The 1,153,433-nt window shown below is 41.1% G+C and overlaps 1 non-coding gene and 1 pseudogene across 1 annotated transcript; one reads left to right on the top strand and one right to left on the bottom strand.

Moving 5' to 3' along the window:
* Positions 1-583,486: 583,486 nt before the first annotated feature.
* Positions 583,487-583,603, bottom strand: LOC126279157 (5S ribosomal RNA; annotated as a pseudogene).
* Positions 583,604-815,394: 231,791 nt separating this feature from the next.
* Positions 815,395-815,466, top strand: Trnat-agu (transfer RNA threonine (anticodon AGU)). The gene has a single exon. It is a non-coding gene; the product is annotated as a tRNA-Thr (tRNA).
* The last annotated feature ends 337,967 nt before the right edge of the window (positions 815,467-1,153,433 follow it).

Genomic DNA, 1,153,433 nt, shown 5'->3' with positions numbered 1-1,153,433 from the left:
GCATGCTATTCTTCACAGCAACTTGGATGCAAAAGGTGTTAAGCAGATTGCGCTATAATTCTGGTACTTGCGTGCTCTCGCTGTCTTCCGAATTGAGCCGACGTTGTTTCTCTGAGAGTCAGGTAACATATCGCCTGTCTCATACCTTCTACCTACCAAAGTAAAGAATCGTTTGTTGTCACTACCCCCAATAATGTTAGAATTTCCAATGGAACGTTCCGCCCTATCTTTCCTCCATCGACTTCTGTCTCTTGCATCACGTGACCAGACAAGACTTTCCCCTCATAGTCATTCAGTGTGCTTCTCAGGACTGAGTAATGGAATTCACATTGCGTTCTTAAGTGCATGCACCACCCTTGCTTTTAATTTCACCGAAGACTGTTTTGACTTTCCTGTATACTGTGTCAGTTGTTCCGACAGTTAGTTCTTTTCAATTTGTTCACATTTTTCTTGCAGCCATTTTGCCTTAGCTTTCCTGCATTTCCCGTTTATTTAATTCCAAGCTGACTTGAACCTCTGTATCGCTGAAATTTCCTGAACATGTTCATACGTCCTTCTCAAATATTTTTACTGTTACGCATGGTTTCCTCGCAGTTACCTTCTTTTTTCCTATATTTTTCATCCCAACTTCTGCGCTAGCCCTTTTTAAAGATGTCCGTTGCTCTTTAACTGCTGAACTGCTTGCCGACCTATTCACTGACGCGGTACCTATGCCCTCAAAGAACTTCAAGTATATCTCTTCACTCGTTAGTATTTTCATATCGCACTTGTTTGTAAATCGTTTCTGTCTGGCTATTCTCTCAAACTTCAGTTTATTCTTCATGAATACCAAACTGTGATCTGAGTCTGTATAGGTTACTGCATACGCGTTAGGTTCCAAAAGCTGATTTTTAAATCTCTGTCTGACATCGACGTAATCCAGCTGAAATCTTCCAGCACTTCTCGGCCTGTCCCATGTACACCTCCTCTTGTGATTCGTGAACAAAGTATTCGGAATTACTAGGTGAAATTTATTGCAGAATTCCATTAGTCTTTCTCTTCGATCATTCTTAGTGCCAAGCACATACGAGTATTCTTCAGTAACCCTATCTTCTACTACTTTCCCTGCAACCACATTCCAATCCCCCATGACTGTTAGGTTTTCATGTCCCTTTACGTACTGAATTACCCGTCCAATATCCCCATACACTTTCTCTATCTCTTCATCTTCTGCTTGCGACGTCAGCGTGTATATCTGAACTACTGGTGTCGGCATTATTTTGCTGGCGTTTATGATGAGAACAACCCTATCACTGGACTGTTCACAGTAATTGACTCTCTGCTCTACCTTCCTATTCACAACGTTTCCTACTTCCATTATACCATTCTCTTCTACTGTTGATATTACCTTATACTCATCAGATAGGAAATCGTTATCTTCATTCCATTTGACATCCCTGATCACTACTATGTCTACTAGGGTCGTTCAACAAGTAACTTATTTATTGTTAAGAGTCAGAATTTGGTGACAATATACATTGACATGTCTTGTCCATGTTCCGTTTTTCTACATAGTCTCCGTGTTCTGTGACTGTACATTAAGGTTGTGCAGTTGTGCAAGAGCATGTATTCCCTGATGGTAAAAGCTCTTGTCCTCTAGGCGTATCCTTGTTTTCACTACATGACTAACACTCTCATCACCTTCAAAGTGTGTTCCCTGTAGAGAATCGTTAAGCTGCCCAAAGAAATTGAAGTCCGACGGTGGATGAGGCAATGATGTCTAAACCAAAATGGCGATTTGTTTTCGGATTTCCAGACTTACGTGTGGGCGTGCATTATCATGTTGGAGCAAGATTTCTGTTCGATTCTTGTCTGATCGAACACGCCGAAACCGGTTCTTGGGTTTATTCAGTCTTCAAGTATGCCTCTGAATTGATGGTTGACCTTCTTGGGTCGTCCGGGGTGGCAGAGTGGTTCTAGGCGCTACAGTCTGGAACCGCGCGACCGCTACGGTCGCAGGTTCGAATTCTGCCTCGGGCATGGATGTGTGTGATGTCCTTAGGTCAGTTAGGTTTAAGTAATTCTAAGTTCTAGGGGACTGATGACCAAAGAAGTTAAGTCCCATAGCGCTCAGAGCCATTTTATTTGACCCTCTTGGCATCACATCCACAAGAATGACACCACCACTATCCCAGAAGACTGTCACCTTGACTTTTCCTGCAGGAGAGGTTGTCATGAATGTCTTCGTTTGTGGTGAATGAGGATGATGCCACTCCATAGACTGCTTTTCTGTTTCCGGCGCAAAGTGGTGCAGGCAGCTTTCATCCCTCCTAACGTAACAGGAAAGCCTCTCCGTCAGTCTCAAAACACTCCAACATTTCAGATGAAATTGCCTTTCTTGTGGTCCGCGGTAGGCAATCGTGGAACTCGTCGTAAGCACCTCTTTGAAAAGCCGAGAATTTCGATCATCGCAAACGCACTTCCAATGGTGACCGACAACTGGAGAGCAAATTGCCTAGTTGTGATGCGTCGGTCGGCACGAATACTGGCATCTGCACGATTCAGCATGTCTGGAGCAACGGCTGTGACAGGACGTCTCGATCGTAGCTGGTCATGGAGCTCTGTTTCTGAATTTCCTGAGACTGTGAGTTTCTTTACCCATCGTGAAACTGTACTCCTATCATCTGCAGCATCACCATACATTGCACATAAACGTTTACGGATGATCACCTCGGTTTCTTTTTATGTACACAATAATTCAATAAAACCACGCTGCTTGTAAAGTGAGTCGTATGTATACGCCATTTTGACGCTATACTACGGGTCTGCCATCTGCCGGAACGGTTTGAAACTTCACCGGCGCACAGAACAAACCTGCAATATGAAGCAACAACAAGGACGTTTGTCTGTGTATATTAATAGCTTTTTAAAAAAATTGTGTGCCACTACGTATTGAACGACCCTCGTAGATTGAGCCTCTGCATTCTACTTTTCAGATTTTTTGCTTCCCTACCAAGTTCAAACTTCAGACATACCTCGCCCCGACTCACAGAGTGTTAGCCTGTCGATTGTTACTCGATCTTTTCCTCACTGTCTCATGACAGTGAGGAAAAGATGACATACCTGCATAAATTTTTATCTTTTTCTTGAGTACGACGAGAGGTTCCACGCCGTGATATTTTGTAGACATTTCTACGAATGACTTCTGAGATTATAAGAAGGGAATTTCTCCTGGTGCCATTTACCTGCTAATATCGATTATCACCAAAGAGGCATCTGAGCTTAAGGTCTACTATACGAATGACTGCTCACCATTAAAACCGTCACAAGACCCCCAGCCATTCTGATACTGTTCCTAGAGTGAAATTTTCACTCAGCAACAGAGTGTGCGCTGATACGAAACTTCATGGCAGATTAAACCTGTGTGCGGAATTGAGACTCAAGCTCGGGACCTATGTCGTTCGCGGGCAAGAGCACTTGGGCTATCTAAGATGGTGGCAAACCCCAATCACTCTTGCTTCCAAACAACGTACAGCGGAAGTCTATAGCGCCAACTCCCTTGTGTTTTAACTCCATGCTTGTTGCCGACAGTATTATCTTTGACGCGTTCTTTTTTTAGGGTAATACCCATTTCACAAGACTTGCGATAGTGATGTCATTTGATGTCACAAGCCCACTGATATATTGATAATCGATACGGCAGGCTTCGTATTTATTTTGACACATTCAGCTGTTTTGTACTATAACATGCAGTTTGGCGTTTCAAAGCAACGGTGTATTGAGAAGTATCACAAAAACGCCACCCTTATAATTAAATGCCAGTGAATAACACATCAACGCTATGAACCTTCAAGAGACGCTATGATAACTAAGATTTAAGAAAATATCACATGAATAGGAAAAGAAAAGAAAAAGAAAGAGTAATGGATAACGTCGTGGTTTATGGAGTCGAATGATATAGGTTCCCATATCAGTACATGTATATAATTTTTTTTACCATAGTGTTGTTAACACATTCTGGGATTTTTTATGACTGTAAGATTTACTGTATGATTAAATGATGATGGCATCCTCTTGGGTAAAATATTCCGGAGGTAAAATAGTCCCCCATTCGGATCTCCGGGCGGGGACTACTCAGGAGGACGTCGTTATCAGGAGAAAGAAAACTGGCGTTCTACGGATCGGAGCGTGGAATGTCAGATCCCTTAATCGCGCAGGTAGGTTAGAAAATTTAAAAAGGGAAATGGATAGGTTAAAGTTAGATATAGTGGGAATTAGTGAAGTTCGGTGGCAGGAGGAACAAGACTTCTGGTCAGGTGACTACAGGGTTATTAACACAAAATCAAATAGGGGTAATGCAGGAGTAGGTTTAATAATGAATAGGAAAATAGGAATGCGGGTAAGCTACTACAAACAGCATAGTGAACGCATTATTGTGGCCAAGATAGATACGAAGCCCACACCTACTACAGTAGTACAAGTTTATATGCCAACTAGCTCTGCAGATGATGAAGAAATTGAAGAAATGTACGATGAAATAAAAGAAATTATTCAGATAGTGAAGGGAGACGAAAATTTAATAGTAATGGGTGACTGGAATTCGAGTGTAGGAAAAGGGAGAGAAGGAAACATAGTAGGTGAATATGGATTGGGGCTAAGAAATGAAAGAGGAAGCCGCCTAGTAGAATTTTGCACGGAGCACAACTTAATCATAGCTAACACTTGGTTTAAGAATCATGAAAGAAGGTTGTATACGTGGAAGAACCCTGGAGATACTAAAAGGTATCAGATAGATTATATAATGGTAAGACAGAGATTTAGGAACCAGGTTTTAAGTTGTAAGACATTTCCAGGGGCAGATGTGGACTCTGACCACAATCTATTGGTTATGACCTGTAGATTAAAACTGAAAAAACTGCAAAAATGTGGGAATTTAAGGAGATGGGACCTGGATAAACTGAAAGAACCAGAGGTTGTACAGAGTTTCAGAGAGAGCATAAGGGAACAATTGACAGGAATAGGGGAAAGAAGTACAGTAGAAGAAGAATGGGTAGCTCTGAGGGATGTAGTAGTGAAGGCAGCAGAGGATAAAGTAGGTACAAAGACGAGGGCTGCTAGAAATCCTTGGGTAACAGAAGAAATATTGAATTTAATTGATGCAAGGAGAAAATATAAAAATGCAGTAAATGAAACAGGCAAAAAGGAATACAAACGTCTCAAAAATGAGATCGACAGGAAGTGCAAAATGGCTAAACAGGGATGGCTAGAGGACAAATGTAAGGATGTAGAAGCTTATCTCACTAGGGGTAAGATAGATACTGCCTACAGGAAAATTAAAGAGACCTTTGGAGAGAAGAGAACCACGTGTATGAATATCAAGAGCTCAGATGGCAGCCCAGTTCTAAGCAAAGAAGGGAAGGCAGAAAGGTGGAAGGAGTATATAGAAGGTTTATACAAGGGCGATGAACTTGAGGACAATATTATGGAAATAGAAGAGGATGTAGATGAAGACGAAATGGGAGATACGATACTGCGTGAAGAGTTTGACAGAGCACTGAAAGACCTGAGTCGAAACAAGGCCCCCGGAGTAGACAACATTCCATTAGAACTACTGACGGCCTTGGGAGAGCCAGTCATGACAAAACTCTACCAGCTGGTGAGCAAGATGTATGAGACAGGCGAAATACCCTCAGACTTCAAGAAGAATATAATAATTCCAATCCCAAAGAAAGCAGGTGCTGACAGATGTGAAAATTACCGAACTATCAGTTTAATAAGCCACGGCTGCAAAATACTAACGCGAATTCTTTACAGACGAATGGAAAAACTGGTAGATGCAGACCTCGGGGAGGATCAGTTTGGATTCCGTCGAAATGTTGGAACACGTGAGGCAATACTGACCTTACGACTTATCTTAGAAGAAAGATTAAGAAAAGGCAAACCTACGTTTCTAGCATTTGTAGACTTAGAGAAAGCTTTTGACAATGTTGACTGGAATACTCTTTTTCAAATTCTAAAGGTGGCAGGGGTAAAATACAGGGAGCGAAAGGCTATTTATAATTTGTACAGAAACCAGATGGCAGTAATAAGAGTCGAGGGGCATGAAAGGGAAGCAGTGGTTGGGAAAGGAGTGAGACAGGGTTGTAGCCTCTCCCCGATGTTATTCAATCTGTATATTGAGCAAGCAGTAAAGGAAACAAAAGAAAAATTTGGAGTAGGTATTAAAATTCATGGAGACGAAGTAAAAACTTTGAGGTTCGCCGATGACATTGTAATTCTGTCAGAGACGGCAAAGGACTTGGAAGAGCAGTTGAACGGAATGGACAGTGTCTTGAAAGGAGGATATAAGATGAACATTAACAAAAGCAAAACGAGGATAATGGAATGTAGTCAAATTAAATCGGGTGATGCTGAGGGAATTAGATTAGGAAATGAGACACTTAAAGTAGTAAAGGAGTTTTGCTATTTAGGAAGTAAAATAACTGATGATGGTCGAAGTAGAGAGGATATAAAATGTAGACTGGCAATGGCAAGGAAAGCGTTTCTGAAGAAGAGAAATTTGTTAACATCGAATATAGATTTATGTATCAGGAAGTCGTTTCTGAAAGTATTTGTTTGGAGTGTAGCCATGTATGGAAGTGAAACATGGACGATAACTAGTTTGGACAAGAAGAGAATAGAAGCTTTCGAAATGTGGTGCTACAGAAGAATACTGAAGATAAGGTGGATAGATCACGTATCTAATGAGGAGGTATTGAATAGGATTGGGGAGAAGAGAAGTTTGTGGCACAACTTGACTAGAAGAAGGGATCGGTTGGTAGGACATGTTTTGAGGCATCAAGGGATCACAAATTTAGCATTGGAGGGCAGCGTGGAGGGTAAAAATCGTAGAGGGAGACCGAGAGATGAGTACACTAAGCAGATTCAGAAGGATGTAGGTTGCAGTAGGTACTGGGAGATGAAGCAGCTTGCGCAGGATAGAGTAGCATGGAGAGCTGCATCAAACCAGTCTCAGGACTGAAGACAACAACAACAACAAGATAAGTATGTTCTGCAATATTCAATGTTCTTCCGTGTGATTAGATAACGAAAGATGAAATAAATATGTGGCTGTTTATTTCCGAATATGTGTCGATTTCCGAATTTTCATTTTGGCAGGAACTTAAGAGGACAGCTCTAATTGCTGCGGGTAGAGCTCAGAGCAATAACATTTATATTCTTCGCCATCACAAATACTTTGCTGTTTGTTTACGAATAAGTGGTGATTTCCGAATGTGTGGCTAGGCAGTAACGTATGACGAGAGCTATTAGTACTGCGAGTGAAACGAGCAGCAGTGAGTTATAATTCCTTCGTTGTCACAAATATTTCCTTGTTTACCTATTTTTGTGAATATGTGGCTATTTCTGAATGTGTGGTTAGGTAGGAACCGGAGGGGACAGTTTAAATTGCTGCGAGTGGAGCGCTAACGGAAGTCGATAACAGATCCTGCGGTTTTCGACATTGCGCGTGACGTCAGGAAATGTTGTGGAATGAGTGTCACCCGCCCGTTCATTCCACAGAGTAAACTGCGTTACAAATGTTGCAAGCGAGTCATCTCGAAGATAGTTGAATGGTCTTCGGCCGAAGTATTGGTACAAATTGTAACACCACAATAGGTATTGTTACCTGACATACAAAATTGTAAAATTAAATCAATCTTCATGCAACTAATTAATCTTTGCTCCAACAACTGCAGCCCTGTAAAAATAATATGGGTCGATTAATTTCTTTTCAGTCTTATGTGCACGTCCTGTGTCCTCATTTTCATTGTTCACCCTTCTTGAAAGTTATGGTCAAGTGTGAATGAATTGAATGAAGCAGCAGACGAACCAGAGAAGTGGTGTGTTTCCTAATCACTTACCAACCTAAACGGCGTCGGTGGAAAGCAGAGAGCAGGAACAGGAGGGCTTGGCAAAAGATGAGCAAAGCTAAAATGTTTACGTAGCAGAGGTTGGTCACGCGCCTCCCCCACCACCTGGGGCGGTTAGGACAAAGCTCCGCGCGACGGTTACAGGGAGTTGGTCGGAAGATAGGTAAGCGACCATACGTTCCTTCAGAACGTCTGTGTCGAACGAAGGACAAAGAGGTATTTGAAAGTTTTAATAGTTTCTAATCTCATCAATTTCTTTTCCCAGCTGTTTTGTATTACCATTTAGGTTCTGGTTACAATTTTTGGATCAGTTAATCAGTGGGATTTTAAGATGATTTACGTTAGGCGCGACCACACGGTCTATAGACTCAAATCGTAGCCCAAGCCTTAACAATTTCAGCTTGCGGTATTATTTTATTTGTGGTGGACTTTTAAATTATCAGTAAAATTTGTATCGAACGTACATTTGGCAAAGAATGAGACGATTTAAATCCCAGCGCTTCATGCAAGGCTATGGAGCGACCCAAAATCCTGCTCGATACCAACCACAACGTACATACAATACTAACAAAAAGCTATCAAAATTTTTATTGGCATGTGTAAATGGGTCAAATGGCTCTGAGAACTATGCGACTTAACTTCTGTGCTCATCAGTTGCCTAGAACTCAGAACTAATTAAACCTAACTAACCTAAGGTTTGTGTTAGCTGAAGAGCCAACACCGTTTTACTAGGGCAGGCCGAAATGCACGCGTCTTAGCTCACGCAGGCCGGCGTGACGCGGCAGGAACTACACTGACTTGGTCTGGAACATGACAAGGTTCAAATGGTTCAAATGGCTCTGAGCACTATGGGACTTAACATCTGTGGTCATCAGTCCCCTAGAACTTAGAACTACTTAAACCTAACTAACCTAAGGACATGACACACATCCATGCCCGAGGCAGGATTTGAACGTGCGACCGTAGCAGTCCCGCGGTTCCGGACTGAGCGCCTGAACCGCTGGACCAACGCGGCCGACACATGACAAGGAATTAGAATTCAGGAAGCGGACGTAATCAGTTTGATACTTAACTTTAATCCATTAATGAAGAACGTCGTTCTTGGCAGTACATGAGTTACAATATTATCTGTCCAGAAGTTATAGTAACTGAATGTTGCGCCTTGCAAGGTCGTAGCTGAAGGCTATGCTAAACTGCCGTCTCGACAAATGAGAGCGTGTGTAGTCAGTGAACCATCTCTAACAAAGTCGGCTGTACAACTGGGGCGAGTGCTAGGGAGTCTCTAGACTGAACCTGCCGTGTGACGGCGCTCGGTCTGCAATCACTGATAGTGGCGACACACGGGTCCGACGTATACACTAAGGACATCACACACATCTATGCCATATGCAGGATTCTGACCTGCTACCGTAGCTGTCGCTCGGTTCCAGACTGTAGCGCCTACAACCGCACGGCCACTCCGACCGGATTGGCATGTGTGTTTAGTGCACGTGAGTGTGTGTGTTTCGAAACTGAGCAGAGTCCACGTGCTACCCAGATATCCCCACCCCACAGGACTCGCCAGAACGTGAGGCCATGGGCTCGTTTATAAAAATGTGTTAACAATGTTTTGTCTATCTGTTAAACACAAAAGACTATTGTTAACGTTAACATGCGAAAACTTAGCCAAAATAAACATTTCATTATTTGAAGCTATTTCCTTGTTCGTTTAATTTATTGTTTCCTATACGGCAAAAAATAGTGTCACTTTTGCTTCATTGATAATGATGCTCTAAAATACGTAGTTCTTGGGACAAGTACTGCTAACGGGACGTAGTGTTCTCTGACTGCCCCATACTAAATCATTGCGTTATCCGTTGCGACCTTTTCAATCTCAATCTGTTAAGGGATGGTTTCCTAAATTTTAGTTAAGCCTAAACCTATGTTCAAACAACGGGCAAAGTTAATCAGAGAACCTACCGTCAAGTTACAAATTGTTAATACCATGCAGAAGCACTGCTAGACTGTGTTTCGGAAGTTGACCAACAGGCTTTTAAGCAGCCTCGCCTCTTCAGTGTGTATATGTTCTAATGGCTCTGAGCACTACGGGACTTAACATCTGTGGTCATCAGTCCCCTAGACCTTAGAGCTACTTAAACCTAACTAACTTAAGGACATCACATACACTCATGCCCGAGGCAGGATTCGAACCTGCGACCGTAGCAGTCGCGCGGTTCCGGAGTGAAGCGCCTAGAACCGCTTGGCCACCGCAGGCGGCAGTATGTATGTGTATGTGTGTGTGTGTGTGTGTGTGTGTGTGTGTGTGTGTGTGTGTGTGGGTGCCTGTCTGTGTGTGTTCATTTCTTGTTAAAATGAACTACTTTTTATGGATACTGTATTCTGGTACAGGGATCCATACAGCGAAGTAGACCCTGTGCGGCTACACAGGAGTGGTTATTTACAAGGGCAGAACCACCGACTGACCAGATCACGAGGATGCTTCGACAGGCAGAGCCAATCAGCGCCCTGTGAAGCGCCGACGCCGAGCACACGGCCAGTGAGCAAGCACGCGCGTCCGATCGCTCTCCGACTGTCACTCGCCATGCACCGAACACCGCCCCTTTCTCGGTTCGCCATTTTCTCTCTCCGTCCACCCGAACTGCCTGGGCAACGCCATCAAAATCGCGGCTCGCGCCGCCCCAGTGGCTTCCAGAGCAGACATCACCGCCAAACGGGCCGCTGGTGTAATTACACCGATCTCTGCCCTCGCCGCTGTGGAGACGAGGCGGCTGTCAGAGCCGACAGATATCGACGCTCCGCAGAGCAAATGAGTTGTATGCAAAGACCCTTTAATTTGAACTGAGTCGTGTTGAACTTTATAGAGAACAGTTACGAATCTCGGAAGGTTCCTAGAGGGAATGCTATTCGACCAAGAAGGAAATAGAACTACGGCGTAGCAAAGATTGCCCTGATTAGTTAGAATATGTTTTGGCAATGAATGTAGTTTTCCCATGACATAAATACCCTCAGCGTAACTTCCTTTGTATGTCATTACTGAATTTTCAAGTGAAGAAAGTCTGCAAACTTGGTAATAGGGCTTCTAGATTAATTCACTCATTTAAAGAGTTATACAGGGTGAAAAGTATTTAAACTGGGAGGTTGTAGGGGACATCAAAACAAATACTTTCCCCTAATGTCATTTTTTCATATGAGGAGTATTTAAACCGGCAGAGGAAGATTTCTCTGGCTGCAAATTAATTAAACCAACAAACACTCTGCCTCTGCCAATCCACGTTTCTGGGAACTGTCGGTCCAGGAGTTAACGCACACGATGACTGAAACGTGCCGGCGCACCGCCATGTTGGAACCTCATGTATTGTCTTGTAGGGAGCGGGACGCTTACCAGAAATTTTGGCAATGCTCTGGCTAGAAAATTCCAGTAGTGCCTTCCATTTAACGGCCTATGTAGCAGACACGGCCAAACTGAACAGTCCCCAACAAAACCAGCCCACACATTAACGAAGAACCACACTTGATGAGCGCTAGTAACTTTGACATGTGGGTTACCCTTACTCCAAATTATGCATGTTGAAGACTCCATCACTCCCGACCGTTGCTTCCTCGGTAAACAACACAGACAATGGAAATGTAGTATGCATTTGACACTGTTCCAGGTACCTCAGCGAAAACTGTGCACTTGGTGGATAAGCAACTGGTTCCAAGTTGTGGACACGCTGTATGTGAAATGGACGTATCAATTGCTCTCGCAGGACTGTTCTTACATTCGTCTGACGCGTCCCCATGTTACGTGCAATTGCACTAGTGCTGATTGAAGGATGCCCCTTCACATGCTCCAAGACAGCTTTCTCAAATCACAGCGTTCTCACCGTGCGACGGCGTCCCTGTCCAGGTAATCTGCTAGATGATCCGGTCTCACGCAGACGTTGGTACACAGCAGCAGAGGTCGTATGATGCGGGACACGGTGATTAGGATATTATTGTTGATAAACCCAATGTGCAGCTCGTCCGTTGTGGTGCGCTACGCAGTAATCACCAACCGTATCAGTGTACTCACTTCAGGTGAATCGCTCTATTAGTAAACAGAGACAATGCACTACTACACTGGCGGACAGCAGTTTCCTACAACTGAAGAGAATAATACGGCCTCCACCGGTTTAAATAATCCTAATAGGAAAAAATGACACTAGGGAAAAGTATTTGTTTTGATGTCCCCTGCAACCTCCCAGAGTTTGTCGGTTTAAATACTTTTCACCCTGTATAAAGGATAGCATTTTGTAATGTGGTAAGAAGCTGTGTTCAGTGGAATAATACTGAGCCACAAATTTATTAACACACCAATTTATCAGGAACCAATGGATGCTATTAGGTAGGTGCCCCTGCATCAGGATCTTGAAACTGGCGGACAGGCACCCAACTCGGCACCACAGTGGACACAGGTTTCTTGCAAATTCAGATAGCGAGAACAACTCGGATTCCGTGTATCGCGCAGCGATAGTTTTTTTCAACAAGAAAACCTTCACAGGCCCAGCCGACGCGCAGACTCATCGAACACGCAATGACTAAATACGTAACTTTTAGCAGCGGCCCAAGGATACTGTAGGCCACGAAGCCACGGGGTTTTCTCCAGCTGCTTTCAAACACGGCGCTCAACCGCCCGTCATGTCAAGAGCGCCTCCTGCCCGCAAAAGCGCTAAAATGCTGGCCCACAAAGCTGCCCTCTGCAGGCGAAAAACAACTCGAGAAACTACTGCGCCCAGAGAGGCTAATAACAACGAGAACTATCGATATCAGAACTCACACACACAGAAATAAGAAGCCTATGATTTACAGGGAAGCTACGTGGTGGGGCAGCAAGTGTGCCTGTCCCGTTAATACTGAACACACATTCTTTACGAAAAAAGGTAATGAGGCTGGTTTATGTAGCCCTCGTAGCTAAAGACCAGAGCCATACATTTTTATTTTGTTTATCGAAATAAATTATTTTTACTTCCCAAGATAATCAGCACAACCTATACGGAACGTAATTTGTTGAGAAGGTATGTGATCTTATCGCAGTTATTACAAAATCGAATCAAATTTGCAAAGAACTTGGCAGTTCAAAAATGGTTCAAATGGCTCTGAGCACTGTGGGACTTAACTTCTGAGGTCATCAGTCCCCTAGAACTTAGAACTACCATATTTCTTCGATGTTTGACAAACAATTGTAACGACAAGACTCCATATGCAAGCATTTCTCCACCAATGTCCCTTCGTTGTTTTTTATAGTCTTGTACTAGGTGGCGGTCAACCCAGCGGGCCCACAACCGAGTACAACTGTTGGACGAGTGTGCCAGCACTACCACCAGAGACGTTCAGTTGAGCAGAAAAATGTGTAACAGATCCGTCGATCACCTCGATCCAGGGTGTCCGCACGTTCCAACACTGCAGGAGTCACAGCGCTGTACAGTGAGTCCACATGTGGGACGTCGGACAGGTTTACGCGGTCTTGCTGCCATGATGACGCCTCGCCCAACGATTAACCGTCTGCTCTCTGCCAGGTCTCCGTAGACATTCTGCAAACCCCTATGAATATTCACAATACTCTGGTTTCCCACCAAAAGAAGCTTAATGGCAGTTCTCTGTTTGAGCATAAACTCCGTTGCAGATGCGATTTCAAACGCTACGTGTAAGGCCACCACTTATCGAAACCTCATGAAACTATAGGAGCTGAAGCGGGAGTACTCCACAATACCCCACAACATTTTTTTTTATGAACCGAAATTGGCCCAGAAAGTATGTGTGGAATTGATTACTGAACTCTTCCCTTCTGCTCTGATGGCGGGCGCAGATGTGGTTATAGTGTGCTTGGTGCACTTTAGAGCAATCTCGTGGTTAGACACTGTTCACCAGCGCCTTGAAGAACAGTATGTCTGTCCCACATTGTCTTTCATGTCCAACACCAGGCCAAACTAATCATCATACTGCACTTTAGTTTGTCGACTAGCGCAAATCGAGATGGATGCAAATGAGCTCGTGTGGATATCGCATCGTATTAGTACAGAACGCTGTCACGGAGGGCCCACATGAAGCGTGACATGGAGAGAGGTACTGACTCAGCTGTTTACCTGTCCTGTCAGTGGCGATATACCTGCCCAGCAGTTCTTACGTTGAGCTTAGCTACTTCGGGGCGGGTCTGTATCTACCTGCTAGTGGCACTGTTCGCACTGGTCGCTTTTGTGTTTATCTCCTTGCCCGTCTCTGTGCAGCCTTTGCGCTTTGTGCTCCTCCGTAGATTGACTGGTGCGTAGAAATTTTGTTCGCTCTTCTCGGGTTTTGTTGTCGACACCTGTCGTTTCTTATAGCTACATTTGTGCCGACAGCGATGGTTCGCGGCGGTGTCACACATTGTGCGGATACGGAATGCATGTTTTGACCAGTCGGCCAAATGATTCCTCTTTCAAACTCGATCATGCGTTGATAACGCCTTTTCAGACGAGTATGAGGCATCTCTGTTTCCTCCATAGTCATCACACAACGTCTGACGTTGCTCGTGCCCCGTACACAGTCTACCACGTAAGGTAAATACAGAAGACACAAAAAAAGGTAATGCACTCTGGCGGGAGTTCTATGTCACACTGTCACACAGAATTGCAACATTCAGGTATACCTTCTAGGTGCCGGCCGATGTGGACGAGCGGTTGGAGGCGCTTCAGTCTGGAACCGCGCTGCTGATACGGTCGCAGGTTCGAATCCTGCCTCGGGCATGGATGTGTGTGACATCTTTAGGTGAGTTAGGTTTAAGTAGTTCTAAGTTCTAGGGGACTGCCACAGGAGACCATAACTTAGCATCATGAGAGTCTCAGTCAATTACATGCAGATGAAGCAGTTTACAGTAAACACAAACCAATTTAACTCCTACAGAATTATCGGAACAAAAGAAAGAAAAATTAATAAGTGCCAATAATTAATTAACCAAGCATAAATGACGTTTTCTACACAAAAATTAGCAAAGAGTCGCACTTGCAGCGCAAACAACTCAGTCCTTCGTGGTATTAAGCGAAATGAGAGGAAAGTTATATTTCTGAAGGTTTTGAGAGTTCCTACACGTTTTATGGTTTATGATCTGTACACAGCTTCCCGTCAGAAGCTGTACAATCAAGTTAGATAACACTAAAATTGTATTTATTTACCACTATATGCTACTTAATTTCGTTTAACTAGCGATAAGCAGAAAGTTATCCAGTGATAACACAATACTGTACGGGGCGTTAGTACTCTGTGGGAGGATGGCGATCATTGTTTGTGTTGCTACCTTGACTGATCCATAACCGAAATGTCTCGTATACGACGGTTGATTCACTACTACTAGTACCGCATATGCTTCCCAATGTCGGAGTATCAAGGAAAGATAAATCCATTTACAACAGACAGCTCATTCGGTCCTGTAAAAATTCATTCACACGCTGGCAAGAGCTCAGACGCCATCGTCGAGTCATACTAGCAATGCTTTCACGTTTCATTATCGTTTGATAATATTTATTGAGCTTAGCTAGTTGCTTCATCATCTTCCTGAAACCTTCGTAACTTTGTTATACCTCATCCATTAATGCACACACCATAACGAAGTACTGGCCGTCACTGATCGCACCTAGATGAAACTTCTTGTGCCTTCCCGTAAGCCTAGATGCTGAAGAAATCAAGGAATGGTAGCACAGGGCTTGATGAATGTTAGAAAGGCTATGGACACAAAGTACCTGTCTGATATTATTTGTCTTCTGATGCGAACATTTTTATCGATGGTCGAAGATATGAATTTGAATATGATGTATTTTCCATGAAATTTTTATTTTAAACTAGGGAATCGGCTCATACTTTGTAACAGCAGTAGACACAGGGGGATGCATAACTCCTGCGCAATTGTCTCAGTAACTAGCACTGTACGAGGTTCGGCAGTAGTACGGTATCGCTAGTTACCAGTTATGACTCATGAATTACAGATGTAATTAGTGCTTACCCACACTTTGAAAAGTCTGTTTTACGTACTTTGCCCTTCAAACAGTTATTCTCTGAGAATTTATAGTGTAGACAATAAGTCACACATTACTGCTTCGTTTCACAGAGCTGAAAATGGATAAAGTGCAACTCTGATCAATCTTTAACGGCCGATTCTTTCAATTAAAGCTGATAACGTTTGTCATAAAACTATGGTATGATATCGCCTTATTTTTCCATTATACGTCACATACGATATCCACCATTATGATTGACGCCCGTAGTAGGAGGACATATGACGGAAAAATTACTTCATCGAGAAAGTTCCGTAAAGGCATGTTGATTAATTCAATCATAAAAAAATATTGTGAGAAAGTCAGAAGGAGGATTCTTCATAGTAGACAAAATTCTTGCATGTATCTAATTTATATTGAAAGCTGCAACCAAATTGTTGAAACCTTACTTCGCACCAAATGGCGTCGAGGACAATGACGCGTACCCAGGAAAGTGCTGGTCGATACTGGTGCCATTTATTCGCTTCACTGTGCGAGAACAAGGTAGAAACATCTCGTGCTGGCAGTGAAAGATTGTCGTCTGAATAAAAGATGCACCTTTGTCTCGACGTAGTCTCCTTTTAGATCAATGCACGTTCTCTAACGCATTTGCAGTGAGCACTGGAGTTCTGGATTTCACCACTTCTTCGCAGAATGTGGAATGAAGACAGTGGACCATTACGCCAGAGTACGGATGTTCAAATTCCAGTTCCGCCATCGATACTTAGGATTCCTTTAATCATTAAACGCGGTTGTCGTAACTGTTCTTTTCAGAGAGAAGGGTCGATTTCCTTCTCTATATTGGGTTCATGCGATATCTCCGATAGGATTCTCCACGTCGAAAGGCCATTAAAACCTATTTTTCATCATTTTTCCATAGCCTCTTCATTGAACTATTTTCTTGATTGGGACTAGATGGAGGACCACACCTGTTAAAGATGGTCAATATGTCGGATACTCACCGTTCGAACCTCAAATGTTTCAGTTCCATCGTCACGAAAAATTCTTGTGGAGTTCACAACTCGTGTTCGTGTTCTAGTGCTTAGCTACGGTGCCTATGGATAGTGAGGTGCCGTGTTCGGTTCCGGCAGCGACAGTGATTTTCTTCGAACAGGAACTAGGTATTGTCCTACACATTTCATCCGATCTTCATCATGAAGACACACAACTCGACGTAGTGACGTCAGATAAGTAACACGAGAAGGCGTCTCCCCGCCAATAATACCGTACCATCTCTTCCACTTTCCATTGTTGTGAGAACGTTAACTCCCTCTTTATAATCCATAGGCCTTTATACGAATTTTAACCAGTTGACAGAGATGGCCTCGATACCGTCAGGGAGATATTGTGTTATACTTTGTAAAGTAGCTCATGAACTGGATAATCTTTCTGGCCTCCCGGGAAACACTCGTCATAAGTATTGCAGCGTGAGATGCCGTTTTTTATTTGATTGAGGACCATCATCTTTCGCGCACTACTCGTTGGCGTGAAGTGTTGAGCCTATCCTCCAGAGTAACAAATGAAGAGTTTCTTTATGAAACGGTCTGCACATAGCGTGTTGAATTAATTTTCACTTTCAGTTTTGGTCAGCATTAAACAAATGAGCTTACTATACGTAAGACAGTTTTATCACAGATGATTAGTCCTGTAACATGCACCGTACTGTTTCTGTCGTATACACAAGTTTTCGGGCAAGGAGCCGACAGATGGCCATTTCCTGGTTTTGACCTGGGTATTTGCCTAGAAAGGGAAGGCCGTTATCTGCTGAAAACTTGTACAGAATGAACAGAGTGGAGTTGCGTTTATGTCTGGTGACGATGTGGAGGCCGGGTGTAGTGTATTGAGGAGGACGATGCGTTGCTGATACTGGCCGAGCAAGGTTGTTCAGAGGGCAGCAGGTACTGCAATGGGTGTCGTGCCTTGGTGGCAGTCACGTTGGAGAGGCTTTGTAAACTGCACAAACAGCGGCTGAGCGTTAATTTGCCTATAATGGTTAAGACTGGACTTTATGGAGAGCAACCCAGCGCCTGGTCATTAAACTGATTTTGATATTTATGTAGCTCAGGCACTTGGGTTGAGTTGTGTTAGTTTGGTTGTGACTTAGCTTGTGTGCATTTGGGTCATTGGTCGTAGCTGTTAAGTTACCAAACACCTAGTTAAGTTTCAAACAGTGTGATCCGACTTAATGTGTCAGAAGTTTGCACGTGTTGCAATCCTATCAGACGAGAGTTTGGATTGGTATTTAGTAATTATTGTGATACATCAATTTCCTGTTATCTGAAAAGAGTAGTTAACGTTTAAAATTATATTTTTGCTTAAAGCTGTCTTGTTGTCGGGTGACGACGTTACTTCAAAACCTTGTGCACATATTTATGTTAGTGGCAGTTCACACACAATTCTTTTCATAGAGTGAATTCGAATTCGTGCATTGAAATACTACTCTGTCTATTTCTGTTGTAGGCAGATTGTGTGCTGGTTATGTTTCCTATATTACATTGTGTAAAGAGTGTGGATCACGCCATTGAATCTGACTACCTGTATTTTGTGTGTTAGTTAAAGGTTTTGGTATGGATCATCATCAAATAAGTTAGCAGGTTAAAGTGTTAAGTTCCCGTACATCAGACAAAGCCTAAAAAGCTACACGACTTGGCGTTAAATTGATCCTTTTGATTTTACAATTTGTACCGTTGTAATTTGGATAGTTCAGTAACTGATGTCTCGTATCTTTCAGTCACGGTCAAGTTGTTTTAAATGAACTAAGGTAGACCACTGCGTTGCAGTTAATATTTCATTACCTGAGTGGCGTGAGTCTCAGAGAGCGTAAGATTTAGTTCGACGGCGTGATAGCCTGTGCGACGAAGGTATATTATGTGATCAAAAGTATCCCGATACCCACCAAAATAGACGATTTTCTTATTAGGTGCATTGTGCTGCCACCTACTGCTAGGTACTCCATACCAGCAACCTCTGTAGTGATTAGACATCGTGAGAGAGAAGAATGCGGCGCTCCGCGGAACTCACGGACCTCGGACGTGGTCAGCTGATTGGGTGTCACTTGTGTCATACGTCTGTACGCGAGATTTCCACACTACAAAATATCCCTAGGTCCACTGTTTCCGATGTGATAGTGAAGTGGAAACGTGAAGGCATACGTACAGCACAAAAACGAACAGGCCACCGTCGTTTGTTGACTGACAGAGACCGCCGACAGTTGAAGAAGATCGCATTGTGTAATAGGTAGACATCTACCCAGACTATTACACAAGATTTCCAAACTGCATCAGGATCCACTGCAAGCACTATGAAAGTTAGGCGGAGGTGAGAAAACATGGATTTCATGGTCGGACAGCTGCTCATAAGCCACACATCACGCCAGTAAATGCCAAAAATTCAGTGTGGTGTTATTGCTGGAAAAGGATGAAGAGAGAAGACTCATCAGGTATGCATCATATTCACTGACAGAAGGTGAAGTTAAGTACTCTGTCTACGATCTGGAGGTTTAGCCATTTCATTCGGGTGGAGAGTTGGAGTTCTTTATGGAACACTGATCTTTTCAAACGGAGACCGACAGTCAAGCTCTGACGTGGGAGCTGGGCATGCCCCATAAGAGGGCACATATTGCAAAGATGTCAGTATTTCTGCTTCTAAATTTTCTGTGAAACATTTTAATAGCTCCGAAAACAGTGTTGCATACGCCATAAGCCGTATTTTCCAAGGCGATGAGGATTGTCAGGGTAAGCCTGCGGAAGAGAGTGAGGAAGCTGTAGTTGAGGCTGTATTGGGAGAAATAGTGGAATTATTTGAGAGTTGGTGGAAAAAACAAGAGGCCGACGAATGTGAGCAATATACTGGAACGCATCGAAACAAAGGAAGTGGATACCTGGGTATTCTGTGTGTGAAGAAAGACTATGTTTTAGGTCCTACACAAGCAAGTACCTGCGCCTGTGTTTCAGTATTTCCACCAGCCCCTGTGTGGGAGACATTTGGGGATATAAGACTATCATGCACATTAAAGCACATCTGACTTAGTCCTCTCTGAACAGTGATGTTAGAAAGGTGATGGGGAAGTCTGAGGACTTTTTTGCAACTCAAGCCAAACCCAAATACTCTGTTTGGTGAGCTTTAGTCTGATCGGGCTCGACGTCGGATGAACAAGCAGGGTAATAGGTACGTTCTAGTCATTGTACAGTATATGCTTTTGCCCGTTTAGTTTGGCTCCTTCCAAGTCAGGATTGTAAGAGCTCAATAAAGCATTGTCATTGTTTAGGGTAGGTACAATTTTGGTTAGTGGTAATGCCTCATCGTTTAGGTCTCCTGAATTTAGAGAACTTTGTTTTGATAATGTGACTAAGCATATCACGATCATTCCTTACCACCCACAGCACTCATTTGTGGAACGCATTAATCGCAACCGCAATCTCAAGGCCACCCTAACAGGGATAGCTCAGCTTCGCCTTTAATACTGACACGCTCGAATCCCAACAGTGTACGGCGTCCAGACTTATATTTTCTTCGATCATGAATTCAAAACTCTCCAATACGGGGACGTTAATGATCAGCTTGCTGCAGATAGTAACCCAAAGACCATTCGCAATAACAGTGAGGCTGTCAGTGACAATGTCCGGCTGGCATACCAGAGGGAGGCAGGACGATTCATAATAAAGGCACGAGGAATGCTTCGTTGAAGGTTGATTTACCAAGGGAACTTTCGGGGCACAGCGAACAGACTGCCAAGCCAGGTCCAAGATGTTGCCGTGGTTTTTGAGCCCCTACAGGGTGACGTCGCCGATGAATTTTATCAACCAAGATCCTTCCTCCGGAAAGTTAGTTCAGGCGGACGCAGGTCAACTCAGATGCGGTGGAAAAGTTCAAAATGAGGGCAGCCAGACAAGACTAGTTTCCCGAGACTCCCGAGTCGTGTTTCCAATTAATGGGGGACGGGGTGGGTGGAGGGAGACTGTTTCCTGGGAAGGCGTCGGTGTTTGGCCTGTCAATTGCCGTTTCCTGCTTTTGGCATGGGGATTTGCCAAGACGAGAAGGCTATGAACTGCCAAAAAGCCTATATATAGAGGAATAACGCAGCGTGAGTAGAGTCGAATTATGTTTGTGTCTAGAGTTAGCGTGAAGGCTCGTGGTAGTGTGTTGGGCAGGGCACAACGCTGCTGCTACCAGCAGTATACAATAGGTCGTAAGGAGGCTGCAGATATTGCAATAGGTGGTTGTCGTGTCGTGGCAGTGACGGTGGACAGCCGTCTGAAATAGCACAGACGTCGGATGAGCGTTAATCTGACGATCATGTTACAGACTGGACCTTATGGTGCGCACCGCAGCGTTAGGTCACTAAGCATATTTGGTATTTCTTTCACAGAGGCACTTGGGTTGTGTTTGTTGGGCTGTGAGTTGTAGGCCATTGGGCGTACGTATTATAGTACCACAACCGAACTGAGTTTTATACAGTGTGAGCCGAAGTAAGGTGTTTGACCGTCGTGCGTGTTGTAATCGTTTCCGATGAGTGCTCGGTTTTGTATTTTGTAATTGTGTGATACATAAATTTGCTGCTAACTGGAGAGAGTAGCTAATGCTTGAAATTGTCTTGTTTTCTGGTAGCACTGTAACTTCGAAACCATGTCGGCTGAAATGTCAGTAGCAGTTCAACACAATTATTTCCATCGTTTGTATTCGAATTAATACATATTACTATTGAAATATAGTGTTGTCTCTATTTCTGTTGTAGGCAGAGGGTATGCTGGTTATCGTTTCTATATTATACCGTGTAACGAGAAATGGGTGGGGCCATTGAATTGGTCTACCTGTATGTATGCCTGTTAGTCAAAGGTTTTTGTACAGATCATGTCAAACAAGGTTGCAGGTTAGAGAGTTGATACGTTCCTGTACTTAAAATAAAGCTCTAGGTGTTAGACATTTTGGTGTTAAATTGTTCCTTTTCATTTTGTTAATGTGTATCATTGTATTTTGCAGCACTGTATTTTTCGGTAATTGCTGTGTTTTACGTTTCAGTTCTGGAGAAGTTGTTTCAAATGCACAAAAGACATTGCTACGGTCGCAGGTTCGAATCCTGCCTCGGACATGGATCTGTGTGATGTCCTTAGGTTAGTTATGATTAAGTAGTTCTAAGTCAAGGGGACTGATACCCTCAGATGTTAAGTCTTATAGTACTGAGAGCCATCTGAAACATTTTTCAAATGCGCTAACGTACATAACTGCTTCCGGCGACCTTGATCATCATCTTAGGGTATGTGGGAAGCCTGTGCTCCCGGGTGGAAGAACGGTGGAGAAAATAGTTCAAAAAATGGTTCAAATGTCTCTGAGCACTATGGGACTTAATATCTGATGACATCGGGCCCCTACAACTTAGAACTACTTAAACCTAACTAACCTAACGACATCACTCACATCCATGCCCGAGGCAGGATTCGAACCTGCGATCGTAGCGGTCGCGTGGTTCCAGACTGAAGCGCCTAGAACCGCTCGGCCACTCAGGCTGGCTAGAAAATAGTTGATCGGCGGCTTGACAGCAGCCTTAGAGAGAACGGCGCAGGAAGCAGAGGATGCCTGCTTTGGGTAAGCGTGACCATTTCTCCTGCTGTGCGCGAGTTCCAGCAGCGGGCTCCCCCCTCCTGGTGCTGCTGGTATACAACTGTGGCTTTTAATGCGGGTGCAGCCATTTGATGATTAACTTGAACGGACATTTTCCTGGCTTGTTTGCCATGCTTGGTGTAAGACAGACTTTGGGTTCGGCAGCAATCTTTTTAATGTAAGGCGTTCTTTGATATTTATCTGATACCGGTAGCTCTTGCGTTTGGTTCACCGGTTTAGTGATTATTGCCTTCTTGGTGTTCAGCTCGCCGCCGTCCTCTTTGCAGTCAGGCTTCGTCAATGTCTATTTCTGAAGATCCGTCAAGTGTGTTCAAAGCTCTCCGTCGTAGGCAAACTACTGGATCTATTATGGCTAATCCCTCTCAAATTAAAAATGTATATACCGTAGAGAGGTTATTTTAGGTTAATTCTTTTAGAGTTACTTCCGTCTGATTCTTTTTTAGTGTTTTGTAGCCTGTGTGTGTTTCAACTATTTAGCTATTATCAAGAAGGGAGCTCACCCAATTTGTTCACGGTTGAGGTAACTGGTAGTAGGGGTGTTGCACCCTGAAACGAGACCTTCCATTGCTTGGTTGTTTCACACCGTTGACTAACTTTAAAATGAAATTTTTCCGAGGTTAACGTTTGTGCTTTGATGCTGTTAATTTTTTAGTACCGGCTTCTGCTATAGCCTTGAGTACAACGTTTATGACATGCTCCAATGAAATACTGTTTTATCCCTGCTTTATTTAAGAGATTTGCTGTGTGATGTAACCGAGCCAATGTTAACTTCGCGTTTTGGCGCCGCGTATAGGGCCTCGAGATCTACTTCCGAGTATAAAACATCGTTCACGGGCTTGCATCCTGATTTCACACCGGGCCAGAATAAATTGTTTCGCTCGAAATTTTAAAAGCATGAATGGAATATATGTGTTGCATTGTTCAATAAAAAAGACTTAGTGCCTGAAGCGAGTAAACTGCTTTTGTAATGCTTTGGAACATAATGCTAATTTCACTTCTTAGCCCTTTGAGTGCTGCACCGGCGGGTGCGGCTGGCCGTGTCAACCTACCCTTGGGGCCGCCTAATCCGTGTACGTGCTGTGACAGCCACTTCTGCGAACTATTGTGTGTGCCTGAGCTCCTCGCTCGGTCGCCCCCGCCCTGGCCTGAGTATATCTGTAACCACGGCGGTAGTGACAGTCTCGCAGATAGTGTGATCTCCAAAGTTACAAATAGACGCAATATCTGGATACTTATTCTGTAGCTTTGAATCTGGAGATGAAATGTGGGACAGACCTAATGTACACTGACACTGCTTAATCTGCTAACATGTAACTCCTTATCAAAGGCTTTCTTCCATTTGCAATTAGTTCTTGAGGATCTTCATAAGGTCTCAGTATACATCTGTGTTTTATTTGGCATACTGATAATTATCAGATTTTCGCACGCAACTTACGATATAAACGCTGTAGAATCCATAGCGACCAAACGTTGACGTTCTTCTGTACTAGCGCAATAATTCGCCCGCAAACAACCTTCGGGGGAAGCGTGTGGATGCCGAGACACACTTTTGAAGCTAATCGCTATATTTTGAGAGCATTAACCCAAAAATTATCCCCAAGTAAACTTCAGAACCAAAAATTCAACATTTCTGAATTGTTTTTATATGGGACGCAGTTCTTATTGTACAGTATATATAATCATTTACAACTTTCGTTTAAGAATTAAATAAGGAAACACTCAAGTTTTTGAACTACCTAATTGAACGTCATCTTTAAATCGTAATGACCTTTTGTTCTTGAGAAATGGGCAAGTGTGTGCAATTGACCAACGTGTGTCGAGACGCCCTTTCCAAGTGCAGGCCTAGAATTTTTTCACAAATCCAGTGTCCTGGAAAAATAGGACAGCAATCCTTTAGTAAACATTACTAGAAAATTGTAGCCTGGTTTGCGGTAAAAGATATTTATTTAAGGGACAACTAGTTCCAGGCGAAGCCCATTTTGAAACAACCATGTCGAAAAAAATGTGACAACCACATTATAGCTGTTAATAGAACCATAGAATATCGGTAACTATCCATCTCCTATCGTTTTATTAACAGCTATAATGTGGTTGTCACAATCATAGTTTTACATGGTGGTTTGAAAATGGGCTTCGCCCGAAACTAGTCGCCGCTTAAATAAGTATCTTATACCTCAACCCACACTACAGTTTTGTAGTAATAATAATGCTAGAATTTTTTTGTTCAATGATATTTGCACTAAGTTTAAGGTTTAACTTTAACCAAGAAGTTATGGAAGAATCCATAAATTTGAACTAAGTTTTTATTTTTGCATCTTCCGTACGAACATTTGAAGCATCCAGTCTGTGTTTATCATCACAGACTGGATGTTTCACATATTCGTACATAAGGTGTTTGTCAGCAAAGTAAGCTCATATAATTCCTTCTTTCTCATCGGGGCTTTGGACTGGAAATAGCGAAGTTAAAAACATTTTTATTTTTGTAATTATTTTCATTTTTTCTCTTTCTTTTAGGAATAAGGGCTTGAGGGCTTCATTTCATCTTCCAGCAGTAACAACTTGGCTAAGACTTGGCTAAAACTTGGCTAAAACTTATTTTTTGTGTGGTATGTTTCAAAACATGGTTCAGCGCACAAAGATACATTGCATGTTTTGCAGTCATATTTCGTCTCTCGACGCACATTCTGTTTCGAGCAGACTGCACATCCACGCCATAGTCCCCGATTCTTGGACTGCGCCCTTGGAATGACACGTGGGAAGTCCCTCCCAGTACAGCGAAGAGGGTTCTCGTCATCAGAGCGTCTTCCTTCCCTATCTCTCCTCCGTTCTGTAGCAAATTTTTCTATAGATTCTCGTACCAGACATAAATGAAAATCTGCTAATGATATTTTGCTCCCTGTCACCATTCTGTGAAGAGCGAGAGTATTCAAAACACAAAGATCCACAACATGAAAAAAAAAAACTTTTTGTACCATTTAACAGATTTATGCACAAATGCAACAGAGCGTAATAGCATATCGGAGTGGCCTACTGCTCCCATATTAGCACTGTAATCAACAACACATTGCGGCTTCATTACTTTTCCGCCAGTCGCCCTGTTTGTCCTACCTGTGACACGGGTTTCTGTAGTGTTGCAGGTAGTCGCCATGAACACTTCTCCCTTGTCGCACCACTTGATGGCAAGCATTGCGTCAGTTGACATAAAATCAACTTCTCCTCGTTTCAGTTTCCTTTGTAGCTTCGGAAAGTTGCCCCTGTTCCTACGAACAGTACCGCATGCTGCTGTTCTCTGGTTGGGAAGCCAGAGGAACATGACTGGACTTGTACACCCATTGTCGACATACAGGGTATGTCCATGTTCAAGGTATGGCTTCATTAGTGTTGCCACAATATCACCACATTTCGACAAATTATGGACTTCAATTTCTGTTGTTGTCCTTGTGTACACAATGAAATCCGGGACGTATCCAGCTTCACAGTCGCACAACACAAATGTTTTGATTACAACTCTACTTCATTTCGAAAGAATGTATTGTTCAAAAAATAAGCGATATTTGACAAATAATAGGCTTTTATCAGTCGAGTTTTCTGTGTGGATTAAATGCACTGCGGAAAGCCACACTAACTGTACATATTATTGTCCTAACTTTAAACAAACTGTCACCTCCAGGTTTGGCCGTGTTTTCACTAAAATGCAACATTCTCAAAACTAACATAAAACGGTAACGGGACCTAACTTCGCCAAAAATTCCAGTACTCAGAAGCACATCTCTGAACCAATATTCTTCATTCTCAACTTTTTAACAGGAGTCATGAGGAGCCAATTATCAATGAAGCTACACATTTCCTCAAAACCTGTATGTTTCCAGGTGGATACTTGAGAACGAACTGATTCCGAGGTATTTCCCATGGTGAAAGTGAAAAATCGGTTCGTTTCAAATGCTATAAATTTCAACAGATCTTCTGATAGAAACAACATGAAAAAGGATAATACTCTTGAATCAGGCGCTAGTTGGTAATTATGTCCTGAAGATGAGTCATCAAAGGCATGAAGTGCGAGACTGAGATAACGTTTTTTGCCAATCAAATTTCTCAATCTCATTATGGCGTGGCCTTCCATGGATCGATTCGTCTCTTTCAGATTCTGCAGAACTGTCCTGGCGAGGTCCACTAGGTGAAGTACGTGGAGGTGTATTACTAAGAGAATCTTCTGATGAACGTTCGTAGTCTCTACATTCATTCAAGATGCCGCATTCACTGTCACTGTGACTTCTTGTCAGTATTTCCAGTATTTCTTCGTCAGTGCAACGACGCCTATGTGCCATTTGGCTGTGGAACTGAAAAGTGACAGCACTCTAAAGATCCTGATGAAACTGCAGATACCTAAACGACACCACAGAAGCAGAGTGCAGAAGATCACATGAACCAGCTAGCATGAATGTCGAACAGCAACTGTGAAATCCGTAGCAGAGTGTTTCCCAGATAGCAGGGACAGCGGCACAGAACAATAAGTACGGTACATCCATCTCAGGGAGTGCACTGGACAAAATATATTGCGACGAGCCGGCATTCGGCCCTGAGCGGCTATTGACGTCCGCAGGCCCACAGGAAGTGGTTAAAATGGTTAAAATTGCTCTGAGCACTATGGGTCTTAACTTCTGAGGTCATCAGTCCCCTAGAACGTAGAACTACTTAAACCTAACGAACCTATAGGCATCACACACATCCATGCCCGAGGCAGGATTCGAACCTGCGATCGTAGCTGTCGCGCAGTTCCAGTGTGTAGAATCTAGGATCGCTCGGTCACTCTGGCCGGCTAACTTGGCAGTACGAGTCCATTTATCGTTATTATGTTTCATGCCTTTGGCCTTGATGTATGTACTTATTCTGATGGTACGGGTGTCGCAAAGGGATTATATCCTAGCCTAGAACGGGTCGGCCATCTCGGCCGGCTACAGGCAGTGGAGCCGGCTGCGGTACAAGCCGTCATTACGACTCACGTACTGGCCAGACCGCGCGGCGAATGCCGTCTGCAGGACCCACGGGAAAGCGTACTTCAGCGGCAAACGACGTCCGCAGTCCCTGTGGCAAGGTGGAGCTCCGCGGCATATCACGTCTGCAGTACTCAAAGGGTTAATGCAAATGAATCTTGATCTGGAGTTGTGCTGCTTCAGTCAGTAATTAGTAAACTGTTTATTTCTATATTTTTGGAACATAATGCAAAATTTGGGTTCTCGCTGTGGGTTAACACTTTCTTTCGCGTAGGAAAAAAAAATAATTAATTCTTGCATATCGCAAATGTTTATTGCCAAGAGAAACGAAGTTAATAAAGTTTCCAATGTATGCGTTTGCTGTATTGTAGTGATGAATTTGTGAAGAAACTTTAAAGAAACTAACAATGTTCACGTTATTATCCAGGCTTTCAATTAGGACTTGATGACGGTATCCTCTCATCAAATAACGTCCTTTTTAAGCCCGTATCAGGGCTGATGTTTGATTGCATAAGTGGCCCAAATCCGAGAGAGCGTAAAAATTAGCTCCACCGGTTGCTAGCCTGTGTGACAAAACACATTTGTTCGTACATTATTTCAATCGCTATATCAGCAAACTGTTTCGTTGTGTACTGGGCGGAAGATTAATTAGTGTTGAGACGTGGCATCTTTTTACGTGCCCATTTAATATGTTTTGGTGGACAATGCACCGGTGCAAATGTCAGTAGCTCACCAGTTAGAATTCAGTGGGTTGTCGTGATTTTGGTTACTGAACTGTAACTTGAAATTCTCATGGGCCGAGCACTGTAAAGTTTAATTGATTTCAGATTATCTGAATATATGTCTTGGCTAAGTTTTCTGAAAAATTTAAAGGAGTACAACCTTTTGTTGTGAGCCATTAGGGCTGAAGCAGGTATTGCTGCCATGAGCCTTTCCATATTGTTAACTGAGATATACTGTTTTGTTGTTTATTCAACTAGCAAGTCTGTTGCTGTTGGTTATTGTGCTTTGAATTTCTTTGACTAATAGAAAATGTAAATTCTGGACCAGCAACAAACTGTGTAGATCTGAATATTTCTGAATTTTTTTATGCTTGGTTTCATCTCGTTTAATGATTCTTTCAGTCACCTGGCAAATTATTTTGACCTATTTGAATTTAACTGAATGTCGGTCTTAGTATAAAGTTTAAGGCAGCAGCTACAGTTTTTCTAAAAATTTGAATAATCTGTGCCTGATGATCTTACAGTAATAAGCACAGGTACTTTTTATGGACTGATTGGCGGCGAGTTGAGTGTCATGCAAAACTGTTTATTCGCGCACGTTTTTAATTTACAAGATATCGAATTTGTTTAGTAAATTTGTTATGTGTGCTAGACTGTTTCATTTGGGCACCATTACCTGACCACCCCAACCTAGCTCCCTACCACCTAGCTGACCTTTAATGAATCGTCTAACATCGTATTAAACACTTCCACGATATTCTAAGTTACAGCTGTAGCTTTAAAAGGAAAAGAGAAACTAATGTAAATATTTAACATCCCGAATATAACGAGGCTACTGGAAACGGAGCACACGCTCGGGTGGGGTGAGGACGTACTATTCAATCAAACTATCTCGACATTTTCTTTCAATTAATTAGTAGAACAGAAAAACCTATATCTAGAAGGTCAGATGATGGTTTGAATACTTTGTCATCCAAAACGCGAGTCCAGTGTCTTTGCCGCAGCACAATCAACCTCGTTTGAAATCATCTTCCTGTTTTCTAACAGCTGAGACTAAAGGGGAATGCTCCTTATAAACCTTTGTAAATTGAACTACTTTTATAAACCTCCATAAACTTTCCACATGGGCTGTTGAAACATTACTGATAAAAGCGCAGCAGCACATAGAAAAGTAATCATTAACGTGATGCGAGAGCCATACAGTAAAGTGAGAAACAGATGCAGAGTAAAGTAGACGAGCGCCGCCGACTAGCAGCTTCTCTCACCGAACGGGACTACAAGCGGTACACGCAAGGCATTCTTCTAAGTAGCGTCCAAGTGATGTAATTGCGACTGCTAGCAACAGACTATTGATATTTCTGGGCGTATAAAATTAAGGGCTTTGATGCTGGTCGTCTTATGACTACCATAGCGTAACAGTACCAACTCCCATTAGGAACAAGCTTTATTTTGAAGAGGATTGCTACAATCTTCGAGCAAATCGCCTGTTATTTCAGTATTTTATTTTGCAAAATGGCGTGGTGGTATATACAGAATTTAAAAGAATTGTCTTTCTTCTAGACAGCTCATTCGCTCAAGTAAGATACTTCAGTAATGAAATAAACGTCATTTAAAATATTACCTTTTTAGCAATCAACCACACAAAAAAGAAAAATTGATGAATTTTAATCTCATCTCATATCTAAGTAATTGGTATGAAAAATATTTGAAGTCCAATGATTTGAGTATGGTATACCATCCGAAATCTAGCTTCTACAAAGCGGCGGTTCCGTGCATTAACATTAACATGGGAATTCGACAAAATTGGTATTTCCCTACATTTGAAAAACAGTAGTAGAACTCCAGATCGAGTAATTTGTTTCTTGATCAAGCATTGCGGTCATTATCACTAAACGGATTGCGTGGAAGTAGTAAAACTCAGAGATAATAAATACGGATTTCGTTAATTACAGCGTCAAAGAAATTCATCAGCTGCGTGGAAATAGTTCAAAGCAGAGATAATAAATACAGATTTCATTAATCAAAATATCCAGGGGTGAACTGGGGCACAACATTTCGGCGATCAAGCATGTCGCCATCATCAGGTGAACTGACGGACTGAGCTCCTGTGAACGGCCGGCACGGAGATCCGTACGCTATGGCTGCTCAGGGGGGAACTGTGTTCGGTCGCGGCGGCGGCCGATTTAAATACCCTCCGCCCGCGGCGCGCTCCCTCCGCCGTCCGCACCCGCGCCACGGTCTCGCGGTGGAACAGATTGCGACGGCGTCTGAGATGACGTCGGTGTAATGGCTCTGTCCGCCGTGGTCGTCACAACTATGCGTTTGTTCGATTTACTCTTGATTAAGTACCAGAATCCTCGTGCGGTCATACTCCATAGCGTGATTTTCCGACAAACAATGTTCAGCGACCGCCGACTTGCTCGGATACATCAGTCGAGTGTGCCTCTGGTGTTCACGGCATCGATCCTCGACAGTACGCATCGTCTGACCAATGTACGACTGGCCACATTGACATGGAATCTGGTACACGCCGGCCTTCCTCAAACCGAGGTCATCTTTGGCGTTCCCCACCAGTGCACGAGTTTTATTCGGAGGACAAAACACAGTTCCGACCCGGTGTTTCTTCAGAATGCGGGCGATTTTCCCCGAGAGTGCGCCTGTGTATGGAATAAATGCAGTGCCTACCTCCTCCCTCGTGACTTCATCCATCTCAACAGGTTGTGCTGCAGTGGTTGGGCGGAGAGCACGTTGGATCTGCCACTCTGATTACCCATTTTTTCGAAACACAGTTCTCAGATGTTCCAATTCCTGGGGTAGACTCTCTGTGTCAGAGATAGTGCGCGCCCTATGTACTAGAGTTTTAAGTACCCCATTCCTCTGTGAAGGGTGGTGGCAGCTGTCTGCGTGCAAATACAGATCGGTGTGTGTTGTCTTTCGATACACCCCATGACCTAGGATGCCGTTAGCCCTTCTCCTGACCAAGACGTCAAGGAAAGGTAATTTACCCTCCTTTTCAGAATCCATAGTGAATTTGATGTTGGGGTGTATGGAGTTTAGATGTGTAAGGAAGTCAAGGAGTTTATCCATACCATGTGTTTAGATGACGAACGTGTTGTCCACGTAACGGAAAAACCAAGTAGGTTTCCATTCGGATGACGACAGGGCTTCCTCCTCAAAGTTCTCCATGTATAAATTCGCTACCACCGGTGAGAGTGGGCTACCCATGGCGACTCCCTCCGTTTGTTCGTAGTATTCTCCATTAAAAAGAAAATACGTGGAGGTCAAGACATGCCTAAAAAGTTCAGTGGTATTCTCGTCAAACATCTGACCAATCAACTCTAGCGACTCTCGCAGGGGTACCCTCATAAACAAGGAAACGACGTCAAAACTCACCATGATATCTGACTCATCCAACCTGAAGCTATCAAGGCGTTTAACAAAATCCACGGAATTATGGATGTGATCAGGGCATTTACCCACATAAGGACTTAATATTCCCGTCAGGTATTTGGCCAACAAATATGTAGGTGCCCTGATGTTGCTGACAATGGGGCGTAATGCTACCCCCTCTTTGTGAACCTTCGGGAGTCCATATAGTCTAGGCGGTACCGGACCTTGGGGTAACAATTTCTTAGCGTCACCCGCCGGTAAATCTGCGTCCTTGAGAAGAACCCTCGTCTTGTTCTCCACCTTTTTTGTGGGGTCAACGCTGATCTTCCGGTAGGAATCGTCATTTAGCAGGCTCTGCATCTTATCAGTGTAGTCCTTACGGGAGACAACAACTGTAGCATTGCCTTCGTCAGCTGGTAAGACAACAATTTCAGAGCTTTCCCTCAGATCACGAATGGCCGCCCTCTCTTTACTGCTGATATTTGACTTCATCGGCTTGGATTTCGTCATTCCTTTAAAGCAGATTTCATCTTTAGAATAGATAAGAGTCGCATGATGATAGACCAGGTGAATCAGGTGGTCTTATACTGTGATGCTGTACTTTCCTAGAAACTTCTTAGCAGACAATACAGTATGCGCCGGTGCGTTGTCCTCATACACAACCGAAGACTTACTCTTCCATAGTTCTGGTTCTTTTCTTTCTTATTTTCTCACGGAGTAGACCACGAACATGAAGGTAATAATGTTTATTATTAGTCTGAACATAGTCTCAGGAACATAGTGAAGATGGACCACTATTTGAATACCGAACAAAAGAAACATGATTTGCTCATTCGAGAATTTCTGGCTCTCCTTTGACGCTGTACCCATCCAGTGTATGGACGGGCGCTTAGTTTCTGGATCATAAATGAAACAAAAAGTTTCGCCACGTGTTATCACTCGTTTCAAAAAATATAAAGAACAAACATCATCTCGAGCATCTCATTGTTCCATTGGGAGGATTTCCGACGCCAGTTTCGCACACGCTTTTCTCATGTCGAATAACTTATGTGGAAATAGCGTTAAGCATTCTTGGTTAATTCCTAAACTTTCAGCAGTCGATGTAATATTCAATCGACCGTCAGATTAAATCAGATTGCCTACATTCTCAATATTTCCATTCGTTTTTAATGTACATCGTCGAAGAGATCTCGACCGTCTTCGAAACTTTGAACCAATCAGAAACTCGCAATGTGGTAAACAATCTTCGACATACAGTTCTTGTAGTAAAACATAGATTTCAGTGTCCGAACGCAGGTTTGTCCACACACACCACAGATGCCGCATTCGACGCAGAAGGCTTCACACTTCAGTTATTAGTCTTTCATCTTTAACGCATGTGTATTTACTGTGTGACATCATCTGTTCCGTTATTTTATAGCCACAGAGTGTATATGAAGACGTACGAACTATTGTTCAAAGTATGACCACTGACGAGGTTATCCGAGCTGATATCGTTGTTTTGATGTGGTCGTGACAACTTCCCTCGACGCCACAAACGCCACCAAACTATATCTAGAACTTAAATCATGATCGAAACATGGGGTGAATTTTAGCTTAATAGCTAAAAGATTATAAGGGGCCTGTTGTAAGTTTACGGCTCACGTGGCTGCCTGTGAGTTCTCCCTGACGAAGCTTGCTTCCTGGATTACCCGTTCATCTTCAATCGTCCCCTTGGAAAAATTGTACAAGACTGTGCTTAAACTGACACACAATAGTTTCTTTATGCGCAACGCAATCTGACTTTCAATAATCCCTACAAAATAATTGCCCTGACTAACATTAACCTATACCTTTCACAAATCACTTATCTCACAAAATCTTCGTTACTCAAGATATTGCAATACAGCGAGCGCCACTACTGCCAGCTAAATAAAAGATTCAAACTACTGAAGGCACTAACTACTGATAGGCATAGTTAGCAAATGAAACATTTTAATAGAGAGCAAACAATGTATTTACCTTAATAGTCATAATATATATAGCAGTTTATGACATCCAGTGTTACAAATTTCAAAACTCCGCCATCTCTCTCCCCACGTCCACCACTGCTGGCGGCTCACCTCCAACTGTGCAACGCTACGCGCTGTTCACATCCAGCTGCCGCTGCCCAACACTACAATGGCAGACAACAATGCAAACCAGTCACAGACTGCACACAGCACAGCCAGTGATTTTTATACAGAGCGCTATGTGGCGGCGGCGTTCTCAGTATTAGAACCTAAACAGCCTACTTACAATCTGACTTCATTGACGACTACACCAACACGCCAAAAATTTCATTTCCCAACAGGGTAGAGTACCATTGGCACCTGTTTCTTTTTAAGTCCATTTCTGAAAAGAGAACAGTCTCAACTACGGGTCACTCTTAATGGACATACGGGTGTCTGTTGCACCATTGGCCCCCAAGGACAGCATCTGTGTCTCCTTTTCCAGCATCTCTTTGCTAACATTAAAGGAGAAGTAACTTCGATGTAGAATACAAAGGCAATCCGTTAATAGGGGAAAATGGCAACCAAACAATTATTCGATTTGATATGTACAATCTATGAAAGTGGAGACATACCACGGGAACTTAGGAAGACTGTAATATGTAAGAGAACGAAGATAGCAGCTCGTTTTTATTATCCCGAAATAGGCGGGAACGTGTCACGGATATTAAAACGTAGATGGTTTTGTGTAATTCCATTCAATTTTAAGCTACTTGATGACTTGCAGGAAACAGATTTCCAACACACAAAAAATTTATGGAATAATTTTATTACGCTACCAGTTTCGGTGCCTCATTGGCACGATCCAGAGCCACTCGTCTGTGCTTACTACTGAGAATGTGATTCGATGAAACCTGTGCCAGGCACTTAAGTGTGACTTGCAGATCAGTCATGTAGACGCTGTGAGAGGACCATCTCAGTAGTTCATGCATTCCTGCTTCTGACAAGAATAACAAATAGGAAAATGTAAAACAAAATGTAGTGTCATATAAGGGGCGTTCAAAAAGAAATTAGCCAGAGGCATAATTACAGAAACCAGTACCCATATGTTAGAAGTATTGACCCTGGCTGTTGAGAGACGTGTCCCACTGTGACACAAGACGGTGAATGGCTGTCTCATAAAAATCCCGGAACTGCGATGTGAACCAGTTCCACACGCACAGCTGGACGTCGTCTGAGGTGAATCTTTTGCCGCTCAGCGCCTTTTTAAGGGACCAAAAATTGCGTAATCACAGGTAGGGTGCCCGAGAATCTCCCATTTGAATTTCCGCAGGAGTGCCGCGACTGTATTGGCCGTATGAGGCTTTGCTTTGTCGTGGATCAGAATGATCCCACGGATGAGATTGCCTGCTCCTTTTGATTTGATCACTTGGCGAAGGGTCGTCAAGGTTTGCGAGTAACGTTGGGCATTCATTGTTATGTATCACTCCCTATGATTACGCTAATTTTAGTCCCCTTAAAAAGACTCTGAGGAACAAATGATTCACCTTGGACAACGACGCCCATCTGTATGTGCAGAAGTGGTTCACATCATAGCCCCGGGAATGTAATGAGACAAAAATTCATCTCCTTATCACAGTGGGACAAGTGTCATTTGGGTGTGTTCGTCAGTAAGCAAAATTGGCGAATTTGGGGGACTTGTGGTAGTGCTTTATCTATTGGTTTTTATATGTTATGAAAAGTTGAAGTTAATGTTATTGTGTCTGCATCACTACTGGAAAATCAGTAACTCAGTTGTGGTACCTCTCGCAATTAGTTTGCCTGACACGGTGTTTTTATGTTAAAAGACACCGCCACCAACATACTGCAACGTACTATTTAAAATGATGTGTACAATAATTAAAGTTACGCTCCAATATTCAAATAATATTTGAGATTTATGGTTGTATTTTTTTAAAATTAATTTTGCTAATTATTATTGCTTATGTGAAATTGCAAAGTTAAGAAGATTCTCGCGATTTCATAAAGCTGGAATGGGAAATAATTTCTGAAGTCAGTTTATTTAAATATGATACAGTATTGGATATACTGATTACTTTTATTGTTTCAAAGGAAGAACCGCAAGTCAAGAGATATCTACATTTACATTTAATTTAGTTGCCAAAATTTGCGAATATTTATTACGACTTTCGGTCGCTATCATTTAGAACAACGGTGTTGACCTCTGCACCCTATAAAATTTGCATAAAGAAATTAATTTTATCACTTCATGAATATAGGAACTGTTACAGATAAACATTGACAATATTTTTTCGTAATATTTGATTATTTCAGCTAAATATTACATGAAACTTAAACATTTTCGTGCCTTCTCACAAAATGCCTTGTTACACTCCGAAGAAACAAAAGGGAAGAGAATGATCTTTCTGCAAAAAAAGCAGAGATTGCAATTACGTACACAAATCATATTAATTGATGCAGAGTATTTGTTATTTTTCTGAGAATAGGTAATATTTATGTTTCGTTACACATCAATTTTGGTATATTTATTAAGTTTGTAAGTAGGCTGTTTAGGTTTTTTTTATTGGTAACGCCGCCGCCACGTAGCGCTCTGTATGAAAAATCACTGGCTGTGCCGTGTGCAGTCTGTGGCTGGTTTGCATTGTTGTAATACTCGCCATTGTAGTGTTGGGCACCGGCAGCTGGATGCTAACAGCGCGTAGCGTTGCGCAGTTGGAGGTGAGCCGCCAGCGGTGGTGGACGTGGGGAGAGAGATGGCGGAGTTTTGAAATTTGTAAGAATTGGTGTCATGAACTGATATATATAGTATGACTATTAAGGTAAATACATTGTTTGTTCTCTATTAAAATCTTTCATTTGCTAACTGTGCCTGTTAGTAGTTAGTGCCTTCCGTAGTTTGAATCTTTTATTTAGCTGGCAGTAGTGGTGCTCGCTGTATTGCAGTAGCTTGAGTAACGAAGATTTTTGTGAGGTAAGTGATTTGTGAAACGTATAGGTTAATGTTAGTAAGGGCCATTCTTTCGTAGGGATTTTTGGAAGTCAGATTGCGTTGCGCTAAAAAAATATTCTGTGTCAGTTTAAGCACAGTCTTGTACAATTTTTCTAAGGGGCGTTTCAAGTTAGTTAGTATAATTTTTATCACGTTATGTGGCAGTTCGCCACAGACTGAGAATCCGCATTGCCTTTAATACAACCTCAAAAAAGTAGTCGCATGTGTTCAGATGGCGGCTAATCGAGGACCATGGCAGTGGCCTCTGGTATTTTTAGCCTCAATGGATGACAGTCTGGTGTGTAATGTCAAGTGAAGGAATAATCGGTGCGATATTCCTTGATCGCTCGGTGACTACCGAACGGTAAGTGAAAGTTTTGGATGATGACTTCTTCCCCTTTATCCAAAGTGACCCTCATTTCGGCAAGATGTGGTTCATTCAAGACTGAGCCCGACGCTCTCAAGGGACGTGTGTGTTTGATGTCATGGAGTGGCATTCTGGCTCGGGGGTATCCAGAGCCCACTGGGATGTGCCTCGATTGGCCGCCATATTCTCCGGACCTGAAGAATGCGACTCCTTTTTGTGGGGCTGTATTAAAGACAATGTGTACAGCAATAATCTAAAATCCACTGCGGAGATGAAAACTGCCATTCAGGAGGTCATCGACATCATCGACGTTCCGACACTTCGACGGGTCATGTAGAATTTAGCTATTCGTATGCGCTCCACCATGACCAATGATGGCAGCAATTTCGAACATGTAACCTAAATCCAAATATATGTAGTGACCTTTGCAGGTCTAATAAAGTGTGTGCACGACGTAGTTTGTAACTAATTTACGTTTTATTCATACAGTTCAATAATTGCCAACCTGCAATATAAAATAAACTAACTGAATTTCCAAGTTGATAACTGCCATCTCACTAAATACGTTACTGGCCGCGTCGGAGCAGCTCGAGGATTGCCGACTGACCACAGCTATACCTACTTCTACTGTTGCTACACAATTCTACGTCACCGACGCTCATATGTGCGTGCCTCGGTAATTCTCGAGACTATGCATACCCGTGTGGGTGGCCGTAGCATTCTTTATTTCCTTTTTCTTTTTTTTTTTTTCTTATATATTTCTCTTCATTAAATTTATATGTGCCTATCACTATTTACAATTGCGTAAACGCTTCTTGTGACCTGTTCACATTATTTTGATATTCACAGCGTCCACTTGATGTTACAGACTGAAAGTTAAGGAATTGAGTTTTAGATATCTGATGTACTATGATACTGACTATAGTCCACAAGTTTGGGTCAATTAAAATTGTTCGCTGACCGCAATCAAATTGTCTACAGTCTCTCTCTACATGGAAAAGGGGGATCTGAGAACGACATAATCTTCGGAAACTTCCTCTTACAATTCACAGATTAGTGTGTTGCTAAATCCCATTCGATGCAAATGTCTGGGACATGGACCGTCACTTGTTAATAGGTGCACCGCTCGATGAAGACGTTTGCGATATGGACCGTGATCTGTTGATAGGTGCACCATGCCTCGAGTAGGAGCAATGTCGCGCAGTTCGAACCCGTTCCTTATCCTTGAAAATGTGCTGTAATCACGCCTTGTAGTGCTCTTAGTGTCCCATTCACCTAATTTCCAGGCTTGTAAACGTCTTTCCTCAGTAATATGCGTTCCTGTGATTACACAGCTGTGCCACATTTGTCAAAGTGAATTTACTACTTATAATGACAATGGCAGACATTGCGTCATCGTGGCCAGTAACTGTTACCATATCCCCTGGAAGGTGGGGGAGCTTATTGTTTCTGCAGTATGATTATTGCTAAAAGAGTACACAGCTCGTCAATTAGTTTTCATATTTGTCATTTCCAGGTTACTTCGCGCAGCATTTACCTGTAGTATTTTTATCCATTTAAGTGTCTCGAGTGTAAGCAAGGCACTTCGGAGGGGGAGGAGGGGAGGTCTACTTCAAAGAAAACACGTTCATAGATCTTGAAACATCCCCTTTGATAAAACAATAAATTACTGTGCTGATAAACCTCTACGTTATTTGCTTTTCAAACAGCTGAGCAAAATTAACGTACCCAGACCTTCCTCTCTTTACTTAATCTGATCAACACTAAACTGACACACAATATTTTTAGCGCAAAGCAATCTGACTTTCAAAAATCCATACTAAAAATGGCCCTGACTAATAATAGCCTATACCTTTCATGAATCACTTACCTCACAAAAATCTTCGTTAGTCGAACTACTGCAGTACAGCGAGCGCCACTACTGCCAGCTAAATAAAAGATTCTAACTACTGAAGGCACTAACTACCAGTAGGCATAGTTAGCAAATGAAGGATTTCGATAGAGAACAAACGATGTATTTACCTTAATAATGTTCTAAAGTCATTATGTATTACAATGTTATTCTTTGAGGCGGACAGACGCCCAGATCGTCCGCTCCCAAAACTCTGTCATCTCTCTCCCCACATCCACTGTTGTGGATGGTAGGAGAGCCAACACCGTGTTACTAGGGGAGGCCGAAAGGAACGCGTTTTAGCTCACGCAGGCTGGCGTGAGGTCTGGAACAGGACAAGGAAATTTGACTTCAGAAAAACGGACGTAGCTGGTGGAATACTTAACTTTAATCCATTAATGACGAACGTCGGTTTTGACGGTACATAGTTCACAATATCAATAGTAACTGATTATGGCACCTTGCTAGGTCGTAGCAAATGACGTAGCTGAAGGCTATGCTAAACTATCGTCTCGGCAAATGAGAACGTATTTCGTCAGTGAACCATCGCTAGCAAAGTCGGCTGTACAACTGGGGCGAGTACTAGGAAGTCTCTCTAGGCTTGCCGTGTGGCGGCGCTCGGTCTTCAATCACTGATAGTGGCGACACGTGGGTCCGACGTATACTAACGGGCCGCGGCCGATTTAAAGGCTACCACCTAGTAAGTGTGGTGTCTGGCGTTGACACCACATCCACCACTGCTGGCGGCTCACCTCCCACTGCCCAACGCTACGCACTTTTCACATCCAACTGCCCAACACTACAATAGCGAATATTCCAACAATGGTAACCAGCCACAGACTGCATACAGCACAGTCAGTGATCTTCATACAGAGCGCTACGTGGTGTTACCAACATAAAATCCTAAACAGCCTACTTACAATCTTTACCAAATTAGCGTATAAATGCTCAATGTCGAATGGTTCTTTTCTGCCGAAGTAAGTCACATAATGGTTTAATCTCTGCTGCCAAATTATCTACTCTCAAAAGAACCCTGTCTGTTGCCTCTGGTTTAGAATACGCAATAGACTTCTCTTTGGGATGCCTAACTCTTATTAGAGTATATATTATTATATGTCTAAGAGCAACCTGCAGTACACTGGGATACTCCAACCGACATAAGTCGACATTAACTTTTAAATTTGTGTGTGTGTATAATTGCAACTCATTTTTAGTAGGGCTCGAAATGGTAGACTTAGTTTTGATATTGTTGCTGCACTTCACTGTTACGCGATTCTTGTACTTATCAATATTATCATGGTCACCACATTTCAAGCGGAAATACGGGAGACTCTGCAGATGATGTCGAAGCTGCGTGGGTGTCTGCTGATACTGCATCTTGATCATACCCTTTGGCAGAAGTTCCATGTAGACGCAGCGTCGGATTGGACAGATGATATGTTGGGAACCGTCCCGTTGCATGTTGGTTGGTTGATTGGTTGATTTGGGAGAGGGGACAAAAATTTACGGTCATATGTCCCATCGGATTAGGGATGCAAGTCGGCTGTGTCCTTTCAAAGGAACATGCAAGCATGTGCCTGAAGCGATTTAGGTAAATTAAGGAACGGCCGGAATGTGAGTCCACTGTGATACCCACTGCGCCACCTCGCTCGGTACAGTTGCAGGCGCTGTGGCATCACTGACACCTCTTCCTGTCAACAGCCCCCGCAACTTCGGCTGATACAGGAGTTGCCCATATGGTCCTCGTTAAACGAAGTTCACGAACTTCATTTGGTGTAATTCTGCACGTGATGAGGAAATGCGTTCTTGTCTTGTGGGCTGACATTATGAACTATACCGACTGTGTTAAAGCTTCCTGAACGTTCAGCTCCACTTGCTCAACTTTGCTGGAGCTCAAGTTCATTTATCATGCAACACACCCTCATCTGGGGTATTACTTATTTAGAGGACTATCTTCTAAGTTCCTCTGCAAGTGCTGTCGACAATCTCTTTTGCAATATCATGTCGTCTATGAAATTCAAGAAGTAACTCTATGGTAATAGGTACACGAATGTCGTCAAAATATGACATACGTCTCCCTGGCAGTATAATCCCAAGTTGCTGATGCCAAGCTATAGCATGATGCCAATTCATGGCTTCTGTCGACAGGGATTTGTGCTTCGGTTTACTGTGCTACGTATCTTCTGTTTGTTGATTTATGTAGATTTGATAAGGAGTTGATCTCTCTGAGTTGGCTTGTATTTTAGATGGATCCATTGTCTGTTGTTGCTATTTCATGTTCTAAAAGCTTGCATAAATTGCACAGTCTTTCCCAGTTGAGTCAAATTTCCTGTTGCTGTTGCGACAAGGGACATGTTTCTCATTGATTTTCAAGCATTCAGTTTCCCGATGGCCCTCTACTACATTGTTGGAGCACACTCGCTCCTTACACTTACAGATCTTCTTGGTGTGCCTCAAGTCACTGTGTATTAACATTTTGGTACGTCCATATAATCACCTATTCCTCATAAAAACAAAACATTAAATAAAAGATAAGAAATCCTACATAAAATTAAAAAAAAAAATTCTGTATAAGTGGTGAGCAAAGCAATATGTAGGAAACATGGAAATAATATGATGAGAGCTGTTTTAAGACACCATGGAATAGTACCTGTGATGCCAGAAGGAGCCACAGGATGCACAGGTTTAACAGGAACACACTGATTACAATGCAAGTTGTTGGGAATATTTTGTGTTAGTTCTACTCTGAGATGAAGAGGTCTGCACAGTAAGGGGTGGGAGGGGGTTGGGGGGGGGGGGGAGCGTATGAAATTTGTCAGAACACAGGCACCACAATCCACTCACTCATATGACTTAATACTTCAACTTGCTTGTTAAACACAAACACGTATGTTTCATTTTGTTGTAAGACACTTTTTACCGACATGGTAACAAATAAAACAGCAACACGGATGCAACATAGATTATTATAAAATGTTAATTAGAATTCCATACAAGTTGGTCTGTGGAGCGCTTCTCTCATATTTAGTGAGTATGATGTACTTTAGGTATCCAGTGTGACTGGAAATTTTAGACCGACGTCTATTAATTATCATTTAATTTGCACCTGGGGGCGGCATTTGCGTAATAAATAAAGATAATAAGATCGTCAGCCACAAAAAGTAATTAAATTTTGACGAACATTTATTTTGCCTAACAAAAATTTTGGGGTCACAGCGAGAAATAAATAAGTTTCCTCGGTAAATGAATATAAAGTAGCAAGTCAGTTGTAACAAACGTGGTTTTATTAACCTTTGACGATTGTTTCGACGGGTATCAACCCGTCCCCTCCAGAAATACGTGCAACTACAATTTCATGTTGAGAAAACGCCAGTATTGGAGCGAACTGACGTTTTTTCAATGAAACTATGTTGTCAGCATTTATTCCATACGTTATTAAATATGCTGGCTCCTATGATCTGGGCTTGTCGAGAAAGAATAGCTACAATAGAGAAATAAAACCAATCAAAAAATGTCAGGTCATGTTATGAGTCGCATCTGTCGAAACCTTAGACAAAGACTGAATAAAGACCCGTTTTGTTGCAACCGGTTGGATGTTTGGATTCATTTACTGATCTCTTGTCGTTGCTGAAGTGCAGCCTTGTTCAGTATAATTAACTTAGATCAATTACAAAATACTAAGAAGCAAACTGAACTGTTGTACGAGTGTTCTAGGTCAAGTCAGTTACCAGACAATGATCGGGCTGCTGGTGTCAAGGTCATATACGCGCGGGATTCGGATGTCAGCAGTGGGGCGGATGCGTTGTGCATTGCATATCCTAAGGTGTTACCAGGGCTGCACATCTGGCGTCACAGTCAGAAGCCAAGGCCCATCAAGGTCATCACCCACGTCCCCACGCTGGTGTTTCCAAGTGAAGTCCGTATGGTGAGTATCATGGGGAACTGTCTCCTTGGCTATCTCATAGTCAAGTCCCAAGACTATCACCATCCCTCCCAAAGCAGAGATCTTCATGGTCTTGACTTCCGAACGGTCAGCTCAAATTCTTTTTTGCGACCAGACGAAAGAACTTCCCCCTGGCTGTAACTGTGGTTTTTATTTATTACTGTGCAAGAATTCTCATCAAAATCTTAACCTAAACCTTGACCTCTTGGCCACAAACAATCCAGAGCTGATAGAGAGCATCATGACTGATACAGGGATTAGTGATCACAAGGTCATTGTAGCTAGGCTCAATACCATTTCTTCCAAATCCATCAGAAACAAACGCAAATAATTTTATTTAAAAAAGCGGATAAAGTGCCACTAGAAGCCTTCCTAAAAGACAATTTCCATTCCTTCCGAACTCACTATGCGAATGTAGACGAGATGTGGCTCAAATTCAAAGATATAGTAGCAACAGCAATTGAGATATTCATACCTCATAAATTGGTAAGAGATGGAACGGATCCCCCGTGGTACACAAAAAAGGTCCGAACGCTGTTGCAGAGGCAACGGAAAAAGCATGCGAAGTTCAGAAGAACGCGAAATCCTGAAGATGGGCTAAAATTTACAGACGCGCGAAATTTGGCACGTACTTCGATGCGAGATGCCTTTAATAGGTTCCACAACGAAACATTGTCTCGAAATTTGGTAGAAAATCCGAAGAAATTCTGGTCGTATGTAAAGTACACAAGCGGCAAGACGCAGTCAATACCTTCGCTGCGCAGTGCCGATGGTACTGTTATCGACGACTGTGCCGCTAAAGCGGAGTTATTGAACGCAGTTTTCCGAAATTCCTTCACCAGGGAAGACGAATGGAATATTCCAGAATTTGAAACACGAACATCTGCTAGCATGAGTTTCTTAGAAGTAGATACCTTAGGGGTTGCGAAGCAACTCAAATCGCTTGATACGTTCAAGTCTTCAGGTCCAGATTGTATACCGATTAGGTTCCTTTCAGATTACGCTGATACTATAGCTCCCTACTTAGCACTCATATACAACCGCTCACTCACCGATAGATCTGTACCTACAGATTGGAAAATTGCGCAGGTCGCACCAGTGTTCAAGAAGGGTAGTTGGAGTAATCCATTTAACTACAGACCTATATCATTGACGTCGGTTTGCAGTAGGGTTTTGGAGCATATACTATATTCAAACATTATGAATCACCTCGAAGGGAACGATCTATTGACACGTAATCAGCATGGCTTCAGAAAACATCGCTCTTGTGCAACGCAGCTAGCTCTTTATTCGCACGAAGTAATGGCCACTATCGACAGGGGATCTCAAGTTGATTCCGTATTTCTAGATTTCCGGAAAGCTTTTGACACCGTTCCTCACAAGCGACTTCTAATCAAGCTGCGGAGCTATGGGGTATCGTATCAGTTGTGCGACTGGATTCGTGATTTCCTGTCAGGAAGGTCGCAGTTCGTAGTAATAGACGGCAAATCATCGAGTAAAACTGAAGTGATATCAGGTGTTCCCCAGGGAAGCGTCCTGGGACCTCTACTGTTCCTGATCTAAAGAAATGACCTGGGTGACAATCTGAGCAGTTCTCTTAGGTTGTTCGCAGATGATGCTGTAATTTACCGTCTAGTAAGGTCATCCGAAGACCAGTATCAGCTGCAAAGCGATTTAGAAAAGATTGCTGTATGGTGTGTCAGGTGGCAGTTGACGCTAAATAACGAAAAGTGTGAGATGATCCACATGAGTTCCAAAAGAAATCCGTTGGAATTCGATTACTCGATAAATAGTACAATTCTCAAGGCTGTCAATTCAACTAAGTACCTGGGTGTTAAAATTACGAACAACTTCAGTTGGAAGGACCACATAGATAATATTGTCGGGAAGGCGAGCCAAAGGTTGCGTTTCATTGGCGGGACACTTAGAAGATGCAACAAGTCCACTAAAGAGACAGCTTACACTACACTCGTTCGTCCTCTGTTAGAATATTGCTGCGCGGTGTGGGATCCTTACCAGGTGGGATTGACGGAGGACATCGAGAGGGTGCAAAGAAGGGCAGCTCGTTTTGTATTATCGCGTTATAGGGGAGAGAGTGTGGCAGATATGATACACGAGTTGGGATGGAAGTCATTACAGCATAGACGTTTTTCGTCGCGGCGAGAGCTTTTTACGAAATTTCAGTCACCAACTTTCTCTTCCGAATGCGAAAATATTTTGTTGAGCCCAACCTACATAGGTAGGAATGATCATCAAAATAAAATAAGAGAAATCAGAGCTCGAACAGAAAGGTTTAGGTGTTCGTTTTTCCCGCTCGCTGTTCGGGAGTGGAATAGTAGAGAGATAGTATGATTGTGGTTCGATGAACCCTCTGCCAAGCACTTAAATGTGAATTGCAGAGTAGTCATGTAGATGTAGATGTAAAATGTTAGTTGACTTGTAATAACATATAGCAGATAGTGTCGGAAGTTCCATGCGGCTTTTCGCGGATCATGCTGTAGTATACAGAGAAGTTGAAGCATTAGAAAATTGTAGCGAAATGCAGGAAGATCTGCAGCGGATAGGCACTTGGTGCAGGGAGTGGCAACTGACCCTTAACATAGACAAATGTAATGTATTGCGAATACATAGAAAGAAGGATCCTTTATTGTATGATTAGATGATAGCGGAACAAACACTGGTAGCAGTTACTTCTGTAAAATATCTAGGAGTATGCGTGCGGAACAATTTGAAGTGGAATGATCATATAATATTAATTGTTGGTAAGGCGGGTTCCAGGTTGAGGTTCATTGGGAGAGTCCTTAGAAATTGTAGTCCATCGACTAAGGAGGTGGCTTACAGAACACTCGTTCGACCTATACTTGATTATTGCTCACCAGTGTGGTATCCGTACCAGTTCGGGTTCACGAAGGACATAGAGAAGATCCAAAGAAGAGCTGCGCGTTTCGTCACAGGGTTATTTGGTAACCGTGATAGCGTTACGGAGATGTTTAGCAAACTCAAGTGGCAGACTCTGCAAGAGAGACGCTGTGCATCGCGGTGTAGCTTCTTGCTCGCCAGATTTCGAGAGGTTGCGTTTCTGGATGAGGTATCGAATATATTGCTTCCCCCTACTTATACCTCCCGAGGAGATCACAAATCTAAAATTAGTGAGATTCGAGCGCGCATGGAGGCTTTCAGACAGTTGTTCTTCCCGCGAACCATACGTGACAGGTACAGAAAAGGGAGGTAAATGAGAGTGGCACGTAAAGTGCCCTCCGCCACACACCGTTGGGTGGCTTGCGGAGTATAAATGTAGATGTAGTAGATGTAGATAATACACGATTTATTTGACTTTTACAGACTTGTTCGTCACATCAGTATCGGTAATCTGCCTCTGCCATAGACTAGTAAAGCATCACTTTATGCACTAATTAACAAACTGTTCACATGAGGTACAATGTTCGACATTTACGACAGTACAGGCTTATGATAATAATGACTGGATGGTCCTTCACTACGATGTTCATTCGTTCAAATGAGGTCATGAACTCGGCAGAGCTCTTGTATGCTAGACACTATGTTGACATCAGCGTGAGGGCGAAGCAATGCTGAGAGGGGAGATGCGACCTTCAGGAGCACTTTCAATATATAGCTACGGATTGCATCGAGTCCTCGCTATTGTCTGTTGTCACAGATTCGCTTTTCTGGCTTTAGCATGGCACCTTTACTTGTTAGATATCTATAATGACCACACACACCTACCACAATGTCTGTTCCCTGAAGGCATTCCCTCGTTTGGCTAGCTGCACCTCGTCCATTAAAGTTTTAACGTCCCGTGTCCTGTGGAAGTGCTATTTGTCGGCTAAATCAATCAAACGTGTGCTGTCGTTCCTACATGACAATTTAGATTTGGGCGTATACGGGTGTTGGCATATGGCGTCCGTTAGCGTGTGACTGCAAATTGCGTGTTTCAGGCTTTGTCACTAGGTAGCTTTTGTACATGTACGGGAGGCTAAGCGTATCATCTGATCGATGTGTTACGTGTAGAAATGTCGACCAAGAAAATGTTTCTTCTATTTCGTATATTTTCTTCCCTCTGTTTTTCTAGTCACCTATTTACAATTCGAGATTTCAAACCGCTTTGGAACCATTGTTCTTAAATTCAGAGCCTTTTGTCGGTGAGTTACAGTGACTAGCATAGTTGTACCAGCATTCAACTGCACAACAGCTGAAAAAATAATACACTCAGCCTCAGAAGTAAAATTTGCGTCGCAGTAGCTTGTAACGCTCCTCTGTGCCTGGGCTAAGCATGGATGTCGATGTCTTCACAAGTTACGCGTTTGAACTGTCTTGTGGTTGGTATCTTCGCAAAATCATTTAATGGGAATCTTACGCCAATTTCCATTATGTAGCACAGAGAACTCTTACATAGAAATGTACAAAAGGTGGAAAAAGAACAAGGAAATACCAAAATCGCAACACTTTACCACGTCTAATGTGGTATAGGAAACCCACTGGCATTCAAAAAGCATCCAGTCGTCTCGGAATGGACAGATACAGGTACTATCTCCTTTTCAGTGGAATATTATACCATTCTTCGTGCAAAATGGTGCCAAATTTAGGCAACAATTATTGAAGTTGACAGTTATCATGCATCCTTCTCTCCAAAGTAGCCCAGAACAGCTTAATAGTATTGAAAGCTAGTCACTGGAATGGTCAAGGGAGATGAGACTATTCATTCTTTTCTTCACAAAGTGAGTCCTTGACTTGAGAGATGCACGAACAGAGTCCCTGTCATCGGAATACAGTATAACCTTTGGAGGGTGAAGATTTTACCATGGAATGGACTTGACCAGCCAAAATGGTCACAGAATTTTTGCCAGTAATGTGACCCTGCCGCGTAACGGAGGTTGCACCCACCGTGTTTCACTCTTGACACGTAAACTCGGCCTGAAGTGGGGCCCAGTGTGAAAGTGTGAAACAAAATTCATTCAACCAGACTACTTCCATTTCCCCTTGGTCTAGGTTTTATGGCTCCGGCACCACCGTTCCCTGTTGGAAGTGTTTGCATCACTGATGAGTACGTTTGGAATTCCAGCTCGCCACGGAATTTACTGTTTACGGAGTTCCCTTCGTGTTTTTAGGTGCTGACAGTGTCCGCGTGTCCGACATCTAGTTCTGCAGTAGCTTTTGTAGCTGTCGTCATCTTACTTTTCGTTGAAATCGTCTTCAATGACCGTCCGTCACGATTACTCAAGACACCTTTTCGTGAGTTGACTTAGCGGATGTTGTTTCCCCGCGTTCCGTGTATGCGGTATAAATTATCGATATGGTACCTTTTGAAACATCAATCACTTCAGCTACCGTGGTTACGGAAGTACCCACCACACGAGCACCAACAACTTGCCGATGTTCTGATCCACGTACCTCCAAAACAATGCACTCCCGATTACACAGAACAGTATCCTGACCTAGACCGATACCCGCATGTACAAATATGCCATTCTCGCGGTGCTTCTACACTACTGGCCATTAAAATTGCTAGAAGAAGAAATGCAGATGTTAAACGAGTATTCATTGGACAAATATGTTATACTAGAACTGATATGTGATTACATTCTCACGCAATTTGGGTGCTTAGATCCTTAGAAATCAGTACCCAGAGCAACCTCCTCTGGCTTTAATAACAGCCTTGATACGCCTGGCCATCGAGTCAAACAGAGCTTGGATGGCGTGTACAGGTACAGCTGCACATGCAGCTTCAACAAGATACCACAATTTATCAAGAGTATTGACGGGCGTATTGTGACGAGCCAGTTGCTCGGCCACCATTGACCAGACGTTTTCAATTGGTGAGAGACCTGGAGAATGTGTTGGCTAGGGCAGCAGTCCTCTACCCAGAAAGGCCAGTACACGACCTGCAACATGCGGTCGTCCATTATCATGCTTAAATGTAGGGTTTCGCAGGGATCGAATGAAGGATAGAGCCACGGGTCGTAACACATCTGAAATGTAACGTCCACTGTTCAAAGTGCCGTCAGTGCAAACAAGACGTGACCGGGACGTGTAACCAATGGCACCCCATACCATCACGCTGGGTGACACGCAAGTATGGCGATGACGAATACACGCTTCCAATGTGCGTTCACCGCGATGTCGTCAAACACGGATGCGACCATCATGATGCTGTAAACAGAACCTGGATTCATCCGAAAAAATGACATTTTGCCATTCGTGCAACCATGTTCGTCGTTGAGTACACCATCGCAGGCGCTTCTGTCTGTGATACAGCGTCAAGTGTAACCTCAACGATAGTCTCAGAGCTGAAAGTCCACGCTGCTGCAAACGCCGTCGAACTGTTCGTGCAGATGGTTGTTGTATTGAAAACGTCCCCATCTGTGGACTCAGGAGGGTTCGAGACGTGGCTGCACCATCCGTTACCGCCATGCGGATAAGATGCCTGTCATCTCGACTGCTAGTGATACGAGGCAGTTGGGATCCAGCACGGCGTTCCGTATTACCCTCCTGAACCCAACATTATATATTTTGCTAACAGTCATTGGATCTCGACAAACGCGAGCAGCAATGTCGCGATACCATAAACCGCAATCGCGATAGGCTACAATCCGACCTTTATCAAAGTCGGAAATGGTCCCCTTTCTCCTCTTTACACGAGGCATCACAACAACTGTAGCAAGTCATCTTCGTGGTGTACAGTTTTAATGGTCAGTAGTGTAAATTTTTTCCATCCTCTGTATATGAAGTTAAGCAATGCTTCTTGCAGACAGGAACCCACTGCTAGCACTAACGTGCGGTGTCACTTTTGATGTGCAGCAGTGAAATAAGTAGTATTATTATTAGGTATTTTCTACAATTGACAAATTTAAATTAGTAATAAATATGAGACAAATGCTTGTGACGTCTCTCTGGCGATGTATGTTGCCAAAACTGCATATCTGACTCTGGTTTCTGACTCTGGCGTGTTTTAAGGTAACCTGGTTGAACGCTGAGAAATTATTTGAAAGCTGTACGGCAGGACATCGTTGTGTAACGGACACAACATTTCGGGTAACGTCTACACTGTGATTGTCATGTGCACTGACTAACCGTTTGAAATCTCTTCAAGTGAAGGTATGAGACATTCGTTACGCCAGAAACTAATTCTTCATAATAAGCAACAAGAGAGAATTTACAGGATTCCCACAATAGAAAAATATTGGATAGACGTCATAGCAAGTGATGTCCTAACATAGAGATAAAACTTAATTACTGAAGGTCAACAACTAAGTCGTATGACTTAATAAAAACAGGAGTAAGAGAAATGGACAACTGGGAGACGGCTTAAGGCCGTAAAACTGCTTAATAATGAGGCTGTCCCGATGAAAAATAAAGTAAGCTTTTAATTTTTGTTTATTAGGCGACCTTGTGGAAGTGCCGAAAGAACGTGCTTGAGCTGCACTCCTAATTAGATTTTGCGTCGCTTCCTGGAAAGGAGTTTTAATAGCGGCAGTTAAGAATTAATTTATATCCGTTAATACATCACAGTTTATAAGCAACTTCTCTCGTTTTTAATGGGCGGACCGCTCGTTTCTCTAATGAGCATATACGTTTAAGTACATAGTTAAATGGAGAACGTTAGAGCGGTATCCTTGTGATAAGATCAAATTTTATTCTCTGAGAATATTTTAACGTTATTAAAAGACAGGGACTAAGTTACTAAGATCATCGTTGGGCATAACCCTTGTACTGCTTTTGCTTATTAGGGTCGTCGTGACAAATTCCATTGCCAGAAATTGCACACTGTTTACGACTAAGATGCTGTGAACGAAAATTGCCCGCTGTTTCCGACTAAGGTGATATGTGGGAAATATGACAACATAGTATGCAACATTTTACTACGTTAGCTTGACATGGCGTCATTGATAACGGGTACTGACCACAGTTTAATATATAGGTTTAGGTCGTTACTTCTCCGCTTCTGCGTCGTCCTCCGACACATTTTGGTAAAATGTCTTTCTACGTTTGGATACAGCTGCACAGTGTAGGAAAATCCTATCTATCTAGATGTTATTCTGCCACGTGAGGCCCAAATATTGTTACTGTCAGTTTTTCGTTATCCCTTCCATCGACACGAATTTATATTCAACGCGTACGAAGTTTACAAGCGTGTCTGCAACATAGGTCTGAACCTCCTGGAGAAAAATTTTCTGGCGAATCAGTTACACAAAATATCTGCTTCCAGCTGAGAAAGTCGGTAAAAACGCTAAGAGGTTCTGACTGATTGCGCTTAGCTTCTGATTTGTACGTCATTGTTAGCTAATTCATCTATAGGATGGAGCCACATCCAGTTGGATGGGGGTCTAGGGAAATTGGAGTGCAATGTATTATGAACTGGACAACAACGACCCCAGGTAAAGACAATTCATTCACCGTTGTAGAAAGGCCCAGGACAATCACATGAAAGACTTCAAGTTTTAATAACCTGATGCGTTTGTGTGCACAGAAATCTATCTGTATTTTAGTTTCTTTATCGCACACAGTAAGAACACATCACTGTGCGTCTCGTAAAACCCTCACAGTTAGTCTATTGTTACATCACAGAACTAATTGATATCCCGCTAATTATCACCCACCATTCTTTTGAATCTTGCATGTTTTTACTACACACACACACATATATATATATATATATATATATATATATATATATATATATATATATATATATATATATATATAATCGCTTCATCATTCCCCAGGAGAGGAGTTATAGTGATTATGGTTCTTACAGAGCAACTGTTGACCACTACTAAAGTTACTTGAAATTCTATAGATAAGGACATTGTGTATTATGTTACAAAATAACAAAATTAGAAAATGAGCGACATCAGTTGAACATCAGTAAGTGTTCGTGTGTATGGGGGGAGGGGGTGGTAGGGAAGGGGGAGGGGAATGGGCGGGGGAGAAACAATCGATTGTAGTTTGTTATGAGCTTTGTGAAACTAATAATAATTACAATTCTGAAATCTGTGAGTTTCTTTAAGGATTTATGGTCTAGTATCAGATAAATACAAAAATTAAAATAACCTACGACTGCAGTACAAATAGTTTTTGAATTCTGTTAGTGCTTTTGTTCTCAGTATGAAGAGCAAGGGATTAAAATTATAAGAATTATGGAACTATTTTGATCCATGATGCTCAACCGCACTTCTTATCTCAAGTGGGATTGATAGAATCTTGGTTCAGAGTACGAGAATCCTTTCAGGTTAAATCTTTGTCTTCCTGAAACAAGCCAGTAACTTGCACCGAGTATTCACTCCTGATATGCAGATCGCCCCACTGTGACCAGACATATGAAAATAATGTGTGTGCAAGGAAATTGTAAGAAGTCCATGACTATGGAATTTATTGCTACCGCACTCGAGTAGATGTAACTTCGATGGATTTCTCACGCGCTGCCTGCGATATGTAAGCTACAATAGAATCGCAGACCAGAGAGCAGTGTTGGCAGCAGCAGTAGTAGTAGCAGTAGGAGCTCGCAGTCGTGTGGCTGGGTCAGGTCGTTCGTAGAGAGCAGTTGTGGAGTTATATAGCTTACAGACATCTGTAGAGTTATGGAATTATGAAGCCCGGTCGTGGAGAACGATGACGGTGCCTGAGCAATGTACTATAAGGCAACAGCAAAATATTCTTATTATTATTGCTGCTCACATATGTTCATTGCTACAACTGATTTTGTACTATTGTTACATCAAAGTTACATGTATGTGTTTTTCAAAAAATATTTCAATAATAATCTTTCTTATAATGACAGCTTTTGACAGTCATTCATCTGAATTTAAAATTTTTACTAACTTCTCCTATCCATGGTCAAGCCAATTATCGTAAAAAGAGTTCAGTTGTTTTTCATTAATAACAATTATCTCTTTGTTTAAAAGTTTTTCAAGCGTCAACTTCGCGTCTTAATATCTCTGGATGCAATGGTAATATTGTGATGCAATCAACGCCATTGTGTATGTGCCTTGAGATGCTATGGATAGCTGAAGAAAAAATATAGGAGGTCCATTTAAAAAAACAGAAGTTTGTGTTAAGAAACACATATGCTTTCGTTTTAGAATGTTTCCAAATATGTACATGCATGGTCCCCAGCCCTACATTGATACCGGTGAATGTCGTTTTCCAATAGCTGTTATTGTTCCAGAGATATTTTGGGTGGACAAGATAGCTGGGACACCCTATATATAATACGGTCTGCTGCCATCCTACATTAACGTCGTACATTCCAGCTGGTATCTATCCCATAGGCCAGGGGTGATGCCGTTCTGTAACATAACTGTGTACCGCAACGTTAGTCACAAAGTTAACCTCGCTTATCGTTAATCCGTTACGAGAAAGGTAATGCCGTTCAACGTTATATCTTTACTTTACTGTAGATCTAGAACAAGTGACAGTTAATCATTCACTCGTAATAGTAAAATTCATGTTGATGGTTTCAGTGAAAGGAGCAGGTGGACTAAAAGTTTTACCGTTGTTTAGGTAAAAATGTTTTGCTTTGGGAAGTTCAGGTAGGACATAGAAGATGAATGTAAACATGTTTAACCAATTAGTTTTATTATCACATAATTACAAATGTTATGTTTATCTAATGCGTTAAATGACAAATTGTTGCAAACAAATGTTTCTTAACATCATTGGGTAAAATGGCCCTTTGTAGAAACTTCCACTGTGATACCAGCACTACATACTAAACATAGCGTTCACATCTCATGCTCAAATTAATGCCCATTGGGTTGCATACCTAGGGTCACTCTGCGGATGAAGGATGCCCAACTTCGTGCTACTGTTTCCTCTTTGATGGCTGTACAAGCATCAATAATGCGTTGCTTCATGTCTTCTGGTAATGTTGGTTCATGTTGGTAAACCGCATCCTTCACTGCTCCCCAAAGAAAATAATCCAGCGGTGTAAGGTCCGGAGATCGGGCAGGCCACCTAACTGGGTCACCTCGTCCAATCCAGGGAACTTACGTTTCAGAACTCGTCGTGCTCGTAAGGCGTTATGTGCAGGGCATCCGTCATGCTGATACAACATGACCATTCTCCGGTTCAGAGGTACGGTGTCCAAGAGAACAGGAAGTATACGTCGTATAAATCTGTAGTATTGTCTGCCATTTTTGATGCCGTTTATAAAGAAAGGTCCGATAATGGTATCTCCAATAATCCCACACCAAACATTAACCTTCCACGGACGTTGATGCTCTACCTGACGGAGCCATTTTGGATTGTCTGCAGACCAATAATGCATATTCCTCATATTGACAATTCCTTTGTTGGAGAATGATGCCTCGTCGGTAAAGAGAACATCTGCAAAAAAATTTGGATTAGTCGGAAGCTTTTGTTGAGCCCACCGACAAAATGTTACTCTATTGCGGAAGTCATTTCCATGAAGATCCTGGTGTAAATTAACATGGTAAAGATGAAATTTATGACGTTTAAGGATACGCTGTGCACTTGATTTCGATACACCAACTTCACGCTCAATTTGGCGTGTGCTGATTTGAGGATTCACAGCTATGGTAGCGAGCGCAGCAACTTCAGCACGTTCATCTGTGCGTGTTATAGGACGATGTCGAGCGAAGGCGATGGCTTGTCAGGGAATCGTCTTCTGTACAGTTGTTCTGCCTGAACAGCATTTCGTCCACCTACAGCAGGGTGCAGTACAGGTATTTAGAGTAGGATAGAAAACAGACATATTAACTTAATAATCATAATGTTCGCTAACAGTACTATCAACAAATAAGCAATCTCATAACGTATTTCCCGTCAACGTACTTTCTCCACAGATCAGCATCATTTCTACCACATTTTCATTTGTGTACATTATACTGTACAGTATAATTTCCAAAACACAACGATTATTCACAATGTGTACTACCTCGTGCCGTCACTAGATTACTCTGATGCACGACTACACTGGCAAGCGGTATACTGCACGCCAAAGTAACAACAAATGGGATGCTCGGAAAGTGGTTGAGTACAGGAGTTTGCATGGGTCGCAAATCATAAACAGGCGGAAGTGATAACGGTGGCAGTAATGGGAACTACGTCGGACACTTGACTAGGTAGAGCCATGCCCTGCGTGACAGGCACAATGGGTCATATAATGCATTAGATAAACCTTATTTCGGGTGTGCAGGGTAAATAAGACAACCTGATGGGTGTACACCGATCGGTACTGGTTCATATTCTGTACATAGATACGTAAAACGTGCAAGAGGGAAACCATTATGTGCATATGAGATTTGATGGCTGCAGACCGTATTATTCGTTTCGGACCTCTTGATAAGTATGGAGGCGTGATTACACATGTAAAAAACATCGCGATTACGGGCAGCATGGGATTCACGCCTGAGCCTCAGGACGTGGGCTACCAGAGCATGTCGGGTGCTTCAAGCGTAAATTTCGCGTCTCAATATTTCGGGGTGTAATGGGAATATTGCGATGCAATCAATTCCATTGTGTATGTGCTTTCTTGTGCTATGTATTACTGAAGAAAAAATATAAGAGGTCCATTTAAAAAAACATAAGTTTGTGTTAAAACTCACATAGACAAAGAAAGAAAATATGTTATGTGGACATGTGTCTGGAATCGCTTACTTTCCATGTTAGAGCTCATTTTATTACATTAACCATGGAATGGAAACACACAGTAACAGAACGCACCAGGTTGACTTCAAATACTTTGTTACAGGAAATGTTCAAAATGTCCTTCATTAGCGAGGATACATGCATTCACCCTCCATCGCATGGAATCCCTGATGCGCTGTTGCAGCCCTGGAGAATGGCATATTGTATCACAGCTGTCCATAATACAAGCACAAAGAGTCTCTACATTTGGGCTACGGTCGCAGGTTCGAATCATGCCTCGGGCATGGATGTGTGTGATGTCCTTAGGTTAGTTAGGTTTAAGTAATTCTATGTTCTAGGGGACTGATGACCTCAGCAGTTAAGTCCCATAGTGCTCAGAGCCATTTGAACCACTTTTTTCTCTACATTTGGTACCGGGTTGCGGAGAAAAGAGTTTTCAAATGCCCCCATAAATGAAAGTCAAGAGGGTTGAGGTCAGGAGACAGTGGAGGCCATGGAATTGGTCCGCCTCTACCAATCTATCGGTCATCGAATCTATTGTTGAGAAGCGTGCAAACACTTCGACTGAATTGTGCAGGAGCTCCATCTTGCATGAACCACATGTTGTGTCGTACTTGTAAAGGCACATGTTCTAGCAGCACAGGTAGAGTATCCCGTATGAAATGATGGTGGTGAATCGAGGATGTACAGTACATACTGATGAAACCAAAATTAGCTCTGACATGGAAATTAAGTGTTTCCGGACACATGTCCACATCACATCTTTTCTTTATTTGTGTGTGAGGAATGTTTCCTGAAAGTTTGGCCGTACCTTTTTGTAACACCCTGTATAGAGTTCTGGGGACGAGTAATAATTTTATTGCAGTTATTAAATGTTATTATCTTAATTGTCATTTTTTTAAGGGAACAAATTTTTAGAAGGTTCAAGCGGTAAATTATTCTTGTATTTACAAGGGTACTGTCTGTGTAGATGTAACGTTAATGTAAGGTAGTTAGTTTTTCAGACTGGGCTACTTAGACATATTGTATGCTGACGTCCCACCGTAGCCCACAGTGGTTCACAACCCCACGGCAGTCCACCCACCCCACCGCCACCACACACCGAACCCAAGCTTATTGTGCGGATTGCCCCCCCCCCCCCCGTCCCCTAGTAGACCCCCCACAGGAACGTCTCATACCACACAAGTGTAACCACAAATGTTTGGGTGGTAGAGTAGTTGCAGTGTACACGTATATGGAGACAGGGTTCGAGCAGCAATCACCGACATAGAGCAGCTGAGGCGGGATAAGGGGAAACAGCACGCATTCGCCGAGGCAGATAGAAAACCGCCTTAAAAACAATCCACAGGCTAGCCGACACACTGGGCCTCGACACTAACCCACCGGGCAGATTTGTGCACGTCTATCCGCTCGGGAAGCAGACAGCGCGGCTAGCTAGGGGGACAAGAGGCCAGTACTACGATCAAATTGGGACCGCTAAACCCTCCAGAGTTGCGGTTTCGGGTCGTCGGCCACTTCTTATACCTAATGCGACACTCTGTCCTGGCGATCTTCTTAGTTTTCCGTCCGTCGTTAAATTGTCCCCTCAGATTGAGTTTTTAGAACACAATATTATGGCAGATGGTACCACGCCAGACCCATTGAATTGAAAGGCCTTAAACCCATACCCAATGCTAAGGACAAAGAATCATTTGGATAGCTTTCTTGGGCTCATGAACTTTAGTAAACGACTTATCAGCACCACATGACTCTGTGGCTTGTCTGGAAAGAAGTCACTATGGGTGTGGTATGACGCCATGGAGGATGAATTTTGGGCACTGAAGAGAGCTTTGGTAGAAACGCCGATCCTTGCATATTCTAATTTATCAGTGGAGTTTTATGTGGTTATAGATAGTAAAAGAACAGGATTAGGTGTAGGATAATTCCAAGAGTTCAGGAGAAAGGATAGCTTGTGAGGAAGGCTTCTGCATTTGGAAGTAGGATCCCATCAAAGTGTGAGAAAAGGTACTCAAATACAAAGCTTGAAGCACTTCCCAAGGTGTGAAAAAGAGATGAAGGATAACCACTTAAGCCTTTTCTGCATGAGGAACATACCATTCGAGAATTATGTACACATGTCACCGGATGACACAGCAAGAGAACAGGATGGAGATTTGGCCCTTAGGGAATTGAAGACTGAGACAAGGAGCAGGGATTAGACAGTTATTCGACAATTCTATCTATTTTGCAAGAGTGTTTTGTTGCGTTGGAGAAATCTTTAGGAATGGATGAAGCAACTTTGCGCAACCGAAAAGCTTATTAACAAGCTAATTTGATGTAATCATTTGAATAATGCCCATTTCAGTTTGTAAAAGTGTTACCTGAAGATGCATTCCACATGCTATTTTAATTACACGGAATTAAGGTACCAGAAGATATTATCGGTATGCAGGCCAGGACAGAAGGGCAAACCATAAGATGCTACAGTTTCGATTACACTGAAGCGGTGGTGTCAAATTGAGCAACTAACCTCCTACGACAAGACCCAAGGATGAAAAGTTGATGCTGCTTTAAGTGTTGGTCATGATAGAGCATGCATCCACGTTCGTGATCCTGGTGCCATTACACAGAGCTAATGGGAACACTATATCAGACTGGGTGCAGAAAGGCTTATTCAAAAAGCGGGAATTGAGCACTGAGAAAGGTCCGAAATTTGTATCCCATTAATGGATGGTGACTCAGGGTCTGTTCAAGATTAAGCCAGTCTATTCACCACAATTCCGATTTCATTGGGTGGTTTATGTGTGAATTGGGTAGTCTTTTCTGCGTGTATTGTGGGGAGGATTATGCATTATGGGAAATATTTTTACCTGACTTCCAGGACGTAATGAACAGCCCCCACATTTTGCCATTGGTCTTCCTCGAATCACTGTGTCTAAGAAGGAAATGGTAGAAGACAGTATCCGAGAGTTGGTGAAATTCCCGACCACGTATCTTCAATGGTATACAGAAGTGATCCCCATGGCCAGAAGAGGAAGAAGCGAAATGATAGAAATAGGAAATCTGGACTGTGTCACATGAACAAGAATGTGCTTATCTAGTCATACAAGAGATCCATTATACCCTGGGAAATTTGTAATTGATGATTCTTGCAAACAAACGTCACTGAAGTTGAGTCTCTTAAGCCACATCGTTTCTGCAATGGGAAACGCTTCATGGAATAAATATGTTAGAATGAAGCAACCACCATCCAAAATGTTTGGGTAATATGTATTTACGCCAGTAGGGGTTAATTAATTGGAAACGATATGTCGGTGGTGTTCGTTAGTTGTAATAAAATTCAGCAGATTGTGGATGTGAACGTAAAGGCATACATTATTCTGGCTGAGTAAGGTTACGTATTGTTATGAGAATCAGCTAGTTGCGTATATTTTTTCTAAATGTGTATGTCCCTGAAGTCCAGCCTGCTATGACGTTGATTGATTGTAGTGGTATCGTACACAATGTGAAGCAATGTACGTTGTTCAAAATGTTCAAAATGCAGTCTTCAGAGTTAGAATGTCATGTAGTTGTGGTCACTAATTCTAAGAACCAATAAGATGTTCATCAAAAGGGGGCTGGAATGATCATTTAACGTTGTTTGTTTACCATGGTATAAGGTACTCTTTGTTGACATGTTTGCACTGGTTTTAGGATCTAGTCTGTAAGTTATTAGGAAATGAGTAATGGAATTATGCCCATAACACTTAGCGTCTGTGGTCTTGTAAGGACTTAATGGTGATTTTGGCCTACATCTCTGGACATGAATCGCATGTTTTAATGAGATTCTAGTTTCAGGGAGGCGGCAGTAGAATGACGAGAGCTAAAGGAAGTTGCCATGTTGTAGTGAAGTCGGGCGAGAAAGAAATATCAAGTGCTTTGTAAGGGCGTCCAGGTATTGACAATAGGGCGTAGCTGTACGGATAAGGGGTCAGTCCAGAGGTACATAACAACTTGGAAGAAGAACAGTAAGATGAGATGGTTCCTGGTATGGCAGGATGGCCTAGAAAAGTAAATTGATACTGCTTTTATAAGTAGGCTGTTTATTTTTTTTTTTATTGGTAACGCCGCCGCCACGTAGCACTCTGTATGAAAATCACTGGTTGTGACGTGTGCACTCTGTGGCTGGTTTGCATTGTTGTCTGCCATTGTAGTGTTGGGCAGCGGCAGCTGCATGCTAACAGCGCGTAGCGTTGCGCAGTTGGAGGTGAGCCGCCTGCAGTGGTGGATGTGGGGAGAGAGATGGCGGAGTTTCGAAATTTGTAAGAATTGGTGTCATGAACTTGTGCCTCAGTAGTTAGTGACTTCCATAGTTTGAATCTTTTAGTTAGCTGACGGTAGTGGCGCTCGCTGTATTGCAGTAGTTCGAGTAACGAAGATTTTTGTGAGGTAAGTGATTTGTGAAACATATAGGTTAATGTTAGTCAGGCCCATTCTTTTGTAGGGATTTTTGGAAGTCAGATTGCGTTGCGCTAAAAATATTGTGTGTCAGTTTAAGCACATTGGTGTATAATTGTTCAAAGAGGACGTTTCACATAGACCAGTCTTGTATAATTTTTCTAAGGGGACGTTTCATATGTCGACCCTTAGCCATGATACCTCACTGGAATCTTCTGATTTTTTTTGTAGTTTGTGTAGTTAGTGTAGCCTTTGTTTATTGCTAGCGCGTAATCATAGAGAGAATTTCCTTTGTAGTTGCAGTCTTTCATTGTTGTACAGTAAAACAGTTGTGGCATGCATGTAGATTTGCACCAAGTATTTCGCAGCTTCGCTTGCAATTAACTAGACATTATTTTCAGTGCTATGTTAATGTGTTCTCTTATTTTTGCTCTTCAAATTGTGCTTTTCTGTGTTATCGTGTGAAATATTGTGTCAATAATGGCGTATGAAAAACGTAATACTAGACTCCAAAGTAAACTGAGAAATAATAGTGACGACGAGCGTCGCTTATCAGCACCACTGTGTAGTGAATTAACAGACATTCGAAGTAGTAATTTGGTAATTGTGCATAGGGAAATGGAGCGGGCGGCAAATAATGGTGTGGACAATGAATCAAGTAGTGAATAGGGAACAATTATCGATCGATCAGTCGGCAACAGCTTGCCTCAGGAATCCGAAATGACAGAACACAATATTGCAAATACTGTAGACTTAGGTTATGGGTCCTCACCGTTTTCTCAAATGAGTCAAGACACATTTTCTACCTGTCAAAATGTAAATGTTGCCGGTGAATTCCAGACACTAATACACTATTATTGCAATTAATGCAACAAATGGAACAAAATCAGAAACAAACACAGCAAAAGCTTCAAAAGTTAGACACAATGGAACAAAATCAGAGACAAACACAGCAAAAGGTTCAAAAGTTAGACACAATGGAACAAAATCAGAGACAAACACAGCAAAAGCTTCAAAAGTTAGACACAATGGAACAAAATCTGAGACAAACACAGCAAAAGTTAGACGCAATGGAGCAAAAGTTTCAAAAGTTAGTGGAACATACCCTTGAACAAACACCTGAAGATTTAACTACTGAATTACATTAAATCGAATCGAAATGTCAAAAAGTCTGTAATGACGTAGAAACACAAATTTGTGAGCATTTCCAACCTATTTTTTGGCAGCATGAAAATGCATTACAGAATCACGAAGTAGCCATAAAAGAACTGCAAACAATTGTTCATGAAAATCATGAGACCTTGCAAGCTAAAATTGTACAAGATCAGCTGACATAGGTAATACAATAATTACGTATTTCAGAGGACTCTCGCACACCAATACGGGAAGAGGGACATAAAAATACGGAACTGACACAAAATAATAACACAGAGCACTTTGGAGATTATGAAAGAAATTGGCAAAGTACACCGAATTTTGAGATGGAACCGCCGAAACGACGTAACAATGACCGACATGCGACCCGCCGACACGATGATTTTGACTATAAGCTGTTCATTACTACACGTAAATTCAAAACATTTAAGAATTCTGGCAACGACATTCATCCACAAGCGTGGCTTCATCAATTCTCTCATTGTTCCCCCCCCCCCCCCCCCCCCCCTTGGTCATTAGAGCACAGATTAGTATTTATGTGTGGCTATTTAGAGAATGAACCAGCTGTAAGAATGCGATCGGTCATTCACGATTGCCACAGTGAAGGAGAATTTTACCATGCCTTCCTCTCAGCATGTTGGTCTCAAGCCACACAAGACCGAGTAAAACATGGCATCATAATGATGAAAAATATCGAACAATCTGAATTTTCAAGTCTTGTGAAATATTTTGAAAACATGTTACATAAGAATCAGTACCTTTCAAATCCATACAGCCCGTCAGAACTCATCCGCTTTTGCATAATGAAATTGCCTGAACATTTAAGGAATATTATTTTGGCAGGACGCTTCAAAGATGACATTGAAGCTTTTCAGGGACTGTTACAAGAATTGGAAATTGTCACTGAAAATCGCGGAACGCGAAAACAGGGACACTACAATTACAGGTCACATCCGTCACAATTCCGCGATGACAGATATAATAACTGGACACGACAAGGCTATTCTTACAACGCAAACCGTGAACAAAACAGACACCACCCATATGTCAAACACTGGCAGAGTAATAGTTACAGAGACAGATCGCATTTCCGTGGTAATGAATATCACAGAGACAATCAGAGAAACAGACAATACGGGAACCAAAATAATTATTATCAAGGGAGACGGAATAACTTCAGACCCAACGGTCCAGCGCGCAGATACGATTCAGGGAGAAATTCTCCACCATGTGACCGACATGAGGCATCAAGGGATCACAAATTTAGCATTCGAGGGCAGCGTGGAGGGTAAAAATCGTAGAGGGAGACCGAGAGATGAGTACACTAAGCAGATTCAGAAGGATGTAGGTTGCTTTAGGTACTGGGAGATGAAGCAGCTTGCACTGGATAGAGTAGCATGGAGAGCTGCATCAAACCAGTCTCAGGACTGAAGACAACAACAACAACAACATGTGACCGACAAGAAATTAATTGCAGAAATTACCGACATGACGAGAGACTATATGATCGTAACGACAGACCTAAATTGCATCAGAACTGGTGGGATTCAAACAGAGCAGGGCGTCTCGGCAAGGTGAATATGTAGAAGTTAGGTCTCCTAATCCCAATAACGACGCGCGCCAACCAAGAAACAGACAATGACTCCCACCGCAGGCAGCCGCGTGCGCCGGCGGGCTCAGAGAAAACTAACATAAGCTAACCTTTAGCAAAATTCCAGTGTTCCTTACCGACGTAACCACATGATAATTGCTTTTCAGTTGACAGTCTGCGTACTAGGAAGAGTAAAGTTTTACACCACATTTTACATGTAAAACCGTTCATGAAAAGATAATCTGCTTTTTAAGTTTGTCTTTGCCATAAAACATTTCACTTCACATTTCTAGTATGCTTTGTCACACTGAGAAACTGTTAACATGCTACAATGTTTTGAAGTTAACCATCCAGTCTAGAACGTAGGGAACATTTTTAAACAGAAATTACGATTGCATTGTTATAGTGAACAGACGACACAGTGTTGTTATTTGTACATTCTTGCTTGTTAGTTGCACGATTACGTAACGACTATAAGGCTAACATACTTAGAACATTTACCAGTACTGCTAATGAGATTTTAATACAACATTTTGGTTTACTTCAAAATAAATTCAGGATTTAAAGCACTTTCTGTGAGATACCAGATGACTCAGTGGTTAGTTTATGTGACAGCTATACGATTTTATCACGATGCTACTAATTAGAGACAATTTACAATGTTGTTTTGCGCTGTATCTGTTTTATATCTGCACAGTTTTTCTGTATTATTCTGGAAAGTAAAACATGTTTTAGTAGTAACTTTGTGGTATAGGTACAATGAGACAGCCTTTTCTGTAGCACAACAATACGTTACAGTACAGTACTTACTTCATTACAGCAGTAAGCGTAGTAACTTTTATATGTATACGCAAAGCATTTCACTTTTGTTTATCATGAGATGAGTACATTGACTTCTGCAGAAGTTAGCTTTCGGAGGACGATAACTACGACACTTCCACCGAGATTATCTTACAACAAGACGCACAGTTTAGTGCTACAGTACTCGTATTTGAGTGATTAATTTTTTACTTAAAACATTTATTTTTAAAGATATTTGAAGTACAATGATACAAAGGTTTTCCGTGATACATTTCATTCCATTGCTGTAATCTGTAACACCTGAGGATATAATTACATTAATCCTCAGGGGGGGTACACGCTTACTTTGTGTACCGTGTGTTTGGCAAGCACAAGGAGCCCTAGCTAATATGGTATTTGCTTATACAACTTTACACATCGGTACCATATTTCTCTAACACATAAATTACACAGCTATCTGATCATTTAACTGAGAGAGAAACATTTTTTTTTACTACATCAGTGACACATGTTTATGTAATTACACTGTTGGATAACTTCACACTTAAGAAATTGTATTTTGTCTGTACTTTGTGAACTGCTCATACATTTTCGGAACCATTGTGATACTATGAGTGCTTTGAATGAAATAATTGGGTATGAGATCATGATTTTTAAAGTATGGTTGAGATATATTACACTTTTGACTTGAGCAGAGAATTTTTTTTAGGTTTTGAAATTATTGGAAGAAGCTACGACGATTTTGAGATTTGGCTGAGGTTTTATGATGTTTGTATTACGCTGCTGCGGTATGTTTATGATCAATAAGCTGATGCTATATGAGTTATTTGATTATGCTACTTATCTGTTATGATGGGATATTGCAGAAGTGTTGACGAATAAGGTAAGAAATAATGAGTAGAGGTTAGGGACTCTAGTTTGTGAAAAAGGTTGTTGGAAACCTAGAATCGTACTTTAAGAGTTATGAAATGTATGTAAATGCGTGAATGTATTACAATGCCGACGAAAATTTTTGGACACTGTTATATCAACAGGATTTTGTTTCTACTGATGTGTAACGCAAATTCTTGAACTGTGAATTATTTTATATGAGACTGCCACTGTAGCGGAAACTGGTGTCGTAAATATTTCGATAAGACAGTTAAGTGACCACATGCACGTAATGCGTCGTGGGCACCCAGCTGTGCGACAACCACCTGACAAAAAGAAAGCCATTAGTGTGTGCCTTTCAGAGACACAGGTAAAAAAAAAAGAGAAAAGAAAAGAGGCCATTATCCTCGCTATTGACATTCATTCCTTTGTAGAAAGCATCGCAAATACGCCACGCTCAAACTTGGAAACATATGATTATACTGTGAAGCTCTTAATTTATGATATTTACTAAGATGCCTAATGAAACGATGAGAAACATTACACGGCTATTGTCTTGCTAGTTGAGAGAAATGCCATATGAATTGCTTTATATATTTATTTACTCATTTTGTTTAATATCTAGTTTCTATCTGCACTGCAGCATTGGTTAAAATACAATTTAATAGATGTACTAATATAGTTATTTTATGCCTACAGATGCAGTAAATAATAACTTTACGATGTACTTAAAAAAGCGAAGGAGCACAAAAAGACTTCCCTTCACAGGAACTGCATACATAATTTTCTTTTCTAGTACCTGGTAATTTCTATGGTAGGATAACTTCTTGTGGTGCACCACTTTAATGACATAGATATTAATATGTGAATAGACATTTCCCTTTTCTGCATTGTTGTCTTTACTGTAATATTTTTTCTGGCTGAACTTTGTCATGTTTAGTTATAAACTATTGCATTTGCTGCTGCTGTGTGCCAGGTGTAATATTACTGAATTTGACTTCGTATTACTCTGTTAAGCCAGTTTTGCTAGGGATTTGTTTTTCTTGTTTGCTGTACAGCGCCTTATGTTAGTTGTAATATTGCAATTGCTTTACCAATTTCCATTTCTTTGGCGACATTGCTGTTTGTATTAATTTGTTTTGTGCTGCTGCTTTGCCTGGTCCCTTAGTTTAGCATCTGAGCTCAGTAGATTTAAGTTAGCTTAAGAGGGGGTAGACTATATAAGAATCTAACTATGATGAATTGGAAGAAAAGCATTGAAAAGCTATAAGAAAATGATTTGGCCAAAAAAGTAGTGTACAGTGAAGAAAAACTATTTTTGAAAGAGGATGTGAACAGAATACAGAAAGCATGCGTGGATAGGATTTTTTTGGAGGAAACAAATGTTGAGATACGACGAAAGGTCTACAGAATGAAGTTTTGGCTTGAATTGCAGTACGAAATGTTACCCTGAAAACAAACCCTGTCCTTTCGTTTTGTGTTATCCCATTATGTGTTTGTGTACCCTTTTGTATTTATTTTCTTCCTGTCTCTGTGTACTGTTTCATAGAATTTTTTCTGTTCTAATACTAAGCTACATTCATTATGATGAGGAATACTGTTATCCTCAAATATAATTTGCATCAATAATATGTTATTTACTTTGTAAAGATGTTTAGACATTATTTATTGTATTTTGTTTTAATGCTCATGTGTGAAGTTGATGTTTCGAAATTTATTTTGATTTTTTATGTATGTGCTCCTGTCCGAATTCCTGTAACACTGATGTATATGTTATTTCGATTCTTTTGTAAAGCCTGTATTACTGCTAATGTTATCTGTACTATTATGTTCTTTAATGATATATTTTGTAGCTTTGTTATTGTATTCTCATGTTATAAAATTGTAATTGACACCTGTTCATTAAATTAAGTAACTTGTAAGTTACATTTCACTGCACACATTTCTGTTGGTCATAGTATATGGACAATATGTGAGAAATAGGGACTGATAGTGTTTGCACGTGTGTTAATAATTCAGTAAGGGACTGGCTGCTGGCCGTCTCTACAAGAACTACAGTGGGTCTGCACCTTTGATGACCCACCAATACCATTATTTCTACAAGGTCTACAGTGGGTGTGCATCTCTGGTGGCCCATCAATACCGTAATCTCTACCAGGACTACAAGGGGTCTACTCTGTGATGACCAACCTACCAATATTATTCAAAACTTCGACTGACTCTGTTGTGGGTTTGCTCTGTTGTGGCCCATTACCTGTCTGCATGTCAGGAGTCAGCACTGTCTTTCCATTGGCAGGACCACACTACCTCTTCAAGACTGCATGGAAATCCACTATTTCCATGTGCATTTTCTTTTACTACTCAGACTTTAAGAAAAACACTGCAATTTTACTTTGATGACTGATCAGGACTGTCTTTATGGACTGTGAGAAAATTTTAGCTTTTGACCAACATTGTATCGATAAGTGTGTGCATTTCATTTCTTTGTCATTGTAATTATGAAAAATTTTTCAAATCTGTATTGGCCACTGCCCAAAACAATTTGTAAATTTTTTGTGGGGAGCATGGGGGCTATGTAAGTAGGCTGTTTAGGTTTTTTTATTCGTAACACTGCCGCCACGTAGCGCTCTGTATGAAAATCACTGGCTGTGCCGTGTGCACTCTGTGGCTGGTTTGCATTGTTGTCTGCCATTGTAGTGTTGGGCAGTGGCAGCTGGATGCTAACAGCGCGTAGCGTTGCGTAGTTGGAGGTGAGCCACCGGCAGTGGTGGACGTGGGGAGAGAGATGGCGGAGTTTTGAAATTTGTAAGAATTGGTGTCATGAACTGATATATATAGTATGACTATTAAGGTAAATACATTCTTTGTTCTCTATTAAAATCTTTCATTTGCTAACTGTGCCTCAGTAGTTAGTGACTTCCGTAGTTTGAATCTTTTAGTTAGCTGGCGGTAGTGGCGCTCGCTGTATTGCAGTAGTTAGAGTAACGAAGATTTTTGTGACGTAAGTGATTTGTGAAACATATAGGTTAATGTTAGCCAGGGCCATTCTTTCGTAGGGATTTTTGGAAGTCAGGTTGTGTTGCGCTAAAAATATTGTGTGTCAGTTTAAGCACATTCGTGTATAATTGTTCAAAGAGGACGTTTCACATAGACCAGTCTTGTATAATTTTTCTAAGGGGACGTTTCACTTTATTAATTTCGATGAATCTCAAATACCAGAAAATTAAGAGTTTCAGATATTGTCTCTATTAAGGTATTTTAAGAAAAGTAACGTTCAATCTTTGAATCCCACTAGAACTGACAAGTGCTATAAACTCATCATACATATTGTAAATTTGTCCCCTGTTTGAAAGTAAATGCTATGACATCAATCTCAGCACCCAACAGTTGGCTAGAGGCGAATGTTCAATATGTTTCCTGTAGTTGTTTTTGGAGATGTAATAGATTGTAGAGATGTGGTACTTAGTCGTTGTAAGACCTGTACAGATGATGCATTCAACAGCAAATAGAGCAACCATTGGAACATGACCACATGGTACTCGACTTCAGGCACACAAAGTGGATGCATCTAGCTTCGTGTGACACGAAGCACCAGGGGTGCACCCTTTGTGCCAGCTGTGTGGGCAGAGGAGTCAAAGGGGGCCAGGTGAAGCAGGTCACCATCCCCAGGGCATGGCTTCAAACAGCACAAGAGGTGATGTGGCACGAGGTACAGCTATTAGGGAGTCCAGTGACCCACAGCGTCACAGGCCTCAAGCTATCTGCCAAGAAACGACCCAGTTAAACCCGTCCTACGTAGGAGCACAGCTTCCTATGGAGCAGCTGAGCGTCCTGTCTACAGCTGTTACGTCTCGAGCAAGTGCGGAAACTTGACAATACACTGTACATCGCCGAGTCACTCGAGCTGTTAGCCATCAAGAAAGACACCGTGGAAAACCCATAGTACACTCTACAATTGAACCAAGGACTTAGATCTTATATTCTTCTCTGTGCTGGATGCACCAACACGTTTCCAGCCAGTACCTCACGGTTAGAGAAAATACTTTCTAATTCTCCATGCACAGAACACTTTACTTAGTATTTTCTGTTAAGAAATACCACGATAATATTTCCTAAGAGTACTAATTTGCAACTCATTTTCTTTGTACAGTTGAGCAGCAAGTAAGTATTTGTAGTGAAATAATGTGGCATACTATCAGTTGGTAGTGACAATCAGCAAACCCCAGTGGAGGAATTATTGTATATGCCTCGTACATGAATCTGAACACCGCAAGATAGCGTCATTTCATTCGTCACGTTCCCTAGTGAGGTCCATGGTACTGCCTCGTCCCTGGGAAACGGCCACTAGCAGCAGACTGTCGCAACATAAGCCTGATGGAGCACCAATGCACGATGAAGGACGCCACATCACATACATCAAGTGGCTACGGAGACATCACCTACAACCGTTGGAGCACCCCATCTTTCACAGTACACACTTTGAAACTGCGTACTTTGTCACTTGTCAGTGCTGTGTGGCGTATTACGCTCTGGTGCACAAACGAAGACATCTGCAGCGATAATTATTTTCTGTGATGTTCTTCATTATTTCTGGGAAAATCTTGTATTTTCTGCATAACCATGCTTTACAGCGTGTGGTCTTGGAAATTTCTGTTTCTTTGTGTAATATTCTTCATTTTACTCAGCATTTTCATACTTGTGGATGATCATTTAAACCATGGACTTCTCTGTATGAGATTTGACTCATATATATGTTTAACTATTGTAGTATTTGATGAGATATTGTCTTGTAAAATAATGTTAGCATTATTATCTTGCTGATGTTAGATTCAATCATTTCCATATCCTGGACGATGTTTTCGTCGTGATCTCCAACTTATTTGACTTGTTTCTAGTTAACTGATTAATGTTTTATGTGGTATGGTGTGTTAAATGGCACAGTTAATTGCGAAGTCTTCCTTTGCCATGTTAACTGACCACATTCATTATAATATGTGAAAAAAGGTTATGCCGACATCTCTATTATTAGGTGCCTATAGCATTCTGCATTTTTGGAATGCTACACAGCTATTCAAGCAAATCAGGTCAATAATTTTTATTAAAATGTATAAGATAAACAAAACCGAACTTTTAATTTACAATTGTGTCGCAAACGATGGCCAACATACGAACTAGTAATGTTCTTCACTGTAGATAGTGTCCAAGTAATCAATTGCTATAGATCACACAGCACTGCTATCATAGTGGTCTCCTAGTATTGTGCAAACACTGTCCTGGTCTGTGAGTTCCAATCTGGTACTGTGCTAATACTGTGCAGACGAGGCTGGCAGGAGCGGCATTATAATCTTTTCTGTTAGAGGGCGCTCCTGTCATTCCACAGCCCATTTCAGCAGGCTATTGGCTGATGTGGTCTCACTGCCTTCTATAGTCTTGCATTCTTTATGTTCATGGTGGCGCTTGTCAATACCCTAGAATAATAACAGTCATTGGGAAGATGTTCCCAAGGTACTTACTTCTCAGAATGAATACATATTTTGACTGCATTTTGTCACTACACATTCTCTACGCCTTATGTCCATCAGTGCCTAATGCTCATCCTAGAAGACCATGCCTAGAATCATTGAAACAGTTAGTTTAAGGAAGACCAAGACGTTTCATCTAGTCTAATTCCTTCCATCAAAAACTGCATTCGAACTTGCTATTGTACTGTCATGTTCCTTCCATTTAGCACTGTGCAGATTTTACTTTTTTGAAAACTTAGCATTGACCATTAATAATCCTGCAAATATTGATTTTAAAAATGCTGAAAGTTGGCTTCCACTGTCCATAATAGTTGGCAGCCCCATGTTGACTACTTATACCGATATCTCTGAGTGTATATATTGAACAAATCTAACCACATTATCTTCCAGAAAAATCTCATATACATTGTCATATGCTAGGACGCCTATATCATTCACTCTGAGAACAGGTGTGGGTACTTCTACTGGTCCCTTGCAGCAACCCTGTCGTTGTTGTGAAGACGCTCCAGCAGCAGGGTCTGACCTGAGTTCGGTGGATGTATTTCTACAATCTCCACTTATAGTGTGGGTGTTCCTGATTGCTTTCTCACAACCTAAATAGATTATTGTCATTGTTGTGGCTTTGGAAGTCATTTGAAACACTCCAGTTCGGTAGCGATGGATGAAAATTTCTGTTACTGTTCATTTGAGCCAGCTCTTTCCTATAGTTGCAACAATGTCATTACCAGCCAACACCATGAATCATAAGACTGTTGCCAACTATAGTTGCACTGCTGCATAAATTCAAGTTATTGCAGAAAGTTCTTAAAGAGATGAATATGATCTTCTGCGGATCTTGCGAAAAAGTGCTGAAAGTATGGCGGTAGCTTATTGTAGAAATGTCAAAAGAATATTGCAAAACTGTAATAGTATGTCTAATAAGACATTTTTCTTAAATAGAATTTTAAGGAATTTTGCAGCACTATGGTTTCCAGATCCCTCGAAGTCACGCCCCATAATAATTTCTTACTTCATCCTCTCTAATACAGCTTTACAAGTGGTTGCTTATGAATGTGTACTGCTGTGTGATTGGTCGCATTCTCATAGCTGTCTCCCCATCCGGAGTCTGCAGTTAAAAATAACGAGCAAGATGGTCTGAAACATCGATAAAATTGTTCATGAAAGCCTTTGCTTGTATAGAATTCATGTTGTCCTTGAACATTTGGAACTTTCGATGGAACAAATATTACTTGTAGTCAGAACTTTTCATATCCATCGATAGTTCTGTCATGCTAGTATTTTAGTGAGGTCCAACACTGATTCTGCTAGCATCTGAAAAAACCTGGGCTTCTGTCCTTGCTTATGTATCATATACTAAGTTGTACTCCTGCATTCCATTAAGTAGTACACAATTAAGCAGGCATGCGGAGGCAGCTAATATTTCACTTACTCTCGCCATGAGGCCACTAACAGCCACATACCTATTGCACTACTTTATCTTGCTGCTAACCATTCCCAACTTCTTACTTCTCCTTGAATACCAGGAGCTTTACCTGTTGGAATTGGACTAGTTACGTCCATTTCTCTACTTGTGCACTGAATCTCTTATCAAATGAGTATCCAGTCAGTGATCTTCAGCTGATATGTGTACTGATCATTTTTCTCCTATATGGCTACCCATTTGACTGTCTCCCTCATGTGATTTCCGTCCATGTATTGCCTGTGCTTCATGTTGTCAGTCTGCTGCTTCATTTCTTGAACTTGTTATGACTTCTCTGAGATTTTGTTCACGATATAAAAGACTCTGGAACTTCACCTAGCCTTCTGAATGATCTCCTGAATTTCCATCACTGTTCTACTCTTTTGCATCATAATCCATCGTCATTAGCTCGCCTGGTGTTTCTTTTGTGGCTATATTACCGGCCTCAATTTTAGAATCCCTTTCCTTTATTTTCTGTATATTCTCCCAAAGCTTTGCACTAATACCTGACAGTATATCAATTTGTTTCACCAGTGTAGGCAATGGTGCGACAGGCGAACTCAAACGAGCTTTATGTGTCGATGTATTAGGTGTTAATACGCAACTCACCTCACTTTTGTTCTGTCTAGTAACTACCACATCAACTGGATAAGGAACAGTCAATTCCAGATGGTCAACTGCCGTCCTCCCCATTTCACTAGCTGTAGAATGGTTTTTTTTGGGCCTTTGCAGGTACACTTTTACTTGGATATACTGGTTCTAGATCCATTGACACTGGATCTCTGACCAATTTTATCTCATCGGTATTCTCATGTGGCTCAATTGTCATCCGACTTCTAAGCCAAAGAAATTTTTCTCACCCTGCTTGACTAGTGCACTGACACATACCACTCACAATAATAATTTTCCAAACATGCTCATCACATTTACAAAGAAAGTCATTTTACTACCCAATGGTAAGATCCCCCAGTAGGGACGTTATTTTTCATCCAAGATGCCTCTTGAGTTAAGATTGTGCCTTCTTGGAACAAGCTGGTGATCTGCACAGACTATCACCTCTCAATAAGTCTGTAACATTTGCCTAAACTGTTACGGGGCTATGACGATCCATAAGTAATCTACCACATCTCTTACCTCCTATGGGATTGACTGAATTTAGGCTCAAGGTTCAAGATGCCTCTGTACTTAAAGCTATAGCTTTGAGTGGTATATTTATGAGTGGCCTGGTACAAAGAACATTTTCCAGGAAAAACTGCTGCATGAAAACAGGCATATAATTTGCAGCTTATTGAACAAAATTCTATATAAATACAATAAAAACAAAATGATAAAAAAAGGTTTAAGAGCATATAAAATTGTAGAAAACCAACTCTTAATTTAATTTAAGAAATACTAAAGTTTTTAAAGTTGTTCACATTAGATTGCAGGAATAGGTCAATCTTTATTTATTTTTTTACAGTGACAGATTAATTGTAATCCCTCAATATTATCTAATTTAGCATCACCATTTATAAACATTTTAGTATATTGATCTGGAAGAGTAATATGTATATTTCCCATCCAAGAGCATAAAATTTTATCTCAAAATTTAGTTAGTATAGATCCCACTTTTGAAATAATGCAAGATTTATATTTTTTAAGTTATGATGATTTAGTGAACATTTCTGAACTACCATTACTATAGTTGTCAACTTCAGTTAGTAGATTTTCAGTGCTATCATTCATGTTCATTTTGTTTTCATTTTATTTATACAAAAATATATAAGAAATGACAAATTAAAACCCTTCACAATTTTTGGAAAAGTTTGGAGAAAGTTTTTGTTTTAAAAGAACTAAAATTTTTAGTTTTCATCTTGTGTAGTGTTCATGAAGAATTTCAAAAGGAAATGAAAGCAACAAGTTAAATATTCTTACATTTTTCCCAATTTCAATTCGTTTATTTAAAAAGAAGTTTTCAGTTAGCATTCTATGTTGTGAATCATAAGTTAAATTCTTTTTACTTTATTTATTAATGGTGTTCTTCTTTTGAAACCTCTAAGAGAATGATAAGTTTTTAAGAAGTTAATTGGTATATTAGGATCCTGCAATTCTTGCTTGAAAACTTCCTTTCTTTCATTTTCAACATAGATATTTTGTAATTTATATTATTTAATAAAGAAGAATCAAGTAATTGAAAATTTCTACGATTAGTTTTGAAAACAACGAATATAAAGTAAGAAATATCAAATTCTGTAGGATTATAATAATTAGAAATATCTACAACCAAATTTATTTTCCTTGTAATCCAGCAAATTCAGTTGTTTGGAGTTCGAGGAAAGAGACTGCAATTTTTGGATTTTCAAGCCTTTCCTATTCTAATTCAAGTGAATATTCTTGTTTATATTTAACAACCATTTCCTTATGTTTTACAACAATTTTACCTTCTTCTAAAAATGTAGCATTATCATTTTCAGTAATTCAACGAAAATTAGACAATCTTCTTGATCATTTCCAAGTAAAAATTTCACTTAAATACCCTCCAAACGTAATTTGTTTATAATCTGTAAAGTGCCACCAAGTCATTCTTAATGATAAAGATCTTCATTTTGTTTAGTTGTAATTTTCCCATTTTTAAAAATATACCCACCCATTTTTAATTAATTTGAACAGTCATTAGTTAAACAAATGACACTTCAAGAAGAAATAAAAGGTTATTTTTGCTAGATAAAATTTTATAATTACATTATCAATTAGTTTAATATTTAATTTACAATCATATACAGGAAAATCAGTTTTGTCTATATGAATAAAATTAAAATTCATATGAAGCTGTGAATAAGGAAGAATCCAACCATTGCCAACATAAATATTAATTTCTGTTTCCTTGTTAGGAAGTTATAACTTACCTTTTGGTGTCTTATTAACAGGAAATGAGTAAAATGATAACTTCTGATTTTCCTTGTCATTTATTAAGGAATAAATGAATTCACATCTAGAACAATTGTTAACAAGCACCACTAAAGTCAATTTAATTATCTTTGTCATCTGTTACAGTCATTTGTAAATTTGAATTGTATAAGGAACTAGAAATTTTATAAAATGATGTTAGTCATAAATTATTGGTTAGCATATGCAGAATTATGCTCAAATGAAGCAAACACATTAGGTTCTTGATCAAAATGATCATTATATTTAACATACATTCCATCAGCCAAATTTACATTTTAAATTTATTAATTGAAATGGAATGATTTTACGAACCACCTTAACAACATTTTTCTAGACTCCACAATTTAAGTACTAAATTCTTAAAAACCTGAAATTAAATTTTCTTTTTATCCACAAATAATTTTTTGTCGCTTTCAATAACAGTTCCACTTAAAATTTGGTCTGCTTTAATATGAGTATTTGAATTTAGCTATATTTCTAAATTTTTCACACTGTTTTGACCTGCATGAATGTCTATTGTTTCTCCATCACAGTAAAGTATTTACTTTTGATCTAATACTTGTAGTTAAAAATCAACAAACGAAATGTTTCATAAGTATCTCTTATGGGAACAGATAATAGTCTTTCAAAAAAGAAAAATTGTGATGCTATTGAAATAATCTACTCATTTATATTAGTAAAAGTTATTTAAATAAATAAGAGATTGGAAACTGAAAATAAGAATTACAGGAAAGATACCAGAAAATACTCAAAGCATAATTTTATCAAATTCCATTTGGTGTACAGTAATTAGGCAAAATTTATGTGGAAAGGAAACAGTAATGACTGATAATTATGTTTCAGCAAGTGGTTGACTAAATTGTAAAACAATTTATCATTTAAATGTTTATTCAAAACATTTAGTGCACACCACATTTTGGAAATTATAGATAGATGTAGAATAATTGGATATAAAATTATGAACAATTTATACTTTTATTGTATATAATGGTTTCATTATGCCTTTAGATGAATGTGAAGATAATTCAGTTGTAGTTTTTGATGATTTCATTATTGAAAATGATAATATAGTTACAGAAGAGTCTCCTTTAGTAAGACACTAAAGTATACATTGTATTTATTTAAGTCAAACATATTGAAAAATTCTCAGACAATTAGTTAGAAATAATTATAATTTGTTAAATATTATTAGACAAAATGGTAGGAATTTAAATCATATCCATCATGAATTAATTGTTTTTGTTTTATAGTAGTAAGTACGTTGTTTTTGTTTTTATATTGGTAACGTCATATAGTGCTGTGTATAAAAATCACTCTCAGTGCTGTGTGCAGTCTGTGGCTGGTTTGCGTTATTGTCTGGCATTGTAGTGTTGGGCAGTTGACGATTAACAGTGCAAAGCGTTGCACAGTTGGAGGTGAACCACCAGTAGTGGTGGATGTGGGGAGAGAAATGGCGGAGTTTTGAAATTTGTAAGACTGGATGTCATGAACTGCTATATATATTAATACTTCTGAACACTAGCAAGGTAAATTCATTGTTTGTTCTCTATCATAATTTTTCATTTGCTAACTGTTCCTATCAGTAGTTAGTGCCTTCAGGAGTTTGAATCTTTTTTATCTGGCAGTAGTAGCTCTCGCTGTATTGCAGTAGTTCGAGTAACGAAGATTTTTGGTGAGGTAAGTGATTAATGAAAGGTATAGGTTAATGTAAGTCAGGGCAATTCTTTTGTTGGGATTTTTGAAAGTCAGATTACATTGCACTAAAAATATTGTGTGTCAGTTTAAACACAGTCATGTATAATATTTCTATGGGGACGTTTCATATTCTGACACTGCCAGGATACCTCACTAGAATCTTCAGATTTTTTCTTGAAGGTCTCGCGGTAGCGTTCTCGCTTCACACGCCTGCATTCCCATGTTCGATTCCCGGCATGGTCAGGGACTTTCTCTGCCTCGTGATGGCTGGGTGTTGTGTGATGTCCTTAGATTAGTTAGGTTTAAGTCGTTCTAAGTATTAGGGGACTGATGACCATATATGTTAAGTCCCATAGTGCTCAAGGCCGTTTGAAGAATTTTTTTCTTGTAGTTTGTGCAATTAGTGCAGCCTTTGTTTATTGCTACTTCGTAATTGTAGGGAGAATTTTCTTTATAATTGTAGTTTTTCATTCTTGTACAGTATAACAGTTATGGCATGCATGTAGATTTGCACGAAGTATTTTGCAGCTGCGCTTGCAATTAACGAGATATTATTTTCAATGTTATGTTAATGTGTTTTCTTGTTTTGCTCTTCAAATCGTGTTTTTCTTCTTGTCGTGTGAAATATTGTGACAATAATGGCATGTGAAAAAAGTAATACTAGGCTCCAAAGTAAACTGAGAAATGACAGTGAAGACCAAAGCAGTGTGTTAGCGCCACTGAGTAATGAATTGGCAAATGTTCAAAGTAGTAATTTGGTAATTGTGCATAGGGAAATGGAGTGGGCTGCAAATAATGGTGTAGGCTGCGAAACAATTTGTCAACAGGGAAGCATTATCAATAGATTGGTCGGCAACAGCTTGCCTCAGGAATCCAACATGACAGGACACCATCTTGCAAATACTGTAGATTCAGGTTTTGTGTCATTGCCGTTTTCTCGAATAAGTCAAGACACATTTTCTGCTTTTCAAAATGCGAATATTGCCAGTTCAAATGCATTGCCGAATGGCACTGAGAAATACGTTTCAAACACCAGTGCATTGATATTACAATTAATGCAAAAAAGGGGCAAAAATTTCAAAAGTTAGACACAATGGAACAACACCAGAGACAAACACGGCAACAGTTAGACGCAATGGTACAAAATCTTTGGAAGTTAGACACACACTTGAACAAACATGTGCAGATTGTATCCACCGATTCGGTTATGCAACTTGAAAGACCTTAGGAAAACTTAAAGGACCTAGTAGATTCGATTTCAACACAATTGGACACTCTGAAACTTGGTTCAGAAAAACACACTGAGGAAATGTGTTCACTATCGGAGAAAGTAGCCGAACTTTCGGACCAGTTCACTAACTTATCTACAAAGGTAGATGATGATCTGACTGACACAAAACTGATACATAACAGTATGGACAAATTAGAAAATTCAAACAAAATCAAAACAATACACAGTACAAAAGAGAAATGCGGGATGTAAAAGATGAGTTCACACAGGTAATATAAGCATTACATATTTCCGAGAACACTCGCACTCCAATACGGAAGAGGGACATAGAAATATGGAACAGCCACAAAATAATAACACGTGCACTTTCGGAAATTATGAAAGAAATTCGCAAGGTACACAGAATTTTGAGATGGAACTGCCGAAGCGAAGTAACAATGACGGAATTGCGACTTGCTGACTCGATGATTTTGACTATAAGCTCTTCAATACCACATGTAAATTCCAAACATTTAAGAATTCCGTCAATGACATTCATCCACAAGCGTGGCTTCATCAATTCTCTCATTGTTTTCCTCCCAACTGGTCATTAGCGCACCGATTAGAATTTATGTGGCTATTTAGAGAAGGAACCAGCTGTAAGAATGTGATCGGTCATTCACGATTGTCACAGTGAAGGAGAATTTTATAATGCCTTCCTCTCAGCATATTGTCCTCAAGATACACAAGACCGAGTAAAATATTGCATCGCACTGATGAAACATTTCGAACAATCTGGATTTTTCAGTCTTGTGAAATATTTTGAAGACATGTTGCAAAAGCATCAGTACCTGTCAAACCCTTACAGCCCCTCAGAACTCATCCGCATTTGCTTAATCAAGTTGCCTGAACATTTACGACATATTATTTTGGCAGGACGTTGCAAAGACGACATTGAAGCTTTTCAGGGGCTGTTACAAGAACTAGAAATTGACACTAACAATCACTGAACGCAAAAACAGGAAAACAACAATTACTGGTCACATCTGTCGCAATTCCCCAATGAAAGAGATAATAAGTGGGCACGACAAGGCTATTCTCATAATACAAATCGTGAGCAAAACATTGAATCTTCTATTGCTTCAAAAATTAATTATAAAATGCTTCCATCATTAGAGTCCTTAGAATAACGACGTTTACATGTCTTTAGTATATACAAAAGTATATGATTTACTACACAGGTTCAGAAAAGAATTAAATACAATTTTTAAAGTGACTATAACTTACCATTTTTTTAAAGGTAAAAGACTGCGAAGTAAATGATCCAATTGATGCAAAGTTGTAGTTAACAAATATTATTTACAAAACTAATTATGAAATGTTGTTAAATAATCTCTATACACAAGTATTTTGATACAGTTGAATAGTTATGCCAGTAAAACAGATAACTTAGATCATTAAGAAAAGTAGGTGACAAAACCAATAATTGAATTTACTTTTATGCAGGGAGGAGGAGAAAGATGCCCAATTTCAATGAATATGACGTTATTTTAAGAAAAGTTGTAGTTGTTGTTGAAAATATAAACAGCAATTTACCATTTAATGATGTTAGTATTTCAATGATTGTTGATGACAAACTTCATAAAATAACTCCTGAAATCTAATCAAATGAATTAGTTCACAGAACAAATTTTATAACTGTTACCTTAAAGGGTTTAGCATAAACTGTTCCAGCTGATTTAAGTGTAATTGTATATTTTTCATTTTTTATAAATGAATTACGATATTCACAATGATTGTTCCAAGTGCTAGAAGTTTGCTGAAACACTGTTTCCTCATAGATTAAAACAAAAAATTGGAAATCAAAGAATTTATTGTCATTGTACAATTTTTAAATCTAAAAACGTAAAGTCATTATCAACATTTCATAAGGGGCAGTCTAAATATTTGTACAAAATCATTAATGATATACATAGACAAATTAAAAAATTTTTAAAAAGAAAATATCTAATTTACACTGCAGTCGATATTTTAGGGCAAATTAAGCTACTCAAAATGCATTCTGGAAAGATGAAAGCATTTTCTACTATAAGTAAAGAATGTAAATATTTATCATCTGTTCTAGTATTATTTAATTTGCTGGGTTAATTACAGTTAAAGAAAGAAGATGAAACTACAATTGATCCATTTGAAAAAATATTTACGGTTAGGAAACTAAAAAACTTGCAAACAGTTATTGGTAGAGAGTTTGGTAATAAAGAGTTCCAAGAATGAATGGAAAAATGTAACATTACTAATTTTTCATCTTTTATTCTGTTAAAAGCATCTGGATCAGAATGATTTAGCAGAATATTGAAAGAGAATAGGTGGAAAAAATTTGTTCTTTGACGAAATTATTATTGGGTTAACTTAGATTGTAAATTAGTTGCAGAATATAATAAAAAATACTTAAACATAAAAATGTTACCGAAAGATGTAAATACAAAACTGAGGATCTCTTACTGAAGATGTTAATAAAAATGTTAGATACTTAATCTTACTACAAAATTATTGACAAAGAAAGAATAAGTAACTTAAAATTCATTTTTGAGAAATCTGTAAAAAAATTTTATCCACATACATATTATGATTTGGATAGTGAACCAAAAATTAAAATTTTTATGAGCACAAACTACTGAGAACGAATTTTACATATGTTTGAATTTAGTTTTACATATGATTGATTTTAGTATTAAATAAAAAAGGCAGTAAAGGTTATGTTGGATTGTCAGCATTCGGTAATTCACATGATAGTGTGATAAATAAAATGGAATAACGTTTTAAAATGTTAATAAATACGATATCATATCAAAATCATTTTAAATATTTAACTTGAATCGTTAGAAACATATGATTATTATAAATTCTGTGTATTAGACGCATGTAAAATTTTATCAATGTTATTTTAAGTACAGTTATGATAAAAGTAACTGATCACTTATATTTTTTGAAACACATTTGTTAGTTAATTCATATCATCACATAGTTGTTCTGGTCAAAAGTCAATAAGAGTATTGAAACTATTTCGCTAGCAATCAATTCACTGATAAAAATTTATTGAATTCGGCATATAATTTATCCTTAAAATTGATCGGAATTTTCAAGTCTATTCCAGATTTTGCAAATTGTTAAATTGTGGTTAAATTGTTTAATATTTATAACTATAATCATGTGATCCTAAAGTAATAAAAGTTTGTCTTTATCTTCGATTCCTGAAATAACGAACAACATGTCATAAACCATTTTGAATAGATGTGTTGTTATTGCAAGTTTCATGTTTCACTACATTTTGTTTAATATATTCTTCAATGAAATTTTTTTATGTTCTTGTTCTCAGAACAGCAACTCGAATTGCATAAAACCGAACCTTCTCTTTCCATGAACGATTAACTGAACTTGTTTGTCATTTAATATAAGTTTATTACATTTTTACTACCACAAGCGGCCTTATTGTTATCTAAAAAATTTAACTCATGTAAATATTTTCGTTTTCAATGAATTCTTTCTATTAAACGAAAAGAAAAATGAAATAAATTATCCAGTTAGGAACAAAGAAAAACAAAGTCTGGTGGAAATTAATATAACAAGACATAATTTACCCAAAATCAGATTGTAAAGAATTTAAAACGGAGAAACAGAGGGTACATATTCATAAATCTCATTTTGAACAATTAGTTGTAAAAAATTTTGAAGAAAGGAAATAATACTGATAAATATATTCATAACCGAGATAATTATTAAGGTGAAACATTAGTTTAAAAATATCAATAAAAACTGAGAATGCAGCTGCTTTTATACAAAAGCAGAAAGTTTTGTGGAAAATTTCTTTGTAAATTTTATTTGGAAATACATCGAAAAGTAGAACATCATGAAGATATACAAAAAGGAAATAATGTTTTTCTTTTATTAGACTTATGTGCAACTGTTTTTATCAACTTTTATTTTATTTACATGTAATTTATAAAGATTATATGTAAAGTACTAATTCCATTTGTTGACAACACATTTATCATCATCAGAACATAACACAGTATTATTACATACAGCTGTAGATATTTAATATTTGAACTATCTAATAAAATTCATTGTTCTATATTGATTTCTTATGTCACTTGCACATATTTTATAATCATGAATACTAATTTTAGTTTTCACAAAAGAGTTGTTACATTATTTAGATATTTGTTCTTTTAACATACCTGCTAGTATATACTTTTGATCTTTGCCTGCCATGTTCTAAAATAATTTTTCCAGTGTCTTTACTATTCATTCTTTCTAAAATTTCTTATTTACCTATGGAAACATATAAAAATTAACTTTGCTATCATAAAATTATAAAATACGTTTATGATTGACTTTGTCGAAATCTTAAGTTCTTACATCACACAATGAAATAAATGGATTACATATTACATACATCAATATTATCATCATATTTTGGTTTCACATTATTATAAAGAGAATCTTACCATTTAATTTCCAAAATATCTAGAATACTGATTCCATTACAAATTGGTTCTTTAAATGTTATTTTACTTTTCATTGTATAACTGCAACTATAACTGATTAAAATAAAGTAGTATGTTACTGATATGGTTTTGAAACATAATTTGTATGATTCCTTGAATCACTTATTCTAGTAATAATTTTCTGTGTTTAATATTTTAAATTTTTTCAACTACTAAATATTAATTAATTTGTTGATCTGCCTTTTTTATCGTATTTCTGTATTAAAATTAATTAAATTTCTTCAACAAATCTGACTGTTAGATGATTAGCTTCTATGAATTTTCTTAAACAATAATCAGAATTTACAATTTTTAATACTCTGGAATGTAAAACATATCTTCCTATATTATTTAGATTTGTAAACAAGTTATTTCCTTCATCAAGTGTTACATTTATGGATCTTATGAATTTTTCTACAATATTCTACATTAACCTCTAAAATAAAACATGTTTATAGCTATGACATGTTAGGTACTTTTCAGCATTAAAACATTTAGGTTGTACCCAACAGAAATGTTTAAAAAGTTAATATTCACATTTCATAACTATATAAGTTATTTGCATTATCTGCATCCAAATATTAAATTAAATTTGATTTTTTCCTTTTCTTAGTATTTTTTATACACTGTTGTTTGATTTTGCATCTCTCTTAATACACTGCGAAATTACAAACAGAAATACTTTTTCAAGAAGAAAAATCCCATCACAATCATGTAATACATCTAATTTAACTTTTGTCATTTTTAAGATAGAACTCCAAAATCAACCTGGAACTGTAAAGTACCAAGACAGGGTAGATTTATAAGATTCAATACATGTATCTAAAATTTCAAAAGTGTCTGCTACAATTAAAGCATCAGATTAACTATATATTGTCGTATATTCATCTTAATTATTAATATTGAATTTTTCCAAACAGTTTCAATCTTTCGTAATTTCCATCAGTAATATTATCGTTATTCAGTCTTGAATAAAATCTTTCTTCTGTAGGTCATTTTGATCCTTCTAACTTATCTTCACAATCCATCATTTCCTAACAATTAGCTACATTTTTTATTTTAAAATCTAACTGCTCATCATAAAAAAATTTGTTTCTCCTGGGAATTGTTATTTTATGAGATCAGGGGATAAATTATCATTGTTTGATGTCATAAATATGAATGTATCTGACAATCTTAACGATAATTCATCATGATTGTGCTTATTAAGAAAAAATTATTTTTATTCATTACTTGGAATTCCATCAATGTCTTTAACAGTTGCTAATTCCTTAATAAACAAAAGGACATCGTAATTTGTTAAGTTATGAGTATTAATTGAAATAATTTTAGTACTTTAGTAGTTAAGATTGCTACCTTCATATGCAAGTCCTTGATAATTTCCTGTTAAATTACAAAGATTTTTTTCACTTGTTTCACTAACAATAAATCTTTTTTCACAAATTTCATATAGTTCTGATTTTTGTAATTTATTATATCGTCTATATTCCATTTCAGTGGAATGTTTTGAGTACATTTTCTAGCAATCTCTGTTGATTTTTCTTTTAATGTTTCAAACAATTATTTATGCATATTTACCTGTACAGGTAACCAGTATTTTATAATCCCTATTAGAATTTTGTACATAATAACTGAATGTAGTTGGTAAGTGTTTTAAATATTATTTAAAATTAAAATTTTCAATGTTTGGTTGATAAGTTTGAATAGCTTTCAATAAAAATACAAAAGCAACCCATAATGAATTGCTATAAATTTCTAAATTAAATTTTTTGTGCTTTAAAAGGCATATCAATTTTCACCTCTGTATGTTTTGTACAATCGTTCCCATGAATACTTTTTCTTGTGCATCAGAACATCTTACACATCTGTCACAAAGATAAATCTATCCATTGTGTGTACTTCTATATGAACTAATTAATATAGATAAACCTTTCATCTTGCAAGAATGTGAATTATTTTCATTATGAATCAAACGAAGATTGACATGTTTCTCTTGCTTATTTCTTGTATGGTAGGGCACAAAAGCAGTACTTTTTCATCCTCATTGCTTTCATATGCTTAACAATTTACTGAAATATTTTATTTCTTTTCAAATTTGGTTACTCTGTTAATTGAATTTGAAAACTAATTTTAACTTTTTCAAATATTCATCTAATTCTAATCCAATATTTTCACAATTATTAACTTTTTCTAGAAGAACTTTTGCTGAATTTAAAGCTGATCTTACTGATTAAGAAAGAATTTTTGATGCGTATGGTTTTTAGTTAATTACTTCCTTTTTATCTGCAGTTACTTTGGTGAATCAATTTTTGAAACATTAAAAATTTGGTTTGCTTATTAACATTTAATTGTGGACTGTGTATATAAAATAAAAACTACCTAATTTTTCCTTTATACTTCTTCCACTTCAATTAACATTTAGGTCATTGATATTTGACAGAAATCACCTGAATCTGTTTTTAATAAAACTCTAGTTTTTTGTGTTAAAAGTAAGTTCTTGCACTTATCCTTGTCTTTAAAATTAAAGTAAAATTTAAAAGTAATATAAAATGATGTTCTTTGAACTAAGTTATTCTTTGATTAGGTGATTATTTCTTCTATTATTTGTTCAAAAATTTTTGTTGTTCTACAATTCTATCATTATAAATAATTGATAATTTATTGTTCATGATTAAGAAGCAGAAATGTTCTATATATTTGCTTAGCTGATTTGATAAAATCATTATTTCATAAATTGAAACCTGGTAAATTTCGTTATAATTTTTTGTGGAGTTTCTTCATGTTTATCTACTAAGAATTTTGGAAATTAATTCTGACTATCAGTATTATGAATTTTTCTCATTATCGTTGTTATTACTTTCAGATCTGTTGATGAGACTGATTAATGGTCGATTATTAAGACCTGAAAGGTTTCTTAAACTTTTCATTTTAAAGATTTTACAAAGATCACTTAAACTTTTTTTTAAACCGAATCATCACCGAAAAACAATTTCCACAAGCACGGACAGCTAGTGTAACAGTTCCAATCTGTAAGGGAAAGGACATGTGAACAAACGCTTGGCTTATTGCGCTTTTCGACTCCTTTGCCATAATTTAATGATCTTTGATTTGGTACTTGATAGCAGACTCAGAAGTAGTGTAAATTTGTTAAGGGATGGAGCACCATCAATGTATTCATGCCATGCACCTATTGATGGAAAAACACATAGCGAGGCAAGAGTGTACACATGTTATTGCTAGATGTGGATATGGCTTTCGATTATATCCCACATGATCTTATTTGGCGAGTTCTTCGCTGCCATAGCGTCTCTGAAGAGTATGTAAGCTGGGTGCAGCTTTTAAACTGCAATTCCACTGGTGTTGTTCAGAGTCCTTCGATATCATTGCCGGTTTTCATCAGGGTTCTGCCCTTTCACCATCATCCTGTGAATGCATATGGCAACAGCTGACATACAGACTTCACATCCTAGGACCGTTATTTATACAGATGATTAACTTGCTGATGAAGCCCACCCCAAAATCCAGCACCAGGTTCAAACATGGAAGGACAGATGGGCTGAAAATGGACTACACCTCATTGTCCAGAAGACAGAGCACCTTGAATGCCGTTCCCAAACCAGAGGTAGTGTAAGCATCAGTGAAGAAGAATTGCAGAAGACCATGCATTTTAAGTACCTAGGGTACATCGTCAACTGAGACTGTGACACAACTCTTGTTACTCAGATGAGGGTGAATGTAGCTTTGCTTTAGTGGAGACAGATCACTGCAGTCCTCTGCGATAAAGTGATGCCTCAGTATCTAAAGGCAAGAGTATGTATGACAATGGTTCACCCAGCAAAAGTTTATGGGACTGGGTGTTGCTGTATGACGAAAGAATAGGAACAAATGTTACACACCATGGAGATGAAGACGCTTCTAGGGTCAAGGGACTGACATGATGTGACTACGTAAAAAATACAGATGTCCAGCAAAGGTTTAGTGTCACACTGATCACTGACAAGGTGAGGGAAGTCCATCTCCACTGGTATAGCCATGTCATGACAAAGCAAGACAACTCAGTAGCAAGGACAGCACTCCCATCAACACAGGAGGAACAAGACCACAGGGTAGACTGGCAAGGAAATGGGCTGACAGTGTCAGGGGAGACATGCACATTGTTGGCTTAAAACCAGAAGCTGTCAACGACAGGGAGAAATGGAGGAGATGTAGCAGAACCACAGACCCCACAAGTCAGGATTAACGCTTCGAAAGAGAGAGACTTAAAGATTTTTTACTCTAATCGTTACCTTTATTAATTTTACTATCCGATTTATAACATCATTTAATTGAGGTAGTCCAAGTTTAGAATCGTTTTTTATTTCTCGTTTTACAGAGTTGAAGTTCTTTCAAAGATTTTTATTCAGTTCACTATCGATATCATTATTATTAATATTGTCAACAGAATTTAAAATATGTTTGATTAAATTTTTTCATTAAGTTTGGAATCATTCTTTAAATTTTCACTTTTAGCAGTTGATCAAAGTTCTTTTAAAGTTTTATATTTTACTTCTCTCTTCTTTATTCATTCCTTTCTTACTAAAATAATCAATAAGCTCTAACAAGTCTGCTCTAGTCACATTTGAGTAGCCGTCTTCTATCCAATAATTTTTTTAATTTTTATAACTCAATCCATGCTTTCCTCTACCATAATTTTCTAAGTTCAAAGCTAGTTCAGGTTTGTTTATCATTTTTTCTTCTATAGTATTTATATAGAATGAAACTTTATTTTTATTTTTATTGAAATGTACTCTGTTAAATTGGACATTTGGGATTTTTTGTTTCTTATTTATGAAGAATATCATGTATTAGATACAGAATTTTTAAATGAAGATTTGTTTTTTTATGAATAGAAAGAAATGAAATTTTTTCGTTGGGGAAAAGTGGGAATTAGATTCATCGTTTGCATTCTGGAATTTTTACATGAAAATGCCCTTGGTCACAGAACTCTCATAAACATACCACTCCTTGGTGGAATCGCCCCATGGTATGCACCAAGTATCCCCTCTCAAAATGCAAATCACCCCACTATGATCCAGATGTACGGAAATAAGATGTATGCAAGGAAATTGAAGTGATGGGTGGGTCTCACAAATGACGCATAGGTGTGGGTATTGTATAAAATTAATGGCAAAGAATATAGAAGAGGGGCTTGTGGTCTAATGAAATTAAGAAAGAATTCATGATTAGCATAACTTATTGACAACAGTAACTGAGGAACAACACCAACAAAAACACCAAACACGAAAAGCTAGTCAGGTTATTTGCAGTGTAGGAGATGATTGCTGGATGGAAGCTGATAGTATTGTAATAATTCCATTTATAATGTTAGGTTGACGAAGGAAAGAGAGAGATTACCCCAATAACTAGCAAACTATGTGATTGAAGTTAATACACAGGGTCACATTGTCTATTATAAAGCTGTCGATCCAGCAAGTGTAGGATAAAGTCATGCATGAAAACCCAAACATCAGTGTCATAGATAATTGAAGAACATACAATCTGTGATGTGTAAACGTTACTTAAAACACCAAAACACTACTATTCTCGCGTAACTCTACTCACCCAAACCAGTGATGTGTTAACTTTAAGTCGCAAAGCAGAGTTTGGCAGTGAGTAGGCACTACAGCAGGTGGTGTCTCACATCTGTCGAATGATGTATGACTGGCTCTCCCAGAATGAGTCTAAACTTCTGAACGCCTCCTGGCCTCTCCAAGAATTAGAAACGACTCCTAAAACTTCTGCACTACCGCTTCTGCAGATACTGATTTTCGTGCTGGCAGGCTTTGCACAGTTAGGACAGGACTGATGCATTATGATGGCACCACAGGTGTAAAGAGTATAAGTTCAGATATATCTACTGGCGCTAGAATACCGTGTATTGAACAACATTACATCAATTACATCATTCACTGACTAATAATTTTACCTGTTAGAAGTCTGATGTTTTTGGCTTCAGTTTTACCTCCATATCTTCATTGCACAAGCAAGCCATTAATGCTTATTTTCCATTGGGCAGCAGATCACTTGTAGAAGTGTGGAGACATGGACGCAAAACGGTTAGTCAATAGTGGTAGGCATAGTCCACTTAGAGGTGCAGTTGCGATTACGCAGAAGACTTCAGGTCAGGAAGTTTATAACATATGGATGGAAAGACTGCTAGACGCAGCAGAAAAGCAACCAACACAGTGATATGTGCACATACTATGATACGACAAGTAAAAGTATCTGCACTCTTTACATCCTGTATTATCTCGATAAAAATGAAATGACAGGCTAGCTACCGCCAGACAGATTTCAAAGGTACAAACATTGGCTAGATTACGTCGTAGTTGCCCTCGGTAGCATAGCAAATATATCCCATGAGACCCGTACAGTATTCAGAGAAACTGTCAAACAATTCGTGCATGTAGATGATGGGATGGTTTTCCAAAGGGGGTGAAGTTTGTTTGCTGGTATTTATCGTAAGCGTTTATCCTGATTCATCAGTCCATACGATTTATGCACTTGTAACATATTGTAGGCACACGAAAACACACTGCCTGTGCAACCTCAGCGATTGGTGTCTTATTGCGGCGCCAGAAATGTATTGGTAAGGGAGATAAAAAATCGGTTGTCAGTTGAAGAAGACATCATTTATTTGGGTCACTTTACCGGTTTCGACTGTTTAAATTGTCACCTTCATAATTAAACTGCAAGTATGCATTAAACATCTTCGAACTGTATATAATAACAGAATACAGTAAACCGTGGACCAATGTTAAGCAAACAGACGTAACTATGTACATGTGTAATCGAAGGAAGATACACTGTTCAGATTTTATCACTATCTTCTGGTGGTGCCATGGGCCATTGCAACAGCGGCGATGAATGGAAGTGTTCATTATCCTCGAGACGAGGCCGGCTGCTGGAAGTGCTTTAGCAGGAAACAGATGTAAGTGGACTGCAGCCCAACTTCGACAGCCGAGTGGAAGCCATAAATCATAACTTTGTGACATTATCAGCGAAAACACCACATTGATGTCACATTTTCTAAACAACTTAGCAATCCGATGCGACATGTCCCCTAGGAAATGAATTGTAAAGTATATATTTGACCCGTGACACTATATTAATTAAGGAAAGAGGAATTGGTTTGCTTTATACTTTTTGTTTATGCATAACTAGGGACCTATATTACACAAATATCTCGAATCTTGGATATATAAAATTCAATGCAATTGTGCTCGAGATTTTAAGGAGAAACAGGGATGGCTTTAAAAATTCGTTTTCGCGAGCAGTTACTGAACAAGATTGATCAGGTTTCTTACAAATCAACTGTCTCAAAACATTATAAAACGTAGGAACACATTGACATCCCGTCATCTTTACTCGGTATGGAAACCTTGTGTATAGTCGACAAAGGGTGCAAAATGGATCATTTAAAAGAACATGAAATTGATAAATATTCCCGCCTTGAATCTGAGGATTTACTGAGTGATCAAATCACATTGAAACACGAATATTGTTTGGATATAGGTTCTCCGCTGAATGATTTTGTGTCCTGCTTTATGTTCGACTCATGTTGTACCAGATTACACAATCTGAGCTGGCTGACTCGTAGTGTTTAAAGTAATTTTTTTGTCTCTTTTATTGAATGAGCTTTAATGGTAAATATGTTACATATATCTTTTACATTGTGACGATGTCTTCTCTAATAATTGTTGTAATCCTCGCAACAAATCTCTAACAAAAACTAATTAACGACCGAGAGAAAAGATCACGATTTGAATGTGGATTCCATCTAAGAAGATCGGCACGAATACCGATCTCCTTCCGATTCTTTCTAATTGCAGTAATTTTTCTAATATTCGATGTATAACCATGAACATCTACTTGTTTTTAACGATAAAGTGACACACGTTTTACTTTTCAAACGCCTACCAATGTTTATTAGTCGCCACACAACATGATTTACTTAGCGTATAAATGCACTATAGGCACATTTACACAGCAAGTTAACTTGTAAGCATGTGCTTGGGTCTCTTGCACGCCTTCGGCTCGGCGACGACCTCTCTCTACTATCGAGGCCGGACTACAGTTCAGTTAGTTGTGTTTCCTGCTAACACGCATCCGGCGGCCGGTCTCGTCCCCATAATACTGATCACTTATGGTTATAGCCGCTGTTCCAGTGGCCCATGGCGCTACCATAAACCGATAATAACATCTGAACACTGTAGCCTCCTTCGTTTACCCTTGAGCACAGAATCTGTGTTATTTTTATATATCTGGTCCTTGGTTTGCTGCTTTTGTTAAATACTTTATATGCTATTAGAAGGTTTAGTACATCCTTGCACTTCAACTTATTACAGCTTGCGTGTTATAAGGTTGATGATTGATTTTTGTTGCTCATGCTATGCACAATGTGAAATTTGGCAGTTAATTGTTTGCCACTCATGGCACCTATGGTATATTTTTAGCAATGTCACTCTGTTTTATTGATTCTCCAATAGAGGTATGCTGTCGCTCTTATGCTTACCTATCTCGCATATGTTTTACTTCTACTGCTTAGTCTCTGCAAATCCATTTTTAACGTACTTGCTTTATACAGGGTAAAGCGAGATTCGCGCACTCAGGCTTCGCAGCGCGACTCCTCACACGCCAGGAACAAAAAAATTTCTCTCACAAAATTTCCTCTGGAAAGTTCAAATGGCTCTGACCACTATGGGACTGATGTCATCAGTCCCCTAGAACTTAGAACTACTTAAACCTAACAAACTAAAGATATCACACACATCCACACCTGAGGCAGGATTCGCGCCTACGACCGTAGCGTCCGCGCTGTTAAGACTGAAGCGCATAGAACCATTCGGTCACACTGCAACTGGGAAGTACATTCAGGACAAAAATGATATTAAAGCGTGGCAATCTGGCAACACTGTAACCACTTGTACAGTAACTACATATCTCAACACGCAACATTAGTGCTGTGCAGTGGATAGTGTTTTGGGTTAGTATGCAAGAGGTGGAGGGTTCGATCCAGGATTCAAGCATATGTTTTTTTATTTGGTAAATGTAATCCTGGTGGTACGGCATCTTAATTGACAGCAGTCATTGCAGTTGGTCCTCTGGAAAACATTTGCACTTACATACTACGATCGTAGAAATGGAGGATTGGTCAGCTTAGAAAGAAGCGCTTCCACGTCGTGGGCTCGATTTTATTTACACTACTTCATCTACTAGATGCGAAATCTGTTTTCTTTGTATCTTCCGCTAGGGGTCACATACATTAGTATCAACTATTATTCTTGCCTCATTTAGGTCCATTACATTTCGTTAAGGTCTTATATTATCAGTAGGACCAGCAACATGCTTTGCAAATAATGTCTAAACTCAGTTACCATTTATGTGTTATCACCATGGTCCTATTAATTGTTACAACTGTCTATTTCTTATCTGCCTAACCAAGTATCTGTTGGGTTCAGAATTAAAAAATTGTAAATTTAGGATACATGTGACATAAGAAACTGTATATATTACAATATGAAATGTCAGAATGAAATTACCAAATAAAAAACATGCACCACCCTCGCCCCCCAGGGTTGAACTATTAACCTCCTCCATGCTAACCCAAAACGCTATCCACTGCACCACCTCCACAACACAAGAAAACGGTCCTGTCAGTGGTAGCTGCCATTCATGTGCTTACTGTGTTGCCAGTTTGCGCTGTTTAGCGTCCTTTTTCTGCAAGAAGTACTATCCGGACGAAATTTTGTGAGAGACTTTTTTTATCACTGGCATGTGACGAGTGGCACTGCGAAGCCCGAACGCTCGAATTTCGCTTCACACTGTATATGAATTTTTTGCCAACCTTTTGTAGGACACCAGTGTTTGATTCTTGTTTTGACAATGGCTTGTTAATGATATCAGACTATTTCATTTCTGAAGATTACAGTATAAATTGTTGAAACTGCTAAAGTGGACCAAATAAAGGTTTTCTTGTGCAACTGACAACTAATGTTGTATCTTCATTGAAATATTTAGCAGTTGCTGAACTACAACTATGAGCCAAATTATAATGTACTGGTAACCTGAAACACGAAAACCTTGTGTAGTGTAAGCTGGAATCTCATACCTATGGCCATATTTGGTAGTCTCTTGAACGTTACCTAATCATCTCAATTTTCTGCCATTCCCTCATGGCACCATAGTCATCGTGAACATTTCGTTTAAGTTGTAATGATGAAACTGTGATAATCTTTCTTTCTTAGACTGCTTAACGCTTTGTTATTTTACTGCATGCCGTCATTTCTCGAGTTTATTCGAGTTATTCATATCTACGTGAAACTGGCATAAAGTTTCCTACATGTTTCAATAAACATTTAGTACTGTATCACAAGCAAACAAGGTAGGAGTAAAACTTCTACATTTTGTATAGAAGGAAAAAATTATGCAGCAGGTTTCACACTCAGATAGCACATAATGTCGATTATTTGCGAGAAGCTCGTGTAACACTTCGAGTAAAAGGGGGAAATGTCTACCTGCATATTTCGGGAAGCGATAGTGGAAGGATCGTGGTCTATCGAGACTGTCGTTTATCATTCTTTGATACTGCTGCTCGATTTCATCGGGATCACAAGAATGGAATGCCAATCTGCAACATATAGGCATAGGAGACTCATATTCAACTGCATGCGGGATATCACTGACTTCATTAGACTAGTGCCCGAGAGGACTGACATATCGTTTGCTCAGGTGCGCAGTTTAGTATAGCCATATCACATACCTTGAATCAGTGTCCAGGTCATCAGGGCTCAGTTAGAAGCGGAACTCATCACTGAGGACTATTCCTCTACAGTCAAAATGACTCCAGGCCAATCTCTACTGCTGCAATGTTGAGTTCTCCTCCACTTTCCGTTTTCTTTTCTCTTTGGCTTTGCCTAGGATGATCATCTTTAACAAGTAATCTTCCTCTCATCGAGCTATGTGACTAAAGACTAGCGATGTTAGCTGGAAACAAATATTGGACAACCTCTTCTCCACCCTGAGTTCCTTATGGTTTCATTTGTAGCTTCGTTTGTCTGATCATGATATCCTCAGTGGTCATCAACGTTCTCTAAGTCTATATAAGTATAATTCTTTTGCGGACCCCTTCAGCTATAGTCCAGGCTTCAGTCCCATAATTGAAAACCAAGAACACTGGAGATATCTGCCCTCCCAATTTAGTAAGTCTGTTTAGGGCGTGGTGCTTCCAGTTACTGTCTGCTTCGGTGCAGCATCTCCATCCAGAAAACAATTCTACTTCGTATTCCCCATGTATAGCCACCCAGTGACCTAGGTGATCAACATCCTATTACGACAATATACCAGTGGCAGCTATTGACGCATCTCTGTCAATTAGCATGATCTTCGATTCTTTCTTATTCATTGACAATCGATTCTCCTCACTATATCTCTTAACTCTGCTAAGCAGTTCCTTCATTTCCACTTGTGATTATACTTACTGCGTGGTGTCATCTGCGAATCTACAATTTTTGATACTTCATTCTCTATATCGGATACTATCAGATTTTTTGCCATAACATTCTCCATAAATATTTATTAAAAATGGTGATACAATGCCCACATGCTAACTGCTTTACATGTTGCAAAAGGAAATTTAATTGTTCTTTGTAGTCCAATTACTGAGTTGCCTAAGAGTAGGGATTAATGACTGATACAGTAAAGAACCACAAACGCCCATAACTGCTAGTACATTTTCCATTTTTTTCATCGAACTCAATCAAGAACCATATTTCTGTCAAACAAACAGAGATTTAAATGGGTATTTTATTCTCTGCATTTCTCAATGAGCTAACTGGCATTGGGAATCAGCTCTCATTTTCGTTTATTATGCCCAAATCCACCTTGCTCTAATGGTATATCTTTATGTAAGTAGGGTCCTCGGTGTTGATGGATGACATTTAGAAGAAACAGAGTGGCATGTGAAATGAATGAAATCTGTAATTCTCACAACGCTATGTCTGGCCTTTCATACGGAAAGGAATCATTACCCAAATGGTCCAGAACACAATCCCCGTTCCGTTATTCCGTACTCTGTCACATATTTCATGCATTATATGCAAACTCATATCACCCGATGTTTTGAACATTTTTTCAGTCCTGTCCTGGTGCTTCGTTATTTTTCAATTTAGCTATAGCTTACTGAAACTCTTTTATTAAAATGATACATTCCATCACCATTGGAATGTTTGCACGAACACGTTTTCTATCGTTCAACTGTAAAACATGTTGGAATATGTTCACCATCGACCAGGAGCTAATTCCATGATGGTCATAAGTGTGTCATCCTCATCTTCAGCAACCAATGTTATTGATTAGAAGCATCTTGTTGGTTTCTTCATTTCACTGAACAAGTGTCTCATGTGTTGCAGTAGCGAAATATCTCAGTTCTCTCGCAGTTGTTTTTGTCACTCAGTCCACTTCTCTGTATTAACGCAGGTAACTTGGGGCACTGTTAAGTTTCTAGCAGTCCTTTCATCTTCAGCTTTTTTCCTGTCCAGGGATTTGTACAGTCTCGTCAGTAAGCCAGTTATTTTTATTCTTCACTGATTTGCTTTCCATGACAACTTCATTACTGACTTCAACTTATGTCTCTTTCACGAAGACCAATTTCTCTGCAGATATATTATCTTTCAGACAGATCGAAAGTTTTTCTCTGAGTCGAGTGCCAAAAATTTAGGTTTTAGCATTTTACACTCATGTTCTTGTTTCTCAATATGCCCCTTTACATTTCGACAGTTTCATTCATGAATGACTGCCTGCAGGGATATGAAACTAGTCGTTTTGTACATTACATCGCAAGAGCGCTTCTGTAAAGCATACCAGCATCAATAGGTCTCTTTCTTATTCACTGATGTCAATCTACTCCGATCGATAATTATGGCTGTTTTTAGTTTACCCTTTGGTGTTCCTCATACTCGGCCGATGTTTTTATACGAGGCTTCAACCTAGGAGCACATATCAATGGGAACACGCTGGTGAAGCAACATATAAGAAATCATTTCGCTTAGTATCTATTATAAATAATAAACTGCAGTGCCACCAATAAGAGGATGTTTTAAGGATAAATGTTAATTTCAGACTAGTTTCTACTTAGATATTTCTGTCACTTGGACGACAACCATACTTTGAATATTTTGGCAGGCCAACACCTTTGATGGGAACACAGCAAATGTCAATAAAGTATATTTTCGACAGATGTGCCTGGTAAGAATATAGCGTAACATTGATAACGATACGTCTTGCAGAAGTCTCTTCAGGTATATAGGAAATCTTACTCTTTTATTTCCACAACGGAATTTGTGTTTATAACAGAAAAGAATTTATGAATAACTGTGGAACTGACGACCAGAGACTTAAAAATAATTTCAATGAAGGATAAGCAACATGCTCCATGATTCAGAATGTAATGTTATATTCTTATGCAAAAGTCTATAACAAATTGGCTGAAGACATCAGGCAGGAAATTCAAAATAACCAGGTGCCCGAAAATCATAAATGAATACACCATTACTATTTTCTGAAAAATTACGTTTTGAACCCGTGGCTGTGTGTAATATACCAGTCGATTCTTCCAGAAGAAAACAGCTCCAGCCACTTTTAATAAAGCTGTTCACTAAGTAGCGCCATTACTGGTTTGTAACTGACACATTCATCATCAGATGGATGTTCATATTAAGACACATATTTGTTGTTGCTTACATTAATTCTCAATTTTTAATAAGCTTCTGGTGAAAATTCTTTGCTGTGGGGCTTCCATGGCCAATCCTACATCATTACCTTCCAGTACTGGTTGCCTCTGTTCATACAGTAGTAAAGCCTCTAGAACCACTTAATGCAGCACTTTTTTGTATATTAAAATTTCAAAGAATTTTAAAATCTATAGAAACTGATCTGTAAAATCTACAAAAAAAATGAACCTCATTTATGTTAATATTCTCCAGATAAGAAGATGAAAATACACACAAAATTATGTAAAAATTACTATTATTTTGGAATAGGCTCCACCTTCAGCAAAATACAATATTTTTAAACCCAAACATGTTTCACTGCAGTTGCAGCATCTTCAGTGGCCTTTTATTTTCATTCTTCCAAAGATAAATGGCTCTGAGCACTATGTGACTTTACTTCTGAGGTCATCGGTCGCTCAGAACTTAGAACTAATTAAACCTAGCTAACCTACGGAAGTCACACACATCCATGCCCAAGGCAGGATTCGAACCTGCGGCCGTAGCGGTCGCTCGGTTCCAGACTGCAGTGCCTAGAACCGCACGACCACTCCGGCCGGCTCTAAAGATAAATAATGTTATTTCACTGAAAAAATACGGCAACCAGTGAAATATCATTATCCATGGCCACGGAGCTCAACAGTCCAAATAAAATGGACAAATTGTTATGAATAATATTCTTCACTGTTTGTACACATGTAACTATTTGTTTTTAAACCATAACTACAGATATTTGAAAAAACACATAAATTATGAATTTCATGGTGCGGTTTTTCTGATGTGTTGTGTTTCTACAGTGATTGTTTCCAGAATGACATTTCCACTCTGCAGCAGACTGTGACTTATATGAAACTTGTTAGCAGATTAAAACTGTGTGCCGGACCGAGACTCTAACTCTGGACCTTTGCCAATTCGCGGGACAGTGCTCTACCATCTGAGCTACCCAAGCACGACTCCGCCTCGTCCTCACAGCTTTACTTCTGCCAGTACATCTCCTATCTCCAACACATTATAGAAGCTCTCCTGCGAACCTTGTTGATCTAGCACTCCTGAAAGAAAGGATATTGCGGAAACATGGATTAGCCACAGACAGGGGGATGTTTCCAGAATAGGATTTAACTCTGCAGTGGAGAGTGCGCTGGTATGAAACTTTCTGGCAGATTAAAACTGTGTGCCAGATCGAGACTCGAACTCGGGAATTTTGCCTTTTACAGGCAGGTGCTCTACCATCGGAGCCAGCCAAGCACAACTCACGCCCCAACTGCCCTGCTTTCCATCTGCCTCCTACCTTCCAATCTTTACAGAAACTCTCCTGTGAACCAGACAATCAGTTCTACTCACAAGAAGATGGGCTTCCAATCTGGTCACCAGTCGATTGACTCCTGGCCAACACTTTTCTTAATCACTTTGAAAATAAAATATTTTAAACAATAGTAAGTCTCAAACAATACCAAATAATATATTGGTACCGTAATGTTGATGACATCATATGCCTTGTAGATAAAACACTAAGTCGCATCCAACAACTCCACAAAAGCTATAAACAAAGTACACCCAAAAATCAAATTCACCATTGAAACAGCAGGTCAAAAGGTTAAAATTCCTAGAGGTTATAATATACAGACACAACAACCAACACCAATTCTCCATGTTCAGGAAAGTGACCACCATCATTACAGCCATTCACAAAGATTCGAATCATCCAATTACAAACAAACTAGCTCTCTTCCAATATATGCTATATAGACTGAAGAGAACCCCATTCACTGAAACAGCTACAATGATGAATTACAGACAATCAGACAAATAGCAGTAGGGAACGGATAGCACACAAACACTATACATAAAGTGAACCACAAAATCAAAACAAAATTAAAATGGACACCCACACACACACACACAAACAAAAGCCTCCTCATCAACTTACCAACACACAGAACCGACATATGAGCACACATGAACAAGAAATACCCACAATGTCAAACAATTGGTACACTCTCACCTACAACAACGAAGCAATCCACAGAAGAGTCAACTTACTCATAAAAACCAGGCGTAAAAATAGCCTACAGGACAGACAACCCAACACAGGGAAAACTAAGGACAACGAACACAAACACAGACAAACGCAACACATCTGGTATTTACCAACTAACATGTCAAGACAGTGAATCAGTTTATATAGAGCAGACAAGGAAAAACTTCAATATCAGATACACAGAACACAGAAGAGCATTAAAAAGTCACAGCTGTCATTCCACATTTGCTGAATACCTCATGGACAAGAAACTTAACAGAACAAACATCAATACTGATTTGAAAATTCGTAAATCCTACTGTCACATTTACTCACCCTTTTCACACTCCACATACTCCACACGCCACACACAGCCGACCTTAAGAATTCTTTTATTTTCCTAGTGGGTCTGAAAATAGTTTCCACCTCATACTTGCCAAAAACTTTCCCAATGCGATCTGTGACCTTCCTAAAGATGATTATTAAAGATCTTTTAAAAGATGAGATTGAACATTTATGGTCAACTTTCCTGAAGAATGGCTATTCTACCAAGGATATAGATCGAGCACTTCGCTCTATGCAGAGAATCAGGAGTAACGATGAACAACAGTCGGCCGAGGGCAAAGTTTTTCTTCCGTTCATTAGTAAGGTCACAGATCGCATTGGGAAAGTTTTAGGCAAGTATGGGGTGGAAACTATTTTCAGACCCACTAGGAAAATAAAAGAATATTTAAGGTCGGCAAAAGAAGCACGGCACCCTTTGGCTACACCGAGGGTATATAAAATTCCTGGTAGTTGTGGACAGGTTTACATTGATACCACAAAGAGAAATGTGAACACCCGTCTCGTCGAACATAAGAGGAATTGCCGCCTGGGTCACACTGATAAATCGGCGGTAGCGGAACATGTTTACCAGGAAGGTGATCGTGAAATAAAATTCAGCGAGACGAGCGTCATATCAAAAACCTCTCACTATTGTACACGCTTGTATAGAGAGGCTATCTAGATTGATAAACATCGTAATAATTTTAACAGGATAGACGAAGGTGTTAAACTGGATGAGATCTGGATGTCAGCGTTGCACCGCAAGCTTGACGATCGATTACTTTCAATCGAGAATCTTGGCATTACCAGAGACAACCTCATAGCCGACGCCACGTGATCGACAGTGGCGTCCTCTGTACTGCCTATATAATCAGCGCGTCTTCGAGTTCTCTTAGCAGTTCGCCGCTTTACCTCCGAGGATGTCTCCCACAGTCGGAGACGAAACGCCAGGAGACAGTTTTATACTTCGACCACGGCCTATCAGCCCGGAAGTTTTAAGTGAAGGGTATGTATCTTGTTATAGCCCTTACATACACTTGGAATATCTATGTGTTTTCCTTTTTGCCCGCCTGGAAGGCGGCGCTTGCGTCTGCTCCTGTAAACGGAAGGGTAGGCCGAATGTAGGAAGCAAGTAGGAGCAGTAAAATGTGAAATGCTTCGGTACTGCGCGTGAATTTATATCACCTTTACTTTAGAAATAATAAGAATACTGAACTTTGCACAGAGGAGCAAGTAGGTGCAAAGCTGGATGTATCAAAGCTCACAAAAGTTACACAGGCAAGATGTGTAGTATCTCGCCCACTACGAAATAGAAACTGTGTTGCTTGGTCGTCTGCTCAGAATCAAATGGGCTGTATCTGTAGCTCGCCGGCTGGAAGGCTCTGCCGTCGATGTCGTAGTGCCAACCTAAGAACTTGTACCTACGCCTTGGCATCATAGCAATCGATACCACAGTTTTTACATCAGGTATATAGCTTTTCTACATATTAACTGTATATTAGTCCACAGTACACCTGTCATACAGCACATATTAGTAACTTCGGAAGTACATTCACTAACAACAGCCAACATGGTTAGATGGAAAACTAGAGTTTATAGTCAATGAGCTTCGATCTGAGAAGTATAGAGATGTTACACATATGAAAACAAGACAGATATTACAATTTATGAAATCGAAATTTTTGCATGAGCCACACAGTCATTCATAATTGTCGTTTAATCTGGTATAATTTTCCTTCAACCATTTATAGTTGTGAAACGGAATAAATTACAATTTTGGTTTTTAAAAATTTTCTGAAAGATGACGACTAGAAATGACTTGATTCCCAGGTCTACTTGTTCATTGTTTTTATTTAAACAGCAATCTTCAACTAAGAGCATGCAAACATGTACATGGATTTGATTGTAAGCCATTTGATGAGGGGCATAAGCCTGACACTAGTCGTACATTAAATAAAATCATCTTGAATTGCAAATGGTAGTTGTTGATATTCTACATGCTATAAAGAACAGTCGCCGATTTGAAATGCATGCATACTGGGTAAAATTCAGATTATAAGAAAATTCTAGTGAAACAAATCCTGACAGAATACTCTGTTTGAAAGCTAGCTAATCAGCATGTCAAGATTTGGAATAATTAATTCGGCAGTGTAAGCCATTTTAAAGCTAATTCTGGCAGAGTAAGCGAACTGAAACACAACCGTTGTCTTTTTCGTAACTAAGTTGCTGTTTTTTTCCAGCCGTTTGCAGCCTTTTTTCCAGCAAGTCCACGTAAATTCGCGTCTCACTAAAATTCATGTGGCGAGAACAACTAACTTTCACAAGAGCAATGGAAAACAGACTCCCGTGTATCTGAACAAAATGTTTGACCATGAGAATGGTTATTGAGCCCTGTAATAAAAAAAATGTTAATTACGGAGTGCAAAGGTGATGAACTCTTGGCAAAAAGGAGTTCTCCTTATATGAAATCGTCAGTGTCAAACAATTGTGTGGGTAGTTTCTGTGAGCGTTACTAACTCACACAAACAACAATGTCTGAATACAAAACGAACTTTTACCATCAGTCTCCTGCTTGGTTTCTCACCTTAAAATGCTGAAAATTACAGTACACTCAATAATATTCGTAACACTTTGGAATGTGTAAAGTATTTATGAGGAGTAGTACGATTAGAAAATTCATTGGACTATATATGGCCTGTTTCAGACCACGATCTCAGATAAGCGTATGGTTCAGGGGAAAACAAAAAAACAGTTTCGACAAAAGTATTAGACGGCCATCAGGAAGCTAGTAAAAGCTAATAACTTGCTCTCACAAAGGAAACAGATATGCTCTGCAATTCATCGATTAAGATCTAACTCCGCCGGCTGCCGTGGTCTCGCGGTTCTAGGCGCGCAGTCCGGAACCGTGCGGCTGCTACGGTCGCAGGTTCGAATCCTGCCTCGGGCATGGATGTGTGTGATGTCTTTAGGTTAGTTAGGTTTAAGTAGTTCTAAGTTCTAGGGGACTGATGACCACAGCAGTTGAGTCCCATAGTGCTCAGAGCCATTTGAACCATCTAAATCCAAACAAAGACCAAAGCTAGGTTATGTACACAATACATATAAAAATGGTGTCAAAGAGACGGAACTGAGTCGTTGCCAAATGAGTTAGTGGGTTTAGTATATAACATGTGTGTGATTGCCAACATAATGTATGGATATCCCGGTCAACGCGGATGCACAACTCAAACTAATGTACGAAAACTCGGTTCCAGTTTCAATCAGGAGGCCAAAGAAAAGTAAAAAATTTACTGTAACTATGAAGTCGGATAAATAAGTCGTCCTAATCAAATGTAAACGATTTACTTAAGCAAAAACATGTAACGATCTCACCAACATTTGCATTATCATAAAGTGAAAACAGTACAGCGACTGGCAAACGCCATATGCATGCCTTACCAGACCAAGACAGAAGTAAAAGAAAAAGTACCACAAATGTTTAAGCTTAACTGCAGTGTATGAGACTCCTGTGGCAAGGCGTCTCCCGTGGGACATATCATTCGCCCAGCTACATGCGAGTCCAAAAGGTTTTGCAAAACAGTGCGACGTTGATACTAGTGTATAAATACATTTGTGCCTCTTTGGATCTGCAGGCAGCGCCACGTTAGTGAGATGAGGAAACGAGGCGATGAGCAGATGCATTTTACTAGATTGAAGGTGCTTGGTATCAGAAAATTCCAGTCACTATTAGGATGTCCGGATGAGTATTGCTGCAAGAGGAATTTAATTAAGAAATTACGTCATCTTACATTCTGTGACAAAAATTCCATCCGCCACAAGTTTTTGTCCAGGTAATCAATCTATTGTGAATCATTGTTTTCAGATAGTCGAAACTCATGTCTATCTGGCGTATGGTATCAAGACACCATACGACAACCAGTTACGTATCCGGTATCGGAGAAAGAGACTCTTGTGTTTCCACTGAATTCAACGCATTTAGAACAACTGCGGTGAGCAGCTGTGCTAACAATTAGCACCTCCTGTTGCTGAGTAGATGTTTACAGATTACACTGCTATACATCACGGTGTCGCTTGTAAAACACTGTGAACATTCTTTAATAGATTCTCTGTCGTTACCGATTCATACGTTTGTTAACAAGTACGCTATAGCTACTTAGCACGTCCAGTTAACCTAATTTTAGCTTGGCAGCAATACATATCAACAGGCAGAGGTGGTATGTACAGTTATGAACTTCCCTCCACAACACTTCATATCCCCGTGTTAGAAGTCACAGTTACTGGTGACCACATGGGCACCCCGAGTTTAATCTCAGAGAGGCGCGAGGACCGGGATGGGAACTATCTGTCTTGTGAGAACAATGGAAAACCTACTTAAGGAGAAGTAACGGCCAATTATCGTGAGCTCGCATTTCGTGTCGTGAGATAAATGTTGCGCTCACATACTAATGGCTTCTGCCTGATAAGGGGAGGAGAATACATCCTGGTCAATTAGCAAATGACGCACACAAAGCTGTATAAAGCAGTAGTGAGCTGTAATCAAGATAACAACAGAAGAAATTAAAATCGGACCGTCTTTGTAATCCTTATTTTTCTACTCCATGCGAATTGGTCCCGATGGTGAGGTACTTATCTTTCTTTGGTAAATTAATTGTTACTGTGAACACAGGCGGAATTTAGGTGACATATTTTCAGGTGTTAAAAATGCAGGTTGTCCAGAATTAAGAAGAGTATTTACAGTTAACGTGGCTTGATGTATGAACGTTATATAGAATGCCGCAAAACATGTCGAGCCAATAAAATCAACACTGCACTAGTAAATGAGCACTGTGAAACATAACTACACTCCTGGAAATTGAAATAAGAACACCGTGAATTCATTGTCCCAGGAAGGGGAAACTTTATCGACACATTCCTGGGATCAGATACATCACATGATCACACTGACAGAACCACAGGCACATAGACACAGGCAACAGAGCATGCACAATGTCGGCACTAGTACAGTGTATATCCACCTTTCGCAGCAATGCAGGCTGCTATTCTCCCTTGGAGACGATCGTAGAGATGCTGGATGTAGTCCTGTGGAACGGCTTGCCATGCCATTTCCACCTGGCGCCTCAGTTGGACCAGCGTTCGTGCTGGACGTGCAGACCGCGTGAGACGACGCTTCATCCAGTCCCAAACATGCTCAATGGGGGTCAGATCCGGAGATCTTGATGGCCAGGTTAGTTGACTTACACCTTCTAGAGCACGTTGGGTGGCACGGGATACATGTGGACGTGCATTGTCCTGTTGGAACAGCAAGTTCCCTTGCTGGTCTAGGAATGGTAGAACGATGGGTTCGATGACGGTTTGGATGTACTGTGCACTATTCAGTGTCCCCTCGACAATCACCAGGGCTGTACGGCCAGTGTAGGAGATCGCTCCCCACACCATGATGCCGGGTGTTGGCCCTGTGTGCCTCGGTCGTATTCAGTCCTGATTGTGGCGCTCACCTGCTCGGCGCCAAACACGCATACGACCATCATTGGCACCAAGGCAGAAGCGACTCTCATCGCTGAAGACGACACGTCTCCATTCATCCCTCCATTCACGCCTGTCGCGACACCACTGGAGGCTGGCTGCACGAAGTTGGGGCGTGAGCGGAAGATGGCCTAACGGTGCGCGGGACCGTAGCCCAGCTTCATGGAGACGGTTGCGAATGGTCCTCGCCGATACCCCAGGAGCAACAGTGTCCCAAATTTGCTGGGAAGTGGCGGTGCGGTCCCCTACGGCACTGTGTAGGATCCTACGGTTTTGGCGTGCATCCGTGCGTCGCTGCGGTCCGGATCCAGGTCGACGGGCACGTGCACCTTCCGCCGACCACTGGCGACAACATCGATGTACTGTGGAGACCTCACGCCCCTGTGTTAAGCAATTCGGCGGTACGTCCACCCGTCCTCCCGCATGCCCACTATACGACCTCGCTCAAAGTCCGTTAACTGCACATACGGTTCACGTCCACGCTGTCGCGGCATGCTACCAGTGTTAAAGATTGCGATGGAGCTCCGTATGCCACGGCAAAATGGCTGACACTGACGGCGGCGGTGCACAAATGCTGCGCAGCTAGCGCCATTCGACGGCCAACACCGCGGTTCCTGGTGTGTCCGCTGTGCCGTGCGTGTGATCATTGCTTGTACAGCCCTCTCGCAGTGTCCGGAGCAAGTATGGTGGGTCTGACACACCGGTGTCAATGTGTTCTTTTTTTCCATTTCCAGGAGTGTACTCTAGCCTCTCGCAAATCCGGCCATTCCTGGCACATATGGGTGCCGCATTAGCGGAAGTGCTGGGTTATTAAGTGGCTGAAATTTATTTTATTCATTTATTTTGTTTTTTATTTATATTGAAAACATAGGGGATATAGTGTACTGTACTTTGTTAAACCGTAGGATACAATTTTAAAACATAGAGGATATGCTTTATTAAATCCAAAATACTTGATTTTCAAAGAAAACTTAGTCCTTGAGTGTATACTGTACGTAGTTATATTGTCCAGTCACTCACTATGAAAGATGTCACTAATATTTAACTGTCGCAATGATGATACGCGGCGATGGCACGCTTTATCACGCAACCCCTTTACAAGCACTTCATTGGTACTGCATGTATCTGGTTGTTGCATGATGTACTCCAGGAAGACCTCGGCAGCTTCAGCACCAGCACTGTGAGATATCTTCATGCTCTCTCCTCCTGTGTCCTCTTCTTCTTCATCACTTTCATCATTACTTTCTTGCACACTTCCGATTACTTCTTCATCAGTTGAAGTTTGGTCCGTATCACAGTTTTCCTCATTCAGCCACTTATTTACATCATCCTCCATTTCCTCTCCTCCTGGAAGGTTGTGGAACAAGTGAGGGTACAAAGTTATGTGATAATTCGGAATTGACTGGCTTATCGCTGTCACCCACTACTGGATCCAACTCGGCATGGATGTATGGACGCAATTTTCTCTACCCCCTTTAGGGTAGCGCTCTCCACTTTATCCCACGGTTCTGCTGCTTGGGAAACAACATCACTTACGTTAACTGCCTTCCACGCCTTCGGAATAGTCACGATTGAGTCGTTTTCATTTTCGTTCAGCGAGGAGACGAGACGTGAATGTCGGTAATGAAATTAAATTGATTCAAAATTCCCTGGTAAATTGGCTGAATTAGGGCTGTCACATTGGGTGAGAGAAAGAGTACTGATATAACATCGGACTTTAGAGGAACATCTGAAGGATTACTGGGAGCATTGTCAATTATACGGATAGCTTTCAATGGAAGCTGCTCATTCTTTACATCTTTACCAATGCTGGTACAAACGTTTCATGAAACCACCGAGAGAATATTTGTCTGACCCTCCACGTTTTCTTCTAAGCGCAATACTGCACTGGTAGAGTATTTATGTCAGTGTGCTGAAAACAACGTGGATGTTGGTATTTGCATTTGCATTCAACATGCCATTACTGTTATGCTCTGTTTCTGTTGCTTGTAACCACGAGCTTCCTTCTAGTTCTTGGCAGCTAATGTTTTTGAAAGAGGCATCTTGTAAAAGAGTCCTGTTTCATCAGCATTATACAAGGCATCAGCAGTTAAAAATTCTTCTTCTATTATCTTCCGTATTTTGCTTACAAACTCACCAACATCCTTATCGTTAGCTGAGTGACTTTCTCCGGTGCCTGTCAGCTGCCAGGTGCCATACTTTTTTTTCCAGTTTGATAGCCAACCTTCACTCGCTACAAAAAAAGGTATTACCGCCAAGTTATTTGTTAAATACAGCTGCTTTCTCTTTCATAAACAGGCCACTGGTGGGAATTCCTTTATTGCATTGTTGTACGAACCATCTATAAACAGTTACGTCCAGATCTTCATTCTCACTCTTTCGCATAACCTTCCGTTTTTCCAACACATTATCCATTTGTCTTGAGTTCTGACGAATAACATGTTCTTTCTTTTTGATGACATAATAGTTACTCGTTCAGCAATGAACTCATCAGCAATGGCTTTCTGTGAAGAACCTAGATTTAACTTACCTAAAATTTCGAGATTCTGCTTGAGGTCTAGCGTAACGTGTTTCCTTTTAGAAGACATGATTCCGAACTGTAAATAAAGCTACAATTTCAAATACAGTATATGAAGCATTGTTTAACTATCCATAGATACTCGCGATAATTCATTGCGCACGTGTTTTTGGATGTGCACCGGGTTACTGAGAGGCCGGACTACTGAGGGCCGGATTAGAGAGATTCTAGTCATAGTTATGATATGAGAATTCCCTTGGAGCAGAAACAATCAGTTTAAACACAAACATACATGTTAAAGAAATCCAAAAAGGAGAACGAAATATGACGAGGAAACGTTACGTCATATTACACTGAAACAGAACATACATAGTAAGAGGAAACAAAAAAACTGACAAGAATAACAATATTTATTCGGGAATCAAATAACCCGAGCAAAATAGTTGTGGGTATGTTACAGAAACTTTGGCAATCAGACCATCCATAGAGGTTTCCGAATTCTGCAAAAGTCTCAGTGGAGTTAAAATTGAAACAATGAAATAACTATGTGCAGTGAAAGAAGACCTGAAGGAAGCCACACTACCATAACTTATTATATCTGACAGCAAGTATTTTATGCAGGAAATCCCTCAGAAAAACCCAAGGAAACTGAAACTAATCAGTCTGGACGGAAAGAGCCCATTCTGAGAGTGAAACTATTGTGGGCTCAAAGAAAAGCTAAACAATAATGTGAAAAAGCACTTTATTGTACATCACGTAATCTAGTAGGACCAAAATGTAATAATAACAGCCACAGTGTGATTTCACCAAAAATATTGAGGACTAATAGTAATACTCCTAACCCCGGCCTTAACTCATATCCGATGGCTCGCCCAACCATATCTCCAGGAAAAACTCAGCCGAGCCTCTCTGACACTGGAAGAGTGGGATCTCTCCCAGGTCACCTCCGTGTTTGTCAGACATATTGCAGAGCCACGATTGCTCACAGAGAACAATTACACGTCACTCATTCTTCTTAGTCACACTACCAATCGGAGCTTAGCCGTTTGCGCTGTTGCGTTAAAAGCGAACTGCGGGTGGAACAGTGAACTCCTAGTCTGCCTACTGCTAGTCTCCGACCAACGGTGCGGAATGATAAAGTACAGTACTGGCCATAAAAATTGCTACACCAAGAAGAAATGCAGATGATAAAAGTGTATTCCTTGGACAAATATATTATACTAGAACTGACATGTGATTACATTTGCCGGCCGCGGTGGTCGTGCGGTTCTAGGCGCTGTAGTCCGGAACCGCGGGACTGCTACGGTCGCAGGTTCGAATCCTGTCTCGGGCATGGATGTATGTGATATCCTTAGGTTACTTAGGATTAAGTAGTTCTAAGTTCTAGGGGACTGATGACCTAAGATGTTAAGTCCCATAGTGCTCAGAGCCATTTGAACCTTTTTTTTGTGGTTACATTTACACGCAGTTTGGGTGCATAGATCCTGCGAAATCATTATCCAGAACAACCACCTCTGGCCGTAATAACGGCCTTGATACGCCTGGGCACTGTGTCAAACTGAGGTTGGATGGCGTGTACAGGTACAGCTGCCCATGCAGCTTCAACACGATACCACAGTTCATCAAGAAGCGATTGGCGTGTTGTAACGAGCCAGCTACTCGGCGACCATTGACCAAACGTTTTCAGATGGTGAGAGATCTGGAGAATGTGCTGGCCAGGGCACCGGTCGAACATTTCCTGTATCCAGAAAGGCCCGTACAGGACCTGCAACAAGCGGCCGTTCATTATCCTGTTGAAATACAGGGTTTCGCAGGGATCGAATGAACGGTAGAGCCACGGTTCTTAATATATCTGAAATGTAATTTACACTGTTCAAAGTGCCGTCATTGCGAACAAGAGGTGACCGAGACGTGAAACCAATGGCACCCCATACCATCACGCCAGGTGATACGCCAGTATGGCGATGACGAATACACGCTTCCAATGTGCGTTCACTGCGATAACGCCAAACACGGATGCGACCATCAAGATCTGTAAACAGAATCTGGATTCATCCGAAAAAATGACGGTTTGCCATTCGTGCCCCAGGTTCGTCGTTGAATACACCATCGCAGGCGCTCCTGTCATGATGCCGTATCGAGGGTAACCGCAGCCATGGTCTTCGAGCTGATAGTCCATGCTGCTGCAAACGTCATCGAACTGATCGTGCAGCTAGTTGTTGTCTTACAAACGTCCCCGTCTGTTGACTCAAGGATCGAGACGTGACTGCACGATCCGTTACAGCCATGTGGATAAGATGCCTGTCATCTTGACTGCTAGTGATACGAGGCCGTTAGGATCCAGCACAGCGTTCCGTATGACCCTCCTGCACCCACCGATTCCATATTATGCTAACAGTCATTGAATCTCGAGCAACGCGAGCAGCACTGTCGCGATACGATAAACCGCAATCGCGATAGGCTTCAATCCGACCTTTATCAAAGTCGGAAACGTGATGGTACGCATTTCTCCTTCTTACACGAGGCATCACAACAACGATTCACCAGGCAACGCCGGTCAACTGCTGTTTGTGTATGAGAAATCGGTTGGAAACTTTCGTCATGTCACGTTATAGGTGTCGCCACCGGCGCCAACCTTGTGTGAATGCTCTGAGAAGCTAATAATTTGCATATCACAGCATCATCTTCATGTCGGTTAAATTTCGCGTCTATAGCACGTCACCTGCTTGGTGTAGGCATCTTAATGGGCAGTAGTGTATATTAGGGAGAGTCCATTACTTCTTCTAGGACGGCAGATGCAGATATGATAGGGTTGCTGTGTGTTTGGTGAACATTGTTACGATACTATCTTGTGTTTTTTCGGCCAGAACTTTGATGAGTATGCCAGCCCCTACGTTCCCGACTAGTCACATGCAAATGGGGTAGAAATTTGTATACCGGCGGATTCGATCAACCAGTCAAATGCAAACCCACAGTGAGACCACTTTCAAATATTGTCATGTGCTGAAAGTGTTGTCCACCAACGAATACGAGGCATCTCCATGTTCTTCACAGTTATCACTCAATCAGAAGCCGTTCATGTCCCTCATACAGCCTACCAGGTCCTACGCTAATGCACTTTGGTGGTCATTCTACTTGTAAAGCGAAATGCAGTTCTAATCGATTACATACACGCTGATGGGGTGTACGTTTACGAAGTTATTTGGCCATTCTACTATGTCTTCAGGTGAAACACATTTTTCTCACACAGCGTATTTGTATTGCCGTCATTTATACAGTGTGGTCAGAAACAACCCGAAGTGCTTGTAAGTGTGTTGCAGGGTAGGCTACGTTGAGAAATAACTCTTCAGAAAAAATTCCATGCGTAACACCGTTCCCGAGTTAATTAGCATTCAGGTTATCCAATCAGGTTCTTGTTCGCTTAAATTCAAGTGGCCTAGCAGATACGGTGCCGTTAAACGTGTGCTTCGTTTCGTTTTCTAAAACCGAGTAACAGAGCGATACGAAAATGGGACGTTGGACATAGTCAGGTTGGAATGTGAGCTAAAGGCTCAGCAGTCTCGTGCGCTGTCATCTACGCCATGAGCGCAACAGGCACTAATTAGATCTGGTGGGCCGCTAGAATCTACTGAATCAGCTGTGTGATTGCCTACTTTCAATGCTATTTACCTCGGAAAGGACGCTACGTATCGAATTTTTCTTTAGCAATAATTTCATAACACAACCTACCGTGCAACACCCTTACAAGCTTTTCATACTGTTTGTGACCATCCTCTATAACTACATCGGCATCTGTTAGTGCCACATAATCAATAGCTTATCGTCTACGTTTTGACTCAGCGAATGTTCGTAAGGCTTTGTGTGGTGCGACGTATTTTATTTCTCTTACTTAAACGTTTATTGATTGTAACAAATTTTCGTTAGCACATTTGTTTTTTTGTTTACGTCTCCGCTTTTCTGGAAATGATCTTGCGTTTGTTACTAATATCGACGCCTCAACGTCCTTGTCTTTATAGAATCGTATTGTGTGCCTAAGACTTGTACAATTTCATTTTGTACAAATGATTATGCTAATGACTGAGTATATTTAATCTAAGTAGCTGCTGTAAACGTTCTGTTGGAGTATTACTATTAGTCCTCAACATTTTTGGTGAAGTCACGCTGTGGCTTTTGTTATTACATTTGGGCCCTACTAGATTACGTGATGTACAATAAAGTGCATTTTCACATTGTTATTTAGCTTTTCTTTGAGCCCACATTAGTTCCACTCTCAGAATGGGGTCTTTTCGTCCAGATTGATTTGTTTTAGTTTCCTTGGATTTTTATGAGGGATTCTTTGTGCAACTGTGAATTTCGTGCATAAAATATTTGCTGTGAGATGTAACAAGTTATGGTAGTCTGGCTGGTACAATGCTCGGACACACGTGGCAAGTGCCTCTATGAATAGTCCCATAGTGCTCACAGCCATTTCAACATCTATGAACTATCTTTGTGATGTAGAGGTACTCTCATGATAAAGAAGATGGCCATATTTTTACCTTCTTATAAATAACGAATCCTACTCTCATTATTCCAGTTTCTGCAACGGCTGATATTACCCTATATTCATCTGACCAGAAAATTATTATCTCCTTTCCATTTCACTTTACTGATCCCACTATCCCTAGATTGAGCCTTTTCTTTTCCCTGGTAAAAGAGAAATGAAAAGTATTCGTTACCAATAAGAAGGTAGGGCAGAGACTGTGTTACTGTTAACATTTCAGTGATAGGATTGTTCTCATCACAATCGACAGCAAACCAACACTGACAACGGGGATAGGACAGATATAGATGCGGACTTGAAAGGTGAAGATGAAGTGGTAGAGAAAGTATATGAGGATATTGAATGGAGATGAAACTCTAATAGTTATCGGGAACCGGAATGCAATTGTAGGGGGAGGAGTATAAAAAAGATTACAGAAAAATATGGGCTTGGGACAAGGAATGGGATAGGAGAAAGACTACTTGTGTTACGTAACCAATTTCAGCTAGCAATAGCGACTACTCTGATCAAGAATCACAAGAGGACGGTATATTTGGAAAAGGCCGGGAGATACGGGAAGATTTCCGTTGGATTTCATCATCAGCAAAGATTTCGAAATTAGACACCGCATTGCAAGGCGTACCAAGGAGCAGGTATTGACTCAGATCACAATTTGGTAGTGATGAAGAGTAGTGTGGAGTTTAAGAGATTAGTCACGAGAAATCAGTGGGCAATGAAGTGGGATACGGAAATACTAAGAAATGAGGAGGTAGGCTTGAAGTTCTACAAGGCCATATATATGGCAATAAGGCACAGCTCATCAAGCAGTACAGTTGAAGAGGAATGGACATTTAAAAAAAAGGGTAGTCACAGACGTTGGAAAGAAGAACATACGTACAAAGAAAATAATTGAGAAGAAAGCATTGGTAACACAAGTAATACTTCAGCTGATCGATGAAAGAAGGAAGTACAGAAATGACCTGGGGGTTCAGGAATACAAAAATACGGGTCACTGAAGAAATAAAATAAATAGTAAGTACAGGGAAGCTAAGATGATATGGCTGCATGAAAAAAGATTGAAGAGATGGAAAAATAAATTAATGCTGGAAGGACTTACTCTGGATTTAGGAAAGTGAAAACAGCCTTTGGAGAAATCTGAATAAAGGGTGTTAACACTAAGAGTACAATAGGAATTCAGCTGCTAAAACCTGAAAAAAGACCGCACAAGTGGAAAGAGTGCTTTGAAGGCCTCTATGAGGAGGAAACATTTGTGTGATGTGATGGAAGAAGAATCAGGAGTCGATTTAAAAGTATTAGAAACAGAATTTAATATAGCTTTGGGGGACTTAAGATCAAATTAGGCAGAAGGATAGTTAACGTTCCCTTAAAAATTTTAAAATCATTGGAGCAAGTGCAAAGAAAACGACTGTTCACGTTGGTGTGTAGAGAATGTACGAGTCTGAAGACATACCATCTGACTTTCGGAAAAATATCACCCACACAATTCCGAAGATTGAAAGAGCTGGCAAGAGCGAGAATTATCTCACAGTCAGCTTATCAGTTCATGCAACCAAGTTGCTGACAAAAATAATTTGCAGACGACTGAAAAAGAAAACGTAAAACCTCTTAGTCTTAGGTAAGGTAAAGGCATCAGAGAGACAATTCTGACTTTGTGGTTGATAATGGAAGCTAGACTAAAGAAAAATCAAGACACGTTCACAGGAAATGTCGATCTAGAAAAAGCGTTCGACAAAAATGGTACAAGGTGTTCGAAATACCAATGAAATTGGCAGTAAACTATACGAGAGACGGGTAGTATATAATATATACAAAATACAAGATGAAAGAGCTGAAACCGAGAATGGAGTGCTGGGATTTAAAAAAGAGAGATGTAAGACAGGGACGTAGTCTTTGGTTATCCCCTGTTCAAACTATGCACTGAGGAAGCACTGATGGAAATAAAAGAAAGGTTCACGAATAGAATTAAAATTCAAGATAAAACAATATCAATGATACGATTCGGTCATGATGTTGCTATCCTCAGCGAAAGTTACCGGCTGAATGGAATCAACAGTATAATGAATACAGAATACATGTCAATGGCACGTTAGATGCATAAGGCAGTATTCAGCGAATAGTTAGTATTTGCACGATATACGAGAGAGAATTTTCAGAGCATGTGCTTCGGTAAGTGCCGAAGTGATAAGGAATACCACTCAGTTCATGATAAGAAAGTTGCAGCGCTACATTGATACCAATGGTCATCACTTCGATCACTTTTCGTAAATGGACGTTCATGCCACCCATTTTTACTTTCGTTGACCTTCAAAGACCTTACTGTTACAAATCATTGGAGAGGCCTCGACAGCCACCTTCAGAAAATGAGTAGCGTACTATAGCATTTAAAAAGAAAAGAAAGTTTACCTTTATATCTCTGAAGCGATCCCACATAGCAACAAAAAACTAACCTCATATTATGGCCCCCGTTGTTCCATGCAACTTTTGTCCCGCAAACTTTTCGGCTACAATCATACTCTCGGAGTTATTCTAAGTGGCGATAGGTAGTGACTCACCCAGCGTAACAAGTCGGCTGAGACCTGACCAGTGAATACCCGCTTTTGATTTCACCAAACGGCCTTCGGAAATCCCTGATGACCAAATTAATGTCTGATCATGGTGAAAATACTTCACTATGCCTGGCACTAAATGAACCAGGATGACGAGCAACTTGATCCGTTCTTTTTTACATATTTTCTCATCTCTTTGTCTGAATTACCCTTGTACTCAGTCTTCCTTTCTTAAGGGCTCTACGATTTTCGTTAAAGCTGTATCTACCTTCTGTGCAACTGAAATGTTTGTTAATGCACAGTGATATCAGTAGTGTAGTAATGTTCCGTTAAGGGAGTCTGCGAAAGGCAGACGACAGCCTTCCATTTGGGTCCAATTTTGTTTATTAGTATCATGTCATATTACCTAATCTTACTGTCGCATTTACTAATCGTCCTGATCAATCTTTCGGATTTGTGAGTCAGGGTTAAGAGTGGTAATCAGACGCACTGCTGATTGGACGGCAGTTTACGTAGGTTGCAAACGCACTGATTGCACAGAAAACGGCAAGCTTCTCTCTATAAGTCGTAAGCAAATTTTGTCAAACTTTGAGAGGATTCTATAGATATAAACACTCTTTCAAATCCTTCCAGAATCTATACCTGTACTGTACATATCCCGTTACCATCATCATAGGTGAACATATCCGTCCCGATGTTGTTGTTGTGGTCTTCACTCCTGAGGCTCGTTTGATGCAGCTCTCCATGTTACCCTATCCTGTACAAGCTTCTTCATCTCCCAGTACCTACTGCAACCTACATCCTTCTGAATCTGCTTAGTGTAGTCATCTCTTGGTCTCCCTCTACGATTTTAACCCTCCTCGCTGTCCTACCAACCGGTTCCTTTTTCTCGTCAAGTTCTGCCACAAAATCCTCTTCTCCCCAATTCTATTCAATACCTCTTCATTAGTTATGTGATCTAGCCATCTTATCTTCAGCCTTCTTCTGTAGCACCACATTTCGAAAGCTTCTATTCTCTTCCTGTCCAAACTATTTATTGTCCATGTTTCACTTCCATACATGGCTACATGCCATACAAATACTTTCAGAAACGACTTCCTGACGCTTAACTCTGTACTCGATGTTAACAAATTTCTCTTCTTCAGAAACGCTTTCCTTGCCATTGCCAGTCTACATTTTATATCCTCTCTACTTTGACCATCATCAGTTATTTTGCTCCCCAAATAGCAAAACTCATTTACTACTTTAAATGTCTCAATTACTAATATAATTCCCTCAGCATCACCCGACTTAGTTCTACTACATTCCATTATCCTCGTTTTGCTTTTGTTGATGTTCATCTTATACCCTCCTTTCAAGACACTGTCCATTCCGTTCAACTGCTCTTCCAAGTCCCTTGCTGTCTCTGACAGAATTACAATGTGATCGGTGAACCTCAAAGTTTTTATTTCTTCTCCATGGATTTTAATACCTACTCCGAATTTTACTTTTGTTTCCTTTACTGCTTGCTCAATATACAGATTGAATAACATTGGGGAGAGGCTACAACCCTGTATCACTCCCTTCCCAACCACTGCTTCCCTTTCATGCCCCTCGACTCTTATAACTGCCATCTCGTTTCTGTTCAAATTGTAAATATCCTTTCGCTCCGTGTATTTTACCCCTACCACCTTTAGAATTTGAAAGAGAGTATTCCAGTCAACATTGTCAAAAGCTTTCTCTAAGTCTACAAATGCCAGAAACGTAGGTTTGCCTTTCCTTAATCTTTCTTCGAAGATAAGTCGTAAGGTCAGCATTGCCTCACGTGTTCCAATACTTCTGCGGAATCCCAACTGATCTTCCCCGAGGTCGGCTTCTACCATTTTTTCCATTCGTCTGTAAAGAATTCGAGTTAATATTTTGCAGCTGTGACTCATTAAACTGATAGTTCGGTAATTTTCACATCTGTCAACACGTGCTTTCTTTGGGATTGGAATTATTATATTCCTCTTGAAGTCTGAGGGTACTTCGCCTGTTTCATACATCTTGCTCACCAGATGGTAAAGTTTTGTCAAAACTGACTCTCCCAAGCCCGTCAGTAGTTCTAATGGAATGTTGGCTACTCCGTCCCGATATTCTCGTCAAAATTGGCAGGATTGGCTAAACAGACGGAGAATACATATATAATATTTTAGTTCCACTTCAACAAATTTGTCTTCTCGTTGCATCAATTAAAACTGAAATTCCCTACGAAGCTTCTTGAGGAGTGTATCCCGAGGAAGCCTGTCATATCACGAAAGTACCAAGAAGATCTGTCAGGACATAATCCTCCTAATACCGAATAATCTGTGCTAAAATGAGTACCACTGGGGTCTCTAGTCACCCCATTATGCTCTCTTTTGTTTTAAGGATAATCTTAATAAGTGTCAAATATAATCACATTCCTTATGTTCTTTTCATTTTTCTGCAACTTTATGGTTGTGGAATGAATATATACATGAAGATGGAAAATTACTTTGACTATTTATTTCTGTCAAAGTTACAAACGATTATGAAAAAAACTACATAAACATCTGACCAGACTCCAACGTGACAATTAGGACGTATTTCATTCAAGACAAACCGAGCGAGGTGGCGCAGTGGTTAGCACACGGACTCGCATTCGGGAGGACGACGGTTCAATGCCACGTCTGGCCACCTTGATTTAGGTTTTCTGTGATTTCCCTAAATCGCTTCAGGCAAATGCCGGGATGGTTCCTTTGAAAGGGCACGGCCGAATTCCTTCCCCGTCCTTCTCTAATGCAATCAGACCGATGACCTGGCTGTTTGGTCTCTTCCCCCAAACAATCCAATCCAATTCAATTTAAGGAAAGAAATTAGAGAGCGCTTTTTACACACAGAATATCCATATTTTGAACCCTTCTCAGTGTATTTTCTATCCACATATCTTTCTTAGAATGTACACCGTCCTCGGTGTTTTGTCTATGGCTCTGGTGAAAAGTGCTGAGGAACTAATATTGTCTAGATTTCTGCGAATGGGCTGCTTTCGTAGTTCTAAGAGCAATGTCTGCCTCTTTTAGCCGTATTACAAATGCATTCAGTGCACTAATATCAGTAATGTTATAAGATAATGCCATTGGCCACCTTCTTGTCATCCTCTTTGTAATGTAAGTTCTAATATGCTCGTACATTATATCTTCTCCTGACCTCATTTTGTTGTAATCCAGAATCATTAGTGGCTTGGATTCTTCAAGATCTTCCACTTCCTTCCTCGAATGCATTTTACAGAGTAAAGTTACTCCTTTTCTTGGAGAATATGAAACAATTGTTACCTGAATCTTGAACTGGGTAAAATGATTTTCAATCACTGCTCCACTAAAAATTGATCTACCATCCCTTTCATTCCACAGATGTGTAATTGCTTCATTATGGGCCTTGTACTTACCTGGTAGAATCAAGACACAGATAAAGCACTTCTGTTGAAAGGCATCTATTGGTGTCAATCTGCTACCATGCCCAAGACTTCCCTCTTTCCTAGCCCACTTTAGTATTTCATCAACTATTTTCTTCTGAGAAAAAAATTTAAAGGCTTTCTTCCAGGAATGCTAGGTCTGCAAGGTTCGCAAGAGAGCTTCTGTGAAGTTTGGAAAGTGTGAGACGAGGTACTGGCGGAAGTAAAGCTGTGAGGACGGGGTGTGAGTGGCGCTTGGGTAGCTGAGATGGTAGAGCACTTTCCCGCTAAAGGCAAAGGTCCCGAGTTTAAGTCTCGGTCCGGCACAAAGTTTTACTCTGCCAGGAAGTTTCAGATTGAAAGGCTGATTCCACAACGTCCTCGTTCTTACAGTGAATTTACTCCCATTATTCTGCATCTTTCTTCTCTTCCACTAGATATTCTCAACTCGTGTTTACGCCACACTTCTTTCTTTTGTGACCCAGCCCAAAGAGATGAAAAGTACATATCGTGGCACTTCACGCTACCGCAAGTGTATAGTAACTTAAAATACAATAAGTACTTATAAAAGTCAGAAGTATGTGTTAGTCCCTCTACAGGCTAGATGTTTGCACTGCCCAAATTTTCTTCCGAACTACCCTGCAGTACTATTTCAAGCACTTTCCTTTCGAAATGGTGACGAGTCATTTTCAGCTAAATCCAGCAAGCACAGAACTAGTCGCCACAAGCATGCAACAAATAAGTGACGGCATGCGGAGTCCTGCCAACAACCGCATTTTCACCAACATTTCCGAGGATGTAACAAATCAAATACAGCAACAATTACTGATTGTAAAACAATATTAATATATTTTAAATATCACGCCAGTGCTATTCGGTGGTTCTATCATGATCTTCAGCAAAACCAAATGAACTCAAAAAGTTTTATTAACGTATTAAGCAACTGTTACTAACTTCAAGAAAAGTCCAATTTTTCATAGTTCTGTGGAATATATATTTATTTTAGAGAAATTATACACTGGAATCACTAAAGACCCCACTGTATTTGGAGGGTTACTTCTCCTGCCTCAAGCAGACTCCGTTCCCATTAATTATGTTTCTCAAGGTATAAATTCTCTAGGGTCTGAAGAGGTACTTTCTCAGAATCACATAAAAGCATAAATTTTAGGGACAGTTTATCATAGATGTAATGCTGCTTCGATGCCCTTTAAGTGCTGCTTAAAAGAGGAATCCGCTTCATCTTTCGTCAGTTTTCAATTGGACGATTCTCCTTCACTATTCATTTATCACTGCTGTGATAAATGTACCACTTAAGTCGAATAACTTATACTTGTTACATATTTGCGTTCATTTTGAATTAAGGATTACTACATAACAATCATTTCGTAGGGACGTGTCCAGTAACAGATTTTCTGGCTTTGCTAATAGTCGGTAACCACTAAACTGTGGCTAATACGTAAATGCAATCGCCACAGTTACTTTGTCGAATACAATAAAGAGCTTATCGCGGTCAGTATTAATCTGCGTAAAAGCCCCCTGACTGTAATGGCGCACACCGTTACAGAATGTCACGAACGTTTCTCTCTGCGATGGTGTTCGATATTGAGATGAGTTGTATAAGTGACCCTTTGTCATGTGATCTAATTCGAAGTATGAGCCTCGGTCTGCAAAATAACGCAACCGTCTGGCGAATTATACGTGGTAACCAAATTGCCGCCGCACATCCAAAGAAAGCACACGTGAATAAATTAGAGGACTATCAGGTTATAACTATGGAAATTTGCGTTTTTAAACTTCACAGCAGATTAAAGTACAGTCATGATAGGATGATCGCCATCATGGAACAGTCGCTTTACGCAATGCAAGTTTACTGAGCACATGCAGAGCTGCTCTGCCTACCTAAAGAGAGAGTGCTGCTTAGGGCATGTACAACTCCTGGAAATTGAAATAAGAACACCGTGAATTCATTGTCCCAGGAAGGGGAAACTATATTGACACATTCCTGGGGTCAGATACATCACATGATCAGACTGACAGAACCACAGGCACATAGACACAGGCAACAGAGCATGTACAATGTCGACACTAGTACAGTGTATATCCACCTTTCGCAGCAATGCAGGCTGCTATTCTCCCATGGAGACGATCGTAGAGATGCTGGATGTAGTCCTGTGGAACGGCTTGCCATGCCATTTCCACCTGGCGCCTCAGTTGGACCAGCGTTCGTGCTGGACGTGCAGACCGCGTGAGACGACGCTTCATCCAGTCCCAAACATGCTCAATGGGGGACCGATGCGGAGATCTTGCTGGCCAGGGTAGTTGACTTACACCTTCTCGAGCACGTTGGGTGGCACGGGATACATGTGGACGTGCATTGTCCTGTTGGAACAGCAAGTTCCCTTCCCGGTCTAGGAATGTTAGAACGATGGGTTCGATGACGGTTTGGATGTACCATGCACTATTCAGTGTCCCCTCGACGATCACCAGAGGTGTACGGCCAGTGTAGGAGATCGCTCCCCACACCATGATGCCGGGTGTTGGCCCGGTGTGCCTCGGTCGTATGCAGTCCTGATTGTGGCGCTCACCTGCACGGCGCCAAACACGCATACGACCATCATTGGCACCAAGGCAGAAGCGACTCTCATCGCTGAAGACGACACGTCTCCATTCGTCCCTCCGTTCACGCCTGTCGCGACACCACTGGAGGCGGGCTGCACGATGTTGGGGCGTGAGCGGAAGACGGCCTAACGGTGTGCGGGACCGTAGCCCAGCTTCATGGAGACGGTTGCGAATGGTCCTCGCCGATACCCCAGGAGCAACAGTGTCCCTAACTTGCTGGGAAGTGGCGGTGCGGTCCCCTAAGGCACTGCGTAGGATCCTACGGTCTTGGTGTGTATCCGTGCGTCGCTGCGGTCCGGTCCCAGGTAGACGGGCAAGTGCACCACTGGCGACAACATCGATGTACTGTGGAGACCTCACGCCCCACGTGTTGAGCAATTCGGCGGTACGTCCACCCGGCCTCCCACATGCCCACTATACGCCCTCGCTCAAAGTCCGTCAACTGCACATACAGTTCACGTCCACATTGTCGCGGCATGCTACCAGTGTTAAAGACTGCGATGGAGCTCCGTATGCCACAGCAAACTGGCTGACACTGACGGCGGCGGTGCACAAATGCTGTGCAGCTACCGCCATTCGACGGCCAACACCGCGGTTCCTGGTGTGTCCGCTGTGCCGTGCGTGTGATCATTGCTTGTACAGCCCTCTCGCAGTGTCCGGAGCAAGTATGGTGGGTCTGACACACCGGTGTCAATGTGTTCTTTTTTCCATTTCCAGAAGTGTATTTGGAATGCTCTCGCCAATAACAATTTTTATTAAGTATATAATACTTCAAACATTGATAAATCAGAAACGCTAAATCACAAACAATTCGAATATCATACGGGAATGCAGCAGGGTGGCATTGTCGATATCCACTAACAGTTTGTCACGTGACCACCCTGTTATTTTTACGTGAGAAGTCCAGCTCACACACACTGCAAACACTAGGGCCCTCAGAAACTGGAGATTGGCGATGATAAAGTTATCGGTATTGAGAATAATAGGGCGGCCACCCGTTCATCTGTTGAGCTCACACAAATTATTCGTAAGAGTCAGAAATCGAGCTTATAACCATTATATGATGTATGCTTCATGCAAGCCTTCTCAACCAGCCACCAATGCAATCCCCATCTGGTTGCTACAACTATGAAAACCTTTACTGCAGCGTCTTTCCATCAGTGTTGACAGTGTTGCTGTTCGGTGGTTTGCAATCTGGTGTTTCAACAGTTGCCTACACAAAGGGGTAGTTCCTCCTGTCATTACACACCATGCCAGTGGGAGTATAAACGTTCCCAGCTCATCCGGTGGCAGCACTCCACAAGCATCATGCATTCGACTATCGTATTCACTGTGCTAGTTATCACTCGGCCTAGCTACTCCTGCCTAATCAAACTACTAGCAGAAGTCGCTGACCTACGAGCGCTCAGAGAGCCCTAATTGTTCCGGGATTCGAAAGGGATCCCAATAATCGAGGCCGCCTAGTGGCTTCCACTGCCTGACACGCCAGCTGGCCTGTAATGACCCTGAGTTCTACTTGCACCAGCTCACATGCCGCTGGCGGTATTCTACCACCAAGCTTACCCGACGGCGCCAAGGTGTCAAGACGACACGCGCCAGCAAGGACGGTTACAGTGCCAGTTGCTATTGTCTCAGCGTACCATCAGGGACATCGCGAGATATAGCACGATCGAGTCCTGGACAGCTGACATAAAATTACTGAACAGTAGGCGTCAAGTAATAAAGAATGTTCTCACTTGGAGAACCATTCCACAGCTTCCCCCACATACAACTCTGCAGCCCGATCCAGACAACCAATATCATGGCACAGTGGACGACGTACAGCGCACGGCGTTTCTTTCCCTGCTGGTATAACAGTGGATCGCTGTTTTCGACTCAACTCTGGCTTCCTGGCTCTTGACCTCTCTTGACCTAAGAAGTCATCCGTCCTGCAGAAGTTCTAGTGGTCCCTCGCTTTTGGTCGCGTTGTCACATCTTCATGTTACCGGGAAGTTCGAATGGAATTATTTCCGTCAGGATAAATCGATCATCGTTAATCTCCATGATCCCTGCTCTGCTACTCTGGGCTATGTGAAGACCACATACGTCTGTAGACTCAACTGCTCAGTTCCTTAGAGGACATCAGACAAGCGACATAAGAGGCAGTATGGAACAATGTAGCGCTTTAATGCATTTTCTGGTATCCAGGTCTCATGCCTATGTATAAAAATCTATGACGGGTCGCCTGGGTTGAAGCCTACTGATTTAATATCGTTACGTAACAGTAGTCGTTCCAATATTCCGCACTCAGCAATCCGCACTGAGAAAATGAGTTTCTTCGCCTCTGGTGCGCACAAAATGATGCATAATTTACGTTGTTTAATGCAGTTTTGATCCAGCTTTTGCTATAACTGTGTTGTATGATTGCTAATTGTTTTTATTGTGTTTTTTCGTGTACGGTGCCCAATTACTTCGCACATTCATACCCTGTTTTGGTATATACATTTTGCCTTTCACCCAGAATTCTTTTTGTATGTTATTTTCTTTGTTGTAATTTTATTTCCTTGTTAGTCAGGATGCTGAAGTACTGAGAGCGGCACATTTGTCCCTCTTTATCCTAGATCATTTATTGAAATATGCATAGTTAAGATTGTAATATTAAGAAGATAAAATATGTTTTTAATATTAAAAGGATTGACGCTATTAGATTACCATTTGTCGGTTTTTAAAGCACAATCTTGTAATGAGACCAAAGCACTTTACTGTACTGCACTAACTTTTTCTACCTGCACCTGTAACAAATCCATTTAGAACATGTGGGTTAAGCGGTGCTTTGAGGAATGGGTTGTATGTGGAGCTGATGGGTTGCTATACTGGCACTTGCTGTGAGAGAGTGTAAGTGACAGGGCCGTGGAATTTTGGAACAACGATGACGGAAATGATTTTATACTGTCCCATTTTCACGTCATGATTCACGTCATGTCCCTTTCACTGATGACAGAGATATTCACACTGACTCACACACACACACACACACACACACACACACACACACACACATACAGACACACATAATGATGCAGCAGTAACATAATCAGATACGAGAGCAGCGTAGTGAAGTCTATTGAAGATTATGAAGATAAAGCTTTCTTGCTGCTGTCAGAGGCCCAGTGGTATACACAACACATTCCCATCTGGAAGGTTGCCTAATCCCGTCCGTGTGATCACTTGCTGCAGACACAGCCAAGCATGTATACGCTTTCAGAGACGTATAAACGACCGAACAAAAGTGTGAATTAATAGAGTAATTTTCCGTACATCAGTCACTAAGATATTTCATGTCATTTTTTTAATAATAATATTAGCTAATTGCTGTACGAATATCAGTTCTGTACCTGAAAAACCATTTGTAAGATAGAGAAAAATACCTATAGCCTAGATTTTATAACTTCCTACTGCAAGCAACCTCTTTACTCATAATATGTTTATCTGAATACATCAGAGGACGAGTTAAACCCTCAACACTTTTTTGATAAACAACTAGTTAACTAATCTTTTGTTATTAATGATCCAGCTTCTAGCAGTAATTACTATTTGCAGTTCGCTATTGTTTTAATTTATTATGCTAACAAAGTTAGTGAGTAAATGAATGCAGCATGTGCATAACGTATGAATCGTGCAGTTTATTAACAACTGATGATGAACCATCTTAGGACTAATGAAGGGTCATAGTGCGGTGAGACACATTCATGGCACGAGGTACATATTGCAAAGTAAGGGGACTATTTGCTCATTATTTATTTATTGCTTATTAAGTCTGAAAAATTAGAGCCTTAATGCCCTCTCCTACTAGGAACAACAAATACCAAAAGTATTTCAAAATACTGCCAATAATAAGAATAATAACTAACACTAACAAAAATAATAATACTAATAATAAGTCATTTAGAATGGCAAAGATTACTTTAGTAAATTTGAAGCCACGTTTAGTATAATAAAAAGCGGAATAATTAAAAGAAGAGAACGTGGCTCTTAGAAAAGAACCAATATAAATGTAGAACTCGGCTGACAAGGGGTAGGGTAACTTGTAGGGGAGGGGGAATGACGAGAATTAACGGCAGAAAGTGTAGAAGAGATGGCTGTTGTGATCGAAGGTTACAATGTGGACCATACCTGTCTCCTAAAGTTTGGAAGTCATCTAATTTTTCTGATATTTTGAGAAAGATTATTCCAAAGTCGGGTTGCTGATACAGGAAATGATTCAGAGAACATGACAGTGTTGAGAAACCATATTTCTGCTGCGCTGTTCAGTTAGTAGAGTAAGAGTTGAAGACAAATAATAGGGAATGCAATGATTGAGAAGACGAAAAAGCAAACACAGAGTATGATAGTCTGTACGCTTATCGGCACGTAAGCATGATAACTTTTCTTAGACTAGTGTGATATGGTCGAAATACCGTACGTCATAAATGTATCGTACAGAAGCATTCATCGCCAGTACGAGGCTGCCTGAGCTTTCGTTCGAAAGTCCTTGGTGGATGGAATCACCGCAGTCAAGTATGGAGTGCATTGTTGTATGTACGAGCTTTATTTAAGCTAGAAAGAAAATATTTTTTTTTACATCCCCGTAGCGAGTGAAGTGACAAAGAAGCTGTCTGCAGTCGTGTGTTCATTCCAGTGTAGGTCACGGTCCAGAATTGTCCCCAAGTTCTTTGCAGGAAAAGAAAATGTTATATATATGCCGTTTATAATTAATGGTGGGAGATATTCTCTGAATTAAGTCGTAATAAGTCTTTTGTGAGCAGTTAATATTGCTTGCTTGTTAGTTGGGTTAAGTTTGAAAGCTATGTTTTGGGCGCACCTGATGGCACAAGTAAATTCACATTTTCGTAATGGATGGATGTGCACAGGTTTGTTGAACTTGTTTGAGAAGTAAGTGAATATCTCCAGAAAATAGGCGATATTTTCAGCAGGAGGGAATAATTGACACTTCATGAACATATAATGAGATGAGTAGGGTGTCCAATACTGGTCCTTGTGGAACCCCTGATATTACATCCCTCCTTCGCGACATTTTTGTTCCTATAATTACACGATCTTGGCGAGATGTAAAGCATGGGTGAAGCCAACGTACAGAAGAATTTTGGCTTGTGAGTTTAGCAAACAGCGTGTCAAACTCGACAGTGTCGAAAGTGTTGCTGGAATCCAAAAAGAACGGTCTTGCTCCGATTTTGTAGCATATCAGACTGGTATTCATATAAATAGTTATTTAATGTTCAGTAATTAGTGAGCTGTTCGTGAACTATGCATCATTTTTTGTATAATCCTAGTAAAATCCAAAAGGGCCTGTAGTCAGAAAGCAGTCTGGAAGATTCCTTTATGGATACAGATTTTATGTCGCGGCTTTGACGCTGTTGGAAAGATGCTGGAGATCAGCGAATGCTTAAAAATGTCCGTTATTTTGGACGGTAGAGGGTCAACGAGAAAACTGATCATGTGTATTGTTATCGTGCTCTGTAGGCGCAGAGCGATTTCCCTCAACTGACTTTGGAAATTTGTTACGAATTACCGGCAGAAGAAAAATATTTCGTTTGTACTAACTGTTGAAACTTTAAGGGAGTCGATGGTGTGCGTCCTTGTGCGTTGGTCAAGTGAAGATATCGGCGTAGGAAGATGCTCATTTAGATCCTCAGACGGAACTGCAGCTTCAGACTTTGGTCCGCCTATTCCAAGCCTTCGCTGATTTTTCGGCGGGGTGGCAGGTCTCTGAAAGTACTTAGTTATTTCTCCTAGACTGACTAAGTCGTTTGCGAAGTTGCTTGTAGGTGACGTGATTATCAGAGCTCGCTTGTCGTTTGTATGTCCTCTGTGCTGGACCTCTGATTCTCGAAGGTGTTCCAGATCGTCTGTAAGCGAGGTTGGACATTTTCTGCTTCCTCTTACTGATTTGAGAGGAACTTATTGTTGTTATAAAGTATTGAGTCTCTAGGTATTCTAGAAACAAAATCTTTAATCCTGTCATTGAAATAAGAACAATCGGCGGTTCCAGAAGTAAGAAATTAGCGTCCCCTCCACTCATGGAGTCGTGATTCAATGTGGTTAGTGTGAATCCATATTTTCGATGCTCTAGTAATTTTTAAAATACGTTTTAATTTGCTTTTGCTAAGAAGCCGAGTCGTTCGGAAATTTATGAGATCCAAGGTAAACAACACATCCGGAAGTCTTGAGATTTTAGAGAAAATTGTGACTTTCTTACAGTGGATTTTCAAACTGTTTATTGGCTGGTTAAAGGTGAGTGGTTCGAAGACTTCTTAAGTAACAGAACCCAGTACGTTGTCGTCGATGGTGCGTGTCCATCGGAGGTGTCCATTATCTGGAGTGCCCCAGGGAAGTGTGGTAGGTCCGCTGTTGTTTTCTATCTACATAAATGATATTTGGGATACGGTGGATAGCAATGTGAGGCTGTTTGCTGATGATGCTGTAGTGTACGGGAGGGTGTCGTCGTTGAGTGACTGTAGGAGGATACAAGATGACTTGGACAGAATTTGTGATTGGTGTAAAGAATGGCAGCTAACTCTAAATATAGATAAATGTAAATTAATGCAGATGAATAGGAAAACAAATCCCGTAATATTTGAATACTCCATTAGTAGTGTAGTGCTTGACACAGTCACGTAGATTTAATATTTGGGCGTAACATTGCAGAGCGATATGAAGTGGGACAAGCATGTAATGGCAGTTGTGGAGAAGGCGGATAGTCGTCTTCGGTTCATTGGTAGAATTTTGGGAAGTGTGGTTCACCTGTAAAGGAGACTGCTTATAAAACACTAATACGACCTATTCTTGAGTACTGATCGAGCGTTTGGGATCCCTATCAGGTCGGATTGAGGGAGGATCTAGAAGCAATTCAGAGGCGGGGTGCTAGATTTGTTACTGGTCGGTTTGATCATCACGACAGTGTTACGGAAATGCCTCAGGAACTCGGATGGGAGTTTCTACCGGAAAGGAGGCGTCTTTTCTTCAATCGCTACTGAGGAAATTTAGAGAACCAGCATTAGAGGCCGACAGCAGTACAATTTTACTGCCGCCATCTTACATTTCGCTGAAAGACCACAAAGATAAGATAAGAAACATTAGGGCTCGTTCAGAGTCATATAGGCAGTCATTTTTCCCTTCTGTTTGGGAGTGGAACAGCGAGAGACGATGCTAGTTATCGTACTAGGTACCCGGCGCCACTCACCGTATGGTGGATTGCGGAGTATGTATGTAGATGTAGATGTAGAAAGGGAATAATTAATGCACACTGTTCACACGTAAAGTGCACCCTGCCTTTTAAACTCCAGAAAAGAAGCTACATCTCTCGACGCAGCATAATAGTTTCATTTATGATGTATTTCAGTCAACGATGTTATGGTTTTTCGGGAGCGACATGCAGCGTATGATGCTGAAGAACGTTAATCATAGGGTAGTTTATGAACTCTCATGCTAGTATATGTACCCATGTACAACGTGGCTGCAGGAAATCGGAGAGTGGCTTGCTAGTGAAGCGCGTCATGGTATGCCGTGCTTCTCTCCATCTGAGGGGCCTATTCTGACGATTCCCAGCAAAGCTCACGCGATTCGCTGGACGCACGGCTTAACTTAGATACACGTCACTCAGCAACGGTCTGCTCGTCTGATCCAAACCCGACAGCTGTGACAGGACAATAATGGCACAATTTGTGCGAGATGACTCGCTGACCGGCGTTTAGGCTGGACGCCAGCTGAACATGAGCGGGCTTTGTGTTCCGTTCGCACAGGGGCCGTTGCAACGTGTTTAGCTAACAGTTCTAACACCAGCCTCCTGGCTCTTCCGTGACACTGACTCCATTGCTAGATTTTGCTCCAGCAAGGACTATTCGTTCTCGTTATAAATCACCAGTATTTATCATGGGAGTGCAGCGATGGTTTGCTGATAATACGTCTCGAATTTAATAGGCAACGGCATACATAGAGGAATCCGCAGCTTGTGTACCATAGCAAATATGTAAAGCCATCCGCAGTTTTCAGGTACTATAACAAAAAAGGGTGAGCTCAAACATTTAGAATCAAAATTATGCCGATTGCAGAGGCACCTAAAGCAAATATTTTGACGTAAATGAGATTGAATATTTTGGGATAAGGTAATAATGGTCTGAAATTAATTTATAGTTTTTTACTACCTTAGCGTCCGCTGCTTCACTGTCATAGATTGTATGGTCTACTCGGTTTATCTTTTTGTTTTCTTTTTCTTTTTCTTTAACCGATTTTTTATGTTATTCGTAAATGCCAACGCCTTCTAAGTTCTTCACTCTACCTAAGGCCACACAAGCGTGGCCTTTTCCGAAAGTACTTCTGCAGCTGGTGTACAAGGGCCTTTTGCTTTCTTGTGAACTTTCACCTCGTAACACATATTTCTTTATATGTAATCGAGAATTGAAACACCAGTTATCGTTTATTCAAGTTTAAATTCTTTTAATAAAACGATTTATTTTCTCAAATGTTTCACCCCCTATTTCACGTCAGTAGGAGTAGAACATCCTAAAACAGTGTGGTACGTATACTTTTTATTTCAAACCGAGAAATCAGATACCAATTTTTATAGATGTAGCTTTGAAAATGCTATATTAATCCCTTAATAGCGATTTATTTTAAAAAAATCCCCACTAACTTACCCCCCTAGGGGTTGAATTTAAAAAGTACTGAAACACGTTTTTTTTTTGTTTCTGAATCAGAAACCAAATACAACTTTTGTAGTCTAGTCTAGACATCTGACCACTTTCTCACTCTTCCATGGATTACACTAGTCGCAGACAGTTGGGGTAGACTAATTCCTTCCCGGGGGATATGGGGTGGTGGCAGGAAGGGCATCCGGCCACCCCTTCAACTAACATTGCCACATCCGATTAACCATGCCGACCCTCCATATCCACGCGAAAAACGGCAGAAGCCAAAGGGGTTGAATCCCCAAAAGTACTGGATGTGCTTTAAAAATACTTCTGTAGTTCTTTAATAATGGTTTATTTCTTAAGAAAAGGTTTCATCTACTGTTTGTCACTCATAGGGGCTAAATTTCCAAAAATTCTGAAACATGTGTTTATTTCTGACTGAGAAACCAGATGCCAATTTTTGTACACCTAGCACCTAAATTTCATAAACAATGACATATTTTCAGAAAACGTTCCGTTTTGTATCCCCCCCCCCCCCTAGAGATTGAATTCCAAAAAATACTTTCCTTATAAATGCCTACAGTATAAGTTCAACATCCTTTGCAAATTTTAAGTTTCTATCGTTAGTGATTTGGCCTGAGTGATGATGAGTCAGTGAGTGAGACAGTCAGTTGCAGCTTTGGCTTATCTATTCAGGGTGTAAACGGTATAAGGCGCCAAAATTATACAGATGGTACATATCGGTGTGCTTCACAAGAAAGTCTAATGGCATTTTCTTGTATCATGTACTTTATTAGAACCTAATATTCTTAGGATAGATAGTATATGCATTTCTGTTTACGTAGTCAACCGACAGTACATGACATACCAAACTTATTGCCTACAATGACGGGGCGGCCTGAGAAAGTCAACGAGCCGACCATAGGATTGAAATCATTAGACGTGTACACCGACGTAGTGTGATAATCAGATGGTACCGAAAAAAGGAATGTAAACGGTTTTTGGGTTGTCAAGAATGTGTAATTCTCTTTACGTTAATTGAATACAACCAGTCTGTTTCTCAACAAGTCGATAACGAAGGTCGTAATAGTAATCACTAGCTAATATCAAACCCAATGTAATTCCATTAGTACAAATTCAATCAGTCATCAAGTAGATGGTTGTGCATTAATTACAATCAACTGTTTCACCTTTTTACGGCAATGCCATAACGAGTACTAAATTCACATTTTTTCCTTCTGTACAAGAACATCGTAACAAAAGAAAATCCATTACTTCGTTTCCTCTTACTCCATTACTGCAATAAATGTTCGAAATTACCACCATTCGCTTCTACACTTGCTTCATTATGGCGAACCCAGTTTCGTCGTACTCTTTCACGCACATACACATTGGCCTTTGTGGTATTGGCACCATCTAAAATCTTCTGCGTCAATTCGTACACATTATTTACTGTCTCAGCATAAACAAGTTCCTTCATATGGCCCCAAAAGTAAAAATCCAGTTGATTTAAGTCAGGGCTGCATACTAGCCATCGACGTGGACCCGAGCACCCGATCCATTGTCCTGGAAATCGACTATCCAAAAATCTGCATACTCTGTGACCAAGGTGGGGTGGAGCAGCATCGTGGAGGAACCACATGTTATGACGTATACCTAACGGAATGTCGTCTAACAACGTTGGTAACAATGTTTCCTCTAGAAACGTTCGGTAATAGTTACGAGTCAAACGTGCAGGTAAAACATAGGGCCCAATAATGTAATTATCTAGCATACCCTCCCACAAATTTATGGAAAATCGTCGTTGGAAATGTGTTGCCACTATGTGGCGAGGATTGTGTACACTCCACGTGTGCATGTTATGGAAATTAGTTATTCCGTCGGGAGTGAGACGCGCTTCATCTGTGACGAGTATTTTGTTGACAAAATCATGTTGCGCACTGTGTAAAAAAAACCACTCTGAGAATTCACGTGGTGGAGGGAAATCTTGTTATTCCAATTCTTTTACGCGTTGAATGTGGTAAGGCCGCAGACGCTCTTCTTGCAAAGTGCGATGAACGACAGTGTGCGATATACCCACGTGGCGGGCTGATGCTTCTAGTACTCTATGAAGGATCCTCCTGGATGGGGTCCAGAATTCTTTCCTCAGCTTCCAATGCACGATCGGCGCGTCGTGGGCCTCTGACTTCTGCGCGGGGCTGTAAAGAGCCAGTATCTCTGAATGTAAGGAAATTAAATACGTACTCGTCAGTTGTAATCTGTCATGATGCAACAAAAACGGAAAACATATCAGAACAGAAGATACGCTTCGCATACGGACGAAAATTAACAAAGGTACAGAAAATTATTGTACTTTATTAAGATGTAAATGCATTCACATACAAGTAGAGAATTACAATGACACAAACCTTTGGTGCACAGCAGCAAATGTCTCTTGTGCAGGAAGTCGTCGTTGTGGGAAGCGTTCTCGATAAATTCGTACAGCTGCCCTAGTAACACCTTTTGTCTCGCCATAAATTAAACGCATATCACATAGTTCAGCTATAGTAAATCTCCTTTCCATCCTAACAGGTAACAGAGTTGCAATAACATTTGCACAGGTTACTCGCCTACTGTCGTCGCTCGGTGTATTACAGTGACGCAGCCACTCAGGCCGCAGTTGCCTATGTGTTTACGATTTACGCTCGCTATGTCAATACGCGCAGCGGGAAATAACAGGAACCGATTGCTTACGTACGTGCATGGCCAAGAATCTACTTTTCCAAAACCATTATCCTGAGACAAACTTTTTTTTCTGGGACAACCGTAGGAAATACGCAAACATGTTACTAGACTTTTTTGTCAAGCATTGCGAGATGTGGCATCTGTATAATTTTGGCGCCTCATACCGTTTACACCCTGTATAGAAACTGACGTGAACGAATTACACTATACTACAGAAAATTTTGCTCGCAGAAAACTTTTTAATTGTTGACAGTCTCAGTGGTTGCTCAATGACACAAATAATTTTCGCCTTACTTCACTCAGTATTGTCATCACGACTGTGTATGAAATCCCAGTACAAATTGACAATTATCCTGGCAGGATCCGAGCAACCCCAGTATACACAAATGATTTATCAGGTTGTCATCAGCACTGTTTGGACGAGATCTGTAGTAGAAACCATTAACCCCACACCCTTAAAATGTGCATAAATGGAAATTATTACCCTTACCAGCAGAGTGAGTAGCTTAGATTAGATACACTATTTTTCCATGGATCTAGAGTGAGACCCTCAAGGTTGTCATAAAACAAGAATGCACTATACATATTTGCAAAGGAAGAGAAGTATGCTAATCTACCTTCCACAGATCCAATGTGAAATGGTTCTCATGGGTGTGTAATACGTCAGAAACTCTTAAACACATTTTCATGTAAGAGTTAATCACAAACTGATGATGTCTAGAAGTCAGTTCTTACGTATTGCTCACATTATTTGAAACCTATTAATAATTTGTAGAATCCATTCGGTTCTACTAAGAAATTCGTCATGGGAATAAACGGAACTAGCCACCAACCACTACTTTAGGCTTCACTTAAGCTGAACTTCGTTAGTAGTTAAACTTCAAATGTCTGTTGGCAAGTTAGAGAAAATTGGTGTTGCCGAATAATGTAGAACTTTCTGTATCAAAGTGGTATTCTTATTTCAAGTACTGATCATCTGAGATGTTGGTTTGAAATAAGTGATATACTATTTATGACAAATTTCATCAAGGAATAAATGTATTATAGACCAGTAGTTACAATTCGCAATTGTTAAACACCCGCAACAGGACGTTCACGACTTGTTACACCAATTACTACTACTTCTACACGCTTCTCGGCTCGGAAAATTTTAATTCCACTTAATGAGTTACTGCAGAAAAGTGATCCGATTTGACATTTTGAAATGAAAGTAAGCGAAATATCTTAGCTTTTTTGTTATTGTATCACCTACATCTGTTGCATCCTCAAATAAAGATTTGTTCAGTAACATCATCAGTTCCGTATTATGGTCTACCGACATGAATACACCATCAAATTGTAGTCCCTAGAAGAATTTAACATCGTTAATTTCTTCTCCATGACTGCCCTCATATTTTAGGAATATTCTTGAAAGGTGGGTGGGGGGAGGGACTCTTCTGAACTATATATAGTGGTTTCTTTTTTTTCTAAGTTTGTTGATAAGAATGCCTATTAATGGTATCAGAATGTGCACATAAATTTTATTAATCGGTATTCCTGAAACTACACTCGATTTGCTATTTGCTTCTTCAATGTTTATCTCTGGTTATCTGTTGTGAAGCCACTGTACAACTGCCTCATGAGTCGGTACTGAGAATATTACACACCGGTTATCAAACGAATGATAATTTTATCGTAACCTGTTTCTGGACTATGTTATCCGATTATCAGACATTTGACAACTGACGCAAAATTTCCACAGCAACTACTAAAATGTTTCTATCGCGTGCAAACGAAACAAACTTGGCATCTACCAGTATTACTGATGAAAGATCAATGATATACACAAGGAAATGTAAGGGCCTTTAAATGGTACCTTGTGGGACACCAGATGTATAATTGCTCCTTAAGTCTCAGTTGTATAATGGCTGATAGTTTTATATACAACTTTACCTTTTGATATCCTTCGTTTCTTAACAGAGAGATAAGATCTGAAGCATTTCAGAGCATTTCCTGCTACACCGTAACACTGTAATTTATGCAAAAGGATTTCTCATACACAATCATATGCCTTTGACAAATCACAGAGTGTACCAGTTGACGGTAGCTTATTGTCTAATATTTATTCTCGGTCTATGTTTAAACAGCCTTCTAAACACGGAAGTCCTTTACGATTCCGAAATTTGATTTGTAGCCCGATCGTTAAGAAGCTGCTTGTATACGATCGTTTCTAAATTTTCGAGATAGCTGACCAAAATGAAATTTGATGGACGTTTGGCGGTATTTCTTTATTTCCTTTCTTATACGAAGGCTTAACTTCAGTATATTTTGGCCATTCCACTGATAAAATAATGGTTGCACAAACAAATTGTTATTGAAATCAGAAAAAACGCCCTTACCTTCGTTGATTTTTATCCAAAACCACAAGAATGTTTTGATTTTCAGGCTTCTGCGTGGACCATGCGTCTACTGGCGTAGTGAGGATGATATTTATGGTTCTGACTTGAAATGAGTAGTCTGAGATGTGGAATAACAGCATTAACTTTACCTGATAATTCCATGTTTTCAATAACAATTATGACATGCTTTTTATAATGCTCCCCAAGACTGCACACAGCTGTTACTAGTGAATCATTTACTCTTAATGCTCTGTGCTCATTTCTGATGCTACCAGTGTCCTACTTACATATTGCCTTTATCTTGTTACCTGATGTGGCTGCCTTCTTCTCGTAATGTATTTGCTTTGATTTGTGTTACTATCTTCAGTATTTTGCAGTATGTCTCGTAATGAGTTATAACATCAACGTCACAGCTGTTTCGTATGTCATTTTACTGATAACAGTGAAATGGTTTCTTGTGACATCACTAATCTTTTCAGAAATATCCCCGTGAAAAACATAACATAATTCAAAATAATTTAATTAAATACATGAAACTGATTCCAGCTAAAATAAATGTGATCATTCAGTTACTACAACTCACTTTTCCGTTTGCTTTCAAAATTAGTCTTGTTCCCAGCCAGATAGTTTAGCCCTGGGCAACTGCACATTAGGAAACTTAGCCGAAATATTCATAAAACCTAATGAAGTACCAACTTTTGTCAAATTTAAACAGATGGCACACAAGGTCATTTATTACTATTGTTACATTGATGATACGTTAATGCTACTACATTGTAGAGAAGAAGGGAGTGTTTTACGGACTACAAGAATTATTTCTTTCTTCGAACCATTGCCTCCACAGTTCAAGTGCGTCTTATACTCGAAATTATTATAAAAATGTCCAGTTGTTTGATTTACAATTACTGCCATTCTAAAAAATTGCCATATATTAGAGGCCACGGAAAACCTCTCTGTCTGGCATTGGATTCAACTGGCAGCAGTAGTGCACCAATGAGACGAACATGAGTTGCGAAGATTCACAAGCTTGCTAACACTGTCTCCCCCTTGCACCGTCGTCTCAAACCCACTACACTGTCTAGCCTATGGTGCACAATTACAGTCTATGGTGCCTGTCAACTTTAACTGAAAGCGATATATGTTATCCGTAATAGTATAAAATTTTTGTTAGTAGCTAGTTTCGTGATGGAAAAAATATAAGGTATTCATATCGTGCGCCTTATAAACTAAAAGTAATTTCATGTGCATAAGACAAGGAAATAGAGCAGCTGAGTGGCATTTTTGGCCCTCCATCAGCCGAAAAAACGATTCGCAATAGTTAGGCTAGTAAACAAGAACTGAAAAAATGAGGAAGACTACATACGCAAGTAGAGGACTGAATGCAAAATGACCAAAACTGGAAGATGACACATTGAAATGGACACCGACAAAATATTATTGCAATTAATATAATAATGATTCAAATACACGCTTCTATGCTAGCACCACAGTTGAACGTAAACAGACTCTACGTGTGGGGTTGATTGGTGCTAATGTGTTTATGAAGTGTCATGGACTTAGCATACGAACCAAACCAAAACATCTCGGAAAATATCACAAGAGTATAAAGAGAAACTACTATCATACCCTCGTTTTAATATTCAACTTCGAAAGAAAACCAGTGTGGAAATGAGCCAAGTAGCGAATGTGAACGAACCTCCTCTGACGTTTGATGTGCCGATTAACAGAACTTTTGCCACGAACGGTTAAAAAACCGCAACTATAAAGACAATTGGATGTAAAAAAAAATGCACTGCATCATTGTCCTGTCATGTCGGTAGTAAACTTAATCCAACGGTAATCTTGAAGCGAAAAACACCGCTAGGTACTGTTGTTCACGTACGTGATAAGGGTTTGAAGGACGAGGCTGATGAAATTATGGCTTAACACAGAGTGGGAAAGATGGATGGTGCTTTAGTGAAGAAGAATTCTATTCTTCTGCTAGACCAGTTTAGTAGTCATTTGAAAAATTCTGTGAAAGAGAAACTGAGACAAGGGAATTCAGAGCTTTGTTATTTCGGGAGGACTTATTTCCCAACTGCAACCTACGGATGTCTCTGTAAATACACCGTTTAAAGTGTAGATGAGAAAGAAATGGAACAATTCGCTCCTGGATGAAATCCAACATCAATTAACGCACAGGGGAGCTTCAAAACGACCTACAATCAAACAAACGTGCAAGTGAATAAAACAGCCATTGTCTAGAGTTATTATTAAATCTTAGAGTTATTATTAAATCTTTCAAGAAGTGCTGCGTAAGTAATATTCTCGATGGCAGTGAAGACAATATTATATACAAAGAGGACAACAATGACAGCGAAAAGGAAGAAGAAGAAGTTGTGAAAATAATTTTCAGGAATTTTCAAGTTCAGTTAGGTTTTATAAACTAAGAGTTTTTTAGTTTGTCTTTGCAACCTAATAATAAATACGATAACAATATTATTTTTTGAAATCGTGGTTAAAAACTAAGATGCGTCTTACAGTCCATAAAATACGATAGCCACCACGCATTCACAGGTAAACAGAAGGCCTCTGCATGATAATACCAAATTCACACATGGAAGTATTAACTTCTAAGATATCACAATAAAACGTCATTCAGTATCCAAACTTGGAATTTTTCGAAAACCAACCACCACAGAGACAGTAATCAATAATAAGACATACCACCCGGAAACTCACAAATAGGCACATTATTGCTCTCAGATATCGTGTTAACAAATTTTCAGCCTGAAGAAGATGAGGTCAACAGAGAACGAGAAACACTACAAAATTTTGGCTAAATAAATAATTTCAAGCCACAAACAGTTAAGGAAGGTTACAGAGGGATACTAAACGTTAAGTAAAATCAGACGCAAATGATATTTCCAAAGAAGGAGGGTAAGCCATATTAAAAACTAAATTCGTTTTCTGTTCTATTACGGAATCATTCTAGTAAGATAGCCAAACCCTTTGATAATACAAATCTCAAAAAAAAAAATTCCATACTGAAAAAAGTGTTAGGAATATCACAGGGTGGAGCAGATAAGGATAGCCCATGTAAGTATAAAGGAAATAATGTAGTAAAAATACAGAACCTAAGAGTTGATATGCAATTACTACTTATTTACAATACAGTGAAAAATTCATTTACTCAAGGTGTCAAAAATGATCCCCTGCAACATCAATAAACAGCTGTGCACATCTAAGCGTGTTCAGATACACCTGGCGTAGAGTTTGAATATCTATGGCGGCAATTTCATGGCTGATGTTGTCTTCCAGTTCATGTATTGAGTGTGGATTTGTTCCATAGACCCAGTTCTTCAGGTGTCCCCACGAAAGAATCACATGTTGTTAGATCCTGTGAATGCGATGGCCATAAATTTTGCTAAAACTTAGTCCCTCACTGAAGACACCATGGACTCGTTCCAGGGATATATTAGACGTTTGGCATGTTGCCCCATCTTGTTGGAAGATGCAGTACTGTCTTTCATATTCAGTGAGTTGAGTAGAAAATGTATAAAACTTTTTGTATATGCTAATATGTTGAGGGTGGAAATCTGGTTTCGCAAGACAGAGCGGATCAGGTTGCGGAAAGGGGCCAAGATCAGTTACTGTTAGTTATACAAGAACACACACAACTTTATTCCTTAAACCAATGCGCAGTTTTCTCTTTAAGAGAACAAAGATCAATCCACGGTTGAGGGCCTAGGTAAGTTCTCCATAACAAGTTTAAATTATCGCTTTTAAAACACCTGGATTTAGAGTAAGTGCTGAAGGCCTTACATAAGTAAAATTACCATATCTTCTCGGATAAAGGCAGAAATGATATACCAGATTAGCTAAGGAAATTCTCTAAAAGCCAAGCATTTACAAATTCCGGCTAAGTGTCATATTAATAAAAATTCAAGTTAATTCTTCTGCTGAAAGCCCAATTAAAAACATTTTGTTTAGATAGTAAAAGAGAGACTTTAAACATAAGGGTTTACACTGTATAACAGAAAAACATCTTTAAAAAACTTTAAGTATCTTGTTGGCTGATGACCCAAGCAATTACCAAAGACTAATAAAAGACAACTTTAACATAAACATTTACAGAACATGCCTGAAGTCCGTCTCAAGAATTCAAAATAATTAAAGAGAAACCTTACAGACAAGGATTTACATATTAGAGCCACAGATTCCTAAACAAACGAGGCTGAAGGCCTAAATACAGAGCAACAAGAGCTATAAATGAAACATGGCTGAAGGCCAAATCTTAAAGTTGTTATGAAGTACCTGCGACCAAATAAAATCACAATCACAAACAACAAACAGTGGTGCTGAGAAGTGTTCCAATGGGCGGCCAGGGGAGGAAGCTCTAACCACAGTTTAGGCGAGTCAGACAGCCAAGCGTAACACTAAACAATCGGGTTGCAGCACGACCTACGGACGGCTGAGGAACCAACCAACGGCCTAATCAATTCCCTTCCAACCGACCAACAGCATGTCAACCAAAGGTACCAGCGAAGACGAGGATCGCAGCAGGATTATGTCTTAATAATTGGCGTATAAACACAGTCAAGGTAGAATAAACGCTCAAAGAGAAAAAGAGAACAACATCAAGCTGTCGAACTACACATCGTGCCAGACAGCATCAACACGGCAAGGAAAACACACTGCGACAAAACTGCGCTAACGACCAGGGCAGGTGACAGGAACGTTAACGGCCACAAGGCAGTAGATACCACTGGTGCACTTCACTAGCAAATTACAAAGGTTTCAATGGTTAAACACTATACAGGGAGACGGCTGCAAAATTTTGCCGACTCCATGACACCATCACGTTGCTGCTTGAGGTGACAGCCCTGGATGCAACAACCAGCAGTTAACGAAGAGATGTCACAACGGTTGACCTTTCAAGCCAGGTTCACTGATTACTCAACTCCAGTATGCAGGTGCGGTGGGCGACGTACGTAGCAGCTCTCGCAGCTAGTGACACACAACTCTTCCAGGCTTGCACTCCTCCAGCGGCCCCAGCCTGATCACACGCCTCAGAGACTTCCTCGCTGCTCCAACTGCCACACACACCACGACATGGAAATATGAGTGTCACACCAAAGAAGTTACAGCAGTATCAGTATCGATAAACGCTGCTGCTCCCATTGACGGAGGCAAGTGAGTAGCTTGTGCAGATAGTAACTGAGAGAGGAATACGACACCACTCAAAGGTGACAAAATGACAAAAAGGAAAAGCGGCATTAACACGAGCAGAAAACAGCTCAGACGGTATAAAAAAATAAGTCCAATGATGCACGTTCCTGTTACACCGCACCAAACGCCGACTTCTTCACCATGGAGTGGTTGCTGACACACAGTGTTAAGATTCGCCGTTTAAGATGAAACGATGCCGTTATAACTTCTTAGACAGAATGAACCTGCACCATCGGCACGTGTAGTCAAGTTACAGGCGCTAAACTTTGAAGCAACAGAATGTGAACGTAAACTGAAATTGCCATGAAGGTTGAAAAGCTTTCACCCACAGAAACGAGTAGGGGAGGTGTAGGATGTTGTAAGCAACAGTTCAAACCATTATGCGAGATAAATTGTGGCAGCAGTGTTAATGTCCAGTCGTAGCGTGCACAGAAATTTACGGATGATTTTAAGGTGCAGCCGTAAAAGACACAGGTAGTGTACCAGTTAAATGAAAGTGATTACGAAATGTCAATAACTCTATTGAACAGTTGACTAAAATTAAGGACAATGAAGGCTTCTTGAATTCGCCGCGGATGAATGACGAGGGCCATTTTCAACTCAGTGGTTACTGGCGTGAGAATAATCCTCATGAACCTCATTAAAGCTCCTTATAGAATCAAAAAGTAACAGTATGGTGCACTTCCGTTTATTATGATGAATATGGACCACCAATCACAGTCACATCTCAGCGATATGCTCCCACGGTTGTCACACTCCTCTGACCTGAATTTGAATAGTTGGCTGCAAATGAGCATTGGTTTCAGTAAGATGACGCTACGTCCCATTGTGCTCAAATTTCACTGGCAGCATTTCCCGGAGTGTTTGGGAACCATCATGTCAGGGAGTGGGTACGTTTTTCTAACCTACCATGTCACCCGACTTTTGTGATTACTTCCATTGGGGATTCCTGAAACAAACAATGTGTGGTAGACGTCTACACGTAACTGTGAAACGAAAGGACACAATTCGTTCAGAAATAAGAAATATTCCTACACTGACCTCGGAACGTCCCGTGAACGGTTTACAGCGCAGATATTGTGAGTGTCAGCGTAACAAAAGTGTTAACCTGAAAGAAATCATTTTCAAAAGGTGAACATTTCGTGGAATGAGAATATGCAAGGATTTCGTTGCTCTGATTGAAACTGTTGTACAATAAAATCCGTCGCGCGGTTCACTTAACCAAATCAGACCTTTTCCCGTCGCACCATATTCAAAAGGCCAATTTATAACAGCGGTACAAAACTGCTGATTATTTGTTGATTCCATTGATTCCACTGGATGTTCCCGAAGTTGCGTTTAGGTTTCATGTAAGAAAACTACAAACACAAATTTTGAAATCACTCAGATAAGTTACCTCATATTTTCTAACTACGAATTGTGAAGAGGAAGAAATAAGAACAAAGTATCAGGTTCAAATACAATTAAATGGCTGTTTTGAAAAGTAACATTTATTCTGCGGATGCTGGAGGACAAAAAATCATACTTTACACGTGCAACTGTAATACAAACATATCTTCTGAAGTAATGTTACTAATCTACAGTGTGTCCCACATAATACCGGTACGCCTCACGCCCGAGATTCGGGTAACAATGAACTAACTAAAAGAGAACAGATAACAGTTATGTTAAAAAAACATGTAGTTACCTGTTTATAAGGGGTGCTGGAAGTGGTGACTGGCGCATTCTGGCATCGCTGACTTCTTGTGATGGCGTTACCAGTGACGCACACAGTAATTCAGCAGTAGTGATGTTAATTTCTCTAGTAATGTACCGTTTAAGATCGTCTGTTGTGCTAGGATTGTCAGCATGCACTTTGCTTTTTAGTGTGTCTCATAAATAAAGTTCTGAAACCTAGAGGGGCCAGAGACCCCTACTAGCAAGTCTGTCTTCAGGAAGCATGATGGTGATGTGGGCCAAATTTTTATTGCATGTGTGAGTGGTTGTTCCACCTTATTGGAATACTGCACATAGCTTCTCTGCGTCTGTTAATTATGCGTAGAGAGAGTCAAAGATCTCCAGATATCTATCACAGTGTACTTGAAACATGTGGGTCCAATAAAGACTATGCCAGACAACAATCGTCAAACACCTGTCTCCTCTGTCTTGCGACCAGTATCTGCTACTCTATGAGTTCACGCAGCCTGACCATTGAAACCAGGCCTCATCTGACATGAAGAAAGCAAGAGGTTCAAGTAACTGTTAGCATTTGATGTTAACAGCCAATTATAATAATTCTCCCTTTCCCCATGATCATTAAATTTCAACCCTTGCATCAAACGCACTCGATAGCCTTTTTATTTCGTATCTTTTACTTTACAATGACGCGATGTACGAGATACACCAGCCTCCAGCGGTAACCTCACTACCGACTTGCGGGGACTTCTCATAATATCAGAGAGAATTCTGTCCATAAATTAATGGATCCTCAGCTATCCTATCGCCTATTTCTCTGAGCTTTATCCTACACCCCTCCATTTCTTGTATAGATCTTTATTAGTGCTGGTCACAGGGAGTTCCCTCTGCGGATACTTCATTTGAAACAGTTTTTTTTTCATTCCCTGATGGGGTTTGTCTTCATGTAACATTCTTCGAAATAAATTCGATGTTCTAATGTAAACTGCCCAATTTCTGTCAGTTTGCCATTGCACAAGCTATTCGACTAGACATAAGTTACAGGTACGTGAGATGTACCACTTTTTTTTGAGACATCCTGTATAAACCTATTGTTAAGACCTACATAACTTTGGAAACATTACGCATTCGAATAATATGGGAGTAGTTTTCGAACGAGCATGAAGGTTGCTTTAGGATGAGACACTTTATCCACAGATTGCCTCACCAAAAAAAAGTGAAGCACGCAGTACGGACGAGGAAACTAAACGAAAATTCACGGATGTGACGTAATTTCAATAATTACAAAATCGAGTAAATTTAGAAAGAACCTTGCGGTATGTGTCCACTTACGACTACGTACTTCCTCTCTCTGTGTCAAGGTTGCCTGCTCTGATTCCATTCGAAAGGGTGTACAAAGCCTTTGTTTCCACTTCTGTTACAATTAGTCCTTGATAGTCTGGATACTGTCACATGTCCGAACTGCTGTCTCTCATGCTTTATCAGGGACAAATCTAGGAATGTTGCCGTCTACGGGAGTACATCAACGTTCTTTTGAAAATGGAACCACGTCAGTGTCGCCTGAAATGTAATACATGAGGACGTTGAATGTCTGTGACAATCAGAACTGCCTCAGTCACTACAAGCGATGACATGAAATCATACCTGATGGATCCCCACACCTTGACGCCGGGAGTAGCACCACTCGGCCTGTACAAAACGTAGGAAGAATGATATCCTTCCCAAGGTGGGCGCCACACTCGCTGACGATGGGCATCCTGCATAATGCAGGACGACGGTTCCTCAGCGAACACAGTGCTTCACCATTCAGCAACAGGCCATGTTTTCGGATCTTGGCACCACTCTAAACGTAGTTGTCGGAGTGTTGTGGCGCTAACGGCAGTCTGCACGTGAAACAATAATTCCATAGTCTATCTGCTGGTTTGGTCTTCTGAAAGTGGCACAGAATGACAGAGTGTTATGGGGTGTCCATTACTTGTTCTCGGATGTATTGGTTAGACGTTGTCGACAGGAACATGCGTGGCAACAACGAGCGAGTGCCACATCCAGACGTCCCATAAGCCTGGTTACTATACGATTCGACTAGCCGGCCCAATGGAGATCCGCAATCTGACCACTTTCAAACACTATCAGGAGCTGATAACGCTGCCACATACGTGTACCCCCCGCCCCGACGCTGGGTCCTTCGCAGTGATCATACTGTTCACGGCCACACCGAAATACGTCATTTTCTTTTCTTCAGTTTGCTCACTAGTTCGATGCTTCCTGCTACGAATCCCTCTCCTGTGCCAATCTCTCCATCTCAGAGTGGCAGTTGCCACCGCTATCGTCACTTACACTACTGGCAATTAAAATTGTTACACCTCAACGATGACGTGCTACAGACGCGAAAGATGCTGTGGTATGCCAATGATTAGCTTTTCAGAGCATTCACACTAGGTTGGCTAAGGTGGCGACACCTACAACGTGCTGACATAAGGAAAGTTCCCAACCGATTTCTCATACACAAACAGCATTGAGTGGCGTTGCCTGGTGAAACATTGTTGTGATGCCTTGTCCAAGGAGGAGATATGCCTACCATCACATTTCCGACTTGGATAAAGGTCGGATTGTAGCCTATCGCGTTTGCGGTTTATCGTATCGCGACATTGCTGCTCGCGTTGGTCGAGATCCAATGACTGTTAGCAGAATATGGAATCGGTGGATTCAGAAGGGTAATATGAAACGACGTGCTGGATTCCAACGGCCTTGTATCATTAGCATTAGAGATGACAGGCATCTTATCCTGCAGCCACGTCTCCTTCCCTGAGTCTACAGATGGGGACGTTTGCAAGACAACAACCATCTGCACGAACAGTTCGACGACGTTTGTAACAGCATTGACTATCTGCTCGTAGACCATGGCTGCGTTTACCCTTGACGCTGCATCACAGACAGGAGCGCCAGCGATGGTGCGCTCAACGACGAACCTGGGTGCACGAATGGTAAAACATTTTTTCCGATGAAACTAGGTTCTGTTTACAACATCTTGATGGTCGCATCTGTGTTTGGCGAAATCGTGGTAGGCGCATATTGGAAGCCTGTATTCGTCTTCGCCATAGTGGCGTATCACCGAGCGTGATGGTATGGGGTGCCATTGGTTACACGTCTCGGCAACCTCTTGGCTCTACCCTTCATTCGATCCCTGAGACACCCTGCATTTCAGCTGGATAATGCACTACCTCATGTTGCAGGTCCCGTAAGAGCCTTTCTGGATACAGAAGGTATTCGACTGCTGACCTGGCAGCACATTCTCCAGATCTCTCCCCAATTGAAAACGTCTCGTCAATGCTGGCCGATCAACTGGCTCGTCACGATATGCCAGTCTTTACTCGTGATGAACTGTGGTATCGTGTTGAAGCCGCATGGGCAGCTGTACCTGTACACGCCATCCAAGCACTGTTTGATTAAATGCCCAGGCATATCAAGGCCGTAATTACGGCAAGAGATGGTTGTTCTGGGTACTGATTTCTCAGGATCAATGCACCCAAATTGCGTGAAAATGTAATCACATGTCAGTTCTAGTGTAATATATTTTTCCAATGAATACCCGTTTATCATCTGCATTTCTTCTTCATGTAGCATTTTTAATGGCCAGTAGTGTATTTCTTGGATGTATTTCAATCTCTGTCTTCCTCTACAGTTTTTACTTTCTATAGCTCCCTCTAGTACCATGGAAGTTATTTCCTGGTGTCTTTACAGATTTCCCATCATCCTGTCTCTTCTTCTTGTAAGTATTTTCCAAATATTCCTTTCCTCACCGACTCTACTGAGAATATCCTCATTCCTTATCTCAACGGTCCACTTAATTTCCAACATTCTTTTGTAGTACAACGTCTGAAATGCTTCGATTCTCTTCTGTTTAGGTTTTCCTATAGTCCATATTTCACTACCATACAATTCTGTGCAGCAAACGTATATTCTCAATAATTTATTCCTCAAATTCAGATCTATGTTTGACACAAATAGACTTCTCTTGACGAGGAATGAAATCTTCCCCCGTGCTAGTCTGCTTTTTATGTCCTCCTTCCTCCTATCGTGGGTTATTGTGGTGCCTAGATAGCAGAATTCCTTAATTTCGTTTACTTCCCGGGTCCAAGTTCTAGTGATACGTTTCTAGTTGTTCTCATTTCCTCTAAATCACATTACTTTTGCCTTTTTCAGATTTACTTTCAATCCATATTCTGTGCTCATTAGACTGTTCATTCCATTCATCATCTCCTTTAATTCGTCACTTTCAATGAGAATAATAATGTCATCAGTGAATCTTATCATTGATATGTTTTTCATTCTGAGTTTAATCCCACTATTGAATTCTTCTTTTGTTTCCTTCATTGCTTCTGCGATGTACAGATTGAACATTAGGGGCGAAGGACTACATCCCTGTCTTACACTCTTCTAATCCGAGCAATACGTTCTGGGTCTTCCAGTTTTATTGTTTCCCCATGGTTGTTGTACACACTCGCCTTTCTATATTGTCTCTACTGTTCACCCCTATTTTTCTTAAAACTTATCCATCTTGTACCATGTTACATTGTCGTACTCCTTTTTCGGGTCACCAAATACTATGAACGTTTATAAATTTTCTTCAGTTTTGCTTCCATTATCAGCCCCTCGTCGCAACTGCATCTATGGTACCTTTATCTTTCCTAAAGCCAAGCTGGTTGTCACCTAACAGGTCTTCAATTTTATATTCCATTCTTCTATATATTATTCTTACGAGCAACTTTAATGCATGAACCATTAAGCAGATTGTGCGATAGTTCTTGCACTTGTCGGGTCTTGCTTTTTTCGTTATTGTGTGGATAATGTTTTTTTTTCCGAAAATGTGATCGTGATGCCAACCCTGATAACAACATTACACACGAACGACATTAATGCGCTCTCTCACGATTTGTGAGTGTAAAATGTTACGTTGATATCTGACTAAGACTCCTAAAATATGCTTTACCTTTTATCAGACAGTGTAAATCCTCGATCTATCGAAACTTCCTAATGATTTCACTTAGATTACCTTATTTTGCTAAGATGGCAGACAAGTTTCAGAACAAACTACTGGATTGTAGTATGGTTGTTACCACATAAATACATCCAACAGATTATATACGCAAACGAAAAATTCTTGTAAATTCTAATGCAATACAAAAAAGAGCTATGTTATTAATATATACATTTTATACTTTATTTCGTGATGTCACATAGACGTAGACGTACAACACTTTTAATTTCTGTGAAATCCAGTGAAATGTCAATTATCAAAAGTGTACAAAAAGGCCGATGATGTCATACGAATCTTGAACCCGTTGGTTAGAAAATAACTGCCGCTTTTTTTGTTCATTATTCTGTTTCCACGTAGCTATAAAATCTGAGAGCACAAATAAACTTCGGGTTCAAGATCTAAAAGTCAACTGAAACCAACACTTCTTAATATTACGTTAATGGAATCCACAAGTGGGATTCATGGAGTACGAGTGCTGCACTGAACGGCCGGTGAGACCCGTTGAACGCCCCCGAGCACTGATTGTGTCATAAGACGTAGCTTCGTTGTAACATGGCAGCTACATTTCGAATAACTGATGCGGTGATTACCGCTTGGCTGTTTTGCACATAATGGCTGACGCACCCTGTGAAATGACTGTACACTGCTGGCCTTACACACAGCATACTGTATATCGTTCCCTTTATACATACGGAACTAAGTGTATGAGGCTTCCTTGCAACATGGGAACTGGGATAGCAGAGGGCAAGACGCCTGGAGATGTAACAGAGAGGGAGATGGCGAGCAAAGTTGGAACTGTGTCCCAGATGTGCTCCAGAGCCTCGACTTGCGCTGCGTGGCCTCAGACAAAGTTCGGGCGTCGCGCGCCGCCGCTGTGCTCAGACAACTTCTTTGACGACGTCTGCAGCTCGCAGGGTACGGCAAAAGCGACGCAGTTGAAAAAAGCGAAGTGGAAACTATGCAAAGTTCAGACATGGGAGCAGCGCGGAAAGAGCGGTGCGCGATCTGGGGGGCTATTGTGTCTCCGCTGAATTCTTAATACCCATTGTGTGCGCAAAGAAAGGGATACGCAGACTGTACACTGTTTTCATTTTCCAGAAGCTCTTTCAGTTCAGTGTAGTGCTTTAACGGACTGTAAGTTAACACTGGACTCAGGTTTCATTGCGGTATAAGCAGATGGATCAGAAACCAGTCTAATCCTTTCAGTTGCGTACGCGGGTGAATGTCGTTGAATTTTTCCGCTTTCATACACAGTAAAAACATCACGATTTATTTTAGTAACGGAATATCAGCTGTCATTATTTCATTTCTACCTGCTTTTCATTTTGTACCGCATTTCATTTGTTTTACACAATCGAAAAAACAAATATAATTAAACTCATATTTCTTAAAGAATAACAATTCACACAATATTATTTTAAACGTAGATGTTACAATTGTTTTGATGTTTTGCTAGATTTTTGTCTTACTTAAGATTAAACTTGATTTTAAACTGTCATTGGTCATACAGTTCCTTTTTATTGATTTGTTAACATTCATTAAGGAAAACACTTTTTGCACCTTGACCAAAAGAAGATAAAGTAATGTAATTTATTATCTATCGATAACCTGTAATTGTTTTCATTATTACAATACTAGAAGTTCAAGAGTTTTTCTTCATCGAATTTATTTCACAATATCTGGTCGTTTGGCTTTCGGTAAACCCGAGCTGCGCCGGATGTGGAGTATTTTGAGGCAAAAGGGTTGTTAAGTAAATCAAGTAACGGCTATACCCCGTGGAAATCTCTCAAATGTATCTCGGAAGGATTATATTAGCTTAAGACTTTCTAAACCATATTTCCTCTTGTTATCAGCTTTCAACTGTTTATACATTCTCTTGCAGTAAAGAAAACGGACGTAATACCTCGATTCATTTAGGTTTGAATCACATTTGACGCAAGTAAATACGACAATACAGCTGACTACTTAATTCATATTTGCCTACACGAGACGTATTTAACATGATTAAATTTTAAAAAATGTAATTCATAAATGCAAAGTCACACAAAGAAACGTTAATTTCTTGCGTCAGAGATTATACTCATCTTTTCTTTCGACAGTCATGAAATTCTCCATTCCATCAATTAAATTCTCATTTGCTCAGTCTTTCAGTTTCATTGAAATTTCTCGAAATGTTTCGTTGATAACGGACAAATAATTTTTTCATGTGTTTCGACTTTTTTTTTGAGAAAATCTTAGCAACGTCTTCCCTTTTTTTTTTTTTTTTTTTTAGACATTAGTCTTCTAAATGGTTAGATGCAGCGTGCCACTAAGTCCTCTCCTGTGCCAAACCTTTCATCCCAGATTAGCAATTAAAACCTACGTCCACCATGTTTGTTGGTTGTATTCCAGTCTCTGCCTCTACAATTTTGGCTCTCCACAGCTCCCTCTAGTACTATGTAAGTTATCCCCTGAAACATTAACAGATCTCCTTCAATCCTGTCCCTTCTTATTATCAGTGTTTTCCCTACATTCCTTTCCTCTCCTAATTCTGTGGAGAACATCCTCATTTCTTGGCCATCCCTGTAGGGCGAGTTAACTCAGATCATCTCTGTTGGAGTTATCGGTTCTTTAATAGTTTTTGCGAACATCGGTTGCTGTCATGCCAATCTCAGTTAAAGAACGAATTTTTCCGTTGACATTTTTCTGAAAATTCAGAAAATTTAGAGAGAAAACTTAAAATGAAATTCCATGGGACGGCTGTAACAGTGAAATGAGGCTAACAACGTACATTATTCTAAGAGCGCACGAAAAAATATCCTACAGCTGTCCTGAAATAGCCGCTTTTCTTCCTGTAGTTTGCGCTTCTTATGTAGTCCCGCCTTATAGTTTCCAAGATTAATTTTAGAACTCACCAAGTAGTGGCGATTAATCTTGGAAATAATACCAATAAAAAATGTAATATTACTGTCACATATCTCTACGTCTCTGCCATCATTTCGAGAATGATTTTATTTAGAATGTACTGGGTACTCTTACTTGGTGGAATACTTTGCGTTTTCCTCATGTGGAAGGTGTTCTCCCGGTGTGGTGTTCCGGCAGTTGACGATTAGTGAATCTCTTTAGGCGGTAAAATGGGATCTCCTGGAGCTGAGTAGTTTTGGGTTGCGGACCTCAAAGGACGAGACGACGAGACAATGTCCGACCACCATGGAAAGGTGGTTGCTTTTGCCACAATACTTGATGCACCCAATCGAACTGAGTCATCCCAGCACAGAGTTCGGCGAGAAGATGCCGACCAATCAATCCCATGCTGCTACATCTCTATATCGACTTCTTATATGTTACGGAGCGTTTATTACGCCAGTAGTGGGAAGTTTCTGCAGTGTTAACCAGTTTTTCATGGAATAAGCGATATACTCGTTCATCACATTAGCAGCACCGTTCAGTCGTCTGCACGATGTAGAGCTTTTTTGAAAGTAGGGAGTTATGGAAGGAAATCTGTGTTTCATGTTCATTCGGTCGCTAGCCACCATGGGGTTCATTCGTCTGCCAGGTGATGCACTAACGGTTGATTTCAGAAAAATTTCTTACAATTGTGGTAGTGCGATCCATATTCAGCGTCGCTTGTTACTCTATATTTTGCAATGAAAATCGCGTTTCTTGATTTGGATATAATATTTGGCATCTTTTGTTTCATAAAGATTAATTTCACCAGCTGCCCAGATGAACAAATCTTGTTCCCTTTATTCTTAGTCTTCTGCAGTTTTCAGAACCCTCACACAGTGCTTGTGTCGTTTTATAACGTGAATTTAGTTTTGGAGAACTTTTTCTCTGTTAAATTATAAGGTGATTTTTGTCAATCATTAGAACAAGTAAAAATCTGTTACTCTCAGCCTCAACTTAGATCCCAATAGTCCTTACGTTTTCCTACAACTTTTTCGTGATTAGGTGATCCATTAACGACAAATATAGCCTGGTGCACAGATGAACATGTTGTTTTCATTGATACGATGCCATCGTTTTGCACAGTGGGCAACCTCAGCGAGTATTCGGAGAATAGATCTATCATTGCACTCTTTCCTCTTTTATGGCCAATGATTTGCTTTATAACGTACAATGCACTTATTTTCCTCGACTCTGATAAATAAGGGAAACAACATTCAAAATGAAGAAATATTTCCACATGAAAAGATACTACAATTTTCGTACATTGTTAGAGGCCTTTATCAGTGAACTAAATTTTTACTGTTTTGCAGAAACATATGAGGAAACTGCAGTTTATCTTTGTCGCATAAACGTTGAACGCACCAACGGGTTGGTGAACGAGAGAAAAATGATCTGACTTCCTGCAGTCACACGTACCACTACAGTTACTGCAAATGTATTTTTGAATACGTGTGCAAGTTGAATAAGTGGTTAGAATTTCCAGCAGATCAACGTCTGGCTGTGGTGCACAACTCTGATTTACATAGTTACATCTCTTAGTTAACTGAACTTTCCTTCTGGCCTATAGTGTGGCTGTAATACAATAGTATTTAAATACTAAATATGTTAAACAGAATAAATGCTGCTCATTGAACAGGGCTTTGGTATGTGGTTAGGATGGCACGATGAGAGGTTGCAAAAAATAGTAACACGCATTTGTGTTCCATATTGTAGCTTGCGCCTTAATCTGGAATTCATGATAGTGTAGCACAACAAAAAACACTAAATGTCACTTTTAATCTAGTTTTTGTTTTTACCTGTATTCTGGAGAATTGTGTTGAAGAAAAATTGTATTGTGTGAGAAGATTTTTTTTCGTATTTCGTTTGAAGATATTTTTTGTGTCTGGGATCATTCTACAATGAAAAATTTGTGAGAGCGGCAGTTCATTGTCTAGTAAATTCTGGTTCGTTTCTGTTGTACATGGATAGGGCTAGATGAGCGTGATCTTGAGGGCAAGGTGAATTCTTAACCAGGAGGATTCAATAGAATCAGAGCAAGTCCCATTGTGTGACTGTTGCACAAAACAGCTCACACCTCGTATGTAAGGGAGATATTCCATTCTATGTAAAACGAATGCTAGAAAGCAGTGAGACAGACAAGAAAGCAGAAGGAGGAGATTCGCTACTTGTGGCATAGAAATATAAAAATATTGATTTGGCCATTTTATGAGAGCCTGCCGAACTCGTTGTCAGTTCAAAGGAAGATGGAGTTCGCGAGGAGCCATATGACCAAAGATGTAATTGCGATCGTATGATCAGTCGAAAAGCACTGAACAACAGCCATCGAATTTGAATTGAGAATCATGAAGCTAATTTGTACACTGCTGAGCAAATCAGCATGCATCCAAGCATCATAAAAGCAGCAGCTGGCCGTGCACAGATACGTGACTGCAAAACCAATTGCATCTACCAGCAGCATACCAAGGGAAAAGAAGGAATGCAAACAATATCAAACAGTAGGTGAAGTAGGCAAAGTGTAAATCACAGAAACAATTCTCCCTGTACATTGAGCCATAACAAATAAAACCTTTGTTCTCTGCAACTGCAGCCGTGTTTGGAGAAAAGAAGCTGATCAGTCGATGGGACACAACTCCATCCCAGTACTAACTGCGTTTTCTATGCCAAGAGTGAGACAATTCTGTTCTGTTGCCCATTTTTCCATGAAATAAGCTATAGTCTTGGAAATCACGACAATACCAGTGAGTGATCTGGTATGCAACCCTGCCATAGGGTTGACTGGAAGTGGAAAGCTTGTGGCAAATAAGGTTTGAACACCATTCGTATTAAAATTGTGATTAACTCTTTTCAGCAGTAATAGCGTTACTAATTAGGCCCAAAAAGACCTGAAATACTAATACAAAAATGATTCAAATGGCTCTGAGCACTATGGGACTTAACATCTTAAGTCATCAGTCCCCTAGAACTTAGAACTACTTAAACCTAACTAACCTAAGGACATCACACAACACCCAGCCATCACGAGGCAGAGAATATATATATATATATATATATGCTCATTTTGTTTTATACCTGGACTGCAGCATTGGTTAAAATAAAATTTAATAGATGTGCTAATAGAAATGTTTTCTGCCTACAGACTCAGTATATAATAATTTTATGATCTATTTTCTTAAAAAATGGAGCACAAATAGACATTTCCCTTCACAGGAACTGCATACATAATTTTTCAACGATTTGGTAACTTTTTGGCAGGGTACGTTTTTGTGATGCATCGCTCTAGTGTTAAGATCAGACATAAGTATTAGAAATTTCCTATGTTTACTGTAATATTCTTTCTGCTTGAGCGTTATCATGTTTAGTTATGAGTTATTGTATTTGTCACTTTGTATTACTCTGCTAACCCTGTTTTACTAGAGATTATTTTTATTGTTGCTGCTCATTGGCTCATATTAGTTGTATGTTGCATTTGCTTTGCTGTTTTAGATATACTGCTGCTTGATTTGCCAATTTGCATTTTTTCTCATTGCTGTTTATGTTAACTGTTTTGTGCTGCTGCATTACCTTGTCCCTTAGTTTATACATCTGAGTTCACTAGATTTAAGTTTGCTTAAGATATAAGAGAATAAGTTGTGATGAACTGGAAGAATTGAATTGAGAAGTTATACGAAAAATATTTGGTCCAAAATGAGTATTGTACAATGAGAAATAATTGTTTTGAAAGAGTATATGAACCAAACAGTAGGGTTTAGGGACAATGGATATAGATAAGACATTTTGGGAATAATGATGAACTAAGGGAGATCTCCAAGAAGTAAAGAAGGTTTTGTTTGCAAATCAAATACGATAAATACTGAAGTAAAACAAACATTGTCCTTTCTTTTTGTGTTATTCGGCTATGTATTTGTGTTTTTCCTGTCTTTATGTGTTTATATGATGAGAGTTATGTTGTAGAATTTTTATAATAATATGTTTTTTACTTTGTTAAGATGTTTAGACATTATTTACTCTGTTCTGTTTTAATGTTCATGTGTGAAGTTAATCTTTCAAAAGCCTTTATTTATTTACTTATGTCATAATTCCTGTAACACTAATGTATATGTTTACTTTTGTTCTTTTGTAAAGCCCGTATAGCTACAAATGTTATCTGTTCTGTTATGTTCTTTAATGGTGTATTTAGCACCTTTGTAACTGTATTCTTATGTTGTAAATTTATAATTGTATAGACACGAGTTCTTCAGATTAAATTTCGTTTCACTGCACTCCTTTCTGTTGGTCATAGTATTTGCATAATATGTGAGAAGTTAAAAAAGAAGGGGACTGTTAGCGTTTGCACGTGTGTTGATGATTCAACATGGCACTGGTTAACAGAACTACTGGTTGTAAGGACTATTCCAAAAAGTCGCAACAGATGGCTGCCGGCCGTCTCTACAAGAACTGCAGTGGGTCTACACCTTTGATGTCCCACCAATACCATACTCTCTAACAGGACTAGAGTGACTCTGCTCTATGATGACCTACCTACCAATATTCTTCCGAACTTCGACTGACTCGGCTGTGGGTTTGCTCTGTTGTGGCCCATTATCTGTCTGCATGTCAAGAGTTAGCGCTGTCTTTCCGTTGGAAGGACAACACTACTTCTTCAAGACTGCATGAAAATCCACTACTTCTGTGTGCATTTTCTTTTACTGCTCAGACTTTGAGAAAAAGACTAATTGCTACTGTGGTGAATGATCAGTACTGCCTTTGTGGACTGTGAGAAAATTTTTGCTTTTGACCAACATTGTATCGATAAGTGTGTGCATTTGATACATTTCTTAGCGTTAATATATTTTTTATCAAATATGTAATGGCCAATGCCCAAAACAATTTGTAAAAGTGTTTGTGGGTAGCATGGGGGCTATGTAAGTAGGCTGTTTGCGTTTTTGTGTTGATAACGCCACGTAGCTTTCTGTATGAAAGTCACTGACTGTGTTGTGTGCAGTCTGTGGCTGGTTTGCATTGTTGGAATATTTGCTGTTGTAGTGTTGGGCAGTTGGATGTGAATAGTGCGTAGCGTTGTGCAGTTGGAGGTGAGCCGCCAGCAGTGGTGGATGTGGGGGGAGAGTTGGCAGAGTTTTGAGAGCGGACGATCTGGACGTGTGTCCGTCAGTAAAACGAAATCTGCAAAACTGGCTGTCATGAACTGATACATATATATATTGGCTTTTGAACATTAATTAGGTAGATACATAGTTTGTTCTCTACCAAAATCTTTCGTTTGCTAACTATGCCTGTCAGTAGTTACTGCCTAAGGACAAACACACACACCCATGCCCGAGGAAGGGAGGACTCGAACCTCCGCCGGGACCAGCCCACAGTCCATGACTGCAGCACCCTAGACCGCTAGGCTAATCCCGCGCGGCACCAGCACAGTCATTCATAAATTTTTCTAACGGTATATCTCACCCTTTACGCCTTGTTCTGTATTCCAGAAGATATGACGTGAAATATTGATCATGCAGTGGTTCAGCCTCCCACCCCGTGGTGGTGGGTGGTGGTGGGGGCTGGTGTGTGTGTGTGGGGGGGGGGGGGGAGGGTGCGAGTAGGGATCACAAAGGGAACCTAATTAATACTACCCCTTTTAACTTGACGAAGATGCAACTCCTCTCCACTCTCTTCGTTACGGAGCCTAAGAATGACAGAAGGGTGTGCCTCCAACACCTTACACAGACTCCCAAAGCGGAGTTACAGTTTTCTGGACGACCTACCCCCATAGATGCTACCCCTAATGTCGCTCAACTAGACCAAATCTCCGACATGAATATTCCTCACATAACGGCCGTGGATGAACTTCACTGCTTCCTTTTTACGGACGGTGTGAATATTTGCCCTAGCTCTACGCCAGTCATCCTTGTTTAGCTCAGGACTAATATAAAACTTCCTGGTGGATTAAAACTGTGTGCCCCACTGAGACTCGAACTCGGAACCTTTACCTATCACAGGCCAGTGCTATATCATCTGCGCTACCAAAGCACGACTCACCACCCGCCCTCACAGCTTTAATGGCGCCAATACCTCGTCTCCTACCTACCAAACATCACAGAAGTTATTCTGCGACACGTGCAGAACTAACACTCCTGGAAAAAAGAATATTGCGGAGACATTGCTTTGCCACAGCCTGGGGGATGTTTCCAGAATGAAATTTTCACTTTGCAGTGGATTGTGCGCTGATATGAAACTTACTGGCGGATTAAAAATGTGTAGCGGACTGAGACCCGAAGTCGGGACCTTTGCCTTTCGCACACCCTGCTGCAGAGTGAAAATTTCTTACTGGAAACGTCCCCCAGGCTGTTGCAAAGACATATTTCAGCACTACCCTTTCTTCCAAAAGTGCTATGTCTGCAAGTCTCGCAGGAGGATTTCTCAGAAGTTCGGAAGGTAGGAGAAGAGTTACTGGCGGAAGTAAAGCTGTGAGTACGGGTCGTGAGTCGTGCTTGGATAGCTCAGAGCTTAGGGAACTTGTCCGTGAAAGGCAAAGGTCCCGAGTTCGAATTTCAATCCGGCACACAGTTTTAGTTTGCCAAGAAGTTTCATATTAGTGCACATTCCGCAGCACAGTGAAAATTTCATTTTAGAACTAAAATCAATGGGCAACAAATCCCGTACGAACCAAATGTTTGATAAAGGGGAATTAAGGGGATAGGCAGACATGAGAGAAGTAAGGGTAGATCTGTGTGCATAATGTATGACGGGATTGAAGTCTACGTTCAGACATAACAAACAAGTACCCCATTTAGTATGAGCCTCATTGTGGAAGACAATCATAGACAGCTTTAACTTACGATTAAATCACTACGCAAATGGACGTTAGGGGTATCGAGGTGTCGTGACCAAGTGATTAACACCTGAATGGAAAAAGAATTTCGGAAATTGCCTCGATGAGGAACAAGGTCAATTATTATTGACAATGACATTCGTAGGACTGAAACAAGAGAAAATCTTACTCAAATGCATCTTACTTTGTGTAACAGTAATAACAATAATGGGGAGCAATCAGATGAACTGTGTAAAACAGTCAACCACCACAAACGTATAACGCTGCCCATCTTGGGCCCGGAGAATACGACCAACTTTATCAACAAAAAGACCCTCCACGGGGATCCCCGCACAGGTAGCCATCGCATTTCCGCTTACTTCTTGTATTGTCGACACTGGCTAATCATTTTTATAACCACAAGATTGAGGGTGGGCCAGATTAGGGACTCATGGCTCTTGGGAATGGTACTATATAGCCCCAGATGACCCCCTACAAAAGAAGTGTGAAAATAGAATTGTGATAATATTTGAAAACAGCCAGAACAATCGCGGTGGGCAGCTAGATTTTAAGCTCTTCATCGCGGTGCCCGCAGCAGCAGAGAATGTTCTTCCACATTTCGTACCTGGGAACATGTCAAACGGCTCTCAACTGCTTCCTGACGTAGACCCACTTGGGGTACTGTTCTAGTTGTGGCACAAGTTCACCAAAATTAAGAACACCTATCACCACGGTACCGTGGAGAGAAGAACCCTCCCCCCCCTCCCCCCTCTTGGAACATTCTGCTGAAGATATCTGCTACAATGCAATCGCACCCCCTACTGTGGTGCATTTTGAAGCGGAAGGAAGGAGGAAATTCTAACAGACTGCCTCGCAATGTGCCCAGTTTTTTATGGGCCTGGTTTTTCATCTCCAATGTGTATTTCCATTGTTCGAGGTAGTTTTTAAATTTCTCTAGCACGAGGAGGATAGCCCACGCATCCAACTCTTGAGTAGAGTTAGCGAGCTCCTGGAGGCGTAGGCTAAAGGCCTCCGGTCGCCATCTTGCTCCTGAAGCATCGCCGCTGCAACCCCTGAATTAAAGGCATCGCTTTCAATATGCGAAACGGCTAGGATCGGGACAGTATTCAAAGAAATTTCTTCAGAATGCGAAAACATTTCGTTGACGCCGACCTACATAGGAATAAACGATCATCAAAATTAAATAAAGAAATCAGAGCTCGCAAGGAAACATATAGGCGTCCGTTTTTCTCGGACGCTGTTCGAGAGTAGATTAATAGAGAATTATTGTGAAAGTGGTCAGATGAAACCTCTGCCAGGATCTTACGTGTGATTTGCAGAGTATCTAAGTAGACGCAGATGTAGATGTAAATCTTAAGCGCATCAAATACAGTCTGCTGCCTAGCTGTCGGGACGGCTCACCTCTATTTCACAATCTTTGACTTCGCACTGACGAGCAAAATACCCGTGGTGAGCTCAGCGCTAACACCTACCTTGAGAGAACCTAATAATGCTAGCGAGATGGAGTGAGACTGAGATAAAGCCGTCTCAGTGATTCTCCTTTGATCGGCTTGTTCAGCCTCCTCAACAATGGTGACTAGTATATCGAAGTCACGATATGTAGTCGGCCTCTCGATAAATAAGACGCCAGAATGATCCTGCGGTTTAATGCCTTGGAAAATAGTGGCAACAATTACGTGCTCAGTCAACTCTAGATCAGAGGCCACTTCTGCTGTGTGTACTTCACGAATATTCTCAAGTATTTTTTTGTGTGTGAATAAAACCCGCCTATTCTTGCTGCACTACAGTATTTTTGGGGATTATGGCCACGAAAATAAATTCGGAATCGTGTAGGACTGAAAAAAAATTAATTAAAAAGGTCGCTCTTAACCTTTGCAGATAGGCACACCCTCAGTACTTAGGCACGCATTTCCCTTAAGTAGTCCTTCCTCGCTGAAACTCACCATTTCGACCAAGAACCCTAGACACAAACGATACATCAACTAAAAACTGTTTCCCAGGACATTGAAAAAATATTATCTAGCTCTTCTAAGGTAACAGTAAACCACAAAGATTAAACGTACCCTTGTTGAATATCGGAAGCCACGCTTTCTATCCCGAGCAACACTTTCAAAAAAGGATTAGGTAATTTAGCAAAACTGGTCTACAGGTTCTCTATATCGCCACTTCTGGACCTCACTGAAACGGTTTCGTTTTCGGGAACACCGGATTTAGCAAGTGACTAAGTCCATGCTCACCCCCTCCGTCTCCCCACTCTAAGGCACTCAAATGAATATGCAAATATATCTGTCTATTATCTAATTGATCAATCTCAGGATTCCTCTAGGATTCCGTGTCTATAGATGCCAGTGCGTAATATGTCTCTCCCTGTGCTACAGCTGAGAGAGCGATGGGCACTTACACTAAACCGAAGGAACTTGAAGGTATGCCCTATCTCTGACAGGGGAGCGACGTAGAGCTCGATGGCCACGCTCACCTGAACAATACGCCCCACAGTCACCTGCATCGGAGCCCCAAAAGCTGCGTGAACACGCACCGATAGCTCTACGATGTCCACATCCTCTGTCAATACTCGTATTTTATACTCGTACTCCAACTGGTCCTTGCGAAGACAGCCCACGCCTATATCTACCATGACTCGAGGCTCCATAACAGACGAATGAACCCGAACCCAAATGGCGAAAAACAACAGTATGTGCCTAGACAGAAGCAACACAACTATTACACATACGGATCATGTCCAATGTAATTCAATGCTTCACCTTCCCGGATCAACCACGCTCTAGCTATCCGAATAGTACGCACTACTTGCACAAGGTTGCCTGGGAATGGAATGACAGTCCCAAATAGGCACTGAACATCATTCGTATCACAATGTTTATTAATACTCCGCAGGAAAAACATATTTACAGATTGGGCCGACGGGACTTTGGCATACTTGGACAAAATGGTTCGGGTAGATAAACATCAGAACAATTACTGGTAATCGATCAACAATGTTATAAAAGATTTCAGTGAGATCAAATAACAAAACGTTATAGTACTATTTCAAATAATTTCTTTCAACTCTCCAAAAGTCTTTGATGTGAACATGAAATACGAAAATTTAAACTTTCAACTAATGTTATTCTGTTCGCAAAAATATAAAAATCTAATTTGCCACTGTTTATTATTGATGAAATATTTACAGCAAATTTCAATACGAGAAGGAAGATAATATTTCAGCTAATGAAGTTACGTAACAATCTGTTCAAAACAGTCTTCAAATAGGTACGCCACAAACACCCTTCGCAGGTGTTTGACTGAAATACATCAAGTAGTTCAGGTTTACCAAAAAGGAGTCCATTACAGGGAAGCAAAACAATTAGAGCTGCCTGATATGGAATTACAACGTGTCGAATAATGTGATCCGAACGAAGGAACCTGAAATTGCTTTAGGGCAGACACGTACACTGCTCACCAAACTTCCTTTTAAGTAAAGCGAATAAAGCTTAAGTCATCAGATTGCACTCTGGCCGCATAGACAAAACGGTTGTGAAAAGTCGCTAAAGATAAGAAGGCAACCGACCAAGGGAACGACCTCCAATTATACCTGACAGTGAAGAAGTTCAATGGCAAACCGAGATTGTGCTTCATATCATGCCACGAGGCAGTAACGATAAATACTTACAGGGGTAGAGGTATTAAACCGGAATGTGGCTGCAATAATTAGACATACGTTGTTTGTAACCCATAAACAATATTTTATTCAAAATAATGTCCATTGCTATTTATACATTTCTCTCGCCTCTCCGGCAGACCATGAATGCCGCGCTAAAAAGCAGTTCTTCTTTTGGAGCGAACCACTCAGCGAGCCGTTTTTGTACATTTTCATACAAATTGAAGCGTTGTTCAGCGAGACCTTGTCACAATGACGCAAATAGATGATAATTTGGAGGGGCCAAGTCTGGAGAATAAGCCGCATGCCGTAGTTTTTCTCAACTGATCGCCTCGTTCGCCTTCCTGCTCCGTTTTGCTGGTGTGATGGGGCATTATCATGGAGCAATATGACTCTGCGTTGCCTTTTTTCATATTCCGATTGTTTTACATGTAATGCGCCATTTAAAGTAGCCATTTGCTGTTGGAAGCGAGGCTTTAGCAGCTCAGATGACACCCCTCTGATCCCTACAAACACAGAGCATTGTCTTCTTTCCAAGGCGATTTGGTCTTGCAGTGGATGTCGATGGTTTGCCCGGATTCACCCAGGATTTATGACGCTTAGGATTTTCAAAATACATCCATTTTTCAACATCTGTCACTTTTCGATAGTGAAACGACTTCCTATTGTATGGAAAGCAGCATTTCACAACTGCTCCTTCGATTAGCTGTCTTCCATTTAGTTCACGTGCAACCCATTTTCCCACTTTTTGCACCTTTCCCATAGCTTTGAACCGATCCAATGTTTTCTGTTCTTAAACTACTCTCTACGGCTCCGAAAGTATTAATTGTCTGGCGCAGGGCCCACACTTGAAAAATGAACAGTTTATCGTCCTGCGAAAAATACTAATCGTTTCTCATTATACTTGTTGATAGTAGGACACAACAGATGTTCAACGTCGTTTCAGCGGAAAACACGGTATTTGTGGACGGAGATTTAGGCACAAATTAAAATAGCTGAAAACCAGATGGCGTGTGGAGAGAGATATAACAGGATTCCTGCAAATTTTCTGACAGTGAGTAATCAAACCCCATTTAGTCATTCATCAGAGGATGATTTTCATGGGAGATTTTAATTCATTTACTGAATGTACAAACGATACCGTCCCTAATGGACAAAGAAATTATTAGCACAGTGATGGGTGCATTATTTATAGACCAGTGGAATATTTGTAGGTCATTTATAATGAATGCTGTGTGATGGTGGAGCCTGTTTTCTGCAAGAATAATTTTCATTCAGTTTTGAGCATACTGAGTTTCTTCTGCTTCTTATGTAATAAGAGCCTCAATCTTGAATAGTTTGCTGAAGCACTCCGTTCTTATTTTTTCTTTTTTTTCATTCATGAATGGTACATCGTTGTAGTTCAAAAGACTGTTACTTACTACCTCATTGGTGTTGTTGCCACCGCATAACTGTTGGCCCATTCTAGTTAACAACGAGCTAATGAACAGCATAGATATCTTATCTTTCGCTGAAAACGGGAAATTAGGTCCTTTCGTAATGCGTTTCCTTCATCCGAGGTATACATTAACCTGAAACCGTGGTTTAAAGCGCTTCTTCTCATAGCGTATTTACTAGTTTCTCGGGGGGGTGGGAGGTTGGGTTGCGGGCTATAGGTTATTGCAAGCCTTCAATTCCGGATGGCTAGCATTCGATCCGTAGTGAGTCCTTCACCTCTGGCAACGATTTGTTAACGAGAAAAATACCAAGTTGTACCATGTTTCGATATCAATTCAACTTTAAACTGTAGCCCCCACCGCCTTTTTAACTGACTGGCTAAATTTGTAGGAAGACAACGACATACTGTTTCGAACGACTGTACTGGCACGTTGTTCGTTTTATGTATATGTAATGCCAGCGTCTAGACTAGAACATTCCAAAGAGACCAGGAGTGACTCATGCGTCGGAATTTCAGTATTTGAAGTACGTGTTCAGAGAAAAGTACTAGGCAAGGGACTAATTTCAAAAGCTTTCAGGTGCCACCAAAGTAAGACGCTATGTGTATCATCGGAAGAGACTAAGCCAGCTGCATTCATTCCATCCTGTGGAGCGACTACTAGCGAGACAGGACACTTACTGAAGAGACATGGAATGATACCAGTGTTCTGGCCCGTCTCCAAAGTAAGAAACACATTGCGCCGCGTTAAAGACAATATAGTTCTACTGATTCTTCACGTCTATTTTGTCCCCTGTGTATGGGGTAGCATTTTCATGGGTTGAACTTTTCGGATTGTTACCGAGCGTACTGCAGATCATTCACGTCATATTAAACAAGCGGAATTAGAGATGTCTGCCGCGGCTGAACGTTGCCTAGGAAAGGGGCATAAAATACATAGGCGAGATTTATGGTTGAAACACCATCATGTCGGGATTCATTTATAAAAGAGGCGACCCATTTTACAGCCAAATTTAAATATACAGCACAGGGGATACACGGAATGGGAGCGGACCTTGGCTATTAAACGAAAGCAAAGATATAGGCTTGAAGCTCGTTTGACGCGGCAGCGGCAGTTTCTAATGTGGCGCTGGCCCCTCTCCCATGGAGGGACGGATCTGCTGGTAACTGCCCAACTTATCTTCCGCACTTGCACCATTCCAGCCCTCTTTGGAAGTTTCCAGACGGTCCCATTACTTCTCTATCACTATAAAACCGTGCCACCCTTGATAGGCAGTGATTTCATCTCTCCATGATGATGGCGTAGACGTTTAACGAAAGCTCGAGTGTTTTATGAGAAGTGATGCTGTTTGTAAATCGAGACGGCTTTATTGAAGGAAGAAACCACGAAAGAATCCAGGGACACAAGACTAAACTTATGAAAGCAAGATAATAATAAAATCGATTTTTGGACTAAGGGCTACCTTATTAGTTCTTAGTCTAGATAGCTCATGCATGAGGTGTAATGTAGGAATGCAAGGCGATTTGGGAGGCGTAAAGCATTAGACACAAACGAGTCTCTATCTAGGATCCATCAGGGCTACTGATACAGGCCCCACCAGAGGTACTCCTGTAACTGGTGGTGGTTCCTCGTCAGATGTGCCACGCCACCCACCACACAAAACACACTGTGACTCGTATCACATTGACGTTGCCAGTCGCCTAGTACTTGTGATAGAGAGGAGAAGAGTGGGGGGGCATCACGGTATCATAACCACTGTGCCGTATATCATCGCATTCTATCGGACGGACTCACAACGATAAAGAACTTTCTGGTGCTTGTGCTCTAGGCGAATCATGACTACGAATTGGTTTTAGAAGAGTATAGACCAGAATAACACTGTAGAGATAACTCAGTTACATGTAATAATGTACTGTATCGCGTGTTCATGCAATTAGGACGGCTATGGGCACAGATAAAACAATGAATGTGTTCTTTCTGTATACTGTATGGTGGGACAATGTCGACATAGATGCAATATATCAACATAAGGTTCCGTGCCACTTTTCAGTTCCGTAGTGTTGGTAGCACTTGCTTTTGTTTGTCGCTGCAGTGCAGAAGGTTTCTGCAGCTTCTCCTGATTTCCCTGAATGAAACAGTTTGTGCTACAGAGAGAGATATAATTTTTTTTGTTGAGAGGTAAGTGAAGATAACCGTATTCGCTCTTATAAAATAACTAGTTTCCATGTGCTTGTAAATTCTATATTAGCGAGGTCATTGACTTGTTTTCCGTTCCTGCATTTCCTGAGGCGTCGATAGAGAAAGTCTGTGCGACATGCACTGCCTTCTCTTGGCACAGTTCAGTACTATTTACCAGTATTTCACTCTCGCCAATAGTACATTTTCAATCAAAAAGAAGGTATAATTTCGATCAATACGGTTCTTTAGCCCATCAAGGAATTTTTCTGTGAATACATCATACATAATTACTACAACTAAGTTCAGTACATTTGAACATATTTTGTCAGTCGTCGAAACTCGGCACAATCAGGAGCTCCTCCGAAGAAGTCCAACGTAGCCTTGGACGAAACGTCAGGGATTGACGAGTTCCATGGACCACGGCCATACAACCCGGAAGAATTCTCAGCAGCTGAAATGACGACCAACTGCTTTACATGAAGCTACAAAGAGCGTAATGGATGGACGTTTGAGCCTCCGAGCTACATCAGAATTATACGACATTCCTTTCAGCGCTCTGCCGGGTAAATTATAAATTAAAAAGAAACTGCAAGCTGGATTACATCCATCTACAGAAAACAGAACTGGTCATCCAACGATACTCTGTTCTGAAATGGAAGATGCTTTGGTCCAGAGAACTCTATTTCTCGAGCAGAAAGGATTCGGTCTGTCGCCACTCAGTTAAGAAGAGCTGAACTTCAGTTGGTCGAGAAAAATAATTTGAAACATCCACAGAACTTAGAAAGCAAAGTTATTAGAATTGATTTGTTGAGAGCATTCTAATCTCAGACTCTGAAAATCCGAACTTCCTTAACAAGTCAGATCTGAAGGCCTTAATAAAGCTGAAGTATGTGTAAATATTTCCAGAATTTGGAGGAAATCTTAAAGGAATAACATTTGTTTGATAAACCAGAGTGTATTTACAATATGGATGAGTCCGGCTTCCCTCTTAACAACAAGCCCTCAAGAATATTTAGGCGTAAAAGTAAGCGAGAAGTTGTTTCACTAACAAACGTGGGAAGAGTACAAAATGTTACAGTTTCTGAAAGTGTGAATGCATCTAGTACGTATTTACCACGAATGATACCTTTCAAAGAAGTGAGGTCCTGAATTGCAAGACAGCTTACATCCTGGTTCCATTAAGGAGATGAATGAATCGGGGGACATTAATGAAGAACTGCTTATGATCTGTTTTCAACACTTAAAGAAATATAAAACAGTGGCTAGTATTACAGCTCTTATTACTGTCAACCATGGCAGTCGTACCATCCTGGATGTTGTGACGTACTGTCGGGAAATTGGGATAGAATTCTAGAGAATACGTCTACATCATAAGCCATCAGACACAACTTTTTTCCAACTCTCTAATTGTTCAATATGAAAGAAATATATATGAGTGGATACATCTTAACCCCAATGAAAGCATTACAAAACAAAGATTCTGTACTTTTTTCTGTGACGCCAGGAGGAAAACTGCATTTGTTGGTTACTCAATCAACGGTTTCCACTTCACTGGAATAATGACCTTCTGCAAAGACATTGTTCCAGATGCGAAATATGCACCTTCAACGTTATTCGAAGCTCCTGCTCCCTCACAACCGCCACCATTCAGACTCCTACCATCATTTTGGACACAAAGCGCATATCTTTAAAAAATGTAAGTAAAGAGCGTGTCAAATCTGTAACGCCAGCTTCGAGTACTATTTCACAGCACGACGGTGTCCAAGACATTTTGCCAACTACTGGGTAAAGTATAGTCTCGGTATAGGAAAACAAAGACATCAATGTAGCTAAAAATAGCAAATCAGTCGTCTTTCAACCGTCTAATTTCCAACAGTAACTTTATTTGGCTACCAGTTTCGGTGATTTACTACACCATCTTCAGGAACCTGACCAACGTGTGGGTCCGACATCGGTTCCTCTCAAAATAGGCACAAGCATTCACTGTCTGCTATCTGTACATTTCTGCTTGAAACAGCGATAACTCCATCCATCAACTGCCGAAATTGGTAAGCTAATAAAGTAACAGTTAGAAGGCTGAAAGGTTTTTGATTCGACATTCTGTACTGAACAGCTGAATCCCGCAATCATCTCTGAAATTTAACTCATTTCAGATGAAAACCTGGAAAACCTCCGCACCAGGAGAAATCTTTTTCAACAGGGAACATAGAAAGTAAAAAACAAAGGCATCGCCGCCCGTTGTGGCCGAGCGGTTCTTGGCGCTACAGTCCGAAACCGCGCGACCGCTACGGTCGCAGATTCGAATCCTGCCTCGGGCATGGATATGTGTGATGTCCTTAGGTTAATTAGGTTTAAGTAGTTCTAAGTTCTAGGGGACTGATGGCCTCAGAGGTTAAGTCCCATAGCACTCAGGGCCATATGAACCATTTTGAACAAATTCAACAAGAACAATAAACAGAAATATAGGTCTATGAGTAATGATGAAAGGAGTATTAAAAACGTCAAATAGCCAGCAAACAACGTAAATAATTATGGATTTCGTTTCTTGAATTATTATAGTGCAGAATCATTGCCGAAGAGTGACTGAATTCGGTGCCAAAAATATAATGTTTGGTACTACGAAGCTTGCGTCGGTACCTGAGGGGAAAAGTGCTTTTTATGTGGAAGATGTTGATGATCAGTCCTGTACCAAGAAGTGATCACAATTGCACCTAGTACATTTTTCAGCAGTTTTACTAAATCCTGTAACCTTTTCTTGCGTTTAATGAACACTTCTAGTGGTGTAATTTGTGTGTTATATATTCATTAAACATAGAAGAACAAGTGCCATAGTTTAAATTATTTCTTTCCTGAATAACTTTCCAGTTACAATAACATTTGTCCAAAATGATCGAAACTGTATCACCTTACCCTACTAATGACTTTCTGCCTGAATATACACCGAGGTGACAAAAGTCATCACATAGCAATATGCACATACACAAATGGCGGTAGCACCAAGTGCATAGCGTACAACAGTGCAGTTCATTGGTGGTGCTGTCATTTGTACTCAGGTAATTATGTGAGAAGTTGTCCACCTTGGTTATCGCTGATTGACTGGAATTAACAAATTTTGAATACGGAGTGCTAGTTGGAGCTAGACGCATAGGACATACCATTTCGTATTCAGAAATCCACAACGTCAAGAGAATGCCGAGAATACCACATTTCAGGCATTGCCTTTCGCCATGGCAATCCCCACAACTGCATAAGTTTCACGGAAGATCGAAATGTATTGCGGTCGTCAGTGCGAGATGCTTTTAATGGTTTCCACAACGAAACATTGTATCAAAATATGACAGAAACACAAAGAGATTCTGGTCGTATGTAAAGTACACCAGTGGCACAAAAAAAAGTCAATACCGTCACTGCGTGATAGCGATGGAACTGTTACCGATAACGGTGCCACTAAAGTGGAGTTACTAAATACAGTTTTCCGTAATTCCTTCACAAAAGAAGAAGTAAATACTCTAGAATTCGAAACCACAACATCTGTTTGCATGAGTGACATACAAGTAGATATCTTAGGTGTTGCGAAACAACCCAAATCACTTAAGAAAGGCAAGTCTTCCAGTCCAGATGGTATACCAGTCACGTGCCTTTCAGAGTATGCAGACACAATAGCGCCTTTCTTAGCAATCATATGAAACAGCTTAATTGACAAAAGGTATGTTCTTAAAGACTGGAAAGTAGCACAGGTCACATCAATACTCAAGAAATGAAATAGGAGTGACCCATTGAATTACAGGCCCATATCACTGCCCTCAATTTTCAGTAGGATTTTGGAGCATATACTGTACACGAACATTATGAATCACCTTGAAGAAAATGAGTTATTGATACATAAACAACACGGATTCAGAAAATATCGTTCTTGTGCAGCGCTTACCCATGACGTAATGAGTGTTGTCGACAAAGAATCTCAGATCGATTTCATATTCCTGAATTTCCAGAAGGCTTTTGATACCTTTCCTCACAAGCGACTATTAATCAGATTGCGTGACTATGGAGAATCGTCTCAGCTGAGTAACAGAATTCGTGATTTCCTCTCAGCGAGTTCACAGTTAGTAGTGATGGACGCTAAATCATCGAGTAGAACATAAGTAAAATCTAGCGTTCCGCAAGGTAGTGTCATAGGCCCTCTGCTGTTCCTTATTTACTTAAATGATCTAGGTGATAATCTGAGCAGCCCCCTTCAATTGTCCGCAGATGACGTTGTCATTTACCGTCTAGTAAAATCATCAGACGATCAATTGCAATTACAAAATGATCTAGGGAGAATTTCTTTATGGTGCGAAACCTGGCATTTGGCACTAATCAAAGAAAAGTGCGAGATCATCCACATGGGTACTAAAAGAAATCCAATAAATTTTGGGTATACGATAAACCGCACAAATCTAAGGGCTGTCAATTCGTCTAAATACTAGGAATTACAATTACGAGCAACTTAAATTGGAAAGATCACATAGACAATATTGTGGGGAAGTCGAAACAAAGACTGTGCTTTGTTGGCAGAACACTTTGAAGTTGCGACAAACCCTCTAAAGAGACAGCCTACATTACATTTGTCTGTCCTCTGCTGGAATATTGCTGCGCGGTGTGGGTTCCTTACCAAGTAGGATTGACGGAGGACATCGAAAAAGAGCAAAAAGGGCAGCTCGTTTCGTGTTATGGCGCAATACGGGTGAGTGTCACTGATACGATACGCGAGTTGGGGTAGCAGTCACTGAAGCTAAGGCGCTTTTCTTTTCGCAGAGATGTATTTACGAAAATTCAGACACCAACTTTCTCTTCCGAATGCGAATATATTTTTTGACACCCACCTTCGTAGGGAGAAATGATCATCATAATAAAATAAGAGAAGTCAGAGCCATTTGAACCAACCCACCTTCTAAGGAGCCCAGATTACTACATTCACTTGTAAGTCTTAAGCTGTTTCGCCTGCCTCAAATATCTTACGCAACACGTGGAATGGTTTAATCATGGGTGCGTCTGCCCAGGATCTCAATAACTTCAACACAATATCGTGTAGTCCACTGCCTTCTTTCAACGTCAGTCTTTCAGAGTTCTGACAAATGCTTGTGCCATATCCACGGCCGGTTCGGGAACGTTTCTCTACACTCCCCCCCCCCTCCCACAACCCCCTTTTCACTCGCACACTTTCACTTGTCTCCGCTTTCGCTACTAATTGCGCTGCGCACTGTACACAACTCTCGCACTAGGGCGCCCCTGGCGGCGCACTGAGGCCAATGCACAAAGCAGGGGCTTGTGTCTCTTGTGCCTTTATCATGCCCTTACCGTATCACTCATCGCCTCATTTACTTGTTTCTCTCTGTCTATTATTGAGCTGTGCGCGGCTCGTGTTCATGCAGTTTATTGTTTGTCATGTTGTGTTTACGGTAATGCCGCGTAGTTTCTTATTCGATTTACTGACGTCACTAAGTTGCAGGCGTGCCTACCAGTGAGTGGCAGCAGCAGCAGCGCTAATCGATAAGAACACTGTCATATTATCTTTGGAGCGAACGCTAGTATTTCCTCATTCTACTTTCCGCGGTAACTTAAAAAATCATCAAAAACATTTTTGAGTGCTAACATATTCGAGCTCTTCTTAACATGCAAGCTCACCACTCATTCCCACATTTTCCCATAACTGTAACTCGCTCACATTCGCTAGTTCAGCTCTTTAAGTCGCTCATAGCTATCCACTCCCACTTTCCCATTCTAATTCACTTATTCAACCAATTCATTGCCATTATCTTTTTGTGTCTCTATAACTGTCTCCTGTCTCACAACCAATGCCTTTCTCGTTTGTCCCACTGCCTCCTCCCCCTCACATAATCTCCCTCTTGCTCTCTCTTACTGCTATTACCCCATTCATTCCCTCCCGCTGCTACTGTCTCTTCTCACTGTTACAATCTCTCTCTTCCTCATTCTCATTGTCATTGACTCTGTCTCTTATTACTAGCTCTGACCCAATTCCACTTTTTCGTGCTCCTTATTCCTCTCCCATTGAGACTGTCTGCTTCATTCTTTTTCTGGCATGTTACTGTCACTGTCAACTACGTTCCATTGCTACTGTTTGTGTCTGTTTCTCTCATGCTGCCCTAGTCCCCTTGGCTCTTCCTATAACACACCACAGACTACAATCTGGCAGTATTTATTACTCTTCTACCAGTTTCCCATCGGTACTGTCTCTTTTCCTCTACGCAAAAAAGTGTTAATACCTTTTCATGCCAAATTGTTTTGGAATACTTTTAAAGGTGATACCGAAAGTAGAATGTTGCAGCTCTTACTCTACTTTTAGCCAGTGCCTTTTTAAAAAGGCCATATTCGTTTTTGTGCTGTGATAAGGGCATTTTCCAGTTCGTTTTCCCCGGAAGTACAGGGCATGTCACTCATATGAAAAGAACTTCATAGTCCAGTAAAACTTTTTATGGCTTAATTACGTGACATTGAAATAATGCAAAACTAATTTTACTCCTCAGAGCGGATTTTACGTGTTCAAAAGTTTTGCACGTGCTTGTGTACTACAATCAGAATTCTTAGGATGCTAACGACGACGGTTTATAGCATATTTCTCCACACTACTTCACCTTGTAAACTACATTTCGGCCTTACACCGGATTTAGCATGCGCAAATAGCGTAATTTTGAACCTGTGTAACTCGGAAATGGATAAAGATATTAAGAAACATTCCAAACAGTTTGGAAATCGAGATTGTATGGAGGTGTGGCGCCTTGATATCGCTACAGTCAGGAGCCTGTGTATCGAGAGAATGACTCATGCGTGCATAGTGACTGATGGTCTGAAGCGGTTTCAGTCGAGTAAGTAGTTCTAAATTTCATCCGCCAGAGTACAGTAGCAGACAGACATTCAAGAAACAGGTCATGAAAATATTTTTGTTAGTTGTTCGTTTATTTCATGGAGGCTTTTTTGTTTATATATGTTTGTACAGTTTTGTATATACTTTTAGTAGTGTGAATGATGCGTGAATGTGGTCTTTACTAAATATGTAGACCACTGTTGTACTGATAAACGCTGTACGAACTAGTGTCATAAATTTTTAAGATAGTGTGAATGCAGACAACGAGGAATTTTGTGTCATAATTTGTTAAGTAAGTTTACGGTAAAAGAAAAGTTAATTCGAGTGCAAATGAAAATAGTTAATAATGTAAAACATAAAGGAAATATCAGGATGTTAAATATTTATTTCGGAGAAAAGAACAGTTCAAAAGTGTGTTACTTGTTGGTTGATTAGTCATGAAAAGCACGGACTAACGCTGGAGAATAATGTTTTTTCTATTGGCCTTAAAGAAAACTTGTTTGATGCAGCTCTCCATGCTACCCTACCCTGTGCAAGCTTCATCATCTCCCAGTAGCTACTGCAACCTACATCCCTCTGAATCTGCTTAGTGTATTCATCTCTTGGTCTTCCTCTACGATTTTTTACTCTCCAGGCTTCCCTCCAATGATAAATTTGTGATCCCTTGATGCCTAAGAACATGTCCCTTCTTTTTCTCGAGTTGTGCCACAAAATCCTCTTCTCCCCAATTCTATTCAATACTTCATCATTAGCTGTGTGATCTACCCATCTAATCTTCAGCATTCATCTGTAGCACCACATTTCGAAAGCTTCTATTCTCTTCTTGTCCAAACTATTTATCGTCCATCTTTCACTTCCATACATGGCTACACTTCATAAAAATACTTTCAGAAACGACTTCCTGACACTTAATTCTGTACTCGCTGTTAACAAATTTCTCTTCATCAGAAACGCTTTCCTTACCAATGCCAGTTTACATTTTATATCTTCACTACTTCGACCATCATCAGATCATCAGTTATTTTGATCCCCAAATAGAAAATCTCCTTTACTACTTGAAGTGTTTCATTCCCCAATCTAATTCCCTCAGCATCACCCATCTTAATTCGACTACATTCCATTATCCTCGTTTTGCTTTTGTTTATGTTCATCTTATATCCTCTTTTCAAGCCACTGTCCATACTGTTCAACTGCTCTTCCGAATCTTTTGCTGTCTCTGTTAGAATTACTATGTCATCCGCGAACCTCAAAGTTTTTATTTCTTCTCCATGGATTTTTATGAGAAATCTTAGCACTTATTTAAAAAACACCTTGCAGTGTAGCACAGTTACATTAAGACGATCCTTCTGTTGGGTATACAAATGGTCCCGAGTCCGATGGTTAGACGAAAGACATGCATGTGTACCACTTCACCGCAAGTTTGTACCTATTTCCAGTCCAGAGAAAATAATCAGAGGTGTTATAAATTGAATGCCCCTCGCACAGAGTACGAACTTGGACCTAGTTCTGGTCGCATAGTTCCTCTTGGTTCTTGTCTGTTCGCGCGTTTCCGTCTCACCAGCGCACCGTCCGGCAGGCAGCTACAGTCAGCGGCCGATATTGCGGTCTGATGCGGCGCTGCGGAGTTTAATGAAATCGCCGGCAGTCAGCGGCGCTGATTGCAGCCGCCCCAAGCCGCTACGCTCGGCTGCCACCGCCACTGACTGGAGAGCTTCAGCAGGTAGCTAGCTAGCTGGCTCCTCGGCACAGACACGTGCCTGCAATTTGTCCCGGGGCGGCGTCGTGCGCCTTCTGTTTCGTCCGCCACTCACGGCGCTCCCCCGCCTCGCACAGCCGCTAATTCTTGCCTTAAATGCCGCGCATAGCGTCCTCCCCAGTCCTCCATTTTCCAGTAGACGGAGTGAAACGAGTAGCGCTGTCGGAGTTGTTTCCGCCAAGTCTGCGTGTCTCGTACAGTGTGCACGCCTCATTATTACATCTACCTGTTCCTCCTGATTTTCTACGTTTTGAAGTTGTAAGTTTTCAGTGGGCTTACAAAATGTGATTGAAGCTTGTTACAAAATCCTGGTGGGAGTGAAATCTGTTTTCGCAGGACAGAGCGGACAAGGTTACATTTGTGGGAATGGACCAAAATCAGTTAATATCACTTGCACAAAACATACAAACTTTATTTTCCTAAATCATTCAATCACACACGCCCTTAAAAGCATTATAAACAATACGGATGAAGGCCCGAACACAAGTTATTAAAAAATTCCTTAAGGAATACACACGGCTTTAGGCCTGAGCTACAAAATTTTACATAAAAACTCGGCTGAAGGCCGCACACTGGAGACTACAAAACTGAGGGCTTAAGGCATGGATAACAAGAATTTCAGATTGAAAACACAATTATAAAAAGGTTTTAAAACAAGTGACTTTTCAAATTTTAATTTAAGACGGCTGAAGGCCTTATCTTAATATTAAAACAAACTAAATTAACAGACTGCTGAAGGCCTCGAACAGTACTTGAGACTAAAAGAAAATCGCAATCTAAAACAACAGAACAGTGGTGCTGACAAGTGCTGCAAAGGTCGGCATGTGGAGGTAACTGTAACGTACGGTTAGGTGAGACAGGCAGCCAAGAATAACATTAAGTAACGAGATGGCAACCCGGCCCAGGGACGGCTGAAGGACCGACCAACAACCTAAACCATTCCGCTACGCCGACCAACGCCACGACCACGGAACATATCAGCCGAGGACGAAGATACCAGTAGCACTGCATCTTGAAAATTGGCGTCAAAAACAGCCAAGGCACAGTAACCTCTCAAAAATATGAACAACACCAAAGACTGTCAAACTACACGTGGTACGGACGGCATCAATACGGCGAGGAAAACGGCTGGGTGTTGTGGGATGTCATAGGTTAGTTAGGTTTAAATAGTTATAAGTTCTATGGGACTGATGACCACAGATGTTAAGTCCCATAGTGCTCAGAGACATTTGAACCATTCGAACGGCGAGGAAAACTACACAGCGGAACACTACGCTAATGCCCTCGCCGCGGAGACTTCTTCGGTGCTCTGTCCCAACCGATCGACTGCCTACTTCAGTACGCAGACAGCATTAACATAACTGCTCTGTCGAAATTACACAAGCTGGACGCAGCTATACGAAAATACTTCCACAAGAACTCGAACAAGCGTAAAGGTAGACACTGTGGAACTACCAGGACAAATGACAAGTCGACAACACAGAGAACCCGAAGCGGTCGTCGACTAAATACACGTCGTCCGATGAGACGGCCGACCGAACGACCAACTAAGGTCGTTCTCACTCAGGCCATGTGTGTCAGCAACATTCGGGCTACTCTTTACTGTCTGTAGCTCACTGCAACTCCATCCCGACTCAACTCCATGTCCGTTCGGAACACGGAGACAAGGCGACCCGGGCACACTGGCTCAGACCCAACCATGCAGAGAGAACACCTGCCCATTGACCACCCGACATCTCTGCACATGGAAGGAACCGACCCATGTCTGGCAAGATGGCAAAACTGACGAGGCCCAAGAACGGTCAAAAGACCTAGTACACGTCGCCCTATGAGACAACCGACCGAACGACCAACCAACGGTCGTTCGCGCTCCAGTCTCCTTCCGTCGGACGTGCATGTGTTTCTCAAGCAGTCGGCGACCACTGGCTGTCCGGACCTCACTAGCGCTGCGTCCCGACTGAACACATGGCACACGACAAGCCGGAAATATTAGTGGTCGCTTTAAAGATAATACGACAGTCCTGTTACCGATACGCACTGGTCCTGCCGCTCACGGACAGGCAAGCCAGCAACTTTGTGACGGCAGTAAATCTAATAAGAAACGAGGTGACAGTTCCCTGAAGAGACATTGTCAGGCTAGAAACGGCATGGACACGAGACGCGCAAGGCTCAGGGTGAGTATACATCGGCTGAAGCGCCTTAGCAAATCGTATACATTATTTCTCAAACAAACATCCCTTTCCTTAACACACACTAATCTTACAGGGATGCATAAGCTATGGTTAAAAAGTTTTTTAAACAGCTTCTAACATTGTGTACTGATTTTGAGATGAAATTACGGTTTGTGGATATTTTAACATAAAAGAGACTCTTATACGTTGGTTCATACCTTAGCCGGTCGAGTTTTCGCATTGCTGCTATCATGAGTATCTACCGGAAAACGTACAAGGGTAGTGAAACTACCACTAAGTGGTTGGACGTCCACTACTCTTCACAGAGTTTGGAGGCTAGTCTGCTCTGTAATGTGGGATACATGGTGATCTGGGGTAGATCTGCCGAAAGAGCACAATGCTAGTGTCCTCACAAGTGTTTCGAAGCTCAAAGTTCATTGTATATTGTTGAACATGGAGCTCCGCAGCAGACCATCTCTACGTGTTTACATGTTCACCCAACGACATCGTCAATTACGATTGCAGTGGGCAAGTGACCTTAGAGATTGCTTGTTGATCAATGGAAATGTGTCGGTTCTTCGGATGAACCACATTTTTTCTACGGTAGGTACCTGGTCGTCTCCTCAAACGCCGTCATTGAGGTGAACGGCGGCTCGAAACGTGCAGCGTGACCCAGACATTCCCCTGCGCTTAATTTGGATCTGTGGTAGTAATCGAACACGTTGACAGCTGTGAACCACTTGCATCCCTTCATGTATGATATCTTCCGCGACGGTGATATCTTTTAGCAGAACAATTGGCCGTGTTTCGGATTCGGAAACGTACTACAGTGGTGTGAGGAGAATTACAGCGTACTCACTTTGTCGTCTCGGCAACCGCATGGTTCACATGGCTCTAAGCACTATTAGACTTAACATCTGAGGTCATCGGTCCCCTACACTTAGAACTACTTAAACCTAACTAACATAAGGACATCACATACATCCATACCCGAGGTAGGATTCGAACCTGCGACCGTAGCAGCAGCGTCCTTCCGGACTTGAGCGCCCAGAACCGCTCTGTCACAGCGGCCGGCTTCTCGGAAACCAAATGCGCCTGATGTAAATCCTGTGGAACCTATCTGTGTCGCTATCGGATCCCATTGCCATCTGTAAAAATCAGCAGCTCATTATTTACGTGAACTACATGACATGTTCGTAGACTTCCAATGTCACATACCTCCACTAATCTGCCAACAAACTATCGAATCGCTGTTATGCAGAATCAGTTGTGTGTGTCGTTCCAGAGACGGAGAAACAAGCTGGTAGCTAGGTGGTCATAATGTTTTTGCTCATCAGTCTATATACAGTGATATGTCCTAAATTCATGATTTTAAAGATCTTTAATCTTCATTTCCAGTCACTCATTTCCCAACGACTACACCTGTTCAAAGCACTATTATTAATTGCAACTACAAAATTGCGAAAGATTCACACTGATCCCCTGGTTACAATAATAATTAATCCTCAGCTGACTGACACCGAGAAAACTGATGTAACACTGTGGATAAACTTAACACCATTTTATTCAAGCTTTAGTTTTCAGTTTACAAGAAGACAGCTCCTTTTAAAAATTGCATTTGCAATCACTATAAACAAGTCACAGGGACAAACGCTTCAAAGAGCATGCTTACCAAATCCCTTCATTACTCACGGACGGTTACATATTGCACTTTTAAAGCTAATTAAATCAAGTAACATTTTTGTTGGACCAAACGTGGGAGACTGCTTTCGTCAGACGGGGTACAGTTGTAGAGACACAAAAAGATAATGGCAATGAGTTGGATTGAATGAGTGAGTGAGAATGGGCAACTGGGAATGGATCGCTATTAGCGACTAAAAGAAGTGAACTCGCGAATGTGAGCAATCTACAGTTAGGGGTACTTGTGGAAGTGCGCGGTCAGATTGCATGTTAGGAAGAGCGCGAATATCTTCGTACTCCAAAATTGTCTAGAAGATTTCTTAAGGTGCCGAGAAAAGTAGAGTGAGGCACCTGGTACCACACGTTTCAGTCAGAATCTTTTAAACAGGAGCATATTAGCTTGATAGGATCGTTTGTCCACTAACTGTAAAAGTCGTGTGCACTGGCTGTGAATACCTCAGAGAGATGGCAGCACTGTACTCCAAGCAGGACTTAAGCAGCAGCGGCAAGACTGAGCACTGTTGATACTTAAAATTGAGACGTTTTCATTACAAGGACAGTCTGCAACCATGCGCTAACTCAATTTATGTCGTGTGACATTGAAATTCATCACAAGGTGACTGGAACATTTAGTGATGGTATCTAATGTGCATTCGTAGATATTACGCTGCAAAAATGACAGAAAATCGTGTGAGGACAGGCGAAGGCAATCTAGGCTTCGCACCATTTGGCCTGACGACATGATGAAGCGAGTTGTTTTGGAGGATCGATGAATGAAGTGTGGAAGGCAGCGCCTCAAAACTTGGCATTTTAATGGAGTCCATGTATACAATCCTGCACGACGATCTGAATATGAGAAAAGTGTTACTCAGGTGGGTGCCACAGTAGCTGAAGGCTGACCTCAAGGCTGTACACATGGCATTTTCCAGGTGATGTTGTCTTGTGACGAAAGCATGAATGAGAATCTCTTCTCATCGTTTCAAAGATTGTGTCAGTGGATGGGACATGTATGCTGTTTTTCAATCCTGAAACGAAGCGCCTGTCATGTAAATTGAAGCACGCACAGTCACCAAATAAAAGTCGGGTAGGGGACAGTGCTTAGAAAGTGATGGTGAAATTATTGCGTTCCAAGGGGCATTACAGTGCCCGGTTCATCCTTGCATAGAAAACTGCAAGGAAAGGCTGCACGTCTTCTAGAAAGACAAAGTGCGAATTCAATAATAACTTTGAAGAGATCTCCCAGGCTCTCTACTCACTGGATCTGGCTTTCAGCGACTTTTGGCTGTTTCCAGCAATGAAAGACACTCTATTTGTCCATACTTTCACTAACTGCACCAACACTGCATCAGCAGAATCTTATTTTTCAATGCTCTCATTGCGCTTAAGATGAATCCAGTCCTATCTATTTCTATGATATTGAGTATTTGGAAACTTGAAGAAAGTTCTGTCTAATGATGTAGTAAACCTGAAAGTTCTATCCATTTCCCGATAGTAATCTACAGCATGCAGGATGGTATGGCTGTCATGGTTGTCAAAACCAAGAACTGTAATACTATCCACTGTTTGGTATTTATTGCAGTGTCGAAGCCAGGTAATAAAGAATTCTTCATTAGTGTACCCTGATTCACTCATCTCCATAATGCAACCAGGAGGTAACCTATCTTGAAATTCAGGGTGTTTCCTCATTCCTTTGAATGTTACCATCGGTGGTGAATACGTACCAGATGCATTTATACACGCAGCAACTGCCACGTTGTGTATTCTTCCCAGGTTTGTTAGCGAAACGACTTCTCGCTTATCTTTACGATTAACTATTGGGGTCCGTTGTTAAGAGGGATGCCAGAGTCATCCATAATATTAATATACTCTGGTTTATCAAACAAATTATGTTGCTTCAAGATTTCTTCCAAATTCTAAAAATATGTACTCACTTCCGCTAAATTAAATCCTTATGCTCTCGCTTGTTAAAGAACGTCAGATTTTCGCAGGCTAAGATTAGTATGTTTCTTAATGCTCTAAACAAACCGATTCCAGGACCTCTGCTTTCTGAGTTTCATTGTTGTTTAAAATTAATTTTGCCAATCAACTGAAATGCGACGCACCCAATCCATGCTGTTCTAGAAATAAAGCTCTCTGGACCAAAGCGTCTTCCGTTTCAGAGTAGAGTACCGTTGTATGACCAATTCCGATTTCTGTAGTTGGAGGTAATCCAGCTTGTATTTTCTTTTTAATTTGTACTTTAGCGTGCAGAACGCTGGAAGGAGTGTCGTATAATTCTGATGTAGCTCGAAGGCTCAAACGTCCATCCATTACGCTTTTTGTTGCCTCATATAAAGCAGTTGGATTACGTTGATTGTAATTTTCTTTTATGTTCGGTTTCGGGGCATCTAAGACAAAGAAATAAGGGTTTGTTTAAAAACTCGCGAGAGAAAATATGTTTAAATATACTGAACTTACGTCTAATAATTGTGTATGATTTATCTACAGCAACAAGTCTTGTCGGACTAAACTAAAGGACTGTACTGATCGAAATTGTACTACGGTATCGAAATTGTACCTTTTTCTGATTGGAAATTTACTATTGGCGAGAGAGAAATCAGTCTTAATTGTGCCAAGAGTAGGCAGCACATTACACAGTATTTTTGTATAGATACCTCAGAACACTGAGGAACGGAAAACTAGTCTCTGACGTCGCTAATATAGCATTTAGAAGCACGTGGAAACTAGTCATTTTATAAGAGAGCATAAAATTTTCCTTATTTACCTCTCGACAAGAAAAAATTTATATCTCTGTAGCAAAAACTGACTTATTCAGGAAAAACAGGAGACACTAATTCATAAGAGAGAATTTGTATGCAGTTGATCAATTGGTTCTACAATAATCTGAAATTGTAAACGAACGTTTTAAATACTTAGTACTGTAAAAAGATAAAAAATTATCAGTAGTAACATTCTGATAGTGTTCGTCGACGAGAGGTTAAAACTCAATACTCCTTTTGTTCTCAATATTTTCACCGTGGACTGTATTATAATAATTTACTGTATGACGCTGGATCTCGAGCGCTTGGTTCTGAATCTAGCTCCGTGCACCCACAAGAGAACATTTTTCGTCCACGAGAGGGCGGTAAGAATCACATGAGTGTTCAGTGCGCAAATTTCGTGCTGACATTTGTTGCAGCATTCCGGAATCTTTTCCAGCCAGTACATATTATTTTTCACGTGGCTCTGCACTATTCATTAAGTACACACTAGACAGAAAAAGCAATTGCAGCGCAATGAGTAGTCATTGCACATAAATGTGTGTTAGATTTTGGGTGTTCCACTTCTACGAGTAGTACTCATCAGTGGATTAGTTTGGACAATACTCTTTCATTCTCTTCGGAAGTATCTTGCTTTGCCTTATTTAAAGCGTTACACTATAATGAAATACCCGTATGTATACACCATCACAAATCATTATTTATGGTATTTTAAATTTCTATTTTTGTTATTTCAGCTTATGCGTATTGCATAGTCACAAGACTGTGTAGCTCACATGATGAAATGGGTACATTGAAAATACTGTAGTCAAATTAGCGCCACAGCGACTGTTGCCTGACGATAAAGGATCTGTAGGATCTGTGTACCTAGTTTCGTTGAAATCGCTCCAGTGATTTACGGAGACACATGGAACATACAATCAGACAATCAAACACACACACACACACACACACACACACACACACACACACACACACACACACACACAAACACAAACATACATTTTTAGTATGTATGGATGGATTTAGGTCGAGTTGGCCGCTATGTAGTCACCTCTGTTCGCAACAAAAATAGAGTAATGTATCGTAGGTTGAGAAACCGAAGAAACAGTAGCAAAACGTGGGCGTTCATTGAAGGTCGATGGTAAAAGACCTGCAGGGAGATCGAGTTAACTTCGTTTAGATATCACACACTTTCTAACTGTTGTTGTTTATAAGTCCCCAAACTCTGACTTCAAAGCATTTCTGCGCAAGCTAAAGAGGGCACTTGATTCACTTTGTAGGAAGTACCAGAAATTAGTTGTTTCTGGTGACTTCCATATAAATTTTCTGTATGATGGTGCAAGATGTTGGACGATTTCCCAAATTCATATGATCTGATGCAGATTGTTTTTTTTTTTTTTTTTCAAGTAGGGTGCAGGGCAACATTAGCACAGCCACAGACAATATTTTTTTCTTTCTTCATTACTAGATAGGCATTCTGTTAGTAAAAGGGCGAATGGCCTTTCAGACCATGATGCACAAATTTTAACACTAAAAGGCTTTTGCACTGAAACAAATGTCACATGTAATCACAAACTATGTAGGAAAGTTGATCCAACAGCATCAGAGAGTTTCTTAACCTTCTCAAGGAACAAGAGTGGCAGGATGTTTATAGTATAGATAGCTTAGATGATAAATACAGGGTGTTTATAAATGAATATCGGGGTTTTAACGCTTTATAATATTGAATATATATAATAATTGAACATATAAATTATATCATTATATAAATGATATGTAAATGAAAGGGCAACTCAAACAGTTTAACAAGAACCTTAAAATATTCAATGTGAACACCATCTGTCACACGGCAGCACACATCATGTCTATAGCCACATTCTTCGCAAATGTTGATAAGTGTGTCTTCAGTGATTGTAGCAACAACTGCTTAAATCCGGTTTCTTAATTCAGGGAGGTCTGGTGGTAGCGAAGGCACGTGCATACGATCCTTGATGAAGCTCCCAAGGAAAAAATCGCATGGCTTTAGGTCAGGGGAACGTGGAGGCCATGGTCCCCTTGTGGCCTATCCAGCGCTTGGGTGCAGTGAAGTTCAACCAATCACATACTTCGCTCTGCCAGTGAGGTGGCGCACCATTTTGCGGGAAAATGAAGTTATCTGGCTCATCTTCTTCCAGCTGAGGGAAGAACCATTGCTCTAGTGCATCGAGGTAAGAAGTTCCAGTTACAGTAGGAATCTCGTTGCATTTGTACCACCTCGTGATGATTTTCTGAGCCCCAGATGCGCACATTGTGAGTGTTAACATGTCCACTAAGGTGAAAGGTCGATTCATCACTGAAGGCAACATGATCAAGAAAAATTTCATCTTCGAGAAACAGTTTGCGAAGTTGTCACGTAATCCATGGTCTGCCTGCTTTAGAGCCTGTAATAACTGTAAACGGTAAGCAAGTAGTGAGACGCGTTTTCTTAAAACTATCCAAACAGTCGACACGGGAGCTTGTAATTCTCGACTAACCTTTCGGACTGATTTCGTTGGGCTATGAGTGAACGACTCTCTCACTCGTTAAACACCCCCTTCACTAACTCTTGGACGTCCTGTACTCTTCCGTTTACAAAGGCAGCCGGTATCTTCAAATAGATGATACCATCTACGAATGTTATTATCACTTGGAGGATCACAACCGAACTTCAGCCGAAAAGCACCTTGCACAGTAACTACAGATTCGGTCTCTGCAAACTGCAAAACTCAAAATGGCTATCTATTCACTAGTCGCCATCTTCGCTCTACCGCTGTCTAGCGGATTGCGGCGGAAACATTGCGCGCTGCCCATGCGCACTGGTGCCAAATAAAACTGTTTGAGTTGCTCTTTCATTTGACGTATCATTTATAACTGTAAGTTTAATGTAATAAATATTGTAAAGCGTTCAAACCCCGCTATTCATTTATAAACACCCTGCATAATGCTTTACTTAACACATTTCTCACGCTCGTTGATAGTTGCTTTCCATTAGAACGTTCTAATCGGGGTACTAGCAGTAATAGGCAGCCCAGGTGGCTGAATAGTGGGATAAGGATTTCCTGTAGAACAAAGCGGGAAATATATCAAAATGTTAGAGGTGGTCATAATCAAGTACAGTAGCCCATTACAAACAGTATCGCAAGGTGCTTTATAATGTTAGGAAGGAAACGAGTATGTGGTATGCAAATACAACAGGTAATTCACAGGGTAAAATTAAAACCATATGGTCAGTTGTAAAGGAAGTGCCTGGTCAGCAGCATAAGGTCGACGATATAAACTCAGTTCGTAGTAACAATAAATTTGTTACTAACAAATCAGATATATGTACAGTATTTAACAATCGTCTTCTGAGCATTGCTGGTGAATTAAATAAAAAATTGGTTCCTACAGAGAACCATATAATTTTATTGGCAAACGCCTTTCTGAGATTGATGACTTAAATACTCCTGTGTGATAAAGACAAGGGGGAGATTCAGTCAATAATCAAATCACTGACGTCAAAGGACTCTCATGGTTATGATGAAGTGCCTAACAGAATATTAAAGTACTGTGCTGCACATGGCAGCCCTCTATTTAGCCATATTTGTAATTTCTCCTTAGGAATGGCCAGCTTCCTGAACGACTAAAGTACTCAATAAAGGCGTTTTATAAAAAAGGAGAAAAGGATAATGTAGACCCTTTTAGAACTTCTTCTATGCCATCAGTGTTTGGTAAAGTTATGGAAAACTCTGTGTATGTAAAGATAGTTGATCACGCTATCAAACGTACAGTTCGGCTTTAGTATTCGCATAACAACTGAAAATGCTATATTCTCTTTTCTCTGTCATGTACTGCAGGGGTTAATCAAAAGATTTCGAACACTAGGCATTTTTTGTTTTGTTTAACTAAGTGGTTTGATTGTGTTGATCACAAAATATTACTCTAGTAGTTGGACCATTCCGGAACACAGGGAGTAGCTCACAATTCGTTCACTTCTTACTTTAGCAACAGACAGCTAACGGTCATTATTCACAATGTTGAGAATGGCTGTGATGTGGGGTGTGAGCGGGGTACAGTCAAGTGAGGGGTGCCCCAGGGATCAGTGTTGAGGCTACTCTTCTTCCTTATTTATACAAATGATATGCCCTCTAGTATTACGTGTAACTCTTAAATATTTCTGTTTGCTGGTGACACTGTCTTGGTAGTAAAAGATGTTGTGCGCGACATTGGCTCGGTTTCAAATAGTGCAGTTCATGATCTAAGGTCATGGCTTGTAGAAAATATACTAACGCTAAATCTCAGTAAGTCTCCATTTTTACATTTTCTGACACATACTTCAACAAAACCTGATGTTTTAATTTCACAGAATGGTCATATGATTAGTGAAACTAAACAGCTCAGATTTCTAGGGTGTTCAGGCAGATAGTAAACTGTCGTGTAAAGCCACTGTCAGGATCTTGTTCAATGAGTTAATGCTGCGGTTTTTGTCTATTCGAACGGTATCCCAAGTGAGTCATCGTTCGACACGAAAATTAATCTACTTTGCTTATTTTCATTCGCTTATGTCGTGTGGAATTATATTTTGAGGTAACTCGTCCCATTCTAAAAGGATATTTTTGGCTCAGAAATGGGCAGTTCGGGCAATAAATGGTGTAAGTTCACGAACCTGTTGTCGATCCCTGTTCACGAGTCTGGGTATTTTGACATTGGCCTCTCAATAAATATATTCCTTATTGTACATTTCCGTCCATCTCGATGCCATTTCGTTGTGAAATTCTTGGTAAAATTCAGCAGGAAGCCCATCAATGCCTAGGGACCGATTCAACGAACCTTGCCCGATCGCATCATGTACGTCCTCACAGATAATGTCCCGCGGCATCCATCGTCAGTGTACGGGAGACGTGCGTTGCTATACGTTCGAGGTCATCGACAGGGGCTGCTTCTTCCCGATAGATGTGTTGGTAATGGTTGACAAATGCTGAGACAATGTCCGCTTGACGCGCCACTCTCCGGTCTTCGCGGGTAACTAATTCCCGTACCAAAACGCGTCGTCGGTGCTTTCGTTCATTCACAAAATCAACTTATTCCCAAGAATAAGCAGCTTCCACTCAGTTAATACTCGGCAGAAGTCAAACATGCATTTGTGTCGGGTTTCCTTAACTCTTGCGCAGAAAGCTGTGCAGTATACTGGTGCATCCATTTTCAATAAGCTACCACTCGTTTTCAAAAATCTTAGCAGTAACCCACGCGCTTTCAAATCGACACTGAAGAGTTTCCTCATTGGCCACTCCTTCTTTTCTGTCGGGAAGTTCCATGAAAAAGCAAGCTAATTCTTGTTGTTTTGTTGACTTCATTTACTTAAACTTATGGACTGACTTTTTTCGGGTTCATAAACATTTCATTTTTATCTGTTATTACATTTATGTTGTAATTTCATGTACTGACACGTTCCATGACCTTGGAAATTTGCTCCTCAGTTTGATCCTACGGAGCATGACGTGTAAATAAACAAATAAAAATAAATTGGGCGTCTACCGTGGCCGAAGTTAGTCCGCGCCAACTGGAGACAGAGAGCCTAAAGGGGGGACGCCGCTACATTACTGGACAAACACTTCGGAAGGCGAAGAACATTTGACATTGATCATCGGACTATACCCTTTTAAATTCTGATGGGATTGGTGAGAAAATAAAGGGAGCGAATGGTGCTCTACAATTTCCACAGAAATCCAGACCGTAGTTGTAGAAATCGAAGGTCATAAAGATGAAGCAGTAGATGAGAAAGGAATGAGACAAGCCTGTAGCCTAACACGATTTTATTCTGTATGTGAAGGTACACAAGAAGTAATTTGGAAGGTGAATGATAGTTCAGTGAGAAATAATAGAATCTTTAATGGTTGCGATGACACTCTAATGGTGTCAGAGACAACAAAGAACTCGGAAGAGCGGTTGAACGGAATCGAGGATATATGACGAATTTTATTATTAACGATACATGTCGCCTGCGAATTTTGTAAACAAATTCCTAACTACAATACATAAAATTTAAAAGTAGTCGCGTAATACTTCTTCTGTGTCAAATCATGCTAGAAGCCAACGTTTCTGCTACCCTTTTACTGGAGGACTGAGTGCGGTTAGCAATTGTGAAGTTCTTATATGGTCATACGTGGCTGTGGAAGCTATCAGAAACTGGATCGTATACATCATTCACACTTAAAATAACCTAAAATAGTACTTACATGTTTTACTGAGGTGTACAACGGTCAAAAATTATTTGATAACGGTTACAAAGAGTTGTAAAAATATTATATAGCGTCACCATAGGGCCAGTGCAACACTTGCCTTCCGATTTTAACTGGAGAAAAGAAATTGAGAAGAGAATGACGAGTAAGACAAGGAGATTCCATTTCAACAGATACAGGGGAAGCTCTGTCCGCCCCAAATACAGGTAGCTCAGTTGGGCAGTTCGGCGCTAGCGGCCGTGCGAAGCTGAGGTCCGATAATTCCGCCTGCGCGGCGTGTGCGAGTGTTTGTTTACTTGTGGACTTAGTCTGCTCGCGGGCCAGTAACAACGATCATGGCAAACAAGTACAGGAAAACTACATTACGATTCAATTTCTGCAAAAACTGCAGTGGAACGATTCATTAGAGAGGAATTCAAGATACCGCCAAACGATATTGTCGGAATTCACCTGTCCATCATTAGTCCCACGGTGTATGTTATGATGGTAAATGACGCGGCGTGTGAGAGAATTCTATAGGTAACAAAAGCAGGTCTCCGATTTTGCCATAGTGACGGGATTGCCGGCACGGTTACTGTAGAACATGCTGGTCTCGGTGTACGACCAATACCTGTATTTGAGCTGCTATTTGAGCTTCCGGCTGATGAAGTTATCGAGGCTTTTAAGCCATACGGCACCGTACATGGTCACACCGCAGAACGCTGGACACAACTCGTCACGTACCCCGTTCTTAACGGAGTGCGACAGATCACTATCTTCAGAAGCATGTACCGACTTATATGACATTTGGTGGTTGTCGGGCGGTGGTGATTTACGATGGTCAACCACGTACATGTTCTGGATGTGGCCAGGAGGGACACCTCAGGGCGACCTGTATGCAACGGCGGATTACGCATTTGTGGGCGCCGTCGCCGACGATGACAGTACTACTGAGCACCTGTGCCAAAGCCCTCACTGCGTCCCCTGATGACCGAAAGGACACAGCCTCGATGGAATATCAAGATGTCACTCTCCGAAACCTTGTAGCAGACGTCGGGATGACAGAGGATGCAATCTACGGCGAACGTCCACCGAGCACAACGATAGTACACGAAACAGCTCCAGCTACTACGGATGTTGTTCCGTCTGGAACGCACTCTGTGACAACAACATCAGTTTCGACCGAACTACCGCCAAGTACAACGATGGGACTCGAAACACTTCAAGTTCCTACGGGTGCTTTTCTGTCGGGCAGACGTGATTTCCTACAATCTGAGGACACGGAAGGAAGGTCACGCAAACAACCTTCCCCGAAAAGGAGGACACGGCAGCGTCGCACGACATCTCTTCGGGATGACTCCCCTTGCCCCGACAACGATGTGCCTGTGGACCAAGACGACAGAACAGCCTCTACGCAACAGGATGAGGCAATGTAAACTTTCGATCAGACCAGCAGCGGTCTGTCACATTAATGGTACAGGGACGTGGTGATGCTGAAGAGGAGTAACAGTCAGTTGGCTCTCCAGGCGAAGATGCTGTGGCTATCGACACGAATATATCACTGCCTGAAACGACGTGGTATGACTACATTGAGGAGGCGCCGGACGTCATACAGAGGCAGCCGGCACTCATGAAAACGGCCTAATAATTGCTGAAAGTGAAAGGAGACGGGCGGGCAAACGTCTTCGAACTCAGCCGTCAGCACCGATGCATGGAGATGTTGTTGCGCCACGACAGAGAAGGATTCAACGCCAAGCGAACCGTATTGCAACGTTAAATATAAATGGCGTGCGTTCACCGGCCAAAATACGCCTACTGAACGAAACGATTTGGTCGTCTAAAGTGGATTTTGCTGCAGGAAGTCCACATAGCTGCAATTGGTTCAAGTGGCTCTGAGCACTATGGGACTTAACATCTGAGGTCATCAGTTTCCTAGAACTTACAACTACTTAAACCTAACTAACCTAAGGACATCACACACATCCATGCCCGAGGCAGGATTCGAATCTGCGACCGTAGCGGTCGCGCGGTTCCAGACTGAAGCGCCTAGAACCGCTCGGCCACACTGGCCGGCCATAGGTGCACTCCCATACTTCGCAGGCTGTCAATCCTATTCGTCACATGGAAATCACAATGGGGGTGAGGTGGCAGTTTATGTGCGAGATGGATTCCCAGTGGAAAACGTGAGTTATGTTCCGTCGACCAGGGGAAAGGCTTTCACGACGTTTGGGACACGCATTATCAATCTTTATTCGCCGTCAGGAAATAATCGGCGGCGGGAAAGGGCGCTATTTTATGCAGAAGACATTGCCCCACTAATTTCTTGGACGTTATGAATATGTAATAACTGGTGGAGAGTTCAACTGTGTTCTCAGCCAGAAAGACCAATGGCCGTAAACAAACATCAGCCAGGATTTTTGTGAATCGTTATCAACGACCTTTTACTTAGTGACACGTGGCAATTACGACATGGAGATGCACCGGGATATACCTATGTGACAAGTCATTCGGCGAGCAGATTAGATCGCATTTATACATCACGGGCTCATGATGTACAGGACGCAGAACGCTGGCCATTGGCATTCTCAGATCACAGCGCTAACATCTGTACGGTGTGGAAATGTAAGGCCCCGTGGATACTAAACATTTTCAACATCTACATGATCCTGAATGCCGTCAACGGATCCTTGAGACATGGACGATGTGCGAGCGAAGGGTTGGAAGGTATTCGACGATGCTTGAATGGTGGCTGACTTGTGCTAAGCCGGCGCTTCGCCGTAAGTTTATCTCATAAAGAAGTCGAGATGGCAGAATGGCGCCGCCGTACGACCGACTTTTATTTTGCATCGCTGCGCAATCAGGATGATGGTCCGCCGGGACAGGACATTTGGATCGAACGCAAAAGCATAAAAACTATACCAGTGGCTTTAGCTCGGAAACATCTACAGGGAGATATGGTGCCCGCCAGATGTCTCGATACGATAAGGCACGAGATTCCTTCCATGCACCACGTCGTGAATGAACGAAAGCACCGACGACGCGTTTTGGTACGGGAATTAATTACCCGCGAAGACCGGAGAGTGGCGCGTCAAGCGGAAATTGTCACAGCATTTGTCAACCATTACCAACACATCTATCGGGAAGAAGCAGCCCCTGTCGATGACCTCGAACGTATAGCAACGCACGTCTCCCGTACACTGACGATGGATGCCGCGGGAACCTTACTGGAAGACATTATCTGTGAGGACGTACATGATGCGATCGGACAAGGTTCTTCGAATCGGTCTCTAGGCATTGATGGGCTTCCTGCTGAATTTTACCAAGAATTGCGCAACGAAATGGCATCGAGATGGACGTAAATGTACAACGAGATTTTAAATTCCGATGCACCTATTCCACCGGCTTTTCTGAAACGGCTCTTGGTGCCAGTTCATAAACCTAAGCCAGGAATTACGCTCACACATTATCGCCCAATTACCCTGCTTAATGCGGACTATAAGATCTTGCACGGTTGCTAACATCCCGATATCGTATTTTAATTCGTAGCCTTCTCTCTCCAGAACAAACGACACCGGGTGGATCAGTGAATGTGCAAACAGCTAGTGGCGAATGCCGTAATGGGATAGTGCTAACCCTAGGAGTTCCGGCTAAAAGAGGCGATGGTGGCGGTTGATTTTGACAATGCTTTTGATAAGGTGCGCCACAACTATCCGTACGGTATAATGGAACAAATGGGATTTCCAAACCGTTTTACTCCTCTCTTAGAAGGATTTATGAGGGCGCACAATCCTTGTTACAGGTTAATGGGCGTATAGCAGGGCCCATTCAAATTCACCGATCCATTCGCCAGGGCTGCAATCTTTCGATACTGCTGTTCGTGATAGCGTTGGAACCTTTAATTGGGTGGGTATCTAATTCTCTTTCTGGGATGGAATTACGGGGCTACACCTTCAGATGAGGTGCCTCTGCGGACGACCTCCTGCTGCTCGTTAGTTCTGAGGAAGAGGTGAAGACGGTCCTTGAACAGTTGTTGGACCACAGTGTGACGTCGGGTAGTGCAGTGAACATGAACAAATCGGCAGCAATGCCGGTTGGAAGGGGCCTTATGCCGGAAGAAATCAGTCCATTTCCTTATGTGCAACGATTTCGGTATCTCGGCATTGACTTTATCTCATCTGTAAAACATACTGCGGCAGTTAACTACCGACGTATTTTACAGAGAACACGTACCATGGTCCGACAACATGTCCTACGGCGCCCTCGCCCTTTGCAGCGAGTCGAGTATCTGAACACTTATGTGGTTTCTCGAATGGTGCATATTTCGCATATCCTGCCCCTAGCACTCACGCTCGGACGTCGACTTCAATCAGCACTAGGCTATTTTGTGAATGCCCCCTAAAGGTGCGATTCTTAACGCTCACGCTCCCTACAGACAAGGGGGGACTCGGACATACGAATGTTCACTGCCGAGCGACGGCGCTCTTTCTAGCCACGATGTATAAGCAATGGCGGAGCGGGGGTGATTCCCTTACATCCTGCCTACTGGATCTCCTGGTTTCAGCGTCCCTCACACCTCCGGTGGCGGTGGGCAACATTACGCCACATTTTGCGCGTGTATCAACTTTTATTGTGGAACTTAGTTATATTAGAGACGGGCTTCCGTACTTCAGACCGCCATGCGCAAAGGATTTTTATGTTTGGCTGCTACGACGGATGAGTCGTAATGTCATTGAACTCAAACACCCCAGGTTGCATTGGCGAAAGATTTGGAGACATGTGCACCAAAAACTGCTTCCTACCTTCGTTCGGGCCCTGTGGTTCTCTGTATCCTGTGGCAAGTTCAACACCAACCAACGGCTCCATGCAACTGGACTAGTGGACACTCCACTATGCCCACAATGCCGCCAGGTGGATGCGACCATCACCGCTTAACTTGTATCGCAGCGGAGGACGTCTGGCTCCTAGGAAGACAGATGGTAGCTTGCTACCTCCGTGTGACCCCGCAACGTATTATATCTGCTTCCTTCTTACATCCGGAGAGTGACTACGTGCCATTGACTAAATCACAGTCGATCATCTGGGTCAAAGTTTGGACGATCGCGTACCTCTATGGGGATGCTTGACTTTTGGTATTTCTTGCAGTAAGCCCGCAATGAGTTTCATAGATGGTCACACTATCGGAAAACCTTTGCCAACTATCTTCAGGCAGTCTTCCTCGACCCACCGCGCAGTTGGGATGCGCCGGGTGCAGTCGGTGTGCACATTTCACACCTGATAATGAACCTCAGGCTTCTCTCAACACTCAATATGTAATGCACATACTATACCATGAAATGATCTACATGTTCCTTTTAACAGAGTGATCTTTATTGGAAAAAATAAATAAATAAAAACATCCCTGTTCCTTTTAATTTGTGATTGGCACCAATAGAAAAATAAAGTGATCAGCGTGACAGAATGTCAATCCTAATGGCCCAGATTCGTTCCCGGCTGGGTCGGAGATTTTCTTGTCTCAGGGATTGGGTGTTGTGCTGTCCTTATCATTTACATTTCATCTCCATCGATGCGCAGGTCGCCGAAGTGGTGTCAACTCGAAAGACCTGCACCAGGCGAAGGGTCTACCCGACGGGAGGCCCTAGCCACACGACGTTTCTATTTTTTATTTTTAGGGAAGTTCTCAGGTCTCTAAACAGGACTTAAGATTGGCGAATAAACGTAAATGAATGAGTCTCAACCAACTTCGTTTATTTAGTGAAGTTTACTTCCACAACAACTGCACAACAACTTTAACTAATGAAAGAACCTAGCTCGTTTCAAAGTGAGGAGTAGACAGATTAGATTTATTGATTTCTTTCGTAGTCATGCGAGGGTGATTCTTCCGTGTACAAACTGCGAATAAACGTATGACATTTACTTCTCTTTTATCGTCTTGCGAGTGTGTTTTGCCCACACAGAAACTACGGCGTAAGATTTGCTATGGATATATGAAGTAAACCACCACCCTGTGAAAAAGAGAGGCGTTAGAGACCACGTATAGAGTTTTAACGACTCCTTTATGCCACACCCGTCTTCCATGAAAGCTGTTCCTTCAGGCTCCAGTTCCGTGCGGCCTCTGTATACACCTTTCGTGGTGCTACGCAGGGAGAGGCTTGGACCTCTTCCATCTATACGCTACATTTAGCTCGAGGCAAAGCTTTGATCTTGACAAGCGCAGGCTGCCTTTCGGGAACGCTGTCTCCACCGCCATCTATGACGCGTCGCTACCCACCGCACGATCGCCTGCGACGATGGAAAGCAATATTATTTCCGGTTGTATCACACATAGGAGTTTTTATGTTCGACTGTGGGACTGCACAAATCCCTCCTTCAGTCACATATTGACTTATCTGTATTTCGTCCTCTTTCCAGTGTGAAACTAGAAGAAGAGAGAGAATCTATTAGATCCCTGTGAAGGAGTCATGTTTACCACCGACTAGGAAAGCTCATTTCTTCTTAAATAATGTTTGCAAGTCAGACGGCTTTGCCAGAAATTCAAGTCCCAGTGCGAAATCACTCTACGTAAAATCTGTTCTAAATTATTTTTCATATCAAAATTGTTGTTGTCTTTCCTCCTATCTCACTGAGAGATTCCGAAGACCACCTACTAATTACAATTATTCACGTTCTGCTGTTTTCTCTTCCATTAGCTCCAGCATGCCTTCAGTTTTTCTTTGTGAATATTTTTTTTTCTTTTTCTTGTAAGACTTGTGGGGTGCGGCTGTTAATTTTGTATCAAATGTATCTCGCTCATTAGAAACAGATTAAGAGGTGTTCATGGTAATTTGAAACTAGCTACTAAATGTGAATACTTTCTCTTCCTCTTCTGGCGGCTTTCATGACATTTGCATACGTCATTGTTTACTGCTACGTAAAAATGTAAAATTTAAAGTTTTCATGCTGGTATTTAAAAGTATGCGAGACACCGCAATAAAAACTAGTTCGAACTTTCATTTAAATATAACTGAGAATATGTTCATGTAAATACTTGTTTGTTCGTTCCAGAAAGGTTGGTGTAACCGCAAGAGAAGATAATTAAATTTCATCCAAAATATTTATCTCCTTGACCAAGAGCACAAGAGCGACAGAAAAGTTTCGTTTAAAATGTATCAAGTTATTCATCAATAGTTACGTGCAGCTGTCGCACTCAGACGGACAGCAAACGACAGCAATTAAAAAATGTGTGTGTGTGTGTGTGTGTGTGTGTGTGTGTGTGTGTGTTTGTGTGCGTGTGTTTGAGAGAGAAATAGAGGTAGCGCTCACATACACTATGCGCGTTCTTATCTCTCTGATTTAAAGATATTAGCTGTGGATGCTTGTGCAACATGAGGAACAAGCTGTAACATGTTAATAGTCATACATCCCAAAGGCGAACTGGAGGGCTACGGCCTAAGTGAGTTAAAGTAGGTGAGTAAAATAGGTGACAGGAGTCATTGTCATTAATATATACACAATTGCCTGCAGTATATCAATTGAGCATTTAATACCAAATTAATCTTTATTTCATAGTAAGTATAAGATATTTACGTGGTTGAATATGTGAATGTAGACTTTCCCGGCATATACTCCTGATGAAATCTTCACCGGCTTCCAAAATTGAGAGAATCATCGGATTATACAACATCAAGACCGTATTTAGATCACCAATAAAAAACTAATGATATGCTTGGCTCGGTGAAGAACAAACTACAGCAGCAAATACCTGGTATATACAGCGTCCCTCGCGAGTGCAGTCAGGCAAACATTGCACTGCATCTCCAGCGCTGTATGGAGCGCAAAGACAAACCAACAGCTATAGGACACAGCCTCAGCGGGGGACATACGTTCGTATTTTAGGAAACAAGAATGCTGTAGCGAGCTACTGCCTTTTGAGAGAGCGTCATCGAAGAATAATTGAGACAAGTCTCCATGACAATCTCGTCATCAGAGACGTTCAGCATCGAGCCCTTCACTAGTAGCTGTACGCCAAGAATACACATATCAGTTGACACTTCATGAGTCTGGGCAAGAATTAATGCACTGAGAGTCGAATGGTGGTCCGCCTCCCCCCTTCCCTCCCCCTACCATACGTCGCCGAATTCCGCGCCTGGGGGAAGGGGTGGATGGAGACGGCTGGCATTTCAGATACATACAGCGTGTCCCACAAAGGGGTTTACACTGTCTAAACTATAATCATTCGAACAAAACTGATATGAACCAGGAATTTTGATGTGATAAAATGGGGCACTTGCAGCCGTCCTTTCGATGTTATTTATTATACAGCTACCACTTTCGGAGATTCAGTACATCATCTTCAGGCCTCAACTGACACTAGAGGGTTAACTCCAGTCGTGTTCACGATCCCATCAGTAGCCACCTAGACTATAATACAGATGTTGTGTCCCCAACCGTCAACTGCCAACTCACTCAGTTGGTAGATGGTAGTTGATGCTTGGAGACTTAACATCGTTGTTACAGTCTACAGAAAACAGTTCATAGACGTTGGACACGAATTGGATTTGTATAGTATTGGAGGTAACCCTCTCAGCGTCAGTTAAGAGCTGAAGGTGGTTACTGAATTACCGAAAGTGGTAGCTATATAAGTAATAAAACCGAAAGGAGGGCTGCAGGTGTTCCATTTTATTACATACGTGAACGGCCGAAGTCTCTCAAACCTTCAAGCAGCAGGATGGATAAAAGAATTTTTAAGTTAGATAATTACGACATTATGTTACTGATGATATTTTACTGTTGAAGATGTTCACAATAACTTCAGGCGGCAGCGATACAGCGTCTTCAGCGACAAACATGTGTTATGGTTGCCTCTGGAATGGATCCACAGACAATTACAATCGCTTCTGTCATGTCGTCTAGCGTACGTAGCTTTGCGACACAGATGGTGTCCTTCGGAGTTCCTCACAGAAAGATGCCGAACGGCGTTCCATCGGTAGATCTGAGTGAATACTCAACATTTCCTACTCACTCCACCCACCTCTCAAGAAGTGTTTCATCCAGGAACTGCAACATGCTACGATGATAATCTGATAGTGCACCGTATTGTTGAGAAAACAACAATCTTCACCTCGGTACAGTTCATGAACAAGCAGGTTGAGTTCGTTCCTGCAACATGGTAAGATACTTTACACCTGTCACTGTTGCTTCAAAAACTAGTGGCCCCCACAAGTCCTCTGACAGACACATCACACCACGCTGATAACACAGGAAGATTAACAACTTGTTCTTCCGTAACACGGGGACTATCGCTCGTCCAGTACATACAGTTATGGCGACTGATGGTTCCCTTCAATTCAAATGTCGCCTCATTAGAACAAAAAATGACTTCAGCCAGATGTTTGCTGTAGCTAATCCGTTCACAGAAAACGTGGTGACCATTCGGATCACCCTCATTCATCGCACGAAGCAACCTGGGAACGTAGAGTTTCCACTTTGCTTGCTGCAAAATGTGGTTAACGCTCGATTTACTTACACCTGATTGAAGCGCATCTTCCCATACGGACTTCTTTGGGGATGTTATAAAACATCATTCCTTATTGCTACCTTCCTGCCACAGTTTCTCTTCTTCACGCACACCTCTTTTCCTCTGAAATTTGTCACATAATTTCATTATTGTTACACGTAACGATGGCGCAGTAACAAACGCATCATCGTCTCTGCATCTAGTTCATGTTTTCACCTTCCCCACAGCTTTTTGAAATCCACTTTCTTTGTTCCAAGGACATGTTTCCTGTTATTTACTAATAGTTACTGACCACTGAAAATAAATGAAAGAAATAAATGAATAGCTACACAAACTACCCTCAAGAGTACTGTATAAGCAGCTTTTCATTAATCCCGCTGTGTGACACTTTGTACACGGGACGCCCGCGCCATCGGCAGATGCTGAGAGTGACACTGATGGAAACGTCCCGGAATTTTAAGGCAGCCACCCAGATGGATACCCGAGAAGGTTTCATCATTTTCATCGCTTATCTTCAAATCAAATAGCTCTAAGCACTATAGGACTTAACATCCGAGGTCACCAGTCCCCTAGTCTTAGAATTACTTATACCTAACGAGCCAATGACATCATGCACATCTATACCCGAGGAAGGATTCGAACCTGCGACCGTAGCAGCAACGCGCTTCCAGACTGAAGCTCCTAGAGCCGCTCGGTTACAGCGGCCTGCTCGTCGTTTATGTGATTCTGTTTTTGTCAGTAACAGTTAATAGAGACGTCGATAATCATCAAAACGTGCAACTGCTCACACAGGGTGTGGGGAGGAGTCATGCATCACACGTAGCGCCCGACGCTGATTAATCGATAGAAGGACGCACGATGATTTCATTCTTTCGTGAGGTCACTGCTGCGTTCACCAACAGTGGTTGCGACACAGACGATAAGGTTCCTCCAGCGAGCTCAGCTTCTATGGTTTACACCGAAAGGTTGCACTCCAGGCAGCGGACGCACACCTTGGTTCCTCGTAAGGTAATATGGCGCAATCCAGTCGTCTCCAAGGCAGCATAAGAAGTTCTGGACAGCGCCGCATATGCAAACAGTGTCTGTACAGGTACCCTGTACATGTCGAGCAAGTCATCGAGTTTGCTGAGTATACATATACACCAGGCTTCATTGTCATCCGGAACACGAAATCCCAAAATCAAATCAAAAAATTATTATCAAGGCAAGGTTGTAGAAAGTTTTCCCTTCGTTGTATGGCAGATACCGGACCTAAAAATAATGCCCCGAAATGTTGCCAACTAGAATTCCACGTGCCCCTGTGCAGCTGGTCTGGTATTTAGCTTAAAAGTTAGTGAATCGTCAGTTGGTCATTACTTGTACAGCCCGGTCTATCTTCACCGATAGGAAATGAAAAGTACATGTTTAAAAAAGTGCAAACAGATTCGTGTGTTTCCTCGCTAAATGTCATAACGTCACTTTCCCGTCACCTCGTGGATGACGACTATTGCCTTTTCAACGCACTGGCAGCAGATTGTTTCAGTGGCCGGATTTCGCTCCTGCGTACTGATGAGTATCCATGGTCCTGTTCCTGAGCACTGAACTTGTATTTTGGGTAAACTGTTCTTGTGGTTTGCGTCCAGTAAATGTGGCGTACACCATGTCGCAGCAGTGAACGCTCAATGTCACTAAAGGTCTAAGCTCAAGGACACTAAAAGTCAAGGTGATGTACCAGGGTTCACTATAGGTCGAGTACAAAGATCAGAAGTAAAATATTTATTTCTCTCCTTTCCATCCAGTTGGGCAGGAGAGCAGAAGTGTGGATAAGTTGAATGGGGAAAATATTCGACAAAAGGTTATAAGATGGATACTCTTTTAGAAGATGAAATCACTAATAAAAGGTAGAACCATTAAGTCCTGATTTAGTGAAACGGTGCCCTGTTATACACAAATTCGTGACTCAACAATCAATGTAATGCTGACTTCCATGAGGAATATTTGAAAGAACAAATCACACTTACATTGAATTATGAGGCTAATGGATGCCAGGAATAGCAAAATATAATTAAACTTCGATTAATCTAAAAACCACTCGAAAGATGCTATCAAAAACTGAGGTATGTAATGGTGTTTGTACTTTAGCTGACAAGCATGTAACGGGGAACGGTACATCTTCCTGTAACGTGAAAATCACTAACGGTACATGATAAGTCATCTTATTTGAATGGTGATGTGGTTAGAAAGAATTGAACGTATATGAACTTTTACAGGTGGTGACCACGCCGATGCAGTATTCTCTGCATGTTGGTTTTGTGGAAAATAAGCATTTCTCTATAAATGCGTAGCCTTACATGGCCCGAGACAGTTGACATTCAAGTTTTCTGAGTGTGGTATCATGTCATATTGTAAAAAAACTGTACAAACTATACTAGTCAAACTAAGGTTTCGGTCACGGTTAGAGTGGTCACAGTGATCGCAAGTGGACACAGAAGATGGCCACTGTAACTCTGTCCAGATATCGGTTAGTCTAGTAGAGGTTTTACATGATGACGAGGTACCACACTCAGAAAGCTTTTACGTCAACTGCGTAGGATCTGTCGAAGCCACCGATGTTTAGACTTACCTTCACAGCAGTGGCGGCTCGCGGCTGAGAACTTAGGAACGAAAACTGTACTTATATTTACACAGGCATATTTTAATGATTGGACGTACCTAATAGCTGTACACCAGATTAATCCTTCGGCCCTGTAAGCTACAAATTTGTCAGTGATATTTTCGTGGAATGGGTACGTTGTTGTTAGCTGCGCTAGAAATCCTTTCTGAACTGAACCATTTGCTGAAGAAGAAAGTCTATCCTTAAGCAAGAAAAAGTTCATTCCGCAGATATTTTAGTGAACGAGAGGGACAGAATGGGAGAGAACTGTTCACAAGTATTTGTAAAAATATTTCTTATCCTCTTCAAGCATTTCTAACATCATTCCGGCAAAAATCTTTCCGTACTTCTCATCGTCTCACAAAATAAAGTTCGTTTCTTAAGTGCTGTTTCTACGAGAATACAGGTCCAAGAAATTTTGCAAGTTTACATGTGCACTCTGAGACTAATATATATAGAATTCTTCAAATTCCGTGGTGTCGGCAAGGCCAACTATACGAATTGTTTTCACAATTGCGAAATCCTTAATCCGTTTTCATAAAAACATGATCCAAAACTTTGTAATACAAAGCTTGATATACCTGAACACATAAGTCCAGCGACAGGGAACTGTACTGTCGTGAGAGCCGATTATCTGTCATTTTACCTGCCTTTTGAAAGGAAACTGAAAAGTACTGGTTTCTTAGCATGTCACAAGTTATAAATGCAGAGTCAACGTCCAGTGACCTCTTTTTGCAAAACATCGAACAGTGCATCGTCCAAGAAAAAATATGCCACGAAATACTACTGCAGAGATGTAAGTTCAGAATTGTTACTGACTTTTAGAAATTCTCAAGCAAGTTGAGTTGAACTATCACAGTGAACTATGGTTTTGAAAACCTCTTTAAACTTTTCCCAGTCGTCCACAATTAAAAGCAATGATTTTTAGTTTGAGCACTAACGAACAGGTGTTACTGTTCGAATTAGTGGTCCCAATGCATAAATAATTGAATAGGTTCTCTCTGGTGAGAGATGGAGAAAGGTAGAAAATCCAGTAAAGGTTTATCATCTCTGTTGCAAGACTGGACACACTCAGCGTCTGAACAGTGTACACACACAGTGAAAAGAGTTTTGTTCTTAACTGCTTTTCTGGAACCCCATTAAATGGCCAGACATAACACCTGTACCGTCGAAACATTGCCCCACTAACTATTGCCCTTAGTCAAATGGCCCCAAGGATTTTTCCAATAAAGGAAACAAACTTTCTGATGTTCTGTCAGGTCTCACTTCATGGAAACCTTGAAAGTGATTAAGCGATTAACTATAGATCCTTGAGGATTAACGTGCCTCACTGTTGTAGAACACTGAAGCACTTTCATAATACCTGTTGGATCATCTACTTCGACAGAAAAAATACAGTAATTTCTAATTCAATTTTGCAAAAGCACTGATGTAGTCTGCAATGCAGTTGATTAGTTCATTTTGTAAATTTTTTGATTCACCGCTGTACATGTATTTCTTTTAAGTTTTGGAATATTGGTTCTGAATTCCTACAGGACTACTTGATATCTGCAACGTCAACAGTGCATTAAAACCCCCATGATTTACTGAGGCCATTGATTCATCGTGACCGAAAAACGCTAACTCTTCCTTACTTAAAGAGAGCGCTGCATCAGTCATTAATTGCAGGAAAATCCCGTTGAAATGTATGTTTCCATTGAACTGTACAGTGTACAATGTAGCAAAGTTCTGAAAATGTCTAGCTTCATTTCTAAACTTTTCAAATTAACCTGGCATTTTAAATGCTCATCCGCATCTTAACGTTTGTGTAATGGTCATGTTATATTTAACAAAGCAGCAAATCCTTCTGTATTCCCTATGTTCTGCACAGATGGAGAGAAGCACAACCACAGGAATTCCAAAAACAGCGATCGTTTGGAACTAAGATTTTAATATTTCCCAACTGCTTCACTTCTTTCGTACTATATATTTGTAGGGGTTCTAATGTTACTCCAATTGCAGTCCTGGCTAAAATACTTCTCATTACGAGAGATTCGTTATAGTATGCTAGTGATGTAGTTTTTGCAGTAGTATACTTTACAGGCTTCGCGTCAGTACATTGGCCAAATTGCGACTTACTTCAAACACTGTGCATCGCTCAGTATGTACCCCATCTTAACAATTTATGTTCTTTAGCCTATTCTGAAAAACAATTACATTCACTGATTTATAATTGAAAGTTAATGATTTACGACAAACTGTTAGTAGGATTTTAAGGGCAATAAATGATGATTCAGTCTGAATACATTTCTAAGTATTGTTTTTTTGACTTTTGTGTGGAAATTTCGTTATGAAGTTACACTAACAACACTTATCGTAAAACCATTAATTACATTTTGATTTGAAGTTAGTTTCTATTCTTGAGAATAGCTGAGGTACATCACAAAATGGCAAAACGGACTGTTTCGTACATTGTTGACTGATTTTGATTAATACTGTTTATATCAGAATGTTCGAGAATTGTTACTGAAAAAGTTAATTATATTTGATCCAACTGGGTTACTGTTATTGGCATGGTACGTAAAGTACAGAATCAACTTTAAAGACGTCAGATGATTGATAAATATCCCAAAAGTATGCTTTTAGATAAGTTGAAATTTACAAAATTTGCTAATTAATTGTTTGTTTAATTACAGCATAGATTTTTCCATAATATTTCTATATGAATGTAATAATGCAGTTAGGTAGAATGAAAACATAAATTTTCCTAAAATTTACGACAGTGTGTTAGTTCAACACATAAGGTTTTCTAATTATAACTTATTTTAATTACAGTTAAATGATCAGATACAATTATGTTGATTTGGTATATAAGTGAACCATACAGTTTACTTTGATAGTAGAAACTTAAGAAAATAACATATTTTCTAACTTTGGTTCATTATCTATTTTGGATCGGGTAGTATACAATCTGTTAAACTTTAAGTGGTTTCGTAGCGTTTACTAACTATATAATAAATAGTCCCATTACAAGGTCCAGTACAGCACAAAAATTTAACACCTCCCTTTTTCCTTCGCTTGTCCAAAGTGAAATTCGTATGTCTAATAAATTACACACTGTATCATAAGCAGTTTTAAGATTTAAAACATACAGCACCAAATACGTTACGTGTGCTCGACATACACGACAAACACTGCAATAGGAAGTAGCGAGGAATAGAACTTCTGTCTACCTTACTGCATGGCCCTTCAATAGGCAAACTCGAGCACGTGATTTCACAGTTTCTATGGCAACCATACTGTTATGTGATGTCTGTGGCTCCACGCATTTGGGTTACATGTCAGAAAGGAAGATTACTTCTCTTTACCCGGTCAGAAACGCGTGTTTGCTGTTGCGAGGGAGTTCCGCCAATACAAAACACGCAAATATTGATGCGGTGACATTTCTCCTACTAGCCCTGAAATTTCACTTATGAATGACATTAGATGCGAACATTTCAAGTTATGTTTTACCTTGACTGTTATTGATATTAAATGAAACAACAAGTTTACTGTCACCAGTCGCTGTTTATTTCTCTCCACGACGCGTTTCAAACGTTTAAACGTCAATCATCAGGTGGATTTACATTTGTTAGTATGACGAGCGCGTGTGTGTGTGTGTGTGTGTGTGTGTGTGTGTTTTGTGTTACGATTTTTTGGGGGAAGTTGTGGTACTGTCTCCATTGGTTATAGAAGATTCTTTTCATTGTCGTAACAAATCACATGTATGCAGTATTATTTTGAAAACAAATATATGTTTTAGAAAATATGACAATATGCATGTGATGTGTCACGAAAGTGAAATATTTTGTAAATACATACTTGTTTACAAAATATGACAGAACACATATGATGTATTACGACAGTGAAAGGAACCCGTGACCAATGCAGACAGTGCCACAAGTTCCTCCAAAACACATGCGTCATACCAACTGATGAAGGAGGTTTAAACCTTTGAAATGCGTCGTGGTGATAAATGAATAGTGACTGGTAAGGGTAAATTTGTTGCTTCATTAAATTTAAATTATGAATAAATCACGTGGCAAGTGATCCCTTACGTCGGTTTGGGGAGCTTTCGTTAGCGTATCACAAAAGAAATACTACCATTGGCAGTCTTCAGTTCACTAACCTCGCATGGCGGAAGGGATCGTCCAATACTGGGAAAGCTTTAAACACTTTATGTAGTAAGTGCTATTAATACATGTCCACAATGTCCACAAGATATTTTAAACACTCCATCCCTCGACATACGTTTGTTATTCGAAACTTTATGCTCAGAGGGAAAATCATAATAAATAATACATTCACGTGGTTAAACTCTACCATAACGAAACAAAGTGATCCACTACGAATTAACAAAATGAAGGTTTTAGGATTAACTGAGAAACCATAGTCACACCTCTTGGCGTACAAAATATTCATTTACTTTACTGAGAACCGCATTAATTAGTTTTGTACATATTTGTTGCAAGCTGGACCTGGGAAGGCATGGCTCGTTGTGTTTGTGTAGCTACCAGTATGTCAACAGGAAAACTCTGCAGTGAGTTTCTTCTGGAAACAATAAGAAAAAAAAAACAGGAAACAATTATATCCAATCTATACAAGATAGTAAGCGACAGTCAAACAGTCCATAACTGTAGTTGATCAGCGCCGCAAGCAGCATGTGCATGAGAACAAGACAATGTGCATATTAAGCCCCTGGAGACTTAATGCTGCAGTACAGGATACCCATGAAGTTTCCAACTAAGCATCAGGTTTGGCTTCCCATAATCGTTACCAAAATCACTTTCAGGGTAGTATGTGTAAAAATCTGCTAACACAAAAGTGAAAAAAGATGTACACATAGCTACGACAGGCAATAAGTTACATACGTATACACTAGTGTCCAAAGTTAATGCAACAAACGGAAATTTTGCAAGGTTGCGTTTATTCTACGTCTACATCTACATCTACATCTACATGGATACTCTGTAAATCTTATTTAAGTGCATGGCAGGAGCTTCATCACACTTCACAATTCTCTGTTATTCCAAGCGCCAAAAAAACAAACACCTGTATCTTTCGTACGAGCTCTGATATCCCTTATGTTATTACGGCGATCTTTTCTCACTATGTAGGTCGGAGTCAGCAAAAGATTTAGGCTTTCTGGGAAGAAAGGTGGTGACTGAAATTTCGTGAGGAGATTCTGTCGCAACGAAAAACGCCATTGTTTTAGTTATGTCCACTCGAAATCCTGTATGATTTCAGTGATACTCTCTCCCGTATTTCACGATAATACAAGTCGTGCTGCCCTTCCTTGAATTTTTTCGATGTACTCGGTCAATCCTATTTAGTAATGATTCCACACCGCGCAGCATTATTCTAAAAGAAGACGGATATACGTAGTTGGGCAGTCTCTTTGGTAGACCTGTTACATTTTCTAAGTGTCCTGCCAATGAATCGCAGTCTTTGGTTAGTCTTCTCACAACATTTTCTATGTGTTCTTTCCAACTTAAGTAATTGTAAATCGTAGGTATTTATTTGAATTTACAGGCTTTAAATTTTAATGATTTATCGTGTAACCGAAGTGTAACGGATTCCTTCTAACACTCATGTGCATGAGCCCACACTTTTCGTTATTTAGGGTCAATTTCCAGTTTTCATACCACACTTATATCTTTTCGAAATCTTTTTGTAATTTGTTTTGATCTTCCTATGACTTTCCTAGTCGATAAACGACGGTGTCATCTGCAAACAACCTAAGATGGCTGCTCATATGGTCTCCCAAATCGTTTATATAGATAAGGGACAACAAAGGTCCTATAACACTATCTTTGGGAACGCCAGAACTCACTTCTGTTTTCTCGACGACTTTTCTTCAATTACTACAAACTGTGAGCTCTCCGACAGGAAATCACGAATCCAGTAGCTTCAATGAGACGATATTCCATAAGCACGCAGTTTCACTACAAGCCGCTTGTGTGGTACAGTGTCAAAAGCCTTCCGAAAATCCAGAAATACGGAAACAATTTGAAATCCCTTGTCAACACAACTCAACACTTCGTGTGAGTAAACAGCTAATTGTGCTTCACAAGAACGATGTTTTCTAAATACGTGTTGGCAGTGTATCAATAGACCGTTTTCTGCGAGGTTATTCATAATTTTCGAACACAATATATGTTCCACAATCTTAATGTTTATCGAAGTCAATGATATGGCCTGTAATTTAGAGGGTTACTCCTATTACCTTTCTTTAATATTGCTATGACCTGTACAACTTTCCAGTCTTTTGCCAGTAAATAGTATGAATAGATGATAGTAAACTATAAACAATGGAAAGAATACAGAACATAAAAACTGCTATATGCATAGCGGTAGACAATAATGATCTTCGTTTTTTTTTCTTCAACTTAACGGATTTGCACACGTATTCCGTCAACTGGTTAAAATGCTCATTAAGGGCCGTGACCACGTTTGGCAGCAACACAGCCCCAACAACGACGGGGCATGCCGTGAATTATGTCATCAACCTCATGTTGAGGCAGTAACGCCCACTCTTCCTGCAGAGCTGCTCGCAATTCTTGGAGAGTGGTTGGTGGATGCTGACGCAATGCAACTTGTCTTCATAGTGCATCTGATATATGCTATATGGGACTCATATCAGGAGAGCGAGCGGGCTACTCAATGCATACAGTATTTTCCATTTCCAAGAAAACATCAACCAGCCGTTTTCAATTAGTACGAGTATTATTGTCCATTATTACGAAGTCTTGGTCCAGACCACCTCGCAACAACCACACATGATGTCCCAACATCTTGCCATGATACCTGACAGGAGGTGAACCTTGCCGATTCACCAGTAAAATTTCATGAAGACGTCTTCGAGCGGTACACATAATCCCTGTCCCATGTCAAGAAGTTGTAACTCAAATTCCGAAACATATTTCAAATCGTTGTAGAGTGTTGTAAGTTGTTCAGAAAGATTCTGCTTGGTTAAAAGTTAGTTTAGAGAAATTGGTTTGACAAGACAGTAAGGAAATACGGAAGATAACGGAAGATAGTTGAGCCGCTGGACGAATTCACATTTCTGACACAGTTAACTTTTAATGGAGGTAAGAGTTGAAGTGGCCCTGTGCCAGTAGGTTTTGATGGTTCTGCTGAGGTGTGATCGTAGCTTAGATCCAAGGAGGGACAGATCGAAATTAACAGGGGGAGTGAGAATTCAATCAGGAGCTGTCAGAGAGGATTTCGAAAATAAGGAAAGTATAAATGAAGATCTGCTGAGGGTCATTATTTTGTTGAAAGTCATATTCATGGTAGAAGTGCATTTATGCCATGAAAATGAGCCATACCCTTCAGTCCATTGTGTGTGTGTGTGTGTGTGTGTGTGTGTGTGTGTGTGTGCGTGTGTGTGTGTGTGTGTGTGTGTGTGGGAGCTTAGTCCAGAACAGCTACCACTCAGTCTCTGGCAAAAAGTGAACGTAACTCATTTAGAACAATGCCCATAAGTGTTGCAGTATCAAGAGACGACAAATCATTACCAAGGTCTAACGTATGTTTCTTTCCAATGTCATATGATTGTAGAGAAGTGGTTAAATTCATTCATTGTGAAAATACCGATAGAAATCGAGTTCATGTTTACTTAAGAGGAAGTGACTTACAGGAGAATGCTTTTTCAGGCGTATTGTATAAGCTGTTTGATTTGCCTTTCCACTTGGATAATGTGGAACCAAGCTGGAGAAAAGTGAGAGTTAAACCTCCTCATGTTAAAACTGAGAGAAGAATATCTCTCAGTGGAGGACTGTTTGCTAACACTAGATTTTTTGAATTTGCTGCACTCAATATAGAGTATGTAGTGTTTTGTTTTGTGTGTAACTAACAGCTTTTATGTAAGTAATCACACAGTATTCTGATATGGTTCTGGTTTTATGAGAAGATTTTCTGAGGTGATTTACCACTTATCATATTTTTGATGATAAACAGTTTTTATGGGGATGGCCATGAATAAGGCCCACAGTGATTTTGAGGCGATGCTTGTGTTCCACCACTGGTTGTGGGTGTGATTCTTATGTATTTTTGTCTTATTCCTTGGAATTAATATTCACTGCTTCACTAAATAATTTTCTGCATTCCTGATGCAATTGTCCAGATGTGTGAAACTCATGGGGTATGAATGAAATGTTACAAGAGACTGATTATGTACTATGTATAAGTATGCCCTATGAAATTTGATGAGTGACCTTATGAGTGGTCTTTTCTATAGAATATGGCCCAGAATCAGATGATACTGTGTGGTAAATACGAGGTGTACATGTATTAGTTTTGTGTATGTGAATGCTAAGAATGGTCTTATAGTGCAGTGAGTGAGTTGTATTTGTTTGCTGTATATGTCTGAGTATTTTGGATATTTTTTCTGATTATTTTACTCCACGAATATTATTACAGATAACCTAATGTTCCTGATTTTTGTTGAGTGGTAGCCTTTTCTCCAAAACCATGACGGTCATTCTAGGCTACTGTTTTTAGCCATGAATGTGATGAATACCATCTTCCGTCCTTCAACAAAGAGTCTATGTGTAATAATAAACGAAAATAGGAATGGGACAGAGCACATAACAGCAGTGTGTATACAAGGCATCAGCAGCTTTCTATGACTTTCAAAAATTAAAAATTTCTGTCTTCTTAATCTGAAAAAAGCTTGTAAAGAATCTTATATTTTCAATTAACGTTTACAGCGATATTATCCTGTAAGGCCTTTCTCAAGTAAGCTCACAGCACCTGGACCAGTTTGTGAATGCCTGTGTTCCTTATGTGTGTGACATTCAAATTTTTGATCATATTTTACCATCATATGCACAGCTATCCACCCGATTTCTATACTATCCTCTTTCTCTACTGTCTCACCAACGAACACTGTCCCATATATCTCTTAACACTATCACTTGAACGACATGGGAGAAACGCCTGATCACATTGAAGCAAAACCATTTTCAATCCACTCCATAATTCAGGTCCTTTCTCGTTCTGAGTAGTGGGAACCCGACTCTGACATCTTGTATTAGAAAAGTCAATAACATGTCCAGCTTGAGAAGAAAGTTAATGATACGTCTGCTGTAGCAACAATAAGGAGTACCATTGTCTCTGAGTCCACTCATTACCTTTTTACACCTCTCTTTCCAATCTGTTCTTCTTCTGTATTTTCGAGCATTCCTACCTGATGTAATTTCCTTAAATTTCCTTTCCTCAGAACTCGCTAATTAGAAAATATCTATTTTGTGCACCTATAAATTTTGTATATTTGCTGCTATCATTAGCGTTATTATTATTATTATTATTATTATTATTATTACTAGTACTATCTCTATTAGTGGCAGCAGATGCTGTAGTACAAGTACTGGCAATATTAACTCTGTTTCATAGTGGGTATAATTTACTCACATGTCCACTTCAGACACTCAGATCATTTTAATAGTATTTGTCATATAAATGTTCTGTATGTGTGAAATGCTGGTCCAATGTGAGAAGGGGTTACGAGGCACCTAACTGGATCAGGTTAAATAAGTAAATAAATTAAATGAACAAAGTATATACGTATATTTTGATATCTTTTCCAGTTAGCTACCAAGTTAATTTGTAGCTGGTTATACATTTTAATGTTGGTATTTTGATGTCTCTTTTTACTGGGGCTGCTTATATGATTTTTGCATTATTGAGATATACTATGTAGAGCTACGTTTTCCTCATTACTTGTGTTTGTCTGTCACCGGGCAACTGAAGCTGTACCTATACACCATTTTGTCTTACTGTGTTTCGGTTATAGAACCATTTATCTTGTGTACATATTATTCAAAGGTATTGTGCCTGCGCCTATAGGTTGTCGTGATTTGTATCATGCTAGTTACAGATTACGTGGCCTTGAACCATTTTATAATGTTTGTGTCCATTACAGATCGTGAGCTGGCGAAAAATTTTGATGTATTTGTGTGTTGCTAGTAATGTATGCTGAGACTATGAATTATGTTTCCTGAATGTCTGAACAGTTGTCTTATTTGCTGAGACAGTCGCTATGGAAATTCTGGATTGTATTTTCTCTAGCTGTGGATGATCAAAAGGAGAAAATACTTTGTTTTGTTTTCGAATAACCTTGTTGAGGGGTACCATAAATCAGCATTGTTTCAGCCTCTTTACTGTTTCCGATGGATTTGTACATCATTCTTCAAGAACGTTAGTCTTTCTTGTGTTAACTTCCTTTCCGTTCTTTATTTCTTGTCTTGAAAGCCTGTCATTTCTATTCCTCTCCAAAAAGTATTCTCTCTCTTATTGTGTCCTATCGAATCCTATATTTTCAATGTAGCCCGGAACCTTCTTTTCATACAAATGTCGTTTCCACATCTGCATGTATCCCACCTCCATGGTGAATTCGCTCCCGTGTGAAGTAGCCATGGGTTAGACTGGGGAAAAATGATACGAAAATTTGAATTCTAATGCCATTACAAGTGATCAGCCTAGGCTAAACTACCGAATAATTAGTACCAATATGTTCGATTACTGATTTAGAGCACCTCCATTAATTATGTCAGCTCAAAATGGAGGAAATTAGTCTGGGAAAATCTCATTTAAAGGGGGAGGTCAATTGAAATCTCACGTTATCTTTTTAACTCAGAAAACTGCCATTATTATAAAGGATAACATTTTGTTTTATATAATTAATCCCAAGCGTAGACAACACTGAATTACGTACCAGTCATTAAGTAGATTGTGACCTGAACTGAATGCATTACACGTCCGTATCACCGGGATTTCGCGATCTTAAAGGCGTGGCACACAAGTACCAGATTTCATTTCTGAAATCCCCTCCCAGAGCGCCCGAATTCAAGCATGTCAGTTGAATAATCGTGACAGTCTCCAACTCACAAATGTATGTTATTGTGTTTAAAATGAAATTGTTCCGAAACTTTTTATATTTTCTGTTTTAACGAGGATGCTGATAAGTGGCAGCAGATGTCCCAGGGAGATGTTAATCTTCTGTGAATGGAAGCTTAGCTCAGGTTCACTCACAAGAATTCTCTTATTGATCATATAAATTAAGAAATAGAGGAAGTCTGAAACGATGAGGCTTGGAAACGTTTCAAACAATGTTGTCTTTCATATGAATAGTAAGGTTCAGTGACATTGGTTTATATCAGTAAAATATCAGTTTTTAGCAGTTTCTTTAATAGGTTAGGCCCACTATTTTTAGGGACAATTTTTGTCGTTCTATCCGGCAGTTTTTAAACGTAAAAGCTAGGAGCTACCCAAGGTTGGTGTGTTGAAAGCAAGGTATTTTCATGTCTTAAAAATGTTTATTCAGTTTGTCTGAGAAGAGAAATTTTTGTTAAAGCTTTTTTAAATGAATGTTTGAAACAAATAAAAAGCTTTTCAGTTCACTTATATGTTCTAATGTTTATTAATTGAGTGTTTTATACAGAGTACATTAGAGGGGTGGTGGTTTGTAGGTTGATTTGGGGGAGGGAGCAAACAAAGAGGTCATCGGTCACATCGGATTAGGGAAGGATGGGAAAGGAATTCGGCCGCGTCCTTTCATTTACCTGAAGTGATTTAGGGAGACCACGGATAATCTAATGCGAGCCGAGTATGCTAATTGCTACGCCACCTGGCACGCTACAGGGTACAGCCGAGGAAGCGCACGACTGCCGATGGAGTGAGTGACGAATTAAGGAAGATGGTATCGCCATCTAATTTGTATTTACTCATTTGAAGAAATTATTTTCAATAAAACAGCGATCGTACAGAGTCATCCGCTAACTGTCTAAACAATCACTTTAATTAAACTCGTAATAATGAATCTTGAAATAATGTAGGTTTCCTTTCATAGAGAAAATATAATACATGAAAGATAAGCTTTAAATATGTTTAGTACATACGTTTGCTATTTAAAATGACGAGGTAGATCTTAATAGAGGGGGGAGGGGGAGGCGGGGGGACGACAAACAAAAAAGCAACTCACATAATTAACCGACGTTTCCTCATTACGGCTGAAAGATGCCCAAATACGACAAACGAAAACAACAGAAAATGTAACAGTACTAACAATTTATCCAATTTTCCAGGAATAAAAACGAGGTGTAGAGGTAGAACCTTCTCCGAAAAGCAGCACCACCATGTTGACGGCGCAGTTAACACCGAAAGTGAGAGAAGTGCTGCCTAAAGCACATTGAAGCCTCATCACAGCACGAAATGCGGTTGAGACACGTGTTTCCCGACGTATGAGCAATCACATCGCATTTTGGCCAGGAATCTGAAGCCAATTCGCGAAATGGTTGGAAAAACTCGGACCGAGACTCGAACTCGGGATCTTTGCCATATGCGGGGAAGTGCTCTACCAACTGAGCTTCCCGAGCACGTCTCACGCCCCGTCCTCACAACTTTACTTCTGACAGTACCTCGTCTCCTACCATCCAAGCTTTACAGAAGCACTCCTGCGAAACCTTGCAAAACTAGCACTCCTGAAAGAAAGGATAGTGCGGAGACATGGCTTAGGTACAGCCTGGGGAGTGTTTCCAAAATGAGATTTTCACTGTGCAGCGGAGTGTGCGCTGATATGAAACTTCCTGGCTGATTAAAACTGTGTGCCGGACCGAGACTCGAACTCGGGACCTTTGCCTTTCGCAGGCAAGTGCTCTACCAACTGAGCTACCCAAGCACGACTCACTCCCCGTCCTCAGAGCTTTTAATCTGCCAGGATATTTCGTATCAGCGCACACTCCGCTGCAGAGTGAAAATCTCATTGATGGTATTCATAAATGTTTGCAGCGTACTGCAGAGGCGTTTGGGATTAAATGGTGTTGCCAAACATGCCGTGTGGTGTGTGTTAGAGTAAGTAGCAGAAGTTTTGTTTGCCGATTATCTGCCCTAACCCGCAATAGAAGAAGATGGAAGAAAGTATCGATTAAATCAAATGGAATGTGCATAAAAGGTTGAGACATATTTTAGCTACAACATATACAATATATTTCTAACAGCTTTCAGACTATTCAAGGTCATTAACGAACATCTGAAAAACTTAAGAACTACACTATCACATAAAAAACGTAGTTACGCATACGTAATAAAGATTCCCTCCTATTTAGCGACTAGCAGAGTAAACCCCACCTTTAGGTTAATAATTTATATCTGCGACAACCAAATTCACCTGCAGCAACTAGCGCTGAAGACCTTGCTGTCGTGCGCCCAAAACACCTCTACTACTACTGCTGCAGCAAGGCACAGTAAATGCAGTGGTGCAGGTCAACACCGGGCCGCGGGGGATTAGCCGAGTGGTCTCAGGCACTACAGTCATGTTCTATGCGGCTGGTCCCGGCGGAGGCTCGAGTCCTCCCTCGGGCATGGGTGTGTGTTTGCCTTAGGATAATTTCGGTAAGCCGTGTTTCAGCCTAGGGACTGATGACCTTAGCAGTTAAGTCCAATAAGATTACACGCACATTTGAAGCACAACCGGAAAAATACCTTCGTCGTTCTTATTGGTCGCTCACTAGGGGCGCAATCTGGAACCGCGGGACTGCTACGGTCGCAGGTTCGAATCCTGCCTCGGGCATGGATGTGTGTGAAGTCCTTAGGGTAGTTAGGTTTACGTAGTTCTAAGTAATAGGGGACTGATGACCACAGAAGTTAAGTCCCATAGTGCTCAGAGCCACTGGTCGCCCAGAGGTCTACTAGCCTTTTCGGGGGATGGGGTACGGTTTGTTGGGGGCGGGGAGTTGGGCACGGGTAAGGGGTAGCTGTTCATCATGGGCGACTCCAGAGCATGCAATAGAATTCCCAGCTTACGGATACCAGCGGGCGTCGCCTCCTCTGTAGTGCCCAGTAAGACGCCATCATTCTTGGGATTATCTACCCCACCAGCTTTTCTAGCAGGGATCAGGCGGCCGTTCACGATGTAGTCATGCTGTAAAAGGTTGGCCATTACAAACCCTCACAACAAGAAACACCATGTCCCCAGTAGCTCACCCGCCAGCCACGAGACATCGCCTAAGACTCATAAGACGGGAGATGGAAGCGTTGGAATATCGGAACAAGAATTGGGCGAACCCTGTCTCTATGCACACTTCAGATGCAGTAGTGTCGGGAAGTTGTCAGGAGATTCCTGTGTAGCCGGCAGTGCATTCCAATGTTGCAGGCTGGACGGGACTTCATATATGATGGTGAATCCTAGGCCAGCACGATGGCTGGCACATTAGAGGCCACCTGTACGACGGGGGTCGGCGTCTTAGATGCGAACCACAGCTACCACACTGACGAGCAGCTGACCACCTTACTAGGAGCAATGACATATGAAGCTATTACGCCGATCACCAAAGGCCAATTTTGCACGACAGATTGTTGTTGTTGTTGTTGTGGTCTTCAATCCTGAGACTAGTTTGATGCAGCTCTCCATGCTACTCTATCCTCTGCAAGCTTCTTCATCTCCCAATACCTACATCCTTCTGTATCTGTTTTGTGTATTCATCTCTTGGTCTCCCTCTTCGATTTTTACCCTCCACGCTGCCCTCCAATAGCAAACTGGTGATACCATGGTGGCTCTGAACATGCTCTACCAAACGATCCCTTCTTCTAGTCAAGTTGTGCGACACACTTCTCTTCTCTCCAATCCTATTCAGTACTTCCTCATTAGTTATGTGATCTACATACCTAATCTTCAGCATTCTTCTGTAGCAACACATTTCGAAAGCTTCTGTTCTCTTCTTATCCATACCATTTATCGTCCATGTTTCACTTCCATACATGGCTACGCTCCATACAAATACTTCCAGAAACGGCTTGCTGACACTTAAATCTGTAGACGTTACCAACATTTCTCTTCTTCAGAAATGCTTGCCATTGCCAGTCTACATTTTATATCCTCTCTACTTCGACGGTCATTAGTTATTTTGCTCCCAAAATAGCCAAACTCGTTTACTACTTTAAGTGTCTCATTTCCTAATGTAATTCCCTCGGCATCACCCGACATAATTCAACGACATTCCATTATCCTCGTTTTGCTTTTGTTGATGTTCATCTTACACCCTCCTTTCAAAACACTGTCCATTCCGTTCAGCTGCTCTTCCAAGTCCTTTGCTATCTCTGACAGAATTACAATGCCATCGGCGAATCTCAAAGTTTTTATTTCTTCTCCATGGATTTTAATACCTACTCTGAATATATCTCTCGATTCCTTCACTGCTTGCTCAATATACAGATTGAATAACATCTGGGAGAGGCTACAACTTTGTCTTACCACCTTCCCAACCACTGCTTTCCTTTTATGTCCCTCGACTCTTATAACTGCCATCAGGTTTGTGTACAAATTGTAAATACCTTTTCGCTCTCTGTATTTTACGCCTGCCACCTTCTGAATTTGAAAGAGAGTATTCCAATCAACATTGTCAAAAGCTTTCTCTGAGTATACAAATGCAAGAAACGTAGATTTCCCTTTCCTTAATCAAGCTTCTAAGATTAGCCTTTAGGTTAGTATTGCCTCACGTGTTCCGATATTTCTACGGAATCGAAACTGATCCTCCACGTGGTCGGCTTGTACTAGTTTTTCCATTGGTCTGTAAGGAATTCGCGTGAGCATTTTGCAGCCTTGATTTATTTAACTCATTGTTCGGTAACTTTCACATCTGTAACATCTCCTTTCTCTGGGAATGGAATTAGTATATTCTTCTTGAAGTCTGAGGGTATTTCGCCTGTCTCATACATCTTGCTCACCAGATGGTAGAGTTTTGACAGGACTGGCTCTCCCAAGGCTGCCAGTAGTCCTAATGGAATATTTTCTACGCCTAGTGCCTTGTTTCGACTTATGTCTTTCAGTGTTCTGTCAAACTCTTCACGCGGCATCATATCTCCTACTTCATCTTCATCTATATCCATAATATTGTCCTCAAGTACATCGCTCTTGTATAGACCCTCTATATCCTCCTTCCACCTTTCTGCTTTTCCTTCTCTGCTTAGAACTGGGTTTCCATCTGAGCTCTTGATATTCATGAAAGTGGTTCTCTTTTCTCCCAAGGTCTCTTTAATTTTCCTGTAGGGAGTATCTATCTTACCCCTAGTGAGATAAGCCTCAACATCTTTACATTTGTCCTCTAGCCATCCCTGCTTAGTCATTTTGCCCTTCCTGTCGATCTCATTTTTGAAACGTGTGTATTCGTTTTGGCCTGCTTCATTTACTGCGTTCTTATATTTTCTCCTTTCATCAATTATATTCAATATTTCTTCTGTTACCCATGAATTTCTACTAGATCTCATCTTTTCACCTACTTGAACCTCTGCTGCCTTCACTACTTCATCCCTCAAAGCTACCCATTCTTCTTCTACTGTATTTCTTTCCCCCATTATTGTCAATTGTTCCCTAATGCTCTCCCTGAAACTCTGTGCAACCTCTGGTGTAGTCAGTTTATCTAGATCCCATCTCCTTAAATTACCACCTTTTTGCAGTTTCTTCAGTTTTAATCTGCAGTTCATAACCAACAGATTGTGGTCCAAGTCCACACTGCCCTGGAAATGTCTTACAATTTAAAACCTGGTTCCTAAATCTCTGTCTTACCATTATATAATCTATCTGATACCTATCAGTATCTCCAGGCTCCTTCCATGTATATAAACTTCTTTCATGGCTCTTGAACCAAGTGTTAGCTATGATTAAGTTATGCTCTGTGCAAAATTCTACCAGACGGCTTCCTCTTTCATTTCTTAGCCCCAATCCATATTCACCTGCTACATTTCCTTCTCTCCCTTTTCCTACTGACGAATTGCAATCACCCATGACTATTAAATTTTTGTCTTCCTTCATTATCTGAATAATTTCTTTTATTTCATCATACATTTCTTCAATTTCTTCGTCATCTGCAGAGCTAGTCGGCCTATAAACTTGTACTATTGTTGTAGGTGTGTTCTTCGCAGCTACCTTGGCCACAATAATGCATTCACTATGTTGTTTGTAGTAGTTTACCCGCATTCCTATTTTCCTGTTCATTATTAAACCTACTCCTGCATTACCCCTATTTGATTTTGTGTTTATAACCCAGTATTCACCCGACCAGAAGTCTTGTTCCATCTGCCACTAAACGTCACTAATTCCCACTATAACTTTAACCTATCCGCTCCCTTCCCTCCTGATAACTACGTCGTCTTGAGTAGTCCCCGCCCGGAGATCCGAATGGGGGACTATTTTACCTCCAGAATATTTTACCCAAGAGGACGCCATCATTTAACCATACAGTAAAAAGCTGCATGCCTTTGGGAAAAACTACGGCTGTAGTTTCCCCTTGCTTTCAGCCGTTCGCAGTACCATCACAACAAGGGCGTTTTGATTTGTGTTACAAGGCCAGATCAGTCAATCATCCAGACTGTTGCCCCTGCAACTACTGAAAAGGATGCTGCCCCTCTTCAGGAACCACACGTTTGTGTGGCCTCTCAACAGATACCCCTCCATTGTGGTTGAACGTACGGTACGGCTATCTGTATCGCTGAGATACGCAAGCCTCCCCACCAACGGCAAGGTCCATGGTTCCAGAGGGGTGGGGGGGGGGGGGCACGATAGGTTAAACAACTCAAAAACCAAGAGTACAAGCAGGAGAAAAACACGGGCAAAAACGGTTGCTCGAGCATGACGAGGATGAGGCGAAATAATTTATTTTCTATATTTCTTACTTTATTTAGTGACAGCTCTTGCAGTAACAATATGATATTACGGAAAACGTATCTCAGTTTACGTAAGAAAAGTGCAACCTTATAGGCAAAGGAAATAACAATCTCATTTCTACTCAGCTGCAGTAATAATGTTGTACAGTATGTTACATGATGAGCCGGACCCCATAATGCTGAAGGACAGTGCCGTGATTACGCATCGGGCCATGTCACCATGCCTTTGTCAATACATCCTTCCTTTGTACTACCAAAACTTTACTACTGGCAAATGCCAAGACCCAAAACGGTAGCCAGGTCCCACTCCATTGCATGTTTTTTGGGATGGCTTTCCAGCAAGTACCTGGTGAATAACAAGGTGAAGATGAAGCACACTGTCCCATGACTACACAAGTCCACATATCTGGAATCGATAAAAAATATTATTCTACTGTATGAAATACATAAATAAAACAAAAAGTTTATTAAAATAAACAGTTTAACATTTAAATACGGACGTCTACAGCGATGTAAAATCATGCAATCAATGTCCTAGAAAATGTATACCAATGTAAATCTGAGTATCCTTTATTACCTATTGTCTGTAGTGTCAATGTCTACGCAATTATATGTTAGTGACCTTTGCTCATTATCTTATGTACAACCAGCCATCTCAGACATATAAGCAGATATCGAATCAACGAGATTGTATATGTAATTGTTGAATGAATGAAACAAGATACCTGTGTACATTTGCGACTGAAAGGCCTTGTAGCACGAACTGTGCAGAAAGTCTGGTAAAAGACCAGACTTTGTCGGAGAATCAGCAAACATATGTTCACAATGTGAACATTTCTGCCATTTATCTTCCTTGTTCCTTATAAAATTATTTAGTTGCTGCAAAAGAGCATTATTTGAAAAGCAACAGTTTGTATTACTTTAGCAAGAAAAAATTAAGAGTTTTAAGATGTATAGAGGTATAGCTTCAATAATTACGATAATAATCTCTTGAAGATTACCGAATAAAGAAAAGAATGAGGTAAATATAAGTAGAAATAAATAACTCTCTGGGAGTCATTTCTATCTGCATTGGGGGTGATGCAATATCTTATTATTTTGCCACCTCCAACATATGAAAAAATAGAAATCGATATGATTAAAACGATGTATGTTGTTCAGGAAGTTCATCTGTCTTCTTATTTACTGAGACGAAGACGATGCCAGAGAGAATAGTTAGTTCTATTTCGTCTTTGATACTAACAAGGCGCTACAACGATTTGTTCCATCATTAGAAAAGAGGGACGTCATTGCAATTCCACGACCTATTTAGGTGGCTGTTCAGTTAGGATATTAATAAATCAGGCCACCTTCCATTAGGACCGTGGGCGCACCCAACGACTGTGATATGATTTTCAAATCGTAGACGACGGCAATACAGTAATCTTAAAAGAACTGTGACGGAAGTCCGAATAACGGGGGACTTATGTACTGGAACAGGCACTGATACTATGAAATGGTGCATTGATAATGGTTAGGTACTAGCAGAATCTAGATTTGTCGAATAAAACCTGCAAGAAAAGACCACTGATTGCTGTGCTCTATCATGTGAAAATACTAATAATACGTAATGCGATACTCAGTATTGCACTGCAAGAAGAAATAAATAAATCAAAGGTGAAGGACATTGTATATCAATTGTGTTTTCAGTGTTATTAATCAAGCAAATCCCTTGTGCTCCAGAGCATAATCTACCGCACATACTTGGACTGACGAATGAGAATCCTATCAAAATTACTTGAGTTAGTGAGGAACAATTGAACGTCTTTTTCTACTTTATCAAGAGAATTAGTTTATGTACTACGCCCCGGTCAGTTGTAAGAGAAAGGAAGTAAAAATATTCACTGGGAAAATATTTAAGTGATACTAAAATTGAAGTACAAACGAGAACAAGGTCGACAGTAGGATGCTACAGAGTTCCTGTCACAAATCGAAGAGGCCATCTGTAAAATCCGTATCCGACTGTAGTCGGCGAGTCAAGAGCTAAAACATAGCGTTTCTTGGGATGTGTAAAGCACAGACGTATAAACCACACCAACTGAAGAGTTTAACTCATAGAACTTGAAAACTATAATAACTTCGCCCTGTATCGTTCTGTTAAATGCATAACACTAGTAAATAAAACTTCCAGTTAATGAGTCAGGTGAGGGAGAGAGAGAGAGAGAGGGAGAGAGACAGAGAGAGAGAGAGAGAGAGAGAGAGAGAGAGAGACATATCGTTATGCAATGGAACGACGGTAGTAGAATATTTGAAGTTACCTAAGCGGTGACAAGCAAGACGGTAATATACTGGTGCTGTCTGTTGACGTAATGAATAACAATTCTTTAGCCAACAAGGTATCGCAAACCAATGAGTAGTTGAAACATTAGCTTTCCCCAAGACTCTGATGCTTTAACTCGGGGATAAACAGGTAGAAACATGGCGCCAAAAGTGCTTGTCTAGATGACTGATGACTCACTATAGAGCCGTAGAAACGAGTCTTGTTCCTTAGAAGAGCAGCTAAAACGTGATAGCGGCTGTTACTTCTGAGTTATTTCTAAAACCTCCAGCGTGGAGAACAACAGTAGACTGGACAGAATGTTACTTCATTTCATCACCAACGTAACTTGGTGTTTTACAGCAACTGCATACCTACAAGTGAAGCTGGCTGTTTCCAAAAAATACCCAGTTTTAAGGAAAATCGCTATCTTATCGATAATTCTTGGGTTATTATTAATGTTAATCATCTGGTCATAAGAACGGGAGAAACACCTCTGAATGTCTTGTGTCTTGGTCGCCTTCAGGACAAGCACAAAATTTATACTAAATTTTTGTATTTTGCAAGTAATAAGATTTTATAACAAACTTTTAGCTTTAGTGTTACTTGTACTAGCTAATTGTTCATAGAACTTGACTGCACACTCTGTATCGCCACCATTTCTCTCTTACATCTTCAACGGCATACAAATACGAATGTCAATAAGCAAATAAAACCAGAATGTACAGTTCACCTTAAATTTCTGTCAATTACATTCTTTCACGTTCCTTCCATATAGTAACCGGGACAATGTTAAATTTTAGGCTTTTTATACATGGTGTATCAAAAGAAAACTGACACATTTTTGTAAAATACGTCGTTTGGGAAGGAAATCGGGATAGTTACTACTTAGTGTGAAAACGTTACAGTATTATTTCAAAATTGCTTTGATTTTACGCTAGTGTTAGAGCTGATATCTTTTCCTACCTGACGAAAAGTACCGTTGGTGTTTCATTCTTTAAATAACAATTTAGTCTCCTTTTTAGCAAGGCTCACCTTTACTACACCTTTCTCTGAAATAAATATATTATAAATTGTGTAACATATTTCTTATCCGACGAAACACTTCTTTATGCATCAGTATCTAGACACCAAAGAGCAACTCGTAATCGTCTTCCTCTTTGACTTCATCAAGTGAGTAACTATGGGAACGATAGTTGCGATATCAATTCCGATTTATATCTTTGCCCTATTAAGTGTACGCGAACTTATGAGAGATATTTGTTTCCTCTAAACAGGCATTCTGTTTTAACAATATTCTCATTACAAAACTACGTAAGGGGCCAGTACTGTCATTTTAGACTGACAACCATAATTAATATGGTTGAGTTGATTGATCGTAACGAAAAAGTTAAAATTGCGATTGAATTTTTATGTGTATATTAAATTCACGTATTTGTAATAAGAGTGAAATTTGTTACAGAAAGTACTAGTTTCAGAAAAAGGCTACAGCGCAAAGTGATCATTTCTAAACTTCAAAAAAGGCAAAGGAAAATTAGAGTTAGAGCGAACTGAATCGATGTACACGAATCTTCGTTTTCACCTAAAGCTTATAGTACTGAAGAAATTATATTGTAAGTCATGGTCCAATAAGCTTACCTGCGAACTCCGTTCTCCAAACGTTGTATGTGAGACGTATTTTGGAAGCGATCGGAATCCTACATGTTCGCTTAGTGTACCTAGCAGTGCTGTCGATATTTGCACAGAATGCTTGGAAGCGGAAATGGGGTGGGCTGCGCGTCTGTTCGCCGACGGCTTGGAAATAAAATAAGACGACGTCGCCGGAAATCCGGCTGCCACTGCGCGCCCCGGCAGTGTTCGGCACTGACGTCACTTCCGGTACGCCACCTGACGCCTCATGTCCTGTCGCTCACGCACCCCTGCTCTTAGGCGTGTGGGTGGGGGTACGTCTGGTCGTACTGCATATTGATATTCGCTGCTGGTCGCGTCAAAAACACGAGGTGTAGGACAAAATAAAAAAAAAAAAAAATCAGGGAGCTGGGCAGAAAATTTCATGAAGCATTATCGTCTATTTTTGTTAGCAGATTTAAAGTTGAATTGTACACTTCCAATGTGTACGTGTTAAGGCTGAACAGTGACGCAATTGTCGACTCTGCGTTAAGAGATAGCAGTCCCAATGTGATTGATAGTGGCAGTACATGTCCTTATAACACTGCCACATACACTTACTTATACATGCTGACATATTCATTTCCTTCGGGGTATGTGATGCAAATAGTCTGCATGTACTGCACCCGCTTTCTGAAGGAAATCTGTACCGTATTGCTGTTTCTATTCCTACAAGTCACAGCTGGAAAATACTAACGCAAATTCTTTACAGACGAACGGAAAAACTGGTAGAAGCCGACCTCGGGGAAGACCAATTTTGATTACGTAGAAATGTTGGAACACGTGAGGCAATACGGACCTTACGACTTATCTTAGAAGAAAGAATAAGGAAAGGCAAACACACGTTTCTGACAGGGAGCGAAAGGCTATTTACAATTTGTGCAGAAACCAGATGGCTGTTATAAGAGTCGAGGGACATGAAAGGGAAGCAATGGTTGGGAAGGGAGTGAGACAGGTTTGTAGCCTCTCCCCGATGATATTCAATCTGTATTTTGAGCAAGCAGTAAAGGAAACAAAAGAATAGTTCGGAGTAGGAATTAAAGTTCATGGAGAAGAAATAAAAACTTTGAGGTTCACCGATGACATTGTAATTCGTTCAGAGACAGCAAAGGACTTGGAAGAGCAGTTGAACGGAATGGACAATGTCTTGAACGGAGGCTATAAGATGAACATCAACAAACGCAAAACGAGAATAATGGAATATAGTAGAATTAAGTCTGGTGATGCTGAGGGAATTAGATTAGGAAATGAGACACTTAAATTAGTAAAGGAGTTTTTCTATTTGGGGGGCGAAATAACTGATGAAGGTCGAAGTAGAGTAGATAGAAAATGTAGACTGGCAATGGCAAGGAAAGCGTTTCTGAAGAAGAGAAATCTGTTAACATCTACAGATTTAAGTGTGAGGAAGTCGTTTCTGAAAGTATTTGTATGGGGTGTAGCCATGTATGGAAGTGAAACATGGACGAAAAATACACTCCTGGAAATGGAAAAAAGAACACATTGACACCGGTGTGTCAGACCCACCATACTTGCACCGGACACTGCGAGAGGGCTGTACAAGCAATGATCACACGCACGGCACAGCGGACACACCAGGAACCGCGGTGTTGGCCGTCGAATGGCGGTAGCTGCGCAGCATTTGTGCAACGCCGCCGTCAGTGTCAGACAGTTTGCCGTGGAATACGGAGCTCTATCGCAGTCTTTAACACTGGTAGCATGCCGCAACAGCATGGACGTGAACCGTATGTGCAGTTGACGGACTTTGAGCGAGGGCGTATAGTGGGCCAGCGGGAGGCCGGGTAGACGTACCGCCGAACTGCTCAACACGTGGGGCGTGAGGTCTCCACAGTACATCGATGTTGTCGCCAGTGGTCGGCGGAAGGTGCACGTGCCCGTCGACCTGGGACCCGACCGCAGCGACGCACGGATGCACGCCAATACCGTAGGATCCTACACAGTGCCGTAGGGGACCGCACCGCCACTTCCCAGCAAATTAGGGACACTGTTGCTCCTGGGGTATCGGCGAGGACCATTCGCAACCGTCTCCATGAAGCTGGGCTACGGTCCCCCACACCGTTAGGCCGTCTTCCGCTCACGCCCCAACATCGCGCAGCCCGCCTCCAGTGGTGTCGCGACATGCGTGAATGGAGGGACGAATGGAGACGTGTCGTCTTCAGCGATGAGAGTCGCTTCTGCCTTGGTGCCAATGATGGTCGTATGCGTGTTTGGCGCCGTGCAGGTGAGCGCCACAATCAGGACTGCATACGACCGAGGCACAAAGGGCCAACACCCGGCATCATGGTGTGGGGAGCGATCTCCTACACTGGCCGTACACCTCTTGTGATCGTCGAGGGGACACTGAATAGTGCACGGTACATCCAAACCGTCATCGAACCCATCGTTCTACCATTCCTAGACCGGCAAGGGAACTGGCTGTTCGAACAGGACAATGCACGTCCGCATGTATCCCGTGCCACCCAACGTGCTCTAGAAGGTGTAAGTCAACTAACCTGGCCATCAAGATCTCCGAATCTGAGCCCCATTGAGCATGTTTGGGACTGGATGAAGCGTCGTCTCACGCGGTCTGCACGTCCAGCACGAACGCTGGTCCAACTGAGGCGCCAGGTGGAAATGGCATGGCAAGCCGTTCCACAGGACTACATCCAGCATCTCTACGATCGTCTCCATGGGAGAATAGCAGCCTGCATTGCTGCGAAAGCTGGATATACACTGTACTAGTGCCGACATTGTGCATGCTCTGTTGCCTGTGTCTATGTGCCTGTGGTTTTGTCAGTGTGATCATGTGATGTATCTGACCCAAGGAATGTGTCAATAAAGTTTCCCCTTCCTGGGACAATGAATTCACGGTGTTTTTTTTCAATTTCCAGGAGTGTAGTTTGGACAAGAAGGGAATAAAAGCATTTGAAATGTGATGCCACAGAAGAATGCTGAAGATTAGATGTAAAGATGACATAACTAATAAGGAAGTACTGAGTAGGATTGGGGAGAAGAGAAGTTTGTGGCTCAACTTGACTAGGAGAAGGGTTCGGTTGGTAGGACATGTTCTGAGGCATCAAGGGATCACAAATTTGTTATTGGAGGGCAGCGTGGAAAGTAAAAATCGTAAAGGGGGACCAAGAGATGAATACACTCAACAGATTCAGAAAAATGTAGGCTGCATTAGGTACTGGGAGATGAAGAAGCTTGCAGGGGATGTAGTAGCATGGAGAGCTGCATCAAACCAGTCTCATGACTGAAGGCCACAACAACATTCCTACAAGAGATGAAAATGCAGATGAGGTATGACGGGAATAAATATAAGGAATCCCACAATAAAGTCACGATATATTTCCGAACAAGAAAATTGCTTCAGTTGGTAAATTTACCAGTTAAACAGCCAACCACCTCACAGTAACATTATTTCATTGTAGATATTTAACAACGTAAAGGTAGTTCTAAAGAACCGAGCACACTAGAGAATCAGGTGAAATCAGCACAGACGCAAAATTGTTAGGTCTAATTTCCGTTGCAATAATTATACCCTAAGAGACATTAGCAGTTGCAGACCTCAATGAAAGTACTCAACTATGTTGATAAAAGTGTGCTGAAACATGTTTTGACGTTAAAAGGAATAAGTTGTCCCATATAAGGTGATATTAAATTCCCGTGATTAAAATATACAATTTATCAAAACCGCTTCACTGCATTCAGTTACTCCGTATACTCTACTCACTGCTCGTTTCTCCAAATTCCACAAGTTAGTTTTGAATCCCGATTTCGGCATCAAAGTATCTCAACAAACTCGGAGGCATGTTCTCATTTTTATTGTTTCAGGCATAACTTCCAACAGATAATAATTTACTCGACTTACTGGAATCGTTTAAAGTTGTAATGATATCTGAAACACTTCTTGGAACTAAAGCTTCTTGACTGCTGCTTCAGATTTTCCGTACCAGCAGTGCAGTTTTCTTTGTATCACTATAATCACTGAATAAATCTTCGTTACTTTAACACTACAGTCCAAGCTACTGCATCTGAGGTTATGTTTCGTTGTGTGATACACAAACATCAATACTGGCTGAACAGCTCTGCATAACAACTTGTGATTGAGCTACCTCTTGCAGGGAAGAAACTGGAAATCATATAAGACTGCTGTATGTCTTCGTCATTTGTTGTATATTTACTACTAAATTAAATTCATGTTCTTGTGACTTTAAAGTACACCAAACAAAATAAAATAATGTTACTACACAATTAGCTTACGACGTACCTGTTTTTGTTGCATGCTGAGAACAGTTGATTTTCTCACCCTGTGTTACACAAAACTTCCATTCCAGACAGAACGAATTGAGGAATATGTTTCTTCCAAACATGGAAGGTAAACATAGATGTTTTTAGCTTTTTCCTTGGGAGTGATTCCAACCTGTGCCCATGACTACTCACTTAGGCAGCCGGGGTGGCCGAGCGGTTCTAGGCGATACAGTTATAACCGCGCGACCGCTACGGTCGCAGGTTCGAATCCTGCCTCGGGCATGGATGTATGTGATGTCCTTATGTTAGTTAGTTAGTTTAAGTACTTCTAAGTTCTAGGAGACTCATGACCTCAGCAGTTGAGTCCAATAGTGCTCAGAGCCAGCCATACTCAAACTAAATCAAGAAGTCACCAACTCTGAATCAGATCACAACAATGCTCATGTCCTCTACCTTAGCGTAGTCTGTTCCTTCTCCCAGTTTCCGGGTCACCGGCAGGCAAAGCAGACTCGTAACATAACGCGCTGTTGACGGTTTACTTGTTCATCACAGGACCAGAGATTGTCAGGCGAAATAAATTATTTTAAGTACCAATGCAAAAGGGAGAAAAATACGAGACAGTTTCAGAATAATACGGAACACGGGATATGAAAAAAAAAAACTAACCGAAACACAGGATTTTCCGAGAAATACGGGATAGTCGGCTGCCTTACGTAAAGGTCACTGATACACATGTTACAGCACAAGAACATATTTCAATCTACCTGCTGCCTAGATAAGTCATTTTCTTTTCTCGGCTTCTGAATACCAGCAACCAATATTTATCTCTTTTTGTGACTTACACCTTTCATCCAAAAAGTTTGGAGACTGGTCTTTTGACTGGCTTAAAAGTGACGTCAGCGTAGTAACAACGGCAGCAGATTGAACCAACAACTGTATGGTTTAGATGTGCATTCGCCCAAGACAGTTGCGAGCAGGCAGTGTTTAGTAGTGGACGTGCGTCCATAGTGTGTGAACGTAGTTACTTCACAAACGGCTGTGGTTCAACCATATGTAAATCAAGTGTTCAAGGTATTCTCCAGATTACTCTGAAGAAAAGAAAGGCGTATTTGGAGTTTGTCCCACACAGCCTGACTTCCAACAAAAACAATGACACATGGCATGGACACCAGCAGCAACTAGACTGGTGTGAGATGCCAAATTCGCACACGTTCTTTTCTACGAATAATCGTTATGACTTACGGGACTTCTTATTATCAGTCTGAACCAAACACAAAACGATAAACTACAAAGGCTCAACACATTTACAACGTAACTCACATACAAATAGATGTGAGACGTGATATGAACAACGTAGTAGTAGTAGTCTCAGGCATCCATACATCACTTCTATAAAAACATTAGACATGACTTAGTAGTACAATTTAGGAACAACAAAAATAACATAATTTACATATTCAGGTGTTGACACAATTACAGGCATATTTTGACAAGTTTGGGACACTTAGTCAGTCGTAGCCTTATGTTAGGATCCATCTAGGCTGTTGACTGAAGTAACTTACGGGAGCCACGGGAAACTTAAAACAAGTGGCAGAATGAAAGTGGAACCTCCATCCTCCTGAAAACAAGGCTAGTCTGTTTAAAAGAGTGCTACGGAACTTGGTTTATCACTAGTGTACAAAACTCTTTTACTAAGATGATACACGCATCAAAATATGTTTTGTATCACCCAGGTTACCAGAACTGAAGACAGACGTTGACTGTAGGTATTGTATCACAGACACAGACCCTTTGACTGTACAGAGATGCCACTAAACCCGCCCAAAGATGGAAACAACCATGCATGAGCAGCACCTATTAGACGGAGGGGTTCCGACAGCCGATCAGTTCAGTTCATTCCACCAGGAAGGAGGTATCCGACTTGTGTTGTCTGTAGTTCAACCACGCCTAGACGGTCAATACAACGGTTCGATCGCGTCCGCATTGTTACTTTGTGCCAGGAAGGTAAGTATCCAGGAGTCTCCGAGTGAAGCAAAGCGATGTTGTTCGGACATGGAGGAGATACAAAGAGACAGGAACTGTCGATGACATGCCTCGCTCAGGCTGCCCAACGGCAACTACAGCAGTGGATGACCGCTACATACGGATTATGGCTCGGAGGAACTCTGACAACAACGCCACCATGTTGAATAATACTTTTCGTGCAGCCACAGGACGTCGTACTACGATTCAAACTGTCCGCAATAGTCTGCATTATCGCAACTTCACTCGCAACGTCCATGGCGAGGTCCATCTTCGCCAGCACGACACCATGCAGCGCGGTATAGATGGGCCCAACAACATGCCGAATGGACAGCTCAGGATTTGCATCATGTTCTCTTCACCGATGAATGTCGAATGTGCCTCTAACCAGACAATCGTCGGAGACGTGTTTGGAGGCAACCTGGTCAGGCTGAACGCCTAAGACACACTGTCCAGCGAGTGCAGCAAGGTGGAGGTTCCCTGATGTTTTGGGGTGGCATTATGTGTGGCCGACGTACGCCGCTGGTGGTCATGTAAGGCGCCGTAGGCTCTATGTTACGTGAATGCCATCCTCCGATCTATAGTGCAACCATATCGGCAGCATACTGGCGAGACATTCGTCTTCATGGACGGCAATTGGCGCCCCATCGTGCACATTTTGTAAATAACTTCCTTCAGGATAACGACATCGCTCGACTAGAGTGGCCAGAATGTTCTCCAGACATAAACCCTATCGAGCATGCCTGGGATAGATTGAAACGGGCTGTTTATGGACGATGCACCAACCAATTTGTGGGATCTACGCCGAATCGCAGTTGAGGAAGGGGACAATCTTGACCAACAGTGGCTTGATTAACTTGTGGGTAGTATGCCACGACGAATACAGGCACACATCAAGGGATGAGGACGTGCTAGGGGGTATTAGAGGTACCGTTGTGTGCAGAAATCTGGACCACCAGTCTTGAAGGGCTCCCTGTATGGTAGTACAACATGGAATGTGTGGTTTTCATGAGCAATAAAAATGGCTGAAATGAAGTTTGTGTTGATCCCTTTTCCAATTTTCTGTACAGATTCCAGAACTCTGGGAACCTAGGTGATGTAAAACTTTTTTTGATGTGTGTATTTAAGAAAGTAATTTGCTATTTCCTACACTACTCATTCATTTATTTCTGCCAGCCACTGCATATGCTCTACACACATTGTTTCGTAATGTTACATCACGTTAACTATGAGCTCAAGCTACGACCATAGCGACGATTACTGGTTTCCATTTTGTTTCTGCAGCTTCTCATTTGTTACCCTGAAAAATTATCTCAGTATGCCCCAACAACTTGTGAGATATTCTGAGATATTCAGCTCTGAAAGAGGACAAGATGTTAATACAAAGCAATGCATAGCTCTGGGTGTACGTTTTTCCATAGAGGAAAAAAAAGAATTAAGGGAGAAACATATTGTGAAAGTGTCACGTGAGATGGTATGTGTTTCATTATTATTATTATTATTATTATTATTATTATTATTTACTTTTGTTACATTTTCACCATACTACTACTCCTTGTAATCTTAGTAATCCTTCAATGTATAGAACTCATTGCTTAACAATCACTTTTTAACCGCCTTTTTTAATAAATTATTTTCGTTGTTTCTTTAAACTTTACGGATAACTTATTGTATCGTTTTATGCTTTTTAAAAATTCTGTTTTGCGTTTTATATTTATTGTTTCTTGAGATATGTAAGTTCAGTCTGACTCTTGTTCCACGGTCATGAACAGCCCTGTTCGCGCAGTAATTATATACGTTATTTTTTATGTGTACAACTGGTTTGTAAATATACTTACATAGTGTCGCTGAAACACCCTGTGTTTTGAACAGATCTTTGGAATGAGTTCAAATACTATTTGTAGTTATTCAGCAAATGTCTCTCTTCTATGGTCTGAAATCTATGTTCATATTTTGTGCATTTGTGCCCCTCAAAAGAAGTCTATAGACCTTAACTGAGTGTTCATATGAATAGTATGTATCTAAACACACACACTGTTATATGCTGGAGAAGGGGCTCTAAGGAAATAACATGCTGAAGATAGCTTCATATGTTTTTTTCAAAAATGTTCTAATGTGTGTGAATTCCTAAGGGACCAAACTGCTTAGGCCATCGGTCCCTAGACTTACACACTACGTAAACTAATTTCTGCTAAGAACAACACACACACCCATGCCCGAGGGACGACTCGAACCTCCGGCGGGAGGGGCTTCGCAGTCCTTGCCATGACGCCTCAAACCGCTAGGCCACTCCGCGCGGCCGATTGTTTTTATGAATGTTCTGTGCGGTGTACGCAAGTGGACAGAGACTATGCAGAACACCCAAAATATTAAAACCACTTCATTAACGTTTCTCTATTTTTATTAGTCCAGTCTCTAAACGTTTTGGTAATGGCGAGATACGTGAGCGATACTAATTACCGCGTATTACGCCACTGCTCTGTTCCGCACTTCGTTGTTCAGACGCTACACTGCTGCTTCCTGCAGTGTCAATTATCAGTGCTCACATGATGAGGTCAATGCAGTAATGGAATGTAGAGCCAAGCATGCTACAGATAGCAATCCATTACAGAGCTACGCGGAAGAGGTTAGGAGCAGCGTACTGAATACCGTGCTGTAACGTACATCAGTCATGCACATCACGGGACTCACGTGAATGTACAGTATAGGTCGGCGATTAGTTTCCTATTGCAGTTTGACCTGCAAATAGCAAAACAGATATGTGTATTTCGTTTCATTTCATGTTGATGTTAACGTGTATTGATACCTCCGAGTGCATTTCCTGGAATGTTATCGACAACTACGCAGCAGTTTTATTCGTCGTCTGGAGAGCGCCCAAAATATGTAAGTACATTTCAGTGTAATTGCCTTCCTAAGTATAAACTGAGCGTTCAAAATGTATAAAACGTCATGAAATGTTTTGAACGCCATATGAGTATACGTTGTAGTTTTTAACATAATGTTTACAAGATTATTATTTATAATAATTATATTCAAAGATTCACTTATTTAAATCGTCAGACGAAGTTACAGACGTCAAATATGTTTTAAAATTAAGGTTCTAGACTTGTATAATAATAATAATAATAATAATAATAATAATAATAATAATAATAATAATAATAATAATAATAGTAATAACCATAATAATAACTTATTAATTTTATTCTCAGTCATGGTCGGCTATAATATCGTAGTAGTTTTATAAAACACATCAAGATGCATTTAAAATAATAATTTGTAATTTCTTATAATTTTTTCACTTGTAGATGCAGAGCAATTACACTGAACAAAATTTAGAGAGAACAGTTGGTACTTTAAAAGAAGGAACGCTATCAATAAGAAAGACTGAGTGGTCATACACTATTCGCAGGAGAATGAATGGATCTGTTCAATTAGAATTCTAGAGACCTGGACCAAAACCTGTCCTCGAGGAAGAAGTTGAGCAACAAATTTACGAAACTGTTGCAGAGTTGTAAAAAACGAGGGATAGTTTAAGCAGAACAGAAATGCTCAAAATGACAGGAGCAGCAGGTGCTAAACGAGCGGTGAAAGTTTCCAAAAATGAAGGTACAAGAGCTTCGTGATGCGGCTCAATTTAATACTTCGGCAACTAGAAAATCTTTCCGCCACCAACTTCGGCACGGTTACAGAAAAGCTAAACAGAAAGTATTTGAGAGATGACGGGTATAATTCAGGAACTTCGTGTTAGCTTGCCATATCTTCAGCATTGACAACCTGGATTAACGACGGTCAATAAAAACGGTACAACTGTTGCTCCAAAATGTTGCCTAACAGTGCTGATGAGAAAAAGTGACGAAGGATGAGGAAACATAAAGCCTGCGGTCTCCACAGGAACTGCAGTTCTATCACCATTCAAGTTAAATGAAGACCTCGTGAGCAAAGCACCAGAACAGACCATTTTTCCACTTAGCCGCAGAGATACATGTAATTTTACAGATGGTTCGTGAAATTCACTGTTAAAATATCTCCCAAGCGACGATACTTCTGCCTTTGGACAGTCATGTATCTTATCTATCCCGAGACACTGCTTCTAACTAGAGAGAATAACATTCGTTGCCCAAAATTCCCTCCTCCCAGTACTCACATATTCCAGCCTATAGATTTTTTGGTTTTTGGGTTTAAAAAAAAGTTCAAGTGCGTGTGAAATCTTATGGGAATTAACTGCTTAGGTCATCAGTCCCTAAGCTTACACACTACTTAACCTAATTTATCCTGAGGACAAATACACACCCATGCCCGAGGGAGGACTAGAACCTCCGCCGGGACCAGCCGCAAAGTCTATGACTGCGTCGCCCTACACCGCTCGGCTAATCCCGCTCGGCTTTGTGTTTTTGCGCCACTGGAGAAAATTTTACGGGAAGAATGCACGAAACTAATGCGGAGAAACAAGAGGGAGCACATAAACGGATTTAACTGCTCCAAGATGCTGACTCCAGCGTGGCAAAAACAGTGACTCTTGTAAATATACAGAATGGATTTCGTGGTGACTGTCCATATTCATCGATTTATGGGATATAATCACCCTATATCTGCATGCACTGAGCGAGAAAATGGTGCACTACCCGGATGTTCATCCAGCGAAAGAGGAAAGACCCCCATGTCACCATTGGTTCAGGTGTTGAAAGAAATGATGACAGCAGAGGAGGACGTGACGAGTTTCTCAAAGAAAGTCACCGACACAAGACGTGTAGCGTCACTTTTGTTCGTGAGGAAGATGCAACAAAAGGAAAAAGAGCAGAAGAAAAATAAATCTAGAAAAAGGGGACGTGAAACCTCATCCCAAAGTTTAGAGATCGAATAAGACGATGTCACAGGCGGTGGAGTATGTAGTGGAGCATATAGCAGTGGAGTAAGAATTCTGTGCAATATGTGTAAAGTGTGGTATCACCAAATATGTCACTATTACGGCAAACAGTGCTAACCAAAATATTTCACTTATGAAAATTGTAAACAGTCCTAGGACTAATTTAGAACAGCTAACTTCTTAAAATTGGACACCACTACACCTGAAATATTGTTTGCACATTGTAATTTCCGTTTCTGCATTTAATAATATCTATTGTCTACCAAGTTTTCATTTCCATTCATATAAATAATTTCGATATTCACTTAGCCCCAACACTAAATGTGGATCACATTGCGTAATTTCACCAGAGAATGTTTAAGCCATATCTACCGTACCCTGACGTACTTATGACATTTTCTACTAGCGAAGAGGACGGGAATTACTTTCAATAACTGATAGTCAACTAGTGCCTCGGACCTAATTGTGGATCATTGCTACTACTCTAGTATTTTAAGAAAAACCATTACTCAAACGCAAGTTAAAATAACTTCGTATGTTCATTAAATACAGTAGATGACGTAATTAATACATTGTAGACATAACAATTTATATCCATTTATTTCAATTCATGTATTACAGCTAGCACGTTAAATGAAGTGCTCCGTTCAAACATGGCAGGATATTCGTTTCGTGAGCAGGCAGTCATGATTTTTATGTACGGCCGCACGAATGGTAATGGACACGATCCTGTACGGCTCTATACGACAGGGTTTCCAGATAGAAGACAGCCGAGTCACTCCACCTTTGTTGGTGCATGTCGTTGAGTTGCCACCGAGACTCGTTCCGTAGCAGCAGAAGCCTATTGATCGAAGAGGACCAAGTGTGGCAACCTAAGCCAAGTGGCACAGTCAAGTGGTACATCGCCAAGTTCTGCGTGGAAGATGATTCTTATACATCTCCTCTATCCGTATCATCTTCGCTCGCCGATCACCCAGTATGGTGGAAGTTCTGCAGGTGGTATATTGCACACACTGAACATTTTATGCTTGTCTCGTAAGTTTTGTTTACAGGCGAGGCAACAAATGAAAAGATGGAATAACATATTTCCACAACCAGCATATACAGGTAGATCGTAATCCTCATGCTACAGTACAGGCTAGACATCAGCAATAGTTTAAGATTAATGGCGGGCTGGAATTTGAAGTGACTGTGTTGTTCGATCGAACGTTCTCTTAGTACGTCTTCCAGGTGCTGTCTACAGTGACTTGATTCAGAACATCTGCCAAAACCTACTGTGCCCCTGAAAATAAGAAACGCGTGGTTTATGCACGACGGTGCTTCAGCACATTTCAGTCTCACAAGGAACCCCGTGGCTGTGAGGTTCAGAGTTCGATATTTGGTCAGGATTATTTGAAAGTGATGTCAATAATTATGATAGGGAAAATATTAGCTGCTAGTGATGCATCATGTGCGCCAGGAGGCCGACAGAAAATGTGTGGAGGTGCTAAGATCAACCTCTTATGGGATGGATGAATGTAATACACCTCACATAATGGACATCGTCGACATACAAGAAATGTTCGAAACAAACCATTATTTTACACAATGAACACCGAAAGAAAAATGGCGTGCCACAGTGATCACAAAGGCTCGCACCATCAATTTCGAAGGCGGACTTCTTGAAAACAACAAACCGTGTCGAACGTTCAACCTTAATTAATGCGCATAGAATCGTGTTGGTGTAACGGGGTGTTGAGATCTTAAGAAATGTGTTGGCATACGACAGAAACTAGCTATCCTTTACTGCACAGCTGGAGATAGTGCCATAACATGTTTTATAGGCTCAGAGAAAAAAAAACAAATATTCAGAGGCTGAAATAGTCCAGTGGTTCAAGGTGGTATGAATTCTCTCACACTTTTCAGGAGGGCTAGTTTGCTCTAACGAAATATTATTTTTATACGCAGACCAGGAATCAAGCAAAACGAAGTTATTTTGACTAACTATTGGACAAAAACAGTGTTCATACCACAAGCGTAGTACTCTTACGCCCATTTTCCCACTCTGGCCAGCTGTAAATATTCCCTACTACCCTTGCAAGATTACGCACACGAGAAAGAATCGTTGCGGTAAGAGTACATCCAAATTTTAGCAGTACGATAAATAACTCTACAACCAATTTACTATCCAGGTTAAGGGGAGCCGGAACGATCCATCTCCTCCACGTTAATTTTAGCGAGTAGAAGGAACATTTTTTCTAAAACGATTAAACATATTGGTCCGAAATTAGGACTACACGTTCAGTGGATAATACTCTACAAAGTTCTAATGCCATGCCAAGAAATTTTTATTGGTTTTTGTTTTACAGTTTTTTTAGACAGATACTTATTTCTTTCTCTAACATTTTGCACTTTTTCTTCCATATCTCTTGAAATATGTACAGTTTTTTACAGTTTGTTATAAAAATGAAGAAAAAGAAGTCAACAATATTGTGTATAACTTTCACTGATATACTGTTAGCAGTTTTTGACAAAATGTTCCTCAAATACAAAAATTTTTATATTACAGGAAATGGCTTCCAAAGTTTTTTAATACATTCCTGCTCCATATGATGGATTATCAGCATCCTCTTCTTTTTGTAGCGTTAGTTTCCTTTTCAATGGTCTTTTCTTCCCTTGTGCTGCATGTTTTAGGCTTTTGTCCCATCTTCCTGCACCTCTTAGTTTTTCTTCATCAATTACAAACACACTTTTGGGAATCCTAATCCAATGTGTGAAGTTATTTTCAATTCCAGTCCTGTTTCCTTCCAAATTTGGTATAATACATTATGTTTCAAAGTAACAGAGAGCAATGACATGTTAATTATTTCATTCACATCGTTACTGTCATTTCATAGTTTTCAAATGTTTCGTTGCTGTCACAAAGTTTCTGACTGGATGAAGTGCTATCACATTCATTTGGAGTAGTCGGTGAAGCAGTCTGAGCAGCATCTTCCTTCGAAAGAACAAAAGATTTCTTCTTCCACTCATTGTGCCTTTTCTTAAACACTCTGCTGTAGCAGGGCATACTGATATCTACAAACGAAATACATAGAACAGGTCCGAGCAAAATTCGTCAAATGCGTGAAATTGAACAGCTAAACAACACAAAGCAACCTTCACAACTCAACGAACACGGTATAGAGATAACCTGCTTGCTGGCAGCGAGCGGCGCCGTCTGAGGTAACACACCAAGTCGCTACTACCGTTTACGCGGTGCGTCAGCTTTGCAGCGGTAAAAAACATACTTCAAATTCACTTAGAACGGTGAAACTTGATTGGTTTTATTCAGAAAACTCCAAATAATTTTATAATGAAACCAACAAAAAACTTTAATTTTGTCATTTTCATCGTTCCGGCTCCTCTTAACAGTCAGCATAATTGTACATGGTTGTTTCACTTGTGTCGCCTTATTGTCCGTAGTTGCTTTACAATTCGTGAGTATATTTTCGTTTCGTCGTTACAGTTAAAACAAATGCGTGTTCTTCTCAGCAGACGCGCTTCGCTTTATTGATATAAGTCATGATCAGTGATCTATAATCAAAGATATTTACAATTTGATTTGTTTTTAAGATTGAAAAACGGTTTCTTAACAATTTGTTGTTTATCACCCACGGTTATATCTATTTGATTTCACGTGTGCATTAGGGAATGGCGTTTGCTAGTAGGTCTTTGGTTTCTACCTTCATTAGACACTTATATTGTAGTCTAATTTTTAGTTGTTTTGGACTGCTATTCGTTTTGTACGTTTTACACAGCACACTTTTCGGTACACCACTGTTTACTGTTTATTTGTGTACACCTCATTATGTATTGTGTTTTTGTAGTATTGCCAGCATTGTCACTCTCTTTTCAGTTAATTATATGTGTGTGTTATTCGGTTCAGTTATGTTGCTGTGTAGCTACACTCCTGGAAATGGAAAAAAGAACACATTGACACCGGTGTGTCAGACCCACCATACTTGCTCCGGACACTGCGAGAGGGCTGGCTGTACAAGCAATGATCACACGCACTGCACAGCGGACACACCAGGAACCGCGGTGTTGGCCGTCGAATGGCGCTAGCTGCGCATCATTTGTGCACCGCCGCCGTCAGTGTCAGCCAGTTTGCCGTGCCATACGGAGCTCCATCGCAGTCTTTAACACTGGTAGCATGCCGCAACAGCATGGACGTGAACCGTATGTGCAGTTGACGGACTTTGAGCAAGGGCGTATAGTGGGCATGCGGGAGGCCGGGTGGACGTACCGCCGAAGTGCTCAACACGTGGGGCGTGAGGTCTCCACAGTACATCGATGTTGTCGCCAGTGGTCGGCGGAAAGTGCACGTGCCCGTCGACCTGGAACCGGACCGCAGCGACGCATGGATGCACGCCAAGACCGTAGGATCCTACGCAGTGCCGTAGGGGACCGCACCGCCACTTCCCAGCAAATTAGGGACACTGTTGCTCCTGGGGTATCGGCGAGGACCATTCGCAACCGTCTCCATGAAGCTGGGCTACGGTCCCGCACACCGTTACGCCGTCTTCCGCTCACGCCCCAACATCGTGCAGCACGCCTCCAGTGGTGTCGCGACAGGCGTGAATGGAGGGACGAATGGAGACGTGTTGTCTTCAGCGATGAGAGTCGCTTCTGCCTTGGTGCCAATGATAGTCGTATGCGTGTTTGGCGCCGTGCAGATGAGCGCCACAATCAGGACTGCATACGACCGAGGCACACAGGGCCAACACCCGGCATCATGGTGTGGGGAGCGATCTCCTACAGTGCCCGTACGCCTCTGGTGATCGTCGAGGGGACACTGAATAGTGCACGGTACATCCAAACCGTCATCGAACCCATCGTTCTACCATTCCTAGACCGGCAAGGGAACTTGCTGTTCCAACAGGACAATGCACGTCCGCATGTATCCCGTGCCACCCAACGTGCTCTAGAAGGTGTAAGTCAACTACCCTGGCCAGCAAGATCTCCGGATCTGTCCCCCATTGAGCATGTTTGGGACTGGATGAAGCGTCGTCTCACGCGGTCTGCACGTCCAGCACGAACGCTGGTCCAACTGAGGCGCCAGGTGGAAATGGCATGGCAAGCCGTTCCACAGGACTACATCCAGCATCTCTACGATCGTCTCCATGGGAGAACAGCAGCATACATTGCTGCGAAAGGTGGATATACACTGTACTAGTGCCGACATTGTGCATGCTCTGTTGCCTGTGTCTATGTGCCTGTGGTTCTGTCAGTGTGATCATGTGATGTATCTGACCCCAGGAATGTGTCAATAAAGTTTCCCCTTCCTGGGACAATGAATTCACGGTGTTCTTATTTCAATTTCCAGGAGTGTATATACGTGTAAGACTAATGAAGTAATAGTGATGGAGCGTTGTTTTTTGTCTTTAAGTGTGGTGAAAAGACGGGGAGTAGTGTGATGGACAGTAACCAAGAGGAGAAGGTGAGGAGCAGGTCAGAAGCGAGAAAAGAAGTGAAATTGGGGGGAGAGGGTGAAGGATGAAAAACGCTCTTTCCTCTGCCTTGTGATTTTTTCGATTATTTTATATAGTGTCTAGTTTCCAACAATTATTTGGTCATTGAGCAACTCTCTATATTGTATTAATGCTTGCTAGTGTGGAAATTTTCTTGGAATGAAAGAAGGTGTTTGTCTTTACTGATTCTATGATGGTGAAATTTTTTCTAATACTGCTTGATCTGTGGTCTTCATCTTTTAAATGATCTGACAATGTTGATTGGTTCGTAGCGTATTTCAGTGGTCTGACATGTTCTTTGTATACAAATTTTGTATTGTGTCATATGTCTTGACGCTCATTCCAACGTATAGTTTTTCACAGTTTCTGCTACTGAGCTAATAAATATTACATTGTTGAAATATTTCTGCATTTGATTTCAGTTTTGGGATGCGCTTTTGTATTGAATTGTTTGTTTTGTAAGCAAGGCTTATGCCTCGTTTTTAATACGTTACCTATTTTACGTGCGAATTTGTTGTAGTAGGTCATTGTACGCATTTTTTTGTGGTAGTGTAAGTTGTATGTGTTGGTGTGGTTTGGTTAGTTTTCCTCATTATTTGTGTCTATTTTTCTGCTTAATTTTTCTACCATTGTCTGTTTATATCCATTTTTAATGCTATTTATTTTACAATAGCAAGCTGTTTACTACTTTTAATTAGAGATTGGATTTGTAGCTCCCTGTCCGACAGGGATGATGAACTACATCCCTCAACACTTGTTTCAATATCACCTTCAATTGTTAAGTACGTATCGTCATTCTTCTACTTCTCATGTACATTGTTCGCACCGTCGAGCGTATACGACACAACACCTTCCATTCACTCATCTTGCAGAAACGCTAATATTTGATATGTCAACTTCAGTGGCTGTTGTTGTAGGTATAATGCAAAATTTGCACTGTTTATTGTTGCAAAGTGCTCTGCTTCGTATCAACGCCGCTAGCACCGTGGCAGTGTTGTGAGTTACTCGTCGCATAAGACATTCAACTGCGTTACGTTGCCTCATGCTTTTCTCGCCATTCGTTACCTCCAGTCATGCCCCATTTTGCCATTAGAAGTCAGTATTGTGTTTTCATGGTATACAATATGTGGGGCGTCGAATGCCATAAAAGTTATTAGCATTGTGCAACCTCGCACTCAAGGAGTTCCTTGTCAGTTTTCGGGTAGCGCTGGCTGATATCTCCCATGACAGGTAGTCAGGTACAGGAGAAACCAGTTCCATGTCTTCCACGCTCTTAGACGTCATATCATTGGATTACTATCTGTAGGGGCACTTTCAACAACTGGTCTAGACAGCAGATCATCTGGGTCCAGAAACTCTTCATCGACATGACATGGAAGCCTGCGAAACCATTCGAAAGCATCAGGCAGTATTTCAAATTGTACAACAGTCCATGATTCGACAAGTGTATGCATATTTACACGCACCAGGAGGACATTTCGAACATTAATTGAAGGGCTTATTTCAGCAGTAGTACAAGTCCATTTTGGTACATTTTGAGATACGGAGTCCTAAAGTTAGAAGAGCGCTGAAAAATCTGCAGTTGAGATACCAGAAATATTCAAGCATATGGCTTCTTGCTGGAGATGAACCTTTCTTTCTGTTTGTTTGGACCATTAATTTCAGAAACATTACAGGCAGAAAAATGGAGCTAATGGACTTCTACCACTATTGAAATAAGCCCTTCAGTTATGAGTTAATGCGTCGATCTCTAATCACCTAGTTATAAACTTCCATTAGTAACTCGAAAACGAAAAATTTTCGATTATATATTTATACGAAATTGTGTGTGTGTGTGTGTGTTCCAAAATTTGTAAAATATTTTTTAAACACCATGAATAGTGCATGTCTTCAAAGTTGGAAATATTCAGCAGCGGAAAATACTACTAAGATTTATCCAAGATGAGATTTATGTTCACTAAGTAGCGCATGAGGTCAATGCTCATATTATACACTATGTTTAATACGAAATGCTGTGTTTCATTGAGTCTGAGAGTTTTTATCTTATATAGAACATATTTCTTGGGAAAACGCTATGAGGCTGCTAACGCTATTAGGAAACTGCTTGATGTGGAGTATTAATAGACAACTCTTTCTCAATCCTGAACTCTGTCCTTACATTTTAACGAGATTCAACATCTGCCTATTTAGTGGCTATATCATAAGTATTTTGTTGTCCACCAAAATATGTTGTGTACGCCTCAGAGTAAAGCAATGAGATTGCTGCCCTGAATTTTTTTGTTTGCTGAGTCCGTCACTTTCAGAGCAAGCCCTATCAGCGTGTCCAAATTACTACATTCCTTAATTTAACTGCTTAAAATATTTAAGCAGTTCATTTTCCATGAAGCTTTGTATGAATTCCGTCGTTTTCATCTTCCGCTGAAACTCTGAAACACGTCTATAGTGAATTTCGTCCATTCTCACAACGAATTTGTCCAATGCGATCAAAGTTATCCCAGTATCATTACAGTGGTCAGAGTCGGAAAACAATCACGTACTAAAATGCTATGAAATAATACTATCTCAGCTACGAGAGCAACTACACTTGTCTCTCACATTTTACGTTGGTAGGAGTAATTTCACAGAGGTAATTAAGCTCAAAACACTTAGTTCGGTTTCCTATTTCAGAACCTTACCTGGACTTGATACGCTATTCTACAAACGACTGCTCGTAGACAAGCCGACAAGCACACTTTTGATGAGTGCTCACTAGCGCCACTGTCTTGTAATGTGAAACTCCATCTGAATGCATCAAGAGACTGGCAACAGTTAGGATAGTGAGTTCTTACTCTGAAGGATTAGGGTCCATAACCTCTGCCGTTAATATAAATTTACAGTAGTTTCTTGTAGTTCTTCAAGGAAACTGCCGATAACCTTTTTTCCTAAGACACCATAGTTGATTTCTTTTGTCATAGTTGTCAAATACTGTTTAATTCTCCGTCTTTAATAGCAGTGATGTATAGCCTTTCATCCTGACAAGCATTCAGAGGAATAAAATATGGAATGAAATTAATATCCTTCTCAACATCATCTTTTATAACGCAGAGATATTATTGCATAGAAATTAGTAACTTGTTTCACTCCTAAAACGGCATGTTTCTATATAAATATGTATTTCGTAAGAAGTTTCTTTCCAGCCAATTAACAACGATTTCCATGATAACGTATAGTGAAAGTCGGAGTCGCAAGTCAAAGTTTGATGTGTAAACAATAATTTAGAGACTAGAAATTTTAAAAAAATAGGTACCTGCTACAAACACATACTTCAAAATACTGTTATTTTGACCACCTTACTTTAAAAAAGTATCCCGAATTGGAGGCTACCCAAGATGAAATGTTCAGAAGAAATACATGTAAAGGTATCATTCTACTGGAGGGAACAAAATAACAAAGAAACATAAATAGTGAAACCAAAAAATGTAAATATACAGCAGAAATACGTGCACATACAATCAAGCACTGTAAAATAAAAAAAGAGACGATTTATTTTCGTTACACGATTATTATTTGCAATTTGTCACAAATAATGTAATTTGGTATTTATACTATTATATATGGAACATGGGTAGCAACCTAACCTAGCTAAATATCCCAATAACGGAATCGTCCTCGAGACTGAACAAAATTATTACAGCCAAAAATGTTGCATATGACGATAATAAACACTTATTTGGAAAAATATAGGTGTAGACTGACAAAATGGAGAGGAATGTGCAACTGCAGTGGAGGTAAACGTGGGAATATTGAAAAAAGGTGTTTGTGTAAATGCAGTCACACTTTGATACTTTCATTTCGTTTATACGAATTTCTTCTTTTTACAGATACTGTCTGAAAACGTGGCGCGTTTTTCTCCTTAATTTAGCACTGAATCACTCCGTCGCGGCTTTTGTCTGTAAAATGTGAGTACACGGCGACCATAGGCTGTGTACAACGTTCAGTTCTTGATGCAACGATCTCCTGAGGTAATGCGATTTGTCATGGTTGTAAAAGACAGGCCACTTTACGGAGAAGAGGCTGCTGCTGGGAACGAAGGCCGTCGTGCTTGCTTTAGTGCCGACACGGGGAATCTTCCTCATGCCAGTATGACGGCAGACACTGAGTGGTTCCCAATGGTGTCAAAGAATGGGTGGCATAATATAAAAACCAATGTTTAATCACGTTGCTTCTAAAATGCCGGAAACCGGGGATGTCACCTGTTTATTTTTCTCCGTTCACCTGTGTTGAGTTTGGTTTATCTGCTTGACTGTTTAAGGTTATGTATTCCTGTATGGCTATAAATTCACATTAATATGTGGATTAGATTGGTTTGTAATTGAATTTTGTACTATAATTCTTTTATGTTTACTAATATGTTAACAATATGTATGTGGTCTTAAACAGCTTTACTTTATTTATTTCCATATTATCATTCATAATTTTCTAGAATAATTTCATTTTCCTCATTTGATAGTTCCATCGTTTGCTGACTTTATGCTGCTAATTATAATTTCTCTGTAAAAACAGCTTCCCATTAATTTTTATTTGTGGCTATAAACCTGCATTTCGTTTTAGCGCTGCACTGAGTTTTCTAAGTATTTCTGATTATTTCCTTTTGCCCTTTCTTGCCCATGTGTTTGACTTTACTTTCAATTTCATTTTATTCACTGGGATAAAGCATCAAAGAAAGATTAAAATTATAGTTTACTTTGTTTGCGCAAATAGCTAGTTTCTGCTTGACAGCCACCATCAAATGAGTAATATCTTATTATAAACAAAGGTATTTCAATAACTGTGAAACGTGAACTTGGACCTTTTATATATAAAGTTAAAATGGCGTAAGTGTATTACCATCATCAATCACATAGGACACATGGCTATTAACCGAAATGGTTAGCAGCATGTATGATCCCTAAGTGAATGAAAAGTTAAAAAAATTTCGCACTACTGGCGCTGGTGGAGGGTATGAAATCATATGCCAGCTAAGGTTTATAATTTATCAGTCGCATATGACAATGGTTTTAGTGGAGTGATATAAGTAAATGCAGTGAAATAGTTAACGACTAAACATATAAAAGGATGAATTAATTACAATAAAAACAAAGAGACTGCTAAAAGCAATAACAGAAATATAAAATATTTCTGAAATTACCAATAACAGAACTAAAATTTAAACAGAAGAAGTGTACATATGATGGCTATGTAATGTGGCTTCAAAAGCTGTCACACTGCATGGCCAGTCCATCAGGCACATCCCAGGTTTATAACAAGTAAATGAAGTCACTAAAAGAGTATGTGGGGGCCCTGCATTTCCTTCTTTACTCGTCAGAAAATAAATAAGAACATCTATCAATCAGCACTTTAATGTCGAAATGCAATTCCCCTGCAGGAACTTTGGTGTTTTCATTTTTCGAAATATAAGTTGTATCATCACCAGCTATGTTGACAGTGCATTTGTCAGGTTTAGTTAATTCTACACTGGGAACATGTGGTCTTTCCTAAATTAAGTCTACTGTGCCTTCATATCACTTACACTTCTTGCACTTCATTATTTACTGGACCTGCAACGCTCATGGTCCCTGACATCTCTCTTGTAGTTATGATCTAAATGACTACATGCATAAATACCATTACTTACCTATTTCCTTAATTTATGACTACTTAGTGTAGGAATCAATGAAAATGAGCCCTTGGGGTCTTCAAAGACCACAGCTGGTTTAACTGACTCAGTGTTACCAGAAAATGGCTGAAGCTGGAAGAACTTATTAACAATGAAGGTTACTCAGTTGGTAAGCTTCATACTGCATTGTTGATCTGAGGGAAGTGGATGATGGCTGGCTTTATCAGGTAAGCACAGTTTTTGTTTCAAATGCTACAGTTTACATACATGTATGATATTATTCATTAAAAGAAAGAAATGTTTATTCATTATAATTTAAGTAAGTCAGAATTCGGTAATTCTCACATCTGTCAACACCAGCTTTCTTTGGAATTGGAATTATTATATTCTTCTTGAAGTATGAGGGTATTGCGCCTGTCTCATACATCTTGCTCACCAGATGGTAGAGTTTTGTCATGACTGGCTCTCCCAAGGCTGCCAGAAGTTCTAATGGAATGTTGTCTACTCCCAGGTCCTTGTTTCAACTCAGGTCTTTCAGTGCTCTGTCAAACTCTTCATGCAGTATCATATCTCCCATTCCATCTTCATCTACATCCTCTTAATTTTCCATTAAATTGTCCTCAAGTGCATAGCCCTTGTATAGACCCTCTATATACTCCTTCTACCTTTCTGCTTTACCTTCTTTGCTTAGAACTGGAATTCCATCTGAGCTCTTGATATTCATACAAGTAGTTCTGTTTTCTCCAAAGGTCTCTTTAATTTTCCTGTAGGAAGTATCTATCTTAACCCTAGTGAGATAAGCCTCTACATGCTTACATTTTCCCTCTAGCCATCCTTGCTTAGCCATTTTGAACTTCCTGTCGATCTCATTTCTGGTGCGTTTGTGTTCGTTTCTGCCTGCTTCATATACTGCATTTTTATATTTTCTCCTTTCATCAATTAAGTTCAATATTTCTTCTATTACCCATGGATTTCTATTAGCCCTCATCTTTTTACCTACTTGATCCTCTGCTGCCTTCACTATTTCATCCGTCAGAGCTACCCATTCTTCTTCTACTGTGTTTCTTTCCCCCATTCCTGTCAAATGTTCCCTTATGCTCTCCTTGAAACTCTGATCAACCTCTGGTTTAGTCTGTTTATCCAGGTCCCTTTTCCTTACATTGCCACCTCTTAGCAGTTGCTTCACTTTTAATCGACAGTTCATAACCAAGAGATTGTGGTCAAAGTCCACATCTGCCCCTGTAAATGTCTTACAATTTAAAACCTGGCCCCTAAATCTCTGTCTTAGCATTATATATTCTGAAACCTATCATTATCTCCAGGCTTTTTCCACGAACTTCATTCATGATTCTTGAACCATGTGGTAGCTATGATTAAGTTGTGTTCTGTGCAAAATTCTACCAGGCGGTTTCCTCTTTCATTTCGTAGCCCCAACACATATTCAGCTACTACGTTTCCTTCTCTCCCCTTTCCTACTACCGAATTCCAGTCACGCTTGACTATTAAATTTTCGTATCCTTTCACTATCTGAATAATGTCTTTGATTTCTTCGTCATCTATACAGCTAGTTGGCATATAAACTCGTACTACTGTAGTAGGCGTGGGCTCCGTGTCTATCTTGGCCACAATAATGCGTTCGCAATGCTGTTTGTAGTAACTTACCCGCACTTCTATTATTTATCCATTGTTAAACCTACTCCTGCATTACCCCTATTTGATTTTGTATTTATAACCCTGTATTCAACTGACCAAAATCTTGTTCCTCCAGACACCGAATTTCACTTATTCCCACTAAATCTAACTTTAACATTTCCATTATCCTTTTAAAATTTTCTATCCTACCTGGACGATTAAAAGATCTGATATTCCACGCTCCGATCCGTAGAACGTCAGTTTTCTTTTTCCTGATAATGACGTCCTCTTGAGTAGTCCCCGCCCAGAGATCCGAATTGGGGACTATTTTACCTCCGGAATATTTTACCCAAGAGGACGCCATCATCATTTAACCATACAGTAAAGCTTCAAGCCCTCGGAAAAATTATATGTGTAGTTTCCCCTTGCTTTTAGCCGTTCGCAGTACCAGCAGAGCAAGGCCTTTTGGTTAGTGTCACAAGGCCATATCAGTAATCATCCAGACTGTTGCCCCTGCAACCACTGAAAAGGTTGCTGCCCCTCTTCAGAAACCACGCGTTTGTCTGGTCTCTCAACAGATACCGTCCGTTGTGGCTGCACCTACGGTACGGCTATCTGTATCACTGAGGCCCGCAAGCCTCCCCACCAACGGCAGGGTCCATCGTTCACGGGGGGGGGGGGGGGGGGGGGGGGGGGGATGTAAGAGGTAGCACACTAGAATTGTTCCTATAACAGATATAATTTAATTCCTTACTCTTATCTTTTTGTAGGAGACAACAATCACTAAAACATTACACAAGTCAAAACGCTAAAATATAAATTACAGACCTTAAATACACTCAGTTCTCTTTTGCGCTTTTAGTATAGTCACAGTGAAGGTTGATGTATTTAGCTTCCTTCTTACTTGCGTGTATTATTTCCACCAAAAATGAAAAATATTTCAGATGTTGTAATTTTGACAGATATAGTCACCGATCGATTTTGTTGCTGCCGTAACGCTTTCAGCAGTATAAACTACGACTCTGATTTTATGTCACGAAACTACGTAATTAGATTTTCAGCTTTAGAACAGAAATAAACCAACCATTCGTATTTTCTATACATTTAAATGGAAAACTCACTCTTACATCCTTTTAAACAAAAAATCTAGCCGTAATAATGTTATTATGATTTTATGAGTTAAATGATTTCTAAGTCAAAATTATTTATCTCGTAAATACTTTAGATTATCTATCTTGCGCTCATTTGTCAGTCAAGAATCTCTGTCTCACAGCTCTCTTGTACTTGTTAATATCCTACAGTAGAAGATAACGCTTTTTTCAGTCGTAAGGAATGATTTATCTCAAATAACAATCATTTAGTATTTTCGGGCTAAATAAAAACGCGGGGACTAGGTTTCGACTAGTAAACAATATAACTGTCTACTTTCTTTTCTTTACTAACTGCGTACAGAGACAAACTCCAAAGAGTCCTCGAGTGACAAACAAAACTAAATACTCACTGTAAACGAAATGAAATAATAATTAAAAAATAAAACACAAATCCCAGGTTCTATCACGACTTTTTACCTCAGTTTAAAACACTAACTGAAAAGTTATCACCCAACATCAGACGTTGGCTATCCGCTATCGCACTGATCACAATCCTCAGGAAACTCGTAACCACGTTGCAAGTACGAAACTTAAAACGCCACTCACTGCGATAATTCTTCAAAATAAACCGAGGACTGACATAAAATTAAATTATTTCCAGTCTTTAAGATCGAGCCCTATACCCGCTGCTGCAACCTTTAATAGATATACAGACACTTCAATTTATACTTCTGGAACTGCGGAAACCTCCCACCTGCACCATTAATCCATACAACCTTTCGATTAATTAATATCGTTAGCTAACCACATTAGCTCAAGTTAGCGAACAAACAGGAACTAAATATCCGGTCATTCCGAACCTCTTTACTCAAACTTACTTTCTCTTAAGTGTTTCTCACTGCTCCTCGATAGTAACTGCCTTTCCTCGGGCATCAAACCATTTCCTTTAGAAATTTACGGCGTCACCGTAATATCTTAACACTCTCATGCGTCGCGTCCTCAAATGAGGATACTTACATTTTGAAATTTTTTGTTCAAGTGGCAACTGGTCCACGATGGTCACTGGCTCCAGCGCTTTGCGTTTCTCTGTGGGCTGACGGATGATCTTTGCCACCACCTCCCAAACATGCTATACAACGTACTCGATTAACTGTACAAATACATGAGACACACATTACGTACAGAAAGTTACTAATTTTTACTTTTTCCTGTTTCCTTACTTTATTTTCTTGTGATGCTTCAATAGAGTGAAACGAACCTTAAGGGAATTACAGCGCCAAAACGAGCCAAATCATTCTGTCGCAGCACAAAGAATACGAGCTTTATTCTGTTGAAAAGTAGCTACACGTTGTACCCGACACTGATATTCTCAATTGATGTCAAAACAGCACGGCACTGAATATTTTAAGCAGTTTAACCAAAGACAGCACCCAAAAATATATCTTAAAATCCTTTTAACTTTAAGGAATTTTTTTTTTTTGATAGCCATTGCAATGACTTAGAAAGTATTAAGTAACTACATTTGGAACTACATGACACTTTTGGAAACAATTACCAGATATTGTGCTGTGATTTCTGGCTCTTACAAACATAACTTAATATCAGATTTCTACCTCTCATGTGAAAGTGTCTATACTTAGATTGAGGTGACAAAAGTAATGAGAAATCATGGTTCAAACCTGCGTCCGGCCATCCTGATATAGGTTTTCCGTGACTTCCCTAAATCGCTCCAGGCGGGATGGTTCCTTTGAAGGGGCACGGCGGACTACCTTCCCCATTCTTCCCAAATCCAATGAGACCAATGACCTCGCTGTCTGGTCTCCTTCCCCAAACAGCCCAACCCAACCCAACCCCCATGAGAAATATCCTAACATCGTGTAGGACTTCCGGTTGCGCGGTGTACTGCAGCGACTTGACAGTAAGACGTTGGACACCCAGTAGCATCAGTAGCCGTCCATAATTGCAAACGTGTGGGCAGTGCAGTATTTTTTGCACGAACTGACGTTCCACTTATGTGCCATAACTGTTCTATACTCGTACTATCTGCTTCGCCATGTCATCCACCCGAGCTGTCCAGAATGTTGTTCAAACCAGTCGCGAACGATTGTCACCCCGTGACAAGGCGCATTGTTGTTTGGGAACATTAAGCTCATGAATGGTTGAAAATGGCCTCCAAGTAGCCGAACATAACTATTTCCTGTCAATGATCGGTTCAGCAGGACCTGAGAACACAGTTGTTCCATGTAAACACAGTCCACACCATTATGGAGCCACAACCTGGTTGCACAGTGCCTTGCTGACAACTTGCGTTTGGCCCGCGCCACACTCTAACTCCACCATCAGCTCTTACCAACTTAAAGTGCGACTCATCTGACCAGGCCATGCTTCTACTACCATCTAGAGTCCAACCGATATAGCCACGACACCAGGAGAGGCGCTGCAGGCGATGTCGTGCTGTTAGCAAAGGCACTCGCATCGTTTGTCTGGTGCCATAGCCCAATAACACCAGATTTCGCCAGACTGTCGTAAAGGATACTTTCGTAGTACGTCCCACATTGATTTCTGCCGTTATTTCACACAGTGATGCTTGTCTAAGCAAACACTGCCGCTCTGGGTCGTTATATGAAGGCCTTCGGCCACTGCGTTGACCGTGGTGAGAAGTAATGTACGAAATTTGATATTCTCGGCACACTGTCGACACAGTAGATCTCCGAATATTAAACGCCCTAATCATTTCCGAAACGGAATGTCTCACGGATCTATCTCCATCTACCAATCCGCGTTCAGAGTCTGTTAATTCCCGCGGTGCGGCCATAATCATGTCGGAAACATTTTCACATGATTAACTGCACTGCCCTTTTATACTTTGTGTACGAAATACTACCATCACTTGTATATGTGCACATCGCTAACACACGACTTTTGTCACCTCAGTGCATAATACCACATGTTACCGGCAGATATGACATGATGTCATAAACGACTTACTCTTTGTTGAATACTAAAAATAACTGGTGGGACTCTTGCTGATAATGGACTTACGGAGTCTCTTATTTTCCACGATAAAACTTTACTTGAACCGCAACTGTGACATGTGAAGCTTTTCCGTTTTAGTACGGTACCTTCTTTCGTAATGATTAAGCTCCCTGTGTAACGAGAGTAGGTCTACGCCTGCTACTGCTCTGTTTTGTTATCCATTATGTGTCCCATATCCGCTTGAAACTGATATACAATAAGATGGTGGTACGGATTTTCCATCTTTCATAAGCTTTCTCTCCTATCTCCTGTTGGTTTTTGGAGTTGATTCCGAATCTAGTTCAGTTTATTTTCGTGTTTCTCTCTCACACTTCTTATCTGATTTTACGGGTACTTCATTTTGTATTTGATCTTTCATACTTTTCTTTCACTGTAATTACGTTCGCATTTTTCTGACTTGATGATTCGACAGTTCAATCTGATGATCTGCCGGACCGAACGGCCAATATTTATACCTGCCAGAATCAGTTCTTTGTGGTGTGGCTGCCGCAGATATCACGTTCGCCACGCACCAAAGTGCTAGTGATGCCCATAACAAGATGTTCGCAGGCAGAAAGATGGACTGCAACGCCTAAGCGATTGCATGGAGAAATTACTTTCCAGCACATTAAAGCAAGTGGCTGCCCGCACCAAATGGCTCTCCTGTTCCGATGTTATAAGAAATTGGTGTTCCGAATTCGCGATCCTGCTGAAGCTAGCTACGACAAATACCCAGATACACTTAATACCTAACCACAGTTTGTATGGCTCCAATCGATGGATGACCCTAAGAATTCAAACGATGAAATACTTGGATGGCTGATACGTTCTACCACATTTGGACTCTTTCCAATATTGTAAATTCTTAGCTCCACTTTTATATAAATCACTCACTGCTTGATGCTACACGCTCCAGTCTGTGTCACACGGTCTATGACTTTCTCTTGTGCGTTTGGCAGCCGTGTCAATCCATCTAGTAGGTACAGGAAATTTAGGATTCCAGGTGCCGTCCTGAAACAGTAGTCGCACTTGATTTTTCTATTGGATAATTACATACGCGATCTCCTATGAAGCACCCCCTTAAATCTATACCTAGCTACGTCAATGTATCTCTCATCTTCATGAACATGTCATTCTATTCTGTATGTTAAACATCACCCTAATAGCCTACTATGTCTTTTGACTAAGTCGTGAAACAAACACAACAGGTAGCCAAAAGGAGTTAAACATCAATTATTTACTAAACGTTAATCCGTGATGAAATAACTATAGGCACAATTCTGATATTTATCGCTTAAAAATTAATATCAATTCTCTTATTTCCTACAGACCCATTCAGCGTATAATTCTCTATAATCTTTGCGATATCACTGACGTTCTCAGTTTACCACAGGCGCACTGCCAAGTATAGCACGGTAATTTCTCTGGTATCTCGCAGACTGAGCTTCGACTGACAACGATGGTGTCACGAATGGTTATCCCTTTCCGATCTGTGGCATCTTTTGAGTCAGGTTTGCGTGATGAGAAGAAACGAAACATAAGACACTTTTGCAATACTGACTTATGTTTTATTTCAACAATGCTACATCACAGTTTTCAAATAATAAAAGAGTGTGATGAAGAAAACAGAAAAGGAGGAGGAAAACTAAACACACGACTCAGATACTCGATGGACGTTAAACCAACCAACGTCAGCCGACGAACATAAATCTGTAGAGGACTCATTACGTCATATCTCACATGATAATACCAATTACAATATAGCACTCTTTCACTCGGCTACAACTTCTATTCGATTAAAAAATTTCCCTGATACCCATGGTCTACTATCTCTCAGCCACGCATTTTCCATACATTGCTGGGCCCTCTTGGATTGGGCTCGCGCTGTCAGACTACTGTATCTCGACTGGCCCACTAAATAACCGGATCCTGCTCCCACAGAAAAGTCTGGAACTGGTTCGTAATAATCAACGACTGTCTTCAGCGGAATATGATGTACCAGAATAAACCCTCTCTGCTAGCACGTCCTACGTACCACATCATGTGACTAGGTAGGTGAAGCCACCAGTAGGTTACACTACGTGCATATTACCTATTTCATCATTTCACCCCTTGTCATTTCCCAGGTATCACGAACAAATATGTTCCTGAGGTAATCAATATACAACAAACAGGACAATGAGAAAAGGATGGATATAAAATTACGAATAACAAATAAAGAAACCACCGAGCAGTTGCACAATATTCTCGACTGTGTTGAACATGACTATAGCAGGTTCACGGATCCCAGTTCTGAAACCACTTATGTACTACTTGAAAAGGTGTCGGCAGGTAGAGGACGGAGGGTTGGGGTGACTCACAGGCTGCTCGTTGGCAGTAATTTCCTTCATTTATGTCCCAATAGTTTTTACCAGTGGCTTGTTTTTCGATTCAGTCAGGCTCTGGGCGGTGTGCATCAGGCTCTCAGTCATTAGTGCTCGAAGGATAGCACTCAGCTTGTCTGTTGCTACGTCTGTCTCAGCAAAGTGATGTGGGAACCCTGCGAAATCGGCATCCTGAGCCTGCGGGCAGTACTGGCTCAGCTCCAGTGCGAGGTGGCACAGCTCGGCTATGCCATAGGTGAAGCAGGTTGACGCGACATATGGCGTTGGCTCAGTGGCAAGAAGGACACCAGCCGCACCAACAGCTCATTAGTTGTGCGGCTTGACCCCTGGAAGGCGGTTCTGTCAGGATAACAGTGGAGCAACAGCCTAATGGCGCAAGCCAATACTAGTGTGTGCACCACCTCAATGACTTGTGAGTTCGGTTCGATGACCATCCTCGCTGGACAGCCGGTATTTATACACACTGAAGTAGTTTCTTTGTGGTGTGGCCACCTCATGCTGAGATGTCACTGGTTTCGGTAACCTGATAATTACCGGTCAACAAGCGGCCTACGGCTCCTAAACGAGTGCAGTGACACAATACAATATTAGCACAGTGCAGCAAGTGACTAGCTACAGCAAAGAGTCCTCTTGGATTATGCTTGCGCTAATAGAGTATCGTGTCCACTAAATAATCCGATCTTGCTCCCGCAGAACATGCTTGGAATTGGTCAGTTGATTGATTCGGAAGAGGGGACCCAACAGCGAGGTCATCGATCCCATAGGATTAGGGAAGGATGTGGAAGGAAATCGGCAGTGCCCTTTTAAGAGAACCATCCCCCTATTTGCATGAAGCGATTTAGGGAAATCACAGAAAAACTAAATCAGGATAGCCGGACGCGGGTTTGAACCGTCGTCCTCCCGAAAACGAGTCCAGTGTGCTAACCACTGCGCCACTCGCTTGGTCTGGAATTTGTACGTAACCAACAGTGACTGGCTTCTTCCTCGTTCAATTAGGCCATTAACAAGGCTAGAGGAGGAATTATACGTATTAGCATGTTGCTTCCTAGGACTGACCAATTGTTCATTGTCTTTATTTTCATGTCAGTATTATTTGACATTCAAGTAAATCTATTTAGGAAAGGCAAATCTCGGTGAAAGAATTCACCTTTTCTGGCACCAGTTGCACTGCTAAATATTGAAAGAGATTTAGTGATTTGAACATAGCAAGTAAATCAAATTCATGGAAATGCACTCTGGTTCTCGAAAATGAGTGTAATGCTTAAAGTGCTATTATATAAATCCATCGTGGAGCAAATAGGAGTAAGAAACCAACGTGGATAATTGGTGCATGTTAAAATAGTGGAAGAAGACAGGTGACCAAAGAGGGCACTTTCATGCCAACCCCTTGGAAGAAGAAGAAGAAGAGAAATACAACGAAAAGTGTGGGTTAGTGGTACTCAACAATAGATGAAGAGGTGCAGAGCAGGATGAAGGCAAATGGCGAGACCGAGACGTTTGGCGACAGATAGCAAGCACGGGGTGAGAGGTGTAGAGCCCAGAGAGGAGCCCAGAAGAGGAGAAGATGAAGAAGAAGAAAATTCAGCTACATCCAGAAAAAAAATTGTTTAAGGGAGTGGCCTTTTCCTAACATGCTGATATTTTATTTACTATCGTTAGTTTGCTCTCGGACGTTTAAAGTGGCGTTACTTTTTGTTTGTAACAAAGTGTTTCTGACATTTCCGACAGACTGAATATTTGTTATGATAAACACACCTAAAAAAAATGAACAAAGTATTTCGGTAAGTATAGTGTTATTAACAGGGTAATACTGTGATATTTAGACATTAAAAGTTACAGCATATAGAATTCCGCATTTACGACATAATTATCTGCCTTCGCTATCAAACGAATAAAAAGCTACCAGCCTTAATAATAGCTACCTGATGTAAATATGCTCGCTGCGTCTCTTGCCGGCAACACAGTAAATTTATTATCCCTGCGATAACTTAGTGGATAAAAGCTTTTGCATGATTTAGGACATGAAACGGAAGTAGGAGATAACAACGTTGTTCTCCTCCCTTTCGAGTAATTAAGAGCACAAATGTGAAGTTCGCGTAGTGTTCCGTTCATAAAGGCTCTCGTCCACACACAGGTGAATGGAATCTGCCAATTAACGAATGCATCTCCAGCAATAGCCAGAAAGGGATAAGAAATAACAAAGTAAACTGAGAGACATTCGATGTCATAGATGGGTCGTAAAACCCATTATAATGACCGTAAGAGGCAGAGCGGCTATAAAGCAGAGATATTTGATACATTCAACGCAAAAGCCAATAACGCCATTACGAAACACATTTACTTTCAGCAACTTTTAGTCGCTGATAGGCTCCAAAAAATCTCCCCACCAATGTAATTGCGCCCTTCCTCAAGCAATGTGTGTATATTTGAATATTTATTTCCCTTTTGTGTTTCTGCGCAGGTTGTCCGTTTAATATGTGAGGTTACAACAAGTAGATTTAAAAGTTTTCTACTATGGGAAGATATTCCCTTCTATACATCAATGTCTTATGAACGTAATTAAACTTCATTTATCATTAAGGAACTATTTTCACTGCAAATATCACATTCTTCTCCATTTTGGGCACAACAAACATCAATAATTTTGAGAAGACGATAATAAGCACACCAGAAAACAGTGCGTTGCACGTAGACGGTGTAAATGAAGAGTATCAGAACGCTAATAGTTGACTATGTATTACAACGGAATGCACACCAATGGACACTAAAATCTACAACGCTTATGTACATGCTTAAATTTCTTTGAACATATAAATAAAAAATGTAATTATATTAATACTTTCATATATAGAGTGTTTCACAATTCCTATTACAGGCTCTAAGGCTTGTAGAGTAGTCCTGTTAGATGTAGATTTCGTCCGGAAACGTAGAGTTTGGATATAAAATAAGTCCGAAGATCAGATAACTTCGAAACCTCTCACTCAAAACACGTCTTTATGAATAATGAGTTCATTAAATCAATTTGGCTGTAACAAAGAACAGAAGGGAGATCTCTGGAATTTCTGTAATGACTAAAAAGTGTTTTGAATTTCATTTTTTAAATTTTAGATGTCTGCTGGGACATGAAAACAATCTGATGATTTCAACAAAGGCAGAAATTTATTGTAGCATAAAATTTGTGGCAACAGGAGTATGGGGGTTATTTTTAAATTTTCACTGGTGCTATAGATTTTTCTAATACATTTACCGTACGCAAGAATATCGATTAACTTTAACATGAATATTTGACTGGACTCATTGTGAAAATGTAGATTCCTACTTGTGTATGGTTCCACGTTTCATCGAGTAGGTATCCTGTAGCATTTGTGTTCTAACGTTAACTGGGAATATTTGTCAGTTAAAAGTAGAGAGAATTATTTGATATCTTATTTGTTCGTTATTTGCCACATCAAAAGCTTGTAGCGAAGCATATTGCCTTCGAAGGGAAAACTTACAGTCACTATATCTGTTTATCAATGAGACTAATTATACATGTACACTCCTGGAAATTGAAATAAGAACACCGTGAATTCATTGTCCCAGGAAGGGGAAACTTTATTGACACATTCCTGGGGTCAGATACATCACATGATCACACTGACAGAACCACAGGCACATAGACACAGGCAACAGAGCATGCACAATGTCGGCACAAGTACAGTGTATATCCACCTTTCGCAGCAATGTATGCTGCTATTCTCCCATGGAGACGATCGTAGAGATGCTGGATGTAGTCCTGTGGAACGGCTTGCCATACCATTTCCACCTGACGCCTCAGTTGGACCAGCGTTCGTGCTGGACGTGCAGACCGCGTGAGACGACGATTCATCCAGTCCCAAACATGCTCAATGGGGGACAGATCCGGAGATCTTGCTGGCCAGGGTAGTTGACTTACACCTTCTAGAGCACGTTGGGTGGCACAGGATACATGCGGACGTGCATTGTCCTGTTGGAACAGCAAGTTCCCTTGCCGCTCTATGAATGGTAGAACGATGGGTTCGATGACGGTTTGGATGTACCGTGCACTATTCAGTGTCCTCTCGACGATCACCAGAGGTGTACGGCCAGTGTAGGAGATCGCTCCCCACACCATGATGCCGGGTGTTGGCCCTGTGTGCCTCGGTCATATGCAGTCCTGATTGTGGCGCTCACCTGCACGGCGCCAAACACGCATACGACCATCATTGGCACCAAGGCAGAAGCGACTCTCATCGCTGAAGACGACATGTCTCCATTCGTCCCTCCATTCACGCCTGTCGCGACACCACTGGAGGCGAAAGCACGATGTTGGGGCGTGAGCGGAAGACGGCATAACGGTGTGCGGGACCGTAGCCCAGCTTCATGGAGACGGTTGCGAATGGTCCTCGACGATACCCCAGGAGCAACAGTGTCCCTAATTAGCTGGGAAGTGGCGGTGCGGTCCCCTACGGCACTGCGTAGGATCCTACGGTCTTGGCGTGCATCCATGCGTCGCTGCGGTCCGGTCCCAGGTCGACGGGGACGTGCACCTTCCGCCGACCACTGGCGACAACATCGATGTACTGTGGAGACCTCACGCCCCACCTGTTGAGCAATTCGGCGGTACGTCCACCCGGCCTCCCGCATGCCCATTATACGCCCTCGCTCAAAGTCCGTCAACTGCACATACGGTTCACGTCCACGCTGTCGCGGCATGCTACCAGTGTTAAATACTGCGATGGAGCTCCGTATGCCTCGGCAAACTGGCTGACACTGACGGCGGCGGTGCACAAATGCTGCGCAGCTAGCGCCATTCGACGGCCAACACCGCAGTTCCTGGTGTGTCCGCTGTGCCGTGCGTGTGTTCGTTGCTTGTACAGCCCTCTCGCAGTGTCCGGAGCAAGTATGGTGGGTCTGACACACCGGTGTCAATGTGTTCTTTTGTCCATTTCCAGGAGTGTATAAATACAGTGACATTTTCATACAGGCTGAGTCTAATGACCATTCATTTCATTTAGTACTCCCCGGAGAACTAGCGTCGTTGTAAGCCATGAGGGTTGTCAAATAATAAGTTTTGTCTTTATAAGTGGAGATCAAAAATTTCAAAAATAGGAGATCAAAGGCCGTAATGACAAGAATAGGTATCCCACTCAGGCATCAGGCAATATCGCCGATAGCATTGAGGCAATCGTCCTAACGACGCACTGGCCTAGGGATATCCATTTGGTAAAAAAAATTGTGTCCCGGACGGAGAAGTCCGTAACTGCGTATCTTCGTCCGACAGGAATCATCGACATTTCAATGTTGTGTTTTTTTTATATATACAAAGTGATTGAAGGCCTGACACTCGTTGGGGATAAATGAGGACTACAGAGCGGGTGCTCGGGTGTCTCCCTCTAAGTTGCGTAACTTCTGCGTCACGACATTTGCTATATGAGGACGTGCTTTATAACGTTATCTTTTTTATATGGTTCACTACCTAAACGCACATCTAAATCATTTATTAAATGTGACTCCTTTCGCACAAATTTTATCATATTTTTCGTTTTGTCTGATCAGCTACAATAGTGATCTTACAAGTTCTCAGCGACGAGCACATGTGTCAAGCGACTCATACCAACTGTGTTGAGAGACCCTATTTTCTTTTTCCTACTTGCGTACTGAAGTTAATATTTCTCTTCTTTCAAGCTATGATTTTCACGATTCCTGTTTACGATAGTTATCAGTTGTTCTTGTGTCTGAGGGCCCCCAGTTTCTTTCATTTATGGAGTTGTATTTTGCACTGATTAGATCAATGCGGTTGCATTTCTTATGTCCTCCATGGGATGACCAACAGTGCTTATGTGGCATTTAGTCATTTTAGCAGTTCTGTAACGGTTTTTTCGTGTTTATAGCTCTGAGAAGAATTCGATTCGCCTACAGGAACAGGTGGGGTGTTATGACAGGTAATTTTTTGCCAGTTCCTTTGAAGATTCTGTGTCGGCTGCAGCAGCCTGAAGAAATTGTTCTATACACTGTAGCTGTCATTTTTTATTTGTGATACACATCTCAAGTCTGATTTGGATAACGCTCCCCAGTTGTAAACCAGCACGTCGTAAACTAAGAATGAGTTATTAGCTTCCACCCGAAGCAGAAGTAAACAGGCAATTTGTCAGTTCTGTAGCCGCTACGGAATATAACTTAGTCTAGATGTGAGAGCGCTTACCTATTGTAACCCATAAATACCATGACGTCGAGCACTTGGCCGACTTATATCCCACCACTCCCCCTCCGGCCCATCCCCCTCTAACTGTTTCCTGTACTGTTCCAGGGCACTCGTCGGCGGCCGCGGAGGTTTCTGTGAGACAGCAGGTGTAGTTACTCCGACTGCACTGGCCGCCAGATCTCTGTGTTCCCTGGATTTCATAATTATATCCAGTGCTGATTCTCAAGCATTTCTAAGATTATAGACGTAGTCACGGTTGATCAGATTGTCCCTGGTGCTAATTTAGACCCAGTATAGTCTTTCTACTTTAGATTTTTGCATGCCTTCCAAGATTACTGCTGCACATTTTATTATTTTTTATTCCTTTATTCCTTTACTATTTATATTTTTTATTTTTAATTAATATATATTTTTCCCGAGGGCATTCAGATTAACTGTATGGTTAAATGATGATGGCGTCCTCTTGGGTAAAATATTCTGGAAGGAAAAGAGTCCCCTATTCGGATCTCCGGGCGGCGACTACTCGAGAGTACGTCGTTATCAGGAGAAGGAAAACTGGCATTCTACGGATCGGAGCGTGGATTGTCAGATCCCTTAATCGGGCAGGTAGGTTAGAAAATTTAAAAAGAGAAATGGATAGGTTAAAGTTAGATGTAGAGGGAATAAGTGAAGTTCGGTGGCACGAGGAACAAAACATTTGGTTAGGCGAATACATCGATATAAATACAAAATCAAAAAGGGGTAATGCAGGAGCAGGTTTAATAACGAATAAAAAAGTAGGAATCCAGGTAAGCTACTACAAACAGCATAGTGAACGCATTATTTTGCCTAGATAGACACGAAGCCCACGCCTACTACAGTAGAACAAGTTTATACGCCATCTATCTGTGCAGATGACGAAGAAATTGAAGAAATGTATGATGAGATAAAAGACGTTATTCAGATAGTGAAGGGAGACGAAAATTTAATAGTCATGGCTGACTATAATTCGGTAGTTGGAAAAGGAGAGAATGAAACGTAGTAGATGAATGCGGATTGGGGGCAAGAAATGAAAGAGGAAGCCGCCTGGTAGAATTTTGCAAGAACACAACTTAATCATAGCTAACACTTGGTTCAAGAATCATAAAAGAAGGTTGTATACATGGAAGAAGCCTGGAGATGCTGACAGGTTTCAGATATATTATATAATGGTAAGACAGAGATTTAGGAACCAGGTTTTAAATAGTAAGTCATTTCCAGGGGCAGATGTTGACTCTGACTACTATCTATTGGTTATGGACTGTAGATTAGAACTGAAGAAACTGCAAAAGGGGGAAATCTAAGAAGATGGGACCTGGATAAATAAACTGATGAACCCAGAGGTTCTATAGAAATTCAAGGCGAGCATAAGGGAACAATTGACAGGAATGGGGAAAAGAAATAGAGTAGAAGAAGAATGGGAAGCTTTGAGGGATGAAATAGTGAAGGCAGCAGAGGATAAAGTAGAAAAAAGATGAGGGTTACTAGAAATCTTTGGGTAACAGAAGAAATATTGAACTTAATTGATGAAAGGAGAAAATATAAAAATGCAGTAAATGAAGCAGGCAAAAAGGAATACAAACGTCTCAAAAATGAGATCGACACGAAGTGCAAAATGGCTAAGGAGGGATGGCTGGAGGATAAATGTAAGGATGTAGAGGCTTATCTCACTAGGGGTAACATAGATACTGCCTACAGGAAAAATAAAGATACCTTTAGAGAAAAGAAATCAACTTGGATGAATATCAACAGCACAGATGGCAACCCAGTTCTAAGCAAAGAAAGGAAAGTAGAAAAGTGGAAGGAGTATATAGAGGGTCTATACAAGGGCGATGCACTTGAGGACAATATTACGGAAATGAAAGAGGATGTTTGTGAAGATGAAATGGGAGATCGATACTGCATGAAGAGTTTGACAGAGCACTGAAAGACCTGAGTCGAAACAAGGCCTCGGGCGTAGAGAACATTCCATTAGAACTACTGACAGCCTTGGGAGAGCCAGTCCTGCCAAAATTCTACCATCTGGTGAGCAAGATGTATGAGACAGGCGAAATACCCTCAGACTTCAAGAAGAATATAATAATTCCGATCCTAAAGAAAGCAGGTGTTGACAAATGTGAAAATTGTCGAACTATCAGGTTAGTAAGTCACAGCTGCAAAATGCTAACGCGAATTCTCTAGAGACGAATGGAAAGACTAGTAGAAACCGACCTCGGGGAAGATCAGTTTGGATTTCGTAAAAATATTGGTACACGTGAGGCAATTCTGACCCTACGACTTATCTTAGAAGCTAGATTAATGAAAGGCAAACCTACGTTTCTAGCATTTGTGGATTTAGAGATTGCTTTTGACAATGTTGACTGGAATACGCTCTTTCAAATTCTGAAGGTGGCTGGGGTAAAATACAGGGAACAAAAGGCTATTTAAAATTTTTATAGAAAGCAGTTGGCAGTTATAACAGTCGATTGACATGAAAGGAAAGCAGTGGTTGGGAAGGAAGTGAGACAGGGTTGTAGCCTCTTCCCGATGTTATTCAACACCTATATTGAGCAATTAGTGAAGGAAACAAAAGAAAAATTCAGAGTAGGTTTTGAAATCCATGGAGAAGAAACAGAAACAATGAGGTTCGCCGATGAAATTGTAATTCTGTCAGAGACAGCAACGGACTTTGAAGTACAGTTTAACGGAATGGATAGTGTCTTGAAAGGAGAATATAAGATGAACATCCATAAAAGCAAACGAAGATAGTGGAATGTAGTCCAATTAAGTCGGGTGATACTGAGGGAATTAGATTAGGGTATGAGACAATTAAAGTAGTAAAGGAGTTTTGCTATTTGGGAAGCAAAATAACTGATGATAGTCGAAGTAGAGAGTATATAAAATGTAGACTGGCAATGGCAAGGAAGGAGTTTCTAAAGAAGAGGATTTTGATAACATCGAGTATATATTTGTATTGAGTGTAAGTATGGAAGTGAAACATGGACGATAAATAATTTTGATAAGAAGAGAATAGAAGCTTTTGAGATGTGGTGCTACAGAAGAATGCTGAAGATTAGATGGGTAGATCACATAACTAATGAGGAAATACTGAATAGGGTTGGGGAGAAGAGAAGTTTGTGGCACAACTCGACTAGAAGAAGGGATCGGCTGGTAGCACATGTTCTGACGCATCATTTCATCACCAATGCGGTATTGGAGGGCAGCGTGGAGGGTAAAATTCGTAGAGAGAGACCAAATATCGATACACTAAGCAGATTCAGAAGGATGTACTTGGCAGTAGTTACTGGGATATGAAGCTTCCAGAGGATAGAGTAGCATGGAGAGCTGCATCAAACCAGTCTCAGGACTGAAGACCAGAACAAAATCATTAAATTGCTAGTATTATGTACGTCTATAATGTGTTTTGTTAGCTGGTTTTTGGTCACATCCGTATATTCATCCTTCAACCTTTCTGGTTAGGGTTTTTCTTGCTCTTGTCGAGGTAGGTATGTTAGGTATTTTTCCAGTTCAGGTGTTTGTCCAGGAACACCAGGAACGCACGAAGGTAACTGACAGTGATATTGAGCCTTAGTGGCGTGTCCCATACTATCTGCTATATATCGTCGTCGTTCCGTTATCTGTTTTTGCTCAGGTGTCTGTGGCTCAACAGGATTTTTTCGGTCTTGAATGGTTTTGGCCGATATCTCCACTCGTCCATCCAGTCTTCAAGTCGTTATAGGTAGGTCGCTGTCTTCCGTTGTGTAATGGATGTTCGAGAGTGTTTGCAGCACTACGGCTACTCTTTTCATTGTACACAACGGGCATTGAGTTCTGTAGCTGATGGTCACTTCAAATGTTAAACACCTACACAGAGACTGAGTCAGTACCACACCACTGTGCTGTGGACTGTGGTGGTTAAAATCCTTGTGGTCTGTTTGTACTACAGGGTATTCCAGTAAGACAGTTACTAATTCCAGACAAACTCAAAAGACAGAAGAAGAATAGTTGAACACTTGAATAAAAACGTAGTTTTTATAAAATATATTAATTGTACGACCTGTTTCGATCATGAAATGACGTAACTTAAAATGTTTATTTCTTATGCACATATATGTATTAATAAAAGCTGTTGTTTTGACCTGATAGGAATTGTTAAAACACATACAATGCACTGAAGAAAATTGTGAGATCAAATATGAAATATGAAGAATGTGAGATACATAATAACTCCTGTTTAAATATATAACTTCATTGCGTTTTCCGTGCAAGATGTAAACAACATTTCGTGTCCTGTATTTTATCCACGGTACCCTTAAAATTTTGAAAGAGTGTTTTCCAGCCATCATTGGGAAAATCTTACTCTAAATCTACAGTTGTGATAAATACAGGTTTGCTTGTCTTCAACACAACTTCTAAGTACGTAGTGTCTGTACTGCCTCACGTGTTCACGTATTTCTGTAGAGCCTGAACTGAACGTGCCTGGGATCGGCTTCCATTCTTCTATAAATAATTCATATAAGTATTTTGCAACTATAATTAAACTGTTGTTTCGGTAGTATTCACATTCCTCAGCACCTGCCTTTTTTGGACTTGGAATTATTACATTCTTCTTGAAGACTGAGGGCACTTCGCTTGAGTCAAATATATTACACATGAAGCTGCATAGCACTGTCATGACTCACTTTCACAAGATACTCAATAATTCCACAGCCTTGGTTAGACTTATGTCTTTCGTTATTCTGTGAACTCTTCTTCCAGTATCATATGTCTCTTCTCATCTTCATATACTTCCTCGTCTGTTTCTATAACATTTTCCTCAATTTTTCCACCTGATATAGATCCTCTACATATTCCCTCCACTTCTCCGCTTTCCCTCCTTTGTTTAATGCAACTTCCAACTGAGCTCTTGATATTCATATAGTTGCTTTATTTTCTCCAAACGACTCTCAACTTGCCTATAGGTAACATTTATCTTTTCTGTAGCTATGCAGATTGATACAGTCTAGAATTTGTATTCTAACAATTTTGCATTTTCTGTCAATCCCATTTTACAGGTCTGTATTTTCTTATACCTGCTTCATTTGCTGCATTTATATACTTTCTCCTTTCGTCAGTTAAACTCTATAGCACCTTTGTTATCCAAAGATTTATAGTAGGATTTGTCTTTTTAGCGATGTGAACCACTACTGTCTGCCCCATTTCTTCTCTCAGGGCTACACATTCATCTTCTATTGCGATTTCTTTCGATTGTTTCAGTCTGACGTTGCGTAATGCGGCTGTGAAACTCTCAACAATCTCTGTTATGTGTCCCACGCTACTACCCCTGCCGTTAGACCTACCATCCATCATAGAGGTGTTCAGTTTAACCTCATGGTGAGACTACGAGCAGCGTGAGCTTGAGTGGTGTGGTGGTTCAGAGGCCGTCCGAAACGCTCGTTTAAGTTCCCACGTCCACGACGGGAGCCAGTGCCAACCAGACGACAAAATATCATTCAGGTTGGAGAGCCAATGGACGAGGAGCATGTCATTTCCAGCAGCAGTAACCAATCGTACGAATATCGTGTAGCAGTCCACTCGCTGATAAAACACACGGCTTGGCAGTCAGGAAGATTTAGATGATCCATCATTGAAGTGGACGTGGGACCGCGGCTAGTCATAAACTCGTAGAAATAAGCAATACCAGCAGTCGTACTCTTTACAAAACGTATTAATTAAGTGACCAGTTTCAACAATATATTTGTGTTATCTTCAGGCACATGTACATCAGAAATCACAAGTCATATATTACAAGTAATGCACAAATATTAATTATTGTACTCATAAAATAAGGTATTCTAAAACTATTGTTTGAAAACATTAAAGTACTCTAGGAACTGATACCTTTAGTTACGGACATGTTCCTATAGCAACTGAATAGTGGATGTGTTCATTTCCTGGTCCAGTCCTGAAACACAGAATGTTTTGAGAGTTAATACTGCTTTTCCTGAGAAATCTTCAGTCGTATTCGCATATGCGAGCACATTATACGAGTATAGTGTATTTCTTTGTCGACCAGACTGGTTGGATATGACTGTCAGTTCGCTTTAGTTCTGGTTAGACTGTGATTGTTTCTCTAACAGATGTTACTTCGAGTGGTCTAGCATCTTCGGCGTGACAGGTGTCCAATAGACCGTGCATGTTCTACATGTGTTGCATTGCAGAGGGTTCGTCTTCTTTCAGATATGATGGTTCATTGTGATTTTGCTGTATGACATTTAGCATAACATACTTCAATATTGGCTGCTGCTTCTTGGACATTTCATTGACAAGTTTGGCATGGAACGCTTTTTAGGATTGGGAGTTTGATGTTATTAACAGTTTATACAATTCTATACAGTAAATGGCATAACACCATTGATAAATATAGACTCTGAACGGAAGTCTGTTGCTAGGGCAGAATACTCAAAATTTCTGGGTATGTGCATTGATGAGAAATTGAATTGGAAGAAACGCATCGATGAATGCGGAAATGGTTAGGTTAAACTACTTACGTTATTAGAGTTATTGTGAATTTTGGCTATAAACATATTTGTAGATTAGCCTACTAGGCCTATTTTCATTCACTGCTTTCATATGGAATCATATTTTGAAGCAATTCGCTATCAGGAGAGAAAGTATTCATTGCACAAAAGCATGTACTCAGAATAATAGCTGGAGTCCACCTTGCAGACATTTATTTAAGGTACTTGGGATATTCACAGTACCATCACAATACATATATACGCTTATGATATTTGTCACGAATAACTCATCCTAATTCAAAAATAACAGCGGAGTGCATAGCTACAGCACTCAAAGAATGGGTGATATTCACTATTCTGGATTAAACCTCACTTTGGCACAGAAAGGGTCACAAAAATCTTTGAACATTTGCCAAATAGTATTAAAGGTTTCACAGATAGCCAACCAACATTTATAATCAAATTAAAATAATTTATTAATGACAACTCCTTCTAATCAACAGATGAATTCTTAGATATGAAGTAGTAACTGTAAAGAGATAATTAATTAATTAATTATTTTGTGTAAAATAAAAGTATATTAAAGTGACACGTTCCACACCATTAAGAAACGTCGTATTCATGATCTGTGGAGCAAGGATTAATGTATGTATGTAGGTAAATGTATTGCTTTGCTTTGTAAATTGCAACGAGGACTCCTTTTAGGGTTTTGATCTTTCAAACATAAGATTCACACTGCAATGCGTTATTGCACTGTGGCCTGTAATTCACTTCTATACTACCTTTACATATCTATAGCACGTACGTATTCAGTTAATGAATGACTTTCGTATTTTATTTGGGACGCTCCCCTATTTTCTCGATAAGTGGTGGACATATCTCTGTCCTCGTGTCAGGAAACGCAGATTTCTTTGAAGGTCACGCTGAGCAGTTTCCTGATACTCATACTGATCGTGGCATTTCCCCTCTAACGTTTTTGCATGGTTGTGTGTACCTATGTTTTACCCAGGTATTGATGGCCCTTTTCTCGTTTCATCTAGAAATACAGATTTATATTAATGATGCCCAGAAATGTTTTTCGTTAGTTTTATTTCAGAGATAAATTTTAGGCTTGACAGATTCACATTTTAACAGGATTAATTTCGAGTTGTATGTAGGCAGATGAACATTTCTTGCACCAGTTTATACTGTTATTATGCCCACTACGGCACTACATAGCATTTTCAGTCTGACGACTTTACAGTGGTATTCCATAGGTCAATGTTCTTTAGCATACTTAACACAGTAGTTACCTTTATTTCGTTATATGTAGTTCTCTACCAAACCTCCCTACTGTATAATGTCATAATCACAATATTATTCCCGTTGTATCCCCAACTTCTAGCCGTAGAGGACATCAGTAATGTTTTTCCTCTATGATTCTATAGTTTACATTTTTCTTTGTCAGACACTCTCTACACATTTAGTAATTACATTCCAAACCTTTAATGATACAACACTGTATGTGCAGATGTGGTCTTTTAGCATATAACTAAGCTTAATAATAATAAATAGTAAACTACACTCATATGCCGGTACTGTAATTCCAGTATATTTAAATAAAGAAAAGCAGTAGTTGAGAAGAGCGTGCGCTAGGGTTGTTTGCGTGTCTCCAGTATCATTCAGTCTGTACGTTGAGTAAGCAGTAAAGTAAACCAAAGAGAAACACGAAAATAGAATTAAAGATCAGGGAGAAGAAATAAAGACTTTCAGGTGTGCCTAAGATCTCAGCAACGCTAAAGGAGTTGGAAGAGCATTTGAACGGAACGGAGAGTGTCCCGAAAAGATTTAAGATAACCATAAACAATAGTAAAACATTCTTAATGGTATTAGAAGACTTACATTATGCGATGCTGACTAAGTTAGTTCAGGAATTGAGACACTTAAAGGAATAGATGGGTTCTGCTATTGGAAAGCAAAATAACTGATGATGGTAGAAGTAATGAGGTTGTAAAAGGAAGACGAAATAGGAAAAAAAGAATCTCCGAAAAACAGGAATTTGTGAACAAATAATATAAATTAGGAAGTTTTTTCTATAAGTAGCTTCGAACAAGAATGAAGCTTAGACGATAATCAATTGAGACAAGAAGAGAATTTGGTGCCGTACAATAATGCTGAAGATTATGTGGGGAGACTGAATAATTAATGACGATGTCTTGATTCGAAATTTGGGAAAAAGAAATTTATGACAGAGGTCTAAGACAAGAGCGATTGATATGACACATCCTGAGCCACTAAGGAATATTTAGTTTGGTAATGGAGGGAATATGTCGCTTAAAAAGTGTAGAGGAAGGTATAAATGCACTAAGAAGGTTCAAATGGATGGAGGGGGCAGTAGTTACTGAGATGAAGAATTTTTCACATGATAGACTAGAGTGATTAGTTGCTCAAACCAGTCGTTATACTGAAAACCACACCAACATTGATCGCAACAGAAACAATGAGAATGTTAACTATGATTTATTATCTGCAATTAATTTCAGTATGTACTATTTGTGTACTGATATTATAGTTTTTTTTCTTTTTTGCCGATCACGGAAATTTCTACAAGATAAATACGGATAAAGCACTTTTTATTTATGAAGCTGGCTTTTGTCCAATGAAAACTATTCTGATAGATGATTATTTATATCACAATATCATTGTAAATGAAATACATGACTAAGGGTAAATAACAGGTGATAACTTTTGATTTGTTTATCTCAGAGAATCAGGAACACACAGATTACCTATTTAAACAGCAGCGATCTTTGCTTCAGTTTACACTGATGTCGTCTCTAACTCATAGCACTTTTTTTATGGGTATTAATAATTCTGTACACTGGAAACCAGTGACTAAAGAAATTCAGCACTCACCAGCGATAAAGGAGTTTTACCTATGTTCTCGTAACAATGGTGGTTTGGAGTCGTTATATCACTAACCTCGTGAAACAGGGGCCACCACAATGGTACAAACCGGTCGGCTAACGGCAACCACAACGTTCGGCTGATGCGACATACCATTCGCCGCTACCAGGCACTCTCGCTAATGTATCGGTCGCCGACAGCCTTCCTACATCCTCACTCAACGAGGTATTTCGCATTAACAGCAAACCGCTGAGGGACGGCAATTGAGCGGTTTCATTAAGAAACAATACCTTAGATTCTATTTTCGCCGCTCCATATGATATCCGCAATCTTTTTGGTATTGAAGTTGATATATAAATGTACGCTTCAGAACACCAAAAATGATCGTCACTGAAACTTGAACTTCCGCCATGTAGCTCTGGAGTCAATCACCTTATTGGATATACAGATCTCCTTATAAGAGTAAGGAACACATCTAACTGTACGTGTCTTGACATTATTCCATGCTCCGTTTTCCCGTGTATTTGTGAGTTTTGTTTCTCCAACTTTGGGAGCAACAACTAATAGAAATTATTCGCACTGTCTTCTCGCTCGAGTGCAGAGATTTACTGTGCCTGCACGTACGTTCCTGAGCTCACGACACAACCGCATCCGTTGTTGGGCTACAGGTCTTTCTCGCATAAGGGGTCTCAGCAGCCTGGATTACAGAAATATCACACCACTCACAACAGTCAAGTTTAGTGACTGTTTGCAATATGCGATGAAACGAGCCTATGAGGCTGGTAATAAATCTCTCATTTTCTTCCAACGCCTCCCAGTAAATTAGCTTGTCGTTGCAGAGGTCACCATGGATTATTCGAGCGGGGTCACGCCGATTTCCTCGCACGGTCCATTCCGTCTCTGTTTATAACTATTCAATGGGGCTTAGGTCTGGTGCAGAAGGAGGTCAGTCGAGAAGAGAAATCACGTTCCATTCTGTAAACAACTTCTGCAGCATCGCTGATATGTGTGTAGGACACTGATCCTGCTGAAAGCGGATTAGTCCCTCTGGGTACAGTTTTCACGCTGATACAACTATAACGTCACTCGTAAGATAGGTATATTGGACAACTCCAGGTCTACCAGCCGTCCTGTGAAGAATTCCAACTCAACAGCAACACATCCAACCCCAAAGCGCAACGGACACTCGGCCACTGCTAGAGGAATGATGGCTGTATTTCGGGTAGAAACGGTAACCGTGAGGCCTGTGTAATCGTACTGGGAGTCGTGGGGGTTCCTACCATGGGGTTTCCTACGAGCAGTGGCGCACTATACCTGTCAGAGGCCCGGGCCAGCAAAACAAATTGAGGCTCCACTTGCTGCCCCCTCCCACCCTCCTTACCACACAGGAGTTCTCCGAGAGTTTCAAACGCAAACGGAAGGAAGTCCCACATTGCTTATTATCTTCATTTTGTGTCGTGATAATTTACAAGGTGTAACGTTATTTTACGTAACACTGGATGTGGCTGCTCTCGTAATCTCGTTGCTATTATTTAATAGCTATGTCGCCCCTTATACGATAGAAATCATTACATGTTTTCTATTGTTCGAATCTATTATTTATGTTTCGCACCTAAGTCGGCGTAAAGCGAGCGTGGTGTATAATAACGAATTCCTATTTCCCAAACCAAGAGGAAGGCCACTGACTACATAAATTTCGTTCAGTGCATGTTGGAGGGTACTTTACTCAAGGATTTCAACAAAAGCCACAGTGTTGCTCTGATCTTGATGGAATTTTGTACATTTGATCTTCAAAACAAAGGGAACCTCACCGTCTAAGTGATATTTCATACGGTGTATGGCGGAGGGTACCTTACAACAGGTTTTCGTGGTGAAGGTATTTATACAAGCCAACGTATGCTGGATGGCGGAGGGTTGGCCTACCTTTAAATAAATTCAACATCGTTTAGTCAATGAGCATGAAAGTTGGCATGTATGCGTACTTTTTCATAGATGGGGAAAGAGGAGATGGCATGATGGAGGCGGAGGAGGAGACATACAGAGAGAGGAAAACGTGATGGGAGCTGGGAGGGAGTAGGAGGAGCATCCAGAGAAGTGAGAGAAGCAGATTGAAAGGAAGTGGGAGCAGCTGGTAAACAGGTAAAGGGGAAAGTGGTGAATGACTAATGGAACACTGTAATAAATACGTAAATTAGTTGTGTTATTGTGAAATTGATGTAGTTTTAGACAGAGCGGAGGAGCAGGTGGACAGAGACGGGAAGATGGATGGAGAGGGGGAGGAGGATGGAGTAAGAGAGGGGGGCAGATGGTAGAGATGGAAAGAGAGACGGATGGGCGGAAGGAGGAGGTGGATAGAGAGACAAGACTAAATGATCAAGCGAGATGAGGGAAGAGGGAATGTACTGACATGAAACTGGTATTAATAAATATCAGGCAACGCCGGGTTTACTATTAGTAATTAGATAAATAATTACGCGAGAATGTGCGTGTTCATCTGAAAGAAATTAAAGAATATTTTCCTATGGTTAGATGCGGCGTATAAAGTCTCGATAACTGGAGTGTTGTTCTTGATGTCTACAGATGATAAAATTCGCTGCTTAAATAGATGACTCCACCAAAGTTCATCTAATTGGAATTTCATCTTAATAAAATGAACAATCAGTTGAAAAATGCACCTGTTGGAGCACAACAAAGGCAAATATGATCGTGTTTAAAAGACTCTGACAGAAAAATGGACAACCAGTAGTCTGGGTCCTCAATCCGCCTTCCTCACCAAAAATTCTGGAAGCTTCACAGGACGAGAGACCATATTATGCAAGAAATTTACAAAGTAAAATTTCAGTTTTGTTGAGTTAAAAATTCAATAAATAGCAAATTTTGTATTAGAACTTTAGAAATACCGTTAAACCGTACTTTTGTGAATGAAATCCGCCAAATACAAATAATTAATTTTGTATGACATACATGACGAAACTCCAGAATCCGGAAGTTAACTTTGCGAAATTATTGATTCTGGTAAAATGTGTGCTGTAGTTACATATACCGTTTTGAAACAGAAATATTTTTAAGGCCCACCGCAAATCTCAGAATTTTTCACACAGAGCATCATGGTACATGTTTTTTCATCCATCTTTTCGAAGCTCTAGACCCCTCCGTGATGACGTTCGTGTCTCCGACTACAAATAAATATCCTAACTATGAAATTTCCGACTGACTTGAAAATAAGAACATCCCTTCACATTTTGTCCAGGCTTAGGACTGGCTATGCACGTAGTACATAGGTATGTTAAAATTTTTTTCATTTTATTTATTTTTATTTATTTTTGTTCTCATTGTTGTTGTTCAACATTACAGTAGCAAACTGATAACTTTTTTCTTATCGATCGTAATTTCTTATTTAATTTAATGTAAAAAGGCTAGAGATTTTAAACGCCTTTTTAAATCTCCAGAATCCTCATATTTTCTCATAAAGTCTTTTAATTTTTTGTCAAGATCTATGTACCTTTTCTTCCTTTTTCGAAGAGGTAGGCGAATGGAATTTGGTTTAATTTCAATAATAGCATTTACTGCCTCCTCCTTCAGCTTTTGAATCAGAAACTACACATTTGGATGTTTCTTATTTATTGAGGAGTTCAGTTATCTGTGCCAACCTTCGACGGCGTACGTCATTCTGTGTCGTTAGTTAAAAACATTCCACAGTTCAATAGGTATATTAGGATTTTCCATCCACTGATCAACCATATAGTATGCGAATGCTGTGACCTTCTCTCCACTGGGTATTTGTTCCATTGTCAAAATCCGCGCTTCATCGACAGTGTTCAGTGGAAGACGTGCCACTGCAGCACACATGCGACAAAATATTCGGACTTCCTCCATATCCCTGTAGTCTTCCGTCAACCCCAGTTCCTGTATCTTCTTTCATAGACACTGGTTAAAGAGAAAATTACAACCGGAAACTTCTGTTTCAAGGAACACTGAATTCATTCAGACATCTTGTATTTCAATCCAGAAAAAAGTCTTTCGTATGAATTTTGACTTTTGTCTGGCAGCAAAGCAAATAAAAAAGGAAATATCTTAGCTGCCTCTGCTGTACTTTCCATGTCGACATGGATTGTGCACAACTGTTTGAACTATTTCGAACAGCTGTCAAATGTCTCATCCATATGCACAGTTCCAGTGTGACAAAGGATTTTCTCTGCTTCTTCGCGAGCAAATACTAGAAGTCTCTTACCTGGAACAGAGCCATCATCAATCTTCAAAAACTATTACCTTCCAATAATTTCAAAAGGTTTTCGCTAAGGTGAATTTCAGAACTAGAGCCAGGGTTGTGGGTTGTCCCAATAGCTTCTCTTCTCGCCTTACACAATTGAGTCTTGGAACTGTCATAATTCGGAATATATGCCACGAATTCTAATACTTACTCTTTAAAATCTGGAAATACCTGCTAAAAATTTGGACTATAGGCACTGTCTTTTCTTCTCGAGCTCTTTTTCTGCAATTATGTGCTCTTTTCTTTTTCTCCACATCTCTTTTGTCAGGCGGGCAAGAATGTTGCTGTTGAGCAATGATTTCAGCATTTGCAATTTTTAAACAGCCTTTACACGTACTCCGTTCATAATTGACGCACATCCAGTTCGTATATTCTTCATTTTTCCTATAAATACTGTAGCGATGACCATCCTTGATAAGACACGGCCTCCCTTTCGATGTTGTTATCACATCCATCGAGTACACTGAATAGAACAGTAGTCGTATAGGAAACCGCACGGAACGAAAGCTATCGACGACGACACCGTCTGTGAAACGGTGACAACACCTGCACTGAGGGTGAGTGAGTGGGGTAAACAAGCAGTGGGGGGAGGCTCAGTGCCCAAACACCTCGTTAGGGAACCGGTCGCTCGGGACAGCTTCGCTACCTGATGTACCCTTGCAGGAGATCCCACGATAGGAAACCGCACGTTGCCCCATACCAGGCCATCATTCCCCGAGGACAATATGGACTCGTTACAAAATACCGCATTCCCCTAATCACGATTGATATTGTCTTCGGAAAATCCTAATGAGTTGTGTGGGTGACCATCAAAGAGCTTCTCCTTGATGGTCGTATGTTTGCTATGTAGCCTGTACTCTGTAAGCCAGTGCCGAACAGGAACTACTGCCGCGGGAAACAAAGCAACCCCATTCAACTGCTTCGCGTTTAAAAATTGATTTTGGCGTCACCTGCTGACCTGTTCGTTCTACCGGACAAGTGCTGTTACACGACTTCTGAATTTTCCAGTATCTGGAGTATATTTTATCCATTGTCGCGTGTTGAGCTCAGGGACTTTATACTGTCCCCAGCCTCTGACGCTGTCAAATTCCCATCCACCATAAGAGCAATGATAAGGTGGAGACGGTTCCTATAGATTTCAGAGAGCATACCGCTGTCACGCGTATTCTGCCTCTCTGCTGGGTGGCCGAGTGGGGGTGATGGGTCGGAGGGTGGCTGCACTAAACCTTTAAAGGGCTGTAGAAGACACCGTCTCCTGGCAGTTGACTTCCGGCTCGCATATGTGGGGTTGCGGAAAGTGCGCCTACAGTCGGCTCTTTGACTCAACTCAGTTTGTAAGAAGAGCTCTCGAAATAACCCACGATGCCAGTGAAATCATATGGACTTGGTGCAGTGGCGCTGTAAAGTAGAGTTGCGTCTAGGCTCGAAGTGTGCATCAGAGCTTGGTCGGAACAAGGAAGTAAACGCTAGATTCCAGCCAGGTGGGTGCGGCGTGGTAGAGTATTGTTCTCTGCTGTCGGAGCCACAAGTTCGCCGCGGCACGGAAGGAGGTGCTGAGCCTGTGTTTGAAGTTTCCCCCAGTCTCCGCTGTGGGTGGAAAGCTGTGGGGACTCAAAACCAAGGAGTTCTTACATAACTGGATTTTACGGTGAGCACCCGTTCTTGTAATCTCACGGGAAAGGAATGAGTGTTTACTAGCAACTATATTAAATATCTAGAACTGAATTTTGTAATTTGAGAGCATTTGTTAAGAATGTGTTGTCTTTATTCTCGTAAATCGCCTTAAACCAAAAGCATTGTAATGTTCAGCTGCGAAATTTCTGGTCTGTTATCAAGTACTTAAGGTTTTACGCGAAATTTTACTCTGTGTTCATCTTTAATAGTGCAGTTGTCCTTTCTGGACTTTATATCAGTTAAGTACTTTTATTATTTTAATAAACGCTGGCCAAGGTAGTTTCTCTCTTTTATTAAATTTTTGTCTCAGCTGCTAACATAAAATCAGTGATAAAATTCGCCCATGAGTTAACCTCATTTAAGCAACTGATCTTCCGTAAATTTTTGGTATATGCAAGAATATAAATGGTATATTGTTTCTGTTTTACACTAATTGTCTTTTTAAGATTGTTCCAATGACATCTGCCCGAGGGCGGCCCACAATGCGAGTCATGTTTATAGGGGTTATGGTACCCGCTTGTGGTTAATGAGGATACTGATTTGAACTTAAGAATATTTTTATTTTTATTTTTATTTTTGATTGTAATAAAATGTCAGTTTGCAATACGTATGGTCTCCAGGCATCAGTTAGGTTCTAAACATGAACGTAAATTATCTTTCCCATTATCTTTGTATTATTTCTCCCTTAACTTTAATGTATGCTTATTATGTGTAACTTTCTACCTGGTATTTACTTATCAGAGTTTAATTTCTAAGGTTCATACTAGCACAGTCGAACTGTTCAGTGATCACGAATAGCCTGTTGGTTATGAGGTATGGCCATGAATAATGTGAGTCTAATGAAAGCGATGTGTTGCCCATATTTCATATCTATTATATAATCTCACTGTCTGTTATAGAACAAATGGTGTGACTGCAGACCTAACTCGCACTGACAATACGTCTGTTACCATGCAATATCAAAGAAACTACAAAATATTTCTCACGCGTTATGTCAAATATAGAAACTAAAGTTAACTTTCGTCTCCAGGGATGTCATTCTGCCACCAGAAGTCACTCTCAGTGATTTATAGCCAAAATCCCGTCGCATCGTCTGAGGAAATGGGCTGCACGTCATTGAAATATTTCATATAACACGTTGGAGAATTTCCCAGAGAACGAATTGTTCAACCAGAAGGATGTGTCTCTTAAGCTGGAAAAATATTCAAATTAATTCGACCATTACCTGTAAGGCTGCATATTGTTTACTGATCTACAGTTACAATTGACAAACATATCGGTTCAGTTAACATGCACTATACCTGTAGATACTACCCGTATATTTCGAAAAAAAATTGTGTGTCCTTGGAACAGATCTGGAATAAGATTAGTTTTCTGTAATTTTTGAAGTAGTATTTCTTCGTCTGCATGATCCCAAGGTAAACAGATAATTATGGTACGTTGAATTTCACTTATGATAGTGCTGTACCGGTTTCTGCCAACTGCCCTTTCCGTGGTCAGTATTTCTGGTGACAAGTGTACTAAAAACAGTAAACTTACATTATAGGGATACAGGATGCACAACAGAAGTAAAAACCTATGATAAAATTCGCTAAACAGTGGAGACGCTAAATTATGAGTGAAATGTATTGACAAAATGCGAAGTAACGTTGAAATATAAATGAGAAACAAAAATAATAGAAACGCAAACAAGACTGGAGAGTCAGGAATATAAACATTTCAAACACACAAAACGTGTAGATAAAAGGAAAAGTTTTGGCTGTATGTTTAACAATATTATGATGAGTGAAGTGAAATAAGTTTCTAGTAAGTTGGTCATGAAGTTTCATTTTCCTTACTCGAGTTTTGGGTATTCTTTTGGTTATTACAGATAGCATCAGAAATTTGTAGAGTACATCTACATTAATAGACATAACGAAATCCCACGTGAATAATTTCTTCGAGAGTGACAGTTCATTAAAATATCTCCTTGCTGTATAGCACAATCACCAGAACATCCGACTTCCTAGCTGACAACGTTCCAGGCACTGAACAGGGATTACTTTATTTTTGAGAAACATTTCCTATGTGTTCTTTCAAAATGAGTCAAGGCTATATCATAGTCTAAAACTTATACAGTTTCGACACTGTTGACTTCGTTACGCACTGCGATAGGACTGCACCAAACAGTCAATGACTCATAGCATTGACCACAATATGTGATGAATGTGAACAGCATCGTTTGTATTGATTTGAAAAATGGTATGTAGCGCAATAAATCACAGACATATCTAAATGAAAACCCCACATTTCACTTTCTTTTGGTTTCCTAAGTACCCTGAGACAATAGATACCTTTAGTGGAGGTTAATGTTTATTTTTAGCATCAAGAATGTGGTTCATAAATAAAAGAAGAGAAGGTCTTTCGTAGTTTGATGTCGCATACCCACGCAATAGCGAAAAGCTTTATTCGCTACATTGAGCCAAAGCAGTTTATGGACGTAAATCAAAAATTAACTTGTGAGGAATGCTGTGGCTGCATTATTTAAGGTGCCAAATAAGCCACCGCAGCTGTCGATAAAGGGAAAACTGCCACAAAAACGTACTAACAAAACGTCATAAGCAATAGAAATGTTCCCAGCACTGGAGAAAATCAATTTTAAAAATGTTACGGTATGAGGGACAGAAACACACCCATAAACCTAGGAACATTGTATATATATAGGAATTAGATTAAATAAAATAACACTTTGTTGGAAAATAGAATGAAATGTAAGAATGTGTAAGCCATTAGACTCCGTGCAAAATTGTGTGTCCTATCATAATAAGAATGTCATAGACACCATGTAAATAAAGCAACCTTACTTTTAAATATAATGTTAGATTGATGTACTGAAAAATGACGAAATTGTCTCACTTTCGGTGCTAGTTTATTAATGTGAACGTCACTCATTTTTAATGGTAGCTCCTATCATGCTCTACAGACGAATCACGCCCCATTTTGTTTGTCATTAAGCACGACTGAGAATCAGCAATGTATTAAGTACACATTCGTTAATTGTAATGTGGTCTATGTATTTAAAAAAATTGAGACATACTTCTGCAATATTGGAATAGCCTCAACCCCGAACATGTTAAACTGTGGCTGTATTGACAGCTCAATACACACATGTCACAGATGATATAAGTGGACAATATCACTAGTTAGAGATAAAATTAGTCTAAGCTGAATGTAGAAAGCGCACATCAGATACAAACACAGAGCTACTCGATAAGTCACTAATCAACTATGATTATTGTTCAGGAAGTTCCTCTTTGTGATTAGTGACAGGGTGCCATAATACCAGACAGTGAAGAACGTAAATTTCTCTCAAAACTTGTAAGTGATACGAAGGATTTGCTTGAAATCTCTTTAGGTGGAGATCACGCCCTGATTAATCATACTGCCCATCTGTCGTATTTCCACAGATTTCTAGACTTCTGAATCCCATGTTGATGAACTCTTGGTCGGTATTTCATCGTCGTTGTGATGCATGGAATGTATGGGGTTCCAATTGCTGTTCTCTCTCGTTTCCCTTGTAGCGAAAGGAAGGGAATTTGGTTGCTTCTCTAGGGCGAGATTTTTAATGCCAGAGAAAGAGTGTGTTATTAGATTAATCCCACCAGTTAATGCGGAAGTTGATACAATAGGAAGCATAGGATTTGCTTCCGAAGCAGCAGGTGACCTTGCTGTTAGCGGATAACGAGTTAAACGCTTCTGTAAAATCGGCATTAGATAAAGGTCCGGTAGATAATGGTGGGTATCACGCCTCTATAATCAGCTAACAACACCTGATGTTTCGTGGCTTTACTTCATTTGTTTTCCTTCTGCCTAGTTTACAAAATATTGAAACAACACAAGTTAGCAACTACCTCTCATTTCGAAGCTATAAATCTCTTAGGAATTGATATGAATATTTAACAGTTACAGAATCACAGCCGACATAATTCTGAAAAGTGATTCAGATTGAAAAATAAATACATACTCTGAGCATCTGATTCAAGTGTTGGAGATAACATCGACTACCACAAAGGTACGGGCATTTAGCTTTGTCTAAGGCTTGTACAAAATCACAAGGGAAAGAGAAACGTTAACTCGATTTAATGTCTACTATTGCTTCTAAACACCCCTAGCATTTCGGAACACAGACTTGCTGTGCTTTATTAATATGCGAGGGGCCGTGGCAAGTAGTGTATTTACCATTAAATTCTTCTAGATTCTTCCACCTTTTCTAAATCCGACTTTTGCTGTTGCACATGGATTATGAATAAAAGCGAACTCACTGTAATCGACCCTGCACGTGGAGTAGAAACGAGTCTGGCACCTGCAAAATTTAATTCGATAGAAATTAATTTGATAAAGGCAAGTTCCATTAATGTAGTGAGAAATGAAAGGGTTGCTCTACCGATCTACAGAATGAAAGTTCTGTCCAAAATAATAATTTCATTCATTATGACCAAACTAAAAATGATAAACAAAACACATGAAACAATTACAATACGTCAAATTGAACACTCAAAGAAACGCAGTGAAGGTGAAGTTGTCCATAAACTAGCTTGTAACATTTATGACCAAGTGGTATGTGGAGCCAATTCCTTGCAACTCAGATCATAAGAGAAACACTCAGCCCACCCAATATCAATTCTGTTACAGTAGTGAGAACTCAGACAGTGAACACCCAAGACAGAACCACGTTAGAAAAGACTGGAACAGGCGTGCTCTGCTAAGCTCTTATTATCACATAGCAAAATTCCCTAACCTGCCGGTGCTGCGGACATACATTACCAAGCTGTCTTCTCAACTGCAAGGACACGATCTGACGTACCGGAGGCGATGCCTGGTTGCTTCGACCTCCCGTCGTGGTGATGATAATGTCGTTAGTATAGCCTGAAACAAATTTTCCTGGTCTTGTTGTGCCAGACTAATGACTTCCCAGCAATACAAATGTGCCTCTGAAGTAGACGAAGAAGCCTCGCCATACGATCACTGACGGTGCAGTGACTGATTTTTAACAAGCGAAGTCACACAGTAACTCTGATAAAGTCAATTTTAGCCAAAACTGCTCAAGACGGACAACATCGTCATCTTGTATACAGAACGCTCAGTTGCCAAATGTACTCGTAAGTTTACGTTGAAGTCGAAACTTCATCTACTTCGTTAAACAATTACAATTAAATGAAAGTATATTAGACAGCCAATGGAAGGCAGGTTATCTAGAGCAGCGAGAGCTCAGTCTTGTAACCTACTCCGACCGAAAGGCGAGAGTCGACTCTCTCTGACCACCCGTACAAGCCAAACACAGAACATTACCGGCCTCACGACAGTTGCCGTGGTTAAATATGCCAATCAGTAACTCGAAAACAGGCGGAAAATTCCACTCTGTTGCCGAAGAACTACTATTCCACCAATGGAGAGGCTTGGCGCCAATTTCTGTTCCGATTTTGCTACGTCACGGAGCTCTCCCCTGAGCAAGCCAATCACAGTTATGAATTTGCAGAAAACGAGGGAATTTGCGGGCCAAGACTGCCTTGGAACATAAGTCGTCCCACGCCTGGCATATAGCCTGTCAGAAAGGGTTTTCACAAATGTTCTGCGAAGTAACTGAATCTCTAATCCCAGCCGCACCTTCAGGTCCCTATGTGCGAGCCGCCCCCCCCCCCCCCCCCACACCTATGACAATTTCGGCGTCTGGATAGCATCCTCTCGACTCCCTCACCCCTGCCTGCATAATCCTTTCATCCCCAGCAGAACACTTCTGTCTTTGTAGACCACACAGGCGACGAAGGACGCAGCGTGGGAAGAAATAGCAACTATTTACCTAATTCAATAAGAGAAGAAAACATTCAGATCTTCTGGGTTCTCAGTTGTAGCCTTGTAATGGCCATACTCGGCTATACTTCCCCAAATCGAATTACTCATAGTAAGATATAAATATGAGAAGAGGGAAGTCACTGTGTACATTGTAAAGGCTTGCCACCTCTCATAGCCCCTACGCCACTTTACATTGTAACTGGTAAGTGGTTGGTTCACTTAGGAGCAAAAAAGTGAGCGAATCGCCTAAGAACAATGTTGCAAACTGTCTCCACATGCCGCACTCTATAAAAAAAAAAATCACTGCAACAGAAGATGCAGCTCTTAGAGGCAGGATTGATTATGATGTAGCCAACTTCACCTTCTTAATATGGAAATCTAGCACTCACATCACACATCTATACCCAGGGAGCTCCTTCCAAACACCAATTCCCACAGACACTCACACTCTAAATTTGGCCCAGGCATGTGAGCCAAATATAGAGCAGTTTAGTCTTCTCAATCAGAGTCAGAGTGCTCCAGAATTAAATGCTCAAGATGTTACAACAATTTCGATCATTAAACTAACCTGAACTGAATCACACATGATATCAATTAAGGTAACAATCTCTTTGTCAGCTTTCAGGATCTAATTACAACCACCTATTCATTCTGTCTCCATGTAGCAAGAGTAACCATTACAAAACGTTCCATGAACTGATGGTCCCTCCACAGTGACAGTGGTGGTATCTGCTTCAGTTTATTGGGCACACTGTTTGCCTACACACAACAATAAATACAGAATACAAAAAAGAACATGGTGTAGAGAACAATATAGTAATTTGTGAGCCTGTTCTACTAATTACATAAGAAATACAAAGCAAAACACAAACGCATACAAAGTATAACAAGCATTACAAAAACAACACTAGAGAAAGAAACGTGAAAACAAAAGCTTCAGGGGGGTCAAGTTGTGCTTGCACATTGCACAATGTTCACGACTCTATTGCGAATGAGGCACTAAACGACGTTGTTAGAAATATTCGAAGCACTTCACAATTTCGTTGGTTTTTCTGAGGGATTGGTCTATTGAGTCATCTGCATTGATACAAGTGGTACCATGTCTTGAGCTTCGGAGGGGGCTTTTGGGGTGGGACCACTGTATTGACGTCACATAGTGCTAAATGTCTGGTGTTGTTACTACATTGTTGCCAAAGCAATAGGGTGGGCTGGACCATCTGCAGTATACTGATGAGATTGCAGCTAGACCCATGCTATTTATCACGGCAGTACAGTAGGAAGACACAGTGATAGGCTCTCTTCACGTCGATTAATTGTCTATGAGGTTCACTGGTTGGAATGCATCACTAATCCAGATCTTATATGTCCCTGGACAGTACTTCAAGTTTCCCAATATTGCAGTTCGACGAGGGATGATGGCACGTGGAGTGACTCCATAATTGTGTGAGGTCATCCATATGGGATCGAACTAGGAGCGACGATTGTTACAACTGCTCTCTAAGTGAGAGGAGAAGTTAGAAATGAGACAAATCATTTGTTACAGTTTGTGGCACGATAGTGCTTTGTGTATGCAGATCGGCCAATACTAGACAGTTGTAAAAACTCAAACACGTAAGTATATATTCCGTCCCTTCCTGTTCTGAGACACATGAGGAGCAGGTTACAACGTGGTCTGCTGCAAGGATTTCCTCCAAACGGCTGTCACGTCCAGAGAGCCCACTGGGTGTCGCGTTCTCACAAAAATCTTATGCCAAACTTTTTCCCATAACCTTCTATGTTATAATAAATTTACATACCGATACATTGATGGTCTGTCATTTGAGACACTCTTATTTTAATTTTACAGTTATTAATCTGTGGCCATCATTTTAACAAAATCTTGGTGTATCTATTCTAGACATGGAAATAATTCATCTTGATATTTGTGTAGAGACCGATCTCACTACCGTATATGGTGTGTGATAACTGATGCTAGTATTGGATGAACAGCTAAATGTGCAGGCCCGCACTAACATTACTATTACTTATACATATCGACAGTAGACATGTTCGAGAATTAACTACCATTTGCTAATGATCTACATTCTATGTCTTTTTTAATACATTATGTTATTATGCAGGTTGAAGTTTTACTGAGCTATAAAGAACATGCATCTATTCTACGTTCGCTCGCCCCTCCTCCCTCCATCTCGAGTCTGTGGTTTGGTGACCTGAAAAATAGCATCCCAACAGGCGCGCGCCAAACAACAGTTGTGGTAGAGAACTCCCACAATATTAAGGACCTAGTTATCGTTAAATCCTAAAGTTTAACTTATCCTAGTATATGGTACTCTTTTTATTTTCCTTTTTTCTTTTACCTTATACAATACTTTTACATAATTCCTTTTATGCTGAGATGTCTCGCTGCTCGCCGCTATTGACCTATTGACGACGGCAGTGATGTGCGCGCCGTACGACAAGGCCTCCGAGTTCTCACTACGCCTCATTGAAACTCGAGAGACTGGGTTAGCCGTGGCTATACAAGACAATAAATTTATAGTAGCAACTTTTTTTTCTATGTGATATGGTTATAGCGATCAAAGTGCAGTTTTACAGAGGCAATGTAATATGATCAAGCCACGACTGGTTACTGTTGTGGATACAGTCGCCCACCACGCGCCTGATACACAGTGTGTCATGAATCTCCAAGTATAATTCCTTGGTTATTCGTCATTGACAGTCACGAGCAACACGCTATATCCCCAATCAGCAATTGACATGGTAGGCTTTATCCCCGCATTTCTACCGTCTAGGGCACCATTGGAGTCAAATGCTCACAGGTTCACCCGTCTTACAAGACAACAAGTTTGGCGCACCATTTTAAAAGCAACTGCCCGTATTCATCCTCGACACCACACAATATCCCACAATCCTGCAGTGCACTGACACGTGCCTACAAGCATTGGTATGGACGTCTCGCGAACTGGTTGTGGGCGCTATGAAGCGTATCACGAATTACAAGAACGCTTCTATGAGTACGTTCTTCTTTACACCCGTTTGTGCGACATCTCCTCACTCATCCTTATTCCTCAACATGCACACCAGAGAGGAAAGGACAAAAACATTGCTCATGGAATGGTAGTGCCTTCTACTCTATCGACATTGAAAGTAGCGAACATAAACCAAAAAGTTATTTTGCAAGATATAGCAGCGTGTTAATACCTTGACAATTTTAATATATTAATGCAACGATTACTGTTACCCGAAGAAAGATTCGTATATTTCTCTATTCTACTATGTACACAACTTAAACTACTGTTATTCCACGAATTCCTCCTTGTAAGAGATGTGGTGGAGTCACTACTCTAGCGTCAATCCCTTGTTAGACCTCCCCTCCTCTGACGTGTATTAGGATGTGCAGGTCTATTTTCAATCTCCTGGTTCTCCTGTTGTACTTGGTTTCGCTGTCTCCAATTACGGTTGCTTTGCCGTTCTTTATTCCTTCTGTCCCAGCTTCCTTAACTAGCATGACCCTGTTCTCTGATGTTCTGGTTTCCGTGTCTCTCGTTTCCATAAGCTTGATTAGCATAACTTTTATTTCTGTAACCCCGGTTTCCTAACTGACCCGTGCGATTATGCGATCTGTTGTCGTCCTCCCTTGCTGGTCCTTGGTATTTGTTACTCTGCCCCTTCTTCATGTTCTTTGCGTCTTGTTTGTCAAAGACTACTTCGAGTTCACGCAATATACTCTTGAATGCCTCTTTGTCACATCCACACTTCCCGACAATTTTCTGTTGGTACATAAGTGGCAATTTGAAACAACAAAATTTCATGATTTCTCCCTTGTTATATGGACTATCTAAAAACAATTTCTTCTTGAGGAAACCACCAAAAAGTTTGGTTGCACTCCTTTGCTCGAACACTTCCAGTTCAGGATAAAAGATTATTTCCTCTTTAATCCTGTCTTGCGTTTCCTTTGACCAGACGATCCGCAGGAACACATCAAAAAATTCCTTATATGTCCGATACGTCGCTGCCATCGCTACCACATCTTCTCCGCGGCTTGGTCTTCGATGTGTCCACACATGCATTCTAATTTTGCATAGGTTGGCCTTGATGACGGTTTTGAATTTGTAAACTACATCACCCAGCTCTTGGGATGCATCGACCCTGCAGTTATCTTTGAACTTTTGGAATTTTACTATCGACAGGAAGTGATTGTGACCAAAATCCTGTCCGATCCTCGCACTGGTGTGGTCACTCGTTTCCTATACTCGCACTTCTGCTCAGTGTCCTGATCTATCTTGCTGGCAACTGTGATGTGCTGCTTCTGTATCACAGTGGAAATGGCATTCAACTTTCATTCTCCTAAGTGGGTTGCAATTATTGGAGCTATTACTCGCTGTTTCTGCGTATGCATTGTTGGTTCCGCACTCTGTCACTGTGCTAGAGCACGGCAGGGTTTTCCTCGGCGACACAATTCTATGTAGTCCATCATTAGTATCGAAACGCGCAGTGCTCGTGTGGCCTTTTCGCTATAGTTTTTCTATCCTACTCTCTACTCCTTCCATTCGTTTCGTGGTGTTCGTAACCGCGATATTAGCTTGAGTTTTTAAGAACTCTAGGAATTTTGAATTGGTTTCGGTCGCACGTCGCAAGTGCCCTGCGACTTAAGAAGTTACTTTTGAGATTTTAATTGCCCCTGTTGCTGCCGTTTAGGCTAGACCTGCTAGTTTTCGTGCAAACATAGACATTTGTTTTACTTCTCAACATTATTTCTTTATTGTTAGTAATTCCCCACGAATATCCCCTATATGTGAAATTATTGCCTGAGTGTCCTTCTTACGCTGTTCGTCAGCTTCTTCTTTCTCCTTCTTACGCTGTTTCTCATCTTCTTCCTTCTCCTTCTTACACTATTTCTCAATCTTCATCCTTCTCCGTCTTACGTTGTTCGTCAGCTTCTTATTTCACTGATCGTATGAAGCTCAAAATTGGGTTAATGTCATCTTTTTGAGCCGACCGGTGTGGCCGAGCGGTCCTAGGCGCTTCAGTCTGGAACCGCGAGACCTCTACATTCGCAGGTTCGAATCCTGCGTCGGGCATGGATGAGTGTGATGTCCTTAGGTTAGTTAGGTTTAACTAGTTCTAAGTTATAGGGAACTGATGACCCTAGATGTTACGTCCCATAGTGCTCAGAGCTATTTGAACCATTTTCATCTTTTTGATCCTCGTCACACATGGACGATGTAACTCTGGACACCTGGGTGCTAGAGCTCTGACGTGACCGATCTGGCTTCTGTCTGCTCTCGTTCGTTTGACTATAAACTTCTGCTACCGTCTCGACCTCTGTTTCCCTATCTTGAATGTGCGTTCTAAAGTTGGTAGAAAGAGAAGAAAGATAAGTATTTTGCAATGAACTGTACCCCATCTTAGTTACTTCCCTAATTACTTGACACCGAGGTGAAGAAGCCTGGAAAATAGTTCTCTAGTTGTTGAGGAGCATCCATACATAACGGCAACGTTTTAAATCTTTAAATAGCTGAGAGATTAGCATATCAGTTTACATGAATTATTAGTTCAACATCGAATCAAAATATTAAAACAAGTGGGCTATTGTATGATCATTTGACAGTCACTTCTTATAGTTGTTTATTCGTATTCATACTGTGTTTGCTATATTTTTCAGAGTAATGAGGCTCAACAATCTGTGGGAACATAATATAGGGTGTATCAAGGAGAATCATCCGTTCTGGCAGGTACGTATTTCTGAAACGAATAAACATATAGAATAAATCTTGTTTTTTGCTGAGCGGGAAACTGAAAAAGAAGTTCTTCATAGCATTTTATAGGTGTTCAGTATGCCTCCCTTGAGACGTACGGCATATGTCAATGCGGCATTCAAATTATTCCCACACTACAGCGAGCACTTCTTGAGTTGCACCTTCCACAGGTGCTGTTATGCGATGTCTCATTTCATTCATCGGTGTCAGTAACGAAGGCACATGCAGTCAGGTACAGTGACGTTGGAGGCCAATAATGTAAGGCGTAATCATTTGGTGCAGTGCGAGCGATCCATCGTTCAGTAATCCTTTGATTTAAAAAGTCCCGCGCTTCCAGATGACAGTGTGGAGCTGCCCCCATCCTGTTGGTAAATTAAGTCGTTCGAATCAGTCTTCAACCGTGGGAAAATTCTCAAGCATATCGAGATATGTGCTTGCTGTAACATTGTTCTCGGTGAAGAAACATGGGCCATACATCTTTTCCCGTGAAACTGCACAAACCACATCAAATTTCGGAATGTCCCTCTCATGTTGTACAAATTCTCACAGTATGACGCTTCACCTCTCCATTTAAATGGGATACTACCTCGTCACCAAACACTAAGCGTGGAAGGAAACTGTCATCCTCAATCTTGCGAAGAACGAAATTACAAAATTCCACACGTTGTCGTTTGTCACCCACAAGAAAAGCTCGCATTAGCTGAATTTTGTATGATTTCATGTGTAAATCGCCCTTCTCGACGCAACACACCCCAGACGGATATCAGGCATCTTTAGCTGTCGATTTGCGTGGCGAACAGATTTCTGCGCACTCTTTGTAAAACTACAGCGCATTCGTTCGATGTCTGTGCCAGACACTCGGGGAGGGCCCAGAGATTTGCCTCTACCTGAGTAACCTGTCTCTTGGGATTATCCACAACGTCGCCTAATGCTCTGTACTGTAGGAGAATACACACCATACCTAGTACAAAAGTCACGCTGAACAGTTATCACTGACCCGTACTGCACAAAACGTAGGATAAAAAACGATCTCTGTTGTCCCGACACAATTTTGACTAGAACTGAAATGGGCGCACACTGCTGCTACCCAGTGGGAACCAGGTAAAACTCGAGGGTTTCCTCTTTCCGAAATACGTAGTTCACGTACGTATCTTAAATAACATATCAGTTATGATTATCTGAAATCGGATGACTCTTTTTGATATATCCTGTATTCTGCCACCACAGATTTGTTCCGCTGTTCGGGGTGGATGGGCAATTTCTGTTTGACGGACCGTTCTTGCCTAGTGCATGTTTTAATTCCCATATTTGATTTATTTTACATTATTTCCGCTGAAAGTTTTCCACAGTCTCTAGAACAGCTTCGGTTTTGGTCTACAACCGAAAACATTTTTTCGCTTTGTGATTTTGGCTTTTCGCGACAAAGAAAAATTTTGACTATTTCTCAGGTGTAGTTCGGAAGGTGCGATATTTCGGCAAACCGACTTCTCGCCATTTTCAGGCGTATTACTGAATCTCTTCTTCTGGACGCCGTTTCTGTACTTCCTCTCCCGGCCAGCACCACAACTTTGCTCACAGCCACCAGCTCGGACCTTGGCCAGTGGTTGGGATAGCGTGGCGTCCGGACTCGTTGCGTTATTCTCAGTCCCTTCGGATGCTGGTTTCTGTCGGCGAGGTGAATATGCATCCTCGTCCATCTCGATTTAGCCCCGACATTGTGCTTCTCCCCACTACCTCACCTTCCCATTCCCACTCTACTGACCTGAGTCCACGCCTGGAGCTGGCCTGCTGCAGTGGTGGTTGGGGGGGGGGGGGGGGCGGAGGGTATAAGGATGACAGCCAGCGGAAGACAGCTATCAGACACACCTGAGGATGGCAAGAAGTCGGCTTGCCAAAATACTTTCTGGACGACGCCACCAGGCTGAATACCCAAGAGATACTCAAAATGTTCACCTTTTTTTAAGAAACTCAGAATCTCTACTGATCCGTCTTGTCTAAATAGCGTTGATTTTCGTTTGATAAGTTTTCTTAATCTGATTTTGAGTGTTTCTATTGTGCCTGAACAAAGACTGGAATCGCGTATGATCGTGGGGGCTACCAGCGTCAGACACTGAATTGTCTTGCACACTAAAGTTCTGCTGGTGCCCATAGTATGAAGGATGGTGGAAGCTGAATACCTGCCCACTGTCAAGTACCTGACTTGTGGACTAAATTCGGTTACCGACTCCACAGTTTTTCGTTTCAAATATTAAGCGTAACGCTTTGTGTAAGTAGCTGTTGCAGTAAAATATTATTTGATAGAATTGTTTCAGGTTTCACCCCAAAATGATGGTTTTATTATTTCTTATTTATGAACTGTGGTGGAAACAGTTCACTCTCGCTTTATTCTGTAATGATTCGATAGCCATTTTAAAAATATTTCGTTCACTACCTTTTAGATCAGAGCGTGAAAATGTCGCAGCGTCTTGCAATGCGCTTAATAATGACGCAATGACGTAGCTAGAAGGAAACAAATGTACACAGACTAGGCATAGAGCCAAAGGAAAACGTATTGAGGGCCGTAATAGGTGCCGAGAGTTGAATTTAGACGTGACACAAACTATAACTCTCAGTCTGGTTGAAGCCAAAGCAGCGAGCACAAACGAGACGAACTGCTAGAAACTTGTACCCGAAGACAAACAACCAGATAGTTCGTTCAAGCGATATCCGTAAAACTAGGCGTGTAACCGCACGGCAAAATACTTTCTTCCTAACGTCATACCGTTTACCAAAAATTTGTATGGACATACAGAACCATTTTTGAACTCAGGTGGACGCAGTTCACTCTCACTGTATTGTGACACACGCGAATGGAAGTGGATGTACTACTAACAATAAATTTTCAGTAGATTTGAGATAGATATACGGGGTGGAGCAAATAAAAGTGACCCGCAGGAATGTAAACGATTGGACGTGAATGACTGCGTACAGCCAAGTTCCAACAGGATGGATCAACTGTCCATACTGCGGCCCGAACCTTGGATCGCGTTTACACAATCTTCAAGTCTGACAGCTGTCAGTAGAGTCAGTCTGGTCGCGGCACTAGCTGGCCGCCCAAGTCATCTGAACTGTCAATGTACGATTAATTTCTGGTGTATTGCAGCAACCCTCATTATCTTCGACAACTGTAGCAAAATATTTCGGAGGAGATCGCAGCATTTCCAGCAGACCACATTCGATCCGCCTTCAGCAACTTGCTGACAAGGGCCAAGAAGTGCTAAGGAATGGTGGTTAGTTTCATCATCCGCCATAGTCGGGTTAGTACCATATTTCCCTTCCCCTGCTGTGTTTCTTTGTATGCTGCATCCTTGTTCTCTGGACCACTTATATTTGCCTTACACTGCATGTCTCCTACATGGTTCTTAATAAATACACTGATGTGTTATGGGGCAGATGGACTACTACGACATAGATTAATGCTGAAGCACGGTGATCCACATGCCATCCTCATACACACTGCTGTAAACAGGGTGTCAACCTGTGGCAGGATTCCTGCAACTTGAAGTTGGTGCTGCATTGCACAAATTGTCTATGCATATCACCTCAAATATCACATATACCAGATGTCACAAAGAAAAACAAACCATTGCAAAGAGTATGATGGGGCATTTCACAGCCTTAACAATCCAACATCAAAACATGGAACCAATAAAAAATAAAATACGACTATTAGAAGCTGAACTCCAATCTTAGAACTTCGCAGTAGTTTGTATCACTTAGCACTGGTGTAGAGACACAGAAATCCAACATGTACTATTATCATTGTATGAATAGCAAACTCTTACTGCAGAACTACTTTAAGGGGTGGAGGCTCATGCATTTATATCATAAAAGGAACACATTTCAAATGAAGACATAACCTCAGTACCTTAAATGAAGAGAAACACTTTGAAGTATCAGCTATTGAATTAACAGGGCTTCATAGCACCAAGAAATTAATCATTTTGTGTGTGTATAGATCTCCCAGTGGCAGTGTGGACACTTTTTTGAATAAGTTAATAGAAGTTCTAGATTAAGTCCCAAGTACAATGGTCGACATAATTCTATGTGGGAACATTAATATCAACACTTACATCATCAATGAATCCAGCAGAACCTTCATAAACTTCCTTCAAGTTTTGGCGTGTCCCTATAGGCAATAGTGCAACAAGGTTTACCACAAGGACTTCATCAGTAATTGACCATGTGGTCACAAATGTGGACAGGGAAAATTGTGATGTAGCCATAAAAGATCTCTAACTATAATGCAGTGTCTTTTAATTAGAGATTATTCACATGTGCATTTAATTCTTAGCTATGGCCTTCTTTTTTGGGGAACAAATGCACAGAATATGAAAACATTTTTCAAATTCCAGAAAAGAGCCATAAGAATAATAAACAAAAATACTAGTAAAGCTCATTGTAATGACCTGCTCAGATCAATGGGGATTTTAAGTGCTCCATGTGAATACATTTACCAGTCAGTTGTACATATCAAAAATAACATTGGCATTTACTGCACTAACAACTCTGTCCATGACCATGCAACAAGAGATGGACTCAACTTACATTTACCAAGAAAAAATAAACCTAAAACTCAAAACATCATTTTCTACCAAGGAATAAAACTGTACAATAAATTACAAAAGAGATTAAAGGAATTGCAAAAATACACTTATTTAAGAAGGCAGCTAAAAGTACCTTTATGCAATACATTTTATACATAGAAGGATTACATAACTAAAACAGAGTAGGGGTTTGATAAAAATGTTAGACAAATAATAATAATAATAATAATAATAATAATAATTGTAAAATATCCAACATTCCACATAACCCCTTCACTTTATGTTTTTTTCTCTTCTAGAAATACTTACCCCTAATCTATGCATAGCACAGTACTATCACCTCTTCCTCTCTCTGAGCTCAACATCACACTCATTATGGAGGGATGCTGACACAGTTTTTTTAGGATAGCAAATGGGAAGTTTCAGTACAGAAAAGGCCCAGAGATCACTCTTGTGTGTGTGTGTGTGTGTGTGTGTGTGTGTGTGTGTGTGTGTGTGTGTGTGTGTGTGTGTGTGTTTTGTGTGTTTAGATACTGAAGTGTTATGAAACAATGTATGTATAGTGTGTGTAGAGACTGGTAGTGAGATATGAGTGAACAATGTGACATTATATTATTTAATAAGTTATTTGTTAAGGGAGTACTGTATACCAGAAGTGAATCTAATGATTGTCTTTAACTAGAAGTCTGTAAATAAATGTGTATACGAATTAGCTTATTTTTAATCGATCTATATTTGTAAATACTTTGACATGTCCTATATCCTTGTAGAAAGAGATATACGGACGAATAAAGCTACTACTACTACTACTACGAAATGTCCTCGCTGGCAGCAAAACAACTCAGCTCGAGGGCACGATATAGAGATATAGAGTCGAGCTCAGTGGCAATCCAATGAAGCGAAAGGTTTGACGAGAGACGTCTATGGAATTACTTGTCGGATGAGACGGTCTCCGCCAGGCAGCTCCCAGCGACGTTACTTGTGGTCTGTGGTACAATGCCGCTGAGTCGTTCACGGAATTCTTTGAACTTGGTGGGCATTCACCAAGCCACCACAGGTTGAGCGAACAATGCCATTCTAGACTCCCAAGTCTTCATGGTTAATTTCGGTATCTGAGGGAGCAGCGATGTTGTAAGCTGTATCGCAGAAGTTAAGCAAGTATCTCTGAGCTGTGAGAGGGAACAGTGGAGCAGACAGTGTTTAGTTTTGGTAAATAGAGCAGTCAAAGTTCAACTGTGTTAGTGTTAGGCTGACAATGTTAATCAGTGGTTGAGTAAGAAACAGATAACGTTAAGCCGTTTTGGATTGAAGAAACAATGGCAATATTATGATTCAAATATAATATCCCAATTGATAATTTTGTTCAGTCAAAGTGAGTATAAAACTGATCTGTGAAGGAAGAAGTCTAATGGAATGTCAGTTAAATATAATAATGATGTTACTTTTTTGAGCTACTGCTACGTCATCGAACCAAATTGGTTATTGTACTGAAAGTTGCTAAATTTTGAGAGAAAGAAAAGTGTATTGTTTGGATATTAAGAAGTTCCTTAAATTTGAAATCTGCCTTCAGCACTTTTAACGCTATAAACAAGAAACATAGTGTTGCCATTTACGCGGATATTTCACTTTCTGACCAACCATTCTGTTACAATTATTTTTAATGGATGATCCAACCAAGTGTGTTCTAAAAACAGTCCGATTTGCATTTAATAGAGAACTCTTTGTGCCTCTCTAGTGTCTCTGTGTCGCCAAGTGTAACCTCCCAACAGATAAATTATATAATAACCTCGCAGCAGTAAAAAATATAATTATATAATTCACATACAGTGTAACTGCCCAATATATATATTCCGTAACATCACAATAATAAGAATGTGACTAATCTCTCAATTAAATTGTCGGTCACTTATAGCCATTCAGTACTTAACTGTGAATTTAAACTGCTAAATTTTAGCCGCCGTCCGTGCTGCGTCATGGCCCTCAAAGAACATTCTGAATAAATAGAAAATTCTTACATCAATAAGGTCGCCGGATAACGCGTATATATCTGTTCCTATAAGAAATTTTTCTGGTACAGCTCAGTGCAATGCTGGCCAATAGATTGGTCATGTATAAAAGAAAACAACTGACTTTCCTTTACAATAATCGGGATGACCATGGATTGGAGAAATTAGTAAGTTCTTTAAATTGAGATGAATTATTATCAAAAGACAATTTTTATAAAAATGATTATTATTAAGAGATTTTTTTAAAAACATTTGCATGGGGCTTGACATATCAATAGTACATACGCGCAAGGCTGCTTTTACCTTATACTACAACGCTCAGGCTCTGCCGTCGCTCCCGACGACCGGCCCAGCCAACTTGATACACACGACCGCTAGCTACTACTACTACATCTGCTACACAGTTCCTACTGCTGACAACACTGCTCTCTGGTCTGAGATTCTTTTATACCTTACATATCGCAGGCATCGCGGGAGAAATCCATCGAAATTACATCTGCTCGAGTGCGCTAACAACAAATTCCTTAATCATGGACCTCTTACAATGTATTTCAAAAACACTCCCTGTCTTGCATGAAATCCACTCTCCTAGTCTGGCTGTGGGTAACGTCAATATTCTGCTTTCCCCAAGCATAGAAACGGAGAGCTGAACTATTGGACTCCACAGGACAATAGCAGGAGGAGATTCGAAGAACAAGTGGAGAGATCCTGGCAGAGGACACCAACTTTTGCTGTCTTGGAAACAGTTAGTACATCATATCTATAATATCTATGTATACCGTCAGAAAGTTACAAATTTACAACTCTTGGTATAACACATCGTGTTAGCTGTCTTCGGTGCTATCTCCCTCTATTTCCTCGCTGTCACTGTCGTCCTGGAGTGCCTATCGTTGTTGCGGCCGGAACTGCGCAGCTTGGCGTTGACTCTCTCGCCTGTACTCCTTAAGGGCCCTTGAGACTCTGTCTGCTGTGTCGCTGATTAACTTCCATTTATCAGGGTCCCGCAACGCTTGCTTCAGATCGTCTTGTGGCAGTTGTACTGCCTCACTTGGTTCATGTTTATTGCACTGGAGAACAACATGCTCTGGTGTGACTACGTTTCCAAATGTGCAATTGGCAGCTCCGTCCTATCGTATCATCAGTTATCTCCTGAACTCTGTGATTATGTCCCTCTCCCAGCCAATAGGCTGCCGTTCTGTGCCTTATTGTTATATCTATACGATACGTGCCAAGCACTATTCATAGGGCTTCAGGAGATGTTGTTCCGAAGGCGCCAGATAGCCGCAGGAGTACATTCCTCTGACCACTTCTGGCGGCTGTCACATATGTCGTAATCTGTGTGCCCATGTGCTAGAGGCAAAACTCACTGTCGACTCGTATATTGCATAGTAATACGTCTTGATCATTCTTAGTGGCATCCTATACTGGCAAGTTTATGTAGAATAGCTACTGCTTTGTCTGTTGTCGACTTTATATGCTGCATAAATGATAGTTTTTCGTCTAGCTGGACTCCAAGGTATCTAGTTCTTCCTGCAATGTTATTAGTACCTAATCTTATCATTGGATTCCGCTGTAGGTTACGTTTCATCAACATATATGACGTCTTTGCTGGGGCTATTGGTAACTTACATTTCTGGCACCAGTCGTTCATACCAAACAAGGTGTCATTTGCCTTTGTTTCCAGTTCGGCTCTTGAGCTCGCCGTCACTAAAACTGTTACATCGTCAGCATAGCCCACGATCCCTTCTGTGTTGACGCTTTCTTCCATGAGACTGAGAAGTGGCTCAATTGTAATATCACAGAATAGGGGCTCTAGGATAGATCCTTGTGGGCATCCTTTTGTTATTTCTTGAATACCTTTCTGTTGCCTTCTATCCATTGGGTGACCCTATCTTGGCAATAATCTTTCAAGCTGTAGTACAGGGTTATCGGAACCTGCAGCTCTCTTAGCCGTAAGAATAATCCAGGTCACCAAATGTTGTCAAATGCTCCTTGTATATCTATCAGTATTGCTACTGCATATTTTCTGCCAGTATCATTAATAATTGGAAGCACTTGAATGATGGCGTCATCTTTTGACTTATTCTTGCGAGAACCATACTGAGGCTCGCAAAGTCCCTGTAGTTCTCTGTGGGCTTGCAGACGATCGCATAATAGTCTTTCTTGAACTTTCGCCATCGTGTTTAATAGACATATGGGCCTGTATGACCTCGGATTTGTAGGGTCTTTATCGGCTGCCTTTTTTAATATCACTGTCTTTGCTATTTTACACGAAGCCGGTATTTTCCCTGCCGATTGTGCCTCGTTTTAGAACCCTTGTCAAGACAGGCGTTATCTGTACAGCTACTTGGTGTAATGTCTCCGGATGTATACTGTCCGAGCCCGGTGCTTTCCGAATTTTCATACTGAAAATTGCCCTCTGTATTTCTTCATTGGCGAAAGAGGGAGTTACTGCTTCTGTCAGATAGACATCATTGAAACCTCGTCGCATATTCGCATGTTCTGGGTTATCTGACGCCGGGTCGTCGTCTGGTAAACGTTTGAAAAGCAGATATCTGCAGTGCTCCTCCATCCTCTCGTCATGTTTCCATTTTCTTGTTTCAGTGTAGATAGTAAGGTGGGTGATTTAATCTTCCCTGTCAAAAGCTTATATGGCGAGCCCAAGATATCTTCACCTTTTTGCGTTTTGACATAAGTGTCCCAATGATGTTTCCTTGTGACCATTAACTTTTCTTCATATATTTCTTTCGCATCACGATAGTCAGTCAATTTGATTTCTTTATCTTGTGTGGTTATCGCCTTTTGATAAAATTTGCGTTTCTTCCTACTATCTTTTCGGAGTACGGATAATCGTTGGTCCATGGCGTTCGTGTTTTGGGCCTGCGGTTGTGCTTGGGAATGCTTTCTTCCTGTGCCCTTACTAACAGTTGCACATGGTTTCTGTAGTCCACTCTATCACGTTTTGAAGCAAGGTCAGCTGATTCTAGTATCTGTCTCAGTTTAGGCCAATTTGCTCTCTTCAGGTTGAACTGCTTTCCTTCTCAGTTACTAGTATCTAGAGTCCTATGTAACTCTATCACTATGCCATTATGATCACTATGTACCACTCATGGCCGCACTTCCCACCTGTGGCAGTGTGGTAAGGCTTTATCGTTTACTATAGTTACATCTATCTCGCTCTGTGACCTGCCATTGTAGATCGTTGGTGGTTCTCCCGCTTTGTTTAGAATGTATAGATTGTGCTCAGCGAGGGTTTCATTGATGCCTCTTCCTCTATCATTGGTGGTGTTTGCATGCCAAAGGATTGTCTTTGCGTTAATATCAGCTGCGATGAGCAATTTTCCTCCGCTTGCATATTCCGCCACCATCTTAATTCAATCCACATATGGCTCTATGTTTTCGGAATATTAGGCGTACAAGAATGGTATTGTCCATGTATCATTTCATCTTATCAATTCTACTGTTGTTGCATGAGTATTATTTAACTGAGTAATTTTAGTAATAGTTATATCTGCTGATTTTACTACAAATGCTGTTATCGGTGGCGTATCTCCTGTTATCACTTCACTATTACCTGGGATACGTATCAGATTGCCTTTTCTTGAATATGGTTCCTGCACACGTGCCATATCAATTCGTGTCTCCTCCATTGCCTTGGGAAGCTCGTTGCTCAACATGATGCAATTCTTCATATTTAACTGTAGTATTCTCAATTTCTTTGCGTTACCTTCTCTAATCATATTGAATTTTAGCGATCAGTCTGTCGTGCAGCATCTTGTATGATGAGCAGTCTGAGCTTCCCCCTGTGTTACAAACTTTGTTTCTTCTTTTACGTGAGATGCAACCTACTGGGGGCTCCCTTGACAAGCAATCAACTTATCAACTTTTTTGTGTCCCGTCTCCCCACATTTGTCACAGGTTATTTGTTCATCACAGTACTTTGTTGTGTGGCCTAACCCAGAGCATTTAAAATATTTGCTTATTGCATGGTAGTGCTCAATATACAGTGCCAGGATATTTATAACATCTCGTTCTTGATTCAAAAGAATGGTTCATATCTTTGGTGTAACTTCCAACACTATGCTGGTTGTGCTCCTCCCTTGTGTCCTGCTTTGCATTTGATCTCCGCCCCTTCAGAAAATTCTTCGTCGCTAGTATTTCCTTCCACATGTATGAGATTTTCACTCTCCGTAACTGTAGTTCGGACCCCATGAGTTATAAGTATTGGTCGTCGTTTTTTAATTTCTTCACACCTAATGCCTTGCATCGTTTCTGCCCATGTCTGTAACTTTATACAGTCTTCTTCGGATGCTGTTACCAGTATCGCGACAGTTGGTGTCATTCTTATGGCAATTATCTTCAATTTTTCTTGTTAAGGATCTATTTCTCTCGTCAATGCGTCTGGAACATCTTTAGTGATTTGATTGTTTGTAGGTCTAAAAAATAGTGTTGTAGCCTGCTTTTCCTTGGCTTTTTACATCTTTGCAAACGTTTTACGTTGTTCTGCGTAACCTGCTGCAACTAGAGAAGCGAAGGTCTGTGTCGCTTTTCATCCAACGCCTTGAAGGTGGCTATTTTCCTCTCGTGCTTTTCCCACGTCATATTCTAGATTATGTATTTTCTGTCTTGCGTCTGGTACAATTTCGCGCAGCAGCTCCTCCACTTCTTGTCTCAGCCTGTCATTCTCCTCTTGTAACATGTCTATTTGGCCTTTGAGCCACGCCTGTTGGAGGTCCTCGATGGACTGCGAGTCCTGTAGTGTTCTAGTTGTAGTTATCAAAAAATTGGTTCAAATGGCTCTGAGCACTATGGGACTCAACTGCTGTGGTCATTAGTCCTCTAGAACTTAGAACTACTTAAACCTAACTAACCTAAGGACATCACACACATCCATGCCCTCGGCAGGATTCGAACCTGCGACCGTAGCAGTCGCGCGGTTCCGGACTGCGAGCCTAGAACCGCGAGACCACCGCGGCCGGCTTGTAGTTATCACTTCTACTTGTTGTCGAAGTTGGGTGTTTTCTGTATTCAGTACGTCTGTCTCTCCTAGTCTCGATTGTGTCAATACTAATGGCCAGATTCTATTTCTCACAATCTGGGAAACATTGGTGGAATCCTTCTTGCTTTTAAATTCAGCTGCAAAATCGCTAAGTATTTATTCTACTGTGGTAATTTTCTCGGCGTTTGATGCACGTTTCGGTGTATCAAAATTTGCCATTGTGTTTCCATGTGCTTCTTCACTCGTTTTCGATGTACATGGTTGTGTACCTTACTTTTTTTACATTTTGTCCGTGCAGCTTCAGTAGAGAGCCGCTCCTTGGTGCCTCTTTACATCCACTGTCCCGCTGATCTGCGCACGTTTGTAAGTAGGCTGTTTATATTTTTTTATTGGTAACGCCACATAGCGCTCTGTATGAAAAATTACGGGCCGTTCTGTGTGCAGTCAGTGGCTAGTTGGCATTGTTGTAATACTCGCCATTGTAGTGTTGGGCAGCTAGATGTTAACAGCGCGTAGCGTTGCGCAGTTGGAGGTGAGCCGCCAGCAGTGGTGGATGTGGGGAGAGAGATGGCGGAGTTTTGAAATCTATAACACTGGATGTCATGAACTGCTATATACATTATGACTTTTGATCACTATTGATGTAAATACATTGTTTGTTCTCTATCAAAATCTTTCATTAGCTAACTATGCCTATCAGTAGTTAGTGCCTTCCGTAGTTTAAATCTTTTAGTTAGCTGGCAGTAGTGGCGCACCCTGTATTGCAGTAGTTCGAGTAACCAAGATTTTTGTGACGTAAGTGATTTGTGAAACGTATAGGTTAATGTTAGTCAGGGGCATTTTTTGTAGGGATTTTTGAAAGTCAGATTGCGTTGCGCTAAAATTATTCTGTGTCAGTTTAAGCACAATCTTGTATAATTTTTCTAAGGGGACGTTTCATATGTCGACCCTTAGCCGAGGATACCCCAATGGAATCTTCAGATTTTTTTCTTGTGGTCTGTGTAGTTGGTGTAGCTTTTGTTTATTGCTCTCGCATAATTATAGAGAGAATTTCCTTTGTAGCTGTAGTTTTTCATTGTTGTACAGTAAAACAGTTGTGGCATGAACGTAGAGTTGCACCAAGTATTTCGCAGCTGCGCTTGCAATTAACTAGATATTATTTGGTATGTTAATCTTTTCTCTTATTTTTGCTCTTCAAATTGTGTTTTTCTGTGTTGTCGTGTGAAATATTGTGACAATGATGGCGTGTGAAAAACGTAATACTAGGCTCCAAAGTAAACTGAGAAATGACAGTGAAGACGAAAGCAGTGTGTTAGCGCCACCATGTAATGAATTAACTAATGTTCAAAGTAGTAATTTGGTAATAGTGCACAGGCTGCAAATAATGGTGTAGGCAGTGAAACTATTAGTGAACAGGGAAGCATTATCGATCAATATGTCGGCAACACCTTGCGTCAGGAATCCGAAATGACAGGACACAATCTAGCAAATGCTGTACATTCAGGTTTTGCGTCCTCATCGTTTACTCAAATAAGTCAAGACACAATTTCTACTTGTCAAAATGTGAATGTCGCCGGTGAAAATACACTGCCGAAAAGTATAGAGGAACAGATTCCAGACACTAATACATTATTATGGCAATTAATGCAACAAATGAAACAAAATCAGAGAGAAACACAGGAAATGATTCAGAAGTCAGACACAATGGAACAACACCAGAGACAAACACAGCAACAGTTAGACACAATGGCACAAAATCTTTAAAAGTTAGACACAATGGAACAAAAGCTTCAAAAGTTAGACTCAGTGGAACATACGTTTGAACAAACACGTGAAGATTTAACTACTGAGTTGCATAAAATCGAATCGAAATGTCAAAAAGTCTGTAATGACGTGAAAACACAAATTTGTGAGGATTTCCAACCTAGTTTTTCGCGGCATGAAAATACATTACAGAATCACGAATCAGCCATAAAAGAACTGCAAACTATTGTTCATGAAAATCATGAGACTTGCAAGCTAAAATTGACTCAGTTGCATCTACCGATTCGGTTACGCAACTTGCAAAATCTCAGCAAAACTTAAAGGACACAGTAGATACGATTTCAACACAAATGGACACTCTGAAATTTGTTTCAGAAAAACACACTGAGGAAGCAAGTACACTATGGGAGAAAGTAGCCAAACTTTCGGATCAGTTCATTAACTTATCTGCAAAGGTAGATGATGAACTGAATGACACAGAAGAGTGCGAACAAATTAGGAAATTCAAACAAAATCAGAATCAAATTAATACGCAACACCAAAGAGAAATCCGCGAAGTACAAGATCAGCCGACAGAGGTAATACAAGAATTACGTATATCAGAGGACACTCACGCTCCAACACGGGAAGAGGGACATAGAAATACGGAAAAGTCACAAAATAGTAACACAGGTCATTTCGGAAATTATGAAGAAATAGGCAAGGTGCACCGAATTTTGAAATGGAACCGCCGACACGACGTAACAATGACCGATATGCTACCCGCCGACACGATGATTTTGACTATAAGCTGTTCATTACTGCACGTAAATTAAAAACATTTAAGAATTCTGGCAACGACATTCATCCACAACCGTGGCTCCATCAATTCTCTCTTTGTTTTCCTCCCAACTGGTCATTAGAGCACAGATTAGAATTTATGTGTGGCTATTTAGAGAATGAACCAGCTGAAAGAATGCGATCGGTTATTCACGATTGCCACAGTGAAGGAGAATTTTCGCATGTCTTCCTCTGAGCATATTGGTCTCAAGCTACACAAGACCGAGTAAAACATAGCATCATAATGATGAAACATTTCGAACAATCAGAATTGTGAAATATTTTGAAGGCATGTTGCACAAGAATCAGTACCTGTCAAACCCATACAGCCCCTCAGAACTCATCCGCATTAGCTTAATCAAACTACCTGAACATTTATGACATATTATTTTGGCAGGACATTGCAGAGATGGCATTGAAGCTCTTCAGGGATTGTTACAAGAATTGTAAAATGACACTGACATTTGCGGAACGCGAAAACAGGAACATAACAATTGCAGGTCACATCCGTCACAGTTCCACGCTGAAAGTAATAATAACTGGACACGAAAAGGCTATTCTCACAACAAAAATCGTGGCCAAAACAGACACCACCCGTATGACAACCGTTGGCAGAGTAGCAATAATTACAGAGAAAGATTGCATTCCCGTAGTAATGAATATGACATAGATAACCATAGAAAGCTACAATATGGTAACCAAAACAATTATCATCGTGGGAGACAGAATAACTTCAGACGCAACAGTTCAGTGCGCAGTTACGATTCAGGGAGGCATTCTAGACCATGTGACCAACAAGAAGTAAATTACGGAATCTACCGCTATGACGACAGACGATATAATCGTAATAACAGACCAGAATTTAATCAGAACTGGCGGGTTTCGGACAGGGCAGGGCCCTCTCGACAAGATGATAACGTAGAAGATAGACTTCCAAATCCCAGTAACGACGTGCGGCAACAGAGAGGCAGACAATGACTCGCACCGCAGGCAGCCACGTGCGCCGGCTGGCTCAGAGAAAAATAACATAGACGCTAACCTTGAGAACAATTTTAGAATTCTTTAGCGACGTATACCACATGATAATTGCTGCGAAGTTTAAAGTCTGTCCACTAGGAAGTGTAAAGGATTGCACCACATATCACACATAAAACCGTTTATTGAAAGATAATCTGCTTTTTAACATTTTCTTTGCCATAAAATTTTTCACTTCACGCTACTAGTACAATTTGTCAGACTTAGAATCTGTTAACATGCAACCATGTTTGAAGTTAAATAACCAGTCAAGAACCAAGAGAACTTATTTAAACAGAATTTACGTATGCATTGTTATAGTGTGCTGAGGACACAGTGTTACTATGTGTGTACATTCTTGCTTGATAGTTACACGATTACTATCGACTATAAGGCTTACATACTTAGAACGTATACTGCTAATGAGATTTTAATGCAACATTTTGGTTTACTTGTAAATACATTCCTTATTTCAAGCAGTTTTTGTGACATTAAAGATGACTTAGTATTTGGTTTATTTGCCAGCTACACGATTTTATCACGACGCTAATAATGAGTGACAATGTACAATGTTGCTTTTGCGGTGTTTCTGTTTCATATCTGCACAGTTTTTCTGAATTCTTCTGGATAGGAAAACATGTTCTGGTAGTAACTTTTGTGGTGTAGCTACAATGAGGCAGCCTTTTCCGTAGTGCAACAATACGTTACAGCACAGTACTTTCTTCATCACGGCAATAAGCGTAATAACGAAGATATTTATACGCATAGCATTTCACTTTTGTCTATCATGAGGTAAGTACATTGACTTTGGCAGAACTTAGCTTTCGGAGGACGTTAACTACGACACTTCCACAGAATTATCTTACAAGACGCACAGTTTAGCGCTACAGTACACGTATTTGAGTGATTAATTCTGTACTTAAAACATTTATTTTTAAATATATTTGAAGTACAATGATACAAAGGTTTTCCGTGATACATTTAATTCCATTGCTGTAATCTGTAACACCTGAGGATATAATTATATTAATCCTAAGGCGGGTACACGCTTACTTTGTGTACCATGTGTATGGCAAGAACAAGGAGCCCTAGCTAATATGGTCTTTGCTGATACTATTGTACACATCGGTACCATATATCTCTAACACAGAATTACACAGCTATCTGATCATTTAACCTAGAGAGACAAATATTTATTTTACTACATCAGTGACAGATGTTTACCTAATTACATGGTTGGATAACTTCACACTTATGAAATTGTATTTTGTCAGTACTTTGTGAAATGTTCATATTTTTCAGAACTATTGTGATACTATGAGAGCTTTGAATGATGTATTTGGTATGGGATCATGATTTTGTAAAGTACGATTGAGGCAGATGGCACTTTTGAAACGAGCAGAGAATTTTTTTTAAGTTTTGAAATTATTGCAGAAAGCTATGACGTTTTTGAGATATGACTGAGGTGTTATGATGTTATTATAATGATGACAATGTGAATTATGATGCTGAGGTATGTTTAAGCTGATGCTATATGAGTTATTTGGTTATGCTGCGTATTTGTTATGATGAAATATTGAAGAAGTGTCTACGAATATGTATATGTGTAATAAAGCAAGGAATAATGAGTAGTGGTTAGGGACTCTGGTTTGTGAAAAAGGATGTTCGAAACGAAGAATCATACTTTAAAAGTTATGAAATGTGTGTAAGTGCGTGAATGTACCACAATGCCGACGAAAATTTTTGGACACTTACAGGATTTTGTTTCTACACATTTGTAACGCAAATTCTCAATCTGTGAAAGGAAGAGCAATAAGAAGGGATTAATAACAGTAATTGCATACTTAATTTTCTTTTCAACTACTTGGTAATATTTTTTGTAGAATTAGTTTTGTGGTGCACCACTTTAATGACATAGACATTAAGATGTGAATACACATTTCCCTTATGTGCATTGTTGTCTTTACTGTAATATGGCGGAGTTTTGAAATCTGTAAAACTGGATGTCATGAACTGCTATATACATTATGACTTTTGATCACTATTGAGGTAAATACATTGTTTGTTCTCTATCAAAATCTTTCATTTGCTAACTATGCCTATCAGTAGTTAGTGCCTTCCGTAGTTTGAATCTTTTAGTTAGCTGGCAGTAGTGGAGCTCGCTGTATTGCAGTAGTTCGAGTAAACAAGATTTTTGTGAGGTAAGTGATTTGTGAAACGTATAGGTTAATGTTAGTAAGGGCCATTTTTTTGTAGGGATTTTTGAAAGTCAGATTGCGTTGCGCTAAAATTATTGTGTGTCAGTTTAAGCACAATCTTGTATAATTTTCTCCGCCGTAAATTTCCTTGTGTCCAGTAACTACGCGTGTTGCGTGTTGTAATCAGCACGTCTTCAGACTCTCCCACCTCGTCGGTTTGGTCAGACAATAGAATATTCAAGCCAAGATGACGTCGTTATGATTTCAGCAAATCGACTTGCACGCTAGAAACCAACCAATACAAAAATTCCGGCCGAAATGAATTCAGTATTCTTTCAGCGAATAGGATAGTAGAAGGGGAACCGCCAGTCATGGGACTTATCACCGTAATATCGTAGAAGATCGCACAACGGATGTTTAATGACTCACTAATTGTAAGTTTTATGAATTGATGCAGCAGTAATACATTAACTTTTTAACAAGCGTTTGAAATATTTAAGCTAGTGACTGAATAACATTGTCAATGTCAATATTTATGTCTATGGCATGTTTTATGTTATCACATCCTACATAGGTTAGGTTTTAATGCGTTAAATGCAAGTAACAACTGAAAACCACATCCATATGATATCTATTATTATTAAGTTTTATATTCACGTATTCGAATATTGGTAAAGTTTCAACGGTCATAATAGAAGTAGCAAATCAATGTGAGTACGAAATAAGTCTGTGTCAATTTAAAGTCTGCACTCATGATAAATGAAGTGTAAGTGTAAGCATAGTTAACTTAAACGAAAATTTTATCAATGCACTCTTGCATGTTTAAATCTAGAATTACAATTTTGTCAAATATTTGTATATTAATTTTCCAATAAGTATTTATGGCTGCAAATTAATACTCAGAAAGAGGGCATAGAGGTCCACCTCCACGTTGGTGGTGAACGGGCAACAACAAACAGAGTATGGTCGTATGTCGTATGTCGGCTAATAAACCAGCCCATAGGCTAGAAAGGACCCGTCTTATGTATAAAGTTGGCAGGTTATTACAAAGAGTAACACCAGCGAAAAAAAAGTGTCTCGGCGTACGTGACTTTGGGCACTTAACTGGAACGATCTTACCCGCCGAATTCGTTGACGTGTTTTTCCATTGGTTGCTGGATGCTCGCGGTAAACGTTTCGAGATCTTTCTAGAAAGTCTGTCCGTCAAAGCGGGCGGGCATGGAATTCATAGGGAGCACTTCTGAAGCGAACCGATGGGGCCCTTATGTTTCGCACAGAAACTAGAGCTGTGATCGGCCAGAAAGGGCGCCAAAAAGTGTGTCCTTTCATTGATGTAGAAGAGCGAACGGGCAGTCGAAGACAAGACGTACTACAGGCTGGACGACTAGGTGATGCTCCTGGTCAATGAGGACACGCCGTGTAGCTGTAAGAACGAGGCAGCATTGGTGAGACGCAATGCAACTACTTGCCGCAGTACCATTAGATACGTCGTGATCACAGCTTGTTAGTAATCATAATTCTTTGTATCAAACCCTTTCCGAATTGATGAAGTCTTCGCCACCTGTGTATTAAGCTAAATTGTTTACGCTAACCTGTTTGAAGCTGACAATGTGCTCATTTTCTAGCTACCATCAATTTTTTGTCGCCCTGCCCTTGTCTCGTAGGAATTGGTTTGCGATGTTTTTTGTTTAGCAGCACTGCGAATTTATGTGATTGAGTAATATCGACTTCTCTCTTGTTGTTTGCTCTCAGTAATGCTTATCTCTGTTGCAGCATGTTGGATCAAGCACAAGCTCATAAAATTCTTTTCCTTTCTCCCATAGAGCCACCCCTATCCATCATGCTGATCACTTTGTCACGTCTGCATTACTTTAGGGACCGTAGCATGTGAGAACAGTTAAACTTCGGGCATGTACAAGCAACTGTAATCTATCTCAAGCTTTAAACTGAATATTTTATTTCAAGCCTACCACGTCATTTTCAGATGCATCAGGAAATAGATTAAGAATAATACGAGGCGCTGCTAAGCTTGGTTCCTTCCTCATAGGGCCAGACTGTTCTGCTTGGTTCGGTTGCGTCAGGGTAAATAAATTGTTTTACATGCTTTTGGGGTAGAAGCTTCTCTATGGCCATTGCACTTATTGGGCACAACAACAGCATCAGTGGATGTTGTAAGAAAAACAACAGGGATTAATATTTAGTACATACACATCGCTTTTTTGCCTGCTCTTAACCAGAATCACAGATTAAGTTTGTAAGGTAGGAGACGAGTTACCAACGGACTGAAAGCTGTAAGGTGTTAATGTGGACTGGCGGGGAAGGGAACGCCGTAGGAACCCATTGAGGTAGTGAATTTTTCCACTTTATTATAGATATGATGGTTTCTTTCAGTAAAAAGTGGTTTAAGGCAGGCCTAGAGAATCCGCCGAAACTGAATGGGCTGCTACCCAAGAGAGTAGGAGAGGAGAGCGTCTAACCAGGCTGGAAGCTGTCAGCATCAGGCCGCAGCTCCACCCCCACGCGACGACCTCCAAACCTCCTACTGGACATCCAAGTTGTAGACGTGCGGTTCGGTAGCATTACCTCGTCAACAACAGGTGAGTTTAGCTGCTGATGGTTCATCATGTGAGTTTCGAATTGGTTCTGTCCGGTATGATGCAAACGTGACTTACGAGGTGAAATTAGTCGCCAGGCAGAAGGCACTGGCGAACATCAACTGAAATATTTAAAAAAATTATGATATTACATCCATTCACCGTTCCCCAACATAAAGAGGAGCGCGCGTGAGTCGTGCATGAGTAACTCAGTCGGATGCCGGCGCGGTAGCTCAGCGTGTTCGGTCAGAGATCTGGCTGGCCTCTGTAATAAAAAAACTGAGTGAAAAGATCAACAACGAACTTCAACGGATGTCATGCGACGTCCGCTATGACCAAATACAACGAAAAAAAAGTCTGTAGAGCGCTTGCCCGTGAAAGGTAAAGGTCGCGATTTCGAGCGTCGGTCTGGCACACCGTTTTAATCTACCAGTAAGTTTCATATCAGCGCGCAGTCCGCTGCAGAGTGAAATCTCATTCTTTTACCATCAGATCACTCCATACGTAAAACATAAAAACATAACCAGAATTTCATAAAACGTATTGTGGACACAGACTTTACCAAAGCCTCTATCTCCCTTGGTTACGACCTCAGTAACGCATAACGCAAAGCTATATTTTTGTGATAAACTAATCCATTGAGTTTAAAATTCGTACGAGCATTTAGGCACCACTTACCACTTTTATCTGGAACATTAATCGGACATATTTATAACATCTTCTTCAATCACTACATTAATGTAATGATACACAAATCTACATTTGCTTAATATAACTTCCGGTATCTCATAACATACTATTGCTTAACTTCTGTTAATAAAGCACAGCATAAGGAAATATATGCCGTCAACAGTAGCCGAATAAGACTGCCGCAGCTCGTAAGCTGTAACAGTAGCGTACATTACCAATCTGAAATAAGTGTGACGTACACAGGAAGAATACACAAGTTAACTCCGTCTTGTGGGCGAGGTTCTTACAAAACGGAGCATTTGCATTCGCATTGTGCAGCTTTTAAACGGTGCCATCGACGTGCGCAACAGAGCTGCCTCAGCGCAGAGCTCTGCACACGGCTGCAGATCCGTGGGCTGGCGAAGATAGCGGCTGCGTTGCGACCTGCCCTGGTCCTCCGCCTCCTCTAACCATGCACCCATTTTGTCGCGGCTGCACTTAAGGGGATCGTAAAAGCGGGCAGTTAACGAGCCACGGTCGCCCAAGCTTTACGAGGGAGCATCACAACGTCGCCGTCTGGCGGTGCCCGGCATACCACCAGCGATCCCCGACTGCGCGTCTCCCGCCTGCGTGTTACGACCTCCTCATTACTTTTCACTTACTTTGCTTACCCAGGGTCCGACTTCACATTCATGGTACCGATTACGGTACTTAATACTGACATCGAGCCAGCCGAATACTACGTACTTAACCAAGTCTTCTAAATGTCCTAGTCGTGATTTTTAGGACTGAACTAAAGCTGCATTTGAAAGGAGAGAAAGTTAATGCTCAACGTCCGTACGTCATTTAACACGTTACGCAGGTGCTAAGAATGTTACGAGTATATTTCCGCAGCGGTGCGGTACGTACGTTCATGCTTGCCATCATCGGAGGACGCAGCTGTTCCTCTTTCTGGCCGTAGAGTATCAGTCATATTCAAATTCTGTAGAGTACCACACTAAGGTGACAATATCTGGTCGGACTTATATTTGCCTGGCGTAGTGCAGCAATTCGACATGCCATGGACTCAAGTCGTTGGAAGTCCCCAGTAGAAATACTGAGCCAAGCAGCGTCTATAACCATTCATAACATTGCCGGTGTAGGATTTTGCGCACAAACTGACCTCTCGACTAAGTCCCACAAATATTCGATGCACGAGTGTCACTCCAAAAGAAATGCACACTATTTTTGTAAAAATACAGTTTTCATTCTGCATGTGTGAAAGTTTTACAGTGTGTAGATATATCCTTCCCGCGTGTTTTCAAACTTAGTTAAACCTGTTCCGGTGAGTGGCGCAGTCACAGCATGTCTTCAAGATGGCTGCTACACTTGACTTTCGTCAGAAGCAACGTACGGTCATAGAATTTCTGCGCTGTGAAAACGAGACAGTGGTAAACATCCACAAGAGGTTGAAAAAGGTGTATGGAGATGCTGCTGTCGATCGCAGTACAGGTAGTCGGTGGGCAAGCAGATAACGTGATGAAAGCGGGACGGCAGTTTTGAGGATTGTCCTCGCAACGGCAGGCCTCGTACTGCAGACACTCCAGACAATGTGCAGAGAGTTATCGAAATGGTGACTGCTGACAGACGCATCACAGTGAACGTATTGTCACGCTACGTTGGGATAAGGGAAGGCAGTGTTTGCAGAATTCTGAAAGTGTTGGCACTAAAAAAGGTTTGTGCCAGGTGGGTTTCCAGGATGTTGACAGTGGCTCACAAAGAAACAAGAAAAACCGTATGCAGAGAACTTCTGGAGCAGTGCGAGAATCGTGGAGATGAATTTCTTGGTAGAATTGTGACAGGTGATGAAACATGGCTCCATCATTTTTCACCAGAGACGAAGAGGCAGTGAATGGAGTGGCGCATGCAAATTCACCCAAGGAAAAAAAATTGAAAACCACACCTTCTGCTGGAAAAGTTATGGCTACTGTGCTTTTCGATTCCGAAGGACTCTTGCTTGTCGACATCATGACAAGTAGGACCACCATAAATTCTGATGCATATGTGACGACACTGAAGAAACTTCAAGCTCGACTGAGTCGTGTTCGACCACATCGGCAAAAGCAGGATGTTTTGCTGTTGCACGACAATGCACGGCCACATGTCAGTCAAAAAACCTTTGGAGGCTATCACAAAACTCGGATGGTCAACATTGAAACACACGCCTTGCAGTCCTGACCTGGCTCCATGTGATTATCATCTCTTTGGGAAACTGAAAGACTCTCTTCGTGGAACAAGGTTTCAAGATGATGACTCCCTTGTGCACGCTGCCAAACAATGGGTCCAACCGGTTGGCCCAGAATTTTACCGTGCGGGTAAACAGGCCCTGGTTCCAAGACGGCGTAAGGCAGTTGAGAGGGATGGAAAAATGAAAATATTGTTTCTAAATCTACACACTTCTAAAACTTTCAAACATCTGGAATAAAAGATGGATTTTAAAAAGAATAGTGTGCATTTCTTTTGTAGTGACCCTCGTAATTCATGTTGGGCTATCTGGATGTTTAAATCGTTCGCTCGAAGTGTCCAGAATGTTCTTCAAACCAGTTGTGAGCAATTTTGGCGCGATGACACGGCATATTTCATGCATACAAATTCCATCGTAGTTTGGGAACAATAAGTCCTTAAATGGCTGCAAATGGTCTCCAAGTAGCCGAACATAACAATTTCCAGTCGATGATGAGTTCACTTGTACCAGACAATCCACCCTATTCCATGTAAACACAGTTCACATCGTTATTTAGCCACCACCTTGTTGACAACTTCGGTGTACGGCGTCCTGTGATCTGTGCCACTCTAACTCTTCCATCAATTCTGAGCAACTGAAATCGGGACTCATCTGAGCGGGACACGCTTTCCCAATCGTCTACAGTCCAACCAGTAAAGTCACGAGTGCAGTTGAGGAGCTGCAGACTACGTCGTGCTGTTGGGAAAGGGACTCGCGTCGGTTGACTGCTGCCATAGCCCAAAATGCGCCGTACTGTCCTAGCGGACGCGTCCATCGTACGTCCCACAGTTATTTGTGTGGTTATTTCATGCAGTGTTGCTTGTCTGCTAACAGGGACAACCCTAGGCAAATGCCACAGTTCTCAGTCGTTAAGAGATGGCCGTGGGCCGCAGCGTTGTCCGTGGTATGAGGCAACGCCTGAAATTTGGTATTCTTGGCATACTCTTAACACTGTGGATCTTGCAGTATTGAATTTCCTAATATTTTCCAAAATGGAATGGTCCATTCGTCTAGATCAAACCACTATTCGCGCTCAAAGTCTGTTGATTCCAGTCATGCGACCATAATCATAGCGGACACATTTTCATATGAATCAACTGAGTACAAATAACAGCTCCGCCAATCACTGATCTATATCATGTCTATGACATGCAAGTGCCATCTGTATATGTGCATATCGTTAGCCAATGACTTTACTTACCTCTTGTAAGACTTTTTATATTGACAGTTGCATAAACTCATATTGACAGTTGCATAAGCTCATGCTTTTTTTAAAAAAAGAGAGAAAGCGTAGAATAATTTTCACTAGATGGTTCACAACTTACGTGTTATCTTATTTATTCGAAAAGTTCTCTCGTTGAAGGTTCACACAAAACTTTACTGACAGCAGTTCCTTGCGCCTGGTTGATAGGTAATAGGTCATACTTTAGTGTAAGGCTGGTAACATAACGGTCAGAGCCGAGCGAGAGACGACGGTGGTACACACTACCCAATGAGAGGGTCTAACGTGAGCCAACCGTTGTACGTTCCGCAGTAAACATGTGAAGTTAGTGGGAACAGGTCTCGAACTTAGACATGTGTGAAAAAAAAAACCAGACGAGGCTTCCTCACTGAATCAGTCGTCGATATAATAAGGTAATGTTTTTGCTATATGTTCACTTGAAGATACGACTTTTAGCGTTATTAAACCGGTGGTGATCTAAAAGTAAAGGACTTAATATAGCTGAAGTGGCTTACTAATACCCAAGAAAGATAAAGTCTTATTACTCTGCCGTCTGTTAGAGCCTGCCGGGTTAGTTTGAACAACTTTTCTCTTTTAATTTAGTATGGCCCAGCAGTTCTTCATCTAATGCCCGACCTTCTTATCTGCCGTTTACACTCATCGCCTTGAATTATTTGTAGGGTGTAGACAGTCTTCTCTCTTCGACTTCTTCTAGTACCCTGTATTCCACGATTCCTCAGCTCACGTCCTATCAATATTTCCTTTCTACCAAGAGTCTTTCAGGGCAACGGCCTTGCCACAGTGGATACACCGGTTCCCGTCAGATCACCGAAATTAAGCGCTGACGGGAGTGGCCGGCACGTGGATGGGAGGCAATGTGGGCCACCATGCGCTGTTACCATTTTTCTGGGTGCACTTAGCCTCTTGATGCCAATTCAGGAGCTACTTGAGCGAATAGTAGCGGCTCCAGTCACACAAAACCATCATAACGACCAGGAGAGCGGTGTACTGACCACACACCTCTCCTTTCCGCACCTGAGGATGACACGGCGGTCGGATGGTCCCGATGGGCCACTTGTGGCCTGAAGACGGAGTGCTAACGGTCTTTCACGTTTTCCTTACGTTATAACGCTGGGAACCTCGTTTCTTATGAAATCACTAAATTCAGCAATCTGCAAAGCGCTCAGCCAATTTTTTTAGTTTTCCTACAGTCTTTAATTCTCTTTCATAAAATAGTCTATTCGATATGCAAATTTTCACAAATTTCTTCTACACCTTAAAGTGATGTTTGACAGCAGTTGCCTTCTTTTGGTGAGTAATTCCCTCTTTGCCTGTGCTCGTCTGCTTTCTGTGTCCCTTTTCTTCGTCCACCCTACGTTACTTTATCTCGACGGTTTCAGAATTCCTTCACTTCATCTGCTACACGATGTACAGTTTTCATGTTCATTTCGTCGCTAATCTCGTTTCTGCTGCTACTACTCGTTGCTTTCGACTGTCTTTGGTTTACTCTCAATCAATATTTTGTGTTCATTAGGTATTCATTCCACACAAGTTCTGTATTTATCCTTCGTTATCTATGAGAACGGTTTAATATTTTTTTGTGGGATCTGAAATTCACTGATCAGGATAGGAAACACATGCGTATATTAAGGGAATTTTCATTCACAAAGCAGGCTTATCACATTCACAAAGTTCAATACTGTTCTACCCTGATTAAATTGAGCTTCATTTAAATTCCATAAGGCAGTGAAGCAATTTCGAAGTCTCGGTGCGACGAAAATTGTCAGTCGATCTCCTGAAAACGTTTGTAATAATTATTAACTTTCGGTGATCATATGGGGAAGACCGTGTTAGCCTATTTATTTGAAGTAATAAACTGGATATCTTGAGCATACAAAACGGCAGGTTCGTCCAGTGTTAAGTCAGACGTTCCCTACTGATCTTCTCCACTGATCCCGTGCAACACAGCGTAGTTAGCAGACACTGTCAATAATAATCAGTTAAATAATACGAGAACACACTTACTTTAGTTTACTTCATGTATTAAATTCCTTCTCATACAGAATCTCATCAAGATGGCGACTAGCTCAACAATACATACATATACATTCTACTTCTTTCACGGCTAATCGGCAAGATCTCTTTCATTATTTTCATAAGAGAAAACATAGATAGCAGAGAAGCTATTCCGGAGTAAATGGACGCTGCATGGAATAATAGGGCTTGAAACTACTTTGCATTGATATTCATCGTATATTAAAGTTTAGGAATCGGTAAGATAAGAAGAGATATGTCGAGATATGTACTGAGTTACATAATTTATAAAATTTCTGAAATTATCTCGGAGAGACCTCTGCAAGGGACATTACAACGGGAATGTCATCATACCATCTTATCATACCATTTGTTCCCACTATGGATTTTAATCCCATTCCTGAACTCTGAGTAAGTAGACTTGAATTTCTACGACTGTCAAAATAATGAACGTATGACATATGTGCCACATCTTATCGAACTACTTTAAAACGTTACTGTAAAAATATTACATCCAGCAATTACAGACGACAGTAATGGTTTACTCAAAGTTGTCGTATGACCATCTGCGACGTTAGCACACGTACTGATGAAGGCAATAAAGCCGAATTAAGCTAAAATAAAATATAAAACAGCATACTATTTACCAGTTCTCTACATAACGTCCTACTGTGGCAGTAGATGCTGCAGGTCCACAATAAATAAACATTTCTCTACTGGTCTTCCAGTCTGATTGTTTCTTGATTCTCGTTGTATATAACCTGTCTTTCCTTCAAACTTATATTGATTTCCTCAGAATTTCAATAGTCTTGTCCAACCTACTCGTATTTTCAGAACTACAAATTCTATGAAATTTCATTTATACGTGCATAATGGCACATAATTTTAACATTTTCTGCGCATTGTCGTGTCTTGTATATGTGTCTACCAAGTGTAACTGATCGTCGTATGTGTTCTTTTTTCTCTTTTTTGACTCGTAGAACATGACTGTCACCCAATGCGGACGTTATTGGATTATTGGTCGTTTATACAATATTTGTGCTCTTGCAGAACCAAGGACTCCATTTCAAAAATGAAACATGCTTAAGCGAGATTATGACATGGACGTAAGACGAAGAAAAAACGTATTACTAATGTTTCATATCGAGGACTATGCGCAGTCCTAAATAATAGTCGTAAATCAAATAACAAATATTGATTTTCTACATTGTTGTTTCATCATTTGTATTAGCAGATTATACTGCCACACAGACTAAAGTTCCTTTAGGTTATTCGTGTAACTGGTTTAGTTTTCTTGTGTAGATTGGTGGGCCTGCGTAAGTCATGAGCCTGTCTTTGACATCGGAAATCTTTATGAATTTTAAGATTTTCCTTCTGAATTGAGTGTTTGAAGAAATTTTTAGCTTTCCACGATATTTCGACTGGTCACGTGACTGTCATCCTCCAGTGAGCCACCGAAGACAGTCTTTGGTGGCTCGTCTGAGGACGACTGGTACCTGCCCAGTGTAAATATCGTGCAACGTAATTGACAACTACCGGCTGCAAACCTAAAATTTCAGCAGAAACCTATATGCACTTCCAAATAGTCTGTACGGGTGACTTGTCCACAAAGGTCATTCTAGATCTCTAGCTATGTTCCCTCAGACCGTGTCGCACGAGACATACTGACAACTCAGTCAGCTTTCTCTGCATCCAGTTCACGACGATAACGGCGGACGTACCACTATTTTATGTGTGGTTGCCTTGGGCAAACCATATAAAATAGTGGTACATACGTTGGCATGCCAATCAATTATTTCTTCACCGTCTTTAACTCGAGTCAGTGCTAAAAGCTTCAATTTCTTATTATACCAAGCATTAAGATCTCCCAGAACTACCTTGTTGTTAAGAGCACGGTAATCAATCATAAGAGAAATGGAAGAGGTATAGAGTGAAACGGATGGTTGGATAACACCTTCAACCACCGTCTCTACTTCCTGACGCTGCACCTTCATTTTCGAATATGCCAGCTGGTAGTGTGATTGCATCAGAGACACCTAATCTGCCAGTTCAGTACTATACTCGATTTTATTAATCATTCTCAATTTGTCCGCAAGGACAAGAAGGAATTGCCGCAGCATCGGCCACTCTCGCTGGGTTTCCTCCACTGACAGATGCTCCAAATCAAACTCCCCGTAACCTGCACCCGCCGAATGTATTCCGGACCTAGGAGCACGCTGACAGTAGGAAATCTCACGAAAGGGGATAGCCTGAAATTCGAGTGCCCTTGCACATAATCCAAGACATGTCCGGTCTGACTAACAAAGACGCAGCCCAGGAGGAAATCAACACTCAAATTCTTAAAGACCGTGACCTGAATAGTCGATGAAAAAATCATCTACCTCACAATAAATGCGCAACGAACCCGCTGTGGTAAGCTGCTGCTCACTAACAGTGCGACACCTGGTAACTCCTGGTACTAATTTAATAAATTTACAAATGTTAAGGAGTGTAAGATACCACCCAACGAATGAGCTGAGCTTCCAGAGTCTGAAAGACCTCACACTGGCTGATACTGATGCTTCCACAGGCATAAGGAGAAGACTCAAACTACCCGCACTGAGATGATTACAGGTGCTAGACATAGAGGAAGACCCACGGCGTCTGTTTAAACTCTGGCATCAGCTGTTCTGCGACGATTTCGTTTTCGGTGGCATGCGTAGGCAAAATGCCCCGCCTCCCCACAACGGGAACACCGCCCTTTCGCTGGAACGACATTATTAAAATGATAGTGCTATTATCCGGAGGACGGCAGACTCCGTCAGCCCGCTAACGCCTTGTGTCTGCTTAAGCAATTCCAATAACGCCAGAGACCAGACGCTTTAAGTCGCAAAACGTGGCAGACATTGCTGAAAACCAAATGCGCGAGCTATCCTCTTTATAATTGTCCTACAAAACAGCAGCCACCATCTCGTCTTCTGAAAGCTGCAAGCGGAAAAAAATATTAGTTAATCAACTATTTCCGGACCCGGGCCGAAAGCCTTTGCTTAACGATGCTCAGAGTAGTTTTAACCATTTGACACTCTGAGGGTTACCCTCAAACTATGAAACCGTTGTCTTTGCTCATCATATTCTCAAAACTTGTTCTCCTGTTGTGGTTGTTGTTGTGGTCTTCAGTCCTGATACTGGTTTCATGCAGTTCTCCATGCTACTCTATCCTGTGCAAGCTTCTTCATCTCCCAGTACCTACCGCAACCTACATCCTTTTGAATCTGCTTAGTGTATTCATCTCTTGGTCTCCCACTACGCTTTTTACCCTCCACGCTGCCCTCCAATACTAAATTGGCGATTCCTTGATGCCTCAGAACATGTCCTACCAACCTATCTCTTCTTCCAGTCAGATTGTGCCACAAACTTCTCTTCTCCCAAATCCTATTCAATACTTCCTCATTCGTTATGTGATCTACCCATCTAATCTTCAGCATTCTTCTATAGCACCACATTTCGAAAGCTTCTATTCTCTTCTTGTCCAAACTATTCATCGTCAACGTTTCACTTCCATACATGGCTACACTCCATACAAATCTTTTCAGAAACGACTTGCTGACACTTAGATCAATACTCGATGTTAACAAATTTTTCTTTTTCAGAATCGCTTTCCTTGCCATTGCCAGTCTACATTTTATATCCTCTCTACTTCGACCATCATCAATTATTTTGATCCCAAATAGCAAAACTCTATTACTACTTTAAGTGACTCATTTGCTAAACTAATTTCCTCAGCACCTCCTTATTTAACTCGACTATATTCCATTAATCTCGTTTTCCTTTTGTTTAGGTTCATCTTATATCCACCTTTCAAGACGCTGTCCATTCCGTTCAACTGCTCTTCCAAGTCCTTCGCTGTCTCTGACAGAATTGCAATGTCATCGGCGAAACTTATGTTTTTATTTCTTCTCCATGGATTTTAATACCTACTCTGAATTATCCTTTTGTTTCCCTTATTGCTTGCTCAATATACATAACATCGGAGAGAGGCTACAACCATGCCTCACTCCCTTCCCAATCACTGCTTCCCTTTCATGTCCACTGCCATCTGGTTTCTGTACAAATTCTAAATAGCCTCTCGCTCCCTGTATTTTACCACTACCACTTTCAGAATTTGAAAGAGAGTATTCGATTCAACATTGTCAAAAGCTTTCTTTAAGTCTACAAGTGCTAGAAACGTAGGTTTGCCTTTTCTTAATCTAGCTTCTAAGATAAGTCGTAGGGTCAGTATTGCCTCAGGTGTTTATTTCTACGGTTTCCAAACTGATCTTCCCCGAAGTCGGCTTCCACCAGTTTTTCCATTCGTCTGTAAAGAATTGCCGTTAGTAATTTACAGCAGTGACTTATTAAACTGAAAGTTCGGTATTTTTCACATCTGTCAATACCTGCTTTCTTTGGCATTGGAATTAAGATACCCTTCATGAAATCTGAGGGTTTTTCGCCTGTCTCATACATTTTGCTCACCAGATGGTAGAGTTTTGTCATGACTGGCTTTCCCAAAGCTGTCATAGTTCTAATGGAATGTTGTCTACCCCCGGGGAGTTGTTTCGACTCAGGTCATTCAGTGCTCTGTCAAACTCTTCACGCAGTACCATATCTCCCACTACATCTTCATCTACATCCTCTTCTATTTCCATAATATTGTCCTCAAGAACATCGCCCTTTTCTAGACCCTCCATATACTCCTTCCACCTTTCTGCTTTCCCTTTTTTGCTTAGGACTGGGTTTCCATCTGAACTCTTGGTATTCATACAAATAGTTCTCTCTTTTCCAAAGGTGTCCTGTAGGCAGTATCTATTTTACCCCTAGTGCGACAAGCCTCTACATCCTTTCATTTGTCCTCCAGCCATCTCTGATTAGCCATTTTGCCCTTCCTGTCGATCTAATTTTTGAGACGTTTGTATTCCTTTTTGCCTGTTTCATTTACAGCATTTGTATATTATCTCCAATCATCAATTAAATTCAATATATTTCTGTTACCCAAGTATTTCTACTAGCCCTCGTCTTTTTACCTACTTGATCCTCTGCTGCCATCACTATTTCATCCCACAGAGCTACCCATTCTTCCTTTACTGTACTTTTTCCCCCCGATTCCTGTAAATCGTTCCCTAATGCTCTCTCTGTAACTCTCTACAACTTCAGATTCTGTCACTTTATCCAGGTCCTATCTCCTTAAATTTTCACCTTCTTGCTGTCTCTTCAGTTTTAATCTGCAGTTCATAACCCATAGATTGTTGTCAGAGTCCAAATCTGCTCCTGGAAATGTCCTACAATTTAAAATATGGTTCCTAAATCTCTGTCTTACCATTATATAATCTATCTGAAACCTGTCAGTATCTCCAGGTTTCCTCCATGTATACAACCTTCTTTTATGATTCTTGAACCAATTGTTAGGTTTGATTGAGCTCTGTGCAAAATTCTACCAGGCGGCTTCCTCTTTCATTTCTTACCCCGAATCCATATTCACCTACTACGTTTGCTTCTCTCACTTTTCCTACTACCGAATTCCAGTTACCCATGACTATTAAATTTATCGTCTCCCTTCACTACCTGAATAATTTCTTTCATTTCATCATACATTTCTTCTATTTCTTCGTCATCTGCAGAGCTAGTTGGCATATAAACTTGTACTACTGTGGTAGGCGTGGGTTTAGTATCTATCTTGGTCACAATAATGCGTTCACTATGCTGTTTGTAGTAGCTTATCCGTACTCCTATTTTTTATTCGTTATTAAACCTACTCCTGCATTACCCCTATTTGATTTTGTATTTACAACCGTGTATTCATGTGACCAAAAATCTTGTTCCTTCTGCCAGCGAACTTCACTAATTCCCACTATATCTAACTTTAAACTACCCATTTCACTTTTTAAATTTTCTAACCTACTTTCAAGAATTAAGGGATCTGATATTCCACGCTCTGGTCCGCAGAACGCCAGTTTTCTTTCTCCTGATAACGACATCCTCTTGAGTAGTCCCCGCCCGGATATCCGAATGGGGGACTATTTTACCTCCGGAATATTTTACCCAAGAGGACGCCATCATCATTTAACCACACAGTAAAGCTGCATGCCCTCGGGAAAAATTACAGCTGTAGTTTCCCCTTGCTTTCAGCCCTTCGCAGTACCAGTACAGAAAGGCCGTTTTGGTTAGTGTTATAAAGCCAGATCAGACAATCTTCCAGACTGTTGCCCATGCAACTACTGAAAAGGCTGCTGCCCCTCTTCAGGAACCACACTTTTGTCTGGCCTCTCAACAGATGCGCTCCGTTGTAATTGCACCTACGGTACAGCTGTCTGTATCGCTGAGGCAGGCAAACCTCCCCAACTACGGCAAGGTCCATGGTTTATGTGGAAGAACTTGTTCTCATGGGAGTAATTATTTTAGTAGTTGCTCCAGCTTCAAAACTCAATCGAATGATACTATTAGTTATGGTCAAAACTGGAGCAATTACAAAAGTAGTTAAAATAACTCGTTTTCATGGGAGTAATTATTTTAGTAATTGCTCCAGCTTCAAAACTCAATCCAATAGTACGTTTAGTTTTGACCACAGCTAAAAACTGGGTTAACTGGGCTCGTAGATGGTACAATAACGTTTGGCTCTAACATTCATCTAATTTCCCGCGTCACAGGTGGGCTTCTTGACGAAGGAACGGTGTATGATGTGTGGGAAAACGGTTCAGGAGGCAGAACAATTAATTGGCTGTTAATGTCCCTGTATTGCTCCAATATCTCATCATATTGTAGTAGTAAGTGGTAAAATGGGAACACTGAGTTTCTATTTAAATAACTTACTTTGCTATTTTATTTTTAAATTGCATCTTCAAACTGAGCTTTTCACTCTGGTCCAGTTATTGTGGGTTGTTCTGATGGTTCTACACTCCCGTAAACCTCATTATTACACCTTGGCAGTATGTCGCATGGTCAAGCTTTATTTTAATTAATTCAACCACCACTTCACTCCCATTAATTACAAGTGAACAGCTTCCCATGGAGGGGCCCATCTGTGCTTTATTCTCACGTAGAAAATCTGCTCCCAAGTTACAGTCCTATACCAGATAATGATTTAGAAGGAACAAGCCCAATGCTGCATTTGTGCTCCTCGCAGTTATAAAGTCTTGCCATCCCACGTTCCGGAACCTAATGCATTTTGCATATTACTCCCCAGATCTAACAATTACTGATCGGCACTCCCAGCACCTTAAATATATATAAATGTAAGAATGAAGTGCATATGTAGCAAATGTTCGAACAGCGGTATGACTTCTCTTAAATGGCACCCCGAATTTTTTATTCGGTAATTCATTTCCTCTCCTAAAGACCTATTCAAAAGTGTATCAAAGTGTACCATTCACTGAAACACAACGTTATTAATTACGTAACATTACACCGACTTTGAGCCCAGGATCACAAATTCGTCCACTTGCATGAGTTGTCAGAAAACAAATGAAAACCAAGTAAAAACATAACACAAAATTGTCCTTCAGTCTCCTGTACCGTTGCCCAGGAGTAGGACATTTTTCCATATTACTTTCAGAAACATATGTCAGCTTTTCACAAATACTGATCGACAATTTTGTCTTCAGGATTGTCATAACATCGTCTAGTACAGTCGTTTTAACAAAATATTTCATCTTATTCAGGTATTTTTGAAGTATTTTTGCTGTGTCCCTTGGCGTGCCTGGTAATTACGAATAATTTAAGTTTAAACGAATACACAGATAATGTTGTGGGTAAAGCTAAAGACTACGATTTATTGGCAGAGCACTGAGATCATGCAACAGGTCTACTGAACAGATGGCCTATGGTACATAAGAACGTCTTTTTTCTGGTGTATTGCTGTGGGGTGTGGGATCTGTATCAGAAAGGATCGACGGGGAATATCGAAAAAGTTCATGGAACGACAGATCGTTTTGCATTATCGCGAAACATCGGAGAGAGTATCACGGACATGGTACGTGAAACGGGGTGGCAATCATTAAAACAAAGGCATGAGATTTCAGTTACCAACTTTCTCATCAGAGTTTCTTTTTTATCTTGTCGAAACATTCACCTATGGCAATCAGCCATAGCAGAAGGTTTTCGGTTTGCTTTTCACGAGCCTTCCTCGATTCGTTATAAAGAAAAGTGTTGGAACGCTGATTCACTTTAGCGATATTCATAGAAATCCTAACGACTGCCTCATGGACTTTAGTATAAACCATATTAGAAAATTGTCTCTATTTGCAAGACGTGCAAGTAGCAAATTAATCTCCTAAGAGTTTTCATTTTGATGTGAATCGATCACTGACTACTTTATCACGTTATACAGCGAGATTCTCTTCCTTCATGGACAACTGCTGCTTGGTTACTGAAAGCTCAGTGCGAGTTTGCTTCACGTCTTCTGATTCAATCGACAACATTTGCACTGTGTCTGGTATCCCCGACTGGTCTTGTGTCAGGGGGAGGGGGGTTATAACATCCGTTTATTGTTCAGCTGATGTGTCATGCCTAATCACAAGTTCATTAATTTCAGACACAACTGCATGGATATTAGTAAGTTCCCCAGACATTTCACATGTTTACTGTCAAATTCTGATGCCACGGCATTCTGCTCTTTCCATCTCTCATCAAATTTGCAAGGAAAGTCTAAAGTTGGCTATTTTGCGCCACATTTCCTTACTGATTACTGTTTGGTTTTTTTATCTGCTAGGCGTTCTTATCCATATTTGCCATGTGTGATCGAGTCCTAGCCATACCCCAAAATTGTTCAAAATTTCTAAAATCAGCATTTAATATTACTTAAATTATTTCTTTCAATACTGAAATATTAACTGTAGCATTCTGCTTTTCCGATCTCTCATAATGTTTACTTTCAAATTATAACACTATATCTTTTTGTTTCGAGATAGATACCTCAATACTATCGACATCGTTGTGGAAACCAATACCAAATTTTTCGAATAATTTGACTAATCGATCTGATAGTTGGGTAGTTTGCGACACATTTCCTTATTTCTCAGTATTTGGTTCTTTTATCTGCTAGGCATTGGTTTCCATATTTGCCATCTGTGATCGAGTCTTAAACATACCCTAAATTGTTCAAAATTTCTAAAATCAACACTTAATATTAATTAAATTATTACTTTCAGCACTGATATATTAACTGTAGCCATGAAATAGCAATCATTATGCCACAAGTAGGATCTAGATGGAGACAGTCCAATAGCACCGAGCTTAATCGTTATGCTACATAACAATCCGTCTCAATATTTACTTAAAATTAGGCCTTCAGCGGTTTAACAATAAACTCCTCAAAAACTACACTATAGAATAGTGAGATGTACTTTTACAATGAAGTTCACACAAGTAAGATTGCATGAAAAGTGTAAAGATTACATGTGTGAATTTCTGCATTTAGTAATTAAGTCGTAACTACGAAACAGAATTACAATAATATTAATACACGTTAAACAGTTTACACATTCGTTTTTTACTTCTTTTTTTTGCATCATCTATCACGCGCCACTTAGAACGTGTCGAAGCATAAACCGAACATACGCTGTTCTTCCTGTCTGGTGGAAATATATTTTAATGAATCATTATTGTGATTACCACAGCTAAATGTAACGCTATTTTTGGCTAAATGTCGTTTCCAAAGCGAAGGTCCAATGTCGCTTACAGAAAATTATCATTCAAGTTCTCTAAAGAACTCACCTACACGGGACAAAACTTACTGCTTCACGCGTTATAAATATAGTCTTGTATTGCATCGAGGTAAAAGCATTAAGCTCTCTGACTTAAACATCTCAGTGATAGGCTTTTAAATCACAAACGTGAACACAAGGAAATATTAGTCACTCGTATTTTTATTTGTACAATTATAATACTCAAACTGACAAGCAATTAACACGGAATCTCAATGAATACTTCAGTAGGTAATAAATCAAGTTCAAAATGGTTCAAATTGCTCTGAGCACTATGGGACATCATTTCTGAGGTAATCAGTCCCCTAGAACTTAGAACTACTTAAACCTAATCAACCTAAGGATAACACACACATCCATGCCCGAGGCAGGATTCGAACCTGCGACCGTAGTGGGAATGCGGTTCCAGGCTGTAGCGCCTAGAACCGCTCGGCCACATTTGCCAAGTCACGGTACAGAAGACGTACTAATGAGATTTTTAAGCTTCTGTAGTTTATTACATTATGAAACCCAGAGAGTGGCTAAGAATTAAAGCGAAACATCTTGAATCTCTTTGAATATAGTTACTTCGGAGCCCAAGACTAGAAAGCTCGAATAAAATAGTGAATATTTCGAAATTGTAAATGATACGTTATACGGCCAGATACTGGCAGTGTAAATATCAACAACATCTGTAGCGTGGCATATTTACTGTACTTGAAAAAATTTTGCTTAGCATAATTTTTAATACCTTCCAATGTACACCACTAATCACAAATTGTTACTTTTTTTAAAAACACATTTCGTTGTTTTTTGGCGGTTTCCAGCTACATCAAAAGTAAATTTTCTGTAATCAGTTCTATCAACGTAATCTCTACACTGATCCCCCGTCAGTAACGAAGCTACGAACGAATACACGGTGGAGAAAATATCTTACAAAAGATAAAAGAAACAAAACAAATATAAAGGACATTACAATGACAAAAATGGAAGATTAACATAAATTCAAAATGCCACGAATGTGGTAAAGATAAACATAACCACAAGAAACCATTTACAGTGGCTGGTGTGATCTTCATTGCGTCTCCCCAGAGACAACTTGTTTCAGGCTTCGAAGTGGAAACCTTGTACTCTTTCCTGCCTTTGGTATTTGGAGATGGTTGCTCTGCAGATTGTTGTGGTTGGGATGGTCTTGGAATGTTTGGAAAAGACTTTTGTGGTTCCCTTTTTCCTGCAAGATGTAGAGTGGTTTAAGTGAGTCTACTGGCTCATTTATGTACTTGCATTTCCTCTCGATGACGAAATATTTGTCATTTCTTGCTGTGACATGGAAAGGACCATCACTTGTAGTTCGTAATGGTTTTCCAACGCTATCAAATCTCAGGAGGACGTAGGAACATGTCTGCAGGTCTCCCGGAACAAACAGTGCTCTTTATGTGTTATATGTATGACTTCTATGTTTCAGCCATAACATTTGCTTTTTCAAATCAGATTTAAATGAATGAGGGTTAATCCTCATAGTCGGTTCTTCTAAAAATTCTCCACGAAATCTTATAGTTTTCCATATGCGATCTGAAAAACAGAATGATTTGATGTCTTTCGTAATGCAGTGCGCAACTCAATAGAACAGTAGGTAGAGTGCCTGTCCAGCTAGAAGTGTTGTAGGGCGCGTTTGTGGTTCAAGATTCTACGTATTCGCTCAACCTTGCCATCTTAGATAAAACACTGCACCAATTATTAAAGAATTTCGATCCTTGCTCAGTGATATTTGTGACGGAACGCCGAATCTTACAATCCAGTACTGATAGGAGGCCTTCGCTACTTTGTAGCTGAGACATCTTCGAGCGATATGACTTTCATCCGGGATGTGGAAAGATCAATAGAAATCAAACAGTACGTCATGCCCTTAGAAGGGGGCAAAGTTGCGATGAGGTCACTTCGTACAAGTGTGAAACATTTATTCACTTCCGTACCGCAAATAACGTCCCAAATATTTTCGATGTATTTTAGTACTCATTGTGACACTAGACGGTTAACTTTAGTCTCTTCTTTAAAAATTTTGCAATTGCAGAAGTGTGCCTCTACTTGATAGAACCAAATTTCGGTGTTTTCACTCCAAAAAGGCAGAGTTATCATACGACCTTTATTTACTTCCAGTTGATCCTTCGGCATTCATTCGCTTCTCTACATACTCTAATTATTACATCGGGATCTCTAATTATAACTGCCGTAACGTCGTCTGTTTACTGGAGTTCAAAAAACGTCGTTTTTCAATAATTAATAACAGCTTCCCACGTACACTGCTAATCACACAATGTTAGTTGCTTTTCTACTCAGACATATTTTGTTGCTTTTTTGGCCTTGCCAGCTTCATGAAACTTTTGATTTCTGTCACTTTGATCTTTACACAGTACTATCTAAATTAAAATCTGCTACATACGACTGGAGCTCTTCCATATAATCATTCGTAGCGATCCCGGTTACGTGGACGGCTGCCGGCGAAGTACCCAACGAACTCAACTAGGTAACTAGTTTATTTCAGTTAACGTTAAAGATCTATTCGATTTTTTGCACTTGTATACCGAATCAGATAATAAGGTGACTTGTTTATGTGCACAAGCACGTGTTGGGTATTATAAAATTACTAAGCAGCACTTCTAATCCTTTCAGACAAATCATACACGCATACTATGAAGTAATCGCATGTAACGAATGTTTCTTCACCAAATGGCGTACATGACCAACAGCAACGGAAGATGCCCATTGTAGGTCTAAACTAGTATGACTGTCATGCATTGAGAGCGTATCTGAAGGAAATAGAAGTTCAAAATACGTCAGTCATCCCTCTGCTTAGACGGAACGCCGTTCTTTTTTTCAAAAAATTGCTTAAGTTTCACGTTAATTTATAAATTAACCCCTCTCACTTTTTCTGCTACTAGTGGAAAAAATAGTACAACAAAATTAACTCTCTTTGTCTTGAATATATTAAAAACTCCTAGTTTTTAACGCTTATGTTGTTTGGGAGGCATTGTCGAAAAGAAAGCATTTCATTTTCCAGTGAAAATTTACTTCATTTCAAGTCAGACTCTTCTTATTATTTTTAATTCATGAATGAAACACGTTTCAGAGTCACTAACAATTTTACCGATATGCAGTGAAGATCATTTTCTCCTCCCAGTATTGGAGTTACGAAGGTGTTCTTTTCCGTTGTAATGGATGATTTCCGACAAATACTTTTAACGCATAGGTATACTGTGACGTAGTGTGCTTAAAAATTTACTTCTTTAAGAGGCACACATAAAATCTGTGATAGTGATTGAATATATTATTCTGAATGCTCGCATTCGTCTAACAAATACTTTCTTTGGAAGTGAAGAGTTACCACACCAATATTTTCCGACACCAAAACTTCTAAATGGTTTCGGACAGAGTGTAATGTTTGCATTGTGCTGCCGGTGGTACCGTCACGCCAAGAATAATATTGCCTGTTTCAAGGGGTAATAATTTCGTTCAACTTGACAAATAGTAGTTGACAGGCGTGACTGATTTCTGTTTATTATTGTCTTTCTTTCACTCTTATTACCAAAACTTCAGACGTTCCAGGCACAATCTTTCATTAGTTCTACTCCTTCTTTAATTTATGGCAATGATTTGTATAGGGGAAAACTGGAAGTTGTGCCGTAATTTAGTGCCTACGGTAGACTGAAGGCACCCTTCTAACTGCCGAAGTACGGTAAATCAGATTGGTGGCGCGAACGTAAAAACAGAAGTCTGAGGATAAAGGTACTTAGACGGCGGCCGTTATTCGACTATTCATTAGACTCTATTGACGTTACTAATTTTTCTCCCTGATGTACACTCCTGGAAATGGAAAAAAGAACACATCGACACCGGTGTGTCAGTCCCACCATACTTGCTCCGGACACTGCGAAAGGGCTGTACAAGCAATGATCACACGCACGGCACAGCTGACACACCAGGAACCGCGGTGTTGGCCGTCGAATGGCGCTAGCTGCGCAGCTTTTGTGCACCGCCACCATCAGTGTCAGCCAGTTTTCCGAGGCATACGGAGCTCCAACGCAGTCTTTAACACTGGTAGCATGCCGCGACAGGGAGGACGTGAACCGTATGTGCAGTTGACGGACTTTGAGCGAGGGCGTATAGTGGGCATGCGGGAGGCTGGGTGGACGTACCGCCGAATTGCTCAACACGTGGGGCGTGAGGTCTCCACAGTACATCGATGTTGTCGCCAGTGGTCGGCGGAAGGTGCACGTGCCCGTCGACCTGGGACCGGACCGCAGCGACGCACGGATGCACGCCAAGACCGTATGATCGTACGTTGTGCCGTAGGGGACCGCACCGCCAGTTCCCAGCAAATCAGGGACACTGTTGCTCCTGGGGTATCGGCGAGGACCATTCGCAACCGTCTCCATGAAGCTGGGCTACGGTCCCGCACACCGTTAGGCCGTCTTCCGCTCACGCCCCAACATCGTGCAGCCCGCCTCCAGTGGTGACGCGACAGGCGTGAATGGAGGGAAGAATGGAGACGTGTCGTCTTCAGCGATGAGAGTCGCTTCTGCCTTGGTGCCAATGATGGTTGTATGCGTGTTTGGCGCCGTGCAGGTGAGCGCCACAATCAGGACTGCATACGACCGAGGCACACAGGGCCAACACCCAGCATCATGGTGTGGGGAGCGATCTACTACACTGGCCGTACACCTCTGGTGATCGTCGAGGGGACACTGAATAGTGCACGGTACATCCAAACCGTCATCGAACCCATCGTTCTACCATTCCTAGACCGGCAAGGGAACTTGATGTTCCAACAGGACAATGCACGTCCGCATGTATCCCGTGCCACCCAACGTGCTCTAGAAGGTGTAAGTCAACTACCCTGGCGAGCAAGATCTCCGGATCTGTCCCCCATTGACCATGTTTGGGACTGGATGAAGCGTCGTCTCACGCTGTCTGCATGTCCAGCACGAACGCTGGTCCAACTGAGGAGCCAGGTGGAAATGGCATGGCAAGCCGTTCCACAGGACTACATCCAGCATCTCTACGATCGTCTCCATGGGAGAATAGCAGCCTGCATTGCTGCGAAAGGTGGATATACACTGTACTAGTGCCGACATTGTGCATGTTCTGTTGCCTGTGTCTATGTGCCTGTGGTTCTGTCAGTGTGATCATGTGATGTGTCTGACCCCAGTAATGTGTCAATAAAGTTTCCCCTTCCTGGGACAATGAATTCACGGTGTTCTTATTTCAATTTCCAGGAGTGTATTTTTGAAAGCGTATGTGAAGAATACAGCCCTTTGCAAAGCATTTCAGATATGCTCAATAATGTTCATGTCTTGGGAGTTTGACGACCAGTGGAAGTGTTTAAGTTCAGAAGAGTGTTTTTGGAGCACGCCTTCAGTAATTATGGACATGTGGGGTATCGCATCATCCTTCCGTAATTGCCTAATCTCGTCGGAATGCACAATCGACAAGAATGGGTTCAGGTGATCAGATAGGATGCTTATGTACTTGTCACCTGTCAGAGTCGTATCCAGACGTATCAGGGGTCCCATATCAGTCTAGCTCCACACGCCCCACACCATTATAGAGCCTCCACCGGTTTGAATAGTCCCCTGCTGGGATGCAGAGTCCATGTATTCATGAAGTTGTCCCCAAAGCCGTACTCTTCCATCTACTCAATGCAATTAGAAACGACATTCGTCCGACCAGGCAACATGTTTCCAGTCATGAAAAGTCCAATGTCGGTGTTGACGGTCCCAGGTGAGGCATGAAGCTTTGTGTCAGGCAGTCATCAAGGTTACACAAGCGGCACTTCGACTTCGAGAGCCCATGTCGATGGTGTCTAGTTGAATGTTTAGCACGCCGACAGTTGTTGGTGACCCAGCATTGAAATATGCAGCAATTTGCGGAAGGGTGGCGCTTCTGTCACGTTGCACAATTCTCTTCAGTTGTCGCTGGTTCCGTTCTTGCAGGATGTTTTCCCAGCGATGTCGGAGATTTGATGTTTCGCCGGATTCCTGATGTTCACGGTACATTTGTGAAATCGTCGTACGGGAAAATCTCGCTTTCATTGCTACCTCCGAAATGCTGTATCCCATCGCTCGTGCGCCGTCTATAACACCGCGTTCAACCTCGCTTAAATCATGATAACCTTCCATTGTAGCAGCAGTGACCGACCTAACAACTGCGCCAGCCATTTGTCTTATACAGGTGTTGCCGACCGCAGGGCCGTATGCTGCCTGTTTACATATCTCTGTAGTTGTATACGCATGCCTAAACCAGTTTCTTCGGCGCTTCAGTATATCTACAGAATGGTATTATATTAATTTTGTTTTGTTAATCCATTTTAATTTTTGTGCGCTGTAATTAAAAATATCTCCTCCCGCTGGGTCGTTTTATTGTTCTGTTTCGACGCGAGATATAGCATGACCCACTTTTTTGCCATTTACTGTGTAATTACTGCGAGTTTTAGTTATATTGCCAGTTGTTGGAAATTTTAATTGTAAAGCACCGTCCAACCTATAGCGTTAGTTTTGATCCGTACGTATGTGGCGTCTGCAAAAGGGTTTAATAAAAATGGCAAACTTCCAGTTATTGCATTTCACAGATGTTAAAACAAAACAGCATGTTACAGTGATTGTTTTCCAATAAAAACTACCAACACTGGAGAAACTAGATTCACTACACGTCGAAAGCAATTAGAGTACAAGAAAATATCCGCTGAAAGTCATGCAAATGAATTATTGCCTTTGAAGCTAGCGAGGACGAAGAGGTAAAATGACATTTCTGAACAGAGTTCAGTGAACAACTTGCCTCCGCAATATTCTGCAACGTTTGCAGCCCTGCACCATATCCAGATTATAGATACCGGTAATTTCATTACGCGGTCTGATTAACTTCTCCAATGGAACCAGATATTCATCTCTAACTTATCGTTAATACTTCACTGACAGTAATTTACCGAGAGAGTAAATACGGTGGTTAACAAACTGTACACATACTCAAGAGACTGTTCAAATCCCTTGCTGGCCAAATACATTTAGGTTCTCCTTGATTTCCTTAAACAGGTTATAGTAACTGGTTACGGCCAGTTTCACTTCCCACCCTTTCCTGAAACCGAGGTTCTGCTCCGTCGCCTGTGACGTCATCGATGGAATGCTAAAAGCTAGTATACCTTTTTATCTTTCCAACTTTTTTCAGTACTTTCTGCTAAGTAAACATGCACTGTGGAAATAATTTCTTCTGGAATGAACTACCCTCCAAAATCACATGTCATTAGAACAAAAATTTTAGGAGCAATATTGTATATAAGCTGTAAGTAGCCTATTTGTATGCTGGCAGCGTTATAGGCCGTGTTAATATCGCCGACAGCGAAGTGAATGGACATGATATTCTTATTGGAGACTCTGTGTTGGTATGACACGCAATGTAAACTGAGAAGAAACGATGTCTTTATAAGAAAATATGCAAGGAAATGTATGAGAATGGATGTTGTTGATAATGTTTGGGTAGTGGAATTATTGACAGCTATGTAACTCTTGGAACTAGATGCCACATGAATAAGGTAAAATTTTCGAAATATACTGTTTACTCTTCAACAAAATCTTTGTTTTGCTAACCATGTGCCTCCAAGTACTTAGAGTCTGTAGTAGTTAGAATGTTTTTATTTAGCTGGCTGTTGTTGCTACTTGCTGTAATAAGTTCGTGTTTTGAAGATTTTCTGTGAGGTATGTGGCTTATGAAAAAAAAGGGGTTTTCGATATCGGAACTCGTGATTGAGATGAGTTTAGGCAATTAACAGAGTTGGAGGTAGTTTCATATTTCTTTAATTTCATATTTTCTTGGATTCGTATTATTGTTGAGATTTCTTTCACTTCAGATGCATTCTTACGTGTTAATTAGTAGAAGTCACGTTTTGAATGTATAGCAGTCAGATTGAGTTGGACTTGTATACTGTGGTTAATAAATGAATAGGTTAGTTTGAGTTCACCTTATTAGGGAAAATTCTGTAGGTCTATACTCAATATAAAAATAATTAAAGAGGTAGTTTCAAAGCAATTGCTTTAGTGTCAGTAACAGGAAATATTAAAAGTAGTGAGTGGTTATAACTTAAGTATAACTACTTAAAGAGGTCTAGTGTGGGCTATAATTACCGCATATTCTAATGCGTTAATGCAGAACTGATTTACGACGGAAAAAATTAATTCCAGTGTTGGCCACCAAGTGTAGATCTGGCTCTGTGAGTGCAAGAAAGATGTATAGAAAACGTTTCTATACGTAATGGATTAGAAATAGGTAGCGGCAGCTAACGTCAAATAAATGAAAAAGCTCGCACTTGTTCAATATATGTACCATAAACATCGACGAGATGCAGTACAGCGCCACCTTTGCACCTGCTGGAAAAAACTGGAACTATTTTTTTTTCAGCTTAAATCGGTTCCACATTAACGCATTAGAGTGTCTACCAAAATTCGTTGCCATATGATTATTATAGCCCTCACTGCATCTCAGTGAGTAGCTGCACTTCAATTACAATAACCCATTACTTGTCAGTCTTCCACTTGATTTGAAGTACGATTGTATTTCTCATTGACATGAATGCATTCACGCAATATTTGAGAGAAAAATGCCCTTAAATATACACAGCTACATTAATGAAATAACTCTTTTATCCGTACACCGTCACGTCCATCAGAGGTGCATTATGCCATGTGATTATTTACGAGATCAACTTTAGGGTCAATGCAGTTTCTGTCCCGAATACGACACTGATACGATACACACGAGTCGGACGTGCCTGACATAACAGACGCCACTCATGATGGCACTGCTGGTGTACGCACTGAAATAGAGGAATGGGAAGGAAAGGCAAAAGGTGGGTGGCAAAATAATGACTTCCAGTCGCATCAGGTATTGTAGTAAAGCAATGACAAGGATTAAAAATACGTGCCATTGGAATTTACCCCTTCTTCTAACGAGTAGTTGCTTTAACCGCTTCTACCGATGCACACTAGCTCAGAGAACAACATTCCAATGACCAGAGAGCAATCGGTAATGAGAGTGGAGAATGCGTACATACATGGATCAAGTGCTCGTTGCAGTAATATCCCATTTTCTGGGTACAATAAGAAAAATACTCTAAAGAAAATCAGAGAAAAATGGTCTGGAATTTGGGGCTTACATATCTCTACATTGTCATTCATTAAGAAAGTATCGGAAATCGGACATATGTTTCTCGGTATCAGCAAAAAGTAGTGAACTGCATCTCCATAAACATACTTCACGGAATTCTTCTTCGTTTGTGGCAAATGTCTTGAGTCTAGAAACAGGAGCAGGCGAGGATTTAACTGATAAGGAGTCGTGGCGCTAAACACAACTCTCTTCATCAGAAGGTGCTGTGGCACCGTTGTCCCATGAGCTTCACCAACATATTGCTGGAAACACTTGCTCCACGTTCTCTGTCAGCCCCTAACCAGCTTTCAGACGTTCTGCTACCCTTCGTTTTCTTACACTTTTTTCTGTCGAAATGAGCTACGTTCATTATGCGCTTGATGTTCACGAAGGCGATGTATCGACGACAGACTGCCCACATGTTCTCGATGAGCAGCTAGCAGTTAGTTTCCATGGTCCCCAGCTGTGTCACATCTTTTGGTGGCAGGGATTGACAGCACTGATACAGGGGTCATGGTCTGACAATGCAATGGGCCAGATTTAACCAGCTTGATCACATCGAGAATATCGTGGTGGATATAAACGTGATCGAGACAATTGGAAGAATGGCTAGGGGAAAATTGCTGTTAATACCATGCAGCAGCTGGTCTTCGGTGCTTCGATGGAGATTAAGTCACCTCCCAAGATCAATGCGTGCTACTGATCCCAGAATAAATACATGAGCGTGTTGGGGAAGAAAGTGGAAATTTCATGGTGCCAACCTGAACCAGGTGGCACACAGATGTTGATGACCCTGACTTAGTAAAGAAGGCATGGGGACCTCAAAAAAACTCCAACATGCACCTACCCAATGGAGCTAGCATCATCGTCCACAGTATACAGGATTTCATTGACAATTCCGATCTATGAAATGTGCAGATGGTATTGACGTTGACTGTGGTTGTTCAGTAGGTTTGAAAAGCTGCCATCACCAGTTGGGTGGGGAACGCTAACCTGGGGGAAGCATGGGGAACTCCCCAATAGACCCTTGTGGAAGGACATGTCACTGTGACAGGGAGGGTGTTGACCCTTCCAAAGGGGTCCACTCACCCAGTACTTTACTAGAACTTCCATTCTCAGCATGGATGTAGTTTAGTGGAACTCTTTGAGAGGTGCACCTGTAAGTAGCATCAGACACAGAAAGGGGGGAGGGGGCAACTGTACCAGAAGCGGACAGGGGACAGTAGTGGTCCTTAGGTGGATACTGACAGTGACAGGGAGAGATGTCGCGCCGTCCAGTGCCAGTGGGTAAGGAGAAGGGAGATTGTCCTGTGCAGACATTCCGTGGAGGCAGTTATCAGAAGGTGTACGACTGTCTCTTACGTTTCCCTGGCGAACGCTACTTCATAACGTGCTGTTCCATATCGTATGGTAGATGGCTGTCGTCGCACATCTGGCCAGCGGTAGGCAAGCAGCGTGCAGTACCGCTCCAAGATCAACAGTCATGGGGCGGGACAGACGTTTCTGCTGACGGCCATCGTCCATCGGTATTTCCGCCACCGGTACTTTAGGAGACACAGGCAATACATCCATCGAGAGGAGTCGACGCTAGTGCCAGTTGGTTCAGATTTGGCTCAGTAGGCACCTCACTGCAGACACGTAACAAAGAGGTAACAAAGTTGGTGCCTTAAGGAGAGCGACGTGTCTGATTTGCGTCAGAACCAGTCTGCATTGGAGAAATTCAAATATGACATGGCATTCCTGGCCACAACTTGAAAAAGTGCGTGGCTGGCTAACGTACATGACGACACCACTCCAGCCAGTAATAACCACTTAAGGAGGCACGTGTTTTTGCAGTTCATACTACGTGACGGACACCGTTAAGGGTACAGTAGGTATCAAACATCTTCCAAGTTTTAGCAACGTGACTGACGGCATTGCAATTGGGTTTAAAGGCTGCTACCAAGAAGTCTTACAACATTTCAAATGTGAGTTCCAAAATCCTCAACGTTCGGAGCCCAGAACTAGCAAGATCAATCAGCCCTAAATGGCCGTCAAAGTACCGGAACTTGAGATCGTGAGCATGGCGCCGCACAACTTCGGCACTATCTGATACTAACGATCGAAATATGAATCCCGAGAACATCTTGCCGTGAGACATGCATTTCGTCCCATATGAACCGTTCGACTTTACACACTTTTTCTCTTGCATGATCCAAAAGAAAAGGTAATTTAATCGAGGCTTGGGGTGGTGTGAAATCTTATGGGACTTAACTGCTATGGTCATCAGTCCCTAAGCTTACACACTAATTAACCTAAACAATTACACACACCTATCCCCAATGGAGGACTCGAACCTTCGCTGGGACAAGCCACACAGTCCATGACTGCACCGCCCTAGACCGCTCGGCTAATCACGCGCGGCTCGAGGCTTGGCGATAAGAAAACGCCATGATGGAAGATGAATGTATACCCGAAGACAAGCCGCTATGAGGAAGTAAACAAACGCGCTAGCTCGCAAGCAGAAAAGGCGACATGTAAACATGTAATGCTAACCTCACCACTGCCGAAAACAGACTGAACCGCTCTGGCCATATAGACACAGTTGCTGTCCCTGACCGACCCGAATTTCCAACAGCTCGCCATCTGCAATACAGTGTCCCGCGTCGATTAACCCCTACTTGCAAATTATTGATTCCGGCAAGAGTTCGAGCGATATTAATTGAACAGCACTGAAGCAAATGTCATGAAGCGTACAAAAGAGACACTATACATAGTGTCTGTTCTGTCTGATAATGTATATTGACGGGTTTGTGACATAAAAATGTAATTGTATATACGACTTTAAAGATGGATGTGACACCTCCTTGATTACAGACCGCCTTTACAATCACAATTGCATTACACAATTATTTTCTAAACTAGACATACAAATGCAATTCGAAAGCCGAACGAAACAACTAAAAGGGAGCACCACAGGCTCGCAATAGTAATAGTCTGCACAATTAGCCGACGTTTTGATACTTCAGACAAACCGATTTGATAGTTCAAGTGAAATTCCATTCAAATAAATAGCACAAACATCAATAAAAGTGACTGATTACCGTTATACAGTTATACGTATTTTCAAATTTCTTCATAACAGTCACTGTTAAGCTTAACGTAAAATTCTCCAAATCAAAGGAATACACAGGAGACTTACAAGACAACCGTTTTACTGGTGGTACACACTGCAGACCCTGTCAGCGTTCATCCATCACATATACTTAATACTACTCACATTTCTTAAGCCTTGTGAGACACTTGCTAGTTCTGCTGTCTTTTTAAGCACAAGTCAACAAAAAAGTTATAAAACCCACAAGTGTAGGAATTTCCATTCCCACACTAGTACTTTCGTTTGCACTCATTTGGCTTGTGTAACTTTGCTGGTGCACGGGTTATCTAATTAACGTCCGGCCCGAATACGCAGGTAGCAAATCAGTAATTTGAAGGAAAACAATCGATAGGTTAAGTATGTGATTTATAAGAAAGGAAACATGCTTCCATAAAGCTGACATTCGAGCACAACTAACATATTTACCATGTTTCGAAACCAAACCATTTCTCTAGCAGCTGTATATAAAAGTCAATATATTTGATTGTCAGACGGTGAGCACCAACTCACCGTCTGTCTTAATCAATTCTAGGTACAATCACCACTAATCGTATACATATTTAAAGGTCGAAACAGATGTTAAGTAATATAATCGATTCTTTACATTTAAACAGTTTCCCCCCAGCCAAATGCCAGTTAATCTGATACTGTATCTCACTCACCAGGTTTTTCTTTTTTGTTTTTTATCTTAAGATCAACTTGTTTCCGTATTTGACACGTTATCTAAAACATCATCTCACTCACAGACGATCGACCTATAAGAATATAAAGCATTTTAAGGCAATTCTGTGGTGACGGTTAATGTGAGTGCACATAGGCATTCGAGTAACAAGTAATTATAATTTTCAAAAATTGAATAATATAACGGGTGAAAGCGCTGTACCGTATCGGCTTTTCCATCTTTTCGGCTTACAAGGCCACCTGTCTGAAGATTATAATGTTGTTTTACCAAGCCCGCAGCTCGTGGTCGTGCGGTAGCGTTCTCGCTTCCCGCGCCCGCGTTCCAGGGTTCGATTCCCGGCGGGGTCAAGGATTTTCTCTGCCTCGTGATGACTGGGTGTTGTGTCATGTCCTTAGGTTACTTAGGTGTAAGTAGTTCTAACTTGTAGGGGGACTGGTGACCACAGATGTTAAGTCCCATAGTGCTCATAGCCATTTGAACCATTTTGTTCTACCAAGAACCGAAGGAAGATTCAGTTAACATGTTTCTCACTTGTATTCGTAAACTCAGACCTTTAGTTTTTCAGGTAACTTAGCCACTTTTATTCACATTCAAATAAAATCGAGTGGTTTCTATAGGATGAGTTACAGATTTAAAAACTGATAAGAATACATAGAAGTGCCCAATAAGAGTTGCTTTTACATTTATATTAAATATGTAAGTTTAAAATGTGGTCAGTCGGTTTTTGATCTGATACGATTCATTTAACTGTTAACCGATTTTCGAGCCAGTAGAGACTCGTTCATCCATCACATATACTTAATACTACTCACATTTCTTAAGCCTTGTGATTCACTTGCTAGTTCTGCTGTCTTTTTAAGCACAAGTCAACAAAAAAGTTATAAAACCCACAAGTGCAGGAATTTCCATTCCCACACTAGTACTTTCGTTTGCACATATTGAGGTAAATTATTCATTGAACCATGTGCAGCTGGTCGTGGTGCTGGTGAAAATATTGGAAATTAACTATTGTGTTAACGACGTGTTGTAATTGGTATTCTTTCAGTACCTACCCTAATCACACAAAACTGTCAAACGTATATCATATCTCGCAGGATTGGTATTCTTTCAGTCCCTACTCTAATCACACAAAACTGTCAAACGAATTTGATATCTCGCAGGAACGTATTTGCGTTTTTGTTTTATGAACTTACGTATTTAACATTTTATGATAAACTTTGTATGAATTGATAATGTTATTCTTTGAACGTATTTATATGTATCTTCTGTGTATATTTGGAAGCTTTGATCCAGTAGCAAACATTTCATGTGTGAAATAAAAACCCATCAGCGCGCAAGTTGCAGATGATGAGCAGTAGTCTATGGTGGGACCATTAATACGCACAATATGGACGGATGTGGCACGTCTGATAGTTAGTGAAAATTTAATCATTTTTTGGAAGGAAGAACAGTTTTTAACAGAATGTTTTCGATGATGTTGATCCACAGTCATATTTTGAAAGAGTAAACCGCCTTATGACTCTGTTTCGCTACATTTATCTTCTATACTATCTAGGTTTCGGCTTTTATGCCATTATCAAATACAATGCTACAAGTTGTTGGACCATTACTGTGTTATATTTATTAACACAGTCCAAGCAGATAAACAAGACAAAAAGTATTGTTCCTTGCATAAAAGCACAGAATTTCTTGTTGTTAGAATTTGCAATCATACAAAATAGGATCTGTGTAAGCCCTAGAATTTGTGGGTAAAGTAACATAGGAAACATTGCTCTAATAAGTTTGTTAGATATGTTTGAGAGTAGTTAACGAGAAGGACCAACAGCGACTTTACTTAATAAAACGGGATTAAAGATAGGACAGAACGTGACACAAACCTTTACCTCAGAACCATTATGAGTTTCAGATGTAATTAAGATGTGCTTTTGTATTTTATGTATTAAGTGTCGTTTTATAGCACGCTAACTTAAAAATCGTAAAGCTTTGAACTTTCGGACCAACGTTATTTCATTTCTCTTTTCGCTCTGAACATTTCACACAATACTGAACAGACAATACACGTCAGTAGCGCACATCCATGCATTTGCTCTTTGAATAAATAATACACTTAACATATCTAAAATACTTCACCTTAGCCGTTTCAATTACAAACACTCCTTACTTGTTGAATGCATGTGAGTGTGTCAGTTTGTTACTTAGTTCGCCACAGTTAGACATAAGAGGAAAGATACCCACAAGACGATATCCTAGGTGTATTCAATCAAATCTAAAGTATTCCCTGCTAAGCAGAATGTGCTAAATGTTCTCGGTACTTTTACATAACTTTCAGCAGAAAATTGTTGTTGTGGTCACATTTGCACTAAGGTGCTAAGTACGTGCGACAGTACTTTGAACTCTTAAGCAAACGGAACGTTATAAACGGTGAGGTGAGAATATCGAGTTCGGCTACAAAGGGTGGGGAAAATAAAAAAGGCCTGGAGAACACAGTTCGAAGGTACAAAGAAACACACCTGAGGAAAGGAAATACAGTACTAACTTGACTATATCACATGTTGAAGGTGACCACCATTCATCTCTTGGCACTTTTGGGTCGTGTTCAGCAAGTTGCTGAAGGCGGATGCAGGTTGCACTGCTGGAATTGCTGCGGTTTCTTCCGATATGTCCTGCTGCAGTTTTGCAGACTTGAAGGGTGTTGCGGTACGCCTTACAATTGAGGGCTCCCACACAAAGTAATCGCCCACTGACAGATCAGGTGACCTGGGTAGCCGGCTCGGGCCGAGACCAGGTAGACGTCTGCTAAGAACTCAGCCAGGCATGAAGATTGCGTAAATGTTCTGCAAGTTTCGGGCGGTTGTATGGGCAGTTGCACCATTCTGTTGGAACTAATTGTAGGTTTTTCCTCCTCCGTTAATGCTACCATAAATGGTTTTAAAATGTTGAATGTCACGGGCCGAAGCAAAGGTCTGATCAAAGCATGCAGACTCTGCACACCAAACCCCAAACTTCTGATCATGCAATGGTGTTAAGTGTAAGTTATGCTGATTCTCCGCTGCACAGAACCTTTGTTTCTGTGAGTTGACATGACCATTGTTGTGAAATTAGGTTCTTCAGACACAAAACTGGAAACGCTGAGGAACATCTGCTGGTTTTAATGCATGGACAACGGAAACTCGTTAGGCATGCATGTGCATCTCCAGGTGAAGTTCGGCTCGATTTAATAGATCCCTGAAGCATTTTCTGATGAACTGCACCCACATTTTCTACTGTGCACGTACTTTTCGGATTTTTTTTTAAACTTATTCAAAACAGATCCTGTCTGACGCCATTTTCGGACTATGTAAGCGTTGCATCGCACTCTTTACTGGCACTTTAAGACCATTAATGGTCTCAGAAAAACAGCTGACCACACGGTTTCCACGGCTTTATTGTCACGTAATCACGTATGTTTGCACAACGAACACCTGCTGCTAAACTGTGAATACCGCCGTCCCCTTTGCACTCCAGCATTCACATTGACACAGCCCACACTACGCTCCGAACAGGTGTGAATCACGTTGCGGGCGTACACGTGGTGTGTTGCACCTTACGGGATGTGGTTATATGCATTCATTCACATTCAATCGTATTCGGTCATCCGAGCCGCTTTCATTTGACCTACTCTGTATTTGTCAGTACAGTAGGAAGTGTAGTGGTTTACAACAGCAGTTCCATATTTAATTAACAATTTATGAAACAGTATTCATCCAAAAGGAGTGGTAGCCGCTATGGTTAGTACAAGAAGAAAGTTAAGTGAGGACTGTATTAATGTGTACGAAACGGAAAGCCCGTTACGCTATTGGGAATTTGCGTCGCATTGCATCTTGGTATCCATGGCAAATTCATTCCGATGACATACGTTTTAGAGGTATTCTCCAGAAGCTCAGTGATTTGATAACAGGTTACAATAAAACTTTCTCACAAAGTTTAGAAAACTGTTGTTTGTGACTTGCGATTCTCTGCCTGAATTCGAAACAAAGACGCTTGTCTTGTGTTCTTAACTGAAAGAGCGTCCACGCGCTGTGCCATCACGAGGCACCACCAAAGCGATTGCAGAAAAAAACTCGGTTTCGACTTTCTTCGAATCCTCACCTACTCTCTCACATATTACAACTACGTCAGGTTCATTCGATACCACTCGAGATTTTCTACCATTCCTTTTCTCTAGAGAAACATCACTTGACATGTTTTACTAAGGTTTGCCTCGTAACAAGATAACAATTACATATTTTTCTGCAAATCTTTTTCTGCATATCTTTCTGCAAAGGTAACAGGTGTTTATTTATTTACTCAGTGAATATAATGGCAGAAACTTTGTGAACTTGGAAAATGTTGAGGCTAACTTATCGCCACTGTTTACCTTTTACTTACGTTATTTTTGTGTTACCTTAATATTCTTTTGTGTTCTCTAGCAATCCGCTTCAGCAGTACGACTGTTATCATATCCATGCTGACGTATACAACCCATGTATGTTCAATCAACATCTCTATCAGAATTGTTATTTAACCTGCAGCTACGGTACGGTTTTCAAGTATGCCGGATCGGCAAACGAAATTAAACACTTTGCCTTTCATAGTCAAGTGCCCTGTCGACGAAACTACCCACGCACGACGCAAGAAGCACTCTCAGAGCCATAAATGCGTCAGTTCATCGTCTCCTGCAGTGCAGACTTCACAGGATCTCAACCCGAGTGCCCTGCAGGACCAATACATCTGGAAGATATGTGGCTAAGCCATAAATCTGCAGTTCCTTCTTATAGGTTTACTAGTACCGCAGATTATGTACGAAAATTTCTTTGATGGTTGGAGGGTAGGAGATGAGGAATTTCTGGAATTAAAGCTGTGAGCCAGGTCGTCATTCCTTCTTGGTATGTACTGAGGTGACAAAAATCATGGGATAGCGCCTGATATCATGTCGGACCCGTTTTTGTTTGGTGTAGTTCAGCAGCTTGTACCGTTCTTTAAAATAATATTTAGTGTAACGCTGTTTAAAAATTGTGTTATCCAAATTTGCCTGTGTGATGTTTTGTCGAGCAAACGGTATGCTAAATCAGTTTTACTGTAATCAAAAGAAAAATTAAACAACTTAATCTGGAAAACCAGTAGGTAATGCCTATAATGAACTCAATCCCTCTGAAATTTACTCAGCCTCGTGAGTACCGGGTTCTATGGCCCTGTGCAATAAACTGACAAAATTCCCTATACTATTAACAATGATATACAGTTTTCTTAAGTCTTGAGTCCTAACCGATGTAATCTCGGTATTCGGTTCTCTCCACAGAAGGCGTACAAAATACACTCCTGGAAATAGAAAAAAGAACACATTGACACCGGTGTGTCAGACCCACCATACTTGCTCCGGACACTGCGAGAGGGCTGTACAAGCAATGATCACACGCACGGCACAGCGGACACACCAGGAACCGCAGTGTTGGCCGTCGAATGGCGCTAGCTGCGCAGCATTTGTGCACCGCCGCCGTCAGTGTCAGCCAGTTTGCCGTGACATACGGAGCTCCATCGCAGTCTTTAACACTGGTAGCATGCCGCGACAGCGTGGACGTGAACCGTATGTGCAGCTGACGGTCTTTGAGCGAGGGCGTATAGTGGGCATGCGGGAGGCTGGGTGGACGTACCGCCGAATTGCTCAACACGTGGGGCGTGAGGTCTCCACAGTACATCGATGTTGTCGCCAGTGGTCGGCGGAAGGTGCACGTGCCCGTCGACCAGGGGCCGGATCGCAGAGACGCACGGATGCACGCCAAGACCGTAGGATCCTACGCAGTGCCGTAGGGGACCGCACCGCCAGTTCCCAGCAAATTAGGGACACTGTTCAAAATGGTTCAAATGGCTCTGAGCACTATGGGACTCAACTGCTGTGGTCATCAGTCCCCTAGAACGTAGAACTACTTAAACCTAACTAACCTAAGGACATCACACACATCCATGCCCGAGGCAGGATTCGAACCTGCGACCGTAGCAGTCGCACGGTTCCGGACTGCGCGCCTAGAACCGCGAGACCACCGCGGCCGGCAGGGACACTGTTGCTCCTGGGGTATCGGCGAGGACCATTCGCAACCGTCTCCATGCAGCTGGGCTACTGTCCCGCACACCGTTAGGCCGTCTTCCGCTAACGCCCCAACATCGTGCAGCCCGCCTTCAGTGGTGTCGCGACAGGCGTGAATGGAGGGGCGAATGGAGACGTGTCGTCTTCAGCGATGAGAGTCGCTTCTGCCTTGGTGCCAATGATGGTCGTATGCATGTTTGGCGCCGTGCAGGTGAGCGCCACAATCAGGACTACATACGACCGAGGCACACAGTGCCAACACCCAGCATCATGGTGTGGGGAGCGATCTCCAACACTGGCCGTACACCTCTGGTGATCGTCGAGGGACACTGAATAGGGCACGGTACATCCAAACCGTCATCGAACCCATCGTTCTACCATTCCTAGACCGGCAAGGGAACTTGCTGTTCCAACAGGACAATGCACGTCCGCATGTATCCAGTGCCACCCAACGTGCTCTAGAAGGTGTAAGTCAACTACCCTGGCCAGCAAGATCTCCGGATCTGTCCCCCATTGAGCATGTTTGGGACTGGATGAAGCGTCGTCTCACGCGGTCTTCACGTCCAGCACGAACGCTGGTCCAACTGAGGCGCCAGGTGGAAATGGCATGGCAAGCCGTTCCACAGGACTACATCCAGCATCTCTACGATCGTCTCCATGGGAGAATAGCAGCCTGCATTGCTGCGAAAGGTGGATGTACACTGTACTAGTGCCGACATTGTGCATGCTCTGTTGCCTGTGGCTATGTGCCTGTGGTTCTGTCAGTGTGATCATGTGATGTATCTGTCCCCAGGAATTTGTCAATAAAGTTTCCCCTGCCTGGGACAATGAATTCACGGTGTTCTTATTTCAATTTCCAAGATTGCATTCAATCTCGGCTCAGCGAAGTGCAGTGCCGGCCGTAAAATAGCTTCATCCAGTGAATGTCACACGACATGGTAGAGGATGAGATACTAATAGAATATGCTAAGATCGAATTCTTCATTTCGAAAATTGTATTCAATATATACTTTCTCCTTCACAAAATCTAATATGAAACATTTTCATTAACTTCAAAATCAGCGAACTTCCCAATTGTTCTACAATTCTCACTTACTGACGTAATTAAAGACACCTAGACTGTTACATGGCAAAAGGTCTAACATTGTTTGACAAAACAGATTCCAAAATTTAACTTGTGTGTATCAGAATTACAAAACACACAAAATATTAAAAATCGGGCATACCAAATGAAACTATACAATAAATCTGATGGCAAATACTTGGTTCCTACTTCCAAGGGACGATGCTGTTAGAATTAGCAAAATCCACATTGAGTTGCTGCATACTTAAAACTAAATATATTAAATTTCATTACCTTACAAAACTATAATGGGATTTTCATTCTGCAGCGGAGTGTGCGCTTATAACAAACTTCCTGGCAGAAAAACCGTGTGCTGAACCGAGACTCAAACTCGGGATCTTTGCCTTTCGCGGGCAACTGCTCTACCAGGAAGTTTAATATCAGCGCACACTCTGCTGCAGAGTGAAAACCTCATTCAGGAAACATCCCCTAGGCTGTGGCTAAGCTAAGTCTCCGCAATATCCTTTCTTTCAGGAGTGCTAGTGGCGCAGAGCTTCTGTAAAGTTTTCAAGGTAGGAGACGAGGTACTGCAGAAGTAAAGCTGTGAGGACGGGGTGTGAGTCGTGCTTGGGTAGCTCAGTTGGTAGAGCACTTGCCCGCAAAAGGCAAAGGTCCCGAGTTTGAGTCTCCGATCGGCACGTAGTTGTAGTCTGCCAGGAAGTTTCACCTTAAATAAGTGTATTATGCTGCGTCCATAGGCCAACAGCTAAATTCTCACAGTTAGCCACTAGCTTCAAGTCTTACATCCTACCATTAATAGAATGCGAGGGCAACTGCTATTGCGCTCTGCGCGCCCCTGCTTACAATCGATTCTGCCACTCAGGCAACATCTTTGCTTCAGTGGTGTCGAAGATTCAATCTCGTCTACACGTGATAACCATTTCATGTCATATTTCATGAAATATTAAAAAATCGGGCTCCAGGTACAAGTGGACCCCTCACAAGCTCAACAAGCCATGGACTAAACAAACCGTTGGAAGCCCCTTCAGAAATACTGAACCATTCTGCCTCTATAGCCGTCCATAGTTGCTGAAGTGTTGCCGGTGTAGGATCCTGTGCATGCACTAACCTCTTGATTATAGCCTGTAAATGTTCCATGGGTCGCCAAATCATACGCACGAATTGTGCAGAACGTCATGCAAACAAGTCATGAACAATTGTGGCCGACTGACATGGCGCAATGTCATCTACAAAAATTCCATCGCTGTTTGGGAGCATAAAGTCCATGAATGGCTAAAAGCGGTCACCAAGTAGCCGAACATAACCATGTCTAACCAGTGATAGGTATTGTTGGACCAGAGAACACAGTCAACTCCATTACGGAGCCGCCAGCAGCTCGCGCAGTGCCCTATCGACAACCTGGGTCGATGGCTTCGTGGGGTCAGCGCCACACTCGAACCCACCGTGGATCCTTACCAACTGAAATGGGGAATCATCTGGTCAGGACACGGTTTGTTAGTCGTCTAGGGTCCAACCGACATGGCCACGCGCCCAGGAGTCGCGCTACAGGCGATGTCGTGCTGTTGCAAAGTCACTTCCGTCCGTCTTTTGCTGACGTAGTCCATTAGCGCCAAATGTCGCGGCACCATCATAACGCATACGTCGGTCGTATGTCCCACATTAAGTTCTGCGGTTATTTCAAGCAGCGTTCCTTGTCTGTTAGCACTGACAACTCTACGAAAACGCCGCCTGCTCTCGGTCGTTAAGTGAAGAACGTCAGGCACTGCGCTGACCGTGGTGAGAGGTAATGCCTGAAAATTGATATTCTCGGCACACTATGGACACTGTTGTCTCGGAATATTCGATTCTCTAGCGATTTCCGAAATGGAATGTCCTGTGGTTGTAGCTTCAAACTGCCATTTCGCGTTTAAAGTCTGTTAATTCCCGTCGCGCGGCGATAATCTTGTCGGAACCCTTTTCACATGAATCACCTAAGCACATATGACAGTTTCGCGAGTGCACTGCTCTTTCATACCTTGTGTACGTGATACTTCCGCTATCTGTATATGTGCTTATCGGTACTCCATGACTTACGTCACCTCATAGTCTGTCCAGGTTTGGACGCCGTGGTGTGAGGAAAGTACGCTGCGGCTGTGTGTAGCGAAGGCTTGTTTACTTCAGAGTGACGGTTTTGCTGAAAAGCTGACCGAAGCACCGTCTCGCCCAGAAGCAAGAATATTGTGGTTGACAAATAGAGGTATTTAAAAAACAGCAACTCTGTTAATAATGTATACGAAAAAAGTATAAATAGTGACGTTAGTGAACGTGTAGTAAGGAATGCTGACGCTAGCGTAAAATTTAGTCATAACGATGGATCTGTCAACACAGTCTTAATAACTTACGGAGGAGTTGGCTTGGATGTATGAGAGTATAATTTACCGTTTGAAGCGCCACTCGAAACGATGAGTGACTTGCATACACTATAGGGGATGGTTTATGGACTCAGAGAGGAGGTGTGGTCTGAAAACTTTGGGTATGGAAAACGAGAAGCTAAAGTAGAATTACAAAAGTACGTACCAAATTACGTGACTGTTTGTGGTTAAAAGGATGTATTTATATATGAAAACCAACCCCGCACGTGCTCTATATGCAGTTATAATGTACATCTGTAGCAAAATTATACCCATAGTTGCCCTGTACAATTGCCAAGTGAAACAGTCAACTAATAATAATTAAATATCTAACTGTTCTGTTAAGGCCGACTGACCACACTGTGAATATATCAGGGTCTGAAAGTGGGAGAAATGTAAAGGAGGACGTTACACAAACTGTCAACGAACAAGAAGGGAGCGAAATAACAACAATAACTGAAGTCAACCGACGAGGTTTCTATCAGCGTCACAACATACATGGATGTAGATGTGGAAGAGAATATGAGGTCGGAAGCAAGCGTTAATGAAACCTTAGTGAAACTGAAACAAACGCAGTCTTTCAGACTGCTATAGTCGTCAAGATCTTCATTGCAAAAGTACAAAACAGCAACAGTAACCTGTTCAAAACAGACAAGACAATAACAGAAGAAGCTAAGAAATAAAAAGTAAATGCCCCTCTCGAACATTAGAAACACAAAATAGAAAAGATGGACGATAAACTCGTGCCAGGCTGTGTGTTTCGTGTCAGATAATTTCATGAGTTGGAAAAAAAAAAAAAAAAAAAAACGCTGGCCAGCCATATGAAGTCTAACTTTGATGGTGCAATAGACATTAATGGTAAACTGACACAGAATAATATCGATATTGTTGCACCACGTTTGTATTATGCAACGATAGGAGCGGAAATCATGTGTGACATAGATGCATATTTGCTGTATTAAATATGGTGGTTTCAATTGTGAATGTAAATTTTAAGTACTGAAATTTTGCAAAAGTGTCACTTAGCATCCCAGGAGAACTTTTGTGATTGAGTGGAAGTACTATTTACTCTGTTACTTGACACTGCTAAACCTGTTTTACTTACAGATGTTCTATACAACAATAGAAGTGGACAAAAATTTCCATTGACCTTGCCTTTTCTGTTCATCCCACAAAGGAAGAGTCAATAATTTGATATGTTATGGGTAGTGTAGCAGTAGTACCATTCCTGGTCCAAAGCTTGTCAGCGATGACTCATAAATGTTATCGAATAGACATGATATTTCGCTAGCCCCCCCCCCCTCCCCGCCGCCCCTTTCTGACAAAGGCCAATGTTCCTGCGTGCAAAAGGGGATATTCAGAATATTGGCTGGAAAATCAAATATAGCCCAATTGCACTAGTGTGTTTCATCTGGGAATAGGGTTGTTGTCGTAAGTATAAATTAGTAGGAAATTCACAATGATGCATTGTCATTGCGACTGACTTGAAATACTAACCAGGCTCGATGACGTCAGTATCAGAGACTCAGAATACAAGCACCAGACTATGATGTCAGAATCCAATTCAGATCTGTTGGCCTATTTATATAAGAGTGTGGAATTCTGGCATACTGGTCTAGACTTGAGATACTGACGTAGCTATGCTATGACTACAGAATCCCAGATGGGTGATCTGGAATACAAGAGGACGATCGACCGTGGTGACCTGAGGACCATGGGATAGCCTCAGCCTCGTCAGCATCTGAGTTCTGGAATATTGGCACTATGACATCAGAGACAAAGGATGTTTGTGCAGACAGGCCTCTCTGCTGACGTACTTGTTTTCCCCCGCTACTATTCATACAGAGTTAAGTATGGTCACTGTTTCTCTTAACTCTGAGTTTGGATGCGCCTTTATACAATCGCTGGGAGGGACAGACGTTCCAGACACGCTCCTTCGACCTATTCGCCTAAGCAAAGTTCAAACTGTATACTGTGTAGTAGGAAGGCTTGCTTCTTTGTTGTTGATAATCCTTCCGGATTATATGGCCGCGGTCCATGTCCCTTAGAACAATTATACAAGACTGTGCTTAAACTAAAACACAATGTTTTTGGCGCAACGCAATCTGACTTCCAAAAATCCCTACGAAAGAATGGCCCTGACTAACAGTAACCTATACGTTTCACAAATCACTTACCTCACAAAAATCTTCGTTACTCAAGCTACTGCAATACAGCGAGCGCCACTACTGCCAGCTAAATAAAAGATTCAAACTACTGAAGACACTAACTACTGATAGGCATAGTTAGCAAATGAAAGATTTTAATAGAGAACAAACAATGTATTTACCTCACTAGCCATAATATATATAGCAGTTCATGACACCAATTCTTACAAATTTCAAAACTCCACCATCTCTCTCCCCACGTCCACCACTACTGGCGGCTCACCTCCAACTGCGCAACGCTACGCGCTGTTAGCATCCAGCTGCCGCTGCTCAACACTACAATGGCAGACAACAATGCAAACTAAACACAGACTGCGCACAGCACAGCCAGTGATTTTTCATACCGAGCGCTAAGCGGGGTTACCAATAAGAAAACCTAAACAGCTTACTTACATAGCCACCATGCAACCCACAAAAAATTTTTACAAATTTTTTTGGGCAGTGGCCAATAATGATTTGATAAAATTTTTCATATATACTATAACAACGATATCAAATGCACAAACTTATTGATACAATGTTGGTCAGAAACTAAAATTCTCTCACAGTCCATAAAGACAGTCCTGATCGTTCATCACAGTAAAATTGCAGTGTTTTTTTCAAAGTCTGAGCAATAAAAGAAATTGCACTTGGAAGTAGTGGATTTCTAAGCAGTCTTGAAGAAGTAGTGTTGTCCTTCCTACGAATGACAGTGCTTACTCTTGACATGCAGACAGGTAATGGGCCACAGCAGAGTCAGTCGACGTTGAAGACTATCGGTAGATAGGTCATCACAGAGCAGACCCACTGTAGTCCTGGTAGAGATTACTATTGGTGGGCCACCAGAGGTGCAGACCCACTGCAGTCCTTGTAGAAGTAATGGTATTGGTGGGCCATCAAAGATGCAGACCCACTGTAGTCCTTGTAGATATGGCCATCAGCCATCTGTTGCGACTGTACAGGTGCACAATCACCATCGAAGATTCTTGCGGAGAATACAGCAAGTCCATAAACCAGCACTTACGCACACAAAAAAAATTTGTTTGAAATGTCCTTAGAATGAGCAATGCTGTTATCCAGTCCCTTGCTGAATTATTAGCACACGTGCAAACACTATCAGTCCCTACTTCTCACATATTGTCCATATACTATGACCAACAGAAATTTGTGCAGTGAAATGAAACTTAATTTGATGAACTTTTGCCAATTACAATTTTATAACATAAGAAAAGAGTAACAAAGGTACAAAATACACATTAAAACATAATAATACAGATAACTCTTGTAGTAAAATAGGCTTTACAAAAGAATAGAAATAAACATGCACATCAGTGTTACAAAAATTATGACATAAGTACATACATAAAAGATCAGAATAACTTTTGAAACATCAACTTCACACATGAGCATTAGAACAAAACAGCATAAATAATGTGTAAACATCTGTACGAAGTAAATAACATGTTATTAACGCAAATTATATTTGAGGATAACAGTATTCTTCATCATTGTGAATGTAGCTTAGTATTAGAAGAGAAAAAATTCTATGAAACAGTACACAGAGACAGAAAGAAAACAAATACACAAGGGTACACAAACACATAGTGGGATACACAAATGGAAAGGACAGGGTTTGTTTTCAGGGTAACATTTGGTACTGCAGTTCAAGCCAAAACTTCATTCTGTAGATCTTTCGTCGTATCTCAACATTTGTTTCCTCCAAAAAAATCCTATCCAAACATGCTTTCTGTATTCTTCACATACGCTTTCAAAAATACACTCCTGGAAATTGAAATAAGAACACCGTGAATTCATTGTCCCAGGAAGGGGAAACTTTATTGACACATTACTGGGGTCAGACACATCACATGATCACACTGACAGAACCACAGGCACATAGACACAGGCAACAGAACATGCACAATGTCGGCACTAGTACAGTGTATATCCACCTTTCGCAGCAATGCAGGCTGCTATTCTCCCATGGACACGATCGTAGAGATGCTGGATGTAGTCCTTTGCAACGGATTGTCATGCCATTTCCACCTGGCGCCTCAGTTGGACCAGCGTTCGTGCTGGATGTGCAGACCACGTGAGACGGCGCTTCATCCAGTCCCAAACATGCTCAATGGGGGACAGATCCGGAGATCTTGCTGGCCAGGGTAGTTGACTTACACCTTCTAGAGCACGTTGGGTGGCACGGGATACATGCGGACGTGCATTGTCCTGTTGGAACAGCAAGTTCCCTTGCCGGTCTACGAATGGTAGAACGATGGGTTCGATGACGGTTTGGATGTACGGTGCACTATTCAGTGTTCTCTCGACGATCACCAGAGGTGTACGGCCAGTGTAGGAGATCGCTCCCCACACCGTGATGCCCGGTGTTGGCCCTGTGTGCCTCGGTCGTATGCAGTCCTGATTGTGGCGCTCACCTGCACAGCGCCAAACACGCATACGACCATCATTCCCACCAAGGCAGAAGCGACTCTCATCGCTGAAGACGACACATCTCCATTCGTCCCTCCATTCACGCCTGTCGCGACAGCACTGGAGGTGGGCTGCACGATGTTTGGGGGGTGAGCGGAAGACGGCCTAACGGTGTGCGGGACCGTAGCCCAGCTTCATGGAGACGGTTGCGAATTGTCCTCGTCGGTACCACAGGAGCAACAGTGTCCCTAATTTGCTGGGAAGTGGCGGTGCGGTCCCCTACGGCACTGTGTTGGATCCTACGGTCTTGGCGTGCATCTGTGCGTCGCTGTGGTCCGGTCCCAGGTCGACGGGCACGTGCACCTTCCGCCGACCACTGGCGACAACATCGATGTACTGTGGAGACCTCACGCCCCACGTGTTGAACAATTCGGCGGTAGGACTACCCGGCCTCCCGCATGCCCACTATACGCCCTCGTTCAAAGTCCGTCAACTGCACATACGGTTGACGTCCACGCTGTCGCGGCATGCTACCAGTGTTAAAGACTGCGATGGAGCTCCGTATGCCACGGCAAACTGGTTGACACTGACGGCGGCGGTGCACAAATGCTGCGCAGCTAGCGCCATTCGACGGCCAACACCGCGGTTCCTGGTGTGTCCGCTGTGCCGTGTGTGTGATCATTGCTTGTACAGCCCTTTCGCAGTGTCCGGAGCAAGTATGGTGGGTCTGACACACCGGTGTCAATGTGTTCTTTTTTCCATTTCCAGGAGTGTATAAACAGCAGTACCAACCTGTCGTGAAAGCCTTCATTGTATGCTTGCGTCTTTATTCAAACAAATACTTTTTCAGGAAGACCGTCTTTCATCAGCCGACAAGCCAGCCATCGTGTTCCACTGCCATCCCTCAAAAGGTTGGGCAGAGCCATCAACTCCTGGTCACTGTGCCGTCTAAGACATAAGAATCCGGCAGCTGATACCCAGATTGCCCACTGTTCAGGGCACAGAGGGACCCACATGCGTACTAACAGTTCTGTAATCCTACACCATGGAGAGCAATTGTGTGGTGGCACTCAAGCCACAAAAATAATTTGTTAAGGTGCTATGGTTGTAAAATTCACAACGGAAATGAATTACGCGTGGAATATATGGAGTACATTTACCGACAAACACGTGAAGTGACATGTGCTAGCCGTGTAGCAGCAACATTTGAGAACAAGTCGAATCATACCCATCAAAAGGTGACAAATACATATGACAAGAAAGTATGGCCTTTTATACTAGAATCTGGGACAATACCTCCGTTCTGCAGGACATATAAAGACAAGAAACTGAACTACCTTCACTACAGAGTGCAGCTCCAACAGATGACGGATGTCACCCAGCAACACGGCAGAGACTGCTGCATCCATCTGGAGGAAGAAGTATGAACGCTTTGCTTCGAGAATGCTGCCAGAGGAGAATGGAATATGTGGAATCTCTCACTTCCATACAACGTCGCAATTGATTCACGCATGCAAGTATCGTCTGCTGGTCTCCTCTCTGGGTGAGGGCTGCCACTCTCAGGGGCCGCACGCTGACGCCCATCATCAGACATTTCCATTGGATTTCCAAGTCAAACATTGGAGTAACGCGAGAAAAGCGACATCGTTTCTACAGAAGTCATAAAACGTATGAGATATAATGCCAATTCCTGGAAAAATGAGATACTTACTTTTACTATGTACTGTTTTACAGTAAAAGCTATACCTCAAGAAATAAGTGAACAATCCCACTGTAATTGAAAAGGCTTCCACGATCCCACCGTTTCACTAGTTGTGACACTTTTCTTTGATAGCAGATCTGTTGTTTGAAGGTTTTATATACAGACAAATATCAAAAATTTTCGGGGTCGTTTGATGAAGAGGCAAAATCTTAATTTCATCTCTCTTTGGGACACGACTATGCCAGAATGTGTCACTTCAATTCTGCCGATTACAAACCCGGTCAGAAGTGCTTGGTCATTTATTTCACGAAACATTGAAGCTAAACTTTACAGAACCTACAGTTGAGACAGGTAGCACAGCGATTCACGTATTACATGAGGACCTCGCTAAAGCATTGTTATTTCTTGGTATGTTTCATGCAAAGTATAATGCCATCAGACATCTGCAATAATTTTCTAAGTCAGATGTTAAAATATCGCAAATAGTGGGGTACCGTTTCTACAGAAGTCAGAAATAACTGAGACTCACTGTTAGTTCTTGAAATATGGGAATGGCTATTGATTTGCATATCTGTATACGTTATCGTGTCAGTTCTGTGTTACACAATGGTGAAGTCAATGACGCTTGATAGGCTGACAGGGATGAAATATATGTTGTATTATTCTATCTCCAGAAAGGGCATAGAAATTTTCAAAAATTAAACAGGTGACAAGAAATACAGACTTTTAGTTATTTGCACTAAATTGATGGTATTCCGCACAGTACATTTTTCATTTCTACTATAACTTCGAAATTGCTGAAAACGTGTACTGTAGTTATGAAGGTATAACGTTTCCTATGGCGCTATACCCACGGACCAATGTGACATACGTTAAAATAAAGGGAAGCAAGAAACCTATAACCCACACATATGATCTGCCAGGGAACCGAAAGTGAAAATATGCTCGTTCATCCTCTTGTGTGATGGATGTTTGTACAGTGGCTCAAAGACCTGAAAAATAGCTTCAGGTACTATACATTAAAAATTCACCTCAATCTTGTGTTGTACGTATGTTATGAAATTGTTCTAAAAAGTAAGTGATATGCTGAGGTACTTCTGTTAGCCACGTTGAATATACACACAATATGGGTCATACCAACATCACATATGATATTCCCTCGGCAAAGTCAGCAATATCCACCTCTTCTCAGTGTCACCATTCTGTGTTAAATGCACTAGGCAAGCTCTTCATAGACTGAAAGGGATACTATACACGTTGTCGTTATTCTGTCTCCAGAAAGGGAATATGACGTTTCCGAAAACTTAGCAGCCGATTATGAATACAGAGTTTTGGTTGTGGTATGGTGATGATACTTGCACAGTACATTTTACATTTCTACAATAATTTATAACTCGCAGAATACGGTAGTTCTGATATATGGTACTCGTAATACTTTCACTAAATTATCACATTAGGTATTTGTGTTTCTGCCACAGACTAAAAACCACTTCAACTTCGAAGCTGAACGTTCGATACACATTTCAGACGATCAGTGACATTTATGAACATGTAGGCGAGTTTATAGTTTTTCTTGAGAATCACGCGTATATGAACTAGGTGGAAGTACAGAAGACACACAGTGCGACTCTGCTGATGCTAATTTAATGCCACCCCTACAGCCCTTAAACGTACACCCAGGTATCAAGTTCGACACACTATGGTCACTAACTTTAAGAGGGTGAAATTACTACCTTTGATTCCAAATATAACACTTATTCCGTCTCAGAGAAAGCATTTATAGGTTCCTGAAGGTGTATAACAGCAACTGTTATCGAAATTGATGTCTGACTGCAGTTCGGATATTGTAGAATGTTTACGTCATCCTTTACTGAATCATTATTGGCGTTGGTAAACGTACGTGACAAAATAGCAGCGTCTTATGAGAGTAACATTCTGATCGTTTCTTGTCCATGACATTTTAGTACAAAAACAGTCACGAGTGTCAGACACCACTCCACAGTGCATCACTGACGAGAAATCAAGAACTTCATATTCCAACAAATACTTAACCACATAATTTACGAGTATTTAAAGAGGTCCACCATAGACTGATTAACTCTCCTTAGCGATCCATATTGCAGAGTACAAGATGCACGTGTTAACCGCACCCAAACATCTAAAGTCGCTGGACAGAGACACATATTCGTTCTCCCATTGATCCATATGCAAATGCAATAGCAAATAGAACCCACTACGAGTAATATAAGATATTCTCCACAATGTGTTACATGTAGGCTTGCTGGCAATGAAGAATACATTGGAACAAGGCAGTATCGCATTATTTAACACCACACACAGCAAACGCCAGGAACAGCATTAACTTTATATTCCAACATGAACCTCACAAGAAAATAGAAGAGTAGCTTTAAGATACGTCAACCATAGATTGAGTCTCTATACAGCAATCCACACTGCAGAAAATCCTCATGCTGAGGTGTTCCCTTCTTATATAAGATCTTTTCAGATGAGAAACACTTAGCAGTACCAGGTGATAGACCACACCACTCGTTGCATTTAACATCGACCATGAGTTAGGAAAACTAACTTTGTGTTCCAGTAAATACTTGACAACATAAACGAAGAGTAGTTAAGACATGTCCAAAATTTGCAGTCTTTCTTTAGAAACCCATACTGCAGAGCCCAACTTCTCATTACTTCCGTATTTCTTCGATTTACTTTCAATCCAAAACCTGTACTCATTATATTGCTCATTCCATTCAGAAAATCGTGTAAATGTCGTTCACTTTCACTCAGTACAACAATGTCACCAGTGCATCGTATCATTGATCTTCTTTCACCTTGAATTTTAATTCTACTCCTGAATCTGTATTTTATTTCCATCAGTGCTTCTTCGAACGGTAGAGACGAAAGACTACATTCCTGTCTTACACCCTGTTTAATCCGAGCTCTTCGTTCATGATCGTCCATTCTTATTACTCCCTCTTGACTCTTGTAGGTATTGTATAATACCCGGCCCTCCCTATAGCTTAACCCTATTTTTCTCAGAATTTCATGCATCTTCACCATTTTACATTGTCGATCGACAAATCCTATGAACATGTCTTTGTTTTTCTTTAGCCTAGGCTTCATTATCAGCCGCAACTTCATAATTGCCTCTCTGGTGCCTCTACTTTCCTAAAGCCAAACTCATAGTCATCGAACACAGCCTCACTTTTCTTTTCCATTCTTATTTATATTATACTTGTCAGCAACTTGAATGCATGGTAAGTTAAGTTGACTGTGCGATAATTCTCACACTTGTAAGCTCTTGCAGTTTTCTAAATTTTTTTGGATGACAAATTTCCGAAAGTCAGATGATATTTCACCACTCGTTCACTCCACACTCCAAGGTGAATTGTGGTTTCGTCGCTGCTTCCCCCCATGATTTTAGAAATTCTGATGGAGTGTTATCTGTCCATTCTGCCTCAGTTGATCGTAAGTCTTCCAATGCTCTTTTAAATCCTTATTCTGATGCCGGAATCCCTCTCTCTTCTAAAACGACTTCAGTTACTCTATCCACCTATCCGTTCTCTCCTCTGCATTTAACAGTGGAATCCTCGTTGTACTCTTAATGTCTCCACCCTTACATTTAATTTCACCGAAGGTAACTTTGACTTTCCTATATGCTGAGTCAGGTTGTCGGCAACCATTTCTTTTGGGATTTCTTCAAATTTTTCATGCAGCCATGTCCTACTGGTTTCCCTGCATTTCCTGTTTATTTCATTCATCAGGGAGCTGTATTTCTTTATTCCTGAATTACCATGAACGATTTTGTGCCTCCTTCTTTAATCAATCGACTAAATCATCTCTTGTGTTACGCACGGTTTCTTCGCGGTTACCTTCTTTGTACTTACATTTTTCTTTCCAAATTCTGTGACTGCCCTTGTTAGAGATGTCTATTCCTCTTTCGTGATTACTAAATGATCCTGTAACGAAGCGTGCTGCTCTCCGTTGGATATTCTCTATCTCTTCTATCAACCCTATTTGGTACGGATCCCACACTGCTGAGCAGTATTCAAGCAGTGGGCGAAAAAGCGTACTGTAACCTACTTCCTCTGTTTTCGGACTGCATTTCCTTAGGATTCTTGCAATGAATCTCAGTCTGGCATCTGCTTTACCGACGATCAAGTTTATATGATCATTCCATGTTAAATCACTCCTAACGCATACTACCAGATGATTTATGGAATTAACTGCCTCCAGTTGCTGACCTACTATTTTGTAGCTAAATGATAAGGGAACTATCTTTCTATGTATTCGCAGCACATTACACTTGTCTACATTGAGATTCAATTGCCATTCCCTGCACCACGCGCCAATTCGCTGCAGATCCTCGTGCATTTCAGTACAATATTCTATTGTGACAGCCTCTCGATACACCACAGTATCATCTGCAAAAAGTCTCAGTGAACTTCCGATGTCATTCACAAGGTCATTTATGCATATTGTGAATAGCAACGGTCCTATGATACTCCCCTATGGCACACCTGAAATGACTCTTACTTCGGAAGACTTCTCTCCATTGGGAATGACATGCTGCGTTCTGTTATCTAGGAACGCTTCAATCGAATCACACAATTGGTCTGATAGTCCATATGCTCTTAATTTGTTAATTAAACGACTGTGAGGAACTATATCGAACGCCTTGCGGAAGTCAAGAAACACGTCATCTACCTGCGAATCCGTGTCTATGGCCCTCTGAGTCTCGTGGATGAATAGCACGAGCTGGGTTTCACATGATCGTCTTTTTCGAAATCCATGCTGATTCCTACAGAGTAGATTTCCAGAAAAGTCATTATACTCGAACATAATACGTGTTCCAAAATTTTACAACTGATCGACGTTAGAGATATAGGTCTATAGTTCTGCACATGTGTTCGACGTCCCTTCTTGAAAACGGGGATGACCTGTGCCCTTTTCCAATCCTTTGGAACGCTACGCTCTTCTAGAGACCTACGGTACACTGCTGCAGGAAGGGGATCCTTATTACTTCCTTATCCCACTAATTTGCGTACTTTTTCTTCCTGACTAGTCTCAAACTTCAGCCTGTTTTTATCACTACTGCATTGTTATTTGAGTCTATACCTGCTTCTAGTTGCGCCTCACAGTCCATTTGCAAGTACACCTGGTTCGACGAATCGACAGCATGCTGTGGTGTCCCTATCTGCCCTGAGTTGTCACTGACGGATAGTGGGCTGGCTACCGTCGGCCAGACTCTTAGGCTTATCAGTGGGCGTTGCTGTTGGGGCTAAGCCCAGTCTCTGGGCGCGGGGTGGGGGGTGGGGGAGGGAAAAAAGGGATGAGAGGTTCGCGGCGGCGGTGGTGTACAGTGGCGGACTTCCCCACCACGGAGCTCTCTCAGAAAAGCTGTTTATTTAAATAAAGACGGACGTGTTCCTACTACATAATATACAGTTTTGACTGAAACTTTGGGGTATAGGTCAAGGGGGCGTGTCCGTGAGGTCTGTCCCTCCCTTTGTTTATTTACATAAAGATGCGTCCATACTTAGAGTTAAGAGAAGCAGTGACCAAACACTTCTGTGTGAATAGTGGCCGGGGAAAACATGTCAAGCAGGTCAAAAGACAGGCCTGCACCTGGCATCATAGTTAGGCTGGTGCTCGTACCCCGAGTCTCGGATTGTGAAATATTCCAAGTCAGCCAGCGTGACAATGCAACGTGTTGAATTTCCTGTCAATTTATACTTCGGACAACGCCTTTCTCCTGCATGAAACATGATGACACAAATTGGGCTGTTTTTTCAATTTGCCACAAATATTTTGAATTTCGTGAAAGAATTAGAATTCGTATTATCTTATACACAGAGCAATTAATCTTTGTTGACACTCTTTGGGGCAGAAACGGCTATACTATTGTCGTGTAGAGTCTAAGAAGGCCTCATTTTTTACATATACTTACTGACAGTAGCACGTACATTTTATGTATTGAGATATGCATTAAATCACTTTCTTATAACATATTTATTACATCAGTGACAAAACGGGTACCTAGTGTGGGGCTCAAATGTTTGATCACTGACATTATGGTAGACATTTTCTGGTCCTATTTACACGTGCAACAGGTGGTTGCAAGGTTTGCTTATATCTGTAACAGCTGTATGAAGTAATAGTCTATCTCCGTCCTAAAAGGTAAAAAAAAGCTTTGTTAACTGAAAAACCGTTTTAATCTTTCAGAAAGTTTCAAATCGGTGCACATTCCGCTACACAACCTAAATTCGTTAAGGAGCTTATTTCAATAGTTTTTCTTATCTTAGCCGGCCAGTGTGGCCGACGGGTTCTAGGCGCTACAGTCTGGAACAGCGCGACCGGTGCGGTCGCGGGTTCGAATCCTGCCTCGGGCATGGATGTGTGTGATGTCCTTAGGTTAGTTAGGTTTCATTAGTTCTAAGTTCTAGGGGACTGATGACCTCATATGTTAAGGCCCATTGTGCTCAGAGCCATTTGAACCTAATGTTATTGTGAAGCTGTATCTGTGTTCACTTACGTTTCACTAACTTGTGCAAGCCCTTTAACAGCACTATTTCCACCTTTCTTGAAATGTTCAAATGTATGTGAATTCTTAAAGAACCAAACTGCTGAGGTCATCGGTCCCTAGCCTTACACACTACTTAAACTAACTTAAGCTAAGAACAACACACACACCCATGCCCGAGGGAGGACTCGAACCTCCGGCGGGAGGGGCCGCGCAATCCGTGACATTTCGCTGCAAACGGTGCAGCCACTCCACGAGGCAGCCTTTCTTCACTGTGCTATTACAAGGATGACAGTGCTTTGTACCGAAACTTTGTACTGACCGTGTGATTTGACTGTGTTCTGGCCGACGTCTGAAACTAGTCTTTTTCTGATTGTGTATGTTTGCGTCTGTAGCAGAGTAGAAGGGAAGCGAAATGCTAGCAGAGTGGAAGGGAAGCGAAATGCAGTGTGTGTGTGTGTGTGTGTGTGTGTGTGTGTGTGTGTGTGTGTGTGTGTGTGTGTGTTTGTGTGTGTGTGTGTGTGTGTGTGTGTGTGTGTGTGTGTGTGTGCATGTACATTTTGAATTGCTAAGTGGTGTATGGATATTGAAGAGTTTTTGCCGTACAATTGTTTTGGGAATGTGAAGTTATCTTCTATTGTCAATAACCTCTAGAACAAGAAAAGAAAAGAAAAGGATGACTGTATCACATGCTATTCCCACAGAATTATTTGCAAGGCAGCAATGAATGTTGCCTCTCCATACAAAACTTTGATTGCTTTCTGCAACCTGGCAGCGATAAGTCAATTAACAAATGTACAGTACTACAAAGTCTTCAGTGTACTGAAATGTTTGAATCTAGGGTACATAGGTCAACTACTCATCATTTAGAAGGTCGGCAATGTCAGAGGTCACTGGATTTGAGATGTTGTTTTCCTCCTTCGAAATCTTACTTCTAATTCTTACAATAAGAATGAAAGAGAATAACGAACGTTTTATATTTCTTTCTGAGTCTCAGCATTAGTTAAAGAAAGTTTTTTTTTCAAAGCTGTTTTCTTTCACACTTATGTATGAAAACAAAAGGTGCAGTCGCTTAGAACGTATGACATTTTAGCTCCACTGCTTTTATATCTCCAAAGTTCGCCAAATGCTGTTCTATTTGCGCAATTTTGAACCATACATCAAATTTTCAGAGCAAATCACATTTTATAAATGACACTGAATGTCTTAGACAAATCTCAATTACCAAACAGAGTTTCACGCCAAATCATCAGTTGCATTTCGCATAAAAAAAGCCTGAGTTGTGTTTCTTTATAATTGTGGTTGAGTCGGTCTGCAATGTAGTACTTAGTAAGGAAACGTCTTCAAGTGAACGTTTTCGCAAATGACGCTCCTAACGTGACAACAGTGCAAACTGACAGCTCGAGTTCATACAGAGCGCCTCGGTTGATAGGCGAACTTCCTAACTGCAGTTAATCTTAGATCAGACATCGCGTTTCCCGCCCTACAGCTCTGTAAACCGGTCCTCGCCGCAAGTAGCAGTGCATTCATAATTGAAGGCCACTACGTGCGCCTGCACACCAGTCGCACTTCAGCAGGGCAAATCCATCTGCCTCCGTCTCTCTTCCCGGATGTCCCCGCTCTTTCCCGCTTTCTCGGTGCAGCGGGAACAGCCGGCCAGGGCACAGCTTTCGCAATATCCGACAGCGCGCCGGCACCTGGGGCGTGGTAAGGCGCTTCGCGAATATTTCAGGAGGCGCCCCACTATCTCGTTTTCGCCGGAAGCGGGCGCACGGACCGGCGAGGGACCGTTCAATTATGCAGCTGCCCAGGTGCCGTGCCTGCCACCGCCGTCCTGGAGGAGCCGGCAACCACTGCGGAAAGAACCAGCAGTTGGTCCACCCTCCTAGCAGAAGGATGCACTCGCCAAGGTTTTCACTTTCGCTGCCTAGTGGGAAAGTTGATGGAGCAAAACTGTAATCACGACATAAGCTGCCACAGTTGACCATCCCGGAGTCTCAACGATTTTTGCACAACACCTGGCTCTCCGAAATTGGCTTCTACTTTTCCCATTCCACCAGACACTTCATGCTTACACGTTGCACCACAATCTCCAATCTCGTCGTTTCACGAGAAATGTTGTGTTTCGGTTCGTCTTGCGATTTTGTCACATACGTTCATTTCAGCTCAGCCTGCATTGCTAATAAATGGTAGAAATGGTTGAAATGGCTCTGAGCACAATGGGACTTAACTTCTGAGGTCATCGGTCACCTAGACTTACAGCTACTTAAACGTAACTAACCTAAGGACAGCACACACATCCATGCCCGAGGCTGGATTCGAACCTGCGACCGTAGCAGCGACGCAGTTCCGGACTAAAGCGCCTAGAACTGCTCGGCCACAACGGCGGGAATAAATGTTATACGTGGGTGGATTAGTTGAGAAAACAGAACTCTTCGGTAGACTTTGAAATGACTTGCCAAGACTTCGTCTCAGAATAGCACTTACATCCGATGTCCTCATAATTTGTTTGATGTATTCGATACTCTATCCTGTTTCACATTTCTTACCTCTACAAATCAGTCTCGTTTCATGGAAGTTATTCTCTGGTGTATTAACATATGCTCTATATCCTATCCCTTCTCCTTGTCAACATTTTGCACATGTTTCTCTCTTCACCGATTTTGTAGAGAGCATCATCAATTCTCATATTATCGTCTACCCAAATTTCAGCACCAATCTGTAGCAGCGCACCTCATACCTTTCAATTTTTACCTTTTTCATGTTTTCAATAGTGCGGGATTCACTTTCATACAACACAATGCTACAAAGGCAAATTCTATGGGATCACTTAATCGTGTTAAGATATAATAGCACTTTTTGGGCAGAATTGCTCCGTTGCCCTTACTAGACTACTTTTTGTCTTTCACTGTTTCATCCATCGTGTGTTATTTTGCTTCCAAAATATTAGAATCCTTCTGTTGCCTATTCTACAATCCCCAAATTTGATCATAAATTTCATGCTATCTCATTGTTACTAAACTTCAGTATTTCCTCTTTCTTTGACTTATTCTCAGTCCATCTTCTGTGCACATTATAATCTTAAACCCGTTCAACTGACCCTCCGATTCTTCCAGCATATTTTATCACTTAAGTCTTTTTAGCCTTAATTACTATTTCAATTCTCAACCTTTCTTTTATTTCCTACATTGCTTCCTCGATACGATACATAGCTTCAACATTAGGGGCGAAAGTGAGCATTCTTGTCTTGTATCATATATACGAGTACCTCGTTCTTGGTTTTCCATTCTTATATTTTCCTCTTGGTTCTTGAAGACTTAGTATATTACCCGTCCTACCCTATAGCTTACATCTATTTTCCTGAGAATTTCGAGCTTGTTTCAGCAGTTTACATCGTCGAACAATTTTATAGGTCGACAGGTACTGTGAAAGTGTATTGATTCTTCTTAAGTCTTGCTTCCCTTATCAAGCGCAACGCCTGAATTCGCTTTCTGGTGGCCTTATCTACTGTCGCACCACCACGACTCTGAGCTATTGTCCAAGCATAATAGTGTGTGACTTGTTTAGTCTTGGTTGGTGGCTCGGCACCATGACAAGCGACATCAAACTCACTCGCCACAGACTCAGTGGACGAGCCCTAGCATAAAATGTCTTGTGTGATCCAGCATGGGACAGAAACAGAACGGGATCTTCTTCTTCAGCCCATGGGCAGCCTAACTAATTGTTCTATCCTCAGTGAAGCTATCCATTCCTCAGCCAATCTACATCTTTTCTCCCATTAGTTATGTAACCATAAGGTTTCTCCTAATTCTCCTCAGGTGTTGTTCCCATTTTATTATTACATCCTCTTCGGCCTTAGGCAGCACCACTTTGTACTTAATTCTGACGAAGTGTCGTCTTTGCCCGATACACGCTTATCCTCGCACTGCGGGTGTCCTGTTCTTGAGTATATTTCACTCCAGTTCACGGAGGCAAATTTATTGCTGTTACTGACTGCAGAGAATATGGTTCTCTAACGAGCATTTTGTATTGATCTCTGTCATGGCTGGCGTTGTGTTCAAATTTTTCAGGAGCTTGAGGTCTTTGATCTTTCGTAATTAGTCTTTCACACTTGGCGTAAGTCTGTTATTTCACAGAGACAATGCTGAAGAGCCTTGACGTGGCTCTTCAACTGTATGTTCTGAGTATATTGCAGTTAGACTAATTATAACCAGACCTCTAAATTAAATTTCAACTTCCGGACGATTTTTGGCATCAATAGTTTCTTTACGACCATCTACAATTAATTAAAATATATCTGAAGATTCAATTACTTCGAGAACCGAATTTCACATGAAGAATCCTGTTAACTTAAGTAGGTTGCCTGCTGCATTTCCATCCGCTCGTTACCAGTGTAATGGCGCGAATGCTAGGCGGTTGTGTGGTGAGAGGCTGCCTTAGGTAATAAGCACAATGCTTCGAAACACATTTATTGCAGATAAAATTTTTTACAGCATAAACATGATCTTAACTATAATTTTATTTGATCGCATCCACAATCGACATAAACAAGCACGTATTACAGACGAAAACTCAAGCTCAGTTTGTCTTTTAAAACTTGAAACGCTTTACTAACTTTCAGCTTCAAAAAATTATTGCGGTTACCAGCCAAAGAGCTTTTACAGTAACAAAATTTACTAGCGGCCAATGTAAAATTACAATCTAATATTTACCTGGCGTGTTTCAAATTTATAGAATTTTTTTTTCACTTCTTAATTCCTCCACGATATTTCGGCAAACAGGCCCTTTGCCATTTTCAGGCGTTCCTCGATGGCCATCAGCGACCACCTGAGCTTGGCAAGGTGTCTGTTTGCCGTAATATCGTGGAGTAATTACGACGTGACTCGGTCGGACACTCGAGAATTCTATCACCAAATTAAAACTGCAAGACAGCAGTATAATTAAAAACTAGTTAAAACCTAACTCGGCATTCCATTACATGAAGTCCTTTCCGAGCCACTTAAGTAATTAAAATTTGCATATCAGAATGGTTGCATTTTGTCTCAACAATTACAGTAACACCAAACTTAGGCATCACATCCAGAACCAGAGGAATTAGCTACCGGCATCAGGTGACGAAATGATTATACTTAGCGATAGCCGGCCACTGTGGCGGTTCTAGACGCTTCAGTCCGCAATCGCGCTGCTGCTACGCTCGCATGTTCAAATCCTAACCAGGGCAAGGATGTGTGTGATGTCGTTAGGTTAGTTAGATTTAAGTAGTTCTAAGTCTAGGGGACTGATGACCTCAGATGTTAAGTCCCATAGTGCATAGAGCAATTTGAAATATTTTTTGAACTTAGCGGTAACAAGGGACCACTAAGCCATGACATACATAACGCTCGTCAGCCATCAGTACAAGCTCTAAAATATACAAGCACAATTATTAAGCTACATGGACCACTCGAAACAAATATAACCAAGGCTCAGAACCAATGAACACAGTTCAAAGGGAATCCATTTAGATTTCTACTAATGAACTACTTGTGCTTAGCAACAATTGTTCTGATTAAGGAACCGGGCCAAAGTACTTATTTTAATGTACCAATGGCTCCTACCAAGTCTTACGCAATTAGGTAATTACTTAACCACAAACTGGACCACACTCTGCACACTTTAATTATTTTACAAGACTGTGATATCGCCATCAAACAAAGGAAGTTCGCACATCAAGCGGATAAGTGAAGCCATCATATTCACAGGATGTTCACGATATAGGCAAGAAGTCACAATTACACAGTTGTATCTCAACAGCCATGGCTCTTTCAAATGCGTGCGGAAGTTTCTTCCGTGCGCTATGACCCAAACCAGCGCACTCTCTCTCCACGACGCGCTTCAAAAGACTACGCCATTACAGGCGTTCTACATCCGCTCCCCACTCATGTTCGTAGCAAGTGAAGAGCCACTACTAAAAGAGCGTACCAGGGCACACTCCGTCTATAAGAACGCCATACGGCCTTTCTTTTCTATCCTCGTCGCTCACCAAGCGACCAGTTCTGTGAGTCAACTCCGCTCCATCAATCCCCTGATCGCGACCACATGTGTTGACCACTACTGATATGTACTGAAGATCCAAAGAAACTTTTACAACTGTCTAATATCGTGTAGGGCTCCCGCGAGTAAGCAGAAATGCCGCAATGGCGTGACATTGACTTGACTAATGCCTGGAGTATTGCTGGAGGGAATTGATACCATGAATCCTGCAGGGCTGTCCATAAATCCTTAAGAGTAAGAGGGGTGAAGAACCCCTCTGAACAGCACTTCTAAGGTGTCCCAGATATGTTCAATAATGTTCATGTTTGGAGAGTTTGGTGTCCCGTGGAAGTGTTTAAACTCAGAAGTGTTTCTGGAGCCACTCTGTAGTAAATCTGGAGGAGTAGGATGTCACATTGACCTGCTGAAATTGCCCAAGTGTGCAGTTGGAGTGATATGGGACCTCTAATACCTCTAGATACGACTGACAGGTGACACCAAATTAAGTATCCTGTCTGATCACCTGCATCCATTAATGTCCATGGTGGTCAGAAAGGATGCTTAAGTTCCTGTCACCTGTCAGAGTCGTACCTAAAGGTCCCATAATTACTCCCAATGCACACGCTTCACACCATTACAGAGTCTCTACCAGTTTGAACAGTCCACTACTGGCATGCAGGGTCTGTGGATTCATGAGGTTGTCTCCTTACCCGTACTTGTTCATCCCCTCGGTACAATTTGAAACGAGACTCGTTCGAAGAGGCAACATGTTTCCAGTCATCAAAGTCAATTGTCGGTGTTGACGGGCCCAGGCAAGGCGTAAAGCTTTATGTCGTGCATTCATCAAGAGTACATGAATGGGTCTTCGGCTCCGAAAGCGCAATCGACGACGTTTCGTTGAATGGTTCACACGCTGACAGTTGTTGATGGCCCAGCATTGATGTCTGCAGCAATTTGAGGAAGAATTGCGCTTCTGTCACGTTGAACGATTCTCTCCAGTCGTCGTTCGTCGCGTTCTTGCAGAATCTTTCTCGGGCCGCAGCGATGTCAGAGATTTGATGTTGTACCGGATTCCTGATATTCACGGTACACGCGTGTAATGGTCGTAAGGAAAATCCTCACTTCATCGCTACCTCGGATATGTATGTCACAAGTTGCTTGAGCCGACTATAATATCACGTTCAAAATCACTTAAATCTTGATGACCTGGCTTTGTAGCAGCAGCTCCAGACAGCAGTGCCATATTCTGCCTATTTACATATCTCTGTTTCTGAGTACGTATGCCTAAACCTGTATCTATGGCGCTTCAGTGTATTATGCAAAGAGGATATTCGCGCAATGATGAATCCAGTTGCTGAGCCACGCCTGAAACCTGTCTGTGTCTATCGTTCACTTTCAGAATAGATCGTTAGTTCTCGAGCGGCGTTACTTCAACTGCCACACTGTACGATTCAGTTTGCTTATAGGTGGCCACTACGATACAGAAGCACGTCTACGATATTGAAATCGACTATAAATATGGCTATGACCACAGCGAACTATAGCACTTCCTACCTGTCGACATGATCATGTTACTTATATATTTTTCAGTCGATTTTAAAGGTCGTAAAGTAATTGTTCATGTCGGAGGTCACCCAGAAGCTGAAACTGAATTCAGGGGCCCAGTTACACGAGTATTTATTTCAAATTACGATGCCATCACTGATAAAGCTTTCTGGAGTCGCTCTCGTATGGCCATGCAGCGAGCTGTTTTAATGTAAGTCTAATTTTGGCAGAGTTATTAGTTATATCTGAATGCGTATTTAGCATGATTGGCGCATGACGTTTTCAGCCTGCTTTTTCTTTTAGTTAGAATTTCCAGTGCTGTTCAGGCATTCTGAGGCACGCAGAACCGAAAATCTCATTCCACGCTTATAACATTAGGTTTTTAGGTCGCAAGAAGACATTGAGGTCCTTAGATGTTCTTACAGAGATTGTACCGTAGGCTTCCTCCAGCTTGATGCACGTGGTTTTAACTGGCAGATGCACATTAGCCTTTGGAGTTATCCAATCACCTAATTGTTTCAAAGAGTCAGCCTCGTCTGTCAATGTGTTAACTAATATTGGTCGTTTTGTGTTCATCTCTGGTATTTTTTATGAAGTTTGTCTCATCTGTTAAGTGGTCAAGGGAGGATAATTCTTCTGCTCTGCATTCTAAGAGTGTGCTGTCGTGAGTGAAGGATAGGAAGATTCCTACAAACTTATCCTTTTTGTAACTGAGTCTCAGTTCAAAGTAATCTGTAAACGCCTTTGTCCATTCACGAGCAACGTTCTCCAGCACTAAGTTAAAAAGGACTGAGAACACGATATCTCCTTGTCTAACACCAGTTCAGACCTCGAATTTCCTTGACAATTCTTCTCTGAATTTGGCATTGGACGACGCAATGGTGAGTATTGTCTTAACAGTGTTCAAGGATCTCTTGACTAGATCCAGTAAGGTTAGTGTCTTGAAGCGGGAACACTTGTCTACCACATAGGAAGCGCTTCGGACGTCGACGCACATTACTACGTAAGATGAGGCTCTCAAGTTGTATGTAAGGACAATTTTAAGAATCAGTAGCTGTCTTGCAAATGATCTTGACTTGAAGAATACTAGTTGACCCACCACACCCGTGAGTAATGCTTTAGAGTAGATTTTGTAGGTCACTGAAAATGCAGACACTCTTCTGTAGTCGTTAAGGTCTGACCTGTCTCCTTGTGTGGCAGGTGGGTAATAGCAGAGGTCCAGGAGCTTCAAAGGATATCTGTCTTCCAGATCATGACTATAACGTAATGAATACTCCGTGTTAAGTCTTCTGCGTGTTTTCACAAATCCACGAAGGAATCGTCTTCCTTTGTTGCTCTCCTGGATTTGAGTTTGGAAATGATCATCTGGATCTCCTTAGGAAGCTATCCGATTTAACAACAGCCCTGGGTTTCAAGTGAAGTTCTTCCGCAAGTTTCCGTGAATTTAGGAGTTCGTTGAAATATTCTACTTCTGCTCCCATGCAGTTCTGATTGTTATCATTTAGTTTCCTAACTGACCCCTTGAGGTGCATTGCCTAGGATATATTGATTACTGTTTGCGATTTGATAACCCGATTAAAGTCTCTGGTGTTGTTCCTTTCTAAGTCACTCTCCACGTGGTTGATACTGCCCTTGTAATTTTACTTAGTGTTTCTGAGGTTTTAAAATCAATTATGTGTAATCATTCATTTGGTTAATGATAGTGATAATTCCTACGAGATTCTTCGACAATGTATTTGTTTACTTTTGTAACACATTTCAGATAGTTACATTCGGAAAGTAATCTAACTAGTCAGGGGATTAAAAACAGAGACGATAGTGTACTTAATTATGTCACTACATAATTGTTGTTGGTGTTTAAAAAGATATTTTAATGCAATAGGTATGATTACGTTTATGACGCAGATAACAAGTCAGTGCTGTCTTTTATGACTAAATGTTCGTTTCGTTCCTAACTAAACATTGTACTTATTCATGCTGGGCATGATCAGCAGTCTATAACATAAAGGAAAACATTTTCCTTATTTTTGGGAGAGTTGTAAGGTGTATCTATGATTTTATCTCTAGGTGCTGGATGCACAGAGCACATGATTCAAATTGGAGGCTCAATTTATCCATTTACAACAAATAGCACATTACTCTTACATGGTGCACCTAGATATAGACTGGGACACTCAGACGTTTGGTACGGATGGTAGGGACAGACCATTGAGTGACATTATACTGAGAGCACTATCCGAAAGTTACCTCGGGCAATTAAACAGAGAACCGACTCGTGCAGATAACATCTTGGACCTACTGGTAACAAAAAGACCCGAACTTTTCGACTCTGTAAGCGCAGAATAGGGAATCGGTGATCATAAGGCCGTTGCAGCATCCCCGAATATGGAAGTAAATAGGAATATAAAAAAAGAGAGGAAGGTTTATCTGCTTAGCAAGAATAATAGGAGGCAGATTTCAGACAACCTAAGAGACCAAAACAAAAATTTCTGTTCCAACACCGGCAAATTTGAGTGTTTATGGAAAAAATTCAAGGCAATTGCAAAATGCGTTTCAGACAGGTATCTGCCGAGACAAACTGTGAGGGACGGGAAAAACCCACCGTGGTTCAACAACAAAGTTAGGAAACTACTGCTAAAGCAAAGAGAGCTTCACTGCAAATTTAAACGCGGCCAAAACCTCTCAGACAAACAAAAGCTAAACGATGTCAAAGTTAGCGTAAAGAGGGATATGCATGAAGCATTCAGTGAATTCGAAAGTAAAATTCTATGTACCGACTTGACAGAAAATCCTAGGAAATTCTGGTCTTAAATTAGTAAGTTCTGGACTTAAATTACTAAGTCGATCGAAACAGTATATCCAGACACTCTTGGATAATAATGGCACTGAAACAGAGGATGACACGCGTAAAGCTGAAATACTATACGCCGTTTTCTAAGATGTTTCACAGGGGGAGACAGCACTGCAGTTCTTTCTCTAAATCCTCGCATGAACGAAAAAATGGCTGACATCGAAATAAGTGTCCAAGGAATAGAAAAGCAACTGGCATCACTCAACAGAGGAATGCCCACTGGACCTGACGGAATACCAATTCGATTCTACATAGAGTACGCGAAAGAACTTGCCCCCCCCCCCCTTATAACAGCCGTATACCGCAAGTCTCTAGAGGAACGGAAGATTCAAAATGATTGGAAAAGAGTGCAGGTAGTTCCAGTTTTCAAGAAGGGTCATCGAGCAGATGCGCAAAACTATAGACCTATATCTCTGACATCGATCTGTTGTAGAATTTTAGAACGTGTTTTTTGCTCGCGTATCATGTCATTTCTGGAAACTCAGAATCTACTTAGCATTACGGAAACAGCGATCGTGTAAGACCCAACCCGCTTTATTTGTTCATGAGACCCACAATATATCAGATACAGGCTGCCAGAGAGATGCCATTTTCCTTTACTTCCGGGAAGCGTTCGATACAGTTCCGCACTGTCGCCTGATAAACAAAGTAAGAGCCTGCGGAACATCAGACAAGCTGTGTGGCTGGATTGAAGAGTTTTTAGCAAACAGAACACGACATGTTATTGTCAAAGGAGAGACGTCTACAGACGTTAAATTAACCTCTGGCGTGCCACAGGGGAGTGTTATGGGACCACTGCTTTTCACAATATACTGTATATATAAATGACCTAGTAGACAGTGTCGGGAGTTCCATGTCGCTTTTCGCTCCCGCATCTCGTGGTCGTGCGGTAGTGTTCTCGCTTCCCGCGCCCAGGTTCCCGGGTTAGATTCCCGGCGGGGCCAGGGATTTTCTCTGCCTCGTGATGGCTGGGTGTTGTGTGTTGCCCTTAGGTTAGTTAGGTTTAAGTAGTTCTAAGTTCTAGGGGACTGATGACCATAGATGTTAAGTCCCATAGTGCTCAGAGCCATTTGAACCAGCTTTTCGCGGATGATGCTGTAGTATACCGAGAAGTTGCAGCATTAGAAAACTGCAGTGAAATGCAGGAAGATCTGCAGCGGATAGGCATTTAGTGCAGGGAGTGCCAACTGACCCTTAACACAGACAAATGTAATGTATTGCGAATACATAGAAAGAAGGATCTTTATTGTATGATTATATGATAGCGGATCAAACACTTGTAGCAGCTACTTCAGTAAAATTTCTGGAGTATGCGTATGGAACGATTTGAAGTAGAATGATCATATAAAATTAATTGTTGGTAAGGCGGGTGCCACGTTGAGATTCATTGGAAGAGTCCTTAGAAAATGAAGTCCATCAACAGAGGAGGTGGCTTACAAAACATTCGTTCGACCTATACTTGAGTATTGATCATCAGTGTGGAATCCGTACTAGGTCGGGTTGACAGAGGAGATAAAGAAGATCCAAAGAAGAGCGGCACGTTTCGTCACAGGGTTATTTGGTAAGCGTGATAGCGTTACGGAGATGTTTAGAAAACTCAAGTGGCAGACTCTGAAAGAGAGGCCCTCTGCATCGCGGTGTAGCTTGCTGTCCAGGTTTCGAGAGGGTGCGGTTCTGGATGAGGTATCGAATATATTGCTTCCCACTACTTTTACCTCCCGAGGAGATCACTAATGTAAAATTAGAGAGATTCGAGCGAGCACGGAAACTTTGCAGCAGTCGTTCTTCCCTCGAAGCATACGCGACTGGAACAGGAAAGGGAGGTAATGACAGTGGCACGTAAAGTGCCCTCCGCCACACACCGTTGGGTATAAATGTAGATGTATATGTAGTTTTGCTCACATTTTGTTGTGACTGCTGACGGATTGTTAGTGCACTAGAGGGGGATGTCCTCCTGAGTGATACTGTGCCAAATTCTCTCCAAATAACGCATTAATTGTAAAAATTCGGAGCTGTTTGTAGGGCCCTGCTCATAACGCTCCATACGTTCTCAATTCGGAAAATATCCAGTGACCTGGCTATCCAAGGCTCAAGGCTGGGTTCGGCAAGAGCGAAGACGAGCATTAGAAACTTTGGACTTGTCCAGGCGACTAATGACCTGAAGTATAAATTCAGGATGGCTTCCTATGAAGGGCAATATTGACCACGTGCCGCTGTGCTGTAAGGGAGCTGCGGAGACAACCGAAGTGGTCTTGCTATGAAAAGAATAACAGCCTGGGTAACCTCCAGACGCGTCTACGGCCTGTAATCTCACTGACTGGTAAGAAGGCATCAGTGATGAGCCCCGATTCCAACAGAGCCCTGAAGATCATCGACGATGTGCCTGAGGACGACTCGGTGAGAGTTGGAAGACCAACCTCACTGTCGCCTGCCATTCGCCCGACCAAGAGGTGTGAAGGTCTGGGACAACAATTCTTTTCATAGCAGAACTCCATTGCTTGTCATCCGAGTGACCCGGACAGCACAGTGGTACGTCGATGATATTGTACGCCCCATCTTGCTGACATTAGTAACAAGCCATTGTGGATTTATATTTCAGCAAGATAATGCCCGTACGTTTCGAACACTTGCTTTGAAGAGCGCTCTTTTCTCTTTTTTTACAGATAATTTTGCAACGTACAAAATTATCTGAAACAAACTAATCTGGAGTAGGATGGGACCACATCCTTAATGTAACTACGAAACGTCACCATTTGCATTTACGCGTGTCAAATTTTTCAATTTTTATATTGCTATTGCAATTTTGAGTGCTACTCAGCTTCAGACTGAAATCTTGACTGTAAATATACACACAGGCATTATCGCAGCTGGTAATTCAAGCATCAAGCTACACTATGTGATCAAAAGTATCGGGACTCATGGCTGAAAATGAGTTACAAGTTCCTGGCGTCCTCCATGGGTAATGCTGGAATTGCCGGCGGTTGTCACCAAGCGGTTCTAGGCGCTTCAGTCCGGAACCGCCGCTGCTGCCACGGTCTCAGGTTAGAATCCTGCCTTGGGCATGGATGTATGTGATGTCCTTACGTTAGTTAGGTTTAAGTAGTTCTAAGTCTAGGTGACTGATGACCTCAGATATGAAGTCCATAGTGCATAGAGACATTTAATGCTGAAATTGGATATGGTGTTGGTCCACCCGTAGCCTTGATGACAGCTTACATTCTCGCAGGTATACGTTCAGTCAGGTACTGGAAGGTTTCTTGTGGAGTGACTGCACTTTCTTCACAGTGTGCTGCACTGAGGAGAGGTATCGATGTCGGTCGGTGAGGCCGGGCACGAAGTCGGCGTTACAAAACATCCCAAAGCTGTTATGTAGGATTCACGTCAGGACTCTGTGCAGGCCAGTCCATTACAGGGATGTTATTGGCGTCTAACCACTTCACCAGAGGCCGTATATTATGAATAGGAGCTCGATCGTGTTGAAAGATGCAGTCGCCGTCCCCGAATTGCTCTTCAACAGTGGGAAGCAAGAAGGTGCTCCGAATTTTACTGTTGGCACTACACGCGCTGGTAGATGCCGTCCACGGGGCATTCGCCGTACCCACAGCCTGCCATCGGATCGCCACATTGTGTAGCTTGATTCGTCACTCCACACAACGTTTTCCCGCTGTTCAATCGTCCAATGTTTACTCTGCTTGAACCAAGCGAGGCATCATTTGGCATTTACCGGTGTGTTGTGTGGCTTACGAGCAGCCGCTAGACCATAAAATCCCAGTTTTCTCACCTCCCACCTATCTGTCATAGTACTTGCAGTGGGTCCTGATGCAGTTTGGATTTCCTGTGCGATGGTCTGGATAGATGTCTGCCTATTACACATTACGACCCTCTTCAATTGTCGGCGGTCTCTGTCAGTCAACAGACGAGGTCGGGCTGTACGCTTTTGTGTTATACGTGTCCATTCACATTTCCACTTCACTATGACATCGGAAACAGTGGACTCAGCGATGTTTAGGCATGTTTAAATGTTGCGTACAGACGTATGACACACGTGACACCCAATCACCTGACCACGTTCGATGTCTGCGAGTACCGCTGAGCGCTCGAATCTGCTCTCTCACGATGCCGAATGACTACTGAGGTCGTTGATATTGAGTACCTGGCAGTAGGTAACAGCACAATGCACCTCATATGAAAACGTATGTTTTTGGGTATGTCCGGATACTTTTGATCACATAGTGTACATCACTGTCACTTCTCTTCTCCATGATTTAGACACTGTTGGTATACGCTTAATATTTGAACTTAGGGCAGTATTTTATACCTCGGTGATTATTTGCATTTGGGGTGAATATCGCTCTAAACTACATTTGCAAAAACTAAAAAGCAAACTATCTGACAGCCGGAAGCTACACTACTGGCCATTAAAATTGCTACACCTAGAAGACGACGTGCTACAGATGCGAAATTTAACCGAGAGGAAGAAGATGCTGTGATATGCAAATGATTAGCTACTCAGAGTATTCACACGAGTTTGGCGCCGGTGGCGACACCTTCACCGTGCTGACCTGAGGAATGTTTCCAACCGTTTTCTCATACACAAACAGCAAGCAGTTGACTGGCGTTGCCGGCTGAAACGTTGTTGTGATGCCTCGTGTAAGGTGGAGAAATGCGTACCATCACGTTTCCCACTTTCATAAAGGTCGGATTGTGGCCTATCGCAATTGCTGTTTATCGTATCGCGATATTACTGCTCCCGTTGTCTAGATCCAATGACTGTTAGCAGCATATGGAATCGGAGGTTTCAAGAGGGTAATACGGAAAGCTGTGCTGGATCCCAACGGCCTCGTTTCACCAGCAGTCGAGATGACAGGCATCTTATCTGCATGGCTGTAACGGATCGTACAGCCACGTCTCGATCCCTGAGTCAACAGATGTGGACGTTTGCAAGACAACAACTATTGCACGAATAGGTCGCCGAAGTTTGCAGCAGCAAGGACTACTAGCTCGGAGACCATGGCTGCGGATACCATTGACACTGCATCACAGACAGGAGTGCCTGCGATGGTGTACTCAATGATGAACCTGGGTGGACGAATGGCAAAACGTCATTTTTTCGGATGAATCCAAGTTCTGTTTACAGCATCATGATGGTCACATCCGTGTTTGGCGGCGACCGGTGAACGCGCATGGGAAGCGTGTATATGTCATCGCCATACTGGCGTATCACCCGGTGTGATGGCTTGGGGTGTCATTGGTTACACGTCTCGGTCACCTCTTGTTCGCATTGACGGCACCCTCAACAGTGGACGTTACATTTCATATGTGTTACGACCCGTGGCTCTACTCTTTATTCGATCCCTGTGAAACGCTACATTTCAGGAGGATAATGCACGACCGCATGTTGAAGATCCTGTACAGACCTTTCTGGATACAGAAACTGTTCGACTGCTGACCTGGCCTGGACATTCTCCATATCTCTCACCAACTGAAAATGTCTCGTCAATGGTAGCCGAGCAACTGACTCGTCACAATACGCTAGTCACTACTCTTGATGAACTGTGGTATGGTGTTGAAGCTGCATGGGCAGCTGTAACTGTACACGGCATCCAAGCTCTTTTTGACACAGTGGCCAGGAGTATTCAGGCCGTTATTACGGCCAGGGGTGGTTGTTCTGGGTACTGATTCCTCAGGATCTATGCACCCAAATTACGTGATAATGTAATCACATGTCAGTTCTAGTATAACATATTTGTTCAATCAATAGCCGCTTATCATCTGTATTTTTTCTTGGTGTAGCAACTTTAATGGCCAGTAGTGTATGTTTAGTCAAAATACTGATGAGTTAAAACATTTGTGAACCCCTTAACCTTACATGATTCTAGAATGAACATTATCCTCTGTACCGGAATGTGTGCTGTCATGAAAAATCCGAACATTAACTGTGCTAGACAGGGACTCGAACCAATTACCTTTCCTTATCTTCTTTAGTAGGGTACGACCCACGACCCGTCAGAGCGTTGTCAGCGAAAGGAAAGGTCCTGGGTTCCAGTCCTGGCCTGGCTTCTGCACTGTCCAGTCATGTGAATGAGACCACCTGTAAAAAGCCTAAAAACGCATTTTGCAGAGCGATTCTCTGCGATACATGCAGGAAGAGAGTCAATGATGTTCTTGAAGGTACCGACAGACATGTGCAGCCACGCCAACCCCAGTGCCTTGGCCTGTTATGCTACGTTACTTGGTTGAGGACCCTTGGCAGGGCCGGCCGTTGTGACCGAGCGGGTCTAGGGGCATCAGTCCGGAACCGCGCTACTGCTACGGTCTCAGGTTCGAATCTCGTCACGAGCATGGATGTGTGTGATGTCTTTAGGTTTGTTAGGTTTAAGTAGTTCTAAGTCCAGGTGACTGATGACCTCACATCTTATGTGCCATAGTTCTTAGGGCCATTTGCACCATTTGCTCCCACAGTCTCGATTGGGCTTAAGGCTGGGAAGTTTGATGGCCAAGGGAGTTCGATAAACTGATCCTTATGAACTTAGAGCCACGCACGCACTTTGGATAAGATCCCCACTGATAGATGCATATATTGATCCACTGCACCTTCCAGAAAGACCAGATCACACAGAGGATGCCCTCCGACCTGCACTCTTCCGACGATTGTTGTAGAGTGCTTTCAGACGTTTCATCCTGTACACGCCACCCGCCATCTGTCTGATGGAGCAGAAAATGTGATTCATGTGAAAACGCCTCGAGTCGCCACTCAGTGGACGTTCAGTTGCGGTGTTTTTCGAGCAAATTCCGGCTTTCGTCACTGATGAATAGAAGTCATCATGGATGCCTGAAGTGGGCTCCTGCTGCGAAGGCATATACTCAGCAACATTCGCTGGAGGAGACACAGTTGGTAGCTCTTTGGGTAATCTGGGCGATCAGTTGCTCAATAGTTGCACAGCTAATCGTCCACACATTCGCAGTCGCTGTTCATGCCTGTTGTCCACGGCCTGTGCTGTTTCGACATAGGGTTTCGATAGCGCCGTTTTGCCATGCATGGTATACTTTAACCACGGCGGCAGGTTAACAGTTTACAAATCCAGCCGTTTATGAAATGCTTCCACCCTTGGTGGATGTCAGATAAAACACTCGGTTTCGCATAGCGACAAGATTGTACTCTTTTTTGATCCCACTTACATGTGTTATATATCCTCTACCGCTAGTGTCGCCACCTGCCCTCTGATAGTAGTAGACGTCTAACAAGGACGATGGTCATATACATATTGAAACGCCAAAGAAACTGGTACAGGTATGCATGTTCAAACAGAGAGACATGTAATCAGGCAGGATACGGCGCTACGCTCTGTAACTCCTATATAAGAGAACAAGTGTTTGGCGCAGTTATTAGATCGGTTGCTGCTGCTACAAGCCCAGGTTTTCAAGATTTAAGTGAGTCTAAACGTGCTGTTATGGTCCGCGCACGAGCGATGGGACACAGCATCTCCGAGGTTGCGACGAAGCGGGGATATTCCCGTACGATCATTTCACGAGTGTATCGTGAATATCAGGAATCTCGTAAAACATCAGATCTCCGACATCGCTGCGCCCGGAAAAAGATAGTGCAAGAACGGGGTGAAGACAAATTGCTGCACATTTCAATGCTGGCCATCAACAAGTGTCATCCTGTGAACCATTCAACGTAACATCATCGATAAGGGCTTTCATCGTAGAAGGCCCACTCGTGTACCCTTGATGACAACACGACACAACTTGTACGCCTCGCCTGAGCCCATCACAACGACGGTGGACTGTTAATGACTGGAAAGACGTTGTCTCGATTCAAATTGTATCCAGCAGATGGACGAGTACGGATATGGAGACAACCTCATGAATCCATGGACCCCCCATGTAAGCAGGGAACTGTTCAAACAGGTGGAGCCTCTGTAATGGTTTGGGGCGTATGCAGTTGAAGTGCTATGAGACCCGTGATACGTCTCCATACGACTCTCACAGGTGAGTCGTACGTAAGCAACCTGACTGATGACTTGCATTCATTCATGTCCATTGTGCATTCCGAAGGACTTAGGAAATTCCAGCAAGACAATGCAACATCCCACACGTCCGGAATTGCTAGATAGTGGCTCCAGGAACACTCTTCTGAGTGTAAACACTTTCGCCGGCCACCAAACTCCCCAAACGTGAACATTTTCATGCATATCTGGGATGCCTTGCAACGTGCTCTTCAGAAGAGAACTATAGCCCCTCGTACTCTTACGGATTTATGGACAGGGCTGTAGGATTCATGGTGACAATTCCCTCCAGCACTACTTCAGACATAGTTGAGTCCATGCCACGTCATATTGCGACACTTCTGCGTGTTCGCGAGTTCCGTACAAGGTATTAAGCAGGTGTACCAGTTTCTTTGGAGCGGCAGAAAGTAGTCTAAAGGCTAGTAATGTAGCCTTTGGATCGTGGGCCCCGGGTTTGATTCCCAGCTCGGTTGGGGATTTTCCTCTGCCCGGGTACTGGGTTTTTGTGCTGTCCTCCTCATTTCATCATCAACATTCGTGGATGTTACTATATTGGACTGTGTAAAAATTGGGACTTTGTACGGGCGCTGATAACGTCGGAGTTGAGTGCCCCTCAACCCAAACATCAACAGTTTCTTCGGGTCTTCAGTGCATATGTACTAGAACATGTATGTGTGATCTGTTAAGAACATCACACTTCGTTCCGTATTTACAATAGTAATGCATTTGAAAGTACGAAATCAGTTTATTTTAAGATTACTGCAGGTTTTTTTTTTTTTTTTTACCAGACCTAGATATGCTGATTTGTGTTTTTCTTGATTTTCCGAAACCATACCGGGTAAATGTAAAGATGGGTTCTGTTTATATGGCCCTGACGATATCTTCTACTTTCTTACCCTGTCGATTGATAACAATAACTATTGATTTTTGTTATATTTTATTCTAGTATTTAGTATTTACTAATTTTGTTATTCAGTTTTTAATTAATTTATTTATGACATATTCCATAACACTGTACGACTGACCAAAATATTCGTCAAAATAAACATTAATGAAAGGGATCGCCTCCAGGACGAATATCTTCAACGAAAAACTGTTCAGTTCATTCGCATAGAACGTGCAATTCAATTCCAAATGAATTTGATATTCACTAACTCGCATATCACGTTGCGAGATGACTGTATTCCCTTACTCAACCGTTTGCATACTCTGCTAGTAATGTAATACATAACTAGCTTTGAATGCCCCGTTGACAACTAGATAATGAGAGATGCAGCACGATCTCGGTGTCAGGAAGTATTGGGAAACTACTCCTCTCACAACACTCGTACTGATATACTTTAGGTGACTGAATGGATTTTCTCTCCCTCGTGATGACTGGGTGTTGTGTGATGTCCTTAGGTTAGTTAGGTTTAAGTAGTTCTAAGTTCTAGGGAACTGATGACCTAAGATGTTAAGTCCAATAGTGCTTAGAGTCATTTGAACCATTTTTGACTGAGTGGCGGGTGGGGCGGGGGGGGGGGGGGTGAGGAGGTGAGGGAGACTCGAGAAACTAATCAGGACTACCAGACACGATTTAAACTACGCTCCTACAGGATGCCAACTCATTACGCCAAGAAGTGTGTTATCTCGTTCAGTGACATATTTAGTTCTCAATATTGAGAGTAAGCAATCATTCGTTTGCCGACTGCTTAAATTGGCAAGGAAAAATATGTAAGTCAGTTCCGTGAAACGAATGGCTGTTTAACAGAGATATCCTTCGACGGAACGAAAATTGATGTTACGCTATACTGAATAAATTGCAGTGTCGTTTAGGAATGAATATTAACACAGATATGAATATTAGAAAATTGTGGAAAAAATTAACCAAAATACTAGTAAACAACTATAAATTATTTGACTAGGCAATTAAATAGCAATAAAGATTCATGAATTAATTTAAACTTTAACTACAAATGATATCCCTTCTAAATTACGAGTTCTTATTGTTTATTATGATGTAGATTGTTTCAGATTGAATGGTGCTGACAATTAACGTACTACAACCTTATATTTTTAGTTGTACCCCGGTTATCTAGAGGTGGTTGGGGCACAAGCATACACACTCATGCATATTTTTTGTGGTAAGATAGAACTGTTTGGCTTCAGATTTTTCGGAACATATGTGGAAGTTAGCGAAATGCATGTACATCTACAGCATTTTATTTTATTGTCGGATCCTACTATGAAAAGTTTATCAGTTATCTGAAACTGAAAGAGCAGTTCTACAGGCGTAGTTGTGTAAATGTAGATATCATTCTGTGATGCTTTCTCGTACTCGATAGATCTGGAGTCATCGGCTATGTTTCACATTGTTTCTTAAATCACTTCAGATGGAAGTCTTTAAAGAGTCTTTAAAGAGACCACGGTCGATTTCAATTCTTCTTCCAATTCTTAACGCAAAAGAGCGCTACTATGCTTTGGTTCTGTGAAGTATCATGCTTATATGCTCATTTCGCATATACTACTGCCGAAATACAATGAAGTGGCGAAAGTCATGGGATATCGTATCGGACCTCCTCCTGCCCGGAGTAACGCAGCTACTCGACGTGAAATGGATTCAAGAAGTCGTTGGAAGTCCTCTTCAGAAATATTGAGCCATGCTGACTCTATAGGCGATCGATTATCCGAAAATGTTGCCAGTGCAGAATTTTGTGCAGGGACGGTCCTCTCGATTATGTCCCACAAACGTTCGAGGGGATTCATGTCGGTCGATGTGGGTGGCCAAATCTGTTGCGAAGAATTGTGGCCCAGTGGCATGGAGCATCTTTCTTTGGGAACATAAAGTTCATCAATGGCATCAAATGGTCTCCCAGTAGTCGAAGATAACCATTTCCAGTCACTCGTCGGTTCAGCTGTATCAGTGGAGCGAGTCCATTCAATGTAAAGACAGCCCACACCGTTATGGAGCCATCACCAGCTTGCAAAGTGCCTTGTTGAGATGTTAGGTCGACGGCTTCATGGAGTGCTGCGCCATACTCGAACCCTGCCATCAGCTCTTACCAGCTGAAATATGGACTCATCTGACCAGACCTCGGTTTTCCAGTCGTCTAGGGTTCAACCAGTTCGCTCACAAGAACAGGCGAAGTGCTGTAGATGATGTGGTTTTAGCAAAGGCATAGCCCATTAACGCCAAATTTCGCCGCGCTACGGATACTTTCGTCCTACGTCCCACATGGATTTCTGTGGTTGTTTAACGGAGTGATGCTTGTTTGTTATCACTGATAACTCCATACAGAATCCGCTGCTCTCGGTCGTGAAGTGAGGGTCATGGTCACTGCGTTGTAAGTGGTCAGAGGTATTGCCTGAAGCTTGGTATTCTCAACCCCCTTTTGGCGCTGCGGACAGCGAAATATTGAATTCCCTAGCGATCTATGAAATAGAATGTCGGATGTGTCTAGCTCGAAGTACCATCCCGTATTCATAGTCTGTTGATACCTGTCGTACGCCATAATCATGACACAAACCCTTACACACGAATCACCTAAGTACTTATGATGGCTCCACCGATGGACAGGGCTTTTATACCTCATGAACGCCATACTATCGCCATCTGCGCTAGGTGACGATCAGTTTGGCTTTAGGAAAAGTAAAGGAACGAGAAAGGCAATTCTGACGTTACGGCTAATAACGGAAGCAAGGCTACAGAAAAATCAAGACACGTTCATAGGATTCGTCGACCTGGAAAAAGCGTTCGACAACATAAAATGGTACAGGCTGTTCGAGATTATGAAAAAAGTAGGGGTAAGCTATAGGGAGAGACGGGTCATATACAATATGTACAACAACCAAGAGGGAATAATACCAGTGGACGATCAAGAACGAAGTGCTCGTATTAAGAAGGGTGTAAGACAAGGCTGTAGCCTTTCGCACCTACTCTTCAATCTGTATATTGAGGAAGCAATGATGGAAATAAAAGAAAGATTCAGGAGTGGAATTAAAATACAAGGTGAAAGGATATCAATGATACGATTCGCTGATGACATTGCTATCCAGAGTGTAAGTGAAGAAGAATTAAATGATCTGCTGAACGGAATGAACAGTCTAATGAGTACATAGTATGGTTTGAGAGTAAATCGGAGAAAGACGAAGGTAATGAGAAGTAGTACAAATGAGAACAGCGAGAAACTTAACATCAGGATTGATGGTCACGAAATCAATGAAGTTAAGGAATTCTGCTACCTAGGTAGTAAAATAACCAATGATGGACGGAGCAAGGAGGACATCAAAAGCAGACTCGCTATGGCAAAAAAGGCATTTCTGGCCAAGAGAAGTCTACTAATATCAAATACCGGCCTTAATTTGAGGAAGAAATTTCTGAGGATGTACGTCTGGAGTACAGCATTGTATGGTAGTGAAACATGGACTGTGGGAAAACCGGAACAGAAGAGAATCTAAGCATTTGAGATGTGGTACTATAGACGAATGTTAAAAATTAGGTGGACTGATAAGGTAAGGAATGAGAAAGTTCTACGCAGAATCGGAGAGGAGACGAATATGTGGAAAACACTGATAAGGAGAAGGGACAGGATGATAGGACATCTACTAAGACATGAGGGAGTGACTTCCATTGTACTAGAGGGAGCTGTAGAGGTCAAAAACTGTAGAAGAAGACAGATATTGGAATACGTCAAGCTAATAGTTGAGGACGTAGGTTGCAAGTGCTACTCTGAGATGAAGATGTTAGCACAGGAAAGAAATTCGTGGCAGGCCGCATCAAACCAGTCAGTAGACTGATGACCAAAATAAAAGAAAAGAAATGTGTGCAGATCGCTATAGCATGACTTTTGTCACCACAGTGCAAGTCATCACGGGTCTTTGTTTCATAAAGTGAACAGTGGTAGTGAAGTGCGGTCCTTGAGTACCAGTTTATACAACTGTTGCTGGGCTACATAGTCAGTTTCAGTATCTTGTGGGGTAAGGACATGTCAGGCTGTGTGTTGACAACGGATATGACACTGTCTTTCATTTCCATATTAGTATCTGAGAATCAAGAAGAGGATTATAAGAAGACTATCCTGCTTTGGACACATCTACCTAATGTACTAAGCCAGGTAAATAGAGCAAACATACATGTATACCTGAAAAAAGAAGTCAACTTTAGCGTGGATTACAGAAGTGATAAGAGAACTACAAAGAAACCACATCAAGGAATGGGAAATCGGAATGCGTGCGACAGCTTGCGTAGTTAATATGCTGTAATTTACCGTCCTGTTAGGTCATCCAAAGACCACTATCAGTTGCAAAGCGATTTAGAAAAGATTGATGTATGGTGTGGCAGGTGGCGGTTGACTCTAAATAACGAAAAGTGTGAGGTGATCCACATGAGTTCCAAAAGAAATCCGTTGGAATTTGAGTACTCGATAAATAGTAAAGTTCTCAAGACTGTCAATTCAACTAATTAAAAATTCTTAATACTGTCAAGTCAACTAAGAACCTGCGTGTTAAAATTACAAACAACTTCATTTGGAAAGACCACATAGATTATATTGTGGGGAAGGCGAGCCAAAGGTTGCGCTTCATTGGCAGGACACTTAGAAGATGCAATAAGTCCACCAAAGAGACAGCTTACACTACACTCGTTCGTCCTCTGTTAGAATATTGCTGCGCGGTGTGGGGTCCTTACCGGGTGGGATTGACGGAGGACATCGAAAGGGTGCAAAAAGGGCAGCTTGCTTTTTATTATCACGTGATAGGGGACAGAGTGTGGCAGACATCATGCGCGAGTTGGGATGGATGTCATTAAAGCAAAGACTTCTTCGACGCGGCGAGATCTATTTACGATATTTCAGTCACCAACCTTCTCTTCCGAATGCGAAAATATTTTTTTGAGCCCAACCTACATAGGTAGGAATGATCATCAAAATAAAATAAGATAAACCATAGCTCGAACAGAAATTTTTAGGTGTTCGTTTTTCTCGCGCTCTGTTTGGGAGTGAACGGTAGAAAGATAGTATGATTGTGGTTCGATGAACCCTCTGCCAAGCAGTTCAATGTGAATTGCAGAGTAATCATGTAGATGTAGATGTAATATGTTCCAAAATGCCTTGTATAAAAAGAGGCTATTCAGATGATCATACCTTGTGTTCTATTTGTGATTAAAAGGTAGGTTGCTTTCGACAGGCGTTGGGTAAGGACCATTTGTACCCCTACCAGAAATATCGCCTTAGTGTCTCTGTTCTACAGTACAGGGTCAAATAATGAGTATTACATACTTCCATAGGCAAATGGAGCAAATTGGTTAGATCTTTTTAATTTGATGTGGTCTGCGTTGAGCTTCATTGGACGTGGGGAGGCACTATTAGTTCATGGGTGGTTCCTCGGAAAACGCCTCTAAAGCGTTTTTAACTTTATTTTCGCCGTCACCAGTGGACCAAACCCCAGCCGAAGATTCCAAGGTGGCTATGTGCAGGAAATTGCTGAAATTCTTACGACGTGTTCCGAACATCCAACTTTATTTTCGCCGTCACCAGTGGACCAAACCCCAGCCGAAGATTCCAAGGTGGCTATGCGCAGGAAATTGCTGAAATTCTTACGATGTGTTCCTAACATCCCAATCTCGAAGAGCCTTGAAAATTTTCTTCACATCTTTATACGGGATACAGAAGCTCAAAGGTACGGTACTTTTACACGTAAATATGCAAGTAACATCCGGTGTGAGGCAAAAACGTAGTTTATAAAGTGATGTAGAACGGAGAAATAAGCTGTAAAGAATCTTAGTTAGACCGGCCTAGGTGGCCGAGCTACTCTAGGCGCTACAGTCTGGAACCGCACGACCGCAGGTTCGAATCCTGCCTCTGGCATGGATGTGTATGCTGTCCTTAGGTTAGTTAGGTTTAAGTAGTTCTAGGGGACTGATGGCCTCAGAAGTTAAGTCCCATAGTGCAGAGAGCCATTTGAACCATTTCTGAATCTTAGTTATCATCTGGGAACGACTTGTTGCAGAACTGAAGGACATGCAAAATTTTCTTGCACGTAAAATCGGTCTGCTGCGTGGGATTAGTTTTGCATTATTTCGATTTCACGTAAGTACATTATCTTTATTTTACTGATTAATACATTTCTTTTCGTAAGAGTTACAGCCCTGCTGCGGCAGGAAAAGGAGACTAGTGAAAAATGGAGCACAAGAAATGTATGTTCCTGTTCATTTAAAAGACTGACTGAAAAGAGTTAATTTTTGGAACACAACCTACGGCCAGCTTAGAGACAGAAGTGATGACACTTTCTGCAGGACATAACCATTATTTTGCAGGACAATGCTCAAGCACTTACAGTGCAAGTTGTTACTGATTTGTTTGACTGATGGGCCTGCTAAGTGCTATACCGCCTACTGCACTCCCATGACTTAAGCCCTCGTAAGTTCAACTCGATTTCTAAACTGAAGGAAACAATTCACGGCATACGCTTCAGAACCGCTACAAATTCGTCGGGCAATAGACAGCGCCGCTCGAACTGTCAACACAACTGGCACTGCTAAGAGTATCCAGCGACTTCCACATCACTGGCAACAGATTATACAGAATGCTGGTGACTACTTTGAAGGTCAGCAAGACTTTGACACATGTATTTTTTTCGTACGAACTGTAAATAAATAGTTGTCACTATTAAAGTTCCAAACCTCGTATAACAGGCAATCTACTGACTAGGTGACTCATCACCGCCCAACGAAAGCTGCTAAGGATAGAAACTTGAAATTTGGAGAGAGTGTGCATCTTATAACGTAGGAGTCTTCAGAAGAGATTTCTGGAAATTCTAACCCTAAAGTGGTGAAAGACAGGTTGAATTGTGTTTTGAAAAATGTCTATATTAAGGCAATTTTATAGCTACATCTACGACAATTGTATTTGATTTCTCGATCAGACAAAAAAAAAATCCGCTGGTTCAGTATTTTTGGAAAGTTAACCCTATGGGGGTGAAATGCTGGGTGAGTTTTTTTTTTTAAAAAATGTCGTTATTGAATAGTACTAAAGTATATTCAAAGCTACGTAGATGAACATTTTTGTTTGACTTCTGGCTTACAAATAAAAAACATACGTGTTTCAATGTTTTTCGAAATGGAACCCCTTAGAGGGTGAAATAGGAGATGAGATTTTTATTACAAAAGCATTCTTAAAGCTAAATCTATGAAAATTGAAATCTGGTATCTCAGTTGCTTATTTCACTGTTTTTGGAAATGCAGCCACTATGGGGTGAAACGGGGTATGAAAGGTTTGTGGAAATTTTTAATTGTGCAAGAACTTTAGAAGCTGAATCTATGAAAATTTTTATTTGGCTTCTGTACTGGAAATACTACATACGCTTGCCACTGTCTTTTGAAATTCATCCCCTAAAGGAGTGATGTAGTTAGTGAGATGTTTTTTGGAAAATTTCATTGCGAAAGCATTTTTAAAGCTGACTCTTTGAAAATTGGTGTCCGGCTTCTAGGTTAGAGATGAAAAAATACGTGTTTCGCTGTTTTTGGGAATGCAATCCCTAACTGATTGAAATAGGTTTAGATTGATTTACTATCTCATCATCGCTCCGCCCAAACCGCTAAGGATATAAACTTGAAGTTTAGAGAGTGTGGATCTTATACTGCAGGCTTCATTTAGGAAGGAATTATCTGTAATTCCCTCCATAGGTTGTAGAATAGGGGATGAAAATTTTTTGGAAAAATGTTGCTATTCAGGGAATTTTGAAACTAGAACTAGGAAAAATGGTATTTGGTACCTCAGTCAGAAAATAAAAAATACCAATTCTAGCTTTCTTGGAAATGCGACCACTAAAGGGCTGCAATTGAGTTTGAAAAGTTTTGATAAAGAACTAAAAAACTGCTAAAGATAGCCTTAAAAAACTATTATGGTTTTTAAGGCTGTGTCTAGGACAATTGACTTCTCAGTTACATGTTTCAGTTTCTCTGAAATTCAACCCCTAACGGAGTGTAACAGAGAATGAACATTTTTAAGAAAATATTTCGTTACATTAAAAAACTTTTAAAGTCAAATTCGTGAAAACTGATACTTCACTTCTCGGTTAAATATAAAGAAAAATATGTAGGGGATGAAAGTTACTATGGAAATATCTCCAAAAGGACGTAAAAGTCATGATTAACAGAAACTTTGAACCACAGGTACCAGAATCGCTTTTTGGTAAGAAATACATCGGGAAAAGAAAGACCTTGCTTGTATGTCCTTAATTAGGGTGAAGAGCTTAGAAAGTAATGCAATTTGTGAACAACTAAAAATTCAATTAAATGAAACCAAAAAATAAATCTCTGTAGGCCGAAGAGCCTACGTGAGCGAAGGAGAGGACGCTAAGCTAGTGTCCCATTAAAACCCTACGGCTGACCTGACATCTAACCTCACTCATTTGGTCCCATGGTCTGGCACTTGAGCCCACGTACATCACAAAATCACTATTGTGTTGCAGTTAAATGATTAAATGTTACTGTAACCAGTCGTGGCACCTAGCATGTTAAATTTATCATTATTTCAGTGACAACAGCTCTCCTGAATGGGAATGGAAATCTGCACCTCCAGGACAGATGAAAAAACCTGAGCTATTCTCTGATAATGGCTCCATGAATAACTGATCTGTTTTTGTTTACTGATTTTCTTCCTTTTATTGATGATATTTATTGTGGTGAATATAATATAGCCCCAGAATTTTCTTCGTTTAGCACACCTTAAAAACGAACGAGGAAAGGATACAGATAAACTAAATAAGCAGCTTGTATTTGTCAAAAATGAATAAAATAACGACAATATATTGTTAAAACATGTCCAGTTACTTAATAGTGTGCTCGTTGTATTGGTCACTACAGGCCCAAGGAAATGAGGGAAGTTCATATGGCTGTGGATGTCATACGTTCCTTAACAGATATGTTCGAACGTCCTTCCTGAGTGACCTACACTCGGTTTCATAATCTTATGAGACAATTACAAACAAAGTAAAAACTTTACAGCAACGCTGTAAGGCTCTTCGTGTAGTCTTCAGATACGTTACATTACAATAATCGATTACCCTGCGTAGAAAATCTATCCGGAAAGACGGGTTATGTACCGTATGTACATGAACCAAGAGAGAGCTATTACGACTGAAGAACAAAGGAGACGTACTAGGATTACACAGGGCGTAACTCGAAGATGTGGTCTCAGCTAACGTTCAACCTGTAAACCAAAGGATCAATGGCAGAAATAAAAGGCAGATTCTGTATTGGGATTCAAATTCACAGTTAAAGGAGATCAATGATAAAATCCGCTGATAAAATTGCTGTCCTCAGTGAGAGTGAGGGTTAATACAGGAATAAACCTCCTGATGAACACAGAACACAGATTGAAAGTAAACCATAGAAAGACGAAAGTAATGAGGAGTATCAGAAAACAGTTCTGCGACGAACTTCACGTTAAAGCTACCGACCGCTTAAAAGACGAACAGCAAGAGTTCTGCTACCTGCTACTAACAACGGATGTAGAAAGAAGTATAACAAAGCACACTCACGCAGCTAAAAGGGTATTCCTTGCTGAAAGAAATTAATTAGTATCAAATGTAGACCTTAATTTGAGGAAGAAATTTTTGAGAATCTACGTCTGGAGAACATCACTGTAAGAAACATGATCTTGGGCTACTGGAAAACCAGAGAAGAAGCGAATCTGAAAGACTACGTACAAAATACTGGCCAGAAAGGGACAAGACGATAGGACACGTATTATGACATCAAGGAATAACTTCCATAGTGTTAGAGGGAAAGGACAGAAACTGTAGTAGAAGACAGACACTGGCATACATAAAGCAAATAATTGAGGCGTCGGGGTGTAAGTGCTGCTTTCAGAGAGTTTTCCATAGGCGAGGCAGTAATGGCGGGAAACAGAAATAATAGTAGAGAGAGAGAGAGAGAGCGAGAGAGAGAGAAAAAAAAGAAAAACAAAATGTGTTAAAGTCCGCCCAAAATACTGTGACTGGTTAAGGAGCAGTTATCAAGGCACAAGTAGGGTTAGCCGTTGTGGTGGGGGTTAAAATACTCTCCTCTTTGCGTGCCATCATTTGGCAAAATCTCTTTTTGATATCTCAAACCGTCTCTGAAATATGAGGAATGTTCCTGATATTCCACTTTGCTTTTATCGGCGTGGCGCGATCGAAAATGACTGCGCTGCATCAGATTAATTTTCTTCAGATTGTTGACGGATTGAGACATCTAGCCAAGTTTAAAGAAGAATTCGACATGAAAGCTTAATTTCATTTGCAGCAACTTATGACATGATATATATCAAAAGAAAACTTGTAGCGATCCCTAGTTTTCATTGCAAACTTTTTCCAATTTCTCGCAGTGTTTTACTTCCGCGTAAATATCACAATAACAATGACCAATTACGAAATGATGGTCACATCATGAACCTGACATATAAAGCTATAATTCACGCAAATATGAAGATTTTTAGTAACAGTTTGCGTAAAATCGTTTGAGAGAGATTGCGGAAGGTGCGCCTTGATTGTGTCATCGTCGACCAGCCGAAAGATAGCAAACACTCTCGGCCTTCTCTTCTGAACAAACGAATGAACTCACCCAGCGCTTTGGACGAAAACTGGTCACCGTGCATCGGCCACTGCATACAGCGTGGACTCTACGTTTTGCAGTACTGAGCATCTGAGAAAACTGTGCCCGCTTTATTTCATGTTTTTTGGTATTTTAAATTTTCTTTCATCGTGTAACCGTTCCTTGAAAAGGGCCAACCGATTACTACAGTTTACACAAAATTTTCGTGTCAATTAGCAGTAAGAAGTTGAATGCATAAATATGTACAACCAAAGTTATCTACTGCTCTTATTGAAAATAAGTTATAAAATATGTAAAGCAGACAATGCACTGTTGATTTTGGATAGATGTTTCGATATTTTCATGTACAGATTCATTAAAACATTGTGAATTTATGTTTGCTTTAGTAACGGAATGATTTCGGATTAATATTTCTCGTACACCATGTACAAGAAACATTAATAGCAATGGAATTATGAGTTCTTAGCTCGAGATGAGGAAGCTGTTCAAAAATGTACTACAATCACACCTTGCCTTAACAACTATGCAACAAATACGTGCTTGAAAAATATTCTCACTTACCTCAGTACATCGCTCACTTTTCGAAAAAGGAATGGCTTCCGGCAGACCCAGTGTAGCTTACAAAAAAACGAAAGCTCTTTCTCGCTAGCACAGCCGTAAACCTTCCGGCACCTGTTCCTTACTGGCTGAAGCAAAATATCTCTCCGTTTCTGTTTCATTTACGAACATATTTCTTTTTCTGACTCTGTAGGAACTTTTATTGTTTACGGGAACAGTGAAACTTGTCGATGGCCGTCTCGGGAATTGAAATATCGGCAAATGTTACTCGCTGAACATTGGGACCAACTCAGACGGGAAACGGAGCATCGTTAAACTCTACCCCAAGATACTGGAAACTATGGTAATATGTAATATGTCATAAACTGGAGGTCTCCACAAGAACGATTCGCTCTGTTCCTGCAATTCCACAGTTTTCACTCCGACATCCATAAACGAGGAAGCATTTCAAACCCATTCACTGCGACGAACACGCAACTATTGTTTTACGTGATACTTCAAATATTTTCTGGTGCCATGCATTTTCTATATGATTATTACATTGCAAGAGAAAGAAAAGAGCACCGCGAAGGAGAGATACGAATGGGTCGGAAAATGGTAGACATGTAGAGGCACACAAATGATTGCAGTTTCTGAAAAATTGTATGATTTATTCAAGAAAAAGAGCTTGACAAATTGAGGAATTCAATAACCCTTTGGTGCAACTCTGGCTCTTAATGCTTACAATTGCAGCTCCGCATTGATTGACAGGGTTATTAGATTTCCCCCTGCGGGATATCGTGCAATATTCTCTCAAACTGTCGCGATAGAGCGCAAAAGCCCCGAACTTATTGGAGGGTCCTGCCCATAATCCTCCAGACGTTCGTAACTGGAGTGAGATTCGGCGGCATTGCTGGCCAAGATCGGATTTGGCAGGCACGGAGATAAGGAGTAGAAATTGTCGCTGTGTGCGGTCGAGCATTATTTGCTGAAATGTAACCCCTGAATGGCTTTCCATCAAGAGCAATAAAACGGGGCACAGAACATCGTCGACGTACCGCCGTGTTGTATGGGTACCGCTGTCAGGGAGTCTCCTGACACCACTCCGGCCTGGAATCTCATTGGCAGAGTAGAATAGTTTTCAGTGATGAGTCCCGTTACGAACTGAGCACCGATGAGCTGCGATGAGGAGAGGAGAGGTCCCAGACACCGGTAGCATACCGACCTGACCATCTTCAACCAGACGGCCCTACAGACAGGAGAGAGGACCTGGGGTAACTTTTCTTTGCATACCGGAACCCCTTTGGTTGTCACCCGAGGTACCTTTGTAACACAGTGGTACATCTACGATATTATAAGCACTGTTTTGTTGTCCTTCGTAGCAAGCCATTTTGGGCTTGCTCACAAAACTCTACCTTGGCCAGTACGGTCTACGGATCTCTTCTCAACTAAAATCATTGGAGCATTATGGAAAGGGCCTTCGAATCATCTCGGGATTTTGACGATCTAATTCACCAATTGGACAGAAGCTGGCGTGATATCCCTCAGGATAACAACCACCAACTCCATAATGATGAGGTCCCATACTCTGAGGAGCTTAGGGGACGATGCGGGAAACCCGCACCGCCGTACTAGGCAAGGTCCTAGCGGAGGTGATTTGCCATTGCCTTCCTCCGTCCGTAATGGGGATGAATGATGATTAAGGTGACACAACAACACCTAGTCATCTCGAAGCAGGGAAAATCCCTGAACCCGCCGGGAATCGAACCCGGGTCCCCGTGCAAGGGAATCGAGAACGCTACCGCAAGACCACGAGTTGCGGACCTATAAGTTAATGTCAAGCAGTATAAGGGTAAGATGTTGCCCAGCGCTCTGTTGACTTGCTCTATTTGGTCTTTTTTCGAATATATATCATCAGTTTTTTCTTATATTGTAATCATTTTCTTGCCTGTAGATGTACATCACATCTAACGGTTTCCGACCCATTCGAATAAATTCTTCGTGGTGTTCCATTTTGTATGTGTGTACTTCTATGTATAATTGATGTTAACGAATTGGTCTTCAAAGATGCTTTTCTTGCTACTGATAGTCCACCCTGTATGTCCTCTTTACTTCTGCCATCATTAGCTATTTGGTTGTCGAAATTAGGAAACAAATTTATTCCTTTTCTCCCCTCGTTTTTTAATCTAAGTCCCTGTGCATCGCATGATTTAATTCACCTACAATCCATTACCCTTATTTCATCTTCACTCATGTTCATTTCGTAATATATTTTCAACGCACTACCCATTCAGTTCAATCACTCTGCCGAGTTCTTAGCCGTCTCAGAATTATAGTGTTATCTGAGCTTTAATTCGATTTCCTTCGCAGCTTGCTGAATGTACAGATTGGATAACATTGGGATGGGTTCCAACTCTGCGTCATTCTCTTATCACTTATAACTTGCCTTTCATTTCGTTCGACTTTTATAATTCAAATCTGGTTTCTGTAGAAGTTATATGCAGCTTTTCTGTCCCTATATTTTATTCTTGCTACATTCAAAATTTCAAATAATCTAGTCCAGTCCACACTGTCGAAAGCTTTCTCTGAATCTACAAATGCCACGAACTTAGGTTTTCTTTTATTCAGTCCACTCTATTCAATCCACTTTATTAAATCCACAACGGTCTATTTCGAATTGTAGGGTAGCATTGGCGTCGATTGGCGTTCGGGCTAGGAGTTGTACAGACATGCGCTCAATTTTACAAATAATTTATTAAACATGAAGTATCCACCTGGGGAAGTGAACTTAATCAGCCGACCGATTACATTTCTTGAAGGTAGGGCTTGAAATAAGACAATAAAAACATAACATTTCTCGAGCGCAATATCACCAAATTTAATCTTCTCCCCGGTAAGGGATATTTCGTAAACAGCAAAAATAGTTCACAATATATGGCCCTTGGTCACGGGCAACAAGCAGGTAAATGAAAATATCGTAGAAAAATTACCATTTTGAACATACGAAATATCAGAAGAAAACTCTCTGGTTATTTAGGACGTACATATATTAGCACACAATTATCGATCTACGAGTATTCTGATAACCAACTACCCATCAAATGAATGCTTCTATCTACTGACTGCGATACCACCAGTACCAATTTCGCAGCTGCCATTATCTCTAGAATGGTACCCACACAGCCAATCACACTAAAGTTAAATGTCGTGTGACTAGGGCCTCCCGTCGGGTAGACCGTTCGCCGGGTGCACGTCTTTCGATTTGACGCCGTTCGGCGACTTGCGCGTCGATGGGGATTAAATGATGATGATTAGGACAACACAACACTCAGTCCCTGAGCGGAGAAAATCTTCGACCCCTCACCCCCGGAATCTGATTCGTCAGACAGACAGAATGTCAATCCGATGGGCCTGGGTTCGATTCCCAGTCATACTGGCAGCATATTAACAAAATAATTTTCTGTATGGCGTACATATATTCACACACCCTCACTGCGGATTATTAACAAGATCAAAATTACTTTCGATTGGAGAGAACCACTTCTTTCTCAGCTTGCCAACAGAATTATCTCTACACGAACCTTCAGTGTGGAATATTACTAGTAATCCGCTACACTGAGTGGACAGCTTGTATTCTTCACTGTAGACAATGCTGCGTCACGCAAGCGACCTAAATATCGCTCTTTGTCGCTAATTTAACTTGTTAGTGCTCCTTTTGTAATGTTCAAGCCTAACCTTCATCTTCACTAGAGCCACCGTGCTCTGCCCAAGAAAATTCAACAACTGCCCCACAGTGTTACTTATATCCAAGCATGGCCCGCTCCCACTGCTAACCATTTGTTGGGTCCTGAATTCAGCTCCTGTTGGCACCAGTGATAGAGAAAGTTTCCCCTCCTTGGCTGTCCAAAGATTAATCCAATGTCGACATGCCCTCGCACCTCAGCCCCAGCGATTCTCTCGTCAACCACATCTGCGAGCAGATTCAAAATGGTTCAAATGCCTCTCAGCACTGTGGGTCTTAACACCTGAGATCATCAGTCCCCTAGAGCTTAGAACTACTTAAACCTAACTAACCTAAGGACATTACACACATCCATCCCCGAGGCAGGATTCCAACTTGCAACCGTAGCGGTCTCGCGGATGCTGACTGAAGCGCGCAGAACCGCTCGTCCACCGCGGCCGTCTCCGCGGGTAGGCTGGCCTCAGAGCGCCACCTCAAGGCGCCATGCTGAACTGCGGCAGCGCGCAAAACAAACGTGTCGCTCGGTACGGCACAAACGGTTGAGGTGAGACTAACAGTCACAAAGAATGAATTTGAACGTCCCCTACAGTCTGGAAAAACTACAAGAATAGATAGTTTACAGGTAGAATTATTAATGGATGGTCGTATGTATCAGTATGAAAGACGACATGTACAGGTACATAACAAAATGGTATGAGAAAGAATAATCACTTAAGATTTTAGCAGAAGTAAACAATGCGGATTTTAAAAAAGTAATTGCTATGTAACGTCTTCTGTACAAAATTGTTTATCTTCTATAATATACATCGAAAATAATGTTAAGAATAATAAAGATAGTTACCAAAACGAAGTTTCCTTTGAATTTTGATCGAGAAAGGAAATTATAGAAGGATTTAGATCATGGATGAAAAGGAGAAAATGAAAAGCCTAAAATGTTAAAATAAAAAAATTGTGCTTCAGTGTGTTACGAAGGTAGTAGTTTTATCAAAGAATTGAAAGCTCGTTTGAAATAGAGTCAAAACTCCCCTGTTCAGAAAACTGTAAATATCAATAACAGAATCAGAACATCAGAGAAGTAGTTAGGCAGCACTGGTCTTCTCACCAAGCGTATGTAACATTCATTTGAGGCAGAGAGCCACACAGTTATGGGGACAAGGAGTAAACATGAAAAATGACAGTATCTGTAGCAAGATACTGTTCAAATTCCTCTACTCAGAACAGGACGTGAGCTGGAATCTAGGATTAGTAGCTTCTCTCGAATAATGCAGATTGTGGATAAATTCAAAGCGAAATGTCCCAGTAGTTGGCAAGCGCCACCAAACCACCACTTCGACTGTAAAATTTAGCGCAGATCAAATTACTCTGAAAGTAATATAAGAGTACAGGGCTTTGTGGAAGGAGCACATTTCTTGGTAAGTGACTGCCAATGTTTCGGCTACTACTTGAAGCTGCTTCATCAGGGTGACTTGTGGGGCTGCAAGCAATAAGCTCGAAAAATAAATTAATCACGAAAGTGGAAAGTGGAATTGAGTGTCATGTGGCTGGCGATTTGCAGCGAGGAAGCGAAATGAGGTGGGTGAGAATCGTTGTAGCCGAGAACTGATTGGGGACGGCGGTTAGTAGTCCGCCGTCTGGTAACAAGCTGGAAATCCTACGTCGTTAGTAAAAAAATGGTTCAAATGGCTCTGACCACTGTGGGACTTAACATCTATGGTCATCAGTCCCCTAGAACTTAGAACTACTTGAACCTAACTAACCTAAGGACATCACACAACACCCAGCCATCACGAGGCAGAGAAAATCCCTGACCCCGCCGGGAATCGAACCCGGAAATAAATCGTTAGCATCCTGTAGGGCTGCCCACTCGTGAGCAACGACGTAAACATGCCAAAAGCCTAACTGCACCAATACCTGAAGTCTCAGATATTGACCAAAGCATTAGATTTGCTTCCACACACACTACAACAAATCTGGATACAGCTCTCAATTAGCAATGAAGAGAAGATTCCAACAAAATTATTACACGTTTGTACAACCAATGTTAAAGCTATTAACGGTTTTGTACTACAAATTTGTTTATAACAACCGCAACGAGAGCCACAGACACCCGGTTCTTGAACATGATACACCATCTCACACTCACTGAATTCAGCTATAAGGCGAGTGTATTTGACAGTACCATTAAACAAACTAACCATTTGTCATAAATACAATATCGTGTACTTGTTTATTAAGTTCAAAAACGAAGAGTTCTCCACTGTTAAAGGTTAGTTTCAGCACTATTTATTTCCACTACTGTGTTTGTATCCCGCCTGAGAGGCGGAGCGTGGATAAGGGACAGGAACAGGAAAAGGTACTAATCTCTCGGTACTGCAGATACAGTTAAGGCACCTTTACTAGCGGATAACATACACAAATACATTACATAGCTTGCAAGATGGTGCGAAGTTGAAGCGAAGTGTCCTGGCTGGCTGCACCTAATGAAATGGGCAGAACCTGTCGCGAAGCTGGTAGAGCTCTCCAGTGCCGGCTAGAGGGCGCTGTCGTCGGTGTGTGTCGTAGTGCGAACCTAAGTAGTGGCATCGTAGCTATCGATACCACATCCCTCCCCCCTGAAACGGCAGACCATCGTTGAGTATGGTTTCCGGAGGCGGGTGGAAGGACATCGGGGGCGGTGCAGCTGAGGGGGCGGACAGCGAAACTGCAGGGGCGCGCTGTCCAACCGCGACCCCGAATTGCTCGCGAGGGGGCGAGGAAAACGCCCCGTGGAAAACCTGCCCAGGCCGCGCACTGCTACTGGGTATACTCGGATGAGGCGGAGGGGCAACGACCTCCATGGGCGGCGGCGGCGTGAAGGCAGCCTCAGCGTCCATCGGTTCTGGCACTGTGGAGGAACACGGTGGCGGCGGTGGCGGCAAGAGGCTCCCGTATGGAGCAGGTGACCGGACCGGCAGTGGCGACGACGGCAGGCGCGCCCACGGCGGAAGCGCGAGTGGCAGAGGCGCCGTCGGCGGCGTCATTGGCAGAGGCGGCGGAAGCCGCGAAGCATCCGATTCTGTCAATAAAAACAACCCTCGGCAGAAAACCGAGGACGGTACAAACGAATCTGGTTCCGGTGTCGCTTGACAGTGCCGAAGGGACCAGAATTGACAAAAAAGGCGCGGCCAAGGTGGTGAAGAATGCGCCCCTGCTCCCAGCGCTGCCTGCAGGAGAAAATGCGATACAACGCCAAATCATGAGGCTCCAAGCCAGAACGAAGCGAAACAGCGGGAGCGTGCGGCGGCGTGTGCAATAGCTGCAGGAGCGACCGATGGTCACGGCCCTGTATCAATTCCTCTGGGGAACGGGTGCCATGCGGCTGAGAGCGATAGGAAGCAAGGAAAGTCCAGAGCGGGCGCTCGCCAGAGTGCGTGTAGAGCACAACTTCCGCATCTGCGACTTAAATGTACGCACAAAGCGTTGAGCCTCGCCATTCGACTGGGGGTGGAAGGGGACTGAGGTCAGATGGCGAGTGCCATTAGCACCACAGAACGCTTCAAAACTCTGAGGACACGAATTAGGGGCCATTGTCGGAGACAATCACTTCAGCAAGGCCCTCAATGCCAAAAATAGACGTCAGAGCGCGAATAGTGGTTGGTTGGTTGCTTGGGGAAGGAGACCAGTCAGCGTGGTCATCGGTCTCATCGGATTAGGGAAGGATGGGGAAGGAAGTCGGCCATGCCCTTTCAGAGGAACCACCCCTGCATTTGCCTGGAGTGATTTAGGGAAATCACGGAAAACCTAAATCAGGATGGCCGGAAGCGGGATTGAACCGTCGTCCTCCCGAATGCGAGTCCAGTGTCTAACCACTGCGCCACCTCGCTCGGTGCGAATAGTGTTGGCAGATGTAGTAGAGGACATAGGTAGAAAAAAATGAAAGTTGCTGTACGCATCAATAGCGGGTGTCCCATAAATGACCTGCAAAATCAATACGAACGCGCTGCCAAGGCGCAGCAGGAGTTGGCTACGCAAAGAAGCTCTGGCGGGGAGCAGATTGATGCTCCATGCAAGAGCGACAGTGAGCAATCAAATTCTCATTATCAATTCTGACCCAAGTGCAGTGACGACGCGCTATACACCAATGACCAGCGTGCAGTAAACGGAGGATTTCCGACTGCAACGAACGAGGTACAACCACAAGAGACTGATGATGGTCAGTAGGTAACAAGATAACACCATGGTGTACAGACAAGTTGTGACGTTGCGCAATGTAACGTCGAACAAGTGGATCATGAATTCGCGTACCAGATGGAGGCCATTGAGTACGAATATACTGCAAAAGAATCTGCAAAGAAGCATCGGCGGCAGTCGCGACAGCAATGCAACGAAAATCAAACAGCGATCACTCAACAAAGCAGATCTGAGCTTATGGAAAGCAGCGTCACATTCGGAAGAACAAACAAAGGGAACGTTCTTACGCCGAAGGCGATGCAAATGCGCTGCAATCTGCGCTGCAATTTGCGCTGCATTTGGTATAAACCGAATATAGTAAGTGGTTGGTTGGTTGCTTTTGGGGTTTGATGGGGGCTAAACATCGAGGTCATCAGTCCCCTGTTCCAAACAGCCATACCTGTAAAAGGTCTATACAGTAAAAGCGTAATCTCTGCACCCAGAGGGAGGGAACACCAAGGGGTACAATAACAAAATAGAGGTCACTGAAAAGAAGAAGAGCAAATAGTTGACTAAAGTAAAAGAGACTACAGTGGTTGATGTATCAGGTAAAAGGTCAACGAATCAACTAATCAACTACAAATGAAGAACCTCCAGCCGGAAAGCGTTGACAGAGGTACCAACACAATTTGTTTCCATAAAAGACACTATTTTGGTATCCACGTCACAATTAAAAGTCGCTGGAGCGGGTGTAGCCTGAGAAATCATGCAAAGCGCCCACACTAGAGCGAGCGATAAAACCCAGCTGCAAGGATAAAACGAAAACTGAGTCAACCATAGAGTCATCGTCACCTAGAATTAAAGTAAGGGCAGCTGGTAAATTAAAGAACTGCCGATAGGGGGCTAAAAGGGGGCAGTCTATCATAAGATGGACCACTGTCAGCCCTGCATCACAGCGACACTTGGGCGGGTTCTCACGGCGACGGAAATAGCTGTGCGTCAACGACATATGTCCAGTTCGGAGGCGGCAGAGAACAACTGAGTCCCTACGCGAGCTCCTCAAGGATGAGTTCCATACGGACGTGGACGACTTTACCATGCAGAGCTTATTTTGCGTGTTCGAGACAGACCATTCAGAGCTCCAGACATCGCGGACCTTGCGATGTAGGGCTGACCGGAGGTTTCTTTCCACGAGACCAAGCTCCAGATGTGGCGAAGTGGTGGCCTGCTTGGCCAACCGATCGACTCGTTCGTTTCCTGGAATGCCAATGTGGCCCAGGGTCCACAAAAACGTCTCTGAACGGCCACACTCAGCGAGATCCGAAACAGCATCTTGAATACCGCGCACCAAAGGGTCCCAAGAAAAACACCGGTCGAGTGCTTGCAATCCACTCAGGGAGACACTGCATATGACTAATGCCTCCCCAAGGCACGAAGAAAGGTAAGCGAGTGCACAATAAACAGCATCAAGCTCCGCAGAGAAAACACTGCTCCCACAAGGCGGGGAATGCTGCCCAACGTAATCGCCGTGGATGAAAGAAAACCCAGTGCGTCCATCGACCACAGAACCATTGGTGTAGACTACATCTGCAACGCAAAAAAGAGGCAAGAAGAGCCATGAATTGTGGACGAAGACTGGCAGGTGGAACGAAGGCCTTGGAGTCGCAGGACAAATCCAAGCAAAGCCACAAGTGAGGGAGGGACCAAGGAGGGGTAGAAGAAGTGCCGGAAAGATGGAGGAAGGGGAAAGGGCTGGATTGACGAGAGAAGGGAACGAACGCGGACCGCGATCGGGAGACCCGACGTAGGCCGCCGTCGTGGGGAGGGGAGTGCAGCAGATCGAAATAGGAGCCTGTGGTTTGGGTGTTCTGGCGCGGCATGGACGCGGGCTATGTATGACGCAAGCACCTGTTGTCAGCGAAATCGTAGGGGAGGGATTCCAGCTTCTACAAGAAGGCTAGTCACCGGACTAGTGCGGAAGTCACCAGTCGCCAGTCTGACGCCACAATGGGGAATTGGGTAGAGGATCTGCAACATTGAAGGTGCTGCTGAGTCGTTCACAAGGCTCGCTTCGTCGAGACGGGAGGATTGTTCATGCAGTCCCCCAAACGGTGTGGCTAGGGCAGCGAAGGATGTTGAGTTGCAGCCAGCACCATTGTTTAAGCTCGCGAAGATGAAGTGTCCAAGTGAGCTGAGCATCAAATAACATGCCGAGAAAGCGATGTGTCTCTTCAATAAAAAGCAGTTCATTGTCAAGGTAGAACTCTGGATGGAGGTGGACCGTCCCACGACGACAGAAATGCATCACTCGGTTCTTAAAGTCTGAGAACTGAAAACCATGTTGGATGCCCAAAAATGTGCCTTACAGATAGGTCCCTACAGCCGCCGCTCAGCGACACTGGTGCTTGGGGAACTGCAATAAATACAAAAGTCATCGGCATAAAGAGAGGAACAGACAGATTAGCCCAACACAGCCTCAAGACCATTAATCGCCACCAAAAAGAATGGTACACTGAGAACCAAGCCATGCAGGTCACTGTTCTCCCGAATATGAGCAAAGCTAAAATAAGTGCCAACTCTAACCCGAAAGGAGCGATTGGAGAGAAAATTCCGTGGAAAAATCAGAAGTGGACCCCGTAAGCCCCATTCGTGCAGTGTAGCAAGGGCATGATGGCACCAGGTGGTATCCTATGCCTTGCAAAGGTCAAAGAAAACAGCAACTATATGTTCTCGCCCAGTAAAAGCTGTATGAATAGCAGATCACAGAGCAGCCCTGATGGAAGCCCCTCTGTTGCTGGGCCAGGAGGCCCCGAGCTTCGAGGATCCACATGTGCTGCCGAATAACCAGCCGTTCCAGGAGTTTTCACATAACATCGGCAAGGCTGATAGGGCGGTAGCTCTCAACCACCAGCGGATCTGCACCAGGATGGTAACGCTATCCTTCCAACGAGTTCGGAAAACGCCCTCCATCCAAAACAGGGCGAGTAATTCACCTTGACAGTGCGCCGAGAAATGGTGAAGAAACTGGTTGTGAATTCAGTCTGGACCTGGAGAGGTACGTTGCACCATACGTGGCTTGCAAACTACACACGCCGAACACTAAGATTTCCTGTCCAGTAAACGCAGTCAGCGTGGAATGCAAACCAAGCTAGTCATACGTACATCTGTTCAGTAAAGAAACTGATGCACCAGTGTCCAGCTGCATGCAAACAGAACGTCCACAAATAAGCATAGTAACAAAAAGTTTCCTCGCATCGCGCTGAATGCGAGAGGAAGAATATGGCAAAACTTGATTCACACGACGAGTTGTTGACGTGAAGCAGAAGGCTTTGAATAAATGGCATTAACGTCCATAGACTGATGTGAAACCATATTATGGCGGTAGCTGTTGCGCCCATGAGAATCACTTGAACGGGAGACAGGTTCGGAAGCAGAGTTTCACTTACTACACACAGCTTGCACACGTCCTTCTGTATTACAAAAATAACGCTGTGCTGTACGGGATGGGCAACTGTGCCGTGGGTGGGCACGAAAGCAGTTCGGGCGCGCGAATGGCGCGGCGTGGCTGGCTGAGAGGGCACGTGTTGTGCCGCGCTAACAGTACCCGTATCCGGGGTCACGTCGAACGCGGAAGTAGACATGTCTAATAAATCTTGTCTTTCTAGCAGGTCCACTACTTCCTGCAAAGACGGATTTTTAAATCTGAGGATTTGTTCGCGGATACGGTGATCCGCCACATTCTGCCCAATAGCGTGTCTAATCATTATATCCGCATACTAGCGTCCACACGAGCAATGTAAGTTACAATCAGAAGTTAGTCCCTGGAGGTCCGCTAACCAAGACTTATTAGACTGAGTAGGGCCACGCAGGAGGCGAAAGAATTTGTAACGTGCAGCTACCACATTTACACTGTCACGGAATTGGGAGTTCAAAGCTTCAATCACTTCGTCGTAAGTTTTAGTTTCTGGGAGGGTGGTGGGAAAAAATTTCACGAGCACACGGTACAACACAACACCCGCGTTGGCAACGCCAAAAGCAAGCCGCTCTGTAAATGGTACGTTGTAAGCTGTGAAGTGTGCCTCGCACTGGGCGATGCATTCTGGCCAGCGTGCAACATCAGGATTGAAGGCGCGAAATGGCGGCGCCGTCGGCGATGGCGTCGGTACAGTCGATGACGTCGAAGGCGTCGTAGTAGGTGCAGTTTGTAGTGTGACCAGTCCATTTATGGCAGCAAGCAGCTGCGTCATTTGCTGAGCTTGAAAACGTACAAGATCGGACAACGAAGCCTGTTCCTGTGGCGAAGCCACTGTGTACACAAATGAAAGTTTTGTAGCAACTGGTCACACTGTGAAATTGCAAATGAAGTTAATGCAGTACCAAGCAAAAAAAAAAAAAAAAATTAATCCCATGCTCGTCGCAAAAAAATATTTTGTATCCCGCCTGAGAGGCGCCCCGTGGATAAGGAACAGGAAAAGGTTCTAATCTCTCGGTACTGCAGATACAGTTACGGCACCTTTACTAGCGGATAACATACACAAATATATTACATAACTTGCAAGGTGGTGCGAAGTTAAAGCGAAGTGTCCTGGCTGGCTGCACCTGATCAAATGGGCAGAATCTGTAGCGATCCCCGTAGAGCTCTCCAGCGCCGACTAGATTGCACTGTCGTCGGTGTCTGTCGTAGTGCCAACCTAAGCAGTGGAATCGTAGCTATCGATACCACAACTGTTTCTAACAGTTTATGTCTGCCTAATAAGAAATTTTAGTAACATGTTACGAAGCACCAGGAGAATAATGTTGCACGTTTCGGTAGCGATTGCCGTTCGGGCTTCCTGGAGTACTAATAGAAAATGTAACCTAAAGATAATTATTTGTTAATATTTAACTGTAATTAAATAATACTCAATTTTAATAATTCAAAATTGTATAATGTATACACTTGGAGTATTTAACACTTACAAAATCATACACTCCTGGAAATTGAAATAAGAACACCGTGAATTCATTGTCCCAGGTAGGGGAAACTTTATTGACACATTCCTGGGGTCAGATACATCACATGATCACACTGACAGAACCACAGGCACATAGACACAAGCTACAGAGCATGCACAATGTCGCCACTAGTACAATGTATATCCACCTTTCGCAGCAATGCAGGCTGCTATTCTCCCGTGGAGACGATCGTAGAGATGCTGGATGTAGTCCTGTGGAACGGCTTGCCATACCATTTCGACCTGGCGCCTCAGTTGGACCAGCGTTCGTGCTGGACGTGCAGACCGCGTGAGACGACGCTTCATCCAGTCCCAAACATGCTCAATGGGGGACAAATCGCAGATCTTGCTGGCCAGGGTAGTTGACTTACACCTTCTAGAGTACGTTGGGTGGCACGGGATACATTAGGACGTGCATTGTCCTGTTGGAACAGCAAGTTCCCTTGCCGGTCTAGGAATGGTAGAACGATGGGTTCGATGACGGTTTTGATGTACCGTGCACTATTCAGTGTCCCAACGACGATCACCAGAGGTGTACGGCCAGTGTAGGAGATCGCTCCCCACACCATGATGCCGGGTGTTGGCCCTGTGTGCCTCGGTCGTATGCAGTCCTGATTGTGGCGCTCACCTGCATGGCGCCAAACACGCATACGACCATCATTGGCACCAAGGCAGAAGCGACTCTCATCGCTGAAGACGACACGTCTCCATTCGTCCCTCCATTCACGCCTGTCGCGACACCACTGGAGGCGGGCTGCACGATGTTGGGGCGTGAGCGGAAGATGGCCTAACGGTGTGCGGGACCGTAGCTCAGCTTCATGGAGACGGTTGCGAATGGTCCTCGCCGATACCCCAGAAGCAACAGTGTCCCTAATTTGCTGGGAAGTGGCGCTTCGGTCCCCTACGGCACTGTGTAGGATCCTACGGTCTTGGCGTGCATCCGTGCGTCGCTGAGGTCCGGTCCCAGGTCGACGGGCACGTGCACCTTCCGCCGACCACTGGCGACAACATCTATGTACTGTGGAGACCTCACGCCCCACGTGTTGAGCAATTCGGCGGTACGTCCACCCGCCCTCCCGCATGCCCACTATACGCCCTCGCTCAAAGTCCGTCAACTGCACATACGGTTCACGTCCACGCTGTCGCGGCATGCTACCAGTGTTAAAGACTGCGATGGAGCTCCGTATGCCACGGCAAACTGGCTGACACTGACGGCGGTGGTGCACAAATGCTGCGCAGCTAGCGCCATTCGACGGCCAACACCGCGGTTCCAGGTGTGTCCGCTGTGCCGTGCGTGTGATCATTGCTTGTACAGCCCTCTCGCAGTGTCCAGAGCAAGTATGGTGGGTCTGACACTCCGATGTCAATGTGTTCTTTTTCCATTTCCAGGAGTGTATATCTGAGGTAAAATTTATCAGTACTGCTGGTGCTCATTTGCCCAAAATATTATGTCACATGACAGAAGCTTTAAACAAGTGAGTGGAGTGTTATTCGTTGTCCGTTGATGTTCTCATCTGGCTGTGTGGGGTTTTATAAGATCTTGCGCTGCCTGTGAATGTGTCTAAGGGATAGTGTGATGTGCAGTTAGTTTTAACTTAGCCAGTTTTCGGTGCTACAGTCTGCACTGCGTACGTTCTGTTGGCTCTGCTATGTCACTTATTTCAAATCTTATTTGCTTCAATCTGTGTACTGTGAGCCTGTGTAAGGCCACCATCCGAGCTTGCTTGTTTTCTTGAGCTAAATAAAACTGAAAGTGAGTCTTAATTCTGTTTGTGGCACATTTCTGTTCTAAGTAACTATTGCTGCATCTTCTTTTCTCAATAATTCACACTTATCTATGCTTCAATTTTTACTCATTGTTGATTACGCTGGGCTTTCATCAGTTCAAAGATTTTCATTTGGATACGACGCAATACTGCACAACAAAATCCCTAATTTTGCAAACCTGACACTAAATTTTTTGTGGTAAACTACTCGCTCTCTGCTGGCTAGGTGACAACTAATTATCATCGTCTGACGATTAAATACACTTCATTTATAAATTACTATAATCTACCTACCACATTACCCTGTCACCCTGACCAATTTGCTTGCAATAACCCCAGAAACGTTGGGACGTTTGTCGCATATGATGTGGTGCAGTCACAGAAAATATTTATTGAAATTCCTTTGGAAGCTTTATTTTTTAATATAAGAGATGTAAATGAGAAATTATATGCTGAATAAACATTGCTAAGTTTATCTTACAGAAGAGAAATTTTTTACAAGCAATCACATTAACATCAAAATTATCTTAAGCTGGTAGAGCAATGTTGAATCGTAATGAAAGTTATAAATAGGTAAAAGGACCAAGAACCTCTGAGACCAACAGAAATTTATTGTTTGAGGAGAGTAAGCGATACATGCTGAACACAAATACGTAAACGGAAGAGGACTACAACTTATTTAAACGTACTGAAGGAAACAAAAAAGTGATAGGTCATGCCCTCAGAAAGAAATACCTCCCTTACAAATATCTGATGAAAAAAAAGCGCAAGACCAAAAAATTGTTGACTTAGAGTAATAAAATTTCGGGAATACATTTGTCGAGATAGCATATTTAATTGATTAAGACTGCAAGATAACAGGTGAACGAAAAAGATAGATAGGTCATTGAAAATTTGATAGCTAGTACATGAATAGCTGTTGTATCAATCTGAATGTTCAATGTAAGCATCCAAACGTACAGACATTGTGCTGTACAGGTTCCGGATGTCAGTTCTTAGGATGGAGTTCCATTCCTTGCTCGGCCTACGCAGGAACGAGATCCATTCCTATAGCACTTGGTCCGTCAATGCAGGGACGATTAATGCTGTTTGTGGATGAGGCTGAAGTTGTCATCCGATGATATACCATATGTGCCTGACTGGAGACAGATCTTGTCATCGAGCAGGAAAAGGCAACGTGTCAATACTACGTAGAGCATATTAGGTTACAGCAGCGGTATGTTAGCAAGAATTATCCTGTTAGAAAACGTTTCCTTGAATAGCTAGTACATGAATAGCTGTTGTATCAATCTGAATGCTCAATGTAAGCATCCAAACGTACAGACATTGTGCTGTACAGGTTCCGGATGTCAGTTTTTAGGATGGAGTTCCATTCCTTGCTCGGCCTACGCAGGAACGAGATCCATTCCTATAGCACTTGGTCCGTCAATGCAGGGACGATTAATGCTGTTTGTGGATGAGGCTGAAGTTGTCATCCGATGATATACCATATGTGCCTGACTGGAGACAGATCTTGTCATCGAGCAGGCAAAGGCAACGTGTCAATACTACGTAGAGCATATTAGGTTACAGCAGCGGTATGTTAGCAAGAATTATCCTGTTAGAAAACGTTTCCTTGAATGCTGCTTAAGAATGGCAGCACAACAGGTCGAATCACCAACTTGACGTACAAATTTGCAGTCAGGGTGCGTAGAATTACCACGAGAGCGTTCCTGCTGTCATACGAAATCGCACCCCACACCAGTGTGCCTAGCATGCAGACAGAGGGGTTGCACGTCCTCAACTGGCCTCCTTCTAACCAACACACGGTCATCACTGGCACCGAGGAATAACTGGCTTTCATCGGAAAACAGCAGACCTCCACCCTGCCCTCCAATGGGCTCTTGCTTGACATCACTGAACTACCAAATGGTAGGGGATTGAAGTCAGTGGAATGCACGCTACATGGCATCTGACTCAAAGCCGTCTTTGAAGTAGCAGAGTTCTAAGATTTCGTTAAGTCACTCTAGTGCCAGCAGCTGCTGAAGTTGCTGGTGCAGACGCAGTGCGATGCGTCAGATCCATACTCCGAACACGGTGGTGTCCCCTCTCGGTAGAGCAGTGTGGCCGGCCAGAGACCGTTCTTCATGGGACCGTTTTTTTGTTTTGTTTTTGGTCGTCAGTCTACTGACTGGTTTGATGCGGCCCGCCACGAATTCCTTTCCTGTGACAACCTCTTCATCTCAGAGCACTTGAAATCTACGTCCTCAATTATTTGCTTGTCGTATTCCAATCTCTGTCTTCCTCTACAGTTTTTGCCCTCTGCAGCTCCCTCTAGTACCATGGACGTCATTCCCTCATGTCTTAGCAGATGTCCTATCATCCTGTCCCTTCTCCTCATCAGTGTTTTCCACATATTCCTTTCCTCTCCGATTCTGCGTAGAACCTCCTCATTCCTTACCTTATCAGTCCACCTAATTTTCATCATTCGTCTGCAGCACCACATCTCAAATGCTTCGATTCTCTTCTGTTCCGGTTTTCCCACAGTCCACGTTTCACTACCATACAATGCTGTACTCCAGACGTACATCGTCAGAAATTTCTTCCTCAAATTAAGGCCGGTATTTGATATTAGTACCCTTCTCTTGGCCAGAAATGCCTTTTTTGCCATAGCGAGTCTGCTTTTGATGTCCTCCTTGCTCCGTCCGTCATTGGTTATTTTACTGCCTAGGTAGCAGAATTCCTTAACTTCATTGACTTCGTGACCATCAATCCTGATGTTAAGTTTCTCGCTGTTCTCATTTCTACTACTTCTGATTACCTTCGTCTTTCTCCGATTTACTCTCAAACCATACTGTGTACTCATTAGACTGTTCATTCCGTTCAGCAGATCATTTAATTCTTCTTCACTTACACTCAGGATAGCAATGTCATCAGCGAATCGTATCATTGATATCCTTTCACCTTGTATTTTAATTCCACTCCTGAACCTTTCTTTTATTTCCATCATTGCTTCCTCGATATACAGATTGAAGAGTAGGGGCGAAAGGCTACCGCCTTTTCTTACACCCTTCTTAATACGAGCACTTCGTTCTTGATCGTCCACTCTAATTATTCCCAATTGGTTGTTGTATACATTGTATATGACCCGTCTCTCCCTATAGCTTACCCCTACTTTTCAGTATATCGAACAGCTTGCACCATCTTATATTGTCGAACGCTTTTTCCAGGTCGACAAACCCTATGAACGTGTCTTGATTTTTCTTTAGCCTTGCTTCCATTATTAGCCGTAACGTCAGAATTGCCTCTCTCGTGCCTTTACTTTTCCTAAAGCCAAACTGATCGTCACCTAGCGTATTCTCAATATTCTTCTGTTACCCTTGGTTTCTTCACAGCTACCTTCTTTGTACCTATGTTTTCCTTCCGAACTTCTGTGATGGTCCTTTTTAGAGACGTCTTCAACTGTGTTGCCTACTGAGCTATTCCTAATTGCTGTATTTATAGCGTTAGAGAACTTCAAACGTATCTCGTCATTCCTTAGAACTTCCTTATCCCACTTCTTTGCGTATTGATTCTTCCTGACTAATGTCTTGAACTTCAGACTACTCTTCATCACTACTATATTGTGATCTGAGTCTATATCTGCTCCTGGGTACGCCTTACAATCCAATATCTGATTTCGGAATCTCTGTCTGACCATGATGTAATCCAATTGAAATCTTCCCGTATCTCCCGGCCTTTTCCAAGTATACCTCCTCCTCTTGTGATTCTTTAACAGGGTATTCGCTATTATGAGTTGAAACTTGTTACGGAACTCAATTAGTATTTCTCTTCTTTCATTCCTTGTCCCAAGGCCATATTCTCCTGAAACCTTTTCTTCTACTCCTTCTCCTACAACTGCATTCCAGTCGCCCATGGCAATTAGATTTTCGTCCCCCCTTACATACTGCATTACCCTTTCAATATCCTCATACACTTTCTCTGTTCGTCTTCAGCTTGCGACGTCGGCATGAGTATCTGAACTATCGTTGTCGGTGTTGGTCTGCTGTCGATTCTAATTAGAACAACCCGGTGACTGAACTGTTCACAGTAACACACCCTCTGCCCTACCTTCCTATTCATAACGAATCCTACACTTGTTATACCATTTTCTGCTGCTGTTGATATTACCCGATACTCATCTGACCAGAAATCCTTTTCTTCCTTCCACTTCACTTCACTGACCCCTACTATATCTAAATTGAGCGTTTGCACTTCCCTTTTCAGATTGTCTAGTTTCCCTTCCACGTTCAAGCCTCTGACATTCCACGCCCCGACTTGTAGAACATTATCCTTTCGTTGATTATTTACCGTACACGCTCGTAAATACCGCCGCCAGCAGTGATGTAAATGGCAAGAATCCTGCCAAGTGCCGGCCGAGGTGGCTGTTCGGTTCTAGGCGCTATAGCCTGGAACCGCGTGACTGCTACGGTCGCAGATTCGAATCCTGGCCTTGATTTTAGGCAAATTTCTGAAGGACATTGCACAATACATGAGATCAACATACAACATTTATGTCTAAAAACAAAGTAGCAGGTTGAATCATACGTTGCTCCCGTATGCTAAGTCAGTGCTTCCGACAGTAATTTCTTTTTCGGTTTCTTCGAATTTTTCAAACAGCAATTTCACTTTAGCTTTCCTGCAATTTTTGTTTATTTCATCCTTATGTGACTTGTATTTCGGTATTCCTAAATTTCCCTGAACATTTTTGTACTTTCTCATTTCATCGATCAAGTGAAGTATTTTTCTGTTACCCATAGCATCTTCACATACACCTTTGTGGTACATATGTTTTCCTTTCCAGCTACTGTGATTGCCCTTAAGAGACGTCCATTCCTCTTCAACTGATCTGCTTACTGAGATACTGATTAGTGCACCGTCTATAGCCTCAGACAGCTTCAGAGGTATCTCTTCATCCCTTAGCACTTCCGTATCCCACTTCTGGCCCATTGGCTCATGACTAGTCCCTTAAACTTCAACCTATTCTTCAACACTATCAAATTGTGATCTGAGTCTGTATCTGCTCCTGGATAGGTATCGTAACCCAGTAATTGGTTTCGGAATCACTGTCTGACCATGGCCTAACATAACTAAAATCTGCCCGTATCTCCAGTCTTTTCCAAGTATACATTCTCCTCTTGTGATTCTTGAACAGAGTATTCGCTGTTACTGGCTGTAATTTACTAGAGAACTCAATCAGTCTTTCTCCGCTCTCATTCGAAAACCAAGCCCAGCATCCCCCGTTACCCTTCCTTCAACTGCTTCCTTCCAACCGTATTCCAGTCCCCCATGACTATTAGATTTTCATCTCCCTTTACGTACTGAATTACCCATTGTATATCCACATATACTCCCTCCGTCTCTTCATTATCTGCTTGCGACGTCGGAATGCATAACTGTCGATGTTAGTTTGCTTCCTGATCATAACGACTTTTACTCCCGTTATATCATTTTCTGCTGCTGTTGATGTTAACCTGTACTCATCTGAACAAATATCCTTATCTGCTTTCCATTTCCCTTCGCTGACCCCCACTATATCTAGATTGAGCGTAAGTATTTCCTTTTTCAGATTTTCTAGCTGCCCTGTCTCGTTCAAACTTCTTACATTGCGCGCCCCGACTCGTATAGATATCCTCTCCTTTGGTATTCAGTCTCTTTCTCGTGGTCACCTCCCCCTTCGCAGTACTCTTCCAGAGACCCGAATGGGACAGTAATTCCGAATTTCTTGCTAATTGAGTGGTCATCATAACACTGTTTCAATTACAGGCCACATGTCCTGTCCTACAGATTAGTTTTTGTGATGCAGGTGTAACTAATAGATTTTTTCTGATAACTCACAGACTGTCAGCGAAACGATGTCGAATCACCTCCGGCGCCATATCTCGCGTGTCGAGCAGCGACGTAGTTCGTTAATGGTTCTCACAACTTCAGCCAATAGAATTCTTGAATTCCATCGTTCTGTTGACATACTCGGTGGAACATTTTCCGGTGTCTACCTCTTGATATTTTCCACCGTATTATCTCTTCAAATATACACTCACGGAAACAATCGCAACACCAAGTAGGAATTGTGCGACCTAAACGGAAGTTGGCAGGCGTGGTGCTACGTCTGTAAGATGATGCCTATTCATATTACGCCCCAGTGCCATAAGAATAGCGCTGGTAGGGCCACTATAAGACGGAAATAACGCTCGTTTGAAATACGTACTGTAAATGGTCGTGAGCGTCGATTATCTTTAAGACTGGGCCTGGTGAGTTGTTGATAAGAGTGCTTTTAATAAAACGAAGAAGCCATTGTGTTTAGTAACTCTACATTGGCAGCACTATCTTCGATAGTATCTACTTTGCTATCGCGCAGAGAAGGCATTGATTGTTCCTTGCCGCCAACATACTTTACACAAGACCAGAATATCTTTTGATTTTCTGCCAGGTTTCGAGACAAGGTTTCGTTGTGCAAGCTGATATAATCATCTCGCATTGAAATCTGCGCTAAATTTCGAGCTTCTGTAAAAGATCGCCAATCTTGGGGATTTTGAGTCTGTTTAAATTTGGCGTGTTGTTTCGTTGTTTCTGCAACAGTGTTCTAACTCGTTTTGTGTACCAAGGAGGATCACCTCCGTTGTTTGTTAATCCATTTTGCATAAATCTCTTAATTGCTGCCTATGCTGTTTCTTTGAATTTAAGCCACATCTGGTCTACACTTATATTATTAATTTGGAATGAGTGGAGATTGTCTCTCAGGAAGGCGTCAAGTGAAATTTATCTGCTTTTTTGAAAAGGTATATTTTTCGCTTGTTTTTCGAGGATTTTGTGATTACACTATTCAATCACGCTACGACAGCCCGGTGTTAACTAATCCCTGTATTCTTTTTGATGCTCGTTATTAACTCAGGATTATTTGTGGTTAAGAGGTCAAGTGTGTTTTCACAACCGTTTACTATTCGCATGTGCTCATGAACTAAATGCCCGAAATAACGTTGAGAAAATGCGTTTAGCACAATTTCGGATGATATTTTATGCGTACCTCCTGAATTAAACATGTATTTTCGCCAACATATCGAGTGAAAATTAAAGTCATCACCAACAACTATATAATGAGTCGGGTACGTGTTTGGTGTCAAAGTCAAGTTTTCTTGGAACACTTCGGCAACTGTATCATCTGAATTGGGAGGTCGGTAAAAGGATCCAATTATAGTTTTATTCCGGTTGCCAACAATGACCTCTGCTCATACTAACTCACAGCTAGTATCTGCTTCAATTTCGCGACAAGTTAAACTACTTCTGACAGCAACAAAGACGCCTCCGCCAACCGTATTTAGCCTATCCTTTTCGTTCTTTGTGAAAATTTCAGCTGAGCTTATATCCGGCTCTAGCCAGCTTTCAGTGCTTATGACGATTTGAGCATCGGTGCTTTCTATTAGCGCTTGGAGCTTTGGTACTTTCCCAAAACAGCTACGACAATTTACAACTGTTATACCAATCGTTCCTGTATCTACGTTCTTCCTGTGTTCAGCCTGCACCCTTTGTGACTGAAGAATTTGTTGTGTTTTCCCAAGACCCCCTAACGTAAAAGCCGCCCAGTCCACGCCACACAGCCCTTGCTACCCCTGTAGCCGCCTCCTGCGTATAGTGGACACTGACCTATTCAGCGGAACCCGAAACACAACCACTCTTTGGCGGAAGTCGAGGAATCTGCAGAACCGCCTGAGCCTTTGATTCAGACCATCCACTCTGTACCGGACGTCTGCAATCGGTTCTGTCGACTATGCTGCAAATGGTCAGCTCTGATTTCATCTGACAAGCAAGACTATCAGCCTTTACCAATTTTGTTAGCAGCTCGAAAGCAGAGAGAATCTCTTCTGATCCAAGGTGACATACATCATTGGTTCCGGCGTGAGCAGCCACCTGCAGTTGGCTGGACCCTGTGCTCTTCATGGCCTCTAGGAGTACCCTTTCTACATCTGGAATGACTCCAACCGGCATGTACACGGAGTGCAGATTGGTTTTCTTACCATGCTAGGCAGCCAAGTCCCTAACGGGCCCCGCAAAGCGCCTAACGTTGGAGCTCCCAACTACCAATAATCTCATCCTCTGTCATTGTCCGGACCTTGCAGGCTGAGTGGTTTTCTCTGAAATAGGACAGGCGACAGCATGTGGCTCAGCGACAGTGTCAGTCACAGACTGCACCTGGAACCTGTTTGTCAGACAAACCAGGTAGGCCTTACTTGCGGCTACCTGGGAAGTCTTTCGCCACCTGCTTCGCCCTGGGGCGGCCTCCCACTCAACCACAGGTGAGGGGTCAGCCTCAATACCAGCAGTAACTGGGCGGGCCACCAGTGAGGACCGATCGGAGGACTCTGACGCGCTGGCCGTCCGTTGGATCCCCACGGTTGGCCAACAACAGCCGTGCCCATCCACCTCAGCCTCAAGCTGTGTAAACGAAGCCATCACAGCCTGAAGCTGAGAGAGAAATGTCATCAACACGGCTCGCATCCGCACACCACAGTTGCAGACCGTGTCTATACTAAAGACCGTGGAAAACTAAACTGTGCAGATAAACGGACTATCGGCACATGCTGCGCAACTCTACTGTAGACCCTGACGGAAACGCACGAACTGTGTCTAGTAATACGCAGATATTCAAAAACCTAACTATCGAAGCACTCAAGTGAAACTACATAATTAACCCCTGATTGGGAACTTGTAATATGTCACAAAATCGGTTTACTTTCTGACTAAAGCGAAAACACGAGAACTGTGGCTATTAGATATTAAATTTACACGCAAAACTCATGAAACTAAACAATTAAAGCATACAGATGACGTAATAAAATTTGCACCTGGTTAGGGACTTGTAAATGTCACAAAAGCTGTTACTTCCCTGTTGCTGCGTCTGTCTCGGTCGGCTACTGCTGCTCCTCAGGTGAATCAGATTTATGTTACACTAAGTCGTCTCCACAAAGGCCGTCGATGGAGTGAGTGGCGGCTTGGAATGTGCAGCGCGCTCCGACAGCAGGCTGGTGAGAGCAGTAATTTATTATACTATGGGGGACATCCTCCTGAGCTTGCAGGAACGTATGGTAATAATCGAAGATACGCCGATAGCTACGAAATACCTGCATCAGCTCATGCTGCAGTCTCCCCTGACGGCGATGTCACATTTCACAGTATAATTGTCGTGTCTCGGAGCCAGAAGGGTTCTACAGTGGTACGAGGAGCATTATAGAGAACCCAGCTTGATGTATCGGCTACTGCTGCTAGTGTATGAGTTAGTGGCGTGGGATGACACTGAATATTGCAGAGACTCCAACATTTGTTCTGGGCGGTAGGCTAGTATGTCAAGACACGATGTCAGTGCAGTAATAATGACTGCGGACATTTACAATTCTTTTTTGTCACTTATAGAAAATGATTACGACGTTCTTGGTGCACAATATGGATATCCTCCATTGTGGTGGTCAGATATGCCTTGACGACGAGCATCCCTGCCCTCAAATCCCCATGCGCTCCAATGCCCTTCAAAACCGTATATTGCTCGACTTGACCAGCCAACAAAATGGAGACCCACAATGAGCCCCCTTTCAAATTTTGTCAGGTTCTGATAACGCCATCTCACTCGAGTAAACGGCATCTCCGTGTTCTTCAGTGGCTGACGATGTTCACACTACTTATACGTCTTACTATGCCTGGTGACAACACTGAACACGAACACAGCTTGTACCCTGTGGTAGACATACTGCCTATAACAGAGAACTGAAACACTGATCTGAACACAGCGATGGACGGTAGGTGAACGACGGTTCACTAACATCAGATCACCCCTTCAGGAACCTTAAATTTTTTTACTACGCATCATAGACACGTAAACTCACGCAAGAGAGTACAGAAAAATTTCAACATGGAATATTGATTGTAGGGCTGTATAATGCTATGAAATACTTCGTACCGATAGCGCACAGATTATGGAGGTCCGTCTATTGGGGAGTGAATATTACAACCTGCGTTCGTCATTTCCCTTACCCATCTTCCCGAAGACAGACGCGCAAAAATTCTAAAACTCGTTCCAGATGCAAGCACCAGCTGAAGGGACCTAAATTAAATTCCTCGTGATTGCGAGATGATTAGTAGTTATTAATGTCCTGATAGAAACAGTCTCATCTAAATGCGTGGGATTTCCAGTTGAAAACAGTGACTGCTCGCAACTGATAAGATCTTTAATACTCAGGGATTTCCTAGAGATTCATCGAATTAAACTTTCGCCCACAGCTTTAAGTATAACTGTATAATGCTAAAATTCGTTAAATAATCACTGCCGAAGGCAATCGCATCATTAAACACCAGACTAGAATGCAGGCAAATACAAATATGATAACGAAATCTTCATATAGTCTGAGAATATTATTTAGACATAAAGCACAGATACATTCCACAGCTAATTTCTACCAAGTTCAGTCACAAGCCAAGTAATCATCATAGAAGCCTTGGTCTGGCGATTAAGTCGTTCAAGAATACAATGTAGTATTCAGCTCAACAGATAACGTTTGCTTTGTCGTTTATTTCATTATTCAGGAATGGCGTACTCAGATTTGTTGAAGGTCGTGATCGCAGCCCTGCCTTCCCTAGTCGCTCATCTCGTTACCATATCCTCTTAGTTCTCCCGGTCCATAGAGATGCAGTGACACTCGTTCTAGTTAGTATCTTCTGCAGCACTGTCACTCAAAAATCAGCCTAAAACTTTCCCCCACCAAAATCCCACTTGGCCTCTCAGCAGCAATGGTTATTGAAAATCTCATAACCTGACGATGTACTTGATGATTAAAATAAATACAGACTCTTGCGATAGGTGAACTGTCACAAGCTGACATTAACGTCGCCATTGTTGAGAGGCTTCCGACATCGGTGGCTGATGCTAACACAAAACACGACTGATAAAACTCCCTGCTGACCTCGTGGAACCGCAGGCCTAAGACATACTGCACATCACTATCTGACCGCCTCCACTGTCTTCGACAGTACTCAGATAAAACATGAAACTGACACCTTTCATCTAGGTGCTATTCCAAGTGCTCTTCTTCTCAATGGCACTGTTGGGGAAGAAGGGAGGAAGGGGAGAGGGGATGGTTGTATTGTTTGTAATGGACACCTAGAACCCAGAGTGATCGTGTACAGATCGTTGTGTAAGGACACTGTCAGCACAGCATTTTCAGTTGACTTCAGATAAGCAGTACGCCGTTCTCATGTAGTGTCCTCGAGATATCTACGAAGTATACATAATGTGTAGGTTTTGGGATAAGAGCCCATGCGTAGACAACTCACCATGTTGACTACCCGTGTTGCCGCGTTGCCCTGTTCGCAACTGGGGACATAGCGCACGCTCATGAAGTATACTGTGAGTTTAGGTTTTACTTCATATTAATTAAAAGTCATTAGAGAGTTAAAAAATTCCTTTGAGCTTTGCAAATTATATACACTGACGGAAAAATATTGCGACACCGGGAAGGAGTTGTGCGACTTGTGCAACATAAACGAAAGTTGGTACGAATGTTTCTACGTCTGAGGGATGATGTGTATTCAGATTTCGCGGCAATAGCATAAGCATGGCTCTAGTAGCGCCACTATGAGAATACAAATCAGGCTTCCTCTAAATACACGCTTTAACCGTTGTCAGCCTTAGTTACCTTTCTGGTTAGACGTTGGTGAAGAAAATCTTTAAAACAACGAAGACGCTATTTTCAGCGCCTCACTCAGTTTGAACAAGATCGTGTAACAGGGCTACAAGAAGCTATACATTCCTTCTGCGATATTCCTTCTGCGATATTGCAGAAAGACTTGGCAGGAATTAAGCCCCTGTACTTGCAACGATGGTCTCGAGAATGTAGAGTCCCAAGATGACTACCGACAGGAAAGACCACCGTGTTCGGCGCATAACTCTGACTCATCATAGTGCATCTGCAGCAGCAGTCTGAGCAGCAGTTGGCATCTCAGTGACACAACGAACTACAACAAATCGGTTGCTTAAAGCACAGCTACGAGCGAGACGCTCTGAAACGTGCATTTCACTGAGCTCAAACAACCGTCATTTGCGACGTGTCAATCAAGAGCTCACTGGAGGGCAAGGCGGTTTTCTGACGAAAGCTGTTTCTGCCTCGGTGCCAGTGACCGCTGTGACTTGATTAGGAGGCCAACAGAGGGCCTGTAACCAACCTGTCTACGCGATAAGACACACTGGACCTACACATGGAGATATGGGTTGGGGTATGATTTCGCACGGCACGCAGGAGCACTATCGTGGTTATCCTGGCTGCAAATTTATACGTCAATTTGACGATTTGACCTGTTGTCACTCACGAATAGCATTCCAGTGGGAGTTTTCCAACAGGATAACGCTCGTCCACATAAAGCTGTCGGAACTCAACATGCTATACAGAGTATCGACATGTGTGTTGGAATGCTCGATCAACAGATCTGTCCCCAGTCGAACATATAGACATCATCGGACAACTGGAGCGTCATCCTCAAACAGCATTAACTGTCCTTGCATTAACCGACCAAGTACAACGACAATGGAACTCCATTCCACAAACTGAAATTCTGGTACTTTTTCAACACAGTGATGCACGTTAGTATGCTTGCATTCAACATTCTAGCGGTTGCAACGGTTATTAATGTTCCGGCATTTCGTATTTCCAGTGGCTCATTTCGCACCTCGCGCATTGACCTGTAATCTTGCAATGTTATTCAGTTAAATATAGTACCTAAACAAAAGTATCTATAAGTTTCATTACTCCACATTACACATTTTTTGATTCTGCATTTTTTTCCGTCACTGTTGTTTGAATTCGCTCTTAATTTTTGTTGGTTTTCAAGTAATTCTCACTGACTATAGCACTAACAGCGGCCTGCAATCACCCAGTTTCACTGTTACCAAATTTTTTTAATGTGTCTGGATCTACTAATTTCCAAAGTGATCATTTTTAAGAAAACTATTATTTTGTGTACAATACCTGCACAACCAACACGAGCTCTCGTGGTCTGCTTGAGCAAGCGCAGCCACAAAGGACTAGCGCCAGCCCTTTGATGTTATGTGTACTAAATGAAACACACCACCCACACCAGCTCCTCAGCCTACAGTAACAGCAACCTCTCTTTCACCCCTCCACTCTCCCCCCTTCCCCAGGGCCACCCTTTCGCTCTTTCACGGTCTTTCAGGCTTACGAACAAGCTTAATGCGTTTATTCGCCTTCGGAGCAAAGGCTCTGCGTGCGCCGGGTCAATGTATGTGGTCTTCTTTGTAATTCTCTCTGACAGCTTCCTGTGGCGAAAATTAGTCTTCAGACAGAATAGCAGCTCCACGACATTACATTATTTTCCGTCGAGAGTAAGGCTAATGTCCTCTCATTAGTACATTACTGTTACATAAGAGATGTTTCAAAGACTTTCCTCAGAAAAGATACTATGACGCTAAAGTAAATCAAAGGTTTTCTTTTCATTTAAGAATAATACAACATGGTTACTTGCTATTATGAAATATTGTGGTAAATAAATGTAAATGTTCTGTGATTAGGGCCTCCCGTCGGATAGACCGTTCACCCAGTGCAAGGTCTTTCGATTTGATGCCACGTCGGCAACTTGCGCGTCGATGGGGATGAAATGATGATGATTAGGACAACACAACAGCCAGTCCCTGACTGGAGAAAATCTCCGACTCAGCCGGGAATCGAAATCGGGCCCCTAGGATTGACATTATGTCGCGCTGACCACTCAGCTACGGGGGGCGGAAAAATATTGTCCTATAAAAGTGCTAATGCGAAATATAGCCCAGCATGGTTGCAATGGTTTCTTTAACACATCTCACTTTTAAAATCTCTGAAAGTAATCCTTACCATGATAAGAGTTCGAAAACAACGTTCTTTAAATTAATATCAAACTCAACTTTCTCGAATAATGTTTAAGTGGCATTCTGTATTACTTAGAAAAAACTGCAACATTCATTTAGAGGATACGAGAAGGAAAGCAATACACATTTGATATTTCCTTCGTAAGGGAAGTTAGTAGTGCGCCATTTTTGAAAGAAATCTCTGCCATTTGAATGTCAAATACGCGTTAAAGATCTTTGAAGTTTATTTGCTAAGCATAATTTCAGCTATATCATGTGTCTTTGATATGTACTCATACACTGCGATTGATTTGTACACTAGATAAATGTTATTTCGGCGGTGAGATGTCATTTAGGCAGCTCTGAATTTTTTTAAGTTTTCAAATTTCACATGAAATTAAGTACAAGGCCGAAATGATGTGTGAAATAAATGGAGGAAATCTCTATCTAAAGGTACGCACTTGGACAATACCTTCTTAAGCATTGTGCAGGGAGGTGTACACTATTCACCAAGTTTCATTTTTAATAGCCTTCAGACAGAACTGCAAAAAGACTGATAAATCGTTAGAATTCAAATCTAAGTTGAGAAATTTTCTTGTGGCACGCTTTTTCCATTACCTATAGAAGTTCCTAGCAGTGGCTGAGAATTTTTCTATGTAATGCGTTATTTATTCATAAGGTGTGCCACAACTGCTCTCGTGTTTTATTTGTTTTCTTAAGCCTTTGGTTTATAACTTTTGTGATCCAAATTCTTTAAATTTTTTACATATTTATTCCATCATCAAGTGTCTTTGGCTCACATAACCCAGCTGACACTGACAAATAAAAATTAAACTGAAGGATCTGCAAAATACAATTACTTGGAGATGCAGCTGCATCCTTAAGGAATTTACTGAGACTAATTACAGTTCTAATAATGTAGTAATAATTTTTGCTACTGAAACATATGACAATGTGTCAGGCTATTTAAAGATGACCCTGAAAAGTTTCTTCAAACTTAAACGACATATAATTTATACAACAAGTTCCTGTATTCTTAAAGTAAATTTCACCCACACAGAGACTCGGTAATAAGTTACTAAGACGAAGACAATGATTGCTTCTGTTTAATAGCTCATACATAAATAAAAAAGCCTGTGGCTAGTGTAGCGGAATTAAGATGCATCAAGAACTGTAGGATGTGGATTTTCGAGTACGGATTGTAATCTATTTCTATCCAAGAAATTAATCCATAGGTACTTACTGGATTTAGTAATTTCTGTAGTTCTATGAAATGCTTAACAGTTTGCACTGTTGCCGAAACTTAATGGAACAGATTGTAATCTATTTGTATCCAAGAGATTAAGCCATACATACTTACTGCATTTAGTAATTTTTGTAGTTCCGCAAGATACTAAACTGTTTGCACTGAATGTCGTCAAAACGTAATGGAAATCAGTACGTCCTGTATAGCTTGTATGTATTGTTGCTACATTCAAAGTTTTAATCAGCTGCCCTATCAGAAAAACTTACAGCGCCATTTGATACTGCAGTGTGGTACCATCTGTTAAACAGATACAGTGTGTATCCTACAAGAGTGAGAATCGATATTCTAAAACACATACGTTGACTGTTGAAATGCCGCCATCGAACGACTGGTCTAAACACATGTAAATCAACAGTTTAAGAAAGCATCTGATATGGGGGATCACTCGTTTAAAAAGAATTTAAGACATATATTAACCTCCCATAAGACAATTTTCCTATTGACAAGCTGAGACTTTTTGTGAGAAAGAGGAGCTTGGGATGAAATGAACACCAGGAAAAGTATATATTGCGATTAGGAGGCAGTAGAAGGAAAAGAATGTGTTACTACACTAAACTGTTAGCCCATGTATGTGACAAAAAGCATTGGTACCACATAAAGTCTAAATTCTGTCTACACAGATCTTATAAAGTGGCATGTGAAGTTGTAGACAGGTAGAGTATATTACACAGAACATGAGTTACTATACCCTTATCGTAAGTTAAACTGCGAGGTCATCAACACCCTTAGGTAAAATAAATAGAGATATTGTTTTTGTGCCTTAGCTGGGAGCAAGAGGTGAGAGAGAAACGTTTGGCCCTTCCAATCACAGCACAGTATTTTGCCAGTCACCAGTAAGTTACAGGCAATCAACATGTACTGCCTAGAGCCTGTACCCTCTGCTTGCTACCCAAACATGACATTGTTCAGTCTTTACACCCACTTAGTTGTAAAGCACAATGGACCCATAGAATGAGTGCTACAACGTTATTTTCACATGAAAATTGCCTTTATTATTGTTCTACAACAGTCGAAAATATACTTATGATAAGTAGTGCAGCTAGGTGGTTTCTGGTTCTGCGTTCATTGTTACCAAATTCATCCAATTGGTGGATCCAAGATGGAAGCTGTAGATGTGGCAACGTCACACTGACATAATGGTGGTAAATTTAGATTCTGGCGGGAAATAAGGCAATTTGGGTACTTCCATTGACCTAATTCCCTCAACCCTTCAATCCACACCTATGACGTCACCTAGCACCCACCACCAATCCCCTCAAGAAACGTCTCTGTTCTGTTGCTAGAGAGGAAGGTTAGGTCAGCATTCTTTTTACTTTTTGGTGGGAAAGTGAAGTAAAGTTCGCTCCTAATTACACATCAATAGACACAGTGCTACACAATGAGTGCCTGAAATCGCAATATGGCTCAAAATTGAGCTGATGTTATCCTGTTAGAAAGAAATTCACAATACCACCTGAAACTAGTAGCAGGCGGACTCAAAATAAATAGTAACTCTATGTAGGACACGCCCTTCACCTTCAAAACCTAATAAATCTCTTTCCTCCACTTGTGAATTGGCAGGGAAAAAATCAATCTAAAATGATAACTGAAACAATGCACTAAACTGGTATACGCGTAAAATTTATAAGTGTTGAAAAACGAGAACTGCAGTGATGTTAAAAATTCAGGCTACACATTCCTGCTACTGATAATAACACAGTGCTAACAACGACTGCAAAAAAAGTAACATCACTTCACCTGTAAAATACAAGCGTATGCTGTGGGATATGAAAACAACATGAAAACATATTATACATTAGTGGGTGCTAGTGCAGTGAGATCCCGAGCTGCCAGAGGGGTGACGCATCATATTGGGGTAATGGTGCTGCTCGCTCGGTGCTCTGCCAGTGATGGTGCCTTTTACTGGGGTTACCGCCCACACTGTCCACTGTCATGATAATTGAGAGCCACAAATGGAACTGCTGCGAGGCACTCAGCACAGTGCTCCATCGCTAAGTTAATTATTACAAAATAAATAAAGTACAGTCTTCTCACTCCCCAGTAGCTGGCCACAGACTGAGTCCATTTCTCGCCATTTTCCCCATACCGCCATGGGATGATAGCACACTCTGGTGGCAGTACTATTTACTAGGTCAGTAGGGCTCTGGAACACATGGTGAACACATTGGATGGAGTTGCTGCCTTCGACAACTCAAACTGTTTAAATAAAGATTGGCTGCGAAATAAAGACTTACATCCATTCTAAGCAGAAGCCCAGCAAAGGTTGAGTCCATTTCCCACAAATTCCAAGGAAGAGATGGCGGTCAGATGGCTTAGGTTAGTGGAGGTAGCCCATGTGACCAATTTTCCCTCTGAAATTTTCCCACCAATTTCTTAGGTTAGTGGCGGTAGACCAAGTGACTTTTTTTCTACCAAAATTTGAACATCCCGGCCTTGCCGCAGTGGATACACTGGTTACCGTGAGATCACCAAAGTTAAGCGCTGTCGGGCGTGACCGGCACTTGGATGGGTGATCATCCAGCCGCCATGCGCTGTTTCCATTTTTCGTGGTGCACTCAGCCTCGTGATGCCAATGAGGAGCTACTCGACCGATTAGTAGCGGCTCCCGTCAAGGAAAACCATCATAACGACCAGGAGAGCGGTGCGCTGACCACGCGCCCCTCCTATCCACATCCTCACATGAGGATGTCACGGCGGTCGAATGGTCCCGGTGGGCCAGTTGTGGCCTGAAGACAGAGTGCTTTGCACGTCCCACCATTTTCTGGGGGATGGGTGGAGGGAGGGGAGGTTGAAGTGGAGGAGGTTAGCTTAGCAGAGATAGCCCAAATAACCTATGTTCCTGCCAAAATTTGTACTTCTTGAAATGGTGTCATTGCGATGTTGCCACTTCTAACAGCGCCATCTTGAATCCGCCATCTTCAATAAATTTGGCAGAAATGCAAGTTGCCATGCTACTCCCGGATAGCCAATCAGGAAGATCTACACCTCCACTGCGTGGGTATTTTAAACTAGTTCCACGACGTTCACGCAGTTACGACACAGCTGCCGAAAGACGAAGTCTCCACCAAATCCAGCTCCGCCGAGACTGAACTACATGAGGCCTACCTACAGCTGCCATATGATTCAGATTCTTGGGAAGTGCTTGAAATCAACACACCTTTTTTGTTGTTTCAATACAGTTGCTGTCATTTGGCACCATAAGTGTGTCCGCCATTTTTCAAAGATATGTTGAACAGTCAATCTGTGATGTCCTTGGTGCAGCTAATTAACTGGAAGACATCCTGTTCTCCTATATATCTGTTGAGTATTTGGCATCCAACTCGGGTACTCTTTCTTCCCTTCTTAATATAGTTCAGTTGGATTGTAACATGGACAATTGCACCCTCTATTCGACAAGTGAATACTTGGTACATGTGATTTGTGGTACTCGAATTCGCCCTACCACTCATTATGTAGAGGTTATTCAAAGACTGCTGATGTCCCCAGATAAATCTCAATTGAAGTCATTGCTTGGAAAACTCAATTATGACAGACGATTTATTCTACATGACACAGCACTCAACGAACCTTTACACCAGCTGCCACACAAAATATTCCATGCATCTGGCTGCCACAATGGGACAGAGAATTTTGTGACCTATGGCATGGACTCCTAGAGTCTACCTGTCTGATCCCATATGACCAAGCCAAGCCTCTCATCTTGGTGATTGATACATCATATTGGGTTGTGGGGCAGACCTCCCTCCTATGTGTGCGTTCTACGAATTTCCGTGAGACAGGTCACTGGTGCCCAGACGTCCAGACTCTGTTACTAAACACATTTTTGAAAGTAGCAGGCATTTAGCGAGTTTATGGCCGTTCTTTGGAAACTTCGAAATGGGCGCAACACGAGAGATGACAAGCTTTTTACGGAAGACTATGATTCCATCCTGGTCATGTTGTTACCAAAAGCATGGCGTAAATGAGTGGAAAGAGCCTGCGAAGCTGAATCTTTTTTGATTTTCTCCCAATTAACTTGAAAGTCTCTGATTGGTCAAATCGGTGTTTGCAGAGCCAAGGGCGTTCTCCCAGCTTCAAATGCCACACTTCAACTCGTGATTGGCTTGTGTAAAAGCGGGGGAAGTCCAAGATGTAAATGTGCTTTGCTACCAAGCTGAGGAGGAAGTGTACAGAAAGAGAAGAGATCACTCTGGTACTGGCGCTTCGCTAGTAGAGAACTTCAGGTCTCTACCTGAACAGTGAGACTTGGGTCCTTTGCTAGCATGCCACTTAGAGCCTGTGCCAGTCACCATCTAATCTGTCAGAGATACTGCTTCTAGCATCTCACACAATGAGTGATGGGTGGGTGTACTTATTTGTTTTGAGTCGGCCGTCTAAACATTTGACATATTCTGTCACTCATAGTCGTGGCACGGAGTCAAATTGGTTTGGCAGACCAGCAGACGGGTTCACCTGCACACTGGAATCCACTGGGGTTTCAGAGACTCATAGGGAAATACCTGTGTTCCGAATTAACCGAACATCTGAATGTGTACTAGCATTTTTCGGGCAGAGACCATTAATAACAGATTGTGGCTGTGCACGACTTCAGTCGCCCAATGCATCGTGGTGTGCCGCACTTACCAGCAGGAAGGTAAATATTCGCTGCCACGGCGTAGGGCTCCAATATATGTTTCCCAGCGCCCTTTTCTTTCGAACTATATTTTCTTTAGGGAATGGTAGAGGATAGATGCTTGATTGTGGGGTAGTTTTTGGGCCATAACGCGGATTCACGTGTATGAAGTCAGATAGAGCGATTTGTGTTCTGGTTAGTGTCGTGTGTCGACTCCCAGCTGATCACTTTCTCCACCATAGACCCCATTTTAGTGAAAGAGTTTGTCAAATAAAAATATAATGTGTCCTTCCTTCAGTCATTTTTGTGGCCTTATGACGTTAAGGATGAATAAATCCTATGTCATTTAGATCACAACTTCTCCTTGTGTTCTTATTAACATCACCTTGCGACTTTCGTTAAAGTCTGCATTTAGCAGTGGAATTACAGTGCAATTACCATTGAACTCTATATGTTACTGTCCTTGCTTTTAATTTCACTGAAGTTTCTTTGAATTTTCTATATGCTCAGTCAGTCCTTCTGACAATTATTCATTTTCCTATTTCTTCTCATTCCTCATGTAGCCATTTCACTTTAGCTTCCCTGCATTTCCCGTTTTCTTAATTCCTAAGTAACTTGTATTTCTGTATTCCTGAATTTCCCCAAACATTTTTGTACTTCCTTACTTCATCTACCAATCGAAGAAATTCTTTATCTATCCATGGATTCTTCGCAGTTACTTTTCTTATACTTGTGTCTCACTTTTCAACTTCTGTGGTTGCCCTTTTTTGAGGTGTCCATTCCTCTTCAACTTTACTGCCTACTGCGCTATTCATTATTGCAGTGTCTATAGCCTCAGAGAACTTCGAGAGTGTCTCTTCATTCCTTACTACTTCTGCATCCCACTTGTTTGTGTATCGATTCTTGCCTGCTGTGTAGCCTGCTGTGCTGAGATGGGCCATTGCTTATGTCAACTTCTGCCTGCTCTGGAGGACAGCTTTCACCTGAGAGCGCATTTATGATCCCTCCTGGTCCTGTTAAGTAAACTTCTACTTTGAATGAGCTAGCTAGAAAATCTTGAATGCTGAAGAAAATAACGCGTGCACTTCAGTATAGTAAAATGAAAGGAAGAAAAATCATTGTCAGTATTGAATACTGTCTGCAGTATGACGCAGTGTTAAAAGACCAACTACATTTACTATTCCCATGCGTATATTACCTTATAAAATATGTTGCATAACAAACTGAGGATAAAGGCCACACGATGCAAACCACTGTATTGCTGCTCACATTGGTCGGGATTCCATAACTGTCATGAGACTATGACATTGATTATCTGGAGGGGCATACTCAGTGTCATGCAGGATCACAAGTGCTACACAGGAATAGCACTTAAAAGGATAGACATGCTGTTCACTTGGACATACAACATTATACAATCACATCATGTACCTTGAGGAAGGCAATGGGCTAGTAGTTAGCAACAAGACAAGTATCCACCATGACAAGATGACGATGTGTGGAACGCCATGGCCATCTTAACAACGACCATTGTCACATACGTTGATAACACTGGGCACAGAAGTGGCACATAGACACCTTGTCGCGTTTTCAAACAATTCCTCATTCTGGGCTCAGCATAACGTGAACATATCCATTGAGGATGCTCCAAAGATAACAGACGCAGGTAGATTCCATTTGTGATCATCATACAGATCCAGTACTGTGCGTGATGTTTGGCATGCCAGAGATTATTCAACTCTACAATCCACATTCTCATATGTGGTGATATGGAATGAAGCCATCACATTTCAGACGTGTTAAGCCTTGTAGCTGTGCCATCTTCAGTCACTGGCAATAGCATTCAACAAGATAAACACAAGGCCATATGGTGTACTGCTGTCCTGATGTGCCTCCTTGCTGTATTGACCACTTTACAGCAGCACCTGTGTAGTGGTGTTTGGTAATGCCATATGTGGGGAGGAACCAGTGGAATCGCTGTGGACAATTTAACAATTTAACTTTATTATATCTTCAGTTCTACATGAGGCAGGTACACCTCTACTCGTCACTCTGGATGGCGCAGCTAACGTCGACCGCTAGGATGGCGCCCGATGATGCTGCATCAGGACGATGGGCCAGCAACGAAGGCAAGACCATAGCCAGTTGCTACAGTGGCGGCACTTCCCGGTAGAGTCCTTCCCTGGGCCTCAGCATTGGGGCAGTAGGCGCGGAAAGCAGGCTGGTGGGGCTGTGGCACGAAGTCCCATGAAGAACCCTGTGTGGCAACAGATGCAGCCTGGACTCTAACAGGGGGCTGCTGCTGGCGCATCTCAGTCGTCTCGTGGTCCGGCGGCATTCCGACATTGCGGTTTGGCTAAGTCCCTGAATCGAATTTCGTCCTGTCCTTAAATTCAGCCCCATTTATACTCCATTACGCCCAATTTTCTTCTCTAAAACCCAGTGTCTACTCGCATCGCCCATAATGAAGAGATTCCCTCGAGTGTAGAGGTAACGACCTGCTTTTGTTCTTTGCTGCGCTAGGCAGTTTACCACTGTGCTTAGCTATCTTCACTTTGCGACACACTTGTGCACATAGCGTGTTTTCGGCCAGTAATTTTACTGCAATACTCCGCAGTGGCCTCCATGCTACTTCCAGGCACTTGGATTAAAGATTTAATATTTTTTCAATCAATTTTGTGTAGTGGCTCTACGCTGCAGAAGGTTTTCGGAATTGTTGAACTCTCCAATTGAACTGAAGGAACATGGAATGATGTACCTGTACTGGCCATCCAAGCACTGATCGAGTAGACCTCCAGCTGGTCTGAAGCCACTGTGGCTGTCACAATGGGCAGCTCTGTGTAATAAATTGTGTACCCTGTAAACTCCAAAATCGCATGCGATTTTAATTGTGTAGTCCTCCTACAATACAGAATATGCGGAATAAGTATAATTTCGTTTTATGATATCCTTCCTTCGATTTTAGTATCAAGCAGTGAGTTAAATGATTTTATGGCGTAATTTCTGTCAGTTAATGGTTATTAATTTTCACTAAGGCGACTAAACATTTAAATAAATTCCGGAATGTGGAAGAAGGTGCAGTGAGCTGAAGGATACAATTGCTGGGAGGAACTTGTCTGTTTCGTAAGAGAGGTAATGACATTCTAAGAGATGTGTTGATTTTCTCAGAACTCGTAAAATTAATATTTTCTTTTGGAACTCTCTTTTAAGGTAGCACTACTAAACAGCTCCAGTCACCATAGGATGTTAGTTTCATGTCCGGACTAGGTTTAAGAGTGTGGACATCACTCAGATACTTCTGTCATAGTCGGTTTTTCTGTGTTAATCTTCATTATTTAGACTTGCTGCTCTTGTATTTGTTGTGCTTGCCGCTAAAATTGTTGGATGCAAGTCCTCTCGTGATGCAAAATCCTGTTTTTTCATGTGACCCAAATATGTTTCCACACCTCTGTGCCATTATCAGGGAATGTGCTTTAGCACTATCAGGGCAATGTGAACGTTTTTGTTTCTGTCATTACCTTAATTTTACTTCATACGCTTCCACATGACCATTTGTACATCATCATGTACTAGTACCATGCCATCTGCAACTAAGCGATGTTAATGTGTATTAGTTTGGTGTGTTAACACATCAGTTTATGTACAAACTTTTTTTTGTGCCAAGACATTTAGCGCATATATTTGCTATTACTTACGTTTTGCTTGGGGAGATCATTTTCTTCGCACGCATCTCGTGGTCGTGTGGTAGCGTTCTCGCTTTCCACGCTCAGGTTCCTGGGTTCGATTCCCGGCGAGGTCAGATATTTGCTCTGCCTCGTGATGGCTGGGTGTTGTGTGCTGTCCTTAGGTTAGTTAGGTTTATGTAGTTCTAAGTTCTAGGGGACTGATGACCATAGATGTTATGTCCCATAGTGCTCAGAGCCATTTGAAACATTTTTTCATTTTCTTTTGCGTTCCCATGAGTTACTGAGAAAAACACATAAATACTACACACATTTTCCAGAATTTTGTTTGTAACGAATTCCACTTCAGCAAAACACAACGTAAATGTTGTTATTGTAAGTCCTATCTCAGTCGGCGCTGACCTCTTCTCAAACAAGTTTGGCGCCGACTCTGAGTTTTGTTTACTCTCTGTCTGCCTCTCTCTCTCTCTCTGTGTGTGGGGGGGGGGGGATGGGGGTTGGGGGGGAGGGGTGTGTGGAAGTGTCTCTGTGTGGCTTTTGGCTATTGTTTGTTGTCTTTCGTGTAAAGTTCCTTTACTGCATTAAGTAATGAAACGTATGGGTTTATAAACTCTTTTTATCCTGCGGTTGCCATCTTGACGTTGAAGTTTTTTTCTCTTTTTAATTGATGGTCTTACATGTGACTGGATTTCAGTATTTTTAAATTTGATGGGTGATGGTTGTGGGCTATGAGGTGCTCAACAAATGTGCTACTTTTGAGACCTCTGAGGTATTCACTGACTGACAAGTGTTTAGTGTGAGTTCTTATATGCCTGAGCTCTAGAATTTATCTGTGGGTCGTTCTTGTGTTCTGAACTTCTTCCATGTTGTGTTGTCTGACCTGCGTCCTGTTTGAAGTCCCAATATTTATAATATGTTACCTCTATTGTGGAGAGCTCAGGCTCTGAGAACTATAACGGCCTGAAATACACCATCGTCGGACCCATAGAGAAGCGACTGTCAGAATAACCCGTGGGACAGATTTACGTAAATGTTCATATCTTCTATGATGAGCTACCCCACAGATCAAGCTGGATCACCATAAGATCAACAGAATCCTGAAGTACTCAGAAATTACGAGAAATTAGTGAAAAAATGTGGCAATTGTGTCAACTGGCGGAAGAAATGACGTTTATCGGAATGAAAGTAGATTTGCAACACGAGCACTGACAGAAGTTCTTGAAAAACAAGTGCAAACAAGTGTTTTGGTGTTAGCATCCCTCACAGACACGATCTAAGGAAAAACACATGTGTGAATCAGGAAACTGTCGGAACAAAGAGAAAGTTCCAGAAGATTTACAGAAGATATCAGCATTCCACATTTGTTAAAAAAAATGATGTGAGTGAACATTGCCGACCGCGGTGGTCTTGCGGTTCTAGGCGCGCAGTCTGGAACCGTGCGACTGCTACGTTCACAGGTTCGAATCCTGCCTCGGGCATGGATGTGTGTGATGTCCTTAGGTTAGTTAGGTTTAAGTAGTTCTAAGTTCTAGGGGACTGATGACCACAGCAGTTGAATCCCATAGTGCTCAGAGCCATTTGAACCATTTTTTTTGAGTGGACATTTTACCAAGCATGGTCTACATACAAATCATTGGGGGAACATCATGCTGTGCAAAAAATGTTGGAGGTGTTTATGGGCAATGTTCCAAAAGATAAAGTAGCATTGCCAATGTCAGCAAAACCTGTAACTGTTACAAAGTAAGGTTTACATTAGCCGGACATAGACTCAACAGAAGAGTACAGAGAGGCAGAATTGCTTGTAAACACATCTCTGTCAGCAGCAGGTTCTCCACCAGCACAAGCAGTAGTGTTTTCACAAACAGATGAATCGTTAGCAGTACAAACAGTAACTCCAGCTACAGTGCCTGCGCCACTTGCACCAAAATCAGCAACAGAAGAGAAGATATCATCATTACTGGCAGCGGCAGCTGCACAGTAGCAGCAACCGCAATGGCTTCAGATGGATGCAGATGAAGTGGAAGAAATCGCAGAACGACACTCAACAGGAATCAGGATTTTCTGTACTCATAGGTGGAGGAAAAAAACATAGGTGCAATTAATTTAGATATTTCCACTGTAAAAATTTTGCACCAGAATGTTCAGCATGTATCAAGTAAACTTGATGAGACTGAAGTATTGTTAGCGACTGAGACACCACAATTTTTTATTATTTCAGAAAATGGCCTTTAATGAGAATGAAATAAGTGTTTACAATCTAGAGAACGACAAATGATTAACTAATTTCTGCAGTCCTACACATAAGGGAGGGTAATTGCAGCACATGTAAACAGTGAGACGAAGGAAGTTTCTCCACTGCCAGTTGAAAGTAGTTCAGAAATCTTAAACGTGACTGCGAAACAGCAACTGTGTAAATTTGATAATGTTGAAAAATCAGCCAACCAGTTGCAAATAATGATTTACTAGCCCCTGAATATGGTTTCGATATTTGTAAAAATATCTTCTTCACTAAGGCCACTATTTCTGAGGCAGATATTTTTACAAATATCGAAACTGTGGTGAAAGGCCAGTAAGTCGTTATTTGCAACTGGTTGGCTGATTTTTCAAGCTCTTCAGTCCACAAATGTTTTTCTAAGTTCTTGCTACGGAAATAAAATTGTAGGGAGGGAAATGCTTCATACTGGGTCTATACATATCACACAGCTCAACTGGAAAAGGCCATCGGTTGAGGGTCGCTTCCTTTCCTGACCGCCTACATCATGAACTTCTTTACATTCTACTTCGACGTTCCTAGTCCACTGCCGTACTTTGCTGTCACTCATCATAGCTACGTTAAATGGCTGCATGGACACCAGGTGGAACCCCTCAGTAGTTTAATGACAGCAAGCGCATATCACTTGGACGGGGATTCTGTTTTGGCATCTTTACGTGCTCACTGTGCGCTTAGAACTGAAAAACGAGACCTGAACGATGGATGGCCGTACTAGAGACACTGCACAAAGCTTCATCGGATTTTCTCCGTGGTTTTAATTTCAAGACCGACTGGACCCAGAAAAAAAACGCACTTGTAATTAATAGAGCCATAATAGAAATTTTTAAGCAGGAAAGACAATACGCGGTAGAAATTTCTTTCCTATACTGTTGGTCATAGGGACTTTCAGCGTACCTAACCATGATAAGCACAATTAATGGACAACTCTCAGCAATTATTTTGCGCCATAATGTTGGATATTGTTTCATTGAATAGGAGATGAGGAAGACCAAGATTGCACTACAAAATATGTGGTCATATCACTTTCCGATTAGCATAGTGAAATCGTAATCGAATGGTGAAAGTAACGTACTGTGTGCCTTTTGGTGCCCACTGAATTCAGTAAATAGTTTTCGCCTAAAACACCGAGATAACTGATGAACTGCTGGTAGTTGAAGTAATTACTGTAACATAAGATTTGTATGGGTAGATTAAGAAAGTAATGAAGACAGGAACTGGAAAAAGAGAGAAAAGACACAGCCAAGTTACTCAAGACGGAAGCCTGGAATGTTTCGAATTCGGGGACACAAGAACATTTTATTTTTTGAGAAACGTTAGCTCCCTCTGACAAATCACGAAATACATGAGAAACTTGGCTGTAGTTTCGGGTGGAGGTCGCGGGCCGATGTGGTGCGGAATTCCCCCGCGTGAAACGCTGGACGCGGCACGTGCGACACGCCTCGCGAAATTAAAGGGAGGTCACGTGACCATCAGGAGGTGGGGAGAAGTGGAGGAGGGTGTGGGGGCGGATGGAAGTGCCACCGGATGCGGGGGACGGCAGGCGTGACCAGCAACTGGATAAGCACGGAACGGCACGGCCTCGCTTTGCATGGACTGCTGCTGCGGAAACACCAGATACAGCACGTGCGGATCTACGAATTAGAGGTCGAGTAAATGGACTGTCTGTGTCACAGACTGTTGTTTGCTGATATCGGTATGCGGAAAACAATGTCTTCAATGATCGTACATCCAACGCGAAATTTCCTGTTTATTTCGTGAAGTTTTATTAGTGATCAAGAAAGAGGGAAGCTCTTTGATGAATTCTACTCTAACTTCAAAATAAATTAAACCATTTATGTAATGGAACACACCCAGTACCTCAAACACTTCCGCCAACGACGTAGATCAGAGCTTAAAGAGCAGTAGTAATTCCATAGGAAATTACCATCTTAGAGATAAATTTCCACACAAGCAACACAAACGTTTATCTTAGAATTAGTTACCGCCAGTTCATCGAAACGTGTGGTTCGGCATCTACACCTTTTCTCCTTTTCGGTAATTCTTGCTGTTCTTCAGTGTTGACAAGCAGTTTACACAATATTTCTTGTTTTACTGGACTGCTCACCTATACAGAATGAAGCAGAAGGAACAAGAAATGTTTTATGAAATGCTGGTACGGACTTATTCGAATAAAACATACCACATTACATGTGTCCAATTTTTAAAGGTTCACTACACATACCTGATTCAAAATGAACGTGGTACAAAAATAAGGCTAACATAATGACTAAGCTATGTGTGGTTCGCTGAACCAGCCAAACTGATAACACATTAGAAACTTCTCCCCATGTCGAACATTTCACAGAGTATTTATACGTGTAACACGTCCATGTCCCTGACAGATAAACCAAGTGGAATATCCAAGGGTAAATTAGCGCCTCCTTTCTTGTCTGAACACAAAAAAGTCGACTAAAACACGTTTCCAGTTGTACATCACAAGCACTGCATACTTGAGGGTCACCATGTGTCTTAGGAACCTGTCCTAAATGTAGGCGAGGAGGAAGGATCCCATCTCGTTTCTGTGGCCATTATGTCGGGTCTTTATTACCTCCTGATTATTGTTCTTCGCCTCCAGCCATTCATTTTCCCACCCAACGATGACTCTGTACCTCAACAGGAAGATAATATCAACCTGAACTACACTCTTGGAAATTGAAATAAGAACACCGTGAATTCATTGTCCCAGGAAGGGGAAACTTTATTCACACATTCCTGGGGTCAGATACATCACATGATCACACTGACAGAACCACAGGCACATCGACACAGGCAACAGAGCATGCACAATGTCGGCACTAGTACAGTGTATATCCACCTTTCGCAGCAATGCAGGCTGCTATTCTCCCATGGAGACGATCGTATAGATGCTGGATGTAGTCCTGTGGAACGGCTTGCCATGCCATTTCCACCTGGCGCCTCAGTTGGACCAGCGTTCGTGCTGGACGTGCAGACCGCGTGAGACGACGCTTCATCCAGTCCCAAACATGTTCAATGGGGAACAGATCCGGAGATTTTGCTGGCCAGGGTAGTTGACTTACACCTTCTAGAGTACGTTGGGTGGATCGGGATACATGCGGACGTGCATTGTCCTGTTGGAACAGCAAGTTCCCTTGCCGGTCTAGGAATGGTAGAACGATGGGTTCGATGACGGTTTGGATGTACCGTGCACTATTCAGTGTCCCCTCGACGATCACCAGAGCTGTATGGCCAGTGTAGGAGATCGCTCCTCACATCATGATGCTGGGTGTTGGCCCTGTGTGCCTCGGTCGTATGCAGTCCTGATTGTGGCGCTCACCTGCACGGCGCCAAACACGCATACGACCATCATTGGCACCAAGGCAGAAGCAACTCTCATCGCTGAAGACGACACGCCCCCATTCGTCCCTCCATTCACGCCAGTCGCGACACCACTGGAGGCGGGCTGCACGGTGTTGGGGCGTGAGTGGAAGACGGCCTAACGGTGTGTGGGACCGTAGCCCAGCTTCATGGAGACGGTTGCGAATGGTCCTCGCCGATACCCCAGGAGCAACAGTGTCCCTAATTTGCTGGGAAGTGGCGGTGCGGTCCCCTACGGCACTGCATAGGATCCTACGGTCTTGGCGTGCATCCGTGCATTGCTGCGGTCCGGTCCCAGGTCGACGGGCGCGTGCACCTTCCGCCGACCACTGGCGACAACATCGAAGTACTGTGGAGACCTCACACCCCACGTGTTGAGCAATTCGGCGGTACGTCCACCCGGCCTCCCGCATGCCCACTATACGCCCTCGCTCAAAGTCCGTCAACTGCACATACGGTTCACGTCCACACTGTTGCGGCATGCTACCAGTGTTAAAGACTGCTATGGAGCTCCGTATGCCTCGGCAAACTGGCTGACACTGACGGCGGTGATGCACAAATGCTGCGCAGCTAGCGCCATTCGAAGGCCAACACCGCGCTTCCCGGTGTGTCCGCTGTGCCGTGCGTGTGATCATTGCTTGTACAGCCCTCTCGCAGTGTCCGGAGCAAGTATGGTGGGTCTGACACACCGGTGTCAATGTGTTCTTTTTTCCATTTCCAGGAGTGTACTTGAATTTTACCATGTGCCCGTTAGGTTCTTACAACTGCAAATTCGTTTCCTTGAAGTCCCATGTGCTCTGATACCCAGCATAAAAACACAAGTAGTAGGGATTTGGCAGCACGAAGACGCTTTTGATATAAAAATGATTTGCAAATTAATTAAATTGATCAATTAATCAACCCCCAACCACCCCCTCCCCCCGACCAACCCCGCCCCCAGTCCAGGATAACGTTACATTTTCTTCTCAGCCTGCATGTGGGCTTCAGCCCCCTACCACCTCCCCAAAACCTACCCTTTTGGCGGGAATTTAGAATTTTGGCAGGAATTTCGAATTTTCCCTGTTCAAATCGATTGTCAGTTCAGAGAACGTAATATTAACGAAAACTGTTGATGGAAAGTGTTTATAAAACGTGAACAGTTGGTAGAAATTGGAAAGAAAACAATTCAGAGGACAGGAAATCGGAGAATTAAGCTCCGAGATGGACATAATTGGCATTTCATAGGACAGGGAGAGTCTTGTTTAACTTCTGATCGCTTTATCACTACGAATATTGCGACCGGAAAGTCATCAAGACGCTTCACGGTGTTCTGCGGAGCTCGAGTGCAATATTGGAGTAGTGGCATGGCTGGCTTCGAGCAGCCACAACCCCCCCCCCCCCCCCAACCTCCCATCCATCCCACATCAGGTAGCCGTCTCTGGCCAGCCCAGCCGCATTCACGACAGCCACCTCGCGGGACACTGCCCCACCCACCTACCCCATGCTCCCTGGCCAGTTGCGGACCTTTTGACATAAAAGGCGCCACACCACGTGAGCTCTTAACTCTCAGGCAGCCTAACGGCACACCTGTGACACATGTACCGCTCGGTCACGTGTCTGGCAGTCTACAGATGACCACTTGTCTGCCCCCAGCAGTCGAATTCTACACCGCAGAGGGGCAGGAGCCAGCAGCTGGAAATGAACGTACAGTGCTGCTCTCAAGGCGAACTTTGTTGGCCGTTACCATCAACAACTGAGTTGTTTCGGAAGGCTGGCGTCTTCCCCAACAGCTCCGTCATAAGGAAAACAAACCAGGTGATTAAAAAGTCAGTATAAATTTGAAAATTGAATAAATCACGGAATAATGTAGAGAGAGAGGTACAAATAGACACACACGCTTGGAATGACATGGGGTTTTATTAGAACCAAAAAAATACAAAAGTTCAAAAATGTCCGAAAAATGGCGCTTCATCTGATCAGAATATCAATAATTAGCATAACAAAGTAAGACAAAGCAAAGACGATTTTCTTTACAGGAAATGCTCAAATGTCCACCATCATTCCTCAACAATAGCTGTTGTCGAGGAATCAAGGTGTCAACAGCACTGTAAAGCATGTACGGAGTTATGGTGAGGCATTGGGGTCGGATGTTGTCTTTCACCATCCCTAGAGATGTCGGTCGATCACGATACACTTCCGACTTCAGGTAACCCCAAAGTCAAAAATCGCACGGACTGAGGTCTGGGGACCTGGGAGGCCAAGCCTCACGAAAGTGGCGGCTGAGCACACGATCCTCACCAAACGACGCGCGCAAGAGATCTTTCACACGTCTAGCAATATGGGGTGGAGCGCCATGCTGCATAAACATCGTACGTTCCAGCAGGTGTTTATCAGCCAGGCTGCGGATGATGGGATTCTGTAACATATCGACGTACCTCTCACTCGTCACGATAGTAGTTACAAAACCAGAATCACGCATTTCCTTGAAGAAAAAAAGACCCGATAACGGTAGATGTGGTAAATCCAACCCATACCGTGACTTTCTCATCGTGCAATGGAGTTTCCACGAGAGTTCTAGGAATTTCGGTAGCCCAAATTCTGCAGTTGTGGGCGTTGACAGGCCCTCGGAGCGTGAAATGAGCTTTGTCGGTCCACAACACGTTGCTCAGCCAATCATCATCTTCCGCCATCTTTTGAAACGCCCACACCGCAAATGCCCTCCGCCTCACTAAATCACCAGTTAACAGTTCATGATGCCGATTAATTTTGTACGGATAGCATCGGAGGGTACGCCTTAGTGCCAACCTAACAGAAGTGTATAGAATGCCGGTGCGACGTGCTTTTGCACGAGCGCTGACTTCCCCGTTCATAGACGAATCCGCTACAATCTCCATTTCTTCCTGAACTGTTTTAGCAGCAATACGCCTTGTGCTCAGTCGGCCGCTATGGGGTCTATTGTCGAAACTACCCGTGCCTTTGAACTTCGAAATCCTTCTCGCCACAGCTGCATTTGTCAACTGACCTTTACCCTTTCGGATGCCCCCTTCATATGGCGATAGGATCGTAGCGCTGAACTAGCACATTCCCCATTCTGATAATACAGCTACATTAAAAGCGTATTTTCACGTAACGTCAACTTGCTGCGACTGCTGGCGCTTCTGATTCTCTCTCTCATTACAGCTCCTTTTATACACGATTGTCATGCACAGTCATTGACATTTTGCTGTCCAGCGCCATCTGTTGGATATTTTGTGTACTTCGTTTTTTTTTTAAATAAAACCCAATGTCATTCCAAGAACGTGTGTCAATTTTTACCTCGCTATCTACATTATTTCGTGGTTTATTAAGTTTTCAAGTTTATACTGTCTTTTTGATCATCCGGTATATTTCGAGGGATGCAGCTGGCATTGCGCTTGTCAGACTATCCATCTGTCTCTAAAGCTAGCAACTGTGTACAACATTCCAGCCAGGTACTGGCAAACAAAGAATGTTTGTCTCTGATCTCTCTTCCCTTCCCCCACAGTTGTGATGGTTTCCTCAAACAGCTGCACCAAGCCTGCTTGAAGAAAAATGAATGCAAGTTGTAATTTGCTGGTATGGCACTCTGAGCTCCAATAGGTCCTCCAAAACATAGAGGGTGGAATCTGAAGCTATATAAAGCCAACCCCCCGCCCCATACAATCATCATTGGTCTTTCACAGTACATAGTTGTGTCAGAGTGATTCCTGCAACATGAAAGGCTCAGCCAGCAGTGATGCCAGCAGTAGTGGTGGTGGGAAACGACCAGACGTGGGTCAGTTGCCACGTAAATGCTTATAAAAAAAATTGTGAGTTCAATTAGAGACAGCTATACAATTTCATTGCAAAGTATTAAGAATTTTTCGAGATTGTGATACATTTTAGTTATAAGTGGTTATAAAAGTTCTTCTTTGTTACTGCTACAGCATTCATTTACAAAGTGTTGATGAAACTAGAACGCCAGCTGGAACCTGAAAGTCTCTAACGAGCGGAAGACGTTGCGCTACCATCATGTAAATACATCTCAAAATTCTGTTCGGTAATTTACATGTTCAGAAAACAGCTTTTGATGTATTCATATCGTAACAAGTGTTTGTAAAACTTTTGATCTCGCTGTTGCAGCATTTGAGCAGCAGCTGATGGACATTGAGCTTCTGCTGCTGGAGTCTGAAATGCAACAACAAAATAGGTACAGTTGTAATATATTGGCATCAGACTCTTTTTCATCATATACAGTTGTGTGAGATATATATTATTGGTTGTTGTAGATGTGGCTACTGCTCAAGGGACAAATGAGATTCTGGTAGGAGTACACATCGAGAATGATGACCAGGAGTTATTACTTCCATCTGGTATGAACTTTTTATTTATTTATTAAATTTTTTCGTAGTTATGTATAATCAATATCTGATTGCAGTCAAATTGAGTACAAACGTTTTGTTGTTGCTTGTAATAATAAATACCTCGTAGTAGACGACTTCCATAAGATGGATAGATGGCTCTACAACAACAGCCGGTCGGGGTGGCCGAGCAGTTCTCGGCGCTACAGTCTGGAACCGCGCGACCGCTACGATCGCAGGTTCGAATCTTGCCTCGGGAATGGATATGTGTGATGTCCTTAGGTTAGTTAGGTTTAAGTAGTTCTAAGTTCTAGGGGACTGATGACCTTAGACGTTAAATCCCTTAGTGGTCAGAGCCATCTGAACCGTTTGAAATCTACAACAACAACAACAATTCTGGAGAGGGTGAAATTCTTGAGTGAGAGCCTGAGATGGTGGCTGCTGAAAGGCAATGCGATCTTCCCTTCTGGAACAGGAGATGGAGATGTTTGACTGGGTGGAAGAAGTAGCAGAAAGATCGACTAAACTTCCTCAATCCTGGGACCCAGAATGTAGAAGGTGATTATAATATAACTGTCATCGTTAAAGTACATAACCATTGTTCAGGAATGATGATATACTTAATTGACTTTGTTTGTTTGCAGTATATGTTTAAAAAAGTCTTGAACATTACACTTGATTTTTTCCCATTATTTGTATGTTACAGAGGTGACACCAACACCGCCACAACAAGAGCTTCCTGTGGCATGTGCACCTAGAGCGGTGGTTGTGGAATGGATGCCAAACACACACTCGAGCGATGTGCACTGCTGTGAAAAGAGCCGCTCGTTGCCGTGTGAGAGGCGGCCATAGCTACTGCAGTGCCCACCTCAGAACCAAAGCATAACATCTGGCGTCTGTGGGTGGTTCAGTCAGATCAGCGATCTCCCCCCCCCTCCCCCCCCCCCTCCCGGTTGGCGATGTTGTAGGCTCAAATATACAACAGCACCGAGGAGTGCCACCACTTACTACTCATGATCCGGCTGCTCGCCCTCCCAAGCAACGAAAGGTATGAGTGCCTTCGCGCATAACCCTCCCCCCGAAGACGACGCATCCCCAGCGCCCACATCCACTGGCAGGACTCAGCTTTCATCTAGCTGTAGTATTAATGATAGTCAACGACATCAGATTAGCGGTGTCATGACGCCCCTAGAATACTCGGCGGTTGCTAGGGGTGTCTCTCATTTACTAGAATTGAGAATCCGGCTCAGGAGTATCATGACCCAGTCAGGTTTCTAAAAACGTGCCTCCTGGTGCTAGATGCAGAGCTCCTGAAAGCCCTAGACAATGAGATAAAATTCCATTAAATGTGATGCAGTGCTCTGCTGCAAGCTGACTCACCCGCCAAAACAGCAGGTGGCTGCTGAGGAGAAAACCTTACACTACAGCTAGGTGATAGTGGCGTTATATCTCGGAGTGCATCAAACGCTGATTTGTATCGTGAATCCACCTTGGGTGCTATACCGGCCCGGTTCTCCGAGATGGAAGTAAAAGGGTCAACCGAAGCACTCAGCCAAATACCACTCCTAGATATTCATATTCATATCTATGTTATATTGAACTCCCATTAAGAAGGAGCAGACTTGCATTAACATTCAAAATTAAAAAGATAATACTTGTTTCACATGGTCAATCCTGGCTTGTGAAAGAAAAATAAAACAGCTTCCAGAGCACATATCTCAATACAGAACAGGTCTTAACATTCGAGGATGTCATAACTTTGAGAGTATCGAGTTCCCCTTTAATGACTCAGGACATATCAAAATTTGAGGCACAGAAACCCGCAATTTCGCCGGAAGGAGTGGCCGAGCGGCTCTAGGCGCTATAGTCTGAATCCGCCCACTTCTGCGGTCGCAGGTTCGAATCCTGCCTCGGGCATGGAGGTATGTGATGTCCTTAAGTTAGTTAGGTTTAAGTAGTTCTAAGTTCTAGGGGAATGATGACCCATTGTGCTCAGAGCCATTTGAATCCGGAATATCGGTTCACATTTATGGTCTAAAGAAGAAGCAGAAAAGCAAGCCAGACGAACAGAACAAGCATACTATAGCTGGACCACTCCATTTTTCGAAATATGCAGGTTAGCGTGATCTTCATGTAAACATGCTGCTCTTCTCTGAAGGTGATAATCGGCAACAGTCAAAACATGAACATAAAAAAAGATTTTTGTTCAGGTGTCCAAAAACCTTTTCGGAAGAAAAGTATTCAAAGGGCATCTGGAGGACTATCAATCCAAGGAACCGGTACGTGCTATTATGCATACAAAGGAAAACAAGTTCGTTAATTTCAAGAATGTTCACCACCAGGAACGATGTCCATTTGTTCTATATGCAGACTTCGAATGTCTCCTTGCCCCTATAACCCGCTGTAAAGAGAACCCTTTAGCCTCACATACCACCTGCACGGAAAAACACACACCTTACGCGACGGACTACCAGCTTGCATGTTCATATGATTCAAGACTTAACCACTCTGAATCTTATGTCAAGAATAACCCTGCAATTTGGTTGTTCACGGGGCTTGAAAAACTCTCATGGGATATTGACAGGCTTTACTGCACCAGTATCCCTATGACCGAATCGGAGAAGGATAAAAAAACTATAAAATGATGCGGTTAACTGTCATATTTGTGTGCTGCCGTTAGAGATACAAAAGCTGAAACTCCGCGTAGAGATCATTGTCATCTTTCAGAGAAGTGCCGAGGTGCACCTCACAATGTACGCAATTTAAAGTATCAGTTACCACGACACAAACCCGTTTTCTTCCATAATTTAAGTGCGTATGATGCTCACTTTCTAGTTGAGCAGTTGGTTAATTTCGGCTGGGAGAGAAATCAGGTCACTGTCCTGCCTCCATTTTGCACGAACACATTTGGTGGATCCAAAGTCACTTTATATAGATGCAGATAACTTCATCTACTGGGTGAAGAACTGCGATACATATGAAGTAATTCGCTGTCACAGTAATGAATTCGACACATAGGGATATGCAGCCAATAACCATTACGGTATTGTTCCTCCGAACAAGTAGGTTATTGGCTGAATGAAAGAGGAGGCGGATCGATTGCCGATTGCAGAGTCTCTGGGTCTAAGATCCTGAATTTATACGTATCGTACAACAGATGGAGCCACCAAGAAGTGGGCTAACAGTTTGCGATGTATGGGATCACATGTCCCCATTGTCGATGACTACTTGCAGTGCCCCTATGGTGAAGTTCGTGGTGCTCCACTGCGACCTCCTGATTTGGTACAGCAAACTAGTAATCGATAGTGAGGTCACAAGGTGTACACTGTGCTGCAATCTAATGTCGGGTTGTCACCTCGTGACAATAAAAGATCCATTTGTGATGACAGGATCGAAACTCTCCCTTACTCACATTATTTACTTGAGGCGTGAGAGGGTGTGGAGCGACTCCTATGGTGTGAATGAGGGAGAGCGTATGAGTGAGTGACTGGCTCAGTTAGAGCTTGTACATAACAGTATCGGTCTTCTATCATACTTTAAATATTGTATGTGCGATGTATAGCATGCCTGCATGTGTGGGCGCTTATATGCGTCCGTGTGTATGCTTCTGAGTGCATTTGAGTGTGGATGTCCGTGTAAATATATATGCCTGTGTGAAAATATGTCCTGTCTTCTTTTTAAATAAGTACTTAACATCTAGGCATGGCTAAAGAGGCAGTACGCGCTAGGGAAATAATTATAAAAATTATTTAAAAAATTAAAAATGATCAGTGTATATATGTAAATAAAAGATATTAAAAAATGAACCAAAATCATAGAAAAAATTAGGAAATGTAAATGAAGGAAAAAATAGTTTACCGTATTTCTCGCTTTTGCACTTCATGTGAATGTGTGATTTTTTGATTACATGTAGATGGATTAATTTTCAATTTTCAGCTACTGCTAGCTATTCAAATCATACTAGTTTTATGTGTGGTTCCACCCAGTTCATTTCAGTGCAACTGTTTGGGATGAACATTTTATGGCCATCCGATTCATTGTATTATTAAATTATTTCAGCTGCTTGAGCTGGGAAAATTTTAGAGCCCTCCAGTTCAAAGTGTGAAATAAGTTCTCAATGTGTGTGGAATTTCACTAGCAATAGTATTAGTGTGAGAGAAACTACAGCTCTGCAATAGCTGTAAACAGTACAGAAATGCAAAGAACAAAAATTTTCAATCAGTACTATTATTCTTAAAACTATGAACTGTAAATAACAAAATTTCAAACAGTAAAAATAACTGTGAATTTTAAAGCATTATTACTTCGTGTACAGTAAAAGCAACAAAATTTGAGGATGAAAAGCTGTATTACTGCTGTGACTATTTTTGTCTGTATAAAAAATTGTTATTCGTTACCGTACGTCTTTGTTATTATTTCACAAATCCCTTCCGTTAGACATGTATGTAAAGGCTGTGCAAGATGCACAAGATATTAGTGTAGTGGATGGGTGCCAGGAGGTGCCGTACTATAACTTGGCCGAGCTTTTCAAATGATTTATTCGTTTCCACTACAGTGCTTCATTGACCTTTGTCCGCATCACAGGCCCCACAATGCTGAGGCCGTTGCCCTACTGACCTGTGCAACGCAACGCTCTGTCAAAAATGGTTCAAATGGCTCTGAGCACTATGGGACTGAACTTCTGTGGTCATCAGTCCCCAAGAACTTAGAACTAATTAAACCTAACTAACCTAAGGACATCACACACATCCATGCCTGAGGCAGGATTCGAACCTGCGACTGTTGCGATCGTGCGGTTCCAGGCTGCAGCGCCCAGAACCACTCGGCCACTCCGGCCGGCTAACGCTCTGTCATGTCAGTCTTGTTCGCCAGCTGTAGAGTTCCGATTACGTCAGGATAGCTGCACCATCAGCAGACTCAGCGGCCACTGTCCTTGTTGTCTCCGCGCCGCCCGTCCTGGAGCCATATGCTTGGCCCCCTGCTGGGAATGTGGCGGCCACGATCGCCCGCGATCCGACGTCGGAATCTGCGTCCCCTCGCCACAAAAATCTCTGGCGTGTGTTGGGAGCCAAGACGACTGCCCGTGGTAGCGAGCCAAAGACTGGCCCGCCCCGTGTCGGCCTCAGAGACTCCAACCAACGACCCACCATGCTCTGGGATACTGTCGCCCCATCTGTTGCTGCGTGTAGCCTGGCGGAGTGAAGGGAAATGCCCACTGTCCCCGGGAGCTGCCATACTTGAATAATTCTCGTTAGTAAATATCACCTATTTATACTCGGATGTGCACCTCTGGTTTGCTAACGTCTCGTTTCGCATCACGTATGCACAACACCCCAGTGGCGCCAGTGGGCCCCTTCTGCTTATAGCTTGCACCACGTGAACTGCTGCATTAACTCTTTTCAACGATTCGACGGCCCTGTGGCCTCCATTGCACTTTGCAACTGCTGGTCAGTGTTAACTTACTACAATCCGGCTGGCACCTGGCTGTAACTTGTGCTCAGAACATTGCACAAAATTAACTTTCCCTGCCCTAAACGGTGATGCCACTACATTATTTTAAAGCACAAGGCAGGTGACGTTTAAGATGGAGGAAAACCACATATATGGACCTTTAACATGGGAGCTCGTCTATCGTGCTGCATGTACAGGTTTTTGGGAACAGGTGGCATGTGATGGTGTCCGCTTCCAAAGACATGTAGCAAACACGGCTGAAATTATATCTTCTGTGCCTGAACAAAGCCACAGAAATAGGATCTGGGCAAAGCTACATACTGTCTACGTAGGAGCAAGGTAGAAAGGAAAAGAAAATCACAGAATGTGACGTAAAAAATCATTTATTTTAATTAATCCTACTTAAAATAATTTTACATTTTCATAAGCTGACACAAACTATTTTGGCACAAATTCTTCATCTTGAGCTAATGGGAAGCAGGGCACCCGTGGAATTCCAGGCCATGAATAAGTGCAAACTTATAGATTCGCTGCATCCATGTGATCTTCTTCTCGCCTTTGATGTAGATGATGGTCTCAGGATGATCGAATATTCGAAGCGACGTCCTCGTTTCTTTATAAGGTATAACAGGATCGTCCCAGTGGAGTCCATGAAAGGAAAATATAGCCACTTTCCACACCCCCATGTTTTAGCACAGTTCACGTCCTTGAAAAGCCTCGGTGATGCAATTCTTGCTGAGAATGTCTCTATTGCACCAGCATGCAACATCTTTAAATATGAATTGTCTTCACTCATCATCATAGAAACTTTGAATTTCGGTGGTACTCTTCTTCTGTTTTGCCCACAGACTCGTCTATGAGCCATCCTGAATTTTCTGAGCCTTTCAATTCCGAGGGTGATGATGAGACACGTGTTTAAAGGGTTGATGCTATGCCAACATTTCATGTACAGTCAATCTCTACTCCATTAAGTTGATAACGTATTTCCTGGAACAAGCGTTACGTGTAAGCTTAGATCCCACTGTGTGACGACCACCCTTTTTCATAAAAATGCACAGCGTGGATGTTGGTGAGGCGTATAAGGTGGTCAGAATGAGTCCGAAACGCTGATAAGGATGCTGCAGGGTAGGTTACGCTGAAAAATAATCTTGAAGAAAAAAAATCGATACGTTGTGCTGTTTCCAAGGTAATTAATATTGAAGTTGACCAATCGAACAGTTGGGAGCGCAAATTCAAGCGGCCCGCTAGAGACGGTATCGCCATATGGTTTCTTCGTCTGGCTATCTAAAATCTAAAAACAGGGCGATAAAAAAACTGGAGATGGGACGGTAGAAGGATCTAATCTGAGTCAAAGGCTGAGCATGTTCGTGTGCTACCGTCTATGCGACACTAAGTTCATCCGACGAGCTCTTTGAATTTGCCCACGCAGCCGTCTAATTGACTAAAAATAGAATTAACTCGGAAAATGCGCTACCTATCGAATGTTTTCCTTAGTAATTATTTCTGAGCATAATCTAATCTGCAACACCCTTTCAAGCTTTGCAGACTGTTTCTGACCACCGTGTACAGTAATCGGTATACTGAGTGTCTTATGATGAGCCGGTATCTTGCGAAGGCCTCATTAAACTGTACCCTGACGGCGTTCCGTTTATTCTCCCATTCCCTACCCTCCTTGAACCTAAGCGCGCTGACAGTTCCTGGTACGCAGATGGTATTTAAAATTTTTGAGCTTTATAGTTTCGAGATTTAATAGTTTGAAGAGTTTCATGCGGTAACAAGTATACTGTGGGAAAAAGAGGTCAACTACGTGCAGATCACATGTGGAACTGAGAGTATTTTCCGTTATTTTCAAAATACATTCCAGAAGGGAATATTTAGCCAGGACAAACCTCACACATGCTTCAGTTTGAATCTCATCGATTAATGTCAAATTGAACTATATTTGTAGATGTTTATTTACTTTTCTGTTACATTTAAACCGTGTTCCTGTTATTGACCAAGTTATTTAAGGCCAGTGCAGACCACATTAAACAGCTCTCGTCATTGTACCGGAGCATTACACCAATTAATATATTTCACATGTTTGATAAACGTATCGACAAGAATTAGCTACGTGTTTATACATCCATGGATCAGTTAATAGCTATGAGCGATGAAATCAGCGTGACAGCATCCTGTCGGTAAACTGCGTTATAGGCGGGCGACCGATAGGCTGTTAGAATAGCTTTGCAGCGTCTCCGCATTCAAGTTTCCTAAGGGCCAAACATGGAGATTGGTTGTCAAGACTTCGTAATGAGACAGTGTAGAGTAACAGACTGCCGTAGAAATACAAGGAGAGAGGTGATGGAAGAGGAATACTAGACATAGATGGACTATTACCTCTCCTGGACAAAGCAGCCACAGGAGATGCGGCGAACGAAGATGTGACTAAATCGGATTTTTTATTGTGTACACTCGAATTTAGGCTTCATTTACAAGCGAACAAGTAGACCTACAGCAATATTAGTAACGCTAACATTGTCCTTGCTTTATTGTGCGTTTGACTATGTTTTTTAGTTTAGATTTTAATAAGGATTGACAGGTTTAGGACGTTTTCGCAAGAACTGTTTACTTTTAAAGCTAGATAGATTGAAATATATTTGTGCTACGTTAATGAAATTTTAACAGGTGAGAGACATATGTATTTGTGGTAGATAGCCCTGTGGTTTTTCTAAAGTAACTTATTCTCAGTCCAAGATAAACATATGACGAAGGCGTGGATTTAGTTGGAAGAACTCTTTGGCGGTTGGAAGAAGCTGCAAGCACTGTGATCGCGCAATATAATACGGATTTCATATAGAGTAAACTACATCTACATCTGCATCTACGTAGATACTAAGCAAGCCTCCGTACGGTGCGTGGCGGAGGCTACCCTCAACCACTATTACTCTATTCCTTTCCTGTTCCTTTCACAAATACAGAGAAGGAAAAACTACTGTCGGTATGCCTCCGTATGAGTCCTAGTTTCTCGAATTTATATTTTATTTTTGGTTCCTACGCGCCATGCATGTTGGCAGCAGTGGAATCATCCGGCAGTCAGCTTCAGATGCCTGTTCTCTAAATATTCACAGTTGTATTTCTCGAAAAGAAAGTCGCCCTCTAGGAATTCCCACTTGATTTCCCTAAGAATCTCCTTAGTACTTACAAGTTGTTTGAACCCACCGGTAACAAATCTAGGGGAAATGGTTCAAATGGCTCTAAGCACGATGGACCTGACATCTGAGGTCATCAGTCCCCTTGACTTAGAACTACTTAAACCTAAGGACATCACACACATCCATGCCCGAGGCAGGATTCGAAGATGCGACCGCAACAGCCGAGCGGCAATTCTAGCAGCCCGCCTCTGAATTACTTAGATGTCTTCCTTCAATCAGACCTGATACGGATCCAAAATCCTCGAGCAGTGCTCAAGAATAGGTCGCACCAAAATCCTACATGTGGTCTGCTTTACAGATGAACCTTTCTTTTCTAAAATTCTCCCGATAAACCGAAGTCAACCATTCGCCTTCCCTACCACAGTGCTCACAGGCTCGTTCCGTTTCATATAATTTTGCAACGCTACGCCCAGATATCTAAACGACTTGACTTCGTCAGGAAGGACACTAGAAACACCGTAACCGAACAGTACAGGTTTGTTCTTTCAACTCATCCGCATTAAGTTACATATTTCCTAAGTTAGCGCTACCTGCCATATATCACACCAACTAGACATTTTCTCTAAGTCGTCTTGTATCATCCTACATTCACTCAACTTCGACACCTTACCGTACACCACAGCATCATCAGCTAACAACCACAGATTACTGCCCACCCTGTCCGCCAAATCATTTACGTACATAGAGAACAAAATCGGTCCTATCACACTTCTCGGCGGCACTCCTGACGTTACCCCTGTCTCCAATGAACCTTCGACGTCGAGGACAATATACTGGATTCTACTATTTAAGAAGTCTTAGAGCATATCTGTCAACCTGTTCCACATGCTTGTACCTTCGTTAACAGGCTGGAGTGGGGCAGCGTGTCAGATACTTTCAGTGAATCTAGAAGTTTGGAATCTGCCTGTTGCCCTTCATCCATAGTTCGCAGTGTATCATGTGAGATAATAGCAAGCTGAGTTTCGCAAAAGTGATGCTTTCTAAAACCATGCTGATTCGAGGACATAAGCTTCTCAGTCTCAAGAAAGTTTGTTATATTCGAACTGAAAATACCTTCAAGGATTCTGCACCAAACTGAAGTTATGCATATGGGTGTGTACTCTTGTGGGTCTTGGCTTTTGCCCTCGTGTGCTGAGGTCACCTGACCTAGTTCCCAGTCGCTTCTGATTTTGTGCCGGGTGAGAAATTCACGATAAATGCAAGCTAGATAAGGGGCCAATGACGTAGAGAACTCTTTGTAAAACCGGATAGGGATTCCATGCGAACCTGCGGACTTATTTGCTTTATTGAAGAATGGTTGCGTTCGTTTTGGAGAGTGTGATTAGCAGTGGGCGAGGCAGCGGAATCAGTTGCTACGCTGCAACTTCCAGGGATACTAGTAGCGGAAGGAAAACAGCATTATTTTTACTAACAGGATTTGATTTTGTTTTGTCGTATATGAAAACTCCGCTTTCCATCATCTTTCCTCATGATGGCTTAAGACCACCAATGGGATGTTTAAAAGTGGTTTGCTTTCAATTCGAAATGTCATAACATACGAGTTTACAAGAGCTGTTTACATTGTTTACACATTTTAAAGTAGTTGTATTTTATGAGTGGCCACGTAATTTCGGACCGATTTTGCACGCATAGATTTCTCTTGTTGGAGCCAGGTGGCGTATGCATCACGGCGACCGCGTGATGTTAATGGGTGTGCAAGGGGAGCGACGGCGGCAGCTGGGATGTGGTGGCCTGTAGTAAGTCGTTGACCACGTGAACAAGCTCTGAGCCGTCGGCGTGCAGACAGTCGGTTGAGGCGAGGACGGGCGGCGCCCCCTGTGCTTCACTTCGAAGGACCTCTAAAAAGAAAAATATGATGAGAGGTTCTCGCTAGTTTTTCATCACTGTATCAATGTTTAAATCTTGATGTACCTCGTGTGTCTAAAATAGTCCGGTTCTGTATGTCGCTTTGGACAGCGTAAGGCATACTGTGGCCAATTATTTATAGGCCTGTTTTTGTTATTGGGCCTTGCGATGACAAGCTATATAGCGTATTTAACTGCAAAATATAAATGTTAAGAAATTTTTTTTCATGTCACCTAATCATATATTCTTGGTATGTTGTAGACAAGGACTAAATTGCTACCTGGCGAAGTGGTTTGTGTGGGGGCAGTGCAGTTCCTAACAGTTGACAAATGAAGCCAATAGCCGTCTGCTAGTAGCGTAAAAACGCCAGCATTCCTTAACTGTACTGTATTTAATGGTTTAATGTGATTTAGTATTCTGTTTAATCTTGAGTTTTGCCGATCACGTACGCCATCCTACCTTGTTATTAAGAAGTGGAATAGTTATTGGCTAAGGTGAGCCGCTTAACTGCTTGGCGAATAACGAATATGTAATGTGCTTACGTTTTTAATGAGAGGTGTCTACTGAAAATTTTGGTATATTAACCGGTACTTTAAATCATTGTCCTCGGCTACGACCGTTCTGGTTTCAGATGTAAACCCAGTAGTTCTCCTGTCACTGTTTAGCACGAATACTGGACGCGCTCGGCCGTAATCAGAGGTTGAAATTTAAGGTTTAATATTTAGGTTCTATGTGCTTTAACGTTTCTGAAGTCGTACCTTGGAGGCAACAACCTAAACTTGAATAATTCTTCATAATGAAATGAGTTCATTATGTTGCGGTAATCGTCCCAATAAAAAAAAAAAAAGTACTGCGTCGTCACGAAATCTTTCTTGTCCTACATGTAAAATTATTATGTGTTTCCCAGCTCTAGAAGCTGTCTGGAGCCCTCCGCGGTGAAATTTGATGAACGTATTCTCGCAGTTGTCAAAGCTGCTTTTTAGAGAAGCAGCCACACTTCCTAGCCTCCGGTACTTCATTGTGTGATTCTCTCCGCACCAGGTCTCGTCTGTAGATCTTGTAGCCCTGTCTTCGTAAATCTCTCATTCTTATGAGGAAGATATGTCGGGTTGCGGCAGCTGTCACAGACGCCATTAGCCTTACTTTCCTGTTAAGTGTTTTGAAATGCAATCCCTAGCTTTTAACTACTTTAAAAGAGTAGAGACTGAAATATCTGCAAAATCTGCTGAATTTTCTGTCGGTTTGAGATAGACGTTTCTAATCCTCAGTTAGTAACGTGAATAACACACCTTTCACTGGTAACAGGGGTGACTCGTTACCAAAAAGTTTTATTTTGCAATAATTACCGCCTTACAAAACTTACAGAACGAAACTTGGTCGGTTTAAAGTCATAATAATTCTTCTTAACATACAAATACTTTACAGTAATTGGATAATAATTATCAGGAAATTGTTCTTTAAGAGAAAAAAGTTATGCAGATTTCTTATCCGTGACCACTGCATGCAGGTCTACAACATTTTACTCAAACTATTTTCACTTTTCGGTCTTTATCATGAATACATGACATCTTGCTTGCTTCTGCAGTTTTGTGGGACTCATTTCCTGATCTTGTGGGTCCTTTATTCTCTTCGTTCCTAAGAGTGAAGCTATATTTTCAGAAAGCTCCAGTGGCCAATTTTTCTGTAGGCGCCGTTTCGTGTTTGGTGAAGCAAGTTTAAATACAAGATTTCTTACAAAATATTTTCTTTTTACTTTTTGCTGTGATTTTATAACGAATAGAATAAAATCATTTATTGCTGGCTGGTCCAGTATTTCAGAAAACGTCTGAAGTGGCCAGCGTCGTATACTCCTCCAAACAGAGTACGCATGTACCATTTTGTCGGATACATCCACACCTCCTTTCGTATTATAACACTAACTTGCCGTGAAACAAGCTAATGTTACCCTCTGAGATAATTTAGAAAATTGACCGCGCGTGTGTCTAATGGACAAAGGTATCGGACTATAATTTTGAATATGGTAAAATTAACGGAAAAACTAAACAGACTTTAACATTGGGAGTTAATGAAAGTGGTAAAATCATAAGTGAATCAACGGTCGCCAGCCTAATTAGGCACATTAGTTTGGAAATACGTGTTTCAGGTACTTGAATATTGGTTATTGAAATTAATTTCGTTAATATTTCCCTTTGAATAGTACAAAGGATACAAATTGACACAAAGCACTCTTAACTGTATGTAGCAGCAGTTACCAATAACGCACACACCAGTGAATTATAATAAGCAAATTTGCACCACGCTCATACTAATGACAGCTACACTCAAGATCATTACTTAAACAAATACTGAAATGTTACTGCATGAAGTGCAGAACTAAATTTGGACATGAGTGGCTTTTATCTTTACTGAAATGAAAAAAAAAATAAAGATAAATAAATTCATATAGAGTGTTTTCCTCAGCAACAGTAATAGTTCAGTTTTCTTTGTAACAAGTGGAGAATACGATGTGGACCCATATACTAGTATAGTTTCGCTAGTCAAGCTCTCTTATTACTCCAGTAGAAAAGACTAATTCAAACAAAGCTAATCACATCACTTGGAGTAGTTTATAATTTACTTTGCAAGACATAAAATTCAAAACTGAGCATAATTAAGTTCAAAAAAAGAACCATTCATGATAGAAGTCAAAAACACACTATTTTTAAAAAAAGAGCTTAACTTATTTCCTATTATCACCTGTGAAGCAGGTATTTTAAACAGTATTTACACAATCTTACATTTTATTTCTACAAAACTACACTTTGTAATAAACTAAAGAAAATTTAGCAAAATCCTATCTAACTTCACTTTTATGATTGTAACTTTAACTTTTACTATCCCGTTTACAATAAACACTTGAATACAAGAATTGTTCATTTAAATCACGATACTCGTTTTTAGTAGCATTTAGGTGAGGACCCTGCATAGGTTCGTGATAGGGATAGAAAATATGGTCCTGGAGACAAATTTGTTTTTGTGCTTGTTACTAAAACACCACACACAAATTAACTGGTTCATGCCCATATACATCACTGAATGTATGAACTTACTGAAGCAGTGGCGAAGATTGGTGGCAAGCGACATGGCCGCTAATTGTGTTCACGGCTCTTTATGGTTTAAATGGCGCTGAGCACTATGGGACTCAACTGCTGTGGTCATTAGTCCCCTAGAACTTAGAACTAGTCAACCCTAACCAACCTAAGGACATCACACACGTCCATGCCCGAGGCAGGATTCGAACCTGCGATCGTAGCAGTCCTACGGTTCCGGACTGCGCGCCTAGAACCGCGAGACCACCGCGGCCGGCGGCTCTTTATGTTCGAATGCTCTATAAAACCTCTTCTTGGCGTCGAATTTTCACCATATTATACCCATTACGTTTTGCCGAGAATATCAAATAATAGCCAGATCCATATCCGAGGCACATTCTTTACAAAGCCACTTCCAATTGCCTCTCTTGGCACCGTCTAAGTGTTCCGTGCAACGGCTAGCCACATACTGCGTACCGTTCACACCAAGGAGCCGCTCAGCTCGACCGCAAAAACCACCTTTTACATCGCACCGTGCCTCATCCGTTGCGGAATGACTTCCCTAAATATTTTATATATTACAAATACAAGTGCCCTAAGCGTGAACCAGCTTTCAATAAACATTTTCTTTTTATGAACATTCACATATTATAACAATTTATCATTTTGCTTTTTTCATATATACATTACAGAACTGTAATTTTCTTGTCACAAATTAAGGACTTTAAATAACAAAGAAAACACGCTCCATAATTGCAGATATACAGTTACATAATATAAACCTACTTCCAATCTATATAAATGTTACAGTACTATTCAACGATCTCAGGTTTATTTGTAGTCTGGTCAACATGAGGAGCACTATGCATTGTAGACAAAAGAATAACAGAATAACAGATATTTCCCTTTTTGGGAGTGAAGGAGAAATTTTTTCTGGTGAAAAGCAAATTACGAGGATAGCACTATCTTCTTTCCGTTGGGTAGGAAACTTGATGGAACTTCCGCCTTATTTTTCCTCAACGTACCAACAATTGTCATATTCTCTTTCAGCAAAATGTCTGCTAAAGGTATAAATGTGAATCAAATGTCACAAGTGATATTTCGACTTGTCCCACGAATAGTTCTTGACAGAGTTTTCACATTGTATGTTGGCAGACTTTCATTTGTGTTTCTGTTCCCCTTCCCAACGTATGGTATAACATCTACCATGTTACATGTTCTGGCGTCACACATTGTGATTATTTTGATGTCTATCTATTTGGTTTTGAAGAAATGTAAATACGGAATGGGCATTTCCCACGAAATGCTTAAACCTGCCCATCGGTTGTTACATACATATAAGGAGAATAACATGAGTGGCAGTTACTAACAAAATCTATTCAGAGCTCAAGAATATGTGAAAATTTGTCGTCCTTATTCCTCTTGCTCTTATCATCAAATCTCAGACAATTTAGATGAAATTTGTACCGTACCTCATTTGAGACACAGTACATTTTTACACAGACGAGCCACACCACATTTCTTTGGTGTTGAGATTACCATCTTTTCTGCTACCTGAAATGTAAAGCAATGCCTTTAGTGCACATATTTATTCCTTGTCCATATAACCAAGAAACCTCTGAGCAATATATGTATTTTTTCTTTGGATCTCCTCATTTGTATGGGCTACAATCATATCAACTATTATTATTGCCTAATAATATCTTGTGAGCATCTACCTCCGAGTCAATGTCCTGAGCAAAGTTAACAGCTTTAGGAATTTTCACAACGCTTCTAGTTTTGGTTTCACCTTTCTTAGGCGGTGTTTTATACCATAAAAATCCATTCTTACCCTTGATTGTGTTTGCTAATGATACCTCCTTCTCCTAATCATCATCACCATCTTCTGACGTCGTAGCTTCAAACTCGGAACTATGTTCAGATTGTATTTCCAAATTATCTTCCTCGCCTGAAAACCAGTAATTTTCACTGCAATCGTCATTGTCTTCCTCCAAAACACTTCTCAAAAGTCCTCAAACCTTGGATCATTAACATTTAAGGGCTCCATTCTCGAAAAGCTTATGAAATCCAGCAAATATGTTTTACCTACGAAATTGGTAACAGGGGTGACCTATAACCCCAAGGACTATTTGATCTCAGGTAGCAGCTGACCTCTACTGACCAGCACCACAACAGACCAGTGACTGATTTATATAACAATGACGGAACAATACGCAAACCTGCCAGAAAAAATAGCGTTTTTGCCAACATAACAAAAGAAACAAACTATCACTGGGGTCACGCATTACTCCTGTTGCCATCGCTGGTGTAATTGTGGGGAATACCTTATTCACGTAGAAATAGAGAACACTCCTTCGTATTGTGCACAAAGTAAAATCATAAAGTTGGATTTTCGGTCGCCATGGACAAGCGCACTGCTCGTTTTCTTGACCTGCGTGACGTATTTTATCATTCTCATTTTAAGCAGGTCCCACTGTCTTCGCTGACAACGATATTCCAAGGCAGTGTGCCTCTTTCCTATACACAAGAAACCTACTCTCCCCTACTTTTTCCTCCTCACCTCGAAATAAATAAATAGCACTTAAAACCATTGCAAGTTCACCTACTGACAACAGTGATTCCGGAGACATCTTCATATAACATAGGTACCACGATGGAGACAGATAGTAACAATAGCAAACAGACGAAGCAGAGTCACAAACATTGTTTCCCAACCACCCGGCGAAGGTAATGGTACGCGGCAACGCTACTCAGTTTCACAGCCGTGCACGCTGCTACTCGCAAGGTCATATACGCACCTAACCACTCTTCAGTATTGAGTATCCGCATCACACTGTGCGGTCACAGTGGTTGCAGCTTCGAATAACCACGAAAGAGATCTTCAAACCAAATCTGGACGGAGAAAAAGTTACTTTAGAAAAATCAAAACAACTTTGTCTTGGATGATCGGAAAATTCTGTAACTTGAGATTTCAACAACTCATTTTGCGAGAAGCCCATTCGTTCGCTTGTAACTAACGCCTAAATTTGAGTCTCCATAGTAAAAATTCAAATAATAGACAACTAGAGACAGACAAGTAAGACAATCAGATAGAACTAATAAATACATTGAACATGACAATTCTGAGGGACCCCAGCTCTCGTGAGTTCTTTAGGTGGGGTTACAGGTGATGGGCCCTCTGTACTGTCTATCAGGCCAGTCACTTTGTTTTGGCTTCTGTAATGCAATGCACTGAGCCAGAAGCAAGAACCTGAAAACCGAAAACATTAACAACCGCAAACTGAACAGGACAGCGGATAGCCACTAAGGGACTATATTATTGCCTGATATCAACTATGTGATGAGCAGAGACCAGATTTTTTGTAATAACACTTTCATTTCCTTCCCTCCTATGGTTCTTGGATTAAATTGCCAGCATTGTCAGCGCTGATATGTTTCATTTTGCCATTACATATTTTTACATGTTGCACTACAATTACATGTTTTCACATATTTTAACTTCATGCTACATAAAATTACGTATCACCACTTTTGTCACCTTCGTCGTCTCCCTTACACCCTCACTACGCAGTTGCCTTAGAACGATATTCGACTTCGACGGCCATAAAATCTGAAGGCAATTTACATCTTATCTCCAAAAACCACATTTTACTACAATAAAGAACTGGTTAAGTACAGATTGAGCTGGATTATGTTGGACGTTCATCTCTTTAACTGTCTAAGATTCAGAATATCTTTTCTCAAAAGCCAGGCCGATACCGTAAGAATAGTCTGGGTAGCATTGTAGTAGTCATTATTGTGCGTGGTAAAGGGCTTCGTGTGCCGTCGATAATGAGAGTGAGGCAAACGAAGGACTAGCGACCCCAAAAGTTTCAACTATTGGTGACTTCTACCGATCCAGAAGTAGGAAATGTTTGCACCAGGTTTGCAAGATACTACTTCTTTAGAGTTCACGACTGTTTGTGTTCAGGGTATCCCCTATTGCATCAGAATGCCATCTAAATTAAGGTCTTCAATTAAGATGGACAGTGCTTTCTCTGATCATTAACTGATTGTTCTACATCACGCTTGTAATAAGGAAGTCACATAATATATGAAGCCCCATCTTCAGCAAAAGTGTGTAGAAATCCACAATAAGAAACAAAGCAGAACAAACAGAAGTGGGTACATTGAGTGAGGCTGCTGGTTTTGTAACGAACATTTTCTTGCTGTGGAATCGGTGATTGATTCTTTTTTGTGAAGATTAGATTAGTTTCGATTAATTTTTCGCTCCATTGATCCATGCTGAGGAGATCCTCGTGGATGTGGAACATGTCAGTTTCTTTTTAAAGCTGAAATAACAATACAAATAGTATGAATATATACAAAATAACATTTGTTTCTATTAAAAAATTCGCTAATTGAGTGCAAAGAGTTGGCCACTAGTAAGTCTTTCAGGCTCCTTTTAAACTGATCTTTATCTGTAACAATTTTTTTTATGTTTGCTGACAAATTATTGAACATGAGTGTTCCAAAGTTGTGGACCCTTTTTGAACTAAAGTAAGTGCTTTCAAGTCCTTGTGCAGATCGTTTTTGTTCCCGGTATTGTAGGTATGAACTGAGCTGTTTGTTGGAAAAAGAGATATATTATTTAGGACAAAAATCATTAAGGAGCAAATATACTGAGAGGCAGAAGTTAGTATACCCAATTCTTTGAAGAGGTTTCCACAGGACATCAGTGAATTTACTTCACAAATAATATGTATTACACGCTTTTGGACACTGAAAACTTTTGTTTGTCTTTAAGCGTTCCCCAAAATATTATACCATATGACATTATGGAATGAAAGTAGGCAAAGTGTGCAAGCTTTTCCATTTTTATGTCGCCTATGTCTGCTAACACTCGAATTGCAAATACAGATTTGTTAAGGCGTTTCTGCGGTTCTGTGGTGTGCTCCTCCCAACTGAATTTATTTTCAACTTGTAATCTCAGGAATTTAAGACTGTCAACCACTTCTATCTGCTCTTCTTCATACTTCATGCATATGATGGGTGGAAACCTCTTACAGGTTCTGAACTGCATATAGTGAGTCTTTTCGAAGTTTAATGTCAGTGAGTTGGCTTTAAACTATTTATTTATGTTTATAAATATATCATTAGCAGATATTTCTAGAACTACACTTGTCATACTATTTATTGCAATATTTGTGTCATCTGCAAACAGAACGAACTTTGGTTCTGGCAGTGTAAATGGTGAGAGATCATTAACGTACACAAGAAAAAGCAATGGCCATTAGATGAATCCTTGTGGGACACCACATGTAATTTCTTCCCATTCTGATGATGACTGATGACTTAATTCTCTAGTCCCCTTGCACTGATACCCTTTGTTTCCTGTTAGCGAGGTATGACTTGAACCATTTTGCATCACTGCCTTGACACCATAGAATTCCAATTTATTTAAAAGTATGTTGTGGTTCACAAAATCGAATGCCTCTGACAAATCACAAAAAATACCTGCTGCTTGTAATTTGCTATTTAATGAATTAAGTACTTTTCACTGTTGGTGTAAATAGCCTTTTCTATATCAGAACCGTTCAGAAATCCAAACTGTGTTCTTGATAATATGTTATTTGTGGTCAGATGGTTGAGAAGCTGCCTGTACATTCCTTTTTCTAAAGTTTTGAGAATGCTAGCAGAAGTGAAATCGGTCTGTAGTTTGATGGTATCTCTTTATTTCCTTTCTTGAATAGAGGCTTAACATCTGGATATTTTAGCCAGTCAGGAAATGTCCCAGTTATAATTGACTGGTTTCACAAGTTACTCAGAATTGTACTAAACTCACAAGAATATGCCTTAATTAACTTTGTTGATATTACACCATAACCACTACAATGCTTTGTTTGTAAAGATTTTAGTATGGAAGTTATTTCTTTTGTTGAAGTGAGTGACATATTCGTGTACCTGAAGCTATTTGTAAAGGCCAGTTACAGATATTCAAGAGCATTATTTACTGATCCTGACAATCCTATTCTATCTGAAACAGATATAAAGCACTTGTTAAATAGATGTGCCACACTATGCCCATCGGTTACTAATGTGTCATCTACCCTTAATGCTATTTGCTCGTGTTCCTTTCTGGTTCTACCAGTCTCCTCTTTCACTATATCCCATATGGTTTTTATTTTGTTCCCTGACATTGCTATCTTCTTCATGTAGTGCATTTGTTTAGATGTCTGAATTACTTTTTTTAATATTTTGCAGTATTCCCTGTATTTAGCTAAATCATCAGCATTGGAGCTATTCTTGTTCGACAGATACATTTTCCGTTTTGTCTTACACGACATCTTTATTCCTTGTGTAATCCATTATTTTAATATATACTTGTTTTTAATTTGAGTAACTTTTAGAGGAAAACATGGTACTGACATTGTTCATGAATCTGTTATATTTTTCATTCATGTCATTAGCATTATAGACATCTTTCAGTTCATATCTTTGAGCAGTTTTCTAAAACACTCAATTTTTGGTTGATTGACTACACTCTTGTACTCATATTTAGCAGTCTTGATAATATGCATAGAAGTTACATCTAAAACAAGGGGCTCCATGTCATGATCTGATAGTCCATTTATAACAGGTTTTGTGATATGAATTTGGTCCTTTGATTTGTCTATAAAAATGTTATCAATGGCTGTCCTTGAGGATTTAGTAATCCTAGTTGGAAAGTTAACAGTGTGAATTAGATTGAAAGACAACATTACTAACTGCAGTAATTGTTTACTGGAAGATTGCATTAGAAAATCTGTATTAAAGTCACCAGCGATCACAATTTCTTTATTTCTTCCTGTTAAATAACCCAAAAGAGCTTCAAAATGATTTATGAATAGCTTATAATTTCCTGCACATGTTCGGTAAATAGTTACTATTATATAGGATCTGTTATGAGACTCTACTTCTGTTGTAAATGCTCCTAGATGCTGCTCTAAACAGAATTTATTAATGTCAATATTCTTGAATTTATGCCAGTTTTTAATAAATGTGACAACTCCTCCTCCATCCATATCTACTCTGCAGAAGTAGGAAGCTAGCTTAAATCCTGAAATGTCTTTAATATCTATACCAGTGGTCACGTGATGTTCAGAGAGACAGATTAAGTCAATTCGGTTAGATGAATTTATTTCATCGGTACAAATGAGTAGTTCATCAAACATATTTCTGAGTTCCGGAATGTTCTGGTGTAATAAAGACAACTGATACTGCATACTAATGGGATTATAACTGCTTTGGCGTATGCTTCGTTGCTGATGCTATCTTCACAAAGTCACTCTCTATGGAATATTCAGAGTCTCTGTGAATGCTATTTCCCGGACCACCCACTATAACCACGGCCTCCTCCTTTATCCTCCTTTGTGAAATCCTTGCATAAAGAACCTACATCCTCCGTTACCTGACCCTGGTCTGCACTAGATTTGAAAAAGTTTTTGACCTTGTTCTGGGGACCTAGATTTCCTGCAGTAGTTGGCCAACACCTCTACCATGGGAACTACCTAACAACAGAACTTTCTTTCTCTCTACAAATTTCCCAACCTTTTTCAAGCCCTTGAAAGCTTGTTGTGCCCTTTCTGCAGCTTCAGCTACATGAGGCTCATCCGATTCTGACTGAGCCGTCAGGTGAAATCTACTTTCAAGATTTATGACACAGCTGTGTGATGCTCTCCTTTGCCTGTTCCTCTTATTACCTGTTGCCACTTCCCACCTCTGTTTACCCTTCTCCCTCTTTAACTTGTCCAGATCCTCCCTTGCTTTGTCTACGTCAGCTTGAAGAGCTGCAGTTTTCGCTTTGTGTTCTAGTATTTTCCTATCTCTACTGCGTATCCTACAATACCACTGGTGAGCCTCATTTATGTTCCCATTTCCCACGACACTACATTCGCACCAATGAAAGAAACTACAGCACCCATCACACCAACCCCCGAAACTAACGATCCTACGGCATGTCCCACACTTCTCACACATGGTAAACACAGAAATCGTATAAACTGATTTATGTTCTGACTACAACGTAAACAAAGGACCCTAGAAACTATTGAGCCAGATATAAGTAAACTGAAAGAGTACTGAATAAAAAAAAACTGGTGTTTACATATACGTTTAAGTCACTGTTTACTTACGATACGCCCGCATGAAATTAAGCCTAAAATCCGTGCTATAAGCGCGATAAGGAAAATAAACTTCTTACCCCGTTTAATTTTCTTTAACACTTCACTAACACTTCCACTAATGGCTAAACACTTATATTATATGTATACCAACTGGAAATGCCTACCTATAAGTTTAATTTTAATTCACTGCTTACTAACGATTAGCGAACGTGGAATTAGGCCTAGGATTCGTGCCACAGGCGCGAGAAGAAAAATACGTTCCTTACCCAGTTTAATCTTATGTTATACTTCACTAACACTTCCACTAATTTAGCAACACTTATACTTATAACACCTGTATATGTTTAAAAATAGCTTAATAACAACCCTTTTTTATAATTATTTAGTGCACAAATACTCCAAGAGTCCGCGTAGGCGCAGTGTTCAAAAAATCTTCAGTTTCAGCATCAGAGACTGAGAGGCATAAAATATTTTCACTAAGCCTAAAGTTGACAGTGTTCTGACGTAGATCGATAGTAATTACGGTTACCTTGAAAGCGCCATTAAAGAAGTAGCATTTATCAGGTTGCCAATGGATAATATGTAGGAAATTTTTAAGAATATCAGTTGCAAGCTGAGTGAGATTAGAAGTGATACTGGGCAGAAGATAGTGACAAAGTTTGACGCAGTTTGCCAAGAAAGCCCTGGAACTCTACTTTTTCGCTGTCTGCAACCTCCTCAGAAGCTGAGTCCGTTGATGGAGAGTCTATCTTCTTACTGCAAAATAATTCTTTTTGTTAGACGACACTCCTCGATTACAGAGTTTTTGGAGAGGTACCCAGTTGTTCATTTCACTTCCAAATGAATTATAAAGTAGTAACAATTTAGTAAAAATTTCAGTGATATATGCAGATATGAGGAAAATAATTTTCTTTTACTATCCCAGTATTGTCCTTCAAAATAAAAAATAAGTAACACAGAATGTTCCTTCTTAATATATTCAGATGATGATTCAGTTGAAATTATTATTTTCTGCTAAATAGTTAATAAAATAATGAAAACTCGGCAATGCCCCGGTACGTATTTATTCCTACCATATTACTCCATCTACTCTTTCGCTGAACCTCTGTCTGTCTCCTCCGCCCCTCCCCCCTCTGTCCGTTTGTTCCCTCCCCACCCCTTTCGTCCATCCACACATACGCTCTCTATCCCTCCTCTAACTCCATTTCTCCTTGCCCATCTCTTCCTATACCTGTCTCTTCCTTTTCCCTTTCTCTGTCCAATTACCCCTCCACCTCTCACTGTTTCTCCTCCTTCCCTTTCTTTGGTGTCCGTCTCTTTCACTCCCATTATGTCTCCACATTATCACCACACAATATTTCTTTCCAGATTTTAATATCTGTACCACGTTTGGATGTAATCCATCCAGGGTTGTGATTTACGTCTTTTATCAGTAGCTTTGCCCACATACGCACGCAGCACATATATTTAACGTATTTCACACATATTTGTACATATATTTCATCTGTACTGCTAGCGAATTTCACCCTACAGTTTCGTACTTAAAAACGATTAATTTTGTACGTACATTCAGCGGAATATGTGGACACTACATGCGATATCTGTTGCGAATGGGGTTAGTAGTAAGGCAGTGCATGATGCGGCAGTTTTGCTGTATAAGAAGCAAAAAGGTAGTAAGCGATAAACGTTTCTACTTACTTCATTTGTGTGGGTTGTCAGCGAGAAAAAGTTTCTTAAAGGTTTGAAATTGTGTGTGAAGTTCGTTGCAAGTCAAAGTAGTCAAACTGTCAAATATTGGATGAATAAATTCTGGGTATTCTTTTACTTGTAGATTACACTTCTGTATCACCCCCATCCCTACCCCAACCTCTTTGATAGGAAAGAAGTGATACAGTATGTGTACCGAGCTTGGCTGAAATCGGTTCAGTGGTTTAGGAGAAGGTAGGGAACGAACATAAAAACATACAGATACACACACAACTTACTTACAAACAAGGGTGTGCTGAAAAGTAGTAACTCCGAATAATTTTTGAGAAAACTCCTTAAAAATTTTACATAAAACCATCTTCATTAACATTCTACATCTTTATTCTTCATCACTTCATATTTAATACTCAACATAGTTACTCAGGCGACATACCTATTTCTTCCAAAGAAGGACCATTTTATTGATACCGTCGCTGTAGAATGTCTGACTATGTTTTTGGAGCCACGTCTCCTCAGCTTGCACGGCTTCATCACTTTCAAAGTGAAGTCCTCGAAGGTGCTCTTTTAAGTTCTGCAAACATGAAAATCGTATGGGCAAATGCGGGACTGTATGGATGATGATCCATGACAGTGAACACGAGGGGTCGGATTGTTGCAGATACCGCAGTGCTTGTGTGCGGTCTGGCAGTGTTATGCTCAAGCAGAGAGTACTCCATGTGTGGACGAGCCCTTTGAATTCAAAATTCGATAACAGCACGCTCTTTCTAATGCGCCGACATAGTTACGGTACACACTGCCATGTTACATGCTAGCAGCAAAGGTCCAAAGGTGTCGACAGAAAGAATAAATACGTAAAACTATACTTACCTTTGTGTTATTTTGAAAGCTTTAACAGTGTTTACGTAAAAAATAACTCTGAGGCTTTACTTCTGAACACGCTTTCGTACAAACTTACATCCACTTTCATAATATGCATGGATTTCCGTGGTATATCTCCATATCTTATCTATTTTCGTTGTATACGAACATGTTTTGCATGTTGATGTTAAATAACAATCTGCCCTCTAGCGATGAGGCTCATCAAAGACGTAGACGGCCAAAGCTAGGTTTTTAATTTAGGCGTTATTCCGTCGGGCTTGGGGGCAGGAGTGGGAGAATCCACTGCCATCACTCACGAACCGACTTTAAATAAAGTTTAATTAACCTATTGATGAATTCAATAGGCTAATTAGCCTATTAACGAATTCATAATAGCTGCCCTAGCTGTAGGCTGTCAGCTAGAAATTAGTTATAATTTAAAAACTATCCTAACCCGCATCTTATCAAACCTATACTGTACCCTAGATAACTTTGCAAATGTCATCCCCTGGGATGCAAACAAAAGTTTCCTCTCACTTGCAAGAAGTGAGCTCGTTCTGGCCAATTCTAAGCTTCGTTTCGTAGCGGTCGTCAAACTTCGATAATAGGGAACTCTGATTCGCCCAAGTTCACGCTCTTCGATCGTTCGAGCGCAAATCAGGGCTGAAGTCCTTGAATGTCATTAGCTTCCTGTTCTCGGCGGTGCATGTAAGGAGTAGCTTTGGGCGTAGAACACAGCGTGGTCGTTTCTTACCGTCTGTGACGCTTGAAAACTTTACACAGTTTCAGTCACCAGTTTCGAGTTTATCTCCTCCAGTGCAACTAATAAATCACTAATACACTTAAAAGGCAAAAAAGGTAATTCCTGGCCAAGAGATATTAGTATTAAACATCGCTCTTACCCTGAGGAAGATATTTCTGAGAATGTGCAGTTGGAGTACCGTATTGTGTAGCAGTGAGTCATGGACTTTGGAAATACTGGAAAAGAAAAGAATTGAAGAGTTAAAGGTGTAATGCTATTGAGAGTGTTGAAAATTAGGTGGACTGATATGATAAGGAAACGAATTCTGCTCAGAATCGGTTGAAAAAAGAAACGTATATGAAACACCGACCAGAAGAAGGAACAGAAAGGCAAAACATATGTTAAGACATCAGCGAATAGCTCCGTAGTACCATAGGAAGCTATATTGCGTACAAACGATAGGAGAAGACGGAAATTGTAGCATGTACAATAAATAATTGAGGAAGCATGGTGCAAGTGTTGCACTGAGACGAGTAGTTTGGTACAAGAGTTCTACGTGGTGGGTTGCATAGTAACAGTCAAAATGATGACGACACCCCTTTCTGCCACCACACCATCACGTCGTCCGAAAACTCCATTTTAATTATGAGAAATAAGTAAAACAATAGGTCTTCCCTCTCAGTAATTACGGATTTCGGCTCTTTTAAAAGCCTATGAGAATATACATAGTACTCCGTTTTGCAAACATTACAGCAAAATGTTTTTCAAGCATCGGAACAATGGTTTGGGCCAGTTAAAAAGTTGGATTGCTTATCAGGCCATCAATATGTCTGGGCGTTTCATTCTATTAATTTTGTACGTAAAAAAATTAAGCTACACATGTCTTCGCACGCTAAGATCTTTGCATGGTAAATGGGAAGGGGAGGAGAGTGTATGTCTTGCTGTGGTACGGATAACAGCTTTATCACATTTGCACGGCAAATGTCTAAATTGAACACAGAACACAGTGGAATTCTCGAGGTTTGTGAAATACTATGAATACTTCATATAGGTAACTGGCTATAGCTGCTAAATATTTGAAGACAAGCACAATTCAGTTTTATGATTTGCTGGATTCGGTTATAATAACCATTATTGCTGAAAGACGAAACAATAGAAAAGGGAAAAAATACGTGGTGTACACAGAGCAAAGTAAAGAAAAATCTCAAATTACATAAGTAAGTTAAACTCTGGTGTACACGTCATCAGAGGCACATGAAACATACGATCACGAAACAGAATTAAACCACAGTCTAATATATACAGTCGCGACACTCTCGCTGATTTTTGTTTTACACCGCGACAACAGCGCCCCAAGCGGTGGAGAAGATACGCTGTTGAATACGGTATTCAGTAAATGTAAACAGTATCGTTTATATTAATTTTTAACATGGTTTCTACAAAAGGCAGCGTATGTAGCGCACTAAATTGCAGTAATAATAGAAAAAAGACACCATATTTGTCATTCGGCAGGTTTCCTAAGCACCCTGAGAGGTATGAAACGTCAAATTAGAGCGCTCTTTATTTACGATTTTTTCTAAGCTGTATTGAATTACTGAATTTGTTTTTCTTTTTTAGGAGCAAGAAATGGTTAATAAATAGTAGAAAACATGGGCTGCTGCAAAAAGATGTCCTTTATTTGCACAGTAACGTGAAGTTTTGTGCTTTATATTTCGATTAAAACCAGTTCATGAGCACAGGAAAAAAGACATTGGTATGGAATGCAGTTCATACGTTATTTGATGTGCCAAATAAGCCGCAACTATGACAATTAAGAGAAAATTGCCATACAAACGTGAAAGTGTTACTGCAAAAGCAATAAAACTGTCTCCTGACGCAGAAGAAGCAGCTAGCATAAGTGTTCCTACACGAGAGACATATATAAAATCACTAACAACGGAATCTGCAACACAGACATATTTTAAAAATGAAATGCTTAGATTACGTGAAATTATTCGCGTGTTGGAATATCGTGTGAAATGTAAAAACGTGCAAATCATTAGACTTCGTACAAAATTGCTACGTGACAAGGAAAGTGCCCATCGTAAGAATAAACTGCAACCACAACGTCACAGGACAAAAGTCCAAAAAGAAAAGTTCCTTTTAAAAAGTATTGGTTACAAGAGCTTGAAAAAAGATGCTCTCAGTTTATTCGTAACCAAATCAGTATATCACTGAATGGAAAACGTGGTGGGAGATGGAAAGATGAAACTAAATTATTTGCACTTAATTTGTGGTATTATAGTACTCGGGCATACAGTTTTTTTAACACTCTGTTTCAGCCTTTCATCAGTACATACCTTACAAAGGTATGTGGAAGATATACAATTTAATTGTTGTATAAATAATAACATATTTCATCTTTTAAAGCAGAACGTACAGCAGATACCAGAAACTGATATAATTGTTAATTTGTCTATGGATGTGATGTCACTAGTGGAAATTTTGATATACGACAGCTCTAGGGATCGTGTTATTGGATTTGAAGGTATAGGCTTCATATGTACATTGTGGTTGCCAATACTGCATTAGTTATAATGATTTACAGCATCTTCTCAAATTTTAAACAGCCATTAGTATACTATTTCTCCAAAGGACCAGTAGGAGTCACCCATATGTCGCGCATATTTTCTGAAGTTGTCAAAAAACTCACTGAGATTGGTTTGTTTGTAAAAACATGTGTCACTGACCAAGGCTCGAATTTTGTGGAGTGGAGGCACAGACTGGGTACCACACCAGTTAATCCGTGATTAGTACACGAAGGAAGTAAGATCTACTTTTTTATGACACCTCACACTAGATAAAAGCATACGTAATAATTTATTCAGGTATAACATTATTCACGTAACAGGTGAAGGATGGATTGGCACTGCTTCATAGAAGGCCATTTGTCAGTTGTACTCAAGTGATTGTGAAAGGAAGGACAAGTTGGCCCCAAGCTCACTAAAAGAGCTGTCTAACTGCAAGCATTTTCAAAAATGAAGATAAGCACTGCAGTTTGTATGTTGAGTCATACAGCAGCAGCAGGCATTGTTACACTTGTTTCTTGTGGCACCATATCATAATCTGCTACTGCTGCTGCAGATTTTTGCCACAAAGTAGACGATAGTTTTTAGATATTTAATGCATATAATGTTAAAGGACCTCTATCCTTAAGAAACTGCATTACAAGTGCCTTTTACATTATTAAATTCAGGAACCAAGACTTAGTCTGTAAGACCAACCGAAGAAATAAAAAAGTGATAAAGCTGGCTCATTTGGGTTGCTGAAGTGTTAGGACTGACTCTTTCATTTAATTTTATTTTCGTTAAATGTATAAATGGGATATAATAAAGTTTCAAAGCAGTCATGCTTCTTATTGAGATAACCTGATACCACAGAGAGTAAGATGGAAATTGTATTTTTGAAAGCAAATTTCCTGCAAAGCAGAACTTAATGAAAAGTGATGTGTCGCTTCATTTTTACACAAGGAAGAGCATCTATATACTTGATATGTGGGATACACAGCGTGTATTGTCTTACTTTCAGTGGAATGAGAGCGATTGTATGCTTCTACTTAATTATTTCTTCAAACATATGTGGCAGCTTATGTCACTTCATTCAATAGTTTGCGCTCTGTTTACTTATATTTCACGATCATTTATGTCTCTCGCTGTTCTCCTAAAACTTGTGACGCAAAAGTATACTAACTATTCTGTAAATTACGTACAAAACGTATTAAAAAACAAACATTATTTTTACGTTGCATCTGCCGTCAGAGGAAGGCGAGCTTTCTGGCCGCTAGGGGCGCTAGCGTCACTTGAATTGTCAAATGGTAACAACTTTCACAGCAGTGAGTGTCGCGGCTGTATATATTAGACTGTGACGAAACCAGGAATTACAATATATTGCAACGTAACCTTCTACTTGAGGTGGTATTGGTAAAACTCGACCTGGTAGGAAGATTACCGTCGCTTGTTATGTCCCACAGCTCCTAGAAGCTACCTTCTGTAGTAATGGCTTAACAAATTCGTGTGAGTCATGAAATTACAATCACCTTCGAATTACTGTTGCGGTATTAATAATTTCTAGCAGGTGGGTTTAAACAACCGGTAAAATATTTTAAGGCAACGGATAAAGCAGTCTTTTAGAACCTCTACAGGAGGCACTTATGCACAACGTATTAGGCAACATAGAGCTTTAATTTACTTTCATTTGTCGACCCAGCATGCCACTGGGGTAGTGACTAACTTTAGGTATCACCTACTCTTTATGATGAAGGAAGGAAATAATCAGTCGAGGCTGTAGATTAATTGATATTTATTTAATACCTATGTCATTTCAACAACTAGCAGTGTACCTGTTGGAATATGCATCATCACAACTAATATCTCTGGTTAACATGATTCACATTCGCCACTTAATTATGGATAGGGAGAGGGGAGCGCATACCTGGCTTCAATAGAATTTTATGCAGGCACACAGTTATATCTAAACTCATGCTTATTACATTTAATTGCCATAGGTCACGCAGAAAAAGTTCATCAAATACACTACAAGTGAACTCGGTCAGGGCGGGAGAGTATTAAATTATTTCAATTTCCATTAAAACGTAGACTGAAGAGGGGTAACAAGTGGGGCACTTGACTATGACTGTCAATTTTGGTTTAATCTTGCGTTAAGAAACAGCATCACCTTACTGAGCTAGGGGGAAGAACATTTACTATCATATGGCGGGAAAATTTTGCAAGTCTATCTCATCAATGGGCATTAAAACCGGAACTTTCCTAGATACAAGAGTATCAAGAAATTGAACACAATAAACATATAATTCCGAGTCAATAATAAAAATCTAAATGTAACAAACCTAGGTCTCAGGTTACAGGTGACATAAATGAAACTAACCTAGGCTTTGTGTTATATGTGACAAAAGCTTAGGATTACAGCTAATACAAGTATATGACTAAAGCTTAGGTTACAAAAATTACTGGTCAGTTTCAAATATTAGGTATTATTTCCTATGTATATGAAATGTGAAGAAACAATTATAGATTTTTATAAACAATTAACACTTGCAGTTGCAGCTGTAATAGTTCTCAAGCAAAGATCTGACAAAGTTGTTCGTACACTGTTATTCGTTTACTATATTTAGTAGTTTTCAACGGTGTCTCTTTCTGCTTATAGTGAAATAGCTGTTTAATCAAATTCCGGAAACTTTCACTCAGTGTGTTTTATAAAGTAGTTTGTGTGCTGTAGTCATTTATTAAATTTAGTACAGTAGTTTTCAGGCGACTTATATTACTATTCCTAGAGAAATATTTCGGTAAAAACTTAATAAGTTTCGTTCATTGGCTTTAATTTCGTTGTGTATGCCAGTGGACGCTTGAGTTTTTGGTTTTACATAAGGAATTGTGTGAAGTTTTGGTGTTACTGGTGTTAATTGTGGTTTAGTAAAATTAATAGAAGCAGTTCCTTTCTTACAAGGGGAAGGCCTCAGACACGGCCAACCGATTTCGCTAAAATCGCTTGTGTACAACCTAAAACGAAGGACTCTGAAAAATTTTGAGTCAACACCTCCGCGTTTATGAGAAAATCACCCCTAAAGGTTATAACGAGCAATCGACTGAAAAGTGGAGAAATCGATAGATAATTGTAAATACGGCATTTTTCATGATCAGGTATGGGGTCCGCAAACGCATACTTTTCCAGGAATCGAAGTAAGAAACTTTTACAACTGCCGCTTCTCTAGCCACATGGTAAACGTTTCTTGCCGACAGCACCGACAGCGCAACGGCAAAGGTAAAGCCGGCACGGTAGAACAGCGTGTTCGGTCACAGGGTTAGCTGCCCTCTGTAATAGAATAAATGAGTTAATCGATCAATAACTAACTTAAACTGATGTCTTACGACGTCCGCCCCAAGCAACGAACAAAACGAGATAACGGGATTAAAAAAAAAAAAGGATAACTGACTGAAGTGACTGGGAATCGGAGAACCCGGGATCGAATCACGAAGAAACCAAGCGGATAATGTTCTTTTCGTTTGTATTTTTCCATATCTCAATAGGGTAAGTAAATCAATAAGGAATGATAATAAGGTAAGCAAATTAATTTCTCAAACCTCTTGGGATAGTAAGCAACAAAAGCTTTACTCAAGGTCACTTTACAATGGCTCTTCCATTCACTGTTACTTGTCCTCACTTTCCTTCGAACAACTAGATGGATGGTACGTGTCATATAAACGTTCGAAACAAATATACTCACGGCATCTAATGCATGCAATCTTTCGACAGCTACACTGTTCCTTCCGAAGAGTCGGCGGAAAACAAACTCGGTTTACATTTTAAAATATTTCTTTTTCGGGAACTTATATTGATGCGTACCACGCATACGATATCATTGCCTGAAAAATCGGTGCTGAAAGTTGGTTATGAATTATGCTGTGAATAATTATTGCATCCGTGCGGTTGTGCAATTTCCGCTGGGTTTCCGGAAACACACTGCAATTTTGAAACCTGGAAATAAAGTTTTTAACCTGGTAATAGAAATTAACATCACACGGCTGGCACACAGGTGTGCAGTTTAGCGGTATTACTTTTACTGTGCACGTCGGCTGACCATTTCCATCTAAAAACATTGTGTCATATATTGTAGTATTAATTTGTCCACTCCAAGCATCGAATATCAGACAAATCTAGTTATCAGAAACGTATGAATTTAAAACATTATCAAGAAATATTCTGATAATCGCATTCGTCAGTTTCCCGGATTTGGAACAGGTTATGTAAACATTTTTCAACGAGTTGGTTAAGCGACTGACCACTTCTATAAAACGATGACCAAATATAACATTTCAAGTTGGAGTAACATTTTAGTTCTTTACTATCCCAAGAGGTTTCAGAAATTTATTTGCCTACCTCATTATCATTCCTTATTGATTAACTTACATTATTAACCCTCCTATCCCTATCAATGGTGATATGGAAAAATACAAACGAAAAGAACATACGCTCGGTTTCTTCGAAATTCGAATCCGGGTTCCCCGATTCCCAGGCAGTCACCTTGACCGTTGCGCTATCGGTGCTGTTGGCGAAAAGCGTTTACCATATGGCTACAGAAGCGGCAGTTGTAAAAGTTTCTTACCACGATTTCTGGAGAAGTATGCGTTTGCGGACCCCGTATTTGATGATTAAAAATGACCTATTTATAATTGTCTATCGAGGTTTTTATAGTCATACAAATGTTATATATAATTACAAACTACATAGAAACACTAAACCAACGGCAATTGAAGGTTTTGTAAACCTCGTTAAGGACAAAAGAGTGGCAGCATGTTTGTAATGCTGATACCATTGATGAAAAATATAGTGCTTTCCTTAACACATTAGAACGAACAAAACAGGATACTAGCAGTAAGAGGCTGCCGGTGTGGTTGACTAGTGGAATAAGAATATCATGTAGAACAAAGTGGGATTTATATAAACATGTTAGAAGTCGTAACAATAGAGCTACAGTAGCCCATTAAAATGTTATTAGGAAGGCAAACAGTATGTTTTGTATAAACAGAATAGCTAATTCACAGGATAAAATTAAAACCATATGGTCAGTGGTGAAGGAAGCCGCACAGGGTCGAGGATGTAAAGTCACTAATTAGTAAAAATGTTTCTGTAACTGATAATTAAGATTTACGCACAATATTTAACAATCACTTTCTGAACATAGGTGGTGAATTAAATAAAAACTTAGTTTTAAGGAATCATACAACTCTTTTTCGAAAATTTCTTTCATACACTGATATCCGAAACACTTCTTAGTGATACTGACAAGGAGGAGATCTGGTCCATAGTTAAATCACTGAAGACTAAGGCCTCTTATGGATATAATGGAGTGTCTAGCAGAACATTAAAGTGTGTCCTGCTCAAGTAACCCCTGTACAGAAACATACTTTTAACTTTTCCTTTAGGAATGGCCAGTTTCCTGAACAATTAAAGTACTTAGTAAAACTGCTTTATAAAAAGAGAGAATGGGATAATGTAGAAAATTTCAGACCTGTTTCTATGCAATCAGTGTTTGCTAAAGTTATTGAAAAGGCTGTGTATATAAGAATAACTGATCATTTCATGTGACATAATTTGTTGTCAGGTGTACAGTTTGGTTTTAGAGGTGGCTTAACAACCGAAAATGCCATATTCCCTTTTCTCTGTGAGACACTGGACAGATTGAACAAAAGGGAACGCTAGGCACCTTTATTATTTAACTAAGGCGTTTGATTTCGTTGACTACATAATATTTCTCCAGAAGTTAGAGCGTTACGAAGTATGGGGAGTAGCTTACACGCAGGTACACCTCTTACTTCAAAAACATAGAGCAAAAGTTCGTTCTACACAGTACTGAGAATGTCTACGATGTGGGGTCCAGGGATCAGTGCTGGGGCCATTCCTGTTCCTTATTTATACAAATGATATGCCTTCTGGTATTACAGAGGATTCTAAAATATTTCTTTGCTGGTGATACTAGCTTGGTAGTAAAGGATGTTCTGTGCAATATTGGCACTGTTACAAACTGTGCAGTTCAAGATACAAGTTTATGGCTTGTAGACGATAAACTAACGCTAAATCACAGTAAGAGTCAGTTTTTACAGTTTCTAACGAACAATTCAACAAAACCTTACGTTCTAATTACATGGTATGGGCATATGACAAGTGAAACTGAACACTTCAAATTTCCATGTGTTCAGCTATAGTAAACAGTCGTGAAATCTCATGTTCAGGATATTGTTCAAACGGTTAATGCTGTCATTTTTACTATTACAACAGTATTTCAAGTAAGTGATAGTCTACTTTGGTCTTTTTCATTCGCGTAAGATGTGTGGTCTTATATTTTTAGGTACCTCTTCCATTCTCAAAGCGTTTTTTAGCTCGAAAATAGACGGGTCTGGCAGCAAGTGGTGTAAGTTCGCTAGCTTCTTGTAGACCTCTGTTTATTAGTCTGTTTATTCTGAGAGTGGTCTCTCAATATCTATATTCCTCACTGTCGTATCTTATTAACAATCTCAGCTACTTCCCAAGACTTAGCCGCTTTCACTCAGTTAATACTCAGCAGAAATCCAGTCTGAATTTGGATCGAACTTCTTTGACTCTTGTGCAGAAAGGAATGCAGTATTATGCCTCATTCATTTTCAGTACACTAACACAAGAATTCAAAAGTCTTAGCAGTAATATACGCACCTGAAAATCTAAACTGAGAGTTTCTCATCGCTCGCTCTTTCTATTCTGTCAAGGAGTTCCTTGAAAAATTAAGATGACTCGTGTGTTCTGTTGTTGAGTTTAGGTAAATTTATAGCTTGGCTTTTTTTTAGGATTCATAAATATTTTATTTTATCTGTTATTACTTTTCTGTTTTTAATTCAATGTACTGACACGTTCCATGACCAAGGAGATTTGCTCCTCATTTCCGTGCTTCGGAACTAGAGGTGTAAAATAGAAATAAAGTATGTTTTTGTTAATGATAATGAATTATATTCCCATATTGTTTACAATTCACTGATATGTTTTTCTTTGTATGACATGTGAAGTGTATAAGGCACAGATTACATTTTCATAATCAGTCAACTCCTAGGTCTATATATGTAAGCTCAGACCTAATTTTTTATACTAGCATGTTATATTACTGACAATTTCTGTCTATGTGTTACACCATGATTACATGATATGCTATCATTACTTCTATAAATGTTTCTTTTTTCCCGCATGCACAGTGTTTGACACAGTTTCCTGCATTCGTTTTAACGTTGATTTATGACCTTTCTTTTATAATATATGTCCGTTTATTACGCCCAACGTATAGGTGTACATCATTTACTTCAGTCTGTAACTATCTTTGTATTTATATACACAGTATGCCACATCGCTGTAAACACAAACGACATTTTGTCATTTACAACGTAAAACGTAGGTTCCAATATACTTGTCCTTATAATTATGATCTAAAGAGTCAATACTATTATTTTTATGTTTGTGATAATAATCGCACTTGATGTCATTGGACAATATGGAGTTACACAAGGGGAATGACAGGTTCATCGTTTTTAAGTACTATACGCAAATATCTTTTCTTTTTTTATTAGTCAATTGACTTCTTAGGATCACGCTACAATTTCATTTCCTCTTTCTCCAGTACTCCTTCATATGGGCTCTGTGCTGCAGATTCTGTTCATCCATCCAGGCTCTTCCAGCCTTCTTAGTTCTTTCCACTTCAAATCCTTCCAAATTTTGAATCACGGTCAGAAATGTATCCCTATTGAACATCTGAACTTCCTCAATGTCGAACCTATCCAGATCTTAAGGGCTTTGTTAATCTATGTAGTTGTTGTCTTCTTTTTCCACTGGTAGTCGAATATCCTCTCCGTTAGACTGTCCATTCTGTAAATATTTCCTAGAAACGATAACCTCCACTTTTTCATGGTCTCCGATATTTTCTCCACTGTTCATTGTTGCTCCGAAGTTTCCTGCCAGTTTCAACCTGGGTTAGACCCATGATTTTCGGTAATATTCTTGTTTCTAGTATCTCCAGCTTCTCTAACTTATAATTCATTAAGAGGCATTCGCTGGATACAGGCACTGTGTTTTTGTCACAGAACTGTGATGCTTTATTTTGGCATTCCAAGAGATGCAATTTTTGTTGTAAACGTTTTAGCTAATCCGTAAGCTCTCTCCATTTTTGAGATCCGGTCCCCCCACAGCAGCTTTCTCCATTCCGTTCTCTTGTATAGCTTCACCGAACAAATTTTTTTTTATCCTCTCAATCCGTCAAATCTCTGTTTGTCACTTGTCACGAATAGGGTCTTCTCCTTCGATATCCTAAGTCCTGTCTTGCAACAGTCGTTTAAAGTAGTTTGATCTGTACGCCCGCTTCTTCTAAGTTCTCTGAAAGTATTGCAAAATCGTCAGTGAAAGCCAAGCAGTTGACTTTGATTCCTACCGATTTTCTTCCTGAACAGATTGGGCTAATCTCATGATTTTCAAGGTCTGAAGCCAAATTCTCACAATCTTTTCCAGGACGCAGTTAAATAGTATTGGTGATGATCCGCCACCCTGTCACACACCTGTCTGTTTCTCTGATAATTGCTTGTTTTTGTCCCCAAATAATCTGAAGATCCTACCTAGGGGTCTCTCTACCCGCTGAGTCAAAGACTTTTTTGAAGTCAATAAAAGAAAACACTTTATTTTTACCATTGAGCATTCTGTGTCGGATTATTGGTTTCAAATTTTAAAAAAACTTCGACATATGAGCAGCCTTTCCGAAACCCACTCTGGTATTCTCCAAGTTTTTTACCTAGGATTCCTTAAGTTCTATTCAGCAGTATCCTTGGGAGAATTTTGTAGGTGACTGGCAGCAGCCTATGTAGTTGTCTGCATATTTTTTTTCACCATTCTTATCCGTTTTCAATTCATCTGGTAGTTTTTCTGTCTCCCATATTTACTGGAGTATTCGTTGTAGGTCGTCTAAGATTTCTGGTTCCACCCATTTCAGATTTTCTGGTCATATTGAGACTTCTCCGCTGGTTTTGTTTTTTAAACTTTTTAGGGCTTCCTTTATTTCTTCTTTTGTTGGTGGCCTGTCATCTTCTAGGTTCTCAGGAGGAGCCAGAAGTTCCAGTTTGGTGGTTGGAGGTAGGAAATTGAGCAGCTTCTCTACGTATCTGGCTCGTATATTGTAGTTTTCTTGATAGTTCAGTAGAATTTTACCCTGTTCATTTTTAAGCTTACACTTGGTAGCTGGTGTCCTTTTAACATGTCGTTGCAAGTTTGAAAGAAGTCTCTACTATTACTTTTTGTGAAAGTGTCCTGGAGATTGTGTAATTTTGCATTCTTAAATGATCGCTTGTCTCTATGGAATGTCCTTGATGTTTCTCTTATTTGTTTTATGAGTTCTTCTCATTGTTCGGCATTTTCTGGTCTTTTCAATCTTTTCCATGTGTCGACTCTCTTTTCTAGTGCTTTCTCACATTCTTCAGTCCACGAGATTGTCCGTTTTGTATTTGCCAGATCGAGTGTTTTCGTTGTGGCTTCGTTGATTCCAGTACGGAGGTGTTGCCAGGTCTCTGTTCTAGAGGAGCGGATTTCTTCTCTGAAGTTGTGTATAATGTCTTGGTTGATGTTTATTCGAGTGGTGTTATATTTGATCGCTTTGGATGGAGTTCTCTATTGTTTTGGTGAAAGAATTTACTATCTCTGATCACTTTTGTAGTGTTTGTCCTGGTTATTGCTACAAGGCCTAATAGGAATTTTCCTAGGTTGGGATTTGGATTTATCAATTTATTTGCTTTTCTCGGGAATTTCCGAAAATAAGTTGACTTTAGCTTCACCTGAAAGTTTTGCAGAGTTCAATGAGCCTTTCTCCGTTCTGATTTGTTCCCCAGTGTGCAGGGCAGTCTCCTACTATACCTCTATACTTTCTTTCTCTCACAAACTGTACGTTGAAGGCTCCCAGAAGAATTTCTGTATGGTTCACAGGTAACCTCGAGATGTCTGTTTTCAGCAGATCCAAGAAGTCGTCTACTTTCTGCAGGTTCTTCTTGTTGTCTTCGTTAATTGGAGCGTGTCAGTTTGTGAGAGTATATTTCCTGATTTTGCACTTGATTGTCGATATGGATAACCTTTCAGATTTTGATGAGAAGTTTATGACATTGTTCACTATTTTTTGTTTACGTAAAAGGCAGTCCCCAGGAGAGGGGTGTAAATCATTATCTCTATTGCTGATTTTTATTTGACTACCCAGTAGTGTTGTGAGTCCATGATGTACTCTTCTTGGAATCTGGTCTCTTGTACAGCCAAGATCTGAATTTAGAGGTCGTCCAGGAGCTCTTCCAGTTCTTTCAGTTTTCCGACTCGGAGGAGTGAATTTACGTTCACGCTCCCAATGAAGTATTTCTTCCTGATTTCAGTGTGGAAGGTGTTCCAAGACGCTCCAGCTCATCTTGTATGCGGGTGGTGGGACTCACCAGAATCCTAGGTGCCGATGTATTGCGTACTTCTATGGTAGGTTCCTTTTCCAAGTTACTACCTGCGGTAGTGCTCTCATTTAGCAATATTTCCATTCTACTTATAAAATTGTTTTGTGTTATTGGGGGAATTAAAATCCAGAGTAAGATCGGACTGTTAGCCGAGATTGATTGTTTTTCGTGGTTTACTTCACTAGGATATACCGCTCTCTCAGCCGTTGGGAACTGAGATTCCTCTTCTGCCTTTGGGGCCGTTGATCAGGTTTCACCTAGTAACCCTTAGCAGGGGCTCTTACTGGGTGTTACCATCTGAAGTCAGGTGGACCAGGTTATTTCACGAGATTGTTACTCCTCCACCTCCTCCTTCCTTATCTCCCGTAAGTGATGCTCCGAGCTTCAAAAGCCTTTTATATAATGTTATTGTTATTCAGAAAGCGTTTATCCAAGAAGGTATCACTTGTAAGACACTATTTATTGGGCTGCCATGTTTTTACGACGTAGAGTTATCTAGGCTAGTTCTCATGTTATAATCAACATAGTTCTCTTGTAGCCATCATTGAAGAAGTCTTCTATTACCTGTACTCTCTTACTTCTACCATCAGCTACAATTCAATCTTTATATATTTTAGTGTTTGGTATCACACTCTTTGGTGATCTTATGTGATACACATCTTTGATGACTTGTTAACTGCCAGCTGCCTCTCGTATACTGGAGTTAAACCTACTTGTGAGATTTTTGATATTAGCCAAATTACGTGTGTTCTAACTACCAATGTCGGAACGTGGTGGTACTTGGTTTGATGTTGAATTCTCCATGAGTAGTATTCATTTTTGATCCATGTGATAAGTACTGACTGTGGTTTCGATATGCATATGAACAATTTTGAGATTCTTCTTTATTTTCGTCTGTGTTTGCTATATGTTTTTCTTTCTCTGATTTCGTTGTTCAGTCTTCCAATGATGATGGTTACAGTAACAGAAACCGGTAAAGAATAAAGCTGATGGCTCAAAAAGGCTTTTCCTCTCGTAGTGAAATTGTGCCAGCAAGTCGTACATAAATGGCTGATGCTGATCGGAAAGGAAGGCCGTAGACATCGACCACAGACGTCAATGTTCAGAAAATTTTTTTGCGAAGCTGAAAGAACATCTTGGGGGAAAGATATTTTACAGCGCTGAGGCTGTTCACACAGCGGTTCTCGAATGGCTCCGTGCTCAAGGAGCGGACTTTTGTATTCGAAGAATCGGACAATTGGTAGTACGTTACGACCGTTGTTTATGAAGGATTTGTACCTGTTTTGAAAAATAGTGTAACGTATTTGTGTCACTTTGAAATGTAGTGCTGCACTCAATAAAAGCTGCTATACCTGTCATAGTAACGTGTAATTTGCTTTTTTCACTCCCCTTGTATTTTAATTAGAAACATTTAAGTAAGCATTTTAGTTTCATTAGAACTCTGCAAATTTCAGTGATGTGATACTAGTTAGTGATTTCGTGGAAGCGTTACACATAAATATTGGTCGGCTACTCAGAATGTGAACGCACTGATTGGTTGACAAACTCCAGCAGCATAATTCGCCAGGATAAGAATGCGAAAGTTTACTACAGCTTATAGTCTGAAGGATTTCTTGCAAAATCCATCTCGAGTAGGTTTAACGATTGGTAAATCACGGTATTTCCATTTACGTAAGCTAAATAATGCTGTCACAGAGGTACACAGTTCCGAGTCGGTGAAATTTTTATTGGTGTTTCTAATGTACTAGTATCAAGCAGATAATTAAATTACAAAGTTGCGTTTCTTTTTTTTTTACATAACGCCGAGCTATAGAAGAGGCCACCATCATCGCACACTTTATTCGTAACGGATCTGATAGAGCCAGTCGCGGAAAGTTTATCAGCCAGCATCGCTGTTTTTTTTTTAACTGTTGTACATCGTTTCAAAAGAAGAATGCTTTGTTTCAAGTGTAGCATGTGTCGTAATATTTCAAAATGAATCAGGCTGTGTCCATCTGCCAATCTGTTCATAGAACCGAAATGTTATTGTTGATTTCAGCAAAAAGTGTTATTAAACAGGGTGTCTGTGCTTGGGATCTCCAGGCACATTCTCTCGATTTTTCGACAGACATTCGTTACTTTGTTTTCGAAATGTGTTGCTGGAGTCATGCCAAACGAATCCTGTTCATCACGTCTTTCATACGTTGCCCAGCGTCGACGGAAATCGATGGAGCAGTAAAGTCAGAGAGTCAGTACACGTCTTCACAGCTATGGTAAACTCATTTCAGATACAAAACAGGCTTTCAATGCACTGTTAAGTATTGTTTTTACCGCAGAAGTAACTGCTATGAAATGAGGAATTATGTTAGATACGGAAAAGGAACGAACCAGTAAATCTAAGCTACTCTAGAAATTCTTTAGAGCAATTACAGCATCGACAATGAAATTCTGATAACAGCTACATTTATGACATCGTGGAATAAATCTGAACGGCAATAATGAAAATAAAAAGGTTAGAGGGCCACTTAGGTATTCGGCACAGCGAAGTAGCGCATGGTCTTGCAAAAAGACTGCATTAAGAAGGGGATCTTCTATTCACAGATTCCATATGCATCCATTCTGCACATTTCAAGAAAAAAGAATACGATTAGTGGGAATAGCAGTAGCAATTATCGCAGCGGTCCAGTCCAGTATACGAGCAAAACAATGGTACAGTCAGAAGAATCTGCCGAAAAGATATGTGTCATCAGTTATATGAATAATTTGTGAAATGTGTTAACAATTGTACTACAGCTGTAAGATTTACTGGAAATATATGAAAATTTGTGCTGGACTGGGACTCGAACCCAGATTTCCTGCTTACGCTAGGGTAGCCTCAACCACCTCCACCATCTGAGCACGTCTGCAGAAGCGAACCAACCTTGCATTTATCCTAGTGTATACGTCACGTAGTGCTCGCACACAAATCATGTGATTCCCGCTCATCTTTGTAGGGGTAGAGTGACAGAAACACTCAGATGGCAACGCAGACCTCGATCGTACCTTTTTTGGATGTTCTAAATATGCTCCGCGACAAACCTTCGCAGAAACGGAGATTCTGAAGCTCAAAATTAAACGTTTCATAGCATGTTACATGCAAGAAGAGGATATAAATCTGTGATAAATAAAATACTAACACACACACACACACACACACATATATATATATATATATATATATATATATATATATATATATATATATATATATATATATATATATATATATATTGAAATGTCCCCTTAGAAAAATTTGTGAATTACTGTGCTGATAAACCTCTTACATTATTTGCTTTTCAAACAGCTGAATAAAATTTAATGTTCTCAGTCATTACTCTTTTTACTTCTTCTAATCAACACTAAGCTGACACACTATATCTTTAGCGCAACGCTATCTGACTGTCAATAATCCCTACAAAAGAATGGGCCTGACTAACAATAACCTATACCTTTCACAAATCACTTATCTCACAAAAAACTTCTTTACTCGAACTACTGCAATACAGTGAGCGCCCCTACTGCCAGCTAAATAAAACATTCATATTACTAAAGGCACTAACTACTGATAAGCATAGTTAGCAAATGAAAGATTTTGATAGAAAACAAAAAAAATGTATTTACCTTAATAGTGTTCAAAAGTCATAATATATTTAGCTTTTCATGACATCTATTCTTACAAATGTACTGTCTCTGATGGGCACACGTCCTGATCATCCGCTCTCAAAAATCCACCATCTCACTTCCCCCCATCCACCACTGCTGGCGGCTCACGTCCAAATGCGGAATGCTACGTTTCTGTTAACAGCCAACTGCCTAACACTACAATAGCCAAGAACAATGCAAACCAGTCCCAGACTGAATGCAGCACAGGCAGTGATTTTCATACAGAGCGCTATGTGGCGGTGGCATTACCAATATAAGAACCTAAACAGCCTACCTACATAGCCCCCATCCTCCCCACAAAAAATTTTACAAATTTTTTTGGGCAGTGGCAAACAATGATTTGATAAAAATTTTCATAATTACAATAACAAAGGTATCAAATGCACACACTTATTGATAAAATGTTGGTCAAATGCTAAAATTTTCTCACAGTCCATGAAGACAGTTCGGATGCTTCATCACAGTATTAATTGCAATTTTATGCATAAAGTCGGAGCAGTAAAAGAAAATGCACAGGAAGTAGTGGATTTCCATGCCGTATTGAAGAAGTAGTGTTTTCCTTCCAACAGAAAGACAGTGCTGACTCTTCACATGCACACAGGTAATGGGCCACAACAGAGCAAACCCACAGCAGAGTCAGTCGAAGTTTTGAAGAATATTGGTAAGTAGGTCATCACAGACCAGACCCACTGTAGTCCTGGTAGAGAGTATGGTATTGATGGCCACCAGGGGTGCAGACCCACTGCAGTCCTTATATAAATTATGGTATTGGTGGGCCATAAAAGGTGCAGACCCACTTCAGTCCTTGTAGAGACGGCCAGCAGCCATCTGTTGCGATTGTGCAGGTGCACAGTCATCATCGAACAGTCTTTTGGAGAATATAAGAAGTCCATAAACCATCAATTGTGCACTCAGAAAGTTTTTGGAACTGTCCTTAGAACTAGCAATGCTATTACCCAGTCAATTGATGAATTATCAACACACGTGCAAACACTATCAGTCCCTACTTCTCACATATTGTGCATATACTATGCCCTACAGAAACGTGTGCACTGAAAGAAATGCTTACAAGTAACTTAATTTGCTGAACTGGTGTCCATTACAATTTTATAACATGAGAATACTATTACAGAGATACATAAAACATCATGAAAACATAATAATACAGATAACATTTAAAGTAATACAGGCTTTACAAAAGAATAGAAATAGACATATACATCAGTGTTACAGGAATTATGACATAATTAAATATATAAAATAATGGGAATAGTTTTCGAAACATTATTTCACACATGAGCATTAAAACAGAATAGGATAAATAATGTCTAAACATCTTTACAAAGAAAATAACGTATTATAGATGCAAATTATATTTGAGGATAACAGTATTCCTCATCATATTGAATGTAGCTTAGTACTAGAAAAATTCTACAACATAAATGTTATTAACTAAACACATAAAGACAGGAAGAACACAAATACACAAGGGTACACAAACACATAGAGGGATAACACAAAAGGAAAGGACAGGTTTTGTTTTACTGCAGCATTTTGCATGGAGACTCCCTTCGCTCATCATTATTCCCAAAAAGTCCTATCTAAGCCTGATTTCTGTATTCCATTCATCCTCTTTTATAATAATTATTTCTTGTTGTACAATACGCATTTTTGCCGAAACATTTTTTATGTAACTTCTCAATGCATTTATTCCCTATTCTTCATAGTTAGTTTGTTATGTAGTCTACCACCTCTTAAGTTAACTTAATCTACTGAGCTCAGATATATACTAAGGGACGAGGCAATGCCGCAACACACAACAAATTAACACGAACTGGAATGACAAAAAAAATGCAAATTGGCAAAGCAAGCGGCAGTATATCTAAATCAGCAGAGCAAATGCAACATTACAACTAATGTGAGCCAACGTGCAGCAACAATAAAAATAAATCAGTAGTAAAACAAGCTTAAGAGAGTAATACAACGTGAACTTTAGTAGCACTATGCCTGGCAAACAGCAGCATCAAATGCAATAACTTATACCTAAATATGACATAGCTCAAGCAGAAAAATACTACACTAAAGATGGCCATGTCTAATACCTATTCCACATCTTAACACTAGATGAATGCATCACTGTAATTTACTCTAGCAGACAAGTTACCAAATCGTAAAAACATTATTTATGTAGTTCCTGTGAAGGGAAATGTCTATTTTTGCTCTCTTTTCTAAGAAAGTACATCATAAACATATTCTTTACTAGGTGTGTAGACACAAAATAGTGATATTACTACATTTATTACATTTTATTTTAAACAATGCTGCAGTGCAACTAGAAACTAGATATTAAACAAAATGAGCAATCTCTCAACTGGAAAGAGAATAGAAGTAAAATGTTTCTCATCATTTCATTAGGTATTTTAGTAAATATAAATTAAGAGCCCTACAGTGTAATCATATTATCTCAATTTGTGCGTGTCGTATTTGCGATGCTTTCTACAAATAAATGTCAATAGCAAGGATAATGGCCTCTTTTTTCTCCATCTAATGGCTTTCTTTTATTCAGACGATTATCTCTCAGCTGGGGGCCCAATACGCATAACATCAATGTCACTTACCATTCTTACCGAAATATTTACGACAGCAGCTTCCGATACAGTGACAGTCTCATATAAAAATTTTACAGGTCAAGAATTTGCGTTACAAATGTGTAGATCCTACAAATATAACAGCGTCCAAAAAATTTTCGCTTGCATTGTAATACATTCACACATTTACACACATTTCATAACTCCTGAAGTACGATTCTTGGTTTCCCACATCGATTTTCAAAAACCAAAGTACCTAACCACTACTCATTATTCTTTACTTTATTACACTTATACATATTCGTCGATACTTCTTCAATATTTCATCATGATAATAAACATTCCTCACCAGCATAATACACATCGTCATCGTAATAATAACATCATAACATCTCAGTGAAATCTCAAAAATGTTGTAGCTTTCTGCAATAATTTCAAAACCCAAAAAATTCTCTGCTCTTTTCAATAGTGTCATCTACCTCAAACGTACTTTAATAATCATGATCTCATACCAAATACATCATTCAAAGCTCTCATTGTATCACAATGGCTCGGAAAAGATATGAACAGTTGCCACAGTACAGACAAAATACAATTTCATAGATGTGAAGTTATCCAACTGTGTAAACATGTGTCACTGATGTAGTAAAAAAAAATGTTTTTCTCTCTCAGTTAAATCATCAGATAGCTGTAAAATTCTGGTGTTAGAGAAATATGGTACCGATGTGTAAAGTTGTATAAGCAAATACCATATTAGATAGGGCTCCTTGTGCTTGCTAAATACATGGTACACAAAGTAAGCGTGTACTACCCTGAGGATTAATGTAATTATACCCTCTGGTGTTACAGATCACAGCAATGGAATAAAATGTATCACCAAAACTTTTCTTCTTATTCAAAAATCTTTAAAGATAAATGTTTTAAGTACAAGATTAATCCTCTAGCGCTAAATTGTGCATCATGATATAACATAATCTCTGTCATTACTTGTTGTAACTTTTGTGGTCTTCACTCCTGAGACTGGTTTGATGCAGCTCTCCATCTAATCTATCCTGTGCAAGCTCCTTCATCTCCCACTACCTACTACAACCTACATACTTCTGAATCTGCTTAGTGTATTCATCTCTTGTTCTCCCTCTACGATTTTTACCCTCCACACTGCCCTCCAATGCTAAATTTGTGATCCCTTGATGCCTCAGGACATGTCCTGCCAACCAAACCTTCTTCTAGTCAATTTGGGCAACAAACTTCTCTTCTCCCCAATTCTATTCAATACCTTCTCATTAGTTACATGATCTACTTACCTAATCTTCAACATGCTTCTGTAGCACCACAAATCGAAAGCTTCTTTTCTCTTCTTGTCCAAACTATTTATTGTCCATGTTTCACTTCCATACATGGCTACACTCCATACAAATACTTTCAGAAACAACTTCCTGACACTTAAATCTACACTCGATGTTAACAAATTTCTCTTCTTCAGAAACGCTTTCCTTGCCATTGCCAGTCTACGTTTTATATCGTCTCTACTTCGACCATCACCAGTTGTTTTGCTCCCCAAATAGCAAAACTCCTTTACTACTTTAAGTGTCTCATTTCCTAATCTAATTCCCTCAGCATCACCTGACTTAATTCGACTACATTCCATTATCCTTGTTTTACTTTTGTTGTTGTTCACCTTATGTCCTCCTTTCAAGACAATGTTCCTTCCGTTCAACTGCTCTTCCAAGTCCTTTGCTGTCTCTGACAGAATTACAATGTCATCGGCGAACCTCAAAGTTTTTATTTATTCTCCCTTGATTTTAATACCTACGCCAAATTTTTCTTTTGTTTCCATTACTGCTTGCTCAATATACAGATTGAATAAGATCGGGGAGAGGCTACAACCCTGTCTTACTCCCTTCCCCACCACTGCTTTCCTTTCATGTCCCTCGACTCTTATAAGTGCCATCTGGTTACTGTACAAATTGTAAATAGCCTTTCGCTCCCTGTATTTAAGCCCTGCCACCTTTAGAATTTGAAAGAGAGTAGTCCAGTCAACATTGTCAAAAGGTTTCTCTAAGCCTACAAATGCTAGAAACATAGGTTTGCCTTTCCTTCAGCTTTCTTCTAAGATAAGTCGTAAAGTCAGTATTGCCTCATGTGTTCCTACATATTTACGGAATCCAATCTGATCTTTCCCTAGGTTATCTTCTACCAGTTTTTCCATTCGTTTCTAAATAATTCGCGTTAGTGTTTTGCAGCTGTGGCATATTAAACTGGTAGTTCGGTAATTTTTACATCTGTCAACAACTGCTTTCTTTGGGATTGGAATTATTATATTTTTTTGAAGCCTGAGGGTAATTCGCCTGTCTCGTACATCTTGCTCATCAGATGGTAGAGTTTTGTCAGGACTGGCTCTCTCAGGGCCGTCAGTAACTGTGATGGCATGTTGTCTACTCCTGGGGCCTTGTTTCCACTCAGGTCTATCAGTGCTCTGTCAAACTCTTCACGCACTATTGTATCTCTCATTTCATCTTCATCTACATCCTCTTCCATTTCCATAATATTGTCCTGAAGTACATCGCCCTTGTATAGACCCTCTGTATACTCCTTCCCCCTTTCTGCTTTCCCCTCTTTTCTTAGAACTGGGTTTCCATCTGAGCTCCTGATATTCATACAAGTGGCTCTCTTTTCTTCAAATGTCTCTTTAATTTTCCTGTAGGCAGAATCTATCTTTCCCCTAGTTAGATAAGCCTCTATATCCTTACATTTGTCCTCTAGCTATGCCTGCTCAGCCATTTTACACTTCCTATCGATCTCATGTTTGTATTCCTTTTTGCCTGCTTCATTTACTGCATTTTTATATGTTCTCCTTTTATCAATTAAATTCAATATTTCTTCTGTTACCCAAGGTTTTCTAATAGCCCTTGTCTTTTTACCTACTTCATCCTCTGCTGCCTTCACTATTTCATCCCTCAGAGCTACCCATTCGTCTTCTAGTGTATTCCTTTTTTCCCTTATGCTGTCCCAGAAACTCTGTACAACCTCTGATTTAGTCAGTTTATCCAGGTCCCATTTCATAAAATTCCCACCTTTTTTGCAGTATCTTCAGTTTTAATCTACAGTTCATAACCAATAGATTGTGGCCAGAGTCCACATGTGCCCCTCGAAATGTCCTACAATTTAAAACATGGTTCCTGAATCTCTGTCTTACCATTATATAATCTATCTGATACTTTTTAGTATCTCCAGGATTCTTCAATGTGTACAACCTTCTTTTATGATTCTTGAACCAAGTGTTAGCTATGATTAAGTTGAGTTCTGTGCAAAATTCTACCGCACGACTTCCTCTTTCATTTCTTAGCCCCAATCCATATTCACTTGCTATGTTTCCTTCTCTCCCTTTTCCTACTGTCGAATTCCAGTCACCCATGACTATTAAATTTCCGTTTCCCTTCACTACCTGAGTAATTTCTTTTATCTCATCATACATTTCTTCAATTTCTTCGTCATCTGCAGAGATAGTTGGCATATAAACTTGCACTACTGTAGTAGGCATGGGCTTTGTGTCTATCTTGGCCACATTACTTAGGGTAGGAAATATGCAAAGTGTCGTAATTATCGTCGTCCATAAGCAAAGTTCTATGGAAGTTAATGAACTTTCCTCGTAATAAACAAAAGCGAAATGGTATCCGTATAGATATCGTAGATATTACGTGCAGTAACGTGATCAAGAAATTACTATACTGTAACGTATAGTTGTGCTACAAAAAAAGCTGTCTTATTGTAGCTATATCACAAAGTTACTACTGAAACATGTTTTACTTTCCAGAAGAATTCAGAAGAACTGTGCAGATATAAAGCAGATACAGCACAAAAGCAACAATGTAAATTGTATCACACATTAGTAGTGTCATGATATAATTGTGTAGCTGTTAAAGAAACCAAATGCTAAGTCATCTTTAGTCCCACAGAAAGTACTTCAAATAAAGAATGTCTTTTGAAGTAAACCAAAATGTTGCATGAAAATCTCATTAGCACTGCCGGTATATGTTCTAAGTATGTGAGCCTTATAGTCGTTAGGTGCTCGTGCAACTAACAAGCAAGAATGTACAAATAACAACACTGTGTCGTCTGTTCACTATAACAATGCATTCGTAATTTCTGTTTAAATAAGTTCTCTTGGTCCTTGACTGGATATTTAACTTCAAACATTGCAGATTATCTTTCAATAAACGGTTTTAAATGTGAAATGTGGTGCGAACCTTTACTCTTCCTAGTACGCAGAGTTTCAAATTCAATGCAATTATCATGCAGTATACGCCGTTACAGAATGCAAAAAATTTTCTCAAGGTTATCGTCTATGTTATTCTTCGCTGCGCCAGCCAGCGCCCGTGGCTGCCTGCGGTGCGAGTCATTGTCTGTCTCTTTGTGGGCGCGCGTTGTTATTGGGATTAGGAGACCTAACTTCTACAAATTCACCTTGCCGAGAGGGCCCAGCCCTGTTTGAATCCCGCATTTTCTGATGCAATTCAGGTCTTTCGTTACGATTATATCGTCTGTCGTCAAATCGGTAGTTTCTGTAATTAATTTCTTGTCGGTCACGTGGTGGAGAACTTCTCCCTGAGTCGTAACTGCACGGAGGACCGTTGTATCTGAAATTATTCTGTCTCCCTTGATAATAATTATTTGGGTTCCCATATTGTCTGTTTCTCTGATTGTCTCTGTGATAGTCATTACTGCAGAGAGGTGATTTTTCCCTGTAATTATTACTACTCTGCCAACGGTTGTCATACGGGTGGTGTCTGTTTTCTTCACGATTTACGTTGTAAGAATAGCCTTGTCGTGTCCATTTATTATTTTGGTCATCGCGGAATTGTGACGGATGTGACCTGTATTTGTTGTGCTCCTGTTTTCGCATTCCGCGAATGTCAGTGACAATTTCCAATTCTTGTAACAGTCCCTGAAAAGCTTCAATGTCGCATTTGCAACGTCCTGCCAAAATAATATGTTGTAAATGTTCAGGCAATTTGATTAAACAAATGCGGATGAGTTATGAGGGGCTGTAAGGGTTTGACAGGTACTGAGTCTTGTGCTACATGTCTTCAAAATATTTCACAAGATTGGAAAAATCTGATTGTTCGAACTGTTTCATTATTATGATGCTATGTTTTACTCGGTCTTGTGTAGCTTGAGACCAACATGCTGAGAGGAAGGCATGATAAAATTATCCTTCACTGTGACAATCGTGAATGACTGATAGCATTCTTTCAGCTGGTTCATTCTCTTAGTAGCCACACATAAATTCTAATCTGTGCTCTAATGACCAGTTGGGAGAAAAACAATGAGAATGTGGATGAATGTCGTTGCCAGAATTCTTAAATGTTTTGAATTTACGTGTAGTAATGAACAGCTTATAGTCAAAATCATGTCGGTCATTTTTACGTCGTGTCGGTGGTTCTATCTCAAAATTCGGTGTACCTTGCCAATTTCTTTCATAATTTCCGAAATGCGTGTTATTATTTTGTGGCTTTTTCGAATTTCTAAGTCCCTCTTCCCGTGTTGGAGCGCGAGTGTCCTCTGAAATATGTAATTTTTGTATTACTTGTGCCAACTGATCTTGTACTTCCCGGATTTCTATTTTGTCTTGCGTATTAATTTTGATTCGGTTATTTTGAATTTCTTAACTTGTTCATATTCTCCTGTGTGAGTGATGACTACAGGTCCTGAGTCATTCAGATCATCATCTACCTTTGTAGAAAAGTTAATGAACTGATCCGACAGTTCGGCTACTTTCTCCGATAGTCTACTTATTTCCTCAGTGTGTTTTTCTGAACCAAGTTTCAGAGTGTTCATTTGTGGTGAAATCGTATCCACTGTGTCCTTTAAGTTTTCCTGAGTTTTTGCCAGTTGCGTAACGGAATCGGTAGATGCGAGTCAAATTTAGCTTCCAAGGTCTCATGATTTTCATGAACAATAGTTTGCATTTCTGTTACGGCTGCTTCATGATTCTGTAATGTATTTTCATGCCACGAAAAAATAGCTTGGAAATGCTCACACATTTGTGTTTTTACGTCATTACAGACTTTTTGACATTTCGATACGATTTTATGTAACCCATTTGTTAAATCTTGTTTTTTCAAGCGTTGTGTGAATATTTTGTTCCATTGCGTCTCAACTGTTGCTGTGTTTATCTCTGGTGTTGTTCCATTGTGTCTAACCTTTGAAGATTTTGTTCCATTGTGTCTAACTTTTGAAGCTTTTGTCCCATTTGTTGCATCAATTTTAATAACAATGCACTGGTGTCAAAAACATGTTCCTAAGTGCTATTCGGCAGTGAATTTCAACCGGCAATATTCGCATTTTGAAAAGCAGAAAATGTGTCTTGACTTATTTGAGAAAACAGCGAGGACGCAAAAGCTGAATCTACAGTATTTGCAAGATTGAGTCCTGTCATTTCGGAATCCTGAGGCGAGCTGTTGCTGACAGATCGATCGATAATTCTTCCCTGTTCACTATTTGTTTAATTGTCTGCGCTATTATTTGCCGCCCGCTCCATTTCCTTGTGCACAATTACCAAATTACTACTTTGAATGTCTGTTAATTCACTACACAGTCGTGCTGATAAGCTACGCTCGTCGTCACTATTATTTCTCAGTTTACATTAGAGCCTAGGGTTTTTCACACACAGCTGTGTAATACTTGGTGCAAATCTACATGCATGCCACAACTGTTTTACTGTACAACAATGAAAAAGTACAACTACAAAGGAAATTCTCTCTATAATTACGCACTAGCAATAAAGAATATCTACATTAATTACACAAACTACAAGAAAAAAAATCAGAAGATCCCAGTTAGGTATCCTCGACTAAGGGTCGACGTATGAAACGTCCCCTTAGAGTAATTAATGAATTACTGTGCTGATAAACCTCTTACATTATTTGCTTTTCAAACAGATGAGCAAAACTTAACGTTCTGAGACATTACTCTCTTTACTTATTCTGATCAACACTAAACTGACACACAGTATTTTTAGTGCAACGCAGTCTCACTTTCAATAATCCCTACAAAAGAATGGCCCTGACTAACAATAGCCTATACCTTTCACAAATCACTTACCTCACAAAAATCTTCGTTACTCGAACTACTGCAATACAGCGAGCGTCACAACTGCCAGCTAAACAAAATATTCAAACTACTGAAGGCACTAACTACTGATAGGCATAGTTGGCAAATGAAAGATTTTGATAGAGAACGAACAATGTATTTACCTTAATAGTGTTCAAAAGTCATAATATATATAGCAGTTCATGACATCCATTCATACAAATGTACTGTCTCTGATGGGCACACGTCCAGATCATCTGCTCTCAAAAATCCGCCATCTCACTTCACCACATCCACCACTGCTGGCGGCTCACCTCCAACTGCGCAATGCTACGCTTCTGTTAACAGCCAACTGCCCAACACTACAATAGTCAACAATAATGCAAACCAGCCCCAGACTGCACGCAGCACAGCCAGTGATCTTCATACAGAGCGCTACGTGGCGGTGGCGTTACCAATATAAGAATCTAAACAGCCTACTTACAATATATATATAACAGCTGTGTACTTCAAATTTACCTGTTAACCTTGTTAAGCAAAAGCAGTTGTAAAGACCTTTCCTGTAAAAAGCCAAGAAAATAAAATATTAATGATTTTAAAGAAGTATGGTACGAAGAAAGGAATTTTCTGCAAACCAAAGAAAGTGTTCCTCTCCATTACCCCAATTATGCACGGGCCTAAGAAGAAACTTTCAGTAATGGGTGAGACGTTTACAGTAGAGAATGTCACGGAATATGACCGTCCTTTTACCTTACCCCTAGTAGCCTACATAAATGAAAAGCAGAAATATGTAGAAATTCCTTCGGTAATACTACGGAAGGAAAAGTTATATTCTCTAGCTTGGCAAAATAATGAAATTGTTATTCGTTAGGATTTTCGCCTTGCTAAATGATGGAAGTGAAATATAGCTCTGTTATTTACATATAGCTTCCTTTAACGAAGTAAATAATGAAATTAGAACTTTATGTTAATTAGTCTTTGCTATTCCTTTGACTTTTGGTTCAAGCCAATGTTACGGAAACAGCATCGTCTCTATGTGGTTGTATTACGACAGTGCCGAGATATGTGAGCTAATGTTTCCCTGTACAGCTTTTATAAGACATCGAACTTTGTATATCACTAATGAGTCAAGCAGGTACTTGTTTGGAGATACAGAAATTGAGATCGTCCACAATCCCACACAAGTGTCAGCCAGTACATTTGCTGAGGGCACCACTGGTTATAATAATCAGTTCAGTTTTAAAACTAGGTGCGACTCAGGTTAATTAGGTACTGAAACTACATGAATGGAAGTCAAGACTTAAGGCCCTAATTTCAAATTCAAATGGCTCGACCACAATGGGACTTAACATCTGAGGTCATCTGTCCCCTAGAGCTTCGAACTACTTAAACTTAACTGACCTAAGAACATCACACAAATCCATTCCCGAGGCAAGATTCGAACCTGCGACCGCAATAGCAGAGAGACAGTTCTAGCAGCCCACCTCTGAATTACTTATATGTCTTCCTTCAGTCAGACCTTATAGGGATCCAAAATTCGATCCTGCGGCCAGCAGCGGCAGCGCGGTTTCGGACTGAAGCGCCTAGAACCGCTCGGTCAGAACGGCCGGTACTGAAGACTTACTCTACCCTAGTATTATTAAGACAAAACAGCTCATACTTACATCAAGGTGCGAAATCAACTAGAGAGAAAATCAAAAATGGATAGAAAATTGTCTTATACCCATTAAATTAAAGAAAAATCTAGACACATAAATTACATAATAGATTTTTGGAGTTATTGTTATTCTATCTTCGGCACTTTGGGCGATACTTTAAACGTTTTACATATTTTTATTTCTTTTTTTTTCTTTTTTTTTTTTTGATGCGGCCCGCCACGAATTCCTTTCCTGTGCTAACCTCTTCATCTCAGAGTAGCACTTGCAACCTACGTCCTCAATTATTTGCTTGACGTATTCAATCTCTGTTTTCCTCTACAGTTTTTGCCCTCTACAGCTCCCTCTAGTACCATGGAAGTCATTCCCTCATGTCTTAGCAGATGTCCTATCATCCTGTCCATTCTCCTCATCAGTGTTTTCCACATATTCCTTTCCTCTCCGATTCTGCGTGGAACCTCCTTATTCCTTATCGTATCAGTCCACCTAATTTTAAACATTCATCTACAGCACCAGATCTCAAATGCTTCGATTCTCTTCTGTTCCAGTTTTCCCACAGTCCATGTTTCACTACCATACAATGCTGTACTCCAGACATAAATCCTCAGAAATTTCTTCCTCAAATTAAGGCCGGTATTTGATATTAGTAGACTTCTCTTGGCCAGAAATGCCTTTTTTGCCATAGCGAGTCTGCTTTTGATGTCCTCCTTGCTCCGTCCGTCATTGGTTATTTTACTGCCTAGGTAGCAGAATTCCTTAACTTCATTGTCTTCGTGACCATCAATCCTGATGTTAAGTTTCTCGCTGTTCTCATTTCTACTACTTATCATTACCTTCGTCTTTCTCCGATTTACTCTCAAACCATACTATGTACTCATTAGACTGTTCATTCCGTTCAGCAGATCATTTAATTCTTCTTCACTTTCACTCAGGATACCAATGTCATCAGCGAATCGTATCACTGATATCCTTCCACCTTGTATTTTAATTCCACTCCTGAACCTTTCTTTTATATCCATCATTGCTTCCTCGATGTACATACTGAAGAGTAGGGGCGCAGGCTACAGACTTGTCTTTCTCCCTTCTTAATACGAGCACTGAAACGTCCCCTTATAAAAATTTATACATGACTGTGCTTATACTGACACAATATTTTTAGCGCAACGCAATCTGACTTCCAAAAATCCCTACAAACGAATGGCCCGGACTAACATTGATCTATACTTTCACAAATCACTTACCTCAGAAAAATCTTCGTTACTCGAACTACTGCAATACAGCGAGCGCCACTACTGCCAGCTAACTAAAAGAATCAAACTATGGAATGCACTAACTACTGATAGGTATAGTTAGCAAATGAAAGATTTTAATAGAGAACAAACAGTGTATTTACCTTAATAGTCAAAATATATATGGTAGTTCATGACATCCACTCTTACAAATTACAATACTCCGCCATTTCTCTCCTCACATCCACCACTGCTAGCGGCTCGCCTCCAACTGCGCAACGCTACGCGCTGTTAGCATCCAGCTGCCGCTGCCCGACACTACAATGGCAGACAACAATGCAAACCAGCCACAGACTGCACACGGCACAGCCAGTGATGTTTATACAGAGCGCTACGTGGCGGCGGCGTTACCAATAAAAAAACCTAAACAGCCTAATTACAGCACTTCATTCTTGATCTTCCACTCTTATTATTCCGTCTTCGTTGTTGTACATATTGTGTATGACCCGTCTGTCCCTATAGCTTACCCCTACTTTTTTCAGTATCTCGAACGGCCTGAGCCATTTTACATTGTCGAACGCTTTTTCCAGGTCGACAAATCCTATGAATGTGTCTTGGTTTTTCTTTAGCCTTCCTTCCATTATTAGCCGTAACGTCAGAATTGCCTATCTCGTGCCTTTACTTTTCCTAAAGCCAAACTGATCGTCACCTAGCGCATTATCAATTTTATTTTCCATTCTTCTGTATATTATTCTTGTAAGCAGCTTCGATGCATGAGCTGTTAAGCTGATTGTGCGATAATTCTCGCACTTGTCAGCTCTTGCCGTCTTCGGGATTGTGTGGATGATGCTTTTCCGAAAGTCAGATGGTATGTCGCCAGACTCATATTTTCTACACACCACGTGAATAGTCGTTTTGTTGCCACTTCCCCTAATGATTTTGGAAATTCTGATGGAATGTTATCTATCCCTTCTGCCTTATTTGACGGTAAGTCCTCCAAAAGCTCTTTTAAATTCCGATTCCAATTTTGGATCCCCTATCTCTTCTAAATCGACTCTTCACCCTCGTAGATGTTTTTAATGTATTCTTTCCACCTATCTGCTCTCTCTCCTCTGCATTTAACAGTGAAATTCGCGTTGCACCATTGGTTCTAATGTCACCAAAGGTTGTTTTGACTTTCCTGTAAGCTGAGTCTGTCCTTCCAACAATCAAATCTGTTTCGATGTCTTCACATTTTTCCTGCAGCCATTTCGTCTTAGCTTCCCTGCACTTCCTATTTATTTCATTCCTCAGAGAGTTGTATCTCTGTATTCCTCATTCTCCCGGAACATGTATGTACTTCCTCCTTTCATCAATCAACTAAAGTATTTCTTCTGTTACCCATGGTTTCTTCGCAGCTAGCTTCTTTGTTCCTATGTTTTCCTTCCCAACTTCTGTGATGGCCCTTTTTAGAGATGTCCATTCCTCTTCAACTGTACGGCCTACTGCGCTATTCCTTATTGCTGTATCTATAGAGTTAGAGAACTTCAAACTTGTCTCGTCATTCCTTAGAACTTCCGTATCCCACTTCTTTGCGTATTGATTCTTCCTGTCTAATGTCTTGAACTTCAGCCTACTCTTCATCACTACTATATTGTGATCTGAGTCTATGTCTGCTCCTGGGTACGCCTTAGAATCCAATATCTGATTTCGGAATCTCTGTCTGACCATGATGTAATCCAATTGAAATCTTCCCGTATCTCCCGGCCTTTTCGAAGTATACCTCCTCCTCTTGTGATTCTTTAAAAGGGTATTCGCTATTATGAGCTGAAACTTGTTACAGAACTCAATTAGTATTTCTCCTCTTTCATTCCTTGTCCCAAGCCCATATTCTCCTGAAACCTTTTCTTCTACTCCTTCTCCTACAACTGCATTCCAGTCGCCCATGACTATTAGATTTTCGTCCCCCCTTACATACTGCATTACCCTTTCAATATCCGCATACACTTTCTCTTTCTGTTCGTCTTCAGCTTGCGACGTCGGCATGTATACCTGAACTATCGTTGTCGGTGTTGGTCTGCTGTCGATTCTGATTAGAACAACCCGGTCACTGAACTGTTCACAGTAACACACCCTCTGCCCTACCTTCATATTCATAACGAATCCTACACTTGTTATACCATTTTCTGCTGTTGATATTACCCGATACTCATCTGACCATAATCCTTGTCTTCCTTCCACTTCACTTCACTCACCCCTACTATATCTAGATTGAGCCTTTGCATTTCCCTTTTCAGATTTTCTAGTTTCCCTTCCACGTTCAAGCTTCTGACATTCCTCGCCCCGACTCATGGAACGTTATCCTTTCGTTGATTATTCAACCTTTTTCTCATGGTAACCTCCCCCTTGACCGTCCCCTCCCGGAGATCCGAATGGGGGTCTATTCCGGAATCTTTTCCAATGGAGAGATCATCATGACACTTCTTCAACTACAGGCCTCATGTCCTGTGGATACACGTTACGTGTCCTTAATGCAGTGGTTTCCATTACCTTCTGCATCCTCATGTTGTTGATCATTGCTGATTCTTCCGCCTTTAGGGGCAATTTCCCACCCCTAGGACAAGAGAGTGCCCTGAACCTCTATCCGCTCCCACTCCCTCTTTGAAAAGGCCATTGGCAGAATGACGCTGACTTCTTATGCCGGGAGTCTTCGGCCGCCAATGCTGATTATTTATCAAAATTTAAGCAGTGGCGGAGATTGAACCCGGGACCGAAGACGTTTTAATTAAGAATCAAAGAAGCTACCCCTAGACCACGGGTATATTTCATACATGCATCTTTAAAAAACAGCTTAAAAATTGCAAGGTGCAGCAGTACTGCCCACCAAGCATCACCCACGTCTTTGCGGCAATTCACTACGCCTGAACATGACACTGCATTTATTCCGTAGACTACCAAATTTTCAGGATGGGTTTCTCTGTAATTTAGACGTTTTGCCCCCAAGAATCGTACTGTCTCGCGTACTTCAAATTTCAGTTGCCGCACCATTTCAGTCACACTACGTGACGCTCCTTTATCCACACCGTAGCAGAACTGTCCCTCTAGGAATCCGGAGCATACACGCTCTTCTGACAACGAGCCATTCTTGTTGCGCCATGGTCTTTTCGTGAGACAGGTGTAACTTACTTTCTGAAGTCCCATTGTAGTACGTTCCTTCTTCTTTTGTGCGCACTTCACGCGAAGAACATGTTAACAACGGCAATTTTCAAATGCTATCTGTATCGAGGGACGTCAAGAAACTACGAGCAGTATGCAGTCTTGAATTCAAAGCAATTAAATTCCTGAACAGTACATAATTGGTTGAGTGTCGCTCTCTGTACAACTGATTGTAACCCCGCTATCTACTACTTTGTGCATTTCTAAATAGGGCCTACTACACGTTCCAATCACGTTAATGTCGTCAACGCCTATGTTCAACGTGTATGTGTAACAAGCACTCAAAGACAGTGTGTGTGGCGGACATGGATAGAGAGCGAGTTGTGTGTCGTCCAAAAGCCTGCAATCATTTATTTCAGCCCAAGGGTGGAGGCACTTCTGAGACATCGAAGTCTGCCAGTTTTTCGCATGTCACCGTGGTTAATGTATGTGTATACATTGCATGGCAAAATGGCGCTGCCCATAACCTACGCCAAGGCAATGGTGGCGTGCACGTTTAAGATAGAACACAGCCGTCCTCCTTAACACCTATGAAAAGTAATCGCTACTCTCCAAATTACCCGCTATGCGAATCAGAGGTGATCTTTTTGCCCAACCGCCTGCCCCATACCATGACGCCTGGTGATGAGGCTGTATGATAACGACAAATGGAATCTTCAACTCGGAGGTCCCAGGCACGGATACATCCATCGTGTATGTAGAATCAGCAGTTGTCTAAAGACAACTGTTGGGCGTACCACTGTTGGCACCATTTTTTCTGCTCTCGCATCAAGAACAGCCGCAAAAATGGTCGCCATGTCAACGGTGCATGGTCTTACAGACGATGATGTATCGTCCTTGTGAACACTCCGCTCGCAACAAATGAGCACAGTTCTTTTTTTTTATTTCGATTCACCCAAGAGGGAGAGAGCGGGCTAGCAGCAACACAATACGCAGCTCTGCAGCCTACAGGAAAGTTAAAAAACAGAATCAGGAGATATGAAAAACAAACAAAAGCAGGCGACAAAACGGTGACTGTTGATATCTGAAACATGAAGAAAAAGATACGAATCAAATATAAAAACAAAACGGTCAGCGATGCTGATTAAAACACATATTAAATATACAGGCGCAATTTAAAAAACACGACGACAGTCTAGTTTCGGTTCACACAAGATTAAAAAAAAAAAAAACAAGCGACAGTGTGTTGGCTGTTCGCAACACTGACAGGGAACACCCAACACTGATCACTCCCTTAAAACAGCACTATACAGGCGGAACGGCGGCAGATTTGGGGGGGGGGGGGGGGGGGGTAGGCAGGTCCCGTACATGGACCGATGAGGGGGGAAAAGGGGGGGTGGAGAGGAAAGGAAGAAAGGGGGCAGCCGACAGAGGGAGGGGAAATAGGAAAGGGGGTGCAGGGCTAGGCAAACGTGAGAAGGACTGGGAAAGGCAGTGAAGCGGAGAGCAAAATGGACATGTGGAAAAGAAGGGAGGCAGACAGAGCGTAGGCGGGGAAGAAACGGGATGGAAGAGGGGGAGATGGAGCTCGCGAAAAGGACAGCGGAAGGGAGGGGAATGAGCACAGTTCCTGGTTCAAGGAATATGACGCGGCTGTGCGATCCACCACGGTCGAGTGAACCGATGGGCCTTTCACCGTGAAAGAAAGATTGCAGCAATACTTTTTATTGTTTATCGGAGAAGTATTTGCATAGAATGTGTACTTTATGTGTTCTTTGGGGAAAATGGGCAGCGCTCGTTTCGTCTAGCTGAAGTGTGAAATGTTGTTGCGACCGCAGCCTTCATCTGGTGTGTGTGTGTGTGTGTGTGTGTGTGTGTGTGTATGTGTGCGTGCGTGTGAGTGTCAACCCGGCTGCAAGTGACAATTTTCGCGCGTCCGCCAAGTAGTTCCGCGGCTTCTGCTAGGAGTGCTGTGTTTTGTTCTCGTGACACGCAGAGCTATTATTCTTTACTTTATTACTTTATTATATTAGTTATTCCATGTTTCTTACCTTTAGTCTTGTATGGTTGCCTATGTACAATGTACCTAGTAACGCAAGCAAACAACGAGTTCACTAATCGCAAATGCGTTCCTACCGTTCCTAGCCTTGCGAGCTCGCCATTTAAGTGTCCGTCCTCGTGAGCTCTGCGTTTCGTATTCTACGATCAAAGAAAGTTCCCATGCTGCGTTGAAGGTATTTTGTTGTACGTGTTATTACTGTAGCAGGCATAGTAATGTTTCAAGGCCTGAGTCTATAAACACCGTAGCCAAAATGTGTGCACAGTGATATGTTAATGTAACTATGTTTATTTGACTCAAAGAAATGAGCGTTAAGTTATGTCAACTCTTGAGATTAACTAGCTGTTTGTTACAGTAAATTTACAATGTTTAAATATCACATTCACCACAGATTCTTAGAGGCGAAAGAAAAAAATATAGAACGCGAAGACTTTCCTCTGCTCAGCGGCGTCGTTGCTGTCAAACTCAGTAACTTAAGCTCTTGTCATTCAAGATTTACGCTCGACAAGTCGGATACCACGTAGGTGTGTGCTATGCATTGTTCTCCTGTGAATACCGAAATTCAGAAAAAGCTTTACTATTTAATGACAGTTCCTTTTAAAGGGATCCAATTCAGTGGAAGTCGACTGGGCGCAAGCTCGAACAGGCAATGAGTCTAAAAAAAGTTTTCCCACCTTTTGATACTAGTCGTTTATTTTAACATTTTGGTATCATGTAAGAAGATTGACTTTCTTTTTAGTACAGAAACTTACGCCGTAGCGCTTAAATAAACTTCTAGCCGTAATAAATTCAGTAATTTCTCCGCTTGAGAGATAACGAATAACTCAGCGAGCTACAGATTTTATATAGTGTTCGTCGCAGTCATAACATTCGGCTGACGTTCAAATTACTTTCCTTTTCGTCAATTTCACAACTCACTTGAGCTGCTACCATATTTCTTTTATTGCCATCATTTCTTCTTCGTTATGTTGATTGAATAGCACCGGCGAAATACTGCTATGACGCGCATCTTTTATTCATTACAAAATTCTCATTCATTTCTAGTTATCCACACATTCAACATTATCGAGAGAATCGGAAACGACTTTCAATTTAGCAATAATCTCATGATTTCAGTTTGTTTGGTTTGTCATACTGTCCACAGAAAATCATGTCGATCTTTTGCAGTAGTGGTGCATTTGGAGCTCTGCTGCTGTCCAGCTCGTTATGTAACTTTAAAGAGTATTATCGAAATACAGTCAGTAACCGTTTCTCCGTCCCCTCGTCTTGCAGCCCTTATCTAGCCACCAGAGCATAACCGATCCATTACCCTGTGGCACGACGTATGCCAACGATTCGCTGCACAGTACAAACAAGGTTGCAGTATATCTGCCTGATATTCACCCAATAGATTAAATGTTTCTACAGTCACGAATATGATTAATCATCAGTTTTGTAATGGAATGACGAAAAAGAAAAGTTTGTGCCAGTCTCAGACTCGAACACGGATTTCCCGCTTATCGCAAGCGGTCACCTTACCATTAGGCTATGAGAGCACACTTCACGGCCAAATTTCCATATGTTGTCAACCATGTAACCACAATCTGCAATCGTGCATCACTTATGAATACTCCCTTAGATGACACTCATTTTCACAGAAAGTCACTTGCCTGGTGTCGACAGATAAATACGTTATGTATGCATACAGCAACATAGGCACTGCAATATCGTATCCGCCCCCAAATTTCGCATGGATGTCCCCGCCTCCTAATGCACAGCTGAATCGGAACAGACAAAAATCTTAAGCTAAAGCTCCATTTACTGGTCTTGCAGGGCAGTTCAGTACCGACCGTTCGCCGTGTCATCTTCTGACAATGGATCGAATTTTGAGGGGTATGGTGTCAGCACACCATTCTATAGTACTTGATTAACTTTCCAGGCTTTGTAGTCCCTGCTGCTCACCCAAACAGCTCCTCAGCTGGCACTAAAAAAGTTTAAATGGCTCTGAGCACTATGGGTCTTAACATCTGAGGTCATCAATCCCCTAGAACTTAGAACTACTTAAAGCTAACTAACCCAAGGACATCACACACATCCATGCTCGAGGCAGGAATCGAAACTGCGATCATTGCGGTCGCACGGCTCCAGACTGAAGAGCCTAGAACCGCTCGGCCACAACGGTCGGCAAGGCACCATGGGTCTGATTGCACACTGTTTCAACTCTCCCACCAAGGGAAAATCCTCGGCAGAATCGTTAATGGAATGCGTGTCCGCTGCATGGCAATCAGCCACGATGACCACTAAGCTGCATAGGTGGACTAATCACAACAGTAGTCCACAATTTGTCTGTGGAGAAATAAGCCCCGAGGCAGCTTCTTTTAAACAGCAGACCTGTTGTAGATGGTTACGCGATGCCACAGATTTGTGCAGCTACACTTGATCTACGAACACAAATACGTCTAAAAGAGAAAAACAAATCTTTGAAATGCTTGGCATTTTAGAGCGAAAAATATTTCTTCTGAAATTAGAAAATTCTCAGTCTCTATTGGGTGTACAAAGTGCAACATGGCGTCATACGTAAGATGCATTTTAGTTTGCATGGCTGCAAAATAACATAACAGACTGGGCAGATGACTACCACTTTGGTTCAGTACTAGAATGTTGAAAGTCTATTCTAATGGGCAATGTGAGGGTGTTTTGCCCCTATCGCCAAGTCAAGTGGCGGCTCTCCGTTTCAATTTAACCAAACATCATATGTAAATGTACTTCCAACTCGTATTTTTTTCAGCTTTCATTATGTCAGTCATCGTAGGATAATAGAAGGGACGAAAGCCGGACAGTAAATTCATCAACGTGGTCAGATGCGAAGTTCTGTAAGCTAAGAAAATTTTATAAATGGCATCAAAATTGAATACGAGGATTTTAAAACTTTTTGCTTGTTTCTCCATTTTCCGAGCAGGGGAATATTTACAGTAATTCTGATATTTTTCAGAATTTCAGTGTTCAGTGTCTGCCTAACAATACTGTTGTATGAATATTTCTTCCTAAGTCGCATTTAATTATAAGAAGATTAGAATTTTTTATTATCAACTCAAAGACATAGAATTCGGGATCACATTAATAACCTAAGCAATTAATTTGATGTGGCTGAGTGACCAGGCGGAAGTATTTCAGTTGGTTGCCACTTCTGCGACTTACATGTCCCTAATTGATCCCAGTTATCCAATCTAGGAAGGGGTACCTACAGTGTATGGTGCAAACCGAACCATGTTACTTTCCTGGCGACTACTCATATCATTATAAGCGCAGTCTACATAAAGGCAGACTGAAAATTTCCGCCGGCCGCGGTGGTCTCGCGGTTCTAGGCGCGCAGTCCGGAACCGTACGACTGCTACTGTCGCAGGTTCGAATCCTGCCTCGGGCATGGATGTGTTTGATGTCCTTAGGTTAGTTAGGTTTAAGTAGTTCTAAGTTCTAGGGGACTGATGACCACAGCAGTTGAGTCCCATAGTGCTCAGAGCCATTTGAACCATTTTGAAAATTTCCGTTGTTAGACCGAAATTCTATAGCGCGATCTCTCCGCTTCCAGGTACGTGCTTTACCACTAGACTACCACATCCGATGTGTAAGTCATTGTACATTAATGAAATACACCATTTATTTATCAAAGTAAGCTGTCTCACTACTGAGAGATACCTATCACTCGTTTGAGATGCAGTAACTCTGTGTGTTTACCGTCAAATTTAATTCTTGTGGCACGATTAGGTATCAAACTCACCGAATCAATTACATTATTAAAGGCAAGTTTATAAATCTGCCCCTTTTGTACATGTTTCGACGGACACCCGTAAATGTAATCTATGGAACCGGTCTCTTGCAGCAAATTTGTATACTAATATTGTTCAAAAAAATGTCAGAGCAAAACACCTTCAGCCAATTATATTCGAGTTATATTTTATTTCTGCAACTTGTTTCAGCACGTGCATTGCGCCACCTTCAGGCTCCTGACCACTGTGTAGAAAATATCCTATCTCTGGTCCAGTCTAAAGAGGGACCCATACTCAGCTTCTGGTAACCGTAAATTTCTTCTTAACATAGTGATCCCTTCGATCATCACTTGCCGACTGTACTGTTTGGTCTTGACACGCCAAACTGGGGCCTAATACAAAAAAAATAGTGCTCCAGAAATGTTTTATGTGTAGAAAGCATAATACGTTGTTTTCTCGTAATTTTTTCTGATATCTTATGGCGCGAATGCATCCTTCTCCGACTCAGACCGCTTCATCTCGTAGTAGCACTTGCAGACTAGATTATTTGTTGCATGTAATACACTCTCTTTCCCCACATACACTTTTTACCATCTACAGATTGCCCAAGTTTCATGACAATTGTACCTTGGCGGCTTAACACATGTACCATCATCCTGTCCGGTCTTCTTGCTAGTTTTGCTCTATGAATGACGAAGAACCGTTTGAACGAGCCAATTTGTTATTTTACGAACATATAGCATGTGTAAGCCTGTGTGACACGTAAGCCTGTGTGACGCCTCTGATTTCCGTTATTTATGTTACAGAATTACATCGCCTCTGCAATTAGAAATAGCCACAGAATTAACAGGAAAGCAAACAGTAGTTGATGTCACTGTGACTAGCTTCTGCGAGACGGTAGTTTGGTGGCGGCAGTTGCAGCATCTGGCCGTAGAAACAAGTGAGGCGCACTGAACAGAACCCACTAACGTTGAGGGAGGACAGGCGGAGGCTTTGTCGAGATGACGTCGTAAACAGATTTTATGGGTCGTTCGGAAAGCCCTTACCTGATAACTTGCCGCCATTGCTGGTGTCAATCTGCTGATGGGGAGCTGGGAACTCTCTCTCCCGCGAGTTTCAGTTACGCGCTCTGCACCACGTCTCTCTGACTCAGTTTGAGGTAAATTATCAGCAAACTCTACGGTGCTGGCAGGTTTCCGGTTTAACAGTCCCCTTCGCAATACGTCTCCTCTCACGCCAGCCCACAGCAAACATCGGTTCTCCCTGTTTCAGTGGCGGCCCACAACTAACCGCAGAGAGAAATCAGGTCGACTGAATATTGTTACAAACATGACCAAATTTTCCTTTGTGCAGAGGTAACAACTATTGGTACGCTGGCTACCTTTTCTTACTCGAGACTCACAGTTATGTAAGACATTTATAACACATCAGTGTCACCTTCGTTAAAATATTTTTTTTTTTACGAAGCCTACGATCAAAATTTCAGGCTTTGCTCGTTTTGAAGTGTAACATTTCGTGTTTTAATGCATGTCACATTTTTTTTTTAAAAGAGATCCCGTAACGTAATATACAACAGCGTCATTTATTCCGTAGCCAACATGGCTATGACGTGCAGTTCACACGCCCTTTTTTTGACTTGTCAGAACATGAAATTTCTTCACTTGGAGACTGTTAAAGCGTAAAATTCCTATATTGCTCTTCATAAATCAACTTAGTTTAAGAGGTAAAGAGTACTATGATATCTCTTAAAAATATGGCACTCCATTTTTCGTCTCTTGTACAACGTGTAAATTAAAATATTAATTTTCATTCCGCTTCGGATCAAGGGGAATATTCGACACGGGTCGTCAGCTTTGACCAGTGACGTAATATTGACTGGTGTGACGTCACGTTATGGTTAACATATTCATACATTTGTTGTCAGTAGTCGAAGACAACGAATGTGAGGCCGGCCGGAGTAGCCGAGTGGTTCTAGGCGCTACACTCTGGAGCCGCGGGACCGCTACGGTCGCAGGTTCGAATCCTGCCTCGGACATGGATGTGTGTGATGTCCTTAGGTTAGTTTGGTCTAAGTAGTTCTAAGCTGTAGGGGACTGATGACCTCAGAAGTTAGGTCCCAGAGTGCTCAGAGCTACTTGAATCAACGAATGTGAAAGCGAAAACGCGTAGTTGTGGTGACAGAGTGGTTTGTAGTTTAGCCTGAGGTCTAGGTTATACTGGAAGGTTACTGGTCAAAGACGACAGCTCATAACAAATAATCTTCTTTATCCATCAGTTTCTCTAGACTCGAGTTTTCTAAACAGCATTCGATGTTGACCTGATTTTTTGTTGCATACATGTAACAATATATTAAGAGCTTAAGCAGTTACATTTGTTTGTGTTTAATATTTTCTGATGTTACTAATGCTTGTTTACTGATTTGCAGGTGTGACGGGCTGGCCCGCTCTGCCGGGAATATGTAGTATGGGTTCGGCGCAAACACAGAATGCGTTGAGTCAAGACTGATCAAATGGTTCAAATGGCTCTGAGCAATATGAGACTCAACGTCTGAGGTCATAAGTCGCCTAGAACTTAGAACTAATTAAACCTAACTAACCTAACGACATTACACACATCATCCATGCCCTAAGCAGGATTCCAACCTGCGACCGTAGCGGTAGCTCGGTTCCAGGCTGTAGCGCCTAGAACCGATCGGCCACTTCGTTCGGCCCGGCAGTCAATCCATGCTCTTACGAGTCACGATGACCCCAGCATTATTCACATTGTGATACGTCACGATGACGATGCAGAACGGTTGGCGGGGCCGCAGATACGAAGAATTAATTTCTTGGACGTAATGGAATCGTAAATGCAGTGCCAGCAGTAACATTTATTCAGCAGAATTCATAGAGTCAGTGTAGTCAGCTTATTTATAAAAATTGGTTTTGATCACAAGAATTTTACGTTTCACAATTACCAATTTCGGCCACTGTTATCTTCAGATCTATTTCAAATAGAAGATCAATGGAGTAGTTCTCTATGTGCAATTACATAAAGCAAAATCTACAACAGGTTTAGCGAAACATAAAAAATTAAAATTACATGATTAACAGGAGTGCATACCAGCTATAAATACCATAAAATATTCTGATGTAGGTATCAACGTCAAAATCGACATATTTAGGTACATAGCTAGTGCTTGACGTGGCGTGGATATGAACATTACTTATACAAGAGTACAATTAACAAGGTAGTGACTCTTAATCAAAATCTCGATAGTCCATGACACATTCGCAGTAGAATCACATTTAAATGTTAATTAGCTTACACTTACGATTATAATTGCTTGACATGCTGAAAGATTTCGATTTATAGGTGTGACGTTACGTTTAAACTTTTTATTCTCGCTTTTACGAAATTGTGTTATGTAGTTTGCCAGGCTAGTAGCTTTCTATTATTAATCTTTGCTCATTGTATGTGAGTTCTAAGTATGTGTTTTATTCCTACATGCTTCATGTGAGTCGATGTTTTATTTGCGTATGAAGTAATTTTAATTAACGACTATGCACACTGTATTTTATCTATTGAATTTATGATACTGGTTACCCATGCACCTTAGGATGACTGCCTTCTACTGATCTCAGTTACTTGTATAAATACAGGACGTATTATGGACTAACACTTGCTACGTACCTAGATATATAGTTTTGAGGTTGATACCTACATCAGAATATTTCATGGTATGTATGGCTGGTGTGCATGGCTGTTATCATGTAATAATTTTCATTTTATGTGTATCACTAGCCCTGTTGGGGATTTTGCTTCAGATAATTGAGTATAAGTAATTAGTCCATTGTTTTTCTGTTTGTAACAGATCTGAAGATGGCAATGGACGAAAATGGTTTTGTGAAATGTACAATTTTGTGATCAAGATGCACCTTTACAATTAAAGTGTGATTACATGATCATGGACTCATTTACAGACTGTGTCTTCAACAGTTGATGGACGTAATCAGTGTTCGAGTGACATGCGATGACGTGCGGCAGCGTTTGCCCAGCTAAGTACGCAGGTGCGTGAGGTGGCATTACATGACACTGTGAGGCCCTTATTGAGCCAATGGGTGGCAAGGAGCTCTAAACAGGCGGCGGTCGCTGACAGATTCTGTTTCGTCTGGTGTCTGCTATTTATGCTTGTTCACTTTGCTGTTATGAATATGTAATGCCTCCGGTCACATACAGGGCGTAGGGCCGCAAGCAGCAGGGCCTAACGCGTGGCTACTACACTCGACACAGTTCCCTAGGGGAAGCTTTCACCGCGCCAGCTCAGCACTTTTCCCACTACGGCAGTGGGATCTGGAAGGCAGCCTGCTGGAGCCAGCCTTGCTGCAGGTTGTGGAGCCTGCTTGGTAATGGAGTGGTTTAAAAGTACAGTAACGGCCCAGGTGCTGGTCATATATGGTAGACAGCAATAAGTGCTGTACTCAATTCTGTCCTGAGACAGCAACGTCTGGCACCAGGCAGCGTCTTTGCACCTGCGTATACAAATGAAATAATTATTTGTCAATTATGTACAACCTAAGTCATGACGACATGACTATAATTTTACAACGCTTCTTAAAGTTTATTTCCTATAATCCTCTAATTCTGTAAACCTCGTACCCTCCATTGCCCTTCTAATGACATTCTTGTTGATAAAAATTAATTTCTACAATTCGCTTTCACACGAAAATTTCAGTGTCAGAATAGGTATTAAGAGTATTCAAGGTAACTACACAATCTCTGTTTGGGAGCGTCTATCACCTGAAACAGTTGTCATGCTTTGGATACGAGCGCTCTGATTTAGTAGGTAGCTGGCAAATACAGCTTCATCATTCCCAAATCTTTAATTTTTCGAAACAGATGAAAATCGAATGGTGCCAAGTCGTGATTGTGTGCAGGATGATTGATTACTTATTGTCGTTTATTCTGACTTTTTTTTCCAAAAGACAGATGTTCTTATATAAATTAGAGTGATCAGACTCATATCTATTTTATGGGAAATTACCATTGATTTGTGTACATTTCTAAACTGTAAAATAATGTAATGAAACTGAAAGTAACGCAGAAAAAATTATATTTATTGGAATGTTACAACTTCATTGTTGCTCTGAGTCCACAGAATGGAGAGTATAATATGATGTACTCATAATCCACTACATATCAATGTTACCTAAAGATCTAAAATGCAGTGTAAGCCACGATATTAAGCAGCGTTTCATCCATATTATTTTCGATTCATTTAATTACAATTATTTATAAAGACTAGGAGATATTTGGATCAGGTATTTCATATCGATTGTAAATTCAATTGGTCTGCATTATGTGTTATTATCATATAGTGTTGTCTGTAATTAGCTAAGTGTAACCACGCAAATCTTTAATGAGGTTTCATAGAAATTGTTTACTTTCTTATGAAAGATTTCCTACTAAATATTACGTGAAATAAAAGTTGATTTACGATAACGTTCACAGGTGTTTATTCTCCAAAAGCCAGCTGAACACTTTATCAACATTTTTGCCATGTCTAATTTCTCAAGTCTGACTTTTTTCTATTCATAGAATAAAAGTCTCCTAACTGATTTAATATGGCTTGCCACGACTTCCTTTCATTCATGAATCTCTTCATCTCTGAGGAGAACTTTCAGCCAACGTCTTAAGTCATTTGTTCGTCCAGTCTCTGTTTTTGCCTACTGTTTTTATTCTCTACAGCTCCTCTTCTAATACCACTGCAGCTAGTTCTAGATGTCTTATCACATGTTTTCCACATATTCCTATCCTCCTCGGTTCTCTGAAGAACCTTCTCATTTCAACATTCTCCTTTATCAGATTGCAGACGCTTTGTTTCTTTTCTCACTACATGTTTCCTCATAGACCAATATAAACTTCCACACAATGTTGAGTCCCAAATGACAGTTTTCACTAATTTCTTCCTCAAATTAGGTCATATATTTGGTAATACTGTGCTTAATTAATAAACTGAAGCACCCAGAAGACACAGTCGTATGTCAGTGTAACTTCTTACACAGTCTCTCCATCAGAGCATATGTGAATAATTAGAGTTACAATTTTCTGTGACTTGTAGAACGGCCACCAGAGTGCATTATTATTCGTTTTAGTCTTATTACAAGGTTTAGGAGGCACACAATGGGCGTGAACAGCGTCAGACGATGATTGATAGCAATGAAGGACACGGAGATGCCAGGCGACCATGCAAAACAACGTTATCACCACCTGACACAGTTTCCTAAAATGCAAGTGCTAATCTAAGATGAAGAGTTTAACATAAGAAAGTAATTCGTGGCATCAGACCAATAGGAAGACTGATGACCCAAAAAAATCCAGACTGATACAGTTGTTGTTGTGGTCTTCGGTCCAAAGACTGGTCTGATGCAGCTCTCCATGCTACTCTATCCTGTGCAAGCCTCATCTCCCAGTATGTACTGCAACCTACATCCTTCTGAATTAGTTTGTGTATTCATCTCTTGGTTTCCCTCTACGTTTTTTGCCCTCCACGCTAATCTCCAATACTAAATTCGTGATCCCCTCATACCTCATAACATGTCCTACCAACCGATCCCTCCTTCTAGTCAAGTTGTGCCACATACTTCTCTTCTCCCCAATCCTATTCAACAATTCCTCATTAGGTACGTGATCTACCCACCTAATCTCCAACATTCTTCGGCAGCACCACATTTCGAAAGCTTCTATTCTCTTCTTATCCAAACTATTTATCGTCCATGTTTCACTTCCATACATGGCCACACTCCATAGAAATACTTTCCGAAACAACTTCTTGACACTTAAATCTATACTCGATACTAACATATTTCCCTTTTTCAAAAACGCTTTCCTTGCCATTCCAGTGTATATTTTACATTCTCTCTATTTCGACCATCATCAGTTATTTTGCTCCCCACATAGCAAAACTCATTTACTACTTTAAGTGTCTCATTTCCTAATCTAATTCCCTCAGCGTCACCCTAGTTAAGTATACTACATTCCATTATCCTCGTTGATGTTCACCTTATATCCTCCTCTGAAGTTACTGTCCATTCCGTTCAACTGCTCTCCCAGGTCCTTTGCTGTTTCTGCGATAATTACAATGTCATCGGCGAACCTCAAAGTTTTTATTTCTTATTCATGGATTTTAATTCATACTCCGAATTATCCTTTAGTTTCCTCTACCGACTGCTCAAAATACAGATTGAATAACATCGTGGAGAAGCTACAACCCTGTCTGAGAGCCTTCCCAACCACTGCTTCCCTTTCATACCACTCGACTTTTATAACTTCCATCTGGTTTCTGTACAGATTGTAAATAGCCTTTCGCTCCCTGTATTTTACCCCTGCACCTTCAGAATTTGAAAGAGTATTCCAGTCAACACTTTCAAAATTTTTCTCTAAGTCTACAAATGCTAGAAATGTAGGTTTGCCTTTCCTTAATCTATCTTCTAACATAAGTCGTAGTTGCAGCATTGCCTCACGTGTTCCAATATTTCTACGGAATCCAAACTGATCTTCCCCGAGGTCGGCTACTACCAGTTTTTCCATTCTTATGTAAAGAGTTCGCTTTAGTATTTTGCAGCCGTGACTTATTAAACTTATAGTTAGGTAATTTTCACATCTGTAAACACTCGCTTTCATTGACATTGGAATTATTATATTTTTCTTGAAGTCTGAGGGTATTCCGTCTGTACCATACATCTTGCTCATCATATGATAGAGTTTTGTCAGGGACTGGCTCTCCCAAAGCTGTCAGTGGTTCTAATGGGATGTTGTCTACGCGCGGGGCTTTATTTCGACTTAGGTCTTTCAGTGCTCTGTCAAATTCTTCACGCAGTATTGTATCTCCCATTTCATCTTCACCTAGATCCTCTTCCATTTCCATAATATTGTCCTCAAGTAGAGATTGATACAGATTGATACAGTATTCAGATGTTCTGCGACTGTATGGGAACGTGAAAGCAGGGGTACTCGTCGTCAAGGTTTCGGTCGCCCACGTGTGACCTCATCATCAGAGGACTGCCCTATTGTGCGCCAAGCACACTGTAGTAACACCCTCAGACCCATGCCTGCCATCCGAGCAACTTGTGGACTTCCCGCAACATTCTGTGTCATCGCGCACCATTGGACGGAGATTAGCGGTAGAAGGACAGGGGGATGCTGCCAAGGCTGCGTTTGGCGTGGTGCTGTGATCGGCAAGCATGAACTACTCGCGTCGCATTTAGTTCGGGATGAATCGCTGCTGTGCACTACCCCAGATGACCATCGTCAGCGAGTAAGGCAGCGCCCTGGGGAGAGAATACTTTATTCTAATGTTGCAGAGAGGTGCAGCGGTATCACTCTTGGTTTCGTGGTGAAACTGTGGAGTTATCAAATGATTGCGGCTGGAGGTTGTAAAGGCATACTTATTAATTAGCAATGACACCATTTATTGACAACTTTATGCTGAAAACACTTCCTAAATAGGTTATTTAAAAGAGCACAATAGTAGAAGAAAAACCTTAGATGCGATATTATTAAGCCTGTGTTGTTCTGAAGTACAATTGAATGTTTATTCCACGTGGTTGACGACGTATGGAAATCTGAATCTGGACATGAGGCGTGCTCGCGATAATCGAGAACCAGAAGTTCGAATACCGGCCTGGCACAAATTTTCACTATCGTCATTCTACTTAGTAACTATTGGTATTCCATTTCGCAACTTCGAGTACATTTCTTGTAACCCTTACTTACTCACTTTCTGCAATAACATCCAAAACAACACTACGAAATTCTACAATGAAGGTCGTAGCAATACCTAAAGTTCAAAGAACAGCGGAAATAAATTAAACCTCAAGGTTACATAACAAAATCTCCCTATTCATAATAGATTTCCTGCTCAAAATTTTAAAAATTCTCAATTAGAGAATAAAGAAACATGTGAACACTAAATTCTTCACCCGAGATACCAAAGATACCACAACAAGGTACACAGGCAATCCTGTCTACAACAGTACTCTTACAAGACTGAAAAACCTGCTTCCTCGCACACATATGTCATCTAGCTCAGAAGAGTAATAATATCACAACAAGAAACCAGAAAACACTGATAAGAAAAACTAGTGCAATACTTGAGCCAAAACTTGGCAATGTAAGAAATAGTGGTTTCCAAGTATCAATATTGATCAACCAAAAGCCTTCCTAACACTTGATCACCAACACTGATCAATGTAAGCAAAGTCGCCACAGGTAAACAATAGTTCCTGTACTACAATCTGTGAGTCCATAGCTGGTAATAAGAGGCGAAGTCTAAAGGATATAACTACCATATATTTAACCAAAACCAATGTTATACGCCAGAGGATTACCAAGCGCTGGGCGCCTCTCTCTCTCTCACACTGTCAGACACCAATCCGCCATTCGCCTCCGGAGATGCACACTTCAAATCCACTCTATTCCACCACTACCCAATAAGCTCTATGACACTCTCCTGGGAAAGAATACGATAGCACATAGCTCATGACCTGAGCAGTTGGCCACACTATCCACCCATCTCACAGTCAAGAGCCGCCCACAGCCCTGACTCTAACAAGGGAGACTCCCCATCGAACGCCCTCAGATTTAGTGGTATATTGGCCCAGAGGAAAGCCCGTCGAAAACTGAAGACAGATCAAGGATGAAAACTGGAAGGCGGTGTACTGAACTGTGAAAAAAGAAGCAATATAGAAACAGTGAACTGTCCAAGCTCAAGATGTGGAACGTTGAATGCGTTGCAAGTATCACAGCGTAGTCGTTGTGTGGTCACGGTGTTGGACTGCAAAGTGGGAGATCCGGGTTCAAATCTCTCTCGTGCAACTTTTTTTTCACATAATTATGAACTTTCCGTCCTGTCACTGAAATGTCTAATCTCCTTCAGTAGTCTTGGCAGTTGTCATACTGTACATTCATTATGGAATACGAGTCATTTGGTGAGAATAAACACACATCAAAAAAAGTGACCATCGGCATACGTCGCCCCACATATTCAGCAGGAAACCTCCACCTATCTGCACTCGCAGGACTGTGTTTCTAGAGTGTTTAGCTGGACAGACTTGCCTCCAAACACGTCCTCGACCATTGTCTGGTTTAAGGCATATCAGTGAAGAGAACGTGATGCACAATCCTGAACGGTCCATTCGGCATGTTTGTTGGCCCATCTGTACCGCGTTGCATGATTTCAGTGGTCGCAAAGATGGACCTCGCTATGGACGTTGAGAGTGAGGTCGCGCTTTATGCAGCCTATTTCGCACAGACTGAGTCGTAACACGACGTCCTGAGGCTGCACGAAAAGCATTATTCAACATGGTGGCGTTGCTGTGAGGGTTCCTCAGAGCTATAATCCGTAGGTAGCTGTCATCCACTGCAGTAGTAGCCCTTGGGCAGCCTGAGGGAGGCATATCATCGACAGTTCCTGTCTCTCTGTACCTCCTCCATGTCCGAACAACATCGCTTTGGTTCACTCCGAAACGCCTAGACATTTCCCTTGCTGAAAGCCCTTCCTGGCAGAAATTAAAAGTGCGGATGCGATCGAACCGTGGTGCTGACCGTCTAGTTATGGTTGAACTACGACAACAAGTGCCGTATTCGTCGTTCCTGGTGAAATGTCTGGAACTGATCGGCTGTCGAACCCCCTCCGTCTAACAGGCAGTGCTCATTTATGGTTGCTTACATCTTTGGACGGGTTTAGCGACATCTCTGAACAGTCAAAGGGAGCGTGTCTGTGATACAATATCAAATTGAGTCCTACATTTGATACTAGTTGACTTCTCTAGGCCGGGAATGCTTTTTTTGTCAGTGCCAGTCTATTTCTGGTGCCCTCCTTGCTTCGTTCGTCATGGTTCCTTTTGCTGCCTAGGTAGCAGAATTCCCTAACCTCATCTAATTCGTGATCATCAATTATACTGTCAAGTATCTCGTTGTTCTCATTTCTGCTGCTTCTCATCACTTTTGTCTTTCGTCGGTTTGCTCTAAATCCATATTCTATTTTCATTAGGCTGTTTATCGTTCCGTAGGCAACCGCAGCCATATTTCCATAAATACATTGACCGCCTTGATTCACAGTGGGAGAATGCATTAACAGTAATGACGATTCTTCTTCTTCCGTCTATAGGCCTTCGACTGCTCTAGAACATCATTCCATTCGTCCCTGTCCAGCATCCTGCGTCTCCAGCGTCTGACACCAATAATTTTTTAATGTCCGTGTATGTCATCCAAGTACCGAAGTCTTGGTCATCTGATGCTTCTTCGTTCAACTCGGTTTTGTAGTAACGGTATTTTTGTTGGGTTCTTATATTCCACGCGAAAGACATGGTTGACACATTTCAGATGGTTTGTTTTAATAAGATTTATGATTTAAAAATCCTTACATAATCTGTAAGGTTCTAAATTATATCGTTTCCTCTAAGGTCCAACTTCATTAAGTGCCCCATACATTCTGCGTAACACCTATTGTTCAGAACATCCTGTTAGCTCTTCACACTGTTGTGTCAGCGTCCAGGTTTCTGAGCCATGTGTTAATACTGTACGTATTGAAGAGTTATGCAGGTGACTGTTTATCTGTGCAGCTTTATGGACTTAAGTTGTGGGGTATGGCCATCATAACATTTCTTAACTGAGTGATATGCCACTTTCTGTCTGTACTAATAGCGTTCTGCGATATTACCACGTTTGCCAGACAGACAATTCACCAGTTTCTAACATTGTATTTAGTTCTGGCCGTGTTATTCGCATGTATTTCTATATATTGACGTTCACTTCCGTTCCATTCCTATTGCTGCGGCCACCACTGCCCTATACGTTTCTTTAGATGCTAGTTCTGTTATTGCAATAATTGCAATAATCATCTGCATAGGCCAGAACGTGAAACCATTTTATGGTATAGTAAGCCTGTTATGTTGATTTCAGCTGTCCTTTCTACTTTCGATAGTGCTACTTTAAAGAGCAAACATGAATGGGTATCCACTTGCTCAGTCTCGCTATGACGATTAGTTCTGAAATAAAAAACAGTGTACTTTCTTTTTTCCATGTGCCTCGGTTTCATTTGACTGTCCACTGTATTTCTCGTAACACTCCACCTGTTCATTGTTGCTGTTCATAAGACCCTACCGTAATTCTCTCTAAATTCTTCGGTGTGACCTTATACCTCCTCCAGTATCTTAATGAAATTAAAGGGATATAACTTCCTTTCTTCCTACATTTTCCAAGAGACCACGTGACAAATGTGTGTTGCATTACTTAAGACCACTATGTGGTTTTTTTTCATTGGTTAACTCTTGTCACGTTCTATGAGTTTTGGTGGTCACCAGTCCGAAGACGGGTTTGCTTTAACTCTCCGAGCTAGTCTATGTCGTGCAAGCCTCTTTAACCCTACATAATTCCCACCATACTCCCTATCATTACAAAATTAGTAACTCCATAATGCCTCAGGATGTGTCCTGTCAATCTATCCCTTCCTTTAGCCAAGGTGTGCCATCAATTTCTTTCTTCGGCAGTTCCATTCACTACTACATCATTTGTCATAGGATCTACCTATTTAATCTTCAGCATTCTTCTACAGCACCACGTTCCAAAGCTTCCATTCTCTTCTTGACTTAATCGCCTGTAGTCCGTGTCTCATTTCCGTATAAGGCTCCACTTAAGACAAATACCTTCAGAGAAGGTTTAAATTTATTTCACGTGTTAACAAATTCCTGTGTGTCAGACATGTTTTATCTTGCTGTTGCTATATTGCTAGTCTGCATTTTAAATCTTCCCTACAATAGCTATGAGCAGTTATTTTTTCTGACCAAATAAGGAAACTCGTCTACCACTCTCATTTCCTAATTTAATTTCTTACCAATTCCCGATTATTCTTTATTAAGTTACCCTACTTTTACTTTTACAGACGTTCATCCTATAATGAGTTGTGGTATACAGGAAATATCATTCATCCACAAGTATCCTTTTCTGAGTATGCTCTGCTGTCGCAACAATATCACCTCCATTAATTTCTCGGTACGAATTAGGTTGCACGCATTTCATTTTTAGTCTATCTGGGACTGATGTATACATCTATAGTAATGGTACAGCTGTTCTTCACTTTTTTAAAATGTAAAATATTGAGATAACACACTCCCCGAGTTTCCGCCCTCTATCCAACACTCGTTCCGAAAACAGCTGTATAAGCTTATGCGAGCATTGCCATGTAAGCTAAAACTTGCTAGTTTATACTACCACGTCATCGCCAATACCGTTCTATCCTCTGTGTCGTCACCACTGTAGGAGCGTTCTTCTGGAAGTGTTCATCTCTTGTGCCGTACTTTTCAGCTCGACATCGTGTTGTGACGTAACTTAGCCTTATATAACAGAAGTATCCCGTAAATTTTCTACGCCGTCACATATATCAGCTGCAGGAAAGAAAACATTGCAAAAATATCTTTGCTTGAGGATTTTCTCACTTCATAATCCATTGGAGAAAGAAAGAACGTAGAACAACTGAAATCAGTCACAACAAAAACACTGCTTAATAAGTTTTGATGAAGAATGCTGTAAGGTATGAGACACTAAACCAACGAGAATACAAATTAATGTGCCCAAATATCTGAAAGTCTAGTTTACCTTTAGAAGCGCAGTTTATTAAGGCCATTGTTCAGGATTGTACATGTATCCCTGATCTTCTACCTTCCTTCCCTGGCCCATCTACACTAGCAGATTATAAATGGCAGATGCTGTCACTGATATCATGTTGCAAGAATTCACTTTAGATCCTCTAGTGCCCGTTGTCTGTAATTTATCATCAGAAATTATTTTTAAGAATATCAGACTCCGTTATTCAAAGACTATGTTAATTTGCCGCATTGATTTTTCCGTTCAGTGAAAACAGGGTGGTATTTATTGCTTTTCTACAGATTCTGGTTGCTAAATTTCTTTTCAGATTGTATTTCCTCTGTTTTTGTTGTGGGTTCCTTGCTTGTTCCTCTCTTCTATCACATATAGATTCGAATCTCTGCAGAGCTACTCATGTACGAAGACTTCGAGCTTTCAGTTGCAAACAATCCTCAGAGTCTTGGATCGTATTTGTATCAAAAGAATTATTGACATATTTTCTCAGATGCATATAATTTGATACTACTTTCTGTCATACCTTCCAAGCCCATCTTAAAGCTAGACAATCAAATAATAGAAAATTTTCAAGTTTACTATTATCAGATTGTCTAGTTTTGAGATGGGTTTGGAAGGTATGACAGAAAGTGGCGTCGAATTAAGTGTTTGTGACAGTCATCGAGACGGGCTAGGACCGTACAACTAGTAGCACAAATTGAAACGCCGGTATCTAGGTTCGATAAAGTATCCTGTACATAGATTCAACTTGTTACAATTATTAAACTAGTTTTTAATGGTACTGTAGCTTACAGAAAACAAAGGTACGTTCTGTTCTTTTATCCTCTTCATTCTCCAGTAGTCCTAAGGAAGTCCTCCCATTTTTCATAACCTGCATGTAAAGTTAGTTACTCTTGCGGAATGGCCACTTATACACTCCTGGAAATGGAAAAAAGAACACACTGACACCGGTGTGTCGGACCCACCATACTTGCTCCGGACTCTGCGAGAGGGCTGTACAAGCAATGATCACACGCACGGCACAGCGGACACACCAGGAACCGCGGTGTTGGCCGTCGAATGGCGCTAGCTGCGCAGCATTTGTGCACCGCCGCCGTCAGAGTCAGCCAGTTTGCCGTGCCATACGGAGCTCCATCGCAGTCTTTAACACTGGTAGCATGCCGCGACAGCGTGGACGTGAACCGTATGTGCAGTTGACGGACTTTGAGCGAGGGCGTATAGTGGGCATGCTGGAGGCCGGGTGGACGTACCGCCGAACTGCTCAACACGTGGGGGGTGAGGTCTAAACAGTACATCGATGTTGTCGCCAGTGGTCGGCGGAAGGTGCACGTGCCCGTCGACCTGGGACCGGACCGCAGCGACGCACGGATGCACGCCAAGACCGTAGGATCCTACGCAGTGCCGTAGGGGACCGCACCGCCAATTCCCAACAAATTAGGGACACTGTTGCTCCTGGGGTATCGGCGAGGACCATTCGCAACCGTCTCCATGAAGCTGGGCTACGGTCCCGCACACCGTTAGGCCGTCTTCCACTCACGCCCCAACATCGTGGAGCCCGCCTCCAGTGGTGTCGCGACAGGCGTGAATGGAGGGACGAATGGAGACTTGTCGTCTTCATCGATGAGAGTCGCTTCTGCCTTGGTGTGTATATTATGATTATTAAGGTAAATACATTGTTTGTTCTCTATCAAAGTCTTGCATTTGCTAACTATGCTTATCAGTAGTTAGTGCCTTCCGTAGTTTGATACTTATAGTTAGCTGGCAGTAGTGGCGCTCGCTGTATTGCAGCAGTTCGAGTAACCAAGATTTTTGTGGGGTAAGTGATTTGTGGAACGTATAGGTTAATGTTAGTCAGGGCCATTCTTTTGTAGGGATTTTTGAAAGTCAGATTGCGTTGCGCTAAAAATATTGTGTCAGTTTAAGCACAGTCTTGTATAATTTTTCTGGAGACTTTCATATGTCGACCCTTAGCCGAGGATACCTCACTGTAATCTTCTGATTTTTTCTTGTGGTTTGTGTAATTAGTGTAGCTTTTGTTTATTGCTAGCACGTAATCATAGAGAGAATTTCCTTTGTAGTTGCAGTCTTTCATTGTCGTAAAGTAAAACAGTTGTGGCATGCATGTAGATTTGCACCAAGTATTTCGCAGCTGCGCTTCCAATTAACTACATATTATTTTAAGTGCTACGTTAATGTGTTCTCTTATTTTTCCTCTTCAAATTGTGCTATTCTGTGTTATCGTGTGAAATATTGTGACAATAATGGCATGTGAAAAACTTAATACTAGGCTCCAAACTAAATTGAGAAATGACAGTGAAGACGAAAGTATTGTGTTAGCGCCATCATGTAATGAATTAACTAATGTTCAAAGTAGTAATTTGGTAATTGTGCATAGGGAAATGGAGTCTGCTGCAAATAATGGTGTAGGCAATGAGACAATAGTGAGCAACAGCTCGCCTCAGGATTCCGAAATAAAAGGACACAATCTTGCAAATACTGTAGATTCAGGTTTTGCGTCCTCACCGTTTTCTCAAATAAGTCAAGATACATTTTCTGTTTTTCAAACTGCGAATATTGCCGGTTCAAATGCATTGCCGAATAGCACTAAGGAACATGTTTCAGACACCAGTGCATTGTTATTACAATTAATGCAACAAATGGGACAAAAGCTTCAAAAGTTTGACGCAATGCAACAAAATCTTTAAAAGTTAGACACAATGGAACAAAAGCTTCAAAAGTTAGACACAATGGAACAAAAGCTTCAAAATTTAGACACAATGGAACAAAAGCTTCAAAAGTTAGACACAATGGAACAAAAGCTTCAAAAGTTAGACACAATGGAACAAAAGTTTCATAACTTAGACACCACACTTAAACAAACACGTGAAGATTTAACTAATGAGTTACATAACATCGAATCGAAATGTCAAAAAGTCTGTAATGACGTAAAAACACAAATTTGAGCATTTCGAACCTATTTTTTCGCGGCATGAAAATGCATTACAGAATCACGAAGCAGCCATAAAAGAACTGCAAACTATTGTTCATGAAAATCATGAGACCTTGCAAGCTACAACTGACTCAGTTGCATCTACCGATTCGGTTACTCAACTTGCAAAAACTCAAGCGAACTTAAAGGACACAGTAGATACTCTGAAAATTGGTTCAGAAAGACACATATAGGAAATAATTTCACTGTCGGATAAAGTAGCCGAACTTTCAGATCAGTTAACTAACTTATCTACAAAGGTAGATCATGATCTGAATGACACAAAACTTGTAGCCTTCACTGACACTGAAGAGTATGAACAAATTAGAAAATTCAAACACAATCAAAATCAAATAAACACACAGTACAAAAGACAAATGCGGGAAGTACAAGATGAGTTGGCTCAAGTAATACAAGAATTACATATTTCAGAGGACACTCGCGCCCCAGTATGGGAAGAGGGACATAGCAATACAGAACAACCACAAAATAATAACACCGGGCATTTCGGAAATCATGAAAGAATTTGGCAAGGTACACTGAATTTTGAGATGGAACCGCCGAAACGATGTAACAATGACCGACATGCGACTCGCCGACATGATGATTTTGACTATACGTTGTTCATTACTACACGTAAATTCAAAACATATAAGAAATCTGGCAACGACATTCATTCACAAGCGTGGCTTCATCAATTCTCTCATTGTTTTCCTTCCAACTGGTCATTAGAACACAGATTAGAAGAGGATGAACCAGCTGTAAGAATGCGATCGGTCATTCACGATTGCCACAGAGAAGGACAATTTTATCATGCCTTCCTTTCAGCATATTGGTCTTCAGCTACACAAGACCTAGTAAAACATGACATCATAATGATGAAATATTTCGAACAATCTGAATTTTCCAGTCTTGTGAAATATTTTGAAAAGATGTTGCACAAGAATCGGTACCTGTCAAACCCATACAGCCCCTCAGAACTCATCCGAATTTGCTTAATCAAATTACCGGAACATTTACGGCATGTTATTCTGGCAGGACGTTGCAAAGACGACACTGAAGCCTTTCAGGAGCTCTTACAAGAATTAGAAATTGACACTGACAATCGCGGAACGCGAAAACAGGAACACAACAATTACAGGTCACATCCGTCGCAATTCCGCGATAAAAGAAATAATAAATGGACACGGCAAGGCTATTCTCACAATACAAATCGTGACCAAAACAGACACCACCCGTATGAAAACCGTTGGCAGAGTAGTAATAATTACAGGAAAGATCACCTCTCCGCGGTAGTGAGTATCACAGAGACAATCAGAGAAACAAACAGTATGGGAACCAAAATAATTACTATCAAGGGAGACAGAATAACTTTAGACGCAACGGTCCAGCGCGCAGTTACGATTCAGAGAGAAATTCTCCACCACGTGACCGACAAGAAAGAACTATGGAATCTACCGACATGACGACAGACGATATGATCGTAACGATAAACCTGAATTGCAGCAGAACTGGCGGGATTCAAACAGAGCAGGGTCCTCTCGAGAAGGTGAATTTGTAGAAGTTAGGTCTCCTAATCCCAATAACGACGCGCGCCAACAAAGAAACAGACAATGACTCGCACAGCAGGCAGTCGCGTGCGCCGGCTGGCTCAGAGTAAAATAGCATAAACTAACCTTGAGCAAAATTCCAGTGTTCCTTACCGACGTAACCACATGATAATTGCGTTGAGACTGAAACTCTGCGCACTAGGAAGAGTAAAAGATTGCACCACATTTCACATGTAAAAACCGTTTATTGAAAGATAACCTGCTTTTTAACTTTGTTTTTGCCATAAAATTTTTCACTTCACGCTACTAGAACAATTTGTCACACTGAGAAACTGTTAACATGCAACAATGTTTTGAAGTTAACTATCCAGTCTAGAACCTAGGGAACATTTTTAAACAGTAATTACCACTGCATTGTGATAGTGAACAGAGGACACAGTGTTGCTGTGTGTGTACATTATTTCTTGATAGTTGCACGATTACTAACGACAAAGGCTTACATACTTAGAACATATACTGGTAATGAGATTTTAATGCAACATTTTGGTTTACTTGCAAAGACATTCCTTATTTCAAGCAGTTTTTGTGACATTAAAGATGACTTAGTATTTGGTTTATTTGACAGCTACACGATTTTATCACGACGCTACTAATGAGTGATAATTTAGAATGTTGCTTTTGCGGTGTTTCTGTTTTATATCTGCACAGTTTTTCTGAATTCTTCTGGAAAGGAAAACATGTTCTAGTAGTAACTTTGTGGTATAGCTACAATGAGACAGCATTTTCTGTAGCACAACAAAACGGCACAGTAGAGTACTTACTTCATCACAGCCATAAGCGTAGTAACTACGATATCTATACGCAAAGCATTTCACTTTTGTTTATCATAAGGTAAGTACATTGACTTCTGCAGAACTTAGCTTTCGGAGGACGATAACTACGACACTTCCACAGAGATTATCTTACAACAAGACGCACAGTTTAGCGCTACGGTACACGTATTTGAGTGATTAATTTTGTACTTAAAATATTTATTTTTAAAGATATTTGAAGTACAATGATACAAAGGTTTTCTGTGATACATTTCATTCCATTGCTGTAATCTGTAACACCTGAGGATATAATTACATTAATCCTCAGGGGGGTACACGCTTACTTTTTGTGTACCATGTGTTTGGCAAGCACAAGGATCCCTAGCTAATATGGTATTTGCTTATACAACTTTACACATCAATACGATATTTCTCTAACACATAAATTACACAGCTATCTGGTCATTTAACTGAGAGAGACAAACATTTATTTTACTACATCAGTGACACATATTTACAAAATTACACAGTTGGATAACTTCACACTTATGAAATTGTATTTTATATGTACTTTGTGAAATGTTCATATTTTTCCGAACCATTGTGATACTACGAGAGCTTTGAATGACGTATTTGGTATGGGATCATGATTTTTAAAGTATGTTTGAGGCACATGACACTTTTGACATGAGCAGAGAATTTTTTTTAGGTTTTGAAATTATTGGAGGAAGCTACGACGATTTTAAGAGTTGACTGAGGTATTATGATATTACTACGATGACTATGTGTATTATGCTGTTGCGGTATGTTTATGACCAATAAGTTGATGCTATATGAGTTATTTGATTATGCTACATATTTTTTATGATGAAATATTGAAGAAGTGTCTACGAAGGAATAATGAGTAGTGGTTAGGGACTCTGATTTGTGGAAAAGGATGTTGGAAACGAAGAACCGTACTTTAAGAATTATGAAATGTGTGTACATGTGTGAATATATTGCAATGCTGTCGAAAATTTTTTGGACACTTATGTTTATAGGATTTTATTTTCTATACGTTTGTAACGCAAATTCTCAACCTGTGAAAATATTTTTACATGAGACTGTCACTGTAGCGGAAACTGCTGTCGTTAATATTTCGGTAAGAAAGGTAAGTGACCGTGACATAATGCATTGTGAGCGGCCAGGTGTGCCAGCTGCCTTGAGAAAAAGTCATTAGTGTCTGTCTTTTAGAGACACAGCTAAAAGAAAAAGCCATTATCCTAGCTATTGACACTCCTTTGTAGAAAGCATAGTAAATACGATACTCTCAAACTTGAAAACATGATTACACTTTAGAGTTTTTAATTTATGATATTTAGTGAAATGGAATGATGAGCAACGTTTCATGTCTATTGTCTTGCTAGTTGGAAGATTGTTTACTGCATTATGAAATGCCTTATGGCTAGCGAATGATGTTTCACGCCTTGCTTTGCCTATTTTGTTTAATATGTAGTTTCTAGCAGCACTGCAACATTGGTTTAAATAAAATTTAATAGATGTACTAATATAGTTATTTTATGCCTACAGATCCAGTAAAAAAAATTATGATCTACTTCCAAGAAAACGAGGGAACATAGACATTTCCCTTCACAGGAACTGCATAAATAATTTTTTTTTTTTTTTTTTTTTTTTTTTTTTTACAATTTGGTAACTTGTCTGCTAGAGTGAGTTCTCGTGATGCATCACCCTAGTGTAAGATGTGATGTAGGTATTAAAAATGGTCATTTTTACTGTAATAGTTTTTCTGCTTCAGCTTTTTCATGTTTAGATATAAGTTACTGCATTTGTTACTGCTGTTTGCCAGGCATAATGTTACTGAATTTGACTTTGTATTACTCTGTTAAGCCAGTTTTACTACGGATTTATTTTTCTTGTTTGCTGTGCATTGCCTTATATTAGTTTTAATATTGCTGCTTCCTTTGACAACTTCCATTTTTTCATTGCTGTTTGTATTAATTGTTTTGTGCTGCTGCATTTCCTTGTCCCTTAGTTTAGCATCTGAGCTCGGTAGATTTTAAGTTAGCTTAAGAGGGGGTAGACTATATAAGAAACTAACTATGAGGAATTGGAAGTAATGCATTGAGAAGCTATAAGAAAATGATTTGGCCTAAAAAGTAGTGTACAGTGGAGGAAAACTATTTTTGAAAGAGGATGTGAACAAAATACAGAGAGCATGCTTGGATAGGATATTTTTGATGGAAACAAATGTTGAGATAAGACGAAAGATCTACAGAATGTTTTGGGTTGGACTGCAGTACCAAATGTCACACTGAAAACTAACACTGTCCTGTATTTTGTGTTATTACGCTATGTGAATTTGTGTTCTTCCTTTCTTTACGTGTTTAGCTAATAAGAGTTATGTTGTAGAATTTTTCTAGTACTAAGCTACATCCACTATGATGAGGAATACTGTTATCCTCAAATAAAATTGGCATTCATAATATATTATTTACTTTGTAAAGATGTTTAAACATTATTTTCAAAAGTTATTCTGATCTTTATGTATGTACTTATGTCATAATTTTTGTAACACTGATGTGCATGTTTATTTCTATTCTTTTGTAAAGCCTAGTTTACTACAAATGTTATCTGTATTATTATGTTTTTTATGATGTATTTTATACCTTTGTTATTGTATTCTCATGTTATAAAATTGTAATTGACACCAGTTCATCAAATTAAGTAACTTGTAAGTTACATTTCACTGCACACGTTTCTGTTGGCCATAATATATGGACAATATGTGAGAAGAAGGGACCGATAGTGTTTGCATGTGTATTAATAATTTAGCAAGGGACTGGATAACAGCATTGCTGGTTCTAAGGACATTTCAAACAAATTCTTTGTGAGTGAACAAGTGGTGGTTGATGGACTTGCTGTATTCTCTGCAAGACTCTTCAATGGTGATTGTGCAGCTGCACAGTTGCAACAGATGGCTGCTGGCCATCTCTACCAGGACTACAGTGGGTCTGCTCTGTGATGACCTACCTACCGATAGTCTTCAACGTCGACTGACTCTGCTGTGGCCGATTACCTATCTGCATGTCAAGAGTCAGCACGGTCTTTCTGTTGGAAGGACAACAATACTTCTTCAAGACTACATAGAAATCCACTACTTCCAAGTGCTATTTCTTTTATGCTCAGACTTTGAGAAAAACACTCCAATTTTACTTTGATGAATGATCAGGACTGTCTTCATGGACTGTGAGAAAAATTTAGCTTTTGACCAACATTGTATCGATAAGTGTGTGCATTTTATTTCTTTGTTATTTTAATTATGGAAAAATTTTTCAAATCTGTATTGGCCACTGCCCAAAACACTTTGTAAATTTTTTGTGGGGAGCATGGGGGCTATGTAAGTAGGATATTTAGGTTTCGTTTATTGGTAACGCCGCCGCCACGTAGCGCTCTGTATGAAAATCACTGGCTGTGCCATGTGCAGTCTGTGACTGGTTTGCATTGGTATCTGCCATTGTAGTGTTGGGCAGCGGCAGCTGTATGCTAACAGCGCGTAGCGTTGCGCAGTTGGAGGTGAGCCGCCAGCAGTGGTGGACGTGGGGAGAGAGTTGGCGGAATTTTGAAATTTGTAGGAATTGATGTCATGAACCGATATATATATATATATATATATATAATATATCAATTCCTACAAATTTCAAAATTCCGCGACATGTTGTAACTGAATTCTTGGTTGCGAAAGAAGCAACAATTGTGAACGCACATAAAATTTTGTGTTCAGTGAGTGTTACAGATGTAGATGAAAGGAATACTGTTTGACAATGGGTAACCAGAGTTAGAGTGTCAGGAAATACAAAAATTGAGCTCATTAATCGGCCATCTCCTAGACATCCTGCCACATCCGCTTTCCACGACGTGGTTAACTGCGCAAATGCGTTTATTCGAATAGACTGGTGCAGCAACAACACAATTTACAGAGGTAAACGTACACCGTTGTGTATTTTTCAAACAAACGTGTGCCGGCCGGAGTGGCCAGGCGGTTCTAGGTGCTTCAGTCTGGAACAGCGCAACCGCTACGGTCCCAGGTTCGAATGCTGCTCCGGGCATGGATGTGTGTGTTGTCCTTAGGTTAGTTAGGTTTGCGTAGTTCTAAGTTGTAGGGGACTGATGACCTCAGATGTTGAGTCCCATAGTGCTCAGAGCCATTTGAACCATTTTTGAACCAAACAAACGTGGTATTATTTTAATGACAGATTCTATAGTAAAGATTAGAGACTAAAATACACTCCCGGAAATGGAAAAAAGAACACATTGACTCCGGTGTGTCAGACCAACCATACTTGCTCCGGACACTGCGAGAGGGCTGTACAAGTAATGATCACACGCACGGCACAGCGGACACACCAGGAACCGCGGTGTTGGCCGTCAAATGGCGCTAGCTGCGCAGCATTTGTGCACCGCCGCCGTCAGTGTCAGCCAGTTTGCCGTAGCATACGAAGCTCCATCGATGTCTTTAACACTGGTAGCATGCCGCGACAGCGTGGACGTGAAGCGTATGTGCAGTTGACGGACTTTGAGCGAGGGCGTATAGTGCGCATGCGGGAGGCCGGGTGGACGTACTGCCGAATTGCTCAACACGTGGGGCGTGAGGTCTCCACAGTACATCGATGTTGGCGCCAGTGGTCGGCGGAAGGTGCACGTGCCCGTCGACCTGGGACCGGACCTCAGCGACGCATGGATGCACGCCAAGACCGTAGGATCCTACGCAGTGCCGTAGGGGACCGCACCACCACTTCCCAGCAAATTAGGGACACTGTTGCTCCTGGGGTATCGGCGAGGACCCTTCGCAATCGTCTCCATCAAGCTGGGCTACGGTCCCGCACACCGTTAGGCCGTCTTCCGCTCACGCTCCAACATCGTGCATCTCGCCTCCAGTGGTGTCGCGACAGGCGTGAATGGAGGGACGAATGGAGACGTGTCGTCTTCAGCGATGAGAGTCGCTTCTGCCTTGGTGCCAATGATGGTCGTATGCGTGTTTGTCTCCGTGCAGGTGAGCGCCACAATCAGGACTGCATACGACCGAGGCACACAGGGCCAACACCCGGCAACATGGTGTGGGGAGCGATCTCCTACACTGGCCGTACACCTCTGGTGATCGTCGAGAGGACACTGAATAGTGCGCTGTACATCCAAACCGTCATCGAACCCATCGTTCTACCATTCCTAGACCGGCAAGGGAACTTGCTGTTCCAACAGGACAATGCACGTCCTAATGTATCCCGTGCCACTCAACGTGCTCTAGAATGTGTAAGTCAACTACCCTGGCCAGCAAGATCTCCGGATCTGTCCCCCATTGAGCATGTTTGGGACTGGATGAAGCGTCGTCTCACGCGGTCAGCACGTCCAGCACGAACGCTGGTCCAACTGAGGCGCCAGGTGGATATGGCATGGCAAGCCGTTCCACAGGACTACATCCAGCATCTCTACGATCGTCTCCATGGGAGAATAGCAGCCTGCATTGCTGCGAAAGGTGGATATACACTGTACTAGTGCTGACATTGTGCATATTCTGTTGCCTGTGTCTATGTGCCTGTGGTTCTGTCAGTGTGATCATGTGATGTATCTGACCCCAGGAATGTGTCAATAAAGTTTCCCCTTCCTGGGACAATGAATTCACGGTGTTCTTATTTCAATTTCCAGGAGTGTATATGTGAGGACAAATCAGCACTTCCTGGGACTGAGAGTCGCCATATTTTCAGTCGATGACACATACCACATAAAAATTGCATTGCACTACAGGCTACTCCTCTGATTTCGTTTCTGCTAGGATCATCAAATCTCACTCTTTCAAACACAGTTTGGACATGAATAATCTTTCACCTACTTTCAGTAATACGATATGAAGGAAAACAATGTATGGTTTATTTGTTCGGAAACTTCAGGCATGTCAGGCATGTCTTTTGTGCAATGTTCCAGTGGTAAAACACTGGTCTCGTCGAAAAGTCTTCATGGAAATTCCAGATGCAGCTTCTGAATTGATGAAGGATAAAAAACCTTTGATGCGAGGGGCGGGTGTAGCCATAATTAACCAAAAACGGGTTCCAAATGTGTCGTCAACATTACTGGATGTTCCTTCATTTCAGGTAAATGCAAAGTTTTGTTTACATCTCGTTTGGTATCCCAGTTGTATCTGAGATTTTTCAAAGTATGCAAAGTCTCAAACATAAAAAATTATCGAGCTGAATCCAGTGAACGCTGAATAAAAAGGTTGGACGATTTTATTAGGACTGAAATCTCCATGTGTTTTCCTGTTGACAGTAGCATTACCTGTAATGAGAGTAATTATTTTGAAACCTATTCCTTCTAACATACATAAAACATTGATGATTAAGGATTTCAACTGCTCATCAATCATATTGCCAACAGGAATGATACCCACTACATCAACATATTTTGATAAAACTGAAGTGACCATAAATACCTGGCATATTTCAGCACAAGTTTTAGTATCTCACCGAACTTAAATGAAAGTTTTGGCTGTGTCTCATTCATGAGATGAGACACTAAGACTTACATGGTTTCAGACAAGTAACTCTATCTTTCAAGTATGGAATATTAATATCTAATAATGGCTTCACCATCTGTAAAGTACATAAATGCTGTAAAAACATCAGACTGTACTCGCTGAGAGCATTATACGCTGAGACAGAATGTACATGCAAACAGCTAGCTACTATGATTGTCTTGTTGCCATATCGCCTAATCTTTCGGTTGCTTCATTACAAATTTTAGATGCCCATTTTCATAAAAACTTGATAGTTTCCTGTCACTCGATCGCATTGTCTAACTTGTCAACAGTTGGCTCCAATTTTTTTTGTTTCCATTACCGAAATAAAGTGTTCATTGAGTTCAGTTCTTTCTGTTCTATGACAATGTTTCAACAATAATATTAACAGGATTAAGACTTACACTGTATGATGAATCACCATTTAAAGTGATAAAGGAAAGGACATGAGGTGTCACATTTCGATGTTTCCTAAATTTTTGATAAGGAAGGACTGAGAAAATTTCCTTAAATAAGGTGGATAATTACACAATTTTCATAGGCCATGTCGATTTATCTTGGAAAAATCCGTTGGGATATGACGAAAACAGACTTTTCGTCGATTGACTTCATTTGGCGACGAAAATACTGTCATCCTTTCACTTTCTGAATAGTAGTTTGAATGACTTCCGAAGGCACCGCACCTACGTGACATTTTGAAATTCGACGAAATCTATAAAAGAAAGAAGACAGGATATTAAAATATTAATTGATCTGCTTATCATCGTGGATTAGCGAAGTTCCATATTTTATCACAGAAGATCCACTTTATCTGCAAAAACCGTTGCACAAAGATAGATTTCAGACTCTAGTCTCCTTTCTCACAGGTGGTTTCACACCGTTCAGAACGGAAATGTAGTATTCAACAAACGATATGTACACTCAGATAAATAGCTTACTACACAACTAACTTCGGAGTTGTGTGTACAGTTGTTTAATACTCACATAGAAACAACAACAAACAACAAAACTTAACGTACACGTGGACTGTACGCTGCAGCTCATAGCACTGAGGAACAAACTCGTAGATCCGAACAAGGTGAATAATTTGACGTTGTCAGTACGTTCCAGGGCCGTGTTTCCCCTGGACTACGCTTTACATGTGTTTTGCATAGGTGACTTGCGAAAGCCTGGTAGGAAATTTGTCATTGTTGGAGCTCGGAGTTCTTTAGATTTTGGAGACCAGAGCTTCGTTCATTCACCTCTTTCTCATACAATTTTTCCCTTTCTAGACTATTATGCTGCTATTCCTGTGTTAAGAAGTGAAGAAGAAAGTATTTACAACGATGCAGATGACGGAACTTGGCCATCACTTTAAGCTGGAAATGGAAAGACGGTCAATGGCGTATTATTTGGCGCAATGAACAAAAAGGGCGAAATTAAAGGTAAAGTCATACCTAAAATCATTTGGGATATTGGTGGTGGCATTTTTGTGGATGCATTACCAGAATAGTTAACCGTTAATTCCAAAATTCGGAACAAACTGAAGAACCGTTTTATACGTGTTTTATACGTGTACAAGAATCCAAAAGAAATCTTATTCCATTATGACAGTGGACACCCATACGCAATTCTCAGAACCCGGGAAAACATTAGCAAACTGGGTTGGATACAACTGCCGCATCCACCCCTTAGACTAAACGTGGCGTCTTTGGAATTCCATGTGCTAAGTCCCCTTGAGGATTATCTACGGTATGGGGTTTCACGCTGAAGATGATGAAACCGCATTTCGTGCAGTCAAAACATGGTTATAGACGCAGCACGAGAGATTTTACCAACATCGGATACATGGTCTTAGTCATAGCACATAACGGAGGCCACACAGAAAATTAGTACTTGTAAAAGGAACTTTCACTGATATTGTCACCAAATTCTAATATATAAGAATAAATATATTCTGAGAAAAAAGTTTTGGGGTATTATTTATTGAATGATGTTCGTATGTTGCCTTCATATTTATTCACTGTTATTAAATATTTTCAGGACTATAATTACAGTCGAAGATTATATTATTTTTGTATTTGCATTACATTTTCCAAGTGTGACCCCTTTTCCGAGGCTACGCACAAGTAGCATATGAAATTCGGTCACGTCAGTCTGTAATTATCTGACAATTGCTTTGTACACCGAAAACCGGTTCACAAATTTAACTCTAGAACATAAAAAGATTTTGTTCTTCTATCGATAAATATGGAGTAGTTCTGATATGCAGCTACAGAAGATTCCATTAACTTTTGAATTATGTCAATATGTGCTCTGCTTCATCTTGCTCAGATATTCCATAATGCGTTTCCTGTGATTTTTCCTAAGAAAAAATTTTCCTTACCCAGTATTTGATGCTATAAATGCCGCATAGTTGTGGTCACTGATTTTTTGTGAAGTTATTCGGAAAGTTGAAGTCCTACAATACTCCCTGGATCATTGCAACATAACGTACGAGACCTTAGGTTTAATATTGGTCTCCATAATATTTGCAAAACTATTTACCTCTGGCAAAGATATTTCTGGATCTTATACTACAAGGTGCGTGAGAAATGTTCAAGTGGTTCAAATGGCTCTGAGCTCTATGGGACTCAACATCTTAGGTCATAAGTCCCCTAGAACTTAGAACTACTTAAACCTAACTAACCTAAGGACATCCCACACACCCATGCCCGGGGCAGGATTCGAACCTGCGACCGCAGCAGCCTCGCGGTTCCGGACTGCAGCGCCAGAGCCGCATGGCCACCGCGGCCGGCGGTGAGAAAAGTAATGACTGACAATGGTGCAAGCGATCAGAGAATGCTCTGTTTTTTTCTTTGTATAGACTAGTGTTCATCTTTTCAGATGCTCAGTCCGAGTTTCATCTCCGAACATGCATCAAGTGATGTTTGGGATTTCCACCAGTGAAGCTGTGTTGTTGTGTGTTACGAAAATGGAACAGTGGAATTTAGAGCAACGTTAAGCCATCAAATTTTGTGTTAAACTTGGGAAATCCGCGAGTGACCTCTATCATCTATGGGGAACATTCTAGTTCGCTGACAAATCATTTTTCGAAGCCAGAGCACATGTTGAAGATAGATCTCGCACATGGAGAACTTCAAAATCCGACAAAAAAGTTCCTACGTGTGCCTGCTGTTGCAAGATCAGATTGACGTTTAACAATAAAGCCGACATGTTAAACAGTACTGCCGTAATTCAAATTTTGACAGAAGTTTTGCACATGCGAAAGGTTTGTACCAATATTGTGTCCAAAAACCTCATAACTGACAGGACAACCGAAGAATCACGTACGTTGATCTTCTTGAGAAGTTTGCCAGAGACAACATACACCTGAGTCGTGTAATCACAGGTGAAGAATCCTTGATTTTTGAGTGGCGCACTGAGATATTTCCTCGAATGAAGAAAGCTCCAATGGGTAAATCAGAGATCAGCAAATGCTGATTTGCTTTTTGGAAAACAGGGCTATCGTGCATAATGAATTTGTTGCTCCAAGAGAAACTATCAACAAAGTGTTTTACACTTGTACTTGAAAATTTCAGAGCAAGAGTAGGTCGACTGAAACCGGGCATTGCTGACAAGTGTATGTTAAAAAAATTACTACGTCCCATGTCACGCGGCATCTTCATGCACAGAATTTTTGAACTCAAAAGGCAATCCTGTGGTTCCAAAGGCCCCTTTTCCAAGTGATCTATGTCGTTGTGACTGACTTTCTTTTCTGAAAATTGTAAAATGTCCTAAGAGGACGTCATTTTAGGATTCTGGAAAACATTCAGAAGAACGTGACCGACATGTTAAAGGCCCTACAAGTCAAAGAACTTCAGTGCTGGGACTGGGACTTGGAACAACGACTCTAGAGGTGTACAGCGTCCGAATAGAACTACTTTATAGGGGACACTATAGTTGCTCTAAAAAAAGTAATCTTTTTTGGTAGGTAGAAAATCAGTCAAATTTCTCACCACTTGTATATCTACAACATATATTATACTCATTCCATTCCCAACTCATAAACTATAAGAAATGTAAAATTATTTGCCTCTTTTTCTGCTGTACTCGTATATCACTATGTGTTCACAGTGGCAACTACCTTCATCTTTATGATTATGTATTTTTGGTTTTCTATGTTCTTTTATTGTCTTTCCTAGAGGAGGGTACTGAGCACTTAGCAGAATAATTCAACATTTTCCTTGAACTGCCCGTCATATAATGTCAAATAACGTACCCTTCTACACTGTAGAGCCAAAGAAACTGCTATAGGCATGCGTATTCAAGCAGGCTGAATATGGCGCTGAGTCGGCAACGCCTATGTAAGTCGACAAGTGTCTGGTGTAGTTGATCGGTTACTGCTGCTACAATGGCAAGTTATCAGAACTTCAGTGAGTTTGAACGTGGTGTTACAGACGGCGCACGAGCGATGGGACACATCTTCTCCCAGGTAGGGATGAAAGGGCGGTTTTCCCGTACGACCAATTCATGAGTGTACCGTGAATATCAGTAATATGGTAAAACATCAAATCTCCGACATCGCTGCGGCCGGAAAAGCTCATGCAGTTACGGGACCAATGGTGAGTGCAGATAATCGTTCATCGTGAAAGAAGTGCAACTCTTCCGCAAATTACTGCAATCTTCAATGCTAGGCCATCAAGAAGTGGTAGCGTGCGAACCATTCATCGAAACATCATCGATACGTCCTTTCGGAGCCGAAGGCCCACTCTTGTACGACACAAAGCTTTACACCTCGCCTGGGCCCGTCAACACTGAAACTGAACTGTCGGTGACTGAAGAGATGTTGCCTGGTCGGACGAGTCTCGTTTCAAATTGTATCGAGCGGATGAACGTGTACAGGTATGGGAGAGAGGTCCATGAATCCATGGACCGTCATGTCAGCAAGTGGTTGTTCAAGCTGGAGGCGGCTCTGTAATAGTGTGGGGCGTGTGCAGTTGGAGTGATATGGGAACCCTGATATTTATAGATACAACCCTGAGAGGTAATATAAGCATCCTCTCTGATTACTTGCATCCATTCATGTCCATTGTGCATTCCGACGGGCTTGGGCAATTCCAAGAGGACAATGCGACACCCCACAAGTCCAGAATTGCTACAGAGTGGCTGCAGAAACACTCCTATATGTTTAAACACTTCCACTGCCCAACCTCCACAGACACGAATATTATGGAGCATATCTGTAATGCTTTGCAGCGTTCTGTTCAGAAGATATATCTTTTTTTTCCGTTTTCGAATTTCTATCCCCTCTCCCTCCCCAAAAAATGGCGGAAAGTTGTGGATGTTAAAATCGAAATACACGGGGTGGGCGGTGCTAATGGAGACACACAGTAAGTAGACAGGCACAATTTAAAAAACACGGCGACAATCTCGTTTCCGTTCGCAAGAGATAACACACATAGGAAAGTATGGTTTGCTACACAAAAAGACACTCAACACTCAAACATTGCACTATAGAATAGACACGAAGATAACAAACCACAACCCAAGACAGATGGAGGAGGGAGGGGGTAGAGATATCCCCCCCCCCCCATACTCTTAAGGATTTATGGACAGTCCTGTAAGCTGCACGGTGTCTATTTCCTCCAGCACTACTTCAGACAAAAGTCGAGTCCATGCCACGTCATGTTGCGGCACTTCTGCGTGCTCGCGGGAGTCTGCAAAATATTAGGCACGAGTACCAGTTTCATTGGCTCTTCAGTGTATTATTGAAACGAGAGCTCTGTGGAAGTGCTGTGTCTCAGCCAAACAAAGCAAACAGCTTTAGATTTCAGAAGGAGCCACACTCCAAACAGTCAGAGTGTGGCGCTACACGTAGTACTGTCAATCGCATCCTAGATGGCGCACGTTTCAGGACCTACTTTATGCTTCCGCTAAAAGTCTTTCATACAGTCCACTCATCCGCTATTAGTTACACCTGTCACCTCAGACTGCTGAAATCCAGAATTATTTGATGTATCCTCCAAACAGATTGCAACTGCATATCCGTACACCGAGCGGCCGTACGTCGTCACTCAGCCACTTCCCGTTGTTACCCAGATTCAGATGCCTACAGCGATCAGACAGTTCTCTTTTGCAATCAGTGGTCGACCGGTTCCAGTAATAGGGAAGTTAAAACCTAATGTCGAAGACTATATGTGGTAGTCAAAGTGTTTACTAAGATAATATATATTGAGACACTGACCCTCTAAATTCTCTAAAGTTTCAAAATCTTTACGTGAATGATATATCTTATCAACAAAGCAAAAGTTGAGGATATGTTGATGTACATTGTTTTCACACATGATTGTTCTTGGTTATTACATGTTGTCGCAGTTATCTACATCATACTCTGGAAACCACCTAATGGTGTGTGGCGGCGGGTACTTCCGGTACCACAATCTAATCCCTCCAACCCTGTTCCACTCGCGATTAGTGCGTGGGAAGAATGATTGTCGGTAAGCCTCTGTATTGGCTCTAATTTATCGAATTTTCTCCTCGTGGTCAATACGAGAGATGTTTGTGGGGTGGAAGTATTATGTTGTTTGACTCCTCCTGAAAAGTGCAGTCCCGAAATTTCAATATTAAATCCCTCCTTGATGCACAACGTCTCTCTTATAACGTCTGCCAGTAGTGCTTGTTTAGCATCTCCGTAACTCTCCCTCGCCAGCTAAAAGATCCCGTGACGAAAAGCGCTCTCCATTGGATCTTCTCTATCTCCTCTATCAGCCCTACTGATTGGGATCCCAGATAGATTAACAATGCTCAAGAATTCTGCGAACATGCTCATTTTAAGGCACTTCTTTCGTGGATGAGTTACATTTCCTTAAGATTCTTCCCATGAATCTGAGTCTTGTTTCTGCTTTTCCCACTGTCTGTGTTATATACTTATTTCACTTAAGGTCGCTCTGGATAGTTACGCCTAGATGTTGTACGGCACACGCTCTCTCCAGCTGTTTGTCATCAATAGTGTAGCTGTACAGTAGTGAATTTCCTTTCCTATATTTGTGCAATATGTTACATTCTGTATGCTATTCTGTTCTCGATATGTTGCTCTATTATTTGGCCGAGTATGTGTGCAAGTAGGCCACTTTTCTACAGCCACGAAACTAAGCAGCTAGGGGTTCGCCTCCCGCTACCTTTATATTGTGCACCTAAGTTACAGGTGAATACAGCAAGAAACTTCCTTCAAATGCGTCAAACTACTGCGTTTTCTATTTTATTATCCAGACAGGCAATACTGCCCTCCCCTTCACCCAATAGCAATAAAAAGCTTTACGGCAGGTAACGAATTTCAGATTATAGGAATGGTGGAGAAATTACGATCAGATCAGCGCACCATTGTTTTTCACAGTGAAAATCAGTCTCTGTAAATGAGCTGTAGTAGAATCTCATCTTGAAACGAAATGTCTAACTTCAATAATATGATACTGACATCAGTATTTCTCTTACATATAAACCACTTCAGACGGACTTGTCGCAAGTGATTAAATAATGTGGCGAGCAAACAACATGGCACACGCTTTTCTAGAAACATCCAACTTCAGTCAGGGTTAAACAGCACAGTGCAGAGTAAACCAAACACTGATATAATATGCACGCTTGCGAAAAAAACTTCTAATTAAGTTTTATGTCAACATGATTTATTATTAAATTAGCAAGTTCAGTTAACAAAGAACGGTGCTGACGAAATTAGAAAACATTGCTAAGTACATATGCGATATAAACTAGGATAGTCAGTGAAGTACGAGTAGTCTACTTCCGTTCCCGCAGGTTGTCAAAAGATTTTAAGCTTCCCGTCTACATTACGTCATTAACTAAGATAGACACATAAAAAGAAGCATTTATTTTGGAATTTATTCTTCATTTACGGGATCTTTAAGATTATGGCCAGTCATATATATATTGGATCGTACGAGATTAGTAATTCGTTAATGTATGACTGATTTAACCCACCTCACGAGGCCTATGTATGGTAACACTGTCACCTATTTATAGCTTCTGTAATTTTCCCATACTGCGTAAAGTATGACGTTAATTACACGATAGACATCTGTTTGCTTTGTGTGAGAAATTTTCTTCTGGGTAGTTTTAAATTGTACCGTAACGTGTAAAATAACCTATTCAAAGATGACAAAAACTGACATCCTTGGAGTAAATGGACAGAGTAGGAATTCTAATTAATGTAAAGAAAACAGAAGTCCAAGACCCCATATGTCATTATTACTCAGTGATTTGTAGAAATGTTGCATTGAGTTTATTTTCGGAATCTGTAATCGTTCAGCTCAAACCATTATTTCTATATTAACCACGACTCCTCAGAGAATCGAACACCCATGTGCTGAATGCTATATGTTAAAATTTATGTTAGTGGAAGTGAATCTTTAATGTTTATTGTGTTCTTAATGTTAAACTGTTTATTTGGTGTTAATCTTAGAGCTTCCTGTTTCGAATGGAGCACGGAAGGAGACAACTTGCGTAACGCTAATTGTTGGTGACCAACTTCAACACCGAGAATCAATAGAGTAACTTCGGGAATTCTAAGCGAATCGTCTCCTGTCTGGAACTTGTTATCACAAAATCAGGCTATGAACTTTGATGAAAAACATTACTTTCAAACTAAAGTTGGTCCCTGAGAAATTTAATTACAGAAAGAATCTGTTTTCGAAGCTATTTGGCTTATCTGGGTCGCACTGGATAACGCCGTGCAAATTGCTATTTTAGCTGCAGCGCGTCTCGGTAACAGTTGCAAAACCTAACTACTGAGATACACAAAGGTGCGATGATTTCTCTAAAACATTGCTATCAATAATTGTTCATAGTTTTTGATAAAGGTTTTAAATAAATTGAAAATTAATTGACTCTAGGGGTGTGTACAGTGACTGTGGGTTAAAAGATCTGAATAGCAGTCCCTAATCATTTGACTTAATATCATTTAATGAAACTTCAGTAATAGTTAAGCTTTGTCTGAAATAACGTAACTATAAAAAAGAATTAGGGTGGCAGGCAAGTTAAATACCAGGTCTTAATTTTATCAAACAAACAACTAAAATTACAAGAAAAGCACAGCTACAGTTTTGGGAACAAAACTTTTGACACTTACAATAATAAAAAAAAAGACTTAAGTCTGGCCAAGCTCATCACTACCCTGCGCAAATACAAATACGTTACTGCAATGCCGGCTGCCCAGTACACCCACAGAGTCACAAAATCATCTGAGATGCCGATAATCGTAATCTTAACTGAGGGTGGCCGCGCAAGCAAGGACAAACACCAGACAAGCTTTAGTACGTTTGACCCTAGGGAGCTTGGCAGAAAAAGTCAAGTAACACAGTGCAACTATAGCCAAATCACTCTTAATCAAAAGAAGTAACAACTGTTGTGCTCCACTTGACTATTCGACACAAGTGAAGCACCTTACTTCACACAAACGTGATCCGCAATAAACATTAAAATCAGCTAAACAAAACCAGAAACAATTACAGACAAGACAAATGTTCTCATAACCCCACGCACTGTCGGAAACAGTCTGATCACATGACAACACACCACAGGGACGCGTCCAAGTTCCAGATTCCAAGTTTTGGAAAACATGCCAAGGTGAGAGCCAACAGTTCTTCCCATTTTGATTAATCTGATGAGAACAACAAAACAGAGAAAACCGACGCTTACCACACTCTTGATACATGACATCCACATCTACATACGTACTCCGCAATCCACCATACGGTGCGTGTCGGAGGCTACCTCGTACCATAACTAGCAACTTCTCTCCCTGTTCCACTCCCAAACAGAACGAGGGAAAAATTACTGCATATATGCCTCTGTACGAGCCCTAATCTCTCTTATCTTTACGTTCTTTCCGCGAAATGTAAGTTGGCGGCAGTAAAATTGTACTGCAGTCAGCCTCAAATACTGGTTCTCTAAATTTCCTCGCTAGCGATCCACAAAAAGAACGCCTCATTCCTCTAGAGACTCCTACGCGAGTTTCTGAAACATTTCAGTAACACTCGTATGATGATCAAACCTACCAGTAACAAATCTAGCAGCCAGCCTCTGAATTGCTTCGATGTCCTCCCTCAATCCGACCTGATAGGGATCCCAAAAGCTCGAGCAGTTCTCAAGAATAGGTCGTATTAGTGTCTTATAAGCGGTCTCCTTTGCAGATGAACCCCTTCTTCCCAAAATTCTACCAATGAACCGAAGACGACTATCCGCCTTCCCCACAAGTGCCATTACAAGCTTGTCCAACATCTTATCGCTCTGCAATGTTACGCCCAAATATTTAATCGACTTAACTGTGTCAAGCACTTATAACACTCCTGTCTGTTACTGATTTACCATAACCTTAAAGTTAGAGGCAGGCCATGAAATAAAAACTATCTTGTTAAAGTAATTATGATATAAAGTAACAGAGCAGTGTTACCATTTGAGAGGAATTTTGTTATGTTGACCGTGTTGTACCTGACGGAGGTGGCTTATCGGAAGTGAAAGTCAGAATTACATAAATATTTAAACAGTAACAAACAATATTTTACCTCAAACTTCCTGGCAGATTAAAACTGTGTGCCCGACCGAGATTCGAACTCGTGACCTTTGCCTTTCGCGGGCAAGTGCTCTACCATCTGAGCTACCGAAGCACGACTCACGGCCGGTACTCACAGCCTTACTTCTGCCAGTACCTCGTCTCCTACCTTCCAAACTTTACAGAAGCTCTCCTGCGAACCTTACAGAACTAGCACTCCTGAAAGATAGGATATTGCGGAGACATGGCTTAGCCACAGCCTGGGGGATGTTTCCACAATGAGATTTTCACTCTGCAGCGGAGTGTGCGCTGATATGAAACTTCCTGGCAGATTAAAACTGTGCGCCCGACCGAGACAAGAACTCGGGACCTTTGCCTTTCGCGGGCAAGTGCTCTACCATCTGAGCTACCGAAGCACGACTCACGCCCGGTACTCACAGCCTTACTTCTGCCAGTACCTCGTCTCCTACCTTCCACACTTTACAGAAGCTCTCCTGCGAACCTTGCAGAACTAGCACTCCTGAAAGAAAGGATATTACGGAGACATGGCTTAGCCACAGCCTGGGGGATGTTTCCACAATGAGATTTTCACTCTGCAGAGGAGTGTGCGCTGATATTTAACTTCCTGGCAGATTAAAACTATGTGCTCGACCGAGACTCGAACCTGGGATCTATGCCTTTCGCGGGGACGTGGTAGAGCACTTGCACGCGAAAGGCAAAGGTCCCGAGTTCGAGTTTCGTTCGGGCACACAGTTTTAATCTGGCAGGCTGTTTCAATATTTAACTATCTACAGAGTAAGGAAGAGTAAGGAAAACGATCGCCAGCCTAATTAGGCAAGAGAATTATTGGCATTCTTGTTTAAGAAAATAAGTATGACTAACTTTAACGGACAAACACAACCTATATTTTGCCACACGTCAGTGCAATGAGCTCTGGCACCTGCATTTCTTCACGTTAAAAAAATGGTAACAGTTATAAAATAACATGTCTATTGGCATAATGGCAACAGAAAACGACATATATTTTTGCCTTCAAGGCTTGCTCAAACTGAATGGTCTCAATAATATTACTATCAATATTGACTGCAGAATCATAAAATAGGCATAGGTTCAATAATACTTTTTAAACATTTTCCTTTCTTGTAAAATATTTTAAATGTAGTTCACTGCCAAATTATGAACTGGTCATAAGTTAAGTCTGACTCTCAGCTAAATACTTTTCTATTTAGAATGAAAGTTAAATGTATTCCACTACAAAAAATTTCTCACTGAATTTTCAATAAAAGAAGTTACTGTTTTCATAGATAGTGGTCGTTCGGTTGATTGTTATTTAGCATGAGCACAATAGACAAACTATAGATCCTGTTACTACATTAATATGCACTTTCAATACACAAAAGAAACCAGTGCTTAGCAAGCATGAGTATATAACTTTCCACAACTGCAGTTTTCCACTTTTATTACATTGAGACACAAAATTAACTTATTTGTAAGATACTGGTTCACCTTCTGCGATTTACAACAGACAGCAATGTGATCATATACTAAGCAAAACTTTACATGCCTCAGTCTTAAGAACTTTTAATTTTAAAGTTGGCAACAACATATTAATAAGCAGTTTTAACAGGAAAATTATTTTCAGCAAACATCATTTACTTTAACTTTCTTTTTGTTATGTTCAAGAGTCATTAATTATCAAAAAACTGGGCCTTAATGTTCTTTCAGTAAGGACACTCGGTACTTTAGTTCAGACGGAGAGGAACCTGAGAAGTGTTATGATAAGGAAAAACAATCATGGTAGGTACATAAATTCAGTTGTAAATTAACTTATATTTGAGCACACTAACACATCCATTAAGCTGATCCTTCACTGTACAATATTTTAGTGTTCCGTTACAGTGATTGCGCAATGTGGTAGCGATTGCATGATAGTAGGTGGATTTGCAGGTAGAATTGCTGGACTCATTTCTTGATGGCGATGATAGATACCAATTTCAGAAAAATTCCAGCTCATCATCCATCCATCCGAGGCACTGGAAAGCGTCAGGAAAAGCCTCTCTCGGAACCAGCAGAATATACAATTTTTACATGGGCTGTGCACAGTTTGGTAGCTCGTCCCCGAGTGACTCTTTGCTCCGCCTTTTCTGCCTAGACCAATCACAATTTGCGGTCGCTACTAAGTTCCGTTCCCGAGGGGAACCACACTACCTCTTACACACAAAATAACTAAGAATCCTAAGTGAAGGTCAGCAGTTTACATAACAGCAAACAATCATTTTAAGCAAAACATATCATTTGCACATATAGGCAGTTCTAAACAAAATTTTTTAAACAAGTTCCAAATATATACAGTGAGTTTTGTCTCCCTCCAATTGAGACAAAGAATTTAAATGACGGATATACTACATTACATAGAATCAAACCATGACATCTAAGTTTTAACAAAGAAAGGAGTATACAATTTTGAGTTATCGATTCAAACACATTTACAGATGTAACATTAGATAAAACGAAAGGCAAAATAAATCAGTAGAGCATTAGAGCTATGGTGTTACACGCTACACTACTAATGGAGTATTTAAACATTACGGGATTCTTTTTCGTATTCATCTGCATTAATTTACATTTATGTATATTTAGATTTAGCTGCCATTCCTTACACCAATGACAAATCCTGTCCAAGTCATCTTGTATCTTCCTACAGTCACTCAACGACGACACCTTCCCGGACACCACAGCATCATCAGTAAACAGCCGCACATTGCTATCCACCCTACACAAAACATCATTCGTGTAGATAGAAAACAACAGCGGACCTACCACACTTCCCTGCGCCACTCCAGATGATACCCTCACCTCCGATGAGCACTCACCATCGAGGACAACGTACTGGGTTCTATTATTGAAGAAGTCTTCAAGCCACTCACATATTTGGGAACCAATCCCATATGACCGTACCTTAGTTAAGAGTCTGCATTGGGGCACCGAGTCAAACGCTTTCCGGAAGTCTAGGAATATGGCATCTGTCTGATACCCTTCATCCATGGTTCGCAAGATATGTGAAAAAAGGGAGAGTTGCGTTTCGCAGGAGCAATGCTTTCTAAAGCCGTGCTGCTACATGGACAGCAACTTCTCTGTCTCAAGGAAATTCATTGTATTCGAACAGAGAATATGTTCGAGAATCCTGTAACAAACCGATGTTAAGAATATTGGTCTGTAATTTTGAGGATCCTTCCTTCTACCCTTCTTATATACAGGCGTCATCTGTGCTTTTTTCCAGTCGCTCGGGACTTTACGTTGGGCAAGAGATTCGCGATAAATGCAGTACGGAGCCAAGGCAGTAGAGTACTCTCTGTAAAACCGAATTGGTATCCCATCAGGACATGGCGATTTATTTATTTTCAACCCATTCAGCTCCTTCACAATCCCACGGATGTTTGTGTCCTCCATACGGCAATCGGTCCGAGATTCAAACGGCGGTATGTTTGTACGACTGTCCTGCGTGAAAGATTCCTCAAATGCTACATTTAAAATTTCAGCTTTCGTTTTGCTGTCTTCCGTTGCCAGGCCACATTGATCAGTGAGTGACTGGATGGAAGCCTTCGACCCGCTTACCGATTTTACGTAAGACCAGAATTTCCTTGGGTTTTCAGCAAGATATTTTCCTAAGGTATTGCGGTGGTAGTGGTTGTATGCTTCGCGCATCGCTCTTTTTGCAGCAGCACGAGTCTCTATAACTTTTGCTTTTCCTCATTCTCCCGATCTTTCTTCTACCGCGAGTGTAACTGTCTTTGCTTCCTGAGCATTCTCCGAATAGCGCTGTTAAACCACGGTGGGTCTTTTCCATCCGTAACCCACTTTTCCGGCACATACTTGTCCAATGCGTGATTTACAATGTGTTTAAAATTTGCCCATAATTCTTCCACGTCCGTGGTACCGGAAGTAAAAGAAGTCTTTTCATTTACTAAGTGGGATGCTAACAACTGCTTATCTGCTCTTTCTAGTAAGAATACTCTCCTAGCCTTCTTGACCGACTTTTTAACTTTCGTAAACGTAGTCGTAATGAAAACATCATGATCATTAACCCCTGTCTCAACACTGACACCGTCAATTAGGTCTGGTCTGTTCATAGCTACCAGATCCAAAATATTTCCATTAGGCGTTGGCTGTCGATTTAGCTGCTCAAGGCAGTTTTCGGATAATGTGTTCATAGACATCCCAGTCTATACTAGGTAGGTTGAACGCCTCCGACTAATATAGTATGATCCGGGTACTTCTGTGATACAGAGTGTAGACTCCCTTTGAATGGTTCTAGAACTGTCACGGTGTAACCTGGTGGCCGGTAATAACACCCAAAAATTAACTTTATTTCTCCTAGCCCTGTTAAACGTGTCCAGATAACTTCACAATCACACTCTACTTCGACCTCAGTAGACAAAATATTTTTGTCTACTGCAATGAAGACACCACCTCTTACCGTGTCTAATCTGTCTTTCCGATACACGTTCCAACTCTCACTACATATTTCAGAACTTCCTATCTGAGGGTTCAGCCTGGTATCAGTCCCGAGAATAATTTGCGCGGCACACGCTTTCTGGAGGGCAGTAAATTCAGAAACTAAATTCCTAACACTGTGAAAATTTAGTGCTAGTATTTTGATAGCTGAAGTGTATTTACACTGAGCGCATCCTGATGTCCCTGCCTGCACGTCGACTGGTGAGTGTTCATCAGGATACCTCGCACTACTGCCTAACCTAAAAAAAAAAGACCATGTGCATGCCACAAGTACTCTGCTACCCAAGTAGCCGCTTCCTTTGTATAGTGCACCCCTGACCTATCTAGGGGCGTCCTGCAATTCCCCACCCAATAGCACAAATCTAGAAATCTACAGCCAAGAACGTCACAGAGTCGACGAAGCCTCTGGTTGAGACCCTCCACTCGGCTCCAAACGAAAGGACCCCGATCCACTCTGGGAACGATGATGCAAATAGAGAGCTCTGCTTGCACCCAGCGTGCGAGGCCACCGGTCTTCACCAAATCCCCCAGCCCCATGTACCAACTGAGGATCGCCTCAGAACCCAAGCGACAGGCATCATTGGTGCCAACGTGAGCAACTACTTGCAGACGACTGCACCCCGTACGCTCGATAGCCGCAGGCAAGGCCGCCTTCACATCTTGGATGAGGCTACCCGGCAGACAAACCGTCACACCAACCTCAGTAACGGTCAATTCCGTCACTTTTCGATAGCAGCTAATCGTTATAACACTCATTTGCAAAAACCAGACTTAACCAACCACTGTTGCTGTTGATGCCAGTCTTTTCTGTAATCCAACGGCAGCACGACAAAACTTCTTTACGAACATGTGCTACACTTATAACTTGAAGTAAACGTTTTCGAGTCGTCTTTCACCAGTTTAAGGCACAGGTAACCACATTTCGGACAACGGTAAAGCTACATGCAACACAAAGTGACCGACCACTTCCGGCTGAGGTGGCCGAGCGGTTCTAGGCGCTTCAGTCTGGAACCGCGCGACCGCTACGGTGTCAGATTCGATTACTGCCTCTAGCATGGACGTGTGTGATGTCTTTAGGTTAGTTACGTTTAAGTAGTTCTAAGTTCTAGGGGACTGATGACCTTAGATGTTAAGTTCCATAGTGCTCAAAGCCATTTTGACCGTCCACTTTGAACAACCATCACACTTGGCTACAAGACCTTACACTGACTGTGGCCAGTGCAGTGACCAGAAACAGCAGGTCCAAACGTTAGGGTTCTACATACATCGACGTGCTTAATAACATCAGACCAGTTGTCTTATCACCAAAGTGCGCTCGAACTATCGAAATCCACAACCCTGGCCAACACCGACTCAGCTTCCTTGCCTATGTGCCCCTATCCAAACCTGTGGTCGTAAACATGGGCAGTCATGAACTGAAAGCCGACCTAAGTTTGTACCACACCTCTCGGCTACCGCGGACGCCCCTAAACGCTGCAACGTCCGCACGTAGGAGATGAACCGCACCGTAGCGTGCCTAGTAACTATAAATGTGGCGCTACGGTACGAATTCCTAATTGCCGGTGGAGGAGACCACCCGGCACACCCACCTCCCACGTCCCACAAAACTCTAAGCTACCCGAGCGGGTTAGCCGTGTCTCATGGACAACGCCTACGAACCAAAAGGCTTGAGCTGTGATTCATGTGCGCCGAGGATCTCACCGCTCTGTTTTGTAACTTTGCTGTAACCGGAATAACAAATAATGAGCGGACCCTTATACGGTGGCAGCAGTTTCTTAGAAATTTTTTCGCTTACTTAACTCGTGGCTGCAAAATTCTTCATGAAAATTCTGTCATCTACTCAGTAGTTTCAAGGTTGTCTGTTCTGGTTTTCTCTGCGAAGATCTACGCGAGATTTACCTGTTGAGCGCTAGGAGAGGAGAGGACTGTAGATACAGCTGAGCTTTGGTGTTAGATGTGAACAATCGAGTAGCAGTAAGCAACAAGCAGTAAACAATGCAGATTTTAGGAAATTATGTTATGGATTAATGGAAGATTTGTTGTAGAGAGAAAAAGAATTAAGTTGTACTTCGGTACGATTGTACCCTTTATAAAGAGTGGATTACAGCTAATGATTAAGTTTGTTTTATTTGCGGCAGCGGTTTGATAATTGAGTATTCTAGGTTCGTCAGATACCTTGACCAGGAACCTTTTAGCTTTTCATTTTTTTTGTTGAGCTCTATCGGTCATTGTGAGACAAATGCATTTAAAGATTAGATTTTGAAATTTAGTTTAAGGAAATCCTGTACATGTGAAGTTTAATTTTTGTAATTAATAGTGTTACTTTTTTGGATTCTTGACGTTGGCATCGCGCACATCAGAGGTCTTAAGGAGCATACGAGTATTATTTAAGGGAGAGCGGGCTGGATAATATTTGTCTGTTTATTGATCTATAAGCCCTTATATTTACGTTAAAGGAAATGCTTGATGCCTCCCTGAAATTCGACAGAGTTTCAGAAGTCCGCCAGCAGTTCCGACAGGGCGCCTTACATCTTCCCATCATCCACAGGGTGTCTGGCTCCGGCCGACCCGTAGAGCTTGATCTCTTAATCATTTGAAACTGTATAAGGATGTAATGAGGTTTCATTCAAAACAATTAATACCCAGTACACCAGTTCCATCAAGACGCGGTTCAAGATATAAATTACAATGTCACTAATAATGAAACTTGCTAGTGGCATGCGTCACACAAAGATTCTGGCTAAACTATATTATAAAAAAAGACACAGCAACTTTTAATCGAGTACAAATACGCAATGGCACATTAACCATGAGTATTGGCTGGTAATATCGGGTACTGTATGAAGTATTGGAATGTTTCTTACAGGCTGACACACTGCGACAATTGGATGGTTTTTGGCAAACGTTGTACAGTACGCTACTATGAATCAGGTATAGAATTTTTGTTTGGATTTAATATCTTTTATTATTAATCATAGAAGGTTTCTTATTTTCTGCATAGAGCACTGAACGTAATAATACGAAGTAATAACTGTGAGGAAAATGTCGTATGACTTTTTTTTGAGTAATATGTAGTATGTGATGGAAGTATGAGTTGATGATGCTTATGCGTGAGTTGATGAAGTTCATCATTTTGTGGATTTAGAAATTATGTATTTCAGAAGATACGTTTCAATATTTCAAGAGATACGCCAAGAGGTTACGGACTGTTTGGGATTGCGTGGTGACTTGCTCGTAGTGGACTCTTTGAGTGGTTGTGGTTCAGTGATTTTTTGGTTGGACTAAGAGATTTCTTATGAGTGGTCACGAGATGTGTTCGGAAATTTGCTACTTTACCTTTTGGCCTGTAAGCATTTTCGTGTGTTAGCAGTGATATTTATGAGAGATGATACATATGTGCATTGCTTGATTTGACAAGTGATTGGTTTTTCTCCCCGTTAGAACATTTTTCCCGCTTAAAAGGTTAATAAGTTTCTTACTTTCACAGCTGAAATAAAATCAGTCAAAACATATTGTTACGGTTATCATTTCTTTATTTATAATTATGTAATTTGTGTTTTAACAGCGAGGAACTTAATATCAGAAATGATGATAACGTATTAGATGAAGTTAATGAATTCTGCTACCTGCGCAGCATAATAACCCATGACGGACTGAGTAAGGAGGACACAATAAGCAGAGTAGTATTAGCAAAAAGGCATTCCTGGCCAAGAGAAGTCCACTAGTATCAAACATAGACCTTAATTTGACGAGGAAATTTACCGGAATCTACTATTTGGAGCACAGCTATGTATGGTAGTGGACGTGCGGAAAAATCGGATAAGAAGTATGTATGATGTAATGAAGTAATTTTGTAGGAATCTTCGGTAGAGTATGTGGATACTGAGTGCAAAATGGGCTTCAAACAAGCTACGACAGCCTTAAAACTAACAGTTTTTAGCAGTATTGAATTTTTACGTTCACCTCTTAAAAAAATTATCACACACACCTTTCACTATCTCTCGTCTCTCCAGCCAGTCTTATTCGGGATGACATTTGTAATTAAAAAAGATTAGACTTTTATCTTTCCTGCTGCTTCTCTGTACTATCGTGTTTTTCCGATTTACTCTCAGTCCATATTTATATTCATTAGACTTTTCACTGAATTCAGCAGATCCTTCAGTTCTTATTCAATTTCACTGAGGATGGCCATTTCATAAGTGAATATTATCATTGATGTCTTTTCACCTTGAATTTTAATTCATCTCTTGAACCTTTATATTATTTCTGTATTTGTTTTTTCGATGACTGAACAGTAGGGGCCGAAGGCTACATCGCTGTCTTACACCAAGTTTGATCCGAGCACTTCGTTGTTGGTCTTCCACTTTTATTAATCCCTCTTGTTTCTTGTAAATATTGTACATTGCCAGTCTTTCCCTAAAGATTACCCCTGTTTTTCTCAGAATTTCGAACATCTTGCGTGATTGTACATTGTCGAACACTTTTTCCAGGACAACCTATACGATGAACATTTCTACATTTTTTAAAAAATTCTTGTCTCCATTGCCAACCGCAGGCATTCTGGTGCCTTTATCTTTCCTAAAACAAAACTGATTATCATCTAACACATCGACAGTTTCTTTTCTATTCGTCTATATAAAATTATTGTCGTGTGCGGGTTTACTCTGGTCGACGAAAAAATGAATAACATGAATTTTGTCAATGCAACAGAGTTGTTGGAGATGTAGTCAAAGGCTCAGATAACAGTGGCAGAAATGTAACAGCTGACAAATTTTTCACAAGCTCTAGTTTGGTGAGAGCACATTAGAAAATTGACTTCACACTTTTAGGTACAATTAGAAGACATACATGGGAGCTGCCAGGAGCTTTCACTGAGACCAAAGGTCGAGATAAATATTCATCGGTCTTTAGGTTCCAAGAGCATGTATCAGTTGTTCCCTGTTGTCCAAAACAGTCCAAAGCTGTAACTTAACTCATTACAATGTATTCAAGGACGGAAGTGAAAAACAGTTTTAAATCCAAGCCAGTAACACTTATGAATTATAATGAAAGGAGAAGGGAGTAGAACAATGGCCAAGCTAGTTAGAACGTACTCTACAAAGAGCATGAGAGATGATATTAGTGCACTGGATGCATTTATAATATGGCTGCATCTTACAAGAGATTGGGCAGGAGGGGTGAGAGACTGGGATTCCACATAGAATTATGAAAACAACTTATTGTTAGAAAACTAGAGAATATTAGCTCCACAGTACTTTCACCAACACCACAGATGAAAGAAATAGAACGGTGACCACTTGCGAACGATCTGGGGATACAAAATACGCGGATAAGTGTTCAAAATATGGATGGTCCATGGGTAAAGTCCACTCGGCAATTTCTGGTCTTATTTGCAATGCCTCATAGTTGAACTATGAAATTCAATTAAGAATATGTCTAGTTTCATCAGAATACTTGTACTTTTGACTGGAATAAAAGATTAAATATAAATCTGATTTTTTATTTATGTCAACACCATTACCATTAAGTTTTAGAAAGTGGAAAAGTATAAGGAATGTGATTTTTAACACTTATCAGAACTACCTTTAATGAAAACAGATTCTGGTGGAGACACAATGGACAGCAGTGTTCGAAGTTCGGAGGCATAAGCTATATTTAAAAACTACAGACTCTGGTGTCCTGTTAGCTGAGAATTGCCATTTATCACCTGACTCTCCTGTTCGTCTATCTGTTAAAACGCCTTTTTCTTAGGAATGAGTGGACGTATGAAATTAAATTGATGTCACATACTAAGGCTTACGGTTCCCTGCGGTGTAAAAAATTGAAGCTTCATGTTAATGCAGTTAAAAAATACGTCAATTTATGTTATATATTTTAATACTCGCTAACTCACTAATCAAAACGTATAGAGCACTTCTCTTTGATCTACAATGATGAAATTTGGCGAGAAATAAGATTTAACAGTACGGATGATGAAAATAATCCGAACACGGTTAACTTGTAATTGTATCACACGAAAAAAAAATTTCTTTTGTCATTCATCATCTGACGCCAAACTTGAAGACAATCAACAGTTCAGCATTCAGGCTGACCGAGTCGTAGTGGTAAAAGTCAGTTGTATGTGAAACAAGCATTAGTAGATGCAGACCAGTCTGCGAATGTTTGTGTCACATACAATTTGAAACATCATAGCTACGTGCAGTAACCGTCCGTGGATACCTGATGATGGATATACATCGAAATACGTCGTGTGAACAATAAAATGATTTCTTGCCTGATATTTGACTTTCAGAACGACCACCAGTTAGCGTCAATGGAGAACTATTGACTATTATAGCAAAGGTCGCCTTCCTCCTCCATGACTTTATGTTACATTTATGTTGTTGAAATTGCAACATTATCGGAAATCTTGGAAACACTGGGATCGATATCTTGTCACTATCAGTATGATAACAGGGAAAAATGTCGAAATTCTCGATTCCCAGAACGGATGAACTTTCTACATACGTAAAAAAGGTTGTACGGAACCCTCAGTGTGCGGGCCCTGCTCCGCCTGGCTAATTTTTTATCCACCCGTCTGTCTGTCTATGGAACAGTTTCGCGTATTAACTTTAGATTTGTTTCACATATTACGGTCAATCGGCCGTTGGCGTTGTAAAAAGTCTAAGCTTCTAAGTCGATGCAATCAAAAGATGCTGCCATTATGTCACATATTTTGACATTCGAAAATTCACTCATCAAAAGCTACTGGGTGCTTCCCGTTGCCCTAGGCTCATGAAATTAGGAAAGAAGCAAAGTTTCAAAGTACAAGTAATGTTAAAAGTCTGAAAACTCCTAAATTCTAACTGCATCACATAAAAAATATATATTGCCATTTGAAAATACGTTCCGTTCCTCATCCGTGAAAAGCGTAATAGAGGAACACTACAAACGTAAAACATAATCTGTCGTCATGTTTTAGTAAGTAAATAAAAATGTTGTACTGAACCTTCACTCTGTACATGTATGAACTGAAGTCCCTATTCGTTTCTTTTCGTATGCGTGAGTTAGTCTGAGGAACTATTGTAGAGATTTTGATATGCGCTTGGAATTCCCGGGACCAATTGAGACCTAGTGCTCAAGGGAGGCCGGATTCGGTTACGATTGTGGGTGGAGCCGTAAGCAGTTACTATTGGTTGGATTTTCTTTTAATCACACACAATTTTTCTAAAATCAGCAACAAAGTAAAATAATGGCAATAATTTAAGAATTGTCTCACGGCTGAAATCCTTAATGGCAATTAACTAAGAATTGTTTCACGGCTGAAGGCCTTAATGGCCATAAATTAAGAACTGCTTAACTTGTTGCAACTTACAAACTACAGTTATTAAAATATAGAAAACAAATCACCAAGGTCTTCAGGGTTAACTGCTAAAATACAACTGCCACATTAGAATTTTAAGACAAGTAGTGACAGTTGGCTGAAGGCCTTTAACGCCAAAAATGGCAATTATAAAAAAGTTTACAAACATACTGTCAAACAGCAATGCAATAGCAAAAGTTAATTAAATAGACAGGAAACTGACCACTAAACAGGTGAGACAAAATGATAGTAAACTTGCTAGCACAACCGTTTTAACTCGCTATAACCCCAAGAATGGGAATTATATCAAAAAATTTAGAAACATACAATAAAACAGCAAATATAATAACAAGTTTAATTCAAAATGACAAGCAACTAATCATCAAACAGGTGAGCCAAATTATGGTAACTTGGTAATACAGTAATGAAATAATAGCACAATAATAAAATACAAGGGCTAGTCAGAGACGGTGCTCCAGAAATCGACTTCTGAGTAGGTCAGGCCAAAAACACTTTCGCGAGCGATGAGAAAGGCCACGAAGAGTTGCATTCACTTCTCAAGATGGTAACTCAGACTAGTGGCAGTCTAACGAATGACTAATGATAATCTGCTGAAGATACCTCACGTCCTATAACCAATGCCACGGTGGAACACCACGCCAAAGCCGGAACCGGCGGTCAGCACTACGTCCTCAGAATGCTGAATTTAGAGCGTCTGAAAGAAGAAAGGAACCACTACTTCCATAGTAGAAGAAACACCAAACGACCTAAAAATCAAGGAAACTTTCAAAACCACACGCCTCACCGTGCAGCAGCGGCAAGGCGAGAAAACTTGCACTGCCGACACATACACTAACCTCCAGGGCAGGTCACTGGGGCGTCAGCGGCCACCTGGTAGGAAAAATAACGCTGGTTAAACTTAACAAATAGTAACACAAACAATGGAGCAATTAGTAACAAGAATCCAAGGAAAGTTAATTAGATCCACCTTCCACAAGCATTCCACTCATTGCATTTCGTCTCGGCAGCACTGCGAGCAGTAACACGAACCCAAGACACTGTATAATCACGAGATCTCACAGTGGTGCTAGGATTAAAATCCACTCAACTTAAAGTTTATTGGATCCGGCTGACGACTAGGTCGTGTGCCCTCGCGACCAAAGCCCTTCCACCCGGCAGCGCATGCTTACCGCTAGCGGTCCTCTCAGTTACTCCGGAGTCCCCAAACAAAATTCTCACTCACCCGACCCGGAAGAACAACCACGTCACGCCAAAGATGGGGTCACAGTTACTACATATCGATAACTCCTCTGCTGCCACTAAGAGACAGGCAACGCTTGCGAAAGCAAGTGGCACCAGTCAGCACAAGAAGAATACCAACAACCGCAACCATGTTAACTAAACGATAGTCTGGCCTCCTATAGCGGACGGAAACTTACAACAGCACCAACGTGAGCCGCAGCACGGCTCACCAATATCTTGTTAGAATTCATATCGACAACAGGCAAAATTCGTTGAGTTTTTGTATGTCCATCCTTGTGACTGGAGGCTTGGGGGACTGCGGCCGGTCACTGTTTTAAGAAAATGAGACACTTACAGCCGTCCTTATGTGTCAACTTGACGATTGATGGTTGGAGACACAATATCACAGTTACTGGTAGTCTGCCTAAACCAGTTATGTTGGTCACTGTTGTGGCGTGTATACGTATGGTGTTAACCCCTTCAGCATGAGCTAGGGCCTAAAGATGGTGCATTGAAGCACTGAAACTGGTAGCCGTGCAATAAATGACGTAACGACAGCTACACCTATTGAATTTTCTTAAAATCGTTTAGGTTCTCGATTTACAGGATGGATGAACTATATACATTCATTATTAAGTTTGTACTGGAGCTTCACTATGCTAGTACTACTCGCACTTGGACAAATTATTTAAATGGTGCAGCTGTCAGTAATCTGTAAAATCAGCAAAAGACGGTCTTTATTCGAGAATAGTTCTCAACATTTACTGCCCAAGACAGACTTTTCCTTCGTTAAATAATCTCCATTGCTTGATTTCAGTGCACGGCCCTCTGACATTTTCGTCGCGCACTTGCTGTGCACAGTGATGCATATACTATTTGTTCTCGACTATGGCGCGCAATAAAACGCAACAACTCCATGTATTGGTGGATACTGCATCTATCACATGCCGTAATACGATACATACTGTTATTCGCTGGGTGGAGTGCCAGTGGACACACGAGAGGCAGAAGCGTGTCTCCTTCACACGCGGAAACATAGCATAATTGTCACAATATTGTCACACCAAACACAATTCAGCAGCATCCCCGCAATTGTGGCGTTTTGTCGCTCCCTGATTTGGTTCAATGATTGCCTTTCGCTGTAAACGGCAGACGTATAGCGTAGGAGACACTGCTATTGATAATTTTATTTTAAAGAAAAGAACAATGTTGTATCACTGTAGGTACCCTACAAAACATAGTAACAGTGAATGCCTGTTGTACAAATGTGCTATAGTTCGCAGCTGTTATCCTTCCCCCTGACAGCAAAATTTTGTCCCTTCCCTGTGAGCAGGAGATACATTGAGCCTCGGCTAAGGAAATTCTTAATGACTTGAATCCTTATTCTGGTGGCGAAGTAATTTTGCACTTTTAGTAAATATATTACGGCGAATTAAAATACTGTGGTTTCAAAAAGATTAATCCGATTTCACAAGAATGTTTCTTCTACATTGATAAAGACATAAATTTGGAATGAATTTTAACTTACGCACAGAACAACGAAGTTTGTATTTTCAAAAGAACAGGCCAATATATCTTTTACATGCCTGCTACAACCATCAGGCACTTTTTAAAATTGGGTATACAATCTAAATTTTCTTTACCAATGTGTCATCTATCGGACACAAGACAAACAAACTTACCCCAATCGCCCAATAAGGGAGGTCAAGACACAGTCTTTCACAAATCCCCACAATAATTAATATGCCGTAATTTCACGTTATCCTGAAGATCAGTGCTACAACGTGAGAACCATCCGTCTGCATCTCGTGGTTTAGTGGCTAGCGTTGCTGTCTCGTGATCACGGGTAAGCGGGTTCGATTCCCGGCCGGGTTGGGGATTGTCCTCCTCATCATCACCATCATCATTCGTGACTGTGGGTAGATTGGAGTGTGAAAATATTGGAATGTGCAAGAATTGGGAATGGCGCTGATGTCCGCGCAGTTGAGCGCCCTACAAACCAAACATCATCTTCATAGACAGAACCATACGCTCCTTGCGGATGATTCATCGTTGAGGCAGCTTGTTATTAAGAAACGTTCTTATGAGGAAATGTAAAAAGGTAAGTTACACTTGTCGTTCCACGCTAAGGCCATTGTGCAAGAAGGGTGGCGCATTGTCACAAGGGAGGACTTGTTCCGGGTTTCCTGAAGAAAAAGTTTTCCTCGATACTGATAACTGGTTCGTCACGGCTATAGACTGCAGGACTGCACACTTCTTTTGTTCAAAACGTCTAAATGACACAAAGATTCACAGTGAAATTCTGGCGGTGTATGGACCAAATGCAATTTCATGTAGAGTCTTAGTGCAATGGTGTCAACAATTTGCCTAAGACCACACAGACGTACGTGATGCCGATCGGGACCAAAGACCACCGACATCGTCCACAAACGACGATGTCCAGGCCAACAAGAAATCTATTCGCTGCAATCGCAGATTCTCAGACGATAAGAACGTTCACACACTGGTTCTCGAACGGCTCCACCACCAAGAATCAGGTATCTGTCGTCGAGGAATTGAACGATTGCTAGAACTTTTCTACCGAAGTTTCCTGAAACTTGGTGACTAAGTTGGAAAATAGTGTTATTATCCGTGTCACTCTGAAGAGCAGTGCAGCATTGAGTTATTGGTCCTATCATAATGATGTCTAAGTCACTTTCCGCAGTCTGCTCGTAAATATAGTGACAATGTTCCATCCTGATTGAAACCAAAATTTTCGGTATGTTCTCACAAAGGTGGAAAATTCCACATGTCTAAGGAATGTGACGAGACAGCCAGACGCACGAAGGGGACCTCTACAGGGAACTAGAAGAACTAGTAACTTATATTTGGCGCCTAGATAAACTTTCTGTTTCGATGCATGTTAAAAGTCACTAAGAAGAAAATCGACGAATCTTCTTGAAACATCCAGTGGTGGCTTTATGAGATCGTTGTATATTGACTTGCCTCTTGTAAGTGGATTCCGGAGCCTCCCTACATACGGGACAGCAATACTCCACAAGCATTACCTCATTCCAGTGGCCATTACATATTTGGTCCATTACAGAAACATCCTACTTAAATCTTACTCTGTGTTCATCAGTGGCAACTCCGCAACTACGTCAATCATCTTTCAGTCAGAATGACACTAATTGGGTTTGGAAGGCTTCTTGGGTTGTTCTTCTTCCACACTGACTTCAGTTTCTAGTTGAAGCTCATAACATAGGGGTGGAGTAGGAACTGATAAACTACCTATATGTAGAATTGGTCGTATAGCAGACGAATGATTAGGATATTGACCTACACCACTTTCTCTCATTGAGAATCATGTCTTTATTGGTGGAGTCAAGCAGAAAGAGCAGTTATCTGTGAGGTCTGTGAACTCCCGATGAACAATACGCACAGCAGAAGCCTTAGATCGATTTTTACATTTCAGCCGTTCTCTTAGTATAGCTGAACAAGAGTTGCAACATACAAGTGAGGTCCATGATTTACCCTGATCCTCTACCTTCATACCAAAATAATGCTGATAGACACTCTTCACAAGAGGCGTCAGACTGCTTTTTTGTGACTAAAATGTTATTTCACTTCTCTGTTTTGACGCAGCTCGCAGCTAATTCCACTGCTGTAGCACTCATGGCTGAAGGTCTTAATGAGAACAAATTCAACTATTTCTCAGTTGAAAGTCCCAATAGTAATAGTTTAAAAGCTGTTTCACTTCTGAAGCCCTGTATAGCGAAGTTTTAAGACCCAGTTAATTTTTTCACCTTGCAATTACAGTTATTAAAATATTTTTAAAAGAACAATCGTCAAAGTCTTACTGCTAGAGTACAATTGGGTAATTAAAATTTTAAGGCAAGTAACACTCATGGCTGAAGGCCTTAATGACAACAAAAAAATGGGTGAAATGGCTCTGAGCACTATGGGACTTAGTATCTGAGGTCATCAGTTCCCTAGAACTTAGAAATACTTAAACCTAACTAACCTAAGGACATCCCACACATCCATGCGCATGGCAGGATTCGAACCTGCGATCGTAGCGATCGCGCGGTTCCAGACTGTAGCGCCTAGAATCGCTCGGCCACACCGGCCGGTTAATGACAACAAATTGAAACTACTTCTCGGTTGAAGGCTCCAACAGTACTAACTTAAGATTGTTTCATGGCTGAAGGCCTGACTAGCAATCCTTTTAAGAAAGAGTTAAATATCTTCAAACTTGAAATTACAGTCATTAAGTTTTTTATAAAAGACTATCATCAAAGCTGACAAAGCCATGGGGGAAAGGGGGGGGGGGGCAGACGTTCCTCCAAGGATAGACCTGGGAAAGTCCTTCAAAACTTCACAAGTGATGAGACAGGCAGCCAAGAATTGCATTCACTTCACAAGATGGTAACTCAGATTAGTCGCAGTGTAACTGCATGACCAATAATCATTTGCTGAATCTACCTAACGTGCGATGACCAATGCAACGACAGAATAATACACCCAAGCCGGAACCGGCGGTCAGGACTATATCTTCAGACTGCGGTGTTCAGAGCATCAGGAAGCAAAAAGGAACCACTACAACCAGAGAAGAAAAAAAAACTCCACGTAGCCCAAAAACCAAGAAAGCTGTTGAACTAAACGCCTTACCGGATAGCAGCGGCAAAGTGAGGAAAAGTAGATTGCTGTGACATACACGCGCTATGGTAGCAGGTTCGCATCATGCCTCGGACATGGATGTGTGTGATGTCCTTAGGTTAGTTAGGTTTAAGTAGTTCTACGTTTTAGGGGACTGATGACCTCAGATGTAAAGTCCCATAGTGCTCAGAGCCATTTGTACCACTTTTGGCATACACTAAGCTCCGGGGCAGGTAACTGGGGTGAAGCGGCAACTAAGCAGGAAAAATACCACTGGCTGAACGTCACAGATAATTCCATACAGAATGCAACAACTAATAATAAGAAGTGGAGGAAGGCTAATTAAGTTCGCCTTCCCCAAATGCTCCAATCGCTGCTCTCAGTCTCAGTGACACTGCGAGCAGCAACATGCAAGCAAATGGCGAGATCTCACTATGGTGGATGTTTCAGTACTGGAATTTGGGCCCACTCAACTTAAACATCCTGGGTCTGGTTGACAACGAGGTTGCACCCCTCACAACTACAGCCCTTCCATCCGGCAGTGCATGCGTATCACCACTGGTCCCGGCGTGTTTTCGATCTGCGCGGACGTAGCTGCTCGTCCGTCCCCCACCGAACTGCCGTCTCACACGACACGGAAACACCGCAACGTTGCCCCAAAGATAGTACCACCGTTACTAGATATCGATAACCGCCGCTGCTGCCACTTGCGTACAGACTATGCGTGCAAGTGGCGCCAATGAACACAAGAAACAGACGACAAACGTAACTATACTAACTAAATGATGCCATCCTAGCAACGGCACCCACTCGAGCCGCAGCACGGCACAGCCAACCTCTTCGTGTCAGACTGCCACTTGCATTTTATGTCCCTAATTATTTTCTGAATGTATTCCAATCTTCTTCTACAGTTTTTACCCTCTACAGCACCCTCTAGAATCATGGAAGTTCTTCCATTATGTTTTAACAGATTTCCTACCACCTGTCCTTTGTTTTTGTCAGTGAAGGCCGTAGCCAAAGGTGGGGAGGGGGCGTCCAGGTGTCCGGACATCCCCCCACCCCCCAATCACCTAAATTAAATTACACACAACTTAGCTGCCGTGTAGTGAAACTGAACAAAATTTTATTTTCAATCGTCTCCTTAAACGAGATAGGCACAGTACTATCTGCTATCACCCATCCCTCTTTTGCTCAAGACTAATTCTTGGTCTTGTTTGAGCTTCTTTGTTGTTTTGTTGATCAGTTCAGTTCCTACTTGCAGTGGAATTTAATGTAAGTGCTGTCGTTTAAGCCCAAAATAAAATGGTAGACCGGGAAAAAATGACATCTCATTGTACAGTATGCTACTCACTCATTTTTATTGTGGTTTTTGAATTCAGCAGGTGGAAAGACAAAGGGATAAGCTATTTTTGAGCGGAAACATTTTCCTTGTTGGGCAGAATAACTCTCCTCTTTCCAAGCTGCCTCTAATAATGCAGCGACTGAACGGTAAATACTAACGTTCTTTCCCTGTAGTAGTTGCAGCAATTTCGCACCCAAATCAAAGCGTGTTTCTGGTTGAAAGTGTTCGTTTAGTCTTTGGAAACAGGTTTCTTGTAAATGGTGGTGCACGTATTGTATTTTTGTTTTCGCCATTTATTGAACTTTTAGGCGTTTCTAGTAGTACCAATTTTGTGCAGCTAATGCTGAAATAGGACAGCTCTGTGGAAATCGAGAAGCCATCAAGTACATTTCCCATCGTTGTCCGCGGTTAGGCCACTTACAGTTATGTTAGGGACTCACATCAACACTTTTCGTATTCATAGCCTTTTCCATCTAGTACTGCATCTCAAGAGGGTACCAATCGCATGAAGTATGGAAACTTAATGCAGAATTTCTGGCGATGAGTAGTAATTTCCGGAACCAGTAATGATTTCATTTAAAAACATCATTCAACAAATGTACCATATTTGTGTAGTTCCACAAACTGTATAGTAATTAACAACGAAAACTAACATGGGTGAATATATACGGTTCTGTAACCAGAAACGTTCCAGTAAATGTGGGTCTGCCATCAAGCCGATTACGAGATGACTGTCAATGTCTAGTTCCGAGCTGCCACTGACTTCAGTTTGAAAACAAACCTAAACAAAACATGTAATATTGTTTCAACACGTTACATACTATAATTCGGTGCATTCTTGTGCCCACTAATGGATGTTCTGCACCTCGCTCTTGTAATTGGTTGCATTACTGTACTGGTTTCTGTAGAGGAGCTACAAATTCTTTCAAATATCTCGCAAAACTTGACAAGACTGTACAACTCATTTCCGCGGTTGTTCAGCTTTGTCAACGGGAGTGCTGTACACATCACTTATGAGATGAACCTAGATGGACAAATCCAGAAGACAGGTGACGTTGGAAGTCACGGTAGGGGCCCTGATCGACCTAGCCGTATAGCGCCTTACCGGCACGTAATACGCCCTCTTACATCAGCAGAAAATGTGCCGGTGTCCCCCATCAAGCGCGTAGCACTTTCCGCCGCCATGGACCATGGTGTGTCCATATGTATGTCAGACGCCTACGAAACGACTGAAACATTGATACATTTATTTTGAATAAGTGCAAGTTGCCACATTTGAATACCTGACTTTAGTACTGTTATGAGTCCTTTTGCGGTGCTGTAACAGTCGTTCACTTGCTGGCTGTTGCAAGACACAATCACTGATCAGCTTCTCTCAATGAAAGTCTCCTGTGATCGGGTGAGAGTGGTGGGAGGGGGAGGGGGGGGGGATGATAACCGGCGCTCAGTCTCGGTCTTCGGCGTATCAAAAGGACATGCCGACGGGACTACTGAATGCCGTGATTGATACGAAGACGACGTCCTCTGGTGGTGTCCGTGGAGCCACCCGTCAGAGAAGACGGCCTGCGTTCGAGACGGGAAGCTCACCGAATCGCACTGGCTGGAGGTTTAAACGTATCGTCTCCCGTGAAGATGGGTGCGGACCGCCGCGTGTGGTCGACGAATACATCACAGGCCACGGCTATAATTTGGGCCCTCTTAGATGGGGACATAATCGAAAAGCTTACATCTCAAATACATTGACTACAGTGACTGGAAATTTATAACCACACACTTGCAAATAAATTGCAAGTCAATTGCAGACACACGTTTAGTGAAACCTTTTTGTTTCTATTGTTGTGTGTTTTCACCCGCCTCACTTCTGGCTATTGATTACGATACACCCTCCGTGCAGTTGTGAAAAGGCGAAGTGTGATTCTCATATTGGTTCTTATGGAATTCCTGATGCCAGTATGTTTTTCCATATGTCCTCTTTTTCATTTTATTATTCACAATGGCAAATAATCTAATGGCTATTGAAGACCGTAGCATCGTTAATTCATATGAAAACATTTATTTACAGATATGTTCATAATTGAGTTTACCATAAAATGGTGTGGACGTAAAAATTCAATAATGCTAAGAATTGTTTGTTCTATAGTTGACGTAGTTATTTGAAAGCTCTCATTTTCTCCTTAAAGGACACGTTTTATTTTTATGGAAACTTACTACTTCACAGTATTCGTATTTAAGATTTTTGTGGCCAAAAATTTCAAATTTGGAAATGCAGTATTCTTCAAAATCCATTGTAACCATTTTCTAGCTCCAATTTTTCTGTTCCCACAATTGAACATTTTCACGAGAATGACATGATAGTTATTAATTATTCCAGTTAAGAAATTTAGTTCCTCGAAAATTCTTGGCGAAAATTGTGGATTCAAGTTCATGCTAAAACTTCCCTATAGAAAAATGGCACTTATCAATTTCTCACTTTTTACTGACAGAGCTTTTCGTTAAACGAGTTTACTTCACTGCCTATTTTATATTTCTATTTTCGAATTTCTCTACATTTTATGTTAATATGTATAGTACTCTTGAATTTCACCATTTTGTAATTCATCTAATACGCGCATCTACAAATGGGCGTTGTCCACAAGCTGTCATCTATCCAGTACCAGGACAATGGAGCCGACCGCGGTGGTCTCGCGGTTCTAGGCGCGCAGTCCGGAACCGTGCGACTGCTACGGTCGCAGGTTAGAATCCTGCCTTGGGCATGAATGTGTGTGATGTCCTTAGGTTAGTTAGGTTTAAGTAGTTCTAAGTTCTAGGGGACCGATGACCACAGCAGTTGAGTCCCATAGTGCTCAGAGCCATTTGAACCATTTGAACCACGACAATGGAACACAAACTTCTAGTCAACCAGTCAGCGGTCAGTACTGAATATGTGTAGATGTATGTTAGTTATGGGTCACTACAGTCTATGTTCAGTGTGTGTTTTTTCTGTCAGTCGTAGATTAGCTTTCAGTCGCAGTGATCATGAGTGCTTATTTTCTTAACCAATGCTACTTGTGAACTTTTTGAAACTTCCTATCAACCTATTTTACAATATTGATGCAAATACATTCTGAAAAAGGGGGCTAATAAATCTGAAAAAAACGAAAAAAAAATCTACAGTGTTGCGGACATTTTAATTTCAGTACACCACGATCATTAATAACAGCAGAAAGGTTGGAGACACAGTCATACGAATCAGATCGCTAAATTCCACAGTGTTCAGTGGAATAAATATTACTTTGCAGCACGTTTGCTCTATTTTCAGAAGCTAGTAATACTTACGGCTTTTCGAGCCAAACCTTTTTTCTTATATACAGTTTCACGTCTCAGTTGAGCACTCATACAATAGCTAACACATGTCCAATAAAGTGGAATACGATAGGAATGTTAGATACTGCTACACAGTGCCACCTATCCTGAGAATTCCGCCAACTGAAACGGCTTGAGTTGCGATTGGCTGCTATAATAAAACAGGGTGATTCAGATTTTGTTTGTAATGGCACCACCGGACCTTCACTATCACCACATAATAAAGACATCAGTTCATCGTCAAGTTTTAGACATCATTTGAGCAGCCAGACATAGCCGATTAACCTCGTGTGTAATCGGCTTTGCATGCATCTCCACGCCCGCTTCTTGGGAGGCCTGTGGGTGAGGATGACGGCCGTTCGCTACCGTTAGGCCTTCAGGGCGTGTTCGGGCGGAATTTTAGTTTATAGTTTACGCGCTACAATCGCTAGAGGAGGAGAGGAACAGTTAGGTTGGATGGAATTTTTGAAAACATTATCAGCGATCTTTAAAATTTAAATTTAAGGATTAAAAACAGCCTTGATAGCTACTTTTTATTTTTATTGGAGTGACCGGTTTCGATTCTATTTAAGAACCATCTTCAGACTCCAGAACGGTGGGTGGACTCCGTGAAGCAAGTTGCGCGGACCCTCGACGGTGGAATATTACAAAAAGTTGCGATTAAGACTGTTTTTAATCTTTAACTTTTAGCATCGGTGAACTACAGTGCAGGTGTAACATAATGACTTTGCGAGCGATGCAGATTATAATGGGTCAAATGGCTCTGAGCACTATGGGACTTAACTTCTGAGGTCATCAGTCCCTTAGAACTTAGAACTACTTAAACCGAACTAACCTAAGGACATCACACACATCCATGCCCGAGGCATGATTCCAACCTGCGACAGCAGCGGTCGCGCGGTTGCAGACTGCAGCGTCTAGAACCGCTCGGCCTGTCCGGCCGGCGATGCAGAGTATAGCTGAGTTTGGAAAAGTGTAATACGGTTTGTGAAATGTTAACAATATGTGATACTCAGGTTACAACTAGCAAAGAATTATACCTTCATCAGTAAGAAAGTGACTCGTGTGAGCAGGCACATTACTACAGCATATCATTGTACAGTTTGCTATTTTTTTCTGAGGAACTGTTCGTAATTAAAAAAAAACCGGCTGGAATCCATGTAAATTATGTAAATTATTACTCAAGCATGAAAGAGCCTTATCCTCTTTGTTGGTACAGCTATTAAAGCCTCACACAGAAAGCACTGGACGTTAAAATCTACGTCCTATCGCTTTCCTGAGGCTACTACGTAATGCCAGGTTGGTTGACATTTTAGAACTTACGTGTTTAGCTTTGACGCAGGAAGACACAACAAGGCCCCTGACACGTCCTGCTGGGCCAGTACAAATACAGACAATTGCGTGCCTTTTGTGGCGACATAGAGAAGAGCGCCATACTAGTACTGATCACTGACTCCACATATTTATTTTCATTTATTTATTTATTTTAGGGACTGAACTGGAGGATCACCGTGCGGTTCAACCCTCACCGTGGAAAGAAAAGGTATACGGAGAAATTTTCGTACATAATTCAAGAAATCAGCTGTTACATTGTAGCTAATACAGTACACACGCTATTTGCGTCAACAGGCTCCACGTCAGAGCTACTACGATCGATTGTAACGAGCATCCGGAGCGCCGGAAATCAAGCGAAGCCACCTGCTGCCGACAACAATGGCAGCACAGAACGGAGGGGCAGGAATACAGAGCTTAACAACGCATGTGTGTGTGTGGGTGGCTGGGTGGGTGGAAGCGGTGGAGAGTGAAGAGGAGGAAAAGGCAAGGATACACGTCTGGCAACATAACGAGCACGTCACAGCGTGGCGTGGCGCGACGAGGCGGGCTATTTTTATTCCGCCCACAGCCGGTGCGGGGGTTCCCCTAACTATAAGCGAGCCGCCGCTGATGAGGCTGTTAGCGGCGGTCACGCAGGGCCATCAACCTGCTGCGTTCAGCGCCACCCGCGCCGTCCCGTGCCTTGCACACCTGCTCTGCGCCCTCTGCTTGCCAGATGGCACGGTAAACACAATTTCATTAAAAGATACCAAGGAAAATTATAATTAAGCAAGTGATTTGATTATGCCTGATGATATTCCACGCTGTAACGTGAGATTACAGAATTAGTAGAAAGGATGGAACAATTGCTACGTGCATGGAAGGGAGTACTACACATTGCACCACTTATTAGAGCTTTTTTCACTTGTATATGAGGTGCGGGAAGAACGATCATTTCTATGCCAATGTGAGTTTTGTAATAAGTCTAATGTTGTCTTCCCAGTCTCTACAACACCGACGTATGGGTTGGTCAGAAACGAAGCTTGTAAGGGTGTCGCAGGGGAAGTGGCGGTGAGAAATACTTGTTAAAAAAATTCTGAGCGTTGTGCCGTTTCCGAGTTATTTAGCACTGACGTTAGTCAGTCAGGTCGTCACACGTGCTCATTTAAGCAGTCTGTCGGGGGCGGTATTCCCCAACGAGTTATGCATATGTATAGCTGAAACTTGTATCTGCATCCGCAGCGACCAGATTATCTAACTGCAGCGTCAACGTATTGAATTTTTTTCGTAACAGTTGTTTTCTAGCACAATGTGACTGGCAACAGACATACACGCTTTTCAGACTGTTTCTGACCACTCTATGTAGGGGATTATGGTATACACCTAGATTCCTCACTTCATACTGTTACTTGAAATGTTACAAGTACGCTTTGGAAGAGCGTCAATGATGCTCTCCCGTGGTTTAAGCAAACCTGTTACCATTTAGTTAACGTTCATAGTGCATCTTCAATGTTCTCTGTTAGTGTTGTTAGGTATGGATCCTGTCCCATACATTCCAGCAATATTCTACGATGCTTCTAAAATAATCGCCTTTTATAGCTTACCTATATTTTCCCTGTTCGTAACTAATGAACTGAAGTCTACCACCTGCTTTATCTACGACTGAGTATAGTGAACATTCCGTGCATCCAACAACTGCTTCACACGCTAGGTATCCCTACAAACTGCTTGATTTTAACTCTGCCTCATTAACATTGTAATGACAGGATAACCCGTTTTTGCGTTTAGTGAACTGAAAATTTTACATTTATGACCATTTAAATCACATCGCCAAACTTTGCACCACCTTGCACACTCTTCAAAATATTACAAAATATTTGTGCAGCTATTCTTTCAAACAGTGTTACATGATAGATAACTGCTAGATCTGCAAGAAGTCTGAGGCATCTGTTAATACTGTCAGTCATATCATTAACACACAACATGAACATCATGAACGACAAGAAATGTCACATTTATTAAAACCTCATGTTGGGGACAGGCAATGCGGTGACGGGTCCTTTGGAAATCATGAAGTCACTTCTACATCTGTTGAAGACAGCCTATTCAAGATCATAAATAAATCAATCCAGTCATAAATTTTATTTGATTCTCCTTGTGGTCGTACTTTCGTTAGTGTAGTACTAGTAGGGTGTTGACGCAAATGATCATTGTACGTAAAGAAAATACTGCATCTGTTCGGTTGCCTCGATTGCTTTTTACAGTCAAACATCTTTCATTTTTCAGGATATCATGTGGGTTGGTTTTAGCGTGAACGATATTTGCTGAAGCCATTCTGCTACACATGGTGGAGGTTATTCTGTTGTAGATACCTTGGTATGTTTCATCTTAGAATGTATTCCAACGTCCTAAAATGGACTGATGCCAAAGATATTAGGAGTTTTGCAATCCTTCCTGTAAGCGGATGTGACCAGCACTCTCTCTCAACTACTGGGCAAGGTATTTTGTTAGAGGGATCTAGGGTATATTGCGATTAAAAGAGGGATAAAGTTAAACACAAAATCTGTATAGAATCAGAATTTTAATCCATCGATCTCTGGAGATTTCTTCGTTTTCGCTCACTTCGGCTGTTTCTCAGCACCACTGACAGTAATATCTGTTTGCAAAATGTTATCTTTCACGACCAGAGATATCCCATTTTTGAAAACCTGATACAGGGAACAGGCAATGAGATGACTACAGCCTTTATTAAGTACGTGACATGTAATTACGGTTGCGAAGATTTACGACCATGGGCTGTATCATGGAACGACGACAATGAAAATTTTGCCGGACCAGAACTCGAACCCCGGGAACCCGCTTATTGCGAGTCGTCGTCTTACCATTAGGTTACCCGAGCACGTTTCGCGGGATCCATATGTCATCAACCATGTGTCTACAACCTGTATTTGTACAGTAATTATGTACATTCCTGTACAGGGGAGACATTTTAGTTGAAAGTCGCTTCCCCTGTGTCAAAGGAAAATACACACCTCAAAAAAAATTTTGCATCACCCTGGCACCAAGAACTCCTGAAGACAGACGTTGACTGCGGACACTGAATCACAGACACAGTCCCTTTTTCAGAAATGCCACTAAACTCGCGCAAAGATGTAAACCACCATACACCAGCAGCGCCTATTAGACGGAGGGGTCCGACAGCCCATCAGTTCCAGTCATTCCACCAGGAAGGAGGTGCATGGCTTGTGCTGTCTGTAGTTCAACCATGCCTAGACGGTCAATACAAAGGTTCGATCGCGTCCGCACTGTTAGTTCATGCCAGGAAGGGCTGTCAACAAGAAAAAATGTCCAGGGGTCTTGGAGTGAACCACAGCGATGTTGTTCGGACATGAAGGAGATACAGAGAGACAGGAACTGTCGATGACATGCCTCACTCAGGCCGCCCAAGGGCTACTACTGCAGTGGGTGACCTACGGATTATGGCTCGGAGAAACCCTGACAGCAACGTCACCATGTTGAATAATGATTTTCGCGCCACTATAGGACATCGTGTTACAACTCAAACTGTGCGCAATTCGCTGCATGATGTGCAATTTCACTGCCGACGTCCATGGCGAGGTCCGTGTTTGCAACCACGACGCCATGCAGCGAGGTACAGATGGGCCCAACAACATGCCGAATGGACCGTTCAGGATTGTCACCACGTTCTCTTCGCCGATGAGTATCGCATATGCCTTCAGCCAGACAATCGTCGGAGAAATGTATGGTGGCAACTAGCTCAGGCTGAACGCCTTAGACACAATGTCCAGCGATTGCAGCAAGGTGGAGGTTTCCTACTGCTTTGTGGCGGCTTTATGTTGGGCCCACGTACGCCGCTGGTGATCATGGAAGGCGCTGTAACGGCTGTACGATAGGTGAATGCCATCCTCCGACCGACAGTGCAACCATGTCGGCAGCATATTGGTGAGGAAATCGTCTTCATGGACGACAATTCGGGCCCCCATCGTGCACATCTTGTCAATGCCTTCCTTCAGGATAACGATATCGCTCGACTAGAGTGGCCAGTATGGTCTCCAGATCGAACAGACCTGGGATAGATTGAAAGGAGCTGTTAATGGACGACGTGACCCACTTAGCATTCTGAGGGGGTCTACGCTAAATCGCCATTGAGGAGTGGAGCAATCTGGACCAACTGTGCTTGATGAACTTGTGCATAGTATGCCACGACAAATACAGGTAATCATCAATTCAAGAGGACGTGCTACTGGGTATTAGTGGTACCGGTGTGTACAGCAGTCTGGACCACCACCTCTGACGGTCTCGTTGTATGGTGGTACAACATGCAATGTGTGTTTTTCATGAGCAATAAAAAGGGCGGAAATGATGTTTACGTCGATCTCTATTCCAATTTTCTGTATAGGTTCTGGAACTCTCGGAACCGATATGATGCAAAACCTTTTGTTGTGTGTGCGACACTGCCATGCCTGCGTTGATCAGAAGTGCGAGGCTATGTTCCTTCAGATGACATAGCAATATAAATAGTGGGTGTAAGAGTACAGATTGTAGACCGACTGTTAACGACAAGGGGGTCTCACTCGGTTAGATTCAATAAACAGAACAAGAAACAAACTTCACGTTAGCAAATGGTCATATAGTAAGGCGATCTAACATTTTCACATGAAATGTGCCAACAATAATCGACACTTCCAAGGACTTGTCACATCAGTAAAATCACTCACATAAATGGAGAGCCCTTGATTTTAGAGGCCTTAACTTCCACTAACAGATGTACAGATCATTGCCGACACAGTTCACGTGGAGATTTTCGATCGCTTTAATAACTGACTGATTGCTAATTTGAGATTTGTTTGTTATTCTTCGCAAGAAGATTGGTTTAAATATTTTGAAACCATAGTTAAGGTTAGTTGAACAGCACCTTTTATTGTAAATGGTTGGCTGTCTTATTCGTTTGCTGTTCTATAACCGATGCTGAAATGCAACTATATTCAAAATATGGAACATTGGAGACACATACTTGTAGGAGCTACATTAATGTCAAAGGAGGACGTTACTCTAATTTTCTTGGCACAGCTTTTTTCTTGCATGTATAGCTACAGGGCCACTATGTGAGCATAGTTTCATTGGTTTTGAGTTGGATACCAAGCTTCTTTTCATTGTTTTGGATCAGAGGCCCACTTGGGGAATTGATCAGCTTGGGCTGACTCACTTAAGATCATTTAGTGTAACAAAACCAAATTAGATTATCATTTGATAACACAGATATTTAGAGTATCTAAAATTGCATCGACCATTCTCGTAGTATTACATGTGGTTCAGTGTGTGACAGTGCTTGAGAGTGTTTTGTTCAAGAGTCCTGAATCTTTAGTTCGACGGAAGAAGTCAAGTACTGTTTAGTGAATTACAGCAACGCTTCTGTTAAGTTTTCCATTGGTTGTTCAAAATAACTATATGCAAAGAAGAGAGGAGAAATAGTTAAGAATAGTTGGGGGTAAAGCTGTTAGGGATGGGAAGGAAAGTAATAGTAAAGAAATAGAAAGGGGATCAGGTACCATTACAAATCAGTATGAGGGAAAGTAAGGGGACTTTATGTTATAAACATTATTGGAGACATTTCATTGATCAAAAGATGAAGTGAAACACATTGAATCTAAAATCAGTGCCATTCAGTCTAAATTTAATGATGCTGAGTCTAAAAAAATTCATGGAGTAAAAGGTGATGTGAAATCTGGAATGCAGGCAAAAGAAAAATGTATGAAGGATTTAAGTGAGCAATGGCTTGCAATGGCTAAGGCTCTGAATGCAGTGGGGAATGTTTAAATTATAGATTGAAAAACAGAGACATGATAAAGCGCAGTAAACAGTGAAAGGATTCAAAGAGGTGGCAGTATGACTTAAAAATGAAGTGAGGAAAATAGTTTCATAAGCTACAGAGGATTTTCATAAACAGAAAACAAGATCAGAACCTGGAACAGACAGACAAGAGCAAGACTTGGGAAAATGTAGGAAAGGCACAGATTGACTTAAAATTTATTGTTGTCCAGTTTCTAAGAGCACAGGGAACAAGCTAGGGAAGGTGTGGTTAAAACAATGGAGACCAGGAGAGAATAACGTTGCTTCAAAAGAAAATACACAAAGAGAAATTCGCCGTTTTTCCTATGGTAATACGAGTTAGAGATAGGAACAGTTTCAATAAAGCCAGATTTGACCGAAATATGTCACTGCACCTGGTTTATTTCTAAACAGTCTTAAGAACGAGTTTGATGAGCAGATAAATTAAGAAAAGCCAGTCTATCACTTGAAGGATATAGGTTATAATTGGTAGGGAGGGGACAGATGTTCCAGAAAAGTTTGATAATTTTGACATATTTGCAAAAAACTTTTCTAGGTAAATACTGGTATAGAGCCAAGCATGAAGGAGTAATCATACACGTAAGAAACCAAGATATCATAGTCAATCGAGAAAGAGAGAATTTCTTAATTTTTAATGCTGATGTTTGGTGTGAAAGACACAGCACACTTGTTGTGACATGCAACAATACGCCCTGCAGCACTGTGAGTTTTCTTGTGTACGTTCTCAGGAATGATGAGACCCACTCGAGGAAGACTGAATTTTTATTAACTTAATCAGGGCATTGGATATCCTAAAATTAATAGCAGTTTTTGTAAATTTATCACATATATCAAGTTGCTAATGTATAGTACAACTTACCCACTTGGCCTTTGATATATTCCAGCTATTTTTACTTGAAAATCTTCTGGTTTCAAATGATAAACAATTTGTTATTAATTGTTATTTCGTATCAGTACCTACCCACAGCCACTTCTGATAAAAAATGGATAAAATTCCATTAACAAATATTAAGTGATCAAACTTGACATAATGAAACAAATAGTGCAGATAGCACAGTTGCTATGCTTCTTGGTATATATGGCTACTTGTTCATGCCACTATTGTTTAACATACAAAATGTTAACAGAATTAATACCGTGCGATAATTCTAAATGTGCAACACTATAGCTAGGAAACATTATTGCTCCATAAACATCTGAATATTGCATACCTAATGTATGATCAGTTTCATGAACTGAAACTTCAAATAGATTTGTTTTGTATTTTGGCATATTCCTATCAGTCTTGAAGTACCATATGTAATCTTTATGCATGTGTTTCTCCACTGGGCCATTATTCACATTTGGAAAAATAGCATGGCCTAAAAGATTTTCATTTCCGTAGAGATCTTTTATTGGTTTACTTCTATCATCAGCTGCTACTGTTTTCCCTAACAGCAATACTAGAGGTACCTTCATTTATATACCCTTACAATATTATAAGACATGACGAATCTAAGTAATACCTGTAATAAAAAGTTTTCTAATCAATGGAATCTGTCATAAATCTCGTTGACAATATCCATGCATACAGTCAGATGTCTTTGTAATTGTTGGTTTTATGCAGATCAAGTTGCTGATATTTTGCTATATTAATACCCTAGGAAAGCAATTAAAGACCATCTTAAACAAAATATTGTAAAGGTTATGAAAATTTAAAAAGCAATATTCATCCTCATACATTATTTATGAATGAGCTTGGTGTTTATTCTTTAGTTGTGGGTTCCAAGATGTGTTGTGGGGCATGGGTTCATGAAGAAGTTGTACTATCAATTCAAAAATCTGCAGAATTTAACATTGAAAATGAAGCGAAAATTATATATCAGGGTCATATAACCAACTTCGAAAATATAAATCAAATTTGAGAAGACCATACACAAAACTTACATGGATAGTTGATGATGCTAGAGAAATAATAAGTGAAAGAAACAGACGGATCATTAGACCGTTGCCAGATGCTGTACCTGAAACAATCGATTAAAATTTAAGGCCAAAATCTGTTCTTTTATTCAAAATTATTTGATGATAACTGAGAATATAATTATTATGTCATTAGAGTTCAAACTAGAAGCCCACAAAGACTTGAACAGTATTAGAGGGTATCATCTAATTAGTGAAGAACTGTTAAGACTTAATTAGGATTTTAATTCCGTAACCCTATTCCAGAGAATAAGATATAATTTACACATTATTTGCTGTGGCAATCATTTTAATATTAAGAATAATTCTCACAAGAAGAATTGCTAACGATATAGTTAGTTTTCATCAGATTCAGTTAGTATAATATTTTCAGACATGATACTTTATCAGTTATTCCAATATAGGAGCAGCTGATTCACTCAGGCATTTGAATACACAACCTTAATATTTATATTCTTCTGATAACATTTATGCGTATTGGACAAGAAGTATGATCTGTTAACCATCAATCAATGAGTTCCTTATAGAACATATAACTACATTTCATTTTCACAAATTGGTGATTTTGACTCATTAAATTAAATACATTTGCTGCCTTCAGGCAGTTCCATTATCAGTCACTGTCTGAAAGAGTAGGATGAATTTTGACATTTTATAATGTTACCACAGCTGAGTTAATCTTTAAATTATATTATAAAATCTTCAGACAATAACTGATCACTTGTTATATCCTCACAATTTAATTTCTCTTGAAATTTTATTCGTATTTCTTCAGATAAAATTTGTGTTACTGATATAATTTCCAGTTTTTCTACCTTAAAATTTCCTTTCAAATTTTCTGGTAATTGGTGTTCACTTGAAATATCATTCCATCTTAGTTTGTCTTGAAATTCCTTCATAAAGTATACAGATAATTTTTGAATCCTCTTATGCATAACCAATCTTATTTTTCTTTGAATTCTCTTCTGACATTTGTACTGCAATTTCTTGTGATATTGCATTCCAGTTCATTATGTTCTGAAAGTCTCTAATAAAATCTGCAAATGTATTTTGTTTAGTTGATATAATAACCATATTAATTTTATTTTTAATTTCTGTTATGAAATTTACATTTATGTTTGTTGTGATATAGAATCTCAATTAATTTTGTCTTGAAATTCTATCACAAAATCTTCAGAAAAGATTTACTCAGTCGATTAATTTTATCTTTATACTCTCATCTGCAATTTCAATTAAGTTTTCTTATGATATAGTACTCCACTGTGCTTTGCCTTGATATTCCTTTATGATTCTTCAGACTTCATTAAATGGATCATTCATTTACATGTAAACTCCACCTTTATTTCTACATGTTTCAACTTTTAAATATAATTTGCATAATTCTTCAAAACACGTATCTTCAAAATAATTAGCAAATTTGGCATAACGTTATTCCTTTTTTAGTCTAGAAAGCCCTTTTTCTGGTCCTAGATCTTTTCCTGCACCTTTTAGATATTTTACAGCACAATTCGTCTGTTTATTGTTGTTTTTCTGATTTTTCTTCTTGATGAGATCAATAGTTTGTTGTTTCCTCAATTAATATCATCCTCCACATACTAAATATTTTGCTCTAGTTTTAATTTGATAACTTTTAGGGCTTGTAGGTGCACCATTTACAAAATTTAGTATTTATTAAGAAAATAAAATTCTGTCTATTTCCTGGCTGTAATTAGGAATTCATTCAGCACAACAAAATCAACTGAATTTAGGTATTTGTTTCACAGATATTTGAACAGAAAAATCCATTGTTTACAAATGATATTTTCTATTTCACTCACTACAGTTTTGCAAAGGATCTGAATGTATCCTCTGAAGATCTTAAAATTACCAAAAAAATATTAAATCATTAAAAAGTTATAATCTTGCTTTTACTTAAACTTGATTTCTCTTGTTCGAACAGAAAAATGAATCGATAACAAGTAGTATTATAGCTTCTTTTTATATGATATTTCACAGGTCAATAATGTGATCACTGAAAAATTTGGAACGAAAGAGGATGAGTATATTTTATTCTTTAAGGTATTTCAGCTGGTATGAACATACCATTTTAATATTATTCAAAAATTAAAAAGAAAATTAGTTTGATCTTTAAATTAGAGTAATTTTTATGAAATTGGAATCAGATTCAATGATACTCTTGATGTAGGGTATGAACACACGCAAGATGAGATAAAGAAATTTAAGTACAATATGATACAAAAGAAGAGGCAGACACAGCAAATTACCAGGTCTAACTTTTAATGAGAACAGAACCTTAATCTGGAGTATAGTAGAGAAAAACAATGTAAAATACACAGTGACATATAGCTGCATAAAGGTGAACAACTTGATCACCATACCAATATTACATCCTTGTAGTATTTGAATAGAGCAAAATATTTCAATAACTTTTTTCACAAAGGTTATATACCTTAACACTTTTTCACTAATATTTATTTTTTAACAAATTCTCTTCTTTCAATATTTTTTTCTGCTTTTTTCTCTTCATCATAATTATTTAGCACAGCCTGTATCTCCAATTCATTTAATATGTAATCACACTGTGTACTTTCATATTATATGTAAATTGGAGGTGGAGAAGTGAGAAAGGAAGGAAAGGGAAGGGATAAGTGATTCCAGCTGCATCAGCACAAAATGTGAAATCTGGAGTGGTGACTGCATATGTGTCCTGGACTGGGATTTTAACCTGGGTTCTCCTGCTTACCAAGCAGATGCCTTAAACACTGTTCCAAACATGACACAGTATTCATCAGCACTGTGTGACCTATCTTAGCACTCCACCCAGCCAATGCACATTCCCACCCAGCATAACCTATCCACAGTCCCTGCCCATTTCCTCCATGATAGGTACTCTAAGATTCCCATAGGATGTTAATCATACTTGTGCATCTGTACTGAAGAAAGGGGATCCATTGCCTATGTAGACAAATCTATTATTTGAATGTGTGTTCTGAAAGAATCTGCAGCTGTAATACAATTCGTCTAGATGGTAATGGATCTAACTTCTTCAGTGCAGATGCAGAAGTACATCTGACCTCCTGTAGGGATCTCAGAATAGCGGTCATGTAGGGAATGGACAGGGACTGTGGATAGGTGGCACTAGGTGGGAATGTGGGTCTGTTGTGAGGTGAGACAAGATAGTCCACACAGTTGCAGTTAGCACTGTGTACCAAGTTGCACAGTGGTTAACACACCTGCCTAGTAAGCAGATTCTGGGTTTGAATGCCAATCCAGCATACATTTTCACTCATTGCTGCTTATTTTGCATATTACTCCATTGTAGTTGACATCAGGAATCGTTTCCCTTCTCCCTGCTCCACTTTTAATTCATATGTAAAGTTTCACAACTGTGGATTCCACATGGAGTCTGTTCTGTTGGAAATGTATGAAGGAACAGACACTACACATTCATATGATTGACTTTTGTATTGTTTTAATTTTTTCACTTCTTCATATCTATTCAGTACTATCTGTATTTCCGATTCACTTAATGTATAATAGTATTTAGCTGTCGTTATCACCAGGCTATCCACAATTTCTACTTTGATATCATACTCAATTTGCCTATTTCAATTGAGTGATAAGTCATATATTCTCAAAAAAGTTTTTCTGTACCCATATAAGACAACATTAGTAATGTTGCACTCGTTGGTACTAACACAAAATTTTTCACTCCAAATATTATATCGAAAATAATAAATTGTATTGTGTGGATAGCTGACAGAAATTCTTGTTGTCAATATACATTGAAAAGCTTAGGAAAATACATTCATTCGAAATTGCCAAACATTCATATCAAAACAGATGAAATTTTACATATATCATTATTTAAAGTTATGTTAAATATTGTATGGATATAAATAATAGTGCTGGAGGTGTGTTTTGATTTAGTGGCCAAACTGTTCTTGCTAATGAAAAGACTGTTGCTAATAATGTTTCTAAAATTATTCCATTTTAAGAAATGAAGTTAAAGTTTAATCTGACTGATGGAATGTTTGTGAAGCATTTTTATTACCTTCATTGAAAAACTAATATTAATGCCTCATCAAGACTAACGCTGAGTTTGGTGGACCACTATTTCTAAATCACATTATCCTTTATATATTGGCCACTGACATGATATCAACATAATCCATGCAGGTGATATCAGCTTCACCTGTCGAGAAATGACTGCTAGTCAGACACATGCATAGTGCATGTAGCATCCGTGAGCATGCTGTTCTTGTGTTGACTGGGGAAGGCATGTAAACTATCTGAGACTGACCCAGTGCTGATTGTGATGACCAGAAAGCTCAGCATAAACATTTTGGAAATTGCACAATTGTTGGGTGGTTAGGCTGTTACCTGCATTAACATTTGGAAGTTGTAGGTTGGGCAGACTGTTAGAACACATGGCCAATTGTGGCAAAGATAGCATCAGATACCAATGCTGGACAGAGTACAAGCGTGTATGAACACACAGTGCACAAAACACTCCTAATTATGGGCCTCCACTGCTGCAGTCCTATGCAAGTGCCAGTGTTAATAGCATGGCATTAGCAACTAGGCATGTGACCATTGGCACTATATGCTGGTGCAGTGGCCTAATATTGAACTGTCATATTAAACCCAATGCCTCCTTCATAATGCCAGTGGGACGGTGCGAATCTGCCATCTTTCAGGGGGCAACAGCTCCTTGACAGCTGTACTGCAGGATGAAGACAAGGCGGCAGCAACTCCATTCTGCTATGGGGAGTATCCATATGGTCCAGTGGAGCTCGTACAGGGCACCATGATGGCCAAAGGGTATCATACAATGGTTGCAGACCATATACATACCTTCACAACGATCGTGCTTTCTGAAGGCACTGGTATTTTTTCAACAGGCTAATGTGCCATGTCAGAAGGCCAGAAGCATTGTGTAACATATTTACGCGTTCCAAATGGTGTGTTGGCCACCCTACTCGACAGATCTGAATCTGATCAAATACATCAAGGAAGTGATAGAACATTTTGTCAGAGCTCATCGCCCCTCCCTCCCCCCCTCTGGAATTTACGGGTATTAGGGGGCTGCCTCCAGCGACTGACCACAGCCTGCTTGCTTCTATGCCACAATGTGTTGCCACTGTTATTCATGCCAATGGTGGACATACCGGATATTAGGTAAGAAGTCATGATATTCTGGCTGATCAGTGTCTATTCCAGTTTACAATGATATTAAGAATTTAGAAATATCTATAACTGATGAAAATGATACAACTGACTTTTGTGGTGCTTATATGACAGCTTTAGAATTGGACCAACGAAAATTTATCTTTATTAAATGAACAAGATAGGAAGACATGTTTTAAGCATTCCCTGTAAATGAGAAGAGTAAACAGAACACAAATGATCCTATAAAGAATAGTGCTATTTACATCCATATAGGAAATGGATGGCTTCATCCTAATCATACTTAGTTGTACATTAGCTTCAGGATTCTTAAAGCTGGTAGGTCAGATTACTCAAAATAAGATGGAAAATCCAGTAAAAATTTAACTAATAGTTACATGAACAAACTATTTGATTTTCTAATCACACAGAAAGAAAATAATGTTTTATCTAGAACTGAACATTTTTTTTATTTCAGCAACGTATTAGTAGCATTTGACTCAATCTCTTGATGATAAAATAAGCGTTGAAGGTCATACATGTAACAATGGAAAAATGAAGAACAAGGGAAATGAGGTGCTTCACCTCTGATTTTTACACAGCCTTTAATTGCTGGAGATGCTGGTTGATTCCAATAACGAAATAAAGATAATGTTCCACTTGAAGGTACAGTTGTTGCAGAATGATGAAAATTTGTGTACTTATAGTTAAATGAGAACCTAGTTTTCAGCTGGAAGAAGGAGAAAATAATTAGAAAAGTTCAAAATTTCTTTTAATTAAATAGAAACTGTGGAGGTGCATTGAGTGGTAAGAAGGATTTTCAGTTACATAATAAAAATTTCTGTAATTCTGCAGAATTTTGAAGAACTTGCTTCATATTCATTACATTTCAGACAAATAAAAAAGTAATAAATTGTTTGATTTATCAGTATTTGAGCATGTTAAGCTATGTACTCTTTATCTTAAGAATGGAAGAAATGGATTTTTCTACAAGAAATGTCTAACTTATATCACCCAACTAATTATTTGAAAGATTAAGATCCTCTTCTGGATTTTAATCAAACCACACAATTGAGAGCTGGTGCTGATATAACTGTGTTCAATTTCATAACAAATTATCCAATTTACACCGTAAATACCATTCATAGAAAGGATGTAGTTACCATTCAAAAGACAATAATGAAACTTTGTATAACGTTCATGATAAAATCCTTGGATATACCCATCCTTATGTAATTACATATCATAAAAGGAATCTCACATCTGATGCACAGCAAAGGACATTAAGTGAAAATTTTCCTTGGGAGAGCAAGATTGAAGAAGAAATTTATTATCTCAATTAGCAAATGATATCTCAGGATAGCGCTTTTAATGAAGATTATACAAGATTTATGAATTTTTAAAATCGGTTAGCAATGGGCTGAGAAATAAAAATCGATATTTTTGGATAATAGCTGGTGGCAGCTGGGCCTTAGAGCTGACTGATAGCCTAGCATACAGCTTCTAGATATCAGGACCCAAATTTCGTTTGGTATGTTTGCACTGCTTGAGACATATATTTAAAGTGGCTGACAATGCCTTTCGTGGCTAGCTCAATGCATGAGTGTGATTCCAAGCATGAACTGTTTGCTAGTAACATTTCATGATCGGAATTCTGCTCAGTTGATAAGCAATGTTTAAAAATATTCTTGGTAGTGAAGGCCATGGTTTCTCTTTGCAACACAGGAGTTTTCCAGAACACTCTGTTTTGGGCAGCAAATTATCAACTGAAATTTAAATTTTATTAATAAAACTTTTTTCTATATGAATGAGGCTCTTACTTAAGAATCTTAATAAAGCAAGCAATCCTAATTTATTTTTAAAAAATTGTGAGCTTTAAGTAAATGTTTTGTATATTACCAGATACAAATATATCAACACTAGATATGGAGAAAATATTTGTATGGAGCTTAGTTACGAGTTTCAGATTCTTTTACCAGACAGATATTTGAAACTAATAACTAACTGGGATTTTCAGTTTTCTGAAAATGGACAAATTAAATTGAGACATAATGAATTAAATAAAATGAATTCAATGTATTGTAATTTTTTGTTCAGTAAAATTTTGCTGTTATAACTTCTGCTCGCCAATGTATTGGCACCCGGGTGTGCTCAACTTGTCATGTTACTATTGAGATATACAAAATATATAAACCAATAATTAAAAAGTTTTAATTAAAATTGGTCATTTGTCTGCTCACAAACAGTATGCTTCCAAGTACTTACTTACTTACTTAGTACTGATAAAAAAGGACTACAAGGAAATATGCGGTTAAGTCCAAATGTCACGAAAATGAGTAAGCGGTATCATTGTGAAGTTCACCAGAAGTACTTTCAGTTGGGTGAACTTAAATGAATGTGACGGGTATAGTCACACAGTTGTAGCTAGCTTAATATATGGTATACATGGAGAAGACAGGTCATGTCTGTCCCATACACAGACAGAACGGGTGAAGTCCAGCAGGTGCGGATTTCTCAGCTGGTTTGATTTTTTGTCTGCTTTTATGGAAGTCTCCTTGTTGACATTGTTAAATGCGTTCTCGTTGTTGATTTATCGAATGTATTGTCGAAGCTAACACGAAGCAGATTTGATATTAGCTTCTTTGCTTTGTGCTGTGGTTGAACTGAATTTCATGCCATGATTTGTGCTAACACAGAGCAACTGTGGCTATCGCTTCAGTGCTTTGTGGCATGCTAGATAGAATTCAAATTCGTAATAATCTAACTATGCTCAGAGTTTCAACTGATAATGGAATATCCAGAGTCAAGCTGCATTTGTATGTCTAGAAAACCATAGAGCTATGGTAGACAATCTGAAGTATCTAAAAAGCTAAGAACAATGTCACAGGAAATAGGAGAGCATTGTAACTGCAGGAAGAATAGTACTGATTTGCTAACTAATGCAGAAGAATCTACATTAATAACTAACTTCAATTTGCTGAAGGAATGAATGGACTGAGCAAACGTGTCACTTGATAGGACTGACTTCTGTTGACAATGTACAGGGCTGAAGGCTTTGCAGAGATCAGATAGTAGCTACTTTGTGTGATCATACATTTCATTACAAGGTCACAATAATGAGAGACAATACTGTGACTAAACTGTCCGTTTGTGAAAAGACATTTAGATCACTGTATGGTATTTCAAAGAAAAGATTAGAAAATATCAAGAATTCCTTATAAAATAAGGCATGGCGTCATTTGATAAATGAGGGAAACACAGAATCCAAATTCATAAACTTTCAACAGAAACAAGGCAGAACATCTGCGCTCACATCAAGTCATTTAAAGGATGGTGCAGTCATAACAGCAAACAGAAACATGGAAACTTTATTTTCCTGAAGAATTCACAAGCCAGAAGTTGTTCAACATGTTTCGAGACACACATTCTAATTGTTCCGTAAAATATGAAACTTATTGTAAAATATTTGATACAAAATCTAATATCTCATTCAGTTTCCCTTGATGTGATACAGGCAGTACTTGTCACAAATATTCTCAAACTTTCAAAGCTCTAAAGGCACTACTCACAAGTGCAACAGATGGAAAGCAAATATCAGACGTTCAAAGGAATATTAAGAGAGAGAAGATTGAATATGAACTACACCACTGCAAAGCATAAGAAACAAACTCGACAGAGAAGCAGAAAGTTTATAAACACAGAACCGATATGTATGGATTTCCAATGATATATTCCATATCCAAACATCAGCACCAACATTGTCTGTTGTAAGCGACCACTTTCTCCATATCTATTTAACATACATCGACTCTCAGAGAGTAATGCAGTGTTTTATTTTCATCCTGAAACTACAGGAAAGCATGGTTAAAATTCAGTAATTTCTTTCCTGCATCATTATATTACATTGTTATATATATATATATATATATATATATATATATATATATATATATATATAAGACGACGATCTGGACGAGTGTCCACCAGAAAAAGGAAATTTTTAAAGGTGGATGTCATGTATTGATATATATATATATATATATATATATATATATATATATATATATATATATCACACACACACACACACACACACACACACACACACACATATATATATATATATATATATATATATATATATATATATATATATGACATCCACCTTTAAAAATTTCCTTTTTCTGGCGGACACTCGTCCAGATCGTCGTCTTATAGTAACCCCTAAAAACTCTATTCACATCCACCACTGCTGGCGGCACACCTCCAACTGCACAACGCTATGTGCTGTTCACATCCAACTGCACAACACTACAATAGCGAATATTCCAACAAGCCACATACTGCACACAGTATATATATATATATATATATATATATATATATATATATATATATATGAAGACTTTTGAATATTATTAATGTAAATACATCACTTGTTCTCTATCAAAATCTTTCATTTGCTAACTATACCGATCAGTAGTTAATTCCTTCAGTAGTTACAATCTTTTATGTAGCTTGCAGCGTTGGCGCTCGCTAGTTCCAATAATGAAGATATTTGTGAGGTAAGTGATACCTGAAAGGTATAGGTTATTGTTAGTCAGGGCCATTCTTTTGTAGGGATTATTGAAAGTCAGATTGAGTTAAGCTAAAAATATCGTGTCTCAGTTTAGTGATGATCAGAATAAGTAAAGAGCGAAATGTCTGAGTACATTCAGTTTTGCTCAGCTGTTTGGAAATTGAATTACGCAAGAAGTTTTCCAGCACTGTTATTTCTCAGTTTACTTTGGAGCCTAGTATTACGTTTTCCACACGCCATAATTGTCACAATACTTCATACGATAACACAGAAAAGCACAATTTGAAGAGTAAAATAAAAAACACATTACCATATCACTGAAAATAATATCTAATTTACTGCAAGCACAGCTGCGGAATATTCAGTACAAATCTACATGCATGCCACAACTGTTTTATAGTACAACAAAGAAAAACTGTATCTACAAAGGAGATTCCCTCTACAATTACACACTAGCAATAAACAATAACTACACTAATTACACAAATTACAAGAAAAAATCAGAAGATTCCAGTGAGGTATCCTCGGCTAACAGTCGACATGAGAAACGTCCCCTTTGAAAAATTATAAATGACAGTGCTTGGAAACCTCTTATTTTATTTGATTTTCTAGCAGCTGAACAAAACTGAACGTAATCACACAGTTCTCTCTTCACTTATTTTGATCATCACTATACTAACGCACAATATTTTTAACGCAACACAAACTGACTTTCAATAATCCCTACAAAAGAATGGCTCTGACTATCAATAACCTATACTTTTCAGGTATCACTCATTTCACAAATATCTTCGTTATTCTAACTACTGCAATACAGGAAGCGCCAACACTGCCAGATAAATAAAAGAATCTAACTACTGAAGGAATTAACTACTGAGCAAATGAAAGATTTTGATAGAGAACAAGCAATGTATTTACCTTAATGGTGTTCAAAAGTCATAATTTATATATCATTTCATGATATCCAGTATTAGAAATGTCGTTTTTCTGACTGACACACATCCAGATCGTCTGCTTATACTAACCTCTCAAAACTCTGGCATCTCTCTCTCCACATCCAGCAATGCTGACGGCTCACCTCCAACTACACAACGCTATGCACTGTTCACATCCAACTGCCCAACACTACAATAACGAATATTCCAACAATGCCAACAAGCCACAGACTGCACACAGCACAGTCAGAGATTTTCATACAGAGCACTATATGGCGTTACCAATATAAAAACCTAAACAGCGTACTTACATTTACTAAGGCAATGTTTATGCAGGGTGTTAATTTCTTGACTGTTCATAAATGGGTATACCTAAAATTGGTTATTTCCCGGCTTATTTATTTTTTTATTATTCTTAGATTGATGACATTTCTACAAAGTATACAAACAAACGTCAACAAAGTACTCTCCTTCATAACTCCAATTCAAAGATGAACATGGGGGAATTGCCCATACTAACACTGAAAACAGTGAAATTCTTGCAAAATATTTTTCTAAATTATCGAATTGTGGAGAGCCTGCAGAAAAAACTGAGGTCTGTCATACACAAGGAAACCCAGAATCAAAGCCACCGAGTTTACAGGAGATTAAAGAGATGATTCAGTCAGTGTAAAATAACATACTATCAGGAGAAGACGAAATCATCGCAGAATTATGGAAAAATTCGGGAGAAAATCTTATTGCAAAACTCAAATAAATTATAGAATGAAATCTGGAAAACTGAAAAAATCCCTACAGATTGGAAGACAGCAATCATACACCCTCTGTACAAAAAAGGAAGTAAAAGAGACCCCAACAACTATCGTGGAATTTGTTTATTGTCAATAACATACAAAATTATGTCTAAAGCCCTAGTTAACCGAGCAGAACCTCGACTGGACTAAAAACTAGGCGAATGCCAAGGGGTATTCTGAAAAGGACGACAATGCGTAGAACAAATACTCAAGTTGAAAAACCGATGAAATATTTGCATAGTACTTCAAACAAATGTTATATCATCAAGTCTGTCGAATTTAAAAAAGAAAACCATATGTCAGTATAGACCGAGAATCCCTTTTTCAAGTGTTAGCTCAATTTGGACTGGATCAAAAGACAACAAACATCATCAAAGAAATACTCATGGAGACTAAATCCAAAGTAAATTTTATGGGAAATTTGAGCACAGAATTTGAAAGAGACACTGGACTACGACATGGGGAAGTACTTTTCGCAGTGCTCTTCAATTGTGCTTTGGAAAAAATTGTTCGAGGATGGAGAAAAGCAGGTGCACCAGTATACAGACTGGGACCAAAACGTAAGGGCACACAATTAGATTGTTTAGAATTTGCTGACGAGGTGGCACTGATCGCCCAAGACATTACAGATGCACAGAAACAGCGAGAATTATTACAAGAGCAAGCATCAAAAAAAGGATTAGAAATTTCATTTGAAAAAACTAAATTTATGACTGACATCAAAGATGCACCGTCTGATCTCAAAATTTGTAATTACTACATCTCTCGAGTAAAAGAATTTAAATATTTAAGTGAATAGACGTCAACAAATTGTAATGAAAAGAAATCTGCCAGATCAAGAGTGCAGAAAATGGAGGCGGCGTTTCAGTTAGCAAATAAACGTTTACAACAGAAAGACTCTGTCGTGGAACTGCAAAATACTACACTACACAACAGTAATTAATCTCTAAGCTCTCTACGCATCTGAGACACTAAATCTTCAACGCAGAAAGGGGAATTATAAGTGGAGGAACATAAAGTAATGAGGAAAATCCCAGGATCAACAACTAAAGATGGTGTGCATTAAGTAAAACCCAATATATAAAATTATCTCCAAAATAACAAACGATATGCTGCTGAGAGGAATCCAATTCATGGGGTATTTAGAAAGAATGGACTCAAACAGGTTAACGCACAAAATCCATACATTTTTAAAGAACAAAACCACAAGACCGAACTGACTCGATCACACGGAAAAGGACCTTAGAGAGTCAGTTTCTCCAAATCTATATGACATAAGTAAAATCATGAAAATCACAAACACACGGGGTTTTGAGGAAGAAGAGAGAAACAGTGACCGACATACGTGGTCTGCGCAACGAAAAGTAACTCATTCATTGCGTATGAAGGAAAACTGGGCGAAAAGGAAGGCTGACAAGTGTTGATTACGAGTGGTTATAAGTGGTGCATCTGCGAAGAAGAAGAAGAAGATTGATGTGAACGATTTGAAAGACTGTAGGATAAATTTATAGGTTCTGGTTACTTTTTCTGTAGGAAAAATGGCATGAATCATGAAATTCTGAAGGGATTTTATGATTTACATAAGTTTTCCTTAGAGTATGGTGATCCTGAACTTAAACAAATTTATCCTACCTCTTTCTATTGTTCTTCAAGTGTTCGCTACAGATTTTTGTTCTTTGCTGACTTCTCAACTTCTCTTGTGTATCAAATAGGATATGACGCCAATTTACTGTCTCGAACTGCGACTTGAAGGTAGTGTGCCACCACACCTGCACTGAATGACACAGTGCGCATATCCCAGACGGCGTAAATGAAAAAAACTTGTTCCAGCTGGCTACAACACGAATATTGATAGGTCGTCGAGACCTCAGACTAAATTCCTATCCATTATCAGACAAGGAAAGGCATTGGCTACATTCCCACACGCAGAGTCCCACTGATTTGTATGGATACTGGGGAAAGGTGGCACGCACCGCAACACCAATAATTAAAAAAAATGAGAAAATATAATACATAAAAGGATTCTGGAATTGTAATTAAACATAGTAATGTTTAGCCGACGGGGGCCTACACTGACATTTGCATCATCACAAAGACTACATATAGAACTAGCACTGAACTGCACCTTCACAACCTTAACGAAGAACACATTGGGCAAAGAATGCTGACCTATTATGGCCACACAAATGAAAGACATGATACGTAGGTTTAGGCCACAAAAGGGGGGGAGGCGGCTTGACAAATATAAGTGGTATTTACCGCGTACCTGGCGCAGATATTCTCCCATTGTATCGCAAAATACTCACGAACGGCAGACTCCGAAACGGCGACCGAATCAATGCATCATCAGTAAACTCTGTCCAAAGTAATGAACAGTTAAACATTGTAGCAGCAGTGCCATAGCAAAGATGTAGTTGCCGAAGAACCAGTAACTGACAGTCCTTCCTAGAAGCTCTCTCAGAATGCGACAGTGCAGCATCAGCCACAAATTTTTATTATCTACGATAATGACCGTTGTTATTGTTGTTGTCTTCAGTCCTGAGACTGGTTTGATGCAGCTTTCTATGCTATTCTATCCTCTCCAAACTTTTTCAGCTCCTAGTACTTACTGCAACCTATATCCTTCGGAATCTGCTTAGTGTTTTCATCTCTTGGTCTCCCTCTACGATTTAACCCTCCACGCAGCCCTTCAATGGTAAATTTGTGATCCCTTGATGCCTCAGAACATGTCCTACCAACGGATCCCTTCTTCTTGTCAAGCTGTGCCACATACTCCTCTTCTTCCCAATTCTATTCAATACCTCCTCATTAGTTATGTGACCTACCCATCTAATCTTCAGCATTCTTCTGTAGCACCACATTTCGAAAGCTTCTATTCTCTTCTTGTCCAAATTATTTATTATCCATGTTTTACTTCCATACATGCCTACAGTCGATACAAATACTTTCAGAAATTACTTCCTGACACTTAAATCTATACGCGATGTTAACAAATTTCTCTGCTTCAGACACGCTTTCCTTGCCATTGCCAGCCTACATTTTATATCCTCTCTACTTCTACCATCATCAGTTATTTTGCTCACCAAATAGCAAAACTCCTTTACTACTTTAAGTGTCTCATTTCCTAATCTAATTCCCTCAGCATCACCCGACTTAATTCGACTCTATTCCATTATCCTTGTTTTACTTTTGTTGTTGTTCACCTTATGTCCTCCTTTCAAGACAATGTTCATTCCGTTCAACTGCTCTTCCAAATCCTTTGTGGGCTCTGACAGAATTACAATGTAATCGGCGAACCTCAAAGTTTGTATTTCTTCTCCATGGATTTTAATACCTACTCCAAATTTTTCTTTTGTTTCCTTTACTGCTTGCTCAATGTATGTGTTCAATAACATCGGGGAGAGGCCACAACCCTGTTTTACTCCCTTCCCAACCACTGCTTCCCTTTCATGCCCCTCGACTCTTATAACTCCCATCTGGTTTCTGTACAAATTGTAGATAGCCTTTCGCTCCCTGTATTTTACCTCTGCCACCTTCAGAGTTTGAAAGAGAGTATGCCAGTCAACGTTGTCAAAAGCTTTCTCTAAGTCTACAAATGCTAGAAACGTACGTTTGCCCTTCCTTAATGTCGCTTCTAAGGTAAGTCTTAGGGTCAGTATTGCCTCACTTGTTCCAATATTTTTACGGAATCCAAACTGATCTTTCCCGAGGTCGGCTTCTACCAGTCTTTCCATTCGTCTGTAAAGAATTCGTGTTAGTATTTTGCAGCTATGGCTTATTAAACTGATTTTTGGGTAAATTTCACATCTGTCAACACCTGCTTTCTTTGGGATTGGAATTATTATATTATTCTCGAAATCTGGGGGTATTTCGCCTGTTTCATACATCTTGCTCACCAGATGGTAGAGTTTTGTCAGGACTGGCTCTCCCAAGGCCGAAGCAGACGAAATGAATTAAACTTTGTGCTGCGGCCGGGACTCGCACCCATGTCTTCTTGCCCGCTAGGCAGAAATACTAACCACTACACGACTGCAGTACGATGGTTAACATTGCTGTAGGTGCTACTTAAGGTCAGTGCCCTCCCCAACACAAACTTCTACTCATTTTTCCCTTACATCATGTCACTACTGACAGGGCACTCCGATATTGGCAAGCACTCCAGCATTGGACGTAACGGGACGTCCTTGTACCATTGGTGGTCTTATAGATCTTATAATTAAATGTTTCCCTGAGACACTTAAGTCTCTTTTTATTATCTACGGTAATGATCGATAATTCGTTTCTTCTGCTTCGATCATTATCGTAGATAATAAAATGAGACTTAAATGTCTCAGGTAAATATTTATTTACAAGATCTATAATATTACCAATGGTACAAGGACGTCCCATTACGTCCAATGCTGGGGTGCTTGGCAATATCGGAGAACCTTGGCAGTAGTGACAATATGTAAGGGAAAAGTGAATTGAAGTGAAGAATTTTATTAGCTGACCAACACTACACATTGCACCTACGCATTGAGAAAGTAGGCCGGTACTAACTTACTGGATACAACTGAGAGCTCCCTTTTTGCTCGAGATGTTGCCTGCCCTGTCACTGCTAGAACAGTCAGAATGGAGGGCATCGCTGTATTTGCGTGCGTCTCGTAAACAAAAAGACGCTCAGTTCAAAACTGAATATTTTTAACGGCCGCCGCTATCTTGCACAAACTACCAAAATCTTCTCAAAACGACAGCAGCCGAAATCTGTTCCTCTCTCCTATGTAGGAAATTATCATACACTTTGTTTCCTCTCTGTGACTGATATGACGCTTTAATTTTTTTGTATTTAGAAATGAAATAGTTACCCAAATTACGGATAAAAGCTCTTTGTTCTTCATCAGAAGGTTCCAGATCTACCTTATTTAATATCTACTGAATATTCTCGACTCATCCCGTGAATGAAGCCTTACGCCGCCGACCATTCGCACGTCTCTCCACGTGGTTTTATGGAAGGGGTTGTTGCACGAAGAACTGCCTTACCTGCTAACTGGGAAGCTGCTTCTCCACAATCTTCAGCTCCCTCCATAATGTCAGTTTATCTGTTACCATTTCTTGCTTTAGCAGCTCTGTTCCTAATTGCCTCATTAAGAGCGCAGCTTCAGCCAGCTTGCCTGCGACGTGGGGCTTCCAGTAGTTTCTTACTCTGAATCGAGCAGGCAGCTTGCCATGACATGCAGCGTAGCAGATAGGCCGAGACCGCGCGAATTGTTCCACCTGCGTAACCCACAAGACATGAGGGCATCGGCAGTTTAGTGTAAAGTGTTGTCAGACTATAACAAGGTGAAATAACTTTAAATGAACGTGTCTCCATTGTTATTATTGTTATTTTAGTATTCTGGTGAGGTACTGTCATCCATCTTTTTGCTTCCCAGTTCAGTATTTCTACATCTGAATTACAGTCACTACATTTTTTACGCTCTTTTAAATATTCTGTGTTAACAGTCCAACCAATCTTCTGACTTAGAACATATTCTGAATACGACAGTATGGAGACCTCATGAGGTTGGGTTGTCAAAGAGTAACGTGCAATACCCAAGTGGAATACGGCTACTGCTTCTCTTCTTGGTCCATCAGGTACTATTGACAAAGGTACTACGTTTCTCCTCATCTCCAATTCCATCAAAATTAATGGTGTGTTTAAGGCTTGGCCACATATGAAAGTGACAAATGGTAGCTCCAGATGGCCAAGCGTTTGGGAAAAAAAAAGCATTTTTGGCTCACGATGTAAGCGGTATGAGCCATTTATGTCAACGTATTTTCTAGATTGCTGCTGACGCAGCGGAAGTATTTGAGGAAGGTAACTCATTGGTTCGAGTCCTCTTGCGTAATCTTTTTTTCAGTTCTTAAGGTACTTACACCGCAAATAAGTCGAAATAACTCTCATTCAAGGGCATTTATTAGTATTTTCATAAAAGGCTTAAAAATGGAGTCAAAGATAAATTTTGGATTGCACGTTAACTTGCCGGAATAGATTGTAAGACCTTCACGTCAACTTTGCAGACCAAATTAGAGACTTTTATTATTTTGCAGCTGAAGGTCTAGGCGTGCTGGCGTGTTTTTTCATCGGAAAAACAGGGGAAGAGTAATTTCCCCGGCGTGTTTTAAACGCCGCATTTTCACAAGAATGTTGCTGTTTTACAGTTTCTGTAGAAAAATTAGCTTATTTTACACACATAATATGTTCCTCACATCGTACAGTTGGCAGTTAAACAGACGTAATGCTTCATTTTGCGGTCTTAACGAGATGCCATTTCTTTCTCACTCGATGAAATATGAGTAGTTTTGAAGCATTTTAATGAAATTCATTACCTGACAATAAAAACAGTTATCGCTGGGGGCACTAGCAGAGTGCAGTTTTCTAATATTGCACGAAGGTAACATTTCTTCATCCTGAAAAATCTCTTCGCGTTGCCGGCCACAGTGGCCGAGCGATTCTAGGCGCTTCGGTCTGGAACCACGCGACCGCTACGGTGGCAGGTTCGAATCCTGCCTCGGGCATGGATATGTGTGATGTCCTTGGGTTGGTTAGGTTTAAGTAGCTCTAATTTCTAAGGGACTGATGGCCTCAGATGTTAAGTCCCATAGTGCTCAGAGCCATTTCAACCATTTTCTCTTCGGGTCAACTGTGAATGTTTGTCCTCCTCACGAGTCAGTTAACGGAAGAAATTTGTTCTCCTGCACGTACAGCCTCATAACATTAGTCAATTCCTTTTTTGCTATAAGCTTGTTGTAAATTTTCCAGATTTTAATGAAGTAATGACATTTCTAAATTTTCCCGGGTACTCATCCACCGTTTATTGATCCTCAGTGCAGAAGAGCCAGTATTCTACTGTAGGCGTACGTAAACTTTGGTAATAATTTTCCATAAAACGATTGTAATACATTGCGCTGTATACTACTGGGCTGCATTGTTCATATCCTGTTTTTTCACTACAATAGCTTTTGCCCTTCCGTGGTCCTGGGTTCAGTTAGAAGTCGATTAGTACCGGAAACCTGGAATGAGAACATACCAACTTAAATATTGTATTGTACGTGCTGTCAAAGAAATATTTCGATTGACGACAACGCATGAAATTTCTCGGCTTACTTCTTTGATCGGACGCTTTAGTTGCTGTCCATTTTCGGAAAGTTATTTGCAGATTCCTCGTGGACACTGTAAACAGAATTATTCTTTGGAAATTTATTTGCAGTTCCAAACTTTCGTTCACTTTTTGTGAAAGTATTAAAACTCATTATACTGAGCACTATTTCGATTTATCTGCGTGTATGTCATGTGAAATTGAAAACAGAAACAAAATAACCGTAGAAGGACTCGACTCTGCGACCCTCGAATTATCGTTCCAAACTCTTTCCATTGCGTCAACCACTGCCTGGCAACTAAGCTAATACAGATAGCTGATGCCTCACCAGCCCCCCGCACAAAAACGCTATTTTTTCTAAACATTTGAACTTATGTAGACCCCACTTCCGTCACTTTCATTTTTGGCCTACCCTGCACCATACCATAAATTTGGATGAAATGTTAATGAGTAGTCGTGGTCTCTTGTAAGTCGTCCACGAGGATTTTTCCAGATCTTTCCCTCACAAGAAATGTTGCTACATAGTTTTTTTTTTCCTGAAATATGTTGTTATTAGTGAGTTTCACTGCAAATTACGACATGTGTATATAAATTCTACCTTCACTGTAAAAATCAATTTGCCAAAATCAATTTTATTTAACATCACATTTCGGAACCTATACATCCATTTTCATGTGCTTTTGGTATTACAGTGTCCACATACATATTTTTGTGGTACCGTTTATCCGGCTTCAATAAGAACGATGTCACACAGAGTACGTACATAATGGTTCAGATGGCTCTGAGAACTATGGGACTTAACATCTGAGGTCATCAGTCCCCTAGAACTGAGAACTACTTAAACCTAACTAACCTAAGGACATCACACACATCCATGACGAAGTAGGATTCAAACCTACGACCGTAGCAGTCGCGTGGTTGCAGACTGAAGTGCCTACAACCGCTCGGCCACCTCGGCAGGCAGAGTGCCTACGACGAATATGTAAATAAAAATAGATTATCGTTATATAAAGTGATGTTAATAAATTCTGGTTCTTCTACCGCAAAAATTTAAGTAACTAGTGGACAGTGTATTCTGCTGAGCTCCAGAAGAAGACGGCAGGATTGAGCCAGTGATATGGAACGGCGGATAGGTTAGTTTTTTATTTGGTTAGGAGAGTAAAGGAACTAAACTGGAGGGTATTTTCTTCAAAATAGTGCTGAACACGAAGTGTTGTTCTTTCGTGGCCACGTCAGTTAGTGTGAAGTTTATAGTTTGTGGTAGAGAAATTTACAGTGGTGCGATGTGTGCCGAGAGAATTCGTGTTGTGCTGGCATAGAAGCACGATGAATCTTTACGAACTGTGTCAAGTGAATTACTGTATCTCATGGAGGGGCCGTGGAGCATGAGAGCGTTACATTTTATTGTTTTCTTATTATTGTGCTCACGGATAGTTTGTGATTGCATCATTATACAATAATCGTAATTTCTTCTGTACTGTGCTGCTCATGGTCTTTGTGGTAGTTAGCTGTGTGTAGCTGTGTCGTCTGTTAGCGCTGGTTTGGCATACACTGGAAGTCGATGGTCGTATGTGGTAGATCCTTCTGTGGCAGTTGTTTGCCTCGATTATTCAATGTGATTCATTGTGTCTTTCTGTACGACTATTGGGACCTGATACTGCTTCTGTTCTGCTACTGCCCATTTGTGAAATCACTTGGTCTGAGATATATGTATATCTATAAATTTTTCGATCTATTTCCAACAAATTTCTTTACTGTATTATTACAGTGTCTATTTTAACTGAGAATTTTTATCACGTCTATATCTGTGTGGAATATCTTTTTATTTCTGGAATTATAGGTTGAAGATTTCATGTGCTAGGGCTGTAACCGTATGCGCTTCATGTTATACAATGAGGTGACCAAAGTCATGGGATAGTTATATGTACGTATGGAGATGGCAGCAGTATCGTGTACACAAGGTATAAAAGAGCAGTGCAAGCTCGGAGCTGTGATTCACATGATAAGATATCCGACATGAATATGACCACCCGACAATAGTTAACATACTTTGAACGGAGAATGACATTTGGAGCTAGATGCATGTTGAACCCTTCCCCGTTTCCTCTATATCTCTTTTTTTTTTTGTTTCGCAACTTTCCCATCTACAATAACCTATGAAACCTACCCTTAGGATTTCTATCTCTTGCTTAATAACAACAAATGAAATCTTCCCTTTGAAATTAATTCTCATTCTCAATCTTCGCATACAAATGTAAATGCTGCTTATTAAAAGTGATTTTACTATTATTTCGGCGAAACATAGAATGAGTCGTCGTCATGGCCCTCAGTCGTTACCTGCATTAAACCAAAACTGTTCCTTACCTTTTTTTCTGTTACGGGATCGCCATGTGACTGCTTCACCGAACTGCGACATGAATGTACTTACTCTGTTTTACAATACTTTATTAGAAGCTGATGGGCTTTCATAATAAGTAGCTGTATTTATTACCAAAGCTGACGTTATGCTTTAATAGCAAAGCTGACGTTATTCTTTAATTAATTTTACTGAAGTTACGTAATCCATAGTAAAACTTTTTCTTTACAACAATAAAATTTTCCAAGGTTTTACGTTGATGGTTTTTGGGTTGAATTATAATCAGTAATGCAATATTGCTGGCAAAAATTAATTATATTCTGAAGGAAATGATTTTACAAACGTTCAAATGGGACTTACTTTTTACAATAATCTTACAACTAGCAATGCGCAAACATACCTTCAGTAGTCTTGAGTTCCTCAAAAAAATTAATAGAGTAATATTAGTTCCGCTTATGATAATAGTTAGCTGATGTCAACCTCTCCCTTCAGACCTGCTACCGACTCGCTTCACTTCTCACTTACTACTGACTTCCTACGAAAGCTAAAGTGCGGTCTCTCCAGCCAACAATGGTTTCCAGTGCAGACAATGCCAGCTACCATTACAGAATGTATCAATGCGCGGTCTTTTCCGTTCTTTTCTTAAAATGTATCCATACGCGGTCTCTCCCTCCCTTTTTAAAATTATATCAATGTGTGGTCTCTCTTGCCAACAATAGTTTGGTGCAGACATTCCCTGCAACCACAATTATTTCCAACATGACAAATATTAATTATTCCTACTTAATCCTGTCAATAAAATATTAACATCTTTCATGAATTGTGGTTTGACAATAGACAATAGAAATATACACGTCTTACAATGTGACATTATATTTCGGAAGTCGTTGGGGAATTCTACATTTCGAGATCCGCAGCGTCAAGGTCGGCCGAGAATACCAAATTTAAGGCAGTTCCTCTCACCGCAGGCAATGCAGTGGACGACGGCCTTCACTTAACGACAGAGAGCAACGGCGTTTGCATAGTGTTGTCAGTGCTAGCAGACACGCAACTCTGTGTAGATATCACTGTTGGACCCTAAATGACTGGAAAGCGTGACTTTTCGGTTGGACCCTAAACGATTGGAAAGCTTATTTGCTTTTAAAAAAACTAACTCCGTCCGAACAGGCCTTGGAAGGCGCAACGGTTCCGACCGGCCTCTGTGTCATCCGCAGCCCACAGGCGTCACTGGAAGCGGATGCGGAGGGACATGTGGTCAGCACACCGCTCACCCGTGCGCATAGCAGTTTACGAGACCAGAACCGCCACTTCCCATTCAAGTAGCTCCTCGGTTTGCCTTTGCCAACAGCGCCTGGCAGACCGGAAGGTTACCCACCAAGAGCTAGACCAGCCCGACAGCGCTTAACTTCGGTGATCTGACGGGAACCGGTGTTACCACTGCGGCAAGGCCGTTGGCGTATTTTTTTTTTTTTAAGGCTGATATTTTTCCGTGTATCTGTTGCGTCTTTTCTTGCTATCAGAGCATATAGCACATGTGGTTTTAACGTTAAATCTGTTTGATCACTGTATAAATGTAATTGCTGACCGACTTTTAACTCTTGTTATTATGTCAAATACTCGCTACATAGTAATACCGGTGTGTTAATTGAATACTGAATTTCGTGCTACACGTAAAAACTGCAAGTTTTAAAAAGCAAGTAGGACCCTTTACTTTTAATGTAAGACGTCACGGCAATTAAAGCAATATAATTCAGCCTCTGACGGTTTTCGAAATATTTGTGAGTTGTAGTAGCAGGTCACAGTAAAATACAATAGCGATAATACAAATAAATGATTATTTTTTTTTTTAATTTGACGCAGTACGTCTTATCCTTCACACCGAAGTGGAAATAACGAAATTGCATACTAGCGCCTCAGATTTTGTTGCTTGGTAAAGAGGAAGAGGAAAAGAAAAACTCGCATATCAAAAGACATGAATCTTTTCAGTCTACAGATTCCTGTTCGGCAGTGAATGAAATAGTCCAGTTGCAAGTTAACAATGATGAAGATAGGGGATTTTATGCTAGAGTATACACAAAACTGACAGTAGTAACAGCAAATAAAACCTCAGTAACCTGCATTAAGTCAAAGGAAAACAACTGTTTTAAGTGGTCAGTTCTTGCACATTGTATCCTTAAATAAGGATGCACATTCTGATCCTAGATATTGATGATATGGTAACAAATTAAACTCTACCAACATTCTGTTACCTCCAGAGTTGAAAAATGCAACATTTCACGGAAAAGAAAATGGAAGACATGTCTATAAACGTCTAAGGCGTTTAGAAATCCGATTATGAATTGTTGACTGTAGAAGGCCAGAGAGAATACGAAGAATTTTGAGATTTGCCTCTACATATGAGAAACATGTAAATCTATTAATGTTGCAGGTTGGTAATAAAAGATGTGTCTTACTTCTGTTCATGAAAAAATTCTTGTCTGTAAACCCCTACTGTCTCATCGGGATAGAGACCGAGGAGCCTGTGTGGCGTCAGCAGACGAAATAAAACAAGATTAATTATCATTTCTTTTATTCTTCAGAATACATTTTGTTGTCGTGTCTTCCGCGGCGGCTGGTGGCTCCGCCAGCTGGTGTGGGATCTGCTGAATCCAGAAGCAGACTGGACTACTAAAGTTCGTAGCGTCAGTGACTCAGAGTGTGGCCGGCTGCCCACCCACTGGTTCGGAAAGTGCTCTCCATCAGCTCGTCTGCTACGTCTGAGTCTGGTGTCGTTGAATGATTGTATATATCTCAAATATTCGGTTAGAGTTTCCGTCGATCCTGAAAGTACTGCTGCAACTTGCATGTTATTTTGCTCATAGTTTTTGTAATGCTCAACAACCCATGCTCCATATTCATGATATGTGTCGTATCCAAACTTGGATACTGGTTTGATGCGGTCCCCCACGAATTCCTCTCCTGTGCTAAACTCTTTATCTCAAGGTAGCACTTCCAACTTACGTCGTTATTATCTGCTAAATGTTTTCCAATCTCTGTCTTCCTCTACAGTTTTTGCCTTTTGCAACTCCCTCTAGTACCATGGAAGTCATTTCTGATGTCTTTGCAGATGTCCTGCCATCCTGTCCCTTCTCCTGATCAGTGTTTTCCAAATGTTCCTTGCCTCTCCTATTCTGCGCAGAACCTCCTCATTCCCTACCTTATTTGTCCACCTAAGTTTCAACATTCGTCTGTAGCACAACATCTCAAATGCTTCGATTCTCTTCTGTTCCGGTTTCCCTACAGTCCATGTTTCACTACCACACAGTGCTGTACCCCAGAAATTTCTTCCTCAAATTAATGCAGATATTTGATATTGGTAGACTTCTCTTGGCCAGGAATGCCCTTTTTGTCATTGCTAGTCTGCTTTTGATGTCCCCCTTGCTCCGTCCGTCATTGGTTATATTTTAATGCCTATGTAGGAGAATTCCTTAACTTCATTGACTTCGTGACCATCAACCCTGATGTTAAGTTTCTCGTTGTTCTTATTTCAACTACTTCTCATTACCTTAGACTTTCTTCGGTTTACTCTCAGTCCATACTCTGTACTCATTACACTGTTCATTTCGTTCAGCAGATCATGTAATTCTTCTTCTCTTTCACTCAAGATAGCAATGTCATCAGCGAATAGTATCATTGCTATCCTTTCACCTAGAATTTTAATTCCGCTCCTGAACATTTATTTTATTTTCAACATTGCTTCCTCGATGTACGGATTGAACAGTAGGGGAGAAAGGCTTCATCCTTGTCTTACGCCATTTTTAATAGGAGCACTTCGTTCTTGATCGTCCACTCTTATTACTCCCTCTTCGCTGTTGTGCATATTGTATATGACCCGTCTCTCCCCATAGCTTACCCCCACATTTTTCAGAAATTCGAACATCTTGCACCATTTTACTTCGGCGAACGCTTTTTCCAGGTCGACGGATCTTATGACCGTGTCTTCATTTTTCTTTAGACATGCTTCCATTGTTAACCGCAACGTCAGAATTGCCTCTCTCGTGCCTTTAGCTTTCCTAAACCCAAACTGATCGTCATCTAGTGCATCCTCAATTTTCTTTTCCATTCTTCTGTATATTATTCTCGTAAGCAACTAGGATGCATGAGCTGTTAAGCTGATTGGGAGATTATTCTCAGCTCATGCCGTCTTCGGAATTGTGTGGATGATGCTTTTCCGAAAGTCAGACGGTATGTCGCCAAACTCATACGTTCTACACGCCAACCTGAATAGTCGTTTTGTTTCCACTTCCACGCCAATGATTTTAGAAATTCTGATGGAATGTTACCTATCCCATCTGCCTTATTTCATCATAAGTCCTCCAAAGCTCTTTTAATTATGATTCTAATTTCGGTCCACCATCTGTTCTAAATCGATTCCTGTTTCTTCTTCAATCACATCAGACAGATATTCCCCCTCCTAGAGGCTTTCAATGTATTCTTTCCACCTGTCCGCTCTGTCCTCCGTATATAACACTGGAATTCCAGTTGGACTCTTAAATTTTATCACCCTTGTTTTTAATGTGACCGAAAGTTGTTTTGACTTTCCTGTATGCTGGGTCTGTCCTGACAATCATTTCTTTTTCGATGTCTTCACATTTTTTCCTGCAGCCATTTAATCTTAGCTTCCCTGCACTTCCTATTAATTTCATTCCTCAGTGACTTGTATTTCTGTTTTCCTGAGTTTCCTAGAAAATTTTTGTACCTCCTCCTTTCATCAATCAATTTAAGTATTTCTTCTGTTACTACATCAGCATTAGTCTCAACACGTATTAAACGCGAGGAACCCAATATTCCATCATTTTACACATAATGAGAATCGTCACATTTAACGAGTCCTTCCACGTCTGAAGCTGGCAAGCGACTCTCCCAATACTGCCTCACTCACAGCATATCTAGCCAGCTATGTGCGGGAACTACTAAATTCTGATTGGCTGATCAGTCTCACGGACCAATACCAATGACCATTCGAGATCATTCTCGAGCCCAAGCTAGCCTATCACTGTTCAGAAAGTTTTATGTCATCCCAAAATGCAAATACTAACACAATGTTCAATAAAACAAAACGAAATAAAATTAATCTTGAAAGTAATTTAGAAAACGATCGCACTTTAAACTAATACTCTGGCTGCCTTCTTGCAAAAGCTATCACCCCTAGACATTCGTCAAAACTAGGTGGGTAAATTACATCTTTCCCACATTCCAATTATGTAATTTTGTACATAATATAATATTGAAATTTTTTGTATGTTCCACATACACACTCTTACCCATTCCCATTTATTCACACAATATAATATACAGATACTAATTTTTACTGAAATTTTATACTACGAAATGAACAATAATTAATTTAAAAATCAAAATCCAAACTAATTGATTTGATATGTTGAGAGCTCTGTGAATGATTTCAGATGGTAACAAAAGACAAACTCTAATCGTTCCTAACTGAATTTTTCATCCTAAGTTTCGGTTTGTTGGGGCTTAGGTAATTTTCTGAATCTGCGGAACTATTATATGTAAAGATTTGAAATTTGAAGATCTTCTTCTGAATAACAGAAAATAGTATACCAAGTTTGAAAATAATCGGTTAATATTTAATATGTTTTATTTAGATAGATTGAGGGTATGAATATACGGTAGTTGTAAGTGACACAGAATCCCGATCTCACGCTGGCTAGTAGCAACAACAGTCATGGCTGAGACACAAGTTTTCGGCCTCCCATGCGTTCATAGGGCTCCACATCTAGGTTTGTTACTGCAATAAATGTTATCCCGTAGTAACTTGGGATGTCACAAGGTTAACTGTTAAAGTTGATTCAGTTTTTAATTGATGTTTTGGGATAGTTTACTACACTTAACTAGGGGCAATCATTTAACTTGTTATAGTTACAGCCATTACAGTTTTGCTATAACTTGGGTTAATTGTTACAGATTTGTATTCATTTATTACAGTTTTGGGCAATTGTTGCAGTTTTGGGCTTTTTTTTTACAGCAGGACAATTTGTTATAGTTTGAGGGAATTTGTTATAGTTTGTGGGGGGGGGGGGGCAGGGGAGTGGTAGGTACAGTTTTGGGGGAATTATCTTAAAGTTCTGGAGCAAGATGATATGGTTTGGAGACAAGTAGATACAATTTGTAGGAGCAAATTGATACATTTTGAGAGGTATATTGCTACAGGTAAGGGAAAGCTGTTAATGTTTCAGGACAATTTGATACAGTGTGGGAAGATAGTTGATTTAATTTTCTTTAATTTGGTGTTGTTTGGAGCCCAAGTTGATACAGTTTAAATGGCATATTGATACAATTCGAAGGGCAATTTGTTACAGTTCTGGAGGAATTTCTTGTAGTTTGTGGTGGCACTTTGATATTATCTGAAGAGTAATTCGATAAAGTTTAGGATCTAGCTGATACAGTTTGGGGGCAAGTTGATTTAGTTTGGAGGCAAGCTGGTTGAGTTTGAGTGCAAGCTGATTCAGTTTCAGGGGGCAAGCTGATACAGGTTGAGGGGAAAAATTGTTACAAGTTGGGAGAAAGTTAATACAGTCTGTGGATAAGTCGATACCTTTTGAGGGAGCGCACTGATATAGTTTAAAGGGCAACTTGCTACAGTTTGGGAGAAACTTGATACACCTTGTGAGGGGGACACTGATGCAATTGGAACTGCAATTTGTTGTAATTTGTGGAACAAGCTGATGCAGTTTTAGGGAAATTACGGTAGTGTGAAGGGGCGAGATTATACAATTTAGGGGCTATTCGTTACAGTTGGAATTAAATTGACATAATTTCGGATTACATTGATACAGTTTGAGCAGCAGGTTGGTACATTTTGAAGCACATTGATACAGTTTTTTGGTAACCTGATACAGTTTGAGGGGAAAAGCTGATACTGTTTGCAGTAAGGTGATACAGATAAGGGATAGTTGATACAGCTGTGTGTATGTGGAAGGGAGAGGGTGAAATCGTTACACGTATGGGTAAATTTGTTACAGTCTGCCAGGCAAGTTGACAGAGTTTGGGGACAGGCTGATAAGTTTGAGGGTATGCTGATACATTTTGAGGGAGCAATTGATACAACTTGAGGGCATGATGGTGGGTGACAGTGTGTATGGATTAAAGATGCCATTCATAAGGATGATGACACAGATAAGAATGATGACATCACTGATAAAGGAGGTTGCGTTTTATGACAGAATTTGTGATAATATGACGATCTTGTGTTCACATTCATACCAGATAACTGAAGGTCAAAGTGTGCTGGAAGCGCCATGTATATAGTTCTTGCTCACATTCTGACAATAATATTGAGGTAATTTTTAGTTGTGGTGTAGTAATTATTAAAAGTTCAAAGCTTTAAATTTGGACATTGAAGCAGCAGTTTGAAGCCCAGCCTAATGGTCCAGATTGAGGCTTTTCTCTAAACCATTTAACGCAATTATTGACATCATTCTTCTGAAAAGACAATGCGGATTTTTTCCCCGTCCTTCTCTAATCTGAGAGCTCCATCTTTGGTGATCTTGTCATCGACTGAAAGTTAAACCCCACTCTCCCTGCCTTCCTTTCTATTGTATTATAATATTGGCAAACGCCGATATTGTGATTGTGAGGGTTTCTCTATGCCTGTTTCATAAAGCATTGTTAAGTGTGCACGCAGCGACTGACACATAGCAGATAAGCAGCTTCAGTAATCTGTTCCAATGGTGCAAGCAACGCATCCACAAGTTGGCCCAACCATATTTGTCACATGCATTTGTTTGTTTTTCATTCCCTGTAATAATGTTTTGTGTTTTCTGACACTGACATTCTTCCCTACAAAATTGACATTTTTACACACTTTGATTAACAAAAATATGTAGTTTTACAGTGGTAGCTAGCTGTTTCCCTTGCCTCTTTTTCCCAGTTGTATGCATGTTATTACTAACAGATTCTCATAATTTTGCTCTGTTCCAGCTTATGCACATTCTTTTTACCTATCTATGACAATCATCACTGATCGAAAGCAGTATACAAAAAAGTACAAAAGGTACTGATAACCAAACACCGATATCAATTCTACAATTTCAAACACTGGACCACTCTACCACTGTATCCTTCATTCAGACTGTGCCACATTTCAGTAAGAACGTTTACTGGTTTTCCAATCAGGCACTGTGTAATGAGAGAACAGTAGTACTATGCTTCAGAGGCATCGGTATTACAGGGTAATACGTTTATGAGTTCGTTTGTCTCTGCTAGGGTCTAAGGAGTTTCTTTCGCAATCTGCACTTACTTTACTAATAAGAAATACTGATGGTTTTGTATACACCTAAACAAAATCATAAATTAAGTAAATGTGTTATAACCTAGGTAAAAGTAAATGGAGAGAATTAATTATTTTTAGTGTTTCCATGATGCAAAAACATGTGATGTACTATATGGTCTTGAGAAAGAGATGCTCAGCATCAAATGGTCACATTCAACCTTGTTATGACAGCTGAGCACTTCAAAGGGAATCTATGACAGACTAGGCAAGTTTCATCAGGATTTGAGTGAGAAATATTTGGTACAATATAACAGACAGTTTTAGTTGTTTGGTATCTGTGAACATATTAAACAATACGATGTTGTTTGATTCAGATGTGTAACATTGTTATATAAATATAATATCTACGATTTTAGGGAATTGTTAAGATGGAGTACGGGCCTAGTAGTTCACTTGAAACCGTAGTATATAGTATCTCATTGGAAAAAACTAATTTCTGTAATCCAGACTGCAGCCTGCTGTTTTCATTTATAGATTTTAAGATTCTTAGTTCTCTTTTCATCGTAATTCATTAGCTTTAAACCAGATAAACACACTGCACTTATATACGGCCAAATGCAACTTTCTTTAGAGACTAGCTTAGGTGGCCATCGTATCTTCATGTAAGTGAAGATAAAATGAACTTCTCAAGATCACACTGAGTGTGTAACTTCTATTGCATCAGTGGTGGTATGCTACTCGTATGGCATTACAGAAGAGAGAGTGTGCTTGCTGAATGCTTTCTATTAAACATATATCCACATAATCTCCTGTCTGAGTGTGGTAAATTTTTTCACCTAAGGTGTGAAGCACAAGCTCCAATAACATCTTTAAAATTGAAACTATATTTTTTGTAATATGCGGACTACAGCTTTCAACCATCTTAAGTCGTCACTTCGACTTAAAAAGCGGAAACGGGTATTTCTTGTGAGACATGGATTGTAAAATTGTAGCAGCTTCACAAATCGTTAACTTTGTAACAGCAGAGTCTCTCTGTCTTTCGATTTAGAGATAAATCTAAGTTTCCTGGTGAGCCAATGTTCCATTTAAGTGACATAGTACTACCATTACATTACAAGAGTGTAGAAAAGAATACCTCCACTTCTTTGTGTATCACATAATGTTACGGAACAATCGTTTATGATGCTATACTTAAAAAGGAACTTTTGCACTTTGTCTCGTTTGTTGCTCATGCTCCTTATTTCTTTTGGTTTAGCCGCAACATAAGTAGAACTACGATATTTTTGACATAATCTATATCAATCAGCTGTCGTTTTAGAACCGACCGAGGAGGGGAGGACTCTGGACACAAATTCGGTAGGACGTGTCCTCAAATTCTATTCCGACCTCACAAGAATAAGTTTTCTGTTGTTTGCAATAACAGTTAATCTGAATTTTAGGGTTCCCATTTGAACACAGCCTTTCTCTTTTCTGTTCTTCCAGAATTCGTGGACCGACTGTGACGATCTCGCTTTCAAAGTAACACTAACTTCTAGCCTTCCTTCAAATTTACTAAATATTTTAGAGCGTTATCTATGATGCAGAGCAGAGAGCAGATCGTGTTGCTTGTAGATACATGAGTAATTTAAGCCAAGAATCTTGCCTTCAGTTTACTTACCAGACTCTGTGCTTCGTGGCGGCGCTGCTTCAAGTAAATAAATACACATCACTCAAGCGAAATCGCTATTTAATATTGCTCTCTAAACAAAAGAACATACAAAGGGGATTGCTACGTTATTAGTGCACTTAACAAGTTCTACGTTGTTCCTGAGAGCAAATCATCCTGTTGTACAAACCACTGCTGCTCTGAAACAGACATTTGTAGCTGTAAAATTTCTTTGTTTTCTACGGCTTTTCAGTTACGGCAGCATCTAACCAAACAACTATCTGAATGTCGAAGATAAATGCATTTCTACCACATGGGAAATTTGCGAGCACTAAGTTTTGAACTAAGACTTTGGTCACGTAACGAATATAAAAACGAAAAAATCGTAGGAAAAAACTGGGACATGGAAGCTGATGAAATTTGCCTCCAACCTCGTGCCGTCACTGAATGGCGCAGCCAACAATAAGCCATTAATTACATAGATCCTCCCACGAAGAGGTCAAAGGTATTTTGTTCACCACGACATGTAACAACGTCACAGTGCCTCCCAGGTTTTGAAAGGATGATAGTGGGCGTTGTATACGGTTTTTCAACCCATATAACCTCGCATGCTGTTAAAAATAGAACAGTGTTCCCTACTGTAGTATCTAAAAATTTCATCATCCGTGAATATAAATATCTTGCATGCTGAGGTACTAGTTCGTTTTTTTACCTAATTGTTCGGCATTTCAACACCGTGTTCGGTATTCGAAAGCGAAGTGTGAGTGGTTCGGTATTTTTAGAATTCCATTCATACCGCTAATTTATTTATTCATCTACTAAAATCAAGTCAGTAAATATTTGGTGAACTGTTGACAGCCCACATGTGTTTCATTTATGACCTTGACTGATACCTGACTGCCTCTTTCTTTCTCTGCTTTCGACTGGTGCTCACCAGCCTACTTCGCGCACAGGTTGAAACGTCCCCTTAGAAAACTTAATGAATTACTGTGCTGATAAACCTCTTACATTATTTGATATTCAAACAGCTGAGCAGAACTGAACGTACTCAGACATTTCGCTCTTAACCTATTCTGATCAACACTAAACTAACACACAATTTTTTTTAGCGCTACGCAATCTGACTTTCAATGATCCCTACAAAAGATTGGCACTAACTAACATTAACGTATACCTTTCACAAATCACTTACCTCACAAAAATCTTCGTTACTCGAACCACTGCAATACAGCGAACGCCACTAATGCCAGCTAAATAAAAGATTCAAACTACTCAAAGCACTAACTACTGATAGGCATAGTTAACAAATGAAAGATTTTGATAGAAGACAAACAGTGTATCTACCTTGATAGTGTTCAAAAGTCATAATATATATAGTAGTTCATGACATCCAGTCATACAAATTTACTGTCTCTCATGGAGACACGTCCAGATCATCCGCTCTCGAAACTCCGCCATTTCTCTTCCCACATCCAGCACTGCTGGCGGCTCACCTCCAACTGCGCAACGCTACGCGCTGTTAACAGCCAACTGCTCAACACTACAATAGCGAATATTACAAGAATGCCAACCAGCCACAGCCTGCACATAGCACATCCAGTGATTTTCAACCTGGGCGATGCGTGGCGTTACCAATATAAAACCTAAACAGCCTACTTACAAGGTTAATCAATTTAACCTCAAAGTCGAACACAGTTGCGTTTTAGCTTTACTGTGTGCAGTGTTTCCTATGCATATCCACTTGTAAATTGATAAAAAGCATAAGAGAAATGAACCTTTCTACCGATTTTGTAAGTTAATATTAGTGTATTACAAGCTCATATTGATCGTGTACAATCCTTGCTTTACAGCCCAAGACTTTGATTAAAGACTATTTCTGTGGTACATTCCAAATTATTATTTTGATTGTTGAAGAAATATCAGATACAATAGTACACTGACGAAAAAAAATCGCAACACCAAGAAGGAGTTATGCGGCATAAACGAAAGTTGAAAGGCGAATATCGAAACCTGCCAGATGATGTCTATCCAAATTTCGCGCCAGTCTCATAAGAATGGTGCTAGTAGCGCCACTGTGAAGATCCAAGCCAGGTTTGCTTTAAATACACGCTGTAACGGTCGTGAGCGTTAGTTACCTTTAGGACTGTACGTAGTGAGTTGAAGTTAGCCAAGAATGCCTTTAAGGGAACAAAGATGCTATTGCCCGCCGGTGTGGCCGAGCGGTTCTAGGCGCTTCAGTCTGGAACCGAGCGACCGTTACGGTCGCAGGTTTGAATGCTGCCTCGGGAATGGATGTGTGTGATGTCCTTAGGTTAGTTAGGTTTAAGTAGTTCTAAGTTCTAGGGACTGATGACCTCAGATGTTAAGTCCCATATTGCACAGAGCCAGCTTTACCATTTTTAATGATGCTATTATAACAATTATTCCATTACAAGACCTCACTGAGTTTGAACGAAGGCTACGAAAAGTTGAACGTTCCTTTTGTGAAATTTCAGAAATACTTGGCAAGAATGTAGCCATTGTACATGCAGCAGAGGTCACGAGAATGTACGGTCGCAGGAAGATCGGCTCCGGATGGCCATGTGGCACTGCCAAGAGGGAAGGTGTATGGCTCTGGCGCATCGCATTGCATCCGCAGCAGCAGCAATTTGAGCAGCAGTTGGCATCACAGTGACACAACGAAATTTTACATTTCGCTTACTTCAAAGATAGTTCCGAGCCAGATGTCCTGTAGTGTGCATTCCATTGACCCCATACCACCTCCATTTGCGACTTCAGGGGTGTCAACTAGGAGTTCATTGGAGGGCAGGGTGGAGGTCTGTTGCGTTTTCTAATCTAAGCTGGTTCTGCTCCGGTGCCAGTGATAGCGCTATTGGTTTGAAGGAAGCCAGGTGAGGTCCTGCAATCAATATGTCTGTCTGCTACACACACTCGACCTACACATGGTGTTATATTCTGAGATGCGGTTTCGTATGACAGCAGTAACATTCTCGTGGTTATCCCATGAACCCTTAGTGTTTGTTTCAAATGTTGTCAGAGAGGGTCCCTTTAGTCAGCTGTAATGCCAGTACTGTCAGAGTTGTCGTAACTGTCGTCTGCTTCACATCTCCTTTGCAGCAAGCTACGTAAATTTAAGTAATAACTGTGTTTCTCTAACTTGTCACTTCTTTTTCACTGTGTTTTTGCTTTTAGGAACCTTTAATTTTCGAGTACTAGTAATAGTGGTCCATAGATGTTTGTTTTAAATACAGTCCATAGACAGTTAGTGCTTATTTTCATTGTTTCCAACAAGAGGTGTCTCGTAACCACTATTTAGTCAGCTATCAGCCGCCTTTGGTGAATTAGCAGTCTAGTTAAAAGTTGATTACTTAACTCTCTACAGCTTATTGTTGATTTCTTAGGATGGACGGGAAGTGTGACTGCTGTGTGCGGACGCAGGAGGAGCTAGCCACTGTTCCCGAAAAGCTGAACGTGCTGATGGCCGCGGTCAGCCGTCTTCAGGTTGCTGCCTCGGAGTGTAGCGGCAGTGGGGAGTCTGGTGCGTCGCATGGTACACCCCAGGTGTTACATGCCTCAACCAAGGTTCCTGATGTCGAGACATCTTCGCAGGTACCGGGCGCGGCTGGGCCACGCCCTCCCCAAGGAGAGTAGCGGGTTCAACGGCGTTCGCGTAGCACGAGACAGAGAGTCAATGTGGAGGCTGGCCGTGTGGCATCGCCCACTCTGCCTGTGAGTGGACATATGGCCGCTCCTTCAGCAAGGACCGAGGAGGCACACGGGGAAGGGGTTTATTAATGATTGGGAGCTCCAATTTTTGGCGGGTGATGGAGGCCCTTAGCGAAATAGCGGAAAGGTCGGGGAAGAAGTCAGTGTCCACTCTGTCCGCTTGCTGGGGGTCTCATCCGAGATGTGAAGGAGGCCCTGCCGGCGGCGATAGAGAGCACTGATGCACACGACTGCAAACTGTTGCTAATTTCGTCAGCAATGACTCCTGTCGTCTGGATTCAGAGGTCATCCTCAGTTAATACGAGTGGTTGTTGGAGTTGGTGAAGGCGGAAAGCCTCGCTCGCGGGGTGGAATCTGAACTATTTGTAGTGTCGTTCCCAGAACCGATCGCGGTCCTCTAGTTTGGAACCGAGTGGTAGGCTCAAACGATTCTGCGGAGATCTGGGGTACTAATTTCTATACATACGCTAATAGGTGGAGAAATGTAGGGTCCCTCTGAATAGGTTAGGCGAGCCCTACACGCATGAAGTGGCTACAAGGGTAGCGGAGTACGTGTGGAGTGCACATGTGGGTTTTCTATGTTAGAGAATTCCCTCCCAAGTTCCGACAAGACGCCTTCAGAAATGCGACAAGGTAGCAGTAGGTAAAACGCAAAAGGGAGTGACAATATTAATATGGTAATAATAAACTGCAGAATCGTATATAGAAAGGTCCCAGAACTGTTCTCGTTAATAAATGGTCACAATGCCCACATATTACTAGTGACGGAAAGTTGACTGAAACCAGATGTAAACAGTAATCAAATTCTAAACTCAGATTGGAGTGTATACCGCATAGACAGGCTGGACAGTGGAGGGGGAGGCCTGTTTATAGCGATAAAAAGTGCAATAGCATCGAAGGAAACTGACGTAGGTCCAAAATGTGAAATAATTTGTTTGACTGTCACGCTTAAAGCAGGGTCGAACATGGTAATTGGTTGTTTCTATAGGCCCCCTCACTCAGCAGCTGTTGTGGCAGAAAAGGTGAAGGAAAATTTGGAAAAATATTTCGAGTAGATTTCCCCACCCTTTTACAGTTTTGGGTGGAGATTTTCATTTACCAGATATAGACTGGGAGACTCAAACGTTTGTAACGGGTGGCAGGGACTAACAATCCACTGAATTTCTTTTAAGTGCATTATCTGAAAACTACCTCGAGCAGTTAAACAGAGAACCGACTCGTGGCGATAATATATTAGACCTAATGGTCATAAACAGACTCGAACTATTTGAAAGAGACAACGCAGAACAGGGAATCATCGATCATAAGGCGGTTAGAGCATCGGTGATTTCAATCGTAAATAGAAGTATTAAGAAAAGTACTAAGATTTTTCTGTTTAGCAAAAGTGACAAAGAGCAGATTTCAGAGAACTTGACGGATCAACACAATAGTTTTATCTCAAGTACAGGTAGTGTTGAGAGTCAGTGGACAAAGTTCAAAACCATCGTACAATATGCATTAGATGAGTTTGTGCCAAGCAATATCGCAGGAGATGAAAAAGAGCCACCGTGGTACAACAACCGAGTTAGAAAACTGCCACGGAAGCAAAGGGAATTTCACGGCAAACATAAACATAGCCAATGCCTTGGAGACAAACAAAAATTACACGAATCAAAATGTAGTGTGAGGAGGGATATACGAGAGACGTTCAAAGAATTCTAAACCAAAGTTATATGTACTGACTTGGCAGAATATCCTAAGAACTTTTGGTCTTTTGTCAAAGCGGTAGGTGGAGCAAAACAAAATGTCCAGACACTTAGTTATCAAAATGGTACTGAAACAGAGGATGACAGACTAAAGGCGGAAATACTAAATGTCTTTTTCCAAAGCTGTTTCACAACGGAAGAATGCACTGTAGTTCCTTCTCTAGAATGTCGCACAGATGACAAAGTGGTAGATATCGAAATAGATGACAGAGGGATAGTTTCTCAGTTTTCGTTATTGATGACTTGATACCAATGTCTGAGTTTAATTTGTACATATTAGCACTGAAGATGATCACTATGTGATCCAAAATCTATTTTGCTATTAACAAAACATCAATATTACGGTCAACGCTGACCTTCCTTTTAATTTAACATATATGGTCGTTGTGCACACAGAACTCCATGGAGTCGCCAATCAAAAAAAAATCGCTTTAAAGAGAAAAGGCCGCTGGACCAGGTGGCATACCTGTTCGATTTTACACAGAGTACGCGAAGGAACTTGGCCCCCTTGTTTCAGCGGTGTACCGTAAGTCTCTAGAAGAGTGCAACGCTCCAAGAGATTGGAAAAGGGCACAGTTCAAGAAGGGAAGTCGAACAGACGTGCTGAACTATAGACCTACATCTCTAGAGTCGATCAGCTGTAGAATTTTGGAACACGTGCTATGTTCGAGCATAATGTCTTTCCTGGAGACTTTAGGAATCAGCATGGGTTTCGGGCTATTCGTCTACGAGACTCAGAGGGCCATAAACACGGGTTCCTAGGTAGATGCCGTGTTTCTTGACTGCCGCAAGGCGTTTCATACAGTTCCCCACAGTCGTTTAATGAACAAAGTAAGAGCACATGGACTGTCAGACCAACTGTGGGATTGGATTGAAGAGTTCTTAGATAACAGAACGCAGCATGTCATTCTCAATGGAGATTAGTCTTCCGAAGTAAGAGTGATTTCAAGCGTGCCGCAGGGGAGTGTCGTAGGACCGTTGCTATTCACAATATATATAAATGACCTTGTGGATAAGATCGGAAGTTCACTGAGTCTTTTTGTGGATGATGCTGTAATATGTCGAGAGGTTGTAACAACGGAAAATTGTACTGAAATGCACGAGGATCTGCAACGAATTGACGCATGGTGCAGGGAATGGCAATTGAATCTCAATGTTCAGAAGTGTAATTTGCTGCCAAATCATAGAAAGAAAGATCCTTTATCAGTTAGCCATAATATAGCAGGTCAGCAACTGGAAGCAGTTAATTACATAAATTATTTGAGAGGAGGCATTAGGAGGGATTTAAAATGGAATAATCATATAAAATTAATCGTCGGTAAAGCAGATGCCAGACTGAGATTCATGGAAGAACCCTAAGGGAATGCAGACCTAAAACAAAGGAAAAAGGTACATAACACTTGTTCGCCCACTGCTTGAAATCTGGTCACCAGTGTGGGATCCGTACCAAATAGGGTTGATAGAAAAGATAGAGAAGATCCAACGGAGAGCAGCGCGCTTCGTTACAGGATCATTTAGTAATCGCGAAAGCGTTACGGAGATTATAGATAAACTCCAGTGGAATACTCTTAGAGAGAGACGCTCAGTTGCTCGGTACGGGCTTTTCTTGAAGTTTCGAGAACATACCTTCACCGAGGAGTCACGCAGTATATTGCTCCCTTATAAGTATATCTCGCGAAGAGACCATGAGGATAAAATCAGAGAGATTGGAGCCCACACAGAGGCATACCGACAATCTTTCTTTCCACGAACAATATGAGACTGGAATAGAAGGTAGAACCGATAGAGGTACTCAAGGTACCCTCCGCTACACACCGTCAGGTCGCTTGCGAAGTATGGATGTACATGTAGATGTAGATGTAGAATGTAAGTTTGTACGTCAGTCTGGTGATTCGACCTGTTTTCCAACTCGCCCACATACCACTGTTGTAACCCAACACACTGTACAGTGTCGACATATTGCCCTGGCCTGCTCGATCACTAGATCCGTTCCGATTGATCATATATGGGACATCATCGGATGACAGCTCCAGCGTCATGCACAACCGGCATTAACCGTCACTTTGTCGACTGGACAAGTGCACCAGGTATGGAACGGCATCCCACAAACTGACATCTGGCACCTGTATAACACAATGCATCGATGTTTGCATTCAACATTATGGTAGTTATGTCGGTTATTGACTTTCCAGCATTTCACATTTGCAGGGGCTTATCTCAATCTTACATTGACCTGTGATCTTGCAATGTCAATCACTTAAACGTGATACCTAGAAAAATACATTCCCGAAATATCATTATTCTACATTAAGAAGCTGCTGGTGTTGCGATTTTTTTGTCGTAGTATGTCCTTAACATAAAATATGGATACTCCGCCCAAGGAAACAAAACGTCTTTATGGTTCTCGTGCATTGAAAATGAAGTGGCTGCAAGATGAAAGATTCTCCAGTTCGATCAGTCAGTTGGATTAGTCACGACAAACCCCAGGCCAGACGTAAGGTTTGTTTATCTTCTTTTCCTGTAAAGAACGATGAGGTGAAGGCTAACTCATTCAACAAAGTATAGGCTAAAAACACCTCTTATCGGTGCGATCAAAATACCTTTCATGCAGCATTAGTAAATTTCTTGTTCCACTTTCTGGAGATATAAAAGAGAAAATAGCTGCAGTAGAACTCACCACAGCCTATCACGCTGTAAAACATGAACACGATTATATTTTATCATTGACTGTGTGGCAATAAATTGGATTCAGTACTGTGTTCTGACTCTGAGCTTATTTCAGAAATTCAGTTAGATAAAACAAAACTGGGGTTCTCACGAGTAATGTAAATAATAAATTTCAATACAGTTCTTTTTCGAGAAATGTATGGCTCCAATAAAGGCAACAAAAAAATTTTCCCACTTGTAGTAGCTTTCTTTGATGACGATGGTAGAATAGTTAATTATGTATTAGATTTTTACAAATAACTGGATGAGACAGCAGAGCTGTTGGATACGATTATCAAAGCATTAGGAAAACTTCATTTTTCGGCTACTAATATTGTCGTATATAGTACGGGCAATGCTTCCGTCACGTATGGTCGCACCTGCTCGTTATTTCAGAAGTTACAAAATCTGAATATCGATTTCCTTAAAGCTAAAAGCAGTTTCCATGTCTGGCATAATGCAACAACACACTGCATAAAATTATTAACTTTCGATGTTGAAAGTCTTGCTCTAGAGGTTTTGATGAATTCTCGATTAATACTGAAAGAGTGGAGGTGTTTAATGAATGCTTTGCTTTTGTTGATCAAGATTATCATACTGTGCTTCGTCATATAACATTTAGGAGGGCAAATTTACTGCCAGCTGTGGAAAGGATTGTACTTGAGTGCAAAGCAACGCAATTATATATCCAACAAGAGGGATAAGATCGAGTGCAATAAGTTTTTAGTCTTTTGTCGCTAATGAAGATAGTTGCTTACGCGAGAGCTACATTTGTTTTGTACATCACTTATGAAATTTATTTCAGGAACGTATTTTAGTTCTGGAATCCCACTACATAAATTCTGTAGAATTATATAATATTATGATCACAAAAAAGGGATACTGAATCACGTAACCACGATTGTTTCTTGGGAGCTAAATCTAACCAGGCAGTATGATAAATTAATGTTATTCTGGGAAACAAGTTCCACAATGAATTATGTAATGTGAAGTCAATTCAACAATGAAGCTCTCGTAGCCTACCAAAGAGCAGAAGATTATTTTAAAAAAGTGATATGACTGCTAAAACTCTAGTTTTTAAGATTTTCAGTTACTTCGAAGTAGGAAAAGTAACTCATAGAATGAAAAACACTTAACAAGATCAAAGGTGGTGGGTACTGAAGAAGGCAATGATAAAGATGGCTTACACAAAGAGATACATATACTAGATAAAACTATGGAACAATTAGATGTCCTCAGATGAAAATGGTGAAAAAAAAGCCTACCATAAGAAATTATCAAAAGAATAACGGTGGTTCAATGCAGTAGTGCCTATATGAAAAGAGTCTTCAGTCACATGAATTATTTATGGTCTGACGCCAAAAACAGAGTGTCGATAGGGTAAAAGCAATAGTACAAGTTTATATGCCAACTAGCTCTGCAGATGATGAAGAAATTGATGAAATGTATGATGAGATAAGAGAAATTATTCAGGTAGTGAAGGGAGACGAAAATTTAATAGTCATGGGTGACAGGAATTCGTCAGTAGGAAAAGGGAGTGAAGGAAACATAGTAGGTGAATATGGATTGGGGGGAAGGAATGAAAGAGGAAGCCGTCTGGTAGAATTTTGCACAGAGCATAACTTAATCATAGCTAATACTTGGTTCAAGAATCATAAAAGAAGGTTGTATACATGGAAGAATCCTGGAGATACTAAAAGGTATCAGATAGATTACATAAAGGTAAGACAGAGATTTAGGAATCAAATTTTAAACTGTAAGACATTTCCAGGGGTAGATGTGGACTCTGACCACAATCTATTGGTTGCATGGAGAGCTGCATCAAACCAGTCTCAGGACTGAAGACCACAACAACAACAACACGCAACGGCTTTTGGACAAATTTAAATGTAACCCAAATTTTTTGAAAGCTGTGACTAGCAATAACAAAAATAATTTTTAAAGTTTACAGAGTGTTTTATTGTGTTCACCCTCAGCTCTCAGCGCAGTAAATCCTTTCGTCAGGCAAATATTCGGTAATTTTGTCTCTTTAATCTGGCAAGCCTGCTTGTAGACCACCTTGTGACGTTGCAGGTCGATCCATAAGTCCACAAATCATTATCACCCGTGAATATTCCTAGCGTTGTATGTATATTTATGTTACGGTTACAATCAGTGTCACGGAGCATATTCTTTTCATGTTCTACAATCTAAAATGACACTAAAGTTCTAAAAAAGAAAAAAAGGAACTTATACTTTCGGTTTTTTCACAGCACGAATTTTTGAGTTTGCATTCGTGCTTATATGAACATCTTTCAGAAACGATTAATGTAGAGTGTGTACTCACCTCTGATTGGATGTCGTCATGTTTGTTCTGAACAAGAGGTCCGCTGGCTTGTAGTGCAAACAGTCCGGAGTATTGATCGCTATTGATGCTATGCCCAGTGCAGAATAGCAACGTGGTTGACATCTAGTCGTTTACAAACAGCATCTAACAAGAGAACGAAATTGTTACACCTTCTGTTTTGTTCGCTGTTGTCATATCCCTCATCGGATACCAATTAACAGTGAAATCCAGGCCTTTAGCTGCTTACAGGCGTTGATAAATATCAACGGGGACAGTTGACAGTCGCTAACGCTAAGTTTTGTTGTTCGTTATCATCATAAGCTTTATTTCTTTGTCCTGTTTTTTGTCACATGATACAAAAGAATGTCTACAGCTAACAGTGAAAGCAAGCGGAAAACAGATAAAGCAGTAATGATCCTTTAAGGCGACCTCGTTACTGCAGAATATTAGAAAATATGCGCATGAATTCAGTACTGGTTTGCACAGCTGTTGCGCTGCGACCATGGTGGAGTGTAAGTAGCGGCGAGCTACCAACATCACCCTTTCGGGTGTCTGGCGTCAGTCACTCCATTATTCTGACCCAGATGTAGCTGAGGATGTGTGTGGGAGAGAAAACGTAGACAGAAGATATTGTTATAGTGGTTGAAGATTGTCAGACACCAAATTACGAAACAGAAAACTTTGTACAGTATACTAGAATGGATAACGGGTGAGGTACGTTTATTGTAAACAACACCTTTTTGTTAGCAAAAGTTTTTATTAACGTAACAATCAGTGCGGGAACAAGTTACCATTCTCATTGCTGGATGTAACTGAATTTCAAGGAACGGCTAGTGGACATTAAAATCTCTTGTTTTCTAGTAACCTTTCCTTTCCCTGGTTCTCGCCATCCGTCATTTGACTTCCACTCGTGGGTTAAGGTCTCATTTAGATTTTTACGTGCGTTACGATCAACGCGTATCAACGTTGTTGCTACATGTAGACTAATGTCTTTTCTCTCAGGCTTATCTTCTGTCCTGATATCCTGCGATTAAATTTTTGATCTGCTTAACACTCAGACACATGGCTCCATTCCTTACCCACCTCCGTTTTGAATGCAGCTGTCCTTCGCTCTAGTCGGTTCCGTGAAGAATTTTTCATTCTTCTTTAAAGTATTTCCCAAGATGCTCTATGAGTGCCACTGTTACTGGTTCTGGCGTTTACAGTATGTGTGCTACGACCAGACCATTTTTATTTTTTCGATCACGTCACTGAAACAGACTGGCAGTTTAAAACTAAGTGCGGGATCATGAGTGGAATCTGAGAAGCTTGCGTTTCGAGGATAAGAGTAGTAGCAACTGAACTACCCAAACACGATATCCTGACCCACCCTCACAGCCTCACATGCACCAGTGCATCTCCTACATTCCTGACTTCGCAGTTGTACCGTATACTTTGTGCGACTAGCACTCCTGAAAGAAAGGGCATTATGGAGGAATGGCGTAGTCATAGGCAAAATAATTGTTTCGAGAACTAATTTCTTTGGCTTTTGGAAGGTATGAGATGAAGTAGTAGGAGCTTGTAGTGAAATTGCGTGCTTATGGAATTTCGTTTCAGTTGTGTGGTTGGATTCGTGATTTCTTGTCAGAGGGGTCACAGGTAATTGATGGAAAGTCATCAAATAAAACAGAAGTGACTTCTGGCGTTCCCAAAAGGTGTAATAGCCCCTCATATGTTCCTTATCTATATAAACGATTTAGAAGACATTCTGAGGAGCCGTATTAAGATGTTTGCAGATGATGCTGTTGTTTATCGCCTAGTAAAGCCATCACAAGACCAAAACAAGTTGCAAAAGATTTAGAATAAGTGGGAAAATTAACGAAAAGTGTGACGTCATCCATATGAGCGCTTAAAGGAATCCGTTCAACATCAGTTACACTGTAAATGAGTCAAATCTGAAGGCCGTAAATTCAATTAAATACCTAGGAATCACAATTACGAATAACTTAAATTGGAAAGAATGACGAATCCTGCATAGTTATCGAAACCTGCTTTCTCGGATCAGCAGACAACAATTCAAGTAAATCGCTTTAATGAGTTTTATTACAAAAATGAAATTGATAATACTTAACTTTGAGAACTGTGTAGATGTGTTGCAAGCAAAAGGCGACTTGTAAAAAAATCAATGTTCTCCAATATAACAATTCCAAGGCTGAGCTACATGGAATGTACAAGGAAGTAACCAGCTTTGACGCTTCTGTTCAGGGCTGCAGTCTTGAAGCTTCTCGTAGAACTGGACCGGTAGCGGCTCCTTTGTTCTCCTTGGAGCCGGCCGTGGTGCCCGAGCGGTTCTAGGCGCTTCAGTCTGGAACAGTGTGACCGCTACGGTCGCAGGATCGAAGCCTGCCTCGGGCATGGATGTGTGTGATATCCTTAGGTTAGTTAGATTTGGGTGGTTCTAAGTTCTAGGGGACTGATGACCTCAGATGTTAAGTCCCATAGTGCTCAGAGCCATTTGACACATTTTTCTCTTTGCGTAGAGGCCACTATGTCCTGGAGAGGGATTGGTCGCCGTGCTATTGGCTGACGAAGTCTTGCAGCCGTCTTTTCTCTCTCGTTCCCGACTGACATTCCTGCGCTTGACTTTACGCAGTAACTTCCCCCCCCCCCCTCTCAAAGTGACCGACCGTTGTACAGTGAGCACGAAGAAGCGGGAGAGGCAGGAACGTGGATGGAATGGAGGCTGTGGCTACAGGGGACGGCAGACCTCAAGTCGTACGCCGCCATCTGGCGGAAAATGACCATACCGGTACGCGTCCATATCCTGAGGCCCATAGGAAGATGTAGAAGGCGTCGGCTGCTGCGGTGTGGGAGGGTAGGACGAGAGAAGACAAAGGAGGCGAAGGCTCCATGAAGTCGTGATGACAACCTCTGGCGGCTGCTGTGGCCGCGCTGTCCTCGGGATCCGTGAATCTGGGGGAAGATATACAGAAGGATCACCATGCACATGAAGCGTCGAATTTGATTGTGATATCGGCGCTGCAGTAGGTCTGGGCCTGAAATGAGATACATCCCTGTACCAAGTCCACGAAGATCTCGCCTCACACCCAACGTCTGCTGCCGCTAAAACCGTGAAAGAAAAACAAAAAAAAACGATGTCATGCGGCGAAAAGCGATTATTGCGCCCTTCCTTCTGCGCCGGATCCTGAGGATTTGTTAACCCTCTCCATTTGCCCTTGAAAATTATCTCACTAAAGGTGAAAAGAGTACGATACCATCAGAAAATCTAGGGTACTTAGGGTATGTACAGTGATTTTCCAGTGCTTCTTTTGTCCAAGTTTGATGATATGACCGCTAATAATTCCTTTGTTGTTACGGAATCTACTTGTCTGTGTCTTCTTTTAAATTTGAGTTGCCCACTTTACTGCTCCAGTCTAAATGGAGCTGTAGTGTTTATGTATCTGTTCTTCAGTATGCCCATTGTTTTCAGAAGGCTATCAGTAGAATTACTTCAAAATCTATTAACTCCAGACATAGCAGAAATTCGTACTCATTGCAAAGTTCTATATTTTCGTCCAAGACTTGGCAGCCCTCTGTTGCTAATTCCAGATCGTTCTTTGGCCTGATCAAAACTCATTGTTATTACTGGTCAACGAATATATTCCATTTACGTTAGGCGAGTCGTGCGGATGTTATCTATCTTGCGGTGAACCGAGCGAAAGAATAATCAGAAAATTAACTTCATGGCTTTAACATTCTCTGGTTTCACAACTGCCTCCATCACGTCTTGGGTCTTTCTCGATCTCTTCCTCCACGCGCGTAGTCGAACGCTGCCTTAGAAATCTGGAATATTCCATTCTTTGTAAGTGATGGCTCCAATTTTATAACTTTTTATTGTGTACTGATTCGATATTAAGCTCATTCCTAATTCTTCATTTCGTTTCCTATCCAACCTCATAAGTCCTTTAACATACCTTAAGAATCTCATTTGTACCGACCGTATTTTACTCATCTGTTTTTGAGTCGACTTAGCGAATTCGCTACCGTAAGGCATAATGTAGATAAAGCGACTACTATACGCTCCAAAAAAGCATTAACCTGTCGTCAAACAACAAATTTTCACACGAAGGCTTGAACCCGAACACGATCATCAAGCTAGGTGGTCCAGTGGTGAGCACACTGGACCCTAATTCGGAAGGATGACGTTTGAAATTACCGTCGATCCATTAAGATTTAAGTTTTCCTTGACTCCCCTAAATCGGTTAAGGTAGATGCAGGGACTACTTCGTGGGAAAAGAGTACGTTCGATTTCAGTCACTATCCTTCTTAGACTAAAACTTGTGCTCCGTCTCTAATGAAAGTGTTGTCAACGTCACCATAAAATCTGGTCTTTCTTCCTTCCTTCCCAGAACCGACGACGCCATTTCGGTGGTTGGCCAGGGGTATTTTCTAAGTGTTTTCAAATGTTCAAGTGTGTGTGAAATCTTACGGGACATAACTGAAAAGGTTATCAGACCCTAAGCTTACACACTACTTAACCTAAATTATTGTAAGGGCAAACACACACACACCCATGCCTGAGGGAGGACTCGAACCTCCGCCAGGACCACCCGCACTGACCATGACTGCAAGGCCTTAGACTGCTTCTTAGTTTTTTAGTATAACGGACTAGTGGCCTCTGGTGACTGGTTAGAGAGTAATTATTATTGTTTGATTTTTAACCCCCATTTTGTTTGTTTCTATAAAAATAACTACACAGTAGTGACAAAGCCTGTAAAATGCAATTACCAAAACGTACAACACACAACACAGAGGAATGAAACACACCTCAGCAAAGGTAATCTGATGTGATTGCCGTCATTACGCGGAACAGCCCGGAACAGTGTGGTTGTGGTGCTCTTTCAAAGCATTGGGTGCAACCACAATCGAGGTGCATATTGGCTAACATTTCCTGAGTAAATCTATCCGTACAGCTGCATGTCTGTGCAACTAACAGTGTCTGAAAATCACACCGGATACAAACTCGAGCAGTACACACTGGAAGCTTGAGGCCGAATAGTAATGTGAGTATTACTTTTGTCAACAGCAATTATCATGAATAAATGTAACAGATTACAAAGAGCGGTCAAAACGTACATAACTAAAAGTTGTGTTTGTGAAAAGTTGCGAATTCTCAGTCACCACAAATGCACCACAGGTTTTTTTCCGAAAGGACGTTCGTTTTATTCAGGACGCCAATACACCATAACATTCTCCACTCTTTTGGCTACCTAGCCCTATTTTTCAACAGAATCTTCGTTCAATGCGACAGATTTACGCCACCTTACTGGGAGGGACTGTATGCCCGCATGGTACCAGTCTACGGGTTGACGTCGGAGACAACTCCCTGCCACATCAGTAACCCTCCCATCATCCACGTACTGCTTCCTGTGGAATACATCCTTCATTGGTCAAACAGACGGAAGTCAGAAGGTGCGAGATCCGGGATGTAGGGTGGTTGAAGAAGACCAGTCCAATGACGTTTTGTGAGCTCCTTTCAGTTGCTATTTCTTCAATTTCCTGAGGGTAGCACAGTTGACTTCAGAATTGATCGTTGCACCATGTGTGTGTGTGTGTGGGGGGGGGGGGGGGGGGGGAGCATCGGACAGAACAACCCATTAAGAGACCAGAAGACAGTCGCCATGACTTCACCAGCTGAGGGTGCAGCTTCGAACTTTTTCTTCGGAGGAGAGATGGTTTGGCGTCACGCAATGGATTGCCGTTTCGTTTTCGGTTCGAAATGTAGACCCATTTTTCATGTCCTATGACGATGTATGACAAAAAATTGTCACCATCAGTTTCGTAGCTCAAAAGCAATTCCGCACAGATGGCCCCCCCGTTGCTCTTTATGGTCTTCTGTTAGGCGTCGAGGAACACCTTTGAATACCTAACCTGTGGACGAGTGTGGCAGCACTGCCAACAGAGACGTCCAGTTGAGAAGCAAGGTATTTCATTGTGAGCCGTCTGTTACCTCTAATGAGAGTGTTCTCACGTCCCATCATTGGAGGAGTCAAGGCACGCGGCCCGCCAGCACGCGGGTGATCGGACAAATTTCCACGATCTTGATGGGATGATGACAGAATATGACCATCGGCTCACTGTGCTTTTATTCATTGCCAGGTGTGACGTTCTGCAAGCACATATAAATGTCGGTGATGTTCTGGTTTTCCGTCAAAAGAAATTCAGAGATACAGCTCTCTGCTTGGAACGCATCTCCTTTACGCATCTCCGATGTCTCACAACAAATTCCCATTTTTTCTACCAAAATTGGCCAAGAAAAAGAATCGTTGCACTACTTATTCAACCCCTTCTTATTTTTGAAACAAACGTGGTGCACGCCGTCGACGTTTCCGATCATGAGCAGATGTTTCCGGTACAATGATAAGTGGGGGTAAGAAGGCAAACTAAATACAAGTACTCCGTAACGAGTTACCATAGATCATGAGTAACTTAAATCAAAGTATTCAGAAAATGGCCCGGGACAACTCCCTAATATTGTCGGTCAAGTTCGAGTTCACCCAGTAGTTGAAATATCTGTTAGTAAACCAGCGATTATATTTTCGAAAAAATCCTTATATGAAGACAAAGAGGGTTTTCTGTCTACCTCTGTAAAATTCCTGAAGCCCGTAAAAATGCCTCAAGCGTTTGATGAAGCTTCCACCTCGATGCACGAACAGAACAATCCTCCGGAGCGACGGATAAACGATGTTGGACGCACAAAGACAACAAGTCCCTATCAGCGCCACGGAAGGGGTCTTTCACAATCCGAGACAAAGGGATAAAAGCACACAGGAGATGGGGTACTAAATTGCAGGAACCCTATCTTTCTGAATGAAACGTGCGGAAATTGCGTTTTCATTAAATGTGCTTTGTATCATCCTAAAGGAAATTTTACGTTAGGCGTAGTTATTCCAACATTAAAAATCTTGCAGTTGGTCGAGGTGAATTGATTTCTCCTCTTTTGAGAAAGCTGTCTGCTATCCGGGAAGCTGAAATGTCTGTCCGCGATTAAAATTACTCAGTGAAGAAGAGTACGTTACGGCTTTAAGTTTTATTACATTAAAAAGAACTTGAAAGATCTCTTTTCATATCACCTCAGGTGTCTCCGAAATCAGTGACACTATTCGAAAAAATGACTGTGCGTTTGAATGCCTTTTTGTAAGTTTTCTGGCATAACTGGAAAACCATGAAGATTACACACAACTTAATTACAAAAGATTTCCTTCTATTTTTTTCTCTAGTACCAATAGTACGCACAGAGCAAGAGCATATTGAAAATCCGGTGCAACTCGCATTCACTGCTGCTTAAGTGGCTTTTGTAGGCAAATTTATGGCATATGTGACTGTAGGCTTTCCCGGCATAAACTGTTGATTAAGGTTTCTCGGGTCTCCAGATGGGTGGTAGCGTTGATACATGGCGACGTTTAGGGAAGTATCATACTACCCATCTTCTGCCTATGACGCCCTTTATTCTTTGTTTGTGGTGTTACGTGCGCGAAAGATCACCGGACGGCATTCAACCTCGCGGAGAGCAGCTGTCATCACTCTAGATCACAGCTGAGTGGCGTTGCACATTACAATAATTTACATAATTTTCTAATAAAATGGCCCGATATTAACATTCCCTTCAACTGGTGAATTTCAAAAACAAAACGCCCACGAAGAGCTACACTCTGGCGTTTCCCAGTGACTCACACTAAACCTGTTGTGGTGGAGTCTCTCGGAGAAACCACCATCACGCCAGAATTTTTAACTCAACTCGACAAGTACACCACTGGCCATTAAAATTACTACACCAAGGAGAAATGCAGATGATAAACTGGTATTCTTTGGACCAACTTATTATGCTAGAGCTGATATGTGTGCATTTTCACGCAATTTGGGTGCATATATCCTCAGAAATCAATACCCAGAACAACCACCTCTGGCCGTGATAACGGCATTGATACGTCTGGGAATTGAGTCTCAACAATGCTTAGATGGCGTGTTTAGGTACAGCTGCCCATGCAGCTTCAACATGATACCACAGTTCATCAAGAGTAGTGACTGGCGTATTGTGACGAGCCAGTTGCTCGGCCACCATTGACCAGGCGTTTTCAGTTGGTGAGAGATCTGGAGAATGTGCTGGCCAGGACAGCAGTCAAACATTTTCTGTATCCATAAAGGACGGTGCAGGACCTGCAACATGAGGTCGTGCATTATCCTGCTGAAATGTAGGGTTTCACAGGGATCGAATGAAGGGTAGAGGCACGGGTCGTGACATATATGAAATGTAACGTCCAGTGTTCAAAGTGCCATCAATCCGAAGAAGAGGTGACAGAGACGTGTAACCTATGGCACCCCATACCATCACGCCGAGTGATACGTCATCGTGACGATGACGAATACAGGCTTCCAACGTGCGTTCACCGCGATGTCGCCAAACACGGATGCGACCATCATGATGCTGTAAACAGAACCTGGACTCATCCGAAAAAATGACGTTTTGCCATTCGTGCACCCAGGTTCGTCTTTGAGTACACCATCGCAGACGCTACTGTCTGTAATGCAGCGTCAAGGGTAACCGCAGTCATGGTCTCCGAGCTGATAGTCCATGCTGCTGCAAACGTCGCCGAACTGTTCGTGCCGATGGTTGTTGTCTTGCAAACGTCCCCATCTGTTGACTCAGCCACACGATCCATTACAGCCATCTAGATAAGACGCGTGACATCTCTACTGTTAGTGATACGAGGACGCTGGGATGCAGCACGGCGTTCCGTATTACCCTCCTGAGCCCACAGATTCCATATAATGCTAACAGTCATTGGATCTCGACCAACGCGAGCAGCAATGTCGCGATACGATAAACCGCAATCGCCGTAGGCTACAATCGGACCTTTATCAAAGTAGGAAACGTGATGGTACGCTTTTCTCCTCCTTACACGAGGCATCACAACACGGTTTCACCAAGCAATGCCGGTCAACTGCTGTTTGTTATGAGAAATCGGTTGGAAAATGTCTTCATGTCAGCACGTTCTAGGTGTTGCCACCGGCGCCAACCTTGTGTGAATGCTCTGAAAAGCTAATCATTTGGATATTACAGCGTCATCTTCCTGTCGGTTATATTTCGGGCCTGTAGCACGTCATCTTCGTGGTGTAGTAATTTTAATGACCAGTAGTGTAGTTTCTCTGTTGCGTCTGTAGTATACAGTGCAATAACTAATTGTTGCACTAAGTGGAATTACCTAATAACTATGTGCCGTGTTTCGTCTTGAATAAAATGTTTTCTTCGTTGTAGTAATTTACTGTGATCTTTATTGCTATTGAAATATTCTCCTCAGTCGTTTCCATTGAAGTTCATATACACTTCATCGATTAATACGTAATTGCGAAGGTACTACTGGTTCAAAATATAAACACCAACTTACTACAGTTGGTATGGATAACCATTTAAGTCAAATAGTTACATTTCACGAGAAAAGCGAGAAACGCTTATGGGCAAGTTAAGAAAAAGGGATTTTATATTCTTCATCTCTGCTCTTATGGTGCTCTAATTGTCTTAACAATTATTGAATGTATTGAAACTCTTCTCTACAACTTTCAGCCACCACCTCTCCCCCGAATTTTTCATCCCACTACACAACAACAATCTACTTTCCTATACTTTTCATTCGCATCTCGTTACCTTGTACACTTTGCACTCACCTCGCCACTCACATCCCCATCTCTCCGTAACACAGTCCCCAACCTCTGGATGATGCGAGTAAGTCCCACAGTACTCTTTCATCCCACTTACATAGTTAAGCAAATACATACTAATATAAACAAACGATATAATACATATAAGGCAAAACAGAGGTCTAAGTAAAGCTTCCTAAATAAAGCGAAAACATTAACTAGCAGATATGTTATACACAATACACACACGAAATACGCTAACTTACTTTTAGTCAGGACAACATAAACAAACATATGTGATGCAATTTTTGTCTTGTTTTACGTCGAGAAGAGCATAGCGCTGCACAATAGCGAGAAATTACACTTAATATATCACCGACAAACGCAACAACGCTTAAAAATGTGCGAGCAAACAACACTTCCAGAAGTCAGAGAAAATGGGATAAAAATACTATAAATAAAAATTATAATTAAATATCTCTTATAATTAATTAATTTTAACTGTAGAAGCTAAGCAAAATTTCATTTCACACCATAAACGATATATTTAAGGAAAACGAATCGCTTGTACTGAAATACTTTTGTATTCTTAGTAGTTACGAAGATTGACAGAAAATAACTTCCAAAAAAAACGTTTTTGTAAGCTGGTAGCGAAACACACAATACCCCTTGTTCAACCACTGAATTCAATTAGCCTAGTGTGTAATAGACAGGTGCATTATTTCAACTGAAAAATGTTGAATGAAATAAAATTAGTGTCAACTGTTTGAAAATGAGCTTATCTTCGTGGGCATAGACTGGTGTCCAAAATTAAAGCAACGAAACGCTACTTCCAAGTTTTGTGTCTAATTCACGATTTAATCATCAACAGATGTCCGTACTATCGTGTTCTGCACAGAAGGAGGCCTGGCCCTCAACGAACAAGCGTTGGCGCCAACGGTGACGTCAGGGCACCTATCAAATGGGGTGGCGTTTGCCAGGTAGCACCGTTGGCGTTTGTTCGTTGCCAGGTAGGTCCTCATCCACAATTGTTGTGTATACACAGCCACTAACGGTGCAGTATGGCTCAGAGAAGACGCCTACCAGACTCTCTCTGTCGAAGAACCTTAGGAAGAATGGAAGCAGGACAGTCGCAAACTGATACAGGCGAATGGTTTAATCTGAATCGTTCTTTTGTTTCTCGGATGCAGCGGTAGTTTATAGAGAGCGAAATTGTATCCCGAAGACCAAGGCAGGGTCGATCATTTGTGACATCAGAAAGAAAGGACTGTTATTTGGCTGTAATGCCTTATACTGCATGGCAACTGACCCCGCAACATAGACTGGATTGTTGTATCGACGCAAACGATGTAAAGAAGTCTTCGGCAGAATGGCCTTTATTGTCGGAGACCTGCTGTTTGAATACTTCTGAAGCATCTTCACAGAAGGGAATGTGGAGAGTGGCGTCGTCAGCATGTAATCTGGACGGTCGAAAGTGGGCCAATGATCTTGTCACAGATATAAGTGGGGAGTGATACTCGACGTATTCGCGTCTCGATGGAACGTGGAACTCGATTTCGGGACCCAAACACTATGGAAAGGGACCGGTACCGAGGAGGATCCCTAATTGTGTATTCAGAGATTATGTTAATCACACGAACACCGCATTACGTAATTGTACGGGTGAATCGGCAAGGTTTACCTGTTGTCAGTTATCATGACGAGATCTTTGGACCTCATACACGGTTGTTGCGAGTTTCTGTCGGCCCCGACTTCGCATTGATGGACGATAATGCTCTACTTCATAGAGCACAGGTGGTTGATGTTCTCTAGAAAATGGAAGATGTTCCTCCTATGGCGTGGCCTGTTCGCTGTCCAGATTTGAATCCCACAGAGGCAGCTTCCACAAACCACTCTCCAAGACTTGCGAGCAGCTCTGCAAAGAGGAACAGGCGTTATTGCCTCAACATGAAACTGATGACATCATTCTCAGCATGTCCCGTCGTTGTCACGCCTGTATTGCTGCCAGAGGTGATCACACCCTATACTGAGCAAATTAACCAGTTGTCAGAATGTGAGTGCAAATCCGTTAAGCTGAAAAAAACGAAGAACTTTTTGTCTACCATTATGGATGTTGCAGTTGTTTACTTTCTGTAGCCGTTACATTGTTTCTACTTTATTTTCTTTCTTTCGCTTACGCCATAGTCCCACAGCGATCGCAGGCTCGGTGTGGTTACAACGGATTTTGCAAGGTTAGTTTTAAGGATGGCTAGATGCCCTTCCTGCCGATACCACATACCCTCCAGGACGGAATCAGTGTACCCCAACTGTCTGCGTCTAGTGTCAATCGTGAAATAGTGTTGAGGTGATTCAAATGTCTGTGATTTATGTAACTGAGGCGGAACGTGGGGACCAGCCCAGTATTCACCGAGCGGGATGTGGAAAACCGCCCAAAAACCACATCCAGGCTGGCCAGCACACTGGCCCTCATAGTTAATCTGCCAGGCGGATTCGATCCGGGGCCGGTGCGCCTAACCAAGTCCAGGAAGCAGCGCGTTAGCGCGCTCGGCTACCCTGGCGAGTCATTTTTTTACTTTACTATCAACTGTTTGGCAAAATAAAAGCAACATTGCAAAATTTCCGTTCCTTGCTTTAATTTTACCACCATTGTGTCTACGATCCTTAGCCCACTATGCTAAAACCGAGGTATGGGCCATAGCAGGGAAATTTTTGAGAGAACAAATGAGCAAAACTAGAATTTTAATTTTCGAATTAATAGCCTATAACTCATGTTTCTCGCTGGCCTCATTTCTGATATTTCTCATTACTTTGCTTTTTCCTCGTTTATTCTCGGTCCATGTTCTATACTCATTAGACTGTTCATTCCATTCAACACATCCTGCAATTCTTCTTCACTTTCACTGAGAAAGTAAAGTCATTAGCGATTCTTATCATTGATATTCTTTTACCTTGAAATTCAGTCTCTCTCTTGAATCTTTCTTCATTTTCCATCACTGTTTCATCGATATATAGATTGAACAGTAGGGTAGAAAGAATAGTTCCCTCTGTTACCCTATTTTTAAACAGGGCAATTCATTCTTGATTTCTAGTATTATTGCTCTGTTTTGTACTTTTTGTATTTTACGTATCTTTACCTGTAGCTTACCCTATATTTCTCAAAATTTCGAACGTCTTGCATCATTTTACATTATAGAGCATTTTTTACAAGCCGACAAATCCTATCCATGTGTAATGACTTTTCTTCACCCTTGTTTACATTATCAAGTCCCACGTCAGAACAGACTTCCCTAAAGCCAAACTGATCGCCGTCAAACAAATCCTCTGTTTTCTTTTCCATTTTTCTATACATCATTCTTGGTACCAATGAACTGTTAAGATGATTGTGCGATAGTTAATCTGCCCTGGCTATCTTCGGAGTCGGGTGGATGATATTTTTCCTGAAGAGTGGTGTTATGTCTCCTTATTTGATCTGAAGTTTAAATTCTAATTGTAATACCGGATTCCCTATCTCTTTCATGTAGACTCCTACCTCTTCTTTTACGACATCATCATACAATTGTTCTCCTCTTCTCTGCATTTAACAATGGAATTCCTACTGCACTATTAACGTTATCACACTTGTTTTTAATTTCACAGAGAGTTTTCTTTTTCCTACGAAGGCTACTTGGAAAGTAAGGTCCTATAAGTCCCGAAATGGACACAACAGTGAAAATCGTAGGAAACTCTGCATAGATGTGTTGGGCAGTAGCTCTAGCATACCTGCCGATGACGTCACGTCGCTCTTTTCAGTTCTGAGCCCACAGTGAGAACGTAAAGACGCGTAAAACAACTGAGTCTTCCATCGAGTATCGGTGCCCGCTCAGATATTTCGCCTGATTTCATGCAATCTCACATAACGTACCTGTCAGACATTTCCTTCTTAATCACAATTCTCGGCCGCAAACTTCAGGAGTAATGGGATGTGTATCACGCCCACCATACAGCCCAGAATTGGCTCCCTTTGATGTTCATCTCTGCGTACATGAACTGCTGTCTACAATGATAACGTTTTGGCACAGACGCCGAACTGCAGATCAGAAGTGGCGGAAAGCAGAGGCGGCTGCCTTCTACGACGAAGGTATTGGAAAGTTTGTGCAACACTACGGCATATGTCGAAGCGGCGTCTAAACAGAGAAGTAGCTGGAGTTGCTCCAATTTTTTTTTCTCTGTGGTTTCCATTTCGCGAGTGATCAGACCTTTCTCTGTAAATAGCCCTCGTATATGCTGAGTCAGTCCTTCCGACGATCATTTCTTGTTTGACTTCTTCACTTTTCTCCTGCAACCATTTGCAGCTGCATCTACATTATACTCGGCAAGCTACCTAACAGTTTGTGGTGGAGGTTACTTTTAGTAACAAGTTTCCCCTAACCTCTTCCACTCGTGAATGGCGCGTGAGAAGATTTATTGTCAGTAAGCTTCTGTCTGGCCTCTAATTTCTCGAACCTTTCGCTGTCATCACTACGTGAAATGTATGTTCGAGGACGTAATATGCCGTCCGACCCTTCCCGGAAACTGCTCTCTTTCTTCACTTCCTACTTATTTCGTTCCTAAATGAATTATATTGCTGTATTCCAGATTTTTCCGGAGCACTTTGTTCATCTTCCATCAGCTGTAGTGCTTTTTATGTTACCCATGTTTCTTCGTAGTTGCTTTTCTTGTCTATGTTTTCCTTTCCAGCTTCTGTGATTCCTCTTCTTAGAGATGTCCATATTTCTCTTCAGCTAAACTACCTTTTGCGCTATTCATTGTCGCAGCATCTATAGCCTCAGGAAACTCCAAGCGCATCGCCTCATTCCTTAGTACTTTCGTATCCCACATCTTTGGGTACTGGTTCTTCCTGACTAGTCTCTTGAACTTCAGCCTGTTCTTTATCATTACTGAATTGTGATCTGTGTCTATATCTGCTACACGTTACGCTTTACAATCCAGTAATTGATTTCGGAATCTCTGCCTGATCATGACGTAAGCTAACTGGAACCTTGCTGTATCTCCTGGCGTTTTCCAAGCGTACCACCTCCTCTAGTGATCCTTCAACACAGTATTCGCAATTACCATCTGAAATTTATTGTTGAACTAAAAAAGTCTTTCTCCTCTTTCATCCGTAATACCAAGTACTTTTCTGCAACTTTGCAATTACGTTTCGACACGACACTGAAAGGAAAACTTCTCCGACATTTGCCACATCAGCCAATTATTCTGCATTTTATCTGTGGCTCAATGCAACAACATCAAATATAAAAAAATCTAATTTCTGGGAAACTAGCATTAAATTCTGAGAAAAGTTTCAGTGCCATTAATACTGTTGGTACTTTATTCTGCAGTGTCGTATTTGTCACTATTAAATATCAATATAAATGATATTATTTGACTATTTGTACTAGATATAGCACCTTTTTGTTATATTTTCACTTTGGTTGTGTTTGTATTTAATTAGTTTCAGTAACTTTGAGATACTGATTGTTTTCGTAATATCTATTACATAAAAATATAAATAAGTTTGCTGTCTTAAGCAACACGGCAAAATCAGGTACTTGTATAATTACGGCCTATGCACGTTCTACATTTCGCTCTTATTTCCGTACACTGAAACACAGTCGAACAGTACTTGGTAACACTATACGCTACAATATTTAAAGATATTCTCCATAAGGAATCGTCATTGTGTATATCAGTCCAAAGAAGAAGAAGACAAAACGACTCTTTAAAAATTAAATTAAATGTTATTTTCACGCTGTAACATTATTCACGAGCTCTTTCGTCTGGTAAGTACTTTGTGCAGTCTTCTGGATGGTTAAGTGTTCTGCTAGTCAATCAGTGGTAGACGTCACAAGATCCTGAAGAACACGCCTGTAAAGTGGTCGAAATGTCGATCGTTAAGCAGATTTTAACTTCAGTCGTATGAATGTCGTGGGAATGGGCTACTAGCCGCGATTCTTTGCACAGTTTCCTCTTCTTGTTATCCTTAATACCTTTAACGCCTTTTTTTGGACTGAAGGATAATTTGTAGTATACGTCCCCAGATTAATTACGCCTGTTTTACAAACTCCTTGTCTCTAGCCAAGGAACTGATTCTCCAAAAATCTTTTATTTTCTGTTAATATAAAAACGACGACGGTGTTCACTGAACTAAGGTGCTGTTCTGCTCAAGTTAGACGATATTTACTGGTACTTTCCTGGGAATTAATCTAATCAGATTAGCTCAGTTCCTAAGAGTATCAAATTTCGACAGCTGCCTGAGTGGAGTCGACCTCCACGTCGTTATAACTAGGTTTAAGGAACTTACGGTTAATAATCTTCGACTTAGTACCACAGTATTTTCCCTCATGAAATATGTTCGAGAGCGTGATCAAGAAATTGAAATCCTGTTCTGACAATTGTGCAAGTTACTAAACATATTGATCTCAACGACTTCTTCGGATAATTATAGTATATGCTTGCCACAACAAAATGCACAGCCAGTAATAGTTTCATCTCACATATAATACTTACCGGATTTGTGATTGTTGGTTACAGAGAACACGTTTAAAGCGAAAGTTCAATAAAGAAATGCTTTGGTTTTCCCAACCTTCCTCTTTGTCGAACTTCTTCTGCTCATAGCTAGATTCTGCTATATTTAAATGAATTTTGTTTACTTTCTTTATTCTAAGGTTTTCTTCCTCCTTATCGACAATGGCCGTTGTAACAATGAAAACCATTTGTTCATGTAGTTCCATGTCTACGATATTACATTGGTTTTACAGAAGCTAAGTTCTGTTCGTTATACTTAGAGTTTTGTTGTCCTTAGGTACAAAACATGGTAACTTTCTTACCTGATTAGGTAACGTCACTCTAATTCTTGGAATATTGCTATTGGTTGTCCTTGTATTAGTCCACAGATGTATAAATTGTAGATATGTCATTTTGCAAAGTGCGGCTATTGCAGTCATAGTACATAAAACTGTAATGAAATAAACTATAAACTTTCAGAAAACATTTATAATGTAATTCCATATGATTGGTTTGGGAAGAGAGCAAAGTTAAAAAGAAGCATTAAGAAAACGATATGTGTAGAGCAATTAAGGACCGTTTTTCGTCTCATTCATTGTCTTCTGTGTACGTTGTGAGCCACTTGAAAAGTATTTTGGAAAATGTACTGTATCGAGTTTGAGTGTGTTGTATAAGTTTTTGCAGGTCATAGCTCTCTTGCCGGTGGAATGCTTTCTCATTGGATAGATACAGAGGGTGTGCTCTGTCAAGAGTTTAGCTCGAAATTCCTCAATGCTTGTTGCTTCATTAACCTTCTCCTTGATAGTGTCACTGATAGTCTTGCAATTGAGTGCATAATTATCCTGATGGGTATGACAGAATTTCATTTGCTCATACTCCAACATGAGCAGTTTCGGAACGCCGACGGAAAAAATCGAATTCCTTATCGGCGAATGGGCTGTATCAAATTCACGGTTGAGTTCCATAGTGATCTGCTGCTGAGGCTATTTAAAGACGAAGGTCCCACGGGTGAGGTCTATTGTTGCCACCTTCTCCCGCATAAAATCTAGTCCTAGCATGACCGGTACCGAAAGATTCTCTACTAAAAGGAATGTGCGCCCTATGGCTCCAGTTTCCGTTTCAATCTCGGCTTGAGTATGAAACTTGATTATTTGGGCCTTCTGTCTTAGTGCACCAACAACTATGCGGTTTGAAACGGGTAAATCCGGTAATTTTCTAATCTGCGAGACCCTTTTATAGAACTTCATATTCGTAACTGACACACTCGCTCCGGTATCAAGAAGCATAGTGGTGACCACACCGCTTGTAAATGCAGTTATTCCTGCTAGAATTATTTATTTCTTCTCTTTGTCCGAAATGATGGGGTCTTCATGTAATTCTTCACAAATGTCCCTACCATTCTGGTATCTAATTTATATATATATATATATATATATATATATATATATATATATATATTGTTCGACCTATTTCCTTCAATTTCATCCTTGGTCACCTGTCAAAGGCATACAGACACGGAGTTTAGTTTGACAGTTTCTGATTATTCTGTTCCTGCTCAAGTGGCACCTCCACTAACATTGCATTTTGTTGGAAGTTAGTGGCAGATGGTGTTACCGATTGATTCCACCATTGTGAATAAGGATTATCCTGCATGGGTATAGCTTGCATAAAATTTATGGGAACCGTATTTGGTTGTGAATTCCAACCAAAAGGACCTGGCTGTTGCCAGTATCCTTGCCCTGACCGCATGTTTTTCGGGTTGTCCTTGTGTGGAATATTTTGTCCATTTTCGGTTCTCCTTTTACGATTAAAATGGTTATTTACATTTTCGTTATCACCCTACCGACGATGATTATTCGATAAAGGTTGGTTTTGATTGCTGTTGTTACTGTAGCATTCTACCGTTGATCCATAACTCATTTTATTACTATTATAACGTCCATTATTGAAATTGTTACTTTTATTTTTCCTAGGACTGTTATCGCCCTTGTTCTATATGTTCCCGTTCCATGATGATTTTCCGTTATTATTATTACCATTGGCAATTCCTTCAGTAGATTTTCTTACTTCCTCCTGTACTAAATCTAACAAGACAATTATGTTAAGAATCTCCTTTATATCAGTATCAGGGACATTAAATAATTGTTGTCCTATAGTGACTGGTAGTCTTGCCTTCAGAGCTCTCATATAATCTCTAGGTGCTACCAGCTCGTCCTAACGACGGGCCATATTTATATAACTGTTTCCTTAGCGTACCCATCTTTGTGTTACACATTTAGGCACTGAAAACTGTTTTGCGTGATCTTCCTTGGATAGACACAGACCAAAATTGCTCTAAAAATTCCTTTTCAAACTCATCAAAACTCTTTCATGTGGCAGCGGCATCAAGTGTCCTCAGAGTATAAGCATATCCCGTAATATGAGCGACTACACGCTGTATCTTTCGTTGTTCTGTCCAGGTTTTTGGTAGTACACTGCTAAAAGTGTCGAATAAAAATTACTGGGTGGATATTCCGTTTATTTTCTTCACTGATACATGCTTGATAAAGCTTTCATCATACATCAATGCGTTTAACTGTACTGTACTATTATTTTTAACCTGCGCTGCACCCTCATGATAGCACGGACAGTCGGTTTCCGAATTCGGCTTATTTTCTGGTGTAACCTGTTGCAGTACAACACGTTGGTTGCCATAAATCTGTTCGCTAGGTGTCTCTAAATAGCTCGCAGGTGAATTTGATGCATTGCGTGGATCCTCAATGCGTGTTGGTTCGCAACACCAGAATGCTGGCGTTTCGATATTCGGGTTTTATAAACATAACGCTTGAGCCACTTTCTTAAGAACTTGGGATTCGATGTCTTTTGGCAAATTTCCCTGTACAGGATCCACAATAATGGCCAACCTCTTAAACTGCTTATCTAAGTTATTAGCTTCCTGTTGCATAGTATCGATCCGAACAGGAGCGTCTTCCAGAGGTTTAATAGTGCTCTTGACAATGTCAATTTGTTTGTTGAACTGTTCGACGATAGTCCTGTCCCGTTCAACCTAGATTTGACTGAATCTGTCTACTAGATCTTTGTCTCTCTCAACAATCTAGAAATCTTCTTCCTCGTTCTTGCGTTTTGAGTCCACGTTGTTGTTCCCTTAATATCTCTTCCTCCTTGGTCTTCTCCTCTTTTAGAGCACTAGCTTCCCTACGTTCTTGTTTCGTAACATTACGTCTTTGGAACAGAATTCTCATTAAGTTACTATCAGATGGTGTTGGGGTTGACAAAGTAACATGTTCCGCCCCGTTCTCTGTTACATTAGTCAAATCGGCAAGTTTTGTCTGAGGATAGTCTGTTATTTCAGACTGATCCTCGACTTCAAAATGGTTCAAATGGCTCTGAGCACTATGGGACTCAACTGCTGTGGTTATCAGTCCCCTAGAACTTAGAACTACTTAAACCTAACTAACCTAAGGACATCACACACATCCATGCCCGAGGCAGGATTCCAACCTGCGACCGTAGCAGTCGCACGGTTCCGGACTGTGCGCCTAGAACCGCGAGACCACCGCGGCCGGCTTCCTCGACTTCATTTTCGTTTGGTAATTCTATTAAAATTTCGTCATTATTTCCTGAGGTATGTCCTAATAATTACACTGAAGTGTGCTCTATTTGTTCGCTTTGACTCTCTGATACTGCATCAGTATCTAAATTAAGATCATTTAGTACATTGGTCTAATCTGTTCCTTTGGCCTAACCTTTTCAACAAAGTTTTTTACTCACAATGGCAATGAGAATAAACACTGATAAAAACCTATAACCTGTTGTTGTTGTTGTGGTCTTCAGTCCTGAGACTGGTTTGATGCAGCTCTCCATGCTACTCTATCCTGCGCAAGCTTCTTCATATCTCAGTACCTACTGCAGCCTACATCCTTCTGAATCTGCTTAGTGTATTCATCTCTTGGTCTCCCTCTACGATTTTTACCGTCCACGCTGCCCTCCAATACTAAATTGGTGATCCCTTGATGCCTCAGAACACGTCCTACCAACCGATTCCTTTTTCTGATCAGGTTCTGCCACAAACTTCTCTTCTCCCCAATCCTATTCAATATTCCTCATTAGTTATGTGATCTACCCATCTAATCTTTAGCATTCTTCTGTAGCACCACGTTTCGAAAGCTTCTATTCTCTTCCTGTCCAAACAATTTATTGTCCATATTTCACTTCCATGCATGGCTACACTCCATACAAATACTTTCAGAAATGACTTCCTGACACTTAAATCTATATTCGATGTTAACAAATGTCTCTTCTTCCGAAACGCTTTCCTTGCCATTGCCAGTCTACATTTTATATCCTCTCCACTTCGACCATAATCAGTTATTTTGCTCCCCAAATTCCAAAACTCCATTACTACTTTAAGTGTCACATTTCTTAATCTAATTCTCGCAGCATAGCCCGACTCATTTCGACTACATTCCATTATCCTCGTTTCGCTTTTGTTGATGTTCATCTTATATCCTCCTTTCAAGACACTGTCAATTCCATTCAACTGCTCTTCCAAGTCCTTTGCTGTCTCTGACAGAATTAGAATGTCATCGGCGAACCTCAAAGTTTTTATTTCTTCTCCATGGATTTTAATACCTACTCCAAATTTTTCTTTTGTTTCCTTCACCGCTTGCTCAATATACAGATTGAATAACGTCGGGGAGAGGCTACAACCCTGTCTCACTCGCTTCTCACCCACTGCTTCCCTTTCGTGTCCGTCGACTCTTATAACTGCCATCTGGTTTCTGTACAAATTGTAGATAGCCTTTCGCTCCCTGTATTTTACCTCTGCCACCTTCAGAGTTTGAAAGAGAGTATGCCAGTCAACGTTGTCAAAAGCTTTCTCTAAGTCTACAAATGCTAGAAACATACGTTTGCCCTTCCTTAATGTAGCTTCTAAGGTAAGTCTTAGGGTCAGTATTGCCTCACTTGTTCCAATATTATTACGGAATTCAAACTGATCTTTCCCGAGGTCGGCTTCTACCAGTCTTTCCATTCGTCTGTAATGAATTCGCGTTAGTATTTTGCAGCTGTGACTTATTAAACTGATAGTTCGGTAAATTTCACATCTGTCAACACCTGCTTTCTTTGGGATTGGAATTATTATATTCTTCTTGACGTCTGAGGGTATTTCGCCTGTTTCATACATCATGCTCACCAGATGGTGGAGTTTTGTCAGGACTGGCTCTCCCAAGGCCGTCAGTAGCTCCAATGGATTGTCTACTCCGGGGGCCTTGTTTCGGCTTACGTCTTTCAGTGCTCTGTCAAACTCTTCACGCAGTATCGTATCTCCCATTTCATCTTCACCTACATATTCTTCCATTTCCATAATATTGTCCTCAAGTACATCGCCCTTGTATAGACCCTCTATATATTTCTTCCACCTTTCTGCTTTCCCTTCTTTCCTTAGAACTGGGTTTCTATCTGAGCTCTTTATGTTCATACAAGTGGTTCTCTTATCTCCAAAGGTCTCTTTAATTTTCCTGTAGGTAGTATCCATCTTACCCCTAGTGAGATAAGCCTCTACATCCTTACATTTGCACTTCCTGTCGATCTCATTTTTGAGACGTTTGTCTCAACCTATAACCTATACATTCATAAATAATATCAAGTATAGACATTGCGTGATGCAACATACTTCGTGAAATTAAAAAACTAACTACTAGCACATATAGGCAGCTAATATCAAGTCCACGTACTCTGTGGTATAAACTCACTTTATGATATTGACAGTTTTGGTTTAATTATAATTATATCTCGCAGCCGGAATGTAATGGTAGCCACTCATAATGCTGCAGGACATCAGTTTACATGAAATAAAAGAAGACAATAGATTAATTTAACACAATGATATGATATGCCTGTAAACATTTAATACATATATTAATTAAATATAGTGATGTTACATGTTATTTATGCATATATGTTTTATATCGTTCCCCAAGTTGGGCACCAGTATTCCGTCTTTTACGCCGTGTTGTGAATGCGTACATTCAGCAGCATCCAACATAAATATTTTAATATGTCTACAGTTCTAAATTGTCAATCAATTATTGTATTACCATGCAAGAATATGACACGAGCATGAATGTTAACTAAATTAAAACAAAAAACCCTTTTTAATATGTTGTCAGGAAAGAAGTGTATCTGTTTAAATTTATTCAATTAGGTTCGTTGACTACTTTCATACAAACTTTCTTCGCTATTGAATATTACTTCACTTTTATAACATGGAGACACACATCAGTGGAATCGGAGATATTTACTCAAAAGATTTCTAAGCTTTAGCTAAGAAAGTTTTATGCTCCGACACCACCAAGAATGGTAGAAGTTAAAATAATTTCTCATAGCATAGATTTAGATATACAATCAAGTTACCTTATGTGGATTCGTTTTACAATGGCAAATATATGCCTGAGTTATTCCGCAATTTAAACTCACCGCGTAAAGCTTTCACGAAATGGCAGAAGATAAATGAACATCGGTGTACCACAGAATCGATCTGTTCCGATTACATGAAAATAACTGACTGAATTCGACTTGAAAAAAAAACAAACATTATCAGCATTAAATAATTGTTCTCGGTATTTTCAGTATGAAATTAAAATATAACTCTTGCCAATAAAATCACATAAATAAATTACCGTTAAGGCGGCGTTGCAGCTCGTCCGCAGCGAAGCAAAGATGGAAAGCGGAGGATCAACATTAGTAATATTCTTACAGAAAATATGAGATTAACTTGAATAATATTATTCTCTATTTTTCTGCTACAATTTACAGTAGGTAGTGTACACAATAGTAGTAATACCAGACCTTATTATACTGGCAGATTAAAGTGCATCTTGCTAGCAACATGGCTACTCGAACAAGAAGAAAGAAGTAACAAAAAAAAATCTCTGATAATAATAATTGTTCTTATAATTAAAAGATATCATTGTTTTCAGTCTATTCTCTGTGGCTTGTGAAGGTACGCTACTGTTACACCGTCTCTGCAATAACAAAACCAAACTGTTTCTCTGACAACACACTTGTCTCTTGCGATACCATTATTAAAAAAATGATAAGGGGCGTGGATGTCATACGGGTTACTGCAACGTTTAAGAGAAAATGTGTGCTTGTCTAGTCTATCAGTATACTCAAAAGTAACAATCTTCCCTAGCATATCAGGTTGATATTGAATATGCTTAATCTTGGACAACTGAAAAGCAATTTTAATTTTCTTAGCAATACCTTTTTCTGTTGCCTAATGTTGTAGACACACCAATGTGCAGTGCCTGGGCCACAATTTCTTGAAATCTAGAATACCATCTGTATTCACCACTGTGTTGGAGCAACGCTTTCTCTGAGGTTCTCTTCAACAATCTTTGCTGAGCATTACGACATTACAGGCGGAAGTATGTTATGCAGTTGAACTAGAAGATGCATAAAGGGCAAATTTACTTTTGAAAGTGAACACCTGTGCTAGATATGTCCATTCAGCATCTTTCATGGGAATCAACAGCGAAGGAAATCTCGTCCAGTGAGTATACGTGTGACCCCTGTACACTATTACAATCCAGCAATAAGTTGATGCAAACAAACGAAAATTTCGAATTTTGTTAGATATTCCCTTTCTGCATCTTGTACTTTTCTTACAGGCCACATACCTTGTGAATACACGTACTGTGTCTTCAGTGCAGTGGTTTAATTGCCTTCTGCTTCCTCATACAGTTGATCATTTATGAATCTTGCGCGTTTTAGGAGGAGTTTCCCATCCCAAGGGCAAGATGTCACCCCGGATCTCTGTGTGCTCCTTATATGGCATGTCTTCGGCCGCTATTGCAAAGTTTTATTCAGAGTCAAAGCCATGACCGTAATCGGACGTTTTGTTCATTAGTAAAAATATGATACTCTCAGAGTACGGTGTGATAAGTGGCATATTATACTAATACGCCTCTCTAGGAATGGACTTCGTTCTACAGTTGTATTTTAATTAGGATATGCTTTACTGTACAAAATACATAACATAAATCCTTATGCGTAAGAGGTTTTTCCCTCTTGCTTGCTTATTTTTCACTATTCTCACAATAAATGTATATCATTTACTGTATGAATAGTTTGCCTCGCGTGATTGCACTGATCCCAGCTTCATAAGAGACGATCGCCTCGCTACGGAACCGCGTTCACTCGAAATGGTACCACTAACTCGTTCGGCCAAGCGGTAGCCATTTCCTCACCCACCGTTCAGGCGAAACAAATGTGGTTCGGACAAAACGCGATATTGCTCGTTTAACGCCTTACAAATGGGAGGACACATGTGCGTCGTTACTAAATGGCTGAATATAAATCCCCATTGACATCCGAGAATACGTCATACGTTCCGTTCGTTGTGCTGGGCCAGTAAGCTTCTTAGACATACAAAAATAGCACTAAGGAGCATTTTGTGCAGAATACTTAAAATTATTATTCCATATTCTCAAGGGAGCTGACGCTAGGCAAGATTGGAAATCTGCCCAAGAAAACTATGTTGGTAACGGATTGACAGGAGAGTGGAGTGACTGGTAGACTAAGTGAGCCATTCTTAAGAATATTTGTTAAAACAGTTAAACTGGCGCAATCACTATCTGGTACAGCATCTTACGTTTCATAAACCCGACACAGGCGCTGCCACCACTTGGCGAAATTGAAACAAGACTTACTAAATTTGTGAAGCACCACGGCCGTTTTAAGTAAGGACCAAGCAGAGGTTGAATTTCGTCATTTTGAGAAGAGAGAAGGAGCGATCTGTTTAGTTTGTTAAAAACATTCTAAAGCCAATAGCAACAAATAAATGTGTGTGAATTTTTAAGGGCCGAAACGGCTGAGGTCACCGGTCCCTAGACTTACACATTGCTTAAATTAAACTAACTTATTCTTAGAACGACACACACACACATGCCCGAGGGAGGACACGAACCCGCGGGGGGAGGGGTCGCTCTGTCCCTGACGAGGCGCCTGAAACTGCGCGGCCACTCCACCCGGTCTAAAGGCAAGATCGCATAAATACGTCTTTATTCAAAACAACCTTTTTCGACTGACTTTGCTGTCATCTTCAGGTCTTCAACATAGTGCATGTACAAGGAATATGTCTCATAACATGAGTTAGGACATAAAATTTTAGATAATAAAAGATTTATCTTGGCATTAGAAAAAACGGAAGTGAAACTGTACATTTACGTACCTTAAAAAAGTATTTTTGTTATGAAACGTGTCATTTTAAGTCGGGCCTCAAGCCAAATTGTCATGGGGATCAAAAACAACGCATTATAAAAAAAATTGTCATTATTAAAATATTTAAATGCGTTAAACATCTTGTTCAAGTGGCCATGTCCAAATATACATTGTTCTCAGATGATTTTTACGTCACAAAACACTGTACACAGTAGCACATCTCTATAAATAAGCTAGATAATTCTAAACATTGAAAATCCACCCTAAACAGCGTATAAGATACTACAGAAAGCTGGTGTTGCAAAGACAACACTTGTATAGCGTGTTACAGCCACTACAAGACACTTACATCGGTACCATGCGATCAGAGTAAGTAATTCTATTTTCACGTTTAAAATTAAGGACTTTAGCGAGTAGCCTTTAAGAATTTTAACGATTACAAAGGTATCCTTACAACTGAAACATATTTTTAATCCTCAACGTTCTTATTAATTCTTCAACACGTTCTTATTACTACATGCATCATAGGGAACACAAGCACAGAGTTTGACACCAGTTATCAGTTTTTAACAACACAGTTTTACTGGTCCGGTATAAGTGTCCCTATTTTGAAACATACACTAAAACTACCGTTGGTACCAATACTAAAATCAGGAAAACACCATTTAGGCTCACAATTTCACAGTTAGTCTTGTGCCGCCCTGATAATCTTGATGTGTTATGTTATGGGAACGATGTTTTCGTGAATTGTGCTGTATAAAGAAACATTAATTTTGAAGTGCCAACCCATAGATCATATCCTGTTTTATGTACCTGGAAATACAGTGGAAATATTGTGTGTGTAGCTGGCCACAAGATGTTTGTTCAGATGGTTCAAATGGCTCTGTGCACTGTGGAACTTAAAATCTTAGGTCTTCTGTCCCCTAGAACTGAGAACTACTTAACTGTAACTAATCTAAGGACATCACACACATCCATGCCCAGGCATGATTCGAACCTGGGACTGTAGCAGTCGCGCGGTTCGGGACAGAAGCGCCTAGAATCGGTCGTCCACAGCGACCGGCTAAGAAGTTTGTAATAACCTTTATGAAGATCTGAAGATGGTAAATTAGTTTTACCGAAACTGGTCATTTACTGTAAAGTTTTATAGCGATCTCGGCTACGAAATCCTTCTTCCCCTAAACTGATCAACCAAAGTACAACCATGCAAACCCAAAGGCTGCCTGCAGAACCTGATGAAATAAAACTCATCTCGAGAGTTTTCGTGAATAGCTGGCAGTAGCATCAGGATTACTTGGTTCAAATGGCTCTGAGCACTATGGAACTTAACATCTGAGGTCTTCAGTCCCCTAGAACTGAGAACTACTTAAAAGTAACTAAACTAAGGACATCACACACATCCATACCCGAGGCAGGATTCGAACCTGCGACCGTATTTGTCGCGCGGTTCCAGAGTGAAACGCCTAGAACCGCGAGACCACCGCGGCCAGCATCAGGATTACTGTCGACGTGGCTTCGCAGAAGGCTCCCGCCACGCTCGGAAAACCTTCAAGAGTCGTCCCGAAGTAAGGCCATTACTCTTTCTAGCATCAATCAATCATCTAGCGTACCTCCAATGTTGGCACAGGAGTCACATTTCCATAACAGTTGTCCTCTTGATCATCGACCAGCTCTCCCCACACGCCTTACGTCGCTCATCATGTGCTCTGCTCGCCGCGGCTGCTCCGAAAATCGAAACTGCCAGGCTCGTAACGACGGAACGGTGTCATGCCCATCACGGTACAGAAACGTATGCGTGTTTAGTTATGGGCCGTTCTATCCCACGGGCGTTATATGCCTGTCATAGTTACCACTAATTACTGCACGTCCATCTGCCCTCCTCCATAGGAACCTCCATCTAGTGCTGCCCATGAACGTGGTCTAATGCGTGGGGAGCAGGGTCCTGTGACGCGTGAGAATTGTCGTGGGTGTAGGATACACCGATGCTTTTAAATGTTTTATTAGCTTCATATGTAAGGGACAGGGCCCAGGTGAATGGAGAGGCCATGCTACTGAACCTACTTGAGCAATCCACTGCTCATTAAACGTTTGTATTGGACGTTGCCTACTATTCTTAGAAAATGAGACGGTGCCCCATCGTCCGTTGCCTTTCTGTAAAGTTTGCGTTCTCCATTTATTTATTTTTACTGTTCTTCTGAGTCATCAGATTTTTGACTAGTTTGATGCGGCCTGATACCAATTTCTGTCCAATGACAACCTTTTCATATCAGAGTGCCACATGCAACCTCCGTCCTCAGTTAATTTGTTACATGTTTTCGTCTATATTTTTTACCTTCTGGAGCTCCTTCTAGTACCATAGAAATTATTCCGTGATATCATAACATCATCCTGTCCATGATTCTTCTAAGTGTGTTCCATATATTCCATTCCCGCCAATTCCGCGGAGAACCTCCTCATTCCATACCTTATCAGATCACCCAGTTTTCAACATTCTTCTGTATCACCACATCTCAAATGTTTCAATAATCTTATTTTCGGTTTTCCTATAGCCCACGTTTCCCAACACCATGGCTCTCTGTGCAGGCAAACATTGAACCTCCCTGACTCCACATACAACACGCAATCCAAAGAGAAGTGCCAAAAATTGCTGCTGACAACACTCTCTCAACACACTCTGATCTGCACGGCCCGACACGATTAAAGTCAAGAAATCCCTTCTGGAACCACTCCTCGAACAATCGGCACATTATAGCAGAATGGAAACACCTATGGCAAGAAGCAAATGTTGACACTGGCTACCTCATTAAGAACCTGGCTGATCGTGTTCCTGGCCTCAACATCCCTCGAAGAACCTGGGTGGCACTGAACAGAATGAGAACTGGTGTTGGACGGTGCAACGAGCTGAATGGGGCTACGTGGACGATCCTCCCTGTGACTCCTCCGAAATACAGACGATGCAGCACATAGTCGAGTGTGAAATCCATGGTTCTCGGGACGGTTCACCAGAGGATCTGCATAGACTCACAGACTGGGCCATTTCTTGGCTTTGAAATTAAAATCTTTCTGTTTAATTGTTAATTTTTTGACGGATTCCAACATGTGTGCACTATAGGTTTATAAGTATTGTAATATGCATAACTAAAATTATATTGAATAATGTTTTGTTAATTTGCACCTTAATTAAGTTTCCCAAGCTGAATGTGTATAGTACTGTAAGGTACCTGTCATACCGAACTCAAAAAATATATAACAGATCTCGTATCATCCTGTCCCTACTTCTTCTCAGTGTTTTCTATGTATTCTTTCTCGCCGATTCTACGAGGAACCTCCTCATACTGTACCTTATCAGGCCGACCTATTTTCAACATTCATCAGTGCCACCATACCTCAAATGCTTCGGTCATCTTCTTTTCGGTTTTCTCACAGTCCACGTTTCGCTAAGATACGATTCCCAGACATTTCTTTCTCAAATAAAGGCCTATGTTTGCTATCAGTAGACTTCTCTTGCCAAGTAGCGCCCTTTCTGTCAGTTATAGTGTGCTTTTCATGCCCTCCTTGCTCCGTCCATCATGGGTTAGTTTGCTGCCCAGGTAGCAGAATTCCTTGACTTCTGCTACATCAAGAACCCCAGCTCTGATGTTACGTTTCTCGCTGTTCTCATTTCAGATACTTTTCACTACTTTCGTCTGTATTCGATTTACGCTGAGTCCATAGTAAGTACTCATTATAACGTTTCTGTCAGCAGATTCTGTAATTCCTCTTCACATCCACTGAAGACAGTAATGTCACCAGCGAATCTTACGTTTGATATCCTTTCACCTAGAATTACAATTCCGCTATTGAATTTTTCTTTTACTTCCATCATTGGTCCTTCGATTTATAGATCTAACAGTAGGGACGAAAGACCACCTGACTTACAGCGTTTTTAATCTGTTCACTCTGTTCCTGGTCTTCCACTTGTATTATTCCCTCTTGACTCTTGTACATATTGCTTATTACCCATATCTCCCTATAACAAACCCAAATTTCTCACAGAATTTCCAATATCTTGAACAGTTTAATATTGTCGAACACTTTTTCCAAATCCACAAATCTCATGAAAATGTCTCGATTTCTGTTCCATCTTGCTTCCATTATCAAGCGCCATGTCAGAAATGCCTTACTGGTGACTTTACCTTTCTTAAAGACAAACAATTATCTAACACACCCTCAATTTTCTTTTCCATTCTTCTGTATATTATTCTTGTCAGCAGCTAGGATGCATGAGTTGTTAAACTGATTGTGCAAAAATTCTTGAAATTGTCAGCTCTTGCAAATCTTCAGAGTCGTACGAAAGATCCTTTTCCGAAAGTCAGATGGTATATCTCCAGACTCAAACATCTACACACCAATATGAAGTCGTTTTGTTGCGACTTCCCCCAATGATCTTAGAAATTCTGGTGGACTGTTGGGTGACCCTTCTGCCTTATTCGATCTTTCATCTTCCAGAGCTCTTGTATATCTTGATTCTAATACTGGATCCCCTGGCTCTTCTGTATCGACTCCTGTTTCTTCTTCTGTCAGACAAGTCTTCCCTCTCACAGAGTCCTTCAATGTACTCTTTCCAGCTACCAGCAGTCTCCTCTGTATTTAACAATGAAATACCCCATTACAATCTTAATGTTACCAACCTAATTTTTAGTGTCATCGAAGGTTGTTTTGTCTTTTCTTTATGCTGAGTCAGTCCTTCCGGCAGTTGTATCTTTTCTGATGACTTCACATTTTTCATGTAGCCGTCTCACCTTAACTTCCCTGCTCCTGTTTTATTCTTTCGTATGTGACTTGTAATTTCTATTCCTGAATTTCACAGAACATTTTTGTACTTCCTTCACTTATCGATCGACTGAAGTATTTCTTCCGTTATCTTTTCAACTACTTTTACTGCTCTCACATACACTGATAAGACAAAATGTTATCACTATTGATCACCACAAGACTGAATGATGTCTAGTGACGTTGCAGGCTCTTAACGATGGAAGGGAGTATGCAAGCGGAACAGGGACCAATGTGAAATCACTGCAAATGGAGGAAGCCACAAAACAAACATAAGATTTCACCAAGAGCGGATTACTGCGGCCCAACGCCAGAGGAACAGCATGTCTGTGAAGCTCTTTGCCTGTTCGTGTTCTGCTGTCGTGAGCACCTATGTAAAGCGCATGAAACATCTAATAGGAGCCGTTGTGTTGGATGTCGAAGTTTACTCGCAGAAGTAAAGAAGATTACAGTTTAATGTGCCATCGACAACGAGGTCATTGGAGCAAACGCTCAAACATTTTCAGGGAAGGGAAGGAAATAAGCTGTGTTCTTTTAGACAAACTACCCCGTAATTTGCCTGGAGCTAGTTAGGGTAATTACAGAGAACCTAAACCAATATGATTGGACGCGGATTTGAACTGTCGTCCACCCTACCGCGAATCCCGTGTCATAATCACAGCGCCAATTCGATTGCCTGCTCTGTCAAGCATAACAGTCGGCGATCTGTGGAAAATCAGACAGAGTACAATGATGGTGCATGCACGTTTCGGAGCACATCGTTCAGTGGACAATACTGAACACGTATATACGCAGCAGACGACCTCTGATTCTCATGTTGACGCAACTATGAAGTGAATTGCGATTGCCGTGGGCACTGGAGCATCGTGAACGGACTATGGATCAATGGAAATTTGTCGCCTGATCGGATAACTCAAATTTCATGTCGCACCAGGTCGATGGTCGTATCTCGAACGTCATTATCTAGATCAGGCCTAGCCAAACAGCACTCCGCGTGTACGAGCAGTACAGGCGCGTCCTTCCTATCGCTCGGAGCCCATGATGATGATGATGATGATGATAACGTTTGGTTTTTCGGGCGCTCAACTGCACGGTCATCAGCGCCCGTAGACGTTCCCAGTCTGAACACAGTCCAATCTCGCCACTTGCATGAATGGTGATGAAATGATGAGGGCAACACTCAGTTTCCGGGCAGAGAAAATCCCCAACCCGGCCCGCAATCGAACGCGGGACCCCGTGATCCATTCGGAGAGCAGCGTCGATTGGGGCTGAGGGGTGAAGAGGTAAAGGAACACGAAGCCTGCAGGTGGACGCTGCTAGAGCTAGACAGTCGCCTTCTAACACGCCGAGCACTTTACGAGCAGCACCAGTTGTGCTGAATTAGATTTATGTTCTCCGTGAAGAATATTATGGCATTTGTCCATAAGAAAAAGTCTAGAAGCCTCATCATCAATGCCGAATAAGGATTGCCTTACTTTTTCATGTTGTTTGAAGACATTGAATAGAGAGCTTAATACGCCATCGCACTGTTATGAAATAGAAAACACATCCACTGAAACGTCATTACAACGCCAGCTATAAAGATGACGTTCCTGACGAACGAGAGAGAAATTTGGCTGAAATGCAGGCGGCTATCAGGTAAAAAACTGAGTTACAGGTAACTAGAGTAGTGAAAAAAAATGTATTATGATTGGCAAAACAGCTTATTTGAATTCATTACGTCTGTTAATCAAAGGGGCAAATCATTTGGTAACGTACATTTCGGGCAAGATTATACTATCAAACGAAAATCAACCACGTCGAAAAGTAAGCTTCAAATTCGTGATATGACACATTTCCCAAACTGAAGGCAGTCAGTTTTCGGCTGACATGACTGACTACGGTTCAGTAATTGAAATATTTCATTTTTCTTTCCCGGTTTTGGCTGCTGAGATATGTCATTAGTTCCAAGTTGAGCTGACAGACATGCAGCGTAGCAACCAGTTCAACGATCTGTTGGTCCAAACAGGTCTTATAAAATGTTGCTGAGACGTGAAACTTACAATCTTCAAATCAGTCACAAACGCAAACACAGGCTTGTAGTTCACAAAGATTTGTTACACATATCCCCAAAAACAGTTTTACAAAATGTCTTACAAAGCCGGCCTTCCAGTGGCCACCAACAACAAATATAATTAAAAACCGTATAGAGTATTTACAATATGCAAAATGAAACAAGTTAAGCAAAGTTCCTTCCTTTTAACTAAATAACTAATAGTCCCAGTTAAATATAGATGACAAGCATGACTGTCCAAAAATTTCACAGGGATTTACTTGGACTGAGTCCCGGTTGGCAAAACAAGCAACAGTACATAATATTAACTAACAAATTTTAAGCAAAAGAGCAAATTCCCCAACGGGAATCTTAGATCAATAAACAGATTATAGAATAACGGAATTCCACCAGTTATACAGTGACTTATTCCACTGAACTCACTCGTGAAATCCCTTTCAAGGATAAGAACAGTATTTAGGCAGAAAAGACAGTTACCTCAATAATCAGTTTAAATTCCACACAACAGCGCGCACACACTATCGGGCGACCCACCCTGATACTAAAGTAATGAAACTACTAGCAACAGGGGACGCACCTCACGCGGCCCGAACACATTAACTAGAGGAATCTCCAAATAATTACCAGAGAGAATACCCAACTTCTGTCAACTGCACGGGCGAGCAGCGACTCTGACAGGACACAGCCAAGTAGCGCTGAGCGTCACCAAAACGTAGCTGCCCAAGCTAACGGCGTCCAAACATATTTCAATACAGGCGTCGCCCCCTATTGGTGAATCCGGAACTGATTGTGTTTGCTGTTCGTAGTACACTGAAACATTTTTTTGTCTTTTTTAAAAAGCAAAGGACAGACAACCAAACCAAAGGATACAACCAAAATCCTCTTACTTCAGAGTTATCCCCCCCCACCCCACCCCTTGTATAGAATACTCTTAACACATGCAAGACCTCAAACAAATAGCATGGAAAATTACTAACTTCTTACAGCTCATAATCCTTTACTCTTACAGGCATACCACAATAGCAAGCATAGAGTCTAGAGAAGTTAACGCCCTACGGAATGAAGAGCATAAAAATTCATAATACAAGACACCAAAGTCACGGCTCCTTCAAACGGAGACCACAGAATAAATCATAAGATACTCAAGTAACATTACAAGCACACTGTCTTAGCACTAAACATGGCCTGCGTACTATCCTAGAATGACTCATGCATCCTCCACACTACTCACGCTCAGTGCTCCCGTCACTGAGCAGAGTTTTACACTCCTAACACCACTGCTAGACATGTACCGAAACCAAGAGTGAAGTCCTTATTCCCGCCACGGCGGGGATAATCACATACAAATCATTGTTTCCAGCTGTGAACACAAATTACGATCAGATTAGTCACAAAATACAACTTCAAAGAAATAGCAGATGCCCTCCGTTAGTAGCAGTAAACGACGAGAACGCACGTAGCAGACATAGGCACCCAGCATCGGGTTGTGCAACACACACACTTGCTAGTGTATTGGAGGCCATCACCACCAGCCCCCCCGACGACACACTCCTCAAATCATAACACAGCACCGCGAGCAACCAACGCTCATGAGATAGTAGCCAGAAGAGGATAACTAAAAATAAAACGCGCTTTCCAGAACGAACGGGATTACTGGCGCCAGCGACTCCCCCACTGCTCAGTTGCCCCTGGAGTGACATTCTCGGTTGCAAAGACAAGCCACTAATATCATTTAAACACCTTGGAAGACGTGACGCCACCAGCAGCCGACCATACGTTCGCCCAGAAGATGGCCCCTGCGATGACCTGAATCCGGTCGGCACTAAATAAATAAAAAACACGATTAAGACTGTTTTCTTAATACTGAGTTAATTTATATTAATCGCTGTTCTCTCCACAACTATGTTGTCCAAACATCATGATTTTTTGTCAACTCAGTGTAATCCACGTACAACTCTACCAAATATTTAGCATCTACTCTTAGCCATTACGTCTGAAAATTTGATAATTACCAATTCAATAACGTTTATTCAGTGCCAGGTCTTTTATCTTGATCCCTCGGATTTGCTTGTGAGCTTTGATAGTTTCTACTTGAAGCAAAGCAAGCGCTGTATCATGTATAAGATACAGAGGCGAGCGAGTGCACGGGACTTACCCTAGTTCACTGCTAGTAGCGTCACGTCATCGTAACGCGCCTGCATATAGTATTGCACCACATTTAACATAAAAGTAAAAATTAAGATTTGTGTGTAAAACTTTGTTAAAGTATAGTTCTATGTAATAATGTTTCAGGTAACAAATCTTAATGTTATAAAATTAGTAGTTTACGTAAAATTCACGTTTTGAAAGAAAAATAGGAGGCGCTAAATAATGACGCTAGGAAGCCAAAATTTGGTGAGAAGGTGCAGTAAGAAGTCATTAATGAGTGGTGCTGGTTTCCAAAACCATAAAACTAAAATTGACTCCAGAATCCGCGTTTTTCGGAAAAATCAGAGGCGCGAAATAATAGAGCTACAATATTGAAAATTGGTAGGATGCTTCAGTTCACCCTAATAATAATAATGGAAATACCACAATCAGTTACCTCTTCTAGTTTTTTAGTAATTTAGTAAAAACTACTTTTGTGAGTAAAATGTACATAAGCATTATAGATTAAGTACTTTAAATTTTAATGATAAAACAAATTCTTTAAGACCAATGATCAGATAGGACAATTAACAAAGCTACACCAAGTTTTAGTCTTGTAGCATAATTAACAGCTGATACAAGTCTTGATAAAGCTATGGTTCAGAGGTAACAATCTACCGTTGGTTCCATTGTAAAAATTCTAGAGAGTAAAGTTTTAATTTTAGCGGGCTGAGATTTTCTACGTGCTTCTGTACTGCTCAGATGTATGTATACAAAAATTGAGAAGTTTGTAAAGCTATTATTAAATGTGATATTTAAGATTATGTGCCTGAGATAGCGGTCATTTGGAGGCCGCAGGCATCTGCATATGAACGGAAAGAACAGATGCTCTCTTGGCGGTACGCGCCGGAGCTATATAAAAAGAGCGGCAGATGCAGTAGTAAGCTCACTCCGCATTAGGCCAACGCCTAGTCCACGCGAGCTTAACGTCCGATCGCGCCTCGCCTCGGGTGACGTCATAGCGGGCTGTGACATGCGCGTACTTAGCAATGTAAACGGACATTGAAAATCGCGAGGACTGTACACCGTCCTGGATCGTTTAGACTTCGGTAACAAACTGTTATTGTGCCGTCCGTATGAAGTATAATTCCGCGTGGCAAGTGGTGACTAACTCCACTTTTAAGGCGAGCATTAATCTTTTTTTTTAACATTATTGCGAACTATTAATAGAGCACCGTTAGTTAGAGTAATGAACTATTCGGGAGGAACTTGCTGTAGAAGTCGCCTCTGAACTATTAAACGATTGGCTGAATTAACAATATTTAATGTCTTTAGCATTTTCAGAAGTTTCGAGTAATTTGTGTGAGCCTTTAAGATAATAAAATCTTGTTTGGAACTTTAAATTTTATTGAAGCAGCCCTAATCCCGTGAAGAACTATGGATATTTTTCGTTTAGCTGGGCTGTACAGGAATGTGGCCGTGCAGACTGGGAACTAAGGTCAGTAAGTTTCCCTTCGCTTTCTGACTGGCCACCAAATTAGTTGCCAGGCTCGCGTGATTTAAGGTGGCAATGTTCAACTTTCATTCAACATTAAACAACGACTTCTTCGCCGTCCCACATATGTTGCATCGGCAATAGTCTGTTACGTGAAATGAACATTCAAACAACTCATTCGACGACTTCTTCGCCGCCCCACATATGGTGCTTATCGGCCGGGAAAACTGAATTAAAAGCAAATAAAAGTGCTCGATGTGTGAAAGCGATTGGTATAAATTAACGAACTCGGTAGGCAATAACAGGACACTGAATTGAACTAGTGTGGAAACAGTGTTACCAGTAAAGGCAGGTGTAGTGTATAAACAATAAGTGTCTACCGCTGTACGTTGGTTAGTGACGATGGTGAGGAAGGCGACGATGCTGGATCGCGGCTGCCGACGGCGCTGAGACTAAAGGAAGACGGTGCGTCATCGCGGAGCTGCGCTGATCTGCGAAACAGCTGCCGGCTGCGCCGAGCGGTCAACGGTGCCTTGCTGCCCCCCCCTGGAGCTATTGCAGTAGGCGATTCCTGTGGCGGTACTCGACGCTACGGCTGCTGCTGCTGCCTTCAATACGTCGCGACGCGTCGCATCACGATTGCTGGTACACCGCGACGACATCATTCGTCGAAATCAAGCATTTAAGTTAAGTCAAAGACTTTTAAAATATTTATTAACTGCTGCTAACAAACTAAAAGATATGGAAAGTAGTGTACATTTCAGAAGGGAACCGGTCTCTGACCAAGAATCCTCACGATCAGGAATTGAGTTTAATGAGGATGGTTCCATTAATCCCTCAAATATTGAACTAGAACGTAATTTGTCACCAGTAAATTATGACTTTAATTTAAATGAGAGTGCAGGGATGCAATCAATAAGTGAAATAGAAGTCAAAAGGGAGCCAGTAGAGTTGCTAACTTTGTCAGGTAGTGAAACTGAGCTCAATATATCTCCAGCTCAGTCAAGTCAAGAGATACAAAGTATCAAGGTAGAAGCTCCGGATTGGATGCAAATACTGTTTGCCAAACTCGAATCAAACCAAAATAAAATTGAGGCTAAAATTGAAAATAGTAATAAAGAGTTGGAGAATAAAATTGAGGTTAGTAATAAAGGGTTGGAAAATAAAATTGAGGATAGTAATAAAGAACTAAAAGAAGAACTGCAATCAAAATGGAATAGTTTGAATTATAAGATAGATGCTATTCATCATGACATTCAAGTAAAAGTAGGGCAACAGTTAACTAAAATGCATAGTACTTTCAAATGTGAAATAGATCAAATTCAAAAAAATTATCAAGAGGCAGATGAACTTTTGGAAGTGAGGTTGTCCGAAAGATTGAGCAACGAGTCCAAACTTTGCTCTGACAAAGTTAAAGAGGTACAAATTAAAGTAGATACTTGTCAGAAAAACATTGAGAAAGTAAAAGAAACCTGTACCGAAATTCGTGGTGCAGTGGAACAAAGATGTTCTGCCAGGATAGAAGCAGTAGAGTCACAAGTAGAGGAATTAAATACTAACATTGCTAACCTAGAAAATAGAGTAACCTCTGTTAATTCTAGTCATTCTACTGTACAGCATGTGACTTCAGTTGACGCCGCTTTTATAGGATGTCGACAGTTTTTGCGCTTTGATCCTGATAAGTACATTCACCCTCTTGAATTTTGGAATGACTTTGAGGATGTTCTCCCCAACACTTGGTCAGAAAGAGAAAAAATTTCATTTATAAGAAGTCATTTGTCAGGTGATGCTTTGCGATGGTCAGCGGATGTAATGATCAAATGTAAAACTTTATCTGAATTTAAGTCTGCATTTCTCAACGAATACTGGTCACATTACAAACAAAATGATGTGTTAAGGGAATTCTGGAGTGGTAAGAAGTTTTTCCCAGGGCGTGAATCAGTAAAGGATTTCGCTAGGAAGTGGGTTTCAAGACTGTCACATTTGACAGAAAAGATGAAGCCAGATATGATCATTATGGGTTTAGAAGGTAAGCTGCCGTGGTACTGGCAGAAGAGGATCATTTCCGCCCCTAGAGATAATATAGACAAATTTATTGAATATCTGGAAAGAGTGGAAAGAGTAGCTGCTGCTGAGGAGCAGGTGCAGCAGAATAACAAATCTTCTAACAATCACGTACAAAATAATGGAAACGTGAACGTTAGAAATATGGAAGTTAGGCACACCAAAACAAACTATCGAAACCAAAGCCGTGGGAGAGGAAGAGGGGGTAGATACTCACCACGCTTTCGTAACAACTACTATGACGAAAGTGGAGAAGTAAATACTATGCCATTAAGACAAGAAGGGAGTCATGATGCTACTATATGTAGTGGTGTCACAGATGAACACAACAGGCCGCGTGTGGGAAACTAAATCCCGTCTATGAGGAAACTGGCGCTCACCAGGCGGTAACAGTAACACAGCCAGTAACGGAAACACAGACAATCAGCCAACATACACAGACAGACAACATGGATGACGAAATAAATACAGATAATACCAGTGATGTGTTAAGCCACTCTCACAAAATAGTGGATAGTATTTTGGATACACTAGAAAAATGGGTCAAGAAAGAACAGGAACTCAAGGTAGATAATGGGGAAGAAATAGATAATGGGTTTGAGTCTGATGGGAATAATGATGAAGTAAAAGCTTACATCTTCGATGAAAATGGCATTCTAAAAGCTGAAGTAGAAGTAGCAGAAGTAGAATCAGTACTGCAAAACTTTAGAGAGGAGGAAATGATGAATGAAGGGGGTAGAAATAGTAACGAGGTGAAAGAATCTAGTAGCTGTGTAAACGTGCCACAAATGGTTGAAGGTGACGACATTCTTATGAACAGCAATATTGCGCAGGGACGCAGTTGCTCAGAGGTAGAGGATAGTTTGGCTGATGTGCAGCAAACAAAAGTAGAAAAAGTCGTCAGATGCTTCGATTTAAAGTTAGTGGACAGATTAGAGAAAGCAGCTAAGATTATAGAGCATGATGAGCCCCAGGATGTAAATGTAAATGTAATTGCTACTGATCAGAATTACTTTAGCTGGAAGAACATAGAACGAGATTTATTAGACGAGGTGTGTGAGCAACCTGTTCAATGTAAAATAACTCACCCTGTTATCAAAGTAAACATATCAGGAGTCACTGTGCGTTGTCTGCCTGACAGTGGCAGTGAAGCAAGTGCTTTATCACAAACATTTTTTGACACCATACCCAATAAAGAGAAGTTAACAGTTATGAAAGTAAGTGGCTTAAAGATTATAGGTGCTACTGGAAAAGTCTCTAGACCAGTTCAACACGAAGCTTTGATACCCATTGGTATAAATGACGTAGTAATAGATCATCCTTGTTTGATTGTGCTAGGCTTAAGTGTTGATATGTTGATTGGTACTGATTTCTTATCAAAGTACCAGGGAAAGATCAATTTTGATCAGAACAACTTAATTTTAACTTTACCTGACTCTAAAGTGATAAGAGAGTCTTTTATAGGAAGTCATATAGGCGGTAGTAATGAAACTTGGGAACTGCCCATTAGAGTAATAAAGAATAAAGGATACTTGCAGGAAAATTTGGTTTTCAGTGAGAATGAGGAAAGTGCTAAGGTTGAAGAGAGACACATCCTAAAGGAAATAGAGGAAAAGGTACAACCAACAAAGCAAATTGCTGACGAACAAAGATCAGAGTTAAAGAGTGTGTTAACTAAGCATAGTAATGTATTCTCAAACGCACCTGGTGAAGTTAAAGGTTATGAATGCCATTTGAATATCAAGCCTGGGAAGGTATTTTTTAAGAAGCCTTATCCAATACATGATGCAAGGGCTTCCCCCACTAGTTTTAAAATTGGTGAGCTAGTGCTGGTCAAAACAAAAGAAAAATCAAAGAAAATTTCTGCAGAAACTAAAAAGTTTATGCATGTATATCATGGACCATTTAGAATAGTAAGTAAACCTCATGCAAATGCCTATCGTTTGGAATATCCAAAGAGTAAGAGAGAACTAGGTCTAAGAAATATTGTGGATCTAAAGGAATTTAAAATTAACAGTAATTAATAACTGTAGGGAGTCTGCCACTCTTTGGCGGATACACGGTTTGGCGTACCGTGCAGTCCCACCTGGGTGAAACTTTATTTCCTTTTCAAGTTTCATTCCCTTCTTCTGGTCTATCATAACTGGTAAGAATCACATATGTCTTCATGTTGTATATATGCTATTAGGTTTTAAGTATTCTTAGTAAGGATCTACCTAGTGAATGGCAAAACAAAAGTCTGAGTACCAATAAGAGGCAAACATGGCTAAAATAAATAAATTAAAATATTTCATGTAATTGTAAAGGGTTAGAAACTACAACTAAGAGAGACACTTTGCAGTATACGAAGTACGGTATGAATATGAATAATCCATGAGATTATGCAGAAGGTAGTATGTTGCTAGAAATAAGGTTGTCTGAAGGAAAACAGCGTAAGAAGGTAATGCTCATAGAGGCAAGCATTGGCGTTTTAGAATTAAATAAATGGAGATGTGTGGAAGTGGTGTGAGGATCGCACCAAATATATAGAAACAGGACGTCAATAGGCTGACAAAAGGAAAAGGGAGAAATGAAGTATTTTTGAATCTGGAAGAAAAGGGAGAAAATGAATAAGGTGAAGAAGTGAAGTAAGTAAATTGAAGTAAATGATGTAGGATTAAAGAATAATTCCCTCACGTCTCGTGAAATGGTGAAAAACGCTAAATCTTGCTTGAGGCAAATAAATAGTTAAACAGACAACAGAAACACACAAATATTGGAAAATGCAGAAATTTGGAATCGGTATACTGAAAATAACTAATTTCTTTAGTAATTCATACAATAAAGCAAAGTGCTGGTCAGCAAATGACTTCTTTGATGAACTAATCCATACGATAATTAAGCCAGAGTACATTAAAACTAAAAGGTTACTCAATTTTCTAAGTTGAAGCAAGATCTTAATATATTAATTTGCTAAAAGAATTTTCACTATTTAGGAACCTAAAAGATTATTTATGAAAGAAGAAAGTAGGAGCTATTGTATCAGATACGACTTAGTGCTAAATGTCTTTCTGACAACTTCACAATTAGTAAAATAGTGCCAGAATATAAACTATAAAATGTACTTTGTCCTACCTTAGATATAAGTTGAAAACAGAAACTTAGACTGTATTGTCTGTTTCTCAGGGACATGCAGGCTGCATGAATGACTGACAACAAGCGGTAGGGAGATTGGAAGTAGAGACGCAAACCACAGTGAATACAATTTCCTCCCACAATTTTGTCAATCAGTGAAATTAAATGAGTGTTACAATAGGACACCCACCACAGTGCCGAGTATTATAGTAAAAGAAAAATGTGAGTGCGTTGCAGTGATAAAAGTCGTGTGTATTTTCTTTTTCAGGAAGAGACTGATTTTAAAGAAAAAAAAAATAACTATTTTGTAACCATTGAAAAATTTATATTTCCATGTAAATGTATGTAAATAATTTGTGAATGTCTTCTGTACTAGGTTTTCTATGTGTATATGAGTATGGTTATTTTGTGTATGTAGTAATAAGGAATTTCCTAAGAAGAAGCAACTTAAGTTGAAAGAGGTATACTAAAGTAATCCATCGCTTGTTTGTTCTTTTAGAAATTTAATTTTGTTCAAAAATAGATTTTCACGAAAATTAAAAAGGGGGTGATGAAGCAAAGCAAGCGCTGTATCATGTATAAGATACAGAGGCGAGCGAGTGCACGGGACTTACCCTAGTTCACTGCTAGTAGCGTCACGTCATCGTAACGCGCCTGCATATAGTATTGCACCACATTTAACATAAAAGTAAAAATTAAGATTTGTGTGTAAAACTTTGTTAAAGTATAGTTCTATGTAATAATGTTTCAGGTAACAAATCTTAATGTTATAAAATTAGTAGTTTACGTAAAATTCACGTTTTGAAAGAAAAATAGGAGGCGCTAAATAATGACGCTAGGAAGCCAAAATTTGGTGAGAAGGTGCAGTAAGAAGTCATTAATGAGTGGTGCTGGTTTCCAAAACCATAAAACTAAAATTGACTCCAGAATCCGCGTTTTCGGAAAAATCAGAGGCGCGAAATAATAGAGCTACAATATTGAAAATTGGTAGGATGCTTCAGTTCACCCTAATAATAATAATGGAAATACCACAATCAGTTACCTCTTCTAGTTTTTTAGTAATTTAGTAAAAACTACTTTTGTGAGTAAAATGTACATAAGCATTATAGATTAAGTACTTTAAATTTTAATGATAAAACAAATTCTTTAAGACCAATGATCAGATAGGACAATTAACAAAGCTACACCAAGTTTTAGTCTTGTAGCATAATTAACAGCTGATACAAGTCTTGATAAAGCTATGGTTCAGAGGTAACAATCTACCGTTGGTTCCATTGTAAAAATTCTAGAGAGTAAAGTTTTAATTTTAGCGGGCTGAGATTTTCTACGTGCTTCTGTACTGCTCAGATGTATGTATACAAAAATTGAGAAGTTTGTAAAGCTATTATTAAATGTGATATTTAAGATTATGTGCCTGAGATAGCGGTCATTTGGAGGCCGCAGGCATCTGCATATGAACGGAAAGAACAGATGCTCTCTTGGCGGTACGCGCCGGAGCTATATAAAAAGAGCGGCAGAGGCAGTAGTAAGCTCACTCCGCATTAGGCCAACGCCTAGTCCACGCGAGCTTAACGTCCGATCGCGCCTCGCCTCGGGTGACGTCATAGCGGGCTGTGACATGCGCGTACTTAGCAATGTAAACGGACATTGAAAATCGCGAGGACTGTACACCGTCCTGGATCGTTTAGACTTCGGTAACAAACTGTTATTGTGCCGTCCGTATGAAGTATAATTCCGCGTGGCAAGTGGTGACTAACTCCACTTTTAAGGCGAGCATTAATCTTTTTTTTTAACATTATTGCGAACTATTAATAGAGCACCGTTAGTTAGAGTAATGAACTATTCGGGAGGAACTTGCTGTAGAAGTCGCCTCTGAACTATTAAACGATTGGCTGAATTAACAATATTTAATGTCTTTAGCATTTTCAGAAGTTTCGAGTAATTTGTGTGAGCCTTTAAGATAATAAAATCTTGTTTGGAACTTTAAATTTTATTGAAGCAGCCCTAATCCCGTGAAGAACTATGGATATTTTTCGTTTAGCTGGGCTGTACAGGAATGTGGCCGTGCAGACTGGGAACTAAGGTCAGTAAGTTTCCCTTCGCTTTCTGACTGGCCACCAAATTAGTTGCCAGGCTCGCGTGATTTAAGGTGGCAATGTTAAACTTTCATTCAACATTAAACAACGACTTCTTCGCCGTCCCACATATGTTGCATCGGCAATAGTCTGTTACGTGAAATGAACATTCAAACAACTCATTCGACGACTTCTTCGCCGCCCCACATACTCTGATTCCTTTTGAAGAAGCCTTGATGTTATGTAACGAAAAATTGGACATGTAAACCACGAAGCTTTGCCATTATATGCTGACGCCTACATTTTTTGTTTACTTAATGAAAAATATTTTGAACCAACTGATAGAGTCACGGGAGTCCATTATACCCCAAAGGCTCCAATTTATGTTTGGAAGATTTTGAAGACAGGACGCTGGAGATAGCGTTTCTAGCTGTTTTTTATGTAGATTATACGGTTATGGTGTGGCCACATGGAATAGATACTCTGAATAGTTTCCTGGATCATTTTAAGTGATTCGATCCCAGCATCGACTTCAGAGCGACGGCCAAAATAGCTGGAAGAATTCCGTGTCTAGACGTACTGGTCCACAGGAATGACGATGGACTAGGGATACAGCATACAGCGTTTATCGCAAAAGCCGACGCAGAAGGACCGGTATCCACATGCAACGAGTTGTCATCTACTGGACCTAGTCATGCAGGTCCAGTTACAGCGAAGGGGCCTTGCGCCATCTCGGACGAATATATCTTGACACAAAAAGGTGAAAAACCTTATTTCTCTTCTGATGCATGTAAATCACTGGTTTTCGTACTATATGCTGTGGAAATTTCATCAAAGATTGGACGGAATTAAAAAATGAAATGGATGACCGAGGATTGAGAAAACCTAGATTGTAGCATCTATTTCACCTGTGAGAAAAAGCATATTGTACAAATATTCGCACCATTCGCGATAGATGTGTTGATCTCCATCGCCACATACGGTTTTGCAGACTGAGAAATCTGTGGTGGTGGTGCACTTGCCATAACGAGGGACACAGAATATTTTGTGATAAGACACAACTGCTTACGACTGCCTCTCGCTATTGGGTGTTTTAAAGAAATCAATCGAAGTTAGACAGGCAACATTTTGAAACAGAAACAAGGTCAACCCTTTAAGTAAAATTTTGAACGCTCTTTCATCTGACATTAAAAAAGAACATGTTATTACAGTGCTTGTGTTCTTTAGAAGTACGATGCAAAGTTGTTCTGACATGCATGCACTGATGATCATCCATATTCGAAAAGGCGAATACATTTCATGTATTTCACGACGGCTGTAGTCGTCGCAGTGCCTGTTTTGCATGTCCAAAGGAACTGTGCACCTTACTTCTGAAGTCTGAGTCGTGTTTGGGTAACCTAATGGTAAGGCGACCGCTGGCGACAAGCGGAAATTACGAGTAGGAGTCCCGCTCCGGTACCAATTTCCACCGTCCTTATTCCATTACACACCAGACGGTTGCCCGTATTCACAGACCCAAATACATTTTCTCTGTTGACAGTGGCAGCTGATATCACCATATCGGTTTTGACAGCTTTCATCGTTGGCGAGCAGCTGCTGCTCTTGCGTTAGGGGGCAGGTGCGATGACTTCTTGAGCGCGTTCTCCTGTTTTCCCACGTCGTATAATATGGCCGTCCTTCTCGTTAGAACTGATTTAGTCGGTAAGGACTACGTAGCCGCAATATCTGATATTACTATTGAGCTCCATCATATTTACAAAAACGGTTATATCGAACATGTATTGTCTGAAGAAGACTGGGAATGGTCCATAAATAAATCTCATGCAAATTATGACACTTACAAAAGTTTTATTTTCACTGAGTGTGTGGAATCAGGTCTTCGAGGAATTGTTTGGTTCTATTTGTGGGTAGTATTTGCTTTCACTCTGTATCTATAGTTGATGTTCATCTTCCCAGTGCCACGTTGCTATTCTTCAAGTCTGATAGAAGTAATAACATGTTTTTATATTTGCCGTTTTGAGCAGCAACCGTCACCAACTGATCTACTACACTGACGGAAGAAAGCCCCAGCGTCAAGAAGGAGTTGTGCAAGATAAAGGAGCGTTTCTAAGTGTGTTTCTATATATGAGAAGAGATATCTTTTCAAATTTCGCGCCAGTCTCATTACAGTGGCGCTAGTAGCATCAAAATGAGGATGGAAATCACGTTTACTTTAAATAGGCGCTGCAACGGTCGTGAGCGTTAGCTACCGTTGAGATACGACGTAGTGAGTTGATGTTAGCCAAGGATGCCTCACAGACGACAAAGATGCCATAATCAACACGTCCCTGAGTTTGAATGAGGTCGTGTAATAGGGCTACTAGTAGCTGGATGTTCCTTCTGCGATATTGCTGGAAGATGTGGCAGGAACGTTGCCACTGTACATGTCTCTTGGCAGCGGTACTCGCGCGAAAGTACAGTCGCGGGAATACCGGGCTCCAGACGGCCACATGGCATTACTGAGAGGGAAGACCATCATGTTCTGCGTATGGCTCTGGCGTGTCGGACTGCATCCACAGCAGCAATTTGAGCAGCAGTTGGCACCACACTCACACAACGAACTGTTACAAAGTGGTTACTTTAAGGATAGCTCCCAGCCAGAAATTCGTGCGTTCCACTGCCCCCAAAAGCGCCATCTGCGACTGGAGTGGTATCAAGCGAGAGCTCGTTACAGGGTAGGGTGGAGGTTTATTGTGTTTTCCGATGAAATCTGGTTCTGTCTCGGTTCCAGTGATGGCCGCGTGTTGGGTTAGGACAAGACCACTTTAGTGCAACCAATCTGTCTACCTGCTATGAACCCTGCACCTACACCCGGAGCTATAATCTATGATGCGATTTCGTATGACTTCGGGAGCACTCTTGTGGTTATCCCACCCACCCTGACTACAAATTTGTACGTCAGTCTGGTGATATTGCCATTCATGAACAGAAATCCAGAGGCTGTTTTCCAACAGGGTAACGCTCGCCCACATACCGCTATTGTTACCTAACATGCTCTACAGTTTCGTCGTCTTGCCTGGCCTGCTTGAGCACCAGATCTGTTTAAAGTCAAGTACGTATGGGACATCATCGGACGACAACTCAAATCCAGAGTCATCCACAACAAGCATTAACCGTCCCTGTACTGACTGACCAATTGCGACAGACACTGAACTCCGTCAAACAAACTGGCATTTAACAGCTCAACAGCTGTACAACAACACGCATGTTTGCAGGCTTGTACTCAATATGGCGGCGCTTACGGTGGTTACTAATGTACCTGCATTTCACATTTGCAATGGCTTCTCTCGCGTTTATATTAACCGTTTCCACCCCGTTCCTCACAAGCGTCTTCTAACCAAACTGCGTGCATACGGTGTATCGCCTCAGTTGTTCGACTGGATTCGTGATTTCCTATCAGATAGGTCACAGTTCGTAGTAATTTACGGAAAGTCATCGAGTAAAACAGAAGTAATATCCGGCGTTCCCCAAGGAAGTGTATAGGCCGTCTATTGTTCCTGATCTACATTAACTACATAGGAGACAATCTGAGTAGCCGTTTGTTTGCAGATGATGGTGTCATTTACCGTCTTGTGAAGTCATCAGGTGATCAAAACGACTTGCAAAATGATTTAGATTAGATATCTGTAGGTACGAAAAGTGGCAATTGAACCTGAATAAGGAAAAGTATGAAGTTATTCAAATGAGCACTAAAAAAAAAAAAAAAAAAAAAAAAAAAAAAAAAAAAAAAAAAAGCGAAATTTCGATTACGTGATAAGTCACACAAATCTGATGGCTGTAAATTCAATTAAATACTTAGGGATTACAATTGCAGATAACTTAAATTGGAACGATCACATAGATAATATTGTGGGTAGAGCAAACCAAAGACTGTGATTCATTAGCACAACACTTAGAAGGTGTAACAGGGCCACTAAAGAGACTGCGTACACCACGCGTGTGCGCCCTGTTTTGGAGTTTTGCTGTGCGATGTGGGATCCTCATCAGTTGGGACTCACTGATAATATCTAAAAAGTACAAAGAACGGCTGCCCGTTTTGTATTACCGCGAAATAGGGGAGATAGTGTCATAGACATGATAGTTGAATTGGAGCGGCAATCATTAAAACAAAGGCGTTTTTCTTTGCGACGGGATCTTCTCATGAAATTTCAATCAGCAGTTTTCACCTCAGGCTGGCCGTGGTGGTCTAGCGGTTCTAGGCGCTCAGTCCGGAACCGCGCGATTGCTACGGTCGCGGGTTCGAATCCTACCTCGGGCATGGATGTGTGTGATGTCCTTAGGTTAGTTAGGTTTAAGTAATTCTAAGTTCTAGGGGACTGATGACCAAAGATGTTAAGTCCCATAGTGCTCAGAGCCATTTGAACCATTTTTTCTCCTCCGATTGCGAAAACATTCTGCTGGCACCCACCTACATAGGGAGAAATGACCATCACGATAAGATAAGAGCAATCAGGGCTCGCACAGAAAAATTTAAGTGCTCGTTTTTCCCTCGTGCCATTCGAGAGTGGAACGGCAGAGAGACAGCTTGAAGGTGGTTCATTGAACCCTCTGCCAGGCACTTTATTGTGAATATCAGAGTAATCACGTAGATGTAGAACCTAACCACATGAAACGTTAATCACCTAAATATGTTGCCTAGACAAATGTATTCCCAAACTTACATTACTCTAAGGTAATTATTTCTTGGTGTTGGGATTTTTTGTCAGTGTTTCTCGCTATATTTGATGTTAGAACATCCCATAATTCATAAATTTTTTTTCTTCTCCGTATGGTTTTCGTTTTCCTTGATGTCTTTCATAACATCCATTACCAGGCTTTCTATACTCTGTACATCATAACGGACGGCAGGTTACAAGAGTGACCTGTCGAATCTTCCGACAGTGTTCAAATATTTCCCTTTGAATATTGAAACTATCTGTTCCACTAGCTATAATTTACTTTTGAATTGCCATTAATACCAGGACCCATATACTTTATCTGCAAATATTTTCGTAGTGTATCGAATTTCATGTGCATCATTTCATAAAATTACTGGTCCAGAGGAAACGTGGGCGGAGTGCTGAGAGTGAAACTACTGCTGCAAAATAAACACAGGCAGTGGAGTAAATGTCGTCGGGAGAAAGTTCAGCGTCTGTAAACTTCAGTGGCTGGGAGCAGCAGCGAGTCATCTGGTAATGGGGTGTCCATGGAGAGGGTTGCAGGAAACACTGGTTGCGAACAAGCGCGGGCGAGATAAGGAGGAGTGCCCGGGGAGCACTCCCATTCTCACTCTCGATGAACTGCCGCGAGCGAGAAACGAGGCCAGGGAGGATTTTTAAAATGAAAACTCAGGGATCAAGCAGACAAAAGCGATGAACTGCGCTCCTTTTGTGCTGCGGCCTCTGCGGAGTTGGCGACTCAAAGCGACCCAGAAGCTTCTCCTCTGCGGGGCGTCCCACCGTTTCACTTGTTAACGATACCAAATGTCAATACTCTGGTGTTCTTCGCCGAAACGGATGTCTGAGAGTAAAACCTGCCACTGACAGGTGAGATTTTGAGACCGAAGACAGTTTCCGATGTTGTTGCTCAAATCCGACTTAAAAAAAGAAACTTTGCCTATGTAAGCAAGGTTTTCCTTCTCTACATTTTTGTTTTATTTTTCTACAGAGAATCCTGCTGGAGGAACATTCGCTGTCTGGTGATACATCGCGTCCTTTACTCATCCAACGCGGCGCTTTGGGTGACAGCACAAACTTATAACACGCGTTGATGCGCATTCAAGTGCCCGGAACCTGTCAAGTTTTAACTACTGAAAAATAAAATGATTCTTAAAACTGAAGCGGTACTTTCAACCTCTGCTGTTTTATTTTTACTTGTTTCATTTTGAACAACTGGCATCGCAGCTTTTTTTTATTCTGTGTAGTCTATTTTTCTTTTATTAGGACATTTAATATACAACATTAACTATCGACAGCCAAATTATACAGCAGCGTTAATAGGTAAAATGAAAAAAGTAAGTACGAAGCACCAACAAAAAACCTTTTGTTTGTATTCTGTGAAAGATGCATATTAGTGACGAATATGTGGGAAGAATCTAAGTATCCTGGCAGGTTGGACTAAATGAAAGATATCTGCTACGAAGAAACAATGTCTATGACGAAATTAAGTATAATGGTAGGATCTCCAGATCAAAGAGGTCTGTTATTAATAAGGAATAATATCCTGGCCGGGGGAAATAAACGAAAGAGGTTGCTGTGTCGTCCGAACAAGACATATCCAGGGAAAACGCTTGTTGCGTCTCCCCACCGCGAATTTTTCCATGTCTTATGCAGTTTATGTTGCATAAGATTATAATTAACTGTGTATTGACTATTGTAGCGAGCACAAAAGATAACATGCGATTCTCCCTATTAGTTTAACTTTGTGCACCTCGACCCATTATGTGGGGATACGCACAACAATAAAAAAGTCCTGCTGTGGCCGTGTGATCTTTAATTTGCAAACTGTTTTCATATAATCCTAATCTGAACTATTAGAAATGGAACACGGTACGATTACTGTAACTAATTATGAAATTAAACATGTCCTTCTCTACTTTACTCTATGAAATGCACTGAAAATTACTCTTATTTGCACATACAGAAGTTACAATGTGCTATGTTCGCTAAACATAAAAGCTGCAGTGGATTTTTTTACATATGAACACTATTGATAGCCACGACTAACACGAGAGCATGAACAAAAAAATTAAATTTGATTTTAATATTACCTTTAGCCAGAACAGGTTTCAGCAAACCGTCTTTCATATCAGACAAGTAAAGTTTTACCACTCCGATTTACGTAAATTATATACGTCACTGAAATTGTAATAGTAGTTGCCCATGTCCACCTGAGAATGGTATAATAAGATTCACAATTCTCCTCTGAGATTTCCGGGAAGCTGAAAGAAATAATTTTAATGTACGATTACCTGCCTGCTTCATTGTGGAAAAACGGCTTTCATTTAATTTTAATATGAACTTTCCGCCCGTGATCGCGGTGCATCTCTGCTTTCAAGAAAAATTCTAAATATGCTGAAAACGGCAAAAATGTGAAATTAAATACTGGGCAGGCTATCAATAAATTATTACAAGTATTTTTAACAATTTCTATATTCAAAAACCAACATCAATTCAAAGTACACACCTTTTTTATACATCAGCCACCTATGGCGTCTCTCTCCAACAAAGAACAAAAGAAAACCAACCAAGCATTCAAGCGAGCGTCACAGACTCTTACAACTTTAACCGCTACAAGAAGACAGAGTGAGTAATATTTAAGTGTCCACTATTCATATTCAATTCAGTACGCTAATAAATGTGTTAATTTTTTTCCAGTTATCATTGTCTGCTTCGATTTCCACACTCGCCGACCGCAGACGTAATTTGCAAAAGACAGATACATAAATATTGCACGAACACAAAAATCAAAAATGATTTCCTTTTTTACAGCCTCTACGTAATAGACAGCCGTTCATACAGAAATGAAATAATAATAATAATACAAATAAATGTTTCTTTTTTCACATATATTACCCCGAGTTTTGCAAATATCTTGCCAGGAGACGCCACAGGGACCACAGGCGCAAAGATGCGTGCTGGTACCAGCGCCATAAAGACTCTCCAACTGCGCGAGTTCCGCCAGCACCACGAGCGGCGCTGAGAATGAAGATGTCGACTGCGCCTCGGCCAACTGCCAGCCGAGTACAATCCGCCATTGACCGGACAACAACAGACAGAAGCCTCCTCGGAAGACAGAATAGCAGCTCTCGTCCACTTGCTTATAGATCATCGTTCAGGGCTGACTTAGATAGGGAACATCGTATAGTGAACTCTTAGAAATGATCAGACAACTGTAAATTGCATTTGCTGTCTGCTGTGAAGTTTACCTACGATTAATTGCATTTAGCCATTGAGGGCCTTTTTGTGCCATTTTACATGCAGTGTTGCAGACTTCACTAACCGTCAAAACACAAAGGTAAGGAAACCTTTCCATTCGTTTGTCTGACTTTGTTACTAATTTGTTGGAGTGTTTTAGAACCTTCGTTCTCCTATCCTGTTACCTGACCCTGGGGAATAGCTGTGTAATAGTGACAGGGAGAAATCGCCTTAGCGGTGTACTGCACCAGAAGCCATTTCACGAATTGACAAACTCGGACTACCGTAACAACAGTGGCAACTCGGTCTCCACAGCAACAGCGAACGAGGCATTTACGAAACTGCAAACGAAGGTGTACAAAGGAGGTGTACTTTGGGCAACTATGTAGGAGTCTACTAAAAGAGACGCCAGGTGCTTGATCATCAATAGTTATTAATACAAAATATAAGAATATATCCTATAGGCTTATCGGAAGCTATCTTTTATTTAAAAGAAGATTTGCACCATACAATTGCCATAAGAAACAATGACCGTCACATGTAAGTACGGCTGAAGATCATAATTAACCCAATGTCAGCTGAACATAGATTAGCCAAATCCATCAGCCGTACCTATACGTGAACGACGTTGTTCATTATGGCAGCTGCGTTGTGCAAATGTTCTTTTAAATAAGAAGTAGCTTCCGACAGGCCTATAGGCAGTTCATGTATTTCTTTATTTCGTTTTAATCATTCATGATCAGGCATCTGGAGACCCTCGTATTGAATTATTAGTAGAATCAAACAACGTAATACATAGTTCGCCACTAAAAGACTCCTTCCATTTAGGCCACTCTGCCAAGATATTACTTCCTATTAATAACAGAAATCTGTCATGTGTTGCAATGGTACTCAGCATTCTCTAAACTGCTCAAGATAGCTGAACGTGCCTTCTCTACATCAACATTTATCCCTACATTAAACGAATGCCAAATGCCTCCGAATTATCATTTCGGCTCCTATGTCTGACATTTTATATGCGATTTAAACAATTGTGTACTCGAACTAAATACAGTTTAATACCAAGTAATATCCCATTTGGACTAATGATGTGTAACTGTAGAATGTTTGATAAGCTTTCTTCATCGATTCCTTGTTTAACATCTTCTCTTGGTTTTTTTCTATCATTCTGGTTGTACACATGTCCCCCCCCCCCCCCCTCCAACCTCTCTGATCTTGTCCCTTGCGGTTACCAGGTATATTTCGCCATACTTCGGCATAGATATTCCTGTTTTGTCTGCTATAAAACTGGTACTGCGGCCCTCCTAATAGTCGATATCATTACCTTTGGTGAGACATTCAGGAGCGATTGCAATCTAGATGCTTGTGAAAAAGACATACACACGTCCACTGCGCCCCTGATGTTCCAGTACCATCGTCATTCATCTCATCTCTTACGTACATCTCTAAATCCCCTATTTGTCTCTAGGACTACATACTATCGAACGAACATTCTGTCATTCTGATGCGGTACATAGTTATGGAGAAAAGTTATGGAGGCGGATATCAAGGAAGTACATGAATGTTTCGAAAATTGGTATGCATGGCGATGGATTGGTTGACCCAGATATATGAAGTATGGCTACAAAATAACGGGACTATCGCTGTAAAAATCTTTCCTTCAAAAAAAAAAAAACAAAAAAAAACACAGTTACTGTCACCCTCAGTATGTTCTCCTTCTGTATCCCTACAACGCACCATGCGAATTTTCCATTCAAGGAAACAATACTGGATGTCTTCCTCTGCGAGTACCTTCATGTCGCACGCAGCTTTTTCTTTCACTGCTTCAGTGGACTGAAATCTTGTTCCTTTTGATTCAGATTTGACCTTGGAAACATGGTGCTGGGTCAGGCGAACAAAATGTGGTGTAACAATGGGATGGAGTATTTAGAGTATTTATACTGAAACCTCGTAACTAACAGTGCAGTATGAACTGCTGCGTTGTCTTGATGCAGAGCTCATGACTTGTTCTTCCACAGTTCAGGTCTTTTTTTCCTTATTTTCTCATAGAGTTGAGCAAGAACCTCAAAGTAGTAATGTTGATTAATGGTTTGACCTTCAGGAACCCAGCGAAGATACACAATTCTATGAACGTTTGAAAGAAAACAGTAATCATCTCTTATAATCATTATTTGCTGATTAGAGTTTTCTGTCTCTGGGTGAATTTGGGCCATTCCAGTGCATTGATGCCGCTTAGTCTCTGGATCATAGCCGAAAGATCAAGATTCATAATAAGTGAACAATTTTTGCTAGAAATTAGGACTGTTTTCAGTAGTATTCAAAGGGTCGGTATAAACATTTTCACGAGCTTCTTTTTATTCGATCGTGAGAATTTCCGGCATCAGTTTCGCAAACATCTTTCTTGATTTAAGCTGGGGATGTATAGCTTGCCTTACGCATTCTTTCACAATTTCTACAGTTTCAACAATCGATCGAATACTCAATCGATGTTCAGATCGATTCAGGTTACCTACTTTTTGGATATATTCATCCGTTTCTGATGCTGAAAGGCGACCCGAGCGTGCGTGAGTCATCTTCAACGTCTTCTCGGCCATGTTGGAAACTCTTGAACTATTCATAAAGTCGCTTACCTGATAAATAGTCTTGGCCATGCAGTTATTTTAGTGAAAGATAGATTTCAGCAGCAGTTTTCCAAGTTCATTGTGACTCATGATGATCATTCGTTGCTCTATTATTACACCAATCGTTTTTCCGGCAAAACAAAATAACAGATGCTACAGAAACGAAGGCCACGGCCATACTGATTTATCTACGGACACCAAAGATGCTACATTCGACTGCGATGGTTTCAACCTTTACAGTTATTGGTCTTTCCTCTTCGTCGCATTCGCGCTTACTCTGTGACAGCATCGATCCCGTTATTTTATAGCCACACCACGTATGCCCAGGTAAGAGCTGTTTGTGAGCTCACTTGGAAAGCACAGGTTGGTTCAATAAGGAAGAAACACGATTACGGTTTAATGTTTCATTGATGGACAAAGTCATTAGTTATGGAGCGTGGCTTGGGTTCAGGGAAGAATGGGAAAGGAAATCGACCGTGTCTTTTGAAAGGAACTATCTCAGCAATTTTCTTTAGCGGGTAGACCATGGAATTCTGAATGGTTGACAGGACACTCGAACCCCCATCCTGCCGGAATGCAAGCCCAAGTGCGCAAGCCAGTAGGCCACCTCGCTTCATTATCTGAAGTTGACAAACTAGATACAGAGGATATAAGGCAACCTCTTCAGTACGGAATATGTAGTGTTTCAGTCCAATGTGATTCACTACAGCGTATGGGCTAAGCAAACAAATGTGGTATTGGAGCTCGTTGTTTTCGAAGCAAAATAAATAAAGCACTGTTCTTGGAAATTTGCATCAAAGTTTTTTCCCGTCCCATACTTCTGTCACTTAGTTGATTGACCGCATACAGACCAAAATATGAAGGCTGTTGTAAGTTCGTAAGGTCTCCAGCCCACTGACTGGCAGAAACTACAAAGAAATATGTTCACACGACGCGCAAAATTAGGCCGTAGAAATGTACCCAAATATAAAATATTAAATAGGTGCAAAAGTTTGTAGCGTTTTTATTTGGCGTGTTGTCATCCCTGTTGCTAGGGGGCCATTTAACGACTACAATTTTTTATTTGTAGTTCACTGTTGCTTTTTTAATTTACATATTGTCATTTTGTCATCTGGACAGCTGTGGGCACTAGAAAATGGAATGCCAAGTGCAGACATCGGAATATTTCTGACATATTCTTCTGTTAGAGTTCAGTAAAGGGGTGACAGCAGCTGAAGCAGCCAGAAACATTTGCACCGACTATGGGGATAATGCCATTGGACAGAGCACGGCAAGAGAATGGTTTTCTCGTTTCAAGGAGAATCGTTTCGACATTAGTGACCCTCCACGTTCAGAAAGACCTTCGGGTTTGATGAAAATCGTTTAAACGCATTAATTAACAATGATCAACGTCAGTATATTTGAGAGCTAGCAGATGTGATGATCTCTGGTGATTCCATCCTCGTGCGACATTCGCTTGCAATAGAAAAGATTCAGAAATCTGGTGTAGGGGTACCGCATGCTCTACGCCAAAATCACAAAAATCAGGGAGTGGCAATATGTGCACCTCTGCTTGCTCATCATCAATTGGCTTGTGAACAACACATACCATTCCTATCGTCTAACGTTACCGATGACAAGAAAAGGAATCTTTGTGCTAACATAAAGGAAAGAAAGGAATGCTTCTGTCCAAACAAAGCACAAATTCCCGGTACAAGGATCTCCGCGCATCCACCAAATATAGTGTTATATATCTGGTGGAACATGACGGCCTGATGTACCACGAACTGCTGACATTTACGGTATTGTCAACAACTGAGACATCTTGCAGTCGCAATCCAAGAACAACGACCAGGGAGGCTGCGGGAAGCGATGGTACTCCTCGATAACGACCACTCGTATTCTGATAGACTGACGAAACACTATGCAGCCGTTGGATTCGGAAATCATTGTGCATCCGCCTTATTCGGGTTTTCACCATCGCCACCCTTTATCGAACAAACTTCAAGGAATTTCCTTGAAAATGCTCTCTGAACATACGAGCTTTTCGGGTCAGAACCACGTGATTTCTACAGTCCTGGAGTCGAGAAGTTATCCCAGTGTTGGCAGACTATTGTAAATAGTGAAGAAAAATATATTATTGATGACTGGTCTCTGTTATGTGTATCTATTGAGTTATTTAAGATTATGGAAAATGCTACGAACATAACACACCAACCCAATAATATAACTGTAACAAAGATAGATAAAATACACATGTTGACGTTTGGATGGTGCAACGGAGCAGGAACCGCTCTGGGAACCCGTGCAGATATTCAAGAAAGGTAGTAGGAGTAATCCACTAAATTACAGGCCCGTGTCGTTAACGTCGATATGCAGCAGGATTTTGGAACTTATTTTTTGTTCGAACATTATGAATTACCTCGAAAAACACTGTCTATTAACACACAGGCAACATGGGTTTAGAAAACATCGTTCCTGTGAAACACAAGTAGCTCTTTATTCACATCAAGTGTTGAGTGCTATTGACAAGGGATTTCAGATCGATTCCGTATTTTTGGATTTCCATAAGGCTCTTGACACTGTACCACACAAGCGGCTCGTAATGAAATTGCGTGCTTTTGGAAAATCATCCCAGTTATGTGACTGGATTTGTGATTTCCCGCCAGGGAGGTCACAGTTCGTAGTAACCGAAGTAAAGTTATCGAGTAAAACAGAAGGGATATCTGGCGTTCCCCAAGGTAGTGTTATAGGCCCTTTGCTCTTCCTTATCTATATAAACGATTTGGGAAACAATCTGAGCATCCGTCTTAGGTTGTTTCCAGATGACGTTGTCATTTATCGACTGATAAAGTCATCAGAAGATCAAAACAAACGGCAAAACGATTTAGAAAAGATATCTCAATGATGCGAAAATTGGCAGTTGACCCTAAATAACGAAAAGTGCGAGGTCATACACATGAGTGCTAAAAGACATTCGTTAAACTTCGGTTACACGATAAATCATTCTAATCTAGCAGCCATAAATTGATGTAAATACCTAGGTATTACAATTACGTACAACTTAAATTGGAAGGAACACACAGAAAATGTTGTGGGGGAGGTTATCCAAAGACTGCGTTTTATTGGCAGGACACTTAGAAAATGTAATACACCTATTAAAGAGACTGCCTACATACACTTGTCCGTCCTGTTTTAGAATACTGCTGCGCGATCTGGGATCCTTACAAGATAGGACTGACGGGGTACATCGAAAAAGTTCAAAGAAAGGCAGCACGTTTTGTATTATCGGGAAATATGTGAAAGAGTGTCACAGAAGTGATAAAGGATTTGGGCTGGATATCATTAAAAGAAAGGCGTTTTTCGTTGTGACGGAATCTTCTCACTAAATTTCAATCACCAACTTTCTCCTCCTAATTCGAAAATATTTTGTTGACACCGACCTACATAGAGAGGAACGATCACCACGATAAAATAAGGGAAATTAGAGCTCGTACTGAAAGATATAGGCGTTCAATCTGTCTGCGTGCTATACGAGGTTGAAATAATAGAGAATTGTGAAGTGATTAAATGAACCCTCTGCCAGGCACTTAAATGTGATTTGCAGAGTATACATGTAGATGTAGATGTAGGAGATCAGCTGCTGCATGGCGTGCCGTTGCTGCCATATAAACAGCAGGAGCTTCGTCTGCCGTCTTCAACATTACGTCAATGATAGCCAGTGGTGATGAACTATAGAGAAATTCATTACAAATAAAAAAGTGGTAGAGTTAGAGTCATTGACAAATACAGATATATCTCAGTGTAATATAACAATAGATTATGTAGAAGAAAATTAATAAAACAATATAACACTGACTTCGGATTTAACACAAGATGCCCTCTATGTAGACTTGCATATAACTTACACTGAAGAAAAGTGACTCGGAAGGACGCCATTCTTAACCCAGATAATTGTGTAAATAACAATATGTTCTGCCTACAAGTCAAAAATAAGAACGTAATGGCATTCTTTCACATTTTTGTCTGGAAATAAATAATGCATCACAACATTATCATATACAGTAGATATAACAGATACAATAGATATAATCAGAACAGCAGTCATACCAATGACAATACAATCAGATATATTGTGCCCACTAACGAGGCTTGCACGAAACATGTGCTGCTTGTAAAGTAGTCACTAATAACCAAAGAAACGCAATATACATGAAAGTGGTCTGACTGCCTGCCAAAGATGTAGAAGCAACGGGCAACTCTTAAACCTTTGATTCACAACAAACACATATAAAAACTGTCGTCAGTTTGTTGCATCCTCAAAATGTAAAGAACTAATGAATGTTACAATCATTAGCACAATATAAACACAGAGCAGCACACAGAATTGTGCAAATATAATAATGCTATTGAAGCATAAAAATTAGTTAAGCATAAAATAGCAGGGTAAATTTATAAAAATCATGTGGAAGACGTGGGACAATATGCAGTATGTGGGTGCTAGAAACACATGTGATAGTACAGGTACAATATTAATGGTAGTAGGTTAGTGATGTTGTAAGTTTAGGCACATGGTGCCTTATACAGGGACTTGGGCGAGACGTATGAAAATTCTTAACGGCTCGAAAAGAACGCCACTAGTAACCAGGGGAACGTTGTTGAAACCGATATGTTACGATAGAAGAAGTGGTCTGTTGCTAAAACTTTGACTTTGAAAAAGTATATTTCATTTAAAATGTTATGTAAAACTGTGATAAAAGATTGTAGTATTAAATTTTTTTTACAAACTTGGTTGTCTCATAATAAATAATGCAAACCAGTGCATAATTTAAAGATGAATATGATAATATTAGTTTAGTACATACATCACAAAAATATAAAGGAAGTGCAAACTACGATCTTATATAGATGACATAATGTTGTTAATACTACAGATCCATAATGTGTGTACTTGTCAGAAACTGCTGTTGTGAAAGAAAAGTCTTTATAGTCGGGAAGTGACAAAAACTAATAACAACCAGTGCCTCTTATTTTGGGTTTGTAAGTTTAAGAATGTATAAAAATGCACTTGATGTACAGTAAATAATTAGGCTAATAATGTTATGAAAAAGAAAGTAATATAGTAAGCAAAGTAAAAGAAGTTGCAAAAAGTTTAATTATAAATGGACAGAATGACGTGATGTACAATTGTTCAAGCATATCAATTTCTTAAAATGAAAGGGAGCTCTTACACTAAGCAATACTATAGATAATTTGTGAATACAGTATCAAAAAGTAAGATTATTTTAAACAGTGCCCTAGAAAATCTGAGGGGAAATAAGTAATAACATTTCAGGTAAAATAATACAAGACAGAAGAGCAAGGAATTGTTAAGTAAATCACTAAAGACATCGCAAAAGAAATTATCCAATTGCTCGCTGAGAAATGACAAAAGTTTCTTTTTAAAGTGAACATAAATTTAAAATTCTTCTAAAGTATTCAACAATAAATCCTTTTGATTATCAGGGAGAATTTTTAGGTTATTAGAAACAGACTCAATGAAATGATTATTGTGTACTATGTCGGTCAAAAATAGATTCACTGTTTGTCGATCCTGATGTGTATCCACAAAGTATGACATGAAAATTCCGGCCTGTTTGCCCAATGTAAAATTTGTCACAACTGTCATAAACTGTTTTGTAATCCCCACAGTTTAAGTATTGTAGTGTTACTTCCCATTTCTTGAATGACAGGTATCACGTCCTTAAATAAATATGTCAGAGAAAATATGTTCGTGACAGAGTAGTGGATAAATGGTGAGCACCCTACTAGGTGACTGTAAGGAAGTGGGTAGCAGTCAGGTGACCCTACCTTCTGAGGTGGGAATAAGATTTCCATGGAGCAGGTGGTGCGGAAGAAAGAGCCTTTATGAAATATAAGTATGCAAAAGCCAAAGATTATAAATTTATTGTAATTGTTGATTATAAAGTTCAATATCAGATCTGTTATGTGCGTAGTACAGAGTTTGTAGTGGTCCTCATTTATCATGTACTCAGTTGTAATTCTGAAAATAATTTAAGGAGATGAATTGAATATCAATTCTCTATTATGTGATGGAGGCAATGAGAACGATAAGTTAATTTTCAGCACCTATATCTGCAGCCTGTAAGGAGGCGAAGTCTGAGCCTAGTTGAATCAATAAGACACACGTATTCAGGGCACATATTAGGCAAATTCATACTGATGTAGTCTGGGAGAATTTGCAGGAGATAAGTATGCGCCTGTGAAGGATCAGGTCTCAGATCCGCAAAATCGTACTGAACTTTTATTGCAAAGGAGGGTGAACGGAAATTCCGTTTCTTTACATGATATCTTTACGGGTTTGGAGGGAAAATATAGGCCTTAGTTGATCAACAATTTCAAGAGTATGCACAAACTTTAAATAGTGTACAGCTTTCCAGTGATGAAGTAACGCATCCTAATAATGAATTTAAACGATTGTGGGATGATTGAGCTAAAACGAGACAAGAAGTCACAAAAAGTCAGTGTAGAGGAAAATCTTTAGATACAAATACCTTATTCGCAGAACTACAATTAAGGAGTAGCATGCACTTACACAAGTATGCATTTCCCAAAGTTTAAACCTGACAGAGATGTAGACCCAACATCTTTCTTACAAGTTATTTTCCAGATCCTTACCTCGAAAATGGGAGGATCCTCGGTAAATAGATTTTTCGTTAAGTTGTACAGTAGGGAATGCTTCTGAGTGGGGGAATGCTCACTCGGAAGTAATTACTTTATAGAAGGATTTTCAAGAGGAATCGATAGAAATTAACTTTATAATTACTCGATCCAAAGCACTACAATACTTCATGGGGAAGTCTTACAAAGTGTCTTGAGTTTCATTCAACATTAACTAAACACTTAGACAAGCCCTGGAGTTCCAAATGAGGGAGATAGAGGTAATGAAAATGGTAAATTTAATCAAAAGTTACAAAAGAACGAGAAATAAATTATTGCCAAGTGACTAAATATCCGAGGTGACTTAATAAATGAGGACACACAAACGTTTAAAAATAATAATAATGATAACAATAACAGTAATAATAATAATGACAAGGAAGAACGGGTTACGATTGTACAAGCCTTCACCTCAATTCAATTTTAGGAATAGCTTTTTGCAAAATCACACATTTCAAAATGTGGCTATTAGCAGAAGATGAGCGACAGAGATGTACCGAAATTACAAAACCAGTAGTTGTATGTACGATAAACAATTGTAAAGCAAATGTATACCTATTTGACTTTTTAAGAGAGAAAAGTCTACCCGATACTTCCCGTAACTGGTGCATATGTTGTGGGAATTACAGGAGTTAAAGCTAGACTGACTAAACAAGAAGTAGGATTACCAATAAAATTTAATAATTTCATGTCTGTGCAGACTTGTTTAGTATTACCTGCAGTTGCTAATATGGATAGATTGGCTGATGTCATGCAGCCCTTAATTTCTCCGCACAACTTTCAACGTGTAGCTATAAAGATAAATTATTTGTAATACCATTTAGAGAAACACCAGAGGTAATATAGGAGGGGCTAGCATCCGCTTAGTAGCAACTGGTACTGTTATTAAATAGAGAGTACAACTGGAACATAAGATGAACTATAAGAACAAATTATAGCTTATGAGACTGAATTGTTGAACAATTTACAAAAAGATGATTTGTACATAACATTAGTAAAGTAAATTACAGTATTTTCAGATAATCCTGGAGTTCTAGCTGATTTGATATGTAGTTTTAATATCAAGGATGAAACTTCTTTTGTATACCATAACCTATACCCTTGAGTGTACGTCTGGCGGTACAGGAAGAAATCAGTAAGATGTTGGATAAAGGTAAAATAGACCGTAATTTGAGTGTACGTAAAAACCCTTTATTGGACTTGCGTAAAACCACAGAGGGAGTGCATCTGGTATAGGATGTTCGGACTCTCAATAAACATACAGAGACAGAAAGAGAAAGATAGATTAGTATAGATGAAATTTTGACAAAATCTGAACAAGCTATATATTTCAGTTTCATGAATCTGAGCGCTGGGTACTAGCAGGTCAAATTCGACAAGAAATCGAAAAAATTTACAGAAATTCTGTAAAAATGTGAGTCACACTAATTTAAAGTATTACTATTTGAACTGAATATCTCACTATATTTATAAGAGCCCTAGATGCTGCACTAGATAATGATTTTTTAAGAGAACTCATAATTTATGTGGACTATATACTTCTAGATTCCAAGACGTGGGAATAGCATTGTAATTTACTGTCAAGGACATTAGATAATTTTATGATAAAGATATTACTATTCAACTATCTAAGTGACTAATTGGTAGGGGGGATCTTCTATTCTTTGGGCACCCATTAGGTATAAACGGGATAAAACCAGGTCCTGAATGTATCAGAGCTGTAAAAAATGGCCAAAACCAAAGAATACCAAACAGTTGAAGACCTTTCTAGGGTTAACAGGATTTTATCTGCGTTGTATTTGGGGTCAATAGAAGTGAAGATCAGAGTGGATTTGGCCAGGTGAAGAGTCTGACGATTTTAATAAAATTAAAGAAGCACTGGTAGAAGTACCCATTTTAAAACATCCACAGATAAAGTAACCCTTTAACTTAAACACTGATGCTTCCGAGTTTGGGACAGCATGTGAGTAGTTTCAGGGTGAAGATACAAGTTTGGGAGAGCACAATACGCTAGTATTTGCGATCAAGCTTGAGCTAAATTACACAGCAAGTGAAAAGGAGTTACTAGCTATTGTCTGGAGCATTAATAAACTTCAAACTTTAATTTGGGGATCAAAGTCAATTGTATATACCGATTACCAAACATCAGCATTACTTGAAAACATTCCTTCTAGAAAGTCGCCTGTTGCATAGTAGACATACACGATGGGTACCTGTTTTTTACAAGAATACCAGATTGATATTAGCTATATAACGGGTTCGCAAAATAAAGTTCCTGATGCATTATCACGTTTATCATTATTAATGAATACATGATAAGTTACCTCCAATATAAACATTCTAGCATTAACCTTTACGAATAATGAAGTATGGAATTTAGCTTCACATATTAACGAAGACATAATTAATGACCCATGTTTTTGTGATAAATGCACAACATTGAACCAGGGAAGAACAACAGACGACAATGCGTCGGACTGGATTATCCAAAAGAGTGCGTTATTTTGCAGATTCCAGAAGGTTAGACTAAAATATAGATTGTGTATACCACAAACACAGAGGATATGGACATTTTGGAGTACACAAATATATAAAACACATAATTAAATTTTACTATTTTAAAAACTTACATTGAAAAGTATTTACAGTAATAAGATCTTGTGAAGTGTGTCACAGGATGAAAGACAATAATCAAACAGTGTTGTATAAGTTGCAGCTGATAATACCCATTGGATTGCATGACTGCACAGAATCAGATGTTTTTGGTCAACTACCCACCAGCAGTGGAGGAGTGACTTACGCATTTGTACTTGTAGGGTGTTGGTCAAAGTGTATTAAACTCTACCCAATCAAACAACCTGACACTGAAATAGTAATTAGGTGTTTAAAGGAATATTTCAGTGATATAGGAAAACTGCGTAGGATACCGACAGACATTGCACCACAGCTTACCTGTCAAGCCATTAAAGAATTTTTAGGAGGGAAAACATTAAACACATTGCTATTTCAAAATACCACCCACGAAGTAGCTGTTGTGTACGAATAATGAAGGAAACTGCTTGACAGTGTGAAACCTACTGTTCGAAGCAACATACAGGTTGGCCACAACTGATTCCAGAGTTTCAAGTGATTATTAATAAACTACCACATCTAACCACTGGCCTATCACCTATAGAAAAAATGGATACACGCTTTATGGGAGTACCTTTATTAGAATTCTTTTCTTGGCCAAAACACTACACCTTGCCAACAGAAGGGATACAACGACAAGTAATAAAAAACCTAATAGACAACCTGGATCTACTAGTCTGAAGGTACAATAAGCAGGGGCAAGTACCACAGTTTAATACTAGAAGTCTACTGTTAGTCAATGATAATCATGTGAGCTCAGATATTAAGACAGAGATCAGTAAATTTTTTCTTAGGTATATTGGAACATACCGACTTAAGGGAGTTTCCCATTGAAAAGCATATTTCGAGTAGTGACAAATACAGGAAAATAAGAACTGTGCAATTTGGAGACGGACAGAGATTATTTAAACAATAGAGTATCCAACGGGAAACCCTGTCAAGCATTGTTTTTTTCCCTCTGAACTATGAGAATTAGCTTTTTTTAACTTTTATTTTTAAACATTGTCTTGTGCGTTGGTTTGTGTTCATTTTAGAGGGAGGTGTGAAATTTGCAGACATTACAAATCACATACTCCCATTTAGCACAGCGCTATTCCTTACTACAGTCATTCTATAGCAGGATGTGCGACTCACCTTTTGGGGCCTCTTCGGGTGAAGTCGGGACTCTACTGTTCTGTAGGGCATGTCGACCATCCTGCGTCCCCTATCATCCCAATGAACAACCTGCCAGGGAGAGTCTCATGGGGTAGGGGGGTTGGAAGTTATTCTGTATTTGAAATCTATCATCTTTCCTTCTTGGGATCCAACACTGATTCTATTTTTTCACTTTCTAACTTCTCAGCTTTGAGGACCAACTCTGAATTCCCTCTTTCCATATTCATATTTCTGTTTCGCTGAGACCCTTCTCTGTTTTCAGTGTCAGTAACGACATTTGTCGCGGAGTTATAAACTTTATTTCCTTGAACTGGCCAAGGTACAATGCGTGCACACACACACACACACACACACACACACACACACACATACATACACACACACACACAAACACTCACATTCAAGCAGTGTACAATCACTAATACAATCTCAAACAGATGTGTGAAACATTATAAGGAAAAATAGTATTTTTAGGAGTTATTGTCATTTTTTGGGGGGAAAGAAATAATGGGGACAGGTGTCAGAATAACCAAGAGATAAAAATGAAAAGCTAACATGTAGAAGGAAAAGGGTTTGGAGAAGAGTAGCCATAGGAAGAACAGGAAGGCAGGAGAACTGTCTGGTGAAAGCCAGGAGTCTGTAGCAGTGTGGTTTCCGATCCGGAGATAGGAAAGAGAAAAACAGAAGGGAGAAGTATTACAGTACTCAAAATAATAGTAAAGAAGCTGTGTGAAGCACCTTACGGGAGTGTATAGGTAAGTTACGCCAGACAAGGGAACTTAAACCAGCTTCGGATAGACACAAGGAGCGGGGACCCAAGTTTCCCCAGACATGGGAACTTATACCAGGTTCAGTTGGACTCAAGGAAGGGAGAATAACAACCAGTTTACGGTTAGAGAGGTACATCACGTTAGAGAGGGTACAAAGTTAGTGGGAAGAGAATTTAATCCTTGGAAGTGCAGTGCTGAGATATGTTTACAAGTATGATTATTTGCACAAGGGTAGACACCCTGTGTAAGGGAGCATTTCCTCCAGAGTGATTTAATAAAATTATTAAAGTTAAGTAATTTACCCGTTTCCAAGAAAACAATGTGCTGTTACGTCTGATCCTACAATTATATAAAATATTTGCCTTCTCCAAGAAAGAAAGAGATTTTCGTGATAATGTAAAATGAAATATGCGTTAATGGTAAAACCATACACAAAGAAATACTAAAAGGAAAACTGAAAATGAGAGCGAAGCGATCACGTCTGTTTACGTAACACAATTAAAGTTCAGTGTGTGGTCACATCTTTTTACTCAGTGGAGCGACATGTAGTAATACATCATATTGCTTGAATGAGAGCTGTCACGTCCTTAAATACAAATGTCAGCGAGAAGATGCTCCTGACTGAGAGTGGACGATAATTGGTGAGTACCCCACTGATGGGAGGCGTTTTAAATGGTAGGTGGTGATACCAGAGTTATCAATCCAGTGACTGTTCGGAAGAGATAGCAGTCAGTCGATCCTATCTGCTGAGGTGGAGACAGGAGTTTCAGGGGGCAGACTGTATGAAAGAAAGAGCTCCTTGAAAGCTAAGAATGCAAAATACCAAATATAATAAATGTGACGCATTAGTTAATTACACTGGCCAACAACAAAAATATTGAATGTTCCCTGAAATTCATGACTCAATTATTACTACTTTTGGCTCGAGAAAAATCAATATGACAATGAAAAATTTTCTTTGCCTCTAGTTTCTGTGATGCACACTAGGGGAAGTGTTTCGTACTAACGGATTAATAGAAAAAGATATATTTTAATTACATATGCTAACAACATTGAAAGTGTATTTGAATTGTTTAGAATGGTAGTTACATTTTAAAAGTTCTAAATTGCTAGAAGAATACCTCGCAGATGGTTGTGTCTGAAGAGAATCATGTGGTGGCAGCGTGAAATCGTCATCTTGTAGCTTGCCTCTTGTGAAGCAGTTCCGGAGCATCCCTACAAAAAGACCAACAGTAATCCGAAAGCATTGCTTCATTCTAATGGCCGTGATATCTTTGCTCCAAAACAGAAATGTCCTGATGCAATCTTTCTCAAAGCTCATTACTGTCAGCTCCACAACTAGGATGGGAAAAGTGTAAGTGGGAGTGGACAAAATTAATTTTAAGGGACATGTTGCATCCAAGGTTATATTATGTTTGCAGGAGCACTGTCACGAACTGAGTGTAGTTATCATCTCTTTTTTTGCCTAAAATTTCACGAACAAGTCCCTCGACGGGCTTCCAAGCTTTATTTTCTTTCCCCTCCAAAACTTGGCCAAATGCAGGATCCTTTACAATACCTCGAATTTGTGGCCAATAAAAATACCTTTCTTAACTTTTGCATCATCTAATTTCGGAAATTTCTCTCTTATGTACCTAAATGCCCGTCCTTTTTGGTTCATGTATTTTACATAATCATTCATTGTACCCAGCTTGATATGAAGGAGTGGAAGAAGATCATCTTTTAGGTCCACTAGCGGCTTGGCAACGATATTTTTCTCGCTAGGGTTAAGATTTATTGCAGGACAGTCTGCTTTAATATATTGCGATTTCCTATCCCTACTATCCCACATACACAAGAAACAGCAATCTCCTGTGTACCCCAGTTGTATTCCCAATAGTATGGCAATGACTTTTAGATCACCACAGATTTTCCATTTGCGTTTATATTTGCTTGAGTCCAGGAGCGCTGTCATATCTGCGTATGTCTTCTTCATGTGAACTGCATGACCAACAGAAATATATTGTACAGATGCTGACAGATTGAGTATGTGAGTCCTTTACATTCAATTAATGGAAAGGGAATTTTTTTAATGCGTGAACTATGGATGACAATGGATCTTCACAAAGCCGTGCACAGTCCCTGGGTTGGCGACACGTCAGATTTTTCCAGTATGTGCCGCTATCCCACGGCTTCTTCACGTGCTCGACGAACAAACAACCTTTCTGCTGACGGGGTGACGCTTAGGGAAGCGTCGCTTGCCTAGGCAGAGCTCCTACAGCAGCCAGTCAGAAAGGTCCAGGAGATCACTTGTGAGCGCCCACCGTGCCGCGTTGCGCGGACGAGGCGTCTGGATCGCCCTCATTTACTGACAGGCCCCCGACGAGATCAGACGCATTGGCCAGTTGCCTTCGCGCACTTTTCGAGCCCTGGCTCAATCTGTTTGCGCCTTAGGGCCGCTAAACTCACATAATGTACCCCGGCTAGGTTAACCACTAAATGTTTTCTCAATAAACGGGAGACAGTTTGCCGACCGGAGTTTAAAAATTAACACTTCATCTTTTTTATACCCCAATTCCACCTCAGCCACATCCTCACATGTACAACATGGAAGATGGTGGCCATTGTGAAGTAACATCGCTTTAAAGCTAACTTTGGAGGAGTCTATGAATGGCCTCCATTCAGTTGGATCATGGGTCAGATTCAAAGATTTCACCAAGCCATTAATGTCGCAGCAAGCAACAAGATTGTTTTTCTTCTCCAAAAAGGGAAGCAGTTCCATGTGAAGTTTCCCGTGCTGTGAGACTGTGACATCACTCTCGAAAAGATTCCATTTTTGCTGTCAGGACCTAGGAATTTCTGCCTTCTCTTTTGACAGATCAAGGTCTGTAATGAGACCTCTCAATAACACTTACTCAGTCTTTCCATCACAATCAGAGTCAAGAGAAATGGAAGGCTTTGTTTGATTCATCTTCTTCTTCTTCCTCACTGTCTTAATTTTCTGCTTCAAACACACAATTTTCAGTAGCGTGGGAACTGGTAAACCATCTGAATACCGGATTGGTGGATTAGCAGCTCAAAGAGTCGAGTACTGAACTGTTCTTCTTTTCTTCATAAATAATCCTGCCGTTATAGGTGTAGCCAAGCACAAATATTAGTCATCTGCAGGTTTTGTAGGCTCCCGCATTACCACAGGCGCAGCAAAAGCCTTAGATCGTTTCATATTTTTCAGCCATTCTCGTAGTGTAACTGAGCTTGCGTTGCAACGTGTATGTGGAGCCGAACACTTATCCTGGATCCCTACTTTCATACCGAAATAATGCAGATTGGTACTCTTCACAAGAGGCGTCAGATTGCGCTTGTGTGAGGAAAATGTAGCAAAAATTATTTATCTTATTCACACATTCTCGTGGCATCTTTCCAAATTTTACTCTACAAAAGCACTCTCAAACCAGAAATTCTGCTTTAATTAGAGCTGAAACTGTATGAGACTAACAGTCACAGCAACTGTATCTATATTTATGACTTACAATCAGCTTAAGAGTATTTGTGTTTTGTTATTGGACAGGTGTGCCAACTCCGAAAACAAAATGTTGACTATAAAAATGAAACATTACTTTATCTCCAAACCAAGAACTAATCTGTCATTTTTATGGTCATTTTTTAATTCATCAGATGGAAATGCATGTTTATGAACTATTTGGAGCTCGAAATAATTTCATTGTTGGCCAGTGTTATCAAGTTGAATATCACATCTGCTATGTACATAGTACAGGGGGCAGTATGTGAGCTGGTAGCTGTCCTCATTTCCAATGTATTGAGTTGTAATTCTGAAGATAATATATGATGTTGAGTTGACTCTCACTTCTTAATTATGTAGTGGAGTGATTGAGAACGAGAAGTTAATTTTCAGCAGCTTTATCTGCAGCCTGTAAGAAAACGAAGTCTGAGCAGAGTTGGAGGAAGAAGGCACACGGATTCAGGCCACAGGCTAGCTGGACCATGATTAATAATACATAACGGCAACCGAATATTCAATAAACAACATTTATGGTATATACAAGGTGTGTTCAGTTTGTAGGGTAGAAAGCTGTCATTGTTCATTGTAGCATAGACATGCATATCTTATTTATGTAATTCAATTTGTGATCTTAATTTTGGTAACTAGGGATTCCAGACTTTATGAGAGGTTCTTTTCGCTTAGTAAGAACCGGAAATTAGTATCAGATTTGTCTGGAATCTGAGAGTTGGTCCTTAGCAATTTAAAATATCAGAGATGCAATCCTTTTTGTTAATGATGATTAAGGTATTCCCTGTATCTAATTTTATAATGATTGTTTGGTTTGCAAATTGTTTATTATTAAAGCTTTGAATTCTTTTGGACTAATAGTTCATTGCGTATTTGCCTGACGTTTCTGGAGTTACAACACCAGCTTCATTCACCGCCATCACCTATGAGCGTGTGAGGATTTCAGAAGCTAAAAGAAACTGGATACCATCAAAATAAATATTTCTGTGGTCGAGACTATTTGTGTCCATTTGAAAAGTATTGATATCTGTGAATTCTCATGCTTACTGTCGCTGTGGCGCTGCCCTCATTGAGCTGCTTAGCCGGGAAATCAGTAATATTACTTCAGATATATGATGTGTGTAGAACACTCAGTGGCCTGCAGCTCAAGTAGTTAGTTGCTTTGTTATTATGTGGTCTCCTATGGCTTACAACTTCCTGGACAGGTAGCGGTTCTTTCATTACGTAGCCTGAAAGTAGTTGGTGGACGAGGAGGTTTTGCCGCCGACTGTAGCAGGGTGCGGTCGTCTAGACAAACGGATTTGGGTCACCGCTAATGGAGCGTTGCTGCACTGAAGAGGACGCCCGCTTGTGTGGATGTAAGCTCACTCGTCGCCGAGAGCTCCGCAACGAATTGCCTCACCCGGCTCTCACTTAGTCTCTAGAACGGACTGAAAATCTAGTTAAAAATCTCATGAAAAGTTTTGGCCATCTGCTGCATTACAGACACAATTCATTGCTGTTCAAATAGGTTTCACCAATCTAAGGATTCTAATACATGTAGTCTGAAAGATGGTTTGAAACTATTTGTGACAATACTATGATAATACGTAATCACCACACCAAAAGCAAATAGTATAAATTAACAACGTAGTATTCTGAACGAATATCAGCGGGAGATAAGGACAGAATGGACTTTAAAGAAGCAAGTCCAACTTGTTACAATTTAATTATGTAACTGCTTTAATTTTATTTTATAACATCGTACAACATCGAGATGTCATGATAGAACTAGGTCATGTGAGATAAAAAACAACGACTACACAGTTTTAAAAGTATTAAAGACAAGCTATGTTTATAAACGTGAAAAATGTATTTATATATACAACGTTAAGAAGCTGTAGTCAGAATGCAACAGTACTACACATGCCTCAGTTTTGCAGTATGAGTTGATGCATATGCAACAACAGCGCAATGATATTTGTGGTTTATTTAGTATTTATTAAAAAACAGTTTCTAATATATTATAACACAAACTAAATTTATTATTTTTTAACCATGTCTGCATCAAACTGGTTCATATACTTTTTACACCAACAAGTAATGTAGCTGAATACCCTATTACACCTGAAATCATTTTACAGTCAGTTTGTTTATATTTCCATGCATCTATTCATAGCTTAATTTCAGTTTTAGCTGAAGAACTGATAATAAATAGTATTTAGTATCAATAATAAAATTTCTTCGGAATTTCTAAAATCACTGGAAGAAGTGGCAACAAAATGACTAATCCCATTGGTGTTCAGAATGTATGAGACTCCTGAAATACCTTCAGACTTTCGGAAAAGCATCCTCCACACAATTCCGAAGATAGCAAGAGACGATAAGTGCGACATCACACAATCAGCTTAACATCTCTTGCATCCAAGTTGCTGAGAAGAATAATACGCAGAAGAATGGAAAAGAGAATTCAGCCTTTGTTAGATGACGATCAGTTTCGCTTTAGGAAAAGTAAAGGCACCAGAGATAGAGCACTGCAGTTGCGGTTGGTAAGGCAAGCAGGACTGAAGAAAAATCGAGACACGTTCATAGAATCTGTCGACCTGGGACAATGGTTCGACAATGTAGAATGGTACAAGATGTTAGCAATCTTGAGGAAAATAGGGATAGGCTCTATGGAAAGCACGAATACAAAATATTTACAAGAACCAAAAGAGAACAATAAGACTGAAAGATCAAGAACTGCTCGGATTGAAAGTGGGGTAAGAAACGGATGTATTATTTCACTCCTACATCCAATCTACATATCGAAGAAGCAATGAGGGAAATAAATGAAAAATTCAAGAGTGGATTAAAATTCAGATTGAAATGATATCGATGATAGAGTTCGCTTATGACATTGCTGTCCTCACTGAAAGCGTAGAATGATTGCAGGATGTGTTGAATGGAATGAACAGTCTAGCCAGTACAGAATATGGATTGATGAAAGAAAGACGGAAGTAATGAGAAGTAGCAGAAACGAGAACAGCGAGAAACTCAATATTAGAATTGGGGATCACGAAGCAGACGAGGTAAACGAATTCTGCTACCTGGGCAGCAAAGTAACCTATAATGGACGGAGCAAGGAGGACGTAATAAGCAGACTAGCACTGGCAAAAACAGCCTTCCTGGTAAAGAGGTGCCTATTAGGAACAAATTTCTGATAATGTATGTTTGGACCACAGAATTGTATGGTAGTGAGACATGGACAGTGGGGAAACCAGAACAGAGGAGAATCGAAGTATTTGAGATGTGGTCCACAGAATAATGTCGAAAATTAGGTGGACTGATAAGAGAAAAATGAGGAGGTTCTCCGCAGAATCGACGAGGAGAAGAACACATGGAAATCACTAACGTAAAGAAGGGAGAGAATAGTAGGAGATCTGTTAAAGCATCATGACATGACTACTATGATACTAGAGGGAGCTGTAGAGGAAAAAACTGTAGAGAAAAACAGAGACTGGGGTACGTCCAGCAAATAATTTGCTTCTCTGAGATGAAAAGGTGGTAAAAGGTTGGCACACGAGAGGAATTCGTGGCGGGCCACATCAAACCAGTCAGATGACTGATGACTTAAAATTTTGTTTATTAAATTCATATGATTTCTTGATTCGACTGCCCTGGTAGGTATTAACTTATATCTGTTCCACAGTAATTAGGGTCTTGTTCCACGATAACGCATTATAGCAGAATGATCAGGTCGAATATACATATAGCTTAACACCCAATTTATTTCGTGAACGGTTACACATACCGAAACGCGGTTTTCGTCAAACGTTAGAGTGTTTGGTCTACGTTTTTAGCGCTAGTATCAACTGAGATAGTGAAGGAATAATGTTTCTTTAAATGGAACCGTATGCTTTTCGTAAGTGCATTCGACAGCTATTACAATGATGTAGCGTTTGTTAATGTTGACGTTGATACCCGTTGTAAAATAATTCGAGAAATTCTCTAGAATGTGGGAGCACAGTGACTGGAAACGGCATCTGCGGTGCAAACACTGACAGGCAGGATTCTCGGACCAGACTGTGTAGTTGCATACCGTAAGGTTGGTCTGTGCTAGGATAACAAAGTTTTATTTCCATTTGAACTAACTTACGACCTAGATGCAGGTTCACCTACGAACGTTGTGTATGGGAATGCGACATAGGCTAGAGTCTGGAGAATCCGAAAGGGCTTAGGAAAACTATTTCGCATTTGTATGTCGCACCAGATTTACTTGAGCTGAAACAGAGAAATCAACTGTTCATTGTTCAAAATGAAAGAGGTCTTATGCACAGCAAAAATCAAATACTGTATTAACTATCTAAACTTTAGAAACCAAGATTTGACCTATCGTTCCCCTTAAGTGGCTGTGTGCTTCTTAGAGCTAAAGTACACGCTATCGGACAACAGACTTTACCTACACTGCTCTAAATTACATCATACGGGATACATTCATTGAACTAAACATTTTATTAAAAATACTTTGGTGACCATCTGTATACTGCAAAATAAATATTCTTCTCAAACGGAACGCCTTTTCAAGTTGAATGTAAGCGCATAATGGCAGTGTTACTAGCTAGTGCAATACGCTGTCGACGTATTTGGCATTGCAATGCAATATCGTACACAACACGTAACATAAATTTTGTCTTCCAAAAATATAGCTTTAACCGTTATTTAAGCATGTGTTCAGACTGTTTACTATGGACACAAAGGCACACCTGCAATCGCTGTTGGAAAGAACGATGAACAGATGTAAGTACAAAGGGCTTTCAAAAAGTTTTGCGGGGTGGGCTTTTTCTTTTTCTTTTTTTTTTTTCAGGAGGAGAACGAAATTTTTTGTGACCAATTCTTGGAAGATTTAGCTTTAAGTTGGTGCATATAAATACGTTCTTTTATTTACAGGTAAGCCATAATGGACCGTGAAATGGATGTCAGGTTGCGACAATGGTCGGTGATGGAGTTCTTCTTCAAGACCAGTGATTAGTCTGCCACATCGATTCACAGGAAGTTGCTCCCCGTTTATATGGAGGACACAGTGGATCGCAGCAGTATCCTGCGGTGGCTGCAGAGGTTTAAAGGAGGTGATTTCTCTGTACTAGACAATCCACGATGCGGTAGACCATTGACGGCAGTGAAAGATGTGAATAAGCAGAGCATTGACCAAATCATCCAAAATGATTGATGTGTGACGACACAACAGCTGGCTGACTTTGACTCGTTTGTCACTGGATAGTGTGGTATCACTGGTACAATCACTGGGGTACAGAAAAATCTGTGCACGTTGGGTGCCTAGATGAATTACAAGAGAAATGAAAACGCTAAGGGGGAATGTGTGCGAGGGTCTCATGAAGACCTTTACTGAAGAGTGGTAGCAGTTTTTTGACAGCGCCATTACCCAGGACGAAACATGGTTGTTTTTATCCGAACGTGAGATAAAAACCCAACCCATGGAGTGGCGTCATCTGGATACCCTTCGGAAGAAGAAACCAAAATTTTCACGAATAGCAGGCCGAAAGGTGATGGCCTCCTTCTTCTGGGATCAGTGTGGTGTCATTTCCATTGACTTTTAGAAACCTGGCTCCACAATTAACCGGGACATTTACTGTCTGTCACTGGACAAGCTGCGACGTGCCATCCTGACCCACAGACCACAGCTTCAGGGTCAGCTCATCAGACTACACCATGACAATCCCAATTCCCCATGCAGACCTTATGCGCAGGATAAAATCAGGAAAATGGGTTGGAAAATTGTTCTTCATCCTCCCTATAGTCCTGACTTGGCTCCGTCTGATTTTTAATTCTTTGGTCGTTTGAAGGTCCACGTGCACGGTAAACCATTTGATAATGAGAAAGACCTTATTTCCTGTGTCAAGTCGTGGTGTAACAGTCGATCCCCAGAATTTTACCAAAGTGCATTTACATCACGGAAAGAATGTTGGGCCAAATGCGTCACAGCTGATGGAGGCTACATTGAGAAGGCTCAATGTATAGCTAAATGTTCTAAATATGTTCACAAAGAATTTCAGTCTCGTCCTGCAAAAAAAAAACAAATAAATTAGAGACGACTGTGCAACAGTTTTTGAACGCCTTTTGTACATTGGATGAGATAGTAGAGCATGTACTGACTATTCGATGACATATCGTCTGGCTGAGTTGTGGCTTCGTCATAGACTGCATCCTTGAATGCTCCCTGTGTAAAGAAATCAAGAGGAAACAAGTCGGAGAACCTCGCCGGCCATTTGAGAAGAGAATTTCGTCCTATCCAACGTCTAGGAATGTTCTCATTCAATATTTGCGTAGCAACACGTAACGAGTAAGCTGGACAACCGTCTTGTAGCAGCCATATACACAGCTGAATATCCAGCGATATCTCTTCTTGAAAAACTAGCAGAATGTTCGTCAGGAAGTGTGAGTACGAATGTCCACTTATGATTCCTGAGATGAAGTAAGATCCCACAATGTAATTTTCTATGATGTCGCATCATACGTTTAAGCTCCACCGCCGTTGATGTTGCACATGACGAAGACATTGTGGATTTTCGACTGTCAAGTAGTACATCTCACGCAAATTTACATTGAATGAATGAATGAATGAATGAATGTCGTGTGACGAGGGCCACCCGCCGGATAGCCCGCTCGCCTGGTGCAAGTCTTTTGTTTTGACGCCACGTCGGCGACTTGCGCGTCGATGGGGATGAAATGATGATGATTAGGACAACACACCACCCAGTCCCTGAGCGGAGAAAATCTCCGAACCAGCCGGGAATCGAACCAAGGGTCTTAGGATTGATAGTCTGCCGCGCTGAACACTTCTCTTTTTTTTTTTTTTGGTCTGATCGGTGTGGACGTAGCAAAACTCCGATTTCAGTTCGTTGTTTGATCCATTAACTCAGTTTTTTATTACAGAGGGCAGCTAACCCTCTGACCGAACACGCTGAGCTACCGGCCGGCACTGCTCAGCTACCGGGGACGAACAATTAGCAAGGTTGGTAAACGTTGCCACATCGGTAACAAGCAAACTTAGGAAAAATGTAGGGTTTTCTCTTAGTTGCTGCAAGGCAAACTGACGAAACTTTGTACGACTATCTAAATCACTGCCGTTGAGCGCCTAATGTAGTGACAGATGAGAGGGATGGATATTTTGTCGATGCAGGATGTGAATGACACTTGTCTGACTGATGCAACATTCCCTGAAAATACGTTTCGTACCACTGTGCGGGCTCAATAGCGTCGTATCCAGAACAGCTTCTTCGTGTTCTCTGTCAGTTAGAAGATTCTTTCTTGTCCTCTTTTTGACGTTCAATCGGTCTGTCCGCACCAGCGTGTTAATAATTCGTGCAACTGTCAGGCGCGTTGGACATTGACGATCGGGCTCTATACCTCTGTACTGACTCTACGGCATTTCGTTTATATTCACCATATGAAAGTAGTATATCCGACTTCTTTTCGTTGCTTGTAAATTGAAGGTGGTGAGAGGGACGGAAGTAAAGGAATAGGAGGGGGGGGGGGGGGAGAATCAATGCTGTCAGCTGCGTTGGGACATTACGTGGAGTCAGCGATATTGAGATAACCGACCTCGGAATTGAAAAGCAGCTACAAACGCTTGGTAGTGGCGAGACTTGAGGACCAGATGAGGTACCTGCAAGAACTTGCTTCGCTTCTAGCAGTAATTTATCGTAGATCGCTTGAGCAACGAAAGGTACCTAACGACTGGAAAGAGCGCAGGTATTTCCCGTTTTTAAGAAAGGCCGTAAGACAGATCCACACAATTATAAACCAATATCGTTGGCGTCAATCTGTTGCAGAATTGTGGGACATGTTTTACGCTTAAGAACTATGACATCTCTGATAATGAACAGCTCCTCTATGAAAATCAACATGGAATCCGCAAACAGAGATTTAGCGAAACTGAGCTCGCTCTGTTCCTGCATAAGATCCACGGAGCAGTGGATAGCGGCACTCAGGCTATTGCCGTGTTCCTTTATTTCAGTAAGGCATTTGATACTGTCCCCTATAGCCGTTTAATGAAAAAATAATACGAACTTACGAAATCTCGGAGCAGGCCTGCGATAGGATTCAACACTTTCTTGCAGATAAAAGTCAACACACCTCTCTTAAAGAACTAAATCGACAGATGTAAAGGTAATATCCTTAGTACCACAGGGAAGTGTGATAGGACCGTTGCTGTTCACAAAATATGTAAATGATCTAGTAGAAAGGATCGGATGCTCTTGAAGGCTATTCGCAGATGATGCTGTTGTTTCTACCAAAGTGGCAACACCAGAAGATAGTAAGAATTTGCAGAACGACCTGCAGAGAATTGATGAATGGCAGTTCACCCTGAATGTAAATAAATGTAACATATTGCACATACATTTGAAAAGAAATCCACTAATGTACAGCTACACTAAGGATGACAAACAACTGGAGACAGCGTATGCCGTAAAATATATAGGCGTAACTATCCAGAGCGATCTTAAGTCGAATGATCATATAAAACAGATCGTGGGAAAAGCAGACACCAGACTCAGATTCATTGGAAGAATTTTAAGGAAATGTAGCTCACCCACGAAAGAAATGGCTTACAAGGCGCTTGTTCGCCCGGTTCTTGAGTACTGTTCATCTATCTGGATCCCTATCAGGTATGGCTGATAGAGGACACAGAGGAGATACAACGAAGAGTGGCGTGTTTCGTTACGGTATCGTTTAGCTGGTGAGAGAGCGTAACGGAGATGCTAAACAAACACCACTGGCAGACGCTACAAGAGAGACTTTGTGCATCACGGAGAGATTGGCTATTGAAATTTCGCGACAGCACTTTTCAGGAGGAGTCAGTCAACGTAATTCCTCCCCCCCCCCCCCCTCCTCCCCCGCCCAACACACACTCATACGTCTCGCGTATTGACCACGAGGACAAAATTCGAGAAATTAGAGCCAGTACAGAGGCTTACCGACAATAATTCTTCCCGCGCACTATTCGCAAGTGGAACAGGGTTTGAGGAATCAGATAGTGGTACTGAAAGTACCCTCCGCCACATTAGGTGGCTTGCGGAGTATGATGTAGATGTAGATGTAGACAAGTGAAAATGGATACTGGACCGAGATTCGAACCCGGGATCTTCTGCTTACTACGCAGGTCGGGTAACCACTGCATCATCCGAGACACAGTGTGATTACAACTGCACTGACTGTCTCAGCACACCTCACGGCCAATTCACACTCCCATAAATCGCCACCTATCCGAAGCCACTGTCCATTTCCTCCAAGCTCGCTCTGTGAGACCTCTTCATTAATTCTATGATCGATTATTTGATCTTGGTACCATATCATGTTTTTTTGCCAGTTTTCAAGTCTGTGGAGTAATACCGATGCCCAGAGGAAGTGTCAGTGTAATCTACATTTTACTTCATTTCTTGAGTTTCCTTAAACGCGGTTCATTATAGTGTATGAGAATGCAAGTTCAGCTGACTTTTTCACAGATTTCTGCTCTGCCGTGGTGAGGAAGCTTTCGTGGCATAATAGTAGAGTGGGTACACTAGAAAGAAAAAAGTGGGAATGTACAAAGTGGCATTGCTATGCGGCCTATGTGACTCGGTTGACGTGCACCGACGTAGAAACGGACATTTCCGCCAAACACAGGAGATAGGAGATGCAATTCAGTGACTCAGAAGAGATGGAGCCCCTCCACGCCCGCACCGACATGGTGACCAAACCAGAAGTTCTACTGTCACCTCCGAAAACATGTTAGTTGTCTAGTAAGTGGGTCACAGGATGCTGGGCAGTGATGTTGTCCGTGCGTCTGGGGACGATTACGCATTAACGCGGTTCATCAGGTGATAGATAGTGGACGAAACGCGAGTGAGGGTAGCTATTTGAAGAGCAGAGCGAAAAACGTGTCATGTCTCGTGCCGTGGGAAAAAACCTCGGCGACAGTGGGATGGGTAGTAAGAGTAGTAGTTGCTTACTAGCTGCGACAGCTCATGCAAGGTTGGACTTGTTAGTATAGGTATCATGCATAATTTCCGTGACAAGCGATGGCGATGTGTCCCAGTTGCTATTGCTGCTACATTCCTGGAACAATGAAGATCGTTATACAGTAGTGGGAGATCGGCCATAGATCATCTCACTGTGTGGGGGATGTGTGGAGCTTGTTTGCATGCAGTGTACGGTACAGATTCCCTGTGTGTGCCAGTTATTCGGCAGTGTGTTTCAGCTGAAGATCCAGTAATGGCGTCTAATTAGCAGGGGCTTGCCTGTAGCGTTATGTTTGCGTATTCTTGGACATAGATGTTAGGTCCTTACAAGTATGTCTTTTGGTCTTTTGTGTTTCTATCTACTGTTGTGGTCGTAGTTCCCCAGATTCAGAATAAACGGGTTCTGCGAATGTCGGGAGTTCCTGTATAGTCTTGTAGTGAGTTTGTGGATTACCTCCTTGAGAGTCTCAAGTCGGTAATCCCGGTGAAGGTAGGCGATGCGTGTTTATCGTGGTGCATTGCTTATGATTTTGAAAACTTTGTTTTGTATGAGCTGCAGACGGCGCAGGCGTGTGGGCGCAGCGGATCCCCAGACAGGAGCTGCGTACGTCATCAGGGGTCGGATAAGTGTCACGTACATGGACGTCGACACCCTTCTGTTCAGTGTGCTACGCCCTTGAGCATAGAGTGGAGCTGTTTGAGCCTCGCGCTAGCTCGGTGGTCTTGTGTTGTATGTGGTCCCCCCAGAGTAATTTCCGGTCCAGCCAGACACCGAGGTATTTGACTTTCTCGCGGAAACGTATTGGGCGTGCATGTAGAGTTATTGGTCTGCAGTATCAGTGTTTGCGCAGTTGCTTCGGTCTTCTAGTGAACAGAACGGCTTCGCACTTGTCGACGTTTACTCTAACACGCCATTTCTCCAACCGAGGCTCAGCCACTCTGAGTGCAGTCTGTAAGCGTGACGTAATGTTGGATGGTTTCCAACCTTGCGCAAGGATGGCTGTGTCATCCGCGTAGATTGCCATCGTTGTGTTGTGTGTGGTTGAGAGACCGTTTATGTAGAGGTTAAACACCAGTGGCCCTAGGAGGCTTCTCTGGGGTACTCCCGCGTGTATACCGTGTCGTATTGATTGTTTTCCCTGCACGTCAGTTATGAAACTCCTGTCTGTGAGGTATGAGTGTATTAGACGCAGCAGCCCGTCGGGGAACCCCGCGTCGCTGAGTTTGCGGATGAGGCCGTTGTGCCATAGACGGTCGAAAGCCTTTTTGATGTCCAGGAACACTGCCCCTGTAGCTTTGTTTATGTTGAAGCCATATATTATGTGTTCAAAGACCCGTAGGAGTTGTTGTGTTGTGGAGTGGTGATTCCTGAAGCCGAATTGCTCCGGTCTCAGGGTGTCATATGTTATGCAGTGCCTTGTGATGCGTTTGAGAATAACCTTCTCAACAATCTTACTGAGCGAGCTCAGAAGGTTGATGGGTCAGTAATTTTGTGGGAGGCTGTGGTCTTTCCCTGGCTTTCTGGACATCAGGACCTTGGCCGTCTTCCAAAAGGCGGGGAAGTGTTGGTGTTTTGGTATGGCGTTCGTTATGTGTGTTAGGTACTCAGTTGCTTTATCCGTGAACACCTGGAGGACACGGTTTTGAATGCCATCTTGACCAGGGGCTTTCCTAGCAGCGGAATGCGTTATATAGCCCAGGAGACTTCGGCTGTGCTAGCATGTCGAATGTCGTCGAGCGATGGTTGGGCTAGAATGCGTGTAACCTCTTGGTCAGTAGCAAGTGTGAACTCTGGATCTGATGGTACCAGGTTCGGTGTGAATGACGCTACGAGTGTTCGGGCCATGAGCTCTGCTTTCTCTTCCGCTAAGTATGCAGGTCCGTCAGGCCCTTGAAGCGTGGGGGTGTATATTTTCTCCCTGGTGAAGTGTCGGGCTAGTTGCCACACTCCAGGTCGTGTGGTGTCCAGCCCTTCGAGTTTTTGGTTCCACTGTTGTGTTCTATGTGTTTGTATTTTATCGTGTATGATGCCCTGTAGCCTGTTAATGTGCCGTTAGAAGTACGGACGCCTGGTGCGCTGCCATTGTCTCCTGAGGCGATTCCTCATTGAGATTAGGTCCAGGATATCCTGGGACAGGGCCGCACTTCGTTGTTGTGAGGTGCGATCAGGTATGGTGCCTGCCATTGCGTCCTGGACGGCGTTAGTGAGGGTTTCTACTGCCTCGTCAACTTGTGCTGTTTCATTAATTTCGTGTATAGGTGGGATGTGACTATCGAGCGTTTGCTAGAACAATGTCCAATTCGCACGCCCGTAGTCCAACATCTTGCGTTGTTCCATGTGCTGCAGTGTTTCCTCGATGTATAGTATTACAGGGTGGTGGTTTGAGGGCAGATCGTTTTCAACACCAACGTTGAGTGTCGATGTAATGCCCTTGATGAGGGCCATGTCTATCACGTCTGGCCTGTGTCCCCTCTGATACGGAATGTGCGTCGGTTCAGTCGGTCCTAGTATAATGTAGTTTCTGCCTAGTGAATGTTCGTATAGTTTTTTGCCGTTGGGATTTCGTATGCGTGAATTCCATACTGGGTATTTAGCGTTCAGATCTCCAGCGACTATTACTGGCGGTGAAATGTTGAGTAATGTGCTGATATCGCGTGTTGAAATGCCTACAGAGCTGTTGTACACCGATATCAGTGTGGTGTAGGCTCCGTTGAACTTGATTCTGACGGCCGTAGCCTCGATTTTTTCCAGTTTGGGGAACTCTATGTTTGTGTGCTCAATGTCTTTGTGTATGACGGTTGCAGTTCCACCTGCCACGGCGTCGCCCGGTCGGTCGGTACGACAGACACAGTAGCCAGGAAAGTTTAATTGTTTGTGCGGTTTAAGCTTGGTCTCGCTCAGTAGCGCGACAAGGATTCCCTTGCGCTCCAGGGACGCGGCAAATGCTGCCCTTTTGTTGTGGATCGAATCTGCATTCCAGAACAGGATCTGTGACAGTGTGTACGAGTCTGCGTTATGGGCCGATTGTGGTATATTATTCATGTAAGAGTGTGAAAGAGTGTTGTGATGGCAGTGTGTATGACAGCCCAGTATTGCCCGGGTTCGGCGCTCATGAGCTGGGTGATCAGTGTATTGACGGCCGTCAGCACCTTGGTAAGGATTTGAACGGTCATGTGTCGAGGGAATAGCGTTTACAGTATTCCCCCAGGTGTTGTGTTGGTGTTGAGCGTGGCAGCCTGAGGTGCTCGTCATATTCCTCGTGAGAGGCATCTAGAAGATTCCGGTAGCATTGCCTCGGCAAAAGGAGCCAAAGAAACCATATTCCTATGCGCTCTTGTCGGAGTCTCATGTGTCTGCTCCGTCGTACAGGGAAGCGTGACTGAGGATTGGTCGAGGAGGACTGAGAAAAAACGAGGGCAAGGTGCTGTCTTGGTCGCGGGAGTGATAGCAGATAGTTTTGGGGAGGCGCGAAGAATCTAGTCGAAATAGCTTTGGGGTTGCTGAAAGGGCAGTCAGAGTGTGTTTAGAGGTTATAAAGATCATGAAGAATAATTTCATTGCTGGGCATGGTCAGATACCAACTGGAAGTTCAAAATGGTTCAAATGGCTCTGAGCATTATGGGACTCAACTGCTGTGGCCATTAGTCCCCTAGAACTTAGAACTACTTAAACCTAAATAACCTAAGGACATCACACACATCCATGACCGAGGCAGGATTCGAACCTGCGACCGTAGCAGTCGCACGGTTCCGGACTGCGCGCCTACAACCGCGAGACCACAGCGGGCGGGCCAACTGGAAGTAACTGGACGTAAGTGCAAAGCTGAGGTTTTCAGATTAACTTCGGACACTGCACAAAACAGAGTCTTGTCGGATGCAGTAGATGAGCCACGGAAGACCGCAGAGGTTGCTGCCGTATGGAGCTGCTCCAGCCTGCACGCTGTAAGCGTGCTTAGCAGCACGTTGTGGACCACGGTGTAATTGATAGAGTCATCAGTATTTCCCTTTCCTCTTTTGAAGAACAACTGAGTAATGAGGCATTTTAGAGCAAACATTTCAGTTGGCGTTACTGTCCGGTTTGTTTTTCAGGAGGGCTGTTATTAACTACCAAAGCTCTGCTACTGTCCCAGGTTCGAATCCTGCCTCAGGCAGAGATGTGTGTGATGTCTTTAGGTTAGTTAGGTTTAAGTAGTTCTAAGTTCTAAGGGGCTGATGAACTCAGGAGTTAAGTCCCATTGTGCTCAGAGCCATTTGAACCCTAGTTTGCGTGTAGTAACCGTTTCCTCATTGCACAGAGTACGTCCCACGCTAATCTTTCTTCCACTTACAAGTTAGTTCACAGTCAGTTTCGAAAGTGCACACCACAATTAGAGAAGTGAGTTTCCATTCTTTAGTTGTTAAATTCCATGTCGATTGGTCAAGATAATGTTAATAAATTTTGTAGTTTGCAATGCTTTTTTTAAAAAAAAAATACCAGTTTCTTCATTCCACGAAGCTGTAGAAACGTAATACACATCAGAAAGCTACGAACTGCATGTGCAAAGATCTACGATGATTCAAATGTTCAAATGTGCGTGAATTCCTAAGGGACCAAAGTGCTTAGGTCATCGGTCCCTAGACTTACACACTACTTAAACTGTGTTATGCTAAGAACAAGACACACTCACCCATGCCCGAGGGAGGACTCGAACCTCTGGCGGGAGGGGCCGCGCAGTCCGTGACATGAGGCCTCAAACCGCGCGGGCACTCCGCACGGCGATCTACGAGGGGCGTTCAGCAAGTAACGTAACATTTCTCTCTGAAAGCTGGTTGATTTTGTTCAGGATTCCAAAATAGTTGGTTGGTTGGTTGGTTGGGGGAAGGAGACCAGACATTTTGGTCATCGGTCTCATCGGATTAGGAAGGATGGGGAAGGAAGTCGGCCGTGTCCTTTCAGAGGAACCATCCCGGAATTTGCCTGGAGTGATTTAGAGAAATCACGGAAGACCTAAATCAGGAGGGCCGGGCGTGGGATTGAACCGTCGTCCTCCAGAATGCGAGTCCATTGTCTAACCACAGCGCCACCTCGCTCTCCAAAGTAGTTCAAATGGCTCTGAGCACTATGGGACTTAAGTTCAGAGGTCATCAGTCCCCTAGAACTTAGAACTCCTTAAACCTAACTAACCTGAGGACATGGCACACATTCATGCCCGAGGCAGGATTCGAACCTGCGACCGTAGCGGTCGCGCGGTTCCACACTGTAGCACCTAGAACCGACGGCGACTCCAGCCAGCTTCAGGATTCCAGTGCACCATATTATTCTTCACTCTTTTGGCTTCAAAACCCTATATTTTAACATAACCTCCATTCATTTTGACAGCTTTACGCCATCCTGCTGGGAGGGCCTGTACGTCCTCGTGGTACCATTCTACCGGTCGAAGTCTGAGCCAACTTCTTGCTACATCAATAAACTCCTCATCTTCCAAGTACTGCTACCCGCACAATGTATTCTTCATTGAGACAAATGGAAGTCGGAAGGGTATATGAGGAAGAATAGTCCACTGAAGTTTCGTGGGCCCCTCTAGAGCGCATAGAGTTGCATCAGGACTTCAGCTGTCATGGAGAAGAAGAAGTTCGTTTGCATTTTTGTGGTGACGAACATGCTGAAACCGTTTCTTCAGTTTCCTGACCGTGGCGTAATACACTTAACAGTTCATCGTTGCACCATGAGGAGGTACATCAAGCACAATAGTCCCTCTGGAGTGCTAGAAGTCCGTTATAGAGCCTTTACCGGATGCAGGTGTAGCTTTGAAGTTTTTCTTCGGAGGGGAGTTAATGTGGCAGCACCGCATGGATTGCCGTTTTGTTTCCGGTTCTACGAGATGCACCTAAGTTTCATCGCCTGTGACGAAATTCGACAAAAAAATTGTCACTATCAGTCTCGTAACGCGCAAGCAAATCCGCGCAGATGATCCTTCGTTGCTCTTTATCGTCTTCTGTCAGGCAGCGAGGAACCCAGCGGCCATACACTTTTGAGTACCGCAGCTGGTGGACGAGAAACGAGAGTGTCTGCACTGCTAAAAGCGACGTCCAGTTGAGCATCGAGGAGTTTGAATGTGATCCGACGATCCCTTCATATGGGGGTGTCCTCACGTTACAACATTGCAGGAGTCACAGCTTTGTGCGGCCGGCCGGTACCCGGGAGATTGGACAGGTTAGCGCGACCATGTTTCCATTATGACAGATGCCTCGCTCAACGACTTGCCGCCCTTTTCTTCACTGTCAGGTCTCCGTAGACATTGTGCAAGGCCCTATGAATACCTTCAATGCTCTACATTTCCGCGAAAAGAAACTCAGTAACAGCTCAATGCTTGGAACGTAGTGTAGGGAAGCAGCCTACTCACGCCGTATAAAATTCACAGCAGTCTTTCCATTCTGTTCCTGCCTAGTCCGCTGTAACTAGCTCTGACGTCATAAATGTTGCGCAATACTTTAAAATGAAGTAAATAACCTGAAACGTTGCTAACATGTCAGGAGTAATACTAAATTAGTATGTGTTAAATATCCGTTCAATAACTTTAACCACTTTCGAAATTTGTATGTTTTTCTGTAAAAATCATTGGCGCAACAGAAAAGATCTAGAAACTTAAAAATTCATATTTAGATTCCGTTTGCATAATAATTTAGTAGAAACAGTGTCCTGGAACCCACAACTTAAAATTTTAGTTGAAATTCATAATTTTCTGGTTTTTGTCTTAAAAATTAAGGAAGCAAGATAGATTAAGTAGGTGAATAAATAAAGCTAGGATGTTTAAATTTAAATAGAATGGAGATACGCTACAATCATAAAGTTTCAACAGAACAACTATAAAACTATAGCCATAGCGTATCTCCAAAAGGCACGTTCAGAGCTCGTCTGCTGCATGTAGTGTAATTAAATTAATTCTCTCGCCCAACATAGCGGGCTTAGCCACATGAGACTTTTATTATGATTACTTACCTGTGTGCTGATTGCACATTTAAATTGCGAGCTTCATTGGCTATCAGCAAAGGAAGGAATGATTTATTTAATAACTTAAAGTGGTGCGGCTAGTCGGAGGAGCCGATGTAATCAGGCGTTCCCTTAGCCGTCCGCACTGCGGCTTTATATACAAGAACGCTGCGTGAGAAAGTAAGGCTCCAGTTCTCTCCAGACGCTGATCAGCGCACCATCTGTGACAGGAGTTGCGTCGCGTCGGTATCATTGCTATAAACAGCCTCAGATGCCGTAAGAACTTACTCGGGATACGCAAAACCACGAAATCATTTTCGAGTGGAGTGTTAATTCTGGGATGACTTTAATTACCTATATTCAGTTTGCGTATGTCGTATTTTCACGTGCCGTCGCGGGACAGACTTTCTACCATTACTTAGCGTGGCATTTGATGAACATTATCATCAAATTATGGCGAGCATTCACTCAAACATTTAATTGGAGCAGTTATAGTTCCATCAGTGCTTTAGACTCTGAACTGCTCTGGTAGTTGGATTGTGTGGATTCTTTTTGGTTTGTGGCTTTCAGAATTTAGTGAACATTTTTGAAATAATCGTTTTTGATTATGAATCCCAGACAATCTGCTAATTCCTCAAAGCTATAAGCTGTAGCTATAAGTGTATTTCTCAGTTGAAGTGGGCACTAGGAATTCTAATTACAGGCTTCACGTTTTGCTAATCACTTTCTGGTTGCCAATATTGTAGTTAGAGAGCCAGTGTTGAGAATGGCAAACAACAGCATTAAATAAATCATAGGAACATTTCATTAACAATTAATTCCACCCGCCGCACCACATATGGTGCTTCAGCCGGGAAAGACATTCCACATTTATCATTATTCAATTATAATTCCATACGCCACCCCACAGTACCTCCGTTACAAATGTTATTTTCAAGGTCCCACGTATTGGAATTTTTTGAAACTATAGGGACTGAATATCGAATATTACGTTCCACTATAGTTTCCGTATTTTTTCAACCGAAATTGGCCCGAAAAAATGTGTTGCATAATTTATTGAACGCCACTCGAAGTTATCGCCATTCTGAGGCTGTCCCGAGGTACTGTTACCTTGAGTAGGCTGAGATTAAGATATTTCCTTTAAATTAGTGCTTAAAAGATTCATTCTTCCCGGGATAGTACCTGTTATGTCCATTGCACTTACGGTTGGCAAACGATTTGAAACTATAACAGCAAAAGTTGGGATGTCTGATCAAGAAAGACGCGTACATACATATAAAGCCCGGGAATGATCAGATTTTAACTCTTCAAAAGTTTTATTAATTATCCCTTAACTACTTTCGTGAGGCTATTTTACTACCCCATGCGTCACTCTTTTGCCTACAACTCCGTTCCTTTCGCAACTTTACGCTTCTGCGTAATCTTAGTACCGGCTTTATTTTCAGATTGTGTAGGAACGTGCTAAGCAGCGACTTTATTTCCGTAGGTATGTATCAGTTCGGGCGAAATCCACTAAACGAAGCTATTAACGCTACTTTTCTTGTTTGTCGTCACAAATGGTTTTTCATTGTTTTAAACGAAATGGAACGGCGTTTGAATGATGATCAAATTTTGGAGTTCTTGTTAGGTAGTAAAGACATGCTGACTCACTGGGGACACAAGATCCTTTTCAGAATGCAGCCGAGTTTTATGCTAAAGCAGCAGAAATATCTGATCGTAAAACTCACACTGAATTAGAAGACGATGACAACGTAGAAGAAGATAATGTTCGCGAAGAAAACCAGGAAATATTAAGATTATTTGGCTATTTTTATGGAAAAAAAGCTGTTATGAATAAGGACAGCAAGCTGTTGCATCGAAATGTTATGAAGCAAATCGATATGGCGTCGATGAAAATCAACATCAAAGAGCGGAAAATGGAGTCCAGAATTTTTTCTAGTGATTTGCAGATTGCATTGAACAAAGTTCATTACACAGATTTTGAAGATGCCTTGCAAGTACAAGCAGGACCGAGTGAGGCAAAAAAGTCAAAGGTTCCATGATTCCACATATGTCTACGCCTTAAGGACACAAAAACCACCAAAACATGTTCTAAATGTAAACAATACAAGTGCAAAATGCATTCCATTATTTCATTGACAAACTGGTATGTCTTGACTGTGCTGAATGAAAATATCTGCTTAGCTGATTCGTTCATGTACCTACTGCCATTTTTTATTGAAACCCAGTGCGTAATTTTTACTTCCTAGTTTACTTAATTGACCCATTATCTGGTCTCGAACGTTTGTGAAAATTTTTGTAGTAGATTTCTTTGTTTCTTAAGTTGATTCCAAAAGCTGTGGTTTCGAGGCCTACATTAACGTACGAGCCTTAATTGTAGGTAATATGTTAACTTTTTTAATAAAGATTTATCTTTCATAAATAGAGGCCTTTCTTTTATTGATTCCTTTACAACAGTTTAGGGAAACTTAGGAGTAAACAACTTCTAGGATTTTTTGTCTTTGGGTTCGAAAACTACTCCTCGAAGTTACTAAAATCTAATCAGCGAGTGTAGTTGAGTGTTAAAACCTCCAGACATCTCCAACAATTTATATTATCATAAGTCATAAAAACCCAATAAGTGCCGCTCAGTTTCCTATCAGCTTCTTGTCTACAGTCCTGACACACATAGAAATCTCCGAGCCACGGTTCCGTACGCACCACTGCAAGAAATAATTTTAAAAAATTGTGCAGTCCACTCAGAGTAGAGTTCCTGCAGCGCGACAACAAGTTTTACGCAAGTGAGGGGTAGCAGCGCTGCAACAACCTTTGCTGCTTTAGCGGCATCAGTACACTACCATACCGTACTTTGGTTACTTGACGCAGTCGCTTGTAATACTATCAAACGAGCCTCAATCACGAATAACGAAGTGAAGAAGCGAAATAGCAAGAGAATTGGAGGCTACGGTGCTCGAAGACTGGCTTATCGGAATCGAACCTATTGTGGAATGAGCGAAGATCTAACATGGATGAGCTGTCAACATGTTGCTTAACATGTGAACGTGACAAAGAGCGACTGCTCACACCCATTCAAAAGCCCCTCCGAGCCGAGGCAGCAGTGGATATGTAGCTTTGGCAGGAATATCCAAACATATTTTCAGTCACCTAATCATCGTTTTAAAGTGCAGGCTGACCACTGAGGCGAAGGAGCAGAACAAGCAGTGGAAACATTGGAAACATGTGGATTTGACACCCCCTGTTTCTTATTTATTTATTTAAGTCGTCAGCCTTCTGACTGGTTTGACGCAGTTCGCCACGAACCAATCTCTTCACACCAGGGTAGCACTTGCAGCCTACGTTCTCCTTTTTTTTTTTTTTTTTTTTTTTGCTCTTTGTATTCCAATCTCTGTCTTCCTCTTCAGTTTATACGCCCTACAGCTCTCTCTAGTGACATGGCAATTATTCGCTGATTTCTTAACAGGTGTCCTATCATCCGTCGCTTCTTCTCGTCAGTGTTCTCCACATATTACTTCCCTTTCAGATTCTGAGCAGAGCTCATCGTCCAATTCGGAATTTATGGGAATTACGTGACTAGTGTATGCAGATGTGGTGCCAACTCCCTCCAGCGACCTAACAACGCGTCATCGCTTCCTTGCCAAGACGCGTCGCTGTTATCAGTCCCAAAGGTGGACATTCTGGCTGACTAATATATATCGCATCTTGATCCGACGTCAGCCGAGTATTGCCGTCGAGACGCGGCAGCCAATAGCGACACGACCAGTAACATGGGGTACAGTACTCCTCTTCTGCCTTGATGTGGGCGCGCGCTGTGGTACCAGGTTGTAATTGGGAAATATATGACATGTTTCAGTTTACATACAGTACACATGACAAATATGTTCCTAGACCCACAGATGAACGTTTCCTGACCTGCGGGCCTTCTGCGGCGGTTTGGTGTTTGGCAAACGATTGACTGCCTCCGTCGTTAGGTGTCGCAAGCAATTGAGCCAGGGATAATATTTCTCCCGGATATGACATACGTCGCAAACGAACACTAACTCAGTGACTTGGATTCTGTGTCTGACTGTACTTTACCTTTCCCGAGAGGGCGGTAAGAATGTGCTTGACTTTTGGGCCTTACAAATCCGAGATATCCCACATATTATGGAATTTTTTTAGGGAGTGTCGTGCTTGATCCGCCACCCACTTGTCGTGTATCGGGTACGAGAATGTAATAGCTATAAATGATGATTATCGACAAGAGAGAATTAAGATAGTGGATGGGATCCACCATAAAAAGCGAAAATTTGCCCAGCTCTTACATAACGTAGAAAGGAATCGACAAGTTACGCGACAACGGAGAAGGATGCGGTCCTTTAGTGTTTGCTACATAAAGAAGCGGTTAATTATTTGTTACACCATTCATGTGATATCACATGTTATAATCCCCTAATTCTTCTTCTTAATAATAATAATAATAATAGTAGTAGTAGTAAGGGCATCTGGCTGCGAAGGAGAGAACTCGTGCTCAATTTCCGCATAGACTCTGCATTTTTTCATTTGTGTTCTTTCCGTTTCGAAATTGGCACTAATAGTAGGTTTAATGAGGTACAATATTTAAAAAAAGAGAAAAAGATAGGAAAGGTGTCTGGCTGGGTAGCCCCCCAATTTTCTACATTTTTCATTTGCATTTTTTGTTTTTACGTTCCGGAATTGGTCGTAATAGGAGAGTTAATAAGGTAAGGAAATGAACAAGGAATGAAAGCAAGGTAGACAAATTTCTCAAATAACTTGCATTAGTAAAAAATTTAAAATTTATTACTGATCGCTGTACAGTGGCTCCTTCACTCACTTTATTTCGAATAACCAGATGGATGGTATTTGTCATATTAACATTTGAAGCAAATACACTATTAGCACCAAGAACATTTAATGACTGCAGTTTTCGCACAAATACATCGTTTCTTGCTGAAAGCTAATCGTTATTGCGTCGTGTGGTTGCGCAATTTCCGCTGGGTTTCCGCAAGCAAATTACATTTTTGAAGCCTGGAAATAAATTTTTTAACTTGGTGAACAAAATTAACATCACATGGCCGGCATACAGATGTGCAGTTTGATGGTGCTACTTCCACCATGCAAATCCATTGACCCTCGTCATCTATAAATATCCTAAGTGACGGTATTAGTTTTGTCCGCTCCACGAATCTACTATCGGACAATGCTTGTAATCAGCGACATGTCGGTTTACAATGTTCACAAAATATGTTTTGTTCAATGAATTTTACAACTTTCCGGAGTATGAGCGAGAGACACAAATATTTTTTTTTAAGGAGTCGGTTACACGATTGACATCTTCTATACGCCGAGGACCAAATAAACCATTAGTTTCTTCCGAGCATAGGAAAACTTTAGGCAACAGTTTTACAGAAACTGCGATAGGAAATTGCGCCAAGGGTTCGCTTTTGTCTTTTATGCGATAACTTGCACAGAATGTTCGTCTTCGCAGCAGTCTTACTCGGGGCTGTTTCCATGCAAGAAGGCTTAAAATTTTCATTCTTTGCTAATCCAAGACTTTTGTTTTATTTTCTTATTATTTCTTACTGATTTACTTGCTTTATTAACCATACTATTACTACCTATTTCGATACGGAAAATATAAAAATGACAAAAAAACTCTTTCATTCAACAGCGTACAGCATGACAATCGTAATAGTTTGTTTTATCGATTTCTAGGTAAATATGCGTTTGTGGAACTCATACACTTTGATGGAAAATGCTCAGTTCACAATTATCAATCGATGCCGTCAGTTTTGTACGTCATCAATTTCGAACGAGGTTTTCTCAAAAGCAGAGAAGTCGTAAGCCAAAATATCTTAGAATCTTTCATTTTAGGTTGTATATAATTGACTTGCCAATATGTATGATACAAATCAGTTTGGTCTGTCTGATGCTCTCCACTTGAAAGTATCCACTACCGTACGATGTATCTGGCAGGAAGATAACCTATTTATAGGGTATTTATAGGGTATAAATTTTAAGTTGACAAACCAGAATAACTCTAAAAATAAGCTCAACACGAAAAATGTGTAGAATCCGAAGTTGATTATTTTCGAGGGGGACATCCGCTTGCTGCTAAAATTAGACCACCACCCCAGGCCCATAGGGGTGGGGTGGGAGGCAACTTTAAAATTTCAAATGGGAACCCCAACTTTTTATTGCAGAATCAGATTTCACATAAAAAACTACGTACATTTTGTCTTAAACATTTGTTTTCATTCTTGGTAGTTGGCGCTGTAATTCAAGAAAATTCATGTTTCCATTTTTGCGTGGAAAATGGTTACGGATAAATAAAAAATACTTATTTACTTCGTAAATTTTGATTCGCTAAAACTGAAACTCTCCCTCACTCCCCATACGTCGGGGTCTAAGAGAGAGGAATTAAGAGTTTTACAAATGTTGAGTTATCCGAATTTGCGGAAAATTTAATATTCGGATCAACATTTGTAACACAGTAATTCCTCTCTCTCAGACCCCACTCTATGGGGAGAGAAAGAGAGTTTTAGTTTCCGGGAATCAAAGTTTACGAACTAAATAAGTATTTTTTATTTATCGGTAACCATTTTCCACGCAAAAATAGGAACATGGATTTTCTTGAATTACAGCGCTAACTTCCAAGAATAAAAACAAATGTTTAAGACAAAATTTACGTATTTTTTATGTAGAATTTCATTCTGCAATAACAAAAGGGGGTTCCCATTCGAAATTTTAATGTTGACTCCCGCCCCACGTTCAGGGGGCTGGGGTTGCGGGCTAATTTTAGCACCAGCAGATATCCCCCTTGAAAATAATCAACTTTTGATTCTACACATTTTTCGTGTGGAGCTTATTTTGCGAGTTATTCTGGTTTGTCAACTTAAAATTTACACCCTAGATATAAAGGAAAGTGTCCGTTTGTTTATTTGTTTGTAATTCATGCAAACTTACAGTTTCATTCCGATCCTACAGAAATGTTCTACACTTTACCTTCAAGCCAGGAGGAAGGTCACTGTCTGCGTAAGATTTCGTAATCTCACTTGAAGCATGTATATATGACTAAAGAAAATCAAGACAAGTTCATAGGAATTGTCGACCTGGAAAAAGCGTTCGACAGTGTAAAATGGTGCAAGATGTTCGAAATCGTGAGGAAAACAGGGTGAGCTGTAGCGAGAGACGGGATTACAATATTTACAAGAGCCCAGAGGGTATAATAGGAGTGGGTGACCAAAAACAAAGTGCTCGGATTAAAAAGGGTGTAAGACAGGAATATAGTCTTTCACCTGTACTGTTTAGTCTGTACATGGAACAAGCAACGACGGAATTAAAAGTAAGGTTCAAGAATGGAATTAAAGTTCAAAGTGAAAGGATATCAATGCTACGTTTCGCTAATGACATTGCTATTCACCGTGGAAGTGAAGAAGAATTACATGATATCTTGAACGGAATGAACAGTCCAATGAGTACAGAGTAGAACTGAGAGTAAATCGAAAAAAGAAGAAAGTATTGAGAAGATGCAGAAATGAGAACAGGGAAAAACTTAATCTCAGGATTAATGGTCACGAAGTAGATGAAGTTAAGGAATTCTGCTCCCTAGGTAGTAAAATAACCAATGACGGGCGGAGCAAGGAGGACATCAAAAGCACAATATCAATGGCAAAAAAGGCATTCCTGGCCAAGAGAAGTCAACTAATAACAAATATCGGTCTCAATATGAAGAAGAAATTTCTGAGAATGTACGTTTGGAGTACTGCATCGTATGGTAGTGAAACATGGGTTGTGGGAAAACCGGAACAGAAGATAATCGAACCATTTGAGAAGAAAAATGGTGAAAATTAGGTGGACTGATAAGGCAAGGAATGAGGGGGTTCTGCCCATAATCGGAAAGGGAAGGAACATGTGGAAAACACTGATAAGGGGAAGGAATAAGATGATATGACATGGGTTAAGACGTGAGGGAATGATGTCCATGATACTAGAGGGAGCTGAAGAGGGCAAAAACTGCAGAGACAGACTGCAATACATCCTGCGAACAATAAAGGACGTAGGTTGCAAGTGCTACTCTGAGATGAAGAGGTTGGCACAGGAGAGGAATTCGTACAGGGCCGCATCAAACCAGTCAGAAGACTGATGACTCAATCAAAAACGTATGTAACATATAAACGGGAAACGTTGTTCCCCAACATCTCTAAAAATACTTGACAGATTTACCTCAGAGTTCTTGGCCAATTTACATTCTAAATTCAGATGAAATAATGAAGAAAATTAATGAAGAACTAAATGCCTAACAAATGTATTGTCATAGACGAGGTGTAATTCCTATCGCTAGAATGAATTATGATAATACCCTTGTAGGAGGTAGTACTATCAGTCACTAGATCGCGGGACTAGCGTATGTTTGATAATTTGACAGAAATATTATAGGAAACTCTTATTTATTGATTAGATCCAGTTATTACATTGTCATACCGTAGAAGATATTTTAGTCCTTCTTTCACTTTTGGTTTTGTTATTAAAATCCACATTGCCATAAAAACGCTAAGGTAGGTCGTGGTTACAGCTCCAGCTAAAATCTGTAGATCGCGGGCCGATCAAAAGATCGAACAAGACTAGAGATTTCCCAAACTGTGAGGTAAAGTGTTCGAACAGTTCGAATCTTGTTCAGACAGTGACAACTGAGATGAAACAATAGAAGACAATTTCTCCAAAAACTGTTTGAGATACTTACAGCAAAGTTTGACAACAGAGGGTTCACTTAATTTTCTTTTAATACAGTTGAAGACGCGTTCATTCGTCTCATTTCCGATAACACCAGTGATTCAAATATGCCATTAGATTGAAAGCGATTGCAGTTTTCCACGCGGCTTGCATTCGTTATGAGTATCAACAGAGCACAGCGCCAATCACTTCGTGTGGCTCATACTAACCATCCTGGGCAACGCCGGGCATGCAGCTAGTGAATAATATATACAAACTTTCCTCATGAATTAGTCTACCTATTAATGAAAACTGTATTAAAATGTTTACACTAATTCCGGAGATCAGCCTTCACCTACAGACATAAAAACGTGGCGGGGACTGTAATTCATTATGTTCAACTGATTTTCACGAATTATTTATAAATTGTATACACAAACCTTCCTCGTGAACCAACATGTGTACTAGTAAACACTGTATCCAAGCTCCTAGCGCAATTCCTATGGTCAGTCTTCACATATAGACGGAAAAACGTGTAGGGATCATGCTAGGGCAAACCAAACAAAATAATCCGTCGTTCGACCAGGATTCGATCCTGAAAGCTGCCAGTTTTCAGGGACGTATTTTATCACCTCTTCTCTACATCTGTCTTACGTAGTTTATCCTTCAGCAGTTATGTGTGGATGTTGCATCACATCTCTTACTTTCCATCGTCGAAAATTTCTCTTAGTTTCTTTTTTCTTTCCTAACAGTCTGAGCTACAACTCTGACAGCTGCACCATCACGCCCAACAGAAATTCTCCTCAATCTTCGCAGCCTTCTGGAGTTGTGGCGACTATTCACTGCTTTTCCCGCCAGATACCGCCTGTTCTGTAACTGCCCAGGACGTTGTTACCATTATTGTTACGAGATGTCATTCCAAATCCCAATTAAATGCGGAAGCGATAACAATACATATATTACACGCTCATCACTATTTGGTGCTAAGAAATAATACATGGTGAAGAGTCATCGTTCCAGTTGAAGAAAAAAGTGTATCTAGCCAAACCTAGTCTCACCAACAGGTTTAACACCTTGTGATTTAAAAATCGAGGCTTTGCCTGAAATCCGCTTTCGCAGTACAGTGCTGATCAGGATAAGGTTGTGGAAAGGGGCCAAGATCACTTACTGTCAGTTATACAAGAACACACACAACTTTATTGCTCAAAACAATGCACAGTTTTCTCTTAAAAACAACAAAGATCAGTTCACGGCTGAGGGCCCATATGACTTCTCCAGAATAAGTTTGATTAATTGCTTTTAAAACACGGGGATTTAAAGCAACGGCTGAAGGCCTTAATGAAGCAGAATTACCATATTTTCTCGGCTAAAGGCCGAAACAATATTTCAGATCAGCTAAGGAATTCTTTAAAAGCCAAGCATTTACAACTTCCGGCTTAAGGCCATATTAAGGAAAATTCAAGTCAATTCTTCGGCTGAAGGCCCAATAAAAAAAATTTCTTTACATAATAACTGAAAAATATCTGAAGAAAACTTGAACTATCTTGTCGGCTGAAGGCCCAAACAATTACTCAAGAATAATTAAAGTCAACCTTGTATACCGATTAGGTTCCTTTCAGATTACGCTGATACTATAGCTCCCTACTTAGCACTCATATACAACCGCTCGCTCACCGACAGATCTGTACCTACAGATTGGAAAATTGCGCTGGTCGCACCGGTGTTCAAGAAGGGTAGTAGGAGTAATCCATTTAACTACAGACCTATATCATTGACGTCGGTTTGCAGTAGGGTTTTGGAGCATATACTGTATTCAAACATTATGAATCACCTCGAAGGGAACGATCTATTGACACGTAATCAGCATGGCTTCAGAAAACATCGCTCTTGTGCAACGCAGCTAGCTCTTTATTCGCACGAAGTAATGGCCGCTATCGACAGCAATCTCAAGTTGATTCCGTATTTCTAGATTTCCGGAAAGCTTTTGACACCGTTCCTCACAAGCGACTTCTAATCAAGCTGCGGAGCTATGGGGTATTGTCTCAGTTGTGCAACTGGATTCGTGATTTCCTGTCAGGAAGGTCGCAGTTCGTAGTAATAGACGGCAAATCATCGAGTAAAACTGAAGTGGTATCAGGTGTTCCCCAGGGAAGCGTCCTGGGATCTCTACTGTTCCTGATCTATATAAATGACCTGGGTGACAATCTGAGCAGTTCTCTTAGACGGTTCGCAGATGATGCTGTAATTTACCGTCCAGTAAGGTCATCCGAAGATCAGTATCATTTGCAAAGCGATTTAGAAAAGATTGCTGTATGGTGTGTCAGGTGGCAGTTGACGCTAAATAACGAAAAGTGTGAGATGATCCACATGAGTTCCAAAAGAAATCCGTTGGAATTCGATTACTCGATAAATAGTACAATTCTCAAGGCTGTCAATTCAACTAAGTACCTGGGTGTTAAAATTACGAACAACTTCAGTTGGAGGACCACATAGATAATATTGTCGGGAAGGCGAGCCAAAGGTTGCGTTTCATTGGCAGGACACTTAGAAGATGCAACAAGTCCGCTAAAGAGACAGCTTACACTACACTCGTTCGTCCTCTGTTAGAATATTGCTGCGCGGTGTGGGATCCTTACCAGGTGGGATTGACGGAGGACATCGAAAGGGTGCAAAAAAGGGCAGCTCGTTTTTTATTACCACGTTATAGGGGAGAGAGTGTGGCAGATATGATACACGAGTTGGGATGGAAGTCATTACAGCATAGAGGTTTTTCGTCGCGGCGAGTCCTTTTTACGAAATTTCAGTCACCAACTTTCTCTTCCGAATGCGAAAATATTTTGTTGAGCCCAACCTACATAGGTAGGAATGATCATCAAAATAAAATAAGAGAAATCAGAGCTCGAACAGAAAAGTTTAGGTGTTCGTTTTTCCCGCTCGCTGTTCGGGAGTAGAATAGTAGAGAGATAGTATGATTGTGGTTCGATGAACCCTCTGCCAAGCACTTAAATGTGAATTGCAGAGTAGTCATGTAGATGTAGATGTAATATAAAAATTTTCAGAACACGACTGAAGGCCATTTCAAGAATTCGAGATAAATAAAGGGAAACCTTACAGACAAGGATATTAAAGCCACAGATTCTAAAACAAACACGGCTGAAGCCCTAAATACAGAGCAACAAGAATTTTAAATAAAACACGGCTGATGGCCTAATTGCAATCATTGAAACATCATTAATACACTAGAGAAGGCCACACATGGTAGTTACAAAATTACAAAAGGGGATAACACAAATTTAAACCATAACAAGTGGTGTTCAGAAAATACTCCAGGATAAGCCTGAGAAGGTCCCTTACGGTTGTAGTGAAGTGGGTCAGGCAGCCAAGGCTTAAGGTCAGATAAGGCGAGGCAGCACAACCTAGGGAGGGTTCACGACCGACCGACAATCTGACCGACTTCTAACCGTCAGATCAAGCTGCACAAACAATAATAAATATCGGGCGATGACGAGCAAACCCAAATACATATAACTTGTAACTCAATGGATCACACACCACTCAAGAGAAGTTTAAAAGAATAGAGAAAACACAAGTCACAACTGTGAAGTTCCTACGGAAGAGCCGGCCGCGGTGGTCTCGCGGTTCTAGGCGCGCAGTCCGGAACCGTGCGACTGCTACGGTCGCAGGTTCGAATCCTGCCTCGGGCATGGGTGTGTGTGATGTCCTTAGGTTAGTTAGGTTTAAGTAGTTCTAAGTTCTAGGGGACTGATGACTACAGCAGTTGAGTCCCATAGTGCTCAGAGCCACTACGGAAGAAAGCTGCGGGTTCTAGTCAACAACACACACTACTTGTTATCACACGCGTCCACTGCTGAGGAAAGAAAAATCCACCGAACGAAGAAATCGTACCAGTCGATTTTTAACAACAGGCAACTAATTACTCAACATGAGGATCCTGCTTCGGAGGAAAGCGAAACGTCACTCACTTAGCTAGCGCCTCCAAATGCAACAGTGCGTGCCCGCCTCCAATCGCCCCGGACTGGCTTCGTGCTGTGGAGACCACGTCGCTGCTCAGTTCCAACGAACCTACAAGGTCCAACTACATCCGACCAGGAGACTGGTGTTCGTCCTGAGGGTCCAAGACGTCGTCGAGAGAGACGACCGGCCGATCAAACGACCAACGGCAGCCCACATTCGCCAACAGTGGTCCCAACGAATACTAACACCATACGGACCCGACCGTTGCTGGCTGCAAACTCTTTCCCGACTGATACTGGTGTCAGTGCTCAGCAGACCACATGTCGCCGTACGACGACGAGCCAACCGACCGACCAACGGCCTTCCATCTGTGTCGACCATGGTACCGGCGCGTACCTGCACCTTGCGGACCTGCCGGCTGACTGCCAACTCGTCCCACAGCCGAGTAACGACGAATCCGACTCAGTTCACAACCCAAAGGGGACTGAGACTCAGTACCCATTGACTAACGTGAGACTGTCTGCACCGAGCGAGGTGGCGCAGTGGTTAGCACACTGGACTCGCATTCGGGAGGACAACGGTTCAATCCCGTCTCCAGCCATCCTGATTTAGATTTTCCGTGATTTACCTAAATAGTTTCAGGCAAAGGCCGGGATGGTTCCTTTGAAAGGGCACGGCCGCTTTCCTTCCCAATCCTTCCATAACCCGAGCTTGCGCTCCGTCTCTGATGAACTCGTTTTCGACGGGACGTTAAACGTTAAACACTAACCACCACCACCACTTCCTGCCCTCCGAGTGACACTGCCGACTCACTGCACCGACTCACTCCACCGACTCCGTCACAACGCCTCGTTCCTGTCAGAGCAGAAACCGGAAATAGTCGACGTCGCTCCACAGACAGTAACATAAATCTACTATCGATAACGCTGGTGCTGCCACTCAAGGTCAGTGAAGGTGAGCAAGTATAGCGGCACTAGAAGTCATCAACACTAAACTAAAAAAAATATTGTCGTTGTTTCAGAAATGCATGAAGGACAGATCACAATCATGATCCACGCACGGCTCACTGCCAACACTGTAGCTGCTTGCAACGTAGCCACGAGCAGGTAACATGAACTCTTTACTGTCCCAGAGCTGTCTCAACAGCTCATAGTCTGCTTCTGGCAGGGAAACAGAGCGGACACGCTAGTGTTTCCGTGTACACTTCGGGACGACGTTCCACTGAAGTCACAGTGGACCACCCTCCTGAAATCCGCCACCGTTCGTATTTCTCTTCCTCTCCTGTGCCAACCTGTTCATCTCAGAGTATCACTTACAACCTACGTACTCAACTATCTACTCGAAGTGATCTAATCTCTGTCTTCCTCTACAGTTTTTTTTTTACCGATCTCTCTAGCAGCATGGAAGTCATTCCCTGATGTCTTAACAAATGTTCTATCATCAGTCCCTTCTTCTTGTCAGTGTTTTCTACATATTCCTTTCCTCTCCGATTCTGCTCAGAACCGCCTCATTCCTTATCTTACAGTCCAACTAATTTTCAACATTCGTCTATAGCACCACATCTCTATTGCTTTGCTTCTCTTCTGTTCGCGTTTCCCACAGTCCATGTTTCACTGCCATACAATGCTGAGCTCCAGACGCACATCCTCAAAAATTTCTTCCTCAAATTAAGGCCTATGTTTGATACTAATAGAACTCTCTAGCACAGAAATGCCCTTTTTGCCAGTGCCAGTCTTCCTTTGATGCCCTCCTTACTCCGTCCGTCATTGGTTATTTTGCTGGCAACGTATCAGAATTCCTTAACTTCATCTACTTCGTGACCATCAATCCTGAGGCTAAGTTACTCACATTTCTCATTTCTGCTACTTCTCATTACTTTCGTCTTTCTTCGATATACTCTCAATCCATATTCTGTACTCATTAGACCCTTCATTCCATTCAGCAGATCATGTAATTCTACTTCACTTTCACTCACTATAGCAATGTCATGAGCGAATCGTATCATTGATATCCTTTCACCTTGAATTTTTATTCCACTCCTGAACCTTCTTTTATTTCTATCATTGCTTCATAGATTGTTCAGTAGGGATCGAAGCCTACATCTCTTTCTCACATACTTTTTAATCTTTAATCTGAGCACTTCGTCCTTGGTCGTCCACTCTTTTGATTCTCTATTGGCTCTTGTACATTTTGTATTCGTGTGTTAGCTGTCTGTACCTCCGGCGTACCCTTATTTTTCTCAGAATTTCGAAACCTTGCATCATTTTACATTCTCGAATGCTCTTCCCAGGTTTATGTTCAAATCTCCCTCGTGCAGCATTATTTTTTTTTCTTTTTCACAAAATGATGAACTTTCCGTCCGGTCATTGATGTGTCCGTTCTTCTTCTGTAATCTTGCCAGTTGTCAAACTATACACTGGTTATACAGTATGAGCCACGTTGCTAACAGTATATTACCGTCGAGAATAAATGTGACGGACAGTGAGATCAGGTATGCCGCATCGACCTCTCACAGAAATGAAAACAACAAATGAACAGATGTGAACTATGTTATATCTGAGGAATACAGGAGTCAAAACCAACAAAACAGAACGCAAGGGTCATAACATGCGGTACTCGTTTAGAACAAGTAGCAGGTACAAACGTCTGGTGGTCCCTGTCGCAAACGAACGTTACACCACGATACAAACAAAAATTTGAATAAGTTAAACAGACACGGCAATGACCGGACGGACAGTCCACAAGTTAGTGAAAAAAAGAGAAAGTGTAGACGTGGAGGAGATCTGAACACGAAACCCCCCGTCAACTCCCCAATACTTCCACCACAGAACCACGAAGCTGTGGCTGTCAACCTATCTCGATATTGCACATCTTGAGCTAGAACCGTTCACTTTTTCTATTTCTTTTTTCGTTTTTTACAGTTCAGTAAACCTTCTTCCTCTTTTAATTCTTGATCTGTGTTTAGTGTTTGACTTGCTATCCAGTGGACCATCTTACCACTAAATCTGAGTAGGCTGCGATGGTAGTTTCCCATGTGAGCTATTCCTCATTTCTGTATCCACAGCCTTAAAGATCTTCAAGTGTACCTCATAATTCCTTAGTACTTCTGCATTCCACTTCTATACATATTGATTCTTCCTGACCAATCTCTTAAACTTCATTCTCCATCACTACTACATTGTGATATAGGTCTACATTTGTTCCTGGGAACGCCAAGCAATCAAGTATCTGATTTCGGAATCTCTTTCAGAGCATGAGATAATCTAACTGAAATCTTCCGTATCGCCCAGCCTTTTCCTAATATACCTCCTACTCTTGTGATTTCTCGATAGAGTATTTGCTTTTACTAGCAGAAATTTACTGCAGAACTCAATTCGTCTTACTCCTCTCCCATTCCTTGTCTCAAGCACATATTCTCCTGTAACCTTTTCTTCTACTCTTTCCTCCACAAATGAATCCCACTCCCCGATGACTAATAGATTTTCATCTCCCATTACGTACCGTATTACCATTTCAATATCCTCATATACTTTCTCTATCTCTTCATCTTCACGTTGCGACGTCGGCATGTATACCTCAACTATCAATGTCGGTGTTGGTTTGGTTTCGATTCTGTTCAGAACGACCCTGTCACTGAACTGTTCGCAGTAACACCCTCTCTGCCCTACCTTCCTATTCATAACAAACCCTTCTCCTGTTATACCATTTTCTGCTATTGCTGATATTGCCTTGTACTCATCTGACCAGAAATCTTTGTATTGTTTACCATTTCACTTCAATGACCGCTACGCTATATCTAGACAGAGTTTTTGCATTTTGCTTTTCGGATTTTCTATCTTTTCTACCACGTTCAAGATTCTGATATTCCTTGCACCGACTCGTAGAGTGTTATCCATCCATTCCTTTTCGTGTTTTTTTCTTATGGCCACCTCCCTCTAGGTAATCCCATCTTGGAGATGCAAATGGGGGACTATTCCGGAATCTCTTGCCAACGAAGAGATAATCGTCACACTTCCATCAGATCGGGGCATGTCACTCACTGCGTTGGAAACTCGCTTCATTATTATCCACAACCCGACCAGTGAAATGAACAGGGCCAGTTTTATTCTGAGGACATCGCTCCCCTCATTTTTAGGGCGATACGAACAGTGCCTAAGATAAGGTGATGTTAGCTGCGTTATGAACCAAAAAGATCAGTTTCCACATTATACTACGTGCCAGGAACTGCTTAAGTTGTGGGAGACCTCTTGCTCAAGGATACCTGGAAGTCCAACACGGTGACCTTTCTGGCCGTACCGTTCTTACCAGCCATTCTGCAAGTTGTTTAGATGAGGTGTATGTCTCACCTGATCTTACATCTATGATTCGAGATTCCGAACACTGGCCGACCATTGCATTTACATCTGATGGTTCTCCTTCCAACCCAAACTGTATGGCGCAGACGTGCGCCATTCAACCCGAATCCGTTCACCTGCACGACCCAGCCTGCCAGCAGCAAGTCAATGAGACATGGGCAGCCTGCGAACGACCCCTTCCCATCTACCGTTCGGCAGTGACGTGGTGGATGGATTGCGCAAATCCGGCGATACGTTGATGAGATACAGGAAGCACTTGGCCGAATGGTATCGCAACACTGTCAACGTCTAATATGTGATCCTGCTTATGTGGACGCTTAGCCACCAAACCCAGATAACTAGATCGGCAAAGAACTAAGACGAGAGTGATTGCGCTAACACACTGCCAGTTTCTGTCTGTGGTGATACGGACGCAGCACCACGATCAAGCGGGAATGGAAATTCCATCTGTGCACCACATAGTGTCCGACGAACGACGGCATCGTCAACAATTCATCAACACTCTGGTCATGTCTCATGACCCACAGGTGACGAATCAGAGTGACATCGTTAACGCGTTCGTGGAACACGACCGACGTACTTACGAGGAAGAAGTTGCTGATGCCAAATCAGATGACTCCATCTTGTATTAATCCACACGCAGCCACAGCCGCAAAGAGGGGGTTAACATTAACAGTCGCGGTCACAGAAGACGAAGCCGACGACGCAGTGGATAAGGGTGCAGTCAACAGGACGCCCGGCGTTGCCGGTTTACCGACTGACGTCTACCGAGCCTTCCAGGACGACTAAGTTCCAAGAACTGATGACACATGGTCCAGCTGTGTTGAGGGATTCATCATTCCAGTCCACAAACAAACCCGCGGTTCGACTGTCACGAACTATAGACCGCTCACTCAATTCAATACAGATTACGATATCTTCGCCCGCTTACTGACGAAGCATCTCCGGGCGATTCTTTCTGGTATCCTCCCTCCACAGCAAACGACACATGGGAGACAGGTTAACATACAGACCGCCATAGAAGAATGCTATGAATTAATTGCGATGCGACCTGCAGACTTCATACAGCGGTAGTCGCTACAGATTTCTGTAGCACCTTTGATAAAGTGTGCCACAATTTCCTGTTTTCGGCGGCTGCCCGCATGGAGTCCATGTTAATGGATCGTAAGCTTCTCATCTGGGCAAGGGTGCCCCCTCTCTATCCTCCTGTATGCTATTGCCCTACAGCACCTCTTTTGGGGCCTGATGACTGAGATCTCTGGACTCACCCTTCGATATCACACTTTCAACACGGGGCATATGTTGATGAGCTCTTCCTCCTCATCTGCCCCAGCACCGAGAGTAGAGCAAATCTTGAACCGATTACACCTTACAGTGCTCAAGCAGGAATTGCCAATAACGTCAATAAATCTTCTTGTAGGTACATTGGATAATGCCCCCAGGAAGGTAAAGTCGCAAGACTGCCACTATTGCAGACATTCCGGTACCTGGGCATTACATGTACCCCCACCATCACACGCACAGCTGCAACTAATTTCCGTCGCCTGTTAGATTGCATCCTTAAAGACGTCCATCAGAGCCTCCTGGATCGCCAGGACACACTTCAATGTTTTGAGTTCTTTAACCATCATGTGGACTCAAAACTGGTCCATGCCACGCAAATGCTCCCTCGGCCGACGAGGATTAGGAGCTACCTTCAGCCTGCCCTGGGCTACTCTTTTACCGCTGGTTCCCTGTTTGAAGTCCGTTATGAGACACTTACCCTGCCCCCATGGCAACATACATATGCAAGCTGGAACTTTGTATATGAGTATTATGAGATGACAATGTGTAGGGCAGGGCACATCCCTAACACACAGCTTGACGGGGGTCCTCCTGCCAGAGTTTACCTTACCACCAGTGTCTGTCGGCCAAATCAAACTTTATTAAATTTATAGTTAGTGGTTTACAGCAAAATCCACCTCGCTAAACTTTCGGGTTTCTAGAGAAATTATTTCTAGTCCATATCTTTGGAATTATGTTGCACAAACGTTACTGCTATGCAATCGATACTGCTATGTGCTTGATATCGAGAACTATCGCACAAATGGTACATTATTCTGGCTAACCATGTGAAAATACGTGTATTCATGTAATCCCAGAGTCTGGAGACTGGTGTAGAAAGGAAGAAAATAGGTCGGTGCCAGAAACTGCGACGCCTTTGTGCCAAGGGGAACTGACCCAGCCATTGTAAAGAGTCTTCACGGTATATTTGCGAGTGTCTGCTGCTCGCTACTGTGTGTCCTATCATGATGGACGTATAGATTCAGCATATCGATAGGTGTAAGGGGACTGAATAATTTCTTTTTAAATTTGGAAAATTATGTGCTCTATAGATACCGAGAATCGTTCGAGTATGACGGTTGTAAAGAGGAGACATATCTAGTACATTATCCGGTGCCAGACTGCAGTAGCAATCCTAATATTTAATTGTAGTTGCACTGATAAATATGTGTCTGGTTACCAATATTCTTGTAAGCCTGGAGATGGCTGTAGAAAGCGTAGCTGCAAGCAAGCACGCCATCCTTTGTACACCGGTTCAGAGAGTATGAGAAAGCTTTCGACGTATGATGATGGGTAAATAGTGTACTAATACACCGTTTGCACTGAGTTGCCTTCAGAAACCATGTGTCGCATGTATACTGTGTGGAAATATGAGAAGATTCAATACAACAAGTGTTTCCACTGGGAGTGTTGACAGCGTTCGAACTCCTACTACTCAGATCCTCCTGGGGTAAAGGGTCATCCATCGCTGGCTGGCCTTTCTCTGGCTGACACGCCCTTCCATGGCTGCAGTCATGGGCCGCGTTTATGGTGGCAATTTCCTCCATCAGCGCTGCACTGCAACACAGTGAGTGCGTGGGATGTATTTGATGGTTTGTAGGCCATTTTTGCAGGGTTTAACTGATAGCGCAATATGACGATGTATACTAAATATTTTTTTGCCACTGAAAGTCTCATCAGCAGAAAAAAAAGGCGGACAGTGCTTCCAAACCGACAGCATCATTATTTTGGGAGGAAAATTCAGTAAGGTTCAAATGGTTCAAATGGCTCTGAGCACTATCGGACTTACCATCTGATCTCATCTGTCCCCTAGAACTTAGAACTACTTAAACCTAACTAACCCAGGACATCACACACATCCATGCCCGAGGCAGGATTCGAACCTGCAACCGTAGCAGTCGTGCAGTAGTAGATTGGAGCGCCTAGAACTGCTCGGCCACCCAGCCGTCAAATTCAGTAAGAGCCAATCAGAATGCTCCATTCATGGGCAAGACATCCTTTGTGCTGGGACATAGAAGCCCCTATACAGTGGTAAGGACGTTTCCGTTTCAGAGGTGTATGTTGAAAGTAGGAGTAAACGATTTCCAGAAAGGGTAACACATGATGGATGGGGTGCCACGTTAGGAATTTCAGGAGGAAATTATTTGGAGTTATTCTGCACTATTTTCGTAAACATGTTCTGTTAGGATAAAAATTTCGATGCAGACAAGCTGAGACATCATGAAAGCTTCTACAAAAGCGACCATTTACTTTTTCTGTGACACTTTACTACTTGTGAGAGGTTGACTTGGCTCTTATTTACATAGCCATGTGACATCCGTATAACATTGAGAACCTTTTAGATGGAGAGTCACTACCCAAACTTTTGTGACGATGAATCAGCCACACTGAGGGGCGGGTGGGTGGGGGGTGAGTTAACATGATCGCATTGCTAGATGAAGCTCGCATTTCCCATTAGGGTCACCAGCAACTATGCACCCTGAGCTATTCTGGGAAGCATTGGAACAGATTTCTATAGTGCGACCTGTGACGCTAGTATCCACAGGTATTGCAGCAGCAACAGTAATCACGCATGTGTGGCCCAGAGGCGTCTCAAAAACGGGACCAGCTTGAGTGTGCTGCTGGTTGCGCACACTTTGGATTTCGGTAGCGGAGCAGTTAGCTGACACATCGCAGTTGACAACAGGTTGAAAGTATTATTTTTGGCTCTTTAAGTGTTGTGAGTGTGTTTGCATAGTGTTACACACACATTATTTTTAGGCAGTGCAGTTCTGTAGGCTGTTCAACGCATTATTTCGACAGTTAAGAATTAGTGAGTTTGTTTGCACGGCATTATACATGCATTATTTTGACAATTTACAAGTAGTTGATTGCGTGTCTGCACATCAGTGTACTGTATTATTTTGGTGATTTACGAGTAGTTTGCTGGTCTGTAGGCAGTGTATTGTGACCCCAAGCACGTCAGTGTGTGGTTTTTTTTTTATCAGTGTAACAAATAAATAATGTGAAATCCATTCCTAAATAAATTGTTCCAAAAATAAATAAAGTACATTCCTTTCTCTCTCAAGCAGCCCAGTGCAGGCTGAGTCCTTTTCACGCCATATTTCCTCCAGACCACCATCTTGGATTATGTCACGGAAGGGACGACAGCACTCTCTGGTGGCAGTACTGCGTACTACCTCTTTTGGACTCCAGACCTGATAACGGACACACTGGATGGAGCTAGTGCCTCAAATTATTTAAATAAAGACTGTTTAAATAAAGACATATGTCTATCCTATCCAGCACACTCTGAGTACTTTCCCAGACAATCCCTAGGAAGAGGTGGCAGTCAGATGACTTAGGTTAGTAAAGGTAGCTGAAGTGACAGTTTAACCACCATTTTTTGAGGTTAGTGGAGGTAGCCATGGTGTATTGCATTGTCCTGCTAGAATTTTAACTTGCTGCCATTTTCTGGTGGTGTGGGAAGGGGGGAGTGGAGGGGTTTAGGTTAGTGCAGGTAGTCCAATTGACTTATTTTCCACCAAAATTTAAACCTCCTGCTATGATGTAATTGCAATGTGGTCATATCTACCTCTGTCATCTTCGATATGCCATCCTCAATAAATATGGCAGCAGTGGAGAGTGGGGTGGTGCTCTCTTTTTCCTTCTACTCAGTAGTGTGCGTTACACGTTCCTCTGTGCATTCCAGTGGGCCACTAGATGGGACAGTGTCCCCAGCTCCTTGTTTTCATACCTTTTTCCGTTTGCACCTGATCTGATTTTGCTAGATATTCTTTCGTCTTGAATCTAAATGTGGGATAGCATGCTGACCACCAGGGCTGGCATTTTCTCTTCACACTTTATACACATCGTTCCTCGTGTATCAATTAATCAGTTAGTGAATACTGTGTAAAAATTTCTAGAGTCCATCATGAGATTAGCTTGATCATACAGACAGAAAATGCAGTGGATGAACTATAATGTATATGAATTACAGGTGGATACAAGAAAGACGATTAAGACCTTCAGCAAGTTTCATGTTCAAAGCTTACATATATATTATATCAAAAGACCTTGCATCAACTTGGTTCTGAGAGTACCGGGAAATTTGAATAGAGATCAACATAAACATCATTTCCACCCTTTCTATTGCTCATCAAAACCACACATTCAACGTTGTACCACCACACAGCGAGACCTTCAAAGGTGGTGGTGAAGATTGCTGTACACTTCAGTACCTTTAATACCCAGTAGCAGGTCCCCTTGAATTGATGCGTGCCTGTATTCCTCGTGGCATATCCACAAGTTCGTCAAGGCACTGTTGGTTCAAATTGCCCCACTCCTCAATGGCAATTCGGCGTAGATCCAACAGAGTGGCTGGTGGGTCACGTCGCCCACAAACAGCCATTGTCAATCCATCCCAGGTATATTCTGTAGGTTTCATGACTGGAGAACAAGCTGGCCCCTCTAGTCGAGCGATGTCGTTATCTTGAAGGAATTCATTCACAAGAGGTGCACAACGGGGGCGCGAATAGTCGTCCATGAAGACGAATGCCTCGTTAGTATGCTGTCAATATGGTTGCACTATCGGTCGGAGGATGGCATTCACGTTTCTTACAGCTGTATGGTGCCTTCCATGACCACAAGCGCTGTACGTCAGCCTCACATAATGCCACCCCAAAACAGCAGAGAACCTCCACCTTGCTGCACTCGCTGGATAGTGTGTCTAAGGCGTTCAGTGTGACCGGTATGCCTCTAAACACGTCACTGACGATTGTGTGGTTGAAGGCATATGCGACACTCATCAGTGAAGAGAACGTGATGCCAATCCTGAGTGGTCCATTCGGCATGTTGTTGAACTCATCTGTACCGTGCTGCATGGTGTTGTGGTTGCAAAGTAGGACCTCGTCATGGACGTCGGGAGTGCAGTTGCGCATCATACAGCCTGTTGTGCACAGTTTGAATCGTAACACGACATCCTGTGGCTGCACGAAAAGCATAATTCAACACGATGGAGTTGCTGTCGGAGTTCCTCGTAGCCATAATCCGTAGGTAATGGTTATCCACTGCAGTTGTAGCCCTTGGGTGGCCGTAGCGAGGCATGTCATCGACAGTTCCTGTCTCTTTGTATGTCCTCCATGTCCTAACAACCTCGCTGTGGTTCATTCCGAGAGCCTGGACGCTTCCCTTGTGTGAGCCCTTCCTGGCACAAAGTAACAATGTGGACGCGATCGAACCACGGTATTGAGCGTGTAGGCATGGTAGAACTAAAGAAAACACGATCCGTGCACCTCCTTCCTGGTGGAATAACTGGAACAGATCAGTTGTCGGACCCCCTCCGTCTAATAAGAGCTGGTTGTTTACATCATTGGGGGGTTTTGTGACATCTCTGAAAACTCAGAGGGACTGTGTCTGTGATGCAATATCCACAGTCAACGTCTATCTTCAGGAGTTCTGGGAACTGCACGGATGCAAATTCTTTTTTTATGTGTGTACATTATATATTAACCAGATGGCATTCCAGTGGATGTATAAAAACTTGTGAGTATTCTAACGGAGTGTTGTGTCTGTCCAAATGAACATCTATTTTAGTACAAATATAGATTTTGTAAATATTCCTAACCGCAAATCTCTAAAAGTTTTTCACCGAATGCTTTGAAATTTTAAGACAACGTAGCATTGGAATATGCATGTACTTATGTTTTTAATTCATTTAATACATATGTTTTATAAATTTAATAATAGGGAATCGTTCTTAGAAAAAACATTTCATAAATTTATGCACACTTTTAAAGATAAATCTATGAAAATTGTATTTGGCTTCTCGGTTAGAAATGAAACTTCCGTTTCTGAGTGTTTTAGGGAATTCAACTCTAAAGGACGTGAAACAGGGCTTGACTGATTCAAAGATCCATCGTCTCTCAGCCCAAACTACCGTGAACAAAAACCTCAAATTTGCCAACGGTGTCTATCATATAATGCAGGCATCGTTTAAGGAGGGATTTTTCGAAATTCCATCTTTAAGAGGTGAAAATGTGATGAAAGGCTTTTTGAAAAAATTGCCTGTTAAGGCTATTTTGAGGCAAGAACTACTAAATTTGGTATTTCGTTTCTCGGTCGGAAATAAAGGGTTCAAAGGGGTTGGGGATGGAGGGGGGCAAAGGGCTCTCAGCACTATGGGACTTAACATCTGAGGTCATCAGTCCCCAGAACTACTTAAACCTAACTAACCTAAGGACATCACACACATTCATGCCCGAGGCAGGATTAGAACCTGCGACCGTTGCAACAGCGCGGTTCCGGACCGAAGAGCCTAGAACCGCTCGCCCACAACTGCCAGCTCGGAAATAAAGGAAACGTGTTTCAGGGATGAAACATTTTTTGAAAAATATCGCTATTAAGGCAGTTTTGAAGCTAGGACTCCGGCTATCGCTATTTGGTTTTACTCTGGACAGTGTGTTGATTTACACTTGAGCAATGGGCGTAACAGCATAAAAATTTGATTAAATAAATGTGTAAGGTCAGTGTTACTTTCTTTAGTAATGTAAAATGAACGGTGCCGGCTGTGCACGTAGCGCGTGACTATCCGTCATTCACTCTGCAGAGCACGTTCGCAAGAAACACGCTTTTCCGAAGCGCCCCAGCGTGCACAGTGCAGCGGATGAGCGCCTGGCGGTGTCCCTAGGCACCAGCGCCGCAATCCGGCGACGGCTTTGAGGCGGGCCGGCAGCCTTTCGCACCGCACTTATCTCCTCATACAATATTTATGGCGCGTCCCCTCTTTCTGTAGGCGGCCCAGTGTACTCCCGACGTCCCTATAAACTCGATGACGTATTACGAAGGCGTCTGTAAACTGGCTCGCCGCTGCGCCAACGACTGTGCCGATTACGCTAGCGCTGTTTGTTTTTTTGCGCTGCTAAAGAATGAATGACATGCCCTAATGTGTTTCCCCTAGCGAAGAAAGTTTGGTCGTTATCGCCACCCGATAAAAGCCTGCGTCAGCACCACTTTAAGGTCCTTAGAGACAGTCAACATCTTCCCAGCTGTATTTTTTTTTAATACGAACACAACAGTTGCACTTCTTTTGTCACGAACAGTCCTACCTTACGATGAAAACGTTGAATGACTCTGTAGTACAAGCTACCATTATTCGTAAAAGAAGTAGGACATAACTGTTCCAATTCTCATGCAGCATAATTCTGTTCATCAAAAAAAAAAAAAAAAAATGGCTCTGAGCACTATGGGACTCAACTGCTGTGGTCATTAGTCCCCTATAACTTAGAACTACTTCAACCTAACTAACCTAAGGACATTACACACATCTATGCCCGAGGCAGGATTCGAACCTGCGACCGTATCAGTTCTGTTTATCAACAATACTACACTACCGAACATTTAAATTTCTACACCACGAAGATGACGTGCTACAGGCGCGAAATTTAACCGACAGGAAGGAGATGCTGTGGTATGCAAATGATTATCTTTTCAGAGCATTCACACAAGGTGACAACACCTACTACGTGCTGACATGAGGACAGTTTCCAACCGATTTCTCATACACAAACAGCAGTTGACCGTCGTTGCCTGGCGAAACGTTGTCGTGTTGCCTCGTGTAAAGAGGAGAAATGCGTACCATCACGTTTCCAACTTTCATAATGGTCAGATTGTAGCCTATCGCGATTGCGGTTTTTCGTAATGTGACAATGCCGCTCGCGTTGGTCGAGATCCAATGACTATTAACAGAATATGGAATCGGTGGGTTGAAGAGGGTAATACGGAACGCCGTGCTGGATCTCAACGGCCTCGTATCACCAGCAGTCAAGATGATAGGCATCATATCCCCCTGGCTGTAACAGCTCGTGCAACCACGTCTCGATTCCTGGGTAAACAGATGGGGACGTGTGCAAGACAATAACCATCTCCACGAACCGTTCAACGACGTTTGCTGTAGCATGGACTATCAGCCCGGAGACCATGGCTGCGGTTACCCTTGACGCTACATCACAGACAAGAGCGCCTACGATTGTGTACTCAACGACGAATCTGGGAGCACGAATGGCAAAACGACATTTTTTCGGATGAATCCAGGTTCTGTTTACATCATCATGATGGTCGGATCAGTGTTTGCCGACATCGCGATGAACGCACATTGTAAGCGGGTGTTCGTCGCGTATCGCCCGGCATGATGGTACGGGGTGCCATTGGTTACACGTCTCGGTCACCTCTTGTTCGCATTGGCGGAACTATGGACAGTGGACGTTACATTTCAGATGTGTTACGACCCGTATCTCTACCCTTCACTCGATACCTGCGATCCCTACATTTCAGCAGGATAATCCACGACCGCACGTTCTAGGTCCTGTACGGGCATTTCAGGATACAGAAAATGTTCGACTGCTGTCCTGGCTAGCACATTCTCCAGATCTCTCACCAATTGAAAACGTCTTGTCAATCGTGGCCGAGCAACTGGCTCGTCACAATACGCCAGTTACTACTCTTGATGAACTGTGGTATCGTGTTGAAGCAGCATGGGCAGCTGTACCTGTAACTCCATCCAAGCTCTGTTTGACTCTATACCCAGGCGTATCAAGGCCGTTATTACGGCCTGAGGTGGTTGTTCTTGGTACTGATTTCTTACGATCTATGCACCCAAATTGCGTGAAACTGTAATCACATGTCAGTTCTAGTATAATATATTTGTCCAATGAAAACCCGTTTAACATTAGAATTTGTTCGTGGTGTAGAAATTTTAATGGCCAGTAGTGTATCAAAACATCGGAACACATTCATCTTGTGTGTTGATTTCTAGTGTTCTGTTCATCATTTACTGTAGGGTGTGCTCTTCCTCCTAAATGTGATTTAGTTAATTTCTCAAATGTGATTTCACAATCGACATTTGCAATCTCTTTCTAATATCTTTATGATTTTGTTAAACGCTCCGTGATCTGCATAATTATTCCAATACAACAAGAGGCAAGAGAATAAGTTCCGTAATAACTATGGAGCCGTTAAATTACATCAAAATTACTGACAGATATCTGCAGCGTTGCCGAGACTTTAAGCTGTCGACGTCTTTTCGTCTCCGAGTAACTACTACAACATACATCTTTCTGAATCTGCTAAGTGTATTCATCTCTTTGCCTCCCTCTACAATTTTTACCCACCACGGTTCCCTCCAACACTAACCTGGTGATCTGTTCTTTCCTAGGACCGTGTCGTGCCAACCGATCCCTTCTTGAGGTCAAGTTGTGTGACAAATTCAACTTCTCCCCAATTCTTTTCAGTATCTCTTCATTAGTTACCTGATCTACCCATCTAATCTCCAGCATTTTTCAGTAGCATCACATTTCGAAAGCTTCTATTATCTTCTTGTTTAAACTATTTATCCTCCATGTTTCACTTCCATACATGGCTACACTCCATACAAATACTTTCAGAAACAAATTCCTGACACTTAGATCTATACTCGATGTTAACAAATTTCTCTTCTTCAGAAACGCTTTCCTTACCATTGCCAGTCTACATTTTGTATCCTCTCTACTTCAACCATCATCAGTTATTTTGCTTCCCAAATAGCAAAAGTCATTTAATACTTTATGTGCCTCATTTCCCTCAGCATCACCCGATTTAATTCTAATACATCCCTTTATCCTTGTTTTGCTTTTGATGATGTTTATCTTGTATCCTCCTTTCAAGAGACTATCCATTCCGTTCAATTTCTCTTACAGGTTCTTTGCTGTCTCTGACAGAATTACCTATGTCATCGTTGAACCTGAAAGCTTTTATTTCTTCTCCATGGATTTTGATTCCTACTACAATCTTTCTTTTGTTTCCTTTACTGCTTGCTCAATAAAAAATGGTTCAAATGGCTCTGAGCACTATGGGACTTAACATCTGAGGTCATCAGTCCCCTAGACTCAGAACTATTTAATCCTAACTAACTTAAGGACATCACCCACATCCATGGTCAAGGCAGGATTCCAACATGCGACCGTAGTGGTCGCGCTGTTCCTGACTGCAGCGCCTAGAACCGCTCAGTCACAGTGGCCGGCTTGCTCAATACACAGACTGAATAACGTCTGGGACAGAGCATAACCTTGTCTTACTCCATTCCCGACTACTGCGTCCCTTTCATGCCACTCGACTCTTATAACTGCCGTCTGGTTCCCGTACAAGTCACAAATAGACTTTCACTCGTTGTATTTTAATCCTGCCACCTTTACAATTTGAAAGAGTGTATTCCAGTCATAATTGGCAAATGCTTTATGTAAGTCTACAACTTCTAGAAACGTAGATTTGCCTATCCGTAGTCTATCTTCTAAGATAAGTTGTAGGGTCAGTTTTGCCTCATGTGTTCCAAAATTTCGGAGGTATCCAAACAGATCTTCTCTGAGGTTGGCTTGTACCAGCGTTCCATTCGTCTGTAAAGAATTCGTTTAGCATTTTGCAGTCATGACTTATTAAATTGATAGTTCGGTAATTTTCACACCCGATGACTGCTGCTTTCTTTGGGATCGTAAATATTTCTTTTTGAACTCAGAGGGTATTTCGCCTGTCTCATAGATCTTGCTCACCAGATGTGGAGTTTTGTCATGGCTGGCTCTTCCAAGACTATCAGTAGTTCTAATTGATAGTTGTCTACTGCTGGGGCCTTTTATTGACTCAGGTGTCTCAGTGATGTGTCAAATTCTTCAGTTAGTATCATATCTCCTATTTGATCTTTACCTACATCCTCTTCCATTTCCATAATACTGCCCTCAAGTATAATGCACTTGTATAGACCCTCTGTATACTCCTTCCACATTTCTGTTTTCCCTTCTTTGCTTAGGACTGATTTTCTGTCTGAGCTCTTGTATTCATATAGCTGGTTCTCTTTTCTGCAAAGGTCTCTTTAATTTTCCTGTAGGCAGTATCTATCTTACCTCTAGTGATACATGACTCTATATCCTTACATTTGTACTCGCCAAAGTGGCCAAGAGCGCTAATGCGCTACTTCCTGGACTCGGGTAAGAGCGCCCGCCCCGGATCGATTCCCATTGGTGGGAACGATCAGGGAGGGTATGCCAGCGGTTTTCCACATCCCTCTAAGTGAATACAGCGCTGGTCCCCATGTTCCGCCTCAGTTACACGACTAAGAAATTTGAACATGTCTACACTATTTGATGGCTTACATTAGACGCAGAAATCTGGGGTACACTACTTATGTCCTTGGGGGGTTCAGCGTGGCTGCAGGAAGGGCATCCGGCCACCCTCTGCCACTAACACTGCCAAATCCGTAATAGTAAGAAGGCTGATCCCACGTTGTGTGGGACAAGGCCCAAAGAAAGAAACAAACTTTACATTTGGCCTCTAGATATCCTTGCTTAGCTATTTTGCTCTTCCTGTCGATTTCTGAGACGTTTGTATTTCTTTTCGCTTGTTTCGTGTACTAAATTTTTATATTTTCTCCTTTCGTCAATTAAATTCAATCCCTCTTCCGTTACTCAAGGATTTCTACTGCCCTCGTCTTTTTACCTACTTGATCCTCTTCTGCCTTCATTATTTCATCTCTCGAATCTACCCATTCTTCTTCTACTGTATTTCTTTCCCCTGAATTTGTCAATAGCTCCATAATGCTCTCTCTGAAACTCCGTACAACCTCTGGCTCTTTCAGTTTATCCAGGTCCCATCTCGTTAAATTCCTAACTTCTTGCAGTTTCTTCAATTTAATCTACAGTTCATATCCAATAAACTGTGGTCAAAGTACATATCTACCCTTGGAAATATCTTACAATTTAAAGTCCAGTTCCTAAATCTCTGTCTTACAGTTATATAATCTGTCTGAAACCTTCCAGTGTCTCCAGGACTCATCCACGTATACTACCTTCTTCCATGATTCTTAAACCAAGTGTTAGCTTTGATTAAGAATTGCTCTGCGCATAATTCTACTAGGTGGCTTCCTCTTTCTTTCCTTACTCCCAGTCGATATTCACTCGTTACTTTTCCTTCTCTTCCTTTTCCCACTATCGAATTACAGTCCTCCATGACTATTAAGTTTACGTCTCCCTTCACTATCTGAACAATTTCTTTTATCATGTCATACATTGCTTCAATCTGTTCATGTATAGAGCTAGTTGGCTTTTAAACTTGTACTACAGTGGTAGGCGTGTGCTTAATATCTATCTTGGCTAAAATAATGCATTCACTGTGCTGTTCGTAGTAGCTTATCCACGCGTCTATTTTTTTTTGTTAGTTATTAGACCTACTCCTACACTACTTCTATTGGATGTTGTATTTATAACGCTGCATTCAACTGACCAGAAGTCTTGTTCCTCCTGCCACATTAATGTACCCATTTCCCTTTTTAAATTGTCTAACCCACCTGCCCGATGGTCCTAGTGGTGCGAAATAAGTATTCCAGACTTTCCGAAGTCTGAAAATGAGCTATTTCGAAACTAGTTGTGCTTCATGATAAACAGCTGTTTCGTATATCGTTGTTAGTGCCACTACCTGTTGCATGTGATGTACTCACAACTGAGCTGGCTGTTGTGTGACTCAGTTCATTCTCCTTACAGAAACTTAAAGATGGGTACTTAATGTATGGTGTCGAATAAAGCACGAGGGTTTATTCCGTCCGAAACTACTATCTCCTATTTATTTACATGGAAACTGTAACAGATACGTAGATCACAGCAACATAGTCTGACAGAAAACGATTTTAGCTACACGGACGTACTGTTATTTGTCAACAATTCTTTATGCGCTTTTACTAGTGATGAAGAAGACTCCTCTGAGTGTGCTAAATAATGACCGTACGTTGGATGTGGTAGGACAGTCCAGAAAAATTTCACAGTGAAGTGAATGGTTGAAACATTTTTGTCGTAACTCCCCCCCCCCCGTTATTGTCTTGTAAATTGAAATTTGTCACCTTTTCTATGCTGACTATGGAAATTTGGGCTTCCAGCCCACCCAGTGCAGTCTTGCAGTGTTCACTATTGACAGTGATTCAGACTCTAAGATACCCAAAAGTATCACTTCCTGCCTATCCCAGTACAGCACATCACTTTGCCTCCAGGTGGCTGCAGCTTCTATTTCTGCTTGGTTGATTCGCTATATCTACTCTGTTCAAAATATAAACCCTTCTACTTCTTTTAGCTGCCCTTAGTACTTTATTAATTATTGTTGCTAAAACTACATCATAATCACTGATACCAGTTTGCATAAGGACATGCTCAAAGAGGTCAGGACCATTTGTGGCTACTAGATCCCATGTATTCCCATCATGAGTAGGTATCTGGAAATCTGTTCTAGGTAGTTCTCTGAGAACACATTTAGTAATGTTTCGCCAGACGTCTGGCCAGCCCGCCACTTAAAAAAAAACGCCATTTTTCGATTGATTATTAGATGATTAAAGTTTCCCCAATTGACGATAGTATGATTGTTCACATTGTTCACTAGTACTTCGGATTGCGTCTGATGGTGAGTCTGCTCGTCGTTAGGAGGATCCGACTATCGTTAATGGCCACCCTTGATACTCAGTCTTGCCTAGTCAATCTCTCATTCTGCTCCGATTTTTATCTAGTTGGGTTTGAGTGCATTGCCCTCAGCGGCAAATGTTATTCCGAAAGCTGTCACTTTTAGCTTCATTTGGTCCAACAGTTCTCGACAAATTTCCCTTCATGATCTTTTGGTCTTGTACAGGCATCTACGGGACCCCTCTCGCAAACTCTTCATGATCAACAACGTAGCTTAACATTTTATTAAAGCCAACATTTAGCTGTGTTCACAGTTTCTTAGTCGTAATTCGTCGGTCATCACGGAGGACCAGATAGGGCCGATCTTCATTATGATGAACAGGAGCTGAGCAGATGTGGGGCTTCTCATGCACCTCATTCTCAACGCTGGTGAAACGTACTGCCCACCGCCTCACATTACTCACGTCTGCCTTACCTTCTACACACATCCCTCGAATGCGTCAATGGATTCCAACTGCCCCAGTCATTTCACCAGTAACGAATTCAATGATACATCACCAGTGAGGAATTCAATGATACACCTATGTCTTACACGCTCCTCAATGGCAATCGTGATATTGGAAAGCTCCACAACTGCTATTATCTGTAGCAGGAAAACAAAGGATAACAAGAGATTAGTAGGAATATTAAAAATTAGTACAACAACATAATCTAGCTCAGATAAAATCAAAAGACAGTTGCAAGAAACAGTAGTTACTGAATCGCCATCCTAAGGTTCAGAAAGCTCACAGAATACAAAGAGAAACGGTTCCCAACAGGTGTGATCTTAAATGGAATGAATTTGTCGTATTTAATAGAAACGTACATGAAACTAAGTAATCCATAGAAATCTGGCATACACTTTCGATGAAAATTATAAGTACAGTGGAACTGAGATGATACTGGATCCATTAATGAACATCTGTCAAGGTGGCCGTCGAGTGAAATAAACAGGTATATTTCGTACACAAATGTACTTACTGACAAGTAAGTAACGTTAAAGTTATATTTAGTTTATTTTATACAATCGCTATAGTGTATTTTTATTACGCAAGTGAATATTTAGACTTCCTATTGAACTTTTTCCTAAAAACGACTCGTTATTTGAAATCCAAATAGTCGCCACGTTCGCCGAAATTTTGCCTGATGCAAACACTGAAATTTCTATTTAAGTTTTCTTAATATCATAACTTTCGTGAAAATAAGGTAACTACTAGTCCCAGTAAAGTTTCCTTGCCTTCAACGTGCAATTAAAATAGTATTTCTCTTAACATTTCGTATTGTTCATTAGTTAGAACCGATGTAGTCCTAAATTTTTCGACCAATAAACGTTTAAGAAAACTAGTGAAACTCTCCCGGTAACACGAATTCTATAAAAAACAAAGTATCTGTTAATTCATCCTTCAGTAATTACATCTCTAAATCAACGTCGCCCGGGTTCCCGGGCTCGATTCCCGGTGCGGTCAGGGATGTTCTCTGCCTCATGATGGCTGGGTGTTGTGTGATGTCCTTAGGTTAGTTAGGTTTAAGTAGTTCTAAGTTCTAGGGGACTGATGACCATCGATGTTCAGTCCCATAGTGCTCAGAGCTATTTGAACCATTTTTGAACCAAATCAACGTAATAACAGTAGCAAGAGTAAAATTCCATTGTCGTTTTTGTTTACAAACAGCGACTCTCGCCACCTTCAGAAGCTTCATACTTCCTTTAAACTTGATTTTTCTTGATTCTGACCATGAGTGAGATATGTGATAGGTGTTACAGGGTAGTGAGAAGGATTTATTGCCAACATTGTAGCAGGAAATATTGCCATTGGTAGCAGGGCAGGGGAGGTCGTCTAGGAGGAGAATGGTCGGAAACAGAAGAGATTCTCTCCTGGAACTGCCGAATATGCAGTAGCAACATTTTTTTTAAAAATTGAGGGACGAGACAGGAAAGTCTGTGACCTTCAGTCGCAGGTGGAGGAAGCAAGGAAGAAAGTGAACAGGATTAAGGGAAATAGAGTGATGGAGGATGGTTATGAACTGGCAATTAGCACCAAGACAGGAAGAAAGAGAATTTTATCTGATAGTTTTATTAACATCACAAATAAGGTATCTACCACTGCCAGAGTTAGGTGGAAAAGAACTACCGGTAGAGCTAGGAACAATAAATGTGCAGCTCGCTCCAACTTAGATCAGGAAGCCAAGGAATGTGTGAAGTGTTACGAAGAAGAAAGTGTTGCTACTAGATAGTAACCACAGGCGAACTGTTGGCCTTCAGTTATAGGAACGCTCAGGGACAGCGTACCAGACCACCACCATTTTCAAACCAAATGCGAGGCTAAGTTAACTGATACAAGACGTGGCGTCTTGATGTAAGGAGTGTACATGATTATTCTGCAGTTCACAATTAAGTGCCCAGCAGACGGCTGTGACAGTGGGTAGGGTGGGAAACAATTTGGACAGGATGGGGCATATGGCATGACCTGGATGAGATAGATTCTCTGAGCCACAACAACAATGTATACTTTGTTGAGCTGTTCCAGCGTCATGATCGACCACACCTTACAGGAGTTGTGAGGCGGATTAATGTCGAGCTACAGAAGGCATTGAAGGTGGTCAACGTTGCACACGTTGCTCCGATATCTGGCGGGGATATCAATAGACGAGGTTTCTGTAGGCATGGTCAACATCTAAACAGGACTGGAAGGAAATATTGGTACAGCTGATTTACGAAAGAATAGGGGGATAATCTTAGAACATGCATTGTGAAACACCTCTTGTCATGGACTGGAAAGGTAGGACTTTTTAAGGTTATATCCAGGGAGACGAAAATTTAATAGTCATGGATGACTGGAATTCGATAGTAGGAAAAAGAAAGAGAAGGAAACGTAGTAGGGAATTCGATAGTAGGAAAAGGAAGAGAAGGAAACGTAGTAGGTGAATATGGATTGGGGTTAAGATATGAAAGATTAAGATTTCTGGTGGAATTTTGCACAGAGCACAACTTAATCATAGCTAACACTTGGTTGAACAATCATAAAAGAAGGCTGATTACATGGAAGAAGCCTGGAGATACTGACAGGTTTCAGATACATTATATAATGGTAAGACAGAGATTTTTGGAACCAGGTTTTAAATACACTCCTGGAAATAGAAATAAGAACACCGTGAATTCATTGTTCCTGGAAGGGGAAACTTTATTGACACATTCCTGGGGTCAGATACATCACATGATCACACTGACAGACCTACAGGCACATAGACACAGGCAACAGAGCATGCACAATGTCGGCACTAGTACAGTGTATATCCACCTTTCGCAGCAATGCAGGCTGCTATTCTCCCATGGAGACGATCGTAGAGATGCTGGATGTAGTCCTGTGGAACGGCTTGCCATGCCATTTCCACTTGGCGCCTCAGTTGGACCAGCGTTCGTGCTGGACGTGCAGACCGCGTGAGACGACGCTTCATCCAGTCCCAAACATGCTCAATGGGGGACAGATCCGGATATCTTACTGGCCAGGGTAGTTGAGTTACACCTTCTAGAGCACGTTGGGTGGCACGGGATACTAGCGGACGTGCATTGTCCTGTTGGAACAGCAAGTTCCCTTGCCGGTCTAGGAATGGTAGAACGATGGGTTCGATGACGGTTTGGATGTACCGTCCCCTATTCAATGTCCCCTCGACGATCACCAGAGGTGTACGGCCAGTGTAGGAGATCGCTCCCCACACCATGATGCCGGGTGTTGGCCCTTTGTGCCTCGGTCGTATGCAGTCCTGATTGTGGCGCTCACCTGAACGGCGCCAAACACGCATACGACCATCATTGGCACTAAGGCAGAAGCGACTCTCATCGCTGAAGACGACACGTCTCCATTCGTCCTACCACTCACGCCTGTCGCGACACCACTGGAGGCGGGCTGCAAGATGTTGGGGCGTGAGCGGAAGACGGCCTAACGGTGTGCGGGACCGTAGCCCAGCTTCATGGAGACGGTTGCGAATGGTCCTCGCCGATACCCCAGGAGGAACAGTGTCCCTAATTTGCTGGGAAGTGGCGGTGCGGTCCCCTACGGCACTGCGGAGTATCCTACGGTCTTGGCGTGCATCCGTGCGTCGCTGCGGTCCTGTCCCAGGTCGACGGGCACGTGCACCTTCCGCCGACCACTGGCGACAACATCGATGTACTGTGGAGACCTCCTACCCCACGTGTTGAGCAATTTGGTGGTACATCCACCCGGCCTCCCGCATGCCCACTATACGCCCTCGCCCAAAGTCCGTCAACTGCACATACGGTTCACGTCCACGCTGTCGCGGCATGCTACCAGTGTTAAAGACTGCGATGGAGCTCCGTATGCCACGGCAAACTGGCTGACACTGACGGCGGCGGTGCACAAATGCTGCGCAGCTAGCGCCATTCGACGGCCAACACCGCGGTTCCTGGTGTGTCCGCTGTGCCGTGCGTGTGATCATTGCTTGTACAGCCCTCTCGCAAGTATGGTGGGTCTGACACACCGGTGTCAATGTGTTCTTTTTTCCGTTTCCAGGAGTGTAGTAATATATTTCCAGGGGCAAATGTGGACTCTGACCACAATCTATTGGTTGTGAACTGCAGATTAAAACTGAAGAAACTGCAAAAGGTGGGAATCTAAGGAGATGTGACCTGGATAAACTGACTAAACCAGAAGCTGTACAGAGTCTCAGGGAGAGCATAAGGGAACAATTGACAAGAAAGGGGGAAATAAATACAGTAGAAGAATAATGGGTAGCTTTGAGGGATGAAATAGTGAAGGCAGCAGAGGATCAAGTAGGTAAAAAGACGAGGACTCTTAGAAATCCTTGGGAGAGAGAAGAAATATTGAATTTAATTGATGAAATGACAAAATATAGAAATGCAGTAAATGAAGCAGGCAAACAGGAATACAAACATCTCAAATATGAGATCGACAGGAAGTGCAAAATGGCCAAGCAGAGATGGCTAGAGGACAAACGTAAGGATGTAGAGGTTTATCTCACAAGGGATAAGATAGATACTCTCTACAGGAAAATTAAAGAGACCTTTGGAGAAAAGAGAACCACTTGTATGAACATCAAGAACTCAGACGGAAACCCAGTTCTAAGCAAAGAGGGGAAAGCAGATAGATGGAAGGAGTATATAGAGGGTAAATACAAGGGCGATGTGCTTGAGGGCAATTTAATAGAAGTGGAAGAGGATGTAGATGAAGTTGAAATGGGAGATCCAGTACTGCGTGAAGAGTTTGATAGAGCACTGAAAGACCTAAGTCAAAACGAGGCCCTGGGAGTAGACAACATTCTATTAGAACTACTGACAGTCTTAGGAGAGCCAGTCCTGACAAAACTCTACCATCTGGTGAGAAAAATGTATGAAACAAGGGAAATACCCTTAGACTTCAAGAAGAATATAATAATTCCAACCCCAAAGAAAGCAGGCGTTGACAGATGTGAAAATTACCAAACTATCAGTTTAATAAGTCACGACTGCAAAACACTAACGCGAATTCTTTACAGACGAATGGAAAAGCTGGTAGAAGCCGACCTCGGGGAAGATCAGTTTGGATTCCGTAGAAATATGGGAACACGTGAAGCAATACAGACCCTACGACTTATTTAGAAGCTAGATTAAGAAAAGGTAAACCTACGTTTCTAGAATTTGTAGACTTAGAGAAAGCTTTTGACAATGTTGTCTGGAATACCCTCTTTCAAATACTGAAAGTGGCAGGAGTAAAGTACAGGGAGCGAAGGGCTACTTACAATTTGTACAGAAACCAGATGGCAGTTATAAGAGTCGAGGGACATGAAAGGGAAGCAGTGATTGAGAAGGGAGGGAGACAGGGTTGTAGAGTCTCCCCGATGTTGTTCAATCTTTATATTGAGCAAGCATTAAAAGAAACAAAAGAGATATTCGGAGTAGGTATTACAATCTGTGGAGAAGAAATAAAAACTTTGAAGTTCACCGATGACATCGTAATTCTGTCAGAGACCGCAAAGGACTTGGAAGAGCTGTTGAATGGAATGGACAATGTCTTGAAAGGAGGATATAAGATGAACAACAACAAATGCAAAACCAAGATAATGGAATGTAGTCGATTTAAATCATGTGGTGCTGAGGGAATTAGATTGGGAAATGAAACACTTAAAGTAGTAAAGGAGTTTTGCTATTTGGGGAGCAAAGTAACTGATGATGGTGGAAGTAGAGATGGTATAAAATGTAGACTGGCAATGGCAGGAAAATCGTTTCTGAAGAAGAGAAATTTGTTAACTTCAAGTATAGATTTAAGTGTCATTAAGTCGTTTCTGAAAGTATGGAGTGTAGCCATGTATGGAAGTGAAACATGGACGATAAATGGTTTGGTCAAGAAGAGAACAGAAGCTTTCGACATGTGGTGCTACAGAAGAATGCTGAATATTAGATGGATAGATCATATAACTAATGAGGAGGTACCGAGTAGAATTAGGCAGAAGAGGGGTTTGTGGCACAACTTGACTAGAGGTAGGGATCCGTTGGTAGGACATGTTCTGAGGCATCAAAGGATCAGCAATTTAGTATTGGAGGGCAGAGTGGAGGGTAAAAATTGTAGAGGCAGACCAAGAGCTGAATACACTCAGCAGATTCAGAAGGATGTAGGCTGCAGTACGTACTGGGAAATGAAGAAGCTTGCACAGTTTAGAGTAACACGGAGAGCTGCATCAAACCAGTCCCAGGACTGAAGACTACAACAACATCAACATCCAGACAACAGGTTTCGCTACCCAAAGAGCAACTCAAGCAGTTTAAACAATCCTGCCGGCCTGTGTGGCCGAGTGGTTGTAGGTGCTTCAGTCTGGAACCGCTTGACCGTTACGCTCGCAGGTTCGGCTCCTGCCCCGGACATGTATGTGTGTGATGTCCTTGGGTTAAGTTCAAGTAGTTCTAAGTTCTAGAGGACTGATGACCTTACATGTTAAGTCCCATAGTGCTCAGAGCCATCTGAAATATTTTTAAACAATTCTGGAACAGTCAGTCACATGGTAGGTTCTAACACACCAAATGGCACAGGTACTACATGTCATAAAGGAAAGGAAAATGTTGGAAAAACTAACATGGAACAGCACTATGGTAGGGAGCCGAAGTTGAGCAAAAGGAAACTGGGCCACAAATTTAATAATATATATTATTAAAAACGGGCCGGCCTGAGTGGCCGAGCGGTTCTAGGCGCTACAGTCTGGAACCGCGCGACCGCTACGGTCGCAGGTTCGAATCCTGCCTCGGGCATGGATGTTTGTGATGACCTTAGGTTAGTTAGGTTTAAGTAGTTCTAAGTTCTAGGGTACTGATGATCTCAGCAGTTAAGTCACATAGTGCTCAGAGCCAGTTTATTAAAAACGCAAACCAATTTATTAAAATGTAGAAAAAGATGGCACACAGTCTGAGAAGCTATCCTCGGATTTAATCAAATTAATTTCCAACAACGCACCTATTGGTAGATATTGCAAAACTTTCAGAAACCACTGAATGAAATTAAAGGAATTGCTTTTTGAGTACAACATTAATCCAAAAATAATAATGGATAGATGCTTAGCAAGATGTCTAATCAGATCACAAGTCTATAAAATTAAGCTACATATTCCATAAAACAAGTTTGGAAAACATACTGGAAATAGCGTACAGATCGTTAACATCAGCCTTCCACCATCACATAACTGTTTGCAGATAAATAGAGGGGAGACCACTGATTCCTATCAAGTATAATAACCTCACAAATACAAAGTATGATGCAATTGGTAGCTGCTGAGTCAAGCAATTTCTCTTTTTCACTTAAATGTGGATAGCGATCGCCACTAGAGAGATGGAAACTATGTCAAGGTGTTTATCATACCTTTCGCTGGACCTACAATAAAATTACAGATTTATCAAGCTATCCGTCACACACGAACCACTAATTGACAGTCTGTATTTACAACGAAAAGCCGGCCACGGTGGTCTAGCGGTTCAGGCGCTCAGTCCGGAACCGCGCGACTGCTACGGTCGCAGTTTCGAATCCTGCCTCGAGCATGGATGTGTGTGAAGTCCTTACGTTATTTATATTTAAGTAGTTTTAAGTACTAGGGGACTGATGACCTCAGATGTTAAGTTCCATAGTGCTCATATCCATGTGAACCATTTTTAAACAATTCTAAAACAGTCAGTCACAAGGTAGGTTAAAACAATAAATGGCACCGATATTACATGTCATAATGGAAAGGACAACATTGGAAAAAGTAACATGGAACTGCAATATGGTAGGGAGCTGGTGTTGGGCAAAAGGATACTGGCCACAAGTTTAATTACATGTTTGTTAAAAACGCAAAACCAATTTATTAAAATATTGAAAATGATGGCAGACAATCTGAGCAGCTACCCTCGGAATTAATTAAATAAATTTTCAAAATTGCAGCTATTGGTAAATATTACAGAACTTTCAGAAATAACTGAATGAAATTTAAAAATTGCTTTTTGAGAACATTAAGCTAAAAAGATTGATAGATGCTTAGCAAGATGTCTAATCAGATCACAAGTCTATAAAATTAAACTGCATATTCCATACAAAAAGTTGGAAAAACGTACTGAAAATAGCGAACAGGTCGTTAACATCAGCCATCCACAATCACGTAACAGTTTCAGGATAAATAGAGGGCAGGCCACTGGTTCCAATCAAGTAGAATAACCTTACAGATACAAACTATGATGCAAGTAGTAGCTGCAGAGTCAAGCGATTTCTCTTTTTTCACTTAAGTGTGGATAGCCCCACTCATACGGTTATAGTTGGTGGGGACTTCAACCTACCCTCGGTATGTTGGCAAAAATACTTGTTCAAAACCGGTGGTAGGCAGAAAACGTCTTCCGAGATTGTCCTAAATGCATTCTCCGAAAATTATTTCGAGCAGTTAGTTCACGAACCCACGCGAATTGTAAATGGTTGCGAAAACACACTTGACCTCTTGGCCACAAACAATCCAGAGCTGATAGAGAGCATCATGACTGATACAGGGATTAGTGATCACAAGGTCATTGTAGCTAGGCTCAATACCATTTCTTCCAAACCCATCAGAAACAAACGCAAAATAATTTTATTTAAAAAAAGCGGATAAAGTGCCACTAGAAGCCTTCCTAAAAGACAATTTCCATTCCTTCCGAACTGACTATGCGAATGTAGACGAGATGTGGCTCAAATTCAAAGATATAGTAGCAGCAGCAATTGAGAGATTCATACCTCATAAATTGGTAAGAGATGGAACGGATCCCCCGTGGTACACAAAAAAGGTCCGAACGCTGTTGCAGAGGCAACGGAAAAAGCATGCGAAGTTCAGAAGAACGCGAAATCCCGAAGATGGGCTAAAATTTACAGACGCGCGAAATTTGGCACGTACTTCGATGCGAGATGCCTTTAATAGGTTCCACAACGAAACATTGTCTCGAAATTTGGTAGAAAATCCGAAGAAATTCTGGTCGTATGTAAAATACACAAGCGGCAAGACGCAGTCAATACCTTCGCTGCGCAGTGCCGATGGTACTGTTATCGACGACTGTGCCGCTAAAGCGGAGTTATTGAACGCAGTTTTCCGAAATTCCTTCACCAGGGAAGACGAAGGGAATATTCCAGAATTTGAAACACGAACATCTGCTAGCATGAGTTTCTTAGAAGTAGATACCTTAGGGGTTGCGAAGCAACTCAAATCGCTTAATATGGGCAAGTCTTCAGGTCCAGATTGTATACCGATTAGGTTCCTTTCAGATTACGCTGATACTATAGCTCCCTACTTAGCACTCATATACAACCGCTCGCTCACCGATAGATCTGTACCTACAGATTGGAAAATTGCGCAGGTCGCACCAGTGTTCAAGAAGGGTAGTAGGAGTAATCCTTTTAACTACAGACCTATGTCTTTGACGTCGGTTTGCAGTAGGGTTTTGGAGCATATACTGTATTCAAACATTATGAATCACCTCGAAGGGAACGATCTATTGACACGTAATCAGCATGCCTTCAGAAAACATCGCTCTTGTGCAACGCAGCTAGCTCTTTATTCGCACGAAGTAATGGCCACTATCGACAGGGGATCTTAAGTTGATACCGTATTTCTAGATTTCCGGAAAGCTTTTGACACCGTTCTTCACATGCGACTTCTAATCAAGCTGCGGAGCTATGGGGTATCGTCTCAGTTGTGTGACTGGATTCGTGATTTCCTGTCAGGAAGGTCTCATTTCGTAGTAATAGACGGCAAATCATCGAGTAAAACAGAAGTGATATTAGGTGTTCCCCAGGGAAGCGTCCTGGGACCTCTACTGTTCCTGATCTATACAAATGACCTGGGTGACAATCTGAGCAGTTCTCTTAGACTGTTCGCAGATGATGCTGTAATTTACCGTCTAGTAAGGTCATCCGAAGACCAGTATCAGCTGCAAAGCGATTTAGAAAAGATTGCTGTATGGTGTGTCAGGTGGCAGTTGACGCTAAATAACGAAAAGTGTGAGATGATCCACATGAGTTCCAAAAGAAATCCGTTGGAATTCGATTACTCGATAAATAGTACAATTCTCAAGGCTGTCAATTCAACTAAGTACCTGGGTGTTAAAATTACGAACAACTTCAGTTGGAAGGACCACATAGATAATATTGTCGGGAAGGCGAGCCAAAGGTTGCGTTTCATTGGCAGGACACTTAGCAGATGCAACAAGTCCACTAAAGAGACAGCTTACACTACACTCGTTCGTCCTCTGTTAGAATATTGCTGCGCGGTGTGGGATCCTTACCAGGTGGGATTGACGGAGGACATCGAAAGGGTGCAAAAAAGGGCAGCTCGTTTTGTATTATCGCGATATAGGGGAGAGAGTGTGGCAGATATGGTAAGCGAGTTGGGATGGAAGTCATTACAGCATAGACGTTTTTCGTCGCGGCGAGACCTTCTTACAAAATTTCAGACACCAACTTTCTCTTCCGAATGCGAAAATATTTTGTTGAGCCCAAACTACATAGCTAGGAATGATCATCAAAATAAAATAAGAGAAATCAGAGCTCGAACAGAAAGGTTTAGGTGTTCGTTTTTCCCGCTCGCTGTTCGGGAGTGGAATAGTAGAGAGATAGTATGATTGTGGTTCGATGAACCCTCTGCCAAGCACTTAAATGTGAATTGCAGAGTAGTCATGTAGATGTAGATGTAGCGATCACCACTAGAGAGATTGAAACTCCGTCAAGGCGTTTATCATACCTTTCGCTGGACCCACAATATAAATTACAGATGTATCAAGCTATCCGTCACATACGAACCACTAACTATCAGTTTGTATTTACAACGTAAATATACACTGTAAATACACTTGAAAGGGGCGAACGTTGCGCATGAAGTACGTGATTCCAAAATAAACAACACATTTAATTTATGGATTCGGCCTTACTTAATCAAACAGCTCGAACACCAGTGTGTTTAGTCAGACACGTTCACAGAAACTTGAGCGAAATCATATAAAGTATTCGTGAATGAAGACGTGTATATGTTACGATGGATAACTAGGATGGTAAGTTAGAATAGCCATTGTGGGCGGTCATTCCTCTCTGCTCGCTGATAGGAGTTGCTTGTTCGTCCTAGCTTATGAGCTGACTAGTCAGAGCTACTCTTTGGTGCTTCTCAAGCAGCTGTCCCAGCATTTCTTTCTTCTCGCTAAGTGTACTAGAGTACTCTCTAGTGCTTTTCAGAAGGAACTGCTGCCCCCCCCCCCCCCCCACACACAAATACACACACACTCCGCTACTATTCTTTTCCTTTCTAGACTGTGAGCCAAGAAGTGATGAATTGGCTGTGATAACTATGACACTAAAAGTTTACCAAATTGAATCAGGTGATTCTACAGGTACGAGGTGATGATTTCTGTCCATGTTGTTTATTGTGCATACATCCTTTTAGCTGGGATTGATGACTAATTTATACTTCTCCTTCTTCTTCTGTTGCAGGTGGGATCATACGATCTGATGAGTTGTAGTGCTCTGGAGAATTTGGTGAAGTTTCTTGGCATTCCAGAGTATAATACATAGCCAATTGCCAGATATTTTTAACGTGTGTACCCGTTTTCTCTTTTCCTCCCTTCCTCTCCATGTGTGTGTGTGTGTGTGTATGATGCAGTTATCTAACTCTACGCCTTTTATTGTTGTAGAATTGTTCAATGAAATCATAGCTGTGGGTACAATCGAGTCCAATAACAATTAATTTAACACCACGGTCAGTAACTGAAATTGATTAGATGATGGCGATGATGTTCAGGTAATAGAGCAAGAGAGTATTTGAGCTGACACTTAACTCAATTGTGAGCTTATTGCGAATGACGCCAGTTATCAAGTAGCGAAAGCGTGAGTTCTTTCTCTTCTTCTACATTAATAATACGTCCGTTCCCCAACACAACTCCATGCATTACTCGCTTGGCGTGTTCATGTTTCTTTGTAGGTGCACTCGACGATGCCGCTCCAGACATCGAATTAATCCACCCAACGCTGCAGTATTCGACTGAAATCCCATTTTCTCTCTGCAGAATTACCTCAGAACGGATGATGCCAGACATCGAGGAGTTCTTTTTGTTCTTCTACGATTATAATACGCTTGTTACATTACACAACTAAATGCATGCATAACTAGCTTGCCGCGTTTTTAGTTGTTTCTAGCTGCACTCAATGACAATATCGTCACCGGTGAAAGAAGTGTCGATACACAGGCTGAGGTGCGTGGGACCTTACTAGAGATGGTGGCCAATAACAGTGTGATGAATGCCCTGTTGACTGATTCAGATGCTGCTAATTTTGAACCTAAGTAGAATAATTATGACATCTACATATATCTTTATTCAGTTACACGTAATACTTAACATTTAATTTCTTTCTTTATATATTACATGGACGAGATATTCGTAAGGGGACTTGCATCTGTATCAACAAATGGCTCATCGTCGACGTACCCGTGGCCATGCAGGTAAAATCCAAGGGCAGCATTGATGATGTAGCCACAGCTAGACAGGCGCATGCTCGCACATCATTGATGATGATGTACCTGGTGGGCCATTGTTAGTGTACTTACAGTCGTATATGTTGAAGCCCGGCATGGCATCAGTGATGATATACCCACAACCAGATATATCACAGGCTGGTACATCATCGATGATGAGCCAGCAGCAGGACATGTCACAGCCTGATGTATTGTGAATGATGGCGCGCCCGCAGCTAGATGTGTCCTAGTCGAGTGTTCCGTTATTGATGTGTCACAGCCCGGCCCATCTATGATGTATTCGCGGCCAGATGTGCCACAGACTGGGCCGTCGATGCCCCTGGCTGGTCCGTCATTGACACCATTTAGAACTCTGGCTCGTTTGGTGGGTTCTGTGGCACACTCCCCTTGCCCCAGAAAATCTTGTGAACGTCGCCAGTGGAGATCACCACAACATTCCGCTGGGTCTAGCAACAGCAGTGCACCCGCCTGCACTGTTGTGGATCACCAAACAAGTTCTGTGGCTGCAATTGGCTACTCTGTGGTTATTGGCGCCTTTGGAGACAGACTGTCAATGGCCAGCATTGATGACATGGATATAGGGTACTGAGATCTTGCCACTTTTTTCAATGCTTTTGATGCTGTTCTGGAAAGGGAGCGGTGGAGTTATGTGAATGACTCGCGATATCCTGCCATTAAGTGCATAGTCGTTCTGTACAGTCACTTCAAGCAACCCCTACACCAAAAAGAGGGAAGTGATGATATCTAAGAAAAGAGCATCATCCAAATTTTGGAGGGAAATGGTATAACATCGTGGGACGTGTCAATCGCAGGATGTTTTGTAACATTTACCAAGAATGTTATTCAATCTGTATATTGAGCAACCAGTAAAGGAAACAAAAAAATTGCTAGTAGGAAATAAAATCCATGGAAAAGAAATAAAATCTTTAATGTTCGCCGATGACATTGTAATTCTGTCAGAGACAGCGAAGGACCTAGAAGAGCAGTTGAATGGAATAAACAGTGTCTTGAAAGGAGGATATGAGATGAACATCAACAAAAGCAAAACGTGGATAATGGAATGTAGTCGATTTAAAACGGGTGATGCTCAGGGAATTAGATTAGGAAATGAGACATTCAAAGTAGTAAATGAGTTTTGCTATTTGGGGAGCAAAATAACTGATTATGGCCGAAGTAGAGAGGATATAAAATGTAGACTGGCAATGGCAAGGAAAGCGTTTCTGAAGAAGAGAAATTTGTTAACATCGATTATAGACTTAAGTGTCAGGAAGTCGTTTTTGAAAGTATTTGTATAGAATGTAGCCATGTATGGAAGTGAAACATGCACGATAAATAGTTTGGACAAGAAGAGAACAGAAGCTTTCGAAATGTGGAGCTACAGAAGAATGCTGAAGATTAGATGGGTAGATCGCAAAACTAAAGAGGAGGTATTGACAATAATTGGGGAGAAGAGAAATTTGTGGCACAAATTGAGTAGAAGAAGGGATCGGTTGGTAGGACATGTTCTGAGGCATCAAGGGATCACCAGTTTAGTATTGGAGGGCAGCGTGGAGGGTAAAAATCGTAGAGTGAGACGAAGAGATGAATACACTAAGCATATTCAGAAGGATGTAGGTTGCAATAGGTATTGGGAGCTGAAGAAGCTTACACAGAATAAAATAACATGGAGAGCTGCAAAAAAAAAAAAAAAAAAAAAAAAAACCTGTTTCCGGACTGAAGACCACAACAACAACAACAACAACAACAACAACAAGAATTTCATAGTGGTCCCTTTTTTGAAATGCAGTAAAGAGGGTCTAATAAGAGCTGACCTGTGAAATACACTTCGATATTTACTCACATGTCTTTGATCCACTTAATGACGGGTCCAGTTTCATCCCCCTTCCCAAAGATATTAATGCTACAGAGGCATGCATCAATGTCTGAATCTTTAACATATGGCTGTATAATGCTTTGCACGGTCGATTTTGGCTAGCGACAACAATTTCTCACACAATGCGCACTACACAGTTACATACCAGCCATCTGATGTCCGTGAGGTCGCGCGTGGCAGCCGCATGGTCTTAGGCGCCTTGCCACGGGTTACGCAGTTCCACCCGTCGGAGGTTCAAGTCCTCCCTCGGAGATGGGTGTTGTCCTTAGCGTAAGTTAAAAGTTACATTAAGTGGTGTGTAAACCTAGATACCGATGACCTCAGCGGTTTGATCTTCTATGAACTTACCACAAATTTTCAAATGTCCATGATCATTACTATTACCTAAGCACCTCATTCTCTGTAAGACTCAAGCGCCTACCGCAGTCAGAGAGGTAGAAGTCTGATTATTCAGTTCACGTATACGCCTTGCATGTTGACGATAGCGAACCATAAGGTGACCAAGAGCACACTGTGCATAAGAGAGAAGTCAAGCATATAGTAGTTGGACCCTTCTGCTTTTAAAAATTAGCTTCTCAGCTTTCAAAACACATAAGTTTGTTGCTACTTTCCGAGAGCGAGAAACAACACTACTCGTGGATCAGGAACATATCCCGCCTACCTTTCACCCGAATTAGTAAAGAAGAACATAAAAGAATATAAACAGTGTTTTTACCAAACGTGTCTCAACTATATCAGCAAGGGTTTGCTTCTAGAAAGGCATCTCATTGACTGCTCGAGCCTCGAACCGTTCTGCGTGGAAATGCCCGCCGACGATAAAAAGTTCTTGGAAGTTTAAGAATGCACACCACCACCAGCGATATCCTTTCTTCTTAACGCCAACTTCGAGTGCCCCTTAGCTCCTCTTGCGTGTTATGGAGGTGACTCCAATGCCTCCCATAATACCTTCATAGGACAGCACGCACCCTATGTGATTGTGTGTCAACATCTACACTCGTTTGACCTCAGTCACAACAAACTCGAATCACGCATCCCGGATAATCCTTCTAGATGGTGGCTATGCTGAACTACAAAAACCTTGCTTGGGGAGCTTATGGGATTTATCGCAACAACACTCCCATGACCAGTTCGAAGGAGAATGAAGCGTTGTAGTAGTAAGCAGATGATCGTCATATCTGAGGTCTTCCGTTGGACAGAGGAGCAGAAATTTCACTTAGAGGCTAATGTCGACTTATGGGGAAGTTCTGCAGAGCAGCTCGAAACGCGTGCTACTTGAAATTCTAACTACCAGGGCGCATATTAATCTTTTTCGCAATTTGAGTGGGTATTATGCTCACTTACTCGTTCAGCATCTGGGAGATTTTACTTTTAAGGCTGATACGGCCACTGTCATTCATTTCCTAACAGCATCACACCAAGAATATTTTCTTGATTTCATGCGTGCGCCTCTTCGGAAATTTGCTGAGACAGCATGTTAGGACGATGTGTATATCACTAGAGCCTCATATCCTGATGATGCAGCTTGTGACGAAGAAACGAATACGTGGATTCCATTGAGAGACTCAAACTAAACCAAACTGCATGGCATAAACACACTTTCCTGTAAACTATCAGCACTGCCACAACGGATGAAGAGCATGGGAGCATGAGCACACGAAGAATTTCTGACAGTCGTTCGGCAACCCTGATTTAGGAGGAATTGACAGATTATACATGAACACCGAAGTGTATTCTTGAGCACATACTATTGGATTCCTGCCTTCTATTAAACAACACCAGGACTTTTATTCATTTTTCAGCACCGAACTCTGGACCGATGTTGACATGCTGCTATTCTTTGAATGGAACATTCTGTGTGTGTGTGTGTGTGTGTGTGTGTGTGTGTGTGTGTGTGTGTGTGTGTGGGCGGGAACATTGCAATTGAGCGCACAGGAACACCAAGCCAAGTAATCCGTGAATGACTGAGAAAAACTACAGGCCACATCCTTTACCTGAGGTTCCCGGGTTCGATTCCCGGAGGGGTCAGGGATTTTCTCTGCCTTGTGATGACTGGATGTTGTGTGATGTCCTTAGGTTAGTTAAGCTTAAGTAGTTCTAAGTTCTAGTGGACTGATGACTACAGATCAGAACCATTTTCCTTTACCTGGATGTAAACAGTCTCTATGGGAAAGCCATGCAATAAAGTCTATATAATTGGGTGGGCCTCTGTGAGTGTCCAAAGGAGAAATCGCAAGATTGAAGGAAATCATCAATGATGTGACTGTGGATGCTAGTTAGGGATATGTTAGAACTGGCATATCCCACCCACTAACATGATGAGTACAGACCCTACTTGTGTGTCTGGAGCGCCTAATCCTGCAAAATCCTCAAAGCTGTTGGCAATGTTCAAGAATAAGCTGCCATATATTCTCCACTAAGGAAACCACCAGTAATGTTTTTTTTTTATATTCAGGGTATACCGCCATTTCACTGTTTATTGTCTGTACAATCAAGAATGCGGCTTTTATGCCATTATCAAATACAATAATAAAAGTTGTTAGACCGTTATGATGTCATCTGGCAGCCACATCATCAAGACCGGCCTTGTTCACTTGCTTTGCACTGCGTTAACAGATATGACATAACAATGGTCTAATAACTTTTAGCATTGTGGCTGATAATGATATAAACGCCGAATTCGGAATGAAACAGGATTCTATCAACAGAAGCATTCCCTTGAAGTAGTGTCTCTCACTGAAGGAGTAAACTGATATAAACATTGAGATATAAACATTGAACAGAGGTCTCTCACAATGAGTGACATTGAAAAAGATTTTCACAAGTTAGTGTATAATTACAGGAAACAATGGAAAACATTAGGAAATATTGTCAAATTCATTTACCAGTGGAGGGGTGGACGTTTTAGCGCTAGAGATTACATCGCTATACCAAATCCAAAGGATATCACCATCTTCAATGAAAGACTGATCGCTTTTGAGGTGACAAGGGTTTCTGATCAAGTTATGAAGGCTGTCTATATCCATATATATAGGGTGTCCCATTTATCTTGACCACCCTAAATCGCTGTTTGTCCAGATGAAAATTAAAGAATGTTACGAGCAAATTTTCTTTAGCCGTCAGGGGAACATCAATTGCCTTCGTTGTAGCTTTTTTTTTTTCTTACAAAGACATGAACAGCGATATGACAGCACCCTGTATTTTTTATTCGTTTATTCATTTTCTCCCCCAAAGACCTATTCAATAGTGTATCACAGTGTACCATTAAATGAAACACAACGTTATTAATTACATAACACAACATCGACGTTGACGCTCCCAGCACTTAGTGCAGGTACTCGGGGTAATGGAACACATTCAATTGCTGACGTTTGCAGAGGACAAATGTAAACATATGTAGAATACATACCCGTTATTCCGTCAACCATTGTCAGTTGAAGAGTTGTGTGTGCAGAATGTACACCAGCGAAGAGAAGGTGGAAACGCTACTCATCTATGGGGAATGTAATTTAGCAGAACAGTAATTGCAATACTGTTTTCTTATGTACGGATACATTTAGTACAGAAGTTCAGTCCTTTTAATACTGGTATGTAGAATAAAGCATTCGAGTACAGTAAAGACTGTCCTTCCTACAAACTGCATCGATATAACGTTTCTTTTATTGTTGTTGAAGGTAGGCGAAATGCTACGCAGGCAGCGGAAATGTACAGAGAGCGATAACCTGACAAGAGCCAACCTTCACGACGGGTGTTTTCTCGTCTTGTTACTACGCTTCAGGAAACGGGAAGTTTCAACCCACGACAACGCAATCGTTGCAGCACTCGAACAGACGAAATTGCCGAAGTTACTGTGCTCGCTTTCGTTGCTATGAATTCATATGTGAGGACATGACAGCTTGAACACGAGATTGGCATTCCTAAAACCAGTTTACATCGTATTCTTACACGTCGCTGGTTCCATCCTTAGCATGTATACCTACATCAAGAATTGCATAGGAATGATTTCCTGAATCGTGTACAATTCTGTCACTGAGCACAGCAGAAAATCCTTGCCAACCCTAACTTCTTCTCCATTGTTCTATTTTCCGATAGATGTTCCTTCTCATATAAAGAGCAGGTAAATATAAGGAACATGCCTTATTGGCCCAGCGACAACCCATGATGCCACAGGCAGTTGGAACATCAGCGTCAGTGGAGAGTTAACATCTGTTGTGAGGTGCCTGGCACTACAAGTATTGGCCCTTATTTCATCAATAGTAGTCCAAACGACACAGCGTAGGCCAACTTATTCAGACGAATTCTTCCTCCTCTTCTGGATGAAATGCCGCTAAGAACCAGAATGCTTATGTGGTATCAGCACGACGAATGGTAAACACATAATGCCTTGGGTGCATGTCGTTTTCTGAACATAAGGTATCCTGCCAGATGGATTGGTTGTGGAGGAACAGTTACTTGGCCTGCTAGCTCTTCTGCTTTTTTGGGGGGGATGCATTAAATACGTTGTCTATCGTGATATTCCAAAAACTACAGATGACACTCTAGTAGTTCTCTTCAACAGGCATCACCATAAGTAGTAAATAATTCTTTCATTCAACGTGTTCACCATTGTGTCAGTGTCCAGGGTCACCACTTTTAGCACTTTTGAATGTTCTACTCATGGGCACTGGTAGAGGAGAGTCAAAGTCAATGTTGTGTTATGTTTTTACTCGGTTTTCATTTGTTTTCTGACAACTCCAGTAGGTGGACAAGTTTGTGAACCTGGGCTCAAAGGCAGTGTTATGTAATTTATAACGTTGCGTTTCAGTAAATAGTACACTGTGACACATTTTTGAATAGGTCTTTAGGAGTGGAAATTAATTACCAAATAAAAAATACAGGGTGCCATTTAAAAAAGGCGTACCGCTGTTGGTATCTTTGTAAAAAACAAAGCTACAACGAAGGCAATCATGCTGATTGATGTCCCCCTGATGGATAAAGAACATTTGCTTGAAACATTTTGTAATTTGCTTCTGGACGAACAGTTATTTAGGGTGACCAAGATAAATGGGACAAACTTTATATTCTGGAATTCTACGCACTTCACATTAGCGACTCCACTACAAATTGTTTTCGTTGATATTTTACAAAGAATTTTCGGTAACCAGTATCGATATTTGCAGTGTAGACTCACCAAGTTCAGTCCCTGAGACGTTGGGCGGAAGCTATCAGCCACGAGTTTTCGGCAAACAGCAATTCAACCGGGTGGCGGTCGAGAGACAGTGGTTTGTGAATAGCTTTGAAGCACTTGTTCGTTGGTGCTTGGTATTGCTAGTGTTAGATGGGACGGTGGCGTGTCTGGAGTGTTGGTGAGTATGTATGATTTATTTTTGGTTATTCGAAGAGAGAGCTACTATGCTAGATTTTCTATTAACTCATTGGTGCAAGGTTCATATCCCATGGCTACTTTCAATTATCTTCATGTGCTGAAGTTGCTATTAGTTGCGGAAGTGAGTTGGTATCACTGTGTGGTGTCTTTGTGGGTTAAGTAAACTTGAAGCTCGTTACAGCATTGTATTATTGTCACTTAATCCGAACTATTATCAGGTCAATTCAATCATTCTCTTCGATGTAACTCATTCTATAGTTTTCTCGTAGGCATGTACATATATATGAATTTGACTCTACCTGTATAGTAATGCATCCACAGACATACTGCACGATGGTTGAGCATAAGCTTAAGAGTTTCACACTTCAATAATTTCGATAGGATCTTATGAGTTGTTTTAATGTTCACTTATTCACACTACACTGGCCATTCATTAAATTGCGCTATATGTAAACATGATCTGCCCACTTGATTCACTTTTTATTAAGTTGGGTAGTGTTACAAAACTGATTGGGTCATTACTTGCACTAATAAGGGCTGAATGATTTTGCTTATCGTAATGCACTACTTGCGCATATGTATAAACATTTATTAATGTCTTCACAATTTTTATTACTTATAGTTGACTTAATTAGTAAAATCATTAAACAAAAATTTCAATATTGATTTTAACCAATCAAGAATTCAAAAGCCCAAGCCAATGAATAGCTCTGTCAATACTCCTTTTCTTTCCTCAAAAAACAGATAAAATAAAATAAAGTTAAACAGAAATTTTGCAACCCCTTAAAATTTCACTAGTTAAACAGAATTTTGCAAGCTTTTGAAAATTTCACAACCTATATGGAAATATTCAAGCCTTTAAAAAATTGTGAAATTAAGTAGAAATTTTGCACCTTTTGAAATATTAATTGACATAATCACATCAATTCATCATAAAATTTACTAGAAGCATGATTATCTGAACCACAACAGTAAAATTTGAGGTAAATGTTACAAATAAGGAAATAATCTGGACTAGAGGTACCAACCAACTTAACCAGAAAATTTTGGGATGCCTGACAACATTGGCAAATTGGAAGAACTGGAAGCCTGCACTTGTACAACACACAACATATCTTTTAAAGCATAGGCATCTTATCAGAAGGCCTATGCACAAGTATGAAACAGAAAACACATATTAATTACAAGGCTTAAGGATTCCTTTAGTTCCCACTTAAGTTACCACACCACTACAGACTAAGATTAATGTCACAAACCACCAGTCCCTCTAAAACTTGCTTAATGGTGAGTCCAAAGAACCAAAACATTGCCCCCCCCCCCCCCCCCAAAAAAATGGCAGCAACCTTTTAATCCACAGATCATAAAGGAGTGTACCAAAATCTGTCAATGAAAATAGCTTATTGGAGCAAAATGTCAACTTAGACCCATCAAGAGGAGACAATTTAGCAATCATCAGATCCAGCTTAATCAGCAGGGACAACTTATAAACATTACCTCCTTTTACTATTTGATTGTTCCTCAAGGTAAAATTATGCAAGTTTATCAAACGAGAGGCTGACAGTCAATTTTATAACAATGAAAGAGAACACTGGGCAAAAATGTCTAATATAGTCCGGCTCTAAATTCATACCGAACAGCGATGAATCGCTGGATAGGTTAATATCATGTGCTCCCCAAAGCTTTCAGAGTGTTAAGCAAATCACTAAGAAGTACGTTAAAAGCCTCTCAACAAGTAATCTGTGTGCCACAGTGAGGCTCAGACACATAAATCAGGGCAGAACCGTGTAGTAATGGTAAGGGACATATTTTTATAAAATGTGAATGGAAGAAAACAAAATTTAATACTTTTTTTAAAAAAGTTGAATGTAAGTAAACAAATAAAATGAACAAATGAACATAGGAAATCTGTTCCTTTCTAATTCTTTCTTCTTGAGCAATCATTACACTTCTATGAACTGTCAAATGTAAATGTTTCTGGAGTGAAGTCTTATTTACATTTCTATCACATTCTCAAGTAACTTTAGTTTTCATGTAATATTTGTTACATTCTTTACAAATTCAACAAAAATCCATCTTTCCAATATTCATCTTCCTGACATTCATAAATATTCTTTCTGTCTTGACAATCACCATACTGTTATATATTAAGAAAACTTAAAGAAAATTGCAATATTGAAAGAGTGCTATGTGACAATTACTCTTACATGCATAGTAATTTAAGATATTGTATTATATTGTGCAGTAATACAGATTTCACAAAAAGTTGTTTTGAGCTCTAAAAGAGAGTTATTCGTATTCTGAAAGGTGCTGCCTACAGAGACCCTTGTAGAGAACTCTTTAAGTTGAAAATTTATATCCTCCCTAGTTTATTCATATAGGAATAAGTATGTTTCCTCAAGTCAAATAAAAAATTCAAAACTCACAAACCAGAAACAGGCATCATTCCCATACAACCTTACATTGAAAAGCCTTGTACCTAAATATGGCGATGTATCTACCCAAAATAATGTTCAATTCCTTACCAAAAAAACCACACAAAACTTACATATATTTAAAAATGAATGAAAGAGGATCCTATTATATCAAAGTTTCTACAATGCTGATGAATTTCATTGCTATCTACACAGATAGTGCCTATGTTTTGATTTTTTTGTATATATCTTCGTTTTTTCAATTGCATTATAAAAAGGAGACAAAATATATAAAGTGTAATTTAAAAAAATATTTAAGTGTAATTAAGAAACTGTTTTTCCCTGAATGGATTATTTTTGTATTACCTTTTCTTCATTTCAGATGAAAAAGTGAACAAAATATGTAAAGTGTAACAAAGAAATTGTTTAAGTCAAATTAAGAAATCGTATTCTCCTTGAATGTTAAAAATCAAATATTACTCTCTCTCTCCCTCTCCTTTACCATTTGAGAATTGCTATATCATGTATATCATAAAATGGATGATTAGAAATTGTACTGAACGGAATAGAATTCAACTTCTTTTTGAAAACTTTATTACTGTACCAATAATTTTGCCTCACAAATTCTTACTACTTTTACACAAAAATAATAAATCATTCCTCTATTAATGGGAGATGAAAATAAAATGTCTACTACTAATAAAAGATTATTCCATAAGAAATCATTTTGGAAATGTAGTAAAACCAACCAATGAAACATTTGACTTATGGCCACATAAGAAAATTTAAATACAAATAATTTTGTTGAAATATTGGAGATATTATTTACAGAAAAAGGAAAAAATAGAAGAATTTAAGCCAATTACAGAACCATTCTGCAATTGTATTACAGTAGCCAAAATTACAGATTTAGTACACTGTAGAAAAGAGGCAGGCGAAAACAATTGACAGTTGTGGTACACTTAATAGTTACTTGTGAGGAGAATTTTCTAAATTTTGTTCTGCAAGAAATGCTGTTAAAGCCTAGCTACCTTTTATTTTAGATTTGAATACAACCACATGTAATGGAATTAACCAAGATATTAGTGTAGATATGGATGTAATAATAGGTGAATGTACAAATGCTGTTACTATTCATTAAAAGTTAGAATTGGCAGATGCCAACATTGATACATTATTAAAATAATTGCAACAACATTGTACGGAACATTATTATTTCTTAGATTTAGACATTATGCACGATTTCATTTTACAAAAAAGGTAATGGTAAATATATTTATGCTAATTTTTTGTGTTCAGTTTAAAGTTGATTTATAGTTTTGTAATTAATGTTTACTGGTTGGTTGGTTATTTTATTTTTTATCGTGGTTTCGAGATTAATCGATCATCATTCAACAGAAAATATATCCTAACCCAACTTGATCTAACATAATTTCTCTGTTTCAAGTTTAATTGACATTGCTTTGTTTCAAGTTTATTTGTTAGTGATCATGGAAATCCAGAGGTTGAATAATTTCACCATTACAGACCTTAAACAATCAAAACAAAAGTACAAGTCAAATTTTTCTTTGGGAAATTAGAACTCCATTGTTGAATTTTACTGCTTCTCCTTTTGGAAAATCGTCTTTATAATATTTATCACCATTTATTTCGTGTTCTGTGCTACAATCTAAATGTTTCTTTCAAATGATATTTATTGGTAGCCTCAACAATTTTTTATATATTTGTTTCTGCTATGTTTATATAAGCCTTTAATGTTTTTTAAGCACACTTTTTCCTTATTGTAGGCAGTTACTTTTGCTGAACTAGTTTCATTTAAAATTAAATCCAAGTATTCTGTTTGGTATTCTTCATTAACAAACTATTTAATTTTTCTCCTATGTCATAGTAATGCATTCTATTTTTGACAAACAAATCTGTTACTTTAGAGTTTCTGTCTTCTTCCATTTATTACTACAGGGTTCTTGAAAGTCATAACTTAATTTAGTTAAATTAAATTGAAAACTAATAATTCCAATGGGAGAAAGGTGTATTCACTCACATAACTAAGGAAGTTATGGAAAAGGAATTGTATATGTTATTATTTAGTCATTTAGGTTATAATGTTTCCCATATTTATTCCGCAGAAGATGGAAATTTAATTCATGCTTGTTTATATTTTTTGGAAATTATTATTTTCTTAAACACATAGCAACTGTAGTTGGACTATAATTACAATATCCACCATTACTGTTTGATTTCTTAAACATAATTATATTGTTTGTCCAGAGAAATTCGAGACAGTTTAAACAGATACAATTTCACACAACTGCACATAAAAAATGAAATAGACACTAATATTTCTTTATTCTTTTCTGGTGATTTTTAATATTATCTACTTTAACTTTACTCTTAATCATTTAGATCTATAGTGCTGGTTTTTTTCTCAAGCCAATAATTAGAACAATAACAATCAGGTATACTTTCGAATTTAAAAATATATCTCTCCTTTCCCCCCAAAGTTGTCGATTTTAATGTAGGAAATATTAGTTCCAATCGTTTGCTAGCTCTTTTAGTCATTTACGGTTTTTAATTTTTATTTTTCCTAATATTTAACCCATTTTTGTATTTTCAATTATTTCTTTATCTTCTTCTTTATACAATAAAATCTATTAATCTTCAAAAATTGTTATTGTTTGCAAGTAAATTATTTTATGATAAGGAGTGTCCATTAAGCATGGAAAGTCCATCTGTTTTATTGCTAAATTTGGCTCTTTTCTAGTATGATAAAAAACTTACAATTATTGTCAAAGACTACTATATGGAAAAAATAAACACTTCATTTTAATGATATTTTTCTTTTGCAAATGTCTTATAAATTTCTTTTCATTAGCACCATTGACAATATAAACGGATTTTTCACCATTTTAATCCATCAGTTACTTTCATATGTAAACGTATTTATATCGGTTACCACGAAAACTCACTTGTAGGAAAATATATCCATTCATTTTTACAATAGTTTTTTATGTCTTCTGTTTGTCTTATTTTTGGTTCCTGCTCTAAACTATTTTTGTATTGGTCATCAATAGATGTAGAACGATCTTAATATTCTAATACTTACTTCATCTTTATAATAGATTCTAAACGTATCCCATTGTTTGGTTCAGTTTCATTAACTGTATATGGGTGCAGTTTGCTGGAAATATTTATTATTTTTATATGCAAATCGAATTATATTATTTGTTTTTATTAGTACTAATTATTCGATATTTATTTCTTTAGGTACTGCACAAAACAAGCTATGAATTTAGAAAAATATGTCTCCAGACTTTTATAAAGTATTTTTGTTTTACAGAAATTACGTTCACTGTCTATTCAAAGATTTCTATACAATTAATAGGTACTAAGATAAAACTAAAAGCAGGTAATACAAAATCAACTATTTCTTCTCGTTCTTCTTTATTATTTGTTTTAATTTTTACTTGTATTCCAGTTAATTTTTTACTATTTTTTTATGGAAATATACATATTGCTAGAGATTGTTGTAAAACAGGGAAAAAGTATGTGTTAATTTTTGAGCATTTTTGCTAGTGGAATAATAAAAGTGGGCTTTCTCAAAATATTTGCCATAATTTGTTACTAACTATAAACAATATGTTGATGGACTGTTTTCTAATTTATTTTGAAATCTGAGGTATTGTAATTCTAAATTGTTGCTCCCAGTCTTTTAATACCATTTTTTAGATATTTTGGAAGCAAACATTTCTTTTAGTCTTTTATTCAGGCATTTAAATTTTTTTTATAAAGTAAACTACATTTCTATTTACTCCTGAACTTGTTATTTGGCAAACGAATTTGTCATATATTTTTTTCTAGAGTTAGAACAACCCAATTTAAACAGTCTATTCCAACCGAATTATTGTTGTTAACTATTATGTTACACACATCTTTATATTGTCCTTGTATACAAAAATTAAAATTATTTGTTATATATGTACACATTTCGTCTTTATTAAAGTGTCCTGAAATACTTGTGTTATGTATAAATCCAAGAAATAATAATGTTCTTTACGAAGTTCTTGCAATATTTGTGGTAATTCTTTTAATAATGTATCAATTTTGGCATCTGCTAATTCTAACTTGTAAGGAATAATAACTGGATTTGTATTACTACTTCTTATTCCAACGATATATACATTAATACATCGTTTAGCTCCTTTACATGCTGTTAAGGTAACTACAAGTTTAAACTTGGCTGCATGGTCAGTGATCATTTACAAAGTAAAAGTAAAGGAATAACAGCCTGGATCGCTAAAATTAAGTCTTCCGACCTGGTTTTAGCACTACTGTGGCCAACGAAGAGCGCAGAAAGACAGTATTACCATAAAATTGAATGAAAACTTTACAAAGAAATAGTCAGAAGTTGAAAATGTTTTAATAATCATTTTCTAATTGTTGTGGATGTAGTAGGGTCTAGGTGTTCATTAGAAGATGCTAGGAAGTTAATAGAAGAGGCCATACCTATGCAATGTGATGAAATTGAAATCTCACCCACTTCTCCCTCTCAAATTAGGGAAATAATAAACTTGCTAAAAAGCAAAAACTCACATGGAATTGATGGCATTTCCAGCAAAATACTAAAAGCTTGTTCTCAACAGATAAATAATATTCTCAGCCACCTGTGTAATAGCTCTCTGGAACAGGGCATTTTCCCTGATAGACTTAAATATGCTGTTCTTATACCTTTGCATAAAAAATGGGATAGATGTGATGTCAACAATTACCATCCAATCTCCCTACTATCAGCATTATCCAAAATTTTTGAGAAAGTAATGTATTCAAGACTAGCTTCACAAATCTGTAGAAATGAAGTACTAACTAAATGTCAGTTTGGTTTCCAGGAAGGTTTTTCAACATAATATGCCATATATGCTTTCACCAAGCAAGTTTTGAATGGTCTGAATAACCGAACACCACCCATTAGGATATTTTGTGATCCCTCAAAGGCTTATGCTTATTAAAATCATGAAATTCTCCTAGACAAGCTCAAGTACTTTGGCATGAGTGGGACACTACACAATCGGTTTAATTCGTACCTAGCTGGAAGAGTGCAGAAAGTTGAAATAAGCAGTTCTCATAATATGCAAAGATCAGTACGTTCCTCAAACCGGGAAACTATCAAGAATGGGGTTCCACAAGGGTCGGTCTTGGGTCCTTTGTTGTTCTTAATATATATTAATGACTTGCCATTCTATATTCATGAAGTGGCAAAGTTAGTTCTCTTTGCTGATGATACAATTGTAGTACTCACAACTGACAGACAAGAATTAACTGATGAAATAGTCAATAATGTCCTTCAGAAAATTACTAAGTGGTTCCTTGTAAACGGGCTCCCACTGAATTTTGATAAGACACAGTACATACAATTCCATACAGTAAATGGTATGACGCCACATATAAATATAGACCTTAATCAGAAGCATATAGCTAAGGGAGAATATTCAAAATCTTTAGGTGTGTCCATTGATGAGAGATTAAATTGGAAGAAACACATTTATGATCTACTGAAACGTTTGAGTTCAGCTACTTATGAATTAAAGATCACTGCAAATTTTGGTGATAAACATCATAGTAAATTAGTTTACTATACCTATTTTTACTAATTGCTTGCATATGACAACATATTTTGGGGTAATTCATCACTGAGGAATAAAGTATTTATTGCACAAAAGCGTGTAATCAGAATAATAGCTGGAGTCCACCCAAGATCATCCTGCAGGCATTTATTTAAGGATCTAGGGATAATCCCATGAGCTTCTCAGTATATATACTCTCTTATCAAATTTGTTATTAACAACCAAACGCAATTCAAAAGTAATAGCAGTGTGCATAACTACAATACTAGGAGAAAGGATGATCTTCACTATTCAAGATTAAAACTATCTTTGACACAGAAAGTGGTAATTATACTGCCAATTAAGTCTTTGGTCACTTACCAAATAGTATCAAAAGTCTGACAGATAACCAAGAAGTATTTAAGAAGAAATTAAAAGAATTTCTGAGTGACAACTCCTTCTACTCCATAGAGGAATTTTTAGATATAAATTAAGAAAAAAAAAACAAAAAATAAAAAAAATTAAAAAGAAAACAAAAAAGGAAAGAGTAGTTATATTAACTTAACTATGTTGTTAAATTAACTTAATTATGTAATGTACTGGAAAATTTGACTCGTTCCACATCATTAAGAAATATTGTATTAATGATCCATGGAACTAGTATTAATCTAATCTAATCTAATCTGAGGTCCAGACTGCAATGACTTGCCTGACAGTTACCAACACACATGATGGCGTGTGGACCACTTTCGTACATGGTTGGTCAGTCGGCTTGCGGGGCAACGTGTATTTGGCTGACGATCGCTGATGAGTTGGCTGTGTGTGTGCCAACTCGTGATTTGTCCCTGTTATTGTACAGTCACTGCCATTAGCATTGTCTACTTTTTGGTGAAGGTGTTTGTGAAACTGTGTGTAGTTTGTGTGATTTTGATTGACAAGTTAGTTTAAATGTTGTCAGCCAACTGACAGTGAGGAATGGTTCAGTTGGCATGGAACAGTACAGAGTTCTCAGTGTGGTGTAGTTTGGCTGGGGCCCGCTGGCAGTCTCTATGTGGTGTTGGAGAGTGTGGCACTGTTCCCACTCCTACGAGGTCCGTGGCTCACTGACACTGGACTTGAAAGTTGAGTTTTGATTTAACCTACCATCAGGTCAAGACTGTTCACATAGCGTCGTTTGTAGTTCGTTGTTGGCTGTTGGGATATTCCTGGGAGTAGCAACATGGTTTTCAAGTTAGAAAATTTAAGCTACCCTCCGATGGAGTTTCATTGTATATGGTTATTTTAATTGAACTGTAGCAGCAGAGGCTTCTGCCAGCCGTTAACATTCCAGTTACCTGCCGTGGGCATTGACGTAAATTTCAGGCAGTGTAGTTTCCTCATCATGTTTCTACATATACATCTACATTTATACTCCGCAAACCACCCAATGGTGTGTGGCGGAGGTCACATTAGGTGCCACTGTCACTACCTCCCTTTTCTGTTCCAGTCGCGTATGGTTCGTGGGAAGAACGACTGTCTGAAGGCCTCCGTGCACGCTCGAATCTCTCTAATTTTACATTCGTGATCTCCTCAGGAGGTATAAGTAGGGGGAAGCAATATATTCGATACCTCATCCAGAAACGCCCCCTCGCAAAAGCTGGCGAGCAAGCTACAACGCGATGCAGAGCGCCTCTCTTCCAGAGTCTGCCACTTGAGTTTACTAAACATCTCCGTAACGCTATCACGGTTACCAAATAACTCTGTGACGAAAGGTGCCGCTCTTCTTAGGATCTTCTCTATCTCCTCCATCAACCCAATCTGGTACGGATCCCACACTGATGAGCAATACCCAAGTATAGGTCGAACGAGTGTTTTGTAAGCCACCTCCTTTGTTGATGGACTACATTTTCTAAGGACTCTCCCAATGAATCTCAACCTGGTACCCACATTACCAACAATCAATCTTATATGATCATTCCACTTCAAATCGTTCCGCACGCATACTCAAAGATATTTTACAGAAGTAACTGCTACCAGTGTTCGTTCCGCTTTCATATAATCATACAATAAAAGATGCTTCTTCATATGTTTTCGCAATACATTACATTTGTCTATGTTAAGGGTCACTTGACACTCCCTGCACCAAGTGCCTATCTGTTGCAGGTCTTCCTGCATTTTGCTACAATTTTCTAATGCTGCAACTTCGCTGTATACTTCAGCATCATCTGCGAAAAACCGCATGGAACTTCCAACACTATCTACTGGGTCATTTATATATATTGTGAAAAGCAATGGTCCCATACCACTCTCCTGTGGCACGCCAGAGGTTACTTTTAACGTCTGTAGACGTCTCTCCATTGATAACAACATGCTGTGTTCTGTTTGCTAAAAACTCTTCAATCCAGCCACATAGCTGGTCTCATACTCCGTAGGCTCTTACTTTGTTTATCTGACTACAGTGCGGAAATGTATCGAACGCCATCCGGAAATCAAGAAGAATAGCATCTACCTGGGAGCCTGTATCTAATATTTTCTGGGTGTCATGAACAAATAATGTGATTTGGGTCTCACACGATCGCTGTTTCCGGAATCCATTTTGATTCCTACAGAGTAGATTCTGGGTTTCCTAAAACGACATGATACTCGAGCAAAAAACATCTCCTAAAATTCTACAACAGATCGACGTCAGAGATATAGGTCTATAGTTTTGCCCATCTGCTCGACGACCCTTCTTGAAGACTGGGACTACCTGTATTTTTTTCCAATCATTTGGAACCTTTCGTTCATCTAGAGGCTTGCGGTACACAGCTGTTAGAAGGGGGGCAAGTTCTTTTGCGTACTCTGTGTAGAATCGAACAGGTATCCCGTCAGGTCCAGTGGACTTTCCTCTGTTGAGTGATTCCAGTTGCTTTTCTATTCCTTGGACACTTATTTCGATGTCAGCCATTTTTTCGTTTGTGTGAGGATTTAGAGAAGGAACTGCAGTGCGGTCTTCCTCTGTGAAACAGCTTTGGAAAAAGGTGTTTAAGTATTTCAGCTTTACGCATGTCATCCTCTGTTTCAATGCCATCATCATCTCAAAGTGTCTGGATATGCTGTTTCGAGCCACTTACTGATTTGACGTAAGACCGGAACATCCTAGGATTTTCTGTCAAGTCGGTACATAGAATTTTACTTTCGAATTCACTGAAAGCTTTACGCATAGCCCTCCTTAAGCTAACTTTGACATCGTTTAGGTTCGGTTTGTCTGAGAGGTTTTGGCTGATTGATATTCAGACAGTTTTGCTATTCATTTACACCACATCATCACCAATGGTGGCAGGCCTATTGAACATATCATAATCCAAACCTGAAGTGTAACAAAATGAAATGCCTACAACCGACATTATGGTCTTCTTTATTGTATAACTACCTGTTTTGGCGCTTCGATGAGCCATCTTCATGTCTTAGTTGATGCTGAAGGGGTTATCATAATCCATATCTATGCTGCATCAGTGACCAACACAGCTTGTTTATGCAGACTATCTGTAACTGTGACGTCAGCACTGCCACCATCAACTGCCAATTGTAGCTACACAATAAATACCATCATAAGCAGGGGTGTAGGCGTTTCATTTTCTTACAGTAGTGAACAGGCGTGGTTCACAAGACCCCCCGTCAAATGAATGGGAATTTATCCTTCATCAGATATCCAGGAGCGATTACCGCACACAGATATGGCGTGTCAAGTTGTATGTGAAACAAACATTTGCCGAGTTTCCTGGATATCTGATATTAAAATAAATACCGAAACAAGTCATATGAGCAACAATGTCATACATTGCCTGATGTTTGACTCTTACCACAGCAAAACAGGCATCCTGAATGCACAACTACAGATTGTTTTTATTTCAAATTTGATGTCGGATAACAAATTACAGACTAGATACTTTTTTCATGTTATGTAATTATAAGCAAACCATTTTCAGATTTTTTCTATTTCTTGCACTTGTAAAATTTCATCATAGTAGGTCAACAGGAAGTACCCTCTGGGTTTTGATGACTGAGTTTGCAAAGCTTTTGCTGGCTTCGACTTAGAGGCTTACTTTTGTTGCACCACCAATATACCATAGACCCTAGTATGTGAGGTAAATGGCAACTTGGTAGGTCTCCTTGTTGATTACGAAATCTTTCATGATGGAGTCCTTGCATAACAAGTTCTGGGTGTATCTGCTACATCAAATTTGGATAAAATCCAGAGATTTCAATGACTACCCCCGTCATCTTCGTCAGGGCTAAAACTGACTGTCGTGGATAGTTCTTTTTTTTCTTTGTTGTGATTTCATTCCCCTGCCCCATATGGGCATGGAAGGGCTGTCAGTGGCACAATCCACTGTTCTATAGCAGAGTGACATCACAACTAATACAAGAAGAAAATGTTACATATAAGGCGTAAAAAAGGGAGACATGAAACAGAGTAAGAGGAGATAATGGAGGTAGAAATACATTGTCATGGAGACGTTCATGGAGGGGCGGGCTATTCAAAAAGTCAACATAAAGTTAAAAAACATATTGGCGATTCATAGCACATAAGAAGGCACTGAGGTCGCACACACAGATTTAAAGTTGGACACAGTATTAAAAACAACTCAGAACAACACACTTTAAACCCACTTGGAGCACACACAATGAAGAATAAAACTGCCAGGTGGGACATGCCGGGGGAGAGGCCTGAGGGGATGGAAAAGGAGGGGATAGCAAGGTGAAGCAGTGTAGGGGGCGGGATGAAAAGAGTAAGGGCGTTAGTGGGTGCACCAATAGGCAGGAGACAGGTGCGGAAGGAGATGAAGAGGGAAGACAACACAGGAGGTAGTGCAGAGACACTGAAGGGGAGCACAAGAAAGGGAGGGATAGTAGGAGAGGAAAGCCGCTCATGAGAAGGGAGGGGGAGGAGAGGGAGCCCTAAGATGAAGGCAAGAGGAAGGTCTGGTTAGAGTTGGTAGGAAGGGTAGATGTCAGGACCTCGCGACCCGTGAGGCTTCCGCTTTTATAAGCAGTGGACGGCTTCTCATTAGCTGCATGACGTCACGGTGAAAACGATACGTACAGACGTGGCGGCCTCTATGTCTGTAGATTTCTTTTTGCGTGCTTTATCCGGTGTTGCTTCCAGCACCATCCATTGCAACAGGCGGAGAATTGCAAGGAACGTAAGAAGTCTCGCTCTGTGCTCTTTCATTATCAACTGCGCGCTTCCATGCATTGCTGAGTGCATATCTGGGGTCTCTGTTGAAATTATTTTCACATATCCTAATTTCAACTGCTTCCCTAATGACAGAGTCCCAATGGTTTTAAACATGAGCAAGTATTCCTGTTTCAGGGAATAGAATCTTATGTTTATTTAACAAACTGTGCTCAGCCACAGCCGATTATTCTAGATACCTGTATTTCAGGTGACTCTGATGTTCCACACAGCGTTGGGCAACAGTTCTTATAGACTGGCCCACATTATTTTTGCCACACTCGCAAGGAATGCTGTAAATTCCCGGTACTCTCAGGCCCATATTACCTTTGAGGGGTCACAAAATTTCCTTAATATTCCTGGGTGGCCAGAAGACTGGTCTGATTCCCTACCGGCTCAGGACGTAACAGATCTTGCTGGTCATTGCACCGCAGAACGTTAGCCGCGCGATGTGTTCATCCTCTTGATGTGATTGAAATGTTGTGACCCGTGAAAGGTAATCTCGGCCTACGAGTTACCTGAATTTACAGCATTCCTTGGGAGTGTGGCGAAAATTATTTGGGCCTGTCTATAAGAACTGTTGCCAAACACTGTGTGGAACATCAGTGTCACCTGAAACACGGGTATGTAGAAAAATCAGCGGTGGCTGAGCACAGTTTGTTAAATAAATATAAGATTCTATTCTATGAAACAAGAACATTTGTTCACGCTTCAAACCATTGGGACTCTGTCATGAGGGAAGCAGTTTAAATTAGGCTATGTGAAAATTATTTCAACAGAGACTCCTGATATGCACTCAGCAATGCATGGAAGTGCGCAGTTGATAAAGAAAGAGCGCAGAGGGAGACTTCTTACATTCCTCGTAGTTATGCGCCTGTTGCGATGGATTGTGCTTGAAGCAACAGTGGATACAGCTCGCAAACAAAATCTATGTACATAGAGGCCGCCACCTCTGTACACGTCGTTTTCACCGTGAGCCATCGCCGACGGACTCTTCGATGGCTCACCTGAAGATGACTGGTAGGTGTCCAACATCGTGGCGTGAAGTTTACGACGATCGGCTGCAAGCTCGAAATGTCAGAAAATTTAATTCGTACGGGAAACTTTGAGTTTCACCATTTCCTTTTTGTCAAATTTTATGATTTTAGGTTTAGTTGAATTGAGTATGAAAATAAGTGACATAAATGGCCGTATGTTTTGAATGCATTGACTTAGAAGCTTTAATTTTGCATCGCCAAAGGACCATGGATCTAGGTACGTGACACACATTTCAATTTCGTACGTTTACCTGTTCCTGAGAGGTAGGCTTTTTAGCAATCGGATAGACAGACAAACAGACAGACAGACAACAAAGGATACTGAAAGGTTTCGTTTTTAACAATTGAGGCACGAAACCCTGAAAACTGAAAGTATAAATTTAACAGGCAACTTCGAAATTGAACTAATAAAAGGTATACGAAGAAATAATTACATACGGTACCAAGAAGAGTACACAGGACCAAAAAAAAAAAGTTCTCACTTTACAATCCTAAACTACTGACTATGCACACCGAAAATTTTGGTGTTCAGATTATGTGCAGCTTCCCGCAGTGTGGAATGAAGAAGGAGACTATTTGTAGCATAGGTTCGAAGATGGCTACAAGTAGTAGTTCACTGATTTCTTTCGTGTTCGCGGAATCTGCGGAACGACGTAATTTCTCCTGCAGCAGCGCCTCCCTCGGCTTGCACCGCTGTGAGTTACGGGCAAACCGGCGCGCTACTGCATTTATCGACTGGATTAACGGCGATACTCTCCCCTGCCCCATTTATCTTGCGGCTCTCCGGGAACCTGCCGGAGCGATACATGCCGGACTTTCCTGACTTTAATTTCCGGATGCACCGAAGGCGTACGAGCGCACTTCCAGCAAACGAAATCTAATTTCCTGTATTATTTAGCAGATTGCCGAAGCTCTTCGTAGGATTTCTACGGCTTGTTCCTGCTCGATACCTTTTAGGCTTCTAACAGCGCACCGTTGATATCAGAAAATCACGGCAGCAAAACTCAGGCTATCTCGCAAATTGGCGTTCTTGAACACATGGACGAGCAGTGATAACAGGTATGAAGACAGAAACTCAAGCAGCCACAACTCATCGACAGTTAATATTGCAGGCGACAAAGTAACAAACAAAAGAGAGAAAGTTGCAGGAATATATTTATTGTTTATTTGTATATGGTGTCTGTTCCTTCGGCCACGTCCGAATGCATAATTAATGTGTGGACGGCGAATTATCTCTTCAGTGCGGATGCAATCCAGGCTCGAACTCTTACGGAAATCGGCGTAATGCCGCGAGTAATGGGGACAATGGACAACAACCACTCCATTAGCAGTCTGTGAATAAGCTGAGAATCTAGGTCGGACGCGTGTTGTGGGTAGTCCGTGCACCTGCAGTGAGTACTGTGTCCAGATCGCGCAGTAACCAGTGCATCTGCCTAGTAATGACGAGACCCCGGTTTGAATACCGGTCCTGCAGATTTAAACCAAAGCTTGCCTGCAGCCAATGTCTGTAATTCCTTTGTGTCTTAATATTTACTGTTGGGTTTTCAGGTCGAAGACCTTTACATAACAACTGTAGCCTACAGCAGCTTCCAATTACTTACAGAAATCAAACCTTCATCCCCTTTACAATTTTACATCACCTCACCCCTCGCACCCATCCTCCTCCACTTCTCACACACACCCATCATACACCCACCCACACACACACACACACACACACACACTCACACACACACACACACACACACACTCACACACGCCCACGCACACACACGTACACACACACTCACACACACACACACACACACACACAAACACACACACACACACGCGCGCACACACGCCCACGCACACACACATGTACACACTTCCCTCCACTACCCAATTCGAAGCTAACGATCCCTGATGCTTCAGGATTACCCTGCCAAACCATCCCTCCTTCTAATTAAGTTTTGCCATAGACCTGTCTCCTACCCAGTCCAATTAAGAACCACTTCAGCAGTTATCGATGTATCCATCTAACCTTTGGGTTTCTTTTGGAGCACCACATTTCAGATGCGTCAATTCTCATTCTGTCTGAATTTTTTATCGTCCAAGTGTATCGCAGCAAGTTATTTCGAGATGACATTCGTTGCAGTGAGGCAAGCAGCCGTCTAGTACTGTGGCTGCAGGATGGGTACGTTCTTTTTCGCTTGGTGCCGTGAGAGCTGCATATCGTAACATTCAGTCAATACGAAGGTTCATACCCTGTATGAACCTAAATAATCCACTTTAGTTATAATCCGATTTCGTTCAAATTTGGTACACAGCCTTTTGTTATTAATGGAATGATGCTGTCAAGATTTCAGATTCTTATTTATTATGGTTCTGGTGATAAAGAGAATTACCTAAAATTCCTAAAACCTACGCTTGTTTTTTAAAACCAATTTAGGAACAATAACAGATTGACTTTCATTGTGACTCGAAGCCATTCCAAAGTTATCAGTGCATAAAAATTAATTAATTAGAATTTTCTTTTTAAAACTTTAGTCACTGTGCAGTACGTAATAGAAAAATTAGTCAAAATTATTATTTGATTATATTCTGCTGTGTGAGTGCGTTAGAATGATTGAGAGAGTGTGTGTGAGACTTACGGTGAAATTTCATATTTCATTTTATGTAAAACATTGTACAAACGAACCTCGGGAAAGTTGTGTTGCAGCCACGATTCAGGTGACGTATGTCGGTGTGTGCTTCCTTGTCTATAAAACTAGCCAGAATGGAAGTTAGAGGCTGAATAAGTTTTATTTAGCAATCAGAAGAATATTCCGCTCTTCGTTTATTTTGATTAAATAAAATACAAGAAACTGAAATTTTGCTGACATTAATTACTATCAAATTAGTGATTGGATTGGGCAAGATTTGCCGCAAGAATGGTCTGGAAGGGCCGCACGGGATTAGGCGAGCTAAGGCGCTGCAGTCATGGACTGTGCGGCTGGTCCCGGCGGAGGTCCTCCCTCGGGCGTGGGTGTGTGTGTTGGTCCTTAGGATAATTTAGGTTAAGTAGTGTGTAAGCTTACGGACTGATGACCTTAGTAGTTAAGTCCCATAAGATTTCACAAATATTTGACCATTTTTTGGTCTGGAAGGAACGCTCTGACTGGTCATCAACAACCAATCAGATGTAAGCTGTTCCCGCCCGAAAAGAGGAGTGAACATATGGGAGAGTATCTCTAGAGAAGTCACTTGTAGCAGGTCTACGGATAACACGATGTCACATCGCTCCTTAAAAATACTCTCTAAGACGAGGAAATATTAAGCTAACTTCGGTTCGAACATATCGTGACTGAAGAGACTTGATTTACGAACATTTTAATGAAAGTTTGGTGTTTCTAAATTAAAGAGAATGTGAACGTTCCAGTTATAGTAACAACTCCACGTGTCGTGTTTCGTGCTCTTTACGGAATATTTTGGCGAGCACCTCTTACGAAGAAGGCCACTGAAACGACCGAAAGTTTAACTCGAGAATAGTTGTTGGTCTGTGACTGGTAGAACGTGAAAATTAGTGGGGTCAGACTTATTAAAATTCTGGCGGCTTTTCGAGTGAGTATTTGTTACACAGACAGAGAACTTTGAATGATACCGTTTCATCATATTAAATAAGGACTTGACAGTCATTTCTTGTGTTTCAATATGAATAAAAATCAGAGTTAATCTAATTTTAAACGCTTTTCTGCAAGTAGACCGAAGATTTCGAACGCCCGATTTTTTTTTATCATGAACTAAGGAGCTGACTTTCAAGTAGGGTTATGCGGCATCTGTGAGGTAGGTATTAGGTGGTGGTTTCATCAACGCAGCCTTAGACTGCCGAGCACGTATCTGCTACCACAGAGTGAAGGGAGATCTGCAAGAATCCTATCGAGATAGGTGGACTGAACGATAGCGTTAACAAAACGCGGACGATCGACCCCGCCCTTCCGCACACGTAAGCTACACTCCAGACAAACACCACTTCAGAAAAGCCTTCCAAACCCCTAAAAATTGTATTCGATGTTTCTCTTTTAATCGAAATACTTATCTTGTTATTATCAGTGCCCATTTTATATCATCTCTACTTCGGCCATCGTTCATTATTTTCTGTTTAAATAACAAAATCCTCTACTGCTTTTATGATTAATTTCTTAATCTAACACCTAGCTTAACTGGACTGTATTTCATTGCCCTTTTACGTCGATGTTCCCCTTTCAATCTCTTTTCAGAACACTATCCTCACAGTCCGTCATTTTAATTTCTTTTCATACTGGTAACTTTAAGTGAAGTCGATTACCTTTAATGATATTTTACCTTGAATGATATTCGAGATTGTGGATGACAGAGATTTTAAAAATTAAAGATGCCGAATGACAGAAAATCTAAAAATCAAAGATGGCGGATGGCAGAAATTTAAAAATTAAAAATGGTGGGAGATAGAAAAATTTAAGGTGGTTGTAAATTTAAAAATTAAAAATGGGAGTATAAAAATTTAAAAATCCAGGAAGACTGAAAAGGTCCGTTGTGCTTTGTAATATTTTCCCTTTCCATCACTTCATGTCCCCTCGTCTACAGTCAGAGCCTAGTACTTCACAGACCATTAAAATGAAACATCCAGTCACCAAGCAACCATCTTGGCTGTGCTCAAAAATACCTGAAGGCTCTGAAAATTTTTTTCTATATTCAAAATTATTCCTTCGTAAACTACATAAAAGGCGTAACTTACAGTGTTTGGAAGTGTTTTACACAATGTTTAAAAGTATCCAAACACAATTAAGTGCGAAGATCGAATTCTGTACCATAACTGGTTTAAGGCACAATGGGTCCTCAACTTAGTTATTGTTCATATCGAAATTGTTCTGTGGTGATTTCAAGAGTCACAAGGTAACCAGGCAGGAATCGACAAGACTGAACTCACAAACTGAGCATTTTCTGCGACAAGTCTTGTCTTGCTGATATTCAATGCATTTCACTCTCAGCATAATATGATACGTATACCTCATTGTTGAACACACATGGTTCAAATGGTTCAAATGGCTCTGAGCACTATGGGACATAAAATCTGAGGTCATCAGTCCCCTGGAACTTAGAACTACTTAAACCTAACTAACCTAAGGACATCACACACATCCATGCCCGAGGCAGGATTCGAACCTCCGACCGTACCGGTCGCGGGGTTCCAGACTGTAGCGCCTAGAACCGCTCGGCCAACACAGCCGGCGAACACACATGGGTAGTACTGCTTACCTAACTGTAATTTAAAGTGGACTTGTCGATGCCTATTACCAAAGTAAACAATTGTATTCCCACATCAACAACTGGTCTCCCATTATTCGCTCGAAAGTTGTAACTTTATTCATATTTCGGATTTGGAATTTACTATGGAACAGACCAGGCAAAAGTTTACTTCAAAATTCTCGTTGAATGCAGTTTTCCGTCCTGTGCTAAGCAACATTAAATGTAGGCACTATTAAAAGTTCGTGTGTTTTGACTGAAAAAGTTTTGGAAAAATATTTCTTGTACTTACTTTGCAGACATTAGATACATGAAACCAAACTCATAAGCGTTTTTTTTTACAAAAAGATTAACTGTAGAAAGAAAGGTATGATTGTGGCCCAGAACCACCAGTGTTGCAAAGAGATGCAAGTCCGAAACTAATTAAAAACTACGTAATTCAGAGGTTCTCGCACTTTCTCTGGAAAAATCTAGGAAAACTGTGTAAGTTCCTGTAAAGAATTCGTTCCCCTACACGCCGCTTTGCAAAATTAATTCTAGTAAAATTAGCAGCACTGAAACCATAATGCGTCTATATGTATCGTCTTTGGTGTACCAACAGTGAATAACATTTTTCTCAGGGCAATTAGCTGCTACTGGTATATATTGTTGAAACAAAATTTATATATAAGTAGTTTGTATTGGGTATTTCACTAATTTCACCTACAGCGCTTCCCATATTCTCTTTATTCTCATCGTGCAATACCTTAAAATGTTCACAAGTAATTGTAATTATATGACACAATGCACCATATTAATAATTCATCATTGTTTTATCCTCGCTATGTAATTGATTACGAGAACGGAGAAAGATGTTTTACATAATATCTATTATGAGCTATGTTAATGGAGGTCGGACGACATCTCTTACTCAGTCAATAAGGTAATTATGAAAGATGTGTAGGACTGACCATTGATTAATTTTTTACGAAAACGTTCTGTATTACCACACTGGGATAATAAGTTGATTATTTGGAAAGCTGTGTCATCGAGTGACAGAATAATCTTTGTTACATGGCAGAGTACCGCAAAATATTAGACTCTATAGATATCAGAGAGAGAGAGAGAATTGCTGGCACCGGGCTACTCGTCTGTTGTTGAGCTTCAAATTGGACCTGATAGTACTGAAGAGAGAAGTTACTAATCGTATGTGATAATGAACTGTATATCGAAGAAATCAACAAATGTTTAATGTAGTGTGTGTGTGGACAAATAGTAGCACGTATTACTGTTCACAGAAGTACACGAGAATAACAAAGTGCTGGAACCTCTATCGGATTTTTAAGACGTTCCCAGCTAAATCAAGTGTCATATGCTAATGATTAACACCAACTTCAGTTGACAAAACTGGCTGGTTGTATGAATGAAGATGGAAAGCTGAAGACGTCGGCGTGCAAACAAGTCCACATTTTAAATGGTGGACCTTCAAACGTACGCAGATAAAGATTATCAGCAACATAGAGCCTACCAGATTAGCTTGATAGGAGCACAAACAGAATGTACGTATTGGCCATTACGTTATTGAACTTTTAGTTGCAGTATATGAGTGTCATGATGACGTAGTTACTCGATAATTCGTAAGAACTTTCTCGATCCACTCGACATACAAAGGTCATGTCACAATCCTAGTTCAGTGCTGCGGGCATACGCAGTTCACAAAGCTCAGTCGATTATATTCCTAGTAGACACTACTACCTCTGTTACATCAGTAAGCTTTTCTTACTTCTTCATTTATTCCTCAAACAATCTATCTTGCCCTAGAGTACATCATCTCACACCCAGACAAACTCTTCATACCACAAAAAACTACTCATATAGACTTAAAATCCGGTAGGTATCACCCACTTCACATATCCTTTATTCAGAAAATATCTTCTGCATTTGCGCCTTACAATGCATATAGCATTAGCAGTGAGATACATCGATTTCCTGTCTTTCAGAACTTCACAACAAGTTCTCCACATCACGAGAGCTACAAATGACACAATGCTTCTTAAAAAACCTTAAAGACGGATTTCTTATCTTATGAGGTCATCAGTCCCCTACAACTTAGAACTACTTAAACCTAATTAACCTAGGGACATCACACACATCCATGCCCGAGGCAGGATTCGAATTTGTGACCGCAGCGGTAGCGCGGTTCCAGACTGTAGCGCCTAGAACCGCTCGACCACCACGGCCGGGACAAAGTGGTGTCAACTACTGGGGCATCAGATAAGGGCAGTGTTATCTAGCTCTGGAGGCAAATATCATCTACCGGCGTCTTCACTGACCTCACATGATGTCACCATGATTCAAAGTCAGATTCAGGGTCATTGGCGACGCCGCAGCAAGAATGACTTCATCAGGTCCTGAAGGTGGGAGCTGTAGGTTCGGACCCAAGACTGAATGCTTTTGTCATTTCTATTCAACACTTTGATTTCTAGTCAGGCACCTTTGTCTTGGTGACAAGTTCACAACTGTGGTAATAGTTCTGAGGGCAAGTCCGCACCACTTGCATTTTTTCTGTTTATTTAAAACCGCAACAGAAACATTTTCTTCAAAACTTTATGTTTGATCTCCGTATTGCTACTTCAAACCTACATCTCTTACATATGTACCCTACCAGAAGTAACTGGAAGTACGCACACAGACACGCACACATACACACATACACACACACACACATACACACACAGAGGGAGAGAGAGAGAGAGAGAGAGAGAGGAGAGAGAGAGAGAGAGAGAGAGAGAGAGAGAGAGACGTGTCGAATTACTAAATTACGAAAAGGGACCTCGGCTCTACAAGACAGCGACACTATTACCATAACACCGAGGCTGGCTTGGTAGCCAGTACAAGCATGATGAATAATACTCAATGCCCCATGTTAATAGCACAGACCAACCCTCAGCTGTTCTTTCCTTTGTGACATTGTCGGACAGGGAATGATATTAAAATTTTAATTAGAAGCTTACGAAGTTCATCAACTAGTGTATAACCATGATCATACTGAACGCATACAGCATAAATCAAAGAAAATGTGAATAGGTTTTAGATGATCCACATACACCTTCATTACACACAAACACGCACATAAGCAGTGAAAACAATGTACTGCCTTGGCATAAAGTAACATAAACTGAAGTAATCTCTCTCCTTATGCACAAATATACAGCTCAGTTAATTCAGTGTACTTGATTTTATCTTAATATTTTGACTAATTTCATAAAGGTGAAATTACCGGAACGACTGTAACCTTTGAAAGCGTAATAATTGGATGCGCCCATTTACAACGCACGTACAGCAAAATACATCGGTACAGGTTTAATTATTTTGTTGACATTCATAGTGGGTTTATGCGAACGTGGAGTAATGGAAGGGATTTATTGCTAACATCCAGTGTTTAAATTTATCCTTTCAGATAAATGATAGCAAATAACCCGAAACAATTTATGTCATTATTTATAAATGTCTCGTTTCGCTCACAAGCCAGCCAAATGTTTCTCCAGCCGCCAAGGCAATTATTTTCCGAGTTCGGACTGAGGATCAAAAACACCGTTTTGCCAGATGTCATGCAGCAAAAAGACAGCCCCCAGCCCCTGTGTATGCAATTCGTTTGAAAATTAATCTGAATATCATTCCGAAATGAAAGAGCTGAGGCCTGGTCATGAAAAGAAGCGGCGATGACGAATTTAAAACGCGACTCAGCTGGATATGAATTTAATATTTATACTTGACATGGTACGACGTAAATTAGTTTCTGAAATCTGATGTTTGAAATGGCGGCTCAGAGATACATTTTTCAATTATCAAAGCGAGAAAAGTAAAGTTTTAAATGATTTAGGAATTTTATCCACTGATTATATGTGACTCATTTCATGAATATTTCCTGTCGTAATATATTACCGCAGTAGTACAAGTTTACATTCCAAATAACTCCGCAGGTGATGAAAATATTGCAGAAACGTATGAAGAAATAAAAAGGAATGAAAGTCAAGGATGCCTGGTTAATTTTGCACAGAGCACAATTTAATCATCGCTAGCACTTTCTAAGAACCATAAGAGAAGATTTTACACGTGCAAGAGACCTGGAGACATGACACTGGAAGGATTCAGACTTATTATACAATGGTTAGACAGAGGTTTAGGGACCAGATTTTAAATTGTAAGACACTTCCAGGACCAGATATAGACTCTGGCCGCAATTTATTGGTTACAAACTGTAGGTTAAACAGAATAAATTAGAAAAACAACACATAACAGTTGACTATAACAGGGGAAAGGAATGCAGTAGAAGAAGAATGGGTAGCTTTAAGAGATGAAATAGTGAAGACAGCAGAGTATCAGATAAGTAAAAAGAGGAAGCTTTGTAGATATCTTTGGGTAACACTAGACGTATTCAGTTTAACTGATGAAAGGAGAAAACTTAAAAATGCAGGAAAGGAAGCAGGCGAAAGGGACTACAAACATTTTTAAGTATGAGACTGAGGTGCAAAACTGCTGAGCAGAAATGGCTAGAGGACAAATGTAAGGATTTACAAGCATATTTCGCTAGGGGGAGACAGATACCGCTTACAACAAAATTAAAGAGACATTTTGGGAAAAGAGAAGCAGTTGTATCAATATGAAGGGCTCAGATGGTAATCCTGTTCTAAGCAAAGAAGGGAAAGCTGAAAGGTGGAAGGAGTATGTAGAGGGTCTATACAAGGGAGGTGACGTGGAAAGCACTATTATAGAAAGGGAAGCGGAAGTAGATGAAGATGGGGGTGGGGGATACGATATGGCGAGAGGAATCTGACAAAGCTTTCAAAGATATAAGTCGTGACAAGGCCCCGGAACTAGAAGACATTCCGTCAGAACTACTGACAGCCTTATGAGAGCCAGCCATGACAACACTTTATCATCTGGTATGCAAGAGGTATGAAACAGGCGAAATATCCTCAGACTTCATGAAGAACGTAGTAATTCCAGCTCCAAAGAAAGCAGTTGCTGACAGGTGTGAAAATTACCGAACTATCAGTTTCAAAAGTAGTGTTTACAAAATACAAACACAGATTCCCTACAGAAGAATGAAAAAAAACTGGTAGAAGCAGAAGTCGGAAGGCTCAGTTTCGAGGACGGAGAAATGCAGGAACATGCGAGGCAGTATTGACCTTACGTCTTATCTTACATGATAGGTTGAGGAACGGCAAACCTGCATTTATAGAACTTGTAGATTTAGAGAAAGCTTTTAGCAATGTGGACTGGAATATTCTCTTTGAAATTCTGAAAGCAACACGGATAACATTCAGCGGGCGAAACGCTATTTACGACTTGTAAAGGCAGCTGTAAGAGTCGGGGGGGGGGGGGGGGGGGTGGCATTAAAGAGATGCATTGGTATAAAAGTGGAGCGAGGCAGTGTTGCAGACTATCCACCATGTTATTCAATATGTACATTGAACAAGTAGTAAAGGAAACCAATGAAAAATTTGGAGTAGGAATTAAACGTCAGTGACAAGAATTAAAGGTTTGGGTTTTCCTTATGACATTGTAATTCCGTCAGAGACAGCAAATGACTTGGAAGAGCACCTGAACGGAATGGACACTGTCTTGTAAGGAGGGTATATCATGAACATCAACAAAAGCAAAATAAGTATAATAGAATGTAGTCGAATTAGATCAGGTGATGCTAAGGAATCATAAAACGAGACATTAACAATGGTAGATAGGGTTTGCTATTTGGGAGAAGAAGAGAGGATATAAAATGTATACTGGCAATGACAAGAAAGGCGTTCCGAAAGATGAGAAATATATTAACAAAAATGGTTGAAATGGCTCTAAGCACTATGGGACTTAGCACATGAGGTCATCAGTCCCCTGGTCTTAAAATTACTTAAACCTTACTAACCTAAGGTCATCACACACATCCATTCCCGAGGCAGGATTCGAACCTGCGACCGTAGCAGCATATATGAACATCACATTGGATTAAAGTGGCATAATGTTGTTTCTGGAGGTGTTTGCCTGACGTGTAGCTATGTATGGAAGTGAAAAATGGTCAATAAAAGGAGATAAAACGGAAATAGACGCTTTCTAAATGTGGTGCTACAGAAGAATACTGAAGATTAGGTGGGTAACGTATGAGGAACTACTGAATACAATTGGAGAGACAAGAAGCTGTGGCACAACTTGACCAAAAGAAGGGATCGGTTGATATGACACATTCTGAGAGATCAAGAGATCACCAGTTTAGTATTAAAGGTAAGTGTATGTGGAGGAGGGCAGATAAAAATCGTAGAGGGGGACCAAGAGATGAATACAGTAAGCAGTAGTATGTACGTTGCAGTGGTTATTCTGAGAAGGAGAGGCTCGCACAGGGGTGGCATGGAGAACTGCGTCAAACCAGTCTTCGGAACGAAGACCACAACAACAACAACAATATGAGACACTAAACATTCATCCAACATCCGCAAAGACTATTTGAATTTATCAATAATTATTGGGCAATGGGGTGTACACCAAATGACTGGAAAGATAAAGCGTTCGTCATATATACGTTTGAAAATGAAAGAAAGCTGGCTAAAGCCTGAAATAAGTTCTGCAGAAATTTTTACGAAGTCTCAGACGGTGTTCAGGAAAGATAGATTAGGCAGAATTGGTGGTGGAGTGTTGGTGTCTGTCAGTAGTGGTTTATCTTGTAGTGAAGTCGAAGTAGATACTCCGTGCGAATTGGTGTGGGTGGAGGTTATACTTAACAGCCGAATTAAGTTAATAATTGGCTCCTTCTACCGACCCCCAGACTCCGATGATACAGTTGCGGAACAGTTCAGAGAAAGTTTGAGTCTCGTAACAAATAAATACCCCACTCATACGGTTATAGTTGGTGGGGACTTCAACCTACCCTCGGTATGTTGGCAAAAATACTTGTTCAAAACCGGTGGTAGGCAGAAAACGTCTTCCGAGATTGTCCTAAATGTATTCTCCGAAAATTATTTAGAGCAGTTAGTCCACGAACCCACGCGAATTGTAAATGGTTGCGAAAACACACTTGACCTCTTGGCCACAAACAATCCAGAGCTGATAGAGAGCATCATGACTGATACAGGGATTAGTGATCACAAGGTCATTGTAGCTAGGCTCAATACCATTTCTTCCAAATCCATCAGAAATAAACGCAAAATAATTTTATTTAAAAAAGCGGATAAAGTGCCACTAGAAGCCTTCCTAAAAGACAATTTCCATTCATTCCGAACTGACTATGCGAATGTAGACGAGATGTGGCTCAAATTGAAAGATATAGTAGCAACAGCAATTGAGATATTCATACCTCATAAATTTGTAAGAGATGGAACGGATCCCCCGTGGTACACAAAAAAGGTCCGAACGCTGTTGCAGAGGCAACGGAAAAAGCATGCGAAGTTCAGAAGAACGCGAAATCCTGAAGATGGGATAAAATTTACAGACGCGTGAAATTTGGCACGTACTTCGATGCGAGATGCCTTTAATAGGTTCCACAACGAAACATTGTCTCGAAATTTGGTAGAAAATCCGAAGAAATTCTGGTCGTATGTAAAGTGCACAAGCGGCAAGACGCAGTCAATACCTTCGCTGCGCAGTGCCGATGGTACTGTTATCGACGACTGTGCCGCTAAAGCGGAGTTATTGAACGCAGTTTTCCGAAATTCCTTCACCAGGGAAGACGAATGGAATATTCCAGAATTTGAAACACGAACATCTGCTAGCATGAGTTTCTTAGAAGTAGATACCTTAGGGGTTGCGAAGCAACTCAAATCGCTTGATACGGGCAAGTCTTCAGGTCCAGATTGTATACCGATTAGGTTCCTTTCAGATTACGCTGATACTATAGCTCCCTACTTAGCACTCATATACAACCGCTCGCTCACCGATAGATCTGTACCTACAGATTGGAAAATTGCGCAGGTCGCACCAGTGTTCAAGAAGGGTAGTAGGAGTAATCCATTTAACTACAGACCTATATCATTGACGTCGGTTTGCAGTAGGGTTTTGGAGCATATACTGTATTCAAACATTATGAATCACCTCGAAGAGAACGATCTATTGACACGTAATCAGCATGGCTTCAGAAAACATCGCTCTTGTGCAACGCAGCTAGCTCTTTATTCGCAGGAAGTAATGGCCGCTACCGACAGCGATCTCAAGTTGATTCCGTATTTCTAGATTTCCGGAAAGCTTTTGACACCGTTCCTCACAAGCGACTTCTAATCAAGCTGCGGAGCTATGGGGTATTGTCTCAGTTGTGAAACTGGATTCGTGATTTCCTGTCAGGAAGGTCGCAGTTCGTAGTAATAGACGGCAAATCATCGAGTAAAACTGAAGTGGTATCAGGTGTTCCCCAGGGAAGCGTCCTGGGACCTCTACTGTTCCTGATCTATATAAATGACCTGGGTGACAATCTGAGCAGTTCTCTTAGACTGTTCGCAGATGATGCTGTAATTTACCGTCTAGTAAGGTCATCCGAAGACCAGTATCAGCTGCAAAGCGATTTAGAAAAGATTGATGTATGGTGTGTCAGGTGGCAGTTGACGCTAAGTAACGAAAAGTGTGAGATGATCCACATGAGTTCCAAAAGAACTCCGTTGGAATTCGATTACTCGATAAATAGTACAATTCTCAAGGCTGTCAATTCAACTAAGTACCTGGGTGTTAAAATTACGAACAACTTCAGTTGGAAGGACCACATAGATAATATTGTCGGGAAGGCGAGCCAAAGGTTGCGTTTCATTGGCAGGACACTTAGAAGATGCAACAAGTCCACTAAAGAGACAGCTTACACTACACTCGTTCGTCCTCTGTTAGAATATTGCTGCGCGGTGTGGGATCCTTACCAGGTGGGATTGACGGAGGACATCGAGAGGGTGCAAAGAAGGGCAGCTCGTTTTGTATTATCGCGTTATAGAGGAGAGAGTGTGGCAGATATGATACATGAGTTGGGATGGAAGTCATTACAGCATAGACGTTTTTCGTCGCGGCGAGAGCTTTTTACGAAATTTCAGTCACCAACTTTCTCTTCCGAATGCGAAAATATTTTGTTGAGCCCAACCTACATAGGTAGGAATGATCATCAAAATAAAATAAGAGAAATCAGAGCTCGAACAGAAAGGTTTAGGTGTTCGTTTTTCCCGCTCGCTGTTCGGGAGTGGAATAGTAGAGAGATAGTATGATTGTGGTTCGATGAACCCTCTGCCAAGCACTTAAATGTGAATTGCAGAGTAGTCATGTAGATGTAGATGTAGATGTAAAAATGGTTTCAAGAAATAGGAGGCATCAGCTTACTTAACTCGGGATGCCAAATCTTCATCAAACTACTAACGAGAAGTCTAAATATTATAGCTGCTCAGATGTTATTACGTAACGAAAATGTATTTATGCTAGGATGACCCTATTCGGCCTGTTTTTGGTACGGCACAGTTAAAAGGAAGCAGAAAGGAATCCAGGTACTTTTATTTGCAGTCTTCATACATTACGTCAAAGATTTTTAAACTGTGGGTAGACATATATCATGGAGCACTATGGAAGAGGAATAAGTTCCAGCCCATCTTCTGAAAGCTGTTGGAAGTGTTCAATATAAATCCCTGAAGTGGGGGTAAATTGACAAAAAAGCTAGCAAGTAACTGTGAATGCGAGTGTGAGCTGAGGGTGTCTTTAAACAGCAGCATTATGCAATTTTTATGTAGACGACTTGGTTCGTAAACGGAAAATTGGTTATTTCTGAAATACAATAAAGAACTATGAAAGATGAACTTTCTCTTTGCAGATGACCAAGTAATTAGAGCAGTATCAGAACATACTATACAATAGTTGGTCCATGAACTATGTTATAAATAGAATTCTAAAATATCTGCTCAGAAAATAAGGAAACAACAGTTTAAAAGAGCAGAAACTGTAAAAGTTGACGAGTCTGTGAAACAGGTCAACTCTTTCTAATTATTACTTTGACAATAGTTTAAATTTGTACAGTTTCAGTATCATTAAGTGGAAAGTGAAATTGTTCTCTAGTTTATGCTTCAAAATTAAAAGAACTTGTGATAGCAAAACCAGTGTTGAGTCAGTGAAAAAAAATTATAGTGCCTTAAAGAAGAACAATATTGTAATGAGAAGGAAAAACAAAGCCAATGAATCCGGGCAGCAGAAGTGAAGTTTCTATGCCGGGAGCTGATCGCCTACGAAGACGTAAGAGTCACGTTGTGTGTAAAGATTATACTGGAATTATGTTGAAAGGTTGATCGATAGTAAACATAAAAAAATTAATAACCATAAACTGGCATGAAAGACCATACAGATTATAAAAAAGTCAATTTCAAGGTACATGAAGGCAGAAAAGCCTTAACAGCATTAATACTTTAAATTTTCCGGGATGAAACATGATCTTATGTTTACACTGAACAGTTTAATGTTAACTACATAATAATTCAACAATACATATTAAAGCTAGTAAGCCATAATCTTTTTGTTACGAAATCGTTACACAAGGTCACACAGGGGGAAAGCGACATTGTAGAACCATATATGTAGTCTATAGGAACCTGAGTAGGCAGCAAGGTGATTAGTCATAAACTGAATATAAAATAAGTTTACGGATCCTAAATCACTTGTTTCGGCGTATGCGACCGTCGGATAACCCCGTCACTGAAGGTAAGCAGTGGACCTGATTGTTTCATGATATTAACGTAACCAACATGAAGCTGGTTACCTTTAGTGTCAGGAGTATCTGACATAAGCCGAAACGCGTCATTTCGGATCAATAATGTAATTTTGTGTGCCTTGTTACCTACTCAGCTTTCTACAGAATACATATAGAGACCTTTTGTTCTTATTTCCCCGTTTGCGTAATTCAGTATTTAGTAAATATCAGAGGAAACATGTTATACTGTATCAGAAATATTTTGTTAGTGAAGCACTGATATTTTGTGCTGTATTATGAGTTAAATATCGAAGAACTTGCTGATGGCTGTGTGAAACACTTGCTAATCATATCTTAATAGAAAGAAATCGCTCTGTCAGCTGCTGCGGGATATTACGCGGAATCAACGGTGGCCGGTGACGAGTGAAAAGGTGTACCACACCAGGATTCGAACCTGGAATCTTCTGCTTACTATCCGGATGTGTTAACCACTGCGCCATCCGGGACATAGTATTATCGCAACTGCGCGGACAATCTCGCCCCCCATCACCGATCCACCGAGCACCATCTGCCTGCAGTCTCCGACCAGTTTAGTCCCGTTCACTACTTTGAGATTCCCACAGGAGGTCGGACGTATTTGCGCATCCACACTTCATAATCAGTGACAACGAATGGACGAAATTGCAACGTCTACTAAGAAACGTCCTATTCAACCTGTACCACTCAAACGTATTTCTTTGGTTATTCTGGAGGGCATTTCAAGTACCAAGTGGTGTGACCAAGAAGACTTTTCTTTCGCATATTCTTCGCACTTAAGTTTACAGTGCGCGACGGAGAGTACTTTGAACCAAACATAGCGATTTTCTGCCTTATTAGGTTATTTTATGAGCCCTCATATGTCAAATCTCTTTCCCTTGATCCTTTGGCGAGTATGGATGTTGTGGTAGTAACACAGCCTTCACCGAATTTCGGTTCTTTAAGCTTACCCGACAGAATTTCGAGAAAACTTTGCCTTTCCTGCTGGATTCCTATTTAATTTACCTGAACATATCTCGTAACATTCATATGTGAGTACGGAACCTTTGATTCGAGCAGCATTCTCTGAATTTGATGTCATACGTACGGGGCGAGTCAGGAGGAAGGGTACATATTTTAGGGGTGAGAGTATTAGTGATTCTAAACAAAAAACTTCATGCGGTCATATGCCTCGTTCCGCATAGTTTCCGAAGCAGAACAAATTTAATATCGCTTTTGTACATTTTTCTTGAATAACTTGAAAATCGCGCCCTCCAGCGAAAACGTGTCGCACTACAAAATTAAGCTATATTACATTTCCTACAAAAAAAGTTCGTTTTAATTTTATCTCTAGGAATAAAATTTTGTGAGGAGACATTGCGAGAATATCGAAAATCTCTCGCGAACACATTCGCTGTTGCTTAAGTAATTTTGTTTGCCAATTTCATGTAGTTTCCCGACTTGATAGACCACAAGTGTGTGGCGTTAGACTCTTCGTCTCAACTTTCTCCACTATACTGTGTTACATTGCAAACAATGATACAGTTTGGATCATACAGAAAATATCTAACAATGTATGTTAAATGTGTTCCACATAGGAAACCATTTGGAATAGGGCATATGCCCATATGAATTTTTTTACTCAGAATCACTAATACTATGACCCCTCGAAGCATGTACCTTTCCTCCTCCTGACTCAACCTTTATTACATATAGATGGATGTACTAATGTGCTGTACCTAGTTTCATTTCATTCTTAAAATAAGGGGCACTGGTCTCAATTTTATACGTAGGTTCAGTTAGGTTTCTGGGTGTCACATTTGATGAGTGGCTGACATGGCTACATCATCTGAACAGTATCAAGATTTTAAAAATTGAATGTCTTGTCATGCCTCAGGACAGGTCCTGGGGAGCAGACCGAACATGCTCGATCGAGTTTTGCAAGAAGTCTGAGCGGCCCCCAATAACTATGGATGCTCGTTCTGTGGATCAGCTAGGTCATCTTATCTTATGATCAGTGATAATCAGTGATGATGTTTTGACATGCCTCAGCATATAGGATAAGTCCACCCTCATCGCCCGCCCCCATCCTCTGTATTTTGAAAATAACAGTACCCAAAGGAAATGGCAATTTGACAACGGTACTAATCATTGTTTACTTTGGTCGGTGCACGGAAATGAACAGACCTATATATTTGAGTAACATCGAGACTACAGAAAGCCAATTTTTGGTTCGTCTGATAAGTGAAATACTCGTTAAACGATTTTTATTTCGTATAAACCAAAAAAGTATAGAATCAGTTAGTATTTTGTCGAGACCGCAGTGTTATTTTACGTTAAATGATTTTTCACGTTTGCCGTTTTCGTTTCACTGTACAGCTGATATGTGATTCGCAACGCTGAGCAGTAAGAGAACATGAAAACAAATGAGTATTAACATGAATGTCACCAGGCCATACATTCTCATATTTAAGACACAATCACTATTAAGTATCCTCGCTAGGTATCGCCAAAGGTAACAGCCTTTAATCCCAGATTATGCCCCGTTCAGTCCTCTAACGATTCCGCAACCTGAGGTGTTTGACTGTAACGTTTATATGTCTAAGTAGCATATTTTCACTATAATTCTTGCAGCTCTGAAAGGCTGCATGCCAACTTCAGTTCACTCTGATTTTATTTCCTTCTAGCATTCGTTAATCAGTAGAAATGGGTGGATTTCTGTTCCGCCTTAGAAGTCTTGTATTTTTGACTCTTTCATTCTTTCACCATGTCTTTCTTCTGCTTATTTACATTTTGTGTATTTAGCAGGAAAATCTCGGCTGGCCCTGACTTCTTCTTCTTCTTCTCTGAAGGCTTCTCATCTTTCAGAAAACACCTCGTTCTAAATTGTCTTCGGCGAACTTTCGTCGCTATTCTTGTAATACGAAGGCGTAACGCAGGGCTTCAGAATTTTTCTGTGAAAACTCTTAAAGCTTTTTAAACAAAACAAACGTTATTACCATTCAACATATTTATTCTTCATGTCTACATGTTTATTTATCAACAAAGTCACGCTGCCGACGAACACATTTCTCCCAACGAGAGACACCTCACATATGCTTGCATCACTTCATCACTTTCTAAGTGAAGTCCTCGAAGATGTTTTTCAAGTTTTGGAAGCAGACGAAAATCGGATGAGGCCAAGTCACGACTGCATGAATGATGACAGTGAACCCAAGGCGTCGCATTGTAACAGATGTCACAGCGCTAGTATGTGGTCCGGAACTGTGATGCTTAAGAAGACGGTGATCCACGTACGGACGAACTCTTTTAAAGCGTTCTTTCGGTGTTCTGAGCTGTTTATGAGGCAACGACATGAGTTACACACCGCCATGCTACACGATAGAATTGGGAGACCTCAATCGGCGGCGGAGTGCAAGTATGTAGACATGAAGAAAAAAGATGCAGAATGTTAATAATGTTTGCTTTATTCCAAAGTGTTAACAGTCTTCATGGAAACAATTTGCTGGCACACTTTTCAACGCTACCTCGTATATCGTACGTTCCTATTACGCAATGCACTCAGACATCAGCATTCTTTATTTCCATATCTATGTACTTCATATATTAGCCCTAATGCTTGTCCTCAATATATGCACCTTCAAACTCACAGTTTATTCATACGTTTTATGTTGCCTGCCCACATGTCACATACGTACAAAATACTGCAATTAATAAAATATTTTAAATTTATGATGGGATCTTAAGAGACCAAACTGCTTATGTCATCCGTCCCTAAGCTTACACACTACTTAATCTAACTAACCTACTCTGTGGACAACACACACACCCATGTCCGAGGGAGGACTCGAACCTCCTACGGGGGTGAGCCGCGCGGACCGTAGCATATTTACATGTAAGATACTTCTCACTCATTCCGTCGAATAATATTCTGTTCTCAAGCACCACTTGTCACATGTTACTTTTTTATTTGGAAAATGTTCATTTAATTCGCTGAACCAAACAACACCGTTTGGTAGCAAATAGTGTCCTACAGGTATTTTACCTTACTTAAAGATGAATCAACTGACAAAGCATATTTAGGTATTATAGACATTTGGATAAGGACACACAGCCTCACATTGGCTAGACGAATGTGGAACATAGAACTTATTAGGTTGAGTTTACGTTAAACTGAAAGGGATGTAAATGAGACCTTTCTCTTACCTCACGCTGTGTCTTTTTACAGAATTGAACGAGACTGTTCTAATTGTAGTGATTATTTTTTCCTTCTTTATAGAAATTTGTTAGACTAACAGTCAATGTGCTCTTTTCGACACTAAAGTGATAGTGAAATCTCACAGCTCTAATTCAGTCCTTTAGTTTACACCCCTTGGCGTTCTCACGTAACCTTATGTTTCCCATTCTCAGTACTCAACTCCAAACCACAATCACAGACAAATTATTGTATCGTATGTCACTTCGCAAAATACACTGACGAAAGAAACTTGCACCACCAAGAAGGAGTTGTGCGACATACGTGAAAGTTAATAGTTTATGTCTATTCTAATTTCGCTTCCAGTCACGTAAGAGTGGCGCATGTAGCGCTACTGTGAGGATGCAAATCAGGTTTGCTTTAAGTACACGCTCTAACGGTCGTGAGCGTTAGTTACGTTTGAGATTGGACGTGATGAACTCATGTTAGTCAAGGATGCGCTTAAGCCGACAACGACGCCATTATCAGCACATCACTGACTTTAAACGAAATCGTGTATTAAGACTACAAGAAGATGGATGTTCGTTCGGACGGGGCCGTAATAAGTTTCTATTTGGTGCCATTTACAGTTACACACAATTTATTTTATATCAGTGGTTCCAGACTCAACAATAAATTTAAAAGAATACCACACGTTATTGATGAAGGAATAAGCACGCGTAAATAATAGTGTTGTCAGTGAGTTACAATTTAGCAATTCACCATTTAATGCAGATGCAACAGATAATGCTTTATAAGCAAGCCACTGTGATCTGGTCAGGAGGCATCACACGCTAGGAATGGCCGTAAATAAGCTTTCCAGGCTTACTACCAAAATACAAATAACAAAAGAATTTTGAAGCAAGTGACCACAATCACGACTGAAGACCTTACACGCCAACAACGGCAATAATGTAAAAAAAAAAAAAATTGAATCCCGCTGTAAAACAGCAAATACAATAGCAAAAGTTAATTGAAAAAACAAGCAACTAATCCGGACGATTCTCCAGGAATCCGCCTACAATTTTCCCGCCAGCGATGATATAGGCAGCCAAGAGTTGCATTCACTTCACAAGATGGTAACTCACATTAGTGGCAGTTTTACGAATGACTAACGATAATCTTGCTGAATCTATCTGATGTCCGATAAACCAAACGCAACGATGGAACAATACGCCAAAGCCGGAACCGGCGGTCTGCACTACGTCCCCAGAATACTTTATTTAGAAAGCCCGGAACAAGAAAGGAACCGCTACCAGATTTCGTACGATTCCACAAACCAAAAATGTGAACAAACATGTCACCGTTCACAACACCAGACATACTAACAGTAACCAAAACCCCACTCGAATTGCGTGCGAGGCAAAAGCGAAATGCAATCACCCAGAATCCGCAACCACACGTAATTGTGGAAACAATCGCAAAGCGAGACAAAACCAAGTACCAACTGAGTGACGTCAAATTCATTAGGCACATAAACGCACACTGAACTCACTGTGACAACTTTGCCGACTGTTGGCATAATGATACAATCTCTTCACTGATTTATTAATTCACAGTTGAGTAACCACACCGTCTAATCACTGAGCCAAGTGTTTTTAACACAGCAGGGCCTTCAAGTACTAAGCAGTACGCAGATCCACCGAACTGCACATGACGGCGCGATGATAATCTGTCACAACATAACATACGTACTAGGAAGCCAACACGGGTGACTGATTCCCCTCTACTTGGATTGAAGTGTACTCATCTTAAAGCCTGCTGGATCCGGTTTACGACGCGGTCGTGCACCCTCGTGACCACAGCCCTTCCATCCGGCAGTATATGTGTGCCGCCAACGGTTCCGGCATAATTTGGCATTGCGCAGACCTGGCTCTTCCTGAGTCCCCAATCGAACTGGCCCACTCACACGACCCGGCAAAACAACGACGTCGCCCCAAAGATAGGGAAAAAGTTACTACATATCGATAACTGCCGCTGCTGCCACTATCGGACGGGCAATGCTTGCAAAACCAAGTGGCGCCAGTCAACACGAGAAGAAGAAAAACAACCGCAACCATGCCAACCAAACGATACAGTCCGGCCTCCAACAGAGGACGAAAACCTACAAACAGCACTAACGCGAGCTGCATCGCGGCTCAATCGTGTTGCATCTGCAACAGCAATTTGAGCATCAGCTGGCATCTTAGTGCCACCACTAACTGTTACAAATCGGTTACTTCAAGGATAGCTCCGAGCCAGACGCTCTGTACAGTGCATTCCACTGACCCCAAACCACTGCCATTTGCCACCTCAGTGGTTTCAAGCGAGAACTCATCGGAGTGCGGTTGGAGATCTGTTGTGTCTCCTGGTTCCGCCTCGGTGCCAGTGATGACCGTGTGTTGGTTAGAAGGAGGCCACTTGAGGGCCAACAACTATGGGACCTACACCTGGAATTATGGTCTGGAGTGAGATTACAAATGACTGCATAAGCACTCTCATGGTTATCCCTCGCACCCTGACTGCAAATTTGAACGCCAGTCAGGTGATTAGACCTGTTGTGCTGCCATTCATGAACGGCATTGCAGGGAATGTTTTCCAACAGGCTAATGCTCGTCCATATACCGCTTTTGTAACGCACCACGTCCTGCAGATTGTCGACAAATTTCGCTTGCCTGCCCGATCACCAGATCTGCCTCCAGTCAAGCACGTATGGGATATCATCGAACGACATCTCCAGAGCCATCCACAAATAGTATTAACCGTCCCTGTATTTACCGAGAAAGCGCAGCAGGCATGGACCTCCAGACCACAAACAGATGTCCGGCAACATTAATATACAACATATGCACGTTTGCATGACCAGTATTGTACATTTTCAGTGGATATTGTGCTTACATTAAGCTGTGATCTTGCACTGATAGTCTATTACATACACTCCTGGAAATGGAAAAAAGAACACATTGACACCGGTGTGTCAGACCCACCATACTTGCTCCGGACACTGCGAGAGGGCTGTACAAGCAATGATCACACGCAGGGTACAGCGGACACACCAGGAACCGCGGTGTTGGCCGTCGAATGGCGCTAGCTGCGCAGCATTTGTGCACCGCCGCCGTCAGTGTCAGCCAGTTTGCCGTGGCATACGGAGCTCCATCGCAGTCTTTAACACTGGTAGCATGCCGCGACAAAGTGGACGTGAACCGTATGTGCAGTTGACGGACTTTGAGCGAGGGCGTATAGTGGGCATGCGGGAGGCCGGGTGGACGTACCGCCGAATTGCTCAACACGTGGGGCGTGAGATCTCCACAGTACATCGATGTTGTCGCCAGTGGTCGGCGGAAGGTGCACGTGCCCGTCGACCTAGGACCAGACCGCAGCGACGCACGGATGCACGCCAAGACCGTAGAATCCTACGCTGTGCCGTAGGGGACCGCACCGCCACTTCCCAGCAAATTAGGGACACTGTTGCTCCTAGGGTATCGGCGAGGACCATTCGCAACCGTCTCCATCAAGCTGGGCTACGGTCCCGCACACCGTTAGGCCGTCTTCCGCTCACGCCCCAACATCGTGCAGCCCGCCTCCAGTGGTGTCGCGACAGGCGTGAATGGAGGGACGAATGGAGACGTGTCGTCTTCAGCGGTGAGAGTCGCTTGTGCCTTGGTCCAATGATGGTCGTATGCGTGTTTGGCGCCGTGCAGGTGAGCACCACAATAAGGACTGCATACGACCGAGGCACACAGGGCCAACACCCGGCATCATGGTGTGGGGAGCGATCTCCTACACTGGCCGTACACCTCTAGTGATCGTCGAAGGGACACTGAATAGTGCACGGTACATCCAAACCGTCATCGAACCTATCGTTCTACCATTCCTAGACCGGCAAGGGAACTTGCTGTTCCAACAGGACAATGCACGTCTATATGTATCCTGTGCCACCCAACGTGCTCTAGAAGGTGTAAGTCAACTACCCTAGCCAGCAAGATCTCCGGATCTGTGCCCCATTGAGCATGTTTGGGACTGGATGGAGCGTCGTCTCACGCGGTCTGCACGTCCAGCAAGAACGCTGGTCCAACTGAGGCGCCAGGTGTAAATGGCATGGCAAGCCGTTCCACAGGACTACATCCAGCATCTCTACGATCGTCTCCATGGGAGAATAGCAGCCTGCATTGCTGCGAAAGGTGGATATACACTGTACTAGTGCCGACATTGTGCATGCTCTGTTGCCTGTGTCTATGTGCCTGTGGTTCTGTCAGTGTGGTCATGTGATGTATCTGACCCCAGGAATGTGTCAATAAAGTTTCCCCTTCCTGGGACAATGAATTCACGGTGTTCTTATTTCAATTTCCAGGAGTGTATGTTACCTAGCCAAATGTATTCCGGAAATTTCATTATTCTTCTTTAACTATTTTTTGGTGTTACTATTTTTTTCCGTCAGTGTATACCCATTTGACGATGACAGAAAGCATGCTCAGAACACTGGTGGCGACGTCCATGAATCATCATTGAAATCATGGGCAAGTGTAGGAGGGAGGACATAGTGTTTAACGTCCCCTCGACAACGAGGCCGTTAGAGACGGAACGCAAGTTAGGATCAGGGAAGGATAGAGAAGAAAGTCGGCCGCGCCCTTTTGAAGGAACAATACCGGCATTTGCCTGAAGCGATTTAGGGAAATCACGGAAATCCTAAATCAGATGGCCGGACGTGGGTTTGAGGGGTCGTCCTCCCGGATGCGGAGGTGAAAGTGAGTTCTCTGTGTGAATAAGGTGTAGAAACCAGTTTTACTACACCCGTCAATGACTGACGTGTAAATAGTACTTCCAGACAGTATGGCTTTCTCCTTCAATGGCGTGACAACTTTTCACAATCAGTGCCATGTAAAAACAGTAAAAGAAAAGAAAACCTATTTGTATGTAGTTGCAGGTAAAATTCTGTTCACGCCATTCGGTCAGTGTTTCCACACTGGAGTGTGCTAAGTCAAATCTAAAGTTCTGCGAGCTACGACGAGGTTCCATGCATCTTTCAGTGCAGCGTAATTAAATTCGCCTGAAGGGCTATTGCAAACCGGCAGTGCCACGAACACACACGCTCATACGCTCTTAGGGAAACATACGTCTACAAATACAAATGAATCGCAGAAGTTGCGTCTACCTTTTTGTTTTAACTGCAACGCTATGAAAGAGCTATGGCTTCCTTTCATCCCTTTAGACTGAGGGTTCCCATCCTGGCGATAATTACCTACGCCCCCCCCCCCCCATGCCTCCACCCTCCCTATCCCCGCCCTTGTGGGGAAAAATGAAATTTTCTGAGGGGTAGAAACAAAAGGGCTAGTTTGTATTTCGGTCAGAAACTAAACATCTATAAAACATTGTTACTGTTGCCACTACTTCTTAAGATTGTAACACTGTTAGTAAGTTAGGAAGCTACATTTTTTAAATACTACTATTAAAGTACCCGTCGACCACGAGGCCATAAGAGACGGAGTGCAAGCTCGGATGAGGGAAGGATTGGGAAGGAAATCGGTCGTGCCCTTTCAAAGGAACCATCCCGGTATTTGCCTGAAGTGATTCACGGAAATCACGGAAAACCTAAATCAGGATAGCCGTAGACGGGATTGAACCGTCGTCCTCCCGAATGCGAGTCCAGTGTGCTAACCACTGCGCCACCTCGCTCGGTTACTTATGAGTATATGTAGAAATTATGCTCAACTAACTTCTTTTTCTAACGGGAAGTATAAGATTATAAAAAAATCAGTTTAATAAAACGTGAGAAATTTACCATAAACTCCATACCTGCGTAAATGAAGAATCTTGCAGTGAGGGGACAGCATTTCGATACATTGATAACCTCGATTTAATATACTTGTAGTTTCCGCACTTACAACAAATTATTAGAAAATTCTACATTTCTGTTTTCGTTTACTATTTTGAACGTTATAAATGCTTTCCGATGTATTCTAAGCTTAGTCTTGCGCATCTTTGTGAAGGCTGAGTAGTCAGATTATCTCTGTATCTGGGAGTGCCCAATAATCATCACGAATTCTATCTTCCATATCATTTCACTTTTTATGACACTATGGATACACTTTTCCTTTGATGCGTTCCCAAAAAAATTAAAAAGTAGAATTAAATCTGGCAAACGTGGTGTGAAAGTCCCTGACCCTCCTCAAGCGGTCCACCAACTAGATTCTAGTTTCAATAATATAATTCCAGGTATTACATACGAAAAATGTTACTTAAGAGTGCTGTTTTTATCTGCTTGTTTTGTGTCACGACTTCCTAACGACAATGTATGTGAGGATTGCTGACATGAGCCATAGTCTCACATCTGATTTACTCATTTGATTAATACTGACAGCTGCTGATTTTCAACAAGTGAGTACTTTTTGTTAGTTCTCAATCCATAGTCTTCGTGGTTTTAGTGTGTAACAAGTAGCCTTTTTGTCAGTAAAATGTCTGGCTTCAGTGTATATACTGACTGCAGCTTATCACTTGATGATGACTTAAGGCCGAAATCACAGTCATGGAAATTGTAATATATAATACATTCGATGGCGAAATGCGTCTAATGCGAATGGATTGTTATCTGAAAACATTGTATTTTATTCGATTTGACTGAGACAGGCTACAAATTATAATGGTTGCAATTCACACTTGAATGTGCTACATAAAGAACAACACATTGATGACGAGGAAACTGAGATCAGTTTATATATAAATATTTACTAACATTTGCTCATTTTAAAAGTTGTGCGTGCTGGCGCCTTACCATTTTTCCGTAATATTTAGAGCAAACACTGATAAGCCAAAATACGATGAGCATTCATCACTTAACACTTCCGGGCTGGGATGCCGTGGTCCATACACAAGACTCTCCCCTGACGTTTCGCATTTCACCTATTGTCCTTGGAGGATGCCTTCCGCAATCGAAGGCGAATCGTCAGGGGAGAGTCTTATGTATGGACCACGGCAGCTCGGCCCGGAAGTGTTAAGTGATGACAACCCCTGCCGTGAAAGCCTTCATTTTATGATGATGACCACTGCCCATCGCGACGCCTTTTGGCGTTGCGGGCACGTGACCCAGTAACAAAAGTTTGTAAGCAGAGCAGACACGAACACGGGATCACCCTAACAAAGATATGGGCTGCAAATGGGCAAATCCATTGATATAAGCGACTTTGACAAGGGGCAGATTATTTGTTACGCAGAACCTGTGAAAGAGAATCTCGAAAACGGCGTAGTCGTTCGAATGTTCACGTTCTACTGTCGTGAGCATGTACTGGAAGAGGTAGAAAGTCAATGACACTACCACTTGGCGCTAAATGGTTGGACGTTCAACACTCTTCACAGAACATGGGGTTCGGAGATTTGTCTGTTCTGTCAAGTAGGATAGATGGTGAACTATATCATATCTGACGAAAGAGCACAATCCTGGTGCAGACACATGTGTTTCGGAGCTCACTGTACGTCGTACATTGTTCAACATGGAGATTACCTTACGTGTTCACATGTTGACCCAACGACATCGTCAGGTACGCTTACAATGGGCACGGGACCATCGGGATTCGACCTTCCGTCATGGAAACGCGACAACTCTTCTGGTGAATCACATTTTTGGTAGACTAGGTCAATGGTCGTCTCCACAAACGTCGTCATCGAGGTGAACGGCGGCTCGAAACGTGCAGCGAGCCACTGGCTCAGGCTTGAGGGAGTAGTATTGTGCTGTGAGAGACATTCAATCTAAGGCACGCAGACAGCTGAGAACCACCTTCATTCTTTCATGCCTGATGCCTTCCCCGACGCCAACGTCATCTTTCAGCAGCATAACTGTCCATGTCTAAGAGCCAGAACAATGCTACAGTGATTTGACAAGAATTATAGTGAACTCACGTTGATGTCTCGGTGGCCAAATTCGGCTATGGAACCCATCTCGGTCGCTACCGGGCGCCATCAGCACGTCCGCAAATCTGCAGTCCGTTATTTACGCGAACTACATGACATTTGCGAAGACATGTAATGCTACATACCTCCAAAAACCTACAAAAAACTGTCGGATCACTGATACGCAGACGGCCGGTGTGGAGTGCGGTTCTAGGCGCTTCAGTCTGAAACCGCGTCACCGCTACGGTCGTAGGTTCGAATCCTGCCTCGGGCATGGATGTGTATATGATGTCTTTAGGTTAGTTAGGTTTAAGTAGTTCTGTGTTCTAGTGGACTGATGATCATAGATGTTAAGTTCCACAGTGCTCAGAGCCATTTGAACCACTGATGCGCAGAATAAGTGACGTATATCGTTTCAAAGATGGACAATCAAGCTATTAAGCACGTAGTCGTAACGTTTTAGCTCATCAGTGTATAGGTTACGATCATCTGTAAGCGTGAGGAGGCGCTCATTTCAGTATGGACGGTTTCAAGGAAACCAATTTAGTTTCAATCAGGCCAATTTAATGGAAATTTATAATAAAATTAAGGAAATAACTAGTATGATACGGTTTCCCGAGGTTTTAAACATACGGCGCTGCAGCCGATCATATTCTTTTGAGGTTTTCCAGTGTAGTGCCGCCAGTCTGTTTCATGTGGTTGGGTCTGGTGGTGAGTCTAGGTAGCTTACGGTTGGACCTGAATCTAGCCAAGCGGCTTCAACGGTTTAGAATTGCTTAGATGATAGGCTTTTGACCAGCACATGGCTACTATGAGGTTTTCGTGCTACTTTTGATTACTGTGCTATCGCGAGTGGAAGACTTTAACAACGCTTGAGTGGCTATTGCATTTCTTACGGAACGTTAGTCGAAAGTGACGCACCATCACTGATTAATGTATAGTTAGGACCTTCCTTTTGGTTATCTGCACGTAATAGCTGATCTAGTTGGTTGTTTGTTGTTGTGGTCTTCAATCCTGAGTCTGGTTTGATGCAACTCTCCATGCTACTCTATCCTGTGCAAGCTTCTTCATCTCTCAGTACCTACTCTAACATATATCCTTCTGAATCTGCTTAGTGTATTCATCTCTTGGTCTCCCTCTACGATTTTTACCCTCCACGCTGCCCTCCAATACTAAATTAGTGATCCCTTGATGCCTCAGTACATGTCCTACCAACCGATCCCTTCTTCTGGTCAAATTGTGCCACAAACTTCTCCTCTCCCCAATTCTATTCAATACCTCCTCATTGGTTATGTGATCTACACATGTAATCTTCAGCATTCTTCTGTAGCACCACATTTCAAAAGCTTCTATTCTCTTCTTGTCCAAACTATTTATCGTCCATGTTTCACTTCCATACATGGCTACACTCCATACAAATACTTTCAGAATCGACTTCTTGACACTTAAATCTATACTCGATGTTAACAAATTTCTCTTCTTCAGAAACGCATTCCTGCCAGTCTATATTTTACATGCTCCCTACTTCGACCATCATAATTTATTTTGCTCCCCAATTAGCAAAACCCCTTTACTACTATAAGTGTCTCATTTCCTAATCTAATTCCCTCAGCATCACCCGGCTTAATTCGACTACATTCCATTATCTTCGTTTTGCTTTTGTTGATGTTCATCCTATATCCTCCTTTCAAGACACTGTCCATTCCGTTCAACTGCTCTTTCTAGTACTTTGCTGTCTCTGACAGAATTACAATGTCATCGGCGAACCTCAACGTTTTTATTTCTTCTCCATGGACTTTAATACCTACTCCGAATTTTTCTTTGGTTTCCTTTACTGCTTGCTCAATATACAGATTGAATAACATTGGGGACAGGCTACAACCCAGCCGCACTCCCTTCCCAACCACTGCTTCCCTTTCATGTCCATCGACTCTTATAACTGCCATCTGGTTTCCGTAAAAATTGTAAATAGCCTTCCGCTCCCTGTATTTTACCACTGCCACCTTTAGAATTTGAAAGAGAGTATTCCAGTCATCATTTTCAAAAGCTTTCTGTAAGTCTACAAATGCTAGAAATGTAGGTTTGCCTTTCCTTAATCTATTTTCTAAGATAAGTCGTAGGGTCAGTATTGCCTCACGTGTTCCAACATTTCTGTGGATTCCAAATTGGTCTTCCCCGAGGTTGGCTTCTACCAGTTTTTCCATTCGTCTGTAAGGAATTCGCGTCAGTATTTTGCAGCTGTGACTTATAAAACTGATAGTTCGGTAATTTTCACATCTGTCAACACGTGCTTTCTTTGGGATTGGAATTATTATATTCTTCTTGAAGTCTGAGGGTATTTCGCCTGTCTGATACATCTTGCTCACATGATTGTGCACCCCTTTCTATTCCTCCGATTAAAAAGTCATCTGTGGCGAAACTAAGAAAATGCTTCACACAAAACACATCTAGATTTTTCGTAGAAGCGTAATCTGCAATAAAAACAAATGTTTCTCATTGAAAATATCATAGTTGCCCCCCTCCGAGACAAAAAAATTGAATTATAACTTTTTTGATCTGATGTGGAGTTTTCGAGATATTTCAAGTCTGTTAAAATGAACACCCTGTATACTTCTGTGTACCGATAATGCAACCCTAATTGGGAAAGCATCTTGACAGTAAGGGAAGAGCAAGCAAAATATCAGAAGTCGAATATTTAAAAATTTTCTAAAGAAATGTAGTTGAGAAACTCACCGTTGTGGAACCACGGCCATAAAACGACAGGCAATCAGCGCGAGAAAGTCTGGACGGAGGCTAACGAGGAGAACACAGCAAGTGCCTTACCCCGATTTCCTAGAAACTTCGTTCCGTGGAAGAGGAGCCGAAATAAGTGAACCCGTCTCTCGGCTTGTTTGTAGATACTCAACCGTTTCTGAGAAAACGACCGTGAAAGTGTTCAACGTAGTTTAGATGCCTTTTAGCGCACGACAATCTCACCTCAAGTGATGGCGGCCTCCCAGTTTTCGACCCGTGATCTAAGTCCAATTATTGTTTTTATTGATTTCAGTTTTTTTTTCATTTACCTACCCGTGCCATTATAAAGTTACTACACGAATGTTTCGTATGAAGTCTGCGGAATCAAGGGCGTTATATTAATTATAAAATTATAACTTGGTTTCACAAAAAGTGTACCCTTACTTCTTGTGAGAACTGAACAGACGTTTTGAATTGAAAGCCATGTCCTGAAAGGTACCGTTTCTGTGCTACAACAGCTTAAAAACATGTTGGTAACGCGACCACCTTTACAAGTAATTTATTAGGTGTCACTAAGTACATCACTTGTTTTACAATCCCACTCATTAGTAACCAAAGAAACAAAAGGAGACTTAATCAGTTTCCACGAACACTGTCTTCCAACAGGGGTGCGCGGCGTCTCCTTGGAGGACCACATTCAAGCCTGCTGACGTTGAAGGTAGGCCTTTCTCGAAGCCGTTACGTAATGGCGGCGAAAGGGGTATGCGATGGAGTTGGATGCGTGGATAATGGTCTTGATAAAGGTGACGGCAACTCTTCCATGACGGTGAGCTTCGCAACACAAAGAACCGTGTTGGAGTATTCTGCAAACACATACTCAACCACGGTACTCAGTCCCCTCTACAACTCTTAGAAGTTTGTAAGAGCAATTTTAGAGCACCCTGTATAATATATATGTGTATGGTATTTTCAGAGGTTACAATCATTTTAAATTCTCATATTATTATATTTCATTCTTATGTTTATTCTTCGGGAAGATTTGCTGCATCCCCCTAGATGGGTTCCGTTCCTAGAAACATCTGAAACAAAGAAATTCCTAACACCACGAGCATCGCACGAAGTTAGGTTTGCCACAGTAGCATTAATTCCTATGAGTCTCACTTGGGAATGTACCATCGTCAACATTGCTGAAGATTTCATGGGATGACATAGTTTTTCTTCAAACTACGGATAACTTTCCCGAAAACTGGCGTTTGTGAATGGTTATTATGGATCAAGATATACGCTACAGGAATTTCACAGAAAATAATTTCAAATAATTTTGTAATTTATTTATTGTTCGTTGTTCATTTAGCAAGAGACATAGAATTAGTAGACGAATAAGAACAACGTATCTCAACATACACCGGAAAACATTCTTGTAATCTTCTACGGACATGAACAGATATATGAAAAACTAAATAAAAACAAATATTGGTTTTCGAACACAGGGTGCAAAAGTGTGAAGCTATTACTCTAGCCACTCCACCACTGCTTCAGTTGGGCTGTTTGTGCGCTAAGAGACACGTAAGTTACCTCGAAAACTTTGACCGTCATTTTCTCAGAAGCTGTCGAACATCTACGGATAAGCCGAGACACGTGTTCCATTAGGCGAAGTTTCTGGGAAGTCGGGTTATGGCACTTGCCGTGTTCTCCTCATAAGCTCACATGTCGGGAATCTGACGCGCTTTTTCAAATAGAGTGTTTCACATCTAACATTCAACTTACAACGCGTGCCGATGCACGTTAGAGCAGTGTTCACAGAAAAATCTCTAGTCGCAGGCGAACGTCGGTTAACGGGCGACTAGAAAAATAAATAGTGCCTGTGTGCTGCTGCAGTTGATTGCGGGTTTTTGTCGTGAACAGATGGATTTTTTATGCATTTGTTTTATGTTTCTTCGTTGGTTGTTGCGAAAAATGAATGAAACCGAAAGCGAAGATATTGATATCGAGATAGCAATTGACGAAACAGAAACGAAGGTCAGCATTTTGAAATATAGCGTTGGAAGTGCGTAAAAATAGGGTTTTGAAACAACGAGCACGTGAAAAATTGGTTCTGCTCTTCTCTGAGGAAATGACTCTTAATAAAATATAGGCAAGAAAAACTTATGTTGACCAGTACACTTTCGTCTATATCATAAGGTTTGCATGTTCAAGTCCACATTCTTTAACAAAACGGTTGATAAATTTAGCCTGAACGATATCCACTGCTAAAGTGGGCCTTCTATTGTGGGTAACATTTATACTTGCGAGATTTTCTTTTAACACGTCTTACCGATATTCTTCACGGGTTTGCAGCCGGATCAAGTCGTCGACCTGGCACAATATTTCGGCGGAATAGCTTGCCGCCATCTTCAGGTGAGTTAATGTTCGTGCACTGCCTCGCTGTAACTGAATTCCAGCCACAACGACGGAAGCCCTTATACACCACGGACAGAGAGCCCCACGTGCGCGAGATCATGGGCAGCGCCTCCTGGCGGCAAGTAGACACGCAGCGCGCCTGTGGGAGAAGACGGCAGAAACGATAAATCACAACACCACTAGTTGGAAGAATACAGTGATCGAAAAGAAGACCACTGTTGTTTAATGTCGGACAAAATCGGATTCCATATCTTACTTAGAAGAAAACGTTTATCCCTGTTAATAATATTACTTGATAATCTAATTTAAATGGATTCTTTAAAAATTCGTTCCCAATAGCCAGGAGCATTGTCTTGTCATACATCATCCTGTGTTCTTCGGTAAGGCAGTGTCCCGCCACTGCCGACCTCTCAGTTCCAAACAACCGAGTGTGCCGATGATGTTCCACACACCGGTCCTGAAAAGTTCGAATAGATTGACCAATATACTTCTTTCCACAGTGAGACGGAATTTCATAATCCCCGGTCTTCCGGAAGCCCAAATTATCTTCAACTGAGCCAAGAAGGGCTCTGGTCTTGGCCACCGGCGTGAAAACACTTTTAATACCATATTTTCTTAAAATGCTTGAAATTGTGGATGATATACTTCCCGCAAAAGGTAAGGAAGCAACAGCTTCAAAAGTAGCCTCTATTGACTCTCATTACGGACCGAACTGAAGAACACGGCATGTTTGTTGTTCCGTATATCCATTCTGTTTGAGAACAACCTTCAAATGATCAAGTTCTTCTTTTAAATTTTCCTCGTCAGAAATGGCATAAGCTCTATTCAACAGAGTCCGCAAAACTTTAATACGTTGTTATGGTGGATGACAGCTGGTCGTATGAAGATAGCGGTTAGTATACTGTGTCCAAAAGTTAGCATCGTCTTACTGTTAAAATCCAGCTTTGATACCAACATAGTTGTGAGGCACTGTAATCGCTTTTACATTGTGTTCTGCACAGTCCACATTGACAGCTCATGGGTGATGTAGTATTGTCCATTTACGATAATACACTATATCAAAAGCACACTCAACATATCTACGAGCTGGACTAGCTGATAGTTAATTCTTTTCATAAGTCAGCTGATTCTTGCTGTAGGGTCTCGTTCCTTTTTTTTTCTTTTTTTTTCATTACCCCAGGTGCTTTATCATCTATGATCACATTAGCAAGAGCCATGTCCTGCTTTGTATTACATGTCTTTGTGCCGGTATATTCTAAGATTTTCCAGAAATAGAATGGAATTTCTGAAAATTCGTTAGTCAGCGTCTTTTCCATGAAAGCTAATGTCTACGAAGATAAAGCCAATCAGACACAAAGCGCCAACATCACTAGAGAAAATAATGATTATAAGTGAACTATAAGTAACTGAATGTTCTGGATTTTTGTATTTTGAGATGTTTACATCGAAAGCTGAGATACAACAACGAAACTATGCATACTGTTTAAATTCTTGGGGTTTTTCATTCTCCTTTTCTTCATCTGGTGTTAGCGTCACAATGTCCTTTAATTTCGATATTGCAGTGCCTGTGTTATTTTGGATTACTGTGCAAAGTTGCTTTGAACATGCGTGCAGGCGCTACGGCGAACACATTGAATGTATTCCCAGTTGCGAATATGGACGACCATCAGCTGTAGAATGAAATGACGACAGTGAAAACTGGTGCCGGGCGGGTACTCGGATTTCCCGCTTAACGCGAGCACCCTTTAATTTCATTCAGATAACTTTGCATAGTTGAGAAATTAGCCCAAAATAATCAAGCTTCCGGATTGTGGGAATAGAGTAGCTCCACCACCAAGCAAACGCTCGCAATGTAGCCAAAAATGATACAAAATAATCGCAGCTACTAAACCACTGGTCCATTCTACGGATGTGTCCGAAGAATATGGTTCATTGATAGTGTGCCTCATCGTTACACATGTGGAGATAGGATTATCAACTGGAGGTGGACCAGGGAGAAAATTGCTCAAATAACAAGAACTTCAGCAATGTAGCGACTAACATTTCCTTCAGATCCAAAGAAAGTTACTACCCTCAGGCAAAAAATAACGAAAGGATTTGGTTAATGGGCAGACATACAAGTTACATTTTTAACAATATTGGGAGCGATGAACAAATTGCATACAAGATGTATATGGAAAATTAATTCGATAAAATACTTAGTTATCAGAATCACAATAAGAAATATGGTAACATGCTCAGAATTGTTTTCAACGGAATGGGTGTAGGTTTGGAACTGGATTCCTTGTTGAGAGGGGATTGGTTGTGTCACGTTCCCGACCCTAACCTCACCTGCAAGTCACACATGAAAAACAAATCAGTAATACAGTAAAATACATGAATATGACGGCAACCATCTGGAGTGTGTTATAAAGAAAGATCTTGAACTCCCTATGGATGCGTTTAGAAGGCTGGAACTGACAAAAATAACAAGGCAGTGAAGGATTTAACGATGTCGCTGTTCGGGACTGCTCTTCTGTCCACGTTATCTACCCTGGAAGGAACACACATCTAGGATTTACTGACTGATTAATTTCGGTCTGGGAAATGATGATGAGGAACCTCAGGCTGCAGAAGAAGAAAATGTGCATCCTGAGCTGCCACCAGTTGAAGGTGACATAGAAGTGCTAAGTGTGTGCTGCTGCTAAAGACTGCATATAATTCCTCATTTTTTGAATGCTGTAATTAATGACTCCAATTATGTCACCTTATTTATGTCTTTTTTTATTGAAACCCAGCCACTTTTTTACTTTTTTGTGGAATAAAAAAAAAGGCTCTAATTCTCGTCATCTCAACCTTCTATCGCACATGGGCGTGTGTCAATGCGCGTTACATCTGAACTCAGTCTTATGCGACTAAGCTCCAACCTTGTCGTGCAATGTCGTAGGTGGAAATACAGAGCATTTGGTGTTAAAACAGCAAACCTAATTTGAGAGAAACAGACTGCTTATAATTTTATTTTTGTTTTCTTCTTCACCATTCTGCTAGTTAAGATTTCTGATCTAAAGTCTAAAACAAATGTTCGCTCAAGCTCACTGTACGTTAGAAAACTGGAAAATATTGAAACACGTTTTTTTTTAGATATTATTACTTATAACAGCGCAACTTACAGTCCGGCGTGTCGGCACCACAGCATGTTATCTCAAAATTAGAGTCTAATGTACCCCATGATAGACAATGTGGCGTTCGCTGTGTTGTTCACTGGTTTGGTATTTAACTAATTTGTAAATGAAAATAATAATCTTATTTTATTACATTGAGTAATTAGTAAATAATTTTTCTCCCGGATAAAGAATTGGTCAAGTTGCTAAAGAACTCCAAGTTAAAGTTGTGTTAATGTGTTGTCTGTAAGTTGTGTAAGTGTCACAGTTCATACAACAGATTCTATACAACTAATAATTATGATTGAAACAGTTATCTTCAGCAAAATGATCATTAAAACCACCGAATATCAGCCGCGCACAACACTGACGTATGTACCTGAAACAATATTCATCGCAACTAGAGCTTAATTAATTTCGGCTCCATACATCAGCTAGAAACGTTTGTTATAACGATCGTGCTATGAGCACTGTTTTTAAAGAACCAATCTGATTCGAATTATTTTCATTGAAATGACCACCGGTGCACATTTATTTCTACACATTTGTATCACGTTCGGCATTTATGTCTGCAGAGTTGCGTAATTTGAATTTGTCGCTAAGATAATTGTTAAGATGGCGGCAGACAATTGACAGAGACTTTCTATCGTTAGAGCAAATAAGATAAGTATTTGAAATGTTTATTAAACTCTACTTTCGTATTGTACACTATTTAGACTTCATCAAGCAAACATATGATTTTTTTTTTAGGAAAACACAGACAAAAACGCGATACAAATCGCTAACATCAATGTCTGCGTTTCTTGCACCGGACAGAAATAATTAACACAGATAATGATTATTGAGTGAGGAATTAAAGATAATGATTATTGAGTGAGGAATTAAAGTCACAAATAATTATTCACTCATATTTATAGTAATAATGAACTCTATTCTCAAGTAATAATTACAATTTCTTCACAGATCTTAGTTTGATATGCGTCCGCAACTTACAAAGGCCATCCAACGAAAAGTAAAAACAAAGGAAGACAAACGCAGATCATAAAAGGAATTTACAATTATCATTGTCTTTGTATGACAAACATCGATATATCCAATTAAATCATAGAATATTACATAAATAAATAGTATTAATCATCGTTTTTACTATTTTTTCATATGTGGAATAGATAATGTTTATAACTGTTACAGGCATAATTTCCTCTCGTTGCACTGCAGCCAAAACTTTATCACGTGGATGTTACAACAAGAAGCGAATGTCTACATATCATTTGAGTGATCAGCTGAAACCATTATCTGCATTTAATATACACTACAACCCATCAAAATTGCTACACCAAGAAGATGACGTGCTACAGACGCGAAATTTAACCGACAGGAAGATGATGCTGTGTTATGCAAATGATTATCTTTTCAGAGCATTGACACAAGGTTGGCACCAGTGGCGACGCCGTCAACGTGCTGACATGAGGAAAGTTTCCAACCGATTTCTCATACACAAACAGTAGTTGAACGGCGTTGCCTTGTGAAACGTTCTTGTGATGCCTTGTGTAAGGAGGAGAAATGCGCACCATCACGTTTCCGACTTAGATTAAGGTCTGATTGTAGTCCATCACGAATGTGGTTTATCGTATCGCGACATTGTTGCTCGCGTTGGTCGAGATCCAATGACTGTTAGCATAATATGGAATCGGTGGGTTCAGGAGAGCAATACGGAACGCCGTGCTGGATCCCAACGGCATCGTATCACTAGAAGCGGAGATGACAGGCATCTTATCCGCATGGCTGTAACGGAACGTGCGGCCACGTCTCGATCCCTGAGTCAACAGATTGGGACGTTTGCAAGACAACAACCATCTACACGAACAGTTCAACGACGTTTTTGCAGCAGCATGGACTGTCAGCTCAGAGACCAAGGCTGCCGTTACCTTTGGCGCTGCATCACAGACAGGATGGCGTACTCAACGACGAACCAGGTTGCACGAATGGCAAAACATATTTTTTTGGGATTACTCCAGTTTCTGTTTACAGCATCATGATGGTCTCATCCGTGTTTGGCGACATCGCGATGAACGCACATTGGAAGCGTGTATTCATCACCATACTGGCGTATCACCCGGCGTGATGCTATGGGGTGCCATTGGTTACTCGTCTCGGTCACCTCTTGTTCGCATTGACGGCACTTTGAACAGTGGACGTTACATTTCGGATGTGTTACGACTTGTGGCTCTACCTTCATTCGAGTGCTGTGTAACCCTACATTTCAGCAGGATAATGCACGAGTGCATGTTGCAGGTCCTGTATGGGCCTTTCTGGATACAGAAAATATTCGACTGCTGCCCTGGCCAGCACTTTCTTCAGATCTCTCACCAATTGAAAACGTCTGGTCAATGGTGACCGAGCAACTGGCTCGTCAAAATACGCCAGTTACTACTCTTGATGAACTGTGGTATCGTGTTGAAGCTGCATTTGCAGCTGTACCTGTACACGCCATCCAAGCTCTGTTTGACTCAATTCCCAGGCGTATGAAGGCCGTTATTACGGCCAGCGGTGGTTGTTCTGGGTACAGATTTATCAGGATATATGCACCGAAATTGGGTGAAAATGTAATCACATGTCAGTTTTAGTACAATATATTTGTCCAATGAATACCCGTTTATCATGTGTATTTCTTCTTGCTGTGGCAATGTTAATGGCCAGTAATGCTATTACTAATTGTGATCTTTAGCATGAAGAGTATCTGATGGACTGCCCTCCGAGACCTTATCGCCGGCCAGAGTGGCCGAGCCGTTCTAGACATTTCAGTCTGGAACTGCGCGACCGCTACGGTCACAGGTTCGAATCCTGCCTCAGCTGTTTTCTTTAGGTTAGTTAGGTTTCAGTAGTTCTAAGTTCTAGGGGACTGATGACCTCAGATGTTAAGTCCCATAGTGCTCAGAGCTATTAGAACCATTTTTTTAGACCTTATCGCTAAATGGTCATAGCGCTAAAGCGGTGTCTTTTCCTCCTTTAGATACCCAGAAAATATTACTCGAATTCGACGTCACCTACCTTGTGCTGACATTATCAGGTTGTTTTCCCCACGCTGCAGACTGGAATGACCTTTCCATGCCACATGATTAGCCCTCCAGTTACGGGTATATTGCTAAACAGAGTGAGCCAGCTGCCCCTGCTGATTGGTTCTTGCGACCCACAACGCCATCAAATACCATATGGGAGATCATTTTCCTTCGCTCGCTATTTGCAAACTATGAGTCCTATAGAAAAATGAACAGAACGGGATCTTTTAGGAGGAAATTTGATTTAGTTAAATTTTTTACTGGAATACTTTTACGCTACATGTGGTAGTTTTGGAATTATTCAGGAAAAACGTACAAAAATAATCTTCAAACACTATTTCCTTGAATAACTCGAAAATCGTAGCCTTGAGCGGAAACGTATCCAAGCACAGAATTTAACTACATTAAAATTCCTATAAAAAGGTCAAGTTCATTTTTTTTCTTTAGGACTAACAGTTTGCGTACAGGGAATATGAAAATATCGCGCATGTATTCTAAAGGTGTTGTGGGTCACATAAGGCTACCAGTAGGCGCACCTGAGTCATCTTCTTTAATGATGTTGCAAAAATTCTCGAAATGTTCTTCACTGATTTACCTAAAATTTTTCTACGGCACTCCAATAAACATTTGAGCGGGAGGAGATTATATATTTTGTAATGTATATAATATACAGGTTGACACTTATTGAACTATATGAAACAAAATCGTCATAACTTCTTAACGGTTTGCGTTACGACGTTCAGACAGCACGGTTTGCCGAGCGCATGATGGGAATTAGTATGCGCATTACTTTTTGGTTTAGCGACTAAGCCCACTTCCATTTGGATGGGTTCGTCACTAAGCAAAAACTGGCGCATTTGGTGCACTGACAATCCGCATATCGCGATCGAGAAGTCTCTTCACCCTCAACGGGTGTCTGTGTGGTGTGCAATGTCCAGGCACGGAATAATCGCTGCGATATTCTTTGATGGCACGATGATTACCGAAAGGTACGTGAAGGTTCTGGAAGATTATTTTATCCCCATTGTTTACACTTTCCCTGATTTCGACAATATGTGGTTCATACAAGATGGTGTTCGACCTCATCGAAGCAGGATAGTTTTTGATGTCCTGCAGGAGCACTTTGGGGACGGCATTCTGGCTCTGGGGTTCCCAGAGGTCTCTGGCATGGGCCTCGATTGGCCGCCATATTCTCCGAATCTGAACCCATGCGACTGCTGTTGGTGGTGATACATTGAAGACAAGGTGTAGGGCAATAAAACCAAAACCATTGCTGCGCTGAAAACATCCAGACAAGAGGTCACTGCCAGGATCGATGTTCTGTTACTTCAGCGGCTCATGCAGAATGTCTCTATTCGTATGCGCCACATCATCGCCAATGATGGCAGGCATATCGAACCTGTCAAAACATAAACCCGCATATCTGTACTACATTTACGTGTTGAGTAAAGAATGCGCACGCCGTATGTTTAACTAATTTCCGTTTTTTTCTCATATAGTTCAATAATTGTCATCCTCTACCTACACATACATATTTCCAGAGCTAAGAAGTCATAAACACTGAGATGCGTTAAAAATGCTGCATCTTGTGTGACGTTTTAACACACTTATTCTGTACTACTCAGACACTCCTACAGTGTAGTTAACTTAAGAAAATCCCCAATACTTGGCAGCGCGTTTGACAGCTTTCAACTGCGAAGCGCAAGTGGCTGTACGCGAAACCGATAGCTATCTATACAGTTATGAAGACGTGTTCCCTAAGAGACATTTACAAAATCGCGTTGTAGGTACGTGAAACACTGCACTTATAAAGTTAAGCATATTTACTTATCCATATTTCCTTATGTGACTGTTTCATAATTTCAGAGTTTTTTTTACGAATACATGGACACGAAAATTTTGCCATATTATACTACAAACAAATTTCAGTTTTTGTTTCAGTTTCTAATAGAAATTTGGTAAAATAAATACCCCTGCAATGCAGTCTTAGGTATTACAAAAATTGTGTGCACATGTCTGCGCGCGCGCGCGTGTGTGTGTGTGTGTGTGTGTGTGTGTGTGTGTGTGTGTGTATGTGTGTGTATGTCTGGCTGTCTCTGTGTATGCACCCCATCTCCCCTTAAACCACTGGACGGTTATCAACCAAAATTGGTACATATATCCCTTACTGTCTGGGAACAATCGCTGTCGGGGAAAATACTACTTACCTGTCATAGCTCTGGAGGTATGATGTCACAGAAACAGAGATGCCTGAACTGAAAAACCTGCCACATCACGTATGACGTTTATATATATTACCTCTGTGCTAGTAACTCTACTCGCAATAAATTTCGCATACAGTATCCACATATGCAGTGAAATGCACTATGACGTCTTAAGCAATGAGGCGCGTGAAAAAATGCCATTCTGTAGGACGTTTAAATTTGTTACGTCTTTCCCTCTACCTCTATTCGCAACTCATTTTGGGGACTATATGCACGTATGGCCCTCTATATATGTACACAAATATATTACTGAACGACACATAGTTAAATAGATATTACGTCGTAAAAACCGACATGGGCAAATAAATGCCGTATCATGTATGAAGTTCCAAAACGTTTATTCTTTACTTGTAAGACAATGCTACAGTTGTGTCAGCCGGCCGGGGTGGCCGAGCGGTTCTAGGCGCTCTAGTCTGGAACCGCGCGACCGCTACGGTCGTAGGTTCGAATCCTACCTCGGGCATGGATGAGTATGATGTCCTTAGGTTAGTTAGGTTTACGTAGTTGTAAGTTCTATGGGACTGATGACCTCAGATGTTAAGTCCCATAGTGGTCACAGCCATTTGAACCATTTGACGCTGTGGCGGCTTAAGGCAATCCCTGACCCCTGGCAGCGCTTTTCACACCTTAAATGTGAAGCGCAGACGACTGTAGGCAAAAACAGTCGCATCTGCAGAGCTATGAAGAGACGTTGCCATAGAGACGTTTCCGTATAGTGTTGTAGACACGCGAAGCAACTGCTCCCAGCGTATAGAAACTGTCCATGATATTATACTGCAAAAACAGCTCATTTTATTTTCGTTAATAAAAAATACCAAGGCAATGCCGCGTTTGTCGGCAAGTCTGGCATGCGTGTAAAGAGGAAACGTTGTTAGCAAAATTCTCATGAAGTTCACCATCGATTTACTTTGAAATTTTTGCGCGAAACTGAAAAAGAAATTTAGACGACGATAGGCTACGCATGAATTTTTTAATAAACAATGTACAGGTTTTCTGCTGATAGAAACTGCGAAAAATAAAACGTGCGTTTTAGCTTTCTTTCTCGCATTCAGTTTAAATTACCACTGCAGGTCATTTCAAACCACTGGATGAATTGTTTCTCCCGTACATATTCTTTCTTCCTATACATAATTTTAAGTAAAAGTTCTATACACAACAATGTGCCGCTTCCTTCCCTTCCTAACAGTTTGCTTTAACCACTCACTGCACATTTATTTTGTGAAGCAAACCGTAAAACAGCTGATTACTTTATGCATGAATTTTTTCTTTAGTAAAAAATATATACGAGTATGTTTTGGCTTTCGAGATTACTGAACTATACTGACAATTTTGGAAAAAAAAACGTTTTATTTTCCAAAATATAAGTAAGAAACCGTTTTGACGCATTTTTGGAACACCATACGTATATGCTGTTATATCTAGCAGTTCATAGTTTTTTTTTACTACTAGTTTGCTGCATGACGAACTATTACTTTATTGCATGTCGTAACTACTACTTTACTTACACTGTCCAGTGGCACACGACCTACGTCAGTCCTCTTATACTCATGCAGTATGGAACATCTAGAAACAATTTCTGTTCTTATTTACACACAAAGCATATTCACAATTCAAACACTGGACAAAGGATGTATCCACCCTTGTGGAAATTTGCACAGAAGTCGATCTCCCCATATTGGTAAGTGTCCAATATTGGTTCATTTTTGTTAAATAAGGACAGAAAATGTTTCAAAATGTTCCGTGTTGCATGAGTAAAATAATAATGATGTAATTCGTGTGCCAATGGACAGCATGAGCAGCTATGTAGCATAGTAAAGTAGTAGTAAAACGACGCTGAACTTCTAGATATCGCCGAACCGTTTCTCTTTTTCTTTTCATTTTGAAAATACAATAGTTTTTTCTTCAATTTTGTTTGTCAATATGGTCTAGTAGCCTCAAAAAGTAATCCATACATTGTATATTTTCCACAAGATGAAAACAATTCATGCAGAAATGGGTTAGCCAAAAACAGGAAATTTTATTTATGGCTTATCGGCTTGGGATGAGAATAGTGCTACGGAATATGAATCATCGGAAACTTTGTAATTCCACAAGTTCGTTGATGAATAGTAGGACACACTCAACCCACAAAGCCACGAAGGTACACAACAAGCTTTCAACATCGAAAATGTATAAAATTAATGTATCAATGGATAAACTAGTACATTTAACCTTTATTTCTGTTCCACTGATATATCTTTTAAGTATTTCAGGAGACTTGCTGCCATACTTGTTCGTAATGATTAATAGGTCGCCTACAATTTCTCTTTGAACTTATAAGTTTGACGGATAAGTTAACGAGGTGAAACAATATATTCGGCACTCAACGTGCTTTAAAAATTTCTCTTAAGAGAGTTCTATTGTTTTCTGCTGGTACTTTACACGTCTTCTAAAGTCTGGCATTTTGAGTATCTGAATGTGAGCTCCCAGGCATCCAACTACTTTGCTGTTAAGTGTCAAACAAAGCATCTATGACTGGTATGTGTTGAGTGATACAAAAGCTATATCACTTATGTACAGACCACAAGTCACTTCACGGTTAAGAAATGCCTCTTTAACACTTACCGTAGACAACGCAAGGATAGAGGTTAAATGACGTCTACACCAATTTAACAGTCAGAGGAACGGAAACCTAATACGTATCACATAGACAGGTAAAGGATTAATAAAAGACCTAGAAGATAAGAGTCGTTAAAACTACACCACCACTTACGAGCAGCATCTGGAAGCGCTTATTACCTTGCGCCCCATAGTATTTATTCCATTACCAAATTTGACAGCAATGGATTATACACTCCTGGAAATGGAAAAAAGAACACATTGACACCGGTGTGTCAGACCCACCATACTTGCTCCGGACACTGCGAGAGGGCTGTACAAGCAATGATCACACGCACGGCACAGCGGACACACCAGGAACCGCGGTGTTGGCCGTCGAATGGCGCTACCTGCGCAGCATTTGTGCACCGCCGCCGTCAGTGTCAGCCAGCTTGCCGTGACATACGGAGCTCCATCGCAGTCTTTAACACTGGTAGCATGCCGCGACAGCCTGGACGTGAACCGTATGTGCAGTTGACGGACTTTGAGCGAGGGCGTATAGTGGGCATGCGGGAGGCCGGGTGGACGTACCGCCGAATTGCTCAACACGTGGAGCGTGAGGTCTCCACAGTACATCGATGTTGTCGCCAGTGGTCGGCGGAAGGTGCACGTGCCCGTCGACCTGGGACCGGACCGCAGCGACGCACGGATGCACGCCAAGACCGTAGGATCCTACGCAGTGCCGTAGGGGAACACAGCGCCACTTCCCAGCAAATTAGGGACACTGTTGCTCCTGGGGTATCGGCGAGGACCATTCGCAACCGTCTCCATGAAGCTGGGCTACGGTCCTGCACACCGTTAGGCCGTCTTCCGCTCACGCCCCAACATCGTGCAGCCCGCCTTCAGTGGTGTCGCGACAGGCGTGAATGGACGGACGAATGGAGACGTGTCGTCTTCAGCGATGAGAGTCGCTTCTGCCTTGGTGCCAAGGATGGTCGTATGCGTGTTTGGCGCCGTGCAGGTGAGCGCCACAATCAGGACTGCATACGACCGAGGCACACAGGGCCAACACGCGGCATCATGGTGTGGGGAGCGATCTCCTAGACTGGCTGTACACCTCTGGGGATCGTCGAGGGGACACTGAATAGTGCACGGTACATCCAAACCGTCATCGAACCCATCGTTCTACCATTCCTAGACCGGCAAGGGAACTTGCTGTTCCAACAGGACAATGCACGTCCGCATGTATCCCGTGCCCCCCAACGTGCTCTAGAAGGTGTAAGTCAACTACCCTAGCCAGCAAGATCTCCGGATCTGTCCCCCATTGAGCATGTTTGGGACTGGATGAAGCGTCGTCTCACGCGGTCTGCACGTCCAGCACGAACGCTGGTCCAACTGAGGCGCCAGGTGGAAATGGCATGGCAAACCGTTCCACAGGACTACATCCAGCATCTCTAAGATCGTCTCCATGGGAGAATAGCAGCCTGCATTGCTGCGAAAGGTGGATATACACTGTACTAGTGCCGACATTGTGCATGCTCTGTTGCCTGTGTCTATGTGCCTGTGGTTCTGTCAGTGTGATGATGTGATGTATCTGACCCCAGGAATGTGTCAATAAAGTTTCCCCTTCCTGGGACAATGAATTCACGGTGTTCTTATTTCAATTTCCAGGAGTGTATATATGGTGTCTGTTCAGACATGTCCGAAAGAACAGGCACGATTTGATCCCGCAGGCATTTTGAATCGAGAGACTTAGGAACTAATGACACCAGCTTCAAGTGCACACTGATTTAAATCAATGGGAGAAGTTGAAAATTTTCGCTGGTCTAGAATTCGAACCCATGTCTCCTGCTTACTAGGTAGATGCGCTCACCACTGTCTCATCCGAAAATAGTGGCCAGCGCAACTGCACGGACTATTAGAGCGCGCCTCCCGTCAGACCTAAATTCTCAACTTACCAGCACAATGAAGATGCAGTGCACGTTGCGCATTATTCTCAATACTCTCATTACATGTAAGAGAACATTACCCTCGTACTATAGGAATGTGTTAACAGAAGAAAATATCTGATTTCACGGTCTACCAGTTAGGTGAAGTAACAGTCTCTGATGAATGTTACAGCCGCGCGGAATTAGCTGCAGTCATAGACTGTGCGGCTGGTCCCGGCGGAGACTCGAGTCCTCCCTCCGGCATGGGTGTGTGTGTTTGTCCATAGGATAATTTAGGTTAAGTAGTGTGTAAGCTTAGGGACTGGTGACCTTAGCAGTTAAGTCCCCTAATATTTCACACACATTTGAACATTTTATGAATGTTTGAGCAGCGATGACTACACAGTATAACTGTCTTCTCATAACATGATGTCACCCATCCACCTCTACAGTGAAGCGATACCCTTTGGAAATAACAGTTTATTAACTGTCAGGCATATGCTATTTGGACAGGAAACCCTATACCTCAAATGGTTCAAATGGCTCTGAGCACTATCGGACTTGACTTATGAGGTCATCAGTCCCCTAGAACTTAGAAGTTCTTAAACTTAACTAACCTAAGGACATGACACACATCCATGCCCGAGGCAGGTTAGTTCAAATGGCTCTGAGCACTATGGGACTTAACATCTGTGGTCATCAGTCCCCTAGAACTTAGAAGTTCTTAAACCTAACTAACCTAAGGACATCACACACATCCATGCCCGTGGCACCCTATACCTCCTATGGTCGTAAGGTTCATCTCAGCGGTAGGCTTCACGAAAAAATACGACAGTCCAACGGGGCTACATGAGACAAATAACTGTCTTAGCAATTAATGCGTTACTTACAACAGCTGTACAGCTTTATGCCAAAACTCTTCTCCGTGAATGACGCGTCCGTCGCATGCTGATATTCATTTTGTCCATTCGATCAATGATTGTATTTCATTTGTAAGGACCGTACCTTCCCAAACATCACTATAATAGTGATATGCTCTGTGCAGGTTACGATTTGGCGTTTATAACCGTTTTAGTTGGAATGACAAATACGTTCATCCATAACGTGCTTGCTCTTCGTGGTTTCGACGGATGTACCCGTCCTCAGTAATCTGTGCCTTATAGATAGTAGGGTTGACAATTTTCAAGTCGGTAGGTGCTATAACACTATTAAGAGATATACACTGCAGAGCCAAAGCCAAAGAAACTCGTACACCTGCCTAGTATCGTGTGGAGCCCTCGCGAGTACGCGGAAGTGTCGCAACACGACGTGGCATGCACTTGACTGATGTCTGAAGTAGTGCTGGAGGCAATCCTTAAGGGCTGTCAATAAATCTGTAAGAGAACGAGGGACTGGAGATCTCTTCTGAACAGCACGTTGCAAGGCATCCGAGATGTGCTCAATAATGTTCATGTCTGGGGAGTTTGGTGGCGGGCGGAAGTGTTTAAACACAGAAGAGTGTTCATGGAGCCACTCTGTAGCAGTTCTGGACATTTGGGGTTCGCGTTGTCGTGTTGAAATTGCCCAAGTCCGTCGGAATGTACAATGTACATGAATCGATGCAGGTGATTAGACAAGATTCTTACGTGTCACCTGTCAGAGTCGTATCTAAACGTATCATGGGTCCCATTTCCCTGCAACTGCTCACGCCCCACACCATTACAGAGCCTCCACCAACTTGAACAGTCCCCTAATGACATGCCGGGTTCATGGATTCATTAGGTTGTCCCCATCCCCGAAAACGTCCATCCGCTCGATACAATATGAAATGAGATCCGTTCGACCAGGCAGTTTGTTTCTAGTTATCAACAGTTCAATGTCGATGATCACGGCCCAAGGCGATACGACGTTCTGTCATCACGATGTTTCGTTGAATGGTTCGCACGCTGACACTTGGTATTTGCCCAGCATTGAAATCTGCAGCAATTTGAGGAAGGGCTGTACTTCTGCGACGTTGAACGAGTCTCTTCAGTCGTCGTTGGTTGCGTTCTTGCAGGATCTTTTTCCGGCAACGTTATGTCGGACATTTGATGATTTACCAGGTTCCTGATATTCACAGCTGAGCAGTTGGCGGATCGTGGTTTTGCCGTTTATCGCTCGTCATCTTGTTTTTGCAGTTCTGTCGACTCGTTTTTATTTTAATTCTATTTCCTGGCGTCACTAGGTAGCTGGGTTGCTTGGCCATGAGTGGCAGCAGCAGCGCTTATCGATAAGGGCACTGTCGTACCATCTCTGGAGCGACCGCTAGTATTTCCGAGTCGTCGTGTGGCTGGAGTTCAAGATTTGCCGGCCGTAGTGGCCGAGCAGTTCTAGGCGCTACAGTCTGGAACTGCGCGACCGCTGCGGTTGCAGGTTCGAATCCTGCCTCGGGCATGGATGTGTGTGATGTCCTTAGGTTTAAGTAGTTCTAAGTTCTAGGGGACTGATGACCACAGAAGTTAAGTCCCGTAGTGCTCAGAGCCATCTGGAGTTCAGTCGGGGGACGGAGGGCCAGTGAGGCGCGGACAGTCAATACTTGTCGACCGCCGGCCACACGCCTGAACCATTCGACGGAAGGAGATTCGAGCGGGAACGATAGCTGGTTGGTCGTTAGAGTGGTCGTCTCATTGGGCGACGTGTATTTGGTCTTTTGACCGTTTCTGGGCCTCCTCAGGTGGTCATCTTGCGGGTCGTGTGTCGGTTCTTTCCTCGTGCAGAGATGTCGTCGCCGATGGGCAAGAGTTACCTCTGTATGGGTGGGTCCAAGCCACTGTGCCCGGGTCACCGTGTCTCCGAGTTCCGAAAGGTCAACGAGTTGAGTCGAGCTGCAGTGAGCTCCGGACAGCAAAAACTCGCCCGACCGTTGCCGACATTCATAACTTGAGTGAGGTTGACCTTGGTTGTTCGTTTGGTCGGTCGTCTTATCGGACGACATGTATTAGGTCGCCGACCGCTTATGCAAACTCTGTGTGTCGACTCATACTTTCTCCTTCTTGTTCCACAGTGACTGATTTTAGTATTGTTGGAGTTCATGGTGCAAGTGTTTACGTGGAACTGTGTATAGCTTCTGTGATTTCCACTGAGCAGTTATGAATGCTGTCTGCGTACTGGAGTGGGCAGTTGGTCGGTTGGGACAGTGCAACAAGTTTTAGTTTCCTCGCTGTGTTGATGCTGTCCGACACGGCGTCCAGTTCGACAACCTCGTTTATATTTTTGAGTGGTTATTGTGCCTTGGCTGTATTTAGACGCCAATTTTGAAGACGTAGTGCTGTTGGTATCTTCGTCCTCGGCTGATATTTTCCGTCGTCGTGCCTTTGGTCGCCGGAATGGACTTGATTAGATTATTGGTCGGTCCTTCAGCCGTCCCTGGGTCATGTTGCCGTCTTGATTACTTAATCTTATTCTTGGCTGCCTGTTTCACCCAAACTTATGTTACAGATACCTCTTCAGGCCGACCCTTGGAACACTTCTGAGCACCACTGTTTTGTTGTTTTCAGGTTGTAATATTCTTTTGTCGCTAGTACTGTGCCAGGCCTTTAGCCGTGTGTTAATTTTGTCTGTTCTATGTTTACTACTACATGGCTTTTACCCGAACCTTATGTGAAGTGTTTTAAGATTAAGCCTTCAGCCGTGTTTTATTTAAAATTCTTGTTTGCTCTGTATTTAGGCCTTCAGCCTCGTTTGTTTTAAAATTTTTGGCTTTCGGCCGTAATTTGTAAATTCCTGCCTGTAAGGTTTATCGATAATTATCTTGAATTCTTAAAATGGCCTTGAGCCATACTTTGTAAATGCCTATCTTAAGGTTTGTCTTTAATTATTTTGAATACTTGTTTGGGCCTTCAGCTGTCAAGATATTTCAAGATTTCTTAAGATGGTTTTCAGTTGTACTGTGTAAATACTTGTCTTTAAAGATTGCCTTTTATTATGTTCGAGTATTATTCGGCTTTTAGGCGAGTAATTAATTTAAATTTTCCTTAATATTTCTTTTAATCGAAACTGGTAAATGCTTGCCTCTTAAGGAATTTCCTTTCCTGATCTGAAATATTATTTGGGCCTTTAGCTTAGAAGATATTTTAATTTTACTTAAAGCAAGACCTTCAGGCGTTTGTATAAATTCTTGTGCCTTAAAAGGAACTATTTAAGGTCTTCAGCCGTTTCTCTAAATCCTTGTGTTTTAAAAGGAATTATTTAAACATTATTATTGATTCATATAACTCAGAGCACTATGAGACTTAAATTCTGAGGTCATCAGTCCCCTAGAACTTAGAACTACTGAAACCTAACTAACCCAAGGACACCACACACATCCATGCCCGTGGCAGGATTCGAACCTGCGACCGTAGAGGTCTCGCGGTTCCAGACTGTAGCGCCTAGAACCGCTCGGCCACTTCGGCCGGCAAACCCTATTATAGAGAATTTGGTTGGCCCCTCAGCTGTGAATTAATCCGTGTTGTTTTATAGAGAAAACTGTGCATTGTGTTTTCGAGGAATAAAGTTCTGTGCTCTTGTGTAACTAACAGTAACTGATTTTGGCCCCTTTCCCCGACCTAATCCGCTCTGTCCTGCCGAACCAGATTTCAACGGTACATTCGTACATTCGACCATAGCGGTCGCGCGGTTCCAGACTGAAGCGCCTAGAACCCCTCGGCCACACAGGCTGGCCATAGCGGTCTCGCGGTTCCAGACTGAAGCGCCTAGAACCACTCGGCCACACGGGCTAGCGAGGTCTGAAGATATATAAAGCCCAACCCCCACCACAACCATCATGTCTTTAACAGTTCCTAGTAGTTTCCATGTGATTCTTGCAATATGAAATGGCCAACCAGTAGTGATCCCAACGGCCAGATTTGGGGCAATTGCCGTGCAAGTGTTTATAAAAAGATTATGAGTGCAACTTGAGACACGTATAAAATTTCGTAGCAAAGTATTCAAATTTTTTGAGATTGTGACACATTTTCGTAACAAGTTGTTATAAAAGATCTTTTTTCTGCTATTGCAGCTTTCATTCCCGAAATGCTGACTGAATTAGAGCAACAGCCAGGAGCTGAAAGTCGCTAGCGGTAGCAAGCCGAAGAGGATGTGGTGCCATCATGTCAGTTCATCACAAAATTTTGCATGTGATGGTTTACTGTTCAAAAAACCATCTCTAAGTACTCGAATAGCAAGAAGTGCTTACAACACTTCTACTGCTGTTCACTCATTTGAGCAGCAGCAATTGGATGGTGAAAGTCAACAGCAGCAACAAACTGAATAGGTTGCGCTACCATCATTTAAGTATTTCCCCAAATTCTGTGTGATAGTTTACATGTTCAGAAAATAGCTTTTGATGTATTGATCTCATAACAATTTTTTATAAAATTTTTGATCTCGCTGTTGCAGCATTAAAGCGGTGGCTGACCGACCTTTAACGGTTGCTGGAGGCCAAACTGCAGCAAGGACGTAGGTAATTTTGCAATAATTTGCTGTTAGACTTTTTTCATCGTATACAGTTGTGTGAGGCATATGTTCTACATTGCTGAAGATGTTGCTATGGATTAACAGGAGGATGAGAATCTAGCAGGGTTACGTGTCGAGAATGAGGACCAGGAGTCATCACTTCCATCTGGTATGAACTTTTTATTTTTTTTCACAGTAATGTGCGATCAGTATCTCGCTTTCGGCAAATTCAGAACCGATTTGGTTTTTTGTTATTGTTTCTTACAATCAGTATCTTGTTGCCGACGACTTCTGTTAGATACATCACCTCCACAACAACAACAACAACAACAATTCCAGCGATAGTGAAATACTTGAGTGGGTGCTTTAGATGGCAGCTGCTGAAAGACGGTGCCATCTCCTCCATTAGATTAGGAGGAGGAAATTTTTTATTGGGTGGGAGAACTAGCAGGGAGACCGACTGAACTGCTCAATCCTGGAACCCAGAGTGTAAAGGGCGATTATAATGCAACCGTAGTCGTTTGCAGCACATAATTATTATGCCGTAATGCTGATGTACTTAATTGTTGTTATTTGTTTACAGCATATGTTTAAAAATATTGAGTGTTGCTCTTAGCTTTTTTCTGTTATTCATATGTTACAGAGGTGCCACCAACACCCCCACTACATCAGCTTGCTGCGACACGGGCAACTAGAGTGGTGGTTCGGAGGGCAGGCAACAGACACGCATCTAAGGGGCGTGCTCTGCTGTGGGAAGCACTACTCGTTGCCACGCAAGAGGCAACGTAAACAGCTGGGACCGCTGCAGCACTGGTCCCAGCTGGACCCTCTGGCGTCCATAGGTGGGTCAGTGAGTGCAATCCCCAGGATGGTGATTGTGAAGGTAATAGGTGCAGCATCCCCTGCCAGTGAACCCATCGCTGAGAGACAGGGTAGGACGGAAACGGGGTAGGAAATAATTCCACCCAACGTCTCGGGAATTGGGTATTGGTAGAACATTGGGTGGTATATCATTTTTCCTCTCCTTTCTGCTTCAGAGCACTTTTAGCTGGATACATCGCTGTCAGGATGCAGTTCTTCATTCATCTTTTCGTTGTCTTCTTCTTCCTTAGCGCCCTACGTGCAGCGCTCATAACGTGACTGAATTTCTTCACACATAAGCCCAACTTAACTGTTCCACACACGATTTCTTCAATTGCAAACACTGTAATGCATTGACATCTACCAATATGCCTTCTCTTATATATCGTCTTAGCTTTATCAACTACAGTTCGATCGGCGGTGTAATGGTCTTTATTTTAGTTATATCCAAGAATGTGTAATTTGACTTGCAGTTTATCGAGATTACCACCTCCTCCTCTAATGCGGCTCCTATGGTTCAAATGGCTCTGAGCACTATGGGACTTAACATCTGAGGTCATCAGTTCCCTGGAACTTAGAACTACTTAAACCTAACTAACCTAAGGACATCACACACATCCATGCCCGAGGCAGGATTCGAACCTGCGACCGTAGTGCTCGCACGGTTCCAGACTGAAGTGCCTAGAACCGCTCGGCCACAAGTGTCGGCGCGTCTCCTATCATGCATGTTACGCTACTGAGGTAACTGTGATCTGCGCACCCTCTTACATAGCGAATCAACAGTGTCTATCCAGTTGTTTTGTGACGCAGTAAGACCAAGTCATTTAACCAATGCCGTAGTTGCCTCTCTACGAGATTCACATCTGGTTCCGATCTTTTCCGTAACTCTACTGTGCAAAAGTATCCTGCAGTTTCAGTATCAGTGCTAACCTTTAAGAGGCAGTTTCTCGGATTCCTTCTCTGCACTTTGGAAACTGAATATCAAGGTCGACCAGTTAGAATGTATTACTTTTCAAATGCATCTCGTGTTTTGAAGTACGTACTAAATGACTTAGTTTAATTGGTGTTTTCGTGCATCTAACATTTTAATACGATTATATCCCGTATCTAGAAGTCTATGATCAAGAAAATCGATTGGCCTCGTTTCTATTGTGCAATGTTTGGTACTATTATCCTGTGCAATTATTTATGGAAGGATATCAGTACATTTGTGTGAGCAACGATGGATGAATGGCTCCCACCTTTGGGATTTCACTGTTCTCTTCAGATGTTCCACGATACTCAGCGTCAGATGGCTCATTGTCGAGAGATGATATACTCCATATCGCTCCATAACAGCCTTGAAATATTGTAAAACTCGCTGCTGTGATCTGTGATCTGGGTTTCGATTCGTCAACGTCTGCAGAAATCGCCCAAATACTTGTGAGACATCCTTTCCTGTTTTCGTTTTCACTGATAATGCCCAGGCAAATTTACAATAAGTATCAATGACGAAACTTCCTGGCAGATTAAAACTGTGTGCCCGACCGAGACTCGAACTCGGGACCTTTGCCTTTCACGGGCAAGTGCTCTACCATCTGAGCTACCGAAACACGACTCATGGCCGGTACTCGCAGCTTTACTTCTGCCAGTATCCGCCTCCTACCTTCCAAACTTTACAGAATCTGTCCTGCGAACCTTGCAGAACTAGCACTCCTGAAAGAAAGGATATTGCGGAGACATGGCTTAGCCACAGCCTGGGGGATGCTTCCAGAATGAGATTTTCATTCTGCAGCGGAGTGTGCGCTGATATGAAACTTCCTGGCAGATTAAAACTGTGTGCCCGACCGAGACTCGAACTCGGGATCTTTACCTTTCGCGGGCAGGTGCTCTACCATCTGAGCTACCGAAGCACGACTCAGCTGTGAGTACCGGCCGTGCTTCAGTAGCTCAGATGGTAGAGCACTTGCCCGCGAAAGGCAAAGGTCCCGAGTTCGAGTTTCGGTCGGGCACACAGTTTTAATCTCCCAGGAAATTTCATATCAGCGCACACTCCGCTGCAGAGTGAAAATCTCATTCTAGTATCAATATCCATTAAAATATATTTGAATTCTTTATTCAGATGTGAATATTCCCTCATGTTGACAAGATCCTTCTGCGGACAGGTCATCCAAATATTTAATCATAACATATTTTCTAGTGTATGTTTTTCGTGCTGGTTTGTGCAGTTCTAGAACTATATTCTCCACACTAATTGGATGATACCATTCTAAGTTCAGAAAATATTGAAACTACTTCATTCGAATGAGCAGTATAACCACGGTAGCTGACACCATCAGCAGCTGCAGCCGATCTATTGGCTCACAGAAGTCGTCATAATAAACATACTGTGGGAGTCTATTGTTCATTCTTTCATGCTCAATGTGAAGATCATCACCACTCCTATTTTTTTCACCATCTAACTCAGTTTTGTAAAGGATTTCTGTTTCACATTGCTTCGGCCTTTTGCATTCTTATGTAGATCAGTCAAATGCAATATTTAACGATATATTTCCAAATCTTCAGGCAAATAATTGACAGTTTCGTGGGTGTTTGGAAAATAAGGTTCAGGTAGATGAGGTGTTCTTTGAAATTCTCCATCCATTATCTGCATTGTTTTTTCATTTAATGTCATGGGCTGTGGGCCCTATATGTATCGCTTTTCACCACTGACACTCAATGTTTTATATATACTGGCGTCGCTGTGATGGTTAACGAAAACGCCAATAGCGTCGTCGTCGTAGTTGAGAATTTCGCTGAGAGTTCATAGAGAGATTCAGTATCTAGTGTAAAGGGTTCTCGCTGTGTCTGCTCCTGCTTCAAATGCCCTAACTTTAACATCCGTAACGTGTCTCGAACGGTCTTCCGTGCCTCGATGGCTTTATGCTTAGTCAACATCTCGTGGTATACTAATCGTACAGCCGGCCCGGGTGGCCAAGCGGTTAAAGGCGCTACAGTCCGGAATCCTGCCTCGGCATGGATGTGTGTGATGTCCTTAGGTTAATTAGATTTAAGTAGTTCTAAGTTCTAGGGGACTGATGACATTAGAAGTTAAGTCCCATAGTGCTCAGAGCCATTTGAACTATTTTTTGAACTAATCGTACTGCTGTTCAGCGTGAGGTTTTGTATATCTTCTCTTCTTCTTATGCTGCTCCCCCTTCTCGGTAACAGCTATTATGCCTTCAGTTAAATCGTCTACTTTCTTTTCAGTTGCACTAACCACGTTCGTACAATTGCCCGCTCTCAGTAACAGCTATTTCACCTTCATTAAGTCATTTACTTTCTCTTCGATTGCATAAACCCGATCGTTCAGTGTATTGTTCAGTCTCAGAAAGGTATGACATTATGTCTATTTCCCTGTGTACATCTCCAACTTTACGTTCGAGAGTTTGAATTTTCACTTCCATATACAAGCGAATGTTTTATTTATGCGCACCCATCCTATGAGACAGAGTTCCCGGCGTGCCTTCGAATTTATCCCTGGTAATGCCCATGCTCTTTCCATGGATATAGAAACGCCTGGAGGTTTCATCTGTGCCTGCCACCATTCAGTTTTCTTGTTTTATCAATAACAAGGAACCCTTACTGTGAGTGATTTCAGTAATCTGCACATATCATTACAAAATCACTGAACAACATAGCGGTTCCTATATAACCCTGGTAAATGAGTTTTAAATTCAGACTGTCCTGTTTCAATGGTATAATTAGGTTTGCATTCTCACTCAGCAGCTGTTCTGGGATTCTGGAATATGACTCGGATAAAATTCAACAGTTTTATGGCAACCAAAACAGAAATTTCTTCGGATTTGATCTTCGTTTTCCACAACAACATCGTCAAATATGAACACTGTGCTTGGCTTTAATTTTCCGCTGGAGGGATATCAACACTCACACTGAATGTCGCTATGTCACACGTCTACACCTTGCAATATCTTCTGTACTAGTTGCTATTTGAGTTGAATCAGTTTTTTGTTTTTTCAAAATATACATATATGCTCAAAGTAGACCCCAGCTGGATGTGTCAGCATCGACATGAGAACATTTGTCTTTCCACAGTTGGGTGTCTCTACGATTATTGCACATATATTATCCGTAAGGTCTACACCATTCTCCTTCCAGTGTTCTTGCACGCCGTCACAACTACAATGGCTTACAACAAAGCCTTGATGCTTCACCCACCATGCCATGATACTGGTGTGCAATGGGTTTTTATAGAAAATAATCAACACCACGCCTTGCCATGATACTGAATATGTCATGTACTGGTATACAATGGGCTTTTATAGAGAATTTTGTTAAATGACATAATTTTCTACTGTTACATGTTTCCAGTGAAAATATTGGTGCCGATAACTTAAGTACTTGCAGTATCATGGGAAGTAAGAAATAAAACACACACATTCTCATACATATTTTTATGCAGTAATCAAACACGGGATGCACAGCATCAACATGTTGTTTCTTTATTTTAACGTCAGTACTGAATGTAGATAATGAAGCTTTGTTGTGAACACAGAACTGAGGTCGTATCTCTCGCAAACTTATTGGAAGTACACTGGATTTCGTGGGCACCATACTAACCCACTGTTCGAAGTCATCTACATGTACACTATTCATTCGGAGATTTACTGTAGTGTTCCTATACACAGCTTTAACGCAAGGTAGTCATCTGTTCAGTCTTTCCAACAGAATGGATAGCACCATATGTCGACCGAACAAGTTTCTAATGCTAAAATGCTGTGAATAAATGGATGTGTCACCCGATTTCACACAGAGTGCTGAGTCATGTTGTAATGGAAGGAGTTTGAGCTGCACAATAAATGTCGGGAGGACAGTCTGCATGATACTGCTGACTGATAGGCTTTTGTACGAAGCAGTTTATTGCATTCCATCTTCGTAAAGAGCATGTGCATTCTCGATCTCAATCACAACGCGTCAGCCTCTGTCTGCAATTGCGTCTATACCAGTTTGTAATTGCGACGAACCACTACCAGTTAAATTATACACTGAAGCGAACGGTAGTGGTGTACAGGGCTTAATTGGTATCTTCTCATCCACTACATCTTTAGTTTGTCCATCCAGTGTTACTGGAAATTCTGTGATGGTGCTTATGATGGAGTTTAGTAACTACCTGTGTAGTGCTGATTAGGACCTCTGGTGGATTTCTACGTGTCAGGGGATGGCTGGGTATCTTCAGCCGACAGTAACAGCTCATTGGCTTGCTCCAACAAGCTGGAGCGACAGGATCCCAGGGAGCTGTCGCTGCTGCGGTCCCTGACAGGCTGGAACATGTTGCTGCTGCAGACTCCGACAGGCTGAAGGACATCGCATCCACTGATGAGCAAAGAAGGAAAACCATTGCAAGTGACAACTGCAGCAGAAAGCTTTCTCCTCACACAGCAGTGAAGACAGACATCAAGCAAGGGGTACATGCTCTTCCGTGGCTTCTTCCTATTCTTCTGCTGCTGCAGCTGGGCACCGCTGGACGATCTTGGCTATCACTTCGTGCTGATTGCAAAAGAGGCTGCAGAGCTACTGGGCACACCTTATATCCCTGACTGATCAGATGCTGCTTTCTATTGACTACTACCAATTTCAAGCGCCTCTGGTGGTGTAACTAGACCAGGTAGACCAGTAGTTTGGTCCTCTCGATCAGAGGAAGACGTCTCTTGTGAAGTAGGAAGCTGAATGTGAATTTCAAAAATGGCTGGCAGAAAACAACAGCATCAGTCTGTATGACTTGCAGAATGTCTCTTGATACCATTCTGCTTCACAGCCATTATATACTGCAGAGTATTCCTCTTCTCCTTCAGGTACTCGTCCAACATAACTTTTTAACATTCTGTTTGCAGGCGGCTATGGATGCAGTCCAGAGCTCTTGTTTACAGGCAACATGCCTCTGTAAACTCCTTTCAGTCAGACACCAACAGCTCTTCGATAGAACACATTCCGCAAGCAGCAAGGATGGCGAGCGAGTGATGATGGGATGAGAGGACTGGTTGGTGGAGTGAGAAGTAGATCGGGATGAGCAGTTGAAGCTCTTCGATGGTATATATCGCATATATGAATATGCATTAACTGAGCACGTCTTAAGTTTTGGAAGAATGAATGCTTCATGTGGAGTATCTCAAAAGTTTGCGCATGTGCGTGAGCATGTAACGGTTGCAATATATCCCTCTGCATTGTGTCAAATCTGCTGAACCGAATTTTTCTCCTTCTTCCTCCCATACTGTTCCATTATCATAGTCTAACATCCCTCGAGTAGTGAACTCTGACTATAGACCTCCTTCAAATGCGTACATGTAAAACAGCTGTTGAAAACCGCTCTATCCTTCACATTCGTCTCAATGGTCGAACACGTCACGATGCTTGCAGAAAAACGTTTCTGCATAGATTGAAAGTGAGCAGAGAAAAAAATTCCCATCTGCATTTGAATTTCCCATCAATTTCGGTGGGATGAGATGGGAGTGGGACGTCAGTATATCTCTGCGACAAAGAAAGTCCTACCATTTTAGGAATTTCCAGGAAAAATCGAAATTTCTGCGAATAGGGTAGGCGGGCGAGGGGGGAAGGGAAGGGTGGGGACGAGGAGGGGCGGGAAACGACGAGCAGGCACGGGAAAACACATGACGTCATCTGGGGGGTGGGAGGTAATTAATTGATTAATGTAATTAATTTGCATTTCAAATTGATACCAAAAGAACCCAATCTCCCTACTACTCTGGGAAATCGTTTATTGGGATCGCATGAAGAGTTGAAAAGTTGTTAAGTCACGAGTTCACCGTGAAAATATTTGGTTACTGTACTATATTAATTTCTGTAGTTCTACAGACATTGAAATCACTGTTTTGCCATTAGATGCAACTCATTTATCTGAGGTACCTGACGTATTCAGATTTGCATTGTTATTTAACAGTGATTTACCGTCGACTTTCTAAGAGTTGTAACTTAGCCATCTCTCAAATTCTCTCAAAGTTCGCCATTACTAGAGCCGTATAGCTTCTCAAACAAATTCATTTCACCTTGTACCAATTCTAGGTGACAGATTAGCTCGCCCACATGCTCGTAACGTTACAGTCCATAGCACCACGTTTCAGGATATTTCGTACAGAAAATAACATGTAAATGAGTGAAAGTGAAACTTCATTCTCCTCTTTAACTCATGTTATTCGATACTAATTCTTTTTAGTTTTGTGTCTTGAATTAAAATCAACAACAAATGGCCGGCCAGAGAGGCTGAGCGGTTCTAGGCGCTTCAGTCTGGAACTGCGCGGCTGCTACGGTAGCGGGTTCGAATCCAGCCTCAGACATTGATGTGTGTGATGTCCTTAGGTCAGCTAGGTTTAAGTAGTTCTACGTTCTAGGGGACTCATGACCTCAGATGTAAAGTCCCGTAGTGCTCAGAGCCATTTGAACTATTTTGAACCAATAAATGGTTTAGTGAGTGAACGGGGAACGTAACACAACCGCGCCAGCCAGCACCTAGGGAAATTACCCACCACCAACTGTCGCTCTTATCCTAATGGATAGTCCTGTCTGACTCTCCTGCACAAGTTAATGTGGTTGAAAACTGTTTCACTGTGTTGCTGGTTCATCAGACTTGCAGTCAGCCTATTGTCACACTGCCTTAACGTTTCGTAGAACTGTCGGTCAGTCTGTTTGATTCGGTCGCCAGTCTATGGATACCTGTTTCCTGATGGAGTTCCCTGGCAAGGTAATCTCGCGGGAGGAGCATGCTGAATCTTAAGGCTCCACTCTGCACGCCTCCTAGCTGGCGTATATGGCAGCCGGCTGGGTTTCCCGTCGCAGCGGCAGCGTGTTCTACTACTGGTCGGATCAGTGACAAATACTGCGTAACAGCACAGTGTCGCCGAAACGTTGGCTTAAGAGTTCTGCCGGGGGTACAGCCTCTTGACTCTGGCACAGGCTTTATTCCAAACCTCGCGGAGTGTGGAAATTACCCACAGACATGGAGAAAGTGTCAGCACATCTAACCGATTGGGCTCGTACTTGGCTCAAATGGTTCAAATGGCTCTGAGCACTATGCGACTCAACTTCTGAGGTCATCAGTCGCCTAGAACTTACAACTAATTAAACCTATTTAACCTAAGGACATCACACACATCCATGTCTGAGGCAGGATTCGAACCTGCGAGCGTTGCGGTCGCCCGGTTCCAGACTGCAGTGCCTGGAACCGCACGGCCACCTTGGCCGGCTACTTGTACTTGGAGGACCGCTTGTGTACAAGCTACAACGAAAGAAATTCCTTTTGAGTACGTCGTGGGAGCAGACAGTGATCAATGTCATTACTAATAGTTACTACTAAAGTCAGTCTTGATCAGACATTTATTTATTCTGGTAACAGGTTAAGGCCACGCCTGCGGTCATCTTTGATCATTATCGTGAGATAATAACGAGACGGGAGTCTCAAAGGACACATTTAATTATAAGATCTGAGAAGATCACCATATGGTACAGCAGACGTCCCGCTACGTACAATGCTGGGTAGCTCGCCAATACCGGCGAGCCCTGGCAATAGTGACGATATTAAGGAAAAATGAATTAAAGTTTGTGTTGGGGAGGGAACTCGACCTAGGTAGTTAGTGCAGCTATGTCTGCTGTAGTGCCTTGGTGGTGTAGTGGTAGCATATCTGCCTAGTAAGCAAGAAGACCTGGGTTCGAGTCCCAGCTGCGGCAGAAATTTTAATTCATTTAGTCTGCTTCGATAATATTTGATCGTTATCGTGAGATTATAACGAGACGGGAGTCTCAAAGGACACATTTAATTATAAGATCTGAGAAGATCACCATATGGTACAGCAGACGTCCCGCTACGTACAATGCTGGGTAGCTCGCCAATACCGGCGAGCCCTGGCAATAGTGACGATATTAAAGGAAAATGAATTAAAGTTTGTGTTGGCGAGGGAACTCGACCTACGTAGTTCGTGCAGCTATGTCTGCCATAGTGCCTCGGTGCTGTAGTGGTAGCATATGTGTCTAGTAAGCAAGAAGACCAGGGTTCGAGTCCCGGCCACGGCACAAATATTAATTGATTTAGTCTGCTTCGATCATATTTGATACTGAGAACTGTTATTGTATTCGAACAGTTTTCCAGAAACAGATTGCAATTTGAAGCCTCTAAATTAAGTTTTTAATTTGCCAATAAATACACTCCTGGAAATTGAAATAAGAACACCGTTTTTCTTTGGAAGTGAATTCACTTGTTGTAAGGGGATTGGCCTCTTTACCATTCCATTGCTTGCCATGCCATTTCCACCTGGCGCCTCAGTTGGACCAGCGTTAGTTCGGGACGTGCAGACCGCGTGAGACGACGCTTCATCCAGTCCCAAACATGCTCAATGGGGGACAGATCCGGAGATCTTGCTGGCCAGGGTAGTTGACTTACACCTTCTAGAGCACGTTGGGTGGCACGGGATACATGCGGACAAGCATTGTCTTGTTGGAACAGCAAGTTCCCTTGCCGGTCTAAGAATGGTAGAACGATGGGTTCGATGACGGTTTGGATGTACCGTGCACTATTCAGTGTCCCCTTGACGATCACCAGAGGTGTACGGCCAGTGTAGGAGATCGCTCCCCACACCATGATGCCGGGTGTTGGCCCTGTGTGCCTCGGTCGTATGCAGTCCTGATTGTGGCGCTCACCTGCACGGCGCCAAACACGCATACGACCATCATTGGCACCAAGGCAGAAGCGACTCTCACCGCTGAAGACGACACGTCTCCATTCGTCCCTCCATTCACGCCTGTCGCGACACCACTGGAGGCGGGCTGCACGATGTTGGGGCGTGAGCGGAAGACGGCCTAACGGTGTGCGGGACCGTAGCCTAGCTTCATGGAGACGGTTGCGAATGGTCCTCGCCGATACCCCAGGAGCAACAGTGTCCCTAATTTGCTGGGAAGTGGCGGTGCGGTCCCCTACGGCACTGCGTAGGATCCTATGGTCTTGGCGTGCATCCGTGCGTCGCTGCGGTTCGGACCCAGGTCGACGGGCACGTGCACCTTCCGCCGACCACTGGCGACAACATCGATGTACTGTGGAGACCTCACGCCCCACGTGTTGAGCAATTCGGCGGTACGTCCACCCGGCCTCCCGCATGCCCACTATACGCCCTCGCTCAAAATCCGTCAACTGCACATACGGTTCACGTCCACGCTGTCGCGGCATGCTACCAGTGTTAAACACTGCGATGGAGCTCCGTATGCCACGGCAAACTGGCTGACACTGACGGCGGCGGTGCACAAATGCTGCGCAGCTAGCGCCATTCGACGGCCAACACCGCGGTTCCTGGTGTGTCCGCTGTGCCGTGCGTGTGATCATTGCTTGTACAGCCCTCTCGCAGTGTCCGGAGCAAGTATGGTGGGTCTGACACACCGGTGTCAATGTGTTCTTTTTTCCATTTCCAGGAGTGTATAAACGTCGCATGGCTAGAACACAGGTGTGGTGTTTGGCTTGTTACTTCTAGCTTGCAACTCGGTTGACCTTAGTCAGCTACATACGAGCTGTCATACTACGGTATTAGATTGTGCTCTCTTGGAATCCAATATCAGGCAAAACTTACCACCAGAAGCTTACAATTTTAAAACGAAAAAAAAACACAAATGAAAAAGAACTGCAGATTAAATTTGGTAATCGAACGTAAGCTCACTGCTCAGCAGCCATATGCCTTGGTCACTACACCAGCAGCACTTTCGTTGAGCACCGTTTACTTACGCTGCAGCTTAGAAGATTCTCTGTCTACGCAAACATGCGTTTGCGGACGGCGTACGTGATAAGAAAAATGCGCAGTTCTGAATTACCTTTCGATACCTCCAATTGTGAGTCGATTGCGCATCATGAACTTAACATTTCCTCAGAAACAAGGGTTGTTGGGCCAAAAGCACCTTAAGAGTCTTTCGCTTTATATTATGAGGCAGAGGGGCGAGCGCAGAGAGTAACCTCTTAATACATTAATTAAATCTTTCACATTAATACAAAATTATAGACGAGGTTAAAACTACCATTAGCTTGACGACAATGGACAATACTCTTTTACACCCTTCCTACATTCGCCAGTAGTATCAAGAAATCAACTTTTCAGATGTTGCTAATAAGTGAAAGACTGTAAATGTTGTTATTTACGATACACATTCTACTCTGAGTTTTGTGTTAGATGTACAGTTTCTAACGATCTTTTGCTTTTTTGGAAACAGTAGCGTAGCGTATCTGACAAGTCATTGAAGTACGGCTTATCCGAAAACCATGTCTAAAATGAAACAACCAGTAAGCACTGCACCTCAGTTACTTAGTGAAACCTCTAGATACAGGTCAGCATAGGAAAAGAATCACGTGGAAGGGTAGGTCCACAATTCGTGCATCATTTGTCCTTTGAATGATCACATTTATTTACACTGCACATGATAGCACGAAATAAAGTACAATGATCACCAAATATCTCTGAACATAAGAGGTTTTTGAAAGAAAAGAAGCCTTTTCAAATTTCACCCACACACTGATATGACTTAAACTTTCAATTCTTGCTGCCCAAAGGAATCAGTGCTAGCAACTAGTAAAAAATTAGTCATAATGAAACCTGTGTTAAACAACACGCAAGTAAAAATAACTCTTCCACAATCTTACTGAATAATCGCATTTATTAAGTTAAGAGCTGGTAATTTACTATAAACATCCAAGCATGGCAGATATGACAAATTTCCTTACATCCATGGAACGGGTACGATGACAAATTAAGTTTAAGCAAAGAATATTGAGTTATAGTTAAAAATAGATATCTAAGGAAATGGCAATCAGAGCAGAAATTACATTAAAATTATCCTCAGCACACCAAGTCTGTGCGCAAATATTTGAACAGGAAAGGAACTATCTCAAAATGTATTTACCACATCGCTCGCATATAAACCTTTAGGCGCAATATCAAAGCAAGTACATCAGAGCTTTAAGAAGGAAAAGGCGAAACTTAACTCAAAGAAGGTAAGCCGCCAAGGTGAACAGTTCCTCTACACAACAGCGGACACGCCTCGACCACAGCCGGGAGGCACACGGTGGGGCACACACATCAGCAACAGGCCCTCGCCGCCGGAAACCACACAAATGTCGGACTCGCGCTTCACAAGGCTAAGGGGCGCTACTAATATAGGTGAGATATAAGCCACAGAAATACAGATTACATGAAAAATCTCCACCTTCTTAAGAGACCACGGCTGTAAGTCCAAAACTCCATCGTAAAATAAGGTATCAAATATTACAGCATTACACCCAAAAACTATCTAGAGTAAATAGATATTAAATCACTGGTAAGTGAGTATGAAAATGTAATACTTAAAGTCTCTCCAAACAAGTTATGTAAACTTTATTCTAAAACTGCGTGGCCAGGTACTTACGTAACTCAGATGGAACAAATAAATGATTAAGTTTACCCGCTCCAAGGAAGTAATTAGTGACTAGGCATTCCATACAGTGTTCTGAATCTGTCCTCAGGCTTCACAGCCAATTAGAATCTAATTTGAAAACACATATATTAATATAGGCAATTCCCCTTAATATAATTAAAAGGTAAAATTACAAACCTTACAAACGCAAAGAAAATCTCAAACTCAGTGAACAGGAATCATTCCCCACGGCTCATGACCTATTAAATAAAACTGAACAAAGAAATTCATTAAACAACAAACGTTATACACCAAATTGCCGTTCATAGGAGGCGAAAGCTAAGTTCGTCTAGCAAACTACTGAATTAAAAAGTGCACTGCGGCTTATGACCTCTGTAATTCACAGCAAGTAAAAGTCTCAGTGTTACACTGTATCAACATCACAGGGACAGTCACTAATTTACGCCCCAAGATTTCCACTAATGACTTACATGCTAATTCACGGCAAGTAAAGTTCTCAGTGGTACACAGCACGGGGACAGTCACGAATTTGCTAAGGTCTTATGAGACCAAACTGCTGAGGTCAGCAGACCATAAGCCTACACATTGCTTAATCTAACAAACTCACTTACGCTAAGTACAACACACACACACTCATGCCCGATGGAGGACTTGAACCTGCGACGGGGGGAGCCGCCCTGACCGTGAGAAGGCGCCGCAGCGCGGCGAAAGTCACGAATTTACATCCAGAAATTTCCACCAACGACATAAATGCAAGGGTTCAACACGGCTGCGGCCAAGATTAAGAACAACAAATTAAAATATACCAGTGATCCATATGGCACCAATATCAGAGGCACATATATCAGAGTGCGAGCAATACACACCGCAAAATCTTCAGTTAATGGTCCTTGAGGGCAAATCTGCAAGTGTCCAGGTCCCCCAGCATCGATGAACAGGGAAGTGCAAATCCACCGAAGCCCTTAGGAAGACCACTCAGAAAAAACTGTTGCATGCGGAAATGCAGGCTTGATACCCATCCGCTGCGACCCCCCGCTTCCCACTTTCACCACACAACCCACTGCCGGCCTATTTCAAACTCCCTGAGCCAGCGATCACCTAAGAAAACAAATTCGCGCAGCCTATTGGGGCTTCAGTTGAATAAGGCTCCCGGCTGACAAAGATAAAATAAACAGCAGCTACCAAGGATCATCTAGGTGATCCTACCCTCGTAATCATTCGAGCTAGATATCGTCATCAATTTAGAAATGACAGTTTATAAAAATTTGTAATTACATCGCAAGTGATACGAATATCGAAAAGCTACGCTTGAAAGGAAGGACTTCAATAGTTACCAAACATGGAGGGACGTAATGTCTATTTTAAAACTAGGGCGTATCGCTCACAATAACGGAGTAGTGGTAAGGAAGTAACTATACTCCTGAGATCTTTCGCCCATCCTTTGGTGTCGTAGTCTGTTTGCATTGTCTATGCAAGTAAATAGTCTTACTACGTAAAACGGAGGCCATAAAATGAAATTTATGGGCTGTTCTATAAATAACTGCAATAAAACAGTTTCGGAAAATCGGGACAGTACATACTTCGAATGCAGTTTCACTACGTAGGAACTGAAGACAATACAAGAAATGCTTCTCTGAACTTTATAGAAGTGGAATTCACCAATGAAAGTTTTAACGAATTTCACAGAAGTTTTTCTCAACGAAACAATAGATGCTATGTTTCTTACCAAACGGGTTGTTCAAGGTGAAAAATGCCTCCCACAAAGTACTGTTCGCTGTCTTTACCCGCTATTCGAGAAGAACAATCGCGTAGATCCAAACGCCGACGGCATCAGTCACAAGAAGTAAAGTTCAGTGGAAAGTTTCCAGTCTTTCCTTAGTTTCTGCCTTCCACTTCTTTTCTCCCTTTTTGTCCAATTCGATCTTAATTAATAAGTTACAATAAAAGTTCATCTCACGAAAGAAGCACTATTCCTCTGTTAAATTCCTCGTAACTCAAAACTATCTCACGCAGATGTTTTAAAAATGTTTCTACGAAGTAGAAGAATCGCTCCATTTATTACTTTTGTGGAAATCTAGCAAATAATTCTCCCTTGTTTCACAATTTCAGTTAGCAATGATGTAAACATCGATGAAAATTTGTAAAATCAGCTTTTTACAGCACTACAAATACAATTCCGCCTTGACAGTACTGGTCATTCATTAATCTTACACGTTTAATGATTTCCACTTTTCAACGAATTCGAGACACAACAGATGTAAGTTCATCTTCTATCCGACATAATGTGTTTCACAATATACTATCGCATTTCGTAGGATGTGATAAAGTTTTTTTTCTGCAGTTTCAACATTTTGTTGACAGGGAACAAGCATTTTTTTAATGTTCCTTAAAGCGTTTGTTAATGATTCTGTTAATGATTCTGTCAACAGTTGCAGTATTTATAGTAGACGACTAATTTCGAATATTAGTTCACATTCAAGTCTGGTCTACTGAAGCTACAAAAAGCACGACATAGTTGCCAGTAAACTTTGACAGCAATTAATTATCTGAATACAAACATACCTGTACTGACCATAATGAGAAACATTTAAGTGCCAACACATGCTTGTAAATGTTTGTGAAATGAGCGCCACAATCAAAATTGATTTCCGTAAATTGCAGCCTCTTCTAGATTTTTCACGCTAATTAAATTCATAGAGTCATGGTCTTTTCCGAATGTACTTCTGCCCAATAAACTATTCCCCTAGCGGGGGTCCAAGGCTTTGTTAATCATGCCTTAGTGGTCCACGTATTTTTTATTTCCATCATGGAAGGCGAATTCAAATTTTCATATATTTAGCTTTGAAAATGCTTTCATCATAAACTATTTTCATAAAACATTTCATCCCGTACCTCATCTCCTTAGCTACAGCTACAGCAGGACAAAACATGCGAAATGAACCGGTAGAGGAAATCGGGCTGAGGCCACCAAACTCAGGTAAAAGACAAAATTGACGAGATGAACTGAACGAGAGCAGTCTCAAGTAATTCGATCGAACAATGACGTCAATTGTATAATCAAACTTATAAATAGACTTAGTTTTTATCCGCAAAATTCTGAAGTAGGTTTAAAGGGAGATCGAATACAGACACCAGCATGCAGGGATTCAATTGATTGGGACTCGACCGACGATGATGAGGAACAGGAATTAGTAGCGGCGATTATAGACTGTAGTACAAAGACCGATCAGGACCAAATTGTGAAAGATGTAGCTCATTTATACGGAACGGAGATAGAGATAGTGTGCCAGGAGTGTAATGTAACATTGGCAACATTAATAGTAATACCTAAGGCATATGTAAAATATAGGACAGGGACATACGAAGAAGTAATGGAGGCGTTTAAGAAAGATTATGGGCAAATAACTCCATCCCAAAACATTGAGGTGACGGGGGTAAAAATTTGACGAAAATGAAGTAATGGAAACAGACTGGTGGGAAAATCAAGCCAAAAACATCGACAGATTAAACTATGATTCGATCGAGGAGGCATTAATGGTCGAAAATGAAACCAAAGTTCGTCATGAGGTGAAGCCTATCGTTCGGATTGAAGTAGGTAGCATACTTGAAGATGCCATTCCTGATACAAGATGTGAAATGACGGCGATTTAAGGAGAACTGTTTAAGAAATGTAACGCTGAACAGGCACAATCAGTATTAAGGACAAAATGTGTTAAAGTCCAAGAACCAATCATGAGTGCGATTGCGGTGATTAATAGGCTAATGCAGATAACTTTTCACGTCAGGGATATGAAATAGAGACGAATATGGTAACTGTGCCGAAACATTCAGTACTCATAATAATAGAAGCCCCTTTCGTATGTCACAATCGCTCTACACATAATATGGATGAAGGGTATATGATGCCCAGGAAGGTGAGTCTTAATTTTGAAGAGAAAATCAGGCATGAAGAGATACCAGGGGCTTACAAACAATTAAATTTGCAACTAGATATGTATCAATCGGAGGAGGGACATCAACAATGTCGGGGGATGAAAGAAACAAGACCTGTAGGTGACGAGGTAATGATGGAAATTCATCAGGAGTTAGATGATAAGTTGCGACAAGTAAAGGATATTTCAGAAACAGTAAAAGCCGACTTAAAAAGAATATTACAGGAAAATGCCGAGGTATTTCTACCAAAATCCGGTGCCATTAAGACCTTTCAATATGAATTCCAAGTGAAAGAACACAAGCCATTTACAGTACCACCTTACACTATTTCATTATGTTACAGAAAACAGGTATTTGCAGAGCTAAATAAAATGTTACAAGATGATATTATTGAAACTTCAACATACAAACAACAGTTCCCCGCAAACTGTAGATAAGAAGCATAGCAGTATTAGGATAGTCGTGGATGCAAGACAAATAAATTCCATTATCATTCCTGAAAATGATCGCCCAGAAAAATTGGAAGACACGTTCGAAAAGTTCTATGGAGTTAAGATTTTTTCTTGCCTTGATTCGCAAGCTCGATTTTGGCATAGACAACTAACACCTGAATCCATAAAGTATATGGCCTTTATCGCATTTGGACGCAGCTATCAATTCAAAGACTCCCCTTCGATCTGAACATATCCTGTGCTGCTTTTGTATATATAATTCCAACAGCGCCTCACATGTTATGTTGATGACATTTTAGTAGCTGAGCCATCATGGAAACTCCATAATGAGTTACCTGATAAATTGCTAAGGACGTTAAAAGAATATGGAGTAACCGTAAACATAAAGAAATCCAAGTTTGGAAATAAAAGGATTGAGTTTTTAGGCCATATTATCGCTGAACAAGTTATTGCACATAACCCTAAGAAACTGAAAGCGATACAGAACATGGTACGGCATATAATAGGAAGACATTGCGTAGTTTCTTGGGACACATTAACTTTTATAAAAGATTCATTTCGATAGAATTCTTTGCTACCCCACGTTTATGCGGGCTGACCACTAAAAAGATGCCCTGGGTGTGGCATGACCAATCAGAACAGGAGTTCCAAGCACTGAAGAGATCACTGGTAAAGGTACCACTTTTAGCGCATTCCGATTTTACGAAGGAATTCTGTGTGGCAACTGACAGTGCGAATACAGGCTTGGGAGTGGTACTCTTTCAACAATGTGAGGAACACGGACAGCGGGTAAGAAAAACAATAGCTTTCGCTAGTCGTGTCCTCACAAAATGTAAACATTATATAATCACGGAATTAGAAGCGTTGTAAGTTGTATGGGGGTTTCGTAGATTTAGATACTTTCTGTTTGGGCGAGAAAGCAGTCTATTCACAGACCATAAAGCTCCCGAATTTCTGTTAAGTGCAAAACTATTGCCAGGGAGACAAGGCCGGTTGATGTTACTGCTGCAGGAATATGATTTTCAAATTACTTACGTACCTGGATTTTCAAATGTCATAGCTGATATCCTCTCCCGATTGCCAGAAGGAGTTAACAATAACAGGGTGAGCAATACGGAAGGAGAGCAAGTACTTACGTGGTACCTAAAAAATGTGCTCTTTGGGTACTATGTCACCAATTCCTTGAAACAGTTAGGCAAGGAACAGGACAAAGACCCAGACCTAGCCAAAATTGAAATTAAGTGGAAAACCTGGGAATCACGGGACATTAGGCAATTTTGTCTCATTACGGACAATATCTTATTATACAGACGTGGCACAAATACAAGTTTATGGGACGCATGCATACTACAGGAACTGATAAACAAGTACATTTAGTATACTCATTTGAGTAACAGCCATTTCAGAATAAATAAATGATGGTTTTTTTCTTTATATTGAAGATGTCTTGTCACTTCTCACATATTGAGCGAAGATTCAGACCGGTTCTCGCTCAATGTATGAAACGCTAGAGAGCTAAGCACGTAACATTTCAAACGAGACCACCCATGTTCCCTATCTTTCCGGAGAAATTTAGACACGTAGCAGCAACAGATGTCATGGGTCGACTATCCCGTACACAGAGAATTTACGTATTCGTTCTTGTAGTCCCAGAATTAACTTCAAAATACGTGACATTTACACCGTTGAAGAAAGCGACAGGCATAAGCATAAGCAAAGCGCTGACACGAGATTTCTTTCCACAAGTCGGTTGAGTCGATAAAATACTATCGGATAATGGACCGCAATATCGTTCAACACAATGGCAAATCACTCTGCGACGACATGAAATTAAACCTATTTTCATTTCCAGGTACAAACCAGCTGAACGAGCGATGAAAGATTTAGGAACCCTGTGTCGCTTGTACTGTAATAAGCAGTATAATACATGAGACAGACATTTGTCTGACTTCTAAGATGTCGTAAATAAAATGCCATATAGCAGTACGTTGTTACACCCAATTACTGTTCTTAAAAATAAACCAGCACCAGATAAAATATGAGAAATAATTAAATTCTCTCTAGTACCCCGTGTACAGCATCAGCATGTAGTTAAATTATCACTGAGCAATCTGAAAGCTGCAGCGCTAAAGAGGAAGAATCGAGCGGACAGAACGGCACACACAAAAGTATTTTTACCAGTCCAAAAGGTGCTAGTAAAAATACACCATCTCCCTAGCAAGAGAAAACACCATAGCCACAGTGCTACGAAAATCATCCGATTTCAGTTCAAAGTTCGGTTCTATTTAGGATGACAATCAAGTCTACAGTCGCTGGTTAGTTATGTGACAAATTGAGCTAAAGGTTACACAACGTCGCTCTAGTTTACAGCGGATGCAAGCTGGTGAACCAACAAAGTTTACGCCCATGCATGCAGTATTTACGTTAAGCTGCGATGAGCTACATTCTGCTAGGCTTCTCTCTTCAGCAGAAATTCCTGTAAAACTAGTCAAACCTTTTCTGAACTTTCCAGCAAAAACTTTCCCTATATTTATCGTTATTCAAGAAAACATGTACTCAGCCTTAGTCTATGTAGATGGCGATGTACCTGCGCTTGGTTGGAGCAGCGTACATATTACTGTGCCCTCTCAGTTCTCACAAGAACAATTAACTAACTAACTCGTTCCTTTCTCCACTGTTGGAGTTAAACGTTGCTGCAACTAATTTCTAGCTGGATTCTTGCCTCTGTGAACGCAGTGTGCACATAAATTTCTTCTCTGCGTCGTACAGTGTTAAGCTTTCCATTCTACACTTGACTCCAGTTCAGAGAAGAGTCCCCGAAAACTTCTCTCATGTCTTACTCTTGGACAAACTGCCCCCCCACCTGGGTTCATTCGTTCTTCACGTCACGACTTTTTCCGACCAATAGTAGCCTTCCTCTAATTTTGTGGGAACTCTCTCTACCAATCGCAATGTCCCTTCTATTAAATTGCGTCAAACCTTTAGTATTTTTCTCTTTCCTAGTACGTTTTGTAATCTAAATTACATTGACCTTCCCATGTGTCACAATCGCTGGACACGTGATCGAAATGGGTCACTGGTTCTGTTCGTATCCCTATAGAATTCCGAAAAGCAGCTTTCTAAAGCTTTTTCTCTGTCCCTTTCCAGATGTTCCACTACACACGTTTCTTATACCTGAATCACCTGGTTGGGTCGTTGATTTTCCACCTGCCACGCCTTAAATGGTTTCCTTGGTAACCCCTGCGGCGCGCTTCATTTCTGCCCTTGTCCCTCTGGCTTTCAAACTAAATAGGCTCCCGCTGCTTGTTCCACCATTCACTCAAAGACATGCATGATATAGGGACGGTGTGTTAATTACTATTGACTGACTGTCATGTCTTTTTGCATTACATACAGATAGGCAAATTTGCTCATTACCGACACATTACGTTAGACATCATATTCACCTTCTTGTTGACATGTATAAAGCTCTGATGTAAGGTGCGTATCTGACCTACATTTATTCTGCCACCTTACATTTCCTCCTGCCTCCACCTTCAGTTTTGTGCTGGGTCAATCTATGGATGAGAAATTGATTGAACTCAGTGTAAAATTGGTTGCAACTGCTCACTGCTGCAATTGACATATTTACTGATCAACTTCCTATTTTATTATTTTGTATAATTTAAATAGTGGGTCGAATTAGTCTCGTTCATTTACATCGCACTAGATTTTCTAATCTTCTGCACAACCTTAGTGTACTAATCTAATGAACTTCTTTTTCAAATATGTTTTAAAATTCTATTGAAATTCAAACAATGTGAGTATATATTTGTAAATTTGTATCATCTCAAAAATTCCCTTTTTTGGAGACTGCTCTGTTTTGTTTAGCTAATTTATATTAAATGATGATAGATATGCATTAAAGCTGAGGAAACCTTCATTTAATATTATCCTACCCTTTTATAATAAGTGTTGCTTTACCAAGCTTTTCTCTTACTCATAATCGAAAACATGTTTAATTCTTACAATTAAGCTTTATAAGCCATTATTCAAACTTTTTCATGATTTTACAGGCATTAATGCTATTTCTGAACCTGGTTATATTCTTCCAAAATTTTTATTCTATGCACCATGACCTTACAAAAGTTATTCAATTTGGCTTTCACAAACACTGAATTTTTAATCCTAATTCTACTTCACAAAATTTACATTGACATCATGGAATAGCCATACCGCTTCATATTTATCTCTCTCAAATATTTTAATGATCACATTACACAAGAATCTTAGCCCTCCAAAATGTTAATATTAGGTTTTCATTAACTTAAAAATGTTGAAAAAATGTAATATAAGTAAATATATTGACGTGTCAAGATAAACTACATAAAACGTCGTTAATAAAGATCTATAGCTAACACATACAAAGTTAACTTTCACATATTTTTAGACACTATAAAATTTTAAATCGGGTGCCTTTCGTTCAGATAGTAGTCTGTCACAGAAGATTCTTTCTCCTATCTTTAACATGGTTCTCTTTTCTCTTCAAGTGTTTCGATGTGTTTCCGTCGAATGTGGAATGATGCTCGGCTGTGTGCCTCGCCGAGTCTCTGTTGAGCAAGGAATGACGCTTCGTACCAGTCTCGCCGACTTTCAGTTGAGTATGGCACGACGGTCGGCCCGTGCCTCGTCTTGTTCCCGTTGAGTACGGAATGTCCGTCAGCCCGTGCCTCGCCGTGTTCCCGTTGAGTATGGAATGGTGGTCGGCAGAGAGAAAGTTTTCTGAAGATCTGACCGTGTCGTGAATGGGCGGTACTCTTTGTTCTACGATGCTTATGCCTATGGTGCTGTTGTATTGGAGACCCATTTTTTGCAGCCTTATGCTGGTTCACTGTTGGTCATTTCGTCTGTAGATTTCCATACGAGCTGTTATCTCCCACTTTTTGGTATGACATCTGAAGGTGTTGAAATTTGCCAAAACGAATATGAAATACTTATGCTGTTAGAGCAGTTAAATTGGATTCTCGTTGGTAGTTAAATGCAATAATGGTGTATTATGGGAAGGGATTTAAAAAGGTTTCTTGATTTCTTCTGGTCCACGCTCTTCTTTCTTCCAAATCTTCTGCGTGGTGACTTTTATTCATTGATGCTCCTTGCTGTCTTCTTACTTTTGTCTTCGTTTTTTTTCTGGACCGGGGATTAGGATTGAAGAGCTGTTTAAATCGTTATCGCTTATCCGTTCTAATGGCGTCTTTATCTCAGTTGTTGTGTACTCTTCATTGTATTCGGTAGTTCATCTAGATACGTTGAGCCACGTTCCATCTTTTTCTTCAAAAATGGCTCTGAGCAATATGGGACTTAACTTCTAAGGTCATCAGTCCCCTAGATATTAGAACTACTTAAACCTAACTAACTAAGGACATCACACACATCCATGCCCGAGGCAGGATTCGAACCTGCAACCGTAGCGGTCGCGCTTCCAGACTCTAGCGCCTAGAACCACTCGGCCACCCCGGCCGGCCATCTTTTTCTTGCTCCGTCCCATGTATGTACAGGGATTGTTACGCAGTTCTTGCACTTCGTATGGTCTGATGACAGTTTCCGCTATTCTGCACATTGAGTTTCAGAAACGCTTTTGTTCTTCTGCCTGTGGGGAATCTAATCCTCCGTTCGTCCTCGCCGCAATATGTCGCCTCCGTTCCCTTTTGATGGACGTTCTTTATCTCTCCATATGCTGCTTTGAATAGTTTGCAATAGAAGCGCCAAGTGTCGAACACTTTCGCAAAACCATTGTTATTACGCTTGTATGTGGCTTTCGTATGAATAAAGGTAACGTCAGGTTACATGTTGATTGTATTCAGGCTGCGTTGTATCTCTCCAAACCTTTACACTGAGGAGTTACCATCTAGGAACGTTGTTTCCACCAAGGCCTCTTCGTTTGTTATCTTGTAAGCTGACGTACCAGGCACTCGCACTCAGTGTTTGTTCCTCTCATGCCTAACCGCTCTCCTCAGTCTCGTCGTCGATCTGGCCGCAATGATGCTGCACCTTGGCTGCTAGCTTCATATCTAATACAGTATCTCTCCCTTATGTGATTATTTTATTTTCCATACCTCCTTATCTATTTCCTGGTTTTTTCATTTATTTTTCTTATATTATTTTAAGCCTTAGTCACTTAGATTATGCTATCAGCTTTACAAATATTAAACAGTATTTTTACATTACTTTACAAAAAGTATCATTAATTTTATCAAATATATTTTCCTATTTTGAGCTTCCTCCTTTTTTCTCATTTAACGTAATTCTACCATAAGATAAAGGTCATGGTTTCCTCATCTTCTTCACGATAGATAGCAAGAGTGAGACTGATGGTGATGACGGTTGGTAGGTTAGTGAATATCAAATTATTTACTTCCTTTTTAGTTTTATAATTACAAGTATATTATGTTGTTTTGAAAACTTCGCACCTCGTCTCCGACTCCAGAGTCTTTTTCTTTGCAATCTCTTCTTTTTGTCCTTAGCTGTAACAGAACTTCAAAATACACAATATCCCTACTATTGCCTTTTAAAAGTCGTCTCTCTTGACCTGTTGTATGGTTTCTAAAGTCTTGCTGATGTTGAACTTATCCCTTCCTCCTTTTTTGTCGATAGCCAACTTTTACATTCCTATCTTCCCACATCATACTCTTCCATATAAAAATCATTTCTGGGTTAATCTGATATCTTACTGTTTCACCTCTTTCCACGAAACAACATGTTCCTTTCTTAGGTTAATAATTCAATTCTCTTTCCTAATAATTACCTACTAACGACTTCTTATACCTATTTCCCTCATATTTCTATTTAATATCATATTGTGGTACCTTCCACAAATCCCATATGCTTCACACATTCCCCAAATATCTCTTCAATTATTTGTTCACCGTCCTCGATGGAACAATATTAAAATACCTACCTCCTTCTCCCCTAATCATCTATTTCCTACCTACTACTTCACAATAGACCTTTAAAAGAGAATCTACTACTATTTTGTTAAACTATTCACATGCTAATCTCTGTTTCTCTCCTTACGTTCAACTCTTCCACCAGAACACATTTCTTTTGCAGAAGAGTTACTTTCGTTGTTACTTTCCTGTCTTTTCATCATCATTATTCTTTTACCTTCTTCCGAGATTTATTTCATTTAATTAACTGAGATAAGTACAAGTGAAACGTTTTATCTGTGTATAATTTGTTCTCTTTCCTACTCTTTCACTTCAGAACATTCAATAAATCTAAATTCTCAAGTACACGTACGCTATTTTTTCGTCTAACCTTTGTATGATTTTAAGTGACTGACATGGTGCAACTCCAGGGTTTTCCTGTGTTTGGGTTAATCAATTCGACAGCATTATTATGGACTACTTTACTCACTTCCATGAGGCCTTTATATACAGAAAAGAGTTGGTGGCTCTGGTGTTTCCTCTTGCTACAGAGATCGTCTATTTTTACTAGCACCTTTTGTCCTGGTAAAAATACTCTTGTGTTTGTCGTTCTGTCCGCTCGGTTCTTTCTCTTTAGTGCATCAGCTTTCAGATTGCTCAGTGCTAATTTTACTACATAGTGGTGCTGTACAGGGGGTACTGGAGGAAATATAATTATTTCTCGGATTTTATCTGCTGCTGATTTATTTTTAAGAACAGTAATTGGGGGTAAAAACTTACTGCTACGTGGCATTTCATTTATGACATCTTGGAAGTCAGACAAATGTCTGTCACATGTATTATACTGCTTACTACAGTACAAACGACAGAGGGTTCCTAAATCTTTCGTCGTTCTCTCAGCTGGGTTGGCGTTTGGTTTGTACCTGGAAATGTAAATAGGTTTAATTTTATGTCGTCGCAGTGAGTTTTGTCAGTGTGGTGAACGATATTGCGGTCCATTGTATGATAGTATTTTATTGACTCGACCAACTTGTCAAAGGAAATCTCGTGTCAGCTCTTTGCTTATGCTTAGGCCTGCTGCTTTCTCCAAGGGTGTAAATGTCACTTACTTTGAAGTTAATTCTAGGAATACAAGAATGAATACGTGACCTTTCTGTGTATGGGGTAGTGGACCCAGGGATCGGTTACTGCTATGTGTCTCAGTTTCTCCGGAAAGATAGTGAACATTGGTGATCTCGTTTGAAATGTTACGTGCTTAGCTCCATGGCGTTTCTTACATTGAGCAATAACCTGCCTGAATCTTCACTCCATATGTTAGAAGTGACAAGAATCTTTAATTTTAAAAAATCATATCTTAGGTCCAAAATTGCTGTTACTCAATTAAGTATGCGAAATGTACTTGTTTATCAGTTCCTGTAGTATGCATGCGTCCCATAAACTTGTATTTGTGCCACGTCTGTAGAATAAGACATTGTCCCTAATGAGATAAAATTGACTATGTCCCGTGATTCCCAGTTTTTCCAATTAATTTTAATTTTGGCTAGGTGTGAGTCTTTGTCCTGTTCTTTGCCTAACTGTTTCAAGGAATTTGTGACGTAGTATCCAAAGGGCACATTTTTTAGGTAAGACGTAAGTACATGCTCTCCGTCCGTATTGCTCACTCTGTTTTTATTAATTCCTTCTGGCAATCGGAAGAGGATACCAGTTATGATATTTGAACATCCAGGTACGTAAGTGATTTGAAAATCATATCTCTGCAGCTAAACATCCACCGACCTAGTCTCCCTGGCAATAGTTTTGCACATAACAGAAGTTCTAGAGCTTTATGATCAGTGAACACACTGGATTCAAGCCCAAACAGAAAGTATCTAAATCTACGAAACCCCCATACTATTGCCAACGCTTCTAATTCCGTGATTATATAATTTTTCACATTTTGTGAGGACACGAATAGTGAAAACTATGGTTTTTCATACCCGCTGTCCGTGTTCCTCATGTTGTTGAAAGAGTACCACTCCCAAGCCTTTTTTTTTCGCATTGTCAGTTGCCATACATAATTCCCTCGTTAAATCTGGATGTGCTAAAAGTGGAACCTTTACCAGTGATCTTTCAGTACTTGGGTCTTCTGTTCTGCTTGGTCATCCACACCCAGGGCATCTTTTTAGTGGTCAGCGCACATGAACGTGGGGTAGCAAAGAATGCTACCCAAATGAATCTTTTATAAAAGTTAGTGAGTCCCAAGAAACTATGCAATTTCTTTCTGTTATATGCCGTACCATGTTCTGTATCGCTTTCAGTTTCTTAGGGTTATGTGCAATAACTTGTTCAGCGATAATATGGCCTAAAAACTCAATCCTTTTATTTCCAAACTTGGATTTCTTTATGTTTACGGTTACTCCATATTCTTTTAACGTCCTTAGCAATTTATCAAGTACCTCATTATGCAGTTTTCATGATGGTTCAGCTACTAAAATGCCATCAACATAACAGGTGAGACGCTGTTGTAGTTCTTTGTCTAACACAGTCCCTAAACCAGTTTTAAAAGCTGCAGAGGATATGATCAGACCGAAGGGGAGTCTTTGAATTGATAGCTGCGTCCAAATGCGATAAAGGCCATATACTTTATGGATTCAGGTGTTAGTTGTCTATGCCAAAATCGAGCTTGCAAATCAAGGCAAGAAAAAATCTTAACTCCATAGAACTGTTGTAACAGCTCTTCCAGTTTTTGTGGACCATCATTTTCAGGAATGACAATGGAATTTTTTGTCTTGCATCCACGACTATCCTAATACTCCCATCCTTCTTATCTACAATTTGCGAGGGACTGTTGTTTGTATGTTGAAGTTTCAATAATATCATCTTGTATCATTTTATTTAGTTCTGCAAATACCTGGTATCTGTAACATAATGGAATAGTGTATGGTGGTACTCCAAATAGCTTGTATTCTGTCACTTGGAACTGCTACTGAAATTTTTTAATGGCACTGGGTTTTGATAAAAATACCTAAGCATTTTTTCGTAATATTCATTATAATTCGCATTTGTCTGTTTCTGGAATATCCTTTACTTGTCGCAACTTATCATCTATCTCATGGTGAATTTCCATCATTACCTCGCCATCTACAGGTCTTGTTTCTTTCGTCCCCCGACACCGTGCATGCCCCTCCTCCGATTGATACATATCCAGTTGCATATCTAATTGCTTGTAAGCCCCTGGCATCTCTTCATGTCTGAGTTTCTCTTCAAAATTAAGACGCACCTTCCTGGGCATCATATACCATTCGTCCATATTATGTAGAACGCGATTTCGACCCATGAAATTGGCTCCTATTATTATGGGTACTGAAAGTTTCGGCACAGTTACCATATTACCCTCTATTTCATGCCCCTGACGTGAAAAGTTACCTGCGTTTGCCTATTAATCACCGCAGACGTACCCATGATCGGTCCTTTGACTTCAACACGTTTTCTCCTTAACTCTGGTAGTACCTCTTCAGCGTTACTTTTCTTAAAGAGTTCTTCTAAAATCACCGTCGTTTCACATCCTGTATCAAGAATGGCATTCTACAAGTATGCTACCTACTTCAATCCTAACAATAGGCTGCACCTCATGAGGAACTTTGGTTTCATTTTAGTGCATTAATGCCTCCTGGATCTAATAATCGGTTAATCTGTTGATGTGTTGGGTCTGATTTTACCACCCGTCCGTTACCAATACTTTATTTTTGTCAATAGTTTTCCCCCCCCCCCCCGTCATTTTAATGTTTTGGGATTGAGTTATTAGCCCATAATCTTTGATAAACTCCTCTATTACTTCTTCATATGTCCCTGTCCTATATTTTTCATCTGCCTTAGGTATTACTATTGGTGTTGCGAATGTTATATTACCCTCTTGGCACACTACCTCCCTCTCCGTTCCGTATAAATGCGATATATCTTTCACAATTTGGTCCTGAGCAGTCTTTCTACTACAGCCTATATTCTCGTTTCTAACTCCTGTTCCTCACCATCGTCGGTCGATTCTAAGTCAATTGAATCCCAGCTTTCTGGTGTCTGTATTCGATCTCCCCTTAAACCTACTTCAAAATCTTGCTTATAAAAACTAAGTCTATTTACATGCTTGATTATACAATTAACTTTATTCTTCGATCGAAGCACTTGAGACTGGTCTCGTTCCGTTCATCTCGTCAATTTTGTCTTTTACAGGGGTTTGGTGGCCTCACCTCGACTTCCTCTACAGGTTCATTTCTCCTCTTTTGTCCCGCTGTAGCTTCATTTTCCCAACCATTCTGCGTTCTAATCATCTCACTTCCACATGAATAGCCTGGATTTTGCTACTGAAAACATCTAAACCTTCCGACTTCGTTTTCACGGTGATTTTATTTTCGATCATAGTTACCACCGTAGTTTCCAGGACCAAATCCCCCATTGTAATTCCGCGCTCCCCCTAAACCATAATTGTTATTTGCCATAACCATAGTTATTATTGTTATCCCATGTGCGATTACCACTCCTTCCGAAACCATTACTTTTTCCTACGTTGTTATTACCACTGGAATTATTATTAAAACCTGCTCGGTTTGTGTTATTTCCCACTACTATTGTTTTCGCTGATTGTATGGTGTTTCCTTGCGTCACCTTCACTGAATATGACTTCAGGTTCTCTCAACATTCCTTTAAATGCTTGTATATGCCCTACCAACCAATGACTGCTGATAACGTAACGATAGCTTCATTGTGCACATCCGTATTAGTTCCCCATCCCTGTATGGATTATCTAAATACCTACTTTTCTTTGTCATATCTTCGAGAAATCTAAGAGTTTCTTTGCTCCGGAATTTTCGAACAACTCTTTCTGCTACAACTCATACTTTATTCTATTTTGGTTTTAAGTGGGCCAGTATTGCTCCATGAATGCAGTTTTAAATTGTTCATATGAATAACAGTTCGCCGCTACTCTTTGCATGTTTTCCGATATTGTGCCGTCAATATGCCCACAAATGAAGTCAAGTTAATGGCTAAGTGGCCAATGCTCTGGTCAATCGATCTGAAATAGATTTATAAATGTGCGTGGATGTAAGCCGTTCCCGTTTTCTTTGTAGTTTTAGAATTTTCTGACTGTCAAAAAGTGATCATTGTAAAATTTTTCTCTTTCACCATACGGTGTTTGTGTTTTCACAACATTACCAGTTTCTTTCAGTTGTGTCATATTCTCTTGTACTCGTTCTACAATATTTGGCTCTTGATATGACGTATTACTGTCCGTTTTAGCATCGTATCTACGCAGTGGTGTGCAGTTGTCTACACCGCATCTTTCCTCGTGTATCGGGCTGAAAAATTCGTTAACATTTCCCGTTAGTGGTTCAGTGTTTTGCCTTTCTATTATAGTCACATTGACTTGAGGTCTGTAACCTGTTGTGCTGTAACTTGGAAATTGTGGAATCGTTACATGTGTCGTCGCAATTTGCTCCGCCCTCGCGTCACCCACGTACTTTCGCAGGGTCGCCTGCCTCTCTGCTGAAATGCGTGCGTTTACCAATCTCGCTCCCTTGTCTGGTGTGATTGCACATCACCTAATGCGCTCCCCTGTGTTAACTGTTCGTTTCCGATTTGCATTTGTTTCGATTCCGTAATTATATACGCAACCTAATGTGTATATAAGACGGGAATTTCTTGACGTTTTTGTGTTTCCGCTACAGCTACGAAGATTGTACAACTGAATTTTTTCATTCTCGATTACTGTTCATTACTTTGTCAGATGATACTACTCATTCGGTAACATCGCTAATACTTTCTGTACGATTCTCGATACACTGTTTCAATTCTGTGCCAATGTCTTCAAACTGTTTCTGATTTTTCGAGACTATGTTTTCAATACGTGTGTCGAATATTTTTAACGCGGCTCGCGTGACACGTATTCTGACATTGAGCTCTTCCACGATTTGTTGCGCCTTACCAGGCGTCTTACGTGCTAACCTGTCCAATCTTTCATTAACGTTAGACACTGCATCTTGCACCTGGTCAACGTTAGAACGCATCTTTTTCTGGTCAGCCATTAACGTTTGTATCAGCTCACGCGAGTCTCTCGTCCCTCTCCGGATTTCAGTAAACTGTTCATTGACTTCTGTTCGTAAATTTTTCTGAGTTTGGCGGACTTTTTCGAACCCAGCGTAAGTTTCAAATTGGAGCTTTGAATTTCGGTCTTTAAATCTTCTAGCCTTGCATTTGTTGTTTCACTCGTTTTCTTTACGACCATAGTGAGTTGCTTCAGTAATGTGAATACACTATCTGACTCTTCGCCAACGTCACGTTTCAACATTTGATGAAAATTTTCCGGTTTGTGTCTTTCACATGGCGTTTCAATGCTTTCCGTGCACAGTGCGGACGCACTTACACACATTCTTTCTGTTGGAAACTGTCCCTTTATGTTCAAAATTAATATATTCGGTTCAACGTACTGAAGTAGCTCGTACTCTGACACTATTTCTGACCCACTAGGTCCGTCATTTGCCTGTTTTTGTGCATTCTAAGACTGTGATACCAATCTTGAAACCTGCGATACTCTCCATTCTTCCGCCATTTCCGATCGTTTAGCTAATCTTTGTTTCTCTAGAATTGCGCCATCTTGAACTCTCGTCAACATAAAGTTATATGATCTTACACGTTTCCAAAATATCATCGGAAGTATCTCAGATTACATACACAACATTAGCCACACTGTTCACTGTTTGTGGAATTTCAACCCAACTCAACCACGTCGTGAATAACTTCCCGCGTGCCAGCCAGGTCATGCACAGTCTACTTCCACACAATGACAAATTTGATTCTACTTGTTAATACAACTTTTCTACTCTTTGGATCACATATTTTCTGTATTCTGTTCACTATACATTTACATACATTGGGTAACCTCCTACAAAACAATACGAAAAAACAAATGCTTTTCTTCAAAATTCGAAAAATTTGTTTTTATTACTAGTTGACTAATTGCCATCCTGGAAAACCAATTGACATCCTGGCAGGGTTGCCATTTATAATGTGGTTACCTATTCAAGGACTGAGAACAACTGTGTAAGGTGAAATGACATGTTCAATGTCGTAATTTTTAGCACAAAATTACACCCTTTTACACAGTTTTCAATTTGACAACATAATAACAGTTGTCAGGATAACGTATCTCGCCAGCATATAAAGTGAAAGAATCCTATACACCACAATATTAAATATTAACTCTCAGAAAGAATATTAATCCTAAACACAACAATATAAAAGTTTAATTAGAATTTTCGTTACAAAACTGTTCCTACACATACGTTATGATGTTAGTCAGTACAACGGAAATTGTCCCATTCTGGTTCAAAGTTAGGTACTTTTTAGGATGACAATCAAGTCTACAGTGGATGGATAGTTGTGTGACAAATTGAGCGAAAGATTATCCAAGGCCACTCTGGCTTACAGTGAACCCAACCTGGTGAACCAACAAAGTTTACGCCACTGCACGTGGCATTCACCTTAAGCTGTGACGACCTGCCGTCTGCTAGGCCACTCTGTTCAGCTGAAATTCCTATAAAACTTGTCAAACCTTTGCTAAACTTTTCAGCAGAAACACTCCATACGTTTCTCATTATGTTACTCAGCCCTAGTCTTTGTAGGTGGCGATATACAAGCGCACGGTTGGAGCATATTGTAGTGCCCTCTCAGTTCTCACAAGAACAATTAACTAATTGGCTGGTTTGTTTCTCCACGTTGCTACAGTTAATTTATAGCTGGATTTTTTCCGCTGTGAACGCAGTGTTCACATAAATTTCTTCTCTGCATCACACAGAGCATTAAGCACTCCGTTCTGCACCTGACGCCAGTTCAGAGAAGAGTCCCCTTAAAATTTCTCTCTTGTCTTATGGACGAACTGCCTCTCCCACTTGGGTTCATTCATTCTTCATGTCACGGCCTTTTTCGACGAATAGGAGCGTTCCTCTTATTTTGTGAGAACTCTCTCTACGAATCGCAATGTCCCTTCTATTAAACTGCGTCTAAACTTTAGTACTTTTCTGTTTTCTAGTGCGTTTCCGCCAATCGAACTAAAAGCTTTTTGACCATCGTGTCTTGAATGTGTATGTGTACGCCAGCGTCGAGTGTTTCAAGCTCGTTGCTCACTTGCGATTTATTTGTTACTTGCATATCGTTTACACGAATTCATACAACATTGACTTTATCTTATCGAGTATGGGTTCGAATGAAGCGTCTTGACGTGTCGAATATGATTGAGAGTGGGGAATTTGTAAACAATGAAGTTCAGGAGAGCACAACGCCTTACATACCTCCCTCCTTCTGACAAAATTTTAGTCTGGGATTTGTCAATGCTGAGGAAAACATTGAGAAAGTCAGACAGAAATTGTTCTTTTAGATCTTCCAATAAACTTTTCTAGTGTTTTCTTTATAGCTATTGTTTATATTTTTTATTCTACTGTTTTGTTGTTAGACAAATATAGACTTTACAAAGGTTGTTATTCTTTGTCGTTGCCAGTACGTGTCTCTGTTTTTCTTTTTCGTTTCCAAAAATTGTTTTTACAATATTAATTTTTATAAACTCGTTAGTGTACAGTGTATCATGTTTAGTGTGGTTAAATCTTTTCTTTAGTTAAGCTTTACATCAATGTTCGCAAGACCTCTGTTGTGTGACTTTGTTTTATTTATTTAGGCATTATTTTTCTCCTTATTTCGTGTCACTGTTTTAAGAGTGAAGAAGTTTTTTTTCTTTATTCCATCCTCTTTCAACATATGATTAACCAAATCCTTTTTATATAAAAAAACTAACTTGGGTTTACAGAGATTTTTTTAACTAATTACTTTTCTTTACATAATATTTTAAAGCCTCTATCACATTATGGGCTTCACATATATGATAAAATAATTGCTTTTACAAAAAAGCAAAAAAAAATTGTTTACAGATATATAATTTTTTTAACTCTACTTTTGAATTTTACCAGTCTTTTCGTTTTGTGTTGCCTCAGTTTCTGTGCTCGCCAATCCCCACTGAAATACTGGAAGGTGTCCATTGATTTGTATGGGTGTCACAGATCATGAGCGAAGCACTCTAGCATGCGATGCCGGGTCTTACTTGTTGACATTGTCATCATGGATTGGTACTTCTAACCGATGATGATGACCTTCGTTTACTGTATAAACAGTGGTGTCTTCGTACTCCTTTGCTGTCAAACCTGGGATGGTATGGCAGTTCCATGATTGTAGTTGACTGCCGACGATCGTCACCCAATATTGTGCTGTGACGCCTTGGTACTTCACACCTTGTTCGGTATGGCAATTTGTTGATGTGGTAGGGAGAATACTGTTCATTTTGCTGAATCTATTTCTAGATAATGTTGGTAGGTACTACTTAATTATTGGTGTTAGGATTACGATTATTATTATTGGAATATTCGTTCCTAGTCCTCTCCTTTTGCTGTTCCCTTCCTTTCGTTTATCTTTCACCTCGTCTTCTTTAAACATAAATTCAATTTCCCTTAAAACGTCTTTTAATTCTTCGGTATTTTCATTTTTTCCTGCTGTCACCTGTTGATACTTTAGCGCTAATTTCATTCTACATGGATGTATCAGCTCTCCGGTTATATGATTCATCTTGTCCATTGTATCAAAGAATTTTACGACTCCTTTCTGTCCTGAGTTTTCATACGGTGTCATCTGAAGTAACTCCTATTTAATTTTGTTTTGCACCATCTTAGACAAATATCTTGCGAGAAATGCTGTTCTGAACTGTAGGTAAGACGTCCGCGATCTTCTGCATCACCTCTGCTACTGTCCCTGACATGTGTGCACAAATGAAATCAAGTTTGTGAGCTACGCTCCAGTGGTTTGGTAAAACTACAGGAAACTGGTCGATGAATGTGCGTGCATGCAAGCTACCACCTTCTTCCTTGAAATGTTGAAATTTTCTAACTGTATGGAAATGGTCTGTACAATATCTACTCAGAAATCCGGTTTGTGGCTGATTCATGGAATAAAATAATCGGCCACTGCTTGTGTCGTCGTGTTTATTCTCTGGTAATCTACTTCCTGTCTGCCTATTCTCAATGTCCTGACTCATATCCGCGTCATATCGTATCATTGGTGAACAAAAGTGATGTTCGTGTGTTTCTGCTCTCATCGTTAGCGGTATAGTACCTGTGCTGCTATTACTTGTGTAATTGGATTTACTGGTTCAGTTGCCTGTCTTTCGATTGGTATCGGCTGAATGCTTATGTTCCGTTTTTCTAGATACTGTGCCTGGTCCTGTGGCATGTCATGTATTACTTTAATCGAGGTTTTCTGTTTCGATTTCTGCGTGAGTGTTAAGTCTAGCATTGGTTCTGCTTGAACTTTCTTAGACGGCGCTTGTTCGTGTACTGAATTAATGCTTGACGTGACAGTTGTTTCACTGCAGGTGTAATCAGTATCGATCTTTTCTTAGGTAGTTTCCTCCGATAGTTTGTATCAACTCTTTTCGAAGCTTTTCAAACTGTTCTTTGTTTTTAAGTTCTATTTGACTGATCCGCTGATCATATATTGTCAGTGCAACCTTAGCGACCTTACTTTGAATTGCTGTTCTTCCGAAATTTGATTTACTGTTCGAGTGCCTTTTTTCGTGAAACGTTCCACCATTTTGTCAACGTTTACGATGTCCAATTGGACCTTGTCCACGTCAGTGCGTAATTGCTGCTGACCTTGTATTAGTACCTGAATTCTTTCTCTAGATTCTTTCGCGTCTTTGTTTATCTGAGTGGCCTGACTATCAATTCTGGCAATCCCTTCTTCCATCTGGATTTTGACCTGTTGGATTCGCGTCTTAATAGCCTCATTATCCTGATTCAATTCCTGATACTGTATTGTTATCTGCGTATCCTGTTTAGCCATACTAGCGTTCATTTTTTGTAACATCTCCATGATCGCGTCCTCTCCTTCTGCTGAACTATGTAATCTCGAACTATTGTTTTCTACTCGGTCACTTACGTCGTTTACAGGACTATGCTGTGGCGTTTCTAAGTTTGATAACTGCAATAACCCGTGCTGTCTGTGTTGAGGACTAGCTGCTTTTGTCATTGTACCATTACGTGGCGCAAACAACTCCGCATTCAGCCCTCTCTGTTGTGTATGTCTTGTGTTTGCAGGTACAGTTGCGTTTGTTACGGAACCTTTTCGTGGCGCTCGTAACTCCGCAAAATTCCGTGTCCGTTGTTGAGGCATATTTAGAATGTGTACGATAGGTTCGACGTATTCTAAATGTTCCCCCTCTTCCCCACTGTCTACTTCTCTTTGAAAGTTAGCTAACTGCCAGTTCATTGACTGTATTGATGCTTATTCTGTCCCTGAATATGCGGCAAACAAACGCGTTTCTTGAGCTCGTTTCGCTTCTAATCTCTGCCATTTCCTACGTGGTGTGTGTAATTCTGGCTCAGAATGTGCCCTACCTGGAATTTCATATTCTGGAAATTCGATGTTCTCGTCCCTTCGATTCCCATCTGTCTGATCTGTATCAATTTTATCCCAGTGTAACTGAGCCTGCTGATTATGCAGCTCCCCGACTGTCCTATTCTCTGATTGAACGTCTGTCCTATTCTCAGGTTCACCTTCTGTCCTATTCTCAATAAGCTCGTTTACTTGCTGTCTATCTGGCTGAATCTCCCCCATCTTGTCTACTTACTGTCTCTCACGTAACCTTTTGGCTTGTGCTCTTGTTAACACGGAAATTCTTTCAACACATCACACCCCTATCTACAAAACTGTATGACCACTTACCAGTTGGTTGAACCAATAAAAACAACAACGTTGTGACTTCTCGGCTAATGTTCTGTCTGCTCTGCTTCAGTTTCCAATCTCCACCTGTGCGCTTGCAAAGGGAGAAAAATGTTATTTCTTAATTGTAACTTATATGGTGTTGTGTCACACTGCGCCTCTGTGTCAGTATGCGTCTGTGCCTATCACCGGAAAATCCTATGCCCTAACAGCTACACAAAAATCGTAAAAAAATGCAAAATTTTCCAACACAATAGCACACGCCCTTTTCCCTACAATTCTGCTTTCTTCACTACGTCTATCTATTCTGATCCCAATCTTTGCAAATAGCTATTCAATACATGATAGAAAGTTATTCAAAGTGCAACTGCTGCGACCTGCCATACCTAACTATCGTGACAGTTTCCTATCATGGCTACTTACCTACTTTACCTATTCTGGCAGAGTCACCATTTTCTGTGAGCGACGTGTGGGTGCTATTCTGTCATTCTGCGCAATGGATTACTCTAAGATATACCCTTTAATCTGTGGCTCCTGCAAGATGCAATTTCCACCCCCACACTACCACAGAAGTCAGACAGACGCTCCTAACGTTCTAAAGAGAAGTGCCTGAAAAACTTTCACCAATAAATATCTTCTGGAGTCGTCCGCTGTAAGGAAATGACAAAAAATTCACAAAATTTCTTGCGTAACTAGTGGGATACTTGGGTACTGGAGTAGCGCTAGTTAGTGTAAGAAAAACATGAAACTAACGAAAATTATTATTTTTTTGCAAAAATTCTGAGAAATTACAATGGCACTTTTAGTTATGAACTGAACAAGATATTTCCGGGTTCTTTTCGGAATGTGAAGTTACCTCTTAAGGATACAATTCGCTAATGAAGTTTCTATACTAAGTTTAAGATTGTTATTGACTTGGCAAAATGGCTGAGAGCGACGCCAACTCAACTTCAGTAATTATCCGTTAGAGTGTTGCTAGGTATGATCGAGGCTGTCGCATGCGAAATGCAGTAAAGTGTACTGTTGTGGAGGAAATATGGGGCTCGCAAGAGCTGTAGTGCACAATACCGTCAGCTATGATGACTGCTGTCTGCACCGCTCGCTGCTGACAAATAAGATAAGTTTCGATCTATCTGGACTGACCTTCGCCAATCAAACTCTCCCTACACCTTGATGAAGTCCTATTCGCCCCTAGTCTAACTATTGGCTAGGTACACCGGTCAGATAACCAGTCCACCACGATGCCATTCAAAAATTCGCTCGCAGGCATTTAACTATAACCCTGTACATTCACACCGCGCTATTAAGTGTTGTGGCCAACACAGTGAACAATGCTTAATCGCAAGGACTCAATATAGACTCGCACTCCGATTTGCTCTCGACAGAGGTGCTCTTCCAGTGAAGTACTGAAGAGAGACTTGTTCCTCGCTCTTTGAGCACCGTATGAGCGCACATGCACTCGTTACGTGTTCTCGCTCCAAGAGCGACAACGGAACGGCCCCTCACCGTGCCACACATGAAGGGGTATATCTTTCGGTCTCTTCCATTACTCCTTTACCTCAAGGCCTCAGGAATATCGCCTGACAATCAGTATTGCTCTTCTAAAATGGGAGAATGACGTTTCGTTTAAGGCGACCAATCGGGAAATCTGTAGCATTGGCGTTTGATGTCTCCCTGTGAAAACTTCTGCAACTGTGTACTATGGTTGTAAAGAATGCGTAGGCTGGGCGCTCCCACACAATGTAGCAGAATTTGCTTTTAAGCCGAATACTGGCTCGTTCTCCCTTTCACTCGGGCAAACGCTGTCTGCTTTAAGGGCGGTCGCCGGCTGATGTAGATGGGTTGACTCGTCCTCTGAAGGGACCGTCCTCCTGATGTGTGGTTTGCCTCTCCGGAACTAAAAGATTTTGTGACCTTCATGTCTTGAATGTGTGTGTGTACGTCAGCCTTGCGTATTTCAAGCTCGGTGCTTACTTGCCATTTATTTGCTATTTTAATATCGTTTACATGAATTCATACTACATTGACTTTATCTAATCGAGTTTGGGTTTGAATGAAGCGTTTCGATGTGCAGAATATGATTGTGAGGGCAGAATATGTAAGCAATGAAGGTTAGGAGACCACGAAGTCTTTCAACACAACAAACTGTACTAAAAAGAATGTCTTTTGACAAGACTCCAAAATCGGTATCTATGTCATGAGGTTCAATTAAAGCACACTCCACTGCAGAGTGAAAATCTCATTCTGGAAAAATCCCCCAGGCTGTGGCCAAGCCAAGTCTCCATGATATTTTTCTTCCAGGAGTGCTAATTCTGCTGGGTTCGTGGAATTGCTTCTGTGCAGTCTGGAAGCTAGGAGGCGAGGTGCTGGCAAAACTGAAGCTGTGGGGTTAAGTAGTGATTTGCGTTTTGGGTAGTTCAGATGGTAGAGCACTTGACCGCAAAAAGCAAAGGTCCCGATTTCGAATCTCGGTCTGGCACACAGTTGTAGTTTGCCAGGATGTTTAATATCAGTGCACAGTCTGCTGCAGATTGAAAATCTTATTAAGGAGGAAACGGCTTGCCGTGTCATTGTGATGGCTTCATAGATAAGTGGACATGGCCTTCGATTCCTCTTGGTGTTGTTAAGCTGCAATAAATGTTCTTAAGGGCTGGTAGCCATGTTACTTCCACAGTTCTTTTGAATTATTGTTTTTATTGAAATGACGTGGAATGAGTTAGTTCACAAAATATGTATACATGATTAGTTTTAACAGTAATGAACATATTTTTTGGTCCTACCCACCCAGTTACACTTGAAGCTAGGATGTTTTAAAGCTACCTGTTTTAAATAAAGATTCGACTATCAAATTGAAATTGTCCAGTAGAAATAATTTTAGATTAGATTAAAAACTTGCTTTGCTATCTGTTAGACAGTTTAAATACTGTAAAAACTATTTAAAAATATTTTTAATCGAAATTACACTCTTTTCTGAGATACTGATAGTTTTTATAGTAAAGGTGTCTCTTCTCAGTTTTCAATACTTATTTTACAAACCTTATAGACATTACAAATTTGGGGTTCGTAATAAATGAAAGAATAAATCATCTAGTTTATTTGTGTATCGTTGTTGTGGGTAGGTGCTGAGTAGAGATCATTACAATAGCTGTTGTTTCAAAATGGCGTCACGCGAGGAGAAAGTGCAGTGTGTTCTGTGGTATCACAAGATAAAATGTCGAATCAATGTTAAGCAAAATTTTAGAAGATTACACGGAAGAAAAGCATCTGATAGTACTGTTGCGTGGTACATGAAGTTAAAACAGTGTGACATATCTTCCGCGAAGAGGGCAGCCCTCAGACAGTGAACAAAGTACCGGAGATGAGCTACAAACGTTCTTACGAAGCTAGGTTTTCCTTCGACCACAAAACGAAGAACTCTACACAAGACATCGTACCTGCGTACATGCAATGCACAAATAACACAGGCGTTACAACCAAATGATAGAACTTGCAGAGTAGCCCTTGCGACTGAGATATTGACACGAATCGACACCAGCAACTATCTTCATCGAATTTGCATTTCAGTTCAGACTATCTCCACACATTGGGTAAAGTTAACAAGCACTGTGCACGGATATGGGGTTCCCAAAGTCCACACGTTGCCTTAGTTCACTTTAGGAATTCCCCTAAATTGAATGTGTCGTGCTGTTTATTTCACAGCAGAGTAATTGGAACTTTCTTTTTCAGTTTAAAAATCAAAAATAGCTAACGTTATCTGGATATCGTAGAACAGTTTGCTGAACCGCAACTGAGAGACTTGCAGTCTGATTTGATTTTGCAATAAAATGGTGCACCACCGCATTGGGGATTCATGTTAGATATTTTCTTAGCGAAACATCTCCTGACATATAGATTATGGGTAATAATCCCAATTCTTGGCCCACAAGATCACTCGTCATAACGCCTTTAGATTTCTTTTTGTAGGCTACTTAAAGTGTGAAGTTTACCCTTCACAGGTGCCTGATCTGGATACATTAAGAAGAAGGACGATAGATGCTGTTGCTGATCTTGAACAAGAATGTTGTCAAACATATGGCGTGAAATCGAATATCGATCGATTAGATATTCTTCGAGCAACAAATGCTGAACTTGGTGAAGTTTATTGACATTGTAACAAAAGCTTAATGATTCATTCTTTAATTTGTCACAAACCACAAATGTGTCAAGTGACTTCTGGCCGTTATATATATATATATATATATATATATATATATATATATATATATATATATATATATATATATGAAGGTGCAGTTAAATGGTCCCAACTCCTTGAAGAAGTACGTACATGATAACTTAACTGTGGAATAACACCATATAATATCCCTACTGTTCTTTTTTGTGAAGTGAGTACCTATTTCCTAAGTAAATGAGTTAGCCCAGAAAATTTTATCACAAGACTTTGAGTGAAAATATGTGAAATACGTCAAAAAGTTGACTAGCTCTTTGCCAAGACTGGCTATTCTACGAAGAGAAAATGCAGCTGGCGTGAATTATTTGGGCAGCTCAGTAATATCCTTGTCTCAGCTCAAATTTTCACCAATACATATACAGAATAGCTTGGAGCATTCTATCCCGATTACTTGAGTTCTTTTCATGTACTACATGAATTGTTGATAAGGCTCTGTTAGTCGTACTGAACTGAATATGTGTTCCTCGAAATTTAGGGAGTGTCCATTTACATAGAAGAGTCTAATCATTGTTTGAAAAACATCATTTGCCATTTCATCTGTTCCTTTCTCTCTAGTGGGATTTATTATAGTACTAGTATCCAAAAATCATCGACTCTGTTTGGTGAGTGTTAAGCAGTAGGTCATTCGTATGCAGAATGTAACGGGCATAAGTGCAGATATTTCTACTGGTGACTGCGGATGTATTACTCAACAACATTACATCAGTATTTACGTCATTTTCGTACTAATAATTATAGTTCTTATAAGTGGTATATTTTTAGGTTGGGTAGTACCTCCACGTACTCGCTTATTTTTAGATTGATTTTTGGACAAACCTCCGTGTACATGTATCAAGAAGACGCCGTCAATGCTTATTTTCACCTGGGTAGCAGGTCTGGTGTAGAATTGTAGTCACTTGGACGCATACTGTTTTTTCTATACTGACAGGTATTGAATACTCAGTTGTGCAGTTACGACGGTGCAAAAATCAGATGTTTGTGGGAAGATCGTTCACTACAGGCGAAAACGACCAACACAACGACGTGTTTACATGTTAAGATCCCACTTATATAAATATCTGCACTTACATCCGTTGTACCCTGCATATAAGGAATAGTTGTTGTTGTGTTCTTCAGTCCTAAGAGTGGTTTTAATGCAGCTCTTCATGCTACTCTATCCTGTGTGCAAGCTTCTTCATCTCCCAGTACTTACTGCAACCTACATCCTTCTGAATCTACTTAGTGTATTCATCTTTTGATCTCCCTCTACGATTTTTACCCTCCACGCTGCCCTCCAATATTAAATTAGTGATCCCTTGATGCCTCAGAACATGCCCTACCAACCCGTCCCTCCTTCTTGTCAAGTTGTGCCACAAACTCCTCTTCTCCTCAATTCTATTCAATACCTCCTCATTTGTTATGTGATCTACCCATCTAATCTTAAGCATTCTTCTGTAGCACCACATTTCGAAAGCTTCTATTCTCTTCTTGTCTAAACTATTTATCGTCCATGTTTCACTTCCATACATAGCTACACACCATACAAATACTTTCAGAAAAGACTTCCTGACTCTTAAATCTATACTCTGTGTTAACAAATTTCTCTTCTTCAGAAACGCTTTCCTTGCCATTGCTAGTCTACATTTTATATCCTCTCTACTTCGACCATCATCAGTTATTTTGCTCCCCAAATAGCAAAACTCCTTGACTACTTCAAGTATCTCATTTCCTAATCTAATTCCCTCAGCATCATCCGACTTAATTCGACTACATTCCATTATCCTCGCTTTGCTTTTATTGATGTTCATCTTATATCCTCCTTTCAAGACACTGTCCATTCCATTCAACTGCTCTTCCAAGCCCTTTGCTGTCTGTGACAGAATTACAATGTCATCGGCGAACCTCAAAGTTTTTATTCCTTCTCCATGGATTTTAATACCTACTCCGAATTTTTCTTTTGTTTCCCTTACTGCTTGCTCAATATACAGATTCAAAAACATTGGGGAGAGGCTACAACCCTGCCTTACTCCCTTCCCAACCACTGCTTCCCTTTCATCTCCGTCGACTCTTATAACTGCCATCTGGTTTCTGTAAAAATTGTAAATAGCCTTTCGCTACCTGTATTTTACCCCTGCCACCTTTAAAATTTGAAAGAGAGTGTTCCAGTCAACATTGACAAAAGCTTTTTTTTAGTCTACAAATGCTAGAAACGTAGGTTTGCCTTTCCTTAACCTTTCTTCTAAGATAAGTCGTAAAGTTAGTATTGCCTCACGTGTTCCAGTGTTTCTACGGAATCCAAACTGATCTTCACCGAGGTCGGCTTCTACCAGTTTTTCCATTCGTCTGTAAGGAATTCGTGTTAGTGTTTTGCAGCTGTGACTTATTAAACTGATAGTTCGGTAATTTAAAATCTGTTGACACCTGCCTTCTTTGGGATTGGAATTATTATATTATTCCTGAAGTCTGAGGGTACGAGGGTCAGTCAAAAAGTAATGCCTCCTATTTTTTTTCTACGTTTAATTGTCAGGAAATTTAAATGCAATTACATAGGTTGAAAACCACAACATTGACGATCATTTTGTAATTTTTCAATGTAATCTCCGCCCATCTCTACAGTTTTGGTCCATCTTTGAACAAGGGCATGTATCCCAGCATGGTAAAAATCACAGCTCTGCTTCCTAAGCCATTGACGCACGGATGTTTTGACGGCCTTCTCATCTTCAAAATGAATCCCACGATGAGCTTCTTTTAGTGGCCCGAACAGATGGAAGTCTGATGGTGCCAGGTCAGGGCTGTATGGGGGATGAGGCAAAACTTCCCATCCAATTTTGACAATCTCGTCAGAGGTGTGACGACTGGTGTGTGGTCTTGCATTGTCATGCAAAAGAAGAACATCTGCCATTGATTTTGTTGGGCGAACTCGCTGAAGACGTGCTTTAAGTTTTTTGAGGGTTGTGACGTATTGAACAGAATTTATTGTGCATCCCTGCTCCAAAAAATCAACCAGAATCACACCCTCTGTATCCCAGAAAACTGTTGCCATAACTTTCCCTGCCGATCGCACAGTTTTGAATTTTTTCTTCCTCGGCGAGCTTGTGTGATGCCACTCCATTGACTGCCTCTTTGATTCGGGTTCAAAAAAATGCACCCATGTTTCGTCCCCGGTCACAATTTTTTTCAGAAACTCATCTCCCTCCAAACGGAAGCGCTGCAAGTGTTGGGAGGCTATTGTTTTCCTTGCCTCTTTATTCTGATCGGTTAACATTCTTGGAACCCACCGTGCACAAACGTTTGAGTACCCCAATTGTTTAATAATCGTGATCACACTTCATCTGCAGTCACCCGACGGTCACCACGAATGATGTCATCAACTTGCTGAATGTTGTGTGGAGTCACTGCACTCACCGGCCTGCCGCTCGGCTTTTCGTCAGTCAACGGTGTTTGCCCTTCAGCTTCCTTACAACGACGAACCCATCGTCTAACAGTGCTGACATCCACTGTCACAACACCATACACCTTCTTCAGTCTTTCATGAATGCGTATGGGCGTTTCACCTTCTGCATTCAAGAATTCAATCACACAACGCTGTCTCAAACGAACATCGATGTCGGCCAACTTACAAATTTCTGCTGTGCTGCCACCTGTTGACACAGAATGTTACTACTGCAGTGGATTGCAGAAGAAGGTTTGAGGAATGGCGCCAAATTCAAATTTTTCACTTAACTTAATTTTTTTAAGTAGAAAAAAAATGGGAGGCATTAGTTTTTGACCGACCCTCGTATTTCGCCTGTCTCATACATCTTGCCCACCAGATGGTAGAGTTTTGTCAGGACTGGCACGACTAGTAGTGGACTTAAAATGAAGCTCTATCGGGTACACTTCTTGATAGAAAGCATCTCGTCCCTCTAAAGATGTTACACATAATTCATCACGACATTTTGGAAGTGACATTTATGTTATGAACCGTGGTGGCAAGTAGGCAGCGAGTAAAGAGGCCTGATTAAACGAACTCCGAAGCCTCAGGAACAGAGAATTAGCGTCTTTGGGAGTCGTGCCACTACCTGGTGCAGTGAATTCAAACGTGAGGTGATCTTGCTCCGCAGCGAGGCGGGAGTGCACTGCGGCACATCGGCCGGAGATCAAAGAGATGCCACGCAGGTACGGCGTGTGCGCGGGAGGCACTCGCACTGAGCCGGCATCATGCAAAGGCAAAGAGCGGTGCCTGCCGGCAAACGAGGCCGACGGTGCATCGGTAACGCCTAGGCGACGGGGTCTGTGCAAGATGCAACCTGCGCGGAATACCCTTCTCCACGCCTCCTCACAGACGCAGGAACATTGGGGAGCTTGCGTCTGTTTCCTAATTAGTGATGTAATTAATTTCATAGCAGCCGGCCTTACCGCACACATGTAATTTGTATTTAGCGGATATGTGCTGGCATTCAAACTGCAATTTACTACCTGCTCGTCGGTACTACAACATGCAACCCTCCCCCCCCCTCTCCCCGCCCCCCTGCCGCACCATCCCCAATTCCCAAAAGAAATCACTTTATGTACTGGAGCTGCAACGAAAGATACCCACCTTTATGAGAGCATGCTCTTCCGTCACTCAGTGAATATCACCACTTAACAAACAGTATTCGTCCTTTCAGCGCATGGAGCACATTTACAGCAAGCAGCAAATTATTTTTCGGAGTGTTTTTTTCACGAGATGAGTCAGTATTGTTTCTGACCCAGTGGCGTACGCTGTCGCTGGGTTTTAGTGGAAAACATTATGTATCAGGACGCTGTTTTTCTTTATTTGTTTATTTATTTAAATGTCAAGATCCGAGCGATCAGGCCTTCTCTACTTCACATGGCTTTTAGCGTGTTATGAAAATATAAAATTATCGTGTTTGTAAGGGGTTTGCCACGAGGAAGATTGATGTTTTTTTTTCTGCTACTAAGACATTTTTTCCTGAAGCTATCATGAGATTTCATTGTCTTTTTATTAAACTACAGAAAATGTGCTCGTTACTACTTGTACACATTTAAGGGAAGGTTTACTATCTTTAGCCCGAAAGAAAAATGTGGTTTGAGAATTTTTTTCCTCGGGATGTCTTATAGATTTCATAGTAAGATTTGATCAATATTTTTATTTATATTTCCTCTAAAAACTGATATTTTTGCCACTGGGAATGTCGAAGAGCAAAGGCGGAAGTGCCCTAGGAACGAAACAAAATATCGATGTATACCTCCAAGCGCGATATGTCACACGTCAGCCGGCTCGTCTGAAATCAAAAGCCGGCCGGACTGGCCGAGCGGTTCTAGGCGCTACAGTCTGGAGCCGCGCCACCGCTACGGTCGCAGGTTCGAATCCTGCCTCGGGCATGGATGTGTGCGATGTCCTTACGTTAGTTAAGTTTAAATAGTTCTAAGTTCTAGGGGACTGATGACCGCAGAAGATAAGTCCCATAGTGCTCAGAGCCATTTGAACCATTTGAAATCAAATCCAAGCTGACATTAGCAAAGTATATAAGAGTCTTTAGAAGTTGTACTTCGACTAAGTTATTTGGACCATAGGAAACAAATTGGCGCCCATTTGAAAAAAAATGTTTTTTTTTCATCGATGTTTCGACTTCGCCAAAATATTTATAATTGGTGGATCGGAATTAAAGGGGTACAACTCCTAGAAAATTAAGTTAGCTTCGTCGGAAACAAAGAATCATGCTGAAAGGTTCAGTAGATTTGAAGTTACCATGCCGCGCGATAAAAAAGAAAGTCATTTCGAGAAAAACGCGAATAAAAGTTTCACTACGTATAAATGCAATATTATGCAACTTACGTTCAATCTGCTATTACGAGTCCATAAACTAGTCCTTCCTCGTAGAGGGCGTTCTGCTCGATTTGGGCCATCCTGCGCTGCATCAGAGCCGCTCTTACGAGCGGCGACATGCGGTTTTCGGCCGTTTGAATCCGGTGGTAGTCCGAAAGCTTGGAGAACTACATCGAATAGAATCCCATCGTTGTCATGGTCTTCAGGATATCCTTTGTTGAACTGTTCACTGCCAGGAAAGTCGATATCTCTACAGTCTTCGCACAAGAATGCCAATGCTTGGCGGCTAACTTCCAAACACACGCGTTCAATCTTTCATTTGAATTTTGTGTGTTTGCTCCCAAGCACCGGTACAATAGCTCGTCCTCCGAAGGAAAAAAAAACTGGAGCGTGAAAAAGACCGATTTCGTGCAGGTGCATTTTTCGGTTCTGCCGCGAATAACAAACATTTCCGTTCCGTTTCGGAAAAACCGTTTCAGAGGAGGGTTCTAAACACTTTTATGGATCTAAAAATGCAGTTTTAAAAAAATTCTATGTTTTTGAACCAAAAGATGGTGAACCTCCCCTTAATTTCTAGTTTTTAAGAAAGTATTAAAAATTTGAGAAAAGGATAAGCGCGTTTTGTGGTTTCCTGTGTTTTGTTTCGTGTTGCAGTGTTTTTCTTTCCGCTGTCTGTCTTTGCAACCATATCGAACTTAATGCGGAAAAGTTATTTTCCTCCCAATTTTACAACTGAAAATGTTGTCGTTAGGCCCAGCATTAACTGATTCTGTGTGTGCGTATGCATGTGTTCCTGTGTATGCAGTAAGTTTCAAATATATTTTCCCCTTCATTTTCGCTGTCGAAAAATGCATTATTTAGTTTTTTCCGTCACTGTTTACAATCTAAGAAAAAAAGATGGCGGGCAGCTGAATCTGTTCTGGGCGGAAATTTCCAATCTTTGTATGGCGTATCTGCAGAAAAACACACACACACACACACACACACACACACACACACAAAGGCAGACCGCCTCAAAAAGGTTCAGAACTTCCTCCCAGGACGTAGTTAGTTGTCCAACTCTTTACGATCTTCTTTTCGTAGTTTGTTAACAGCGTCAGTGAAACTTATAACACTGCAATTTTTTCGAGGTAAATGACTTTCCCTATTAAGTTCTATATGATTGCAGATGACTGTAAAAGGAAAACAACTGTAATGCATAACGTAAAAAAAAGAAACCAGGAAAATCACAGCATGTGCTCACAAGGTATACCACTATACATAAAACATTGTCTGGGTTCAGATTTGTTAATACTTTATTTAAAACTCGAATTTATATATGTATACAAATATCTGTTTAATGGAAAGGAAATAAGATCCCACTGATGATGCTGAAACTTCAGCGAAACGTTTCTGGTTAATAGAAGACACAAGTAACTGTGTTCTGCTCGGAGGCGGACTCCTTCTAAAAGCAAATTTATTTGCAAGAGGACATGGACAGAAGGGCTTCAACCTAAAGAAGGTGATTTGATTGGTTTATGAATTTGTGATGATGCTTAGCGAGAAAGTGAGATGTACTAAACAACGTGTGATACCATGTGATTATTTGATATTTAGTATTTCACAATTTTTACCAGCTTAAGTATGTAAATTAACACTAAACGCAAATGATCAGAGCTCATCCTAAGCGTAATCTAAATAGTTCTGAAGTGTAGTGCATTGGTACTGTGGCGTCCATTACTGATGAGGGCGGCCAAGCCGTTCCCTTGTTGCTTCATTGTGAGAACCCCATTTCTGTAAGGGGAATTATGCAGCAGGATGTTCCGGTGGACAGCATACAGTGTCAGTTGTGACGTGGCGTTTTCCGTTTTTGGAACGCCTTTTTTTCAGTAAAAGGTATACCACACACAGAATGACGTAGGCAAAGTACACAGCTGGCCGCGATAACGGTAGGTGGTGTACCCTGGAAGACATGGAACATTTGTGCTGACCTTGGGACAATTCACTGCGTCAGGTAATAACTAGCACCTAGGAAAATAAAAGTAGTTTCTATTGTATCGTTGCAGTGGATGCAAGACTTTTCCTGGAATTACTGGGTGCGCCAAATGTTGCGTGATATTGTTTGGAGTATGCTGATTAAAGATAGCCCCTATGTTACTTCTTTATTAGAGACTCAGGCTGACCAAATATCAGTATTGAGTTCACATTTGTTAATAAGTGTTAAATAATAATTGAGGACGCAGTAATTTTAAGTCCATAATTTTCTTCCTTGTATAACAGCTATTAATAACATTCATGAATATTAAATTCAATAACTGTCCTAAATCGAACGTACGAGTTGGTATTTTGAATATTTGACCTTTGAGGGCATGGAGACCATTTATTTTTCGGAGTGTTTGTTCACAAGATAAGTCAGTATTGTTTCTGACTCAGTTGGAGTACGCTATCGCTGGGCTTTAGTGGAAAACATTATCTATCAAGACACTGCTGTTACTTATTTCTTTATTTATTTAATATGTCAAGATTGGCGCCATCATGCCCTCTCTTACACCTAACCAAGCTTTCTACATATTTGCATTGTCTATGTTACAGTAAGCCGGTTACACTAAAGGTAGAAAAACTAAAGTTATAATAGTATAGATAAGGAAGACACATGCACAATTTTTGCTCTTACACGGTAAATGTAACAATAATTAGCGACTACTTAAGATAGTTTTTTAATTATGACAGACAGCTGCCATGGTCATGAAGAAACGGATGGACGATAGAGGGAAAAATGAATCTGACAACACGAATTTAAGAGATATATGCGAAGCTAAGGTGTCGTGATTCATAGGGAAAGGAAAAGAGAGAGAAGAGTAATTGAAAGATTATAGGAACATTAGGTTTGCTATTTGACAGGAGGGAAGTTAATTTTGGGGAATCCCCATGAAGATAACAGGAGAAATTTCTTCAATTTGTTTCTTAAAAGTATCAGGATATTGAATTGTGCAAAGAGATCAGGGCAGATTGTCCCAGAGCCGGACAGCAGCGACAGCGAAGGAGTTTGTAAATGTTTTTTTAATGAATCAGCATAGCTAGAATGCTAGATAGGTGAGACGTTGTGTTTATGATTGCACGAAAGGTGTTTAACCTGTGACGAGAAGCACCCGTACACTGAGGAGTCGTCGAGGTAGGCACAGCGTGTAATAATCTCGTATCTTGTTGAAAGTAAGAAATGAAATAAATAACTTTGCTTCTCAACGAGCCCTTAGCTTGTCCACTAAAGTAGGATTGGCTAGTTAATTTACAAAGAGCTATAAATATGGTTAATTATATTAACAGTCTGTAAAGTACGAAAATGGAATATTCAAAGTGTTTATATTACTGATTTAGTGGCGAGTCTAATGTTATGTTAAGAAAGATAGCCAAACTGGCGGCAAGATCAATCTGCATTGCAGGCGCGAACAAGAAAACATAAGATAAGGCGATAACAGAACATCATATTTATGTACTATCGTGACTTCTCGTAGGCAAGTGCAACCATCGTATTCGAAACTCGGAAGATTTCATAGGTCTACTAAAAATTCTTAGATTGCAATCGTCGGATCTCTTAGTAAATTTCGATGTTGTGGCTTTATTTACAAAGGTGCCATTCCAGGATTTTTTAGAGCTCATTAGCAACAGGTTTGAGGAGGATATTCTAGCATTATTTAAACACGGGCCTACTTTAACATGCTTCTGATTTCATGACCAATATTTTGAACAAGCGCACGGCATCGCCATGGGAGGCCCTCTGTCTCCTGTGGTGGCCAAATATTTTATGTATGACTCTGAAGAAAAAGCACTACAGTTAGCCACTCTCAAGCCCTCTTGTTTTCTTCGGTATGTGAATGATACCTATGTGGTGTGGCCACATGGACTTAATACTCTACCTACGTTTCTTCAGCATCTGAATTCACTACATCGAAATGTAAACTTCACAATGGAAGTGGAGAAAGATGGTACTTTACCTTTTCTTGATGTTTTGGTACAAAGGAAAGCTGATGGAACCCTGGGACACAGCGTCTACCGCAAGGCAACGCATACAGGCCTACAACTGCAGGCCACAAGCTGCCACCATCCTGCGCAATGGTTCAAATGGTTCAAATGGCTCTGACCACTATGGGACTTAACATCTATGGTCATCAGTACCCTAGAACTTAGAACTACTTAAACCTAACTAACCTAAGGACATCACACAACACACAGCCATCACGAGGCAGAGAAAATCCCTGACCCCGCCGGGAATCGAACCCGGAAACCCGGGCGTCGGAAGCGAGACCGCTACAGCACGACCACGAGATGAGGGCTCCTGCGCAATGCGGTAGTGCATTACCTACGTTAGTTCATAGAGAACATGTGGTATCTGATCCTGAAAGCCTGTCGATTTAAATACAACATTTAAAGACAGTGTTCCAAGAAAACGGTTATTTTGAGAGACAGATACTTAATGCATTCAGGCTAGCGAGTTCAATCAGAATGAAAATACGGTTTTTGCCTTTTTGCCGTCTTTTGGTGCCATGTCGCCATGAGTCTGAAGAGTCCTCGGAAGATGTGGCGTGAAGTGTGTTTTTCGACCACCTGCAAAACTGAGAAAGATGTTGGTTTCGTTTAAGGATGGTCTTGGCCTGAGGAAATGTAGTGTGTACAAGATTCCTTGTCAATGTGGGGCACTATATATAGACCATACATGTCGCATTGTACAAGGTCGCTGCGATGATCGTCAGCGTCATACAGGCCTTCGCCAACCGGAAAACTCGGCAATTGCGGAACACTGTCTGAATACGGGACATCGAATGATTTCTGAAGAGACGGAAGTTTTATCCCCGGCATCATCTTTCAGGGATTGTGTCATTAAGGAAGCAATACGTATCCGCATCTGATAATCTCATCAACAGGGACCCAGGATTTCAAATGAGCACAGCCTGGAACCGTGCATTGGCTGCTATTAAATCACGACGCGAAAGTCAAGGTTTCTCGATGACATTCCCGTCGTAACACTTGTCTAGTACGGTCTTTTAGTCGGTATCGTCTGGTCGCACTATTAGTAAACACAGCGATTTTCTGCAGAAGGCGTTTGAGTATGACACCATCTATCTGCAAACCATTTCGAATGCCTGATTTCCGTGCCTGCGCATTCTTCGCGAGTGTTTTCTAGAAACGGGGTGTCAACGTCCGGTGGTTACTGTCAGTCATACCTAGCCACCAGCAAGGTTGAACCACAGTTGCTCCGAGGAAATGTTGAGGAATTTGCAGAACGTGGTCCGGCGGCATACCCGTGAGGGCTATTTACAACATATCCGCTGGGAAAGCTTGAATAGTCGCATCTAGAAAGGGGGTGATAGGGTCGTTACACACTATTCAAAGAATAGTGAGATGCGTGGAAGTTTAGTCAACTATTAACATTTCGGCAGGCGAACTCTGCACCATTTTCAAGACACAGATGAAATGAGAGAGCTCAGTTCAAGGAAATTTAAACGCACTGTAGGTGAAGCTACATCGAGCCATAACACATCATATGTAACACATCCACACCGTAAACAACTATAGCCACCACAAAACCAAAGATGACCAACTTCATAAGTCGTTGATAATGTATATTAATTACTATCAACGCGTGAACAAGTAGCATTAATTCGATCTCTCTCTTATTTGACCAGTAAGAGAGCAGAAGTCCAAACAGAATTTAAGCAAAAGCTTCCGCCATTATTTATAAGGTCACCTGGTATCTTAATTTTCAGTTTTGTTAATAACGCTGTCTTAATAGTTGGAAGTGGACTGCGGAGTCTGTTCTGTTGTATTCCATAGGGTGACCGGTAGCTACGTTAAGCTTGCTTGACGCCTATGCGTTCCTGGTCGTCTGACCAATGCATAACATGCCACAACTGCAAGAAATCCGGTTAATTTAAATTTTGAAAGAGATTGTAATCTTATACACTGACGGAAATGGAAAGCGTTACACCACAAATAACCAGTCAGATATTTGTCACACTTCATGGAGACCTCCATCAGGCTACATATATCATATTATTAACATCCATTCCGTTCTGAACTGCCATCCATCACCAACATCAGTAAGGAATACGACCCCCATGGGCACGAAAACACCCTAAAATTCGTTGTGCGATGCAAACAAACACCCTATAATCGTCATCTCGACGAATTTTGTAACATCCCTGAGTCGCTTCATTAAGCTAGCTAGAAAAAGTACGGGTTAGTTGTAAAGTGAGGTGACAAAAGTCATGGGGTACCTCCAAATATCCTGTCGGACTTCCTTCTACTCGACGTAATGCAGCAACTCGACATGGCGTGTACTCAACAAATCGTTGGATGTCTCCTGCAGAAATATTGAGCCACGCTGCCTACACAGCCGTCCATAACTGCGAAAGTGTTGCTGGTGCACGATTTTATGCACCAACTGACCTCTCGATTATCCCATAAATGTGCGATGGGTTTCATGTAGCGCAATCTGGGTGTCCAAATCATTTGCTCAAACTGTCCGGAATGTTCTTCAAACCAAACAAGAACAGTTGTGGCCCAGTGACATGGCGCATTATCATCCATAAAAATTCCGTCTTTGTTTGGGGACGTGTAGTCCATCAATAGCTGCAAATGGTCTGCAAGTAGCCGAATAGTCAATGATCGGTTCGGCTGCACCAGATCACCCAGTCAGTTCCATGTAAACACTGCTCACACCATTATTGACGCACTTGCAAAGTGCCATGTCGTCAACTTGGGTCCATAGCTTAATGGGGCCTGCACGACAGTCAAGTCGGGTCTCATTTAATCTTGCCTTGGTTTTTGAGTCGTCAAGGGTCCAACCGGTACAGTCATCAGTGCAGGATAGGCGCGGCAGGCGACGCCGTGGTGTTAGCGAAGGCACTCGCTTTAGTCGCTGATTTTTGCCGTTATTTTACGCAGTATTGCTTGTCTGTCAGCACCGGCAACTCTATGCAGACACCGCTGCTGTCGCTCGTTAAGTGAAGGCCGTTTGGCCACTGCATTGCCCACGTTGAGAGGTAATGCCTCAGATTTGATAATATCTGCACACTCTTGACACTGTGGATTTCCGAAATAGAATGTTCCCTGCCTCTAGCCGCAACTACCATTTCGCGATCAGATTCTGTTAATTCCTATCGTGCAGCCATAATCCTGTTCGAAACCTTTTCACATGCATCACATGAGTACTAATAACAGCTCAGCCAATGCACTGCCCTTATATACCTTGTGTAAGCGATAGGACCGCCATCTGTGTGTATTGCTATCCCATGGCTTTTGTCGCCTCAGTGTAATTAAAATTTCGCTGCTTCAGAGAGTCTCCAAGACAAAAACTTCATAGAAGGACAACGAAACTTTGTGAAAACATTTGTAAAGACACACGGAAGAGAAATAACTAATAAACCATGGAAAGAAACAAATTTTATTGTCCACATGAGGTGGTAACTTTTTAATGGCGTACTATGTTCATGTGGACCAACATTCTCAGCTATGAAAGTAGCAACTTCTTCAACAATGTATGCAACAATTGGCCGCCGCCCTATCCTGAGAGCAACTCCCAAATCGCCAGTTAATTCAAGCTTCCGAATCATGTACTTCAATTCAGTGCAGAAGGAGGAACCCTCCGTATTCCTTTAATGCGTCGACACTGACCCGTAGCGCGGTCGCCCTTTCTTAGGCTATGATCGGGGTTCGATATCCATGCTAAACTGCAAGTCCAATATTAGAGAAACTCTGGCCTGACTAGTCTTAAAAGGGCGAGCATAGTGGCGATAGAGAGGAGACGGACAGAGGAAGAAGAGAATGGGAGAGCGGGACAATGGGACACGGTGATAGGGGGAGACGGGGAGAGGGGGAGGGAGTGCAGAGTGAATGTCTCCTCACATAGCTATGAGGTGGAGCCGCAGTGCAACGAGCTGTACGTGGTGTCCTGTGTGGACGGGCGATTGTATGTGTCAGTGGCATTCTGCCAAGATAAGTGGAGAACATGATGTCGCAGTGTCTGAGTGTCTGCAAGCGGCGCTTGTTAGCTTGGCTCAGTTCCAAGAGTCGATCATACCCACAGCAAAGCAATTGCTGTTTACTTTCCATTGAAGGCACCGTTCTGGAGACGGCTTACGGGACAATTCCTAGTGTGTGCAAGGCCCTCAGCTTAAGATAGGTCTCATAGTGTAGGTAATGTATGTGGGAGTTATATTCCAGCATTAGCGACGAAGAATGTAGTGAATTTTTTACATTTGGTAAGCACTCATCCTGCTCTAAAAATTCGTACTACGGTGAACCCGAGTCAAATTCTCCACACTGATTACCAGATATAAATTTAGTTCCAGTGCCTCCGTAATAACACCACAGATAGACCTCCTTCAATTTAAAGAGTATAGTGAACCAAGAAATTGAGGTGTTGTTTATTAATATTTAAATTGGTCAGTTTAGATTCTTTTAATGTTAAGTAATTCTTTGGTAATTTAAATTCCTTGCTTTTTAAACTGCATCATGTAAATTATGTGTTGAGTTGGTTTTTAATATCTAAGTTTCTTGGTTGGTTTGGCAGTTGTCTTGGCTTGCTCCTCTCCTAGTTAAGTAAGACTTTTGGGCAAACGAGAAGCCTTGTCTTCAAATGAGCCAACTACCCCAATCTCTGCCTTCCTCTACAGTTTTTACCCCATACTGGTTCCTCTGGTACCATGTTATACGGGCCAAGATATTTTAGTTACTCTGCTTGGTTATTATAAGCGCTGAACAGTTGTTGTGTTGCACGAGCTGTGGTTTCTATGTGCAGAAATCGTATTGATGTAAGGCCAAACTAATAACCATAGAGGGGGCTATACGAAAGAATCAGCCGATATACGAAAGAATCAGCCGAACGCTCACTCTGAGTTTTTCCTTTGTGTGTGTGTGTGTGTGTGTGTGTGTGTGTGTGTGTGTGTGTGTCATCAGTCTTCTGACTGGTTTGATTTGGCCCTCCAAGAAGTCTTCTCCTGTGCTAACCTCTCCATCTCCGAGTACCACTTGCCTCTTCATATTATTTGCTGGGTGTTTTCCAATATCTGTCTTCCTCTACAGTTTTTACCCTCTAGCACCATGAAAGTTATTCCGTGATATCTTAGCAGATGTCCTACCATCATGTCCCTTTTTTCTGTGAGTGTTTTCCTTTGGAAGTGAATTCACTTGTTGTAAGGGGATTGGCCTCTTTGCCATTCCATTGCTTGCCTTTCAAGTGATACAATTTGCTGATAATTACAAATATTTTTATCTGAAATTTATTGTAGCATTTACCTAAAGAAATTTTTAAACTGATGAAAGCTTTGAACTTTTTAAGACGATATTTCAATCTGTTGTAGATTTCTTACACTTCTTTAAGATTTGGTTTTACTGCAAGGCCTTTTGTATATATAAAGTTAAACTGTCATGATTTCGCCAGTAAAACGAAAATTTGTCTAGAGTCCAAGAGATGTCAGTAATTGTGATTTGAAATTACCAGCATTCGAATGCTTAGCGAAATATAATTTTTTTAAATAGTGATTGACGTTTCTTGTCCCAGCACCTTTCATACTCCTCACCAGCTTGGAACTACTCATCTGGTCCAAAATTAATTAACATCTGTCTGATTAAAACTGCGTGAAGTAATTTATACTATAATGTTTTTCTTTCTGTAGTATGGGATCAGGTACTTGCGAAGAGCAGCAGCAGTGCTGCTCTTGTTCTGGAAAAACAGCTTCACGAGTAAAGCCCTACTCACCTTGTTCAGACCAATGAAGACTGTCTGCAACTGTAAGCACAACATGGTTGTGTTTCAGCCTTACATCGCTTTACTAGTATTGGCACTCTAACGCTAGAAACAACTCAAATCCTGTCGCGCACAGTCTGAACGCTATACTTACAAAACTGGATACAGATATCGTAAATAGTTATCCATCTACACTCGCTCGAGTAGCGATAATTTAATTATCCACCCTCAATATGATTTCAGTCTGCTCTGTAGCTGAGAGGCAAGCGTATATGGCTGCCACGTAAGGGCCCGGGTTCGATTCGCTGTATTGCCAAGAATTTATGTTTGGTTAGAGAACTGGCACGTCGCGCGCAGAGTCCCGTGACGCCAACTACCAACCACTTATCCGAGTAGTAGCGACTTCAAAGTCAGATAAATCTGTATGGCCAGGAGAGTGGTGTGCCAAACTTTTTCTTTTATGATTCCCTATTCATCATCGACCTGAAGTGAAGTGAAGCGACTGATCAGGCTCGTCGTGAATCCGCACATTCCTCAAGGCGTCTGTTACGTCAACCGCTGAGTAGAGCCTTTCACTATCCTGCTGGAATTAGCCATTTTGCAAAATGGTTCAAATGGCTCTGAGCACTATGTTACATAACTGCTGAGGTCATCAGTCCCCTAGAACTTAGAACTACTTAAACCTAACCAACCTAAAGACATCACACATATCCATGCCCGAGGCAGGATTCGAACCTGCGACCGTAGCGGTCGCGCGGTTCCAGACTGTAGCGCCATTTTGAATCCTCGTAATGAAGCGTATATCAGAGCTTATCTTCACTGCCACAATCTTGGCCAGCATCCAGCCTCTCTTCAACAATTTCCAAATCAATCCCGTTTTCATATTCAAAAATTCCCCGCACCATGATTCTAGGAGCTGTACAAATTTCGAGACTCCCTGCTTCCCGTGACCATACTCCATGTCCTCTACGGACACTTTGCTGTTAATCAGACAGCCAGAAGCAGAGGCCACATTCGCTGATCACTACACAGTTCCAACTTAACATCTCAGTTGACCCTAGCTCTGTTGTCTGTTGAATGATGTCAGTGGTAATCAACATCTGACTCCTAGAAATCTCAATCCAGTTTCTAATCTACTGTTCCCAACGGTTTGTACTGACATTGTGGCTAAATTCTTTTCGAATTTCGTTCTTATGTTCGTCAGAGCCTACGATCTCGTCACGTAGTCTATCTTGAAGGACGCATGTCTACTTTTCTTACCACTCCACTGCCTTGAGTCCATCTCATCACCGTTGGTTCTACGTAATTCCACTAAATGGAATGCGCAGTCTATTGGGTATGATGCTCTAGTACCTCTCTCACCAACGATGCGACCTTTCCCAAAATCCAAGATATAGGCTGCACGCACAAGTCCTGTTTGTGTTGCGATCTCGGCAGGGAAATATTCAGTACGGTTGGACACGCCCAGCAGCCACAATGACATATTCACGACATTCTTCATAAGTAGGAATGGCTTTTTCTGTAGTTAAAATACTGAAGTTATGCTCACGTATGGATGAAATTGTAGTCAACGTATCCCAAAATCATGGAGGTATTGTAGTACCAGTATTGTAGAGTTTGATCAGGGCGTTCATGGTCTAACACTTCCCATTTCCGTCCGTGCACTTGTCTTTTCATGCTGAGAGTTCCCATGCTACGTTACAGGCATCAGGGCCATACCTCCACACTGCTTCATTCCTCACCGTCATTACTGTCATAGTGTACGACTACTTTGTTAGAAGCTATCGATTTTGGGAGATTAATCCTCCCTGCGCAGACATATGTTGAACATAAATACGACACAGGATAGTCGAGACAAAGTAGATAAATACCAGCAGAAAAATGCTCAAACAGAAGTACAAAAAAGGCGAATGTACTCCTGTTTAAAAGATTATGACTAAAACGTGGAGTATCAGCTCTCTCTTTCTACCTTCTCCAGCCCCTTTAAAAATTTCCTACAAATTTTGGCAGGGAAAATTATTCCCGCTCTTTAAAGATTTAACTCACTCCCACGAGCTCCCCTAACGATTGCTGTAAGTCATTCAGACCATCCATTCCAACATACGCCCTCCCACTCACTCATTAAGATCAACTCATTGCCACTATCTCTTTATGTCTCTCTGTCACTGTCTTCTATCTCACAGCTGCAGTCTCCTGTGTTCAGTCCTACTCCTACTATCTTCTCTAACTGCCACTCTCTCCCTCTTATTCTCTTACTGCTACTGTCTCCTGCCCGTGTGACCCCTCTCTCTCACACACCGTCATTGTCTTCTCCATTCCTTTTATACCATAACCCCTGTCTACTATCCTGAAGTATTTATTATTTTCCGTCTCTTCCGCACTGCCACTGTCTTTTTCTCTCTCAGCATAAAACAGCGCGAATACACTCGTATGTCAAAATTTTTAAAAAAAATTTTAAAGATGCTGAGGAAGGTAGAATAAGTCAGCTGATACCCCACTTTTCAGTCAGTCTCTTCAACGGGAACGTAATCGCCTGTTTGTCCCATGATGGGAGCATTTCCCCCTGGTTCCCTTTTTCCGCTTCTCCAGGTTGATTTACCTGCTTCCGTTTCTTTCAATGGTTGTGGCAACTGTTAAGTACAGTGTGTGGGGCAACTGAAGCTTCAGTCTTAACAAGCATCACAATTGATGCATTACGGCAATTAATAACTGCCAATGATGGATAATCTTAGGCTTAGTAAGGATGTTTCAAAAAATATTTATCCCATTTTACACGACTTTATATACTATATGAAGACACAAACTTAGGGTACATTTTAACTGACACCAAAGATTACAAAGTTTTAATGCATAGAAAAATCATCTATTTTACTGGGACATATTTTCTGCATACATGCCTTGCAACAGTCGCGTTTGGAATCAGGTACCTTTCACAGATATGCCGCCCACTGGAATATTACAAACATGCAGACAGTAGTCAAATTCGACCCATAATTTTGCGAACATGTGTGGAGCTACTGCAGGCACAGCCATTGCTTTGCAGCGTTGCCGTTCAGGCGTACATCCTGGGTTCTTGGAAGTGGAGGCATTGGTAGGGAGCTTTTCACTAACCTCCCTCCTTCCACACCTCTGCAAAAAATAGTCACAATCATGATATATATTATATAATTCCGTCCGCCTCTTACACTGTAGGTGGAGCAGTGCCGTCCTCTCGACGAAAATCACGTCGTCCAATTGAAAAAGAAAAGTTGAAAAGAAGTATACAATACGCCTTTCGCGGCTCTGTTATCTCTACTTGACGCACTCTATGTAGTCAACGAGGGATCAAGGGAGTCCTCTACCCACAACCATCAGAACCAGTAACTTAAAAGATTGCGGCAACACGAACTGTTAATTTCGGTATGTAAATCAAAATTTACCGAATAATGTAAACTGAAATGGTAAGAGAAATTTTGTACCATGGTCTGGAATTAAACCCAGACATTCTGATTATTAGGCAGGAGCTTTAATCATTAGTCCACCTTGCCACAACGGCTCAAACTACTGCATGAAATACACTGGCACGCCTCCCACTTCGATCCAAATTCTCGCTGCCGCCCCAATCTACTTCTGCAATCTGTTCATGTGTAAGGGGGTGGTAGTGAGAATTAGGACCGAGGTGGGAGGAATACCTTGGTAATCCGCGCAGTTTTGTGAACCGCTGTGCTAATGTGGGTTAGTACTCACGCAGCTGCCTAGTAAGCAGGAGACCGAAGCTCGATTCCCGCCCGTGTCATACACATAAAATCATACCTCTTTGGGACTAGTGAAGTCTCTGAGACTGCGTCATTTCATTTTTATAACTACTTCCACCTGGGTTTCAGGCTGGATCCACGATCAATGCTAGGTGTTATTCCAGAACATGAAGAGCCTTGTCAATTGTAATCGTGTGTAATGGGGATTTAAAAAAGACTGGGGCGGCAGTGAAAATTTGAATCGCAGAGGGAGGCATCATAGTATTTTCTGAAGTTGTGACAAGGTGGCTTAGTGGCTGACGCACCTATCAAATAAACAGGAGACCCTGGTTCGAATCCTGACCTTCGTACAAATTTTCATTCGCCTATTCAGTCTATATATAAGAAATCAGATATGTATGAGACCAATAAAGTCCCTGAGATTGTGATATTTCATTTGTGAGTCTGGATGACTTTCTTCAAACACCATCAATTTATATTTTTGAAGTCATGGAATAACATAAAGGTAATGCCGCAATATCATTTCAGAACAAATTAATGCATTCATTCTTTCATTCGTTACATCGAGGTATTATTATCTACTGCTGTCAGGTATTAAGTGCTACGTAGTACTTACATAAGTTTCTTTTAATCATTTGAATGTGATGCTGGCTGAAGCAAAGGACCAATTTTTAAATAAAGGGAAGTCCCCAATGATGTTGTCTAGAAAGTCTGACTGAAGTTCATCAGCATGGGATATCTGCCACTTATATTTGACGGCTAAGGAGTTAAACCTATGTTACGCTGGACAAGCCCTACATTGCAATATACCCTACCACAGCTATGTGTGAAACACCTTTACCGGCAGCAAATACTGGAACTAGCCAGGACCCGGCCAGGGTTAGGTAGTGATGGGATTAAACGTCCCGACGCGAGTGGTGGGTATAACTGTACTCTGCAGCCTATCTGTCTTTGTATGCACTGTTGTAGAATGCAGACACCTCCATGAAAATCACAGCAAATGAAATTATCATAGAGTAGAAAATCTGAACGCAGTTTTCTTAACTTCTCCAAGCGATATTTTTGTTATCTTATTGTGATGTTGTTGTTATTGTTGTTGCTGTTGCTGTCGTGATCTTCAGTCCGAAGACTGGTCTGTTCTACTCAAACCTCTTCATCTCTGAAGAACTAATAAAACTGAAATCAATACAATAAAATTAATACCCTTAGCTGCATCCAGGCGTTGATATACGTCAACGGGGACAGTTGAAAATGCGTGCCCAGACCGGGACCCGAACTACATTCATTCGAACCTTCCAACGGTACTCAAGCCTTGGCTTGCAATTCTCATTCATCACACGTCGGTCGATCATCAAATTCCCTACTTCTGGATGTCTCAGGATGTGTCCTGAGACCACTTATTTTATTGCCGCCTGGTGTGGCCGAGCGGCTCTAGGCGCTACAGTGTGGAACCGCGCGACCGCTACGGTCGCAGGTTCGAATCCTGCCTCCGGCATGGATGTGTGTGGTATCCTTAAGTTAGTTAGGTTTAAGTAGTTCTAAGTTCTAGGGGACTGATGACCTTAGCAGTTACGTCCAATAGTGTACAGAGCCATTTGAACTTATTTTATTCACGTTGTGGTGTAAATTTCTTTCCTTCTCAGTTATATTCCGTACCTCTGCTTTAGTTATACATTGACCTTCAGAATTCTTCTGTGACACCGCATTTTACAAGTTTCTAATCTCTTTATTTATCGTCCACGTTTCACCTTTGTACAAGCCTACGATCTGGACAAATACCTTGAGAAAAGACTACGTAATACTTGAATTTACATTGATAACAAATTTCTCTTTTTCACTAACACTCTTCTTGCTGTTTCCACTCTCAGTTTATACGCTCTCTACTTCGGCCATCGTTAGTTACTCTTCTACCACAACCTTAAAAATTCATCTGCCTTTTTAGTGTCTCATTTTCTAATCCAGTTCCTTCATCATCGTCTGACTTTATTCGTCTACATCCCATAACATTTATTTTAGTTGCTGCCCCTTCTTCCAGCAGTTTTGGAGGACTTTAGCTACTGCCGTTTTGGTATGAATAATTTGATTCCCCTATTTATAATATTCCTTACGTACATAATCTGAATAATACATATATTTTTAATAAACATTTGTCATATTACGATTATGCTCGATATCACAAGCAATACATTCTCTAACAGACAGTATTGTTGAAATTTGTTTCCTTGTACAGTGCCTGACTGTTCATTTCACTTGACAGAATACTGTGTATTTATTTTAACCGATGTGGTCCTCTCTTTGCATTATATTCCTTTTATTATCTTGTCCTATATCTTATTTCTCAAGTCAAATATCTGATGATGTCTCTCGAAACGCGTCATGAAGTGACAAATGAAAATTTTTGTCGATCAAGACTAGTGGTTGACAATTTATTGATAATAATGTTGATGATCTTAGACGCCATTTGTCTAAAGGATGGCGCATGAAATGATACATTTATTTTGACTTCCATTGCTTAGACTTTCAGTTGTAACTGTGTGTTGTATTGGCAGAAGTGAGGATAGCTCATGTGAATTAGTTTCCGAGAGCTCTGTTTGTGTAACGATCCAAGACGGCTGACAAAGGAAGACTTACTGAAGAACAGCGCGTTACAGTCGTGTTATTTTTTCATGAAACGAAAGGTGTGGTACTTTCACAAACACGGTTTAGTAGACATTTTAAAACTCGATGGTCGCCTTCGTTTGAAACAAAACAAAACTTTACGAAACATTCACTGCTTGAGAGGAAGCACGAAAGGTTTCATTCTCCACAGACTTTTGAAGCTTTCAGAACTGCGTTACTGAGCAGCCCAGGCAAATCTACAAGGAAACCAGCTGCATGGCTTGGGATTTCTAGACTATCCGTACGTGAATTAAAAAAAGATTTGCATTTTTATCCGTACAAAATAATAGTATTAACAACGGACAACAAATATCGAAGAATAACATTTGTTGAATGGGCAGTGAATCAAGGTATGTTGTTAAGCAATATTTGATATCTACGTGAGGCACATTTGCACGTTGACGGCGTTGTTAATAAACTAAATGCGCGCTTTTAGACTTCCAAGAATCCAAACGTGCTTCATGAACAGATGTGTCACGTTCCAAGAATTACTGAATGTGAATCATTTGGAGGACTGTGCAGCCTTTCGACTTCTTACATCTGCTAGGCCATATACAAACGTTCCCAACATGAATATCGGACCATTTAGCTGCTTACAGTACACTGCATCTATGACGCAGTTTGCAACACGCAAGGATCACCCGGAAAGTGGTCAGAGACACTTTCGTTCGTCATCTACCTTGGCAACGATGAATTTCCGGACACAAGTTGGTAGGACCTAAAAAGGTCCGTTTACAGTCAGGAATCCGTCCCTGCAGTTTGTGAGTTTTATTAATGTTCACCCTATCAAATCCCAGGCAATAGACGTCTGTCCAGCAGTCACTCATTCTTCACGGTGCTACGTGGACCAGAAGACGCTGTAGAAATAACACGGTGATAAATTTATGTGTTTACACTCGGGGCCGAGGGAAAGGTTTCTTCTTGTAGGCCCAGGATAGAAACACGACGGGTAGGAGAGTTGTCTCAATGTTAATACGTGAACCGTCTTTGTTTATTTCTTGTTTTGGTCAGTTTATGCGGTCTGTGCGTGTGCCATCGGCGGAGGGAGCCATTTCGCCGCCCCTTCTCTACGACTCTGCTTTGCGCCTGCGCAGCTGCTGCCTCCGCTATCCGCCAGCAGGCACGCGGCTCCCCTTTAATGTTATACAGCGAAGAGAGAGCGAGAGAGGGAGAGAGGGAGGGAGGCAGGCAGACAGGCAACACGTGTGAGCTCCACCACGTCGCACCGTTTCCCCTACATGACTGGAATCTCGCCGCGCTGGACGCAGTCTTCACATTTCCTGCGCTGTTGGAAGCAGAAATCTCATGCCTGAGAAATGACGCTATCAAGGCCTGGTAAGAAATCAGTCCGAGAGAAAAATAATGACCAATGAGATAATATTTAGCTTTTGAATTAATGTACTTAGGTTAGTGGTGGTTTCGAGCACGTGAAATCGAATATGTGTGGGTAGTACTAAGAAGCGATACTAAATGGGACGTTTAAGTAAAAACAGTGTTAGGGAAAAAGAATTGAAGACTTTGATATGTTGTAAGTGTTGTTGAAGAACGTTATGCCTTTGTACAAGAAATCGCATGCTTCTGGCATGATAACACATCGAACAAACAGCTAGGTATAGTCCACATGAAAGTCTAACAGAAATGCTCGGGGAACGCGGAAGAAAAACGACGTTCTGGTATTAGAAGAAGACAGTGCGGCCGTTATGTCGTCAAAATTCAAATGGCTCTGAGCACTATGGGACTTAACATCTATGGTCATCAGTCCCCTAGAACTTAGAACTATTTAAACCTAACTAACCTAAGGACATCACACAACACTCAGTCATCACGAGGCAGAGAAAATCCCTGACCCCGCCGGGAATCGAACCCGAGAACCCGGGCGTGGGAAGCGAGAACGCTACAGTACGACCACGAGCTGCGGATTATGCCGTCACCATCGGTATTTTCGTAGGGGCCATGAGAATAAGATACGAGACGTTAAGGAGCGCGCAGTGGTATTTTCCCTTTCTGAATGCGTGAAGGGTACAGCAAGGAAGGACAATAATATTGGTAAGAAGTACCCTGCGCGATGCGCTGCACAGTGATTTGCGGAGTATTGTGAAGATGCAGAATGTAGCCTACTGGTGAACAATCTAGCAAGATAGTAACAAGACGACGTCAACTGGTCTGCGTTGTTGAAACGTTCTTGGATTCTGACGGAAAATGTTAGTAATGAAGAAAACGAGTGTGAAATGCACAGTATAAAACGAAAAAAATTAAGACTGATTCTGTCAGATACCCTTGAAGTTGGATATTGATCACTAGTGAAAATATATGCCAATATTTAGCATAAGGAGTCCAAAGGGCTGTATTATTTCACAGAATACTAGTACTTAATAAAAAGCATGGTTGGTGGCGATTTCGTATATACGTGATTGTGACGAAAATAAAAGCAAAACATTAAATACTTAATGAATGTATGTATTGAACTGGAGAATTAAATGCGACGGAGAGGCTTCGTCCTCGCCATAGCCCTCAGGGGTACAGAACCCCACAACAGGCCGCAGCAATCCGCTCACTCCACCGCCGCCCGCCGCCACCACACCGAACCAAGGATTACTGTGCGGTTCGGCCACCAATGGACCATTGGACAATGTACACTCCCCCCCCCCCCCCCCCCCCTTCCGGGAACGCCTCATTCCAGACGATTGTAACCCCAATGTTTGCGTGGTAGTACAATTATGGTGTATGCGTACGCAGGGACAGTGTTTGCGCAGTAATCGCCGACACAGTTTAACTAAGGCGGAATAAGGGGAACCAGCCCGCATTCGCCGAGACAGATGGAAAACCGCCTTAAAAACCATCCACAGGCTGGCCGGCACACCGGACCTCGACACTAATTATTTTCGTTGTGTTTGTACTGCGTGAAATCTGCAGTTTTCCGAAAAATGGACTTTCAGCTCGAGGAGAATCATTGGCGGTATCTGCAACTTATTATACAACTGCATGTTGAAATTTCGAATTTCCTTCACGACGTCCTGATTAAAATCATGAACGTACCGTGGGTGAAATTCCACTGCACCTTCTGACTGCAGCTTTGACTGATAAATCTTTGTTACAGCAGCTTCAACTGATTTTAGAACTTCCAGGTGTGTTGCTGTAACACAAAGATTATCAAAACCGCGAAGAGGCATCTATCACTGCTGAATATACAGGATGACGCACTGGATGATCCCTCAACTGTTTCTGTAACATAATTTTTATTTTAGTCGAAATACGTAAATGTAACAGAATAACAATATACGTGAAAGAAATTTTCACTGTAGCTGAGTGTACGCTAACAGGAAAGTTCCTGGAAGATTAAAAATGTGCGCCCGACCGAGAACAGAAATCGCTACGTGAACAGGTAGTGGCAGAAATTAAAGTGTGTGGAGGAGTCGTTAGTCGTGCATATGTATAACAGTCAATAGAGCACTTGCCCGCGAAAGGCAAAGGTCTCGAGTTCGAGTCTCGGTCCGGCAAACAGTTTAATCTTCCAGGAAGTTTAATACATCTGAAGATTGTATTCTGCTTGTGACGTATTCAATATGACCACCATCGCGTATACCATCTTCTCCCATGTTCTGGATTACTCACCGACACATATCCTTTGTTATTTCACTGCACGCCTCAATTACTAGCACTCAGAGTTCACGCGAACCCCCCCCCCCCCACTTGTACTAAACCTCCAGAAATGTCTCAGTGCACCCAGTAAATCCGTACAGGATGGTATAAGAGGCGTACAGTATGACTGGCCGTGGTTTTGCATCCGAGTTTTGCGGAGATTAAGATCCGTCCGTGGACTGTCTTAGTCAGTCATCATCTAGGATTCTGTCTACCTTTTTTTGCCGAGAAACTGATGAAGTTTGTGTCCCTCGCAGAAGGAGCAACAGTGCCGTAGGTTTCCATGTAAAAGGCAATTCTAATTCCTGAGATTCTGAGTGATGGAATGATAAGCTATATTATTCAGAATAACGTTCAAAAGTATTCCATTACGCCTACGATGTACTAATTTACTAAACACTGTACACTGATAATATCGACACCAGTATTCACGATTTAACTGAGAACTAATAGTTTTCTGAGAGCATAGTCTGACGACAGAACCAGATCAGAAGCCATCCTATCGGCGACTGACGACTGGGGCGTGCAGTCGTGATATTTTGTAGCCGTTGGTACATTTTTGTTAGCTTGAACATTGTTTATTTATTTAAGATTATGGATTTCTGGCGTTGTAATGTTGTTGGAAGAAGTTACTTGTAACGTGTAGGCTTCTGTATTCCAAAAGGCGACTTTTCTAAACAATGATTTATCAAACAAGATTACTTGCGTTGCGCCAGAGTAACTGTGCTTCCCTTACGTAACTCGTTAACTCGTTGCTGACGTAACGGGCATTTTAACGTCTAGCAACTGCGCCTAGCACCTCCGTCCACTGGCGACGTCACATGTTTCACCGACTCCTTCAGCCAGCCTGGGAACTGATATCTTACTCCCCGAATGTGTTCGTACCGCAGTACCTGGCTGCTACATGATATATGTAGAAACGACGCAAAATTGTGAACCTGGAAAGTAAGGATATAAAATGTGACTTGAACCTAAAGAGTATTTCAGAAGTTCCATCTCTGTACGAGGATGTTAAGGGAAAATGTTTTCCTTCAGAAATCCCCAATGGAAAAAAAATCACACGGAGTCAAATCAGGATTGTTCCACAGCCAGTTTCGTCCACTCGCGAGAACATAAGGAAACCTTTTACAAATGACACATACCTTAAAATCTCCATGCATTAAGTCGAAGACAACATTCATTGCGTATGGTTTGCGCCAGTCCAGTATGAATCAATAGTTTTTTAATTGAATCCCTTTTGCAAAAATCTGAGGAACAAAATTATTACACAGCATGATTAGGAAACATTCACTTTCACTGTGTGTTCAGAAAAGAATGGCGCTCTTACTGTATGACGTGAAATGGCGGCCCATACAGGAAATTCTTGGAGCGTGACATTCCCTTTCATGAGGCACGTTTGGATTCTCGGAAGCCTAAAAGCGGACATTTTCTTTATTAACAACGCCTTACCCGAAGACAAAACATTGTTTAAAATGTCTTGTTTCACAACCCATTCAGCGAATATCATTCTTCGATGTTTGTTGTCCGTCGTTAACCTTGTTTTGTACGGATACAAACGCAAAACAGGTTCTTTTTTTTAAATTCGCTATTCAGATAATCTAGGAATGCCAAGCTATGCTCCAGTTTTCCTTACTGATTTGCCTAAGTTTTTCAGTAACACTGCTCTGACTGATTAGACATTATGTGGAGAAGAAACACTGACAAGCCTTTCGCTCTCCCTCTCAAGCGTTTCTTGACACAAGTTCGTAGGACCTTTTCCTCCATTTCCAGTCAGGAATCCGTCCCTGCAGTTTGACGGTTTTATTAATGCGCTACTCTCGTAGGTACTGATAAAATATGCCCTGATACTGATGTGCTGAATGTGAACATACAGCGCCCGCGATGAACGAAGTTAGTAACGCGATCTGACTCGTAAACACACGATAATAGTCACAAACAACGCGCTTATAAAAATTTGGTATTTAGTACAGGAATGAATAGTTTTTTTTTTAAAAAATCTGGAATCCTCTGTTTCAAATTCTAAAGGTGGCAGGGTTAAAATACAGGGAGCGAAAGGCTATTTACGATTAGTCTAGAAACCAGATAGCAGTTATAAAAGTCCAGGAGCATGAAATGGAAGCAATGGTTGGGAAGGGAGCGAGCCAGGGTTGTAGCCTCTTCCCGATGTTATTCAATCTGTATATTGAGCAAGCAGTAAAGGAAACAAAAGAAAAATTCAGAGTAGATATTAAAATCCATGGAGAACAAATAAAAACTTTGAGGTTTGCCGATGATATTGTAATTCTGCCAGAGACAGCAAAGGACTTGGAAGAGCAGTTGAATGGAATGGACAGTGTCTTGAAAGGAGGATATAAGATGAACATCAACAAAAGCAAAACGAGGATAATGGAATGTAGTCGAATTAAGTCGGATGATGCTGAGGGAATTAGATTAGGAAATGAGATACTTGAAGTAGTCAAGGAGTTTTGCTATTTGGGGAGCAAAATAACTGATGATGGTCGAAGTAGAGAGGATATAAAATATAGACTGAAGAAGAGAAATTTGTTAACATCGAGCATAGATTTAAGTGTCAGGAAGTTGTTTCTGAAAGTATTTGTATGAAGTTTGGCCATGTATAGAAGTGAAACATGGACGACAAATAGTTTGGACGAGAAGAGAATAGAAGCTTCAGAAATGTGGTGCTACAGAAGAATGATGAAGATTAGATGGGTAGATAACATAACTAATGAGTAGGTATTGAATGGAATTGGGAAGAAGATGAGTTTGTGGCACAACCTGACTAGAAGAAGGGATCGGTTAGTAGGACATGTTCTGAGGCATCAAGTTATCAAAAATGTTGCATTTGAGGGCAGCGTGGAGGGTAAAAATCGTAGAGGGAGACCAAGAGATGTATGCACTAAGCAGATTCAGAAGGATGTAGGTTGCAGTACGTACTGGGAGATAAAGATCCTTGCACAAGATAGAGTAGGATGGCGAGGTGCATCAAACCAGTCTCAGGACTGAAGACCATAACAGCAACCACAACATGTATAGTTTGTGAGGTAACAGGCAAGCTGTGGCGCCCTGGAAAAATTCTATGTTCGGAGTTGGGGTGGCTGCACAGGACGCTCGCCAAAGCCGCGGCTCGTTAGCAACCGCGTGATGCCGCACAACAGCTGGACCACGTGGTGCCAAAAGTTAGCCGGACGAGAGGGGTAGCCCGAACGCGTGGTCCAGCCACGTGGCTGGGAATTCCGCTGTGACGAGAACGGTGCTTTCTGTCGATGAAGGAGATGTCTATGCCGGGAATGCCAAAGATGACGGGTTTTGTGAAAACTTAATGGCAGACATACCACAGTTCGTATAAAAATTAATAGTAGCCAGATGAATGATGATACCTCAAAAAGAAACATGTACATTACTATTAGCTGCACGACGATTCTCATGATGTAATCTGATTTTCAATATCCTTATTAGTTTAAAGTTTAGTAACTGACGGTAAATAATACAAGTAACACCCAGAAACCAATTTCCAAAATCTGAACGGTTCTTCCTGTTTCATCGATCTATGTGTCTTTAGAAAGCTACAAGTGTAAACCTAAATTGGTATGAATTTCAGAAATGTAACTTAAATTGTACATGAGTTATTGGAGGTCAAAGTGGTCGATTACTGCCGGCCTTGTGGCCGAGCGGTTCTAGGCAATTCAGTCTGGAACCGCGCTGCTGGTACGGTCGCAGGTTCGAATCCTGCCTCGGGCATGGATGTGTGTTACGTCCTTAGGTTAGTTAGGTTTAAGTACTTCTAAGTCTACGGGACTTACGACCTCAGATGTTAAGTCCCATAGTGCTTAGAGCAATTTTTTTTATGGTCGATTACTATCGATCGCGCCAGGCCATAACTACTCCAGAGTTACACGAAAAAACAGTACTAGCTTGCTTATAAATATATTTATTCATCTATGCCTTTGTTCATATCCGATATATACTATTCATGAAGAAATTGGTTAAATATTTACTTTGTTTTAGAAAGCACAGAGACATTAGGCTACTTGCCTACAATTTGCTTCTGTTCCTTTGATGTATGTTTATTTAATTGTTTCTTAATTTAATAATGTGTGTTAGAGCGTTTTTATGGCCCAGCCGTAGGAATAATTATTTAATTTCAAGTATTTCAATACAGATCCAGAATTTCGAATATGTTTCATTATGTCTCTGAGTGTGCGTTTGTTTGAAGACAGGGCGGGAGCGCTCTAGCCAATCGCAGCGCTCTGTATGGAAGTGGGGTACGAGCAACGTTTCGAGACAGGACACGAGAAGTTCTGGCAGTGTGGGCATTTCTGGAGAGTACGGGACAGGACGAGGAGTGCTGGACAGGACGGGACAGGACACTGAAAATACTGGAGGAGCGGCGATTCACGGTGGCGTGAAAGACTTGGAGAGATAGAAATACTTCGGAGTGGCGACTTGTGCTCATGTGTGATTCCCGTGGCTTCTGCAGTGAAGACGTAGTGTGCGTTTAGAAGTGAATGTCTGTCGAGTCATGTTGTTGGTCATAACCAATTACGTACTGTAAGAATCTATTGTTTCCCTGTTTTTCAACTTTTCTTTAATTGGTTGACCATTGACACCAATAAGTGTTTTGCAGAAATATACCGCAATCTCAAAAGTTCATCTATTATCGTACTCATCATTTAAAGTCATTGAGATAGTACCTGCAGAATTTATTTAATTGCAATCTTTCACTTATAAATTTATGTGTTACTTTCATAATTCGCAATTGCCGAGTGATAGAAACCTTCGACCATGCGATTCATGTGTGTATTCTTATCGTATACTGTAGACTCAGCAGCAATTGGCCTGTAATGCGGCAACTACGTGCCGGCCGGAGTGGCCAAGCGGTTCTAGGCGCTACAGTTTGGAACCACGCGACCCCTAAGGTCGTGGATTCGTATCCTGCCTCGGGCATGGATGTGTGTGATGTCCTTAGGTTAGTTAGGGTTAAGTAGTTCTACGTTCTAGGGGACTGATGACCTCAGCAGTTAAGTCCCGTAGTGCTCAGAGTCATTTGAACCGTTTGGCAACTACGTATCCCAGCCTCTAGACAATGAAAGGAGCCAAAGCCTTTAATATTGTAGCTCTGAATCTGAGGGAGCATAGTTATTTGAAAGCCCGTAAGTTTATTGAAGGAAACACATTACTTTTTTAGATTACTGGCTTTCGGTACGAGCCCATTCAGCCACCTGAATAGTGGAATGTCAATTATGACGATACGGACGTGACAATAACACAATACTCAGTCCTCGAGTCCTCGAGTGGAGGAAATCTCTGACTCTGCTGGGAATCGAACCGGAGACCATGACCACGCAGCTACCGAGGCAGACGAAAGGATTACCTTCAATATGTATTAGCCTTCCGTTTGCAGCAAGTAGCTGTGCCGTCTGGTAGTCTCCGATGTTGTATACACACAACTTCAGAATGAAGAAAATAGTTATGTAAGGTCATTTTGTAAAAGCCTAAGCTCCTACCGGACACTTATCGTAGCAGTTCAGTGGAGCAAGAACTCTTAGTGTCCAGCAACACCTCATATGCAGTTGTAGCCTTCTCTAATCCTGAAAACTAACATTCTTTCATTTGCTTGTGCCGTTTTTACCGCGGATAAGTAGTGTCGGCATGGTTAATCGGATGTGGCAATGTTAGTTGAAGGGGTGGCCGGATGCCCTTCCCTCCGCCACCCCATACCACCCCACCCCCCCAGAAGGAATTAGTGTACCCCAACTGACTGCGACTTAGTGTAATCCATGGAATAGTGCGAAAGTGTTCAGATGTATGCTAGTCGTGTAACTGAGGCGGGATGTGAGGACCAGCAGGGTATTCACCTAGGGGGATGTGGAAAACTGCCTAAAAACCACATCCAGGATGGCCGGCACACCGGCCCTCGTGGTTAATCTGCCAGGCGGATTCGATCGGGGGTCGGCACGCCTGCCCGAGTCCAGGAAGCAGCGCGTTAGTGCGCTCGGCTAACCTGGCGTGTTCTAATCCTGAAAGCTAACTAACCAGCATAAATTTTACTGAATATTATTTATAACTCTCAATTGTTACTCTGTAAACAAGTGGCGATTCATTAAACAGTGAAACGCGTATCTGACAACCGTAGCACGACAAAATGGCGTCTTAATACCCTACACATATCAATAAAACAACTGCAAATGATAATGCTTTTCTGAGAAATGAATTCACAAGACATGGTTTTAACCAGGAATATACTGACATTTAAAAGCTATTGAAACAATTTAGAGCATTTTAGGGATAACCCAGTCTACACATTTCTTACAAACCGAGACCACATCATCAGATTACATAATCCAGAATCAACAGCACAGAAAGTTCTCTTACATTCTATGAAAATACCGATGAATTTCTCATTGAACGGATTTCAGTAAAGTCATCGATGAAGTAGTTACTGGCTTCTAAGTAATTATGATTTCGCAACCTATTCACAGTTACTCCATCGTGCAGAAACAAGGGATCGAATATCCCTGCAGGGAACGATACTAGTAAACACAACCAGCTAAACTCAAACGCCAAATTATGCTTCAGCACTGAATATGAATTAGGTTGATCTTGTCAGAGTTCTTGGACATCGTGAGGTCTGCTTACCAACATCGCTCTCCATCAAACAAAAGCGTATTCCTTCAGAGAAGCACGTGACCTCCAAAGTAGCTCATAAATATACAATCATAACGGATCTAGCAATGCACCCAACTAACTAAAAGAAGAAAACCACGTGGCATGGAACCAGCGAAAGCTTGCTAATGATTGTGATCAAAATAGACTCACAAATTACTACGTGGGAAACAAGGACTTACGGTAGCAAAGATGTGGCGAAAAAGGTTGTATCGGTATACAGGGTGTTACAAAAAGGTACGGCCGAACATTCAGTAAACATTCCTCACACACAAATAAAGAAAAGATGTTATGTGCTCACATGTCCGGAAACGCTTAGTTTCCGTGTTATAGCTCTTTTTAGTTTCGCCACTATGTACTGTACTTCCTCGATTCACCGCCAGTTGGCCCAATTGAAGGAAGGTAATATTAACTTCGGTGCTTGTGTTGACATGCGACACATTACTCCACTGTACTAGCATCAAGTACATCAGTACGTAGCGACAACAGGTTAGTGATCATCAACAATGTGGTTTTGCAGTCAGTGCAATGTTTACAAATTCGTAGTTGGCAGATGCCCATTTGATGTGTGGATTAGCACGGGGCAATAGCCGTGGCGCGCCACATTTGTATCGAGACAGATTTCCAGAACCATGGTGTCCCGACAGGAAGACGTTCGAAGCAATTGATCGGCGTTTTAGGGAGCATGGAACATTTCAGCCTACGACTCGCGACTGGGGAAGACCTAGAACGACGAGGACACCTGCAATGGACGAGGCAGTTCTTCGTATAGTTGACGATAACCCTAATGTCAGCGTCAGAGAAGTTGTTGCTGTACAAGGTAACGTTGATAAAGTCACTGTATGGAGAGTGCTACGGGAGAACCAGTTGTTTCCGTACCATGTACAGCGTGTGCAGGCACTATCATCAGCTGATTGGCCTCCACGGGTACACTTCTGCAAATGGTTCATCCATCAATGTGTCAATCCTTATTTCAGTGCAAATGTTCTCTTTATGTATGAGGCTTCATTCCAACGCGATAAAATTGTAAATTTTCACAATCAACATGTGTGGGCTGACGATAATCCGCACGCAACTGTGCAATCATGTCATCAACACAGATTTTCTGTGAACATTTGGGGAGGCATTGTTGGTGATGTCTTGATTGGGCCCCATGTTCTTCCACCTACCCTCAGTGGAGCACGTTATCATGATTTCATACGGGATTCTCTACTTGTGCTGCTAGAATATGTGCCTTTACAAGTGCGGCACAACATGTGGTTCATGCAGGATGGAGCTCCTGCACATTTCAGTCGAAGTTTTCGTTCGCTTCACAACAACATATTCTGTGACCGACGGATTGGTAGAGGCGGACCAATTCCATGGCCTCCACGCTCTCCTGACCTCAACCCTCTTGACTTTCATTTATGGGGGCATTTGAAAGCTCTTGTCTACGCAACCCCGGTACCAAATGTAGAGACCCTTCGTGCTCGTATTGTGTACGGCTGTGATACAATATGCCATTCTCCAGGGCTGCATCAGCGCATCACGGGTTCCATGCGACGGAGGGTGCATGCATATATCCTCACTAAAGGAGGACATTTTGAACATTTCCTGTAACAAAGTGTTTGAAGTCACGCTGGTACGTTCTGTTGCTGTGTGTTTCCATTCCATGATTAATGTGATTTGAAGAGATGTAATAAAATGAGCTCTAACGTGGAAAGTAAGCGTTTCCGGACACATGTCCACATAACATATTTTCTTTCTTTGTGTGTGAGGAATGTTTCCTGAATGTTTGGCCGTACCTTTTTGTAAAACCCTGTATATTAAAACAGGATAGCGCAAGATTTCAAATGTTACAGCAAAATGAATATTGCGATTCACAATGAGATAAAATATACTGCGAGAAATTGAAAAATCCAAGAGCACCTCTCAAGGACGAACTACGAATACTCAGTCAGGACTTTGACATTTATGGGTTCAACGGTGCTTTTGTAAAAAATCTACCCAATATAGCGAAAAGGATACAGACAAAGATTACTGTCAGTGACTATTTCACCAAACTCATTGATATCAATAGCGGAGTCCTACAAGGGAGTCCTCTATCAGTTACGCTATACGTCATCGTGCTATAATCCCCGCTAAGAAGACAAGATGCTGAACTGGAGGGCTTAATCGCTTTAGAAAACAACCAAAGCTAAAAACGAATATGCTGATGATGTTGGCACAGTAATCATTTATGACGAGGATGTCGTGCAGATAACCTAAAGTGTACGGCTCTATTGTAAGACAATAGGTCCGAAAATAAAATGAGGCGAAAAACTCCTTTCTGAATTTCAACGGGCTCGAAAACGTATAACTGGAGAGGTAAAATTGTGTCAAACATCATATGACGCCAGGGGTAACATTTTACAAATGTCCACTTAGAACAATAGCTGAAAATTGGAAAACTGTGTTGGATAAAATTAGAGTACGGTTATACCAGTTAAGAGATTTAATAAAAAAGAATTTAACAAAGGGATGGGCGCAGCTACAGACCAATATCGCTAACTTCAATCTGCTGCGGGACCCTACTGAGGCTCATGGAGGAAGAGTAACCTTCCTTAAGGAATTAGCAGTAGCTCAGGAACAACTAGCGCGAAAGACAGCTTCCTTCATCCACGATAGTTTGGAAATGATGGATATAACTGAATAGGAAATCTCTGTCTTTTTAGATTTCCGATACATGAATAATGTTGTTCATTATCTACTAGTGTCTGAGATACTATCATATGGAGCATCTGGGGATACATGTGATTTCACCAATGGTACCTAATAAGTTATACTGAACAGCGAAAGTTCGTTGGAAAATATAGGTTCAACAGAAATTAGCATCGCATTGGGTATGCCTCAAGGAAGCGTAGTGAGACAGAGAAAATTCCTAATGTATGCTATCATAGAATCTTTTGAGACTGGTTCATATAATCTTCAGCGACTGACGGAAAAAAATATTTTCCTACCTTCTTGGATACGTCACTTTCGGCACCCTTCTGTTAAGACAAATATAAGACATTGGACTAGATTGATAATAACGTAGTCCACACCAAAGTATTTTGAAACTCACTATTTATTTAATCAGAATTGTTTCACAAAACCCGGAGCGCACCTCTCTATTCCTCCGATCATTTCAATGTCCACTAGAAGACGAAAAAATACATGTGCCTCCGAATTTTCATTGATTTAAGACTACTGAAAATGGGGTGACGTTAGAGATAAAATTGCCTAAATGAGCGCCTAATGACAATAGAAAATACCTGACAAGAAAAATGTCAGTGAAAATGCTACACAAAACCATGAAACCAAGCAAAGGAGTTAAATCGCAGCCAGGTGATGTGTGGTACATTGCGGTACGGTACACGATTAATCTGACCCCTCTTTGTAGATGTGGATCAACGCAAGAAAATGCCCACAAGCGTTGGTAAGAATCCGATGCTGTCCGATTACAAGATTGGTGATGAACGTCTCCAAACCTCGCATAATCTAGACATATTTTCCTCCTCCTCCTCTTCCGTCTTCTCATTCTACTTCTTCTTCTTCTTCACTTCATGTAGTCGGTTTACAAACAGGTCTGTCTTCACCTAAGCCGTCTCTTGTTTTTCGGTTTGTAACATCACAGCTCTAATTTTCTATTTCTAAACATTCATGGTGGTGTCTGTTTGTTCTATATCGTGTCTCCCTACCACTTTCGCGCAACGAAGCTCTGAGCGTGTTTTTTAGGGAACTGACGAGTTTGAACCTGGGACCTGTTGCTGGTAAGGGGACGCCAGACCACACATGACATGTAGAATTCAGAAGAGTTCAATGAGACTAGCAATGATATAACCAAATACTAAATGATCTCAGCGTCAGCTCCACTGCACTCCCTGTAAAAGAATCATAATACTAACTAAATTTAGTGCAAGGGGTTCAAGGCTATCCTATTTTTAGTTAGCTGGTAAAATAACGTCGAAAACGCAGTTAAGTTTACCAATGGAAATTTTATTCTACCTGCAAAACATTGTTTATAAATTGCGCTATTGATAAAAGGGAGTGTTTTAATACAGGATGGTAAAAACCAACTGCGTTCAACAAAAATGTGAACGAATATTCCCTGAATAGGTTTCCAAGTTCTACAATGGATTGAAGGATCACCTATGCAATATCACATCTATAATCTATGTTTAAATTAAGTTTCACAAAAGAGGAAACTATCAAAATGATCTACAGTGACCCTCAATTATTTTTAATTACTTATCTAACTTATCGTAAATTACAGTGGCTGATGTGTCTTCTCAATAATTATATAACAGAGAAATCATCGCGTTTCAGATTTTTACTTCAAGTGGCAAATGTGAATACCATGAGCTTTAATTTACGATCAACACTACTATTACGCAAAAAGTGGGTGGAACAGATGAGACTTCTGCAGTTCTAAGTGAAGCTTTATGCTCTCAAAAATGCGGCACCGCGTGCGTTCATTACCTTGTCGGTGTTTAAGCAGCTTCAGGGGGGCAGCGGCCGGCGCAGCTCCGCTCACTTCGCCATTTCGGAAGCAACTCTCTACCTAACTTCTGCTTACAACCATTTACCGAAGTTGGTTAAAAAAAAAAAACTATCTGGCTGTGTTTTCATCGGACCAATCAGGGTCTCAATGTTAACCTTAAGCTCCGCCTACAAAAATGCTGTCTATCCAATGAGAAACGTAATGCTTTTCGTGGTGGGGCAATGTTTTTAAAGTTTGCAACGTAACAGAGACGCGAAAAAGTCTCACGCTAAAACTCGCAGCTGGTGTGGTCCTTTTAGCGTTATCGTAAGATCTATGCTGTTCTTCTGGAGGGCTCTATCTTTAACATGGGCTACGGTGGTCCTAATGTAACAGAGACGCGAGAAAGTTTCACGCTAAAACTTGCAGGTGGTAGTGGCCGTTTTTGTGTTATCGTAAGGTCTATGCTGTTTTTCTGGAAGGCTGTAGTTTTTAACATGGGCTGGGGGTGGTCCTTGATTTAACAGAGATGCAAAAGTCTCACGCTAAAACGTGCAGGTGGTGTGGCCCTAGTGGTTAGCTGGCGACGTGGGTGTCCAGTTCGTCCCTTATCGTAGGGCCTTCTAGCTTAACACAGTTCTGCTCTCGGCTTCTGTTGTCGTTTCTCCCCTCGGAACTGCGTCGGTCTCATGGTGGGAAGGTATGACATGCATTTAGGCATTCTTGTGTTAGTGTGTGGTATTCCATTTGCTCACTCGTTACTCGTATTACTTTAGTTAATTTAATATCATGATTTATTCGGAGCTATGTGACATACTACTGGATTTGCTTATCATGTCAGGGTTTTCATAGAAGGTGTTGGATTTGCCTGACACCTTACATATTGATTTATTTGCCCTTTTGTTTTATTTAATGTTACATCATTGAGCTTCTGTAAATGTGAATTGAATCGATAACACAAAGTTGTGTAATCCTTTCTTTGTAAAAACTTTGATGTCTTTTAGAGTATAGTAAGGGTAATCTCTGTAATATGTACAATATGAGCAAATTATATGTTTTCTCTTTGTCATATAATGTCTTTGGTTATCTTTAAATTAAATAATTATATTTAAATAATTTTGCGTCGAACTACCAATATATGCAAATTTTGTATTTTATTTGAAGTGTTTATATGCTGTTATGTAATTTGCTGACCTTCACTTAGGGTTCTTAGTTATTTCATATGTAAAAGCTGTTGTGGTTCCCCTCTGGAACGGAACTGAGTAGGGCGCGCAAATTGTGGTTGGCATAGGAAGAAAGGTGGAACAAAGAGGGAGTCGGGTACGAGCTACCGAACTGTCAACTGCTCGTGTAAAAGTTGTATATTGTGCTGCTGCCGAGAGAGGTTTTCCGTGCTGTTTTCCAATGCCTCGGTTGGATGGATAAAGAGCTGGAACTACTCTGGAATTGATATCTATCATCACCAACAAGAAATGACAGAGTCAAGCAATTCCAGCCGCAAATCCACCTACAAACATGCAATCGCCACCACAATGCGCAATTACCGAAAAGGAACCAAGGAATAGTAGAAATGTATGTCGAAGGATCAGCTTATTGGATGTGTTAGAGTGCTCAAATATAAGGTAATTTTTAACTGAATTTATGTACCTACCTTGATTTTTTCCTTATCATAACACCTCTCAGGTTCCTCTCCGTTTAAACTAGATTACCGAGTGTCCTTTACTGAACGAATATTAAAATTAATATGGCAATAGAGTGTGCTAATTTTAATATTGTTTGTTGAAAGGATCTTACTATGATCTAAATTTTGTGTTTCAGTGCAGTTGAAGTTGAGAATAGATACTGTCGAAAGTTACAAGTTCATGCTTGTTAAGGGCTTGTTTCTTTGGTGTATTGAAAGTATGTTTGGTTGGCTCTGCTACAGTGGTCAAGTTGCAATTACTCTTGCTATTCAAGTGAAAGTCTGTACAATATTGGGTTCCTCTTGTGTATTAAAGGTGCATATTGATATTGTAATAGGATCCACAGTTTATCCTTTACGCTTTTGATAAACAACAATTAATAGAAGGACCACTATATATGAAAACAGGAACTTCTTTTGTTCAAAATCCAGTGAGAATTGGTGTGTTAGTGAAATGCATTTAACTTTCATTCTAAATAGAAAAGTATTTAGCTGACAGAGACTTAACCTATGACCAGTTCATAATTTTGCAGTGAAATACATTTACAATTTTTTGTCAGATAAGAAAAGGTTTGAAAAGTAATATTGAACCTATGCCTATTTTATGTTTCTACAGTGAATATTGATAGTAATATTATTGAGACCTTTCAGTTTGATCAAGCCTTGAGGGCAAAAGTATATGTCACTTTCTGTTACCATTATGCAAATAGCCTTGTTCTCTTATAACTGTTAGCACTTTTTTTAACGTGAACTTATGCAGGTGCCGAAGTTCATTGCACTCTCGTGTAACAAAGTATAGGCTGTGATTGCCCATTGAAGTTACTTATTTTCAGTTTCTTGAATAAGAATGTTACTCATTCTTACGCCTTATTAGGCTGGCGACAGGTGTTATTATCATTTGGGCTCTGTGGATAGGCAAATTATTGTTTGTTACTGTTTAAATATTTACGTAATTCTGACTTTCACTTCTGATAAGCTACCTCCGTTAGGTATTTCACGGTCAACACAAATAAAAATCCTTTCAGAGGGTAACACCGCTCTGTTGCTTTATACTGTAATTGCTGTAGTAAAAATAATTTCACTATACGAACTGGATCCAGTTTTGAGGTTATTGTATAACAGTAGCAGACGGTAGTGTTATAGGTTGTTCTATATCTCTTTTCTGTTGGTTTATAATTGATTGCATGTGTAATTAATATGTCTTCATCCATACTGTTAATACGTTGTTTCCATTTTATGGCCCTTTGCTGTATTTTTTTTTCATTTATACATAATACATTAAGTTCATCTCTTACATTCACTTTTCTTGTAATGTTCCTTTGTATTTAATTTCTGAGAGCATTTCGTTTAACTTTCCATAGACATCTAGTTTCCAGGATACTAAGAGGTAATGCTGAGAAGCGTTATGAAATGGGACGTAAAATCTGTAGTAGCAAAGGCAAATGGAAGATTTAGTGGAAACCAGATCGCATCTATAAAGGAAATGGAATAATGCCGAAATATTGCTCCAGCGTTCGGAGCCATTATCACTTACCACGGAAGTAGGCGTCGACTGAATTCAGATATGAGTTGCTAGGATCGTAGCTTGCCGGTATAGCCGATGCAAAACTGAATTATTCCTAGTAAGAATGGTGGCATTTTCCTCGCCGAATACTATCGAGTAAACGTAGCGAACCGATACATCAGGAACACTATGCAACCAGTCTGCTGTCAATAGCGAATACGCGGACAATATAAGAGAGACTGATGTGCCTACAGAGGTACGTAAACACTCTGTCTCTATCGTCGGATACATTATTAGAATAGAAAGAAAACTACCAATATTCGCCGTTTATAATACAGGCCATTTAACGCTATCTGTGACTGGACCAGTCGATTAAAATTCTAAATGGGTCATGCTACTAACGACAGCAGCCATGAATCTATACGACATCGGCGTCTGAGAATCGTCTCTGTACAAACGGATTATGAGCGCCTGGTATCAAATCTTGTCGTACCAGCAAGATTCTGCCTGCCCACGACGCTCTCGACTGACCAGTGTGTATAGTACCTACATCCACCGCAGTTAACTCCTTCGGGTCGGCGACTCAAACATGTCCAGTTGTCATTATAACTCGCAGCAACATGTTCCATATTATTATGAGTGACATTTAGCCGTAACCCTCTGTGTATGACAACACTATCCTATCTAACCATTCACTAGGTAGCATATAGCTCGTATATCAATATACACTCCTGGAAATGGAAAAAAGAACACATTGACACCGGTGTGTCAGACCCACCATACTTGCTGCGGACACTGCGAGAGGGTTGTAAAAGCAATGATCACACGCACGGCACAGCGGACACACCAGGAACCGCGGTGTTGGCCGTCGAATGGCGCTAGCTGCGCAGCATTTGTGCACCGCCGCCGTCAGTGTCAGCCAGTTTGCCGTGGCATACGGAGCTCCATCGCAGTCTTTAACACTGGTAGCATGTCGCGACAGCGTGTACGTGAACCGTATGAGCAGTTGACGGACTTTGAGCGAGGGCGTATAGTGGGCATGCGGGAGGCCGGGTGGACGTACCGCCGAGTTGCTCAACTCGTGGGGCGTGAGGTCTCCACAGTACATCGATGTTGTCGCCAGTGGTCGGCGGAAGGTGCACGTGCCCGTCGACCTGGGACCGGACCGCAGCGACGCACGGATGCACGCCAAGACCGTAGGATCCTACGCAGTGCCGTGGGGGACCGCACCGCCACTTCCCAGCAAATTAGGGACACTGTTGCTCCTGGGGTATCGGCGAGGACCATTCGCAACCGTCTCCATGAAGCTGGGATACGGTCCCGCACACCGTCAGGCCATCTTCCGCTCACGCCCCAACATCGTGCAGCCCGCCTCCAGTGGTGTAGCGACAGGCGTGAATGGAGGGACGAATGGAGACGTGTCGTCTTCAGCGATGAGAGTCGCTTCTGCCTTGGTGCCAATGATGGTCGTATGCGTGTTTGGCGCCGTGCGGGTGAGCGCCACAGTCAGGACTGCATACGACCGAGGCACACAGGGCCAACACCCGGCATCATGGTGTGGGGAGCGATCTCCAACCATGGCCGTACACCTCTGGTGATCGTCGAGGGGACACTGAATAGTGCACGGTACATCCAAACCGTCATCGAACCCATCGTTCTACCATTCCTAGACCGGCAAGGGAACTTGCTGTTCCAACAGGACAATGCACGTCCGCGTCGTCTCACGCGGTCTGCACGTCCAGCACGAACGCTGGTCCAACTGAGGCGCCAGGTGGAAATGGCATGGCAAGCCGTTCCACAGGACTACATCCAGCATCTCTGCGATCGTCTCCATGGGAGAATAGCAGCCTGCATTGCTGCGAAAGGTGGATATACACTGTACTAGTGCCGACATTGTGCATGCTCTGTTGCCTGTGTCTATGTACCTGTGGCTCTGTCAGTGTGATCATGTGATGTATCTGACCCCAGGAATATGTCAATAAAGTTTCCCCTTCCTGAGACAATGATTTCACGGTGTTCTTATTTCAATTTCCAGGAGTGTATGTATAGTATGCTACGTTTCAAATGGATCAAATGGCTATAAGCACAATGGGAGTTAACATATGAGGTCATCAGTCCCCTAGACGTAGAACTACTTAAACCTAATAAACCTAAGGACTTCACAAACATCTATGCCCGAGGCAGGATTCGAACCTGCGACTGTAGTAGCAGCGCGGTTTCTGACTGAAGCGCCTAGAACCGCTCGGTCACAGCAGTTGGCCATGCCACGTTTCTCGTCAGATTGAGCACATTGCGTTGCTATGAGTAGTTTTAAAATTTTTTTTTAACGTATTCGAAACTAAATAAATGAGGCAACTTTTTGATCGTATTTATCGTGTTCCATCATTTCAAGTTCTAAGAGGATTTGAAAGTTAAAGTCTTCTCCCACTCTCAGCTCTTTATAAGATAGACCATCTGGCGTACCCCTATGCGCGACAGTAACTTCCAGGAATACGAGGAAACACTATGTTGCCTACACAGTAATTTTATCTGTAAGATTAAATGCATCAGAATACCCAGCATTTGGATAACTGGAATGTTTAAATATTTACCAAAGAAAGACAAATTATAGGACAAATTTTGATCGCTGTGATAGTCCATAGACGCTTTTGATTTTTCGATTGATATTGATCAGTCAGTTGTTGGTGAGTTACATCCAGTTGAAGATTATGCTCCAGAGTACATTATAAAGTTGACAGATTCCTTTAAATAAGGGTATCATTACATTTATAAGTTTTTTTAAATAAATTTATTTACTCACTGCGCATTACTTACCTTGCTTCCCTGTTTCCATGAAACTTTCGTCATTGAGAGACTAAATTACCGGAACTGATTCAAAAAAAACCTGCTTGAAAGAGAAAAATGAGGCAAATGAGAGCCGGCCGGTGTGGCCAAGCGGTTCTAGTCGCTTCAATCTGGAACCGCGCGACCACTACGGTCGCAGGTTCGAATCCTGCCTCGGCCATGTATGTGTGTGATGTCCTTAGGTTAGTTAGGTTTAAGTAGTTCTAAGTTCTACGGGACTGATGACCTCAGATGTTGAGTCCCATAGTGCTCAGAGCCAGTTGAACCAGTTGAACGCAAATGAGAAATCTAAGTCAGCAAGGAAAAGTACTTGCTGCCAAGCAATCTCGCTTACACACACACACACACTATGTTCTCCTGTACACACTGGATATATTGGCGGTTCATGTAATTAATAACCTGTAATAACTGTTGTCGAGAACTGAAAGTTTTTTGTGGCTTACATTTGTAATAGGGATGTAGTATGTGGTTTCATTCGTTCTGGGCAACAGCAAGTTGTGTGGCGTCCCCGCACTCCAACAGCATGCTGATATTGTCGACGCCGTAGAGCTGCTACTGCCACATCTCTCGCATTGGAGTTGAGACACGATGCGCGATGACGTAGGTCCCCATTGGTGACCGGGAGGCAGAAATGCGAACTCGTACGATGGATGTCTCTTCTGATTTAAGATTGAATAATTCATTGCCCGGATATGCAGTAGTTGTTAAATCTTATCTCATCCGCATCGTACACACCACCAATTGAGAGGAAACATTGTAATTATCAGTCTTCTCGTACGTTATTAGTTCGTTGCTATGGAGTTGTTGAACCTGTATGAAGCGGGATCGACAGATACTCTTTGATCACGTCTGAGTGAACCTACGCCGTAATGTTAAAAAAATGTTCAAAAGTTCTCTTTCCAGTTAATGAAGTAAGTATTTTGATATTCAGATTAAATTGTCCCTGCTGAACAGTCGTTGGTTAACTATCATTGATTAAATCACTTAATAATGTAGTCCACGCTTGATATTTCACTTGGAACGAACAGTTTATTGTTCCTTGGCCACTAAATACTTTATAACTTTCGCACCACACGCACTCGCAGTTGGTTGATAAAATCAGTTCTATTAAAATTAAGTTTTTTTGACAATTCCCACTACTTGATTCAGCGTAATTTGTGATAACCTTGTGTAGTCGTATAATTATGTCCTACTCGACACTAATTGAGTGTAGTCGTTTGATATAGCATCTACTCTTCTTTAAGTTTCAACTGTTTGAAAGTCAAGGTAAATATTCACCAGTTTTCGTCTATAAAGTTCTATTAACCAATTATGTATGGTTGAACGCCTCTATCAGTTCCTGTCTCTGCTTAGCAAATCAGTTTCCGCAGTTAGTGAACCTCGTCACGCAAGAAACACTTCTGAACCCAAAACAATCGCGTCGCGTTCCGTACTATCAATAACTAAGACAAGAATTGTTCTCGCACGTCTTTACAGGACGAGAGCCAGCAAGCGACTTCTTCTGTAAAAGAGTATTGTAGGCGCATTTGTAAGTAGGATGTTTAGGTTTTTTTTAATTGGTAACGCCGCCGCCACGTAGCGCTCTGTATGAAAATCACTGGCTGTGCCGTGTGCAGTCTGTGGCTGGTTGGCTTTGTTGTAATACTCGCCATTGTAGTGTTGGGCAGCGGCAGCTGGGTGCTAACAGCTCGTAGCGTTGCGCAGTTGGAGATGAGCCGCCAGCAGTGGTGGACGTGGGGAGAGAGATGGCGGAGTTTTGAAATTTGTAAGAATTGGTGTCATGAACTGCTATATATATTATGACTAGTGAGGTAAATACATTGTTTGTTCTCTATTAAAATCTTTCATTTGCTAACTGTGCCTATCAGTAGTTAGAGACTTCCGTAGTTTGAATCTTTTAGTTAGCTGGCAGTAGTGACGCTCGCTGTATTGCAGTAGTTCGAGTAACGAAGAGTTTTGTGAGGTAAGTGATTTTTGAAACATATAGGTTAATGTTAGTCAGAGCCATTCTTTCGTAGGGATTTTTGAAAGTCAGATTGCGTCTCGCTAAAAACTATTGGGTGTCAGTTTAAGCAGAGTCGTGTATAATTTTTCTAAGGGGACGTTTCACACTGAATTTCTTCGTTTTGCTTATAACTCTCTTCCGCAGAAAAGTTATCTCTGACACATCACCTTGGAGTTAGGTTTCAAGATATTAATTGCAATTATCACTTGGATATTAGTCCATTAATTAAATCTGAGGTTTCTTCCTCCTCTTTTCATATCGATATCTCTCAGTGATGTATCATGTTGCTGTTATCAAAACTTCTTGATGTTAGCTTATCGGCAAAGATGTCGTATTTGCCGAGATAACTCTTCCGTACTTCATAATATGATATTCTGTCTTCTCCTTCTAACATGATGGTTTGGGCAGAAAAATTCTTGGCTTCATCGTATTTGCTTGACTTTGTGCTTTTTCCTGTTTTTTTTTTTAACTTTTTTAACAAAAGAAAGATGAAAGGATAGTAAGAGGGACAGTGAGAGAAGTGGAAAGCGAACGGCCTAAATGGCTGGCCGGTGGTTTCATAAATAGTCTCCGCTACGTCTGATGATGTCGTAGCACGGTTTTCATTACTGAACTTTTCGGCTTTCGTATTCACGTTGCTTTCGTGCGATTCTTCCCTGGCTAACTGGCAATCGGGATCCTCATTTTTCCTACCAGACCGGTATTCTTCCTTTACCCATAGTTCTATGATGTCGACTAGGTAGTCCCACTGAGTGGGCGTGAAGACGGGGTGTGAGTTAATCGTGGCTAACTCTTTTCTCGTGACTGCTTCTACCAATATGTCACGGTATCTGTAAGTGCGGAGGGTGATCGGTCGATGGGGGACGGGAGGCCTAGGCTGGTTGGGTGGGGTGAAGGGGTACGGGTGGTCTGAGTAGGGGTATGACCTGATTCGCAGTGACGCCGCAATGCTCTTGAGGACGGCCTGCACGTTGTGGGGAATGGTAGGCATAGCCTCTCCTTCATTTTCCGCCGTGGCACCATTGCTTGCAGCTGCCTCCTTGGAAGTGGGCAGCCGGGGTGTAGCATCGTCCGTCTCCATTGGCGCCACCTCCTGCATTGCTGCAGGGGGCGGCGCGGCGGACGTCTGCGTGGCCGCATCGACTCCCACCGGCCGACTCACGAGCGAGGTGGCGGCGGGGACCGGCGGCTTCTTCTTCTCGATAGCTCGCAGCTCTTCGCGCAGCTGCTGGAGCTGGCGATGCACAGCTGCGAGCTCCTCCTTCAGTGCGGCCCTTTCGGACGCAAAGGCGGCTTGGAAGCCGGCCACAGCTTGGTTGATGGCGGCTTCTAGGCGGCGCTGCTCGCACCCCTCGCCGGAGCCTAAAGGGGGGGGGGGGGGGGGCAGCCATCCTAGCGCTTGACGCCGCCGCAGGGCGTGTTGCTCCAGGCTCGCGGCGTGACTCCCTGAGTTGGCGTGTGGACCGCCGCAGTTCGCGCAGCTGCTGGCCACCCCAAGAGGCTTCGTGCAACTGTGGGTGTCGTGTGCAGCCGCGCACGCGACGGCGTTCTTGCACTCAAGCGCAGCATGCCCCAACTGCTGGCAATTGTAGCACTGCAGGCTCTTGCTGTTCTGCTGCGTGCGCTTGCGCTTTGGGTGCTGTTGGCGGCCGCCGTTGAACCCCATCGCAAGGATGAGAGCTTCTAGTGCCGCGGCAATTTGCTTCCCTTTCCGTACAGCCATGGCGTTGGCGTGCGCGGTGACGGTGACGAAGTGAGCCGCAGCGAGTCGAGCTGCGGAATACTTCGAAGTCCTTACTTAGTTCGAGTCCTTATTTTGGGTTTTACATTCTCACACACATTTACAAATTTGAACTGTACACCATTCATACATAGACATAGATTTTACAGAAAATGAACCTAATGTCCATAACTTAAGTAATTCATTTTATTGCACTGTTGACGTCGCATCGTCGCACTGACGCAACAACAGCTCTGGACCATGTGGGCTGCGAGACATGGCCCAGTTGGAAGCCTCTTCTTCCGCTCCTAACTGCTGGCGACGCTGCTACAGCATCAGATCGTACAATGCAGCGATTACGATCCGATTGTTGCTGGTCGAGGGTTAATCTCGTTGTCCTGTGGTGACGTCAGCAGTAGACTGCACCACAGATTAGTGCAGCCTGCAGCTTGGCTGCCCGCTACATCACAGTCGTAAATCTGAAACACTTATTACACTCTCTCTTCCTTGTGCACGCACACACAAACACGCACACACACACACACACACACACACACACACACACACACACACACACAGACACACACATACATACACACACAAAAAACACTAATGGTTCACTGTTTACTAACGACAGTATATTTTGTTTCTGCCTAATAAGCCATTCAATAGTTTGAATAGTGTCCGATTTTTCTATGAAAACTTCTTCTGCTAACTAATTTTGTGTCCTTTATTATCTGTGCCAGTAAAATTAAAGATGTCCTTCTTATTAGCTGTAATTCTTCACAGTCTTATATCGTTGTTTGTGTAAGCAGTTATTAATGTATGTTCACCTAAGTGTGGGTAAACTTCTCGTTCTGATTTCTGTTTTTATACCATAATAGTTAAGCAATTGTTTCAAACAGATTCCTTATAAACATGTCGGGAGTTAATGGTAATTGTAGAAATTTCAGAGGCCTGAAAGGCCCCCTGCATTTTAACTCTGTCACGTGCCTATTGTTTCTTTTGTCAGCAGTGCACGAACACAAGACATTCATTCGAGTAGCGCAGCCCATATTACAAGTACTTTGCCCTCTGAAGGATCAATCGACAAGTTTATACGCAAAGTTTTGAACAGCGTCCGATACGGTCTGATACCTAATTAATCATTTCATTATTAACTTTGAGCGATCCCAACGTTGCCCAAGTTTCTGCAGGTCCACGAACAAGGTCCCAAAACTTTCCAGTGAGGCCATAAGTCGTCGAGATTGACTCGTTTGTCGCCAGCTCGTTTCATTTCTCCGGAGACCTGCCAGTAATGGATTAACTTCTGCTACCAATAGCTTGCTGTTGCCTGCAGTAAGAACCAGCCCTTCTTTCCCTTTCGCATCTGATATCCGTCCTGGAACAGGTAAACCTAACACCACTTTTAACACATTGAGATGATGGTACAAATTTCTTAATTGAACTTTTTGCTATGCAGGTGAGTTCGTATAAGATCTGCTAATAATCTCTTACAGCATTTAGTACTTTCTATGAGCATACTTGTGAACAATGATACTAGGCATATATACAAATAGTTCTGTCTTGGTCTTCAGACCGAAGCTTACATTGATGCAGACCTCCATACGACTCTATTCTGTAGAAGTCTCTTCATCTCTGCTTACTTAGTATACTGAAACTTTGCTCTCCTACAATTTTTACTTTTTGTCATTCCATCTGTTAATAATCTGACGATTTGATGTCTCAGAATATGTCCCTTCAACTGATCAGTTTTCTCACTCTAGTTGCCCCACAGATCCATTTACTCCCTAATTCCATTGAGTATCTCTTCATTAGTTATCAAATCTGTCCATCCAATCTTCAGCGTTCTTTGCAGCTTTAACTTTTAACATCACATTTCAAAAGCTTCTACTGTCTACTTCCGTACAAGCCTACGTTCCAGACAATTGCCTTCAAAAAATACTTCCGAACACTTCGATGTTAATCTTGAAACTTCTATCAGTATGAAACTATGTTGCAGACTGGGACCCGAATCTGGGAGTCTTACCTTTGGAAACTAGGAGAGCAGGTGCTGATGAAAGTTGGGTTATGAGGGCAGTTGTGAGTCGTGCTTGATGCTTGGATATTTCAGTCGGTAGAGGACTCGGCCGCATAAGGCAAAGTTCCCAGATTTGGGTCCCGATCAGGCACATGGTTTCGATCTGCGAGAAAGTTTCAAAAAGGCAAAGAGTAAAGATTCATTTTGGTATTTCTATTGGCAATTTGCATTTTATAGCCTCTCTATTTTGTAAGTTATTTTTGTCCCAAATGTCAAACTCGGAACTCCTTTTAGTGTGCTATTTCATAATCTAATAAACTCTGTATCACCTGATTTAATTCGATCGCATCCCATTCCGCTTGTTTTACTTTTATAATTCGAATTTACATTCCGTATGAACCATGTGTCGTCACGCAGGGTGAACCATACTCTACTCATAAACTTTGAGAGGTTCTCCACAAATTCCTCCTGAGTAAGGGTACAAGTGTCGCACGGTCGCCGGAGGCTCGTTATAGAGTTATTGCATGTCTTTTGGTTTCTTACCCTAATTTGCTTTGTATGTGCATTGCTGTGTAAATAATGTACAACAATGTAAATGTCAATGATGTGCGCTGTGTGCCTCGTTTCCTTTCGCTTGAGGTCCCTGCTATCGACTACAGCAATGCCCTCCTTAGCTCGTTGACGTCTAGTCTGCATTCAGTACTGCTCGGTCCTGTGAAGGATTTTTTTTCAGCATTGTTACTTAACAGTAAAATACAGCAGTCCTATGGGCAGGTTTACTGATGAAGACATGCACCTCGTGTATGGATTCACTGAATGCAATGCAAGAGCGGCACAACGACGCATGCTGAGCTGTTCCCGCATCTACGACGACCGCGTCACTGTATTTTTGCATCTTTACATAAGAGTTGTTGCATTACTCCGTGTTGTGCAATGTAAGTTTTCGTTATTGCATATTACATGATTCTTCACTGCTCTGAAGGTATTTTTCACATAAACATAAGTGACTGCGGTAACAAACCGAATAAATTATTCCTTAACATGTCGCCGTAGACCGTGCCCTCATACCGACATACTCAGAAGTAATCCATGGTGAACCTCTGATAGTCTGTCGGAGATGGTCATGATCATCCTGTATATCTTAACGGTTTTTTTTTTCCATTTTGGTAGGCCTTTACAATCCATGTGAACGTTGTATGTCCATCCTTTTAGAAGGAGGTCTCTGGGACGGCAGCTGTTTGCTACCGCGACAAATAAATAAAAACACCCACAGTTTTCATTATGATTTCATTTTACTTTTTCGCTACCAGTTTCGACGCTTCAGTGCGTCATCTTCAGGCTATTCTTGATGCGATAAAGGTTGATATGATCCCCATACATACAACATCAGTTGCGAGCAGTACTGGATACGCAGATAATGTGTCAGCACTCCAACCATCAACTGCCAACATGAATGAGTTGGAGTGCTGACACATTATCTGCGTATTCAGTAATGCTGGCAACGGATGTTGTATGTATGGGGATCATATCAACCTGTATCGGATCAAGAACAGCCTGAAGATGACGCACTGATGCGTTGAAACTGGTCTTCATGGACGACAAGTAGCGAATCCTTCTTGCACGTCTTGTGAATGACATCCTTCAGAGCCGGTTGCTGTGGTCTAGCGCTTCTAGGCGCTTCAGTCCGGAACCGCGCTGCTGCTACGGCCGCAGGTTCGAATCCTGCCTCGGGCATGGGTATGTGTGATGTCCTTAGGTCAGTTAGGTTTAAGTGGTTCTAAGTCTAGGTGACTGATGACCTCAGACGTTAAGTCCCATAGTGCAAGAGCCATTTTTTGAACATCCTTCAGAATAACGGAATCGCTTGACTAGAGCGGCCAGCATGTTCTCCAGGCATGAACCCTACCGAACATGCCTGGGATAGACTGAAAAGGGCTGTTTATGGATGACGTGAGCCATCACCACTCTGAGGGATCTACGCCAAATCGCTGTTGAGGAGTGCGACAACCTGAATCAACTTTGCATTGATGAACTTGTTGATGTTATGCCACGGCGAATACAGGCGTGCGTCAATGCAAGAGAATGTGCTACTGGGTATTAGAGGTACCGGTGTGTACAAAAGTCTGGACAAACACCTCTGAACGTCTCGCTGTATGGTGGTACAATATGCATTGCTTGGTTTTCATGAGGAATAAAAAGGGGGAATTTATTTTTATGTTGATTTCTATTCCAATTTTCTGTGCAGGTTCCGGAACTCTCTGAACCGAAGTGATGCATTTTTTTTTTTTTTGATGTGTGTATTTTCGCTGTCATCAAATTCCACTTGTGCCACGGCTCACCATTCCTTATTAAGTCATCGACTGTTCCATAATTTAAGATGTTCCTATCGTAGTCTGCAACATTTTGTCTAGTAGCACATACTCAGACGATGTGGTCGAGAGTGCCGACTGCTCTATATTCACAAGTGTCTGTGATGTGTGTTGATATTTAATGCATTTTAGGAGGATATGGGCCACGTCCCGTCAGGTAGTGTGTAGTTTCCTTGGTCGGGAAGAATTATGACATGTGAATCTATCTTATATGTTAGTTTGGAAGTGTTTAGTTCTCCTTCCTGTTTTTGCCTCGTCCCAGAAATATTGCCATTTTTATCGGTGTATGTCTTCATTTCCTTATTCAACGTGGCTCTTGTGCCCAGTATCTCCTTTAGTGTTCCATATTCTCACTTTCCGAACCAATGCAGTATACGTTACTGTCATGTGTCTGTGCCCAGATTAGCAAGTCCAATATTACCAGGATTGCCTCATGCGGTATTGTTCTATACAAAACTCTAAGACATAGAAGCACGCTTCCCTGTGCTTCCCGTAGAGAGTGGGTGTCCTTAATTTTCTGGCTGTACGAGCCCAGACACTTAGCCTGTACCTTACAACAGCGTTAGTATTGAAACTTCCTGGCACATTAAAAGTGTGTGCCTGACCGAGACTCAAACTTCGGACCTTTGCCTTTAACGGGCAAGTGCTCTACCAACTGAGCTACCAAAGCATGACTCACGCCCCGTCCTCACAGCCTTACTTCTGCCAGTACCTCGTCTCCTACCTTCCAAACTTTACAGAAGCCCTCCTGCGCAGGAGAGCTTCTGTAATGTTTGGAAAGGTAGGAGACGAGGTACTGGCAGAAGTAAGGCTGTGAGGACAGGGCATGAGTCTTGCTTGGGTAGCTCAGTTGGTAGGGCACTTGCCCGCGAAAGGCAAACGTCACGAGTTCTGGTCTCGGTCTGGCACACAGTTTTAATCTGCCAGGTAGTGTCATATCAGCGCACACTCTGCTGCAGAGTGAAAATCTCATTCAGCGTTAGTATTGGTTTTTGGTACGTTGTCAGTGCACTTAGATTCATATGAATATTTCTTTGGCCAGCTGTACTTAATGTGTGCACGATTTTAATGTCTCTCTGCAGACGATATCTACGTCTGCATGAATATCAAGCTTTTTCTCCATGTTAAACCAAGTTACCTGTATATTACTTTTCTTTTCATGGGTCCCTCAATTTTAACAATATTCCTAGTCCAAAGTTGCCCCTTCTCCAAAGACTTTGCTGATATCATCTTTCGTCAGTGCATTGAAGAAGCTGTCGACGCTATCAGAGGATGCAGCTGAAGGAATCAGACGTGAAAGCTGCCGAACAATTAGGAAACACAGTCCACAAAGAAGTAATGTCTCCAAGGAAGAGAGATTTCCGGTATAAAAGCTACGTGATGGTGCTGGCACAGTCGTGCTGCCTGCTGATAAATGTAATGCCACAGTCCCTTTGCTTCAGAAAGTCCACAAGGAAAATATATGTGGTCAACTTAGTTCTGGTGCATACCGGAAGATTAACAAAGATCCTACCAACGAGATGACAATATGAAACCTATAGCGAGCGCTATTGGTTCACCAACACATTTTTCAACCCCTGAGGGGTCCAGAACTCTTTTGTGGATACGTGCGTGGCGAGCAAAGGGCCCCGAGCTATTGCAACCTTCCTTCCTTCCAGGGCTGCACATCCTTCCCCTTCCCCTACTTTTCCCTCCTTGCTCCCTTCCCCTCGCCCTCTCGTCTCCATCTATTGGTGTCCTTGCTTTTGTTCGCCCCCGCTATCCTCCTGTTTCTGTTGGTTTTACAATTTGGGTCTGTTGCGTAATCACCTCCTCCTTTTGGCACTCCCAGGTCCCTCTGTGGGGTTTTACCTCCATTACCAAATTTCTCTTTCGTTGTGTGAGCCATATGGGGAAGAGCCCCTTACCTAGTGTCTGTGACGTGTTCCCTCCTAGTACATTCCACCTTTTCTTTCACGTTGTTGTCTGATGCTAGGGTGCATAGCCAGCACGGTAGCCGGCCCAAGTGTTTGGGTCGGTATGTACCCTTTTTGGTTGAGCCCTCTGAGCACACAGGGATCACACTTATGATATCTGAGCTGTGTGCTCCTCATGCTGGCCTGGGAGTGGTTGCTCGTCATCCTGGAGCATCAGAACTCCTGGCAATGGCTGTCGTGCCATACGGCCCTTTCTATGGCTGGGTGGCACTCATGAGGAGAGCCACTGATAGGAGTGGGTGGTATCAGGGCGGACACTATGCAAATGAAATGCATACGGGTCCAGAACTCTGGCCGTTCTTCTGTGGTCGTCTCCCTCATTCTTCGAGTGCTGCTTCTCTTGCCCCTTCGGCCTTCCCTTCCATGGCTACCCCCTAGGAAGAGGGTCAGCCCCGGCGGCTAGGGGCGAAACCTTTCCCCCGTTATCTGGTTAGCACCAGGACTGATAGGGATACTTTCACCACTACAGAAACTTTATTCTTCGTGGAACACATTGAAGACAAGTTTGGGGAAGTGGACTCCCTGAGCAAGAAGCAGCGGGTTCGTTGCTGATCAAAACTGCTTCAGCTGCCCAATCTGCGGCCCTAAGTGCCTGTACCCATCTTGGCACAATTCCTGTGTCAATTACCCCGCACCATTCTCTAAATATGTTACAAGGTGTGATTTTTCACAGGGACTTCATCCTTCAAACTGATGAGGAACTTCGGGACAATCTCGGAAGGCGGGGTGTTCACTTTGTTCAGCATGTTCAGAAGGGTCATAAGGACAATTGTTTTAAGTGCTTGCGTTTTGGACACTTGTCTTCCCGCTGTTCACAGGATCCTCTCTGTGGTGACTGTGGACGTCCACTCCGTGAGGGGAGTCCCTGTGTTCCCACTTCTGCGTGTGTTAATTGTCATGGGAATCAATCTCCACTTTCACCAGATAGCACAGTATATAAGAAGGAACAGAAATTTTTTTTTTGTCTCATCAGTCTACTGACTGGTTTGATGCGGTCCACCACGAATTCCTCCCCTGTGCTAACCTCTTCATCTCAGAGTAGCACTTGCAACATACGTCCTCAATTATTTGCTTGGCGTATTCCAATCTCTGTCTTCCTCTACAGTTTTTGCCCTCTACAGCTCCCTCTAGTACCATAGAAGTCATTCCCTCATGTCTTAGCAGAATTCCTATCATCCAGTCCCTTCTCCTTATCAGTGTTTTCCACATAATCCTTTCCTCTCCGATTCTGCGTAGAACCTCCTCATTCCTTACCTTATCAGTCCACCTAATTTTCAACATTCGTGTATAGCACCACATCTCAAATGCTTCGATTCTCTTCTGTTCCGGTTTTCCCATAGTCCATGTTTCACTACCATAGAAAGCTGTACTCCAGACGTACATCCTCAGAAATTTCTTCCTCAAATTAAGGCCGGTATTTGATATCAGTAGACTTCTCTTGGTCAGATGCCTTTTTTGCCATAGCGAGTCTGCTTTTGATGTCCTCCTTGCTCCGTCCGTCATTGGTTATTTTACTGCCTAGGTAGCAGAATTCCTTAACTTCATTGACTTCGTGACCATCAATCCTGATGTTAAGTTTCTCGCAGTTCTCATTTCTACTACTTCTCATTACCTTCGTCTTTCTCCGATTTACTCTCAAACCATACTGGGTACTCATTAGACTGTTCATTCCGTTCAGCAGATCATTTAATTCATCTTCACTTTCACTCAGGATAACAATGTCATCAGCGAATCGTATCATTGATATCCTTTCACCTTGTATTTTAATCCCACTCCTGAACCTTTCTTTTATTTGCATCATTGCTTCCTCGATGTACAGATTGAAGAGTAGGGGCGAAAGGCTACAGCCTTGTCTTACACCCTTATTAATACGAGCACTTCGTTCTTGATCGTCCACTCTTACTAATCCCTCTTGGTTGTTGTACATATTGTATATGACCCGTCTCTCCCTATAGCTTACCCCTACTTTTTTTCAGAATCTCGAACATCTTGCACCATTTTATATTGTCGAACGTTTTTTCCAGATCGACAAATCCTATGAACGTGTCTTGATTTTTCCTTAGCCTTGCTTCCATTATTAGCCGTAACGTCAGAATTGCCTCTCTCGTGCCTTTACTTTTCCTAAAGCCAAACTGATCGTCACCTAGCGCATTCTCAATTTTCTTTTCCATTCTTCTGTATATTATTCTTGTAAGCAGCTTTCGATGCATGAGCTGTTAAGCTGACTGTGCGATAATTCTCGCACTTGTCAGCTCTTGCCGTCTTCGGAATTGTGTGGATGATGCTTTTCCGAAAGTCAGATGGTATGTCGCCAGACTCATGTATTCTACACACCAGCCTGAATAGTCGTTTTGTTGCCACTTCCCCTAATGATTTCAGAAATTCTGATGGAATGTTATCTATCCCTTCTGCCTTATTTGACCGTACGTCCTCCAAAGCTCTTTTAAATTCCGATTCTAATACTGGATCCCCTATCTCTTCTAAATCGACTCCTGTTTCTTCTTTGACAACATCAGACAAATATTCCCCCTCAAAGAGGCTTTCAGTGTATTCTTTCCACCTATCTGCTCTGTCCTCTGCATTTAACAGTGGAATTCCCTTAGCACTCTTAATGTTACCACCGTTGCTTTTAATGTAACCAAAGGTTGTTTTGACTCTCTTGTATGCTGAGTCTGTCCTTCCGACAATCATATCTTTTTCGATGTCTTCACATTTTTCCTACAGCCATTTCCTCTTAGCTTCCCTGCACTTCCTATTTATTTAATTCCTCAACGACTTGTATTTCTGTATTAATGATTTTCCCCGAACATGTTTGTACTTCCTCCTTTCATCAATCAACTGAAGTATTTCTTCTGTTACCCATGGTTTCTTCGCAGCTACCTTCTTTGTACCTATGTTTTCCTTCCCAACTTCTGTGATGGCCCTTTATAGAGATGTCCATTCCTCTTCAACTACCTACTGCGCTATTCCTTATTGCTCTATCTATAGCGTTAGAGAACGTCAAACATTCCTTAGAACTTCCGTATCCCACTTCTTTGCGTATTGATTCTTCCTGACTAATGTCTTGAACTTCAGCCTACTCTTCATCACTACTATATTGTGATCTGAGTCTATATCTGCTCCTGGGTACGCCTTACAATCCAGTATCTGATTTCGGAATCTCTGTCTGACCATGACGTAATCTAGTTGAAATCTTCCTGTATCTCCCGGCCTTTTCCAAGTATACCTCTTCCTCTTGCGATTCTTGAACAGGGTATTCGCTATTACTAGCTGAAACTTGTTACAGAACTCAATTAGTCTTTCTCCTCTTTCATTCCTTGTCCCACGCCCATACTCTCCTGTAAACTTTTCTTCTACTCCTTCCCCTACAACTGCATTCCAGTCGCCCATGACTAATAGATTTTCGTCCCCCTTTACATACTGCATTACTATTTCAATATCCTCATACACTTTCTGTATCTGTTCATCTTCAGCTTGCGACGTCGGCATGTATACCTGAACTATCGTTGTCGGTGTTGATCTGCTGTCGATTCTGATTAGAACAACCCGGTCACTGAACTGTTCACAGTAACAGACCCTCTGCCCTAACTTCCTATTCATAACGAATCCTACACCTGTTATACCATTTTCTGCTGCTGTTGATATTACCCGATACTCATCTGACCAGAAATCCTTGTCTTCCTTCCACTTCACGACCCCTACTATATCTAGATAGAGCCTTTGCATTTCCCTTTTCAGATTTTCTAGTTTGCCTACCACGTTCAAGCTTCTGACATTCCACGTCCATATTCGTAGAACATTATCCTTTCGTTGATTATTCAATCTTTTTCTCATGGTAACCTCCCCCTTGGCAGTCCCCTCTTGGAGATCCAAATGGGGGACTATTCCGGAATCTTTTGCCAATGGAGAGATCATCATGACACTTCTTCAACTACAGGCCTAATGTCCTGCGGATACACGTTACGTGTCTTTAATGCAGTGGTTTCCATCGCCTTCTGCATCCTCATGTCGTTGAAAAGAAGATACAGGAATATAAGTCTCTCGATCATTTAACCTACACAGAGGCTCATAAGAAGTATACACGTCTTCACCCTGTGTCCATGACATCTAGTTACTCTTTAGTTACATCTTCACCCCTTTCACCCCCTTCCTTATCCCAATACCGGACCCCTCCCCTTCCCCCCTCCATACGGCTCCCACACCTTCTCCTCTGGGCGCTGCTCCCCCTCCCCAGCAAAAGAGAAGTGTCCCACTCCTTCTGAGTCTGCCGGTCAAGGGCGCCTCTCCCGGGATGCCCCTTCCGGCACCTTCCTGGCCAAATGTCTGCTGCCACACGCCGACCGCGAGAGCTGCGGTCTGTCGACCCCCAGGTTACCCAGTCTCTGTTCCCAATCTTACTGCAGCTGGCTCCTTTATGCCACACAGCCTTCCTCGATCTCAGCCTGAAAAGAAGAAGAAACATAAGTCCCAGGACAAAGAGCCTCTGGTGCCACCAGAGGTCCCGTCCATGGCTTCACCACCGGATTCTGACCTGTCGTTCATGGATGTCGTCCACTCCTTGTTGGTGACGGGTGAGGACCTGGCTGTATGACTGTCTTTAGCGTGTTCAGACCCCATTTAAATCATCGTTCTGTGGTTACCCAATGCAATTGTAATGGATACTATCGTCACCTTCCGGAATTGAAATCCCTTATTTCGTCTTACTATGCAGCTTGTGTGGTTCTACGGGAATCTAATTTACTGATGCTCACTCACCGACCCTCTGTGGGTTCCGTGTTTTCTGTCGAAATCTGGTCGAACCCCTGCAGGCAGGTGGCGTTTGGACGTTGGTCCATACAAACTTTGCTAGCACGTGGATTCCTCTTGAAACTACATTGGAAGCGGTTGCTGTTAGGGTCCACCTGGACTCTGGGGTCACGGTTTGCAATCTTTATTTCCCTCCAGACAGGACTATTACGCCTGCTGCCTTAACTGCCCTTCTTCATCAACTTCCTCCTTCCTTCCTCCTCCTTGGGGATCTTAATGCTCATCACCCCTTGGGGGGCAGTGCATTTCCGTCTAGACATGGTCTTCTCATATACCAGTTTATTGCAGATCACGACTTGTGCCTTCTTAATGATGGCTCCCCTACTCATTTCAGTGCCAGTCATTTTACCTTTTCTGCCACTGATCTTTCTCTTTCTGCTCCCTCTCTCCTCCCTTCATTATACTGGTCGTCACACGACTACCTTTGTGATAGTGACCATTTCCCGTTGATTCTCTCTCTCCCTTCCCACTCGCCGATTGACAGGTTACCTCGTCGGTCTTTCCAATGCGCCGATTGGCCTCTGTACACTGCACAGGTCGTGTTTTCTCCATCTTTGTTGCGTTGTATTGATGACATCCTACGTGACGTGTATGACGCGATTGTTCTCGCTGCTAGCCTAACTGTCCCACGCTCATCCCGTGGGGGAGTACGTCCATTGCCGTTGCCATCCGTGATCGCGGTTGAGCTTTGCAACACTTTAAGAGGCACCCATCCGTAGCCAGTCTCACTACCTTTAAACGCCTTCGCGCTAAAGCCCGTTATTTAATCGAACAGAGCAAGCGGATATGTTGGGAACGATTTGTTTCTTCCCTCGGTTCTACTGTCCCTCTGTCACGGGTATGGTATACACTTCACTCTCTCCAAGCTTGCCATTGGCAGTCCACCCTTCCAGGCCTTCACCTTCCAGATGGCCTTTTTACGGACCCGTTAGTTCTTGCAGAACATCTTGCGACCCATTTTGCAATGGCATCAGCATCAGCCTCCTATCCGGCTGGTTTCCTTCACCAGAAACAGCGGGCCGAAGCTTCCACCTTATTTTTTACCCGTTGTGAGTCAGAATATTACAACGAACCTTTTACTGAATGGGAATTTCTTCCTGCACTTCCTTCGTCTCCATTCATAACCAACTGATTCAATATCTCAGTGCTCCACAGCGCCAACATCTTCTTCGGGTGTTTAACTGTATCTGGATCCAGGGTGACTTCCCTGTCCTTAAGCCTGGTAAGAACACCCTATTTCTTGACAGTTATCGACCAATTAGTCTGACCAATAATGTTTGTAAGCTACTCGAACATATGGTAGCCCGTCGGCCCAGTTGGGTCATCCAATCTCGGGATCTATTGTCCCCTTACCAGTGTGGCTTCCAAGTGAGACAGTCTCCATTTGATCATTTAATTCGCTTGGAATCCGCAGTTCAGCACCCTTTTTCCCAACGCCTCTATTTGGTTGCAGTATTTTTTGACCTTTGCAAGACCTTTGACACAGCCTGGGGCCATCACATCTTACTTACCCTTCATCAGAGGGGTCTTTGGGGCCCACTCCCGATTTTTATCCGCCAGTTCCTGTTCCATTGGTCATTCAGGGTTCAGGTTGGTACCGTTTTTAGTTCACCACAGATCCAGGAGATGGACATCCCACAGGGTTCTGTCTTGAGTGTCCTTTTCCTCATTGCTATCGATGGACTTGTGGCCTCTGTCATTCCTCAGGTCACCCCTGCCCTGTATGTGGATGATTTCTGCATTTGGGTTAGTTCCTTTTCGATGGCCTCTGCAGAGCGGCAGCTACAGGGAGCTATACGGCGTGCCTGTGCATGGATCCTGTCACACAGGTTTCAGTTCTCTCCTCTAAAATTGCGCGTGGTCCACTGCTGTCGTCGTACTACGATACACCCCGATCCAGAACTATATCTCGATACACAACGGTTGCCTGTGGTCCTACAGTTTCGTTTACTGGGTCTTCTATTCGACAACAAGCTCACTTGGCTGCCCCATATCAGACTTCTGAAGATAGGATGTATCCGTAAACTCAATGTCCTTGGCTTCCTTGCCCACTCCTCTTGGGGTGTGAACCGTTCCCTCCTTCTGCGTCTTTATTGTGCTCTAATACTGTCTCGCTTGGACTATGGTTGTCAAGTTTATGGTTCAGCTGCTCCGTCCACACTGCATGTGCTGGATCTAGTCCACCATCGTGGTATCTGTTTGTCCACCGGTTCCTTCCCTACTGGCCCTGTTGATAGTCTCCTGGTTGAAGCTGGGATTCCCCCCCCCCTCTTTTCTGTTCGGCGGTCCCAGCTTCTCGTGTCTTATGCACTCGCTATCCGTTCCTCTACCACTCATCCTTCCTATTCTATCCTGTTCCCCGACCATGGGCGTCGCCCACCCGATTCCCGACCTCGGGCGGGTTTACCGGTTGGGCTCCGCCTTGCGTCTCTTTGCCATGATTTTCAGCTTCCTTCTTTGCCCTGTCTTCCTCGATCCCTTCCCTCCCCCCCCCCTCCCCTGGTTAGTTCCTCGGCCTCGAATTCGGATGGATCTACGTCGAGGTCCGAAAGATTCCATTCCCCCTATGTTGTTCTGTAAATTTTTCCGCCCAAATTTTATGGGAGTTTCGGGATGCTGTTGTTTTTTACACTGATGCTTCTAAATCTGCTGGTCATGTGGGGTATGCCTTCACGTCCTCTGTTGAAACGGAAAATCATCTGCTGCCACCTACATGTGGGGTGTTAACTGCGGAATTGATGGCAGTTTCCCAGGCCATTACCTTTATGAAACAGTCCCAACACAACCACCTTTTGTTATGTACGGACTCAATGAGTGGCCTTCTGCCTATTGACCGGTGTTTTTCTCGCCATCCCTTGGTCTCTGCCATCCATGCCCATCTCGCTGATATTCACCATGCTGCTTGTTCCAATGACTTCCTTTGGTTTCCAGGCCATGTGGGTATCCCGGGTAATGAGCTCGCTGATCGTTATGCTGGGGGAGCAGTCACTTACCCCCGTTTTCTGTAACGGCTCCTGCATCGGATTTAAGGCTTCACATCAAATCTCACTTCGCACAGTCATGGGCCGACTCTTGGGAGGCTACTCCCCTGTCTAATAAACTTCGTGCGATTAAGATTACTCCAGGCCCGTGGCGTTCTTCCTTTCACCTCTCCCAAAAGGACTCGAACACACTGTGTCGTCTCCGCATTGGCCATACCAGGCTGACGCATGGTTGTCTTTTGCGTGATGAGCCACATCCACTTTGTGGTTGTGGAGCCTTCCGGTCAGTAGCCCACATTTTGGTTGAATGCCCCCTTCGTTTGGCTCTGCGTGCTAAGTACAGACTCCCCCACACTTTACCTTTGATGTTGGCTGACGATTCCCGGGTGGTCTCTGTGGTCCTCGGTTTCCTCTGAGAAAGTGGTTTTTATTCACAGTTTTAAGGTTTTTAATCTCTCTCTGGTGTTGGGGTATCTCCCACTGTAAGCCGTGTTTGGAGATTCCCGACTCACCTCCCTGATCGAGATTCTCTTTTTTCCCCTTTTTCTCTGTTTTTACCCTTTTTTTAAGGATTGGTTGGTTTCTTTTTCCCATGCGTCCTTCTACACTCTAGCGGTTGCAACTTTTAAGTTGCAGGTGGTCTATTAAAACTATTGGTAGGAAATTGTAGACACCACAAATGTAATCCTATAGATTTAATTCCATGGATTTAATGCTATGAGTTAAACTCAGAGACTTAGCAATGTCACGCTAAATAGCACTGATTGGCGGGTTTGGTTCAAAATGGTTCAAACGGCTGTGAGCACTATGGGACTTAACATCTAAGGTCATCAGTCCCCTAGAACTTAGAACCATTTAAACCTAACTAACCTAAGGACATCACACACATCCATGCCCGAGGCAGGGTTCGAATCTGCGACCGTAGCAGTTGAGCGGTTCCAGACGAAAGCACGTAGAAGAGCACGGCCACACAGGCGGACTTGCTGCTTTGTTTTGACGTTGTCTCATTATATATTAATGTACCTTTAAAGGACTCTTTATGTCTTATCGGCCAACATTTTGATAAGAACATCACGACCTTGCTTCATCATGTGCTTTCGTCATATTATTTTCAGTTTAATGGTGAATTTTATTAGCAGATTGATGGAGTTGCTATGGGAAGCTCTCTCTCCTCTCTGGTGGCTTATTTGTTCATGGAAGACTTCGAGGATAAGGCACTGGACTTAGAAAGTTTTGAAAAGCCGGTACTTGGAGGTACGTGGGCGAAAAATTTGTAGTGTGGCCACAATAGGTGGATTAATTACATCGATTTCTTGAGCAATGAATTCTATCCGTGCTAGTATAAAATTTACTATGGAAATAGAAAAAGATGGCTGCCTCCCCTATTTAAATGTTGTCGTTCGCCCCAAAGTTGATGGCACATTAGGTCATGCCGTACATCGTAAATCAAAACATACAAATCAATATCTACACGCCAGTAGATGCCATCGCCCTTCACAGACAACAGGTGACCTTAAGACCTTACTGCACAGGACGCACTGTATATTTGATAAAGATAATTTGCAAGAGGACCTCACATACGTTAAGTGCTTTTATAAAGCGAATGGATTTCCTTCGCAATAAATTCGTTGAGCATTGAATGCAAAACCTAGAATGCAGGTGTGTGATGGGAAAGAAGATTGTAATTTCTTCAAAACAAGTACTGTTTTCCCTTATTTGGGAGTTCTCTCCTCAAAGATAGGCCATATTCTTGAGGAACACAGTGTTAACCTTATCCTCCCTCCTCTCTCGATGATTGCAGCTTTACTCGGTGTAGATTAGCTAATTGTTTAATAAACAGATATAGTGGTTTCTGTTTGGACAAAGCATGGAACCTTGATCTTGGGGCAATTAAACTGCAGAGAGGTCGTCTTGGATTCACCTCCGCCGATCATACATCGATAAGCGACACTAATGTCTGTAAGCCTTCACCAAAGGTGGCGCTTATATATGCGTACCTTAATGCCGCTAACAAGCGTCTGTTACTCGCATACGCAACACCGCCGCGGTGGAGCATATAAGGCCGCACATAGCACATTGTCATCAGTCTTACCGCACGCTTTGAGGACGTCCGGACGATACTCACCCGAAATATTGGCGGAAGAAATTTTATTTTCGTGGCTGCATGTCTGAAATTTAGAGGGCTAACACAAAGACTGTTTCGTGTGGTGATTTCGTTTAGCTGTTTTCTGTGCAACAATTACTTAGTCTTACAATAACTTAACTGAAATCCTCGTCTACTTTAGCGCTTATGCTGGCAGATACTGTAATTAGGAGATCATCTGCGTAGTCTGTGCAACCTTTAGTGTCTACTGTACTCTGAAGCTGGTTTAGTAATGATTCATGCCAACATTCCAGAACTCTAGACCCAAAGAGGGGGTCCTTCAGGCAGGCCTTTTGTGATATCTGTCACGATTTGTTTCAAGAACATTCCAGTTGCATATGAATGTCTGTGCAGTAATTTCATAGTCTGTTATAGAGACATATGCGCCAGTCCATTTGCTTCATTCATTTGAACAGGGCACGGCACCATAAATTATTAGAAGCCATAGCCATACCTATCATTGTGCCTATCACACTTTAATAACGGGTGGCAGGGACAATGTATCCAGTGAATTCTTTTCAGTGCTTTATTTGAAAACTACCTTCAGCAGTTAAACAGAGAACCGACTCGTGGCTATAACATATTAGACCTTCTGGCGATAAACAGACCCAAACTATTTGAAACAGTTAACGCAGAACAGGGAATCAGCGATCATAAAGCCGTTACTGCATCGATGATACCAGTCTTAACAGAAATATTAAAAAAGGTAGGAAGATTTTTCTGTTTAGCAAAAGTGACAAAAAGCTGATTACAAAGTACCTGACGGCTCAACACAAAAGTTTTGTCTCAAGAATAGATAGTGTTGAGGATCAGTGGACAAAGTTCAAAACCATCGTACAATATGCGTTAGATGAATATGTGCTAAGCAAGATCGTAAGAGATGGAAAAGAGCCACAGTGGTGCAACAACCGAGTTAGGAAACTGCTGCGCAAGCAAAGGGAACTTCACAGCAAACATAAACATAACCAAAGCCTTGCAAACAAACAAAAACCACGCGAAACGAAATGTAGTGTGAGGAGGGTTATGCGAGAGGCGTTCTATAAATTCGAAAGTAAAGTTCTATGTACTGACTTGGCAGAAAATCATAATAAATTTGGGTCTTATGTCAAAGCGGTAGGTGGATCAAAACAAAATGTCCAGAAACTCTGTGACCAAAATGGTACTGAAACAGAGGATGACAGACTAAAGGCCGAAATACTAAATGTCTTTCTCCAAAGCTGTTTCACATAGGAAGACTGCGCTGTAGTTCCTTCTCTAGATTGTTGCACAGTTGACAAAATGATAGATATCGAAATAGACGGCAGAGGGATAGAGAAACAATTAAAATCACTCAAAAGAGGAAAGGCCGCTGGACCTGATGGGATACCAGCTCGATTTTACACAGATTACGCGAAGGAACTTTCCAACCTTCTTGCAGCGGTGTACCGTAGGTCTCTAGTAGAGCGTAACGTTCCAAAGGATTGGAAAAGGGCACAGGTCATCCCCGTTTTCAAGAAGGGACGTCGGGCAGATGTGCAGAACTATAGACCTATATCTCTAACGTCGATCAGTTGTAGAATTTTGGAACACATATTATGTTCGAGTATAATGATTTTTCTGGAGACTAGAAATCTACTGTGTAGGAATCAGCAGGAGTTTCGAAAAAGACAGTCGTGTGAAACGCAGCTCGCGCTATTCGTCCACGAGACTCAGAGGGCCGTAGACACGGGTTCCCAGGTAGATGGCGTGTTTCTTGACTTCCGCAAGGCCTCTGATACGGTTCCCCACATTCGTTTAATGAACAAAGTAAGAGCACATGGACTATCAGACCAATTGTGTGACTGGATTGTAGAGTTTCTAGGTAACAGAACGCAGCATGTCACTCTCAGTGGTGAGAAGTCTTCCGAAGTAAGAGTGACTTCAGGTGTGCCGCAGGGGGTGTCATAGGACCGTTGCTGTTCACAATATACATAAATGACCTTGTGGATGACATCGGAAGTTCACTGAGGATTTTTGCAGATGATGCTGTGGTGTATCGAGAGGTTGTAACAATGGAAAATAGTACTGAAATGCAGGAAGATATGCAGCGAATTAACGCATGGTGCAGGGAATGGCAATTGAATCTCAATGTAGACAAGTGTAATGTGCTGTGAATACATAGATAGATAGTTCCCTTATCATTTTGCTACAAAATAGCAGGTCAGCAACTGGAAGCAGTTAATTCCATAAATTATCTGGGAGTACGCATTAGGAGTGATTTAAAATGGAATGATCATATAAAGTTGATCGCCGGTAAAGCAAATGCCAGACTGAGATTCATTGCAAGAGTCCTAAGGAAATGCAATCCGAAAACAAAGTAAGTAGGTTACAGTACGCTTGTTCGCCCACTGCTTGAATACTGCTCGGCAGTGTGGGATCCTTACCTGATAGGGTTGATAGAAGAGATAGAGAAGATCCAATGGAGAGCAGCGCGCTTCGTTACAGGATGATTTAGTAATCGCGAAAGGGTTAAGGAGATGATAGATAAAGTCCAGTGGGGGGCTCTGCACGAGAGAAGCTCAATATCTCGGTAGGGGCTTTTGTTAAAGTTTCGAGAATATACCCTCACTGAAGAGTCAAGCAGTACATTGCTCCCTCCTATGTAGATCTCGCGAAGAGACCATGAGGATAAAATCAGAGAGATTAGAGTCCACACAGAAGCATACCGACAATCCTCCTTTCCACGAACAATACGAGACTGGAATAGAAGGGAGAACCGATAGAGGTACTCAAGGTGCCCTCCGCCACATGCCGTCAGGTGGCTTGCGGAGTATGGATGTAGAAGTAGAAGCAGATGTAGAAGTAGAACTTTTGTGACCCGTACCGCAACCTTGGGAATCACTACTCGCATACTTGCCTCGATATTCTCGTGGTCCATCATTAAACTTTTCGGCGGGAGAACGTTATCGCGCCGCTGAGGCTCTGGCAATTCAGAACCTGTTTTTGTGATTTTGCTAGTTCAGGCCCCTGTTCTTCTCATTAAATCGAGACTCTCCTGTTGTGCTTACTGCAGGACAGGAAACGATTACAATTTAAATATGTAAATATTCAACGCATTGTCTATTACTATTATTCGAAGACAAATATCTAAAAAGATTTTCAATAATTGTTACATACAGAACTGTTAAAAGTACAGTATCAGAATGTAGACACTAAAGTTTGCGTTTAAAGACCGATTAACCCCCGTAATGCCAATACATTTTACGTAATGTGCGTTACCAAGAGGAGGGGATGGGAGGACCGCCATTGTGACCACGCTGAAAAATGTTTAAAAAATTATTCGTTAATAGTTGTAAACGAAATTAACAACGTGCGTTTTAAAGGGCAACTGACATGCGATCAGAGTCAAGAAATTGAAAATTCCTTTAGCATAGTCTTAGCAATAACAACACACTTTCAATATGGTGTACTGCCGGTTTTATGAACACCACAAAAATATATAAAAAGGCAACTTCCGCCATTGTTTTTGACGTTTTCCTTCAGTATACTTTTTTAAAGAGATACTGATGTGTAACTAAGGCCCTCAACTTGGAAATACTGAAAACGACGTTCATTGTTGGGAGTGACATCTACTATGGAGACTTAAATTTTTCGGTTGAGATTAAACGAAAAATTTAAAACATGCTAGGTGTATGAGAAAAGGAATGTTGCTGATTTTTTATCTACCAATTTCTTTTTCGGGTATTGGTCCCTACGCAGTTTTTTTCTTTCGGCACCTTTACGTCGGTATAATCGTTGTTCCCAGGCTTGGCAGCAGCGCAGAGAGGCTTTAAGCCGTAGGGCCTTTAATATGTCGGTCACATTCTTTCGAATGTTTCCAGAGTCCGAAGACGACGCCGTTTTAAGAAATTTTTAGTTACGCTAACAGAAAATGCATGACAAGGACCCAGATCAGGTGAATAGGGTGCCTGTTGGACAACAGGAATGACTTTTGTGGTGAAAAGATCAGTGACGGTAATGGGTGTGTTAAATGGAACGCTATCATGATTCAGCGTCCATTTGTCTGCATGTCCAGTCGAACTCACTCGATTTAATCTTTTCCTGAGCGTTTGAAGGACATCCTTGTACAACACAAGGTTGACAGTTTGCCCTGAAGGAACAAATTCATTGTGCATGATATTCCTACAGTCAAAAAGGATATACGAGCTGTTTTGATGTTTGATTTAGTCATACGAGCCTCTTTTGGTGGAGGAGATGTCTTAGTATGCAACTCCTCACTTTGCCCCTTCGTCTCAGGATCACACTCTATAATCCGCGATTTATCACCAATGATCACACTACTGAAACATTCGCAGTTAGTGGCAGTCTTCTCAAGAAGACTAACAGACGTGTTTTTTCGATTGTTGTTCTGCTCAATTGTGAGGTTTCTCAGAACGATTTTGGCACAAACCGTCCACATGTGCAAATCTTCAGTCAGATATTTGATTTAAGGTGAAAGTGGTTAAGTTTGACCGGTCACTCATTATCTTCACTGTGAAATGTCCGTCTGGTCTTGAAAGACCATACACACATTCGATGTTCTCGTCGGTTTTTGATTTTGAAGGCCTCCCTGAGCATCGTAACCATGCTGTCAGCCTTCCAATAATGCTTTGTGCCAGCGAAACATTTGTGCTCTTGACAAGGAGTGTTTCCCGTAGGCCTCTTTCAACTTTTCAAAAGTCACACTCATTGATTACCCAAGCTTACTTGTCAGTTGTAAAATTATAACTGGTCGTCAGCAGAGGAGTGTTGAAGCTGACGGAAGCTCTGTAATGGTATGGGATGTGTGCAGGTGCAGTGATATGGAGCCCCTGATACAACTAGATACGACTGTGACAGATGACAAGTGCATAAGCATCCTGTCTGATCATTCGGAATCCATTCATGCCCATTGTGCATTGCAAAGGACTTGGGCAATTCCAGAAGGACAGTGTGGTACCCCACACGTTCAGAATTGTTACATAGTGCCTCCAGGAGCACTCATCTGAGCTTAAACACTTCCTTTGGCCACCAAACTCCCCAGTCATGAACATTACTGAACATATCTGGGATGGTTTGCAAAGAGCTGTTTAGAAGAAATCTCCACCCTCTCATACTCTTACGGATTTGTGGACAGCCTTGCATAATTCATAGTATCAGTTCCATGCAGCACTACTTCAGATATTAGTCGAATCCATACCGAATAGCGTTGCACCACTTCTGCATGCTTGCGGGGCATTATGCTGTATTTGACAGTTGTACTAGTTTCTTTGGCTCTTCAGGGAATAGTCCACTTGTAATCCATTCAATTCAAAATATTTATGAATGGAGTCCTAGTGTACATCACCTCAGTTGATCAATACACATATAATAACAACATGTACTTCATCTTCTAAACAATAATTACTGCTATATGCAGAGTGCATGAAGAGATAATCAACACACTGTTTACATTCCTGTCATGAGTTTTTTCAAATATCACTTTTACTTCTCAGCACGTCCCACAACCAGACCACCTTTATGGTCTTCATTTCCAGTTTTGCTAGATTTATTTCATTTTTTATGCCGGACTATTTATGATTGATACACAAAACGTCTTCGAAAATTCTGTGCTAGACTTGTGGCTCATTGTAAAATCCGTTTATCGACACTAATTAGAAAAAGAGAGCTAGCAGTACAGCAAAAATTAATCGGAAACGTGCTAACAACTAGGGAAATCATGTTCATCATGTAACAACACACACACAAAAGAACTTTGTGTCCCTGTATACATTGAAAACATTGAAGAATTATGTCGCAATACACTAAATATATTGCCTTTCACTAATTCGCGTTCCACTTCAGCACCGATACTCCAGCTCCATATTTCTTGTGAAGTCCAAAGATCTCATTGGCTAATGATGTAATAGGGTTGCGTGAACACCAAACTTAGTCATGACATGCAACTCTTCCCTCATGCTTTAACATACCATCATTATACTTAAAACTCACTTCAGCGCAGCCCAACTCCATCACTTCTTGGTATGTCAACAAAAAATCAGCCCCTAAAATCGTATCATTAGCCAAATTCCACACAATTACTAAATTCAGATGAAGCTATAACCCTGACAAAGAAAATCAATACCTACTTGCCCCTTCATCTCTGCTCCTTTTCTGGTAATCATCCCTTTCACTTGAGTCCACTGTAAAGAAGGAATAGTCCATCAAACTACACCTTCAAGTCTGCGAAATGCTGACTCACTCAACGCAGACAACTGGCTTCCAACACCTGGAACACAAGGTAAAATATATTCGAAACGCTGAACTCTTCAGAGAATTGAGATTTTCTTGACTATAACTTATCAATAGGTAACTCAAGCATAGAAAAGTAAATATTTTCAATTTGTCATTGGCATTTTTCGTCCTGTTTTCAGCATGCAAATCAGCTGTACACATCACTTGTCAATTATGTGGCTATAGGGCTATGGGTTATCCACTTGCACATTTTTCTGTGGATAAGCTGAGAGTACCTCTACAAAATAGGAACTTTAGTTTCTATCTAGTCAAGGTCAGTCACTACCATTCCCTTTACCACCTTGATTTGATGAAACAGTCTTCTAATCAAATCACTGTTGCTTTCATTGCAATCACATAATTCCTCTGATTTCTCCAATTTCCGTTCGCATATCTATCATAATATGTATCACATTGCCGGTGACCATTATTCCAATTCCTCTGTGGTCTCAGACTAGGATAAAAAAACTTACTTATTGCTTCTACCACAACCATTCTCATCAGCATTGTCATACTATAATTCTTGCATAAAAATCTCAAAACCCACTAACTACCCTTTCATCTGACCAGGAAAAATAATCTGGCTCAACTTGGGAGTATGTTTTACAAGTCAATTATAATTCAATTCAGTAGGACTGTAGGTATTGTTAAAAAATTTATTTTTCACGCCATGCATTCAAAGAAGGAAACAGGACATATAAAGTGAGTATTATTAAAATTTTTCATAAACATTTATGCCAAAGTTTTAGTATTGCGCTGCCGGAGACCAATCTTATAATAGGAATATCTGATAAAACCCGTCATATGGCTCACAGTTTCTAGTGAATATCAGTATTCACGTACTAATATCACCTACCAATCAGCCACATACAAACTCAGTTCTGTGATCGGCTGGACATGTGGAAGAAAATACAACACCAAATTGCTCTTGTAAAGCATGATAATCAGCACCATTTTATATCATTATCAAAAATTGAAATTTTAGATCAGGCAAGAAATGGTTATATTGAAAACCATGCCTCATTTCAGTTTTCAGCATCATGATTAAAATGACCATGGTTGTGAGGAATTCGCCTCCTCTGATAACGAGCAAACGGATCTCATTCATCTTCATGAACAGAATATAAATCACCATTATCTAGCACATGACCTCTACTGTAACAATGACCCCGAACTTTTTTCAATTTTACGAACTTTTTCATTCTAGTACTGACCTAATTCTTTATTCTCCTGTTACTCTCCTTTTGATATTCTCTGAAACTCCGAAGGTTTGGACAGTTGCTTGGAAAATATATAGATTCCACACTAAACTAGCAACCTCACATTAATCATGCCTTAGAAAGATATCAAGGCTCTCCTACCTCGTAAGGAAATTATGTGACCCATTTAGAAATTAATATCTTGGCACAGCTTAATTTGGCCTTTTCAGCTTCACACACATATTGGCTGTTGTTATGTGGTCACTCATGTCATGTCAGTGACGTAGTACTGATTCAGAAATAGGTGCTACGAATAATTATAAGGTTACTCCAAGGGAAGAATGCAGTCCTTTGTTCACTAAGACAAAAATAATGACGATGATAAAACTTTATCTCTTTTTCCTCACTGATATTCGCTGAAAATAACATATCAGAGTTTGACACCAGAGAGAACACACTCTATCATGATAGCTGAAACAAAAAAGGGTATTGACATTCCTAGATCAGACTCACAAAAATAGGTAACTTTCTCAAAGTAAACTGTTTGAACATTTTGAATAAACTGACATAATCTCCAATCAATACATCTTTCAACAATTTTAGAAGTAAGTTGTATAACTGGTTGATAAACAATTCATTCTACAGTTCAAGAGAGTTGTTCGAGAGTAGTAGTGTAGAGATTGGGTTTTAGGATTATGAGTACAGTACTGTACAACTGGTTAATAAAGGATAAATCATTTTAATGTGCCAAGTGAACAATAATTTTCTAGTGATTACTACTGGATCATACCATTAATACAAAACACATATCACTAAATGTTATCTATAGCTAATAAACACTATGAATCTGAATAAAGTCTTAACTTTTTCAGAATCATTTACACAAGAAGATACAGTACCACTTGCACCCTGATCAGCATTAAGAGCTAATTGTGCAACAACAATAGTGTAAGGATCCGCCTTTTTATTTGTCTTCTGTAACTTATTCTAATTCTCGCACATTGATTCTGCAATAATATTTCGTACTTTAAAATTTGTTTTTAAACCTTATAATAATGTAGCACGAAGGAAAATACTTTTTAATCTAATTACTTCCTAAGTGGGTAGAGCAATCTAACGTTCTGTCAATCCAGTCTTTCTTTCACCCCCATTCAATGAAACCTGTAAATTTTCCTGTAACAACTTCTACTGCTCACTTACAAATTGCTGCAAGATTACTAGACCCACTTCTACAGAAACAACTCTGTTATTTTTTCACAACAGAGAGCCTCTCTGTAGGTCTTACCTTAGTCGAGTGGTAAGTGCACTATATCTCCTCGAAATGTCTTCAACAGTAAGTTCAATCTTCTGCACTAAATTGTAGAATAGCACTACCTCGTTGTTGACTGGGTACAGCCAGCAAGTTACCGCTAAACCAATTGGTACTAGTCTGTAATTTCACTCTAAGCTGCTTTCCACTAGTTCTGGGGCTAACATTTCATTAAGCCCCTTAACATTAGACTCCAAATTGTCCCATAATTCTTGGAACATTAGCATATTATTCATTTTACAATTGTGCTATGAAAACTGCCTTACTTCTCTATTGCTCATCAACAGCAGCTGTAGAATCATTTTGCAGAATACCACAAGTAGTAGTAGATTCCGAAATTGTAGCAAATTAAACACATCAGTGTAAACATTAAATCTTCGTAGGAATGATGTACTAAAAGTTACATTATCGCTTCACAAACATTAATTACTCACTGAAAACCGGCGTTGATGATCACAGAAACACAAGCAGCCCTAGCTGACAGCCTCTGTGCACAGTCCACCTCATACACACTCAATATACATACTAATATTAATAAAACAAAGAACTTAAATAAAAATTGTTCTATATTCCATTATAACCGACATGCTCTAAAAATACAAAAACAATCAAGACTCATATTTCTTCACAATCTGACCCTGTTCAAACACAGGTGAGTGGAGAGGTGGAAGTTTGAAGAAAACATTAATTTTCAATCACAATTTTTTCAAGAAAACTCATGCTACTCTTCTGACTACAATAACATCATTTGTTGTAGAGGAGCGTAAGTACTCCAGATATTACTCCCTCTAATTGGATCTGAACTATTGGCTCCTATGAAGCAGGTAGAAAAACTACAACTCTGAACAAAATAGCAAATCCAGTTCTAATGAATAAGCAGAAACATCATGAAACGTAAATCCCAGACAATAGTTTACACGAATTAACAATAAAAATTGTTATGTGTAACAAGAATAAAGGCCTCAAAAACAAAAGAACAAAAACTTTATCGTGTATGCTGCAATATACGTCAAAAAGATAAAAGAGAAACCCCCTCATCAGCACAAGGAAAACTGTGATCTCTGTACTGTAATGACCCGGCCTATTCCGCGTCGCTATGGACCAGGAGGTGTGAGTGAAATGGTGAAGGAGTGGGCAAATTCAAATCCGAAGTAGAAGTGAAACAGTCATAGCACTGACACAGGTCTGTTGAAGCAGCCGTACACAGCACTCCGTCTAGCCTCAGGACCGCACTTTGTGCTTCAAAACTCAGCCGACCACGGAATGCGCTGACGCCTGTTATCCTGGGCCACCGTTGCCCGTCGGCCGCCAGCGACAAAGATGATCGCTGGCAGTCCAGGCCCTCCGGGGTCTGACGGCTAAGCAGCCCCCCCCCCCCCCTTTCCGTGCTCGTTGCCACCTCTCGTGCGCTTGGATGTGGCTGCTCCGACAGTATATGTCCAGATGACGACCAGCGATGCCCTACACACCCGCCAGATGTAGCCGCAGACGGTGGGCAAATGTTCAAATGTGTGTGAAATCTTATGGGACTTAACTGCTTAAGTCATCAGTACCTAAGTTTACACACTACCTAACCTAAATGATCTTAAGGAGAAACACAAACGCCCATGCCCGAGGGAGGACTCGAACCTCTGCCGGGACCAGTTGCACAGTCCACGACTGCAGCGCCTGAGACCGCTCGGCTAATCCCGGGACGTCTAGGTTTCTAGGAGACCGCGAGTGCGCATCTCTCCCAGCCAGACTGTAGACATCTGGTAGTCCATCGACCCAAGTAGCTCAGGGGGTGGACACTAGCTGGGCCCAAGCTCCCCACATCATCGAAACTTCCCACAAATCCTGCAGCCACCACGCCTCAGACATGGTGTACCTCGTTGCCAGGTTGCCAGCAGATTTCCATCACCAAGGCTGGGTCGTGGTTTTTCTGAAACACATATGTCATTATTCTCTCCAGTTCAATAATCAGACAGAATGGAGGCATTACTTCATGCTTTGAGTTCCTACGCTCGATTACTTACAACCATACAACTACGCGTCCGACATAGTGCTATTATAGGGGAGCGAGTATGTTTATTTAACGTTACTTGGCTTTCAGATTTTCCTACCTCGCTGTGCCCCGAGCACGGGTTCCTACACCCAATTAAATTTACAACGCGTGAGATTCTCGGTAGCGCGCAAGTTTCTCTTATAAAACATCGCCTCACTCTTGGTCGTACTGTGATGCGGCATTGAGGTTCTACGTGGCTCGCCCGTCCCTAGTGTAGCGACCCTGTCTGGCCGAAATGTTTTGTCGTAATGTCAAAAGTACAGTCCAACGGCTTACTCTATTAGTACTTCGGGCACGCTTGCCTCTACTGCCTAGGCGCGTGTGGGGTAACAGGTTTAAGATATTCGCAACTCGCGCACCTAAGTTTTTCAGGGTGCAACACACGTCCCTTCTTTCGAAAGATTCGTCCCGGATCTTCCAGGACCAAGCCTTCCACTTCTGAGCTTTCCCACAAGGGTCCTTCCTTATACACTTCCAGCATGAGATTACTCTCAAAATGCGCTCTCCAGGAGGTTACTACAATACAATTCTGAATGAAATGTTTATACCACCGAATACGGAACTTCTACTTCCACCAATCGTTCCCACGGCCATTACCTCCTAAAAATTCGTCTGGCAACTGGTGTCTCAGCTTATTTGTAGGTTGTGCGCTTCTGCGCTTATTTCATAAATAAATTATACTAATACCTAGTAAAGACACTACATATTGGTAGATGAAAGTCAACTACGAAAACATGTGTTGACGATTTTCTTGAATGGTTTGGATGTGATGTAACATACGCTCAACTAAGAATTTTCACCTGCTTTGAATCGATAAGTCTGTTTAATGACTGTGTAAGTTCAGGGTTGAGGGTGGCATTAAGGTGCTCTAAATTCTGGAAATGTAACACCCTTAATGGCACTTGTGGCCTAAGCAGTGAATTCCGCGTTAGTGTAATGACAGACTTATAAGTGAGTGTGCACTTAAGTCATAAACCCTTCCCAAGATGAAAGCTGTAGCACCTCACTCTTCATAGAAATCCCCGCTTTCTGAAATGACTAAGTGCATCGTTTAATTTCGGAACATCTCTTAATCTGTTATCGTGGATCACGTTTTTATTAATTTATCTCCCGCTTTTAACCAAGTTCTCTTCCTACAAACAACAGGTTGTGGACAATATATACTAGCTGTGATAAGTGTTCTCTTAGTTTATTGCGATTGTGATACTCCTTCAGCTCCTACCTAAAAAACTCCACTTCCCTGTACCTCTGTATATCATTCCGAAACAAAATCTAGCAGTCTCCGAATTTCATTTCTCTGATCTGTTGATTTCAACGTGCACTGATCTCTCATAAGGAAGGCATCCGACTGCCTTGAGAAATATATACCTCAAACAAACATTTGAACGACAGCTAAGCATTCTGCTTTACTCCCGATGATATATGGCAAACCCAGGCCCATTCCCATCATCCAGGATGTCATAACGAAGTCGCCAACTCAGGAAAGGAACCATGTATCACCCCCGTCGTCCTTCTGAAACGAGGATTTAACGACAGACAGCAGCAAGAACAACAGTAACAAATACCTGAAAATAACCCTACAGTAATAAAAAAGGCATGTGGCCACGTCATGAAAACAATAAATGCCCTGAAAACAACACAATGCAAAAAGTACCCATAACACAAATATCAAGAATAAATCCGACACCAACATAATATTTAAAATAATGCAACAACAGTGACGTCAGACCATAGACATGCCTTGTGCTTTAAGCTGTCTAGACGATTACGTTTCTCCTTTCCACCAGCGGCCCCTAATCTTACCGGGTCGGTCAAAGCGTCCAAAGCACTCTTAAATTATTTAACCAGACTGACCTGCAGGATAGACATTGTACTTTTTGATAGGAGACTGTACCTTTCCGTTAACAGTTGAGGTCATATCGACGAGCTGGTATGATTCGTAATATTTAGTCAAGAAATTATTTGTCTTTCTCTTTGGTATATATGGGTTAGTAATTAATGGACACTGCTCTCTACGATACTGCGGTAGCCTGCCAGTGCGCCTATTTCACTGTTCCTGCCGTTCCAGAGTCTTTGTGTACTGGTTTTTCACGTTCCTTCTCGTATTCATTGTTCATTATTCGATAGTAATTTAGGACACCAAAAAGTCAAATTGAGTATGCATTTTCATCCAGCACCTCAAATAATGACATGACTGTTCCCTTATCAACTGTAAGTTGTTCGCGCATACTACATATGCAAAATGGGTATCCCAGTCGTCGTGTCTGGCATTCAAGTAAACGCTTAGCAGTTTAGAAACGGTCTTAGGCTCACGCTCCATCCTGATTTTAGTTTGTGGGTAGAAAGGGCTCGTTCGTAAACTTACGAATATGCAATACATGGCAGAGCTGGTTGTAGGAACCGAACTAAGTTCGTACCCTGTTCTATAACTAAGGCATCAGGCACTCCAATTTTCATTGTCCAATTGTTAATAAATACTTGTGCTACAGTACTGGTCTTTTGATCTGGAATTGCTATCATTATTAGATACCGTGAGAAACATTGATGAGTGTAAGCACATACGTATTCTTAACTGGTATTCTGGCTCTGGTTAGAAAATGTCTAGAACAAGCATTTAAAGTGACATCAACGCCTCTGGTAACCTCTGCGAAGGTATTTTCTGGTGCAAAGCATCCACTCTCTGAGCATATGGTACACAGTCTTTGTCATATTTCATCACGCCACTCTTCCTGTTCCTCACCAAATCCATTTCGCAATACGCCCATCTGTTGATCGTAGGTCGCCACGATCTGAAATAACATGCTCAGGAGCCTGTTGTAACACTTTCGTTTGGAATTGTGTACCGAATATCCTCATGCATGATAAAGTGCAGTTTGACTTAAAAGCCTAACACTCTTTACTATCTGTCTGTGCTTGCTGCTATTCCAACATAATCTTGTCCAGAGTACTCAGCATGACTACTTTGCATGGACCTCGTAATCACACTCACTGAAATGACACACGCTCACTCATCTTGAGAAGCCGGGGTGGCAAAAGAGTTGATGAGTCTCTTACGCCAAGCAACCATTTCATTGACACATGATCACCCTAAACTTTAAATTTTCTACTAGACATGAAACACCAGAAATGTATAATATCGCATATGACCGTTAACACTTCAGTTATTGAGAGGTTACGTTACGCATTATTTAACTGCCCCTGTTCATCAAGAATTTGACACAAAATACATCCGACTGACCACTACAAGCATTTTGTAAACCTGAATTAACCAATATGGTAACAGAACTCATAGCTTCCTACAGTTTCTCCGATACTACCTGACTCTCCTCATTCCACTGTACTACATATTTGTTTCCATCTAATAAATCTGGTCTTATCCGCACTATGTAGTGCATCACTAACTCAGTTACAGACCTGTTTCACTGCTGAAATCATTTGAAAAAAATATCTGAGAGAGTGATTTATTCCAGAATAGCATCATACATTAGCAATGAAAATATCCACAGAAAATCACAGTTAGGGTTTCAGAAGAGGTGCTCTATTGAGAAAGCCATTTACATGTTAACTCGCCAAGTTTTACAATGATTAAATTATGAAGTAACTTCAATTGGTATTTCCTGCAACCTACTTAAGGCCTCTAAAAGTATAAATCACAATATTCTCCTAGATAAAAAGAAATATTTTGAAACTGATTGCACAGCCAACCAATGGATAATGTCATATCTAACAAAGTAAATGCAGACGTTTGTACTCAATAATTCAAGGACTATAGTCCATGGACATGAATCCCCAACGATCAGATTTGGGTCTGATATTGTTCCTAAAATATGTGAACGATCTTTGGTCTAATATACAACAAACAGAACTAGTTCTGGTTGCAAACGACACCAGTACTAAAATCAGTCAACGCATACATACAGAAACAGAACAAAGAGTAAACAATATTTTTAAAAGTGTCATTGACCGGTTTTCTGCGAGTGGTCTCGCACTCAATGTTAAAAAAACACAAATGTTTTCAAAAGTATCGTTGACTGGTTTTCTGCGAATGGTCTCACCCTCCATTTTAAAAAGCATGTTGAGTTCTGCTTATCTAGAGGTACTACACCAATGATAACGGTAACACACAGTAATGAAATAACGAATAGGTTGAAAACTTCAAAATGCTTTTATACGCACAGTGATGAGATTATAAACTGGAATAAGCACATTTTGGAACTCCTTAAAAATGTTAGTACAGACACTTCTGCAATTATAAATATTGCAGACATTGGGGAGAAACAAATCAGTAACCCGTCGTATTTTGCGTGTTTTCATTCAATAACATCATGTGGAATAATGTTCTGTGCTAAGCCGTATTAAAAAACAAAAAACTCCTCATTGCTCAGGAAAAGTACTGCAAGAATAATATATTATTGTCGCCCGTGATCACCTTTAGACATCTGTTTGAGGAGTTGAGTTTTGTGACTCCTTTTACACAATTTATTTATTCGCTCCTGAAGAGTTTTGTAAATTTTTCACTACAATTCAAACGGAATAACGATGTGTACGTAATTACAATGTCAGAAGGAAAAATGATACTAATTATTCCATGTTAAAGTTGCCATTAGCACAAAAAGTCGTGCAGGATGTTACAACAAAAGTGTTTGATCACTTGCCTAGCAATACAAAATGTCTTACAGAAAGCAAAGTAAAATTCGAAAACAAATTGAAAAAGTCTCTTGTTGGCACTTTCTTCTTTTCTGTACGAAAATTTCTATTCTAACTTGTAAAAGACGATGGGTAGGCTTACTAACTCACATATTTAGATTTTAGGGAAAATATAAAGTTATAAATGTTTAGCATATAGTCCTGTTTACGATGTGTACATAAAATAACTCATTCCACATTACGATTTATTGTACAAACTGACTCATGAACATGAAACTAACTAATAACTAACAAATCCTTTCACCAAATGCAGTACAAATTTACGGTAGTAGTTGAACAAACCGACGAATGACTGCATCTATTCGGTCTTCAATGGTGCTGGAAAATTTTTAATTCCATCTGTAAAAGAAAGATCAGTCTGTATACTAAGCTCACAAATTACGTGTCCCAGATTCTTAACTCGAGTTTGAGCAAAACGGTACTTGCCCATGCACGGCGTCCGACGTGCTGACTGTAGCATATCAAAAATAATTTTTGGTAGAACAGCTGAATAGACAATTGAGTCATCTAAATTGATCACATAGCCTTTAGGCTTTAACAATCTTAAAACTCCGTCTAATAACCGCTGGAAAGTAGCAGGTGCACTTTTTTAACCCAATGGCACCCCCATATATTGATAATGTCAACAGGGAGCGGTAAACATTGTCTATGGCCAATGTTCAAGTGCTACTTTTAGTTGATTGTAACCGGTGTTGAGGTCCCCTGCGTAAAGTAACGACATTCAACCAAATTATCCTCGGATATTCCGTAATATTAAGGATTTGATAAGCATCTATAATCACAGAAAGACATGTATTTCTTCTTCCCACCAAGTGATTTCTTAGGGTTAATTACAATATTTGTGCTTCAGGGACTGTCACTGGGTTCTTGATCCCATCTCGTAGTGGCTGTTCAATGATCTCTTCTGTTAATGGTTGTACGTGTCCCGCTGTACGATATTGTTCGCTATAAACTGGAGTTCCAACCCGTAACTGTATATACGGCTGAGTTACTAGTGTCACTGTAACACCACACCTGTATGAAACAAGTCGCTAAACTTCGATCATACTTTCTCCATGCTTGTACGATTACTGTCCTCCAAGTGACACAGTGCATCGCTTAATGCTTGCTTACGGCTTCTCCCGAAACTCCACCGATCGATGTCTTTCTCTATAACTATACCTTCTGACAGATTAACTTCAGAACTGGCAAAGATAGCTGCACTAACCGTAACCAAATATATAAATTAACATTACTCGATGCGTTATGCTTCTACACACAAAACAATGTGAAACATCAGACTGTCCATTACTTGAGCTCAACCACATATATCGTCCCACAAGGTAAATCGTACCCACTGCAACCCGCGCTTTCATTCCCATACATACGGGTATTTTGTCCTGCTGATCAATATTTAACGATCTCGACTGCAGTTTAGCTGACATCACCTTCATGACACGTAAGCCTTGCGATATCAGTACGTTTTCTTCTGTCTTACCCAAGTGAAACAAAGTTTCAGTGAGCTGAAGAGCTTTTCCACTTTTCACCCATACGTAGTGCACCTTCGAGGAGCACGTACAAAAAATTTATAGGAAAAAGATATCCCAGTTGTCATTAAAGCTTAGAATTTTGCAAATGGTCTTACGGTGGCGCTCCATTCTACTTTTGGTTTGCGGGGTGGAACGGGCTCTATCGTAACTTCCGAAAACGCATGGCACAAGGCACATTTGCTCCGTAGATTCAAAAACTGAGCTCTTACCCTGATCCGCAATTAATTTATCGGGGACTCCAATCTCCAGTATCCAATTGTTAACTAATACTAGTGCCACAGTACTGGCCTGTTGATCTGCAATTGGTATCATTACTAGATACCGTGTAAAAGGTCAATGACCGTAAGCACATACGTACTGGTGTTCTGTGGATAGCAAATGTCGAGCTCAAGCGTTTAAAATGGCTTCAAGGCCTCTGTTAACCTCATCGAAGGGATTCTCTAGTGCAAAGTATCCTCTCCCTCAGCGTATTGTACACATTCTTTGGCATATTCCTACAAGTCACGCTGTCCGTTCCTCCACCAAAACCATTCCGAAATAAGTCTATCTGTTGTCCGTCGGCCATCAGCAACAGACAACAGCTGCTCATGAGTCTGTTGTACCACTTCCTTGTGAAGAACTGTCGCGATCACGATACGTGGTCCCCATTTCGGGACTCTGTACAACAAATCTTTAAGTATGATAACGTGCGGGTGTGGCTTAAAGGTCTGACAGTCTTCATCGTCTGCCTGTGCTCCCTGCTGCTCCAATAAACTCTTGTCCAATACACTAAACCTGGCTATTTTGTGACTTAATGTATCCTCATTTGTGTGTCTTATTCCCGACAAACTCGTAATTAAACACACGAAGCTTGAGAGTCCAACGTGGCAAACGAGTAGGGGGATCCTTTAGGCTAAACAATCAGTTCAGTGACGCATGATCAGTCGCAACTTTAAATCTTCTACCACTGAAAAAACATCAGTAAAGTGTAATATATCATATGACTGTTAACATTTCCTTTTCGTTTGTTGAGCTGTTACTTTACGCCTTATTAAACCGCCACGATACATAAACAACTGTATGCCCCTGTCCATCAAGCATCTGACCCAAAATACAGCCGATTTCCATATTTGATGCAACATCAGAGAGGATGAACTCTTTGTCAAAATCTGGAATAAGTAATATGGGATTGGAAGTCAATGTCTCCTCCAGTTTCTCCAATGCTACCAATGCTACCTGATACTCCAGCATCCACTGAAACTTTACTCTGTTTGTGAGTTATCTAGTTGAGAAAATTATAGATTCTCTATACATAAATCTCATCTGGTTTTGATGGTGTTTCCATATAATAAGTCTGGTGTATCTGAAATATGCAGTGCGTGACTAACTCAAGGCATTTTCTCTGAGAGACTGAAATATCTCGTTGTTAAGCTCCTCTTTAAGAAATGTGATAAGACAGGTGTCAATAGGTACCGACGTGTTTCGCAGCTGACATGAGGTGATTTTTTACTGAACAGTATCTGACGTTAGGATCAATAATATCTTCAGCAAATCTCAGTTTGGTTTTCACAGAAGTTGCTCTACTGAGAACGCCACTTACATGTTAAATCACCATATTTTAAAAACATTGAATGTTATAAAGCACCAGCTAGTATTTTCTGCGACCTATCTAAGGCATTGGATTCTGTGGCTCACAGTACTGCCCTAGTGAAATCGCATGTTTATGAGACTGGTGACGTAGAAAATCTGTCTAGAGTTCCATATGTAATTAAATGAATGAAAAATTGTACTTAATAATTCAACCAATATAGTCCAGGGACAAGATTCCCCAAGGCTCAGTCGTAGGTCTTCTAATGTTCCCTATATATGTAAACGATCTTTGGTCTCGTACCCAACAACAAGGAATAGATACCTCTGCACATAACACTAGTAGTATAATAAGTCCAAGCACACAAGAAACAGATGAAATGGTAAACGATGTTTTTAAAAGTATCGTTAGTTTCCCGCGAATGGTCTCACAACCAATTTTAAAATGACACGGTATATTCAGTTCTCCATATCTATGGGCACTACACCAGAGGTCATTTAACAAGTAGTGAGGACATAATGAATATGGTGAAACTTCAAAATTCTTATTTGTCAGTACTGATGAGCATTTAAACTGGAAAAGGTAGTACATTTTGGAATTTCTAAAACAACTTGGTACCGACACTTTTGCAATTAGAAGCATAGTAAATCTCTGGGAGAGGCGAATCAGTAACTTTCTGTATACCACATACTTCAGTAACGTCATGTGGGATAATGTTCTGGGGCATTTCATCTTTAAAAAGGAAACTCCTCATCGCTCAACGTGCTGTACGAATAATATATGGTGCTCACCCATGATCATCTTGCAGTCATCTGCTTAAGGAGTGGAGCATTCTGAGCATTCCGACAGACAGTAAAGAAAAATTAGAAAACAATCTGAAAAAGTTTCTTGTTGACACTTCTGTTCTGTAAAAGAATTTCTTTTTTAATTGCTAAAAGTTGGTGGACAGCAGTAACTAGCTCATATCTGTAAATTTTTTAGTAGTTAATGATTACCATGTAGCCATCTTACAAATTAATTTGCGATGTGTATTTGAAATGACTCTTTACATATCATTACTATTTGTTGTACAAAATGATCCATGAAACATGAATCTAGCTTACTAACTAATGTGCTCAAAGATTCAGTTGTATTCACCAAATCCCTTACGAATTTACAATGGTGGTTGCTCAAATCGACGAACGACTGCATCTGCTTGTCATATGAGCTGACTTAACCAACAAAAAGCATCCTCCAATCGTCTCACACGTTCTGGTATAACTGCTGAATGCACTATTCAGTCATTCAAATAAATCATGTAAGAACCTTAGGCTTTAACCCTCTTAAAACTAAGTCCAATTACTCGTGAAAAGTAGCAGGAACGTTTTACAAACCGAATGACATCCGCTTATATTGATAATATCCACATGATGCGGTAAACGCGGTCTTTGGCTTATGCTCAAGTGCTACTTCCAACTGATGATAAATTTGGAGTTCCACTGCAGTAAATTAACGACACTCAACACCTATCCTAAATTTCTGTAAAAATCTGCGATTGGATAAGAATCTACTATCTCAGAAAACATATATTCATTGGTTCCATCTAATGATTTCTTAGAGATAATAACGACATGTATACTTCAGGGACTGTTACTTCATTCTTGATCCAATCTTGTAGTTGCTGTTCCACGAACTACTCTATTAGTGTCTGTAAATGTCCCGCTGTACGAACTGTTTTCTGTAAATTGGTGTCCTACTCCAAATGTATACTGTTCTGAGTCACTAGAGTCGCTGGCAACACCCCATCCCTACAAAACAAGTAGATAAATTTCAACAATACTTTTCCACGCTTGTGTGATCACTGTCCTGCAAGTGACACAGCTTCTTCCGTAATGCTTGTTTATGACTCGTATCCAAACCTAACCTATCGATGTATTCGTCTTCTAGTATTGTCATTATACCTTTTGACAGGTAACTCCACCTCTCGCAATATTATCTACGCTAACTGAAACCCTTATTCTACCTATTAACTTTACTCAGTGTGCCACGCTTCTGCAAACAAAACGGTATGAAATATCCAACTCTTCATTACTCGAGAGAGACCCAACCACATGCAAGATCCCACAAAACAACTCAGTACCCACTGAAAACTAAGCTGTTTTTCCGATACCTGCCGGTATTTTATCCTGATGATCCATCTTTAACGAAATCGACTGGCATCACCTTCATGATACGTGAGGGTAGCGATTTCGCTTCGTTTGCAGTTGTAATACCAAAGTGAAACAAAGTTTCACTGGGCTCAAGCGAACGTTGCCAAAGTCAATCCTCGCACAATATTTGTCTAGAAAATCTAGTCTTACAATCACTGAATGTTCTTCGCCCACATATGGCAAAACTTACATACGCTCTGTAAACTTAGCTTCCACAATGGTAAACTCACGAACCCAGCGACTCAACACATCTATGACACCCCATGTACTGGGCCGTGGGATATAGGGAAAGCAGGAGAAGGTGTAGACAGGGCCTAATCAGTTATCGTTAGTTGCACAAAAAACACATACACTTAATTTTTTAAAAAACAAGACTCTCAAAAATCATTTTAAGGATTTAACTACACTCTCGGCTGAAAGTGTTGTTAGAAGAATCGCAAGTTATTGTCGGCTGAAGGCTACAAGCAATGTTACAAACAATTAAAGGCTGAAGGCCTGATTAAGATGGTTCTAAATTATTCGTCGGCTGAAGGTGAGGAGCAATTCCAAAAATACGCCACGGCAGAAGGCCTGAATTACAAGTGAAGAAGGCAGTTACACATTAACAAATACTAACGTATTTTCTTCTTAACAGTCAAACGGTTACAAGCTATAATAAAGGCCTAAACCCACAAACAATGTTATACACAATCAAAGGCTGACGACCTGTTTAAGAAGGTTGAAATTTATTCGTGGGCTGAAGGCCACAAGCAATTTCAGAATACACAAGGGCTGAAGGCCTAAATTACAAATAAGGTGGACAATTAATGTTCAAAAATACTTACGACGTTTCTACTAATCTTAATAACTTGTAACAAGCTATAATGACAACTGAAGGCATCTCTAAAAAAGGATTGAAAATTATTTGTCGGCTGAAGGCCACAAGCAATGTTACAAACAATTAAAGGCTAAAGGCCTGATTAAGAAAGGATTCAAAATTATTTGGGGCAGAAGGCCACAAGCATTTTTTAGAATACTCAGTGGCTGAAGTCCTGAATTACAAGTAAGGAAGGCAGTTGCATGTTAAAATACTAAAACCTTTCTGAAACAATCTTAACGAAATGTAAAAGGCTATAGTGACGGCTGCAGGCATTATTAAGAGAAAATTAAAAATAATTTTTTCGGCTGAAGGACACAAGGAGTGTTACAAGTAATTAACGGATGAAGGCCGGAATTACAAGTAAATTTGGAGTAGTTTTGAGAATCTTTAGTCTCATAATGTATTCATTGAGAACTGATATTGTTTTATTGTAAATTACACACACTGACATATTACTTCACTCAATTACGAAATAAAGATGTACCCATTGCTCTTGAAAATTTCAGCACTCACTATATATCTTCCGTGTCCTTTACGTATTTACACGAATCTGTACAAAAGAAACTTGAGTGCAAATCAAACTGATGCCAATTAAAAGTAGTAAGACCAAGGTTTCTGAGTAAAGAACTACACTGGATTTATCTTCAAGGGGATTTTAATCAAATTAAAAATTCGCTCTTAAATATACCGTATTTTCACTAAGACACTGTAGTCACAGAACATACTAAACTTCTGTACACCCCTGAAAACGTCATTGTTATATCTTTAATACTGTCAAGTAATCACAACAATACGTAAATCCCTGCACGCATATTGGTTATCGGCGAGGCAGTGAAATGAGCTGGACACTTGCCCGTACGTGCCAACAGAAACTGCGGGATGATATTCACTCCGGCTTCCTATGCCATAGATATCTCAATCACTGCCTCGAAATGAAACAAAAATTTGCGCTTAATTCAACTCTACAGTAGTTAGATGTAATGAACCAAAGTCAGTGATCACACGTATCGAAGAGGTAGCTACTTTTGACGACGTGTGGTGAGTAAAGTTATGGTGAGAAGATATCCTGCAGTGCTGCTGGAATATGCAGACCCAGCTACGTTCTGTTGCCATTTTAATGACATGCGGAAGGAACAAGGTTTCGCGAAGGTGTGTTACAACATGCCTCACGAGTGGCTTTTATTTGTAACAATCTAATGAAGTTAAGGCCACATCTCAAGAACAAACAATATACCGATCATTGTGTAATGAGTGCTCCAGTGTTACTCGGTGTCAGCCCATAAGGACTGGCAGTAGTGGCAAGTGTCACGAAAACTTCTGCACTACACTGAGGATTTCAGAGCAGTACTGGAGTATCAGGCCTCCAGGAATGAAGATTATAGATCGGTTCTGGACCTTGGGATTTAGCGGAAGAGCCGGTGTGGCCATCAGCCTAAAATTCTTGGAGACGCCTGTTCTATTTGGAAACGGATTGGTGAGTGCGGTTACTGCTGGATCAAAAGTAGAAGAGTCTACCTCCAACTCTGCCTTATTTTCCCCTGACTCACGCTGTGACTGAACCTGAAAGATTTCCAAAGCCACAAATCTATTAAGAAGGCCCTCATGCACGAGCTTTTGGTGCAAATTTTCCTCTGTTAACATCCGATCTTGCTCTGTTACAGCAGAACAGAATCTGTAGTAACACCAGTACTTGATTTCACCACAAGCAGTACCAGAAACACAAATAACCCACCAAAACACTACTAAAGAAAAACCTTATGAGTTACCTTTTCTCATGTGTCATCACCCGTCTACAGTCTGAACAATCGAGAGCCAACTGATCAACACGTGTACATGTAAAAAAAGTTCCTGCTACAGACTTAGTGCACGGCAATTCGTGCCCTGCAAAACTGCAAAACAAACAATGACAGGTTTACATATTCACATGAATTCGCAAACATTACCTTATCATACCCTATTCAGTACTCCACAAATTGAGTCAACTGCGAAAAAATACTGAATTAAACATAAACAAACGATACTAGTGAATTGGAGATATTCCGGTCGAATGTAATTTACTAAATAACCCAGTCTTGCTGCCCGACGATAAAAAACAATTTTGTTTTGGCTCAAGAGCTACCCAACAATCACTTCCCTTGGCAAAGTGTACGGTTTGTATGCTGGAAAAACACTTCCGCAGACGACCTGCGTCTTGAAGCGTAACGACTACTTCATGACACCGAATGTAACAGCTGAGACTATTTCTGACCTCTGCATCTCATGATGTGTGAGATGGTGAGAGAGAGGGCAGATTACCGCGGGCCCGTATATTCAGACAGTAGTAGTATTTACAGATCTTTATTAATGCAGCCTTATACTGCATTCCAGCTGTCATCACGGATGCTCCTTCCCCTTGGTGACGTCTGTTGACCTGGGTAATGAGTGGCAGCTACCGTGATGCTGAGCTGTCCACCAGAAGTGAAGAACGAGGGTATGCCGTAAGGTCTATCAGAGTCTTGCTGTCTATGCATCCCTGCTCTTACTTGAGGTCCCCATGTCACACACTTGGTGGCAGTAGCGAAAGCAGATGCCCATTGCTGAGGAGTAATGCCCTTGTCAACTCCCCCTGGGATGCCCCCCCCCCCCCCCCCCGGGGTGATGGCCGACTAAGCTCGTGCCTCTAGGAGGCCTCTAGGTCGCACTTCCCCCATCCAGGTGTCTATGCCCCCGGTAATTACAGATCATTATTAATGCAGACTTGCACTGCATTCCAACTGTCATCACGGACGCCCCTTCCCGTTGTTGACCGATCTTCATCGAGAAGAGTGGATTGTGGTTTCTCTGAAATTCAAAAGCACATCATTCTCTTTGGTTCAAGAGGCAGACAGAATAGCAGTACTACTCAAGGCTATGAGCAACGAAGTTCGATTATTTCTACGCTTACAGCTATGCTTCTGATAAAGACCTATCGGAGGGTGACGAGTAGGTTTTCTTTATATTACTTGTTCTGTTAGCTTCTCCTACTTCGCTCATTACTGAGGACGGGTAGCTACACCCAGTTAAATTGGCGAAGTGTGGATTTTCTAGTAGCACGTACCTTCCCGAGTAATAAAATATTACTTCACTCTTGGTCAGACTGTTCCAAGCACTCGGCCGTTGACAGGTGTCGTAAACGCCCATGTGCTGGACTGTTTTATCATAGTTGCAACAGTACTGTCGGGTGGCTTACTTAGTTGTCACATAGGCCAGACAGGCCTCTAGTGCCTGCAAGTGGTAGGAATAAAATTCTAAGAATTCGCAAATCCCGCGCCGTGATTTTAAAACGAGTCAACAGCACAAAGTGTACTACACATTGCGGAAAACTGGTGCAGAAAAAAGAATATAAGTGTCAGGCCCAAGAAAACTGATTTACGAGGAAGCAAATTCATCACATACATCGTATACTTGAATGTCAAGCTTCTTGATGAAACTCTACGAGCAGAGGGATACGAAACTATCATGGGCCATCCATATAAAGAATAAACATTTATAGCAAAAAACACTCTTTTGAGCACTGAAAGGCCCAAATGTAATAACTAGGTTCTAAATCCCTAGGAACATATTCTCGATATTTACTACTGTAATAAGACCTATGGCAAATGATGGGCCTACAGCATGGCGAAATGAAGTAGAAGGTGACTGTTAGGGAAGTTGGCAAGGTACAAACATTGGACTGGTTAGCTATAACGGGAGTAAATAGCAGCACACCCACTGCTGGTATGGAGACCATGCTTTACATGGCACCATTGCATCTTTCGGTTACAATGGAGACAGCGGCCGGGACAAACAGTTAAAAAAATAGAAAGAAATTGATTACTTTACCATAACGAGATTTTTACACCAGTTTAGTAAATGTGGTAAATATAAGAACTGTCTGTGAAATGCCGACTGGCCATACAATACCTTTTTGCTACTTCATAAACTTTTCGATGTAACAACTGCAAGAGGGAGCAGTGGAAGAACGAACCACAACACCTTTCAGGAGACACAGTCTGGTATGCTGGAGGATCGAAAATAGATAAACCTGCTAGGGCCCGAATATAGGGGGCAAAGCGCAGAACAGAGAGAGAGCAGTCTCTAGAGGGAAGTTGGCCACAGGCGAAATTATCCGCTATCGGCGTGTGCACGGAGAAGCATTTGCATAGGTCTTACGAAGATCGTAACACCTATTTCTGTAAGGTGGTCATGTCGTTTTAATTTTTGTATGTGCGCGTTAGAGAGAGAGAGAGCAATTGCCGTTAAACTATCTTTAGTTTTGCCGTGGCAAAGTATTTGCCTTTGCGCACTCTGATACGCTATTTTAAGTAGGGTAGCTGAGGGACGTATTACGTAGTGATGTGTTGACTTGTGATTGTATCTTTTAGATGAAGAAAGATGTGTTGTAAAGGACAACAAGGATGAATATCATCTATATATATGAAAGTTGAAACGAATATGAATTTTGAATAACCATTTTTTGTAAGTGGACGAGTCTGAGATACGACTGCAGAAGTGATCACCTAATTTGTAGAAATGATTATTGCCACATACTTAAAGTTCAACTGATTAAGCTTCTTCGTTTTAATAGAAATTCTCTGCAAATTTCGTACCCCTTTGCGTCGTTCTTCACATTGCACTATGAAGTACGCAACAGCTTTTATACAATTTTATAATTTCATTTTGAAACAGAATTCTAGCTTAGGTGCTGCCTGCTTGCCGTTTCCTGTTGTACCTTCGAGAAATCTGCAAAAGTGTTGTCTCAAGACGTGAGGTAAGTGGAAATTTTGATTAGGGGCATATAACTGTTTTACTTCAGTTGCACGTTTAATATAAAGAGAGATTGCATTCAGACTAGTTACAGTTCAGTTCAAATTCCACTATACTTTGTTAAAGGTTAGCATACAATCTCAAGGTGGATAACAGTTTGTAAGGACATAGTCTTGGTGTTGTTGTTGTTGTCTTCAGTCCTGAGACTGGTTTGATGCAGCTCTCCATGCTACTCTATCCTGTGCAAGCTGCTTCATCTCCCAGTACCTACTGCAACCTACATCCTTCTGAATCTGCTTAGTGTACTCATCTCTCGGTCTCCCTCTACGATTTTTACCCTCCTCGCTGCCCTCCATTGCTAAATTTGTGATCCCTTGATGTCTCAAAACATGTCCTACCAACCGATCACTTCTTCTAGTCAAGTTGTGCCACAACCTTCTCTTCTCAACAATCCTATTCAATACCTCCTCATTAGTTACGTGATCTATCCACCTTATCTTCAGTATTCTTCTGTAGCACCACATTTCGAAAGCTTCTATTCTCTTCTTGTCCAAACTAGTTATCGTAAATGTTTCACTCCCATACATGGCTACAATACAAACAAATACTTTCAGAAACGACCTCCTGATACATAAATCTATATTCGATGTTAACAAATTTCTCTTCTTCAGAAACGCTTTCCTTGCCATTGCCAGTCTACATTTTATATCCTCTCTACTTCTACCATCATCAGTTATTTTACTTCCTAAATAGCAAAACTCCTTTACTACTTTAAGTGTCGCATTTCCTAATCTAATTCCCTCAGCATCACCCGATTTAATTTGACTACATTCCATTATCCTCGTTTTGCTTTTGTTGATGTTCATCTTATCTCCTCCTTTCAAGACACTGTCCATACCGTTCAACTGCTCTTCCAAGTCCTTTGCAGTCTCTGACAGAATTACAATGTCATCGGCGAAACTCAAAGTTTTTACTTCTTCTCCATGAATTTTAATACCTACTCCAAATTTTTCTTTTGTTTCCTTTACAGCTTGCTCAATATACAGATTGAATAACATCGGGGAGAAGCTACAACCCTGTCTCACTCCTTTCCCAACCACTGCTTCCCCTTCATGCCCCTGACTCTTATGACTGCCATCTGGTTTCTGTACAAATTGTAAATAGTCTTCGGCTCCCTGTACTTTACCCCTGCCACCTTTAGAATCTGAAAAAGAGTATTCCAGTCAAAATTGTCAAAAGCTTTCTCTAAGTCTACAAATGCTAGAACCGTAGGTTTGCCTTTTCTTAATCTTTCTTCTAAGATAAGTCGTAAGGTCAGTATTGCCTCATGTATTCCTACATTTCTACGAAATCCAAACTGATCCTCCCCAAGGTCCGCATCTACCAGTTTTTCCATTCGTCTGTAAAGAATTCGCGTTAGTATTTTGCAGCTGTGACTTATTAAACCGATAGTTCGGTAATTTTCACATCTGTCAGCATCTGCTTTCTTTGGGATTGGAATTATTATATTCTTCTTGAAGTCTGAGGGTAATTCCCCTGTCTCATACATCTTGCTCACCAGCTGATAGAGTTTTGTCATGACTGGCTCTCCCAAGGCCGTCAGTAGTTCTAATGCAATGTTGCCTACTCCGGGGGCCTTGTTTCGACTCAGGTCTTTCAGTGCTCTGTCAAAATCTTCACGCAGTATCGTATCTCCCATTTCGTCTTCATCTACATCCTCTTCCATTTCCGTAATATTGTCCTCAAGTATATCGCCCTTGTATAAACCTTCTATATACTCCTTCCACCTTTCTGCCTTCCCTTCTTTGCTTAGAACTGGGTTGCCACCTGAGCTCTTGGTATTCATACACGTGGTTCTCTTCTCTCCAAAGGTCTCTTTAATTTTCCTGTAGGCAGTATCTATCTTACCCCTAGTGAGATAAGCTTCTACATCCTTACATTTGTCCTCTAGCCATCCCTGTTTAGCCATTTTGCACTTCCTGTCGATCTCATTTTTGAGACGTTTGTATTCCTTTTTGCCTGCTTCATTTACTGCATTTTTATATTTTCTCCTTTCATCAATTAAATTCAATATTTCTTCTGTTTCCCAAGGATTTCTAGCAGCCCTCTTCTTTTTACCTACTTTATCCTCTGCTGCCTTCACTACTTCATCCCTCAGAGCTACCCATTCTTCTTCTACTGTATTTCTTTCCCCCATTCCTGTCCATTGTTCCCTTATGCTCTCCCTGAAACTCTGTACAACCTCTTGTTCTTTCAGTTTATCCAGGTCCCATCTCCTTAATTTCCCACATTTTGGTCATAACCAATAGATTGTGGTCAGCGTCCACATCTGCCCCTGGAAATGTCTTACAACTTAAAACCTGGTTCCTAAATCTCTGTCTTACCATTATATAATCTATCTGATACCTTTTAGTGTCTCCAGGGTTCTTCATAGTCTTGGCAATAACTAATTTTCCTTTTTAAATGTGGAACGTAGAGTAGGGCTAAATTGTTCGCAGAAAGAGAAATACAGTTGGAATTTTACACATGTATTCAGGTTGCGAACCAGCTGTGAAATATCTATCAGCTCCTGGAACGAGATCAAAGATTATCGCAGAATGGAATGAAGCCCTTCGGAGTCTAGGAGAAAGCAACAGGGTAAAACTACTGGGTGCCCCTCGTCACTCAGGAATTTATTGCAATGAACAAGATAACAGAATGACCAGGACAGGCACTATGTTTCGATTTATTGGAGCGGAACTTGACATAACCTAAGACGATGGTACAATCTAAACTACGTAGTAGAATCAGAAGGCAGCACGTAGAATATTGATCTGAGACCTAATATCAAAAACATGGCATAGCAATGTTGCCGAACCCATTTTTCAAGAGAAGTTTTATAATGATGAATTGGAACAGGAAACAGATCAAACTTGTGGCAGAACTCATGACTGGACGGGGAACTTCATAAAACATCAACACACGATGGATACGGAAGGAAAGGCTCTCTAAGAGAGGACTAAGTGGTGAGGAGGATGAAACTGCACCATAAATAATCATCGACTGCGAACCTTTGGCGGGCAAAAGTCTCAGAATATTCGACTCGACAAAGCCTGAGGAAATCGCGTGTAATAAGGACCTAGTGAGGAGTCTTCTACCACTTCGTAATGGTACCTGTTTGCTTTACTATAACCCCCGGGGGCGAAACAGCACAATGGATTCAGTTTCCGTGGGTTCAGCAGTGGACTAAGACCATTACAGTTTTTATCTACCTGAATTAAACATATCTAATTGAAGGGTCTCTACATGAGCCTCTTCGTCATTTTACTTGACATTTAACTTAATGCACGTACCTCTGGCACGTGAAATCTGGGCGCAAACAGTAACCTAAATAAAACAGACTGAGCAGCTGAGTGCATCTGTAGTGGCTACAAAGTATATTATCTTTATTTCACTTCACATTTTACCAACTTTTGGTAACTGTCCTAGCACGAAAACGAATATTCAATACATCTACGTGAAATATGTCGGTATATTTATCCTTTCCCCATCTAACCTGATGAATGAAAACCCTGAATGAGAGTGTACAAGACAAATTTCAATATCTAGCTCTGTGAGAGTAAAAGTAATCCGCAATTGTGGCTGAATAGCCAGTCCCATAAATCACGTATCAGGTAGCAAAGAGGTTGTCCGCAGCTTGTGGTCTAGTGGCAGTTCAATTTCAGCCGCACTAGCGAGTGGACGTTGTTTACTGCTGCTCTGCAATTCCGTGTTTACATCGCTGTACTTGAGCTTCGCTGAGTGTTATCCGTCCGTTAACCTCCGTGTTCGTTCATATTACTTCTGAACTGATTGCTTCTTCTGGTCGTGCTGATGATAATTGGAATTTTGGGTGTTTAAGTGAAATTTCGTCGCTGGATTAACCATAGATACAAACCTTAGGAACAATACTCTGGTATTTGCTTTTGACAAGGTGTCCCGTCCTGTTCAGCCGACATACCTGGAAATAGATGACTGGATTACACAGGTAATTGCCGGCCGGGATTGCCGAGTGGTCCTAGGCGCTTCAATCTGGATACTCGCGAGCGCTATGGTCGCAGGTTCGAATCCTGCCTCGGGTCTTGGATGTGTGTGCTGTCCTTAGGTTAGTTAGGTTTAAGTAGTTCTAAGTTATAGGGGACTGATGACCTCAGATGTTAAGTCCCATAGTGTTCAGAACCACGTGAACCATTTTTGAACACAGGTAATTGGTTTCAACTCTGAAGCTACACATACCTGGCAACTGGACCAGAAAAATACTGTGTTTACGCCAAGTTATTCAGTGCTGCAACTCTGGACAAAGTGTGATAAAAGTGGGGCAATGAAGTAGAAATGGTTATAATAGTAAGATATCTATAGAGCTGACATTGATTACAAAACCGTTCGTGTCGTGAATCTTCCCATTGAAATTGAAAATGATAAGATTAAGGAAGCTCTTTGAAAGTATGGGGACTTCAAATCAATTGCAAATGAAAGACAGCCGCATCGCTTTAATCTGCACTGTTTTACCGTGGTCCGCTGTGTACAGATGGACGTCAAGACAAATATTCTGTCTCACGTAACGGTTTGTGGGTATGAAGCGCAAATTGTTTGTACAGGAAACTACATGTCATATATGTAACGAAACTGGCCAATTCAGACAGAAATGTCCGCTCTGAACAGCTGTTGTTAAAAGTAATTTGAGACAGTGTCAGAAACTTACCTTTAATGATCTGTTACCAAAGAATAGCTCGGATCAACTGATTGAGAATGGTATAGCAGTGGGCCAAGCTGATGTCCACCTTCACGATAACAGTCAATTTCCACCGTTAACAACAAAGGGAAACCCTTTTTACCACTACTCGTGAAACTGAAGTGCAACCGAAAAAACGACCTCTGGAGACAACTGATAGTTGTACAGAGGACGAGCTGTCCTGTCCAACACACCTACTCCGTCAGAAATAACAGTGCGATGAGGAGGCAGAGGAACCCGAAGGCAAAATGTGAATTGAGGCTGATGAACAGAAAGATAATACGCTTACGGTCCCAGAATATAAGGGAGGTATAGTCATTATTAATTTGCAAGAAACAACAGGCCCAGTATCCGATTTCAAAGATCAACAGCTATCTGTTAGTAAACAAATTCTAGGAGAAGTTGCAAAACTGCCGTCTCCATTGGTTTCCCTCTATCAGCAAGTAAGTGATATTAATAAATAACAAGGAAGTGGTGGCCAAAATGAAATCAAGGTCAACACCGCAGGACAGGCGCCAGCGACAGAAACTGGGAAAGCATCTGCTGCTGCTGCTCCAGATGATTCGCCAAGTAAAATAATAACTTAACCAAATGTGAATGTAGCTCGTAACCAAGAAAAGCGAAAATCCGAAAAGGGTGACCCAAGCCCAAAGAATGTTCGGTAAGAAACAGTCCTACACCAATCACTGGAGGAAAACTTAGAAAGTTTAGAAGGAAATAAGTCTGCTAGCGGTACAACAGAAAACCTCAGAAGTAGCAAAAAAACGGGACAGTAACAAATAAACTGACTGAAGTGTTATCGATGTTCAGCATTCCAAGAAAACTCTTAATAGTTTAACTGAACCCTGAACCACAGGAAACTAAATTACTTCGTCAAAACTACAAAGTGACAGCGCAATGACGCAATCTTATTCTATCGACACTATAAACTTGAATAAAATTACGTCCGGATGGAAGCTATCAACACATCAGGAATTTGTGTACAAATCCGCGAGTGATATTGCCCAGTTACGAGAAGTTCTAATGTCGGATTTATTAATTCCCGGTTATGTCAGTTACATAAATATCTCACGAAACAAGTGTTTGAATAGCTGTTTAGGTGAGGGACGGGATTCCAGGATGTGAGGTGGAACAACAGGAATCCGGAAGGGGAAGAGGACTAGGTATCTATGGTGTGACTATCATCAATTTGTATTCCCCTTCAGGAAGTTCTCACCGAGCTGACAGGACACGTTACTTCAAAGATGAACTGTTTTACTTGTTAAGTAAAAATCCAAGACAGTAACTACTTGGAGATGATTTTAATTGCGTTTTAAATCGAAACGATCAGCTAACTGATTTTAATTTCTCAAGTGAACTAAAACAACTAGTTAACGGTTTAGAATTAAAGGATATATGCTAAATCAAATACCCATCCATTGTTGACATCACTTATGTCATGGCAACATTTCGTAGCAAGATTGATGGAATATATACACTCCTGGAAATTGAAATAAGAACACCGTGAATTCATTGTCCCACGAAGGGGAAACATTATTGACACATTCCTGGGGTCAGATACATCACATGATCACACTGACAGAACCACAGGCACATAGACACAGGCAACAGAGCATGCGCAATGTCGGCACTGGTACAGTGTATATCCACCTTTCGCAGCAATGCAGGCTGCTATTCTCCCATGGAGACGATCGTAGAGATGCTGGATGTAGTCCTGTGGAACGGCTTGCCATGCCATTTCCACCTGGCGCCTCAGTTGGACCAGCGTTCGTGCTGCACGTGCAGACCGCGTGGGACGACGCTTCATCCAGTCCCAAACATGCTCAATGGGGGACAGATCCGGAGATCTTGCTGGCCAGGGTAGTTGCCTTACACCTTCTAGAGCACGTTGGGTGGCACGGGATACATGCGGACGTGCATTGTCCTGTTGGAACAGCAATTTCCCTTGCCGGTCTAGGAATGGTAGAACGATGGGTTCGATGACGGTTTGGATGTACCGTGCACTATTCAGTGTCCCCTCGACGATCACCAGAGGTGTACGGCCAGTGTAGGAGATCGCTCCCCATACCATGATGCTGGGTGTTGGCCCTGTGTGCCTCGGTCGTATGCAGTCCTGATTGTGGCGCTCACCTGCACGGCGCCAAACACGCATACGACCACCATTCGCACCAAGGGAGAAGCGACTCTCATCGCTGAAGACGACACGTCTCCATTCGTCCCTCCATTCACGCCTGTCGCGACACCACTAGAGGCGGGCTGCACGATGTTGGGGCGTGAGCGGAAGACGGCCTAACGGTGTGCGGGACCGTAGCCCAGCTTCATGGAGACGGTTGCGAATGGTCCTCGCCGATACCCCAGGAGCAACAGTGTCCCTAATTTGCTGCGAAGTGGCGGTGCGGTCCCCTACGGCACTGCGTAGGATCTTACGGTCTTAGCGTGCATCCGTGCGTCGCTGCGGTCCGGTCCCAGGTCGACGGGCACGTGCACCTTCCGCCGACCACTGGCGACAATATCGATGTACTGTGGAGACCTCACGCCCCACGTGTTGAGCAATTCGGCGGTACGTCCACCCGGCCTCCCGCATGCCCACTATACGCCCTCGCTCAAAGTTCGTCAACTGCACATACGGTTCACGTCCACGCTGTCGCGGCATGCTACCAGTGTTAATGACTGCGATGGAGCTCCGTATGCCACGGCAAACTGGCTGACACTGACGGCGGCGGTGCACAAATGCTGCGCAGCTAGCGCCATTCGACGGCCAACACCGCGGTTCTTGGTGTGTCCGCTGTGCCGTGCGTGTGATCATTGCTTGTACAGCCCTCTCGCAGTGTCCGGAGCAAGTATGGTGGGTCTGACACACCGGTGTCAATGTGTTCTTTTTTCATTTCCAGGAGTGTATTTCTAAAAACCATTCCTTCACACCATTCAGCTGTCTTCGCTTGCATAAATATAACAACACAGCCAGTTCGCCAATTCAAGACGAGTGTAATTTTAACATTTCCTTGTTAGTAAATCATGGTTTAGAAGACCTGATTAAAGAAGCATGGGCAATGTGACTGCGTACCCGTAGTAGATATGTCGCTGCTATCGACTGGTGGGTAAAAATGGCGAAGCCAAAGTTGAGGAAGGTTCTTATTCAATACAGTGCCCATAGCGCAAGAAAAATGAAAGGCACTATAGAATATTACTATTCCATTACGAGAGATCTATATAATCAGGTCTCTCAAGGTTCCTCACATCGCGTAGCAGACATCGTAAAAGTCGAAGCCAAGTTACTTAATATCAAGAGAGATCAAACGGAAGGGTTTGAAAATAAAATGGAAGGCAAATTCGGTGTCAGAAAACTAAACTACTTCGCTATACTACTTAGTGAAGTATACGTAAAACTGAAGAAGGACTTTTATTGATGAAATTCGTACAAAAAACGATACAATTCTCAGAACCTAGCAGTATATCATGGACGAAATTTATCGCTATTATTGCGAGCTATGTTCTGTGAATCAAGAGTAGTGATGCATCCTAGTCGCATAGCTTACAGAAGATGACAACGAATATCCTTCGAGGTAAACAGTGAAGACAACGTGTATGAGACTCCGTGTGCCTCCACCAAGAAAATACCAAGGACCGGTAGATCTTCCTGCAGAGATTTACATCCGTTATTGGCCAATAGTGGGTGCAAAAATCACGGACATGGTAATTTGGTTGTTTAGGGAGTAACGATTCCGGCTAAGGTTAAGGAGTGTAAAAACATTCTTGAGCGGATCCATAATGGAAACAAAGAGTTGAATAATTTTCATCCAATTTCACTACTGAATTCTGATCATAAATTAATAGGTAGAATAGTAAATAAGAGAATTTCATGTCTTACAGATAAAATTATTAGTAAACGTCAAAACTAAGCGCCAAACTGAACCATTTCTTTGAATCCAGCCGAATACAGGGATATCATTACTACAACATCTGTAAGAAACATGAAGTGTAGGTTTTTATGAAGCCTTCGATGTAGTAAATCATGAATATCTTCTACACACTTTGAAGAAACTAGGATTCAACGATTGAGCCATAAGGTTGATAAAGAACATAGCAACTGGAATAAATGTAAAAGTAGCTGTAAACTGCCAACAATGCAGGCCGATACAAATAAAACGAGGTGGTCTTCAAGAAAGTCCTCTGTCCATGTCGCTTTCCGCCATTTCACTGGAACGTTTCCTCCAACATGTCCATGCTAGATTAAAACGCTTACCTTTGTCAGGAAATAAAACAGCTATGAAATCCTATGCTGACCATATTGGGGTCATTATAAGGGATAACGAAGAGGTAACGACGCTAGCAACAGTGACTGATACGTTCTGTAGAGTATCTGGAGCAAATGCAAACGGAAGAAAAAGTAAGATGTTAAGTCTCAGAGGTTTTGATAATTTCAACGTCGACAACATAAAACACTTTGAATCACCCTTACAGCATGCTCCATGAAAATGACGGATTTAAATTGAAAAGTTGCTGCAGATAAAGCGCAAGGAGCCATTATAGAGATTTTAATTCCATGAATGATGAATGATCCAAGTTCCAAGAACAATGCATATCAACTCATTCATCCTTGATAAAGCTTATTATATTGCCCAGCTATTTCCAATACCGAGAGTGATAGCGCGGAGAATAATGTAAAAAATTACAAACTTTTTGTGGAAAGGTGAAGCATTCAGAGTATCTACTAATGTAGCCACTTTAGAGCCTAAAAATTGTGGATTGGGATTAACTGATATAATGGATAAAACATCTACACTTTTTATGAAAAGGCAAGTTAATGTAATGAGACATTCACGAGAAAGCATAACCAGCCAACTTTTCGAGATCATTAAACCTCGAGGCCTGTCTTCCCCGATTGACTCTGTGAAACAAATTTAGGTCAAGAATTCCATCTAGTTGACACAATAATTCGTAGATATTTTGCAGTGAACACATAGTGCGTAGTGGGCGATCACTCTGCTGTAAGAATAATTCAAAAGCCAAGACCGCTTAAATACTGTTTACTGGGTAACCGGTTTCAACACACTGAAGGTGCCATTATCGGATCTGTGAAGAAATAACTTGACAGGTTTGAGGAAGGGCCTACATGAGTTACACTATATACAATACTATTAGTAGTGTACCACATACCTGATTGTACCTTAACGTTTATAAACCATCTGGACCAATGTCATTATCCATATTAGCGCCTTACAAAACTCCATATGGCGCCAATATGGATAATACCTTTGCTTCAGATTTTTTTCTCTGTAATTGACGTACTTTATAGTATGTGTAGTATATATAGTATGCATAGAATGTATAGTACATATTTTTAGTGTATGCGAAATTGTTCTTTGCATGGGTATTTGATTATCAGTAATAGTAAAGATTTATTGTAGTAGTAATGAGTGGTTATACCATAGGAATGTGTGTGCACTACTTGTACAGAGCTTTCTAGAGGCCGGTTGTGAATTACTAGAATCGCAGCAGGTAAACCGGCGCGGAATAAGGCATTGTGATGCCGAACGTTGTTATTCGAGCAGCGGTCATGTACCAAATAGTTTTATGTTTTGACTGCGGTTCTACGTAACTGATCGACAAGATTGACAATGAGAGCAGTTTCTTATTTTCTTGTGACAATGATTTTACATAAGCTGGTCTCCCTCAGGTATCGTTATAACCAAATGGTTTATAAACGTAAAGCTACTTTCAGGTGTGTGGTACTGTACTAATACTAATGTATATGGTGTAACTGATGTAAGCCATCCCTCAAACCTATCATGTTATATCTTCACAGATCCGATGATGGCACCTCCAGTGTGTTGAAACCGGCTATCCAGTAAACAGTATTTAAGCGATTTTGGCTTTTGAATTATTTTTAAATCCCTAGATACACTGGTACCGGTCACACGAGTAGTTGGAAGTGGATCCAAGAGCAAATAGCTCTGATTACAAGGACATCCCCTGAGAGTATATCGCTCGCATTGATACACCGGCCTGATGCATGCTTTTTCCCAGAGGCAAAAAAAAAAAAAAAAAAAGAAAAAAAAAACACTGTGTACTGTTAGCTAGAAAATTTTCTTAATAACGTCACTAAAAAACTAACATCCGACAGAACCATAAAATTCAGGGTACACATGCTGCGTGAGTACCACAAAATTAGAAGGTATTCGAATCACAAGAAAAAGTATAACATATCGGATAGAATGGGCATTTGTGTTGACAGTGATGTATAGTAGTTACCTTAAAGATATTGTTTAAATTTTTATTGTTAACTTTTGGTTTGTATTTTTTTCAACTTCATACAGTAATTTTTGAAACTTTATAAGATAATGTACATAACTTATGTGGCAGTTAGATTGTGTGTTCAATAAGGTCAAATCACAGAACAACAATGCTGCATTAATCTTTTATAGTATTAATGTGAAAATTGACAGTTTTTATGGAAATGTTTTTATCGATTGGCTAAAACCGTATTATTGTATTTAATATAATGCAATATTCAATGGCTGGCCAATTGCCCTGTTCATTTTTACACTGTGATGTGTAAGTCAGTTTTCCAGTGAAGGACCTATTGTATAGGTCTGATCACTTCAGATAATTACCATTCCATTCATGTCCAGAAAATGTAGTTGGAGGGCTAGTCAATTTTATAACATCTCTTCTCCGCATTCTCAGGTATTTAAGAGATTGTATAGTACGATTATGAAATTGTTTTTATGTGCGACGAGCATATACATTCCATATCCTGTGTAATTTTTAGCGATTTCCATATAATCGTGTGAAATGCTCATAGCTAGTCTGACTGAGATGAGATGTTTAAAAAACAGTTTCTTCCCTTGACCTGTCTCTCACGGAGACGATTTCCTTTTGTACCTTAGTATAATAAAATTATCCCAAGAACTTGCTGATATCCTTCACACAGTGCTATTTATGCTTCTGTGAAGATTGGAGTACATTTAATTGAAAGTGCAGTTTTCTTATTTCTTCACGTTTGTAGAAGTCTGAATCTCTTTAAAAAACTTTTCTTGGTATTCACATTATTTCATTCTGGAAATAAGTCAGCATAACTGCAATGATCAAACTGTTTTTGTTTAAACCATTTCCTGTATAAATGTGTGCATGACTAGTGCATGTAATTAGAATGTATTTGGAATATGTAACATTGTTCCTTAAATAAATGTTTAAAACAATATGTAGCTAGCGGTGGTGCTCTGGATCACGGGGTCCGGGGTTCCATTCCCGACCTGGTTGGGGATTTTCTCTTCAGGGGACTGGGTGTTTGTTTTGTCCATATAATTTCATCATTATTTTTGTACTTGTCTGAAATTGGACTTTATAAAGTTTGGGACGCTGTACGGGCGCTGATGACCGCGCAGTTGAGCGTCCACAAACGCGAGACTGTGCAATGAGTAAGTGTGACTGTGCCTATTCGCAGGTAACTTTTTATCTTATTTTTGTAGATTTCAGTTCCAGTCAAACTTAATGTCTTGCTTTCATCGTTCATTGCTCGTTGAGCGGTGTATGGAATTCTTCTTGTTAATTTCGGAACATTATGAACAGGTCCACTTATCCACCCATGCAAGCTATTGTCCTGCTTCCCCTGTTCGAACACATGGCGTGTGTTCAGTTCAGTCTGATTTGGTAGTTGTTGATCTCACAAGTACAGCATAATAGAACAGGTTTCTGAAACTTCTGTAATTTCGATTTCAGTTCATTATGTAGTTCTCACATGTCTTCGTTGTCTCAGCATGTGTTAAGTACGGATCTCAAAGCCAGTCTGACGGTAATATATCCTGTCCAATTTTTTTTAGCTATTCCGAATTTTACCATTCATATCATGCAGGATTTTTGTTTGTGACGACCAATTGTTCGTGGATTGTGAGAAACGTTACATGTCAGTTACTGATTCTTGGAGTTAAAGTTCCAAATTAGTCTCAGAACTTCTTCTATGGTGTAGCAATTAACAGTTCATTCTTACTGATGAAATCTTGTTAACTTGCTTCGTGCACTGAAGCCAAGGGGACGACCATTTGCCACACCCGTGCATACTGATGGAGTTTTCCTTTATTCTTATATTTGTCCCGAATCTCTATTGTATGTGTATATGTGTGTGAATGTCGCCATTGAAATATTCCTCTGACCCTGACCTCATTAATAATTAATGACAAATCATGACAGGGTCTCCAAAATGCAGTTTTTACTTTGTAGCCCAGCCGAGAGCATATTAAAAAAAAGTAGCCATCACCTACACATTAGTTGACCAGTTTACTAGTTTGGTCAGTTGTGTCTTTAATAAAAATGATTTTTTACCAAAGCAAGTGCTTACATATTCTGCCCCAAACTTCCATTTTTATGTCCTACTGCTTTTCGTTGTGCAACAGACAAATATGGCGAAGTTATTTATTTAATATTTATCCAACTATCAAAATGTGCAGATCCTTCAAACCAGTTCCTTTAAATATGAAAGGTTTTTCTTTCTTGTACACTGAAAGGCCAAAGAAACTGGTATACATACTTAATATCCTGTAGGGCCCCCGTGAGCACACAGAACTGCAGCAACATGACGTGACATGGACTCGGATAATGTCTTAAGTAGCGCTGGAGTGACCTGACACCATGAATCCTGCAAGGCTTCCCATAAATCAATAACAGTAATAGGGGATGGAGAGCTCTTCTGAACAGTACGTTGAAAGACATCCCATATATTCTCAAAAATGTTCATGTGTGGGGAGATTGGTGCCAGCGGAAGTGTTTAAACTTAGAAGAGTATTCCTGTAGCTACTCTATAGCAATTCTGGACGTGTGGGATGTCACAGTGTCCTGCTGGAAGTTCCCAAGATTGTCAGGATGGACATGTAGGGATGCAGTCGTTCAGACAGGAACCTTGCGTACGTGTCATCTGTCAGACTTGTATCTAGACTTATCATACGCCATACACCACTACAGAGCTTAGAGCCATTATATTTTTATGGAAATGCTCTGTCATCACTGTACACTTGGTAAATCATTATTCACATTGCACCATGAGATACGCAACAGTTAGAATATTGTTTGGAAATATCATTTTGAAACAGAAATCTAGATTATCTGCTGCCGGCTTGCCGTTTGCTGTTGTGCTTTCGAGAAATCTGCAGCAGTGTTGTCACAAGACGCGAGGTAAGGGGAAAGTTTGATTAGGACCATGTACTTTCACTACAGTTGCACATTCATTGTAAAGAAAGGTTGTATTTAAACCAATTATGGTTCAGTTCAAATTAAGTTATGTTTTATGATAGGTTATTAAGCGAGTTTAAGATGGTTAACAGATTGTAAAGACATTGTTTTAGTAATACGTACATTATTTTTTATAGAGTGGGAGGCAAAGTAAAGCTAAATTTCATACAGAAACAAAAATATAGTGGGAATTTTACTCATTTATTCAGATTGCTAAGTAGCTGTGAAATACCTGTCAGCCCCCGCAGACCAAATGTCATTACAGGATGCCATGAAGACCTTCGGGGTCTAGGGGAAAGCAATAGGGTAAACCTGCTGTGTGTTCTTGGCCATTCATGAATTAATGGCAATGAACAAGCTAACAGAATGGCCAGGACAGGCGGGATGAATCGATTTATTGGACCGGTACTTGCATAACCGAAGATGGTTCAAATGACTCTGAGCACTATGGGACTTAACTTCTGAGGTCATCAGTTCCCTTGGAACTCAGATCTATTTAAACCTAACTAACCTAAGGAGAGCACACATCCATGCCCGAGGCAAGATTCGAACATGCGACCGTAGCGGTTGTGCAGTTCCAGATTGTAGCGCCTGGAAGCGCTGGGCGACTCCGGCAGGAAGGCGAAGATGATGATACAATCAACACTGTGTAGCTGAATCAGGAGGTAGTGCGTAGAATATTTGACTACTATCCAAAATCAGAAACTGGCAAGCGAATTTTGGCAGATCCATATTTCAAAAGAAGTTCTATATTAATGAACTTGAACAGGAAACGAATCAGACGCGTAGTAGAACTCATGACTGGCCATAGAACTTCGTAAAACATCAGCACACAATGACACACAGGAGGAATCCGCTAAATGTGGACTACGTGGTGAGGAAGAGGAAACTGCACCACATCTATCCTGCCAATACGAAGCTTTGGCGGGCGAAAGACACACAATCTCCGAATCGGTAGAGCCTACGGAAATCGTGTTTAATAACGACTCAGCAAACAGTCTTCTACACTTCTTAATGGTAACGGTTGCCATTACTAGAATCACAGGGAGCGAAACAGCACAACGAATTCAGTTTCCGTGGAGGCCTAGTACCATTGTTGTTTTTATCTCCCTGCATTAAACATATCAAATTGAAGGGTGTGGGAGTAAATTAGTCGGATACAGTGGCAGAATAGCCAACCCTATAAGTACGGGCCAGGTAGAAAACAGGCTTGTCTTCGCCTTGGACGGAGCTCTTGTGCAGTCTGTCACCACAAAGTAGGGAGCTCTCTGGGTACTTCTGGAGGAACGGGACGCGTGGTTTCCTAAACAGTTCACTCAGCAGTTTTCCGGCAGACGCGACACGGGCGAATAAGTGAGTCAGCGTATTCATAGTTCATTCTTAACTTATTTTTGTAGATTTCAGCTCCACTCAAAATTAACGTCCTGCTCTCAAAACTCATTGCTCATTGAGTGGTATACGGAATTATTAATTTTAGATTTGGAGCTTCATGAACAACTGTACTTAGCCACCCATGCAAGCTGTTGTTCTGCTCCACCCTTGTTCAAACACGTGGACGTGTAATATGTCTTCTCGGTTGAGTTTGATATTACTTCGTTGTTTGGTCTCTCGATTACAGCATAACTGAACAAATTTCTCATACTTCACTAATTTCGATTTCAGCTTCGAATCTAGTCCCCACGTATCTTTGCAGTCTCAGCACGTGTTAAGTACGGATCTGAGAACATTATGTTGGCAGATCGCCTCTCACAGTAATGTATCCGGTCCAATTTGCTTAGCTATTCTGAATTTTAACACTTCTTTTAGGCAGAATTTTTGTTAGTGACGACCGCGACTTCACACGTTGTGAGAAACGTTACATGTCACATTTACTGATTTTCGGGGTAAAAGTATCAAATTTCTTTCTTCTTCTGTGGTGCAACTACTAACAGTTTATTCTTATCGATGTATTCTACTTCAGTTGCATCGTGCTCTCTAGCCAAGTGGACGAACCTTTGCCAACTACGTGAACACAGGTGAAGTTTTTCGTTACTCTTATAATTCTGCCGAATCTCTATTATATGTGCATAAGGGCCTGAATGTCGTCATTTCAAGATTCCTCCGACCTTTCCATAATTAATAATTAATGTTATTTTGTATTGGGGGCTACAAAACGAAGTTGTAAATGTAATTTTCTAACTCATCCGAGAGCGTTATGAACAACAACAGCAATCACCCATTTCTTAATCGTTTAGTCTATTAGTTTGTTCCAGTGTGTCTTCAATAAGTGTGATATTTTTACCAGAGCACGTGGTTACGTATTCTCGCGCAAAACTTCCATTTTTAAATCCTACTGCTATCCGTTGTGCATCAGATAAATATGGCCAAGTTATTTATTTAATATTTATTCAACTATCATAAACGTACAATTCCAGCAACCACTTCATTTAAACATTAATGCTTTTGTTTATGAATATCCAGATACCGACTCCCCACCCTCCATGATAACAGATACCTCATTTTAATGGACACCTAGAACAGGAACACCGATCCCCAGATCCATCACATACAGATATCCTTCAAAATCAAGTCTGAGCTACGCATGCTCGGATCAATCTCTCGATCGCGATAGCCATGCGGAATCTTCGACCGTTTTCCGTGGCAGGCGTTCTGACAATCACGTGGTGAGGCAGTTGCAGATTGATAGGGAAAGCGGAAACAGCAGCTGCGGGCGCTCGTGGGCTACCACCTTTCAGCCCTGATATATCAAACTTTATCAGTCCGAGTGTGGTATTTTGGTCAAAACAACGTTCTTGTACAGATCAGGTATACATCCGCCGAGACAGAGTTTAGTATGTTTTAAATGAAAGCCCTCACTTTCTTTTTTAATTTGAGAAACTTGCAGCTTGGTATCTTTGCCCGTGACGATATTGAGTGCCAAGGGGCTGAGAGGTTTGAGCATCTGGATGTTCTGGCTTGGACCCACAAAGCGAGAGACCAACTTAGAAAATTTGGCTTCTTCACCCTAGCCTTGGCCACAAAATAGGAAATAAAAACATGAACAACAACCCTCACCCTGCATGCACGGCAACCCTTATTATAGCGATGTGCCTACCTCCAGTGCGCGAGACCAGTATTCTTTGTGGCTGTCTTCTATTGCTGCTATATCACCTCAGGTTGTCTTTGTCCGGAGAAAGAGCGGACAGTGGAGAATTCAGAGGGAGATGGGTGTTTCCTTAAGAATCTCGTGAAGACCCGAATTAAAGATTTCAAATTACTGTTCACTGTTTCGGCAAACGAACGCCGAAGGCAGTATGGTAGCGTGGTGAACAGAAACACTTAAATTAATTGAACAAAAAGGTTCAGTATTGTCATCAACCACTGTCTGAAGGAGGGCCAAAAGTGGAGAATGAACTACACTACTGGCGAATGGTGAAGGCCGTTGTCATTCGACTGCACAGAACCAACTTTATGCACCAGGTAATGGCGTCCCCGTAGTCTGAGAGTAGCGCCCTTGTGAAGTAATCATAACGTCCTCGGTCCCGGGTGTGAAACCCGCAAAGGCTTAAATTTTGGTTAATAATAAACATTAGCGGCCGAAGACTTCCGGCATAAAAAGTCCCCAGTGTTCTGCCAACGGCCTTGTTAAACAGGTTGGAGGAGCGGAGAGAGGTTCAGGCCCTCACGTATCCTTAGGGAGGGAAACTGCCCCTAAAGGCGGAAAAATCAGTAGTGTCCAATGGCATGCGGATGAGAAAGGCAATGGAAACCATTGCATCAAATCACGTAACGCTTAGCGAGTGGACATGTGGCCTGTATCTGACAAAATGTCGTGATAATCTCTTCATTGGCAAAAGATTCTGGAAAATTCTCCCCTCTCGGATCTCCAGGAGGGGGCTGCGAGCGCTAGTTGAGCATGAGAAAAAGATTGAATGCTCAGATAAGGGATAAAGTTCTAGGAGTCGCGGCATGGAATGTGAGAAGCTTGTTCGCAGTAGGGATGGTAGAAAGTTTAAAAAGAGAAATCCAACAGCTTAATCTACACAGTATCGGTGCTCTGGAAAGAAGACATGCATTTGTGGTCAGATGACTATAGGTTAATGTCAACAACAGCAGAAAATGGAAGAGATGAGTAGCATTCGTTATAAAAAGGAACGTAGGGCAGAGAGGCAGTTACTGTGATAGGGCAGCTCTTATAAGAATCGACAGCAAACCAACACCGACAGCGGTAGTTCGGATATACATTCCGACGTCGCATACTGAACATGAAGAAATAGAGAAAGTGTATGATGGTATTCAAAGGGTAATACAGTACGTACATGGAGATGAAAAACTAAAAGTCATGCGGGACTGTAATGCAGTTGTAGGGAAAGGAGTAGAAGAAAAGGCTACAGGAGAATATGAGCTTCGGACAAGAATGAGAAAGGAGAAAGGGTAATTGAGTTCTGTAACAAATTTCAGCTAGTAATAGCGAATACTCTGTTCAAGACCCACGAGAGGTATACTGGAAAAGGGCGGGTGGTACGGGCAGATTTAAATTAGATTACATCATGGTTTGACAGAGATTCAGAAATCAGATACTGGATCGTAAGGAGTACCCAGCAGTAGATATGGACTCTGAACACAATGTAGCAGAGATGAAGAGTAGGCTGAAGTTCAAGAGATTAGCCACAAAGACAGAACACGCAAAGAAGTGGGATACGGAATTACTAAAAATGACGAGATGCACTTGAAGTCCTCTAAGGCTGTAGATTCAGCAGTAAATAATTGCTCAGTAGGCAGTACACTTGAAGAGGAATGGACATCTCTAAAAGGGCATTCACAGAAACTGGAATGAAAAACATAGGTACAAACACGGTAACTGAGAACAACTGATGGATAGGAAAGAAATACTTCAGCTGATCAATGAAAGAAGAAACTGTAAAAGTGTTCAGGGAAAGGCAGGTATACAAATATACAAATGGCTGAGGAATGAAATAAATAGGAAGTGCAGAGAACCTAAGACAAAACTGCTGCATAAAAAGCGTGAAGAAATCGGAAAAGAAGAGATTGTCAGAAGGACCTACCCAGGATACAGGATAGTCAAAACAACCTTCGCTGACATTAAAAGCAATGGTGGTAACGTTAAGAGTGCAACGGTAATTCCGCTATTAAATGAAGAGGAGAGACCAGTTAGGTGGTAAGGGTACACTGAAGGCCTTCAACGAAGCGAAAGTTTTGTCTGATGTGATAGAAGAAGACACAGGAGTCGATTCAGAAGAGATAGGAGATCCAGTACTAGAATTAAAATTATAAGAGATTTGGAAAACTTAAAATAAAATAAGGCAGAAGGTGTAGATAACATTCCGTTAGAATGTCTAAGATCATTGGGGGAAGTGGCAACAAAAATACTTTTCACGGTGTGTGTAGTAGTGTCTGACGACATACCACATGACTTTCGGAAAAATGTGATCCACACAACTCCGAAGACTGCAAGAGCTAAGAGGTGCCGGCATTATCGCACAGTCAGCTTTACAGCTCACGCGTCCAAGTTGGTGACAAGAATAATATACAGAAGAAAAGAAAAGAAAATTGGGGGATGTATTAGATGGCGATAAGTTTAGCTTTAGAAAAGGTAAAAGCATAAGAGAGGCAATTCTGAGAATACAGATGGTAATGGAAGCAAGACTAAGGCAAATCCAAGCATGTTCATTGGATTTGTCGAGGTGGAGAAAGCCTTCGACAATGCAATACGGTGCAGGTTGTTCGAAATTGTGAGAACAATAGGGGTAATATATTATATGTACAAAAGCCAAGAGGGAATAATAAGAGTGGGTGACTAAGAACGAAGCGGTCAGAATAAAAAGGGTGTAAGGCAGGGATTTAGACTTTCCGCCCTACTGTTCAACCTGTACATTGAAGAAGCAATGATGGAAATAAAGGAAAGCTTCAGAAGTGGGGTTAAAATTCAAGGTGTAAGGATATCTGTGATACGATTCGTTGATGACATTGCTATCCTTATTGAAAGTGAAGAAGAATTACATGATATGCTAAACGGTATGAACTATCTAATGAGTACAGGGTATGAATTGAGAGTAAATCCAAGAAAGACGAAAGTGATGAGAGGCAGCAGAAATGAGAACAGCGAGAAACATAAGATCAGGGTTTATGCTCACGAAGTAGATGAAGCTAAGGAATTCTGCTATTTTGGCAGAAAAATAACCACTGACGAACGGAGAAAGGACTTCAAAAGCAGACTTGCACTGGCAAAAATGGCATTCCTGGACAAGAGAAGTCTACTAGTATCAAATATAGGCCTTAATTTCAGGAAGAAATTTCTGAGAATGTACGTAGGGAGCTCAGCATTGTATGGTAGGGAAACATAAACTACGGAAGATCGGAGCAGAAGAGAATCGAAGCATTTAAGATGTGGTGCTACAGACGAATGTTGAAAATTATTTGAACTGATGAGGTAAGGAATGAGGAGATTCTGCGCAGAATTGGTAAGGCACGAAATATGTGCAAAACATTGACCAGGGGAAGGGATGGTATGATAGGGCATCTGTTAAGATATCAAGGTATTGCTTTCATAGTACTAGAGGGAGCTGTAGGGGAAGACAGAGATTCGAATACATCCAGCAAATAACTGAAGAATTAGGCTGGATATGCTATTCTGAGATGAACAGGTTAGCACAGGAGAGACATTCGCTGTGGGCCACATCAAACCTGTCAAAAACCTGATGACCCAAAAAATAAAAATGGAGCCCACCACCACAAAACCGTAACGGTTCCCATCCCTTTGCCGTGGGACTGGTCCGACATAATAAATCTTTTGTCCATGGGGTCACTTTCTCGCGTGGACTGAAGTAAGCCTAATGTAAAACTGTTTTCGGCGTTGACGCATTTGCAATCTTCACTCCTGTGCACTAATTTACGAACATCTTTACGCATTGTGTGCCAGACAGATACTTTTAACAGAGGGTACTGAAAATACTTAAAAATGGCCAACTCTAGTTACTCTGGTAAACAGATCTTAGAGGATCTTTCGCTCTGAGCCGGGGTAAAAATTGGTGTTTTGAAGAGCACGCCACAGCGCGTAGTGTGAAGCAGTCGCCCTCTGTTTCTGGTGGCGGTGGCGCCGCTGTGGCAATCGGAGCTTTGGTGACTCGCTCTAGTGGGAAAGGGGAAAGGTCACCAGTCTTTTGCTTTGGGGTCGTCCCACCATTCTTCTCCGTTTGCCCACCCGCGGGAATGTGGTTGTTTATAAATTGTGTGGTCCGTTTTTCAGTTGTGGAGTAAGGGCGCGTTAGAGCAACCTACGGTTCGGGTTGTTCGGTAATCTCCCTATCAATCTACCGTACGTTAGCAACTACCTCTGTCATGTTTGTCGTACTTGGTGTGTTAACGAATTTATTGCTTCGTTTGTAACTACCTAATACCTGAAATATGTTTCGATCTTTGGAAACTTTGATATTATTGCTTATGATCTTGAGAGTCGGTTTCTGTGTAGTGTAGAGCATCTTAACTATGGTTTGGTCAACATTGTAGAATTTTATATAAGATTGCATATCATGGGCTCTTATTTAAATGATCATTTTAGTATATAAAGTTGCCACCCTTTCACCTTCCAAGTCAAAATCGAGTTGCACCTTCGGTTGCAAGGTTAATATTTTAGTTGTTAGTGTTTTGTACCATTTTCATCTCTCCAACGGGGGGTGCATAGTTTGTGTGCATGTGTAAATTGTTAAAACTCTTAGTTTAAAGTTATCTGGTGAGTTGCAGATTTGCACCAGTGTAGTCTTTCAGAGACTGTTGTGAGCGGTAGTAACTACGGCCGTGTCAAAAGGGAGCGGCAAGGTTCTCTGCCCGAAAGTTCATACAATCAAAACTTGTTTCTTTGTGTCTCTGAATAAATTGTAACTTTGACATCTACAGGGTGCTTTCTGATCATAATTTTAAATCTGTTTCTTTAAACAAAATGCTTTTAGGTACAATGAAAGTGAATAAAAATCGCCATTTGCTAAAAGAAATTTGGTTATGATTTCATCAGTTACTGCCTGGCATCTACTTCCATGCTTACGTAGTGCGATTAAATGAGCTAATGTTATTGATAAAACGCTAGTAAATAAAATAAATTATTAAGAATATTCTTTGAAAATAAATCATGGTAAACGCTCTTAGTGTTAAAACATATACTACTTTTCTCAGTTCATTACCTGACACCTTTCCCAGTATGAGGATTTTGTCTCACCCCTCAATCTATGGTTCCTTACTCTATTTGTCCAGCAAGTTCCCAAAGAGCTCATGTACCTCAGAAAACACGTTTGAACACCATTTGGAATCCAGTAATTCATGTTACAGCTGTTATTCCGAAGCGTGCTCCTGGAACATACGGCTAAGTTAATCTGTTACCTGACTATTTGCTCCCTGGATGTGCCTGACAGGGAAGCGAAACGTGGAAACATACACAGGCCATCTCGAACCCACCTCGCGATTTGTCCTGTCTTCCTGGACCTCGCGAGCACCCAAATCAAAGCCTGTTTGTCTGTTTCGAGGACAAACTTGAACTTTAGGAATACCAAAACCAAGAAGACCTCCCACTCAAACGGAGTACTTCAGTTACGTGTGGGACATGGCTCTGGAACCATAAGCTAAACAATCGCACTTCATCGTTTTCTTGTGGAACGACAGCAACGACGCTAGAATTAGAAGCACACGTTTGGACAATGAAGATTCGTTCAAAATCCGGAACATCCAAAACCTGCTGAATACTCAAAGATACTATAATTGTCTCAAAGACCGCGTGCTGCGTTTCCCCCATCTGTAGACTCAACCCTTTCTTCCTCAAGCTATTTACTGTGGCTGCTAATTGGACAAAATTCGAAACAAAGTTTATAAAAAAATGTGACATACTGATAAAGCAGGGTGCTTCCTTCTTCTCTGAAGATCTCGTCTCCTTCCCTGATCTATTTTAACAACATTGGCTGAGACCAAGGTCCTAAAAAGTGAGGCTCCCTTAGTTCCAGATTTACCATGGATTGTTTAACGGTCAAACCCACTTCCTGCAGGCTAATAAGGACTTTGCTGCACACTGATTTGAATTACGCGTCACCCAAAACAGAGTCTAAGAGAAACGATAGTACTGTCGCTTCAGTGTATAAACTGAAAGGAACACTACCGAACTGGTACAGCTTCCAAACGGTGTAAAATCCTATAGCACGTTTACAGTCCTCAATGAGAGAAATCTTCTGGTAGGCCTTGTTCAAATTCAGGACGCTAGTACACTGTGCCCCCTACAAAGGAAATAGAACAGGTACGCAAGTCCGGGAGTGGTACAGATTTTAAGACGGCTTTTTGGTTATGAGTTGTATAATCAACTACCGATCGCTAACTACCGGCTTGACCCTTCAGTACCTGAAACATGGGCGACGCATACGGTGAGGTGGAAACCCGTATCACGCCGACGCGAAGCATCTCATTAATCAGCTATCACTAAATTTTCATTTTGGGTGACGCAACCGTTATGGAGGTTAGCAAACCAGAATATCGTCCATCAAACCGATGATATACTGAATCCTGGTGGTGACTCCGATTTTTTTTGTCATCACGTCAGAAAACCGTACAAGTACTCCTAATCGAGCTTTTGCTTAGCACTCCCGCAAATTACTGACCTGAAACTAACATGTACCACAAGGAAATTGACCTTTTGGACAAGCTGGCAAATACACAGCTTAAAATCCCTACCAAGAGTGAAATGGTATGAAAGCTTCTTCTCGGCATAATTAAGAGTTAATCCTCTTCGCTGCCTGAAATTACACCCCAATCACAAAGTAACTGAGAATTCTTCGGCTAATATTAATTCCACCGGCCACTCAAAATCCCATCAAGCCACACATCCCTGCAATCAACTTCTTAGATTCAACACTTGCCTGTTGGTAGTTCGACATTTCTGTAACTTTCCTCGCAAGGGGGTGATCTTAAAAATACCACTCCTTTTCCAGTACCAGTTATACTGATCAGACAGCAAAACACAAAATCATGCATGACTTGCCTTCTCGACGGTGTCCCCACTCAGTCACAGGCAATATCAATGCAGCGACCGCAATTCAAATGTCCTTAGAATAATGTTGGAGAGTTCCGCAACAGGCACCGACGCGTAGAAAGTATTAATACAGCAGTTCGGCCCTAACTAGTGACCATTGTCGTTCTCACAAAATCTGCCTCTCTAAGTCATCCAACATTAACTGAACCTCTACTACATCAACCACACTCTTACAGAACAAACCAACAGTCACCAAATTCGTGAAACTGAAGTATCACTGTTGTGGAACGTTAGTGCATTCGCAAGTTCCTCAGAACGTTCCAACACTCACAAAACTTCTCCCACTTTAGGTAATTCATCTACCGCCTTTCAGCCCTGATGTATTAAACTCTTTATTGGCGGCTAGGGTCCTGTTCTGTACAAAGACGTCGTTTTGGCCACTTTTGGGGTGATAGTTAACTCCATAAATTTGCCTAATCCAAGTTTGACGATACCTTGTGTGCCCTTCCCTATTAATTCATGAAGTATTTCGGTGAGCTTGTTAAGATAAACTTCGTGCTTTTCGCCCTAGCATCGTGGTAGTCCAACCAGGTTCTCCTCAACTGTATCGCTGTACTTGTTGCATGTCACGGTTCATTCCATAATAACTGATGGACATTTCATTGGTGAAGATTTTTTTAATAGGTCCTGCTCTTTTCATTTAAGTTATTATCGCCAACTACTGATGAAAAACTTCTGGAGATTGTAATTCTGTCGTGTTTCCTATTTAAAAGCAGTGCAGTTTATCTTAAGGGTAGCTACCCTTTTCATTGCAGTTATTCCGGACCAGCTTTAGTACATCTTTTTTGGGCATTTAAAGTTTGTCTACTCTCCCAATAAAAATATGGACATTAATTTTTAAAAAAGCTACTATTTTCAAGGCCGTCATTATGTGCATTCATATGGTAAAATACACTCCTGGAAATTGAAATAAGAACACCGTGAATTCATTGTCCCAGGAAGGGGAAACTTTATTGACACATTCCTGGGGTCAGATACATCACATGATCACACAGACAGAACCACAGGCACATAGACACAGGCAACAGAGCATGCACAATGTCGGCACTAGTATAGTGTATATCCACCTTTCGCAGCAATGCAGGCTGCTATTCTCCCATGGAGGCGATCGTAGAGATGCTGGATGTAGTCCTGTGGAACGGCTTGCCATGCCATTTCCACCTGGTGCCTCAGTTGGACCAGCGTTCGTGCTGGACGTGCAGACCGCGTGAGACGACGCTTCATCCAGTCCCAAACATGCTCAATGGGGGACAGATCCGGAGATCTTGCTTCCCAGGGTAGTTGACTTACACCTTCTAGAGCACGTTGGGTTGCACAGGATACATGCGGACATGCATTGTCCTGTTGGAACAGCAAGTTCCCTTGCCGGTCTAGGAATGGTAGAACGATGGGTTCGATGACGGTTTGGATGTACCGTGCACTATTCAGTGTCCCCTCGACGATCACCAGAGGTGTACGGCCAGTGTAGGAGATCGCTCCCCACACCAAGATGCTGGGCGTTGGCCCTGTGTGCCTCGGTCGTATGCAGTCCTGATTGTGGCGTTCACCTGCACGGCGCCAAACACGCATACGACCATCATTGGCACCAAGGCAGAAGCGACTCTCATCGCTGAAGACGACACGTCTCCATTCGTCCCTCCATTCACGCCTGTCGCGACACCACTGGAGGCGGGCTGCACGATGTTGGGGCGTGAGCGGAAGACGGCCTAACGGTGTGCGGGACCGTAGCCCAGCTTCATGGAGACGGTTGCGAATGGTCCTCGCCGATATCCCAGGAGCAACAGTGTCCCTAATTTGCTGGGAAGTGGCGGTGCGGTCCCCTACGGCACTGCGTAGGATCCTACGGTCTTGGCGTGCATTCTCAAATATTTGTCTAAATGCAGTCATACATGTAAAGAGAGAGAAATAATCGTACATCTTTGAAAGATATTATTAATTTTATTTCATTATTTGTTTAAATGGTGTTCAGTGATATTAAAGCTTCATTAACATTCTTTTACATGGGTACTTTTAAAGTTTCATTTTATCAATTCATTTAATAATTCATTCACTTTAAATATCTGTGAGTCGGTGTCCACATTCGCTTTTCAGACTAACAAGAGATTTAGTCCTGATTTTCTCTGCCCGAACCACAAGCTCTGTCACTGATGACGTGGCATCAGTGGGATGTCCTTCTGAGCCATTGTACTTGGTTCCACATGAATATGTTCACTGGCTAGTGAGCCGGTATCCCAATCCATATTGCAGACATGCAAGAGTCCCAGTCATGACATTCTCCATCCAGCAGCACGAACACCCTGTTCAATAATGAGGCATCGGTGATATGCCTTCCTCATACACTGTTCCAAGTTCCTCATCAATATGCTCACTGACGTGTAGAAAAGCTGTTGTCACCATCCAATTTGCAGTCACCCAAGAGTCTTAGGCGTGACATTCTGTGGCCAGTATCTCTAACACGTCCCCAACGTTGAGACATTGTTGGGATATCCACTGTAATCAGATCCTCACGAACATGTCTGATGGTTAGTGAGACATTACCCATGTCCATTTTGTACACGCACAACAGTTTTTGCACTTACTTATTTCACTCAGTACCTTCACCACCCTCTCTGACGACAAGGAACTGGTGGGATGTCCTCGTCATGAATACGTTTAGTGGGTAGTGAGGCGGTGAGCCCGGCCACCAGGTGGGCGCACAACGGTCTTCTCCCCGACTCTCTCAGCCTAGCACCTCCGACACCCTCTCCGGCGGCGAGGGATCGGCGGGATGTCCTCGTCACACTCCACCAAAGGCGGCTGATGGATCTCGGCAGTCGTCACAACCATCCAGCCATCGTTCACATGCACACAAAAGCAATTCTTCCCGTTAAAATTCATAATACTTTTTTTATGCAACAACAGTACCAATAATTCTATACTGTGACTCGTATGGACAAAGCGTACATTAAGGGAGAACATCTTTCTATTATTGTATGTGATCGAAAGAAAGGGAAGAGTCTTCAAACGCAATCATTAACGGTGACAAGGATCATATTTATTACCTTCCAGTATTAACTAAACTTGTGCCACTTTATATTGGTCTGAGAAAAGGGTATGTTCTCTGTAATCTAACTTATCCCTTAGTAGCGAGTTATCCCGATGACTTTGCCGCAGGCTACACCATTGGCAGCAGGCGGTGGCCGGGACTTCTCCGCCTGCGCCGCCAGCAGAACCAACTCGTCCACGTCTCAGCGCAGCCGCCAACGCGCGGCGCTCATCCGCTGTGGAAGATTTGTTTCCATCGTCACAATTCATTCATTTGTTGATTTTCAGTTTCATTTTCTAACTTTTATGTAACATCTAATATTTTGTGGGCGTTTACTAGCAGCATAAGTTAAATTAATCTCCTGTTAGCGTATTAAATTCAGCAGCCTTGCAACATTTATCAATTAGACTGAAAGGTCTTAGGTTTGGCAGCACATACTTGGATTGTTTTCCAGACGGTCATAAGGCAACAATACGACAGTATTTTACATTGGGTCTGGATCGTTAATGTGCTGTACTTAGAATAGGAATTGAAGCAAACTGCATTTATATTATCTTCGCTTAAATCTTCCGAGCTGATTGTCCGTAGTCGGTGTATAAAACTCTCTATTGACGTTTCGTCTCCGACTGTATCAGATATCTCCCGAGGATGTCTCTAGTAGTGGGAGATGAAGCGTCAGGGGAGAGTTTTATAAATCGGCCACCGCCTACCAGACCAGTGGTTTTAAGTGAAGACAATACCGGGCGTGAAAGCTTACATATTATGCATATAAATTAATTTAACAAGCTAGAACGATGTGGTCCCACCTCTCTACTACGTAAATAAAACGTGGGTCGCCACGTTTAAGTCGTTGAACATGGCCCCTACTGAAAACCTCCCGTGATGGCGGCACTTAGTGAAAAAGTCCCTCATAAATAGTCTCTAGAATATCCTATTAGTTTCAGAACTTCTTTCCTTTGACCACAAGAACCAGCCAAGTACGAGCAGAACAAATATTTACATAAACTACCTCCAATTGGTACCTAACATTTCACACTCATAGCATCCTCCATAAGCAAAACAGAATAAGCTAATGGGTCCACTGACTGCTTTGGGACCTCTAAATACCGAGCACGTGTACGCACATTCAGTTACAACGGTCGACTTGAAAACCTGCAAGTGGCTAAGCCGGACCAAAAATGGTCGCCTAGTCAGTTTGTCCAAGTTTCAGCTCACGAATCATCATCATGCATAAGTGAGATCTGATACAGTTCTTGCATTAATTTTATCAGAAGTTAGAGAGAATGTTCAGTAGTAATAAATGCTGTACTAGCAGGAGTTGCACGTAGTGTAGAATACGCTGTTACCGATTTTGGAACCAACAGCCACCAGTTTATGATGCCATTTTTCCACATCCCGTAAATTCTTGTGCACCTCTTGTGATTTCGAATAGTTCCATCTAATATTAAAACTCTGAAACTTAAGTGATTTCTGACTATTTACGTCCTGCGTAACCTCCTTTTTTTATTGAATGTACACTCTTCCTGTACAAAGCAAAATATTGAGCGGGCCAGTGGCTACAGAGTTCCTATGAAACGGATGTACTCGTATAGAAAGCCGAAGGATATTTCGTTTTATTAGCGCGACAAGCACGTTTAACGAAGGCACAAAGGAATAGTTGTTATTCTATGATGGCCAATTTATAACTACGAGTAGCTAAGGTAGATTTACTAAATCCAGAAGGCCTTACAGTAATCAGAGGTGTAAAGTAATTATCTTAGTAAACGTGGGTGCATCTAAGAGTCATTACTGTTTCTCCAATAAATCTCGGTGGTCCTCACCTCTGGCTTTCCAATGAAATCGACGTCTATCAGATCTCCGTAAAAGTCTTCCTCTGCCTCCCGCCATGACCGGAGGCAGAACACGCCCAAAAGCCTTCGGAACATCTGCAAAGAAAAAATAGATATCACGTCACGTACTGATCATACGGAATTACAGCGTGTCCATTATAGACCGTTGCACTGTCAGAAAGATTGGAATGAGAACAGGGAGAGTTCCCTACGAAGATATTTTACTAATTAGTAATCTAGTAGATGGAACCTACAGAAACGTAGAAGTGTCTGATAATGGAGTGTTTTTAGGAAATTTAAATATTAGCTCATGAATGATTTACAAATTCTGACCAAAGTAACGGTTTCAGTTAGTACAATAATACATGTAGACCCAACATGTTTTAAGAACCAAATCTATGGTTGAAGCCTTGTCGGGTTGTGGGGACTTACAGTGCCAATTAAAACAGGTACACTGTTTTCGAACAAGTGTTATGATACGTGATGTAAAGAGTGGGGGGTTTCGCATTGCATTTGAGAACAATGTACGAACAGTACGCATGATTTCATGGGACAGAACACAGCTTTATAGTTACCAACGCTGTACTTTTTCTTTTTCTTTTCCGTTTCTTTCTCTGTTCTTCACGTCAACTGATAACACAAGGACAAACAACGGTTCCCACTAGTTACTGTTGCCCTACTTATTTGGCTCTCTGTACAAATTTCCACAAATTCTTTGCCCTGCCATTTTAAAGCCACTTCCACATGCAAAGAGTCTACCACCAATTTGCCCATAAATTGCTTCAAAAGAGTACAAGGTACTTGTGGCAAACGGCCGAATGTAAAGCATGTATCGGATAGCTTGATCTATCGACTAGAAGGAATAGTTGCGTGAGGTAGCATTGAGTTATTTGCGATCTATATTGTTTTAAAATAGTTAAAATTACCCGTTCAGCCAAATCCAGAGATTTTAATAAGTTGTTCTAAAGTCACATGCTGGGAGGAAAGGTTGAATAATTCTCCTGAAAAGAAAATGTCGACTTTCTGCCACGTCGTTGCCCAGTTCACCCCTGACGAAATTGTATGCTCAGTTTCCCTCTCTGTTGTCCAGTACGTAAACAAGTAGACTTGAGTTGCCACAAACTCACATGGTAATTGTTTAAGACTCTAAGGGTCGTATGCTCACTAGCAACTGAGTTGCTTAACGTTGCTCCTTTCTGAAGCTAGCAAAAGTACCTCCATTTGGAGGAGGAGCAGCAGAGAGTGCAATAATATTAACGTCCCTTGCAGTCATTGTTTCACTTGGGACGGAATGAGAAATGATGACGTTCAGCAGCTAATGACTTTCGATTACTCCATCTACATTGAGAGGCATGGTTAAATTAGTTTCACGTGTAGTGCATTAGACAGCATGCGTTTCTCACATTAAAAGCTAGTTGAAACTTAAAATGCTCCCCTTGAAATTGCTTCAAAACATATCTCTTTTTTAACGGTTTGTGTCCTTAGTAGCTCCCATTGAATGATAGGTGATTCACAGCTACGGCTACGAAAAAGCTCTTAAAAGAAACACTGAAGCTCATAGGAACGCACGCGCAGATGCAACCAAACATGCGATGCTGGTGTACACCTAACTCGCAATGGTGCATAAGTGTCGAGCAGATTGAGAACAGAAGAAAGGAAAAGAGAGAAAGAGAGAGAGAGTGAACGATCCACCTTTATTTCCTACATACTTAGAAGTAGCTACCTCTATTTGGAAAGGACACTCTCAGAGTAGAATTGCTAGTCGGACACTAGACCCCTTGTTCTGACTAATAAAACGCAGCACGATATACCGTTTTTAGAACATCCTACAGAAAATATCTTAGCACCCAGTATCGGAAGGGAGTGTAAAATGGCGTCTAATAATCTCTGTGAACACACATGATTTTTTATGAGATATCTAGGGGAATGAAATAAATTAGTTGACATCGAAAGTAACCTGGAATATTCCACATGTTGTGATCTTACCAAGTTTTTAAATCGATTGAAAAATTTAACACATTCACAAGAGAAATAAGAAAAAAATTATTATTTAAATGAAAGTGAATTTTGAATTTACCACATCATTAAATAGGATTAAAAAGTGTAAAATAATTTCTCACAGTCCCATGCATATTCGTATCCTTTTGAGAATACTGCTGAAAAATTGTGATTGTCAACTTTTGGTATCCGTGGTAGCTCTTGTAAGGTAAAAAAGAAAAACGTGGACCACTTGTAATATAGCTTCATGTCAGTCAGCAGATGAATTATTCATGCATCAGTTATGTTTTGGGTGTGCCTCACGGCTTTCGTTTTAAATATTTCAAGTATTTTCATAGACATTAAAAATTCGTAATCCAACTTTCCAAGACTCTCTACATGCTGTTCGCAATGTGTATGGAGCTATGATAAATCGTTTTATACCTTTTAGTCAGATTTAAAAACGTGGTAAACGAAAAAGTAATTTTTCCTTTCAATAGTTATTTTCTGTTTGTTACTCTTCGGTGGGTGAAATTTTATCAATCTTTTTGATACATTTTGGTGAGATTAGAACGGAGTCTATGATATATTTCAGGATTATTGTAGTTTATGTTCACCTTACTTGCAAAACCTGTTGCCTTCTCCTACGTTTACTTTAGGATATGATCGTGTGTGAAAAAAAGTGGATACATCTGATCCCCCACGGAGGATTACCACCTACCGTTCACGCGGGCGATTCGCAACTGGATCAGAAAAAGGGGCAGATGACAGTGGTTTATAAAGTACCCTCTGCCACATACCAGACAGGATAGTGAGCTAATATTGCTTTGCCAGACATGTCTGAACAATGCTGGGAGTTTCAAGACTCTAGGTCACCTTTAAGTTGATTTAGAATCAATTGTGGAACCTGTACCGAAGAGATTGACAGTCAAGGAAGCGATCTAACACGAACGTGCTTGAAACTGGTGCTTCTATGGTGATGTAATGTTAAAGGTAAATCCTAAGAAACCATGAATCGAGCTCAACTCAACATACAGATACTCAGTAAGTTGATAAACGCGTCTCAACTCAAGTATAGGAGTCTAAAAACTAAACTCCATCCGAACAGGCCAGGAAGCACCAAGTTACCGACCGGCCGCCGTGTCATACTCATCCAATAGGCGTCGCTAAAAGGGGATATGGAGGAGCATGTGGTCAGCACAACGCTCTCCCGGACGTATGTCAGTTTACGAGACCGGAGCCGCTGCTTTCTTCAAGTGGAACTGAGCACTATGGGGCTTAACTTCTGCGGTCATCAGTCTCCTATAACTACTTAAACCTAACGAAACTAAGGACGTCACACATGGCCACGCCCGAGGCAGGATTCGAACTTGCGATCGTAGCGGTCACGCGGTTCCCGAGTCTAGCGCCTAGAACCACTCGGCCACTCTGGCCGGCGAGCCGCTACTTCCAAATGAAGTATCTCCTCAGCTTGCCTCACAAGGGCTGAGTGCACCCCGCTTGCCAACAGCGCTCTGCAGACCGGGTGTTCACCCATCCAAGTGTTAGACCAGCTCGACAGCAGTAAGCTTCGGGGATCCGACGGGAACCGGTGTAACCACTGCGACAAGGCCGTTGGCAAGAATAGAAGTCAGAAACTGCCTACGATATGACAACTGTGTATTGCTGATCGTTCCTTCGGTAAAACGCATCTGGGCTAATAAACATCTGAATAAAGGTGGATACGAACGATTTCAAATGTGAGGCCACAGTGATCAGCAGCATTAGTATACACTCGACTTCAACAGAAAATGATGATATTGTGGATATGAGATGACGGAAACAAGATGTTGGCTCGTCACTTACTATTTCGTATAGTGTCCCACCAAACGCTATCTAATTACGTTTCCCTATTTAAAGACGGTCCTCAAAAAACTTTTCAAATATTCAGTCAATGACCTTTTCTCACCAAGAAGAAGTACTACAGCACGAATAATAGCCTTACGAAAATCACACAAGCACAGACATTATGTTTACGCCATACGATTCGCCATCGGAATGTTGCCTCTCATCTACCCCCTCGTGTTGTGCGATATTTCATTGTTGACAAAATCATGTGAGACCCACACTAAAAAACATAGATAGATCCTGACTGTACCGCAGCGCTTTACTAGCCATAGGTAATACGTGGCTTATCTGTCATGTAACATTCATCAATGATAATGTTAGTATCGAATTAAACATTTCAAAATCAGATTCATTATTTCCCTACTAAGCAAGACAAAAGAAAAATATGGATTTGAAAATGTACCAAATCGAAGCTAATGTGCTGATAGAAGTCTCTATAATTGAGTGCAGCCGCACACAGTACCGGCAGATGCCTACAGAATTGTGTAATAAATTTGCTTTCAAAGCAAGGCGTCGACCTACACAAATACAACATATCTTTTTGCAGAACGATACTTTTTTTTGTATGCGGTGAAATGGTGGTAAGTACTTGTGAATATGAACAGATACGAAACAGTCACGCCTTGTGAAGTTTCAGTAACACTGAACTTATAGTTGTACGAAATACGATTGCATCAGACATTTCCCAAGAACTTCTGAGATTTATGAACCGACGCACTGAGTGGGTCTGTGAGTCATGAAGGTATGCAGATACGTCCTTTTAGACCTTGAATAAAATTAGGACGGAAAGAAGTAAGCGACGAAAGAAACTAATAAACGAAAGCGATAGCATCAAGGAGCCACCGTAGTTTGCAAGGAAGACACATTCAAAACGACGGTGAATTAATTATGGAGGAATGCATGCAGAAGGTGAAGCTGTGTTTCGAAACAGAATCAAAATGCGCATATTGTAGTAAATAATGGTTCCCTAAGAGAATTAAGACCCTTACTAGAGAACAGACATGAGGCAGTGCAGCCAGTTCCTAGGTCAGTCACGTTCATGACATTTGCTGAAACTGGGTGCGGAGTTGTTAATAACACGAGTGAGATATTCGATACAAATTAACGGAAATGTCCAATACTATTCATGCACACAAATGTAAGACTTAAACAACAAATGGTGAAAGGTTTGAACATAATTTTAGAAAACCTATAAATTTGTGGACGCGAAATCACAAGACATTATCCATGCAACAGTACCCGTTTGTAATGTAATTATCAGCATCCAGAATCCAAAAACACGTATTTAGTGGTAAGAACCAGTAAACTACAACTCCTTTCCGCTACAACACGATACGTAAATAGTAGACACCTTAAGTAATTCCCTTACATATCGGCACCATATTCTTGGAGTAAAACCATAAGGAAGACACACCGAGTTCATCGAAGCATGTCTGAAAACATTCTGAAACAAATTATCCAAAGTTTCCTGCAAACCTACAAGATCTCAGGTAAATCCTGATTTCTTGAAAAGGGGCAAGACTTCTATAATAGGAACACGTTTCTTATGGACAATTTCTACTGGAACAGGCCGTGATGTGCGCCAGCAGACAATGAACATTATTTTACTTGCATGTGATTTTGTAGCGGTTGGGACTTTGTGAACCTCTCCTGCTCTTGTGAACGTTGCAGTGTTTTTCGTTATTGTTTCCGTTGCTCTTTACCACTTGGCTACTGACGTCCGACCGATGTTTGATCGTCTTCGCTTTGCTTCATTGACCACTCAGTTACCAACTTCACAACGCCACCTATGAGCTCGGTACACTGTAACTGTAACTCTAACTGTATTTCTAAACAAAAGAAGCAAAAGAGGCTAGATAATCTAGATACACAGACAGGCTCTTTAAAGGAGATCACATCCTCGTCGTCTTTATCGGAACTTGAGGGACATGCTACATTTGCAAGAAGTATGTAAATGTAAAATGAAGCAACAATTCTTAAATCTGTCTACTGCTGACATATTCATACCCAGATATATGCCTTTTTGCGACAATGCCAGTATTAGTTGAATAAATGCTTAACTGCATTTGCGTGAGTGGGAAAGAGTGTAAGACCGAGGACGAAGTTTTCACTCTGCATCGAAATGTAAGTGTTTGAGAGAGAGAAAGAGAGAGAGATACAGATAGACAGCCAGCAAGCGACCTAATTCAACCATCGTTAAAAGTGGCGGCTTTTAGTGTAATGACTCATGACATAGTAGGGTAGAAGGAGAATCGGGAATCGGCTGGCCGCGCTTCAGGTTGCATACTAACGAAGAGGGAAGAGTTTGACCACATGCCAGCGGCCTCCGTTCCCTCACGTGTGTACCATCCGCCCACACTCCTCCACCCTGTTACAGTACCAGAACATAATTTATCCCTTAACAACGTTATATTGCACTTTGACGAGCGACATCCATTTAATAAGTTCCTTTATCCCCTACGTTTGACAATAAACATTAATTTTACAACGCCAATTATTATTTTCAATAATCTACGATTTTTTGAACCGCTGCAACACTAAGAATATTTCTTCTCCAGAGAACTGAACAGGACAATTTTCATACGAAATTATAATGCAGCTTAACTGAACATTGGATTGCATTTTTCTCAAAGCAGTCCGACTGTCTGGACCATTAGCATAATATTCATGTCAGTCTCCGATCCTACTAAGCAAAAATTATCAACTACAACAATACTTTTGTTGATTCGACCTATGTGTTCTTCGTTGGCTGGGCTATGAACAATATACAAAATCTTGATAATAAATAGAAGATGTAAGATACAAGTCTCTGAGCACTATGCGACTTAACATCTGTGTTCATCAGTCGCCTAGAACTTAGAACTAATTAAATCTAACTAACCTAAGGACATCACAAACACCCATGCCCGAGGCAAGATTCGAACCTGCGGCCGTAGCAGTCGCGCGGTTCCGGACTGAGCGCCTAGAACCGCGAGACCACCGCGGCCGGCAGATGATGTAAGACATACCATGATTCACTATGCTACTACGATACAGAATAAAGTCGGCACAAACTCAATAAATCATCTCCAAAATGATAATAAAAAAATCCGGAATTTAAAGAATGTAAAGAACTCAGCAGCCTACATGAGTTACCGAAATCATGCCCACGATTTAGTGAAAGTACTCTCTTAAATTGAACCTCAAGTCGCATTGGAAAGGATTTCTTTTGTCTTTCTTGTTAGAATGTAGCTGGTGTGCCTAAACATCCAAATCCAAACCAAATAGAAGCGATTTGATGCGTGACCTACAGCGTTAAGCTGCAGTAGATTACAGTAACATCAACAGCAAAGAATTTTAGTGTGGATAAGAGATGAACGAGAGAAGATGTTGACTGATCACTGACGGTTTCGTATTGCGTCAATCCAACGCTGCTTTGTAAGTTCTTTTGTCGGAAGACCCTTCTCGACAAGCTCTTCAGATATTCGACTAATGAACTTGTCTCACCAAAAAGAAGCTCTAGAGTACAAAGAACGGCACTACGAAAATCACGTATGCACAGTCAATATGTTTACGCCACACGATTCGCAATCGCAATGGTGCCATGCAAGTGTCCACATAATGTTGTGTGACATTTCATTGTTCACAAATTCCTCTGGGACCTACGTCAAATAGCGACGATTACTTCCAACTGTATCCAGCCGGCTGGAATGGACGAGCGGTTCTAGGCGCTTCAGTCTGGAACCGCGCGACTCCTACAGTCGCTGGTTCGAATCCTGCCTCGGGCATGGATGTGTGTGATATCCTTAGGTTAGTTAGGTTCAATTAGTTCTAAGTTCTAGGGGACTGATGACCACAGAAGTTAAGTCCCATAGTGCTCAGAGCCATTGGAACCATTTTTGACTGTATCCAGACAGTTTACTGACCATACGTATAATACGTGACTGATCTGCCAAGACCACAAATTCCCAAATCAACTGCAATTCATCAGTGCATATATTATAAGCTATGAAATTTGTCACTTTCCTTGCTGACCACGTTAGTTTCAGCTTTAAACTTACACCCTCAAATTTTTCGTTGCCAATTAAGCGAGGTAAAGGAATAGCATTTACTGAAAATAGTAATTTTAAATTAACAACAGCCTCCGTTGCAATGTTTACGTAGATTTACCTAGACTTCAGTTGGGATAATGCAACCTTCTTGAGAATAAAAGGAACTACGATTTGTCCATAATGGACGTCAAATACAAAAAACTATAAATAGTAATACATCGTCATATTGCAATAACTTATCTGGGAAACAGCCTTGGCCCACTTTGCAACCGCAGTACGGCAACAATGGATAAGTTATTACAATATGACGATGTATTAATATATTATATTTTTTAGTTTTTGACGTTGTCCATTACGGACGAATCGTAGTTCCTTTCATTCTGAAGAAGGTTGGGTTGTCCCAACTGAAACCTAGGTACTCTAGGTAAACATTGCATCTGAGGTTGTTGTTAATTTAACATAAATATTCATACATTTGCTGACAGGGCCGAGAAATGTTGAGAATATTCAAAATATCCAAAAAAAATTCGATCAGCTACCCGTTGGTGTCTGGACAACTGTGTAATAACTTTGGTGTAAAAAGAATCAGTTGACTTACACATATCATATAATTATTTCTTCGGTGATTACACATGTCTCTTTGGCCACAGGAGTACCTGAAATCATTTTTTAATGTATTGTGAAATGATAGTGGCAACTACTTATGAATGCGAACAAATCCGAATATTCACTTCTTTTCAGGTTTGAATAACATTGGGAAAGCAGTTGGGCGAAATATATTTGCATGACACACTTAACACGAAATTTTGTTATTTATAAGCCGACGCGTCTGTGGTTCGCTGCGATGTGCAGATGACCCTTTCCTAAAGCCTGGATATAATTAAGATGGAGTCCGTCCGAATTGGGCGAGCGTCGAAAGAAACTAAGACATATGATGCTATGATTTCAAGAGGCAACTATAATTCTCAAAGGCGACACATGTAATACAAGGACAGACGTGCAGAAGGTTCAGCTGCGTTTAGAAACAAAATGGAAATGCGTGTGAGGCAGTAAATATTGCGTCGCCTGAGAGTATTAAGGTCCTTACTAAAGAACATGTACACAAGTTTGTATGTTTAGAACGTGAAATATTGTGTGATGATACGAATTTCTCGGAGAAGACGTGAGGATTTCCACACTATTCGTAGGTCAGTTACGTATATCAGATATTCGGAAACGAGGGACAAAGAGGGGTAAATTTACTACTAACGGCATCCAAATATTTGATCCATATCAATGGAAATTTCGAATATTATTCGTGCATCCAGAGGTCAGACATAATCAGTAACTAGAGAATATTTAGGAACATAAGGTCAAAAAATCTAAAAATCTGTGACACGTGATCACAGACATTAGCTATACAGTAGTGAACAAATAATGTAACTAACAACATTCAGTATACAAAAATACTTATTTAGAGGTTAGAAGCAATAAACTGTAACTCATTTCCGCTGCCACACAAAAGATGAATAGTGGATTCCTTAATTCCCCTACGTATCTGCACCATTTCCTTGTAATAAAATTTAAGGAAGACACATCGAGGTCACCGATGCACTTCCTAAAACACATTCTAAACAAATTATCCATACAATATTTTCCATAGCTTCCTGCAAACATAAAAGATTTCACGAAAGCCCTGATTCCTTCAAAATTGTCAAAACATTACAACAGAAACAAATTTTTTGTATATAGATTCTACTCTAACAAAATGTGATGTGTGCGAACATACACAGAACATTATTTCCTTAATACCAGGTGGATTTCATTATACTCTGCCCAGCTCCCATATTGCATTGCGAAGTTTGCAATTTGTTTCGCTTTACTTTTCGTTGCTCGTTGGTGGTGCCAACGTCCTACACATGATTGGTCGCCTTCACTTCGCGTCATTCGCTACTCAGTTACCAATTTCACAAATCAATTTAAGAGCTAGCTATACTGTGAATGTACTTTTGAACAAAAGAGGGAAGATAATGTTGATACGCAGATAGACCGTTTAAAGGAGAAAACTTCTTCGTCCACTTTATCGGAACTTGTGCGACACGCTGGAGTTGTATGTAAAGTGTAAATGTAAAATGAAGTCAGATGTTTTAATGCTGTTCACTGCTGACAGATTCGAAACTAGGTATATGCGTTTTGGCGGCAAGTAATCTTTTAGCTAAGTAAATGCCTCGCTCTCCTTCTGCAACGAAATGCGTGTATGTGTATGAGAGAGAGAGAGAGAGAGAGAGAGAGAGAGAGAGAGAGAGACAGACAGACAGACAGATAGAGAGCCAGAAGGCGACGTAATAAAACCGTGGTCAAATGTGGCGGTTTGTCTGGTAGCATTTCAGTTTGCAGACTAACAAAGAGGGAAGAGTTTGATCAAACACCAGCTAACTGTATTCCCTCACGTGTGTGCCATCCACACACCCACCACCACCCTGCTACAGAGAACTGAATAGCACAATTCTCCTAACAAATTTAATGTAGCTTACTGATTACAGAAATACGTTTTTGCTTGAAGCAAACTATTTCGATTTTTTTAAGATAAATAAAAATTCATCTTTAACCCAACCCCTTCTCTTCCTCACCACATCCCATCGCATACGCTCTAGCTCTCATATCGCCAGTCTGAGCTCTTAAGTATAATATTCATATCAGTCCCTGCTACCACCAGGCACAAATTTTCAACAATATCAATTTTCACCAAGCTCTTTTGGTCCTAGTCGACTATGGACAGTATAAAGAACCTTGGCAATCTCCCGAACCTGTAGGACATAAAAAGCGATACATTATGGTAATATGACGCAGAATATAGCCGACACGTAGCCCCTAAACACTCTTGATGATGGACATATACATCTTTCGGAATTTGAAGGATATAAAGAGTTCAGCTGGTTACATCAGTTACCGAAATCATACCCATGGTTTTGTAAAACTGCTCTCATAGGCTAAAGCTCAAGTCGGATCACTGGAAACATTTTCTTATCCATTTTTCGTTAAAATGTAGCTGGTTACATTAAACATCCAAGTAAAATCAAATACAAGCCATTTCATGTGTGTGGTAAAGCACTCAGCAGCAGTAATTTAGAGTGACATTAACGGCAAGGATGTTAGTGTGGATAAGAGATGAAGAAGAGAAGAAGTCGATGTTCACATACGGTTCCGTACTGCGTCACACCCAACTCTGGCTTTGGAAGTTCTTCTGTTGGAAGACTGTTCACGAAAAGCGCTTCAGATATTCAGTTAACGAGCTTTTCTCACTAAGAAGACGCTCTAGAACACAACGAATAGCACAACGAAAATCACGCAAGCACAGACAATGTGTTTACGCAATACGACTCGGAATCGCAATGTTGCCACGCAATTGCCAGCCTGATGACGTAGAATATTTCATAGTTGACAAATTCCGCTGGTACACAAGCTAAAGAGCGACGACCTCTTCTGACAGTACAATAGTATCGTACTAACTATACAAATTAAGTTACTGTAATGTTCATTCTCAGTATTACTGTTTTCTTCTTAAGTAAACTTTATTAATCATCTCTCGTTGAAAAGCCTCGAAGTGAAGGTGATGATGTGATATAAGCTGTTATAAACAAGGACAGCTGCAACCATATGTGCAAAGAATTGGGGTAATAAGTTTTTCTTATTGCCATTTAGGCCGCCCGCGGTGGCCGAGCGCTTGTAGGAGCTTCAGTCTGCAACCGTGTGACTGCTACGGTCGCAGGTTCGAATCCTGTCTCGGGCATGGATGTGTGTGATTTCCTTAGGTTTCTTAGGTTTATGTAGTTCTACGTTCTAGGGGACATATGATCTTAGATGTTAAGTCCCATAGTGCTCAGAGCGTTTTAAACCATTTGAACCAATGGCACGTAGTCCACTATCGCTATAGTTTTATTTTTCTCTGACTACAAGGCGTCTTTTTGGCTTACCTAACTGTTACAGTAGATCATGTTGTAATGGGCTGTGTAATGATGGTGGGGGCTACGTATAAAAATGCACAAATCTGAAACATCCGCTTCTTTTGAAGTTTTGATAACACTTAATTTCTAGTTCGATGAAATATATTTGCGTCAGACATTTGCAACGACATTTTCGGATTTGTTGACTGACGCACTTAGTGCAACTGTGGTTCGTTGCGGTGTGTAGATGCTTCTTATAGATCTTGAAAAATATCAGTATAATGTCCGAATCATTCGGGCGTCAAAAGAGACTAAGAAAAGGATGTAATGGTTAGAAGTGCCACTGTAGTTCTCAATGACGACAGTTTCTTGGACAATGGAGGAGATTCTAAGAACAAATTCAAGTATGGTGTGAAGTTCCGGTTCAAAACAGTTTCAAAATTCTTATGCGGTAGTAAATACTGGGTCCCGAAGGCGAATTACCCTCTATAGCAAAGACCATATACACACTAATACGATTGAAGGTTTAGAAAGTGAATCATTATGTAGTGGTATCAAGTGAGAGCATAAGGCACTTTGGTCACCACCTTATGGCGGTTGTGTACGTTAACCAATGCTGCCATGTTGGTGGTATTAGGAAGGAGTAGGCTCTGTACCAGTGCTGAGTACAAAATGCTAATCTCCATACAGTACAAAAATGTCACTTACTTATTTGTTTTTACTGATTTATCTCGTATTTTCCTTTAGTCTTTTATCTGAATACAACAGTGAACCAGATGTTGTACATGAACTGACATGAACATAGCGCGTAATATTGTAACATAATTTCAGAGGTGTTAGTGTAACTAATCATTGTCGTATATAGGTTGGAATAATCTACATTAAATATCTGCATAAAATATTAATTGAAAGTCTGCGTGAAATATGGAAGTCAGTAAGTAATAAGTTTGAAAAGCAAATCAGTTTTCTAACCTTTCGCTTCAAACGTGGTTCACATCGTTCTATGCACTATTGGACTTAACGAGTGTGATGATCAGTCCACCAGACTAAGAACTACTTAAACTCAACTAATCTAAGGACATCACACATATCCATGCCTGAGGCAGGATTCAAAACTACGACCGTAGCAGCAGCGTTGTTCCGGACTCAAGAGCCTAGAAACGCTCGGCCACAGCTGCCGGCTACCCTTTGGTTATTTCCACATAGATATTAACCGTATATTAGTTTGGAATCCAGAGTCACATGCTACTTGACTTTTGTACTATGCTGCTTTGAGACATCAAATATTTTGTAATTTGTGATTCTTGACTACATTACTATACAACACTACACTTCGCAGCACTATACTACATTAACACCACACTAGATTGGACTACTCCAACCGGTCACACAACCAAGTTAGATTTTTTATTTGTATGGGTAGTTGACACCTGCCAGAGTAAGGCACAGCTCAGGTTTCATAGGGACCCTGCTACTGCCACCCAAGTTGTACAGATTGGGAAGTGACTGCCAGGGAACCCTCCCCGAGGCTCATCTCCTCTCTTCGTGAAGGGTTGCTGTAGGTAGATGTTCTATTATGGTGCAACTCTTCGTCTTCATATGCGGCCTTTTCCTTGTTGTCTCTAGCCAATGTATGCTTGCAGTTTATAAGCTAATAAATACATCAAAAAAAGTTTCGTTGGTCGGATAGAATTATGGCCTGTCGATCTTTCTTATATGTTAGGTTGGAAATGTTTAGTTCTCCTTCCTGTTTTTCGCTCGTCCCATTAATATTGCCATTTTCTATCGGTGTATGCCTTCATTTCCTTATTCGATGTGGCTCTTGTGCTCAGTACCTCCTATACTATTCCATATTCTCCCTTTCTGAACCAATACAGTATACCTCACTTTCATGTGGCTGTGTCCAGATTAACATGTCTAATATCACCAGGAGTGCCTCATTCGGCATTGGTCCCTACAAAACTCTAAGGCATAGAAGCACGCTTCTCTGTGTTTCCCGTAGAGTGTGGGTGTCCTTCACTTTCTGGCTGTACGATCCCAGACGCTCCACCTGTACCTAACAACAGAGTTAGTATTGTTTTTTGGTACGTTGTTACTGCACCTAGATTCATAGGAAAATTTCTTTGGCCAGTTGTACTTACTTTGTGCAGCATTGTAATGTCTCTCTGGCAGACGATATCGACATCTGCATGAAAATCAAGCTTTTCTTCCATGTTGAAACCAAGGTACCTGTATATTACTTTTCTCCACATGAGTTGGTCATTTATTCTCATTGTGAGGTCCCTCGACTTTAACGATATTCCTAGCCCAAAGATGCCCCTTCACCAAAGACTTTGCTGATATCATCTTCGGTCAGTGCTATTGAAGAAGTTGGCCAACCGCTATCAGAGCAGATGAAATCAGACGTGAAAGCTGCCCAATAATTAGGAAACACAGTCCACAAAGAAGAAATGTTTCCAAGGAAGAGAGATTTGCAGTATAAATGCTGCGTGACGATTGTGACCCAGTCGTGCTGCGGGCTGATAAAGGTAATGCCACCCCTTTGCTTCACCAAGTCCACAAGAAAAATATATGTGGTCAGTTCTGGTGAATACCGGAAACTTAACAAAGATCCTACTAACGAGATGACAATATGAGGAATATAACGAGCACTATTGGTTCACGCATTTTTCTGCTAAATATTTAGCATCCTTATTAAAACCATGTGCTTTTGTCATCTTATTTTCAGTTAAATGGTCAATTTTATTAGCAGGTTGATGGAGTTGCTATTGGAAATTCCTTATCCTCTCTGGTGGCTAATTTATTCATGAAATGCATCGAGGATAAGGTACAGGACGTAGCAAGTTTTAAACTACCGGTATTCAGAGGTACGTGTGCGACACATTTGTAGTGTGGCCACAAGAGATGGATTACTTACATCTATTTCTTGAGCATCTGAATTCTAGCCATGCTAATGTTATATTTACTATACAAATAGAAAAAGATGGCTGCCTCCCCTCTTTGGATGTTGTCGTTCGCCCTAAAGTTGATAGCACATTAGGTCATAGCGTATATCGTAAACCAAAACATTCAAATCAATATCTACACGCCAGTAGATGCGATCGCCATTCACAGACAACAGGTGTCTTAAGACCTTAGTGCGTAGGGCGCAGATAAATTACACGAAGAGCTCACATAACTCAAGAGCTTTTAAAAAACGAATGGTTTTTCTTCGCAACAAATTCGTAGAGCATTCAATGCGAAACCTACAATGCAGGTGTGTGATGGGAATTGTCGTTGTTGTTGTTGTGGTCTTCAGCACAGAGACTGGTTTGATGTAGCTCTCCATGCTACTCTATCCTGTGCGAGCTTCTTCGTCTACCAGTACTTAGTGCAACCTACATCCTTCTGAATCTGCTTAGTGTATTCATCTCTTGCTCTCCCTCTACAATTTTGTCCCTCCACGCTGCCCTCCAATGCTAAATTTGTGATCCTTTGATGCTTCAGAACATGTTCTACCAACCGTTCCATTCTTCTTGTCAAGTTGTGCCACAAACTTCTCTTCTCCCCAATTCTATTCAATAACTCATCATTAGTTATGTGATCTACCCATCTAATCTTCAGCATTCTTCTGTAGCACCACATTTCGAAAGCTTCTCTTCTCCTTATCTAAACTATTTATCGTCCATGTTTCATTTCCATACATGGCTACACTCCATACAAATACTTTCAGAAACGACCTCCTGATACTTAGATCTATACTCGATGTTAACAAATTTCTCTTCTTCAGAAACGCTTTCCTTGCCATTGCCAGTCTACATTTTATAGCCTCTCTACTTCTACCATCATCAGTTATTTTGCTCCCTAAATAGCAAAACTCGTTTATTACTTTAAGTGCCTCATTTCCCTCAGCATCACCCGACTCAATTCGACTATATTCCATTATCCTCGTTTTGCTTTCGTTGATGTTCATCTTATATGCTCCCTTCAAGACACTGTCCATTCCGTTCAATTGTTCTTCCAAGTCCTTTGCTGTCTCTGACAGAATTACAATGTCATCGGCAAACCTCGAATTTTTTATGTCTTTTCCATGGATTTTAATACCTTTTGTTTCCTTTACTGCATGCTCAGTCTACAGATTGAATAACATTGGGGAGAGGCTACAACCCTGTGTCACTCCCTTCCCAACCACTGCTTCCCTTTCATGACCCTCGACTCTTATAACTGACATCTGGTTTCTGTGCAAATTGTAACTAGCCTTTTGCTCCCTGTATTGTACTCCTGCCACCTTTAGAATTGGAAAGAGAGTGTTCCGGTCAACACTGTGAAAAGCTTTCTCTAAGTTTTTAAATGCTAGAAACCTAGGTTTGACTTTCATTACTCTTTCTTCTAAGATTAGTCGTAAGGTCAGCATAGCCTCACATGTTCCAACATTTCTATCTAATCCAAACCAATCTCCCCCGAGGTCGGCTTCTACCAGACTTCCAAACATCTATAAAGAATTGGCCTTAGTATTTTGCAGCTGTGACTTATTAAACTGATTGTTCGGTAATTTTCATATCTGTCAACACTTGCTTTCTTTGGGGTTGGAATTGTTATATTCTTCTGTATGTCTGAGGTATTTCGCATCTCTGATACATCTTGCTCACCAGATGGTAGCGTTTTGTCAGGACTGGCTCTTCCAAGGCCGTCAGTAGTTTTAATGGATTGTTGTCTACTCCCGGGGCCTTGTTTCGACTCAGGTCTTTCAGTACTTTGTCAAACTCTTCACACAGTATCGCATCTCCCATTACATCTTCATATACGTCCTCTTCCATTTCCATAATATTGACCTCAAGTACATCGCCCGCGTATAGACCCTCCATATACTGCTTCCACCTTTCTGCTTTCCCTACTTTGCTTAGAACTGGGTTTCCATCTGAGCTGTTGATATTCATACAAGTGGCTTTCTTTTCCGCAAAGGTCTCTTTAATTTTCCTATAGGCAGTATCTATCTTACCCCTTGTGAGATAAGCCTCTACAACATTATAATTTATCCCCTAGCCATCCCTGCTTAGCCATTTTGCACTTTCTGTACATCTCATTTTCGAGACGTTTGTATTCCTTTTTGCGTGCTTCATTTACTGCATTTTTATATTTTTTCCTTTCATCAATTAAATTCAATATTTCACCTGTTACCCAAAGATTTCTACTAGCCACCGTCTTTTTACCTGCTTTAACCCCTGCTGCCTACACTACTTCATAAATAAAGGCTACCCATTCTTCTTCTACTGTATTTTTCCCCTATTTCTGTTAATTGTTCCCTTATGCTCTCCCCGAAACTCTGTACAACATCTGGTTTAGTCAATTTATCCAGGTCCCATCCCCTCAAATTCCCACCTTTTTGCAGTTTCTTCAGTTTTAATCTACAGTTCATAACCAGTAGATTGTGGTCAGAGTCCTCATGTGCCCCTGTAAATGTCTTACAATTTAAAACTTGGTTCCTAAATCTCTGTCTTACCATTAAATAATCTGTCTGATACCTTCTAGTATCTCCAGGATTCTTCAATGTATACAACCTTCTTTTATGAGTCTTGAACTAAGTGTTAGCTGTGATTAAGTTATGCTCTGTGCATAATTCTACGAGACGGCTTCCTCTTTCATTTCGTACCCCCAATCCATATTCACTTACTATGTGATCGAAGAATCGTCATATTCTTGAGAGAAACAGTATTAACACTTTCATCCGGTCTCTCACGAAGATTGCACCCTTACTCGATGTAGATTAGCTAATAATTTCGTAATCTGAGATTGTGGTTTCTTTTTGGACAAAGCTTGGAACCCTGCTCTTGGTGTAGTTAAACTGCAGGGAAGTCGTCATGGTTTCATCTACGCTGAACATATATCAATGAGCGAATCGAATTTCTGTACGTCTTCGTCACAGGCTGCGCTTATATAAGCGTATCTTAATGCCGCTGACTAGCGTCTGTGACCCGCATACGCTACACCGCCGCGGTGGAGCACATAAGGCCGCATATAGCACATTGTCGTCAGTCTTACCGTACGTTCTGTGGACGGCCGGACGATACTCACCCGAACTATCGGCGGAAGATATTTTATTTGCACGGCTGCATTTCCAAAATTTAGAGGGCTAACATAAAAACACTTTTGTATGGTGATTTAGGTTAACGGTATTCTGTGCACCAATTACTTAGGCTTTCAAGAGCTTCACTAAAGTCCTTTACTAATTTAGAGCTTGTGCTGGCAGATACTGTAATTAGGAGATCATCTGCGTAGGCTACGCAGCCTCTAGTGTCTGCTACACTATGAAGCTAGTTTATTAATGACTCTATGCCAACATTTCAGAACTCTGGACGCAAAGAGCGTCCTTCAGGCTGGCCTCTGGTGATATCTATCACATTCCAGGTGCATCTGAATGTCTGTGCAATAATTTCGTAGTCTGTTATAGGGAAGTATGAGGCAGTTCATCTGCTTCATTCATTTTAACATGGCACGCCACCATAAATTATCAGAAGCCATAGCTGTCCCCATCATTGTGCCTATGACGCACTGGTCGACTGAGGTGGTCACAACATGTACTGGTTGATTTACCGATCATGGGTGGTTTTCCATTTGCATGCTGCAGGGGATTCACGCCTATTACATTTCTGTAATCCTTCAGGTGGCAGGACAGAAGCTCTTCTTGTACTTTGTCTAGAACACACCGTATTTTCCCCTTCACCTTACTTTCATTGCGGGGCGGAGCAGAAACTACTCTGTTTCCCAGGTTACAATTTCTGTCTCTGCTAATTTCGAGGCGTATTATACGCTGCATTACTTCCTCCCCTCTCGTTGTGACGTATTGCCTCTCGTCGCGTACAAACTTTCCACGCCGCGTCCTCATTTCTGGTGGCGCTCTTCGAAACTCGCTTAGCACAACGGTTGTCCCGTCCCCAGTTCATGAGTGCAAAAGCCACCTCCGTAGTTGCCTTAATTTTGTGACCCGTACCGCTACCTTGGGAATCACTCCTCGCACAGCTGCCTCGTTCTTCTCGCTGTCTGTCATTAAACTTTTCGGCGGGAGAATGTTATCACGCCTCTGAGGCTTTGGCCGTTCACAACCTGTTTTTGTGATATCGCTAGTTCAGGCCCCTATTCTTCTCATTAATATCGAGACCCTCCTGTTGTGCTCTCTTTCCAACATCATCATGTTCTTCTTCCTCTTCTTCTAAGCTTAGTCTCATTGGACCGTGGTCTGCTTTTTTGGTCAATGTACACCTTTTCTTACGTTCTAACACTATCTGTTGGTTTAGGTTCCTTGATTCTAGATATACGTTTATAGTACCTATCCAATGTGGTTAAGGTATTCGGCAATGGCCGTGGTCCTCAAGAGTGAGACGATAGGCTAAGCTGATGACTAAAGTAGGTGGTATATAGTGTGTCCATACCACCGAACGCTACATTTTTGGATCTTTTCGTTGAATGGAGCCACCCCAGTTAGTTGTCACATCGTTGTCTTGTTACTGTGATCGAGTCGGAAATGGCTAATGGCCTTCTCAGCATCCGAATTTTTATAATGTAGTGAAACTTCAAAACTCCTGGGTGTGTGCCAACGCTCAGTACCACATAAGGCAACTGTCTTCACCGTTGTGCTTTATATCTTTTATTTTATGCGGATGTGCATCTTGTTCTCACAAAGAGTATCAGTGGTGTGTCTGAAACGATCCTGATCACTGTGGTTCCTACTTGCTCATCCTCTTACATGTAGTCGAGAACGTAGATATAGAAATGTGTCCATCTTGCTAAGTGTTTCAATAGCCTTCCTTGCATCCACCACGTGCATCACATCTTCAGCATATTGGATTGTCATCGATACTATTTTCTATAAGGGGCTTGTTATGGTAAACATTACAATAAAAAAGAGCAAGTATGTAGCTGAATTATTTTATTATTTTATTATCTGTATCACAGATGATCACTAAATTCACAAAGGGGTATTGGCAATAGGTATGCTGCAAAAAGCGCAAATAGCACATGCTCCAAAATCACTCCCGAAAATTAAATAAATGACTGAAGGAGCGTAAATGAGTAGCCATAAGATTTAACTGATACACTGTGTTAACTCTTTCGCAGGCACGTTTTTTGTAGCAACTCAACGAACATAATATTTTGATAGCCTATTAGAAATGTCAACAACTTACGGTATTTATTTTTTAACAACTTTATTTTTGAGATATAGGACCAAAAACTATGTTGCTACATATATCACCACGCTATCTTTGTGAGGTATTTCAATTGGCTTTAAATGGATTTCCCACTTCCATTTTGAGTGCTGTTATGTGTTGGCACTACACGTAAATAAAATAATGAACAGTGTTTTCAGTTTTTATTTTATATTTTATTTTATTTTATTTTGAAAAGATTACTTAATGATATTAATGTCTACTTACCACAATGTGAAAACAATGCTTGAAACTGTGTCACTGAATAAAGCTACGAGCTGATACAGGATGCAATAACGTATATTTCAGGAGGGGAGCAATGTCTTCTGACAACAGTATGAATCCCACGACACACAGAAACTAATTGTTGTAGCAGTTTTCGTAAACCTTGTGCAATGTACTACCACAACATGTCTGGCATAGACAGAGGTGGTAAGAACTATTCCCAAAAGTTTTTTGATAACCTTTAACTGGTGCTAAGTATGCTTCCCAAGGAGCACAAATGAAAGATTAATTTTGCGAGAAGTATACTTTAAAAACCGCTTCCAGAAACTATATTAGTGATAACCATAGTTCCCAATAACCATTAATACACCGCTATTTGTTGGAATGCATACTTCTCGCAGTACTTAAGGTTGTATTTCTCAACAAACTAAAACTAACGTTGAGGCAGCGGACTGCCATTAGATGCCAGGAGGGTACACAAGTGGTAACACATATTCCCTTACGCACTGTAAATACATCCTTCAGTGGGTAGTACATCCTGCAAGGGCTAAAATAATCAAACAATAGATATACATCACAAAGGGTTAAACTAAATGTGAACCTGTAACGAATTTTTATAAATCACCACAAGAGAAGGTTCTTCTACACATATTCCAGCAGTGCATTAAGTAACTTGAAAATCAATGGACAATGATGAAGTGGAGTGCATAAAACATTAGACAGAACAATTAAAATACTTCCCTGTAGTCATGTTGCAACACGCGAAAAATAATCGATCTCTGAGGCTCTGCAATACCATTTCACTGAACGCTAGACCGTGCAGGAATTAATAATCACTACAGGACCGAAAACAATTGCAATTTAAATATGCAAACATCACAATATGTAAATATCCAAGGCAATGTGTATTACTATGCACTGCAAACAGCTGTAACCGTCTCACCAAATCCCTAACTGCAGTATCATACTATGATCAGTTTTAGACCTCATGACCACCCCATTCAGGACACAAGTATGAATTAAACTGAATTGCCTAAATGATACAAGTGACCTGCCTAACACGTGATTAACTGTAGCTGTAGGTGAATCACTAAACTACACCATATATTGCGCCAAGAGCTTCGTGACCTATCGTTACGAACTATAAAACATCTTTCTGAAATGCATGCATATTCGTATCACTGTTTAAAGAAGAAAAAACTATGAAGAAATAAAAGAGTTGTTTAAAGTACAACTTTTATAGACTTCTCCTTATAAATAGCAGCAATTCTGTAATGTGTAATGAAATGATTCATTTTAGGATGTTATAAACTCATGCAAAACAAGAAAAAATATCCGTTATACTCACATAAAGAAAGGAAGCCACTTAGCAGTGAATATTAAGTTTGTGTGATAATACTGAAGCTGGGTTTGATTAATGGTAACAACATGGTGAAGACTGCATGCTTGACATTCTAGAAATATAATTCATGATTACCAACTTTTTATTTCCACAATAACAATAAAGTCACTTTTACAATATTGCCATACAAACAATTATTCTTCGATAAATATGTAAAAAGATTCTATATAATATTACGTACAGAACTGCTAAAATGTGTAGTATCAGAATGTAGATACTAACGTTTACGTTGAAAGACTGATTAACTCCCGTAATGCTAACACATTTTACATAATGTACAATAGCCAAGAAGGGGGGGGGGCTACATTGTGACCACACTGAAATTTAAAAAAAAATTCGTTAATTGTTGTTGAACGATATTAACAACATGCTTTTTAAAGGGCAACTGATATGCGACCAGGGTCTAGAAATTGAAAATACCTTTTGCACAGTCTTGGCAATAACAACACACCTTCAATAAGGTGTAATGCTGGTTTTATGAACACCACAAAAAATATCAAAAAGCCAACTTCTGTCATTGTTTTTGACGTTTTCTCTCAATATACTTTTTAAACAGATGCTGATGTGTAGCTAAGGCCCTCAACTTGGAAATACTGAAAACGACATTCATTGTATAAAGTGACATCTACTACTCAGACCTCAATTTTCCGGTTGAGATTGAATGAAAAATTTAAAACATGCTACGTGTATGAGAAAAGTATTGTGACAGATTTTTTGTCTACCAAAGGTTTTCTTCGAGTATTGGTTCCTACGCAGTAGTTCCTTTCGGCGACTTTATGTCGATATAATCGTTGTTCCCAGGCTTGGCAGCAGCACCGAAAGGCTTTAAGTCCTAGGGCCTTCAGTATGTCAGTCACATTCTTTCGAATGTTTCCAGAGTCCCAAAACGATGACCTTTTAAGAAATTTTTAGTTTCGCTAATAGAAAATTCGTAACAGGAACTCTGATTAAATGAATAGGGTGTTGTGGGTCAACAGAAGGGCCTATTGTGGTAAAAAGATCCATGATGGAAATGGCTGTGTGAAATGGGATTCGGCCTCCATTTTTCTGGATGTACAGTCTGTCTCACTCGATTTAATCTTCTCCTGAGAGTTTTAAGGACATGTCATTTCCTAATCTAATACCATCAGCATCACCCGACTTAATTCGACTACATTCCATTACCCTCGTTTTGCTTTTGTTGATGTTCATCTTATTCCCTCCTTTCATGACAATGTCCATTCCGTTCAACTGCTCTTCCCAGTTCTTTGCTGTCTCTGACAGAATTAAAATGTCATCGGTAAACCTCAAAGTTTTCATTTCTTTTCCATGGATTTTAATATCTACTCCTAATTTTTCTTTTGTTTCCTCCACTGCTTGCTCAATATACAGATTGAATAGCATCGTGGATAGGCTACAACCCTGTCTCACTCAATTGTCAACCACTACCTCCCTTGCATACACCTATACTCTTATAACTGGCATCTGGTTTCTGTACAAATGGTAAATAGCCTTTCGTTCCCTGTATTTTACCCCTGCCGATTTCAGAATTTGAATGAGAGTGTTCCAGTCAACATTGTCAGAAGCTTTCTCTAAGTCTACAAATGCTAGAAACCTAGGTTTCCCTTTCCTTAATCTAGCTTCTAAAGTAAGTTGTATGGTCAGTATTGCCTCACGTGTTCCAATCTTTTTACGGAATCCAAAGTGATCTTCCCCGAGGTCGACTTTTACCAATTTTTCAATTCGTCTGTAAAGCATTCAAGTTAGTATTTTGCTGCTGTGACTTATTGAACTGATTGTTCGGTAATTTTCACATCTGTCAACACCTGCTTTCCTTGGGATTGGAATTATTATATTCTTCTTGAAGTCTGACGGTATTACGCCTGTCTCATACATCTTGCTCAAGAGATGGTAGAGTTTTGTCAGGACTGGCTCTCCCAAGGCCGTCAGTAGTTCTAATGGAATGTTGTCTATTCCCGGGGCCTTGTTTCGAATCAGATCTTTCAGTGCTCTGTCAAACTCTTCATGCAGTATTGTATCTCCCATTTCATCTTCAGCTACATCCTCTTCCATTTCCATAATATTGTCCTCAACTACATTGCCGTTGTATAGGCCCTCTATAATCTCCTTCCAACTTTCTGTTTTGTTTTCTTTGCTTAGAACTGGCTTCCTGTCTGAGCTCCGTATATTCATACAAGTGGCTCTCTTTTCTCCAAAGCTCTCTTTAATTTTCCTGTAGGTAGTATCTATCTCACCCCTAGTGACATAAGCCTCTACATCCTTACATTTGTCCTCTAGCCATCCCTGCTTAGCCATTTTGCACTTTCTGTCGGTCTCACTTTTCAGACGTTTGTATTCCTTTTTGCCTGCTTCATTTTCTGCATTTTTATATTTTCTTCTTTCATCAATTAAATTCAGTATCTCTTCAGGATTTCTAGTTGCCCTCGTCTTTTTACCTACTAGATCCTCTGCTGCCTTCACTATTTCATTCCTCAAAGCTACCCATTCTTCTTCTACTGTATTTCTTTCCCCCTTTTCTGTTAATTGTTCCCTTGTGCTCTCCCTGAAACTCTGTACAACGTCTGGTTTAGTCAGTTTATCCATGTCCCATCTCCTTAAATTCCCACCTTTTTGCGGTTTCTTCAGTTTCAATCTACAGTTCATAACCAATAGCTTGTGGTCGGTGAGCACATCTGCCTTTGGAAATGTCTTACAGTTTAAAACCTGGTTCCTAAATCGCTGACTTACCGTTATATAACCTATCTGATCCTGTCAGTATCACCAGGCTTCTTCCTTGTATACCACCTTCTCTAATGATTTTTGAACCAAGTGTTAGCCATGATATTCCTAGACTAGACTCACAAAAATAGGTAACTTTCGCAAAGTAAACCGTTTGAACTTTTTGAATGATCTGACATACTGTCCAATCAATAAATGTTTCAACATTTTTAGAAGTAAATTGTATAAGTAAGTTCTCTAACTTGTTAATAATCAACCCATTCTACAGTTCAAGAAAGTTCTGCAAGAGTAGTAGAGTAGAAACTCAGTTTTAGGTTTAGGATTACAGTTCTGTACAACTGGTTAATATAGGATAAATCATTTGTATGTGCAAAGTGAACAGTAATTTTGTAGTGATTACTAGTGGACTCTCTTCTACAGAAACCACTCTAATTTCTTTCACAGCAGAGAGCCTCTCTGCAGCTCTTACCTTAACCGAGTGGTAAGTGCACTAAATTTCCTCGAAATGTCTTCCACAGTGAATTCAAACTTTTGCATTAAATTGTGAATTCGCCTTTGTAGTAGAATAGCACTACCTCGTTGTTGACTGGGAACAGCCAGCAAGTTACCATTAAACCAATTGGTACTAGTCTGTAATTTCAATAGTTCTGAGGCTAACGTTTGATTAGGCCCCTTCACATAAGACTCCAACTTGTCCTATAATTTTTGGAACATTAGCATATTATTCAATTTACAATTGTGTTTTGAAACTGAATTACCTCTCTATATGTCATCAACAGGAGCTATAGAATCATTTTGCAGAATACCACAAGTAGTACTAGATTCAGATATTGTATCAAATTAAACACATCAGTGTAAACATTAAATCTTTGTAGGAATGATGTACTAAAAGTTACATTATCGCTCCACAAAAATTAATTATTGATTGGAAAAACTGCGTTGATGATCACAGAAGCACAAGCAGCCCTAGCTAACAGCCTGTTTCCACAATCCACCGCATGCCCACTCCATATATAAAAATTTTTAAAGTCCAGATTCATACTAATAATAATTAAACAAATAATTTCTCTATGAACTGTTCTATATTCCATTACACTCGACATGCTCTAACAATACACAAAATTCTCAAGACTCAAACTTCTTCACAATCTCATCCTTTTCCCAAACAGGTGAGTGTAGAGGTGGTAGCTTGAAGAAAACTTTAATTTTCAAACACAAATTTATTTAGCCAACTCATGTCATTTTTGCACTATAATGACATCATTTTTGTAGAGTACCACACTTACTCCAGATATGACTACCTCGAATAACATCTGAACTATTGACTGGTATGTAGCAGGTAGAAAAACCACAACTCTAATCAATATAGCAAATCTAGTTCTAATGAATAAGCAAAAACATTATGAAGCGTAAATCCCAGATAACTGTGTACACGAATTAACAATAAAAATTGTTACATGTAAAAATTGTAAAGTCTTCTTAAACAAAACAAAAAATTCTTATCCTGTATGCTGCAATATATGTCAAAAAGGTAAAAGAGAAACCTCCTCATCAGCACAAGGAAAACTGTGATCTCTGTACTGAATTGACCCGGCCTATCCCACATCGCTATCCATCAGGACGGGTGAGAGAAATGGCGAAGGAGCGGGCAGTTTCAAATGCGAGGTAGAAGTGAAATAGTCATGGGACTGACACACGTCTGTTGAAGCAGCCCTGCACAGCACTCTGTCTAGCCTCAGTGTCGCATTATCTGTTTGAAAACTCAGCCGACCGCGGAATGCGCTGACGCCTTTTATCCTGGGCCGCCGTGGCTGCCGCCAGCGACAGAGATTAGCGCTGGCTGTCCAGGCCCTCGGGAGTGTGTCGGCTAAACAGCCCACCGTACTCGTTGTCTCCACTCGTGCCCTAGTGTGTGGCAGATGACAATAGATGTCCTGATGACGACAAGCGATGCCCTAGTCACTCGCCAGGGATAAGCGAAGACGGTGGCCAAATATTCTAATGTGTGTGAAATCTTATGGGACTTAACTGCTGAGGTCATCAGTCCCTAACATTACACACTACAAAAGCTAAATTAACCTAAGGACAAACACGTACTCCCAAGCCCGAGGGAGGACTCGAACCTCTGCCGGGACCAGCCGCACAGCCCATGACTGCAGTGCCCCAGACCACTCAGCTAATCTTGCGCGGCTAGTGGCCAAGGACGTCTATGTTTCTAGCAGACCGCGATTGAGCATCTGTCGCAGCCAGACTGTGGACACCTGGTAGACCATCGACCGAAGTAGCTCAGGGAGTTGTGACTGGCTGGGCCCAAGTTCCCCACATCATTGAAACTTCCCGCAAATAGCGCAGCCATCAAGCCACAGACATGGTGGGCCTCGTTGCGTGGTTGCCAGCACATTTCCATCACCAAGGGTGGGTCGTGGTTTCTCTGAAACACAAATGACATGGCTCTCTCCAGTTTAATAAACAGACATAATGGAGGCATTACTTCATGCTTTGAGTTCCTACGCTCGATCACTTAAAACCATACAACTACGAGTCCGACTTAGTACTATTATAGGGGGACGAGTATGTTTATTTCATGTTGCTTGGCTTTTAGCTTTTACTAGCTCGTTGTGCCCCGAGTACGGGTTCTTACACCCAGTTAACTTTGCAGCGCGTTAGTTTCTCGGTAGTGCGCAAGTGTCTCTTATAAAACATCACCTCACTCTTGGTCATACTATGATTCGGCATTGAAGTTCGACGTGGATCGCCCGTCCAATTCCAACCGCTTTCTCTGTTAGCACTTCGGACAGGCTTGCATCTACTGCGTAGCCCCGAGTGGAAAGAACACGTTTAAGATATTCGCAACTCGCGCGTCTAAATTTTTGGTGTGCAACACACATCCGCTTTTTCGAAAGATTCGTCCAGAATCTTCCAGGACCTAGCCTTCCACTCCTGAGGTGTCCCACATGGGTTCTTCCTTATCCATTTACATCATGAGCTGACTCTTAATGGGACGTCTCCAGGACCATGCTACAATACAATCCTGAATGGAAAGTTTATACCTCCTAATACATAACTTCGTCTTCCGTCAATCGTTCCCAAGGACATTGCCTGCTAAACCCTCGTATGGCAACTGGTGTCTCGGCTGATCTGTAGGGTGTGCCCTTCTACGATTATTGCACAAATAAAATATGCAAATACCTAGTAAAGCACGACATCATGGTTGCTGAAAATCATCTATGTAATCATGATTTGACGATTTTCTTGAATGGTTTGGATATAATGTAACATCCGCTCCACTGAAATCTTCCCCTGCTGTGAATCGATTAATCTGTTTAATGAATGTGTAAGTACAGGGTTGCGGGTGGCTCAAGGTGCTCTACATTCTGGAAGTGTAACACCCTTGTAACCAATGCAGTGAATTCCGCGTTGGTGTATTGACAATCATACAAGTGAGTCTAAACCTTTACCCATAATGGCCCGTCTGGCCAATGCAGTGAATTCCTCGTTAGTGTATTGACAGTCATACAAATGAGTGTACACCTAAGACAGGAGCCCTTCCCAAGATGAAAGCCACAGCACCTCATTCTTCATAGAGTCACCGCTTTTTGAAAATGACCAAGTACATCATTTAATTTCGGAACTTCTCCTACTCTGCTACCACGGACAATGTTTTTATTAATTTATCTCTCGCATTTAACCAAGTTCACCTCCTACAGACAACAGGTTGTGGCTAGCTTATACAAGCTGTGATAAGTGTGCTCTTAATTTACTGTTATTATGATACTCCGTCAGAACCTCCATGGAAAACGTCATTTCCCCATGCCCCTGTATATCAGTCCGAAACAAAATCTAGCAGTCTCGGAATTTCATATCTATGATCTGTTCATTTCCATGTCCACCGATGTCTCGTAAGGAAGACATCCGACTGCCTAGAGAAATATATACCTTAAACAAACATTTGAACGACAGCTAAGCATTCTGCTCCACTCCCGATGATGTATGGCAAACCCAGGACCATTCCCATCATCCAGGATTGCATAACGAAGTCGCCAACTGAGAAAAGGATCCATCTATCACCCCCGTCCTCCTTCCGAAAACAGTAACTAAAGACAGATAGCAACAAGAACAACAGAAACAAATACCTGAAAATAACCCTACAATAATAAAAAAAAAACCTCATGTGTCGACAACATGAAAACAATAAATTCCCTGAAAGCCACAGAATGCAAAAAATACCAATAACACAAATATCAAAAATAAATCTAACACGAACATAAAATTTCAAATGATGTAACAACAGTGACGTCAGGCCATTGGCATTCCTTGTTTTTTAAGCTGTCTAGACGATTATGTTCCTCCTTTTGACGAGCTGCACCTAATCGTACCGGGTCAGTCAAAGCGTCCAAAGCGCTCTTAAACTGTTCAACCAGACTGTTGTGCAGGGTAGACATTGTTAGTTTTGGTAGGAGACTGTACCTTTCCGTTAACAGTTGAGGTCATATCCACGACCTGGTACGGCTCGTGATATTTAGTAAAGAAATTATTTGTTTTTCTCTTTGGTATATAGGGGCTAGTAGTTAACACACACTGCCCTCTACGATACTGCGGCAGCCTCCCAGTGCGCCTATTTCGCTGTTCCTATCGTTCCAGAGCCTTTGAGTACGAGTTTTGCTCGTTTCTTCTCTTATTCATTGGTTCGCTATTAGCTAGAAATTTAGGATCTCAAAAAGTCAAATTAAGTGAGCATTTTCATCCCGTACCTCAAATAGTCACATGGCTGTTCCCGTATGAACCTTTAAATTGTTCGCCCAAACTACATATGCAAATTGGGTATCCCAGTTGTCGTGTCTGGCATTCAGGTAAAAGCTTAATAGTTTAGAAATGGTCTTAGCCACACGCTCCCACGTGCTTTTCGTTTGTGGTTAGAAAGGGCTCGTTCGTAACTTCCGAATATGCAACACACGGCACAGCTGGTTGGAGGTACCGAAACTAAGTTCGTACCCCTGGTCTATAACTAAGGTATCAGGCACTCCAATCTTCAGTGTCCAATTATTAATAAATACTTGTGCTACAGTACTGGCCTTTTGATCTGGAGTTGCTATCATAACTAGATACCGTAAGAAACATTGATGATCGTAGGCACATAGGTATTCTTTACAGGTGTACTGGCTATGATTAGCAAATGTCTAGAACCAGCATTTAAAATGGCTTGGACGCCTCTGGTAACCTCTGTGAAGGGATTCTTTGTTGCAAAGAATCCACTCTCTGAGCACATGTTACACACCCTTTGACATATTTCACCACGCCAATCATCCTGATCCTCACCAAAACCATTTCGCAATGCGCCTAGCTGTTGATCGTAGGTCGCCACGATCTGAAGTAACATGCTCAGGAGCCTGTTGTAACACTTTCTTTTGAATTGTGTACCGAATATCCTCATGCATGATAAAGTGCAGTTTGACTTAAAAGCCAAACACTCTTTACTATCCGCCTGTGCTTCCTGCTATTCCAATATAATCTTGTCCAGAGTACTCAACATCGCTATTTTGCGGCTTAATTTGTCTGTATTTGTGTGGCCAGCCTCGTAATCACACTCAATGAACTTGAGAAGCCAGAGTCTTATCCGAACTATGAAATGCATCACTAACTTAGTATAGACCTATTTCACTGCTGACATCATTTGGAAAAAATATCTGAGAAGGTGATTTCTCCTAGAATAATATCTCACCTTAGCTATGAATATATCCTCAGAAAATCACAGTTAGGGTTATAAAAGAGGTGCTCTATTGAGAAAGCCATTTACCTGTTAACTCGCCACGTTTCACAATGATTAAATTATGAAGTAGCATCGTTTGGTATTTCCTGAAACCTATTTAAGGCCTCTGACTGAATGAATCACAATATTCTCCTAGATAAATTGAAATTTTGTGAGACTGATTGTACAGCCAACCAATGGATAATGTCATATCTAACCAAGTAAATGTAGAATGTTGTACTTAATAATTCAAGAACTATAGTCCAGGGGCATGAATAACCAAGGATCAGACTTGGGTCTGCTATTGTTCCACATATATTTAAACAATCTTTGGTCTAATACACAACAAACAGAAATAGTTCTGGGTGCATACGACACCGGTGCTAATATCAGTCCAAACACACATACAGAAACGGAACAAATGGTAACAATAATTGTAATTGACTGGTTTCTGCGAGTTGTCTCGCAGTCAATATAAAAAGACACAAATGTTTTCAGAGGTATCTTTGATTGGTTTTCTGCGAATGGTCTCACCCTCCAGTTTGAAAAGACACTGCATATTAAGTTCTGCGTATCTACACCAATGATAACGGTATCACACAGTAAGGAAATAATGAATAGGGTGAAGACATCAAAATGCTTTTATGTGCATAATGATGAGAATATAAACTGGAAAAAGCACATTTTTGAACTCCATAAGAAGGTTAGTACAGACATTTCTGCAATTATAAATTTTGCAAACCTTGGGGAGACACAAATCAGTAACTCGTCGTATTCTCCGTGTTTTCATTCAGTAACGTCATATGGAATAATGTTCTGTGCCAAGTCATCTTTAAAAATGAAACTCTTCATTGCTCAAAATACGTGCTGTAAGAATAATATGTGATTCTCACCTTTAGAGATCTGTGTAAGCAGTAGAACATTGTGATTCCCTTTACACAATTTATTTATTCGCTCCTGAAGACTTTTGTAAATACTTCACTGCACTTCAAAAGGAACAACGATGTACGTAATTACAATGTCAGAAGGAAAAATGATATTCATTATTCAATGTTAATGTTGCCGTCGGCACAAGAAGTGGTGCAGGATGTTGCAAGAAAAGTTTTTGATCACTTGCCAGGCAATATAAAATGTCTGACAGAAAGCAAAGTTAAATTCGAAAACAAATTGAAAAAGTTTCTTGTTGGCACTTTCTTCTTGTCTGTACGATAATTTCTATTGTAACTTGTAAAAGATGATGGGTAAGCATTACTATTCCACATATTTATATTTTAGGGAAAAATGTAAAGTTATAAATGTTTAGCATATAGTCCTGTTTACGATGTGCACATAAAGTAACTCATTCCATATTACAATTTATTGTAGAAACTGACCCATGAACATGAAGCTAAATAACTAACTAACTAACAAATCCTTTCACGACATGCATTACAAATTTACGGTAGTAGTTGAACAAACCGACGAACGATTGCATCTATTCGGTCATCAATGGTGCTGGAAAATTTTTAATTCCATCTGTAAAAGTAAGATCAGTCTGTATACTACGCTCACAAATTATGTGTCCCAGATTATTAACTCGAGTTTCAGCAAAACGGTACTTGCCCATGCACGGCGTCCGACGTGCTGACTGTAGCATATGAAAAAGACTTTTTGGTAGAAGGGCTGAATAGACAATTGAGTCATCTAAATTGATCACATAGCCTTTAAGCTTTAACAATCTTAAAACTCCGTCTAATAACCGCTGGAAAGTAGCAGGTGCACTTTTTGAACCCAATGGCATCCCCATATATTGATAATGCAACAGGGAGCGGTAAACGCTGTCTTTGGCGAATGTTCAAGTGCTACTTTTAATTGATTGTAACCGGTGTTGAGGTCCCCTGCGTAAAGTAACGACATTCAACCAAATTATCCACGGATATTCCGTAATATTAAGGATTTGATAAGCATCTATAATCACATAAAGACATGTATTTATTCTTCCCACCCAGTGATTTCTTAGGGATAATTACAATATTTGTGCTTCAGGGACTGTCACTGGGTTCTTGATCCCATCTCGTAGTGGCTGTTGAATGATATCTTCTGTTAATGGTTGTACGTGTCCTGCTGTACGATATTGTTCGCTATAAACTGGAGTTCCAACCCATAACTGTATATACGGCTGAGTTACTAGTGTCACTGTAACACCACATCTGTATGAAACAAGTCGCTAAACTTCGATAATACTTTCTCCATGCTTGTAAGATAACTGTCCTACAAGTGACACAGTGCATCGCTTAATGCTTGCTTACGGCTTCTCCCGAAACTCCACCAATCGTTGTCTTTCTCTATAACTATACTTTCTGACAGATTAACTTCAGATCTGTCAAAGTTAGCTCTACTAACGGGAACCAAATATTTCAATTAACATTACTCAGTGCGCTATGCTTCTGCACACAAAACAATGTGAAACATCAGACTGTCCATTACTTGAGCTCAACCACATACAACGTCCCACAAGGTAAATCCGTACCCACTGCAACCCGCACTTTCATTCCCATACCTGTTGATATTTTATCCTGTTGATCAATCTTTAACGAACTCGACTGTAGATTAGCTGCCATCAGCTTCATGACACGTAAGCCTTGCGATATCAGTACGTTTTCTTCTGTCTTACCCAAGTGAAACAAAGTTTCAGTGAGCTGAAGAGCTTTTCCAAAACTCACCCACACTTGGAAAAACGTCCATGTGCACTTTATACTTAGTTTTCGTAAAGTTAAACTCTCGTACTGTCGTATCCAACGACGCAACATTTCGATCGACAACCCCATGTAACTTACATCGTTGTCATCCCGCCGCCCTATGTTTACCATGTTCAGACTGATAACGTGTGTCCTCGTGTCTACAAGAAACCTCTGTTCCATACCACCCACTACAACCACTAAGCATCCTTATGGCTGTGAACTAACTTGTGTAGTGTTACGATCTATCAGGACTGCCTTCCAATGGTCAAAGTTTTCCCGTTTCTGTTTAGCGGCTGTTTACCACAATGAGGCTTCCTGTTCTTCCTCTGCCGTCATTCAGATACTCGGTAGCCCACTTCCCCACATGAGTAACGTTCTAGTTCCTTCCACTATTTCGCCGGCCATTGTCGCCGAGCGGCTGCAGCGGCTCTAGTCTGGAACAGCGCTGCTGCTACGGTCGCAGGTTTGAATCCTCCCCCGGACATGGATGTGTGTGATGTCCTTAGGTTAGTTAGATTTATGTGGTTCTAAGTCTAGGGGACTGATGACCTCAGGTGTTAAGTGCCATAGTGGTTAGAGCCATTTGAACCAATTTTCCACTATTTCTGTGTATGGCCCTTGCGCCCACACCTGTAGCACCTCACCTCAGAAGGGAAAAAACAGTGAGCTACCCACTGCTTCATGACAAAATATATTTCCTCTAATTGCGCCACAGTCCTAAGAGCTGCAGTCTCCTACGATTATACTTTTTTGGCCTCTGCTTTGTGGAATGCACATATGTTGAGCATTAACTTCGCGAATCCTGTCTGAAAATATTTCCACTGACTTATCACAGTTCAAATTAAAAGTATGGAGCTCCTCGCAAAAAATTCCTATGGTATTTTGATTTTGGTAACACTGGCTTAGTCTAGCAGCTAACTGCTGAAACGACTGTGCTTTACTTTGGATCTCATGATATACCACATACGAATTGGCCTCTCATGTTAAACGCAAATTGAGTCACACAAAGTATTTCTTCGTCTGATCACCCCTCAGTGCTGCTGTAGCTGTACCTTCATTAAACCTTGCAAAAGATGAAATGGTAAACGATGTTTTTAAAAGTATCATTAGTTTCCGGCGAATGGTCTCACACTCAGTTTTAAAAAGGCAAAGAATATTCAGTTCTTCATATCTATGGCCATTACATCATAGGTCATGGCAACAAGTAATAAGGAAATAATAAACAGGGTGAAACTTCAAAATTCTGATGTGTCAGTACTGATGAGCATTTAAACTGGAAGAAGCACATTTCGGAATGCCTAAAACAGCTTGGTTCACACACTGTTGCAATTAAAAACATTTCAAATCTCAGGGAGAGGCAAATCAGTAACTTTGTATCAGGTTCTTTCTACATACACCAGTTCTGCATATCTATGGGCACTACATCAGAGGTCAAGGTAATAAGTAGTAAGGAAATAATGAACAGGGTGAAACTTCAAAATTCTTATGTATCAGTACTAATAAGCATTTAAACTGGAAAAAGTACATTTTGGAATTCCTAAAACAACTTGGTTCAGACACTTTTGCAATTAGAAGTAATGCAGATCTCAGGGAGAGGCAAATCATTAACTTCCTGTATACCCGATACTTCAATAACGTCATATGGGATAATGTTATGGTCAATTCAACTTCAGAAAAGAAACTCAACATCACTCAAAAACGTGCTGAACGAATAATATGGGGTGCTCACCGATGATCATCTTGCAGTCATCTGCTTACAGAATTTGAGCATTCTGAGCACTCCGACAGACAGTAAAGTAAAATTCGATAACAATCTGAAAATGTTTCCTGTTGCCTCATCTATTCTCTAAGAGAATTTCTATTATAATTGGAAAAAATTGGCGGAATGGAATAACTAGCTCATTTACGTAAATTTTATAGTTATAAATGAATACCATGTAGCCATCTTTACAAATTAATTTACGACGTGTATTTGTAATAACTCATTACACATCGCTACTATTTGTTGTACAAAATGATCCGTGAAACATGAATCTAGCTTACTAACTAATGTGTTCAAAGGTTCAGTTGCATTCACCAAATTCCTTATGAATTTACTATAGTGGTTGCTCAAAGCGACCAACGACTGCATCTGTTTGTCAAATGAGCTGACTTAACCTACTAAAAGCATCCTCCAATCGTCTCACACGTTCTGGTATAACCGCTGAATACACTATTCAGTCATTCAAATAGATCATGTATGGACCTTAGGCGTTAACCCTCATAAAACTCCGTCCAATAATACGTGAAAAATAGCAGGAGCGTTTTCGAAACCGAATGACATCCTCTTATATTGATAATATCCACATAATGTGGTAAACGCTATCTTTGGTCTATGCTCAAGTGCTACTTCCAACTGATGATAAATTTGGAGTTCCATTGCAGTAAAGTAACGACACCCAATACTTGTCAAAACTTTGCGTAAAATTAGCGATTGGATAAGCATCTACCATCTCAGAAAACATGTATTCCTTGGTTCCATCCAATGATTTCATAGGGATAATTACGACATGTTTACTTCAGGGACTGTTACTACAATCTTGATCTCATCTCGTAGTTTATGTTCTATGAATTATTCTACTAATGTCCGTAAATGTGTCGCTGTACGAACTATTTGCTGTGAATTGGTGTACTACCCCATATGTATAGAATTCTTAGTTACTAGAGTCGCTGGCAACACCCCACGTCTACAAAACAATTTGATAAATTTCAATAATATTTTATCCACGCTTGTACAACCTGTATCACCGACAAGTGATACAGCTTCTTGCGGAATGCTTGCTTATGACTGCTATCCAGTCCCAACCTATCGATGTATTCCTCTTCTAGTATTGTCATTATACCTCTTGACAAAAAATGGCTCTGAGCTGAGCACAATGGCGCTCACTGTCTGAGGTCATCAGTGCCCCATAACTTAGATCTACTTAAACCTAACTAAAGTAAGCACATCACTCGCACCCATGCCCGATGCAGGATTCGAACCTACGTCCGTAGCGGTGGCGCGGTTCCAGACTGTAGCGCCTAGAACCCCTCGGCCACGCCGGTCGGCATACCTCTTGACAGATTAACTCCACCTCACCCAAAATTATCTACACTGACTTAAACCCTTCTACTATCCATTAACATTAGTCAGTGCGCCACGATTCTGCAAACAAAACAGTGTGAAATATCCAACGCTTCATTACTGGAGAGAGACCCAACCACATACAAGATCCCACTAGACAACTCAGTACCCACTGAAACCCACACTGTTTTTCGATACCAGCGTGTATTTTATCCTGAAGATCAATCTTTAACGAAATCGACTCCCATCACCTTCACCATACGTGAGGCTTGCGACGCCGCCTCCTTACCAAAGTGAAACAAAGTTTCACCGGGTTCAAGCGAACATTGCCAAAGGTCAATCCTCGAGCAATATTTGACTAGAAAACTCGTCCTATAATCACTGAATAGCCTTCAGCCACATTTGGCATTACTTTCATGTTGTTGTTATGGTTGTCTTCAGTCCTGAGACTGGTTTTATGCACGTCCACATGCTACTCTATCCTATGCAAGCTTCTTCATCTCCCATTACCTACTGCAGCCTACATCCTTCTGAATCTGCTTAGTGTATTCATCTCTTGGTCTTTCTCTACGATTTTTACCCTCCACGCTGCCCTCAAGTACTAAATTGGTGATCCCTTGATGCCACAGAACGTCCTACCAACCGATCCCTTCTTCTAGTCAAGTTGTGCCACAAACTCCACTTCTCCGCAATTCTATTCAATACCTCCTCATTTGTTATGTGATCTACCCATCCATTCTTCAGCATTCTTCTGTAGCACCACATTTCCAAAGCTTCTATTCTCTTCTTGTCTAAACTATTTATCGTCCATGTTTCACTTCTATACATAGCTACACCCTATACATACAGAAGCAACTTCCTGACACTTAAATCAGTACTCGATGTTAACAAATTCCTCTTATTCAGAAATGCTTTCCTTGCCATTGTCAATCAACATTTTATATCCTCTCTGCTTCCACCATAATCAGTTATTTTACTCGCCAAATAGCAAAACACCTTTACTACTATAAGTGTCTCATTTCCCAATCCAATTCCCTCAGCATCACTCGACTTAATTCGACTACATTCCATTATCCTCGTTTTGCTTTTGTTGATGTTGATCTTATACCCCCTTTCAAAGCACTGACCATTCCGTTAAATTGCTCTTGCAAGTCCTTTGCTGTCTCTGACAGAATTACAATCTCATTGGAGAACGTCAAAGTTTTTATTTCTTCCCCATGGATTTTAATGCCTACTCCGACCTTTTCTTTTGTTTCCTTTACTGTTTCCTCAATATACAGATTGAATAGCATCGGGGATAGGCTACAACCCTCTCGCACTCCCTTCCCAACCACTGCTTCCCTTTCACGTATCTCGACTTTTATAACTGCTATCTGCTATCCGTATAAATTGTAAATGGCCTTTCGCTCCCTTTATTTTATCCCTACCACCTTTAGAATTTGAATGAGAGTATTCCAGTCAACATTGTCAAAAGCTTTCTCCAAGTCTACAAATGCTAGAAACGTAGGTTTGCCCTACCTTAATCTAGCTTCAAAGATAAGTCGTAGGGTCAGTATTGCCTCAAGTGTTCCAACATTTCTACGGAAGCCAAACTGAACTTCCCTGAGGTCGGCTTCTACTAGTTTTTCCATTCGTCTGTAAATAATTCGCGTTAGTATTTTGCAGCTGTGGCTTATTAAACTGATAGTTCGGTAATTTTCACATCTGTCAACACCTGGTTTCCTTGAGATTCGAATTATTATATTCTTCTTTATGTCTGAGGATACTTCGCATCTCTCGTACATCATGCTCAATAGATGGTAGAGTTTTGTCAGGGCTGGCTCTTCCAAGGCCATCAGTAGTTCTAATGGAATGTTGTCTACTCCCGGGGCCCTGTTTCAATTCAGATCTTTCTGCGCTCTATCAAACTCTTCATGCAGTATTGTATCTCCCATTTCATCTTCATCTACATCCTCTTCCATTTCCATAATATTGTCCTCAATTACATCGCCCTTGTATAGACCCTCTGTATATTCCTTCCAACTTTCTGCTTTGTCTTCTTTGCTTAGAACTGGCCTCCCATCTGAGCTCTTGATATTCTTAAAAGTGGCTCTCTTCTCTCCAAAGCTCTCTTTAATTTTCCTGTAGGCTGTATCTATCTTACCCCTAGTGAGATAAGCCTCTACATCGTTACATTTGTCCTCTAGCCATGCCTGCTTTTTGCGTTCTTCATTTACTGTATTTTTATATATTTTCCTTTCATCAATTAAATTCAATATTTCTTCTGTTACCCAAGGATTTCTACTAGCCCTCGTCTTTTTACCTACTTGATCCTTGGCTGCCTTTACTACTTCACCCCCCAGAGCTACCCATTCGTCGTCTACTGTATTTCTTTCCCCCTTTTCTGTCCATTGTTTCCTTATGCTATCCCTGAAACTTCGTACAACCTCTGGCTTAATCAGGTTATACAGGTCCCATCTCCGTAAATTCCCACCATTTTGCTATGTCTTCTGTTTCAATCTACAGTTCATAACCAGTAGATTGTGGTCAGAGTCCACATCTGCCCCTGGAAATGTCCTACAGTTTAAAACGTGGTTCCTAAATCTCTGTCTTACCATTAGTTAATCTATGTGATGCCTTTTAGTATTTCCAGGATTCTTCCATGTATACAACCTTCGTTTATTATTCTTGAACCAAATATTAGCTATGATTAAGTTATGCTCTGTGCAAAATTCCACCAGAAGGCTTCCTCTTTCATTTCTTGCCCCCAATCCATATTCACCTACTATGTTTCGTTCTCTCCTTTTTCCTACACTCGACTTCCAGTCACCCATGACTTTTAAGTTTTCGTCTCCCTTCACTACCTGAATAATTTCTTTATCTCATCATACATTTCATCAATATCTTCATCATCTACTGAGCTAGTTGGCATATATACTCGTTCTACTGTAGAAGGCATGGGCTTCGTGTCTATCTTGGGCACAATAATGAGTTTACTATGCTGTTTGTAGTAGCTTATTAGCACTCCTATTTTTTTATTCATTATGAAACCTACACCTGCATTACCCCTATTTGATTTTGTATTTACAACCCCGTATTTACCTGACCAAAAGTCTTGTTCCTCGTGCCGCCGAATTTCACTAGTTCCCACAATATATAACTTTGACCCTCCCATTTCCCTTTTTAAATTTTCTAACCAACCTGCCCGATTAAGGGATCTGACATTCCACGCTCCGGTCCGTAGAATGCCAGTTTTCTTTCTTCTGACAATGCTATCCTCTTGAGTAGTCCCCGCTCGGAGTTCCGAATGGGGGACTATTTTACCTCCGGAATATTTTACGCAAGAGGACGCCATCATCATTTAACCATACAGAAAAGCTGCATGCCCTCTGGAAAAATTACGGCTGTGGTTTCCCCTTGCTTTCAGCTGTTCGCAGTACCACAACAGCAAGGCCGTTTTTGTTAGTGTTACAAGGCCATATCAGTCAGTCATCCAGACTTTTGCCCCTGCAACTACAGAAAAGGCTGCTGCCCCTCTTCAGGAAGCACACGTTTGTCTGGTCTCTCAACAGATACCCCTCGGTTGTGGCTGCACCTACGGTACGGCCATCTGTATCGTTGAGGCACGTAAGCCTCCCCAACAACGGCAAGTTCCGTGGTTCATGGCGGGTAATAACTTGTAACAAGCTATAATGACGGCTGAAGGGATCACTAAAACAGGATTAAAAATTATTTGTCGCTTGAAGGCCACAAGCAATGTTACAAAAATTAAAGGCTGAAGGCCTGATTAAGAGAGGATTCAAAATTATTGGGGGCAGAAGGCAGCATGCATTTTTCAGAATACTCAATGACTGAAATCCTGAATCACAAGTAAGGAAGGCAGTTGCATGTTAAAATACTAAAACCTTTCTGAAACTACCTTAGCGAACTGTAACAGGCTTTAGTGATGGTTGAACGCCTTATTAAGAGAAAACTAAAAACAATTTGTCTGATGAAGGCCACAAGCAATGTTACAAACAATTAACGGCTGAAGGCCAGAATTACAAGTGGGGAAGGCAATAATATGTTAAAACATTAGGGTAAATTTTTAACAACTATGACCTCCAAATAAGACGGAGTGATCCACAGACAGTGCACCCTCATCGACCAGAGGAAGGTTACTGCAGAACAGTATGTGGTGAGACAGCCAGTCAAGAGTTGTACTCACGTAACAGGATGGCAACTCACACTAAGGGTTGCTTAAGCACCCACCGACCGACTAACCAATTCGCCTAACGTCTGATCACTGGTGCAACGAAGGTACATTTTTTAAACAATGGCGAAGAGATGGACAGCACCACGTCTTCAGAAATATACCCAAGGCCGATGGAAATACTGGAACCAAGGTATACCTCCCAAGAGTATATTCACATTACAATTCAAGAGGTTGTCTAACTACACGCATTGTCGGACAGTATCAACAAGACACGTAAAGGTACACGCCTGAAAAGTACGCTAACATCCAGGGCTGGTAACTGCAGCGTTAGCAGCCACAAGGCAGTAAATACCGCTTATTGCACATCACTAATATGAACAATACTTAATTCACACTAACATCAAAGAGTGGAAGGCGGCTAATAGCTTCCGACAACCTGACAGACTCCACTTGCTGCGGTTGGTCTCACCGACCCTGCAAGCAGCAACACGCAAACAACTGGGACGTCACAAACAGTGGAGGTTTCACTACTGGACGCAGGTCACTCAACTTCAAACGTCCTGGGTTCGGACGCCGGCTACAGCCCCTCGGTCTGACAGCGCCTGCACGCCACTAGTGGTCCCGACCTGCCCTCGCGCTGCGGACCTCCTCACTGCTCGGTCCAAAGCCGAACTGATGTCCGTTCGCCACCCTCACCAAATCCAGTACGCAGACAGCTTTAAAATAACTGCTCATTCAAAACCAGAAGATACACACGGCTCCTGGAGAACAATTCCACCAGCAACACACAATACTAAAACCAGTCTATGTGAAACAACACGGACGAATTATAAGTCGGCACAAACACAGAGAAGCCAGAAGAGGTCGGAAGACCAAATGCACGTCGTACGCTGAGACGACAGACAGAACGACCAACCAACGGTCGTCCCCATCTCAAGTTAGGCACGGGAAGGATACCAGTATAACTTGTGGGCTGACAACTTATTGCTATGAGGTCACTTCGGCGGACACACACACACACACACACACACACATACAACTGGAAGTGGCACTACTCCAGTATCACGGTCCATCCAACTAAAACTCGCTGAATCCGGTCCTTGACGTGGTTGCGCACTCTCACGACCACGTCCTTCCGTTGGACAGTGCATGTGTGTCACCAGCGGTCGGGCGAGTATCGGCTGTCCGGACCTCACTACTGCTCCGTCCCAACTCACTAGCTCGACACACGACCACCCGGAAATACTAGAGGATGCCCCGAAGATGGTACCACTGTACGCGCTGTCGGCAAGCGCTGCTTCTGCCACTCACCGACAGACAAGGCGAGAAAACGGAGTGGCACCAGTGAATAAAACGAGACGCCAATATCACTGTACAAGATGTCAGGCTATGAACGGCATCAACGTAAGCCGCACACTGCTCATGTACCTTATATCTTGGTGGCCCTGTCACCTCCTGTTTACCTGGTCCAGACTGATAACGGACACGTGTGACAACGTGTCTAGTAGAAACCACTGTTACACATCGCCCACTAAGCCCACTGAGAAGCTTTCCGTCTGCGTACTAACTTCTCCAGTGTTACGACCTATCTGGACTACTTTCTGACAGTCGAATCATTGCATTCATTTTAACAGTTGCTGCTCCCAAAGGTGCTTCCTGTTCTTCTCTTCTGATAGTCAGATGCTTGGTGTCCCACTTCCCCACATGAGTAACATTCTAGTTGCTTACACCGTTTTTGCATATGACCCTTGCGTCCACACAAACCACATCTGACCTTTGAAGTGAATAAATGGTGATCTCCCTGATGCTTCAGCAAAATATATTTCCTCCAATTGCGCTATAAATCTAAGAGCTGCCGCCCGCCGCAGTAACACTTTGTTCGCTTCCGCATTGTGGATAGGCACTTCGGTCTGAGCATCGACTTTGCCAGTCCTGTCAGAAAGTGCTTCGACTGACTCACTGCAGTTCAGAGTCAGAGTACTGAGTTCTCGCAAAAAAGATTTGAATGATATTTTGCTTTTGGTAACGCTGAAGTAGTCGCGCAGCCAACTGCTGAAACGACTGTGCTTTACTTAGGGTCTTGTAATGTTTCTCTTCGAGTAATTAATAAAATATGCCCCAAACGTTTAATTAATGCTAAAAAACAATAATTAAATTAATGTCAGTGTAGAATACTCAAAGAAAACATCACAAATTAACTTCCTCAGTTGGTAGTAAACTTAGTATTTCAAATTAACTCCCTTACCTCCAAAAAATTGTAACATTATATTTAAGTATTAGTAATATTTTAATCTGATGACATACTGCATATGTCTCTGCCTGTTCTGTTAAACTATAGTCACACTTCGTATGACCAACTGCTCATTAGCTGTAGCTGTAACATTATTAATGAAAACCGATAGACCTTTCGTTGTTCAGGTGTTATAGAGCGCCTCCCATAAGACGTGATTCGCTCAATGAGTAAAAGAAAATTTAATAAAACGACTAGCTTACCGAACGATGTTTCGCATAAAGAGTCTGTTTCGTGTTTTTTTTTTTTCATTCTTTAATGACCACTTTCAATAATCATTTTTGGAACAGCGATACAAAAATTTAAAAAAGAATTCTTTTTAAAATTCAAAAACCACATTATGGTCTGGATCTCTCTCTTTGGTCGCTAGAAATGAATAATGTGGTGTTCATACGTTCTCTTGTAAACTCTGCACTGTAAAAGTAGAGCCTGCGACAATGCTTTGTTCAGTCATCTGTAATGCCCGATCTTTCAAGACGAGTTTGCAATTTCTCTCCAACAACGTTGCAAGGTCTTTTCCTTCGTTGATCCATCGTAACACTTACCCTTTCAGTATCTTTTTATGAACCTAATTCTGATTTGTCGTCGTTTACTAACACGAATTCATTAAAGGTGTAGGTAAGGTAGTTGCTATGCTCGCTACAAATTTTATTAACGATGAAGGTAGGTGTCCTTTTAAACACATTTTGAAGCAAAGGCAAGAATAAATATCTTCAGACAAGTTTCTACTAAAACAGGATGTACTGTATTACAAATAAAAAAATTACTGTACTGTATTATAAAACTGTTTGAGCATCTATTTTAATCGGAATGGAAAGCATTGACTTATTCTACATGGACTCCTGCGAAGGTTAATTACGAGAAAGTTCAGGAACGAATCCTGCACATTACGTGAAGTAACACTGTACAGTGTAAAATTTGCATTGCGAGAAAATCATACAAAATTCGTACAATAATCATCTATTTTTATTTATTACCAATTAAGAGAAACATTAACTGACGTATATAGAGGAACTGATTGCTTTAGCTGTAATCACTTATATGACATTTCTTGAAAATTTACCATAACTAAGTGACATACGTAGGCAATTCAAACAATGAGATTAAGGATTGTAATTATAATTAATGGGATTTACGTAGCTGAGACTTCCCTCTTGCAACTGTTTAAAGTTGGGGGTCTCACTAGAGGAAATTATCAGCAGCGGCTTCAATGCTCATCGACTTATTTAGATCTTTTTGTATTATTGTATAGTTAATTTTTTCATAATGATAAGTAGACCAAAAAGTGGAAAAAAGTCACAAGCAAACACATGCAACTTTTAAATCTGTGCGAGTGGAAGACATAAAATGCCAGAAATGACGAATACAATCATTTATCTCTACAAAAGTCGCTACATTGCAAATCAACCATTTCCATTTGCAATTCTGCGGCAAGAGTTTACATATTGGCATTAAAAGGGTTCTGAATAATCGGAATATCGTTTGTACCCAAAAATGAAGCACGGGACTCAAAATTTATTATTCAAGCATTAGAAGTTTCAGTTGCAAAAGTAATCGGCTGTGGAGTCTCTGACTGCTTAATGAATTCTGGCATGTATTAAAATACATGAAACACTTTTTGTTGGATTGAGACTGAAACAAAATATCTTTGAAGGATTTAATATGAGTGTGCAAATCTGGCAGTAGTTATGAAACTTCCTGGCAGATTAAAACTGTGTGCCCGACCGAGACTAGAACTCGGGACCTTTGCATTTCGCGGGCAAGTGCTCTACCAACTGAGCTACCGAAGCACGACTCACGGCCGGTACTCACAGCTTTACTTCTGCCAGTATCCGTCTCCTACCTTCCAAACTTTTCACAAGCTCTTCTGCGAACCATGCAGAACTAGCACTCCTGAAAGAAAGGATACTGCGGAGACATGGCTTAGCCACAGCCTAGGGGATGTTTCCTGAATGAGATTTTCACTCTGCAGCGGAGTGTGCGCTGATATCAGCGCACACTCCACTGCAGAGTGAAAAATCTCATTCTGGCAGGCAGTAGTTAGTTTTCGCCTTGTAACTTCAAATTACTGTTGTTCAAATGTTTAGGTAAATCTGTACAAAATGATAACTTCCGTAGCTACTCAGCGTTTGTTGATAGCAGAGATCGATTCCTTTCATTGAAAAAATCTCAGTTCTTGCTAGGAGCCCAAAAACCGAGACAGAGCTTTTCCAGAGATAAGCCAGCTCACTGGTGCATAATATGGTAAATAATTTTCTTCAAACTCTTCAGTAAACTCGCGGAGTTGATGATGACTGAGAGTATGTGGTCTTTTATACAGCTGACCTGAGTGTCTTTAAGACTTCTGGTACATGCAAGCAGTTTCCACACAGGAACTGTTGATGAATGATGGAATGTGCGATTAATGGTTTCGATCCCACCGTCATTTTCTATCGCCTTTGACACGACAACAATGAGACGTGTGTTTTCTCCACAAATGTTTTTCCCATCATGAGTTTTGACACACCTTAAGATTTTCCTTTGGAGACTGCTTTCCTCAACAACATTTTCTACGCCTTTAAAAAGTTCTTTTCTCGTAGCAATGCCGTGAATGTTATGAACGTCAAGAAACTGTTCATAAACTTCATTATTCTTCTTTATCCATTCAATAAGAATTAAAATCTGTGCACTATCCGAAACACACGTTGACTGACTGAGAACCAAAGACAACCACTCATAGTGTTGTTTTTTTCAGTAAACTGAGTTGATGTATTTACATTCGAGCTTCAGCGTTTGCAGATATACTGATGTTGTGAATAAATTAGCTTCTTCTGCAGATATCTCTTCAGCTTCTGCAGTAATGCAAACCTTTATTAATTTGCCGTCAGTAAATGATTTTCCATGTTTTGTCACTGAGCGAGCCATGGGAAACTAGGAGAGTTGCTGTTTGTTGTGCAGTTTTTACTTTCTTAAAACAAAATTTTCTTAGATTTCGAACCCCGTTTCAAACACGCATAATTTCTAACTGTTTGTAACTTGTAAATTTGGAATAGTTTTGAGAATTTTTAGTCTCATTATGTATTCCCTGAGAACTGATATTGTTTTATTGCAAATTATACGCACTGACTTATTACTTCACTCAGTTACGAAGTAAAGATGTGCCCATTGCTCTTGGAGATTTCAGCACTCATTATCTATCCGTGTGTTTACTTATTTACACGAATCTGTACAAAAGAGACTTGAGTGCAAATCAAACAGACGCCAATTAGTAGTATTCAGAGCAAGGTTTCTGAGTAAAGAACAGCACTGGAATTATCGTCAAGGGGATTTTAATAAAATAAAAAATTCGCTGTTAAATATACCGTATTTTCACTAAGACGCTGTAGTCACAAAACACACTAAACTTCTGTACTCTCCGGAAAACGTCATTATTATATATTTAATACTGTCAAGCAGTCACAACAATACGTAAGGCCATGCACGCACATTGGTTATCGGCGAGGCAGTGAAATGAGCAGGTCACTTGCCCGTAGGTGCCAACAGAAACTGCGGAATTATATTAACTCCCTCTCCCTATGCCATAGATATCTCAATCACTGCCTGGACCTGAAACAAAAATTTGCGCGTAATTGAACACTACAGTAGGAGCAGTGGTAAAAATTGCTGTTTTGAAGAGCGTGCCGTAGCGTGTAGTGTGAATCAGTCGCCCTCCGTTTCTGGCAGTGGCGCCGATGTGGCAACCGCAGCTTTGGTGTCTCCCTCTGGTGGGAAAGGGGAAAGGTTGCCTGTTCACGTGCATTCAAGGGGCGCTATGAGCTCGCCAGTGGGTCACTGTGGATCAGTCTCTCGTCCCGAGCTTGCTAGTTTGTCTCTCGTCCGCCTTTGTTAGGCAGTCGGTGTCTGTCTGTCCTTCGGATCAACCTTTAAAGCGTGCAAAATGAGAGTCTTTCCTCTACGCCAGTAAGAGAACTCAGCGAGTGGACGCCCGGTCGGGGCTTCGTTCCTGCATCTGAGCCTGCGCGTTAGGCCGCCAGTCTGCTCGAGTTTGCTCAAGCAATGGTCATTGGCGGTCGGATCGATGGGTTGGTCGGTCTCGCACTCAGACACAAGATGCCTTGTCCGTCTTGAGCCTCGGCGCATGTGAGGTTGCAACGTGAGTCCAGTGGGCCGCGGCGTATAGCGGGGGGTAGTGACTTCGCGGTCGACAGGAGAGCGACAGGAGTCAACCACGACATCAGTCTGGCCGGTGAGAGCTGCGACGCCGTAAGACGGCATAGCGACACGTCTTCCTGCGTCCGTTGAAGCGGCAGGCAGCGGACGGTTCGGGAGAGCAATTTGGGGGTGCTGCGCCAAGTCTTCTCGAGATATCGCAGTTTATTAGAAGTAAAGTGATTGATGATATGGTTCTAGAATGAAATTTTTCACTCTACAGCTGAGTGAGCGATGATATGAAACTTCGTGGCAGATTAAAACTGTGTGCCGGACAGAGACTCGAACTCCGGAACTTTGCCTTTTGCGGGCAAGTGCTCTACCAACTGAGCTCAACTAACGCCCCGTTCTCACAACCTTACTTCTGCCAGTATCTCGTCTCCTACCTTCCAAACTTTACAGAAGCTCTCCAGCGAATATGTTGTTTGATTTACTCTTGTTAAATTCTACTTGTTTTCTTGGCGAGGTCACCAGCCGTTTTGCTTTGGGGTCGTCCCACCATTCTTCTCCGTTTGCCCACCCGCGGGAAGGTGGTTGTTTATATCCTGCAGTGCTGATGGAATATGCAAATCGAGCTACGTTCTGAACTCCTGCTGCGATTTTAATGAAGCACGGAAATAACAGGGTTTTGCGAAAGTGTGTTACAGCAAGAATCACGAGTGGTTTTTATTTGTAACAATGTAATGAAGTTAAGGCCACATCACGAGAACAAACAATAAACTGATCATTGTGTAACGAGTGCTGCAGTGCTACTCGGTGTCAGCCCGTAAGGACTGGCAGTGGTGGCAAGTGTCACGAAAACGTGTGCACTACATTCAGGATTTCCGAAGAGTTCTAGGGTATCAGGCCTGCAGGAAGGCAGATTATAGCTCGGTTCTGGAACTTGGGGATTTAGTGCAAGAGCCGGTGTGGCCGTCAGCCTAAAATTCTTGGAGACGCCTGTTCTATTTGGGAAGGGATTGATGAGTGCGGTTACTGCTGGATCAAAAGTAGAAGAATCTACCTCCAACGCTGCCTTATTTTCCCCTGACTCAGGCTGTAACTGAACCTGAAAGGTTCCCAAAGCCACAAATCTATTAAGAAGGTCCTCATGCTCGAGCCTTTGGTGAAAATTTTCCTATGTTAACATCCGCAATTCCACTGTTACAGGAGCAACAGATTCTGTAGTAACACCAGCACATGATTTCACCACTAGCTGTAGCAGAAGCACAAATTAACCACTAAAACACTACTAAAGTAAAACCTTATAGGTTACCTTTTCTCGTGTGACGTTACCCATCTACACTCCGAACAATCGAGAGCCATATGGTCAATACGTGTACATGTAAAAAATGTGACTCCTACAGCCTCAGTGCTCGGCAATTCATGCCCTGCAAGACTGCAAAACAAACAATGAAAAGTTCACGGATACACATGAATTCGCAAACATAACCTTATGATACTCTATCCAGTACTCCACAAATTGGGTCTCTTAACTGAGAACAAACACTGAATTAAACATAAACAAAGTGTGGCTCAACGCACACCACTGTAATGAGCCAATAGTAGTGAATTTGAGATATGCCACTCGAATGTAATTTACTAAATCACCCAGTCTTAATGCCCGACTTTAAAAAACAATGTTTGGGCTCACGAGTTAGCCAATAACGACTTCTCTCGGCAAACTGTACGATTTGTATGCTGCAAAAACACTTCCCCAGACAACCTACGCCGTGAAGCGTAACGACTGCTTCATTACACCATCTGTAACAGCTGGGCCTATTCCTGACCTTTGCGCCTCATTATGGGTGAGATGGTGAAGGAGAGGGCAGATTAATGCGGGACTGTATACTCAAACAGTTGTAGTATTTACAGATCTCTATTAGAGCACCCTTATACTGCAATCGAGCTGTCCTCGCGGACGCGCTTTGTGCTTGCAAATAATGGCCGATCGAGGAATACGTCGACGCCCCTTCCAGTTGGTGACGTCTGTTGACCTGGGTCATGAGTGGCAGCTACCGCGATGCTGAGCTGCCCACCAAAAGTGAAGAACGAGGGTGTGCCGTAAGGTCAATCATAGTCTCGCTGTCTATGCACCCCTGCTCTTACTTGTGGTCTCCATGTGACACACTTGGGGGCAGTAGCGATAACAGATGCCCATTGCTGAGCAGTGATGCCCTTTGTCAACTCCCTCTTGGATCACCCGGGGTGACAGCCGACCAAGTTCATGTCTCTAGGAGACCCATCCAGGCTGTAAAGAGCTGGCACTGCATTGGCCGCACACCAGCCCCCCACATTGGTGAATTTTCCGAAGTGCCGCCGCCACTACCCCTCGCTGGAAATCGATGAGTCAGTCATTCGGCAGGTAGTCAACCGATCTTCATCAAGAAGGGTGGATTGTCGTTTCTCTGAAATTCAAAAGCACATCATTCTCCTTGGTTCAAGAGGAAGACAGAATGGCACTACTACTCAATGCGTTGGGCAACGAAATTCGATTGTGTATACGCTTACAGCTATGATCCTGATGTAGACCTATCGGAGTGTGACGAGTAAGTTTTCTTTATATTACTTGTTCTGTTAGCTTTTTCTAGCTCGCTCTCTACTCACCACGGGTCGCTATACCCAGTTCAATTTGCGAAATGTGAGTTTCTTGGGAGCACGTATGTTCCCGGGTAATAAATTATTACTTCACTCTGGGCCGGAGTGTTCCATGCGCTCGGCCGTTGACAGGTGTGTTAAACGCCCCTCTGCCTTGACTGTTTTATCATAGTTGCAACAATACTGTCGGGTGGCTTACTTAGTTGTCACATAGGCCAGACAGGCCTCTACTGCCTGCAAACGATAGGAATAAAATTCTAAGAATTCGCAAATCCTGCGCCGAAATTTTAAAACGAGTCAACAGCACAAAGTATACTACACATTGCGGAAAACTGGTGTAGGAAAAAGAATATAAGTGTCAGTCCCAAGAAAACGGATGTAACACCATTTACGATGAAGTAAATTCATCACCTACATCGTATATACTGGAATGTCAAGCTTCTTCATGAAACGAGCAAAGGAATGCGAAACTATCATGGGTCATCCACATAAATAATAAAAATTTATAGGCAAAAAGTCTCTTTTCAGCACTAAAAGGACCAGATGTAAAAACTAAGTTCAAAATCCCTAGGAACATGATATGGATATTCACTACTGTAATAAGACGTATGACAAGTGATGGGGCTACAGTATGGCGAAATGAAGTAGAAGTAGTGAGGTTGATAAGGTGCAGACATTGGACTGGTTAGCTATAACGTGAGGAATTAGCAGCATACCCACTGCTGCTATGGAGACCATTCTGGACATGCCACCATTGCATGATTTGCTTACAATGGAGACAGCAGCAGGGAGAAGAGTTAAAAACTAGAAATAACTTGATTCCTTTAGCATAAGGAGAATTTCACACCAGTATAGTGAATGTGGTAATTATGGGAACTGTCTGTGCAATGGCGACAATAATTTTTGCTACTTCATAAACATTTCGACGTAACAACGTCAGGAAGGGAGCATTGGAATGAATCACAACACCTTTCAGGAGACATAGTCTGGTATGCTGGAGGGTCGAAAACAGATAAACCTACTGGGGCCCGAATATATGGGGCACAGCGTAGAATAGAGGGAGCAGTCTCTAGCAGACTGTTCCAACGGAGCTCCAGCAGCTCGGAGCCCGCGTGGAGGTGGAAAGCGAACTTACTGCCCCTGGCCGCATGCAGCCGCAACTGACGCAATAATCCGTGTTCAATGACAGCTATGACTAGTCGCGGAAGCCCTATATCTCTATTGGAGGATACCTTTCTATTCATTGAGAGGGAGTGTCGTCCGCAGTGTCGTGTATGGCATAAAGTATTTAATTCCGCGAAGAGGTTCAATATACAACAACATTATAACGTCTTCACGCAGTAGAAGGCGTTGCACGCAGAGAACTGGTAACCAGGCTTAAGAACGACATAGCAGGAGACGTAAGTTTAAAAACGGTTTCGTAATACAGAGGGTATCAAAACATGCAACATAGTTCGTGTTCTGCATTGCGTTTATAATTTTCAGGTGAATGAGAGCGGAGGAAACACTACTGAATGTGCAATTCGAGCAACCTACAAGGTCGCTCACATCATTGCGACGAGTGGCAAGCCATTTTCGGTGGGACACTAGTAAAATCGTGCATGGCAGCAGTTGCAGAATGTTTGTTTCCAAGGGAGGTGCTGGGAATTGAAGGGGTTTGCCTGTCGAAGCCAACAATGTCTCGTCGAATCCTGAACATTGCAGCGGATTTAGAGACACAGCTCAGGGAAAAGGCGGAGAGCTTTGTTGCATTTTCGCTAGTGCTTGATAAAAGCACTGACATATCGGACTGTGCTCAGCTGGCAGTCTTTGTGTGTGGTGTCCACATGGAGCTGCAAATGAAGAAGTCTTGGATGTGGTATTACTCAATTACACCGCAACAGGACGTAACATTTTTGAAGCTGTTTGTGAATCAGTGGACAATATGAATTCGCCATGGGATAAGCTCCATTCTGTAGCGACACACTGAGGTTTTGCTTCTAGTTTGAAAAATAAACTCAGGGGAGAATTCGGGAAAGACATTTTGAGTCTTCGTTGTTTTATTCACCAAGAGGCACTGTGTGCTGAAACAGTAGAGCTAGGTGGCGTAATGAGAGATTTCGTGAAGTGTTAATTTTGTGCGGCGTCACGGTATGAATCATCGCCAATTGAAAGGATTCCTGAGAAATATGGAAGCGGAGTATGGTGCTATATCTTACCACAGTACAGTTCGTTGGCTGAGTCGGGAAAAAGTTCTTGATGTTTTCTTTACCATTCGTAAGGAAATATCCCTTTTTCTCGAAATGAAAGGGAAAGAAATGTGTTGTCTGAAAGATGTAAAATGGATATCAGACCTATCGTTCCTAGATGACATAACTATGAATCTGAATCATTTAAATCTGTCATTGCAGGAGAAAGGGCAGCTAATCGTTGACATGCACAACCAGATCAAAGCCTTCATGGAAAATTTACGTTTATTTGAGAGGCAGATGAGTGATGAACATTTAACGTTCTTCAATCGTCTAGCTCCTTTAAAACTACCTGATGGTACTACTTTCGGCGATTACCAAGCAAAGTTAAAGCAGCTCATCACGTCGCTTGAAACACGATTCTGAGACGTCACTAGTTTAAAATGGAACTTAAGGTGTTCAGCACTCCTTTTTCAGTTTCCCCGATGACTTGTCATCGTCCCTTCAATTGTATATTATTGATTTGAAAAATTCAACTATTTTTAGAGAGAGGTACTACAACACGTTGGATTTGTCACGATGGCATCGTTCATTACAGCAAAAAACATTTCCTCAGTTTCACAACAATGCCGCTCAGATCATATGCATGTTTGGATCTACGTTATTTTGTGAGGAGCTTTTCTCAGCAATGAAAAGAGTAAAAAGTAAGGAACGATCGCTTCTTCAGGATGCAACAATGAAGGCCATCCTCCGCATTAACGCTGCGAACACTTTGACGCCTGATATTTCCAGTCTTGTAATGAAAAGAAAATGCCGAGCTACAGCGACCCAATAAATTTAGTATGCTGAACATCGTATTTCCTGGTGTAACATGTCACCACATCTTAGCAGCTAAGAGAATGAGGTTGTCGATCTTGTAAGACGCAGCTGGCACATCAAAACGCTTGCCTTGCCTCCTGCCTCAGCCTGCCGTGCCACGTGCCGGCGTGCCGGTCATCTTGAATGGTCCCTGGAGCAGGAAACTCCCCGCGGCTCACAACAGAGCCGACGAGGTTGAACAGCCTTCTCTAGAGGGAAGTTGGCCACAGGCGAAATTATCTGCTATCGGAGTGTGCACGGAGAAGCATTTGCGTAGGTATTACGAAGATCGTAGACCTTTTTTTGTAATGTGGTAAAGTATTTTTCATTTTTTTATGTGCACGTTAGAGAGAGAGCAATTGACGTTAAAAAATCTTCAGTCTTGTCGTGGCAAAGTATTTGCCTTTACGCGCTCTGATACGTCATTTTGAATAGGGTAGGCGAAGGACGGATTTCGTATCGCTGTTTTGACATGTGATTGTATCTTTTAGATGAAGAAAAATGTGCTGTAAAGGACGACAATGATGAATATCATTCATTAATTTAAATTTGAATATATAAGTGGACAAGTCTGAGATACGACTGCAGCACTGAGCACCTTATGTGTAGAAATGATTATTGCCAGATAGTTAAATTCATTCACTTGCCCAGAGCTGAGAGGAAGACAACTAACTTCTCTAATCATGAATTAACATTTCAACTTATTAAGCTGTCTCATTTTTATAGAAATTCTCTGCAAATTTTGTACCAGTATGTATCGTTGTTCACATTACACCAAGAGGTATTCAACAGTTTGAATATAATTTGATAATTTCATTTTGAAACAGAAATCTTGCTTAGCTGCTGCCTGCTTGCCCTTTGCTGTTGCACTTCCGAGAAATCTGCAAAAGTGTTGTCACAAGACGTGAGGTAAGTGGAAATATTGATTAGGTGCAAGTAACTGTTTTACTTCAGTTGCACATTTAATATAAAGACAGTCTGTATTCAGATCAGTTACATTTCAGTTCAGATTACGTTATACTTTGTTAAAAGTTAGCATACGAGCTGAAGGTGGATAATAGTTTGTAAGGAATTAGTCACGGAAATAAGTAATGTTTTTAAGAGTGGAAGGTAAAGTAGGGCTAAATCGTGATGTGTCCATTTATTGGACCGGAACCGGTCATAGCCTAAGGCGAAGGTACAATCAAAACTACGTAGTGGAATCAGAAGGCAGCATGTAGAATATTGATCTGAGACCTAAAACAAAAAATATGGCCGAATCCATAAATGTTGCCGAATCCATATTTCAAAAGAACTTATATAATGAGAAACTTGAACAGGAAACGGATCGAACTCGTTGTAGAACTCATGACTGGCCGGGAAACTTCATAAAACATCACCACACGATGGATAAGGAAGGAAAGGACCACTAAGTGTGGACTACGTGGTGAGGAGGGTGAAACTGCACCACATATTATCATCGGATGCGAAAATTTAGTGGCCAAAAGTCACAGAATATTCGACTCGACAGAGCCTGAGGAAATCGCGTGTAATCAGGACCTAGTGAAGAGCATTCTACCACTTCTTAATGATACCTGTTTGCTTTACTACAACCACAGAGGGCGAAACAGCACAATGAATTCTGTTTCAGTGGGTTCAGCAGTGGGCTAACACCGTTATTCTTTTTATCTACCTGCATTAAACCTTATCAAAGTGATGGGTCTATACATAAGCCTCTTCGTCATTTTGCTTAACATTTAACTTTATGTACGTACCTCTGGCACCTGAAATCTGGGTGAAAACTGTAAACTAAATAAAGAAGGCTGAGCATATTAGTGCGCCTCTAGTGGCTACGACGTATATATTACCTTTATTTAACTTAATATTTTACAAACTTTTTGGTAACTGCCCGAGCACGACCACGCCTATTCAATACATCTATCTGCAAATGTCGGTATATACATCCTTTCCTCATCTAACCTGATGAATGAAAAGCGTGAATGAGAATGTACAAGACAAATTTCACTGTCTAGCTCTGTGAGAGTACAAGTAATTTGTAAGTGTGGCTGAATAGCCAGTTCCATAAAGCACATATCAGGTAGAAAAGTGGTTGTCCGCAGCTCGTAGTCTAGTGGTAGTTCGGTTTCAGCAGTGTTAGCGAGTGGACGTTGTTTACTGCTGCTCTGCAATTCCGTGTTTACATCGCTGTACTTGAAATTCGCTGAGTGTTATCCGTCCGTTAATCTCCGTGTTCGTTCATATTCCTTCTGAACTAATTGCTACTTCTGGTTGTGCTGATGTTAATTGGAATTTTGGGTGTTTAACCGAAATTTCGTCGCTGTATTAACCATAGCTACAAACCTCAGTAAGAATACTCTGGTATTTGCTTTTGACAAGGTGTCCCGTCCTGTTCAGCCGACATCCCAGGAAACAGATGACTGGATTACACAGGTAATTGCCGGCCGTACTGGCCAATGAGGACGAGCGGTTCTAGACGCCTCAGTCTGGAACCGCTCTACCGCAACGGTCGCTGGTTCGAATCTTACCTAGGCCATGGATGGGTGTGCTGTCCTTAGGTTAGTTAGGTTTAAGTAGTTCTAAGTTCTAGGGGACTGATGACCGCAGATGTTAAGTCCCATAGTGCTCAGAGCCACTTGAACCATTTTTGAACACAGGTAATCGGTCTCAACTCTAAAACCGTCCATACCTGGCAACTGGATCAGAAAAATACTGTGTTTACGTCAAGTTATTCAGGGCTGCGACTGTTGACAGAATGTGACGAAAGTGGGGCTATGAAGCAGAAATGGTTATAAACCAAAGGTTCCATATATACAGCTGACATTGATACCAAAACAGTTCGTGTCTTGAATCTTCTATCTGAAATTGAAAATAATAAGATTAAGGAAGCTCTCTGAATCTATGGGTACGTCACATCTATAGCAAATGGAATCGTTCGCTTCGCTTTAAACTGCAATGTTTCAACGTGGTTTGAATTTCAAGACAAATATACCGTCTCACATAACGGTTTGTTGGTATAAGGCGCAAATTGTTTGTACAGGAAATTGCCTGTCATATATGTAACAAAACCGGCCACTTCAGACAGGAATGTACGTGGCGAACTGTTGTTGTTAAAAGCAATTTGATGGAGTGTCAGAAACTTACCTTCAATGATCTGTTACCAAAAATAGCTCATATCAACTGGTTCAGAATGTTATAGCAGTGGGCCAAGCTGATGTCCACTTTCACGATAACAGTTAATTTCTCCCATTAACAACAAACGGAAACCCTTTTTACCACTACTCGTGAAACTGGAAGGCAACCGAAGAAACGACCTCTGGAGACAACTGATAGTTGTTCAGAGGACAAGCTGTCCTGTCCAGCGAACTCACTCCGCCAGCAGTAATAGTGCGATGAGGAGGCAGACGTACCCGAAGGCAAAATGCGAATGGAAATTGATGAACAGAAAGATAATACGTACACGGTAACAGAAATGAAGATGGTGTAGTCAGTATTAATTGGCAAAAGACAACAGGTGCAGTGGCCGATTGCAAAGATCAGCAGCTATCTGTTAGTAAACAAATTCAGGGAGAGGTTGCAAAACTACCATTTCCACTGGTTTCCCTCGATCAGTAAACAAGTGATATTATTAAATAACAAGGAAGTGGTGGCCAAAATGAAATCACTATCAACACCGTGTGACTGGAGCCAGCAACAGAAGTTGAGGAAGCACCTGCTGCTGCTCCAGATAAATCGCGAAAAAAACAATAAGGCAGCCAAATGTGAATGTAGCTCGTAACCAAGGAAAGCGAAAATCCGAAAAGGGCGATCCAAGCCCAAAGAATGTTCGGAATGAAACAGTCCTACACGAATCACTGGAGGAAAAATCAGAAAGTTTAGAAGGAATCAGTCTGCTAGCGGAACAACAGAGAACCTCATAAGTAGAAAAAAATAGGACAGTAACTAATAAACTGTGAAGTGTTATTTGTTGTTCAGCCTTCCGAGAAAACACTTAATAGTTTAACTGAACTCTGAACCAGAGGAAACCAAATTAGTTCATCAAAACAACTACATAGTGTCAGCGCAATGACGCAATCCTACTCTGTCACTACTATAAACTTAAATAAAATTACGACTGGTTGGAAATTTTTGTACGAATATTGCTCAGTTACAAGAAGTTATAATGTCGCAATTACTAATTCCCGGTTATGTCACTTACATTAATGTCTCACGAAATAAGTGTTTGAATAGCTGTTTCGGTGAGGGAAAGGATTCCAGGAAGAGAGGTGGACCGACTGGAATCCGGAAGGGGGTAAGGACTAGGTAACTACGAAGTAACTATCATCAATTTGTATGCCCTTTCAGGAAGTTCTCACCGAGCTGGCAGGGCACGTTTCTTCAAAGATGAACACTTATACTTGTTAAGGAAAAATCTAAGACAGTAATTACTTGGAGGTAATTTTATTTGCGTTTAAAATCGAAAAGATCTGTTACCTAAATTTAATTTCTCAAGTGAACTGAAACAAATAGCTATTGGTTTAGAATCAAAGGATATATGGAAAATCAAATACTCCGCTATTGTTGAGTTCACTTATGTCACGACAACATCTCGTAGCAGGATTTATAGATTATATATTTCTAAAAAATCTAGAAACTTCAGTGACAAAAGCATAAACCTTACCTTCATTCCATTCAAGTGTCTTAGCTCGCATAAATATAACAAGACAGCCAGTTCACCTTTTCAAGAATTCCTTGTTAGTAAATCATGATTTAGAAGACCTGATTATAGAAGCATGGACAATATTACTGTGTGCTAGTAGTACATATGCCACTGCTATCGGCTGGTGGGTTAAAATGGCGAAGCCAAAGTTGAGAACGGTTCTTATTCAGTACAGTTCCAAGAGCGCAATAGAAATGAAATGCACTCTAGAATATTACTGTTCTATTTTGAGAGATCTATATAATCAGGTCTCTTTAGGTTCCTCACTTCGCATAGCAGACATCGTAAAAGTCGAAGCCAAGTTACTTAATATCAAGATAAGTCAAATGGAAGAGGTGAAAAATAACATTTAATGCAAATTCGGTGTCAGAAAACGAAACTACTTCGCTATACTACTTAGTGAATCATGCGAAAAACTGAAGAAGGGCTTTTATTTATCAAATTCGAACAAAATACGATACGATTCTCAGAACTCAGCAGGATATCATGGACGAAATTTATGGCTTTATTGCGAGCTATATTCTGTAAATCGAAGCAGTGGTGCATCCATGGAAGAAATCCTTGACATTCTAGTCCCTCAGCCGACAGAAGATGACAACGGAAATTTTCTCGAGATGGATAGTGCAGGGAACGTGTATGAGACTCTGTGCGCCTCACCACAAAAAAAAAAAAAAAAAAAAAAAAAAAAAAAAAAAAAAAAAAAGGACCTGATGGATTGCCAGCAGAGTTTTACATCCGTTACTGGCCAGTAGTGGGTGTGAAAATCACGGACATTATAAATGAGGCTATTCAGGGAATAACGATTTTGGCTGAGTTTTAGGAGAGTAAAATCATTCTTGTCTCAAAAAGAATGGAAACAAAGATTTAAACAATTTTCGTCCAATTTCACTGCTGAATTCTAATTATAAATCAATAACTAGAATAGTAAAGAAGAAAATTTCATGCCTCACAGAAAAAATTATTAGTAAACGTCAGAACTGAGCGCCAGACGAAATCTATCAGAATGCAGGGATATCATTGCAAATAACTTCTCTATTAAACATAAAGTGTGTTTTATTTCTTTTAGGTTTATGTAAATCCTTCGATGTGGCAAATCATGAATATCTTCTACAGACATTGAGGAAAATAGGATTCAACGATAGAGTCATACAGTTGATAAAAAACATAGTAACTAGAATAAATGTAAAAATAGCTGTGTGTTGCCACCAATCCAGGCCGATACAAAGAAAACGAGGTGTTCTCCAAAGAAGTGCTCTGTACATGTCGCGTTTCGCCATTTCACTGGAACGTCATATCCATGCTAGATTAAAAGGCTTAACATTATCAGGAAATAAAATATCTATGAGAGCCTATGATGACGATATAGGGGTCATAATAAGGGATAATTAAGAGCCAATGCAAACGAAAGAAAAAGAAAACGTTAAATCTCAGAGGTTTTGATATTATCAACGTAACGAAAAAAAGCAAAGGAAGGAACAAAACAGAGTGACATTTACCATACATTGATTGGACTGATATTTGGAAAAACGTTAATTCTAATGTGGTAACGTCTAATATAAAACCGTCATGGTGCAAGAACGTTAACAAGGCAATTAGCTCCAATGAAAGACTATACGGATTCGGCCGATCTGAAACAAATTTAGATCAACAATTCCATCTAGTTAACACAATAATTCATAGATATTTTGCAGTGAGCATGTAGTGCCTAGTGGGCGATCACTCTGTTGTAAAAATAATTCAAAAGCCAAGATCGTTTAAATTCTGTTTACTGGATAACCAGTTTCAACACACTGAAGGTGCCATCATCGAATTTGTGAAGATATAAGATGACAGGTTTGAGGAAGGGCTTACAAGAGCTACACTATATACATTACTATTAGTACAGTACCACATACCTGAATGTAGCTTAAAATTTATAAACCACCTGAAGTAAGGCATTATCCATATTAGCGCCTTACAACACTCCATATGGCTCTAATATGGATAATATCAGTGTTTCAGATGATTTTACTCTGTAATTGACGTCCTTTATAGTATGTTTAGTATATATATTATGCATAGCATATATAGTACGTACAGTAAGTGTATGCGAAAGCGTTCTTTGCATGCGTATTTGATTAGCAGTAATAGTAAAGTTGTATTTTACTCGTAACGAGTGGTTATACCGTGTGTCTGTGTGTGCACTGATTAGAGAGAGCTATCTACAGTCCGGTTGTGATCCACTAGAATCGCAGCAGGTAAACCGGAGCGGAATAAAGCAGTGTGATGCCCACCGGTGTTAGTCGAGAACCGGTCATGTACCAAATAGTTTTATTTCGTGGCTTCGTTTTACATAACTGATGAAAAAAAAAGACATTGAGAGCAGTTTCTTATTTCCTTGTGAGAATGATTTTATATCAGCATGTCTGCCTCAGGTATCATTATAACCAAATGGTTTATAAACGTTAAGCTACATTCAAGTGTGTGGTACTGTACTAATAGTAATGTATACAGTGTAACTCATGTAAGCCCTCTCTCAAACATGTCATGTTATATCTTCACAGATCCGATGATGACACCTTCAGTGTGTTGAAACCGGTTATCCAGTAAACACTATTTAGACGACCTTGGTTTTTGAATTGTTTTTAAATTCGTAGATACACTTGGTGCGGTCACCTGAATAGTTGAAAGTGGACCCAAGAGCAAATAGCTCTGATTACAAGGACATCCCCTGATAGTATACAGCTCTCATTGATACACAGGCCTGAAGCAAGCTTTTTCCCAGAGTCAAAAAATATAACTTTTGTATTCGTTGCTGGGAAATTTGGTTAAATGCGGCATTAAAAATCTAAGATCCGACAGCACCATACAGTTCAAAGTACACAAGCTGTGTGAATACCTTATTATTAGAAGGTATTCGATCACAAGAAAAAAGTTCGGTACTATGTTGAATATTATAATTGATAGAATGGGCATTAGGTAATATAACAATGAAGACTGTGTTGACAGATGTATTGAAGTTACCTTAAGTATATTATTGAAATGTTTAGTGTAAACCTCTGTTTTGTATTTTTTCTACTTCAGAAAGTTTTTTTCGAAACTTTATACGACAATGTACATAACGTATGTGACAGTCAGATTGTGTGTCCAATAAGTCAAAACAAGGAACAATAAAACAGCGTTAATGGTTTACACTATTAATATGAAATGTCTTTATCGATTGGTTAAAACCATAATATTGTATCAAATATAACACAACATTAAATGGCTGGCTAAATGGCCTGTTCATTTTTGCACTGTGATGTGTAAGTCAGTTTTCCAGTGAAAGATCTATTATATAGGTCTGATCACTTCAGATAATTACCAAACCATTCACGTCCAGAAAGTGTAGTCGGAAGGCTACACAATTTTCTAACATCTCTTCTCTGCCATTCACAGGTATTTAAGAAATTGTATAATACGATTATTAAATTGTTCTTATGTGCGATGGACATAAATGTTCCAAATTCAGTGTAATTTTCTGTGACTTCCTTATAATCGTGTGAAACGCTCATAGCTAGTCTGACTGAGCTGAGTAGGTTAAAGCACAGTTTCTTCCCTTGACCTGTCTCTCAAGGGGAGGCGATTTCCTTTTGTAAATTAATATATTAAAACTATCCAGAAAACTTGCTGATATCCTTCATAAAGTGCTGTTTACGCTTCTGTAAAGATTCGATCACATGTGATTCAAAGTACAGTTTTTTGTTTATTCACTTTTCAATTAGTCTGAATCTCTTTAAAAACTTTTCTTGGTATTCAAATTAATTCTCATAAATTAGTGAGTAACACAAACTTCTGTTGTATTTCTTTAACATCAGCATAACTGCAATGATCAAACTGGTTTTGTTTAAATCATTGCCTGTATAAATACGTGCGTTGTTAGTGGTGTAATTAGTATTTATTTGGAATGTGTGACACTTTTCCTTAATAAATGTTTTTAAATAAATTAGCTGGCGGTGCTGCCTCTGGATCACGGGGTTCCGCGATCGATTCTCGGCCTGGTTGGGGATTTTCTCTGTCCAGGGACTGGGTGTTTGTATTGTCCCTATCATTTCATCATCATTTTTGAACGTGTCTGAAATTGGACTGTATAAAGATTGGGACACTGTACGGGCGCTGATGACCGCGTAGTTGAGCGACCACAAACGCGATACGGGGGCAACGACTAAGTGTGAAACGGTTTATCTTATTTTTGTAGATTTCAGCTCCAGTCAAAATTAACGTCTTGGTTTCACCGTTCGCTGCTCGTTGAGCTGTTTATGGAATTTTTCTTGCTAATTTCGGAACATTATGAACAGTTCCACTTATCCACCTGTGCAAGCTATTGTCCTCATCCCCCTTCATCGAATACATGGCACGTGATGCATCTTCTCAGTTCTGTCTGATTTAGTAAGCTGTTGATCTCACAAGTATATCATAATCGTACAGGTTTCTGAAACTTCTCTAATTTAGATTTCAGTTCATTATCTAGTTCCCACGTGTCTTCGTTGTCTCAGCATGTGTTAAGTACTCAAGTCTTAACTTCATAGATCGTGTCTCACGGTGATATATCCTGTCCAATTTCTTTGGCTATTCTGAATTTTACCAATGATGTTATGCAGGATTGTTGTTTGTGACGACAACGTGTTCGTGGATTGTGAGAAACGTTACATGTCACAGTTACTGATTCTTGGGGTTAAATTTCCAAATTAGTCTCAGAACGTCTTCTTTGGTGCAACTATTTACCGTTCATTCTTACTGATGAATGCTTGTTAACTTGCTTCGTGCACTCAAGCCAAGGGAACGATCGTTTGCCAACCACGTGCATGCTGATGGAGTTTTTCTTTATTATTATATTTGTCCAGAATCTCTATTGTATGTGTATATGCGTCAATGTCGCCATAGAAAGATTTCTCTGACCCTGACCTCATTAATAATTAATGCTAAATCATGACAGGCTCTCCAACATGCAGTTTTTATTTTGTAAAACAGCTGAGAGCAATACTAAAAAAAAAGCAGCCATCACCCACTCATCGGTTGTTTAGTTTACTAGTTTGTTCACTTGTGTCTTTAATAAAAGTGATATTTTTACCAAAGCAAGTGCTTACGTATTCTCTCGCAAATTTCTTTTTGATGTTCTACTGTCAATCATTGTGTATCAGGTAAATACGGCGAAGTTATTTATTTAATATCTATGCAACTATCATAAATGTGCAGATCCTACATCCCAGCTCCTTTAAATATCAAAGGTTTGTCTTTACTGTACATTGAAGAGCCAAAGAAACTAGTACACCTGCTTAATATCCTGTAGGGCTCCCGTGAGCACGCAGAACTGCCGCAACATGACGTGACATAGACTCGACAAATGTCAGAAGTAGCGCTGACACCATGACTCCTGCAAGGGTTCCCCTAAATCAGTAACAGTAAGAGGTGATGGAGACCTCTTCTAAACATCTCGTTGCACGGCATCCCAGATATGCTAGAAAATATTCATGTCTGGGGAGTTTGATGCCAGCGGAAGTGTTTAAACTCAGGAGAGTATTCCTGTAGTTACTCTGTGGGGTGTCACATTGTCCTGCTGGAATTGCGCAAGTTTGTCGGCATTCACAACGGACATGGATGCAGGTGATCAGATCGGACGGTTACGTACGTGTCACCTGTCAGACTTGTGTCTAGATGTATCAGGGGTCCCATATGACTCCAATTGCATACTCCCTACACCATTACAGAGCTTAGAGCTTCCACTAGCTTGAGCAGTACTCTGCTGTCGTGAAGGGTCCATGGTTTCATGAGGTCGTGTGCATAGGGGTACACGTCCATTCGCTCCATACAATTTGAAACGAGACTCGTCCGATCAGGCAACATGTTTCCAGTCATCAACAGTCCAATGTTAGTGTTGAAGGCCAAGGTGAGGCATAAAACTTTGTGTTAATATTTTAATGGATTCCCAATATTGACGGTACACTTTTGAAATGGTCGAACGTAAATTCTCCATTTCATCGTTACCTTAGAGATGCTGTGTCCCATTGCTTGTGTGCTGACTGTAACACCAAGTCCAATCTCACAAAGGATGGCCTACCTCCTATCGGTCCTGACATGTGATCTTTATCCCGGAGGGTAGCGACCTTATCAATACAAGGGTGGGTATTTTGGTAGAAACAACGTCGCTGCACAGATCAGGTCTGCATGCTTTGCTACTCAGTGAAGTTCGATTATTTGTACACTTATAGCTATGCTTCCAAGGTAGACCTATAGGAGTATGACGAGTAGTTTTTTTTCATATTACTTGTCCCGTTAGCTTTTTGTAGCTTCTTCTCTACTGTTCAAAGGTTGCGAGACCCAGTTAAATCTGTAAAGTTTGAGTTTTTTGGTATAACGTACGTTCCCGAGTAATAAAATATTACTTCACTCTTTTTCGCAATTCATATCATGCGCTCTGCCGTTGACAAGTGCCGTAAACGCCCCTCTGCCTGAACTGTTTTGTGATAATGTCAACAGTACTGTCCAGTTGCTTACTTAATTGGCGCATCGGTTGTGCTGGCCTCTACCACCTGGACGCGGTACGAATAAAATTGCAATAATTCACAAATTCCGCTACCAACATTTCCTGGATGCAAAAGCAAAAGTGTGCTACACTCTTCGGGAAACTGGTGCAGTGAACCGGATCTAAGTGTGAGGCTCAAGAAAACTGATGTAGCGCCATTTATGAGGAACGAAATTCATTACATACATCGTATAGTGGAATGTCAAGTATGTCGATGAAACTCTAGAAGTAGAGGGACTGGACCGCTTAGCTGCTACAGGAGGATAGCGATAATCAATATGATGCATTCATTGAAAAGTGAAAGGAATGTAATTTTATCATAATAGTTTGAACACAATAAGCTTGAGAAAATACTGCAGCACTGCTCATGTAATTTTTAGATATGATTATTGGCAGCTAGTTAACTTTGTTCACTTGCCCAGCGCTGAGAGAATGGCTACCCCACCTCCATGACTCATGCATTAAGATTTCAACAGATTAAGGTGTAATATTTTTATAGAAATTCTCTGTCATCATTCTACGTTTGTAAATTATTATTCGCATTGCACCACGAGATAGGCAACAGTTTGAATACTGCTTGGAAACTGCATTTTGAAGCAGAAATCTAGATTAGCTGCTACCTGCTTGCCATTTGCTGTTGTGCTTTCGAGATATCTGCACCAGAGATGTCACAAGACGCGAGGTAACTGGAAATTTTGATTAGGAACATGTTGCTTAAATACAGTTGCACGTTTAGTGTAAATAGAGGTTGTATTTAAACCAGTTAGGGTTCAGTTCAAATTAGGTTATATATTGTGGTAGGTAAGCAGACAATTTTAAGGTAGATAACACATTGTAAGGACATTGTAATGGTAATACGTACATTATTTTTTATAGATTAGGAGGTAAAGGAAGGCGAACTTTCGTACAGAAACCAAAATATAGTTGGAATGTTACTCACTTATTCAGATTGCTAAGCACCTGTGAAATATCTATCAGCATGTGCATCGATATCAAAGGTCATTACAGAATGCAATAAAGACCTTTGGGGACTGGGGGAAAGCAATAGGTTAAACCTGCTGTGGATCCTTGGTCATTAAGGAATTAGTGTTAATGAACAAGCTAACAGAAGGGCTAGGACAGGGGTGATGAATCGATTTATTGGACTGGTACTTGCATAACGGAAGATGGTTCAAATGGCTCTGAACACTATGGGACTTAACTTCTGATGTCATCACTTCCCTTGGAACTCAGAACTACTTAAACCTAACTAACCTGAGCACAGCACACAAATCCATGCCTGAGGCGGGACTCAAACTTGTGACTGTAGCAGTTGCACCGTTCCAGACTGTAGCTCTTAGAACCGCTGTGCCACTCTGGGCGCCAACCAAAGATGATGATAGTAGTGCGACTAAGTATGTGTCAACACATGCTGCCAAATTTATTCAAGATGGCTGTGATGACGTCATCCCAGATGGCAGCATGAAGACTTGGCAACACTGCATGACGTCATCCAAGATAGCGGATTGTAGCGGGAAAATAGGCCAATTGTGCTATGTCCACTAATCTTACCTCAAGAAAAAATGGCGGCAATTTTAAATTTTGGCGGGAAAATAGCCTAATTGGGCTAAGTCCACTAGCCTAAGCCTCCAGAAGAAAAAATGACAACACGTTTGAATTCCAACATGATAATGCATGCAAAAAACGCACTTGTCTTTGTTTTTATTATTCATTATTACTGATTATCAGTTATTAACATTCATTATTTATTTGTTATTATTTATTATCATTTATTATAATTTATTATTATTTACCTGCCTCCACTAGAAAATTCCCTCCAAATTCAAATTCCAACACGATAATGATTGCAAAACCTTACTTTTGTTTATTATTCGTTATCATTTATTAACATTCATTATCATTCATTCTCATTTATTATCATTCAAGATCATTATTCACTATTAACTTTGGAATTATTATTCATTATTATTGATTGTCATTTATTAACATTCATTATCATTTTTATTATTTATTATCATTTATTACATTTATTATCGTTTATTATTATTGACCTGCCTCCACTGGAAAATTCCCTCCAAATTCAATTCCAACACGATAATGACTGCAGAACCTTACTTTCGTTTATTATTCGTTACCATTTATTAATATTCATTATCTTCCATTGTCATTTATTATCATTAATTATCATTTATTATTATTCAGTATCAATTATTATTATTATTTATTATTGTAGGCCTACCTCCACTAGAAAATTGCGTGAAATTTAAATTCCATCACGATAATGTCTCGAAAACTGTACTTCTATTTATTATTATCATTTATTTTTTATTCAAGATGTCCTATTTTCTCGGCGAGAAAGCCATTTTCCTTACATCCAACACAAAAATCTATTACAAGTTCAAATCCCAACACCATAATTGATCACACGTACGAGCTTTCTCCGTCACTTATCTTTCTTCACTGGTAGCCTATCATAATCGCATCAAATAATAAACTGCCCTTATAGTAACATAGGTCACGTCCTTTGACTTTGCAGGGAGGGAGGGACTGAAGATTTTATTTCAAGCAGTATGGTCATCACTTGTTCTTCAACACAGTCAGCACAAACATATTTGATATCGCAGTGCAGTCATCACGACGTCCGCGCTCCAACTGAATTAGCTCAAATCCTCGCCACCCCCTGGCCAGCACGCGGAGACACTGCCGACGCCTGTCACGTGAAGTGGCCAGCCACTCACGCTAGACTGCCTATACGCTGGGGGCGAGCGCAGCAATCGCTCCCACGTCGTAAACATGTTTTCGCTGGACACGCTAGAACTTGTCGAATTTGATGTCACAGCGGTCCCTTGTCCACTCACCACGTGTATTTGTCGCCTAAGCACGTTTCCCGCCAATAACTGTTTGCCTCTGATCTGAATCACACAACGGTCGGCCCTTCCCTGCCACACTTTTAGCGCCAAAGTTGTTTTCCTGGGCACGTTCAAACCTGTCGATGCCGACCGCTCACTGTCCACCACGTGTTCTTGTGCGAGCGAGCGAGAAGGCAGTGCTACACTTTTGGCAGCAAAGTTTGCTCGACAGTGAAATCCGCCATGACTATATAACAGAACGTTTGGTCTGCACTGGAACGCTCGCTAATTTACTCTCTCTCTCACGCACGTGTAATAACTGTACGATCGCTGCATTGCTGCCCCGTTTACGTCACACACACTCTATACACATGACGGACATATTCTTCTCTAAATACCTAAGTACTTAATTCCATTTCGTTGTTAATTATATTAAATACTTCAATTTACAATTTCGTATACGTATGCGAAGGTGTTCAACTACCTAATTTCAAATACTTTTCGAGGACCAGACAGTCACCTCTCCCTAGGAACCAGCGCCGAATTTGAATTGTGGCAGTAAAGAAAGGTCACTTCCGTTTCTCTACCAACCTAACAAAATTGTTGGAAAGGAAGGGAACTTGTACTAACCTCAGCTACCCCACCACCACTTCTTCCTAGGAACCAGCGCCATGTTTGAAATCTTCCTTCAAACAAAGCTTACTGGGGCTTCCACCACCAACCTAAAAAAATTGTTGCAAACCAAGCTCATCACCACTAAATTAAGTTTCGGGTAAAAGGACTCAACCTGCACTAGGTCCATGGATGGGGGAACCAATTTACTTTAGTTACAAATTGAATATATGTACCACACCTACATGTTCCACCCCATACAGACCTGCAAAGCACCCCTACATAATTCATTTATAATGCTCTAGACACACGCTTGTAATTGTAAACAGTTAAAAACAACTCATAGCACATCCTACAGACATACGCACTGCTTGTAGAGAATGGAAAAGATTTACTTCCAAATAGCCAAACAACTGCTAATTTTCGGAAATAATTTCAGTGCATAGGTTGAAGGAAGGAGGAATGAGTACTTTATTTACTTGCGACATATTTTTTTTTAAACTTTTGCTTCTCATAGGTTTCGATATGTAAGGCTGACCCAAGGCATGTTCTGAACTCCAGTAGTGCACTACACATGGCAACACAACCACACCCATCAAGATATTCATTCCAATCCAGACCTGTAACTCCTCTACAGATAAATTTGTCCAGTTATTTGTCGACTCACTCACAGTCTGACCAGATTGCCATTATTGTACAAAAACAGTTCAGACTGTGCTGTGCTGCTCGGGGAAGTAAGGAAGGATTGCTCTCTATTTATTTCAAGACCTTTTATTTAGTAGTGGAGTATATTTGTCATAAAAAACCCTCACTGATCCGACTGTGGTTATCTAACACAGGTCACAAACACATAAACAGCACCTAATTTCACAACACAATAGCAAACAGCTCCTAATTTCACCACACAATAGCAAACCGCTCTTAAATAATGTAGTACACAATATCAGCAGACGAGCTCTTTACTCTTAAACTCTCCAAATAAAGCACAGCACAGACACACCCAAACACCCACAGCTGCCAAACCGACCAAAAGTCTCTGCTCGGCCTCCCCACAAACATGACCTCAACACAGTCGCTTTCACGCCTAACACCGGAGAAATTGATATCGCCTATGCTCCTTAGATTACCATCCAAGGCAGGCCCAGGCTGGGGGAGGGCTGGCGGAGGGCATTCCAGAGCCTTAACTCAAGTTCAGCTTCCGAGCGCTCCTGTCAGCCAACCAGAATGGGCGCTCTCCTCCGACACATGTCAAAGCTGCATTGTTCTTCTCATTTATACCGCCGGCGTTTCATGTCTGGACCTGCCTTCACGTCTATTGTCAGAATAGCCCATAATTCGTTGTCATACCCGATTAACGCGACCAGGAAAATAATTTACTACTCACACGCAACCGAGGTGGTGACGGAAAACCAATCACACTGATCTGTGTTGCAGGCACGTGTAATCATTGAGAACACTCTATCTATATTTTCGAACAACTTATTTAACCATACAGTATATCTATCACACTATCACAAAACACCCACCCAGATTTGCCCTGGGCCATGATGCACAACCCATAGACACGCATCCAATCACAATTTCAGTACACACTACAGCAAACTACTACTAAATAATACCTCACGCAGATGTGTAGATGCGCTCAGTACTCGTAAACTACCCTAATAACGCATAGCAGAGCCTGCAGATCCGCTCGAGAAATAACTCAGCAGACGTGCGCAGGTACCCCTACTCCGCACCCTGCCGACAGGATCGTGAAGTCACCCATCAGTCTCATTCCAGACCTCGCACAGCCGCTGCTCGGCTTCTGCAAGCTTGAGTTGGCGCGATCAACGCGCTCGTCAGCAGTCAAAGCACACACATAAGTCCCTCCAGGACCGTAATCCCTCACAACCCAGAGCCACTACCATCGAACGTGGGTGAAAGTCAACTTAATATAAACGTAGCATAATTATCAAAGCGCATCCTCCATACGCTAGACACATCATAGCAGCACATACCTTTACCTCCTATGACCCTGTAGCACACTGCGCATTGCTCCTCAGACGACATTCCACGGCCCTTTAACTAAACATAACTACACATCCCTGCTCTCGCCTTGTCGCGTGACCAGCCATCTAAAACCTTCTCAATATTATTCTTACTTTACAACATTTAAAAAAAAATCAGATCTAATTTACACCTTCCACCACACCTAACGTCACACCCGTACCACAATCAACATACGCAAACGTCCTCAACCTTATCTTCACACTCATATATCACCCCACAAACCATGTCCACCAATCAATTTAATATTTTCATCCCCTCTTTTCGAACTGCAAACGTGGCCTCTATCTAAACACCAATCAACTCATCTTTCTCGAACTTCCAACAGTAAAATTAATTTTACACACACCCAAAAATACCAAACTCTATTAAAGACTCCAACTTTTATACAGAGCATCAAGCACATACAACACTCACACCTATATTCAAAGCCTGGTCCATATTTACCACCTCCACCTTGAATTAAATATTATTACTATTGCCGCAACATTCTGCCAGCGCTCGATTAGTGCCTACTTTTCCACTTTTAAATGTTGTCACTAGCAGTCAAATATCACTATCTATAGATCATATATTTCCAGATAAAAAAAAACTCGCCCCGCTGTTTAGAGACTCCTATATCCGAACACATACTATCATTTAACTATTACTTGCTCTTATCTAATAACTCATCCATCAGGTCTTGGGGCAAGGTCACCCATTTCTTTCTTTCTTTCTTTTCTTTCTTTCAGCAGCAGACAGCTATTTTTTTTTTTTACAGTGGTAGCTACATTGCGCCATCATCTTAACATCACAATTCGCGAAACAAATCTTCAAATATGTAAACACACTTACTCAATTACACAGTGGTCCCGCTGAGGACATGACCTTCAATATTACAGTTCTTAATCCAATGACCACTGAAACAAGTACTAAATACTCAAACTAATCCATAGCGCCTTACAAAGCGAGTGTCCGAGCACCGCCAGCATCATGTCAAAGCCACATAGCTGTCCATCTAAACAGCTGTCCATTCAGCCCCAGGACCAGAATGCTGAAGTGGACTCTCCCTATACCTGCTCTCCAGATATTGTCTAACGACATACAGTGAACAAATGGATTCCTGAATAGCGCACATCTCTATCTCCCCCTTGCATATCCAACAGGATATGTAAACAGTGTCTCCCCCAGCCAGCGAAACCGTCGTCATTCACCCTTCACTCACAATTTCCACTAACAAATCTTAAACACTCGCATATATAAAACCATATTCACTCCTGCCAAAAATCACTTAATAATAAAAATAGCATTCTCCTTTTCTGAGCAGAGATGAGTATGCGTTTATCTTCACCCATCTGATCTGAGCAATTTAAGTTCGAGAAACATATATCTATTACCTTCTGCAACCTGTCTATAAACAGAACGATCTCAGTTACTAGAACAGGTCCTTGTTTTGACCATTCGCCGGAAATGCGCGCAATGTTGTACGCCTCAACCTAGGTACAACAGATCCTCAACACCCTATCATGTTTATCAACTACCATCAAACAGTGAAAAGTCACGAAGGCACCAATGTGATCCACCTCCAGTGCGGAAAAACGGAATTCACAATACTCCCCCCGAATAACTCAGAGTGCGACGATCCAAGAATTCCTAACAGTTCGCGAAGTCCGACACCTCATACTACATATGCCTATATGAACAAGATCATACTGAAGATACACACACTGCTGAGACACCTTTCATGTTTGATCACTCATACTCTAAGCGAATGAGAAGCTGACTCTGGCCCTTGTTCAAACAGTGTTTTCTAACACGCTTTTGCACACTACCAAGCATTTCCTCTTTCTGCTGCGACTTCGAAGTCAGTGTCTGATTTTAAACAGACATTAACACGGACTGATTCACGACCTCTCACAGGAAACTATATCTTGCACCTTGTAACTCATATTCTTACAGTCGATAGCATAACATTGAATGATTTTAAATAAAGGACAGCCACAACACAAGGAAACTAGAAGAGCCTGTTGGCGTTGTAGCGACTTCCCTCGAAAGTGATTGACCTCCTCTACATTCAAACTCATATGTCGCAGTGACCGAATACTTTATAACTCTGCATTCCATTTGGTCATTCTTACACACAAGTACGGGATCGCCGTTTTCGGTGCTAGCAACCCCAGAAGATGCGATCCATCAACCATAATTTGTCCCCCAACTCAAGCAAGCATTGTCAGTCAATCATTATGTCGTAACCAATGCACTGATGCGATGGATAAGACACCACCAATCTACTGTAATATTATCCATCACAGCTGATACCACGAAAAATTTACAGTAAGTCCAATACTGGCCAATCATGTGACGGCTTCTTTTCTTAATTTCAGAATCCTCTACTTTGCAAGTATCATTGCGAACATTCATAGATGACGGCTCAGCACATCCATTCACACTTAATTCTCGAAAACATTGTACGGTGTCAGGCAAATCCAACACCTTACATGAAAACCCTGACATGATAAGCAAATCCAGTAGTATGTCACATAGCTCCGAATAAATCGTGACATTAAATTAACCAAAGTAATATGAGTAACGAGTGAGCAAAATGGAATACCACAGACAAACACAAGAAAGCCTAAATGCATGTCGTACCTTCCCATCGTGAGGCAGACGCAGTTCCGAGGGGAGAAACGAGGACAGAAGCTGAGAGCAGAACCGTGTTAAGCTAGAAGGCCCTACGATAACGGACGAAGTGGACACCCACGTCGGTAGCCCACCGCTAAGTCTACCACCCGCACGTTTTAGCGTGAGGCTTTTTCGCGTCTCTGTTACGTCAAGGACCACCTCCCAGCCCATGTTAAAAGCTAGAGCCCTCCAGAAAAACAGTATAGATCTTACGATAACACAAAACGGGACACTACCACCTGCAAGTTTTAGCGTGAGACTTTTTCGTGTCTCGGGTACGTCAAGGACCACCCCCCAGGCCATGTTAAAAGATAGAGCCCTCCAGAAGAACAGTATAGATCTTACGATAACGCTAAAAGGACCACACTACCTGCAGGGTTTAGCGTGAGACTTTTTAGCGTCTCTGTTACGTTGCAAACCTTAAAAACATTGCCCCACCACGAAAAGTATAACGTTTCTCATTGGATAGACAAAATTTTTGTAGGCGGAGCTTAAGGTTAACATTGAGACCCTAATTGGTCACATTAAAACACAGTCAGATAGTTTTTTTCTTTAACCAACTTCGGTGAATTGTAGAAAGGAGATGTTAAGAGAGTTGGTTCCGAGACGGCGAGCTGAATGGTTGCTGCGCCGGCCGCTGCCGCCCTGACGCTGCTTAAACACCGACAAGGTAATGAACGCACGCGATGCCGCATTTTTGAGCGCATAAGGCTTCACTCAGAACTGCAGAAGACTCATCTGTTACACCCCCTTTTTGCGTAATACTAGTGTCGATCGTTAATTAAAACTCATGGTGTTCACATTTGCCACTTGAAGTAAAGATCTGAAACGCGATGATTTTTCTGTTATATAGTTATTGAGAAGCCACATCAGCCACTGTAATTTACAAGTTAGATAAGTAATTAAAGATAATTGAGGGTCACTGTAGATCATTTTGATAGTTTTCTCTTTTGTGAAACTTAAATTAAACCTAGATTATAGATGTGATATGGCATAGGTCGTCCTTCGATCGATTGTAGAACTTGGAAACCCATTCAGGGAATATCCGTTCACATTTTTGTTGAACGAAGTTGGTTTTTACCATCCTGTATTAAAACATTTAATTTTATCAGTAGCTCAATTTATAAACGATGTTTTGTGAGTAGAATAAAATTTCCAATGGTAAACGTAACTGCTTTTTCGACGTTATTTTACCAGCTAACTAAAAATAGGAAAGCCTTGAACCCTTTCCACTATATTTAGTTAGAATTAAGATTCTTTTACAGGGAGTGCAGTGCAGCTGACGCTGAGATCATTTAGTATTTGGTTATATGATCGCTAGACTCACTGAACTCTTCTGAATTCTACATGTCATGTGTGGTCTGGCGTCTCCTTACCAGCAACAGGTCCCAGGTTCAAACTAGTCAATTCCCTAAAAAACACGCTCAGAGCGTCGTTAGTGGTAGGGAGACACGATATAGAACAAACAGACACCACCATGAATGTTTAGAAAACTACTGTAATATTATCCATCACAGCTGATATCATGAAAAATTTACAGTAAGTCCAACACTAGTCAATCATGTGACGGCTTGTTTTCTTAATTTCAGAATCATAGCTAGACCATACATCTTCTACTTTGCAAGTATCATTGCGAACATTCATAGATGACGGCTCAGCACTTCCATTCACTCTTAATTCTCGAACACATAAAGACGATCAAATTATACCAGACAATGCTATAGATATTTCTAAGACCTCGCGCATAGTATTCGATCAGTCTCTCTGCGTATGGCGGTCATAGAGCTTTCTAGTCCTCTTACGCTAAAATACCATCCTCACCTCGGCATTGACCAACCTACCCCGCAACATCGCTACCCAATTATTCCTCAACCGAGCAGACGAATACAGCTACACTCCACCTCTCTTGACTGAATAGAGCTTTCCTAGTCCTAACCCTTACAAGTGCACCACATTTCTCGAAATGTAACCAAGTCTTGAAGCTTAGCACACCATATCCATCTATAGCAACAGATCTCAAAGTGCCTTAATTTAATAGCATACAGTTAAGAAGAACAAGAACCGAGCGATATTTATACACAACGTAGTTCGTTACATTTTTAAGTAAATCATCCAATCTATCATGTGTAAAGTATTGTTCTAGAGTCCATGATCGGTGCATCGAAGTTTCCGGTAGGAGAGAGAGAGAGAGAGAGAGAATACAAACACACACACACACACACACACTCACACACTCCTAAGACTAGAAAGTTCAGCACTTAAAAACGGGCAAAACCTTAGATCGCTTACTCTTCTGTCCTGTCAGGCATACATCGTTCTCCCCGGTCACCCTACGCTGAGTTATCTCTACCCCAATCGTAAAACTTTTCCTTTCTATGATACGAGCCCAGTAAAGCTCTGCCGGCACGTCTAGTGCCCAATGGTCACACCAGATCACGAGTCAGAAATAATTGTCTTACTGCATCAGGTCTATATGAAAATGATAGTTATTAGCAGCCGGTACAGCCTACAAGCAAACAGATACGCATAACAGCAGTGTCCAACATGTGAAAATTACAAGTCATCCCGTCAGCAGCTCTGTAAACACCCGTCTGTGGGGTAAGTGTGTACACAATGATGTAAACCCCTCACAAATACCCACAGCTAACTTAGTGATGACGCTGAAGTCTCGATTTTACACCAAGCATGCGACAGGGTGGGAATCTCGTAAATCAAAGTGCGTTTAGAGGAATGTGTCAACTTTCATCACACATGAGATGGAAGTCCTCTGATGACCAACGGGTTCACCGTTAACGATCGCAAGTAGACAGTGCTTTAAACCACATACCGAACACGTATCCGCATACGACAACAACGCTAGCTAAAGCATCCAAATAGAATACTGGGAAAAAAATCTACCTTCTGAAACTTGTCTTTCTCTAGAATAAATAAGTCAACGTTTGAATTGTACCTAGTTGTAGCTCTGTCTCAATCGATCATCCCGTACACCCTCTGTTATCATTTAACACAGATGTGAGTAAGTTGAGACGTGAATGATTCTCTGTCCTCCTGAAAAGCATCAAATACAGTATTCAACTCGCGTGTATCGCTGCTATCTCAGTAGACATACACTATAATACGAACTCAACGAGAAAAAATTGATTGCCTTCCTTATTCCGCTTGCTTCGATGTCATCGTTTTCCTGCATTCCTCTTGTTGCCGCATGCTTGACTCCATATACAAATTCCCCCCTGCAAACCAGAAGATAAGCAAGTTGTTCTCATTTTCATCGCATTTCGGTGTATATTAGGTTAGTTTATATCTATGCACTAATCAGTTTTCGAATTTCTTTCGATTTTACGTCAGATCCATCCATGGGAGCGCAACATAAGTTATAGTTCTGTGTTCTAAAATTGCCTCTAAATGTGACCAAGGCATATCCAGTCACTTCCAGATTCGGAGAGCGCATGCTCTGTTTTCTGTATCTCTGTGTACAAGCACGCCTCGCGGAAGGCTCCCAGAACCAGCGGTAGAGTACGGTTAACGTTCGAATGTGAATCCGCCGCGAGCTATATCGAGAGCGGTGTACAGATGAGGATCGATAATACGCCGCGCACGGGGTAGTGTTTGAAGGTGGATCCGCCTCGCGCAAGGTAGGAAGCTGTATTCGAATGCAGATCCACAGTATACAATACCCGAGTTAGCGTTCGAGTGTGGATCTACTGCGTACTATATATCCGGAGCAGTGTCCGAGAGACGGATCCACCATACGCAGCATCCGTGATAGGGTTGGCGGGTGGTCCAACCTCGCGTTACGTCCGGAGAAGTATTCTATGCTCGAAGTTCGGTCCACCAGCCGATGGGACCGGGTCCTGGGAGCCGTTTCTGCATACGGTACTTGCCTCCACACCCACAGCATCAGACCTCACAAGCAAATAACTGTCCATCTCCCTGTTACTTCAGCAAAATATATTTCCTCCAATTGCGCCATAAATCTAATATCAGCAGCCTCCTGAAAGAACACTTTGTTCGCCTCCGCATTGTGGGTAGACACTTAGGTCTTATCATTGACTTTGTCACTCCTGTCAGAAAGTGCCTCCACTGACTCACTGCAGTTCATAATCAGACTATTGAGTTCTCGGAAAAAGAATTGTAGGGTATTTTGCTTTTGGGAACGCTGAAGTAGTCCAGCAGCCAACTGCTGAAACGATTAGTAATATTATAGTCTCAAATGTACCGCATATGTCACAGCCTCTCCTGTTAAACGATAGTATAGTCACACTTCGCCTGATAAACCGCTCATTAGCAGTAGCTGTAACATTATCGATGAAACCCGATAGACCTTTCGTTGTTCAGGTGTCTCCACACTGCAGCCCGGGGGCCAATACGGGCCCACGATCACCATCTACGGTAACGCGCCGGTCGTGTACAGTACCCAGTCCACCGTAATGATTTTTATTGCAGTCGAATATTGCTTCTAGAGCACCTGCCATAAGACGTGATTGCGCAATGAGTAGATGAAAGTGTAATAAAACGACTAGCTTACCGAACGATGTTTCTCATAGAGAGTCTGTTTAATTTTTTTTTTCAGTCATTAATAACAATTTTTAATAGATATTTTTGGAAGAACGATCAAAAGATGTTAAAAAAAATTCTCTTTCAAATTCAAAAACCACCTTATGGCCTGGATCGGGCTCTTTGGTCACTTGAAATGAATAATTTGTGAGTCACACGTTCTCCTGTAAACTCTGCGCTGTAAAAGTAGAGCCTGCAACTGTGCTCTTTGCAGTCATCTGTAAAGCCCGAGATTCAGTGCCGGGTTTGAAATTTCTCTCCAGCAATGCTGCAAGGTATTTTTCTTCGTTGATGCATCGTAACCCTTTCCCTTTCAGTATCTGTTTATTAATCGAATTCTGATTCTGTTTTACTAACACGAATTCATTACAGATGCATGTAAGGTAGTAGCTATACTAGCTAAAATTTTATTAACGATGAAGGTATGTATCTTCTTCGACACATTTTGAAGCACAGGCAAGAACAAATGTCTTTAGACAACTTTCTTCTAAAATATGAAGTCTTGTAGTACAAATAAAAATTACTATACTGTGTTATAAAACTGTTTCAGTACCTATGTTATTTGGAATGGAAAGCATTGACTTATTGTACATGGATTGCTAGTTAAAAGATGTGTTTCTATTACGATGGTTAATTACGAGGAATTTCAGGAGCGAATCCTGCTCATTAAGGGAAGTAACACTGTACAGTGCAAAGTTTACAGTGCAAATATATCATTAAAGTAAAATATTTAGTCTTTTTTAATTATTACCAATTAAGACAAACATTAACTGACGTGTATAGAGGAACTAATTGCTTCAACTGTAATTACTTACATGATATTTCTTGAAAATTTACCACAGGTAAGTGACATACGTAGGTAATTAATATAATGAGATTAAGTATTGTAAATATAGTTAATGCGGTTTACGTAGCTGCAACTTCCCTCTTGCAACTATTTGGAGTTGGGTGTCTCATTAGTGGAAATTATCAGCAGCGGCTATCAACGCTACAGTAGTTACGTGTAATGAATTAAAGTCTGTCCAAGTTTTTTTTAGCCAGAGATGATCGCAGGGATCGAAGAGGTAGCCACTATTGCCGACGCGTTGTGAGTAATGGTGAGTAAGGTTGTGGTGGGATGATATCTTGCAAGGATGATGGAATACGCAGATCGAGCTACGTTCTGAACTCCTGCTGCGATTTTAATGACGCACGGAAGTAACAAGGATACGCGATAGTGTGTTACAGCAAGCCTCACGAGTGGTAATGAAATTAAGGCCATATCTCAAGATCAAACAATGAGCCGATCACTGTGTAATGAGTGCTGCAGTGTTACTCAGTGTCAGCCTACTGGCAGTAGTGGTAAGTGCCACGAAAACTTCTGCACTACTTTGACGATTTCCGAGCAATACTAGGGTATCACGCCTCCAGGAAGGCATATTATAGCTTGGTTCCGCAGCTTGGGATTTAGTGGAAGAGCCGGTGTGGCCATCGGACTAAAATACTTGGAGACGCCTGTTCTATTTGGAAAGAGACGTGGTTACTGCTCGATCAAAAGTGGAAGAATCTACCTCCAATTCTGCCCTATTTTCTCTTGAATCAGGCCCTGACTGAACCTGAGAGGATTCCAGAGCCACAAATCTAAGAAGAAGGTACTCCGCTCGAGCTTTTGGCGGAAAATTTTCCTCTCTTGACAACGGCACTTGCTCTGTTAAAGCAGAAACAGATTCTGTAGTAACACCAGCACTTGATTTCACCATTACCTGTACCATAGCACAAATAACCCACTAATACACTACTGAAAAACCTTATAAGTTACCTTTTCTTATGTGCCGTCTCCATCTACAATATGAACAATCGAGATACAAATGATCAACACTTGTACGTGTGAAATATTCGCCTGCTACAGCACGGCAATTCGTGCCTGCAAGACTTTCACCATTACCTGTACCATAGCACAAATAACCCACTAATATACTACTGAAAAACCTTATAAGTTACCTTTTCTTATATGCCGTCTCCATCTACAATATGAACAATCGAGATACAAATGATCAACACTTGTACGTGTGAAATATTCGCCTGCTACAGCACGGCAATTCGTGCCTGCAAGACTGCAAAACAAACAATGACAAGTTCACGGATTCACATGAATTCGCAAGCATAACCTTATCATACTCTATCCAGTACTCAACAAATTGGGTCTCTTAACTGAGAAAAAATTCTGAATTAAACATAAACAATGTGTGTCTCAACTCAACCCATAGTAATGAGCCAATACTAGTTAACTGGAGATTTGTCGCTCGAATGTAATTTACTAAATTACCCAGTCTTACTTCCCGACTCTAAGAAAAAGTGTTTGGGCTCAAGAGTTACCCAACAATCACTTCTCTCGGCAAACTGTTCTGTTTGTATGCTGGAAAAACACTTCCCGAGACAACCTGCGTCGTGAAGCGTAACGACTACTTCATGACACCAATTGTAACAGCTGCGCCTATTCCTGACCTGATGAATGAAAACCGTGAATGAGAGTGAAAGGCAAATTTCAATATCTAGCTCTATGAGAGTAAAAGTAATCTGCTAGTGTGACTGAATAGCCAGTCCCATAAAGCATATATCAGGTACCAAAGACGTTGTCCGCAGATCGTGGTCCAGTGGTAGTTCAGTATCAGCAGCGTTAGCGAGTGGACGATGTTTACTGCTGCGCTGCAATTCCGTGTTTACATCGCTGTACTTGAGCTTCGCTGAGTGCCATCCGTCCTTTAATCTCCGTGTTCGTTCATATTCCATCTGAACTGATTGCTTCTTCTGGTCGTGCTGATGCTAATTGGAATTTTGGGTGTTTAACAGAAATTTCGAAAATGGTTCAAATGTCTCTGAGCACTATGGGACTTAACATCTGTGGTCATCAGTCCCCTAGAACTTAGAACTACTTAAACCTAACTAACCTAAGGACATCACACACATCCATGCCCGAGGCAGGATTCGAACCTGCGACCGTAACATTCCCGCGGTTCCGGACTGAGCGCCTGAACCGCTAGACCACCGCGGCCGACCCGAAATTTCGTCGCTGGATTAACCATAGCTACAAACCTCAGGAAGAATACTCTAGCATTTGCTTTTGACAAGATGTCCCGTCCTGTGCAGCCGAGATCCCTGGAAAAAGATGACTGGATTACACAGGTAATTGCCGGCCTGTGTCACCCAGCGGTCCTAGGCACTTCAGTCTGGAACTGCGCGACCGCTACGGTCGCAGTTCCGAATACTGCCTCGGGCATGGATGTGTGTGATGTCCTTAGGTTAGTTGCTTTTAAGTAGTTCTAAGTTCTAGGGAACTGATGATCTCAGATGTTGAGTCCCATAGTGCTCAGAGCCATTAAAAACGTTTTTGAACACCGGTAATTGGTCTTAACTCTGAAATCGTCCATACGTGGCATTTGGATTAAAAAAATACTGTGTTTATGTCATATTATTCATTGCTGCGATTGATGATACAGTGTGACGGAAGTGGGATCATGAGGTAGAAATGGTTATAAAAGTAAGGTTTCCATCTATAGAGCTGACATTTATTACAAAACGGTTCGTGTCTTGAATCTTCCCATTGAAGTTGAAAATGATAATTGTAAGCAATCTCTTTCAAACTACGGGGACGTCTAATAAATGGCAAATGAAAGACGGTCGATTCGCTCTAAACTGCAATGTTTCACCGTGGCCCGCTGTGTAGCGATAGACAAAATTCCGTCTCACATAGCGGTTTGCGGGTATAAGGCGCAAATTGTTTGTACAGGAAGCTACATGTAATATTTGTAACGAAACCTTCAGTCCTCAAGCAAAAACAGTGCGATGAGGAGACAGAGGAACCAGAAGCCAGACGCGAATGGAAACTGATGAACCGAAAGATAAAAAACATACGGTACCAGAAAATGAAGGGGGTGTAGTCAGTATTAATTTGCAAGAGACAACAGGTGAAGTAGCTGATTGCAAAGATCAGCAGCTATCTGTTAGTAAACAAATTCAGGCAGAGGTTGCAAAACTGCCCTCTATATTGGTTTCCCTCGATCAGCAAATAAGAGATATTAACAAATAACAAGGAAGTGGTGGCCAAAATGAATTCACGGTCAACACCGCAGGACAGGCGCGAGCGACAGAAATTGAGAAAGCGTCTGCTGCTGCTCCAGATAAGTTGCGAAGTACAATAACAACGTAACCAAAGGTGAATGTTGCTCGTAACCAAGGGAAGCGAAATCGTGAAGACGGCGACCCAAGCCCAAAAAATGTTCGGTACGAAACAGTCCCACACAAGTTACTGGAGGAAAATTCCGGAAGTTTAGAAGGAAATCCGTCTGCTAGCGGTACAACAGAGAACCTCAGAACTACGGAAAAAAAACGGGTCAATAACTAATAAACTGACTGAAGTGTTACTCGATGTTCGGCCTTCCGAGAAAACTGTTAATCGTGTAACTGAACTCTGAACCACAGGAAACTAAATTAGTTCAACAAAACTGCACTATGACGCAATGTTATTGTGTCACCAATATAAACTTAAATAAAATTACGACTGGTTTGAAACTATCGACACTTCATGAATTTGTGTATGAATCCGCGACTGATGATGTCTAGTTACCAGATGTTCAAATGTCGCATTTAGTAATTCCCGGTCCTGTCTGTTACATAAATGTCTCACGAAACAATTGTTTAAATAGCTGTTTCGTTGAGCGAAGGGTTTTCAGGAAGTGAGATGGAACGACAGAAATCCGGAAGGGGTACAGGACTAGATATCTATGATGTGACTATCATCAACTTGTATGCCCCTTCAGGATGTTCTCACTAGCTGACAGGACACGATACTTCAAAGATGAACAGTTGTACTTGTTAAGTGAAAATCCTAGACAGTGAACGAAAACAGCTAGTTACTGGTTTAGAAATATAGGATATACGGAAATCAAATACCCGTCAATTGTTGAGTTCACTTATGTCACGGCAACACCTCATAGCAGGATTGATGGATTATATGTTTCTAAAATCCTTGAAACTTCCGTGACAAAAGTAGAAACCATTCCTACGAACTTTTTAGACCATTCAAGTGTCTTAGCTTGCATAAATATTACAAGACAGACAGTTCGCCAAGTCAAGAATGAGTGGAATTTTAACATTTCTTTGTTAGTAAATAATGGTTTAGAAGATCTGATTAAAGAAGCATGGGCTGTACACCTGCGTGCTCGTAGTACATATCCCACTGCTATCGACTGGTTGGTTAAAATGGTGAAGCCAAAGTTGAGGAAGTTTCTTATTCAATACAGTGCCCAGAGCGAAAGAGAAATGAAATACACTGTACAATATTACATTTCCATTTTGGGAGATCTATAGGAGCAGGTTTCCGCAGGTGCATCACTTCGCATAGCAGACATCAAAAGTCAAAGCCAAGTTACTTAATATCAAGAGAAATCAAATGGAAGGGGTTGAAAATAAAATCGTAGAGTCAGAAGACGAAACTACTTCGCTATACTATTTAGTGAAGCATACGAAAAACGGAAGAACGACTTTTAATTATGAAATTCGAACAAAAAACGATACGGTTCTCAGAACCGAGCAGGACATTGTGGACGAAATTTATGTCTATTATTGCGAGCTATATTCAGTAAATCAAAGTAGTAATGCATCCTTGGAAGAATTCCTTGACATCCTAGTCCCATAGCCTACAGAAGATGACAACGAAAATTTTCTCGAGGTAGACAGTAAAGGGATCTTGTATGAGACTCTGTGCGCCTCATCACCAAAAAAAAAAAAAAAAAAAAAAAAAAAAATACTCAGGACCGGATGGTCTGCCAGCAGAATTTTACATCCGTTACAGACCAATAGTGGGTGCGAAAATCGAGGACATTTTAAATGAGGTAATTCAGCGAATAACGATTCCGGCTGAGTTTAAGGAGAGTAAAATCATTCTTATGCCAAAAATAATGGAAACAAAGGTTTAAATAATTGTCGTCCAAATTCACTGCTGAATTTTGTTTATAAATCAATAGCTAGAATAGTAAACAAGAGAATTTCATGCCTTACAGATAAAATTATTAGTAAATGTCAGAACTGAGTGCAAGGCAGAACCATTTTTCAAATTCTAGCAGAATACAGGTGTATCATTGCAATAACTTCTATAACAAACAAGATTTTTATAAAGCCTTCGATGTAGCAAATCATCAACACATTCTACAGACTTTGAAGAAAATTGGATTCAGGGATAGGGTCATACAGTTCATAAAGAACATAGCAACTGGAATTAATGTAAAAATAGCTGCGAATTGCCAGCAATCCAGCCCGATGCAAATAAAACGATGTGTTCTTCAAGGAAGTCCTCTGTCCATGTTGCTTATCGCCATTTCCCTGGAACGCTTCCTCCGACATGTCATGCTAGATAAAAAGGCTTAACATTATCAGGAAATAAAACAGTAATGGTAGCCTATACTGACGATATAGGGGTCATTATAAAGGATAACAAAGATATAACGACGCTAGCAACAGTGACTGATAAATACCGTAATGTATCTGGAGCCATTGCAAATGAAAGAAAAAGTAGGATGTTAAATCACAGAGGTTTTGATTAAATCAGCGTCGAGTGGGCAAAATTATTCCGGCAACATAAAACACTTGGGATCGCCCTAACAGCATGACCCATGAAAATGACGGCTTTAAATTGAAAAGATGCAGCAGATAAAGTGCAACGGGCGATTATAAAGAATTTAACCCGATGCATGATCCAAGTTCAAAGAACAATGCGTATCAACACATGCACCCTTGGTAAAGCTTATTATATTGCCCAGCTATTTCCAATACCGAGAATGAAAGCGGGGAGAATAATGTCCAGAATCACAAAATTGTTGTTGAAAGGTGAAGTTTTCTGAGTATCTGCTAAAGTAGCCACTTTAGATCCTAAAAAAGGTAGACTAGGTTTAACTGATATAACGGAAAAAGCCTCTACACTTTTTATGAAAAGGCAAGTTAATGTAATAAGAGACTAGCGAGAAAGCATAACCAGCCAACTTTTCGAGATCTTTAAACCTCGAAGCCTGCTTCCCCCGACTGACGAGTAGACAGTCAACAATCGTTTACAGCATGTGAGGGTTTTCTCTGTTGAGTTCATTGGTGCAAGTGCAGAAGTAATACAGTCATAAGCCATAAGGTGGTAACGAAGTAAAGCGAATGAAGGAAACAATAGGAATAGTGTTTCCAAACATTGATTGGACTGAGATTTGAGAAAAAAAACATTAGTTCTAATGTGCTCATATCTAATATAAAAGATGTCATGGTGCAAGACAGTTAACAATGTAGTCAGCACCAATGAAAGACTATTAGCATTTGGACACTGTGAAAGAAAATTAGGTCAACAATTCCACCTAGGTGACACAATAATCTGTAGATATTTTGCAGTGAACACATTGTGCGTAGTGGGGCAACCACTCTGTTGTAAAAATGATTCAAAAGCCAAGATCGCTTAAATACTGTTTACTGGATAACCGGTTTCAACACACTGAAGGTGACATCATCGGATCTGTCAAGATATAACATGACAGATTTTAAGGAGTGCTTACATGAGTTACACTATATACAGTACTATTAGTACAGTACCACACACTTTGAAGTTGCTTAACATTTATAAACCATCTGAAGCAAAAACATTATCCATATTAGCGCCTTACAAAACCCCATATGGCGCTAATATGGATAATACCTTTGCTTCATATGTTTTTACTCTGTTTATGACGTACTTAATAGTATGTGTATTATATATAATATTCATAGCATGTATAGTAGTACAGTAACTGTATGCGAAAGTGTTCTTTGCAGCGGTATTTGATTAGCAGTAATAGTAAAGTTGTAGTGTAGTAGTAATGAGTGGTTATACCATAGGACTGTGTGTGCACTACTTGGACAGCGCTATCCAGAGGCCGGCAGTGAACCACTAGAATTGCAACAGGTAAACCGGCGCGGAGTAAGGCAGTTTTTTTTTTAATTTTCTTGTGACAATGACATTATATCAGGTGGTCTGCCTCAGTTATCGTTATAAACAAATGTTTTATAAATGTTAAGCTACATTCAGGTGTGTGGTACTATACTAATAGTAATGTATATACCTCACGTAAACCCTTCCTCAAACTTGTCATGTTAAATCTTCACAGATCCGATGATGGCACCTTCAGTGTGTTGAAACCAGTTATCCAGTAAACAGTATTTAAGCGATCTTGGCTTTTGAATTATTTTTTAATTCATAGATGCACTTCCAGAGGTCACATGAAGTGTTGGAAGTGGATCTAAGAGCAAATAGCTCTGATTACAAGGACATCTCCTGAGAGTATATCACTCACATTCATACACCGGCCTGAAGCACGCTTTTTCCCATAGGCAAAACATAACACTGTGTACTAGTAGCTGGGAAATTTTGTTAATTACGTCATTAAAAAACAAAGATCTGACATCACCATGAAGTTAAAAGTAAACATGCTCTGTGAATACCACTAAATTAGAAGGTATTCGAATCACAAGAAAAAGTATAATACACTCCTGGATATGGAAAAAAGAACACATTGACACCGGTGTGTCAGACCCATCATACTTGCTCCGGACACTGCGAGAGGGCTGTACAAGCAATGATCACACGCACGGCACAGCGGACACACCAGGAACCGCGGTGTTGGCCGTCGAATGGCGCTAGCTGCGCAGCATTTGTGCACCGCCGCCGTCAGTGTCAGCCACTTTGCCGTGGCATACGGAGCTCCGTCGCAGTCTTTAACACTGGTAGCATGCCGCGACAGCGTGGACGTGAACCGTATGTGCAGTTGACGGACTTTGAGCGAGGGCGTATAGTGGGCATGCGGGAGGCCGGGTGGACGTACCGCCGAATTGCTCAACACGTGGGACGTGATGTCTCCACAGTACATCGATGTTGTCGCCAGTGGTCGGCGGAAGGTGCACGTGCCCGTCGACCTGGGACCGGACCGTAGCGACGCACGGATGCACGCCAAGACCGTAGGATCCTACGCAGTTTCGTAGGGGACCGCACCGCCACTTCCCAGCAAATTAGGGACACTGTTGCTCCTGGGGTATCGGCGAGGACCATTCGCAACCGTCTCCATGAAGCTGGGCTACGGTCCCGCACACCGTTAGGCCGTCTTCCGCTCACACCCCAACATCGTGCAGCTCGCCTCCAGTGGTGTCGCGACAGGCGTGAATGGAGGGACGAATGGAGACGTGTCGTCTTCAGCAATAAGAGTCGCTTTTGCCTTGGTGCCAATGATGGTCGTATGCGTGTTTGGCGCCGTGCAGGTGAGCGCCACAATCAGGACTGCATACGACCGAGGCACACAGGGCTAACACCCGGCATCATGGTGTGGGGAGCGATCTCCTACACTGGCCGTACACCTCTGGTGATCGTCGAGGGGACACTGAATAGTGCACGGTACATCCAAACCGTCATCGAACCCATCGTTCTACCATTCCTAGACCAGCAAGGGAACTTGCTGTTCCAACAGGACAATGCACGTCCGCATGTATCCCGTGCCACCCAACGTGCTCTATAAGGTGTAAGTGAACTACCCTGGCCAGCAAGAGCTCCGGATCTGTCCCCCATTGAGCATGTTTGGGACTGGATGAAGCGTCGTCTCACGCGGTCTGCACGTCCAGCACGAACGCTGGTCCAACTGAGGCGCCAGGTGGAAATGGCATGGCAAGCCGTTCCACAGGACTACATCCATCATCTCTACGATCGTCTCCATGGGAGAATAGCAACCTGCATTGTTGCGAAAGGTGGATATACACTGTACTAGTGCCGACATTGTGCATGCTCTGTTGCCTGTGTCTATGTGCCTGTGGTTCTGTCAGTGTGATCATGTGATGTATCTGACCCCAGGAATGTGTCAATAAAGTTTCCCCTTCCTGGGACAATGAATTCACAGTGTTCTTATTTCAATTTCCAGGAGTGTATATTGGATAGAATGGGCATTTGTTAATATAAAAAAGAAGACTGTGTTGATAGTGGTGTATTTTAGTTACGTTAAGGATATTATTTAAATTTTTAGTAAAAACTTTTTGTTGGTGTATTTTCCACTTCAGAAAGCAGTTTTTGAAATTTTGTAAGATAATGTGCATAATTTATGTCACAGGTTGTGTGTCTGATAGCGTGTAAACACAAAACGATGCAGCTGCATTAATGGTTTATAGTATTAATATCAAAATTGACAGTTTTTATGTAAATGTCTTCATCGATTGGTTAAAACCATAATATTGTATCTAATATAATGCAATATTCAATGGCTGGCTAATTGGACTGTTCATTTTTGCACTGTGATGTGTGAGTTTTCTAGTGAAAGATCTATTATATAGGTCTGATCACTTCAGATACATCACCATTCCATTCATGTCCAGAAAGTGTAAATGTAAGGCTAGTCAATTTTATAACATCTCTTCTCTGCCATTCTCTGGTATTTAAGAGATTGTATAATACGATTATTAAATTGTTTTTATGTGCGATGGGCGTAAATGTTCCATAGTGTGTGTAATTTATGGTGACTTCCATGTAATCGTGTGAAATGCTCATTGCTAGTCAGCCTGAGCTGAAAAGGTTAAAGGTCAGTTTCTTCCCTTGACCTGTATCTCACGGAGACGATTTCCTTTTGCACATTCATGTATTAAAATTATTCCAAAAACTTGCTGAAATACCTCATAAAGTGATATTTATGCTTGTTTAAAGATTGGATCACATGTAATTCAAAGTGCACGAATTTATTTATTCACGTTTGAAGGAGTCTGAACGCCTTTAAAAACTTTTGTTAGTATTCAAATAAATACTATCTGGTAATTTGGTCAGTAGCACAAACTTCTGGGCTATTTCTTTAACATCAGCATAACTGCAATGATCAAACTGTTTTTGTTTAAATCATTTCCTGTATAAATGTGTGCATGGTTAGTGCTTGTAATTAGTATGTACTTAGAATGTGTAACATCGTTCTTTAAAAAAAAATTTTAAAAAATAAGTAGCTAGCGGTGCTGCCTGCGGATCACGTGGTCCCGGGTTCCATTCCCGGCCTGGTTGGGGATTTTCCCTTCCAGGTGACTGGGTAGAGTATAAAGATTAGGACACTGTACGGGAGCTGATGACCGCGCAGTTGAGCGTCCACAAACGCGAGACGGGGGAAACGACTAAGTGTGATTGCCTATTCACAGTTAACTCTTTATCTTATTTTTGTAGATTTCAGCTCCAGTCAAAATTAACGTCTTGCTTTCATCGTTCATTGCTCGTTGGGCAGTATATAGAATTTTTCTTGCTAATTTCGGAACATTATGAACAGTTCCACTTATATACCCATGCAAGCTATTCTCGTGCTCCTCCCTTTTCGTACACATGGCGTGTGATATATCTTCTAATTTCAGTCTGATTTAGGAAGTTGTTGATCTGACAAGTATAGCATAATTAAACAGGTTTCTAAGACTTCTCTAATTTCAATTTCAGTTCATTATCTATTTCCCGCGTGTCTTCGTTGTCTCAGCAGTGTTAAGTACGGATCTCAAAGCATTGCCTTCGCAGATAGTGTCTCGTGATAATATATCTTGTCCAATTTGTTTAACTATTCTGAATTTTACCACAACGTGCTCTTGGATTGTGAGGAACGTTACATGTCACAGTTACTGATTCTTGGGGTTAAAGTTCCAAATTAGTCTCAGAACGTCTTCTATGGTGCAACTATTAACAGTTCATTCTTACTAATGAATTCTTGTTAACTTGCTTCATGCACTCAAGCAAAGGGGACGACCGTTTTCCAACCATGTGCATACTTATGGACTTTTTCTTTATTCTTATATTTGTCCTTAATCTCTATTATATGTATATATGTGCGTGAATGTCACCATTGAAAGATTCCTCTGACCCTGACCTCATTAACATTTAATGACAAATCATGATAGGGTTTTAAACATGCCTTTTTTGTTTTGTAACCCTGCCAAGGGCAATATTAAAAAAAGCAGCCATCGCCCACTCATTAGTTGTTTAGTTTATTAGTCTGTCCAGTTGTGTCTTTAATTAAAGTGATATTTTTACCAAAGCAAGTGCTTACATATTCTCTCGCAAACATCCATTTTTATGTCCTACTGCTATTAGTTGTGGAACAGGTAAACATGGAGAAGTTATTTATTTAATATGTATTCAACTATCATAAATGTGCAGGTCCAGGAACCCACTTCCTTTAAATATCAAAGGTTTTTCCTTCCTGTACACTGAAGAGCCAAAGATACACCTGCTTAATATCCTGTAGGGCCCCCGTGAGCACGCAGAACTGCCGCCACATGGCGTGACTTGGACTCACATGGACTCGGCAAATGTCAGAAGTAGCGCTGGAGGGAGCTGACACCATGAATCCTGCAATATGTATCGTAAATTAGTAACAGTAAGAGGGGATGGAGATCTGTTCTGAATAGCACGTTGCAAGGCATCCCTGATATGCTAAAAAATGTTCATGTCTGGGGAATTTCGTGCCGGCGGAAGTGTTTAAACTCAGAAGAGTATTCCTGTAGCTACTCTATAGCAATTCTGGACGTGTGGGGTGCCACATTGTGCTGCTAGAATTGCCCAAGTTTGGCGGGATTCACAATTGACATGGAGGGATGCAAGCGATCAGACGGGATGCCTACGTACGTGTCACCTGTCAGACTTGTATCTAGACATACCAGTGGTTCCATATCACTACAACTGCACACGCCGTACACTATTACAGAGGTTACAGCTTCCACCAGCTTGAACAGTCCGCTACTGACATGCAGGGTCCATGGATTCATGAGGTTGTCTCCATAGCGGTGCACGTCCTTTCGCTCGATACAATTTCCAGACATCAACAATCCAATGTTAGTGTTGACAACATCGTTGCACAGATCAGGTCTGCATCTTTTGCTAGTCAGTGCAGTTCGATTATTTGTACACTTATAGCCTTGCCTCCTATGTAGACCAAGAGGAGGACGAAGAGTAGATTTTTTTCGCATTACTTGTCCCGTTAACTTTTTCTAGCTCCTTCTATACTGTTCAATGGTTCCTGAACCCAGTTACATCTGTTTTGTCATAAAGTCAACAATACCATCCTGTGGCTTACTTAATTAGCCCATCGGTAGGGCTGGCTTCTACCACATGGATGCGGTACGAATAAAATTGCAAGAATTTACGAACTCCGCGACCATCTTTTCCTGGACGCAACAGCAGAAAGTTTACTAAACACTTCTGAAAACTGGTGCAGTAAACAGTATCTAAGTGTGAGGCCCAAGAAATCTGATGTAGCACCATTTATGAGGAACCAAATCCATTACATACATCGTATGCTGGAATGTCAAGTATATCGATGAAACTCTAGAAGTAGAGGGATGCGAAATTATAAAAGTAATAAACGTTACGAGGCAAAAAGCACTCTTATGAGCACTAAAAGGGGCTGTGGTAAGAATTAGATTCTATATCCCTAGGAATATGTTCTGGATATTCACTACTGTAATAAAACATACGACAAGAGATGGGGTTACAGTATGACGGAATGAAGCAGAAAGTGGTTGCTGGGGAGCTCGGTAAGGTACAGAGATTGGACCGCTTAGCTGCAACAGGAGGACAGCGCTAACAAATATGATGTACTCACTGAAAAGTGAAAGGAATTTTTGGATTTTTCATAATAGTTTTTTTAAGAAAATAAGTTTGAGAATAGACTGCAGCACTGCTCACGTAATTTGTAGAAATAATTATTCGTAGCTAGTTAATTTTGTTTACTTGCCCAGAGCTGAAAGAATGACTACCCCACTTCCCTGACTCATGCATCAAGATCGCAATTGATTAAGCTGTTATATTTTTATAGAAATTGTCTCTCGTCATTGTACACTTTGTAAATCGTTATTCGCATTGTACCATGAGATACGCAACAGTCTGAATATTGTTTGGAAATTTCATTTTGTAACAGAAATCTAGATTAGCTGCTGCCTGCTTGCCGTTTGCTGTTGTGCTTTCGAGAAATCTGCACCAGTGTTGTCACAAGACGCGTTGTAAGTGGAGATTTTGATTAGGAGCATGTTGTTTTACTGCAGCTGGACATTTAATATAAAGAGAGGTTGTATTCATAACAGTTATGGTTCAGTTCAGATTAGGTTAGCACGCGAGTTTAAGGTGGATAACAGATTGTAAGGACATTGTTTTGTTAATACGTACATAATTTTTGTAGAGTGGGAGGTAAAGTAAGGCTAAATTTCATGCAGAAACAAAAATATAGAGCGACTGTTACTCATTTACTCAGAATGGCCAGGACAGGGGTGATGAATAGATTTTTGGAGCGGTACTTGCATAACCGAAGATGATTCAAATGACTCTGAGCACTATGGGACTTAACTTCTAAGGTCATAATTTCCATTAGAACTCAGAACTACTTTAACCTAACTAACCTAAGGACACCACACACATCCACACCCGAGGCAGGATTCGAACCTGCGACCGTAGCGGTTACCGGGTTCCAGACTGTAGCGCCTAGAACCGCTGTGCCACTCTGGCCGGCAACCGAAGATGATAATACAATCATCACTATGTAGCTGAATTAGGAGTCAGCTCGTAGAACATTGGACTACTATCCAAAATCAGAAACTGGAAAGCGAGTGTTGGCAGATCCATATTTCAAAAGAAGTTCTATATTAATGAACTTGACAGGAAACAAATCAGGTTCGTAGTAGAACTCATGACTGGCCATTGAACTTCGTAAAACATCAGCACGCGATGACACAGAGGATAAAGCCGCTAAATGTGGACTACGTGGTGAGGAAGACGAAACTGTACCACATCTAACCGTCCAATTCGAAGCTCTGGCGGGTGAAAGACAATGAATCTCTGAGTCGGTAGAGCCTATGGAAAGCGTGTTTAATAAGTACTCAGTAAATAGTCTTCTACCAATTCTTGATGGTACCGGTTGCTATTACTAGAAGCATAGGAAGCGAAACAGCACAATGAACGCAATTTCCGTGGAGGCAATAGGGGTCTAGTACCATTGTTGTTTTTATCTTCCTGCATTAAACATATCGAATTGAAGGGTGTCTTTCACCTCAATTCTGGGCGCAATCTGTAAACTACATAAAAACACTGAGCAGCTGAGTGTGTCTATAGTGTCGACAAGGTAAGTTGTTTTTATTTCACTTCACATTTTGCTAAGCTTTTGGTAATCGGAGCCCCACGTGCTTATTCAATAGATCTATGTTCTATATGTCAGTTTATACATCCTTTCCTCCTTTCGTCTGATGAATGAAAAGCATTAATGAGAGTTTACAAGATAAATTTCAGTATCTAGATCTGTAGGTGTAAAAGTAGTCGGCTATAGTGGCAGAATAGCCAACCATGAAGTACGTACCAGGTAGAAAACAGGCTTCTCTTGGCCTTGGACGAAGCTCTTGTATAGTCTGTCACCACAAAGCAGGGAGACCTCTGTACACTTCTGGGCGAACGGGACGATTGGCTTCCAAAATAGTTCGCTCAGCAGTGTTCGGGCAGACGCGACACGGGCTAATAAGTGTGAGTCTGCGTATTCATAGTTCATTTTTATCTTATTATTGTAGATTTCAGCTCCAGTCTATATTAACGTCTTGCTCTCGTTGCTCATTGCTCGTTGAGTGGTATACGGAATTTTTCTTCCTCGTTCTGGAACATTATGAATAATTGAACTTAGCCACGCATGCAAGCTGTTGTTCTGCTCAACCCTTGTTCGAACATGTGGACTTGTGATTTATCTTCTCTGTTCAGTTTGATATTAATTCGTTGTTTAGTTTCTTGAGTACAGCATAACTGAACTAATTTTTCAAGCTTCACTAATTCCAATTTCAGTTTCGAATGTAGTTCCTACGTATCTCAGAACGTTTTAAGTACGGATCTGAGAACTTTAAGTTGGCACATCACCTCTCACAGTAATGTATCCACTCCAATTTGCTTAGCTATTCTGAACTTCACCACTCATTTTATGTAGAATTTTTGTTGGTTACGACCGCGAGTTCACATATTGTGAGAAACGTTACATGTCACAGTTACTGATTCTCGGGGTAAAAGGTCCAAATTTGTTTCAGAACTTCTTCTGTGGTGTAACTATTAACAGTTTATTGTTATCGACGAATTCTTCTTCACTTGCTTCGTGCACTCAAGCCAAGTAGACAACCGTTTGCCAACCACGTGCACACAGGTGAAATTTTTCTTTTTTCTTATAATTCTGCTGAATCTCTATTATATGCGTATATGTGCCTGAATGTGGCCATTTAAAGATTTCTCTGACCTTTCCATACTTAATAATTAACGATAATTCGTGGTCGGGTCAGAAAAACGCAGTTGTAAATGTAATTTGGTAACTCATCCGAGAGCGTTATGAACAACAGCAGTCGTTTAGTTTATTACTTTATTCCGTTGTGTCTTCAATAAGTGCGATATTTATACCAGAGCACGTGGTTACGTATTCTCTCGCAAAACTTCCATTTTTACGTCCTACTGCTATCGGTTGTGCAACACATAAATATGCCCGAGTTATTTATTTAATATTTATTCAACTGTCATAAATGAACAGGTCCAGCAACCATTTCATTTAAACATTTGAGGCTTTCCAGATACCGACTCCCCACACTCCATGTTAACAAAAAAATATTCCAAATGTGTGTGAAATCTTATTGGACTTAACTGCTAAGGTCATCAGTCCCTAATCTTGCACACTACTTAAAATAAATTATCATAAGGACAAACACACACACACCCATGCCCCTGAGAGGACTCGAACTTTCGCCGGGACCAGCCGCCCATGTTAACATATACCTCATTTTAATGGATACGTTCAACTGAAGCACCGATCCCCAGACCCATCAAGTACAGATACCCTTCAAAATCATGTATGATTTACGCAGGCTCGGATCGATCTCTCGATCGCGATAGCCATGCGGAATTTTTGACAGTTTTCCGTGCCAGGCGTTTTGACAAGCACGTGGTGAGGCAATTGCAGATTGATAAGGAAGGAAGAAACAGCAGTTGAGGGTGTGCGCGGTCTACCGCCTTTCAGCCCTGCTATATTAAACTCTATTAGTCCGAGAGTGGTATTTTGGTCAAACCAACGTCCTTGTATTGATCAGGTCTACATCCGCCAGATAGAGTTTAGTATGTTTTAATAGAACACCCTCAATTTCCTTTTAATTTGAGGAACTTCCTACTTGGTCTCTTTGCGAGTGACGATATTGTGTACCAAGGGGTTCATATGGTTGAGCATCTCGACGTTCTCGCATGGTCCCACAAAGAGAGAGACGAACTTAAAAAATATGGCTACGTCGCCCTAACCATGGCCGCAAAAACTGGAAATATAAAAATGAACACCAACCTTCCCCCTGCATACATGGGGACACATATTATAGCGCTGTGCCGACCTCCAGTATGCGAGCCCAGTATTCTTCCTGGCTGTCTTCCATTGCTGCTGTATGACCTCAGGTGTGACTTTGTCCGGCGAAAGATCGTTCACAGACCGTAAAGAAGACAGTGGAGAATTCAGACGGTCACTCCACGTCAAGGAGGTGGATGCTGCCTTACGTACCTCGTGATGACCCGAATTAAAGGCTGAGTTGAACCTCGAAACAGAAAAATTCCACTAGTGCAGAGATTCTGCGTCAAACATGATCAGGGCAGATTTCAAATTACTGTTAATTGTTTCGGCAATCGAACCCCTAGGGCAGTATGGTAGCATGGTGAACACAAACACTTAAATTGACTGGACAAAAAGGCTCAGTACTGTCACCAACCACTGCCTGAAGCAGGGACAAAAGTGGAGAATAGTCTAGACAACTGGCGAATGGTGAAGGCCGTAGACATTCGACTTCACGGAACCAACTTTATACACTAGGTAATAACGTCCCCGTACTCTAGGTGTAGCGTCCTTGCGTAATAATCGAAACGTTCTCGGTTCCGTCTGTGAAACCCTCAACGGTTTAAATTTTAATTAATAATAAATATTGGCAGAGGAAGACTTCCGGGGTAAGAAGTCACCCTCATTCTGCCAACGTCCTTAATGAAGAGGGCGGAGGTGCGCACAGAGATTCATCTCCCCACTTGTCCTTGGGGTGGGAAACTGCCCCTAAATGCGGAAGAATCAGCAATGGTCTATGGCATGCGGATGCAAAAGGCAATGGAAATCACTCAATCAAAACACATAACTCATATCCAGAGGACATGAGGCCTGTAACTGAAAAGGTGTCATGATTATTTCTTCATTGGCAAAAGATTCCCCTCTTGGATCTCCAGGAGAGGACTGTCAGCGGTATGTGACCATGAGAAAAAGACTGAATACTCAATTAAAGGATAACGTTCTACGAGTCGAGTGTGGAATGTCAGATGCTTGTTCGCAGTAGGGAAGGAAGAAAGTCTAAGATGAGAAACGCAAAGGCTCAATCAAGATATAGTAAGGGTCAGTGGAGTGATATTGCAAAAAGAAATGGATTTCTGGTCAGATGAGTATAGGGTAATACCAATAACAGCATGTAATGGTACAACGGGTGTACGATCCGTTATAAATAGGAAGGTAAGGCAGAGGATCTGTTAATGTAATATACTAGTTCTTATCAGAATCGACTGCAAACCAACACGGAGAACGTTAGTTCGGATATACATGCCAACGTCGCAAACTGAAGATGAAGAGATAGAGGAACTGTATGAGGATATTGAATGGGTAATACAAAACATAAATGGAAATGAAAACTTAATAGTTGTAGGGACTGGAATGCAGTTGTTAGCGAAGGAGTAGAAGAAAAGGCTACAGGAGAATATGGGCTTTGAAAAGTAACGTGAATGTAGAAATCCTAATTGAGTTGTGTAACAAATTTCAGCAAGTGATAGAGAATACTCTGTTCAAGAATCACTAGGTACACTCGGAAAAGGTAGGATGATACGGGAAGATTTCGGTTAGATAACTTTATGGTTTGACAGAGTTTCCGAAATCACATACTGGATTGTAAGGCGTACCCAGGAGCATAAATAGACTCTGATAACAATGTAGTAGAGATGCAGGGTAGGTTGAAGTTCAGGAGATTAGTCAGGAAGAAGCAACACGCAGGAAAGTGGGATACAGAATTACTATGGAATGACGAGATACACTTTAAGTTCTCCAAGGCTGTAGATGCAGCAATAAATAATAGCTCAGTAGGTAGTACAGATGAAGAGGAATTGACATCTCTAAGCCGGCCGCGGTGGTCTCGCGGTTTTAGGCGCGCAGTCCGGAGCCGCGCTACTGCTACGGTCGCAGGTTCGAATCCTGCCTCGGGCATGGATGTGTGTGCTGTCCTTAGGTTAGTTAGGTTTAAGTAGTTCTAAGTTCTAGGGGACTGATGACCACAGATGTTAAGTCCCATAGTGCTCAGAGCCATTTGAACCATTTTGACATCTCTAAAAAGGGCAATCACAGAAATTCTAAAGAAAAACATAGGTAGAAAGACGGTAACTGCGAAGAAACGATGGATAAGAAAGAAATACTTCAGCTGATCGATGAAAGAAGAAGCTATAAAAGCGTTCAAGGGAAGGCAGATACAATTGGCTGAGGAATGAAATAAATTAGTAGTGCAGATAAGCTAAGACAGAACGGCTGCATTAACAACGTGAAGAAATAGAAAATGAAATTATTGTCAGGAGGACTGACTCAGCATACCGGATAGTCAAAACAACCTTCGCTGACAGTAAACGGTGATAACATTAAGAGTGCACCGGCAATTCCATTGTTAAATGGAGAGGAGAGAGCAGTTAGGTGGAAAGAGTACACTGAAGGCCTCAATGAGGGGGAAGATATGTCTGATGTTATCGAAGAAGAAACGGGAGTAGATTTAGAAGAGATATTGGGTCTGTTACTTGAATTAGAATTTAAAAGAGCTTTGGAAGACTTACGATCAAATAAGGCAGAAGAGATAGATAGCATTCCATTAGAATTTTTAAAATCATGGGTGAAGTGCCAACAAAATGACTATTCACGTTGTGTGTAGTAGAGTCTGGCGAGATACCAATTGACTTTCAGAAAAATATCCTCTACACAATTCCGAAGACTGCAAGAGCTGACAAGTGCGAGAATTATCGCACAATCAGATTAACAGTTCTTGCATCCATATTGGTGACAAGAACAGAATACAGAAGAACGGAAAAGAAAATTGGGGATGTACTAGATGATGATCAATTTGGCTTTAGAAAAATTAAAAACACCAGAGAGGCATTCTGAGGCTGCGGTTGATAACGAAAGCAAGACTAAAGAAAAAAACCAAGACATGTTCATAGAATTTGTCTACCTGGAAAAAGCCTTCCACAATGTAAAATAATGCTGGTTGCTCAAAAGACGGAGTACAATATGGGTGAGCTATTGAGCGAGACGGGTAACATATGTACAAATGCCAAAAGTGAATAATAGGAGTGAGTGACTAAGAACAAAGCGCTCAGATTAAAAGGGAGTAGGACAGGATGTAGTCTTTCCGCCCTACTGTTCAATCTGTACACTGAAGAAACAACGAAGGAAATAAAGGAAAGGTGCAGGAGTGGAATTTAAATTCAAGGTGAAAGGATATCAATGATAAGATTCGCTGATGACTTTCCTATCCTGAGTGAAAGTGAAGAGGAATAACATGATATGATGAGCGGTATGAACTACCTAATGAGTACAGTATATGAATTGAGAGTAAATCAAAGAAAGACGAAAGTGATGAGACGTTTTCAGAAATGAGAACATCGAGAAGCTGAACATCAGCGTTGATGCTCACGAAGTAGATGAAGTTAAGGAATTATGCTGTCTGGGCAGAAAAATAACCAATGACGAACGGAGCAAAGACTTCAAAAGCTGACTGGCACTGCAAAAAGGGAATTCCTGGCTAAGAGATGTCTAGTAGTATCAAACGTAGGCCTTGATTTGAGGAAGAATTTGAGAATGTATGTATGGAGCACAGCATTGTATGGTAGTGAAACATGGACTGCGGAAACCGCAACAGAACAGAATCGAAGCATTTGAGATGTGTTGCTACAGACGAATGTTGAAAAATAGATGGGCTGATAAGGTAAGGAATGAAGAGGTTCTGCGCAGAATCGGCGAGGAAAGAAATATGTGGAAAACATTGAGAAGGGGAAGGCACAAGATGACAGGACATCTGTTATGATATCAAAAAACTGCTTCCATAGTAATAGAGAGAGCTGTAGAGGGCAAAAATCTGTAGAGAAAGACAGACATTCGAATACATCCAGCAAATAGCTGAAGACGTAGGTTGCAAATGGTACTCTGAGATGGAGAGGTTGGCGCGGGGAGGAACTCCTTGTGGGCCACATCAAACCAGTCAAAAACCGGTAAAATAAAAATGGCGTCCACCACCACAAAACCATAAAGGTTCCAAACCCATTTAGAGTCCAGTAAATCCTGTCACAACTGTTATTCCGTTGCATGCTCCTGGAAGATACGGCTAAGGGCATCTGTTACCTGGTTCCTCCCTGGTTGTGTCTGACAGAGTAGCGAAAGGTGCAAACATACACAGCCCACATCGCTATTCGTTCAGTTTTCCTGGATCTCGCGAGCTCCAGACTCTTTGCCTGATTGTCTGTTTTGACGATAAAATGACAAAATGGTAAAGTTGCAAGTAACTTAAATTTTTGCAAAGCCAAAACCAAGAAGGCCTCCCACTCACATGGAGTACTTCAGTTCTGCGTGCGACATGGCTCTGGAAGCGTAAGCTGAACGATACTCGCCATCGTTTTTTCGTGAAAGACAGCAACGACCAAAGAATTAGAAGTACACGTTTGGACAACGAAGGTTCGTTGAACATCCGGATCTTCCAAAACCGGCAGAATACTCAGAGATTCTTTAATTGCTTCAACGACCGCCTTCTGCGTTTCCCAATCTGGAAACTCAACCCTTTCTTCCTCAAGCCATTTACTGTGGCTGTTAATTGGACAAATGTCGAAACAAATTTTTAAGAAAATGTGAGCTACTGATAAAGTGAGCTACTTACTTCTTCTCTGAAGATCTCGGCTTCTTCCCTGATCTATTACAACACTGGCTGAGACCCTGAGGTCCTAAAAGGGGAGCTCCCTTAGATCCAGATTTACCATAGATGGTTTAGCGGCCAAACCAACTTCCTGCATGCCAGTGAGGACATTGCTGTACACTGATTAGAATTTCATGTCACACAAAACAGAGCGTAAGAGACGTGATAATACAGCGGCATCGTTAGGTAAGTTGAAAGGAATGCTACTGAACTGGTACAGCTTCCCAACGGTGTCAAACCCTGCTGCATGTTTACAGTCCTCAGTGAGAGGAATCTACTGGTCGGCCTTGTTCAAATTCAGAATGGTAAAATACTGTGCTCCCCCGAAGGAAGTAGAACAGGTACGGATGTTCGGTAGTGGCACAGATTTTAAGACGACTTTTTGGTTAAGAATACTGCAATCAACTACCGATCGATAACTATCAGCTTGCCCCTTCGGTACCTGAAACATGGGTGACGCATACGGAGAGGTGGAAACCTTTATCACGTCGACGCGAAGCCTCTCATCAATCGGTTGTCACAATATTTTCAATTTGGGTGCCTCAACCGTTATGGATGTTGGCAAATCAGAATATCGTCCATCAAACCGATATTATATCGAATCCTGTTGGTGACTCCGAGTTCATTAGTCGCCACGTCAGAAAACCGCCCAGGTACTCCTAACCGAGCTTTAGCTTTAGACTCCCACAAATGACTGACCTGAAATTGTTATGAACCGCGAGGTAATTGACCTCTTGGACAGATTGTGTGCCCGCTCAATATCATTCAATACGATCACGACGACACCCCTCGATCGACGTAGGCACTCGTGGTGTCACTCGCCTTCATACATGGCTGTTGACGTTTGAAAATTCGTGACGCTAGCTCAATTGTCGTCAATCGATGTAAATGTTACTCCCTGCTGACTCTTAATTCAATTACTGCCAAGGGGGTGAGGGGAAAGAACACATCCTGGTGATACCAGTATTACGTGTATTTAAATGTTTGATTAATCTGAATGCTTTGCAATGTTCCAGCGATTCTATTCGAACTTTCTGCTGATGTACCGACAAGGACCATTTCCGCAGATAAACATACAAGTACATCTACATCTACATCGACAGACGTGTACGTAGTGGATGTTCAGTTTCTCAATGTAGTTCGTCGCACTCACGCATTATACATCCGATGTAAGGACAATTTCATGCATTTACATTTTTGGTGTCCCACAATATTGGTTGGCTAAATATTATGACGATACGTTGTATACAACTTCCAAAGATATTGTTTATCATGTAGTCAAGACCACGTAATGAAGCCAAAATCGTTGATAGAATTGAAATATAGTTTGTTTATTAACTCTTTTCTTTTCATAACTAAATATGAAATACGAATCGGGATTGGAGGTGATGATCCTATCCTTCCTTTCAGTATTAGAATGGTCGATATCGTGTTCTGAATAACGCGTGTCATATAATTTACAAATATCGACTTCACCCAGGCTCTCAATTCGGTGCTTAACAGTCTATTCTTCGCTCTCGAAATGTTCGATGTGATTATCTTTCACACGCAGGGTTCAATTTTACGGTATATGCACTCTTTTAAGTATTTTAGGTCCCCGTTAATTTACATCTGGTAGTTAATAAGCGAACTATTTTTATACTGGCTCGTTGTTTGTATCAGTTACCACCGCAACCGACCAAGGATAAGATTCTCTTAATGTTCCGCGCACACACGTTTCATAATTTTATAAAATGCAGAATTACGTGAACTATAGCTTTCCCCTGCGTACAACTTTCGTTGTTCTCACAACCACAATAATTTCTCAAGAGTATTTTTCCCAGCTGACACAAAGTTGGAATTATGTTGTCGGAATAATTTTCACTTCACCTGACAATAAACGTCTCTGATCACTTCGTCAAAGGTAATGTATTTTAAACGTTCTTGAAGAGTCTTTAAGTAACCTCCATATCGAACTTCGGAGTCACGCACCACTTTTTCATCGACTAGCCGGATCGCAATAACTGAAGGTAGACAGCTCAACAATGTGTTAAATGTTCTTTTATATGTATTATTTAACAAACGCCCCCCTATATCTTTCTGTCCCGCTTGGTATTTGCTACTTTGTTTTTTATTACTTTTCATCATATTGCTTCTTAGTAATACTGTGCAGTTATTAAAGTTTCGTATTACTTTATCCTTTTTAATTCTTCCAAAATAAAATCTATTTAACCCCGATTTTAATTAACATGATGCTAATTGACATGCCTGCCCGTAAAGTACCGTTATAACTGGCAAGCATACAGCTTAAAATCCGTAACAAGACTGCAATGGAATGAATCTTCATTTCAGCATAATTAAGAATTAAATCCCTTCGCTGCTTGAAATTACACCCCAATCATAAATTAACTGACAATTCTTCTGTTAATATTAATTGCTCAGGTCACTGAAAATCCCATAAAGCAACTCTTCACTGTAACAAACCTCCTAGATTCAACACTTGCCTGGTGGCAGTTCGACATTTCTGTAACGCTTGTGCAAGGTTTCATGTAAGTGGTAAACGTCTGCAAAACACAAATTTCATTTGCGACTTGCCTTCTCGACGGTTTCCCCACTCAGTCACAGGCAATATCAATGCAGCGGCCGCAATTCTAATCTCCACAGAATAATGTTGGAGAGTTCTGCCACGGAGATCGACGCGTAGAAAGTATTTATACGGCAGTTCGCTCCTAACTCGCGACCATTAACTTTCCCACACAATCTGTCTCCCTAAGTGATCTAAAATTCAACTTAAGAATCACCTGATGTGGAAAGTTAAGGCATTCGCAAGTTCCTCAAAACGTCCCACCAGTCACAAAACTTCTCCCACTTGTGGTAATTCATCTACCGCCTTTCACCCCCACGTAATTAAACACTATATCGGCGGCTGGGCACCTGGTCTGTACGAAGACGTCGTTTTGGCCAATTTTGTTGTGATAGTACACTTCGTAAATTTGCCTGATCCAACCTTGATGATACCTTGTGTCCCCTTCGCTATTAATTCATGAAGTATTTCAGTGAGCTTGTTTTAAAATAAACTACGTGGTTGTCGCCTTAGCATCATTGTACTCCAGCAAGGAGTGGCCTGCCGCGGTTCATTTCAAATTAAGTGATGCACATTTCATTGGTGAAAATTTTTTAAATAGATGCTGCGCTTTTCATTTAAATTACGACCAACTACTGATGAAACAATTCTGGAGATTGAAATTTTGTCGTGTCTGCTACTTAAAAGCAGTGCAGTTTACCTTAAGGGGAACTACCCTTTTCACTGCAGTTATTCCTCGCAAGTTTTATCACACCTTTTTTGGGCATTTAAAGTTTGTCTGGTCTGCCAATAAAAACATGGAGATTCACTTTTGTAAAAGCTGTCATAAAGGGCATTCATATAGAAAAATAATTTTGGTTTATTGAAGCCTTTTCTTCTCGCCTTTTACTTATATTCTGGTGTTACTGTAATTCTGATCTTACGGAGGACTGTACAGCCCATTGCAATTCTGAGTGGCGCCTACAGATAGTTTGCTTACCATCATGAGTAATCATTGAGCAGATGCTTTTTACCAATTTATGTTTGGTTGCATTTTCACCACCTAAGCGATGTCTGAATTGTATTCATATAGCTTCCTCTTACGTCGCCAACGTACGTAATGCATTTGTTGGGTGTTTACTACTAGTTTGCGCAGAATTTTAATATCATTATTAAAAATTTTATATCCAAAGTCAGTCTAACAAATTTTAAAGCCCTTCAAAAAAAAAGAATTTTCAGTCATTGCCAAAGTTTTATAAATAAAGGATAGTTTTAGGCAATATGGGAAATTTTGCTTGTTAAGAACGTGGTACAATTTCTGTTTTTTTTTTTAGAAAAAATAGGGACAAATGATTTGTGTTAATGTTCTATTGAATAAAATGCGAGTAGCATTGGTGTTGTCAACGGCGAATGCTCTTCGTTGTTGTGTAGCCCAGTCGTAACATTCAACAGCGTATTATGCTGGTTGAAAAGTCTACAAGACTCCGTGATATCCATGCTGTGCAAACAGTAAAGTTGTGCTCGGGATAATCATAATATATTACTATATTTGTCGGTACATTTCTTGCTTATACGTTTTGTGTATTTATTAATTCAGCTAGTTACACTAATTAAATTTCGACAGTTAGAGAAGTGCTGTAACTTATGTGGCTGTAGGATCATTTCTGTGTACGTCAACTCTTCTAGTGTTCAGTATATGGTATGTGTGAATATTACCATTCCTAAATGTTCAATAGGCCGCTATTGAGTGCACCCCTTTCGGCATTCCTAGTTACTACGTGTAATGGATTCATTTTTGCCTTTACGATAAATGAATGTGAATGTACAGAATTCAGTGTGAGGTTCACTAGTCTTGAGTAACACTGGAAGTTCCGCTCGAAACTTCTAAACCAGAAACTACATTTACTAATTATTGAATAAAAAATGCGACTCTTGTAAACCATAGGCACCCTGTAATATCAGAAACTATCATTAGTCTCTTGTATGGAATATTAATTTTATTGACGTGTAGAATCAAATCCCTGAAGTTCAGAGGAGACCAATGGAGTTTTATGCGAATCGTTGCTGGGATGTAGTTCCTCGCACGCTTCAATCGATGTTCAGTTAGATCGTCCTCTGTTTTCACTTCTCTTCTGTCGTAAGCGTTCGAGCGAATGATACGCTTTCATTCAAAGCTGTGTTGTAATGTGAAATGGCTATTTAATTTTCGTTAGGTCAGGAAGAAAGGCATATGTATTTAAAAAAAAAAAAAACTGCACTGAGCATCAATGCTGATAGGTAAATGGACTAGGTGTGTAATTTGTTTGACAGTGGGTCATGAACCAAATGAACTCATTATTATTTGTCATTTGTCATTATGAAGAAGGATATCCTATGTACTGATAGTTGTGGCAGTCTGTGCGTAATATTGCTGTGGGAGATGGACATATAAAAAGATAAAATTCTTAAATATTTGTCTAAATTCAGTCAAACATGTAAACAGAGAGAAATAATCGTGCATGTTTGATAGAAATTATTTATTTTATTTTATTATTTGTTTAAATGGAGTTCAGTGATATTAAACCTTAATTATCACTCTTTTACATGGGTACGTTTAAAGTTACAGGTCAACGATATTTCATTAATTCAGCTAATAATTCATTCACTTTAATTATCTTTGAGTTGGTATCCCCATTCACTTTTCAGGCAACCAAGAGCTTTAGTCCTGATTTTTCTCTGCCCGAACCACCAGCACTGTCTCTGGCAACGAGACACTCTTCTGATCCACTGTACTTAGTTCCACATGAATATATTCATTGGTTAGTGAGCCGTTATCCTCGTCCACTTTGGAGACAGGCAAGTGTCCCAGTCCTGATATTCTCCTTCCAGCACCACAAACACATTCTTATATAATGAGGCATCGGTGATATGCCCTCCTCATACACTGTTCTAAGTTCCTCATGAATATGTTCACTGGCTTGTAGAAAAGCTGTTGTCACCATCCAATTTGTAGTCACCCAAGAGTCTTAGCAGTGACATTCTCTGGCCAGTATCTCTAACACATCCCCAACGTTGAGGCATTGTCGGGATACCCACTGTAATCAGTTCCTCACGAACATGTCTTTTGTTAGTGAGTCATTATCCCTGTCCCTGACTTTTCTTCACCCAGCACCTCCAACACCCACACTGACGGCGAGGAACTGATGGGAAGTCCACGTCATGAATACGTTTAGTGGGTAGTGAGGCGGTGTGCCCGGCCCCCAGGTGGGCGCACAACGGTCTTCTCCCCGACTCTCTCAGCCCAGCACCTCTGGCACCCTCTCCGGCGGTGAGGGATCGGCGGGATGTCCTCGTCACACTCCACCACAGCCGGCTCATGGATCTCGGCAGTCGTCACAACCATCCAGCCATCGTTCACCTGCACACAAAAGCAATTCTTCGCTTTAAAATTCATAATACTTTCTTTATGCAACAACAGTACCAATAATTCTATACTGTGACTTGTATGGACAAAGCATACATAAGAGAGAACATCTTTCTATTATTGTATGTGATCGAAAGAAAGGGAAAAGGCTTCAAACGAAATTATTAACCGTGACAAGGGTCATATTTATTATCTTCCAGCATTAACCAAACTTGTGCCATTTTATAATGGTCTCAGAAAAAGGTATTTTGTATGTAATCTAACTCATCACTTAGTAGCGAGTTATCAATGAAGTTGTGTCTCCAGTGCCGCCTTACCTTCCCGATGACTTTGCCGCAGGCTGTATCAATAGCAGCAGGCGGTGGCCGGGACTTCTCCGCCTGCGCTGCCAGCAGAACCAATTCGTCCACGTCTCAGCGCAGCCGCCAACGCGCGGCGCTCATCCTCTGTGGGAGATTTGTTTCCATCGTCACAATTCATTCATTTGCTGACTTTCAGTTTTAATTTTCTAACCTCTCACCTCTCACCTCTGGCTTTCCAATCAAATCGACGTCTATCAGGTCTTCGTAGAAGTCTTCCTCTGCCTCCCTCCCAGACCGGATGCAGAACACGCCCAAAAGCTTTCGGAACATCTGCGAAGAAGAAAAATAGATATCACGTGACGTACTGAGCAAACAGAATTACAGCGTATCCTTCATGGACTCCTGGACTGTCAGAAAGATTGGAATGGGAACAGGGCGAGTGTCCTACGAAGATTTCTTACTAATGCCTATGCACATATGGATACTATACCTCCAGAAACGTCGAAATCTCTCATACTATAGGATTTTAACGAAATGTAAATATCAGCTCAAGAATTATTTTTCAAATTCCGATCAAAGTAACGGCATAGATAATACGATAATACATGTAGACCCAACATATTATAAGAACCAAACCGATGATTCACGTCCAGACTGGTGGTGGGGACTTACAGTGCCAATTAAAAGAGGCACACAGTTTTCGGAAAAGTGTTATGATACGTGATGTAAAGACTGAGGGGCTTCAGTGAACATTTCGGAACAATATATGAACAGTACACATGATATCGTGGAACGGAACTTAGTATTGTAGGTTACCGAATTGGTACGTTTTTCTATTTCGTTTCTTTTTCTGTTCTTCACGTCAGCTGACACCACAAGGAGAAACAACGGTTCCCACTAATTAATGTTGCTGTACTTATTTGCGCTACCTGGACAAATTTCCACAAATTCTTTGCTGTACCATTTTAAAGCCACTTCTATAAACGGCATCAAAATAAACGAGATACTTGTATCAAATGGCCAAATGTCCAGCACGTAGCGGATACCTTGTACTTTGGACAAGAAGGAAGAGTTCAGTGATTTAGCATTGAGTTATTTGCACTTTATGTGGCTGTAAATGAGTTACAATTACCGTTCAGCTACTTCCAGTGATTTTTTTTTTAAGTTGTTCTAAAGCCACTTTCTGAGGAGAAACATAAAATGGCGCACGTGAAAAGAAAATGTCGACATGGTGCAACGTCGTTGTCCAGTTCGTCGGCTGTCGAGATTATATACTTAATTTCCCTTTCTGTTGTCAATACCTAAACATGTGGACTTGAGTTCCAACAAACTCTAAAAATTCTCATAACCAGATGGTAGTTGTTTAAGACTGTAAGCGTCGTATGCTCACTAGCTAGCAAAACCACCTTCATTTGGAGGTGGAGTAGCATAGAGTGCAATAATATTAACATCTCATGCTGTCATTGTTTCACTTAGGACAGAATGAAAAAAGCTGACCTTTAGAAGCAAGTGTCTTTCGATTACTCCATTCACACTGAGAGGACTGGTTAAATTAGTTTCACGTGGATTGCCTGAGACAGAATGCGTTGCTCACCTGTCAGTGAGGTGAAACTCATCACGCTTTCCTTGAAATTACTTCACAGCATATCTCGTTTTTAACGGTTTCTGGCCCTCGGAGCTTCCTTTGAATAATATGTGATTCACAGCTACTGCTACGGAAAAGCTCTCAAATGCAACACTCAGGCTGATAGGAACGCATTCGCAGTTGCAACCAAATATGCGGTGCTGATCTACACCTAACTCGCAATGGTGCTTAAATGTCGAGCACAACAAGAAATAAAGAAAGTGGGAAAAGAGAGAGTAAACGATCCACCTTCATTTCCTACAAACTTAGAAGTAGCTACCTCTACTTGGAAAGGACACTCCCAGAGTAGAGTTGCAAGTCGTACACTAGACACTTTGTTCTGAGTAATAAAATGCAGCACGTTATACTGTTTTTTGAATATTAGCAAAAATGGCTCTGAGCGCTATGGGACTTAACATCTTTGGTCATCAGTCCCCTAGAACTTAGAACTACTTAAACCTAACTAACCTAAGGACATCACACATATCCATGCCCGAGGCAGGATTCGAACCTGCGACCGTAGGAGTCGCGCGATTCCGGACTGAGCGCATAGAACCGCTAAATCACCGCGGCCGGAATAGATTAGCACCCAATACCCGAAGGAAGTGTAGTGGAACGTCTAATAATCTATTTGTAGACACATGATTTATCACGAGATATCTACGGGAATGCAAAAAAATTAGTTGACACCGAAAATAACCTGCAATATACCACATGTTGTGATATTACCAATTTAACACATTCACAAGAGAAAGAAGTAAAACATAATTATTTAAACAAAACTGAATTTTGAATACACCACATCATTACATCGGACTAAAAAGTGTAAAATAATTTCTCACAGTCCTATAAATATTCTTATTCTTATAAAGATACAGCTGGAAATTTGTGATTGTGAACTTTTAGTATCTGTGGTAGTTTGTGTAAGACTAAAAACGAAAAACGTGGATCACATGCACTATAGCTTCACGTTAGTCAACAGGTGAATTATCCATGCATCAGTTATGAATTGCGTCTGCCCCACATTTTTCTTTTACAACGTTTCAAGTATTTTCATAGACATTAAAAATCCACAATCACAACTCTCCAAGACTCTCTACATGGTGTTCGTAATCTGTATTGACCTATGAGAATTCATTTTATACCTTTTAGTCAGATTTAAAAACGTGTTAAACTAAAAAGTGATTTTTCCTTTCTGTAGTTATTTTCTGTCTCTTACTCTTCGGTGGGTAAAATTTTATCAGTTGATTTCATACCCTTTGGTGAGGTTACAACGGATTCTGTGATATATTTCAGGATTATTTTAGTTTATGTTCACCTGATTTGAAAAATCTGTTGATTTCTCCTACGTTTATATTAGGATATTACCGTGTGGGAAAAAACTAGATACATCTGACCTCACACGGAGGCTTACCACCTACCGTTCATTCCGCGGTCAATTCGCGAGTGGGTCCGGGATACGGGGAGATGGCAGTGGTGCACAAAATACACTCCGCCGCATACCAGGCAAGACAGTGAGTTAATAATGCATTGTCAGACATGTCTGAGCTTTGCTGGAAGTTTCAAGACTCTAGGTCACCTTTGCGTTAATTTAGAATCAATTGCGAAATCTGCTCCGAAGAGACTGACAGCCAGGGAAGCGAACTAACAGGAACGTGCTTGAAAGAGGCGCTTTTGTGGTGATGTAATGTTAAAGATAAAACCTAATAAACCACGAATAGAGCACAACTCAACATTCAGATAATCAATATGTTGATAAATACGTCTTAAGTCAAGTGTAGGAGTCTAACAACTAAACTCCATCCGAACAGGCCAAGAAGGCCGAAAGTTACCGACCCACCGCCGTGTCATCCTCCGTTGACAGGCGTCGCTGTAAGCGGATATGGAGGGGCATGTGGTCAGCGCACCGCTCTCCCGGATGCATGTCAGTTTACAAGACCGGAACCGCTTATTCTCAATCAAATATCTTATCAGTATCCCTCACAAGGACTGAGTGCAGCCCGCTTGCCAATAGCGGTCGGCAGACAGCGTGGTCACCCATCCAAGTGCTAAAACCGCCCGACAGCACTTAACGTCGGGGATCCAACGGGAACCGGTGTTACCACTGCGACAAGGCCGTTCTCAAGTATAGGAGGCAGAGACTGCCTAAGATATGACAACTATGTGTTGGTGACATGTTGGAGTCCAGATGTGTGCCTGCGGGTGACGTGGGTCTTATAAGCTAATTAAATGTCTTGCTATATTTGGTGCCTGGGAAGTAACTTTATTACCAAGGATGACGTTTCCTTTCTCTTACGCTCTGAATCAACTTCTAATTCAATCCCAATCTCTATATTCCTGAGGCGACATTTTCTGATGCACGAAATAACACGACAGACAATTCTTATTTATACTGCTCAAATCCTTTTTTGTGGAAAATCAAGTTTGAGATTCATGGAACACAGTATGTACTGCAATGACTTTCTCAACTTCATCTTTCTCTCTTTCGTTGTTTTTTTTGCGTGTTTCTAGTTGTTCCATGATTGCACTACCTTTTAGGTTGCTGGTACTAATTTCATTCACTAAACCTCGTCATTAAATCATACGCGTATAGTAGAGTATTAAAACTTTTTCTCTGTTGACCTTTATGCCATAGCTGATACTGCGTTCCCAAAGCACTGACTAGATCATCCACGTAGAAGCTGAAAAGAGGTGGAGACAGGTTACATACTTGTCTAATTCTCTGTTTTTTTGTTACTTATTTATACAAATTCTTTATTCTCGATCATAATTTTTGTCTCTTTGTAACTGCTTCAAAAGACTTGATTAGACGCATCAGGAAGCCATTTTTTGCATTACTGACACATCACACGTCTATTGCCTTTCTCAACAGCATTTTCGTAAGCTACAAACATTTTAGCGTCTCTAACTTAAATTCTTTCCTCTTCTTTAACCGCTGCCTTACCCTAAAATACACTGTCATTACAGGATAGTTCTCTTATAAAGCAAAAAATGCGCTTGCATCAATACTCGCTGTTAAACACAATAGTAAATAGCTAATGGTAAACTTTCCGTGTTGTAGGTCAAGACACGTGAAACTCTTTTTATTCTGCCTTTTCTTCCAAACCTGTCGTTGGACAACTATTGAGGAGTTCGTGTTTCCGCCAAGTTTCGCGACTGACCTCCTGTGTCGAAAGCCTTAGGGGAATCGGGGCATCTCTGATGTTCAACGCTGCCTGTGGACAAAGAGCCAGGACAAATATGTCTCATGGACAGCGATCATACAAGCTGTAAGATTCAGAAGCAGCTAAACCGACTGGACGAGAAAGTAACCATTACATTAACAATTTTTTTTCCTCGTGTACTGCTACTACATAAAACATACACAGCAATCAAATAGCATGTATTTCCACTACAGAGCAAAGGGCGATGGGGAGGGATGTAGGCAACTAACTCTCTTCTGAAGTTCCGAATGACAAATAGACTTCACGTTACATGCCAAGACACAGCACCCAATAACTGTTATGAATTTCTTCAATCATATTCTGAATTTTTGTTTCTGTCTCGCTTCCGATACAATTTATCAATTTATTTCTAGGGGAGGAAAGCTGCCCCATCTTCTTCTCGAAGGGTACGCCCATGTTCCAGACCAGCAAAAATTAATTGTGTACATATATCTGCTGCTGGTGAATCACCCCGAACAAAATAAATCACCTTTACGGTCTACACTACATGCATTACGTAACTTGATATAGAATTCTAATATGTCCTAGAACAACGTCTCCACGAGGCCACTAAATTCACTTGCTAATAAAAAAAAAACTGTCGGAATTCACAGAATATAAAAATTTCACTGGGGTACACCAGTTACCGTAACCATGTCCGACAACACTGTAAAACTAATCTCGAAGAATGAACATCGGATCGTTTCCTTCGGTAAAACGAATGTGGTCGACAAAACATCTAAATAAAGCTGGATACGAACGATTTCAAATGTGAGGCCACAGCGATCAGAAGCGGTAGTTTACACTAGACGTCAACGGCAAATTACGTTAGTTTGGATAAGAGATGACATAGACAAGATCTTGTCTTACCACTTACAGTTTCGTGTAGCGTCCCACTCAACGCTATCTTTCTACGTTTTTCTATCTGATGACGGTCCTCAACAAGCAGTTCAGATATTCAGTTAATGGTCTTTTCTCACCAAGAAGAAGCATTACAGCACGAAGAATGGCACTACGAACATCACACAAGCATACACAATATGCTTACGCAACACGATTCGCAATCGCAATGTTGCTTCTCAACTGCCGCCTCATGTTGCAATATTTCATTGTTGACAAAATCGTCTGGGACCCAAGCTAAGGAACAAAGATAGCTCCCGATTACACCGCAACGCTTTACTAGCCATAGGTAATACGTGGCTGATTTGTCTTTTTAACTTCCATCAATGATAATGTTAGTAAGGAATTAAACATTTCACAATCGGAATCATTATTTGCCTACTAAGCAAGACAAAAGAATAACGTTTATTTGAAAATATCACAAATCAAAGTTAATGTGATGATATAAGTCTCTATAATTGAGTGCAGCCACACGCAGTACCCTAATGCCTACAGAATTGAGTAATAAGTTTGCTTTCAAAGCAAGACGTCGACCTACACGACTACAACATATATTTTTGACAGACCAATAAGTTATATATATATTAATATATATATATATTAATATGCAGTGAAATAAGAGTGGTAACTGCATGTGTGTATGAACAGATACGAAACAGTCACATCTGTCGAAGTTTCAGTGAAACTGAACTTTTAGTTGTACGAAATACGTTTGGATCAGACATTTCCCAAGAACTTTTGAGATTTATGAACCGACGCACTGAGTGGGTCTTTGGGTCGTTGGGATATGCAGATACGTCTTTTTAGATCTTGAATAAAATTTGAATGGAATGAGTTAAACGTCGAAAGAGACTAAAAAACCACTGCGATGGTGTCAAGGAGCAACCTAGTTAGCAAGGACGACACATTCCATACGACGGTGAAATAACTTAGGCCGATGCATGCAGAAGGTGAAGCTGTGTTTCGAAGCAGAATCCAACTGCATATGCTGTAGTAAATACTGTGTCTCTAGAAGAATTAAGATCCTTACTGAAAAACATGTACACACATGCCTGAACACTTAGAACTTGAAACGTTATGTGATGGTACGAAACTGTTACAGACATGAGACACAGCACCCAGTTTCTAGATCAGTTACGTACATGAAATATGCGGAAAATGGGTGCTGAGTTACTAATAACGCGAGGGTGATATTTGACATAAATTAATGGAAATGTCGAATACTATTCATGCGCCAAAAAGTAAGAATTAACTAATAGATGGTGCATTCTTTTGAACTAATGTCAGAAAACCTAAAAAGTTGTGGAAGCGAAATCACAAGATATTATCCATACAACAGTATCCATATATAATGTAATTATCTGCATCCACAATCCAAAAATAGGTACTTAGTGCAAAGAAGCAGTAAACCATAACTCCTTTCCTCTGCAACACAACATGTGAATAGTAGACACCTTAAGTAATTCCCTTACATATCTGTGTTCCAGTAAAACCATAAAGAAGTCACACCACACCGAGGTCGTCGAAGCACGTCCACAAAAACATTCTGAAATAAATTATCTGTATAACATTAACCATAGTTTCCTGAAAACATGAATGATCTAACGTAAAACCTGATTTCTGAAAAACGAGCAAAACCTCTCTAACAGAAACGCGTTTTTATGCACTATTTCTTCTGGAACAAAACGTGATGTGCGCTAACAAACAATGAACATAATTTTACTTGCAAGTGATTTGGTAGCAGTTAGAATTTTTTTATCCTCCCAGCTCTTACGTGGCATTGAGAAGATTGCAGTGTTCTTTGTTTTTGTTTCTGTTGCTCGTTACCAATTGGGTACTGACGTCCGACCGATGTTTGGTCTTCTTCGCTTCGCTTCATTGACCACTCATTTACCAACTTCACAACGAAACCTATGAGCTCGGTACACTGTAACTGTAACTGTAACTGTATTTGTACACAAAAGAAGCAAAAGAGGCTACATAATCTAGATGCACAGACAGACCCTTAAAGGAGATCACATCCTCGTCCTCTTTATCGGAAATTGAGCGACATGCTACACTTGCAAGGAGTATGTTAATGTAAAATGAAGCAACAAGTCTTAAATCTGTGTATTGCTGACATATTCATACACAGATATATGCCTTTTGGCGACAAGGCTAATATTAGTTGAATAAATGCTTAACTGCATTAGCTTCAGTGGGAAAGAGTGTAAGACCGTGGATGAAGTTTTCATCCTGCAACGAAATGTGTTTGAGAGAGAGAGAAATACAGATAGACAGCCAGCAAGCGACCTAATGAAACCATCATCAAAAGTGTGGGCTTATAGTGTAATGACTCGTGACGTAGTAGTGTAGCGAGAGAATGGGTAATCGGCTGGCAACTCTTCTGTTAGCAGATTGCCGGCCGCGGTGGTCTCGCGGTTCAGGCGCTCAGTCCGGAACCGCGTGACTGCTACGATCGCAGGTTCGAATCCTGCCTCGGGCATGGATATTTGTAATGTCCTTAGGTTAGTTAGATTTAAGTAGTTCTAAGTTCTAGGGGACTGATGACCACAGATGTTAAGTCCCATAGTGCTCAGAGCCATTTGAACCATTTTTTTGTTAGCAGACTAACGAAGAGGGAAGAGTTTGACCACATGCCAGCGGCCTCCGTTCCTTCACGTGTGTACCGTCCACCCACACTCTTCCACCCTGTTACCAGAACATAATTTATCCCTTAAGAACGTTATAATGCACTTAGACGTGGGACATCCGTTTAATAAGATCCTTTATCCACACCGTTTAACATTAAACATTAGTTTCACAACGCAAAATATTATTATCAATAATCTACGATTTTTCCAACAGCTGCAACTCTAAGAATGTTTGGTCTCCACAGAGTTGAACAGGGCAATTTTCTTAGGCAATATAATGCAGCTGAACTGAACACTGGATTGCATTTTTTCTCAAAGCAGTCAGCCTGTCTGGACCGTTAGTATAATATTCATGTCAGTCCCTGATGCTAGTAACAAAAATTATAAAGTATAAGAATTTTATCTTGATTGAATCTACCTGTTCTTCATTGGCAAAAAGATGTAAGACATAACATGATTCACGATGGTAATACGACGCAGAATAATGTCGGCACAAAACCAGTAAATCATCTCGAAAATGAAAATAAAAAGCTTCCTGAATTTCAAGAATGTAAAGAACTCAGCAGGCTGCATCAGTTACCGAAATCATGCCCACGATTTAGTAAATTGAATCTCAAAGTGGCATTGGAAAGGATTTCTTTTGTCTTTCTCGTTAAAATGTAGCTGATGTGATTAAACATCCAAAGTGAAACCAAATACAAGCGATCTGATGCGTGAGCTACAGCGTTCAACAGCAGTAGGTTACAGTGGCATCAGCAGCAAAGGATGTTAGCGTCGGTAAGAGATGACCGAGAGAAGATGTTGACTGATCATTTACGGTTCCATACTGCGTAAATCCAACGCTGGCTTTGAAAGTTCTTTTGTCGGAAGACTCTTCTCGACAAGCTCTTCAGATATTCAATTAATGAACTTGTCTCACCAAAAAGAAGCTCTGGAGCACAAAGAACAGCACTACGAAAATCGCGCAAGCACAGGCAATATGTTTAAGCAACACGATTCGCAATCGCTATTTTGCTATGCAACTGTCCACCTAATGTTGTGAGACATTTCATTGTTCACAAATTCCTCTGGGACCTACGTCAAATAGCGACGGTTACTTCCGACTGTATCCAGACAGTTTACTAACCATACGTATAATACGTGGCAGATCTTCCAAGCACAAATTCCCAGATCAACTTCAATTCAGAAGTGCATGCACTACAAACTTTCTCTGCTGACCATGTTAATATCGGCTGTAAACATCTACCCTCATATTCTTTGTTGCCTATTAAGCGAGATAAAGGAATAGCATCTAATGTAAATATTTATTTTAAATTAACAACAGCCTCAGTTTCAGTGTTACCTAGATTTACCTATGTTTCAGTTGGGATAACCCAGCCTTCTTCAGAATAAAAGGAACTGCGATTTTTCCATAATGGGCAACGTCAAAAACTAAAAACTATAAATAATAATACAACGTCTAATTGCAACAATTTATCTGGGAAACAGCTTCGACCCCAATTCGCGACCGCAGTACGGCAGCAACGGATAAGTTATTGCAATATCACGATGTATAAATATATTATAATTTTTATTTCTTGACGTTGTCCATTATTGACAAATCGTTATTCTTTTTATTCTGGAGATGGTTTTGTTATCCCAACTGAAACATGGGTAAATCAAAGTAAACACTGCAAGCTGTTGTTAATTGCATATTAATATTTATACAGTTGCTGACAAGGCCGAGAAATGTTGAAAATATCCCAAAAAGAAGTTAATATGCTGGTAGAACCCGCTAATTTTCCGATCACCTACGCGTTCGTGCCTGGAGAACTGTGTAATAATTTTGCTTCAAAAACAAGCAGTTGACTTACACACATTATTTACATATTTCTTCGATGATTAGAACGTGTCTCTTTAGCCACAGAGGTACCTGAAATCATTTTTTCATGTACTTTGAAATGATAGTGGCAGCTTCTTACGAATGCGAACACTTCTGAAAATTCACTTCTTTTCAAGTTTGAATAACATTGGGAAAGCAGTTCGGCGAAATATGATTGCATCAGACAATTAACAAGAAATTTTGACATTTATAAGCCGACGCCCTGAGTGCGTCTGTGGTTCGTTGCGATGTGCAGATGACTCTTCCTTAAAGCCTGAACAAAATTAAGATTCAGTCCGAATAGGGCGAGAGTCGAAATAAACAAAGAAATAAGATGCTATGGTTTCAAGACGCAACTATAATTCTGAAAGACGAAACATCTAATACAATGACAGAAGTGCAGAAGGTGCAACTGCGTTTCAAAACAAAATCCAAATGCGTGTGCGGGAGTCAGCATTGCGTCGTCTAAGAGCATTAAGATCCTAGCTAAAGAACATGTACACACATGTTTGTACATTTAGAACGTGAAACATTGTGTGATGATACGAAATTCTTAGAGACGTGTGACTTTGCACACAATTCGTAGGTCAGTTACTTATACCAAATATTTGGAATCTAGGGACGGAGTGGGATAAATTTATTAATAACTCCAGACATATATTTGATCTATATTAATGGAAATTCCGAATATTATTCCTGCATCTTGAAGTCAGACATTATCGGTAAATAGAGAATAGTTTTGAACATAACGCTAGAAAACCTAAAATGCTGTGGACACGTAGTCAAAGATATTAGCTGTACAGTAGTGCACAAAGAATGCAGTTAACAACATTCAGAATCCAGAAATACTTATTTAGAGGTAAGAAGCATTATACTGTTACTCATTTCCATTGACACACTACAGATGAATAATGGATTCCTGAATTAATTTCTTTACGTATCTGCACCATTACCTTGTAATAAAAGTTTAATGAAGACACATCGAGGTCACCGATGCGTTTGCTAAAACAAATTCTAAACAAGTTATCGAAACAATATTTTTCTAATTTCCTGCAAACATAAAATAAAACCCTGGTTCCTTGAAAATTGTCAGAACATCTACAACAGGAACACGTTTTTTGCGAATGGATTCTACTGGAAAAAAAATGTGAAGTGCGCGAACAGTCACAGAACATTGTTTTCCTTAGTAGCAGGTAAATTTCATTTTACTCTGTCCGGCCCCATGTTGCAAAGTGAAGTTTGCAATTGGTTCCGCTTTGCTTTTCGTTGGCTGTTGGTGGTCAACGGCCGACGTCCAACCCATATTTGGTCGCCTTCACTTCGCGTCATTCGCTACTGAGTTACCAACTTCACACAGCAGACCTAGCTACACTGTGAATGTATTTTTGGAAGATAATGTTGATACACAGATAGACCCTTTAAACGAGAAAACATCCTCGTCCACTTTATCGGAACTTGTGCGACACGCTGGAGTTGTATGCACTGTGTAAATGTTAAATGAAGTTGAATGTTTTAATGTTGTTCGCTGTTGACATATTTGAAACTAGACATAATTCTTATGGCAGCAAGGCCCTTTTCATCTAAATAATTGTCTCGCTCTCATTCTGCAACGAAATGTGTGTAAGTGTATGAGAGAGAGAATGAAAGAGAGAGAGAGAGAGAGAGAGAGAGAGAGAGAGAGAGAGAGACAGAGAGAGAGAGAGAGAGAGAGAGCCAGAAAGCGACCTAATCAAATCGTTGTCAAAATTGCGGTTTTTAGTGTAGCTTCTTGTGACAATGTAGAGTAGAGAAGGGGGAATCGCCTGGTAGCGCATCAGTTTGCAGACTAACGAAGAGGGAAGAGTTTGATCAAATAAAAGCTAACTGCATTCTCCCGCTCAATTTTCCTAACAAATTTAATGTAGCTTACTGATTACAGGAATACATTTTTGCTTGAAGCAACCCAATTCGGGAAAGAAGATAGCAATTCCTTCAAATCAAGTATTGTTTTGCCCTATTTGTGTATTCACTCCTCTAAGATAGGCCGTATTCTTGAGAAACACACTGTTAACCTTATGTTCCCGCCTCTCAAGAAGATTGCAACTTTACTCATTGTAGAATAGCTAATAATTTAATACACGGAGATAGTGTTTTCTGTTTGGACAAAGCATGGAACCCCGCTCTCGGGGTAATTAAACAGCAGAGAAGTCGTCATAGTTTCACCTCCGCCGAACATACATCGATAAGCGAATCGAATGTCTGTACGCCTTCGCCAAAGGCGGCGCTTATATAAGGGTATCTTAATGCTGCTGACCAGTGTCTGTGACCCGCATACGAAACACCGCCGCTGTGGAGCATGTAAGGACGCGCGTAGCACATTGTCGTCAGTCTTACCGCACGTTATATGGACGGCCGGACAATATTCACCAGAACTATCGGCGGAAGAACTTTTACTGGCGCGGCTGCATGTCCGAAGTTTAGTGGGCTAACATACAAACTGGTTTGTGTGGCGATTTCCTTTAACTGTTTTCTGTGCACCAATTACTTAGTTTTTTCAAGAACTTCACTAAAATTCTCGTCTAATTCAGCGCTTGTGCTGGCAGATACTGTAATCAGGAAATCATATTTGCAGGCTATGAAGCCTCTAGTGGCTGCTGTACTCTGAAGCTGGTTTAGTAATGAGTCTATGCCAACATTCCAGAACTCTGGACCCAAACAGGGTCCTTGAGGCAGGCCTTTGGTAAAATCTATCACGATTTTGTTTCAAGAACGTTCCAGTTTCGTCTGAATGTCTGTCCAATATTTTCGTAGTCTGTTATAGAGACATATGATGCAGTTCATCTGGCTCATTCATTTGAACAGGGCACCCCACCATAAATTATCAGAAGTCATGGCTATACCAATCATTGAGCCTATAACGTACTTGTCGTCTGAGGTGTTCACAACATGTACTGGTTGATTTACCGATCATGGGTGGTTTTACATTTCCTAAAACCATGCTGCAGAGGATTCACGAATATTACATTTCTGTGATTCCTCAGGCGGCAGCACAGAAGCTCCTCTTGTATTTTCTCTAGAACACACCATGTTTTCGCCCTCACCATACTTTTATTGCGGGTCGAAGTTGAAACTACTCTGTTTCCATGGTTACAATTTCTCCCATTACTGTTTTTGAAGCGTATTATACGCTGCATTACCTCCTCCCCTCTCGGTGTGAGGTATTGCCTCTCGTCGCATATAAAGTTTCCATGCCGTGTCCTCATTTCTGGTGGCGCACTTCGAAACTCGCTTCGCCCACTAGTTATCCCGTCCCCTGATCATGAGTGCGAAAGCCACCTCCGAAGTTGCCTTAACTTTTGTGACCCTTACCGCTACCTCGGGAATCTCTCCTCCCACAGCTGCCTCGTTCTTCTCGCTGTCCGTCATTAAACTTTTCGGCGGTAGGACGTTATCGCGCCGCTGAGTCTCTGGCCGTTCACAACCTGTTTTTGTGATATCGCTAGTTCAGGCCCCTGTTCTTCTCATTAATATCGATACCCTCCTGTTGTGCTCTCTTTCTAACATCATCATCATCTTCTTCCTCTCCTTCTTAGCCTAGTCCCAGTGGAGCGTGATCTGCTTTTTTGGTCAATGTACACCTTTTCTTACGTTCTAACAATACCTGTAGGTTTAGGTTCCTTGATCTTAGATATACGTTTATAGTACCTATCCAACGCGGTTAAGGTCTTCCGCCTTGTTTGTGGCCTTCAAGAGTGAGAGGATAGGCTACGCTGATGAATAAAGTAGGTGGTATATAATGTGTCCATACCACCGAACGCTCCACTTTTGGATCTTTTCGTTGATTGGAGCCACTCCAGTTACTTGTCACATCGTTGTCTTTTTACTGTGGTCCATCGGGGAAATGGCTAATGGTCTTCTCGGCATCTGAATTTTCATAACATGTAGTGAAGCTTCAGAACTCTTGGGTGTGAGCTAACGCTCAGTACCACATAATGCAACTATCTTCACCCTTGTGCTTTATATCTTTTATTTTATGCGGATGGAATTCTTGTTCTCACAAAGAATACCAGTGATGAGTGTAAATCGATCAAAATCACTGTGGTTATGCTCACTCATCCTATTACCTGTAGTCGAGATCCTAGATATAGAAATGTGTCCATCGTGCTAAGTGTTTCAATAGCCTTTCTTGTATCAATCATATGCATCACATCTTCAGCATATTGCATTGTCCACGATACTATTTTATATAAGGGCATTGCCATGGTAAGCATTTCAGTAAGAAAGAGCAAGTATGTAGCTGCATTATTTTATTATCTGTAACACAGATGATCATTAAATTCACAAATGTGATATTGGCAATAGGTATACTGCAGATAGCGTCAGATAACACATGCTCTGAAGTCACCCACGAAAATTAAATAAATGACTGAAGGAGTGTAAATGAGTAGCCATAAATTTTAACTGATCCAATGTTTTAACTCTTTTGCAGACACCTTTTTTGTAGCAACTCAGCGAACATAATATTTTGCTAGCCTATTAGAAATGTGATCAACTTACTGTATTTACTTTTGAATAAGTCTATTTTTGAAATATAGGGCCAAAAACTATGTTGGTACGTATATCACCACGCCATCTTTGTGACGTATTTAAATTGGTTGTAAATGGCTTTCCCACTTCCCTTTGGAGTGGTGTTACGTGTTGCCACTACATGTAAATAAAATAATGAACAGTGTCTTTCTGTTTTTATTTTATATTTTCTTTTATTTCATTTTGAAAATATTTGTTACCGATATTAATGTATACTTGCCACAATTTGAAAACAATCCTTGAAAATTTTGTCACTGAATAAAGCTACGAGCTGATACAGAATGCAATGAAGTATGTTGCAGGAGGAAAGTAATGTGTTCTGACAACAGTATTAATCCCACGACATACGAAACTAATTGTTGTTGCAGTTTTAGTACACCTTGTGCAGTGTACTACCACAACATGTCTGGCACAGACAGAAGTGATAAGAACTGTTCCCAAAAGTTTTTTGCTACCGTTTAGTTGGTGAGAAGTATGCTTCCTAAGGACCACAAATGACAGATTAATTTTGCAGGAAATATACTTCCCAACACGCTTCCAGAAACTATATTAGTGATAACCATAGTTCCCAATAACCATTAATACACCTCTTTTTGTTGGGATACATACTTCTCGGAGTACTTAAGGCTGTATTTCTCAACAAACTAAAACTAACGCTGATGCAGCGGACTGCCACTAAATGCCAGGAGGGTACAGAAGTGATAACAAATATTCCCTTACGCACTGTAAATACATCCTTCAGTGGGTAGTACACCCTGCAAGTGTTAAAATAATCAAACAATAGATATACATCACATAGGCTCTACACTAAGTGTGCACCTCTACCAAATTTTTAAAAATCACAAAAAGATAAGGTTCCTATACACATATTCCAGCAGTGCATTAAGTAGCGTGAAATACAAGGGACAATGATGAAATGGAGTGCATAAAATATTAAACAGAACAATTAAAATACTTTCCTGTAGTCATGTTGCAACATGCGAAAAACAATCGATCTCTGAGGCTCTGCAAATCCATTTCACTGAACGCTAAACTGTGCTGGAATTAATCATCATTGCAGGACAGAAAACGATTAGAATTTAAATATTTAAACGGCTTTGAACAGTAAGGGACTTAACATCTGTGGTCATCAGTCCTAAATATGTAATCATCACATATGGAAATATCCGACGCATTGTGTATTACTATGCATTGCAAACAACTGTAACGGTCTCACCAAATACCTAACTGCAGTATCATACTATGATCAGTTTTAGACCTCATGACCACCGCGTTCAGGGCAGAAGTATGAATTACATTGAATTGGCTAAATGACACAGGTGATCTCTCTAACACGTGAGTGGCTGAAGCTGTAGGTGAATCACTGAACTACACCAGTGTTTCGCAAATATATTGCTCAAAGAGCTTCGTGACCTATCGTTACCTACTATAAAACATCTATCTGAAATGCATGCAATATTTATGTCACTGTATAAAGAAGAAAAAGCTATGAAGAAATAAAAGCACTGTTCACATAAAGAAAGGAAGCCACCTACCAATGAATATTAAGGTTGTGTGATAATACTGAAGCTAAGTTTGATTAATGGTAACAACATGGTGAGGACTGCATGCTTGAAATTATTTAAATCTGATTCATGAGTACCAAATTTTTGGTTCCACAATAACAATAAAATCACTGTTACAATATTGCAAAACAAACAATTATTCGAGGACAAATATCTAAAAAGATTTTATTTAATAGTTACATACAGAAATGTTAAAAGGTACATTATGAGAATGTAGACACTAAAGTTTAAGTTAAAAGACCGATTAACTCCCGTAATGCCTGGGCATTTTACATAATGTGCATTAGATAGAGGAGGGGGTGGGGCGACATTTTTTTAAAAAAAATTCGTCAGTTGTTGTTGAACGATATTAACAACATGCTTGTTAAAAGGCAACTGATAGGCAAACATTGTCCAGAAATTGAAAATACCCTTAGCACAGATTTAGCAATAAGAACACAATTTCAATAAGGTGTACTGCCAGTTTTACGAACACCACAAAAAATATAAAAGACCAACTTCGGTCATTGTTTTTGATGTTTTCTCTCAATATAATTTTTAAAGAGATGCTGTTGTGTAACTGAGGCTCTCAACTTGGAAATACTGAAAACGACCTTCATTGTAGAAATTGGCATCTACTACTGAGACTTAAATTTTTCGGTTGAGATTAAATGAAAAATTTAAAACATAATAGGTGTATGAGGAAAGTAATGTGACAGATTTTTTATCTACCAAAGGTTTTTTTTTCGATCAACAGTATTGGTCCCTAGGCAGTAGTTTGTTTCGACGACTTTAAGTCGGTATAATCGTTGTTCCCAGGCTTGGCAGCAGCGCCGAGAGGCTTTAAGCCGTAGGGCCTTAAATATGTAGGTCACATTCTTTCGATTGTTTCCAGAGTCCAAAGACGACGCTGTTTTAAGAAATTTTTAGTTTCGCTAACAGAAAATGCATTAGAAGGACTCAGATCAGGTGAATAGGGTGCCTGTTGGACAACAGGAATGCCTTTTGTGGTGAAAAGATCCGTGATGGAAATAGGTGTGTTAAATGGAACGCAATCATGATTCAGCGTCCATTTGTCTGCATGTCCAGTCGGTCTCACTCGAGTTAATCCTTTCCTGAGCGTTTGAAGGACATCCTTGTACAACACAAGGTTGACAGTTTGCCCTGTAGGAACAAATTCATTGTGCATGATATTCCTACAGTCAAGAAAGTAAATACGAGTTGTTTTGATCTTTGATTTACTCATTCGAGCCTCTTTTGGTTGAGGAGATCTCTCAGTATGCCATTCCTCACTTTGCCCCTTCGTCTCAGGATCATACTCAATAATGCTGGATTCATCACCCATGGTAACACTACTGAAACATTCGCAGTTAATGGCAGTTTTCTCAAGAAGACAAACACACATGTTTCTTCGATTGTTGTTCTGCTCAGTTGTGTGGTTTCTCAGCACGATTTTGGCTCAGACCTTCCACATGTGCAAATCTACAGTTAGATCTTTGATTTAAGGTGAATGTGGTCAAGTTTGACAGGTCACCCATTATCATTATTGTTAAATGTCCGTCTGGTCTTGATAGACCATGCACACTTTCGACGTTCTCGTCGGTTTTCGATTTTGAAGGCCTCCCTGATCTAAATTCATCTTCACCGTCCTAGCAGCCTTCCAAACATTACTTGTCCCAGTGAAAAATTTGTGCTCTTGACAAGGAATGATTCCCATAGCCCTGTTTCAACGTTTCAAAGGTCACACTCATTGACTATCTAAGTTTAACAATAAAAATGACTGAATGACGTCGTTCTAATTTTCGTTGTTCCATTACTGTAAACACACAAAGAAAACTCAACTTCACTGATGAGGGCTCTCAAAAATCACGTGATTGATTTAAAGAGCTGAAAGCTCAGACTGTCAGAAAGGGACGATCACGCCAATTTACATAACACTGCTACATCGTTCGCAGTGCTGTGTGCGGCTTTACTTTTCTCACACCACACATATTGGAACCTGGTAGAATAATTCCTTAAAAACAAAAATTTATTTTTCAAAGAGTCAGCTTGCGAACCTTTCGAAGAAACATCATGGATATGGGCTTTTGGAGGTGAAAACCCACTTCTGTAATCTTTATGACTGCACGGCATAATACTTTACGCTTTAGCAAAACCAATCAACATCTCATTGGACTGTTGATCACTGGAAAAGTTATGCCTGGTCGTCAGCAGAGGACTGTTCAAGCTGGTGGAAGCTCTGTAATGGTGTAGGATGTGTGCATTTGCAGTGATATGGAACGTCTTATACGACTCTGACAGATGACAAGTGCATAAGCTTTCTGTCTGATCACCTGAATCCATTCATGCCCATCATGCCCACTGTGCAATCCGATGTACTTCGGTAATTCCAGCAGGACATTGTGATACCCCACACGTCCAGAATTGCTACATAGTGCCTCCAGGAGCACTCTTCTGAGTTTAAACACTATCCTTTGGACGACAAACTCCCCAGGTATGAACATGACTACAATCGTATCACTAGCTAATTTCCACAAATTTGCTAATTTCGGATGCAGCTATAACCCTGACAACGAAAATCAGTACCTACTTGTCTCTTTTCTTCTCTGCTCCTTTTCTGGTAGTCATCTCTTTGACTTGAGTCAACAGTAAAGAAGGAATAGTTCATAAAGCTACACCTTCAGATCTGTGATATGCTGACTCACTCAACCCAGACGACTGGCTTCCAACACCTGGAACACAGGGTAAAATATTTTTGAAACGTTGGACTCTTCAGAAAATTGAGATTTCCTTGACTGTCACTTATCAACAGGTAAGTAAAGCATACAAAATTAAATACATTCAGTTACTCATAGGCATTTTTCATCCCGTTTTGAGCACTCAAATCAGCTGCACACATCACTTGTCAATTACGTGGCTATTGGGCTATGGGCTAAACACTTGAACATTTTTCTGTGGACAATCTGAGCGTATCTCAACAAAATATTAACTTTAGTTTCTATCTTGTCGATGTCAGTGACTACCATTCTCTTTACCAACTAGATATGATGAAAAAGTCTTCCAAAGTAATCACTTTTACCACTCCTAAAATTGTTGCTTTCATTACAATCACATAATTGCTCTAATGCATCCACTTTCCGTTCCCATATCTATCACAATATGTATCACATTGCTGGTGACCACTATTACAATTCCTCCGTGGCCTCAGACTAGGATAACAAAACTTACTGTTGCTTCTACCACAACCAATCTCTTCAGCATTGTCATATTCTAATTCTTGGAGCAAAATCTCAAAACCCACTAACTACCCTTTCATGTGACCAGGAAGAATAATCTGGCTCAACTTGGGAGTAAATTTTATAAGTCAATTATATTTCAATTCAGTATGACTGTAAGTATTGTTAAAAAATTATTTTCCACACCATGCACTCAAAGAATGCAGCAGGAGATATAATATCCGTATTATTAGAATTTTTCATACACAAGTATGCCTATGATTATGTCTTGCGCTGCCTCAGACATATCTTGTAACTGGAATATCTGATAAGACTCATCATATGGCTCACAGTTTCTAGTCAGTATCAGTATTCATGTACTGAGGTCACCTACCAAACAGCCACATACAAACTCAGTTCTGTGATCGGCTGGACATGTGGAAGAAAATACAACATGAAACTGCTCTAGTCAAGCATGAGGATCAGTACCATTTCAGATCATTATAAAAATTTGAAATTTTAGAACAGGCAAGAAATTGTTATATTGAAAACGATGCCTCATTTCACAGTTTTCAGCATCATGATTAAAATGAGCATGGTTGTGAAGAATTCTCCTCCTTTCATAACGAGCTATTGGATCTCATTCATCTTCATGAACAGAATATAAATCACCATTATCTAGCACATGACCTCTGCTGTAACAATACCCCCAAACTTTTTTTCCATTTTACGAACTATCTCATTCAAGTACTGACCTAATTCTTTATTCTCCTGTTACTTTCCAATTGAAATTCTCTGAAACTCCAAACATCTGGACAGTTGCTTGGAAAATATATTGATTCCAAACTAAACTAGCAACCTCACATTAATCATGCCTTAGAAAGATATCAAAGCTATCCTACCTCGTATAGAAATTATATGACCCAGTTAGAAATAATTATCTTTGCACAGCTTTATTTGGCATTTTCAGCTTCACACATATATGGGCAGTTGTTATGTGGTCACTCATGTCATGTCAGTGACGTAGTACTAATTCAGAAATAGGTGCTACAAATAATTATAAGGTTACTCCAAGGGAACAATGCAGTCCTTTCCTCACTAAAACAAAAATAATGACGATGATAAAACTTTATCTCTTTTCGTCATTGATATTCGCTGAAAACAACATAGCAGACTTTGACACCAGAGAGAACATACTCTATCATGATACCAGAAATGAAAAGGGTTTGCCATTCCTAGATTAGACTCACAAAAATAGGTAACTTTCCCAAAGTAAACTCTTTGAACATTTTGAATAAGCTGACATACTCTCCATTCAATACATGTTTCAACAATTTTAGAAGTAAGTTGTATAACTGGTTAAGAAGCAATTTATTCTACAGTTCAAGGGAGTTCTTTGAGAGTAGTAGTGTAGAAATTGGGTTTTAGGATTATGAGTACAGTTCTGTGCAACTGGTTAATATAGGATAAATCATTTGTATGTCCAAAGTGTACAGTAATTTTGTAGTGATTACTATTGGATCATGCCATTAATACAAAATACATTTCACTAAATTTGGTATGGCTAATAAACACTCTGAATGCGAATAAAGTCCTAACTTTTTCAGAATCATTTACACAAGAAGATACAGTACCACTTTTCAGATCAGCATTAAGAGCTGATAGTGCAACGACAAAAGTGTAAGGAGCCACCTTTGTATTTGTCTAATGTAACTCCTTCTAATTCTTGCACATTGATTCTGCAATAATATATCCTACTTTAAAATTTGTTTTTAAACCTTATATTAATGTAGCATGAGGGAAAGTAAATTTTTAAACTAATTACTTCTTAACTGGGTAGAGCAATCATACATTCTGTCAATCCAGTCTTTCTTTTATGCCGATTCTCTGAAACCTGTAAATTTCCCTGTAACAACATCTTCTGCTTACTTACTGATCACTGCAGGATTACTAGATTCTCTTCTATCGAAACAACTCAGTAATTTTTTTCACAGCAAAGAGCCTCTCTGCATCTCTTACCTTAACCGAGTGCACTAACTCTCCTCGAAATGTCTTCCACAGTGAATTCAAACTTCTGCACTAAATTGCAGAATAGCACTATCTTGTTGTTGACTGGGAACAGCCAGCAAGTTATCACTAAACCAGTTGGTAGTAGTCTGTAATTTTACTCAAAGTTCCTTTCCACTAGTTCTGTTGCTAACATTTAATTAAGCCCCTTAACATTATACTCCAAATTGTCCCATAATTGCCAGCATCTCGTGGTCGTGCGGTAGCGTTCTCGCTTCCCACGCCCGGGTTCCCGGGTTTGATTCCCGGCGGGGTCAAGGATTTTCTCTGCCTCGTGATGGCTGGGTGTTGTGTGATGTTCTTAGGTTAGTTAGGTTTAAGTAGTTCTAAGTTCTAGGGGACTGATGACCTAAGATGTTAAGTCCCTTAGTGCTCAGAGCCATTTGAACCATTTGTCCCATAATTCGTGGAACATTAGCATATTATTAATATTATAATTGTGTTTTGAAACTGAATTACTTCTCTATTGCTCATTAACACGAGCTGTAAATCATTTACAGAATACCACAAGTAGTACTAGATTCAGAAATTGTATCAAACTAAATATGTCAATGTAAACATTAAATCTCTGTTGGAATGATGTACTAAAAGTTACATTATCGCTCCACAAACATTAATTATTCATTGGAAAACCTGCGTTGATCATCACAGAAGCACAAGCAGCCCTAGCTTACAGCCTCTGTGCACAGTCCACCTCATGTCCACTAGAGACATATAATTGTTTAAAGTACAATTACATACTAATAGTAATTAAACAAATAAATTAAATAGAAGTGATCCTATATCCCTTTATAACCGAGATGCTCTAACAATACAAAAACAACTCAAGACTCAAACTTCTTCACAACCTTACCGTGTTCAAACACAGGTGATGTAGAGGTGATAGTTTGAACAAAACACTAATTTATTAAGCAAACTCATCTTACTTTTTCCACTACAATGAAATCATTTGCTCTAGAGTACCATACGTACTCCAGATAAGACTCCCTCTAATTGCATTTGAACTATTGCCTCCTACGAAGATGATTCTAATCAATAAGCAAAAACATCGTTAAACGTAAATGCAAGACAATTGTGTACACGAATTAACAATAAAAATTGTTACATGTCACAAGAAAAAAGATCTCAAAACTAAAAACATTATCCTGTATGCTGCAATATACGTCAAAAATGTAAAAGAACAATGCCCTCCTCACCACAACAAATTCAAGGAGAACTATGGTCTCCGTACTGTAATGACCCGGCCTATTCCGCGTCGCTATGTATCAGGATGGGTGAGAGAAATGATGAGGGAGTGGGCAGATTCACACCCGAACCTGCAGTCATACCACTGACAGAGGTCTGTTGAAGCAGTTTTACACAGCATCCCGTTTAGCCGCAATTTGTGCTTGAAAAATGGTTCAAATGGCTCTGATCACTATGGGACTCAACATCTGTGGTCATCAGTCTCCTGCAACTTAGAACTACTTAAACCTAACTAACCTAAGGACATCACACACATCCATGCTCGAGGCAGGATTGGAACCTGTGGCCGTAGTGGCCACGCGGTTCCAGACTGAAGCGCCTAGAACCGCACGGCCACACCGGCTGGCGTGCTTGAAAACTCAGCCGACTGCGGAATGCGCTGACGCGCCTATTACTTCCAATGACGCCTCTTATCCCGGGCTGCCGTGGCTGCAGCCGCAAGCCGCCAGCGACAAAGATGAGAGCTGGCTTCCCAAGCCCTCCGGAGTGTGTCGGCTAAGCAGCCCCCCCCCCCCCCCCCCGTTCGTCATCCCCACTCGAGCGCTTGGGAGTGGCAGCTGACGGTAGATGTCCTGTTAACGACCAGCGATGCCCTAGTCACCGAAGACGAAGACGGAGACGAAGACGATGGCCAAATGTTCAAATGTATGGGAAATCTTATGGGACATAACTGCTGAGGTCATCAGTCCCTAAGCTTACACACTACATTACCTAAACTATCCTAAGGACAAACACACACACCCATGCCCGAGGGAGGACTCGAACCTCCGCCGGCACCAGCCGCACAGCCCACGACTGCAGCGCCTTAGACCGCTTGGCTAATCCCGCGCGGCCAGTGGCCAAAGACGTCTAGGTTTCTAGGAGACAGCGAGTGCGCATCTCTCCCAGCCAGACTTTAGACATCTTCTAGTCTATCGACCGAAGTAGCTGAGGAAGTGGAGACTGGCTGGGCCCAAGCTCCTCACATCATCGAAACTTCCTGGAAACCCCGCAGCCATCACGCCACAGACGTGGTGTGCCTCGTTGCCAGGCTGCCAACAGATTTCCGACATCAAGGGAGCTTCGTGGTTTCTCTGAAACATAAAAGGCCATCATTCTCTCCTGTTTAATAAGCAGACAGAATGGAGGCATTACTTCATGCTTTGCACTGCTACGCTCAATTACTTATACCCATACAACTACGCGTTCAACATAATCCTATTACAGGATGACGAGTATGTTTAGTTCATATGACTTGGCTTTTAGCTTTTCCTAGCTCGCTGTGCCATGAGAACGGGTTCCTACAACCAGTTAAACTTGCAACGCGTGAGTTTCTCCGTAGTGCGCAAGTGTGTGATATAAAATATCACCTCACTCTTGGTCACACTGTGATGCGGCATTGAGGTACTACGTGGCACGCCCGTCCCTAGAGTAGCAACCCTGCCTGGCCGGAATGTTTTGTCGTAATGTCAAGAGTCCAGTCTAACGGCTTACTCAGTTAGCACTTCGGGCACGCTTACCGCTACTGCCTAGCCGCGTGTGGGAATAACACGTTTAAGACATTCGCAACTAGCGCACCTAACATTTTCGGTGTGCAACACACATCCCCTCTTTCGAAGGATTCGTCCCAAATCTTCCAGGACCGAGCTTTCCAGACCTGAGGTGTCCCATATGGGTCCTTCCTTATCCACTTCCAGCATGAGCTTACTCTCAAAGTGCGTTCTCCAGGACCTTACTCCAAGACAATCCTGAATGTAATGTTTATACTGCCTTAGACAAAACTCCTACTTCCATCAAACCTTCCCACGGCCCTTGCCGGCTTAACTCTCGTCCGGTAACGGGTATCTCGACTGATCTGCAGGCTGTGCAGTTTGCGATTATTGCATGAATAAAATATGCAAACACCTAGTAAAGACACGACATCTTGTTTGATTAAAATCATCTATGCTATCATGATTTGTTGATTTTCTTGAATGGTTTGGACAAGATGTAACATCCGCGCCACTGAAATTTTCTCCTGCTTTGATTAAATTAATCTGTCTAATGAATGTGTAAGTTCAGGGTTAAGGGATGCATAAAAGTGATCTAAGTTCTGCAAGTGTAACAAACGTATTGGCCCTTGTGGCCTATGCAGTGAATTCCGCGTTAGGGTAATGACAGACGTACAAGTGAGTGTACACCTAAGAGGGAATCCCTTCACAAGATGAATGCCATCCCACGGCAGTCTTCACAGAAATTGTCAGTTTCTGAAAATCCCCAAGTGCATCATTTAATTTCGGAACCTTCTCCTAATCGGCTGTCACGGACAGCGTTTTTATTAATTTACCTCCCGTATTTAACCAATTACTCTTCCTACAAACAACAGGTTGTGGACAATATATACTAGCTGTGATTAGTGTGCTCTGAATTTACTGTGATTGCGATACTCCTTCATCACGTCCCTAAAATCGGTGACTTTCCTGTGCCTCACTAAATCAATCCGATACAAAATCTAGCAGCCTAGGAATTTCATTTCTCTGATCTGTTGATTTCAATGTCCACTGATGTCACATAAGGGAGGCATCTGACTGCCTCAGAGAAAAACATACCTCCAAAAACGTTTGAACGACAGCTAAGCATTCTCCAGACGATGTATGGCAAACCCAGGACCATTCCCATTATACAGGATGTCATACAGAGTCGCCACCTGAGGAAAGGAACCATCTCTCATCCCCATCCTATTCCCGAAACTAGTAACTAACGACAAATAGCAACAAGAAGAACAGTAGCAAAAACCAGACAAAGACCATGAAGTAATAAAAAGAAACACCTGAGGCAATGACATCAAATCAATAAATCCACCTGAACACAGCACAATGTAAATAATACCCATAACACAAATATCAAGAATAAATCTAACACAAGCATAATATTTCAAATAATGTAAAATCAGTGACCTCAGACCATAGGCAGGACTTGTGCTTAAGCTGTCTAAACGCTGAGGTTCCTTCTTTCCACCAGCTGCACCTAATTGGTCAAAGCAACCAAAGTCCTCTTAAACTGTTCCACCAGACTGACATGCAGGGTAGACGTTTCGGTACCTTTCCGTTAACAGCTGAGATCATTTCCACGACCTCGTATGGCTCGTGATATTTCGTAAAGAGCTTATTAGTCTTTCTCTTTGGTGTATAGGGGCTAGTAATTAACACACACTGCCCTCTGCGATACTACGCCAGCCTGCCAGTGCGCCTATTTAGCTGATCCTGGGGTTCCAGAGTCTTTGTCTACGGGGTTTGCACGTTTCTTCTCGCAAAATTATTCGTTGGTTCGAAATTCGCTAGCGATTTAGTATCTAAAAAGTCTAAATGAGTGGACATTTTCATCCTGTACCTCAAATAGTGTTATGACAATTCCCGTGTCAATCTTCGGTTTGTTCGCGAAAAGTACATATTGAAAATGCATATCTCAGTGCTCATGTGTGGCATTCTCGTAAAAAATTAGCAGTTTAGAAATGGTCTTATGCTCGCGCTCTAACGTGGTTTTAGTTTGTGAGTAGAACGGGTTACTTCGTAACTTCCGAATATGTAACACACGGCGCAGATGGTTGTAGGTACCGAAACTATGTTCGTACCACTGTCTATAGCTCTGGTATCAAGCACTCCAATTTTCAGCATCCAATTGTTAATAAAAACTTCTGCTACACTACATACCTTTTCATCCCGGAATTGCCTTCCTTACTAGATAAAATGCGAAACATTGATCATAGTAACCACATACGTATTCTTTACAGGTGTTCTGGCTGTGGTTAGCAAATGTCTAAAACAAGTGTTTAAAATGGCTTCGACGCCTCTCGTAACCTTTGCGAAGGGGTTTTCTGGTGCGAAGCAGCAACTCCCGGCGCGCATGGTACACAGTCTTTGGCATATTTCACCACGCCACTCTTCTTGTTCCCCACCAAAACCGCAGTACGCCTATCTCTTGAGCTTAGGTCACCATGATCTGAAAAAACATGCTCTTGTGCCTGTTAACACTTTCTTTTGGAACTGTGTACAGTAAATCCTCAGGCATAATAAAATGCTGCTGTGACTTAAAAGACTGACACTCTTTACTATGTGCCTTGGATTGCTGCTATTCCAATAGACACTAGTCCAGTGTACTTAGCATGGCTGCTTTGCGAATTAATGTATCTGCATTTGTGTGGATAACCTCATAATCACACTTATTGAACTTTAGAACAAAGCGTGACAAAGCAGTAGACGAGCCTCGTAAACCAAACAACCATTTCATTGTCGCAAGAGCAGGATAAACTTTAAATCTTTTATCAGACAAGAACACCAGAAATGAGTAAATCGCATATGACGGTTAACACTTCGGTTGTTGAGTTGTTACTTTACGCATTATTTAACGGCTCCTGTCCCTCAAACATCTGACACAAAATACATCCCATTGACACATTCCAAACATCATAAGAGACAATGAACCATTTTCTAAAACCTGATAGAACCAATACGGTATCGGAAATCATAGCCTCCTCCAGTTTCTCTGACACTACTTGCCACTCCTCCTTCCCCTAAAACATTGCACTCTTCGCGAGTAATGCAATTAAGAGAATAGTACGTTATCTCAAAAATAAAGGTCATCAGGTTTTGATGCAGCTCCCAATAGTGTACTACATATTTGTTTCCGTATAATAAATCTGGTCTTATCCGAAATATGTTTTGCTTCACTAACTTAGCAAGCAACCTGTTTCACTGGTGACATCATTTGAAAAAAATATTTGAGAAGGTGACTATTTCTAAAATAAATTTTATGTCCTCAGAAAATCACAGTTTGCGTTTCAGAAGAGGTGCTCGCCAAGTTATGCAATGATTTAAAAATTAAACAGCATCGACTTGTATTTCCTGCGACCTATTTAAGGCCTCTGACCGCATGAATCACAATAGTCTCCTAGGTAAATTGAAATTTTGTGAGATTGATTATATAGCCAACCAATGCATAATATCATATCAAACCACTTAGATGCAGAACGTTGTGCTTAATAATTCAAGAATTTTAGGCCAGGGACAAGATTCCTCAAGGCGCAGACTTAGGTCTACTGTTGTTCCCCACAAATGTGAACGATCTTTGGTCCAATATACAACAAACAGAATTAGTTCTTATTGCAGACGACATCGGTACTGAAATCAGTCCAAGCATACATACAGAACAAGAACAAAGAATAAACAATATTTTTAACAGTGTCATTCACTGGCTTTCGGCGAATGGTCTCACCTAAATTTTAAAACAGCACGACATATTCAGCTCTGCTTATCTAGAGGTACAACATCAATGATAACGGTAACACACAATAAGGAAATAATGAATAGGATGATAACTTCAAAATTCTTATATATCTATTTTGTGCAAGCTTCTTCATCTCCCAGTACCTACTACAACCTACATCGTTCAGAATCTGCTTATTGTACTTATCTCTTGGTCTCCCTCTATGATTTTTACCCTCCATGCTGCCCTCCAATCCTAAATTGGTGATCCCTTGATGCCTCACAACATGTCCTACCAACCGATCCCTTCTTCTAGTCAAGTTGTGCCACAAATTTCTCTTCTCCCCAATCCTGTTCAACACCTCATCATTAGTTATGTGATCTACCAATCTAATGTTCAGCATTCTTCTGTAGCACCACATTTCGAAAGCTTCTATTCTCTTCTGGTCTAAACTATTTATCGTCCATGTTTCACTTCTATACATGGCTAAACTTCATATAAATACTTTCATGAACGACTTCCTGACACTTAAATCTATACTCGATGTTAACAAATTTCTCTTCTTCAGAAACGCTTTCCTTGCCATTGCCAGTCTACATTTTATACCCTATCTACTTCGACCATCATCAGTTACTTTCCTCCCCAAATACCAAAAATTTTTATGTCTTCTCCTTGGATTTTAATACCTACACCGAATTTGTCTTTTGTTTCCTTCACTGCATGCTTAATGTACAGACTGAATAACATCGTGGAGAGCCCTGTCTCACTCTCTTCCCAACCACTGCTCCACTTTCATGCCCCTCGACTCTTATAACTGCCATCTGGTTTCTGTACAAATTGTAAATAGCTTTTCGCTCCCTGTATTTTACCCCTGCCACTTTCTGAATTTGAAAGAGAGTATTCCAGTCAACATTGTCAAAAACTTTCTCTAAGTCTACAAATGCTAGAAACCTAGGTTTGCCTTTCCTTAATCTAGCTTCTAAGATAAGTCGTAGGGTCAGTATTGCCTCAAGTGTTCCGATATTCACTTGCATAGCAATACAAAATGTCTGACAGAATGCAACATAAAATTCGAAAACTAACTGAAAAACTTTCTTGTCGTAAATTTCTTCTTTTCGGATAAAGAATTTCTATTGCAACGTGTAAAAGGTGGTGGGTAGGAATTACTAACTCACATCTTTGTATTTTAGGGAAAAACAAAAAGTTGTAAATGTTCAGCCTGTGGCCATGTTTACGATGTGTATGTAAAATAACTCATTCCACATTACGATTTATTGTACTAAATGACCCGTGAACATGAAACTAACTAACTAACTAACAAATTCACGAAATCCATTGCGAATTTAAAGTATTAGTTGAACAAACCGAAGAACGACTCCATCTGTTCGGTCATCCATGGTGCTGGAAAACTTTGAATTGCCTCTGTAAAAGTAAGACCACTCTGCACACTACTCTCCCTGTTTATGTGACACAGATTCTTAACTCGAGTTTGAGCAAACTAGTACTTGTTGACTGAAGCCTATCAAGAACATCCTCTGGTATAACGGTTGAGTAGACGATTAAGTCATCTAAATGGATGACATAAGCTTTAGGATTTAACCCTCATAAAACTCAGTCTAATAAGTCCTGTAAAGTTTCAGGTGCATTTTTGAATCGAATAGTATCCCCATATATTGATAATGTCCACAAGGCGCGGTAAATGATGTCTATGGCCTATGTTCTGATGCTATTTTTAATTGACAGTAACCAGTTCCGACATCAACTGCGATAAAGTAACGACGCTCACCCAAGATTTCCGTAATAATAAGGATTTGATAAGCATATATAATCACAGAAAAACAAATATTTCTCAATCCTATCTAATGATTTCTTAGGGATGATTGCAATATTTGTGCTTCAGCAACTGTCACTATGTTCTTGATCCCATCTCGTAATAGCTGTTCAATGATCTCTTCTGTTAATGCTTGTAAGTGTCCCGCCACACGATACTGTTCGCTATAAACTGGAGTACCATCCCTTAACTGTATACAATGCTGAGTTACTAGTGTTGCTGGTAACACCGCATCTATATAAAACAAGTCGCTAAAATTCAATATTCCGTGCTTGTACGATTACTGTCATACGAGTGACTCAGTTTCTCGCTTACTCCTTGCTTATGGCTTCTACCGAAACTCCACCTATCGATGTCTTTTTCTATCACTATACCTTATTACAGATTAGCTACGGATCTGTCAAAGTTAGCTGTACTAACGGGAACCAAATATTTAAATTAACATTACTCAGTGCGCTGTGCTTCTGCACACAAAACAATGTGAAACATCCAACTGTCCATTACTTGAGCTCAACCACGTACAACGCCCCACAAGGTAAATCAGTACCCACTGCTACCCACGCTGTCTTTCCCATACCTGCGGTTATTTTATCCTGCTGAACAATCTTTAACGAACCTGACTGCAGTTTAGCTGGCATGACCTTCATGACACGTAAGCCGTGGGATGTCGCTTCGTTTGCTACTGTATTACCAAAATGAAACAAAGCTTCAGAGAGCTCAAGAGCTTTTGCAAAGTTCAGTCCTTGAAAAATGTTTGTCGAGAAAATTTAGTCGGAGAATCCCAGAATATCCTTCACCCATACGTGGTAAAACATTCATATACACTTTAAACTTAGTTTCCGTAATAGTGAACTCACGTATCATCGTACCCAACAATTCAACATTTCTATCGCCAACCCCATGTAACTTACATCGTTGTGGTCCCGCCGCCCTTTTTTTACCAAGTGCAGACTGATAACGGTCACGTGTACCTTCGTGTCTACAAGAAACCTCTGTTCCACACCACCCACTACACCCACTAAGCATCTTTCCGTCGGTGCTCTGTCTTGTGCAGTGTTATGATCTATCAGGAGTGCTTTCCGATGGTCAGAGTTTTACTGTATCAGTTTGGTGGCTATTTACCCCAATACCTCCTGTTCTTCCTCTTCCGTCATTCAGATACCAGGTAGCCCACTTCCCCACATGAGTAACACTCTAGTTGCTCCCACTGTTCCTGTGTATGGCCCTCTCGTCCACACCTGTAGCATTTGACCTCAGAAGGGAATTAAATGTGAACTACCCGTTGCTTCATGACAAAATATATTTCCTCAACTTGCGCCAAATCTCTAGGAGCTGCAGCCTCCTGTGATAAAAATTTGTTGGATTTTGCATTGTGGTTACTCACGTACGTTGAGCGTTAACTTTGCGAATTCTGTCTGAAAATATGTTCATTGACTTATCAATGTTCAAATTCCTAGGGTATTTTGTTTTTTGTAAAGCTGGCGTAGTCCAGCAGCCAACTGCTGAAACGACTGTGCTTTACTTTGGATCTCATGGTATACCACATACGAATTGGCCTCTCCTGTTAAACGCAAATTTAGTCACACGAAGTATTTCTTCGTTTGATCAACCCCTCAGTGTTGCAGTAGCTGTGACATCATTAACCCTTGCAATACCAATGAGGTGGGTGGAAGGGCAGAGCGTACTTTATGCCTACCTTTTGAAAATATTGTAATCTACTCAGGTGCTTTATATTTTAAAATTCTGTAAAAAAATATACATTCTCTTTAATGAAGTCTTCTTCCAGATTCCATGATTGTGTTACATTTCTTCGTTTAAGCTTAATCGGAAAATTGAAGTTAAAGAGAGGTCGTCAAAAGTCTTCCCCGCTTGGTAGTAGATGCGACTTTCCAAAACGATTGTCTTACTCCAAAAATAATAGCATTACGTGACCTTAGAAGACATGGACATTATATTTATCTTGGTTGACAGCTACAATGATCTCAACAATGATTCATTTCCCTTTGCTTCTTTATTGTTTCCTGTCCAGTGGCGCTTAGTCCAGTGTTAGAAAAAAAACTGTGATTGAAAATGTATTTACAGTTACATACTGACGGAGAAATACCACAGATGTTGGAACAATCTACAGATACTCAAATTGAATTTGCCACCCAGTCTGAGGCGCCTTGACATAGTCGGTGCGATTCCCTCCTCCCTCCCACCGCACCACACCACCCTCCTGTCAGAGGTTAGGGTAAGTTAGATTAAGTAGCGTGTAGGCTTAGGGACCGATGACCTCAGTTGTTTGGTCCCTTAAGACCTTAAAAAATTTTTCCAATATTTTAAAATTGAATTTTATGAAACTGAGGACGCAGTGAGTTAAACTGAAGAGGAATGTGTTTTGGACGAGGATATGTACAGTCATAGTGTATCTACAGAAGCTGAAGATAAACTCTGGGTACCTGATACTGATGATGAGGCAGCTTGCGAGGTTAGTGATAAGTATATTACAAGCACTGGAAAAATATATTGCTTCAAACCTTCTCATATTAGAAAAAGAGTTGCGCAAAATACACGGTGACAGACAGAGAAGGCATAAGAGACGTAGGTAAAGCAGGAACAATAAGAGAATCATTTTAAAGTTTTTGCCTTCAGAAATAGTTAACATCATAAAAATCATAACAGTGAAGTCGCATTGAGGCAGAAAATACCCCAGAGAGACTGACTTTGATTCATGGCTTATATAGGGCTACTTATTATTATGGAGAAGTCATGTGTTGCAGCTTTGTGATCCTACACTTCAGGAAGTTTTGTATATACTGCTACCATGAGCTTTCAGCGATACTAGTACTGGAAATATTCCAGTCACAATGGCTTCTTTATCCTCTATGAAAAACCCCAAGGAATTTGTTGTTTCTATAATCTCAACAGTTTGACGCAGCAATTGGTTCACCTACTGACACTAAGAATAAAACAGCTATAGCTTTATATTATAATGAGGATAAAGGTGGAGTTGACTCGATAGATCAAATGGCGAGGAAACATTGAACCATGATGGCTATAAGAAGGTGGCCGCTGTCTGTTTTCTATACTCTTGCGGACATGGTAGCAGTAGAGAGTACACAATATTTCTGTTGAACTTCCTGGACTGTAATAAGATAAAATCTAATAAGCGAGGACTTTTTCTTCAAAAACTGAGACTACAGCTTAGGAAATCATACATTGAAGAGGGGGCTATAAATATTGCAGCACTGTCTAATCCTGTAGTTTCATGTATGGAGTGTATTCTCGGACAGGAAATCAAGCAGAACTTCGGTGAAAAAGAAGCTCATGGATGTGAAGGTAGATGTCATTTACATGTTTGTGAAAGCCATTCAAAAGTAAAAAGGACAACACAATAGCTATCTGCAACAATTGTAAGAGATACACATGTGGTAAACACAACAAAACAGACTATTGTATGTTCAAAGTGTGAATTAGATTCCGAAGAAAGTGATGAATAATACTTCTCACAAAACTATGTTATTTGCCTAAGCTATTCGTATATTACCTCAAGTTTTTGTATTTTTTTAAAATTATAGTGAAGTGTACTTCAGTAGTACTATAACGACTTTTATTATTAATTTCTCTCAAGATAGTTAGACTTAGTAAACTTCAGTGACGAAATAAGTGAAAGATAGAAATACATGTTTGAAAACAGCTTTAAAAGAAATATTATATTTCTGGATCCTGATTTGCATCAATAGATCATTCAAAAGTATGTTCGTAAAGTAATTCCAGAACAAGTAATGAATTTTATTTATTTTTTAAATTTTTTGTGGTGGGAACAAAATACCTCCCTCCACCTCAGCCCTTTGTAGTTCATGTTACTGAAAATGGCTTGATATTCTGTGGGTTAATGAAAATCGATACACCATCCGGTGTACTAGCTAGAAAGAGACTGATAAGTGAGGCTATTGTTGGATCAAAAAATGGAGAACCTACGCCCAACTCCACCTTATTTTCTCCTGACACACGCGGTGACTGAACGTGAATTGCTTCTACAGACACAAATCTACGAAGGGAGTCCTCGTGCTCCTGCTTCTGATAAAAATTTTCCTCTGTTAACACCCGCACTTGCTCTGTTACAGCAGCAAAAAGCTCTGTGTTACTATCAGCAAATGTTTCTGCTGTTTTTCGTAGTTTACATCTACTGTAATTAGTACCAGAAACACAAATAAAGAAACCTTATAAGTTACTTTTTCCCGTGTTACCCATCTACACTCTGAACAATAGCGAGACACATGTTGAACATGTGTACATGTAAAACATGCAGCTGCACAGCCTTAGTGCACGGTTATGCTTGCCCTGAAAGATTTCAAAATATGCAATGATACGTTCAAGGATTCACGTGATTTCACAAACGTAAACTTAATCATACTGTATCCAGCACTCCACAAATTAGATCACATAACTGAGTAAACTACTGAATTAAATATAAACAAATTATGAGTTACTCAACCCCATTCTGCTAAGGTAATCCTTGTGATCTGGTGATATGCCACGTATGTAATTTACTAAATGACCGAGTCTTTCTGCATTTTCAGCGTTTGAGTTCAAGAGTTACCAAAAATCACTTCTCTCGCCAAACTGTGAGGTATTTATGCTGGAATAACACTTCAACACACAACCTGTACCATGAAGTGCAACGACTGCTTTCGGACACCAACTGTAATGAGAGGGCCAGTTCCTGGAATCTCTGCCTCATAGTCGGTGAGAAGAATGTTGAGGGCGAGGACAGATTTACGCTGTCGCTTATAGTCGGACTGTGGTGGTACTGAGAGATGTTTATTAAAGCAGCCTTATAAGCACTCCAGCTGTTTTCATGGCCGCACTCTGTGGTTGCAAACACAGCCGATCACGGAATACTCCGACGCTCCTATCCGCCGGTGACATCTGCTGTCCTGGGTCATGTGTGGCAGCTACTGTGCTGCTGAGCTGCTCACCAGCAGGCGACGCCGTGCGTCCCACCAGCGGGGAGAACAGTGGTGAGCCCCCTAGATCCCCCAGAGCCCTGCTGGGTATCCGCCCCTGCTCTTAGTTGTAGTCTTCAAATCACACAATTGGGGCAGTAGCGACAACAGATGTCGATTACTGATCAGAAATGCCCTGGTAACCACCTCCAGGGATCGGCCAGGTTGGTTTTGGATAAAGCCCATGTCCGTAGGAGGTCGCGAGGATGCACTTCCCCCATCTGGACTGTAGACGACTTGCACTTCGTTGATCGAAAGCTCAATGCTTCGAGCAACAAATTTCCATTATTAATACGCTTGTAGCTACGCTTCTAATGCAGAAACGTCGGAGGCTGACGAGCGGGAATTTCTTCATATTACTTGTCCAGTTAGCTGTTATCTAGCTAGCACTCTACTGAGCATGAGGTGCTAGACCCAGTGAAAGTGGCAAAGTGTGAAACTAACTTATGCCGAGCAAAACACACACAGCCAAGTCCCAGGGAGGACTCGAACAACCAACGGGAGGAGCCGTGCGATCTGTGGCAAGGCGCCTCTCACCCTTCCGCTAACTAGCGCGGTCCAGTGGAAGAATGAGCCACGACAACTTTCAGGAGACATAGTCTGGTTTGCTGACAGGTCGAAAATAGATAAACCCGCTGGGAATCGAGTAAATGGGGCACAGCCTAGAATAGAGGGAGCAGTCTCTCTAGGGAAGTTGGCCACAGGCGGAAGTATCCGCTGCTAGGGTATGCATGGAGGAGCATTTGCGTAGGTACAACAAGGATCGTGGTATCTAGATTTGTAAGGCTGTAACGCATTTTGATTTTTGTGTGTCACCGATATCCACGTGACAGAGAGAGCAAGTTACGTTAGTGTTAAACAATCTTTGGTCTTGTCGTGGAAAAGTTTTGGCCTCTCTGTATTCTGATACATTGTTATTAGAAGTGTGGTATTGACGGGCGTATTCGGTAGTGATGTGTTGACTTGTAATTGCGTCTGCTGTATGAACAAAGAAGTACTGTAAAGGACAGCAAAGATGAATATGATATAATTATTGAAATTTAAAATGAATATAAATTTTGAATAATGGTATATATGTATATTCTACATCGTAAAGACTCGAACAGCTTAGTCTGTTGAAACCTTAATGTGTAAATCAGGCAAGTGGGGTGCTCATTGTCTCAGCTCTGAGCAAGTGAACAAAGGTATCTAGCTAACAATGATCATTTCTACAAATCAGGCAGACATTGCAGCTGGCTTATTTCAAATTTCCTCTCTCTCTCTCTCTCTCTCTCTCTCTCTCTCTCTCTCTGATCATTGTCAGCTAAATATACACATTTCCTCTCTCTCGCTATGTATATATTTTCTCTCTCCTTATATATATATATATATATATATATATATATATATATATATATATATATAGAGAGAGAGAGAGAGAGAGAGAGAGAGGGAGGAAATTTGATTTGTAGAAATGATCATTGACAGCTAGTTAACTCTGTTCAATTTCACAGAGCTGATAGAATGAGGACACCACTTGCCTGATTCATGCATTAAGATTTCAACTGACTAAGATGTACGAGTTTTTTAGAAACTCTCGATTAACATTGTACCCGTTTTAAATCCATGTTCACACTACACCATGCAGTATGTAACAGCTTGAATATAGTAGCTTAACTGCTACCTATTTGGTCATGGAATGTGCGGCTGGATCCGCGGGAGGTTCGAGTCCTCCCTCGGGCATGGGTGTGCGTGCGTGTGTGTTTGTGTGTGTGTGTGTGTGTGTGTGTTTGTGTGTGTGTGTCCTTAGGATAATTTTGATTAAGTTGTGTGCTAGCTTAGGGTCTGATGACTTTAGCAGTTAAGCCCCATACTATTTCACACACAGCTAATTTTTTTTAACAGTTCGCTGACTACATGCTGTTTCCTGTTCTGCTTTCGAGAAATCAGCAACAGTTGTGAAGACGCGAGGTAAAGGAAACTTTTGATTAGGGCCATAAAACTGTTTTACTTCAGATTCGCATTTGATATAAAGAGAAGTTGTACTCAGACCACTTAGAGTTCAGTTCAAATTTGGTTATGTTTTGTCAAAGTTTAGCATATGAGTTTAAGGTGGATAACAGTCCGTAAGGACATAGTTCTCGAAAAACGTAGATTTCTTTTATAGAGTGGGAGTTAAAGTAGGGCTAAATGTCATACAAAAACAAAAATGTAATGGGGATGTTATTCATTTATTCTGATTGCTAACCAGTTGCAAAATATCTGTCTAGCCCTGCATCGACATTAAAGATCATTGCAGATTGCGATGTAGCTATTGGCAGAGTAGGGGAAAGTAACAGGCGAACTTGCTTTGGGCCCCTTGTCTCTCAGGAATTAATGGCAATGAACAAGATAATAGAATGACAAGGAGAGATGCAATGACTCTGATTATTTGACAGGAACCTGTCATCACGTAAGGTGACAGTACCACCAAAACTACAAAACTGAATCAGGAGCCAGCACGTTTATTGGAATACGATCCAAAATCAATAGCATGGCAAGCCAATGTCGCCGAATCTATGTTTCAATAGGAGTTCTATAATAATGAACTTGAACAGAAAACAAATCAAACTCATAGTAGAATTCAGACTGGCCATAGAAATTCATAAAACATCTACACCGGATGGATACAGAGCAAAATGCCACTAAGTGTGGACTACGTGGTGAGGAAGATGAAACTGCACATCTAATCTTCCAATGCGAAGCTCTGGCGGACAAAAGACACAGAATAGTCGAGTAGGTTGAGCGTGAAGGAAACGTGACTTACTAGAAATACAGGGAGTGAAATACCAGAATAAATTCAGTGTCCGTGGGTGAAGCAGTGGGCTAAGACCATTGTTGTTTTTATCTCCCGGCATTATAAATATTAAATTGAAGGGTGCCCACATGAGCCTCTTCATCATTTTGCTAAACATTTAACTTAGTGTACCCACCTCTGGCACCTCAGTTCTTGGCATAAACTGCAAACTACTTAAAAAACGGCTGAATAGTTGAGTGTGTCTATAGTTGATACTAGCTATGTTATCTTTATTTAACTTCACATTTTACTTAGTTTCGGGTAATTATCGGAGCCCCACACGCATATTTAATACGTATATGTGCACTGTGTCAGTATATATATCATTTCCTGCTCTCACCTGAATCAGTCAAGAGCATGATTAAGAGTTTACAAGATAAATTTGTGAGAATACTTACCAGTTCAGACGCTTTCCGTTTCGGCTAAATACATCGTCAGCTGCTTGTATTGGATGCCTGAACACCATAATTCCTACAGACCTACGAACAGGCATAGGAATTTATGTGGATCAAACTCTCGTGGCGGTCAGGTCATGGGACGTCCACAGTGAAGTGGTGCATTGATTATTGGAAGCCTTTGAACATGTGGGAGTGACTTTGAACTTAGACAAGTCACAGTTCGCAGATTCCTGGAACTCATCGTATCTGCAGATGAGATACAGTCTGACACGGACAAGAATTGTGCGATTGCGGAATGCGCAACTCCAACCTATAAAAAAAGTTACACGGTTTTCTCTAACTATATAATTTCTACAAGCGCTTTGTGAATCTAAACTTGGTAGCCGTGCAGTCATGGGCGTAGTGCCACGGTTCGTATGGTACGTCACATCGGAGGTTAGCGTCCTCCCTCTGTCATGGGTGTGTGTGATGTCCTTAGCGTAAGTTTCTTCAAGTTAGATTAAGTAGGTTGTACGCCTAGGGAGCTATGACCTCAGCATTTTGATCCATACGAACTTACCGCAAACTTAAAAAAAAATCTGAACTGTATCTCCACACCACGTCTTCGTGACCTGACTGGAAAAATGCTCCATGGCATTAGTCAAGGCTCCGATTCTTGCACACCCCGACCTGTCGATAGATTTCTGTGTCATGACTGACAGTTCATTCTTTGGTTTGGGCGTCATTCTGTTCAAACCAGAGGACATCACCTACCCATCCTCTTGGAAAATGATTTCTTTCGCAGTCAGGGGGCTCACCCTCTGTGAAAGAAATTACTCTCTCACGGAATTTTTGGCGCTGACAATTGTGTGGGTGTTTAGCAAATTCTAGTATTACCCTATTGGCCACGAGTGGCTTACCAGGACCATCCGACCGCCGTGTCATCCTCAATGGAGGATGCTGGTAGGAGCGGCGTGGGGTCAGCACACAGAAGCCGCTACTGATCAGTCGAGTAGCTCCTCAGTTAGCATTACGAGGCTGAGTGCAGCCCGAAAAATGGCAACAGCGCATGGCAGCGTGGATGGTCACCCATCCAAGTGCCGACCACGCCCGACAGCGCTTCACTTCGGTGATCTCACGGGAACCGGTGTATCCACTGCGGCAAGGACGTTGCCCTATTGGTCGAACGACAAGGTTATTTACCGATCACCGAGCTTTCCAGTATTTGAAGACCGCTAAGCTATCCCACAAGAGACTGACATGGTGGGCACTATACCTCTAAGAATTCCGATTTACAGTGGAGTACGTTACCAGAGACAAAAACATCATTGCAGATGCCCTCTCAGGTGTACCCGTAGGATTAGTACGTGCAGTAGATGGTGATGATGAAAAAACTTCAGCTTCTTATATGTAACAGGGGAAGTTGGAGAAAATGCTGTTACAGCCCGCCTCAGGAACACTGCACACAAGCTGGACAGAGATTAGGTGTTGATAGACGTTAAAAAAGAATGGGACGATCGAGACAATGCGGCGATTCGTCATTTCTACTTAGTGAGACAGCATTCTCTTTAAAATACGTCGTCCAGACGATCCACAGTGACAACTCCGAAGTCCAGATGTACTCATGCACAAATTAGTGTGGTACATACAGTAGGGTTACGGGATCTTCAGCGCAAAGTAAGAGCTTTAAAAAACACCCTGAGATATGCTACTTTAACGACATGCTCAGAAGAACACGCCGTATCGTTAGAGTACGCGGACCAAGCCAGCGAGCCAAACCAGCCTCAGTGATGTACGCTGCACTTTTCCACTCAGTACTGCCCACTTAACTGTGTGGCATCGCCACTGTCAACTTGTACAGGCCAGTAATCCGTCCTATATCAGGCTTTCTTCATGTACCGGTAGCTATGTAAATTACGTCCAAGTTTGTCTCCTGTACACTACTGAGTATGGCAAATGGAAATACTGTGGCGAAAGATTTAGCTAACAACTATTTGCGAGAAGAACGACGGGGAAAGCGGATAGTTGCAGAGGATGGGTCGCAGTTTCTCTCGAAAGTAAAGCCGATATTCGTTTCAGTGTGCCAACCGAGCTGTATCCCAGCGGAACGCTTGATAAGGGAACTTGTAAGATTTACTGTCGCAGCAGTCACAAAACGTGGAGCACGCATCTTAAATCGCTTCAGGACATACTCAACAAACTTCCACACACATCGATCATGCTACCCCAGATCTCGGTACTAAAACACAAGGAAACGCCTAGTAAAATCAAAGAGGCGTTCCGCAATCTCCAAAAAGTTTTTCAGTATCTTTAATGGACCCGACCCGTGGTGGGACGGGTGCCAGTAGTGTCTCTGACATGAGTACGATCGATTTCCTAGTACAGAGATTTGTCTTGGAGCTTGGACCGGCTTGGGATATAAGGGAGGGCCGACCGCGAGTAAGAAAGAAACAAGGCTTTCAGAACGCAAGGCGTCGGTGCTCGAGCAGCACCCCCTGTAAAAGAAAGCCCGTCCACGTGGTGGGTGAAGTCACAAGATGGCTACACTTCTTCAACAGCTTCACGGAACAGTGATTGTGAACAGTTGTGCGGCGAGTTTCCCGTCAGTTCACTATTCTACAATAACGTCTACATGATTACTCTGCAATTCACATTTAAGTGCTTAGCAGAGGGTTCATCGAATCACAATCATACTATCTCTCTACCATTCCACTCCCGAACAGCGCGCGGTGAAAACGAACACCTAAACCTTTCTATTCGAGTTCCGATTTATTTTATTTTGATGATCATTCCTACCTATGTAGGTTGGACTCAACAAAATATTTTCACATTCGGAAGAGAAAGTTGGTGACTGAAATTTCGTAATTAGATCTCGCCGCGACGAAAAACTTCTTTGCTTTAATGACTTCCATCCCAACTCGCGTATCATATCTGCCACACTCTCTCCCCTATTACGTGATAATGCAAAACAAGCTGCCCTTTTTTGCACCCTTTCGATGTCCTCCGTCAATACCACCTGGTAATGATACCACACCGCGCAGCAATATTCTAACAGAGGACGAACGATTGTAGTGTAAGTTGTCGCTTTAGTGGACTTGTTGCATCTTCTAAATGTCCTGTCAATGAAACTTAACCTTTGGCTCACCTTCCTCACAATATTATCTATGTGGTCTTTCCAATTGAAGTTGTTCGTAATTTTTATACCCAGGTACTATTATAGTGAATGGTGTTCGTGTGTTGGTGTACGTGATTTGGTTGTTTACTTTCTGTACACTAGTATGGTGATCTGTTTTTCTTACCTGTGAAAATTTCGTTGCCTGTAAGATGTCGTTTTGTTCCTTTGTACCAAATTGTAGAGGAAATAAGACGGTGGACCAAAAGCAACTGTGTATAAATATCCGGAGGATGAACCAACGAGGAAGAAATGGTTGTCAAGTACCAGCAGATATAACTTTACTCCTTCTTCAAGTTATAGAGTAAGTATTCGTTTTGTTTACGTCTTAAAAAAAGTTAAGTGTGCTATCAACGAATAGGAACATACGCAGTGTGGAAGGTCAGCGACATTTTGACTAATATATCAGCTCTTAACTGCGTAGGTGCCAAAGAAGACAGTGCTTCGTTTCCTTGTCCTGGTGATTCAACAGTTTAGTTGGTTTAGGTTATATGAATTCTGTATTTTGCAGGTTCAAGCAGTGTAGCCTAAGCACAGTCATACTTAAGTAGTTAAATATGTCAGTATATCTTTATACTTACTGTTTGCACTGTTTGTTGTTAGGAATAAAAGTCGGTTTGTGATTAAGTACAAGCACATAAGATACAGACGACTTTCGATATATTCTGGTTCTAGAATTTAGTTCAGTTTCTTTCTACTGTAAAAGTCTTCAGGAAGTAGCCTGTTCAAAAACAAGGGATGCGGTGTACCAAGAAATTGAAAATTAAGTAAAAGCAGTGTCTCAGTAGCTTGTTTTTGATAAATTATTGATTTCAGTTGGAAGTTCACTGCAAGGAATGTTGGTGTTGGTGAATATAGTAAGCGTTCGACTTTACAATGCACAAATAAATATTTTGCTTTAAGACCATAGAAAGAAGAAATGAATGAGCATATGAATGGATGAAAAGGGCCATCACAAAATGCAAAGGGAGAAACTGCGACACCATACAAAAAAATTAAAAATACTGGTTTATTTTACAAATTCTTACTTTCTGGGTCTGGAATTTCAGATACATGCCAGTGGCCTACATAGCTGTCTTGCAGATACACAACTAAAGTACTTGAAATCAACTGTGTCCTCATGTTTAGCCTAATGGGTAGTACATTACGGGCAATGTATTAGCTCATTATATTGTCAGTTTTTTTGTAAGTTATGAACTGATATATCGACTAGATAATAGCATTTTTGGGCAACATGGTTGTGGCGGTGAAGCAGCGTTTAGTATGATTAATCAATAATTCAAAAACAATCTTAATCGCATTTATTATTATTATATCGCCAACCGGTTTTAACCCGACGTAGGGATCATCTTCTGGGCATTTATAGTGTGAAATTATAGATATCTGTCAGAAAGACTCCATTATACAAAAGCTAAAATTACGTAATTTCTTCTTTGCTGCACATCTTATTGATAGTATTTATAGTTTGTATAATAAAGATATGTAGCCCAACATGCAACGTACCTTTGACAAAGCCAAGTCAATGCCATTTTGATCACCTTACTTTATTATTTTGAAATCAACATACACAAACTGTGCTATAGCAGACTCCACTTTTTTTTTTTTTTTTTTTTTTACAAACATGGTTAATCTGTCTTGGTGATAGCTCCCATTCTTCTAGAAATGGAAGACAAGAGCAAAATTTGTCTATAGTTATCTACATGCACTGCAACACTTTACTTTGTATACTGAAATTATTACTTTAGCTTGTGGTGTGTTTTAAATCTGCCAATTTGTAATGATTCATTAATTGTTACTGTTGAAGAAGCTACAGTAGTATTTATGCATTCCTTAAGTAGACAAATTCTGATTTCATGTATTGTTCCTTTGTCTTCGACTAATGTAATTGTTGTGAGTGCAGATGTGCATGCTGTGACAACTGCCTCTTTTTCCTTCTGAGATTACTACTTTGTTCTGCAGCTGTTATAACTGTTGTTCTCTCAAAATTTTCTTCTGTCGATCATGTTAGTGAATATTTTACTACCTTTCGACATTGAGAATCTGGTAGGGGAGGTTTTTGCAGTAGTTTAATAGCCTTCTTTGTGTATGATGATTGACAGGTCTCCTCATTTAATATTAACGTACCTGTGGAACAGCTCTCACTTCTATTAGAAGTATTATTGAGTGCCACTAATCCTCAGGCTAACTAATGACTGAGCTCTTTAAATAGCTGCTTGCTCTGTGCCATCAAGTGCCTTAATACTGGCTCATCTTCACTTCGAAACAAAACATTTGAGGTGGACTGTCAGATACGTCCTTTTTTTAGCTTCTTGAATAGTTTTGTTTATAAAAGGATATTCAAGAATCTTAAGCCTATCACAGTAGCATTTCACTCACCTAATTTAATTAATGTGTCCAAACTCAACTTAAGCATTAGTAATCTTATTCCAACATCACTTTAAACATTTTTGCCACATATCATGCACTTACAGATGGTAATTACTTGCAAAGTACAGGGTGACCTAATATAATGTGTATATGCATTGCCATTTCTCTACTACACTGCTTTCATATGCATTCTTCCTACACAAATCCTTATGGTGCACTGTTTTATTTGCATTCTTTTAGTGTCCCAGTTACTTAAAGACCTTTCATTACTACCCTGGAGATTATAACATAGCAATATATTAATTAATGTTGTTCAAAAATGATCATTATTACTCCTAAAAGTATGAAACTTCTGTCTCAAGAATGTGCTTATTCTTAGTGTTTTGATTTGGTGTCCATAAGTCTTAATTATTTTGTACCTACATAGTATTCATGCTGTAGATCTATAATTTTTTATTGTGAACCACTATAATCCAAACTTTTTCTCATTCCATGTGTTAGTGATTATTGACAACAAGAGTACACGGAAGATAAATTAAAGAAATAATTAAATTCATTCATACACAGAATTTTTCTTCTTTCATTTGCATTCATTCATATCAGCATGGACAGTGGATGTAACTTGTGTTCCATCTCTAAACAATTAAACTGTTTCTAATAGTTTACCAGTATATATATTTTGCAATGATGATCTGTTAATGTATTGCAACTAAACAGAGCTAAACCACCGCCACCCCTCCCTTTCCCCCAACTTACAGTAGGATAAAGTATCTAAGCCACTGGTGACACCAGCCCAAATGTGACCCCAAGTATAGGTAAGTGTTTATTTTTGAAATTATTTCATCACAGGTCACATCACTTCATAAAACTTCTCAACAGATGATTTGAAAGCTTACCTCTATGTTGAAATTTATTTACATGTAATTAATGCAAACAGTTTTGTGAAAAGTATGTATTTCTTCATAAAGAAACATTTTTTCTGCAAAGGTATTCGTTTTAGAGCAGGGAAATTCTAAACTGATAATCTGTATTTTGAGACCTGATATAATTTGAATACATATATTGAAATTTAGTTAACTTAAGGAGAAAACAGAATTCAATGAAATCTGTATTGGTCTACCAAAATTTTCTGATAATATCATTACATATTCATCTTGAGCCAGTGAGATTTATTTAATGGAAAGAAAGTTTCTGAGGGAAGGGTGCACAAACTGAGAAGAGATATCATATCATTCATTAGAATGGCATTTCATTTAAAACCTATTAACAAGAGAAATCTCTTTAAATTTACAAAGGCATGAATACAAGGTTGCTGAATGGTGGACTAAAACACATGTAGAACATTTCTCTCGTGGAATTATTGGTTTTTGAAACGACTCATACAACTGCTTATTATCCGTGCCCCTCTATTGGGGGTGCTGTTATAATTCGACCACCGTTTGCCCGATTTTCGTGTTTCTTTTTTAAATTCAGAAGTATATCATCCGACCAAGTTTAAAAATATATTTTGCTACATAACAAATAAGTATCGTCAGTAACAGTGAACAATGGCCGCAAAATGTTAGCCACTAGTGTGATACTTTGCAAAATGCCGTCCACACCATTGGAACTGGTTCAAAATGATGCAATAATTAACACAAAAGAAACTGATAGGAAGTCCGAGAGAGCATACCAGAATCTTTCGCTATTGGCTTTCAATGAAAAGTTTTGTCATTAAATGTCGTCTTCCACAGCTACTACAAAACGGAAGAATGGTGAACGGCGGTCAGCCCTGAAAGATAAATAAATAATGTCGCAGACGTTTAGGTAGGCCTTTTCGAGATTTACAATTTGTACTGCAGCGCTTACACTTTAGGAATTGTACTGGAAAAGAGCACACTGGCGGCAAACACTTTCACTTTGTATTGTTGACGATCTTTGAACGGCTAACCAGACTGTCATCAAACAAGTCGTGATCCCCATTAAAGCAACTTTAAAATAAAATCAGCTACAATGAAATGGGTCCATTCATTTGGGAATTTTGATGCCCCCAGATAGTGAAAATTATTACAACCACTTTTTACGTTGGGGCTAAAAGGTATGCAGAAATAAGTTACAGGCAAAGGAACTGGGTCATTTAAAAAAGGAAATCTTGTAATTCTTGAGAGAGGTGCATCAGATTTCTTTACGAAGTTTTGTCGTCCGGATCCATTTACATTCTATTACTGTGGCCAAACGGCCTGCGAGCACCGGCACCAGACTCTGTGCGTGACGTCACTCAGCGGGCGCGCAGGCTTCGCTGTATAGGGGGGCTGGCTCGAGTCAGCGATTGGCTGGTGGGCAGAAGGGAAGACGACTTGCCTGAGGCCGGGCGGCGGTTACCACGTGCTTATACTGGAGGCGGCGGGAGTTACCCGGCGCTGTGCATTCTCCGGCAACCTAGTGAACTGTGGATGTGCCCGCTTCCTTGGAGGGATATGCTGTTAAGGTCTTGCGAAGTGACGATCTGACATCTGCGTAAAATGCCCCCAGCATCAAGACACACAATTAAGTACTCTAATTACTAAGAGCGCTTAGTTAACTGTAATTGTGATCGCTCTTGGTATATTAAGACGTTCCCGGACGCGTGATGTTATGTGTGTTAAATTTCATTTGACGCCTCTTACTAAGCGTGTGCTCTACTTCCGCATGTCATTGACGTATTTGCAGAATGTTAGTTCATTAGCTATTATTAGCTAGTGTTTCATTTGATTACGATATCGGTTAATCCGTGTTAAAATGTCATCTGCGGATAATCTGAGTTTTTATTTCTAAAGGTTGCCGTGTTGAGCTTTGCAGGCCCACTTAAGATGGACAATATGTGTCATTAAGTTCTAGTGAGTGTCGGTTTTCGTGAGCGGGTTCATTTCCCACTGTTAGCGTTTGATTATCAGGTACTGTTTGAGTTAAAGAAAGGACTTTCAAGTGAAATTAGTTGTTGTTTAGCCTTGATTTTATGACCTTAATTTACTGGTCAATCTTGACTGTTAAAAGTTAAGAAAAGTTTCTTTGGCCTGCTGTTGTCGGGTGTGGTCTGTGTTTCAGTGAGCTGAGGTAGCGGGCCACCAATGCGCAGAGCTTTCCTTTAGATTACAAGTTTGTCTTACGGGCGATGGACTTCACGAGAGCTCGTGTGTTCCTCTTCGGTAGTGTTTGCTGGGTTTACATTTCGGTGGCCTACTAGATGTAGGGTTGCAAACGGAGCCACGTCTTGGTTTGAAGTTTAGCATTAATTACCTCAGGTGTCTCCACCGTTCTTGGTTAAATTTCTGCCGTACAATCTCGGACAACACTTCTGTTGTTACACATTTATGATTGTACAGAGTTGTAAGTTTCTATGCCCTAAAAGCCCATCTTACAACCCAATGCGCATTTGATTAATTTCGTGGTTCGCTCTGCAGGGTTCTGTAGTCCAGTTATTTGCAAGATTGCCCTAGTTACGTTTTAATAAATATGTTCTCAGTATTTAACTTAAAATTGACGCTGTGTGTGCACTATTATTTTACATGTATTATTAAAGTATTGGAATTTAAAAGGTCTTAAATAAGTGTCTTAACTAGAGCTGTTTTGTTAAAGTTATGCTCACATTCAGCCTTACTGACATCTGTCAATTTTTATGTGAGATTGTTTTTGTAGTTCATAAATACATTAGATATCCCTATTCCCTTCTCCATAATTACATGGACATGTCCTTTTATAAAAATAGGAGACGTTCTGACTCACTCAATTGCTGTATAAATATGTAATCAATTAAATATACAATTCTGAGTTGACTTTTAAACTTTCTTTCTCATTGTAAATTGAGTGTAGTAATTCCTTATTTCATACCGCATCACGGTACATAGATTAAACGTGATTTTTCTCAGTTGTAAAGTTAATTTAGTACAGGTTTAGGTATTCACTGTCTTACACCGTTTCACAGTTATTACATACAGCTGTTTTACTGCCCAAGTTGTAGAGTTTCTAGGACAATGTACTGCAAGGCTTTTCTCGTTAATCGCTAGGTTACTTTAGTTTTTGCTTAATTTGATCTATCTGTCTTTTCACATCGAAAGTATCTGCATAAATTTATCTCGTGTCTCATTTTTGAGTCCAGCTCTGATATCGCAAGGTGAGGCTGCAGACGGAAGTCCAGCGCAGCCGGCGCTCAGCGCTTCCTGTGTATGGGGAGTCGGCAGGGGGCCGATTACTGCTGCGACAGCCCAGAGCGAGAGTAGCGGATGGCGCGGGGAGTCCCGGAGGCTGGGCAAGGTTCGCAACTGCCAAGGGTGGCACACAGGAGAGCTGATGAAGTGCCACCCTGGCACGGGAACCTGCCGCAGACCACTTATTATTACTATTAAGGGCATCACTTGGCATGCCTAGCAACAAGAACAGAGGGCGCACAGAAGCCGTCTTCGAGAGGACTACGGATCTCGATGAGAGGTGGGTCACGTCTTGTACACAGACGGTCTGGTGTACTAGCATCTGCGAGGCTGAACACCTCCTGCCGATTTCTTTCTCCCGACAAAGGATTCACAACAAAGTGCTACCTCGATGTCTGCTGTGTACGTGCTGCAATAAATGTCAATCTCGTGTGCCGTGAAATCAGTATTCAAGGCTTTCTTTTAGTATAGCATTCCGTCTTTGAGCCACCATACACTTTACTTCAATAATGTGTGTTTCATTTTACCTTGAAGTAACTGGGATAAATAAAGCAAATGTCAATTTTGCTGTGCATTGCTCTCCAGCGGACATTCACAATACAGTAATGTGCGTTTTTCGTTTTTGCTATGAAGGCACGGACATAAAGGTTAATTTTGTTGTTTACTCGCATCATGTATACTCTCTATTATAGTCAAACAGTTTTCGTCTGTTATTCGACACTGTTTTAGCTGTAGATTTTACTCATTTTTTAGCTGTGACATAGTTAAACTTCGTTCAATTTGTAATATCTTATTGTCTTGTCAATCAGATTCACTTTTCCGTTTTAAAACATGATTCATATAAATATTGGGACCTGTGTGACAGAAAATAATGCTTAACTTGTAAACAGTTACCCTTAAGCTACAAACGTTGGTCCATTGTTTGCCCGTTTGTCTACTCACTTATTTGCTTAACATTTTCTTGTATATTCTCCTTTCTCTTTCAATGTGTGTCGTATATACCACTGTCGATGTTCTTCTTCTGCAAACATTTTTCAAATTATATGTTGGTGGCAAGGCTTGGGTGTGTCGTTGCATGACAAATCCTCTCCCTGCACAGTTGTTCCTACGAGGTGTTTGAGTTATAAATGGTTCAAATGGTAGAAATGGCTCTGAGCACTATGGGACTTAACTTCTGAGGTCATCAGTCCCCTGGAAATTAGAACTGCTTAAACCTAACTAACCTAAGGACATCACACACATCCATGCCAGAGGCAGGATTCGAACCTGCGACCGTAGTGGTCACGCGGTTCCAGACTGTAGCGCCTAGAACCGGTCGGTCACCACGGCCGGCCTGATAAATAGTCTCTACATGAGCCTCTCCATACTTTTTCTTAAAATTTTACTTAATGTACTCTCCTCACGGACATCAATTTTAGGTACAAACTGTAAACTACAAGAAAAAATGAGTAGCATGGTGTGTCTATAGTGCCCACAAGGTATATTATATTTATTTCACTAAGTTTTGTATAATTATCGGAGCGACACACGCATATCCAATAAGTATATGTGCAACATGTTAGTATATTCGTTCTTTCCTGATCTCACCTGATCAATCAAAAGCATGAATGAGAGTGTACAAGACAAAATACAGTACCTAGATGTATCGGAGTAAAAGTAGTCTGCTAATGTTGGAGAATAGCCAAACCTATAAATCACGTAGCAGGTAGCAGACAGACTTTAGTTCTCCTTGAACGGAGCTCTTGTACAGATTGACACCACACAATTGGGAGTTCTCTGGGCAATTCCAGAGGCAAGGGACACGTGGGTTCCAAAAGAGTTCGCTCAGCAATATTCCGGGAGACGCGACACGGGCGTCTAAGTGTGAGTCAGTGTTTACATAGTTATCTCTTGACTTAGATTTGTAGATTTCATCTCCAGTCAAACTTGACGTCTTCCTCTCATTGCTCATTGCTCGTTGAGTGATAAAAGAATTTTTTTTGTTAAATGTGGAACCTTGTGAACAATTGCACATAGCCATGCATGCAAGTTATTTTACTGTTCCACACTTGTTCAGACATGTGGGCGTGTGATGAATCTGCTCAGTTCAGTCGGATTTAGTTCGTTATTGATCTCACTAATACAGCATAATTAAACACATTCCTGAAACTTAGCTAATTTGGATTTAAGTTGGCTATCTAGTCCCCAAGTGTCTCTTTTGCCTCAGCAGATGTTAACTACGGATTCTGGAACTTGAAATTCGTCGATCGTGTCTCACAGTAATATATCCTGTCCAAGTTGCTTAGCTATGATTGTTCGTCATACGACACAGAGAGCTAGTAGGAGCCTATTTATAATAAATTTCTATGTAAGTTAAATTACACATACTGTATTATTAATAAATTACAGTATTGTTTCAAAGTGTGTGGGTTATTAATATTTTGTGTTAAAGAAATTTTTCCTTCCCATGAACCATGGACCTTGCCGTTGGTGGGGAGGCTTGCGTGCCTCAGCGATACAGATGGTGCAGCCACAACAGAGGGGTATCTCTTGAGAGGCCAGACAAACATGTGGTTCCTGAAGTGGGCAGAAGCCTTTTCAATAGTTGCAGGGGCAACAGTCTGTATGACTGACTGATCTGCTCTTGTGACAGAAACCAAAACGGCCTTGCTGTGTTGGTACTGCGAATGGCTGAAAGCAAGGGGAAACTACAGCCGTAATTTTTCCCGAGGGCATGCAGCTTTATTGTATGGTTAAATGATGATGGCGTCCTCTTGAGTAAAATATTCCGGAGGTAAAATAGTCCCCTATTCGGATCTCCGAGCTGGGACTACTGAAGAGGACGTCGTTATAAGGAAAAGAAAACTGGTGTTGTACGGTCGAAGCGTGGAATGTCAGATCCCTTAATCGGGCAGGTAGGTTAGAAAATTTTAAAAGGGAAATGGATCGGTTAAAAATTAGATATAGTGGAAATTAGTGAAATTCGGTGGCAGGAGGAACAAGGCATTTGGGCAGGTGAATACGGGGTTATAAATACAAAATCAAATAGCGGTAATGCAGGTGTAGGTTTCATAATGAATAAAAAATTAGGAGTGCTGGTAAGTTACTACAAACAGCATAGTGAATGCATTATTGTGCCCAAGATAGACACGAAGCCCGTGCCTACTACAGTAGAACGAGTTTATATGCCAACTAGCTCTGCAGATGATGAAGAAATTGATGAAATGTATGATGAGATGAATAAATATATTCAGGTAGTGAAGGGAGACGAATATTTAAAAGTCATAGGTGACTGGAATTCTAGAGTAGGAAAAGGGAGAGAACGAAACATAGTAGGTGAATATGGATTGGGGCAAGAAATGAAAGAGGAAGCCGTCTGGTGGAATTTTGCACAAAGCATAACTTATTATTGGTTCAAGGATAATAAACGAAGGTTGTATACATGGAAGAATCTTGGTGATACTAGCAGGTATCAGATAGATTATATAATGATAAAACAGAGATTTAGGAACGTGATTTTAAATTGTAAGACATTCGCAGGTGCAGATGTGGACTCCGACCACAATCTATTGGTTATGAACTGTAGATTAAAACTGAATAAACTGCAAAAAGGTGGGAATTTAAGGAGATGGGACCTGGATAAAGTGACTAAACCAGAGGTTGTTCACAGTTTCAGGGAGAGCATAAGGGAACAGTAGAATTTGGGCTTCGGACAAGAATGAGAAATTAGAAAGGCTAATTGAGTTCTGTAACAAATTTCAGCTTGTAATAGTGAATACTCTGTTCAAGAATCACAAATGAAAGACGTAAAGTTGGAAAAGGCACAGTGATACGGGAAGATTTCAGTTAGATTACATTATGGTTTGACAGAGATTCCAAAATCATATAGTGGATTGTAAGTTGTACCCAGGAGCATAGACTCTGATCACAATGGAGTAGAAATGAAGAGTAGGCTGAAGTTCAAGAGGTTAGTCAGGAAGAAGCAACACGCAAAGAAATGGGATAAAGAAGTACTGAGGAATGACGGGATACGCTTGAAGTTCTATAGATGCAGTAATAAATAACAGCTCAGAAGGCAGTACAGTTGAAGAGGAGTGGACATCTGTAAAAAGTGCAGTTACAGAAACTGGGAAGAAAAACTTAGGTACAAAGACGGTAGCTGCGAAGAAACGATGGATGAGAAAGAGATACTTCAGCTGATCGTTGAAAGAAGAAGCTATAAAATTGTTCAGGAAAATGCAGGCATACAAAGATACAAGTGGCTGATAAATGAAATAAATAGAAAGTGCAGAGAAGCTAAGACAAAACGGCTGCATTAAAAACGTGAAAAATCGAAAAAGAAACGATTGTCAGGACTGACTCAGCACACGGGATAGCCAGAACAACCTTCGCTGATATTAAAAGCAAGGGTCGTAACATTAAGGGTACAACGGAAATTCCATTGTTAAATGCAGAGGAGAGAGCAGTTAGGTGGAAAGTATACATTGAAGGCCTCAATGATGTGGAAGATTTGTCTGATTTGATAAAAGAAGATACGGGACTCGATTTAGAAGAGATGGGGCATCCAGTACTAGAATCAGAATTAAAAAGTGCTTTGGAAGACTTAAGATCAAATAAGGCAGAAGGAATGGATTCCATTCAGTTATAGTTTCTAAACTCATTGGGGTAAGTGGCAACAAAACGACTATTCACGGTGTGTGTAGTACAGTCTGGCGAGATATCATCTGACTTTCTGAAAAATATCATCCACACAATTCCGAAGATTGCACGAGCTAACAAGTGCGAGAATTATCGCACAATCAGCTTAACAGCTCATGCAACCAAGTTGGTGACAATAATAATATACAGAATACGGAAGAGAAAATTCGGCATGTACAAGATGACGATCAGTTTGACATTAGAAACGGTCAAAACACCAAAGACACAATTCTGAGAATGCTGTTGCTAATGGAAGGAAGACTAAAGACAAACCAAGACATACTCATAGGATTTGTCGAGATGGAAAAAGTCTGCGACAATGTAAAATGGTGGAGATTGTTCGAAATTCTGAGAACAATAGGGGTAAGCTAGAGAGAGAGACGGGTAATATATTATACGTGTAAAAGCCGAGAGGGAATAATAAGAGTGGGTGACTAAGAACGAAGCGCTCGCATTAAAAGGGGTGTAAGAGAGTGATGTAGCCTTTCCGTCACACTGTTCAATTTATATATCGAAGAAGCAATTATGGCAGTTAAGGAAAGGTTCAGTAGTGGAATTAAAATTCTAAATGAAAGGACACCAGTGATACAATTCGCTGATGACATTGCTATCCTAAGTGGAAATGAAGAAGAATTACGTGATATGCTGAACGGTGTGAACTATCTTATGAGTACTGGATATGAATTGAGGGTAAATCCAAGAAAGACGAGAGTGATGACAAATAGCAGATATGAGAACAGTGAGAAACTTATCAGCGTTGATTCTCACGAAGTATATGAAGTTAAGAAATTCAGCTAGTCCGCAGCTCGTGATCGTGCGGTAGGGTTCTCGCTTCTCACACTCGGGTTTCTGGGTTCGATTCCCGGCGGGGTAAGGGATTTTGTCTGCCTCGTGATGACTGGGTGTTGTGTGATTTCCTTAGGTTAATTAGGTTTAAGTAGTTCCAAGTTGTAGGGGACTGATGACCATAGATGTTAACTCCCATAGTACTCAGAGCCATTTGAACCATTTTTGAATTCTGCTATTTAGGCAGAAAAATAACCAATGACGAACGGAGCAAGGTCATCAAAAGCAGACTATCAGTGGCAAAAAGGGCATTCCTGGGGAAGAAGAGTCTACGAGTATCAAACATAGGCTTTAATTTGAGGAAGAAATTTCTGAGAATGTACTTCTGCAGCACAGCATCGTATGTACTAAAACATGGACTGCGGAAAACCGGAACAGAAGAGAATCGAAACATTTGGATTGTGGTGTTACAGACGAATGTTGATAATTAGATGGACTGGTGAAGTAAGGAATGAGGAGGTTCTGCGCAGAATCGATGAGGAACGAAATATGTGGATAACATTGAATAGGGGAAGGGACGGGATGATAGCAAATCTGTTAAGATATCAAGCAATTGCTTCCAAAGTACTAGAGGGAGCTCTAGGGGGTGAAAAGTGTAGAGGAAGACAGAGATACATCCAGCAAATAACTGGAGACATAGGTTGCCAACGGTACTCAGAGATGAAGAGGTTGGCAAATGAGAGGAATTCGTTGTGGGTCGCATCAAAACAGTCAAAAACCTGATGACCTCAAAAATAATAATTCTAGTCCACCATCACAAAACCGTAAAGGTTCACATCCCTTTCCCGTAAGACCTGTCCGATATAACCAATGAAAATTTGGTCCATGGGATCATTTCCTCGCTTGAACTCAAGTAAGCCTTTCTTAAAACTGGGTTCGGGCTTCACGAATTGGCAGTCTTCACACTTGCCCACTAATTTACGCACACACTTACGTATTGTGGGCCAGACAGATACTGGTTAACTCCCATAATGGTTCTATTCAATTTCAGATGCCCGCCAGTAACATGGTTGTCAAATGACTAAACAGAGGCCAGTACTAGTTCCTCAGGTAAACAGATCTTAAAGGATTTGTCGCTCTTAGTCTTAGAGCATATATTCCCTTTTCTCAGTTCATAACCTGGCACCTTTACCCAGTATCAAGCTTTTGTGTCATCCCCTGAAATTATGGTTACTGTCTCTGTTTGTTCAGCAAATTCTCAAAGAACTCATGTACCTCGGAAAACACGATTGAATCCCATTTAGAGTCAAGTAAATCCTGTTATAGCTACTACTCAGTTACTTGCTCCTGGAACATATGGCTAAGGGCTTCTGTTACCTGATTATTTGCTCTCTGGCTGTGTCTGACAGGGAAGCGAAAGGTGGAAACATACACAGCACATCGCGATTTGTCCTGTCTTTCTGGATCTCGCGACTACCCAAATCAAAGTTTGACAGACTGAGTTGAGGACAAAATGACTAAATGACAAAGTTCCTAGTAGAACTTAAATTTTTGGAAGGCCAAAAACCAAGAAGGCCTCCCACTCACACGGAGTACTTCTGTTCCTCGTCCGACGTGGCTCTCTAAGTGAAAGCTAAACGCTAGCCATCGATTTCTCGTGAAAGAACAGCAACGACCCCAGAATTAGAAGTACATGTTTCGACAATGAAGGTTCCTTCAAAATCAGGAACATCCAAAACCGGCAAAATACTCAGAGATACTTTCATTCCCTCAAAGACCGCCTGCTGCGTTTCCCCATCTGGAAACTCAACCCTTTCTTCCTCAAGGCATTTTTGGCTCATAGTTGGACAAAATTCGGTAGACGATTTATAAAAAAAATTGTGAGATATTGATACAGCGAGCTACTTTTTTCTTCCCTGAAGATCTCGTCTCCTTTCCTGATCTATTTTAACACCATTGGCTGAGACCAAGATCCTAAAAAGGAATCTCCCTTAGATCCAGATTTACCATAGATGGTTTAACGGCCAAACCCACCTCCTGCAAGGCTAATGAGGACTTTGCTGTACACTCATTTGAATTTCATGTCACACAAAACAGAGTGTAAGAGACGTGATAATACAGCCGCATCGTTAGATATGTTGAAAGGAACGCTACTGAACTGGTACAGCTTCCAAACGGTGTCAAATCCTGCGGCATCCTTACAGTCCTCAGTAAGAAGAATCTGCTGGTCGGCCTTGTTTAGATTCAGGATGGTAAAATACTGTGTCCCCGCAAAGGAAATAGAACAGTTACGGAAGTCCGGTGCTGGTAGAGATTTTAAGACGACTTTTTCGTTAACAATTCTATAATCAACTACCGATCGATAACTAACGGCTTGTCCCTTTGGTACCTGTAATATGGGTGACACATACCACATACGGAGAGGTGGAAACCCGTATCACGCCGTCACGAAACCTCTCGTCAATCAGCTGTCACAAAATTTTCAATTTGGGTGGCGCAACCGTGAAGGAGGTTGGCAAACCAGAATATCGTCCATCAACCCGATCTTATACTGAATCCTAGTGGTGACACCGAGTTTATTAGTCACCGCGACAGAAAACCACACAAGGACTCCTAACCGAGCTTTAGCTTAGTAATCCCGCAAATGACTGACCTGAAACTGTTATGCAGCGCGTGGCAATTGACATTTTGGAGAGGCTGGCAAACAAGCAGCTTAAAATCCCTACCAAGACTGAAATTGAATGAAAGATTTTTCTCGGCATAACTAAGAGTTAATCGTCTTCGATGCATGAAATTACACCCCAGTCACGAATTAACTCACAATTCGTCGGCTAATATGTATTCCGCAGGCCACTGAAAGTCCCGTAAATCAACGCTTCTCTGTAAGCAACCTCCTAAATTGAAGACTTGTCTGTTGGCAGTTTGACATTTCTGTAACTTTTCTCGCAAAGGGGCGAACTTAAAAATACCACGCCCTTTCCAGTACCAGTTATATTGGTAAGACAAACTTTACTCGCAGAGATTTTTAGAAAACTGACGGGTTCATGATTGACATATGCGCAGACAAAAAGTGGGTACGGTCTAGTTATCACCCTGATTCGGTTAGACCGCTTGGATCGTGAACGACTCCCACAATTTCCAAATCTTTGGCGTCAGCTGTTCGTACGATCACTACGCTGTATGGAACTCTGGCTCGAAAAATGGCCGGTATCGCCACACCGAAAAGAATCTGTAACATTCGATGGAATCATCTACCGCACCCTTTCAATCTGAACATTTCCAGTATGTTCCCCTGTTGCTAGTGTTTCAAAAATGCTTCTCGTACCGGCAAATGTATGCTCTCGATTTTAAAGAAGAATTCACTAAGCCTGAAAAAGTGATAAACCTCTGCAAAAAACAAAATCTTTCTTTACTTACCTTGTCGACGGTTTCCCTACTCTGTCACAGGCAGTATCAATGCAGAGGTCGCAATTATAATCTCCTCAGAATAAAGTTGGAGAATTCCGCCACGGGCATCGACGCGTAGAAAGTATTTAAACAGCAGTTTGCCCCAAACTCGCGACCATTAGCTTTCTCACACAATCTATCTCTCTAAGTCATCCAACATTCACTGAACCTCTACTAGCTCTTCCACTGTCTTCCGTAACAAACCTCTAGTCACCAGATACGTCAAATGAAGGATCACCCGATGTGGAACGTTAATGCATTCTCAAGTTCCTCAAAACGTTCCAACAGTCAGGAAACTTCTCCCACTTGTGGTAATTCATCTACCGTCTTGAAAGGTCCTGACAAGTTAAACTCTATATCAGCATCTGGGGACGTCCTTCGGTCATTTTTGGGGTGACAGTTAACTCCATAAATTTACCTAATCCAAGTTTGATGATACCTTGTGTGCCCTTCGCTATTAATTCATGAAGTATTTCGGTGAGCTTCTTAATACAAACTACGCGCTTGTCGCCTTAGCATTGTGGTACCCCAGCCAGATCCCCCTGAGCTCTATCGCTGTACTTGTTGCCTGTCGCGTTTCATTCCAAAATAACTGATGCTCATTTCATTGGTAAAGATTTATTTAACAGTAGCTGCTCGTTTCATTTAAATTATTATCACCAGCTAATGATGAAAAAATTCTGCAGATTGAAATTTTGTCGAGTCTGCTATTTAAAATCAGTGCAATTTATCTTAAGTGCAACTATCCTATTCATTGCAATTATTCCGGGCAAGCATTAGCATATCTCTTCGAGGCATTTAAACTTTGTCCTGTCTGCCAATAAAAATGTGAAGATTCACTTTACTAAAATCTGTTAGTTTCAGGGCGGTTATTAAGGGTATTCATATAGTAAAATAATTTTGGAGTATTGAAGCCTTTTCTTCTAGCCTTTTACCGTAAATCTGGTGTAACTTTGATTCTGGTGTTACAGAGGACACTATAGCCCATTGCAATTCTGAGTTGCGCGAACAGATACTTTACTTACCATCATATGTAGTCAATGGGCATATGTTTTTACCAATTTATATTGGGTTACAAGTTGTTATGTACCAGAATTTGTTCTTTCCTTGCTGTAAAAAAGTGGACTGTTATGAGTTCTTAAGGTCAGTTGTTAGTCTGTTGTAGTTGACCTTGTATGGGATCCGCCCACCTACCAGTACGATCGTGGATGGCAGTTCTGCTCCACCGATGCTGTCTGTTGAATTACCACCGCCTAAGAGAGGTCTCAATTTTATTCATATAGCTTCGTATTATTCTAAACTTACGTCACCAAATGGCGTAATCCATCTGTTGTGTGTTTACTGCTAGTTTGCGGTGAATTTTAATAGCATTATTTAAATTTTGTATCGAAAGTCAATTTAACGAATTTTAGAGTCTATAAAAAATGGAATTCTCGGTAATTTCTAAAGTTTTATAAACAAAAGACTGGGTTTGGTAATATGGAAACTTTTTCATGTTAAAAATTTAGAATTTTTTTTTTTGTAGGTAAAGTAGGGGCAAGTGAATATGTGTTAATGTTCTATTGAAATAAACAGTGTTGATGTTGACAACGGTGAATGCTCTTCGTTGTTGTCTGGCCCAGTTATAACATTCAACAGCGTATTAGACTGGTTGAAGGGTCTGCAAGACATGTAATATACTTGCTGTGCAAACAGTAAAGTTGTGCAGTTGAGCATAACGATAAGGCCGGGGATATTCATAATATATTAATGTTTTTTCTGTACACACTTTCCTGATGCATTTTGTGTATTTATTGATTCACATATTTACACTAATTAAGTTTCGCTATTTAGTGCATTACTGTTACTTATGTGTCTATATGACCATTTCTGTATACAACTCTTCTAGTCTTCAGTATACGATGTTTGTGAATGTTATCCTTTCTAAATGTTCAGTATCCCCAGTACTGAGTAAACCACTTGCTGCATTCCTAGTTACTACGTGTAACAGATCCATTTTTGCCTTTACGACAAATAAATGTTAATGGACAGAATTCAGTGAGAGTGTGACTAGTCTTGAGTTCCGCTCGACACTTCCAAACCAGGAACTACATTTACTAATTATTCATTAAAAATGTGACTCTTGTAATCCTTAGGCACCCTGTAATATCAGAAGCTATCATTAGATACTTGTATGGAATATTAATTTTATTGTCGTGTAGAATCAAATAAGTGTAGTTGAGAGGAGAGCATAGGAGTTTTAAGCGAATCGTTTCCGGGCTTTAGTTCTTCGCACGCTTCAATCGATGTTCAGTTTGATCGTCTTCTGTTTTCACTTCTGTCGTAGGCGTTCAAGCGAATGACGCACGTTCATTCACAGCTGTGTTAATGCTATATGGCTATTTAATTTACGTAAATTTAGATAAAAATAGAACTGTACTAGGCTTCAATGCAGTTAGGTAAAATGGACTACTTGTGTAATTCTTCGATAGTTGGTCGTGAACTAAATCAACTCACAATTATTTGCCATTTGTCATGATTAAGAAAGATATCCTATGTACTGATTGTAGTGGCAGTCTGTGTATAATGTATCTGTGGGATATCGACATACAAAAAGATCTAAAAAGATAGCATTCTCAAATATTTGTCTGAATGCAGTCACACATGAAAAGGGAGAGAAATAATCGTACACCTTTGGTAGAAATTATAAATTTTATTTTAATATTTGTTTAAATGGAGTTCAGTGATATTAAAGCGTCATTAACATTCTTTTACACGAGTACTTTTAATGCCTGAGTTCGAAGATATTGTATTAATTCATTTCATAATTTATTCACTTTAAATATCTGTGAGTCAGTGTCCGCTATCACTTTTCAGGCAAACAAGAGATTTAGTCCTGATTTTCTCTGCCAGCGCCTCAAGCACTGTCCCTACTGACGAAGCATCAGTAATATGTCCTTCTGAGCCACTGTACTTGGTTCCACATAAATATGTTCACTGGCTAGTGAGCCGGTATCCCAGTCCACTTTGCAGACAGACATGAGTCCCAACCCTGACAATCTCCATCCAGCACCACGACCACCCACTCCAATAATGAGGCATTGGTGATATGTCCTCCTAATACACAGTTCTAAATTCATCACGAATATGTTCATTGGCTAGTGAAAAAGCCCTTGTCAACGTCCAATTTACTGTCACACAAGAGTCTTAGCCATGACACTCTCTGGCCAGTATCTCTAACACGCTCCCCAACTTTGAAGTATTGGTGGGATGTCCTTCCTATCCACTGTACTCAGTTCCTCACGAACATGTCTATCGGTTAGTGAGTCATTATCCAATTTGTACACCCGCAACAGTTTTTGCACTGAGTTTTTTCACCCAGCACCTCCAACACCCACACTGACGACGAGGAACTGGTGGGATGTCCTCGTCAGGAATACGTTTAGTGGGTAGTGAGGCGGTGTGCCCGGCCCCCAGGTGGGCGCACAACGGTCTTCTCCCCGACTCTCTCCGCCCAGCACCTCCGACACCCTCTCCGGCGGCGAGGGATCGGCGGGATGTCCTCATCACACTCCACCACAGGCGGCTCATGGATCTCGGCAGTCGTCACAATCATCCAGCCATCGTTCACCTGCACACAAAAGCAATTCTTCACTTTAACATACATAAGAATTTCCTAGCGTAACAACAGTAGCAATACTTCTATACGGTGACCCGTATGGACAAAGCGTACATTAAGAGACAACAACTTTCTATTTTTGTGTGTGATCGAAAGAAAGGGAAAAATTTTCAAACATAATCATTAACGGTGACAGTAGTCATATTTATTATCTTCCAGCATTAACCAAACGTGTGCCACTTTATATTGGTCTGAGAAAAGGGTATGTTGTATGCAATCTAACTTATCCCTTAGCAGCGAGTTATCAATGAAGTTGTGTCTTTAGTGCCGCCTTACCTTCCCGATGACTTTGCCGCAGGCTACATCAATGGCAGCAGGCGGTGGCCGGGACTTCTCCGCCTGCGCTGCCAGCAGAACCAACTCGTCCACGTCTGAGCGCAGCCGCCAACGCGCGGCGCTCATCCTCTGTGGGAGAAATGTTTCCACGGTCACAAATCATCCATTTGTTGATTTTCAGTTTTATTTTTCTAACTTTTAGCTGACATCAATTATTTTGTGGGTATTTACGCACAGAATTAATTAAATTAATCTCATATTAGAATATCAAATTCAGCAGTTTTGCAACTTTCAGAATTAACCAAAAGTCTTAGTTTTGGCAGGATCTACATGGATTGTTTTCAAGATGGTTATTAGGTAACAATATCGACAGTATTTTATCTTGAGTCTGGATCGTAAATGTGTTGTAATTAGAACAGGGATTTAAGAGACTTCGTATAAATTAGTTTAACAAGGTAACACGAAGGTACAAAAGAAAATTTGTTATTCTGTGATGGTCTATTTATAACTACGAGTAGCTAAGATAGATTTACTAAATCCAGAAGGCCTTACAGTAATCAGAGGTCTCAAGTAATTATCTTAGTAAACGTGGGTGCACCTAAGAGTCATTACTGTTTTTCCAGTAAATCTCGGTGGTCCTCACCTCTGGCTTTCCAATCAAATCGACGTCTATCAGGTCTCCGTAAAAGTCTTCCTCTGCATCCCGCCGAGACCGGAGGCAGAACACGCCCAAAAGCCTTCGGAACATCTGCGGAGAAAAAAATAGATATCACGTCACGTACTGATCATATAGAATTACAGCGTGCCCATTATGGACTGTTGGAATGTCAGAAAGATTGGAATGAGAACAGGGACAGGGTCCTAGGAAGACTTTTTACTAATCAGTACACAATTATGTGGATGAAACCAGCAGAAACGTCGAAATCTGTGATAAAGTATGATTTTTTTTAAAAAAAATTAAATATTATCTCACGAATAAGAGTTACCAGTTCTGTCCAAAGTAACGGTTTTAGTAAGTACAGTAATACATGTAGACCGAACACAGTTTAAGAAAAAATGCCGGGCTTCACTGTTCATTTCGAAACAATGTACGATCAGTACACATGATATCATGGGACAAAACACAGCATTGTAGGTATTCCGCGTGGTACGTTTTTCTTTTCGGTTTCTTTGTGTGTTGTTCACGTCAGCTGATACCTCAAGGACAAACTATTGTTGACACTAGTTACTGTTGGCCGAATTATTTTCGCTCTCTGTACAAATTTCTACACATTCTTTTCCGTACGATTTTAAAGGAACTTCGACATCTAAAGAGCCTACCACCAATTCAACGATAAATGGAGTCAAAAGAGTACGAGGTACTTGTGTCAAATGGCCAAATGTCCAGCATATAGTGGATACCTTGTACTATGGACAGGAACGAATAGTTGAGTGAGTTAGCATTGAGTTATTTGCACTTTAAGGGGCGTTATATGAGTTAAAATTACCGTTCAGCTAAGTCAGTGATTTTTTAAAGTTGTTTTAAAGCCACTTGCTGAGTAGAAAGATGAAATAACTCTTCTGGAAAGAAAATGTCGAATTTCTGCCACGTCGTTGTCCAGTTCGGCCGCTGACGTGATTATATTCTCAGTTTCTATTCCTGTTGTCAATACTTAAACATGTAGACTTGAGTTCCAACAAACTCTAAAAATTCTCATAACCAGATGGTAGTTTTTTTAAGACTAAGCGTCGTACGCTCACTAGTAATTGAGTTGCTTAGCATTGTTCCTTTCTGGAGCTGGCAAAACCACCTCGATTTGCAGGTGGAGTGGCAGAGTGTGCAATAATATTAACAACTCATGCAGCCATTGTTTCACTTGAGAAGGAATGAGACGTGCTGACGTTTACCATTATGTATCTTTCTATTACTCCATCTACAGTGGGAGGCCTGGTTAAATTAGTTTCACGTGGAGTGCCTTAGACAGCATGTGTTTCTCACACTGGCAGCTAGTTGAAACTTAACATGCTCTCCTTGAAATGGGTTCAAAACGTATTTCGTTTTTAACGGTTTGAGTCCTTCGGAGCTTCCATTGAATGATACGTGATTCACAGCTACGGCTGCGAAAAAACTCTCAATGTAACACTAAGACTCATAGGAACTCACGCGCAGATGCAACCAAATATGCGGTGCTGGTGTACACCTAACTCGCAATGGTGCTTAAATGTTGACCACGACAAGAAAAGAAGAAAGTGAAAAGAGAGAGAGAGAGAGAGAGAGAGAGAGAGAGAGAGAGAGAGAGAGAGAGAGAGAGTAAAAGATCCTAAAAACATAGAAGTGTGATCACCGGAAAGGATCGTTTCCATCGGTGACACGTATCTGGTCGAGTAAACATCTAAATAAAGCAGTGTACGAACGATTACAAATGTGAGGCCTCAGCGATCAGTAACAGTAGTTTACACTCGACCTCAACAGCAAATGATGTTAGTGTGGATAAGAGATGACGGAGACAAGGTGTTGGCTCGTCACTTCTTGTTTTTTATAGTATCCCAATAAGTGCTATCTTTCTTCGTTTTCCTATCTAAAGACGGTCCTCAAAAACAGTTTTAATATTCAGTCAATGACCTTTTCTCAGCAAGGAGAAGCACTACAGGACGAAGTATAGCACTACGAAAATCACACAAGCACAGACAATATGTTTACGCTACACAATTCGCCATCGCAATGTTGCCTCTCATCTTCCCCTCGTGTTGTGCGATATTTCATTGTTGACAAAATCGTCTGAGACCCACACTAGAAAACATAAATAGCTACTGACTGTACCGCAGCGCTTTACTAGCCACAGGTAATACGTGGCTGATCTGTCCTTGCAACTTTCATCAATGATAATGTTAGTATCGATTTAAACATTTAACAATTAGATTCATTATTTGCCTACTAAATAAGACAAAAGAAAATTATATATTTGAAACTTCCCCAAATTGAAGCTAATGTGCTGATAGAAGTCTCTATAATTGAGTGCAGCCACACGCAGTACCCGCATATGCCTACAGAATTGTGTAATAAGTTTGCTTTCAAACCAACACGTCGATCTACACGACTACAACATATTTTTGACAGGCCGATACCTTAGATAATTTTTTTTAATATACGGTGAAATGCGAGTGGTAACTACTTGTGAATGTGAACAGATACGAAACAGTCACGTCTTGTGAAGTTTCAGTAACGCTGAACTTATAGTTGTACGAAATACGATTGCATCAGACATTTCCCACGAGCTTCTGACATTTATGAACCGACGCACTGAGTGGGTCTGTGGGTCGTCAGGATATGCAGATGAGTCCCTTTAGACTTTGAATAAAATTAGGACTGAATGGAGTAAGCGTCCAAACAAACTAAAAAACCAAAGTGATTGTGTCAAGGAGCTACCGTAGTTTGCAAGGAAGACACATTTAAAACGACGGTGAAATAATTATGGAGGAATGCATGCAGAAGGTGAAGCTGTGTTTCTAAATAGAATCAAAATGCGCATACTGTAATAAATACTGGTTTCCTAAGAGAATTACGACCCTTACTAAAGAACATCTACACACATATTTGAATAGTTAGAACGTGAAAAGTTATGTGATGGTACGAAAGGGTTACAGACATGAGACAGTGCACGCAGTTCCTAGATCAGTTTCGTAAATGAAATATGCTGAGACTGGTTGCAGAGTTATTAATAACACGAGGGAGATATTTGAACAAATTAACGGAAATGTCGAATACTTTTCATGGCAACAAAAGTAAGTCTTAACCAATAAATGGTACATAGTTTTGAATATAATGTCAGAAAACCTAAAAAATTGTGGACGCGAAATCACAAGATATTATTCTTACAAAATTACCAAAATAATGTAATTATGAGCATCCAGAATCCAAAAATAAGTATTTAGTGGTAGGAAGCAGTAAACCATAACTACTTTCCACTGCAACACATGTAAATAGAAGACACCTTAAGTAATTCCTTTACATATACGCACATTTTGTTGCAGTAAAATCATAAAAGAAGCCACACCGAGTTCATGGAAGCACGTCCTAAAAAACATTCAGCAGACTACATCAGTTACCGAAATCATGACCACGATTTAGTGAAAGTACTCTCGTAGATTGATCTCAGGACGCATTTGAAAGTATTTCTTTTGTCTTTCTCGTTATAGCTGGTGTGATTAAACCTCCAAAATGAAACCAAATACAAGCGATCTGATGCATGAGCTACAGCGTTCAGCAGCAGTAGATTACATTGACATCAACAGCAAAGGACGTTGGCGTGGGTAAGAGATGACCGAGAGATGTTGACTGATATCACTCACGGTTCTGTACTGCCTGAATCCAACGCTGGCTTTGTAAGTTCTTTTTTCGGAAGACTCTTCTCGACAAGCTCTTCTGATATTCAATTAATGAACTTGTCTCACCAAAAAGAAGCTCTAGACCATAAAGAACAGCACTACGAAAATCACGCAAGCACAGTCAATATGTTTACGCAACACGATTCACAATCGCAATGTTACTATGCAACTGTTCACCTAATATTGTGCGACATATCATTGTTGACAAACTTGTCTGGGACCTATGTCAAATAGTGACGATTACTTCCGACTGAAACCGGACGGTTTACTAACCATACGTGTAATACGTGACTGATCTGCCAAGCCCACAAACTCCCAAATCAACTGCAATTCAGAAGGGCATGTACGATAAACTGTGAAATTTGGCACTTTCCTTGCTGACCACGTTAGTTTCAGCTTTAAACTTACACCCTCAAATTTTTCGTTGCCTAGTAAGCGAGGTAAAGGAATAGCATTTACTGAAAATATTGATTTCTAATTAACAACAGCCTACATTGCAGTGTTTACCTAGATTTACCTAGACTTCAGTTGGGATAACCCAACCTTCTTCAGAATAAAAGGAACTGCAATTTGTCCATAATGATCAACGTCTAAAGCTATAAACCTTAAATACATCGTCATATTACAATAACTTATCTGGGAGGAAGCCTTGGCCCCACTTCGCGACTGCACCACGGCAGCAACGGATAAGTTACTGCAATATGTATTACTATATTATAGTTTTTAGTTTTTGGCGTTGTACTTAATGGACAAATCGCAGTTCATTTTATTCTGAAGAAGGTTGGGTCATCTCAACTGAAACCTAGGTGAATCTAGGTAAACATTGCAACTGAGGCTGTTGTTAATTTAAAATTAATATTTATACATATGCTGAGAGGGCCACGAAATGTTGAAAATAATGAAAATATCCGAAAATGAAACTAATATGCTGGTAGCAGCCGCTAATTTTCCGATCAGCCACGCTTTGGTGAATGGAAAACTATGTAACAATTTTGCTTTAAGGCCACGCAGTTGACTTACACATAAATGCATCTTTCTTCGATGATTACAACGTGTCACTTTGGCCACAGGGGCACCTGAAATTATTTATTAGTGCACATTGAAATGATAGTTGCAACTACTTATGAGTGTGAACATATCAGAAAATTCACTTCCTTTCAAGTTTGAATAACATTGGGAAAGCAGTTGGGCGAAATATGTTTGGTGGCTCTGAGCACTACGGGACTCAACTGCTGTGGTCATCAGTCCCCTAGAACTTAGAACTACTTAAACCTAACTAACCTAAGGACATCACACACATCCATGCCCGAGGCAGGATTCGAAATATGTTTGCATCAGACACTTAACACGAAGTTTTGACATTTATAAGCCGACGCCCTGAGTGCGTCTGTGGTTCGTTGCGATGTGCAGATGGCTCTTTCTTAAAGCCTGAATATAATAAGGATGGAGTCCGAATAGGGCAAGCGTCGAAAGAAACTAAGAAATAAGATGCGATTATTTCAAGAGGGAACTATAAATCTCATAGACGACACATCTAATACAATGACAATTATGTAGAATGTGTGGCTGCGTTTCGAAGCAAAATCGAAGTGCGTGTGCGGCAGTAAATATCGGGCCGCCTGAGATCACTAGGATCCTTGCTAAAGAACATAGAGACACATGTTTGTTTGTGTAGAATGTGAAATATTGTGTAATGATACGAAATTATTAGAAACGTCAGGCTTTGCACACAATTCGTAGGTCAGTTACGTATACCAAGGGACAGAGTGGGACACATCGAGATCACCCAAGCACTTCCTAAAACACGTTATAAGAAAATTATCCATACAATATTTTCCATAGTTTCCTACATTCATAAATATTTGACGGAAACCCTAATTTCTTGGAAATAGTCAAAACAAGTACAACAAAAACACGTTTTTGTGCATGGATTCTACTCGAAGAAAATGTGATGTGCGCGAACAGACATTGAACATTATTTTCCTTACCAGCAGGAGGATTTCATTTTACTCTGTCCAACTCTAATGTTGCATTGTGAAGTTTGGGATTTGTTTCGTTTTTCTTTTCATTGCTCGTTGGTGGTCAACTGCTGACGTCCATCCCAAGTTTGGTCGCCTTCACTTCGCGTCATTCACTACTCAGTTACAAACTTCACAATCCAATCCAAGAGCTACCTACACTGTGAATATATACACTCCTGGAAATTGAAATAAGAACAGCGTGAATTCATTGTCCCAGGAAGGGGAAACTTTATTGACACATTCCTGGGGTCAGATACATCACATGATCACACTGACAGAACCACAGGCACATAGACACAGGCAACAGAGCATGCACAATGTCGGCACTAGTACAGTGTATAGCCACCTTTCGCAGCAATGCAGGCTGCTATTCTCCCATGGAGACGATCGTTGAGATGCTGGATGTAGTCCTGTGGAACGGCTTGCCATGCCATTTCCACCTGACGCCTCAGTTGGACCAGTGTTCGTGCTGGACGTGCAGACCGCGTGAGACGACGCTTTATCCAGTCCCAAACGTGCTCAATGGGGGACAGATTCGGAGATCTTGCTGGCCAGGGTAGTTGACTTACACCTTCTAGAGCACGTTGAGTGGCACGGGATACATGCGGACGTGCTTTGTCCTGTTGGAACAGCAAGTTCCCTTGCCGGTCTAGGAATGGTAGAACGATGGGTTCGATGACGGTTTGGATGTACTGTGCACTATTCAGTGTCCCCTCGACGATCACCAGAGGTGTACGGCCAGTGTAGGAGATCGCTCCCCACACCATGATGCCGGGTGTTGGCCATGTGTGCCTCGGTCGTATGCAGTCCTGATTGTGGCGCTCACCTACACGGCGCCAAACACGCATACGACCATCATTGGCACCAAGGCAGAAGCGACTCTCATCGCTGAAGACGACACGTCTCCATTCGTCCCTCCATTCACGCCTGTCGCGACGCCACTGGAGGCGGGCTGCACGATGTTGGGGCGTGAGCGGAAGACGGCCTAACGGTGTGAGGGACCGTAGCCCAGCTTCATGGAGACGGTTGCGAATGGTCCTCGCCGATACCCCAGGAGCAACAGTTTCCCTAATTTGCTGGGAAGTGGCGGTGCGGTCCGCTACGGCACTGCGTAGGATCCTACGGTCTTGGCGTGCATCCGTGCGTCGCTGCGGTCCGGTCCCAGGTCGACGGGCACGTGCACCTTCAGCCGACCACTGGCGACAACATCGATGTACTGTGGAGACTTCACGCCCCACGTGTTGAGCAATTCGGCGGTACGTCCACCCGGCCTCCCGCATGCCCACTATACGCCCTCGCTCAAAGTCCGTCAACTGCACATACGGTTCACGTCCACGCTGTCGCGGCATGCTACCAGTGTTAAAGACTGCGATGGAGCTCCGTATGCCAAGGCAAACTGGCTGACACTAACGGCGGCGGTGCACAAATGCTGCGCAGCTAGCGCTATTCGACGGCCAACACCGCGGTTCCTGGTGTGTCCGCTGTGCCGTGCGTGTGATCATTGCTTGTACAACCCTCTCGCAGTGTCCGGAGCAAGTATGGTGGGTCTGACACACCGGTGTCAATGTGTTCTTTTTTCCATTTCCAGGAGTGAAGTTGTACCAAAGAAGGCAGATTATGTAGATACACAGACAGACCATTTAAAGGAGAACAACACATGATCGTCTACTTTATCGGAACGTGTGTGACCCCTTAGAGTAGCATGCAGTGTAATATGTATAGTGAAGTCAAATTTTTAATGCTGTTCACTGCTGACAGATTGGAAACTAGGTATATGCCTTTTTGGCGCCAAGGCCCTTTTAACAATGTCTTGCTCTCATTGTGCAACGAAATGTCTGTAAGTGAATGAGAGAGAGAGAGAGAGAGAGAGAGAGAGAGAGAGAGAGAGACAGATAGAGAGCCAGTAAGCGACCTAATAAAACCGGGGTCAATAGCGACGGTTTTTAGTGTAGCTTCTGGTGTCATAGAAGATTAGAAAGAGAGGAGAATCGCCTCGTAGCGCTTCAGTTTGCAGGCTAACAAAGAGGGAAGAGTTTGGTCAAATACCAAGCAACTGAATTCCCTCACTTGTGTGCCATCCACATACCCACCACCACCCTGCTACAGAGAACTGAACAGGAAAATTTTCCTAACAAATTTGATGTAGCTTACTAATTACAGGAATATATTTTTGCTTGAAGCAACCCATTTCGATTTATTTAAAATAAACAAAAAATTCATCTTCAACCCAACCCCCCTCTTCCTCACCATATCCCATCTCTCCAGCTCACATCTTGCCGGTCTGAACGTTTAAGTATAATATTCATATTAGTCCCTGCTACCACCAAGCACAAAATTTTTCAACAATATCAATTTTCACCCCGATTTTTTGGTCTTCATCGACTAAGATCAATATAAAGCACCTTGGCAATCTACAGAACATTTAAGACATAAGAAGTGATATATTATGGTAATATGGCGCAGAATATAGCCGACACGTAGCCCCTAAATCCTCTTGATGGTGAACATATACATCTTTCTGAATTTCAAGGATATAAAGAGTTCAGCAGGTTACATCTGTTACCGAAATCGTGCCCACGATTTTGTAAAACTGCTATCATAGGTTGAAGCTCAAGTCCGATCACTGGAAGCATTTTCTTTCCCTTTTTTCGTTAAAATGTAGCTGGTGTCATTAAACATCCAATTAAATGAAATACGACCGATTTCATGCGTGTGCTAAAGCGCTCATCAGCAGCAGTGAGCAGCATTAACGGCAAAGGATGTTAGTGTGGATAACAGACGACGGAGAGAAGATGTCGATGTTCACTTACGGTTCCGTACTGCGTCACACCCAACGCTGGCTTTGGAATTTCTTCTGATGGAAGACTGTTCTCGAAAAGCTGTTCAGATACTCAGTAAATGAGCTTTTCTCACCAAGAAGACGCTTTAGAACACAACGAATAGCACAACGAAAATCACGCAAGCACAGACTCTGTGTTTACGCAACTGGATTCGCAATCGCAATGTTGCTACGCAACTGACGTAGGGTATTTCATTGTTAACAAGTTCCCCTGGTACCCAAGCTAAAGAGCGACGACCTCTTCTGACAGCATAATAGTACCGTACTAACTATACAGAATAAGTTACTGCAGTGTTCATTCTCAGTATTATTATTTTCCCCTTAAATAAAATTTATTGATCACCTCTCTTTGAAAAGCCTCGAAATGAAGCTGATGAGGTGATATAAGCTATAATAAAAGAGAATAGCTGCAACCATATGTGCGAAGAATTGGGGTAATAAGTTTTTCTTAATGGCACATAGTCCACTACCGCTATAGTTTTATTTTTCGCTGACCACAACACATCGTTTTGGCTTAACTTACTGTTACGGTAGATCATTTTACTATGAGCTGTGTAGTGATGGTGAGGGCTACTTATTAATATGCACAAATTTGAAGTTTCAATAATACTTAATTTCTAGTTCGACGAAATATGTTTGCATCAGACACTTACCTCGCAATTTTTAGATTTGTTGGCCGATGTAGTACATCTGTGGTTCATTGCGGTGTGTAGATGCTTCTTATAGATCCTGAAAAGAGTTAGTATAATATCCGAAGCATTCGGGCGTCAAAAGAGACTAAGAAAAGGCTGTAATGGTTTGAAGTGTCACTGTAGTTCCCAATGATGACAGTTCTAGGACGATGGGGAAGATTCTAAGAGCAAATTCAAGTAGCCTGCGTAACTCGGTTCAAAACAGTTTCAAAATTCGTATGCGGTAGTACATACTGGGTCCCGAATGCGAATTACCCCCTATAGTAAAGACCATATACACACACACACGACTGAAGGTTTGGAAAGTGAAACATTATGTAGTGGAATGAAGTGAGAGCATATGGCGCTGTGCTCACCACCGTCTGTCGGTTGAATACTTTAACCACTGCTGCCATGTTGGTGGTATTAGGAAGGAGTAGGCTCTGTACCAGTGCTGAGTACCATCTGCTCATCTCCATGCAGTACAAAGATGACTTTTATTTATTTGCTATCACTAATTTATCTCGAATTTTCCTGTCGTCTTTTATCTAAGTACAACAGTAAACCAGATGTTGTACATGAATTGACATGAACGTAGGTTGCTGTAGGTGGATGTTCTGCTATGGTGCAACTCGTCGTCTTTATGTTTGGCCCTTTCCTTGTTGTCTCTAGCCAATTAGGCTTGCAGTTAATACGCTAATGCACACATCAAAAAAGTTTGCATCACCCCGGTTTCGAGAAATCGTGAAGATAGACGTTGACTGTGGATTCCGTATCACAGGTACAGTCCCTTTGACGGTTCAGAGATGTCACTAAATCCGCCCAAAGGTGTAAACAGGCATGCATGAGCTGCTCCTATTAGACGAAGGCGGTCAGATAGACAATCAAATCTAGTAATTCCGCCAGGAAGGAGGTACACGGCTCATGTAGTCTGTAGGTCCATCGTGCCTAGACGATCAATACCGCGGTTTCATCGTGTGCCCATTGTTACTTTGTGCCAGGAAGCAATATCAACAAAGGAACTGTTCAGGCGTCTCAGAGTGAAACAAAACGACATATTCGGACATGCAACCGATACAGAGAGACAGGAGCTGTCGATGATATGCGCCGCTCAGGTCGAACAAGGGCTACTACTGCAGTGGACGACCGCGACCTACGGATTATGGCTCGGGGAAACCCTGACAGCAACGCCACCATGATAAACAACGATTTTCCTGCTGCCACAGGACGTCGTGTTACAACTCAAACTGTGCGCAATAGGCTATATGATGCACAACTTCACACACGACGACCAACGCGAGGTTCACGTTTGCGACCACGACACTATGCAGCGCAGTACATATGGGTCCAACAATATGCCAAATAGACCGCTCAAGACTGGCTCCATGTTCTCTTCATCGATGTGTGTCGCATATGCCTGCAACCTGAGAATCGTCGGAGAAATGTTTGGAGACAACGTGGTCAGGCTGAACGCCTTAGACACACTGCCCAGCGACTAAAGCAACGTGGAGGTTCTCTGCTGTTTTGAGGTGGTTTATGCGGGGCCGACGTACGCCGTTGGTGGTCATGGAAGGCGACTTATCAGCTGTACGATATGTGAATGCCATCCTCCGACGAATAGTGCAACCATAATTATGGGCAGCACATTTACGAGGCATACGTCTTCATGAACGACAAATAGCGCGTATTTCGTGCATATCTTGTGAATGCCTTTCTTCAGAATACCGAAACCGCTTGACTACAGTGGCCACCATGTTATCCAGACATGAACCCTACCGAACATGCAGCGGATAGACTGAAAAAGGCTGTTTGTGGATGACGTGAGCCACCATCACTCTGAGCGTTCTACGCCAAATCGCCGTTGAGGAGTGCGACAACCTGAATCAACAGTGCGTTGATGAACTTGTGGATATCATGCCACGACGAATACAGGCATGCATCAGCGCAAGAGGATGTGCTTCTGTGTATAAGAGGTACCGGAGTGTAGAGAAGTCTGGACCACCACCTCTGAACGTCTCGCTGTAAGGTGGTACAATATGCTAGATTTTCATGAGGAATAAAAAGGGAGGTAATAATGTTTATGTGGATTTCTATTCCAATTTTCTATACAGTTTCCGAAACTCTCGGAACCGAAGTGACGCAATTTTTCTTTTGTGTGTGTGTGTGTGTGTGTGTGTATTTTCGCTGTCAGCAAATTACACTTGTGCCACAGCTCCTCATTCCTTATTATGTTATCGACTGTTCCATAACCAAAGATGATTCTATCGTAGTCTGCAACATTTTGTCTTGTGGTACATTCTCAGCCGATGTGTCAAGTGTGCCGACTGCTGCATATTCACAAGTGCCTGTGATGTGTGGTTGTATTTTCTGCATTTAAGAAGGGTATGGGCCATGTCCCGTTAGGTAGTGTGTAGTTTCCTTGGTCGGGATGAATTATGATATGTGAATTATTCTTAGATGTTAGGTTGGAAATGTTTAGTTCTCCTTCCTGTTTTTGCCTCGTCCCAGAAATATTGCCATTTTCTATCGGTGTATGTCTTCATTTCCTTATTCATTGTGGCTCTTGTGCCGAGTATCTCTTTTACTGTTTACTATTGTCCCTTTCTGAGCCACTACGGTATCCCTTACTTTCTTGTGGCTGTGTTCAGATGTAGCAAGTCCAATATCACCAGGAGTGCCTCATTCGGTATTGTTCTATAAAAAACTCTAAGACATAGAAGCACGCCACCCTGTGCTTCCCGTAGAGTGTGGGTGTCTTCAACTTTCTGGCTGTACGAGCCCAAACACTTAACCTGTACCTCACAACAGCGTTAGTATTGTTTTTTGGTACGTTGTTACTGCACTTAAGTTCATATGAAAATTTCTTTGAACTGTTGTACTTATTTTGTGCAGGATTTTAATGTCTCTCTGGCAGACGATATCAACATCTGCCTGGAAGTCAAGCTACTCTTCCATGTTTAAAAAAAAGGTACCTGAATATAGCTTTTCTTTACATGTGTTGGTCATTTATTCTGGTTGTGGGGCTAATCGATTTTAACGATCTTCTTAGTCTAAAGAAGCCCCCTTTCACAAGAATTTCTTGATATCATCTTCCGTCAGTGAAGAAGCTGTCGACGCTATCAGATGATTCAGCTGAAGAAATCAGACGTGAAAGCTGCCGAACAATTAGGAAACACAGCCCACAAAGATGTAATGTTTCCAGGGAAGGGAGATTTTCAGTATAAAAGCTGCGTGAGGATGCTGACACAGTGGTGCTGCGTGCTGATAAAGGTAATGCCACCGTTCCTTTGCTTCAGGAAGTCCACAAGATAATATATGTGGTCAACTTAGTTCTGGTGCATACCGGAAACTTAACAAAGATCCTACCAACCAAATGACAATATGAGGCCTATAACGAGCATTGTTGGATCACCAACGCATTATTCTGCCAAATATTTAGCATCGTTATTATAAGAAATGGTAGGAAAATGTCGACATCACATCTGCCATTCTATGGATATAATTCCATGGATTTAATGCTATGAGTTCAGTTCAGAGTCTTAGCAATGTCATGCTAAATAGTACGGATATGCTCTTTTGTTTTGACGTTGTACCATTATATATAAAAGTACATTCAAACGACTCTGTATCTCTTATCGGCCAACTTTTTGGTAAGAACATCACCACCTTGCTTGATTATGTTCTTTTGTCATCTTATATTCAGTTTAATGGTTAATTGTATTAGAAGATTGATGGAGTTGCTGTGGGAAGCTCCTTCTCCTCACTGGTGGCTAATTTATACATGGAAGACTTCGAGGATAAGGCGCTGGACTTAGCAAGTTTTGAACCACTGGTATTCCTAGGTACGTGGGCGACCCATTTGTAGTGCGGCCGCACGAGAAGGATTAATTACATCGATTTCCTGAGCATTTGAATTCTATCATGCTAGTATTAAATTTAGTATGGAAATAGAAAAAGATAGCTGCCTCCCTTATTAGGATGTTGTCGTCCGCCCTAAAGTTGATCGCACATTAGGTCATGATGTATCTTGTACACCAAAACATACAAATCAATATCTACACTCCAGTAGATTCCAGTCGCCCGTCACAGACAACAGGTGTCCTTAACACCTTAGTGCACAGGGCGTGCTGTATATTCAATAAAGATAATTTGCAAGAAGAGCTCACATACCTCAAGAGCTTTTCTAAAGCGTATTGATTTTCTCCGCAACAAATGCGTAGAGCATTCAATGTAAAACCTAGTTTGAGAGAGGACTTCCCTATCAATACAAGCGCCTGAGAGATGACTTTCCTATCAATCTCCTGTATAGTTTTGTTTCTCAAATCAACAGAGTGCGTTATCATGCAGTAGCACAGCTGATGTAGTTTTGTTGCTCGATTTTCTTACACTGCGACCGAAAGGTGTCTCAGTTGTTGGCAACAAATTCTAGCTGTGTTGCACACACCCCTTGGGGCAGAATTCGTAGCCCAAAATACACTTTTGGAGCTATCGGATGTCAAATATTGTGTTTACACTACTCTTTGCTCGAGTTTACGTCTTTTGATGGGGCTTAGCCTTTCATTACTTCTTAGGAAGTTAACGATAAAGCCATCATAATACGTCACCAGTAACAGTACTGCATAGGAATGCTCAATGAGCGACCTGTTGACCTTCACAAATAGTCACTCCGTTGATTTTCGTTATTTCAAATTAGAGCCTGCAGTACTCCTACAACAGACTTCTGAACTTTGCCTGTTGAATGCAAATGTCGCATGATGGTAAAATGGTAATCTATCACATATATCAATAGTCGAGACTTTCTTAATGGGGAAAACCATTCATGCCAGAGCGATCTTTGTTGACACAAGAATATCTTTTTCTGGCATATTTTTCCCAAAAGTACTCGCTCCACACACATTTCAAATCTTTCTAGCTGCCTCCTCTGCATTCACGCCTCTGTTATAGCACAAGTTAACGTTGTGTTGCAGATGTTACATGTTTTTCCACCTGCGACTCAATTTTACAATGCTTAACGGTAGTTCATGATTTTCAAGTATGCAAAATCCAATGAATAGCTTCAAGATGCTAACTAGAACTTCAAATTCGAGAATGACAGTTGATACATACACTGACAGCGTGTCGCCGCCTTCACATGGGCGGCGCCAAATTTCAGACGGCGGGTGGCGTCTGGCCGGTGGCCGGTAGCCGCTGCAGCGCAAGGAAACGCTCGAGCGTGAGCTGTTATGATCGCGACGCAGCGACGACCTGTCCTGCGGAATGTTTTCTGCAATACATGTTATTGTTGGTGGGTAGAATGTTACGCGAATTATCTTCAATGTTCAATCAGAGTCATAATTTTAGAGTGAAATGTGGTAAAAAAAAATACAGTTGGACGCGAACACGCTACTATAAGTTTGGAATGTACGACGATTACCACTTTTTTTTATTTTGTTCGTTATCGATCGTCGTGTTTGGTCGTTGCGGACGTTGCAAGACATCCTGTTCAAGTTCGGTCTTCAGTTGATTGCGTATGTCGCTGTCGTTTATCGACTAATAAAGTCGTCAGAAGATCAAAACAAACTGCAAGTCGATTTAGAAACGATATCGGAATGGTGCGAAAAGTGGCAGTTGACCCTGAATAACGAAAAGAGTGAGGTCATCAACATGAGTGCTGAAAGGAACACGTTAAACTTCGGTTACAGGGTAAATCAGTCTAATCTAAAACCCGTAAATTCAACTAAATACCTAGGTGTTACAATTAGAACAATTGAAATTAGAATAAACACATAGAAAATGATATGGGGGAGGCTAACCAAAGGCTGTGTTTTATTGGCTGGACACTTAGAAAATGTAACAGACCTACTAAGGAGACTGCCTACACTACGCTTGTTCGTTCTCTTTTACAATACTGCTGCGTGTTGTGGAATCCTTACCAGATAGGACTGTTGGAGTACATCGAGAAATTTCAAAGAAAGGGAGCACGTTTTGTATTATGGCGAAATATGGTAGAGAGTGTGACAGAAATGATACAGGATTTGGGCTGTAAATGTTAAAAGAAAGGCGTTTTCGTTGTGAAGGATTCTTCTCACGAAATTCCAATCCCCAGCTTTCTCCTACGAAGGCGAAAATATTCTGTTGACATCGGCCTGCATAGGGAAGAACGATCACAACGATAAAATAAGGAAAATCGTACCGAAAGGGATCGGTGTACATTCTTTCCGCGCGCTATACGAGATTGGAATTGTGAAGGTGTTTCGATGAACTCTCTGCCAGGCACTTAAATGTGATTTGCAGAGTATCCGTGTAGATGTAGATGTAGATGTAGATATAATGTATCATTTCACTGTTGGTCACAACGTGTTGTGGATTTCACGTTTCTGTGTTCCTCAAAAATGGTTCAAATGGCTCTGAGCACTATGTGACTTAACTTATGAGAACTTAGAACTAATTAAACCTAACTAACCCAAGTACATCACACACATACATGCCCGAGGCAGCTTTCAAACCTGAGACCGTAGCGATCGCTCGGTTCCAGACTGTAGCGCCTAGAACCGCACGACCATACCGGCCGGCTTATGTGCCTCCTGAGTCAATGTGTTAAGCCTTTTTGTCCAGGAAATTTTAGCGTAATGACCAAAGTGCAATCCAAAATCTTACTCGGTTAGCACATCGGCCGGGCTGGCCTCTACAGACCCTCGGTATGTTGGCAAAAATACTTGTTCAAAACCGGTGGTAGGCAGAAAACGTTTTCCGAGATTGTCCTAAATGCATTCTCCGACAATTATTTCGAGCAGTTAATCCACGAACCCACGCGAATTGTAAATGGTTGCGAAAACACACTTGACCTCTTGGCCACAAACAATCCAGAGCTGATAGAGAGCATCATGACTGATACAGGGATTAGTGATCACAAGGTCATTGTAGCTAGGCTCAATACCATTTCTTCCAAATCCATCAGAAACAAACGCAAAATAATTTTATTTAAAAAAGCGGATAAAGTGCCACTAGAAGCCTTCCTAAAAGACAATTTCCATTCCTTCCGAACTGACTATGCGAATGTAGACGAGATGTGGCTCAAATTCAAAGATATAGTAGCAACAGCAATTGAGATATTCATACCTCATAAATTGGTAAGAGATGGAACGGATCCCCCGTGGTACACAAAAAAGGTCCGAACGCTATTGCAGAGGCAACGGAAAAAGCATGCGAAGTTCAGAAGAACGCGAAACCCGAAGATGAGCTAAAATTTACAGACGCGCGAAATTTGGCACGTACTTCGATGCGAGATGCCTTTAATAGGTTCCACAACGAAACATTGTCTCGAAATTTGGTAGAAAATCCGAAGAAATTCTGGTCGTATGTAAAGTACACAAGCGGCAAGACGCAGTCAATACCTTCGCTGCGCAGTGCCGATGGTACTGTTATCGACGACTGTGCCGCTAAAGCGGAGTTATTGAACGCGGTTTTCCGAAATTCCTTCACCAGGGAAGACGAATGGAATATTCCAGAATTTGAAACACGAACATCTGCTAGCATGAGTTTCTTAGAAGTAGATACCTTAGGGGTTGCGAAGCAACTCAAATCGCTTGATACGGGCAAGTCTTCAGGTCCAGATTGTATACCGATTAGGTTCCTTTCAGATTACGCTGATACTATAGCTCCCTACTTAGCACTCATATACAACCGCTCGCTCACCGATAGATCTGTACCTACAGATTGGAAAATTGCGCAGGTCGCACCAGTGTTCAAGAAGGGTAGTAGGAGTAATCCTTTTAACTACAGACCTATGTCTTTGACGTCGGTTTGCAGTAGGGTTTTGGAGCATATACTGTATTCAAACATTATGAATCACCTCGAAGGGAACGATCTATTGACACGTAATCAGCATGCCTTCAGAAAACATCGCTCTTGTGCAACGCAGCTAGCTCTTTATTCGCACGAAGTAATGGCCACTATCGACAGGGGATCTTAAGTTGATACCGTATTTCTAGATTTCCGGAAAGCTTTTGACACCGTTCTTCACATGCGACTTCTAATCAAGCTGCGGAGCTATGGGGTATCGTCTCAGTTGTGTGACTGGATTCGTGATTTCCTGTCAGGAAGGTCTCATTTCGTAGTAATAGACGGCAAATCATCGAGTAAAACAGAAGTGATATTAGGTGTTCCCCAGGGAAGCGTCCTGGGACCTCTACTGTTCCTGATCTATACAAATGACCTGGGTGACAATCTGAGCAGTTCTCTTAGACTGTTCGCAGATGATGCTGTAATTTACCGTCTAGTAAGGTCATCCGAAGACCAGTATCAGCTGCAAAGCGATTTAGAAAAGATTGCTGTATGGTGTGTCAGGTGGCAGTTGACGCTAAATAACGAAAAGTGTGAGATGATCCACATGAGTTCCAAAAGAAATCCGTTGGAATTCGATTACTCGATAAATAGTACAATTCTCAAGGCTGTCAATTCAACTAAGTACCTGTGTGTTAAAATTACGAACAACTTCAGTTGGAAGGACCACATAGATAATATTGTCGGGAAGGCGAGCCAAAGGTTGCGTTTCATTGGCAGGACACTTAGAAGATGCAACAAGTCCACTAAAGAGACAGCTTTCACTACACTCGTTCGTCCTCTGTTAGAATATTGCTGCGCGGTGTGGGATCCTTACCAGGTGGGATTGACGGAGGACATCGAAAGAGTGCAAAAAAGGGCAGCTCGTTTTGTATTATCGCGTTATAGGGGAGAGAGTGTGGCAGATATGATACACGAGTTGGGATGGAAGTCATTACAGCATAGACGTTTTTCGTCGCGGCGAGACCTTTTTACGAAATTTCAGTCACCAACTTTCTCTTCCGAGTGTGAAAATATTTTGTTGAGCCCAACCTACATAGGTAGGAATGATCATCAAACTAAAATAAGAGAAATCAGAGCTCGAACAGAAAGGTTTAGGTGTTCGTTTTTCCCGCTCGCTGTTCGGGAGTGGAATAGTAGAGAGATAGTATGATTGTGGTTCGATGAACCCTCTGCCAAGCACTTAAATGTGAATTGCAGAGTAGTTATGTAGATGTAGATGTTAAAATAAAACGTTTAAAATATTCACAATTGGGACACCGAACTTTTTTTTCCGCCTGCTGCACACCTCCGTTCTTTCGAAAGATCTCCCGAATCTTCCAAGACGAATCTTTAATTAAAATTACTCTTAACCATAAGAATTCTGTGCTCTGCTAATGGCAACACCCAGCTGCAGCCCTGAGATGTCCCATATGAGTTTCTCCTTTCAAAACTTACTCTTAAAGAGCGGTTTCCAAGACCTAACTACAATACAGTCGTCAATCTAATGTTTATGCTAACTAGTATAGAGATTCTACTTCCGGCAGTTGTTCCATGGCCTATGACGGTTAACCATTTGGCTGGAAACTGGTGTGCCGGTTGTTCTGTAAACTCTGTCCCCTTCTGCTTTTACTACAGAAATGAAATATGCAAATACCTAGTAGAAGCAGATAGATGCAATAATTATCGATATAACCTTGTGATAACGATTTTGTACATCGGACTTGTTCGAAAGACCAGATACCATCTTGGTATATATATATATATATATATATATATATATATATATATATATATATATATATATATATATATATATATATATATATATATTCCTCATACACAAATAGAGAAATAGCCGCTGTGCCGTGCTGTGCTGTACTCTGCCTCTCAATCGCCTGAGAAAAGATGTTATGTGGACATGTGTTCGGAAACGTTTAATTTCCATGTTAGAGCTCATTTTAGTTTCGTCAGTATGTAATGTACTTCCTCGATTCACCGCCATGATTTCACACGGGATACTCTACCTGTGCTGCTAGAACATTTGCCTTTACAAGTACAACACAACATGTGGTTCATGCACGATGGAGCTCCTGCACATTTCAGTCGAAGTGTTTGTACGCTTCTCAACAACAGATTCGGCGACCGACGGATTGGTGGAGTCGGACCATTTCCATGGCCTCCACGCTCTCCTGACCTCAACCCTCTTGACTTTCCTTCTATGGGGGCATTTGAAAGCTCTTGTCTACGCAACCCCGGTACCAAATGAACAGACTCATCGTGCTCGTATTGTGGACGGCTGTGATAAAATACGCCATTCTCCAGGGCTGCATCGGCGCATCAGGGATTCCATGCGACGGAGTGTGGATGCATGTATCCTTGCTAACGGAGGACATTTTGAACATTTCCTGTAACAAAGTGTTTGAAGTCACGCGGGTACGTTCTGTTGCTGTGTGTTTCCATTCCATTATTAATGTGATTTGAAGTGAAGTAGAAAATGAGCTCTAACATGGAAAGTAAGCGTTTCCGGACACATGTCCACATAACATATTTTCTTTCTTTGTGTGTGAGGAATGCTTCCTGAAAGTTTGGCCGTACCTTTTTGTAACACCCTGTATATAGTTAAGGCTCACCGGCCACTTGCCTGCCGGTGTGGCCTTGTGGTTCTAGGCGCTTCAGTCTTTAACCGCGTGACCGCTACGATCGCAGGTTCGAATCCTGCCTCGGGCTTGAACGTGTGTGATGTCCTTAGGTTAGTTAGGTTTAGGTAGATCTATGTTCTAGATGACTGATGACCACAGATTTCAAGTCCCATAGTTCTCAGATCCATTTGAACCAATCTCCGGCCACATGTCCATCTTCTTCTTCTGTGCGAATGCACAAATAGTGCCCGAACTCTTACGGGAGTCGGCAACGCGCCGAGAGTAATGAGTATAATGGGCGGGGGGCACTACGAATGTGGGATAATACGTTGAGAATGTGGGTTTCGCGGGAGGCGTGCCAGAGATAAATCCCTGCAGTGGCCCTATCCTTTTTCTCCTTGGTAGCTCAGATGGATAGAGGGTCTTCCATGTACGCAGGAGATCCCTAGTTCGATTCCCTGTTGGGGCACACATTTTCATCTGTTCCAGCTGACGTATGTCAACGCCTGTAAGCAGTTAACGGCGTTAATCTCGTTGTAATAAGCGTTCTGCTCCATTCCCGATAACGTATGACAAACCCAGGACCATTCCATCATCCAGGATGACATTACAAAGTCGTTATCTGAGGAAAGAAACCGTCCATCATCGTCCTCCTTCCAAAGAGAGTAACTAAGGACAACAGAAAGAAGAAACAATAGTAACAAGAACCTGACTGTAACACTATAGTGATAAAAGAAAAATATCCGCTGTAATTATACGGAAACCCTAAATCCACCCGAACACCACACAATACAAAGAATACAACACAAATACAAAGTATAAATTTAACACTAACATAGCACAGGAAATAATCTAACAACATAATTAATTATGTGACCTCAAAGTATTAGGCATGTTTGTGCCTCGAACTGTCTAACGGATGAGGTTCTCTCATTCTGCCTACTGCAGCCTATCGTACCGGGTACACAGCTAACTGTGGCACAGCATCCAGAATACTCTTAAATGGTTTTACCAGACTGATGTGCACGCAGACATTTACGTAGGAATCTGCACCTTCCCGCTAATCGACGAGTTCATCTCCACGACCATATATGGTCTGTGATATTTGATCAAGATTTTCTTCGTCTTTCCTTCTGGCGTCCTGGGATTACCGACCAATACCCACTGCCGTACACGGTACTGTGGTAGTCTGCAAATTAGCCTATTCGGCGGTTCATGGCCTTCGTGTTCGCCTTTTGTACGTTTTTCCACACCTCCCGATTTCTTCTCACAAACTTCTTCACTGGTTCGCTGTTGGCGCATAATTTAGGACTTAAAGCGTCAAAGTGGGACGGCATTTTCGGCCCGTATACTGGCTCAGGTAGAGACATGACTGTTACCATGTGGTCCTTCGAGCTGCACGTGCAAACTATATATTGAAAATAGATATCCCATTCATCATTAAGGCTTTGCATTTTGAAAATGTTCTTACGGTGGTGCTCCATTCAACTTTTGGTTTGCGGGTGGAACTGGCTCTTTCGTAACTTCCGAATACGCAATACATGACACATCTGCTCCGTAGGTTCCAAAACTAAGCTCATTCTCTGGTCGGCAATTAAGTTATTGGGGACTAAAATCTCCAATATCCAATATAATACTGGTGCCACTGTACTGGCCTGTTGATCTGGAATTGATATCATTACTATAACCCGCAAAAAAGGTCTATAGCCGTAAGCACATGCGTACAGGTGTACTGTGGATAGTAAATGTCGAGCTCAAGCATTTAAAATGGCTTCGACGCCTCTGTTGACCTCAGCGAAGGGATTCTCTAGTGCAAAATATCCTCTCCCTCAGGGCATGGTAGACATTCTTTGACACGCTTCCTATTCCTCCACCAAAACCATTCCGTAATTAGCCTGTCTGTTGCTCGTCGGCAATCAACAACTGATAACAGCTGGTTATGAGCCTGTTGTATCAGTTCCTTTTGAAGAACTCTTGGGACCACGATACGTGGCCCCTATTTCGGAATTCTGTACAACAAATCTTCAAGTAATATAGCGTGCGCCTGTGACTTAACGGCTTGATAATCGTTATCGTCTGCCTATGCACCCTGCTGTTCCAATAAACTCTTGCCCAATACACTAAACTAGGCTGTTTTGCGACTTAATGTAACATCACTTGTGTGTCTTATGCCCGACAACCTCGTAATTAAACGTATTAGTTTTAGGGCCCAACGTGACAAACGAGAAGAGGGATCATTTAGACTAAACAATCAGTTCAATGACGCATGATCAGTCACAACTTAAAATTTTCTACCATTCACAAAACATCAGAAATGTGTAATATCACATATGACCTTTAATATCTCCTTTTAATTTGTTGAGCCGTTTCTTTACGCCTTATTAAACCGTCACGCTTCACAAACTACTAGGTGCCCCTGTCCATAAAGCATCCGACCCAAAATATAGCCGACTGCCTTATTTGAGGAATCATAAGACAGAATGAACTCTTTGTCAAAATCTGGAATAGCAATACTACATCGGAAATCATTGGTTCCTCCAATTGCTCCATTGATACCTGATACTCCTGCGTCCACTGAAACATTACACTCTTTGTGAATTACCTGTTAAGAAAATTATACATTCTCTAAAACATAAATCTTATCTGGTTTTGACGGTGTTCCCGATAGAGTACTAAAGATTTTTTCCCTATAGTAAGTTCGACCTTATCTGAAATATGCAATGCGACACTAAATCAAGACATTTCTCCAGAGAAACTGAAATATCGCTTTCTTAAGCTCCTCTTTAAGAAATATGATAAGAGAGCTGTCAGTAGGTACCGATCTGTTTCACTGTTTACATTAGGTGATTTGTTGTGAAATAATATCTCACCTTAGCAATAATCATATCCTGAGCAAATCACAGTATGGCTTTCAGTGGAATTACTCTACTGAGTACGCCATTTACATGTTAACTCCACAAAATTTAGAAACATTAAATGATAAAGAGCACCATTTGGCATTTTCTGCGACTTGTCTGAGGCGTTTGACAGTGTGAATCACAGTACAGTCCTAGATAAATTGCAGATTTATGAGACTGGAGACACAGAAAATCTATCGATAATGTCATATGTAACCAAATCAGTACGAAAAGTTGTACTAAATAAGTCAACCAGTATACTCCAAGGTCATGATTCCCCAAGGTTCAGTATTAGGCCTATTATTGTTCCCTATATATATGTAACCGATCTGTGGTCTGATACGCCACAAGCAGAAATAATTCTTTTTGCACATAACACTAGTAGTGTAACCAGTCCAAGCATACGCAAGAAACAGAACAAATGATAAACGATGTTTCTAAAAGTAGCATTGGTTATCTGTGAATGATCTTACACTCAATATTAAAAAGGCACAATATATTCAGTTCTTCATATCTATGAGTACTACATCAGTGTTAAGGTAACAAGTAGTAAGGAAAGAGCGAATAGGGTGAAACTTCAAAATTGTCATGTGTCAGTACTGACGAGCATTTACGCTGGAATAAGTGCAT

Source organism: Schistocerca gregaria, chromosome 6 (genome assembly GCF_023897955.1).
Source record: "Schistocerca gregaria isolate iqSchGreg1 chromosome 6, iqSchGreg1.2, whole genome shotgun sequence".
Taxonomy (NCBI): Eukaryota; Metazoa; Arthropoda; class Insecta; order Orthoptera; family Acrididae; genus Schistocerca; species Schistocerca gregaria.
This window is presented reverse-complemented; position numbering and strand designations above follow the sequence as displayed.